Here is a 1,153,433-nt window from a genome sequence, read left to right as displayed (position 1 = left end):
GAACTATCGATTCATGAAATACCCCGGATGGATCCCAAGGGACCTATATGCTGCATGAAAAAAAAATTCGAACAGTTCCATATAATGTAACCCCATTTATATAATATTCTTGAAATGACAGAATTATTGCGATGGAGAAAAGATGAGTGGTTGCCAGGGGTTGAGGATGGTGTGGGGGAGGGGACTGTGATTATAAAGGGGTAGCAGTAGAGAGATCTCTGTAGTAACGGAATAGCTCTGTATCTTCATTGTGATCACACAAATCTGTACACGTGATGGCACAGAACTATACACACTCTGTACCAATGTTAATCTCCTGGTTTTGTAATTACATAAGATACAACCATTGGGGGCTTCTGGGACTGTGGCAGAGTAGGAAGCACCAGGAACCTGTCTTCCTACCTAAACAACAGTTCCATTGGCAGAGTCTGTCTGATGTAGCCATTTGGAACTCTAGTACATGGAAGGCTTGCAACTTGCAGTGGGAGGCTTGGAGGGTAAATTGTGGTTAATTTCAGTCACTTTCAGCTCTTAGTGCAGTAGCAGCTAAGGGTTCTCAACGCGGAGCCCTAAGGCAGGCAGCTGAGCAGTGTTCCTGGGGCAGCTTGCACAGAGCTTGTGGGAGCAGAATGGATAAAAACACTTTATCCAACTACATGCTGTCTATAAGACTCTCACTCTAGATCCAAAGACACAAATAGATTGAAAGTGAAAGGATGTAAAAAGATATTCCCTGCAAATAACAAACAAAAGAGACCAGGCGTGGTTCTACTAATATCAGACAAATAGACTTTAAATCAAAAAAAGTTTACAAGGGATAAAGAAGGACATTATATATTAATAGAAGTTCCAACAGAGCAAGAAGATACACCAATTGTAAACATTTATGCACCTAATGACAGGCATCAAAATAGATGAAGCAAAAATGGACAGAACTGAACAGAGAAATAGACTTTTCTACAATAACAGTCATAGACTTCAATACCCCACTCGCAATAATAAAACAACCAGACAGAAGATAGCAAGGAAATAGAGGACTTAAAGAACACAAAAAGCCAACTACATCTAACAGAACACTCCACCCAACAACAATGGCGTACACATTCTCAAATGTACATGGAATATTTTACAGGACAGACCATATGTTAGTCCACAAATTAAGTCTCAGTAGACTTAAAAAGACAGATGTCACACAAAGTATCTTCTCTGACCACAACGAGATGAAGTTAGAAATCAATAAGAGAAGGAAAACTGGAAATTTCACAAACTTGTGAAAATTAAACACCACTTTTAAACAAGCCACGGATCAAAGAAGACATCGCAGGGGGAATTGGAAAATACTTGGAGACAAGTGAAAATGAAAACACAACATATCAAAACTTATGGGACAGGGCTTCCCTGGTGGCGCAGTGGTTGGGAGTCTGCCTGCCAATGCAGGGGACGCGGGTTCGCGCCCTGGTCTGGGAAGATCCCACATGCTGCAGAGCAACTGGGCCCGTGAGCCACAATTACTGAGCCTGCGCGTCTGGAGCCTATGCTCCGCAACAATAGAGGCCACGATAGTGAAAGGCCTGTGCACCGCGATGAAGAGTGGCCCCCCCCCTTGCCACAACTAGAGAAAGCCCTCGCACAGAAACGAAGACCCAACACAGCCATAAATAAATAAATAATAATATCACCCCTGATTTAAAAAAAAAAACAAAAACTTATGGGACAGAGCAAAAGGGAGAAATTTATAGCTACAAATGCTTACACTGAACAACAAGAAAAATCTCAAATCAACAACCTAACTTTACAACTTAAGGAACTAGCAAGAACGAACAAACTAAATCCAAAGCCAGCAGAAGGTAGGGAATAAAGATTAGAGCAGAGATAAACAAAATAGAGAATAGAAAAACAACAGAGAAAATCAATCAAACCAAATGTTGGTTCTTTGAAAAGATCAACAACATTGACAAACCTTTGGTTAGATGAACTAAGAAGAGAGAAGATTCAAATTATGAAAATCAGAAATGAAGTGAAAGTGGGAACATTACTACTGACTCTACAGAAATAAAAATGACTATAAGAGAGTACTACAAACAATTGTTCACCAACAAAATGGATAACTTAGATGAAATGGACATATTCTGAGAAACACAAAACCTACCAAGACTAAATCATGAAGAAACAAAAAATCTGAATAGACCTATAAACAGTAAAGACGTTGGATCAACAATCAAAAATCTCCCACCACCACCAACAAAAAAAACCCTGGACCTGATGGCTTCACCAGTGAATTCTACCAAACAGTTAAAGAACTGATACTGTCCTTCTTAAACTTTTCCAAAGAAACCTGAAGGAGGGAAACACTTCCTACTCATTCTATGAGGCCACAATTATCCTTATAGCAAAGCCAGAAAAAAGACACGACAGGAAAACTGCAGACCAATATCCCTTATGAACACTGATGCAAAAATTCTCATCAGAATACTAGCAAATTGAATTCAGCAGCATATTAAAAGGATTCTACACCATGACCAGTGGGATTTATAACTGGGATGAAAGAATGGTTCATCATATAAAAATCAATCAATGTGATACATACACCACAGTAAGAAAATAAAGGGGAAAAGCACATAATGATCTCGGTGGGTGCAGAAAACGCATTCACCAACTTCAATACCCTTCAATGATAAGAACACTCAAACTAGGAATAGAAAAAATCTGCCTCAACATAATAGAAGCCATATATGAAAATTCCACAGCAAATGTCACACCCAATGGTGAAAAACCCAACGCTTTTCCTCTCACATCAGGAGCAAGGCATGGCTGCCTACTTTCACCACTTCTATTCAACAAAGTACTGGAAGTTCTAGCCAGTGGTATAGGATGTGCACTGAGTCACAGAAAGACGTCTGTGTGTCTGTGTTTGCGTGTGAGTGCTGCTATAGGCGGTTCATTGGGTCACAGTGAGCCATGTGTGAGTGCGTGTTTGTGTGTGTGTGTGTGCTGGTATAATCTGAGCACTGAGTCACAGTGAGTTGTGTGGTGTGTGTGTCTGTGCTCGTATGTACTGTGCTTTTAGCCACAGTGAGCCGTGCGAGTGTTTCTGTGTCTACGCTGTTATAGGCTGACCACTGAGTCACAGTGAACTGTGTGTCTGTGTGTGTGCTGGTATACGTCGTGCATTGAGTCACAGTGAGCCGTTTCTGTGTGTGTGTGTGTGTGTGTCTGTGTGCTGGTATAGGTTGAGCACTGAGTCATACTAAGATGTGTGTATGTGTGTGTGTGTGCTGGTATGGGCTTTGCATGGAGTCACTGAGGTCTGTGTGTGTGTGTATGCTGGTATAAGCTGTGCATTCAGTCTACACTGAGCAACCTAAGTGTCCAATGACAGATGAATGGATAAAGGAGGTGTGGCATGTATATGCAACGGAATATTACTCAGCCATAGAAAGAAACGAAATTGAGTTATTTGTAGTGAGGTGGATGGACCTAGAGACTGTCATACAGAGTGAAGTAAGTCAGAAAGAGAAAAACAAATACCGTAGGCTAACACATATATATGGAATCTAAAAAAAAAATGGTTCTGATGAACCTAGGGGCAGGACAGGAACAAAGACACAGACGTAGAGGATGGACTTGAGGACACGGGGAGGGGGAAGGGGAAGGTGGGACGAAGTGAGAGAGTGGCATTGACATATATACACTACCAAATATAATACAGACAGCTAGTGGGAAGCAGCCGCATGGCACAGGGAGATCAGCTCGGTGCTTTGTGACCACCTAGAGGCGTGGGATAGGGAGGGTGCGAAGGAGACCCAAGAGGGAGGGGATATGGGGATATATGTATATGTATACCGGATTCACTTCGTTATAAAGCAAAAACTAACACACCATTGTAAAGCAATTATACTCCAATAAAGATGTTAAAAAAAATGAGCTGAAAAAAGATGGGGAGAAAGTGGGCTAAAATATTAACTGTGGTGGAATTAAACATGGTTTTGATTCACTTTTTCATCTTCCATGCACTAACTCACCAAGTTCTCTTTTTCCAATATCCACATGCTATGTTCTCCATAATAAAAGCACTATCACCTGCCCTCTTGCCCAAGGGAGAAAGGCCCGCTGGGCAGCAACAGCTCCCCACTTGTGCTCCCCTCCTGTGACCGCGGCTTTGAGCACCTGATGCGGCCCCCAGAGCGCTCTAATCACAGCTGTAGAGATGTGTCCTCGTTGGCTTCACACGGATGACCAAGCCTACGGCTGACTTATCTGCTTTGGTTCCCAGGTTCCCAGCCCCACCCACCCTGTCTTCATCTTTGCCCATCACGGGCGCTAACCCCCTCCCAACTTCTTCCAACCACACCCTCTAGCTTCCTAGCGACTTGTCGATTATCTGAATTTCTTATTTTAAGTCATCTTTGTCCAGAAGCTAAAAAGGGAAACTTTATGCAATTTTCTATGGAATGATGTAAAATCCCTGCGTGGCAAAAATAAATAATAAACTAACAAGGAATTATGAAAAGACAATTGAGAAATACTTGGAAGATACAGGACAAAGGGCTGATTCACCTAATCTATGCAGAGCTCAAAATCAAAAGTTAAAAAAAGAAGATGAAAAACCCAATAGAAGACAAAGATGAAGTAAGCAAAGGGTACAAAGAAACACCAATCACCAAAAAGCAGGGGGAAGTGTTGAACCTCACTGGTAACAAAAGAAATGAAAGCCCAAACAGTAATGGAATATAATTTCTTAACCTTGCAAATTGCCGAAAGGTCAATGAAAAAGTGGATATCCTCCAGTTTGAGGATGGGCGGTCGGAAAATGAGTGCTCATGCGTTGCTGTGAAAGCATAAAGTGATGCAACTTTCTGAAGGACAACTTGACCATATCTAGTAAATTTATAAATGCATGGAGCCACTGAGCAAGACCCTGTTTGGAATTTATATTGTAGAAATATTTATAATTTCACCAAGATTATATATATGATGTTCATTGCAACCGTTTTTCAATAAAAGTATGAAAGAAAGAAGGAAAGGACAGAAAAAGAAAGAACTTGAAGCAGTCTCCGAACAAGGGTCAAATTACTAGGCATTTGTAAAAGTAGAGGCTTGAAGATAGGTAAACAAAGCAAAAATCGAGTATCAAAACCAAATTCTAGGGACCTCCCTGGTGGCACAGTAGTTAAGAATCCGCCTGCCAATGCAGGGGACACGGGTTCGAGCCCTGGTCCAGGAAGATCCCACATGCCACGGAGCAACTAAGCCCGTGCGCCACACCTACGGAGCCTGTGCTCTAGAGCCCACGAGCCACAACTACTGAGCCCGAGAGGCAAAACTACTGAAGCCCGCGCGCCTATAGCCCGTGCTCCGCAACAAGAGAAGCCACTGCAATGAGAAGCCTGCACACCTCAACGAAGAGTAGCCCCCCACCCCCGCTCGCCGCAACTAGAGAAAGCCCGTGCGCAGCAACGAAGCCCCAACACAGCCACATAAACAAATAAATAAATTTACTTTTAAAAAAATGTCTAGGTTAGCACTCCAATAGCAGAAAAGTTGACTTTATACTGAACGAACTACTACACCCTCATCTTGTTTATCTCCCCTGCCCAGGAACTCAGAATCCTGAGCTAATAATAAAGGGAGATTATGGGTGAGGTTTTCCTTTCTTTGTATTTCTCCGGGTACTTTAAGTTTTTTACATTGCACATGTATTAATTTTTAATAAAGTTATATAGCATCTTTATCAACATGTGAAGAACACATCTGCATTTTATAAACTGCTCTGCGTTCATAAGCATTCTTCTATTTCTCCACCGGAGGGCAGCATAAGCACAGTAAATAGCAAAAATAATTTCAAGGCGTTTGGTCTGAAATTGAACGCTGCTCTTCAGCTGTTTATTTCGACAGGCTGCTGGTACAAATTAATCATTAGGTTGTTTATTTTTCTGATAACTGACTATACATTCACTGTAAAAACTGATATACTGGAAAAAAGACAACTCACCTATAATCAGGGACCATGTGGCATTACGAAAAGAGGAAGGTACATCTCTTTCTAAAAGTCTGCTGACAAAAAGTCCCCCATACAACAATTTTCTAATCTACGCTTCACATCAAGTGTCTCTTAAGCATTTCCCTGCTTCCCTAAGTTCTCTGACATGGTGGTTTCTAAAGGCCGCCTGGTGTTCCGGTCTGTGGACTCGTTGGACCTTGCTTCCCTGATTTAAATTGGTCATTTAGGTGTTTTAACCGTCTTTAAAGTATTAAAGATTTCCCATGTATAAAATATACATAGAAAACTATACCACCCAATTAATCACTACTCGAATTCGATAGATGTTCATTGTTGCCACTTTTACTTCAGATATTTTGAAGAAAGAAAAAGTTTACAGGTAGGGTTGGAGGTCCCCATGTCCAACTAACTTCTCTCCTTCCATCCCCAGAGTCACCTCTGATCTGAAGCTGCTGCTTATTTTTCCTATCCTTGATCTCAGGCTTTCATTACAAAACTATGTTCTGTAAACAATATAGTATTGTCCTGAGCTTTTAAATTCTACACGTAAATGTAATCACCACGGCATGTCCCATATTTGCTTAACGTTATGATTTACCCCCTGTTGATTTAGACCTTGTTAACTTTAACTGCTTTAAGGTATTATACTTTATAAATAGAATTTATTAACACATTCCCTATCGATAAGCATTTAGGTGGTTTCTAATCATTGAGTATCACTGCTCCTTTGATGGGGCAGGTGTGCACAGCTTCCCTAGCTGTTATCCCTAGAGAAGAATTAAGTTTGGGACTCCAGCAGAGGAATGGCGGATTCGAAAGGGTCATCCCCTTCAGCTCTACTGGCTACTGCTGAATCACACTCCTGAATTACCAAGTTTCAATTCAGCGGGGCGTGAATTAGTCCCGTTTCCTCACTTCCTCTTTGTGGTAGGAGGCATGGCTTTAAGCATCTCGGACGTTAAGCACCTCTTCACGGCCACTGGCAACAAGGTTTTGTCTTTTGTGAATCCATTGCCTTTGCTTATTACCTGCTTGGGTTCTTTACCTTTTTCTTATCGATTTGTACAAATTGTGTATCTATGTCTGATTGAGTCACAGTGAGCCGTTTGTGTGTGTGTGTCGGTGTGTCTGTGTGCTGGTATAGGTTGAGCATTGAGTCATACTTAGATGTGTGTATGTGTGTGTGTGTGCTGGTATGGGCTTTGCATGGAGTCACTGAGGGGTGTGTGTGTGTGTGTGTGTGTGTGTGTGTGTGTGTGTGTATGCTGGTATGAGCTGTGCATTCAGTCTACACTGAGCCGTGCCTATGTGCGTGTGTGTGTGTGCTGGTATAGGCGGTGCATTGAGTCACAGTGAGCCATGTGTGAGTGCGTGTTTGTGTGGTCTGTGCTGGTACACACGGTGAATTTAGTTACACTGAGGTGCCTGTGTGTGAGTGTATGTGTTGGTATGGACGGTACACACCGATAGTCTATTAATTTTTGACGAAAAAGGCAAGAATATACAATGGGAAAAAGTCTCTTCGGCAAGTGGTGCTGGGAAAGTTGGACAGCTGCATGTAAATCTATAAATTTAAAACACACCCTCTCACCGTACACAAAAATAAACTCAAAATGGCTTAAAGACTTAAACCTAAGACATGACACCATAAAACTCCTAGAAAGGAACACAGGCAAAACATTCTCTGACATAAGGTGCACCAATGTTTTCTTAGGTCAGTCTCCCAAGGCAATAGGAATAAAAGCAAAAATAAACAAATGGGACCTAATCAAACATACAAGCTTTTGGGCAGCAAAGGAAACCATTAACAAAACGAAAAGATGACCTACAAAACGGGAGAAAATATTTGCAAACAATGCAACTGAGAAGGGCTTAATTTCCAAAATATATAAACAGCTCATACACCTCAACAACAACAAAATAAATGAACCAATCAAAACAGGGGCAGAAGATCTAAAACGACATTTCTTCAAAGAAGAAACACAAATAGCTAATAGGCACATGAAAAGATGCTCAAAATCACTAATTATCAGAGAAATGAAAATCAAAACTACAATAAGGGACCATCTCACACTGGTCAGAATGGCCATCATGACAAACTCTACAAATAACAAATGCTGGAGAGGGTGTGGAGAAAAGGGAACCCTCTTACACTGTTGGTGGGAATGTAAATTGGTACAGCCAATTTGGAGAACAGATGTGGAGGTTCCTTAAAAAACTAAAAATTGAATTACCATATGATCCAGCAATCCCACTCCTGGGCATACACCCAGACAAAACTCTAATCCAAAGAGATACATGCACCCCTATGTTCACAGCAGCACTATTCACAATAGCCAAGACATGGACACAACCTAAGTGTCCACTGACAGATGAATGGATAAAGAAGATGTGGTACATGTATACAATGGACTAGTACCCAGCCATGAAAAAGAACAAAATAATGCCATTTGCAGCAACATGGACGCAACTAGAGATTACCATACTAAGTGAAATAAGTCAGAAAGAGAAAGACAAATACCATACGATATCACTTATATGTGGAATCTAAAATATGACACAAATGAACATATCTATGACACAGCAACAGACTCACGGACATAAAGAACAGACTTGTGGTTGCCAAGGGGGAGGAGGTTGGGGGAGGGATGGAATGGGAGGTTGGGGTTAACAGATGTAAACTATTATACGTGGAATAAACAAGGCCCTACCGTGTAGCACAGGGAACTATATTCAGTATCCTATGATAAACCATAAGGGAAAAGAATATTCAAAAAGAATGTATATATATGTATAACTGAATCACTTTGCTGTGCAGCAGAAATTAACACAACGTTGTAAATCAACTACACTTCAATAAAAAATAAAATAAAATGACCGAGAGAAGAAACAATGATGGGTGTATTTTACTCTGTGTAAAGTTTACGTTCAAAGAAAAGCACTGTAAACAAATACGGCTCACTAGTTAATGCCACGCTTGCTGAGATACTTAAGGAGACATGCGCTCATGTCTGCAGTTTACCACAAAATGCATCAAGGGATAAGGTGGATCGGGGCTTTCCTGGCGGCACAGTCGTTAAGAATCCACCTGCCAATGCAGAGGACACGGGTTCGAGCCCTGGTCTGGGAAGATCCCACATGCCGCGGAGCAACTAAGGCCGTGCAGCACAACTACTGAGCCAGCGCACCACAACTACTGAAGCCCGCGCGCCTATAGCCCGTGCTCCGCAACAAGAGAAGCCACGGCAATGAGAAGCCTGCACACCTCAACGAAGAGTAGCCCCCCACCCCCGCTCGCCGCAACTAGAGAAAGCCCGCGCGCAGCAACGAAGACCCAACACGGCCACATAAACAAATAAATAAATTTATTTTTTAAAAAAATGTCTAGGTTAGCACTCCAATAGCAGAAAAGTTGACCTTATACTGAACGAACTACTACACCCTCATCTTGTTTATCTCCCCTGCCCAGGAACTCAGAATCCTGAGCTAATAATAAAGGGAGATTATGGGTGAGGTTTTCCTTTCTTTGTATTTCTCCGGGTACTTTAAGCTTTTTACATTGCACATGTATTAATTTTTAATAAAGTTATAGAGCATCTTTATCAACATGTGAAGAACACATCTGCATTTTATAAATTGCTCTGCGTTCATAAGCATTCTTCTATTTCTCCACCGGAGGGCAGCATAAGCACAGTAAATAGCAAAAATAATTTCAAGGCGTTTGGTCTGAAATTGAACGCTGCTCTTCAGCTGTTTATTTCGACAGGCTGCTGGTACAAATTAATCATTAGGTTGTTTATTCTTCTGATAACTGACTATACATTCACTGTAAAAACTGATATATTGGAGAAAAGACCACTCACCTATAATCAGGAACCATGTGGCATTACGAAAAGAGGAAGGTACATCTCTTTTTAAAAGTCTGCTGACAAAAAGTCCCCCATACAACAATTTTCTAATCTACGCTTCACATCAAGTGTCTCTTAAGCATTTCCCTGCTTCCCTAAGTTCTCTGACATGGTGGTTTCTAAAGGCCGCCTGGTGTTCCGGTCTGTGGACTCGTTGGACCTTGCTTCCCTGATTTAAATTGGTCATTTAGGTGTTTTAACCGTCTTTAAAGTATTAAAGATTTCCCATGTATAAAATATACATAGAAAACTATACCACCCAATTAATCACTACTCGAATTCGATAGATGTTCATTGTTGCCACTTTTACTTCAGATATTTTGAAGAAAGAAAAAGTTTACAGGTAGGGTTGGAGGTCCCCATGTCCAACTAACTTCTCTCCTTCCATCCCCAGAGTCACCTCTGATCTGAAGCTGCTGCTTATTTTTCCTATCCTTGATCTCAGGCTTTCATTACAAAACTATGTTCTGTAAACAATATAGTATTGTCCTGAGCTTTTAAATTCTACACGTAAATGTAATCACCACGGCATGTCCCATGTTTGCTTAACGTTATGATTTACCCCCTGTTGATTTAGACCTAGTTAACTTTAACTGCTTTAAGGTATTATACTTTATAAATAGAATTTATTAACACATTCCCTATCGATAAGCATTTAGGTGGTTTCTAATCATTGAGTATCACTGCTCCTTTGATGGGGCAGGTGTGCACAGCTTCTCTAGCTGTTATCCCTAGAGAAGAATTAAGTTTGGGACTCCAGCAGAGGAATGGCGGATTCGAAAGGGTCATCCCCTTCAGCTCTACTGGCTACTGCTGAATCACACTCCTGAATTACCAAGTTTCAATTCAGCGGGGCGTGAATTAGTCCCGTTTCCTCACTTCCTCTTTGTGGTAGGAGGCATGGCTTTAAGCATCTCGGACGTTAAGCACCTCTTCACGGCCACTGGCAACAAGGTTTTGTCTTTTGTGAATCCATTGCCTTTGCTTATTACCTGCTTGGGTTCTTTACCTTTTTCTTATCGATTTGTACAAATTGTGTATCTATGTCTGATTGAGACCGGGTGTCTAGAGGAAGCACGTGGCATGCACAAACCGGGTAATTTAAGGAGAGCTTGGGCTTCCCTGGTGGTGCAGTGGTTAAGAATCCGCCTGGCAATGCAGGGGACACGGGTTCGAGCCCTGGTCCCGGAAGATCCCACATGCCATGGAGCAACTAAGCCCGTGCGCCACAACTACTGAGGCTGCGCTCTAGAGCCCGTGAGCCACAACTACTGAGCCCACGTGCCACAACTACTGAAGCCCACGCGCCTAGAGCCCGTGCTCCACAACAAGAGAAGCCACCGCAATGAGAAGCCCGCGCACCGCAACGGAGAGTAGCCCGCGCACCGCAACGGAGAGTAGCCCCCGCTCGCCGCAACGAAGACCCAACGCAGCCCAAAATAAATAACATTAAATAAGGAGGGCTTAATACAGGGACTGTTGACAAACGCACGGACGGGTTGGGGACAAGCACCGTCAAGTGCCAGGGCCAGTGTGGGCGACCACTCTCCCTAGCTTTCTGGGCGTTTCCGTGTGGATGGGAGGACAGCAGCCAGCCCAGAGAGCTGGAGAGAGCAGCTAGGACAGACGAAGCACGTGGCACTCCCGGAGCCATCCGGGTCCCTCCGCCTTCTCCTTCTCAACCGGGAGAACTCTGCTCGCCTTCCAGGGCAACAAAGCTGCAGAGCCCTGGGAGTTTGGCTTGCATCCCAGGGAGAGTCACCTCTCCGCGGGAGAGGAGGGCGGGCCAGCAGCAGCCCTGCTGACAGCTCGGCTCCTAACTCAGGGCTCCTGTGCTCTGCCGCGTCCCCACCACGGGCAGGTGACGGCGCTCTTGTTCCGTCACCCCGTGGGAACCGGGGAGCTGGGTGTCACGTCAAGACACTGCTGGGGCTGCCGCCTTTTACTGTAATGAAGTCCGTGTCTCTGACCAGGGCTGAAGGCCGGGCAGGCTGACTCGTGAGCTTGCAGGAGGGTAACATCACAGCGCCTTCGCACTTTCTGACTTGTCGGGGACGAGCAGAGCCCAGGAACTGAGCTGGAAGCCTAGGAGCTGAGCCCTGGTGGAGGGACGGGGCCAGCTCCCTCCACAGGGCGGGAGCCAGGGGGTCAGTCCACACCGCCTGCCTTCTCCCCTCCCCCTGAAGCCCCCACCGGGAAAGCAGCGGGAATGTGAGGCGTCCGCCATTGTGGATGGTTTTGTGCTCTGCAAACTTCTCTTGGAATGGGGTTTGCCTTTCCCTCCATAAGCATGGTCTGTCTGATATTGATTTTTTGCTATGTGTTCAGACTTGCTTTGTGTCCTTTTACCCGGGCCGTATTTGTATTAGTAAGTGCTCCACGTGTGTATTGGCTGGTTGTTGTGTGCCGGCTTCTACGAACGCCCATTAGCTCAAGAGAAACAGTGACAATAATAGTGAGTCACTGGAGCAATGTCGGGGGTGGGGCTGGTTTAAAAAGAAAACAGAAACGCAACCACAGTCCTCGACAATAACAACAGGCCAGAGGGCGGGCGTTTCTATGAGAATATTTGGGGCTGCAAGTGTCAGAAACCGTGACTCATGTGGATCAAACAATAAGGAAAGTGGAAACTTCGATCTCTTTTAATAGAAAGTCGAGATGTAGCTGTCCTCAAGGCTGGCTGAATCATCTTCATGATGTCATTATGCCTGGACTTCCACATTTCTCTTTTCTACCATCCTTTGTACTAGTTTAATCAACACGTTTGAAGCAAGACATTTGCAGCAGTACCTCATCCAAACTTGTCAATGTCAAGAGGAAGAGATAAATAATATTGTCCTATGACTCTGGGTTAAAAAGAGGGGAAATTTCTCCCAGAAGTCTTCCTATCAGACTCCCCACCACACACCCCCGTCACATAGCAGCAGCTGGCATTGGGTCACACTGGTTTTCCTGAAGACGTCACCAACGAGGCAGAGGTTAAGAACGTCAATCATATTGAGTTGATTCTTAGGGCAAGAGAAGGAGTAGGCTTTCCCTTCAAGAAACACGCCGCGCAGTGCAGGGGTGGATACCTGACCAACATTTGGATTCCCTTAGGTAGACTGGAGAGTGAGGGGAAGCTGGGGAGGCAACCCAAAGCCTTCAGTACTACAGGCGGGGCCAAACGAAAGCAAACTCTCAAACCTCAACAGAAAAAACCAAACAATCCAACTGGAAAATCGGAAAAGATGTGAAGAGACATTTCACTGAAGAGGATATACAGATGCCAAACGCATGAAAAGGTCGTCGACATCATTAGCCACTTGGGAACTACAAATTGAAAGCACAGTGAGATGTCATTACACACCTACCAGAAAGGCTAACATTTAAGAAAAATACTGACACCACCAAATGCTGCTGAGGATGCGGAGAAACCCGCCTAGACATCTGTAGTAGCGACACGGAACGGTACAACCGCTGTAGAACATGTTGTGGCAGTTTCTTAAAAATCTAAACATACACTTACCATTCGCCCCAGCAGCCCCACTCCAGGGTGTTCCCGAACCACGCTTGTTTGTCCGAGGCGCAGCGAAAGCCAAAACGCTGAGCCGCCGAGGTCTGCGGCAAAGACAGGGTTTACTCGCAAGGTAGCCAAGCGACGAAACGGGAAAACTAGCGTCACATCCACCTCCCTGAAGGCAAGGGGATAACTAATAAAAAAAGCAGAGGGGGGCTTCCCTGGTGGCGCAGTGGTTGGGGGTCCGCCTGCCGATGCAGGGGACGCGGGTTCCTGCGCCGGTTCGGGAGGATCCCACGTGCCGCGGAGCGGCTGGGACCGTGAGCCGCGATGGCCGCTGCGCCTGCGCGTCCGGAGCCTGTGCTATGCAACGGGAGAGGCCACAGCAGTGAGAGGCCGGCGTACCGCAAAAAAAAAAAAAAAAAAAAAAAAAGCAGGGGGGTGTGAGGCGTGGAGAGCGCAGGGAGCACGGGGGAAGGTGATTAGAAAAAGGTGCGGGAATTGTTCGGGGCAGGCGTAACTAAGCTACAGGGCTCTGCGGGGTCAAAAGGTCACTCGCGCATGCCCAGTTGGAGGGTCGGTGGTCCTATCCAGTCTTAACCAGCTCCGCTCTAACTAGACACAGCTGATTCCAAGTTCCCGGACAGCAAGTCGGGCAAACATCTTATTGTTTAGGCTACCTGCTGCTTGGAGGACAGGCAAGTCCTCAATTAAACAATTAAAACGACCTTGGTTACTGAAGGCAGGTTACACGTGAAATGGAGTGAACTAACGGTTACCCACTGTTTCGTGGGCACTAATCCCAGAGAAATGAAAACCTGTACACAATTATTCAAAGCAGCTTTATGTGTGATAGCTAAAAACTAGAAACAGCCAAAAATGTTCTATGACACGTGAACAGTTAAAGTGTAGTACATTTACACCATGGAATATAACTTAAAAGTAAAAGCAAGGGCAAAAATGAACTATCGATTCATGAAATACCCCGGATGGATCCCAAGGGACCTATATGCTGCATGAAAAAAAAATTCGAACAGTTCCATATAATGTAACCCCATTTATATAATATTCTTGAAATGACAGAATTATTGCGATGGAGAAAAGATGAGTGGTTGCCAGGGGTTGAGGATGGTGTGGGGGAGGGGACTGTGATTATAAAGGGGTAGCAGTAGAGAGATCTCTGTAGTAACGGAATAGCTCTGTATCTTCATTGTGATCACACAAATCTGTACACGTGATGGCACAGAACTATACACACTCTGTACCAATGTTAATCTCCTGGTTTTGTAATTACATAAGATACAACCATTGGGGGCTTCTGGGACTGTGGCAGAGTAGGAAGCACCAGGAACCTGTCTTCCTACCTAAACAACAGTTCCATTGGCAGAGTCTGTCTGATGTAGCCATTTGGAACTCTAGTACATGGAAGGCTTGCAACTTGCAGTGGGAGGCTTGGAGGGTAAATTGTGGTTAATTTCAGTCACTTTCAGCTCTTAGTGCAGTAGCAGCTAAGGGTTCTCAACGCGGAGCCCTAAGGCAGGCAGCTGAGCAGTGTTCCTGGGGCAGCTTGCACAGAGCTTGTGGGAGCAGAATGGATAAAAACACTTTATCCAACTACATGCTGTCTATAAGACTCTCACTCTAGATCCAAAGACACAAATAGATTGAAAGTGAAAGGATGTAAAAAGATATTCCCTGCAAATAACAAACAAAAGAGACCAGGCGTGGTTCTACTAATATCAGACAAATAGACTTTAAATCAAAAAAAGTTTACAAGGGATAAAGAAGGACATTATATATTAATAGAAGTTCCAACAGAGCAAGAAGATACACCAATTGTAAACATTTATGCACCTAATGACAGGCATCAAAATAGATGAAGCAAAAATGGACAGAACTGAACAGAGAAATAGACTTTTCTACAATAACAGTCATAGACTTCAATACCCCACTCGCAATAATAAAACAACCAGACAGAAGATAGCAAGGAAATAGAGGACTTAAAGAACACAAAAAGCCAACTACATCTAACAGAACACTCCACCCAACAACAATGGCGTACACATTCTCAAATGTACATGGAATATTTTACAGGACAGACCATATGTTAGTCCACAAATTAAGTCTCAGTAGACTTAAAAAGACAGATGTCACACAAAGTATCTTCTCTGACCACAACGAGATGAAGTTAGAAATCAATAAGAGAAGGAAAACTGGAAATTTCACAAACTTGTGAAAATTAAACACCACTTTTAAACAAGCCACGGATCAAAGAAGACATCGCAGGGGGAATTGGAAAATACTTGGAGACAAGTGAAAATGAAAACACAACATATCAAAACTTATGGGACAGGGCTTCCCTGGTGGCGCAGTGGTTGGGAGTCTGCCTGCCAATGCAGGGGACGCGGGTTCGCGCCCTGGTCTGGGAAGATCCCACATGCTGCAGAGCAACTGGGCCCGTGAGCCACAATTACTGAGCCTGCGCGTCTGGAGCCTATGCTCCGCAACAATAGAGGCCACGATAGTGAAAGGCCTGTGCACCGCGATGAAGAGTGGCCCCCCCCCTTGCCACAACTAGAGAAAGCCCTCGCACAGAAACGAAGACCCAACACAGCCATAAATAAATAAATAATAATATCACCCCTGATTTAAAAAAAAAAACAAAAACTTATGGGACAGAGCAAAAGGGAGAAATTTATAGCTACAAATGCTTACACTGAACAACAAGAAAAATCTCAAATCAACAACCTAACTTTACAACTTAAGGAACTAGCAAGAACGAACAAACTAAATCCAAAGCCAGCAGAAGGTAGGGAATAAAGATTAGAGCAGAGATAAACAAAATAGAGAATAGAAAAACAACAGAGAAAATCAATCAAACCAAATGTTGGTTCTTTGAAAAGATCAACAACATTGACAAACCTTTGGTTAGATGAACTAAGAAGAGAGAAGATTCAAATTATGAAAATCAGAAATGAAGTGAAAGTGGGAACATTACTACTGACTCTACAGAAATAAAAATGACTATAAGAGAGTACTACAAACAATTGTTCACCAACAAAATGGATAACTTAGATGAAATGGACATATTCTGAGAAACACAAAACCTACCAAGACTAAATCATGAAGAAACAAAAAATCTGAATAGACCTATAAACAGTAAAGACGTTGGATCAACAATCAAAAATCTCCCACCACCACCAACAAAAAAAACCCTGGACCTGATGGCTTCACCAGTGAATTCTACCAAACAGTTAAAGAACTGATACTGTCCTTCTTAAACTTTTCCAAAGAAACCTGAAGGAGGGAAACACTTCCTACTCATTCTATGAGGCCACAATTATCCTTATAGCAAAGCCAGAAAAAAGACACGACAGGAAAACTGCAGACCAATATCCCTTATGAACACTGATGCAAAAATTCTCATCAGAATACTAGCAAATTGAATTCAGCAGCATATTAAAAGGATTCTACACCATGACCAGTGGGATTTATAACTGGGATGAAAGAATGGTTCATCATATAAAAATCAATCAATGTGATACATACACCACAGTAAGAAAATAAAGGGGAAAAGCACATAATGATCTCGGTGGGTGCAGAAAACGCATTCACCAACTTCAATACCCTTCAATGATAAGAACACTCAAACTAGGAATAGAAAAAATCTGCCTCAACATAATAGAAGCCATATATGAAAATTCCACAGCAAATGTCACACCCAATGGTGAAAAACCCAACGCTTTTCCTCTCACATCAGGAGCAAGGCATGGCTGCCTACTTTCACCACTTCTATTCAACAAAGTACTGGAAGTTCTAGCCAGTGGTATAGGATGTGCACTGAGTCACAGAAAGACGTCTGTGTGTCTGTGTTTGCGTGTGAGTGCTGCTATAGGCGGTTCATTGGGTCACAGTGAGCCATGTGTGAGTGCGTGTTTGTGTGTGTGTGTGTGCTGGTATAATCTGAGCACTGAGTCACAGTGAGTTGTGTGGTGTGTGTGTCTGTGCTCGTATGTACTGTGCTTTTAGCCACAGTGAGCCGTGCGAGTGTTTCTGTGTCTACGCTGTTATAGGCTGACCACTGAGTCACAGTGAACTGTGTGTCTGTGTGTGTGCTGGTATACGTCGTGCATTGAGTCACAGTGAGCCGTTTCTGTGTGTGTGTGTGTGTGTGTCTGTGTGCTGGTATAGGTTGAGCACTGAGTCATACTAAGATGTGTGTATGTGTGTGTGTGTGCTGGTATGGGCTTTGCATGGAGTCACTGAGGTCTGTGTGTGTGTGTATGCTGGTATAAGCTGTGCATTCAGTCTACACTGAGCAACCTAAGTGTCCAATGACAGATGAATGGATAAAGGAGGTGTGGCATGTATATGCAACGGAATATTACTCAGCCATAGAAAGAAACGAAATTGAGTTATTTGTAGTGAGGTGGATGGACCTAGAGACTGTCATACAGAGTGAAGTAAGTCAGAAAGAGAAAAACAAATACCGTAGGCTAACACATATATATGGAATCTAAAAAAAAAATGGTTCTGATGAACCTAGGGGCAGGACAGGAACAAAGACACAGACGTAGAGGATGGACTTGAGGACACGGGGAGGGGGAAGGGGAAGGTGGGACGAAGTGAGAGAGTGGCATTGACATATATACACTACCAAATATAATACAGACAGCTAGTGGGAAGCAGCCGCATGGCACAGGGAGATCAGCTCGGTGCTTTGTGACCACCTAGAGGCGTGGGATAGGGAGGGTGCGAAGGAGACCCAAGAGGGAGGGGATATGGGGATATATGTATATGTATACCGGATTCACTTCGTTATAAAGCAAAAACTAACACACCATTGTAAAGCAATTATACTCCAATAAAGATGTTAAAAAAAATGAGCTGAAAAAAGATGGGGAGAAAGTGGGCTAAAATATTAACTGTGGTGGAATTAAACATGGTTTTGATTCACTTTTTCATCTTCCATGCACTAACTCACCAAGTTCTCTTTTTCCAATATCCACATGCTATGTTCTCCATAATAAAAGCACTATCACCTGCCCTCTTGCCCAAGGGAGAAAGGCCCGCTGGGCAGCAACAGCTCCCCACTTGTGCTCCCCTCCTGTGACCGCGGCTTTGAGCACCTGATGCGGCCCCCAGAGCGCTCTAATCACAGCTGTAGAGATGTGTCCTCGTTGGCTTCACACGGATGACCAAGCCTACGGCTGACTTATCTGCTTTGGTTCCCAGGTTCCCAGCCCCACCCACCCTGTCTTCATCTTTGCCCATCACGGGCGCTAACCCCCTCCCAACTTCTTCCAACCACACCCTCTAGCTTCCTAGCGACTTGTCGATTATCTGAATTTCTTATTTTAAGTCATCTTTGTCCAGAAGCTAAAAAGGGAAACTTTATGCAATTTTCTATGGAATGATGTAAAATCCCTGCGTGGCAAAAATAAATAATAAACTAACAAGGAATTATGAAAAGACAATTGAGAAATACTTGGAAGATACAGGACAAAGGGCTGATTCACCTAATCTATGCAGAGCTCAAAATCAAAAGTTAAAAAAAGAAGATGAAAAACCCAATAGAAGACAAAGATGAAGTAAGCAAAGGGTACAAAGAAACACCAATCACCAAAAAGCAGGGGGAAGTGTTGAACCTCACTGGTAACAAAAGAAATGAAAGCCCAAACAGTAATGGAATATAATTTCTTAACCTTGCAAATTGCCGAAAGGTCAATGAAAAAGTGGATATCCTCCAGTTTGAGGATGGGCGGTCGGAAAATGAGTGCTCATGCGTTGCTGTGAAAGCATAAAGTGATGCAACTTTCTGAAGGACAACTTGACCATATCTAGTAAATTTATAAATGCATGGAGCCACTGAGCAAGACCCTGTTTGGAATTTATATTGTAGAAATATTTATAATTTCACCAAGATTATATATATGATGTTCATTGCAACCGTTTTTCAATAAAAGTATGAAAGAAAGAAGGAAAGGACAGAAAAAGAAAGAACTTGAAGCAGTCTCCGAACAAGGGTCAAATTACTAGGCATTTGTAAAAGTAGAGGCTTGAAGATAGGTAAACAAAGCAAAAATCGAGTATCAAAACCAAATTCTAGGGACCTCCCTGGTGGCACAGTAGTTAAGAATCCGCCTGCCAATGCAGGGGACACGGGTTCGAGCCCTGGTCCAGGAAGATCCCACATGCCACGGAGCAACTAAGCCCGTGCGCCACACCTACGGAGCCTGTGCTCTAGAGCCCACGAGCCACAACTACTGAGCCCGAGAGGCAAAACTACTGAAGCCCGCGCGCCTATAGCCCGTGCTCCGCAACAAGAGAAGCCACTGCAATGAGAAGCCTGCACACCTCAACGAAGAGTAGCCCCCCACCCCCGCTCGCCGCAACTAGAGAAAGCCCGTGCGCAGCAACGAAGCCCCAACACAGCCACATAAACAAATAAATAAATTTACTTTTAAAAAAATGTCTAGGTTAGCACTCCAATAGCAGAAAAGTTGACTTTATACTGAACGAACTACTACACCCTCATCTTGTTTATCTCCCCTGCCCAGGAACTCAGAATCCTGAGCTAATAATAAAGGGAGATTATGGGTGAGGTTTTCCTTTCTTTGTATTTCTCCGGGTACTTTAAGTTTTTTACATTGCACATGTATTAATTTTTAATAAAGTTATATAGCATCTTTATCAACATGTGAAGAACACATCTGCATTTTATAAACTGCTCTGCGTTCATAAGCATTCTTCTATTTCTCCACCGGAGGGCAGCATAAGCACAGTAAATAGCAAAAATAATTTCAAGGCGTTTGGTCTGAAATTGAACGCTGCTCTTCAGCTGTTTATTTCGACAGGCTGCTGGTACAAATTAATCATTAGGTTGTTTATTTTTCTGATAACTGACTATACATTCACTGTAAAAACTGATATACTGGAAAAAAGACAACTCACCTATAATCAGGGACCATGTGGCATTACGAAAAGAGGAAGGTACATCTCTTTCTAAAAGTCTGCTGACAAAAAGTCCCCCATACAACAATTTTCTAATCTACGCTTCACATCAAGTGTCTCTTAAGCATTTCCCTGCTTCCCTAAGTTCTCTGACATGGTGGTTTCTAAAGGCCGCCTGGTGTTCCGGTCTGTGGACTCGTTGGACCTTGCTTCCCTGATTTAAATTGGTCATTTAGGTGTTTTAACCGTCTTTAAAGTATTAAAGATTTCCCATGTATAAAATATACATAGAAAACTATACCACCCAATTAATCACTACTCGAATTCGATAGATGTTCATTGTTGCCACTTTTACTTCAGATATTTTGAAGAAAGAAAAAGTTTACAGGTAGGGTTGGAGGTCCCCATGTCCAACTAACTTCTCTCCTTCCATCCCCAGAGTCACCTCTGATCTGAAGCTGCTGCTTATTTTTCCTATCCTTGATCTCAGGCTTTCATTACAAAACTATGTTCTGTAAACAATATAGTATTGTCCTGAGCTTTTAAATTCTACACGTAAATGTAATCACCACGGCATGTCCCATATTTGCTTAACGTTATGATTTACCCCCTGTTGATTTAGACCTTGTTAACTTTAACTGCTTTAAGGTATTATACTTTATAAATAGAATTTATTAACACATTCCCTATCGATAAGCATTTAGGTGGTTTCTAATCATTGAGTATCACTGCTCCTTTGATGGGGCAGGTGTGCACAGCTTCTCTAGCTGTTATCCCTAGAGAAGAATTAAGTTTGGGACTCCAGCAGAGGAATGGCGGATTCGAAAGGGTCATCCCCTTCAGCTCTACTGGCTACTGCTGAATCACACTCCTGAATTACCAAGTTTCAATTCAGCGGGGCGTGAATTAGTCCCGTTTCCTCACTTCCTCTTTGTGGTAGGAGGCATGGCTTTAAGCATCTCGGACGTTAAGCACCTCTTCACGGCCACTGGCAACAAGGTTTTGTCTTTTGTGAATCCATTGCCTTTGCTTATTACCTGCTTGGGTTCTTTACCTTTTTCTTATCGATTTGTACAAATTGTGTATCTATGTCTGATTGAGACCGGGTGTCTAGAGGAAGCACGTGGCATGCACAAACCGGGTAATTTAAGGAGAGCTTGGGCTTCCCTGGTGGTGCAGTGGTTAAGAATCCGCCTGGCAATGCAGGGGACACGGGTTCGAGCCCTGGTCCCGGAAGATCCCACATGCCATGGAGCAACTAAGCCCGTGCGCCACAACTACTGAGGCTGCGCTCTAGAGCCCGTGAGCCACAACTACTGAGCCCACGTGCCACAACTACTGAAGCCCACGCGCCTAGAGCCCGTGCTCCACAACAAGAGAAGCCACCGCAATGAGAAGCCCGCGCACCGCAACGGAGAGTAGCCCGCGCACCGCAACGGAGAGTAGCCCCCGCTCGCCGCAACGAAGACCCAACGCAGCCCAAAATAAATAACATTAAATAAGGAGGGCTTAATACAGGGACTGTTGACAAACGCACGGACGGGTTGGGGACAAGCACCGTCAAGTGCCAGGGCCAGTGTGGGCGACCACTCTCCCTAGCTTTCTGGGCGTTTCCGTGTGGATGGGAGGACAGCAGCCAGCCCAGAGAGCTGGAGAGAGCAGCTAGGACAGACGAAGCACGTGGCACTCCCGGAGCCATCCGGGTCCCTCCGCCTTCTCCTTCTCAACCGGGAGAACTCTGCTCGCCTTCCAGGGCAACAAAGCTGCAGAGCCCTGGGAGTTTGGCTTGCATCCCAGGGAGAGTCACCTCTCCGCGGGAGAGGAGGGCGGGCCAGCAGCAGCCCTGCTGACAGCTCGGCTCCTAACTCAGGGCTCCTGTGCTCTGCCGCGTCCCCACCACGGGCAGGTGACGGCGCTCTTGTTCCGTCACCCCGTGGGAACCGGGGAGCTGGGTGTCACGTCAAGACACTGCTGGGGCTGCCGCCTTTTACTGTAATGAAGTCCGTGTCTCTGACCAGGGCTGAAGGCCGGGCAGGCTGACTCGTGAGCTTGCAGGAGGGTAACATCACAGCGCCTTCGCACTTTCTGACTTGTCGGGGACGAGCAGAGCCCAGGAACTGAGCTGGAAGCCTAGGAGCTGAGCCCTGGTGGAGGGACGGGGCCAGCTCCCTCCACAGGGCGGGAGCCAGGGGGTCAGTCCACACCGCCTGCCTTCTCCCCTCCCCCTGAAGCCCCCACCGGGAAAGCAGCGGGAATGTGAGGCGTCCGCCATTGTGGATGGTTTTGTGCTCTGCAAACTTCTCTTGGAATGGGGTTTGCCTTTCCCTCCATAAGCATGGTCTGTCTGATATTGATTTTTTGCTATGTGTTCAGACTTGCTTTGTGTCCTTTTACCCGGGCCGTATTTGTATTAGTAAGTGCTCCACGTGTGTATTGGCTGGTTGTTGTGTGCCGGCTTCTACGAACGCCCATTAGCTCAAGAGAAACAGTGACAATAATAGTGAGTCACTGGAGCAATGTCGGGGGTGGGGCTGGTTTAAAAAGAAAACAGAAACGCAACCACAGTCCTCGACAATAACAACAGGCCAGAGGGCGGGCGTTTCTATGAGAATATTTGGGGCTGCAAGTGTCAGAAACCGTGACTCATGTGGATCAAACAATAAGGAAAGTGGAAACTTCGATCTCTTTTAATAGAAAGTCGAGATGTAGCTGTCCTCAAGGCTGGCTGAATCATCTTCATGATGTCATTATGCCTGGACTTCCACATTTCTCTTTTCTACCATCCTTTGTACTAGTTTAATCAACACGTTTGAAGCAAGACATTTGCAGCAGTACCTCATCCAAACTTGTCAATGTCAAGAGGAAGAGATAAATAATATTGTCCTATGACTCTGGGTTAAAAAGAGGGGAAATTTCTCCCAGAAGTCTTCCTATCAGACTCCCCACCACACACCCCCGTCACATAGCAGCAGCTGGCATTGGGTCACACTGGTTTTCCTGAAGACGTCACCAACGAGGCAGAGGTTAAGAACGTCAATCATATTGAGTTGATTCTTAGGGCAAGAGAAGGAGTAGGCTTTCCCTTCAAGAAACACGCCGCGCAGTGCAGGGGTGGATACCTGACCAACATTTGGATTCCCTTAGGTAGACTGGAGAGTGAGGGGAAGCTGGGGAGGCAACCCAAAGCCTTCAGTACTACAGGCGGGGCCAAACGAAAGCAAACTCTCAAACCTCAACAGAAAAAACCAAACAATCCAACTGGAAAATCGGAAAAGATGTGAAGAGACATTTCACTGAAGAGGATATACAGATGCCAAACGCATGAAAAGGTCGTCGACATCATTAGCCACTTGGGAACTACAAATTGAAAGCACAGTGAGATGTCATTACACACCTACCAGAAAGGCTAACATTTAAGAAAAATACTGACACCACCAAATGCTGCTGAGGATGCGGAGAAACCCGCCTAGACATCTGTAGTAGCGACACGGAACGGTACAACCGCTGTAGAACATGTTGTGGCAGTTTCTTAAAAATCTAAACATACACTTACCATTCGCCCCAGCAGCCCCACTCCAGGGTGTTCCCGAACCACGCTTGTTTGTCCGAGGCGCAGCGAAAGCCAAAACGCTGAGCCGCCGAGGTCTGCGGCAAAGACAGGGTTTACTCGCAAGGTAGCCAAGCGACGAAACGGGAAAACTAGCGTCACATCCACCTCCCTGAAGGCAAGGGGATAACTAATAAAAAAAGCAGAGGGGGGCTTCCCTGGTGGCGCAGTGGTTGGGGGTCCGCCTGCCGATGCAGGGGACGCGGGTTCCTGCGCCGGTTCGGGAGGATCCCACGTGCCGCGGAGCGGCTGGGACCGTGAGCCGCGATGGCCGCTGCGCCTGCGCGTCCGGAGCCTGTGCTATGCAACGGGAGAGGCCACAGCAGTGAGAGGCCGGCGTACCGCAAAAAAAAAAAAAAAAAAAAAAAAAGCAGGGGGGTGTGAGGCGTGGAGAGCGCAGGGAGCACGGGGGAAGGTGATTAGAAAAAGGTGCGGGAATTGTTCGGGGCAGGCGTAACTAAGCTACAGGGCTCTGCGGGGTCAAAAGGTCACTCGCGCATGCCCAGTTGGAGGGTCGGTGGTCCTATCCAGTCTTAACCAGCTCCGCTCTAACTAGACACAGCTGATTCCAAGTTCCCGGACAGCAAGTCGGGCAAACATCTTATTGTTTAGGCTACCTGCTGCTTGGAGGACAGGCAAGTCCTCAATTAAACAATTAAAACGACCTTGGTTACTGAAGGCAGGTTACACGTGAAATGGAGTGAACTAACGGTTACCCACTGTTTCGTGGGCACTAATCCCAGAGAAATGAAAACCTGTACACAATTATTCAAAGCAGCTTTATGTGTGATAGCTAAAAACTAGAAACAGCCAAAAATGTTCTATGACACGTGAACAGTTAAAGTGTAGTACATTTACACCATGGAATATAACTTAAAAGTAAAAGCAAGGGCAAAAATGAACTATCGATTCATGAAATACCCCGGATGGATCCCAAGGGACCTATATGCTGCATGAAAAAAAAATTCGAACAGTTCCATATAATGTAACCCCATTTATATAATATTCTTGAAATGACAGAATTATTGCGATGGAGAAAAGATGAGTGGTTGCCAGGGGTTGAGGATGGTGTGGGGGAGGGGACTGTGATTATAAAGGGGTAGCAGTAGAGAGATCTCTGTAGTAACGGAATAGCTCTGTATCTTCATTGTGATCACACAAATCTGTACACGTGATGGCACAGAACTATACACACTCTGTACCAATGTTAATCTCCTGGTTTTGTAATTACATAAGATACAACCATTGGGGGCTTCTGGGACTGTGGCAGAGTAGGAAGCACCAGGAACCTGTCTTCCTACCTAAACAACAGTTCCATTGGCAGAGTCTGTCTGATGTAGCCATTTGGAACTCTAGTACATGGAAGGCTTGCAACTTGCAGTGGGAGGCTTGGAGGGTAAATTGTGGTTAATTTCAGTCACTTTCAGCTCTTAGTGCAGTAGCAGCTAAGGGTTCTCAACGCGGAGCCCTAAGGCAGGCAGCTGAGCAGTGTTCCTGGGGCAGCTTGCACAGAGCTTGTGGGAGCAGAATGGATAAAAACACTTTATCCAACTACATGCTGTCTATAAGACTCTCACTCTAGATCCAAAGACACAAATAGATTGAAAGTGAAAGGATGTAAAAAGATATTCCCTGCAAATAACAAACAAAAGAGACCAGGCGTGGTTCTACTAATATCAGACAAATAGACTTTAAATCAAAAAAAGTTTACAAGGGATAAAGAAGGACATTATATATTAATAGAAGTTCCAACAGAGCAAGAAGATACACCAATTGTAAACATTTATGCACCTAATGACAGGCATCAAAATAGATGAAGCAAAAATGGACAGAACTGAACAGAGAAATAGACTTTTCTACAATAACAGTCATAGACTTCAATACCCCACTCGCAATAATAAAACAACCAGACAGAAGATAGCAAGGAAATAGAGGACTTAAAGAACACAAAAAGCCAACTACATCTAACAGAACACTCCACCCAACAACAATGGCGTACACATTCTCAAATGTACATGGAATATTTTACAGGACAGACCATATGTTAGTCCACAAATTAAGTCTCAGTAGACTTAAAAAGACAGATGTCACACAAAGTATCTTCTCTGACCACAACGAGATGAAGTTAGAAATCAATAAGAGAAGGAAAACTGGAAATTTCACAAACTTGTGAAAATTAAACACCACTTTTAAACAAGCCACGGATCAAAGAAGACATCGCAGGGGGAATTGGAAAATACTTGGAGACAAGTGAAAATGAAAACACAACATATCAAAACTTATGGGACAGGGCTTCCCTGGTGGCGCAGTGGTTGGGAGTCTGCCTGCCAATGCAGGGGACGCGGGTTCGCGCCCTGGTCTGGGAAGATCCCACATGCTGCAGAGCAACTGGGCCCGTGAGCCACAATTACTGAGCCTGCGCGTCTGGAGCCTATGCTCCGCAACAATAGAGGCCACGATAGTGAAAGGCCTGTGCACCGCGATGAAGAGTGGCCCCCCCCCTTGCCACAACTAGAGAAAGCCCTCGCACAGAAACGAAGACCCAACACAGCCATAAATAAATAAATAATAATATCACCCCTGATTTAAAAAAAAAAACAAAAACTTATGGGACAGAGCAAAAGGGAGAAATTTATAGCTACAAATGCTTACACTGAACAACAAGAAAAATCTCAAATCAACAACCTAACTTTACAACTTAAGGAACTAGCAAGAACGAACAAACTAAATCCAAAGCCAGCAGAAGGTAGGGAATAAAGATTAGAGCAGAGATAAACAAAATAGAGAATAGAAAAACAACAGAGAAAATCAATCAAACCAAATGTTGGTTCTTTGAAAAGATCAACAACATTGACAAACCTTTGGTTAGATGAACTAAGAAGAGAGAAGATTCAAATTATGAAAATCAGAAATGAAGTGAAAGTGGGAACATTACTACTGACTCTACAGAAATAAAAATGACTATAAGAGAGTACTACAAACAATTGTTCACCAACAAAATGGATAACTTAGATGAAATGGACATATTCTGAGAAACACAAAACCTACCAAGACTAAATCATGAAGAAACAAAAAATCTGAATAGACCTATAAACAGTAAAGACGTTGGATCAACAATCAAAAATCTCCCACCACCACCAACAAAAAAAACCCTGGACCTGATGGCTTCACCAGTGAATTCTACCAAACAGTTAAAGAACTGATACTGTCCTTCTTAAACTTTTCCAAAGAAACCTGAAGGAGGGAAACACTTCCTACTCATTCTATGAGGCCACAATTATCCTTATAGCAAAGCCAGAAAAAAGACACGACAGGAAAACTGCAGACCAATATCCCTTATGAACACTGATGCAAAAATTCTCATCAGAATACTAGCAAATTGAATTCAGCAGCATATTAAAAGGATTCTACACCATGACCAGTGGGATTTATAACTGGGATGAAAGAATGGTTCATCATATAAAAATCAATCAATGTGATACATACACCACAGTAAGAAAATAAAGGGGAAAAGCACATAATGATCTCGGTGGGTGCAGAAAACGCATTCACCAACTTCAATACCCTTCAATGATAAGAACACTCAAACTAGGAATAGAAAAAATCTGCCTCAACATAATAGAAGCCATATATGAAAATTCCACAGCAAATGTCACACCCAATGGTGAAAAACCCAACGCTTTTCCTCTCACATCAGGAGCAAGGCATGGCTGCCTACTTTCACCACTTCTATTCAACAAAGTACTGGAAGTTCTAGCCAGTGGTATAGGATGTGCACTGAGTCACAGAAAGACGTCTGTGTGTCTGTGTTTGCGTGTGAGTGCTGCTATAGGCGGTTCATTGGGTCACAGTGAGCCATGTGTGAGTGCGTGTTTGTGTGTGTGTGTGTGCTGGTATAATCTGAGCACTGAGTCACAGTGAGTTGTGTGGTGTGTGTGTCTGTGCTCGTATGTACTGTGCTTTTAGCCACAGTGAGCCGTGCGAGTGTTTCTGTGTCTACGCTGTTATAGGCTGACCACTGAGTCACAGTGAACTGTGTGTCTGTGTGTGTGCTGGTATACGTCGTGCATTGAGTCACAGTGAGCCGTTTCTGTGTGTGTGTGTGTGTGTGTCTGTGTGCTGGTATAGGTTGAGCACTGAGTCATACTAAGATGTGTGTATGTGTGTGTGTGTGCTGGTATGGGCTTTGCATGGAGTCACTGAGGTCTGTGTGTGTGTGTATGCTGGTATAAGCTGTGCATTCAGTCTACACTGAGCAACCTAAGTGTCCAATGACAGATGAATGGATAAAGGAGGTGTGGCATGTATATGCAACGGAATATTACTCAGCCATAGAAAGAAACGAAATTGAGTTATTTGTAGTGAGGTGGATGGACCTAGAGACTGTCATACAGAGTGAAGTAAGTCAGAAAGAGAAAAACAAATACCGTAGGCTAACACATATATATGGAATCTAAAAAAAAAATGGTTCTGATGAACCTAGGGGCAGGACAGGAACAAAGACACAGACGTAGAGGATGGACTTGAGGACACGGGGAGGGGGAAGGGGAAGGTGGGACGAAGTGAGAGAGTGGCATTGACATATATACACTACCAAATATAATACAGACAGCTAGTGGGAAGCAGCCGCATGGCACAGGGAGATCAGCTCGGTGCTTTGTGACCACCTAGAGGCGTGGGATAGGGAGGGTGCGAAGGAGACCCAAGAGGGAGGGGATATGGGGATATATGTATATGTATACCGGATTCACTTCGTTATAAAGCAAAAACTAACACACCATTGTAAAGCAATTATACTCCAATAAAGATGTTAAAAAAAATGAGCTGAAAAAAGATGGGGAGAAAGTGGGCTAAAATATTAACTGTGGTGGAATTAAACATGGTTTTGATTCACTTTTTCATCTTCCATGCACTAACTCACCAAGTTCTCTTTTTCCAATATCCACATGCTATGTTCTCCATAATAAAAGCACTATCACCTGCCCTCTTGCCCAAGGGAGAAAGGCCCGCTGGGCAGCAACAGCTCCCCACTTGTGCTCCCCTCCTGTGACCGCGGCTTTGAGCACCTGATGCGGCCCCCAGAGCGCTCTAATCACAGCTGTAGAGATGTGTCCTCGTTGGCTTCACACGGATGACCAAGCCTACGGCTGACTTATCTGCTTTGGTTCCCAGGTTCCCAGCCCCACCCACCCTGTCTTCATCTTTGCCCATCACGGGCGCTAACCCCCTCCCAACTTCTTCCAACCACACCCTCTAGCTTCCTAGCGACTTGTCGATTATCTGAATTTCTTATTTTAAGTCATCTTTGTCCAGAAGCTAAAAAGGGAAACTTTATGCAATTTTCTATGGAATGATGTAAAATCCCTGCGTGGCAAAAATAAATAATAAACTAACAAGGAATTATGAAAAGACAATTGAGAAATACTTGGAAGATACAGGACAAAGGGCTGATTCACCTAATCTATGCAGAGCTCAAAATCAAAAGTTAAAAAAAGAAGATGAAAAACCCAATAGAAGACAAAGATGAAGTAAGCAAAGGGTACAAAGAAACACCAATCACCAAAAAGCAGGGGGAAGTGTTGAACCTCACTGGTAACAAAAGAAATGAAAGCCCAAACAGTAATGGAATATAATTTCTTAACCTTGCAAATTGCCGAAAGGTCAATGAAAAAGTGGATATCCTCCAGTTTGAGGATGGGCGGTCGGAAAATGAGTGCTCATGCGTTGCTGTGAAAGCATAAAGTGATGCAACTTTCTGAAGGACAACTTGACCATATCTAGTAAATTTATAAATGCATGGAGCCACTGAGCAAGACCCTGTTTGGAATTTATATTGTAGAAATATTTATAATTTCACCAAGATTATATATATGATGTTCATTGCAACCGTTTTTCAATAAAAGTATGAAAGAAAGAAGGAAAGGACAGAAAAAGAAAGAACTTGAAGCAGTCTCCGAACAAGGGTCAAATTACTAGGCATTTGTAAAAGTAGAGGCTTGAAGATAGGTAAACAAAGCAAAAATCGAGTATCAAAACCAAATTCTAGGGACCTCCCTGGTGGCACAGTAGTTAAGAATCCGCCTGCCAATGCAGGGGACACGGGTTCGAGCCCTGGTCCAGGAAGATCCCACATGCCACGGAGCAACTAAGCCCGTGCGCCACACCTACGGAGCCTGTGCTCTAGAGCCCACGAGCCACAACTACTGAGCCCGAGAGGCAAAACTACTGAAGCCCGCGCGCCTATAGCCCGTGCTCCGCAACAAGAGAAGCCACTGCAATGAGAAGCCTGCACACCTCAACGAAGAGTAGCCCCCCACCCCCGCTCGCCGCAACTAGAGAAAGCCCGTGCGCAGCAACGAAGCCCCAACACAGCCACATAAACAAATAAATAAATTTACTTTTAAAAAAATGTCTAGGTTAGCACTCCAATAGCAGAAAAGTTGACTTTATACTGAACGAACTACTACACCCTCATCTTGTTTATCTCCCCTGCCCAGGAACTCAGAATCCTGAGCTAATAATAAAGGGAGATTATGGGTGAGGTTTTCCTTTCTTTGTATTTCTCCGGGTACTTTAAGTTTTTTACATTGCACATGTATTAATTTTTAATAAAGTTATATAGCATCTTTATCAACATGTGAAGAACACATCTGCATTTTATAAACTGCTCTGCGTTCATAAGCATTCTTCTATTTCTCCACCGGAGGGCAGCATAAGCACAGTAAATAGCAAAAATAATTTCAAGGCGTTTGGTCTGAAATTGAACGCTGCTCTTCAGCTGTTTATTTCGACAGGCTGCTGGTACAAATTAATCATTAGGTTGTTTATTTTTCTGATAACTGACTATACATTCACTGTAAAAACTGATATACTGGAAAAAAGACAACTCACCTATAATCAGGGACCATGTGGCATTACGAAAAGAGGAAGGTACATCTCTTTCTAAAAGTCTGCTGACAAAAAGTCCCCCATACAACAATTTTCTAATCTACGCTTCACATCAAGTGTCTCTTAAGCATTTCCCTGCTTCCCTAAGTTCTCTGACATGGTGGTTTCTAAAGGCCGCCTGGTGTTCCGGTCTGTGGACTCGTTGGACCTTGCTTCCCTGATTTAAATTGGTCATTTAGGTGTTTTAACCGTCTTTAAAGTATTAAAGATTTCCCATGTATAAAATATACATAGAAAACTATACCACCCAATTAATCACTACTCGAATTCGATAGATGTTCATTGTTGCCACTTTTACTTCAGATATTTTGAAGAAAGAAAAAGTTTACAGGTAGGGTTGGAGGTCCCCATGTCCAACTAACTTCTCTCCTTCCATCCCCAGAGTCACCTCTGATCTGAAGCTGCTGCTTATTTTTCCTATCCTTGATCTCAGGCTTTCATTACAAAACTATGTTCTGTAAACAATATAGTATTGTCCTGAGCTTTTAAATTCTACACGTAAATGTAATCACCACGGCATGTCCCATATTTGCTTAACGTTATGATTTACCCCCTGTTGATTTAGACCTTGTTAACTTTAACTGCTTTAAGGTATTATACTTTATAAATAGAATTTATTAACACATTCCCTATCGATAAGCATTTAGGTGGTTTCTAATCATTGAGTATCACTGCTCCTTTGATGGGGCAGGTGTGCACAGCTTCCCTAGCTGTTATCCCTAGAGAAGAATTAAGTTTGGGACTCCAGCAGAGGAATGGCGGATTCGAAAGGGTCATCCCCTTCAGCTCTACTGGCTACTGCTGAATCACACTCCTGAATTACCAAGTTTCAATTCAGCGGGGCGTGAATTAGTCCCGTTTCCTCACTTCCTCTTTGTGGTAGGAGGCATGGCTTTAAGCATCTCGGACGTTAAGCACCTCTTCACGGCCACTGGCAACAAGGTTTTGTCTTTTGTGAATCCATTGCCTTTGCTTATTACCTGCTTGGGTTCTTTACCTTTTTCTTATCGATTTGTACAAATTGTGTATCTATGTCTGATTGAGTCACAGTGAGCCGTTTGTGTGTGTGTGTCGGTGTGTCTGTGTGCTGGTATAGGTTGAGCATTGAGTCATACTTAGATGTGTGTATGTGTGTGTGTGTGCTGGTATGGGCTTTGCATGGAGTCACTGAGGGGTGTGTGTGTGTGTGTGTGTGTGTGTGTGTGTGTGTGTGTATGCTGGTATGAGCTGTGCATTCAGTCTACACTGAGCCGTGCCTATGTGCGTGTGTGTGTGTGCTGGTATAGGCGGTGCATTGAGTCACAGTGAGCCATGTGTGAGTGCGTGTTTGTGTGGTCTGTGCTGGTACACACGGTGAATTTAGTTACACTGAGGTGCCTGTGTGTGAGTGTATGTGTTGGTATGGACGGTACACACCGATAGTCTATTAATTTTTGACGAAAAAGGCAAGAATATACAATGGGAAAAAGTCTCTTCGGCAAGTGGTGCTGGGAAAGTTGGACAGCTGCATGTAAATCTATAAATTTAAAACACACCCTCTCACCGTACACAAAAATAAACTCAAAATGGCTTAAAGACTTAAACCTAAGACATGACACCATAAAACTCCTAGAAAGGAACACAGGCAAAACATTCTCTGACATAAGGTGCACCAATGTTTTCTTAGGTCAGTCTCCCAAGGCAATAGGAATAAAAGCAAAAATAAACAAATGGGACCTAATCAAACATACAAGCTTTTGGGCAGCAAAGGAAACCATTAACAAAACGAAAAGATGACCTACAAAACGGGAGAAAATATTTGCAAACAATGCAACTGAGAAGGGCTTAATTTCCAAAATATATAAACAGCTCATACACCTCAACAACAACAAAATAAATGAACCAATCAAAACAGGGGCAGAAGATCTAAAACGACATTTCTTCAAAGAAGAAACACAAATAGCTAATAGGCACATGAAAAGATGCTCAAAATCACTAATTATCAGAGAAATGAAAATCAAAACTACAATAAGGGACCATCTCACACTGGTCAGAATGGCCATCATGACAAACTCTACAAATAACAAATGCTGGAGAGGGTGTGGAGAAAAGGGAACCCTCTTACACTGTTGGTGGGAATGTAAATTGGTACAGCCAATTTGGAGAACAGATGTGGAGGTTCCTTAAAAAACTAAAAATTGAATTACCATATGATCCAGCAATCCCACTCCTGGGCATACACCCAGACAAAACTCTAATCCAAAGAGATACATGCACCCCTATGTTCACAGCAGCACTATTCACAATAGCCAAGACATGGACACAACCTAAGTGTCCACTGACAGATGAATGGATAAAGAAGATGTGGTACATGTATACAATGGACTAGTACCCAGCCATGAAAAAGAACAAAATAATGCCATTTGCAGCAACATGGACGCAACTAGAGATTACCATACTAAGTGAAATAAGTCAGAAAGAGAAAGACAAATACCATACGATATCACTTATATGTGGAATCTAAAATATGACACAAATGAACATATCTATGACACAGCAACAGACTCACGGACATAAAGAACAGACTTGTGGTTGCCAAGGGGGAGGAGGTTGGGGGAGGGATGGAATGGGAGGTTGGGGTTAACAGATGTAAACTATTATACGTGGAATAAACAAGGCCCTACCGTGTAGCACAGGGAACTATATTCAGTATCCTATGATAAACCATAAGGGAAAAGAATATTCAAAAAGAATGTATATATATGTATAACTGAATCACTTTGCTGTGCAGCAGAAATTAACACAACGTTGTAAATCAACTACACTTCAATAAAAAATAAAATAAAATGACCGAGAGAAGAAACAATGATGGGTGTATTTTACTCTGTGTAAAGTTTACGTTCAAAGAAAAGCACTGTAAACAAATACGGCTCACTAGTTAATGCCACGCTTGCTGAGATACTTAAGGAGACATGCGCTCATGTCTGCAGTTTACCACAAAATGCATCAAGGGATAAGGTGGATCGGGGCTTTCCTGGCGGCACAGTCGTTAAGAATCCACCTGCCAATGCAGAGGACACGGGTTCGAGCCCTGGTCTGGGAAGATCCCACATGCCGCGGAGCAACTAAGGCCGTGCAGCACAACTACTGAGCCAGCGCACCACAACTACTGAAGCCCGCGCGCCTATAGCCCGTGCTCCGCAACAAGAGAAGCCACGGCAATGAGAAGCCTGCACACCTCAACGAAGAGTAGCCCCCCACCCCCGCTCGCCGCAACTAGAGAAAGCCCGCGCGCAGCAACGAAGACCCAACACGGCCACATAAACAAATAAATAAATTTATTTTTTTAAAAAATGTCTAGGTTAGCACTCCAATAGCAGAAAAGTTGACCTTATACTGAACGAACTACTACACCCTCATCTTGTTTATCTCCCCTGCCCAGGAACTCAGAATCCTGAGCTAATAATAAAGGGAGATTATGGGTGAGGTTTTCCTTTCTTTGTATTTCTCCGGGTACTTTAAGCTTTTTACATTGCACATGTATTAATTTTTAATAAAGTTATAGAGCATCTTTATCAACATGTGAAGAACACATCTGCATTTTATAAATTGCTCTGCGTTCATAAGCATTCTTCTATTTCTCCACCGGAGGGCAGCATAAGCACAGTAAATAGCAAAAATAATTTCAAGGCGTTTGGTCTGAAATTGAACGCTGCTCTTCAGCTGTTTATTTCGACAGGCTGCTGGTACAAATTAATCATTAGGTTGTTTATTCTTCTGATAACTGACTATACATTCACTGTAAAAACTGATATATTGGAGAAAAGACCACTCACCTATAATCAGGAACCATGTGGCATTACGAAAAGAGGAAGGTACATCTCTTTTTAAAAGTCTGCTGACAAAAAGTCCCCCATACAACAATTTTCTAATCTACGCTTCACATCAAGTGTCTCTTAAGCATTTCCCTGCTTCCCTAAGTTCTCTGACATGGTGGTTTCTAAAGGCCGCCTGGTGTTCCGGTCTGTGGACTCGTTGGACCTTGCTTCCCTGATTTAAATTGGTCATTTAGGTGTTTTAACCGTCTTTAAAGTATTAAAGATTTCCCATGTATAAAATATACATAGAAAACTATACCACCCAATTAATCACTACTCGAATTCGATAGATGTTCATTGTTGCCACTTTTACTTCAGATATTTTGAAGAAAGAAAAAGTTTACAGGTAGGGTTGGAGGTCCCCATGTCCAACTAACTTCTCTCCTTCCATCCCCAGAGTCACCTCTGATCTGAAGCTGCTGCTTATTTTTCCTATCCTTGATCTCAGGCTTTCATTACAAAACTATGTTCTGTAAACAATATAGTATTGTCCTGAGCTTTTAAATTCTACACGTAAATGTAATCACCACGGCATGTCCCATGTTTGCTTAACGTTATGATTTACCCCCTGTTGATTTAGACCTAGTTAACTTTAACTGCTTTAAGGTATTATACTTTATAAATAGAATTTATTAACACATTCCCTATCGATAAGCATTTAGGTGGTTTCTAATCATTGAGTATCACTGCTCCTTTGATGGGGCAGGTGTGCACAGCTTCTCTAGCTGTTATCCCTAGAGAAGAATTAAGTTTGGGACTCCAGCAGAGGAATGGCGGATTCGAAAGGGTCATCCCCTTCAGCTCTACTGGCTACTGCTGAATCACACTCCTGAATTACCAAGTTTCAATTCAGCGGGGCGTGAATTAGTCCCGTTTCCTCACTTCCTCTTTGTGGTAGGAGGCATGGCTTTAAGCATCTCGGACGTTAAGCACCTCTTCACGGCCACTGGCAACAAGGTTTTGTCTTTTGTGAATCCATTGCCTTTGCTTATTACCTGCTTGGGTTCTTTACCTTTTTCTTATCGATTTGTACAAATTGTGTATCTATGTCTGATTGAGACCGGGTGTCTAGAGGAAGCACGTGGCATGCACAAACCGGGTAATTTAAGGAGAGCTTGGGCTTCCCTGGTGGTGCAGTGGTTAAGAATCCGCCTGGCAATGCAGGGGACACGGGTTCGAGCCCTGGTCCCGGAAGATCCCACATGCCATGGAGCAACTAAGCCCGTGCGCCACAACTACTGAGGCTGCGCTCTAGAGCCCGTGAGCCACAACTACTGAGCCCACGTGCCACAACTACTGAAGCCCACGCGCCTAGAGCCCGTGCTCCACAACAAGAGAAGCCACCGCAATGAGAAGCCCGCGCACCGCAACGGAGAGTAGCCCGCGCACCGCAACGGAGAGTAGCCCCCGCTCGCCGCAACGAAGACCCAACGCAGCCCAAAATAAATAACATTAAATAAGGAGGGCTTAATACAGGGACTGTTGACAAACGCACGGACGGGTTGGGGACAAGCACCGTCAAGTGCCAGGGCCAGTGTGGGCGACCACTCTCCCTAGCTTTCTGGGCGTTTCCGTGTGGATGGGAGGACAGCAGCCAGCCCAGAGAGCTGGAGAGAGCAGCTAGGACAGACGAAGCACGTGGCACTCCCGGAGCCATCCGGGTCCCTCCGCCTTCTCCTTCTCAACCGGGAGAACTCTGCTCGCCTTCCAGGGCAACAAAGCTGCAGAGCCCTGGGAGTTTGGCTTGCATCCCAGGGAGAGTCACCTCTCCGCGGGAGAGGAGGGCGGGCCAGCAGCAGCCCTGCTGACAGCTCGGCTCCTAACTCAGGGCTCCTGTGCTCTGCCGCGTCCCCACCACGGGCAGGTGACGGCGCTCTTGTTCCGTCACCCCGTGGGAACCGGGGAGCTGGGTGTCACGTCAAGACACTGCTGGGGCTGCCGCCTTTTACTGTAATGAAGTCCGTGTCTCTGACCAGGGCTGAAGGCCGGGCAGGCTGACTCGTGAGCTTGCAGGAGGGTAACATCACAGCGCCTTCGCACTTTCTGACTTGTCGGGGACGAGCAGAGCCCAGGAACTGAGCTGGAAGCCTAGGAGCTGAGCCCTGGTGGAGGGACGGGGCCAGCTCCCTCCACAGGGCGGGAGCCAGGGGGTCAGTCCACACCGCCTGCCTTCTCCCCTCCCCCTGAAGCCCCCACCGGGAAAGCAGCGGGAATGTGAGGCGTCCGCCATTGTGGATGGTTTTGTGCTCTGCAAACTTCTCTTGGAATGGGGTTTGCCTTTCCCTCCATAAGCATGGTCTGTCTGATATTGATTTTTTGCTATGTGTTCAGACTTGCTTTGTGTCCTTTTACCCGGGCCGTATTTGTATTAGTAAGTGCTCCACGTGTGTATTGGCTGGTTGTTGTGTGCCGGCTTCTACGAACGCCCATTAGCTCAAGAGAAACAGTGACAATAATAGTGAGTCACTGGAGCAATGTCGGGGGTGGGGCTGGTTTAAAAAGAAAACAGAAACGCAACCACAGTCCTCGACAATAACAACAGGCCAGAGGGCGGGCGTTTCTATGAGAATATTTGGGGCTGCAAGTGTCAGAAACCGTGACTCATGTGGATCAAACAATAAGGAAAGTGGAAACTTCGATCTCTTTTAATAGAAAGTCGAGATGTAGCTGTCCTCAAGGCTGGCTGAATCATCTTCATGATGTCATTATGCCTGGACTTCCACATTTCTCTTTTCTACCATCCTTTGTACTAGTTTAATCAACACGTTTGAAGCAAGACATTTGCAGCAGTACCTCATCCAAACTTGTCAATGTCAAGAGGAAGAGATAAATAATATTGTCCTATGACTCTGGGTTAAAAAGAGGGGAAATTTCTCCCAGAAGTCTTCCTATCAGACTCCCCACCACACACCCCCGTCACATAGCAGCAGCTGGCATTGGGTCACACTGGTTTTCCTGAAGACGTCACCAACGAGGCAGAGGTTAAGAACGTCAATCATATTGAGTTGATTCTTAGGGCAAGAGAAGGAGTAGGCTTTCCCTTCAAGAAACACGCCGCGCAGTGCAGGGGTGGATACCTGACCAACATTTGGATTCCCTTAGGTAGACTGGAGAGTGAGGGGAAGCTGGGGAGGCAACCCAAAGCCTTCAGTACTACAGGCGGGGCCAAACGAAAGCAAACTCTCAAACCTCAACAGAAAAAACCAAACAATCCAACTGGAAAATCGGAAAAGATGTGAAGAGACATTTCACTGAAGAGGATATACAGATGCCAAACGCATGAAAAGGTCGTCGACATCATTAGCCACTTGGGAACTACAAATTGAAAGCACAGTGAGATGTCATTACACACCTACCAGAAAGGCTAACATTTAAGAAAAATACTGACACCACCAAATGCTGCTGAGGATGCGGAGAAACCCGCCTAGACATCTGTAGTAGCGACACGGAACGGTACAACCGCTGTAGAACATGTTGTGGCAGTTTCTTAAAAATCTAAACATACACTTACCATTCGCCCCAGCAGCCCCACTCCAGGGTGTTCCCGAACCACGCTTGTTTGTCCGAGGCGCAGCGAAAGCCAAAACGCTGAGCCGCCGAGGTCTGCGGCAAAGACAGGGTTTACTCGCAAGGTAGCCAAGCGACGAAACGGGAAAACTAGCGTCACATCCACCTCCCTGAAGGCAAGGGGATAACTAATAAAAAAAGCAGAGGGGGGCTTCCCTGGTGGCGCAGTGGTTGGGGGTCCGCCTGCCGATGCAGGGGACGCGGGTTCCTGCGCCGGTTCGGGAGGATCCCACGTGCCGCGGAGCGGCTGGGACCGTGAGCCGCGATGGCCGCTGCGCCTGCGCGTCCGGAGCCTGTGCTATGCAACGGGAGAGGCCACAGCAGTGAGAGGCCGGCGTACCGCAAAAAAAAAAAAAAAAAAAAAAAAAGCAGGGGGGTGTGAGGCGTGGAGAGCGCAGGGAGCACGGGGGAAGGTGATTAGAAAAAGGTGCGGGAATTGTTCGGGGCAGGCGTAACTAAGCTACAGGGCTCTGCGGGGTCAAAAGGTCACTCGCGCATGCCCAGTTGGAGGGTCGGTGGTCCTATCCAGTCTTAACCAGCTCCGCTCTAACTAGACACAGCTGATTCCAAGTTCCCGGACAGCAAGTCGGGCAAACATCTTATTGTTTAGGCTACCTGCTGCTTGGAGGACAGGCAAGTCCTCAATTAAACAATTAAAACGACCTTGGTTACTGAAGGCAGGTTACACGTGAAATGGAGTGAACTAACGGTTACCCACTGTTTCGTGGGCACTAATCCCAGAGAAATGAAAACCTGTACACAATTATTCAAAGCAGCTTTATGTGTGATAGCTAAAAACTAGAAACAGCCAAAAATGTTCTATGACACGTGAACAGTTAAAGTGTAGTACATTTACACCATGGAATATAACTTAAAAGTAAAAGCAAGGGCAAAAATGAACTATCGATTCATGAAATACCCCGGATGGATCCCAAGGGACCTATATGCTGCATGAAAAAAAAATTCGAACAGTTCCATATAATGTAACCCCATTTATATAATATTCTTGAAATGACAGAATTATTGCGATGGAGAAAAGATGAGTGGTTGCCAGGGGTTGAGGATGGTGTGGGGGAGGGGACTGTGATTATAAAGGGGTAGCAGTAGAGAGATCTCTGTAGTAACGGAATAGCTCTGTATCTTCATTGTGATCACACAAATCTGTACACGTGATGGCACAGAACTATACACACTCTGTACCAATGTTAATCTCCTGGTTTTGTAATTACATAAGATACAACCATTGGGGGCTTCTGGGACTGTGGCAGAGTAGGAAGCACCAGGAACCTGTCTTCCTACCTAAACAACAGTTCCATTGGCAGAGTCTGTCTGATGTAGCCATTTGGAACTCTAGTACATGGAAGGCTTGCAACTTGCAGTGGGAGGCTTGGAGGGTAAATTGTGGTTAATTTCAGTCACTTTCAGCTCTTAGTGCAGTAGCAGCTAAGGGTTCTCAACGCGGAGCCCTAAGGCAGGCAGCTGAGCAGTGTTCCTGGGGCAGCTTGCACAGAGCTTGTGGGAGCAGAATGGATAAAAACACTTTATCCAACTACATGCTGTCTATAAGACTCTCACTCTAGATCCAAAGACACAAATAGATTGAAAGTGAAAGGATGTAAAAAGATATTCCCTGCAAATAACAAACAAAAGAGACCAGGCGTGGTTCTACTAATATCAGACAAATAGACTTTAAATCAAAAAAAGTTTACAAGGGATAAAGAAGGACATTATATATTAATAGAAGTTCCAACAGAGCAAGAAGATACACCAATTGTAAACATTTATGCACCTAATGACAGGCATCAAAATAGATGAAGCAAAAATGGACAGAACTGAACAGAGAAATAGACTTTTCTACAATAACAGTCATAGACTTCAATACCCCACTCGCAATAATAAAACAACCAGACAGAAGATAGCAAGGAAATAGAGGACTTAAAGAACACAAAAAGCCAACTACATCTAACAGAACACTCCACCCAACAACAATGGCGTACACATTCTCAAATGTACATGGAATATTTTACAGGACAGACCATATGTTAGTCCACAAATTAAGTCTCAGTAGACTTAAAAAGACAGATGTCACACAAAGTATCTTCTCTGACCACAACGAGATGAAGTTAGAAATCAATAAGAGAAGGAAAACTGGAAATTTCACAAACTTGTGAAAATTAAACACCACTTTTAAACAAGCCACGGATCAAAGAAGACATCGCAGGGGGAATTGGAAAATACTTGGAGACAAGTGAAAATGAAAACACAACATATCAAAACTTATGGGACAGGGCTTCCCTGGTGGCGCAGTGGTTGGGAGTCTGCCTGCCAATGCAGGGGACGCGGGTTCGCGCCCTGGTCTGGGAAGATCCCACATGCTGCAGAGCAACTGGGCCCGTGAGCCACAATTACTGAGCCTGCGCGTCTGGAGCCTATGCTCCGCAACAATAGAGGCCACGATAGTGAAAGGCCTGTGCACCGCGATGAAGAGTGGCCCCCCCCCTTGCCACAACTAGAGAAAGCCCTCGCACAGAAACGAAGACCCAACACAGCCATAAATAAATAAATAATAATATCACCCCTGATTTAAAAAAAAAAACAAAAACTTATGGGACAGAGCAAAAGGGAGAAATTTATAGCTACAAATGCTTACACTGAACAACAAGAAAAATCTCAAATCAACAACCTAACTTTACAACTTAAGGAACTAGCAAGAACGAACAAACTAAATCCAAAGCCAGCAGAAGGTAGGGAATAAAGATTAGAGCAGAGATAAACAAAATAGAGAATAGAAAAACAACAGAGAAAATCAATCAAACCAAATGTTGGTTCTTTGAAAAGATCAACAACATTGACAAACCTTTGGTTAGATGAACTAAGAAGAGAGAAGATTCAAATTATGAAAATCAGAAATGAAGTGAAAGTGGGAACATTACTACTGACTCTACAGAAATAAAAATGACTATAAGAGAGTACTACAAACAATTGTTCACCAACAAAATGGATAACTTAGATGAAATGGACATATTCTGAGAAACACAAAACCTACCAAGACTAAATCATGAAGAAACAAAAAATCTGAATAGACCTATAAACAGTAAAGACGTTGGATCAACAATCAAAAATCTCCCACCACCACCAACAAAAAAAACCCTGGACCTGATGGCTTCACCAGTGAATTCTACCAAACAGTTAAAGAACTGATACTGTCCTTCTTAAACTTTTCCAAAGAAACCTGAAGGAGGGAAACACTTCCTACTCATTCTATGAGGCCACAATTATCCTTATAGCAAAGCCAGAAAAAAGACACGACAGGAAAACTGCAGACCAATATCCCTTATGAACACTGATGCAAAAATTCTCATCAGAATACTAGCAAATTGAATTCAGCAGCATATTAAAAGGATTCTACACCATGACCAGTGGGATTTATAACTGGGATGAAAGAATGGTTCATCATATAAAAATCAATCAATGTGATACATACACCACAGTAAGAAAATAAAGGGGAAAAGCACATAATGATCTCGGTGGGTGCAGAAAACGCATTCACCAACTTCAATACCCTTCAATGATAAGAACACTCAAACTAGGAATAGAAAAAATCTGCCTCAACATAATAGAAGCCATATATGAAAATTCCACAGCAAATGTCACACCCAATGGTGAAAAACCCAACGCTTTTCCTCTCACATCAGGAGCAAGGCATGGCTGCCTACTTTCACCACTTCTATTCAACAAAGTACTGGAAGTTCTAGCCAGTGGTATAGGATGTGCACTGAGTCACAGAAAGACGTCTGTGTGTCTGTGTTTGCGTGTGAGTGCTGCTATAGGCGGTTCATTGGGTCACAGTGAGCCATGTGTGAGTGCGTGTTTGTGTGTGTGTGTGTGCTGGTATAATCTGAGCACTGAGTCACAGTGAGTTGTGTGGTGTGTGTGTCTGTGCTCGTATGTACTGTGCTTTTAGCCACAGTGAGCCGTGCGAGTGTTTCTGTGTCTACGCTGTTATAGGCTGACCACTGAGTCACAGTGAACTGTGTGTCTGTGTGTGTGCTGGTATACGTCGTGCATTGAGTCACAGTGAGCCGTTTCTGTGTGTGTGTGTGTGTGTGTCTGTGTGCTGGTATAGGTTGAGCACTGAGTCATACTAAGATGTGTGTATGTGTGTGTGTGTGCTGGTATGGGCTTTGCATGGAGTCACTGAGGTCTGTGTGTGTGTGTATGCTGGTATAAGCTGTGCATTCAGTCTACACTGAGCAACCTAAGTGTCCAATGACAGATGAATGGATAAAGGAGGTGTGGCATGTATATGCAACGGAATATTACTCAGCCATAGAAAGAAACGAAATTGAGTTATTTGTAGTGAGGTGGATGGACCTAGAGACTGTCATACAGAGTGAAGTAAGTCAGAAAGAGAAAAACAAATACCGTAGGCTAACACATATATATGGAATCTAAAAAAAAAATGGTTCTGATGAACCTAGGGGCAGGACAGGAACAAAGACACAGACGTAGAGGATGGACTTGAGGACACGGGGAGGGGGAAGGGGAAGGTGGGACGAAGTGAGAGAGTGGCATTGACATATATACACTACCAAATATAATACAGACAGCTAGTGGGAAGCAGCCGCATGGCACAGGGAGATCAGCTCGGTGCTTTGTGACCACCTAGAGGCGTGGGATAGGGAGGGTGCGAAGGAGACCCAAGAGGGAGGGGATATGGGGATATATGTATATGTATACCGGATTCACTTCGTTATAAAGCAAAAACTAACACACCATTGTAAAGCAATTATACTCCAATAAAGATGTTAAAAAAAATGAGCTGAAAAAAGATGGGGAGAAAGTGGGCTAAAATATTAACTGTGGTGGAATTAAACATGGTTTTGATTCACTTTTTCATCTTCCATGCACTAACTCACCAAGTTCTCTTTTTCCAATATCCACATGCTATGTTCTCCATAATAAAAGCACTATCACCTGCCCTCTTGCCCAAGGGAGAAAGGCCCGCTGGGCAGCAACAGCTCCCCACTTGTGCTCCCCTCCTGTGACCGCGGCTTTGAGCACCTGATGCGGCCCCCAGAGCGCTCTAATCACAGCTGTAGAGATGTGTCCTCGTTGGCTTCACACGGATGACCAAGCCTACGGCTGACTTATCTGCTTTGGTTCCCAGGTTCCCAGCCCCACCCACCCTGTCTTCATCTTTGCCCATCACGGGCGCTAACCCCCTCCCAACTTCTTCCAACCACACCCTCTAGCTTCCTAGCGACTTGTCGATTATCTGAATTTCTTATTTTAAGTCATCTTTGTCCAGAAGCTAAAAAGGGAAACTTTATGCAATTTTCTATGGAATGATGTAAAATCCCTGCGTGGCAAAAATAAATAATAAACTAACAAGGAATTATGAAAAGACAATTGAGAAATACTTGGAAGATACAGGACAAAGGGCTGATTCACCTAATCTATGCAGAGCTCAAAATCAAAAGTTAAAAAAAGAAGATGAAAAACCCAATAGAAGACAAAGATGAAGTAAGCAAAGGGTACAAAGAAACACCAATCACCAAAAAGCAGGGGGAAGTGTTGAACCTCACTGGTAACAAAAGAAATGAAAGCCCAAACAGTAATGGAATATAATTTCTTAACCTTGCAAATTGCCGAAAGGTCAATGAAAAAGTGGATATCCTCCAGTTTGAGGATGGGCGGTCGGAAAATGAGTGCTCATGCGTTGCTGTGAAAGCATAAAGTGATGCAACTTTCTGAAGGACAACTTGACCATATCTAGTAAATTTATAAATGCATGGAGCCACTGAGCAAGACCCTGTTTGGAATTTATATTGTAGAAATATTTATAATTTCACCAAGATTATATATATGATGTTCATTGCAACCGTTTTTCAATAAAAGTATGAAAGAAAGAAGGAAAGGACAGAAAAAGAAAGAACTTGAAGCAGTCTCCGAACAAGGGTCAAATTACTAGGCATTTGTAAAAGTAGAGGCTTGAAGATAGGTAAACAAAGCAAAAATCGAGTATCAAAACCAAATTCTAGGGACCTCCCTGGTGGCACAGTAGTTAAGAATCCGCCTGCCAATGCAGGGGACACGGGTTCGAGCCCTGGTCCAGGAAGATCCCACATGCCACGGAGCAACTAAGCCCGTGCGCCACACCTACGGAGCCTGTGCTCTAGAGCCCACGAGCCACAACTACTGAGCCCGAGAGGCAAAACTACTGAAGCCCGCGCGCCTATAGCCCGTGCTCCGCAACAAGAGAAGCCACTGCAATGAGAAGCCTGCACACCTCAACGAAGAGTAGCCCCCCACCCCCGCTCGCCGCAACTAGAGAAAGCCCGTGCGCAGCAACGAAGCCCCAACACAGCCACATAAACAAATAAATAAATTTACTTTTAAAAAAATGTCTAGGTTAGCACTCCAATAGCAGAAAAGTTGACTTTATACTGAACGAACTACTACACCCTCATCTTGTTTATCTCCCCTGCCCAGGAACTCAGAATCCTGAGCTAATAATAAAGGGAGATTATGGGTGAGGTTTTCCTTTCTTTGTATTTCTCCGGGTACTTTAAGTTTTTTACATTGCACATGTATTAATTTTTAATAAAGTTATATAGCATCTTTATCAACATGTGAAGAACACATCTGCATTTTATAAACTGCTCTGCGTTCATAAGCATTCTTCTATTTCTCCACCGGAGGGCAGCATAAGCACAGTAAATAGCAAAAATAATTTCAAGGCGTTTGGTCTGAAATTGAACGCTGCTCTTCAGCTGTTTATTTCGACAGGCTGCTGGTACAAATTAATCATTAGGTTGTTTATTTTTCTGATAACTGACTATACATTCACTGTAAAAACTGATATACTGGAAAAAAGACAACTCACCTATAATCAGGGACCATGTGGCATTACGAAAAGAGGAAGGTACATCTCTTTCTAAAAGTCTGCTGACAAAAAGTCCCCCATACAACAATTTTCTAATCTACGCTTCACATCAAGTGTCTCTTAAGCATTTCCCTGCTTCCCTAAGTTCTCTGACATGGTGGTTTCTAAAGGCCGCCTGGTGTTCCGGTCTGTGGACTCGTTGGACCTTGCTTCCCTGATTTAAATTGGTCATTTAGGTGTTTTAACCGTCTTTAAAGTATTAAAGATTTCCCATGTATAAAATATACATAGAAAACTATACCACCCAATTAATCACTACTCGAATTCGATAGATGTTCATTGTTGCCACTTTTACTTCAGATATTTTGAAGAAAGAAAAAGTTTACAGGTAGGGTTGGAGGTCCCCATGTCCAACTAACTTCTCTCCTTCCATCCCCAGAGTCACCTCTGATCTGAAGCTGCTGCTTATTTTTCCTATCCTTGATCTCAGGCTTTCATTACAAAACTATGTTCTGTAAACAATATAGTATTGTCCTGAGCTTTTAAATTCTACACGTAAATGTAATCACCACGGCATGTCCCATATTTGCTTAACGTTATGATTTACCCCCTGTTGATTTAGACCTTGTTAACTTTAACTGCTTTAAGGTATTATACTTTATAAATAGAATTTATTAACACATTCCCTATCGATAAGCATTTAGGTGGTTTCTAATCATTGAGTATCACTGCTCCTTTGATGGGGCAGGTGTGCACAGCTTCTCTAGCTGTTATCCCTAGAGAAGAATTAAGTTTGGGACTCCAGCAGAGGAATGGCGGATTCGAAAGGGTCATCCCCTTCAGCTCTACTGGCTACTGCTGAATCACACTCCTGAATTACCAAGTTTCAATTCAGCGGGGCGTGAATTAGTCCCGTTTCCTCACTTCCTCTTTGTGGTAGGAGGCATGGCTTTAAGCATCTCGGACGTTAAGCACCTCTTCACGGCCACTGGCAACAAGGTTTTGTCTTTTGTGAATCTATTGCCTTTGCTTATTACCTGCTTGGGTTCTTTACCTTTTTCTTATCGATTTGTACAAATTGTGTATCTATGTCTGATTGAGACCGGGTGTCTAGAGGAAGCACGTGGCATGCACAAACCGGGTAATTTAAGGAGAGCTTGGGCTTCCCTGGTGGTGCAGTGGTTAAGAATCCGCCTGGCAATGCAGGGGACACGGGTTCGAGCCCTGGTCCCGGAAGATCCCACATGCCATGGAGCAACTAAGCCCGTGCGCCACAACTACTGAGGCTGCGCTCTAGAGCCCGTGAGCCACAACTACTGAGCCCACGTGCCACAACTACTGAAGCCCACGCGCCTAGAGCCCGTGCTCCACAACAAGAGAAGCCACCGCAATGAGAAGCCCGCGCACCGCAACGGAGAGTAGCCCGCGCACCGCAACGGAGAGTAGCCCCCGCTCGCCGCAACGAAGACCCAACGCAGCCCAAAATAAATAACATTAAATAAGGAGGGCTTAATACAGGGACTGTTGACAAACGCACGGACGGGTTGGGGACAAGCACCGTCAAGTGCCAGGGCCAGTGTGGGCGACCACTCTCCCTAGCTTTCTGGGCGTTTCCGTGTGGATGGGAGGACAGCAGCCAGCCCAGAGAGCTGGAGAGAGCAGCTAGGACAGACGAAGCACGTGGCACTCCCGGAGCCATCCGGGTCCCTCCGCCTTCTCCTTCTCAACCGGGAGAACTCTGCTCGCCTTCCAGGGCAACAAAGCTGCAGAGCCCTGGGAGTTTGGCTTGCATCCCAGGGAGAGTCACCTCTCCGCGGGAGAGGAGGGCGGGCCAGCAGCAGCCCTGCTGACAGCTCGGCTCCTAACTCAGGGCTCCTGTGCTCTGCCGCGTCCCCACCACGGGCAGGTGATGGCGCTCTTGTTCCGTCACCCCGTGGGAACCGGGGAGCTGGGTGTCACGTCAAGACACTGCTGGGGCTGCCGCCTTTTACTGTAATGAAGTCCGTGTCTCTGACCAGGGCTGAAGGCCGGGCAGGCTGACTCGTGAGCTTGCAGGAGGGTAACATCACAGCGCCTTCGCACTTTCTGACTTGTCGGGGACGAGCAGAGCCCAGGAACTGAGCTGGAAGCCTAGGAGCTGAGCCCTGGTGGAGGGACGGGGCCAGCTCCCTCCACAGGGCGGGAGCCAGGGGGTCAGTCCACACCGCCTGCCTTCTCCCCTCCCCCTGAAGCCCCCACCGGGAAAGCAGCGGGAATGTGAGGCGTCCGCCATTGTGGATGGTTTTGTGCTCTGCAAACTTCTCTTGGAATGGGGTTTGCCTTTCCCTCCATAAGCATGGTCTGTCTGATATTGATTTTTTGCTATGTGTTCAGACTTGCTTTGTGTCCTTTTACCCGGGCCGTATTTGTATTAGTAAGTGCTCCACGTGTGTATTGGCTGGTTGTTGTGTGCCGGCTTCTACGAACGCCCATTAGCTCAAGAGAAACAGTGACAATAATAGTGAGTCACTGGAGCAATGTCGGGGGTGGGGCTGGTTTAAAAAGAAAACAGAAACGCAACCACAGTCCTCGACAATAACAACAGGCCAGAGGGCGGGCGTTTCTATGAGAATATTTGGGGCTGCAAGTGTCAGAAACCGTGACTCATGTGGATCAAACAATAAGGAAAGTGGAAACTTCGATCTCTTTTAATAGAAAGTCGAGATGTAGCTGTCCTCAAGGCTGGCTGAATCATCTTCATGATGTCATTATGCCTGGACTTCCACATTTCTCTTTTCTACCATCCTTTGTACTAGTTTAATCAACACGTTTGAAGCAAGACATTTGCAGCAGTACCTCATCCAAACTTGTCAATGTCAAGAGGAAGAGATAAATAATATTGTCCTATGACTCTGGGTTAAAAAGAGGGGAAATTTCTCCCAGAAGTCTTCCTATCAGACTCCCCACCACACACCCCCGTCACATAGCAGCAGCTGGCATTGGGTCACACTGGTTTTCCTGAAGACGTCACCAACGAGGCAGAGGTTAAGAACGTCAATCATATTGAGTTGATTCTTAGGGCAAGAGAAGGAGTAGGCTTTCCCTTCAAGAAACACGCCGCGCAGTGCAGGGGTGGATACCTGACCAACATTTGGATTCCCTTAGGTAGACTGGAGAGTGAGGGGAAGCTGGGGAGGCAACCCAAAGCCTTCAGTACTACAGGCGGGGCCAAACGAAAGCAAACTCTCAAACCTCAACAGAAAAAACCAAACAATCCAACTGGAAAATCGGAAAAGATGTGAAGAGACATTTCACTGAAGAGGATATACAGATGCCAAACGCATGAAAAGGTCGTCGACATCATTAGCCACTTGGGAACTACAAATTGAAAGCACAGTGAGATGTCATTACACACCTACCAGAAAGGCTAACATTTAAGAAAAATACTGACACCACCAAATGCTGCTGAGGATGCGGAGAAACCCGCCTAGACATCTGTAGTAGCGACACGGAACGGTACAACCGCTGTAGAACATGTTGTGGCAGTTTCTTAAAAATCTAAACATACACTTACCATTCGCCCCAGCAGCCCCACTCCAGGGTGTTCCCGAACCACGCTTGTTTGTCCGAGGCGCAGCGAAAGCCAAAACGCTGAGCCGCCGAGGTCTGCGGCAAAGACAGGGTTTACTCGCAAGGTAGCCAAGCGACGAAACGGGAAAACTAGCGTCACATCCACCTCCCTGAAGGCAAGGGGATAACTAATAAAAAAAGCAGAGGGGGGCTTCCCTGGTGGCGCAGTGGTTGGGGGTCCGCCTGCCGATGCAGGGGACGCGGGTTCCTGCGCCGGTTCGGGAGGATCCCACGTGCCGCGGAGCGGCTGGGACCGTGAGCCGCGATGGCCGCTGCGCCTGCGCGTCCGGAGCCTGTGCTATGCAACGGGAGAGGCCACAGCAGTGAGAGGCCGGCGTACCGCAAAAAAAAAAAAAAAAAAAAAAAAAGCAGGGGGGTGTGAGGCGTGGAGAGCGCAGGGAGCACGGGGGAAGGTGATTAGAAAAAGGTGCGGGAATTGTTCGGGGCAGGCGTAACTAAGCTACAGGGCTCTGCGGGGTCAAAAGGTCACTCGCGCATGCCCAGTTGGAGGGTCGGTGGTCCTATCCAGTCTTAACCAGCTCCGCTCTAACTAGACACAGCTGATTCCAAGTTCCCGGACAGCAAGTCGGGCAAACATCTTATTGTTTAGGCTACCTGCTGCTTGGAGGACAGGCAAGTCCTCAATTAAACAATTAAAACGACCTTGGTTACTGAAGGCAGGTTACACGTGAAATGGAGTGAACTAACGGTTACCCACTGTTTCGTGGGCACTAATCCCAGAGAAATGAAAACCTGTACACAATTATTCAAAGCAGCTTTATGTGTGATAGCTAAAAACTAGAAACAGCCAAAAATGTTCTATGACACGTGAACAGTTAAAGTGTAGTACATTTACACCATGGAATATAACTTAAAAGTAAAAGCAAGGGCAAAAATGAACTATCGATTCATGAAATACCCCGGATGGATCCCAAGGGACCTATATGCTGCATGAAAAAAAAATTCGAACAGTTCCATATAATGTAACCCCATTTATATAATATTCTTGAAATGACAGAATTATTGCGATGGAGAAAAGATGAGTGGTTGCCAGGGGTTGAGGATGGTGTGGGGGAGGGGACTGTGATTATAAAGGGGTAGCAGTAGAGAGATCTCTGTAGTAACGGAATAGCTCTGTATCTTCATTGTGATCACACAAATCTGTACACGTGATGGCACAGAACTATACACACTCTGTACCAATGTTAATCTCCTGGTTTTGTAATTACATAAGATACAACCATTGGGGGCTTCTGGGACTGTGGCAGAGTAGGAAGCACCAGGAACCTGTCTTCCTACCTAAACAACAGTTCCATTGGCAGAGTCTGTCTGATGTAGCCATTTGGAACTCTAGTACATGGAAGGCTTGCAACTTGCAGTGGGAGGCTTGGAGGGTAAATTGTGGTTAATTTCAGTCACTTTCAGCTCTTAGTGCAGTAGCAGCTAAGGGTTCTCAACGCGGAGCCCTAAGGCAGGCAGCTGAGCAGTGTTCCTGGGGCAGCTTGCACAGAGCTTGTGGGAGCAGAATGGATAAAAACACTTTATCCAACTACATGCTGTCTATAAGACTCTCACTCTAGATCCAAAGACACAAATAGATTGAAAGTGAAAGGATGTAAAAAGATATTCCCTGCAAATAACAAACAAAAGAGACCAGGCGTGGTTCTACTAATATCAGACAAATAGACTTTAAATCAAAAAAAGTTTACAAGGGATAAAGAAGGACATTATATATTAATAGAAGTTCCAACAGAGCAAGAAGATACACCAATTGTAAACATTTATGCACCTAATGACAGGCATCAAAATAGATGAAGCAAAAATGGACAGAACTGAACAGAGAAATAGACTTTTCTACAATAACAGTCATAGACTTCAATACCCCACTCGCAATAATAAAACAACCAGACAGAAGATAGCAAGGAAATAGAGGACTTAAAGAACACAAAAAGCCAACTACATCTAACAGAACACTCCACCCAACAACAATGGCGTACACATTCTCAAATGTACATGGAATATTTTACAGGACAGACCATATGTTAGTCCACAAATTAAGTCTCAGTAGACTTAAAAAGACAGATGTCACACAAAGTATCTTCTCTGACCACAACGAGATGAAGTTAGAAATCAATAAGAGAAGGAAAACTGGAAATTTCACAAACTTGTGAAAATTAAACACCACTTTTAAACAAGCCACGGATCAAAGAAGACATCGCAGGGGGAATTGGAAAATACTTGGAGACAAGTGAAAATGAAAACACAACATATCAAAACTTATGGGACAGGGCTTCCCTGGTGGCGCAGTGGTTGGGAGTCTGCCTGCCAATGCAGGGGACGCGGGTTCGCGCCCTGGTCTGGGAAGATCCCACATGCTGCAGAGCAACTGGGCCCGTGAGCCACAATTACTGAGCCTGCGCGTCTGGAGCCTATGCTCCGCAACAATAGAGGCCACGATAGTGAAAGGCCTGTGCACCGCGATGAAGAGTGGCCCCCCCCCTTGCCACAACTAGAGAAAGCCCTCGCACAGAAACGAAGACCCAACACAGCCATAAATAAATAAATAATAATATCACCCCTGATTTAAAAAAAAAAACAAAAACTTATGGGACAGAGCAAAAGGGAGAAATTTATAGCTACAAATGCTTACACTGAACAACAAGAAAAATCTCAAATCAACAACCTAACTTTACAACTTAAGGAACTAGCAAGAACGAACAAACTAAATCCAAAGCCAGCAGAAGGTAGGGAATAAAGATTAGAGCAGAGATAAACAAAATAGAGAATAGAAAAACAACAGAGAAAATCAATCAAACCAAATGTTGGTTCTTTGAAAAGATCAACAACATTGACAAACCTTTGGTTAGATGAACTAAGAAGAGAGAAGATTCAAATTATGAAAATCAGAAATGAAGTGAAAGTGGGAACATTACTACTGACTCTACAGAAATAAAAATGACTATAAGAGAGTACTACAAACAATTGTTCACCAACAAAATGGATAACTTAGATGAAATGGACATATTCTGAGAAACACAAAACCTACCAAGACTAAATCATGAAGAAACAAAAAATCTGAATAGACCTATAAACAGTAAAGACGTTGGATCAACAATCAAAAATCTCCCACCACCACCAACAAAAAAAACCCTGGACCTGATGGCTTCACCAGTGAATTCTACCAAACAGTTAAAGAACTGATACTGTCCTTCTTAAACTTTTCCAAAGAAACCTGAAGGAGGGAAACACTTCCTACTCATTCTATGAGGCCACAATTATCCTTATAGCAAAGCCAGAAAAAAGACACGACAGGAAAACTGCAGACCAATATCCCTTATGAACACTGATGCAAAAATTCTCATCAGAATACTAGCAAATTGAATTCAGCAGCATATTAAAAGGATTCTACACCATGACCAGTGGGATTTATAACTGGGATGAAAGAATGGTTCATCATATAAAAATCAATCAATGTGATACATACACCACAGTAAGAAAATAAAGGGGAAAAGCACATAATGATCTCGGTGGGTGCAGAAAACGCATTCACCAACTTCAATACCCTTCAATGATAAGAACACTCAAACTAGGAATAGAAAAAATCTGCCTCAACATAATAGAAGCCATATATGAAAATTCCACAGCAAATGTCACACCCAATGGTGAAAAACCCAACGCTTTTCCTCTCACATCAGGAGCAAGGCATGGCTGCCTACTTTCACCACTTCTATTCAACAAAGTACTGGAAGTTCTAGCCAGGGAAATTAGGCAGGGAAACATCCTTCCAAATTAGAAAAAATGATGATCTGTATTTGCAGATGATATGACCTTATATGGGCATACATTGGAGATATTGCAGGTTTGGTTCCAAACCACCACAAAAAAATGAATATCGCAATAAAGCCAGTCACATGAATTTTCTGGTTTCCCAGTTCATATGAAAGTTGTGTTTGGGGATTTTCCTGGAGGTCTAGTGGTTAAGAGTACGCGCTTCCACTGCAGGGGGCCCGGTTCGGTCCCTAGTCGGGCAAATAGGATCCCACGTGCCATGCGGCACAGCCAAAAATAAAAAAAAAAATTTTTTAAGTTATGTTTGCACTATACTGTAGTCTCTTAAGTGTGCACCAGCATTATGTCTGAAAAGCAGTGTTACATACCTGAAGTAAAAAATACTTTATTGCTAAAAAAAATGCTATCATCTGAGTCTTCAGCAAGTTATAGTAGTAACATCAAAGATCACCATGAAAATATTATAACAATAGAAAATATTACGAGAAATATTAACAGAAATATTGCAAGAATGACCAAAATGTGACATAGAGACACAAAGTGAGCAAATGCTTTTGGGAAAATGGCGCCCATAGACATGCTTGATGCAAGGTGGCCACAAACCTTCGAATACTGCATTATTGTAAAAACCAAAAAAAGGCAAAGTGCAATAAAATGAGGTATACCTGTATGTAGAAAACCCTAAAGATTCCACCGGAAAAACCTGTTAGAACTAATAAATGAATTGAGCAAAGTAGCAGGATACATAATCAAGACACAAAAATCAGTTGTATTTCTCTACACTAGTAATCAGTGAACTGAAAGGGAAATTTACAAAAGCAATTCCATCTGCAAAGATATCAAAAAGAATAAAATACTTAGGAATTGATTAAAGAGGTGAGAAACACGTGCAATAAAAACTATGCGACACAGCTGAAAGAAATTAAAGAAGACATGGGTAAATGAAAACACATCCCACGTTCATGGATTGGAAGACTTAATATTTTTAAAACGTCCCACCCCCTCCCTTGGAGTGCCCACAAGAGACAAATTTCCTCACTACCTCTTTTGGGAGGATGAGACATTTCCCTAGTCCTCCCTTTCATAAAGGAGGCAGGAAGTTCTTGTTCCAGCTTTATGCAGGGGTCTCAATTCCAGCCTCCTGTCTTGGTGGGTCAATGTCATGTCTTTTATTTCTGTGCTGGTATTAAAACCCCAGCTCCTAATGGCGAGGGTCTATATGGGCATACATTTCCATTCTGACCCAGGAAAGTGATGCTTCTCTCTAGCTAGTTGGTGTATTTAATATTTGTATCATATTTTATACAGCAGTCTGTGTATTTGTAGAAATATGAGGAGCATGGGATGCATTACGTCAATCCGCCCAATTGCCAAAACTGAACGTTGGAGTCTGCTTCCAATTTTTCAATATTATAAATAATGCTATGAGGAATATCTTTGCCCATTAATCTTCATGCACATCTCTGGTTATTTTCTTTGGATAAATGCCTAGTAATGGTCAAAGAGTATGAACGGTTTTAAAGTATTTGATATATAATGCCCCACTGGTAACCTCAAAGAATGCACCACTTTACATTCCCTGAGAATTCCTGTTTTCCTGCACCCGCATCAACATTTGGAAACTTAAAAAAAAAAAAAATACCATCTGCTTGGACTAAACATATAGCGTAAAAACAGTATTTTTTAAATTTTAAGAGGTTAGAAAAAAATCCAAAGAAGAATAAAATAGTGTGACATATGAGAATTCTATGAAATTCAAATTTCAGTATCAATAAAGACAGTATTTTATTGGTACACAACTAGATCCATTCGTTTACATGTTATCTATGGTTGCTTTCAAGTTGCAATGGCAGAGAGTAGTTGTGACAGAGATCTATGGCTTGCAGTGCCTAAAATATGCACGGAAAAGGTTTGCTGACCCGTGTTTTAGATAAAATCCGCCTAAACACAAAGACATTGTGCTGTAATCGTACACTGATACTAACCATCCCACACCAAATGAACTACAACTACACACAACAGAGTGAATGACTCTCGCAAACGTAAAGTTGAGAAAAAGAAGCCAGAAACGAAAGATTACATGTAGTATGCATGTTCCTGATAGAACGTTGAGAAACAGGAGTCAGGAGAGTGGTAACCCGAAGAGGGTCAGTGTAGTAACTGGAAGAGGCCAGGAGGGGGCATCTGAAGTGCTGATCTGGCTGTCAGTCAGATGCATGAGTTTGGTTTGTAAAAATTCTTGGAGGTTTACACTTAACGATCTGTGCACTTACCAGTCAATAAGTTATGCTTTAACACAAATTTTAGAAAGAAAAAAAGAGTGATGGGGGTGGGCACTGCTTGGCCACATCTGGGAACATAGAGTTACATCAGAGCAGGCCAACTTGTCTTTGGTATTTTCTCATTTTCTGTTTCTTATCTCTTCTTCTATAGCTCAGTTTTCGTTGCTTTCCTCATCACCTTTCTCCCCCTGCTTTAGGGGGAGAAACTCCTCTTAGGTTGGCAGGCCTATTCTGTGATGAATAGGAGGTAAGCGGCTGTGAGACAGGTCCGTGCATTTGTCACAAACATTTATTGCTATGTGACAAATCACCTTCAAGATTAATGGCTTAAACAACAATATTTTATTGTTTGCTCATGATTCTGTGGGTCAGGCAGGACTCAGCGAGGGGATTCTTTGGCTGCACGTGGCATGGGCCACAGTCATGCACGGGGCTGCGCAGCTGTCTGGGATGGATGGTGCAAGAAGCCTTACCTCCCAGAGTCTGGCCCCTCAATGCTCCTTTCCACATGGTTCTCCTGGGCTGCCTGATAGCACGGCGGGCTCAAAGTCATCAGACTTCTTACATGGTGGCTGACTCCTAAGAGCAAGAAAGTTGAAGCACCCGTTCTCTTAAGCCTGGGGATGGAAGTCCCAGAACTTCACTTCTACCATATTATATCAGTCAAAGAAAGCCATGGGTGTGCTCATTCTAGAAGACGGGAAATATTGCATGTATGTGACGATGTCGTAATAAAAAACAAGATAAATAAGCTAAAAATTTTTTGAAAGGAAGAGGGGAAATGGACTCCCTTCTTGATGTGAGGAACAGAAATGCATTTGTGACCTTCATTAATCTACCCAGAACTTTACCTAGGGTGATAGTAGCTGAGTTGGCTGGAGCTCACCACACTTCCTGGAGCTTCCGGGGTGCTAGGGCCTCAACGGATTATGATACCCCCCACCCCTTTCCATATCATGGGAGACTTCTGTCCCGCTATTAATGTGACATGTTAATGTTCCAGTCATCCAAGTGCCATTTGTGAGAACTCAATATACACATGTAATTTAATAATTTGTAGAGACAATTTACAGAGTTAACTGAATTGCAACTTGTCATCTTTTCATTTAAAAGAAATAAATGGAACTATGTCGTCTGCTGAGCAGGAAAGTCAAACAGCACAATATCACTGCAACAGTGATTACTGTTACCTGAATTCTTGTGTAGACCAATGCTTCATAAACGTGAACGTGCGGAGGTCCGAGTGAGGCCAGATGGTGCTACTCTGTGGACCACAGAGTGTGACTTTCACTGTGGTGGGCCACGATTAGACCATGGTAGAATTCAACCAATCAGAGCTCAGTACCTTCCAAAGCACATACTGGCTGCAAACAGGGTTATTTGGACCCTCCATCAACACTCCCTAGTTAAACTGGCATAGAGTTAAGCTGGCCCTTTATAAGGAACATAAATTAGTTGGTTGGGAATGAAATAATTTATTCAGATGACAACCAATCACACACACTCATGCAAATCCATAAATGGATGAGAACATGACAAAGGCAGAAAATTAGATTCAGAATATGTAAAAAAAAAACCCAAAAACGGAAACAAGCATCTTAGGAGGAATGCATTTTGAATCATATGAGACCTTCTCAGCTCTATGCAGGCTCTGGAGGGCTGAGCAAGGTTTCTGAGTTTGGGTGGAATTTATTTGGTAAACAATATTGGTATTTGATCATATTATTGGCACAGGGTTGCAAAGATGGACTTGTGATTTTTTTTTTAATGTAAGCACAGTAATTTGGACATTGTACAGCCCTTCAGAAGTGATTATAGCCCTCAAAAATGGGGTGTGTGTGTGTGTGTGTGTTTGTGTGTGCATAAAAGAAGATCTACTCAGTTTACAAATCTGATAGTCAACTTATTTAAGTTATAAGTTCAAATGCCTATTTTTCCCTTAACTTTTTTCTAACATTTTTTATTAAAGTGTAGTTGCTGTACAATATTATATAAGTTACAGGTGTGCAATGCAGTGAGTCACAGTTTTTAAAGGTTATACTCCATTTATAGTTATTATAAAATCTTGGCTATATTCCCCACACCGTGCAATATATCCTTGTAGCTTATTTATTTTTCTTGGCGGCGTCCCACAGCTTGTGGGATCTCAGTTCCCCGACCAGGGATTGAACTTGGGCCACGGCAGTGAAAGCCCAGCATCCTAACCACTAGGCCACCAGGGAACTCCCCCTTGTAGCTTACTGTATACATAATAGTTGTAGCTCTTAATCCCCTACCCCTATATTGCCCTTCCCACCTTCCCACCCCCCTTGGCAACTAGTAGTTTGTCCTCTGTATCTGTGAGTCTGCTTTTTTTTTGTAATAGTTTGTTGTATTTTTTAGATTCCACATATAAGCGATATCATACAGTATTTGTCTTTCTCTGACTTTTTTCACTTAGCATAATAACTTTCCAGTCCATCCATGTTGCTGCAAATGGCATTATTTTGTTCCTTTTCATGACTGAGTAGTATTCCATTGTATATATATACCTCATCTTTTTTTTTTTTTTTTTGTGGTACACGGACCTCTCACTGTTGCGGCCTCTCGCATTGCAGAGCGCAGACGCGCAGGCTCAGCAGCCATGGCTCACAGGCCCAGCCGCTCCGCAGCATGTGGGATCTTCCCAGACCGAGTCACGAACCCGTGTCCCCTGCATCGGCAGGTGGACTCTCAACCACTGCGCCATCAGGGAAGCCTCCTGATCTTCTTTATTCATTCATCTGTTGATGGACACTTAGGTTGCTTCTATATCGTTTTTTTTTTTTTTGGCTGCGCTGGATCTTAGTTGCATCATGTGGGATCTTCCGTTGCGCCGTGCGGGCTTCTCTCTAGTTGTGGTGTGGGGGTTTTCTCTTCTCTAGTTGAGGCTCTGTAGTTGTGGCACGTGGGCTTAGTTGCCCTGTGGCATGTGGTATCCTAGTTCCCTGACCAGGGATCGAACCCACTTCCCCTGCATCGGAAGGTGAATTCTTTACCACTGGACCACCAGGGAAGTCCCTTCCATATCTTGACAATTGTAAATAATGCTGCTATAGCACTGGGGGACATATATCTTTTACAATTAGTGTTCATGGTTTTTTGGGGATATATGCCTAGCAGTAGAATTGCGGGGTCATATGGTAGTTTTATTTTTAGTTTTTTGAGAAACCTCCAAACTGTTTTCCACAGTGACTGCACTGATTTACATTCCTACCAACAGTGTGAGAGGATTCCCTTTTCTGTACACCCTCCCCAGCATTTGTTATTTGTGCTCTCTTTGGTGATAACCATTCTGACAGGTGTGAGGTGATATCTCCTTGTAGCTTTTCCTTAACCTTTTAAGTTCAGCCTAGAAAATTGATTATTCTTTTTTAAAATTCATTTTTAAGTCTAGCAAATAATAGCAACCAATTTTAAGAGGACTTTGGAAAATATTTTATCCCACTTGCAAACTCAGATAATTAAACACTTTCATGAATTTTAAAGTACATTTAAAACCCTTAACACATTACACCCAGTTCCCTTTTTTAATCACTTCAATTGTCTCCATTAACAAATACATTCCCAGGTATGCAAATATCCTTAAAATCTAATAAATTAAACTTATAAATATAGTAAAATTTAAGCTCTTTTAAAATATTCCAATACTATATAGTTTTCAACTAAAATCACGTTTAGATGAATTACCCAATTATATATTTTATAGTGGTTTCCAAAACTCAGATATTCTTTGAAACTTTACAAATGCATAAAATACCAAATACGCAGAGATTCCTTCTTTACCCCAAATATGAATCCTATATTTTGAGTCTCCTAAAAGTTTCTGTACTTTTCCCAAATCCTCCTGGAGCTGAGAGATTCGTTCCATTACAGATAGTAATTACCATCCCATGACTGAGCCTGCATACATTCCCACGATTTGGGCTGGCCCCTAGCTAGATTCTTGTCAGTGACCCTAATGGGACACTTGAAGTCTATAAATGATTGTTATGTCCAGGATGCTATACTTCATGGGAGGTGCGCTCACGACCCTGACCCTTAATTTTAATTAAGCTGTACACATTACTGAGTCTTCCATGTACCCCATGGACATTTGTAGGACTGGCAGCTTTATCCTTGATTGGATTTTGCAGGTCTATGGTTCTCAAAATATGTACTTTTCTCTCTGGCTCTAAAGACCTTTGCACTAGAGGAATCCTAAGATATGTAAATACCCTTTTATCTGCAAATAAGATCTTTGGAATCCATGGAATCTTTCCAGAGGCTTTGATCAGATCGGGTTTGGATTTTAGGGCAAAATTGTCTCATAGGTTGGTGGTGTTTTCTTCCCTAGAGGCACATCAGGTCTTTGGTGTCTGTCTTCTTGTGATTTCAGCAGGAACACATAGTTTTTTTGATATTCCGGATTATATTCACTTTTGGATATAATTCGGTGACTCAGCTGTGATCACCGAATTTGAGGTTGTCTTATTGATGAGAAGGTGTAATGTATTTATTAGCAAGCTAATTGTTTATTCATTCAAAAAATACTTCTTAATTTCTTGCTCTTTGCAGATACATTGTGGAGAATATAACGTGCGCTTTTCCTTCTGTTGCTCCTTGCCCAGGGTTGCTCAGCCTCAGTACTAGTAACATGTGGGGCTTGGTAGATCCCTCGTCCTCTGCTTTGTATGAGGTTTAGCAGCCTACAATACATGCTCTCTACAAACTAGATAGATTCCAGTAGCACCGCCTCCTCCCCCACCTACCCTCCCCGACCTTACCTCCGGTCTTGACAATCAAAAATGTCTCCAGGTATTCCCTGAAAAAGAATGTTTATATATATATTCTAATCACTTTGCTGTATGACAGAAATTAACACAACATTGTAAATCAACTGTACTTCAATAAAGTAAAGTTTTTTTTTTTTTTTTTTGTGGTACGCGGGCCTCTCCCTGTTGCGGCCTCTCCCGTTGCGGAGCACAGGCTCCGGACGCGCAGGCTCAGCGGCCATGGCTCACGGGCCCAGCCTCTCCGCGGCATGTGGGATCTTCCCGGACCGGGGCCCGGACCCGTGTCCCCTGCATCGGCAGGCGGACTCCCAACCACTGTGCCACCAGGGAAGCCCAAGTAAAAGTTTTTTTTAAATGTCTCCAGATACTGCCAAATCTCCCCGGGAGGCAAAATCACCCCTGTTGAAGTATGCAGAAATCATAACCGGATGTCTCTGTTTTGAACAAAAAAATGTTGGTAAATGTCGATCTGAGATACCTGGTAGGCAGAATAATCCCCCCGCCAAAGATGTCCAGACATGTCCTAATCCCCAAAAGCTATGTTTCCTTACATGACAGATGTTACTTTACATGGCAAATGGAAGTTTGCAGATGTGATTAAATTAAGGATCTTGGGATGGGAAGATTGTTCTGTATTTTCCAGGTGAGCCCAATGTAATCAAAAAGATCCTCATATGAGGGAAGCAGTGGGTCAGAGTCAGGGAAGGAGAGGTAAGATGTAAGCTGAGGTGGAGGAGGGACATGATTGCTGGAAGAGGCCATGAGCCAAGGAATTCAGGCAGCCGCTAGATACTGGGAAAGGTAAGGATGCAGAATCTCCACTAGATCCTCCAGAAGGAATACAGCGCTGCCAACACATTAATTTTATCATGATGAGACTCATTCTGGACTTCTAATGAATTTCTATACTTTCAAGTCACCATGTTTGTGGTAATTTGTTACAGCAGCTATAGAAAACCAATAGACATAACACCCAACATTCAGATTCTATCCACTCAGCTGTTTTTATGGCATTCCAATGGAATTTTCAAAATTTTTTATTATGGACATTTTTAAGCATATATGAATTGTAGAGGTTTTATGATGACCCCCATGACCCATCACCAGCTTCAACAATTATCAATTTATGATGACCTTGTCTCAAATCTACTCATTCCCACTCTCCATCACCCATGTTATTTTTAAACAAATCTTATATATAGATCACATTTCCCATAATTATTTCCAAATGTGTTTCTAAAATATATGCCCTATTTTAAAAAAATAACTGGAATAATATTATCCAACCTAAATTTTAAGAAATAATTCCTTAATATCATCTACTACCAGGGAGTGTTTACATTTCCAGTTGCCTCATAAATATCACAGATGTTTTTTTCCAGTTGTATGAATCAGGATTCAAATACGGCCCACACCGTGCTGCTAGTTCCTATGTCTCTTTAGTCTTTTTTTTCATCTACAGGCTCCCTTTCCATCTCTCCGTTCCGCCCCCCCACCCCTTAGAGTTTATTTCTGAAAGAAACAAGGTCATTTGTTGGGTATCAGCTGGGATTTTGCTGATAGCATGCCCGAGATGTTAACTATTCCTCTGATGTCTATATTTCCTGGAAGCAGGTAACCAGATCTACAGGCTTTGATCCCTCGATACAGGTTTGACTTTTTGACAAGACTACGTCACAGGTGGTGTGTTTTTCTGAGGAAGCACATCAAGTCTGATCGTCTATCTTTTTATGATCTTAGCAAGCGTTGAAGCTCAGCGCCCGGATCCAGGCAATCCCTGGGGGAGGGGTCTTCACTCTAATTCTGATTCCATCACTGCTTCTTTGGGATTAGCTGAAATGTTTCCATAAAGAGACATTACCCTCATCTACAGGTTGGATACCCAGTGGTCCAAGGTAAATCGGAACTTTGTGCAGCACATGGTAAAACTGGATACTTCTGGTCTACGTTGGATGTCAGCTATTACTGTTTACGGAGTCAAGCATGTCATACCTGGGGCTCCTGGGTTTGGTGGGATGTCTGGAGGCGGCCATGGAAGGCTTCTGTTTTCTGGGATTTCTTGGCACTGATCAGGACACTTCTATAGATTTCAGTCTTGCCTGAAGCAAAAGCAAGAGCCTAGGGACAAGTTTCCAGGAGTATTAGTTTCCTAGGGCCGCGGTACGCCAAGTACCACAGACTGGGTGGCTTGAAACAATAGAAAGTTATTGTCTCATGGTTCTGGAGGCTAGAATTCTGAAATCAAGGTGTCAGCAGGGCCATGCTCCCTTTAAAGGCTTTAGAGAATGGGACTTCCCTGGTGGTACAGTGGTTAGGAATCCGCCTACCAATGCAGGGGACACGGGTTCGAGCCCTTGTCCGGAAGAGCCCACAGGCCATGGATCAACTAAGCCCGTGCGCCACAACTACTGAGCCTGCACTCTAGAGCCCGTGAGCCACAACTACTGAGCCCATGCGCCACAACTACTGAAGAATGTGCGCCTAGAGCCCGCGCACCACAAAAAAGAGTAGCCCCCGCTCGCTACAACTAGAGAAAGCCCACGCGCAGCAACAAAGACTCAACACAGCCAAAAATAAATAAATATATTAAAAAATATATATATATATATGCATAAACACCAGGTGTTGCTGCCAATCTCTGCCATTTGTTGGCCCGTAGACATATCACTCCAGTGTCTGCCTCCATGGCCTTCTTCCTGTGTGTCTGTCTTCTCTCTTCTTCTAAGGACACCAGTCATATTGGGTTAAGGGTCCACCCTACGTCAGTATGACTTCATCGTAATTTAGCTAATTATATCTGCAATGACCCTATTTCCAAATAAGGTCACATTCACAGGTACTAGGGATAGGTACTTGAACATATTTTGGGGGGGACATAATTCAACCCTCAACACCAAAGAGCCCAGGGCGTAGGAGCAGGGGACGTTCTTCCTGCCAGCAGTATCATGCTGACCTTGGAGAGGTAGCTGGGCTGGCAAAGAAGTCCTGGGGAACAAGTGGTTTGATTTGCTGGGACAGGGCCTCTTTCCCCAAAATGATCTTCTGTGCTATCGCTGAAAATTGCTGTCCCTTTGGAATGTTCAAAGGACACAATGACTAGAAGTCAAAGGTATGGACAGGGGCCCTGTGCTCTGAAGGGGTGGGCTTGTTTTAATTGTCTACCCTCTTGAAATTATTAGTATTTTTTAAACAAGGGGTCTGCCGTGGTCTGAATGTTGGTGTGCCCCCCAAGTTCATGTATTGAAGTCCTAGCCCCCATGTGATGGTACTGGAGGTGGGGCCTTTGGGAGGTGCTTAGGTCATGATGGTGGAGCGTCACGAATGTGATCAATGTTCTTTTCAGAGAGACCTCACAGAGCTCCCTAAACCCGTCCACCTTATGAAGACGCACCGGATCACGCTGGGACCCTGATCGTGGACTTCCCGGCCTCTAGACCTGTGAGAAAGGAATGTCTGTTGTCTATAAGCCGCTCTGTTTAGGGTGTTTTGTGCAAGCAGTCTGAAAAGGGTCCCGCCTTTTCACTTGGCACTGCAAAATGTAGACAGCAAACTGTGTAGCCAGTCCTGGGTGGGGATACCAGGCAGGGGAGAGGCAGGGAAACAGGCAAAAAGCAAACATTGCTGACAGCATGGTTGGCTGGGGGCTGGCTTTTGCCCATTTCTACTTCTGTGCCACGTTAGCCAGGCTGGAGTTCGTGGAGGCTTGGCCTACGGTTGAATGACACACAAATCCAGACTGTTAAATATGCTTCTCATGCAAAGCTGAGTAGCGCTTGGCACCTCTTAAATGATAAATAAAGCCCTATCGATTATGAAGTTGAGTAACGGAAACACTAACCAGATGGCTCTCTGAATCAATATAGTAAAATCGTTTTTTTAGATGCCCGCACCCCCGCGCCACCCCCTTCCATGTGTGTAACATAGCGCTTCACAAACCAATGGGTCCGGGCTGGCCGTTTGGATGAGATCCCCCGCGCTGCTGATGCTGCCGTCCATGAATCACTCTGTGGACATAAGGAGTTGTAGAAACACAGAGCAACTGGTTATCAAGTCAGGAGGTGTAATGGGGAGTTTATGTGTCCACCTGACTGGACCACAGGGTGCCCAGATATTGGGTCAAACATTCTGGGTGTGTTGGTGTGGGTGCTTCTGGATGAGAGGAAAACTTGAATCAGGAGACTGAGGAAAGCAGATGTGGGTGGGTCTCATCCAATCCGTCAAACGATGGAGTAAAACAAAAAGATTGTCTCTCCTGTGAGTCGGTAAGTAAGGGGGAACTCCTCCTGCCTGCCTGATTGCGCTGGGTCATCCGCTTTTTCCTGCCTTTGGACCTGAAGTGAAACATCAGCTCTTCTGGGATCTCCAGCCTGCTGGCCTTGGACTGAAACCATATCATTGGCTCTCCTGGGTTTCCAGTTTGCTAACTCTCCTGGGTTTCCAGTTTGCTAACTCAACTTTTCCTTACTCAACCTCCATAATGAATCTTGGTATATGTATCCTATTGGTTCTGTTTCTCTGGAGAACCCTGACTAATACAGAGGTCAGATGGGATAGCTGAGCTTTGATCTCAGGGCTGATGCTTTTTAGCAGTGGCCAGATCACATTGGCCTAGTTACTTACATTGTCTGGGCCTTGATTTCCCCACTAAAAGCCTAGGTAGAACAAATGTTACCATCAATTACACGTGTATTACAGGGCTTCTCTACATCAGCACTGACATTTGGGCTGGATAATTCTCTGTTGTGGGGTTGTCCTGGGCCCTGTAGGATGTTGAGCGGCAGCCCTGGCTTCTACTCACTGGATGCCCATAGCAAACATCTCCAGATGTTGCCAAATGTCCACTGGGGACCACAATCGCCCCTGGTTGAAAAGCACTGATATATAACAAACATCTGAGGGTTGTTGTTTCAGGATCTACCGACGTTGCCTGTGTTCCAAAGCTGTTCCATTCATGCTACAAAAGGGACTAATTTATAATGCTGGTGTCATCAAATGTTAATAACCCAGAGACTGCTCATTTCTGTGTCGGATAAATCCGCCTTCCTGTTTCTGTAAGCCTGAGACTTCCAAGCTGGTCTGCTTGGCTCTTAAAGCAGAGGTCTGCAGTTGAAGAATCTGTTTTTCCAAATCCACAGGGGACCAGAGTCATAATCCTAAACAGGAGAGAACCCAGCCAGGAGGAAGCATCGTGTAGTATGCCGGCTCATGGCAGCTGTGTCTTCTGAAAATTACGGTTTGCCTGGAATACATTTCCACTTGGCTCATTACCATTTTGTGCAACACAACCCAAGGGTTAGGAAGGAGAAGTAAAAATATAGCTTTGGGAGGGGACACCTGGAGAGGAAGCAAGTGGGTGACAGCAAATATTCTAAGTTTGGGAGAGAAATTGGTCTTACTTTTTTTTTTTCTTAAAACTGAAGTTTAATAACCCAGGTACAAATGCCGAGTCCGCCTACAACATGACAGCCATGAACCAACGCCAAGGGCATCGCTGTACGCGAAGAAGCCAACACACAGCAGAATAAAGCACTAAAATGACCAGACGGCCTGGTTTATTCACACAGCTGACTCTTTCAGAATACTCTGCATCTCTTTGGAATGGAAGATCAGGACATGAGAAAAACCTCATCTCAAAACTGCACAAATCTACCCCAAGTCAAGGAAGTCCCATTTGAGAAAAATGCTCCCAGCCTCCCCGTCCACACTCAAAATCCAAACAAGGGCGTTTCCGATCACAAGTCAAATAAGTGTCTAAAGTTGAAGACTTAAAGTCAGGAAAAAAAACCCTCAGGGAATAGCCCCACCCGCCCGCTTTTCGTTCCTGAGCCTGGGCAGAGGTCTCGGGTTAGGGATCTCGGCATTGCTCTGTGCTCTGCAGACCCTAAACCGGCAAGACAGGAATTAGCCAGAGCGCCAGCTGATCTTCTCTGCAGCTTGTGGATTTGCATTATTCAAATATATGGGAAGCGCCCATAATTGAGTAACTATTCCAGCATTTAAAGAATGCCAAACAATGAGCCATTTCTTCTTCAGACCCACTCTGGCCCATTTCCGTTTTCCTCTCAGCACATTGTGTAGAATTACCCACTGTGTCACTTCCTGGAACACGCGATTGTTTATACAAGCAGGCAAGATTTCTCCAGCAGTATTTATTTCTCTCATTTTCGACATGACGATTGCAGCCCTCCCGGTGCTCTCTTTTCCAGAAGCTTCCCAAGTATTGAATGTGGATAGAGGCAATTTTGTACCTTCCTTGATAACTCAAGGTTATCCTTTGGGAAAAGAAGGCGGAATCCGAGTAAAAATCTTCAAACTCTGGGCATGCTTGCCTGGCGTGCAAGGAGTGTGTTGGATTTACTCCTTAAGAAGCATTTTAAAGAAAATATTCTGCAAGCTCCACTTGAGGGCATTTTAACAGTTTGCGCAAGGGGATTCCCCAAAGGGTCTGCAAGGAGAACAAGTATCAATATTTGCATCTCCAGTACCCAGGGCCTAAGTGGATTTTTCCTGAGCTGTTTTTCCATCAGAAATCTTGGTGGGAGGAGAGGTCGCTACAACGTTTGTACTTTTCGTTGTTGGCAAGGTTGTGGTATGAACATGGAGGCAATGAAGAATGCATAATTGTGCCTTCGGCTCAGACGAAAGCCTCCTTTCCCTGCAGTGCTTTGTGTATGCTTGTGTTTTTCAGTCCAACATGGAAAGCCCCGCTTGACTGTGAGAAAGACAGGCCTTATTCTCCCTAACAATTAACACACGCACACAAGACTTCCCAATATATGGCAAAGCTGGGGAGGCAAGATTCCCCTCACCCGCCCCCCCTACCAACTTCTCTACCATCCCAATGCCCCGCACAGGTCTTTAGGGACCATCCGTTTCTGCCTGGGGCAAACATTACAAGGGAAGATGGAGGCCTTGGTCATCCCAAGTTCTGGTCTCTTCCTTTTGTTGGCTCATTTTAGGAAGACAAATGCGGCTGGCCTGCTTCACTTCTCTGACTCAGAGAGGTCCAGGGGCCGTGGGTGGGCCTGTGGATAAAGCCTTTTCAGTGAGGGGCTTCCACCTGTCTCCACTGGCATGCCCTGTGACATTTCTTCCCAATTCTCCTCTGTTAATGTGCAAATGAAGTTAGGACTATGTGTAGATGTTGTCACGATGGTCAAACGGTTTATATTCGCTAAGTGCTTGGAAGAATAAGCACAGCAGACTCTCTGGGGTCAGGCTCCCTAGAAGCAGTGCCCAAGGAGGGGTAGGTCTCATGCAAGTGATGGATGGGGGTAGGGGAGGCAGGCTAGAGAGGAAAGGAGCTAGCAAAGCCATGGTAGCCCAGGTGGGGGCCCTGGAGGGTGAGGTGCACTACACTTTGTCCCACCAAGGCCAGGGGCCTGGTCTGTCATACTGCAGGAGCAGTCCTGGGGCGGGGGTGGGGTGGGGAGTATCACCTCTCAGACATCTGTCAGCCAAGGGTAATCCTCTGAGAAGGGTGAGCGCCCCAGCCAGGGAGATCTGGGTGAGGCGCCGTATCTGCTAGTAAATCAGCAAGTATTTGGGGACTGCGGCTACACGTGCCAAGGGGCACGGGCTCAGGACTGGAGAATCTCAGGACCGAGCCTCAGCTTCCTCATCCAAGCCATCTTCCTTTCGGTCTCACAAGGCCTCCCCTGAGCTCCCAGTCTGAACTGGCACCCTGGCTTGGTCTGTAGACAGGCCACAGTCCTAAACGCCTATTCTTGGTTTAGTCCCCGACTTGCGGGCTGGGGGTGCACAGACTCTTTCCTGTTCTCTGCAGCATCGCAACGCCCAGCACAGTGCCTGCATATGGTGGGTCTGCAGCCAGTCTGAGGAGTCCAGAAGATCTCATCCTCAGGGAAAGGCCCATCAGCACTTGCTTCTTAGCTCCTCATGGGGTGTAGCTTCCCCCACCCCTTATTCTTTATCTGATACTTTTTCACCTTGCCTTTCCTTCTGTGAGTCCTTTGATGTGTATGGCTGTTCTCTCTCTCTGTTGAGGTTGGCGTCACTCCAATGCACTCCAGCTCCATTCAGGATAATTTTTAGTGATAGCGCCCAAATTTGTGAAATTCTGAAATGACACGATGCCTGGCAGGGAGGGCGGGATTGCAGCTTCAGTCCAGCCATGTTGGGTGGTAAAGTGACTGCAGCGTGGGCAGGGAGGGAGGGACAAGGCAGTGGCAGCCTCCTTGGTAATAAAGCATGCCGATCCGAAGGGAAGATGTCAGGGTAGGGACACTCAGCACTTGGGCATTCTCTGGAACATGCAAGATCACCAAGTATTTGCTTTTTTGATACGCTCCATCCCTTTCCCTTGGACATTTAATAACTGTGCATGTGTGACTAAAAGGACTCCAGTGGTGGAATTTCCGGCATATGATGTTCGGGTGGGGGCAGATTCTTGGGGAGCAAGGATGTTTCTGTGTTGTGGTGGGAGAAGAGGAGGAAAGGCCTCCCTCGGATATGTCCCAATTACAGTCTCCATGCCTTCACATTCTTTTTTAAAACAACTTTTCCCCTTATAAAAGTAATATAACCCTTTTACAAGCAATTTAGACAGTAAATACGATAATTAAAAAAAAATCATCCCACTGAAGGAATGCAAACTGCTGTGAGCATTTGGGGAGGTTTTCCTCTAGTCTCTTCCCCCATGTAGCTAGATATGGATTGCTGTTAGGGTTTTTATCATATCTTTTTGTATCACGGTAACAGTGTTTTAAAACCTCCCTGATACGTTCCTGCACTTCCCGGCATTAAGTCTTGTGGCCAGGGATCTGGAGCCTGAAGTAGTAGCTGGCAGATTTGGAGGAAGACAGAGCCCCATCTTTGGACTTCAGTTTCTCCAGCTATGAGATGTGAGTGGAACATAATTACCAATTACCATAGAGGTTTCATGTTTTAGGAGCTGACCTGGCTTCCGCCCGAGCAGTGGCCTATTTGGGTCTCCACTCACACTACTGGATCCTCCAGACTGGAAGATGCAAGAGCTCAGGGCAGGTCAGGGGGCGTGGCCCAGAGTGGGGACTTCGGATCAGCCCTGCTGGGGCTCTCCTGGCAGGGATGAGAAGTGCCCACCTGCCCAGCTCCTCACTTCCAGGTGTGTCCTCCAGGTCCCACCCAAGAGGACCGGCCTCGGGTTCCTCCTCCAGCTACGGAGCCCCCTCGGCCTCCCTTCCGGGGACTTACCCACCCTCGCTGGACCATCCTGGGTATTCGGGAGACCCAGGGCGCAGTTCCCCTCCCCCACCAACTGGGCAGAGAGGAGGACCCCAGACATCCAAGGCCTGAGAATGGGTGCAGTGAGGTGACCGCCCTCTCCCCCGGGAATTGTTTGGGCCCCAAGAGTCAGCCCCCGGCAGGCCGCGCCTGCAGCCCGGGTGGGGCGCCGTCCTCCCGGCCCTCCTTCCTCTCCGCGGTGGCCCGGGGGCGGACGGACGCGGCGGCGCCCATCCTGGCTCCCGTGCGGTTTCCCGGCGAGGCCCAAGGAGGTGGTGGAGCGGGAGAGAAGAGGGAGGAGCGCGCGGAGCAGGAGGGGAAGACGGAAGAACACTGAGCGGGGTTGGGGGGGTGGGAGCAGCCGGCTGGGGAGGAGGAGTAGAGCAGCAGGCGGAGGTGGGGGCTGGGGGGCACAGGAGCCAAGAGACGAGGAGCCCCCAGGAGAGACTGGAGGCGGAGCAGCCAAGGGAGATTGAAGGGCTTGCAGCAAGCGGGGGAGCAGCCGCCGAGGGAGAAGGGGATGGGGAGGGGCGGGCCACACGCGGGGCGGGGCCTTCGTAGCCCCGCCCCTACCGGGCCGCGCCGAGGAACGAAGATGGCCGGGAGCGCCGCGGGAACTGAGGGGCCGCCGGTAGCGGCTGCGGCAGCTCTGGGGCTGTGACTCCACGAGCGGCGGCGACTCGAGTGACCCAGGCGGCGCGGGCGGCGGCGCGCAGGGCCAGGCGGCAGGCGGGCGGCAGGCGGGCGCCGGTGCGCGGGCACCGGGCGGAGGATGCACCGGGCGCGGCGGGCGGCTCCCCGCGGCCGCCTCCGCGCCCCGGACGCCGGGCCTTAGTGCTGGCGGAGGAGGCGGCGCGCGTGGGGCGGCCGGGCGGCGGCGGGGCCCGCGCCGTCATGCCGTGGCTGAGCGGCGGCCGGCGGCGGCGGCGGGGACAGCCGCGCGAGGCCCCGCGGGAGCCGCCTCAGCCCGCGCAGCCCCCGCGGGAGCCGCCGCCGCCCGCGCCCCCCGCCGCGGCCCCCGCGCCCCCCGCGCCCTCCGCGCCGGCACCCCCACGGGCCCGGGAGAGCGCCGAGCTGCCGCTCCCCGCCGGCTGGGAGGAGGCGCGCGACTACGACGGCCGCGTCTTCTACATCGACCACAACACGCGCCAGACGTCGTGGATCGACCCCCGCGACCGGTAAGGGGGGCGCGGGCCCCGGCCAGGACTAGGGCGCCCCATACCTTGGGCCCAGGGAGAGGATCGAGGACCCGGGAGGCCTCCGGGTGTGGACGAAGATCTTGAGTCCTCCGCGCCCGGCGAGGATCCGGGCGCCCCCATCCCCGGACCCCTGGCCGAGGATCGAGGCTCCCCCTCTCCCGGCCTCGAGCCCCAGGAGTGCGGAATCCCCGGCCTCCACCGCGGGGCGGACACCCTGACTTGGTTCCCTCACGGCACCCGCTGACCGACGCCTGGGAGCTGGGCGCCTGGAATTTCCTCTCCAGGCGCTGACGGATGGCCCTCTCTTCCTTTTTCCTCCGCGGTCTCGCCCATCCCTGTCGGGCCTCCGCGGCCCACCGCCACCCGGCTATGGCCCTACAGGCGCCCCCGACCTCGCGGTGGCCAGATGAGCTGTCATCTTGGAGCACAAACGTGCGCCCCAGCCTCGTGGTGTGGGCTCCTTGTGTGGCGGGCTGAACCTAGTTTCCATTCGAAGACTGTGCCAGATGGGACACGTCAGGGATTCCCGATTCTTTGGAGTAACCATCAAACTTGTGACGGTTACTCTTCAGCGCCTTAAACATTGAGTTAAAATTCTGATTGAAAAAGCCTGTGTACTGCGGTCAGAATGGGCTATGAGTAGACCCATATGCTTTTGGAATAAAGGTAAAACAAGAGTTGAATTTTAGGTTTCCTTTTTGTGCAAGATCCGAGTAGAGCATTAAATTGTCTTATTATTCACGTAAATAAATCCTACGGAGTGAAAAACAGATGCTTCTAAAAGCACCACCAGATTACGATTAATTAAGTTCATGTAATGACTTCTTCGTTAACTTTTTGTTCGATCGTCTGTTGGTTTCAGTGGTTCAGTTGCTTTTGGGGAGAGGCATTTTTTTGTGGAGTTGCAATTCTGTTGAAACCAAGGGATTACAGTGATGATCTGGTATCTTGTCCTATCTGGAGCAACTTCTTTCCACACTGGGCCTGAGTGCCAGAAAGGAAATACTGCAAGCTTCCCAGTGATTTTGAGACTTGAAAAGGCCCAGCGTGGTGAGAGGCTCCTGCTTCCTCCTACCTGCACTGGAAAGGCAGCGCTGCATGGCACTGGCGTTTGAAAATAAACCTTTGGGGAGGGAAGCTGCTAAATTATTGTTTGAAGATTTCTCTGGGTTCAGATAGGGAAAAACAAAGAAAGGCAAAAGGATCATGGTTCCCTAACATTCTCTTTGAACATGGCAAGCTTCTGGACTCAGAAACTTAGAGAGATTATAGCACAGTTTATTGGCTTAAAAAGATGCATAGTTATTTTGAAAATCAGGTGAGATCATATTATAATTTTAACCAAAGGCTAGAGCCACAGCTGTCTGATCAAGCCTTGGATGGTTCTGGAGTTGGTAGAACTGCTTGGAATGTGGTGCCCTTTTATGCTGTATGTCTGTTAAAAATCCAAACAACTGGAAAATGAACCAATTAAAAAATACTGTTTTGCTTAGAAAAGGCAAAGACTCATTTTTTGAGGGTAATATAAAACAGTTGTAGTTACATTGGAGTGTGGATTCATGATGAAAAGTGTAAATGTAAGAGTTTCCATTTTAATGGTACAACCCAGGCCATAGGTGAGCAGACCCCACAGAAGACAGCTTGTAGAATCTTCCTTTCCATGTATTTCATACACATTTCCTATGTTCCTCTTTCCAGAAATCTGTGTTATTGAATGACATTTTATACATCACTTATGTTACAGGTTTTTAAAAAGCCCTGTTTCTAATGCTAAAATTGTCGGTGGAGTGAACAAAAGTGGACATTTTACATTTTTGTGTAAAGTAAAAACGTGTACACGTTTATGAGACACTGTTTTTATAGTGAGTGAAAATTCAGCAGGGGACAGCTTGCACTTCAGCTCCCATAATACCTTGCCCGAAATATGTATGGAATGCTCAGCGAGCCACAGACATTTAAGTGGAGTCTACAGAGGGGTGTAAATGCTGTAATAGTCATTCTTCTTCTTTCACAACAGAACCCTGCTGATTTTTATAGGTGACCGGTTATCCTTTAAAGTTGTAATTGATTTTTATGATTTTTATGATATGGAAAAATCCGTGTGTCAGAGCACAGCATTTTCTCCATGTGCATCTGACAGTTAAACCCTTTTTGAGTTGCATTTGATTCACACGACTGGAAAACTGTATTCAAAAAATGAGGACTTTCGGGCTTCCCTGGTGGCGCAGTGGTTGGGAGTCCGCCTGCCGATGCAGGGGACACGGGTTCATGCCCCGGTCCGGGAGGATCCCACATGCCGCCGGGCGGCTAGGCCCGTGAGCCATGGCCGCTGAGCCTGCGCGTCCGGAGCCTGTGCTCCACAACGGGAGAGGCCACAACAGTGAGAGACCGGCGTACCGCAAAAAAAAAAAAAAAGAGGACTTTCCCCAAACAGCTTCCAAATGGAGAACTGTCAGGAGAGGCAAAGAAATAGGTTTTTAAGGAAAATGAAATTATGGAGGAATAGATGAATGTAGTCGGTTAGGCGAAAATTGTTGCCGACTGAAAACATCATTTCCTATATAATTTATTAAACCTAATAGCATAAAATATGCTGCCGTAAGCAAGGTCACCGAGGGCCAAGGTTTGTAAACAAACTCTTCTAGGGTTTTATAGTAATTCCATTCAATGTTGTATTTAACAACATTGGGTCTTGCCAGCTCAGGGTGTGTTGGTGAATTATTGTAGCTGTACTTTCTTTTTCAAGTTACAACAAAGAGGTTGCAAACGTGAGGAGACATCTTTACAGATGTGGCTACAGATGTGTAAAAAACAATCTCAGTATTTTCAAAACGGAATTTCTTTAGTTGGAGTATGAACCCACTTAGGTTTAAATTCACTGTGTCTGCAGATCAGTACTGTGCATATAATTTTAGTGGTTAGTTTTCTGGGAATCATACCCAAAAACTTCGTTAAAAAATATAAAGTTGGAACTTCCCTGGCGGTCCAGTGATTAAGACTCCTCGCTCCCAATGTAGGGGGCCGGGTTTGATCCCTGGTCAGGGAACTAAGAATCCCACGTGCTGCATGGCATGGCCAAATAAATAAATAAGATTAAAAATAAAGTTAATTCACCATTTTTGTGACTGGTAGTTTCTGTGTGTGAGTTGTATGTGGTTTACATTAGTGACACGTATGTGTTCCACATACATCAACTCAGAGTTCAATGGCCACTTTATAAAAAGGTATTTACCATTTAGGTGGATAATATGGGAAGAACTTTTTTGCCTCTTTTGGAAAAATTCAGTGCCTTTGACATGTATATGTCTGCTTCTTGCAGGGTTGTATTGATATTAACCTATAGGTGGACTGATCTGTTGAAACTTAGTGTTCTGTTTCCGATAGCTCAGTTGGGGTTGTACGTTACTGGAAATGCCAACCTCGAGCAGTTTGAGTGGTGGACCATGTCACATTTGAGATCAAAGCAGAGTATTAAATGATCAGGATGATGGTGGAAGGCCCAGATTATATCATGACAAAAGCTTTTAGGGATCCATTTGTTCACGAGACGGGGTTTGACCTGTGCCACATGGAGAAATTCTGTGATATATTAAAAGTCTTTTGAACAGGCTGTTGCTTTAAGGAGAAAACAATCCACGGTTCCGGAATTTGCCAGGTTGGAGCCCCACATAACGGGGCCAGATGGCATCATTGCTACCTTCTTGGAACCTTTGTTCAGTGTTAATTAATAGGAGGTTTACTATATTTACCCCGCAGAGTCTATTTTGGGATTATATAGACTTTCTGATAAGCAAATAATGATTTTTCCATTTTTCATTCTTTGAGATTATAGGTAGTCTCTGTATACATGGGGGAGTGTCTTGCTTTTCAGGCTATAAGGAGTGGGCTTCTGTAAGAATCTTCTTCCATTTAGATGATCAACAACCACTTCTTGGTTTGTTCTCCATCTAATATCTTTCTTTTCTTTTCTTTTTTTTTTTTTTTTTAAAAGGAGTGAATGGAAAAGTCATTCATTTCCAAAAATAGCTCCCGGATGTTTGGAAATCTCTAAGTTTCCTTTTCTTCCCTTTCGCTCTGATTTTGGAAGTGGAAACTGTGTTTCACCTCTGGTAGGTTCTAGTGCATAAACTGTTGGGTCAAGTGACATGTTAAAGGTCACTGGGTGAGCCCGGTGAGCTGCTTCTAGCCTGGGTCCTTTTGCTAATTGGCTGCCTTTACAGTAAATTCAGTAAAATTAATCTGATGGCATATAAGCAGAGCTAAAATTTCCTGAGTTCAGTTATTCCCATTCAAATCCAGTAAAATGAAGTAATAGTTATAGATTCTTGGCCTCCTGTGTGCTGGGATGGTGGATGGAGACCAAGTTTGTCTGGGAGATGGGAGACACATAAAATGGAGACAGTGATGGTCGCCAGGCACCATTATCAGGTGGTGATGGCTTCAGAGAAAGGAGCAGGGCTCACTGGAGCCTGGGGGTTCTTTATCCTTGTCCATCATCTCCTAGGTTGAGTGTTTCTCGTGCTTTCTCAGTGCTGGGGCTGAGAAGGGGGAATGTGAGGGAAGTGCTGCAGAAGAGGAAGTGCTGGGTGCGTTTGGAATAAGAGAGCGAACCGTTCAGTTTGACTGACCCCGAGTCTTCGTGTACGGCAGGTCAGGCTCGGGCAAGACCACGCGTGGCTTGAATCCTCCAACTTTGTTCTTGGAAGAGCTAGGGCCGCTTCCTTCAAACCCCTCATCTTGTATCTGAGGGCTGTAGCCAAGGCGTGCGCCCCACCGGCTGTGGGAAGGACAGGGACTTGAGCTGAGTCTTCTCACCCTGATGCAGTGCTCTGTCACGTACGCCACCCCACTGCCCAGTCCCTACTCAGTTTAAGCATACCGCCTCTGTTCATTTGTTCATTCGATCACCCATTCATTTGTTCAGTAACTGTTGCACAGCCTCTCCATCTCAGGCACGCTTCCGGGTTCAGGACTCCAGTGGTGACCACCAGCAGACAGGTCCCTGCCTCCATGGCGCTCACACGTGCCCGTGTCCTCTTCCCTGAGGCCTCACCGTGCTGTTCCTGCCTCCTGTTCTCCCCGCTGGGATCCCTTGGGTCTTAGGACCACGTGGAGTGCTTATCGTGTGCCAGGCACTCTAGGCACTTGGTGGATGCTCTCCCTGAAAGCCCACGGGGGCTGCATGAGTTGTAGGTGGACAGGTGATGGAGCTGAGGCCAAGGGGGTTGACTTAGTAACCTCGCTTCCCAGAGCCAACGAGGAGGCGTCTGTCTGACTCCGGAGTTGAGCCCAAATCCACTACCTAACCTGACCTTCCTTCCCTTGGCTAGGTAACTGTGTGCCCCTTGTACTGTGTAATACCCACTGGTTACTTTTATCTTATATTCACTGTTGTTTGATATTTAACAGACACCTCCCCCCCCCCGCCGCCCCGATAGAATAATGGCCCTCCAAAGATGGCCATGTCCTAGTCTCCTAAACCTGTTAGTAAGTTACCTTCCAACACAAATGGCATTTGTAGGTGGGATTAAGTTAAGAGTCTTGAAATGAGGTGATCATCCTGGATTATCTGGGTGGGCTCAGTGTCATCAGAAGAATCCTTACAAGAGGGCAGCAGGAGGGTCAGAGTCAGAGAAGAAGATGTGACAGCACAATCAGATGTTGGAGTCATGTGGCCACGAGCTGAGGAATGCAGGCAGTTTCTGGAAGCTGCGAGAGCCAAGGAGGTGTATTTTTCCAGAGCTTGCAGATGGAACACGGCCCTGCTGACACCTTGATTTTGGCAGAATGAAACTGATTTTTGACTTCTGACCTCCGGAACTGTGAGGTAATAAATGTGTGTTGTTTTAGGCCACCTGGTTTGTGGAAGTTTGTTACAGCAGCAGTAGGAAACCGATTCGCCCCATGTGTTGTTCTCCCAGAGACAGTGGAAGCATGTGGTCAGCTTGGTGTCCGTTGATAACAGCCACGCTAGCTGGTATTTGTCGGGCGCTCAGGGGGACTGCGCCGGGTGTTTTATATTCGTTCTCTTGTTGCCTCCTTATGCACTCCTGGGAGGCCTGCACCTTGTGGATTGAGCTTGGAGTTTCACTCACGTTAGGCACCACGTCTTATTTGTTGAGCTAGCCAAATATGAGTGATGGACAGGGTGGAATTCTGAGAGAAGAGGCCACTTGGAAATTGTCGGAGGTTTCAACAGATACTGACGGGCCTAAGTTAGAGATATCTGGGGCACTAGGACTACAAAAGTCAGGGATTATATCAGAGAAATTGTGAAGGAGACAAGTAGTGCACAGGACTTAGCTGATGCTTGAATTAAGGCAGGTGAAATCAGGAGCGGGGTGGGGGGAGGGTGTCAAAGGAATGTTTCCAACACCTTAGGAGTAGCTGGGACTCACCAGGGGCCAAGCTGAGGCCTCCTATTAACCCCACTCATAAGCCTTCACTGTTTTTGCCACCGTTGTTGTTGATGGTGTATGTTCAGTGAGTCGGTTACATAGAGAAACATGTGGAGTCATTCAACTTACTGTCTTGCTGACAGGCAGTGTCCTAAGAGGTATCCAAACTGGGCAGGTGTTACTTTAGAGCAGGGTTTCTCTGCCCTGGTACTATTAATATTTGGGGGTGGGTAATTCTTTGTCACGCTGTCCTGTGTAGTGTAGCATATTTCGCAGTGTCCCTGGTCTCTACCTAGTGCCTGCCAGTAGCACACCCCTCCAAGTCATGACAACCAAAAGTGTCTTCCGACATTGCCAAGTGTCCTCTGGGGGCCAGATGGTCTGATGGAGATTCGCTGAACTCCTTCTATCTACCTGGTTGCAATGATTCACATTTAGGAGCTGAATTTGTTTCGAGCAGATTGGTGGTTACTAAGATGTTCCATAACAGGGGGTAAGACCACAGAGACCTGCTGTGTGTTTTTTCCATGAAGAACGAATGTTAAACGTATTTGTTTGAAAAACCCTGAATTTACTAACCATGCAAATGGTGATACGAGTACATGAAACTTTGGAAAAGTAGTATGAATGTATTCTTCAATTTGTAGAATATTCTCAATCAATGGGTAGATACTGAATGTCAAGTGTATACAAGTGTATATGCAGTGGAACAGAAGAAAATGAATCTCGGGACTTCCTTGGTGGCGCAGCGGTTAAGAATCCGCCTGCCAATGCAGGGGACACGGGTTTGAGCTTGGTCCGGGAAGATCCCACATGCTGTGGAGCAGCTAAGCCCGTGCGCCACAACTACTGAGCCTGTACTCTAGGGCTTGCGAGCCACAACTACTGAGCCCACGTGGTGCAACTACTGAAGCCCGCATGCCTAGAGCCCATACTCCGCAACAAGACAAGCCACCACAATGAGAAGCCCGTGCACCACAGCAAAGAGTAACCCCTGCTTGCCGCAACTAGAGAAAGCCCGCACACAGCAACAAAGACCCAACACAGCCGAAAAGAGAAAATGAATCTGTTAACACTTCAGTGTTCTGCAGTAACCCAGAGAGAGCTGGCCTGGCCTTCTGCGCGTGTGTGTGTGTGTGTGTGTGTGTGTGTGTGTGTGTGTGTGTGTGTGTGAGAGAGAGAGAGAGAGAGAGAGAGAGAGAGAGAGAGGGAGAGACAGGTGGGGATCAGGTTGCCTGGGATGCCCCCAAGAGACATCCCCATCCCTCTGTGGACAAAGGAGCCACCGGTGAGAGGATGGCCTCTGCCTTTGCTCAGAAGCTCTAGAAAGACAGGGCAAGGGCATCCTGAAAGGTTGCTTATGGAGCTGTGGAATCCTCAACATTTTCCATCTGGAGGGCCCTCTTTTTATTTCCTTAAAGCTCAAGGGGTTCAGGGAGGGAGAGGGAAAGAAGAAGGGAGCTGGCTGGGCCAACCCCTGGGGGACAAGCCCCACAGTTCAGTGGGTGGGACGTCGAGCCAGGCAGAGGGCTCCTGTGCGCCAGCCTCAGTGCTGTCAGGAGATCGGGCACTGCCCCGGTGAGTGTGACATTGCCAGGCCACCTGGAGCTCGGGCAGGACACCAGAGAACCACTGCAGGAGGTGAGCTCCGTCCTGTGCAAAGGTGCCTGTCTGCAGTGCGGGACAGCCCTCTAGTGTACGGGTCAACTGGGTTTGTCCTGAAAATTACCCCGGTTTTTAAAAATTGAGATATGCTTCACATACCATAAAATGTGCCATTTTAAAGTGCCCTACTTAGTGGTTTTTCGTGCACTCACAAGGTTGTGCAACCATCACCACTGTCTAATTCCAGAACATTTTCATTGCCTCAAAAAGAAGCCCTGTGCCCTTTAGCAATAACTCCCATCTCCCTCAGCTCCTGGCAACCACGAATCTGTTCTCTGTCTCTATAGATTTGTCTGTTCTAGACATTTCATGTACATGGAGTCGTGCAATCTGTGGCCTTCTGCGTCTGGCTTATCTCACTCAGCATCATGTTTTCGAGATTTGTCCGAGTCGCAGAGTGGATCAGGGCTCCATTCCCTTTCGTTGCCAAATACTGTTCCCTGGTGAGGCTGCACCGCGTTTTGGAAGCCGCCCTGAAGCGCTCTCCCTGTCCAGGTGTCCTTGCAGAATCTAGGAAATAGCTATGTCTTTAATTCCATGATGTCAACTCCCAACCGTTTTACTCAGAGAAAACTGACCATTCATAGGTTTAAAGTGTCAAGATATAAACACGACCTTGTGTACTCCGTGAAAAATACGAGGTTTCAGGCTTGCTGTGATCAGCTGTTGTCTGTCCTCGTCTGTCTGATGCTTGTTTTGGCTCCTTGAGAACTTGGAGTGGGCTTCCCCACTGGGGCTGTGCACAGTGGCCGGGAAGTTCAGGAATGCTGGCGCCTCCCCACGTGGGCCAGGTAGCCCCGAGTTTTAAGCTCCCCTGGAGATTACAGTGTGTAGCCAAGAGTCACAGTTTTGTGCCAGGGCTGGTGGAGGAGTGAGATATAGGAGGTGCTGATGTTTAACAGAAGTGGAGACGGCAGTCTTAACATTGCGAGACTTGGTGCCTTTATTAATTTTTCTCTGCAAATTGGACAAAGACGGTCATCTGTCTGATTTTGCAGGAGGAGAAGGTGCCCTCGTCCTGTGGCTCATTGCTAGCATGACTGGCAGACCTTGCCTGGCAGGTCAGGGACAAGGCCAGGGTCACACCCAGCCAGCTCGCCGGGCTCCAGTCTCCAGGAGGGAGCCTGGCATTCAGAGAGCAGTTCAGGGATGGTCTGACTGCAGCCACCCATGTTCGCACCCTCCCCTCCTTTCTTCTTCTGTCTGGAAATGCCCCTCGCACACACTGGCCTTTCTCTGAGAGAAACTTAAAGATTGTAAAGAGGGGGTGATGCTGTCCTGACAGTAGGCCCTTCTGAGGCCTGTTGTACTCATTTATGAAGCCTAATGCACTTCATGTGATTAATCAACTGATTGATGCAGCCAGAGGAGCGAGAAACTTAATAAAAATTAATTGTTCGACATCCTGGTGCCCAAAAAGCTGCCTGATTGAGTTTTTCTTTGCAAGCAGCTGTGCTTCTCTCCTGAAGACCCCACTTTCCAGTCTCTGTTGGCGCTGTGCTCTGATGCACAGATGTGCGTGGTCCTGACGGTGGATGCCCTTTAAAATGTTCAGACCCACAGGGACCTGGGGTGTTTTTCTATTATACGGGAACCCATTGAAGCTAGAATGACACAATGTGGAAGTATGCAGAACACAAGAAAATCCCTGCCTGCCTCTTCCCCGGCTAACCAGCATTATAATAGCTTGCTGTGTGGCCTGCTCGTCCCTTCTCTACACCTCTGCCTAAGTATATGCGCAGAAGCCCGGATACTTGTTTTGGAAGTTTACACGAATGGGATCTTGCTATCAATTTTTTTTTCTGTGACTTGCCATTTTCATTTAACAATATGTCTAGGCACTCTTTCCACCGTCAGAATGTACAGATCTACCACCATTCTCTAAAAAACGTTGTTTTTATTGGGGTAAAAGTCACATAACAAAATAACTCATTTTAAAGTAAACAACTCAGTGGCATTTGGTACATTACCAGTGTTGTGCAACCACCGCTCTGTCCAGCTCCAAAACATTTCCATCACCCCAGAAGGAAACCCTGTGGCCATTAAGCAGTCTCCCTGCTCCCCTCTCCACCCCCAGCCCTGGCAGTTGCCAAACCACCAGTCTACTTTGTGTCTCTATGGATTTGCCTGTTGCAGGCATTTCATATAGGTGGAATTCTGTATTCCATGTTTCATATCTCTGTAGCTGTATACAGGTGGCCTTTTCTGTCAGGCTTCATTCACCTAGCCTAGTGTTATTGAGGTTCACATGTGTTGTAGGGATCTGGTTTTGTGCTTTTGCTTCTTGGTTTAATGCAGAGGACACACCATCATGTGATCCTAACTGAGGGCAGCCGTGCGAACTTTGCCCACGGAAGCAGCTGTCACCCTTTAAGAAAAATCAATTGAGGATCAAAGAAAAGAGATCAACTTAATTTAGCTTTCAGCTTGTCACTTTAAGAGAGAAGTATAAAATATTTCACACTTCTTTCTAAAATTAGGAACAGGTAGCCAAAAGCGAATATATGGTAGGATTTTTATTAATCTAGATGCTAAGTCTGTGCCAGGTGCCATGGAGGGTAACACATAATTAATATCGCCTAGGCCTTTTCCTCAAGGGGATGAAAATGCAGCTGGGAAAACAAAAAAAACCTACATGAAATAATAGGCCAACAGCGCAGCGGTTACCAGCCTGCTGCCGGGGGAGCAGGGATGACTGATGGGGGGAGATGGTCAGCCCTGAAGTCAGAAGATACAGAGGGTCCAGGTCTGCACCTGCACCTGCACCTGCACCTGCGGCATGCCACTGCGCAAGTCCCCAAATTTCCTTGTGGCTGGATTTTCTTACATGTACGAGAAAACAATACTTGTTGTCAGTTGACGAACTGATGCTTGTTGAGTGTAAACTGTTTCCCACATGTGATGACTGCCCCTGGGAGATCTTAGGACAGGGGTTGGCAAACAGCGGCCTACAAGCTGAATCCCGCTGGCCACCTGTTTTTATACAGCCTGCAAGATAAGAATGGGATTTTCATTTTTAAATGGTTGAAAAAGAATCAAAAGAAGAGTAGTATTTCATGAAAGTTATATGGATTTCAAGTCTCAGTGTCCATAGATAAAGTTTTATTGGAGCACGGCCACAATCGTGCAATTAGTTATTGTCTTTGGCTGCTTTTGCGCTATAAGGACAAAGTTGAGTCTCTGGACAGAGGCCATGTGGCCCGCAAAACTGGAAATATTTACTGTCTGGCTCTTTACAGAAAACGTTTGCTGACCTCTGATCTTAGGAGAATACAGGGTCTATTCAAGGTAACTATTAGTCACTGGGGGTGGGGTAGATGGGGGCTGGGATGGGGGACACAGGATAAGAAGACCCCAGCGGGAAGTTTAACCAACTAGAGAGAAGGGGCTCAGAAAGATAAAACCCAGCGGGGGACCCTTTAGTCAAGGAAACCTAAATAGAGACTTCTCTCCTCCCCCTGAAAGGCTGCTGCATCTAACTGTCATAAGACAAGCAGGGAAAGTTAGATTAGATTATTTAAACAACACGCCGATTAAGACTACAGTTGAGGGATTTCCCTGGTGGTCCAGTGGTAAAGAATCCGCCTTATAATGCAGGGGACGTGGGTTCGATCCCTGGTCGGGGAACTACGATCCCACATGCCGCGGGGCAACTAAGCCTGCACGCCACAAATACTGAGCCGTCGCGCCTCAACTAGAGCCCGTGTGCCCTGAGCCTGCGCGCCACAGCTAGAGAGAGAAAACCCACGTGCCACAACTAGAGAGAAGCCCGCGCACTGCAATGAAAGATCCCTCACGCCTCCACAGAGATCCCGCGTGCCAGAACGAAGACCCCTGACGCAGCCAAACATAAATAAACAAATAGATAATGAGTAAATCTTAAAAAAAGACTACAGTCGACCCTTGGGCAACTTGGGTTTGAACTGCATGGGTCCGCTGGATTTATTTCAGTAGTAAATACCACAGCACAGAACTGTGGATACGGAAGAACTGTGGGTACAGAGGGCTGACTATAAGTTATATGCAGATTTTTGACTTTCTCGTGGGTGGGCACCCCTAACCCCTGTGTTGTTCAAGGGTCAACTGTACTTTATAATAAGAAGACAGGAAAATAAGCACTTTTAGAACGATTTTCATTAAAAATACACAGTTAATTCTGGGGATCTAATGTACAGCATTATGATTATAGCTAATAGCACTGTATTGTATACTTGAAAATTGCTAAGAGAGTAGATCTTAAATGTTCTCACCACAAAAAAGAAATGGTAATTATATGATGTCACGGAGGTGTCAGCTAACCCTACTGTGGTAATCAGATTATTGCAATATATAAGTGTATCAAAATTAGCATGTTTGTGCACCTTAAATTTACACAGTGTTATATGTCAGTTATATCTGAATAATACTGGGAAAAAATACACAATTAAGAAGCTAAGGTTCAAAGGTACAAAACGTTTTAGTTCCTGAAGAATTCGGGTATGGGACTCTCATTCTTTTGTGCTCCTAGGTAAATGAGGCTCCCCTCCCCCCATCTGTGCTTTATGAACTTGTGTGGGTTTTTTTTGTTTTTTGGTTTTTTTTTTGCGGTACGCAGGCCTCTCACTGTTGTGGCCTCTCCCGTTGCGGAGCACAGGCTCCGGACGCGCAGGCTCAGCGGCCATGGCTCACGGGCCCAGCCGCTCCGCGGCATGTGGGATCTTCCCGGACTGGGGCACGAACCCGTGTCCCCTGCATCGGCAGGCGGACTCTCCACCACTGCGCCACCAGGGAAGCCCACTTGTGTGTTTTTTAAAGGCCAGTTACAGGAGTTGTGCATGTGCACATATGTACCTGCTCAGAGCTGCTCTCTACCTCTCCCTACAGACTTGGAGACACAGAAAGACCCCATGGGACTGGTGTCACAGGGAAAGCCCTTCATTAACCTGCTCCCCTTCAGAGGAAACGGAGAGGTGCTCAAACCCCATTCCACTGTACCATTCCAGGCAACACAGTGCACAGAATGAAATTGGTAGGACTCCGTTTATGTAGCATTCCTGAAATAAGAAAACTATAGGTAGAGGATGGATCAGTGGTTGCCAAGGATTACGGATGGGGGACAGGGGTGGGTATGGCTGTAAAAGAGTGGCATGAGGGAGGCTTGTAGTGGTGGACCGTTTCTGTATCTAGAAGCTACACACGTGATAAAATGGCATGGAACTACACACACACACACACACACACACACACACACACACACACACACACACACACGGAAGCACGTGAACTCTGAATAAGCTGTGTGGATTGTTCCAGTGTTGGTTACCTGGTTTGGGGTTTACTGTATTTATGCAGGATAGGACCTTGGGGGAAACTGGGTGAAGGGTGCATGGAACCTCCCTGTACATTTCTTGGCAACTTTCTGTGAATCTATAATTATTTTAAAATGTTAAAAAGGAAATTGGAAAATGAAGGAATCAAGCAGAGATCTAGTTATTCATAGGTTTTTTTTTAAATTTTAACTACCTCCTTTCCTTTAACTCACTTATTTACATTTTATTCTGCTTTTTCTGTACAGTACCTAGCACATAGCAGGTTCTCAATAAACGTTTGTTTCATGTAATTGTGCCTGTAGAAACAGGTTTTATTTACTCATAATGATAACCTTGTATTTCTGTATTTCACTTTCTTATATATTCTAGCGTTCTCAAGAGCAGTGCCTTCTTGCCAACTGTCAGAGCCCCTGTCTTGTTGGAGTGGCCACCCTTGTCTTGACTCAGGGAATGTGACCCTCTCAGCAGCTCCTGGTGAAGTCTTGATGGCTCTAAGCCAGTGGTTCTCAACTAGGGGTAATTGCCCCCCCCGCCCCAGGGGGCACTTGGCAATGTCTGGAGACATTTTTGATTGTCACAACTGGAGGTGGGTATGGGGTGCTACTTGCATCTAGTGGGTAGAGTCCAGGAACGCTGCCAGATATTCTGCAAAGCACAGGATGGCCCCTACCACAACAAAGAATAATCCAGCCCCGAATGTCAGTAGTGCCTCAGGTGGCCCTAAGCCAGTCATAGAGCAGCTAGGCCTGTGGTTGGCGGAGGCAGGAGCACATGACCCAGAGCTGTCCTGCGAGCTGTGAGGGGAGGTCTGAGACAGGCATGGTTGAGCAGAAGGCTCCTTGTTCCCATAGACCTACATAGAAGTAACTCCCGCCAGTTAATGTCGTGTCTCCACCTAAACCTGGAGCTGGGCAGCCAAGTTGCTGCCGTGAAAACCAGCAGGGAGCTGCTGAGAAACCGAAGGTGGTGGAGTGGAAGGGCTGCATCTTTGTTAAGGTGGGTGGGTAGACATAAGGTTCTGGAGCTGCCTGCCTGCAGCAGCTTTTCATATGTGAAATGTAAAATAGCAAAGTCTCCTTATCTTTTAAAGCCAGTTGAATTGGGGTTTCTGTTACTTGCAGCCGGCAAAGGCATCCTCACTTCTGTGTCTCTATCCCCTGTTGCCCTGTGTTCTCGCCACTGGCGTTCTTCTTGGAGGCATAAGCTGCCACTGAGCAGCTGTGTTGTCGTTTATTAAATATCCCTCTGTTTTCGACCATTTAGATTATCCCTGATCTGTATGATTATATAAGTACTGTAATTATTATGCTGCTAATGTGCAGTTATTTTCTCTGTAGTGTTTTGTTTTTTTTCCATATTTGCCTTAAGAGATCTAGGCATGGGATAAATGCAATCCAGTGGTTGTTGATTTGCTGGAATACACTGCTATTTTGGAGTGTTTTAGAATTACAGAAAGGTTGCAAAGATAGGATAGTTTTCCTCACTATTACTATTTTATATTAGCATAGTACACTTGTCAGAACTAAGAAGCCTACCTTGATACGTTACTATTAACCAAACTCCAGACGTTATTTGGATTTCACCAGTTTTTCTACTAATGTCTTTTTTACTACTACAGTGGTCTTTGGAACTGTTAAATTGTTGATGTTTATATGGTTGAATTCTAATATTTGTTTTTCCTTCATCTCTCTTTTGTGAGTATTCGTGTGTCCTTCATGCATTTGACAGACTTGGTAGACGTGTTCTGAGGCTGGGTCGAGTGCAGGGACTCTAAAGCACTGGGATCACTGGCCCCAGGAAATTGGACCCAAGGTAGAGGTTCTGACTTTGGAAACACGCGCAAGCACACAGAAGCTTGCATATGCTTTCAGGAGGATTGCAGACCTCTCGAAGCCCATCTCTGCTTCCTGGAATAACAGAGGCTTCGTTTGAGAAGGGCAGACGCCCCCAGAGGTGCCTGCCATGCACACTGTGCGTGTCATTGACATAAGGGATGCATGCTCATGTGTTTGCTATCACTAGCCCAGGTACATCATACAGCAGCCATTGTACAGTGATTTGTGGAGAACCTTCCACATGCTTTCTCTAACTCTTCCCAGCCTCATACCCAACCCGGCATTAAACTGTGGTGTGCAGTCACTAGATATGAGCCCCAAGTACTGGATGGGTTTCACAGGAAAAGGGAGGTGATGGATGAACCTCAAAGACACTGTGCTAAGTGAAAGAAGCAAAAGACAACACGTTGTATGATTCGACTGATACACGATGTCCAGAAAAGCCAAATCCATAGAGGTAGAAAGTGGATTAGTGGTTGCCTAGGGCTGGGGGTAGGAAAGGGGAGTGACTGCTAATGGGTACCAAGGGTGTGATTGGGATGATGGAAATGTTCTAAAACTGGATTATGTGTTGCACAACTAAGTAAATTTACTAAAAATCATTGAAATTACACATAAAATGGGAAGATTTTATGGTTTGTAGATTATACCACAATAAAGTTGTTTTTAAAAGTCTTTTAAAGTGACTCTGTTTTTAAATTCAGGTGGTTGCCTTGTCTTGATAATTGGACAGACCAGGCTATGTAAATTAGACTTGGCAGCCTCTAACCGTGCAAAAGGCTTCTGGGCTTCTTAAAACGTTCATACAATTGCCAGGGACTTACCAAGAAGCCACACGTTAACATTGCCCAGGAGTTTGGCCAACTGTAAGGGGAGAGTACTACCATGTTACAACCTGGTAATCATTACTAGGTTAAAAATATAGTTGGTTTCATGAAGGAAACTGCCTCTCATTCAGAGGAATTTATCTTATAGAACGACTTAATAGCACTGCTGTTTGTTTAGAAAAGTTGATGTGATATCTGATTACGTGGCAGCCTTTGGGGTAAAATGAAGTTTGTGGATAAAGGACCAATTGATACCTGGGACTTTCAATATCAGCATTTTTATCTTTCACACGTTTTTGAAAGAACCTCTTAAAATTGTATTATATGCTTTTTATTTCTTTTTGGATATACTAAAATGTAACATTTTTGGGACTTCCCTGGTGGCGCAGTGGTTAAGAATCCGCCTGCCAATATAGGGGACACAGGTTCGAGCCCTGGTCCGGGAAGATCCCACATGCCACGGAGCAACTAAGCCTGTGTGCCTCAACTACTGAGCCCGCGTGCCTAGAGCCCGTGCTCCACAACAAGAGAAGCCACAGCAGTGAGAAGCCCGCGCCCCACAACGAAGAGTAGCCCTTGCTCGCCGCAACTAGAGGAAGCCTGTGCACAGCAACGAAGACCCAACACAGCCAAAAATAATTAATTAATTAATTTTTAAAAAATGTAACATTTTCTTGATAGTTAAGGTTTGTATGAGTGAACATGGGCATTGGTATGTTCTTGGAATGTACCAGTAACCACAGGGGCCACCCGGATGTGGTTAGCCTTGATTTTAGGCATGGATGGTCTTGAGTCTGACTCGAGGCTCTGCTGTTTCACCTGTGCCCTAAGGCAGCATTTGGACTCTCTGAGCCTTGGTTTCCTCTTTTCAGAAAACGGGGACACTAAGGTCAATGTCTAGTGTAGTAGACACTCATATTTTCATTGTTCTTGTGGTTGTACAGAATAAATAGTCATTCAGCTTAGTGATTCTTCAAGGTCTTTTCTCTTCTACCGGTCAAATTTTCCTCCCTCCTTTATGTCACTTCTGCTTCTGAATTGCTTCCTTAGTTTCCTCCTACTTGTGTAGCACTGGAGACTCACCAGTGTAAAGAAGCAGTCAGAGTGCGTGGTGACTGTTTTTCCTCTCTGCTTAGAGCTGTTCTTTGCATTCCCTTGGTTTTGTGGCTGGGTACATGAAGTTGCTGGAAATGAAATGTTATGAACAGATTAGAGCAGAGCCATCATGCTTTTTGGGTAAAGGACTAGATAGTAAATATTTTAGGTTTGGCGGGCCATAGGGTGTCTGTTGCAACTGCTGAACTCTGCTGTTGTAGCTCAGAAGCAGCCGTAGGCAATACCTAAATGTGGATGTGCCTGCCTGTGTTCAATAAAAACCTATTTACAGAGACTGGAGGCAGGCTGGATTTGGCCTTTGGGACTTAGTTTGCTGACTTGTGATCGATGTCATGCTTGTTTGTGTGCTGTGTTAACACCACCAAAGCGTTTGCATCTTCAGCTTTCATTGTAGTTTGTATTAGCTAGGATGCAAATCTGAAAAAAACCCAAACATGTACAGAATTATTGATTTCCAGGTATGGATGTCATCGTGTTCCGGAATTTGGTATTTGTAGTACTTGGTGATGTTAGAGGTTTTACAAATTCACGTCACGTGATTAGACCTTGTTCCATAATTAATAGGCACTTAATACTGGACAGATATTAAGAATAAGAGAAGTTGATTCAGGGTCAAGATCTTCAGCTATATCGTCTTGGCTACCTTGTGCAATACCTACAAGACAGTTTTCATATGTGTATTAACAGCTTTTGGATGTACATTTAAAGGCACAGGTGAACTTACTTTTGGGTTGAAGTTAAGTTTACCCAAATCATTGTGCTGTTTGGTCTTGAAAGGGAGCTGTCAGAACGCATGTCTATACTGATGCCCCTGGAAAGTCCTCGCTCTTGCGGGGCTCGCATGCCAGTGGTGGGATATGGGAAAGTTGCTAAAACGGGGTTAGGAAGGTGGTGAAAGACGTTAAGTCACTTCAACAGTTAACTTAAAGATTTTCCTAGCAGCCAGTGCCCAAAGCTGTAAGAGAGATTCCCACCCCAGGCTCTCGGATTCCACTCCAACAGTGATTCTCAGCTAGGGGCGACATCTGGAGACTTTTGTTTTTCACAGCTTGTGGGGAGGGCTTGGTACTGGCATGTAGTGGCCTGTCAGCGTCATCCTGCCTCTGGATCCTTGCGGGCTGGGGGAGTGCAGGGTTCTGCCAGTATCGGCACAAGGAAGCCGGGCCTTTTCCCTGGACTGTCCTCAGCTTTGCTGACGGGGCTGCGAGGAATGTCATGAACGGGAACCGCTGTGCAGCAGATGTGTTTCGTTTTTGTTATTTTAGCAGTTGAGCGGTGTGTTTAAAGAGTATATCTTTAGAGAAGATTTACATATACTTTTGGAATGCCCATACAATGTTGTAAAGTCTTGTTTTAGAAATGAATTTTTAATTATTATTATGACTAAAAAAAACAAGTGAGTAGTTACTTCCTAATGGTTGGGTGGTTTGGGGTCTAAAATGATGAGGCTGGAGCCCACAGTGGCCAGCTCTGCAGAGCTCTTTCACATTGTGACTTTTCCTCAGGAAAGGCACGTAGCCGACCTGGCAGTGCTCTGCTGGCCGTGGATAGACGGACTGCTTCAGGAAGCATCTCACATAAATCATTCTGTGATTGGTCCGGCCCAGGTCAACCCGCGATTGCCATCTCATTCACCTCAGCAAGACACCGGAAGCCAAACCGTCTCCCTTCCAATAGCATAAACCTCCAGGATGTCACCATGTAGATGGCATTTGACGAAAATGTCAAGGATTACCAAGAATAGCTTCTTGCATTTCCACGTACTTAAGGGAGAAGGACAGAGCACCATTTGCATTTCAAGTGCCACCTTGGTGGCCAGAACCAATAATTCCCGTTTGAGCAACTCTCAGCTCTATCTTGGGGCTTTAGACATTCTTTCCATTTCGAAATAAGAACTCATGTACTTACTTTACCTTGAAAATTATTAATAGAATTCTTTTTCTTATGCCATTTATCACCTGGCTCCTTTAAAAATATGGATCACTATAAAGTTTTATGTAAACATGTAACTGATAAAATCCTTCTTTTTCCTGAGTCATTGTCAGCATCTCAGTTCTAAATCCAGTGCCAACTCAGTAAATATTTGGAATCCAAAGTCTGCATTTCCTTCAGCCGGGCTCACTTTTATTTTGTTATGTAAAGTAGAGAAACGTAGACTTTCTTTCCGTCTGTTTGGGGTGCTTCGTAGCCACTCTTTCATTGGTTGGAGTGGGTGGCATCCCTTTTTTTGCACCAGTGGAAATAACACCCTAGCATGTCATTTCGGGGAGGAGTGCTACCTTTCCCATTTTCAGTAAAACCATGTGGATTAATCCCAAGCAGGTTGTGGGGCAGGAGGAGGAACTAAGTTCTTCCTGGTTTTTCTGCCGTCCTGAGCTGCGAGGTTGGTGTGTGGCCTGCTCTCCAGACTTGTGGGTAGTTAAAGTCAACTTGGATTGCACGGGAGCTCCTCACTGATTGTGGACCAGAAAACGCAAGCAGGCCTTTGCGTCTTTCCTCTCTTTGCCGTGATCTTTTTATGTTTCACTGGTGTTTGGTTGCTTTACCTCTCCACCTGGAGTTAAAAGAGGTGCCTTGACCTATTCCAAATTACTAAAATAAACAAAAATTGGGAAGTTTTCCGAGAAGCAAACCAATGACATAACGGTACCGCAGGCATACGAGTTACTGGAATTGGTTTTGTGAAACAGTTGGCTGGTACTGTTTGCAAAGCTGGGTTTTTTTCTCACCAAAAAGGTAGCCCTACGTAAAGTTAATTGTTCCCGTATTAAGTTCTTTTTTCCCCCCCTTGAAAGTAAAGGTGAAACAGAAGTGTGACCTTTAGGCCATTGTTCTTTTGATAATCAGGCCTTAGACTTACTGGAAAGATGGATCAAAGTCAGAACTTTCCAGAAGCAGGGAAAGGAAGGTGCTGGCGAGTGTTAATTGTAGCGCAGTTTGTTTATAAGGGAGCAAATGAATACTACGTACGGTGGTCCCTCCATGGTAACTCCTCCACTCCGGTGGAATTGTGCAATGACACAAAACGTTACCATCTCCAGTCAGGATTACTGAAGCCAGATTTCTTTCTTTTTTAAAAATATTTATTTATTTATTTTGGCTGCATTGGATCTTAGCTGCGGGATCTTTTAGTTGTGGCCTGCAGACTCCTTAGTTGTGGCATGTGGGATCTAGTTCCCTGACCAGGGATCAAACCCGGGCCCCCAGCACTGGGAGCATGGAGTCTTAGCCACTGGACCACCAGGGAGGTCCCTGAAGCCAGATTTCTGAAACACCTCCAGGAACCGTCACAGTGAACAGCATTGGAACATCAGAGGCTTGAAGCCACAGGCACCATGTCTGTTCCGAGGGGGGTCTTGCACCTCACACGCTCCCGCAAACATTGCAGCCTGAACGTGGGCCGTCAGCAGTCAGGCGGCCGGGTCCCTTCTGCCTGATGACATCTCTGACCACGGAGTGCCAGCCAGCTCAGAGTTACATCGTTCTTTCTTTTGTTGAGCTGGCCTGGGGGGGCAGCTTCAGTTTCACCTTTCCCTCTGGTCCTTGTCAGCTCTCATTAGGGTCCATTAACATTTGCCCTTATTTGGGTGTCCATAATGAGCACACCACAGTCCAGTGATGTTGAGGTCACCTCTCCAGTTTGTTTTGTGTTCATCTCTGCGGACTACACTCTGGGTCCGTCCGTCATTTTGGGGGCGTGATTTTGAATCCACACACTGTCCTGGTTCCGTTGTTCTTGAGTGCCTCGTTGCCATGATTTTGTCATTATTTTCGTTTTTCGAATGTTACACATCTATTTATGCTGTTTTAAAAGGCGTAGTTTTGGAACTTCCCTGGTGGCGCAGTGGTTAAGAATCCACCTGCCAATGCAGGGGACAAAGGTTTGAGCCCCGGTCCGGGAAGACCCCACATGCCACAGAGCAACTAAGTCCGTGCGCCACAACTACTGAAGCCCGCGCGCCTAGAACCCGTGTTCCACAACAAGAAAAGCCACCGCAATGAGAAGCCCGCGCACCGCAACGGAGAGTAGCCCCCGCTCGCTGCAACTAGAGAAAGGCCGCGCGCAGCGACGAAGACCCAACGCAGCCAAAAATAAATTAAAAAAAAAAATTTCTAAAATGCATAGTTTTTTTCAGAGAGAGGGAGGGCAGCATGTCATACTCTTTACCCATGATGAATATAGCATCAGGTAAAACCCTGAGGTCTTAGCCACAGAAATGCTCTCGGTTTTATACTAATTTAAGGTGGTATATATATGTATATCTCCCCCCCAAGGAGATTCTGATCAGCAGGGCCCAGGAAGCCCCCTGATATCCATTTTCTTCCCATTTTTAAAGATTGAGGTGAAATTCACATAACATGAAATTAACCACTAACCATTTAAAATGGTTAATTCAGTGGCATTTAGTACATTCACAGTGTTGTGCAACCACTGCCTCTGTCTAGTTCCAAGATATTTCCATCAGCGAAAAGAAAACCTTATACCCATTAAGCAGTCACTCCCCATTCCTCCCTCTTTCCAGCCCCAGGCAACCACTGATCTGCTTTCTGTCTCTCTGGTTTGCTGATTCTGGACATTTCTCGTAAATAGAATCATAGAATGTATGGTCTTTTGTGTATAGCGTAATGTTTTAAGGCTCACCCATGTGGTGGCACGTATCAGGACTTCATTCCTTTTCAGGGCTGAATCCCATTTCATTGTATGGATAGAGCACATTGTGTTTATCCCTTCCTTTGTTGATGGGCATTTGGGTTGTTTCCAACTTTTGGCTCTTGTGAGTAGGGCTGCTGTGACACGCATGTACAAGTGTCTGTTTGAGTATCTGCTTTCAGTATTCTTGGATATATACCTAGGAGTGGAATTGTTGGGTTATATGGTAATTTGATGTTTCACTTTTTGAGGAACCATCAAACTGTTTTTTTCCACAGCAGCTGTACCATTTTACATCCTCACTAGCAATGCATGAGGGTTAGTTTCTCCACATCCTTACCAACCTTGTTATTTTCTGTTGTTGTTTGTCTGTTTGCTTTTTTGAAAAAACGACCATCCTCGTGGGTGTGAAGTGGTATCATTGTGGTTTTGGTGTGCATTTCCCTAATGGCTGATGATGTTAAGCCCCTTTCCATGTGCTTTTTGGCTGTCTGTATATCTTGGAGAGATATCTGTTCAATTCCTTTGCCCATTTTTTCATTGGGTTGTTTGCCTTTTCGTTGTTGAATTTTAGGAGTTATTTATATATAACGAATACTGGACCCTTGTCAGGTATATGATTTGCAACTGGTGTCCGTTTTTGAGAAGTTCTCCTGGTGAGTTCAATTAGCAGCCAAGCTCAGGAACCACTGATCTGGACCAGTGATTCTTGGGGCTTCCTGCAAAACACCTGGGAAGCTTTCTGAAAACAAACAAACGCAGCCCCTTGGCCCCTAACCATGGGGTTCTGGTAAGCCCCCTTTCCCCCACAAACAAACAACTACCTGGTGAAGCAGTAGTTTAGCTAAGGTGACTGACGACCTGACTGAATGGTTAGGTGTCATCAAAACAGAGAATCCAGCAGCTCCATAAAGGATCAGCCGGCATCAGCTCCCTGCTCCCCTTTCTCCAGAATGTTCTGTGCAGAGCATCACGCTCACTCACAGGATGGCCTGGCCTCCCTGGAGTACCACCAAGACTTGCCATGTCGTCAGGCCTCTCAGGAGGTGACATGTCATCTGCCTGTTTCTCCTCTGCCCATGGTAAGGGCACCTCAGCATTCGTGTGTAAAATGCTGAGCCGTGCGCTTACTGTTTCGTTTTGGTTTCTTCTGATGGAGAGAGCACGATTGGTGCTTGCGTGCGGTGTTTCCGCTTTAATCACGGTAATGTGGAATGTTGCGGTTTTCCACTCTGAAGAAAGTATCGTCAGTCTGTTGTCCCCCTACCTCATGACCCTAATTCCAAAGGAGGCTGAGGGCTTGGCTCAAAACTGAGAAGGTGGGATGGTCGTGGGATGGTTGGTGGAGCTTTCTAGTCGAAGTTCTCATCTGATAGGAGGCTGGGCATGGGGGCAGGGCAGGGCGTGCTCCCTAGGGCTCTCTGTGTCATAGGAGTCTCTTCTTCCGCTGACCTGGCATTGTTTCCCACAGCATCCTGCATCACCCTGGTGGGTCCCTTCTCGCCCCTGGCTTCCCAGGGGCCGAGGCCCTGCCGTGTTCTTCCTTCCTGCACCTTCTGCTGCATTCCGCCCCCTGGCCTCCCCCGCCCATGTCTCCAGCTGGTCGAAAGTGACTTACTTCCATACACACTTTGGCAACAGCGTAGGGACTCCTAAGAACGGGTTTTGATGGGCAGAAAAGCAGAAGAAAAAGGTCACCTCAGAGGGATTCAGTTCCATAGAAGTGCGCATGTTTTATTAAATTCCAAGTTAGGGCACGTGGTATATTTTGGTGCGCAGTATTTATAGGATCATTTTACTTAAGTGCTGCATCACATTCACCCTTAGAAAAAGGCAAAGGAAAGTCTGTTTCGAATAATCTCCTGGTCAGCTGTATGTCTCATGCTTAGCACGTGCTCTGTGTACCAGTTTTAAAAATTGATGACTGTTTTAGAACCACCGTCTCCCTCTGAAAGAGGAGAAACTGACCGTGGGATGAGCGTGGCATTTTGCTCTTTACCACATGCAGAAGCATATCGTCGTGAAATGTTTTTAGTGCATGTATTTGGCTGGCAGTTTTCCGTTCTCTCCTCTTTCCCAGACTGTACACTGTCTGGGGCCTGCCCTCATCCCTCGTGTTTCCCAGATCTTTTCTTGCACTTGCCGAGTGGCAATGCCATCACCCACCCCTGGGCTGAATAAATAATTATTTGATTAGAGTTCTAAAGGTATTTTAAATATTCTAGGTGGAATTCTCAGTTTGAAAAGCAGATGCTGCTTAAAGTAACTGATCCTGTGCTTCCCGTATATAGTTCCTGACTCCTCTCACCTCCCATCTTCCCTCTCTGTGGAGGTGCCCCCGCCCCCCAGGAGCCGGATGACTATTTACCTGTGAGAGCTTCACTTATACGAGTTGGCTCAAGCCAGACTTCAAGTTATAATTACCTAAAGAGCATTTAAATCTACTACTGCTCGTGCTCCCCCACAAATCAATGAGGTCCAGCTTCCGGGGTGAACCCACACGTCCCTGCTGATTCTCCTTGCAGCCAGTGTGGAAACCCACTGTCATACGCACCCCATCTTGTTCACGGTAATGAATGAATATTTGTTGATGATTTCAATCTCATCATAAAACTCGGGCACATGAGCCTTGACGTGAGAAACCAGAAACACTGAGGTTTGTAAAGGGGAACGAAAGGTCGAATAGCTAGCTCTAAATGCCGTTGTGTTATTGCTTTGGAGCAGTGACGGGGCCTCAGGGTTTGATGTTCTGCTGAACCTAAAAATCACATATGTTTATGTTGCATCGCTTCCTACTCTGAGCTTCCATCGCTCTCTGTGTGCCCCTCTCATTGAGGGAGTTTGTCAGGTAGTGGCTGTTTGTTATTTATTTGCTCCCTGGCTGAGCTGAATTCCTGGAGGTTAACTCCTGGCACTTGGCATCTCAAATAGCTTTCCTGTAGTGAGTATTGAAACAAATGAATAGCCCTTTACAAATTTCTTAGAGCTTCTCCTAGGGTGGGGTCCCCAAGCTCTCTTATCCTTAGCCAAGATTACCTGCCTGCAACCACGAGCATCCTTTATACCAAGCCTCGTGCCTAGCTCTGCGTGGCAGGAGCTCCCTGTGCGTTCCGTCTGTTGGCTGGGCCATGCTCCAGGAAGGGTTTGCCCACCTCTGCACCTCACCTTGGCGTGGTGACTACAGCCTCAAACACCCACCGGCGCTGGGCCCCCAACCAAACTGCCAGATGTCAGAGGTCACAGGGAGTGGTGGGAACTGGGGCATGCTAGTGAGTGGCCCTTCCTAAGGGGATGGCCCTCATCAGCTTTAGCCGTTTTTGTCTTTGGGGACTCTTATCCCCATGTACCAGCTCTTCCTATTTCTAAGGGAGTTGGAAATTCAGGTATTTGAAATGAAATCTGCTGAGGTTAAATGTTGGAAATCCACTGGGGTTTTGGTAGAATATCTGAGGGCCGACACTGCAAACCGGATAGAACACAGCTGCAGGCTGAGTTGGCCCTGGGACGGCCTTGGAGTCACGTGCTTCCAGCTCTCACTGTCTGGTTTGCCCTTCTTCTAGACAGAGAGAAGCAGGAATCCGGGGAGAATTCAGTGATGGCCGCACTTGTGCGATGGGATCATGGGGAGAGGAGAGGAGAGGAGGCCGCTTTGGGTTCTGGGTAAACGCTCTCTCATACAAAATGGCTTATTTTCTTTGTATAGACATCCCACAGTCCCCTCCAGCTCTCTACCTACAGTTACTGTTGTGTTTGAGTGTTTTCTGTATCTAGTCTTTTTTCTTTTTGTAAGTAAAGAAACCAAAATGCGGTGATATATCAAGTAATTTTATAGCCACCCTTTCTCCCTGACCAGTAACCAAAGCCCTTCCAAGTTATTCCAGTGTCTTATTAAACACACTTTAAACATTATCCCAGGTAGACCTCACAAGGAGGAGAGTTCTGTTTTGCTGTTTGCTCCCTTGCCCGCAGTGCCTGAGCAGAGCCTGGCGTGTGGTAGGTCCTCAGGGACTAACTATTACATGATTGTTGGTGGGCAGTAATTTATTGGGTCCCATCCTTATTGTTGGCCATTTGGCTTGTTTCCTTTTTCCTGTTATTGTACCTAGTACTGTGATGCCCCTCTTTATACATTAAGCTCTTCACCTGTTTTAGATCATTTTTCATAGGTGTTGCTGTTGGCATTTGGGCTTGGGTGATTCTTCATGGTGGGCTGTCCTGTGCACTGTAGGGTGTTTAGCAGCATCCCTGGCCTCCACTTACCAGACTCAGTAGCACCTCCCCTCCACCCTTGTGACAACCAAAAATGGCTCCAGACACTGCTAGGTGTCCCCGGGAGGCACAGTGGCCCTTGGTTGAGAACCACTGTACTAGTGGGATTAGTGAACCAAAGTGTCAATGTATTTTAAGATTTTAAACCTTAAAATACATGCTGCTCGGAGAAAATACTTCAGTGAGCTGCTGTCCGCTGCCTCTCTCTACCCCATTTCACCCAGCCTCCTTCCCCTGGGAGATCAGCATCCTCCCACTTCCCTGTGACTCTGGAGCAGTGCCGTCCAGTAGAACATTCCGTGATGATGGACATGGTCCATGTCTGCCCTGTCCAGTATGGCAGCCACTAGCCACATACATTTCTTGAGTACTTGAAATGTGGCTAGTGCAGCTGAAGAATGAACGTTTAATTTAATTTTAATTAATTTAACTTTAAATAGCCACATGTGACTAGTGGCTTCCTCAGTGGACAGTGCAGGAAAGCCCCTCTGTGTGGCACCCCCAAATCACCCACCCTTTCTCAAAGTGGCCCTGATGAGAATCAGCTCAATAGCAAGTTTTGAAGTGACTTCTCCTTGGTTGGAGTTTGGTTACTGTTGCGTTCAGCTCCTTCTTTTGTTACCTTCCAGCATCCCAGTTAGTGAGGAAAGCAACCTAAGGAAATAAAGCCTAATTGAGATATGAAGGAACTGGGCTGCCCTCTGGCCCTCTAAGCCTGCCTGGAATGTGTTTGCCTATAAATCCTAAGGGGCCTGATTTGGGAATTCTGACTTGCAGGAGAGACCCAATAGGAGGATGGAGTTTTCCCTTAACTCAATCCGTTTGCTTCCTACTTTTCTAGAAGTTTCTTCCCCACTGGCCTATATAGATGAATTCTTCACCTCTTTATCCCTCCCTTTCGCCCTCCATCCTTCTGTCCATCCTTCATCCATCCCTCTGTCCACCTGTCCATCCCTCCATTCTTTTGTTCATCCTTCATCCATCCCTCTGTATATCTTCCCTCCTCCCTCCCTCCTCCCTTCCTCCTCCCTCTCTCCCCTCTCCCTCCCTCCCTCTGTCCCTTCCTCCCTCCGTCCCTCCGTCCCTCCCTTCCTCCCTCCGTCCCACCCTTCCTCCCTCCGTCCCTCCCTCCCTTCCTTCCTTCCTTCCTTCCTTTCTTCCTTCCATTGACCCATCTACTGATCCAACTGTTTATCCGTCTATCCATCCCTTCATCAATCCCTTTGTCCATCCTTCAGTCCATGCATCCCTTCCTCCATCCATCCTTCTCTCTGTCATTCTTCCCTCCATCCTTCCAGCTGTCCCTGTCACTCCATCCCTCCTTCCATCCATCTGATCTCAGTGCACTCCTGCTGTAGGGTCAGGGTCTGTGCCAGCTACTGGGGAGGCAAGACCTCTAGGATCCTTGACTTCGTGATGTGCACAGACTAGTTGGGGCGTCTGAAGGCACTTGCCCTTCGATGAAGATTCAGAGCAGAGTCTTGGGAGCAGGATTGCCTGGGCTCGCGGTGAGGTAGCCTCTGCAGGGAAAGGGGGCTGTGGACGCTTAGAGTGAGAAGATGAGTCAAGGTCACTTCAGGGTTGAGAGCACTGGGCTGGTTTGGGGGAGGATAACAAAGACAGAAGGCCTGCGTCATTGCGGTCTCATTCTCTGCGATTGGGTTGCTGGGCCATGGTGTCCCAAAGCCGGACAGGCAGAGCCCTTTAGTCTTCCTTGGTTTCTGGTCCTGGGAAGAACTCCTTCCTTCACTTGTGTCCCCTGTGCCATCATGAAGCAGACCCCAGGCACATGAGGGGAGCAGTGTTCCAGCGATCGAGGGGCCAGTCCCATTTACCGTAACGGTGCTCTTTGGTGACAGTTCTGAGCTCTGCCCAGGTGGGCTCAGGCGCTGAGCGCTGGTGGCTTGGTCTTGGGGATGTGCACCGACAAGTTTGACAGAACAGATGTATTTCAGAAAAATCGCAGGTTACTTGTTCTAGGTGTTGCTTTCCGTTTTGGACACAGCAGCCAGCGGTCCTGCCCAGCCCAACGACCCCTGCTCCCCCGGCCAGGGCTCCGGGGGGCGCGTGCAGCAGCTGTTGGTGTCCCTGTCAGCAGGGCTGAGGGGACGGTCCCACGGGCCTCCTGGTGGTGGGAGGGACCTCGGGAGAGGGCTGGAGCGTGGGTTCTGAGGGAATGAGCTGGAGCCCAGCCCGCGGCCGTTCTGGGGGCCTGCACGCGCGTTTCAGTGAGGGCACATGAGAGGCTCGGTGTGGATGTTAATGGCCTTCTAGAGGCTTTAGGGTGCAGAAAGTTCAGCCAGAGTGGCGGGGGCATGCGAGGAAGGAGCCCTGGCGTTGGCGTGCAGATGCTGACCGCTCCGGCTTGTGGCCACGCGGTGGGGAATTTTGAGTCGCTGTTGTCACGCAGTGTACTTACTCAGCTCCTCCAGGTGGGAACCTGGCCTCTTTTCAGTTCTGAAGGAGAGTTTGGGGCTCACTCTTAAGCCACTTCAGGGGGCTGCCCAAGTATTGTTACCCACAGTCCTGCTCTGAGGATGTTTTAAACAATTTTTATGACTTGATATTGAGCAAAGTGACGGAGTCCCTGCGCCAGTGCCTGCAGTTTGGGGGGCAGCTTCCTACGTTACGGGACATCCTCACTCGAGCCAGTAACACCCAGCCTGCCTCGCTCGTGCCTGTGGTCCCCGCCCGAGCTGGCCCGGCAGGGAGGCTGCCGCAGAGGCAGCGATGACCCGTCCTGCCTCCTTGGAGAGTCTCAGGGGAGCCCTGCGTTGTAGAACCTTTACAGTGAGAATGAGTTTCCCGTTGGGTGGACCCATGTTAGTGCAGAGGTGCCTCCCAAGACCTGAAGCTCATCGCCTTCCTGATGTCACATAGAAGGGAACGCAGCAGGGTCCCGGAAATAGCAGAAGTGGTTACTCCTGTTACCCTTCCCAGAGTGTTCAGCTCAGGTGTCCCCTCGCCATCAGCACCGGCCTGGTGAGTGGCTTCACCGCGACTCAAGGACCTGCCCCCGTCACTGAGGCCCAGCGCTCCTCGGGCCTTGACCTTTCCCGCCCAGCCTCTGCTCCCCCTTCCTGCTGTCCACTTTCTCTGTAGCCCGAGGGACCTTCCTCCGAAACAGATCTGATGCCCGCGCGCCCGCCTCCATTCCTCAGGCCTCCCTGCCGGTTGCAAACTGCAGCCTTGCTCTTTGTCAGGCCGGCCGTGCCTTCAGGGGGTGGGGCGGGGGGAGAGGCTTCCTTTCGCCTCACCTGTTCTCACCCCCCCTGCGTGAGGCCTGGGCAGGTCCCCCGTCCTCCCTGGGCAGGTCAGAAGCGGCCTTGGTGCTCCTCTCTCTTGGGCCTTGAACCCACCGCCAGTGAAACCGGCCCTTCCTCCAGGAGCTGTGTGTGCTCTCTCCCTGGTGCCTCTTCCCCTGGGCAGGGAGCTTTGGGAACAGGGTTCCCGAAACTGGACTTCCCGGACAGGCAGCATTTCGTGTATATATGAGGGCAGCATTTTGGGTATATGTGTAAACATGTTTTTCTAGGGAGGAGATCGATGGCTTATCTCAGATTCCCAGAGAGAGCCAAGACCTAAAAGAACCGCGAGCACTTGCCATTCCCTGCATCCTTTCCTGGCACGTTTCTTCATCAGAGCTTGATTGGTGTCTGAATGTCTTAGATGTTCAGGCATTTTCCCCTCTGCTTTTGTTCATGGATTCAGATGGCGATATATGCAAAGAGGCGTCTGTAAAGAATGGAATTCTCATGCCCAAAAGAAAACAGATTAAGTGACTGCTAAAAAGTGGTGTGTATGTCTGGGTTTTTTTTGGTGGGGGGAGGTAATTAATACAAAAAAGGGCGGGTGATAAAATCCTTTAGCTCTTACTCTTAGAAGCCTGGCACAGGACTTCTGCAACTGGGAGCAGTATGCAGGAGCGAGCTCGATCTCGGCAGTATTTGCGAAGCTGAAATTGAGATCACAGAGCCGAGTTCTGTGCCGTCTCTGCCGCTGTATGCCTGTGTGCCGCTTGGCTGAAAGGATGGCCAGACCGTTCCGGGTCGCCTCCCCCTGTGATGCCATTTCTAAAGAATGTTATTGTTGGGCCTCTTTGCTCTCCTTGGCCAGTGGTGTTTTCCTCTCGTATTTCAGTTGAACTTTCTTCTTCCGTCAATTGTTACTTTTTCTTTTTTTTCTTTTCCGAATCCTTCCTTAAAACCTCCTCTTTTAATTTTTAAATATCCCTTCCTGTCTGTGATATTCAGTAGTAAATTAAGAACCAAATTTTTATAACACTGTTATTTTATTCTTAAAGGAGTATTTTAAGTCTCTCTTCTATTGTTTTGGCCATACTAAAAATAAGAAGATGGCCATTAACTTCCCAAACTGTACTCTTCTCTGAGTAATCATCATTAGCAATTTGTCAGGAGAGTAAGGAGGATAAAAATTACTTAAAAGCGGAATGTGGTGCGTATATGAGTATCCTTATAACAGTAATACAGCATCTTTATTTCCGCTCTTTTCCTCAGGGATGGTGGTTCCTGCCTCACTGGCAGGAACCCTTTCATTTTTGCCTGGAATCCCTCCTCCAAGCTCGATGGGAGTGCAGAGAGCCACTGGTGACCCGAGCAGGCTTCTCCCCCCTGGTCTTGCCACTTCTTAGGTGCCTGTCCCTGAGCTCAGTTTCCTCCTTAGGTAAAGTGGGGGTGGTTATGAGGGACCCACCTTTTTAAAATTGTCGTGCTGATTAAAGAAGTTTCTCCCGTCCCTCTGAGCACAATGCGGGCTTTGCCTGGGGGGTCTGGCGGCTGTGACTGCACACTTTCAGCAGGGTCTGCAAAACCTACAGGTGGTAGGCGGCAGCCCTGTGCATTAAACACGGTGGTTCCTGTGTGACTGGATGCAGCCACCTACAGGTATATCCTGCCTGGAGCGTTGCCTTGCCAATTACTGCTCCGGAAAGTAGGAGACCATTCTGTATCACATGTGCAATGGAAAGAAAAGTGTCATGACATAGTATGTACGTTCCACCCTTGTGAGGTATGATGTGCTCCAGTATTTTCTTTTTTTTTTTTTTTTTTTTTTGCGGTACGTGGGCCTCTCACTGCTGTGGCCTTTCCCGTTGCGGAGCACAGGCTCCGGACGCGCAGGCTCAGTGGCCATGGCTCACGGGCCCAGCCGCTCCGCGGCATGTGGGATCTTCCCGGACCGGGGCACGAACCCGCATCCCCTGCATCGGCAGGCGGACTCTCAACCACTGCGCCACCAGGGAAGCCCCAGTATTTTCTTTTGAAACCAAAACACTGATTGGGACCTACTCCATCAATTTCACTGCTCACTAATGGGCTGTGGCTGTAGCATGAGAGCGTGACGTAGAGTAACGTGACAGATGAATACAGAGGATTGGGAATGATGGTTTAGAGAATGTTTCAATGTGTCCAGCTATTTGGAAGACGTCCAGGACATTGATCAGCCATGACTTAGAATTTGTGGATCAGCATCGCCAGATGTGTGTAACAGTTTGACGTGAGTGAGATGACAGTCACCTACGTCCTTGGATTTTTTTTCTTCTCCCCAGTTTTTCATATGACTTGGAGTCCTGACATTGTCTCTTCCTACTGTAAATGAAGTACTTATTAGGAATCGCAATGTGTGTGTATTTTTTTAGCACAGATTTTAGTAAGGTGTAATTTACATCCCGCAGAACTCACCATTTTAGTTAAATGAGTTTTAGTAACTGTATGCAGCTGGACCACCATCACCAGGATGTTCGGTTTTAGAACATTTCCATCTGCCGTCCCCCACTTTCCCACTCTGGTCCCTGATAGCCACTGATCTGCTGGTCTGCTTTCTGCCTGTGTATTTTGGAATGCCTGCTTTTCTGGTTCCTCTTTGTAAAAGGCGGGTTCCGGAAGTCACACTGTCCTGGGAGTTGTTGTTTCTCCACCCACCCGTGCTGAGAACCGCATTGGCTGGGGTTCTCCCTGGTGGCTAGTCGGCCTGGTCGGGAGCCCAGGGAGGAGGAGCCATTGGGGTCCATCGGGAGGGGCTAGGTTCTGAGGGCTGCTCTGTGCATGCTTGGGTGGGCGCGGGGACTTGGAGGGCAGCTGCGGAGTATTGGAAGGCCCAGAGCCGACTCTGGGTCTCCTTGCGAGGGCCCTCCAGCCTGCACTGGCTCTCCTTCCTTAGCGCTGTGCATCCAGGATGCCATTCGTAATGCGACAAGCCTGCCTTTCCTATGGCGCTGGTAAACAGATCTCGAGCACCTGTTCCTCCGGTCCCCGAAGAGGAAGCGATGCATCCGTCACACAGCAGCCCACTTTCTTGGATCCAGTCTCTCAAGCCTCAGATCTGCACACCTGCTCATGAGCGTATTCTGTCGAGGCAGAGACGTGTGAGAACAGCTCTAGAACTGCCGTGGACATGTATTTGGTGGCAGGCTCCATTCGCCCTTAATCGGGTCTTGTCTGTGACTCACCCTGTGTGTGCAGCTGAGCACCTACTGGGGTGCGCCCTGGAGCTCTGTGGGGGCAGGTCAGAGCGGGAGGTGATGCCATTCTTGCCCAGAAGGAACAAATGCTACGGGAGATGCGATGTGAACAAATAACCACCTTCTACTTAGAGTTTTAATAACTGTCCCAGGAGGAGAGAGAAAGTGCTGAGGCTGGCCCAAGAAAGGACAGCTTACTTCCTGCTGGGGTGGGCTGGGTCTGGACAGGAGGAATCTGGGCCAAATCTTGGAAGACGCATCAGGATTTGAACAGGAAGGGGGCGGGAGGGAAGCATGGGAAAGGGAGAGAACGCTCCAAGTTTGGGAATAGCTGTTCCCGCGGGGCTTGCTGGGAAGGCGGATGGGCAGCCAGGGGCGGAGGGAAGGGAAACAGTTCCCTGCAGGATGTTTTGTGGTCTTAGAAACCTGACTCTTTCCAGATCCCCACCAGGGACTTGTAGAAGACGGTGTCTCAGGCTGGATGTTTCTTAAGTGGTCTCAGTCTCAGCCCGTGGACTTTGCCGTGGTCCTTCGTAGAATCAGACTGTCAGAGAACGAGTTGAGGTCCCGGAGCTGTGCTGTCCAGCGCGGTAGCCACAGCCAGATGGGCAACTGGGCGCTTGAGATATGCGAGCCCAGCAGGAAGTGAGCTCACAGCGTAAGACACACACCGGCTTTCAGAGACTTCATACCAAAAAAGGATGTCAAATATCTCATTTATAATTTTTATAATCATTACATGTCAAGTTGATAGTATTTTGGATGTACTGTGTTAAATAGAAAATATTATTAAAATAATCTCACCTGTTTATTTTTACCCTTTTAAATGTGGCTACTAGAAAAATTTTTTAAATTAATTAATTAATTTTTGGCTGCGTTGGGTCTTCGTTGCTGCACGCCGGCTTTTTTTAGTTGCCACGAGCGGGGGCTACTCTTCATTGCGGTGCGCGGGCTTCTCACATTCTGGTGGCTTCTCTTGTTGCAGAGCACGGGCTCTAGGGCGTAGGCTTCAGTAGTTGTGGCACGTGGGCTCAGTAGTTGTAGCTCGCAGGCTCTAGAGCGCAGGCTCAGTAGTTGTGGCACATGGGCTTAGTTGCTCTGCGCCATGTGGGATCTTCCTGGGCCAGGGCTCGAACCCGTGTCCCCTGCATGGGCAGGCGGATTCTCAACCACTGCGCCACCAGGGAAGCCCTAGAAATTTTTTAGTTAAGTATGTGGTCCTCACTGTAAATATTTCTATTGGACAGCACTGCCCTAGAGAATTCTTTTTACTAACTGGGCTGAAGTTTGTCTTTATTTTAGTCTAAGTTGTATCATTAGAGCCTATATTTGAGGTGAACAAAGTGTTTTCACTTATCTCAGGATTGTGCACTTGATGGGCTTGATGAGAAATTCTTTTTCTGTCATTTTCAAGGTGGATGACCGTCCTGGGTGAGGTGCTCAGGCAGGTGACTGCGATCGGCTGCCCCTCTGGCTGTGATTTCCTTTGGGTGGTAGACTTGCATCTTGGCCTGTGGGCAGCTTGCTCAGCCCTGCATCCTAGCATCTCAATCCCAGGCTTTGAAACTGTGTTCCACTCGTACAGTATTATTCTGCTACATCAGAATAATACTGACATTCCCCCAGTTTTTAGAGGAAAAAACAGCATGGAAGGAAAATGCATGTTTATGGAGTATGTAATAAGTCCCCAAAACCTTGATATTGGTTACAGCCTTTTAGCCCTACCACCCCATAGTAAAGATGAGAAAACTGAGGCACAGCCAGACAGTCATTTGCCCAGGCTCATCCTCACTAGTAAGTGCTTATAGTTGCCTCAGTTGGAAGTTTTTCCTCCCATGATGTTTTTACAAGTTGTTGCAGTGTCTGTCCATTGTCAGCGTGACTCAACAAAACATACACTGTACGACTTTACACTTACTCAGTCACTAGCTCGTGGTCTTTTTCAGGCGTTGTGACTTCGGTTCACCAGTGTCTGAACCCGTGTGAGAACTGGTAGGATCGCTGGTGAGGTGGAGCCCCCAGGAAGTTTGCTGGTCGTCTGAAATACCTACTAGATTGGTTTGCCTTTGGACACTTCATTCTTTGCTGGAGGAAAGAGCATCTTGCCAGAATCCCGCCCCTGTCCACCCTGGACTCTCCCTTCCTGGTGGAAAGGCCCACACTCAGGAAACCATAGTGTAGATGAGAAGTGGACTTGGTCGGTAGAGAATCAGAACAGAGGATGTGGGAGGTCTTCAGGGACATTTCATCACGCTCTGTGGCCTGCTGAACCACCTTTCTCCCTTACTAGGGTGTATCTGCCTAAGGAGAGCTGTTCGAGGGAGGAATGATCCCGTAGCACCTTGGCCTCCTAAGCCTTGTTTTTCTTACAATTTAGGCTTTGCAAGCTCAGTCAAATTCTAGTTTGCCCTCTTCCAGTTGTTCCTTGACTAGTAATTGGCTCCATTGTGGTTTTTATATGATATAAGTTTCTGAAATTGGCCTGATTAGTTTATCAAACAGGTTAATGAAGACCTGTTGTATGTGAGGGCTCTGGCTTTCTAAAAAGACGAATTAGAGAAACAGAATCCTTTTTCTCAAGGAACTCACAGACCAATAGGGGAGGCAGCCATATCAAATGATTACAGAGTGATAAGTGCTGTCACTTATTACAAAGTGTTAAGTGCGCAGGCTTCTCATTGCGGTGACTTCTCTTGTTGCGGAGCATGGGCTCTAGGCGCATGGGCTTCAGTAGTTGTGGCTCGCGGGCTCTAGAGCGCAGGCTCAGTAGTTGTGGTGCACGGGCTTAGTTGCTCCGCGGCATGTGGGATCTCCCCGGACCAGGGCTCGAACCCGTGTCCCCTGCATTGGCAGGCGGATTCTTAACCACTGCGTCACCAGGGAAGCACCCAGACCGATAATATGTAATTTAAAAAAAAAATTTCTAAGAAGACAGTCTTTTCACATGGAAACCACAAATGTAATTCAAGAACAATTCTAAGACTCAACACTGAAATCGGGTCACTCATGCTACAGTAATACACTGAAATGTCAATTGCAACGTTTAGACTGAGCTCTAGGTGTGGTTACTCTTTACCCTAAATTCTAGAATTGAGACTAGATGACAATTGCCAAATCAAGTATATGCGTGTTCTATAAATAATAAATGTGATTATTTGAGTGACTTTTCAGGACTAACGTGGCAGGCTTGTGGTGTATTCACTGCTGTTTTAACTTTGCTGTTTTTGTGTAATTTCAGGGAGTTTAGGGACCCACTCCCTGCTAAGTGAGAACCCGGCTCTTGGGTGTCAGTGTGCCACCACTGGAGCTGGAGAAGCACGGGCACAGCAAACAGGGTGTAATTCACCACGTAAATAACCACAGCCAGCCGGGCCTGCCCTGGTGGGCTCTGAGACTCGCCGTGAGCCATGCGCGCCAGAAAACGTGAGGGACCCCTCATAATTTCTTGAGGATTGGTTTGGAATGAAATTGAGATGAGTAGTATCCTAAGCGTATTCCTAAGGGAAATAGAGAGAGTATCTTGTTCTAGGAGACTGGGAAATGTAGTACAGGCACCATAGGATTACCCTGGCCTCCTTTTGGTAAAGAAAATGTGTTCAGAACCCGCGTTTACACATAGACACAGAGAACAGAGTACTGGTCACCAGAGGGGGAGGGGGTGGGGGGAAGGGCTAAATCAACGCATGTCAACTGTATGGTGATGGATGGAAACTAAATTTTTGGTGGTGAGCACGCTGTAGTGTATGCAGAAGCCGAAATATGTTGTACACAGGAAACATTGTTATAAACCAGTGTTACCTCAATTAAAAAAGAAGTCTCACCATTAGAAAGATTGTGTATCATCCAAATAAATTCATTTGCCTTCATGGATTGAACAAAAAGAAGCGGTGCTCATGCTTTGCTCTCTTCTCTCTGCTCTCACCTTCTGCTGCCCACGTTTACTTTTCTGCAATTCAGGGCAGTCAGCGTCAGATATTCCAGCCCCCTGAGCGTGGCCGGGAGGGAGGACATGGCTTTTGAGGCACTGGGCCACCGCCGCCGGCTCCACCCGCTGTCAGCCCTGCAGTCTAAATAAAGGATCTTGCAACGGGGAGGTGATCCTGGATGATCTGGGTGGGCCCAGTGTAATCTCAAGGGTCTTTCTGAGTGGAAGAGGGAGAACCAGAGAGATGGCATCCTGAGAAAGACTCTACCAGCCGTGGCTGGCTTTGAAGATGCAAGAAGCTGCCGCGGATGCCAGTAGTCTATTACAGACACTGGTTTTAGTTCACTGAAATCAATCGGACTTCTGATCTCCGGAGCTGTAAGATGACAAATGTGTTGTTTAACGCCACCAAGTTTGTGGCAATTTGTCACAGCGGCATGAGGAAACTAATAGTGTCTGAAGCAAGTCTGTTGGAGGTTGAGGGGGAAGCAGGAAGGGGAGTGGATGGAGCTGGTCTCCACGCTGTAACTGAAGAGGCTGCACCCAGCCAGCATGACCCCGTGAGGTTGGTCGGATCACCCCCATTTTTTTTTAATGTTTATTTATTTATTTGGCTGCACCGGGTCTTAGTTGCAGCGTGCAGGATCTTTAGTTGTGGCCTGCATATGGGATCTAGTTCCCTGACCAGGGATTGAACCTGGACCCCCTGCATTGGGAGCGCGGAGTCTTAGCCCCTGGACCACCAGGGAAGTCCCCACCCCCATTTTAAAGATTAGGAAACTGAGGCAGGCCCAGAGAGAGAAGGAATGACTCATGCAAGGTTTCATGGAAGTAAATGGCTCTCTGGGAACTGTTGCTGGCTGAGATGGCCCAGTGCCGCTTCTTAAAGAGCCCCACAGGATGCAGCAGGCAAAAGGGAACAAAAAGAAGCCCGTGTCTGTGTCCTCCAGCATTCTCTCCCTTCTTGTGGACCAATTCTGGTAAGAACGGCCAGCAAACCATATTCATGTCCTCTGCTGAGGCCAAGAAGAGCCGTTTGTGAAGCGGGGAATCTACGGTGGGAAGATCTGTGCGGGGCGGTTGAGGGCAGGGAGAGCTGGCAGCTCCAGGTTGATGTCGCTCAGATAGGAGGAGACCAGTGAGAACTGGCCGCGTGGGGGCCTTCATGTCCCACTGCAGAGCGGACTTTGCTGTGGGAGGACACTGGTGCCCGGCTTCTCAGCTCATTGCACACTTCCCCCACAGCCTGAAAATGCCGGGGAGCTTACGTTGCACTCCTTACCTGCTTGTTCTTTGAAAGTGAAGCACGCTCGTGCCATCCAGATTTGTCCCGAGCCCTTGAACAAATGCATTCAAGATATCCCCAGAGGGTGATGAGAAAGGCCATCTCTCACTTCACTGGTAGGAGTGTATGCTGATGCTAGAGCACCTTGGCAGTATACGTCAGGTGTTTGCTGTGAGCTCATGTCCATGATTTACAAGAAGGAGCAGAAAATTGGAACATACCTAAATAGATGACTGGAGGTGTGCCTGGTAAAAAAGTTATGGTTTACTGCACATGACGGAAGGTTCTAAAATGATAGAAAGCGATGGTGACAGAGACTTAAAGGACATGAGGAAATACACAAATGAAAAAAATTAGTGTGTGAAATTGTATCTAGTATGATGTCAGCTGTGGAAAAATGTAGGAAAATAAGCTAAACCATGAATCCAGGGCTTCTGGATTTTAGGTGATTTTATTTCCTATGCTTTATACTTTACTGTATGAATTTTTTTACGTTGACTTCACAGTAAGGAGAAAAGACCTTCATATCCTTCAACCCCATAAATTTACTTCTGGGAATCTTCCAAAGAAAATAATTGTAAATACAGATTACGAGCTATATGCACAGAGATGTTCCTTTCGTCATAGTTTTTTAAATTGAGATGTAATTCACATATACTATAAAAATCACCATTTAAAGCATGCTGTTTACTAGTTTTTAGTATAATCACAAAGTTGTGCAACCATCATCCACTATCTAATTCCAGAACATTTTTATCACCCCCTAAAGGAAGGCTAACCCTTTAGCAGTCACTCCCCATTCTCTCTTTATCTCCAACCCCTGACAACCACTGATCTACCCTCTGTCTCTGTGAATTTGCCCGGTTTGGACATTTCTTGTAGATGGATGCATACAACATGTAGCCACCATGTCTGGCTTCTGTCACCCAGCACAGTGACTTCAGGGTCCAGCCATACTGTAGCATGTGCTAGTACTTCATTCTTTTTGTGGCTGAGTAATATTCCATTGTATGGATAGGCCATGTTTTATTTGCCCGTTCATCAGTTGATGGCCCCTAGTTGTTTTCACCTTTTGGCTATGGTGAATAATGCTGCTGTGGACATATGTTTTCGTTTCTCTTAGGTGTACACCTAGGTGTAGAATTACTGACCCACATGGAAACTGTGTTTAACTATATATTTGAGAAATTGCTGAACTGCTTTCCAAAGCAGCTCTCATGAATATTTACACTAGTGGAAATTAGGAAATAGCGTAGCTATCAATAGTAGGAAAGTGCTTAGGTAAAACATATTAATCCCCTTAATGAACTGTTTGTAAAAATGCAAGTTATTTATTCTTAGACCGGGTGCTGGGGGTTCAAAGGCAGCTGAGACAGGGTAATTGTTCTCAAGGAGCTTAATCTATTCAGTTGTTCCAGGTGATGTTTACAAATAATTTATAACAAGCGGGGACAGAATACTTAGGCTATAGTGTTAGGCCATCTTGAGTAATTTTTGGAGAGACTCAAGGTATGAATTATTAAGTAAACATGTTACAAACTTAAGTGGAAAAGGCAGGGGAGAAAATTGTGTATACTGTATGATCATGACTATGGCAGAAAAAGACGAATAAAGAGAACATATAGAAAAAAGATGGAGGAAGACTCATCAAAATAGGAATAATGGTTGTTTTTGAGTGGTGGTGTGCATGGACACTTCTCTCCTATTTAGGTGTATTTCCTAAACTTTGTGTAATAGAAACAAAAATACCCTGGTGTCTGTGTGTGGTGATCGTAGGAAGGAGTTGGTGGGAAAAATCTAGCATCAAGTTTTTGGGGAGATGAGAACTCAAGAGCCTGGACTGGCATACCTGTGGGTGACAGGACAATAAATTTAGATATCCTCGATGCTCTGATTGAAAATCATGCCCAAATTTGTCTGCATACAATGAAGTTACAGCTGTCTGGAAGTCTGGAGCGTGTGTCATCCTGATAAATAGGTGGATGAAGCAGAAGCGCAGCATAGATGTTTCACGGTGTGATGGATGAAGCCAGGGAGTGGGTGTTTCTCCCTGCTGTCAACTGCTTGCTTTGCTGCCTTCTTCCTGCCCAAGGGCCCCCTGTCCTTGCCTTCTAGTTTACCACTTCTGTCTTTTGGGAGCTGGAAAACTTCTTCATTGAGCCTGTTCGAACTGCTGTCAAGTGAGTAAAAGGTCTTCAAGTGTGAGCCCTGTGGACAGAGGAGATGAACAGCAAGGACTTGATAACTTCTTCTCCTTGCTCGTGGTGCGAGCTGGACTCCGAGAGGCGTGACTCGTCATCTGCTTGCTTCAAAGTACTGATTCTGTGGATGATCATGCAAAGCCCATGCTCTGTTTAGAGAAGTGGAATCAGAGACATACGAATTCTATATCAGGCCAAAATAAAATTTGCCAAAATGGTAGATGTGTCAGTTTATTTTTAGAAGAAAGAGTATGGAAGTGTTATTTTACTTACTTGCGTTGTTTATTGGATAGAAAATTGAAAACTATGAACTTGAAATAGTTTTGTAACAGTTGTGAGTTGTAAAGTAAATGAATTGGGCTCAGCAGCGCTAGAAGGTCGGGCTTCCCACATATGTATATATACTTTTTTTTTTTTTTTTTTTGGCGGTATGCGGGCCTCTCACTGTTGTGGCCTTTCCTGTTGTGGAGCACAGGCTCCGGACGCGCAGGCTCAGCGGCCATGGCTCACGGGCCCAGTCGCTCCGCGGCATGTGGGATCTTCCCGGACCGGGGCACGAACCCGTGTCGCCTGCATTGGCAGGCGGACTCTCAACCACCGCGCCACCAGGGAAGCCCTATATATATTTTTAATTAATTTATTTTACCTTTAGCTGCGTCGGGTCTTTGTTGCTGCATAGGGCTTTTCTCTAGTTGTGGTGAGCGGGGTCCACTCTTTGTTGCGGTGCGCGGGCTTCTCATCGCCGTGGCTTCTCTTGTTGCAGAGCACAGGCTCTAGGCGCACGGGCTTCAGTAGTTGTGGTGCGCAGTCTTCAGTAGTTGTGGCTCACGGGCTCTAGAGCGCAGGCTCAGCAGTTGTGGCGCATGGGCTTAGTGGCTCCGCGGCATGTGGGATCTTCCCGGACCAGGGCTCGAACCCGTGTCCCCTGCACCGGCAGGCGGATTCTTAACCACCGTGCCACCAGGGAAGCCATTCCCACCTATATTTGTCTACTAAATGAGATCATGTATGTCAGGATGCTTAGAATGTGCCCGCGCTTGGGCATCTTTCTCTAGGCTTATACGTGAATCTAGAATAGCAGAGTTGTGCTCAGGACTCAGTTTATCTTCAGGTAGCATTTGTTGTGGCTTGGCCCCCTTCAGGACTTGAGTCACGCACAACAGCCTGCTGTTACCTGTTTGACTTGGAACCACGCCACCACCACACCATTCCTGACCCGTAAAGGAACTGTGCTGCGGACACTGGTGTTTGGGGCTGGGACCGACACTATGCAGTAGGCTCATCTTGTGATGTTGTGGGGTTTTGAGCGCATCGTATTTGAGAGGATTTCCATGGTGTGTTTTACCTTCTGTATATGTATTTCTGTTTTGATATTGACTCTAACTTAAAACCATTGTGTTTAAAACGAAGATGAGTTCAATCAGTGCCGTTCTGGTAGTGTTTATCAATTTCTAAAAGCTCCTGGGAGAGACAGAGCTTTGTTGTCGAACCAGTTTGGGGAAATAACATGTTCAAAATTCATACTTGTCTTGTGGGGCTTGGCATTGGTTGTGGTGTCTCACTTTCCTGGGGCCAGAGACTGGAACAGAGATGTGGGAAGACTGAGTTAGTGAAATTTAGGTTATCAGATTCCCATGCATACCAGTCAATGTGCATTTATAGACACAACTGAATAGATAGCTGCCTGGACTCAGACGATTATAGGGGCGGCTTGTTTTATGCCACAGCTGTCTTGTCAATCAGTGTGATCGTGGGGTGTAGGGGCGGGGGAGGTTCTACTTAAACCCATCTGGAAAACCTTTCCTTTATCTATCTGTGTCAAGCCAAGCTTTCCTTGATCAGATTTACTTCAAGGAGGATACTTTGCAGTTTCTGATTCCTTCTGTGTAAAGAATACAGGCAGTATTTAGTAGGCATCTCCTTGTATTGTTACCATGCTTGTTTGGCTTTTTGCCTTTGGTCAGTGGTTAACATTTAACTCCTTCACTTATGACCACTGGTAGATGAAACTTACAAATACATTTTAGATACATTTAAGCTGTAATGTACAGAAACTGAAAGTTGTGAGGGGGGAACATTTGTCAGGGAATGAGAACATAGGTGCTCTCCTGTTGTTGTGGCAGAGCGACATTCCATTGTCATCACCTCATTAAACATACGGCTTGGGGCTTCCCTGGTGGCACAGTGGTTGGGAGTCCGCCTGCCGATGCGGGGGGCGTGGGTTCGTGCCCCGGTCCGGGAGGATCCCACATGCCGCGGAGCGGCTGGGCCCGTGAGCCATGGCCGCTGAGCCTGCGCGTCCGGAGCCTGTGCTCCGCAACAGGAGAGGCCACAGCAGTGAGAGGCCCGCGTACCGCTTAAAAAAAAAAAAAAAAAAAAAAAAAATCTAAAAAAAAATAAAAAAATAAAAAAAATAAAAAATAAAAAAAACCATACAGCTTGGAAGAAGATGCTTGTTTTACCTGTTCTGTAACTGTCAATATGTGTTTTTGCTGGTATTTAAAGTTGACTGTGGGATAGTAATGCTTTTAACTGTGAGTGTACTGATACTGTTACTGATGATTATTGAGGCAAAGCCAGTGAGTTAATTTTCCAACCAAATAGTTGGAGCAGAAGCAGTCAATTAGATAATAATTTTGTATTGAAACCGAATTCTACAGTCAATTCAGCAAACTTACATGAAATTGACCTCACTTTCAAATTTGCTTTCATAATTTTATTTTGCAGGATAACAAAGCCATTGACCTTTGCCGACTGTGTTGGGGATGAACTTCCGTTAGGATGGGAAACTGTATATGATAAACAAATTGGAATTTATTACATGGACCACATAAATAGTAAGTACAGTGCCACACTTGAGTTGTTACATATGAATGACTTTCCATATTGATCCCCCGGTAGCTAGGAACTCTTTTTGTAGAGTGAAACAATTGTTACTCTCCAATGCAGCATTAAACTGGATTTTTATCAGTGTCATCAGAAGTGTTGATTAGCTGAGTTCTTCAAAAAGTGAAGCAGTTGTGTAGCTACCTGGCTTGTGTGTTGCTCAGGACTGCATGGAATATGTGGAATGCAGAATTTGAATACCTAAAAGAAGGAATAAATTTCCCAGGCAGTTTAGTAATAGACATCTCTCTCAAAATGAGAAGGGTGTTTCTAGCAGAGTGAAGTTTACAAGTTCTTGGAACAATAAATGCCCAAGTGGTTACCTTAACTTCATTTTGTCTTATCCCTTTGATTTTAGCTTTAATATACCAAACATTTTGGAGCTTTGTGAAGGGAGAAAATGATGTAAAGACCACAGCTAAAATAATGGGTCCTTGACCATGCCAGCCTTCTTGGTAGAATTGTCGGGAGCGGTGGTTCTCACCTGGGGCTGGTTTTGCCTCCCAGGGACACATGGTAGTGTCTGGGGCATTTTTCATGGTCATGCCTGGGAGAGGTGCTCCCGGCATCTGGTGGGTGGAGGCCAGGGATGCTGCTCCCCCTCGTGCAGTGCCCAGGACGGCCCCCCGAAGAGGCTGAGCCGCCTGGAGTGTCCGTTGTGCCGAGCTGACGCGCTGCTTCCCGCCCTCCTTGCTCTCTGCCGCCTCCTCAGCCTTCCTCCGTCTGGGACCAGCTGGGCACCCATTTCTCTCTCAGATTCACATTTCTTCACTCCCCCCTTTTCGTTCTAGCTGCCTCGTGTTTCTGTCATCGTCATTACTACCGGGGATCCGAAGTTCCCCTTGGTGTGCTTTCTGTCCTTCAGTTTGTTGAGTGCGGGGGGAGGCCGGGGGCGGGGTGCCCAGCATGTGAGTGACGAAGCTCCTTCCACGCTCAGTCCCAGGGCTCCTCCTGTCCCCTTAGTGTGATCGACCCGAGCTGGTACCTTTAGGGCTGATTCCTGCATTGTCGCCTGCCGGCCGGCCTCTGAATTCAGCATTTGGAACTCTGAATGGCGAGGCGTCCTGGCTGGCTCCTGGGGCAGGGGAGTTTCCAATCCGTACCCTCAGCCTTCACGTGACTGCGGCTCTCACCCAGGGATTGGGCAGGGGGGTGAGTGCCGCCCTGGCCCTGCTGCCCTCCCCGGCGGTTATGCCAGTGGCAGGAGGGCTTCCGGGTGGGTCCGCCACCCTCCCTCTGGCCCGGCTGGCCCGGTGCCCCTGGGCTGCGTGCGGCCGGGCTGTCTGGCTCTTCTGGGCCACCTTCCCCGTGCTGTGGGCCTCTCTGGGCCCGGGCGGCAGTGCTGAACGGCACAGGCATCCGCCTTACACAACGTTTTTGGAAGCCGCCTACCTGCCGCCGAGGCCTCTAGCTCGTCTCTCGTAAACCCCAATTGCTCCTCCCTCTGTGTCCCCTTCTTTGCCGCTGGTGTGCCTTGCTGTCCTGCTTGCTGAGTCACAGCGAGTGTCACAGAGCACCTCTGTATGCTGGCCACTCTTGAGGCCCTGAGGACACAGGAAAGTGAGACCCAGGCTCCACCATGAGGATTCAACATGACATGCTGGACTTGGCCATGAACCCGAAAACCGAAGAATCACCACGGACTTTCTTCCGGCCCCCTTGAGTATAACGGGTGACCCAGCACCATGGGGAATGTGGCTGAAGACATCAGCTCCAGGGTCATACCACCTCCTCCCTCTGAGGCCTTCAGGGAACCCAACTCTTTTTTTTTTCCCCAGGAACATAAAAGATTATTACTGTAACAATTAGTACATGGGCCAGAGACCCCATTCCAGAAAACTTGCTCCTGAGAATCTAACTCTTGATAGCACAGCTTTATAGCTCTCTAAAGGCACAGGACCTGGGGAGTCAAATATTAAGTTGGAACTGTGCAGATTGATGGTGACGTGAGGGACCAGAGGGGCCCTGCGTGGATCACCTGCAAGGTTCCCAAGACTCTCGGGTGCACTGGACAGAGTGCGAACGATGCCTGTCGGCCGGGGTGAGTCTCATGGCTGAATCAACGTCAGAGACATCCGGGCACTTATAACAGCTGTGACTCTGCCCGCACCCCCTCGGCCCACTGAATCTGGACTCCGGGGCTAGGTCAGGACCCCGATTTTTGTTGTCTTTGTTTTTTATTTCCCCATGGGAGCTTTTAAGGCCCAGGGGGGCTTTCTAGGAGGGGCCCTGGGGTAGCAGTGTGAAGCGGGGTAGGAGATGTTGCTGGGAGGGGGTTTAAAATGGAAGGACTTACTTGAAACATCCTAGCAGGTGCTGTGTGTGTATGGGGCAAAGATAACCTAAAATTTACATTTTTAACCATTTTGATGTGAGTTCCACAGAACGTAAAGTTCACTGTTTAAAAGTCTGCAGTTCAGTGGCAATTGGCGCATTCACAGTGTTGTCCAGCTTCCACTTTTATCTAGTTCCAGAACATTTCGTCACGCCAAGGTACAACCTTGTGCTTTAAAAAAGGCCATGTGTTAGAGAACCGGAGGCAGAGTTGGGAAGGTCACTTTGGTGAGCGCACGGAGGATGGCTTTTGGCGGGATGAGGCAGGCAGCCTGCGTGTTTTTGGAGAGAGATCGTGAGGGTCTGATTGAAGTAAGGGGAGAAGGAGAGAAGGCGTACGTCGGCCACTGTGATACGCAGGGGCAGGAATTGCCAGTTGTGGATGACCCATGGAATACTCTGTGTGGGGAAAGGAGCGCACAAGTCCTCTGAGGGCGAGTCCCAGGCTGGCTCAGTGGGTAGATCCAGAGGAAGGCGCTACTCAGAGGGGCAGGCGGGAGACGCAGGCGCTCGTCAGCGTGGCTTCCTCTGCTTTGCTTTGGTTTGTGTAGTGAAAGGGCGCTGTGTGAGAATGAGTTCTGCTTTGGACGAATGACTCAGAATTACTTTGCGTTCGTCCAGGTGGAGATGCCTCTAGGAGGGAGGAGGAAGGAAAGGATGGGCGCTCAGGGGAGAGGTTGGAGCCGGAGGTGGGCGTGAGCCCTTAGGGGAGCTGCTAGAGTGAGAGAGCCAGAGCGGAAAACGGGGGATTTATGGGAAGTCCAGGAAGAATGCAGAAGGACGTCGTCTGGCGTGGGAGGTGGGAGAAGGGGAGCGAGCCAGTCACGGGGACAGCAGAGCCCACAGCAGCCTGGCTTGAAGAAGGCAGGGAGAGGAAGCTTGGACGTGTGTCTTAGTTTGGCAGGGATGACCTCCTTTGGGTTCATGTCCACCAACATTTACTTAGAGTGTGAAAAGTTGCCTGGTACCGTCTTCCCCTCCATGGAGCTATTGCATGTCTACAGAGCTTTCTTCTCGTCCCAAGCGTGGATATGTAAATAGGAGGTGATCCGCACTCTGGGAGGTTCGTTATATAGACGCTTCCATAATGTACCTCCTGGTAGTTAATTAATTTTCTCATCGACTAGTCATATAACTGCATGATTATTGGTCAATGTAAAGATTTTACTTTGAAGTCCCTTATGTTCTTACCCTTTCAATTTTCAGAGCTTACCCAGATTGAGGATCCCAGAGAACAGTGGAGGCGGGAGCAGGAACGGATGCTGAAGGAGTATTTAATTGTAGCCCAGGAGGCCCTCAACGCCAAGAAAGAAATCTACCAGATTAAGCAGCAGCGTTTCGAGCTGGCCCAGGAGGAATACCAGCAGCTGCACAAGATGTGCGAGGATGACGGCCGCTCGTACGCCAGCTGTGAGTTCACCGTCCCCCGCGGTTAACACGCGTGACTTCCAAAGCTGTCTGTCTGCTAGGCTTTTTGCAGACACTGAGCTTGAGTCAGGCAAGACAGCTTCCTAAATTTTCTAATCGCAGATTGTTAGGTAGTCAGCCTTCCACACTGGAATCCGACGGTCATTCACTACCGCTCCTTCAGCAAATGTTGATCAAGTGTCCGCCTTGTGCCCAGGCACTGCAACACGGGGGAGCCCAAGAAAAGAGAGGCCCCTGCCCTCCTGGAGCTTCCATGCGGGTGGGGAAGGGAGAAAATAAACAAGCATGTTTCAGGTAGTGACACGAAACAGCCTCCTGGCTTCTGTTTGTCAGCGTGGAAAAGGGCTTCACCCAGAGATCTCTGCCGTTATTCCTGCTTGTCTGGGGTGGTCCCTGGGAAGGCCATACGATGGTTTTGTTGGTCCTGGATGGAAAGATTCAGGAGCCTCCACACATGTCAAGCCCCTGTCTCTTTGTAGCATACTTTCTTGGGCAAGACACTGAAGGTGGGGGAACTCAGTATAACGCGGGGAATCAGGGGAACTCTGTCTGCCCCTCAAGTGAGATGGGTGCACACTGACGTCTTCCAAAGGGGACCCCTCCGAGTTTTGGAGCCTGCTGGATGTGGCCTCCTGTTTCAGGAGGACTCAGCAGATGCTCAGGAATTGAAGGAATCAGGTCCAGTCGCAGAAGCCAAAGCCTCTGGTTACTGACCCAGTCAGTCACTTCCTGAGCCGGTCCCTTCCCGACAGAGTTGTCACGCTTAACCGCCCACTGCAGGTGCTTGTGGCCATGCCTGTCCCGCGTGCCGGTGAGCTTGGGGAGAGTGTGTGAAGTCGGTACTGCTAGGTTTTATTGTATAAAAACCTAAGTCTGGTTGAGACATGAGGGACTTACTGTGACGTGACTGCCACGTTGCCAGGTATTTGGCTCTGGTGACACAGCTTTGAACGTTAAGGACGTGGTCAAAGCTTTATCCCGTTTTGCAGGTCAGAATGGAATTGAGGCCAAGGGGCCAAACATCTTTTTCACTGCAGCATACAAGCTGTGAAGAAGAGAGCAGTGGGGGTGGGCTTTGCCTCCTGTAGCAGGAATTGAGATGGCTGTGTCTCCATGTGCCATGAGAGAATGCAGGCTCAGGTATGATGGTACGTTGTTTCCAGGCTGCTTCATCTCTTGTTCTTCAGCTATTGATATGTACTAGGTTTTTTTCTTGTTTGTTCCTTTTTTTTTTTTTTTTTTTTTTGCAGTACGTGGGCCTCTCACTGTTGCGGCCTCTCCCGTTGCGGAGCACAGGCTCCGGACGCGCAGGCTCAGCGGCCATGGCTCACGGGCCTAGCCGGTCCGCGGCATGTGGGATCTTCCCGGACCGGGGCACGAACCCATGTCCCCTGCATCGGCAGGCGGACTCTCAACCACTGCACCACCAGGGAAGCCCTTGTTTGTTTCTTTTTAACTGTCCATCAGAATGTGATGGGTCAGCTCAGTGCTAGTTTTTAGAAAAGTCTGGTCTCTTCCTAGTTTTCTTTACTTGTAATGTCTTTCTCTGATTTTGGTATCAGGATAATACTGGCCTTACAGAATGAATTGGGACGTGTTCCCTTCTCCCCAGGCTTTGGAAAGTTCATGTGGGATTGGTATTAATGCTTTCTTAACAGTTTGATAGAATTCACCAGAAAAGCCATCTGGACCTGGAGGTCTTTGTGGGAATGTTTGTAACTACAAATTCAATACCTCTAATAGATACAGGGCTAGTCAGATTTTCCTGTTTCTTCTTGAATCAGTTTTGGTATTTGTGTGCTTCAAGGAATTCGTCTCTTTCATCTAATCCAAAAATCAGTAAGCTTTTCTGTAAAGGATCAGATAGTGTTTTAGGCTCTGTAGGTCATATGATCTTAGACGCAGCTACTCAACCCTGTTGTTAGACTGCAAAAGCAGCCAGAGATGATACCTAAATGATGTGTGTGGCTTGTTCTGATAAAAGTATAAAAACAGTAACAAGCTGGATTTGGCCCACGGGGAATCTGCTGAACGCTGATCCAAGCTGTCAAGTTTATGAAGTTTTTTGTAGAATTCCTGCATGATTCTTTCAATGTCTGGACGCTGAGCTGGTGTCCTTTCTCGTATTTGTGATATTAATAATTTGTGTCTTAATCAGCACAGCTCAATGTTTATTGATTGTGCGTAGCATTACAGCGAACTGGCTTTTGGTTTTCTTTTTGTTTCCCCCAATTTCTTGTCTGTTTTCTATTTTATTGGTTTGTCCTCTTTATTATTTCCTTCTTTCTACTTAGTTTGGCTTTAATTTGTTCTTTTTCTACCTTCCTAAATTGGGAGCTTACACCATTGATTTCAGACCTCTCTTTTTTCTCACATAGCCTCTAAAGGTATAAATTCTCCTCTAAGTACTACTTTAACTGCATCCCACAAATTTTGGTATTTTCATTTTCAGTCAGTTCATAATATTTTCTCATTTTCTTTGAGATTTCTCTCTTGACCCATGGGTTTTTTTAAAAGTAAATTGTTGGCTTCCCTGGTGGCGCAGTGGTTGAGAGTCCGCCTGCCAATGCAGGGGACACGGGTTCGTGTCCCGGTCCGGGAGGATCTCACATGCCGCGGAGCGGCTGGGCCCGTGAGCCATGGCCGCTGAGCCTGTGTATCCCTAGTCTGTGCTCTGCAATGGGAGAGGCCACAACAGTGAGACGCCCGCATACCGCAAAAAAAAAAAAAAAAAAAAAAAAAAAAGGTAAGTTGTTGGGGGAATTCCCTGGTGGTCCAGTAGTTAGGATTCCTCGATTTCACTGCTGAGGGCCCGGGTTCAGTCTCTGGTCGGGGAACTAAGATCCTGCAAGCCGAGTGGCATGGCCGAAAAAAAAGTAAGTTGTTGGAACTTTTTAAAGGTATCATGTTGTTGATTTCTAATTTAATTCCATTGTGGTCAGAGACTAGACGTATAGGATTTCGATCTTTTGATATCTATTCAGATGACTTTCGGGGCTCGGCATATGGTCTCTTTTAAGTGATCTCATGGACTTGGTGCCTCGAGGTCACACTTGGCTGAAGCATTGGCTTATAACTGTTTCTGAAAGCATATAGTTAGCGATTCTAAACCTTTCCAAAAGTTACTTGGTAGAAGTAGATTGAACCATATACAATTGTCATTTTTGTAGCTTAAAAAGGCCCAAATATTGGCAATTTCGTATGATTCAACCTAATAGAGTATTTCTTCCCAGTAGCCTGTAGGCACCTCATCTGTTCCATGGTCAGGTTTGGTTAGGTCTCCAAAGAGGCTTTCCAGTCAGTCTTTCTAAGATGGGAGAAGCACATATCAGAAAAACCTGGCAGGAAGTTTCTTGCCAGTCATTGAAAGGACAAACTTCATCAAGAGAAGGTGTGTCTTATGTACTGGTTACTGTACTGGTGCAGCCAGGACTTCAGTTGCAGTGAGTGTGGGCACTCGGGACTGGAGCCCTTGAGGATGCAAATATAGGAGGACCTAGTTGCAGCCTATCGGGTTCTATGCCCAGCCCGAGGGGAGGAGTCACATAGCAATGTGGAGCCTAGAGGGTGAGGGCATCCAGAACTTATAGTCCTCTGGAGCTGGGACTTCCCTCAGCATTAGTTTTTGTATTTCCACGGGCTTTTCACTCCGTTGACATTTGGGCAAGTAGGGAATTGCACTCAATTTCATTCTTCCTGTGCTCCGTAGAATTTTATTAATGCCCAGTAAAAAAGAAACACTTGAGATGCTGTCTTTGAAATCATATATGAGGAAACCTTGAGTCAAGGAAGGTGATGACTCTGGGGTGTTGACTTGAGATCCTACCATGAGACTCCACTCCCCAACCCATGAGAGGTCCCTGCGTAGACACGATCTCTGCTTCTACTCGTGCAGGTGGCATTGGAGGCCAGCTTAGGCCATTTTCATGAAGGGCTGGAGATGCCAGTGGCTCTTGCTGGAGCCTGTCTCCTCAGGGAAAATGACTACGAATGGAAGCTAGGAACTAATTCAAGCATTTTATCAAGTTGCTGCTATCCCTGCAGTTTTTGATCAAGCTCTTTCTTTTTTTTTTTTTTTGGTGGTATGCGGGCCTCTCACTGTTGCGGCCTCTCCCGTTGCGGAGCACAGGCTCCGGACGCGCAGGCTCAGCGGCCATGGCTCACGGGCCCAGCCGCTCCGCGGCATGTGGGATCCTCCCGGACCGGGGCACGACCCCGCGTCCCCTGCATCGGCAGGCGGACTCTCAACCACTGCGCCACCAGGGAAGCCCGATCAGGCTCTTTCAATTTGCCATTTAACCTGAACTTCATTGAGGATAATTCTGTTAGCTATGACTCAAATGAACTATTTCTGGCCACAGGCTAAAGTTCAAGACAATGACCCTGGTGGCTTGTGCTCTAACAGATGTCTCCTACAGAGGTCCGGGCCCACGTCAGGAGCTGCTGGTGGCAGGATCCACGGCACACCTGGGCTCCAGTTGGCCACCTGGGTCTGGCACAGCCCAGGTCGCTCACCTTGTTAGTCATCTAAAGCAGGGCTCCTTGCTCGGGTACTGGGAACAACAGAGGGAGATTTGGACTTATTTCTCATTACTTCCTTCATTGACAGTGACTCCAAGTGAAAGGAAGCAACATCTAATGGGCTAGTGTTTTCCTGCATTGTTGTGATTGCAACATCGTGAAGCACTGTAACATGGTAATGTTATTTTCGGTGTACACACAGAAACAATATTGGGTAGGCTAAGTTACTTCTTGAAGGTTACATCCCTAGTAAACGGTAGATCTTGGATTTGAACCCAGATCTTTTTGTGTAGCTAGCCTTCAGTGCTGTGTAGTGTTTCCGAGACATGGAAGAGTCAGCTCAGAAGAACTGATCGTGGCTTTGGAACAGGCTGCCCTCCCATTGTTCAAGTTACCTGGAAATAAATTGACAAGTCCGGCAATTTCACAACACTTGAAGGGGCACGTGGAAGGCAGAACGCCTTCTGCTTCTTGATTTTCTTGTGGCCCACTAAACTAGTCATTTAGTTTTCAACAGATATTTCCTTAGCGCCTGGTGTTGGGGACACGATTTATCCTGAACGGCTGATTGTAGGGGAAAATGAGGCAATAATTGTAAACAGCGGAATTCACTAGAAAGTCATTTCCAGTATTGGAGCAGAAGGGCATGGGGGAGGGCAAGGGGAGGGGAAGTGCTCTGTTCCACACCTTTCACAGATTTCCCCCTGAGTTATGGAAGTCGTCAGAATAAAACTCTGTTCATTGGAGAGGAAAGATTTTGTGTCAGTGTTGGGCCATCTGGTGCCTGAGAATATCCAAGCCTTAACTTTTTTGTCTCTGACCAAAACAAAGTCATGCTTTGCTGGATTTGAGCACACATCCCCATGAGACTAAGACCCCAACTCTGCTTTAGTTCTGTTCGCTTATGAGCTAGCTGCCTTGGGCCCAGTCCTGTCCAATGCTCTGTAGAACCCTGGCATGGAACTCTTCGCTACAAAGGACTCAGTCTCTAAGACGCACCCAGTACTTTCTCTGCAGCTCCATTTTGTAGAGTTTTCTCCTACTTTCTTCGCTGCAATATTTTCTTCTGTTTGCCTTCTTTTTAAACACTGAGTACATTCGTTATTTCAGAAACTTTTTTTTCATTGTTCCTGAGAAACTCTGGGCTCCAGATGCGTTCAGATGAAGTATATGACCAGTTGCAGGACCTTTTAGAAGGAATTCTTGCTTGGGGTAAATTATAGTCTGAACCACAGGTCAGCGAATTTTGGCCCGCAGGCTGAATCCTGTCCACTCTGGGTGTTTTGTAAATAAACTTTTATTGGGACCTAGCAAGGTCCATTCACTTACCCATGGTCTGTAGCAGCTACAGTGGCAGAGTCGAGGAACTGCGACAGAGAGTGTATGGCCCACAGAGCCAGAAATATTTACTATTTGGTCCTTTGCAGAAGAATCTGCACCAGTGGTTCTCAACCCTGGCTGCACTGGAGGAATCTCCCGAAGGGCTTTTAAAAACTCTTCTGTCTGGGCCCCAGTGCCACCCCTAGGGATTTGGGTTTAATTGGCCTTGGCTGGGGCCAGACACTTTTTTTTTAAAGCTCCCCAGGGGATTCCCAGAGTTGAGATCTACTGATTGTGATCCTTTCTTCCAGCAGCAGGAGTATGACTTTGTTTGTTACCCTGGCTCCTGGGAGCTCCCAGAAGCCTACAGCCAAAGTCTCTTCGGGTGCCTGGGAAAGAGTCAGCCTTATCTCCGGTGAGAAAGCGCTGACCCGCCCTGCATTCCTGGCTCGGGGGGCTGGCTCGGGCGGTGGGGAAGCTTGACCTTATCAGTCCTCCGTCCGGCCCCGCATTCTTTCTGAGGCTCCAGGCCCATCCCACAAAGACTGTCTTCCCTTGTTTCCCTGGTGAAGGTTTCTCATCTCCTGCCTAGCTGAGGATAAGGGCCACAGTCCATCCATTCAGCCCTTCGTTTTCCTGCACGCAGGCATGTTGGAGCAGGCAGGAAAAAAATGGCTCACGCAGCATCTTCCCAGGTATTAGTTGGCAGGACGCAATCTCGAAGATTGTCGCAGAGCACACATGTTTACCAGATCTCCTCGTCTGCCCTAGAGAGGGACTTCTTGGTTTGGATTTGGTGGGCCCTTGTGTTACTTCTGTAGGTTACCTCTCAGCGGGCTAGTTTGATTTTTTTGTTCCTTTGCTTCTGGTGCCTTTAAAAAAGAGGTCATGCCCTCTTTAGTTGGCCTCGGTTGTTTACAGGCATGCCTTGGTCGGCTCTGGTAATTAGTACCTGTCAGCACGGAAACTGTCCAGGCTTGCCGTCCTCTGTGCCGGAGTCCTACTGGGCTCCCTCCAGCAGCTCGCTGCAGCGCCGATGCCTGGAAGGCGTACACCTGGTCCTAAGGAGCCTTCCGCCTGCCCAGAGGAGGTCTTTGGAGAAGGACTACCCTCTTTTAAAGCATGTCATCCGCCTAGGGCGATCTTGGGTTCTCACGGTCCAGAGGAGCCCTGTATGTAAGAGGAGATGGACACAGAGGCAGACATGGACACATTTCCCCCTTTTAATAACCCATAAAATCGAAATCCAAAGTAATTACTGGGGTCTGCAGCATTTTGAGTGCTAAATAACACAGATTGAGTTCTCCTGTTGCGCACCGGGGAGCCGGAGGGCCATTTCTTTTTAATTTGGAAAAGCTAATGTGAGCCACAGGAGCCCAGGTTCTAGACAGAAGTCCCTCTTTGACTGATGGCAGAATGTAGGTCAACTCACTACACACTCAGCCTTCATATCTAAAGTGGGGAAACGTAATCGCCATCTCTCACAAAGATTTTATGAGGATAGATGAAATAAATGCGACAGCTACCCTATAATAGCAAGGTATAGTAATTTACATTGGTGAGGTCCAGTTAAACTATAACCTTCCTATTATATCATCCAAAGCAATGCTCTGTGCCTGAGCGGCCTCCTTAAGCTGTTTGTTTAATAGCTCTGCCCACTCAAACTCTTCAAGTGAGAAGAAAGCTTCAGAGGTGAAAGTCTCCTATTTATCCTAAACCTTGAGATTGGAGACGTGTCTTAACAGAGGAAGATGTTTCTTTTTCTAAGTGTTGTGGTGTATGTGCCATTAAAAATGAGGTCCAGGGCTTCCCTGGTGGCGCAGTGGTTGAGAGTCCGCCTGCCGATGCAGGGGACACGGGTTCGTGCCCCGGTCCGGGAGGATCCCACATGCCGCGGAGCGGCTGGGCCCGTGAGCCATGGCCGCTGAGCCTGCGCATCCGGAGCCTGTGCTCCGCAACAGGAGAGGCCACAGCAGTGAGAAGCCCCGCGTACCGCAAAAAAATAAAAAAATAAATAATGCGGTCCAGAGTCTTGAGCTTTTTCCTTGGACTCCACAAATGGGTTCCATTAGACTTACTGGCAGACATCAGGAACTGAGAATCTGTCTTTATAAACTGAATTATATCATTAGAAGATCTGCCAGTGTTTATCACTCTCCTTAGCATTTGAAGATAAAACGTACTCACTGTCTTAGGTACTTGAGTTGCCTTTTACCTCATTCCAGTCCTGGAATTTTATAGCTTTAGAGACCATGGCAAAGGTAACATGAGTGGTATCAATAAGTAAAACCTTTTACCATTTAGGATGTTTTCAGCTGTAAGTAGCAGAAAAGACTAACTCCCCTCGGCCTGGACAATAAGGCTGTCATTGTCACTTAGCAGCGTCCTCCAGGGGGTGGTGGGCCTCCCCATCGGTGGACTGGGCAGCTCAGTGATGTCGTGGTTTATCAGGACCCCCCTCTAGGACTGGTCCAGGCTGAGTGTCCTGGGGGAGAGGCGGATGCCCAAGTGCCTCAGGGCTCTGTTAGTTATGCAGGAGAACCGGGGGCAGGTTGCCATGTATCTGTCCATCTGTACCCACTACACCTCCAGCGTGCGCTTCAAGGCTCTTTGCTAATTTTCCCTATGAAACTGCACAGACAGAAAGAGTTTTGGCAACGATTTCAGATCATTGTTACTGATGTTTAACGTTGCGGTTAACTTCCCTGGACTTTGGTGGTGGGGTTACTTTCTACCCGGAATGGGAAAGATCCCAGGTGGTAACTGTTGGCATTGTCTTCCTCAGCTGCAAGGTGACAAGTGGCCCCACGTGGAAGGAGTCAGCAAGCCGTAGGTTTATTTGCATGTTGTCTGGGCCCCAGTGGAAGCCCCTTAAGCTCAGGCTTGGGAACCTTAAGTCCCAGGAGTTTAATGTGGAGATTCTATAGAAATAACTTCTGCCTCTTAAGGGCATTGTCTGAGGTGTTGCTTTCATTACTGGTCTTAAATGAGACCAAAGAGTCAGGCAAGATGGAGGGTCTAGGATTTGGAAATAAACATTCTTCGTCTTAGAAAGAATTCTATTTAAGAAACATTTTACTCTGTTTTTGAGAGATTAGAATTCTAAATATAAGAACATTTGAGATAAATTTGGCAAACAGCTCCTCCAGATATTTATTTCCAGTAGATTCTAGTAATTTGAAATTCTGACTGGGGCTTAGAATAGTAGATTTTCCATAGAACTGTATTTTTTAAAAAACAGGAGATATCTGAACAGCTCAAATTAAGTTAGGATGTGGTTCTGTTTGCTGATGTGGTTCTATTTGAGGATATTAAATACTCTTGCTGTTTAAACCACTTGATGGCTTTCTAAAATAAATTTATTTATTTATTTTTGGCTGCGTTGAGTCTTCGTTGCTGCACGCGGGCTTTCTCTAGTTGCGGCGAGCAGGGACTACTCTTCATTGCGGTGTGCGGGCTTCTCATTGCGGTGGCTTCTCTTGCTGCGGAGCACAGGCTCTAGGCGCGCGGGCTTCAGTAGTTGTGGTGAAAGGGCTTAGTTGCTCTGAAGCATGTGGGATCTTCCCGGACCAGGGCTCGAACTCGTGTCCCCTGCCTTGGCAGGCGGATTCTTAACCACTGCGGCACCAGGGAAGCCCCACTTGATGGCTTTGAGTCAGCTTCTCCAATATGAAATCAGGAGATGATTATAAACTAGTTTCTAGATGTTGACATGTAAGTTACCTGAATGACAGCCTTTGGTACCCAGATCAAAGGAGTAAAAGAATGGATGCTGGCCCTGCTGATGGGTCTTCTGAGCAGGTGAAACTAATGAAAATGACCCGGAGGCAGATTACACCAGTGTGGGGTGACTCTCAGATGAAGAAAGAGGAGCCTCCACAACTCAGGAAGGGACAGGAACCAAGTCACTGCAGCTCCAAGGCCTAAGAGAAAGGAGACAGAAGCATCAAGAAAAAGGGATGCAGAGAGGTGGATGGGGTGATAGAAATTAGAAATGGCGGAAATGGGAAGGAAATCCAAAAAAACGTGGATATATGTATATGTATAGCTGATTCGTTTTGCTGTACAGTAGAAACTAACACAACATTGTAAAGCAACTATACTCCAATAAAAATTAATTTAAAAAAAGAAAGAAAAAGAAAGAAAAAAAAGAGAAAGAAACAGCTGCAAGCTGCTCCAGTTGCTGAGACAGCAGAGAGGGCTTGGCTGCCTGTGCTTAGCACACAGCTGGGCGGCTGAGCGCGCCCCATTCACCCCCAGGTAGTAGCCGTCTGCAGTCACGATGCTGTGTCTGTTAAAAGGCTTTAAGTCATGTGTGCTGCACCGCTGAAGAAAGCAGTTATCTATGCAATGTGATTTAGCTAAACATCCCTCAAAAACAAGCTGCTTAGAATAACAGCTTTCGGGGAACCAAAAACATGGAAGAATAGCTTTTCCTCAAGCCTGCCAGATACTGATACGTGACTAGAAAGTTGTCTTTTTCATTTTACAAATCTTTGGGTTTTTTTTTTTCTTTCTTATGTCAAAAATCGTTCATGTGGAGACTATAGATATGAAGAGAGTGAATACAAAATCTTTTGCAATGAAACCATTGAGAATAGCAGTCAACTTTTGGGTTCTTTTCTTCCAGTGACTTCCATGGGTGCATGCATTTTAAAAGGAAGTAAAAATGGGTTCATACTGTATGTACTGTTTACATAGTTAGAATAGTTTTCTATACCATAACTGTACCCCTCCCCCCGTGTATATATGGTTTTTAACCCTAGTAGTTTTGCAGTTGAAGTAAACAGAGTTTTGATTTACCTATAGCCATATATTTTATTATGTGGAATCACGTAGAAGGGCCTCATGCAAAAATCAAACATCAAGATTCAAGGTTGTAAGATGTTAATTCTTCAGGAGCCAGCGCCAACTTGGAAGTCTGAGACTGAGAATTAACTACTTAATATGGTGAATCAGAAGTTCCTATCTATGTGTATTTATTTACTTTAAAGGATCCATTATAAAATAAAATATTTTCCTTCTGTTTAGCCTTCTTTGGATATTCAACAAATACAAAGTACGACCCATACCAAATTAAAGCAGAAATAGCAAGTCGTCGGGATAGGGTGAGTAAAACGAATATTTTCACAACTAGAAGCCCCGTATGTCTTTTTATGTAACGTCACTTATCATGGTTCATTTTATGGTGGCCAGTGTGTATAACACCCATATTTTAGTAAGACTTTCCATTTCATGAATTATTACCACATTTGGTTTTACTTTCCACTTTTTTTTTCCGATAGGAAGGGAAAAGTTTCATTTTAAAGCCTCAGCCCATCTAACAAAAAATCACCTGTATCCCTCAGTGTGTTTCATGGGGCTAGATTCACCCCCTGTTTGGAAAGATTTGGTGACATTGGGGCCCAACCTCAGAGGGCTGCTTCCCTGTATTAGTGGGCTGCCAGGCCTGTCCCTCAGCAGCTTTAGCATCTGCTGTTCTTCCCTGGTGGCTGTATTCCCAGGGAAATCTTGCCTACGATGGCGTTTGACCAGAAGGTACCGGTGCTCCCTGCCAGTGGTGCCGGGTTCTTGGTGTGCCACCGTGTTCCATCCCTTCAGCCCCTTGTCTTGGGTGTCTGGAAGCGGGGACGGGAGACATCTTAGAGGCCAAGCCTCCTGTCCTGGTGTCTCAGTCCCTAAACCAGAGTGTCTCTTTTAGTGCCGTGGTTCTCACATTCTAGTACACCAACGAAAAACACCTGGGGCATCAGTTCAAAGTGTGAGCTCCAGACACCCCCCGCCTCGCCCCCACGGAGTTTTAACAAGGCCTGCAGTGGGTCCTATCATCTCTTTAAATAAGCACTGCAGGCGACTGACTTCCAGGTAGTGGGAAGCCATGCTTTGAGCAACAGGGTTTCCTAGGTGGGATCTGTGGGTAGTAAGCAGAAGAGAGGATGAAAAAAGTATGACAAAGTTTGCTCATTGCAATGTGTAAATCAATACCTCGAAAAAGAAAATCATTGCTGGTTCCAGGGCTCCACGTGGTAGAAAGCTGTTCGTGACCCGGGCCTTTTGTGTCTAAGCGAGCCGGCCCCCCTGCCAGGGCTGTTTGATATGCCAGGGCTGTTTGATATGCCAGGGATGGAAGGCCATGGAGAGAATGGGTGACCCTGTGAATTGCAAGGTAGTCAGAAACTTAGATGACAATGCTAACAACTGTAGAAATCATTTTTCACAGCTTCTTTTTGTGGAAAAAAAAATGTAATTTGTCTTTAGCTTTCCAGATTAAAACGAGAGCTGACCCAGATGAAGCAAGAACTGCAGTACAAAGAAAAGGGGGTGGAGACCCTGCAAGAGTGAGTGGCCTGCAGTGACAGAGGGAGAGTTTCCCTGCGATTTCCTGTTTGGTGCCGGGACATGTGTCCTAAAGCTTCATGGGTGTTCACTTTTATGCTTTTATTTATGCTTATTATTTGCCAATCCTAAGGATCAGATCTCTCTTTTCCCTGAAGATAGTTTGTTCTTGTTTCCTTGGGAAATAAGACCTTTATTTTATATTTACGCACATTCTTGATAGCTGTGCTGTCTGAAACACACATGGCTATTTACATTTGAATTCCTGTTTTGTTAGTTTTAATCTCTTAAAGTTTTTAATTCTAAAGTTTAAATTAATTGAAGTTAAATAAAATTAAAATTTTAGTTCCCAACCTCAGTAGCCACATCTGAAATGCTCAGTCACATGTGACTAGTGCAGGTTTTCTCCACCTCAGTGCTCGTGACATTTTGGACCAGATAACTGTTTGTGGTGGAGCTGTCCTGTGCACCAGAGGATGTTTAGCAGCACCCCTGGCCTTGACCCCCTAGATGCCAGTAGCACCCTCTTACCCAGTTGTGACAGCCAAAAATGTCTCCAGATATTGCCAAGTGTTTCCTGGAGGGCATGTTTGTCCCAAGTTGAGGACCACTGGGCTAGTGGCCACTGCATTGGGCAGCACAGATAACATTTCCATCCTCACAGTACTTTCAGTTGGGCAGCCTGATCTATAGGTCTTCCTCCTATAAAATTGACATCTTTACAATTAGAACTTTATCCCTACTAAGAGTTTGGGGATGAAGTTCTTATCATTTGTGAGTTATATGAAGTGAGCAAATTCAATGAACAGGAGTTATTTTATAAATGGTGATGATATTGGTGGTCTGAAAGAATTAATTTTCCTAAGAAAGGGCATTGTATGCTTGTTGGTCCAAAGTATATTCCCTTTTGATTCAGAGCCTGGTTTCACTTGCTGAACTTGGGCTTGTGCTTCATACCTTCTGTGTTGACTCTTCTCATGTGTCAATGGGGACTGTCGTAGCTCGGTCGCTCTGACAAAATACTGTACACTGAATGACTTAAAGAGCAGACATTTACTTCTCACAGTTCTGGAGGCTGGAAGTCTAAGGTCACGGCGCTGGCAAATTCATTATCAGATGACTGCCTTTTTGCTGTGTCTTGACATGGTGCTGTTTTTGGGTGGGGGGCTCTGGTCTCTGGTGTCTCTTCTGTTTCTTTAAGGACACTAATCCCTTCATGGGGCCCCACCCTCATGACCTCATCTAAATCTAATCACCCCCAAAGGCCCCATTTCCAAATACCATCCTATTGGGGGTTAGGGCTAACCATATGAAGTTTGGGGGGCATGAACATTCAGTCCATAGCAGTGATCATTGGGCTAAATTGTCCAAGTGCAGCACCAGTGCCTGCTACATAGTCAGCCTTCAGCAAATGGCAGGAATCCACGTGGCTACGATTTCTTGGTAAATGTGGGCAGCGTGCCACTCTCTTGCATCCTGTGTGCAGACACAATGACAGTGTGTCAAATGTGACTGCAGTATTACTCTTTATAGGGAGGTTACACAGAATGTGTTTGACAAAGATAATGATCCCACCTCACATAAAGGGTAATTAACGGGCACGTCAAACCCTGTTGTTTAACATGAGGTTGACATTCACTTTGTTAATCACCCAGGATTAGTTTGGTTGATGATTCGTTTGTCCGCTTTTTATTAAGGACATATTATAGACACCAAGGGAGACACAATAGAAAGGTGAGCTGGGTCTTGCCTGGAGGGGCTTGGCTTTTCTGGCCCTGAGACACTGCCATGCCCCCTGCAGGTCCCCCATGTGGCAGGGTTTGGTAAACTGTCCACGTGCTTAGCATGAGCTGCAGGCTTTTAACCTTACAGTCAGCTTTTTGCTTTCTCTACCACTACCTGTAGCAGTGTGTGTGTGTGTGTGTGTGTGTGTGTGTGTGTGTGTGTGTGTGCGCGCGCGTGCACATTCTCTGGTGATTTGGATCTACAATGGGAGTTCCTTTAATTATCCCTAGTTAGTACAGCTTTTTATTTCTTTTTTTTTTTTTTGCATGCCAGAAAGTCTTTACTTTTAAATGATTTTCAGTACACCAAGTAGTAACATGTAGCAAGTTCTTGAATTCCATCATCTAGTAATTTTTTAAATTTATTTTTTATTGAAATTGATTTACAGTGTTGTGTTAATGACTGCTGTGCAGCAAAGTGACTCAGTTATACACATATGTACATTCTTTTTCATATTCTTTTCCATTATGGTTTATCACAGGATATTGAATATAGTTCCCTGTGCTATATGGTAGGACTGTCATCTAGTAATTTTGATTAAGGGAAACTAAAAGCAGCCCAAACAATGATACTAGTATCCATTATTCTAACTCTTAGCCGGAAAGGACTATTTTAAGGCTGGCTGCTGCATCACATAGGTTACAAATAACTATTTACTACTTTTTCATAGATAAAGCCCCTGACCTTCAAGAAAGATTTAGGGAAAAAAAATTCATCTCTTTCTTTCTTAAGAAATTTTTTTTTTAACTACATCTAAGAAAGAAAAAGTCAGTATTGATATATATGCTGCTTGAGCGAAAAGGCATAGGAAAAAAGACAGTGTATACCCATTAAATTCCAAGAAATATGAGGTAAAAAGATAAAATCTTGGGACTTCCCTGATGGCACACTGGTTAAGAATCCACCTGCCAGTGCAGGGGACACAAGTTCGAACCCTGGTCTGGGAAGATCCCACGTAGCGCGGAGCAACTAAACCCGCGTGCCACAGCTACTGAGCCTGCGCTCTAGAGCCCGCGAGCCACAACTACTGAAGCCCGTGCGCCGCAACTACTGAAGCCTGCGTGCCTAGAGCCTGTGCTCCGCAGCAAGAGAAGCCACCGCAATGAGAAGCCTGCGCACCGCAATGAAGAGTAGTCCCCGCTCACGACAGCTAGAGAAAGCCTGCACACAGCAACGAAGACTGAACACAGCCAAAAATAAATAAATAAATTTTAAAAAGATAAAAATCTTTGGATAAGCCCTAAGTTTGTACAAAGAAGCTAGATTTGCTGTTCTGCAGAAAGTGAAGGGACCTACTATATAACATACAGAAATAATTTAATGACTTTTCGCAAGACTATGACTCAAGCCTTGCTAAAGCTTCATATTCCATGAAGGGATCGAAAATGCCAATCCATGCAACAACAGGTGGTTTTTTCCTTCCTTTATCTGTTTTTGTGGTAGTTTTTGTGGATTTCTGGCTGGATATCGCAGTCAAAGGCCAAGAGGTTATCCAGGAGTTCATCCCTGTTCTGCCGGAAGTAGGTCTGGAGGATGGTCATCTTCTCCTGGGGGTCCTCCACTTCAGTGCTGCAACTGCCATGGGATCCCAGAGCCGCGGCCTCCTTGGCCTTGAACTCCTTCTCCCTCTGTAGGCGGTACTGTTCACTTCCAGCCTGGGCTGCTGCTTTGGCCTGCTTCAGCCTCCGGTTCTTTTCTTGTGGTCCTCGGCCACCTCCTTGGCGGCCCGCTTCTCGGCCTGGAGCAGCTGCTGGGTGCCCTGCGACCGACTGGCCATGGTGGCGGCGATTCCAAGGCGGCAGAGAGCGGCCTAAATCGGCTCGACCGTCCCCTCGGGTCAGTTGACCCAGCCGCCCAAGCAGTACAGCTTTTTTAAAAAGTTTTGCTTAAACAAATCAAGCTGCATTTTCAATATCGGCTACTGGTTTTGTTACTCTTTTTGTCCATCTGCCGTGGTGCTTCCCGGCGCAGCAATACCTGTTCTGTGATTTTATGCCATGCAGCCCTGCCTGCCTCCAGATGCTCCCTTGCCTGCTGGGTGCTTCTCTGTGCACCGTGGCCGTGCCTTCCTGTGTCACTTCTGCTAAAGGGCTGGATCAGAAAAAAGCAGAAGCAAATCATTTAATTTGGCAGGTCTTCACAAGTTGCTTGGACTGTCCAGTTGAATTGGAGGTTGATTTCCTTCTGTCATTTGGCCACACTGTAGCTTTCTCTCTTCACCAGGGCGAATCAAGACTTCCCAGCGTCTCTAGATAATAGTGACTTTTCATGCTGGGCCTCGTGCAGTTAATTTAGCTCTCACTCGCTGAAGCTCTGGTGCAGGTGATCGGGTTTCAGGGTGGTTCAGGAACACTGAGGTCACATGGGATCCCCGAGCCTCAGAGGAGAGCCCCGGCCGGCACCTTTCCCCACTGGCCCTGGCTTCTGTAGCAGGATTGCTGGGCCCAGTGCCTTTTCCTCTGCTTGGCCTCCATCACTCTGGCCACCTCCATTTCTTTATGTGAAGACAATGGTTATATTGCAACGTCACCTTAAGACTGAACACTCTCAGAAATAAAAGATGTCAGGGCTCAGGTGACAGAGAAAACCCCTTCCCCTTAGCATTGCTAGGAAGTAAATTCATCTCTTGTAGTCAAGGTAATTTTAAGACTAGGAAAAGACGGCCTCAGTTGCTCCGGGTTTATTGGACGGGAAGCAGAAGCCGGCCTGGGAAGAGTTATAACTTTACACCTGCAGCCGGAGCGGAGTATGAGTTGTGCACTTGCAGAGAGAAGGGCCAGTGCTGTTTGATCTTCTTTCTGCTTTCCTTAGCAAGAATCCTTAGCGATGGGAAACATGCCCCCTGCCAAGGGGACGGTCCTCACTGCTGGATACCCACCCTCCCCAGTGGAGGCTGAGGGGTGGCCTGAGGGAAAGTTCTGGACCTGGCCTTGGTCCTGGGGGACCCAGCCCAGCTTTCCAGATGGAGCTGCCTCTCGAGGCAGCTTCTAGTTGGTTGCTGTGTTGTCACTGCAAATGGTCGGTCACTCTATGCTGTGACACGAGCTCACGGGAAGGAGAGGAAACAAGGGTGCTTGTGCCGTGCTTAAAACGCTTTGCCAGTGAAAAGTAGACTGATACCTTCCTCTGAGTTACACAGGCCATGTGTGAGATGAAAACAGCCTCTTTATTTATCTGGTATTGCAGATTGGCTCTTGTGTTTGGATCAAATCATGCAGACAGGTATTATTTATTGAGAAATTTGGAAAACCTCTGGTAAGCATCGATAATGTGATTACCCCACCCCTACTGTGAAATCCTAAGTCTGAGCACAGATAATACGTGAGCTGTTACATGTAAATGGGCTTCTCAGATATTATTTCCAACATCAATTTAAGGCAGAGACCCTAGATTTTCCTCCAGAAAATTTTCTGCTGTTCTTGCTTCCCAGAATAGCCCTTGTATTTTTTTCCAGAGCACCTCACCGAGAGTTTGGCTACTTATAACATTTTAAACTCGACTTGTTTATCTTGGTGAACTTTCCTGGCTAGCAAGGAAATCCATCATTATGCTTGGGTCCAAGTGAGGAAAAAAGAACCTTTTGTATTTTTTTTTAAGTCTATGTATGTTAATTTTTGTAGATGGGAGCTGGCCGTGAACACATTCTCTGGGTTAATGATAGAACGTGTGTGTGTGTGTGTGTGTATAATGTATATAAACTTTTAATGATGGAAAATGTCAAATATACACAAAAGTAGAGAGAATGGTATAAGGGAACCTTTCTGTACCCCTCACCCTGCTTCAACAACTAACCAAACAATGGCCAGTCTTGTTTTGTCTGTCACACAGCCTCATCGCCCAAGCTCTTACCGCATTATTGAAGCAAATCCCAGAGTCATATTTCATCCATAAATGTCTCTCCTAAAGTAACGGACTCCTTTTGAAAACATAACTATAATACCTGTGCCACTTAGTAGCAATCTCTTAATGTTGTCCTTTCTCCAGCAAGTGTTCCCATCTCCCTGGTTTGTTTGGGTCCGGGTTCTGACAAGGTCCACACCGTACGTTTGATTAGTGTGTCTCTTAATCTCTACCCTCCTCTCCTTTTTTCTTTTTTCCTTCCTTTCTTCCTGCTGACATCTTACTTGTTGAAGAAGCTACTTTGCTTGTCCCAAAGAATTGCCCTGATACTGGATTTTGCTGCTTGAACGTGCACGGCGTCACTTAACACGCTCCACTGTCCCCTGCTATTTACGTAAACGGGTGTCATTAATCCGAGAGGCTTGATCTGACTCAAGTTCAGTTTCATTTTCTTTTCCTTTTGGTCAGGAGGTGCACACTCTCTGGTTGTCTCTTTTTTTGTGTGGTGTGAAGATTATTAGTGGGGTCTGGCATTGTCAGCCTGATACATCCATTTGTAATGTTTCCCATCAGCTTTTCACGTAATGCTGTGCACGTGTAGACACGAGGTTTCAGGATAAGTTCCCGAAGGTGGGTTTGCTGGGTCACAGGGTAAAGGCATTGGCCGTATTCTCCTCGGGAGGGTGGCGCCATTTTGCATTCCCACCACTAGTAGATGCGTCTTCCTGTTCCAACCACGTGGCCAGCACAATGTGTTGTCACTCACGCTTTTGCATTTCTACCAGTCTTATCGGTGAGAGATAGTGTCTCAGTGTCGTCGTAATTTGCATTTCTCTTGAAGCCCTTTATAAACGTCTTCAGAAAACAGGAGCAACGTTTACAAGTCATGAAAGTCTTCAGAAAAATCAAACTTTTCCAGTGAGAGAGCTACTGGGTATCGCTGCCCCAAAGTTTCTGAAGCTTGTTTTGAAAAATTGTCTTCATGTAACTCATGGCTAGCACCCGGGGGCAAGGGGGGAGGAGCTAGAATGAGGATGTCCACAGCTTCCCAAATGGGTGATGCCCAAGAACGTGCTGGATGTGCCAATGGGTGGGGGAGAGCTCCCTCTTTAGTGACGCTAGACCTCCTGGGCGTCTGGAATGTTCCTCCTGTTCGACTGTGAGGTGTCCTGCAACCGGGAAGCTCGTTTAACATCACTTCTCCCTGAGTTTCCCACGCTTCTGTGCCACCGGAGCTTTTTCCCGCCGTGCCACCTGTAACGTCCCCAAGTGCTGACGTGGTGGCTGCTCGTCCTCACACCAGCCATGCGGTTCTTGTAAAGTGTCTCTGCTGCGTGGCCCCTGGTGGCTCTCTCACTTAGAATATGATCTAGACTGCAGATGAGTTGGCCCCCATCCTCACCTCGTTCCCCCAGTCTCCCCCTCACTCACCTGCGTCAGCCCGCAGTGCAACTCGCAGCTCCTTGTGCCTGGAACTCTCTCCCCAAGTCTCTCGTGCCTGTCCCCTCCCTTCCATAGTTCTCTGGACAAATGACATCTCGCCAAGGTCCCTGCTCACCACTGTATCTAAAAAGCAGCCCTCTTCCCACCCTCTATCCCCACACCTGGCTTCGTTTTCCTTGAACCACCAGTTGCTGCCTGACCCGGTGGTTTCTTTCTTGTCATCTGTGTCCTCGCCTAGTGTCACGCTGTGCGAGGATGCGGACTTGGCCTGGTTCCATACTCGGTCCTCGGGATGCAGCCAGCTCCGGGTGCAGGGCAGGGCTTGGTGGGGTGAGGGGACCAGCCCGGGGGCCGTGCGGCACTGCTCTTGGGACACCGGGACCCCCTGGGCCAGGGCCTGGGCTGCGAGCATCGGGGAGGTCTCTGCATCGGCCCAGGTGCCTTCTTATTAACTGCCCTCTTGCGTTTCCTTCTCTGCTTCTTACTGTGTTATATTGTGTTTTAAGAAATCCTATTTCTATCACTGCTGTTCAGATCACAGAAAGGGGTGCTCGTTAAACGCGCCAGTACCCACTTTCCGTGAGGTGTGTTCTTAGCCCCTGGGTCAGCCTCTTTGCTTTGAGCCTTTTAATTGCTTGATGACATTCTTCCGCTTTGGGATGCTGTGATGAAGTTAAGCCCGTGTGTCTCCTGCAGTAAGAGAGAGTGACTGCACCCTGCGGACCATTCGATACCACACGAGGCAGCATTAGACCTCGGAATTAGCATTTTCTGTCCGAGGGGATTTAGTGGTTTCAGAAGAGAACGGGATTGTTCACAGGTAGCGCAGGCTTAGACCAGCAGTATCCCATTACCGTAGCACAGAAGCTACAGCCCATGCTAAAAGGCCAGCGCTCCTCAGATAACAGTAAAACATACAGAAATGGGGGCGGAAACAAAAAGAGCGTTGTTCCCGTCGTGAGACAGGTCTGGCGTTCCACGCAGGACCGGCTGCTGATAGAAAGCTGCCGGAAGCTTTGTGAGGGTCGTTCAAGGCCCCCTGCCAGGGCTGGTGATGTAAAAGGTAGAGTTGTAACAACACTTCTCATTCTTGGGGCTTGTAATGTGTGGTATTAACATGGAATATCTTTCGAGACCTGGCAGCCCTTTTCTTCAAGATGTGGGTTTAAGAGTCCATTTGGTTTTACTTTTGTCAGACCAGTTCTCTTGACATCTTTTTTTTTTAATTAATTAATTTATATTTATTTTTGGCTGCGTTGGGTCTTCGTTGCTGCGTGCAGTCTTTCTCTAGTTGCGGCGAGCAGGGGCTACTTTTCGTTGCAGTGCATGGGCTTCTCATTGCAGTGGCTTCTCTTGTTGCGGAGCACGGCCTGTAGGTGTGCGGGCTCAGTAGTTGTGGCTCGCGGGCTCTAGAGCGCAGGCTCAGTAGTTGTGGCGCACGGGCTTAGTTGCTCGGCGGCATGTGGGATCTTCCTGGACCAGGGCTTGAACCCGTGTCCCCTGCATTGGCAGGCGGATTCTTAACCACTGCGCCACCAGGGAAGCCCTTCTCTTGACATCTTAAGTTGAACAACAAATATGGACACTTGAGGGCAGTGGGAGGGGGAGGTTGATGAGAATCATCTTGAAGATGCTTTCTTAGCGGTGTGTGGTCAGCATTTGAAGCTGTGCCTTCTTTTCTCTCTAACCGTTTCTTTCAAAGGCAGCCAGTAAAGAGCACCAGTTTACTTTGGGACAACATCTGACTGGCTATGTGGGTGGCCCTCAGATTTGACACAATGTGAGTTTGGAGGCCTTGACCCTGAATGTATTGCTAGCCCAGCAACAGAAGAGGATGAGTGTGGTGCGAGGGGCCTCAGTGTGAAGCTCACTGTGCCTCTTATTGGCTGTGTGACCTTGAGCAAGTCACTTAACCTTCCCAAAGCTGCTGCAGAATGTTGAGGGGTGAAAAGTAAAGGCTGTGTGGTCTGTGTCCTGGGTTTTTTTTTTTTTACACCGGGTCTTAGTCCATTCAGGCTGCGTAACAAAGTGCCATAGACCGGCCGGCTTATAAACAACAGAAATTCATTTCTCGTAGTTCTGGAGACTGGAAGTCCAAGATCAGGGCGCCAGCACAGTCAGGTTCTGTGTCTGGTGAGAGCCAGCTTCCCACTTCACGAATGGCCATCTTCTCGCCGTGTCCTCACATGGCGGAAGGGGCAGGGGAGCTCCCTGGGGCCTCTTTCATAAGGGCACTGATCCCATTCATGAGGGCTTCTCCCTCATGACCTGATCACCTCCCAAGGGCCCCGCCTCCTGATCCTGTCACCCTGGGCATTAGGATTCCAGCGCGTGGGTGCTGGGGGGACAGAAGCATGCACATCACGTCGCACTGCGTGATAACTTGTATTCTTACTAATGCCGTCTTTTGTTGAGCCCTTGCCAACTTTCCGGCATCTTATTTGAGATGTATAAGCACTGTTTTGAGCTCTTAATTAAAATTAAAAAAGGAAAAAGCTCTTTGGCAGTCACAGATGTTATGATTTTCTTCACGAAATGGAATATATTGATATTTTAGAAAGTACCAAATCATTGAGTATATCCTCCGAATTTGACCAAAGTTTTAGAGGGAATTTGGAAAAAGGGAGAAAACTCCCAAATAAGTGAATTTTGCAGATGCGATGGAAGAGGGTGCCTGTCCTTTGAAGTTTTTGCTAGATGATAAAGCAGGTGGGCCCTATCTTGGCCACTGTGAGCAGGAGGGCACCCAGGGGTAGCAAGGGCCATCGCTGCACCTGGTGATCCAGTTCGGGCTTGATTGACACCTGGGAGGTGTAGGTTTGAACCTTGGCTCTGCCAGGTCTCAGCTTGTCCTCTTGGGCTACTTAATCTCTCTGAGCCTCAATTTTTCCATTATAAAGTCTGAGAAGATTGTGCTCATCTCATAAAACTGTTGAGGGGATTAAATGAGATGACAGACATAAAGCATGCAACAAGACTCTGTCACCTAGTAGTAGGTGCTTGATACACTGAACTATTTTAATATGCTATTGATAAAATTATATGATTTAGTCAAATAATATGTACTGTATCAAATATGGCTATATAAGGTTATACTTATATAATAATAACTTTTTACATAATTATATATTCTACAATAATACGTAACTATTTTTAAACAATAGTGTTTCAGAGATTCCTAGAACTTTGAGATCATCTTCTCTAATAGCTTTCACACCTTTTAACAGTGGAATCTTTTCCCCTTTCCTTCCCCTCAAATGACACCTTCTGTGGAAGCAGACTGTCTGAGACGGAGCAAAGGGACGGCCTTGCCGAAGCAGGGGTGAGGGTCTCCGAGCCCTGTGTGGGTTCTCCCTTTACTCCAGCTCACCACTCCAGGACACCCTCGGGACAGAGTGAAAACAGCTGCTCTTGGTCAATCTTCATTCCTTTTCGAGGTCTCAGAGCCACCTGGGTGGAGCTGAGGTCAGGGCCCGGGTCTGTGGCCTTAAAGTTGAACTTTCGTTCTCCGACGCGCTTTGCAGTGTCTGCCGATGCGAGGCATTACAGCGTTGCGGATCCCTCTCCCTGATGGGAATCGGGGCCTGTTTTCCTCCAGGTGGTGGCCATTCCCATTGTAGATGCTGGTGCCTTGACAGGCAGCTGGCGCAGCGCCTGGCTTTACTGATGGCTGCACTTAGGCTCTGTAGCTGCTAAAAGCTGTAAGGAATTCACAACACCTAAGTACGAAGCTGGAGCTGATGTGGTTAGCATCTTACGTCGCGGCCTTAGCAGTGGTTGTGTGTCTATACTCTCTGACCATTTGATTAGCACTGATGATTAAGGAATTGAAAACATTTAGTTCAGTGCAGTAGAGTTTCATTTCTCTATGTGGGTGTCAGTGTCAGGTGACGATCCATTTGCTGTATTTCTGATTCTGGAGGAGCCAGTAGGCCTGGTTAGCAAAGGCATTGGTCATTAACTGTTACAGAGAAATCACACTTTTTTGGCCTTGGGCTTTTTGTATGGAAATGATGTAACCCTTTTCTACAGACTTCGTCAACCTATGTGGGTTGTGGTTTGTGACATTAAATGAGATGTATTGGAAAGCCTTTTATCAGAAGAGGGATATAAGGAGATATTATTACATAAATGAGTCTAGATTCTCTCTGCAAGAAAAGTTGGGCCACTTCCTAGACAGATGCAGTGCTGGGAGATGGATGGCCTTTGTTCCTGCCTTGCATTAGAGACTCCTGGTTCTCCATAGAACAGCTGAAATGGAAAAACACATGGCCAGGTCATGCTGGGATGTAGGGGTGTCACCATTCAATGTGTGGGGTCCCCCAGTGCATCTGTATCCGCTCTCCAAGGAAGAGGACTCGGGACCAGGTTTCATAAATATTGTTTGTTGCAGATGGCAATCATAGCGGTGCTGTTGAGCCCTGAAGCCCTATTCCAAAGGGAGGGAATGATTTCCTGCTTGTTCTCTCCTTCCAGTGGTGCTGATAGCTCAGATCAGCTCTGGTGCTGAGTTTTGCTGTGAGTTGTGACATTTGTGGCCAGGAATTTGTTAATGATAATAAAGTACCGGAGTTGGTGCATTTTTTACTTTTTCTCCCATGAGTAAGTAGACTGAGCATTATCCTGGTAATAATAATCAGTGCAGACATTATACGCCAGGTCTCTGCTAAGTAAGCCCTTTCCTTACATTTCTCATTAAGTGGGAGGGACAGTTTTAGTGTCCTCATCTGAGGCATGAGGAAACTGAGGTTTAAAGAGGTGAAGTGTCTCGCCCAGGGTCCCACTGTAGAGCTGGAGTGTCACCTGTACTCACCAGCATGCCAGGATGCTCTTGTGAGTGGAACACAAGGGCGTTTGGGCTGGCCGTTAAGCATCTGGATTTTCGGGTAACATGGGGGAAGCAGTTTAGAGCTAGAATCTGTGTCATGGTGGATCTGGTGACTTTCCAGAGAAGGAGTTCATTCTGTTTCTGGACCAAAGTCTCTTCTTCAGCCCCGCGGGCTTCCAAGGCTTAAGACTTAGGTATGGAAGATGTGACCAAGGACGAGCTACAGGAGGCTGCCTGCTCCTTGTAGGCCGGAGCCAAGCCTAGTCTCGGCCAGCGCTCTGCTTCCACCACCCAGAACCAGGCCTTGTGCGCCCCGGGGTGGGCTGGCTGGAAGGAAGGATGGATGGAAGTTAGCTTGAATGCGAAGCATGAAGGAAGGATGAATGGATGTTTGAGTAGAAGGGGAGTAGTAGATTGAGAGAGTGATAAATTAGAACCAGAATAAAAGGAAGATAGAGGAGCCATAAGAGTTTCCAACTTTTGTACAGGGTGTCCCTGTTGAAAGTTCACTACTTTTTGCTGTTTCCCATATATTCTTCTTGTACACAGATTTCATTTGTATGTTTATTTAATAGACATTTTTGACCACTAAGCCAGATGCTGGGGATAAACGAATAAGACATGATCCTGCTCTCAGAGAGGGAAATTTAAAATTTCAGGAAATTTTTAAGCCAGTGAACTCGTTGCCTGAGCATTAGTAGAGAACACGGGAACCCTGCCTGGAACGTCCTCACCTGCAGAGGATGCTCTTGGAGCAAAGGGAGCCGTCCACCAGCAGTCTCATCTGGTGTTCACCACGAACAAGGAAGGTCTTATGGGATCTTTGTTTTTCTTTGTCAAAACATTGTTTTTAACTGTTTCCCACCTTTCCCTGAAGCTTTTAAGTTTTGGGTTGTTACTTTAATAGAATGTTGTAATCTCGCATAGAATGACTCATGTTTCTTTTCGAACCAGGATTGATCGTAAGATGTCAAGTGCTCACACCAATTACAAACTGGATGAGGCTCAGGCTATAATGAGCGAGCTCAGGACCATCAAGAAAGCCATTTGTACAGGCGAGAAGGAGAGGCGGGATCTGATGCAAGTAAGAGGCCCGGGTGCTCTTCAGAGCCCACGTCCGTCTGTCTGCCCACCTGCTTATCTCTTAACTTTATTTAATAATTAAAAAAAATATATATATATATTTACTATATATGTATTATATACTTATTATATAATCACACATATTTTAAAGACATACATGTATGTATGATATATATGTATATATGATATCTTCTGTATATGTGTGTGTACATATTTATAAATATTTAAAAATATGCGTATTAGTTTCCTAGGGCTGCCATGACAAAGAACCACAAACCAGGTGGCTTAGAACAACACAAGTTTATTCTCTCCGAGTCTGGAGGACAGAAGTCTGATATCAAGGTGCGGCAGGGCCACGCTCTGTCTGAAGGCTCTAGGGGAAGCTCCTTCCTTGCCTCTTCCAGCTCCTGGGGGCTGCTGGCAGTCCTTGGTGTTCCTCGGCTTGTAGACGTATCACTCCAGTCTCTGCCTTTGTCATCACGTGGTTTCCCGTGTCTCTGTGTATGAATTTTTTCTTCTTATAAGGACAGCGATCATTGGATTAGAACCTGCTCTAATCCAGCATGACCTCATGTTAACTTGATTCCATCTGCAGGCCTTCCTTCCAAATAAGCACACATTCCAGGTTCTGGGGGTTAGGACTTCAACATATCTTGTTGGGGGACACAATTAAGGCCACAACAATGGGTGATACATTTGTATTGTTAAATAATCAAAATAATTCAACGTCTGTTGTAAGAGTTGCTGTCACCCCATTCTCTCACCTCCTGTAGCTGCTTTCATTAGCTTCTTGTACACCCTTCCAGACACTTGAAAGTGTGAACACGTGGCCAGCTGCCCTCGCAGAAAGCCGGGCCTGTGCCTGCTGCCCCGCCGGAGCTTCCGCCCCTAAGCCTTATGCCCTGTACCTTTTCCCGTCTCTGGACTCAGAGCTCCCTCCTTCCTGGGTATGGCCGCATAGTACTCCACCGTGAGGACAGACTTTTTTTCATTGTAGCTTTATATTGCGTTATTTATTTGCCCCTTGAACTCTTGCAGTTTCTGTTATTTTTAGAAACAGCTGAGTTTTTTCAGATGCCCATGCCGGGCTCCTGCTCGGTGCCGGAATGCATCTGATGCTCTCTGTTGTGGCTTTGCTTTTCGGCTCAGCACACCGAGTGAGCACCTGGTGCTGGGAGGCATTTGTCTCGATTCTGTAGCATGTAAGACACAGAAGGACATGGGAGCAAAGCTCAGACTCGTAGGCCGAGTGCAACAGGTGCGCACATGACTGCCTTGCCCGGCAGTGCTTCCTAACGTCAAGGGCGTGAGGCTGGAGTGTCCCTAGGCTGCTCGTTCAATTGCAGATTACCAGACCCTACCCCAGGTCTCCTGGATTAGACTGTCTGGGGTTGGGACCCAGAAATCTGTATTTTCAGATGCCCTGTATTTCCAGGTCATGAGAGGTCAACGGTCAGTTGTTAGATTTTCTCCGAGGCCTGGTAGCAAGGAGAACAGCGGCCGTCTGCCGAGGCCTCTGTGTGCCGCGCTGGGCGAGGTGCTCTGCGGACATCACCCATGTGATCCAAGCCCAAACCCTGGGGTGAAGCAGGTGGTACTTCACCCCAGGGACACGGAGGCCTCGCCCGGGACGTGGAGCTGGTGTCCCTGCCCCGTTCTTTCTGAGAGTGCAGAGCTGGCCAAGCCACCCAGTTGCCTCGAGTGGGTTCCCCACCACGGAGGCTGGAGATAGAATTTCTGGAAGAAGTTTCAGACCCCAGCATCTTCTCTGAGATGCTCCAGGGAGACGCACAGGCAATGTCTTCATCTAGTAAAATCAAATAAGTTGTTTCATCTTTGTTATATGACTGTAGCAATCTTGGCCCATTCCAAGACGCCTTTGTCTAGATCCCGAGGCAGCTACCTGGGGTACACTGCGCGTGGGCGTCTAGTGTCTGCAGGAATATCTGCTGAATGTGAATGCATTCACAAGTCTTTTATTTAAAAAATTGTTTTTCATGTTTTTCTCTTATTTTTTTAGATTTCTTTTTATGGGGGTATAGTTGCTTTTCACAGGTCTTTTAAAAATCTTAGAAAATCTGATTTCTCTTTAACTTTTACCCAAAAGGGTTCCCTGTACCAGAATTTATGCTTACTCTAATTTTTGGTAAACTGACATCCATATAAGATGACTTTTGACCCTGTAGCATTGTGACTGAAAAGCCAGGTTATAAGAATATGTAAATATTGTCTGGGAGCTGTTTTCACCTTCTGTGTGGTACTGAAGACCTCAAGGCAGCATTCGTCTCTGTTGGACTTATTTATTGATAGACTATTTTGGATGGAAATACTTTCCCCCCTCCCCTTTGCTCTGTTGAGGTACACTTGACAAATAAAATTGTATAAATTTAAGGTGTACATGATGGTTTGATATACACATCTATTGTGAAATGATTACCACAATGATTACCACAATAAGTTAACACATAACTAACACAATTAGTTAACACATCCATCACGTCACACGGTTACCTTTCTTTTTACATGGTGAGGACTTTTAAGATCCACTCTCTTAGCAACTTGCAAACATGCGCTACAGTATTGCTAACTATACTCACCATGCTATGGACATGAGGTTCATGAGATCCAGGGACTTATTCCCCTTACAGCTGGGACTTGGTACCCTTTGACCAGCATCTCCCCATTTTCCCCAGCCCTCCAGCCCCTGGCAACTGCCTTTCTACTCTCTATTTTGAATTTGGCTTTTTTGGAGGGAATGCTTATTTTTTCTTTAGGAAACACAAAGGTTTAAAAAACCGTAGAAGTGGTACCACAGTTCTCTATATTATTCACATGCTGCCAGGAGGACTCAGTTGCCGTCTGATTTAAATTACTACGAGTTTCATGCAAGGTGCATGTGCTGATCGACATTTCTTTTGAATCTCGTGAGAATGGAGTTGGGGCCGGCCTGCTCTCCAGTAATGAAGCTGCCGACCTGGAACAGGAAGGAAATGACCGCTGTGAAAGGGAAGAGAAGCATCGCCATCGCTGCTCAAGTCTCTTGTTTCATTCTGTTTCAGAGCCTGGCCAAGCTGACTGATGGCTTCAGGAATAGCTGTTCTCTTACCGACCCTCTGCAAGAGTTCCCTCCCAGTGCGGGCGCGCTGGGCGAGTCTTTACCTCACCAGTTCTGCGATGCTGGGTCTCAGACTGAGGTCATCGGCGAGGTACGCTCACTGGGCAGGGGGAGGAACTGAGTGTGCTCAGAGAGAAGAGGACTGCTTTCGTGTGGCCGTCACCCATTTCTTTAAATTTTCCACTTTCCCTTCAAAAATGTTTTGGCTTTTGTGCCATTAAGTTTGAAGAAAGAATACTGTTTTCCACTTCTAGCCATCTTGAAGGTTCAGGGGCCTGGGAGGCAATTGAATGGCTTATTACCTCTATCCTTGTGATTCGCATTCTTAGAAAAGGCAGAATCCTTTTGAGAGTTGAGTCTAGGTGTTTCTTGGCAGACCTATGACTTTTTAGAGCATGGATCAGCTAACTTTTTCTGCCAAGGTCCAGATAATAAGTGTTTTAGGCTTTGCTGGCCAATGCAGTCTCTGCCATAGCTACTCAGCTGTGTTGTCATAGTACAGAAGCAGCCGTTGGCCATATGTGAATGGGTGGATGGGACTTGTTCCAGTAAAATTCCAATAAAACTTTATTTACAGAAAGAGGTGGTGGGCCGGATTTGGCCTTCGGGCCATAGTTTGCTGAGCTCTGGCTTAGGCCAGTGATTTTCAGAGGCTCTGTGGCTGTGTCACTCTTGGCTTATACTTTGATGCTATTTCTTATTCTTCTAAGAGAATGTCAGGAAATTGAATTGAATTGAAATTAATTTTGTTTGGGACTTGGAAGAATTTCATAATGCCCCTTTTGATAATTAGTAAAGCCTGGAGTTAGCCACAAAAACAAAATTGGCAACCATCATTTGAAGCAGGGTGGTGAATACTTAAAGACACTACTGTTGTAATGGCATTGAGTGAAGTTTTACATTTATTTGTTAGAAATGGAAAAACAGTTTGGATGGCTTCTTTTTCTTAGGGCTTACTAAGTAAAGATGAAATATCAATGGAATGCAGAATGCCTTCCTAAAATTAAATAAATAAAAAGAAACAAAAAGAAAGGAAAACCATTGACTAAAAAACTCTGGATTTTAAATAATTAGCTGATATTTTTAAATGTCGACAAATAGTGCCTCTTTCAGGGGTGTATAATATAGGAAATAATGCCTCTGTGTCTTGGATGTCCTGAACTGCCCTATTTGCTGTGTTCCCCTCATTGTTCTCAAAAGTACACTTGGACATTTTTTGACTAGGTGTCTTGGTTTAAAACAGAGAAGAATCTGTAAGTCAAAAATGTCTGGCATTTTTGCCTAAAGATTTTGGCATGAGAGAAGGAAAAAAGTATGATACTTATTGAATTCCATGAATAATTCATTGCTGCTCAACATAAGGTTAGAATTAGAATTTTTAGAGACTCTTAACTAGTTTGAGAGCAACAGGTAAGATCGAAGGTTCTGTAATGATTTAGCTAAGACTTTCTAAAAATGTCAGGTGGGGAGTGGCTGGTTATACAGCTATAATAACTTCAGCAGTAAATTATCATTGTTTATGAGTTTACTGGGGCTGGCCCTGGCAGCTTCATGGCTGTTACCTCAATTTACGTAATGGTTTCCATCTTCTTTTGACAGACGAGGGGGTCAAGGTGCCAGGTTACCTAAGGTCATGTAGCCAGGGAGAGGCAGGTCTGGGTTTGAATCAATGTCTCTGATCCCTAAACCTCTGTGTTTTCTACTACATCATGTTATAGAAAAATACATCAAAAGGCTATAACTGCATTAGTTAGCTATTGCTGCATAACAAAACATCCCCAACCTAGCATTTTAAAACAGCACACTTTTATTACCTCACATTTATACTGTGGATCAGGAAACTGGGCTGTGTCCTCTGCTTCAGGGGCGCTCAAGAAACTGCCGTCAAGGTGTCAGCCAGGGTTGCAGCCTCATGGGAAGGCTTGACTGGGAAGGGTCCACTTTCAGGCTTACATGATTGTTGGCAGGATTCAGTTTCTCACAGGTTATTGGACTGAGGGCTTCTGTTCCTTACCATATAGACCTCTCTAGCACGGCAGCTTGCTTTGTCACAGTGTGGAAGCCAAGAGAGTCTCCAGCAGGAAGGAAGTCACAGTCTTTTGTAATCTAATCACAGAAATGACTTCCCATCATCTTTGTTGTATTCTTTTGGTTAGAATCAAGTCATGGGTCTAGCCCACTCTCAGAGGGGAGGGATTTCACATGGGATGAATCCCAGGAGGTGAAGGCCATTGGGGGCCGTCTTAGACGTCTGCCTACCTCATGTAGTTATCACTTTGAGTTAGTTTTGTGGGATGGGCATTGATGTAATCAAACATGCTTTTGGAGCCCACGGCTTTGCAAGCACAGATTTGTAAGCAGTACAAGCCTAATGTTGGAATTTAGCAGTTGGGGTACATGTTGTAGGGCTATGTAGGATCCATGAAGCAGGAACCTGTTGGATCCGTTTGGCTGTAGGCTTTTTTTTTTTTTATTAAAATGTCCATTTCATTCTCACAGAAGAGTGCAAAATCAGAGCTTAGAGGTTCATAAATAGCATTGAGAAGATGTTTAAGAAAAGACATTTATTTGTCTTGATGATGAGTCGGCTTTAGGGGTCTCTAATGAACAAGGTGACAAGGTGACAAGTAGCTCATATCCAGTGTAGAGAGTTTCTGCAGATGCGGTGCTGCAGCCTAAATGCATTTACATTGAGGACACTGTGGAGAGAGGCCTTGGGTGAGGCTGCTGAAATGTGTAAAATCGTGACACATCTCACTGGCGAATGCTTATAGTCTCGTATAAGGCATTTCTTCTTGCCATTCAGGGCGATAAAGATATAAGGAAATTCCCCATTGACCTGTCTCAAAACTCGTATCAGTGAATTCATTGCCAGTCATACAAGTAGAATATTTCCAAATATTTGTCGACACGAGGTCATTTAAAAAAATAAAGACTTAGTAGTGGCCGTAAGGTATGGCCGAGTAAGGTCAGATCTACAGATGGAGCCGATTTATTGAAACTAGAGTCATATATTTCCAGGAATGAAGGAAGAAGTAACCAAGGTGAGCTGCAGTTACCTCTCATACAGGTCTTGTTTGTTTTGTTTGGGAATTTGTTGGCTTCAGTGTAATTGGTATGAAAATATTTAGGTGCAACTAGTGATCGCATCAGAGCTCCTCATTTCAACTCTTGACTCCTGAGGCGAGGCGGCCAGTCCCAGGCTTTTCCGTGCCTTCCTTCCGTCCTTTCACCTTTGATTCTTCAACGGGCTGCATGGCAGTCGAAGGAGTCCCGTAGCCAACACCTCACACAGCTAGTCCGTCTTCTTCGGATCTTGTGACTTTTTAGGAGAACACCATTGTTTTGTGTTGATTGAGGAGTGAGAGCATAGACTACACTAGGCGGGATGATTTTTTTTGCTTTTCTATCAACTTTGAGGAATTCCCTATTTCTTTTAAAACTTAATTTGTTGTTGTTGCTTGGAATCACACAATAGATGAATATACTTCCACTGGTTTAAAAAAAAAAAACCCACCAGTGTTGGGACAGCAAAAGTGTTCCCAGCCCCACTCGCAACCTCCACTGACCAGAGGTGGCGGCTGTAATTTGGTGTGTTTCCTTCCAGACCTTTGCAAAATGGAAATTGGAAGGCGAATTAAAATATTCTTCATTGTTGCTGGAAGTTTAAGTGAATTTTCTATTTTGAAAATATGTTTTTAATGTGTCTCCCCCATTTTCTTTCTTTCTTCTGTTCCACAAAGTTCGTCTTTGATGATAAAACAAGGCTCGTGGACCGAGTCAGGCTTAACTGGCAGTATGAGGAAGCCAGAAAGAGGTAAGAAGCTCCTTTTTCAAACCTTGCCTCCTGCTTACTTCCTTTCTCCTGTGGAAAGTGGTTTCGCGGAGTTCCAGCCTGTGATTTATCCACTTCTTAGCAGAAAGCAGTGTCTGATAGTACAGAATTAAGGTTCTTCATTTATGCGTAGCTTCTGAATACATGTGACAAAATTTCATGTGCATTAAAATGTGAAACTCTCAATATTGCAAACAGTTATGAAGATGGGATTTAATAAAAACAGAGACTTTTCCGGCTCTCCTTATCCTCTCAGGTAGTTCAGAACCCCCTCCCTGCCTTCCGACTGAGCATCAGTCCCTCAGACCAGCTTAAGCAAACCTGGTTTTTGAATATGTGGCTGCTTATTCCATAGGTTAACAGAAAAAGCCACGTATCTTGGGTTAAAAGACAGTTTAGAAAGGATTAGGTCAACGGGTGATAGCGGTACCTAATCTACATCATTTTGATGGAGAGAATTGAAGCTCAGTCGCTTCTGTTGACCTGTGTTGTCCATCACCCGCCTTCTGAAAATCGGGACTTGACCTTGTGTGTGCATTTTCAAAATGTGTCTTTCCCTCCCTCCCGGTCTCAGCCAGGGTTCATGGGCAGCACTGCCAGGTGGGCTGCCGGCCTCGCAGGCACAGTGTCTTTAGCCTGTCACCTTTCTCCCCGTGTGCGCCGTGTTCAGTATTCTGACCCTGCCCTAGCTTTCATGTTCTTTTTTTAGGGACTTTCTCTCTTTTGTGCCTTCTGGAAAGAGTCTTAAAACCAAATTATTTCAAAATATGTGCTTCGGAAAGCTGTGAAGCCTATTTTTTCCAAAAAGTTTTGTTTTTTTTTATTCTTCTTAAAAAATATGGAACGCTTCACAAAAACCTTTCTTTAGTCACATACGAACTGCTGTCTGGGGGCGCGGGGAGGAGGAGCGAATGTCACGCAGGGGGCGGGCAGGGGGAGGGCATGGTTCTGGAAGCGAAATAGGCGGGCCGCTCAGTATGGTGTATCATTCAGGGATGTCTGGAAATCCGCTTTGTTACCTTTTTAGCAAATGTAAAAATAGCAACAGAAGCAGATCATCTGACTGCCTGCTGGAGGGCCGGCTTGAGCTGCTGCGGCCTCTGCCCAAAGCACCTCTGCCCGGTCCTCCCGGCTCTTGCTCTTCATGATGTCCTTGATGCGCTCAAGGCAGGCACTGCACTTCCACGCAGACCGCTTCCCTCGGCGCCTGCTTCCCCGGCCTCACGCATCCCTTCTCAGGAGCTCGCTGGCTGGCGTTTGTCAGCCGCTCTTGTCTCTCCTCAATATTCCTCGGCTCCTTCCTGCATGTTTCTGCTGCACTGTGTGGGTATCGGAATTTGCTGTGTTGTATTAAACTACAGAAAATTGACGGTTGCTACACTTGACATAATCGTTACTGTTCTGCTGTGACATTTACCAACCACAGCAAGTGATTTCTTTGTTTTCCAGAGGTGATGTCGGTACAGAGTGAGTAACTTTTTAAATATCGCAATAATACATTTGGGCTGAAAGTCCATTATTTAAGAAAATTATGCAGGGGAGGACACTGCACTTCATCAGTATCTTCTAAATGGAAGGAGTATTTCAAGGTCACCAGAACCTTGTTAGGAAATGCGATGCAGCTGCAGAGGAGGGTCCTGTCCCCAGCGCTTCAACCTTTGTGGGACAGTAGGGGCTTCTCAGAAACGCCTTTCTGGGCTGCGTTGGCCGCATTTAGAAATCAGAGATGCGTTGTAAAGACGTCCTGGGGTCCTGGGTTGGCTGACACAAGCACTGCCTTGTTCTTTTCCCACTAGCACAATGGTTCCCAATTGTGGGGCGGGGAATGGGGGAGGGGTGCGACGGCCCGACTTCACACCCGGCCCCGGTGGACTTCTGGCCATGTCTAGAGACGTTGTTAGTTGTCACAGCTCTGGGGTGGGTGCTCCTGGCATCTAGTGGGTAGAGACCAGGGATGCTGCTCAGCATACTACAGCGCACAGGACGGCCCCCAAAAGAGAGTCGTCCAGACGTCACTGGTGCTGAGGCCGAGGGCCCCTGCCCTGTGCTGGAGGATTGTGCCGTCTTAGCCGGGCAGATCTGTATGGGTGACCCCAGGAGCTTCACACACATCCCGCAGCAGTGGGCACAGAAGCTGCTGCAAGGCTGGGAGATTATACTTCTGCCCAGCACCTGCCCTGTTCCAGGTATTGCAGAAATTCTGTGGTTTATGTGATGTCATAAAGACATATGGTCTTTGGGACTTCCCTGGCGGTCCAGTGGTTAAGACTCCGTGCTTCCAATGCAGGGGCCCGGGTTCAGTCCCTAGTCAGGGAACTAACATCCCACATGCCGTGCAGCTCGACCAAAAAATATATATATATATATATATATATATATATATATATATATATATATATATATATATATATATATAGTCTTTAACCTGTTGGGAGATAAACTCCCCCACAGCTAACATAAATATGTGAGGGTGCCAGTGGTTCTGCCTGGGGGTGGGGATACCCCAGGCGGTATCTGGGGTGTGTGTGTGTGTGAGCACACACAGTACATATATGTTAGACACACAGGGTTCAGAAACATGCACATATATGCTTGTACATCTATGTACACATAAATAATACATGAATACATTGTTTTTGTCAAAGATGCAATCACTGGAGACCTCCCATCTTATCCTCCTCTCTAATCCTACCTCTCACCATTAATGATTTGCTATGAAACCTTCCAGTTTTTACCTAAACATTGAAATAAATTAAGCTGAATATAGTTAAATACAGTATATGATGCATAGCTTTCACAATGGTTATAGCCATCCTCTACGGATGGACATCTAGATGATTCCAGTTTTTCCTTTTCACAAATGGTGCACATCTATTTATAGTCCCCAGCCTTGCAGAGATGGCTGTTTCCTTCGACAGATACATAGCAAGGAAACGTATGGGTCTAAAGACATGTCCATTCAAAGTTCGGATAGATACCAGTGAATCGTCTTCCAAAGTAACTTACACACTTTACACTGCCACCAATGGCAGTTGAGAGCCCTGATTTCTGTATCGCCTCCTCATCGTTAAATACCACGATTCTTTGTATATTTTTCTGGAGTGATGGGCATAGATGTTCTGTCACTTGTCACGTGCTTTTTCCCTGTTGAGAATGGTGCACTTTTGCACTCATGGTGCAGTTGAGTATAATTTTGTGTGACTTTTGGTTAGTTAAATTGCCAGGTCTGAATTTTTTTTCAGACAAGTGCTCCTTTCAAAACATGTTAGATCCCATCATCCACTAAGGGGTGGGGGTGGGTTTTGCGCCCCCCACCCCCACCCCAGGGGGATGTTTTTGTTTCTCATAACTGGAGAGAGGGTACTGCTGACATCCCGGGCGGGAGCCCAAGGACGCTGCTAAACAACCCACAATGCACCGGACAGTCCCCACAGCAAAGATGTGGGTGGCCCAGAGTTTCTTTTTGCCTTCGAGAAACCTTACTCTTGAGCTTCTTATCTTGCTCCGAAATCCCTACTGTGTGTGGACATCAAGGGCTCAGGAGCAGGTCTTCCACGGACTCAGGGCGTTAGCCTCGTCCAGCCACGTTGGCCCCCCTGCATGCCAGGCCTCACACCGTCCAGGCGCGTTCCTGATTTAGTGCTTGGAGTTGGCAGAATAATGCTGCCCCAGATGGCCTAATCCCCAGACCTGTGACTGTGTGCCTTCCATGGCAGAAGGAACTTTGCACATGGCCTCAAGCTAGAGATCTCAAGATGGAGAGATGACCCTGGATTATCTAGAGAGGCTCAGTGTAATCACAAGGGTCCCTATAAGAGGGAGAAGCAGAGAAGGAGATGTGAGGGTGGCAGGGCCTCGAGCCAAGGAACGTGGGCAGCCCTTGGAAACAGCTGCGAAATGGCTTCTTCCCGAAGCCTCCAGAGGATCCCAGCCCTGCTTGCCCATTTTTGACGTCTGACATCTGGAACTGTAAGGTAATCACGTGTGTGTTGTTTTAAGCCACCAAGTTTGTGGTAATTTGTTACAGAAACAAAAGGAAACTAATACAGTGCCCTCTGCCCTCCCTCGCTGTTTCCTCTGCCTGCAATGGAATGCTTGGCCTCAAATGGTCACGTGGCCTCTGCTCTCCTTCTGGTCACTGTGTCAGAGACGCTTCTCTGATGATCCTGAATAAAGCTGCACTCCCATCCCCACCCCCATCACCCTGATTCTCCCAGCAAATGTAATCACCCAACCTGTTCTGTACTTACGTGTTTGCTTTTTTATCGTCTGTCTTTCCCTGCGAGAATGGGAAGCCCATGAGGGGCAGGGGTTTTTTGTCTGTTTCGGTCATTGCTATAATTCCAGCAGCTGAGTACCTGGTGAATATTTATTGAATGAGTAAACGGGGTCTGCTTTGGTCACGCTTGCTCTTTGGCCTTCACCCCTGCGAGTGGGCGAGTGGACAGAGTCCTGGGGCCCAGTCAGCTCCGGGCCAACTGCTGTGTTCCTGGCTCCCTTCCCCAAGGCCCTCGTCCTGGTGTGAGCCATGGGATATTTCCCCTTAACTTAAGAGGAGAAAGGGCATCTAGACATGCATGTCTTTAGGGATCTGACGGAGGGAGGGCACAGTCACCTCATACATCATCATTCCAAGCTCGGCTTATGCTTCCTGGGCCTTCACGGTCATTGGAAAGGGCTTGTGGTCTTGGAACCCCCTGTGATGTGTCCTGTTCTTAGGTGTTGGAGAAAATGGCATTGGAGCTGGGCCCTGAGGGATGCTGGAATTCCGGCTGCCCATACGTTGAGGAAGGGCTTTCTCAGTCCAGGGGGAGCGGGGATCAGGGCGGAAAGTTGTATAATGGCAAATTTCTTAGGGGTCAGGGAAGAACGTCCCCTGAGAGAGTTCTCTGGGGCTCGCTTTATGGTCGACCACTTAGAAGATGGATCTCAATTTTTGATAAACAGTTCGGTGCTTTCATTATACCTTCTCCTGCTTAAAAACATCCTTGAAGGGGCTTCCCTGGTGGCGCAGTGGTTGAGAGTCCGCCTGCCGATGCAGGGGACACGGGTTCGTGTCCCAGTCCGGGAGGATCCCACATGCCGCCGGGCGGCTAGGCCCGTGAGCCATGGCCGCTGAGCCTGCGCGTCCGGAGCCTGTGCTCCACAACGGGAGAGGCCACAACAGTGAGAGGCCCGTGTACCGCAAAAAAACCCAAACAACAACAACAAAAAAATCCTTGAAGCGTTCTTGTTGTTGCCAAGTCGTTGATTACAGCACCCTGTGTTTGGCAGTCTGGATCTGGTCCCCTGATGTGGTGGCAGTGCCTGGCTCCAGTCCCCGTGGGGTAATCATATTTGGCCTCCAGTCACTGAAATTGCTTACAGTTAAGGCTTGACTGGAAGGTGAGTGAGTTCCTGACTTGTAACCTACTCAGCTGTGGTCCTACAAGTGCCAGCCACATCTTGCAAGACGCTAGACTCAATACCCCTTGTAGTGTGGTCAGGACAACCCTACGATCCCCGCTCCTGGTATACATGTGACAGTTAGGGAGGGTCATGGTCATCAGGTGTCAGGAACATAGCTACCCAGCACCAGGTCAGGGATTTTATTCCAGTTGCCCTTTCTGTGTGTTTTTTCAGATTGCCTCTAAATGAGACACATGATTAGAACAGCGTAGACTTGGGAAGGGAGCAACAGCAAGCAGATCTTTGCCAAGAACTAAATCTAGAACCAACGTTAATGTTCCAAAACCTGAGTAATGAGGACCACAGTCAGAGCACAGTGGCTTTGAGTTTCTGTCCAGGGACTCTCCACGTGGCCACCTCCATGACAAGCATCATTGGAGAAGGGTGTCCCACATGCAGGAAAGCATCATGCCCCCCCCGTTCACCCACCAGTGCGTGGAAGAGAAGGCATCACTTCTAATGGCAGTGTTAGCGCAGAAAAACGCATCCTTCCCTTCTCTCCCACTCCAAGGCTTTCATTATTTTAGTGCCACGTTCAGTGTTCTGTCTTTTCCTTCTGCTGCCCCACCCTTAGATGTCAATCTCCCAGCTCCCATTTCTGAAATCATTCCATCCTGCGAAGTTTAGCTTTCCTACCCTCTGCAAAAGCTCCTGGGCTTTGCCACTTCTAAGTGGAGAGAAGTTGATGCACTTATGTATTTCCTTGTATATCTAGATTCGAGATTGTTTCTCAGAGTTGGGAGATCGTCAAAATGCAGTAAATGTTCTGGACAATGAGGGTTTCACGTACATTCAGATTTAAAGGAAGTTTATGGAAGTGGAACTTACAATTCCAAGCAGTGGTGTGATTTCTAGAGAATTCTCTAGACCAGACCGCCACTATCATGGTGACTAGTTTTGTGTTTTCAACTCTAGGTCATGTGAAATGTACCCAAACAACTGCTTATTCCTTTCCCTTTAGGAATATGGCTTTGGATTCCCAAGGCAGACCTTATGATAGGAATATTTTCACATTATTGGTTAAAAATTTGAGAATTTTTCAAAGCCAGTTTGGAGGAGCTAGTGTTCTTGAAGCAATCCTGATGACTCAGATGGCTCCTTATTTTTAGTTTATTTATTTATTTATTTTGCGGTACGCGGGCCTCTCGCTGTCGTGGCCTCTTCCGTTGCGGAGCACAGGCTCCGGACGCGCAGGCTCAGCGGCCATGGCTCACGGGCCCAGCCGCTCCGCGGCATGTGGGATCCTCCCGGACCGGGGCACGAACCCGTGTCCCCTGCATCGGCAGGCGGACTCTCAACCACTGCGCCACCAGGGAAGCCTGGCTCCTTATTTTTAACCTAAGAGCACTTGTTCCAGAAAGTGGAACTGTACAGTGCACAAACTAGCTCTTTCCATAGAAACACTCGCGGTCCTGATAGGAACAAAACATTCGGCCCGTCCGGTTTCTCCATGTCTCAGTGTTTGTTGCCAGGACGGGCCCTGCTATTCCTCAGTTGTCGCTGGTGTAGTATTAGGGTTCCAGCTGAATTTGATCAGTCCGTTGGATTTTCCCTTCATTTCTCTAATGACTGTGTGTTTGGGTTTGGGAGTGGGGCACGGCTGTGAGAAACAAATGAACGCACCTTCTCCATTCAGGCCAAGAGAAAGAAGCCTGGAGACGATCTGCTTTTCACTTAAAGAACTCACTCTCTGAAGATCTGTTCGTTCAGAGGGGACAAGATGTGAGGGCAGGGAGGGATGTTGGGGTATTCGTAGGCCCTTCTTATGCCACACTTCTAGATTCAGACTCTGTGAATCTCCAGTGTAGGATAAAGAGTTGAGCCGAATGGACACTGGTTTATCGATATTTAGTTCGGTGAGCTGAAGTGATTTCACCATCCATCTGACTCAGATCTCAGCTGAGACTTTGTTGAACTTTTGCTTTTCATTTGAATGGATATTTGCAAAAAAGAAAACTCAGGAGAGGAAACATAAAGGTATCAAATCTGTAGCTGTAATTGACATCTGAAGGCACGAGGTTCCAAGCTGGGACCATGTCCTGGAACATGGCATTGGGATCCACCACGTCCCATCACGACCAGTCAGGGCCATGGCTTGCCTGGAGTTCCATTTCTATTCCAGAAAGCAGCAGTATTTTAGGAACATGGGAATTTATATTGTAGGTCACAGAATTTAGGTATAAATTCAGATACCTGGGGGTTACTCTGGATATGTAAAATATGCCTCAAAACTGTGTAATATTAAAAGTGCATTTTCTTCTTCGAAAAAGAAGTCATATCTAAGATTTCCATGTGAACTGTAAGGGTCCAAGCAGTTTCTGCGGCATAAATGCAGGTTTCCATTCGTGGTTTAATGGTGCCTGGGTTGTAACAGAAAAGGTGTTTGGGCAAAAATAGTAAGGGAAAAATGATTCATATTTGGCTTCTGTCTACATTAGGCCTGTTCAGGGGGATGGAATTTAGAAATCACACAATAAATATGAGACCAAAATGCTTGATTGAGGACTTGCTTTCATTTCTTCACTGTCCTGAGCACAGGGACATGTGTTTTAAAGCCTTTAAAGACATTTGTGAGAGGATATATACATATATATGTAGGCCATAAAAGGGATTACCTATCAAAAATAAGAATCAGTAAAGAATACAGCTGACTCGCAGGGAAAAAAAAAAACCCTTGCCAGTTTTAAATTGATCTCGGTTCTCTTTATTATTTTTTAAAATTTATTTACTTTTTTTTCTTTTAATTGGAGTAAAATCGCTTTATAATGTTGTGTTAGTTTCTGCTGTACAGTGAAGTGAATCAGCTATATGGATACCTATATCCCCTCCCTCTTGGACCTCCCTCCCACTCCCACCAATCCCACCCATCTAGGTCGTCACAGAGCACCGAGCTGAGCTCCCTGCGCTATACAGCAGGTTCCCACTAGCTATATTTTACACATGGTAGTGTATTTGTGCCAAACCTAATCTCCCAATTTGTGCCACCCTCCCCTTCTCCCACTGTGTGCACATGTCTGTTCTCTACGTCTACGTCTCTATTTCTGCCCTACAGATAGTTTCCTCTGTACCATTTTTCTAGATTCCACATATATGTGTTAATATACAATATTTCTTTTTCTCTTTTTGGCTTACTTCACTCTGTATGACAGACTCTAGATCCATCCACATCTCTACAAATGACCCAATTTCATTCCTTTTAATGGCTGAGTAATTGATCTCGGTTCTCTTTATAAATGAACTTGGGGAGTTCCCTGGCGGTCCATCTCTTAAGCATCCAGTGGTTAGGACTTGCCGCTCTCACTGCCGTGGCCCTGGGTTCGGTCCGTGGTCAGGGAACTAAGATCCTGCAAGCCGTGCAGCATGGCCAAAAAAAAAAGAACTCGGAAAAGATTATTTTATTTTTACAAACTGTAATCGTGACCTTGCTTTGTTTCCATGTATTTAATTTTCCTGAAAAGGTATTTCAGAAGACAGCCTTTCTGGAAATGGTTTTTCCTGTATTACCCAGAATTGGACTGATGGCGCTTGCAGGAGTGGGGTTCCAACTTGTACTATGCATCAGCTGTTGGGCGTGGGTGTAGAAGGAAGGGACATCGTAACTGTACATCTGTATGTGGTCTGAGACGGAAGGTCTGTTCCCTCCAGTAACCCTAACACACGAAGGGTCCGCCTTGCAGGTGGCTCGTTTCCCAGCCAGCAGCACGGTAGACAGGGCTTATTGTTTCAAAGGTAAAGCCATCCCATCTGTTCCTTGGCAACTGTACTAGGAACCGCTGAAGGAATCCTTTTAGAGCTTTTGGCTCCCAGTACAGATAGACAGACAGACAGACAGACACGTGCTTCTCTCAACCTGGCTGAGAGCATGACCCAAATGTCTGCCTCCGGAGTGTGGATCTAGAGAAAGAAACTGCACTTTCCAATATATGCCAGTATCCTTCTAGATTCTTAGGTACCTCTGAGATGAGTATGCAGTCATTCACGTTGTTGTAAAATTTAATTATTAAAAGAGCACTGTTCTTAAGCACAGTGTGCTTGCCTAGTACTCAGTACAGCCCAAACAACTTTTCCAGATGGGTTACATGAAGTCAGCTTCATCCAGGTTGTCTCTGCTATAGAAGTCATCCCTCACCATGTGTCCTTACATACTTTTCTTGTGAGCTCTGGAAAGTTACAGTACACTGTTTAATTCTGGCCACTGTACTATTTCTTTTATGCGCACGGTGGGCAGACCTTTTGAAATTTGCCCTTTGCTTCTCCTCCCTCTCATAATTCAGTTTTTTCCTTATTCTTTTTTCTGATATTACTTGAGATTACTGGAAAGAATAGGATTATCTAGGACTGGATCTCCAGCCACCCTCAGCAACTTGAATCCCTGTGAAATGGCAGCTGACCTGGAGCTGGCCAACTCAAATGGAATCTTTTTTTTTTTTTTTTTCCAAATGGAATCTTGATCTCCTTACATGTAAACTTCAGAAAACTCAAAAGGAGTGCTTTGAAAAATATGTCTGCCTGTAGTACGAGAATTATTAATATATATTACCAGGTAATGCTGCTAACTTTACTTGTGCTCAGATAGGCTTTCCTGCGGATCAGATACATTGAAATGAAAAATTATGAGGACCCAGTGCATTTGCTCACTGTACATCTCTTTTATATTTATTCCTTACCTTTGACTTGGCTTGATCTACCGTAGACTGTTCCAGAAATTTCATTGGGTCTGATGTCTGATTTGGCGCTAATTTATGAGTCTGCTTGGAGTGTTTCCTTGGGCTTCAGTTATATGCCTGCCATAAATTTTAATTACACTAATTAGACAGAGGTGGATGCCTAAGCCCAGTTGGATTCCTAACCCTGTTCAGCTGCATCTGTCATTAGTTTTTTCAGTGACATGATTTGGCACCATTTTCCAACACATTTTCAGAAAATTAGTTTTACGTTAGAAAAGAACTTGCCTAATAAAGCTACTGACATTCAGCTATTTTCTTTACCTTCTTGGGGAACTGGGCTTGAGTAAAATGTGTGCATTTAAACTATAACTTGTATATTCTTTCCTCTTCATGCCTGTGGGTTATCCGATTGGTTTGGTACTTGAAGAAGGAGTCTTGCCCAGTCCTGCAGCCAGGCTGACTAGTCCCGTGCTTATGTCTAGTTCAGGAAGAGCGTGGATTGGTGCAGGGATGGCCGACAGCCCTTAACACGTGGCCCAATGCCAGCTGACTGGCATTATCTGCAGGAAGCACGGTGTTGAGGAGGATTCTGAAGTCTGGACCCAGCAGGAAGGATGCCAGCTTTGATCAGTGACATGTGCCCTGGGCACGGGACAGTGCAGTCTCAGAAGCACTCTTGCCATTCCTGTTTTAGTGAGGATAATCCCATCCGTGCCTAATGCAAGCCTCTAAGAGCTCCAAGGCCAATTAGCATCCTCCATACCAGGCTGGGCTGCCTGAAAACAGAGGGTGTCAAACAAGCATCAAAAACTCCTAGAGGGCTTGTCAAAACCCAGGTTGCCCAACCCCAATCCACAGAATGTGGCATTCAGCAGGTCTGGGGTGGGGCCTGAGGTTTGCATTTGTAACAAGCTCCTAGGTGATGCTGAGGCTGCCAGTCAGGGACCCCACTTTGAGAACCGCTGCCTTAGAGGCTAGAGGGCTATGTGCACCTGCCACTTAGCTGTCCTCACAGCTCTCTGTCACCTCAGAGAAGTCTTTGGATTTTGGTTTTGGGCCCGTGTGCCAATCTCTGTCCTCCACAGCGCTGGGTTCTGGTCAGGTCTGGAGTTCCTTGTTTCTGCCCGGAAATAGCCCTCATCCTTAGCCATATGTAAACTTAAAGGGCTTAAAACATTCTACTCCTGGTATGAAAGGATGCTCTGAAAACACAAGTCACATCTCTGTCACTTACTCTGCATTCAGCACCACCTCAGGACACCAGTCTGTCTGCCAAGCGGGCACGCGGACATTTAGGCACACGGGGAGTGACGAGAGCCATAGTTTTACACCTTGAGGATGGTCGTGCTGACACAGTGCAGCTGACCGGTTTGTATCCACCCAGATTACCCCACACCACATCCACTCTCACCAGGGCTGAGTCCCATTCTTTCATATCCTTGCTGGCGTGTTTATTCTCCGTTTCATGCATGTAGCTTTTGTTGAGTATCTGCCCTCTGCCAGGCGTTTTGAATTTCATGCGTGGTCAAGGCCTCTGGCACGATACAGAATCCTGTGATGGGCGCGTTTCTCTCCTGGGATTTTCTTAAGGCGGGCTCAGCAGTTAGGCATGGCAGAGAAGGCAGGAGGCCAGAAGCATCTCTCATGTGTGCAGCACGGTGTTTAGCTACTGCAGAGGGAGGGGCACAGAGAGAAATGAGCCGGCTCCATCCCGCTCCAGAACAGTACACAGAGGAAACAGCCCCGTGCACGTGGGCGAGTTGGGGCCTGCCAGCCTTTTGGTCAGTTCTTTGAAACAAACATGATATGGTTACTGTCATCCTGAATCTCATAGGCTGGGGCATATGTCGCAAAGGACTTACACATCATTTTTGTTACACCTCATTTCCAGATCCTTTATTTTTGTCGTGTGAGGTTTTACTCAGTGCAATCATTCCCATATTTATCGGACTGAGTTTCTAGAATCCGTGTGATGGTGCTGAGGATGTGTGAAGACGATGTTTTTTCATGAAGCTCATGGATTTTTCTGTGTCCCTGTCTCGCAGAGTCTCAAGTATCCAGAGGCAGCTGGCCCAGTTTGAGAGCGAGTCCTGGCCGGGCATGGCCGAGGCCGACAGGGACCGGCTTCAGCTCATCAAGGAGAAGGAGGCCCTGCTTCAGGAGCTGCAGCTCATCATCCAGCAGAGGAGGCCGGCGGAGGACGTGGCCCGGCTGGAGGAGGAGCGGCGGCGCCTGGAGGAGGAGATCCAGCGCTCCCGGGCCACATCCGTGCAGGGTGCCACGGAAAGGTGGGCTGGCTGGGCGGGCGGGGCCGGCTTCCGGCGGAGGAGCAGCTGGCAAAGCCGAAGCCTTGTTACTCAGGCAGCTACGGCCTGGCGGAAGGTGGAGGGAGCCGGTGCCTGCCGTCCGCAGGGGGCGCCCAGGGCTCGGAGGCTCCCGGTCCCTATTACAAGTGGGAGGTGGTCGAGAACCAGATGGAGTAAGGAAGACCAGGGGACCCACCACTTAGACCCCGCCCACTCCAGCTGCAGGTACCGGGTGCACCCGGCCCCTGTGTTTCCAGGACAGCGCCCAGGACAGGTGTCGGGTCTCCAGCCAACAGGGGGCCGGAGGCAGGTGGTGGTCGGCTCCGTGACCACGGAGGAACCTCGTTCCTGACATCAGCAGCATCTCCGTTTCCGCAGTCTACCTCTTACTTTTATCTCCCACTTTGATTCCTCGCCAGCAAAGCCTGCCCTTTTGGCAGCAGGAAGTCTCCGCTCTCTCGCGTGTCTTTCTGAACGTGCATCTCTTCAGTTGGTCTTGGGGCTCTTTCCCAGAGTGGGACACGTGAAGCCAGCACAGAGTCCTTTGTCCTCTGTTGCTCGCCCTTTCATTGTGTGCCCTGTCTCCTGGTTTGCGTTTGCTGTGTGTGATCACGGATTGCGTGGAAGGCTGGGTCTGCTTTCCACGTTGCACAGCTGTCAGAAGTTTGGGGATATTTGCTGAGCTTTGGAGAGCCCACCGCCCATTTGATAACATACTGGCTCCTTAAAATTCACTGTATTACCAGGATCATAAGCTGTATCTCTGTGAGCATTCTCTAGGTAGAGTTTAATAGTCACCTGAATTATTTGGTCAGTACAGATGCCCTTATAACGATTATTTCATCGAATGTTAGGACTGTCCTCTGTTTTTGCTGGGGCTTGTCTCTGCTTGGATATTCGTTGTTAATTGATAGACAGGTCTGCGTTGTGTCCTGAGGGGCTACTGTCAGCGCTGGAGGGAAGCAATGGTGATTGGGGAGTCCAGTGCATAGGAATGGGCAGAGAGCATGTTAGTTTGCCTGACGTGGTGGCGTGCCCTTGTCACCTCGCTCAAAATAAACCCAGAGCAACGGGACTATGAAATGGAAGTTTCATCTGTGCTCCTGTGCTTTTGTATCGTTTCAGCTTAACATGACCTTCCGTTCTCCCCATGCTGTTCTCTTGTGTATGTTTCAGGTCAGAGGGCCTGGGAGTTCTGGTTGGTTTTCTCTTAAGGGGCGAGGATTCAGTCCCACGAACACCACATGTCCACCACATGTACCAGGACCCCACACCCATGTACCCTTGAGTGTTTCTGCCCTCACCATGTGGAAATCCAGAGTGCAGGAGTGCTGTGGTCCCAGGGCACAAATCCATGGAACCCCACAGAGCTGGTTTTACCCTGATGCCTGGGTTCAGGGCCTGGGTCACCCAAGCTCGTTCACCTGACGGGGTCTCTTGTGGAACCAGCCTGGGAGCTGCATCCTGGGGCGCAGGGCCCTCAGCTGGGACTGAATTGGCCCCAGGTGTCTCCTGAATCTGGCACTACACAGCCTTGGGCAAGGAGGGCCGTGCACAGGTGCTAATAAGCGCCTTTCCGGCCAGGTGATGGGGCCAAGTGCCCCGTGAGTGTTCCCTTGGCGGTGACGTTCTGGGCCTAGCGGATGCGGGCCCGTTTCTCCCTGCCGCCTGGGGCCCAGAGGCAGGGGGCTTTCCCTGGGACCAGGCTGAGGGCGTTAGAAGAGACCCGGTCTGGGAGGAGGGAGCCAGGCAGAAAGGTATGGAGCTACGCGTCTCAGGGCTGGCGTGTGCCAGCTTTTGGCCAGGCCCAGTCTTTGCCCGTCTTGGTTTCAGTGGCATCATTGTCAGATGGAAAGTTTGAGCCAGGTTAGTGAGTATTGCTGGGGATTGGGGGGATGTAAGTTTTTTCCTCTTTCAAAGGAAAGAGCAGTTGTTTCGTAGGGCGCCTACTTGGCCATATGGTGAACTGCCATCATTTTGAATTGTAAGCGAGAACTGTTTTGTTCTAGGAGTGAACATATTCATTTGTACATTCACTTAATAACTATTTGTCAAGTGCCTATCCATGTTGGGCTCTATTCTAGGCAGTGGGCGTAGCGCTGTGGGAAAAAATTTCATTTTAGAAAATAATAAAGTTGAAAAAAGTAGGTAGAAAACTACCTCCAACACTGTGGCAGTTGTTTTTTTATTTTATTTGTGTTTAATCTTTTAATTCTGTAGATTTTAGAACTGCACGTAGTTTTGCCTGGAAGGGGGCTTAGCATGAGGGAACCTGATTTGTTCCAAGGAATTCCAGTAGATTACTGCATGCTGTACATTTGTATCCATATTCTAGTCTAGTCTCCCATCCATCTGTTCATCCACCCACACCCATCCTCCCACACACCTCAGCCACCCATCCGTACGCCCATCTGCCTGTCTGCTATCTGTCCATCCAATCCACCTGTTCACCTATCCGTCTGCCCGTCCCTCCTCCCACCCCTGCATCCGTCAGTCCATCCAGCCACACACCCATTGATTTATCCATCCGTCTTTCCACCCATCCATCCACGCATGCATGCATCCATCCATCCACCCACCCATGCATTCATCCGCCTATCCACCCATGTGCTGAACTTCTACGGTGTATCAGGCACTGTTCAGGCAGCCAGTGGGACATTTTTAAGCAAGACAAAAACAGTCTGTTATCTTGATGTTTATGATCTTGGATGTGCTTTTTTAGAATTTAGTCATTGACACCTCAATCAGTTTGGGGGAATTTACAGTTGAATTTCTTGTTAGGAAAATATACTTGGCGTCTTTGAAATTCACCAGTGGACTCTTTTCGTACCTACAGGATTCTACTTCAGGAAAAAAGAAACTGTCTCCTGATGCAGCTGGAAGAAGCTACCCGTCTGACGTCCTATCTCCAGTCCCAGTTACAAAGGTGGGTAACTTGTTATCATCTTATAACGACGTGGCCGTGAACTTCCCAGTTCCCTTTGGCTTGGTTTTCTCTCCTAGAACTTGGAACCTGCAGTGGTTGTAAACACTGGACAGGAAAGTGTGGATACACGATATTTTTAAGAGGCGCTACTCATACATGATCCAAGGAATACGAGGAGAACCAAGAGTGACTTGAGAATAATGAATCATTTATCGAAGGATTTTGTCACTCACGGCATCAGGACTGTATATGTCCATCTACATAGATGCACACATACGCGTTTAATTATTTCCTTTTAAGATATTCATTTTAATTAGGCATGAATATCTTTAAAATCCGATTTGGATGCTCAGTAAGAGCTCCAGTTTTCAAGCACTTACCGTATCGTGAAGTGTAGTGTTAAGGGCTGTCTGTGTATTACTTTCTCAGTTCTCCCTCTCACAGCGCCTTGAGGCAGGAACCGCTATCATCCCAGCGCAGGGTGAGAAGGTGGGAGGCTGGGAAAGGGCAAAGCCCTTGACCAAATCAAATGCATTCAGTTAGTCTTGAGTGTGAGCTGGAACTTGAACTCGAGCAAGAGCCCTTGACGTTAACTACTGCTCTCGACCGACATTCAAAGAAACAAAGGAAATATTTACGAAGGGGCGGGGGTGGGGGGGGTGTCTTAAAACGCTCACAGGTGCTCAGAGGTGTTGAAGAGGCGCCGGGGTGAACGGGCCCGAGGCAGAGTTTTGCTCCTCTGGAGCAGACCGGAGGCGCGGCTCCCGGTGGGGACGGGCAGGCTCCAGCCGCGGGCTCCAGGCTGCTCTTCTCGTTTCAGCCTGTCCGCCAGCACCCTGACCATCTCCTCGGGGAGCAGCCGCGGCTCCCTGGCCTCCAGCCGGGGCTCGCTGGCCTCCAGCCGGGGCTCCCTGAGCTCCGTCAGCTTCACCGACATCTACGGCCTCCCGCAGTACGAGAAGCCCGACGCCGAGGGCGGCCCGCTCCTGCGCTTCGACCTTGTCCCCTTCGACTCCCTGGGCCGGGACGCCCCCTTGGCGGACGCCCCGGGCCCCGCGGGCCTCCACAAACAGAGGCGCTCCCTGGACACGCCGCAGTCCCTGGCGTCCCTGTCCTCGCGCTCCTCGCTGTCCTCGCTGTCCCCGCCCAGCTCGCCCTTGGACACGCCCTTCCTCCCGGCCTCGCGAGACTCGCCCCTGGCGCAGCTCGGGGACGCCTTCGAGGTGGCGGGCGTGGGCGCCCTGGACAGGCTGCGAGCTCAGGCCTCCGCAGTGGGGGACGAAGACACGCCGGGCGCGGCGTCCTTGCCGCCGCATGGGTGTCCCGGAGACGGGGAAGGACCTCGTGAGCGAGGACCCCAAGCGGCTGCCGCTCCCACGGCTGCAAGTACGTACTGATGGGTCCGGTGGGTGCCCCGGGGCGGGGGAGGAAAGGTCTCGAGTTCAGGGAGGAAGCCGTGCATCCGCATAGAAGCCAGCTGGCTCTGCTGTGGCCTAGTGAGCCCTCAGCTTAGGACCCTCCAGGGCAAGAGGAGGCCCGTGCGCCCGCTCGCTTGCTCGCTCGCTCGTTTTGCGTGCTTTGGCCCTGGGTCCTTGAAATGTCATGGAAACTGGCTAAGTAGTCTTTCCCAGGCATTTGGCTTGTTTTCAGAATATACTTAATTGTCGAAAATGAGACAGTTCCTCCACATTCGGAGGCTGATAAAGAAGTACGCGGGCCTTAACTCTCCAGGGCGTGTGCCCAGATACAGCGTTGTGTGTGTGCCCGCCTCAGACCAGCCTTGGGACTGCTGTCTGGCCGTGGCCCGGCAGAAATCTCTACTTCCGTTGGCCCTGTGACTTCATCTCTTCATCCTTTGTCCTTGTACTTTTTTTTTTTTTAATTTATTTTTGGCTGCGTTGGGTCTTCGTTGCTGCGCGCGGGTTTTCTCTAGTTGCGGCGAGCAGGGGCTACTCTTCATTGCGGCGTGCGGGCTTCTCATTGCGGTGGCTTCTCTTGTTGCAGAGCACGGGCTCTAGGTGTGCGGGCTTCAGTAGTTGTAGCACACGGGCTCAGTAGCTGTGGCTCGCGGGCTCTAGAGCGCAGGCTCAGTAGTTGTGGCACACGGGCTTAGTTGCTCCGCGGCATGTGGGATCTTCCGGGACCAGGGCTCGAACCCGTGTCCCCTGCATTGGCAGGCGGATTCGTAACTACTGTGCCACCAGGGAAGCCCTGTCCTTGTACTTTTCAAGGACATAATTCTGTCACGGAGGGGGTGAAAATATCAGTCCTTTCTACCGAATCGATTTCTCCGCTGCTCTTGAAATCCAGAAACATGTAGCCATGAGAATTTCATGCGTCCAGTTGGTGTTAATTCAGCTTCTGCTGGGTGCCAGCATCTGTCAGCTTGTAGCCCACATGGAAAGCCAGACTGCTGTTGTGGGGGGTATTCTGGCTGATGGCTGGTGCACAAAGCAGAGTCTGGGCTTCACCCTCCTTATCTTCACCCCGAGTGCTTTTGTGAGCCAACCTCTAGCGACTTTAACTTCCTGAATTTTAAGAGAAGATCAGAACAGTCCTCTCATTCCTGAAGTTCAGCCCACTTAATTTTTATTTGCACAGCAAAACTGTTTTTAGACATTCCATTTAGGCGAACACTAGATAATTTGTATAGCATAGTGGATCTCAACCAGGGGTGTTTTTGACCCCTGGAGATACTTGGCAGACATTTTCAGTTGTCACACTGTGGGGCTGGTGAGGTGCTACTGGCATCTGGTAGGTGGAGACCAGGGGCAGTGCTCAACATTCTACAGCGCACAACATGGTCCCCATCTTGGCTGGAATGATCCAGCCAAGATGTCAAGAGTGCCGAGGCTGAGAAACCCTGGTCATGTACTGTTAAGCAGTCAGCAGCAAAAGGTGGAAATAAAACCTGAATACAAAACCAGGGTGATGTAGCAGAAATGGCTTCGAACTAGCAGCTTATACCCAGATCTGTTCCCTGCCCTGTTGACTCACTAGCTGTGCGACCTTGAGCGCAACCTTAGATGGAGCTGAGTCTTGGCTTCTGTGCCCTTGAATGAGGTGATCTTTATGGGCTCTTCCATTCACCACCATTCTGTTACCTGTCGGGTTTTTTTATGTATACCCACGCGGGTTATTATATACATGTAAGATAATAGTCTCTTGTAGCCTTTACGTGTTTAACCAGAGATCCATTATGTTCTGCGGCAGCCCCGAGCCTTTTTGGCATCTCTGTTATTTTGGTGTCTCCCCCTCTGCGTTTGCAAACACACCTTTCATATCCCCAGATACGTTATTTCTGTAATTCACATGCACAGGGGAACTTTATTCGCTTTGTTCTTTGTTGCAATCACAGGTTCAGTGCTCCATGTTTATTCAAAAAAGAAAATACAAAATAAGGACTGAATCGTGCATCTGTTGCTTGAGCTTCCTCTTCTCAGTGTCCAGCCCCCCGTACCAACTTTTTGTTAAAGGCTGAGATACAAGAGTGTCTGTCTACTTATGCAGGAAATCCACACAAGGTCCAGCACCGCTTTTGGTCCAGGGGAAAGACTGGGTGGGAAGGGGAAGAGCTGACTTAATTTCTGATCCTGATTTCTTTATTTTTCTTTTCTACTTTGTGGTGGATGTTATAGTGCTTCAAGCTTAGACTGGGAGGTCTTTGCTTATGGTGTGGTCAGATACTTCCATCTCGTGGTGCGTTCATATACGACACTCTGGGTAGAATACAAACTAGAGGTACTTGACTTAGTGAATGGGTCTTGGTAGGTGCTCTCGCAGGGCTGGGTTGGGTGAGCAGCTTCAGGCATGGACACAGGGTGACTCCTTGCCTCCCGTGATGCTTATGAAGCCTAGAGTCATCGCAGCTTCATAAAGTTGGCGAGGATCTCAGTACTCGTTATATTAACCCCACCCCTCATTTATGACGCCCGAGGTCACGTAGTTCCCTCCACTCTCCAGGCTGACTAAGAACAATACAGTCTAAGTTTGACTTAAGGAAGCTTTAACGAGAAAAATTTTTAGTAACATAAAATTCAGAATTGCCCATTGTGTTTTAAATCAACCTGAGGGGACAGAAGGTGGGGCAGGGGAGTGGGGAAATAAACTGTCATCTTTAACAGTGTTTACATGTTTACTACAATTTTATCTTCCCCACATTTTGAAAGTCAAATGTGTCATGATTTTGAAATCCGTTCCTATTTTCACTTCCCACTGGTATTTGCTAATATAAGTCGGTAAATATTTTAACCTTGTTCATTTGTTTATTGATGTTTTTTATTACATTCATACCCTGTTTAAAATTGTTGTCTTAAATTCTACAGTTTTTTCACTTTGTGCTTTTTTTTTTATCTCTTTTCTCATGCGGCTCGACAGAAACGTTCACTGTAAGTGACCTTGGACTTCTCCTTCGCCTTGCTGGTCAGGCTGTGCCACATCTTTGTGCAGTGAATCAATGTATTTAGGATGGTTGGGGTGTGGTCAGGAAGGGCATAGCTCATAGCTGTGCTTTAATGTAGCTCAACAGTTGCTCTTATTATTGTTGTTGTCGTTTGAACGGTATTCATCCTGGCTATGAAAGTTGTGTAAGAACTTTTCTAAGAGCTTGACGTATTTTTTCCTTCTTGGGTTTTTTTCCCAGACTTTAACACTTTCATTATTTTAATATGCCAGCTGGCAGCTTTGCCCACGATGTGATTTTCCTTATACTTTCTTCCCTTTTGTCGAGCAGCGTTGCTGTCCTTAAGTCTCAGTGTCTATTTGTCTGTGTTTAATGATGGAAAGGTCTGAGGTTTATAAAATGAACGTGTGGAAGCTTGTTGATTCCTTACTTCACTGGCGTTGCTCCCCACTCTCCGTCTCGTTGCCTTGAAGCCCAAGAGCAGATGGTTGCGGTGTGTACTGTGGGGTGTGCCGTGTGCTTTCTTTCTCACCCAGGGCAAGTGCTGACCGTACCTCCTTCTGTCAACTCCTGCATCCAGTTGCTCCTTGAATGTGCTAAGCCCAGGATCACTGAGGATTGATTCCCCCATTTCCTTTCTCTCTTCATCCACTTTCATTGCAATGAGAGAGAAATTTTGGCAGTCACACCATTGGGTTGCCTGGAAGTTAACTGGATCATTGTGTGGTGTTACTTCCTTAAAGGCATGTAGGGCCGAGTGTCAGGGCTGGGAATGGAAGTAGTGAGCCATTGTGTTTGCTGGGGTTCCATGGAGCAAACTGAGGGGTTCTATCTGCAGTTTAGAGCTGGAGGCTCTGGGTCCTTCCATGGGGCCGGGGTGATGAGCAGAGCTGGACTTGGGAGTCGTCATCTACGATGTGAGAGTTGTTGTCTCCGGCCATCCGAGGACGGAGCCAGCTTCTGCCCTTGGCCGAGGCGGGGCCGGTGGCCCCCACGCTGGGCGCTGCAGGCCTTTGAAAGGTCGGCTTTTGTCTGCAGTTAACATCGTGAGACCAAAGGCCACAGCCCTGTCTGTTTTGTACCCCGATGAATATATTTGGGTTTAATTGTTCTGTGAATAATAAATTGGTTGAACAGAGAGACAGTCATTGGTGGACTCGCTATTTCCCTCAACTCAGGGGTGCACAGGTGTCTAGATTTTCAATTTCTAGAGCTTAGATGGCCGGAGAACATAGACAAGAGGGACCTGCATTATTAACAAGAGGCATTGTGATGCCAGAGTGAGGCTCAGTTTGGGGCTTCATGCTTTAAGCCTGTGTTCTAACCGTGTGTGCCTCTCTCAGAAGCGTTGAGGTTCCTGTGTCCGTCGTCACATTTAGCAGCGGGAGACGGCATGCCTATTTCTGTTGCTTTTGTTAAAAGAAACTTGTTGCTGTGAGGGAAGGAGTAGAAAGAGTTGATGAAATGATAAAAGGGAAAATGTCAGTAGTTGTCTTTGGCTCTTGGTTACAATAGATATGAGACAAAAATAAGCTGCCCAGTCATGGTCCTTCCTAATCCCAGGAGACAGTTCTGGAAGCCAGTGTGGCCCCAGGGCTGCTGAGGAGGACGCTGCAGTTAGAGCGGCAGAGGAGTCACGGAGACGATGGCAAAGGCCCAGTCTGGGTGCATCTGTGTCCTCTGACTCGAAAGTCACTCCCTTTTGTTGGGGGTTATTTGATGATTTTTAAAAACTCTGTTTTCTGATTATAAAGCAGTGTAGCCTGTGTTCCTTGTATAAAGTATGGAGAATACCAAGCAGCGTCAAGGAGGAAACATCCCCCACCTGCTTCTCGGAGAGCGCGCTGCCGTCCACGTGCAGGCGAAATCTCTCTCCAGGCTTTCCCGTGTGACACTCTCTCAAAGGGCCACGCCAAGGGCCTTCCCGCCACCTTCTGACCTGTGCGCTCATTAAGGAGGTGAAGGGAGATTGATGATCATTTAAAGAGCTTTTAAAGAAGTAGCCAGAAGCCTGTTTCTTCCATTTTCCAATATAAGAAAAGACTCGAGCAGAGTGCATGTAAACACACATCTGCACACGTGCTGGCCTGTCTCTGCCACTTCGTGCCTTTGTCTCTGCTCTGCCCTGGGCTCCCGCACTGTCGCCTCCTGAGCCCGGCCGTGTCTCTCGCCTGCAGCAGCGACCCCCCGAGAAGACAGCGCCCAGAGGCTGGAGCGGAGAGCGCGCTGCGTGTCCGCCTGCCTGTCCGATTACTCGCTGGCCAGCGACAGCGGTGTGTTTGAACCTCCCACCAAAAGGTTAGAAGCTGACCTTCTCCCCTGCCTGGGCTGATTGAACCTCCCACCAAATGGTTAGAAGCTGACCTTCTCCCCTGCCTGGGCTGACTTCCCAAAGGCACCCCTGCCGAGACCTGTTTGGCTTGACACTCTGTGTGTCTCCGGGGTGCAGCTCTCCTGGCTTTTCTCCATGCGGGAGGGGCCCTGAGCATCCCCACGGACCCCCTCTGCTCCCAGGTGGCGTCTGGGGACTGGCCTGGCTTCGGGCATCTAGCATGACTGCTTTCTCTCCGGCCCCGGGGGTTGGAAGGCATGAGCTCAGTAGAGCCGGAAAAGGAGAACCAGTGTGCGAGGGAGACCTGCTTTTCTAGAAAGGACGTTCACTAGAAATGGATGTTTCCCCCGTCCCCTTTCCTTAGCTGGAGGAATCGACTTTGCAAGGACAAAACCCCTTGTGGGCTTTATTTTGTTTGAGACCTTTGATGTCATTTTTTCAGCTCAGATATCTGTATACATTTCACTTATCGCCAACTTTTTTTTTTTTTTTTTTTTTTGGCTGCGCTGCTCAGCTTGCGGGATCTTAGTTCCCTGACCAGGGATCGCATCCGTGCCCGCTGCAGTGGAAGCGCGGAGTCTTAACCACCGGACAGCCAGGGAAGTCCCCCCTGCAAAGCTTTTAAGAGTATATGTTTTTGATCTTTGTCGTAAATATCACATGTGGTTTTGAGAGGTATTTTCTCAAAAAGGCCACTTCGTCAGCAGGTACCCTGGGAGGTGACGTCATGGATCCTGGGGACCTGCCGTGCCCTGCCAGTCACTTAAAGCATTTATTTATGTTGCAACTTAATAAAGCCCTTCTCAGTAAGAAGCACCCCTAGTGTGAGAGAGCTTCTGCCGAGTCCGAGGTAACCAGGCCCCCCCGGAATAACACGGTGCCTTTCCGACTGTGTTCAGGAGTGAGGATGCTGACGACCCTGCGCGTGGAGACGCTTGCGGTAACGAGGGGCCCCAGATCCATGTTGGATTTTTGTGAGTACAGAAGACTCCTTCCCTGTTGCTCGTAAAGACGATGGGTAGATTGGGGCCCGCCCGGCGTCTCACACCTCCACACACAGGCCAGGAGGGATGGAGGGACCCGCGTGATCCGGCTGCTGCTCCCTGGCCTGGGTGCCCCCGGGCCCATCTCAGCGGTCTCAGGTGAAGGGACAGAGGTGGCGGGAAGGAGAGATGGGCAAGAGCGGCTCCATTGCCGTCCTCCAACAACAAGTCACAGCCGGGGACTCTCACCCCATGGGCACAGTCCGGCCCTCGGGGAAGTTCCCGCCGGAGCTGGGGTAGCCAGGTGCTGTGCAACACTAAGCGTTCTGGTTTCTAGCTACAGTGTCTAGAAAGGCAGTTACCAGCAGTGTTCAGACGAACGAGGCAGGATGTTCACATCCCAGCAGCTTTCTTTTGCTCACTCTTGTCATCCTAGTGTTTCTCGGCACTCGTGGCGTTCGGGCTGGGTCACTCTCGGTGGGGGGCCGTGCTGTGCCCTCTGGCGTGTTGAGCAGCAGCCCTGGCCTCCGCCCACTACGCGCAGTAGCCCCCCTCCACTCAGTGTGACAGTAAGAAACGCCTCTAGACTTTGCACAGGTCCCCTGGGGGTGGGGTGAGGACCACTGCAGTCGTTCAAGCAGGATTTCTGCACCGTGGGGCATTTGCAGTCTGTGAACGTGCATTTTATTTTCTAGGCACGACAGTGCCAGCGAGTGTCTCCTCGTGAACGTGCTCCAGCTGAAGAACTTTGCCGGGCTGGTGGTGAAGGAAGACTGCAAAATGTAAGCTCCCGCGCCAGTGGGGGCCGTGTCCTCCCCCCGGGCCCTCCTCCACATGGCACCACTGGCTGACCTGCTGCACGTGGCAGTTTGGGGAGGGAAAAGACTGTCTTGGAACCTGAATTTACAATAAAACGCTAGGGGGTGTCTGTCTGAAATCTAAAGGATTGTAAGTTTTAAGAAGAGGCTGGTTTATTATTTGAGGCAGGTGGAGTTACTGGAGCCAGGCTGGTTATGTGCCGTGGCCATGCTGACAAAGTGCCGGGTGCCCAGCAGCAGCAGCGTTGGGGCTTAAAACGTCCATTCTGGTCACAAGGCTGGTGGCGACACAGCCACACTCGGCTCTTGCGATCTGATGAGGTGCCTGAAGAGGCCTCAGGCTGGGCTCAGGCATCCTTGTCCGAGCAGGGAGAAGGAAATCTGTGTTGTCCCCAGTGGGGAGATGGGTGCCCGGTGGGGGTGTGAGGTCCCGTTACCCTGGCGGGTGAACCCACCGGTGATGGGTGTTCACGCCCGACGGTGCCCTCCCCTTCCGTGAGTCGTCCTTGTAAACTGGCCTCCCGAAGGCCTTGGAAGCAGCCTGGTTTTCAGCGGCTGAGGGTTCGCCCTGGGATTCTGCTCGCCCTGACGTGTACTTCACTCCACTGATGCTGGAGCTTCTCCTGGGTGCTGGCTTCCACGCTGGGGGTGGATAGGGCCGGGAGCCCAGCCCGGCGGGTGCCTGGGTGGGCCAGCACTCTGAGAGGCAAGGCAGGTAGGGCTTGGAGAGGGAGCCAGGGGGCCGTGGAGAGATCAGTGCAGATGTTTTCCCACAAAGATGGTAAAAGCAGACCTCCGTTTGAGTCCGCCTGAAGTCCTAACCGCTGACTTGGAAGTCTTCTCTTTGTGATTGGGTTTTTCCCCCTGATCTCCGGGGGCACGTAAGTTCTTTGGGCTTACTCTTAGTTGAGAAAAGGATCTTTTCCAAAAGACATTAAAATTCTGCACATGGGCAGTGGAATAGGGCGGCGTATGTGCACACGTATGTGGTCCATGCGTGTCACGTGCAGATGTGTCAGGCTGCCTCTGTCTGCTTTTTCCTTCCTCTCTTGGTTCCAGACACATCCGCGTCTATTTGCCCCCGCTTGACTCCGGCACGCCAAACACTTACTGCTCTAAGGCTCTGGAATTGCAAGCCCCCCTGATATTTAATGAAGTTTTCAGAATCCCTGTGCATTCAAGCATGGTGACGTTGAAGTCCCTTCAGTTATACGTGTGCTCAGTGAATCCGCAGCTGCAGGAAGAACTGCTGGTACGGCGCCCTCCTCACCCTCTCCCCCTCCCTCCCCTCCTTCCGGTGTCCTGATATCAAGTGATGTCTGTAGCTGGGAGGACAGAAAGGGATGATAAGACCCCTTATCTTGTCAAGTGTTCTGTAATTTAAATATATTATCTCAGCTAATACTTGCAAAACTCCTGTGCAACGGCTTCTGCATTATCCCTGTCTTGCGTTGAGAAATTTGGTAGATAGAAGTATAGGATGGTCACTTAAATTTGAATTTCAAATAAACTATGGATGCCTTTTAGTGTAAGTATGTCCCACGTAATATCTGGGACGTACCTCTATTTAAAAAAAATCTGTTTATTTGAAATTGCAGTTCACCCAGATGCCCTCTATTTTATCTGGCAACCTTATAACTGGGCAGGTCAGCAGTCCGTCTTCACCCCGGCCAGCCAGTGCAGGGCCAGGGCTTGGAAGCCAGGGTGCTTTCTTCCCAAGGTTGGAATTTTCCCCCTTGGTCCCACCCCTTCAGCGGCAGAATTAGAGATTGGAGAGTTCCACCAATCCTCTCTCTCTCTCTTTTTTTTTGGGGGGGGGGGTTATTTATTTACTTATTTATATTATTTTACACCAGTCCTCTGTTTTTTCAAAAGTTCCTGCTAGAATCAGCGGCTCTTTGAGTGGCAGATCCTGAGCCTGACCCACCATTCCATGTCGTCCATTCTCTGCCCCTGTTCCCCTTCTAGCACTTTCTGATTGGGCTGAACAAGCAAGCGAGGAGCCACCCCCATTACGATCCTTTTTGATGACTTTCATTTTACGGCAGTCCTTTGAATAGCAGTGACACATTGTATGGCCTTTCTGCTTAAGATTAAAGGGTGACTTTGATGCCCATTGGTTGTTAAGGTGTAGTCATTCAGGGCCTGATCTGCTTTTTTTTTTTTTTTTTTTAAACACCACACAGGGCATTGCTCAGATTAACTTGGCTGATTACGACGGTTCGAGCGAGATGCAGCTGCGCTGGTACTCGGTGCAGGTGTTCACCGGCCCTGAGCCCCCGCGGCGGGAGGACGAGCGGCTGGGACACAGCGACTCCCGGGACCCTGTGGCCGCCACGTCTGGAAAGACAGTAGGTGGCCTGGCTTTGAGACAGGCTTTTCCTGGGGACATTGTTTCTAAGAAACGCGTGTAGACTTAGTCTTAGAGCACAGTGGCGACGAAGAAGCAGGGTTTCAAGGGAAGTAATAAAAACGGACTATAGCGATGTATGTGGCCATTCATGGTAATATTCTTTAATGCAACTTGTTCATGATCATGAGTGATGCATTGGTTGCTTTAAAATTTGAGTCCTCAGAGCCACGTGGAAAGGCCAAGTTACTGTCTTGCTGCCAGCCGGGGGTGAGCTGCTTCCCCGCTGGAGAGCAGCCGGGGACGGCCACCAGCCCGGCGGCAGGGATGCTCCCCACGGGCTGTGCACGCGCCGCTTTCCGCTTTGCCGCCCGCACGCCGCTGGCCTCGGCTGCCTCTTAGCAACGTCCCTTTGGTCCTGTAGGACGCGGTGACGGTGCTGCTGGCGAGAACCACGGCCCAGCTGCAGGCGGTGGAGAGAGAGCTGGCCGAGGAGCGGGTGAAGCTGGAGTACACGGAGGAGGAGGTCGTGGAGATGGAGCGCAGGGCGGAGCAGGCCGAGGCTGTGTCCGAGAGGTGAGCACGGCCAGCAGCCCCTCGGGGGAGAGGCCGCCGGGGTGTTCGTCAGGCGCCACGCTGCGTAGAATGTGTGCGGCGGGCTCTTCGGTACCTTTGCCCAGAAGTCGGGATTCTCACAGGGGATCGTATGCCAGTCTGCACGAGGGCAGTACATTGACCCCAGCTCTACGCATAGGCTTTTCACCTTTCCCTCTGTTCCCCGAATTTCTCTTAAAGGGGGGGACTGTTGAGGGACTCCCTCTGCCCAGATTGAATACAATAGGGCCCTTTAAGTTTTGTTTTTTTCTTTATTAACTGCTTTATTGGGATATAATCTCCCTACCATACAGTTCACCCATTAAGTGGACAATTCGGTGGTTTTTAGTACAGGCACAGAGCTGTGCCCCCAACATCACACTCAAGTTGAGGGCGTTTTCATCGTGCCGAAAGGAAACCCCATACCCATTACCAGTCCGCCCAGTCCTCCCAGCCCCTGGCAACTGCCCATCTGCGTGCCATCTCCAGGGATTTGCCTGTCCTGGGCCTTTCTTGTAAATGGAATCATGCGATGCCCCTTTACGTCTTCCCCGGAGCAGCCCGTGGGTGAACGCTGGACTCGGGGCAGACGTGTCTGCAGTAGAGGAATAGCTCAGATGGGCAGGCACCGCGAGGGAATCGCTTCCCGGCGGGTCCTTTCCAGCAGCACTTTCGTGTTGCTTTATTTCCACGGTTTTCCATAAAGAGCATCATGTTTCCAAAGCTTGCTACTTCTTCCTAATAGCTTTCTCTGGATTTATTTTCGAGAGGAATTTATTTCCGAAAGGGAAAGTGCACGGCAGAGGGGGAAGGGTGTGTGTTCAGGGATGGGCAGGAGGCTGGGCGGGCTCGGGGAGAGGGGGTTCCGGGATGCTGGCGTCTTCAGCGGCTGCAACTGGGTGATACACACAGACAGACCCTCTTAATGAAAGGCCTTGTAGCTCTGTCTTCCCTACGAAACAGAACTGCCTTTCATTTTATAAGAAAAGCAACCGTCTTCAGTCACTGGAAGCAAATATTGGGTGTGTCTGCTGCTGTGCTCTGAGTGCAGCAGTAAAGTCAGTGCCCTGATGAACGTTTTGGGGGCTGTTGCCATGCCCGCCTTCAGGAGTTGGCAAGCCGACTCGGTGGACAGTGGCTGTAGCAGCTGCGCCCAGACCAGCCCCCCGCACCCAGAGCCCTGCTGCGTTGGGGTCAGCTCCATCCACGGACACACGTTTGCTGGCCAGGCAGACCCTTACGGCCCGGAGAAACTTCAGCCCCCACCTCTGAAGGTAAGAACAAAAGGACAAAGGATTTCGCGGAGCCCCTGATGTTTTGCCTCACAGCACCAGGTGCTGCCCTGGAAGGAGGGCCTGTGTGCCCTACGCGAGGGAACTGAAGTGAGTGGCCTCAGATCTGTAAACAGCAGGTACCATGGAAACGCCTGTCTACTTTAATAATTATTTTTTTTTATTTTATCTTCTTTGCGGTACGCGGGCCTGTCACTGTTGTGGCCTCTCTCGTTGCGGAGCACAGGCTCCGGACGCGCAGGCTCAGCGGCCATGGCTCACGGGCCCAGCCGCTCCGCGGCATGTGGGATCTTCCCGGACCGGGGCACGAACCCGTGTCCCCTGCATAGGCAGGCGGACTCTCAACCACTGCGCCACCAGGGAAGCCCCCTGTCTACTTTAAATTAAAAGGAAAGGACAACTAAACGGGGTGGATTTTTACTCCTTCAGGTGCCATCTTCAGGGCCGCGTGTGGCTCAGGGTGTTTTGTGCGTTCCTAACGTTTTGGACGCTTGTCGTTTTTCTCCGTTTCTGACATTAAGAGCAGTGAAGCATCCTTTTGCCCCTTCTGTTCACCCGATCCTAGTTGTGCCCATCAATGTATCTCCACTGGGGAAATTTTCAGGTTTGTGGTGACAAATGTCTAAGGAACGCAGTGGGGTTGGGAGACACTGTATCAGTGCTCTATTGCAACTTCGTTTCCCAACTGTTCAACTCATCAGAACGTCTACCACCACAGCCCCTGATCTCAGTCCAAAACACAGGTCCTGAGAGAAGTGAGAGCTGCCTGCTTGCAGCCTCCCGCACTGCAGCCCATGCAGTGCCTCGGGCGGAGAGATGTTCTGGGCGCGGCTGCCGGTCATGGCCATTATTCCTCTTTCTAAGAGTTTGACAAGCGTTGGCCCATGTCAGGGGCAGTAGCTGTGGGAGGCTAGCTTGGTGTGTCCTCCTCCCTCAACTTTTAATTTTGAAGCACTTCAGATCTACAGAGAAGTTGCTAGAATAGTACAACACATACTCGTATCCCCTTCAGCTAGACTCCCCAGTTGTTAGTTCTTCACCACATTTGCATTATCTCTTTCCATGTGCATGTGGTAGCTGCCAGGCATTGCAGATGCAACAGCAAAGTAACAAATGGAAAGTCCTGCCCTGTGGGTAACAGACAGGGTAAGCCAGTAAAATACAGCAGCATTTGAGATAGTCAAAGGGGCTACTGAAGAATGAGATGGTAGGGAAGCAGGGTTTGCATTTTTAGAAAGATTTACCATTTTAGAAAGGATTACATTTAGAAAGGTAAATTGGTATCTACAAACATCAGGACTGTAAAATGGTGCAGCCGCTATAGAAAACAGTATGGAGTTTCCTCAAAAAATTAAAACTAGGGACTTCCCTGGTGGTGCAGTGGTTAAGAATCCACCTATCAATGCAGGGGACACGGGTTCAAGCCCTGGTCCGGGAAGATCCCACATGCCGCGGAGCAACTAAGCCCGTGAGCCACACGGCCCGTGCACCCATGCTCGGCAACAAAAACAAGCCACAGCGGTGAGAAGCCCGCACATCGCAACGAAGAGTAGCCCCTGCTCGCTGCAACTAGAGAAAGCCTGTGCGCAGCAGTACAGACCCAATGTAGCCAAAAATAAATAAATCTATTTAAAAAAAAATTAAAAATAGAATTACCATATGATCCAGCAATTCCACTTCTGGGTGTACATCCAAAAGAGCTGAAAGCAGGTCTCCAAGAGATACTCGCACATCCACGTTCATAGCAGCATTATTCACAGTAGCCAAGAGGTGGAAGCAGCCCCTGTGTCCATTGACAGCTGAATGGGTAAGGAAAAAGTGGTATATATGTACTATGGAATATTAGCCTTGAAAAGGAAGGAAGTCACGTCACAGGCTACAACATGGATGAAGCTTGAAGACATTGTGCAAAGTGAAATAAGCCAGTCACAAAAGAATGAATCCTATACGATTCCACTTATATGAGATTCCTAAAGTAATTAAATTCATAAAGATAGAAAGTAGAATGGTGGTTACCAGGGGCTAGAGATGGGGAAATGGGGCGTCGTTGAATGGGGACAGAGTTCAGTTTGGGAAGGTGAAAAAATTCTAGAGATCTCTTCCACAACAATGTAAGTATATTTAATACTACTGAACTGCACAATGAAAAATGGTTACAATGGTAAATTTTACTTATTTACTTATTGTTGGCTGCATTGGGTCTTAATTGCTGCATGCGGGCTTTCTTTAGTTGCGGAGAGCAGGGGCTCTCTGTTGTGATGTGCAGGCTTCTCATTGTGATGGCTTCTCTTATTGTGGACTGTGGGCTCTAGGCGCGCAGGCTTCAGTAGTTGTGGCGTGCAGGCTCAGTAGTTGTGGCGCACGGGCTTAGTTGCTCCGCGGCATGTGGAATCTTCCCAGACCAGGGCTCAAACCCGTGTCCCCTGCATTGGCGGGTGGGTTCTTAACCACTGCGCCACCAGGGAAGTCCATGATGGTTAATTTTATGTATTTTTTATAATAGAAATGAAAGGTCATAGAAGTCTCACTGAGAAGGCAGTTTTTGAGCAAAGTCCTTAAGGAAGGAGTCTGGGAGCCTTGTGTGGGGCTGGGTATGGGCATTCAGGTGCAGGGAGCTGCAAGTGCGGGTGGGGTCGGGGTAAGGAGGCATCAGAGCTGAGGACAGAGGGAGTCAAGGGGCCACATCATATAGGGCCTACTCAGGACTCTTGCTTTTTCTCTGAGAGCATTGGAAAACTGGTGGATAGTTTTGAACCCAGGGGTGATGTGATCTGACTCACTTTTTAATTTTTTTCCTAGAATAATTTATTGATATGAAATTCTCATAAAATGAACCCTTTCAAAGTGAACATTTCAGTGAGTTTGAATACATTTACAATGTTGTGCAACCACCACTTCTCTCTGGTACCAAGACGTTTCTTTCACCCCAAAGTAAAACCCCATAACCATTAGCATTCACTCTCCCTTATCTCTCCCCGGCCCCTGGCAACCACCAATCTGCTTTGTTTCTATGGATTTGCCAATTCTGGTTGTTTTGTGTAAATGGGATCATCCAGGGTTTAAAAGATCAGACTCCAGGGGATCGTAGCCAAGATGACAGAGTAAGGAAGAGCTCATCTCCACCCACAGGTGTTCCAAAAGCACGACTGCAGTTGACCCTTGAAAAACACAGGGGTTAAGGGTGCTGACCCACCTCACAGTTGAAAATCTGCATTTGGGAGGTTTTTTTTTTTTTTAGCACCTAAAGGAACTAGAAAAAGAAGAACAAATAAGATCCAAAGTTAGTAGAAGGAAAGAAAGAAAGATCAGAGCAGAAATTAATGAAAGAGACTAAAAAGAATAGAAAATATCAGTGAAACTAAGAAGTGGTTCTTTGAAAAGATAAACAAAATTGGTAAACCTTTAGACTCATCAAGAAAAAAAGAGAGCCTAGATAAATAAAATCAGAAATGAAAAAAAGAGGGGACTTCCCTGGTGGTCCAGTGGTTAAGACTCACAGACTGCATGGCATAGCAAAAAAAAAGAAAAAAAGGAAACGAAAAAAAGAAGTTACAACTGACACCACAGAAATACAAAGGATCATAAGAGACTACTGTGAACAGTTGTATACCAGTAAACTGGACAACCTAGAAGAAATGGATGAATTCCTAGAAACATACAATTTCCCAAAACTGAATCAGAAAGAAATAGAAAATATGAACAGACTGATTATTAGTAATTAAACTGAATCAGTAATTTAAAAACTCCCAACAAACAAAAGTTCAGGATCAGATAGCTTCACAGGTGAATTCTACCAACATTTAAAGAAGAGTTAACACTCATTCTTCTCAAACTATTTCCAAAAATTGAAAAGGAAGGAGTGCTTCTGAACTCATTCTATGAGGCCATCATCACCCCGACCAAAACCAAAGACACCACAAAAAAATAAAGCTACAGGCCAATATCACTCACGAACATAGATGCAGAAATGCTGAACAGAATACTAGCAAACCATGCTCAAGTGGGATTTATCCCAGGGATGCAAGGATTGTTCAGTATCCACAAATCAATCTAAGAGATATACACCATGTTAGCAAATTGAAGAATAAAAATCAAGATCATGTCAGTAGATGCAGAAAAAGCTTTTGACAAAATTCAGCATCCATTTATGATAAAAGATCTCCAGAAAGTGGGTAGAGAGGGAACATAACTTGACCATATATGGCCATATGTGATAAGCTCACAGCTATCATCATATTCAATGGTGAAAAGCGGAAAGCATTTCCTCTAAGATCAGGAGCAAGGCCCACTCTCACCACTTTTATTCAACATAGTATTGGAAGCCCTAGCCACAGCAATCAGACAAGAGAAAGAAGTAAAAGGAATCCAAATTGGAAAGGAAGAAGTAAAACTGTCACTGTTTGCAGATGACATGATACTATACACAGAGAATCCTAAAGACGCGACCAAAAATCTGCTAGACCTCATCAGTGAATTCAGTAAAGTGGCAACATTTAAAGTTAAGGGATATAAAATTAATATACGGAAATCGTCTGCAGTTCTATACGCTAACAATGAACTATCAGAAAGAGAAATTTAAAAAAAAATTCAGTTTACAGCTGCATCAAAAAGAATAAAATACCCAGGAAGAAATCTAACCAAGGAGGTAAAAGACCTGTACTCAGAAAAGTGTTAAGTCATTGATGACAGAAATTGAAGACAACACAAACAAATGGAAAGATACACCATGCTCATGGATTGGAAGAATTAATGTTAAAATGACCATACTACCCAAGCCAATCCACAGATTGAATGCAATACCTATCAAACTACCAAAGGCATTTTTCACAGAACTAGAAAAAATAATCCAAAAACTGTATGGAAACACAAAAGACCCCGAATAGCCAAAACAACCTTGAGGAAGAAGAATAGAGCTGGCGGTATCATGCTCCCTGATTTCAAACTGTACTACAAAGCTACAGTAATCAAAGCAGCATGCTACTGGCACACACACAAAAAGACACATGGGTCAATGGAACAGAGCGGAGAGCCCAGAAATAAACCCACACTTATATAATCAACTAATCTATGATGAAGGATGCAAGAAAACACAGAGGGGAAAAGACAGCCTCTTCAATAAATGGTGTTGGGAAAACTGGACAGCTACATACAAAAGAATCAAAGTGGACTACTTTCCCATTCAATTTAAAAATGTTTAAAGACTTAAATGTAAGATCTGAAACCATAAAACTCCTACAAGAAAGCATAGGTAGGTATGCTCTTGGACATCAATCTTAGCAATGTATTTTAGGATATCTCTCCTCAGGCAGGGGAAACAAACAAACAAAAAACAAATGAGACTTTATCAAATTAAAACGCTATTGCACAGTGAAGGAAACTATCAATAAAACAGAAATGCAGCCTGCTGAATGGGAGAAGATAGTTGCCAACGTTATATCCGACGAGGGGTTAATATCCAAACTATACAGAAAACTCAGACAACTCAACATCAAAAAAACAACCAACCTGATTAAAAACTAGGCAGAGGACTTGAATAGACATTTTTCCAAAGAAGACATTCAGATGGCCGACAGACACATGAAAAGATGCTCAGTGTCACTAATCATTAGGGAAATGCAAATCAGAACCACAATGAGGTATCACCTCATACTTGTTAGAATGGCTATCATCAAAAAGACAACAAATAACAAACATTGGAGAGGATGTAGAGAAAAGGGAACCCTTGTGCACTGTTGGTGGGAATGTAAATTGGTGTCACCACTGTGGAAAACAGTAAGCAGGTTCTTCAAAAAGTTAAAAGTTGAACTGCCACACCATCTTGCAGTTCCACTTCTGGGTATTTTTCTGAAGAAAGCAGAAACGCTAGTTAGAAAAGATATATGAACCCCTATACTTATTACAGCATTATTTACAATAGCCAAGATGTGGAAACAACCTAAGTGTCCATTGTCAATAGATGAATGGGTAAAGAAGATGGGGTATATATGTGTGTATATATGTATACACACAGACACACATATATACACATACATATGTATATACATAATATGCAGTGAAATACTGTCCATGAAGAAGAAGGAAATCTTGCCATTTACAGTAGCACAGATGGACCTAGAGGGTGTTATGCTAAATAAGTTGGAGAAAGAGAAATACTGCATGATTTCGCTTATATGTAGAATTAAAAACAAAACAAAACAAATGAACAACCATAACAAAACAGAAACAGACTCATAGCTACAGAGAACAAACTGGTGGTTGCCAGGGGGGTTGAGGGGGTGGGGATGAGGGAAATAAGTGATGGAGATTAAGAGGTACAAACTGCCAGTTATAAAATAAGTAAGTCACGGGGATGTCCTGTACAGCATAGGGTATAAGGTCAATAATATTGTGTAAACTCTGTATGGTGACAGTCGGTAACTAGAGTTATCATGGTGATCGTTTTGTAATATATTAAAATATGTAATCAGTATGTTGAACACCTGAAGCTAATACAACACAGTAAGTCAATTATGCTTCAGTAAAAATTAATGAATGAATGGCTCATACAGCATGTGGCCTCTTGTGACTGGCCTTTCACTCAGCCTAATGTCTTCAAGGTACATCAGACTGTAGTATCTACCAGCACTTCCCTCCTCATCACTTGCATGAGTATGCCACGTTTTGTTTAGCTTCTCATCCGCCCGTGGATGTTTGGACTACTTCCACCTTTTGGCTGTTTGAGTAAGGCTGCTATGAACATTTGTGTGCAAGTATTTGTTTGAGCACCTGTTTTCAGGTCTTTTTGGTATACACCTAGGAGTGGAATTGCTGGGTCTGACTTCAGTTTTTACCAGGATGTCCCTGGTGCTGTGTTGAGAAGGGTTTGAAGGGAGGAGGGAGGCGTGGAATCCAGGAGACGGGTGAGAAGCCTCCTGCGCTAATCAGGCTCAAGACGATGGTGACCCCGATGGAGGGTTGGTGATAGGAGGTCAAAACGTGCTTAATCTCGAACACAGAGCCAGCAGAATTTAATCTTGGACCAGATATAGGGTGTATGAAAGAGAGCTGGGTCCAGAATGACACGAACCCTTTTTTTGCTGGAACAAATGGGAAGGTAGAGATCCTTGGCAGAGGGAATATCAGAAATTCCATTTTGGACGTGTTAAGTGTGAAATGCCAGTTAGAGCTCCAGTGGCAATGGCAAGGTTGTTTGGTGACTCCACTAATTTAATGCTTGTGTTCTAGAAAGAGTCGTGGTAAACAATAAATTACTATCTAGGTTGATAAGGAAACCAACACAGAAGATCTCTTCCCGGAAGAGGTGGCGAGTCTGCCGAAGGAGAGGCCTGGCCGCAGGGCCCGCGGCTCGCCCTTCACGCGGAGCAGCACCATTGTCCGTTCCCAGACTTTCTCGCCCGGAGCGCGAAGCCAGTACGTTTGCAGAGTAAGTCGGGAGTCCTTTGCCACCTGCCTGGAAGGATTCGTCATCGGTCGCGGGCGGGGCTGGGCAGCAGAGGGTTGGAGCTCCCGGCAGATCCTCACCTGCACGCAGGGTTGAGAACTCTGAGACAGGTGGAGGGGGAGACCCCACCTGCTGTGGTCCGTGGAGACAGGACAGCAGGTTGGAGGTTGGCCGGCCGTGGCCGTGTGACAGTGACGGCACAGACTAGCAGAGACGAGGCGCTGTTGAGGATTAGTGCTCACGACGCAGCAGACTGGGGCGCCGTTTGGCTCGAGGAGAGCTTTGACCCTCCCGCTCCTCTGACGGGGCTCGTTGGAGAAAGCATCTTCCCTTGAAAGGGCTACCAAGGGGCCGCTGCATTAGGGCAAAGCCAGAGTTTGATCACATGAGAGAGGCAGACCCTCAGGCCTCCGTGGGAGACACTGAGGGGTCCCCAGGCCCACCCTCAGGCTCAGAAATTGGCTAGGACTCACGGAACTCAGAAAAGCCGTCGTATCCACGATGATGGTGCGCCGCAGGGAAGGGGTGCAGACCGACGCGCAGAGGGAAGGGGTGCAGACCGACGCGCAGAGGGAAGAGGCGTCGGGCAGCGCTCCGGAGAGACGTGGCGGAGCTTCCAACCCTTCTCGCGCAGCGGAGTTGTGCGGCAGCTCTCGCTTCCCGGAGCAGTGGCAGCGTGTCCGGAGCACAGCCGACCAGGGACGCTCACCCGAGGCTTGGTGCCCAGGCGTTTTGTAGGGGTGGTCACGGGGCACAGCTGGTGGCCGGCGTGGCTGACCTTCGTCTGCAGCCCCTCCAGGGTCAAGCTGGTGGCCCAGGGCCCCCCTCACATTGTCAGCAGAGACTGTGCGGCCAGGCCAAGGTCCCCAGGTAAACAGAGACACTTAGAACGTTCTAGGGACTTACAGGTCACTGCCCAGGAGCTGAGCAGGGAGCCCACCTTTCTTGGGCAGGGAATCCTTTACTCACAGGAGGGAGCAACAGGGGCTGGGGCCCGGGTGGCCACGTTTGCGAGGCCTGCAGCTCCTCTCCCCACGCAGTGAGGTGTCCCGGTCGCGCTGCCCCGGGCAGCCCAGGGTCAGGCAGGGCACTCCCGCCCCATCAGGCTGCAGCCCTGTGGGGCCTGATGCTTCATCACGCGGCTGGAGGTGCCTGATCGAAGGCCATCCTTCCTTATCCTAGACTCTTGCCGAACCCCTGTGGAGCAGCCTCCCGCCTGCTTGCTGAGGAGGATGGGGTGGTGAAGGAGGAAGCCCTTCACCGCCCCAGAGACAGGCCTCCAGCCCCTGCACTGTGCTTTGCGCCCTGCACAAAGGCACGCACTGACCGGCGATGCTTCTAGAGGCCTCTGTTTTTATATATGTTTGTGATGATTGGGAGGCACATAAGTGCAGTGCTGCAACATTTCCTGCTATCTGGGGTTCATTGGCATGGAAAGTAAGGCCGTGAAGGCCAGGACTTTGCTTTCACACAGATATATGTTGATCCTGAAATGAAAACCTGCCGCCAAATGAAATACGTAACGTCTCGGCTCCCGTGAAGTCGGCATTATTTATTTTTCTTTTTAAAGACAGGCCTTTTCCCTTGACGGGCAGGGTGGGTGTTAGTGGTGTGGCCTTGTCCTCCTGCCGGGAACGAGGCTCTTATCTGGAACGCCACTCTTCCCAGCTCTTGCCAAAGCTAGAAACACAGCAAATGAGAATGACTGATAAAAAGTGAAAAGCGCTGAGGAGAGTGCGGGTTTTCATGAGCGTCACACCGTACCAAGTGGCAGTTGGCATTGATAGGACCGAAATTGTGTTGCTCGATTAGCCTGGAAAACCTCAGCTGGTTCGGTTGATGGACCTGAAGCAGGGGTGGGGCTGGGGGTTGGTCTGCTTATTTGGTTTGTCTTTGTTTGGCCTGAAACTCTTGTGTGGGGTTTTCTTGTAAGCGAAACCCAAAGTCTTGGTAAAAGCTCTAAACGTCAGAACTGTTTGAGCACCTGCACGAAACACAATAATCCAGTTCAGAGTACACAGAGAATGAATGTTGAATTCTTGAGGAAATGTTTCTGAACCTCAGTCTTTTTGGTGTAGCTTTATCGTAGTGACAGCGACAGTTCAACGCTGCCCCGGAAGTCCCCCTTTGTCCGAAACACTTTGGAAAGACGAACCCTTCGCTATAAGCAGGTATGTGCCACGTAGACTAATCTGCCGTCTGTATGTACGCTGGGAGTTACTTCTACAAACCCGAAGGGGTAATATTTTAGGTAAGATTAATTGAAAGGTAGTATGTTTATTTCCTTGTTTACTTAGATATAATTTTTAGAAGTGTATATAATGTCAATATGTTACCAATATTTGTTAATTTCCTAAGATAATGTCATAATCTAAGATAATACATGATCTTTACATTTTAAAATATAATAAATTAATAAACAGCCATTCTGTATAAGAGATTCTTCTTTCTTTTTTGACAAGGGAGTATATACAGTTTAGAAAATTTGAGTCTTTCAACTTGGAGCATTCTCCTACGTAGGACGTTCTACAGTTTTCCTTTATATACACCGAATTTTTTCTCCACGTCACGCCAGTTTACACACTTTTGCTACTTTTAATTTGTAAGGTAGTGCCCGGGCAAGAATTCTTTGAAAGAAAAAAAAATTCCCAGATCTCCTTGTGGTGGTTGTATTTAGAGTAGCCGCTGACTGAGAATGATAAGAAAATACATAACTCAGCAACAAAAGTATTTCTCAGCAGCCATGCTGTTGGCATTTTGGCCTAGGTCTGTCTTTGTTGGGGGCTGTCCTGTGCACTGTGGGCCGTTGAGCTGCATCCCTGGCCTTGACCCACTAGTTGCCAGTATCACCCCCTCCCCCAGTTGTGACAACCAAAAATGTCCCCGGAGGGCCCAAGTCACCCGTGGTTGGGTACCAGTGAGCTCTGCTATGAATTCAGCAGAGCTTTTAAATGAGTTTGTGTTTATTAAGTCACTTACATTTGCATTTAACTTCTGTATATGTGCAAAATAGTGTTATGGGTGTGTAAAACGCATACAGTTATTCAGTCCTCCCAACAACGCTGATAGGCTCGTGGATTTGTGATTTTGTTGCGCTAACTGCCTTCCCCAGCGTTGTTAGCCATGGCGTGGGAAGTACTTCTCTCAGCTCCGTGTACAAAATTCTATTCTCGTCTTAGAGCTTTCTTGAAAACAGGAGACTTGCTTACTTCAGGCGTGTGTGGGGAGGAGCGTTTTTTTGTTGTTGTTGTTGTTGATGTTTGGCCTCGCTGCGCGGCTTGCAGTTGTAGTTCTCCGACCAGGGATTGAACTTGCACCCCAGCATTGGAAGCGGGGAGTCCTAACCATTGGACTACCAGGGAATTCCCTGGGGAGGAACGTTTTTGACAGCTTGTGTGTGTTTAACCAGAAAGCCCTCAACGTGGTTTATAACGTGCTTTTTTCCCGTTACACAGTAGGCCATTAAGATTTTGCCATGTCGGTCTATTTTTCATCTTTTTACAGTAGCTGCGTTTTCTGCGGGCCTTATAATGTAATTGATCACTTTTCTCTTGTCAGGTATTTAGGAATTTTTCTGTCATAAAGCTTTTGCACATCATCAGCTGTGCCTTTCAGATGCAAGTCAAATGAAATTTCAGAACCAAAGAAAACACAACATTTTGTGGCTCTTGCTTATATTGTCAAGTAGCACTTGAGAAAGATGACGCCCTCCTGCCCCGTGTGACAGGGTCTGTTTCTCTGCGCTTTAGCCAAAAACTAGGTCGTCATTACAGCGGACAGCTTGCTGTCACTGGCTCGTTACCGGAGTGGAGGTTTGAACCCGTGTGGCCCACATCCGTGTTGCGTTGGCGTCGGGCCACGCTGCGGCTGTCTCCCTCCAGTGGGGTCGGTCACTCGGGGAAGAAGCTGCAGGCAGGGCGCGGGCGGGGTGGGCGCGCTCACGGCCGCCGTCTCGCAGCCCTGCAGGTCCTCCCTGGCGGCGCTGGCGGCGCGCACGTCCCTGGACCTGGAGCTGGACCTCCAGGCGTCGCGGACGCGGCAGCGGCAGCTGAACGAGGAGCTGTGCGCCCTGCGCGAGCTGCGCCAGCGCCTGGAGGACGCCCAGCTCCGCGGCCACGCCGAGCCCCCGGCCTGGCTGCTGCGCGACGAGCGCTTCCGGAGCCTGCTGCGGGAGGCCGAGAGGCAGGTGAGGCCCCGGCCCGCCAACGGGGGGAGGGGGCAGGCGGCCGGGCCTTTCTCGCCTCCCGGTGCCCGGAGCTGGCAGGGGCTTCCATCGCTCTTCCTTAAAACTGGAAGCAAACCCGTCTGGTTCACCCCGCGTTGCTGTTCCAGACGAGACAGACCAAACTTGACCTCCATCAAGAACAGGCAGCTGAGAAGACGCTGAAGAAGGCCTCCAAAGGGGTGCGCCAGCTGCGGGGGCGGAGCCGCAAAGAGCCCCTCCAGGTGCAGGCGTTCAGGTGGGGGGAAGCCCAGGCCTCACTCTCGCGCTTGCTTTGTCCTGGCATACCTTTGTCACTATGAAGAGTAAAGTAAGTATTGAGAGAGACCCACAGGAAGTCGAGGACAAAGCAGGAATCTCCACGGCTGTTAGCAGTGTGCGGAGTTGCTTCCGATCTTGTTTTCTAAACACTGTTTTTTCATGCTGCTTGTAATCACAGTGTGGGTTCGAGTTTGCATTTAGCTCTTTTTAAATTAAAATACCCCATGTTGCCACATCATCTGTTACCTTTTTTGGCTGTAATGTCTCATCTAACAGATATAATTTACCTATTTTATACCCTGCTTCTTTCCAAATGTTTGCTCCTGTAAACAGCACAGTGATCTACATATAGATACATATGTGTATCACCTTTGCCTTTTTAGTTAACTTTTTTTTATTTAGTTAACTTTTGATTGAAGCATAATAGACATACAGGAAAGCATGCATATCGTCCTATATATGAAATATTTCAGTGAACTGTCATAAACCCTACATGGCAAGAATCAAATGTTATCAGCACCCCCAGATTTCCCACACCAGAATAACCACCATCTTGAATTTGAATAGTGTAGATTAGCTTTCCCTGTTTTTATCTTTTATATGAGGAAAATCACCCAGTCAATCTATTTTCTTTTGTGTCTGGCTTTTTAAAAAATTGAGGTGAAATTCACGAAGCGTAAGATTAACCATTTTAAAGTGAACAATTCCATGGCATTTAGTACAGTCACAATCTGTATTCAGTTCCAGAACATTTCCGTCACCCCAAAAGGAAACCCTGTACCCCCGGTAAGCAGTCACTCCCCATGCCAACCTCTCGTCAGCTCTTGGCGGCCACCACTCTCCTTTCCGTCTCTATGGGTTTGCCTTTTCTGGACCTTTCATATAAGAGGAGTCATACAGTATGTGGTCTTTTGTGTTTGGCTTCTTTCACTTAGGATAGTATTTTTAAGGTTCATCAATGTTGTAGCATGAATCAGTGCAGTGTTCCTTTTTAGGGCTAAATAATGTGTGCCTGACGTCTAGCCTTAATTTTTTTATACCTTGAATTTTTACCTCCCCATCATAAAAGAGTATAAAACACTATAGCTATCTTCCTTCAACTATGATTTAGAACTCCTTGTATAGTTTTTCATTTATTCATAAAGAAAATATTTGCTGAGCATCTACGTATACCAGGCACTGTTCTAGGCACTGGAGACAAACCCTTGCCCTCATGGGGCTTTGTAACTTCTATTAAAATTTAGAGAGGGGGCCGGGGCAAGAAACTTTAGAGGGTTTGTATACAGATGTGCCCCTGGGGGTTGAAATTCAGTGTGTTCTCTGAGTCAGAAAAGCTGTCATTGATGGCAGAGCCTCTTGCCACCTTTCACTGCATTTCTATCAGCCTCTAACCTGTAATTCTTTCCAATCGCAGGGAGAAGATAGCATTTTTTACAAGACCAAGGATTAACGTACCTCCTCTGCCCGCCGACGATGTTTGATGTAGTGCTTTGTACACATAAAGTATTTATCTGCCTGTTTTATTTTCATGAAGTTCTTAGACTAGCTAAATTTGTCTTTAAAATATTTGTGCAAAGCTATTAATATACACATTTTGTAAAAAATAAAAACAAAACACATATATCTATACATATATATTTTATAATAGTGACGGCAACAGGGCTTGGTTTTTCCTTGTTGTGAAATTGACATCTCTGAAGACAGGTTATTTTATAAGAGATCAATTATCATGTTAAGAGTGTACAGTTTTTACGCTGTTTTATTTGACTTAAAGGCTGGAAGACAGAAACGAAGTGAGTTCAGGCAAATTCACTGTATTGTAATTTATTTATAGTACTTTTTTTTTCCTTGAAGGAAAATACTGACTTTAAGATGTATTTTAAGACTGAAATTTTGTTCTTCAGTATTTGTCATGCGGTAGAATGGAACTTTGGGGCCGGTTTTGTGTCTGACATCCGAAATGCAAACACTATGTGCTGAACTCGTCACTCGTCCCGTTTCTCCTCTGTGCATTTATCATGTATATTGTACACTTTTGCACCCTTTGTGTTCTGTTATGATGCCACCTTAGGGGCTCAGTCCTGAGTCAGTGCGGCGTGTGCGTTGCGGAGCTTGGTCTCCCGCGCGGGCTGGGCACCCATAGCCCCTGGTTTCCGTGCACCTTTCCGTGCCCACCCCGGGTCTGAGGCTGGTGGTCACGGAGCCCCCGGCAGCCATACAGCCCACCCTCACCCGGCCTCGGCAGCCCCGCCTGCCTTTCCAGTCTGCCCCATCTGATCCTGACCGACAAGGAGGGCGGTGGTGGAGCTTCTGCTCTGCTGCTCTGCCCTGCAGGAAAGTGAAAAGAGAAGAAGGAAGGTGTGTTTTCACTGAGTCACTGGATCTGCTGATGGATAGAGCAGTCACAACATGGACACGATAACCTTTGAAGGCGCTTTCTTGAGGAGGCCAGCTTCCGTGGGAACTACAGCTACCAGGCGAGTCACTCACAGGAGAGCATGTGCTTTCGATCGGAGGGCCCCCGCCCCATACTGGAGTCGTCCCAATATTTCTTAAGAAATCTTAGAACTAGCTCATGAGGAAAAAATTCTTTACGTAATAAAACTATACCATCCTTTAAAAATGCCAGGTGGTATAGTTTGCCTAATACGTATTTATTATATATGAAATGCACTCTCCTTCATGAGGCCTCGGAGAAGTAAACGAGGTGAGTCACACAAAATGTAAAAGAAAACGGAACCCTCCTCCTGGGTCTTTGTGCCCCTCCCTTGAAAGTGCCCCTCCCCCCTTAATCAGCAGCATCTCTCTTCTCATTCGTCTGTAAGCACTCCCTTGTATAACCCACCTTCCTTTTCACATTTATTAAAAATGCATTTTGTAAAAGCATTTCATTGATATGTGACCTATCACGGACAGTGAAGTTGTCTGTGGTGGTAAGGCTGAAAACTGTGTGCTTTTTCACACTTGTCACTTCTTGCTATGTATTTCTGCCTCTAGTCCCGGTTTTTTTTCTTTTGCTAATTTCTCTGCATATATACCCACAACAGAGGTAGAGACACAAAACACATGAGTGCTTGCCAGAAGTGCCCCCCCAGGAGACAGCGTTGCTGCACGGGTCAGGTTGGTGGCAGGCCCTCTCTGTCCCCAGCTGTTGAAACTTCAGATTGATGGGTTGGCTGCCGCTGGACTCGGGGGTGTGTGGAGAGCAAGTCATATGCGTCTGAGGTACATGGCTCCCCAGACGTGGGAGAGCGCCGGCCGCGTTGCCGGGCCTGTGTTTAGGCACTGCCAGTTAAAGCTCTAAGTGGGTGGAAAGGTTGAGGTAGCTTTCCTGCTAACCCCTACAAAGTAGCAACGTGGGGAAACCCACTGTGCCGATACAGAAAGCCCGCAAGGGTTTTCAAATGTCACTGCCCACTAGACACAGGTTTCTGTTTGGAATGCTTCCCCATCCCAGAGTTAAAAAAAAAAAAAGGAAATCCCTCCTTTGCCCCACCAGAAACAAATGCAGCCCCAGCTTTGGTGTCAGTTCAAGGAGCGCTGTGTTTTGCGCCTTTCCCCTGTGCTTCTCCGCCTCCCTCCTGTCTGCTTTTGCACCTGAATGGGACCATAGTCAGAAAGGAAGGAAAAGCCAGGCTGATGAAGGACGGGGAGGTGACGGGTCCGTGCTACTCGCAGGCTGTGCTGGAAGTGGCACGTGGACAGCGACAGAGGCCAGGCCAGCAGGCAGGGCACGAGGCACCCTAACTGGCTTCTCTTTCGTGATCGATTGTGCAGCTTCCGACTAGTTAAGACTGCCACCCCCTGGAAAATATCCCACGTGTCCGAAAAGTGAAGTCCTGTCGTCTTAAGGGGTATTTTCTTATGTTTTAAGTTTGCCCATAATCGTGCCTTGGACAATCCGAAGTCTGCCACCAGGGTCCTTTAGAAACAGTGTGATGAGTAAAAGGGAATTCGGTCTTCACTTCATCTGGTCACGTAATTGTCACCACCGAAATAAGTAACCTTCTGTTGTGGGAATAAGTTATAATCAGTATTCATCTCTATTTTTGTCACTGTTCTAATTGTGTCATTTGTATTGTTTGAAAGTATTTCTTCTACAAAATTAAACTAACCTGCCTTAAGAACAGAATGGAAATGTGTGATTTTTAAAAAAAATGTAATTAGAGACTTAAATATATTAAAATGTATATAATTTTTTTCAACATAAAAATAGAGGTATGGGGGCTTCCCTGGTGGCGCAGTGGTTGGGAGTCCGCCTGCCGATGCAGGGGACGCGGGTTCGTGCCCTGGTCCGGGAGGATCCCACATGCCGCGGAGCGGCTGGGCCCGTGAGCCATGGCCGCTGAGCCTGCGCGTCCGGAGCCTGTGCTCCGCAACGGGAGAGGCCACAGCAGTGAGAGGCCCGCGTACCGAAAAAAAAAAAGGAAACCCTGTGCCGGTTAACCGTCACCCCCATTTCTCCGCCTCCCCCCCCCCCGTAACTGCCAATCTTTCTCTCTCTGTGGATTTGCCTATCGTGGACGTTTCCTGGAAATAGAATCACATGCTATGTGTGCTGGCTTTGTTCGCTCAGCATCATGTCTTCTGGGCTCGTCCACATTGTAGCCTGTGTCAGGACTTCACTCCTTTCTATTGCTGAGTAATATTCCTTTGTGTAGATAGACCACGTTGTGTGTGTTTGTTCGGCAGTTCGTGGCCATTTGGGTTGTTTCCACTTTTTGGCTGATAGGGATAATGTTGCTGTGTACATTTGTGTACAAGTTTTTGTGTGGACATAGGTCTTTATTTCTCTTGGGTCTATACATAAAAGTAGAATTTCTAGATCATATGGTAATTCTATGTTTAACCATTTGAAGAACTGCCAGACTATTTCCAAAGCCGCTGCCCATTTTATATTCCTACCGGCAGTGTACAAGGGCTTCAGTTTCTCCACTTCCTGGCCAACATTTGTCATTTTGATCATTGTCATCTTCATAGGTGCACAGTGCCATCTCAGCGCAGTTGTGTCGGTTTTTAATTCACAGGATCCACGCCCCCTACCACACACACACCTTTCAATTTGTGTGTTTTCTGATCTCCCACAGCCTGGACTTGGCTCATTGTATCCCTGGGTGTAGTTTAACATGTTCCTCTGAACTTTATTTCCTAAAAATAAATGCTGAAAAAAGCTGTTGTTGAACCTAAAAGCTTGATCAGATTCCAGTTCGTTTTATTCCTTTCTTTTTTGGGGGCTGGGATGGGTGGCAAGACATACCTTCATCCATCAGGTGACTTACAATGTTTCTTTTTATAGGGTTTGCAACTATTGATAATCAATACATAGATCCATTAATTCACTAAGGGTTGAAAAATGATGATATTCTCTCAATTTTTAAAACATTATTATTTACTTTGAAATGCCTTTATAAAGAGAAACTTACTAGTCTATTTGGTTATCCAGTGGTAGTTTGTATGGGAAAAACAAGATAAATGCTTGATTTTTTTCTTTATTGACCAGTTTTGAAAATAATTGTTTCCCTAGCACTGTTACAGTGGTGACCAATTTTTTTTTGGTTTTTGGAAATTTTTTTTTTTGTATCGTTATTATTAACACAAATTTAAATATGTTTGGTGTGCTTTAATCCATTGGAGTTGTTATCCTTATTAACGCTCACATTCCCTCCTCTGTAGCTGGGGCAACCTCTACTGGTTGACTGCTGGGTCCTTTTTTATATGTCCCCAGGAGTCTGAGATGGCTTCCTTGCTACTGAAACGGAGCGGGACCCTACAGAGCCTTCCCGGGGACAGACGCTTGCCCAGGCCCCGTGTCCGCTGCCCACCTCTTGTATGTAGAAAAGCTTTAGCATCCTAGACCTTCCCTGAGTTCCAAAAAGAAAAATTTAATAAGAGAAGAAAAAAAAAACAGAAACAAAAGAAAATATTCAAGTAAGACTAGTAACAGTTTAGCCATAAAACAAGGTCAAGGGCCTTTGGTTCTTCCTCAGGGGCTATAGATAATACCCTGGGCCGTACCCTTCAGTTGTCTGCAGGCACTAAAACCTCCACCAGGTGGAAGAAGTTAATTGCGTGCTGGTCACATAGACCCCAGACCAGTTGGAACCAGAAGGTTGATGATCAAGATTCCTGATTTTTTAAATCACCCTGTTACCTCACCATCAACCAATGAGAGAATCGTGCACGAGCTAGCTGATCACACACCCTGTCACCCTCTCCCTCACACTGTCTTTAAAAACCCTTCCCTGAAAGCCACTGGGGAGTTCGGATCTTTTGAGCTAAGCCGCCAGTTCTTCCTTGGCCTTGAAACAAACGCTGCGCTTTCCTTCACCACAAGCCGGTGTCAGTACATTGGTTTTGCTGCTCCATGGGCGAGGGGACCAAGTTTGGTTCGGTAACACTACCCTGCTTGACCAGATGTTTGTGACCTGGAAATGGTCATTTCTCCAGGGAGACTTGGTTTCTTGGTGCCAGGAGTACTCGTTACTGCTGAGTTAGTCATTGTTTTTAGATTTATTGTCTGTCTCTGTTAAGTAGACTGACAATATTTTCTCGTCACGCATCTCAATTTTTGCTTTGAAACAAGTGATCAGACACTGCCACCTCATTTTGGAGCAAGATTTGCAGGCCCTTGGTTACATCCAAAGGCAGAGGCTGCACGTCTTTTGGTTTGGAAACATCGTGTCTGGGACCTATGGCGAGAGGCACGCAGCCTTTTAGAATCTATGGTTTTCCGTCCTTCCCACCAACAGACACTCTGGCCAGATTGGTTTTCCTACTCTGCAGTTACAGACAGAATCCCCTGGGTAATAAACACAAATTGTTTTATTGCAGTGGAATTAGTTTAAAAGAAATGCTTTGCAGCACTGCCCAATAGAACTATCTGCAATGATGGAATTGTTTTATATCTGCACTAAAATATAGTAGCCACTAGCCACATGTGGCGATCAGGCACTTGACATGTGGCTAGTGTGACTAAGGAACTGAAATTTATTTTTAAAATATTTTTTAATTAAAAAAAGTATTTATTTATTTATTTAGGCTGTGCCAGGTCTTAGGTGTGGCGTGCATGTGGGACCCAGCTCCTCGACCAGGGATTTCACCTGGGCTCCCCGCATTGCGAGTGCGGAGTCTTACCCCCTGGACCATCAGGGAAGTCCCTGAGTTTTAAATTTTATTAATTTAAATTAATTTAAACTTGAATAGCAGCTTGTGGCTAGTGGCTACCATATTGAACCAGTGCAATTTTACCCTGTATTACTGTGTAAGGGGAATAATTATGTCCAACTGGCCAGGGGTTACATGCCCTGCTTGTCCCTGTGGGTGGGTTTATGTGAGTTGACAATGGTGTGCAAATGAACTGGGCCACGTGGGGCTTTATATATAGGTGTGTGTGTGTTAGATTGTGAGTCTTTATAACTTTTTCCACTTGGCTCAAATATGCTAGGTATTTTGATAAGTATATATAGGGGTACACATTTTTCCTTGCGTCTCAGGCTGCAGTAAGGCTCTGCAAAGCACTGCTTACTCTTTCCAGAGCCCTCACTTAAGCCTCAAAACGCCCCCAGGTGGTGGATCCTTTTACTACCTCTACTGCTCCCCACTTTCTAGAAGGGAAAATCGAGGCTTGCAGAAGCTTGACAAATAGCGCAGACAATAATACTGTAATGTGGTTGTTATGTAATACTTCAAGATGGTGTCTGAGAACATTTGAAGACATTGTTGGTTCTGGTGTAACACTGTATCCCAGAGACAGTTTTTTTTAAATTTTGTTTTGTTTTTTACCATGTAGTGTGCTTCCATGTCTACGAAAACTTCCCTTCCCTCTCTGTGTCCCAGTCACTGGGTTCCGCTCCCCAGAGATAACCACCCTTTGCAGCTTCCTGTGCATCAATTCTGAAACAGTCTATGAAGATACAGGCAGTCATACTTCCCACGCGCCAGCAGTACCACATTTAAGGGATTATAATGAAGCAGAGCTTCCAGCATGTTATACAATGGTGAACTCTTTAAAATGACTGGGAAGGGCCTGCCCTGGAGGTCCAGTGGTTAAGACTCCGCGCTTCCACTGCAGGGGGCCTGGGTTTGATCCCTGGTCGGCCTGGGGATTAAGATCCCTCATGCTGTGGGACTCGGCCAAAAAAAAAGGCAAAACAAAGCCTGGGAAATGGAAGATTTGGGTGAATCAAATTATACTGTATAAGCAGGGTTTCTCTGTTTCGGCACTAGTGATATTCTGGGCTGGAAACTTTTCTGTTGCAAGGCTGTCCTGGGCACTGTAGGTTGGTGAGCAGCACCCTGGGCCTTCACCCACCAGATGCCAGGGGCCCCCCGTCCCGAGGTGTGGCAGCCAAAACTGTCCCTAGACAGTGTCCCATGTACCAGCAGCAGATAAGAGGAAAAAAATGTAAAAGATTCAAAGGGATTAACAAGTAGAAGTCTGTGAAGAAAACAGAAGGCGCCAGTATGGAGAAATTAAAGCTCAAAGGTTATTACATAAGTGTTTGAAGAATCTTTTCAGGAAGGATCTTAACGGCTATCTTTCAGTCTTCGCACATAGCAGAATAAGAAGTGAATTTAAATGGAAGAGAAATTAAGGCTGGACCTACGGACAATGAAACGGTAACATCAGTTCTGAGCTGCCATCTTCCTTCCTAAAGATTTTTATGAGCAGAATAACCTAGGATGATTAGGAATTGTTCTCTCCGGGCTTTGCGGTTAAGATTTGAGAATCTTCAAGGAATGAAATCTGCGTTAAAAAGTAGCAAAATGTACATAATCCATGATCATGCCTCCTACAGTGCTTAAAAAAAAAAAAGCAATAGCTGTTTCTTGTTACAGAAGCAATGCATGTTAATCGTAGAAAAATTAGAAAATGCAGCTAAGCTAAAAAGAAGAAAATGAGAAATACCCTTAATCTCACTATTGAGTGAAATACTAAGGTCGATACTTTAGTAAATTTGCTTCCCAGTTGTTTTCTCTGTTCAAAGGTATATGCTTGCGAAGATATAAATATATGAAACTGTAGGAGAAACTCTTCCCTTCTTCCCTTCTAGGTTTTTTGACTGGTCTAATAATTAAATTGACATAAAACGGACGAACAGGAGAGAAACAAATTTAATTTCCCACGGTAGGGGAGCCCATAGAATTCTGAGACTCCAAGAAGTCACCAAAGCAGGCAGCTTTTATACCTTCTAGACAAGGAAACCATAAGTTTGTGAAAAATTGGAGAAACAAAGGGGTTTGGGCTTGGGCTAGCAAATTAGTGCAAGTAACAAGGTTTGTTTATACCGCCTTCCAGGTGGTGAATTCCCTTTCTCCCTAATAAGGATGCCTTTTATCCACCTGGTGGGGGGCAGGGTACCTTCACATGCCTTTGGGGGGACCAAGGAAGGTCAGAGTGTCTTTTATTTGCACAGGCTGTTTCTTAAGTACCTTTAATTCAAAATAATCAGTATGCCAAGTGGCCTATTTTGGGGGTGGCATCTTCTGCTTCCCTTCAACACCTACATACATTCGTCGGATCATTCAGCACATAATGCTTTGCAGCTTGCTTTTTCTCATATAAGACACCGTGAATGTCCTTCCATGGCGAAAAGTATCTGTTACCATATCTGTTTTAATTCTTGTGTTGTACCGATGTCTTATAAACTTAACCAATCCTCTGTTTCTGGCCACTTAACTTGCTGCTGGTGCTTTGAGGTCATAAATAATACTGCAGCAATTCTTCCTTTCACGATTCTTTCCGTTCCTTTCCTTTTTTCCTAATGAGGCTAGTTCCTGGAGCAAATGACAGCAATAGCTGTCGGGGCCACTATGTTTCAACCCGTGCATATTTGCAAGGTTTTTGGTAGGAATTGCTAAACTGCCCACCAGGAAGACTGTTCAATTTACATTCTTATGGGGGGGTAATCTTTTTTTTTAAGTCCTTGCCAAAGGGACAGTTTCATGGGTGGAGGTGGAGGATGTCGGAAGTGATCTCATTCTGTTGAAAACTGTGCGCCCCAGTTTTATAGGCTTTTCCTTAATTGCCTGTTTGCTATAATGTTCTTCACACTTGAACAATCACCTGGAGAAGAAAAGGTGAAACCTACTGGCAAAAAAATCGCCCCACGACGAGGAAGGTGCCTCTGCTTGAGTCATTTCCGCCGAGCCGGAACACAGAGCAAGTCACTTCGGACCTCGGAGGGCATTTTATAGACCGCCCCGCGTCCCAGCTCCCGTCGATTCTTGGAACTCCCACCACCGTAGTCCCGGCAGCCCAACCCCAGCGGGCAGCGCGTCCCGTGTCGGGGACGCGGGGGTTCTCTGTGCACCCGGAGGAACCGACTGTATGAGGTTTGGAAGGGCCGGCCTCCAGAGCCGAGGTGACCCAGCCTGCCGGGCAGGGCTGAGTGGCTGGACGGAGCACGTGACGCTCGCAGCCTGGCTCTTGGCTCCGGGTAGTGGGGGCCCGCCCCGCGCGCCGAAGGCTGAAATCGGCTTTTGCCTCCGGCAGGAAAATGAGCTTGTCAGTTTCTTTCTCTAAGCGGACCCTCAACCCACTGGAGCAGGGGATTTCGGTAGCATTTAAATTTTATGTCTCAGGAATCTGAAAGCAAAAGGTAAGTTGCTTATCACTCAGAAAAACAAATGAGAGGAAGGACCTGGAATACTGTACGGCCACTTTGTTGATTTTTCAAATCGAGTTGAAAATAATCGATCGCTGTGCGAGACAAGGGCCATTATTTAGCCCCCAATTAGAGACTGACCTTCTGAACAGAAATGTGGTTAATCAGGAGGGGATGGTGGTAAAAGGGCCCGGGGTTAAATATAGAAGGACATGAAAGCTGCCGCAATAAATAGCAAGTAAGTAACCCTGGCCTGCTTGTGAAACAACCCATTTCACATCTCTTTCAGGGGCGCCAGCGAAGGGAATGTTAAAATTGCAATTTGAACTCAAACGAAAGGAAACTAATCTATATGAAACTGGAATACAAATAAAAACAGTTCCTGCTTTTGCTCTTTCACATTTCAAAAACGTTTATGTGGTTTGGCAAGAAACTTGATATCTTCACAGTTTAAGTCTGAAATATGCCATTTCAAATTTATGAAATGATCACAGTTGGAATTTTCTAAGTCCGTCTAGGCAAGGCTGTTTCAGTTGTGAATGAGAAATACTGACATTGTACATATTTTCTTTAATAGATGACTCACTTTCGCAGAATGTGATAAAAATTAGAAAACGTATAATAATGAGTTATTGCGAATTAACTTTCATGTCTGAGAGATCAAATTCTTTGCCAGAAGATTTAGGAAAAGACACAAGTACAACCGTGCTCATGCACTAGCGCTTTACTTTAAACAGTCAAATGTTCAAGTAAGAAGTATAACTACGTGGTGTCACTGTTGTTTTCTTCGGCAAAAACACGTTGATATTGGAATGCAGGTATTGAGAGTAATTACAAGCATTATTCATCAGTGCAATTAGTATTACATTCCACAGTGAATATGCTTCAAATTAATGTATTTGATATACGGTTTGAAACATGGACCCTCTATGCAAAATATGTATATGCATTCTGTATTTTAACTGTCATTTTGATTTGCACAAAATAGATTTATTTATTTAGTTCTCCATTGCATTTGATAAAGACTTCTTCAAAATAAAAGACTAAATTATTTCCTTTCATTACTAATCCCCTTATTGAAATCCTATTACCTGCGTGGAGCCTGGAGTCATTTGGGTCTCCCCTTCTGTGTGCCGTTTGTTTCCCACAGTTGGTGGAAGGCTAGGCCAGCTGCCCACACCAAACACACCGCCCTGAAAGGAGGCCAGAGCGAGGCTTCCCGGCCACTCGCTCCTCGCCTACAGGGACTTCCAGGGTCTTCCCCCGCCCCCCTCCCCTCCTCGCCCCGAGGGCGTCACGTGGCGGCGTGGGCCCGCCTCCCGGTGACGTCAGCGCGCTCGCAGCCGTTGAGCCGAAGAAAGGATGCTCTAGGATGCGGTGCAGGTGGGCGACCGGCCTGCGCCATGCGGCACTGCAGGTAAGGGACTCTGCAGGAGGAGCCCCTGCAGACCGTCGGCGAAAGTGGGGTTTCTGGCTGCTGCGGCTGCTGCAGGCACCAGGCAGCAGGGGGGCGCGGAGGGCGGTTGCTGCAGGCTCACGCGTGACTTGGGTCTTGGCAGGCGCACCCTGGGAAAGTGGGCACGGGCCAGACTGAAAGACCCGGGCCTCTTTCACAGGAGGGGAAAAAAATCAGGAATGATCACAGTACAGGCACTGTAAGGAGAGACAGGGGCTGCTCGTCAAAGATAACTGTCTACCGACGGTCATTGTGCTTCTTAAATAATGACACATTTACTGATTCTCCTTACAGGGGTTTGTCCTCAGTGGTCAGCCTGATTTCTTTCAAAGCCAAGCTGCTTTGCTTGAAATGGAATGGAAACTTCTTGGTTAGCATTTGAAGAGCTAGATGTGCGGTCTAAATTGTTTGGCATTATTTTGCAAGGTTCCGGCATTTAAAGGGGATATGTCAGAAATGTGTTTGTTTTCTCCGGGTGTTTTAAATAGATTAAAAAATAACAGTATCCAATAAAATAAAGCTTCCAATGTGCGTGTAGGAGAGTGCAAACCAGCTACATCTGTTAAGAACAAAAAGGTCTTTAGAAGGGGGTGGAGCTGGAAATGAACACCAAAAGCCATGAATTTCCAGTGTTCTTTTTAATTCCATTGCTAAGTAATTTGCTTGCTGAAAGAAGGGGCTTGATGACGCAGTGGCAGATGGAGGAGGGATCAGCTGACTTCAATTTTAGCAGGACAGGAAGGTGGGATTTTAATGGACTCTTTTGAGAGTTCAGGCCTGTGTTTACATTCCTTTCTCTGGTTCGCATACGACCCGAGGCCAGGACATGTGTGGGTACCCTTAGGAGGAGAATGTGGCGTTCTTTCCTGTAAAACGTGACCCCTCTGGAAGCCGTGGTATCACTGAATTGTATTGGAACTCACACCACGGATCATTTGACCCATCCAGCAACTGTGGGAGGACCTGTAAGGCAATGGTATTTTAGTTGATAATTAAATAAGGCATTTCTTTCAGCGTTTGGACACCCTGATGTGTTGCTGCAGTAATTCAGTAATTAATTTACTGCAGTTTTCTTCATTTGGTTCAGGTTGGCTATTAGAGTCAAGGTCCTCAGGCCCCTACCTTCCCTTGTCCCCCAGCCCAACCCTAGACAGAGCAGATGAGAGACAGATGTAGTAGAGACCTGATTCCACTTCTGGCTTTGGGACTGTGGAACCTGGGACAAGTCACTTTGTGTCTTTGGGAGTCAGTTTTCTTGTCCCCAGAGTGACCAAGGAATTTATATCAGGGTTTCTCAGCCTTGGCACTATTGACGTTTGGGGCTGGATAAATCTGTTTGTTGTGGGCACCGTCCTGTGCTCTGGAGGATGTTTGTTGAGCTGCATCACTGGCCTCCACCCACTAGATGCCAGTGGCCCCCGCCCCCCAAGTTGTGACAATGAAAAATGTCTCCAGACCCTGCCACTTGTTCCCTCGTGGGGCTCCATTGCGCCTGGTTGAGAACCACTGATTTGGACGATCTTAGATGTTCTGGCTCTGGTATTCTAGAATTCATTTTCCTATGATTTGTTTCATGCTGAGCCCTTGGTCAGAGATCCGATTCCCTTTCATGACGTTGTCAATGCAGAGACTTTTTTATGCTCTGGGGTTCCAGAAGTAGCTTCAGTCGGAAAGGGGAGGCGTGTTTTGTGTACCAGTCGTAGCTGGGAAGCCAGCTTGCCCGCGTGTCAGGGAAGGAGGGAAGAGCACGCGCAGTACACCAGCGTGTCGGGAACTGGGACAGACCAGGGTCCCCATCCTTATCTGCAAAAGTGGGAATAGGACCCGTGTGGAGGTGTCGAGGGGAGGGAGTGAGGTAACGCGGGTGCTGGTGCCCGTTGTGGCCGTCACGGTCACGCGCTTTACGCTCCAGTGTAGGACTGGCCGCTAAAGGTCTGGCTCTGACACTTCAGAGAGCGGCTTTTGCTGCACCACTTCACCCCTTGGAACCGTTGCCGAAAATGTAAATGGGGCTACTGTACTTGCTGGTCCTGCTTCTTTGGCTCTTGGGGGGATCAGATGGATGTAAGAGGGTCAGCAAGCTGGAAACTCCCGGGAGACAGGAAGCAGTCATGGCAGTGGCATTGCGAGGCATGGGCTATGTGTAGTGGGTTTGGGGGAGGGAGCTTATAATCAAACAATTATCCTTCTCCCTCCCACGGGCCTGGGACTGTGGTGTGCCCCTCCCCCAGTACCCTTGCCCTCAGCTCACTCTCTCTGCCTCTTCCTGGCCCCATAAAAATTGCTCGCCTGGGGGAGGGTTGGTTCTTTAGCGAGAAGGAGCCAGTGTGCAGAGGCCGGGGCACAGGCAGCCTCCTTTGTCCACTTCCAGCCATTTTCTTTACAGGTGGCGCCCACAGCCGGCCAGGTAGCTTGTCCCCAGAATGGCTTGGCACGCTATGTGGGTCATTGGGCGCTGTCTCTGCACCCAGTCAATGATGTGAAAGAAAATGAAAAAGGAGGAGGGCTTCCCTGGTGGCGCAGTGGTTAAGAATCCGCCTGCCAATGCAGGGGACACGGGTTTGAGCCCTGGTCCTGGAAGATCCCACGTGCCGCGGAGCAACTAAGCCCGTGCGCCACAACTACTGAGCCTGCGCTCTAGAGCCCGTGAGCCACAACTACTGAGCCCATGTGCCACAACTACTGAAGCCCGCACGCCTAGAGCCCGTGCTCCGCAACAGGAGAAGCCACTGGAGTGAGAAGCCTGCACACCGCAAGGAAGAGTAGCCCCCGCTCGCCGCAACTAGAGAAAGGCCCTGCACAGCAAGGAAGGCCTAATGCAGCCAAAAATAAATAAATAAAATAAATAAGTTAAAAAAGAAAATGGAGGCGGATCCTCCATCAAATGAGACTTAAGCGATGGAATCACTATCCTAGGCAGCCCTGCTGCTGTGACAGAATACCACACACCGGGTGGCTCATCAACGACAGACATTTATTTCTCACAGTTCTGGAGGCTGGAAGTCTGAGCTCAGGGTGCCCGCATAGCTGGGTTCTGGTGAGGGCTCTCTTCTGCATTGCAGATGGCTGCCTTCTTGTGTCCTCGCATGGTGGGAAGAGAGCTCTCTGGCCTCTTCTTATAAGGGCACTAGTTGCATCCTGAGTGCTCCATCTTCATTACTTAATCACCTGCCAAAGGCCCCACCTCCTAATACCATCACATTGGGGATTGGGATTTCAATATATGAATTCTGGGGGATACATTCAGTCCATGACAATAACCAGCTATAACTTGTGCCCTTGATTGGATCCTGGCTTGAACAAACGTCAGTAATAGGCTTTGGGGACACCTGGGTTATTTTTATGTGCCTGCCTCCTAGATCATGCGAGGAGACTGTTGTAAATTTGATTAGATGCCATAAGCTTGTGGTGTGGTAGGCACCCAGCTCAGCCACTCCTCATTCCTGACACAGAAACAGTGAGAGGAGACATGGTTGTTTCCTGCTGCCATGTTTCAGGGTAATTTGTTACACAGCAGTAGATAACTAACACGTGTATATGTACAGGACTCTTATTTTTCAGTGATGCATGCTGAAGTAGTTAGGGGTGAAGTGTCAATGAGAGCAATAAGTTACTTTTAAAGTGTTTTTTTTTTTTAACATTTTTGGAGATCTTTTTAATGTATGGCTGAATAGAAGACAGATGAATTCTCAAACCTGCTTCTGCATTCAGTCTGTTGCAGTATCACATGTCATGTAGCCTCTGGAAAATTCCACTGTACCCTCGAATGAGAATGGAAAAAGGCAAATAAAAATGTACAATTATTATAAGAATGTTTTTGGCAGCATGGACTCCCTTAAAAGGCCTTGGGGACCTCATGGTGTTCCCAGACTACACTTTGAGAACCACAATAATTTACTTTTAAACGGTTCAATTGAATGGAGAGAGAGCGAGAAGAGGCAAATACAGTCAAATAGGAACACTGGTTGAATCTGATTGGTGTTATTAATTGGACTCTTCTCCATAATGTGCTGTGTATTTGAAAATGTGCACAATAGAAAATTCAGAAGAAGGTAGAAAAGAAATATAGACTCTTGGACATGTGAGGGATTCTGATTGAGATCTGAGGGTGAAGCCCAAGCGGAGCATTCTTTTTGTTTTTTGTTTTTTTGCGGTACGCGGGCCTCTCACTGTTGTGGCCTCTCCCGTTGCGGAGCACAGGCTTCGGACGCGCAGGCTCAGCGGCTCACGGGCCCAGCCACTCCGCGGCATGTGGGATCCTCCCGGACCGGGGCACGAACCCGTGTCCCCTGCATCGGCAGGCGGACTCAACCACTGCGCCACCAGGGAAGCCCCAAGGGGAGCATTCTTAACCTGAGCTCCAGGTGCCCTTGACCGCACGAACCTGAGGCCCCAGGTGAGACCTGCTGGCCCGGAGGTTCCCAGCTTGCCCAACAGCCCTCCAGCCCTGCACCCTCCCAAACCAGACCCAGGGGGATTAGTTAGTGGCGAGGAGGGTGGGTGTGTATGAGCCCTCTGCAAATTCTGACGTGTGGTGGCCTTATTATCAAAGCCTTGCTTGACTGTATTGTCAGGGGCTGGCCAGAGATAAGTTGTCCTTTCTAAGGGCAGGGGTGGTTTCCTTTCTAGAGAGTGATAAGTAGTTTTTGAATGACTTGTTCTCCATCGAAATAGTAATAGATGCTTTCTGGGAGGATGTCACGCAGGATAAAGGCTATGGAAAGAAAACAAAGTCTCTTTCCCATTCCCGGTCCCCCATCCCACTTCCAAAGGCAACCACTGATAACTGTCTTATATACTGTTTCAGAAAATGTCTATGCAAATACATCCGTCTGTAGAATGTACGTAGCACTTTCCTTTTTCTTTTTTCTTCACTAGGATGTAATTTACATGGAATGAAATGCATGGATCTTAATTCAGTTGGTTTTGACCAACTGAAGAGAACATTCTTGGTACTCCCACAGGGCCTCATCTTGCCCTCCTTTAGTCAAATCCTCTGGCTGGAGGGTACCACCATGCTGATGTCTGTCAGCACAGTTTCCTTTCGCCTGTTCTTGAACTTCATATACCTGGAGTCCTATGATCTGTACACGCTTATGTCTGGCTTCTGCACTGAGCGTGATTGTGAGATTCAGCTGTGTTGTATCATGTAGCACTGATTCATTCATTCATTCCATTTTCTTGTGAAAGTACTTGGGAGAGTAATGTACTTGATAGACCTCGTTTCTCTTAGTCCTGCTGTTTGGAAGCTGTTGTACATCAGCTCGCTCACAGCATGTTCCAGAGTGTGGACGGTGTGCAAGTTTACTTAACCAGTCCCCTCTTGATGGGTGTGTGGATTCCTCAAGCTTTTGTAATCAATGCTTGTGGTATTATGCCAATGTAACAATGCCAAACAGGAAAAGACCTCTGGGATTAATTAAATGCATAGAATTTAGATGTTGGAAGCTAGCTAGCTTCAAAAATCAAAGCAACCCTTATATTTTACATATGACCAAGAGATGTCCCGAGAAGTCAGGTGACTTGTCCAAGGTCACGTGACCAGTGGCGACAGAGTTGGGGAACAGCCCAGGTCCCCCCCAGATGCCTTGTACAGAATGTTCTTTTTTGCACTATAGGCTCTGTGAGGGAAGGAACCGTGTGTGCTTTGTTCACCACTGTAAACCCAGCACATAGCACGTGGCAGAGTAAGTGCTCATTAAATATTCGTTGGATGAAAAATTAAGTGAAATGTTAGTACCCTGAGAAAAGACCACCGATATCCTGAGGACTACAGAGGCGTTTCCATGAGACGTGAGCCTTTATATTCATTCATTCATTCATTCATTCACTCACTCCCTCATTTACTTCTTTATTCACCCAGTATCTGTTGGGTCCCTGCTGTGTGTCTAGGCCAGGGTTTCTCACCCTGGACACTATGGGCTCTCGGGCTGGATGATTCTCTGTGGTGAGGGCTGTCCTGTGCACTGTAGGATGTTTAGCAGCGTCCCCGGCCTCCACCCACTCGATGTGGGTTGCAACCGTTCCCCACTTGTGACAGCTGAACTCCAGACATTGCCAAGTGTCCCCTGGTGGGCACAATTGCCCCCGGTTGAGACCTACCAGTCTGGGTACTGGGGTTTACCGTGGAACCAAATGGCCAAGGTTCGTGCCTCGGTGGAAGTGACATTCAAGTCAAGGAAAGAGAAGGTAACTGATAGGTTGTGCTGTCGCATGAAATACAGCGGGAGGCGGAGGGTGGGCAGTGGTGGATTCAGAACCCTGGTTAGACAGGGCGGTCACGGAGGCCCGTCTGAGGGCTCACATGTGACCAGGGACTGAGGGGGAGCCACGTGAACATCGAGGGGGCAGAGAGCTCGGGCTGAGGGAACAGCCAGTGCAAAGGCCCTGAGGCGAGGCAGCAAGGAGGTGGGCGTGTCCAGAGAAGAGCCACCCAGAGAAGCGTGGTGGGAGAGGTGCTTGGAAGGGTGGCTGGGCGGACCCTGTGGGGACTCGGAAGGAGTGGCACCAACCCTGGTGACTCTAGGTGCGATGGCAAGCCACTGGGTGCTCTTGGGTGGGAGAGTGACACTTCTGGACTTGTGTTTGAAAGGATGGCTGTGACTGCTGTAAGGAGAAGAGTCAGAGGTGGGAGAGCGCAGGGTGGCCAGCGAGGAGGTGGGGACGGTGGCCACGCGAGCGGTGACCTGGGTGGCCAGGTGAGCTGTAGCTTAGAGGACCGTGCCGTTAACTCATTTAGCAGCCACGTCGTGCTCGGAGCCAGGCGGGCCTTGGACATCAGAGGAGCACGTGTGGTCAGGTCACACTGTGAGTGTGTGATTACAGCGCCTCGAGCTGGAGGCCACCTGCCGCACCTGTCAGGACCGTGTCACCAGTGACGGGCGGCAGTTCGCAGGGACAGCAGAGGCGACAGCTCTCGTATTCCACATACGACACTGGAAAGGCTCCCCTTCCGGCCTCCTGCTGTGGATGAAGTCGCTCGAGCTTTCTCGCAGGCCCTTGAGCCCGCCGCCTGCCTCTTTCCCTCTGAACTGGCTGTTCTCTGTCTGGAGGGCTACGCCACACCCCGTGCTGGTCAGCCTGGCTCACCCACCGTCCACTGTCGCCGAGGCCTCCCGTGCAGGTCCTTGTGCCGGTCCTGAGAGCAGGGAGCTGGCCGTCGGTTGGACTGATGGAAGTTTGAGGCCAGAGCCTTCCCCGTTGGAGGTGACTGTCCCCCTCCTGGGGTCCCGTGCGGGGAGAGCCCCGCGGGCTAGGCCGGGCCCTCGACCCCCCGAGGATGCTGCGGGGCCCGCTCCCACCAGCGGCAGCGCTGATCCGGGGGTGGGGGTGGGGTTTGGCTGGAGGGAGCGTGACACAGACACGCGGAGTTCTGTTAATCCCCTCGGGAGGCCTGTTCCTTGCCCTGGTGCCCGGGGACCTGCTGACTCGTTTCTCGCGGCTGCTGTTGCTTCTCCTGGGCTCGCCCCGCACTTTTTACCACGTCTCTGGGGGTGGCCGGAGCTTACCTCCTGCCGGGATCTTAGCCTCCCTTCTGGGTCGCGATGGTCAGTGTAAAATTTATTGTTTCCATCCACCGGAGCCCTTGGAGGTGCTGGTTGGGTTAGGACGAGAGGGGCCACCGCAGCGATCCCAGACACATTATTTTCCTCTTAGCTCCGTCAGGCCTCCCACCAGCCTGCCTTTTGCCCAAAACATAGGAGTTGACTGACATTCAGCCCTCACCTTGGTAGCCCCGCTGGAATACGGTGAAGCCACCCCGTGGCCGTGTTCCCGCTGTGGCCTTGCTCTGAGGACACTGCGAAGGACGCCTCTAGGCTGCATTGGAGGACTCCGTGCATTTAACCTTCACGGAGATGCTAGTTGTGAGTGTCTGTGACATTGTTTTCATCCACGAGGGGGAGTAGCCCACATGAGCAGGAAGTAGATTGTTGCGGAGGAAGATGGTCTGCAGAGGTCCCAGGAGAGGGAGGGACACCGCGGCGTTTCTCACGGGCATCGTCTTCAGCCGCTGTTATGGGCCGATACTGTGTCTCTCAGAGCTCACATGGGTGAAGTCCTAATCCGTAGTACTTCAGAATACGACCTTACTTGGAGACGAGATCTTTATAGAGGTAATCAACTTAGAACGAGGCCATGAGGGTGGCCGCAGTCCAGTGTGACTGGGGTCTTTATAAGAAGAGGAGGTTTCTGCACAGACAGGCGCAGAGCGAAGAGGGTGTGAAGGGGCGCGTGGAGAAGACGGCCGTCTACCAGCCAGGGAGAGAGGCCTGGACGGATCCTGCCCTCACAGCCCCCAAGGAACCAATCCAGGCGTACTGTCGCCTGGATCTCAGGCTTCTGGCCTCCAGCATTGGGAGACAAGAAGTTTCTGCCATTTGAGCCACCTGGCCTGTGGGGTTGGTCAGGGCAACCCAGGTGAACTAATCCAGCGGTGTTTTCCGGGGCACACGAGCCATCGCCCACCCGGGAGGTTGGACGGTAACCCAGCAGCCTTTACTTGAGCGCTTTCCGCGCAGTTTAGGAGAGGCTTGGCGAGCAGTGCCCTCTCCGTGGAAGCAGGTAGCTCTTGGGTCCCGAGAGGAACGAGGCGTGTTCAGTCCTCTCACGACCCAAGAGGAAGGGCCCTCAGGGCCCCGGTGGGAATCTGGCTCCCCGCTCACTGTCTGTGGGACTTGGGCTTGAGACCTAACCTCCCCTCTGCCTCAGTTTGCTGATCTGTAACGTGGGCCTGAGGGTGACGGCATTTACTTCAGAGAGTGTCAGGAGCCCTGGTGGCGGATGCGTGTGAAGCGCTTAGGACGGGAGCCCTGTACAGAGTCGTTGTTGTTCTTATTACTGTGAGGAGGGGGTTTTGGGGACGGTCTCCATCCTTGGCCCTGGGTGCCGGGAACGCGGAGAACTCATGGCCATCTCCCTGCCCTCTGGTGGGGGGGATGTGAGAACAGAGTCCATTGCGTCACCGGAGGCCGTGTGCAGTTGGCCTCGGCCGCTTCCCAGCACGCAGGCCATGTTCCGAAAGGGGACACATAGCCGCGCAGCCCTGGGGCCACAGGAACTGTGCCACGGAGGGCGGCCGCGCCCTGCACCAGCTCGCCAGCCTCGGGGGGCAGAAGGGGTGCGGGAGGGCTGGGTGCTGGGCAGGGGCCAAGGGGGAAGCAGGAGGGGGAGGTAGAAGTGACCCTCCGCCTCTGTGCCCTCTCCAGGCACCATTTTGAAGCTGACAAACTTTAATTCTCACGTCTCTTTCTGCGCATCCTGCGGTCTGAGCTTTCTTCTCTTGGGGACGCCCGAGGGTGCCGTGGCCCTCGGCCTCTCGCCACGTGGCCACCAGGGGGCTCATCTCAGTGTCAGCGCTGCTGGGCCTAACCCCCCTGGGGAGCGCCGTGCGGTGGCTGGAGCATTGGCTAGAGGGGGTGGATGAAGCGTGGCCTGTCACCCGCCTAAAGGTGTCTGCATCTTGAAAGCGAGACTCCATCATCTCAAATGAATTTGAAGTTGCTGGGGTTTCAGGTGAGATGGCGAGGGGAGGGGAGGAGCTTTGACTAGTGGGGGAACTGGCCTCCAGGACGGGCCCGATGACTGCCTCCTGTGTTCATGGCCAGGTGCAGCCTCTCCCACACTGAGTCCCTCAGGGCTGACTGCCACCGGCGGGGTGCGCTGGAAGGGACGGCGTGTGACTCGCCAGGCTAGGTCATAAGAGACGGCTGCTTCCACCTCGCTCCCATGGAGCACTTGTTCTAGAGGAAGCTGACTGCCATGTCCTGAGGACGCTCAAGCAGTCCCGTGGAGGCGCAGGGTGCAGTGGAACTGAGCCCTCACGCCAACAGCCAGCACTGCCTTGCCTTCAGATGCCTGCGGCCCTGGGCGACAACCTCCTGAGAGACCTCGAACCAGAAAGACCCAGCCAAGCTGCTCCTGAATCCCCAGCCCATAGATACTGTGTAAGATTATATGTGTATGATTTTAAGCTGCTGAGTTCTGAGGTAGTTTGTTATGTAGCATTCTAGATAATAACACCTGGGGAGGAGAGGAGCTCCATGCACGATTTAGGTTATTGAGTGTAAGTTAGGGCATATTGATGATGAGCTCCAGTGTACTGATTTAAGTAAATGGACAACTGTGTATATTTCAGGAAAATGTCTACTTCCCTGTGGATTTTCATAGCCTGGAGACTTCAATCTCCACTAGCCCGCAAATGCCAGTGGGGTCTGGATGTCTGCTGTCACTTCAAGCACCCAGCATTGCAAATCTGGGATGTCACTTGCTTTGGGAGCATCTTCCCTTTTCTCCCTGCACCAGTGAAACGTGCTCCGGCCTGTAATGCAGCTTGGAGCCCATGTCATGGTGGGTTTGCCAACCCCAGTGCCTTTGCTCGGTCAGAGGGTTTAGACTTTGGACATGAATTATTTCAGTGGGAGATCAGTTTTTCTAGGTAGGTATTTTAAAACAGAAAGAAAGTAGTTCACAGGTGCTTGAGAGAAGTGTTGCAGCATGCCAACTAAAAAATCTAACTTTTGTACAGTATGGCGGTGAGATTTAATTCTAGTTGATGGGTCTTCTGGGTTGCCTTGAGTAATAAATCTTTTATTGAAATATATGTGCAGAAAAGTGTGTAAAGTGTAAGTGTACAGCTTGATGAATTTTCACAAAGTGATCACACCTGGGTAACCAGTGCCCAGATCAAGAAACAGGAAGTGGGACTTCCCTGGTGGCACAGTGGTTAAGACTCCTTGCTCCCAACGCAGGGGGCCCGGCTTCGATCCCTGGTCAGGGAACTAGATCCCACATGCATGCCGCAACTAAGAGTTCGCACGCCGCAACTAAGGAGCCCACGTGCTGCAACTAAGGAGCTGGCGAGCTGCAACTAAGACCCGGCACAACTAACTAACTAACTAAATAAATATTAAAAAAAAAAGAAAAAGAAAAAACGTGACCAGCCACCAGAAGCCACCCCCATGTCCGTTCTGGTCACTCCTCAGCCCAAGGGTAACTGCTGTCCTGATTAACTCCACACATTCGGTTTGCTTATTTGGAACTTTGTTTTAATGGACTCGTGTTCCTGTGTCTGGCCTTCCCTTGACATTGGGTTTGTGAATTTCATCCTTGTCAGTGAGTGTATGTAGTGGTAGGTTGTTCATCCTTGTGGTTGTGTCTAGTCACATAGTTTTCTCTGTATATAGGTGTCTTTTTTTCTGCTTTTAAGATATCCGCCTTTTCACTGGGTTTAGCAATTTGATTATGCCACTCCTTAGTGTGGTTTTATTCTATTATTTATTTGGGTGCTTGGGGTGTACTGATTCGCTGAGCTTCTTGTATCTGTGGGCTTGTAGTCTCGTAGTTTAAATCCTGTAGAACAGGATTTCCTAGAGTAAAAGTTCTGGGCCACAAATGAAAACGTATTTCAGAGAAATTTCTTGAGAGAATTTAAAGGGAGTTTTAAACCAATTTCCCTGTGACCTCCTCCACTTGGATAAGAAATGTGAAGTAGGGTTTGGCTCATCGGGCTGCTAAAGGGGCTGCCAACTCTTGGTGCTGCTACCCTGCTTCCCGCTGTGATGGGTCCAAAGTCCACTTCTTTGGGCTCCCAAGATTCTGGGTCAGATGCCTGTGGTTGGGTGTCAGCCAAGATGTTGGCCGGCGGCACCGAGGAAGAGATCTGTCTATATTTGTCAGCCCAGCTTTTTTCCTGGGTGAAAAGTAATAAGGGAATCATCAGGATGAATCGAGCAGTTAAAGAAACCCCCCGAACCTAGGAGGGGAAAGCAAGGCATGCCCTTCAGACTCGCGTTGCTACAGAGGATAAAACTGCAGACCATGGTGCATATGAAAGGCGATGCAGTCAAAGAGACGTGTCCCAACCTCTCATTTTCACGTCTAGTGACTTGAGTATGGTTTTCGTATTCTTTTTGTCCTGTGTATCCTCACAGGTAAGCTATCTTTCTTGTATGTATTTTTGAGTGTGCCTGTGCGGTGATGTCTCAAGCATTGAGCTGACTGCTTGATAACGTTTTCTATCTCTAGATGGATGTAATTTTGTTTGTTTTTTAAAAAAATGTTTATTTAAATGTTGATTTACAATGTTGTGTTAGTTTCAGGTGTACAGCAAAGTGATTCAGTTATACGTATATACGTAAATATATGTATTCTTTTTTTTACATTCTCTTCCATTACAGGTTATTACAAGATATTGAGTAGAGTTCCCTGTGCTATACAGTAGGTCCTCGTGGGTTATCTATTTCATATTTTAATCCCAGACTCTTAATTTATCCCTCCCTCCCCCTTTCCCCTTTGGTAACCGTAAGTTTGTGTTCTGTGTCTGTGGGTCTGTTTCTGTTTTGTAAGGAAGTTCACGTGTGTATCATTTTTTTTGGTTGTTTTTTTTTTTTTTTTTTTTTTGCGGTACGCGGGCCTCTCACTGTTGTGGCCTCTCCCGTTGCGGAGCACAGGCTCTGGACGCGCAGGCTCAGCGGCCATGGCTCACGGGCCCAGCCGCTCCGCAGCATGTGGGATCTTCCCAGACCGGGGCACGAACCTGTGTCCCCTGCATCGGCAGGCGGACTCTCAACCACTGCGCCACCAGGGAAGCCCCACGTGTATCATTTTTTAAGATTGCACATATAGGTGATGTCATATGGTATTTGTCTCTGTCTGTCTGACTTACTTCACTGAGTGTGATCATGTCTAGGTCTAGATGGATGTAGTTTTAATAATGCTCCTTGTGGAGGAGAGATCGTGTATGCGGTGGGTGGAGCTTTTTAGGGTTAACGGATATTGTAACTGTACAGCAGGCTCAGCAAACACTGCCTCAAAGGTGCGGATGGTAGATGGGGGTGAGTAACGCAGGCCTCTGCCCTCAGGAGCTCAGAGGCAGCAAGCTTTGAAACAATGATTCCAGTTTATAAGTAAGATCTATAATCAAAATAGTAGTAATTAAAACACGACGGGAAGGATGCAGGGAAGGAAATGGAGTGGGGAACAGGAGTGGAATGAAGGGTTATAAGGGCCCCTGGTTGTTAAAGCCCGGTCTGCGGGCCAGCAGCAGCAGCAGTCTTCCTGGGAGCTTGTAAGAAATGCAGATTCTCGGGCCTTGCCCCAGAGCTGCTGAAGCTGAATGTCTGCACGCGGGACAGGGACCCAGCCCTCCCGATTTGCCAGGTCACCTGTTGCAATCAATAAAGTGTATCAGGGAGTTTTCCTGCGTTCTTGCATGGATGGCAGGTTTTACTTTGCCCATTAGTACAACTTACCCATTTGGTTTCTTTTAAGGGTCGTGCTTTGGTGTCATCCCTAAAACCTCTGCCTAGCCCTAGGTCACGAAGATTTTGCCCATTTGTACCGGGCGGTAAACATCACTCAGGGATTTACGCAGGCAAAGGCATCCCTGGTTGAAGAAAGAGAAAATGGCCTGCGATGCTGCCTTCATTTGGGTTCTTTCAGAAGCAGACCCTGAGACGAGGATTCTGGTGCAGGGCGTTTCTTGGGTGCTGCAGGGACCCTGGGAGGGGCGACTGGGAGAAGAAGGCACCCGTTAGAGCCTGGGCTGTTAATGCAGCTCCCCATGTGGGCAGCCGGAGCTTAACTGCATGCTTTGGAAACTCTAGGAAATGATGCTTGCAGTGTCACGAGCTCCCCAAGTCACCTGTGGGTTCACTGGGAGGACCTAGGGGACTCAGTGTATAGTTGTCTTCGCTGCTGTGACTTCCTCTGATGGAAGGATATAAAGCAAAATCAGCAAAGGGAAAAGGCGATGGGGCAAAGTCTGGAGGAAACCAGGCTCCGGCTGCCAGAGTCCTCTTCCCGTGGAGTCCCACAGGGATGCCCTTCCTTTTCCCACAGTGAGCTGAGGCAACACGGGTGAAGTGCTCTCTACCCAGGAAGCCTGTTAGTCTCAGTGCCCAGATTTCTGTTGGGGGGCTGGTCCTGTAGGCACTCTCTGTCCAGCTTGTATCAAAATTCCAGACTCCCAGAAGGAGAGCAGGGGTTCAGTATCAGTCACAGTATTTGGACAGCCAGTTTAGGTACCGCGAGCCATTCTTATCAGTTCTGGGGATGGTGTCAACCCTCCTGAAATCCACGTTCCCAGGTGCCAGCCGAGGGCCAGCCTTGCCAGCAGGCCTTCCTGAAGAGAGCAGTCTCTGGCCTGCAGTGCTAAGTCTTTTCTGCACAGGTATGAAACACATGCCTTGAAATGACCCCATTCAGGGGGCGAGGGAGTGGGAGTATTTATGCACCAGTTCCCGAGACATCGGTTAATACCTGCTCCCAGTAATGCTCTTCAGGCGTGCCACGCCAGCAGAGCCACCTTCCACGGGGCCGGAGGCAGTGACCTCAGGCACACACATACAGCTGGGAATCAGCTGGAGCTCACTGGAAGGTCTTGAGGGATATGGGTGGGGCACTGGGAGCATCAGGTACAGTAGTTATTCTAGAAATTGGGTGGGGACGACAGAGCCGTGTGTCCAGGGCAGTTCACATGCGTGTAGTCATGCGGCAGTATTACAACTGTGGCTGAAACGACCAAGGTCAAGGCTTCCCTCTAACTTCCTTGGGCTGTGGCAGGAATGCTGGGTAGGAGGCACCGGGAGAGCCATGGATGGGCACCTCCTCCCTGTGTCTGCCTGTTTCTTTCTCTTCTGAGCCTCCCATATGCATATATTTGTTTACTTGATGGAGTCCCATAAGTCCCTTTGTGTGTGTCTGAGTGTGTGTGTGTGTGTGTGTGTGTGAGCGAGCATTGTGGGGGCAGAAGATACTGGTATGTTTAACAGATGTTTGCTATAGCCTGAAACATGCATGGCAAAAGAAATTTTTTTTCTTTGTCCACAGCAGCACATTGGGAGACCCATGTCTGCTGTGTAATTTGAAGTTAGCTGTGAATTTGTATTGCATTGCATTTTTTTTTTTTTTTTTTTTTTTTTTTTTTTTTTTTTGCGGTACACGGGCCTCTCACTGTTGTGGCCTCTCCTGTTGCGGAGCACAGGCTCCGGACGCACAGGCTCAGCGGCCATGGCTCACGGGCCCAGCCGCTCCGCGGCATGTGGGATCCTCCCGGACCGGGGCACGAACCTGTGTCCCCTGCATCGGCAGGCGGACTCTCAACCACTGCGCCACCAGGGAAGCCCTGGATTGCATTTTTGAAGAGTGTCATGGTGTTGTGTGCACAGAGATCCAGGGCATGAATAAAGGCAGGCCGGCGTCCCCGCATTCATTTTAAGGTCCTGATTTCCTCCCGCGTCAGAGAACTGAGTGGATGGGGAGCTGGCCTGGCTGCCCTAGGAGGAGGGGCTGGGGGGAAAGGGTTTACACTGGATCACAAGTTCATGATGATGATCTTGGTAATGCAGCCCTTGAGTAGAGGTGTGACACTCTTCAAAGGCAGGAGCTCCAAGACTGCCCTCTTCCCCAACCCCCCTCCAGGATCACAATCTGCATTTTAATAAGACCCCAGGGGATTCATGGGCTCATCCCAGCCTGGTTCAGGGTCTCACCTGAGAGGCTGCACTTTGGAAGCACCTGGGGAGCTTTAGAAATGCTGATACCTGGGCCCCCCAGACCCGGATTTAACTACTCCGGGCTGGACCTGGGGTTGGGGGCCTTTGTGAAAGGCCCCAGGTGATTGGGCTGTGCAGCCAGGGCTGGGACCAGCCTGGAACCTGCTCACCGCGCCTCCGCAGAGCTCTCCTTTCTCAGCCCCCAAGACACCTGCCCTCCTGCCTGCCTCTGACCGTGGCTTCTTTTTTAAAAAATTTAATTAATGAATTTGGCTGTGTTGGGTCTTCATTGCTGCGCGCGGGCTTTCTCCAGTTGTGGCGAGCGGGGGCTACTCTCAGTTGCGGTGCACAGGCATCTCATTGCGGTGGCTTCTCTTGTTGCGGAGCACGGGCTCTAGGTGCGCAGGCTTCAGTAGTTGTGGCACGTGGGCTCAGTAGTTGTGGCTCACGGGCTCTAGAGCATAGGCTCAGTAGTTGTGGCGCACGGGCTTAGTTGCCTCGCGGCATGTGGGATTTTCCCGGACCAGGGCTCGAACCTGTGTCCCCTGCATTGGCAGGCAGATTCTCAACCACTGAGCCCCCAGGGAAGCCCCTGACCACGGCTTCTTAATCTGCTTGGGCCGTGATTCTGTCTCTGGCCCCCAGTCCCGCCTGGCTCCCCGCGTTTCTTCTTTTGAGATTCTTTTCCCATATAGGCCATTAGAGAGCACTGAGTAGAGTTCCCTGTGCTGTACAGCAGGTTCTTAACTGTCTGGTAGTGTGTGTATATGTCAGTGCCGATCTCCCACTGCACCCCTCCCTCTTCCCTGGGTTTCTGACTTCAGCCCGGTCCCTTTTCTATATTCAAAGTGTGGTCCGCAGACCGGCAGCAACATCTTGTGAGAAAATGCAGAGTCTCAGGCTCTACCCTGGCCATGCTGGATCAGAATCCGCATTTTAGCCAGCTGCCCAGTGCTCCAAATGTGTGGGAAGGTAGGAGAGGCGCTGCTCTCGCTGTCAGAGCGGGGAGAACTGGTGGGAGGGGCGCCGCTCTGGCCGTCAGGGCGGGGAGAACTGGTGGGAGGGGCGCCGCTCTGGCCGTCAGGGCGGGGAGAACTGGTGGGAGGGGCGCCGCTCTGGCCGTCAGGGCGGGGAGAACTGGTGGGAGGGGCGCCGCTCTGGCCGTCAGGGCGGGGAGAACTGGTGGGAGGGGCGCCGCTCTGGCTGTCAGGGCGGGGAGAACTGGAGGGAGGGGCGCCGCTCTGGCCGTCAGGGCGGGGAGGACTGGTGGGAGGGGCGCCGCTCTGGCCGTCAGGGCGGGGAGGACTGGTGGGAGGGGCGCCGCTCTGCCTGTCAGGGCGGGGAGGACTGGTGGGAGGGGCGCCGCTCTGGCCGTCAGGGCGGGGAGGACTGGTGGGAGGGGCGCCGCTCTGGCCGTCAGGGCGGGGAGGACTGGTGGGAGGGGCGCCGCTCTGGCCGTCAGGGCGGGGAGAACTGGTGGGAGGGGCGCCGCTCTGCCTGTCAGGGCGGGGAGAACTGGTGGGAACGGTGTCGCACTCGCTGTCAGGGCGGGGAGAACTGGTGGGAGGGGCGCCGCTCTCGCTGTCAGGGCCGGGAGAACTGGTGGGAGGGGCGCCGCTCTCGCTGTCGGGGCGGGGAGAACTGGTGGGAGGGGCGCCGCTCTGGCTGTCAGGGCCGGAAGAACTGGTAGGAGGGGCGCCGCTCTGGCTGTCAGGGCGGGGAGAACTGGTGGGAGGGGTGCCGCTCTGCCTGTCAGGGCGGGGAGAACTGGTGGGAGGGGCGCCGCCCTGCCTGTCAGGGCGGGGAGAACTGGTGGGAGGGGCGCCGCTCTGGCCGTCAGGGCCGGAAGAACTGGTAGGAGGGGCGCCGCTCTGGCTGTCAGGGCGGGGAGAACTGGTGGGGGGGCGCCGCTCTGGCCGTCAGGGCCGTGAGAACTGGTGGGAGGGGCGCCGCTTTGCCTGCCAGGGCGGGGAGAACTGGTGGGAGGGGCGCAGCTCTCGCTGTCAAGGCCGGGAGAAGTGGTGGCGTTGGCAGGAGCCAGGGAACCCGGCCTCAGGAACTGGAAGGCCTTTACTTATTCAGTTTCTCGGCTGTCGCTGTTGACATTGGCGCGGGCCGTTGTTTGCTGTTCGGCCGTCCTGCGCATTTAGGATGTTTATCAGCATCCCTGGCCTGTACCCACTTGATGCCACTCCCCGACCTCCCCCGCAATTGTGACATCTGAGAATGTCTCCAGGCACTGCCAAGTGGCTGCTTAGGGACACAGTTGGCCCTGGAAGGCCACTTTGGGGAGAAATGACCTGTGAATCCACATGGTTCAAAGGTCACCAGTTGACTCTGGGGCCCCCAAATATAACCCCTGCAGGGAAGTGCCCAAAAGGCTCGTTTGGTCCAGTTTTGAATTAAGGCAGAATTTCTCCGCCTCAGCGCTGTCGGCACTTGGGGCCGTCCTGGTCACTGTAGGGTGCTGAGCAGTATCCCTGGCCTCCACCCACTAGATGCCAGCAGCACCCCTGTCAGATGTGACAAAATGTGCCCAGTGACCCCTGGGGGCAGAATTGCCTGTTGGGTGCCACTGGTCCATCCATCTTTGGTCTGTGTCGCCCGGTCTCATCCCCCTGCTGTAGACCCGCCGTAGAGGTGGTGGCTCCCAGGGTAGCCACTCCCCTGGAAAGAGGGTCCTCCTTTTCTCTGTCGTCCGCATGTGGCACTGCATGGGTCCTCTGCTCGCCCCACAGCCAGTCGCTGTGCCTGGCGGTTGGAGACTGTCATTGGCCAGCCTGGGTCACGTGCCCACGGTGGGGAGGGGAAGCTTTGGTACCAAATGGAGGGGAGGGACAGTTCTGGGGAGCGAGAATGACCTGCTCTTGCATCCCTGTGCGGAGCTAGACGCTCGGCTGCACTGCCGTCTAGTCAGTAACCAGCTCGTCTAGCGAATGCCAGGTGCCGGCGTTTCTCTGCCTGTTTCCAGGCCACCTCGGAGGGCGCTCAGCCCTTTTACAGGTGAGCAGCCCAGGCTCGGCGGGGCTGGCGAGGCACCCACATTGGCCTGCAGGGCCCAGGTGTCCTAAGCCCCCATGCCCCCTTCAGCTTCTTCCTCCAGGCCTCCCTCCACGGGCCTGTCAGAGGGCTCTTTCAGAGCATCCTCTTCTTCTCCAAACACTTCTGCATCTCAAAAGAAAGTGAGCGTTTTTAGACAGCCCCGAAGTCCCTGCCCATCGAACTGGAGCTTTCCTTCCCTCCATAGTCCCCTTCTACCCAAACCTCCAGGACCGTGGAGAGTGGAGAAGGGCTTGTGCTCCAAAGAAAAATGACACTACTATCGCTGGAAGAAGGAACAGATGTGCTGGGCAAAAGCCACAAATGAGAATCGTGCCTAAGAAGCTGCATTTCCTGATGGGCAGCCCACATTTTCAAACACTTCTTCAAATTGCAAAGTATAGCAAACACGCCCCAAAGTGCATAACACCTGACTGTATGGCTTAATGGATCGAACACGAAGTCTCCATGTCACCACCTAACGTATAATTTATAGGATGCCATGTAGATGGAATCACACAGTGTGGATTCTGACGCGACTCGACTCTTCGGTCAGCAGGCTGTGTGAGACACACCCACTGCAAGCACACCTTGGGAAGCACTGGAGTCAGAGGGTGTGTAGAAGCCGAGAAGCCACTGAAGGTGACAGAGGAGTGGCCACGGGTCGGAGCGGGAATTGGCCTTGAGTTGCTCAGGGCACAGAGCAGAAGCCATGGGCTGTGGAGACAGGAGTTCCTGTGACCTGAGGCAGGAGCTGGGGCTAAAGGAGGCTGAGGGAAGGATGGCAGGTGAGGCAGGGCAGGGTACTGGTTGGAGCAGATGGAGAGGAGGCAGGCCCCGCCCAGTGGACTCAGCTGCCCCAGGCAGCAGGGCTGCTCACACAGCACCTTCTGGTGGCCCTGTGGTGCAGTGACACCCCCTCTGAGCCCCAGGGAGCCCAGGCTGGTGGCCTTCAGAGGAGCGGCCAGCACCAAGGAGCTGGCGGCCAGCAGACGTCAGCCCTGAGTTTAGTGCCTGCTGTAATCCATGCAGGTTGGAAGAAAAGTGACTTGTGATTGGTTGTGGGAGCTTCTGGAAAATCTGTAAGACATGAAGCTTTTTTCCATATATTTTGTTTTTAGTTGTCATCTAAGGCCTGGCTCTGAACTCAGTGTTCTGGGATCCTCTCCTCCTTGTGTCCTACTCCTTTCACAGTCTCTTGTGAGTATGTGTGACCTCTAGCTCTGATGGCCTTGACCACTTTGTCAAAGTGATGCTATGACCATATTCGTATTCACAAGCCAGGGGCATCTGGTGTCTTGAAGCATTTGGATAGCTAATTTGTTGGAGAAACTTTTCCGGTGGTAGGATATCCTAGAAACCTTGATGTGTATGTGTGTGTGTTAAGAACTACCTTTTATTCCCTTGCAGCTTCCAGGTTGAAACGTCGCTCGGGAGGTCCTGTGCTTGCATTTGCAGGGTCCCATCCTTCCCTTCCAGAATCCTGTGCAGGAAGGCCATGTCTCTTCATCTTTGTACATTCCCAGTGGATGGTGGTGCTTGCTCTGATGCTTCTGTTGGTAGGTGAGGCTTGACGGCCTGCCGGTGGCTCTGGCACTGTGGACAAGGGCCTGGCAGGTGGCAGATGGCCCGTGACTGCTTGTGTCAAGTAGCGCCCAGCAGCCCCCGAGCGCGGCCTGTTTCTGTAGGTCGCACGTCAGGGCACACAGGCACATGTCTTCTTTCTGCTCTGTCTGGGCTGCTCTGTGTTTCAACGACCGAAGGGCTGAGTAGACGAATTGTGACCGAGGCTGCATGGCCCCTGAGCTGAAAATATTTCCCATCTGGCCCTTTGTAGGAAACATTTGCCAAGCCCTGAATGGCAGTTGAGGTACTGTGAGGGCACAGGGAGGAGAAGGACGGCAAGGCCAGCCCACAATAGAATGGATAAACTCACTGGGGTCTGTTTGCACCATTGAATACTATAGGACAGGAAGTGGCAAAGAACGTCATCCCGTGGGCCAAATCCAGCTCACTGCCTGAGCCAAAATGAGCTAAGAATTGATTTTTATATTTTTTAATGATGGAAAGAAACTGAAGGAAGAATAATACTTGGTGACAGGTGAAGATTATATGAAATTCAGACTTCATTGTCGATAAATCGAGTTTCATTGCCACATAGCCCCAGCCATTAATTTGTGTATTGTCTCTGGCTGCTTTTACGTGACAGTGGCAGAGTTGAGTAGTCCCGACAGAGGCCACGTGGCCCACGAAGCTATAGATATTTACTCTCTGGCCCTTAATAGAAAAAGTTCACTGTTGTAGAGCATAGAGAATGAACGAACGATAGTTAGATAAACTCAACACCATGGGTAGATCTTACAACACAGCGTAGAACAGAAGAAGCTGGAAACAAAATGTCCCGTTTATATAAAGTTCAAAAACGGGCAAAATTCATCTGTGGTATGAGGATAGTGATTACCTTTACGGGTGGGGTAGGGGCCCGGAAGGGGCCGTGAGGGAGCTTCTGGGCGCTGGTCACGTTCTGTCCTTGATCTGGGAGCTGGTTATGTGCGTGAGCTCACTTTGTGAAAATTTGAGGAGGTGTACACTTAGGACTTTTGCCTTTTTATGGATAGATGTTTATTTCAATAAAAAACTTACTTAAGAAAAGTGATTTCAGTCTGGCAGCTCCTCAAAAGGTTAAACGTAGGCTTACCATATGACCCAGTAATTCTGTTCCTAGGTATCTACCCAAGAGAACTGAAAATACATGTCTACATGAAGGCTGGAGTGACCATAGCAGCATTAGTCACCATAGCTCCAAAGTGGAAACAGCCCAGATGTCCATCAGCTGATGAGTAGACAAACACAACGTGTGTATATCAAATACAACGGAGTATTATTCACCCATAAAAAGGAGTGAAGCACTGATGCTCCAACATGGACAAACCTTGAAAACATTATAATAACAGAAAGAGGCCAGACACAAAAGGCCGCATATGATATGATGCCATTTCTGTGACGTGTCCAGAAGAGGCAAATCTGTAGAGAAGGAAAGCAGATGAGTGGTTACGAGGGGCTGGGCCAGGAGAGGGACTGCTGTGGGCATGGGGTTACTTGTAGAGGATGAAAACTTCTGGAATTAGATAGTGCACCTCTGTAGCCAGAAGGAGAAGGTCCCAAGATGACAGCCACCTCGCCTGCTCTTTCGTGCTGCCCTTCCAAGCACAGGTGACTCGAAGGTTGACAGGGGGAAGGCCTGACTTTTCCACCAGGTAATCCAGACCTGCCGCCAGATCCAGGCCAGATGAGTAATGCAGAGCAGTTTCCAGAATGTAAGTAAAATGAGGACGTTAGATTTGCTACTTCTGTTTACTAAAATAGCAGTTGCACGAAAAGCAGGGCAAGTTGGAAGATTGTAGATAACTCACTTCCTGGACTTGCCCTGTGATTATGCCCAGGCCAGCCCCGGCCTTCCTGGTCTCTGTTTCCCTCTGGCTTGATTGGAGAGGAACAAGCATCTTCCTAGCACCTACTGGTGCACATGCGTTTCCATCAAGGACAGGAGCGTGGACTCTTGGCTTCTTGCTGGTTACAAGATCCCCCTGCTTACCTGGGGCTTGCTTTTTCTATGTTTTTAATAATCTTTTCTGAGTTGCACTTTTGGGTTCCCATTTCTAACTGTTAAGGGCAATAATGCTCACAGATATCACTATAGCTTTTGAGGATGTGAGATTATCACTCAGATGATCTCAATTTTGCCAACAGTGAAGAGTATGTTCTTTTTTCAAATGATTTTCTGCTCTGTAATGACTGATAGAAACAGCTGGCAGTGAAGACAGCTCTGAAATTTCTGGAAAGTTCCCTAGGCTTAACCAACATCTGTGCAGAGACAAAAAGTTTTGATGGGGCTTCCCTGGTGGCGCAGTGGTTGAGAGTCCGCCTGCCGATGCAGGGGACACGGGTTCGTGGCCCAGTCCGGGAAGATCCCACATGCCGTGGAGCTGCTGCTCCCGTGAGCCATGGCCGCTGAGCCTGTGCGTCCGGAGCCTGTGCTCCGCAACGGGAGAGGCCACAACAGTGGGAGGCCCGCATGCTGCAAAAAAAAAAAAAAAAGTTTTGATGAATTGAAGATTGTTTGCTTGTCCCCGAGCGTGTGGAAGGGGCTGGTACTAAGTTTCAGTCTCTGTGTCATCTGCTCTGGGTGGAAAGCACCTGAGAAACAGTCCAGCCCAGGACTGTAGTTTTTGAGAGGAGGGCGGTGAAGGTCAGTGGGGGTCAGCGGAGGTCACACAGCCAGATGGGATTCACGCAAATTTCTCGGTTAGTGGTCTTTTCACTTTGAGTAGATGTATTTCGTTTGAAAGAAAATAGTCTCTCATTAATGTAAACACTTTGAGGAGTTTTCAGGAGAAGATATTTAAAATGCCAGGCATAGATTCATGTTTTAATGGCCTCACGAGTTCTTGGTGAACAGAAATCGCAGCAGGTCCCCCAAAAGTTCAGTTTGACTTGCTTAATCTCCCTGAGCAGAACTGGAATCCATCAGGTCCCTTCTGTGAGCTACAGACATCAAAGGACTGATTAGACAAACTTTGGGAATGAGGGAACATGCAGGGTGGTAAGGAAAATGTGTTTTCATGAAACACTTAAGGGTTTTTTTTTTAAACATTATTATTTTTTTTTTATTGGAGTATAGTTGCTTTACAATGGTGTGTTAGTTTCTGCTGTACAACAAAGTGAATCAGCTATACGTATACATATATCCCCTCCCTCTTGGACCTCCCTCCCTGCCCCCACCACCCGCAGTCTCGCCCATCTAGGTCATCACAGAGCACCGAGCTGAGCTCCCTGTGCTGCACAGCAGGTTCCCACTAGCTATCTGTTTTACACGTCGTAGTGTATTCATGTCAAACCTAATCTCCCAATTCGTCCCACCCTCCCCTTCCACCCCCCTTGTCCACATGTCCATTCTCTATGTCTGCGTCTCTATTCCTGCCCTGCAAATAGGTTCATCTGTACCATTTTTCTAGATTCCACATGTATGCATTAATATACGATATTTGTTTTTCTCTTTCTGACTTACTTCACTCTGTATGACAGGCTCTAGGTCCATCCACATCTCTGCAAATGACCCAGTTTCATTCTTTGTTATGGCTGAGTAATATCCCATTGTATACATGTACCACATCTTTATCCATTTATCTGGTTTTTTTTAACATCTTTATTGGAGTATAATTGCTTTACAATGGTATGTTAGTTTCTGCTCTATAACAAAGTGAATCAGCTATACATATACATATATCCCCATATCTCCTCCCTCTTGTGTCTGCCTCCCACCCTCCCTATCCCACCCGTGTAGGTGGTCACAAAGCACCAAGCTGATATCCCTGTGTTATGCGGCTGCTTCCCACTAGCTATCTGTTTTACATTTGGTAGTGTATATATGTCCTTGCCACTCTCTCACTTTGTCCCAGCTTACCCTTCCCCCTCCCCATATCCTTAAGTCCATTCTCTAGTAGGTCTGCATCTTTATTCCCGTCTTGCCCCTAGGTTCTTCTGACTTTTTTTTTTTTTTAGGATCCATATATATGTGTTAGCATACGGTATTTGTTTTTCTCTTTCTGACTTACTTCACTCTGTATGACAGACTCTAGGTCCATCCACCTCACTACAAATAACTCAATTTCATTTCTTTTTATGACTGGGTAATATTCCATTGTATATATGTGCCACATCTTCTTTATCCATTCATCTGTCGATGGACACTTAGGTTTCTTCCATGTCCTGGCTATTGTAAATAGTGCTGCAATAAACATTGGGGTACATGTCTCTTTTTTTTTTTTTTTTTTTTGCGGTACACGGGCCTCTCACTGTTGTGGCCTCTCCCGTTGTGGAGCACAGGCTCCAGACGCGCAGGCTCAGCGGCCATGGCTCACGGGCCCAGCCGCTCCGCGGCACGTGGGATCTTCCCGGACCGGGGCACGAACCTGTGTCCCCTGCATCGGCAGGCGGACTCTCAACCACTGCACCACCAGGGAAGCCCTACATGTCTCTTTTTGAATTATGGTTTTCTCTGGGTATATGCCCAGTAGTGGGATTGCTGGATCATATGGTAATTCTATTTTTAGTTTTTTAAGGAACCTCCATACTGTTCTCCATAGTGGCTGTATCAATTTACATTCCCACCAACAGTGCAAGAGGGTTCCCTTTTCTCCACCCTCTCCAGCATTTATTGTTTGTAGGTTTTTTGATGATGGCATTCTAACTGGTGTGAGGTGATACCTCATTGTAGTTTTGATTTGCATTTCTCTAATAATTAGTGATGTTGAGCATCTTTTCAAGTACCTCTTGGCCATCTGTATGTCTTCTTTGGTGAAATGTCTATTTAGGTCTTCTGCCCATTTTTTTTTTTTTTTTTTTTTTTTTTTTTGCGGTACGCGGGCCTCACTGCCGCGGCCTCCCCCATTGCGGAGCACAGGCTCCGGACGTGCTGGCTTAGCGGCCATGGCTCACGGGCACAGCCGCTCCGCAGCATGTGGGATCTTCCTGGACCGGGGCACGAACCCACATCCCCTGCATCGGCAGGCGGACTCTCAGCCACTGCGCCACCAGGGAATACCTTCTTTTTCTTATTATTTTTTTAATTTTTTCTTCTGCCCATTTTTTGATTGGGTTGTTTGTTTTTTTGATATTGAGCTGCATGAGCTGTTTGTATATTTTGGAGATTAATCTGTTGTCGGTTGCTTCATTTGCAAATGTTTTCTGCCATTCGGAGGGTTGTCTTTTTGTCTTGTTTCTGGTTTGCATACTAAAAGGATCTTACACCATGACCAAATGGGATTTATCACTAGGTGCCATGATGGTTCAACATCTGAAATTCAACCCATGTGATACACTACATTAACAGAATGAAGAATAAAAATTACATAATCATCTCAATAGATGCAGAAAAAACATTTGACAAAATTCAATACCCTTTCGTCATTAAAAACATTCAACAAGCTAGGAAAGCTTGTTGAATATGAAAAGCCCACAGCTACCCTCATGCTCTATAGATCCTTTCTTGCCTTTAAGGATTGGATAAAAGACCTAGGTGTCCTTTGTGTCTTCCGAAGTCCCTGTGTAGGTAAATACGGTTGTGTAAGAGAGATGCTCTTTCTTCAGGATGGACACCTCCAGCGTGAAGTTCGATTCCATCCTGTCTCTGTTGTCAGCTGTGTTATCTGTTGCTGCAACTAACTTAGTTAGTTGTCCTCCCTTGTAACTAACTTAGCATCTTCATTTCTTCTCTCCCTTGGAGCCCACGTAAATCATACCTGTTAAACATTGTTATGATGCTGCTACATGACAACCCTTTCAGAAACACCTGGTGGCTTAAAACAATAACCATTCATTTTTCTCACGGTCTGCAGGTCAGCTGGGTGGTTTGATTGGGTCAAAGCCAGCTGCTCTTGGCTGGGCTCACTCATGAATCTGTGCTTGGTGAGCCTGGATGATCTAGGATGGCTTCAGTTGAGATGACCCACCTTGACTCCATGTGGTCGCTCATCTTCCAGCATGTAGCCTAGGTTTCTGCTCATGGCAGAAGGCCAAGGAAGAAAGCAGAGGCCGCGTCGCCTTTGGGGTCTAGACTCAGTACATGCATGCTGTCACTTCCACTGCATGTCCCAAGGCCAGCCCTGATTCAAGAGCTGGAGAAATAGACTCTACCTCTTAATGAAGAGGAGCCGCAAGGTCCCACTGAAAATGCTGTAGATGCAGGGACAGGTAGAGAATCTGAGCTGGTTCTGTGTTCAGTCCACCGTGTAGATCGGGAGTCAGCAAACGTTTTCTGTAAATGGCCGAATAGTAAACATTTGAGGCTTTGGGGGCCATTTGGCCTTTGTCATAACTACTCAACTGTGCCGTTGCGATGTGAAAGCAGCCATAGACAATATGTGGAGTGGGCATGGCTGTGTTCCTCTAGAACTTATTTACAAAGCCAGGCAGCACGCCGGATTTAGCCCACAGCCAGCAGTTTGCTGTGCTCTGACCTTGACGATCCAGACCAAGTAGGAATCTCAGATGCAGGATCTAGGATGCTGTCCTTCCTGAAATCATAAGCAGAGGTGTCATCTGCCAGCAGAAGTGCTCTTATTGGCGAGAAGAAATAAAACCAGGTGAGAGGAGCAAGGGCTCCCCTCTAAGGTGCAGATGACTATAGTTGACCCTTGAACAACGTGGGAGTTAGGGACACTGACCCCCAGCACAGTCGAAAAGCCGCATCCTGCTCTCACTGCCTCAAAACCAAAGGAATTGATGAATGACTCACCCAAGGGCAGGAAGCTGAAACAGTCTGGATAGAATCAGGACTCAAACCCTAGTTCTTGTGATTCTACATATTGGGCTCTCTAATCGAGCACAAACTTTTCCCCTCACGTAGGTAAAGATCTGTAAAACGAAAATACAGGTATGATATTTATCGAACTAAATCCACGTATAAGTGGACCCACCCAGTTCAAACCTGTGTTGTTCAGGGCTCAGCAGTCTTTGCATCCCTTTGGGTGCCATATTGAACTTACACAGGTTAAGTTTATTTCTCATCAAGTCCCTGGAGTTCATTCCATTTTGTTCCTGTGTTTGGCTGGATTCTCATTTCCTATCCATCTATATCTCCCAGGGGATCCCAGATAGAATTCTTTCCATTTTTATTTTCTTTTCTTAAATTTTTTGGCCATGCTGCACAGCTTGCGGGATCCTACTTCCTTGACCAGGGTTCGAACCCCTGCCCTCAGCAGTGAAAGTGCAGAGTCCTAGCCACTGGACCACCAGGGAATTCCCTCTTTCCATTATTTCTGACCTGGGTGCCCTCTTCTTACACTTCTGGTCCTCCTGTCTTTCTTAATCCGAGCTTCAGAAGCAAAGTCACCACCTCCTTCTGGGCCCCCAGGGAAAGCCTCCAATTAGATCTACGGATTAAATCATGTTTATTTTCCTTTACCAATTATGCGTCTGATCGTCAGGACCATGACATGCTCCACCAAAGTTTAAGGATACATTTGTTCTCCAGAGTGACTTTTTGTTTCAGTCATTATTGCCTGGAGTTGTTGCTTGACTAGAGATTTGGTTAAATTTCAGGTAACATGAACTTCTTTTTAATAGAATGTCCAAGTGTCTGCAATTCTTCGATCTGCTGGTTTGGTGTTTCTTACACGGGCTACCCATTGTGGGTCAGCAGCCTGCCATCTTCTTTTTCCCGTCAGAGATTTTCTTTACCACATATAATACAAGGCTATTACCGTCTTGCGTTTCTAGAAATGAAAATGAAATCTTTGCTTTCTAATTTTATTCCTTCCCTTTTATTAATTGGTTGCTACTGACTTCTGCAATATGATTCTTCCTTGGGCATTCATCAGTGGGTATAGTTTTCAGCTTGGCATGGCTCAGACTTCAAACTTTTTAAGTTTTAAAGTAGCAAAGTTGCACAGACAGTCAATAAATCAATAACTATCGCCATTTTATTGCTTGTAAGGTGATTACTCCACTTTGCCTGTAGCGACTTTTCAATTTGATCAAAATGCAGTTTTGTCAGGTCGTGGTTGAGTCCTCCAGATATAAAAATACATAAAGCAATTGAGAGAAGCCTGTGCTCAAATATTTTAATAACTACCCTTCACTTCTTAAACCATCTTATTCCGGCACTTTTGTGGTTCCCGTCGTATAATTCAAATTTCCATGCTCTTTGCCAAAGAAATTTTGATTTAGTGCCTATTCCAACCTCTTGTCTTTGTAAGAGTGTATTATTTTTCTTGCTAACTGGTGGTGAGCACTGGTCCTGCTGCAAAGAGTTTTCTCTGTGTCAAATTATTTCCTGTGTGATCTATAAATCAGGTTCTGATGGTGGTGTAACATGGAAGATGTCTTGGTTTATTTGAGATTGTTTTCCAGACAAGGGGAGGCAGAATAATAGGAGTGGAATTGTTATCTTAGGCAGGAAAGGAAGAAATCCTCCACTTTGCTACTGCCCTGGTAGCAGGCACCCTTTTGACTGTATTTTAAGGAAAATTAGAAGTGAGGGCCTGCACTCAGGGCTGCTTGCCCGGGGCAGTGTGCTGCCAGCCTGGTATGGTCTGTCTTAGTCTGTTCGGGCTGCTGTAACGAAATACCACAGACTGGGTGGCTTAGAAACACCAGAGGCTGGCAGTCTGAGATCAGGGTGCCAGCATGGTCAGGTGATGGTTCTTTTTCCAGCACAGATTTCCTGTTGTGTCCTTACATGGTGGAAGGGGCAGAGGAGCTCCCTGGGGCCTCTTTTATAAGGGCACCAGTCCCATTCTTGAAGGTACTGCCCTTATGACCCAGTCACCTCCCGAAGACCCCACCTTCTAATACCATCCTTTGGGGGTTAGGCTTTCAATGTATGAATTTGGGTGGGGAGACACACACGTTCAGACCATAGCGTGGCTCACGTGGCAGGTTGTCCTGCCTCCTTGTCATCCCCATGGCATCCCCCCGCCCCCGGAGCAGAGGACCACTCCCTCTGTGGATCACCTTGGCTCCCACCAGTGAGTTAAGTCTTAGCATTTTCACTCTGCTGTTGCTGTACGTCTCGAGTATCCGCAGAGGTTGTCTGCCTCAGTGGTCCGCTTTATCTCCCAGGAGAACCGGTTACTGGATTGACTACAGTGATTTGGTTTTGAGTGGTATGCCTCAACCCTGTTTCCCCCAGGCCTCTCATGTTGATGCCCTGCTTTTTGCAGAACGTGAGGTTTTCCAGAACTGGTTATAGTTGACCCTCATTATGAGCGGTTCCGTATTTGTGAATTTGCCTGCTCACTAAAATGTATTTGTAACATCCAGGGCAATACATGGGGCGCTTGCCTGGTCAGTGCACGTGCAGAGCCTCAAAAAGTTTGAGTTGCCAGGAATGCACGATCCCAGCTGAGGTTGGAGAAATTGGTGCTCTGCCGTCTTGTTTCAGTGCCCAGACCAGAAACAAGTGTTCTTTTCACAGTCTCTTTAGTGCCATATTTTTCGCATTTTTGTGTTTTTTTTATTGGTAATTTTGCTGTTTCCAGTGGCCTTGAAATGCAGGGCAGGAGTGTCTGTAGTGTTTCTAAGCACGAGAAGGCTGTGCTGGGCCTCATGGAGAAAATATGTTTGTTAGACAAGCTTTCTGCAACGTGAGTGACAGTGCTGTTGGCTGTGAGTTCAGTGGATGAACCAACGATATGTATTTGATAAGGTGTCTTTAAACAGAAACACACAAAACAAGGTTGTATATTGATTGGTTGCTGAAGATGTTGTGACCAGAGGCTCGAAGGAACCTAACCCTGTATTTCTCTTGGGGACAGTGATTTAGTACTCACTAATTCGGTGGCCATGGTGACTTTATAGCACAAAACTACCACAAATAATAAGAAAGTAACATTTGTCAGAAACAGACTCACAGACTTAGAGCATGAACTTACGGTTACTGAGGGGAAGGGTGGAGGAAGGGGATGGTTAGGGAGTTGGGGATTGACATGTACACCTGCTGAATTTAAAATAGGTAACCAACAAGGACCTACTGTGTAGCACAGGGAACTCTACTCAATATCCTGTAACAACCTAAATGGGAAAAGAATTGGAAAAAGGTACATGTATATGTATAACTGAATCATTTTGCCGTACACCTGAAACTATCACAACATTGTTAATCAACTATACTCCAATATAAAATAAAAAGTTAAAAAAAAAGAAATTAACGTTTGTGTCTCCCCAAAATTCATATGTTGAAACCTAATCCCCAATGTGATGGTGTTGGGAGGAGGGGCCTTTGGGAGGTGATGAGGTCATGAAAGCTGAGTCCTCATGGATGGGATTAGTGACCTTATAAAAGAGACCCCAGAGAGCTCCACCAGATGAGGACACAGCGAGTAGATGGCCATCTGTGAACAGGAAGTGGGCTCTCACCAGACACTGAATCTCTAAGTAAGTGCCTTGATCTTGGACTTCACAGCCTCCGGAACTGTGAGAAATAAATGTGTGTTATTGATGAGCCACCCAGTCTGTGGTATTTTTGTTACAGCAGCCTGTGCTCACTAAGACAGACTGTATGTATCTTTCATCACAGCAGAGGTGCCTATGCTGAAATGTCTTTTCTGTGCAAAAAAATAGCACACGTGGATTGTTCTGCCAGGTCTGTGCAGATGTTCTGCTCACGTTTTTAACGACAGGTTTTCTCTCCCAGGTGTAAGTAGCATGGTCAATGCAGGAGCGATGAGTGGCTCTGGAAACCTGATGGATTTCCTTGACGAGCCGTTCCCTGATGTGGGGACGTATGAGGACTTCCACACCATCGACTGGCTGAGGGAGAAGTCACGGGACACCGACAGACACAGAAAGGTACATGCTGTTCATAAGGACACTGTGAGGGGAATCCCTTCGGAGGGCTGGGCCATGCTTCTATCGGACAGTCACTGAGCTAGAGCTTGGGTTCATGTGTCGTGTGCTGAGCTAGGTTCTAGAGAAGAGAAGGGCTAGTGGGAGAGGCAGAGATGTGGACAGGTAATTCTAATACCAGGTGCTTTGGGTGGAAGGCTATGTCATACAGAGGTGTGGTGTGGAGGGCAAGGAGTGGGGCTCTGGAACCAGACAGATTGGGTACATCCTGACTTTGACATCTTTAGGCTGGCTGACTTTTGGGGTGCCATTTCTGGACCCCATCTTCTCATCTGTAAGGATGGAGTTAATTATACCAGAAGATTAAATGGGGCTCTATGTGTATGAAAGCACATATTACAGTGCCTGGCCTCTCGTAGGCAGTCAATATATATTTTTATGGGCTGCAGTAAGGTTATGTATCAAGTGCTGTGGGATCATTTAGGAGGGATGGTTAGGGAGGGAGTTTTTAGAGGGGGTGCGATTTCAGTGGGGTCTTGAAGGATGACTAAGAATTTGCCAGGCAGAGGAAGGGGAAAGGATTCTCATCAGGAGTGGCTTTTTTAGGTCACAGAGGCATGAAAGACCGTGGCACATTTAGGCAGTTCAAGGAGCTCTAAGGTTTGGTGGCAGATTCACGGAAGGGGAGGACTAGAGATGAGTCTGGCCACGTGGGCGATGGGGCCACATTGGGAACCACTGAGTAGACCATGAAGAGGAGTTTAGATTTCCTTTTTTTTTTTTAAGATTTATTTTATTATTTTAAAATTTTATTTATTTATTTATTTTTGGCTGCGGTGGGTCTTAGCAGCAGCACACGGGATCTTCGTTGAGACATGCGGGATCTTTTCGTTGTGGCGCGTGGGCTTCTCTCTAGTTGTGGTGGGCGGGTTTTCTCTCTCTACTTGTGGCTCACAGGCTCCAGGGTGCGTGGGCTCTGTAGTTGTGGTCTGTAGTTGTGGCGCACAGGCTCCAGGGCGCTTGTGATCTGTAGTTGTGGCGCACAGGCTCCAGGGCGCGTGGGCTCTGTAGTTGTGGTCTGTAGTTGTGGCACACAGGCTCCAGGGCGCGTGGGCTCTGTAGTTGTGGTCTGTAGTTGTGGCGCACGGGCTCCAGGGCGCGTGGGCTCTGTACTTGTGGTCTGTAGTTGTGGCACACAGGCTCCAGGGCGCGTGGGCTCTGTAGTTGTGGTCTGTAGTTGTGGCGCATGGGCTCCAGGGCGCGTGGGCTCTGTAGTTGTGGTCTGTAGTTGTGGCGCACGGGCTCCAGGGCGCGTGGGCTCTGTAGTTGTGGTCTGTAGTTGTGGCGCACGGGCTCCAGGGCGCGTGGGCTCTGTAGTTTATGGCACGTGGGCTCTCTAGTTGAGGCGCACGAGCTCAGTAGTTGTGGTGCGTGGGCTTAGTTGTCCCGCGGCATTTGGTATCTTAGTTTCCTGACCAGGGATCGAACCTGTGGCCCCTGCACTGTAAGGTGGACTCTCCACTGCTGGACCACCAGGGAAGTCCCTGGATTTCCTATTTACTTATTTATTTATTTATTTGTTTGGTTTTGGCTGTGTTGGTTCTTCACTGCTGCGCGTGGGCTTTCTCTAGTTGCGGAGGGTGGGGGCTACTCTTTGTTGTGGTGCGCTGGCTTCTCATTGCGGTGGCTTCTCTTGTTACAGAGCACGGGCTCCAGGCGTGCGGGCTTCAGTAGTTGTGGCGTGCGGGCTCTAGAGCACAGGCTCAGTAGTTGTGGCACACGGGCTTAGCTGCTCTGCAGCATGTGGGATCTTCCTGGACTGGGATCAAACCCGTGTCCCCTGCAGTGGCAGGTGGATTCTCAACCACTGCGCCACTGAGAAAGCCCTGGATTTCCTTTTCATGGCCACAGGATACAAGAGAGGTGCACTGCCATGCTCTATATGGCTCCTTCTGTGCTACAACAGCAGAGTCCGGTAGTTGCCACGGAGACCAACTGACCTGCCGAACCGAAAATATTTACTTTCTGTCTCTTTATGGAAAATGTTTGCCAACCCTTGCTCTAAAGGGTTATGAGGGGAATGATGGTCTCAGGAATGTAGGGTTCTGTTAACACAGGGAGGCAAAGGGGTGCTCTTACGATGTGTTTAGATGTAACCATCTGCCTGGAAAGCATGATCCAGGCTGGCTCCTTCAGCCTTCTTGCTGTTAATCAAAACTACAATGAGGTATCACCGCACAGCGGTCAGAATGGCTGTCATCAAAAAAGCTACAAACAGCAATGCTGGAGAGGGTGTGGAGAAAAGGGAACCCTCCTACACTGTTGGTGGGAATGTAAATTGATACAGCCACTATGGAGACCAGTATGGTGGTTCCTTAAAAAACTGAAATTAGAGTTATCATGTGATCCAGCAATCCCACTCCTGGGTATGTATCCAGAGAAAACTCTAACTCAAAAAGATACATGCACCCCAATGTTCATAGCAGCACTATTTACAATTAGCAGTAATCACGCCTCAGATAAACCTCATTGGCTATGATACTGTCACTGCACAAAGCTAACAGCACCATTCACAATAGCCAAGACATGGAAGCAACCTAAGTGTCCATCGACAGATGAATGGATAAAGAAGGTGTGGTACATATATACAATGGAATATTACTCAGCCATAAAAAAGAATGAAATAATGCCATTTGCAGCAACATGGATGGGCCTAGAGATTATCATACTGAGTGAAGTAAGTCAGAGAAAGACAAATATCATATGATATTGCTTATATGTGGAATCTAAAAAAGTGGTACAAGTGGACTTATTTACAAAACAGAAATACACTCACAGACATAGAAAACCAATTTACGGTTACCAAAGGGGAAAGAGGGTGGGGGAGGGATAAATTAGGAGTTCGGACTAACAGATACACACTATTATATATAAAGTAGATAAACAACAAGGTCCTACTGTATAGCACAGGGAACTATATTTAATATTTTGTAATAACCTATAATGGAAAAGAATCTGAAAAAGGATATATATATATAGGTATAACTAAATCACTTTGCTGTACACCTGAAATTAACATTGTAAATCAACTATACTTCAATTAAAAAAAGAAAGTTCGGGGCTTCCCTGGTGGCGCAGTGGTTGGGGGTCCGCCTGCCGATGCAGGGGACGCGGGTTCGTGCCCCGGTCCGGGAGGATCGCACATGCCGCAGAACGGCTGGGCCCGTGAGCCATGGCCGCTGAGCCTGCGTGTCCAGAGCCTGTGCTCTGCAACGGGAGAGGCCACAGCAGTGAGAGGCCCACGTACCGCAAAAAAAAAAAAAAAGTAAGTTCTTGGGACTTCCCTGGTGGCGCAGTGGTTAAGAATCCACCTGCCAATGCAGGGGACATGGGTTTGAGCCCTAGTCTGGGAAGATCCCACATGCCACGGAGCAACTAAGCCCGTGTGCCACAGCTACTGAGCCTGCGCTCTAGAGCCCGTGAGCCACAACTACTGAAGCCCGCACGCCTAGAGCCTGTGCTCCGCAACAAGAGAAGCCACCGCAATGAGAAGCCCGCGCACCGCAACGAAGAGTAGCCCCTGCTCGCCACATCTAGAGAAAGCCTGCGCACAGCAATGAAGACCCAACGCAGCCATAAAGGAAGGAAGGAAGGAAAGAAAGGAGGGAGGGAGGGAGGGAGGAAGGAAGGAAGAGAAAGAAATTAAGTTCGTTCTTGTTGTTAACATGTAGCCTGGAAAATGAAAGAAGGAATTGAAGTCTTTGTCGAAGAGGGTCTTTTGTGAACAGACCTTACGATTTAGGCTAAAATAATGATTTGTATTCAAAACGGTGACACCGAAGTGATGTCTTCCTTCAGAATGGCTTTGAAATAATCACAGATCACATCACACTTAGTGAGGTTTTTTTAAGTAAGTGAACTTTTTTGGATTCTTTGGAGACTACTATGGCATCTTTCTAGCTCTGTGAACTAGAAAGCCCATTTAACCACTGTGCTAGGTAACTGAAAGAGTCACGTTAGCGGCAGTCTAGTTGCTTCATTATATTCGTTTTCTCAATCACCGTGTTTCCTGAGGAAACAGTTTCAGAGAAGGAAGCCTGAATTGGAAAGTGTATCCACATCAGCTCCGATGTCTTTCTGCTTCTAGATAACCAGCAAAAGCAAGGAGTCCATATGGGAGTTCATCAAGAGCTTGCTGGACGCCTGGTCGGGATGGGCGGTGATGCTGCTCATCGGCCTGCTGGCAGGTACGTGGAGTGTTTCTCTTGTACTTCAGGCAAAGGGGCTGTTACTTGAAATACCTAAGGGCACAATACATGACGATACACTTAACATAAATCTATCATCAGTAAAGCAAAAAGACCCCAAGGCACGGACAGGCCCAGGTATGGTCATTGGAGCGCGGTACCGAGAAGGCGGGTTGGCCCTTTCCACACTGTAGAAAGGTTTACCGCCATGCTGGATTTTATTGAAAACACACATTTCACATTCTATAGTACTTGGCCACGTAGAAGGTGAGAAAGGACGGGAACATGTTGATCTCTAAAAATAAAACATCATATGAGACTGGCCTTTACTAACACCGGCAGGCCCTGAGATGAATTGTAAACATCGAGAGACGCCCACAGTAACGTGAGACACCACAGGGTCTGAGGAAGGCCCGGGGGAGGTACCTCCAGCCCATGGGTTGTTCTGACCCTCAGCGACTCCGTGTCCTTCATTTTTATAATCCCAACACCATGTTTGTGAGCAGTTGCTGTTTCCAGAATGAATGAATGAGTATCTGGAGGGGACACCTCCCCTTTTAATAGCAAATGCACAGCCCTCCATGGAAATTGTTTCCTGAAACTTACTTGCTTTTAGGAGGCTGTGAAGGTTAATGTCTAAGGAGAAAAAAATTTGATCATGCTGAAGAGATTCCCTTAAGAAACTCCCCCTGCCTGTAGTAACACGCTAGTTCTGCTTATAGGACTGATCAGAGAATGGCTGTGTGATACAGGTTGAATATAGTACGTACTCGCAGAGCACCTGCGGGGCCTAGGGTAAAATTTTGTGATTAGGGGACTTTGATTTCTGGCTGCCCTGTCACTCGTTACATCTACAGTGGTAAGAGGGGCCTGGTTGCCGGGGAGGGGCTCCCTCTGCCTGGCATGTCCTAAAGGGCCCAGGAGAGTGCTGAAGGGGCAGTCCTCTCCTTCCGGCCACAGCAGCTACCCACCCATTCCGCCCATCCTGTCCTTCCCCTCCCAGTGGCGCTCCCGGTATATATTGGCAGCAGTGCTGGGAGGGAATTCGAGTTCATGGACATATGGCGTTTTGCCACCCATTCATTAGGCTCTATGAAGTCCTTTAAAGGTAGGTGGGGTGGGGGGAGAGGGCGGAGAGGGTAGTTTGCTGCGAACTTCGATGTCTTTCTTTAGAATAGATTTATAAAACTGTACCCTGTGTTATTCTTGGCTCCTGGGAAGGAGGGATGAATACGGGAAATGAAGGAATCAGAGTAGATGTCTTGGCGTCCTGCTGGGGTCACACAGCATAGATTTATCAACTGACCTCAGAGCCCTGTCGGGCTGTCTTTAGCAAGTCAGATACCGACCATCGGGCTTCACTGTTAATCCGATTTCCATCAGTTCTTTCAGGAAGAATCACCTGGGGAATTAAAAAAAAATGCTGCTGCCCAGGCTTCAATTAAATAGTAGCTCCCTGGAGATGACACCCTAGCATTGAGTAAAGCCCCCTTTCCCCTGTGATTTTAATATGCAGCCAGGGGTGAGGACTGCTGGAGAAGGGCGATCCCATGGTCACATCAGCAGATGAGTATAGGAGGGAGGCAAGAAAAAGATGATCTTGGCAGTGAAGGTGGCGAAAGTGTTCTTTTGATCTGGATGAAGGAAAAGCCAGAAAACTGCCCCATTCACCTTCCCGTTCCCCAGTGGCGAGCCCCAGGGGTCCCACTATCTTGCCAGTCACCTCCGTATTGGCAGCCCAGACATTATATTCCGACGCCCAAGCTGCGGCTCCTCTGCAGGGCGTTAACCAGGAGCCACCACTGGGTGTCGCTGTTGTTCCACACAAGGCAGTTTTTGTTCCAATGTCATCTTCTGCTTGAGGTGTTCTCTGACCACCTTTTCTAAAAGCACGTCTCCCTCTCTGAGCCTCGTCGCCCTCGCCCACTATATGTATGTATGTGTGTGTGTACGTAACAGCTTTATTGAGATATAACTCACATACCATACAGTTCACCTAGTTAAAGTGTACAACTTGGTGGTTTTTAGTGTATTCACAGAGTTTTGCAACATCACCAAGGCCAATTTTAGAACATTTTCATCAGCTCCCAAAGAACCTTCCTACCCTTTAGCTATCAGCCCCAGTGTCCCTAGCCTCCGCTCAGTCCTGGGCAACCGCTAATCTACTTGCTGTCTCTGTAAATTTGCCTACTCTGGACATTTCATAAAATGGAAGCATACAATATATGGTCTTTTGTGACTGGCTTCTTTTACAGCATAACGTTTCCAAGGTTCATCCATGCTGTCGCATGTGTCAGCGCTTCATTCCTTTTGGTTGCCATTGTAGGTGGACCACATTTTGTTTCTCCATTCAGCAATTGATGGGCATATGGGTTGTTTCCACTCTTTGGCTTCTGTGAATATGCAGTTGTGAACATTTGCGTACATGTCTTGTGTTGGGTGTATGTTTTCATTTCTCGTGGGCAGATGCCTAGGAATGGAAGTGTTTGGTCAGGTGGTGACTCCTTGTTTAACTTTTTTTTTTTTTTTTTTTGTAATACGCGGGCCTCTCACTGTTGCGGCCTCTCCCGTTGTGGAGAACAGGCTCCGGACGCGCAGGCTCAGCGGCCATGGCTCACGGGCCCAGCCGCTCTGCGGCATGTGGGATCTTCCCGGACCGGGGCGCGAACCCGTGTCCCCTGTGTCGGCAGGTGGACTCTCAACCACTGCGCCACCAGGGAAACCCCCTTGTTTAACTTTTTGAGGACGTGTCCGACTGTTCTCCTGCACCATTGTAGGAAATGGCTGCCATTGGAACGTGCTGTATTCTCCTCTCTAGCACCTACCACCTTCTGTTGGAGCCCCTCATTTACTTACTTATTCAATCTAGTGTCTTCTCGTACAAGCTGAGATTCCACGAAGGCAGGGACCTGAGTTTGCTTTGTTCACTGCTGTACCCCAGGGTGTGGAACAGTACGTGGCACGTAGTACGTAGGTGCTCAATAAATAGCCCTTGAGTGAATGGATGGACCTGAGTTTCCTGATTTTCATTCGTTTGTTGCTCTCATTCATTCAACATGGATATATAGTTCCAGCTATGTACCTGACGTGAATACAATGGCCCTTGCCCACTTAAAGGGGACACAGGGTCTAGACACCTGGCTTGATCCCCACCGTGGCACACAAACCAGACAAGAGACTCCCCCCACCCTTATAGACTAGTTGGAGTGTGTGTGTGTGTGCATGTGAGGGGTGTGTGTGTGTGTGTGTGTGTGTATACACATATATATATAAATACTGATCATATCAGGATGTGATAGGTATGGTGATGGGGAGTGCCTGGGAAGTATACTTAGCCCAGACTTAGGAAATCAGGGAAGGCTTCCTGAAGGAGGTGATATAAATGCCAGCATCTGGAAGATAAATAGGAGCTTGGCGGGTTGGGGGAGGACAGTGCTATCTGAGGTGGTGCAGAGAGGAGGGCCTGGTGTGCCAAGGAACACAGTGTGGGCAGGGTGTGGGATTCGTGATGGAGAGAGAGGAGCCTGGAGAGAAATGTGGGAACGGTGGTCAGAGCCTGTGCGCTGCTGAGGATTCGGGTGTTCTGGCTAGAACAGTGGGCGACTGCTGATGGAACCAGGAGAGTGGCAAGGCCAGGTCGCCTGAGGCTGGCATATGGCTGCCTTCGGGGAATTGATGTTGTAATAAGGATCTAGTAAAAGTGTGAAAAGTTTGGTAGCGCAAAGGTATTCCCTGCCTTCGTGAAAGACTGGAATGGGTTATTCTAGAAAGAGACCTAAAATGGCCTTCTCTGACCCACTGCACACTCGATTTTATCCCACTCCTATCGGCCTTTAAAGTAGTTATTTACTTATGTAGCTCCTCAGTCCTTTATCCATAATTTTTAAAAATCCAGAAAGTTCTAACAAGTAAGATTTTTCAAGCTGGATTCCATTTGATGGGAAAACTTTATTTCAATGACGAGGCTGTTATAAATAGTTTTGTCTCCATTTTGTCTGAATTGTCAGGTTTCCTGGAGGATATTCATGTGTGTGATGCCAGCATCCTGCCCCAGAAGCCGCTGAGGGGGTTACGTGATTTATAGGGTGTAGGTACCCTGTTTCTAAGATTCGGAAGGGCTGGGTTCTGAAAGCCGCTCGGCCCCAGGGGCTTGCGGTGGGCTCAGTGCTGCGGGTCTCTCCCTCCCACCCTATCGAAGCCCCCCGAGGACAGCGTATCATTGGCCTTTGTGTCTCACTGGGCTGGGCACCACTTTTGCCACACCTGGTGCCCTGCCACTCGCTCAGGTGACCTCAAGACTGAAGAAAGAGGGTTCCTGGGTGCGTGGCAGCCCGGGGCACGGGCATCTCCGCCTGGCCCTCCGGGCGCACGTGCTACCCTGGCCCATGCCGGCCGTCCTTCTGAGTGGCTCTCGCTGCTTCTTCCAGGCACCCTGGCCGGGGTCATCGATCTCGCCGTCGACTGGATGACAGACCTGAAGGAGGGCATCTGCCTGTCCGCCTTCTGGTACAGCCACGAGCAGTGCTGCTGGACTTCCAATGAGACCACGTTTGAGGACAGGGACAAGTGTCCCCTGTGGCAGAAGTGGTCGGAGCTGCTGGTGAAACAGTCGGAGGTGGGTGCAGGGGCGGGTCCTGGCTGGGAGCCCCGTGGCTGGTGTGGGGGACGTCCGAGCTCTCACCTTGCAGGGTCTGTCCTGACCGTCGTTGTGGCTACTACGAGTGCCACTTGCCACTTGGCTTTTTCTAGCTCTAGGGTTCAAACTTCACTTGGAAAATCCTTTCCCACTATTTCATGTGTACGATGTATGTATTTTCTTTAAAGCCTTTTGTTTGGCTTTATTTTTCTTACTGAGAGTGATCTCTTGATCATGCTGAAGAAATAGGGTTGATTTTTATCCCTTCTGATTGAGAAGAAAAGATGTTACTGTTTTTTAATAACAGCTTTAGTGAGACATGATCCATACTCCGTGGGGCGCACCCATTAACGGGTACAATGCGGTGGCTTTTAGGATATTCACAGAGTTGTGCCACATCACCCCGATCGAATTTTAGAACTTTTTTTTTAACATTTATTTTTCATTCAAACAGAAAGTCGCAAAAATTATAATCATCCTCATCAGTTCACTCAGTCCCATGTAATTATTTTCATCTTGATCTTTTGTTAGCACTTTTATGAATGCATCAGTTTTCCATTAGAGTTCTGAAAATGCTTATTCATTCAGTTCAGCAGTATAGTCAGTTACCAGAAACCTGTACTTGTCAGAGTCTTTTCCATGAATTCCTTGAAGCTGAAACCCTTTTATAGGAACATTTTTGCAAAAGCGTCAGAGTACACCCAGAACTGTCTGTAAATGACAAAAGACTTAAAAATGACCACAGTTAAAGATTTGATGAAAGTTCATAATAATGCAATTGACAAGGAAACTTAGTTATTTCTGAGATATACATTTTAAAGTAATAACTAGAATTATGACTTATAACATTATACCAGAACATATAAGATATTTAGGAATTTCATGTAATGTCTGAAACATTTATATTAACATATTTCCATACAAATAACCCAAAGAAAGTTTAGTATTAGTTGTTTTTTTTCTTTTTATACAACAGGTTCCTATTAGTCATCAGTTTTATAGACATCAGTGTATACATGTCAATCCCAATCGCCCAATTCAGCACACCACCATCCCCACCCCACTGCGGTTTTACCCCCTGATGTCCATACGTTTGTCCTCTACATCTGTGTCTCAACTTCTGCCCTGCAAACCGGTTCATCTGTACCATTGTTCTAGGTTCCACATACATGCGTTAATATACGATATTTGTATTTCTCTTTCTGACTTACTTCACTCTGTATGACAGTCTCTAGATCCATCCACGTCTCAACAAATGATTCAATTTCGTTCCTTTTTATGGCTGAGTAATATTGCATTGTATATATGTACCACAACTTCTTTATCTATTCCTCTGTCAGTGGGCATTTAGGTTGCTTCCATGACCTGGCTGTTGTAAATAGTGCTGCAATGAACATTGGGGTGCATGTGTCTTTTTGCATTATTGTTTTCTCTGGGTATATGCCTAGTAGTTGGATTGCTGGATCATATGGTAATTCTATTTTTAGTTTTTTAAGGAACCTCCATACTGTTCTCCATATTGGCTGTATCAATTTACATTCCCACCAACAGTGCAAGAGGGTTCCCTTTTCTCTACACCCTCTCCAGCATTTGTTGTTTGTAGATTTTCTGATGATGCCCATTCTAACTGGTGTGATGTGATACCTCATTGTAGTTTTGATTTGCATTTCTCTAATAATTAGTGATGTTGAGCAGCTTTTCATGTGCTTCTTGGCCACCTGTATGTCTTCTTTGGAGAAATGTCTATTTAGGTCTTCTGCCCATTTTTGGATTGGGTTGTTTGTTTCTTTAATATTGAGCTGCATGAGCTGTTTATATATTTTGGAGATTAATCCTTTGTCCATTGATTCGTTTGCAAATATTTTCTCCCATTCTGAGGGTTGTCTTTTTGTCTTGTTTCCTTTGCTGTGCAAAAGCTTTTAAGTTTCATTAGGTCCCATTTGTTTATTTTTGTTTTTATTTCCATTACTCTAGGAGGTAGATCAAAAAAGATCTTACTGTGATTTATGTCAAAGAGTGTTCTTCCTATGTTTTCCTCTAAGAGTTTTATAGTGTCCACTCTTACATTTAGGTCTGTAATCCATTTTGAGTTTATTTTTGTGTATGGTATTAGGGAGTGTTCTAATTTCATTCTTTTACATGTAGCTGTCCAGTTTTCCCAGCACCACTTATTGAAGAGACTGTCTTTTCTCCATTGCATATCCTTGCCTCCTTTGTCATAGATTAGTTGACCGTAGGTGCGTGGGTTTATCTCTGGGCTTTCTATCCTGTTCCATTGATCTATGTTTCTGTTTTTGTGCCAGTACCATATTGTCTTGATTACTGTAGCTTTGTAGTGTAGTCTGAAGTCAGGGAGTCTGATTCCTCCAGCTCCGTTTTTTTCCCTCAAGACTGCTTTGGCTATTCGGGGTCTTTTGTGTCTCCGTACAAATTTTAAGATGATTTGTTCTAGTTCCATAAAAAATGCCATTGGTAGTTTGATAGGGATTGCATTGAATCTGTAGATTGCTTTGGATAGTACAGTCATGTTCACAGTATTGATTCTTCCAATCCAAGAACATGGTATATCTCTCCATCTGTTGGTATCTTTAATTTCTTTCATCAGTGTCTTATAGTTTCCTGCATACAGGTCTTTTGTCTCCCTAGGAAGGTTTATTCCTAGGTATTTTATTCTTTTTGTTGCAGTGGTAAATGGGAGTGTTTCCTTAATTTCTCTTTCAGATTTTTCATCATTAGTGTATAGGAATGCAAGAGATTTCTGTGCATTAATTTTGTATCCTGCAACTTTACCAAATTCATTGATTAGCTCTAGTAGTTTTCTGGTGGCATTTTTAGGATTCTCTATGTATAGTATCGTGTCATCTGCAAACAGTGACAGTTTTACTTCTTCTTTTCCAATTTGTATTCCTTTTATTTCTTTTTCTTCTCTGATTGCCGTGGCTAGGACTTGCAAAACTATGTTGAATAATAGTGGTGAGAGTGGACATCCTTGTCTCGTTCCTGATCTTAGAGGAAATGCTTTCAGTGTTTCACCATTGAGAATGATGTTTGCTGTGGGTTTGTTGTGTATGGCCTTTATTATGTTGAGGTAGGTTCCCTCTATGCCCACTTTCTGGAGAGTTTTATCATAAATGGGCGTTGAATTTTGTCAAAAGCTTTTTCTGCATCTATTGAGATGATCATATGGTTTTTATTCTTCAATTTGTTAATGTGGTGTATCACATTGATTGATTTGCATATGTTGAAGAATCCTTGCATCCCTGGGATAACTCCCACTTGATCATGGTGTATGATCCTTTTAATGTGTTGTTGGATTCTGTTTGCTAGTATTTTGTTGACGATTTTTGTATCTATATTCATCAGTGATATTGGCCTCTAATTTTCTTTTTTTGTAGTATCTTTGTCTGGTTTTGGTATCAGGGTGATGGTGGCCTCATAGAATGAGTTTGGGAGTGTTCCTTCCTCTGCAATTTTTTGGAAGAGTTTGAGAAGGATGGGTGTTAGCTCTTCTCTAAGTGTTTGACAGAATTCACCTGTGAAGCCATCTGGTCCTGGACTTTTGTTTGTTGGAAGATTTTTTTTTCTTTTTTTTTTTTGCGGTACGCGGGCCTCTCACTGTCGCGGCCTCTCCCGTTGCGGAGCACAGGCTCCGGACGCGCAGGCTCAGCAGCCATGGCTCACAGGCCCAGCCACTCCGCAGCATGTGGGATCTTCCCGGACCGGGGCACGAACCCATGTCCCCTGCATCGGCAGGCGGACTCTCAACCATTGCGCCACCAGGGAAGGTCTTGTTGGAAGATTTTTAATCACGGTTTCAATGTCATTACTTGTGATTGGTCTGTTCGTATTTTCTGTTTCTTCCTGGTTCAGTCTTGGAAGGTTTTACCTTTCTAAGAATTTGTCCATTTCTTTCAGGTTTTCCATTTTTGTGGCATAGAGTTGCTTTTAGTAGTCTCTTAGGATGCTTTGTATTTCTGCGGTGTCTGTTGTAACTTCTCCTTTTTCATTTCTAAATTTATTGATTTGAGTCCTCTCCCTCTTTTTCTTGATGAGTCTGGCTAATGGTTTATCAATTTTGTTTATCTTCTCAAAGAACCACCTTTTAGTTTTATTGATCTTTGCTGTTGTTTTCTTTGTTTCTATTTCATTTATTTCTGCTCTGATCTTTATGATTTCTTTCCTTCTTCTAACTTTGGGTTTTGTTTGTTCTTCTTTCTCTGGTTCCTTTAGCTGAGGTTAAATTGTTTATTTGAGATTTTTCTTGTTTCTTGAGGTAGGCTTGTATAGCTATAAACTTCCCTCTTAGAACTTCTTTTGCTGCATCCCATAGGTTTTGGATCATCGTGTTTTCATTGTCATTTGTCTCTAGGTATTTTTTGATTTCCTCTTTGATTTCTTCAGTGATCTCTTGGTTATTTAGTAACGTCTTGTTTAGCCTCCATGTGTTTGTGTTTTTTACGTTTTTTTCCCTGTAATTCATTTCTAGTCTCATAGCCTTGTGGTCAGAAAAGATGCTTGATATGATTTCAGTTTTCTTAAATTTACTGAAGCTTGATTTGTGACCCAAGATGTGACCTATCCTGGAGAATGTTCCGTGCGCACTTGAGAAGAAAGTGTAATCTGCTGTTTTTGGATGTAATCTGCTGTCCTATAAATATCAATTAAATCTATCTGGTCTTTTGTGTCATTTAAAGCTTCTGTTTCCTTATTAATTTTCTGTCTGGATGATCTCCATTGGTGTGAGTGAGGTGTTAAAGTCCCCCACTATTATTGTGTTCCTGTCGATTTCCTCTTTTATAGCTGTTAGCAGTTGCCTTATATATTGAGGTGCTCCTGTGTTGGGTGCATATATATTAATAATTGTTATATCTTCTTCTTGGATTGATCCCTTGATCATTATGTAGTGTCCTTCCTTGTCTCTTGTAACCTTCTTTATTTTAAAGTCTATTTTATCTGATATGAGTATTCCTACTCCAGCTTTCTTTTGATTTCCATTGGCATGGAATATCTTTTTCCATCCCCTCACTTTCAGTCTAGGTCTGAAGTGGGTCTCTTGTAGACAGCAAATATATGGGTCTTGTTTTTGTATCCATTCTGCGAGCCTGTGTCTTTTGGTTGAAGCATTTAATCCATTCAAATTTAAGGTAATTATTGATATATATGTTCCTATTACCATTTTCTTAACTGTTTTGGTTTGTTTTCGTAGGTCCTTTTCTTCTCTTCTGTTTCCGACTTAGAGAAGTTTCTTTAGCATTTTTTGTAGATGGTTTGGTGGTGCTGAATCCTGTTAGCTTTTGCTTGTCTGTAAGGCTTTTAATTTCTCTGTTGAATTTGAATGAGATCCTTGCTGGGTAGAGTAATCTTGGTTGTAGGTTCTTCCCTTTCGTCACTTTATCATGCCACTTCCTTCTGGCTTGTAGAGTTTCTGCTGAGAAATCAGCTGTTAACCTTATGGGAGTTCCCTTGTATGTTATTTTTCCTTTTTCCCTTACTGCTTTCAATAATTTTTCTTTGTGTTTAATTTTTGCCAATTTGATTACTATGTGTCTTGGCGTGTTTCTGCTTGGGTTTAATCCTATATGGGACTCGGTGCGCTTCCTGGACTTGGGTGGCTATTTCCTTTACCATGTTAGGGAAGTTTCAACTATAATCTCTTCAAATATTTTCTCTGGTCCTTTCTCTCTCTCTTCTCCTTCTAGGTCCCCTATAATGCGAATGTTGTTGCCTTTAATGTTGTCCCAGATGTTTCTTAGGCTGTCTTCATTTCTTTTCATTCTTTTTTCTTTATTCTGTTCTGCAGCAGTGAATTCCACCATTCTGTCTTCCAGGTCACTTATCTGTTCTCCGGCCTCAGTTATTCTGCTATTGATTCCCTCTAGTGTATTTTTCATTTTAGTTATTGTATTGTTCATCTCTGTTTGTTCTTTAATGCTTCTAGGTCTTTGTTAAACATTTCTTGCATCTTCTCGATCTTTGCCTCCATTCTTTTTCCAAAGTCCTGGATCATCTTCACTATCATTATTCTGAATTATTTTTCTGGAAGGTTGCCTATCTCCACTTCATTTAGTTGTTTTTCTGGGGTTTTATTTTGTTCCTTCATCTGGTACATAGCCCTCTGCCTTTTCATCTTGTCTGTCTTTCTGTGAATGTCTAGAACATTTTCATCGCCCCCAAAGAATCCTTGTACGGAACGGCAGTCACTCCCCATTTCCCCCCAAGTCTGCCAGTCCTAGGCAACCACGAATCTACTTTCTTGTGTCTGCAGATTTCCCTGTTCTGGACATTTCATGTAAATGGAATCATACAGTCCGTGGACTTTTTTTTTTTTTGCTGTACGTGGGCCTCTCACTGTTGTGGCCTCTCCCGTTGGGGAGTACAGGCTCCGGACGCGCAGGCTCAGCGGCCAGGGCTCACGGGCCCAGCCGCTCCGCGGCATGTGGGATCTTCCTGGACCGGGGCACAAACCCGCATCCCCTATATCGGCAGGTGGACTCTCAACCACTGCGCCACCAGGGAAGCCCCTGTGGACTTTTGTGTCTGGCTTCATTAACTTAGCGTAATGTCTTCCAGATTCGTTCGTGTCATACCATAGATTGGTACTTTATTCCTTTTCATGGCCAAATAACATTCCATTGTCTGGATAGAGCACATTTCATTTCTCCACTCATCAGCTGAGTAACATGGGTTGCTTCCACTTTGGGGCTATTATGAATGATTTTGCTTTGAACGTTTGTCTACAGGTTTTTGTGTGGACATATGTTTTCATTTCTTTTGGGTAGATACCTAGGAGGGGAATTGCTGGGTCACATGGCAACTCTATATTTAACCTTCTGAGGAGCTGCCAGACTCTCTTCCAGAGTGGCTGCACCACTTGAGACTCCAGCAGCAGTGTATGTGGGTTCCAGTTTCCCCACATCCTCACCGACCCCAGTTGTTATCTGGTTTGGATTATAGCCCTCCTAACAGGTGTGAAGTGCTGTCTCATTGTGAATTAAGTTACCATCTTCCAGTGCATCTTAGGAGCACGTTACAGAGGATGTTTGTGGGCCTTCTGTGATGGGAATATCCCAGGCCCAGGGGATGTAGCAGTGAAGCACAGACCTGTTGCTTGCCTTCATGGCACTCCAAGCTTCAGATCCACATACACATCTTAGCTGGGGAAAAGGGTTAGTTTCTAACCGAATTCAGTGGTTACCACAATGACTGTGGGTCATCGACAGATCAGAAGCCCAGGTGAGGGGGAGTTAGGTTGGAACGATTCACATTAGGGGCAATGTGAGGACCATTCAAGCTAGAAGTGTTCTTGGAAGATAGATGTGATCCCTTTATTCTCCTCTTCCCTCTCCCGCTCTCTTGCCCGATTGACTTAATGCAGCTGAAGACATTTGGAATGCACTTTGCCATTTGCTAAACCTCTTTCTCAGTGGAGTTGAAAATTAATTCCTTCAAATCTCAGAAGTAGACCGGGATCTTGAAATCTCACACATTCTCAGTGCTCTCCATTACTTCCAAAAATACAAAAATAAATTCTCTACTTGAGTTGATGGAGGCGGGCAGGCAGAATTGGCTGGGCGCCATGTTTGATTTCTTCTCTCCTATTTTGGGGGGAAATATGGCCGTCTAGCTTTTCAGCCATTTCTAAGATTTATACTTTGATTCAAAGAATTACTGTTAGTAAGGGTGAGACGTTATTTTTAGTCTCAAAAAAGTCCATTTTTCACTAGGTGAAATGTACTCCTCGGTCTGATTTCTCCCCACATAGGGTGTGAATGTCTGTGATTGTGAGGCTCGAGCCGTCTCCTGGAGCGTGTTTTTGCGTTTTACAGGCACACGTGTAGCCGTGCCCACAGCCTGGCTTGTAGGTGGCCTCACTTTCCCTCTCCATCACGTGCGGCATCCAGATGGTGGCAGGAAGCTGAGGCCTGGAGAATTGTGGTCTCTGCCCACAGACCAGGTCCTCCGCCTCAGAGACCCCAGACTGTGTGTTTGGTTCAGAAAATGTTCCCCACACATCAGATAATTTGAACTATTGGGGCGGGGCCTGAGACTCTGCATTTCCAGCCCACGCCCAGGTCCAGGGACCACATCTGGGTAGCAGTATTCTGAAACGCAGTTCCCACACTTCCTCACTGGCAGGGCAGCTGCGTGCTGCGGCACGGATGTGGCCTTCATGAAAGCAAAGAGGCTGATCCACCATACACGAGACCAAACAAACCTTCCCGGGGCTCGAAGGCAGAATTTTCTCTGACACCTTTCATTAACTTGAGGGCCCGGAGCCATTAAAACCAAGCCTCATTCACAGTTTCTATGACTGCTGAGATCTCACCTGGTAGAAGGTGTGTGTACACAGCTCCCGGAGAAGCAGCCAGCGCTGTGTGTGTGAACCGACTGTAGCAATGGCAGCAGCTGATAAAGCCAACCCTGCCTCTTCGCTGACACAGGACCCGGAGAGAAGCTGCCTGGCGGAGGGGCAGGTGCGTCGCTCGGTTCTGCGGTGGCTCACGTGTTCTTTCTTGTTCTGTGTCTCGTTTAGGGTGCCAGCGCTTACATTCTGAATTACCTAATGTACATCCTGTGGGCGTTGCTGTTTGCGTTTTTGGCCGTCTCCCTGGTACGAGTATTTGCACCATACGCCTGTGGCTCTGGTATACCCGAGGTGAGTGGGGGCTGAATGAATTTCTTTTGTGCCAATAATAAGAATAGCAAATGTTTACGTGGTACTTCTGTGCTAAGCACGGTTCCAAGCATTGGACATCTGTTCACTCATTTAGTCCTCACAGGGAGCCTATGAGGTAGGTACTGTTATTCTTCATTTGACAGTTGGGGAAACTGAAGCACAGAGAGGTTAAGTAACTTGCCCAAGGTCACTAAGCCGGTGAGCTGGGAGTCGAATCCAGCTGTCTGGCTTTATGCTCTGTTGCTTCTCAGCTGCTTAAATTCTTGTCTTTACAAACCAGGCATAACTCTTAAAGCCTGTGGAGTCAGAGTCCATCAACCACACACACAAACGTGGCACTCTAGTAACTCATAAGTGCGTCTATGATGGAACGTGAAAGAGGACAACGGTGGAGGTTTACTGCTCAGAAAGCTTACTGATGAGTAAACTCCCTCGCCACGTTTTGTTCTTCTGGTGACAGGGTAATAGCAATCTTTAAAAAATGAATTCCACGTTCAGTACATGCACCGTGAATGCACCCTTGTGAGTTTAGAGTTTTTATAAATATTTTTCAGCACTTTCTTGTAACCAGAGTATGAGGGAAGTGACCTCATCGACCAGGAGGAATGCCCAAGACCAAACTTCAAACCAAGGAGATCTGCTGGGTTAGAATAACGATGCTTGAGCAAATTCCCAAAAAGCCCACATAGTAAAACTTTTAGCCAGAAATCATTCTAAAAGCACTTAGATGATCATTCTAATCATTGCTGTTCCATTCTCCTTCAAGTCGGTGCTTCAGCAGCGCCCATAGACGGTGGAGATGCCGAGTTGATAAAGATGTGAGCGGTCATGGCAGTGCACCCACACTCTTTGGTGGTGTCGCCAGCACCGCCGCTGGTCTGGGCAGTTCATGCAAAGGGCTGGGGTAATTAAAGGATCATCGAAAGGAAAGCTCAACATTGTCTTGATCCAGGAAAAGATTAAAAAAAAAAAAAAGACTTTCATGCTGAACTTTGGATGGTTTATATGAGCGTGTTGCTGCAGGAGCCTGAAAAATAAGCTGCAATACCATCCTGTTTCCTCGGTACAGCCACTGCTGCTCTAAGGCACCATATGCATTCCTAAAAATCACAAAACTGCATCATCAAAACCACAGAGCTTGTGGGGAAGATGGGGCGAGGGGCACAGCACTCAGAAACTTCACTGGTGACACATGAAAAAGACGGGAACCTCATAAAAGCAGTAGCAGAGTTAGACACACGTTAAATGGTTAAGAAATGTGTGAATACTCCCCTAGTGCATGCGTGAGCTGGGAGTCGTCTGAGACGTGTGCCTGTGTGCATTTTGTGTAGCCCTGCACGGCTCGATTCGCAGCTGCAGTTTTCCGCCTTGTGTTTCTCCCAGATGAAATTGTGCAGAAACAGATGCGAAATTGGCATTATGCTCAAGTTCTGCCCTGACTGCATGAATCACACTGGAACAAATTTGGGTTTTCCAAACAAGTGTTCAGGCAGAACTGACTGCGTTTTATTGGATATCGAAGACCGAAGGCACCCGGGACACTAAAAAGAACAGATTACTGTTGGCATCTCGGTTTCTGATCGCAATGCCCAACAGCACGCGCTTTTGGACTCAGCCGCCTATCAAAATAAGGAGATGGCCAGTGGGGAACTGGTGGGGAATTTAAAGCAGCAATAAAAGATGTGGGGGCAATCCCATCTTCCCCTTCCAAGAACCAGAGGTGCGTGGCTCAGCTCTTAGACAGACAGGGAACTCTATCTGGGAGGGGCTGGCTGGACCTGGTTTTCGTCCAAAGCAGGCATCTTTATTTGTGGCAGCTGAACTCAAAAGGAATAAACTACTGAGTTGAGCATTGTTTCCCGTGTGACAAAGCACAAGGAACACACTGACATGGATAAAACTCATAAAAGCGGTATCAAGTGAAAAAAGTAAGTTGCAGAAGAATATCTAAATAAAGTATGAATCTATTTATGTAGAGGCCCTAAAACAGCCAAAATGAAACAAGCATACTGTATAGTGATATACATATGTGCTAAAGCTATAAAGGAAGGCAAGGGAATGATTGGAGGCGGGAGGAGGAAGGTTCCACTGAGGAAGCAAACAGGGCTTTCAAAGGTACCTGCTCTTCTGTCCTAAACTTGGTAGTGGGTACATGAACATGCTTTCAGCCGTATATAATATGTAACAGGTTCATGTCTCTATTTATAAAAGAGTTCACAATAATCTTTTCAAGTACCAGGAGCCCAATGGAGATTTCATAATTAAGCTTTGGTTATTATGACTCAGTAGTAGAAAATTTTCCCTATTATTATAGTAGAGCTTGAAATTCCTAACCTAAGGGTGCAATACCTACCCCAGTTCTTGGAGGAGAGGGGCAGAGTGAAAAGTAAGTGCAAATAAGTAGTTCCTGGATATAAAGGATGTCCTTCCAGTTAAAACCCAACGGACCATGCAAACAGCTCTACTCAGTTTGAGATACAGGGCTATTCTTCACTTCAGGAAAGATACTAAATGAGATCTTTAGAAAATAAACTTCCCATCGTAGGAGGTGATTGGCAGTGTCGGAACAAACTTTGAATGCAGTGCACTTCTGAACAGTTTAAAAATCACTCATCCGGGCTTCCCTGGTGGCGCAGTGGTTGAGAGTCCGCCTGCCGATGCAGGGGACGCGGGTTCGTGTCCCGGTCCGGGAAGATCCCACATGCTGGGGAGCAGCTGGGCCCGTGAGCCATGGCCGCTGAGCCTGCGCGTCCGGAGCCTGTGCTCCACAATGGGAGAGGCCACAGCAGTGAGAGGCCTGCGTACTGCAAAAAAAAAAAAAAAATCACTCATCCTTTATAATGTTTGCTTCTGAAACATTTAGATTACTTTGGATGACAGTGTTACTGACCAGGGTTCTTGACCTCCTTAATCAATAGAAAGTGATCAGAGGCCAGGCAAGAAATTCAGGCAAGGCTTTATTGGGGCCCGAGCTGCAGCAGGCGGGGAGGGAGAACAAGTACAGGTGCCCTTGCTGGCCTACTTGCTGGGGGGCAGGGCGAGCTGGTTCCTGATATGCGGTGAGGGGAGGGGTGTGTCCAGGGGTCCGGCCGGAGGGGAGGCTTAGGGGGTCTGCCCACCCCTTTGGTGGTGTTGAGTGCAGGGGGCATGCGCAGTGCCCTGCTTTTGCTCCCGACTCTTCAGAAGTGGCAGTGGGGCTTTTTGGTCTCTTTGTACCTTGTTGTCCAGAATTTGCCCCAACTGGGCATGCATGCAGTTACTTTTAGTCCCTTATACTTTCTTTGTATTTTGTTGCTAGGTGTTTGTCCAGGTGCAAGCATTGCAGCACTGCAGCAAAGGGTCCCAGGTCCCAGCCAGTGTCAAAAACTCCTTTGAAACATTAAAAAAAATACAAATTTAGAGACCATTTCTTTTCTGTGTAATAAATGCTCTTGTATTAGCTCTACAAAGCACATTTAAAAGTGCACACTAGTTCTTGGGCTTCAGAACTTAGAGCGAACTGGGCAAGGATGACTCTACTACTATCTGCTTCATTCATAGAACCACTGTGGACCGTATAAGAAATCATGTCCTCCTAGGGACTTGCCTGCTGGTGCAGTGGTTAAGAATCTACCTGCCAATGCAGGGTACACGGGTTCGAGCCCTGGTCCGGGAAGATCCCACATGCCGCGGAGCAGCTAAGCCCGTGCACCACAACTACTGAGCCTGTGCTCTAGAGCCTGCGAGCCACAACTACTGAGCCCGCGTGCCACAACTACTGAAGCCCATGCGCCTAGAACCCATGCTCCGCAACAAGAGAAGCCACAGCAAAGAGAAGCCACAGCAATGAGAAGCCCGCGCACCGCAACAAAGAGTAACCCCCGCTTGCCGCAACTAGAGAAAGCCCGCACGCAGCAACGAAGACCCAACGCAGCCAAATAAATAAAATAAAGAAAAAAAAAGTAATCATGCCCCCCTAGAACTTACTTTGAGTTGATGTTTCAGTTCTATACAATGTGAACTCTCTCACAAATATTTATTTGCCAGAGAGGTTTTAAAGTTACCACCATCAAGTCACAAATGTGCTGCAATACATCGCCCTAAAGCCCTGCTTGACTCAGTCTCTGTTGATCCAAATTAAAGCAAGCGATTGGATTTTGGCATCTACTGGGAATGAATTTGCCTTCTTTAGTCCCTAATTTGATCATGACAATTTTATAAAGTCATTTTAGAGAATTACAAAATACCTCTTACATTGTTCAATTCACCACATGTCATGGCTGGCAAAGGCTCAGGTAATTTAGATGCTTGTAATTTTCTAAATGGTATTATGCTCTTCAACTGTACCCTGGGGTCCAAATCCACATTAACTAACTGACAAAACATTATAGATAATTTTATTCTAGGCAACACAAAAGGGCAGGATTGTGGCAGGCATACTAAAACGTCCCTTAAATAAAGGGATCTGAGATCCCCAGAGCACAGGCTCAAATAGGCCCACTAGCACTAGTTAAAGACCAGTTTAACCACCGCTAGTTTGTCTGCCTTTAGTTAAAGGCTAGTTCAAGAAATACCATCTGATTGTAGAGCTGGAAGACCTCACTCGTGTTCTCTAGGAAGGATCTTAGTGAGTTCTTTAGAACGGATGCCCACACGCTCACTCACTGTTGGTCTTCCTCCTTGAATTAAGAAACAGATCTCTATCAAGAATTCCTGAGATGGAAATGGTCCAGTCACACACCTGTAAAATTGCTAGGATTAGTTCACTTCACGACCCTCTCCAAATCATCACAGGTGACATGATGCCAAAGAGTGTTTCAGGACCTCCCTTAAACATTGAGTAATTAGGAATACCTGTACTGCTCTTCTCAGGACGAGAGCAGTGCTTCTCTACTGGACTGCATTTTAGAATCACCTGGGGAGGCTGTAAACCTCCTATGCCCAGGATACACCTCAGACGAGTTACATCAGATCTCGGGGTGGGGGGATAACTCGTCCTCACTGGTGCCTAATTCTCCAGGTGATGCCACAGAGCGCTGGTGGAGGACAGTAATAGCTATTTGAGAAACTGATTTCTTGGCGCCCACTAGGAGGCTCTTTGACGTTATGTAAACATCCTGACGGCGACAAGAGCTGAGACTGTCCCATTATGTATTATACAATGGGAAAACGGATTCTGACCAAGAATTTCATTAGCTGACTCACTCACTGTCTAATAAATCTCTGATTACAGGCTTGTAAATTGCTAGCTGGGCAGTAAACATTCACTCCATTTCAGCCAGTCGCAGGAGAGGTTGAAGGTAAAATGTTTCTTACCCATTGGTGATGCTTCCGTATCCAGAAGAACCCTGTTTTGGGGGAAGAGGACTCCAGTAGATGAAGTTAATCACTGAGATTGGCACCCCGTTGAATTCTAAAAGCATTATGCAAATTCACGTGCACATTTAGGGAGAAAGCCATTATTTGGCATTTACAAAACAGTTGCAGGTCTGAAAGTGGAGCACGAGGCAGCTCCACCTGTAGTCAAAGTACTTTTCAGTACCAGGGGGCAAGATTCAACGGAAGGGAAGGGGTTGCCGTGGATTCAGATACCCTTACATCCCCCAGAGGTGCGTTATTAGAATGTTGAGCATCTTCTTTTTCCAATATTGTATTAAGAATATTTTCAAACATACAGGAAAGTCGAAATAATTGAGCACCCATATACCCCTGGCCTGCATCAGGGGTTGGCAGACTTTTCCGATAAAGGGCAGAGAGTCAATATTTTGGGCTTTGTGAGTCAAGAGGCAAAATTGAGGAACTATTCTCACTAAAAGACCGGTAGTCTTGTTTACATATTACATTTAAAAACATTAAAAGCCCTCTTAGCTCGTGTGTCATACACAACAGGCCGTGGGCTGGATTTGGCCCATGGGCCATAGTTTGCCGGCCCTGATCTAAAGTTCAATTGATATTTTGTTGTATTTGCTTTGTCACATAGCCAGCCAGATGTCCCTTTATCTTGGCCATCTTTCAGTAGTGAAAAATTAACAGTTAAAATCAATAGATACAGAACAGTTAAAATCAATTTTCAACACAACAGAGGGTAAAATGCACAGGATAAATGCCATAAATAAAATGAGACTGATAATTACTTACTCAGTCCTTGTTATGATCTCTCATTACTCTCGGAATTATTAAGATTTACTATGCATTGAAATTGTTTCAGGGTTCCATTAATATATAAAATTAGGCGTTAATATAAATTCTCAATATAAAATTATAGCTAAATTAACAACTAAAGCAGCCTGTCCTCCATATGATTTAGTGACTCTCAGTTTGAAAGATGCTTCTCAGAGGAGGGAGAGGTTACTTTCCTAGCCGTGGCGCTGAAGCGGCTCACTCCCTATCGTTCTCCATCCTGTGTTTCAGATAAAGACCATCTTGAGTGGCTTCATCATCAGGGGCTACTTGGGCAAGTGGACCCTGCTGATCAAGACTGTCACCCTGGTGCTGGTGGTGTCCTCGGGCCTGAGCCTTGGCAAGGAAGGGCCACTGGTGCACGTGGCATGCTGCTGTGGCAACTTCTTCAGCAGCCTCTTCTCCAAGTACAGCAAGAACGAGGGCAAGAGGCGCGAGGTGAGCAGGTGCAGGATGAAGCGCCCTCCCACCCTCTCCGGGCTCACCAGTACCCGCTGATTTGCCGGAAAGGCCTCGGGCTGACGGGGAGCTCTTTGCTTCGCAGGTGCTGTCAGCTGCGGCCGCTGCTGGGGTCTCTGTCGCCTTTGGTGCTCCGATCGGGGGTGTGCTTTTCAGTCTGGAAGAGGTGAGCGTGGGCTCTGGAGGGCCCCGTGGTTCTGAGCGCCGAGGAACACATGGGGGGTCGGGGCGGCAGGAGGCTTCCCTCTCTAGCCCTCTGAGGACTAGATGCGAAGGAGGATTGAGAGATTCCTGCAGCTCATTAAGGAGCCGCAGTGTTCGCCATGAAATACGTGTTTTCGAGTCCTGTTGAAAACTTGCCAGTGTGATTTCTGGGGGAGATTTGCAGTCTCCTCTCTCGTTTTCATAAACAACACAATGAAGCATTTTTATGTTTTGCAACGCAAATGGATCTAGTCCAGCAGTTGGCCCACGTTGTCTGTAAAGGGCCAGGTAGCAAATATTTTAGGCTTTGTGGGTCTCAGGGCTCGGTCGCAACCACTGGGCTCTGCCCTTGTAGCGTTGAAGGCGCCGCAGACAACACGCACGTGCGTGGCATGGCTGCCTTCCAACAAGACCTTCCCTATGGATGCTGAAGTTTGGATTTTATATCATTACCACTTGTCACTAAGTCTTGTTCTTTTGAATATTTCACATGTCACAAAATAATTCTCTCTTCCCCCACCCATTTAAAAATGTACAAACCGTTCTTAACTCATGTGCCCTCCAGATACGTTTGCTGGGCCAGGGGTTTCAACCCATGATCTGTTGTCTGGAGAATCAAATCAGAGGTTTCTTTTCTTTTAGGATGATCTCTGTGCCATAAAGAGAATTATGATGAAGTGTTCTCATTTCTCTTAAAAAATAGCTCAAACACACCTTGACTAGTATCCGTTCCAATTTTAGACATAGAGTCCTTTAAATATCTTTGTTAGTGCATTTGGGCCATACTCCCACCTAGGTTGAGGAAGTGCCCATCTTTGGTCTTGAGTGTGACTTTGTGGCCTATGCCAGCAGGTGGCTGCTGATCAGGGGCTGGGGCTCAGGGCAGCTCTTTCTTCCGCCAGTCTCTGATTTTCCACCTGTTCGCTGGTCGCAGGTCAGCTACTACTTTCCCTTAAAGACCTTGTGGCGGTCCTTTTTTGCGGCCCTGGTGGCAGCCTTCACGCTGCGATCCATCAATCCCTTTGGGAATAGCCGCCTCGTCCTCTTCTACGTGGAGTATCACACGCCCTGGTACATGGCCGAGCTCTTCCCCTTCATCCTGCTTGGGGTCTTCGGGGGCTTGTGGGGAACCCTCTTCATCCGCTGCAACATCGCCTGGTGCAGGAGGCGCAAAACCACCAAGCTGGGGAAGTACCCGGTGCTGGAGGTCATCGCGGTGACCGCCATCACTGCCATCGTCGCCTACCCCAACCCCTACACGCGCCGCAGCACGAGCGAGCTCATATCCGAGCTCTTCAATGACTGTGGGGCCCTCGAGTCCTCCCAGCTCTGTGACTACATCAATGACCCCAACATGACGCGACCCGTGGACGACATCCCCGACCGCCCGGCCGGGGTCGGGGTTTACACGGCCATGTGGCAGCTGGCCCTGGCGCTGATCTTCAAAATCGTCATTACCATATTTACCTTTGGCATGAAGGTAAGTGAAGGGGAGGGAAGGTGTCAGGGGAGGGAGGCAACCTCTATCCTTCTGGGGATAGCACCCTAGTCCCCAGAATAAGATTGTGACGAGGGGAAAAGGGGAGGTGACCTTTACTGAACGTTCTCATGTGCAGGGCACTTGACATTCTTTTAATCAACAAGAAACAACGCTTTTGATAAACAGCAAGCCTATGGAATAGAGATTTATAACCCCATTTTACAAGTGAAGAAGCTAAGGCTTGGAGTATATCATTCATATGGAGACGTGTACAGCTTGGTGAATTCTCACAAAACATACACACTTGTGTGACCAGCACCCAGGGCCAGGAGCAGAACGCTGGGAACCCCCCAGAACCCCCTTGTATTCCATGACTGTTGCTTTTTGTGGTATTCTTACGAATTAAAAAAAACAAAAGTCTAGGGACTTCCCTGGTGGTCCAGTGGTTGAGAATCCGCCTTCCAATGCAGGCGACGTGGGTTCAATCCCTAGTGGTAACTAAGATTCCACATGCCGAGGGGCAACTAAGCCCGCCTGCCACAGACTACAGAGCCCACGCGATCTGGAGCCCCCATGCCACAACTAGAGAGAAGCCTGCGTGCAGCAACGAAAGATCCTGCATACCGCAACTGAGACCCGACACAGCCAAAATAAATAAATAAATAAAAATAAATAAATATTTAAAAAAGTCTGAGAAGCTGTGCACTTGGGTGCAGTGGTCAAACACAAACCTGAATTTTTGCCTTAAGAACAAGGAAGGATGAACGTTATTAAACAGGTGACTGTCTCTGATGCAAAGGGATTTATTTTCTTCTGGTGCCTGCTGGGAGAAGTCTGCTTTGAAGGTACAGGGGATTAAATGATGGGGGGATAAGGGGTGCTGAGAAAGGAACAATTTCCTCAGGAATGTCTCACACTCTGGAAATCACACCCGAGAATCCAAACTTAACTTGAATTTGGGTAAAGATCCACTTGCATCCTCAGGTTGATGACAGCTGGGGGGCGGGGGTGGGGTAGGGGTGACATAAATGCAGCTCCCGGTCAGGATCGGCGGTCACATGCAGTCTCCACGAACAGAGTCAAGTCTGTTCTGTAGCACATGTCTGATCACTAGAGAAATGAACATGTTTTTCATACAGCAAAATATAAAATACGCTATTACCAAGGCCTTTCAGTTTCCATGGTCTGTTTCTTTGCTGCATTTAGCCTGGCTTGAAAATATTCAGAATACTTTTCGGAAAATGGACTTTGTTAGGAAGACGGACCTGCCCCCCATCTCTCTCTGACAGGTGTTTGGCCACTGTACATACAAGAGGGCAGTAAGCCCGTGCCAAGGTTTTTGGAAGATGCAGGGCAGCTACACTGATGCTTTTAGCTTCTTTCTTTGACCTGTGAACAGTTGAGGCCTTGCTTTTCCATTTTCATGCTGTGGCTTGACATTTAATTTTAAAAGCTAATCTGAATGGCACGTGAGGGGAGAGAGAAAGTGGTGAGTATCTCAAGTGACAGATGTGCAGTTTGAATGTTATTTGCAGTGGGGCTTATCATTCTTTTATCCACAGCAGACAAACTAGGCCAGCTTTTGAAGGCGAGGAAATGAAAGTGTAAAATTGCATTTTCTCCAGGTCACAGTAGATATGACCAAGCAGGTGAAATCACTGGTCCCATGGTTTCCCAGGTGACCCATGTTTTGAAGCGTTGCCCCTCCTTTGAAGACCGAAGCAAAATGCAAGCTCGTCGAGGGGGGCCTGAGTTTCCCGGCGGCGGGGCGGCGGGAACGGGGCCCCCTTCCCTCATGCTTCTTTCCCCTGCGCTCCCCGCAGATCCCGTCCGGTCTCTTCATCCCCAGCATGGCTGTGGGGGCCATGGCAGGCAGGATGGTGGGAATTGGCGTGGAGCAACTGGCTTACCATCACCACGACTGGATCATCTTTAGGAATTGGTGCAGGCCCGGAGCAGACTGCGTCACCCCAGGGCTCTATGCCATGGTGGGAGCTGCCGCCTGCCTAGGTACCGTGTGTGTGTGTGTGTGTGTGTGTGTGTGTGTGTGTGTGTGTGTGTGTGTGTGTGTGTGTAATGTGAGTAGCAGAGGGCTTTTCTCTGCTCAGTCATCCAGGGACCCAGGCTGATGGGGTCTCCACCATCTTGCAACTGTACCATCTACAATAGTGGATAGTCTCTGCAATTTTCCAGCTCGAGGGGTTCTGGTAGAGAGCGATGCTTGCTGAGTCAGAAACCTGCAGGGCCCAAGTAGGCTCCACTCACCAAAAAGCAAGGCGTGTGGTCCTGGGTGAATAGACAACTCACTGTCCCTCATGGGAGAAGAGCCCCTCAGGGAGATGTGACTTACGGCTCCTGATGCAAGGCTGTGTTTACCGAGTCTGGCCTCTGGCCCAGAGGTCCGAGCCTGGGCGCCGTGTTGGACTGTCTCAGTAGAACAGGTGCTGGGAGGGTAGAGCCGGCTTCTCGGTTTCCACAGTTCATGTCTTCTTGTGGGTGTGGAGTCGAGTCCTGAAATTTCATTCCTCCCTTTGGTTGCAGGTGGAGTTACCAGGATGACGGTGTCATTGGTGGTTATCATGTTTGAATTGACGGGTGGTCTCGAGTACATCGTGCCCCTGATGGCAGCAGCCGTGACCAGCAAGTGGGTGGCTGATGCCTTTGGGAAGGAAGGCATCTACGAGGCCCACATCCACTTAAATGGGTACCCGTTCCTGGACGTGAAGGACGAGTTCACCCACCGCACGCTGGCCACCGACGTCATGCGGCCAAGGCGGGGGGAGCCGCCGCTGTCCGTGCTCACCCAGGGCAGCATGACCGTCGAGGACGTGGAGACGCTCATCAAGGAGACCGACTACAACGGCTTCCCCGTGGTCGTCTCCAGGGACTCGGAGCGCCTCATCGGGTTCGCCCAGAGGAGGGAGCTGATTCCTGCCATAAGTGAGTAAAGCAGGGAGGCTCACGTTTCACGGAGACGAATGGCAGCTCTGTGCCCCGACATTCTCAAAGAGGTTCGATAGAGTGCACGAGGGTCGGAGGGCTTCAGCCCAGGGTCTCTCACGCTTTAATGCTTATTCCGTTTCACCTGGGCGTCTGGCCAGAATGCCGTAGGTCTGGGGTGGGACCCGAGACTCTGCATTTCTCCCGAGCTCCCTCTCAATGCTGCTGCTGCCCCCAAGTCACACCGTGAGGGACAGTGTTTTGTCGGAGGCATTCTTGGCTGGACACCGAGCACCACATTTGCAAGCAGCCCCCTGGGCCGCTCCTGCTAGGACACACGCGCTCCGCCTTTTAGGGACTTGCTGGGCGAAGCTCAGCAGGAAGCGGTGGGAGAGCTTGGGCTGGCCGGGCCAGCTGCTCGCAGAGACAGACTTCCAGGCAGGCTGACCGGCTCAGATGCTGAGCCCTTTGCCTCAGACGCCTCCCTCGGCGCCGCTCAAGCCCGTCACTTCGCCACGATGTCCGGTGCCATCAGTTAGAGACCCACGTGGGTGCAGTCAGTTCCGTGGGATGCTTTTCCTCCTCGTGCGCTAACTGGATCAGCTGGGCTGAGGGGCAGGCTGTTGAGTTGGGAGAGCAGAGAGGGGATGATGCCCAGACGGATGTTCCCGACACGGGCGGCTCAGAGAAGCCCGGGGCTCCCGGTGGCCCAGGGATGAGCGCCTTGGAAGGGGAGCGGGACGTAGGAGGATTCCACAGGCAGAGGCCCGGTGTGAGTCTTTGGAGGCCCAGGAGGGAGGGGCAGCAGGCCTTAGCGGGGCTCCCCCAGGGTGTTCCCTCCGGACTTCCTGATGCAGCGGGGGCAGGGAGCCGCAGAGTGCATCCGCAGCGCATGGTAAACACTAATGCGTGCCGGCTTAGCACCCCTGCATCTCACGGTACACCGGGGCCCACGACATGGCTCACGTGTGCCCTTGATGACTGTACTTCCACGACATTTGTGAAGTTTGCCAGGGGGACTTTTTCAGGTATGATGGTAGAACGCCCCACCGGGAACACACCTTAGCTTATCCCTGCCCTTTGTTAACTATTTCTTAGGCTCTCCCTTTGAATTTCTAAAACCTCTTCGCTATGTTAAGTAGCTTGTAAAATGTTTTTAAAGTATATTCATCAAAGGCTTTATAAAAATAAGTTTAAATGAGCTATATAGCCTCTAATTTTAGCTTGTTGCTCAAACATATTTCCCTCCCCCAAAGCAACAGTTGATTTTATGTTTTAGACATGAAAGTACATTTGTGCTTCAAGTGCTCCATGATGCTTCTCTTTATTATACGTCCTGTTGCTTAACAGGTAGGTGCCTTTAGGCATGACCATTGCCTTATAAATAATGAGATTTTTTTTTTTAAAAAAGCTGTATAGTACGGTTGGGTTTGTTTTAAATTAATGTAATCAGCAGGCTTTAAAAATTTATTCAATCCTTAAAATCTTTTAAGCAAAGGTTGAAATTTAAACACTCTAGTAATAAATGTCATGGAATCCATTACCTATTGTGTAGCTCCAGGCACACCTGCTAAGAGAGAGCTTACTAATTTTGCTGAAACCCATTACTGTAATCAAGTGGGAAACAGTAATTGTCATCAGCCGGTTAGAGAAGAAATTTAAGCTTGCCAACCCAGTGCCCTCCTAGAAGCTATGTTTGGAATGTCTGAAGAGGCAACACGGGGTGTAAATAATACCTTTATGCTTTCCATCAGACCGATAAGAGTGTGGAAGCTGCCATTTACATGGTTTGCAGGAAAGCAAGGAGTGTTTGGCTGTGAGCAGTTTGAAAAGCTGTTTTCCTGCTCCGTGGATATAGAAAAGTCCTGTACTCCGGTGGAGAAATTCATTACCTGTATTTGCGGACTTAGACGCCCTTTTGCGAATATAGAAATAGGACGTAAGCATTTAGCTAGTAACGATCCCATGCCAATTTCCCTTTCAGGGGACTGAGGAGCAGAGATTTTACATAGATCCAAGATAAGAAAAAAGTAGTAAATGAAGCAAAGATTTTTTTCTCACGTGTCATGTTTAAAAAGGTATCAGTTGCTCCCGTGAAGCTGAAAATGTCTTATTTTCAGTCTATCTCTGGAATGCCAAACCATAGCTGTTGTCTTTGCTGGAGAGCCATTAGTCACAGCACCTCGGAAACGTGGCCCTTTCACCGTCACGTACTCACACGTAGGGCCATATGTGGCCCTTGTTCAAGTTCCTGGTAGATGGGACTTTACCTCTTGGTGCTCTCTGCAAACACGAGGCTCTTTCTGTGCTCAGCAGGCTCAGGCTCCTCTAGTCTTGAGTTCCACAGTTAAGTGAGGCTGGATCCAGAAAGGACTCAGTGGGAAGCCGCAAAGATGATTAAAGGGATGGAAAGTTAGAGTCATGGGCCAGAGTTAAGGGAACTCTCATTTTTTTCGCCTGGTGGATGATTTGATGGTGATTCTCCAGCATGTGGAAGAGGCCCACTTGCAGAAAGGGATCCATGTCCAGAACTGAACAACAAGATGCGTGTCAGATCTGTTGGACGGGTTCTTTAGGGATAAAAAGGTTTCTTCCTGGGAGAGCTGTTTGTTAATGATGGGGATAGGCCGTGGAGAACAGTGGTGGCATCTGCTTCTTTCTGCTGGGGATGAAAAAATACATGCAGAGGGACTTCTGCATGCCTTATAAACTATAACTTGTCAGAAAATCATCTGCCTTTTCTTCTAAATAGTTTTTACTTTTTTACCACATCACCTTTGTACTGACCACCACTATAGTTGCTTCTAATTTTCCATTTTAACCTTTCTTGTCAATTATGTCTGTTTTATGGAAGCATGTTTTTAACCTTTGATGTCTGGCATCTGCCTAAACTTTTTTAAAATTAAAAAAGATTTTTTTTATTTTGACTTTTTTACTGAAGTAGAGTGGATTTACAATGTTGTGTTAATTTCTGCTGTACAGCAAAGTGATTCAGTTATGCCTATAGATATATTCATACTTTTTTATATTCTTTTCCGTTATGGTTTATCACAGGATATTGAATATAGTTCCCTGTGCTATACAGTAGGACCGTGTTGTTTATCTATGGAAGCATTTTTTTCTTATTTTTTTTCTTAATTTGTTTTTGGCTGTGTTGGGTCTTCGTTGCTGCACGCGGGCTTTCTCTGGTTGCAATGAGAGGGGGCTACTCTTTGTTGCGGTGCGCTGGCTTCTCATTGAGGTGGTTTCTCTCGTTGTGGAGCACGGGCTCTAGGCACGCAGGCTCAGTAGTTGTGGCTTGCGGGCTCTAGAGCGCAGGCTCAGCTGTGTGGTGCACGGGCTCAGTTGCTCCACGGCATGTGGGATGTTCCCGGACCAGGGCTCGAACCTGTGTACCCTGCATTGGCAGGTAGATTCTTAACCACTGCGCCACCAGGGAAGTCCCTATGGAAGCATTTTTAACGAACAGGATGATAGCGTATTACCTCCCTAAAAACATGATTAGAGTTTCTCAACCTTAAAGCCATTAACATTGGGGCTGGATCATTCTTTGTTGATAGAGGCTGTCGTGTGCACTGTGGGATCATCTCTGGTCTCTACCCACTAGAGGCCAGTAGCAACCCCATCCCCCCAGTTATGAGACCCCAAAATGTCTCCGGATATTGCCAAATGTCCCCTGAGGGTGGAGGCAGAATTACTCCCAGTTGAGAACCATTGCTCTAAAGCCATTGTAATCACTTACTGGATATGTGATTATTTCCAGTCTTTTAAAATTTCTAGGCCTATCATAGTTTGTGGAATTCACTTTATCAACACTTTCCTCATTACCCTCCCTGCACCTGGCATTATGATCTTACTGCTGCTAGCAAGTGGAATGTCAGGTTGAATGACCTTAACAGGCGCTCGTAAAAGGTGCATCATTTTTCAGGAGCCGCAGCCACTGATAGTAGTTGTGGTAGAATAGAACAGCAGACCACCAATACTAACAACAATTTTAAAAAGTCTAGGGGCTAACAAAAGTTTAGACGTAACAAAAACGATCTTTACAACAAAAATGAAGCTTATTACATTTTTTAAAGTAAAAGTAATACTCAGAATGTTGGGGAAATCAGAAGCAAAGGGAAAATTAACAAGGTGCCCACATTTTCAACACCGTAGAAGGCTCTGGTTAATATTTAGCGCTTTTCTTATCTTTTAGGCCTTTTACACATGTAATGTTGGGCTATCTTTTTTTTTTTTTTTTGGCTTCTTTTCTAACACAGGTTCCCATGAGTCCCTGGGGTCTGGGAGCCTATACTCTCATAGCACTGGATCATGTGCTGGGTGAGGGCTTGGTTTACCCTTTCGTACAGGAAATATTTCGTGTAGCATCCACCATGTGCTGGTGCTGTCCCGGGAGCTGGGAGCACAGCGATGACAGCAGCCAGGCTCTGCCCTCTGTGAACTTTCATGCTGGAGTTTGTTGCAGGCATTTTGGTGACAGATGATTTCTTGTCCAAAGTGGGAGTAGATGGTTCCCCCAGTAGAGAGATGAGGAGAGCTTTCTTGCTGATTCTTCCATTCACCAGCTTTTGGCTGTGCGTCGTACCTCCATGCCCAAAGTTCAATCAAGGCTTTAAGATAGGTCTTTATAATAGAGCTCCAAAGTGGCCTCACAGAGAGCCCTTCTGGAGAGAGCCACAGCTGCTACTCTTGGAGTACCAAGGAGCGCTGCTCAGGTCTCCGGCTCTGACCCCAGCTGTTGCCTTTGATTCTTGTTTGGCAGTGGATAGCTCAGGGCTTTCCTTCCTAATGCCTCCTTTGTGAGATAGGCTCTGTTCTACATGACAGGCAGAGCCAAGGACACCGACGTTCAGTAGACCTACCCACTCGTTCATCCACTTGTTGGTTGACTGACGCATGTGTGCACTTGGCAAATACCTGTCTTGTGTCTGCTGTATTCTCGGCATTGTGCAGGCACTGGGATTGCAGTGCTGATCAAGAATTCACGGAGCTAGGTGCTGTTCGCATCAGGGCTTCTAACTCAGTCGGTAGATTCAGAGGCAATAGAAGCTTGTTATTCATTTCACCAAGTGAATTGACAGTTGGCTAGGTTGTATTTGGTTTTATGAGGGGGCTCAGCAAATCCATGTGATCAGTTCTTGATTGAGTTTTGTGGCTTGATCCAATCCTGATGTTCAACTGGATTGTTGAAATAGATGGGATTCCTGTTACATGGGACTTTTAGAGAATCAGTCGGTCTATGAAAATGGGCGATAAGTGTGTGTTGACTGTTTGCCGCCCACCTTAGCATTTCAGGACAGAGCCATCTCGATTTAGGAGAGAAATGCACAGTGTGTACTGTGTGGCACCTACGGCTGAAAGCATGTTGTGCATCAGTGTCATCTGGTATTTGTGGTTGAATTGTACTCCATCTGATGTAACTCGATTGAACCTGACCCACATACTGTGCAGGCATTTGCCCAGCGGGCCCTCTGTTCCCCTTTTAAACAGAGACCCTTTTTCAAACTCAGTCTGACCCCGAATGCTGCCAGTTTTCCATTAGAGTACTCTGTTGCAATAAATAGCTTTAGAGCCAGCAGTTAGAATTTTATTTTTCAAAGAACAATATAGGTGAATAGTAGTCTTTGAGAAGGCAAAAAAAAAAAAAAGTATTATAGAAAGCAGGATCCATTTTAAGGCAAGCCTTGCTGTACATTTTCCCTAACCTTTTCCCATGAAGCAAAAGAAAGATTAAAATTCCAACAGAAGGAAAATCGCCTTGGAGAAATATCTTGAGACCGATGGATTTATTTCATGTGTGACTTAAAATAGCCTAGGTTTCTAGTACCGCATAAAGCTGTATTTCTAATGAGTTCCTGTTACCCTACTTTTCTTCAGCTTTCTTTCACGTGGGCCCGCCTACAGATAGAAATAGGCTAATTGTTACCATAACAGTTTTACTATCTTTCTTTGAGAAATCCACCAAATGGCCCATATTTAAGAGAGGCGATCCAAGGGGTGGGGGGAATGCAGCTTTTCTAGGGTTATTTCTTTGGTCCCAAGGGTCATAGTTAGACTGAACTGCGTTTCTGGGCTGTGAGCCTAGGATGGTCCTCTTGGTTTCTTGTTCCTTTCAGGATTTATAATGCCATCTGGGCCAGTTATACGTTAGTTTGTTAAAAAAAAAAAAAGCAAACCATGTATTAAGGTCATTGGGCAGCTAAGTGAGGTTTCTTTTCACGTCAAACCTCAGCCCCTGATGAGGTGAAGGTGTGTCAGGAAAGCAAGGGTGGCAGGCCCTGGGCCAGCTGGGCGCCCTGGCCTCCAGGCAGAAGCAGTGCATTCGCTAAAGGAAGTAGCCTGGTCAGGCCCGCGTTGCAAGACTTTGGCAGTGAATGATCAGGTCACAGCAGGGGGGTCTCGCGCAGCATTAGCTTGAGAGAGAGAGATGCCAGTTTCACAGATGTTTGGCTGAAGCTCCTCGTTAAGAATGTAGAGTCTGCCTTCCGCGCCCCTCCTCTGTGGGATTCTAGGCTGCTGGGGGAGGGAAGTCGCGTGTTGCTGTGGGATGGGGTGGGATGGGGTGGGGGAAGGGACTCCGCAAGGGAGTCTCGTGAGGCTCACCGTCCTGCTCGCCCATTGCAGAGAACGCCAGACAGAGGCAGGAGGGCATCGTGAGCGACTCGGTCATGTACTTCACCGAGGAGCCCCCTGAGCTGCCAGCCAACAGCCCGCAGCCCCTGAAGCTGCGGCGCGTCCTGAACCTCAGCCCTTTCACCGTCACGGACCACACCCCCATGGAGACGGTGGTGGACATCTTCCGGAAGCTGGGGCTCCGCCAGTGCCTGGTGACGCGGAGCGGGTGAGTGGCGGGACCCTGGGGGGAACAAGATGAAGGGGACGCGGGCTCAGCCCTTGGGGGAGTGGCGGGGACCGGGGCAGGGGGGTGGGTGGCAGTGCTCGGAAGAGATGTCCGTAGGTGAGCCCAGGAGGAGGAGTTGCCAGCGAGCCTGGGACTCAGGCTTCCAGGTGGGGCTGCTGTCTCTGCCCTGAGGTTGAAGGTGGAGTCCGAGGGGAGAAGCCCACGGGGAGGGGCTGTGGCTCCCCCGCCACCCGCAGTGGTCCTGGCTCTGGGAGAAGGTTCGGTCTGTCCTGCTGTGACGTTGCGATGTGACGACACTTTCCTCCACATCACGGTGCTCTGCAGAAACGAGCAACAAGGATCTCAGGGCTGATGAGAAAAATAGGGTTAGGCGCACGACGCTCGAACACTTCGTCAGTGACAGATCAAAAAAAACAGAGATGGCAATCTCATAAAAGCGGTCAGACATTTACACACATTAAATGGTTGAGAAGTGTATCAAAAAGGCCGTTTATTGTCCCTTCACCTTGAGAAAGCCCTGCAGTTGGCTTGTGGAAGCGGGCATCGCGAGGGCTGCGGCTGAGTATTCCCATGCCCCTGGGTGCTCCCGGCCGGGGCATCTTTCTCTGTCCTCCTGGACTTTCCTGTGGATGAAATCACCCATAAGCAAACGTGAGGTTCACAGTATGCTCAGATTACTCCCTAATACATCGGTCGGTTCGAAACAACTTCACGTGTTCAAACGTTATCGCAGAGCCGAGAGATTTGGTGGCCCACGGCATCGTCTCCGCCGCAGCCATATTGCTTTCGCTCTGTGTTATCACAAACCAGGAAACCAGCACTGCAGAGAGCAAAGGTTCGTGATGATGTAAGAGGTGCAGTGCTCCGTGGGCCGTGCTTGGGCTCAGGGGCTCTCCCTAAATTCCAGGGCCTCAGAAGCTTGGGTGGAGCGAGAGATTGGCTGGGTCCAGGTAGCGTGGAACCTAGGATTCTCTGCCCAGTTGATTCCTTTATGGGCTGGGGGCTGGGAGGTGGGGTATGGGCTGTGGAGACATCGGTGCCAGGCTTTCCTCCTGCCGCCCTGCTCATGGCTCTGCAAGGAGCTGAATTTGCATTTGACCCAGAGAAATCTCGGCCGATGGGACGAGTGTCCTTCTTAGCTCTGACTGCAGCTGGGGTGTGTCTTGCACATGGAGAGGGGCAATCAATAAGGAACAAATAAATAAGTGTTTGAGGCTAGAAGTCATTTCTGCTGGTGGTTTTTTTTTTTTTTTTTTTTGCGGTACACAGGCCTCTCACTGCTGTGATCTCTCCCGTTGCGGAGCGCAGGCTCCGGACGCACAGGCTCAGCGGCCATGGCTCATGGGCCCAGCCACTCCGCGGCATGTGGGATCTTCCCGGACCGGGGCACGAACCCGCGTCCCCTGCATCGGCAGGCGGACTCTCAACCACTGCGCCACCAGGGAAGCTCTCTGCTGGTGGTTTTTAAAGGAACTCAGTGGTTCTCAAACTTGAGCAGGCGTCAGAATCCCCCGGAGGAGTAAACCTCTAGGTTAAACCCAGAGTGCCGGGCCCCCCTGCAGCTACTGACCCCTCCGACCTGGGAGGGGGCCCGAGAATGTGTATTTCTAACCAGCTCCCGGAGGTTGCTGCTGGTTGGGGTCCCCACTTTGCAAACTGCTGAAGCCCACCGATGAACCTGAATTTCCAGCGCTCGGCAGAAATACCACCGTGATCACCCGTGTCGTCTCAAGTGTATAGCAGTTTCTCTTTTCCTTTAAAATAATAATCCAATGTCAGTTATCATTGGAATCTCCAGTTCTGGCAGGAAATGCTGCCCTCAACGCCCGCTCACACCTCACGGAGCCCCGTGAGGTTTTCCTGTGAAGATCTGGGTGTCGAAATTGGCTCCGAATGTTCTGCGAGAAAACAATCGCACCCTCTCTCTCGCTCTACGTATTTTAAACAAACACAGATGCTGATACATTAGTGCTGGCAAGAGATCCTTGTTTGCGGGGCCTTTCATCTTCTCGGGCTTTGAGCCAGGGCAGGCACGGCTCAAGCCAGCTCGCGTTTTTGATGTATTCCGTCGCCATGTGCCTTCCCTGCTCTAGGCCGAGCACTTGAGCTCGTACCCTTGACTCGCGTTGTCTGCAGGATTTCTCAGGGCCTGGGCTCCCAGGTGATCCTAAAAGCAGACCAGGAGCCAGGGAAGTCTTTGTCTCCCTAAGGCCAGAGTCTAGGAAGCCTCCAGTGGCCAAGAGTGAATTTGGGATTTTCTCCACAGAGGATCTAGAAAGAAAAAGCGAGCAGGGGAGATGGTGTCAGCTTCCACCAAGCCCTGCTAGGTGGGCCTTGGGGCGTGGCCTTCTCACAGGAGCCCAGCTGCTCTAATGTGAATTATGTTCATGGTCGTAGATGGACTGTTTATCATTCCACAGGTTCACTTGAACTGCTACCCAAAGGGGCTGGAAGTTTAAACACTTGATTTATATCAAGTAGGACATCTCATACCACTAACAAACCCCGCTGGATTTAATGCTGCCTCCTTTTGGGAGGATGTTCAACTTTCTTCTTTTCTGATACTTATTGTCGCAGGCCAGGCACAATTTATGCCAGAACCCAAGGCAGCTCCTGAATTCATGTTTCCCCAGAGCCATTATAACCAGCTTGACTTTCAGACGTAGTTACCAAGCTTTAAGACGGGGTTGTCAGGACTGCATGTGCCTGACCTTTTGCTATTATGTCCAGGATGACTGTAAGGGAACAAAACCCAGGCTTTATAGATATGGGAGGGTGTCTGTGTGTGTTAACAAGTCGTTTTTTCTCAAAGCGGCATTGGTTTCATCAGCATCTTACTGAGCGTCTATGTGAGGGAGAACTGGAGGAAGCTCAAAAAGGCTTTAAAAAAAAAAAAGGAGCTTGTCATCTACCAAGGAACATGGACGTCATCCAATTTGAGTGGTGTTCCCCAGGTGTTCTGGAGGGCAGTGTCCTCAGCCAGGCTTTCAAGTAGAAAAGAAATGTCCGCAAGAACAAAAGAGCCTTTTAAGCTGAGGGAGTGTCTGCCAGTTGGTGGCCGCCAGCCACGGAACTCCTCCCACCGCGGATGAGAAGGTGCTTCACCTTTTCACGTGCTGCCACTTCTCTGATGATCGCAGCTTTCTTAGTGGTGTATTACAAGCGTAAGCTGCTTGCCTTCTAACTATTCCTTTTTGATTTTAAAGGGAGTTGAAGGACCGTTATGGACTGAACTGTGTGCCCCCCGCCCCATCCCCGAATTCATATGTTGAAGCTCCAGCCTCCAATATGACTGTCTTTGGAGATGGGGTCTTTAAGGAGGTAGTTACGGTTAAATGAGGTCATAAAAGTGGGGCCCTAATCTGATAGGACTGGTGTCCTTAAAAGAAGAGGAGGGGCTTCCCTGGTGGTGCAGTGGTTGAGAGTCCGCCTGCCGATGCAGGGGACACGGGTTCATGCCCCGGTCTGGGAAGGTCCCACATGCCGCGGAGTGGCTGGGCCCGTGAGCCATGGCCACTGAGCCTGCGTGTCCGGAGCCTGTGCTCCGCAGCGGGAGAGGCCGCAACAGCGAGAGGCCCGCGTACCGCAAAAAAAAAAGGAAGAAAAAGAGGAGACACCAGGGATGCTTGCACAGAGAAAAAGGCCATGTGAGGACACAGCAAAAGGGTGGTGTCTGCAAGCCCAGGAGAGAGGACTCTGGAGAAACCAAACCTGCCAGCACCTTGATCTTGGCCTTCCAGCCTCCAGAACTGGGAGAACATACATTTCTGTTGTTAAGCCACCTACCTAGTGTATGGTGCCTTGTTACAGCAGACCAAGCTAACTCTGTCAGGACACAGACTCAGCTTGGCAGGTTTAGTATAATAGCATCTTGTTTTATGGGGCATCTTTGATTTTACTGTATTTTTATAAATTTTAGAAATGTGTTTGAAGTGCTCTATGAGCACTGTTAAAGTCAAGTAGCTCTAAACAGCTGGAAGGAACAATTCCTGGCTCTGTCCTCCTTCACCACCCACCCCCTTTCAGGCAACCGCTTTCTTCCCCCTAAGAATTTTGTGTTCTTGAATTAATAGACTTTATTTTTCAAGCAGTTTAAGGCTTACAGCATAATTGAGCAGAATGTACAGAGTTCCCTCTCTGGTCCTCTCTCTGTTGCCCTTACTGTCAAGTCTTGCATTTGTGTGTTATATTTGTTGCCGTTGATGAGCCAGTATTGAGATGTTATTATTAACTACGATCCATTGTTTACATTAGGATTCGCTCTTGGTGTTGTACGTCCTGTGGGTTTGGACAAATGTATAATGACATGTATCCACCATTGTAGTATCATCAGGAATAGTTTCACAGCCCTTAGAGTCCTCTGTGCTCTGCCTTTTCATCCCTCCCTCCCCTCACCTCCTGGCAACCACTGATCCTCTTACTGTCTCCATCATTTTGCCTTTTCCAGAATGTCTTAGAGTTGGAATCACACAGTGTGTAGCCTTCTCAGATGGCTCCTCCACACCTTTTCCTGGCCTGATGGCTCATTTCTTTTTAGAGCCGAGTAATATTCCATTGTCTGGATGGACCAGTTTGTATATTCACTCACCTACTGAAGGACATCTTGGTTGCTTCCAAGTTTTGCCAATTATGTATGACACATACATCTTCTAAGACTAAGGACATTCTTTTACATAACCACTGAGCCATAATTACACAAAATTAATGGTAACTCAATATGTCACTCAATACCTAGTTCATATCAAATTTCAATCCAGAGTTCCTTCAAGGTTCAGACATCGCATTTGGTTGTTTTTTCTCTTTTGTTTTTTATCTAGAATGGCTCCCTGCCTTTTTTGTTTGATATTTATGACATAGATTTTTTTTTTTTTTAAGAATCCAGACCAGTAGTCCCACATTCTGAATTTGATTGATTGCTTCCTCATGGTTTGATTTGGTTTAAGTAGTTTCGAGTTTCGGGCAGTGTTCCAGTGTAGATGATGTCATAATGTCAGCTTTTCTGACTTTGTTGGTGATAAGCTCCATCACTGGGATGAGGTGGGGATGGCCAGAGCCCTCTGTAGTAAGGGGACATTTTTCTCTTTGTACGTAATCTGTGGAGGGATACTTTGAGACCATGTGAATTTTCTGTTTTCCAGCAACCATTTACCTGATGGTTTTGGAATCCATCGATAATTATTGGCTAAACTAATTATTACATTGGGGGTTGCAAAATGTTGATTTTCTAATTCTTTTGTGCTTGCTACATTTTTTCCCCATCTTTTTTTTTTTTTTTGATTATCATGTTAGTCATGGTGCTTTCTTTCAGTGTTTTGTCATCTGTATTGTCATTATTCTTTTTGTTTAGCATGCTTTTAAAGGCCCTTTTTGCTATTTTCCTATCACCTGAAGATGTTCCTATAAGATGGAGGGGCAGAGGTAGTATCTGCTGTCTCCCCCGGTGTGATAGATGGGGAAACTAACACAAGAAATCGATCGCTTTTTCAAGGTTAAGGTCCAGTGTGGTCAGGGACAAGGAAGTGAGAATTCTAGCTGACAGTTTCACTAACCAGTGTCCCTTTCACCAGCTGTCACTGACTGGAGTACTGCTCCAGGTACTTGCGGCCCCTCTTCATGTTCACTTCCTGTTAGTAAGAGATGAGTTTCATAGTTTGGCTTCAATTAAATAAATGACAGTGTATTACAGTTGTGTTTTCTGATTTTTTTGGTGTATCATCATTTTACCCAGATACAGAGTAGAAACCTGTCATTTCAATAGCCGTACAGTATTCCAGGGTGAGACTGCCGTCCTTTACTTCTCTATTCTCCTCTTCCTGGGGATGATGGAGACATGGTGAGCAGCGTTTTGCAAACTAATTTGGCAATGGAACTTCTTTTCTCTGAAGAACTTGCAAACATCCCCTTCTTTCAAACCTTTCACTTTCCCCAGGGGGCATGATTTGACCCCAGCAGGTGGTTATTTAAGTATTTAATAAAATCGAGAGTGAGGCATGATCCAGGGGCACTGTTTACGTTGTCGAGTTTGTCAGTGGTGCTCCCTGGAGTTGGGCAGTATACAGTATAGGTGTCTCTATACCAGGATCCCTGAGAAGTGGCATCGTTTTTATAAGTTGAAAACCATGGAATTATGAAAGAGCAGGTAATTTACATATATGGGCAGAGATGAAACTTTACCCTTCCAGTAAGATAGATTTAAAAATAGAACCGGGCTTCCCTGGTGGTGCAGTGGTTGAGAGTCCGCCTGCCGATGCAGGGGACGCGGGTTCGTGCCCCGGTCCGGGAGGATCCCGCGTGCCGCGGAGCGGCTGGGCCCGTGAGCCATGGCCGCTGAGCCTGCGCGTCCGGAGCCTGTGCTCCACAGCGGGAGAGGCCACAGCAGTGTGAGGCCCGCGTACCGCAAAAAATTAAATAAATAAATAAAAATAGAACCAATTGTTATCTTATACTTAAAATTTCTTATGCTTAAAATGCCCCACGCTTGGAATTTGTGCGGTGTGGTCACGTTTTGACAATGGCTTTTGTAAGCCCTTTTTAATTGATTATAGTCTTGGAATTTAGGGGAGCATATTAGTCATCATAGGCTTACTGCTGTAATAAACAAGCCTGCAATCTCAGTGGCCGAACACAATAAAGGTTAATTTTTCTCCCACGTCACTCACATCCAGTGTGAGTTGCAGCAGATGTGGGCTTTGCACCACACAGCCATTCCAGAACCCAGGTCTTTGAATCTGGTGACTCCTGATTCAGTCCTCTGTGACCTCAGAGTCCTTCAGTGGCTCCTCTGTCTTGGGCTGGCAGAGGAGGAGAGAGGAAATGTGCAGGAGACTCGGGAGGGGTATCTCTCACCTCCACCCACACGCCATTGGCCAGAGCTCACTCAGTTAGACCCACCCATCCGCAAGGGAGGCTGGGAAATGTCTCTCCGTGTGCCCGGGTGGAAAGGGCGCTGGGGATTAGGGACAGGCATGAGTTGGTATTGCGAGGCTGACCTCTTTTCTCTATTTTGTTTCTTCTCCAGGAGACTTCTTGGCATCATCACGAAAAAGGATGTTCTGAGACATATGGCCCAGATGGCAAACCAGGACCCTGAATCCATCATGTTTAATTAGAAACAAGATGGCAGTTTCTTTGAGAAAAATACAACTGTGTCATTTGAAAAGAAATAAACAAATGATATGTCATCCTAATGAACGGTCATGCACTGGGGGCAGCGGAAACAAAAGCTTTGTTTAAAAGGAAGGGAAGAAGAATGAAACTTAGAAAAAATACATTGGCGAGTAGGCATTTTATAGCTTTAACCCCTTATGAGTTTCAAGCTGTGTTATGAGTTTAATAACTACTGTGGGGGCCCGTGGGTGGGTGTAAATGATACGGTTTGTACAAGGACATGGAACACAATTGCTGAGTCAAGAAACATTTGCCCCTCCTGTTGAAGGCTGGTGTTGGTGAAGCTTTGAGTCTGAAAGGCCAAGGGGTATTGGCGTGTCAGCGTCCTTATTTATTGGTTCCTGAGGTTTGGCTGTTATGTTACTGAATCAGATTAAAGATATTTGCACTTACTTTGTTGGAAAAGAAAAATTAAATGTGAACGTAGTGAAAGCTGCAAGTATGCTAGTGGGTTCACTCGTGACCAGCCGTTGCTGGCTCCTGTATTCAGCCTGTTATTTTGCTTATCCATTGCTTTCTGAACCAACATTGGGTCACCTGCCATGTTGAGTATGAAGAAATCATTTCTCTATGCAAGACCAGCATCTTGGGACTGCGCGATGAACTGTCGAGCATTTAGTGCTGCACTGTTTCCTGCCACGAAAAGGGATTCATGCTTATTTTGAGGGTATACATACCCCTCATTGATTTGCATCCCCATCGCATTTGCTTCATTTATTTGTTGCTGTTACCTGTGCATTCTTAAATATTGATCAGTCTAGCGCTTTCCAAGGGCCATGTCCTATATTCTGCCAGCTTGCCGTAGTGGCTGAATTTCCAAATAGCATATGCAAGAATCAAAACAGGCTACCCAGTGTTACTACTTTTTTTTCCTCTCAGATCCTATTAAATGTGGCTGCCGAGAGGGTGAGGCAGACGAGTTCTCTGTGGGAACTCCTCCAAATGGGTTGCAAGAGAAATGCTAAGTTGATTCTAAATCTGTTCCATTCTCTTCTCTGTAGAGTGCAAAACATTCAGCTTTAAAGTGTAAGCATGTACTTTCATATTAACAATCAAAGCGCAGAAGGACAGAGTAAAATTCGAGACAGCCAATTTGAGCACTGGGTGTTTTTGAACTGAACGTTATGATACATTTATTCTTTTAGTCAGGACTTCTGTCTTGTCCGTGGGAAGGAAGTTGTGTTTCTTAGGTCCACTGGGTGATCTCTGTAAGACTGATCCCCCTTGCCCGTTCACTTTCGTCTTTGTTCTTCCCTTTTCACCGAGTCAACCTCATCCTTTTCATTCTCATCATTGGATATTGATGTGTCAGGTGTGCATTTGGCTGCAAGTAATAGAAAACTGAACACACAACGAAGAGCTGCATAAGAAACCTGGAGGTGGGCACTCAGGACCGTCTGTCTCTGTAGTATCGTCGACGACTCACAGTCTTTGGTAGTTTTTTCCTACCATCCTTACCCTTTCTCGTTTGGGTCACTGCCTTGTAGTCACAAGATGCTCACTGAACCGCCAGGTCTGGTATCTGCTTTCTAAGCAGAAAGAGGGAGGAAGAGGCAAATGACAAGGCGCAGTGTCCGTGTCGGGAAGGCAAAGCTTTCCCCGAGATGCTCGGCTTTCCTCCACTGGCTAGCCTTCTGTCGCATGGCGCCCCCAGCTGTGTGTGAGTCTGGGAAGGAAAATATTTAGCTACGTAGGCATATTACGCTGAATGAGATTGAGACTCTCTGAGTAAGGAAGGGGGATTGCTCCTTGGGAGAGGGTGTTGTCTGCTCTGTTGGACGCTGTCATCGTGTCCCTGTCATTGTCCTTCTCTTTCTCACTGACCCCCTCCAAACACTCTCCTGTGACCTTATAGTCCCCCACCCCTCCTCTTGGCTTTGACGTAGAACTCCCAGTCAGATGCCATCGTTTCTTAGCCCTAATAAAAATGTTCATTCTGGATAAAAACCTATCTATAAGAGGGCTTCCGTGAAACTTCTAGTGGATACAAGAAAATATACGGATATGTTTAACCTGACTGAAAACTTAAAGGAGTTTAAGTCAGATCACGCTGACAAATTATGGAAAATATGTTTCTGTAATTAATTGGCCTCCTCCCAAATAATATCAGATAGGCACTTCGGTGTGGAAAGGTCAGTCTATACTAGAGAATGTAATCTTTGGTCCTATAAGAGAATGAAATTTGTTGTCTCACTCACAGCACCTAAGTACTGAGTAACGGATCCTAACATTTTGTTGCTATTGAGGTTTCCACGGAACAGTGCGAGTGAAGCTGGATTCTCCTGGACTTTCAATCCTAAAAAGTCTTAATGTACTTCCCTTCTTAACTCCCATGTAGGCTCTCGAAAGAGTCTTAGTCGTAGCCTCGATTTTTATAATCCAGGACACCCTGTTAGCCGAAACAAGGAGCTTCAGAAGGGAACATGCAACAGTGAACAGACAGCCAAAGGTCAGTAAAACCACAGAATTCCCCCTCCTCCAGCTGAGGCCTGGGAAGGGGAGGGGAGAGTTGACTCTGGGCCGAGGTCACCGATGGGGCTTGTGTCCTCTCCCCATTGCTTAGCATGGAGACGTCCGTGGGGTTCAGAGGGCCAGCATCAGACAGGCAGGTCGAGGCCGGGATCGGGGGCTTGCGGCGTCACTGCCAGAGCCAATTGCCTGCCTTCCCTGGAGCCCTGACCTGTAGCCACCGGCCCGGGCCTCAGACACACTCACGGGGAACGCACTGCTGGGCCCTTTGTGACACTTTCTCATAGAAGTACGTGGATGGGGATTCTGAAGGTGTTGCCTGTATTCAAATGTAGAACTTCATCCACTTTACCTGGTGACCTGTTGAACGAGATAAGTAGATCTGGAATGTGGACGTGAAACCAACATTTCTTAGAATACTGTTTTTGTTTCATTTTCCAGAACCAAAGGCTGTAGACATTCATTGAACTTTCTGGATTCTTTCTGAATTGTTTTTTTAATGTAAATAAATATAAGTACATAATGGAAAAGGAGTTCTGTAATGAGGTACATCAACCTACTTCTTGCTCTTTTTCTATCACTAAGGGAATGTGTTACAGAAGGACAGATGGCAAATAAAAAGCATCCCGAATGTGACATGTGGATTTCTTGTGTTTTTCAGCGCATCCCCTGGGAATGCAGATGTGCATGTGGCTTTTACGGAAAAGCAAGTGTGCTAGGAGCAAATCTGTATTCAGTGTTTGCTGTTCCTTAGAACCAGTCAATCTTAAAGTTCTCTATTTGACATTTCCTGACGACTTGATAAAGGAGAAGACATGTCAATACATATTTTTTTGGCCCTAATAAGTCACAGAAACTGAAAAATTTCCAGCAGTTTGTTTCACTTAGGTGAGAATTGGTTCCTTTAAATTATCAACACATGCGAAATCTGTTCAGTATTCATTGTATTTATTATTCAGATGCTGAGCTGGAACAGGTGAGAAACCCAAGGAGGATAACTATTGAATTTCAAGTAATTATATTATGTCTTCATTTTCATTTCGCGTGGGCAGTGTTTTATCAGACTCAGCTTCTAACCTTTGAAATATGGTTGACCTGAGCGGGGAGCCTGTCTGTCTAAGTTGGGAAACATGAACCAGACTCCATTTTCACCGGCGCAGTCCTAACTATTTATTTGCCATCCTAGTTGTGCTGGGAAAAAGATATATTCGCTTTTGGTGTTGGAATGATGACATAGCAATGCGGTTTGTTTTTGTTTTGTTTTTTTTTGCGGTACGCGGGCCTCTCACTGTTGTGGCCTCTCCCGTTGCGGAGCACAGGCTCCGGACGCGCAGGCTCAGCGGCCATGCCTCACGGGCCCAGCGGCTCTGTGGCATGTGGGATCCTCCCGGACTGGGGCACGAACCCGTGTCCTCCACATCGGCAGGCGGACTCTCAACCACTGCGCCACCAGGGAAGCCCAATGCGGGTTTTTTTTTTAATTTATTGTAACACTCTGTGTAAATGTTGGCACCTTTCTAAACATTACATGTTTGAACTCTGTTTTTTTTAAAGGAACTATTTATTTTATTGGAGCATAATTGATTTATAATGTGTTAGTTTCAGGTGTACAGCAAAGTGATTCAGTAATACATATATTCACTTTTTCAGATTCTTTACCCATATAGGTTATTACAGAATACTGAGTAGAAGAGTTCCCTGTGCTATACAGTAGGTGCTTGTTGGTTATCTATTTTATATATAGTAGTGTGTGTATGTTAATCCCAAACTCCTAATTTATCCCTCCCCCCACCTTTCCCCTTTGGTAACTGTAAGTTTGTTTTCGAAATCTGTGAGTCTGTTTCTGTTTTGTAGATATGTTCGTTTGTATCATTTTTAAAAATTAGATTCTACCTATGCGTGATATCATATATTTGTCTTTGTCTGACTTACTTCACTTAGTATGATCGTTTCTAGGTCCGTCCATGTTGCTGCAAATGGCATTATTTTCTTCTTTTTTATGGCTAATATTCCATTGTATATATGTGCCACATCTTCTTTATCCGTTCCTCTGTCAGTGGACATTTAGGTTGCTTCCACGCCCTGGCTATTGTAAATAGTGCTTCAGTGAACATTGGGGTGCATGTATATTTTCAAAGTATGGTGTTCTCAGGGTATATGCCCAGGAGTGGGATTGCTGGATCATATGGTAGCTCTATTTTTCGTTTTTTAAGGAACCTCCATACTGTTCTCCATAGTGGTTGTACCAATTTACATTCCCACTAACAGTGTAGGAGGGTTTGAACTCTAGTTTTCTTTTATAAATTTATTTTATTTATTTTTTATCTTTGGCTGCATTGGGTCTTCGTTGCTGCATGCGGGCTTTTCTCTAGTTGCGGTGAGCGGGGGCTACTCTTCGTTGCGGTGCGCGGGCTTCTCATTGCGGTGGCTTGTTGCAGAGCACAGGCTCTAGGTGCGTGGGGCTTCAGTAGTCGTGGCTCGCGGGCTCTAGAGCACAGGCTCAGTAGTTGTGGCACACGGGCTTAGTTGCTCTGCAGCATGTGGGATCTTTCCGGACCAGGACTCGAACCCATGTCCCCGGCATTGGCAGGTGGATTCTTAAACACTGCGCCACCAGGGAAGTCCCAGAACTCTATTTTTAAAAATGAAACAAGCACAGAGTCCTCAAGAAGCATGTTGTAAATTGGAAGAGAGATCGATTTCCCAGCCTGTTGCTACCCCGTGGAACCTTTGAAACCTGATTCTGGTGACTGGGAGGTACTTGTCATGTGAGATTGGGGCTTCTGTTTGGCTCACCTTTTTTTTTTTTTTTTTAATTTAATTAATTTATTTTTTGGCCACGTTGGGTCTTCGTTGCTGCACGCGGGCTTTCTCTAGTTGCGGCGAGCAGGGGCTACTCTTCATTGCGGTGCGCGGGCTTCTCATTGCAGTGGCTTCTCCCGTTGCAGAGCACGGGCTCTAGGTGCCCAGGCTTCAGGAGTTGTGGCTCGTGGGCTCTGGAGTGCAGGCTCAGTAGTTGTGGGGCACGGGCTTAGTTGCTCCGCGACATGTGGGATCCTCCCGAACCAGGGCTCGAACCCGTGTCCCCTGCATTAGCAGGCGGATTCTTAACCACTGCACCACCAGGGAAGCCCTGGCTCAGCTTTTAAATCCCTTGTTCTTAGCCTGGTGGGTTTGAATTATGTCCTTCCTCACCAGTTTTGTATTTTGAAATTGTCAACTTTACAGAAAATTTGAAAAAAAAAAACAAAACAGCACAAAGAATGCTCACATATCTTTGACCTAGAAGAGGCAGTGAGGGGAGTCCCCTCTGACAGGGGAGGGAGCCAGCCCCGGGACCCGCAAGAGCAACTGTCCTGTGGGGAAGCAGGCTTGGGGTGAAGCTGGGGGCCACCAGGGGTGAGTGCCTGCAGGCTGTGTGGTGTCTGGGGAAGGAGTGGGGGTTTTGAAGTTGGTTTCCTTTTTCCTGTTCGGGAAGGGGAGACACAGGGAGGCGCTTCGGGTCATGGAGGGCCAGGTACAGATACAGAATTCATAGGAAGGACATGATTTGATTTGCATGGTACACGAACCGTTTTGGCTGTTGTATAGCAAGACCAGGAGTCTGGCTGGGAGGCTATTGCAAATAGGTGAGCTCTGATGGAGGCTTGCCCCAGAGAAGTTCTTGAATTCTGGGTGTATTTCCAAGGCAGAACCAATAGATTTGTCATGGGATGGATATGAAATGGTACAGCTAGGTCACCATTTACCGAGGTGGAAGTACTACGTTGGAGATATCTGTTGGACATTCAAGTCCAGAGTTCAGGGGAATTGTTAGGGTTGGCGATGGAGATCAAGCCATAGGCATATCCGTGGTATTAAAGCCATACCTGGAAATTTCTGTGGCCTAGTGGTGTCCGAGGAGCAGAAAGAACCAACATGCTGACAGAATTTCAACATTGAGTTTCTAGGGATTCACACTGACTTAGATGCCTGTAGGACTGCCCTTGAATTCCAGCTCCATTGCCTCTTGGCTGTGTGACATTGTCAAAGGATCGAACCTTTCGGAGCCTGGGTTTCCCCATTACTGTATAGCATGCCAGTGCCCTTGACCAGAGGCATGGCTGTGAGAGTTACTCACTGTAAAGCACTTGGCATGGAATAGACCATGCAAATGGTAGATATTATCATCTTCTCACATTATGATGCCCTCCCAGTAGCTTTAACTGGAAGTTACTTTAATTAATTTTGTGTTGTTAAAGGACATATTACACTTTAATTATAAGACTGCTAAAAGTAAACAGAGGTTGAGCTAACCAGTTGCCTTTCTCTCCAACTCCTCCTGCAGTCATTCCCCCCCCAAAACAAAATGAAACCAAGCAAACAAAATAAAATCTCAGATCTCTTAAGGGATGTCAAAAAACAAACAAACCTCACTGACTCCAAATTCATGGGAAATTCTTAGGAAAGAAACCACTTGGTAGGAAATTCCATTTCTCTGTGGCTTTATATTGACTTTAAAAAAAAATTGTAGTATAGTTGATTTAATAGTTTCAGGCATACAGCAAAGTGATTGTTTTATATGTATATATACACACACACACACACACACACGCACACGTGCGTATACATAGATATTCTTTTTTATATTGACTTTTGAGCAGAAAAGCATAAATACACATGATGCTAAACTATTGATTAGCTTCATCTTTGGAGCAAGAATTCCTGAAACAAGACTGTGTGTAACTTGCTTGTTTTCAGACAATGTAAAACCCAATACCCACTGCACTTGCAGACAGAAAAAACTCTCTCCGGCATGGTGTTAATGTAGAAATAAGTCTCATTAGTCAAACTCATGAAGACCAGCCTTTCATAGGCCTTGGATATTTCCCTTCAACATGATGTACAATAGTTAAAAGCCAAAGGGGGAGAATGAACTAACAGGATTTGTCCGAAAGGCGAAAACGCATCATGTTTTAACTCTGGGGGCTTAGCTAGAGCTAACCAGAAGGGCCTTGCAAATAAATGTCCGGGTTAGGCAGGCTTCTTCCTGGGCTTTCATGAGTTGAGACAGGACCAGAAACTTCCACGTCCTCCCCCCGGGAGTACGCTCTCTGGCGGAGCATGGCGGAGCCCGGTGTGCCTGTTGTTACAGCGCTTCCCCAGTTTGTTGGTAGTTAATTGGCTAGAAAGAAGCTACCATATGGGAAGGCAGATAGGGAGCATCTATTTCTGGCAGTTCCTCAACACTGCATTTCATTAGAGAAATGGCTTTTTCTTTCTGAATGAGCAATAACCATAGAGCACCTTGCCGGGATTTCTGAACCCCTTTGGTCAGGGTTTGGCTCCCAGAACGAAGGGAGCAATTTCTATGTGATTCCAGCATTTATGATGGAACACATATTTCAAAGATTAAGCAGCCGTCCTCAATCCAGACAGATTCTGTCAGAGAAATTGAAAACGCGTAAATTCTCATTCCGCAGGCTTCCTGACAGGTTGAGGCCCGAGGATGCTGCTACAAGTAGGACATCCCTTCCTTCCTTCCGCGAGGCTCCGTGTTCATTTCATGCCCTCATGTTCACTCTCGGGGCTCTCACCTGTCTCCCACTGAGGATGCTGACCCAAGCGGAAATTGGAGCTAGCTCCCTTGTGATGAACACTTTTCCTTTTCTGACATTTCTCGAACTTCAGTCGCTCCCCAGAAAGACCAGAGCGTTTCCAGGACTGGCTGTGGGTGGTTGACATGGTCACTGAGGAACTCTCTCCAGGGAGTTGCCCAGCATCGAGTTTTTTCTCCGTAGGGTCGGAATCTCAAAGAGCAGGTCTGCATGCAGTGGGGATGCGCTTCCCAAAATGTTTCCAAGGTACAGTGTTTCTGCAGGATGCTGCTAGGTGCCCGAGGAAAAGAGTGGATTCTGAGCTTCCCTAAATTGCAAAGTTCCATCTCATGGGACTGGGGTTCCAAAGACAGGTCTTGGGGAAGCACTGCTATGGCGTCAGGAGTGTCTCTTTTGAGTTTCTTTTCAGAATTTCTATCTGAGCGACCTGGAAGAAGTGAGGCACCTTTAATGAACTTCAAGCTCGTCATCTGTGAGGCAGTGACCTTTCCTTATGCTTGATAACCAGGATGATGTCTAGGGATTAGCCATGCCTGCATCCCTAGAGCTGGTTAGAAATGAGTTCCAAGCCCCGCCCAGGTCTGCTGAGTCAAAATCTGCATTTGAGCAAGATCCCTGGGGATTTGTGTGCAGAGTCACGTTTGAGAAGCACCTACCCTAGGTGACGGGTCTGAGTGAGGGGATCTCCTGAGTTTACTTCCAGCTCTAAGATCCAGAGTTCTCCAAGATTCTCTCACTTCCAGAGAAAGAGACAGTGGTGGCTGCAGTGATTGAGTCACTGAAGGAGCCTGTCCAGAGAAACAAGGTGGAGAGAAACTTGCCATGAGGTCTCTCAATCCCGTTTTCCAGCCCCCAGACTTCCCCAGTCACCACCGCACTGAGGGCTTCTCAGCATCAGCGCTAGTGGCGTTGGGGGCTCCGTCCTTCTTTGTGTGGGGCTGGCCCGTGCACGGGAGGATGCTTGGCTGCATCCCTGGCCTCTACGCACTAGATGTCAGTGGCAGCCATCCCGCTGGTTGTGACAACCCCAGATGTCTCCGGATATTGCCAGGTTGTGTATGTGTGAGGGGCAATCCCCCTTTCCTGCACTTGAATTGTACATCAGCGAGCACTGAGATTTACGAAGCATGAACAAAGGGACCATACCTTTTTGGTGAGTTTTTCATTGAGGTGGTTGGGGGGAATGCTTTGTGTTAGGCAAGGACAGGGTGGGGAATCCAAGGCCTGGGGACAGGCATGGGTGTGTTGGGTGGCTGGGGAAGAGTGTCCCCCCACCTTTAAGCAAAAAGCACCAGTTTAAAGGGAGGGGGGGCATTTGCCTTTTTAAAAATTTCATTGAAGTATAGTTGATTTACAAGGTTGGGTTAGTTTCAGGAGTACAGCAAAGTGATTCGGTCATACATCTGCGTATCTTCATTCTTTTTCAGATTCTTTCCTCTACAGGTTATCGCAGAATATTGAGTTCCCTGTGCTACACAGTAGGTCCTTGTTGGTTCCTGAGAACCTAATGTGGTCCACCGGGCAAGGCTGTAGTCACCTTACCATGGCACACAGCTCACACCAAGTGGCGATTTTGAAGCAGGTGACTTGATGTTCAGCCGGCTGTGTCATCTGCCCTGTCCTCCTTCCCCAGATGTCTCCCACTTCTGGTCCACACATGCGACCATGGGTAGAAAATGGCTCTTTGCTTCTGCCATTTCATTAGAGAGATACCGGCTGCTTTCTTGAGTCGACTTTGAACATTTTTGCGTCTTGATTGCAAGTTTAGAGCAGTGGTTGGCAAACTACAGCCCACGGGCCAGATCCAGCCTGCCACCTGTCTCTGTAAATAAAGTTTTATTGGCCCGCAGCCATGCCTGTTCCTTTCCGCATTGTCTGTGGCTGCTTTCGAGCCACAAAGGCAGAGTTCAGTGGTCGCAACAGAGACTGCATAGCCTGAAAAGCTTCAAAGATTTACTCTTTGGCCTGTTACAGAAAAAGTTGGCCGACTCCTGGCTTAGAGTTAATTAGGGTCACCGAACCTCTGGAGAGCCACCAAGAGTAATTTAACTTTCTTTCTTGCACTGGGTGGAAAACATGAAGAGATGCTTTCAAAACAGAAGCAAGGAGAGGCTTGTGTATTGGTGGAGTAAGATGAATGTGTTAAAATGCTTTTCTCTCCTCCAAGTTTCTCCAAGAGTTTAACTTGTGCCAGAGATATCTGTCCTGACTTAGATATTAGCAGAGATATTGGTGACCTCAGGTAAAATTTAAATGTTTTCTGCCAGGGAAACTAACATTTGACTGGCGCTTTGTCATTTATGAAGGTTGAAAACATTGTTTTTTAATTTTTTAAATTTCATTTTATTGAAGCAGAGTTGATTTACAATGTTGCGTTAATTTCTGCTCTATAGTATAGCACAGTGACTCCGTTATGCATATATATATACATTCTTGTTCATATTCTTTTCCATTATGGTTTATCACAGGATATTGAACGTAGTTCCCCGTGCTCTACAGTAGGACCTTGTTGTTGATCCATGCTCTATATAATAGCTTACATCTGCTAACCCCGAGCTCCCAATCCATCCCTCCCCGACCCCCCGCCCTTGGCAACCCCAAGTCTGTTCTCTATGTCTGTGAGTCTGTTTCTGTTTCATAGATAAGTTCATTTGTATGGTTTTTGGGGTTTTTTTGGGGTACGTTTCTGTGTTTTTTATTTTAGATTCCACATATAAGTGATATCATAGGTATTTATCTTTTTCCTTCTGGCTTGCTTCACTTAGTATGATAATCTCTAGGTCCATCCATATTGTGGCAAATGGCATTATTTCATTCGTTTTTATGGCTGGATAGTATTCCATTGTATATATGTCCCACATCTTCCGTATCCATTCATCTGTCGATGGACATTTAGGTTGTTTCCATGTCCTGGCTATTGTAAATAGTGCTGCTGTGAACATAGGAGTGCATGTATCCTTTCAAATTAGAGTTTTGTCTGTATATATACCCAGGAGTGGGGTTGCTGGATCATATGGCAACTCTATTTTTAATATTTTTAGGAACCTCCATACTGTGTTCCATAGTGGCTGCACCAATTTACATTCCCACCAACAGCGTAGGAGGGTTCCCTTTTCTCTGCACCCTCTCCAGCATTTATTGTTTGTAGACTTTTTTTTGGCTGCGTTGGGTCTTCATTGCTGTGCGTGGGCTTTCTCTAGTTGCGGTGCGTTGGCTTCTCATTGTGGTGGCTTCTCTTGTTGTGGAGCACGGGCTCTAGGTGCACGGGCTTCAGTAGTTGTGGCTCGCGGGCTCTAGAGCGCAGGCTCAGTAGTTGTGGCACATGGGCTTAGTTGCTCCGCGGCATGTGGGATCTTCCCGGACCAGGGCTCGAACCCGTGTCCCCTGCATTGGCAGGTGGATTCTTAACCACTGTGCCACTAGGGATATCCCTGTTTGTAGACTTTTTGATGATGGCCATTCTGACCTGTGTGAGGTGGTACCTCCTTGTAGTTTTTTTTTTTTTTTTAAAGATAAATGTTCCTGGTTTTTTTCAAAGATTTTTTTTTTGATGTGGACCATTTTTTAAAGTCTTTATTGAATTTGTTAGAATATTGCTTCTGTTTTATGTTTTTTTTTTTTATGTTTTTGGTTTTTTGGCCCCGAGGCACGTGAGATCTTAGTTCCCCAACCAGGGATCAAACCCCCTGCACTGGAAGGCGAAGTCTTAACTGCTGGACCGCCAGGGAAGTCCCACCTCATTGTAGTTTTGATTCACATTTTTCTAATAATTGGCGATGTTGAGCATCTTTCATGTGCCTCTTGGCCATCTGTATGTCTATGAAGGGGTTTTAATATTTGTGTTTATTCCCCTCAGTGGTCCTGTGGGGTAAAAATTATTATACCCATTGTTTAGAAGACAAAGCTGAGGCTCAGAGTGGTGAAAACACAGAGGAATTACTCCAAGATTCTGATTCAGTCCATCTTGGGTGGGGCTTGGCATTAACTTAGTAAAAGGCTGCTGGGGGATTCTGGAGTGTGGTTGAGATTGAAAAGTCCTACCCAAGTTGGCATAGCTCATTGGTGGTCTGACCAGAGCTCAAACTTGGCTCTTCTTGGTGACTTTAAGTCCAGGAACTTTTTCTTCAGCATGACAACTTACCATCGCTTATTTTAGTCTCTGAGCTGAACTGGTTGGTCTAACCCAGTTGTCCTCAAAGTGTGGTCCCTGGACCCAGCAGCATCAAGATCCTCCAGCAGTTTGTTAGAAATGCAAATTTTCTGCCCGAGGCTGGACCTAGAGAATTGGAAAGTCCGGGGACAGAGCCCAGCCATCTGAGTTTTAATAGCTGATTCAGATGCAGGTCAAGTTTGAGAACCACAGGTCTAAAGTGATGGGAGAGTTGTGATGGAGGTAAGATGCTAAAACCAGAACACACATGTACACACAGACACACGCAGACACACACACACACACACACACACACACACACACACACACACACACACACACACACACACACACACACACACACACACACACACCTGGAACAGGCACTGCCTCTGGGAAATTAGCCTGGGTGTAGCGGGGCAGAATGAGCGTGAGAAGGGATGGAAAAAGTAAGAATCCATGGGCGTTTGGGGAAGTATGAAAACACCAGGGCAGTGAAAAGAAAAAAAAGATCATATTGTCCCGGGATGAGCCTCTGCTAACTTAATGTTACCTGGGCGGCCCTGAAGGTGTTAGCAAGAATTCCTGCATTCCTTTGTTGTGCTGGCAAGTCGGAGGGTGTTTTGTTTTGTTTCCTTTTTGTTTTTTAAAGTTTTGGGGGTCTTCTGAATCAAGCACTTGGTAGAGATGAACATTGTTGCGTGATTACACGAGCCCCCTTCTACTTGGAGCCAGAGTCACGTTCTTTGCTTTGATTTCAGCCCAGGTGCCTCTTTTTAATTGCATTTCGTATTCAGCTGTGCAGCCATCTCCTTCCCAGAGAGGGCGGCCCCCTAATCACTACAGTGCTTTTGCTCCTGCAGCTGGGACTTCAAAGGCCCCAGAAGTCATATTGTAACGCGAGCTCCACAATAGGCATCGTTAGTCGAGGCTTGTCAAGGGGAAGGGACACCTCAGTGTGGCATAGAGGGATGGAAGAATCCAGCCTCACCCTCAGTCCCTTTCAGAGCTTCCCCCTCCAAAGCATCGCCATTCCCAATCTGAAAATTGCACCAAGACATACATAATTCAGGGCTGTGTACTGGTCGCCCAGAGCGAGGGGACAGACATTCATGCCCCGGCAAAGAATGTTTGTTTCAACCGAACGTTCAGAGCACCAGCTGCCAACGGGAGAAGAAAAGCAGAGAGGGGGACTCGCACAGACTGACATGGGAAAGTATAAACAGTGATTACAGACTCCGAGAAAGGGCTGTTCTTGGGTGAAATCACATCATCTGATTTGGGTTTTGTTTTTGCAATTACTGGATCTAGAGAGTGGAACTGAAAAGCACATGCTGTTTCCAAGATGAGTGGGGCCATGTGAGCTCATGACGGTTTCAAGTCTGCACTTTGACATTCAAGTTGGACTCTTTTAAGAGTTAACAAGAGCGGGCCTCGCTCTCTGTAGTAGCTTAATTTTAAGTTCCAAAGCACAGTCTCTAGAAGCAGATGTGATCACTTGCGGTTTTGTTTGATTTTTCAGCCCAGAACTAAGATACATAGAGTATTGATTCTGAAAGTGGGAATTCTGAAGGTGAAAAATTGAGATTGGCCTTCTTGGTCAAATCTGTGAGTTTCTCAAGGTTAAGGAGTGATGTCTCCAAGATCTTTCTTCAGTGTCAGTTCTAGTTATTGTATATAGATGATAACCATTACATATTTTTGAAGACTAGGTAAGTGCTGAAAACCCATTTTTTAGTTGTGACCTTTTAGAATAAATCAAGAAAATAATCCTGGCAGAGTTTTCTGAAGACACAGAGCGTCTCCTCAGAAGAGACCCATCTGTCATTGTGTAAAGTGTCACAAAAAACACTCCGTGTCAAAAGAAAATGGTAATTGGCTTGGTGTTTCACGGCCTGAGAAGGGCTGCTGGGTTGAGAGATCCTGAACTTCCAAAGAATGAATCTGAAAGTGGAGTCTGAAGACTCTGTGCCCTGGTGTATCTTTGATCTAGCTGAACCTACAAAGAAGCGTGGCAAGTTCTAAATGCTGCAGAGACCAACGGCTCAGGAAATCCATGCCCATGGCTTTACTGAACATGTCACATCAAAGGGAAAAATGCCCTACTGACTGGAAAGTTCTTTTGGTGTTCAGTGTTGAGAGAGAATAGAAATGAGATTAAATTTCAGTATTTCTGGATTTGGTTAATAGATTCTCTCTCTCTTTTAAATGTAAGAACTTGAAGTGATTTTGTAGAAAACGTCTCCAAAAGGCGCATCTCATAGCCATGTCTGAAGGGGAATAAAAATATAGCTGTAGATAGAAGGAGCATTGTAATCTTTAGAGAAGTGGTTCCAAAAGTGGTTTTCAGCCTTGACATTCCACATGGCTGAAATTCACCAGCACAAACGCTCCCACAGGGAGACTCTGAGTTTGTGGGCAAACCCGAGGACAGTGTTTGCACCCTGACTCTTTTCTTGGGGATTCAGAGAGGCTGAGGCAAAATGCTGGGGAATGATATTGGAGGAATAAGTATACTAATTTATATTTTTTAAGAAGAAGAGATACTGTGAATACGTGAGTACGTCATATTATTAACAAACTGCTTGTACCCTACTTCACAGCCGCTGATGCAGAGCTGTGTTGGTGGATGTCTGCTTTTCCCGCCTGTACCTGGAAGAGTCCATTCCTACTTAAGGCTCACCAGTAAGACAAAAGTCAGTGTCTGAAAGTTTCAGTTCTCATCTGTAAAAGATGTTAATTCATCTGTCCATATAAACTGGTTGAGGACAGTACCTGACACATGAAAGCTCAAAAATGTGACTGTGGTAGAGACAGCGGATGCTCACCAAATCCGTGTTCTCTCTTCTTCCTGCGCACAGCTAGACTACATTTCCCAGCATCCTTTGTAGTTAGGTGTGGCCATGTACTAGTTCTAGCCAGTGGGGTGTGAGCCAGCTTGTATAGCTCACAAGACCAATGCTTAAATTTGTAGGAGTTCTGCCAGGAGGTTGATGTCACATTCCTAGCTTGAAATCAGCCATGGTGGGAATATTACACCATGGAGATCAGCAGGTACTACAGCCAGCTTTTTTTTTTTTTTGCTCCTTTGGAGAACATTTACCAGAACACGACTGACTGGGAATATATCTATTTCCCCTTTCTCTCATCCCAGAGCCTCATAACCCACTGTGTATGTGTATAACTCAGAAAGTGTGTGTGTCTGTGAATCAAGATCAGGTTTGAATAACTTCAACAGAGGAGACATTCTGAGAGGATGGAAGCTGACACCCGAGGTTAGGTGGGGCATACGGTGAAGGGGGAGAACAGTCTAATCTTTGCCCTTTGAAAATAGGGATATTTGTGGGGCTTCCCTGGTGGCACAGTGGTTAAGAATCTGCCTGCAATGCAGGGGACCCGGGTTCTATCCCTGGCCCTGGAAGATCCCACGTGCTGCGGAGCAGCTAAGCCCGTGCGCCACAACTACTGAGCCTGCGCCCTAGAGCCCGTGAGTCACAACTGCTGAGCCCACGTGCCACAGCTACTGAATTCCGTGTGCCTAGAGCCCTTGCTCTGCAACAGGAGAAGCCACAACAATGAGAAGCCCGCGCGCCACAACGAAGAGGAGCACCCTCTCGCCGCAACTAGGGAAGGCCCGCGCACAGCAACGAAGACCCAACACAGCCAAAAAACAAATAAATTAATTTTTTTTTAAAAAAGGGATATTTGAGACGAGGGCTACATTTTTATGTGTTGGGTCTCTTGAGAAATTTCAGGTCTTCTTTTGCCCCCCTGCTTTATCTGGTTGTCACTGGTCCACCTGGCCGGTGGGTGTCCTCTGCAGCCTGGTGCAGAAGACACCCACCGGCCAGGTGGACCAGCCTAGTATGCCCTCACTCCCAAGCACTCAGTAATGACAGGCACCAGGGAAAGTGTCTTATTGTCTCTGCACTCCTGTGAGGGAGGCTGACGCCAGGACAGAGGGGGCTCAGTCTGGATTCTCCTAACAGCAGACCCCGAGATGAGGATTCAAGGGCAAGTCATTTATTTGGAAGGCGATGCCGGGAAACAGCACACGGGGGCAGGAAGCAGTGAGGCAGGGGGGAGAGGCGGCCGACAAATGGTGTGTTATCCAGCAAGTCGCCTCTGCGGGCGACTGGAGACATGGGAGACAGTGTGGAACACGCATCTCAGAGCTCTCACCCCAAGGGGACAGTGGCTGCGGTATCTTATCTGTCAGCTCTCTTCGGTCAGGGGCATGTCTAGGATGCCCATAACCTGTCCAGACTGCCAGCTTGTGTCTGTTCTTTCCTTAATTGGCCCCTGAGAATCTCTTTACTCTTTGCTTTGTGAGAGGTGAGCTGACTCCCCTATTCTGAGCTCTCCGTGTGGACTTCACGTGTATTGTCCTGGCGGCCCTTGACCCTGACTTTGATATAACGTATGCACCCTGACCTCTGTTGCATTCAATCCCTTCAGTGCCGTCACGTATAAGAATGATTTGAAGAATGGTTTGAGTCACACTCTTAGAAATGACAGAACTGGAGAGTTCTCTTACAATCTCGCATGATTATAGTCATCTTGGATTAGATGTATATTTCATCAGAATTTCTGCCTTGTGGTAGATACCACATCCTAATCCCTAGGACTGATGAATATTTTACCCTATTTGGCAAAAGGGACTTTGCAGGTGTGATTCAGTTAAGGATCCTGAGATGCAGAGATGATCCTGGATTGTCTGAGTGGGCTCGTAAAGGTTCATATGAGAGGGAGGCGGGAATGTCAAAGTCAGAGAGGGTGATGGGATGATGGAAACAGCGTGGAGTTATGCGGGGCCAGGAGTCAAGGAATGTGGGCAGCCCTTAGAGGCTGGAAGAGACAAGGAATGCCTATGAGACCCATGTGGATTCTGCCCTCTAGAACTATAATACATTTGTGTTGCTATAAGTTTGTAGGAATTTGTTACAACAGCAAGAGGAAACTAATATACCCACACAGTCAAGTTTTAAAAATTATGTATTTTGTAAAAATTATGTATTTATTTGGCCGCGCTGGGTCTTAGCTGTGGCACATGGGATCTTTTGTTGTGACATGCGGGATCTTCAGTTGTGGCATGCGGGATCTTTTTTTTTTTTTTTTTTAGTTGCGGCATGCCTGCGGGATCTAGTTCGCCGAGCAGGGATCGAACCCGGGCTCCCTGCTTTGGGAGCGCAGAGTCTTAACTACTGGACCACCAGGGAAATCCCCCCAGATTATGTATTTTTAAATTGCCTTTGGGGGGTCCAACGTAATTGTGATTTTGGGAGTCTATTTTCAGTTAGTTTTGGGAATCAGCTCAGTGGGCTAACTGTGATCAAATCAAGGTCAGGGTTGGTGTGTCTCTGAGGTCTATCACTTATCGTCTGGGGCTTCTCAGCGCAGAGCCCCTGACCTTGCACGCAGGTAGGTTAGCTGTTGCCAGGAGGGAAATCTGCTGGTGATGGGGCCGCTGATTGCGGTCCAGGTATTTCTGGATTAACTGCTGCTTTTGATTACCTGAACTATTTGTGGATAATCCCTCATCCAGATAATTGAAAATTCTCTGCCTGAGCACACTCTTGTTTTGGCCACTTGGAACCCTAAGGTTTTGCAGCTCTAAGTCTCTGGTCGGGCTTTCCAAGCACCAATAACTTTTATCTTCTCGCGAAACTGGTTGGCTAATTCAGGAATGTGCTTCATTCTAGGTAATAATAGCAAATATTTCCTGAGCACTTGACCAGTCAGGCTCCCGGCCGAGCACTTTTTAAAATCATTACGTTTTTGAAGACTTTGCTCAGAGCTGAGTCCCCCAGGGCCGCCCTCACTGTATAGACGAGGATTGGGGGCTCTGGGCAGCTCACTTAACTAACGCACGGCAGAGCCCACCCCCGACACCAGGCGGTCAGATTCTCGAGCCCACGCTTCTAACCAGCACTGATACTGTCACCCTCTTTTTGGAAATGGCTCGAGTTTGTTCTCAGAAATAGACCTGAAGTTGGCATCTCGCTTTAGCCGGTAGCGTAAGAGGCCACGAATGAGTCAGGGGGCAAAGCAGCCCTCTGGGAACTGTTGCCCTTTCTCCTGGAGACACGTTTTTGTGAGGGGAGGACGTCCCTGGGTATGATGGATGCTGGATTTCACCACCGACGTTGCATGGTCTCAATGTTTCGTGATCAAAATGGGTTAAAAAGTGTTTCTGCTCGTGTCCAGTGGTGGTTCAGAGAGAATGTCTAAGCAACAGAAAAGCAAGGTGCTGCTCATTCTGCATGACCGCTCCCTTGATCCAGTTGCCGTCGGCGTTTGCCAGGCATGTCAGTGGTCTCAACCTGGGTTCAGTTTGTATGATGGCTGGGCAGCATTTACGGACTCAGGAATTCCTTCCTTTTAGACTGGAAGATTCCTTCCCTTTCGATTTTAGAAACTGTAATGCTAACACGGTGGGTCTCGACCAGGGGCACTTTTGCTCCTCATGGGACATCTGAGGTATTTTTTTAAATAGATCTTTATTGGAGTATAATTGCTTTACAATAGTGTGTTAGTTTCTGCTGTATAACAAAGTGAATCAGCTACACATATACATATAGCCCCATATCCACTCCCTCTTGGCGTCTCCCTCCCACCCTCCCTATCCCACCACTCTAGGTGGTCACAGAGCACCGAGCTGATCTCCCTGTGCTATGTGGCTGCTTTTGGGAGGTGTTTTTGATTGTCACAACTGGAGGACGGTGCTACTGGCATCTGATGGGGTGTATTAGGTTCCTGATGCTGCTGTATCAAACTCCCACAAGCCAGGTGGCTTAAAATAAGGGAAATTTCTTTCTCTCGCATTTCTGGAGGCCAGGAGTCCAAAAGATGTCTGCAGAGTTGGTCCCTTCTGGAGACTCTGAGGGAGAATCAGACCTCCGTCCTCGCTTCCGGGGGCTGCCGGCAATCCTTGCGGCCGCATCACTCCAATCTCTGCGTCCAGCTTCACGGGGCCTTCCCCTCTTCTCCCGTGCCTCAAATCTCCCTTTCCTTTCTCTTGTAAGGACTCCTGTTATTGGATTTAAGGCCCACCCTAAAGCCAGGATGATCTCATCTCCAGACCCTTAACTTAATTACATCTGCAAAGGCACTATTTCCAAATAAGGTCCCAGTTACAAGTCCTGGGGGTTAGGACTTGGACATATATTTTGAGGGGGGACACAGTTCAACCCACTACATGAGTAGAGGCTGGGAAAGCTGAGAACCACGCTACAATGCACAGGACGGCCTCCACCACAAAGAGGCTGCCGTGAGGGAGAAGTTTGATTGTGGCAGAGAATACCTTTCAGCACGCTCCGCGTCCTTCGCCAGCTGTCACGTGCGGTGTGGCCCAGCCAGGCAATGCGGTCAGATGCCAGCTGTCACCGCCCAGTTCATTTCCAATGAGTGGAGGCCATTAGCGCCCAGCAGGTGGCCTTCAAATACCCACTGTAACCAAGGCTGGTGTGCCAATGACAGGAAAAGTGAATGCAGTGTTCAGAAGCGTGCGTACTCCAGTGTATACATAATCAGGTTTGCACCTGTCTTGTGAATGTGCGTTAAGAACCTCTGATTTAACGGCGTAGACGCCCAAGGCTGCCCCCTTCTCCAGCCCCCTCCTCGCCGTCATGATTAATCTCTTGGGGAATACGTGTTATGGAAATTTGTACCAGTGGTCTCAGGCTTTCTCTGTAGAGCCATAGTAAGTATTCCTGATTTTGCAGGTCACGAGGCAAAGCGGAGCCTCGTCTGCAGGTTCTGATGGAACGAGAGAGAGAGTGCTGCCACGTGCTGCCCCATTTGACCACGTGGCTGGTCTTGGCTGGTGGGCAAGTCGGTGTCCAGTTGCCAGCCGCTGGAGCCTTCCAGAGGCCCGGTGGCCCGCCCTCGGGCTGGGGCCTGGCGCTGGCTGAAGCAGCGGGGGGCTGCGAGGAGGGGCCCACACCGCCCTGCCCAGTTGCCCTCTGTGCCTCAGGGACGCCAGGTGGCAGCACACTCGTCTCTCCTCCTGAAGCGCCAAGTCATCTGGACCTGGGTGCCTGGCTGCAGGGCCCGGGATGCTCAACGCCCAGCACCTGCCCACAGCAGAGGCCCCGGTGTAGAGCTGGAGACCAGCGCGGGTCCTGAGCAGCGGCCACTGGGCCCGGACGCAGATTCTGGGTGCAGAGCGGGGCGTAGGGGTGGAGGGTGACGTCCTGGCTGCTCTTCGGGTTCTCAGGCGCCGGCCTGCTCCAGCCACATCTGCGGGCCACACAGCACAGCCGGGGGGGAGGGGCGTGAGGACAGGGGGCCGGATTTGGCCCGCGGGCCACACTTTGCCAGACCCTGCTTTGACCTTCTGGCAGATACTCGGTCCTTTTTTGGCTTGACCGACTGCGTACCTCATTTGCAAAATCATGGTGTTGAAAGCAGTGGGGACCATCTGACAGCCCTGAGCTAAGCCAGTCCTCGGGGTTTTTGTAGGTAACGCACGGAGGCTCGGGAAAATGGGAGATGCACAGCTTCCCTTAGCAAATGAGTGTGCGGCCCGGGAGACCCCCAGGATCAGGGCGGTGAACAGAATGTTTTTGCCTTTTGCCTTTTGAAGTTTAGCTTCTCTTCTCCTTCTAAACCCTCAGCCATCTTATTGGAGCAAATATTCCTGGAAAAGACCAGGCGCTGGGGGTCAGATTCTATTTCATCTTGTGATTTGGACAGTCGTCAAAGGCAAATATTAGAAGCAATATGTTTGGAAAGAATAAAAGAGCAGAGAATTCCGTCACCTGAAGTTGCAGATGTCATCATGAAGTGCGTGCTGTGCACACCAGCCGTCTGGCATTTGCAGTATGGACGCGTTGGTGAAGACAAAATGCCTTCCCAGTCAAAGCCCCAGAAAATTGTCTGCTCTCCTAGTAGCGACCGCTGTCAGCAAGTGTTCTTTCCTCGCTTAGAAACTTCATCACGATGCCTTCTTAACGATCAGCTGTCACCTCCCATTTTATTCAGCTAACCTCACACTGTATCGTCCTTCCGGTGCGCACTTCCCAGGCCTCTCTAAGCCAAGTTCAACCAGGTTTGTGGAATGTCAGCTCTCTCCCCGTCCCCTCTTAAATTCCTCTTCAATGCCGTTCGAGCATGACTGCAAAGCCCGGGGACGTTTCCCGAGTCCTTAATTGTGCACAAATTCAGAACTAAGTAAATTTCAGGCCTGCCGCTCGACCACGGAAGTGATCAGCGGCCACCAGAAACGGAGAGGTTTTTAATGGAAAAACGAGAAATCAAAGATAAAAAATGAGAGATCTGAGCCTAGAAAAGAGGGCAGCAATTGGTTTTCAGCCCTCCGAACCGCACTCGTGCCCCAGTCAGTCGTCGTTAGTGACCTGATCGGTGCTGACGGGGAGCTGTCTTGGAGCGGGGGCTCGACACTTAGAGGCGCGGCCTGGGTCTTTCTTTATCTTCTGCAGCACCTGAAATTTTGTTGTTGAGGTTTCCTCTGGGCCCATGTAACATGCCTGTAATGTCGGGGAGACTAACAGCACTGGCCTTCTCCAGCCCCTAAATATGGGCTTGCGGGCTCCGGCCTTGACCTTCCCGTCTGTCAAGCTGTTTCAGCGACCTCATGCAGGCTCTTGGTTTTGACCATCTCTCCTCAACGTCTGGCCTTGCCCTATCTCCAGGGACTCCAGATTGGCTTCTGTACCTTCCTGATCGGGTGCACCTGGAGGTCCCCCAGGCACTTCAATCTCAACGTGCTGTCTATAAGAGACACGCTTTAGATGCAGAACACCGAAAGCTTGCAAGGTTTGTCATCTGCTCGTATGTGGGAGGAGACGGATGAGGAGTCAGTGGTGACACTTTGTCTTCCTGGAGCTGACTGGGAGCGTGGAGAGGTATTGGGAAGGTGGGCATGGTGGTGATTAATGGGGGTGATGAGCCACTTAGAAGAGGAGAATAAGGTTGTGGTGGGTGAGTTGTTTTTCGGTTGCAAATTACAAAGACTCAACTCAAAGTAGCTTAAACACATGCACACGTACAACAAAGAAAGGAAAAAAAAAGAAACTCGATAATTTTATTGACTCAAGGAATTGAGAAGGCCAAGGGAGTGGTTTCAGGAACAGCTGGATCCAGGTGCTCAAATAGTGTTATCTGTCATAGGCTGGGTTCCTCCACAAAAGAACCTAAGACAAAGGCTTGTGTCCTGGTAGTCTATTTGGGAGCAGCATTGGAAAGGGAAGGTGGGAGACCTAAGCAAAAGATGCCTGAACAAGTTGCCTGGCATTATGGGAAACTGGAGCTCAAGCTGTGGGATCTTCGGGAGGTCCTTCCAGGGCATCTCAGGACTGTCCTTCCCGGAGACAGAAGGGGGAAGCATGGATTCATCGGCTCTGTCCTGCAGGCATCAAGCGTGGCCCATGGGTGTGGACTCCTCCCACATTGATGGCTGGCACGTGCGAACACTGACAGCTTCCACAGGTGTCCCACCGGAGAGAAGCCTCCGGGGAGAAAGTGAACTCACTGCGGCCACAGGGAAGTCGTAGGGTGGCACATAGCGTCAGGTCGTGTCTGCACGCGCCTGGTCGAAGCCTGCGCGAAATTGATCTCGGCAGCAGTGGGGTAAGGGCAGAGGCCAAGAGGATTGGAAGTGGCTCAGACAGGGGTCTCCCTCACCATCAGTGTGTCTCCATCTCCCTGTCTCTTGTTCCATCTCTTGACTGTGTGCATCTGCCTGATTCTCAGACAGGCTTATCCACATGGTAATAAGATGCCCCCCCCCCACAGAAGCAACAAGCTGTCGTGGTCCTCGGAGTCCATCACTGCAGAGAAAGAGAGAGGCCCTCGCCGCCTTCTGCCTGATGTCCAAAAACTGATTCTGATCATCCCTCCATGGGGCGTGTGCTCATCCCCGTGACCAAGAAAGCAAAGGGTCTCAACTCCTTGCCCTGCTAGAGTTGCGTGGTGCTGGCGTGGGGCTCTTGCCCAGTGGAGAGGTGGCTGGCTCTGGCGCATGCAGACATGTGCTGTCCGGGTCTTTCTTCCAGCTTCAAGAAAGAGCTGGCCGCTGAGTATGTGTTTGGCCAACTGCCTTCGCTTTGGAGCCAGGGTCACGCTCTTCCAAGGGCAGTCCCTGGCCGGGGCCTGAACAAGACAAGGCTACGAAGTGCCTAGCCACTTCTTCCCAGTGCAGAGGCTCCTCTAAGGGTGGCTTTTGCTCTGGGCCTCCCAGTTGTGATGATGGAGAAATTGTCGGGTCAGCGTCATAGTCTGGCATCTTCTTCTGCCCCGACTCCGCTTCCTCCCTTTTCTCCCCTCAGGCGTCTCTCTCCAATGCATCTTTCGCATCCCTAAGTGCGTCCCGTCCCGGTGCTCACTTCCTGGAGGACTCAGCGGGCACGCGGACAGGGGAGGAAGTAACCGACGCTCACCCAGGGGGTGAGACGCCTGGAAGGGTGAGAGGAGGGAGGAGGGAGGCGAGAGCCCCAAGCTGAGTGGGCACAGCAAAGGGCTCCCAATCACCTCCTCGTTGGTGATTCTTTTCAAAACCACTTCCAAACTACCTCTCTGAAACTGGCCCTAGAAATACAAGGCGGACCTGGATTTGAAAACTATGTTTTAGCTTTGGGCAGCCCACCAACTGCAGGGCCTGCACTTTCGTGAGGCCATGGGTTCCATCAAGCTGGGGCAATGAACACAGAGAGCAGGGAGACAGCCTGCTTACCCACACTTTTCAGGGCAGCCCATGCAGCCAAGGCCACTTCTCGTGGAGGCATTGACCTCGGTCAGAAGCTGATGTAGGACCACACGAATTCCAAAGGCTACCTGCCCTTTGAGTTGCCTTCTGCCCGCAGGCATATTATGGAAGGGGATGAGTTCTTTTGTTTGGGGGTTGGCTTTAGCCTTGCTGAACTGGGAATCCAAGGCCCAGGGGAGAGTGAGGAAACAGGTTATTACCCTAGACTTGAGTGTCATCATTTCTCTGAGACCACTCTGTCTAGTGTTTCTCCAGAAAGCTGGTTTGCATGTCATTGGCCTTGGGCTTACAAACTGGGAGTGAGTTTTATGGGAAGGTGGCACATAGAATCATGGGTCTATAAATGGCCGTCAGAAGAAGCCAGCCAAGTACAAGGCATGAATTCCAGGTCACATGGTCTGAAGAAACTCAGCTGCAATCGCTGTTATTTTCGCTGGCAGGCAAATAAAAATGAACAGAATCCTTATTTTTCTGAGTGTATGAGAATCATAATACATTCCCGTAGTGACTTCTCACGACCTGCATTCAAGAGAACAAAACAGAAGGTCTGGTTCACCCATCTGACTTCTAATCACTGAGATTTGATATGAATACAAATAATGATGGACTTCCGTGGAAGCTTTGTCTTGGAAATCCAGTATGCGTCACTGGCGGTGTCCTAAAACTTTTCCCATGGCCCCAAGGGGCAAATTTAAGGCACGTACTATTACAAGCATGTCTGTAGCTGGATAAATTTAACAAGCAAAGGGCTGTATAATTACTACTTGGCAATTTAAAGAATGGAGCTCTTTTTTGTCCATTCCTGTTAAATCATGAACTACAACAAAGGTGAGTGACTTCGTTGTACTGAGTCCCTGTGGGTGCAGTCCAGGGAGAAGTCTTCACAGGTGCAGCTAAAGACAGGAGAGAGGTGAGGTGAGGTGATGGGCTGACAGTTTAGGCAATGCAGGGGCTCACCCTGTTCTGGGTTTTCAAAGACAGAAAGGCTATTTTATCAATGTCGTCAGAGATGTTGGGTTCTTGGGAACTGACTCAAGCTAGCCAATCACCTAAGAGACTGAGGGATAACACAGAACACAAATGCAAGGTCTAACCGGGTGCCAGGCTGGAGTATTTGTGCCAGCCATCCTGATGCCTTCTGTCCTGGTGTCCAGACATCTGGGGAGTTGGCTTAAAAATGAGAAGACTGGGTGGATGACAAGGAATTAGGATCAAGGCTGGTGGATGGTCAAGGCTACTCCATCCAGGTCACGGTGACTCTGTTAAACCACTCAACTCTCTCCCTAGTATTTATCTCGTAAGAATGAGAGCGTTTGTCTTTGTCAGATTCAGTGCTGGCTTCTCTCTCCTGGATAAACCCTACCATATTTTGCTTCTATTATACACATGTTTCTAGTCTACAGGTAGACCAGTATCATCTCACCTTAAAAAAAAAAAAAGAGCCTTTCTTTAGAAAGAATATAACACAGTGGGATAGTTTACAATCACCTTCTAGACCTGCCTCTCTAAGTTGAGGCTGGTGTAATTCTGATCTTACCAGGTTAGGGGCAACTTCTTACTTGTCCTCATTATCTCATTGGTTTGTTTGTTTGTTTTGCTTTTTTTGCGGTACGCGGGCCTCTCACTGTTGTGGCCTCTCCCGTTGCGGAGCACAGGCTCCGGACGCGCAGGCTCAGCGGCCATGGCTCACGGGCCCAGCCGCTCCGCGGCATGTGGGATCTTCCCAGACCGGGGCACGAACCCATGTCCCCTGCCTCGGCAGGCGGACTGTCAACAACTGCGCCACCAGGGAAGCCCCTCTCATTGGTTTTTGAAAGTGTTGGGATGGACATTTCAAAACACAAAGAGGTAGACAAACAAACACAAGAAGAGTTTTTCTTTCATTTCTTTTTTCCATGACAGTATCAAGTAATAATCACACATTAACCACACTGGGATTTTTAGCCCTATATCGGTGAGATTTTCTTTATCTTTCAAATGTTGGAACTTGGCGTGCTCATCCCAAGATGGTGGACAGGGCAAAGAGAGGCATGCCTGTAGCCAAGCTTGGCTGGTATGACAAAGTGACTTTATTTCCTCTGGGGCAGAAATGATGAGAGCTGGTGTTTTCTGCTTATGATTTACTCTTCTCATTGGAAGGTTTCCTCTCATAATATCATTAAGATAGCAAGTCACCATTTTGGAAGAGGAAGCTCTGTCTCAGGAATTTTATACTTGTATCTGCAATTCTCTTCCCTTTCTGCAGCGTGTCTAAATTATATCTGGAGTTGAAGCAAGAGTCTGGCAGCACCTTGCCTTATTGACAAAAGTGTCAGTTTAGGCATCCCTTCTTTCCCAGGCAAAGGAAAAGTTGACACACTGCCAGTGACCGGAAGCCCCAGTGCCTGTTAATCTCCAGATTAACCAATGATTTTCCAGAGCCTCAAGGTCTTCATGGAGCTCTGGATATCTCCCTGACTCTTCAGTTACCCATTTACACACATGCTCCTGATTCCTAATTGCATTCATGATATGTGAATTTTGCCTGTTTAATTTTCTAAAAATAATTTTATTTCTCTTATATGGCGAAGATGGTTAGTCATCAAATTTACAGTGTGCTCCCCTATATTTCTGAGCCTTTTGGGAACTGAGGGTCATCTGACAACTTCTAGCGAAGGAACCGTGTGTGGAAATGGCATGTGTTACTTATGGGCCAGGGAAGTGAAGGATTGGCCCATAAGTGACACATCCCTCTCTTTCCCAAGCATGGCAACCCAGGAATTCATATCTTATGATGGCAACGTCACCAGATGGAGGAAGCTTGGATCCCTGAGTCACCAGATGGAAGTGAGCCCTGGCCAACTTGCATTGGACTTCACGTAAGTAAGAAGTAAATTTATGTTGTGCTCAGCCTTTGAGACACTTATTACTGCAGCATAGCCAATCCTATACTGACTAAACTTAATTTCCACCTTCTTGGAAAAATATACACTGTCTTCTCTGTGACCTGCTTACAAATATATTAAAAGTATGGAGCTCTCAGCCTCAAATATCTGAAGTATCAGAATAGGCTAGGTGGAGAAACCTTCTGGTTAGACCCCTTTAGGACTCAAACTAAAAAAGTAAACAAAAATGAACAGGCAAATACAAACCCAAGTTTTCTGCTCAAATAATCTCTTCTTCTAAACTACCCAGGACCCCAGAGGTTCTGTGGTTTGTCAATGCAGAACTGCAGAACACTACCTCTTCAGGAATGTTAAGTTGTTTACAAGATGGGTACAGTTGGCTTGAAAGTAGTATTGAGGAGTGTCCCTGGTGGGGCAGGGATTGGAGGGGACTATGGGAATTTGTGCATTTGCCAGTGTTTTCTGTATTCCTGTCCCTTATCTTCTGGCATTCATTCTTTAGTTACTGGGCTAAATTTGACTATCTGATAGGCAGACAATGCATGGGCTTAGGATACTTATAACACACACACACACACACACACACACACACACACACTGTTCGGTGTGGGGGGAGATTAGATGTTTTGAAAAAATAGCAAACTTATGGGAAAATCAGAAACTTGTTGGACTTCCTTACCTTTATTCTTTTGGGCTCAGTATTGCTTTTATTTAGGTTGACATCGGGAAAGGGGGTCGGCTCTGGATGGCGTTTCTGTCATATCTTTCAGAGCTTAGAGCCTCTAAAGCTCTTCGCAGGACCCTACTTAGATATTTCTTCGGAGTTATATCGTGTATCCAATTCTTCTCAAATGGCTGCTAACAGGCATTAAATGCAAATTAAGCATTTTTGCAATGACAGAGGGTATTTACATTTCAGAAACATAGGGATGGGTTAGTAAGAGTTTGTGGCAAAGCCTGGCTAGTTGATCTCCAAACTGTTTTCCTTTCTTTCTAGGGCACAAACTTGACAACATTTCCCAGATTCCTTGTAGTCAGATGAAGTGTTTGTGAAGCCATCTCCAGGCCCGGCCCATCCAGAGTTTCCTTGTTATTTCCCATACTTTCTCTTTCCCTGAGGGATGACCTAATGCAGAGCATGTAGTGTAGGCCCTCAGGACCCCCAGGGATGTTAGAGCCATCAGGTGGAAGGAATCTGGGTCCTAGAATAACTGTGTGGAGGAAAACCTGCCTGATGGACTGCATTGAACTGTGACATGCATGAGAAATGAACCTTTAAATTAATGTGAGACCCCTGACATCTGGGAGTTGTTTGTTGCAGTAGTTAATCTACCTGACTCATACAAACCTCTTAGCCAGTCACAGTTTATTCTTCCCTAAGAAATGTGCACTGTATGAAGCCCTTTAGGACCCTAAACACCTCCGCTAAAGCTCAAGGGTTTGAGGATTACCACAAAGCGTTTCTACCTTTGTGAAGAATTTCCAGATGCATCCTTCTGAAAGCAATGTTGATTATGTCCTCTTTCCTGACAACATGATAATAAATTTTTACCTGTCTGATGTCACCTTGTCACACAATACTGAAATTCACCATTAATGATGTAACTTGACAACTCAGGCAAAAGGGGGAATTTATATCCTATGAGGAAGTGGGGTAAACAGTCTCCAAAGATGGGCACCATCAATTCCTCTCCTCCCTGTACACACATGCTGCTCCACCCAGCAAGGGTGACATCTATTTTCCCTCCCCTGGTATCTGAACTGTGGCCTTGTGACTTGCTTTGCCCAATGGAATGTCAAGGATATGACATTCTAGGACTTCTGCGTCCAGGCCTTAAAAGGAATGGCAGCTTTAAGGTCCTCCCTCTGGGAAGCCAGCTGCCAGTTGAGAGGTCTGACTATGCTGAGACCCCCATGCTGTGAGGAAGCCCAAGGCGACCACGTTGAGAGCCCACTTAGGCACCAGATGTGAGTGAAGGCTTTGTGACCCTTCCAGCCAGCTCAGATGCCCACTGAATACAGCCGAGGCCAGAAGAACCACCAGCTGGGCCCAGTGAACTCACAGGTTCGTGTGGAAAAAATAAATCGTTGCTGATTTAAGCCAAGTTCGGAGTGGCTTGTTACACAGCAATAGATAACCGAGACAGAAGGGACTCTAGATGTGAGGTTCTGACTGGTTAAGGAAAGACTTGTGAAATCTCCCATGGGATTGTTCACCATTGTGTTTTAACTCATGAAGGTGGAAACATGGCTTTGAAAGAGGTCTGAGAAAGACTTTTATGGTCAGGGGCATACAGTTTCCCATGCTCATACTTGAGCCTTGACAAATATTTCTTCAACAGAAGATTTTTGAATGAAAGTAATTATCACGTACCTCTCTGTTCCGTGTCTTAGGCCGTGAGCTCTTTTGGGGGAGATCATTGTCTGGACATAGAACAGTGCCTCCGCGAGGTTGCAGGCTGTAAAGGTTTATTGGGTGAGTTAATGCTGGGCTTGGGGGCGGACCTCATCCTTAGTGGATGAGGATGTGATGAAGAGGAACCCTTGCCTTGCCCCTAATGTCTCACCCAAAGGTCAAAAGGAAGCAGCTAAATGAAGAAATCTTCAGTGCATCTAGACAGTTGCAGTAAATCAATAAATACACCTCTGTATGTTGCAAAGAAGAATTCAGTTGCCACTCAATAGGAAAAGAAAGAAGTTCCTTATCATTAGGCCAGAAAGCACCATCCGAGCATAAGGATCAATCAAGTTGCATTTGAAACACTCTCTTTATTGCTCTTAGGGTACTTTTCTTGAGTCATGATTTAGCACTCACTATAGACAGGGCAGTGACTCCAGGTACAAATAACAGCAGAGATGGCCCTGGACTAGGAAAAGCAGATGTGAGATGGAGCACATCTGACAGAAATAAGCCTGCTGGAGACAAAATATGCGAGGGCTGTCACTTACCTGCTTTGCCTCAGATTTTGGGTATAGTTATCTTGACTTCAGTAGCCAGGTAGAGCTTGTTCAATTTGTACGTCAATTTATAACAAAGCAACAGGGGTTCCTTGACCTGGGACTTTATGAAGATGATAAGAGGATTAGCTGAGAGGAAATGAACCAGGCTATGGAAAGAGAACTATATCCATTTCAATACTGTTAAATAGATATTTACCACAAACTCCAAAGAATATACTGTAGGGTTGTGTTATAACTTCCAGCTACTGTTTTTTAGGGAGCTGATCAGAACTTCTACAAGGACTCAGGGTGTAACAGGGACTGGAGATAGGACTTCCTACTCAGGATTTCCTTGCTTCCTTCCTTCCACCCACCTACCCATCCGTTTATCCACGTATCCACCCACCCACCTACCTACCCATGTGTTGCACTTCCGCATTGTATCAGGCACTGTTCAGGGGGCCGGTGGTACATTTTCAAGCAAAACAAAACCCATCTCTGTTATCTTGGTGTTTATGACCTGGATGTGCTTTTTAGAATTTAGGCATTCACACCTCAATCGGTTTGGGGGAATTTACAGTTGAATTTCTTGTTAGGAAAATATACTTGGCATCTTTGAAATCCACCAGTGGACTCTTTTCGTCCCTACAGGATTCTACTTCAGGAAAAAAGAAACTGTCTCCTGATGCAGCTGGAAGAAGCCATCCGCATAACGTCCTATCTCCAGTCCCAGTTACAAAGGTGGGTAACTTGTTATCATCTTATAACGACGTGGCCGTGAACTTCACAGTTCCCTTTGGCTTGGTTTTCTCTCCTAGAACTTGGAACCTGCAGTGGTTGTAAACACTGGACAGGAAAGTGGATACACGATATTTTTAAGAGGCGCTACTCATATATGATCCAAGGAATATGAGAACCAAATGTGACTTCTGAATAATGAATCATTTATCGAAGGACTTTGTAACTCACAGCATCAGGAGTGTATATATCCATCTACATATATGCATATGCACATTTTTTAATGATACACATATTTAAAAAACAAGATTTGGATGCTCGTGCCTGTGAAGCCCTCCATGAGCCCCTAGGCTTTTCAGTGCTTAATTACAGCCTGTTCTCCTCTCGCCTAGTACATGCAGGTCATGGCTGTTTTGTGAGATTGTTGAAATGTGCAGAAGTGTCTGTTTTCGTGTTGAATCCCCCATCCTCTGGCACGGCGAGGAGAAGCATAATAATCATTTGCAAACAAATAACTGAATTCTGACCTTTGTGACTTTTCCCGTCTTGTGATGACTTCTTTTATTTTAATCACAATTTTATCTCCCTCTGATCCTGACATTTACGCTCTGGTTTCTCTTGATCTGAGGAAGCTTTGAAGTTCATTTTAACCCGATTTCGCCTGAGGAAATGTATTTCAGTACCAGAAGACTCAGTTATCTCCTGTGACTTGCCCCAGGCTCCAAAGCCCTCTGGAGATCATCCTAGTTCTTTGCAAACATACCCAGGGAATTTTAATGCCCAGTTAATTGGAAGGTTTTACAAACTTCGGCCCTTCTACCTGCCCAGATAGCACAGTGTTTACTGTGGAAAAGAAAAATTTTAAAAATTGCAGAACTAAAAAAATTGGTTGTGACTTGTCATGTTTTTGTGCTAGAGTCTTCATTTCTGTACGAGATCAAAAATGAATGAGTGAATACTCTTATTCAGTTTTTTTTGTTTTTTTTTTTTTTTTGCGGCACGCGGGCCTCTCACTGCTGTGGCCTCTCCCGTTGCGGAGCACAGGCTCCGGACGCGCAGGCTCAGCGGCCATGGCTCACGGGCCCAGCCGCTCCGCGGTATATGGGATCTTCCCAGACCGGGGCACGAACCCGTGTCCCCTGCATCGGCAGGCGGACTCTCAACCACTGCGCCACCCGGGAAGCCCTCTTATTCAGTTTTTCATTCTTCTACCTTACAAAAAGTGTGAGGCCGCCGGTGAGAAATGGGAGCAGTCTCTGAAACATGACTGTGAGCCATGTGAAAGAAGGACTTGGCAATGAAGTAGACAATCACTCAGCACAAGTTTCATTCAAGTTGTTCATTCTCACTGGGGATTTAAAATATGCCTTCATATATCGAGAGAAGACTCTAATTTGAAAAGATACATGTACCCTAATGTTCATTACAGCACTATTTACAATAGCCAAGACATGGAAGCAACCTAAATGTCCATGGACAGATGAATGGATAAAGAAGATGTGGTACACACACACACACACACACACACACACACACACACACATATGTATGGTATCTATGGTGTGTGTATATATATATATATACACATATATATATATGTAATGGATTATTACTCAGCCATACAAAAGAATGAAATAATGCCATTTGCAGCAACATGGATGGACCTAGAGGTTATCATACTAAGTCAGAGAAAGACAAATATCATACGATATCACTTATATGTGAAATATAAAAAAAAGTGATACAAATGAAGTTATTTACAAAACAAAAACAGACTCACAGACGTAGAAAACAAGCTTATGGTTACCAAAGGGAAAGGGTGGCAGGAAGGGATAAAAGAGGAGTTTGGGCTTAACAGATACACACACTACTACATATAAAATAGATAACCAACAAGGACCTACTGTATAGCACAGAGAATAATACTCAGTATTTTGTAGTAACCTATAAGGGAAAAGAATCTGAAGAAGTATATATATATATATATATATATATATATATACACACACACACATATATATATGTAACTGACTCACTTTGCTGTACGCCTGAAACTAACACAACACCTGAAACTAACACAACATTGTACATCAACTCCAATTAAAAAAACATGCCTCCTTATTCAGCAATGTAACACATTCACAATTTTTCTGGACTCTACCTGTGGCATAAAGTGAGACACACCTCACAGCTGTAGATGATAAAAAGGGAAACAGTCTCCTCCGCTGACCTCCCAATCAAAAACATGCTCAGTGGAAACCAGCAGGAAGGAAGAGCTAGCTTTCTTCCTGGGTAGGAAAATAACGAGTCATCATATCCTTGTGGTAAACAGAATTATCAATTCATAAATTCCGTGTATTAGGTTTTCACTTTCCAGGGGCTAATGCCCCATTATTTTACTTATGGGAAATAGCACCTTGTAGTTCCTGGTACAGACAGCTGCCAGATCACATGTGCTGGCATCTGTCGGTCTGGCATCTGTTGGTCTCTGCCCACGTCTAATGAGTGTGTTCTCCTCATTGCGATGCCGCCTCTAAAATGGAAGAAATATTAACAGCTTCTACCAGCAGCTGTGGAGGCTGATGTCTTCTTCAGGGCAGGCACGAGTTTGGAATACATTATCTGTTTGGCACAATTTATTCACGGCTACTGCCTGACCTTCTCAAAACAGAAAAGGTCATCACAGCCTGGCTCTCCCAGAGCTGAGCTGGGCATAGTCGTTCACCACTGGAAAGGTCCTTCTCTCTCTGCATTCTCTCTGTAGGATGTGTCACAGGTCACTGTTTGTTTGAGGCCTCAGTTTCAGAGATGAAAATATTTAATGATGTTGAGTCCACTGTTCTCTCATCCAAGGAGTTTATTTTGACCCTTAGGGTACATGAAAATCTGTCCTATGAACTGATTTCCTCTCCTTTTTTTTGGCCTATATTTGCCATAAGAAACGAATCATCAAACAGACAAATGTGACATCATAAAATTCAGGCACCTTAAAAAAAAGAAAGAAATCTATGTACATGATTCTGAGCTAATCCTTGTTAGAAGTAATTTTCTTTGGGCTAACATGACCTACAAGCACATTCTTTCAAAACTAGTCATTGTTTCGGGGCTGCTGAATGTTTTGAGCTCACAAACCACGTACATTTCTTTTCACTTCTTGTTTCCTGTATGTTACAGCCCCGAACAGACACTGGACATGCTGGCTCCATAGCTAATGTGGTGTGGGAGTTGGTATGCTAGCTATGTCTCTCAGACAAATGTAGATGTGGCAAGTCTTTGTCTAGAAGGCTGGACGGGAGCTTAAAGGGTGGGCTCTAGAGAGGAGATAGCAGGGGTGAACCGGCAGGAGGTCCCAGTTTTAATGCCAGTAATTGCTAACTTTGTGACTTTGGACAAGTCACTTAAAACAATTTTTCCCCCAGAAAGCAAAAGGATTGGCTGTGTCTTCTAAGAGCCCATCACTTCTACAATTCTGGTTTCTAGACCTTCAGCTAAGTGGGGTCACCCAGACTAGAGGGTCAACTAGTCTGTAACTTTGCAGCCATAGCTCATGATTCCTGCCCATGTTTAGCACGCTTCCTAAATTTGGAACACCTGACCATTTTTTCTTTGTAATAGCACTTGTATTTTTTCTTTTAATTTTATTGAAGTATAGTTGTTGTGTTAATTTCTGCTATACAGCAAAGTGATTCACTTATATATATATATCTATACATTCTTTTTCATATTCTTTTCCATTATGGTTTATCACAGGATACTGAATACAGTGCCCTGTGCTCTACAGTAGGACCTTGTTGCCTATCCATCCTATATATACTAGTTTGCATCTGCTGACCCCACACTCCCAATTCCTCCCTCCCCCACTCCCCTTCCCCCTGGCAACCACAAGTCTGTTCTCTGTGTCTGTGTTGACTCACTGTTTACAGCTTAAATTTATTGACGGCAACACAGGTTGGTACTGATTGTAGCAGAAATAACTACGACAGAAAACACTACCCAGGGGTCAGGTTAACAAATTAAGGAGAACTGGAGATGTTTTCAGAAGAACCGAGGGAATCCGTTGCTAGCAGACCTGCACTATGAGAAATGCTAACAGCAGGTGGGAAGGAAGTGACACTGGATCACAACTTGGATCTTCAAGAAAGGATGAAGAGCAGTTCCTGGTGTGCTGGGTGATGTGGCAACTGTGTCCCTTAGATGTAGGGCTGGAACGTGGCACAAGGAGCCATGTTTAGGGTACCATGATGGTGTAAGAGTGACATGAAGGTGCTGCTGTAGGATTTCAGTTTTCCCCAGTAAAGAGACTGCGTCTAGCAGAGCAGCCTCAGTTGGAGTCACCCTCTGACTTTCCACGACCCATCTCTCTTTTTCCGCTTTACAATGCAGAGGTTAGTGGAGATGGATGGGAATTCCCATCCTGCGTCTTCCATGTCTTCAATGGTGCTTCCAATCAGTAATGAATCCCTCGGGTTCATGGTGTTGCTCGTAATGGCCTTTCTTGCTCTGGAGGGAGGACTCTGGAGCCTTCCACACACCTCCTACCACGGGCTGGGAGCACAGTTGGTATTTAGCTCATGGCTGAGCATACGCTCAGGATTTGGAAGAACTAAACACAGGTGGACCTGAGGTTCCACTGGGCTTACCACTAGGTCAGCTCAGCTCAAATTCTGTTTAACTTCTGATCCCCATTAAGTCCCAACTCTAACACATGTGCAGCAGAAACATTCCGCTTCTCTAGATGTTACTGTTGGCTCAATGTCCTGGAGGGCTTTGAACGCTGACCACCAAAGGGGAAAAAAATCCCAGCATCTACTTTCCTTGGTGGTGTGTTCTCCGTATGTCTTTGATGAGTATTTCCCTTGTTCTACCACAAAGGATTCCACAGCAAAGTAATAGCCTATTTTTCTTAAAACATTTTAAATGTTCAAATTGGGAAGCCTGACCTCTTTTGCCAGTGGCGGTTATTAGTTATAGAAATTGGGGAACTGGTTGGGGGCGGGGCGGGGAGAAAGGGTGAGGGAGGGTGTTCTCTCAGGGAGAGCCTCTGCAGGCCTGGGGGCCGTGGTCTGCGTGTCACCAGCAGCACATCCCAACAAGGGACAGAGTTCCTAACACGGGCCTCTGTCGTGGTGGCCAGGAACCTAGTTCTGCCCGCTGTGGGCTGGGGAATCTAGACCGCGATAGGAAGGCTGGTTGGTATTAGTTCCCTGTGGCTGCTATAACAAATTGCTACAACTGAGCGACGTGAAGCACCCCAGATTCCTTATCTGATTGTTCTGTGGGTCTAAAAGGGGCTAAAAATCAAGGTGTGGGCAGGGCTGGTTCCTTCTGGAAGCTCTGAAGGAGAATCCCTTCATTGCCTTTTCGGCTTCCTTGGCTCACTGGCTCTCTTTTCTCCAGCCATGGCAGGACTCCAAAAATCTGCTCCCGTTCAGCATGTCCCATTCTCTGACTCTGACTCTCCCACTTTCCTGTTGTACGGACGCTAGTGATTCCGTTGGGCCCATCTGGATAACCCTGGAGAATTGCCCCACCTCAAGACCCTTAACTATTTCACATCTGCAAAATCCCCTTTGCCGTCTAAGGTAACACCTTCTTGGGTTTCAGGGCTGAGGATGTGGACATCTTTGGGGGCTATTACTCTGCCTACCACGCCGTGGTCTGCATATAACAATTCACGATGGAGTTCATTAACCCAGGAGCTCGGGAGCAAGAAAGAAGGATGTGGCACAGAGCCAAAAATAACTCTAAAAACGACTCCGAGAGGTCCTGTCGCCCATCTCCAGGTCCTAGTCATCAGTGATCTTCACCAGGCAGCTGCAAGGATGGCCTCCATTTGGTCTGGTTGGGACTTCTCTCTCTCTCCAGCTTCTGCTGAATCTTCTCTTCTGAGCTCAAGAAAGGGGGTGGGTGCATAGAAATAAGGAAGGATGCGTGATCATTTCACATCTTTGCATTCTATAGTGCTCCAAACCTAGAGGTGCTTAATAAATAGGTATTATTACTGGTGGTGGTTCCATTCTTAGCACTTTTGTGGCAAATATCGGTTGGCTACCCCTAAACCAAAATCCCAGATGCCCAAAGTGAATGCCAAAACCCTGGGGCTCGGGGGCTAACAGCAGCTACAGTTGTCGTCACACCGCAGCCAGTTGTGCAAAAGAGCATTCAGAACAGAAGGGATCAAGTTCTGCTGTTCCTTTGGGGGACTGGGAAAAAGCACGCACAAGAGAATGAGCTCCAGGGCGCCGAAGCCCGGGAGGAATATTTAGGCCAAGGCTCTCAACCAGGGTTGCATACAGGAATCACCTGGGGAGATTTCCACAGTGCCCTTGCTCGGCCTGCGCGGCCCGAGATTTGCATCTAATTGGTCTGGGCATCAGAATTGTAAAAGGTCCCCAGATGATGCCAATGTTGAGTGACCGCTGAGAACCAGTGAGTGAGGCGTCAGAAGCAGGCTGCACGGAGGGAGGACCCCAGGTGAGGCAGCCTTGCACCCACAGACGCCGTCCCCATCAGAGCCTCACTGCCCTCCACGTGCATTCGAATCTCCGGGAGTCTTGTTAAAATCAGATACTGACTCAGCAGGGCTGGGGGAGGGCCCGAGGTGCTGTGTGCATTTCTCGCTCGCTTCCAGGTGATGCTGATGAAGCTAATCCGAGGACCAGGCTTGAAGGAGTGAGGATCTCGCAGCTCCTTTCACAGAAGAGACAATGGCGGCCCGGGGCGCGCGGCTACGTTTGCAGAGATTTGTGGCTGAGTTGGAACTGGATCAAGTCGCCTTCTTCCCAGTCCAGTGACCATCCTACGTCACAGGCCTCTCTCAGGTGAGCAAAGGATTCAACTGTGCTCGCTATGTTCATCAGTGAAAATAGGGCCTTGACTGATGAGACAAAAATTACCAAGATTTAGCAAAGTGAAAAATTACGGTAGTGGGAATTAATTGTTTGAATTCCTTGTGAGCAAAGTGGGCATACGTGGTTTATTTGCTTAAGGCACCAAAGTCTATGTCGATTCAGGTTTTATATATCATTTTTTTTCTTTATGAAACACTTTTAATGAGAAGAAACCCTGATGACTGTTAGTGGGCTAGGAGTGAGATAGGGGCTCTGAACCCGGCACATAAGCCTCGTTGAAGGAATCGGACCAAATTTCTTCTAGTTGGAGATAGCTGTTTCAGACCGGGAGTGCTCAGACGGACAGGTCGGGGGCTCTACGGCCGGGGGTTATCTCTGGTTGGTCTGTTACCACCAGCAACAGATGATTTTCTTTCCTTCCCTTTTCCTTATTTTTTTCCTTTTTCCCTCTTTCCTCCCTCCCTCCCTCCCTTCCTTTGTCTCATAAACATTCAATGGGTGACCGTAAAGCTCTTCGGTCTCTGAGAATCTCCCCACCGCAATTCAGTACAAATGTTTTAGAATGTTTAGTACTTGAAGCCGGGTCGATGAAAAGGAAGGCAAAGTCAAGTTGCCAACTTTACCATTTTGCCCCAAGGCCAAATTGGAAGGAGGTGGGCTGTGCTAAGAACTTTATATCTGGGATGGGAGAGTACTGGCCTTCCCATATCCCCTGCCCCCCCCACCCCACATAGCTCTTTGCCCTTGGACAAGCCACTTAGACCTCTCCTAACCCCACTGGTTAGAAGCGGGCAATAAGTTTATTTTTGAAGTGTTCTTGTAAAAGATAATTCAGGGGAAAATGGAAAATTCTTCCTGAAGGGCGCTGCCCCTGTTGTTGCTTGGCTAAGGTGAACCCTGATGAAGACCACCGCTTAAACATTAAGACAGAGGAAAGAGTAAAAAGGACTCTCTTAGGGCACAAAGTACCGGACGACCATGGCTTTATTTTATCACTAACCTGACCCCCATGAGTACCAGCTGGCCTGGCAGGAAGAGGTCCTAGCACTGCCAGGCCCTCGAGATTACAGGCCTGGTGTTCAGAAGCCCCGACAGACCCCAGGCAGACGGGGGTCAGCATGGCTGGTGGCTGTGCACACAGGCCTTCAGCGACACACCCTGTCTGGTCTACACTGGGAACCGGAATTCTCTTGCTGGTGTGTCTTCTTGGGACAGTGCGGCTCTATGAAAGCAGAATTAAAACTCACATTGCTTGAAAAATCACTACCTGGAGATGGCATTTATCCAGGAGGAACGGCTAGAGAAAGGTTGGTAGCGAAGAGAAATAATCAAATGGGAATAGAACCCCGAACCCTGTAATGTCGGTGGCCACCATACTCAATATCAGTGACATCTGGGGAGGCTGTGCTATTGGATTGGTAGTTTTTTTCCAGTTTATATTGACTTTATGTTTGTTTATAAATTTATTTATTTTTGGCTGCGTTGGGTCTCTGTTGTGCGCGGGCTTTCTCTAGTTGCGGTGAGCAAGGGCTACTCTTCATTGCGGTGTGCGGGTTTCTCGTTGCGATGGCTTCTTGTTGCAGAGCTCGGGCTCTAGGCGCGTGGGCTTCAGTAGTTGTGGCATGCGGGCTCAGTAGTTGTGGCTGGCGGGCTCTGGAGCACAGGCTCGGTGGTTATGGCGCAGGGGCTTAGTTGCTCCGCGGCATGTGGGATCTTCCCGGACCAGGGCTCGAACCCATGTCCCCTGCATTGGCAGGCGGATTCTTAACCACTGCACCACCACGGAAGTCCCTATATTAACTTTAAAGTCTGCCCTACATCTGAAAATACCACTGGCAAGAAAGCATGACATTAACCTGAAGAAAACATTGAAAGCAGTTCTTTACAAAAACATTTCTTGGCGCGGTTCTTGTATTTTTCTTGCATTTCTTGGGTTTGTGTTCTGAAAAGGTGAAGTTTGGATACTGAAAAGAAGTGCGAGGAGCATCTAGGGATTGTGGGTGAGGAAATGGATCATGACATTGACTCCAAGCCCTGCCTTAGGGCTGACAACCAAGTAAGCTGCATGGATGACCCCAGGCCACTTGCCAAAGAGCTGCCTGGGGTCTTGTTTAAAAATGTAGATTCCAGGGTGCTGTCATTGAGGCTGACAACTCAGTGAAATTGTATTTTTTTTTGGAAATTGTATTTTGAAAGCTCTCCTGTTGGTTCTACAGCTTAGCCAGATTGAACACAGGCTAGGCTGCATGGGGCATGTGATCCCTTAGGGCTAAGTCCAGGATCTTCGACCAAATAGGATTGATGGGTAATCGAACTAGATCAAGGGCGCAGTGACTTTTTGGAAAAAAGTGGTTCCAGAGAAAGGAAAACAGCTAGCAATTCTTGAATACTTACTATGGGTCAGCCACCATGCTAAAAGCTTTGTAGAGATTAATCCTGGGCATTTATTTACTTGTTTTCAGCAAATGAGGAAACTGACACTTAAAAAGCTTAGGCAATTTGGCACAGGTCATACAGTTACAAGTGCTGGGGTGGTGGTTTGACCTCAAGTCTGTATGACTCTGCAGTTCAAAGCCCAAGGGTGGGGGGCGGGGAGGGAGAGAGAGAGAAAGTTGCATCTCCCCTAACAAAAAGACATACAATTTTCCTTTGGAAGAAGTTCGGTGAATTTACATATAACTACTACAAGGACTGGACAGAAGGACATAAGATGATTTTCAGTTGCTGTTAAAATTTTCATTATGTTTGAAAGGATGAATCTTGTTAAATGTGGTCCAAATAAAGAAACTTACTCTTAGGGAAAAATTATAATCAGGTATTAAACATCTGTGTGATTAATTTTATTCGGTTGACACCAGAGGCCAGTGTTTTTTCTTGGTATAGCCTTAAATGTAATAAATTGATGGTTTAAATATAATATTAGCTGTATAATTTTATTCTGCTTTGTTAGCTTATGTTAGCCCAATAAAATCTGACAGTGGAATGAAAGACTCTCCTTGGGGTGATATTTTAATTGTCATAAAAATGTCATATGGATTAAGGGGCCAGCTGAGCCCTTATAGTTTCTCAGGGACTAGAGAAATCATTAAAAAAAAAAAAAAGCATATGCTATTTCCGAGATAAAATGCTGCCCATGATTCCAGCCATAATGTTCTTTTTATGTGAATTTTGCCAAATACCAAGCCCTGAATTATACTAATACCCAGAAATCATCTTCCAAAACACGTGAGATACTAGAAATTTCTTCCTCCTCCTCCTTCACTAATTTATTTATTTAATTTATTTACTTTTGGCTGTGTTGGGTGTTCGTTGTTGCACGGGCTTTTCTCTAGTTGCAGCGAGCCGGGGCTACTCTTCGTTGCGGTGCGCGGGCTTCAGTAGTTGCGGCACGCGGGCTCAGTAGTTGTGGCTTGCGGGCTCTAGAGCGCAGGCTCAGTGGTTATGGCGCACGGGCTTAGTTGCTCCGCGGCATGTGGGATCTTCCCGGACCAGGGCTCGAACCCGTGTCCCCTGCATTGGCAGGCGGATTCTTAACCACTGCGCCACCAGGGAAGCCCCTCCTCCTTCACTTTTTGTTACAGGGAATTTTGAATTAACACAAAAGTGTACATCATTGTGTAGCAAATTCCTTATACTAAAAATATTTAATTCCATAGCAATTTCTGCCCTTCCACTGCTGCTCAACTTTGAGCCCAGTGGATTCTCTGGTCCTTTATTTCTGGCAGGCTTTTCCTGCAGCAGTTGGGAAACAGGAGAGTGAATAGGTTTTTCCTCTCAGCTATGATTACCTCCTTCTTTGGAATGTCTGTCAGCCCTTCCCCCACCGGGAAGAAATACATGGAGACTCTAAGACTGAGTTACTTAGATAGTTAGGTTAGATCGTTGGCAAACTACTGCCCTGCAGGTCAAATCCAGCTGCTACTTGTTTTTGTAAATAGGGTTTTATTGGTACAGTCACGCCCATTCATTTATGTTTTTATTGCCCGAGGCTGCTTCCCTGCTTCAGTGGTAGGGTGGAAGGGTTGTGACGGACTACAAAGCTGAAAATAGGTACTTTCTGAGCCTTTCCAGAAAAAATTGTCTAACCCCTGGTTTAGAGGAACTGCTGTTCAGACGAGGGTATTAAACTAGGTCAGTGTCTTTATTAGTCAGGGTGTAGTCAGAAAAAACGAGTGCCCCCCCAGATGAGAGTTTAATACCCAGGCTGAAAGAATGTTGACCATCTGGAATTTGCTGGTTACTGTGGCCGAGGAAAGGAGTCATCTATGGTTCTTTTTTAAATTTTTTAATTTATTTTATTTGTGGCTGCATTGGGTCTTCATTGCTGCGTGCGGGCTTCCTCTAGTTGCTGCGAGCAGGGGCTACTCTTCGTTGCAGTGCGTGGGCTTCTCATTGCGGTGGCTTCTCCTGTTGCGGAGCATGGGCTCTAGGCACACGGGCTTCAGTAGTTGTGGCACACAGGCTCAGTAGTTGTGGCTCGCAGGCTCTAGAATGCAGGCTCAGTAGTTGTGGCGCACGGGCTTAGTTGCTCCGCGGCATGTGGGATCTTCCCGGACCAGGGCTCGAACCCGTGTTCCCTGCATTGGCAGGCAGATTCTTAACCACTGTGCCACCAGGGAAGTCCATCATCTATGGTTCTGAAAGCTTCTGCCTGAAAGTGACGCACATCACATCTGCTTCTGTTGGATGACTAGTCAAAACTTAAATGAATCACCACCATAAGCGGATACGCACACTTAGAAAATACTGAAATCCTTCTAATGTTTCTAAAATATCTAACAATATTTCTAATAATTTAACTGGGTTGCAGTCTTGCATTGTGTTTACTTAAGAATTTGCTGAGGAGTTTCCCTCTTAAGACTTGAAATGCCTTCTTTCTCAACATTATGTATACAAATCACTGTTTGGGAAAAGACTGGAACATACATGTCTATATCTAATTAGAATTCTTTTAGTTTTACACAGACTATTGAAAGTGACTTAAAGCAGAAGTAGTGGAAAGAAACAAAACAGTGACATTTGCATATAGTTGGAGTTTGGAGGAAAAATTCTAAGTGCTTTAATTTGTAGGCACAGCATGTAATAAGTATGCTGATAGGCAGAACTTTGTGTCTGCCAGAAGCAAACACCTCTCAATTCCGAGGAACGTTGACTAGAGTCTGTCATGGTTACAGGGCTGACGGAATGTTCTGGAATGTTCTCGGCATCAGTCTGCAGTTTCTGGGAAAAGTTGTGCTCTTCTGGACACGGTTTGTTCACTCCCCTCCTTTTGGCACCTGGTTGTGAAGAAGGGGAAGGTCTGTAAAGATATTACTATGGAAGAGGAGTCCTCAGATGAGGGTCCTCAGGGGAAATCTAGCTCACTGCTTGGTTTTGTAAATAAAGATTTATTGGAGTACAGCCATGCTCATTCATATCCGTGTGCTTTATGGCTGTTGTCCTGCTACTGCAGCAGAGTTGAGTAGTTGTGGCAGAGACTGTCTGGCCTGCAAATGTGAAAATATTCACTCTCTGGTCCTTTGGAGAAAAAGTTTAGTGACCCTGCTTCTAAAGTCTTTCCCATCTGCAGAAAAAGGTCTACATGTAAATTTTACACCCACCTAGAAAGTGATGTCAGACCTTTCAACCATATATAGAACATGATGCTGTAACAAAGGAATTTTTTAAGGATTTTAATCATTCCTTTTGTTAAATGGAATACTTTTCTTCTTCTTCTTCTTTTTTTTTTTTTTTTTTTTTTTGCGGTACGTGGGCCTCTCACTGTTGTGGCCTCTCCCGTTGCGGAGCACAGGCTCCGGACGCGCAGGCTCAGCGGCCATGGCTCATGGGCCCAGCCGCTCCGCGGCATGTGGGATCCTCCCAGACCGGAGCACGAACCTGTGTCCCCTGCATCGGCAGGTGGACTCTCAACCACTGCGCCACCAGGGAAGCCCTCAAATGCACGTTTGATGATACTCACACACTGAAAACTCTCCAGTGGGTCCTCATCACCCACACAACATTTAGGGAGATAGTCAAACGTTCTAGCAAGGAATTTAGGTGCCTTCATGACATGGCTTTTACTTAGCTATTCAGCCCCATCTCCCACCATCCCCTTCCCTCAGGCCTTTTGCTCCTTGCTCCAGCCAGCACATACGCATGCCCATGATATTACCTCTGACCTGAGTGCCTTTTTCTACCTCGATGCTGCTTCCTGCCCTTCATCCTTTAAGTTGAGCTCAAGCATCACCTCCTCCTGGAAGCTTTCCCTGACTGTCCCACATCAATCGATCCCCCACAGTGACACCAGGGTCACCTGCCTCTAATGCACATTTTGATGATACTCACATACTGATAGACCATAGATGTGTGGCGAGTGGTTTTTATATTCTAAAAAGTAATGTTTGAGCTATGTATAGGAAAAATAAGGGTATTTCTGTTCCCGTGAGCAAAGAGTCAGAATTTGGCTTTGAGTATATGTGAGGGGATTGAATCCAATGTACTGCTGAGACTGTTTTAGGAGAGGCTGGGCTGGTGGCTGTTACCTTAGGAAGAGCTCTGTAGTTCAACCAGAAGAAGGATTCCCAGGATCTCTACATCTCTAGATAGTAAAATTGGAAGGGGCTACTGATATCTGTGCCCTGAGCCTCAGCTGGAGAGGGAATCAGTGTCTTTTTACTTGGGTCATCGGCTGTGATGTTGGAATCCAGTAGCAGCATGGAGGAAGCCCCCCTGTGGGAGACACTGTGACACCACAAATGGGGAGACACTGACCTGGAGATGGAGGGAGAGGCAGGGAGAGTGAGGTAGCAATGGTATTTGAATTCCGGATCAGCATGCCTTAAGTTAGAACTTATGTGAATCAATAAACCTCTCTTCTTTTCCTTGAATAAGTCTCAGTTGAGTTTGTATCACTTAAGATGCAAAGATTCTTGATTGTTACTAAGTTTGACAAATTTATGTTTTATTTTTTTCTTGACAGCAGAACCGAAATTAAATTTATATAAGCCACATCTACTCTGTCACAAGGATGAATGCATCGATGAACTTTTCTTAAAATCCCTTGTACTACCTTATGACAGATAAAGAGAACTTATGAAGGGTGGTAAGATGGCCAATGATAACTTAAAAAGGAACTGTAAGATCTGTGTGCATGGGCCAAACACTAGGATTTGTAGGTCTTGGAGAAGAGAAAACATACTTGTGATCTCGATGTATATGAATGGTTGTTACTCAGAAGAGGATGATGAGACTTCCGCTCCAGGAGATAGGTTGGAGGTTCAGGTATGGTGGAGAGAAATTGTGACAGTGATCAAATACTGAAGGCATTTGTGGAATCTTATTTGGAGGCTGAAATGAAATTTTATTATTTGGAAAATGACTTCTGTGGGCTTTGCCTCAAAGCCAGGTTAGGTCATTTGTTGGAATTAGTTTTTCTGTATCCTGTAATGCAGAATGGTTCCACTTCATAACTTTCTGAAACTTTTAGCGTTATTAACCAGCAGTAAGACTCATGTATTGAACTTGGCTCAGGAATGACCACTGGAGAAGACCCTTGGGTGGCATGTGACATGCAGCTCTATTGTGAGAACACGGGCTTCCTTGTCCTTCCTCGTGTATTTCTGGAAGAAGAGATTTCACTTTTCCTTATTCTAATAAGATAAAAAATAATATATGTTTAAGAAAACTAAAGAATATCTCTACTGTCATTTTTCAGTACTACCAGAGTTAGAAATACAGTGTCCCTACCTTTCATACCTATGTTCTTCCTTCCTTCCTTCCTTCTATCCATCCATCCATCCGTCCGTTTATCCTTTCTAGGAATATTCATTGACTGCCTATGATGCGTCAGAATTTGGGCTTAGGTCCTTCTACTTGTAACACGGTTCTCGGCTTTCCTGCAGTCCAAGCTCTGAAAATGGAATCCCCTTCTCACAAAATAGTCTCCTCACAAGTCACTATTTACCCTCACAATCAGTTTGTTCTAACCCCTGGTTCCTGGACCAGCCAGGCATTCTTTTTGCTACTTCAGACCTACCTGTTTTCTTTTCTTGATCCTTTTCTTAGCATTCGTGGTGGCCTCGGCATAGAGAGTTGAAAGTACTGAGGCAGATTTAGAGCTTAATCTGGGTCGGGGAAACACTGCTCCAAATTCTGATTTTTCGGTGGGAGGTTGGCTAGACATCTCTTGGCATGACCTTCATTTTCTGTCTTTCCAGGCTCTCTGTTTGGCTTCATAGTGAGTTGCTCTTGTCTCCTGGGTTGCAAGATTTCCGTTTTGAAGCCGGGCAAAACACCGTCTACCCTCTGTTCATGTTTCCTTTGTGGATTCTCTCTCTGCCCCGTTCTCATGACTTCCAGTGAATTTTCAGCCCTTAACCTATTGAAAGAGAAATGGCTCAAGGGAGGTGGCCGTGGAATGTATATCTTAAACTTAAATTCTTAAAACTTTAACATTTAAGGTTTCTTTAACATTTAGGACACAGAAAATAATTTTTAAAATATTTTCCTCACCACCTGGCCCCAGTGCTCCGTCCTATCATATGGCTTTGAGTCAAATAGTTGCTTATGCCCTGGTACTCTCAGACACGCATGTGTGCACCTACACAGCAGACCAGAGCCTTCTGTTTGGAAGCCATGCATATGGTAGGCAGATCTTCTTTTCACCAGGATCAGGTTCAATGCCGTGGTTGCATCCAGTTCACTGGATGATGCCCCGATCAAAGGTTGGTTTCCTGGTCACTGGTATTAGCCCTTTCATTTCCCAACTTCAATTTGAATCACGTTCACCAAGTTGAAATTCTCTTTAGCAGTCATGGCCAAGGGGGGAATGAGCCTAAAGAAAATGTTCAGACAATTTTTCAATTCCTTAAGCAGTAGAATAAATGCCTTCATTCAATTCTTAGACTATTGGCTGATCAGGTGGCCGGAGTAATAATTTGTATCGTATTTGTCAGTAATCACAGTCATCGTAAGAACCGATCATGTTTCTTCTGAACATACTGGGATGGGCCCTTGACATGGATTATCTCATTAGTTCATCCTTGGATACCAGTCATATGGCCAAAACAGCCATTTGAGGGAGAAGAAAGGGAAAGCTGGCTGTATTCTCTCTCTCTCTCTCTCTCTCTCTCTCTCTCTCTCTCTCTCTCTCTCTCTCTCTCTCTGTCTCTCTCTCAGCATCCAATTTTAAAAAATATTTTTCAGTTTTATAACTTTTTACTTTGAAATAGTTTAAAACTTAAAAGAAGTTGGAAAAATAGTACAGAGAGTTCCTGGGCTATGGCTTCCTCCAGTGAGGATATCTTACATAAAAGAAGTACATTGTCAAGACCAGGGAATTAACATTGGTACAATACTATTAAAGTGTGTGTGTGGGTGTGTGTGTGTTGTGTAGGTTCAAATAACCGTCACAATCAGGATACAGAATTGTTGCATCACCACAAAGAAACTCCCTCACGTTACCCCTCAGTGGTCAGCTCCTTCCCCCAACCCTAACTCCTGGCGACTGCCGATTTTTCTCTCTCACTGTAATTTTGTCCCTTCAAGGTGGTTGTATAAATGGAATCATACTGCATGTAACCCTTTGAGAGTGGCTTTTTCACCCAGCATACCCTTAAGCTCCATCCAAGTTGGATATATGAAGAGATTATAATTTTTTGTGTCCTTTATTAAAATGAGAGTTCCTTAAACAGTGCCCTAACTGGAGTGTTCAGATTTCAGCCAACTGTTGCTCAGTTCTTCAGCCTGTACTGGGCAGGGTCCCCTTTAAAAGGTCAGCCATGGGGCAACCTGGAATCTAGGAGGTTTGTCTTTGTAAAGACGCTTCTGGCTTCGATCAGCCTCTTGCCTTTCACCCAAAGTGTGGAATCTGCCTTCAGCACCTCGTCTTGTCTTTCCCTCATTTCCAGCCGTCTCTTGGTCTTAGCCCCTGAGATGAGCGTCTGTGATAAGGATTTAGATGCAGTTCTTTTATTGGAGAGGTGATGGCAGGAAACAGGAATGAGGGACTAAGGAGAGGGAGGAAAGGAGGGTGGAAAGAAACAATAAACAGTACGTTCATGAGTGTTACAGCTGCGGACAGCTGGGGCTCAGTCCTACCAGGGACTCCTACGGAACTTTGTAGAATGTGCCTTAGAATTGCCACTCTGAAGCATGGGCCGGGAGGCATTTACTCTCTAATTCCAGCTCTCCTTAGTGGAACGTTATTCCAAGTACATTAATGCCCTGCACTTTGGAACGGTCCCTGAACAGGGGGATTGAGAGAGCTCTGGGCTCTGCAGAGAAAACCCCAAGAAAACACAGTGGAGAGACCCAGCCTGGCACCGAGGTGAGAACCAGCAGTGTGTTTGGGAGCTGGCCGCCCCCATGGCGCAGGGTCGGATGGGGTGGGGATGGAGAGGTGTGTCCAAGGCAGCCTGGCCTCGCGCGAGCTCTTGCCATCTGACGGCCAGCTCCCTGGCTGCGTGTCACACCTCGACCTCCATGTTCTCTGGGGACCAGGTCAGGACCGGTCAGGAGGCTGGCTGCCTTCTACTTTGCACAGCTACTGATTCTTCTGCTTTCTCCAGCTGTTCACGCAACTCACTTTGAGAGCATATCACTCTTTGGAGGGCTTCTATCCATGTAATTAAATGAACCTAAACCTAAATCTGTTTTTCACCCCGACTAGCTTCAGATAATTTAAATAATAATTTTTCCCCATGTATCAACCATTTGTTGATGAAAAAACCAATGTGTATGTGTACAGGTGTTAGACAGTTAATGAAAATACTTGAGGGAATTCCCTGGCGGTCCAGTGGTTAGGACCCCGGGCTTTCACTGCCAAGGGCCCGGGTTCAATCCCTGGTTGGGGAACTGAGATCCTGCAAGCCACACGGCGTGGCCAAAAACAAAAACAAAAACAAAACTTGGATGCACAGAAGCAGACGTGCTGGTGAAGCAGGTACGATTAGGATATGAAACTGAGTTTTAAAAGTCTGTGAAGGTTTCCAGTAAGACATAAAAATTATTTCCAAATATTATAGAAAGGACAGGGGCTACTTTGAGAATATGGAACATTGTGAGAAAAATCTTAAATACTCAACAGAGAAAATTGGCTGAGAAACTCATGTAAGAACTGAGTTGTTGGGGGTTCCCTGGGGGCACAGTGGGTAAGAATCCACCTACCAATGCAGGGGACATGGGTTCGAGCCCTGGTCCAGGAAGATCCCACATGCCGCAGAGCAACTTAGCCCGTGCGCCACAACTACTGAGCCTGCGCTCTAGAGCCCGTGCGCCACAACTACTGAGCCTGTGTGCCACAACTACTGAAGCCCACGTGCCTAGACCCCATGCTCCGCAACAAGAGAAGCCACCGCAATGAGAAGCCCACCTACCACAGCAGAGAGTAGCCCCCGCTCGCCGCAAATAGAGAAAGCCCGCGCGCAGCAACAAAGACCCAATACAGCCAAAAATAAATAAATAAATAAATAAATAAATAAATAAATAAATAAATAAAAGAACTGAGTTGTTTTATGGAGGGTAGAAGAATTTGATAGAGGATTTGAAAATCTGGCTAGGAATTCTGATGTTAAAATTCAGAAAATTGAAAACTTTTCAGAAATAAATTTTTTGCCCTGTAAGGTCAGTCTTTAGAGTTGTGAAAGTCCCCTTCTCACTAGAGAAATCCAGGTTGTGCTGCTGAGAGTCTAGTTTATTCTTCTGCCCTCCCAGACGGGCCCCGTACTCCCTGATGTCTTATCCGAGTGCTGTTTTTCTAAAGTGTTCTTTCTTCTTCTTGTGCATACGGCCATGTGCTGCTGCTTGTGGCTGATGTGTTTATCTGTCTCTTCCATTAACTTCCTTGATGTCAACCTTGGAGTTTTAATCTCTTTGTATCCTGGGCTGCTAGCACAGGGCCCCGCATGGAGTTGGGGTCCAGGAATGTTTGCAGCTGATGTTGGGGATGCAGGTGGCAGGTAAACTACAAAAGGAAGGTTCCCACTTGGGTCTTCAGGGGACATAAGAGTGGGTCTTGGTTTTGGTCCCAGTGAAGCAATTCCTGGCGAGGCTGCTGCCTGCAGCATGAGACACAGCGGATGACAGTCACCTGTGCGCAGGTGTCCGGCCAGGCTCAATGCTCGTGGCTGGGGAGTTGGGTCATATAGCTTTGGTGACTAAAGTTCCTGTCTGTAAAAGGGAAGACACATGATACAGAAAGATGAGCAGGGGTATAAAAGTCAGGTTTAAATCCCAGATAAGGACTTGATGGAAGTTGGATCAACACCCTTTTCCCCAAAAGATTAGCTGGCTCATAGGGTTGGGGTGAGGCCAGAATGATGGGACGAGGGAAGGCCGGGTCCTGCTGGAGCCAGCGATCCTGCTTCTCTCTGGCTTCACTGATGACACCATTGGTAGGCATCACCTAGACACCCGTCTGCCTATCTGGCTATTACCCTTCCCCTGTTTTACCTTATGAAAAGTGTTATTAAAAATCACACTAGCCCACTATTGCACTGATCTCTTGCTGCGTAACAAACTAGCCCCAAACTTAGACCCTTGAAACAATGATTTATTATTTGGTACAGTGTGGCGCGTCTGGGATTTGGGCAGGGCTCAGAGGGCTGGTTCTTCTGCTCCATGTACGTCAGCTAGGGTTATTCATTTGGCTCTATCACCTAGCAGCTGGACTGGGCCAGAACATCCAAGAAAGCTTTGCTTATGGATCTAGGACCTCAGTGCTACTCCACGGTGCCATTTGGTCTCTCTCTCTTTCAGTCCCCATATCTTCATGTACGTAGTTTGGTCTTCCTTGCAACATGGTGTAAGGGCTTGGGCTTCTTTTCAACAGGGTGGTCAGACTTCGAACATGGTGGCTGATTTCCAAGAGGAAGGAGACAGAAGCTGTCATTATTACTCAGACCTGGGCTCAGAAGTGCCAGAATGTCTCTGCCACCACAAATTATTGGCCAAAGAAAATCACAGGACAGCCCAGATTCAAGGGGAGGGGAAGTGGACTCATCTCTTGCAGCATGCTCATATGGGGGTGGGAGAACTGTTGGGAGACTTCTCTGGAGGTCGCTTACCACGTGCATCTAATTAGTCCAGTGGCAACAGTGGGCTTGGCTCAAGGGAAGGCAATGCTAGGCTGTACAGTGTGGCCTGGCCTGATGAAGCCACCAGCCAGCCATTTTCTAGAGAAACTGGAGTCAAAAGGAGAGAGAGAGAGACGGGGAGGGAGGGAGCAAGGAAGAAAGGAAGGGAGTGGGGGGGGGAAGAGGGGGGAGAGAAAGAGAGGGAGGGAGGAAGGGAGAGGTGGGGAGAGAAAGAGAGAGAAAGAAGTAGAAGGAACCATGAGATGCCACCAGCTGGAGAGCATGGAGACATGCAGAGAGAAAGGGAGATTCCTGGAGCCGCAGACCATGACTGAGAGAGGCAGAGAGAGTTAGTGCGTCTCCGACGGGAGGCTTTCAGTTCCAGTGTTAATTCCAGTGAGTCCACGTGCATTCTGAGATACTCCTTTTGACCCGAGATAACCAAGTGTGTTTCTTTTCTTGATTTCTAACAAGATGATTCAAGAGGTGGATTTGAATCCCAGCCCTGCCACCTACTGTAACTTCCCTGGACAAGTTACTTCTGTGCTTCAGTTTTCTCATCTGCAAATGAGAATAATAATTACGCTTATGTCCTATGGTTGTTTTCAGTGTTATAATATTTATATTAGGATGGTTAATAGATTTGTAAGCCCTTGGAACAGTGCCTGGCCTGTAATAAGCCCTGTATAAATAATTGTTAAATTAAAAAAAAAAGACAATGCTTAGGGGTGTTGTGTTGAACGAACAAATGATTCTATTTTGGAAAGCAAGGTATCTTATTGGGAAAAATACATTATTTTCCCCTGTAATCAAGGTCAGTGAGTCCTACCAGGCTGTAATTGGGTGCCACTGAACTGAAAACATGTAGCCTGGAAAATCTGGAGCCAAGTTGTCTGTGGAGTAGCCGGAACTGGGACTGTGGTAAATCACGGAGCTGAGCCATCTCGATCCTTATCGGGAATTTAGAGCTTCTTTGAGCTTGCTGTGCTCTTTTTTCCATCCTTTTTCTTCTCGCTCACTTCTGCCCTTCTCGAGATAACCTAATTTATAGAATTATCTCCAGATATGCTGGTTGACATGACAGCCTGAGTGGAGAAGAATGCCAGAGAGACCCAGTTGTAACCTGTTGATTTATGGTCAGTTCGCTCCACTGTCACTTGGTGATTTAACATCAAAAGAACCGATGAAGGCAATCATGCTGGACAAACAAATATACTGTTGCAAGTGACTTGGCAAAAAATTTTTTTTTATTATTCTGGCCGTGTATAAAGTGAGCTAAAAGTGGCCCTTGGTGCAATCATGCAAATGCCTTCTGCCCTTGTACCATGTGTTTCTTACATTTTCTTTTATCACATGTGATTGTATATTATAACACACAGCAATTCCAAAGGGGAAACAGATGGCTGCATGTTGCCCAGGATTCTCTGGAAAAAAGACGGAAGGAATCTGGGGCTGGCCATTGGGAGGTGATAATCAGTGGTATTTAAGGAAGGCTCACATTGTCGATAAAGAGTGCAAGTGCTCAATCACGTCTGAATGTGTCTGTAATGGGCATATCCATTAACAACGGATTTAATGTATTCCTTTACATCTGCTCAATTTGAATATGTTGAGACAAGCAATATTTTAAACTAGTTTTTCTTTTTAAAATCTACACATTTCAAAGCTAAGAGAATTCAGCACCACCAAACCAGCTTTACAACAAATGCTAAAGGAACTTCTTTAGGCGGGAAACACAGAGAAGGCAAAGAGCCACAAAACAAACCCAAAACAATTAAGAAAATGGTAATAGGAACATACATATCAATACTAACCTTGAATGTAAATGGATTAAATGCTCCAACCAAAAGACACAGGCTGAATGGGTACAAAAACAAGACCCCTATATATGCTGTCTACAAGAGACCCACTTCAGACCTAGGGACACATACAGACTGAAAGTGAGGGGATGGAAAAAGATATTGCATGCAAATGGAAACCAAAAGAAAGCTGGAGTAGCAACACTTGTATCAGATAAAATAGACTTTAAAATATAAAGACTGTTACAAGAGATAAGGAAAGACACTACATAATGATCAAGAAATGAATCCAAGAAAAAGATATAACAATTATAAATATTTATGCACCCAACAGAGGAGCACCTCAATACATAAGGTAAATGCTAACAACCATAAAAGGGGAAATCGACAGTAACACAATAATAGTGGGGGACCTTAACACCTCACTTACACCAATGGACAGATCATCCAAACAGAAAATAAATAAGGAAACACAAACTTTAAATGACACAGTAGACCAGATAGATCTAATTGATATTTATAGGACATTCCACCCAAAAGTGGCAGAATACACTTTCTTCTCACGTGTGCACGGAACATCCTCCAGGATAGATCACATCTTAGGTCACAAATCAAGCCTTGGAAAATTTAAGAAAATTGAAATCGTATTGAGCATCTTTTCCAACCACAATGCTATGAGATTGGAAATCAATGACAGGAAAAAAAACTGTAAAAACCACAAATACATGGAGGCTAAACAGTGCACTACTAAATAACTGAGAGATCACTGAAGAAGTCAATGAAGAGATAAAAAAAATACATAGAAACAAATGACAATGAAAACATGACAACCCAAAACCTATGGGACACAGCAAAAGCAGTTCTAAGAGGGAAGTTTATAGCAATTCAATCTCACCTCAAGAAACAAGAAAAATCTCAAACAATCTAACCTTACACCTAAAGCAACTAAAGAAAGAACAAAGAAAACCCAAAGTCAGTAGAAGGAAAGAAATCATAAAGATCAGAGCAGAAATAAACGAAATAGAAACAAAGAAAGCAGTAGCAAAGATCAATAAAACTAAAAGTTAGTTCTTTGAGAAGATAATCAAAATTGATAAACCTTTAGCCAGACTCATCAAGAAAAAAAGGGAGAGGACGAAATCAATAAAATTAGAAATGAAAAAGGAGAAATCACAACTGACACCGCAGAAATACAAAGGATTATAAGAGACTACTACAAACAACTATATGCCAATAAAATGGACACCCTCGAAGAAATGGACAAATTCTTGGAAAGGTACAATTTTCCAAGATTGAGCCAGGAAGAATTAGAAAATATAAACAGACCAATCACAAGTAATGAAATTGAAGCTGTAAGTAAAAATCTTCCAACAAACAAAAGTCCACGACCAGATGGCTTCACAGGAGAATTCTATGAAAAATTTAGAGAAGAGCTAACATCGATCCTTCTCAAAGTCTTCCAAAAAATTGCAGAGGGAAGAACACTCCCAAATTTGTTCTGCAAAGCCACCATCACCCTGATACCAAAACCAGACACATATCACAAAAAAAGAAAATTACAGACCAGTATCACTGATGAACATAGATGCAAAAATCCTGAGCAAAATTCTAGCAAACAGAATCCAACAGCACATTGAAAGGATCATACACCATGATCAAGTGGGATTTATCCCAGGAATGCAAGGATTCTTCAATATATTACAAAGCTACAGTAATCAAGACAGTATGGTACCGGCACAGAAACAGAGATACAGATCAACGGAACAAGACTGAAAGCCCAGAGATAAACCCACGCACCTATGGTCAACTAATCTTTGACAAAGGAGGCAAGGATGTACAATGGAGGAAAGACAGTCTCTTTAGTAAGTGGTGCTGGGAAAACTGGACAGCTACATGTAAAAGACTGAAATGAGAACACTCCCAACACCATACACAAAAATAAACTCAAAATGGATTAGAGACCTAAATGTAAGACTGGACACTATAAAACTCTTAGAGGAAAACAGAGGAAAAACACTCTTTGACACAAACCACAGCAAGATCTTTTTTGACCCACCTCCTAGAGAAATGGAAATAAAAACAAAAATAAACAAATGGGACCTAATGAAATTTAAAAGCTTTTGCAGAGCAAAGGAAACCATAAACAAGATGAAAAGACAACCCTCAGAATGGGAGAAAATATTTGCAAATGAAGCAGTTGACAAAGGATTAATCACCAAAATATACAAACAGCTCATGGAGCTCAATATCAAAAAAACAAACAACCCAGTTAAAAAATGGATGGAAGACCTAAATAGATATTTCACCAAAGAAGACATACAGATGGCCAAGAGGCACATGAAAACATGCTCAACATCACTAACTATTAGAGAAATGCAAATCAAAACTACAATGAGGTATCACCTCACACCGGTCAGAATGGCTATCATCATAGAAGTCTACAGGGACTTCCCTGGTGGCGCAGTAGTTAAGAATCCACCTGCCAATGCAGGGGACACAGGTTTGAGCCCTGGTCCGGGAAGATCCTACATGCCGCGGAGCAACTAAGCCCGTGTGCCAAAACTACTGAGTCTGTGCTCTAGAGCCCACGAGACACAATTACTGAGCCCATGTGCCACAACTACTGAACCCTGTGGGCCCAGAGCCCATGCTCCACAACAGGAGAAGCCACTGCAATGAGAAGCCCACACACCACAACAAAGAGTAGCCCCTGCTCGCCACAACTAGAGAAAGCCCATGCGAAGCAGCGAAGACCCAGTGCAGCCAAAAATAAATAAATAAATGTATTTATTTTTTAAAAATCTACAAACAATAAATGCTGGAGAGAGTATGGAGGAAAGGGAACCCTCTTGCACTGTTGGTGGGAATGTAAGTTGATACAGCCACCGTGGAGAACAGTATGGAGAGTTCTTAAAAAACTAAAAATAGAACTACCATACGACCCAGCAATCCCACTACTGGGCATGTACCCTGAGAAAACCATAATTCAAAAAGAGACATGTACCCCAGTGTTCATTGCAGCACTATTTACAATAGCCAGTACGTGGAAACAACTTAAATGTCCAACGATAGATGAATGGATAAAGAAGATGTGGTACACATATACAGTGGAATATTACTCAGCCATAACAAGGAACGAAATTGGGTCATTTGTAGAGATATGGTTGGACCTAGAGTCTCATACAGAGTGAAGTAAGTCAGAAAGAGAAAAACAAATATCGTATATTAATGCATACATGTGGAATCTAGAAAAATGGTACAGATGAACCTATTTGTAGGGCAGGAATAAAGACGTAGACATGTAGAATGGACATGTGAACACAGTGGGGCAAGGGGAGGGTGGGACGTATAGGGAGATTAGGTTTGACATAAATGCACTACCATGTGTAAAATAGATAGTTAGTGGGAATCTGCTGTGTCGTACAGGGAGTTCAGCTCGGTGCTCTGTGATGACCTAGATGGGGGGGGAAGGGCGGGAGGGAGGTCCAGGAGGGAGGGGATATAGGTATACATGTAGCTGATTCACTTCACGCTACAGCAGAAACTAACACAACATTGTAAAGCAATTTTACTCCGATAAAAAAAAAATCTACACGTTTCAGAAAAAGCAAATAATTTCTTGGAAACACAGTTCAAAATATGGCCAGTTTTCAACTCTGGCTCCCTTATTGTTGAGACTGCTAGAGAATCATTTGCTCAGTAAGAAAAACTGGGCTAAACTGGTGGGAAGGAGTAGGGAGGGAGGTGACTTGATACTTTCCTTCACATGGTTGAAGGGTTCTTGTTCGCCCCCAGCCCCACAAAGTGAAAGCATTTTGCCCTTAGAAGTGGGCTGGGACAATCACAGTACGGGCAGCTGGCCATGCAAATTGCACAATATATGTTGCTGTCTTATTTGCTCTGCAACAGTACAAAAATGATGAACCTCTCAGCATGAAAAAAAGAAACAAAATCTGTGACCACTTCGTTGGATTATACTGATGACCAGGCTATCGCCAGGCTATTTCTGTATGTGGCTCTACGCCCACCTGCCCATCACAACATTTGTTCATGGAGAAATGTGTGTAGTGGTCTCTTAAAAATTGGTGATGTTCTCACAACTCGGGGGGTGAACTACAGATGTAGAAGGAAAATGCCTTTTCCAAAAAATGGTGGGGAAGTGTAAGAGCTAGGATTCGAACGCCAGATTGTGGCAATAGTGGCTCATTTTTTTTTCCAGATTCTTTTCCATTATGGTTTATTACAGGACACTGAATATCGTTCCCTGTGCTACACAGCAGGTCCTTGTTGCTTATCTGTTTTATATATAGTAGTGTGTGTCTGCTCATCTCAAATTCCTAATTTATTTCCCCCACTTCCGTTTGGTAACCATAAGTTTGTTTTCTGTTATGAGTCTGTTTCTGTTTTGCAAATAAGTTCATTTGTGTCATATTTTAGATTCCACATACAAGTGATATCATATGGTATTTGTCTTTCTCTTTCTGACTTACTTCACTTAGTATGATCATCTCCAGGTCCATCCATGTTGCTGCAAATGGCATTATTTCATTCTTTTATATGGCTGAGTAGTACTCCATTGTATACACGTACCACATCTTCTTTATGCATTCATCTCTCTATGGACACTTAGGTTGTTTCCGTGTCTTGGCTAAACAATGGCTCAACTTCATGTGCTCTGGACTGAAAGCCCTGCTCTCCTCTCACCACCTGTAAATGTCAGTTCCCTCCACACCCTCTTTCATGTCTGGCTCCGTCCCTCTCCTTTTGGGGACCTCAACTACACTCATGCTTCCTCTTCTACCTGGCGCTGTTCACCTTCTCTCTCCTAAGGCTCCCTCTGATGCTCCAAACTCAGTCACCCGACCCTTCCAGAAAGTTCCATCTCCAGTTCCCATAGGCATATTCAACTCAAAAGGATCCAAACTGGACTTAGCACTGCCCACCCTCTCTCCCCACCTTCCCGTCCCCTTGAATTCCTTTCTTTACTGATGGCCTTGTTCCTTGTTCCACGCTGCGAGAGTATTTTTTCTAAAATAGAAATCTGATTATGGCATTCCCTCCATCGAGCCCATCAGGAGAGCCCCATGGTATTTCGGATGAAGTTCAAACATCATAGCAGGGCCTGTGAGACCCCCTCATCCTCCCACCCGTGCTTGTCTTCTTTCTCTTCACTCCACGGGGGTCTTGGCAGTTCCTCAGACGTCACTTGGACATTCACACGATGCTCCCTTTCCCTCTGAGACAAGCCCTTTCCTTTCTCCTCTCCTCGCCTCCCCTGTTAAGAACTGCGCATGTCCTGGCATTTCTTACCTCCCCCTTCCTGTGAGTTCTTACTCAAGATTGTGGGCTCTTCCATCCAGTTGGCAGCATCAGAGGAGGCCACAACGAGGGACCCACATCCCTGAACAAGGAACATAGAGGGACTCCTCCTTTGTCTCACTGGCCGGAGGGGAAGCAGTAAGGAGGCTGGACAGGCAGGAGAAATGGCAGTTGGGGTAGAGGTTCAGAGGTCTCATGGACAGATAGATGGACAGACAAAGTGCTGTCATGGAGGAAGGAACGAGGGCAGAGAATAGGCTACTCACAGCGGGGCTGTGGCCACCCACACCAGCCAGCCCTTCCCCTAGAACGTTTCAAAGGCCAACATTTGGTGGAGGGCTTTTATGTGCCTAAAAAGCCCTATGTACATTCTGTGCCAACCACTTCCCTGGAATTTTTTTCATTTAATCTTCACAACAATCTAAGGAGTTAATACCCTTATTAGCCCTATTTGTTTGTTTATGAGATGATAATTCAGTCTATAAAATTCACCATTTTAAAGTGTACAATTCATTGTTTTTTAGGAGATTCACAATGGTTGTCCAACCGTCACCACTAATTCCAGAATATTTCCATCACCTCTCAAAGAAACTTGGTCCCCATTAGCATTCACTCCCCATTGCCCACTACCCCCATCACCTGCCAATCACTAATCTTTCTCCATGATTCTAGACATTTCAAAAAATGAAATCACACAATATGTGGCCTTTTGTGTCCGGCTTCTTTCACTTAGCGTAATGTTTCAAGGTTCATCCGTGTCATAGCTTACGTCAGTACTTCATGCCTTTTTATGGCTGAATGATATGCCCCTGGATGGCTAGATCATATTTTTTTATGCGTTCATCCCTTGATGGACACTGGGGTCATTTCCACCTTTTGGCCGTTACGAATAGAGCTATTGTGAGCCCCATTTTACAGGCAAAGAAACTGAGGCCCAGGGGGATTAATTAAAACATAATAATGAAAAGTATTGCTTTTTGAACCAGACAGACCTAGATTCAAAACTTAGCTTCATCATTTGACTTTGGACAAATTATTCTTCCTCTTTAGTGTCCAGAGTCGATACAAAGATAGTAATATCATCGGGCTGTCAGGGTTGGTGTGAGGATTCTTGGTAATTCATATAAAGGAGTGCTTTGGACATATTAGGACTTCCGTGGAGAATAATGATGGGACCCTTCACACCTGGCCCTTCATAGGTGTCCAATAACTAATTTTAAAGAAATGAATAAAAACATGATTTGAATTCTGATTTGGTCACTTATCGACTCTATGACTTTGAACAAGTTACTCATCTGCAAAATTGGAGGTGGTAGCTGTCACAGGAGTCATAAATGAGGTCAAGCACGAGATCTAGCAGAGTCCCTTGCACATGATAGGGACTCAGTAAATGCCAGTTCTCTTTCCCATAACGCCAGCTTAGTATTTCCCCTTTGATTACGATGCAACATACACCTTAACCCCTGAACTAAGCTTTCAGGCCTGCATTTACCTGTAATGTTTCACTTTTGAGTTTTATAAAATTAATCTTATATATTATTGGGGAAAGAAAAGTACAGCAGTAAAAACATGATCTGGGAGCTGCTTTTTTGGGTAAACACACAGTGTGTTCATGAAACATTATTTTCCTTTTGCCAGAACCTTTACTTTTTGTTGTTATTGTTGTTAAAGCAAACTTCTCAAAAGTCAATAAAGTAAAATTGAAAGGCACCAAAACATCTAGCTTCCGAAGAAAGGCCTAAGTGTAAATTGACGATCTGGTGTTCTCAAGGTTTCTGTTTAGCGAGAGGGCGAGGAAAGGTCTAAATGGAGAAGTCATTCCAAGGAGCTCCATTCACTTCGCAAGGGATGAAGTGTAGGTCGGGGTTGGGCAGGGCGAAGGGAAATGTCTTAGAAAGAAGTCATCAGATGTCACTCAGGGATTATTAATTTACTGAAAAGTCTACCTTTGGCCTGGGGATTGACTACATTTAGAATTTGCTAGCTGTTTCCTTTGAACCCTGTGTCCAGGCATCTAGAGGAGTGCTGGCTTGCTCCTGTGCCGCGACCTTGCAAACCTGGCCCGCGTCATCACCCAGCTTGGGCCTGTGGCCAGGTTTTTTGTACACCTGAGGCTGATGATGTGTTTCTGCTCAGACTGTTCAGTAACATCAGGGTTTCAAAGATGAGGAGAAAAAAAAAAAGAAAAACACATTGGGCTTCATGGTATTTTGGTCGTCCACTGCTTTTACCCAGTCATTAGAATTCTTAAGTCTAAGGAGATAAAGGGCACAAAGGCCACTTAGGATCTGGTGAGAAATGAGATGTGTGGTGTGGAAAGAAGGTGAGAGGGTGTTAGGGCAGGTTACTTAGCAACAACATCACTTACTGGGAAATTGGCACCAGCGCGCGTTACTAGCGTTGATACTAGTATGATACCCATACTCTTTTCATCTTTTCTCTTCCCCTGCAAATGGTTTATCAGTACGTGTTTTTATGCTATTTTAAAGTCTCGGTTGGTATTTATCCACTTCTGCACTTCAGGAATTTTAGCAAATTCATAGAGACAGAAAGTAGAATGGTGGTTTCCAGGGGTGAGGGGAGGGAAAATGGGTTGTTTAATGGTCACAGAGTTTCAGTTTTACAAGATGAAGCGTTCTGGACATGGACAGTGGTGATGGTTGCACGGCAGTGTGAACGTGCTTAATGTCACTGAACCGTATGCTTAAAACGATTAAGATGATAAATTTTATGTGATGTGTATTTTATCACAATTTAAAATAAATTTAAAATTATGCTGCCAATCCTAAAGCTGTTGAAGGTAGTAAGTTCAAAGCACCAGTTTTGAAATGAAATACATCATTTTGATGCTGTTTATTACTGCTCCTGTCACCTTGTATCGTATATATTTGTGTGTGTGTGTGTGTAATGTATTTAATTTTTTTAAAGACTTTGTTTTTTAGAGCAATTTTAGATTCACAGCAAAACTGATCCCCCAACATGTACAACCTCCCCCATTATCAACATTCCCACCAGAGTGTTACGTTTGTTACAACTGATGGACCTATTGAAACATCATTATTATCCAAGTCCAGAATTTACAGTAAGGTTCTCTCTTGGTGTTGTACATTCTATAGGTTTGGACAAATGTACAGTGATGTGTATCCATGATTATAATATCATCCAGAGTAGTTTCAGTGCCCTAAAAATCCTCTGTGTTCCACCTATTCATCCCTGCCCCGAGCCCATGGCAGCCACTCATCTTTTCACTGTCTTCATAGTTTTGCCTTTTCCAGAATGTCATATAGTTGGAATCATACAGTACGTAGTCTTTTCTGATTGACTTCTTTCAGTTAGTAATGTGCACTTAAGGTTCCCCCATGTCTTTTCCTGGATCATTTCTTTTTAGTGCTGAATAATACTGTGTTGTCTGGATGTACCACAGTTTATTTATCCATTCACCTACTGAAGGACGTCTTGGTAACTTCCAGGTTTGGGCAGTTATGAATAAAGCTGCTATAAACATCCATGCGCAGGTTTTTGTGGGGACATAAATTGTTGACTCCTTTGGATAAATGCTGGATGGTATTGCTGAATGGTATGTAAAGAGTATGTATACTTTTGTAAGAAACCACTAAACTGTCTTCCAAAGTAGCTGTACCAGTTTGCATTTCCACCAGCAATGAATGAGAGTTCCTGTTGCTCCACTTCCTCACCAGCATTTGGTGTTGTCAGTGTTGTGCATTTTGGCCCTTCTAATAGGTATGGGGTGATATCTCATTATTGTTTTAATTTCCATTTCCCCGATGACACATGATGTAGAGCTTCTTTTCATATGTTTATGTGCCATCTTTATGTCTTCGTTGGTGAGGTGTCTGTGAAGGTCTTTGGGCCATTTTAAAATCAGGTTACTTGGGTTGTTTATTATTGTTCAGTTTTAAGAGTTCTCTATATATTTTGGACAATAATCAGATGGATCTTTCGTAAATATTTTCTCCCAGCCCATGTCTTGTCATAGCATTCTCTTGACATTGCCTCATGCAGAGCAGAAATTTTTAATGTTAATGAAGTCCAGTGTGTCACTTATTTCTTCCACGGAATGTGCCTTTGGTGTTGAACCTAAAATGTCATCACTATACCCAAGGTCATCCAGGTTTTCTCCTCTGTTATCTTCTAGGAGTTTTATAGTTTTTCATTTTACATTTAGGTCTACGATCCATCCATTTTGAGTTAATTTTTATAAATGGTGTAAGTTTTGTGTCTAGATTCATTTTTTCTTCGCATGTGGATGTCTAGTCATTCTAGTACCATTTGTTGAAAGGACTACCTTTGCTCCATTGTGTAGCCTCTGCTCCTTTGTCAAAGATCAGTTGACTATATTTGTGAGTCTATTTCTGGGCTCTCTCTTCTGTTCCACTGATCTATTTGTCTGTTCTCTTGCCAACACCACACTGTCTTGATGACTGTCATTTTATACTAAGTCTTGAAGTCAGGTAGTGTCAGTCCTCCAACTCTGTTCTCTTCCTTGAATATTGTGTTAGCTATTCTGGGTATTTTGTCTCCTCATATAAACTTTATTTATTTTTTTCATATAAACTTTAGAATCAGTTTGTCAGTATCCACAAAATAACTTGCTGGACCTTGTATCATTTCAAAACACAAGTTACAACATGGTGTATATATTTTCTTTCCCAAAGATATAATTATACTTGCATGAAAGGTAAACGTAGATTTTTGTGCTGATACAAGGCTGGTAAAACTTTCTTGAATATTCATACAAGACATCTCTAGTTAACACAATTAGCCATAAATTTTTAATGGGTTCCACGGACAGTTAATTCATCTAATCAGCTGAAGGTACAGCTGGTCACCTTCAAGCCCTTGATGTTTCAAGAAACTATTTAGAGAAGATCAAAGGCAACTGGTTCTCAAAGTGTGGCCCTGGCCACAGCATTGGTACCAACTGGAAACTTGTTAGAAATAAAGTTCTTGAAGTTCATCCCAGACTTTCTAAATCAGAAATGCTGGGGATGGAGCCCAGAAATCTGTGTTTTAACAAGCCCTCCAAGCGTTTTTGATGCACACTGAAGTTTGAGGACCAGTTCTCTAAGGAAAGAGTATGAAACTTACAGTGATCCGACTTTGCTTTCTTCTTATGCCTTATTGTAATATCTGCACCAAGCTTGCAGAATGAGAGCTTAGTAGAAAGAAAATACTGCAAATAACGAAAGAACATCAGTCTTTGAAATGATGCGTCAAAACAGAACATGATAAAATGACATCATAAAACCTCATGACTGAGCCCAGAGTGATGTAGAAGAGTCTTTAATTCACAATGTGAAGGAGGTCTAGACTAAAACTTAGATGTTTCTATTGAAAAAGAAAGTGGTGTTCATGGATAATTAAATACAGTAAGTCCCCTATGTACGAACCTGCAAGTTGCGAACTTTCAAAGATGCACACGTGCGTTTGCATGTCCAATCACGTAAGTTAGTTCACGTGTCTGGCGTATATTGTCGCGTGTGTACATCCTCTACAAGTGGAACTGAACTCATTCGTATGTAGGGGACTTACTGTATTATGATTGGTTCATTCAAAAAGACATTTTAGGAGCTGCTAAGGCGTTTTGAGGGGTGGCATTAGGCAGATGCATGCTACCCTTCTAGAGGAGAGTTGCAAATGGTTTAGCTCTTCAGTGGGACCCAACCCAAGATCCCAGTCTGAAGCTCTGAATGGTTGACGTCTTCATCATAGTTGGGAAGGATTAAAGAACGCCAACCATACTCTCTCAGCCTTGACCCACCAGAGGGTGAGAGGGATGATAGAGGTTAGAGGGCATTTCTGAGTAAGGTTAGAACGTGGTGTGTCACTAAAATGAAACTGAAGACTCCAGAGATTCCAGCTCTGCTAATGTACCCCAGGTATTTAGGCTTTCATGATATTCTTCCAGGTACCTTTGAAATAAAAGCAGAACAACACAAAATCACCTTTTCAGCCTTCCTGGCCACAGGATTGAATAGACCTCGTTGACTCTTGGTTCCCCAATATTTCTCATATATACGTCTGTCCTTGTATGTTAATGAATGTCTTGCCGAATTTTGTTGAATGTCCTTGCATGTTAATGAATGTCTTGCCGAAGTCTGAATCCCCCCTAAGGGCCTTAAGCCCTTCAAGACTAGGGCATCGTACTCTCCTCAGCATCTAATACGCAATAAATGTTATTGAAGGGAAGGAGTGAATAAATGCATAAAGGCTAAAGATTAAGATTAGGAATTAGGATGTTAGGGAAACTCTATGAGGTAGTGAGTTTTCACCATTGAAAACAAATTTTAAACACTTAGAAACTGTGTGGTAGAAATCTTTTGGGGAGTTTCTGGCCACAAGCTACCCTCTCCGTTTGAGAACTGTCCTCAAGAGTGCAAACGTTTGTCCTGGTGATCACTGCTTTTTTTCCAGCATCTGGTCGAATAGGCACTTAATACATATTCGTTGCAATTTTGGATATATGGATGACCCTCTAGCAGCCTCAATTATGACATGTGACCATGCCCACTCTGGCGAAAATGGACTGGATCAGGTTTGTACACTTGACCCAATGGGCCAATGAGATGTTCTCCTGGGAACTTAATTTGGTAGTAAAAGACAGCTGAGCTCTGAGTGTTCTTGGAATAGTAGCATGTACGTATGTATGTTGTGTTGGCTGCGTTGGGTCTTCGTTGCTGCATGCAGGCTTTCTCTAGTTGTGGCCAGTGGGGACGACTCTTCGTTGCGGTGCGCGGGCTTCTCATTGCAGTGGCTTCTCCTGTTGTAGAACTCGGGCTCTAGGTGCATGGGATTCAGTAGTTGTGGCTCGCGGGCTCTAGAGCGCAGGCTCAGTAGTTGCGGCGCAGGGGCTTAGTTGCTCCGTGGCAGGTGGGATCTTCCCGAACCAGGGCTCAAACCCGTGTCCCCTGCACTGGCAGGCGGATTCTTAACCACTGTGCCACCAGGGAAGCCCAGAATGGTAGTATTTAAGTTGAGGGTCTTGTCAGGTTAGCCATATTCTGCCACATGGATGGAGAGGCAGGAAAAGCCAATCAACACGGATATGCATGCCTGTACACATGTGCATACACACACATACACACCCCTCAGCCTTTTTTTTGGCCTCCTTTCTGGTTCTTGTTTATATTCCCCTCCCTGAGGCCCAACTTCATCCCTTCCTTTGGTTCTATAAGACACCCGTATCCTTAAAATAAATCCTTCTCCTGTCTAAACCACCTGGATTTTTGCCACATGCAACCGAGAACTAATAGCAAATACATTGTCACCACAATCCATTTTCCTTCTCTGCTATTTCAACATTTGGAAGGTTTAAAAATCACCCTAGTAAATATTTGGCTTAGTTTGAAGCAATTTCCATTTCCCTGGACTTTCGCTATTTTGAAATGCCTACTTGGTCCCCTTCTGCTGTTTGAAAAGCAAAGCAAAACAAAGGCAACCATGAGCCATCAGCTGATGTGAACTCTTAAGCTCTCTGTGTAAATTATGCCTTTGAAACTCTTGGAATCTTTCTGGGAAACCGTTTCCCAGCAGGAGAAGAAAAGCTAACAGGTTTCAGAAATAAACTTGAAATATTACTCATTGCTATGGAAAAGTACAGCTTAGAAGTACCAAAAGAAATGAAAACAAGTGAGTTATCTCTAGTGTCAGGACTCGCAATAGTCACGAGTGGAGACCCAGAGCCAGATGGCTTATTGATATGTTGCAGCCATGCAATTGCAGGGCACACATCGTAAAACTAGCATCTGGGTCTTAGCTTCGTCCCCTCAGCTCCTAGCATAGGGTCTCACCCGAGAAGATGCTCCATATATGTTAGTTGAAAAAAGACTGAGTGATGAAATAAAGGGTAGTGATTAAGTCTGAAGGTCAGACTCAGAGGGAAATTGTGTGACCGTGGGTGTGTCACTCGTCCATGTCTTGGCTTCCATACGTGTAAAATGGGATGAGAACAGAGCCAACAGTTCCAGAGATTGCTTCCTGATCTCCACTTTCCTGATTAAGAAAGAACTAGCAACGCTCATGCAACACTAGTTCTGCAGTGGGTTCCAGAGATTATTCCTAGGGGCCCAGCCCAAAGCGCTTCCTGCAGTACAAGGACCCTGCTTGTGCTCCATGGAGACAATGTAGACAGAAGTTCCCGGCACACAATAGTTTTCCAAGCCACGGCTCTATGAATGAACATTAGTAAGTGCTTCGTTAGGTCAACACATGTTTAGGGAATTCCTAATGCTGAGAAGTTGCTAAGCAGGCTCTGGATTCTCTCGTATCAGGTATTTGCTGTATGCCTTCAGCCTCAGTTTCCTTCTTTGTAAAGTGGTAACAATAACTTCACCCATCTCGTGGGAATGCATGAAGGATACATGAAAGGATGCATGTAAAAAGCAGCAGTGAGGTGCCTGGCACAGAGGAAGAGGGCAGTTAGCCATGGAAATGGGGTTGGTTCTGTGCAAGGTGCTAGGGCCCAAAAATAAATACCTGGGCTCTGACCTGATGGAGCTTGTAGTGGAAAGGGGAAAGCAGACATTTAAGCAACGTCAAAGAGAGCGCAAGAATACCTTGAGAGAGGAGCACAGGCCACCAGGGGGCAAACAGCTGGGACACCAAAAGCAGCCTTGCAGAGGGACGGTGGAGGGGACAGAGACGTAGCCTCAGAGACAATGTGCTGAAAACCAGTTGGCCAAGGACCAACTTGCTGAGAGCTAGTTGCCCAATGGGCAAGTCACCTAATGCCTAGTGGCTGATTCATCCAAGTTTACAAGTTTACTTACAAAACACTTTAAGAATATTCTTCTTGGGCTTCCCTGGTGGCGCAGTGGTTGAGAGTCCGCCTGCCGATGCAGGGGACGCAGGTTCGTGCCCCGGTCCGGGAGGATCCCACAAGCCGCGGAGCGGCTGGGCCCGTGAGCCATGATGGCCGCTGGGCCTGCGCGTCCGGAGCCTGTGCTCCGCAAAAAAAAAAAAAAAGAATATTCTTCTTGAGTCTAGTCAATTCCTGTATTTTCCCTAGACACAGTAACTTGTCGAAAGTTCTGGGTTTGAGGGTGGTTTTTGACTTCATGAATACATTTTCCATTAATATTTGTGGAAAACCATGCTAGTGAAGTTCTGTATTGAATATATTAATAATTATGAATATTTTATATTATGAATATATTGAATATATTCCAATACAGTTATTCAGTGTTTTGGGTTTTTTTTGCGGTACGCGGGCCTCTCACTGCTGTGGCCTCTCCCGTTGCGGAGCACAGGCTCCGGACGCGCAGGCTCAGCGGCCATGGCTCACGGGCCCAGCCGCTCCGCGGCATGTGGGATCTTCCCAGACCTGCATCGGCAGGGGGACTCTCAACCACTGCGCCACCAGGGAAGCCCTATTCAGTGTTTCTGTTTACCATAGTTAAGAAGAATATGATTGTAAAAATCAAGTATTTCATTAAATATATTCAAGAAGACTATCCCTTAAAGGAAGGTTTTAGACAATGGGTAATTTTGGCGAATTCAATCAGTTGGTCATTTGGCAAATCAATCATTTTGCAAATTGATCCTTCAGTTAATTGCATTTAAACCTATTGATCATTTGCTGTGTTGGGCATTTGGCTAGTCGGCCATCGCTTCTTTCAGACTCTCTTTCTCTGTGCATCTGTCATTCACACACACACAGCAACGCATGTAGTTGTGTTGTCTCCTTGTCCCCCAGTGATAAATCCACACGATATTATACAAAATGGACAACTGAAAGAGGGAATTGCCCAACAAAAAAGCAAGTGCAGCAAAGAAATGAAAAGTGATATGAAATGCAAACCACACATAAATGGAATTTCAGAAGAGAAAGCTGACTGCGGAAATACTGATGCTGCCACCATTTAAGAGACTTGAGATGAGCAGCCAGAGGAACGTAGTGAAGGGGAACAGAGCAACATAAATGAGCAAAGTGGTTGTGATGAAAAGGATGAAGTTGTCCCAGAGGCAGTGATGCTGGCAAAAAGGAAGGAACTCTCAGAGGTAGTTCACGATGTTGAAGGGACAAAGGATAGAATGGTAGAAGCAGGTCCACGTTTAAAAAGGAGTATGACAGTTTTCCAAGGTGTAGAAAAGATACTCCATCATGAGTGAAATGGTTTACAAACAAGTAAAGCACTTTGATTCTTAACGTTTCTAACGTTTTATTAGAATCAGAGTGTACCAAGTAAATAACAGTTTTGCTGTGTTTTATTTATAACGGACAGTAAGAGTTTTTAATAGTCTGGCACACTTCGTAATTGACAGTACAGGACAGACAGGACAGTACAGGACAGACAGACAGGACAGCTTTGTCCTGATTGATGGTTAGGTTCACTTGGCACAGTTCCAGCTTGCACGGTCATTTATGGTCCTGCGCCGACATACAAAGGAGCACTGCCTGTGCATCAGATCAGGCAGAAGGGGGCTAAAACCTAGGGCTGTTGTCTGTCTTGCTTTCCCTTTGATGTTCCCACTTCAAGAAATATACAAAATTCAAATATTTTGCATTATAAAGCCTGACCTCTGGGCAATTTCAGAGCAGTGAAATGAACACCGTTCCTTTCCTCTCTCTGGCAGCTAATTCAAATGAAACAGGTGGTGAGGACCAGAGTACTGTACTTGTGGAAGATGAGAGAGTTTTGATGGCATCTGGAAGGATGTTATCTGATAGCTAATGGTGATTTTTCTCCCATGCGTCATGACTGCCCGTCGGTGGAGCCCAGCCGTGCTCTTCACACAGTCAAGAACAATTTTCTCCTTCAGTGATCTTTTCCAAAAGCGTTCTCACTGATGAGTTATTTTTCATTATTATTAGAATTTAAGTACCACACTTAAGTCAGACCTCTGCATTCTGAGATGTAACCTTTAGTTGTCAGTGTAAAAAGATAAAACAGAAGTGAAACTATACACCTGGTTAAATGAAAGGAAACAAAGAATGAGGACCATTTATGCAAAGATAGGAATATGAATATTTGTGTGCTGCTGCATAAGCCACTGAGCTGGTTCTGCAACAGAACTCACTAAACATTTCTGTCTTAATTTTAGGACCGTATCTCTCATAACTACCTGCAATTATTTCTATTAACCACTTGAAATTATGTCGATTAACTATAAAATTGGATTAGTAGTTCTCAGGGATTTTTTTCTCTGAACCACTATATGATCCAGCAATTCTACTCCTGGGTATATATCTAAAAAAACCAAAAACACTAATTCGAAAAGATACATGCACCCCAGTGTTCACAGCAGCATTATTTACAATTGCCAAGATATGGAAGCAACCTAAATGTCCATCAGCAGATGAATAGATAAACAAAAGGTGGTATATATACACATACATATATATAAAATGGAATATATTTATTAGTATTAGTATATATATATAATTAGAATATATATAATGGACTACTACTCAGCAGTAAAAAAGAATGAAATTTTGCCATTTGCAGCAACATGGATGGACGTGGAAGGCATTATGCTAAGTGAAATAATTCGGACAAAGACAAATACTGTGTACTATCATTTATGTGTGGAATCTAAGAAATACAACAAACTAGTGAATATAATGAAAAAGAAGCAGACTCACAGAGAACAAACTAGCGGTTCCCGGTGGGGAGAGGGAAGGGGGAGGGGCAAGAAAGGGGGAGGGGGTTCAGAGGTACAAACTATTAGGTATAAAATAAGCTACAAGGATATATTGTATAGCATGGGGAATATAGTCAATATTTTATAACTCTAAATGGAGGCTAACCTTTAAGAATTGTGAATTGCTGTATTGTACACCTGTAACATATTGTACAGCAACTTTACTTCAATTTAAAACATTGTAAAGAATGTGAGACGCTTCTCTCAAGTGTCTGCCGGCTCTAAAACGCAATGGTTTCAGACTCACCTCAACTCTGTAACTTAGTAGGAAAAAAAGTTACAGAAATTTATTTTGAATATTATTTTAAAATGCCCTGAAGAAACGGAACAGATAAAACGTCAATTTAGGGTTGGAGAAGGAAGTAGTAAGTCCAAAAGTTAGGGGTATGTTGCAAGAGAATCTCCATGGGCCGAATTGATTACTGTATAGTCTAGTTTCCTTTCCCCAGCGAGCCCAAATGGTTCAGATGAGTTAAGCACTTTAAGACTTGGCTCTTACAAATACAGTAAATAATACTATTTACTGCCTTTGGGGACAAATGAAAGAAGCAGAGTTGGCATAATGACCCAGCCTTAGTGTCTGCTACTCCTGACTCCAGGAGGAACACCCAGCATTATGTCTGTATAACGTGGAGGATACCAGTTGGGAGACAATTCTCCATGACTATTCCCAAGTTTCCACAGGGTCCAGGTTTTCTGGGCAAAGGTCTCTGAAGCTGAGATAGCATCTCCCTAACGTCAGAGAGATTTAGAGCCTGACCTTAGGGCCATTTGCTTTGTGATCAGGGTAAGGAAGCTAGAGACACCCGCCCAACCCCCAGACGGATGAGCTTTGCTTCCTGAGTCATCTTCTGTTTGTCGGAGGGGACGATGGGCAGATGTGCTGGCAGGCTATAGAAGCTTCGGGTCTCCTAATTTGGGGGCTCTTCTTAGAGGCTGCAGCCCTGTTGCATGCGCAGGTAACGTCTGGCTTTCATTCCATCACCCCATGGGGGTGAGGGCTCGGGAAACTGGTGCAAGGATGCTGCTCTGGCTGGTTTTGCCTTGAGTAATAAATTGTTCTCCAGTTCTGAAAGCCTCGTGCCTCCCATCAGATCAAATAGAATAAGGTCTGAGACTTTTCAGAGTTTCTGACTTCATATTATGTACCAGGTAGAGTTATTATGGGTATTAAATTAGATATATAAGCATGGAAGAGCTAAAAAAATGGTTTCTTTTAACTTCCCTGCTCTGATCTGAATGTTTGTGTCCCTCCCCAAATTCATACGTTGAAATCCTAATCCCCAATGTGATGGTATTAGCAGGTGGGGCCTTTGGGATGTGATTAGGTCATGGGGGCGGAACCCTCATGAATGGGCTTAAGGTTCCTGTAAAAGAGGCCCCAGAGAGCTCCCTCGCCCCTTCCACCAGGTGAGAACACAGCTGAAGTGAGCAGTCTGCAACCTGGAAGAGGCCTTCCCCCACCTGACCATCCTGGCACCCTGATCTCGGACTCCCAGGCAGAACAGGGAGAAGTCAATTTCTGTTGTTTATAAGCACCTAGCCTGTGGTATTTGGTTACAGCAGCCCGAATGGATTGAGACATTCCCTAAGGATAGATTAATAGTAGCTAACAAATATTAGGTCTTATTATGGGACAGACACCGTGTTATGCATTTTCCATGCCCTTTCTAATCTAATTCTCAGAACAATACTATGAAGCAAGTAAACCACTACCTGGACTTTTTTAGAGGAGGACACTAGGCTCAGAGAATTGAATGAGCTTGTTCAAAGTTGCAAGGCTTTTTTTGTGTGTGTGTGTGGCTGCGTTGGGTCTTCGTTGCTGCACACGGGCTTTCTCTAGTTGCGGCGAGCAGGGGCTACTCTTTGTTGAGGTGCGCGGGCTTCTCATTGCGGTGGCTTCTCGTTGCAGAGCACGGGCTCTAGGCGCGCAGGCTTCAGTAGTTGTGGCACGGGGACTCCATAGTTGTGGCTCACGGGCTTAGTTGCTCCGCGGCATGTGGGATCTTCCCGGACCAGGGCTCGAATCTGTGTCCCCTGCATTGGCAGGCAGATTCTTAACCACTGCGCCACCAGGGAAGTCCCAAAGTTGCAAGGCTTGTCAGTGGCAAAACAGGAATTCAACTGCCCTGAGAAGGCAGACCTAAGTCAGAAACCTCTACACTCTCCTGTTGCTCCCGACAAAGTGTCTGATTTTCCCGTATTAAACTTAAGATTGCAAAAGAACCAGCCTAGCCGTTTGATGCCACCTTACTTAGTAATTTATTTCCTCTTGTGCACGTGGGCATTTCCTTACCTAGAATCTGGTCTGTGAAGTTAATAGGGGTGTAAATCCCTCAGAATCACCATCTGTGGGCCTCCCTGTTAGCAGGTGACACTAAGCTTCTAAGGGCTAATTCCAACGAGAGAGCCTGTTAAAAACGCTGCAGGGCCCTCGCGAAGCTACCAACACTCACGACCGACCGTGCGCCTTGGAAAATCGACCTGTTCCCTTGAAGTCTCATGATAAGCCCTCTGCCTTTGAAGGTTAGGAAAACGTGCTTTATACGGCCTGGGTCAAAGCAGAGAGGGGGAAAGAGAGAAAGTGGAAAAGAAGAAGACAGAAAAAGTGAGATCATGAAAGAGAAAGAAAGGGAGAGAGGAGGAAAGGCAAGACAGAAAAATGAGATCATGAAAGAGAAAGAAAGGGAGAGAGGAGGAAAGGCAAGACAGAAAGGAGGGAGTGAGGGAGGGATCTGACAGGAGAGTAAATCAACAGAGCCCGGCAAAGTCTGCACTGACTGAGGATTAGAGGAAATGGACCAGGGGACAGCAAATTAGGAAATGCATAATGCATAGAGAATGCACTTTCTGGTGCAGTCCTAGATCAAAGATCCCACAGAAGGGCCTGGAATTCATAAGTTTACTTTTAGTGCCAGAAAATGTTTCAGAAAAGCCTGCAAAAAGGCCTGGGAAATTTTCTTTTAGGATCACATTTACCCCAAAGGAGTCAGCCAAATGTTTTCTATAGCACCAGGCAAGATTTCTTCTAGACCCCTCCTCTGCCAGAAGATTCTTCTTCTGTCAAATAACACCCAGTATGAAGAGAAAACGGGCAAGAGAGAGATCACCGTGGGGAAAGGGGAGTGGGTGGACCTTCTTGAAAAGTAGCCCAAGCAGAGGAAAACACCGAGTCATTGGGAGTTACAGGGAACTGAAATACCATCATGAGAAAGAAAGTAGCTGTGTTTGTTAATTTTTTGCATTTCTGTTATGCCCTGGGGACCAGTAGTAGGAGGTTATGGCTGTCCCCAATTATCTCTGTGTGTCTTATAAATTGTGACCCGATCTTCTCTGTTAAACTGCTCATCCGAATTGCAGACAAGAGATTTTGCAGTTGATGATAGGCATTGAAAAGTCCAGGTCATGTTTACGTGGAATCTTTGTTTCAAGATAGCTTTATTTGCATGCAGTGTGGTAAAAATAATGACAGAGTCGTGCCGTGGTGATGTTTGCTAGACAGTTTGCCAGTATATCATCACAGTCTCCAAATCATCGAGGTACAGATGGGTGACAAACACCTACCCTTGGCCAAAAAGAGAGACGCAAGGCATGGCTATGTACATTTCCACGGTTCTCACTGAGAAGCATGAGTCACATCAGATTTCTGCAGTGTATTAGTTTCCACTGGCTTCTGTAACAAAATACCACCAACTGAGCGGCTTCATGCACCGCAGATTTCGTATCTTACAGTTCTGGAGGTCGCAAGTCTCAAACAGGTCCGGGGGCTGCATACCTCCTGGAGGCTCTGTGGGACAGTCTGTTTCTTTACCTTTTCCACCTTCTGGAGGCTGCTCAGTTTCCTTGGCCCACGGTTCCTTTGTCCATCTTCAAAAGCAACAGTGAAGCATCTTCTCTCCTCTCTGAACTCTGCTTCCATCCTTATATCTTTCTCTCTCCCTCTCCCCCACCCCACCTCCACCTCCACCTCCACGGGCCTCTACGATCATATTGAGCCAGCTTGAATAATCCAGGATTGTCTCCCCATGTCAAGATCCTTAACTTCACATCTGCAAAGCCCCTTTTGCCATGTTAGGTAAGATAGTCAGAGGTTCAGGGCATTAGGGTGTGGACATCTTTGGGGTCATTATTCAGCCTATCACGTGGTCTTTGCGTAAGAGCAGCTTGTTAAAATATAAGGTATATGAATATATTTATCAGTTAAAGCCATATATGTGTATTAAGATCCCATATATTTGATGCAAAAATGTATATCTTCTTTAGCGCTTATTATAACTGGTTTAATGTCATTTGGGCTTTGGTTCTCCAACTGAAAGGCAAGTGAAATGTAGTCCAGATAACAGAGGTATTCTATATTATGTTTTCCTAGTTTCTTGACCTGCAATGTATTAGCTAAGAAATCCTCAGTCCACATGCCTGGATGGAAGAATGGTGGCAGGGTCCTCGGCTGTGGGTATTGACCTACAGATATCTAAGTATTGGCATACAGATTTTCAAATATCGACATACAGAGCTAGACTTGGTTCTGAATATTGATATGCATCTAGATATTGACATACAGAACTTTCAGTAACAGCAGTACAAATGTAACATCTATCTGTAATTGATCCCCCATTCACTTGGAACCGGACTGGGTGTTTTCCACACATATCTCATTTATTACTTACCAGAACTTTCTGAAGCTGGTATAACTACATTGATTTTACATGTTTGTTGCAATCTTGAGGGGCCATCTGCTGTTCTTTCTGAGGAGTGTATGTGAGGAACGCCCCATTCCCAACACACAAACACAAATTCCTGTGTTCGTTCATTTGGCTGACATATTGTAGATGTTTGGGAAATTCGAGTTCCTTCATTTTAAAATTTGTTTTTTATGTTTCTTTTAATTTAAAAAATTTGTTTTATTCAAGTATAGTTGGTTTACAATGTTGTGTTAATTTCTGCTGTACAGAAATTACCATTATGGTTTATCCCAGGATATTGAATATAGTTTCCTGTGCTCTACAGTAGGACCTTGTTGTTTATCCATTCTATATATAATAGTTTGCATCTGCTCATCTCAAACTCCCAATCTATCCCCCCCATCTTTTTAGAGGCATGTGCAAGATCAGATGAGAATGAGAGTTAACCAGTCAAATTTTGAAGATACAAAACATCTGAACATGAGATACTTGAAGCGTAGTTCATCTTCATTACTTCCCTCTTTATTTTCATTTCATCTTGGCTCAGTTCTTGTAGCTGAAATGGCTTAATGGTCATTACTGTTGTATAAATTTGCTACTAAATTTATTTCCTCAGTTGTTCCTCACAGATGGTGGGAACCTCCCCTCATTGCCTTGCCTTTTTCCACCTACTACGAAAATCTCTCTCTGAACATCATGCCACTGGCCCATATTAAACATATTGATTTCAAAGAAATAGCTTGAAGGTCCCACCAGTTGGGTGACAGTAAACAGTGGGGAGTGGGGCTTTGCTGGTTCATGTCAGGGGCTGGGTTTGTGGTCTTAGATCTTATTCAGCTCACATCCCAGGGATCATCAATAACAATGATGAGGATAAAATAGCCTCAAGAAATACAGATGAAAAAGGAGTAGAGAGGCCTGTTTAGTGCGTTTCCGTCAAAGTTCCAGGAAAATTGATAATCCCTAGGGGAGTGCCTCCATGGAGAGCAATTCTGAAAGAAATGTCAGGCCTCTGTTTAGACTGGCTGCTTGGGAGGAGGAGAAGAGGCTCGAGATGGGGGGAGGGGAGGGGAGGTGAAGTAGGGGCGCTCATTCAAAGGAAAATGCTCTGAGGTTCCCAGTCAGCATCCCAAGGTTGTAAACAGAGTCGTGTGTTTGTGCACCAGTGTCCTCCTGCCTGGCGAGTCCTTCAAGTGCACTTTTGTTTCATCTTCTGCATCTTTGCAAGTCATCTCTAATTTCATTTAAAATATAACCAGAGGCGGGCTAAGAGAATCCACACATCATCTCGTTTTCACTCCCAGAGACCAGTTTTTACTCCAAGTCATCATGAGAACCAAGGCCGTGTGATTTGAGTCCTACCTGCCTTTCTCTGGTGATCAGGCCAAAGTCTTGTCCTGGATGTTCTAATTTGTATTATTGTTCATCTTATACAAAATCACCCAAAAATGTCCTCCTAGGTCCTTTCCTGACATTGTAGTGAAAGGAACACCAAACTTGGAGTCAAAAGATTTGGGTCCAAGACTTGATATTCTACTTACTAGTCATGGGACCTCCCTGAACCTCAGTGTTCTCATCATTAAAATGGGGAAAATAATACCTACCGGGAAGCATTGTCATGAAAATTAAATGCAGTTGTTGTGAAAGCTCGAGATAAAGTATTTAGTGTAATACAGATGTAAATATCTGTTACATCAGGAAGCAGTGGGCAGTTTGGAGGACCTATAACATTAAAAGTAATTACTGTGGAGAGAGTCCCTAGAATGACAAAGGGCCACAGTTTCACAGAGAACAATAAGAAACCAGAGAATTGTTTTAGAGCCATACAAATTCTCGGAGTATCCCACAAGTTACAGGTAACACTGCAGCACTGAATTTTACCTGCACTTCGTAGGTGACAACGCTGGTCCTGGAAGCCAGGTCTTCTGATTCCCAGTTGAATTCTTGCTCTGTGATAAGACAGGGTTCCACAGGACTAACAGAGAGTGCCTTAAACGATCCTCTTAATATACCTACTAATGGTCGTATATGTGAACACCTAAATAAATAGTGATTCAGTGTAAGGTAAAGCTTTGGAAAAAGACAAGAGCTAAGGGTTTATACACTCAGAATACATTCCTAAGGAATGGGAATTAATATATTAGTTCATTAAGCAAATTTTATTTGAATTTTTGCGTTAATCGTGGAACCATGTTGAAGCTGTCTAAGATGTACGCCACATTACAGGAGACGTAGCTCTTGAAGAACTCACAATCTAAGGGGGTGGTGGGGTTGTGAGTGTTGAGGAGGGATGAGACATGCACCATATCGATTAGAAAAGCACCATGTTGGGGAAGGCATTTAATGAGGCCCCGGAGGATGGGCAGGGCTTTCTTGAATAGAATTAAGAGCTAAGAGTAGTCCATTGCATGCAGATGGAAGAGTTGCCTGGGTGGGGAGAGCAAGCAGAGAAGCTGGGGTTTTATTTTTCTGGGAGGTAAGGAAAAGAAATACAGTAGTTCAAAGCATCATGTGTTGTGGATGTGTGAACCACATCTAAAATACTCCCTCTTATCACTATTTCTATTTGTTATTATGCATTCAAAGTCTTGTAGAAAATGTATACTATAAATGTGATATTCTGTGGCAAGCACACATTTTGAGGGCGTGGCATGTTTGTCCTTCTTCCTTTTTCTGGATCCTGTGAAGACTCTTCTCCTCTCTTCTGTGTGGTCTCAATGGGGCTCTCTGGTCACTTACAGGAGAGGAAACATAAACCAAACTTGACTCATCATGGTGCATTACAGTAGACGTGGTGATTGGTTAAAAGATGGGCACGGGGACCATACCAGACTAATCAGAATAATTTTTAAGCAGAGATCTTAGGAAAGATCAATGTTTGTTCTTCACTTTGCTAGAATAGAAGAATGTAAATCTTGACCGGCACGTAGAGCGTGACAAAGATTCTCTCCTTGAGCAAACTTTAGTTAGGCCCCTCTGAGCCCTCTTCTCAACTGGGCCTCAACCTTGGCCTTCTGTGTCCATCCTTTCCTTGCTGGCCTGCATAGCCCAGTCTTAGCAAAAATCCTGCTAAGTCTGTTTATTGAGAATCTCACCCACGCCCACCCCCCACTTGATTTCTGATCACCTTTGATATATGATCAAGTTTCTCATCCTCCACTTTTGATGTCTAAGCCTTTGGCCTGCCTTTAGCAAGAATCCCTCTACCCTGTGTGTCTCTAATGAGTAAGTTTCCACCCACTGACTCCCTCACCCTGCTTTCTAGCTATAAATCCTCACTCGTCCTTGTTGTATTAGGAGTTCAGCCCAGTCTCTCTCCTCTACTGCAGTAGTGTTGAATAAAGTCTTCCTTATAATGTTGACAAGTGTCAGAATAATGTTTTCCTTTAAAAGGGACTAACAGAACTCATTGGAGCTGAGAGATGGGGAAGCAAAGAACTGACCACATTTGAGACCCTGCGCCTGAAGCCACATGCACGCATGGACTTGCCAGTTATATGAGCCACTTATCACTCTTTGACTTAACCAAATGGCACTGGGTTTCTCTCACTTGCCATGGAAAATGCCCTAATAAATACAACTTCTTATTCCTCTTAGGAACATAGACATAGACTAACTGAGTAAAACAGTATTAAAGATAGAAATCCAAGAATGTCCAGGTTTTCCCCAGGCCCTCCTTCTCATGGCAATGGGAATAGCGGTTGGTATTTCTCATGGGTATTTTGTCCTTTCAAAAAAATTAACATTTGAAAAACTTCTGTTGTAAGGCAGACACTATGCTAGACATTTTCATATAGGCCATTTTATTTAATCCTGCCTCTCAAAGAAGTCCTTATTATACCTAATACACAGATAAGGCAACTGAGGTCCAAAGTTTTAATGAATCTTGGACAGACTCTCCTTCAAATCACACAGTCTTTCTTCCACAGCTCTCTAAATATCCTTTGACAAGGAATTCTTTACATAGTTTTTTCCCTCTGCTTTAAGAAAATTGTGGTGAAAATTTACCAAGCATTTTACGTTGTTTCTTGATTAGTTTCTTCACACTCAAGCAAAAATGCTGGAAAAGAATGAAACAATCTTAAATCTATCATACTTAGTTTCTGTCCTTTCTTTAAAAACAATATAATATTTACCTAATAGCAGGAAGGGAAGCCTCAATGGATCAAGATATGAAACACTCCCTGAAAAAACTGTGGGATGCCTCTAGGCTTTTACTGCGTGATTGCCTTGATGTGAAAGCAGCCCAAAATGTAGACGTTTCCACAACACAGGAACAGTGTTTCACAGCTGTCTCATGAAAGCACTCTTACTGACTCTCAAACCAGACAAAGTTTCTGTTTCATGAGTTTTTTTAAAGCAAAAAACCTTTTGACTTCTCTGGAGACAACCATTTTGAGACTCTCACGAAATCCCTTAAATCCTCAAGGCACGATAAATTTCACAATTGGATACCAAATGATGTTCCCAATCTTAAATCAGAAAGAAGTTACTTATTTTTAATCTAGCTGGGTTTCTAAAAAGATGGGTATCTAATTCATTCTCTTTTGAGCCAAGATGTTTTTTAAAAGTCTTTTCATAGTTTTCCTCTAGAAGAAAACTATTCATATTTGTTACTTTACAAGAAATATTCTCTTTGTTTTCGTAAGTGACATCTATACAGAGAACAGAATCTGGCATTGTTGTCAGCATTGCCAGATAGTTTCTTTGGCTTGAGACTGTGAGTAAAATGTTGTTCAAATGGCAGTGCAGGTTGTTAAACTTCTGAGGAGGTCCTCTAGTTCATTCTTGAAGGGCTGAACACAGCATTTAGCGTGGTGCCTTACGTGTATTACACACTCAATAAATGAACAACCAGAATCCAGTAAGTTGTGGGTTGGGATATCTCACTTTCACTAAGAGCAAGAAGCAGGATAGAGAAAAAGTGAGTAAACAAAGAGATCATCAGAAAGACTTACTTTATTTGCGGCACATGGACTCTTAGTTGTGGCATGCCTGCGGGATCTAGTTCCCTGACCAGGGATCGAACCTGGGCCCCCCACATTGGGAACAAGGAGTCTTACCCACTGGACTGCGTGCCGCAACTAAGACCTGGCACAGCCAAAAATTACATAAATTAAAAAAATTTTAAATACATATATATTAAAAAAAATACCTACAACTTAAAAAAAGACTTTGATTGTAATCTCAAGAAATAATTTCAGGGACACAGTATCACAAGATCTGGCAACATTAGCCCATCTGTGGCATTGAGTGGGTTGTTTTCAGCTGGTTTTGTTTTCTTGAAAAAACAAAGCAGTACAAATTTAAGCCGAACAAGGCTTTTGCAAACATGAATATTTTCCAGTAATAATGTAGTATGAAAGTTTCAAACCATGGAAATGTAATATTCAAAACTGTTTACATCCCTCTTTCCCTCCCCTTCCCCTCTACCCCTTCCATCCTTTGCAAAGTAAAAAAAAAAAAGTGTAAAAGCATGTTTTAAGCATGTTTCAGTATTTGTCAATTCTAAAGATAAACCCAGGGCCCATGAATCACTCCAATATGCAGTTCCAACGTGAAACAACCAAACCCACCCCTTCCTTTAACACACACACACACACACACACACACACACACACACACACACACACACAACTATTTTTAATAGCAGTTTTAGGTTCACAGAAAAACTGATTGGAAATTATAGAAAGTTCGCACATACCCCCTGCTTCCATACGTGGACAGCCTCCTTGACATTCCCACCAGAGTGGTATATTTGTTACAACTGATGAACCTATATCGACACATCATCGTCACCCAAACTCCATAGTTTACTTTAGGGTCCACTCTCGGTGTGGTATAGTCTATGGTTTTGACAAATATATATAATGACACGTATCTACCTTTATAATATCATACAGACTGTTTTCCCTGCCCTAAAAGTCCTCTGTGTCCTGCCTGTTCATCGCTCCCTTCCCTACTAGTGGAAACCACTGATCTTTTTACTGTCTTCATAGTTTTGCCTTCTCCAGAATGCCTTATAGCTAATTCCCTTTTCAAGTATTGCTCAGGATCACAATAATGAATACAGTTGTTTGACAGGTATATGTAAACCCCCAAGTCACTTATATTTCTCTGCTTGCTGAAGGTTACAATCATATTGCATAGGTTAACCACTTTGGGCGGGGGGGGGGTTAAGTCTTTTTAAAAATTTATTTGATTAAAATATAGTTGATTTACAATGTTGTGTTCATGTCTGCTGTACAGCAAAGTGTTTCAGTTATACATATATATACATTCTTTTTCATATTCTTTTCCATTATGGTTTATCACAGGATATTGAATGTAGTTCCCTACACAGTAGGACCTTGTTGTTTATTCTATACGTAAGTAGTCTGCATCTGTTAACCCCAAACTCCCAATCCATCCCTCCCGGGTCAGGGTGGAGTGGTGGTTAAGTCTTAAACACTCATTTCTGCTTTCAAAAGTAAGACACAGTTGGTTTAGAAATTAATGTCTAGTTCAGGAATGTAAGATTTTTTTTAATAAGAGAAAAAAATCAACTAATGTTATTAATTAAGGAGATGGAGAAATATATAATCACATCAATAGATGTATATAAGGCTTTTAATAAAATGCAATATTCATGATAAAAATCTTGGTAAACAAGGATTAGAACAAAACTTCCTTTACATTTTGTAAAGAATAATTACAAAGAGATTATAGCAAATTTCACACATAATGATGACTTGTTAAATGTATTCCTTTTAAAATCATGTGTAAGAAAATTTCTTGCTGTCAATAGTTCTATTCACCATTGTATTAGAGATACTGGCCAGGAAAATTACTATAGGAATTGAAAAAAGAACTCTCATTATTCACAGATAATATGATTATCTACATAGAAAACTCCAGGTCATTTGCAGACAAGTGTTTGGAAACGCTGAATACGAGATAAACACACAAAATTAATGCTATTTCATTTCACCAGTAACAAACAGAAAAGGAAAAAAATTACGTCAAAATTTTTAAGTATTTAGGGATAATTTTCACAGAGCTTTATGGAAATAATAAAGAGTTGTTGAAAGTCATTAAAGAGGATTAAAAAATGGAGAGTCATATTCATAGAAATGAACACGTGTATCAGTTATCTCTTGGCGCATAACAAATTATCCCACACTTATACTAAGTGGTATAAAAATAAGAGGTATAAAAACAAACATTTATTATCTCACAGTTCCTGTAGTTCAGGTACTCAGGAGCAGATTAGCTGTGTGGTTCTGGCTCGGGTCTTTTGTGAGGTTGCAATCAAGGTGTCAATTGGGGGAATGTGGTGTGATCTGGGAGCTTGACTGGGGTAGAGGATCCACTTCTAAGTTCACTTACATGGCTGTTTGCAGGAGGCATCAGTCCCTAACTGGCTGTTGGCTGGAGGCATCAGTTGCTCACCACACGGGTCTTTCCCAGTGGCAACCTGACAGCTGGCTTCCCCGGGAGAGAGAGATCCAAAAAAGAAAGAGTCTCTGAAGTCACTTCTGCTTTTTTCTATTTATTTGAAACAAGTCACTAAGTCAAGCCCGTACTCAAGGGAGGGAGAAATAGTTTATCTTTTGAAGGGAATGTCAAAGAGTTTTTGGACATATTTTGAACTGCCAGAAACCTCAATACTATAAAGATACCAGTTGTCTACCAGTTCATCAGTAGATTCAATGCATCCTTTGTCCTTAATTGTAAGTTTTGGATATATTTTCCTAAACACTTAGATTTATAAGACTTAAAAAAATGCAAACCTAGGTAACATTTATACAAATATAAGTGATAAAAACTATCAGCAACAAACAATAAACCCAAAATTCAGGATGAGCTTTACCTCTAGAGCAGTGGTTCTCAAACAGGGGTGATTCTAAGATTGGATAGCATTTCAGTTGGCTTCCAGGGGACATCTGGCAATATCTGGCAACATTTTTGCTCTTCTTGTCTGGGGAGACAAGAATGCTATTGGCATTCTAATGGGTAGAAGCCAGGGATGCTGATGAACATTCTGCAATGCACAGGACAGCCTTCGGCAGCAAGTGCTGAGGTTGAGATACCTTGGAAAAGGGAGTGGGTTTGAGGTGGGGCACGTAGGGGAAAAAATAATAGTAATGTTCATTTTTCTTGAATTAATGCAGCGATGCAAACACAGGGATCTATTTTATAATGATTTAAAAAACACGTAGCATAAATATTGCCTCGTGTTCACTCAGTAATAAGCACAATAAAAAAGAAAAATTGTTGAAACAACAGGACTTTGGACTCATTGGGCTTGGAAGGCTCGGGAGCTTCCTGTTTTGAACACTTAGATAAATGGTGGTACCATTTAATGCTACATTTTTTTCCCCTAAGATAAAAGCCTGCCCAGAACATCGCTCTAGACACTTAACATTTTACTGAGATGGAAAACAGCTCTTCAACATCAATATTTTGAAGATGACCTTAGACGCAGAGTGCATAGGCGAACTCTGATAAAACTCTCAACTTGGCTATTTGTAAGTCACAGTTTACCTTTTCAAATCCTGCCGGCCTTAAGTCATTGTTCCACCTCCTCTGAGGGAGGGTCAAAAGAATAAATTCAGCAGTGAAGCAGAGACCTTGTAGCACTGGAAACATCAGGTAAGCAGAGGCCTCCGAGATCTCACAGCTCAGACGCTGGGTTAGCTGGCTTCAGCGCCCTGGCAGAACTTGCTGGCAGCCTGAGTCAGCGTCAACCAGCGGACACTGGGCAGGTGAAAGCAATTCACCCTGAGCCCAAAGCCCAGACCAACCACATTCTCTTGGGGGCGGGTCTAGGGCATCTCTAGCCTCGCTCTGAACTCGCACATAAGTTCGTGGTTAGCCTCGGCTTTAAATGGATGAAAATCAAGTCTTCCGTGATTAAAAACAAATGCTATGTTTGGTGCCACAGTTGCAGAGAGCTGCAGGCCTGCTATGTGTATCTTATACCGGAATGAACTGGAGGAGACAGAGTAAGAGATGGAGTTTGAGGTAACATGTGATCTTTTATACTTTTAGATTATTCTCTGATTTCCCCCTTACCATGTAGTTGAATTTTCACACATGATAACAATATTTTTCCTTGCAGCAGATGGGGCCTGTTATGAAAGGGGTTTTGCACCTTATTTTGTCTTTCATATGTCTAAAAATTATACATAAAAACCCCAAATGGGAGCAATTCGCCTAAACTCTGCCAACCCTTTGTTTTTAAACAGCCAACCAGGAGGCAGTGGGGCTGTTTGAGTCTTAAAAGTGTGTAATGACCCCCATTACGGAAATTTGAAATGCTATCCAATCTTAGAGAACCCCCATTTCGTGGGAAAAAAAACTGCCCAGTGACAGCTTTGGACAAAGAAGGATGACATGTTGTGAGTCCAAAGGTCAAGGCAAAACCAGCCCCACAAAAGATGGAGCTTACCCAGCATTAAGCCTGTTTTTAACTTCTGCTACTTTAAGCATATTTTAAAGTGGGACCCTGACCTGAGTAAATTTTCCTGGTAAGGGCAGAGCCATAGCCATCTCATGTGATTCTTCTCCAGGATTTCGGCAGAGTTTTGGACTGCTAAATGTTGAAGAGATTATAAAAAGAGGGAAGGATTCCTTTTGTTATCGAACCAGGTTCATTTTGCATAACTTACAGCAAGCCAAAATGGTGAGATGCTGGGGTTTGCAACAAAGAGAGGGTTTATTCGCAAGGCAGACGAGAGGAGACGAGAAAACAAGTCTCGTATCCACCTTTCCGAAGGGGAGGGGCTCCGAGTATTTATGGGATAATGAATAAAAAAGCAGGGCGGTCTGAGGTATGGGAAGCGCCGGGAAAGGTGATTGGAGAAAGGTACAGTGATTGTTTTTCTGCTCAGGCGTAACTAAAGTACAGACTTCTGCACTTTCAAAAATGGAGGTGCTTAGCACGATCTGAGGGTGGAGTTTTTGGCCCTCTGATGTCAAAACATCACTGAGCAGACACTCGCGCATGCCCAGTTGGAGAGTCGGTGGTCCTATCCAGTCTTAACCAGCTCAGCTCAAACTAGACACAGCTGACTCCAAGTTCCCGGAAAACAATTTGGGCAAACATTTAGGGCTACCTGCTGCTTGGAGGCCATGCAAGTCTTTTGTAGCAACAATTAAAACAACCTTGATTACTTAAGGCAGGTGAAATGTGATTACACATGGTTTCACTTTCAGATTTGGCGTAATACTTGGGAAAATTCTTAGGTCATAAAATGACAGGGATTGAAGAGGCCTCTACCCTGAATGTTGAAGGACAGGAATGTGATGGAATGACAGACTGGTGGAGTGAAAAACTGGTGTCCTACCAGGTAGCTACCTGTGTGATCCTGAATCTTTCTCCTCTCTTGATCTAGTTTTCTGTTTTGTGAGGTGAGAGTTTTAGACCCATAATCTCTGGAATCCAGTTCATTTCTAGCACTCTGTGATTCTTACAGCTAATGAAGTTTCATCTGCCAGAATATTCTTTCTCCCACTTCTTTTATATTTTAAAGTCCATATGAAATTGTAAAAATTGCATCTGTAAATCTTACCCCCTATAAATTGGGCTGAGTTAGCCCAGTCTGGGTGAAATGGCTGAAACGAGTTTTGGCACGTTTTGGCGTGGTCATTGGCCCAAAGATGAGAAGCAGTGATGAAGACGGAAGAAACAAGGGGAGAGTTCGTCCCTCTTTCGTATTTGAGGACCAGTCAGTGTACATGGAAAATGGTGGATGAATAAGATAATCTTTCCCATTTTCTGCTTCTCCGGGAAAGACAAGACTGAGCATGTACTTTGTGCTCAGGACAGCACAACCCCTCCGTGGGTGTTTATGGTTCATGTCAAGCAGGCACAGCTGAACTTATCATTGCTCAATTATGTTAGCTATCTATTGCCATGCAACAGTATTACCACAAACTTATCAACCTAAAACCATGCACATTGTTCATCTCCTGGCGCGGCTTAGTTGGGTCCTCTGCAAGGCTGAGATCAGGGTGTTGGACAGGGTGGCAGTCTTATCTGAGGTTCAGGGGTCCCTTCCCAGCTCACTCAAATTGTTGACAGCAGTCAGTTCCTGGCTGGGTGTCAGACCGAGGCCCCGGTTTCTCCCTGGGTTGGACACCCAGCCAATCAACCCTTTCCACCAGCAGCTCTCAACGTGGCAGTTTGCCTCTTCCAAGCCAGAAAGAAGAGAGAGGGAGACTCCAGTAAGATGGGGCTCCGATTATGTAATCATGTACACGTAAGCACGTACCTCCTGTCACCTTTACCCCATTGAATCTCACCTTTCTATTAGTTAGCTGCAAGTCATAGGTCGTGCCCACACTCAACCGGAGGGGATTACACAAAGCGTGGACAGCAGGAGGTGGGGATCACGGGGGCCGCCACCTCAGCTGCTCCCAGCTTGCCCCCTGATAGTTAATTAATGAGTTCACCCGACACACATCCACTGGGCGTTTATCATAGCTTGACCCCGTGCTGCATGCTAGAGCATACAAAGAAAAGAGGCTATGGTCTCTGCCCTGGGAGCAGCCGATAAGTCGGTGGGGGGTGGTGATGGTGCCACCCGCTTCTTCCCACAGTTCAGTTCTGCTGTCCTGGGCGTGGCTGTTCTCCCCAGCACATGGCACATGGGGCTGAGCCAGTGTTCCGCACTCCCCTGCACTCAAGGCCACCGGTCTGGCTGGGAGGCCGTTGGCCTTTAGAGTGCAGTCTCCTGATGACCTCCAAAACTTGCAGCGCCACCTGTGGCGGAACTGCTCCTGTTCATCACTGACTCACTTCCCCCAACCAGAGAGCCCTCCCCAGAGTCCATCCAGCTGCTTTCTTTTTCTTTTCTTTTCTTTTCTTTCTTTCTTTTTTTTTTTTTTTTTTTTTTTTTTTTTGCGGTACGCGGGCCTCTCACTGTTGTGGCCTCTCCCGTTGCGGAGCACAGGCTCCGGACGCGCAGGCTCGGCAGCCATGGCTCACGGGCCCAGCCTCTCCGCGGCATGTGGGATCTTCCTGGACCAGGGCACGAACCCGTGTCCCCTGCATCGGCAGGCGGACTCTCAACCACTGCGCCACCAGGGAAGCCCTCTTTTTCTTTTTTTAATATATATTTTGTTGGAGTATAGCTGATTTACAATGTTGTGTTAGTTTCAGGTATAGCAAAGCGATTCAGTTATACATATACATATGTTCATTCTTTTTCAGATTCGTTACCCATATAGGTTATTACAGAATATTGAGTAGAGTTCCCTGTGCTATACGGTAGGTCCTCGTTGATTATTTATTTTATATATAGTAGTGTGTATACATTAATCCCAAGCTCCTAATTTATCCCTCTCCCCATGTTTCCTCTTTGGTAGCTGTAGTTTGTTTTCAAAATCTGTTAAGTCTGGGGCTTCCCTGGTGGCGCAGTGGTTAAGAATCCTCCTGCCAGTGCAGGGGACACGGGTTCGAGCCCTGGTCCGGGAAGATCCCATGTGCCACGGAGCAACTAAGCCCGTGAGCCACAACTACTGAGCCCGTGTGCCACAACTACTGAAGCCCACGCGCCTAGAGCCTGTGGTCCGCAACAAGAGAAGCCACCGCAATGAGAAGCCCGCACACCACAACGAAGAGTAGCCCCCGCTCCCTGCAACTAGAGAAAGCCTGCACGCAGCAGAAAGACCCAATGCAACCAAAAATAAATACAATAAATAAATTTATTAAAAATAAAGTATTAAAAAATCTGTGAATCTGTTTTATAAATAAGCTCATTTGTATAATTTTTAAAAATTAGATTCCACACGAGTGATATCATAGGATATTTGTGTCTGGCTTGCTTCACTTAGCACGATCAACTCTAGGTCCATCCATGTTGCTGCAGATGGCATCATTTCCTTCTTTTTCACGGCTGAGTAATATTCCATTGTATATATGTACCACATCTTCTTTGTCCTTTCCTCTGTCCTGGATAGATTGCTTCCGTGTCTTGGCTGTTGTAAATAGTGATGCAATGAATATTGGGGTGCACGTATCTTTTCAAAGTATGCTTTTCTCTGGATATATGCCCAGGAGTGGGATTGCTGGATCATATGGTAGCTCTATTTTCAGTTTTTGAAGGAACCGCCGTACTCTTCCCCTTAGTGGTTGTACCCATGCATCCAGCTGCTTTCTCATCATCTTTTCCAGAACCTCTGCTGGGGTGGTGATCAGGGTGGGGAGTTGGGGACATGGCACTGGCCTTTGAGACTTCACAAGACCCAGTCCATCCTTGTAAGTCATCTCTGTCTTGGGTTAGGTTTCCAAGAGGTGGAGCCAGTGATAAGGATTCATGTAAAGGTGGTTTTGAGGAAAAACCCATCAAAGGGCAGAGGGGAATGTGGGCCCGGGCTGAGGGGGGCCCGTGAGCGTGTGGTATCCAGCCAAGCCCCATGGAAGGGAATTGTGGAGCCAGCTCTGGAGCCTCTACACCTCAGAGGAGTCAGATACCAGGAAGGTGACCTGGGGGCCTTCTATTCCTGTACCCGTGAGTCATTGGTGTAGAGCAGCTCCAAGGTGATGTGAATTCTTCCAGAATTCCAGAAGCTTCCGGAGCTCCAGAAAGGAGCTCCGCGTGCTCCTTTCTGTGGGCCACGCAGGTTCCAGTAGTCTCAGGGCAGTTTTTCGACCGAGAGAGGTAGGAGCTACTTGTGAGTAAAAAGACTGGGGGAGCTGGTATGTACAAAACATGGCGCAGAAATCCCAGGGGGTGTGTGATAGCATCACCCCGATTAGAACCTCCTTGAATTTCAGCACTTCCGTTGACCTTCTGTGTTCTGCCTGAACCCTGACAATTACCTGCCTAGAAATTGATTGCCTGACTTTGCATATCGCTCTAAAACCATATTTAGGTTTCTCCCATGCATGAGTTCTTACTCTTTAGACCAAGTTTTTGCAACTTTAGCACGACATTTGGGGCTAGTTAATTCTTTGTGGTGGAAGCTGTTCCGTGCGTTGGTGATTTTGTGATTTATAAGAAATATATGCGTATTTGCTCATTCAGATGACTAAACTATATTTCTCGTATATTTGGTCTTCATCCACAATTCTTGACTCACATCTCCCCAAATCCTTGGAATTTCTTGAGTGAAAAGGACAATGGGGGTATCTTTTGTCACCATATTTGGCTACTTCTCCTCAGTTCCAGAAAACTGGAATTTCAGAGCCGTAGAGGAAAAATGGTTGTCTTGTAATTCATAACGAGCCCCTTTCCACCACAATAGGGTTTATATTAATGAGGTGACTTTTGGAAAGCACCTAAGGATGGGGGCTTGTTGCCAGGGGAATCAAACTCGATTAAAGGGTGGGAAATTTCAGTCCCACCCTCTGATTTCTGGGGAGGGGAGAGAGGCTGGGGGTTGAATCAAGCACCAATGGCCAGTGAGTTAATCAATCGTGTTGTTGACCTGAAACAAATAGACTTCCAGAAATTTCTCTAGCAAAGATGGGTTTATTCGGGATCAGCAGAGAATCGCAACTCAGAGTCTGCAACCGTAGCAAGCTGTGTGCAGGCAAGGGAAGGAGAACGTTTTTATAGGGAGGAAGAGGAACTTGGGATGGCTGTAGTAAACAAAGAATCCATGGCTTTTCACTGGCTGAGTCCTTGCCAGGGAAGAAGAGGATTCTTTCTTCTTTGTGTCGGGCTCTGCTGTAGTCACAGGGCACGACAGCTCCCACTTCTGCTCTCCCAATTCTATTTATGTGACATTTCTGTTTATTGAGTTTTTAGATTTCCCTCTTTTGATCAAGATCCATCTCTGGAAGCATTGCTGACCCAAAGTCAGGTTTTCTAGATTCAGAGGCTATTTTTCCTCAACGTCAGGAAGGACCTTTCTTGGATTGGATGTAAAGTCTCCTATTGGCGAGAAAGCGTACAGAGTGGAAACCTATTAAGTTCACATTTGAGTTACATGGAGGGGTAGGAGGGAGAACGCTCAGGTATTTTTTAATCTAAAGTCTCTGTTATCAAGATCGTGGACACTGGAGATCATCTGAAGCGTTATGTCATCGTCAGAGATTTGGTGACAGAATTCTGTAAGGCCTGGTCCAGATATCTTGGGAAAGCTGTATCATCAGATGTCATCTGCTTCAAGAGTCTTACTGCCTGGAGTTGGATGGCACAAGACTTTGTGAGCAGTACCTGATAAGGGCCTTTCCAGTGAGGTTGAAGAGAGTTTTCTTCTGATGGTGTCTTTTCCAATAGACAAAATCTTCCGGTTGCAAACTATGTATGATACTTAAGGTCTTCTCCCAAGGGCGCACTGTGGAAAGATTGCTTTACGAAAGTATCGTTATTTATTTTTTAATCGAAGTATAGTTGATTTACAATGTTGTGTTAGTTTCAGGTGTGCAGCAAAGTGATTCAGTTTTATATCTGTATTCTTTTTCGGATTCTTTTCCCTTATAGGCTATTACAAAATATTGAGTATAGTTCTGTGTGCTATACAGTAGGTCTTTGTTGTTTATTTTATATATAGTGGTGCGTATATGTTCATCCCAAACTCCTAATTTATCCCTCCCCCCTTTCCCCTTTGATAACCATAAGTTTGTTTTCTATGTCTGTGGGTCTATTCCAATTTTATAAACAAGTTCATTTGTATCATTTTTTTAGATTCCACATGTAAGCGATAATCATATGATATCTGTCTGTGTCTGACTGACCTCACTTAGTATGATAATCTCTAGGTCCATCCGTGATGCTGTAAATGGCATTATTTCCTTCGTTTTTATGGCTGAGTAATATTCCATTGTGTGTGTGTGTGTATATATATATATATATATATATATATACACACACACACATATATATACACCACATCTTTATCCATTCATCTGTCGATGGACATTTAGGTTAAAGCATCGTTACTTTTAATAGAAGCAATTAGGCCTTTTCAATACTGGAGTATCTCTTCTTTTAACAGTTGTGGGTCCCAAGAAGCAGAAGCCAAGTGCATTGGGCATCCTGCAGCTGTCTCAAAGGGTGAGAGTTTATGAGTTCCAAAAGGGGTGGATCTGAGATTTAGAAGGACCAATGGCGGTGCTTCCAGCCAAGGTGTTTGGAGGGCCTCTACAAATTTTGCCAGTTTGAGTCTTAATAATGCCATTAATGTGGTCAACTAAACCAGAGGACTGAGGATGCTAAGCCCAGTGAAAGTGTTGTAAAACCAGCCAAACAGCACAGCTGTTGAAGTACCTGGCCAGTAAAAACAGGTTCCTTGATCACTATGAAATTCGAGAGGAGTTCCCCAGGTAGGGATAATCTTTTCCAAAAGAACTTTACCCACAGAAGAGGCAGTAGCCTTTCTGCAAGGGAGACTTCAGTCTAGTGTGAAAACATACAGACCATGACTAAAACATATTTATATCCATTAGATGGAGGAAGTTGTATGAAATCCATTTGCCAGGCTTCGAATGGTCCATTAGGAAGTTTAAAATGTCTGGGAGTAGTACGATCAGACTTCCCTGGGTTGTGCTTCGAACAAGTAAGATAAGTGCAGTAGGCAGTTTTTGTGGCCTTGTTCATGTTTCCCCACCCATGCTGAGTCATGAAGGCTATCATTTTGTTAGCAGACCAATGGTTTAATGCATGTATGGTGGTGAGAAGTGGGAATTTTAGAGTCTCTGGTAGGACTGGGTTGTTATTTGGTTCAAACCAGAGCTTTCTCTTTTTATCAAACCAATGATTGCTAAACTTCCAATCTTGTTTTTTCTTTTCTGAAGCCAGTTGTTTGGCCTTTCTAGCCAGTTTTTCTAAATTATCATCTGGGGATAAATCCCTTAAGGCCATACCAGCGGTTTGGGTGCCGTTGATCCCGTTAAGAGCGGCATTCCTTGCAGAAGTATCAGCAAGGTGATTTCCCTTAGCTTCCAGAGAGTCAGGTTTAGAATGTCCTGGAATCTTAATAATAGCTAAACAGCAGATAAAAGTACTGCATTCATTAATTCCTGAGCGTGGAGACCGTTTTGAATTTTACTTACTTTAGAAGTAAGGAAACCACATTGCTCCCATAACATTCCAAAATCATGAGCTACTCCGAAAGCGTATCTACTATTAGTTTAAATATTGGCAGTTTTGTCCTGGGCTAAAGTACAAGCCCGTGTGTGATCCAGCTCGTTGGGCCAAAGTAGCCATAGGTAAAGATGTCGCCCCAACGTCAAAAGGATTTGTAGTAATATACCCAGCACAATATTTGCCATTGTCACCTTTTAAATAAGAACCATCGGTAAACCGTGAGAAGTCAGTGTGACCCAGTGGAACTTCCTATAGATCCATCCTGAGTCAGGAGGTGCTACATCAGGGTTAAGTAGTCACGAGGGACTTCATCTGTGACAGGAGGGAGAAAAGTAATTGGGTTAAGGTTATTACAGTGTAAGAGAGTTACGTGAGGAACAGTTAACAAAAGGACTTCCCAGGAGGTGAGGCGCCTGACTGAGAAATGTGGAGTGTGATGAGGATTCAGGAGATCTTCTGCATGCGGTACAAAAATGGTTAAAGGGGATCCAACAGTGATTTTCTGGCTTTAACCAAAAGCGCAGTGGCCATAATAGCTCTAGGGTAAGAGGGGTATCCCCCTGCCACAGGGTCCAGTTGTGGGCCACGGTATCTTATGGGTCCATGGTGGACCCCGTGTTCTTGGGTGAGTACTTCAAGGGCATTCCCTTCCTTCTCGTACACAAAAAGGAAAAGTGGGAATCTGCCGATTGGGATACCCGAGGGCAGGTGGGTTCTTCAAACTCTCCTTTAAGGCCTTGAAGGCCGTGCCATCCAGTTCATCCTATTAAATTAGGTCCAGGTTGTTATTGTTGAGTAAAACATACAGACGTTTGATCATAAGAAAGGAATTTGGAATTCAGTTTTCGTAATAACCAGCTAGCCAGAGAAAAACCTTGCAGTTGGTGCTTGGTTTTGGGCTTGGGGAAGCTTAGGATACCATGAAGCCTATCTGGATCTAGGTGTAGCCCTTGTTCTGATATCAGATGCCCTAAATACCGAACCTGGCTTTGGGCAAACTGCAGTTTTTCTCTGGCAAACTTATGTCCCTTTAAGGCGAAAAGTTTTAGCAAGTGGATGCTGTCTTCCTGTGAGGAGGCTTGAGAAGGAGAGCAAAGGAGCAAATCACCCACGTACTGCGACAGAGTAGAGCCTCTAGGGAACTGCATGTCATCCAGATCAGCCTTCAGGATTTGCAAGAAATCAGAACTCTCAGTAGGACGCTGAGGCAGTACTGTCCAGGTGAATTGTTCTTCTTCCCAAGTGAACGCAAAAAGGTATTGGCTATAGCTTCATCAACTGGAACGCAAAAGAATACACTGCGTGAATCAATTACAGTAAAGAACTGACTTCTGGTGGGAAGGGATGTTAGTAACGTAATGTGTGAGGGTTAGGAATAACACGGTGTCGAGGGTTAACAATGTTTATTGCTTGGAGGTCCTGAGCAAACCTCCACCCTTGGTACCTTGTGTTTTCTCGCGAGTAAAAAGGAGTTTACAGGGGCTAGTAAAAGGGGTAATGAGTTCTTGAGCCTTGTAATTTCATATTATGGGCTTTATGTCTTAGAGGGTTTCTTTACTTATAGGGTATTGATTAATTCTGGGAAGAAGTTTTTTCTTTTTTTAAACATCTTTATTGGGGTATAATTGCTTTACAATGGTGTGTTAGTTTCTGCTTTATAACAAAGTGAATCACTTATACATATACATATGTTCCTATATGTCTTCCCTCTTGCGTCTCCCTCCCTCCCACCCTCCCTATCCCACCCCTCCGGGCTGTCACAAAGCACCGAGCCGATATCCCTGTGGGAAGAAGTTTTGAGGGGTCGATTTCAATTTGGATTGGAGTTGTGCCATGGTTTTTCCCAACATCAGTTGGAGATTTTGCCCACAGAAAAGTGGTAGCTGATTGAATAGAGACAAAGGGTCAGTGTTTCCAGAATCTGCTCTAGTTCCATCAGAGATGGAACAAATAAAAGACGTCAAAGGGTCATTCAGTTCACCTGGTGGGTTATTTTGATGACTACTGTCAAGTTCTATGATTATTTCCCCCTTTTGGGAAAAAGAAATCACAGCATGATACTTGTCTAAGAATTCTCAGCCTAGTAAATGCATTGGGGAAGAGGAACTAAGGAGAAACGGTATGGATCTCTCAAAGGGCCTAAACATAAGGGAAGAAGGTCAGAGACAGGACCCTCTTGAAGTTCATTAGAGATCCCACTGTTTGAACTGTTTTAGTACTCCGAGGCAGGGGCTTTGTAGTAGTGGGGTCGAGCACCAAGAGTGTAGCTCCGGTGTCAACTAGGACTGGGCATTTCATCCCCAATCTGGAGAAATGCTTCACCAAGGCAATTACGAGGGAGAATTGGGAAGACCCCCATCACTGAGAATTGGGGGGATGTTGGAAAGGCTGGTGAGAGAGCTGAAAGCGTCTAGAGCACTTAACTTTGTGACAGTCTCTTTGCCAAAGCCCTGGCTTTTTGCAATAATAGCAGAAACTAGGAGGCTTTCGGTCTTGTTTAGGAGCCTTCATTTGCTGGAGTTGAAAGTTAAGAATTTTGGTGGTCTTCCTTGGAGGTGACTCATCTGCAGTGCGAGAGAGCTGGTTTGTCAGATTAACCAAATCCGGAGTGGTCATAGTTTGCCTTTCCACCCTGGTCCTGATAACTAGAAGGGGAGAGTCGCGGTTCAGCCCATCAGTAAACATAGAGTTAAAAGCTACTCAGGTGGAATCAACATCTGAAGGAAGAGCAGAATTTCCTTTAAAGACAGTCTGGAGTTGATTGTAATAGCCATGAGCAGATTCACCAGATTTTTGTGCGCAAGCCTGAATTTTGTTCCAATCCATAGGCTTTGGAAAAGCCCTGGGAATTTCTCCATGAAGTTGCCTAGTGATTGCCCTGATCATATACTAAGTTAGCGGGCTTGTCTCCCAGGTGTAATTCTAGACACCTTTCTGAACTTTCCCACTTAGAGGTTTTCATCCAGTGCTGGGCCCGGCCTTCACTGACAAGTATATGAACAGCTGATATAAGTCAGAGAAACCAGGTTGAGAAGTTTGCGTGACTCTATTAAATTCCTCAGCACATCTGTGAGGATCTTCAGTTACTTTGGGAAAATCTTTGTGGCTCACAATTCAGTTTTAGTCCAGGGAATATAAGAAATTAAGGGTTTAGCTTCCAGATCTTCAGAAGGCTTAATTGTAAAGGGACAGGTTCTGACATGTTCAGAGGAAGGGAGAGTGAGTTTCAGAGGAAAAGGGAAGTTTGGCAAGAAGAAGAGTGAGGCTGTGGGCGCCCTTTTACATTCCTCTAGTCATTTGTTTGCCTCAGTTAACCTTCCAATCTTATTTTGCAGAGGGACAATGTTGTTATTCCTTTTAATTGAAGTATAGTAGATTTACAATGCTGTGTTAGTTTCAGGCGTATGGCAAAGTGATTCAGTACGTATATATATTCTTTTTCGTATTCCTTTCCGTGATAGGTTATTACAAGATACTGAATATAGTTCCCTGTGCTCCACAGTAGGACCTTGTTGGTTATCTATTTTATATATAGTAGTGTGTGTCTGTTAATCCCAAACTCCTAATTTATCCCTCCCCACCCTTTTCCCTTTGGTATCCATAAACTTGTTTTCTATGTCTTTGAGTCTATTTCTGGTTTGTAAATAAGTTCATTTCTATCATTTTTTTAGATTCCACATGTAAGTGATATCATATGGTATTTGTCTTTCTCTGTCTGACTTGCTTCACTTAGTATGATCATCTCTAGGTCCACCATGTTGCTGCAACTGGTATTATTTCATTCTTTTTTATGGCTGAGTATTATTTCATGTGTGTGTGTGTGTGTGTGTGTGTGTGTGTGTGTGTGTGTGTATAGCTATATATCTCACATCTTCTCTGTATATATTCCCATCCATTCATCCGTCGATGGGCATTTAGGTTGCTTCCCTGTCTTAGCTGTTGTAAATAGTGCTACTATGAACATTGGGTTTCACGTATCTTTTCGAATTAGAGTTTTTGTCTTTTCTGGATATATGCTGAGAGGCGATTTTAGATTCCTGATAATATTGGGAAGCCTCAAAAAAAACAATTGAAACAAGAATTCCTCTCAGTTCTGGAAATTTGAGCTATTTAGTCTAATTTGATTTTTTTAAAAAATTAATTTACTTTTGGCTGCGTTGGATCTTCGTTGCTGCGCGCGGGCTCTCTCTAGTAGCGGCGAGCGGGGGCCACTCTTCATTGCGGTGCGCGGGCTTCTCATTGCGGTGGCTTCTCTTGTTGCGGAGCACGGGCTCTAGGCGCACGGGCTTCAGTAGTTGTGGCACGTGGGCTCAGTAGTTGTGGCGCATGGGCTTAGTTGCTCCGTGGCATGTGGGATATTCCCGGACTCGGGATATCCAGGGCTCGAACCCGTGTCCCCTGCACTGGCAGGCGGATTCTTAACCACTGCGCCACCAGGGAAGCCCCCTAATTCGGTTTTAAGGAAATTAAGTTTGGGGATTTCAAAAGTTCTCAGGGCGTGAGAGCTCCCTCTTCTGGTCTCTCAACTCTATTCAATTGAGGTTTCTGTTTATTATTATTATTATTATTTTTACAATGCCTAGGTAATGACGCTACCATAGAAACCCAAAAGGAGGGGGTTCAGAGAGCTTCCAGGTTAGGGAACCAGTACACTTGCATATTGCCACCCTGCCAGGCCCCAAACTCCACAAGGACAGAAACTCCTTTGTTTAGGAACTCGCCCTGTGTGTCTCTTCATCTCATTGTTGATTTGTATCCTTTAATATTCTGAAGAATAAGTTGATAATCTAGTGAGTAAACAGGATTCCTGAGTTCTGTGAGTCATTCTAGCAAGTTGATCAAACCCAAGGAGAGGTCGTGGGAAACTCTGATTTATAGCCAGACGGTCAGAAGTACACGTGACACCCTGGACTTGAGATTAGCGTCCTGAGTTGAGCGGGTCATTGGGACCTCCAATTGTAGCTGGTTGTTCAGAAGCACAGGTAACAACCTGGGCTTGTGATGGGTGTTTGAAGTGGAGGGTGGTCTTGTCGGACTGAACCCTTTACCTGTGGCAACTGATACTCTCCAGGTAGACAGTATCAGAGTTGAGGTGAATTCTCGGACACGCTGTTGGTGTCTGAGAGTTTCTTGTTGATATGGGGAAGTCTCCACACACACACACGCTGGAAATGGGTCCAGGAACCCAAAAGAGCTTTGTAAAATGTTTAGCAGCGTCCCTGGCCTCTTCGCACTCGATTCCAGGAGCTCTCTCTCCCAGTTGTGACAAACACAGATGTCTCCAGACATTGCCAGATGTCCTCTGGGGGCAAAACTGCCCCTGGTTGAGGACCACTGCTTTAGACCGAAAACCTAGCCCAAGGGCTGAGGAGACAGCATTGCAGGCTCCCCATCTCCACTATGAAAGCGGAAACTCCTGGGGTACACCTTGTCTGTCTCAACTGGTGCCCGGAACTGGTTCAAAAAGGGTTAAAGAAAAACAAAAGGAAAATGCTCTTTTTAAAAAATTGGAGTGTACTTGCTTTACAATGTTGTGTTAGTTTCTGCTGTACAGCAAAGTCATTCAGCTCTACGTATCCATATATCCCCTCCCATATGGACCTCCCTGCCACCTTCCATCCCACCCATCTAGGTCACCACAGAGCACCGAGCTGAGCTCCTTGTGCTATACAGCAGGTTCTCATCAGTTATCTGTTTTATACATAGTAGTGTGTATGTGTCAGTCCCAATCTCCCAATTCACTCCACCCCCTCTTTCCCCCCTTGGTGTCCATACGTTTGTTCTCTACGTCTGTGTCTCTATTTCTGCTTTGCAAATAGGTTCATCTGTACCATTTTTCTAGATTCCACATATATGCGTTAATATATATTTGTTTTTCTCTTACTGACTTCACTCTGTAGGTCCATCCATGCTGGTGCACATGGCACGAGTTCGTCCCTTCTTACGGTTGAGTAATATTCCATTGTATATATGTACCACATCTTCTTTATCTGTTCATCTGTCTGTGGACATTTAGGTGGCTTCCATGTCCTGGCTATTGCAAATAGTGCTGCGGTGAACATTGGGGTGCGTGTATCTTTTGGAATTATGGTTTCCTCTGGGGGAAATGCTCTTATCAAGTACAATTTTGATCAGAGTCATTGTTGTCAGGTTATACAACTAGATACCTGTGATGCTTGTTGGCAAGCACCCGCTTCTGAATCAAAGAAAGGTAAGGCTCTACACCACTCAAGTCTCCACTAGTTACTAAAAGCAGACATAGTGAATGGTGGAGACCTGGAAGGGGGTTTGACTGCCCCTCCAATCATGGCTGCAAACACAGCTATTTAAAGATCACCCAGAGAGAGAGCCTTGTCCATCCAGTCTATAAATACTAGGTTTTTTACTGTGGTCTCAGCCTCTTCCCATTACGCACACCTCCTGCAAATAGAGAAAGGAAAGGTGGAAACTTGGGGCCATTTCACCCTCGTTGCTCACACATAATAAGACTGACCACTCCAGTAAGACCAAAGTTGAGATCCGTGCCTTTATCTGACCAAGCAGAGTAGAATGTGAATTTTTATATGTACTATAATCTTCTGAATCTTACATTCTTTTGACAGTAGAGATGTGTTTTAAATCAGCATCTAAACTCTGTGGCTTTCTAAATCACAGCAATTACTTAATGCATTTTCTTTAATCATTTCCATTTCTTCCTCTTCCTCTACCTCTTCTTTCTTCTCTGATATTCTTACCTTCTTATTTTACAGGGTTAATTTTGTCTTTCTGAGCTGGGTGTTTATAGTTTTGCCCACAGAATGCTAAGATCACAGATGGGTTCAGCAAACTAAAACAAAATGCAAATTTACCCATTGGATGAAGGTAGACTGATGGAAAGGGAAGCCACAATCAATCAAACACCTGCGTGGTAGAAATGAGTTCGTTTCAGCCCAAACCAATCAACCTCCCAAATGCATCCAGGAAGTGATGGGTTTTCATAGCTATACATGTTAGGGAATGGTAGTGGAGATTCATTAAGGTAACTCTTCTAGTATCTGTTTGTATCGCCTCCATACATTTCAAAATGACTATAAAAGAAAACAAAGGCATGAGACACACCAAAAAACTTTGGAGGGCCGTGTAGTCCTCTCAGTAACATCACTAGACAGAGGGCAGGCAGGCCCTTGCTCTTCTCTGTGTCCCGCTCCCCTTGGGGACAGATATCTGGGTTTCCTGTCCTTTTCTGTAGTCACCTGCGAGAAAAATGGTTGGCCAAGCAACTTCATTTACATATTTTAAAATCATTCCCTATAAGCGCCTCTTCTGTCTCCACCCACCCAGGATATGGGGGTTGCTGAGTTTTTCACTTTTCGTATCTGCTGCTGTGGATTACAAACAGCTAATACCACCTCATTTTCTTTTACTAAAATACAGAGAATGTTTCTTTTTGTAGATGATATTTTTGACATGTTTTAGAATTTTTTACTGTGAGAAACTAAACTGTGAAAAGATCAGTTTCCAAAGTGTTTCACTTAATTACACGTTGGTGCATCCTGTGTTCATTCCTGCAAAAGTTCTTTGATAATTTTTACTAGAAAAATTATTGGAAAAACTTTGATGAGGTTCTGATAGAGGGCAGGCATTACACCTAGCGTTCGGGTTCAGAGACGAGTGTAATACTACCCCTGTCCTTTAGAGCTTTCTTATATATCAGAGGAGTCAGAAATAGAAATACAGTTTGGCACCATAGGGAGCTTGAGGACAGGGACTAGCAAATAAGAGGTCAAGTAATGTCTGTTAAATATCATGAGAGCGATCTTAAAAATCAGGCTTGAGTGGACACACACAAAAAAGCCAAATATATAGAAACTACAAAAAAACATAAAGTAGACAAAAAACAGAAAGAAAAAAGGAAGAAAGACATTGAAAACCGTTAGACATTTACTTCCTCGAGACAGACGATTGGGCTTAATGGTCGCTCTAGCTCTCTTTGAAAATTCTGTTGGCATATCCATCGTTAACATCCCTAGGTAGTAGCCTCAAAAGTGAATTTATTAGAACTGCACAGTTTATAATGCAGCCACTAGATTCACAATGACTTGGTCCGTTAATATGCTTGTGAAAATAACAAGGAATCATTTCTGCACCACCTCTCAGCCCGACTCGGCAGTGATCCCAGCCCCAGATTAATTATCCCACTCAGGAAACTAAATGCCCATGTCTCTCCCTTGCTGTTTTGGTTGTATCTCTATAGACTTTCATCATTAGATGAAATTACTGCAGTATTCATGGCCAGTGTGCAGAAAGTCACAGTTTTTGCAGTTCTTATTTCCAGAACCTTGTCATCCCCACAACTTTAACAAGGTCCGACATTCGTATTCTTTTCAGCACATTCTCTCGGGTTCACTTGAAAAGCAGGCAGAACAGTGTGCTTAATGACTCAAATCCCCAACTTTGCAAGCAGAGAGAAACCATTTCCTTAATAAAATGTTCAAGAAAAGTGAATCCCTCCTCTCCATCCTTTAATTGGAGGCTGCGCCTTTATAAATGGCTTGGCCTGATGACCTTTAAATGAATAGTACACTGAGAAGAGTCTCTTCTGTGGAAGAAAATTTTATCACCATCAGATGCGACTTAGAGTTCCCTTCTTTTCTGAAGTATGCAGAACTGAATTTCCAGAGAGCCAGATTTAGAGGTGCAGGATGGGGTGAGATGGCAGGGGTTTCTCCCTTGTCATGAACTGGGGTCGGCATCCTGCAGGGACCTTGCTCGTGCCCGGAGGGTGCTGGGGAATCTGAGCCGGACACCGCGTCAAACTCGCATCCCCTGTGCTGGGTACTCAATTCTGGATGGATGCTTTCTACTTCACGTTTAAGCTCCTTTAGTCTCATTTCTAGGCATCCAATTATACCTGTCTCTTGCAGGCAATGTTTGAGGTCAACACCTGGTGTTTTATTGGAAGAGCTAGAACCCAGTCCTCTTAAATCAGTCTCCGCATTTGGCCTTTGCAGCTGGAAAACATGTTTGCTCACGCTGCATTTTTACCATACAGGAAATCCTCCAGGGAATTCGGGGTCCGTGTGGTACCTTTGAAGTACCACAAACAATTTTCTCTTTCCTACTTTCCTCCGTGTTTGGTTACATTATTTTAATTGATGTATTTTGTCTGATGTATTATATTAGGAGAGCTTGAAGGATGATGTGCTTAGCATACAATGTCTCTTACGATTAAATTTCTTTGCAGAAGCCCAACGCCTCAGTTTTCACTCTGCTCACTCCTCCTGGCGCTGGGTTACAATGACGCAAAACAATGCCGGGTGCGCCGTGCAGGAAAATCACTCAGACCCCCCATCTCTCACGTTCCTGCCCCAGAGCCGGAAATCCCTAACTCAAATTTGTTTTAGGTTTAGAAACTCTAATATTTACAGCACGTATTTCCTCCCTTTATGTGTCCTGCATGTCCAGTGAAACCTTTGATGATATAAATTTCTATGTATGTGCACATACAAATGTTGTTTGCGGGTAGAAACTGACCTCGTATTATTTAATGATGGAAGCACACCCCAGCTCTGATAAAGTTGACCTAATTAGCATCTAATGCAAGTGCAAGGAAGGTAAAGACAAATACCAGTCCTGCTAACCTGCATTTTTATATTGGCTTAAATTTCATTTAATGGAAATTCCTTGAAACTTAAAGACACTGATGTTTTTCTTTCTTCTTCATGCATCCGTCATGCCTGGAAATAAGACATGTCCAAGAACAACCGTAGGATTCTCTCTGCTTTGCGACTTGCTCCAGAGAAGAAAAAAAAAAACAAAGGCCCCCTTCCTTTGCCACGAATATTTAAGTCCGAGTAATTCACAAAGTCTTTGGGTGGAATCTTAAGAATAAAAGCAGACATTTATTTAAAACCATCAGAGTTTGATCTAAGAGAGCACAGCAAAGCGATACAGCATCAAATCCCATTTTAGAGATAATAGGTGGAAATGTGAATAAAACTAATTCTTTTCTAGCTATTTTGAGAATTTCTTTTGGAATTTCTAAGAGTTGCTTGTTTCTTTTCACACAAGTGACACATTACGCCTTTTTCTTTTCCCACTTCCTTTTCCCCCTTTAATATTTATTTATTTATTTATTTACATCTTTATTGGGGTATAATTGCTTTACAATGGTGTGTTAGGTTCTGCTTTATAACAAAGTGAATCAGCTATACATATACATACGTTCCCATATCTCCTCCCTCTTGCGTCTCCCTCCCTCCCACCCTCCCTATCCCACCCCTCAGGCGGTCACAGAGCACCGAGCTGATCTCCCTGTGCTATGCGGCTGCTTCCCACTAGCTATCTACCTTACGTTTGGTAGTGTATATATGTCCATGCCACTCTCTCACTTCGTCCCAGCTTACCCTTCCCCCTCCCCGTGTCCTCAAGTTGTGCTTAAATGAACCTAGAAACATGCATTTGTCAATAGAGGCTCCAAATAATGAATTTATGATGATCCTCTCTGCTCAAGAGGTCAGAGAATCTCTGACCTTTGCAAGGGTGGAATCGTTTTTGGCTGTGTTAGACGGAGTGCAAGCCAGAGGCCCAGTCAGCCATTTTATGTTTGATTTTATCTCAAGCATGTCAGGGTTGATTCGTCCAACCCAGATTAGGGTGAGAGTGAGGCAGGGAGTTGCCGAAATTGGAACAAATAAGAGTTGTTTTCAGGCTGAACGATACGCAAAATCCATAAAGAATTCTCAGATGTTTTCAGTAAAATGAATGAGATTCAGAATTTGGCATAGTAGGTTGCCACGAAATATAGTTTGGACCGCACGGCGCAAAAGGTTCTGGAATTGATGAGACGGATGAATGTGGCTGGTTTTATGTATATCGTGCCCCCAAATGACCACTTCCAAGTTTGTGTTCTAAGAATAGGGGCATCTGGCTCCGTCTTTTAGGGTGAAAATCTATACATTTAAGGGGAACTAGTTCTATGAGAAAAGGTAAAAGTTGCTTCATTTGCTGTAGAAATCCTCTGCTGCATTATTTGCTATATAAAACCTATGTCTGATCGGTCATTTGGTACCTTTTTTAGGATTAGCCAGGATCAAGTATTCCACTGGGGACCCTTCTCTGCAGCCCAGAATTAATCAGCTCTTGGGCGCCACTGGTCCTCCCGGCTTCTCACCGCACTGCAGCCTCAGCCTGCCCTTGCGTTTAGCTGTCAAGAAGCAGAATCATTCCAGGGACACCTGTAAGCATCAACGGCCAAGGCTATCGGTTGTAGGCTGAGTGTGTCCGGGAGCTCTCACCGAGCAAAATAGGGAAGTAACAGAGTCAGGGTCACTGGTGGGGAGGGAGGATGGAGGAAGGAAGCTGGTGAGATAGCATGACTCATGCTGACCCAGGTTGTGTTTTTGCTGGCAGCATCGTTGTTCCTTTGCCCTCTGGTACAGAGAGAGAGGACCTAAGTTCATGCGTTTCCAAGCGTGCTGATGATTTTTTTTTTTTTTTTTTTTTTGCGGTACGCGGGCCTCTCACTGTTGCGGCCTCTCCCGTTGCGGAGCACAGGCTCCGGACGCGCAGGCTCAGCGGCCATGGCTCACGGGCCCAGCCGCTCCGCGGCATGTGGGATCTTCCTGGACCAGGGCACGAACCCGCGTCCCCTGCATCGGCAGGCGGGCTCCCAACCACTGCGCCACCAGGGAAGCCCGTGCTGATGATTTTTAATCAATACATTTGTCACTGTCCATAACTGTGGTGACGGTAAAGTGCTGTTGTTCTGCCAAAGAGATACAAGTCTATTTCTGATTGTGCCCGGGCCAGTTCAGCTCTTCAGTGACTTTAATGAATCATTCATTTATTGAAATACAGTTATTAAATAACTGAAAGAGGTTAGCCTTTAAAAATACCTTTCAGCCTGGTTCTACAACCAACATATTGGTCAAAATGAGGCTGGATTCTCCTATCTCCATCTTCCAGGGCAATTTGGAGTCTAGAAAGGCCCATTTCTGCAGGGCTATGATGGAGAAAATGCAGGGAATAATTGGTTCCATTCATTTTTAAATTCCTTTCAAAACCATGAGGAATTAATTCATATTCAGAGAGAACTGAACAAAGCCTCAGAGAAAGCCATTGTGTTTTCACAGATCTTTTGGAGTGGTGGGGTAGGGAGAGGTAACTAGCCGTGATGCGTAGTTTTTCATAGAAAAAGTTCATTCGTGAGAATTTCATGTATCGCCCAGCAATCTCCAAGCCTGGAGGAAAATCCCCATCCCAGGACTCACATATTTTGTCTTATGAACGTTGCCCACACAAACATCTATACGTATGTGGTGTTTGAGTACATTTACACCTGTGATTCGCAATCATGGTTCTGTATCCGAATCACTTCTGGGAATGATTGAGTCCTAATAGAACTGGCTGTACTGGTGTAACAAATGGTCCCCAAATCTCATGGCTCACTACAGTGAAGACTTAGTTCTCACTCGCAACATGTGTTCATTGTGGGTCTCCCACGGCTCTGCTCCCTCCTGTGTTCACTGTGACATCAAGGTGACAGAGTAGCCTCTAGCTGGAATACTACTGGTTGTCATGGCGGAGAGAAAAGAGAGCCTGGCAAAGTGTCAGCTTGCTCTTGCCACCAATGCTCAGTTTCACTGGCCAGGGCGAGCGAGTCACGTGGCCCAGGTTAAAGGTGGGCTTCGGGAAGTATGGTTCTCCCCAGTGAGCCACAGCGAATCTCTGTGAATAATAATGCCATCTCTCACAGGGACGTTTAAGTGCTGCAAATTCCTTGATCGACTTCAGATCTATTAAGAATTTCAGGATGGGACCTGAGGAACTGTATTTTCTAAAGTTCTCTAGCAAGTATGGTGAGTAAGCAAGGTTGGAAAACACAGACTTACCTGAGAAAAGTCTGTTGTCAGGCCATTGCAGTGAGCGTTGTCAGTTCTGCAGTTATCTGAAAAAGCAGATTTAGTGTATGTTTTATTCTTACATAGTCAAGTAGTTCAATAATTAGGAGACTTGGGGGTTTTAGAAGATTGCTTTTTTAAGGTTTCAGATATCCCATTTTTGATAGGACAGACAATATAGAAGTATAAACTAGTCTCAAAATTGCTGTTGGCTTCATGGAACGCTGTGATTTATTCAACGATAAGAACACCCCCTGGTAATAAAAGTATGAGACATTCACAGGTAATGGATGAGATCAGCATGTAAGTAAAAAAAATTGTAATCCAGTGAGGTTGTGCCTGAGATGCGTGGCCTCAAACCAACTCAGAGGCATTTGTTTGGGTTTGGTGCTAACATTATAGTGGTGTTTGCACCATCTGTGGAGGTGAAATAAATCATGTGTTTGTTGATATCAGAGTGGTGGGTATTGTGAGCTAATGGTACATACATTGATTCCATTTGGAGACTCACTGCATGTACACAGCTTGAGCCACACTAGTTAGTACAGTGGATTCAAAGTTAAAATGTACCTTCTGTCGCAGACCATAATGGAAAAGGATATTTTTAAAAAGTATATATATGTATAACTGAATCACTTTGCTGTACAGCAGAAATGAACACAACACGGTAAATCAACTACACTTCAACTTAAAAAATTGGATTGAAAAAGAAATAAAATATATCTGTGGGTCAGCCCTAAATACTTTACTATGCCACCTCTTATGACAGTCTTCTCTTTTACTCTGTATTTTAGACATTTCTGTACACTGAATAGGGAGCATTGCGGTGGGCCCCCAATATCCATTCCCCCTTACTCCATGGGGTAGGAGGTATCTGTGCAGCAGTGATTCCACTGCAAGCTTCCTTCAGGGTGGAGCTCCAATTAGATGAAACCAATGTCAACCCCCTGGCCTCTGTCATTGGTTTAGGGAACTCATGTCTCAGCCAGTGAGATCAGGGCAATTCCTAACCACAGAGATGGGTTCAGGCGTTGTCCCATCAGAATGAACCTGAAGAGTTCTGCTGATAATCCGGGGAGAGAATTTGTCTGGTGTCAGTGCGCTGTCAGTGTGTCCGGGAGTGTGTTTGCCCACGTGCTCTGGACTTGGCTGCTAGAGAGGATCCGAACGTTCTCTCACAGCTTCATCAGCCTCAGAAACACTGGCCTCCCACTGTGGTCCCAGAGCAGGCAGGAAGGTGCTCTGTTGGCTTTACTCCTGCTGTGCGGACCTGGGGTGACTTGCCAGTGTGTGCTGAGGTTGCCTCGCAGTCACAGTTCTTCTCATTCTGCTGTGAGACACTGTGGATGAGAAACAGTGATTAGTCCTTCAGTCACCTGCACTGGCCTACTTTTGAACCCACAGCTGTTTGGGGGAGGGGGAGGGGAGGGAGGAGGGTTAGAAAGGCCCTCAGACAATATGATGCTAGCCCCTTAATCTGATGAAGCCCTAGACCCACGCCTTAGAGAGATGAAGTGGCTTACCCCAAGTGATTATAGAGCCAAGTAATTCTAGAGCTCATCCTCTCCTGTGTGTTCCGATTTCTTTAGCTACTCCCGTTAGGAGATGCTGTATACTGAGAGCACTGTGGCCCAGGGCACCATCGTCCCTTATCCAGACTACTCCAGTGGCCTCCTAACTGCTGTCTCCATGTGTACCAGAATGTCCCCAGTCCATTTTTGGACAGGAGCCTGAGGGAGCCTGATATGTCAACGTTAATTCCCTTGAACGTCTTTACCTGGTGTCACCATGCTGACCTCTGTGGCCAACCTATGTAGCCTATCCTGGCCCAATTCACTGATCAATCTTCCTTTTTTCCTCTGGGCCTACATAGGTCCTATGAGTTCAAACACCCAGATGGGCGATGATATCCACCTCTGTGTACTATTTCTAATTTGTCCCGTCATTCCATTTAATTGTGAGGTCAGTCATTCTCAAATAATCAGTTGGTTTGCCTCAAAGTCCCAAGTTATTCATCGGGTTATAAATGGCCTTATATTTATAAGAAACCGTACGTAGATATCTGAGCTTGGTGAGCCGTATTGATTTTTAGAGTCGAGGTAACTGGCCCTCAGCTCCTGGAGAGTAAACGCAGTGTGGCTTTATCCAAGCTTGTGTCACTTTGGGAACATTCAGGTTCCATGTAGGGTAGACCAATAGTTCCCAACTTAGTATGATTTTGTCCCCCAGGGGATATTTAGAGTCTAGAGAAATTTTTTTTTTTTTTTTTTTTTTTTTTTTTTTTTTTTTGCGATACGTGGGCCTCTCACTGTTGTGGCCTCTCCTGTTGTGGATAGACGCGCAGGCTCAGCGGCCATGGCTCACGCGCCCAGCCGCTCCGTGGCATGTGGGATCTTCTCGGACCGCGGCACGAACCCATGGTCCCTGCATCGGCAGGCGGACTCTCAACCACTGCGCCACCAGGGAAGCCCTCTAGAGAAATTTTTAATTGTCATGCCTGTTGGGGAGGTACTAGTGGCATCTAGTGGATAGAGGCCAAGGATGCTGCTAAGAAACATCTTTCAATGTACAGGTCCATCTCCCCCAACAGAGAATCGTCCAGCTCAAAATGTCAGCGGTGCTGGGACCGGCAAACGCCAGCGTAGACCGCACGATTTTGCTGGTAGGCTCTAGCGTAATGTAGAAGCAGTTATTTTCTTTTCCTGACGTTAACAACATGAATAAATGGACTCTTTCAGTCAACTTATTCGGTAGAAAATACAAGTATATGTGCTGGTAGGGGGCGAGAAGAGAAATATGGAAAGGAGCAGAGTGGAGAGGCATTTTATCATTTGTAGAAGACAAAGAAAAATCATCGAATTAGGGACCTGACAATTCCCCCTCCTCCATGGAAACGAAAGTAGTCAGTTGCTCCAAGAAGCAGCTTCTGGAGGGACAGGGAGAGAACACGGCCAAAGCCTCAGGCTCATGACCTTTAGCCTCTCTGGAGCTGAGAATGGCCTCCAGCAAGTACGGCCTCAAAATCACTGGCAAGAATCTTCACATCACATGCACCTGAGCTGAAAAATAAGGTCATTATGTAGGATAACATGTCTGGGATTTTTTTTTTTTGAAGCCCCTTTAAGATTTACATATGCAACAACTATAATCTCTATTTGAGGTCTTCCTGCAACACAGCAACTCATATCTTCTCCCTGGATTTTTCTGTAGGTACTTTTATGGGTTAGAAGAAGAGAAAAATGTGGCTCAGCACAGGCAAGCAGAAGTAGTATGTTTGCTGGCGAAGGGATGGGAATAAACACGGATGTGGTAGCCAGACTGTGCAAAGGACAGAAGTGTCCTGGCCGAGACCCCGAGGGCAAGAGAGCAGCAGGAGACTGGGGTGCTGGGGAGGGGCCGTGGAGATGGCAGCAGGAAAGCAGATGACGCATCCATCATCTTGCAGGAAACTGAAGGGCTTCTGCTGTCCAGGCAGCTGCAGGCAGGCCATCTTGTCAGATACTGTGAAACGTTCGCACTCGAGCAGCCAGAGCTTTAGTGTCAGAAACACTCAGCCTTTTGCCCTTTTTTTTTTTTTTTTTTGCCATTCGTATTTCTTCCTTTGTGATACGACAGTTTTTGAGTTAAACATTGCAAGTCCTCATCTTCAAGCAATGTAACAGTTACCTTCATTGCGAAGGTCTCTGCACTTTGCACCTTTGTTCCTTGCAGAGTTCTTTGCACAGAATAGGTGCCTATGAAGTGTTGAATGAAAGAAAGTGCCTTGTTATCCAGGAACATGTTCTTGAGGATTAATTCAGCACCTTGGACCCTATCTCACAACCAGCGCGACCCAGGAGTGCTATGGGGGGGTTCATTCATCGAAGCCAGGACAGAAGACACGCCAGCTGGCTGGGGGGCAGGTCCTCAAGAGGAAGAGACAAATCAGGGTGGCTTGTGCCCTCTAGAACCTAGCAGTCATCACTGATTTTAAAAACACTTGGAGGGCAAACCTTGGTATTCGTTACTTAACCTTCTCGTTTTGTCTGTTAGCCTCCACAGGACCAAGACATATTGGAATTTCTTAGTGTGTTGAAGTGCAAATTTATTTTTTTAAATATTTAAAAAATTGAAGTATAGTTGATTTACAATATCGTGTTAGTTTCAGGTATACAGCACAGCAATTCAGTTATATATATAACTTTTCCCTTATAGGTTGTTACAAACTATCGAGTATAGTTCCCTGTCTATACAGTAGGTCCTTGTTTGTCTGTTTTATTTTAAATTGAAAGTTTCTTTTATTCTTCAAAAGTTATTTTACGTTTTGACTGCGCCGTGTGGCTTGTGGGATTTTTCATTCCCTGACCGGGGACTGAACCCAGGCCCTCGGCAGTGAGAGCGCAGAGCCCTAACCACTGGACTGCCAGAGGATTCCCTATCTATTTTATATATAGTAGTGTGTATCTGTTAATCCCAGTCTCCTAGTTTGTCCCTCCCCCTCCCCCACTTTCCCCTTTGATAACCGTAAGTTTGTTTTCTATGTCTGTGAGTCTCTTTCTGTTTTGGAAATAAGTTTATTTGTATCTTTTTCTTTTCAATTCCATATATAAGCTATATCATATGCTATTTGTCTTTCTTTGTCTGACTTACTTCACTTAGTGTGATAATCTCTAGGTTCATCCATGTTGCTGTAAATGGCATTATTGCGTTCTTTTTTATGGCTGAGTAGTATTCCATTATATACACACACACACATCACATCTTCTTTATCCATTCATCTGTTGATGGGCATTTAGGTTGCTTCCATGTCTTGCCTGTTGTCAATAACGCTGCTGAAATGAAAATTTAAACCAAACTGAAAATAAGGCTGGGATGTGTGATCAGGCCTGCGGGCCTCCATTCTCTCAGGGCATCTGTGGTAACTCTTGTCATGTGATAAAATATTTCATGTCTTCAAACACCCCGTTGCACCATGAATCACTGTGCAAACTGGAATAAGCTTTCAGGAGGACCATTTGGGACAGGTATTAGGAGTTTTAAAAGTGTTCTTATTGTTTTGTTTAAATGAGTGATTACTCCTCTAGGAATTCAGGCCGAGGAAACAGAGATGTACATTCATAAAGGCATATCATCAAAGAATGCCACTGAAGCACTGAACATTGGGAAAAGACAAATCCACAGGCCTAGGAAATTGGCTAAATTGGTTAAATAAATCGTGTACCTTCCTTAGAAGTGTTGGCAGTTAGTCACGTAAACAAACACGTTTCCAAGACAATTTTTGTGTAAGACTTGGGGAGCATAGCATATGCCTGGGTAAGTGATGACTGGTGCTTCCCTCTAGGTGATAGGAGAATGATTCCTTTTTTTTGTTTTTGTTGTTTTGGCGGTACGTGGGCCTCTCACTGTTGTGGCCTCTCCTGTTACGGAGCACAGGCTCCGGACACGCAGGCTCAGCGGCCATGGCTCACGGGCCCAGCCGCTCCGTGGCATGTGGGATCTTCCCGGACCGGGGCACGAACCCGTGTCCCCTGCATCGACAGGCAGACTCTCAACCACTGCGCCACCAGGGAAGCCCCAGAATGATTCATTTTTATTTTTTATACTTGTATATTCCACAGTTTAGTTATTTTTTAAACATTAATGTGAGTTAAGGGAGTTAGAAAAAAAATTCTCTCGAGACTCAACTTTGCCTCTTTGCTTTTGGTTATAAGATTCACAAATTACAGCAGTCTCTTGCCCTTTCTAGAGGGGTAAGGTACAGAATTCTATGGGAACATCATTTACTGTCCCAACAACTCAAGGACATAGGTACTATGATTATCCTTATTTTACACATGAGGGTGCTAAATTTAGAGAAGTAACTTTCCTATCACACACACCAAAAAAAAAAAGTGGCCAAGTTGGAACTCCGAGCCGGGTCTACAAAGCCAGGTATACAGTACTCAATTCACACTCACTTTAGAAAGTGAGCATTTAAGTATGAACTTTCTAATACCTGTCAACGTGGATGTGTCTTAATAAATGCAGTGAAAGAACACTAACCGTGGAAACAAGCCCTTGAATTTGAAGATAGGTCTTCACAAGTCAGTTAATCCAGAACTGCAGTGAGACACACAGTTTCGCCTGCAGCCTAAAGCTGTTTCCATCAATATGAAAAGTGGGACATGAACTTTTGGTTGTCTCCTACTCAGTATAGGGTGGTTCATACTCCAGGATTGTCTTAGTTTGCAAGGACTACCATAACAAAATACTGTAGACCAGGGGGCTTCAACAACAGACATTTATTTCTCACAGTTTTGGAGGCTGGAAGTCTGATAGCAAGGTGCCAGCCAGGTAGTTTTCATTCTGAGACCTTCTCTTGGCTTGTAGGTAGCCATCTTCTCGCTGTGTGCTCACATGACCTCTTCTTTGTGCATGTGGGTGGGGGGGGGAGAGAGAGAGAGATCTCTTCCTCTTCTTTTAAGGCCACTAATCCTAGTGGATTAGGGCCCCACCCTTATGACCTCATTTAACTTCAATTACCTCCTCACAGGCTCCGTGTCCAAATAAAGTCACATCAGGCGTGAGAGCTTCAACATGTGAATTTGGGGCAGGAGCGGAGATACAGTTCAGTTAGTAGTAGTGATGGATCAAAGGTCTTACGTTTTGGTCCTATTGACCTTCCCAGGCTGGCAAAATTTAACTATCATAGCTTGGGCTCCTATAATAAAAATACCAAAGACTGGGTGGCTTAAACAACAGAAATATATCTCTCAAAGTTCTGGAGACTGAGAAGTGCAAGATCAAGGTGGTGGCAGATTCCATGACTGGTGAGAGCCCACTTCCTAGTTCATAGATGGCTGTCTTTTTGCTGTCACCTCACGTGGCTGGAAGGAGTGAGAGAGCTCCCTGGGGGTCTCTTTTAGGCACTAATCCCATTCATGAGGGCTCCACCCTCATTACCTAATCACCTCCCAAAGACTCCAAATACCATCACAGTGGGAATTAGGATTTCAGCATATGAATTTTGGGGGGACACAAACATTCAGTGTACAGCAATAGCCTTGGCCTTCACACGACTACATGATTTACCTCACTTCACAATTTGTAGCTAAAAAAACCTAAAAACCAAAACCCCAACACTATGCATCATCTCTGCACAGCCCATTGCAACAAATGCTTTTATTTAAAATTTGCCAAAGATAAAGGTTTAGAAAACTCATCAGTTCTGATATTCCCCCAAATGAAGATCAAGGTGCAGTGTTTGAAGACATTATAAAACTGCTGCTGAATGTTCATGCATAGAGCTGCTGTGCAATTTTGGAGAATAGAACAACAAAGAGGAAAATGCCACAAAAAGCTACACAAAACCTGGGCTCTAAAAAGACCTCTTCTTCAAACTCAGGCAAATAAGTTGATTTTTGTACACAAATCCCTACCCTTTTGCCCTGGAAGATATTTAGAATGGAAATGAAACGTGTGACTTTTAAAGGAAAGCCTCTGGGTGTAGCAGCTCTGAACACTTCATCTGTGGAATTGTCTAATCTTCTCCAAGAACCAAGCTGCAGAGTCTTTATTGTATCTTCTCTCTGAATAACAAGTAAACTCTTTTTTTTTTTTTTTTTTTTGCGGTGCGCGGGCCTCTCACTGCTGTGGCCTCTCCCGTTGCGGAGCACAGGCCCCGGACGCACAGGCTCAGCGGCCATGGCTCACGGGCCCAGCCGCTCCGCGGCACGTGGGATCCTCCCCGACCGGGGCACGAACCCGTGTCCCCTGCATTGGCAGGCGGACTCTCAACCACTGCGCCACCAGGGAAGCCCAACAAGTAAACTCTTTCTTCATCTTTTTTTGTGGTGGGCTTATGGGCAAATTCTACAACCAGTGACATTTTCCCCCAAACCTATGAGCATTACTAGCATCTGAATGCACTCGTGTGAGAGCTAGTTGGAATCCAGTTGGGTTCCCCCAGAAACAGACTCTGAGCCCAGGGTTTGAGCATCAGTAGTTTATTTGGGAGGTGGTCTCAGGACGACACTGTGGTGGGAGAGGGAGAGAAGGGAAGTAAGACAGAGAATTGTTGAATATAGGGTTTGATATCAAGCAGATCGTCACTGTGGGCAACTGTGGCTTAGTCCTGCTGGGCGCTCCGAAAATCTGGATAAAACACGCGCCTCAGAGTTGTTCCACTTGAGGTATTGATACGCCAACTCCCATCAGTCATTGGTTGAGGCAGCTCTGAGGGAGGTAAATTCCCCAGTTTGTCCTAATCGCTATTGCTGTCCCAACAGCAATATTATGTCTGGCAGCCAGAGAACATTCTCAGGCAAAAAATAATGCAGGTCCTGGCATTTGGGAGTTGGCTGGTATTCATCGAAGTGCTAAGAGTGAGGGGATACGGGTAGGGTGCTGATGGCATCTGCTACAGATTCATTTGCCAAATTAGTACTTGGATCCAAAATGTCTTTTCTCCTGCGGTTCTGTGAGGCTAGGAAGCATACCTAGAAAACTTCAGGGCTATTTCAAAGGGCGTGAAGTGGTATGACCACATTTGAGAGTAGTTTGTTATCTAGAAATGATGAGAGGCGTATCCTATTTCCCATCAATTGTTTCCTAGTTCAGAGAAAGAGCCTCGCATGTGAAAAGAGAGAAAGGTACAAAATTTCGATTGCAGCAATTTTGGTAAAGGGAAAAACCCAGAAATAACCCATCTGTCCTTCAACAGAAAAGTTGAATGCAAAAAGGAAATTGTTGAATGGCAGATCCAGAATGTCATGTATGTACTGTTTCAAGCTTGAAAAACAGCTTTTGATATTGTTTATGAACACCTACCCATGCTGGAAGAGCATAGGGCGTGCATGGGAATGAGAAACACCAAATTCATTGGCAGTTACTTCTTGAGAGGGGGAGAAGCAGGTGGGATAAGGGAAGAGGGACACAGGAGCCTTGAATCACGTCCAAAATTATTTGTTTTTAAAGAATTATCTGAAGCAAATATGGCAAACGTTTAAGATTTAACAAAGTTTTCTAGTAGGTACATGGATGTTCTTTAGAATATCCTCTCTCTTTTTTTGTATACCTGAAACATTTCAGACTATGACAGAAAACAAGGTAAAAACAAACAAACAAAAGATGAAGTTTTTCTTGCGGAATTTGTATTTTTGCCATTTTGGGGGAAACAAAATTGTACAACAGAGTGGTGGAATTTGGATTTTGTCCTACGGTGGAATTTCAGTTTGTATTTTGAACCTTCTGGTTTGCAGTTTGAACTTTATAGTTTCAATTTTGAATTTTCTAGTTCTAATTTTGATTTCCAAAGCCGGGCCTACTGTGTGATGGTACTCACTTAAGAAACCTAATTATTCCCTTTCCCTTCCCAAGTTTTGGGACCAAGAAATGGAACTCCTGCTGTGAGATGTCCGAAAAGATGATCTGGTAGTACATCACAAGTCCAAGCTCTCCGTCAGGAGCACCGAACATAAAACACGGGTCCTAAGCAAGAGACAGAGGAGGACTTGCTGCTTTTAAAGACTGAGATTCTGGAATTTTGTACATTTGAGTGCGCATTAAATTCCTGTCAAAACACAACCATCTGTGACATTCCAAATTTCTGGGTGAAAAGCAATAAAAGAAAGAGCCGGGGGTGGGGGGGTTGTTACTAGTTACCTGATGAGGTCAGGAGGCAGATTGCAAGGACGATGAATCAGCACTGGCTCACCCAGTCTTTTTTGGACAACCTGGCTTCCAGATTTTTCCGCCCTCCCTCTCTGCCTGGGCTGAGAACAGCCTTAGGCAAAACCGAGAAAAAAAAAACAAACCAAGTTTGTCTTGGGCCGTCTCTCTTCGGCACTTCCGTGTAAGGCCAACCACGAGAAGACAAACCGTTTTAAAAATTGATAATATGTTCACACGGTTTAAAATGCGAAAAGTACAAAAGGGTTTACAATGGTAAGTCTCCCTCTTACCTTCCTTCTCCAGGTACCTGGGTCCCCAACCTGGAGGCAGCCAACACTGGCAGAATGTTTTATGTACCCTTCCAATAATATTTTATGGCTCTACAAACATGTGAATATGTACCTTTTTTTTTTTTTTTTTTTTTTTTTTTTTGCGGTACGCGGGCCTCTCACTGCCGTGGCCTCTCCCGTTGCGGAGCACAGGCTCCGGACTCGCAGGCTCAGCGGCCATGGCTCACGGGCCCAGCCGCTCCGCGGCATGTGGGCTCTTCCCGGACCGGGGCACGAACCCGTGTCCCCTGCATCAGCAGGCGGACTCTCAACCACTGCGCCACCAGGGAAGCCCTGAATATGTACCTTTTTTAAAAAACGTAAGATGTACACAGTTCTACACCTTACACTTTCCACTGAACATGTATCTTGGATATTGCCTCATATAAGTGTATTAAAATATTTTCATTTGTAAAACTAACACATAATATTCTATTGTATGTATGTACATAATTTATCGAAATAGTTCCCTCTTAATAGGCATATAAGTTCTTTCAAATGTTAGGTTATTACAAGTAATGATGCAATGAATAAGCTTCACATGCACTATTACGTGTAGAATAAATTCCTGAAAGTAGAGTTTCTGGGTCAAAAGGTATAGGTATTTGTAATTATGACAGAAGTGGCTAGATTGCTCTCTCTAAAAGTGGTATCAGTTTTCTACTCCCATCAGCAATGTACAGGAGTACTCACTTCCCCAAATTCTCACCAACAGTCTGTTAAACTTATATTTGCTGAATTAATACAAGAGAAATGGTATCTCAATGAGCGTTTAATTTGCGTCTCTTTTATTACCTTTTCACTTGTGAAAAGTCATTTTCAACATGGGAAATTTGCTTTCTAGGGTACTAGAAGCTCTACGAAGCTCTGATGGTATAACACATCCAGATTCTGGAGAAATTAACAACGTATTTTTTTCTGAGTATCCAATAAAGGGAAGGAAAATTATAAAGGAAAAATGGTGATAATAATAATAAAAACAACAAGCATGATCAGACCAGGAAAGTGGGCAGGAAGCAAACAGAAATTTTAGAGTTGCCCTGGGCACAAATGCCACTATTACGGCAGGCAGGGTTGAATGGGGGGAGAAAATTGGCTACTTAATCTAGGGCTTCTGGAAAATGGGGCTGCTGGCCTTGAAACTCCTGCACTGAGCCAGGACCCTGGGAGGGGGCTCTGGGTGAAGAATAACGTCATGAAGATATTAAGAAGAATAATGATGATGATGGCTATAACAAGGTCTTCCTTTGTTAACCTGCAGCCACAGACCTGATATCACTTACGTTCTGATGTTCAGATTTATACTAGTCCTGAATGTGGATACATTAAAGTAGTTCCAGATAGGTAGCTCCTGGAGTCCATCAGAAGTCAATACAAATCTTTGCTAGAGGAAACAACAATAAATATGAGCTCACCATAAAAAACTTACTAAAACAATGAGGAAACAAGCCAGTACAAGTGAATCAGCAAAAACAACTAGAAGATGTTGACTCTCAGGACTTAAGACATTAGGATTATCAGATAAAGACTATGCAATGGCTATGTCTATGAAATGTTTGCAGACAGAATAACAATGAGCGAGGAGCAGGAAACAATAACAAATATCCAGGCAGGTTTTCAAAAGAGCCAAATTGAACTTTTGGAAATGAAAAAAACAATCATTGTAATTAGAAACTCTGGTTATATGCCTGCATAGGTAGGAAAACTATAAAGAAAAGTGGGGAAGAGATCGCAGGATATGGCAGGAAAGTATACCCTGTAGTGCGGAAGGAGCAGCAGTGTGATTGAGTAGTCATATGTGGAGATTTCTGGAGTGCTCACAATGTCTTAATTCTTGACCTGGGTGGGAGTTACACAGATGGTTGACTTATGGTTATATAATTTGCTGAATTTTGTGTTTTACACACTGCTATAGACTGAATGTTAGTGTTCCCTCAAAATTCGTGTATTGAAATCTAATGCACAATGTGAAGGTATTAAGGGGTATGACCTTTGGGGAGGTGATTTGGTCATGAGGGCAGAGCCCTCATGAATGGGATTAGTGCCCTTATAAAAAAAAAAAAAAGACTCCAGAGAGCCCCCTTGCCCCTTCTGCCATGTGAGGACACAGCAAAGACAGCCATCTGTGAACTAGGAAGTGGGTCTCACCAGACACTGAATCTGCCAGCCCCTTGATCTTGGACTTCCCAGCCTCCAGAACTGTGAGAAATACATTTCTGTTGTGTATGAGGCACCTGGTCTATGGTATTTTTGTTGTAGCAACCCAAATGGACTAAGACACACACTTTTCTGTACATGTGTGGTATTTCACAATAAAAGTGATTAAACTATGTTTAAACAGCAGATTAGACATAGATGAAGAAAGATTTAGTGAAATTGAATAAAAATTTGAAGAAATTACCCAGAATGAAGCAGTGAGTAATAAAGGACTGGAAAATACAAGAGTGAAGAGACATGGAAGAGAGAAGGGCTAACACAGATCCAATCGGAGTTCCATAAAGAGAGAACAGCTACAGTGAGGCGAGGAGATATTTAAAGAAATAATGACAGAGATTTGCCGGAACTGATGAAAATTATGAATTCACAGATGGAAGAAACACCATGTATACCAAGAATGGTAAATAAAAAGAAATCTCCTAAACATGTAGTTATAAAACTGCAGCCATGGAGAAAAAACGTTTTCATCTTCAAAGGGATGAGCCAAATAATGGGGAATATCTTTTAAATGTGGGCAGAAAATAGCCCTCAACCAAGCATTGTATTCTTAGCAAAGCTATACTTCAGGAACAAGGGTAAATTATAGGAGTCTCTAAGGGATTTATTTTAGGATGAAGGAAAATAAATTCAGAATAAACATTTGAGATGCAAAACAAATGATGATCATGTACATTTATAAAAGCATATGGAAATGTAAATGAACGTTATCTTTATAAATAACAGTATGAAAACGTTATCTAAGATTCTTCAGAAAAGTAGTGGTTCTGGTGGGAAGGAATTATTATAGTTAAGTGTTCTAAGGTCTTTCAATTTGTTGGGAAAGAGTTAAAATATTGATCAGTTTTATACTGTGTTAAGTGTAGGTGATAAAATTTCAAGGTTTTAACTTCTAAGCTAGTAGAAGAGAAAAGGAAATTTAAAAAAAATCAAACATATGAGGCTACCCTAACACCAAACCCAGACAAAGACGTTAGAAGAAAACTATAGACCAGTACTCTCATGAACATAGATGCAAAAATCCTCAACAAAATATTAGTAAATCTAATTTACAATATATAAATTGAATTATATACCACACAACAACCAAGTGGGATTTATCCCAGGTATGCAAGGCTGGTTCAACATTTGAAAATCAAACTAATGTAATCCATCACATCAACAGACTAAGGAAGAACAATTACATGATCATATCGATAGATGCTTTGAAAAGTCTTTGACACTCTGAGACATCACCAATTGCCATGTGGTTTCTTCTAGTGTGTGTGTGTGTGTGTGTGTATATATATATATATATACATGCACACGTGTATGTATATATGTATTTATGTGTATACATATGTTTGTGTATATTATATATACATAAACATAAAGGTATATGTATTTCATTTATTTATCTGCTATTTATCTTTATACGATGGGTGAATTATAGAACTTTTTGTATTTTTTCCCCCAGTTTTTAATCTGATACCATGCCCAATTTATCGACGAATCTATCTTTTTTTCATTGACTTGTCAATTTTAACAGATACTGAAATTCTTGGATGTATTTGGGTCTATTTCTAGGCTTTCTATTCTGACTCAATGATCTTTTTGTATTTCCATGCTAAGCCCTATTTAAGGTGTTATGGTTTTATCATGGGTTTTATTTTTATTTTTTTAATTTATGACTTATTTTTGGCTGCATTGGGTCTTTGTTGCTGCACGGGCTTTCTCTAGTTGCAGAGAGCGGGGGCTACTCTTCGTTGTGGTGCGCGGGCTTCTTATTGCAGTGGCTTCTCTGTTGTAGAGCACGGGCTCTAGGCGCGTGGGCTTCAGTAGTTGTGGCACAAGGGCTCAGTAGTTGTGGCTTGTGGGCTCTAAGGCGCAGGCTCAGTAGTTGTGGCTCACGGGCCTAGTTGCTCCACGGCACGTGGGATCTTCCCGGACCAGGGCTCGAACCCGTGTCCCCTGCATTGGCAGGCGGATTCTCAACCACTGCGCCACCAGGGAAGTCCTTATAATGTGTTTTAATACGTTATAGGGCTTGTCCCCCTTTATTATTCTGTTTAAAATGGAAAAGCTACTTTACATCCAATTTAGTAATTGTCAGGTACAAACGGTGACCAGGAAAACTGTTGGCACTTTATACCAATAACTATGTGTGAGCAGGAACAAACTATGACGTGTGAGCTGGGGAGGAGTGAGGAGAACGGGAGATGAGTCGGTTCAGCACAGATATGGGTCAGTTGGCCTAGCGACCAATTGGGCTACAGATGCAATTGCTTGATTTACGATGTTGTGTTTATTTCTGCTGTACAGCAAAGTGAGTCCGTTATACATATATATTCTTTTCCATTATGGTTTATCACAGGATGTTGAGTATAGTTCCCTGTGCTCTGCAGTAGGACCTTGTTGTTTATCCATTCTATACATACTAGTTTTCATCTGCTAACCCCAAACTCCCAATCCATCCCTCCCTGAACACCCCCTCCCCGAACCCCCCCTCCCCCTTGGCAACCACAAGTCTGTTCTCTATATCTGTGAGTCTGTTTCTTGATTAGTTCATTTGTGTCACATTTTAGATTCCACATGTAAGTGTTACCATATGGTACTTGTCTTTCTCTCTCTTACTTCACTGAGTATGATCATCTCTAGGCCCGTCATGTTGCTGCAAATGACATTACTTCATTCTTTTTATGGCTGAGTAGTATTCCACTCTGTGTGTGTGTGTGTGTGTGTGTGTGTGTGTGTGTGTGTGTGTACACATACATTATATATCACATCTTTCTTTTTCAAAACATGTTTTTGTATTGAGATAAAATTCATTATTTTAAAGTAGACAATTTTAAAGTGTGTGAGTTGTTTTGTTTTGTTTTTTGCGGTACGCGGGCCTTTCACTGTTGTGGCCTCTCCCGTTGCGGAGCACAGGCTCCGGACGCGCAGGCTCAGCGGCCATGGCTCACGGGCCCAGCCGCTTCGCGGCATGTGGGATCTTCCCAGACCGGGACACGAACCCGTGTCCCCTGCATCGGCAGGCGGACTCTCAACCACTGCGCCACCAGGGAAGCCCAAAACAAAGTGTGTGGGTTTTTAAAGTATATTTGTAGTGTTGGGCAACTATCACCATTACATAATTCCAGAGCATTTCTATCATTCCAAAACAAAATCTGTACCTCTTAGCAGTCGCTCCTGGTTCCCTTCTCCCTCATCCCGTGGGAACCACTAATCTAGTTTCTGTCTCTATGGAGTTGCCTCTTCTGCATATTTCATATATACGTAATCATCTGGTATCTGGAGTTTAGTGTGTGGCTTCTTTCAATTAGTGTAACATCCTCCAGGTTCATCCGTGTTGTAGAATATGTTAGTACTTCATTTTTTTTTATGGCTGATAATATTCCACTATACAGGTGTACCACATTTCATTAATCCTCTCATCCAGTGATGGACATTTGGGTTTTTTCCTGTTGTTTGGCCATTATGAGTAATGGTGCTATAAACATTTGGTTTTTTAATTTTTATTTTATATTAGAGTATAGTTGATTTACAAGGCTGTGTTAGCTTCAGGTATACAGCAAAGTGATTTAGTTATACATATATCTATTCTTTTTCAGATTCTTTTCTCATTTGGTTGTTACAAAGTACTGAGTAGAGTTCCTGTGCTATACAGTAGGTCCTTGTCGATTATCTATTTTATATATAGTGGTGTGTACATGTTAATTCCAACCTCCTAAATTATCGCCCCTCCCCCCCTTCCCCTTTGGTAACCATAAGTTTGTTTTCTATGTCTGTGAGTCTGTTTCTGCTTTATAAATAAGTTCATTTGTATCATTTTTTAGATTCCACATATAAGTGATATCATATGGTATTTGTCTTTCTTCACTTAGTATGTAGTATGATAATCTCTAGGTCCATGCATATTGCGGCAAATGGCATTATTTCATTCTTTTTATGGCTGAGTAATATTCCATTGTATACATGTACCACATCTTCTTTATCCATTCCTCTGTTGATGGGCATTTAGGTTGTTTCCATGTCTTGGCTATTGTGAACAGTGCTGCTATGAACATAGGGGTGTATGTATCTTTTTGAATTAGAGTTTTGTCCAGATATATGCCCAGGAGTGGGATTGCTGGATCATATGAATTGCCACAATTTACCTTTTCATCGATGTGTATTGATGATTGTAGGGGATATGCATCGTCGTTGTAGCTCCCCATCATCTTTTTCAAAGCCTTTCTATACTTGGGGAAATGCACAGCTTATGGGTTCTCAGTCTAGTAACCAATTGTGCTGGTTCGCCTGAGTGAGACTGAGGGGTTTCCTGGGATGCAGTTCCTTTAGTTGCAAAACCAGAAAATTCCTGCCCGAGTTGGGATTAGTTGGTCACCCTGGGTCTTATTTCCCAGATCTAGAATCAGAGCTCAAATCCCCAGGCTCTTTTGGGGCTAAGATGTGGCATATAACCAAGGCTGTGCCGTTTAGAACTGGAAAACACCGAAGACCTGGATTCAGACCGGAGCCAGGAAGGAAACGAACTGGCAGCGAACTTCCGTCTTGCTAGCAGGGATGATGCTTCCCGCTGGCTGACTTTCAGGGGTGGGGGCAGTGGCCGCAAGACTGAGGTCCTGATGCGCAAGGGCCAGAGGCTTGAAGCTCTATCATTTGCGATCAAGCTGAAGTTCTGGCGCGAGGGGCTTGGTGGTGGCAACAGTAAAGCGGCAGCGGCGTCTCCCCCCAAATCAGGCTAATTTGCAGCATGGTTTTGGCATTTTTCCTGGAAGCTACGCCTTGGATTTGTTTCTTCAGCCCTCCCAATGATTCCGGAGCTACTGAATATCTTTCAGTAGGCCCTTTTCCTGCTTAAACTCACCAGAGAATAGATTCCATTGTTTACTAGTCAGAATCCTGACCAATAAAATAAAATTTGAGTACTTCATATATGTGATGATGGATATAGCGCTTTTTTAAGTATATATTTTTTCACTGCTTTTTTTCCACTAAAAATTGTTTTTGGTAGATATTTGAAGGGAGAGGTGAAACAAATGGCTTAAGGGAGATTCTGCCATCATTTCATATTCTTAACGTATATTTGTCAAATCTCTGGCACTATAGTTATAATCACTCATTCTCCTTTGTTCCTTTTTTTTGGCTTTTTCATATCCTTGTGCCCCACTGGGTTTGCTAAGCGATAGGTATATGCTGTTATAACATAGGGTGAAAAATATGGTGAATATGTAAGAGGGGTGTTTGTTTATCCCCATTACTCTATTTTTTCCCCACTTCTAATGTATTTAGCTCTTTAAATAATGTCATTTGAAAAGTTTCTTGGGAGGGGACTCATTTTCCTAAATTGCAAGCCAAATTTTATACTTTTAAAAATAAGCTTTTAATTTTGGAATAATTTCCTATTTATAGAAAAGTAGATGCAAAGATAGTACAGAGAGTTCCCGTATACCCTTCACCTGGCTGCCCCTAATGTTAATATCTTACATAATCACGGCATTGCTGTTTATTTTCCGTGACACCTAAATTATAAAGAAATGTTGGACCTTGAAATATCACATACCATCAGTACCCTGAGAGCAGCTTCTCATAAATAAACAGGGCATATGGATTTTTTATTATTTTTTTAAATGTTGAGCCTTCTTTTAATTAATTTATTTTTATTTTTGGCTGTGTTGGGTCTTCGTTTCTGTGCGCGGGGTTTCTCTAGTTGTGAGCGGGGGCCACTCTTTGTTGTGGTGCGCGGGCCTCTCACTGTCGCGGCCTCTCTTGTCACGGAGCACAGGCTCCAGACGCGCAGGCTCAGTAGTTGTGGCTCGTGGGCTCTAGAGCGCAGGCTCAGTAGTTGTGGCACACGGGCTTAGTTGCTCCGCGGCATGTGGGATCTTCCCGGACCAGGGCTCGAACCCGTGTCCCCTGCGTTAGCAGGCAGATTCTCGACCACTGTGCCACCAGGGAAACCCTGGCATTTGGATTTTTAACAACAGTGGCTTCCTTTATCCTTTGCATCCAATCTTGCTATATATTTTGATGTGGAAGCCTCTGCTGCCAGTGGACTTTACTCTGTGTAGGCCTCATTCTGGCCTTGCTGTTTCTCATTAAACCAGTGTCCTTGGGTGGTGTGTGAAGATCATAGCTACGACCCGAGGAGCCACCCAAGGATACAGTTTGTTGGAGGTAGGCCCATTACCAATGTAAGCTCAGCATTTTAGCCTCTAGTTTACAGATACTGGGGAAACGAGGAGAGCTGGCAGTAAAGGCTAGATGTCCGATCCACCTGGAGTCACAGTCCACCACGAAATGCAGCTGCTCCAGCGTTCTCACACACAAGAGGCTCTTGTTCAGATGTAGATTCTGACTCAGCAGGTCTTGGGTGGGGACTGAGTGTCCCCGTCTTTCTTGTAATGTGGATTTGTATCACAGGCTTGTATATTTCTCCTCACATATGGACAGTCTCTGAAAACAGTTAAATATTACAAAAAACACAGTAGATTTAGACGACTAATTATGACCATATAACACATTTTTGACTGGAGACGTATTACGGCCACAGGCGTTAGTTTCTGCAAAAATCCCCCAGTCAATAATGTGTTAAGTTCAGACTTTAGGATCCCGGAGAGGAAGAAAACTGGAATTGATGGAGAGTTTACCGTGGGACTTGGGAGGTGCTGGAAACTTTTATGGGTTTGTTGAACGTCAGAGTTGAAAATATCCTCCATGGTCACACACCACATTAAGGATGAAACATGAAATAGAATGAATTATTTTGTCTTAGGGCCCAGCTTGACATTTCATAGAAGACTTTCTTGTAGTTTGATAATACTCTGCAGCCATTTATTTAAGGAATCCATGACCCTGTGATAGTAGATCAGAGAGGGAGAACACGGTATTTGAAGATACTTATAGATCAGATCAGTTCTCAATGTGGTCAAAAGAATTGATCTTACTACCGTTTTAGAATTTCCAGGCCAGATTAAAATTTGACTAAGATCAGCTCATGAGATTTACCATAGAAGTTGCTACCCATGATATAAAAACGTGATTTGAGTTTAGGAATAAAAGAATCATTTTATATCAGAGCTACTATAAATCTTTTGTGCCTATGTGCAATTTATTCCAAAGGACCAACTTATAAAACCATATGCAGCATTTCTGTTTTCAGTAAGCTATTAAAAACCAAACCAAGGAAGCTGGAATCTATGTTGAAAAACAAGTCAGATGCCACCAAACATGCTGAAGGCTACAATTCTTTAAAATTCATACCTGTAGAGTCTCTCTCTCACCTGGGAAAAGGAGAGTATTTTCTAAGTATAAACTCCTTGAATGCCACGAGAGTTGAGAGGTGAATGTGTGCTTGAGGGTAACTTTAGCGCAATAATAATTAAATTGCATCATCATAAAGGAGTCTGTGTGGGTTTATGTTATCCAGAAAATCAGTGGGCTTCTGTGATTTCCCACTCTGCTGAGGTGACCTCTGAGCAATGTACATGTTATTTATAGGAAAAGAGCTGTAGGGTGGAAAAGTCCAGTTTCTCTTTTCCACTCAATGTTAAAAGCCCACAGTGGGTTTCTCTCTCTGAATAGGGCATACCCCAGATTCTGATCTATTAGAGAAAATTAAACTGATGATTAATTATAGTAATAATAGAATCCAATGTAATATTTTATGTATGTAGTATTCTATATATTAGTTTCCTATTGCTGTGTAACAACTTACCACTAATTTAGAGGCTTCACAAAGCTGCAGTCGGGGTGCCAACCAGGTTGCCTTCTCATCAGAGGCTTGACTGGGGAAGGTTCTGCTTCCATGCTGTCTCAGGTCATTGGTAGACTTTGCTTCCTTGTGGTTGTAGGACTGAGGTGCCGGCATCTTCCTGGCTGTTGGCTGGAGGCTCCTGTAAGGTCCTAGAGGCTGCCAGCAGTGTTCTGCCGTGTGACTCTTTTCACAGGTAGTTCACAACATGAGTGTGTGTTTCTGCAAGGCCAGTGGGAAAGTGTCTCTCTCTCCAGTCTGCTAAGATGGAGTCTTCTATAATGCAACCATGAGAGTGACATCCTGTCACCTTTGCCATATTCTACTGGTTAGAAACAAATCACAGCTTCCACTCACATGCAGAAGGAGGGAATAATACAACAGAATGACTCCTTTGGGGTCACCTTAGGGTGTGTCTACCACAAATAGTGAGAAATGGGGCAAAATCTGGGGCGCTGAATTACTGTTTTTGTTTGAGTACTTCCGCTTCATTCCACATGGTACCTCATTTACCACTGAGTGCCTGTCTCATAGCAGGTGTGGAATGAACTGAGGGACAGTGATCCTTCTGGAATGGGCCCCCTTTTGCTCCCCTCTCTGAGAAGTATGCTGGAGGCAAACACCAAGGGAGTTAAAGGGAAGACATTTTCCATGCTGCCCCCCAAATAAAACCCTGGAAAATGACAATATCTAAAAAATTATAAGAAAACTTCAAAGTCACAGGGAAGATGCCAACTCCACAGCTTTCATCACCTCAGTGATTAGAGGAATCATTCTATTGGTGTCGGAAGAATTTTTAAAAATTATTATTATTAAAGGTGACACAGGACACCTTTTCTACTGACCTCAATCAAGAACTCACTCAGAGAATATGGGGGTGACTCTTGGTATATTTGTACCATCTTTGAAAATCTCATCATTGTGGCCTTTAGATGCCACCACGGCCAAGGTCTGGGAAGAGAGGCAGCTCAGCATACAGTTGTAGAGGTTGTGCACTGTACAACCCTAGGGGTGCCATTTACATAGACCACAGTGTCTATTCCAGCCAGGCCCTCTGAGGGAAAAGCGTCCATCACCCAGTTCTCCCCAGTGTCAGTATTATTCCTGGTAAGAATGTTCTACAGGGGCTTCCCTGGTGGTGCAGTGGGTAAGAACCCGCCTGCCAATGCAGGGGACACGGGTTCGAGCCCTGGTCCGGGAAGATCCCACATGCTGCGGAGCAACTAAGCCCGTGCGCCACAACTACTGAGCCCACGCTCTAGAGCCCACAAGGCCACAACTACTGAGCCCGCGAGCCACAACTACTGAAGCCAGTGCATCTAGAGCCCATGCTCCACAACAAGAGAAGCCACCGCAATGAGAAGCCCTCGCACCACAACGAAGAGTAGCCCCCGCTCGCTGCAACTAGAGGAAGCCCGCGCGCAGCAACGAAGACCCAATGCAGCCAAAGATAAAAATAAATAAAATATAAATAAAAATTAACAACAACAACAACAAAAGAATGTTCTACATATCAGTGGACCATTTCACGTTCAAATGCAACTGAGCTACAGAGCCACCCAGGCATATTATCCTGACTCTACAGATGAGGAAACCAAGGCTGAAAATGTTTACTTAACTTGCCTAGTGTCTAACAGTGTAAGAAACAGGGCCAGGGCTGCAACCGAAGACCAGGAATTTGAACACAATGTCCCACTTTTCCCCAAAAGTCTTATTTTATTTTTTTTAGAGCTGTTTTTTTCTTTCTTGTTTTTTTTTTTTTTATATCTGCCCTTCCCAGAGCTCTTCTCCAGGTAGATCAGGATCACGCATGCAGCCTGCCCTGGGAGTTCCCTCTGTAGGTGTTAAAATCTCTCACCCTGTTAGAAATTCTTCAACTGACCCTAATCCACACCCACACACACCCACCCACCCACACACACACACACACACACACACACAAATGTTTGGGAACCTGCACTGTCCCCTTGGATGGAGTTCCCCTGCTCCCTTCTACATGCCCATTACATGGTGACGCACTCCCCTTTGAGTGTCTGGCTCATGGCAGCTGGGTGGACAGTGATCTTTCTGGAACTGGCTTCTTTTTGCTCCCCTTTGTTTTTATTTCTTTCTTTTACTTTGTTATTATTATTTTGAATATTTATTTATTTATTTGGCTGTGCTGGGTCTTAGTCACGGCATGCGGGATCTTAGTTGCGGCATGCATGTGAGGTCTAGTTGCCCGACCAGGGATGGAACCCGGGCCCCCTGCATTGGGAGCACGGAGTCTTACCACTGGACCACCAGGGAAGTCCCTTGCTCCCCTTTCAGCAGGACATCGCCAGTTACTTGGCATCTTGAGCAGAATCCATGCATTTTTCACTTCAACAAATATTTATTGAGCCCAGTGTCCCAGTGACTGAACTCAGGAAATGAAGGCTCTCTCAGTCTGGTCATCAAGGGGTTTTTAAGTTGCCTTCTCATCTTCCCCAGGGTACAGTGGTGTTGCCCCCAGTCCTGTAGTGATTGCACGTCTGGCATGTGATTAATTCTGTTCGTGGGGGCAGACTTCACTGTATCTTCAGGGAAGATATGTTTCTCTTTGGCTGCTGCCAGCTAAATGTGGTAGAGTCAATGGTGGGAATTTAAGAGAGTTTTCTTTTGAAAAACACAGTAGAAATATTCCGTCAGCTTTTCAAAGTGGAAATAACCACGGCGGGGAAAGGCTGCAGCAGGTATTTCCCTTGATTTTTTTTTTTTTTTTTTGTAAGTTCATCCTGCAATGGTTCTTTAGAAGTAGAACCAGAAAGGAAATCTGGATGGAAATTCTTTGTCCAGGGTTTATCACATGAACATGGAAGAATGACAAAAAACTGTCTGTAGGCTGACTGCCACTCTCTTGAAATATCCGTTGTTCTCATTGGATTACCATTGTTAACCTCATAAAATTTAATGGTATTTGATAGCTGGCAAGGTCTACCAGTGGGTTTATTTACCCATTGTCCCAGTGTGGTCTGTTAGATTTTTGTTCAGCAAATATTCACTTGGCTCACCTAGCCACGCGGTCACCTGCATGGGTGTATATTTCTCTCCCCCACTGAGCTGCGCCATGTGACCAGTTTGGGTCAATGAAACGAGGGCAGGAGAGGTGATGTCTCAGTTCTGAGACGAGGCCTTAAGAAGATCGACTCTCTGGGAGTTTCTGACTTCTGCCAGGAGAACTAGATGCCCAAGTAGTGACCACCCGTCCACCAGAGCCCCAGAACAAGATGCATGGAGCACATCTGGGCCCAACCTGCCGTCTGAAGCACAGCTCCACAGCCAGCCTGCAGGAGCGGGGAGCAAGCGACCAGGGAGGAAGAACTGATGGGAGTCGGGTGCCCTGGAGATTTGGTGGGGTTGTATTTCATAGCTAATCTAACACACCTGGTGATAGCCGGGCACAAAAGCTACAGCATAACTGCGGTTCCTCTACTCCGGCCCATCTCAGACTCGAGCTCACACCAGAGTCGCCCGGAGGGCTTGAGAAACACAGATGACGAGGGCCACCCCCAGAGAGCCTGAGGCACTTGGTCTGGGTTGGGGCCCAAGGATTTGCACTTGTATCAAGCTTCTTGATGCTGCTGCTGCTGGACCAGGACCCACTCTGAGAACCACTGATGTAAAGCCGTGAATGTGAACTGGGTTAACTGTGTTTGGCAGATGTGATAGAAGCTGGGAACAGGATTATGACCCAGAGGAAATAGGCTGCAGGGAAGAGGATACGAGTAGTATTGGTGTTGCCAGGGGGACTCATCTTAAAAATGGATTTAGATCCCCAAAGGACTGGCATACAAGGCGCTAGAGACAATAATCTCTGGGGAGTAGCCCAGATAGACCTAGGCATGAAGAGGCCAGATTGGGGGTGCTGATACAGTAACTTGCATTTTCATCTTGTTAATAAACGTTTATGTTTTCGCTCCCAGTCTGGAGACCTGGAAGATAAGACTAGAACACTTGGGTTTCTTGAAACACTTAAAAAAATATCCAATAAAGACCATGAATGTAGGCATCTTTACATCAGGATGAAAAACGAACAACTTTAGGAATCATCTGGAAGTTTTCAAACATCTGCAGGCCCCATGTAGATTTTGCCTGAATACAATAAGTGTGTAATTTGGAAATGGGAAGAGACAAGTCTAAAACATTAACTGTTGGATCGTCTTGCACGTTCTGCTCTCGGTGTAGATGAGGTCCCAGTGGCCTGATGCTGACGTATTTATTGATACAGCGAGAGGCAGGAAGCTGATCCCAGCTTGGCCAGGCACAATTCCCAGGAAAAAGAGTAATGAAATCAGATCACTTAGTTGTAAAACGTATCCAGCTTTGAATTACGTAGATTCTCCTGATAGCCCAAATTAGTTATATAATGGAAGAGAGTTTATAGGAATCACTTGATAAGTGATGGGTAGATGGTCAATTTGATTGTTGAATTAATTTATCCTTATTCATATTTACTCATAATCTCTTTTGAACACAGTTCTTGCTGACCCAACCCCAATCCTCACCTCCTGAACTCAAGAACACTGTCTCTCAAATTTCACCACTAGAAGCTACTGGGGAACTTTGTATGTCCAGATGCCCAGGCCACACACCAGACCAGGTTCATCAGAGTGTCTGGTAGCAGGACTCAGTGAGGCATTAGGATTTCTTCTGGACAGTTCCCCGGGGGATTACAAAGAGCAGCTTTGTGGGGGAACCCCTGCTCACCTTGCTATTCAGTATTGCCATTTCCCGGGAGTTCTTTAGAAGTGCAGAGTCTCCTGTGCAGCCCCAGACCTATTGAATCAGAATCTACTTTTTAACAAGGTCCCAGGTGATTTGCTTGCACATTCAAGTGTGGATAAAAGTCACACGGGACAACACCAGGTTTCCATCTTGCATCGGCCCCAGCTGTGCGGACCACTTCCGGACTTCCAAGCAAAGTGGATGTTGCTGCCCCCTCTGCACTTGGCAATGAGCAGGGCAGCGATTCCCTCACGTGTCCCGACAGGTGCAGAACGTCTCTTCTCTCTTTGTTTACTGAGCAAATATTGGCATTTCTCAAAGGGAGGGGAAGAGGGAAGAGGGAGAGGCAGAGAGAATGAGAGGAACGGTCACCAACACATATTTCTTATTTCACCTCAAAACTGGCCCATCGATCCTTAGCTGTCACAAATTCAAGGAAATCTCCAGTTCCTTTCACCGACGACCAGGAGAAAAGTAGCTTAAGCTATGCGCCATATCAGGGTCTGAAGGATGGTGGTGACACTTCCTCTACCCCAGGGGTCGGCAAGCTTTTTCTATCAGGGGCTAGATAGTAAATATTTGTGGCTTTGTGGCCATATTTTCTCTGTTGTAACTATTCAACTCTGCCATTGTAGCGTGAAAGAAGCCATAGACAATGTATAAATGAATGGGCGTGGCTATGCTCCAATAGAATTTATTTTCAAAAACAGGCAGCTCTTCCACTTGGGGGTATATACCAAAAAGAATTGGAAACAGGTACTCAAATCCTTGTACACGAATGCTCATGGCAGCACTCTTCACAATAACCAAAAAGTGGAAGCAACCTAAAGGCTTATCAGTGAATGAATGCATAAACAAACTGGTCTATCCGTACAGTGCGATAGTATTTAGCCATGAAAAGGAATGAAGTACTAATCCATGCTTCAGTGTGAATGCACCTCAGAATCGTCATGCTTAAGTGAAAGGAACAGACACAGAAGGTCATGTTCTGTATGATCCCATTCATATGAACTATCTAGAATAGGTAAATCTATAGAAACAGGAAGCAGATGGTTGGTTGCCAGGGGCTGGGGAATGGGGTGTAACAGCTTCATGTGGACAGGATTTTCTTCTGAAGTGATAAAAATGTTTTGGAACACAGTAGAGGTGGTGTCTGTACAACAATGTGAATATGCTAAATGCCATGGAATTTTTCACTTTAAAATGGTTCGTTTTATGTTATGTGGATTTGCAATTATAACTCAATTTAAAAAAGTTAAAAACAAGCCCCCCCCCCCCCACCAAACCAGGCAGCTGCTGGATTTGGCCCCAGGGCCATATTTTGCTAGGACCTGCTCTACCCCATTTAGACCCCACTTTGATAGATGATAGACTCTAACTCTGCCTGGAAACTGTTTCCAGGTCTTCTCTGTGAGCAGACATCATAGCTACGTGGTCCAACTCTGGACAGTCCCCCTCATTTCACCTCTGCAGCTCCACGTACTGTCTTGGGTCCTGGTCTGGTTCTGGCTCTCCAAGCTTGGAAGGAGGGACCACATCTATTCTAAGATGTCTTCCGTTGTGCCTTGTAGGCTTTGGAACTGACCCTGCAGAAGCTTCCTTTCTCTTCACGGGCTCTTCATGCCTGAATCACCTTCCCTAGCTAGTGTTAGACGTGGCCTTTCTCTTTGGTGACACCCCAGCCAGCTTTTAGGTTTTGAATCTATCAGCCTTGAGGGCAGACGGACAGACACTCAATATATCCCATTTCCCTTGGGGTCAGTGCTGTCTTATTCTTATTTGTCTTTTCCCAGAGGAGCCCTAGTTAAGCTACTGTTTCTTCTCCAAGGAATGTTAGTTCCTAGGGTAATATCTTTCTCTGTTGATGCCTGACCTACGTCAAGCACAGCGAATGACCCAAGATTTTCCTATGCTAGGGGAATGAGTCTGCTGAAATAAGGGTAGAAGACCCAGACTTCAGTATCAGCCCAGCTGATCCTACCTTTGTGGTCTTTGTGCATCATTTAACACTGAGCCTGAGCTTTTTTTTTTTTTGTCTCTAAAGAACATCTGATCCTCGTCTGAAGGCTAAAGTGTTTTGTGAGATGTTTTCAAGGTCTAGGGAAGAAAATGGCTTACATCACTTCCTATCACATTCTGTTGGCTGGAACTTAGTCATATGGCCTGATTTAACTGGAAGGGAAGATGGGAAATGTCATCTTCCTATATGCCCAGGAATAAGATAAAGCATGTTGTCCACCCTGGCTATCTATAGTTTCCCCTCCTGTTTTCCCTCTGGTGGATGGAACACAATCTTTGTTCTCCTCCTGTAAGTGGCATGGTGCTATAGCACTGAGAAGTCACCATCTCATTTCTTGCCTGATGTATCTTGCTTATATTAACCTCAAAGCCTCATCGGGTTAGTCGTGAAAACTCTCCAAAACAATCAGATCTGACGTTTTGACAATTCAGACCTGGCACTTCCCAGTGTTGGTAGCAGGAAATACAAACAGAACCAGAGCTGTACCGAATTCCTCCCCGCTCAAAACCAAAGCTGCCATCTTAATAGTGATTATACCGTTAAGTCACCCCATTAACTTTGTGCCCTGTTTCCCGACAACCTTAAGATAGTATATCTTAGTTTTTGTAGTAAGAGAAAATTCCATTTTATTTGCCAAAGTAACATACATACAGACATATTTCCAATAAACTGGTTTTTTAAAATAAATTTATTTATTTATTTTTGGCTGCGTTGCGTCTTCGTTGCTGCGCGTGGGTTTTCTCTAGCTGCGGCGAGCGGGAGCTACTCTTCGTTGCGGTGGGCGGACTTCTCATTGCGGTGGCTTCTCTTGTTGTGGAGCACAGGCTCTAGGCACGCGGGCTTCAGTAGTTGTGGCTCGCGGGCTCTAGAGTGCAGGCTCGGTAGTTGTGGTGCACGGGATTAGTTGCTCCGCGGCATGTGGGATCTTCCCGGACCAGGGCTTGAACCCCTGTCCCCTGCATTGGCAGGCGGATTCTTAACCACTGTGCCACCAGGGAAGCCCCTGTTTTTTATTTTTTATTCAGACAAAACAATGAATAGGAAACACATACCGAAAAGCTTAAGTCAACATATTGAAGAGAAATATTTTGAAGACGCAGCCAGTTTACGATTCAAGTTGCAGGCTTGCTTCCTGTGGTGTGAAGTTTCAAGGTGGGAACTGATGGCCCTCATGCTTTCACATTTCATGATTTCTCCGTAACTATTACAGTTTATTATTGCATTACAACTGTAACAGAAAAAGTAAAACCTTTTTCTTGATACTGGGGTCCTGCCCGTCTCGTCTCCACAGCATGGTCACTGGTGCAAGGTTGAGGAGATAAGGGAAGAGAATTAGCCCGTCACTTCAGGGAGACAAAGTCTGTGGAGTCATAGAAAGCGGCTAATGTTAGCATCTTTTCCTGAAAACATCCATTGGGCAGGAAGGATGAAAGTGATTTCTACTGGAAGCCAGCTTGATTTTATTTCATTCCTTTGTAATAGAGAGGTATTGTTTAAGAGAGGAGAGTTAAAAGAAAAAATGTGGTAAAATGATAGAAAGACTCAGCTGAAAAGGAACTTTCTGAGGTTTAGCCAATTTCCTTAGCTCCATTCACTCAGTTTGGTTCAATTCTATTCATTTAAATCAACAAACATTCACTGAGTGTCTGGAATGTATCAGCCACGGAGATGCAATAAGTAAGATCCAGGCTGCCATCAAGTATCTCAGTCCTGAACGAAACTGAGTCATCTGTAGAGACGTGGATGGATCTAGAGACTGTCATACAGAGTGAAGTAAGTCAGAAAGAGAAAAACAAATATCGTATATTAATGCATATATGTGGAATCTAGAAAAATGGTACAGATGAACTGGTTTGCAAGGCAGAAATAGAGACAAAAATGTAGAGAACAAACCTATGGACACCAAGGGGGGAAAGTGGCGGGGGGGTTGGTGGTGCGATGAACCGGGAGATTGGGATTGACATATATACACTAATATGTATAAAATACATAACTAATAAGAACCTGCTGTATAAAAAATAAATAAATTAAATTAAATTAAAAAAAAAAATCTCAGTCCTGTGTGGAGAAACTTCACCTGGAGATCTGAGGGGACTGATCTGAGTCCCACAGCTAGTCAGTGGAGCAAACAGGGCTAACACCCCTGCCTCATGACTCCTGGTTCAGCAGTCTGCCACCCAGACAATTTCCTACGCCAAGTCAGAGATGAGCAGCAAATAACTCACCCCAGGACTCGTGTGTTTCATCTATGTGATGTTCAAAAGAAGCCAGCCAAATGATCTTTGAGGTACTAAGTATGAGAGGTGAGATTTTATAAGAAGGGAGAAAGGGAGACGGACAAAGGAAGTAATGATGCCTTAGAAAATGTTGATAATTTAGACACTAGAGTTAGTTATAGCCACTGATCCCTGAATTTCCTGGCTTGGGAGGAATTGTGGATCTCAGTATTAGCTATAGTAGTAATAACGGTAGCTATGATATGAGTAGATAATACTTTTTGAGAGCTTACTAGGTACCAGTGACTCTTCTAAGGGGGCATACTTGAAATAACTCATTTGTCTAAAAATAAACCTATGACGTGAAGTATTATAGTCATCTCCATGTACTTATTAGCTCTTGTCATGCGTAATGCTGTGTGACAGAGCTCCCCCAAACTCAGTGGATTATAACAGCCACCATCTATTATGGCTTTTGAGGGTGTGGGGCAGCCGGTGTTTCTGCTGGGCTTGGCTGGGCTCACTCATTCATCCACAGTCGGCCGTAGGTCCCCTGGCAGTAGATCTAGGATGGCCTCAGCTGGGTTGACTTCACCACCTGGCTGGCCTCCTCCACGTCTCTCAGGTCCCTCCCGCAGGCTAGCTCAGGCTTTTTCCCGTGGTAGAGGCAGGCGTGCATGAGCGAGCGGTGGGACAAGAAGAAATGCACGAGCACTTTTGAAGCCTGCTTGCATTCTGCTGTCTTGAAGTCGGGAAGAACTGGGACCGTCATCGCAAACATCTACCACAGAGGTTAAGTAACTTTTCTCTTAGTGAGGACGTGGGTAAGTCTGTGTGTAGTAGAGGTCCCAAACAAGGGTGGATTATTACTAGTGCAAAGACAGGCAGTCCAGGCTTGTGTGTTGGGTGTGCTCAACAAGGTCTCCAGGCACCTGCGATCTTTTTTTCTGCTTTCTCTGCCTTTCCCTCAAGTGGTGGACTCACGTGTACGGTCTAAGACTGGCCATCACTTCAACCAAAGTAAAGACGGTTCTCAGGGAGGGGAGAAAAGTATGCCTCCCGTCTCCCTTAAGAATATGAGTAGAAATCTCAGGATTTCCACTCCTGGTAATATAAACTAGGTAATAGGGGTCAATCTTGTCACAACTAAAAAAGCTGTGTGGATTATTCTTAAAACCTAGGAAGCATTCAAGCGCTAATACGATACTGAGCAATTATTGGTCTGACATCGCAGAGAGGCTGAGACCTCAGAAAGAAATGAGCAAAGCCTTTGTCTTTGGGGATACTTAGTTGTCCTTTTGGTGAGCCCAAGGGACTAGGACAAAGGTCTGGACCCTTTTTAGGCTGGGCCCCAAAAAAGCCCCAAAAGATCGTCTCCTAGAAGTAAAGGTAAGCTGGAAGTAAACTAACCCTTGCCTCATCTGAAACAGTTTTGTGAAAATACGATTTTCCCTCAGAAAAATCTCAAATCTGAAACTTAGATCAAGGTGACACTAAACGGCGAGCACTAGCCCCAGGTCCCTAGCAGAGATGAATAGAACTAAGAAAATGTCACCTAAATCTTCAATTTGTTGGATAATGTTAAAAAAAATTTTTTTTTTAATTGGCAGGGAACTGGAAGATATAAAAAGGGATATAGCAATTTTGTAAAAGAGCCAAATAGAAATTCTAGATCTGAGAAAGACTACAGTAGAAAATAAGATTAACAGCAGATTGAGAGTAAGCTCAAAGCAACAGTCCAAAATGAAGCACAGAAAGCCGAAGGATGAAACTCAGAAGAGAAGAGAGACAGAAGATAGTGGTAAAGCTTCATATATGTTTAATTGGCATCTCAGAAACAGAAGGGAGGGAGAGAAATTGGGAGAGAATTTTTTTTTTTTTTTCTTTTTTTGCGATGCGCAGACCTCTCTCACTGTTGTGGCCTCTCCCGTTGCGGAGCACAGGCTCCGGACACGCAGGCTCAGCGGCCACGGCTCGCGGGACCAGGTGCTCCGCGGCATGTGGGATCTTCCCGGACCGGGGCACGCACCCGCGTCCCCTGCCTCGGCAGGCGGACTCCCAACCACTGCGCCACCAGGGAAGCCCTGGGAGAGAATTTTGAAATGATGAAGGATCAGAAACTTTGAGAAATGATGAAAGACGTCAATATACAGAAGCCCACTGAATCCCAAGGTGGATTTTAAAAAATCCATGCATAAACACATCTAAGTTCTGAAAACAGAATTAATAAATCATATCACTTTTGTTCTCACTGTCCAGATCTTGGTCATGTAGCTACAACTCTCTGCAGGAGAAGCTGAAAAATGTTGTTTTTATTCCATTGTTTCTTCAGAGCTATATGCCCTGACAAACACTTAAGAGTTTATTACCATAAGAGAGAAGAGAAGCGTCAACATTGACATTGACATCTTTCCAAGGTCACACAGCTAGGAAGTGGCGGATCAGGTATTTCATTTGGCGTGGCCTGGCTCCACAGCCTGTGCTCTCAGTAGCTATGCGGAAGGCATGGCCCAAGGTTTGGGTTTGCAACCTTTGACCACAGGTCAACATAATGTATTAATTAAGCAAATAGACTATTAAAAGCACATTGGAAATAGGGTAACCAGACCAGGATCGTGCTAGTGAAAAACTAGCTCTTCTCAAACATTTCAGTGTTGTTCATGTTCATTAAGAATTCGCTGCCCACGATACAAGGTCCAGACGTGCACAGTAGGCTACAAATACACCAACTCTAGGAGGGTTAGGCTGGCATTGGTAACTTTAGGCGTCTGATTAGTGTTTATGAGTACAGGGGACAAGGTTTTGGTCTCTCCACAAGTTAATTCTCTGGGTCTCAAAATGAGAGCCTCAGGAATGCAACTAGAAGAGATGAAAAGTTGACTCTTGTCTTTCAGCGTCCAAAGTCAATTTTTTCAAACGTGATCTTAGATATATATCAAATAGAGTTGTATATTTTGTTAAGAAGCTGTAAGTCAGGGCCCTTAGCAAACGATGGCCCTTGGGCCAAATTCCTCCTGCCATCTGTTTTTGTTAATAAAGTTTTACTGGTACACAATCATATCCATTCATTTATGTATTGCCTGTGCCTGTGACTGTACTTCCGTGGCAGAATCTGAGTAGCTGTGACAGAAACCACCTGATTTGCAAAGCCTAAAATATGAACTGTCAGGTCCTTTTCAGGACCAGTTCGCTGATGCCTGCTCTAAGCCAATGACAGTTTCATGCGGCTATAGGCAAATATAAATTCATCTTCGCGTTCAGCCTTATTATGAAGGAACATCTAGGCCCTTTATCTCCTCTAGGCCTCCCTTATTTTCACGTGGGAGATTTCTGACTGTGTGAAACCTCCTCATGTTTCATGAACCCCAAGAGTTGAACTTGACAATTTTGGATATGGTTTTTAATACGCAAACATTTCATAAATTCTCAATTTCTGATTTTGGGTTTTTTTTTAACTGAATTAAATCATTTTCAAAATTTAATTTGGTCAAGCGGCTTGATAAGTGTAAGCAAAATAAACCTTCCTAGGCAATGAAAACTCAGCCCCCTAACCCCTAAAAGGTCTGTTTGGTATACAGGTTTCTCCAAAGAAAGGAAGTTTTTCTCTGCAACGTGCGATTGAAAACCAAAGACATGTTTTTCTAAGGTCAGACCATAAGGAATCATAAAATCAATATTTCTAACGTTTATGGATTTGCTCTCATTAGTTTTTGGCAGTACACGATTTCTTGATTTTTGAAAGTGGTACAGAATGGTGCAGAAAGCTTCTGGAACAGGAATAAAAAATGTATATATATATTTTACAATTATAGTGTAAACAAACTCCAAGCATATGGATTACATTTCCTTTTAAAAATAAAGGGTTTTAGCATTTAATGGGAAAAGCGATTTGCAAAATATGCTTTGGATTTTGCCAAAACCGAATCACTGAAAATGTACAATTAACTCTAAACGAAACCAAATTCAACTGTCTTTGCTTTAAATGACTAAAAAAGACAGCTCGCATTGTTGCTCGTGCCTTCGAGTTCCCAGGTCGAGAAAGGGAAGTCGGATGTGCTGTCAGCTAGGCACTGTTCTTGGTAATGTCTGCCTCAGAATGTAGTTGAGCGGGAGAGCGTTTCCCGGGGGAATATGTGTGACCTTCTCAAGTGTAAATCGATTTTGACTAGTTGTAATGTTTAAGAGGAATTATAGAGAGGAACTGACGTGTTTCCTGGTAAGGGATCAAGTTGTTAATTTCCACCGGCTGTGAAATACTTACTGTTGTCCTGAGAGCTGAATAATCTGACAAAAGTCTTCTACATTTTAATGACCTTTTATATTTGTCACCAGAGCAGTGGAGTGGTCATAAATGTACCATTAAAAAAATACTTTAGGTTTTCCTCTTAGATCACATTCATTTGCAGAAACACACATTGCTCTTTGCAAACCAAGTGGGACTGACTGACTAATTGTCAGGCTAATACACCAAGGAGTACTTTGCTACTTGCTATTTCCGGTTTAGTCTCCCGTTGCAGGAATCGAGCTGACTGGGGAGAGGCACAAACCAAACTGTGAGCCAGGGCTCCTGAGAACTCTTGTATCTCCCAGTCTCTACTCTTGAAATAATACATGTGCCTCCTTTGAGGAGACAGAAAATTATGGACCAGGAGTGCTTTGGAATATGCAAGGGATTCTTATGAAAATTTACATTTTAAATGGAACTTACAGTCTATAAGCCGTTTGCAAAGAGTCAAAGATGGTAATAAAATTGAAGAGTATGAGATAATGATGCAAATAATTTCTTAGTTCTGGACAGAATGGGGGAAAACATAGGGGCACTATTTAAACATTGAAATCTAGAAGCATAGTTAGAACAGATGCAAAACCACTGTATAAACGGTATAAATAAATACAAGTGTGAGAGAGAGGGGGAAAATGATGGGAACATAAATGGAGGGAAAGAAATGAACCCTCTGCTTGCTTCCCTCCAAGGCTCGTGTAACATATTAAAGCATTCATTTTACTGTCTCACAGAATTTTTCATTTTTCAAAGAACTATCCAGTCAGGAGAGGAATTTTATATTTTCATGTACATTTCCTCAGCTCTTTGATGCGACAATAAGGGCACAATAGCAAAAGGAAACATTGAATCTGGCATCGCAAAGGTCAACTGCTTTCATGTTTCAATAACGTATTCTTAGTATGTTGGCTTTGTAGAACTCAGTGTGACTAACAGTTCTTCACGCTATACATCCATTTTTAAATTGCACGTTTCTTCCAAACATCACTAAGTTCATTAATATTTAGGTTTCCTATTTTCAGTTCCCACCAAAACGGATCTAAATGTGAAATCCACACTGCTGACAGAGCGGCAAGGCTGCAAGGGACAGCAATCACCCCCGTTCCCCGTGAATCAGCCGCTTTTGCAGTTCAAGAGATTGGTCCCAGAGGTCACATCATTATTTCCCCGAGTTGCCCATTATGTGGTTAACATTTACATAAATGTTAGGTACACTCGGTCCCTTCCCTGTGGCTTTTCCAGAAGGACTGCATGCCTGTATATTTATTAGCCACTTTCAAAGCTGCTTCTTGTTATATCTTGCAGAAAGGAGAAGGTCAGAACTATAAAGAAGTCTTAGATTTGTATAAATCAGGGCTGTGTTCTTATAATCTTATGAAGATTTAATAAATAAATGCATAGCTGAACTCTAGAAGGCAGTTGGGCAAGAGTAGCCTTCTCTATCGTTCTTTCTGGAAAATATCCATGGGTCATTACTGTCTCTCTGGTCATTACACACTTCTTCCCCTCTGCCTTTATTTTTAAGGCTTACTTTCCCTCCTGGTATTATACTGCACAGAACTCCTTGTCAACTTCCATCAGAGCCCTCGGTCTCTCTGAATGTGCCTGTTACTTTAAACTTTCCTCTTGGTTTCACCCTACTTTCATTTTATCAGGACTCGTTAATTTCCTCTTCCATTTCTGGTGCTTGGTGGTATATCAATGCAAGGTTCACAAATTGTTTCCACTTCCTCCTCGCATCGAGCGGGCCATGAGATGATGTCTACATGCTGGATTGGGGACAGGGGTGATGTTTGCCCTGTCCAGGACCAGTCTTTGGAAAGGCCTGCAGTGTCCTCCACCTTCATCCTCCTTTGATGGACTGGCCAGTTAGAGAGAATTCGGCAGTGTCGTTCAAGGCTCTGGAGGTCTCTGAGGCTCTAGGGGTTGGTGGAACCCCCAAATACAAGGAGTCTGGTTGAAAGAGAGCTGCCCAGGACAGCCGTGTGATGGGGGACATCCGCCTTGGGCTTTGTGTCCGCACAAACACTTCTCTTGTGTTAAGCCATTGAGATTTTGGGCTGTTTCTCACAGCAGTTTGCCTGTGTTGACTCTTGCAGTGATCTCGTTTAGGATCTTCAAGATTCAGCTCAATCATCATCCCCTCTATGGAATCTTCCTTCTATGGACTCGTAGGGCGCCTTCATTTGCTATAACGGTGCACGGTTTCTTCAGTTACGCGTTGAAACTAATACCTCACTGCTGGCTCTTCTTTCTTAAAGAGAGCAACTTTGTATTCTAGCGCCTACTGCAGTGCCTGGCCCAGAGCAGGAAGATGCTCAATAAATCTTGGTAGACATTGCCCCTCCCTGAAAAGATGGCATCACGAATGGGAGAATTTCACCCACGGTAGCCTTTGAGGATGGAATGGGGTTGGTGGTGATTGAAGGGGTGGGGGGAATCAAGCACGTATCCTTCAACACCGTCACCTACTCTGTTTACTACACGAGAAATGCTTTGTCATCATTCACTTCCTCGTGTAAATAAAGACAAGTTTACAAAATATTGATATGATGATCGTGCTTATGGAATCATTCTTTCAAGCATCTGTCTTTGCCTAAGTGCTGTTCTAGGTACTAGGGGAAGAGCGGTAAATATGACAGATCTGGTTCCTGCTTTCACAAGTCTATTAAGTCTATTTTCTGAACCATTAGCATGTTGATATCATTTCTGAGACTCACCTTTCCTTTGCACGAATCACAGGGATGTTGATGAATTTATGAAGCGTAGTGTATCCCCTTTGCGCAAAACACAGAGACCGGGCCAGCAGTAGAAGCCACTGGAATTCTAGACACTATAAACACAGTATCCATATAATTGCTCATATCCTAGCTTCTACTGTTCATTTGTAAGGACTTTATTATCTGACTACAGAGGTCACACATGACTTATACTTTAATTTCTCCGCTTGCATTTTTTTCTTCTTTTCAATATTTGAGAGCTCCTTGAGGATGGAGACTAAGTCTTTAATTCAGTTCAACAAACATTTATTGACACAATGATCTATTTAATTACTCTGGGAAAAAAAAGACTGCAGATTCCTCAAAATTCATTTTCTACTACTTACAAATAATCCCTTTCAAGTACTGAGCTTTCTTTGAAGCATTTACTGCTCAAGTCTTCTTTTATGCTGCAAAAGATTTTACTTACCCCAGATTTCTTTTTCCCATCTTTTCTTCCATACTTATTTACCCAGCATTCTCTGAGTCCATATTTTTAAAAACATTCTATCATTGAATTAGTAAATTAAATCAGACGTTGAATGTCCAAGGGAAATTTTCTACATAAAGGAATTGTATGAGGAATGCAATCATTTAATTATTCATATTTTTTTTTGGTAAAGGAGAACTTTAAAAAAACCAGGTTTGATGAAAATAGTAGCATGTTTACATTCAGTTTCAGTTCGTTTCATTTTCCTAATGTAGGGCTTTTCAGAATAAGGTTTTTCATGCCTACCCCTCAGCCACTCCTCAACTTGATCCACTTTTGGTGGAAAGGGGGATTAAAAATGTGTCACAGTTACTCGGGAGCGTGGTTTAGAGTGCTTCAGGGAGAGCGTTGGCACCCATCTTAGGAGGAGGAGTTGGGAAGTCAAAGGAAGGGAAGAGAAAAGTGGGAAGAAACCACCAGAAGGAGAAAGAACTCAGAGACTCATCCTTGACACGACCCTGAATATACAGAAAATAGAGTTGCCAGATTTGGGCAAGAAACACTCAGAAAAGACCAAAAATTAAAAAAACCCAACAATAACAAAAAACAGGATACCCAGTTAAATTTGAATTTCAATAAACAACAAATAAGTTCTTAGCATAAATATGTCTCAAATATGGCCTTGCGACGTTGCTGAGATCCTACCATTGCCTGGGACATACTTATATGAAAAAACTTCGCTGTTTATCTGAGATTCAAATTTACGTGGGAGTCTATTTTATCTGGTGACTCTAACAAAAAAGCCACTCTGCAAACGTGAAGAAACGTTCTTGAAATCCTTTGAGTGTGTTCATAATTGGCTTTCTGTATAGAAATAGGGCTTCCAAAGTCCCATTTATCTTAGACGTTGTGAGCTGGAACAGAGGGTTAAGTATAACTCAGATGTGATCCTGTCCACTCCTGGGCTAAGGAAGGTGTTAAATAAAGAATCAGGAAGCACCATGGAAAGAAATGATTGTGTAGTTTCCCAGAAGGGACAGTCTAGTTGGTGGCCCTGTCCGGAGGCCAGTTCTTTACAACCCAATGGATGATTTTCCAGTGGGGGGTGAAGAGCCCTGACACCCGTCCAGGCTGAAGGGGCTGGAACACGCGGAAGGGATGGGGTGAGCTGAGGATGAGTCCCCACGGTCAGAGCCCAGAGTCAGGAAGTGGCAGGAAGTGGCCTCCCCTGGGAGATGCCTGGGGGAGGATGGGGGGCACCGGATGGGTACCCTACGGCAGATTTTTGCAACCTCGGCACTATTGACATGTTTGACCAGATAATTGTCATGGGAGGGCGGCTGTCCTGTGCGCCGTAGGATGTTTCGCAGCGTCCCTGCTGCCTGTACTCACTAGATGCCAGTAGCACTCCCCTCCTCTTGTTCGACAGCCAAAAATGTCCCCGGCCATTGCCAAATGTCCCCTGGTGGGCAACATCACATCAGATGGGGTCTCTGTCCTATGGAGAGAGAAGCCAAGGAACGGAGAGCAGGAACTGAATGGGAAAATGTGCCTGAGAAACAAACGGGGCAGGCAAGGATCTGCAGCAGGGGGAACAAAGTCTCAGAATCATAGCAGAAGTTCAGCATTGGGTTATTCGCTCAGGAAGCACCCCCCTCCCCGTCCACCTGCCGCCCACCCTCACGGCCTGCAGAGCCTCTGAGAAATGGAAGCCTAACCCAGAGCATCTCCAACGGCACAGGGGGAAGCTTTAAGAGAGGACTATTATCATTGGGAGAAATAAACCACTGCACCTCTAACTGATCTTCCTGCCTCCGCTTGCGCCCCCTGCAGTCTCCTCTCCACATAACTGTCAGAAATTGGACCTCGTGACACCCTTCGTAAGCCTCGGTGGCGGCGGCTTCCCCTTACACGCAGGCTAAACCCCGCCTCCTTCCCATGACTTGCCAGGACCTACCTGTTCTGGCCCCTCTCCTTGCCCACCTTCATGCTGCCCAGATGGTCACCTTGATCACTACCCTGTAGCCATACTCATCTGCTTGCTGGTCCCACCCCAGGGCCTTTGTCCATGCTGTTCCCCCTACCGAGGATACTCTCCACAAGGTCTCTGCTTAAATATGACCTCCTTGAATTTGCCACCAGTTTTACCTGACCAATGAACAGTCTCTTGCACAACTTACACAGTTGCCCCTTACCGTGCTTAAATTTTTTAAACTTTTCATTGAAATACAGTTGATTTACAACGTTGTGTTACTTTCAGGTGTACAGCGAAGTGATTCATATATAGATATTCTTTTTTTAGATTCTCTTCCGTCGTAGCTTATTACAGAATTTTGAGTAGAGTTCCCTGTGCTATACAGTAGGTCCTTGTTGTTTATCTATTTTATATATAGTAGTGTGTGTATTTCATCCCAAACTCCTAATTTATCCTTTCTCCCTCCCCTTTGGTAACCATAAGTTTGTTTTCTATGTCTGTGAGCCTATTCCTGTTTTGTAAATAAGTTCATTTGTATCTTCTTTTAGATTCCACCTATGAGTGATATCATATGGTATTTGTTTTTCTCTGTCTGACTTACTTCACTTAGTATGATCATCTCTAGGTCCATCCATGTTGCTGCAAATGGCATTATTTCATTCTTTCTATGGCTGAGTAATATTCCATTATATATATGGACCACATCTTCTTTATCCATTCATTTGTTGATGGACACTTAGGTTGTTTCCATGTCTTGGCTATTGTAACTAGTGCTGCTATGAACATAGGGGTGCATGTATCTCTTCGAATTATCGTTTTCTCCATATCTCTTCCCAGGAGTGGGATTGCTGGATCATATGATAGCTCTATTTTTAATTTTTTAAGGAACCTCCATCCTTTTCTCCATAGTGGCTGTATCAATTTACATTCCCACCAACAGTGTAGGAGGGTTTCCTTTTCTCCACACCCTCTCCAGCATTTAGTATTTGTAGACTTTTTGATGTTGGCTATTCTGACTGGTGTGAGGTGCTACCTCACAGTAGTTTTGATTTGCATTTCTCTAATGATTAGTGCTGTTGAGCATCTTTTCATGTGTTTGTTGGCCATCTGTATGTCTTCTTTGGAGAAATGCCTGTTTAGATCTTCTGCCCATTTTTGGATTGGGTGGTTTGTATTTTTTTTGATATTGAGCTGCGTGAGCTGCTTGTATATTTTGGAGATGATTCCCTTGTCAGTCACCATGCTCAATTTGTTATAGCATTCATCAGTGTTTCTATTCCATTTATTTTATCCATTTATTCACTATATTCATTGATACTATTCAATATTTTTGTGCTTACTTTTTTATTGACTATATATTTACGGGGTTATTTACTCGTCTCTGTCTACATTTTCGGGGCCTAGAAGAGGGCCAGGCACATCCTAGCAGCTCAGTAAATATCTGTTGAACAAAAGAGTGACTGGTAATGGGAAAAGCTAATTACAGGAATGCTGTAACTAATCATATATATGTTTAATCTAAGCTTTTATCAATGCAGTTAGCATTTCTCAGTTATTCTCCACAATCTCTTTGTATTTTAAGTACCGTTGGAGAACATCAGATCATTTGCCACTTAGAAGGAAGGACCATATGTCCCATAGTGTCCCAATTTATGCCTGTTGTCCCAGTGGAACGATTAATAGCACTCTGACTCTCCAAAACCTCTTCATTTCGACAATAAATTAAATGTATATAAGGTACTGATGTGTCTTTTATGGGCGATGAGTCAGCAGTTGACACTAAAAAGAGATGAGTGGGGCCTGGAATTGTCAAGCGTGACGTCATGGAAGATTCTGAAGTAGAGCTGAGCCTGGAAGGATGGCTAGGAAGAAGGAAGGATTATTTGGATGGAGGAAGTCACATGTGCAAAGGGACAAAGATGCGACTGCAATCCAGGCAAAATGTGATGGAAGCTTTAGGCAGATTGTGAATAGATCCCAAGGCTGAGACTCGGGCCTCCAGCCCCTAGGCCTGTTATGCTCCTGTCACGTAAACACAGATTTCGATGGCTGGGTTGGAATGTTTGACGCTCACTGAAAAAACAATTTCTTAAAAACAAATGACTTTTTCAAATCAGTCCCAGATAAGATGAGAGAGAAGATGATATGGGCTTCAGGGAAACCTAGATGAGGCAGAATTGGCTCGTTAATGGCAGCTGTTTCAACAATTAGAGTTAAGTTCAGCACAGTGATTCAATTTACTTTAATGAAATCTAGTCTTACATTTCAGCTTCTTAGTAGCTTCCACTCTACTAGCAGAGCCAGGAGAGCTCGGTTTTGGTATAAGCCACTGCCACTTTTGTGTAGTCAACATTAAGACAAGAAACCAGGAGGAGAATGTCCGCTCTTGCACTCTTGAGAAAATAAGTCACTAAGGACTTGATCCCAAGCAACTGGAAGAAGGTGAGCGTGGCCGACACATCCACTGAGGTTAGTAATGTTCATTGTTGGGCCAAGTCTTAGTTCCCAGGTAGGTCAACAACATTTTGAAGTCTCATTAAAACAAGCAAACAAACGAAGTCCGTCTTTCAGTCAAGTTCACCTCTCTGAAAGTTTTGTTTTTTTTTTTGTAAAAAGGATATTATATCATTCAGATGCATTTGGTTCAGTAGGTGCTTTTTCAAGACCAGATGGACCCCCCCCCTCGCCCACCATTCTCAGCTAGAGACAGAAGAACACTGCTTAGACGACGACATGGCCACGGATTACAGCCCGAAGTCTCTTGTCACAGGTGTTTCCACAGAGACAAGCTTTTTGGTTTAAAAGCATCTTTGTTCTCAGATGTACCCTCTGGGTTCCTCTAGAGAAAACCTGCTTCATGAAACAAAGATAAAACAAAGGTAGAGGCAGATGTCAACTACCACGAAGTGTCTCGAGTAAGAAAAATGTGATGTCACCCTAATTGTCACCAAAGGATTTGACTTTGGGCTGAGAGTCCGTCATCTACTTTTTTGGGAAAAGCTGGGGGAAGCCAAGTTCCCTGGTTCTTCCACTTCCATTGCTGTTTGAAATGTTCAGTTGCGAAGGATCGTTGTCTCGGAGAGGTGATAGAGCGGCCTTTAGATGGCCAAGACCCCTGTGCTGAGCTGGAGGCCGGGCTGCAGCTGAGGAATAAGTAACAGATGATTCTATACACAATGAAGTCCAAGTTGGTGTCAAATTCTTTTTGCGCTGGGCTCAATTTAGACCTCTGTTTGTTTCATTGTTGGCCGTGGTGTTTCTGGGGATGAAACGAAGCGTAGAGCTCTGTTTGGATAAGTGTCTTCAGCTTGCTTAAGAGTAGACTAGGAAGATTAAGAAGAGAGAATGGAAATCTACAAAGAGTAATAAAAGTGAAACCAATCATCTTTTAAAACTTAACTCATCTCTTTTCAGAATTGGATTCGATTTTATTTCTATTAAGAAGAAAAGAAATTATTAGAAAAACTTTTTTTTCTCAAAATAGAAGGAAACAATAGTCAAAAGAACATTTCTAATTAATAGGGTACGATTGACATTCTGAAATTTCCAAGGCTAGGGCATAAGAAGGCTTGCCCAGTTCTCTTGGGATGCTTGCTCTGGGGGAAGCCTGCCGCCACACTATGAGGAAGTCCAAGCTAGCCGAGTGGAGAGGCCGCACGGAGAGAGAGATGACTGAGCAGCTCCAGCCATCCCAGGCACCATTCGTGTGAGTGCAAACCCTTCACATGATCTCAGCTCCAACCTCCGTCTGACAGCTACCACCTGACGAGAGACTTCTAGCAAGAACCATCAGCTGAGCCTAATCTACCCACAGACTCAGAGATAATAATACATGTTTTAAAAGCCAGTTGGGTGGTTTGCTGTGCAGGAATAAATAATTAGAGCAGACCCTGAAAGCGACTTCACCTTGCAGATTTGGCGGTAACCAGAGGAATAAGATACAGAGGTGGCTGAGAGCCTCAGTTTTGCTGCCAGGTTGCGTGGGGTTGACTCCTGGGTTCAAATTCTGACCCCATCACCTTGGGTAATTACTTTCCCCCTCAAAACCTCAGCTTCTTATATGTAAAATGTGGAGGATGATGACGATAGTATTTTTGAATGGTAGTTTTGAAGCGAAAATAAATTCGTGTAACGTACCTAGCATGCAGCTTGTCAAAGAGTGCACACTAAATAAATTTCATCTGTTTTCATTATTTACTAAAATGGCCCATAGAAAGCCATAGGCTTTGGGGGAAAAGTAACCTGTTTACTTATTTAGAAAAATGGTCTCTATATTTGGATAATTTATTCTGCTGTTTCCAGTGGGCTGCCCAACTCTCTGGAAAAGAATCATCTCTAAGATGGTGAACTGGGCCCATTCAAAGGTCGCTTTTGGGAAATGATGTTCTCTGTCCTATGTGGGTGAAAAGCTTAATGTTTCTTCTAAAAACCCACCAACAGAGAAACAAACACAGAAATGAGTCTTGAGGCATCTGTGGCAAAGTTAACTCCGCTGGGCCCTGGGTAATGTATACTGTACATTCCAGGAGTGGCACTGCCTTGGAAATTTATTATGTGTAACATTTAATAAAGGGAAGAGCTTAACAAAACACCCTGTAGACCTGCAGTCTGACCGAGGGTCTGCTTTGATGTCTGTCTGAGAGCAAGTCAATGGAGCTCTGTCTCTTATTTGCAACTGCTATAAAACAGGATTATGAGCACACTCGGAGCACCCTCAAACCCTGCAAAATAAAAGGGGCGGTGGAGGACCTGAAAATGAGGATACTTATCAGAATGGCCGGAAGGTGTGCATGGTAATACCATTAGCATCGGGACAGTCAGGAGTCCCTCTGGGTCTCAGCAGGGGCAGATGGCGGAAGGAGCAGGACCTTCCAGCCTGTTACTTATTGATGCCGGAATGTTCCGAGCCTAGAAGGAACCACCTTCTTATCTGTAGAATCAAGTGGTACATATGGTGTGTGTGTGGGTGTGTGGGTGTGTGGTATATATATGCCTATATACGCCATGCAGTCCATATCCCATATCCAGGTATATGGACACTGGGCTATCATTTGGAAAAGTCCTGTTGAAATCATACCCACCTGGCTTTGATCAAACTCAAGCCTTGAAAATCAGTGGAGCCTGTGGTTGACACCTGCAAGAGGTCTTTGAAATTCACCCTATCAAAAGTTGAGCCACTGGAGGATTTTCCAATGACCAGGAAGGGCCTGTCTATTGGATATAATGATGAGAGGGTGTCAACCGCAGAGAGAACTGGTCACATTTCACTGAGAGGGACCCCTTCCATTTTGGGAGAGTTGCCTTTCTAAAGCAATGGTTGACAAATACTTGGCTTCTCTGGGCTTCATATTGGAATTCCTGTCTCCTAGCTCTTGGTTAGGCCTAAATTCCCTTTGTTAGCGTCATAATTCATCCCAAATTTAGCACATTCTGTCGTAGACTCTCAAAGTCATATGTCTCCCCAGATCGTATGTGGGTTTAGGGATCAACTGATGTGGAGGGCTGCAGAGTAAATATAAAAGACGCTTCCGTCTCAGGATCTTATGGAGACAGCTGTTGGAGCCCCAGGGCACCCAGAGAGTATTAAATAGAGCTAGAGATGGAAGGTCAGTGGAGGCAGGGCCGGGCATTTTGTCCCGTTCACAGCAGAAATCCCAGCGCCTAGGACAGTGCCCAGAACACAGCACTGCTCCAAGAATATTTGTTGGAAGGATGGTGACTTGAAGGCAGTGTTGGGCCACAGATGTAGCTATTAGGCGGCAGGTAGTGATGTGAAGGGTGGGTGACCTTCAGAGGATCTTGTTTCGGAATCAGTGAAGAAGGACCCAGGAAGACAAGCCAGGAGCTTCAGCACCGTCTCTGCTCTGGTCCTTGGGTGGAGGAAGGGAGACTCTAAGGCAGAGAAATGATGTGGACAGACCCCTGCGGGACTTCCAGGTTAGGGGTGTGATGTTTGTGAGGAGACTTGCATCCTGAAATCGAGGGATAAAGGGCGTTTCCTCCAGAACGTGAGCAGCTCTCGGAGTGACCCTGGGTGCAGGAGCCGATGGCACGGGTGCCTGCTGTGTGTCACGCTGAGCTCAGTGGAAAAGACGAGACCCATCGGTACGGTCAGGCCACTCAAGGTGGCTGTTCTCTTGCTCTTGGCACATCCCCTGCTTCGTCTACACCTCCTCACACCATCGCGCTTGCCCCCTGCCCCTCAGGACGGAACAGCGCCACCTGGCGGTTTATTAAAGGGAAACACCTGCCCTCCTGATGCTCGTTAACCTGAGGGGCTGTGCGGGACGTGCCTCAGCTGCTGGTAACTAATGAGCCTCTGACGTCAGTTCCTGCCGGTCGTCTCCTTCAGCCCTTGGGCAGTGAAGAGTTCTGTGGTGTCGTCTCGCGTCTGTCGGACACGGTGGGGTGTTTCTCCAGGACCTCTCTTCAGGTGTGTAAGATTCCCCCACCTCTTAAACCATTCATGTCCCTGTCACTGGTTCTGGGCTCTTTATTCCGTTTTGAGTCTGGGCAAGTGTGGGGTCTGCAAGCCTGCGGAGTGCAGCCCAACACATCCAAATCTCCCCACGGTGCTAAAGGAGCTTTTTTCCCCCAAATGGTCAGGTTACAGTGGAAACTAGGAAGAGAGGGTATTTATAAGAAGACAGGCAGAGGACTTCCCTGTTGGGTCACCATCTTGGTTGGGCCTCTAAGAACTCAAGAGTTCTTGTAGAAGAAATAGATCATTTATGGCAAAAAAACAAAAAATTCCCTTGTTCTGTAGTAGAGGTGAAGGGGCTGTTTTAGCAGATGATTGATCTGTATTTAACCATTTTTTCCCTTATATTCCTCCTCTGGCCTTATCACCTTTCCTTTTGTCAAATCCTTTTAAAAACGTGTTTGGGACGGCAGAACCTAACCATGCAGTGTGTGCGAGGCTCTTCATGGATTTCAAAACACTTCCACACTCTCACCACAACAGATGCTCCACACACTAGCCTGATCATATAACTGAGTCTATCAACCTTTTCTCTAAAGGGCCAGATGGTAAATGTTTTCAGCTGCGTGGACTATAATCTCCATCGTGACTATTCAACTCTGCATTGTAGAGTGAGAGCAGCCATTGACCATGCGTAAAAGAATGAGCGAGGCTACGTTCCAATAAAGTTTTATTTACAAAAATAGGTAGCGGGCCACATTTGGCCCGTGGGCCGGAGTTTGCAGGCCTTTGGACTAGACTCCTGCTATTTAAAGGGTGCTCTGTAGGCAGCATTACCAGCCTGCCTGGGAGTTTCTTAGCAGTTCAGAATCCTGGTCCCAGACCTCCTGAGTCAGAATCTGCCTTTTAACAAGACCCAGGTGAGCAGCAGTGAGCCGAATGGTGTAGGTTCCTTAAAGGAAGGATTTGATTTTCCTCTCCTCATTGCTCCTGGAATCTACTGGGGCACATCCATTTTCCCCACCCCTGTCCCACTAGATCATATCTCAGGCTAGGTTTTTGGCATCTTCTGGGCATTAGAACAGCCTCATGTATAGCTTTTAAGAATTCTGGGCCAATCTAAATGGATACTTTCTTAGCAAAAGCAATTCAAAGGTTCTCGGCTTTCCCCTTAGGCAGCCTGGCTAGCTGGGAAACCTTAGTGAAGAAAAGGCACAGGGTCTCTTCCTCACGCCCATCTTGAGCCTTGCCCTCCTTCCCCCGCCGTGTCCAGGAGGAGGGAGGGAGATGGGGGGGTGAAGCCTTCCGCTGGTGACGCTCTCACCGTCGGGTATTGGGGTCCTGTTTGGGCAGCCATCCCATAGCGTGCTCTTTGTCACATGTGGTACTGCCGTGGGGTGGGGGGGTACCTACTCCTGCGGGTCCTCGGACTCTTCCTAGTTTCCACCGTGTTATGACAGTCGTGTCCTGGGGAAGGTCACTCTGGCCCAGCTACCTTCAGCATCGCCCTCTGGGCCTTAGGAAGACGCAGCCCCTCCCAGCTTTGGACGTGGAGGCTGTGTCAGCCACAGCCTCTGACTTCTCCCCTCACTTTTTAAAAAAAATTATTTATTTATTTGTTTTTGGCTGCGTTGGGTCTTCGTTGCTACACACGGTCTTTCTGTAGCTGCGGCAAGCGGGGGCTACTCTTTGTTGTGGTGCGCGGGCTTCTCATCGCAGTGGCTTCTCTTGTTGCAGAGCACAGGCTCTAGGTGCACGGGCTTCAGTAGTTGCGGCTCGCAGGCTCAGTAGTTGTGGCTCGCGGGCTCTAGAGTGCAGGCTCAGTAGTTGTGGCGCACTGGCTTAGTTGCTCCGCGGCATGTGGGATCTTCCCAGACCAGGGCTCAGACCCATGTCCCCTGCGTTGGCAGGCGGATTCTTAACCACTGTGCCACCAGGGAAGTCCCTCCCTTCATCTTTAAACTTGCCCAGCAAGAGTGGAGTCAGGTGCCAATCTCCACCTCCCAAACACTGGGACACGGGGAAGATCACTGTCCCTGAGACTGGCTTCTATCCAAAGGGCACAAGAGCCGACTTGTGACCCTCCCCTTTCCACACGCAGCTCCCTTCTCTTGGGGCCTGGGCTCCTCTCGTGTGCAGGCAGGTGGTGGGCAATGAGTAAGGGTCATAGGGACAGTCTGGAGCCATTTAGCAGATCCTTCATGGACAGACTTACATCATCTATTGTCTTTAGCTTCAGGCTACAGGCAGGGACGTGCCCCCGCGGTAGGCCGTCTAAGCGTGTTAATTCCAGCCTCTTCACACAGAACGGGGTAGTGGCACTTAGATGCTAAGTGACTGTCACAGGGTCCCTCAACTATTTAAGGGAGAGCCGACGATCCACATCTCTGATGCCAAGGCCCGGCTCTCCTTCTCCCAAAGCTTATCTTACAGACCCTTTCTTCCAATCCCTCATTTTACATGGAAGCAAATGAACCCAGAGGTAAAAGTGAAGTTGTTGGGGCTTCCCTGGTGGCGCAGTGGTTGAGAGTCGGCCGGTGATGCAGGGGACACGGGTTCGTGCCCCTGTCCGGGAGGATCCCACATGCCGCGGAGCGGCTGGGCCCGTGAGCCATGGCCGCTGAGCCTGCGCGTCCGGAGCCTGCGCTCCGCAACGGGAGAGGCCACAACAGTGAGAGGCCCGCGTACTGCCAAAAAAAAAAAAAAAAAAAAAAGAACTGAAGTTGTTGGATTTCCAGCAAAGAACCATTTTGTGGGGGGAGCAGAAGATCCAGCCATCAGATAAATAAGGGGAGACTTTAAAAATTCAATAAAGAAAATCCTGCTTTTTACACATGTTCTTTGAGAAACTGGGGGTGAATTGACAGGGGAAAATGTTTACTCTGTGAAAAAAGTAGGTCTCTAAATAAAATACATTAAGTGATTGCAGTTCTGTTTTAAAAACATACTCACATGCATGTAAAAGTACTGGGAATGGTGTCACGTGTTACCGTTCTTGTCGGTCTCCAGGGGGTCGGTTGGGAGCTCTCCTATGTGTCCACCTTGATGATGCCCTTCTTAGTGTTGGAAGTTTACTTTCTTTTAAATTTATTTTTTTGGCTGCGTTGGGTCTTTGTAGCTGCGTGCAGGCTTTCTCTAGTTGCGGCAAGTGGGGGCTACTCTTTGCTCTGGTGAGAGGGCTTCTCATTGTGGTGGCTTCTCTTGTTGTGGAGCACGGGCTCTAGATGTGCGGGCTTCAGTAGTTGTGGCACGTGAGCTTCAGTAGTCGTGGCACGCGGGCTCCGTAGTTGTTGCTCGCAGGCTCTAGAGCACAGGCTCAGTAGTTGTGGTGCACGGGCTTAGTTGCTCCGTGGCATGTGGGATCTTCCCGGACCAGGGCTCGAACCTGTGTCCCCTGCATTGACAGGCGGATTCTTAACCAGAGCACTACCAGGGAAGTCTGAAAGTTTACTTTCATAAAAAGGAATCAGGCACATTTTGACCAAATACAGAAAATAGGGATGTTTGGTTTTAGCTTTGGTTACTATGATCTTTCCATTCTGATTTCAGCTCAGCCGGGAGAACGAGAGCAGTAACCAGCCCTTGGAATTCGGGCAACTTTTCTTACCTGGGATCCATCATCTCTAGCATGTGAAAAAGACAACGGTGAGTTCGATAAAATATAACTCTTGGGGAAGATGATTTATCTAAACCAAATTGTTTCGGGAGAAAAAGCCCTGAGTGTGTTTGGGTGAACGTCGTGTTGGTGTTGGTTCTGTGATTGGCAGGGCCTCGGGATTGGAATCTTCTGTGTGTATATAACGCAGCCGCCAGGAGCCTGATCTGCCTTCACCTTTGATCGGCAGAGGTCAAGGTTTCAACTGGGAAGTTTGTTGATTTCTTTCTTGGTTTCCTGGTGTCCGGTTTGACAATCATGAACTCAGACCCCAAACCACAAACTCAGTTCCTGTTGCCGTACTGAAAGCATTTAGATAACAAGGCAAGTTGGTCATCATAACCTTGAGATGGGTGGGTCCGTGTAATATTGAGGGGTGAGGACATGCGTCTCATGACCAAATCCGAGTGCCTTTCTCACATGTCCTCCCCAGTCCCAAGTGCCTTTCACTGTATCCTCATCGCAGCTGGAGAAAATCCACCTTATCCTTCCAGCTCCTCCACAAAGTTGCCACTGATAGCCCTCCTTTCAACCTTCCACCCCAAGGAGGAAGTGGAGGAAGTAGTTCTTTCTTCCTTTATGGTTCTTGACACCTGGACGTGGGGCTGTTCACTTGCGTGTCTTCCTTTCCCTGGGATGTAAACTCCTTGAGTTTTAAGACTATGTGTTATTTATCGTCGGATCCCCCAAGCAGCTTAGCACAGAGTACACACTCGGTAGCCTTTCCCTTGCAGTCTCGTCATTATTGTTCTGCAAGTTATGCATGCACGCAGGCCCAAAAGGGACATAGTTCCATAGGCTTGCCCCCTCCAGTAAGTTCTTACTCCATTCTTCCCACAACCTCAGCTGACTGTCTGGAAGCTGCTCTTGATGCCTGTAGGTTACAAGCTTATATCACCGCTTCTTAATTTTTCCCTTTCGCATAATCCACTGGCTTCCCATTTTGGAGGTTGAGGACTGAGTTTCTTTTTTGTTTGTTTGTCACCACCTCTTTGCCCCCCACAACCACATGCACAGCTCCTATCCTCCCGTCCTGGAAATGGTCATTCTATATTCAACATTCAACATTCAGAGTTGGCGTGATCATGACAACGTATTGCTGTTGACAACGGAGCCGTCCCAGCTGCTCCTGTGGGCTCCCTCTGGAAGTAGAAATAGGCTTTTAGTTTTTCTGGTTGGCTTAGTTTTCTAGGCACGTATCGGATGCATTCTCAAGCCTTACCTTGGCTTTATGTGTGTCCTCTGTGCCTTCACACACTCCCTTCTGTGGTGGAGCGCACCCCTTGCTTGATTCCTGAGGGTGGGTGCGTGGCACATACATTTGAGACATTGCATGGCTGAAAATGTCTTGACCCTTTATTGATAGCTTTATCTGGCTATGGAATTCCACGCCAAATGTCGTTTTCCCTCAGCAGTTGGAAGGCATTGCTTTAGTTTCTTTCAGCTTCGATCCGGTGTTGCTGTCGAGAATTTCGATGCTGCTCTGATTCCTGGTCCTTTGTGTCAAAACTTTGCTTTTTCCTCCCTCTCTGTAGACACTTTGACCATCTTCTCTTGGTGCTTAGTGGTCTTAGGTTTCATGATGAGACAACCTGGTGCGAGTCTGTTGTTAAGCATTGCCCTGGATGCACTGTGGGTAAACTTTGCAAACTGCACAATCAAGCCTCTTGTTTCTGGGAAATTTTCTTGGATTACGTGATAATTTCCAACTCCCTGTTTTCATCGTTCTCTACTTTGTAACCCCAATTTTTTTTGAATTTTGTGTTTCTGGACATTTTATGTCACCTCCCCCTCCTTATTTTTTCTTCTCCCATTTTTCTTTGTCTTTTAAGGTGATTTTGTGGCCAATTTTCTCACCTTTCCTTCCAATCCTTAAAGTATTTGATTTCTGCTATTAGACTCTAAAATTCTAATTGCTGTCATTTTTATTCTCAGGGTTCCTTTTTTCATGACATTTGTCCTTGTTTCATGCATGTGACATTTTCTGTTCTTCTCCAAGGATATTAATTTCCTGAGATTTTCCTTCTCCTTGAATGTTCCTTCTCCTCCTTTCCTTCTCCTTCCTTCTCCTTCTCCAAATTTCTTCCTTTTGCCTTATACGCCACTTCCCCCAACTGTTGGGCAATCCTTGACCATTGATGTGTAAGAGTGGGGCGCTAAGACTGACAGGAAGCTCTGAGCACATGGGGGAAGCTGTTTACTACAGGCTTAGTTCTAAGGCAACTGGCCTGTTGGATCGGGAAGCTTCTGATGTCAGTTTCTTCAGACAAGTCTTTCTGATAAGCTTCTGATAAGAAGCTGGTAAGATTGCTCTGAGGGGACAGAGCTATCAGCAGTGTGGGAGCTGAGTATGGGAAGCTGGGAGAAGCTGTAGTGTTGGTGTCTCAGTATTTAGAATATATATGTTGATTAATTCCATTCTCTCCAATGTGGAATCCTTGCCCTAACCTCGAGTTTCTCAGCCTTGGCGGTATTGCCATTTTGGGTGGGATGACTCTGTGGTGGGGGCCGCTCTGTGTGGTGTAACAGCATCCTGGTCTGTACCCACTACATGCCAGTAGCATCCATCCCCCCAGCTGGTACAGAGATGTCTCCACACGTTGCCAAATCGCCCCAAGTTGAGAAGCAGTTTCCCAGGCAGAGACTCCCTGTTTGTCTCTTTTCTAAGAATAAACACTCATTTTTGTTCTGGGTTTAGTGGACATTACAGCCTTAGCTGTTGAGAGGATCTCTGAGTTGAACTGTTTCTTAAATGAACATTCTACTAACCCTTCTATCATTAGCTCTACATTTGTACTTTCTTGCCGGAGTGTCTGGGCCAATCAATTCCTGAGCCTTTGGAGGTTCCTTAATACTGGTTTTCCCTTGGCTTTCCCCACTGCTGATTTAGGGTCCCATTTTCTTGGGCCTAATAAATCAATTAACATCACCAGCTGCTGAAGTTTTGGTCCTATTATCTCTTTTTCTTCATTGTCCCAGGTTTCTGCCTTTCGTGAACGTGTTTAACAGTCATGAGAGTAAAGGAAAGGATTTGAGGAAGGGGAAGAGGTACAAGTGTGTGTTAATGGGAAGCTGAATCAACCATTTTCAAGTTGTAGAAATGTTATCTATAATTTTTTGGGAGGGGGCACAGGTAGGGAGCTGTCTTACGAGAACTGCAGGAAGGAGCAGTGGCTAATAGGTGCATTTAAAGTTGGCCTGTTTCAGTACTCCAAAGACCAACCAAAAGAGCATGTTTCCACCAAATTATGCCGTGGGTACACAAAGCGCTTAAAAGGGAGGTGGACGTGGGGAAGAAGCCTGCTACGTACTTGGCTCCGTGACAGTATTCCTTGAGGACGACTTGCTCACACCTAGAGGTGTGGTATTAATCCCCTCATGTGCCATGTTTGGGTCATGAGAATCTGTCCTCATCTTTCCTGTGTGAGAAGAGGAGAGAAGGAGAATTGAGTCTCTGGGAAGTGTGAACATGGTGGCTGGAATGCATCGATTCCAGTGGCCTTAGCTTTAGGCCTTAGCCTGCTCTCCATGCCCTACCCCCACTCTTGTCAATTATAGGAAAGGCACGGTGGTTCCTGGCTCTTCCCTTCCAGAGCTCCGGATTCTGTCCTCTCTGGTTTACTTTCTCCTCAGGCCCAGTCAGAGGAGTCGGGGTGGAAGGGTGAGTCTATTTACTGGGGCTCAGCTGTTATATCTACTTTAGGGGGACAGATTCAGCAAGTCACAGCAGTCTTCTGACGAGGTTATACCAACTGGTACCTAGTCAGAAGACTGCTATGACTTGCTGAATTTGTCTCCCTAAATTAGAGTAATACCACCTGGTACGAAAGTTACCACTGGTATGGAATACACTCGATGCCAATATATAGCCACTGCCTGAATCATATATATGAGTAGTTTGACTTCTTAACCTTTATTCTTCCAAAAATAAACAGAATAACATTTTGTGGGAAAATTCCTGATGCACACTTTCCTCCTCTAAGATTAGATAATCCCAAACAGAACTTGAAACTATTAATCATTTTATAAAACACTTCTCACTTGATCGTAGCTTAAGTAATACAAACAATATAGAGGTTTTTAGTGCTATCACAAATACTCTAATTGTCTTCTCTTTGCTGGCATGCCATAGGATGTCCGTCCTCTGATTGTTCTGAAGGTAGGCGTGACCAGATGACTTGGATTGGTTTTAAAAAAAAAAAAAGGGAGGAGATGCTTTAAGAGTCAGTATTTAACTTAGCATTTACTTTCTGCCTAGCTTGTTTGTTATGGAAGAATATCCAGATGGAGTTTCCACCAACCTTGCTCCCCAAGTGATTGCATTGAACGTAAACCTGTGCCAACTGCTGTAGTGCATATAATACAAGAAAGAATGAGGTTTTTGTTGAGTGAAGCACTAAGACTTGGGAGCTGTTTGTTACTGTAGTATAATCTAGTCTCTACTGACTGATATAAACTTGATACTTGATGGAGTTTGATAGAAACTTGACAGTTGATGGAGTTTGTATAATTCAGAAGTGTTCATAATATCTTCCAGTGAAACGTGTCTGTGTGTGTGTGTGTTAGATACAAACAAAACTGCTTTGTTTGAACCTGGGTTGGGAGTCTGGTGACCCAGCTTGGCCCCTCCTTCCTTCCCTGTGTACTCCTGAAACACCTTCTCACAATCTTATCAGAAGACAGTTTGAAAACCATTACTGAAGGCTCCCAAAGTAATATCGAGAAGTTTTCGCGACAAGAGTTTTAGGCTTTCTTTTTATCCAGTGGCAGTGGGGAAAAGTCCACTCCATAAACACTAAATACTAAGCTGAAACTAATTATAATCACGCAAATGAAATACAGACTAAAGCAACGGAGGTCTTTGCCCAGTGAATGTTACCGTAATCACATACCTGCGGGTTCAGTATGAAGGCAGGGTTGTGTGCTTGCGTTTCCATATGCAGCAGAACTTTGAGAACAGGACTGAATAGTAGTACGGGAACCGGGAGATACTACAGTAGCTCGTCCTGCCCTGGGTCTGCTTTCATCTTCTCCAGCTCACCTGATTCCTCATCTCCATCAGCATGATCTTTTAGTCCAAGCTAAAGGTCACAATGCTTTCAAGCATCCTCAAATGTTAGGGTGTCCTAGTCCTTTGAAAATCTGAATTAAACCATGGACTCCAGGAAAAAAATCACATCTACACACTTCCTATGTACATCAAATTGCAGGAGTTTTAAGGCCTACCTGAACCTCAGCTTAAGAAATCCTGGTCAAATAGTTCTCCAAATATATCCAGAATGAATTTGGCCTCTTGAAGACGTGTGTATTTCTTTATTGGGTTGAGATGTGTGTGAAATAGGGACACTATATTTAATAGTTTTTCATATTGGTTAATATTTCAAGAGCATCTCAAATGGTAGAATTCTTTAATTCCATCTTTTTTTTTTTATGTAGGTAGAAAATAGAAAACATACGGAATCATGTGGAATCATACGGTATTTGTCCTGTTGTGACTGACTTATTAATGCCTTCAAGGTCCATCCATGTTGTAGCCTGTGTCAGAACTTCCTTTCTAAGGCTGAATAATATTCCATTGAGTATATAGACCACATTTTGTTTACCCGTACCTCCGTTGATGGACACTTCAGTTGCTTCCACCTTCTACCTGTTGTGAATAATGCTGCTGTGAACATGGGTGTGCAAATATCCAAGCACTTGCTTTCAATTCTTTTCAGTATATATCCGGAAGTGGACTTGATGGAACATGTGGTAATTCTATTTTTAAATTTTCTGAGGAACTGCCACACTGCTTTCCATAGCAGCCGCACCATTTCACTTTCCCCCCAGCAGGGTACGAGGGTTTCTCCATGTGCCTGTCAACAGTTACTTTCTGTTTTTGGACAATAGCCATCCTAATGGGCGTGACGTGGTATCTCATCGTGGTTTTGATTTGCTTTCCCTTAATGCTTAGTGATGTTGAGTGTCATTGCCTGTGGTTATTGGCCATTTATATATCTTTGCAGAAATGTCTGCTCGAGTCCTTTGCTCATTTTTTAAATTGGGTTTTTCATTGTTGAGTTGTAGGAGTTCTTCATATATTCTGGATATTAACACTTTAGCAGATAAATGATTTTCGAATATTCTCTCCCCTGGGTTGCCTTTTCACTGTGATAGTGTCCTTTGCACAGTTTTGAATTTTGATGTAGTCAAATTTCTTTTCTTTTTTTGGTGTAATATCCAAGAAATGATTTCCAAATCTAAAGTCAGGAAGCTTTCCGCCCATGTTTTCTTCCAAGAGCTTTATGGTTTTAGCTCTTATATTTAAGTCTCTGATCCATTCTGAGTTAACTTTTGTATATGATGTAAGATAAGCGTTCGACTTCATTCTCTTGCGTATGGATATCCAGTTTTTCTAACACCATTTGTTGAAAAACCTGTCCTTTCCCCATTGAATGGCCTTGGCACTCTTCGAAATTCACTTGGCAGCATATTGAAGGGTTTATTTCTGGGCTGTCTATTCTATCCATTAGTGTATACATTTGTCTTTATGCCAGTGCCACACTGTTTTGATGACTGTAACTTTAATAAATTTTGAAATCAGGAGGTGTGGGACTTGCAAATTTGTCCTTTTTGAAGATTATTTTGTCTGTTGAGGTCCCTTGAGATTTTATATTAATTTTAGAATAGATTTTCCTTTCTACAAAGGAAATTTTGTAATTGCTACAAAAAATCGGTAGGATTTTGATAGGGATTGCGTTGAATCTGTAGATAGCTATGGGTAGTATGGACCTCTTAACAATACTAAGTCTTCCATTCCATGAACACAGGATATCTTTATTTGTGTGTTCTTTAATTTCTTCATTGTTCTATAGTTTTCAGTATAAGTCTTTAACCTTCTTGCTTAAGTTTAATCCTAAGTATTTAATTGTTTTTGTATTAGAAACGGAATTATTTTTTCACTTTCCTCTTTGGATTGTTCATTGTGTATAGAAAAAACTCATTTTTGGATGCTGATCTCATGTTGGACAACTTTGCTGAATTTGTTTAGTAGTCTAAATGATTTGGGGGGAATGTTTAGGATTTTCCATATATGAGATCGTGTCATATGTGAACAGAGGTAATGTTCTTCCTTTTCAACTTGGGTGTCCTGTGTTTCTTTTTCTTGCCTAATTGCTTTGGCTAGAAGTTTCAGTACTATGAATAGAATTGAAGTGGTAAAAGTGGGCATCCTTACCTTGTTTCTGATCTTAGAGGAAATCTTTCCCACCTTTCACCATTGTCTATAACGTTTGCTGTGAGTTTTTAATATATGGCCTTTATTATGTTGAAATTTTTCCTTCTATTCCTAGTTTTTTTCTTTTTTAGCATTTTGATCACAAAAGTGTGAAGTTTTTCAGATGCTCATTCTGCATCAATTGAGATGATGATGTGATTTTTTTCATTCTTTAATGTGGTGTACTACATTGATTCCCTATCTTTTTGTTTTAACATCTTTATTGGAGTATAATTGCTTTACAATGGTGTGTTAGTTGCTGCTGTATAACAAAGTGAATCAGCTACACATATACATATATCCCCATATCTCCTCCCTCTTGAGCCTCCCTCCCACCCTCCCTATCCCACCCCTCTAGGTGGTCACAAAGCACCGAGCTGATCTCCCTGTGCCATGTGGCTGCTTCCCACTAGCTATCTGTTTTACATTTGGTAATATATATAAGTCCATGCCACTCTCTACTTCGTCCCAGCTTACCCTTCCCACTCCCCATGTCCTCAAGTCCATTCTCTACGTCTGCATCTTTATTCCTGTCCTGCCCCTAGGTTCTTCAGAACCCTTTTTTTTTTTTTTTAGATTCCATATATATGTGTTAGCATATGGTATTTGTTTTTCTCTTTCTGACTTACTTCACTCTGTATGACAGTCTCTAGGTCCATTCCCCTCACTACAAATAACTCAACTTCGTTTCTTTTTATGGCTGAGTAATATTCCATTGTATATATGTGCCACAGCTTCTTTATCCATTCATCTGTTGATGGGCACTTAGGTTGCTTCCGTGTCCTGGCTATTGTAAATACAGCTGCAATGCACATTGTGGTACCTGACTCTTTTTGAATTATGGTTTTCTCAGGGTATATGCCCAGCAGTGGGATTGCTGGGTCGTATGGTAGTTCTATTTTTAGTTTTCTAAGGAACCTCCATACTGTTCTCCGTGGTAGCTGTGTCAATTTACATTCCCACCAACAGTGCAAGAGGGTTCCCTTTTCTCCACACCCTCTCCAGTATTTGTTGTTTGTAGATTTTCTGATGATGCCCATTCTAACTGGTGTGAGGTGATACCTCATTGTAGTTTTGATTTGCATTTCTCTAATAATTAGTGATGTTGAGCATCTTTTCATGTGCTTTTAAACCATGTGTATGTCTTCTTTGGAGAAATGTCTATTTCGACCTTCCCCCCAGTTTTGGATTGGGTTGCTTGTTTTTTTGATATTTAGCTGCATGTGCTGCTTGTATATTTTGGAGATTAATCCTTTGTTAGTTGCTTCGTTTGCAAATATTTTCTCCCATTCTGAGGGTTGTCTTTTTGTCTTGTTTATGGTTTCTTTTGCTGTGCAAAAGCTTTGAAGTTTCATTAGGTCCCGTTTGTTTATTTTTATTTATATTTCCATTTCTCTAGGAGGTGGGTCAAAAAGGATCTTGCTATGATTTGTGTCATAGAGTGTTCTGCCTATGTCTTCCTCTAAGAGTTTGATAGTGTCTGGCCTTACGTTTAGGTCTTTAATCCATTTTGAGTTTATTTTTGTGTATGGTGTTAGGGAGTGTTCTAATTTCATTCTTCTACATGTAGCTGTCCAGTTTTCCCAGCACCACTTATTGAAGAGGCTGTCTTTTCTCCATTGTATATTTTTGCCTCCTTTATCAAAAATAAGGTGGCCATATGTGTGTGGGTTTATCTCTGGGCTTTCGTTCCTGTTCCAGTGATCTATCTTTCTGTTTTGGTGCCAGTACCATACTGCCTTGATTACTGTAGCTTTGTAGTATAGTCTGAAGTCAGGGAGCCTGATTCCTCCAGCTCCGTTTTTCGTTCTCAAGATTGCTTTGGCTATTCAGGGTCTTTTGTGTTTCCATACAAATGGTGCAATTTTTTGTTCTAGTTCTGTGAAAAATGCCATTGGTAGTTTGATCAGGATTGCAGTGAATCTGTAGATTACTTTGGGTAGTATAGCCATTTTCACAATGTTGATTCTTCCAATCCAAGAACATGGTATATCTCTCCATCTTTTTGTATCATCTTGAATTTCTTTCATCAGTGTCTTACAGTTTTCTGCATACAGGACTTTTGTCTCCTTAGGTAGGTTTGTTCCTAGGTATCTTATTCTTTTTGTTGCAGTGGTAAATGGGAGTGTTTCCTTAATTTCTCTTTCAGATTTTTCATCATTAGTGTATAGGAATGCAAGAGATTTCTGTGCGTTAATTTTGTATCCTGCTGCCTTACCAAATTCATTGATTAGCTCTAGTAGTTTTCTCCATATCTTTTTAAAATGTAGCGTTAAAAATATTTTCAAATAAAGTCCAGGCTAAAGGAAGCATTGATGTGTTGTCTCGTTGCTATCTGTGCACATAGACAAGGCCTCTCCACTTTTCCTTCTGAGACGTCCCCTTGATTTCCTAGGCTTCGATCTTTTGCTCCTCACTTTCCTTGTGGTCTCCTCCTGAAAGTGTCCTCAAGTACAGAAATACTTACTTCTTAAGAAAAATACAACCCTAGAGGCATAGATGGTTAAAGCTTAAAATGACTTCAGAGTTTATTTTGTCACAAGGACACAGAGCTTGCTTTTTAAAAAATGTTACTGAAGTATATTTCAACAGTTCAGGTTTCTTATTTCATTATGTGTTTAAGGCTTGGTACATACATAAAAACAGAAAAGTGATTATATATGTGGAACTAGCTGTGAGTAGATTCAAAACTATTCCACTTCAATTAGAAATATGTCTTTTTCCCAGTTTTACTTTTGTGAAAGCTATTTTATTGGTGTACATTTGTATGCTAATCAGAAAAAGCCCATTTACCAAAAAAGTTTCACTCATCTCATTGAGTGTTTAAAACAACCCAGTGAGGTAGATATTATAATTCCCAGTAGACACATACGGGCCAAAAGTGATTACAAAATAGTGGTCAAAAAGACATGTGGAGAATTCGAGAGAGAAGGGATATGATTACAACTTGGGAAAGGAGTTAAAAGTGTAAGTTACGTTGTACAGAGTATAAGGATTAAACACTTAGATGCAAGCAAAAGTTTTAAAAGGGCTTTACTAGTATTAGCATTATAATAGAAAGAACCATGTGAAGTCATGACCTTAAATAGAAAAATCATTCTAGCTCTGTTACTACAGTGACCTGGAAACAAACTGCTAGCACATAGGTAGAAGTCCTTACTATGCACCCTGTCTGCCCAGATTTGGGCTCTTCATTCTGCTTTCCAGTAAAAGAGCATTTTGTGATTATTGGATTTTATATTTTGCTGGAGGGATAAACAAGGTGGGTATGAAATACTTTACCAAAAAGGTGAGTTTGTGGAGGGCTGAGTCCATGATGAATACTGAAAAGGAGAAAAATTAATATAAAGTACCCCAAAAGGAAATCATAATAAAAATGAAAGATGACAAGCATGGCAAATGTTCTATATTTTATTCCCTAAAGGGAGTATTGACTTTCAAGGGTGTTGGTAAATTAGCTCCCGAAATGCTTGGGGGTCCCCCTACCCTCATCAAGAAAGCTGAAATTAAAAGATTTTACGGTATAGCTGATTCACTTTGTTATACAGCAGAAACTAACACACCATTGTAAAGCAATTATACTCCATTGAAGACGTTAAAAAAAAAAAAATCCCGTATGTTTCAAGTCAAAAAAAAAAAAAAAAAGATTGTATGGTGGCCAAGCCAGGTTGATGTTGCCAGAACAGAAGGATGGGCTACGTGGAGACTGTCTGTTTTAAAATGTAAGGATTTGGGCTGTACGTCAGTGCAGCTAGGGGGAGGTAATGTTTTCTTTTCCCCATCCATCAGAGATCTTGCTGCAGGCAAGGTCATGAACTGGACCTTGTTGCAGGCACGGCATCAAGGTTTGCACACCTGGGTATTCGGTCTAAGCTGGAAGCTGGCCTCTCTCCCTAAACCGAGGGCTCCCACCTTTCTTTGGGGGAATAGCCATATACCATAAAGAATTGATGTTTATATAGAATTTACTCGGGCGAGGGACCCCGTTGGAAGCAGGGAAATTAGAACTTTCTGGGGACATATGTACCAGCTGAAATCCGCACCCAGTGATTCAGCCCCCCTCCTACGTGGGAGGAGCTGACTATAATTATCCCTGTCAAGAATGACACTTCTCACCAAATTAATTGCAAGGGTATCAGCTTTTGCAACAGTGGAAATAATACTCCGTGAAACGGCACAGAGTATCTGGTTTCCAGAACCAGAACTTTGGAACTTTTCATACAAACTTAAAGGATCTAAAATGAGACATTGTGATTTAAGTGATGAAAGTGGAAAATTAAATCATCTTACAAGCTACACACCAAGTCCCTAGTTTCCGGGTGTAGATAAAACAATTCCACCAAATTGAGATGAACTACTGAAAGAGATTAGTACTGTCAATGGAAAGAGTTAACTTGAAGAGAGGTATTTTGTGTTTTATTAATTGGGGAATTTAAAAAAAAGTGGATGAAACGCCAGTAATTCAAAGCAAAATTATTTTTTCTGCACTGTGCCTAAACTAGCCATGAAGAATACACTTTTGGATCAAATGCAGTTGATGGCTGTAACTGCATTGGGAAGGATGGTGAGATGCACCCTTGTCCAGGGAGAGAGGGCTATAACCAAATGAAGGATGTCTGCCCTAGCCACCAGCTCAAATTCCCACACCATGCTAAGGGTTCTTTGCTGTGAAGTGGTGAGAAGTTACACTCCCTATATTTGAATAGCTTCCAATCTGGTTTGGGAATTGAGACACAAAAAGGTGAGGAAATAGAACATTTCTCAGGCAATAGAGACACTCCTATAAAGCTTTCCTGTGCCCCGCCTCATGGGACTAATTGCTCCCTTTTGGCTACTTCCATTAACATTTTTACCTGACTGTTGCTCCCCTGTTAGTTTCTAATGCCCTCAAGGGTAGTGACTGCACTCAGTTGCCCACAGAGGCCCTAGAACCCTGCTTCCTGAGCTGAGGGGCCTTCACTGACAAAAGGATGAGCATACCACGAGGGTTATGGGAAAGAACAGAGTGTGAGTACCAGGCTTGGCTCTGTTCCCAGGCCCTTCTTGTCCCCTAACCCCCTGGCCCCAGGTCTTCTGGGCCCATTTCTACGGCTGTCCCACTGAGTCTATCAGCTGCGCTTTCAACTTGCAAATAAATTCCTCTTCACTCTAAGATCCGCAGAGTTGAGTTTCCCTTGCTTGAAACTGTTACCGAGCCACATTCATTTTGCCTGGCGCGCAGCAAGCCAAAACGCCGAGACGCTGAGGTTTGCAGCAGAGAGAGGCTTTACCCTGAACTCTAGGGGCGAGGGATATTTATGGGGTAATGAATAAAGAAGCAGGGCGGTCTGAGGGGGCGGGGGAGTGCGGGGAAGGGTGGTTAGGAAATAGGTGGCGTAATTGTCATTCTGCGCAGGCGTGTCTAAGCCACAGGCCTCTGCACGTTAAAAGACGGAGGTGCTTAGCGTGATTTAAGGGTGGAGTTTCGGCCCTCTGATATCAAGGGATGGACACTCGCACGTGCCCAGTTGGAGAGTCGGTGGTCCTATCCAGTGTTAAGCAGCTCGGGTCAAAGTAGACACAGGTGACTCCAAGTCCCTGGAAAATAATTCAGGCAAACATTTTTGTTTAGCCTACTTGCAGCTTGGAGGACGTGCAAGTCTTAAAACGACCTTGATTACTGAAGGCGGGTGAAATGGATTTGACTCATGATTACCCACAGTTTTAAAAGCAAGCACCCAGCCTGGGACTTTGTTCCACAGGTATGTGGCTTTTTGTCCCCTTCACGCCTTTGCCCCCATCACCATACTTCTTGTGTGATGTGGGCTGATAACGGGAGTCACATAATCTCAGAGCCGATCAAAACTCCCAGAGCAAGGGATTGCCAGCCAGTTGACCCTGGGTTCGAATGTTAGCTCTGCCACCTACCGTTGGATCTTGGGCGAGTGATTTCTCCTTCCTGACACCCAGTTACCCACAATGAATCGGACACAGAGTCTACCTCGGGAAATTGCTATGAGGACCAAGACAGAGAATATATACTAGGCATACAGCTCAGTACTGGTCACCCACCTCCCCTGTCTCCCCTACTCTAGGTGCAATAATTGAGTCATTGCCATGTCTGTTTTGGATATTGTCTTTTAAATCCTTTAGCCTTTTAGGTAGCGATGCCTTGTTTCCCGCGCTGCAGGGAAAAGGCCTGGCCTCCCCCAGTCCCTGGAGGGTGGGCTGTGAGCGAGTGAGTGCTTGGGAGGTACATTTGCAGCCGCAGGGTGGGCTCGTCTTTCTTCTTTAGCGTCGTGCTGCCTGCCCTCCATGGTCTTGCTGACTGGTCAGATTTGCAGCCTCTCTCCTGGAGGGGCTTCTAGGGGTAACACTGGACAGACGAGGACTGATGTCAGGGTTCCCCTTGAAAATCCTTGCACACCGGCACTGGACAGTGTTAATGGCCTCCAGCCACAGACCCCTAGGAAGATACTTGGAGGTGAACAAATTAGGTTCCTTACTCACAGAGAGCGAGAACGCACACCTGGGGGCCAAGCGGGACGTCTGAGTCAGAGAAAAGACTTGTGCAGAGAACAGGTAACGAAGCACGCATGAGGCTGCTGTTCTTTCAAAGGGCCGTTTGCAAGCCTGGCCCTTGGCCTTCATCTGGGAATCTAGACTTCGGGAATGTTCCCACCATTTCCAAACTGACAAGAGCGGCTCCCTGTGTTTCAGCTGTCTGTGCAAGCAGTGAGGTGGCGCTGAGCATTTGTTCTTTTTCGGAGAGTCTGAAATGTTGGTACGTGCTAGGCAGGAAGTGCCTGTGTAATCAGCCCCCAGTAAAAACATGGGCCACTGAATCTCTAATGAATGAGGTTCCCCGGTGATGGCGTCCCACAGGCGTAGTCACGGCTTGATCCGTCCTGGAGGAATTACGCATGTCCTGCGAGAGCCACCGGGACAGGCCTCTGGAAGCTGGAGCCTGGTCTTCTCTGGGCTTGACTCAGGCACCTTTTCCCTTGGCTGACTTTTGCTTTGTATCTTTTCACTGTACTCCCTCTTGGGGATCCCTGGCACACTTACTGTGGGATTTGAACTCAAGGTAGGTGACTCTGGGGAGGGCGTGAGGAAGCGGGACTTCGCTCTGGTTGGCACGATCTCGGGAAGCAGGGGTCCTTCTGGGACTGGGTAACGCGATAACCCTCACTTAGGAGGAGGGAAAATGAGCCAGGAGGGGGGACGTTTTGTCGTTTGTGGCTTGGGCGATGTTGGTGTTTTGTCTGTGTTCAGACATGACTGCAGAGGACTGCTGTTTCTGTCTCGATGCATCCGGGTCACAGGGTGGTCTTGACCGATGCTGCTGTTTTGTGAAAGTGTTCATGTTCAACAGAAGAACACCAAGGCCTGGCTGCGAGTGTCTGCCAGCTCCTCGATGACAGGGGCTCCTTTTCTTTCTCTCAACAGTAGTTCAATCTGAAATTGTCTCGTCTGTGAGACCACAGCTTTCGTTTATACGGAAAAATGTCTCCATAATGCTTTAGGCCTTGATAATTATAACAGGTCTCTAATTTCCGGTGTCCGTTGAGCGAATATCCTACTGACCACGACCCTGGAAGAGTCTCGACCCATAGGCTGCAGATCACATGACCTTGCACCTTGTCATAACTGCTCACCAGCGTACTGCCTCCCCTGGGACAGCAGGCTCTCCTGACGTGCTGCTACATCTAATTTCATGACTTTGGTCACTGGCACTTACTTCAACAGTCTTGTGTTGGGGATACAGTCCTGTGCATTTTAAGGCAGCACTGCCCAAGGCCATTCACAGCTCCCTTTTCCTGAAGCCCAAGGCTACAGCTGTGGCTCTAGCCATCTCTGCAGGCAGCTACTTGCAAGACCCAGCACTATTTTTTTTTAAATTATTATTGGAGCATAGTTGCTTTACAGTGTTGTGTTAGTTTCAGGTGTACAGCAAAGTGAATCACCTATACGTGTACATATGTCCACTCTAATTCCCTTCCCATTTAGGTCACCACAGGTCATTGAGTAGAGTTCTCTGTGCTATACAGTTCGTTCTCATTAGTTATCTATTTTATAGGTGTATATATGTCAATCCCAATCTTCCAATTTGTCCGACCCCCACTTACCCCCTTGGTAACTGTAAGTTCTTTCTTTTAATGTCTACTTAGGTCTTCTCTCCATTAAAAATTTTTTTAAATTAATTTTTATTTATTTTATTGTTGGCTGTGTTGGGTTTTCGTTGCTGTGTGCGGGCTTCCTCTAGTTGCGGCGAGTGGGGTCTACTCTTCGTTGCAGTGCGTGGGCTTCTCATCACGGTGTCTTCTCTTGTTGCGGAGCACGGGCTCTAGGTGTGCGGGCCTCAGTAGCTATGGCTTGCGGGCTCTAGAGCACAGGCTCAGTAGTTGTGGTGCACGGGCTTAGTTGCTCTGCGGCATGTGCGATCTTCCCGGACCAGTGTTTGAACCCGTGTGCCCTGCATTGGCGGGTGGATTCTTAACCGCTGAGCCACCAGGGAAGCCCACTGTAAGTGCTCTACATCTGTGACTCTATTTCTGCTTTGCCAATAAGTTCATCTGTACCATTTTTCTAGATTCCACATTTAAGCGATATTATATCATATTTGTTTTTCTCTTTCTGACTTACTTCGCTCTGTAGGACAATCTCTAGGTCCATCCATGTCTCTGCAATTGGCACTATTTCATTTCTTTTTATGGCTGAGTAATATTCCATTGTATATATGAAATCTTCTTTATCTGTTCCACTGTTGATGGACATTTAGGTTGCTTCCACGTCCTGGCTATTGTATTGAATAAATACTGCTGCAGTGAACATCGGGGTGTATGCATCCTGTCGAATTATGTTTTTTTCTGGCTCTATGCCCAGCAGTGGGATTAAGACCCAGTGCTTTCTGACTCCATCCTGCAGCTCCACAGGCATCTGGCCCTCTGACAAGCACACTTCTTTGCCCTTTGCTCTGGGTACACCTGCAATCCCAATGTCAACCAATTTCCAGCAGCACCAGCTCTGGGCTGCCAGGCGCAGGTGGGGTGTGTCTTCCAAGCCCATCAGGAGCTGCCCCTTCCCTTCTGTTCACTCGAATATTCCACCTCTCCCCAGGGCTCCTCTTTCCACGTCTGAGTAGTGGGGCAGGGCTGCAGGTGCAGTAGCTCGGAAGTGCTCTGCTGTGAAATGGGATGCTCTCTTCTGCAGCTGATTGTGAGAGGGTTTTCAGGGAGCTCTCTCCTCTTGTTTGGGAAGGAATTGGGCCTAGGAGCTCTGCTGCTTCCTGGAGGCAAGTTCATCTTATCTTTAAACCTGCATCCCTCATCATGGCCTCTTCGACATCTGAGGTGGGGCTTGTTGTGCTGACAGGGCCCGTCTCAGTGCATCCTCTGGGCGGGAGGAGAGGTGGCTGCCAGAAATCGGTGGTCCCCTGAGCTTAGGATATCGAAATCCAGTGCCTTTTCTCTGCCGCGAGTTCTAACTGCTAGTTCCAGAGAAGGAATCCCATGCAGTACTTCACACCAGTCATTCTAATTTCATCAGTCAGCAATTGTGGAGGGCAAAATCTTAATATTAGGGAACGTGGTTACAGTTGTGACAGAGCTTCTCGATTTGTCCTGTCCAAAACAGGAGCCCCTTGTGCTTACGGCTCTTGAGCCCTTGACATGTGACTAGTCTGCATTGAAATGTGCTGTGTTGGTAAAAACCACACTGGATTCCGAAGACAATAAAATCCACAATATAAAACATCTCATTAATAATTTCTATATTGACTACATTTGTGATAATATTTTTTGATAATTTTTTTATTGAAGTCTAGTTGATGTACAGTACTATGTAAATGCAGATGTATGGTATAGTGATTGACAATTTTTAACGGTTGTACTCCATTTATAGTTATTTTAAAATATCGGCTATCTTCCTCATGTTGTACAATATATCCTTGTAGCTTATTTGTTACATAATAGTTTGTACCTTTTTCTATATTGCCCCTCCCCCCTTCCCTCTCCCCACTGGCAACCACTAGTCTGTTCTCCATATCTGTGAGTCTGCTTCTTATTCACTAGTTTGTATTTTTTAGATTGTACATATACGTGATATCATACGGTATTTGTCTTTCTCTGACTTATTTCACTTAGCATAATGCCCTCCAAGTCCATCCATGTTGCTGCAAATTCCATTCTTTTTTATGGTTGAGTAGTATTCCATCATATATGTGTGTGTGTGTGTGTGTGTGTGTGTGTGTGTGTGTGTGTGTGTGTATGTATATCTCACATCTTTATCTATTTATCTGTTGCACTTAGGTTGCTTCCATATCTTGGCTATTGTAAATAATTCTACTGTGAACATTGGGGTGCATGTATCTTTCCAAATTAGTGTTTGTGTTTTTTTCAGGTATATACCCAGGAGTGGAATTGCTGGGTCTTACGGTAGCTCTGTTTTTTTAGTTTTCTGAGGAACCTCCATACTGTTTTCCACAGTGGCTGCACCAATTTATGTTCCCACCAACAGTGTACGAGGGTTCCCTTTTCTCCGCATCCTCGCCAACACTTGTTGTTTGTGTTCTTTTTGATGATAGCCACTCTGACAAGTATTGTTATAATATTTTTGATATAATGGGGTAAATAAAATACATTATTGAAATTAATTTTACCTATTTCTTTTTTTTTGACAAGAAGGTTTTCAAGTGACAGCTGTTGTTGTTTTTAATTAATTTATTTGTTTATCTTTGGCTGCCTTGGGTCTTTGTTGCTGTGCGCGGGCTTCCTCTACTTGTAGCGAGCGGGGACTACTCTTTGTTGTGGTTCGCGGGCTTCTCATTATGGTGGCTTCTCTTGTTGTGGAGCACGGGCTCTAGGCACACAGGCTTCAGTCATTGTGGCGCGCAGGCTCTAGAGCGCAGGCTCAGTAGTTGTGGCACACGGGCTTAGTTGCTCTGCGGCATGTGGGATCTTCCCGTACCAGGGCTCGAACCCATGTCCCCTGCATTAGGCGGGTGGATTCTTAACCACTGCACCACCAGGGAAGCCCTACCCATTTCTCTTTTTTTTGCGGTACGCAGGCCTCTCACTGTTGTGGCCTCTCCCGTTGCGGAGCACAGGCTCTGGACGCGCAGTCTCAGCGGCCATGGCTCACGGGCCCAGCCGCTCCGCGGCATGTGGGATCTTCCCGGACCGGGACACGAACCCGCGTCCCCTGCATCGGCAGGCGGACTCTCAACCACTGCGCCACCAGGGAGCCCCCATTTCTTTTTAATGTTTCTAAAGGTAGCTACTAAAAATTTAACAGTACCTATGTAGTGTTATATTTCTATTGGGCAGGGCTGTTCTAGACGTAGTGTCTGCAAACCATGGCCCACTGACGAAATTCAGCTCACTGCCTGTTGGTGTAAATAAAGTTTTATTGGAACACAGCCATGCCATTTGCTTCCCTGTTGTACAACAGCAGAGTTAAGTAGGTGAGACAGATCATATGGCCTTCAAAGGCTAAAATATTTATGACTTGCCCTTTCGTAGACAAAGTTTGTCGGCTCCCTGTTCTAGACTACCAAATAAAATGCGTTTTGTAAATTTGTGGAATTTATTGAATTGTTAATTTCATATTAAATATACATCATAGTCTTTCACTTCACAGAAAATGGATGCATTTAGGCTAATCCTGTATTAGGTTGGGTAGTTAAGTAATCATGACACCGCACGACCCAAATTAGTGGGTAGCAGAGGATTTTCTCCATGAGTTTCTCATGCCAGTATCCTTAGAGTTCGTGCTCCCTTACTCCCTAAAGATCCCCACCACACAGTGAAGTTAATACACGCTCAGGAATTGAAGACAGTTTCTGGGGAAAATGCAGATGACCACTTTGACCTAAGCCTGAGCGACAAGCAGGGCTCCCTGTGAAGATAAATGTCCAGTGTGTGAGCGAAAGCCATGAGGATTCAGTGGAAATGCCCATCTCAGCCTCAAATCACAGGCTCGAGGTATACACTGAAATTACAGTTCTGCAGAAAGCGGGGTCTCTGCAGAACGCAGAGTAGCCCCTTCCACACTGTCACGGAATCGTCTCGAGCAACGTGTGGTCGCTTCTGGACTCGCGCTCAGAGCCAGTTGTCGCCATGATTCCACTCCTCATTTCCCTCCTGACCTTTCATCTTTTTTATTCTTGTCGATTTTCTTTGGGAAGCATTACCATTATGGTGGGGTGGTGTATGTCACGAAAGCACGTTGTGCGTCGCGCTGAAAATTACGGCCACAAAGCCTGCTTAAATTACACCCTAGTGGTATTTTCTTGGAAGTCATTATGAATTTTGGTTCCTCCTAACCTTTGCCATTAGGGATCACATAGCACAGCTTAGCGTTTCCATTGCTGTGCTTTATAATGGTGGTAATGTAAGAATTTACTGGGGACTTTATATACAGAGACAAAGGCACGCCATTTTATGAAGCTATTAAACACCATGGATTTTCCCACATGAGAGATCAAGCTTATTGTATTTCCCAAGTCTCCCAGCAGTAACCCGCCCCCCGCCCCCCGCCCAAAGCACGGCTCCATTGTGTGCGACCGTGTGGTTTGCCTAGCCGTCCCTCAGCCCAGAGTTCTCAGCATCTGACTGCAGCCCAGCAAGATCACCAATGCATAGCTGCCAGAGACGACTCTCCCCTCTTTCACCAGGCTTGTTACTGCAGGACACCTGGCCTCTATGCAGGAAAGGTTATTATATTTCCTACTGACAGTTGAAGCTTTTCAAGGGCCCAACAGTGCCATTTTTTTTTATAGCAGAGATTAAAGTTAAAGACATGACAAGCAGAGAGCAGTGTGCTTTTGTGTGCGGATAGCCAGACGGTTTCAGCCAGAGACGGCAGTAAGCAGCGTGATCAAAATTCTAACTTGCAACTCCCAGGGTTCTCAAATTAGATGCTTATCTTCTCTTTTATGGGCGAGGCTTCATTTAAAACACAATTTCTAATGGGGAAAATATGGTTTCACTCCCCAAACGCCTTTGCTAAGGAAATGGTAGGCTGCTGAAATAGATGAGACATTATTTGCATAGAGAATCATCAAATAATATACCTTTCTGTTCATAACATCTGAAAAGTCAGACCCATTTCCATTTAGGGGGAGGGGTGGTACCACTTAAGGCTCTCATTGTGGTAATTTAGTTCTTAAAATCAATTGTGTTTTATGGAAATGACCAAAATGTTTCTTAGATTTGAAGGTTTGTGTTTAAAAAAAAAAAATTAAGAGTTCTCTGAATCTGGAGGTATTTACTGTGTGGTTTTAGTCGCTGATATAACTCTAAAAATATGTGAAGCTGCCTCTGAGATATAAATCATTCGACCACCAAACGTCCTCGTTTCTTCTTTGATTAGGAGAGGTAAGTTTCTGTCTAACAGTGGGCTGTTGAGTGGGCTGTGGCACCGTGGTGACATCGGGACATCCAGTTGGAGACAGTAGCGCGCATTGGCAGCTCAGTGTATAGAAAAAGCGGGCTAGTCGTTGTGCGTGGTTAAATCGCAGTTGCGCAGGGGCTTCTGACCCCCTGGATGGACATTGCACCGACGACATGAAGATTTTGCTTCGAATTCACTGAGGTGACAGAGCGCAAGAGTCCACTCGGTGACCTTGGCTGCCTCGTGCGCCTTCCGTGGACTCGAGGCCCCCGCGACCCGGGCCGTTGCCCCGCGAGCGCGCGGGAAAGGCAGCCACACGCTGGGTACGCTCAGCACTTTGGATTTTGTAATTTTCACCCACATCAGTTTTCTTTGGGACTCCGAGTTCATAGGGGTGTCCGAGGCGGGGAAAGCTTGGAGTTGGAGGCAGTCGCAGGACTGCAGGGTACACTGGCTTCCACTGACTGATATCTGCTGACAGGATGCTCTCTGGGGAATCAAGGTGCTGTCGGAAGGACAGAGCTGGTGAGGGGGAAATACAAGACGTTTTAAGGCCCATCTCCTGAAAAAAACAACTTAAAAGAAAGTGAAATGACGGAGGGCCTGACCCGAGCCTCATCTTTTCAGCATCGGCCATAAAAGCTCCCCGTGTTAGGAGGGACCCGAAATGTGATGGTGTGTCAATTTTTTTAAAACTCTCTTGTTGCTTCTTAGCTGCTGCCTGCAAATGTGGCAAAGCTTTTTTCTTTTTTAAAAAAATTTAGTTTTAGAAGCACAAAGAGGAAAATAAACAGCACTAAATGCCCTGAGTTAAACGCACAGAGAATTTTGTGCTCAGAAAAAAAAACATCCAAATGCCGGCTCTCCTTGGCTTGTGGAAATTTCTAGACCCCAGGCGTCCAGGTCCCTGATACTACTTTTCTTTCGGCTGCTCAGACCTCCCTCTCTGCACCTGCCTCTGTCCGTTCAGGGTCCCAAAGCTCCGCAGATATCTGATCACCATTGGACGGGGGAACCCTGTCCTCTGTTCACTCCATTACTCACATGCTTGGGAATGTGGAGAATCGGATTCAAGGAGAAATGAGACGAAAATAATTTTTAATTTCAAAGGGAATCCGAGATATCTCTACGCTGTGAATATATGAATACGGTACAATTTATGAGGTGCTGGAAAATATACTGCGTTACACAGTCCAATTTCATGCAATCCGTGGAGCTCCAAACGCCCTTTAGAGTGTCTGAAGCCAACATTTACAAATACAATTTTAAATAGAGGATAACTAAATGGGTGTGATTATTCTGTTTGGAGGCGGCTAACGAATTCTCAAGAACGTAGCCTGAATGGGTTGTCAAGGTAATGTCTGGGAAGGTGGCAGAAACTGTCACTAAGACAAGTGGAAAAATTCAACCCTGACTCCGTCATATTCCAGGAATTCTCAAGCAAAAAGAAATTCCTGGACACCTCTCGGAGCCCTTTTGTATTCTCTTCCCTTTCATCCTTCAACCGTCTTTTCCATTTCCCCATAGATGACCAAATGAAACAGAAAGTTCCCGAAGAAAACTCATATAAAGAAGTTGAGTTCAGGGTCAGTGTTTTATTTTATTTTATTTTTTTCTGTCCACGGGTCTTTCTTTTAGTTTATACCCTCTGGGCTGATTCAAATTAGGAGAGTATTTTGGACTCTCTACGGAGGACACATGGTGGAATAACCTAAATTGAAAATGCATGTTTCATGATAACAGACATTTCCACTCTTGCTGGGCATTTCCAATTGCTGGAGAGCACCTCTGTGACATGAACTAATCCACAGACACTCTGGAGACTCGGCAGAGAAACTGAGGCCATGAAAGTGATTACAGGGCCATTAAGTATAAATGGTGGAAAAGAAATTACATTTGAATTTTTTTCATGTTCCGCTTTCATATAAATTACCTAAGACAATGGAAAGAAAAGACCATCTGGGTTTGGATTTCATAAAATGAGACTCACATCTGCTTTGGTATGTCATATAAATATTCCCTCATTAGAGAGTTCAGTCTATGAAACACTTTCCATCAAAAAAGCATTAAGAAAAAAGGGGAGAGATGGCTTTTCATGGGTGCCGATTATTTTTAAAGCCTCAGTCATAAATATTAACCGGAGAACACCTCAGAGGATTGTATGTGACTTTATTTTTAGAAATTAAAATGTCTTAAACTCTGTGTCTACTTTGGCCAAGGAACGCACATTGCTTTTTTATTCGTTAAACAGGAGATTTGGTGCTTTTTTCATCAAAAATCAGAGGCCTCTTGTGTTCAGCTCAGCTTTTCGAAAGGGCTGAGAATGGCAAGGCACGTGTCTGTAGATACACCCTTTGGCCTCAGCAACGTGAGATGAATGTTTCTAGCCACATGAAATTAGGTAGCTTTCCAGCAGTCTCTCTTGCCACCTCTTTTTCTAACCTTCTATCTCTTGACTCCATCTACTTCATATTGTTTCAACCTCAGACTTCATGTGATAACAAGATGGCAGCAGTAGGTCTAGACTTTTGCATCCTCTTAGGTTCAAACCCGCGGAGGTGAGAGGTTCCTTTTCAGAATCTTACTGATGCTGAATGGGTGATGTGCCTATCGTGAAACTAATCGGGAATCACAAAGCCTAGGGAAATGTGGCATTCTGACTGGCGAAGGCCTAATCACATGCCCCACTCCTGAATCAGGGGAGTCCTACCCGAAACCTACGGGCCAAAAATAAGGATGGGTGATCGCTGTAGTAGGCGGTTTCTAATATGGCTCCCAGCTATCCCTGCCTCCTGCTACTTATGCTTTTGTGTATTCCCGTCCCCTTGACTCAAGGCTAGGTCTGGTCACTTGCTTCTAACCAGTGGAATACAGCAAAGTGATGGTATGTCATTTCTGTGATTATCTTACATAAGATAGTGACTTCTTCCTTGCTCTCGGACTCTCTCTATTGGCTTCTGAGCTTGCATACTTTGATGAAAGCGAGCTGCCATGTTGGAGGAGCCCATATGGCAAAGAACTGAGGGCAACCTCCAGCCAATAGCCATTGAAGAATAGAGGCCGTTCGTCTACCCACCCTCTAGGAAGTGAATCCTGCCCTCAACCGTGTGAACTTGGAAGCAGATCCTTCCCCAGTCAAGTGTTCAGATGACACCCCAGCCTTGGCCAGCCACTCAATTGCCAACTTGTGACGACCATGAAGCAGAGGACCCAGCTAAGCTGTGCTCAAACTCCTGACTCAGAGAAACTGTAATAGTCAATGTTTGTTTTATGCTGCCAGGTTTGTGGTAACTTGTAGTACAGCAATAGATAACCAATACGTTGTACCAGAGGGATTGGGGATACAGATGCTGGAGAAGGGCAGTGTGTTAAAATGTGCTTGGGATTTGTTCTAATCAGGTGTGGTAAGATACACAGACACAGAAATGATTATCACTAGGGAGAAAGTTCATACAGATCTCTAGAAACAGGAGTCATGACACACTACACAGGGCCACACCAGGAAGGGACCTAGAGCTGGTTAGGAAGTGGAGGGTTGAGGAAAATCATGGGCAAAAGGCTTTACTGTGGTTTTCACAGCTAGGAAGGGGCAAGGAAGGATATACATACTTGGGATTGGCTAGTTTGAATAATTTCAGGATGTAGGGACTGCCCCTAGTTGCCCAGTAGCTGGTCCTGGGGTGATACTAGGGCAGGAGGGTTGTCTTAGTTGATTTTGGCTGCCATAACAGGATCCAGTAGACTGGGCGGCTTATAAACAACAGAAATTTATTTCTTACAGTTCTGGAAGCTGGAAGTCTGAGATCAGAGTTGCCAATACAGTCAGATTCTGGTTAGGGCCCTCTTCTGGGTTGCATACTCCCATGGTGGAAGGAACTAGCGATCTCTTTAGGGTGTCTTTTATAAGGGCACTAATCCCATCCATGAGGGCCCCACCCTCATGACCTAATCACCTCCCAAGGGCCACACCTCCTATCGTGTTGGGGGTTAGGATTTCATTTCAACATATGCATTTGGAGGGAGTGCACAAACACGCAGATCATGCCAGGGATAGCGGCTCAGCCTGAGAGAGCCTATCAAGGAGGCAGCTGGCAGGTATGGGCTGTAGATTGATTGGTTTGCTGTCCCTAGGAATTAGCTTTGGGATGGCAGGTCTTTCTAGGATGAACCACCCCCAAGTGTCAAAGCATCCCGAAATACAGAAAATAAACACAGAATTCATACAAGCAGGTGAAGTTTGGGCAGCAGAACAATAGCTTCCCACAGCAGCGCCTTGTAGGCATGAGTTCATTGTCTCAACAGTCCTGTGAAGTGGGTAGAAATTGCTTTCCCCCTATTTTTGTAAGGTGAGAAGACTAAAGAACAGAGGAATTAAATAACCTGCTCAAAAGCACACAGCGAGTCAGGAGAGCACAAGGCAAATGCGACTAGATAGGGCAGAAGATGCTATTGGCAGCAGCCACTCTAGGGGTCTTAAGCATTGACTAAACTGGCTGATCCAGTACCGGCAGGTCACTGTCGCTCACTGTCAGCCCTGCCTGCCCCCCCCCCCCCGCCCCCGAGACTGCTGTTGGGCCTGCCACTGTATGTTCTTTCCCGAGCGGTTTCTGGGTCAGTCCTAAGCAGGACTGAGAGTGTCTTTCTCCTCAATCTCAAGTCCACTGGTGGTGTGATCTGGGACTGATGTTGCTTTCCTTGACCTGGGTTCTGCATTGCCAGGGCTGGGCCATTCACACATCGTGACTCCTGTGTCCCAGCTCTGGTAGCACAGCACGCATGCCTGGGAAGTGCCTGGTTTCCCTGCCAGGAACTGCATCTTCCTGCCTGAGTAGGGTCCCTGGGACATGGTACTCCTGCAAAGAACCGAGAACTCTCCTCTTCAGGGATGCAGTCATGCAATCCAGTAGGGCAGGGGCTGCACCAGATGGATTGTAAGAGCGCTTCCTGCCTTGAAAAGCCATGGCTCTACGTTTGCTTGCTTTGCTTGGTCTTGTATCATGGTACTTTTCATTCTTATTTGATCTCTCTTATTGGTTGAGATCAATGTCTTTATGTATCTTGCACATACCTAGTTTTAATTTAAAAAAAAATCTAAAACAGTTTCAATAGTTCTTACTTTGGAAATGGATCTAGGAAAAACAACATTCCAAAGAAAAGTAAATAATCTCGTAAGTAAAAAGAGCCTTTTATTTTTAGAAAAATACGTTGCTCTTTTACACTGATCCTGTATGACGAACTCAATGAGCACAGAATCCCAGTAGCCCGGGCTGTGTCTGCTGATGACGGTAGCTGTGTTTCAGTTAAAAGCAAACCGGCTCACAAAAAAAGGCAAAGGTGTCCATTAACATCGCTGATGACTTCCAGCACATTCTGGAGGTCGTAGTCAAGATTAGAGTCATACTGCTTAGTTTTATTTTTAATATAATGACTGAGGTGTTCACACTGCTTAACAGAATGGAATGACCTCAGATATTATTTCTGAACATAGAGCAGGAGTTGGCAAACTACAGCCTTTAGGCCGGATCTGGCCCTCTGCTTGTATTTGTCATTAAAGTTTTATTGGAACACTACCATGCTCATCTGTTTACATATTGTCTAGGGCTATTTACGCACTACAGTGGCAGCACTGAGTAGTTGTGACAGAGACTATATGGCTGGCAAAACCAAAAATATTTCTCTTTGTCACTCTACAGAAAATGTCTGCTGATGCCACACCTTAACGTTAAGGACAGTTAATAAAGTCTAAGCTTTTATTCTGTATTTCATTGCATTTCACTTTATTTTATGGTGCTCATTTCCTTTTGAGCAACGAGCAATTGGCGGTTTTTCGGTCCATTTATGTGATACCTTCTGCTCAAGAGCTTTAAGTCTGTTTGCTTATAGATTTACACATCTGGTACAAGGCTCATAAGCTCTTTTTCCAGACTCAGAGAGGTCAATTTGCCTTCATAAAGTTGCACATGCGGATGGTAGTAGGAGCCCAGAAGAGAGTTCAGGTGTGCAGTTCAAAGCCAGGCCCCATGTGATGACCATTTGTGTTTGAAGTTGTGATTCCTACACTGCACCAAAACCAACGTAGAAGGAAGATATTTAGTCCACTAACTGGTTTTCTGTCTACCATTTAACCTGAATAATACCAACAGCAAAATCTGTATCGATGCCAACAGCCATACTTGCGGACACAAATGCATCTTTGAAAAGGCAGAACAGATGTCCTCTAGTCCTTGATGCCTTTCCTAAGTGGCTGAGTCAGAATAACACTTCCACTTTGTACTCCTCAGTGCGTTTCCCCTGGACACCAGTCCTGGACCTCATGTCATAAGAGTCCTCCTCTGTCTACACTTCTCCTCAAGCCCAGGATTCCACTGGGCTAAGTGGATGTGGTGACCCCTTCTGGACCACATGCCTTGTACCCAAGACCTAGGAATTCCCTGCCCAAATGCCCAAGGCTGCTTCTAAGCCTGCATGGATTCTTCCCAATGTCCCTCCTGTGTCTGAGGGCAGACAGTGTTGCTGGGCACACACCCAGGCCTGAAAGCTGGCCAAGGGGCTGCTGTTTGCAGAATGTCCAGATGGCCCTCGCGTGTGTACCCTGGGGTGTCTACCGTCACGTGTCCGAGGCCCTTCATGGTGTGAACCTCATTGAGCTTGTGACTGTGGTGACTTCCAAGCCTGGTTATTTTGGGGATTTTTACTCTCGGAACCCAGCCACCATGCTGTGTGGAAGCCCAAGCGGCCACAGAGAGACCAGGTGTGTGAGTGAATGAGCCTGCAAATGACTCCAGGCCCTGCTGTTGGGTTGCCCCCATCTCAGGCCCTAGACATTGTAGAGCAGGGATAAGCCATTCCTCTGCCCTTTCCAGATTCCTGGCCCACAGAGTTGTGAACGTAATGAAATGGTTATTTTTCGGCAGTAGGTTTGGGATGGTTTGTGGTGCAGCAGTAGTGACGGGGACACTGACTTTCCATTTGGTTGTCAGTTTAGTGACATGATGGTGGCATTCTATCAGTCCTCAAATATCTATCGGGCTCCCCAAATGCCTTAACCACTGTGTGGGTACCAGCGATGTGGAATCATCGGAGAGGTGGCTTTTGCATTCCAGAAGTTGACGGTTGAGCAGAGGGAGACTGCTTGAAAACCAGCTAGTTCAAGAATGGGTTTGGGCTTCCCTGGTGGCGCAGTGGTTGAGAGTCCACCTGCCGACGCAGGGGACGCGGGTTCGTGCCCCCGTCCGGGAAGATCCCACATGCCGCGGAGCGGCTGGGCCCGTGAGCCGTGGCCGCTGAGCCTGCGCGTCCGGAGCCTGTGCTCCGCAACGGGAGAGGCCACAACAGTGAGAGGCCCGCGTACTGCAAATAAATAAATAAATAAATAAATAAAAGGTTCTAGGTAACATAGTGAGTTTGCAGGGCATGGGCAAGAGTTTAAAAAAGATCTACTTTTCACCACCCTAGTGTTTACAGACATTGTGAGGAACCTATTGTGATAAAAAGTACAGACTGCCTCTATGAGGTGAGAGGTCTAGAATGTGCTCCATTTAAAATAATGATTAGTGGCGTGCAATGGTTTCTTTCCCACTGAGCGGTTGATGGTTTCATTGCACTTGCTGTGTCCCAGTGGTATAGAGTTACTTTTATATGAAGTACTAAAATAGCTTTTCAAAAATAAGACAGGAAGTTTCATGCTCTAGTGAACTAATAGTAAAATGTCAATATCATTAACTGGAAAAAAAGCAGATGAATGTTTGAGTTCAACTCTGCTTTGAAAGTTCTTTTCTTTGGAAAAGTTCTTGTGTTGAATAATGCTTAATTTGACATTGTCAGGAATTTATAGTCATTACCATTAATGCAGCAAAAAATGTATGACAAATAAGTAAAGACTATATATAAAGATTCCATGAATTTGTTGTCCAAATGGTTTGCTCTAAGGTTGGGGCACATGAATAAGCTACAATGATTATGTGAAGTCTTCACGAATTTTTAAATGTATATAAATTTAAATTAGTGAATTCAAAGAAAAGGAAAAATTTGGATTGACGGAGGCCGTGCTGACACACCATTATAAAAATTCAGAGTAGCCTCCTATAGTTTCTTAAATTTTTAAATTTAACTTGCTTTTTTAGATTCTGAGAGTGACTCTCAAGAAACTAGAGACAAGTACTTCCAAAGCTGGGTCAGAAGTGATTTTGAATGGTGTTTTCCAGAATCTCCCTTAAAGTGTTTCTTTCTCCACGTCATCCTTCTCCCAGCTCAGCCCTCTTCAAGGCTAAGGAAGTCCCTGCTCCACATTTGTTTGGGTCTCAGAAGGGGGCAACCTCTTAGCCCCAAAACATCCAGCGTCTTCTAAAATACCCTTCTCCAAATGCAGTCTCTAGGTGTTACTCGACAAGCTCCTGCCTGCCAGGATTTCCAGGGTAAAGAAGCAGACCAAATTTACCTTGGAGAGTAAACGCCCCCAAAGATAAAGGAACAGTGCCGTCCAGCTGGGTAGCCCCGTGGTTTTCAAATCCGCTCTGTGGGACATCTTTAGTGCCCACTGGAGGGAAGTAAAGGGCACTGTGGCAGATGGAGTTCTCCGTGCTCCACCTAAATTTTAATCAGATGTGTCCGGGTTTGTCTGTTTTATATCAATAGAAGATCAGCCTCCCTTGCAAGCTTTCATCTGGGGACCTTTTGTAAGTCAGCATAGCACTTCACTGTGGATATTCACGTCGCTTGGTCCTCGAAAATACCAGTGTTACAGAATAGCTTCTGGGCATCTCTAAATAATTTGCAGAAAAAGCTCATTTCAGTTTTCCATCTCCTACTCATGGTTTAGCCTAGATAGACCTTTTTAACACCAAGAACGAAAATAAACGACCAAAAGAGGTCAGTTGTTGTTGGAATCACGAATAAAGTAATGGTGCCGGATCCTCCACGTCTCCTGCCTTTGGCTCCAAAGGAGACGATTCTCAGGATTTGGGCATTCATTTTATTAAGTTACTGAAAATTATTTAGTTGTTTAATTGTGAAAAACACATAGACATCCCAACTTAATGACCCGTGTTGACCGTGACATGGTTCCATCGGGAGCCTCACTATTTTGCTTGTTTTACAAGGCCATTTGGGGAAGGGAAAGGGGAGAAACATCGGGAAGGTCACGTTGAATCTCAAGTTTCGACCGAAGAGGATCTTGTTGATCTGAACAAGAAACTTGTGCACTGTGGCAGTCCCAGCCTTTTGCTGGGACCCTGTCCTTTGGTAGTACTCCCCGCCCCCCAATGTCTTGTTCAAGGTTGCTCTCTGCTGATTCCTCTACCTCAAGGCAATCAGTATATCATAAAGGGGGAGAGAGGGATTTATATTTCATTATTGCAACTACTTTGTGTTACTTAGTGTGGCAGGCTGTCTCTAATACACCCCCCAATGACCCTCACTTTGTTATACTCATGCCCTGTGCAATCCCTTTCTCTTGAGTGTGGGCTGCCCTAGTGACTTACTTCTAACCAATAAAATATGGCAAAGGTGATGGGAAGTCATGTCTCTGCTATTGTCACCTGCAACTTGCCAGCCAGCTAGGGGTGGCCAATAAATGTTGCTGTGACCCACCAGGTTACCCTAGAGTACCTTATCTCATAAGGGGTTCAGGTTTGTATTAAGGTAGACGAACTGCTGTTAACAAAAGGTGACAAAATGTGTATTGGCTTTCATGCCACAGAAGTCCATTTCTCTTTTATTAATTTAATTTTTACTTTATATTAGAGTATAGTTGATTTACAATGTTGTGTTAGTTTCAGGTGTACAGCAAAGTGAATCAGTTATACCTATACATATATCCACTCTTTTTTAGATTCTTTCCCATATGGGTTATTACAGAGTGTTGAGTAGAGTTCCCTGTGCTATACAGCAGGTCCTTGTTGATTATCTCTTTTATATACAGTAGTGTGTATATGCGAATCCCAGACTCCTAATTTATCCCGCCCTCTACCTTTCCCCTTTGGTAACCATTAGTTTGTTTTCTAAGTCTGTGAGTCTGTTTCTGTTTTGTAAATAATTTCCTTTGTATCATTTGTTTAGATTCCACATATAAGTGCTATTGTATGATATTTGTCTTTGTCTGACTTAGAAGTCCATTTGTCTGACCTAGAAGTCCATTTCTTGACCATGAAACAGTACTGGGTAAGTGAAGAGTTTGGCAGACTGTCCCTCCCTCCCCCACACATCTGGGGCCCAGGGTGGTGGAAACTCCACCCCTTTTCACACAGAACTTCCAACGTTGCTCTGGGTATGGGGGTCATCGTGATTCTAGCCCCCAGGAGGGCAAGAGCATATGGAAGGATTCCACGTTAGGAGATGTATAAGCAGGCCTGGGATTGGGGCATGCTTCTGCTCATGATTCATGGGCCGGATCTCAGTCACCCGGTCACACCTCCCTGCAAGGGAATCTGGGAACAGCCGCCTTTAGCTGAGCGGCCATTTCCTACTGACAACTCTATACTAAGCAGAGAGCAGAAGAAATTTTGGTGGGTAGCAACGTTTTCTGCTCTACTGCTTCTAGGAAATGGCACGCTTTGCAATGGGGTAGGCAGGTTAGCGTTCAGATATGACGTGAAAGGTTTAACGTTCTGGACCTCTTCAACAAGGCCTGTTGCTTCCCACCCTTATCACCAGTCCCTTCATTGTTGCTTCTTCCACCCATGAACCAGCCAACCAGATCTTCAGCTACGGCCCATGACTCGGTATTGAAATTAATTGAGGGCTTCTGTCTTCCCACATCCTGGGCAAAGAGGGAAGTGAGATATCCTGCTTCACTGTATATTGAGGGGATTTCTTTTGTCCACTGTCCCTCTGGACCACCTGCAGTGGGAATTTCTCCTTATAGGCTTACGACTTCCAATTTTCTACCTGTAGCTTTAATGTCTCTGAGCTACAAACTTTCCACTAGACATTTCCAAGTCCATGTCAACGGGCAGTCCACATTTCACGTGACTCATTGATACCACTCCTGACTACTAATTGACATTAGCCAACCTCTCTCACTCCTTGTCTTTTGTCACACATCACTATCTGAAGCTACTCGTCCATTTGCTTGTTAGGCTCTTTAGCATCTATCCTAGGTGTGGACCCTCCACAGGTGCTAAGACTTGGCTCACCTTGTGCAGACCCTAGCACAGTGCCTGGGAAATAGCCAACACAGCGCTCCATAGGTATTTGGCAAATAGATACATGAAGAATTCATTATAAGGAGGTCCCCTTGAAGTATAGATGTAAAGCTAGGAAAACTTCAGTAGAATAGCAGACATCCTGACTGAGTGAGTTGGGAATTGCTTTCCCACCAAGACCACTCACAATGGGGGAGAGGTAGTTACCCATCAAGATACTGGAGTGCTATCCTATTGGGGGGTTGCAGTAAAGCAGGTAAACTCAACAGATATTTAGTGAAGTTTGTAATTACTGCATAGGAAAAAATACAGTGTTGAGTCCCTAGATCCCTCGATCAGAATGGGCAAACATTTTTCTATGAAAGGCTAGATTATACTTTAGGACTTGTGAACCATACGGCCTCTGCCGAAACTGCTCATCTCTGTCCTTGTAGCACGAGAGTAGCCACAGATAATATGGAAGCAAGTGGCCATGTTGCAATAAAGCTTTCTTTATAGACCCTGAAATTTGAATTTCGTCTAATTTTCATATGTCACCAAATACTATTCTTTAGATTTTCCCCAACCATGTAAATGTAGAAGTCGGGAATTCCCTGGAGGTCCAGTGGTTAGGACTCCCTGCTCTCACTGCCGAGGGCTCAGGTTCAATCCCTGGTTGGGGAACGAAAATCCCACAAGCCATGTGGCACAGCCAAAAAAAAATTTTTAAATAAATAAAATAAAAATGTAAAAATCATTCTGAGTGCACAGGTCATAGAAATACAGGCACTGGGCTGGATTTGTCTTGCGGGATGTAGTTTGCTGACCCCTAACCTAGATGGTCAGACAGTTCAGCCTTGTATATATTGGGATTTTTTTCCAGCTCTCAAGGCTACTTTATAAATAATGTTTCATAAAACATTTTCATGTCATCTTTGGACTTGAGTCTCTAGGGGCGCTCTGGGTTGGGGGGAGGGAGAAGGAAAAGAGCCTCCCAGGCCTAAATGGTTAACATTTATATTGCAACATAAATTATTCTCTGCTCCAGATTGCCTGTGCTATCCATGTAGAATGATTAATGTCAAGATGATAAAATGATGCAGTCTCTTGAATTTGATTCCAGCTGTTCCCGTCTTTGATATGATTTGTGAATGACATTTGTATTTTTTACTGGTGATTAGTTAATGCTGGGAAGGACGGCCAGATGATAGCTGTCTAGAATTCTAAAGCCAAAGATTTACTTGGCTAGAAAACTGTTCAATAGAATATCGTTACAACATTTACCACAAATTCATTTAGCATTTGTCATTAGAAGGTTCTTAGCATCAGGGAAGCAATCTATAGCCAGAAGGATTTCTGAGACCATTGGATTATACCATGATTACAGAACAAGGGTAACCCGTGATGCGTGGCTCTTGTTTAGAACTCAAGTGAATTCTTTATTTTTTTCTTTCTTTTTTTTTTTTTTTTTTTTTGCGGTACGCAGGCCTCTCACCGTTGTGGCCTCTCCCGTTGCGGAGCACAGGCTCCAGACGCGCAGGCTCAGCGGCCATGGCTCACGGGCCCAGCCGCTCCGCGGCACGTGGGATCTTCGCGGACCGGGGCACGAACCCGTGTCCCCTGCGTCGGTAGGCGGACTCCCAACCACTGCGCCACCAGGGAAGCCCTCAAGTGAATTCTTAAAGAAATGATTCCAGTTTTTCTGAGAGCCCTTTATTGACTTGTTCATAGATGACATCTCCACCGTGCGTCTCAGTTTGGAAGCCAAGTATCACAAGTTACTGGACTTAGCCCACGATGATAATGGTGACCATTTATAGAGCCACTTACAATATGCAAGGCATTAAACTATTCTACACTTGTTTTGTCTTCACACCAGTGCTTTCTTAAAAAAATTTTTATTTCATATTGGAGTTGATTTGCAATGTTGTGTTAGCTTCAGGTATACAGCAGAGTGATTTAGTTATATATATACGTGTATTCATTCCTTTTCAGATTCTTTTCTCATATAGGTTATCACAGAATATTGAATAGAGTTCCCTGTGCTATACAGTAGGTGCTTGTTGATTATCTATTTTATATATAGTAGTGTGTAGATGTTAATGCCAAACTCCTAATTTATTCCCCCCCCCCCACCTTTCCCCTTTGGTAACCAGAAGTTTTTTCTTTTTTTAAATTAATTAATTAATTAAATTTATTTTTTTTTACGGTATGCGGGCCTCTCACTGTTGTGGCCTCTCCCGTTGCGGAGCACAGGCTCCGGACGCGCAGGCTCAGCGGCCACAGCTCACGGGCCCAGCCGCTCCGTGGCATGTGGGATCTTCCCGGACTGGGACACGAACCCGTGTCCCCTGCATCAGCAGGCGGACTCTCAACCACTGCACCACCAGGGGAGCCCTTTAATTTATCTTTGGCTACGTTGGGTCTTCATTGCTGCACACGGGCTTTCTCTAGTTGTGGCGAGCGGGGGTTACTCTCCGTTGCGGTGTGCAGGCTTCTCATTGCAGTGGCTTCTCTTGTTGTGGAGCACGGGCTGTAGGGATGTGGGCTTCAGTAGTTGTGGCACGTGGGCTCAGTAGTTGTGGCTCACGGGCTTAGTTGCTCCGCGTCATGTGGAACCTTCCCGGACCAGAGCTCGAACCCGTGTTCCCTGCATTGACAGGCAGATTCTTAACCACTACACCACCAGGGAAGTCCCACCATAAGTTTGTTTTTGAAGTCTGTAAGTCTGTTTCTATTTTGTACATAAGTTCATTTGTATCATTTTTTTTAGATTCCACATATAAGTGATATCATGATATTTGTCTTTCTCTGACTTACTTCACTTAGTATGATAATCACTATTTGCATCCATGTTGCTGCAAATGGCATTATTTCATTCTTTTTTATGGCTGAGTAATATTCCACTGTATATATGCACCACATCTTCTTTATCCATTCACCTGTCGATGGGCATTTAGGTTGCTTCCATGTCTCGGCTATTGTAAATTGTGCTACAGTGAACATCAGGGTGCATGTATCTTTTCGAATTATCGTTTTCTCTGGGTATATGTCCAGGAATGGGATTGCTGGATCACGTGGTAACTCTATTTTAAGTTTTTTAAGGAACCTCCATACTGTTCTTCATAGTGGCTATACCAGTTTACATTCCCACCAACAGTGCAGGAGGGTTCCCTTTTCTCCACATACTCTCCAGCATTTATTGTTTGTTGTTGTTTTTTTTGGGGTGTGTGTGTGTGTGTGTGTGTGTTACTATTTTATCTTAAATTTTGATTTTTTATTTTATTTGTTAAGACATTTATTTATTTGGCTGTGCCGGGTCTTAGTTGCGGCGTGCAGGCTCTTCATTTGCCACATGTGGGATCTTTGTTGCGGCACGTGGGATCTTTAGTTGCGGCAGGTGAACTCTTAGTTGCGACATGTGGCATCTAGTTCCCTGACCAGGGATTGAACGGAGGCCCCCTGCATTGTAGTTCTGATCTAATAATTAGTGATATTTCACACCAGTGCTTTTTTTTTGGCTGCACTGCATGGCATGTGGGATCTTAGTTCCCCCACCAGAGGATGAACCTGTGTCCCCTGCAGTGGAAGGACAGAGTCTTAACCACTGGACCGCCAGGGAAGTCCCTCACACCACTGCTTTTAAACATTATGCTATGCTGTCAGAACATCTGTCCACCCCCCAAGTCATCAGAAAGGCAGCCCATCTGGTCTCTTCTCTCTGCATCCTTGTGGCCTCTTAGATTGTGATTCTCTGTGGATAAGGATGGGATGAGTTTAATTGGGAGTTCCTCAGCCTCAGTACCATTGACGCCTGGGGCCGGATCATTCTTTGTTGCCGTAGGGACGTTCTTTGTTGTTCTGTGCATTGTAGGATGTTTAGCAGCATCTCTGGTCTCTACCCACTAGATGCCAGTATCACCCCCTCCCCAGGATGCGACAGCCAAAAACGTCTCCAGACACTGCGAATGTCCTCTATCCTCTGGGGGATAAAATCACTCCAAAATGAGAACCACTGGTTTAACTCAATCTCCCTGATGTAGCATCAAGCATATAAAATTGTCCTTGGGGTCCAGCCTGTGTTTTCACTTCCTGCATGAGACCATCTTGTAATGAGTTTCTCTTTACTTGAGGAATTGAAATGGGAGCTGTGTCTAATTTATCATGAATTCTGTTTCATGGAAAATAGAGTTTATTACCATGTTGGCAACAGTGGCTGAATTCTCTACTCGCGATCTCTGGCTCCCAATTGGTATGAAGAAGGTATCCGTGTTTTCAAGTGAAGAGAGCAGAATATAAAGGAGTGACTCTCTCTTCCCTCCCCCCCTCCCCCCATCTCTTCTGGATCGACATCTTCATAACCTTGAGCCTGAGGTAGATAAACCAGTGTTTTCTCTGCTTGTGGGGTCATGAGCATATTTTTTGTTTTCCTTTGTACCATTCTTTATTTTCATAACGTCCTGCGATAAACATGTATCATTTTTCAAAAGTCAGATAAAAATTCCTTTAAAAAATGAAGTCACTAATCCGTGCTGAGATTTCTAGCTGAGGTTAACAGTTCCTTTGGACGATGTGAGACTTAGCTTTCTGATCAGAACACTGATGCCATTGTAGCTGCAACGGTGAAACTTCTTACGGAGAGCTTGACGGGCAGATCTAGGAAAATAATATCTATTACTTAATCATGAAAATAAAATTAGAAGCAATGTCTTGAAAATTAGAGGTGCCAGGGACCTGGAAAAATAAACATCCCACCGCCAGTTTCGAGTTATTGAATATTTTCATTAAAGAACAATGGAGGACAGGAACAGCAGTTGCTTTGAATTACATGCTATTTGGGACCAGCAACAGTGGATTAACGAGGTTTTACAATGTTTCAGATGTTTGTCAATCATTGATTGTCAGCATTCATATCTACATATGCTCCCCAGGCATTAGGGGCACAAGGTCTTCGAGACAGAGGTTATGTCTTTTACCGATTCTGTACAAGCCAGACCACACTGGAGAGCCCTAATATGTTGGCAGGGTATGTTGACCATTGATAACAGCGTGCGGACTATTTAGCTCAGAACCCCAAGGCCAAGGTGGAAACAGCCTGGGAACAATGCCTGCAAAAGCTTTTTATGACTAAAAAGCCCCAAGCAAGCATATAGCTTTCCCAATCACAGAGGCACTTGGCTCCAGCCTGTCATTAAAATGTGGGCACGGACCCAGCCCCGGGTCCCAGAAAGCAGCCCCCTTCCAGGCTCGGGAGCAGGCTGCCCCTGACAGAGCAGGAAGCCCTGGCCTCGGGCCCCCTGGAAGCCGAGGAGCCTCCTGAGTGGCCCAGACGCCAGCGCCGGCCTGTAGAAGTTGGAGAAGTGATGGCTTTCAGGCTGGGGCCCGCAGAAGCAGAATTCCCCAATTCCTAGCCAAAGAACATAATCCTGAAGTTGAAAAACAAATGGCATTCATACAAACTGAGCCCAACAGTTCCCTTTCTCCGTTGGAAAGGAAATAGTTGGGAGATGGTTGTGGACAAACAGTACACAGGGCCACACTCCTTCCTTCCTTCTTCTGGCAGAAGCTTGAGGAAACTCCGCTCAGAGCTAACAAGGTCAGAAGGTTCTGTCTGCCGGTCCCTCTGAGTGGCAGCACCCTCCATGGGGCTCCCTACACCATCATGACAGATTTCCTTTGGTTCTGAATTTTTGTTTAGCTTCTGGTTCTTTGACTGATGGAAGCAATTGGATTTCTTAACCAGAATTAAGTCGTTAAGTCCCTTATTGCACAAGGGAGGAAACGTTCTCAAGTAATTTTCATTCAGATGAAATGGGGGTAAACCGGTCTTGAAATAGAAGGAAGGAATTAAAATAGTAACTATTCCCAGGTATGTTTTTCTCCCGTAGGAAACAGTGGTTTAAAGTTTATGGAGCAGGTTAATGAGTTGGCGAACCTTGCCTGTTGGCCCATGTCCTAAAATAAGACTTTTTAAACACACTTCAAAAATATACAACACTTCTCATTAATGGCCGATAAAGAATTAGGTCTTGAATCAGGATGTAAAGGCAGAATGATTCATATCATAATATGTAGCAGAAATGAGGCTTTTCAGAAATGAAAATTTTCATTGATTATATGATTCCCAGAAGCATATAGATGTTTATTTTGCTTTGCTTTTTTTGTGTCCTTCTTTATTTTTCAAAAATTTCGTTAATAAATATATATTACTAGACCGGAGAAAACAGACTAAATTTGAGAGTTGACAACTTGATGTGATATAAAGAGGACCTTTCAAGAAGTGGAGTTTCCTTCAAACATCTGTAGAAAGGGAAAAAACAAGTTTTTTTGGCTTTGCTTGAAGGCGGGGTGATGGATTGGGGGACCTTTATGCTTGTTGTTTTATTCTAATTCTGTTTCTCCTTCATGGCTCCAAAGCAGAAACGTTTGTTCCCTTTTCTAATATTAAGTTAATAGGGATTAAGTGAGCATCTATGGACTCATCGTCATTGGTTATTTTCTCTTGCTGTCAGTTTTTATTCCGCTATATCTATTGTATCACCTAAACCAGCGCATCACTTCCTTTTGTTCTGCGTGAGATGCTGGATCCTGGAAGCACCACCCATCTCTGTGTTATATGGCAACAAATGAGAGTGAGTTAGGCCAACCATCACTTGAATAAATTCTTTAGCACTCGTAACAAATTTGAATTGTGTACTGCATGAATCTAACATTGATGTCCTCCTTTTCTTTTTTCCTTCACTTATTTCCCTTCCTCCCTCTCTCTCTCCCCTTTTCTCCCCTGATCTCCTTCTCTCTCCCTTTCTTGTCTCCCTTCCCTTCTTCCTGCTCCTTCTGTCCCTCCCTCAATCTGTCCTTTCCTTCCTCCTTCCTTCCCTCCCTTTTTTTTTTTTTTTTTTTTTTTTAGTAAATATCCTAAACCGTGTTAGGTACCAGAGATATTAAAAAGTAATGATTAAGCGCAACCCCTCCCTTCAGGGAACTTACACTCCAACAGAGGAAAAAATCCTTTGGAGGGGGAAAAAAAAAGGGAGGGGGAGGGGTGAGAAAAAAATCCCTCAGGGGAAAGCAGAAATTTGTGGATTCTTCTGAGCTGTGGAAGGAAGGAAGGAAGGAAGGAAGGAAGGAAGGACAGAAAGAGAAGATACGATAACTATACTTTTTTAAAAATTGAAGTACAGTTGATTTACAGTGTTGTGTTAGTTTCAGGTGTACAGCAAAGCGATTGTTACATGTCTGTGTATATTCTTTTTCAGATTATTTTCCTTTATAGGTTATTAACAAAATATTGAGTGTAGCTCCCTGTGCTATACAGTAGGTCCTTGTTGTTTATCTATTTTATATATAGTAGTGTGTATCTGTTAATCCCAAACTCCTAATTTGTCCCTCCTCCCTCTTTTCCAAAGTATATAATAGCTATACTTTGGAGCAGCCGTATCCTTTCCAAAAGCAGTCTCATAGAATTACTGTTCTATGCAGAATATGTCTCCAGGTTTATGTCCCATTTGTTTATTTTTGCTTTTATTTCCTTTGCTTTAGGAGATGGATCCCAAAAAATATTGCTATGATTTATGTCAAAGAGTGTTCTGCTTATGTTTTCTTCTGGGAGTTTTATCGTTTCTCGTCTTACGTTTGGGTCTTTGATCCATTTTGAGTTTATTTATTTTTTATTTTTTATGAATTTATTTTATTTATTTATTTTTGGCTGCATGGATCTTTGTTGCTGCACGTGGGCTTTCTCTCGTTGTGGCGAGCAGAGGCTACTCTTCGTTGCGGTGCGCGGGCTTCTCATTGCGATGGTTTCTCTTGTTGCAGACCACAGGCTCTAGGTGCACAGGCTTCAGTAGTTGTGGCACACAGGCTCAGTAGTTGTGGCTCGTGGGCTCTAGAGTGCAGGCTCAGTAGTTGTGGCTCAAGGGCTTAGTTGCTCCGTGGCATGTGGGATCTTCCCGGACCAGGGCTTGAACCTGTGTCCTCTGCATTGGCAGGTGGATTCTTAACCACTGCGCTACCAGGGAAGCCCTGAGTTTATTTTTGTGTATGGTGTTAGAGAATATTTTAGTTTCATTCTTTTACATGTAGCTGTCCAGTTTTCCCAGCACCACTTATTGAAGAGACTATCTTTTCTCCATTGTATATCTTTGCCTCCTTTGTCATAGATTAATTGACCGTAAGTGAGTGAGTTTACTTCTGGACTCTCTATTCTGTTCCATTGATCTATGAGTCTGTTTTTGTGCCAGTACCATGCTGTTTTGATGACTGTAGCTTTGTAGTATAGCCTGAAGACAGGGCGTGTGATTCCTCCAGCTCTATTCTTCTTTCTCAAGTTTGCTTGGACCCTATTATTTGCTTTGACCCTATTATTTTGCTTTGACCCTATTTAGGGTCTTTTATGTTTCCATACAAATTAAAAAAAATGCTTGTTCTAGTTCTGTGAAAAATGCCATTGGTATTTTGATAGGGATGGCATTGAATCTGTAGATTGCCTTGGGTAGTATGGTCGCTTTAACAATATTCTTCCAATCCAAGAACACGGTATATCTTTCCATCTGTGTGTGTCATCTTCAGTTTCTTTCATCAGTGTCTCATACCTTTTGGAGTATGGGTCTTTTGCCTCATTAGGTAGGTTTATTCTTAGGTATGTTATTCTTTTTGATGTGATGGTAAGTGGGATCATTTCCTTAATTTCTCTTTCTTGATAGTTCATTGTTAGTGTATAGAAATGCAACAGATTTCTGTATATTAATTCTCTATCCTGCAACTTTACCAAATTCATTGATGAGCTCTAGTGGTTTTCTGGTGGCAACTTTAGGGTTTTCTATGTATAGTATCATGTCGTCTGCAAACAGTGACAGTTTTACTTCTTCCTTTTCAGTTTGTATTCTTTTTATTTCTTTTTCTTGTCTGATTGCTATGGCTAGGACTTCCAGTACTATGTTGAATAAAAGTAGTGAGAGTGGGCATCATAGTCTCGTTCCTAATCTTAGAGGAAATGCTTTCAGCTTTTCACTGTTCAGTATGGTGTTAGCTGTGGGTTTGTCATTGACGGCCTTTCGTATGTTGTGATATGTTCCCTCTATGCCCCCTTTCTGGAGAGGTTTTATCATAAATGAATGTTGAACATTGTCAAAAGCTTCTTCTGCATCTATTGAGATGATCATATATATTTTTTGGTTTTATTGAAGTATAGTTAATTTACAGTGTTGTGTTAATTTCTTCTGTACAGCACAGAAATTCAGTGTTATATATATATTCTTTTTCATATACTTTTCCATTATGGTTTGCCACAGGATATTGAATGTAGTTCCCTGTGCTATACAGTAGGACCTTGTTGTTTATCCGTCCTGTGCATAATAGTTTGCCTCTGCTAATCCCAAGCTCCCATTCCTCCCCTCTCCTCCCCCAGCCCCCTTGGCAACCACAAGTCCGTTCTCTATATCTGAGTCTGTTTTTGTGTCATAGATATGTTGATTTGTATTGTATTTTAGATTCTGCAAATAAGTGATACCATACGGTATTTGTCTTCTCTTTCTGACTCCTCTTTAGTATGATAATCTCTAGGTCCATTCATGTTGCTGCAAATGGCAAAATTTCATTGTTTTTGATAGCTGAGTCATATTCCATTGTGTGTGTGTGTGTGTGTGTGTGTGTGTGTGTGTGTGTGTGTATACACACCACATCTTCTTTAGCCATTCTTCTTTCGATGGACATTTAGGTTGTTTCCATGTCTTGGCTATTGTGAATAGTGCTGCTGTGAACATAGGGGTGCATGTATCTTTTCGAATTATAGTTTTGTCCAAATATATGCCCAGGAGTGGGATTGCTGGATCATATGGCAATTGTATTTTTAGTTTTTTGAGAAGCCTACATACTGTTTTCCACAGTGGCTGCACCAATTTACATTCCTGCCAACAGTGTAAAAGGGTTTCCTCTTCTCCACACCCTCTCCAGTACTGTTTGTAGACTTTTTAAGGATGGCCATTCTGACTGGTGTGAGGTGGTTCCTCCTTGTAGTTTTGATTTGCATTTCTCTAATAATTAGCAATGTTGAGCATCTTTTCATGTGCCTCTTGGCCACCTGTATGTCTCCTTTGGAGAATTGTCTATTTAGGTCTTTTGCCCATTTTGGGGGTTGTTTGTTTTTTTGTTGTTGAGTTGTATGAGCTGTTTGTATACTTTGGAAATTAATGCCTTAAGTCGCATTATTTGCAGATATTTGGAAATGAATGCCTTAAGTCACGTTATTTGCAAATATTTGCTCCCATTCCACGGGTTGTCTTTTCATTTTGTTTATGGTTTCCTTTGCTGTGCAAAAGCTTGAAAATTTGGTTAGGTCCCATTTGTTTATTTTTGTTTTTATTTCTGCCTTGAGAGACTGACCTAAGAAAACATTGGTACAATTGATGTCAGAGAATGTTTTGTCTGTGATCTCTTCTAGGAGTTTTATGGTGTCATATCTTATGTTTAAGTCTTTAAGGCATTTTGAGTTTATTGTTGCGCATGGTGTGAGGGTGTGTTCTAACTTCATTGATTTACATGTGGCTGTCCAACTTTCCCAGCACCACTTGCTGAAGAGACTTTTTCCCATTGCATATTCTTGCCTCCTTTGTCGAACATTAATTGACTGTAGGTGTGTGGGTTTATTTCTGCACTCTGTTCTGATCCATTGATCCGTATGTCTGTTTTTGTGACAATACCACACTGTTTTGGTTACTGTACTTTGTTGTATTGTCTGAAGTCTGGGAGGGTTATGCCTCTTGCTTTGTTCTTTTCCCTTAGGATTGCTTTGGCTATTCTGGGTCTTTTATGGCTTCATATAAATTTTAGGATTATTTGTTCTAGTTATGTAAAAAAAAAAATGTCATGGGTAATTTGATAGGGATTGCGTTAAATCCATAGATTGCTTTGGGTGGTATGGCCATTTTAACAATATTAATTCTTGCAATCCAAGAGCATGGGATATCTTTCCATTTCTTTGAATCATCTTTAACTTCCTTCATTAATGTTTTGTAGTTCTCAGCATATAAGCCTTTTACCTCCTTGGTGAGGTTTATTCCTAACTATTTTAGTTTTTGATGTGATTTTATTTTTATTTATTTGGCTGCACTGCGCAGCTTGCAGGATCTCAGTTCCCCCACCAGGGGTTGAACCCAGGCCACAGCACTGAAAGTGCTGAATCCTAACCACTAGACCACCAGGGAACTCCCTTGGTGTCATTTTAAAAGGAATTGTTTGTTTACATTCCCTTTCTGATATTTCATTGTTAGTGTAAAGAAATGCAACTGATTTCTGTACATTAGTCTTGTATCCTGCTACCTTGCTGAATTCGTTGATCAGTTCTAGTAGTTTTTGTGTGGAGTCTTTAGGGTTTTCTACATATAATATTATGTCATCTGTGTATAATGACAATTTTACCTCTTCCCATCAATTTGAGTACATATTTCTGTGGTATCAGTTGTGATTTCTCCTCTTTCATTTCTTATTTTGTTTATTTGGGTCTTCTCTCTTTTCTTCTTGGTGAGCCGGTCAGCGGTTTGTCAATTTTGTTTACCCTTTCAAAGAACGAGCTCTTGGTTTTACTGACTTTTTTTCTATTGTTGTTTAAATCTCTGTTTTATTTATTTCCTCTGATCTTTATCATCTCCTTCCTTCTGCTGACTTTAGGTTTTGTTTGCTTGAGGTTTTTCTTATTTCCAGAAGAAGGCCTGTATCACTACGAACTTCCCTCTAAGAACTGCTCTTGCTGCATCTCATAGATTTTGTATGGCTGTGTTTTTATTGTCGTTTGCATCTAGGTATTTTTAAATTTCTTTGGTTTCATCATTGACCCATTGGTTTTTTAGTAGCATGTTGTTTAGATGTAATTGGGTTTTTTTCTCATTTCTTTTTCTGTGGTTGATTTCTAGTTTCATGCCATTGTGGTCGGAAAAGATGCCTGAAGTAATTTCTATACTCTTAAATTCGGTGAGGCTTGTTTTGGACCCTAGTATGTCATCAATCCTAGAGAATATTCCATGTGCACTTGAAATGTGTATTCTGCTTTTTTTTGGATGTAATGTCCTGAAGATAACAATTAAGTGTAACTGTTCTATTGTGTTATTTAGAATCTCTGTTGCCTTATTGATTTTCTGTCTCAAAGATATGCCCATTGATGTGAGTGGGGTGTTAAAGTCTCCTACAATTATTGTATTCCTGTCAATTTCTCCTTTTATGTCTGTTAGTATTTGTTTTATGTATGTGGGTGCTCCTATATTGGGTGCATATATGTTAATGAGTATAATATCCTCTCCTTGTATTGATCCTTTTATCATTATATAGTGTCCTTCTTTATCTTTCTTTATAACCTTTGTTTTGAAGTCTATTCTGTCTGATATGAGTATTGTGACCCCTGCTTTCTTGTCATTTCCCTTTGCATGAAATATCTTTTTTCCATCTCTTCACTTTATGTGTGTCCCTTGCCCTAAAGTGGGTCTCTTGTAGGCAGCATATTGTAGGCTCTTGTTTTTTTTTTATTCAATCTGCCACTCTGTGTCTTTTGATTGGAGCCTTTAGTCCCTTGACATTTAAGGTAATTATTGATAGATACCTATTTATTGACATTTTAAACCTTGTTTTCCCATTGATCTTATATTTCTTCTTTGTCCCTTTCTTTTTGTTTTTCCTTTTGTGGCTTGATGATTTTTTTTGTATTATGCTTTTGTTCTCTTCTTTTTGTTTTTTGTGAATCTATTGTATGTTTTTGATTTATGGTTGCCCTATTTTTTAAGTATGTTAACCCCTCTATATCTACTTGCTTTAGACTGGTAGTCATATAGGCTCAAACACATTCTAGAAAAAAATATCTACCTTCTCTTACTCTCCTCCCTGACATTTTATGATTTTTTTTTACATTTTATGATTTTGATGTCCTCTTTTGCATCTTCATGTTCATCCTTTTGCTATTCATTGTGGTTATCATTGCTTTCACAGAAATTTTTTGATTTTTTTAAAAAAAAATCTGTGTACTGGCTTATTTAAGTGATTTACTTTCCAATTGTGATCTTCCCTTTTCTCCATATTCTTACTTCTTTTCTATTTAGAGAAGATCTTTTAATATTTCCTTCAGGATAGGTTTAGTACTGCTGTATTCTTTTAGTTTTTGCTTGTGTGAGAAATTCTTTGTCTCTCCTTTCATTCTAAATGGTAATCTTTCTGGGTAGAGTATCCTAGGTTGCAGATTTTTTCCCTTTCGGGACTTTGAATATCTCTTGCCACTCCCTTCTGGCGTGCAACGTTTCTGTAGAGAAATCAGCTGATAGACTTATGGGGGTTCCCTTGTAATTAACTCTTTGTTTTTCTCTTGCTGCCCTTAGAATCCTCTCTTTATCTTTAACTTTTGCCATTTTTATTATAATATGTCTTGGTGTAGCTCTGTTAGGGTTTATCTTGTTCAGAACCCTCTGTGCTTCCTGTATCTGGATATGTGTTTCCTTCTTTAGGTTTGGGAAGTTTTCAGCCATAATTTCTTCAAATACATTTTCAATCCTCTTTTCTCTTTCTTTTCCTTTTGGAACCCCTATTATGCATACATTGGCACACTTTCTATTATCCCATAGGTCTCTTATATTGCTTTCATTTTTTTTTTCATTTGGGTTTCTGCTGTTGTTCTAATTGGGTGATTTCCATTATTTTATCTTCCAGATCACTTATTCATTCTGCTATTCATAGCCTTTATTTTTTATTTTAAAAATATTTATTTATTTGGCTGTGCTGGGTCTCCGTTGTGGCACACAGGACCTGCGTTGCAGCGTGCGGGATCTTCACTGCCCTGTGCTGGATCTTCAGTTGCGGCATGCAGAAGCTTTAGTTGCAGCATGAGGAATCTTTAGTTGTGGCATGTGGAATCTTTAGCTGCGGCATGTGGGATCTAGTTCCCTGACCAGGGATCGAACCCGGGCCCCCTGCCTTGGGAGCGCGGAGTCTTAACCGCTGGACCACCAGGGAGGTCCCTATTCCTAGCCTTTATTTCAGCTTTCTTCTCTTCAAATGAATTCGCTAATTTTTCTTGGCTCCTCCTTATAGCTTCTAGTTCTTTTTACAGTAGTCTGCATTTATGTCAATAGCCTTTCTTCAGTCCTTCAGTATTTTCATTATCTCCTTTTTGAATTCGGTGTCTTTTAGACTGAAGAGGTTTGTTTCATTGTTTGTTCTTCGAGGGGAATTCTCTTGATCTTTTATTTGGATGTGGTTCCTCTGCTTCTTCATTTTACTTGTATTTCTCTTGCTCTTTGAGTTTAGAAATAATTGTATACTGTGGTCTTGGAGGGCTATCTTTATGTGGGAATGTCCCTGTGTAGCCTGCGTGGATTTGATATTTTTTGGCGCGAGGGCTGTTTTCAGTACGGATTCCTGCCGCCGCTTTCCTCCGTGTGTGCTGGCCATTGACCTCTTGGTAGGAGGTGTGACTGGTGTTATGGATATTGGGTGGGGCGTCCTCTTTGCTCTGTGGTTGTCACTGCCCTGTCAGGGGCAGGGTCTGCTCCCTAGTTGCTGGAGTGGAAGCCCCCAGGTCTGTTTCTGAGCTACAGTTCTGATCTGCGTGTGAGGCAGGTGGGATTGGAGGGCTCCCACTGGGAGAGGAGCCACTGAGTGTTCCTCCGCTGGAGCTGTTCACCTGTGAGCGTGCTCTGTCGTGTCACTGTTCGCCCATCATGCGGGCTCACAAAGTCCACTGTGGTTGCCATTGCCCTCGGCCCCACCTCAATGGTGGGTGTGCCGGCAGTTGGCCCTGGTGTCTCTCATGCACTGTTTGCACCAGGCCACCAGGACAGATCCACTGAAGTCAGGTCCAAGGACTGCAGTTATCATGCACCTGGACCTGCTGTGGGAGCTGTGGAGGCAGCTCAGACTCTGGCCCAGCCCAGCCCCCAAGTGTACGCGCCCACAAAGCCCCCAGCTGCTAAGGTCAGACCTGTCCCAGCCACAGGAGCACCTGTTGTCCATTCGGATGCTCCACAGGTGATGAATTTGCAAAGCCGTCAGTGGAGGTATGGATCAGTGGTTCACACAGCCCAGGAGAGATTTCAGCTCCGCTTCCTGAGTTGCACAGCCCCTGGGGCTCAGCTGTAATTTCAGCCCCACCACTGCATGTGGGCAACCCACCAGTGTCTGCTCCTGGGGCTGCCAAGGAGGTGGCCGGGGCATGAGAGCCTGCCCAGGCGGGAGCCTCTCCTGGAGCCTGCAGAGGCAGGGATTGGCACGTGGCGAAAGAGGCTGCTATGGTCGCCCCGCCCCTCCCTTTGCATGCCGCTTAACAATGGTGCTCCGTTTCTATGGCGGCCTGGGCTGCTTCTGAGAACACTCCCCACTGTGGTGCCCCACACTCCAGCCCCTTCAGGCTGTCTCCGTGCAGCCAACAGCAGTCCTCTTCCCAGGTCTGTCCTCTAAACCCCAAGTTCCAGCACTCAGCCCCCACCCATACCAGAGGACACGCGTCTCAGGCTGGGGCGTGCAGGATGGTGGCACGGACCTTCCGTGTAGGTCTCTCTCTCTGTCCTGCCTGCTGCCAGCCAGGTGTTGTGCTCTCCTCTAAGCCCCAGAAGCTCCTTTTCTGTCCCAGCTGATCTCCGCTCTGGTGAGGGGGCTTCCCAGGGTGCGGGAACCTTTTCTCTCCTTTAGCTCCCTCCCGGGGGTGCAGATTCCATCCCACTTGCTCTTTTTTTTTTTTTCTTTCTCACACCCGGGTATGTGGAGATCTTTCTTGTCCTTTCAGGTGTTTGAAGTCTTCTGCTTTTGTTCAGTAGGTGTTCTGTGAGAATTGTTCCATTTGTAGACATATTCTTGATGTATTTGTGGAAAGAGGTGAGTCCCACTTCCTACTACTCTGCCGTCTTGATTTCTCTGCTGACCATATGGTTTTTATTCTTCAATTTGTTAATGTGGTGTATCACATTGATTGATTTATGGATATTGAAAATTCTTGCCTCCCTGGGATAAATCCCATTTGATCATGGTGTATGATCCCTTTAATGTCTTGAATTTGGTTTGCTAATATTTTGTTGAGGATTTTTACATCTATGTTTATCAGTGATATTGGCCTGTAATTACCTTTTTTGTGATACCTTTGTCTGGTTTTGGTATCAGTGTGATGCTGGCCTCATAGAATGAGTTCAGAAGTGTTCCTTTCTCTTTACTCTTTTGGAATAGTCTGAGAAGGATAGGTGTTAACCCTTCTCTAAATGTTTGGTGGAACTCACCTGTGAAGCCATCTGGTCCTGCACTTTTGTTTGTTGGGAGTTTTAAAATTACTGATTCAGTTTCATTCACATTAGTTGGTCTGTTCATATTTTCTGTTTCTTCTTGGTTCAGTCTTGGGAGGTTGTACCTTTCTAAGAATTTGTCCATTTCTTCAAGGTCGTCCATTTTATTGGCATATAGTTGTTCGTAGTAGTCTCTTAAGGTCCTTTGTATTTCAGTGGGGTCAGTTGTGACTTGTCCTTTTTCATTTCTGATGTGATAGATGTGGTCCATCACCCTTTTTCTCTTGATGACTCTGGCTAAAGGTTTATCAATTTTGTTTATCTTTTCAAAGAACCAGCTTTTAGTTTTATTGATCTTTTCTCTTGTTTTTTTAGTCTCTATTCCATTTATTTCTGCTCTGATCTTTATGATTTCTTTCCTTCTAGTAACTTTGGGTTTTGTTCGTTCTTCTTTCTCTAGTTCCTTTAGATGTAAGGTTAGATTGTTTATTTGAGATTTTCCTTGTTTCCTGAGGTAGGCTTGTATCACTATAAACGTCCTTCTTAGAAGTGCTATTGCTGAGTTCCATAGGTTTTGGATCATCATGCTTTCATTTTCATTTGTCTCTAGGTATTTTTAAATGTCTTCTTTGATTTCTTCAGTGATACATGTGTTGTTCAGTAGCATATTGTTTAGCTTCGATGTGTTTGTGGTTTTTTTGCATTTTTTTCTTATAGTTGATTTCTAGCCTCATAGCACTGTTGGTCAGAAAAGATGGTTGATACGATTTCAGTTTTCTTAAATTTACCGAGGCTTGTTTTGTGGCCTTGCATGTGATCTATCCTGGAGCATGTTCCTTGTGCACTTGAAAAAATGTGTATTCTGCTCCTTTTGGATGAATGGAGAAGTGGCCTTCTTTAGGACACGTCCTGTGCTTCCCAGTAGTGCACTCCCCTCTCATCACCCAAGCTATATGCTTTAGGGGTTTCCCCTGTGAGGGCTGATGAGTCCTTCTGTTCTGGTGGGCTATGTGGGTGACCTGGTAGGCTTGGGTAGCTCCTAATCCAGTTGGTTGCCAGACCCTGCCTTGTGTGGAGGCTGCCGGGTCATGAGGAAGCTGACTGTAGAAACCCAGGGGATTCCAGGGCTAGTGCTGGCTCACTGGTGGGTAAAGCCAGCTCCTGGAGTTATTGCTGGACTACTTGCAGGCAGAGCTGTGTCCTGGAGTTTGGCTGCAGGGCCCAGGCGATCCCAGAGCTGGTGTCAGATCACTGGTGGCGAGGGGGCAGTTGCTGAGACAGTTGTGTACAGGGTCCAGGGTGTCCTGAAGCTTACGTTGGCCTGCTGGTAGGCAGGGACAGGTCTTAGCTGGTCCCTGGGCAGGGTCTGGCCTACGGTGGGCAGGTTGGGTCTGTAGGCTGCAGCATTATAGTCTTGCTGCGTCTGGTATGTGCACCCTGGCGGGTGAGGCTGGTCTGGAGGCTAATGCAAGCTTCCTAGAGGGCAGAGCTGCTGCCTGCCTGTTGGTGGGTGGAGCTGGGTCCTGGCCCTCTGGTGGGCAGGGCTGTGTTTTTTTGTTTTTGTTTTTTAACATCTTTATTGGAGTTAATTGCTTTACAATGGTGTGTTAGTTTCTGCTTTATAACAAAGTGAATCAGTTATACGTATACATATGTTCCCATATCTCTTCCCTCTTGCGTCTCCCTCCCTCCCACCCTCCCTATCCCACCCCTCGAGGTGGTCACAAAGCACTGAGCTGATCTCCCTGTGCCATGCGGCTGCTTCCCACTAGCTATCTACCTTACGTTTGGTAGTGTATATATGTCTATGCCACTCTCTCGGTTTGTCACAGCTTACCCTTCCCCCTCCCCATATCCTCAAGTCCATTCTCTAGTAGGTCTGTGTCTTTATTCCTGTCTTACCCCTAGGTTCTTCATGACATTTTTATTTCTTAACTTCCATATATATGTGTTAGCATACGGTATTTGTCTCTCTCTTTCTGACTTACTTCACTCTGTATGACAGACTCTAGGTCTATCCACCTCATTACAAATAGCTCAATTTCGTTTCTTTTTCTGGCTGAGTAATATTCCGTTGTATATATGTGCCACATCTTCTTTATCCATTCATCCAATGATGGGCAATTAGGTTGTTTCCATCTCCGGGCTATTGTAAATAGAGCTGCAATGAACATTTTGGTAAATGACTCTTCTTGAATTATGGTTTTCTCAGGGTATATGCCCAGTAGTGGGATTGCTGGGTCCTGTGTTTAAGGGCTATGTCTAGAGGCGGCTGTGGGCTCAGAAAGTCTTTAGGCAGCCTGTCTCCTGATGAGTGGGGCTGTGTCCCTACTCAGTTAGTTGCTTGGCCTGAGGTGTCATAGCGCTGGTGCCTACCAGCTGTTGGGTGGTACCAGGTCTTGGCACTAATGAGCTAGAGGGAGGATCCCACCATGGTGCCCTCGTGCACCGGTGTCCACGTGGTAGAACCTCCCCAGAACGGCTGATACCAGGGTCTCTGCCCCCAGGGTTATCTACAGGCACCCCCCACCCCTGCCTCTCCAGGAAACTCTCTAAGACCAGCAGGTGGGTCTGGCCCGGGCTCTTATCAAAATAGTGCTTTTGCCCTGGGTCCCGGTGCATTTGAGATTTTGTGTTCCCCCTTTAAGAGTGAAGTCTCTATTTCCTCCAGTCGTTTGGGACTCCTGAAATTAAGCCCTGCTGGCCTTCAGAGGCAAATGCTCTGGGGCCTCATCTTCCTGATGCAGGACCCCCAGGCTGGGGAGCCTGACATGGGGCTCAGAACTCTCACTCCTGGGGACTTCCCTGGTGGTGCAATGGTTAAGAATCTGCCTGCCAATGCAGGGGACATGGGTTCGAGCCCTGGTCCAGGAAGATCCCACATGCCGTGGAGCAACTAAGCCCGTGTGCCACAACTACTGAGCCTGTGCTGTAGAACCCGTGCTCCACAACAAGAGAAGCCATCGCAACGAGAAGCCCGCTCACCGCAATGAAGAGTAGCCCCCGCTTGCCGCAACTAGAGAAAGCCCGTGCACAGCAGCGAAGACCCAACACAGCCAATAAACAAACAAACAAACAAACTCTCCTGTGGGAGAACCTCTGCACTATAATTATTCTCCAGTTTGTGGGTCACCCACCTGGGTGTATGGGACTTGATTATATCGTGAGTCTGCCCCTCCTAGCCATCTTGTTGTGGTTCCTTCTTTTTGTAAAAGTTCTTTTCTGGTAGTTTCCAGGCTGTTTTGTTGATGGTTGTTCTGCAAATCGTTCTGATTGTGGTGTGCCCATGAGAGGAGGTGAGCTCTGGATCTTTCTACTCCGCCATCTTGGCCAATTTCTGTATTTGCATTTTTTGAGGGCTCCAGTTCCAGGAAGAAGGGGGAGATGTTTATTCTTCTGACATTCCTGCCTCCCTCTCTGCCAATGTAACTGACAGCGCACTGGGCGGGCCCGGGGGTGTCGAGCCAGCGAGCTGGACAATGCCTGCATATCAACAGACGCCTCACAAGTGACCCAGCGGCCTGGGAGCGGAGGAAGGAATAGAAAATTGGTAGGAAGGTGATGTGAGAAGGTTCCGTGGACAGAAGGGATGTCATCATGATATAGGATGGATGTCACCATTGAAGTGTTCGTGAGGTCACTGGTCCTCAAAGAGGAGTGACTGTGCCCCCATCCCCCACCCCGCAGGGCACATCTGGCAGCTGTCTGGAGACATAGTTGGTTGGCACACCTGGGTCGGGGGTGGTCAGAGGCCAGGGATGTTGCTATACATCCTGCAGTGCACGGGAGAGCCCCGTAACAAGGAACTTTGCAACCCCAGATGTCCATGGTGCCAAGGCAGAGAACTCCTGCTTTAGAGACGGGACAGCTAGAGAAAGGACTGAACGCAGTCGAAACTGGGCATCAGAAGACTTTGTCCACAGGGACTTCCCTGGCGGTCCAGGGGTTAAGACTTCAAGCTTCCACTGCAGGGCACATGGGTTCAATCCCTAGTTGGGGAACTAAGATCCCACATGGTGCTCGGCCCCCCAAAAAAGAAGAAGACGACGACTTTGTCCACGGAACAAGTGAGATGAGGAAGAGAGAGTATATCCGGAAATATACTCAAAAGATACCTGCTTTCCCATCCTGTGTGTCCATGAGGGTGGAAGATTGTACTTGGCAATCTCATTAGACCCTCAGTACGTAAGCACACAGAGTTCGTAATATCCTGCGTAAATTGAAAATGAAAACTTGACACCCGGACTGTAATTAGCGAGAATGAACAACTTCCTCATTTTTACCCAATTCACCAGGGCATTGTAACACTCAGTCATCTCATTTCCTTCCAGAGCTGTAAAGGTGTCGTGATTTCAGTCTCCCTGCAGTGGAATTTTTCTGCAGCACGGAGCCTGGTCTTTGCACTTTGGGGATGTTTTTGACGGCTGGGTCTGACAGCATGAAGGGAAATTGTTCACATTTGTGTCTCGGATGCTGTCTTGAGCGGTGTTGATTTTCCTCCAGTCAGAGCTGTTCCCAAGGACTTCCTGGTTTTAAGCGCAAAAGCCTCAGGAAGGGTGAGCTGCCTTTAAAGGTCAGCTGCCCCAGCATGTACGGTCACTCTGAAATCGTGCAGACGGCAGCCCAGAGCAGTGCTTCTGTGCTGATCCAGGAGTATCTCTGGCCTGGTTCCCTGCAGGGAGTGGGAAGCCTGTGGCATTTCTCTGGGCTGTCCTCCATGCCCGGGATATCTCCCCGTAGCCATCTGTGAGAACGATTGGACTCTCATCTGTTGCTCAATAGATGTTTGCGTTGTTCAAGCACCTCCACCAAGAAAAGATGGATTGACTTGGAAATTTTAGAAATACATGCATTTCGGAGCCTAGAAATGAAGTCCAGGAGGGAGCAGCCGGCCTTACGTTTTTGGCACCGAGTCCAGCAGCATTGCTTAATGAGAACTGCCCGTCTAGCAGGATCAAGGGCCCGGGCTCTGCAGGCTGGTTGGCCCCGTGAACTCTGGGGTTGAGGGTTCACGCCCTGGCGCTTCTGCTTCCAGTCAATCATTTGAAAGTTGCAAACGTCCTCCTACCAGCAACCTTCTCCATTTCAGGATGTCCTGAGTGCCAGGTCCGGAATGCGGGGAGAGAGCAAGTGGCAACCGATAAACAGGTGCTGCGATTGGGACGCCCCGCCCTCCTTTCTCTGTGTATACCAAGTCCCCAGGGGCTGAAGGGCAGAGGCCTTGAGCGGGCTCATTGGTCCATGATGAGGGCTAGACATTTATTCTTGTTTGCGTCTCTTGCTGCTTCTGAACCTGGCCTCGTCCAGAGGGATTTGCCCCAAGGCCTGACATAGGGATTTAAACCAGAAATAGTCATCTCTGTCCTCATCTACAGGAACTTATCTATTGGAGTAACAGACTCCAAAATGCAGTAGGCCCAAGCAAAATGCATAGCCGACTCCCTTTGGACAGGTTTGCCCCAAATTTGCCAATTCCAGATCCTGTATTCCTCAGCTAACCCTGTCTTGACTCCCACTTTCATTCTTCTGGGGGTGGGGTGGTGAATTGTTGGCTCCTAGGAAATGTTCCTTGCTTGGAAGTCTCCTTGGTCTGCTGTTAATACAGGTACCCCAGCTTTCTTTGGGTGAGTGTTCGTGTGCTGTATCTTTGACCATCTGTACTGGAGGAACTGTTGAGGCTGTGTCGCCTGCTCGCGCACCCTGTCTAGGTGATGCCCTAGAGCTCATCTTATTTGCACGTGGATCGTCTTAGAGTGTGGGATGAGCTGAGCCATTAAGAATTATATAAGCACAACTTCAGACTTCGAATTCAGGGGTGGGAGCCAGGCGGGAGATGATAAAAGACACTGACGGGCAGATCTACTCGCCCAATTTGGAGGGTTTCTTTTCTGTTGGGTGACCTGAAGCCACTACGAAGACAGGATGGAATTTGCTAGCAGGTAGATTTTCTAGCTTTTATTTTGATATTATCTTTCATCCTGTAGGTATATGTGGTTTCTGCCAATATGAAGCACTTATTCATTGATTTCTTTTTAACACAAGTCTTTTAAAGAGAAGAGTTGAAGTCACGCGGGGCGGGGGGGTTAAGAGAAAGTTGCAAGCAGAACACATTCGTGAGACGTTGGAATTCTACGCTAAATACTTCTGCACATACCGTGTGGGACACGTTGAGCCAAGTCAATCCTGGTCTCAGACTTCAGTAATGTTACAGTCCAGTGGTGGCAGAGAAACAGAAGTAGTAAACAGAATTTACAGAAAGAAATGCTGAGCTGTAATTATGAACAGAGGCACAGAGTGCTTTGTGAAGCAGTTCTAGGGGAACTAGGTTGAGGCAGATGAGGAGAACACTTCACGGGAAATGCTGGTCGAGAAATAATCAAAACTATTAGCAGTAGGTAAGGAGGTTAGGGAAGGGTGGTCCCAGGAGAGGGACAGAGCAGAGCATTGCTACAGCAGCCAGTGTAGCCGGAGTGCAGGGAATAAGGCGAGAATGGTCCAAGATGATGCTCGGGGAATATTCAGGGAGAAGGCCGTGGAGGGTCTCGCAGGCACTGTGGAGGAGTTTCATGGAAAGTATCAAGACACGGAACACTCTGAAAAAGTTTCAGTCAGTGTGTGTGGGTCAGAAGCGGGGATAAGAATGATGGAAGCAGCACGTCGGGGTGTGTGTGATGTGATCCCACTTAGACATTACCTTGGCTGCCCTGGGGGATGAGTTGAAAGACACGATGCAGTGTGGGTTACAGGTAGACCGGTTAGCGGGTTATGTCAGTGAGATGTGAAAGCTCGGAGGTTCTGTGCAGGCGTAGGGAGGAGGTCAGTTAGAGCTCTTTAAGAGAGAAAATCAACAGGACTTGGTGACAGACTGGACACGGAGGGTGAGGCAGACATCAAACATGAACGTTTCATTTTTGGTTTGTGAAACTGGCTGGAGACGGCAAGGTTGGGGGGAAGAGACCCCGAGTGCCTTTTTGGACACATTGCATCTCAGGCGCCCCGTAGGCGTCCGGAAGTGATGACCAAGTAACCGGGTCAATATATGGGGCTGAGCTCAGCAGGGAAATGAGAGCTGGAGATAGAGATTTGGGAGGCATCTGCCCAGAGTGGCGAAGGAGGAGACGGTGTGGATGGCGTTGTCTAGGGAGGGATTAAAAAAGAACCGAAGTGGGTTAATATCTCAAAAGCTGCTGTGTGCCGAGATGAGGCCAGACATTCATGGGAATATGTGTGGATGCAGATGACATTGCTGACATCACTGAACACTGTTTGGTAGATGGAAGACACTGAATGCGTGATGCGAGTGAGTGGGGAGGTATGATGAGAAGCGAGGAAACGGAAGCAGAACATCTGAACTGCCCTTTGCGAAGCTTGACGGAAAAGAGGCGGGAGAGAGGGCGCAGAAGCTGAAGGGAGAATAGACTGCGGAAGGTGTGAGATAAGCTTTATTACCTGAAATATTTTACTAAACAACCTTTAATGACCATCATCAAAAATTGAGCTTTGGGGGTTTCCCTGGTGGCGCAGTGGTTGAGAGTCCGCCTGCCGATGCTGGGGACACGGGTTCGTGCCCCGGTCCGGGAAGATGCCACATGCCGCGGAGCGGCTGGGCCCGTGAGCCATGGCCGCTGGGCCTGCGCGTCCGGAGCCTGTGCTACGCAGCGAGAGAGGCCACAGCAGTGAGAGGCCCGCGTACCACAAAAAAAAAAAAAAAAAAAAATTGAGCTTTGAGGATAAATAGACCATGCTAAAGAACCAATGTTCATGAAATCGTTTTTCTGTCTCTCCTTAATTGGTAATTGGTTTTTGGCCATGACACATTTGCTTGTTAATTGCCATGCTTCCTATTTAATCGTGCCTTTATAATTCTCTTAGAGAACATGGCTGAAAAAGACCTGAATTCCTTTCCATAAATCACCCATATTAAGACAGGACAACGACAAGAGAGGTTCTTCCATAAGCCCTTGACCCCATTTTTATTTTACATTCTTGAAAGTACATCCCACAGGGAAAGGGGTCTTGCGAGTTCCACATGTCTCTTTTTATGCTCCTATTATAATCACAAGCAGCTCTCTTCTTCAACCTATTTTGCTTCTCTAATTTACAAAATAATAATTTGTAAAAGAGGGGAATGGGGGCTACTCTCTGGAGTGTGTGACATGCCCTTCAGGTTGACTTTGAAAAGTGATTAATTACAGCAGCGTCTGTTTCAAAAGTTCAAACTAAATGAACTTCTCAACTCTTACTAAAGGGAATGTATTTTACACCTGTGACTTGTGAAAAGGGCTGATCTAAGTCAAAATTATGAAGGAGGTAAAGCGAATCATTAGAACAGGCACACCCTACTCTGTTGAACGAAAGAATCTTTTAATAGCCCTGTAGCCCTGTCTTAAGCACTCGGTAACGGATTCTCCATGAGTTCTGTGATTGCAGAATTGATGTAATTCAGTGTTGGAAAGGACTTGTGAGCTCAGAGGCCCAGAGCCATGAGGGGACATGGCTGAGTCCCCAGCGAGTGAGGGACAGTTAGACAATGCACTGGAGGTTTCAGGCCGCTGGTCCAGTACTGTATCTGCTGTGGCCAATCACAACATGGGACAAATGTGCCCCGTGCTTGTTTTTGTAAATAAAGTTTTATTGGAACAGAGCCACACCCATTCGTTTACACATCCTCCCTGGCTGCTTTCACTTTCCAGCTGCAGAGCTGAGTAGTTGTCAGACAGTATGGCCTGCAAACCCTAGAACAGCCCCTCTCTGACCTTGACAGAAAAGGGGCCGAGACCTGTGCTGCTAGGTAGCATTGGCTGCCAGTCCTGGCCGCACTTGAGAATCACTTCAAACAAAAGCACGGGGTGCTGGGCCACACTCTGGACCTTCTCATCCCATCTTTCAGGACGGGATCCAGAAATTGGCATTTGTTTAAAAAAGAAAAAGAAAAAAGAGATTTTCCTGCTCAGCCAGGTTAAGAGTCACTGCGTTACATCGTGCTGCGTCTCAAGCACATGACCTTGAAAAGACACTTCAGGCTATAAGTGCGTGTTTATATGGGATACGAGCCTGGAGAAGGCCCTGTAGAGCGGCGTTTCACACACTGTCTGCTAGTGTCAGCATCCCCCGGAGGGCTGGTTGGAACTCTGATCGCTGGGTCCCGGCCCCGCAGATTCTGCCCAGTAGGTCTGGGGTTACACGTGCCGGAGAGCTGGTACGTGCAACAAGCGCACAGGTGCCACTCACGCCGCAGACCCGTGACCGCAGTCTGCAGAGCGCTGACTTAGGTCAGAAAGGCTCGCATCTCTAATGAAAGTCAAGTCCTATTAGCCTGGGGAGGGGGCTGGCGATAGATTTATGGACCAGCTGCTGGGATGGTCCCAGACCATGCTGTAAAGACCACCACCCGTCTGCTCAAATCGTGCTTGTCTTCCTCTCCACCCCATCCGGAAGCCCGGAACCAAGCCATTCTTCCTCCAGTCTCTGCTCCTGTACAGGTTTTCTCTTACTGCGTCTTTACATTCTCTGGGGACTATTTTGTGTCTTGTAAAGTAACTGTATTTTGATTAGAGGCCGGATTGGTGGAGGCAGGAAAGTTTCAAGCATAAAAGAAAATGGCTATGTTGCGAAGGAGTATAAAAATTAGCAGAAGTTGAATCAGTATTTGTGGAAATCGTGAATGTGAACACACACGCTGGCAAAAAAGGCAACAGAGACAGGCAGAGACAGAGGGTGTGGGAACCACAAAAATGATTTTATTTTCAACCAGAAAGCAACAGCAATGGAGAGTCTGGGCTGAGGGCCTGGCAGCGTGACTCAAGTACCAGGGATTGAATTCGTTCGGGTGCAAGAGGCAGTGTACAGAGACCTTTCATTTCCAAGCTAAGCAAATCACATCCAAATCTTTGTGACACTTGTCAGCGGATTTCTATCTACACAGGCTTGGGACTGCTTTTCAGATTTTCCAAGCAATTTTGTAAATATTTTTTTTAAAGGGAAGGAGCCACTGCAGTGAAGGTTTTGGTGCCCCCTTTCTTTTTTCTTTCTGATATACCAGGCATTGAATCAATTACAGGAAAAGTAAAAAAAAAAAAATTTGTGAGGGCTCTGATTTTAAAAACCAAACCAAAATAAGAGTTTCTCATCTGCGGCACGACTGATATTTTGGGCCGGATAATTCTTTGTCGTAGCATCCTACAAAGCATAGTAGCACAGCCTCTGAAGCAGCAGCCCTGGTCTCCACCCACTAGATGCCAGTAGCACTTCCCCCAAGTTGGGCCAACCAAAGACGACTCCAGGCATTACCATATCGCCCCTTGGTTCAGAAGCGCTATTTTAGAAACATTCTCCCGCCCCCATTACCGTCTCTGTATCCTTTTTAAACCAGATCATCAGGTTCCCAACACCGAAAGCACGTGTATGCTCCCAGACATGTGGGTCTCTCTGCAGGCCCTGCATCTGTGCCCGGAGCCGAAATGGAATGCCGCGTCCGCTGGGGGGCGCTGGTTCGGTTCCTCAGGAAGTCTCTAGATCTCAGTACCATGATAAAATGCCTTTGTCCTCAGGCCTTTGCCTCTTCTCCAGCAGAAGCTCTCATCACTACGGGCAGTCAGTTTTTGAAGTCATTTTCTTTGAAAGCTGGAAAGAAAATCTTCACCCAAGCCCACTCTCATCTTCATCCATCTAGATTCCTACTTGAATCTATGGCCAGACACTTGTGACATGGGATCCAGGGTTCTTCATTTGTATCCAGCAGAAAAGAGAGAGGTACCATGTTTCTGAGTTCTGTTATGAGGACTGGCTACATAATTTGCAAGGCCCAGAGCAAAATGAAAATGCAGGCCCCCTTGTCCAAACATTATTAAGCACTTCAAGATGGTCCCAGCACTGTTCACACACCCGTGACGTCGGACCTGGGAGCCTTGGCTGCCGCTGCATCACTTTTGTGTATTAACGTCATTGGCATTGCCAGCTCTTTCTCCCCTATATCGCGGTGCCTCCTGTGAAGTAAGAACCTCAGAAACAAAAGGCCGCGCCCCCAATCCGTTTAAAGAATTGTACTGCAGCAAATGTTTATAGCATATATTTTTCTGGCTTTCAAAGAAAATCCACATGGAAATCTTTCTACATCGTTACAGTAATGAAAGTAAACACTGTGGCCTTTCATCATATACATATTTTCCTGTAAATATGACAACATGGAAATAGTCATTGCTATCATCCACAATGTTCTTAAGTTAGCAAAGAGTGAGACTTCCACACCAAAATGATACACAATCCCTCTTGTCCATATAAAAATAACCAGAACACAACCTAAATGGCTTTCAGTGAAAGCTGGAGTAGTAACTTCTTCATATTGAAAAGCATTATACTTCATGGAAATACTGTCCTCGTAAATGCTTTAGATTAACATCATAAGGCAAACTGGAGCATGTATTGTACCTGGAGACCATGATTTTAAGAACCTCAGAAGCTGAGTTTTAGACCCTTTTATTTAAAACCTGTTAGTGTACAAAGTGCATGAAAATACCCATTATTCAGCTACCAAAAAAGTACGTAAAAATCACTAAGCCAACCCTTTTGGTTTATTCAGGCAAGGCCAATGCACTGTTTTTATATCGTAAGAAGAAAAAAATCCCGTTAAGTTTCCAGAGAATGATTAATGTTTTTTTTCCATTGAGGCGTCCATCTTTTAGATGTGAAATTGTCCTAAGTCGCTAACAAAATATTCATCTGGGTATAAATAATATAGTAAATATATAGAATCTATCTGTTAAGAAGAAGGAGCGCACCTGCCAGTGGAGAGGCCGGAGCACCGGGCAAGCCACCCGTGAAGTCCAGACTCGTCATCACATAACACGATGCTGAAACAGTGGGTCTATGGACGAATTTCAAAGAAACAGTTGGTTGATTTGCTCAAAAACAAAATCAGTAAAAACAGTGTCTAAATCCCCCAGTCTGTTCAGTCAAAACGGCCAACCCCGTAGCCCAGATAAATATTTTAGCAAATGAAATGGTTGATAGATGTCACGCCCTTCGTCAAGGTAGAACCAATGCCAGATTCCTGGCCCGAGTCCAAGGACGGCTTAAAAAAGTCTTAATTCACGGACCGCTCCAGCGTGTCAGGTCAGCACCCCAAGCATCCCATCTGACACGGCGTTGCCAGGTTCTACTAGCAGGTTCCGGAGTGGGAATAGCGAGTTTGATTTTTTTTTTTGCTTTTTCTTACAACTCTATGGTAAACTACACTAGAATATAGAGGGACTTCTACATCTTTCAAGATGTGTTTAATAAAAGTCTGTTTATAATAACTTTTGAGGCACGTATACTGGAGAACAGTACTTTATGCAATGTCCCTTGTCATTACCAACTCATATATATTAAGTGTTTTTCGGGTGACTTACAGTTGGATGTGGTAGTGGCAGCTGGGACCACGTGTTGATGTCCTGGAGAGCAAAATCGATCCAAAGTGGTGTTGCCATTTGTGACAGAAAATGTTTATTTCCTCAGCCCCAGAGACAAAACTTATTCGGGGGAGGGGGGACACAGGACAGCTATTAAACATAGTGAAGAAATTTCACAGGCCTAAAGAAACTATTAAAAGGAAATAGATTTCTATCACGTCACAGAATCCCACTTCCGAGGAAACGCAAATCAGCCTGAATTTTTGAATAATCAGTAGGACTCAAGGCGACTTTTTTCAACTGCAATCTCATTCTTCATGTTCTCCCAGCATCCTTAATCCTGGGAGAAACAGGGCAATACGTGGCCAGAGGTTTCAGAACCTTTCTTTCCAGCATGATCCCACCAGCCATCGGAGGGTAATTACAGATTTCACTATGGCAGATTCCAAGCTCCCGAGTCGTCTTTCCATTCTCCCTCTTCCTCTCTCCATCCTACACGACCCAATAAATTTTTCTGACGTCGCAGTTAGAACACTTCAAGATAAACCAGAGTAAGAAAGCCTGTTTGCTTCCCTACTAGATTCAAAACTATTCTTTATTTTGAAAATAGTTGCATACTGTTATGCAGTGTTGGGGTGACAGGACCTCCCATGGGATCCGTAGGACATAGGATGTGAGAAGGGTAGATAAGCACACAAAACGTTTTTCTTGAGCCCAGACACTGTGCTGAAATAAAGGTGGTCAAGAGCTGGTACACTTACGGGCCTCCTAATGTGCAAAACCAGAGAATTCCTAAGAGTTGTAATCCTGGTTATGTTCCTTTTATAAATAATCTATAAATTTTCCTGTAAATACAAAAAAAAAGGTGAAGAAATTATTAAAGCCTGTACTTGATACAAAACACAGTGAAAGGGAGGAATCGCCCGTTTGGAGTCCTATCTTAGCTGATTTCTGGATACTTTTTGGTGAGATTTAATCACATTCTGGAAGCCTCTGTTTTCTGTGTCCCCGAAATGGTGGCCACCACCCTTTTCATTCCCCGGAAGACAGCTCCGCGCTGCCACGTGCTCACGGCAGCTGCTCGGTGCAGTCTAGATGGTCTGGGATGGGAAGGCCGGTTATGATGGTCAGACATTTGTTCCACACAGTGAAGGTGGGGCACACAGGCTGCGAGAATGTGATGTCGAAAGTGTAGAGGTGGATGGAGTTCAAGGCATCGTAGAACGCGATGGAGCCGTTATCGTAATCCAGCAGGATGCCGACGCGCCGGAGGTGGGGGGCTGGCTCGATGGCGATCTCCTTGCTGTTGTGTCTCACCACCCAGGTGTTGTGGCAACGGCACAGCGCCCATGAAGCAGCGTTCTTGCCAATCCACTCATGCTTCGGGGCTGATTTGTAAGCGAGGCCAATGGCATACCTGCAGACACAAGGCAGCAACGACAAAAACCATGAGCCATGTTGCACACACGCGTGAAACCCTCTCTGCGGTCCTCAGGGGTCAGGAAAACGGGATCCTCTTGTCATCCCTGTTCATTCTTCAGTGAGAGCTGGCATGAACCCTGGACCCACGTTCCTCATCTTTTTCCCTTCCGAACATAGAGTGGGCAGAAAGGGGCCACTGTATTGCCCCACATTCCCGTTTTCAGTTCAGACGTTACAAGAGAACTGGAACTTTGGGTTTTGCTGTCTTTTTTTTTTTTTTTTTTTTTTTTACGTTCACGAAGACCCACGCGACGAATTCTCTAGACCAGTGCCGTCCCGTAGAACTTTCTGCAATGATGGACACGTTCTGCTCTGTTCAGTATGGTAGCCACGAGCTGCAACGTGGCTATTGGGCACTTGAACTGTGGCTGGTGTGAGTGAGGAACTGAACTGGAAATTTATTCAATTTTAATGAAATGAAACTATTTAAAGAGCTCCCAAATTGGACAGCACAACTCTAGACTTCTCCTTTTGACCCTCTTTGAATTTTTCACCTGACGCCTTGTCTGTCATTTTCCATGATTTCAAAAGGCAAGCATGGAGAATGATTTTCATTTAGGGGGATAAGTTCTTTGTCATCTCCCAGCCTCAGTTTTCTCATCTGTAACACAGGGACCGTCACTGTGTCTCAGGGTTATTTTGAGGAGTTCAGGAAAGAATACGTGTACAACCCCAGGCACAAGGCCTGGCATATAATATCCACTAATTGTTATTAGTTTTGCCCAGTGACACACGACTAATAACTACCAGAATCAGACTTTGAACGTAGAATGATTCAAAAGGCCACAAACTTACATAACACCCTCTAATGCCTTTCCTCACCAGAAGAGCCCCTTTGGTTTTATTTCCTACTATACTTTTAAAAAATCTGACTGTCTCTGAGAAGGTGGGTATTCTCCTTATTCTAAATGTCCTCACTGCTCAAAAAAAAAAAAGTTAAGAATTCTTTCTACAGTGTTCTAAGCTGCTGAATCTGTTTTCACCCTGCTGAAGTCTGCCTCCATAATATTTGTAGTATTTCATAGTTATTGAGATAAGCAAACCCCATCATTCTCAATAAATAGTGAGTGATTCAGAGTTCCATCCTTACAGGAGAAACTAGTCTAGCTGGATATTGACATATGGTACCTTACCCACTGCAGAGAGAAAAACTTCATTGGTCTTTGATTAAAAAAAAAGACATTCTTTCGAAAATCATGTGCTGGATGTTAACTACAATAAGAGAACCCACCATGACTGAATTAAAAGAGGATGGACTTGGTCATCTGTTCAGCCCAGGGTACCAGGCTGTGTGCCGTCAAACCGGCCTCTTCTCTTCCCTCGTCAATCCCTGCTCTGCAGGGACAGTTCTGGGGCTGCATTTCCCAGAGTCCTCCTTCCAATGAGAGTCTGCATCAGATTCAGCCACTGACACCCTTGCACAAGATCCAGAAGTTCTAACAGGAGGGGAAACACTGTTTTCCAGACAGTAGACAGCAGAGGTGAGGTCTGTGGAAGCTTCCAGGCAAACTCCTGGGTATAAGTTGTCTCTGGGCTGTGGGTAGCTTTCCAGCTTCATGGACTAGAGCAGTGGGCTCCCTGACCTGCGCTCCCAGCCCTTCCAGGGCCCCTGGAAGCCTCTGGCTCTCTTCCTCCTTGGTGTACCTAGAATGACCTCTGTTGTTCTCAGAACCCTAACAGCTGCCATTTCCCTTTTCAGATAATGTAGCACTTGCCTTTGCATCACAACAGAGCTGCATGTCTGTACTGGTTCCTTCTTGTTGCTACACACTGTTTTCATTTTTTGTTAAAGAACTTTGACGTTTCTTTTCCATATGAACCTTAACCGAACCCCCTACGAAGCAGCTGCGGCAGGTATGACTGACTTCATGTAGCAAGGGGGAAACCAAGAGGTTAAAATGAGGGGCAGGGGCTTCCCTGGTGGCGCAGTGGTTGAGAGTCCGCCTGCCGACGCAGGGGACGCGGGTTCGTGCCCCGGTCCGGGAGGATCCCACGTGCCGCGGAGCGGCTGGGCCCGTGAGCCATGGCCGCTGAGCCTGCGCGTCCGGAGCCTGTGCTCCGCAACGGGAGAGGCCACAACAGTGAGAGGCCCGCGTACCGCAAAAAAAAAAAAAAAAAAAAAAAAAAAAAGAGGGGCAAAGTCCAGACTCGCTTAACCCGGGGCCCAGTAATCTTCGCGTGAACCCACATTAGCACCATTTCCTGAAACACCAAGAGCACGTTAACAGCCTTAGAGTAAGAAAATAACTCCGTGTAGAGTCCATTAAGCAAAGGAAACCCCCATTATATTATCGTTAATCTGTAAAACTATGTACATCTTTCCACCGAGCTTGAAAGGTGCAGGCAGAAGGCAGTGTTCCATTAAGGTGCGCAGTGAGACTCGGAGAATTCAGAAAGTATAAGAATTATGTTTCTCGGCAGTGTTAACATGCCCCAGGGCACGGATCATAACGTACATGTTAATTTCAAGTCAGGACTATATGTCACGAGAAAATATCTGTGTCATTAGCTGTTGCAAATCAAGGTATTACAGGCATTTGATTGTAAGCGTCACCCTTTCCTCCCAGGAAATGTTCAACTACTTTCTGAGAATTTTCTGCAATGGACACAAGTTTGTAAAGATCCGAAAGCCTGGCGATTAATTTGAGAACCTTTTCCCCTCCTCGTGAGTTGGTTTTGACATCTGGTGTTTCCAAGGTAGTGCTAATCTATGTTTGTATAAGGGAAGTGGTCTGGTGGAATTCCCCACACCATTCATCAATGGCAATGAGATCATAATGATCAGGTATCATTTATCATAAGTAATTATTAATGGGATTGTAATTATTTAGACACTGGATTCCATCCCAGATTAACAGAGCCCGTTAATTAACTGGAAATATTTGCTCTTTTGCACCTGCAAAAATTCACTGTATTTTCCTTTGGGCTTTTATCTTGTCCCAGTGCAGCTACAAACTATAAATGCCAGTCTGGCCCAGAGTGGGGGAAGGATTTGTCCTCCACCCTCCAGCGGGATGTTGGAACAGGAATGTTCTGGGCAAAGAGAACCGTGTGGGTGGCAAGAGAAAAGAAACCTACTTGCTTGGCTAATATAGGGACCGTTGTTGGGAGAAATAAGACACCCAAGTTTATGATTTGACTTACTGGATTTTGCACGACTTGTACCAGCGCTGGAAAGGACTTAGACACACTGCACTGTCTGCAAAGATTTGAATTGAAAGTTTGTTTTTTGGGGTTTTTTTTTTAATAAATAAGAAGTGTTTTAGTATCCTGATCTCAAAAGTAACACTGTTATAACACTCATCATCTTCAAGTTAGGCAGTTTTTTTCTTTTAGGCACAGATTAAACTATCGGTCGTTAAGTACACCACAGTTAGCCCTAAAGCGTATTTTTTTTTCATTTCCTTTATGGTTTATTACAGGATACATATTTTTAAAATTTTCCTTGAGGCATAGCTGATTTACAGTGTTGTGTTAGTTTCAGGTGTACAGCAAAGTGAATCAGTTACACATATACATATACCCACTCTTTTTTAGATTCTTTTCCCATATAGGTCATTACAGAGTATTGAGTAGAGTTGCCTGTGCTATACAGCAGGTCCTTACTAGTTATCTGTTTTATATAGCAGTGTGTATCTGTCAATCCCAATCTTTTCCTCCCCCCACCCTGTATCCATAAGTTTGTTTTCTACATCTGTGACTCTATTTCTGTTTTGTAAGTTCATTTGTATCATTTTTTTTAGATTTCACATATGAGTGATATCATATGATATTTGTCTTTGTTTGACGTGCTTCACTTATTATGATAATCTCTAGGTCCATCCATGTTGCTGCAAATGGCATTATTTCGTTCTTTTTTATGACTGAGTAATTATTACAGGATAGTGAATACAGTTCCTTGTGCTCTACAGTAGGACCTTGTTGTTTATCCATTCTATATGTATTGGTTTGTGTCTGCTAGTCCCAAACTCCCAATCCATTCCTACCCCGCCCCTACTTGGCAACCACAAGTCTGTTCGCTATGTGAGTCTGTTTCTGCTTCTTAGAGAGTTCCATTTGTGTCATATTTTAGATTCCACATATAAGTGATATCACATGGTATTTGTCTTTCTTTTTCTGACTGACTTCACTTAGTATGTTCATCTCGAGGTCCAGCCATGTTGCTGCAAATGGCGTTATGTCGTTCTTTTTTATGGCTGAGTAATATTCCATTGTATATATGTACCACATCTTCTTTATCCATTCCTCTGTCCATGTACATTTAAGCTGCTTCCATGTCTTGGCTGTTGCAAACAGTGCTGTTGTGAACACAGGGGTGCGTGTATCTTTTTGAATTAGAGTTTTGTCTGGGTGTATGCCCAGGAGTGGGATTGCAGGCAACTCTATTTTTAGTTTTTGGAGGAACTTCCGTACTGTTCTCCATAGTGGCTGCACCAGTTTACATTCCCACCCATGGTGTAGGAGGGTTGCCTTTTCTCCACACCCTCTCCACGATTTGTTATTTGTAGACTTTTTGATGATGGCCAGTCTGACCGGTGTGAGGTGGTACCTCATTGTAGTTTTGATTTGCGTTTCTCTAATAATTAGCGATGTTGAGCATCTTTTCATGTGCCTCTTGACTGTCTGCATGTCTTCTTTGGGAAAAGTCTGTTTAGGTCTTTTGCCCATTTTTTGATTGGGTCGTGTGTTTTTGTTGTTGTTGAGTTCTATGAGCTGTTTGTATATTTTGGAAATTAAGCCCTTGTCGGTCGCATCATTTGTGAATATTTTCTCCCCGTCCGTAGGTCATCTTTTTGTTTTGTTTATGGTTTCCTTTGCTGTGCAAAAGCTTGTAAGTAAGTTTGAGTAGGTCCCATTTGTTTATTTTTGCTTTTATTTCTACTGCTCTGGATTCCTATTGCTTTGGTAGACTGACCTAAGAAACCATTGGTACGATTTGTGTCAGAGAACGTTTTGCCTATGTTCTCTTCTAGGAGTTTTAGGGTGTCATGCCTTATGTTTAAGTCCTTAAGCCATTTTGAGTTTATTTTTGTGTATGGTGAGAGGGTGTGTTCGAACTTCATCGATTTACACGTGGCTGTCCAACTTTGCCAACACCACTTGCTGAAGAGACTGCCTTTTTCCCGTTGTATATTCTTGCCTCCTTTGTCGAAGATTAATTGACCGTAGGTGTGTGGGTTACTTTTGGGGTTCTCTATTCTGTTCCATTGATCCATATGTCTGTTTTTGTGCCAATACCATGCTGTTTTGATCACTGTAGCTTTGTAGAAGTATTGTCTGAAGTCTGGGAGGATTATGCCTCCTGCCTAAAGCGTGATTATAATGCTTCAAAAATACAGCATGGTGGTTAAGAGCAGGGGTTAGCAAACTACAACCCATGGGCCAAATATGGCCCTCTGCTTGTTTTCATAAATGAAGTTGTATTGGCACCCAGCCACACCCATGCATGGATGTGTGGTCTGTGGCTGCTTTCCCACCACCACAGTAGAGGTGAGCAGTTGAGACAAAAATCATCTGGCCTGCTAACCTAGAGATACTGGCTCTCTGGCCCTTTACAGACAACGTTTGTGGACCCTTGGTTAACAGCTTGTACCCTGATTACAGACTCCCCAACTCTGTCACTATGAGCTTTGTGCCCTTGGGCCTCGGTCATCTCATCTGTAGAATGGGATATTAGCACCTACCTTTGTGGGGCTGTTAGGATGAATAAATGAGTTACCATTCGTAAAATGCTTAGACCAGTGCCTGGCACATAGCTGTGCTAGATAAGGGCTGGCTAAATAAAAATCATAAAATTGCTCAGAAAGGGAGCTCGTTAAGTGGGCATTTGTGAGACAGATGGCCAGGGTGAGAGGTGCAGTTTATGGCTGTGGAATAGGCAAGGTCAGCTTTGTAAGGTGAACTTGGTAGGGTTAACTAATTCCCACGTAGACTGCCCTGCCCTCCACCCCTTAGGCTCAGAGAACTCAATGGGCTCAAAGCACTGGGCTGGATCTGAGGGGCCCTCTGAAATGAGTCCTGGCCAAGGATCACTGCTTCACCCCCAGCCCCCAAATAAATAGCTCTCAGCTATTTGTACTGATGGGCCCAGTCTAGAATCACAAAACGTACAAGGCGACAGAAATTAGTTTAAGTGGTGAAGAGCAGGAGTTCAGAGTAGGAATTGGAGAACTCACTCTGTAAAGGGCCAGAGAGCTAATCATTTTGGCTCCATGGACCACAGGATTGTGTTTTACCTCAACTCTGCTGTGTGGCTCAAAGGCAGCCGTAGACACTGTGGAAAAGGACGAGCCTGGCTGTGTTCCCATAAGTAGTTTATTTACAAAAACAGACAGTGGGCTGGGTTTGGCCCAAGGGCTGTAGTCTGCTGACCCATGCTTTAAGGCATGAAGGAGCAGTGTCAGCATACTAGCTGGCTCTCCCTGGGACCAGGGCTCAATTCTTGCTGTAAATAAAAAACGGATGGCGTTAAAACGAGTACTTTTTCTTATTGGCCGAATGGTAGACTAGATGACTGCTTGGTATAGTTCCACTCCCTCCTCTCAACTCCACGTGAAGAAAATAATATACTTCCCTGCACCACTAGCCTTGGGCTTGGCCACGTGACTGGCTTTGGCCAATAAGAAGTTAGCAGACATGATGCAAGCAGTGCTTTGAAATGTGCTTGCAGAGTTGGGCTTGCGCTCTTGGGCTCCTTGAGAAGGACGTGGCCTGGGTAGCCCACATGTCCAAAGAGGATGAAGAAACCCATAGAACAGACCTAGATCCAACCTCCAGCTTAAAGCAAGGCCCAGTTAAGATTAGCCTTGAGCAGCTAACCCGCAGATGTGGATGTCGGTGAGCAATAGTAAATTATTGTTGGTTGAAGCCACTGAATTTTGGGGTGTTTGTTATGCAGCATTACTGTAGCAACAGCTGACTGATCAAGATTTTCTGCATATCATTATTCAAGATGGACCCTGGTATGTGTTGATGCGCTGACAAAGTCCAGAATAAGATGTGCCTTTTTATAGTTGTAGGACAACATCCATCAACAGATGAATGGATAAAGCAGATGTGATGTGATGTGTGTGTGTGTGTGTGTGTGTATAATGGAATACTACTCAGCCATAAAAAAGAATGAAATAATGCCATTTGCAGCAACACGGACAGACCTAGAGATTATCATACTAAAGTGAAGCAAGTCAACCAAAGACAAATATCATATGATATCACTTATATGTATGGAATCTAAAATATGACAGAAAAGAATTTATTGACAAAACAGAAACAGACTCACAGACGTAGAAAACAAACTTTCGGTGACCAAAGTGGAAAGGGGAGAGGGATAAATTAAGAGTTTGGGATTAGCAGACACAAACTACTATGTGTCAAAGAGATGGGGGACAAGGTCCTGCTGTGTGGCGCAGGGAGCTATGTTCAATACCTTGTAATAATCTGGGATGGAGGAGAACGTGAAAGAATATATTTAGATAAAATTGCCTACCATGTGCTTCCGCTTATGACCACTTCCCAGTAATGCCGGCCACTGTCAATGAACACGTTTCCAGCTACGCCATAGCTGCCTTGGCTGGTGAAGCGTTCAGGCGTGTGGCTCTTTTTGGAGGATGACTCATCACGTTCTACTGTCAAGTTATCGTGGGACACCTTTAGCTTGCGATGTGCAGATTTGGGGTCCAGTTTAAATGGTTGGCCTGGAAACGGTTACAAAACAGAAAGCGGAAGATGAAAAGAACTGTTGATTTTAACACGAGCTTGAACGTATTTTCAGAGTCAGCTTTAAAAAGTACCGGAAAATGGTAACAAGCACGTCCCTGCCATCATGGGCTCGCAGTCAGTCAGTTCTAGGATGCGGATGCAGGGGTGCTACGCTCACAATTTGACAACAGCTCGGGCGAGGATCCACCGGAACATGCGGTGTGAGCTATCCTGGGGGAAGCCCAGCTGTACACCCGCGGCACAGGTACATACTGGCTCAACGGCATCCGGGAAGGGAGGAGAAAATGAAGGCTTCATTTTCAACCATTCCCATGTTCAATCAGCTTAAAATGGGTTCACGCTCAGTAGACTTCAGACCAGGAACCAAACAGGTCAAGACCGCAGGTTTTCACGTACAGAATAATCTACAGGCTTATATTACTTTGAGATTATTCCAAATTAAAGCAGTCCTCTCACGAGCTTACAGTGACTATAAAGTTGTCTGTTTTTCAGCCCACAAGATCAGGCAAACAGCGTGATGGTGACACCTGGGTTTTGCCTCGTGAGTTCATTTGTATATATAAGAAGGTCCTCTCTCTTTCACATTTGTGTTTTGAAAATTGAACCATTATAAAATCTTGGGAGAATCGCACCTGAACATCTTGTTGTTAACTGTTACTTCTTTGAGAATTCACCACTGGTGTGGAGGCCACCCTGTCATTCAACACGACGTCGGTACAAGGCACTTAAAAGGCAGGAAATGAGGTACAACGTGATGCAAACACCATGATGCTCAAACTCCACAGCCACTGGCAGCTGGGAGGCTGCTTCCGCGCAGTGCACGGGTCTCAGACAATCACGGGAAAAAGTCTGGTAAATCTGACTGTGGCAATACACGGTGGCTGAGAAACTGAGGCAGCGAGCCTGGAGCAGTGTGTGTGACATCGCATGCAGGTGGGCCAAAGGATTTCTAGTCGCTGCTTGGATACAGACATGACATCAGCACTTCTAAAATCCTTTCTTTTAGCTCGGGGACCAGCGCACTTTTTCTGCAAGAGGCCAGATAGGAAATATTTTCAGCTACGTTGGCCATGTGTTTTCTTCTGGGGCTATTGAACACTACTGTCCTCGCACGGAGACGGCCAGAGACATAGGTAAACAGATGGGCGTGGCTCCGGCCCACGGGCTGTACTTTGCTGACCCCTTTTAGATTTCTGTTCATATCAGAGGAAAGCTTAAAGGGGAGCTGAGAAAACCCTCAAGTGCCCAGCAGGCAGTGGGTATTCTCAAAGCCGGATTCCACGTGTAGTTTAAATTTTACCTTGGCTTGTTTAAAAAAACAAACAAACAAACAACTGTCCTCGGGAATGATCACACCAGCAACTATGAGGGATAAAGTATGGACTAAGACAAGAAGAGTCTGAAGATAGTTTGGCTTATGGTGTGATAAACCATAACAGGAAAGGACATGAGAAAGAATGTATATAACTGAATTGCTTTGCTGTACGGCAGAAATTAACCCAACATTGTAAATCAACTGTACTTCAATAAAATTGGAAAAAAAGGGGAAAAAAAGGTGGAAGATGGAACGTGCGTAAAAATCATTGGACCCTAATGGGCGGATTAGGAAGGCGTTCCATAAAGGCGCGCACCCATCACTGACCATGAAGGCCGTGATCTGCTTGCCCTTCTTCCAGTGAGGAAGACCAGAACGTTACAGCCACCGAACAGACTGGCCTTCTAACGGTGAACTACATCGTGTTTGCTTCAGCTCCCGGCTTCACCGACACATGCATGGAGCGGGGTCATGCCGTCTGATGTCAGGCCCAACCCCCCCTGCCTTCTCGGAACAAATTCCACTTGCGCCTCGGATGTGTTTCTCAAGGAAACTATGACCTACTCTGTCTAGGTTCAAGGCTTTCGCTTTGATGAGGGCAAATGAGCGCAGGGAACAAATTAATCATTGACTTGGCTAAACAATTCAATGCACTGTAGGACTTGTACACCTAAGAGTTTAACAAACTATAGCCCGCAGGCCAGATTCAGCCCACTGCCCGTGTCAATAAAGTTTTGACGAAGCACGGCCATGCCGTGCTTTTTGCACGACGGAGTTGAATACCTGTGACCAAGACCATCTGACCTGCACAGCCCCGAACGGTTACCGTCTGGCACATCACAGAAGAAGTTTACCGACCTCTTGTACGTAAGTTAATAACATCTGGTCAATGACTGCATGTCTAGACAGAGAGGATGACATTACCTGTCTATATGAAATGAATACCTTATGTTTGGTAAAACCGGTGAATCACAAACAAGATGTCTCTTAGATCTACTCTATAGAATTAACCTCAGTATAGGTATATATTCATTTTTTTTCTTAGTTACTCTCCGAGGACGTTTTCTTCTTTACCAGCAGAAACACGGAGAGGAGAAATTAGCTTATGTTTAAGAGTTACGTATCTTAAACACGTATACCTGGGATAAGTTACTTGACTACTGAAATCAAGGATTTAGCTTAAATGAGGGTTCCTCTTAAAAAGCAGTTGCTGTTGGCTGGCAACCCTAGAACGCGCTGCGATATTGACACACTCCAAGTGACTCTCTCTTGGGAGGTCTTATGCAGAGAAATACCATATTGTACAGCATAATATTTCTAGCTCAGAAAGATGTGAAGAAAGATGAGCATAAAATAAAACACAGGTGGGCAGAGACAGGGGGAGATGACAGTGTTACAAGATGCACGTACCGCCTGGCCCGCCCTGTGTTGTAGGGGCCATCCTGAGGACTGTGGGACGTTTCCCGTCATCCCTGGCCTCTAACCACTAGACACCAGTAACATCCATCCCAGCTGTGACAACCAAAAATGACTCCAGACGTGGCTCAGCGTCCCTCGGGGGACCAGAATCACCTCTGAGTGCGAACCACGGGCCTGCACAGCTATCTGGAGTAAGAGAATTCCTGAAGAAAGAGTTAGTACTTTGCTATTCCGCTATGGAGAAGAATACTGTCTGCCAGTTACAGCGCCCCGACTCTGCGTCAGGCTTGGAACCGAGAGGAACCTGATGCAAAACCCACGATCGCACACTGGCTCTTTGCTTGCTTTCTGAGGCTGTCAGCGATACCCGCGACCGAGAAAAGGAAAAGAAGGGGCGCTAGAGGCAGCTGAAAGGAGAGCAGATGAGACACGACAGCTCTGCTGAGCTGGCGGCACGTACTGTTTGTCTTCAACTTCCCAGGCTCGCTGCTGCGGCTGCCCGCCTGGTTGATGGCCTTGACGATGAAGATGTACTTGGTGCCGCTCTGCAGACCGTGGACGGTGTAGTGGTTCTGCTTGATGTTGGGCACGATCATCCAGCTATCGGCCGAGTTACACAGACCTGCAAAGCCAAGCAGACGTGATGGGTTCTTTGGTGCAAGCATGGGGTAGATCTGCATAATGTTAAGGTCGCAGGGTTTTCGGTTATTTGAACCGCAAGTGGAGAGCTCTGTCACTTCTCAGGGAGGCCACCAGTCATCTCTCAAGGGCTCCGTCTCCTGCCTAGAACTAGGAGGGCAACCTGTAGTTATTATTATATGTTCCTGCTGTGTGCTCTAAGTGGAGAGACCGACTAAGGTGATTATATTGCAAATGCCGTTCAGTGCGGCTAGGAGCAGCGAGGATTGTTCCGTCCAGGATCTTAAGCACCGTCTAGGTGCATGACGTGTTACTAGGTGCCGTGGGACGAAAAGCAAGCAAGTAACCACGGATCCCTCCCCCAGTTCTCACGATGATGACCGTTCAGTGTTTGATCTCATCCATTTTGAGACTCACAGGAGGTGAGGGAGAGACCCGGGTCACGTATGAGAAACTGACTTCACTAACGCAGATGTAGTAGGTTGCGTTTCTTGCCTCTCCTTCTTCACCCTGCCCCGGATCCACGTCTAGGTGACTTTGCAGTTGCTCCTTCTAAAGACACGGGGTATAATTCTCTTACCTCGTAGCTTTGGATTTGGCCGCGTGACCTGCTTTGGCCACTAGAATGAGGCCGAAACGGTAGCGTGCCAGTGGCCAGAGGAGGCATTCCAAGGCCCGGAGGGTTTGCTGCCCCCTCGCGCCACTGCCACAGGGAGGACGTGCCCGATAGTCTGCTCCTCTCATCGACTGCCCAGCCGATTTGGGAGTGAGGCCAGCAGAGACTGGCCAGCACCAGGGCAACTTCTGACAGGGGACCAAAGAGAACGCTCATTGGGGTTGTTTGTGACCCAGCACTCTCCTGGTCGTGCTTCAGTGAGTCAGGACATGTGTCCCTAAGAGAACCCTGGAGTGGCAGCACCTGAGGGCAGCTCAGGGCCCAGGGTGGCTCTGAGCAAAGCATCAGTAGGGATTGTGACCAGCTGCATCCCTAGCATGGCTGGTTCCAAAGAGCAGGGCTGCACCCCGGCTGCATCCTGCAGGATGTGGTTTGAGGGGCAGGCTGCGGATGTAGGAGGCTTTGGAAGAACATGTAGGAAAGAGGAAGCCGTCTTGTTTTTCAGCTGGGTGATGCTGAAAGCATTTCTTTGGCACTGGGCCCTACTCTCCTCTCCGCCCATCCATCTCCACGCTAATCGAACCTTTTCCCAGCCCCCTGGTGACCGGGCTGTTGTGGCGTTTCCGGACTCTGGTGAATTTCCTTCACCAATTCTCGGCAGAGGGCTTGGGCCCCTCCACTTCCTGAGGGGCGCTCAACTTGCCTCCCCCTCCTTCCCTTTCAGGGGATTTGCAAGTCAAAGGGTTAGTTCTTTTGAGGCAGCTTACACCTTAACCATACGCCCAAGAAGCACATCCCTTCATCTTTCTTTGCTCTTACCTCTTTGAGACTCTAATAAAACATTTCTGTAGAAAGAAACTCACAAACGCATATCCCTACTAACCCACAAATACCTGCACAGCATTTCAAGATGTTCACGGCCCCATGACAGCTGTTTCTGAATCCTACTAAATACCGTCTCCGACTTTTCAGGTCAACATTGTTCACGGTAGTCTCACGGTTGAGACGAACGTGAAAATATTTTGTTAATTGTGAAAATTCACCTCCTACGATTTGTATCTTGGGTGCACAGTATTTGCAGGTGCACATCAGTGAGTCTTAAAATAAGCACACGTATATACAGTCATATACATGAAAAATCCTGTGAATTTTCTCTCACCTCTTTTCACTTCCATCTGTAAACATTTAAACCAGGAGGACTGCAAGAGTTGACAGAGCCGCCGTAAAGCAAGGAAATGATGTGAGACTCACAGAAGGGGTTGAGTGTGGTGCGCTTGTTTTCGGAGACATAACAGAGCAACTAAGGCACCATCCCCCCAGCCCCAATTTCCCCCTAATTCTCTGACCAGTTGTCACTTGTATTAGACCCAGGTGAACATCCACAAATGGCTTAGTAACATGGGACTCTCCCAATTACATCTCTCTTTTGATACTTTCTCACCTTCCCTTTTCCTTGAACACAGCAGTGACAAGCTCAACGCTTCCAGACAGTGCCGCAACCAGCTGTGGGCCCCAAGAAGCCTGTAACTCACTCTATTATTAGCATTTTTTTGAATTTTATTTTATTTTTTTATACAGCAGGTTCTGAATAGTTATCTATTTCATACGTATTAGTGTATCCACGTCAATCCCAATCTCCCGATTCATTCCACCCCCCCCCCCACCACCACCTCCCGTGCTTTCCCCTCTTGGTGTCCATACGTTGGTTCTCTACACTTCTGTCTCTATTTCTGCCCTGCAGACTGGTTCACCTGTACCATTTTTCTAGATGCCACATGTAAGCGTTAATGTATGATAATTGTTTTTCTCCTTCTGACTTGCTTCACTCGGTACGACAGTCTCTAGGTCCATCCACGTCTCTGCAAATGACTCAGTTTCGTTCCTTTTTATGGCTGAGTAATATCCCATTGTACGTATATACCACAATTTCTTTATCCATTCGTCTGTCGATGGGCTTTTAGGTTGCTTCCACCACCTGGCTATTGTAAATAGTGCTGCAGTGAACATTGGGGTGCATGTGTCTTTTCGAATTATGGTTTTCTCTGGGTATATGCCCAGCAGTGGGATTGCTGGATCATACGGTAATTCTATTTTTAGTTTTTTGAGGAACCTCCATACTGTTCTCCATAGTGGCTGCATCAATTTACATCCCCACCCACAGTGCAAGAGGGTTCCCTTTTCGCCACACCCTCTCCAGCATTTGTTGTTTGTAGATTTTCTGATGAAGCCCATTCTAACTGGTGGGAGGTGATACCTCATTGGAGTTTTGATTTGCATTTCTTTAATAATTAGTGACGTTGAGCTGCTTTTCATGTGCCTCCTGGCCGTCTGTGCGTCTTCTTTGGAGAATAAGGTCTATGTAGGTCTTCTGCCCATTTTTTGATTGGGTTGTTTGTATTTTTTTGACACTGAGCTGAATGAGCTGTTTATATATATTTTAGAGATTAATCCTTTGTCCGTTAATTCGTCTGCAAATATTTTCTCCCATTCTGAGGGTTGTCTTTTTGTCTTGTTTATAGTTTCCTTTGCTGTGCCAAAGTTTCAGTAGGTCCCATTTGTTTATTTTTGTTTTTATTTCCATTTCTCTAGGAGGTGGGTCTAGAAGGATCTTGCTGTGATTTATGTCATAGAGTGTTCTGCCTATGCTTTCCTCTACGAGTTTGATAGTGTCTGTTCCTATATTTAGGTCTTACATCCTTTATGAGTTTGCTTTGTGTACGGTGTTAGGAAGTGTTCTACTTTCATTCTTTTAAACTGCATGAGCTGTTTGTATATTTTGGAGATTAATCCCTTGTCGGTCACTTCGTTTGCAAAGATTTTATGTGGGTTGCAGATATTTTCTGTGGGTTGTTGGTCGCTTTGTTTGCAAACCCATTCCGTGGGTTGTCTTTTCGTTTTGTTTCTGGTTTCCTTTGCTGTGCAAAAGCTTTCAAGTTTCATTAGGTCTCATTTGTTTACTTTTTTTATTTTCATTACTCTAGGAGATGGGTCAAAAAAGATCTTGCTGTGATTTCTGTCAGAGTATTCTTCCTGTGTTTTCCTCTAAGAGTTTCATGGTGTCTGGCCTTACATTTAGGTCTTTAATCCATTTGGAGTTTATTTTTGTGTATGGTGTCAGGGAGTGCTCTAATTTCATTCTTTTACATGTAGCTGTCCAGTTTTCCCAGCACCACTTATTGAAGAGGCTGTCTTTTCTCCATTGTATATCCTTGCCTCCTTTGTCATAGATTAGGTGACCATAGGTGCGTGGGTTTATCTCTGGGCTTCCCATCCTGTTCCGTTGATCTGTGTTTCTGTTGTTGTGCCAGTACCATACTGTCTTGATTACTGTAGCTCTGTAGTATAGTCTGAAGTCAGGGAGCCTGGTTGTTCGAGCTCCGTTTTTTCCCCTCAAAATTGCTTTGGCTATTTGGGGTCTTTGGTGTCTCCATACAAATGTTAAGATTTTTGGGTCCTAGTTCTGTTTAAAAAAAAAAAAAAAAGCCATCGGTAATTTGACAGGGATTTCACTGAATCTGTAGATTGCTTTGGGAAGTATAGTCATTTTCACAATATTGATTCTTCCAATCCAAGAGCAGATGGTGTATCTGTCCATCTGTTTGTGTCATCTTTGCTTTCTTTCATCAGTGTCCTATAGTTTTCTGAGTACAGGTCTTTTACCTCCTTTGGTAGGTTTCTTCCTAGGTTTGTAATTCTTTCTGTTGCAGGGGCGAATGGGATTGTTTCCTTAATTTCTCTTTCTGATCTTTCGTTGCTGGTGTATAGGAGTGCCAGAGATTTCTGTGCATTAATTTTGTATCCTGCAACTGTACGAAATTCATTCATTAGTTCTAGTAGTTTTCTGGTGGCATCTTTAGGACTGTCTATGTATAGTATCATGTCACCTGCAAACAGTGACAGTTTTACTTCTTCTTTTCTGATTTGGATTCTTTTTATTTCTTTTTCTTCTCTGATTGCTATGGCTAAAACTTCCAAGACTATGTTGAATAAGAGTGGTGAGAGTGGACAGACTTGTCTTGTTCTCGTTGATTTCTTCAGTGATCTCTTGGTTATTTAGTAACATAGTGTTTACCCTCCATGTGTCTGTGGTTTTTATGGGTTTTTTCCCTGTAATTTATTTCTAATCTCATAGTGTTGTGGTTGGAAAAGATGCTTGATATGGTTTCAATTTTCTTAAATTTACCAAGGCTTGATTTGTATCCCAAGATATGATCTGTCCTGGAGAATGTTCCATGTGCACTTCAGAATAAAGTGTATTCTGCCACTTTTGGGTGAAATGTTCTAAAAATATCAATTAAATCTAGCTGGTCTATTGTGTCATTTAGAGCTTGTGTTTGCTTGTTAATTTTCTGTCTGGATGATCTGTCCATTGGTGTGAGGTGTTAAGGGTCCCCCACTATCACTATGTTACCGTCGATTTCCTCTTTTATAGCTGTTAGCAGTTGCCTTACGTATTGAGGTGCTCCTATGTTGGGTGCATATATATTTATAATTGTTACATCTTCTTGGGTTGATCCCTTGATCATTATGTAGTATCCTTTCTTGTCTCTTGTAACATTCTTTCTTTTAAAGTCTATTTTATCTGATATGAGCATTGCTACTCCAGCTTTCTTTTGATTTCCATTTGCATGGAATGTCTTTTTCCATCCCCTCACTTTCAGGCTGTATGTGTCTGAAGTGGGTCTCTTGTAGACAGCATATATAAATATGGGTCTTGTTTTCGTATCCATTCGGTGAGCCTGTGTCTTTTGGTTGGAGCATTTAACCCATTCACTTTTAAGGTAATTATTGATATGTATGTTTCTATTACCATTTTCTTAATTGTTTTGGGTTTGTTTTTGTAGGTCCTTTTCTTCTGTTGTGTTTCCCACTTAGAGAAGTTCCTTTAGCATTTCTTGTAGAGCTGGTTAGGTGGTGCTGAATTCTCTTAGCTTTTGCTTGTCTGTAAAGCTTTCGATTTCTCCACTGAATCTGAATGAGATCCTTGCCCGGTAGAGTAATCTTGGTTGTAGGTTCTTCCCTTTCATCACTTTAAACATACCATGCCACTCCCTTCTGGCTTGCAGAGTTTCTGCTGAGAAATCAGCTGTTAACCTTATGGGAGTTCCCTTGTATGTTATTTGTCGTTTTTCCCTTGCTGCTTTCAGTAATTTGTCTTTGTCTTTAATTTTTGCCAGTTTGATTACTATGTGTCTCGGCGTGTTTCTCCTTGGGTTTATCCTGCCTGGGACTCTCGGTGCTTCCTGGACTTGGGGGGCTATTTCCTTTCCCATGTTAGGGAAGTTTTTTGACTCTAATCTCTTCAAATATTTTCTCTGGTCCCTTCTCTCTCTCTACGCCTTCTGGGACCCCTCTAATGGGAATGTTGGTGCGTATAATGTTGTCCCAGAGGTCACTTAGGCTGTCTTCATTTCTTTTCATTCCTTTTTCTTTATTCTGTTCCGCAGCAGTGAATTCCACCATTCTGTCTTCCAGGTCACTTATCCGTTCTTCTGCCTCAGTTATTCTGCTATTGATTCCTTCTAGTGTAGTTTTCATTTCAGTTATTGTATTGTTCATCTCTGTTGGTTTGTTCTTTAAGTCTTCTAGGTCTTTGTGAAACATTTCTTGCATCTTCACTACCTTTGCCTCCATTCTTTTTCTGGAAGGTTGCCTGTCTCCACTTCATTTGGTTGTTTTTCTGGGGTTGTATCTTGTTCCTTCATCTGGTACATAGCCCTCTGCCTTTTCATCTTGTCTGTATTTCTGTGAATGTGGTTTTTGTTCCACAGGCTGCAGGACTGTAGTTCTTCCTGCTTCTGCTGTCTGCCCTCTGGTGGATGAGGCTATCTAAGAGGCTTGTGCAAGCAAGCTTCCTGATGGGAGGGACTGGTGGTGGGTAGAGCTGGCTGTTGCTCTGGTGGGCAGAGAGCAGTAAAACTTTAATCTGCTTGTCTGCTGATGGGTGGGGCTGAGTTCAGTCCCTGTTCGTTGTTTGGCCTGAGGTGACCCAGCACTGGAGGCCACAGGCTCTTTGGTGGGGCTAAGGGCGGACTCTGGGAGGGCTCATGCCAAGGAGCACTTCCCTGAACCTCTGCTGCCAGGGTCCCTGCGGTGAGCCACAGCCCCTCCCCGCCTCTGCAGGAGACCCTCCAACACCAGCAGGTAGGTCTGGTTCAGTCTCCTGTGGGGTCACTGCTCCCTCCCCCTGGGTCCGGATGTGCACACTACCTTGTGTGTGCCCTCCAGGAGTGGAGTCTCTTTCCCCCAGTCCTGCAGTCAGATACAGCTAGCCTTTGAAGTCCGATTCTCTGGGAATTCCTCCTCCCATTGTCAGACCCCTAGGTTGGGAAACCTGACGTGGGGCTCAGAAACTTCACTCCAGGGGGTGGACTTCTGTGGTTTAACTGTTCTCCAGTCGTCTGTGAGCCACCCACCCAGGGGTTATGGGATTTGATTTTATCGTGATTGCAGCCCTCCCACTGTCTCACTCTAGCCTCTACTTTGTCTTATGGATGTGGAGTATCTTTTCCAGTGAGTTCCACTGTCTGTCTTCCTGTTGATGACCGTCCAGCAGTTAGTTGTGATTCAGGTGCTCTCGCAAGAGGGAGTGACCCCACGTCCTTCCACTCTGCCATCTTCCCACCAAATCCAAATGTCTTTAAAACGAGCTTGGCGTGTGTGTCTGGATGGAGTGGGTGGGATATATATGTTGTCAAGCAAGGCTTAACCCCAAACTTAATTTTCTTCCAATTTCTGTTTTCCCCCTTGCTTTACCCAATATTCTTTTTCCATCCCTGAACGATCCCTCAGAATTATTTCACAACTTCCCAGTTACTTTCAACCTCAATGCACATCGCACCTGTTCCCCCTTCCCCAGCACAGGCTGGGCCTGTGCTTTGGGGAGCTACAGTGGGCCAGATGGTTTTTCCACTCTTCTCCTCTTTGTCCCACTTTCAGCACTCAAAATCGAGACTAGGGGCCTTGTGTGTCTCTCGGACATCTTTTTCTTCTCCCACTTGTAAGCTGTAGATTCCCCGCTCACTGCAGTGAGCTGCTTCTTTTTGACTCAGGGTTTCTCTGCTGCCTCATGCCAACTTTGGGATCCCCTCTGGCGTTGACCGTCTCTGCAGTATGGTGTGCTCACGCCCATGCTGAATCCTCTCATCTACAGCCGCATTAGAGCCTCATTAAAGCATGCTTTTTCTTACCCTCCTTGTCACTGACCTCCCCCAAGTGAAGCCTCTTCTTAATTGCCTGGCTGTCCAGTGGTTAAGACTCCTCCGTGCTTCTACCGCAGGGGGCGCGGGTTCGATCCCTGGTCAGGGAACTTTTACTCCCAGTAGTGCCTCCCTGGGCAGATCCTGAGCAAACCCAGGTCCCGTCAGCACGGACGTAGCCCCACATTCTCCTGAAGCCCAAAACCCAGCGAGCACCCTGGGGACTGAACTCCTGTTGCACGGAAGCTGGCCCTTCTAGTCCCAAAGCGGAAGCCCTGGCAGCGCGTGTAACTCACTTTAGATATTTAATAAGAGCATTACACTAGTAATAAAGCAACAGACACAGAAAACAAACTTACAGTTACCAAAGGCGAAGGGACAAATTAGGAGTCTGGGATGAACATATGCACACTATTCTATATGAAACAGATACTCAACAAACTATATAGCACAGGGAACTCTACTCAGTATTCTGTGATAACCTATAAGGGAAAAGAATCTGAAAAAATATATGTATGTGTAACTGAATCACTGTGCTGTGTACACCTGAAACTCACACGACATTGTAAATCAACTATACTCCAATAAAAAATTAGTTAAAAAACAGAAAACGATGAGCTTTTCCACTGCCTAGGGCAATCCACTCATATTCCTAGACCTTTGTCAACAGCAGTCCGGCACAAATGCAAACAAACAGTAACAGCATAATCAAATGAGAATCCTATCACTGTCACTGTGTTTACACTGTTCCTATTTAATTGCATATGTTACAGCGAAATGAGTATTGTGGTCAAAGAAAGCAAATGTAAAAATGTTTCGATAAACTTTGCATCACTGTACAACCCCAAAGCTGGGTTTAACGCGGTGGCGGAAGGCTTTCAGCAGCATCATAGAGCAGATGTCTGAAATCGCTGCAAACTCCAACCTGGCTCACAATCCGAAGCCTTAACCCAACAGAAAAAGATTGAATATGTTTCAGAAAACTTTTCCAAACCAAAAGAGGGACGCTGGCCATCCTGATTAGTTTGCGAAGAGGTCACTAATTATTTTACTTGGATAGTAAAAGAACAAAATGTTTATGGAGTAGTAAAATTTGATTGGCTATCTTTACCCTGGGACAGTCTGCTTTGATGAATGCTAACGCTAACTATTTAGGCTTACCTTTATATTATTATCATGGCCAAGGTCATAACTGAGAGGTTGATTGCAAACGCCAAGAAAGCAACATGGACCGTTCTCTTTCGGGGGTGCAGTTGGTGGGATGCCTCAGCGCACACCATTATTGCATTGCTAGTGTTGGCCTAGTGCCAGCACCACTTAACTTCTTGCATATGGTGCCAAGCGCCAGCCTTCTCTGCCTTGATACCCACCCCACTGTGCTGAGACCGTTGACCAGGTTTTATTCATTCATCACTTACGAAACATCCATATAACTAACTGTCCTGACTGAAACCTCTACTTTTCTCTCAATTCGTTTCCAATCATCTTGGAGGCAGTGCCAACATTCACCTTCTCCAGTTCAGCTTGAAGTATTCAAACAACAGTGCAACTTGGAAGATGATCAGTTCATAATACAATAATTGAGTTTTGTGACTTTGTACTTTTTCTCTCTCATTGACGAGGGGTCAGAAGCATCTCCCTACATAATGCCGCTCCTCACAAGATCCGAGTTAAGTCTGGGACTTCAGAGCAACTGCCTGTCATCTTACAGTAAAACATTATGTATAAAACATTATGCAACACGGACGCCCTTCAGAGAGGCTGCACACCAGCTTCTCACACCCTTTGTTTCTTTGAACAGATTGGACGTAAGTGAACATTCTTTTCCTTCTTCTCAATCCACATAGTATATGTTTCATAACTTTCATGAATGTTTTCAAAATGACTAAAACAAATTAAATACAGATAATTACTTTGCCATGAAGGCTTGAAGACACGGATCTTTTGACTTTTGCCAGGAATAAAAATAATAGGCTGCTAGGAGAAGGAAGGCTCCAACTGAAGATGTGCAATGATGCATTAAAAGTAGTTCTGGAAAAAAACTGTAAAATTGAATACACGGCTATTTCTCATAAGCAGTTCGTTAACATCTGTAGTCGTAAGCCTGTTCATAACAACGAAAAATAAAAAATTAACTGTCATTAAGAGTGTATGAATTTGATTAGAGAGAGTCTTTTTACAAGATTAAAAAGCTCCATAGATAGATAGATAGATAGATAGATAGTATCGAATTCTCCTTCACTAAAGTCACTTGAGGGCAATGAACTAGAATTTATTATGACAAGTGCAGGAACTGTGACCTAGGGACAGTAGAAGACTGCCTAGTGGCACATGAGCTACAGCCAGCTTTGGAGCATTCCTTCTCCTTCTTTCCGGTAGCGTTTGTACTCTTAGATCTTATCATTCAATAGAACATCTGCAAAGGATAGTCCTTTCAAACGGTGGGACAGAAGAACAAACAACATGCGAGGAAGGCCTTCCACGAGAAGACTGTGTAAAATGCCATTATGTAGATAATCCGGGCAGATTGCACGACCGACCTTTATGATACGACAAAAAATATAATGACGGGTGAGTCTAGGCTATATTTTTGTAGGAACGGTAACTTTGAATAGCTATGTGCTAACACTGGCAAACACAGGGCTAAGACCTTCACTTTTAATGTCTCAGCCATGTGAGGTTAAAACATTACCTCTTCTTACAGATGAAGGAACAGAGGATGTTCAATAATTTGCCCCAAATTATAGAGCTAGTGAGGTCCAAAGCTGGGATTCAAATCCAGAGCTCCCTCAATCACTACAACTCTGCGTAATAGTTAAGAAAAAAATGATCTGTGGCCCAAAAGCACATGAAAAGATGCTCAACCTCACTAATCATTAGAGAATTGCAAGTGAAAACTACAATGAGGTGTCACCTCACACTGGTCAGAATGGCCATCATCAGAAAATCTACAAATAACAAATGCTGGAGAGGGTGTGGAGCAAAGGGAACCCTCCTGCACTGTTGGTGGGAATGCAAATTGGTGCAGCCACTACAGAGAACAGTATCGCGGTTCCTTAAAAAACTAAAAATAAAACGACCATACGGCCCAGCCATCCCACTCCTGGGCATAGATCAGGAGAAAATCATAACTTGAAAAAAAACGTGCACCCCAACGTTCAGTGCAGCACTGTTTACAATAGCACGGACATGGAAGCAAACCTAGATGTCCATCAACAGAGGAATGACTAAAGAAGATTTGGTACATATACACAGTGGAACAGTACTCAACCATAAAAAAAGAATGAAATAATGCCACTTGCAGCAACATGGATGGACCTAGAGATTATCATACTAAGTGAAGCAAGTCAAAGAGAAAGACAAGTACCATATGATATCATTTCTATGTGGAGTCTAAAAAACATGATACCAATGAACTTGTGTACAGAACAGAAACAGACTCACAGACTTCAAAAACCAACTTGTGGTTACCAAAGGGGAGAGGTCAGGAGACGGGCAGATTAGGAGTTTGGGATTAACATCTACACGCTACTATATATACCACAGATAACCCACAAGGACCTACTGTACAGCACAGGGAACTCTAGTCACTATTCTCTAAAAGCCTATATGAGAAAAGAATCTGTAAAGTAATGGATATACGTATATGTATAACTGATTCACTTTGCTGTACGCCTGAAACTAACGCTGCATTGTAAATCAACTATCCTCCAATATAAAATAAAGATTAAATTACAAAAGAAAAGAAAAAATCTGCGAATGTTTACATCTCAGTTACCATTCATCTAAATTTCTTCTTTTTTGCGGTACGTGGGCCTCTCACTGTTGTGGCCTCTCCCGTTGCGGAGCACAGGCTCCGGACGCGCAGGCTCAGCGGCCATGGCTCACGGGCCCAGCCGCTCCGCGGCATGTGGGATCCTCCCGGACCGGGGCACGAACCCGCGTCCCCTGCATCGGCAGGAGGACTCTCAACCACTGCGCCACCAGGGAAGCCCTAAATTTATTCTTGCATTGTTGCAATGTGATCCTGTAGGCCTTGGGACTTCACTCTACTGCTTTAATAGACATTAAAGAGACAAACAAATGCTGATACTAACAAGCTGACTAGAGTACCCCAGTTAGATGAACAAGTGCAGTGTCACTGGTTTCCATCTGTCCTGGGAGGACAGGCCTTTTTAGCATCTACGTTTTAAGTAAGGCAGATCTTGCACTGTACAGCACAGAGAATTCTACTCAGAATTCTGTAACAACCTATATGGGAAAAGAATCTGAAAAAGAATGGATATATGTATAACGAAATCAATCACTTTGCTGTACACCTGAAACTAACACAACACTGTAGGTCAACTATGCTCCAATATAAAATAAAAATTGAAAATACTAGCTACACAAGGACCTACAGTATAGCACAGGGAACTCTGTATTTATTTTCCATTATAGGTTCTTACAAGATAATCTGAAAAAATAACTGAAACTTTGCTGTACACCTGCAACTGACACAATATTGTAAATCAACTACACTTCGATAAAAAAAATTATAAGAACAACAACAAAAGGCAGGTCTGTAACCTTCGTTAAGCCACGTGCATTTATTTCCTTGTGGTAACTGCTTTCTGGGAACAAATCCCCTTCTCTGGCATCACCCAACGTAAAGCTCTAATTTCAGTAGTATTGTTGTCGTTGGATTTCTACAGGTGTGGCCTTTTCTCATCTATTCCATTCTTGTGTCTTCTTTGGGTATTCTTTTCCATGCCAACAGCATGGAAGTCAAGGTAGTCACAGTTTAGTCACCTGGGAAACCCTAAGTTTCAAGCAACCGGTATCTTCCCTTCATCTTGGGGATGGAATGACGTGCTGGTACGGAGCTAAGGCTCTACAGTAGATGGTCCTCTGGCCCCACTCCCTTCCTTCTTGCTGCAGCCACGCATTTTGTTTGCTATATAACCTTGCAGGCCTCTCGTTGTGACTCCAGGCTCACTCGTGGGAATGGGTTTGGCCAATGGCACGTCAGCTAACGTGACAAAGACAGGCTTGCAAAGCATGTGGGCAACTGGGCCCAGCCATCTGCCTTCACCTCTGCAGTCCCCTGGAGAACGTGCTTGAGGTAGATTGCAGGAGAGAGCTGTCCAGCAGTGGAGATGCGCCAGTTACCAGCCTGAGCTACGAGGGAGCCTAACCAACACCAGCAGGTTAGCTGACCCCCAGCTGACTCCAGATGCACAAACAGTAAGAACTAGACCTGTACGGGGTTGAGTCCTGGTTCTGTTTCTCTGTCTTCATTTCTCACCGTCTCCCCTTCCTCACTCAACTCTCTAGCCAGGCTTAATTAGACGAGATCTCCCACTGCACCCTGCCACCTTCTGTCTCTATAGGTTTGCTTAACATGGCTGGCTGGTATGCCTTTACTGTACTGATAGGTACCCACTCTCTTTCAAGACTTAGTGATCACTTGCCCCAGGACCTTTTGGTTGTGCCATCTCTGCCCTCTCTATGCCTTCTACCTACTCAGGCAGCTTGCCAAAGCTGTTCTCAACGTTTCATGATTTTCCCTTTTGCTCCAAAATTACACATTCTTAGAAGATTGTAATAAAAGCTAAGTAAGATTTTAAGAAAAGCTTCCAAGGCAGGCTGATTAAGGAGTGAAAGGTCAGAGGGGTCAGGAGGGGAAGCCGGGAAAAGGGGATATAGGGAGGGGGGGCCATTTGTTGGTATGAGTCACTTATACTTTAGCCCCTTAGAGGTGTGGGTCTTTCTGCATCACTCTTTTAATTACTCCTAAATCAAATTTCTACTTGAAGCGTCATGTGCCTCAGAACTACTTGTGCTAGGAAAGAACAGTGTAGTTACAAAAAGGTTTATGTAATGAAAGCAAGGTTGGTATGGACTTATTCAAAACATTTCTTTGTTGAAAAGTGACTGCTATTCTATCCTCTTCTACTTTGGCATATTCTATTTTTATTTGCTAAAGAAGCTTTCAAACTTGCTCCCCTAAAAATACATTTCTTCTCGTCCTTTGCCAGGTACTTAATTCAGATAACTGCGGGGTGAGAGGGAGTGCTTCCTCTATTATCATCTCTCTGACCAGCTACTTGCTGCTATTCTAGATCATCACATTGTCGCCGATACGGAATATCTCATGGGCCCCAGTGAGAGAGGGGCTTCTCTGTGTTTCACATAAGGTCTAAAATTCTTCCTAGGTGGGGGCCAACTGTTAATATTTCAGAAGATGGCCCTGCTCGCCTCTGAATGAGACCAGGTATTTGGTATTCTTCGGCTATTCATTTTATTAAATCCTTTAAAAAAATTGTGAAATAGATTCCGGAGACAAGATGGCAGAGGAGAAGAACTTGAGCTCACCTCCTCTCATGAAAACACCCAAATCAAAACTGCTGAACAACCACTGACAAAAAAGACTAGGACCTACCAAAAAAGATATTCTACATCCAAAGACAGAAGAAGCCACAACAAGACAGTAGGAGGGGTGCTTCTGCGATATAATCAAATCCCATGCCCGCCAGATGGGTGACCCAGAAAATGGAAAATCATTATATTGCAGAGGTTCTCTTACAGAAGTAAGTGTTCTGAGCCCCACGTCAGGCTCCCCAGCCTGCGGGGCCTGGCATCAGGAGGAGGAGCCCCCAGAGCATTTGGCTTTGAAGGCCAGCAGGGCTCGAGTGCAGGAGCCCCACAGGACAGGTGGAAACAGAGACTCCACTCTTGGAGGGCACACATGAGGTTTCCTGTGAACTGGGACCCAGGGCAAAGCAGTGACTCGACAGGAGCCTGGGGCAGACCTACCTGTGGGTCTTGGAGGGTCTCCTAGGGAGTTGGGGGTTGGCTGGGGCTCACTGTAGGGGCAAGGGCCAGAGGCCCCAGGAAATACTCATCGGCGTGAGCTCTCCCGGAGATCGCGATTTTGGCACTGAGACCTTGCCCCCCTGCCCCCCACCACCGCCTGGGTCCAGTGCTGGTACACCTCAGGCCAAACAATGAACAGGGTGGGAACACAGCCCCACCCATCAGCAGACAGTCTGCCTGAAGTCGTCCTGAGCACAAGGTCTCCCCTAAATGCACCTCTTGACATGGCCCTGCCCACCAGGGGGCAGGCAACAGTCCCTCCCACCAGGAAGCCTGCACAAGCCTCTGGACCAATCTCACCCACCAGGGTGCAGACACCAGAAGAAAGAGGGAACTACAAACGTGCAGCCTGAGAAACAGAGACCACAAACACAGACAGTTACACAAAATGAGACGGCAGAGAAATATATTCCAGACAAAGGAACAAGCTAAAACCCCAGAAGAACAACTAAGTGAAGTGGAGGTAGGTAATCTACCTGAAGAAGAATTCAGAGTAATGAATTAAAAAAGAAAAAGCAATGCAAACACAACACTAAAGACAGTCATCAAATCACAAGAGAAGCGAACAAAAGAGGAAGGGAAGAAAAAAGACTTACAAAAACAAATCCAAAACAATGAACAAGATGGCAGTAAGAACATACATATTGATAATTACCTGAAATGTAAAAGGATTACATACTCCGACCAAAAGACATAAACTGGCTGAATGGATACAAAAATAAATCCCGTATATGTGCTGTCTATAAGAGACCCACTTCAGACCTAGGGACACATACAGACTGAAAGCGAGAAGATGGAAAAAGGTATTCTATGCAAACGGAAATCAAAAGAAAGCTGGAGTAGCAATACTCATGTCAGACAAAATAGGCTTTAAAATCAAGACTGTTACAAGAGACAAAGAAGGACACTATATATATGCAGTGATCAAAGGATCAAGCCATGAAGAGGATAAAACAATTGTAAATGTATATGCACCCAACAAAGGAGCACCTCAGTATGTAAGGCAAATGCTAACAGCCATAAAAGGAGAAATCAACAGTAACACAGTAATAGTGGGGGACTTTAACACCCCCACTTACATCAACGGACAGAGCATCCAGACAGAAAATCAATAAGGAAACACAGGCCTTAAATGACACATGAGACCAGATGGACTTAATTGACATTTATAGAACATTCCATCTGAAAGCAGCAGAATACACATTCTTCTCAAAGGCACATATAACATTCTCCAGGAGAGATCACAATGCTGAGTCACAAAGCGAGCCTCGGTAAATTTAAGAAAATTGAACTCGTATCAAGCGTCTTCTCCAACTACAACGCTATGAGATTAGAAATCAACTACAAAAAGAACAACAACTGTAAAAAACACAAACACGTGGAGGTGAAACAAGATGCTACTAACCAACCAATGGATCACTGAAGAAATCGAAGAAGAAATGAAAAAATACCTAGAGACAAACGAAAAGCCTGATGACCCAAGACCTACGGGACACAGCAAAAGCGATTGTAAGAGGGAAGTTTATAGCAATACTATCTTACCTCAGGAAACAAGAAAAATCTCAAATCAACAACTTAACCTTATGCCTAAAGGAACTAGAGAAAGAAGAAGAGACAAAACCCAAAGTTAGTAGAAGGAAAGAAACCCTAAAGATCAGAGCAGAAAGAACTGAGATAGAGACAAAGAATACGTAAACAAAATTGATAAATCTTTATAGCCAGACTCATCAAGAAAAAAAGGGAGAAGGCTCTAACCCATAAAATTAGAAATGAAAAAGTTGAAGTTACAACGGGCACCACAGAAATACAAAGGATCATGAGAGATTACTACAAGCAACTCTATGCCAATAAAATGGACAATCTAGAAGAAATGGACAAATTCGTAGAAAGGTAATCTCCCAAGACTGAACCAAGCAGAAATAGAAACTGTGAACAGACCAGTCACAAGTACTGAAATTGAAAATGTGATTTAAAGACTCCCAACAAACAAAAGTCCAAGAGCAGATGGCTTCACAGGCGAATTCTACCAAGCATTTAGAGAAGAGTTAACACCTATCATTCTGAAACTATTCCAAAAAAATCGCAGAGGAGGGAACACCCCCAAACTCATTCTACGAGGCCACCATCACCCTGATACCAAGACCAAACAAAGATAGCACAAAAAAAGAAAATTGCAGGCCAATATCCCTGAAGAATATAGATGCAAAATTCCTCAACATAATACTAGCAAACCGAACCCGACAATACAGTAAAAGGATCATACACCATGATCAAGTGGGATTCATCCCAGGGATGCAAGGATTCTTCAGTATCCGCAAATCAACCAGTGTGATACACCACATTAACAAATTGAAGAATAAAAACCATATGATCATCTCAATAGATGCAGAAAAAGCTTCTGACAAAATTCAACATTCATTTATGATAAAAAAAAACCTCTCCAGAAAGTGGGCACAGAGCCTCAACATAATAAAGACCATATATGACAAACCCACAGCTAACATGATACTCAACAGTGAAAAGCCAAAAGCATTTCCTCTAAGATCAGGAACAAGACAAGGATGCCCACTCCCACCACTTTTCTTCAACATAGCTTTGGAAGTCCTAGCCTTGGCAATCAGAGAAGAAAAAGAAGTAAAAGGAATCCCAACTGGAAAAGAAGTAAAACTGCCACTGTTTACAGAGGACACGATACTATACATAGAAAATCCTAAAGATGCTACCAGAAAACTACTTGAGCTCATCAATGAATTTGGTAACGTTGCAGCTTATAGAATTAATACACAGAAATCTCTTGCATTTCTATATGTTAACGATGACAGGTCAGAAAGAGAAATTAAGGAAACGATCCCATTTACCATCACATCAAAAAGAATAAAATTCCTAAGAATAAACCTACCCAAGGAGCCAAAATACCTGTACTCGAAAACTATAAGATGCTGATGAAAGAAACTGAAGATGACACACACAGATGGAAAGGAATTGGAAAAATCAATATTGTTCTTGAATTGGAAGAATCAATATTGTCAAAATGAGTATACTACCTAAGGCAAGCTGCAGATTCAATGCAATCCCTATTAAATTACCAACGGCATTTTTCACAGAACTAGAGCAAAAAAATTTTACATTTGTATGGAAACACAAAAAACCCCAAATAGCCAAAGCAATCCTGAGAAAGGAAAACAGAGCTGGAGGAATCAGGCTCCTTGACTACAAAGCTACAGTCATCAAAACAGTATGGCATTGGCAGAGAAACAGAGATATAGATCAGTGGGACAAGGATGGAAAGTCCAGAAATAAACCCATGCACCTATGGTCAACTAATCTATGTCAAAGGAGGCAAGGATACACAATGGAGAAGAGACAGCCTCTTCAATAAGTGTTGCAGGGAAAACTGGACAGCTACATGTTGAAGAATGAAACGAGAACAAATTTCTAACACTATACACAAAAATGAACTCAAGATGGATTAAAGACCTAAATGTAAGACCAGATACTATAAAACTCTCAGAGGAAAATATAGGCAGAACAATCTTTGCATAAATTGCAACAATGTCTTTTTGGATCCACCTCCTGGAGCACTGAAAATAAAAACAAACATAAACAAATGGGACCTAATTAAACTTAAAAGCTTTTGCCCAGCAAAGGAAACCATCAACAAAACAAAAGGACAACCCACAAAATGGGAGAAAATAGTTGCAAACAAAGCAACTGACAAAGGATTAATCTCCACAATATACAAAAGCAGCTCATGCAGCTCAATATCAAAAAAAAAACAACCCAGTGAACAAATGGGCAGAAGATCTAAAGAGACATTTCTCCAAAGAAGACATACAGATGGCCAAAAAGCACATTAAAAGATGCTCAACATCACTAATTATTAGAGAAATGCAAATCAAAACGACCATGAGGTATCAGCTCACACGGCTCAGAATGGCCATCATTAAAAAAATCTACAAACCATAAATGCTGGAGAGGGTGGGGAGAGAAGGGAACCCTCCTATGCTGTTGGTGGGAATGTAAATTGGTACAACCATTATGGAGAACAGTATGGAGGTTCCCGAAAAGAACTTAAAATAGAACTATACCATATGATCCAGCAATCCCACTCCTGGGCATATATATCCAGAGAAAGCCATAATTTGAAAAGATACATGCACCCCAGTGTTCACTGCAGCACCATTTACAATAGCCAACGCGTGGAAGCAACCTAAATATGTCCATCGACAGAGGAGTGACTAATGAAGATTTGGTACATACACACAATGGAATAGTACTCAGACATAAAAAAGAATGAAATAATGCCATTTGCAGCAACATGGATGGACCTCGAGATGCTCATACTAAGCAAAGTAAGTCAGAAAGAGAAAAACAAATACCACGTGATATCACTTATATGTGGAATCTAAACTATGACACAAATGAACTTCTCTAAGAATCAGAAACAGACTGACACAGAGAACAGACTTGTGGTTGCCAAGTGGGGGTGGGGGCAAGGTAGGGATGGAGTGGGAGTTTGGGACTAGCAGATGCAAACTAGTACATACAGAATGGATAAACAACAAGGTCCTATTGTATAGCACAGGGAACTGTATTCAGTATCCTGTAATAACTAGTCATAAAAAAGAACGAAATAATGCCATTTGCAGCAACATGGATGGACCTAGAGATTATCATCCTAAGTGACGTAAGTCAGAAAGACAAGTACCCTGTGATATCACTTCTATGTGGAATCTAAAAAAAAGATACCAATGAACTTGTGTACAGAACAGAAACAGACTCACAGACTTCAAAAACAAACTTATGGTTACCAAAGGGGAGAGGTCGGGGGAGGGACAGATTAGGAGTTTGGGATTAACTCCTATTACACACTACTATATATACCACAGATAACCCACAAGGGCCTACTGTACAGCACAGGGAACTCTAGTCACTATTCTCTAATAAACTATATGAGAAAAGAATCTGTAAAGTAATGGATATACGTATCTGTATAACTGAATCACTGTGCTATACACCCGAAACTAACACAACACTGTAAGTCAACTATACTCTAATATGAAATAAAAACCAAAATAAAAACTAAAGTGACATAGACCCAAGGTTAATAACAACAAAAGAATTCTGAAGTAACACTCAGAAAAGAAAACTTAATGTATGATATAATGACTGAACCATATAACTCCCACCCAGAAAGTGCTGTTAACCCCATGATCTCCCCATGTTTTTCCAGTGGTGCTACTGCCCTCCCATCCAAGAGGCAACCATCATCCTGACTTTTATTTACAGTTTTTACACCTATGTATATACATCTCTAAACACAAGAGCTTTTTATCTTTAACTTATGTACAAACAGACTCCTAGTGCATTCATCCTTTTGTTTCCCGATTCCTTTAACAATATTTTTTTAAGAGCCGGCCACGTGGTTGGCTAGAGATTAAGAATTTTCAACGCCATCTGGCCTGTTATTTTTCCTAGCACAGTACGAGTGAGTGCTACCATCTTCTTGGTTAGGAAAGAAAGACAAGCCGATAAATACTGTGTACTCTTTCCGTCCTCGTCTTCCCTTGATATTTAAATTCAGAAATGCAGTTGATCTGAGAACAGTCACCAAACAGAGAAGTCAAGAGGGCGTGCGATACTCACTCACGACATTGGCTTGTCCGGTGAATATGGTGTACTGGAGCTCGTAGGAAACCACACTGAATTCGTCATCGGAGGTCCAGTGAACGGTGATGGTGTCATAGGAAGCCGTGCAGAGCTCTTCTCTAATTGTGGGAGGGTTGGGAGCTGTGGGGAGCAAGACGGTCATCAATCAGCAGAGAAGCAGACACCTCTGGGATACATTTCAAAGGAGATGTTTGACAGTCAAAGCAGGCCTTTTAAAACATATCCATCAGAACTATCCGAGAGATGACGATGCCAATCCAAAGAACATTTGCTTGGCTGGTTGTATCACTGTGATTTTTCCCAGGTAGTGTGACTTCAGCCAGCCAGTATCTTCTCTCTATTTATCATGAAAGCATGTTCAGAAGGGTAAGCAAACAAACTCTCTTATTCGTGAAAGAAAACATGTCAAACAAAAAGTAAACAAAGATGAACTCTTGTCATTTCATCCCCATTGTGGGGATGGCAAACTTTTTCGGTAAAGAGCTAGATGGTACATATTTTAGGCTTTGTGGGTCCTCTGGTCTCTGTTGCAACTACTCAACTCTGCCTCTGTACCGTGAAAGCAGCCAGAGACAATGTGTACTCAAGTAGACCTGGCCAGGTTCCAGTAGAACTTTATTTACAAAAACAAGTGAGGACCAGATTTGGCATGTGAGCCAAAGTTAGCCAACCTCTGAGCTACAAGATGCCACGTATTTTTATATTCAGGCGCCCAACTGCAAAAATACTGATGTTTGTTATCCCATAACGTATCAGTCAGATAAGTGTCTGAAAATTTTCTTTCATTACATGTTTTGAGGCCTTATAAAAATGTATTAGTGTGATTCAGTTTTCTTCTCATTTTTCAGTTGATAGGTGGTATGTCAAATTAAGAACATGATTGCCAATCAATCATATCTAAGAAGTACATTTTCCTTCCTCAAGAAAAACAGGATGCCTTGGCATTTGATTAACTTATCGTTGGGGAAGGCTGCTGTTTTATGTCTTGAACACATTCTGGAGTGGAGAAGTCTAAATGCTACCCAAATGACGATTTTAAGTGGACTTCTACTGGACTGATTTCAATAACTGCTTTTATGAGACGAGTCTGTGAGCAAGAAAAAGCCTAGGCAGTGAGTGCTTTGCACCGGCAATAATATTTTACAGCAGGGGCTGGCAAGCTATGGCTATGGGCCGAATCTGGCCCACGGCCTGTTTTTGTAAATAAAGTTTTATTGGAACACAGCCAGGCTCATTCACTTATGGACTGTCTCTGGCTGCCTTTGTGCAATAGCAGAATTGAGTAGTTGCAACCATATGTCCTGCAAAGACTAAAATATTTACCATCTGGCCCTTTACAGTCAGCGATTGCCGAGCCCTGGTTTAAAGCGTCGATCCAGGCCTTTTCTTCCATTCTTCTGTACACCAGAACCTAACTTCAAAACGAGAAAATATATCTGCATCTGACAGATGAGCAACGTTTGCTTACACTGTTAGAGAACTCTTTCCTGCGTGACACTTTGATGAGGATGGATTAGTCCTAAAGAAACCCCAAGAGGGAGGAAAGTTTATGAAAATGGTAAAATTTAAAACTTGAATTGTTTCAGTACTCTGCACTTTGCCACTTGACGATACATGCGGGACACATACCGTACGAAGCAAGTCCCTCTTACATCTGTGGCATGAAGTCAGTTAGCCCAGCTCAGTCTATTGATTACTGAATTCCACAGACATTATTGCAGCAGCCACTGTGTCACGGTGTGCATTAAGGGATACTACACAGCCATAAAATGAAATAATGCCATGTGCCGTGGACTGAGAGATTATCATATTAAGTGAAGTAAGTCAGGCAGACAAAGACAAATACCATATGATACCACTTACATGTGGAATCTAAAATATGACGCAGATGAACTTATCTATGAAAGAGAAACAGACTCACAGACACAGAGAACAGACTTGTGCTGGCCAAGGGGGAGGGGAGGTGCGGGAGGGATGGATTGGGAGTTTGGGACTAGCAGATGCAAACTATTATATATAGAATGAATAAACAGCAAGGTGCTACTGTATAGTACAGGGAACTATATTCAATATACTGTGATAAACCATAATGGAAAAGAATATGGAAAAGAATATATTGGGTTGGCTAAAAAGTTCATTTGGGTTTTGCCGGAAGCTTGTGTATACTATATATATATATATATATATATATATATATATATATATATGTATAACTGAATCACTTTGCTGTACACCTGAAACTAACACAACATTGTAAATCACCTATACTTCAACAAAGTAAATTAAAAAAGAGAGATAACTTGAAAAAGAAAGTTGTGCATCAAGATAGAAGGGCTCTACAGAGCCTTAAAGCGTTCTTTCTGGAATATGACTTCATACATCTGTCTCCTGAAATATCCACATGCAAGATTTAGCGTCAACAAAAACTGAAATATAGATCAATGGAACAGGATAGAAAGCCCAGAGAGAAACCCACGCACCTACGGTCACCTTATCTTTGATAAAGGAGGCAGGAATATACAACGGAGAAAAGACAGCCTCTTCAATAAGTGGTGCTGGGAAAACTGGACAGCTACATGGAAAAGAATGAAATTAGAACACTCCCTAACACCATACACAAAAATAAACTCAAAATGGATTAAAGACCTAAATGTAAGGCCAGGCACTATAAAACTTAGAGGAAAACATAGGCAGAGCACTCTAGGACATAAATCACAGCAAGATCCTTTTTGACCCACCTCCTCGAGAAATGGAAATAAAAACAAAAATAAACAAATGGGACCTAGTGAAACTTCAAAGCTTTTGCACAGCAAAGGAAACCATAAACGAGACGAAAAGACAACCCTCAGAATGGGAGAAAATATTTGCACATGAAGCCAAGAATTAATCTCCAAAATATACAAGCAGCTCATGCAGCTCAATATCAAAAGAACCACCCAATCCAAAAATACGCAGAAGCCCTAAACGGACATTTCTCCAAAGAAGATATACAGCTTGCCAACAAACACATGAAAGGATGCTCAGCATTGCCACTCATTAGAGAAGTGCAAATCAAAACTACAATGAGGTGGGCTTCCCTGGTGGCGCAGTGGTTGAGAGTCCGCCTGCCAATGCAGGGGACATGGGTTCATGCCCCGGTCCGGGAAGATCCCACATGCCACGGAGCGGCTGGGCCCGTGAGCCATGGCCGCTGAGCCTGCGCGTCTGGAGCCTGTGCTCCACAACGGGAGAGGCCACGATAGGGAGAGGCCCGCGTACCGCCAAAAAACAAAAACAAAAACAAACAAAAAACTACAATGAGGTATCACCTCACACTAGTCAGAATGGCCATCATAAAAAAATCTACAAACAATAAATGCTGGAGAGGGTGTGGAGAAAAGGGAACCCTCTTGCACTGTTGGTGGGAATGTAAATTGATACAGCCACTGTGGAGAACAGTATGGAGGTTCCTTAAAGAACTAAAAAGAGAATTACCATACGACCCAGCAATCCCACTACTGGGCGTATACCCTGAGAAAACCATAATTCAAAAAGAGTCATGCACCACAATGTTCACTGCAGCTCTATTTACAATAGCCAGGACATGGAAGCAACCTAAGTGTCCATCGACAGATGAATGGATAAAGAAGATGTGGCACATATATACAATGGAATATTACTCAGCCCTCAAAAGAAACGAAATTGAAGTTATTTGTAGTGAGGTGGAGGGACTTAGAGTCTGTCATAGAGTGAAGTAAGTCAGAAGGAGAAAAACAAATACTGTGTGCTAACACATATATATGGAATCTAAGGGGAAAAAAAAAGGTTCTGAAAAGCCTAGGGGCAGGACAGGAATAAAGATGCAGACATAGAGAATGGGCTTGAGGACACGGGGAGGGGGAAGGGTAAGCTGGGACAAAGTGATAGAGTGGCATGGACATATATACACTACCAGATGTAAAACAGATAGCTAGTGGGAAGCAGCCGCATAGCACAGGGAGATCAGCTCGGTGCTTTGTGACCACCTAGAGGGGTGGGATAGGGAGGGTGGGAGACGCAAGAGGGAGGGGATGTGGAGGCATATGTATACGTATAGCTGATTCACTTTGTTATATAGCAGAAGCTAACACAACATTGTAAAGCAATTATACTCCAATAAAGATGTTTTAAAAAAAAACAGATAGAAAGCTTGGAAATAGACCCATGATACGTAGAACTTGACGTACAAAAAAGGCAGCACCACAAAGGTGGCAAAGCCATCTTCATGAGGAAAGAACAGATGGCTTAGAAATTATGTTGATAAAACTGGTTCAAAATATGACGAAAAATTCAGTTAAATCCCTACCTTACTCTAAATACAAAGGTAAACTTCAGATAGCTTAACGATATAAATGGAAAAGTAAAACAGTGAGGCTAATGGAAGAAGCAGAACATCTTTGTGACTCAGGATGGGGAAAGGTTTCTTTAACAAGATCCGAAAACACAAAACTTAAATCACTAAGATGTATACTTTAAATATCTTACAATTTTATTTGTCGATTATACCTTAATAAAATTTTTTAAAAAATGAAAAAAATGGTAGAATTTATTAGTGAAAAACAAAGATTTAGTGCCATGTGCTGTGACTCGGATGAATAAGTGATACCGATCGAGAGACGCCTTCCACGGAGGAGGCCCAGCTGCATCATAAACATGCTTATTACTGTCCCGTGTGGTCCCTGTTAGTGTGGGATCACCCTGCATGGGTCAGTGGAGAAATATTTACTCTCCCATCATCTAAACAGTTCACTGAATTATTTCTCCATCAACCAACGTAGAAAGATTTGGTTCTCTCTGCATCGCAATACATGATTAAACAAAAAGAACACTGTGTTTGAAATAGGCAGGTAGCTGGGAGACACGTGGCAGGGGCTGTAATCAGGGAGGGAATGTCACCCCTCCGGGTTATTCACTTGACATACCATTTAGAGGCATGTCAGAGGCGAAAAAACAAATCTTGTTTTCACAGCCAGGCAGACTAACCCTGTTTTGATTATAAAGCCAATGGGTTTGTCCTGAAAAGTCAATATCCAGCTTACAGTAAACGAGAACAGCAGCACACTGCCAGTTTCAATATTCACGCAGTTGGTATACCAGAGCTGTTATTTTCTTGCCTCTGTCATAAACAGGACACAAGAAATGGTGGGTTAATACTCCACAAACGCTCCAGTTCCTGCTTACGAACGTCTGATAAACTATTTGGACTTGGCAGTATCAGCCGAGCATTGTATGTTATGGCCAGGATCGATGTTATGTCTAGAAATGGTCCAAATTTGTATCGGAGGGTGACAGCTAAGAAGGCGTAATAGCAGGTACCCCATATGGTCTTTAGTTTGGCATAAACAGCCATCGGGATGATGTATGGCGTACACTCTACAAGTCAGTGCAAACCACTTTCACAGTTTCCCCTGCGGTCAGTACTCTGGCATTCACATAGAGATTAGAATGGGCATACGTTATTGAAATGTTCTTAAACAACTTTGGGGAAATGGGAAGGCCATTCTTGACAATAAGACACTGATTCTGTGCAGAATGGCCACGTGCCCAGCCAAACATGTTTTGGTCTTCTCTGCCCTTGGGCGCGACCTTATGACATGGATCTAGCCTACAAGACACGAGTGGAAGTTTGCCACAAGACACGATGGATCTTCAGAGCAAGCTTTTGGTTTTCCTCATAAACAGACTTGGCTGACAGATTTTGGTCATCATTTCCCGTCTGTCCCTCTCTTTTTGTCTGTAACTTGGGCATAACGCTTGGAGGTGGAGTAGTTCTGCAGTCATGTGGCAAAACAGTGACGGTGGCAGAGCACAAAAAGAGAAAGAGCCTGGGGTCCGACGTCATCACTGAACCGCTGCCCAGCCCCGGACGGCAACAGAAGCCTCTGTTCTCCTGTTTCTGTGATAGGAACACTGTCTGATGGGTTTAGTCACTGCTAACTGGATTTTCTGTTGCTGTGACCACACTCATTCCCAAATGATATAAGAAAACAGGAGATTTTTAATAGGATGCCATCATAGAAAGCATCTCCGCCCGAGAAAGGCTCACCTGCCTGGTCCAACACAGTAGCCACGAGCTCCGTGTGGCCCCTTACATTTCACCTTAATTAAAGTGAAACAAAAGTAAAAACTCACTAACCACATTTCAGGTTTTCAACACAGCCCCACGTGGCTAGCAGGTATCCTACTGGACAGTGCAGAGTGTTTCTATCATCCTAGAAAGTTCTGTGGCATGGTGTTAGTTGAGGTAAATCTCAGAGTGAAAAGCTACATTCATAAATAGTTGAAATCGAGTTTGGTTTCTTACTGGACGTGCTTTTTGAGTCAACTAATTTCTTCCTTCATAGGCATCGTATGGTGTGAAAGAATCACCTAAGATAGGAAGATGTTTCTGGGGTGACTCGCCTCCCTTTGCAAATGCACCAAGGCTAAAACCGGCACCTCGGGTCCAGGCAAAGAAAAACACTGATCTGGGTACAGTGCTCCTTGAACATAGAAATCCTTTGCTTTCTAGCCACAGACTGTAAAAATAAACATCACCCAATGCTCCGTCTCTCCTGCTTCCCCTTTCCCAACTGCTCTCCCACGCACACACATACACAATGAGGGTGGAGACACTGGTGCCGCGCTAAGTTAGGGATGTGGTCTCTTGAAAGTGGCACATTCTAAATTCAGTGCACAGCTGGCTTCACTGTAGACGCGGAGCTTCACTGAATTCCCCGCGGCCCCCGCGGCTCTGGATAACACAAATAAAGTCATCTAAACAGTCCACATTCTATGAGCGAATGTGGTCAGTTCTTGCCTTAGCGGTCGACGGCTAAGAAAAATTTGGAAGCATGGTTAGGAAAAGGAGTAGCCAGGGGTTTCTTTTATTATGGCTGCTTTCGTTTTTTAAGCTTGACCTCACCCCCCCACCCCCACCCCCCAAAAAAATGCCTATCAGAAAGCACAGAAGTGAAACGTGGCACCAGGAATACAAGTGTGATTTTTGGGACATCTGCCATGGTGACCTTTGCCAAGACGAAATTGAGTCTTTTACTAGAAAGTAAGGAGGTCTTTGGAGTCTGTACAGACCTGAGCTAAATCCTAATTCTGCCTCTCCCTAGCTATCTGACCTCCAGCAAGAGGGATGACCTCTGTCGTTTGCAGAATGAGGATTATAATACTTCACCTCAATTCGATGTTGGGAAGATTAAACACACACAAAGAGCCAGGGCAGAGTAGATATCCCATTAGAGTCAGCTGCGAAGTTTTTCTCTGCCAAGGCACTGTGAGAGTCATCTGCCTTGCTGACATGAAATGGAAAACAGCCACGCTGCCCCATGTACCCCTCTGATGGCCAACAGAGGTATCATGTGTGGTACCCACACGCCGAGAGTGCGGGAAATGGTGGTCAACATGCTTTCAGTGACCGAGATTCTCTTTTTGCCTCTGTCCCCAGTTTAGTCTTGGACTGTATTATTTTGCTTGGAAAACAAACAAAGAAACAAACCAACCAAAGGAATACCAAAAATGTTTTACGGGGATATTAGACTTCATTCCTAATGAAGTATCACTGAACGTACCCAGTATTAAAGAAAACACAAAAGACAATACCTGTAAGGTAATCCAGACATTCTAGCAATTTCTTCTCTCGGGAAAAATCTAAGGCAAAGGTGTCAAAGGTGTCGTTGAGGTTGATTTCAGGAATTAGCACCTGGGATGATGCCGTTGCCATGGAGACTCTGTAATTGAAACAAAACAACTTTTTAGAAACGTCAAGCTGGCTTTTACCATCACTGCATAGGAGTGAAAAAATAAAAGGAAAAGAAATATCATTAAGAACTCGTGTTTTTATAAAATTAATTTATTTTTGGCTGTGTTGGGTCTTCACTGTTGCGCGTGGGCTTATCTCTAGTTGCGGCGAGCAGGGGCTACTCTTCGTTGCGGTGCGTGGGCTTCTCATCGCGGTGGCTTCTCTTGCTGCGGAGCACAGGCTCCGGACGCGCAGGCTCAGCGGCCATGGCTCACGGGCCCAGCCGCTCCGCGGCATGTGGGATCCTCCCGAGCCGGGGCACAAACCCGTGTCCCCTGCACCGGCAGGCGGACTCTCAACCACTGCGCCACCAGGGAAGCCCACCATTGCCGTTTTTACACGTGAGCCTCAAGAAACATCTCAGAATGGCAATAACAGGCAACACAATGCAAATGAGTATAAGCTACGAGAGGAGGCAGAGGAACCGGGAAAACAGAAGAATGGCTTCCTCCCTTTCTTTTTACTATCGGGACAAAATTCCCCATGGAGGCGAAAGAATATTCATATTTCACATTGCTGTATATTTAACTCTCTGGCCCCCGCACATCTAACCCCAGCGAGAAGCACAGAGCTCCAGGCATTTCTTCACACATCTGTCTGGGAAACTGTTTGTTCTTTTCAGACTCAACCCTGCTCCACTTCAAAGAAGAGTCTTCCAAATTTCAAGCTGCATAAAAGGCAAAGTGAAGATTAAAAAAGAATGTTTCCAGATATTGGATTAGTTTAATCAATGACTAGCCTCTCCCTAAAATAAACATTAAAAAAGGAGTTTTTGTCAGGCTCGTTTTCATTCTCCTTGTCTTCATGTTCTTGCACCATATTCCCAGCAGATGCCATGGAAAATATACATGAGCTTCCTAACAAATTCCCCTGATGGGTCCACCATTTCCCCTCTTCATTAAGGTTGCTAGGTAGACTTCTCGTTTGTAATCTATAAAGCAAGCTATTGGTAGGTATCGGTCTCCTGCAGTGGACTCTCATGTTGATTGGGAAAGTTATTATTAATAGCAGAACATTTTGACTAATTAACAATGCAAGTGATTCTTCTAAGAACAAGAAAATTATGGGATGATGTAAACCACTTCTGAGCACATCAAACTATGCTAGACTCATAATCTTGATTTTGGTATTTCAGGAAGTTCAATAAACACCACCGAGGACCTACTATGTGCAGGATACTGTGTAGAGTACTGGGAATTTTTGAGCAAAGAAACAACCTTTAAATGATTTAGCCATAACCTAGTTACTTATTTTCTAATGAAGGGCATTGATGCTCATTTATACAAGACCACAGAGCTAGCTGGCAGCAGCTAGGAAGAGAATTCTAGGTCTGTACTCTTCCATTTAATTTAGAAAAACTTCAACCCGGTTACACTAAAAGACAGACCTCCTCTTGCATCTCCTAATGGCTCTTAAAGTTTTGGATTTTATAAAGAAATATATCTTGGCTATAAAAATTACATCTGTGGGCACATCTATACAATGGAGTATTTTTCAGCCATAAAACGGAATGAAAGACTGATATATGCTATGACATGGATGAACCCTGAAAGTATTATGATGAGTGAAAGAAGCCAGACACAAAAGGCCACATATTGTATGACGCACTTGGATGAAATGTCCAGAACAGGCAAAAATCCATAGCGACAGAAGGTAGATCGGTGGTTGCCAGGGGCTGGGGGCAGGGGACAATGGGGAGTGATTACATAATGGGTGTGGGGTTTTCTTTTGGGGTGATGAAAATAATTTGGAACTCGATAGAGGCAGGAATTGTACAACACTGTGACTGTACTAAATGCCAATGAATTGGTCACTTTAAAATGGTTAATTTTATGTTATGCAAATTTCACTTCAATAAAAACGTTACACCTGTGCCTGACATCTTGCTGGTGGGAACTTTGTAGAGTGGGAACAGAGAGGCTGAAATTTCCTAAGCCTGGGAGGCAAAGACTGACAGCAAGACTCTGGAGATGACTGCAGCTTTTAACACCTACACATTTTTTCTGATAGAAGGAAAGATATTTATCTTCGGCTACAATTTCAAATTCTTAATTGGACTGACAGGCGAGCGGAGATCTGCCAAATTCAACATTTTAGGCTATGTTTTTCTTCCCCAAATCCTTGTTGCCCATCTCTTGGCCTTTCGGATAAATTGCCAAAATCCACTAGGGCCATCAGCACATGCCACTTTCTCAATTCTGTGCTTTTAGAGTCGCGCGCGCGCACGCGTGTGTGTGTGTGTGTGTGTGTGTGTGTGTGTGTGTGTGTACGGGAATATGTGTACACATGCTTGTGGCTGTGTGTCAAGCTCTTAACATACTGGAGCAAATAACGGCATCGTGTCCTACCCTGACACTTAATAGGATGGGCTGCACGCTACTTCCCCTTTCTATTTTGACTTTGATGCCCCTAATCTCCATGACACTCAGTTGCTAGCAGCCACGTGGGGCCGGTTTTCTGGAAGGAGGACATGTCTAGAGCTAGAGTGCTTCCAAGATTTCTGCCGAACAGTCAACACCAGGGGAAGATGCTCTACCCTTCCCACTTAATATTCCCCCATGCCCGACCGCCTGACAATGGCGCCTCAATGGGTCTCTCTCGGGCAGGTGGGCTACGACACACATCACCATGGTAAAACCCGGTGAGTTCACACAGTAACAAAGTGTGGTTTACTTTAGTCAGCTCAGGAATTCCCAAATGCGTCTGACCCTGGAACCTTGTTGTTTTAACACCAATTAACACCCTGTAGAACACATTTCAAAAATCACTCATCACATGCACTCTAATTCTTATAAGTGACATCCTTCCGGCTGATAACTGGAGTTCTCGGGTTTGTGTTCTGGGGAACTCTGCGGGATCCTTGAATTGCCTATGGCAGTGAGGGACAGAGGAGTCATCCGGTGGAGTCTGAGTCCCTCCTAGGAACTCTGAAAAACGGGTACTGTTCAGAGGGAGTTTTCTTCTTATCATCCTCTTGATACAGATAATTTGCTGCTAAAAATGATTTTAATTTTAGATGTCTCCTAAGGAGTAGACCAACTTTCTTATACTTGGATTGAGTGAAGAGTTTTGCTTATTTAACATCATTTTAGAAAAGTGCACATAGAATCACACTAAGAAGTATATATTAGGTAGGCTTGAGAATATAGTATGTTACACAATGCATTTGCATCCATTTAGTGAGCGGGAAGGAAGGAAATTAGCATTTATTGTAAGTTCACCTTGAGACAGGAACTCAGCTAATATCTTTACTCCATTATTTCATTTTATCCCTACAGTGACCATAGTAGGTAGGAATAATCGGCCCTGTTTTATAGATTTGTTCACACATTCATTCAGATAAGGCAGTTTGCTACGTGCTGGGGCCATAATGGTGGAAACAAGATGGCTAGGGGTCCTGCCCGCTGGGAGCACATGAGCAAAAGGAGAGTCACAAGGATTACGGAGCAGCCCCAGTGCTACCCGTAATTACTCCTGAGCAAATTAGCACAGAGCCAAGCGCTCGATTCCAAAGCATATGCATCTCCTACAATGTAAAACTTGAGGCTCTCGCTCCGCTAGGGGTTTTCTGATGTTTCTGAATTGAAAAACTTGTTGTGGTCTGACTCAGCTTGCGGGCGAACATATTCACTGTAAGTGGTTTAACAATGCAGAAAAATCACATCCAACTCTCACTTGAGGAAGGCCTGCAGGATTAAAAGTTTGTTCTGGGCATTCCACCCTCGAATAGAAGAATAAAGATGGTTTAGAAATACACAGGCACCAAAGCCCAAGACAGACACAGTAGTAAACACGACTGTGAAGTCACGTTCTAGAGAAGAATGTTAAGTAATATGAAAACATAAATCCAACAAACATTATGGACTATCTACAACACTTAAGGCCTGTTTATAGGAGTCGCCAGCAAAGTTATCGCAACTACTGACAGAGGTAGCTAGTATGAGTCCAGTTTTCTAAGTCAAAAATAGCTCTTGGGGACTTCCCTGCTGGTCCAGTGGTTAAGAATCCGTCTTGCAATGCAGGGGACGCCGGTTCAATCCCTGGTAGGGGAACTAAGATCCCACATGCCGCGGGGCAACTAAGCCTGCACGCCACAACTACAGAGCCCACACTCTGGAGCCCATGCGCCACAACTAGAGAGAAGCCTAGGCGCTGCAATGAAGAGCCCACGCATCACAACGAAAGATTCTGCATGGGACTTCCCTGGTGGCGTGGTGGTTAAGAATCCGCCTCCAATGCAGGGGACACGGGTTCAAGCCCTGGTCAGGGAAGATCGCACATGCCGCGGAGCAACTAAGCCCTCACACCACAACTACTGAAGCCCGCGTGCCGAGAGCCCATGCTCCACAACAAGAGAAGCTACCACAATGAGAAGCCCGTGCACCGCAACGAAGAGTAGCCCCCGGTTGCAGCAACAAAAGACCCAATGCAGCCAAAGATAAATAATATATAAATAAATTTATTTTTTTAAAAAAAAGGGCTTCCCTGGTGGCACGGTGGTTGAGAGTCCGCCTGCCGATGCAGGGGACACGGGTTTGTGCCCCGGTCCGGGAGGATCCCACATGCCGCGGAGCGGCTGGGCCCGTGAGCCATGGCCGCTGAGCCTGCGTGTCCGGAGCCTGTGCTCCGTAACGGGAGAGGCCACAACAGTGAGAGGCCCGCGTACCGCAAAAAAAAAAAAAAAAAAAAAAAAAAAAGATCCCGCGTGCTGCAACTAAGACCCGATGCAGCCAAAAAAAAAAAATTTTTAAAGAAATGTTTTGTTTTGTTTTTTTTAAATAGCTCTTGAAGAAACCCAAAGAACAACAGTCAAAAAGTGACAGTTCTAGGATTTGAACCCAGGATTCCAAATCCCAAGTCCAAGCCCAGTGCCTTTTTACTATATTCTAATTGCCGGAAAGGGAAAAGGGCTCAGGAATTGACCAAGAGGATTGACAAATAGAGACAGAAAGAGAGAGGATGCAGAAACAGAGGGACAAGGGCTCCTAGCAAAATTTACAGGCACTACGTATTCACATCTGATGGAAGTGTAGACTTCTCATAAGCAGTGGGCCAACTTTCTTATGCCTGGATTTAGTGAAGAGTGTTGCTAATTTAACATCATTTTAGAAAAGTGTACATACAATCACACGAAGACCTATATATTAGTGAGGTTTGAGAATACAGTATATGATACAACTCATGTGTAGAAAGAGCAATCGGTCACGTTTCTGTTCTTGATGAGATGGGCTTGTGAGAGGTGGCGCTGAATGGATCCAGGTATGACCTGCTGGGTCTGAGCGAGATCACATGTGGGCATCCATGCGCTTGTGTTAGACTTCAAATGCAGGTCTTAACTTCCAGTTAAGTTCTCTCTTAACTGTTACGGGGCCACTTTCTCCCCCCCGCTAGGTGAGAATTTATTCGTGTTAGACTGGATCGGATTTTTAGGGATTGCTGAGACGTGCAGCCCACACTAGCCATTTCATCTGGACATCTCGCAATTTACAGCTGGAGAAAAGTACTATTGGATCCCGGTTGGAAACCATGACGTAAGTGTAAACGCTGTCTGGTAGAGTGTCCTGGGTACACTGGAGTATTAGTGCTGTGTGCAGTTTTTAACTTTAGCATGAATATTTCAGGCAACTGGAGGCAGTTGAGAGCAGCGAAGACAATTAAGTACTTGCTAGGAGTCATGAGGAAAGAAGCTGGCCGCTCTTGGAGAAGGGAGGAGACCATTTTAAGGATATAAGAGGGATGGTAACCAGCTGTTATCCACGTGCTTTGGAAGAGATAAGTATCTAACCAGTCTCAGAGGAAATTTTCTCAAATAGAAAAAGTAACACAAAGAAGCCGGTTGGATTCTCGACCAGAGTTGTAAAGATACTCTACCTTCCTCCCGTTGAAGGAACAGTGAAAACGGAAAAACCACCACCTGCCTCTATGTGGTATTTTGAGAATTAGCACAGTGTGCAACACAAGCAAGCCCTGCATAATCATTAGCGTTCTTTCGCCTTCCTCGAAGAAATTCAAGTCAGAAGATGGTATTTTTTGCCCTAGGCCAAAGGTTGGCAAAGTACCGCCCGAGGGCCAAATCTGGCCTGCCGCCTGCTTTTGTCAATGGTCTTATTGGAACACACCCTCGCCTGCCCATTCATTTCCATCTACGCTAGGCTGTTGGAGACCTACCCAGAGTTGAGTAGTTGTGATGGGGACCTGATAACCTGCAAAGCTGAAAATATTTACTCTCTGGTCCTTTACAGGCAAAGTTTGCAGACTCCTGGGCTTCCCTGGTGGCGCAGTGGTTGGGAGTCCGCCTGCCGATGCAGGGGACGCGGGTTCGTGCCCCGGTCCGGGAGGATCCCACATGCCGCGGAGCGGCTGGGCCCGTGAGCCATGGCCGCTGAGCCTGCGCGTCCGGTGCCTGTGCTCCGCAACGGGAGAGGCCACAGCAGTGAGAGGCCCACGAAGCTTGCAGACTCCTGCTCTAGGATAACAGACCAGCATGAAGGAGCTGTCTGGGGGTCTTCTAGGGATAGTCTTCTATTACGGCTTTGGAAGAGGATCAGTTGACTCTGAAACTTTGAACGAATGAAGAGTCAAGGCCACTGGCATTGGTTGGAGGTGTCATTTAGGTGGCATTAGGTGCTTTTCCTGGGCTCCACAAGAATTGCTATAGGTGTCTGCATCAGTGAAGGTGAATAATTTTATGCCCGTCAAGTACGAGCACCGAAGGCACAGTGACCCCTGTCAGTTTCACCGCTGACCTGCCCATTCACATCATGTCATTTTTTTGTCCCCCTACCATAGAATAAATATTTTAAAAGAAGGAGGTATGAAGTTGACAGTTTTGTCCTTTCTTTGTCTCCCACATGAGTCGGCCTTGACCTTTCAGGAGAGGCAAAGCTTCTCAACCAAATAAAAACAGGCCTAACAGAGAATAACACCTGGGCAATTTTGAAAAACCAGATAAGCCCTGAAATGGAAGAAAAGATTCCCTTTTATGTTTTGGTCTTCATTTTGATGCTTTGTTATCAAGTACATGATAAGATCAGGTCTGAGAGTCACAGTAAATGCTGTTTTGTGCCATTATAAGCTTTCTTCCCCCACTAAAAGCAGGCTGATTTCATTCTTTCTAACTGGCGGACTCTTGTTTCAAAGGCCTTGAACTCTAGGCTGATACTGAAAAGGCTTTGACATGTCAAAGGGAAGCATCTTTAGCTGGAACAAAGCACCTCAAAGCCTCTATTCTCTGTGGTACTCGGCCTTGAAAATGCAAACAAAGGCAAGGCAGGGCAAGGCCAACCAATCACACCCCAGACACAGGAGCCCAGGCGCCGAGAATTTCCCAGCAGCCCCCGCACTCACCTCTCAGTGATATTCTTCGCGGTCTGTAGGAAACGCGCGTGATCATTCTCCTTCAGAGAGTGTTCTGCTTGGGAGATGAGTGATGCCGACCGCTCGATGCACTGCTTGCAGTTTGCAATCTGCTGAGCCAGTTTGCGAAGCCTCATCACCTTGAACAAAAGAGGCACGAAGATGGTTACACGGGTGGGCTCGCTTAGTGAAAACGTGTCGGGCTGGACCCTCCCGGTGTGTGCGATTTATTGTATGCGAGTCATCCTTCAGTAAATGTTCAAAAAGGAGGCAGAGAAAGACGGAAACCCCAGCTATGGCACTCTTGTCTTAGCTATTCTTTATCTCCTTGGAGAAGTGTTGCTAATTTGTTTTAAGAGGAAACCCTGAATTGCGAATTGCTTCCCTGTTGATGGGGGAAAAAGGTGTTGCCCAGTGTGAGTTACAGAGGGTCACCGGACCCCCTTCCCTCACACAATTACCGTAAGATCGTAGGGAACCCTGAAACTTTCTCTAGTTCAATTTTTCAGCTGGGCCATTGAGAAAATAAAACACCTCTGTAGGTGCAAATGTGTGCCTTCAGTCAAAACCATTTTCTAAAAAGTTCTTTGCTATCCATGTAATAAAATCGCGATGTAAAAACATTAGGTATCACTATTTCCCACACTATCTCAAACTCATGTGTTAAATTAACAGAAAGGGAGCATTTTTTTCCATTGATTAATATTTTTCCTGTTGAGCAGATGAGAGAAAGCCAAAAAAAGCACAGCTGGGCCATTTCCCCTCACCGGGAACGTCATTTCCAGGCACTCTGTGCTTACTTGATAACTAAAACTATTTTGATAAGCATTTCCCAGTCGGGATAAAAACGCACGTTTGGTTCCAACCTCCATTCCAACTCCTCATTCCGTCTTGCTTGCAAACGACCCTCAAACGTAATTGACCATAACCTCTGGGGCAGGCCAAGATAAGTCCACGGTAACCCACTTGACCATTTGCTCTGGTGTTTGAAATGTGCTCAGAGATGAAGCCCTCTGGCCAGAAGCCAAGTTCAAATGAGACGGCTAATTGGAATTGCCGTGCGCCTGGTGCCCTGGTGCACACAGCCTGGGACAGGTCTTGGCCGGCTTTATGATCATTCCGGAACGGAAAACAGCCCTGGGTGAAAGGCTAGGGAGGCTCAGGCTCCCTCCAGAATTCCTGCTAACTCCAAGAAATTCCTCCTTTCTCCAAGTCATCATTATCGTCCCCGCGCAAGTCTAACAGAAGAAAAGGAAGGAAGGAGGTGTCAGGACTTGAGGCCTCTGAGGACTGTCCAATTTCAGCTCTGTCCTCCTACAGCAAACAAAGGAAATGAATGCTGAATCGTGAGGCATCGGCCACAAGACTGCAGGCAAGAGTGAGAAAGATTCTTGAAAGTAAAGGCTTTAGAGAAATGAACTGTCAAAACTCTGGGGCAAAGAGTATGTTATCTTAAGCCCGGTAAGAGATTTACCTCATTGTATATAATTATAGTGACCATCACCGCAGATTAACTGTGTTCATTAGTTGAATAAAATAACACTTATTTTACACCAAATAGAATTCAGCTGCTAACATCATTATACCCAGAGGTAAAGCTAAGAAAGGCACAGAGTCCAACTCAAGATATTAGAACGTATCCTTAAGAAACTGTCAGAGGAAGAAATATTTGATCACGTAACATAAAGAATGCTTTCAATTACACGGCAGAATTGAAGATATTTAATACAATTCTAACAACAACAACAAAATAAGGACCAAATATTCCTTCTGAATAACTTCATGTCCTTTCGGTATACCTAATAATAGTGACCCCACAGATGACACAATGGAAAAATGCTTGAACTCCATTTTCTTCTTTTTTAAAAAATTTCTATCATGATACTGGAAATTAAAAGCGACATAAGAGGAAAAGGAAGAAGAAGAAGAAGAAAAAAGAGCCCTAAATCATGCATAAGTTGAAGCAAGCCCAAATGAGAGCCTCCTTTGAAAATACAGGAATTTTTTACAGAAAACTGTTGGCGTAATTATAATTTTAGTTCAGTGTACAAATTCCATCTGATATACCAGATTGGAGCTTTTCAAACCTGGTGTGCGCAAGAATCAGCTGGGGACCTTTGTTAAAGAAAAACCGTAGATGTTTGGGCCGGCACTCGCATATCCTAGGTGAGGAGTTGTAATTGGCAGGGTGGCAGGAATCTGCATTTTAACAAGCAATGAACGTTTTTTGATCTGCAGGTGATGAATCGTCAGTGTGGAAAGGATTAGCATTTAAAAGACTAAATGAAAGAGGAGAGGACAAAAGAAGGTAGCAGAAAGCATTCCTGGTAGAAAGGGCAAGATAAGTTTTGTAAAACTTATTTCTCTGTGTGTGTGTGTTGTTTATGTGTGTGTGTGTGTTAGTGCCGGGTTTGATGTTATATGTATTTTTTTTACCGTGGGTTTCAGTAAAAAGAAAAAGGAAAAGAAAAACTTTTCTAAGTTAGTTCACAAACTATGGTCTGTGGACCACATCCAGCACACAGCCCGTTTGTGCAAATAGTTCTAAGGGCACACTGCCACGTGCATCTGTTTATGAATTCACCTGTGGCTGCCTTCACACTACACCACTGGGCAGCGGTGAGCGGTTCCGATAGAGACCGAAGGCAAAACCTACGATATTCATTATCTGGCCCTTTACAGAAAAAAGTTTGCTGACTTAAATGATTCTGATCAGACGGCCCTGGATTTGAACACACTCTGTGAAACACTGTCCTATGTGGTACCACACTTCAGAATCAGACACTGAGTATTTAGCAATATACGAATTTCTTCATTAGAAAACACTTCTTTAACATATTACTTAAAACTTTTTCCACGTTGGCACTCTTCTCTTTTTCCTTTGGGAAGTGCGACTGCACATTGTAACTTGTGGAATTCACTCCACACTCATCATGGAAATACTCTGCCTCCTTTTGGGGACATAGGCCTATTTAAATCAATTTATTTGCTGTTTATTTTACCTTACAAATGCTTTTTAAAAGTGGCCCTTTATTTTTCTTTAAATGTATTTGCAATGCTTTTATATATACGTAGGGTTCCCATCCCAAAATTGTTAGGTCCAAACCATTGATCCTCAGTTAAACAAGTATCTCGCTCAACAAGGACTGTCCTCAGTGTTTCTATCAGGCTATACAAAAGCCCTGACACGTAGTCCAGGGGAATTATCTTACATTTTGGAGATTCAGAGTACATAAAAGCAGTGACGAGAAGGGACCCTTTTTCTCTTCAGCTGCAGCCTTCTACCATAGGTACGTGTCTGAACATAAACACATAATTGGCTTAATCTGGAGTTTGCTGTCAGCTTTTCCTGTGTTGGCGCGAAATTTATCCCCAACTACTGAAGAAATAAGCCAGTTCTTTCCCGGGGAGTCTCAGAGCTTGACACTCTCCAATCAGTCTCAGTATAAAGGCTGCTGAGCTATTTATTTTAAAGAAGGTGCAATGGTCTGAGAGCAGGAGTTACCAGCATGTGCTAATGTGTAACATCGCCTGATTGGCAATCTCCCCAGTTGGAGGATTTGCGGTGGGTTTGTTTCCTCCCTATCGAATGGCATTGTGATTGGCGCCAGAGACAGATGAGGGCAAAGTCGCTAGCCCTTCTCTGGATTGAGTGTCTTCAGACTTCCCAACCACCAGCCTGGGCACCCTCACTGGGCACCAAGTCCATACTTGCCCTCCCTGCCCAGCCTCTCTGATTTCCAGGGCGTTGGCACCCATGCTCTTCTTTTCTTTAAAACGTATCTCTGACACCCAATGCCCTGGCCAGGGACTTACTCACTGTGAATTCCCGGGTCTGGGATGAACCAGTCCTCGGTCGTGTACCAAAGTAGTAACTCAATGGAAAGCTGAACGGGGCCTTCCTCTCTCCATCTTTCCCAAGTAACACTGCCTTCTGAGATTATATCCCTGAGCAGACGTGCACTTTCAAAAAGTGACACATCTCAAACATACGGACCGTTTTTAAAGTCATATGATCAACTTTCCCATACACAGTACCGGCTTTAGCAAATCTCAGTGTTTTCATCATATTAGCGTCTGATTTTTCCAAAAGGAAGTAAACTATTATCGATGGCATTGAAGCCTTTGTGCGTCCCTCCCTAATTTCATTCATGTCCCTCTCCAGAGGAGAGCACCCTCTTGATGACTCCCAAGCATGTTGATGTATATATGCCTAAACATTATATGGGATTTTTTTTGTAGTTCATCGAATTTTATATAATATTCCTCATTCCCTAAGAATCATCATAAAACTTGCTCCCATTTTTGGGATCTGTCCATATGAATACGTATCACCCTAGTTCGTTACTTTTAATTTCTGAAGACTGTTTACTTGTCTTATAAACAGCTTTACCGAGATATAATTAATATATAAGAAACTGCACATATTTCAAGTACAAATCTGATTAGTTTTCAAATACGTGTAAACCCATGAAACAGTCCTCACGTTCAAGATAATGAACATATATATCACCCCCCCATTCTCCTCCTGTCCCTGTGGAATTCATCCCGCCCACCCCTCTGTCACTCATCGCTAAGCATTCACTGATTTGTTTTCTGTCACTGCGGATTATTAGAAAGTGTTATTTCTAGAATTTTGTATGAATATACTCATGCAGTATACACTATTTTCTGTCTGGCTTCTCTCACTCACCATAATTCTATTGAGATTCATGTTGTTGCGTGTGTCAAGAGTTCACTCCTTGCTGGATAGCACTGCATTGTGTGCAAATGCCACAAACCGTTCATCTATTCATCTGTTGATAGACTTCGGGTCATTTCCAGTCAGGAAATTACCCTTAATATTACCCTTCATATTAACGTGAAAATTCACATACAAGTTTTATATAGACATCCGCTTTCATTTTTCTTGGTAAACACCTAGAATGGCTGGATCGAATGGTAAGTGTATGTTTAACTACTTAAGAACGGGCCAAACAGTTTTCTAAAATATACCGTCTCCATTCTTAGAAACAGTGTGTGAGCTATAGTTCCTTCACATGCCCACCAACACTTGGCATGGTCCATCTTTTTAAGTTAACTATCCTAGTAGATAAGTAGTGGTATCTCATTGAGGTTTTAATTTGCATTTCCTTAATTATTAAATGACTTGGACCATCTTTTCATGTGCTTACTTGCCATCCTTATACCTTCTTTGGTAAAGTATCTATATTCAAATCTTTTATCCATTTTGGGGACGGGGTCATCTATTTCATTATTAATGAGTTTTGAGAATTTGTAATATATTCTGGATACAATTACTTTATTAAATAAATAATTTATAAGTATTTTCTCCTAGTATGTGGCTTGTCTTTACGTTCTCTTAAGAGTGCCTTTTGGGGCTTCCCTGGTGGCGCAGTGGTTGAGAGTCCGCCTGCCGATGCAGGGGACCTGGGTTCGTGCCCCGGTCTGGGAGGATCCCACATGCCGCAGAGCGGCTGGGCCCGCGAGCCATGGCCGCTGAGCCTGCGCGTCCGGAGCCTGTGCTCCACAACGGGAGAGGCCATGACAGTGAGAGGCCCGCGTACCGCAAAAAAAAAAAAAAAAAAAAAAAGAGTGCCTTTTGAGGAGAAGATTTTACTTTTGGTGAAATACAATACAGTATATAATTATCTCTATAGTTTGTAAATATTTCTTTTATGTTTCTGCCAGTGTATATAATCTTTGGTCAACCAAAGTTCACCAAGATTTCCTCCCATGTTTTCTTTCTTCTAGAATTTTCAGAGTTTTTACCTTTTACATTTAGGTATATGAGCCATTGACATTTAATTTTTGTATGTGGTGTGACGTATGGATCAAGTTTCCTATTATGTGTAGACAGCCTCCCCTATGTGGAGGCTAAAACTCAGCTTCCAAAATTCCCCTCCCGCTCAGTTTTCTTTGCCATTTCAGTGCACACGTTTTTCCCTCCGAAACTTCTCATTTGTTATTTTTATATCCTTTTTTTTCTTGTTTCACATCCTTCTTATTGTGGCTTCACAATTTTTTGCTCTTTTAAGATAGAAGTTATTCCTTCCTGTATCTCTTTGAACATCTTCTTAACATTTTCACATAAAATTAATTTCAACTGAGGTGAGAAGATGTCTTTGATTTTGTTGGCTGTAGTTTTAGAAATTCAAGATCTCTTTCTTTGCTTTGGAATTGTGGTTTGACTTTCTGTTTTCAAGGGCTGAAGTCATTCATAATGTTTTTCTCCCTCACCCACCTTGCTTAGCCTCTCCTGTCGGTTTACAGTCTCCTTCACCCCATCCTTGGGGGTCCTCATTCCAGAATCTTGTATTATCTCTGCATTTCTGAAGCTCCCGTTTTGTGTAGGTATCAGAAACAGTGCAGAGCCAGGCTCCAACCCGGCTGACTTACTCTAGACTCCCAGGCCTGAAGTTTGCTAACAGCTATGACCCTAGGTGAAAACTGGCAATAATCTGTTTTCGGTCCCTTTGAATGAACTGCGAAGCCTTACACAGCCCATGGCATCAACCAATGAGCCTGACTTCACTTTCCCATACCATCTGGAGCACTTCTAGCCCTTTTACCCCAACGTTTCCAAAACTATTTACCCATAGGAGTTGAAGGTGTAGCCGCTTTAGTCTCTTCCAGACCAAGTCCCAGGAGCCTGCATCTTAAAAAGCCACCATCACGGCTTTGTGGTTTTCTTCTATTTCTGGCCCATGGAGATGTTTATCTGGTTTTGGGCCCAGCTGTGTGTCTCTTTGCTTTTCTGTTTTACTATGTTCCCTATCACGGACATGTGTCCAGGGTGGAGTGGGTGTACCAGAGCCTGAAGCCCATGCATCACCATGGCTGGAACTGGGGACACACACACCCCTTCGCTACTTTGCTCTAGCTCACGAGAGGAACCCTCATGCTGGGAAGCTATGTAAGGGAAAGGAAGACCTGCTGGCCGGGAAGTTGTGGCGGAGAGTCACTGCAGGCCGAGTAAGGGCCCCCAAAGATGCCCACATCCTAATCCCAGGAGTTTTAAAAATATGTTACCTTACACGACCAAAGGGACTTCGCAGATGTGATGAAGTGCAGGATCTGGAGATGGGGGATATCCTAGATTATCTGGTTGACCCCAATGTAATTATAAGGGTACTTATGAGAGAGAACAAGGAGAGTCTGTGCCAGAGAAAGAGATGTGAGGATGGGTGCAATGCTCAGAGTGATGTGAAGAAACCACAAGCCAAGGAATGTGGGTGGCTTCTAAAAGCCAGAAGAGAAGTGGATTCTGCCCTAGAGCCTCCAGAAAGAAACAGCACTGCTGAAATCTTCACCTTAGCCCAGTTGTGACTGATTTTAGACCTCTGACCTCCAAAAGGTCAGGCATCAATAAATCTGTGTTGTTTGAAGCCACCGAGTTTGTGGTAATCTGTTCCAGCAGCAATAAGGAAGTAATATGCATATTGAGAGCTGATCCCTGCACACGACCAGGTAAAGGCAACAAATTACCTTCCGTATGTATGTTACTAATTAATTACAGCTGTTTTCAGGCTCTCACGTGCCTGAGAACCCGGAAGACGTCAGGTAGTAAGAGAAATACACATGGTGCATGATGACAGAAGAGAAAGTAGATTCTGTACAGATTCCAGGCTGACACTCAGGATAATTTGTATGTGGGGGAAAGTAGCTGTTCAATGCATCTGAGTCCGTCCCTGGCCAGGGAAGAATTGTGTATTAATTTGATAATCTACCGGAACAGCTTCCAGAACTATTAGATTAGACTTCAACTTTTCTGATCACCATCACAGTGTACATGTATAAATATTTTTCAATGTATACAGACAAAGCAGTCTAAAACATTCTACAATATTAGAAGCACCTTTAAAAGTCTGAAGAAAACAGAGAAGAGCACATACATTAGCTGTTGTAATCTGTGTACAAAATACTTGCCAAGTGGATTTAATTATACGTGTCATTATAGTTATGAGCAGTAATAATAGAGATTCATGAACTGACTGGATCTGGAATGAATGTTTCTAGTTTTAGATATTTACAAAATTGTCTTGTGAGGGTGGCAGAGAAATGGGGAAAATAAAGTAGATCATAAGTATTTCAATACAAACATGACTAATTTAAAAATAGAATAAAGTGATGGATTCTTAAGTTATCAACATTTCTGAATGAATTTTGAATAAAGAAGAAGATGGCCATAAAGAATATAACCTAAATTTGTGAATTGCTTTTTGAATATAGTTTACTATAAAACCATAGGAATTTTAAACATACAAACATTAGCAAAGGAATACTATTAATATTGTATATCCACAAAGGGGTATAAGATATAGTGAAACTACAGGAGTTGTGCCACGATGAAACTGACACCTGTCTAAGTTCCCTCAAAAGCATGAGAAAGCACTTCATAATTTCTGTATATAAAGTCTGATTCATTTAAACATTTATTTAATACTGTTTTGATTGCTAGGATATAGCAATAAATATGAAATGAACTTTTCCTCTATGGAACCCACCTTCTCATAGAGAAGAGAGATGGAAAACAGTGGCTACAATAGACCGGAGCTCCACGCTGTGCCCTGGAGCTGGGTAATGGAGCAGCCTTTGTATTACAGGTATGCATAGGAGACCGTAACAAAAAGAAAGGGAGGAGGAAAAATGGCCAACCAAGAGGCTTTGAACTAGTCTTCAAGACTTAGGATGAGATTATAGACAATACAGAAGAAGGGGTCATTCAATACTTCCTAAGCTATTGAAGTGCATGGGAGTATATTTTCTCTAGGTAGAAAATACAAAACCTTCGGCCCTACAAATCGTACCTTCCCTTCTTTGATCTTGGTTCCAATAATCTGTCGTCTTTGCTGAATGATCTCAATAAGAAGATCGCACTCCTCCATCAATTTGGCTTCTTGACGTGATGCATTGACCTGTGGGATAGATAAAATGGTGAGCCTTAATTTGGCATTTGTTTTAGTTAAATGCTCTTCTTTTAATGTAGACTAGTATATTTCTGGTAATTGCTGAAAACATATTTTATTTTATTTATTTATTTTTTTGCGGTACGCGGGCCTCTCACTGCTGTGGCCCCTCCCGGACGCACAGGCTCAGCGGCCATGGCCCACGGGCCCAGCCGCTCCGCAGCACGTGGGATCTTCCCGGACCGGGGCACGAACCCGTGTCCCCTGCATCGGCAGGTGGACTCTCAACCACTGCGCCACCAGGGAAGCCCGAAAACATATTTTATTAAAGAATATACTGAGGTATAGTTGCTATACAATATTATATAAGTTTCAGGTGTACAACATAGTGACTCACATTTTTTAAAGGTTATATTCCATTTATAGTTATTATTAAATATCGGCTATATTCCCTGTGTTGTATAATATATCCTTGTAGCTTATCTATTTTATACATAGTAGTTTGTACCTCTTATTCCCCTACCCCATCTTGCCCCTCCTCTCTTCCCTCTCCCCACTGGTAACCACTAGTTTGTTCTTTATATCTGTCATGAAAAGATATTTTATTTGTCTACTGTTTTCTTTTTTTAAACATCTTTATTGGAGTATAATTGCTTTACAATGTTCTGTTAGTTTCTGCTGTACAACAAAGTGAATCAGCTATACGTATACATATATCCCCATATCCCCTCCCTCTTGAGCCTCCCTCCCACCCTCCCTATCCCAGCCCTCTAGGTGGGCACGAAGCACGGAGCTGATCTCCCTGTGCTATGCGGCTGCTTCCCACTAGCTATCTCTTTCACCTTTGGTAGTGTATACATGTCCATGCCACTCTCTCACTTTGTCCCAGCTTACCCTTCCCCCACCCCGTGTCCTCAATTCCATTCTCTACGTCTGCATCTTTATTCCTTTCCTGCCCCTAGGTTCTTCAGAACCTTTTTTTTTTTTCGATTCCATATATATGTGTTAGCATACCATACTTATTTTTCTCTCTCTGACTTACTTCACTCTGTATGACAGACTCTAGGTCCATCCACCTCACTGCAAATAGCTCAGTTTCGTTTCTTTTTATGGCTGAGTAATACTCCATTGTGTATATGTGCCACATCTTGTTTATCCATTCATCTGTTGATGGACACTTAGGTTGCTTCCATGTCCTGGCTATTGTAAATAGCGCTGCAGTGAACATTGTGGTACATGTTTCTTTTTGAGTTATGGTTTTCTCAGGGTATATGCCCAGTAGTGGGATTGCTGGGTTGTATGGTAGTTCTATTTTTAGTTTTTTAAGGCACCTCCATACTGTTCTCCATAGTGGCTGTATCAATTTTCATTCCTACCAACAGTGCAAGAGTGTTCCCTATGAAAAGATACTTTAAATGTTAACTCTTCTTCCAATTATGCAGGGATGGCAAATATAGGACTTACCTGTCCACTCCCTATCCTCTTGCGCCCCCGGAAAACATTTATTATCCAATGACAGCAGTCTTTTTTGCTAAGCCATACTGAACCTCAGGGTCTTGCTTTTTTAAAAAAAGTATTTATTTATTTGGCCACGCTGGGTCTTAGCTGCAGCATGCGGGATTTTGTTACCATGTGCGGGATCTTTAGTTGCAGCAAGCAGGATCTAGCTCCCTGACCCGGGGTCGAACCCAGGCCCCCTGCACTGGGAGCACGGAGTCTTAGCCACTGGACCACCCGGGAAGTCCCTCAGGATCTTTCTTAACACACCATGTACGTAGCTATTACCAACTGATTGAAAATTGACACTTGAAATATATTTGCAGTTCCTGCTTTTATATTTTGAAGGAAAGTGCAATTTTAGCCTGTTAAACATAAAAAGTTAGAAAAAACTAATATTATTCTTTTATGGAGGCTAGATTATCATCAATATCTTTGGGACAAATTTTCCAAAAGCAAGATAGCAAGGTTACATTACATTTATTGAACTTTTCTTTTATATACAGACATGAACTTTGTATTTTATCACTATAAAAACATCAAAAAGGAGAAGGATGGTTGAATATCTTATTAATCTTATGGCATACTTTTAAATCGTACTTCTGGTATACCTCAGGAAGGCCGGGGTTCTACAATGAAAGCCTGCCATCCTCCTGGCAAGGTAGATCATTGTAGAATGGCTTGTATTTGAAGTTTTTAAGGCTCATTGTATGCAAGGGAGGGTTAAAATTAGCTCATTCTTGGCAACTGGGCTTGGGAAATACTCTGCACGTGCTATTTCCTCCATCTCATGACAATTCTGAAATGCTTATTCACAGACAGAGACCCAGAAATCACAGCTGTGGGAAATGGAGATAGCATGCATGAGTTTTATGATCTTAACACAGCGCAGGAGAAGCCTGCAATGTTACAAAGAACGACAATAGCACTGATTACTCCAGTATAACTCAGGGAGGAGACGTGGCCCAGTCATTAAGCCCTTTTGATTAGGGATACTTTCTTTAACTGGAGTAATTTCAATCTCTATGAATGACACAAACCGGAAGTGGGGTCAGGAGTTCAAAATAAAAATTCACTGATGGCTGTTCAGAGAAATCATGTCCTGTTTCCAGAGACCAGGATTCCTTGAGTTGTATTCCTGATCACTGTAAGACAGGGCAGAGAGGCAACTCAAGATACTGCCTTATTGAGGAGATGGTGGTCACTGGCCATTTGCAGCGAACTATGAGATCATATCCTGTGTCAGATTAGCACACAGACATACTTGCTAAATGTTTCATAAACAAAAGAAGGAATTAAGAATGCATTGATGGACAAGCACAGAACGTGGAACTCAGGCTAATATTTCAAGGGAGTTAACCACTGGGCTCAATTTCTCTTACCATTACTTTTCTGTCATCATTTCTAGTTCCCCTTGAGGCTTCTCAAATAAGTTGAGCTATCTATGGAAACATTTACTTGAAACCCCACTACTCTCGAGAAATTTCTTGTCATTTCTTTTGACTTCAAACTGAATTTAATAACTGACTACAACCGAGCTGTGAAAAGGATGGGATCGTATTGAAACCATGGGCCCATTATAATGGAGAAAGTGAAATTTCTGGAAAATAGCACCTTACACTTGAAAAGTATCTCCTAGAATGAGCCCTCAGAGCTAAGCTGTACTTGAACATACAATCAGGGTAAATCCAACTGGATGCAACCTCCACGAAGGGCGGGATCTTTGGCTGTTGTATGAAATGAGGCATCTATCCCACGCATCTGCCACCATATGTGGCACAGAATAGGCATTCAAAAACTGTTTGTTGAATGAACAGATGGTGAAGATGATCTTCCAACAAGAGACAAGGTAACATGTAGTGAAGCAAGCAGCTATCATGATATATTACAAGCACTCAACACGCAGGTATTGGATTTGTTGGTTTTCTAGGACTGTATAGACACAAAAACATGTCTTAAGTTATTTTTTTAGGGGGAAGGGTGTTGATTTTCTTTTTTTTTTACAGCCTTATTGAAATATACTTCACATATCATAAAATTCACCCATTTAAAGTGTACGGTTTGTGGGTTTGAGTGTATTCAGAGTTCTATAATCATCATCACAATCTAATTTTAGAAAACCTTCGATATCCCCTAAAGAAGTCCCAATACCCATTTGCAGGAACTCCACATTCTTGCTACCCACCCCATTTCAAGGCTTAGGTAACCACTAATCTGTGTTCTGTCTCTTTATGGACTTGCCTGTCCTGGACATTTCATAAAAATGGAATCAAACAACATGCGATCCTTTTTGTCTGGCTTATTTCACTTAGCATAACGTTTTCAAGATTCCTCCAAGTCACAGCATGTGTCAGTACTTCATCCCTTTTTATGCCGAATATTATTCCATTTAAGCAATATACCACATTTTGTTTATCCATTCTCTAGTAGATGGACATGTGGGTCGCTTCTCCTTTTTAGTTACTATAAACAATATTGCTGTGAACATTCGTGTATAAATGTTTGTGTGTGCATATGTATTCATTCTTCTTCAGTATAGGAGTAGAATTGCTGGGTCACATGTGAATTCTGTGTTTAACTTTTTGAGGGACTGCCAAACGGTTTTCCAAAGGGGCCGCATCATTTTATATTCCAACAAGAAGTATGTGAGGCTTCCAATTTCTCCACATCCTTGTCAACACTTGATACTGTCTGTCTCTTTTGTTTTATTCATCCTAGTGAGTGTGGAGTGGCATCTCACTGTGGTTTTGATTTGCATTTCCCTGATGGCTAATGACGTTGAGCGTCTTTTCGTGTGCTTCTTGGCCATATGTGTACCTAATTTAGAGATAAGACTATTCCGACCCTTTGCTCATTGTGTAATTGGGCCATTTGTCTTATATAGTTGAATTGTGTGATTTCTTTACATATTCTGGATACAAGTCCCTTGTTAGCTATGTGATCTGCAAATCTTTTCTCCCATTCTGTGCGTTGTCTTTTCATTTTCTTGATGGTGACTTTTGAAGCACAGAAGTTTTAAATCTTGATGGAGTCTAATTTATCTCTTCTTCTACTGTCACTTGTGCTTTTGGTGTTGTAGCTAAGAAACCTAATCCAAGGTCATGAAGATTTATACCTCAGTTTTCCTCTAGAAGTTTTATCTCCTACACTTACGTCTACAAACCATTTTAAATTAAGTTTTGTGTATTATTATGAGAAGTAGGGGTCCGACTTCATCCTTATATTTATGGATATCCAGTTGCCTAAGCACCATTTATTGAAAAGACTATTCTTTCCTCCATTGAAGTGTCTTAGCACTTGGTCAAAACTCAACTGACCACATTGTGAGGTCCTTAGGTTTTGATGTGGCTGCTAACATATTCTCTGGTTAAAGATATTCTGGGTTTCATAACTCAAAAAGACACACGCACCCCAATGTTCATCGCAGCACTATTTACAATAGCCAGGTCATGGAAGCAACCTAAATGCCCATCGACAGACGAATGGATAAAGAAGATGTGGTACATATATACAATGGAATACTACTCAGCCATAAAAAGGAACAAAATTGGGTCATTTGTAGAGACCTGGTGGGACCTAGAGACTGTCATACAGAGTGAAGTAAGTCAGAAAGAGAAAAATAAATACTGTGTGCTAACACATATATATGGAATCTAAGGAAAAACAAAATGTATTGCCGGGATTGGCCTCCCGTCAGGCTCCCTACTGTACTGTATGCAATTCCATATATACAATGGAATATTACTCGGCCATAAAAAGGAATGAAATTGGGTCATTTGCAGAGACGTGGATGGACCCAGAGACTGTCATACAGAGTGAAGCAAGTCAGAAAGAGAAAAACAAATATCATATATTAACGCATATATGTGGAATCTGGAAAAATGGTGCAGATGAACCTGTTTGCAAGGCAGAAATAGAGACAAAGACGTAGAGAACAAACGTATGGACACCAAAGGGGGGAAAGGGGAGGTGGGATAAATTGGGAGACTGGGATTGACATATATATACTAACTAATATGTATAAAATAGATAACTAACAAGAACCTGCTGTATAGCACAGAGAACTCCACTTCACTGCATGGTAGAAACTAACACAACATTGTAAAACAACTATACCCCCCCCCCAAAGAAAAAGAAGATATTCTGGTTTTGACTGAACCTAGTAAGACCCTGCTAGTAACTCTGAAGTAGGTGCCCTGAAATGTGGTATGGAGTACGAGCTCTGCTCGTAGGATGATACCGAGAAAGTCGAGGAGTATGTCCGTTTCTAAGTTGTCCTATTTTGTAAAATGAGGCGAATATTATCTGCTCTCTCAGTCAAGTGGGATTTTTGTGGTAAATACAATACCACAAGATATGAGGACTAATATATGGGGAAATGACTTACATTAGGAAGCCACAGACAGGTCTGAGGTAGTATTGTCTGCATTGGGAAGTAGTTTTGTTAAGAGACTATGATTTAGTTTGGGATCTATTTCACTCTCAAAATCATTGCAATTTGGGTTACTCTATGGTAGGAAAAGTGTCTCAGTCGCCATCATAACGTGGGGTTCAATTTAATCCAAATTCTGACTAATCGATATTTACGACGAATAGGTTTGTTTTACTGACAAAGTGGACTGAAATCTACTTTGTTGAGCCAAATATGTTTTGAGAAAGCTGACACTGCAACCACCGGCATCCCAAAATATAAATTCCCAGAGATTGGGGAATATCATCTGATCTTTTTTTTTTTTTTTTTTTTTTTTGCGGTACGCGGGCCTCTCACTGTTGTGGCCTCTCCCGTTGGGGAGCACAGGCTCCGGACGCGCAGGCTCAGCGGCCATGGCTCACGGGCCCAGCCGCTCCGCGGCATGTGGGATCTTCCCGGACCGGGGCACGAACCCGCGTCCCCTGCATCGGCAGGCGGACTCTCAACCACTGCGCCACCAGGGAAGCCCTCATCTGATCATTTTAGGTCAAGTATTATCCTTAGATCTTTCAAAGAATACAGATGTGACCTTCCTTTGAAACTGGGAAAGTTGAATCTCTTTTCCCACTTTGATGAAGCTTCCAAATATTTGTAACCCTACCGTTCTTATATTCCGAAAGGTACAATAAAATGAGTTGAATGCTATCCTATATTTCTAAAATTCTTCCAGTACAAAGAAATTTTCCACAGTTGTGCTGTTTCATGTGTCACTTAAAAAAAAAAAAGTTAATGATTTCATTGGACTTCATTTCTTATACGGGCTATTAATTAAAATATGGCAGGGTTTATTGGTTACTTGCAGTGTGTTCAGGTGTTTCCAGTTCCCAGCTTTGGTTTGGAAGCTGGCAGCTCCTGGTTATGATTTTAGCTTGTATTTCTGATTCACATCTTTTGATTCAGAAACCACGAAGGCTGATGGAAGTGCTTTGAGTAGGGCCAATCTGAGGATTCAAGAAACCACCGCCAAACCTTCTTTTGCAGACCTACACTTCTATCTTTGTGTCATAAGTCTCCTTCTTGGTCCTTAACCTAAAGACAAGGGGGGTGGAGAGAATTAGGAATGCTGGCCAGTGGTAGCAACTGCTGTATACCACCTCTGGACCACATGGAAATAGGGTGCTTATCCTATAGAGCCCTTCACATCGCAGGACAAAATATAGCTTAAAACTGAGCCCTCTTCCCATTCCAGCCTCCTCCCTGCTACATTTTTTCTCACCTTCTTTGCACTCATGAGTAAATATCACATCAGCCCCTCATGAGGAGAAATTCGGTCACTCTCACCTCATCTCTGTGATGGCCTCAACCATGTGCTCACCATGTATCTTCTCTACGTCTAGAGTTACAGCTTCCTTTGTTTTCTTTTTTGGCCGTGCCATGCGGCTTGTGGGATCATAGTTCCCCGACCAGGGATCGAACCCGGGCCCTCGGCAGTGACAGCACCGAGTCCTAACCACTGGACCAGCAGGGAAATCCCTACAGCTTCCTTTCTTGCCGCGAAATGCGTCATCCTACCCACCGTTGTCTCCTAGTCTTTAGTACTAACTTTCTCTCTTTGCAAAATACTCTAAATTAAATTCTTCTAAAGTGAGATCTAATCCCAATTCTTTCAGAACTTACTTCTTCTTTCCGGAGTTATCACCCTATCTTTTTTAAGGCCCTAATGAACACCTTTTCGGAGACTGGAAGTACCACAGCCGATGTCACACAAGCTCAAGCCATGACTGCTCTCAGAATACACTTGCAGCCTTCACTGTGAAAGAGCTACATACCACTGTTGACCCATTCACTTATTCATTCAAATAACAGCAACTGGGTTCCCACAGTGTACGAGCCAGCATTCCAAGTGCTGGGCGTACACTGTGACCCAAGAGAGACAAAGTTCCCATTATCACCGAGTTTACATGTAAGCAAAGGGCAACAGGCTGAACAAGCCGAGAAATAAATAAGAATTTCAGATCGTGACGTGTGTAAAGGAAATCACAGAGGGTAATGTGATCGAACACGGCTGAGAGGAGGGTTTTTTTTTTTTTTTTTGCGGTACGCGGACCTCTCACTGCTGCGGCCTCTCCCGTTGCGGAGCACAGGCTCCGGACGCGCAGGCTCAGCGGCCATGGCTCGCGGGCCCAGCCGCTCCGCGGCACGTGGGATCCTCCCGGACCGGGGCACGAACCCGTGTCCCCTGCATCGGCAGGCGGACTCCCAACCACTGCGCCACCAGGGAGGCCCGAGGGTCTTTCTTAATAGTGGTCATGATCAGACAAGAATTCTCTGACAAGTCTCTCGAGGGATGAAAAGGAACCAGTCAAAAGATGTGGAAAGGCTGTCTGCAGGCACTCCTGATGCTGCTTTTTTTGTTTTTGTATTTAGCAATGTCTTTTTATTTTATTTTTTTAAACATCTTTATTGGAGTATGATGGATTTAACAGACCTCCTTGCAAACATTTAAAAATTCGTTTCTGACCTCCACGTCAATACTTGGGGCCTTTTCACATCCATTTGCAGACAGGCTCAGAGCGTGAAAAAAATGAGCCAGCACCCAGCTGCGGCTGAACAAGGCACGTTCAGCCTTCGTGTTGCAGCTCTCGTAGAACCATAGGATGGGGACAACAGAAGTGCCGCAGCACTAAGCAGGAAGCGCCGGCTCTGCAGCCTGTTAGACTGGGTCTGAGTCCCCGCTCTAGCATCTGTTAGTGGGGCGACCTCAGCCAAATCTCTTCACACTTCGAAACCCCCTTTCCTTGTTTATAAAATAAAGAAAATACAATCAACCAGGATGACTTATTTTTAGGATTTAAGATTATAATCTATGTGTGGGGGGTGTGTGTGTGTGTGTATTTCCCTGACGAGCAATGGTTCATGATTAGCCAGTGTTCCTGGTGTCTTCATGGAGTGTAACTAGTGTGCATTTCGAGAATGGACTGTATTTATTTATCTTCTATCTAGGGTGTCCACAGTTGTCCTAAACTAACTTTTTTGGGGGCAGGAAGGGTAAAATGTTAAGGGAAATTTGTAAGCTACAGAAGAAATCTTGCTTGTAGGGGGTTGCTAACCCACTGTCTCCTATTCCTAGGGTAATTTTGCAGCTTCTCTTTGAGAGACTCTGACTTTCTGATCCATTACAGCCCAGCGAAAGAGAAACTGGCAAGTTGAATAATGAAGTGAGGCCATTGCTCCTGTCTCACCCTAGTAGTAGCCCTGAGAGCTAATTCAGCACAGGGCGACCGGCCACATTCACGCTCATATCAGCTACCGAGAATCAGCCACAGTCCCGTGTAAGTTGCCACTGGGCGCACAGTTTATCTGCCTTTTTTAGAAATGCACTTACATGTACACATTCCCCAGATTAGTTAATGATCGCGTAAATGGGGTGGCTATTTTCTCCAGAGCACTTGGTTAGCCAGGTCCAGTAAAAAGTGCCCCCCGCTAAATTTTATGGTGTAATAGTGTTAACAGTATTTCACAGAAAGGGTGGCGTGAAATGGACAATTTATTATTTTGGTCTTGTCATATGTATATAAACATTAAAGGGATTTAATTACATCCACACACTCAAAATTGGACTACGTGTCTGTGAAATGTTCCTTAGAAGTCTGTAAAGTTTCTAAGTATTTCTAGAAACTTGCTCCTTTAATTTTTAAAACAAATATATTTATTTATTTTGGGCTGCGTTGGGTCTTTGTTGCTGTGGGTGGGCTTCCTCTCATTGCAGTGTGCGGGCTTCTCATTGCGGTGGCTTCTCTGGTTGCGGAGCACGGACTCTAGGCACGTGGGCTTCAGTAGTTGTGCCACACGGGCTTAGTAGTTGTGGCTCGCGGGCTCTAGAGTGCAGGCTCAGTAGTTGTGGCGCACGGGCGTAGTTGCTCCACGGCATGTGGGATCTCCCTGGACCAGGGCTTGAACCCGTGTCCCCTGCATTGGCAGGCAGATTCTTAACCACTGTGACACCAGGGAAGTCCCTGCTCTTTTAATTTGACTTGTATTCCACTGAGATGTTCAGTGCAGGGTATAATGCCATCAGATTTCAGATATGTGTGGCCTTCACATCTTTAGAAATATTTTATGGAACTCTTATAAGGAAATATCAATGGAGAAAAGTATCTGGCCACTTCGCACAGGTAGAATTTGGACTAGTATGCATGATAAAAACCTCTAGATTTTCCGAGTAAAACCTTTAAATTCCTCTTGTGAAAAGGATATGCTGACTTGTTAGATCACTTCCTATTCATACCCAATGCAAACAATGAAGTAAGCTTAGGAGAGGATGACCCCGATGTGCTAGGGAAAGGAAACTTTATTTCAGGGTGTTGGGCAAAGAAGGGTGCTGGCATTGCACAATTCCACAGACCACCATTCACTTTGGTTTTTTTTTTAAGATTTTTGTTTTTTGATGTGGACCATTTTTAAAGTCTTTATTGAACTTGTTACAATATTGCCTCGGTTTTATGTTTTGGTTTTTCGGCCACGAAGCACGTGGGATCTTAGCTCCCTGACCAGATATCGAACCCGCACCCCCTGCATTGGAGGGCAAAGTCTTGACCACTGAACCGCCAGGGAAGTCCCCACCATTCACTTTGAAAGCACGAGACTGGTGCCCTCCGCCAACCTGTGCAGCCCAGGAGAGCCCCCTACCACGCTGGCCCACCGTTAGTGTACTCTTGATATTGTACCCCTTTGGTTTAAGACTCTAACCCTTGATCCCCTGAAGTCACTACCAACGAGATTGGGGGTTTAAAAGACAAATGTCTACTTTACAAATGTGCCTAGAATTGGTCCTCCTGGCAAAAGCAAAGCCGTACCATGATTCAAATGACGGTGACCTTGAGAAAGGTCAAAACTCTTTTTTGGAAGCTCAACATTGCTAATTATTAGAGAAATGCAAATCGAAACTACAATGAGATACCACCTCACACCAGTCAGAGTGGCCATCATCAAAAAATCAACAAATAAGAAATGCTGGAGAGGGTGTGGAGAAAAGGGAACCCTCCTACACTGTTGGTGGGAATGTAACTTGGTGCAGCCGCTATGGAGAACAGTATGGAGGTTCCTTAAAAAACTAAAAATAGAGTTGCCGTATTATCCAGCAATCCCACTCCTGGGGATATATCCAGACAGAGCTATAATTCAAAAAGGTACATGCACCCCTATGTTCACAGCAGCAGTATTTATAATAGCCAATACATGGAAACAACCTAAATGTCCATCAACAGATGAATGGATAAAGATGTGGTATAGGGACTTCCCTGGTGGTCCAGTGGTAAAGAATCCACTTTGCAATGCAGGGGACGCGGGTTCGATCCCTGGTCGGGGAACTAAGATCCCACATGCCGCAGGGCAACTAAGCCCGCGTGCCACAACCACTGAGCCTGTGCACCTCAACTAGAGTCTGCGTGCCATAACTACAGAGCCCACGTGCCCTGGAGCCTGCGCGCCACAACTAGAGGAGAAAACCACACGCCACGATGAAGATCCTGCATGCCTCTACAAAGATCCTGCGTGCCACGACTAAGACCTGAGGCAGCCAAAAATAAAATAAATCTTCTAAAAAAAGAAGATGTATATACATATAATGGAATATTACTCAGCCATAAAAAAGAATGAAATGATGCCATTTGCAGCAACATGGATGGACCTAGAGATTATCATATTAAGTTAAATAAGAAAGAGAAAGACAAATACCATATGATGTCACTTATATGTGGAATCTAAAATATGACACAAACGAACTTATCTACAAAACAGAAATAGACTCACAGACCTAGAGAACAGGTTTGCGGTCATCTAGGGCGGGGGGATGGATTGGGAGTTTGCGGTTTGCAGATGCAAACTAGTATACATAGAATGGATGAACAACAAGGTCCTACTGTATAGCACAGGGGACTACATTCAATATCCTGTGATAAACCATAATGGAAAAGAATATGAACAAGAATGTATAGATATGTATAACTGAATTACTTTGCTGTGTAGCAGAAATTAACACAACATTGTAAGTCAACTATACTTCAATAAAATAAATTTTTAAAAAGCCCTTTATGGTTTGCTATTGCTGCTATGGTTTAAACTCAATAGTACTTTTCTCTATTACTAAGAATATGGAATTTTGAGTCTGCATCCAAACTTAAAGGGATTAGTGTTATTGTATCTTAATAACACTATTATTTCACACTGTTATATGTCACAGTGTCCCTAACAATCCTGTCTCGTTCAAAAAGAAAAACACCGGAGGAGTGAATTCCCATATGCCCAGAGCTGGAGCAACTGAAGCACCACTGAGCAGCAGATGAGCTGATGATGTGTCCGGGAAGACGAGGGTACCGGGAAATCTGTGCGCAAGCAGGCTCTACGTCCCATTGCAGACTGCTGACCAGGTGCAAAGAAAAACGTGAGGATCTGAGGGTGCTTTGGGTTTTATTGTCCAAGGCAGCTGTAATGAACATTCCAGATCCTGGGGCAGAAGTTAGAGCCGCCAGAAGGAACAATGAAAGGGATTCTAATATTGGAGTTTGTATATAGAACTGAGCCAAGGAGAGCTGAGGAAAAAGCAGACTGTATTACTGTAATTCATCTATCAATAATATGTTTATATGTAATCTTCATCCTAAAATTCTCTCACACCAAAGTCAAATATTTGTGGACCGAGCTGAAGGAGATGAGAGAGGAAAAATTGGCCACATTCCCAGGGTCCCTGTCTTTGGAGGAGAAACTAGAGTACAGGATGACCTTTTAAAATATAACATTTAGCATGTTAACTTAATATTGAACACTTTTCACTAAGACTTTTAAAAGTCCAAGAAAGAAAAAAAAAGTCCAAGAAGGGCTTTTCAAAAAAAAAAAATAATGGAATTCCTTCATCAAGTGCTTTTGGTGAGAAGTAGTGATGGCATGGATAGAAGCCACATGTAATCCAACCTTTACTGTAGAGTGACGTGGTGGAAAACGATTTGGCCCAGAGGAGACCAACTATACATATTGATTAACCATCCAGATGGGATTTTGTTTTATTTCCACTATGGGATCAAAAAAAAAGCTCCCACGAACCTCATGAGAAATCCTCTTTTCTTGAGGTTTCTAAAATTATGACGCTTGAACGCTGGATAACGAATCGAGATGCCATTAAAAACAGCAACAGGGCTCCCCTGGTGGCGCAGTGGTTGAGAGTCCGCCTGCCGATGCAGGGGACACGGGTTCGTGCCCGCGTCCGGGAAGATCCTACATGCCGCGGAGCGGCTGGGCCCGTGAGCCATGGCCGCTGAGCCTGCGCGTCCGGAGCCTGTGCTCCGCAACGGGAGAGGCCCTTGTACCGCAAAAAAAAACAAAACAAAAACAGCAACACACTGTGGTGAGCTAAGCAATAAAAGCCTTCCTATAAATGAAACATAATGGTAACGATACATTAAAACTGTCCAGCAAGAACGCCCGCCACCGCTAATGCCTAAAACTTGGAAAGGGCACCACAAAAGAATTTTTCTCCCAAGAGTAGCACACGCAACATGACCATCCAAGATGTTGTTGATGTTGGTCATTCTGCAGTAAAGCAAAATCGTCTAACGAGGTGAATTAGTTGTTTAAATTTATTTATTTTATTTATCTATTTTTGGCTGTGTTGGGTCTTCGATGCGCTCAGACTCTCTAGTTGTGGCGAGAGGGTGCTCCTCTTCGTCGCGGTGCGCAGACTTCTCATTGCGGTGGCTTCTCTTGTTGCAGAGCATGGGCTCTAGGCGCGCGGGCTTCAGTAGTTGGGGCTCGTGCACTTCAGCAGTTGTGGCACGAGGGCTCAGTAGTTGTGGCGCACGGGCTTAGTTGCTCTGCCACACGTGGGATCTTCCGGGACCAGGGCTCCAACCCGTGTCCCCCTCGTTGGCAGCAGATTCTTAACCACTGCGCCACCAGGGAAGTCCCGAGGTGAAATGATTTAGAGCGAACAAGGGCTAGAGGAGGCAGGAGTTCAGATCTCAGGGTCCTGAGGAAGTCTTCCCGGGATCGAACACCAGGTCTTGCTTCCTTACTAGTTGTATGTTCTCGGCCACTTGCTTCAACTATCCATTTCTCAAGTTCCTCATCTGCATAATGTAGAAAATACCAACTTCTACCTGGTTGACCAGATGTTCCCCCAGGGGACAATGGCAATGTCTGGAGACATTTTCCGTTGTCAAAACTGGGGGCAGGGGAGAGGGTGTGTGAGTGCTACTGGCATCTAGAGGGTAGAGGTCAGAGTTGCTGCTAATTACACATCCTACGATGCTCAGGACAGCCCCCACTAGAAAAGAGAATTATCCAAGCCTCAAATGTCACCAGTGTCGTGGTAGAAACCCCGGGGGTGGACTGTGGTGAAAACAAAATGAATGAGTACATGGAAAGCCACTGAGAAATGCTCGGCATGTTATAATTACTCAATAAATGTTAACTACCACTGTGGTTAAGAAGCTCTGTGTATCTGGAATGTCCATATACAATCAACACTTTATGTTCTAGGACCATGTGGCCTGTGCCAACTACCTGGGGACTTTCTAGCATGAATCAAAACTTGTATCCTTCATCATCTTTCACCAAAACAATAGCTTTGGAAGCTATAACATGAGGACCGACTCCGGAATTTTCGAGTTACTTTCAAATCCCGAATGTATTTCTTATTCTTCTTGATGCAACGGGAGATGAGGGTTGGAGATGAGTCTTCCATGATCTGGAGTAAGCGTTGGGAAACTTTGCTGTAGAGGGCTAGACCGTAAATATTGTAGCTCTGTGGACCAGAAGGTGTCTGCTGTAACTACTCGATGCCCCCGTTGTCATATGCAAGCAGCCACTGATGATACGTAACCAAATGGGTGTGGCCGTGTCCCAATAAAAGTTTACTTACAAACACAGGTGACAAATCAGATTTGGCCCTAGGGGCATAGTTTGCCAACCTCTAGCACAGAGGAAAGGAGTCTGTGGAGTCTGCAGCCTTTGGGCTTTGGCGTGAAAGAGCTGCAGGTGTGAAAAAAATGTGTTGAATTTCTGTGAGAATGTTTTCTCATTTGCATACTTTCAATGAAAATATCTGTAAACTCTGTGGCACTTAATGGGTGCTTGATAAATAATAGTTTTCTTCCTTCAGGGCATGAACAGATCCAAAGACTGAATTCACAGGATTTCAATTTGAAAGTGAAAACATACTTGCAGTATGGTTTTTACTTTGCCCGCCATGTCCTGCCGACTTCTGTCCCAGTTATACCAAATGCCGCTCTTCCCCTGAGGCGTTTCTCGGACTACACTCAAGTAACTTCAGTCTTACATTCTTGGCATGAATGCCACTGACTTCCCTTTTTGTGTTTAATGGTAACTCTGTTCAAAGCCGTTCCAAAATGAAGAAGCAGAATGGAAGGTGTTGCTCATAATTCATTCAAAAACAATAAACTCCTCCCTTCCTTTCTCTTATTAATTACACACTTTAGAACACAAGCGCTCTACACCCTTCCGTTTGGGTTGGGCACACAGAATGGAAAAAAAAAACAAACCTGTTAATCTGTCATGGGCAGTTGTCTCTATCGAGTCTTTTCATAAAGTTTCTGGAGAGTGCTACTTTCTATGAAGTGATTCTGAACCAATGTATTTGGCAAAAATCTCCTTTTAGACCTTGTGGTCGGAGCTGAAAAGTAACTTCTGGAAGAGGATGGTTGAATGCCGGGGAGGATGGAGGTGATATGTTTCAGGGAAAGGAAGTCATTTCTGATGGAAAGAGGAAGCTTTTATCCCATGACCTTCCATTACTCATTTTCAATCTTACATGTCATTTCTCATTAAGTGGCATTCTTTTTAGCTGCTGTGCCATGATTCCTGAATAGCAACGGACTGGAAAAATACAAAGTTGGACTCCTATTCAGGCTCGAGTTACTCAACGGTGGATGCCACCTGCTCTCCTGCAGAGTTACGGAGAACAGGGGTTGGAGGCCGGCTCTTTGGTCTTCCCGACAGTGAGTGAGGTAGACTTGATTATGTCACTGATTAGACTTGCACTTGGAAGTATAACTGGAAAATGCCAAGCTCTGTTCTGGCTTTCTGATATATCCACAAGCACTAACTACGGCCCATCTGGCCTGGTGGTTGTCACTCTGGAATACCAGCAGAAGCTGGGAGGTTGATTTCTAAATATTTTTGATGCCCAGTGTTTAATATTCATATTTATTCAAATACAGTGAAAGGGACAGTTTAGAGAAAACGAACAACTGAGCTACGGTCACAACGGGGAACGTGGATTGGGTGCTATCATTCCGTTTGAGAGGCGGTCTGTGGCTCTGTTCCCCTTGGAGCGGAGCACGAGACTAGGATGAAGTACTAGTTGTCACCAGGAAATACCAGTAGGGGTGTGGGGAAGTGAGATAGGAGGAAACGTATGCAGCCAGTTAAGTGTGATTTCACCAAGGCCACTGCGGTCAAACGGAGATGAATCCCAATGGGTAACTCTGGGAAACAGGGCAGAATGCTGTTTCCAGCTGATGGGGAAGGAGAAGGGTATTTATCTACTATCTCCCATCAGTGGCTGGTTGAAGCCTGTTGGGGGGTGGGTGGGCATGAACTCCTCTCTGGAATTAACCGGGGTGGGGGTGGGAAAAGCCCCCAGGCAGAGTCTTAGCCTCTTGCAGCTGGAAGCTCTCAGGCCCGCGGACAGGGGACCGGTGAGTACATTACGGGCCTGGCACTGACAGTTAGAAAGGAGTGACTGCTAGCTGGATGTTCCTTAAAGAAGAGCTGTCATGGAGGTCAGAGGACACTGGTGTCACAGTCGTCCAGTCTGTCCTGTATGTAGCTCCAGTGACTCACTTAGGACTACTTGCAGAGCTAAACAGAGTTTGCATCCGACAGCACTTTCTATCCTAACCTTGGTCAGTCCTAACCTGGGGGCCACAATCCACCTACAGACTTCCATTTGCAACAGACCGTGAACGGGTCTAAATCCGAGCAATGGGTCTAAATTCCAGCAACAAAGTTGCCTGGAAAAGAAAACGCATGAAATCTAATGAGTCAGACTAAAATACATCTATTTCTTTATCTAGAGACCCGTCACTTTTCCATCATTTCAACTCACTGTGAAATTATTCCTGGCTTTACAGCTTTAAGGCTCAATATGTAAACTTCTGCAGCAAAACTGAATGGTAAACACTTGAGTTAGGGATCCCATGAAGAACTGCTTCTCTCTCCCTCTCCCCCCCCCAACCCATTAACTGAAAGGTCAGCTGTATATCTATACACAAACCTGACAGCTGTTGCCTTCTCACCTTCCTACCTGGGCAACAGAAGGCTCTGTTTATGTTTGTCAGGATCAGGGGGTGGCAAGGAGGTGGCATCCTGCCAGGTAATGGGACCGCTGCTTTCTTTAATTTTATTACCAAGAACAAAGCCCTCTTATTGTTTAATAGAACACTTAAAGGCAGGCCTCATAAGCATAGCTCTCATTTTTTTGAGACCACAAATATGAGGAATTCTTTAAGGCCATGTCATGAAAAACAGAAGGAAAAAAGTACTTTATTCTGCAAAAATTAAAGCAACCCTTTGTTGAAGTAGTCAGGGCCCGACTCCAGGTTAGCACGTGTGTGCACTCACTGTCTACGGGCATTCGTTTCCATTGTTCACTGAGGCAGCCATTGTTTCGTTAAGGTTAGATAGAGGCTATGTCAGAGATACAAAAGAAATCACCTTCCTCTAGGAGATCATCTCTTTGCCATCATCATTTCCAGATAACACGCTAAAAGAAGGAACATTGTGCACCAAAAATAAACAAGCCGACGCTCTCCCCTTGCAAACTCTATTTATAAAACTGGGAACCACACAGATCTCAATGCAGTGATTCTTCTGATTCTGCAGCAAATTCAACTTTTGATGCAGTCCCTGCTTCTCAGCTCTGAGTTTTAGAGTACACGTGGCGAAAGCTACTGGTCTCCAGAGATCTTTGCAATAGTCTTAGCAGCTAAGGAACCAAAGTAAGAGGAAATGCGCGTGCCCTTATCCCTCCCTGAATAAGGATGTTACCGTTGTACAAGTGATAATACACGAAGCAATCCTATGGACTTGTCGAGCGCCTACCACCCTAGAAAGGGAACTTTGCCTTTTCGAGAAAATGACTGCACTAGAAAACAATTAGCAAACATGCCAGGTGCACACATAATGAACGGCTAAACCATGGGCTGCAGAAGTTCTAGCGCCGTGGGGTCCAGTATGACAGCCACTAGCCACTTGCAGTTTCTGAGCACTTGACACGTGGCTAGTGTGAACCGAGATGTGCCGTGAGGATGAAACACGTACATCAGTCACTCTTGTGCTGACCACGTGTTGAAATGATGTTTTGAATATATCAGGTCCAATACATTGTCTAGTACAATTAATTTTCACTATTTGGTTTTACTTATTAAAAACTGTGTTTACTCGGAAATTTAAAATTATATGAGGCTCCCATTGTATCTCGACTGAACAGTGAATTGCGAGGCTTCACTCTGGCGGGGTTGGGGGTGTGGCCTTTCCTAGGCCTCACGTTCTTCTAACTGACTCCCTTTGCATCTTTCACCCAGTGGGTCTGCACCATCTCTCTTTGAAGCTAGCCAGGCTTACTTACTTTCCTAGGGTTCTCTTCTGAAACTGTGGTGGCACTCAAAGTTATGGAGTGAGGAGAAGGGGAGATGGGAGGGAAACTGGAGAGCACTGCTGCTGTTCAAGATGGGCTTTGACAAAAGGACATGACAAGTGACTCTAATCTGGTTTGAAAGAGAAGAGGAAAGACCACAGAATTCAGATGTCTGTCAGTTGCTGATTCTGAGGCTGCAGTGTGAGTGTGAGTGTGTGTGTGTGTGTGTGTGTGTGTGTGTATCATGAGAGTCTGATATCGAAAACGTCACCATCTTCAGACCTAGGTTGACTGTCCATACTACATCTGTGGAGGTGTTTAAAAGTGTTTCCCTCCACTTAATTCCAAGTGGCCTTCTGGTCATTTTCTAAGGAAAAGAAACATACTGTCCTGCTTCCCAAGGAGTCCAACCAACTAGGAGAGGGAATACACGTGCACTTAAAGGTCATGAGGATTCTTGCCCAAGGACTGTACCTGTATCAACAAATCACTATGCAGTTCTCCTTAAGCTTTTAAGTTGAAATTATGGATCTCATTATTCTATTCATAAATTCAAGAGATTTTATGAAACCAAGAATAATCACTCTCAGGGGTCCCTGAATCAATGTTTGATTAACTCAAGTTGAACAGACTCAACTCCATTAAACAGTCACTTCCATCTATATATTAGTTGATTCAGTTCCAGTACACATTTTAAGAACGGAGGTAGAACTTACATACAGGGAAATGCATAAATAAATCTTAAGGGACAATTCAAGGGGTTTTGATAACCAACCTTACCAACAGCTTAATCAAGGTATGTTTTCATTGCCCCAGAAAGTATCCTCAAGCCCCTCTTCCGGTCAATTTTCACCCCCTCAGGTAATCACTGTTCAGATTTTTATCACCAAATTCCCGTAACATTTTAAATTGTGTTTATAAATGTAACATATGCAATTTACTTTATAACCACTTTAAATGCTTAACGGGACAAAATTAAAACCCTAACAAGGTAAACCTTCCCACGTCCTTAGGTAGCTCTCAGAAATCTAATAAAAACTTACAAATGTAGTGAAACTCAAGTTCTAGTGAACATTCTAACGTTGGCTTGAAACAAACGACTTTATGCTTTCACCTTAAAATCAGAGGTCTAAAATAAATGACATGTTTCAGATTAGAATCTCAAAGCTAACCTGTCACATTTCTGTAGTATGTCATATTCTCGTTAACGCTACAAACCCTTAAAATACAAACGTGTGTTTTAGTCCTAAACTGTAACCCAAAATGTTGATTCTACGGCTATTATTTAGGTTTTCATTTTTTTGTTGTTGTTGGTTGTAACATCATTCTCAAACTTCCAGGGGAGGAGGGAAAAAAGAACTTTATTTACTTAAGGAAGTAAACTGGTCATCTCAAAGAAGTTGAGGTTACCAGGTCAAGGATTAACAGTCAAAGACTTGAGAATAATTCACAAGACCCGAAGGCTCACTGGTTCTGCTGGTACCACTCATGTATACCCATTGGGCACTCGCTATCATGGGTTGGACAGGGTTTCCAATTCCCCAGCAGATGGGAATGTTTCTGGTCATGAGAGTTCCCCCTAGGGATTTTTAATCATGTCTTTCAACTCTATCACCTGGTTTGGGTAGCTGAGGTCGGGTAACCACTCCAGTTGCTTTACTACTTGATTGGATTCAACCCATTTCTTTACTGGCCGATTCTTGTTCTGTCTGGCTTCAAGTCATATTTCTGTGGTGACATTTACCTCAAAGGGCCATAAGGATATTGAAGTCAGGAAGTTACAGTAGGAGTTTGTCAAGTGGTCATTATCGTTTCTCATATACATTTGCATAAGGCCTACCATTTTTGCTTTCCCTACACCACAGTCTACACCTTGCTGTGGAGCTATACCCACTCGATACAGTAACCATCTCTTTCTAACACCTGCGAGAACGGACAAGGCACCATCTTCCTAACCTGGGTAAATAGATGGAAGGTATCCTTGAACTTAGCACAGCCCAATGCCAAGCTTGCCAAGTCAGAGAATCAGGCTACTAGGATAGTTTTCATCACCTCATATATATGAACCTGCTGTTATATCTAGTGAAAATACTTTTAAAAGCATAGTAAAAGCTCTATCATAAATTCCTAAGCCAGGAAGTTACCTCACTTGGTTGTAAAAATCTTTGTGCTGGTCCTCACTGAAAGCCTTGTACATTCAGGGGTAGCCTCAGGCTTTTTAAATAGCTGAATTTAAATTTTCATATTTCTGTTCCAAACAAAGAAAGCCAGTGCTACAATTGCGCTCTTGTTAACAAACATTTGATTATGCGTGACTCATCTATTTTGCTGGGGAGTTTCAAAATTAGGACAAAGCTTTTCAGTTTTCCCTACAACATGTAGCGATTAAAAACAGAAGTCAGTTGAATAAAGGTAAAAAGATGATGTGTCCTGTTTTTCTCATAATCTTATATACAGAGATAATTTCAGCTTATCACAAAAAGCAATTTTATATTGAGAAAAATAATTTCAACTAGATATTTTTTTAAAACTTTTATTGATGTATAGTTGATTTACAATGTTGTGTTAGTTTCTAGCGTACAGCAAAGTAATTCAGTTTTATCTATCTATATTCTTTTTCATATTCTTTTCCATTATGGTTTATTACAAGATATTGAATATAGTTCCCTGTGCTATACAGTAGGACCTTGCTGGGTTTTTTTCTTCTTTTTAAAAAAAATTTATTGCAGTATAGCTGGTTTATAAACTAGATACTAAGACCCAGAAACAAAAGAGGCTGGTTCAGTAACCATATGATGGATTGATGGGTGGGATCACACTTGTCTCTGGATGGCAGGCACAGGAGCAATAATGGGACTCAGTTTTCTACCTGACAGTCACCTTCTCACCTGGGATCATTCCTTTCACACCTCTGACTGTCTCACCTGGATCCATCCAACGACCACCATCTCAAGTGAAAGCTGAGTTAGAACTACGATGGCAATTAAAAAAATTTGCCATGACCCATTCTTATTATTCTGTATATCACACCAGAAACAACTCTGCTGCTCTAGTCAAGCATCTAAATATTTCAAGGCAAGAAGGTTGTGTGTGGAATAGGGTCAGGGGAGACATGATAGAGAATTCCTGTGTTATGGGGAGAAACTACATTAAGATATGTCAGTGAAACCATGTCTTCGCTCTTCATTCCTAATGCTCAACCATTTGGCCTCCCCAATGAAGGCAGATTATTTCATATCTAAGTATTAGCCTTGGAAATCTGCACTGCTGAATTCAAATATGTAAGAGGGATTGTCTTCAGAGGCAGGTACACGTGAGCATGCTCCAATACAAACCACCTGGTAGGATTCTGAATCTGACACAATAGTTCATTCCATCCAAATTGGAAAGGCTATAGATGATAAAAGGTTTGGATCATGTTTTAAAACAAGTTTCAAAGCTGAAATTTGGGAACGTTATTCTGAAAGTAATACCAAAGTAACTAAGCCTTATATTCATTCATTCATAAGATTCATCTCTTATTCCAAAATACTGGAAGACGTTCTACTGATGTCTTCTCATTATTCTTCATGAATATAACTAAGAAGGAAACAGGATCCAATGCCCTTTATGAATCAATTTTTTTACGGCAAGAGCACAGACATTCAAGTATGTGTTACATACTACCTTAATAAACAAGTTAAATTTAATCTCCACTGAGAAAAGCTAAATTTGCTTCTTGAGTTGTCAATTTTAGCAACCTTGGTTGAGTAAACTGGATACAAAGCCATTAAACACATGCAGTAGCCAAAAATGAATCTTCTCATGATTCAAAGACATGGAAAGATATCCCATGCTCTTGGATTGGAGGAATATTGTTAAAATGGCCATACTACCCAAAGCAATCTACAGATTTAATATGATCCCTATCAAAATACCCATGACATTTTTTCACAGGACTAGAAAAAATAATCCTAAAATTCATATGGAACTATAAAAGACCCAGAATCGCCAAAGCAATGCTGAAGAAAGAGAACAAAGTAGGAGGCATAACCCTCCCAGACTTCAGACAATAATACTACAAAGCTACAGTAATCAAAACAGCATGGTACTGGCACAAAAACAGACATATGGATCAATGGAACAGAACAGAGAACCCAGAAATAAACCCACACACCTACAGTCAATTAATCTTCAACAAAGGAGGCAAGAATATACAATGGGAAAAAGGCAGTCTCTTCAGCAAGTGGTGTTGGGAAAGTTGGACAGCCACATGTGAATCAATGAAGTTAGAACTCACCCTCTTACCATACAGAAAATAAACTCAAAATGCCTTAAAGACTTAAACATAAGACATGACACCATAAAACTAGAAAACATAGGCGAAACATTCTCTGACATAAATTATACCAATGTTTTCTTAGGTCAGTTTCCCAAGGCAATAGAAATAAAAACACAAATAAACAAATGGGACCTAATCAAACTTACAAGCTTTTGCACAGCAAAGGAAACCACAAACAAAACGAAAAGACAACCTACAGAATGGGAGAAAATATTTGCAAATGATGTGACCAACAAGGACTTAATTTCCAAAATATACAACAGTTCATATAACTCAACAACAACAAAAAAACAAACAACACTATCCAAAAGTTGGCAGTAGACTTAAGTAGACATTTCTCCAAAGAAGACATACAGATGGCCAACAGGCACATGAAAAGATGTTCAACATTGCTAATTATTAGAGAAACACAAATCAAAACTACAATGAGGGGCTTCCCTGGTGGCGCAGTGGTTAAGAGTCCGCCTGCCGATGCAGGGGACACGGGTTCGTGCCCCGGTCCGGGAAGATCCCATGTGCCGCAGAGCGGCTGGGCCCGTGAGCCATGGCCGCTGAGCCTGCGCATCCGGAGCCTGTGCTCCGCAATGGGAGAGGCCACAACAGTGAGAGGCCCGTGTACTGCAAAAAAAAACAACAACAAAAAAAACTACAATGAGGTACCACCTCACGCCAGTCAGAACGGCCATCATTAAAAAGTCTACAAATAACAAATGCTGGAGAGGATGTGGAGAAGAGGGAACCCTCCTACACTGTTGGTGGGAATGTAAGTTGTTGCAAGTATGGAGGTTCCTCAGAAAACTGAAAATAGAATTACCAGATGATCCAGCAATCCCACTCCTGGGCATATATTCGGACAAAACTGTAATTCAAAAAGATACGTGCACCCCTATGTCCATAGCGGCACTATTCACAACAGCCAAGACATGAAACAACCTAAATGTCCATCAAAAGATGAATGGATAAAGAAGATGTGGTAGATATATACAAGGGAATACTACTCAGCCATAAAAAAGAATGAGATAATGCCATTTGCAGCAACAGGGATGCAACTAGAGATAATCCTACTAAGTGAAGTAAGTCAGAAAGAGAAAGACAAATACCATACGATATCACTTATATGTGGAATCTAAAATACGACACAAATGAACCTATCTATGAAACAGACTCACGGACATAAAGAACAGACTGGTGGTTGCCAAGGGGGAGGGGGTTGGGGGAGGGGTGGAGTGGGAGGTTGGGGTTAGCAGATGTGAGCTTTTATATATAGGACGGATAAACAACAAGGTCCTACTGTAGAGCACAGAGAACTATATTCAGTATCCTGTGATAAACCATAATGGCAAAGAAAAGAATGTATCTATCTGCATAACCGAATCACTTTGCTGTACAGCAGACATGAACACAACACTGTAAATCAACAATAGTTGAATTTTTAAAAACAAAAGAATCCTCTCCAGAGAAGATGAAGTTCTGTGTAGTCCAAGAGTTCCTTTTCTCCTTTGTCCTGAGAATCCTAAGACTTAAACTTAAGAGACCAATCTTTACCACAGTGGCTTCTCATAATCCAGTTTCTGAATGCCACCATATTTGCAGTATCACCTTATCCTTATTCCAGAGCTGTTGAACGAAGAGCCGTGAATGACTGTGGGTTGTCTGCTGTGGTTTCAGAATCTGACTCTAAATAAGCCTTGAGAACGTTCTCACAAGGGCTCATGTGGGGTAGGAATCTAACCCTTATCTGCAAGTGACAGTGGATCACGACTTTGGACGTTCAAGTTGGCCCCTAGCAGGATACACGTCATCCAAGATCAGACAGCTGTCCACAAGATACAAACAGCACCTCTGGTGTTCGGATGGTGGTCTTAATCCAGTGGCTCTAGACGGAGCAACTGTCAAGGTTTCCATAGACAGAGAATGCTCTGACATAAAACTACACAACAAAATGAATTGAAACGTAAAGGTTCATCTTTCTTTTAACCCAGCAATTTTTTCCTTATTTCAAAGTTTACATTTGAATGCTTTTTAGAGCTTGGTGAATGGCTGAAAAATTCTTTTACAGACCCACATCTGTTTTCCCTAATCAGTTTTTACCATTTCTTAAGCTGTTTTATTAAAATAGAAGAAAAAAAATAATTTAAAGACTTGGTGTGAAAATCAACGGCAAAAGGACACAAAAAAAGTGAGTATAAACAAGGCAAGATACGCCAAAGGACTAAAAAGCTAAAAAGCCAGGACTCTGACGGGATGCTGGCTTAGAGAATGGCCTGCCAGGATGAGCTTGGGCAAGGACGGTGAAGTCAGCTGAGCCTTTATCTTCTCCAAAATGCTATGGCAATTAGACATCCTTTCATAGTTTTCCTCTGCCATCTCAATGTGGATTTAGTCACTGGTTACCTGTAATTCCCAAAATGAGTATCTATTGCATATCCGGGTATTGTATTCCCTGTGAAAGAACTCGATTCTCAGAATGTGTGGAGAATATGATATCCGTCATTGATTCTAAGTATTTGCTTAGCTAATAAACTAGGTCCTCTGATTTTTAAAAGAAAATGGGGAGGGGGCTTCCCTGGTGGCGCAGTGGTTGAGAGTCCGCCTGCCGATGCAGGGGACGCGGGTTCGTGCCCCGGTCCGGGAAGATCCCACATGCCGCACAGCGGCTGGGCCCGTGAGCCATGGCCGCTGAGCCTGCGCGTCCGGAGCCTGTGCTCCGCAACGGGAGAGGCCACGGCAGTGAGAGGCCCGCGTACCGCAAAAAAACAAACGAAAAAAAAGAAAATGGGGAGGAAGACGAGATGATGAAGAGAAATAGTCCATATATGATCTAAAAATGTGAAGTGCTACAGCTGATCCAAATTCTGACCACTTTTCATGGACTCGTTCTACACCCCATAACTAACTCCAAACTCAACCCAAGGCAATTTTCTATTGCATTCTTCCCTTGCAGAAAACAGAACTCTGGCTAAAACCCACTAATTTTTAGAATCCCACCAAATTAACACAAACATTTCGTGGGAGTTGACCTGATGTTGCCTTTTCAATGCCTCTATCTCTGAGTCCTAGACTGCCTTGGCCTCATACCCTCTGTCCTCTAGTTTTAAAAAAATTTGGTACTTACTATCAAAAAGCTATTTCACTTGCTTGTTTAAAAACAAGCTATGAAAACAATGGGGATGGGGGGTGGGAGACCTTCAAACTCTTTTCATTCTAAAGAAAAGCAGAAGTGAATCCCAGGAAGGAGGTGTGGATTTATAAGGATGTGGCATTTCCTCAGGATTTGGTGGGAATTCATTGATTTCATTCACAACAATTGAGAGTTGCCTCTGGGCTTTGAGTGTTTTTAGCTCCAGCTAGCACAGGGATTATTTTCCCCTGGAAGGCTCATACCCGAACACAAGGACACCTTCAGGCAGAGGAAAAGGAAGAAATAAGGTCTAGGAACCTAGGATGTGAACCAGGAAATTCTTTTCCACTGCACTGATTTAAAAGACTGTCATGCTGGTGCCTAAAATCCCACCACCTTTTTTGGAGCTTACTAGTGCTGGGGCATTTTCCCTTGGATGTGTGATCGTTTTGCATCAAGATATCCATACTGTTTTCCCAATAACCAAAAATATCATTTCCTGAAAAGAGTGAGGGATGCTAATTGTAATTGTGAAATTTACACAGCGTTCCTCAAGCCCTCACTAAACCTTCAAAACCAAATAAAGTTCAAACTCAGATGCAATGTTAAAGCCCACTGAACCCTCATCTCTCCAAAGCCAGTTCCTACTTATCCACCCTCAAACACTTTCTATTCCTATAGAATGAACTCCTGGCTTTGTGTACATACAAATCTTCATTTTTCCATCCCCATGCCTTGGTTTGCCCTGCAAGCAATGCCTCTCCCGTGTCTCCACAGGCCCGAATGTTACGTACCCTTGAAGGCAGCCTCACACCGTGTATGACCTCTCCCAGCTGAAAGAAATTTCTCACTTCTCTGAAATTCCAAAGTATATAATCCCAACCTCTCTCATGGCAATTCATTTTTCTATTTGGTATTGCTCTTTCATCTTAGTTGAGATAGTAAGCTCCGTGTGGGCAGGGTCCTTTCCACCTAGCACAGGGCAACACACACAAGGAGGACACTCCCCATGCACTAATGGAATGAACTAGTGCGACCACTTACCAAACCAAAGTAACTGACCTCAGACAAAAGTTGACACCCTCACCCAGAAATATGTGTTTAGTGAACACAGCTCGGAGATCAACAGTGTCCAGAACAGGAAGAGGAGAAAGTCAGGTTAAGCTAAATTATCCACATCTTGGAAATAAGGCAAAAAAGAAGACTGAGTCGTTCTGGTGTCATACTAGAGCGGACTCCATGAAACCAGCGTAAGGAAGGGGTCATCTGACTCTCCAGGCTGGGATGTAACGGAGTTTGACTTTCTATTTACTATCGATGAGGGCTTAGTCTCTGCAAAGTTAAATGTTAACTTAGAGCAAACTGATGGTATGCAACTTATTTTGCTCAAATGTAATGATTTTATTGCCCCTTAGGTCACCAACCAGTTTTGCACTGAATTTAGCTGTCTTACTCTAGCATTCTTTTACCTCCCAACCCCCATGTTTGTACGTATCAGTCTCTGATACGAATCCTCCTTTAAGCCAGCTTCATCATCTTGCTTATTCCTTCATCAAAGATTAAATAAATTTCGAGGCAGACTCATTCGATTATTATATGAGATTTAGATGCTCAATTTTTAAAAATTATACTTTGAGAATATGAATAACTATGAATAAGGGCACACGTAAAAATAGGTACTGCTGGTATCATTATTTTTCTACTTATAAGTTTCTTTGCTCTTTATCTAGAATCAACTTCCTAAGTACCAAATTTATTCACCCACACACATTTCTTTCCATTCCAAAGGATTTATACAGAAATAATAAGAGTGAATGGAATGAATATTCTTTACTCTTTGTCTGGAATAACTTCTAATGGCATGTACGTGTCTATTTGAAAGTCTGCTGCAATCAGTTCAGTAATACCTTTATTTTAAAAGCCTGTATGTCAACGAAATACCTAATCTTTTGAAAGAAAAATAGAATCTGCTTGTAAATTTTGTGAATGACACATCTATCTATCATTTGAAATTACTGAACATTACAGAATGTAATTTTACATGTTAGGATGAACAGCATTTTTGTAAGTTCAAGCCATACTAATATTGCATTAGGAGCGAGACAGTTGTTCTGAAATCACTAAAGGCCATAATAGAAACCAGACACTAATGCTTTAAGAAGTAACTAGCTGAAACTGAATGAAATAATCACCTAATCCATAATGCATTTGTAAGATTTTGCCATGCAACACAGATAATTTTTTCTTTTCTTTCTTTTTTTTTTTTAACTGAAGAGAAATAATTCTTTCTTATGGTCCTAAACATCAAATGCTATCACGTCATAAAAATGAAATATAGCACATGGATCATTTTTTTGTTCATCCATTTAATTCTATAATACCTATTCACTTCACCCTATAATGAAAACATTATGCTTGTTCACTATTATTTACAATGTTGTTAAATCAGCAAGGCTCCAAATGCTCCCTCGAAAGATCACTGCCAAAATCGAAATCTGCTCTAGACGGAGGGTTAGAAAGATCTGGGTTCCGCAACTCGCCCTTGCTGTCAGTGCTGCCTGCACGCTCTTGACTTAATCCCAACATGCCGCAGTTGTGGTCAATTTCATGGAAACGTAGCTGACAACCAAGGTGTATTTAATACACACCTGTAGTGGGATGAATTGTATCCCCCCCAAGAAAAGGCATGTCCAAGTCCTAACCCCTGGTATCTGTAAATATGACCTTATTTGGAAATGGGGTCTTTGCAGATGGAATCAAGTTAAAGTGAGTTCATACTAGAGTAGGGTGGAGCCTAGTCCAATGACAGGCGTCCTTGTAAGAAGGAGATTTGGACACAGACACAGAGACACACAGGGAGGAGGCCACGTGACGACAGAGGCTGAGATTAGAGTGATGGAGCCACAAGCCAAGGGAACGCCAAGGACTGCCTGCATCCACTAGGAGGTGGGAAGAGGCATGAAAGGACGCTCCCCAAGAGCCTTCAGAACGAGCAAGGCCTTGCCAACACCTTGATTTTGGACTTCCGGCCTTCAGAATGGCAAGAGAATCAATGTCTGTGTTTTATGCCATCCAAGTTTGTGGTGACTGGTTACAGCAGCCCTCAGAAACTAATACAACACCTTTTAAATAGTGCATTTTGGGGCTCTTCTTTGTAAGAGTGATTCAAATCTACAAGATTAGGAATGCTAAGGAAAGCTGGATCAGGGAGAGCTGCGATAGGGGCGGGGGCAGAGCAAAGCAGTGGATGGGGAGAGATTCTCGAGTTCTAGTTCCTTCTAATTTCATCCATGTTGGATATCTAGCTTCCGCAAAAACTCTGACTTTAAGAAGATTCCCATTGGAGAAATATAAAGGGTGAGGGTATAAAAACCGTGATCAAGCAGTTTTCATATGAGAAATAGCACACAGAGATACTCACCTCCACATGTTGACATGTTTGGATGAGTTTAGCCAAGAGCGTCTCCAGTTCCGTGTTCCTCTTAATAAGGTTGGTGAGGTTACTCTCTAAGTTTTGCTGTTCAAAAAAAAGAGAGGAAAATCTTATTCTGCATACTTTTAATACTTTAGTATATACAAAATTACTCATACTCAGGAAAATGGATACATTTTTAAAGAAATCTCAATGCAATCTACACAGTTTCAAGTACTTATAGATTTAAACTGGATTTTGAAAAGTCACAGTGTGAAAGATTATTTTCAAAATGTTCAGATCTCACTCTTTTTGTTCCTGCTTCCTGTACGAACTCAGGCATATTTCACTGAATAATTAGTCATAGGTTATTTCCAGGTTGTGAACGAGGGAGAAAAGAGGTAATTGGATTTCTAATTCCTTTACCTGAATCAGAAATGGCAATAATAGAAGGAATATATTCCCACATCAAATCAACTACTGTTGGATTTTTAGAATTTACCATCTTATGGGCAGGCTGAGGTCAATCCGTGGGAAGAAGGTCTGAACTGTCCAGCTATTGATGACACTATGGTCATTTATAGGCATTGATAAGAAGTCCTCATCATACACGTTTACTCATAATACGTTTCATTGTACACGCTTCTGTTCTTTGCCTATCAACCTATCAATGCCAGATCAAATTTCCTTCACTGCTACATTTTTCACATCACTGTTCTCCTTAAGAATCTAGAACTATTCCCTGTTCCTTTAGAACATCAACATTTGTTGAAATTTAGTTTATTGATTACAATGTTGTGTTAATTTCTGCTGCCACATACTCCACCATGTTTCCCCTCAGGTCCCCACTGCCCCCTCGCTCTTCCCCCCTTCTCATGTCTGCATTTCCTTTCCTTTCTGATCCTCGGAGACTTTCCACTTATGTTTAAGCTTGGTTATTATTCTTTAAAATCCATTTTAAAATATTTTATCTGTAATTCTCATGTGTTCAGAATTCAGAGGGAGGTTTGGGGCATTATTTCATCTGGACTGGAAGATCAACAGGAAATCTTCCATTTCGACTTTGAGACCCTCAAAGTGTCTCAAATATAAATATTTTAAGGGAGAAAAAGAAGCGTTTCTCCCCTGAAGGGTGGGATACCACAAAAAGTCAGAGAATGAACCAGACAGAGTGATTTAGGTGCAACTTAATGACCTCATGTTTGCATCAACGAAAAACTTGCTTTCAAAGCTCTTTACCACCAGCACAAAAGCCAAATGTTTTTCTACTGCTTGAATTAAACAAAGTGCAACCACTTTATGGTCCGAGACTAGAGAATAATTTCGACGCCTTCCATTATTCAGTGTCTTTGACTTAGATGTGACCACTTGATGGTATATTTGTCAACTTCTTTTTGTATGTTCGTCTTAGGGAATCCTTTTACTTTTCTTTTTGGCTGACCCTTCAGAGCAGGAAATTACCAGGGAAATACATCATGAAACTGTTTAAAGTTCAATTGTCATAGGTATGACTTCTTAAGCTAGCCAGCAAGAGATTCAAATAAATATAATCTAACACATTTAGACTTTACAAACATCTGCTTGCTTTTCCCTCCCTTTATTAAGGATACATCATGTATAAAATCTGTTTTTAATCAACTAATATGCAGACTAAAGCCTGTGGTTTAAACACATTGACCTATCTAGATCCTTTGGGGTTATTCAAATTTAAATAGTACAAGTGTTACTGAAGCCCGCAAAGAATTACCAAGTCACTTAGAAGTATAATAAAGGGAAATGAAGCTGAGAGAGAGACTTGTTTCCAAGAGTGGTTACCAAAGGGACTGACAACACTTTTCAAGACAGCCCGGGTAATGGGCAGGTAAACAAATCCAGTCCTCAATGAACCATGCATCCACAAGCTTCCACTACGGGGACTTCTGTGGAGTTTTCTCGAATTTAACTGTATCACTAACCTCGTGTGTGGTGATCGGCAGGTCCCATAACCCCTTGATTTTGACTGTGCCTTGTGCAAACGAGAGATAACATTTTTTGGCATCAGAGTCTTGGGACTAAAGTGGATATAAGTATCTACTTCCCTATGGATATCTAAGGAATTCTACAGAGTACCCCCCCCAAAAGTTCTAGTTTCCTGTTCTCACCTCGAAAACATCAATACATTTCCATCTCCTTATGGAGCTGAACTTTGTAGAAGTCCAAGGAGTCAGGCATGAGTGGCCACACATATAGAGTCAGGGGCCTGGGGCTACGACCCTAGCTGAATTCTCCTGGACAAATGACGCTTGGGCTCAGTTTTCCCATCCATGATGTGTAGAAACAATAAATGCACCCATTTATGCTACTGTTCAGTTCAGAGGAGAAAATGAAAACACACCAGGAACTATACAAATGCTTGTTGAGGAAATCATGGATTGTGTAGGGTGAAACATTGTTTGGTGTCCGTACCAGACACTACGGGGGGCCAACCCCATGCCTGCGGCAGTCACCGTTCTCAAGCTTGCTGGTGGCTTTTTGCTGCAAGTACCTGTTCCTTTAGGCTCCAGGGCTTTTCCTGGCCCCAGGCAGGGCGGGCGGGGGGTGCTGGGGAGGAGGAGGGAGGTTGATGCCCCTAGGAGCAGCCCTCATCCAGCAACTATTGGCAGTCGGTGGATGAACTGCCCAGCTTCCCCACCTCCAGGTGGGATCACTCTGAGTCGTGTTTCAGAAAATCTCCCGAGCGCCCGCACGGGGCAGGAGCCCGATTCCCACAGCAATCACCTGCTCCTGACCATGCCCTCTTTCCGCTTCCTCTCCTTCTCTGTTCCGCCTCCCCTCTCCCTTCCAGATGCTTCCAGGATCACCTCCCAATTCGAATTCTGAGTTAGGGTCTTCTGGGAGAATTCAACTAAAACTTTTTCCATAGACGACCTAATCTGTTAGTTCTGAGTATTCCTTCTTATGAGGAATAGCCAAATTAACAGAAGATTGTATTGCTTTTGAAAGATATTTGCTAATACAAGGGTTTGTTTTCTCTTCCCTCTTTCTAACCTTTTGTACAGATCACATAGCCTCCAAATTCCAGGCTCTAAACCAGCAGTGCCATTAGAAATACAATGTGAGCCACAAATGGGAGTCACATCTAAAATTTTCTAATAGTCATATTTTAAAAAAAAAAATTAAAAAGAAACAGGTAAAATTAATTTTAACCATATATTTGACTTAATTTCCAAAATATTATTATTTCAACACATGATCAATATTTTAAAACTGATGAGCTCTTGTACATTCTTCTTCTTTCTTTTTACTAAGTCCTTGGCATCTGGTGTGTGTTTTATACATATACCATATCTTGATTCACAACGGCCACATTTCAAACACTCAGCTGCCACATGTGGCCTGTGGCTACATTACTGGACAGCAGAGCATCAGAGTCTAGAACGGGGGTCAACAAAGCTTTTCTGCAAAGGGCCAGGTAGTAAACAGTTTAGGCTATGTTGGCCATATGCTCTCTGCCGCAGCTACTCGATTCTCCTGTTTTAGTAAGAAAGTGGCCATAGACAGTATGTAAACAAGTGGGCTGTGTGCCAATAAAACTTTATTTACAAAAACAGGTGGTGAGGGCTTCCCCGGTGGCGCAGTGGTTGAGAGTCCGCCTGCCGATGCAGGGGACGCGGGTTCGTGCCCCGGTCCGGGAGGATGCCACGTGCCGCGGAGCGGCTGGGCCCGTGAGCCATGGCCGCTGGGCCTGCGCGTCCGGAGCCTGTGCCCCGCAACGGGAGAGGCCACAGCAGTGAGAGGCCCGCGTACCGCAAAGAAAAAAACAACAGGTGGTGAGGGAGATAAGGCCCATAGGCCAAGCTCCTTCCTGGGCCCGGGCACATGCTCTTCCCTCTGGAATGCATCTGCATGGCAGGAAATAATTCTACTACCAAGGAGAGAGCATAACAAAACCACAGTATGTATTGACTACCTGCTGTATACCCATCATGGCTTAGTCCGTTCCCATTATAAATCCTCAAACATTCACTGTGGGACCAATTAGCATGGAAAACTGAACATTCATTGGAGAACACTTCTGAAATTGAATGTAGTACATCAACTAACTAGTAAGTTCATTTAGCAACTACTATAGATTGTTAAAACAACGACTTCTACCCTTTAAGGCTTTTCTCACTGGTAGTGTTGAGTGTGAACCCAAGAAGAGGGACTTGACAGTTCAGAAGCATTCTGAAGGGATGCTATACCACTCCATTAGATCACAAGATCTCAGGGAAGGCCAATACTACACTGAATACTACATTGTTGAATAAACAAGCGTTTACGTGACTAGACAGTCTAGCAATTATCACTGACACATCTATTTCAATTTCTACCTAAAATCAAGTTGTTCCTAGCCTTAATTCATTGTCTCTCTCCCGGGTATTTTTTTATAGTACTCCTTTTACTTTACGAAGGGAAAGGAAGCCTTTGTTGAGAAAGATGAGGCTTTTGTAAGTGTGCGACTATTCGTTGTAATTCAACACGCCCCCTCCTGCCAAGCCATCACCACCGAAGAGGAATATAAATAATTCAAGATGGTCCTTCTAAAGGTAAAGATGCAATGAGTCAGATTTCGTTTCTCCATATTAAGCAAAAGATTGGGTACAAGTCAAATTTGTGAAAGACAACATTGTAAAACATGTGTTGCTTCAAGAGTGAGGCTCCCCTGCATACTTTCTCCGGAAAGGATGACTAATTTTTCCTGTAATTTTTGTTTTAACACATACACTTCTAATGCATTTTCATGGAGCCAGACTCAGCCTCCTGAGTTGATCACTGAACAATCATGGCAGCATAGCTGATTTTACAACCCATCTCAATACAAGCCTTTAGGCATGGTTATGGACAGCAGCTGAGAGGAGTAAATCCAACTTAACAGATGACCTTTGTACTTCTACACACACCGAGACCCAATCAAATAGCAAGGTAAGCAGACAAAAATACCCCTCATTTTAGCCTTTGGAGACCTGTACCTAAGGGTCAGATTACAGGAATGAATGACTTGTCATTGAGGACTACTATGAAAATGTATGCCTGAAACAGGAGATTTCAGTAATTCCTTTCGGGTTTGTCCAGGCCTAAAGAATGTTTGCCCTTATTCTGAAGTCAACGCTTCAGAATGTCTTTAAAGTATAATATTAAGTCTGGATACCTTTCAAGGCAAACACAGATCTGGCTTGTTCCATTCCATAATATTCAGAGTGACACTCAGGAACTGTGTTCATGGCCCTGACACCCGACACCGCCCCTCCAGCACAACCAGGATATGAACACGTCGAGTGCCACCATCCGTATATGTTTTTCTAACCAACTTTAATCACAATCCTTAATATAAAAACACACCCGTATTAACACATGCCACCTGCATAAAAGCATAAATTCTTAACATGTAACTAAACTCTGAAGATGTTTTAATTACGTTGCGGGAATTTAAGGCTATCTTCAGGTTCAACTCATGACAGACCGCAAATCTGCGTGATTTATGCTGGTTTGATTTTTTAATGCCTTTTTTCATTGGTTATGATAGTTAACATTTCCAAATGCCCTGGCAAGACAGGTCGCCCAGGGAGCTTCAAAAACATAATAAAACCCAATCTGCATACAAATTTAAGTCTAGTGTTCCATGGACGACAATTTAAGCCATTTTGATATGCAATACTGTATTTACCTTGTCAGGTTTTATTTGATATTTCTATATTAACACCACAGAATCTGCACCATATATTTATAAATTCCATCGTCAGGAGTTCAGTGTTTATTACTGTAATCTGGTAGTCAATAATATACAGAGAACAATTTTTAAATACCGTTTACGGCCTAGAAGAACTTTCAGATGTTAACGGAGATAAATAAATCTCTTAGTATAATTATATTCATTTAGTTGTAATTTTAGCAGATCCGACGATGACTACTTATTTCCAGGTATTAGAGATGTGAGTGGCCTTTCTTGTTCATTCGTCATCCCTCGGCCCTATTTCTGCCTGTAGTAAGAGAGCTGAGCAACTGACCAATAACACATTTGTCAGTTTTGAGAATCAATATTGAGTGAAGGGAGCTGGACTCCTAGGAAGCTTTGGAAGTCTCTGAACTTAAAAATAATGATCTCCTACAAACTAGTGGTTACCAGAGGGGAGAGGGAAGGGGAGAGGGACAATATAGGGGTAGCGGGGGAAAAGGGTTATTATGGGATTATATGAAATCATGTGTGTGAAACTTTTGAAAACTGTAAAGCACTATGCAATTTAAAGAATCTTTCATTCAATAAAAAAGGAAAATCTCGATTATTAAAAAAATAAATTGATCTCCTAAGAGAAATGTTCTAGAGAAAATGACTATGACTTTTATCATTGGAACATACGGGGAGCATTTTGTAAGATGACAGCATAGGGGTAAGAGCCATGAAGGTCCAATATGGCAGCCGTCCTGCAGTCTTCTTTGGTCACTGGCCCCAGTCAGGTTCTCGAATTTTCCTCAACCCAGCACTCTGGGCTGCCATAGCAGATCCATGGGGTCGTCTCAAGAGAGGTGACCAATTTGTCAGTCAAGAATTAGATGGTGAAAAGATTATGGGACTATTGGAAAACACACTAACAGTAGTTAGTTATTTTGATCAAGTGAGAGCTTTCAAGTTGGGGAAATATTTAATCTCCTAAACCAGGGGTCAGCAAACTACAGTCCACAGGCCAAATCCTGCCTGCTGTCTATTTTTCTATGGCTTGCCAGGTAGAAATGGTTTTTACGTTTTTAAATGATTTTTTTTAAATCAGAAGAAGGATAAAATTTTGTGACACGTGAGAAATATATGAAATTCAAATTTCTTTGTCCATAAAGTTTCATGGGAACACAGATACTCCCATTCGTTGATGGTTTCTCTCTGCTTTTGTGCCACAATGACAAAAACTGAGTACTGGCCCTTTACAGAAAATTGCTGTCTCCTTGGAAAAAAAAAAATCTTAAAAAAATAATCCACGGCCTTCTTATTTATTAATACAGAGTATTTTCTCTATTGCTCCAAACCACTTAAAAATTTCAATGTAACTCAATTTGCTTAACATGAGAGTGTAGGAGTATGGCTAAAATTTGAATCATTCAGGTACTCAAAATTCTAAAGGAGAAGATCTTTCTGTTGGATACCCAAATAATTTTTAACTCACAAAAGAAAAAAAATAGCATTAAATCACCGGTAAACTGCAACGTCTGAATAAATTCCTCTGCAACCTTTGTTCAGATGAGCAGAAGATTCAGACCAGGAAAGAGTAGGAAAGAATCTTAAGTTGGATCAAGGCTGCTATAGCAAGAACATGGTCAAAAGTGAGTAAAGAAGACAATGGGCATATATCTGGAGAAAACTCTAATTTGAAAAGATACATGCACCCCAATGTTCATGGCAGCGCTACTCACAATAGCCAAGAAGTGGAAACAACTTAGATGTCCATCGACAGATGAATGGATAAAGAAGATGCGGTACATATATACAATGGAATACTACTCGGTCATAAAAAAGAACAGAATAATGCCATTTGCAGCAACATGGATAGACCTAGAGGTTAGCATACTAAGTGAAGTAAGCCCGACAGAGAAGGAAAAATATCATATGATATCACTTATATGTGGAATCTAAAATGATACAAATGAACTTATTTACAAAACAGAAACAGATTCACAGACACAGAAAACAAACTTATGATTACCAAAGGGGAACATGTTGGGGGGGATTAATTAGGAGCCTGGAATGGCAGGTGCAAGCTACTGTGTATACAACAGATAAACAACAAGGACCTACTCTATAGCACAGGGAACTATATTCAATATCTTGTAATTAACTATAATGGAAAAGAATATGAAAAAGAATACAGACACACACACACACACACACACACACACATATATAACAATCACTGTGCTGTACACCAGAAACTAACACAACATTGTAAACTGACTATACTTCAATTAAAAAAAAAGGCACAGCACAAGGATTAGTCAGTTCTTTCCATTCTGCAAGTAAGTGTAAAGTGTTGGGTTGTGAGTACACCTCCAATGTGAAATTACTCATCAATTGCTGCTTCCATCAGTTTTCTTTTCCTCAGTATCTTTTTTCTTAATCATAAAATACACCTCAAAGGAGACCTTAGAGCACTGGATAATGAATGTCTTTAAAATCTGATATTGATGGATGTCATACTCGTTGTTTGTATATGGCACTTCAAGCTTTACTTCCTCCATCACTCAGAGATTGATTAATTTTGATTTTATCCCCTTTTCTCTGTCTTAAGTAGATGATGACATTGCCAGATACTCATTAACAAACATGTTCTGGCCTTTCTACTTAAATAGGGTTTGAACTGATACCATCAAACATTTTTACCAGACCTGAATGTCTCATGGTGATGCTTAGCCTTCGATGAATGGAAACATTTCTTTTTACATCTTTATTCTTAAGATACTGTGGGAAGACCAAATCTTTTTCTCAGCCAGTACCTATACTTCATGTTGAATGAAGTGAATATATCGAATGTATTTCAAGCTAAAACAGTTGAGTCTTTGATCTAATAACTTTGCACAGGTAACTATGATTTGCTTTGTTTCTACAGCAATTTTTATTTCCTCACATTTTTAGGTTTTTCTATAATTCAAAAAGACACAGGTACCGCAATGTTCATTGCAGCACTACTTACAATAGCCAGGACATGGAAGCAACCTAAATGTCCATCGACAGATGAATGTATAAAGAAGATGTGGTCCATATATACAATGGAATATTACACAGCCATAAAAAGGAACGAAATTGAATTATCTGTAGTGAGGTGGATGGACCTAGTGTCTGTCATACAGAGTGAAGTCAGAAAGAGAAAAACAAATATCGTGTGCTAACGCACATATATGGAATCTAAAAACGTGGTACTGATGAACCTAGTGGCAGGGCAGGAATAAAGATGCAGATGTAGAGAACGGACTTGAGGACCGGGGAGGGGGGGGAAGCTGGGATGAAGTGAGAGAGTGGCACGGACATGTATACACTACCAAATGTAAAATGGACAGCTAGTGGGAAGCAGCCGCATAGCACAGGGAGATCAGCTCGGTGCTTTGTGCCCACCTAGAGGGGTGGGATAGGGAGGGTGGGAGGGAGGCTCAAGACGGAGGGGATATGGGGATATAGGTACACGTATAGCTGATTCACTTTGTTATACAGCAGAAACTAACACAACATTGTAAAGCAATTATACTCCAATAAAGATATAAAAAATAATTTTAAGTTTTAGAGGAATATGCCTTTTCTGGACCCGCTGCTGAAAACGAATTAAAATTCAATTCATGGTCAGCTTTGCTCTTGAATTTGTGGCATTCCCAAAAAGGGTTCATGATGTTCACAGAAGTCATATCCCCATCTGGGTAGTGGAAAAAGTATTAAAGTCAAGGGAGGTTACAATCTTCGACTAAAAAAATATATAGATTAAAATTCCCTTCCATCCAAAGTGGGTCTGGTCTGTTAAGAATTTACAAAATCAATGTTGTGTAGGAGAATTCCCCATTTGGGACAGCCTCGAGAATCAAAGAAGAATATGAAAGCATGGCATTGTTTCTCAGCCCTGTGTAACCTTCAAAGACAGAACCTTCCTTGGGTTTCAGGCGTCTGAATCTCAGATTCCTTGAATTCACTGCATCCTTCATCCCTCACTTCACCACCTTTACTTAGCCACTTCCTCTGCTTTTAGTAGGACTGAGGCTGTCTTTGTCCAATCAAAGTGAGTTGACTGAGTCCAAATTAAAGCAACATGAAAGTTATGGAAGGAAGGAAGCAAGGTGACAACCATCCACTGGGTGAGTGGTTCCCACCCTGGACTGCACTCTGCCCTCGCTTGGGGGGCTACACAAATACCATGCTTGGTCTACACCCCCTTCCCGACCAGAGACTATGAATTACTTAGATTGGGGTGAGGTCCAGGTTTTGGGATCTTTAAAACTCCTGAGGAGGGGCTTCCCTGGTGGCGCAGTGGTTGGGAGTCCGCCTGCCGATGCGGGGGACACGGGTTCGTGCCCCGATCCGGGAAGATCCCACATGCCGCGGAGCGGCTGGGCCCGTGAGCCATGGCCGCTGAGCCTGCGCGTCCGGAGCCTGTGCTCCGCAACGGGAGAGGCCACAACAGTGAGAGGCCCGCATACCACAAAAACAAAAAACAAAAAAAACCCCCAAAAAAACCTCCTCAGGAGATTCTAACGTGCAACCAAGTGTGAAAACTCTTCCTCAAACGCTTCCTCAAAACCAGGTTGCCAAGTAGCTGGACCGTGATACCGTGTACAAAAATTAATCATGTACTCAATTTACTAGTCTTACACTTTAAGAGTTATTCAGAATAAAAGGAATATTTCTGTAATGCAGCATATGTACATAATAAGTGCAGGAATAAAATTATATATAGCTACACTAGAACTGTGAATTTATGTGAATGTATCATAGGAAATCCCAGGAACTTTACTGAAACAGTGCTCTGCAGGGAACACTGACTATTACTGTTAAGAAATTTAGAGGGGGACTTCCCTGGTGGTTCAGTGGTTAAGAATCCGCCTGCCAATGCAGAGACCAAGGGTTCGAGCCCTGGTCTGGGAAGATCCCACATGCCGCGGAGGAACTAAGCCCGTGTGCCACAACTACTGAGCCTGCGCGCTAGAGCCCGCGAGCCACAACTACTGAGCCCGTGCGCCATACTACTGGAGCTGCGCGCCTAGAGCCCGTGCTCCGCAACAAGAGAAGCCTCCGCAATGAGAAGCCCGTGCACCGCAATGAAGAGTAGTCCCCGCTCTCCGCAACTAGAGAGAAGCCCGCACACAGCAACGAAGACCCAACGCAGCCAAAAATAAAATAAATAAATAAACGTTAAAAACGAAACTGAGAGGCCTTTTTTGACTTGAAAATATAGGGGAATGCTTTCTTGAATCATTCACGTATTCCTAATGTCTAAAAATAATTCCTGAGTGGTTACCTCAGTTTATACTTTGAACAGTATTAGTAGCATACAAATTTGGTTTGTTGATTTTAACAGTCATTACTTCCCCAGAAATATAAGAGAAGCAGACTGTAGATGTTTATAATTAAACAAGATTTTTTATATGGTAAATTAAAGATTTAGGGAAAAAAATTTAAGGACTCTGATGACAAAAGAATAGATTCATTCCCCTACCCAGATTCTTTTTTTTTTTTTAACATCTTTATTGGAGTATAATTGCTTTACAGTGGTGTGCTAGTTTCTGCTTCATAACAAAGTGAATCAGTTATACATATACATATGTTCCCATATGTCTTCCCTCTTGCGTCTCCCTCCCTCCCACCCTCCCTATCCCACCCCTCCAGGCGGTCACAAAGCACCGAGCCAATATCCCTGTGCCATGCGGCTGCTTCCCACTAGCTATCTGCCTTACGTTTGTTAGTGTGTATATGTCCATACCTCTCTCTCGCTTTGTCACAGCTTACCCTTCCCCTCCCCATATCCTCAAGTCCATTCTCTAGTAGGTCTGTGTCTTCATTTCTGTCTTACCCCTGGGTTCTTCATGACATTTTTTTCCTTAAATTCCATATATATGTGTTAGCATACGGTATTTGTCTCTCTTTTTCTGACTTACTTCACTCTGTATGACAGACTCTAGGTCCATCCGCCTCACTACAAATAAATCAATTTCGTTTCTTTTTATGGCTGAGTAATATTCCGTTGTATATATGTGCCACATCTTCTTTATCCATTCATCCGATGATGGACACTTAGGTTGTTTCCATCTCCGGGCTATTGTAAATAGAGCTGCAATGAACATTTTGGTACATGACTCTTTTTGAATTGTGGTTTTCTCAGGGTATATACCCAGTAGTGGGATTGCTGGGTCATAGGGTAGTTCTGTTTGTAGTTTTTTAGGGAACCTCCAATTCACATTCCCACCAGCAGTACAAGAGTGTTCCCTTTTCTCCACACCCTCTCCAGCATTTATTGTTTCTAGATTTTTTGATGATGGCCAGAGGCAATACAACTGCCTTGAGGATTAGAAACTCCTCTGTGGTTTAAAAGGTAAAATGCAAATGTCTGAAATGATGGAAACCACAGGGATAACATTTAATTCCTTCCATCTTTGCTTTACTATTGTTTCTTTGATGGATGGCCACCTGTCTGCTAGTTAAAACAACAACAACAAAAACAATCGGGAGAGTTAATTATTTAATTTGCAGTGCTTTGCAACAAATTATTAAGCCATTTTCCCAGAGTTGGTTTGTAGACACATGACTAAAGACAATTTAAGGGTCATTGTATTTAAAAAATGAACTAACTCTCATTTCCCTGGAATATATTTTAATTTACATATACAGTGTTTTGCTAAAAGGAAAGACAAAGAACGAATGTCACTTAAAAAATGTTTTTAAAGTCAGTTGCTTTTAACCCAGTGGGAGAAAACGGTCCAATATTCAGAGAACTTGGAGGAGACTTGCCGGTTATAAGAATCATGAATTACGAAGTCTCCTCTTGTCCTATCTGTAGAGTCTAGAACAGAGACCAGGAATTCCTGGATCCACAGTAACAGCTTCCCCAGGGAGCTGGTTGGAAAGGCAAATTCTTAGACCTGCTGAATCAGAAACTCTAGAGGTGGGGGGTCCAGCAACCTGTGGTTTAATAAACCCTTCAGGGGATCCTGTGAGTGCTAATGTTTGAGAACCACTTACACGAATGTTGTAACATCCTTCAGTGTGTGTGTCATGTGCCTTTCTCATGGACACCTTTGGATCTTATCACTCAAGTCTCTGTCATCAGGCCCTATACTTGGGCTTTCCCCTGGTTCCTTGGTCTCCACTGGGGAACAGGAAGCATAATGGAAGAGTGTGTCAGCCAAGACGCAGGGACAAAGGAGGGCTGGAGAATTTTGGAGGTGGGGGAAGAGGACGCAACGTCATGGCAGGGGGAAGCTTTGGGAATGGATGTGCACCTCACTCATCCATGCTTTTTACCCCTTTACCATTAGCCATTCCAAATTGCTTTTTCTAATAAAAACATACACAGAGCTCAGATGTTCAGAACGTGCCGGGGGGAAAACAACAACAACAGTCCTGGTGAAGTTGCCCTAGTGTATTCTCGATTACTTATAAATGCTGTTTAAAAAAATTTTTCTTGAGTGCTGTTGAAAGGGGGAGAGAACCCAAACTCAATCGCTTTTGACGAAAATACAATGCCCCCCTCCCCCGCACTGGCTGGAATAAGTGCACCTCTTGAAGATTTCGTTTGACACGAAATGTATAAAGCTGAAAGCCAACATGTTAAACTTTGCCCTTAGGATTTCTTAGTGTGACCTTTGTCATTTGATTTTCAAATGTCTGTGACTTGGTCAACCACTGTGACAGGACATACGACATCAGAGACTGCTCGATAATTAAGTGGCGGTAGTAGATCACACGTAGTGTCCTTCCCCTAACCACTGTCTTCCTCCAACGTCTTTCTTTTATTTGAATGAAGTGTCACTTAATATGGCTAACGAATACATTTTCGAAGCAAAGGCATTTACTCTAAAGGCAGACTTTCATACCGTGTATTTTTGACTGCAAGTTTTTCACCACAACGTGTTCTTTCCATCTCCAAACAATCATGACACAGCAGTGACTTCAAATATACACATTCCCTCAGTAAATGCATTCTTCTACAGCTTCGATTCTCTCCTCTGTCCTGATAATATTCAAATTTTGATCTCAGATCTCAAATCTGACCGACTCTTAGCTATGATGATCCCTTGTTATTTTAAACTCACCATTCTTAACTGCATCACGTGCCCCTTTGAAACTTCTTCCTACTTTCTAGTCTTCACAGAGGATATAAAGGATATTACCATTCCCCAGGTGAGCACCGGAACATCACCCGAGACTCGGACTTCTCATTCGTGCCTTCTCTTAATCACTCTCTAAGGCTGTTTGGTTGTTCATTAAAAGACCCTTTGGCTTCAGCCTTCCCTTTTCTTCCAAGGTTACCACTCTAACCACCTCCTTCCATAAATTGCTGGTTTTCATTCCTCTAACGTTTGCCCAGCCAGTCGGGTGCGTGCATGGCCACCAAAGTCATCATCCCAGTAAGCTTGTATTTTACTACACCATCACATCCTCAAAAGTTCAAAAAGCTGTCCATCCTTAAAGGATGAAGCTCAAACTCCCGAGTTGGGATGCGAAGTCCTCAAAACTATACTGGGTTTAATAATTCTAAAAGACACAGGCACCCCAGCGTTCACTGCAGCACTATTCACAATAGCCAAGACATGGAAGCAAACCTAAATGTCCATCGACAGATGAATGGATAAAGAAGATGCGGTATATTTATACAGTGGAATATTACTCAGCCATCAAAAAGAATGAAATAATGCCATTTGCAGCAACATGGATGGACCTAGAGATGATCATACTAAAGAGAAGTCAGACAGTGAAAGACAGATACCATATGATACCACTTACATGTGGAATCTAAAAAAAAACCCCCCAAAACAAAGATACAAATGAACTTATCTACAAAACAGAAACAGACTCACCGACTTCGAAAGCAAACTTATGGTTACTAAAGGGGAAACATGATGGGGAGGGATAAATTAGGAGTTTCGGATTAACAGATACACACTGCTATATATAACATAGATAATCAACAAGGACCTACGGTATAGCACAGGGAACTCTACTCAGTATTCTGTAATAAGCTACATGGGGAAAGAATCTGAAAAAGAATGGATATATGTATATGTATAACAATCATTTTGCTGTACACCTAAAATGAACACAACATTGTCAATCAACTATACTCCAATATAAAATAAAAAATTAAAAGAAAAACTGTGTAGGTTTAGAATTTCCCCAGTAGAAGCCAGCTATAACTACCACCGCCTTGCACAATGAACATTCAACTTCAGTTACAATGGATTCCTTATTGGTCAAGAACTGCCACATCCGTTGCTCCTTCTGAGCCCTTGGGCTGCATCTTTCCACCAATCTAGAATTTTTTCATTCCCCCCATGGCATCTCAGAATCTAGCAGAGGGCTAGAGGCACCAATAAATGCTTATTCAATAAAGGAGGACGTGAGTAATATTCATGCAACTAAAGATTTTCTATCAGTAACAGAAATTACATCAAGCCAAATCTTAATTCTATTTCAAAACTGGATAGGATTAAATCATACCTTTCTGAAGACATCAATACATATTTGAGACATCAAGCCAGAGTTCACTAAATCATAAAAACACTTTGATTAAATTAGTTTCAGAAATTGCTCTCCGGCCAAGGAACTATCTACTACGCAATGGATCAGGCAATAAATCTTAGACTCTATGTGCTGACAGGTGTAAGATGATTTATTGAATTGTAAGACAAGGAATTGTGAAGCATTACTAAGAAAATACACACTCTCTTCCAACGCAACATGATTTTACTTAACAAAAAGCAATTTAGGAGGAAACTGTACTATTAAAATAATAGTAAATGCTTCCCATACAGCTCTAATTCTATGCATTAAAAATAATCCAGGAATGAAATCATTAGATCGTGCTGCTGGCTGGAGATCAGACGGATGACTTAATAATGACCCATCCCCGTCAAATAAAGCTCATCTCTGTCTGGTAATAATCAGAGAATTTACACTACCAGTAACCTCCGGTACTTCTTCAACCACATGTTAGCACTGTGATTTTTATTCTTCTATCCAATTTTCCTTTGCAATATTATTCTATTTTATATAATGACAACTAAAGAAACGTAGCTGCATATTTAACTTTCTCTTCCTGATTAAAGTTGATTACAGGGGTTTCCTGAATTTTAACATTTAATCAGTTTTCTTGAAAATTAATACTATTTACAGCTATAGTTGCCCCAACAACCAAACAATCAGACATTTTAAATTTTTTTAAAAATGAAGGGCGGGGGAAGGATAAATTAGGAGTTTCGGATTAACAGATACAGACTATTATATATAAAATAGATAAACAACAAGGTCCTACTGTATAGCACAGGGAACTCTACTCAGTATTTTGTAATCATCTGTAAGGTTACAGAATGTGAAAAAAATAGATATTCATGTATGTATAATGGAATCACTTTGCTGTACACCTGAAACTAACACAGCACTGTAGATCAACTATACTTCAATAAAAATAAATTTAAAAAAAAGTAAACTGGTACAAGACTAGAAAAAAAATTTTTTTAATGTATCTTAGGGGAACTTCGTGTAGGTTTAATGAAACGTGGCATCTTTGGTGCTCAGGATACAAAGGTAAACCGGAGCATCATGGGAGGGATTGATATGATTATGCCACAGCATATATGCAGAAGAGCTTGGAGGTGGACCAATCAGAAAGGCGTGTTTTGTGTTGTCAGGATGGAATGATATTGCTAGAGAATCTGACAGTCCTGCTATTGGTCGCTAGCTCCCCAAGTGTATTCTAGTCCTACACAAAAATCTTAGATCTAGAAAACAGGGCCCCTTAGGAGCCCACTCTAGGATGGTATGCCAAAGAGATCTGATTCTGGCTACAGCCAGCCCTTGGGATCAGAGGAAGGCTAAAAGACAGCAGGTAAGTGGGTTCCTGGCTCCTTGTGGAATCTAGGCTTGTTGGCATGAATCTTGATGACCATTTAGTTCCTGGGACTTTACAGAGGAAATCAGGGCCAGTGGTTGGTTATTGGACATGCAACACCAGAAGTGGGTCTATTACGCTCCTGATATATGGACAACAGAGTGATTGAGCCTATGTTCACCACCACTGTACAAGTGCTTTATGAGATGGGAATGGAAGCTCGGATAGAGGCAGAGCCCTGCATGCTGCCTGCAGAACTTCAGAAAGTAGACCCCTTTCGAGGGCCTTTGCAAGGTTCCAAGATTTGGGAAATTCCCAGATCCTTCAGCGCACCAGGTACTCACGAAATCAGTCCAGAGAGTTCTGCCTGTGATCTTAGTCTGTTTCCTGCGCTGTTCGTATTCCACACCAATGGTTCTAGCTGTTGTTTGCAGAATGCTCAGTGGGTCATAGAGAGAGGTTCAGAAAGAAACTAGCTCAATGATAGAATCTGATGCTTTGCTTCAAGGTACGAGAGTCAGTTTGTCCTTGACCATCTGAGACAAGAGTATCTTATCCTTGGAGTCATAGGCCATGAAGTTGAATATAGGGTGCGGGTAATGAGAATTCCACCCAAATAGTCGATCTGGTGAACATTAAATCTACCAGTGCCAACGTCCTCTAGTAACACATACTGAGACTCTCCCTGCCTCCTCTTATAGTTAGAGGACTTCAGGTGGAAAAGACGTAAACTCCCTTGAAGGAAAGCATCATTAGGACAGGACTCCCGTCTCTCTTTTTCCCCACTGGCTTCAAAGTACCTGACGCATAGATTAGGTACTTTGTTTGTTGCACAGTAGATTCTCAACAAATATTTGCTTAACAAAATGGGTGGATGGGTGGGTGAGTGGGCAGATAGATGGCAGGGTAGGTGGAGGAGGGTTCCTACAGAGTTTGGGAAAATAATTCAACATATTAGTCCCAAATCCTGAGAATGAATTTAGGGGGTACAGAAAGTTCTCCGATTACACAGCTACGTTGGTGCTGCCTGGAAGTTGGAAGTTTTTCCAGTTCCCTCAAATGGGCACTTGTGATTCTATTGAGAGCTTTCTGGAAGGATCCATTCTGACATTCTGTGGAAGATACCAAAGGCAGTAGGCCTGTCTCCTTCTCTGTCAAAAACCTTAATTCTTTCCTGTACTTGTGCTGGAAAGAAAGGCCTCACTCCCAGGGCTCCATATCTCCTCGTTTGCCTAGAAAGTTGCTATTGCAACTTAGCAGATGAAAACCAGCAGACACTAGTTTGGGGATTACAGACAAACAGAAAACATGGAGTTCAGGGGCTAGTAACAGGTTTTCCCTCCAGTCATTCAGAGCTGGTTATTCCAACTTCTCAATATCTAAAATCACTAACTTTAAAACTTGAATCTGAAGAAAATATTCTTCAAGGTACTCCGAAGCGGGCTACGTGCAGGCCATCCCTTTTGATAACCAATTACATGCATCGAGATGGAAAAACAGGAAGAAGTTGTCACTTGACAAGCATTTTCCTTCCTTTAGTCCTAAAGTACAACGAGGGTTTAAAAACGAGGACACGAAAGTCGTTTTACATGATTTGCATTTTGTAGTATAGCCAAGGATCTCCTCAACACATCAGCCTGAAATTGTAGTTTAGTGCCTGTTACAAGACGTTTCCAAGAAGCGTAAGAGGACATTGCAGAAATGAGTTCAAATCACAAAATAAAAACCACAAGGGTGAATTTTCTGAGCACAGGTAGGCAAATTAAGGGATGGATAGAGGAATGTGGGAGGGTAGGGGCTGTAAGGGAGAAAACCATACTTCAAAGACTTCTGGGGCTTCCCTGGTGGCGCAGTGGTTGAGAGTCCGCCTGCCGATGCAGGGCAGCCATTTTACCATTTGACTTAAGAGTCAAATCTATCTGGGGAGTTTTTTCACCACTAATGGAACCTAGAGTGGATTACACTCTTATGGCATAAGATGGAATTTGGCAAAATCAGAGGCCATTTGACATGGTTAACACACTTCTGGATCATATCAATGAAAGGCTTCATAGAATTTTCACCTAAATTAAACATTACAAATGTACAGCTGGAAGGCAGGTTCAAAAAAGTCTCAACTGTATACATTACAACCATTAATGTGTTTTGCAGATTTTTTTTAAGTTGGGATGAATCCAGATTGACCATGTACATGCTGTCTTTGGCAATCATATGGTTTTTCCAAAACAATTATAAAAATAAAAGGAACATTTGCTCCTTGCTACTAGTGTATACAGTGTCTCCATAGTGTACTTTGCGCTCTTAGAATAAGTGCTCAAGACCTTAAAAAAAATGTTGCAGCCCATTATTGACCAATGTCTGCCAGTTTTAAGAAATGAAAGGGCTACGATGAGGGCTTCTGGGGTGGGAAATTTAAGACTTAATGTGGTGATTAACATCAGAAATAGTATCTAGGACTTCCCTGGTGGCGCAGTGGTTGAGAGTCCGCCTGCCGATGCAGGGGACGCGGGTTCGTGCCCCGGTCTGGGAAGATCCCACATGCCGCGAAGCGGCTGGGCCCGCAAGCCATGGCCGCTGAGCCTGCGCGTCCGGAGCCTGTGTTCCGCAACGGGACAGGCCACAACAGTGCGAGGCCCGCGTAACGCAAAAAAAAAAAAAAAAAAAAAAAAATCTGCCTGCCAATGCAAGGGACACAGGTTTGAGCCCTGGTCCGGGAAGATCCCACATGCTGTGGAGCAACTAAGCCCATGCGCCACAACTACTGAGCCTGCACTCTAGAGCCCACGAGCCACAACTACTGAGCCCGCGTGCTGCAACTACTGAGCCCATGGTCCGCAACAAGAGAAGCCACCGCAATGAGAAGCCTGTGCACCGCAACAAAAAGTAGCCCCCGTTCGCCGCAACTAGAGGAAGCCCGCACGCAACAATGAAGGCCCAACCCAGCCAAAAATAAATAAATAAAATATTTTTTTAAAAAAGAAATAGTGTCTAAACCAAACACTGAAGAATAAAAGGGTTGAATTGAACCCTTGCTGCTCTAAATACATTCTTTCCTTCAACTAATATGACCTTATAATGAAAACTAAAAACTTTTAAATGATCACAGATTAAACACAGCAGCCAGGTTTACTAGACAGTAACATCCTTAATGACAAAAGTACCTTCGTGCCAATCTTAGTGTCTTCCCCTCTGAACACTGAGTAGGATCAATAAATATCTAAGTTGCAATGGAACATAAATGGACCTTGGTGCTGGGAGTAACTGAAGTACTCCATTCCATTCTATTTCAAATGCAAAAGATTTCAAAGATACTCCAACCATGTCACATTGGTAGGAGCCACCATAATTACATTTGAGTTCACTTTTCTGAAGCAGTTTTTAGGGCAACTCAATTCCAGTTCATTAAGTCGAAGTCTTAGTTCAACTAACATGTACCTATAATAATCCTCCCTATATGACACACTCACTGGTCTATAAATGCTCATGATAAAACCCACACAACAAAGTCTACAAACTTCTAATCCAGTTCGCAGTATGTTATGTATTGATGAGCTTTGAAAGATCAAATATTGACCACGAGATAAATCTCAACACCTCTGACAATATTTGATTTCAGAAAAACAATGTTCACAGCCACACAAACAGCATTAGGAACGTACTCAAGTTCTCATAGCCTCTATGGTCCTATCATTCTTCATAAGTTACTCTTGAGTTTATCTGATTCCAAAGCACTTGGACATTCTCCCATCACAGTAGAAAGGTGGGCTAGGACGAGGTAATGACCGATTTGTTTAGAACTAGAGGAGGTAATTCCTCTTTCCACACAGCTCTCCTCATGCAATAGGAGTCGGAATAGTAACAATAATAATAGTAGTAGATTAGTAGTAGCAGCAGCCCTAACAGCAGCAATAGGAGGAGGAGAACTAGTAGTAGCAATGATAATAGCAGCTACCATTTATTGAGCATATACTATGTGCCAAGTATTTCGCATATTTTATCCCTAGTCCCCTTAGTAATGCTATAAGGAATGTATTATTACCCTGATCTTTACTGATGGAGAAACATACTCAGATAGACTTACTTTCCCAAGTTCACACAGCTACTGAACGCTGGAGCTGGACCTCTGAGCCCAGTTCCATTTGATTGCAAAGCCTGTTCTCCTCCTACACCATCCAACTTCTGGAGTAGATTTATGTCTTGATCCTTATGGCATCATTCTCTAAAAAGTCAACTTATTTCATTCTTTTTGCTGTTGTTTTTGCTCCCCTGTAACCTCTTGTAACATTGGCCTCCTTGTAACAGGAAAATGCCTGTTATGAGCACGTGCTGCACTGGCTTTACAAACTGAGATGCCAAAGGGAGAGTCAGTACTTCAAAGGGAAGGTAGGGCTTTCCAAGGTTACACTTAAGGGGGAAGAGCCAATAAGCAAGGTTCCTCTTCTGAGTGCCACTGGTTAGAACCAAGAGGATTTGAAATCTCATCAACATTAGCTGCACCATGTGGAAAGACCTCTTCTGGGAAAAGGCGTGCTTAGACCTGCTTACCAGGACTCAATGAAAAGACCTTAGTTTGGGAAAAGCTTTTCTACCATGAACTGAAATCTTTATCACAAGACGTTTCAGAAGAAGGGAAATATTGTTTCATTTCCATATCCAACTCACTCTAAATAAAACAAACTCTGGGTCATTGACCCAATTTAGCATTTCATAAACAATAACAGGACTGAATCTAACTTAAGAGTAGAAATATATATAGTATTCCATGTCATCATTCCTTCTTTAACACCACAGGTTTCTCCCAAACTTTTTTTTTAGTTTATTTAGTTATTATTTATTTACTTTTGGCTGCGTTCGGTCTTTGCTGCCGCACGCGGGCTTTCTCTAGTTGCGACGAGCGGGGGCTACTCTTGGTTGCGGTGCACGGGCTTCTCATTGTGGCGGCTTCTCTTGTTGCGGAGCGTGAGCTTCAGTAGTTGTGGCGTGTGGGCTCAGCAGTGGCGGCGCACGGGCTTAGTTCCTCCGCTGCATGTGGGATCTTCCCAGACCAGGGATCGAACCCGTGTCCCCTGCATTGGCAGGTGGATTCTTAACTACTGCGTCACCAGGGAAGTCCCTCTCCCAAACTTTTACTAGGACTTCATTCTTATTTAGATCTGTATCAATTATAGGGAGATCTATCAATATTCAGCCTGATGAAAGTTTGGGTTCAAATTTGTAAGGAAAGGCTAATAGATGAACTCAGACTAGGTAAAAAGTGGTGCTGTCCCATAGAGTAAAAATGCAACATAATTATAAACTCTAATTTGTGAAAATATAGGCTATCTCCTTTCAAAGGTAAATTTTAGATCATTACGTATGTACACCTTGACTTACTTCAGGATTTTCACAAGAAAAAATATCTGGGTGTAAGCGTGTTTGTGAAACCTAAGGTAGAGAACATTACGGAAAGTTTCAGCCCTTCTTTCTTGAAAAATGTGGAATTTCGAGCCCAGATGAATGAAATTTTCAACACCTAGTAGGCTATCGTGATACCACTTGACAAACTCAGAAGGTAATTTTGGGAGCCTGGGTCTGTTGTGAAATAAGAAAAAAAATATTGCTCTCCACCCTTTGCTCAGTCTCCAATCATGGAAAGGCTCTTATCTTCCTTCAGTACATCTAGTAATCCCTTTGCTTGCCAAAAGGATGAAAGTCACACCAATATTCAGGTCACAAAATTAAAAGAGAAGAAAAGGCCTCAGGTAAATGTCTTCAAAATGGGATGTATCCCTGTAGCGATAAGATGATTATTTCTGAATGACGGAGGAAGCGGGGCGGGGATTGGGAGAAAGGAACCCATCCCAAATAATTTTACTTTAAAGCCCCCAAACAAGACTGTGCTCGATCTGTTGCTCTTTAAAAACTTCTGTTTATCACTTTACACTAGTCATGCTTTTCACATTTATATTATCTTTATTTTTTCCTTCTTTAGTTCTTTTTGGCAGTGCTGGCTGCTGGAAGAAACAAATAATACATCTGAATAAGCTTACAGTGTAGATTTCCAGAACTTTAGACAAATACTGAATATCGCTAATGTATTTTAAGTGGAGCTCCCAAACAACAGCATGTCCTCTAGGGGCTCCCCATGGTAGTTTGAGACTTTACAAGATAAACGGCCAGGCTCCATGAGGCTGCTTCCTGGATCCATCCTGCTGTGGAGTTTCAGGCACGCCTGGAATGTTCTGGCATGACGCTCTCTGCTTATTGTCTTATTGCATGGAATTTATGACTTAGGAAAAAATTTTTTAAGTATTTTAAGGTAATAATTATTCTTTAAGCAGTAACAGCAAAACCCCCAAACAAACCAATATTTAGAAAGAGTGAAAGGAAGAACAATTTTGTCTCAATTTGGGGGAAAAAAAAGTGCTGAAATGTTTTGGTTTTGTTTCATGAAAATTATTTGCCAAGGGTTCAGTGGCATTTAATGACCACGCTCTGTCTCCTTTAGAGCTGTTTTCACGATGATAGTGTGAAACAAACAGAGCTTATTTTTTCGAACATTTTCCATGCCTCTTGTCCATCTTACAAAGACAACCTCAAGTGCAGAGCTTACCCGGGAAGGATCAGGGAACCATCAGTAGGTGTCTTAGCACCTAACACTTGCTTGTCCGAAGACATGCTTGGTATTAACTCCTATCACTGATCTTCTAGAACACTCCTTTGCAACACTGTATTTCATAAAATCACCTAGGGTTATACAACTCTCAACTGCGGGGGGGAAAATGCCTCTCCTTCAGCCTCCAGAACCAAAGATTAAGGCAGCACTGAAGCTTCACTATGATGGAGTGAGCACAGTGACGAAAGCAAACTTAGAGCCATTCTCACATCTGTGGGGCGTCAAAGAGGGGGACACGGGGGGGAGGGCATCCAAAACGGGGCGATCAGAGAGATGGATGAGGGACACTTCCTGTGGGAAACAAATTTGATTTTGTTTCACCATCTCTAGTGTTTATCCATTCAGAGAAATCTTTGCCAGAAAGTCACTTTCTCATTGTAAATATGATGTTGATTTTTTTCAGGACAGGAGCACTTTTACTGAGCATATTGTTTAGACAGAAAATGGAAGAGATCGAGTCACTTTTGCTGAAAAATACAGGTACGTAGGTAACTACCAAATAGAGGTAAATCAATTTCGAAGGAAAATGACCAGATTCAATGGCTTTTGAACCTTCCAAGAAACCTGTTTTATGAGTGCATTTTGGAGGAAGGGCTACACAAACAGTGAAAAAGACCAAAATTGTCATTAAGAACCAAACACATAACTCTCCAGATTAATTGTGATGGCTTCATTCCCACCCCCGTGGCCTTATTCCATGGTCACTCCTGAGGACTCCCGGGAGGCATCTCTAGCTCTCAGATATAATATTCAAGTTTGCTCAGATTTATTCAAAAGAAACCTGAATAAAATATCCCCTCGGGGCTTCCCTGGTGGCGCAGTGGTTAAGAATCCTCCTGCCAATGCAGGGGACACGGGTTCGAGCCCTGGTCCCGGAAGATCCCACATGCCGCGGAGCAACTAAGCCCATGCACCGCAACTACTGAGCCTGTGCTCTAGAACCCACGTGCCGCGACTACTGAAGCCCACGCGCCTGGAGCCTGTGCTCCGCAACGGGAGAGGCCACCGCAGTGAGAAGCCCGCGCACCGCAACGAAGTCCCAACTCAGCACCCCTGCCAAAAAAAAAAAAAAAAAAAAAAAATCCCCTCACAGATCATCAGAGCAATGATAAAGAATTTACAACTGATTTCTTCACTGGTTGAAAAGAAAAATCACAACCCGTTTTCCTTAGCAGAATTTTTTTTTCTTCTTGCATTGATGGTCTGATCATATTGTCTTATTTTCTGCCTTTCCAGTTGAAGAAAATCCCTTGGACAGAAATACTACTGACGGGCTTATTACTTCAGTAGAACAGAGACATTGTGATTATTATTATCATCATCTTAAATTTGATAGGTATCTTCAAAATGAAGACCTCTCATAAGAACACAGATAATGAAAATTTCTGTGCTCTAGACTAAAAGCATCTACATTAAGATACTTGTTTTAACTTACATAAAGGTATTTATTCAACTTCTACAGAAATTGGGTATGGGGCTTCCCTGGTGGCGCAGTGGTTGAGAGTCCGCCTGCCGATGCAGGGGACGGGGGTTCGTGCCCCGGTCCGGGAGGATCCCACGTGCCGCGGAGCGGCTGGGCCCGTGAGCCGTGGCCGCCGAGCCTGCGCTCCGCAACGGGAGAGGCCACAGCAGTGAGAGGCCCGCGTACCGCAAAAAAAAAAAAAAAAAAGAAAAAAAAGAAATTGGGTATGTTGTAGACACTGCCTCAAACAGAAAGACATCAAGTGGAACAACATTTATTGAAGGTTGGTATATTTGTGGCCTGGTATATGGGTTTCCACTAACCAGTTGTGAGGCCTAAACCAGGGGTTGGCAAACTATAGCCCTCGGGTCAGATTGTTTTTATACAGTTTCACTGGCACACAGCCACGCCCATTTGTTTACATCCTGTCTACTACTGTCTAGGGCTGCTTTCAGAGCGGTCCTGACTGTAATCATATGACAATATTCAGTAGCTGGCTCCTACAATGTTTGCTGACTCCTGCCTTTAGAAACTCATCTGGGCCTCAGTCTCCCCATTTGTGATTGAGAGGTTGGGCAAGACTGACATTTTTCAACCAAGTTTGCACCTTAGAATAACTGAATCACTTTGCTGTACACCTGAAACACAACATTGTACATCAACTATACTTCAATATAAATGAATGAATGAATGAATGAATGAATGATTCACTTGGGGAGTTTGGGGAAAATCTCAGGGCCTGAGCTGCACCCCAGAGGATCTTGTTCCATCCGGCTGGGCCCCCGTTCAAGGTGATCTCTGTGCAGCCAGGGCGAGATCCACTGGACTAGACAACAACAAAGGCCCTTCCAGCTTGGGGCTTCCAAGACGTGTACTTCTTGTGAAATAAACAGTATCTGCTGGCAGGAACAAACACTTGGAAACGAGGCCTAAATAACTTCAGCCTCAGCACTGAAGACTCACATTTGATTTATGCCATTCCAAGTCTCTGACTTGAGGGGCTGAGAATCTACAGCTTTGCACAGATACACATGCAGACCTTTATACATATAAACAGTTCCTTTGGAAGACAGCTACCCCTGGAAGGTAGTCCTGATCGTGAACTGCCCCAAGTAGGAAATCTGGGGCATAGGAGATAATATCAAGTGCACCTAACTCACATTTGGGGAAGGGATTAAAGAATATTTAATAAGCCTTTGGAGGTTAAAATAGTGCTGAAACAGCCTGGAGGACGGCATGGGCGGGCCCAGACTGCTCAAGACAGGGCGGGGGCCTGGGGTGGAGGAAGCCTGCTGTGCGCAGCCTTGAGGCGGCTGCCAGCCTGCCACTCAGGGCGTCCACAGATGGTGGGAGGGGATTCTGCAAGGGCTGAGCCTTCCAGTCTCAAAACAGATTTGGTTTTGGAGGTCACACAAACAAGTCAACGCCTCTGAGAGTGAAGCTGAGCTTTTCCCCTTTGCACTGCCGGCAAAGATGCTTTGGTTAATTACAGGTATCCCAGCCTTAGCACCACTGACATGTGGAGCCGCACGATTCTCTGCCACGGGGGCTTGTCTTGTGTATTCAGGATGTTGCGTGGCATCCCCGGCCTTGATCCACTAGATACCCCTCGTCCTTCAAGTTGTCATAATAAGGCAATTGTGTGCTGCTAAGTTTACCCGCTAAGGTCTTCATGATTTCTTATCATCCTGCCTCAAAGGGGAATTAAAGACAACTGTTCTGAGGCAGCAGGGAACAAGCTAATATACATAAAAAACATGCATACTATATACATATATATATATGTATATAGTATTATTTTATCCTGCCCCTTGTGAATGACAAATACTTCATCACCTCTGTCTGAACTAAAGTCTTAAAAAATCCAATGGTCTCTCTATAATACTTCCTCAAAAGAAATCACTGGGGAGCAATTTGTCGATTCAGAAATGAATGCAGAGACCTAAAAGGCAATATTTTGCTTGCTTATGTATTCAAAGTTCAAAAGAATGGCTGGTGGGCTACGATTTTCCTTTTTTACCTGATGGGCAAATTGTACTGTATCGTCTGATTGAATTATTACGGGCTGTTCCATTTGTTTCTACAAGTATTTACTACTGATAAAACACCTTGTAGGGCTTCCCTGGTGGCACAGTGGTTAAGAGTCCGCCTGCCGATGCAGGGGACACGGGTTCGTGCCCCGGTCCGGGAAGATCCCGCGTGCCGCGGAGCGGCTGGGCCCGTGAGCCATGGCCGCTGAGCCTGCGCGTCCGGAGCCTGTGCTCCGCAACGGGAGAGGCCACAGCGGTGAGAGGCCCGCGTACCCCCGACCCAAAAAAAAAAAAAAAAAAAATTGGAAAACACCTTGTAGCTTTTAGAAATGCTCTAGTCACTGAAAAATGAATAATCAGATACCAAAGAACTATGAGATACAGGCGCTGAGCTTAAGAAATGAACAAATGGTTGGGGCAGGAAGGCCTGAACCCAGAAATGTTTATAAAATAATACAGAATGCAGTGTAATTCTGAAGGGGTAGTAAAGACAACATGGCATGTCTGAGATTAGAGAATTTTATGAAAAGCTAACCTAGAGTAGTCCTCGGTGAGCCTAGAGTTAGTCCTTTAAGAATCAACTGGGGAGGGGGAAGGGTAAGCGGTGACAAAGCGAGAGAGAGGCATGGACATATATACACTACCAAACGTAAAATAGCTAGCTAGTGGGAAGCAGCCGCATAGCACAGGGAGATCAGCTCGGTGCTTTGTGACCACCTAGAGGGCTGGGATAGGGAGGGTGGGAGGGAGGGAGACGCAAGAGGGAAGAGATATGGGAACATATGTATACGTATAACTGATTCACTTTGTTATATAGCAGAAACTAACACACCATTGTAAAGCAATTATACTCCAATAAAGATGTTAAAAACAAAAAAAGAATCAACTGGAGTTAGTAGAGGAAGAGGTAGAAGGCTTGAGGAGGAAGATTATCCACTTTGATTTATATCAACTTTACACTGTCTAACTTCTTAGAAGAATCTAGAATGTTTTTATAACTACAGAGAAGGCTTAAAATTTGCAAATAAGTTGGGGGATGGGGTAGAAGCCTTCAGGGGAGAATAGCAATGGAGAGAGGAACCTTGGACTTCCCAAGGGTCAATCATTACCGGGTTTAATCCTCAATTATACCTCTGTTGCACCGATGAACACCTAAGTCTTGGAGAAGTTAGTTGTGTTTTTTTTTCCTTAACCTAAGTTCACACAAATTTAAAATGGCAAGGCCAGGGCACAAGGTGAAATCAGACTCCAAGCCTGTCTCAGACCTGCTGAATCAGAAACTGCATTTTAATAAGACCCCCAAGTATACTTCCTGTGTACATTTATATTTGAGACGTTCTGGTCTAAGAAACTAATTTAAACCTACAATTCTGACTGATAAGCAATCCTAGAGAGAGAAACGGATAACAGACCCCAAACCCTTTCATTGACTAACACGTGGTGACCATTTTCACTTTGTGTACATGCTTTGCCAAAAATAACTAAATATGAATAAGAATTCATTTAGGTCTCTTAAGAGATTTGAAATGTCAAACTCATAGACCAAGATGCTAAATTTACATTTTTAACCACGGCAAATAAATCATCACATTTCGAGTGATGGAATGAATTTAGGGATCATCAGATACTCATTCATTCCTTCATTTAAAACTAACGTATAGAGTAGCCAGTGAATATTGAATAATTCAACATTACTGTAAGTAAATAAAAATTATTCCACATGGATTTCCATATTTCATTTTTGTATTTTTACTCCATTATTTGTATTAGAATGGAAAATAGATCAGCTTCAATCTAGTTACCACTTTAAAGGAAATTTCTTTGCTTAGTCCAGGGAGCCCTTGTGTCAGAAGTTAAGGCAAAAGCACTTTGTCTCTCCATCACCCAAGCTCTTTTTCCTTCTCATTACTTTTTTGAAGTGTGGCATTTTGGGTCATAGTTCTTTCTGCCTTAATCATAGGTGATGATTAGTTCGGGGCAGGATGGGGTCCCTGGGTCTGAGCCCCCAAACTCAGATTTCTCTAACCATAGTTAATGCTATTTAATTTCCATGACCTCACGTTCCAAGTGATTAAGGAGGTTCCTATTTAACCAGCTTCCCCCACCCACTAGACACTGAGCTAGACACTTGGACCTATATTATCTCATTTAATCCTCCCAAGATCCCTAATGAGCAGGTATTATCATTCCCATATTTTTGCAGGGGACATGTGGCTGGTCCAAGGATCAAATAATACTGATCAAACTGTCAATCTGGAGATTTACAAATGCTAGTTATTCCTCTTGGTAATAGCTGGTTCTCAGTGTTGAATAAGCAAATACCCTTGAACCACATCTGAAAACAACTTCAAGCAGCATCTTGAAAGAGAATCTCCCTCCCTTACCACCCCACAGCCCTAACCTACACGACTGTTTTCTAGAGGTACAAAGGCAGCGTGGTGGCCTTGCCTAATACGTTTCCGGATGAATTTCTAGAATAAAAGAGAAACTGGAACCACTTTATTTGATGAGCTGAACACTATAAATGGGTGAGATCCTCGTCGGCCGGGACCCTCCAGTGCTTTATTCAGCAATCCAGGGCAAGAAAAGCACTTCCCTCCTGGGTGGAGTTTGTATGGGGACCTTGGGTCTCCTCGATATTCCAGAAGCGATAGGCCATACTGAGCATGAGTCGGAAAGCCTGCACGTTTCACTCCTCTCAGCCTTAAATCTGACGCCACCAACGAAGAGCAGCTGAGCTCTGGACAGCCACATAAAGGGTCAAAGGACCGAGAAATAAACCTCTCTACCAGGCCAGCATGTTCATCCTAACACCTAAGTTTGTCAAAATTCCCTAACAGATAAAGCCAGCTCCCCAGCTGGCTTGGCCACACAACAGCCTTTCCTCCAGTGGCCTCTCACAGCGTCTTCCTAGAGATGGGTCCTTCCACAGTGGAAATGACATAAACTGCTCCCTTGCCTGGATATGCACCCGACCTATGAGCCCCGGTCAGGAAGGAAACGGAGACCTCTGAGGAAAGCACGTGAGAACGGCTAGCAGTTCAGCCTGTGATCAGCGGACCTTTAATAAGAAAGGGTCTGGCCCAGATTTTTTCACGGACTGGAGTCCTCCTATGTTGCCCTGACTGCCACTGCAAAGGGATGCATGGTGCGAATGTCACTGTTGTCCTCTCTGAACACTGCTTTTCCTTGACATGTGTTTTCCCTTCGGCTTTTGGAATTAGGCAATTTCCAGAGAGCAACACGTAAGTCAGCAATTTTGGACAATAAGTCATATTAAAAACTATCTCATGGATTGAGTCTCATGGACTCTTTTCATAACCCTTTTCTATACTCTTATCACAGTTATAATTATGTCTAGACCATGAAAGCAATGACGTGCCTTTGTGACTCATTTCTGAATTCCGAGAGTTTATCCAGGCCTTATCTCATTAGCTAAACACAAATATCCTTTAGGTGAATAAATATGGGTCCTTTTCTTTTTATAAATTTATTTATTTATTTATATTTATTTGTGTGTGTTGGGTCTTCGTTGCTGTGCGCAGGTTTTCTATAGTTGCGGCGAGCGGGGGTCGCTCTTCACTGCCGTGCGCGGGCTTCTCATTGTGGTGGCTTCTCTTGTTGCGGAGCACGGGCTCTAGGCACGTGGGCTTCAGTAGTTGTAGCACACGGGCTCAGTAGCTGTGGCTCGCGGGCTCTAGAGCGCAGGCTCAGTAGTTGTGGCGCACAGGCTTAGTTGCTCTGCGGCATGTGGGATCTTCCCAGACCAGGGCTCGAACTCATGTCCCCTGCATTGGCAGGCGGATTCTTAACCACTGTGCCTTCAGGGAAGCCCCTCTTTTCTTTTCTTTTCTTTTTTCTTTTCTTCTCTCTTCTCCTCTCTCTCTTTCTTTCAAAGGAGGATTTGACAAAGCAGATGGGGAAGATCATTTATAAAGACACAAAGGGGGTAGAAGATTTTCAGGCTTTCCATATCGTTTCAGTAATAAGAACCCAATCTATCCCTATGGATAAAAGCTGTTATTTGCCTGACTGTTCTCCCCAGCAAGCAGTAAAGGAGATACAAGGGAGGAGGGAGACGATGACCACGTTGCTCTATCCATTCTGCCGCAATGGCACAGAACATCCAGGGCCGCTACAGTGGAGCAGCCGAAGGCCTTCCCCTCTGTCTGCAAGCTCCTTCGCTTCAGAGCTTTCCTCCTCCCCCAGCCCCATCCAACAGTGAAGCCCCTCCTTCTTCCTATTCTAAGGGAGACAGCTGCTAACGCAGAGCCCAGGGCCGCCTTGCTCCATCCTTCGTTCACACACCCAAGGCAATCCACAACAAAAAGCAAAGCTGGCCAACTGAGCTTGTGATTGGCCCAGGCTGCCCGCCTGTCATGTCACCTATATTTGTCTCATCTGTCTTATCTGTGTCGAAATGTGACAGTCATGGCAGAAACCCGAATGCCAGCTTCTCTTTCCTCGGAAACAGCTGGAGTCCTCTGTCAACACCTGGGGTGCTGATTCCATCCAATAAAGCAGGAACATGAAAGACTAGCTCGTCCCCCTGGACTTCAAAACGCTGCTTGTTTTTAAAGCCATTTCTTTCAGTCCACCGCTCACTGCTTCTTAAAAGTCCATTTTACTACTTAGCTTGGTTTAAAAAGAAGGACAAATCAAAGTTTCCACCCAATTATAATTCCTCAGAGGGTTGTTCAAAATTTCCCATGGCAGCCAGAAACACAAATAGACCCTATAACCACTAAGTAATTTATGATACTGTCAGGAAATCCACGATCGGATTACACCAATGAAGCCTTTATTGTAACAGTAAATGCCCAGATATAATAATACCTCATGCTCGTGGAACGTTTACTATGTGCCAATCACAAGGCTAGGCACTTTACAAGCACTTTCTTTTCTGATGAGAAATGCAAAATGTATTCTCCTCTGTCAGCTTAAAAGCTATCCTCATGGGTAGGCAAAGTCCTTAAGCATCGTGCCCAAAAGTCTAAAACGTAAAGTGAATTAAGTTTTAAGTGGATTTTGTAAGTGTACTGATAGTTTTATCAGATTTTTCCAGAATGTCACGTTCTGAGAATATATCCAATCTTTAGCCACATTCACCTCCTCAGGCCACTCGTGTCCTCTTTATTATTTTACCTATCCAGTGTCCAAAAATTTGCCAGCCTTTCTAAGAAGAACCTAATTTATGATTTGTCAGTGATAGAGGATGAAAGAGAATTCTGAATATCACAGCCTTAAAAAATGAAATATTTAGTTAATGTAATTTCAGCAAATCCTGCTAGCTTTAACTCTGACTGATCAACACGAATGGTGTTCTTTCAGAACTTTTCAACTTAAATTCAAATACCATGCACAAATAGATACTCCTCACTTAACATTTACCCACTTTATATATTTAAATAAAATTAAGCAGTTAACTGTATATTAAGACATTCAGGAAAAAAATTACCCTATGAGGGAAATCGGTGAGCCCATGGAAGCTTCAAGGACAATTCATTAGTTTCCACACGAGTATCTCCTTTCCTCTGAGGTGTCCCCAAGGTCATCTGGGGGCCATGTGTGTGAACTCAGCTCCTGGCATGAGATCTGGCCCTTCAAGACAACCCAGTCTACGCTGGCTCAACTGGAGAAAATGTTGGCGTGGAGATATCTTAAGGCAGCTTTTCTGGTGGCCCTAGGGGCATCATCCACCGTCCATGATGGTGGCCTACAGCCCGGCCAGCTGTGTGTGTAAAGTCACTGAGTTAAGTCTCCAAACCTCAAAGGAAACCTCGGAAATGACGGACCCACTTGAAAGGCAATGCACTGTTAGCTGGAGAAGGAGTAGCCGAAGAGACACAGAACAACTGGGCAGCAGGAAACTGTGTTCTAGTCCTAGCTCAAAGTCCTCTCCCCAGGTGACGTGGGCTCACCCCTCTTACCACTGTCAGCCCCAATTTCCTCATCTGCACAACGGGGATGCAAGAACACGCCCTTCAATGCTGCATCTGCCTCTAAAACATTCCTGAAGTCTGTGGCAGGCGTTCAGAGGCTTGAACAGCAACCTCCTTATAGGTGGATCAAAAAGCCAGAAGAAATAAGGACACGTGGTCACCAGTATGTCGCTGCACTAGGGGAGCAGGAAAAGAATCACATTTATGTCTGGACCCAAGAGCCACTCATCAGTGACCACTCCTATTGATCCTGGGTCTTCAAGGACAAGATACTGACTCTTACCTATTTGCATGTTTCTGTTGAGTGTGGGAGGTTTTGACCTATGACACTACTTCATTTTGCACATTAAAAAACAGACCACAAAATCTAAAGTAATGTGAACGTCTTTTCCCCCTTCTGTTTCTTCTGTGGACACGATGACCCTAATCTTTCTGATATCCTCATTTGACCTTGCCTTCAGAAAATCTACATGACATCAGCCTCTCTCACAAAAACAAAACTCCTTCAGTGTTGCGCTATAAAGAAGAGGAAAATTGCCCCAAACCCTTAACCTGGCACTCAAAGACTCAAACTCTTCCCCCAACAAGACTCTCCCGACATCCTCCCTCCTGGCCGCTCCATCGGCAACCTGGGCTCTAGCCAGCATTGTCTAGAATCCCTAAGCCGTCTTGCGGATTCCTGCCAACAGGTCTCTGCTGGCCTCACTCCTGAGGAACGCCTTGCTCTTCTTCTTTGATGCATAATCCACCCATCTGTCAAGGCGGCTTAAAGCCCACCACCCTGGAGCACGGTTTCTTGTCTACTCAAACCCAGAGCTGGCTCTTCCTCCCCCGAATCCCGAAACACGCCTCTAACCCATCAATCCCACACCTGGCCATCAACAAGCATTTATTCACTGTCACGCCCCCGCCCTTCGCCAGGTGCCTGAGACACAGTACTACAAAGCCCATGAAAGCGACAACGTGGACTCTTACCTCACACGCAAATAAGACAAGCACTGGTTAAAAAATAATTGGCGGGGCTTCCCTGGTGGCACAGTGGTTACGAATCCGCCTGCCCATGCAGGGGACACGAGTTCGAGCCCTGGTCCTCGAAGACCCCGCATGCCGTGGAGCAACTAAGTCCGCGCGCCACGACGACTGAGCCCGCATGCCACAACTACTGAAGCCCGCGCGCCTAGAGCCCGTGCTCCGCAACAAGAGAAGCCACCGCAGTGAGAAGCCCGCGCACCGCAACAAAGAGTAGCTCCCGCTCGCCACCACTAGAGAAAGCCCGCGCGCAGCAACAAAGACCCAACACAGCCAAAAACAAATAAATAAAAATTAAGAAAGAAAAAAAAAATAATTGGCAGGTGGTCTGCCTCCAAATTCCACCCTTAACCATCATGCCATTCTAACCCCCTGGTTTCTTACAGTATTTTTACGTTATAATATATTGCCAGGCGCAAGGCTGAGGTACATGAAACATTTTATCTTGTTTTTCCATGATTCTACGCAAGTAAGTACATTATTAGCCCTGTTTTACAGAGGAACTTAAGCTAAGCAACAGGTTCAAAGACTACATTTGTTTCCACAGCCATGTGACTAAAAGGTACCTTGCGTACTTGTCTGTGCATATCCCAGAACTCTCTGAACTTCTCAAAAATGATTCCAATAACAATAAATCATCAGGCAATAAGACATTCCTATCCGCAGTTGAAGGAGGGAGAGGAGACTCCTCAGGGGGAATAGGCAGATGAGAAGGAGAGAGGAGAAAGATGGAGCCTTAAACTTACTGTTAAGAACATATCCCTAGAGATGTTTTCTTTTACTCCATATATCATAAATAGTTTTTGTACCCAAGAAAATTAAAATATAGGTTTAACATATTTGACAAATATTTGGAAACTGTATTTCATCACATGGGAAGTTTTAAAAAATATATTGCAGACTAAAGAAATGTTCCCGTGAAATAAGCACAAGCAGAATCACAATTTGAAGGGGCCAGTTGGAACTGGTGAGACCTCATATAACCAAAACATTTTGGAAGACATGTGTCTGAAGTTCACATATCCCCAGTGGCATCGTGTGACAAAATGTCATAAGATATCTACATGTTAGATTAAAATCTAGCCTAGAATTATTGTGAACTAGTCTGAAAAAAGATACAGGGGTTGCACAAGGGATGTGGTAAGTGGGAAAAATAAAAAAGAATGATACCAAACAATCCACGGACATCTAGTAAATTCAACATTGTTTTCTAATAAACAGCTTGGCAATGGTAGGTGAAATGGCCCTTATTCCAGGAAGCCTTTCTCCATCTCTCAGGTCTGGGGTTGGTGTCGTCCCTGCTTTGGGCAGCGTGCCTCCTTCCACCACCACCAGAGGAAATGTTCACCCACCGGCACTCTCTGCTAAACTTTAAGCTCCGTGAAGGAGAGAGACCGTTTCCGTTCATATTGCCTTCATTTATGCAGCATATATTAACTTACTTTTGCGTGACCTCTCAAAAAAACCCATATGTCAGGGCTCCCCTGGTGGCGCAGTGGTTAAGAATCCGCCTGCCAATGCAGGGGACACGGGTTCAAGCCCTGGCCAGGGAAGGAAGATCCCACATGCTGCGGAGCAACTAAGCCCGTGTGCCACAACTACTGAGCCTGCGCTCTAGAGCCCGCGAGCCACAGCTACTGAGCCCACGTGCCACGACTACTGAAGCCCGCGCGCCTAGAGCCCATGCTCCGCAACAAGAGAAGCCACCGCAATGAGAAGCCCGTGCACCGCAACGAAGAGTAGGCCCCGCTCGCCCCAACTAGAGAAAGCCCGCGCGCAGCAACGAACACCCAACGCAGCCAAAAATAAATTAAAACCCATATGTCAAATACGGGTGGGAGGATAAAGGAAATGGTAGGTATAATGGATCTATCAAGTGTCCATCGCATAGGCACATAAAACAAAGGTGAGTTGTTCTACGAGTATTTGAGATCTAGTTTATCAAAATTCACACCATTCAATTTAAACCAGTGAAATGCAATACAGACCAAAATAATGATTCACATCCAGCTGGATAAAATATAATGTAATATCTGGCTGTACTCTTATTCAGAAATTCTCTTCCAGAATTCCTTATCGTGTTTACGGATGAGTATCTGCAACATTATTAGGAATGGAATTTAAGTTTCCATGTAGTGTTAACAGCTGATCATCCGTGAAGCCGCTGACAAGTATCTATTGGGAATCCATTATCTGCAAGACCCTGTGGGCAGTCTTAGGTGGGTGATGGTACAGTGAGAGCCAAAGGTCTCTGCCTAACTTAGGGTGCTTAGATTCTTGAGGGGGACATAGCGTGTGTTCAGCTGACTGGGTAACTAGGTATACACTGGAGTGATTGTTATGGGTTGGACTGTGGCCCCTAAAATTTCACATGTTGAAGTCCTAATCCCAAATACTTCAGAATGGAACCTTATTTAGGAATAAGGTCATTGCAGCTCTAACTGGCTGTGATGAGATCATACTGTAGTAAAGTGGGACCTTAATCCAATATGACTGGTGTCCTTTTAAGAAGGGGAAATCTGGGGCTTCCCTGGCGGTCCAGTGGTTAAGACTCTGCGCTTCCACTGCAGGGGGCCTGGGTTCCATCCCTGGTCGGGGAACTAAGATCCCGCATGCTTCGCGGCACGGCCAGGGGGAAAAAAAAAAAATTATGCCAAGAAGGGGAAATCTGAACACAAAGACAGGCACAGCGGGAGAATGCCATGTGAAGAGACACAGGGAGAAGACAGCCACCTACAACCCAAGGAGAGGCGCCTAGAATCCACTCTTCCCTCACAGCCCTCAAAAGGAATCAACTCTGCTGACACCTTGATTTAGCACCTCTGGACCCCAGAACTGTAAGACAATACATTTCTTTCCTTCAGGCCACCTAGTTTGTGGTTCCTTGTGGCAGTCGTGGCAAATTCATACGGTGACAAACACTAAATTCTCACAGATGAAGGTTTCTCAACCCGGGCACTATTGAGATTTGGGACCAGACAAGTCTATGTGGGAGCACCCATCCTGCACCCTGTAGGATATAGCAGCATCCCTGGCCTCTATCCACATATGTATCCAACACACACACACACACACACACACACACACACCCTTTCACTGGAACCTGCACTAAACCGGCTACTATTTTCAGAGAAGAAACAATCTATAGAAACTCTAAGGAAAAAGGAAAAAGTCTAGCTCAGTATCTACTTACAACTTCCCCAACGGCAAATAAAGTACAAGACTTTAAAAAATATAGACCCTTATGATCTATAAATGACGCTGAAGAGTGAAATCCCATGTCTTCACCTCCAGATGAGAAGGGCTACACAGGAAGGCTGAGATTTAATTGGAACCTTTATCACACTATTATAAAATTACAATGGGATGATCCATTGAAAGGGTTTTTTTTTTTTTTTTTTTTTTTACAAATAAACTCCCTAGGCCAACAGAAGGCCAATTAGAGTCAGAAAAGCAAAACAATGATTTGCAACTTCAGTTTCAGCTAACTTGAAGTCTGACTATGCTGAAATTGAAGGGCAAGGAAAGGTCAGTTTTTCTTGGTTTGTGTATTTTTATAGGTGTAACTAGAGGAAAGAAACAAGAGCTCCAACACTGTATGCTGGAACAGAGGAAAAGAAATTACTGCATCGTAATTCCTCGAAAACTCCAGAATGCGTTCTATTAAATTCTCTTACGTGTTATGCGGTTCACAAATCAAACTTTTGATCCAAGTTTGGAGGACTGAGAGGCTTCTTAAAATTCAATCAAAATGATGTGAAAAGGTGCACATTATGATATGCTCCATTTAGAGACTTATGCATTTGTCAGGAAGACTTTTCTCTTTTTATCTTAAAACAGAGTTCAGGAAATGCTGGTTTAGTTTTCTCTTTGCTTCAATATTTTAAGAGTACTTCCCAATGCATAGTTTCCGAAAGCATTAGATTCCTGATGCTATTTCAAATGATGTGAAAGATTTTGCTTGCATGAATTCTACATGCTGGAATTTTTAAATGTTTTTTTCCCTTTGTGTCTAGAAAAAAAGGTGTAATGTACAAAAGTATATTCCAATCCTCTATATCAACACACGTACACTGGGAGTTCATGTTGAGCAAAAAATGTCCCTCAAAGTTGAGTGTTATTGCAAGAAATAATTATTCTTCATAATCACTGCAGAATTCCCCCTCTTCAAATAATGGACTTTTACTAACAGAAGTAAAAAAAAAACATTTTCAAACAGCAGACACCTGAATCCTTACATATTCAATTAACTAAAACAAATCTATCATGTTATCAATGAAAGCATCCTCAAATTCCTACATGCTTTGTGTTTCCACATCATCACAAATCCATTTCTGTACGAGATGCTAAAGCCTCAGGAAAATACATTAAAAGAACACATTTACCTGATGAACCTAGGGGCAGGACAGGAATAGAGACACAGACGTAGAGAATGGACTTGAGGACACGGGGAGGGGGAAGGGTAAGCTGGGACGAAGTGAGAGAGTGGCATGGACATATATACACTACCAAAGGTAAAATAGATAGCTAGTGGGAAGCAGCCGCATAGCACAGGGAGATCAGCTCAGTGCTATCCCACCTTAAAAAAATGGCTAATAAACCAAAAGAAAAAAAAACACATTTACTTTTTCAGATCAAAGTAATTAACAAAAACACCCTTTCTTGGTTTTGGTCCTTTCAGTATGCTATTGCTTTCTTCAAAAATTCAATGTTTATATTGTACTTAGGTTTTGAAGTACCATAGGCACCCAAATGTCATCTATTCTGTGATTTTTTAAAATTCTAAGCTAAGTGGCATGTTTTAGAACAAACAGGCTATGCTAGCATGTTATTTGTTTAAATGCTCATAAGCACATTTTGTGAAATGGCTGTAAATAAATACTTATAAGCATATTTTGTCGAGCGGCTATAAGTGTGTTTTGGTGCACTGGGTGCCGTTTATATGCTTATATTTCTGTAATTAGAAGATAAAATCCACTAGATCATTAATTCTCAGGCCCTCCCGGTAACAGTATAAAATGACTGCTAACCCACTGGCTTGATTAGACAAGTGTGCAGGGCTCTTAATTGAAGAGTTTCATTTTCATCACAAAAATGGCTAGGGCATTAAAAGTGTCTCCTCTAAAATTTGGAGGTGTAAATAACTAAGAACTCCTCTGTGATGGTACACAAGTCATGAGAAGAACTCGAGGATCAGGTTTAAATATCAAGTCTGGGAGCTGCTGAATACGGAACCTCATTGTGGTGCTTTGACAGACGGTCATTAAAGGTAGTGTCAAGCCAACTGAAGGAACATTTTTTGAATAAGAAAACCGATCTGGCAGCTTTACGTTTCGGAAAGCAAAAACACCTAGGTCCTTGGAAACCAACTTACGGTTACCAAAGGGGAAAGGTGGTCATGGGGGGGTGATAAATGAGGAGTTTGGGATTAACAGATACACACTACTATATATAAAATAGGTAAGCAACAAGGACGTACTGTATAGCACCAGGAACTCTACTCAATATTCTGTAATAACCTAAAAGGGAAAAGAATCTGAAAAAGAAAATATATAACTGGATCACTCTGCTGTGCATCTGAAACTAACACAACATTGCAAATCAACCATACTTCAATTTTTAAAAAAAGGAAAAAAAACCCACCTATGTTCAATCATCCTAAATATTCTGTCCCCCACCAAAAAAGGGTGGAGGGATCACCTTGGTTTCTAAAATTTGATAGCCACAGCAATCTCTGAAGAATTTGTTTTAGCAGCACAATTCTCACACGCACTGCCTTTGCTGTTAAGAACTCTGGAGGCGTGTTTTTGGCTACCTTCGTGCGCGACACTAGGAAACCAGGCAGCATCTGTCTTCCCCTGTCTGTATCACCTCGATCCTCTGGCTCAGCTTTCTAAAGATGGTTTTATACTAGTCACCTCACTCTGAGTGAGGCATGCCGCCCAGGTGATGCTTTTGTCCCCCAAGTGACGTCTGGAAGCAAGGATTCACTTCGGCGTGCCAAACTCCCTCAGCATACCAAGAAACAGCCGCCACATCACAGATGTGGCGCATTCATCCCAGCATCCCCCAAAGAAACTACGTGGTCCTGGTAAACACAAGCCCCCATCAGCGCCGAGAAGTGATAGGAACCATTTGTGAGACGTGGTGATGAGCTCTGAGCGGTAATACTTTGGATCACGTGATTCATTTTGTTTGCTCAACACAGTGTGTGTTTGTCCTGAGAGGAAGGACTTCGGTATATATTTACGCAAAGCTCTTAATTTATACTTCCTTTCCTTTTAATTGGCATCTTGTTACCTAAAATTAGCTGGGGAACGGAGCAGACAGAGCGTCTCATGATCAGAGCAAACTCTCTCGGCTGAGTTTGCAATAATTAGACCCACCGTCGCCCGCAGATGAACAGACACCTGGAGGCCTGCCTTATTTCTTCCCTGGTGCCTTCTCTCCATATTTAGAGAGTGATTTTTAAAACCTGACGTATAGTCATATTAATTATCATTCCCTGAGGTGGAGTTTGGCTCCTAATTCCTGTTAAAAGTGAAGTTCAAACATTCTTGCCTGTAACCTTACGGCATAAAAAGCCTCCACGCAAAGGAATTCTTTCGTGAAACCCGAGACGATCGGGACACTCTACTTCACCAATACGCTGGATATCATTTACACAAGGAATAAAAGGTCACGTGTCCTCTAAAATCCCACAGTTGCTATAGGCATTTCTCCTTCTATTCTTCTGTTTGGGCAGTAACTAGATACAGGTACGATGCAAGTGAAATGAGTTTTCCCTGATGAGTAAGGAAAGTGAACGCCCCCAAAATGCCCAAACCCAGATTTCATCCGCCATTCCTTCCCACGCGCGCACGCTCTCGTTCTCTCTCGCTCTCTCTCAACTGCAAGGATTGAAAATGATCCAGATTTTTCAGAATTCGCCCTCACCTTGACAACGCTAACATTACAAGCGGCAGTCAACTTTTACAAGACACCCTTATTGTGTAACACGGCTGGGCTGCCAGAAAGACGTGCTATAACGAATCAGATAACAAAGGCGAAGAGAAAACCTTCACCTGCCACGTAGCTAGCAGTGAATATACTTTTTCTTTCCATGACATTTGCTGGCAGAAAGGGGTTCGGCTTAAGGCGGATCGGACTAACCTTCAATTTGTCATAGCGCTCACTCAAAGCTGCCACCTGATGGTCTCGGTGCCGCCCGACCAGTTTACACAAGGCACAGATTAACTGGTCATCGGCCACGCAGTACATATTCACCTTCTCATCCTCGTGTTCCAGGCACATCAGCCCCCGAATGTGCGAGTCCGGGATGGGCTCAATCAGACGGTGGCCCGTAAAGGGTTTCTTGTTCGGGTGAGTGGCTTTCAGGCACTCGTCACAGTAGGACACTTCGCAAGTGACACAGGTCTTCACGGCGTCTTGGGCAGGATCCTGGTCACAGAACTGGCAGAGGACTTTCTCGGCCGAAGTCATGCTGTTGGCGTCGAACGGCCGCTCCCGGCGGGTCTCGCTGGGGGAATTGGGCCCGCTCACCGAAGCTTTCTGGAACCTGTCGATGATGTTCTGCAGGGTGACGTTGCGCTTGAGCCCGTCTAGACCTCGCTGGCTGAGCGTGATGACATGTCGGCAGGTGGGGCACTGGAAGGCAGTGATGGACTCCACGGACTCGTTGGTGGCGCAGTGTGACACCAGGATGCGGTGGGCGCAGTTGAAGCAGAGGCTGTGTGCGCAGGGGAGCAGAAGAGGGTCCTCAAAGAGCTCCAGGCAAATAGGGCAGGTCAGCTCCGACTCCAGTGTTTCCATCTTCAGGCAAAGCTCTCCTGGGTCATCAGCAAAATCCAAGGAAGCTGATCAGCTATCTGGAAACAGAACGTAAGATTTGATTAGGCGCGAGGGGGGTCAGCCGTGCGGGGCTGTCAGCTTTGACTACATCTCAGAATAATTCCCAACACAGGTCACGGAAGGGTAAATGTGTGTACATTCCAAATAATTCTCTCTCTATTCACTGGGGAAATTGGGGGGGTGTGGGGAAACACCCTAAGCCAGCAGACCAGCTAACATTTCCTCAAGGTTCCCGTCACTGAAAGCGGTGTTTTTTTTGTTTGTTTTTTTTTTTTTGCGATTTTGTTCTTTAAAGGTTCTCGCTCCAAACTGGCAAGTTCTTGAAACTGTAATTTCCATATCTAATCACAATAATCTTACGGTGCCATGGCCAAGTTTTCCTTGTGTTGAAAATGAAAATGTAGAAACATTAATTAATGAACTACGGAGTCTTTCATAACTTTGAATTTATGAACTTACATGTTAAGTATATGTGTTTTAAGGGCCTCTGCTCTGCCGTACCGAACCAGGCTTCAGAGAAGGAGAAAGGCACTCATTGTAGAAATGGGCATGAAATGTGTATGAAATCAAACGCGTGATTTCAGGGGTAAGGATAATGCTTCAGCAGGGGATGTCAGTTTCCAAAATACATTCCCGAGAAAAAACCGTGACTTTCACAAAGATGATTGTGATAAAGGCAACGTTTCTGGCATGCGTTTGTTACTCTTCTGAATAATTCTATTGTTTAATCCAGCGGTGGGATGTGGGTGGGCAGAGGGAAGCAAAGAAAAATATCTGGGGGCCTTTTCAGCGGCTGCGGTGAGCTTGGGGACCAATGACTAATAACGACATAGTTCATTAGAACAAGGATTTTCGTGGCTGCAATATTCATTTGCTAAGTTGTAACAGTGGGGACGATTACAGTTGAGAAAGCAGTTGAAGGCAGTGGCACTCCTCCGAGGAGATTTACAAGGGCTGCCGAGGGACCCTGCACAGCCCTCCCGGGCTGAAATCTCCCATCAAGGGCTTGTCACTGTCGCCAGCGACAGGCCGGGCTAGCAGGAGGTCCAGCCTCACACTCAGGGCCACGTTGGCCCGGGCACGACCTCCGGCAGCTTTGTTGCTCCCCTCCAGGCGGCCTTCGGGTGGCCCAGCTGCGCGCTCCCCTCGCCAGGAAGACTTGCTGCTTTTGTGAACTCTCGCCTGCCTCCCCTTCCAAAACGGCAGGGCAAAGAATCCCACATAAACCCCTGCTCATTAAGAGGGAAGAGGCCTCGTGCTCATTAGCAGGCCTGGGAACCAAGCCTCTTTGAACCTTCTCCCTTTCAAGGCCATTAGCAGAGGTCTGCGCAACAGTGACAGGCATATTAGATGCAGCCCACTGCGGGCTGTGGGAGAACCGTTCAGTTCACCCGGTAGATGCAAGGTTCAAATCACACTCCGGGGGGATTTTCTCAGCCTGATTCATAGGAAGGCTTCACATCCAAAGCTATGTTTAGTGATTCTGACAATCAGCCTTTTTGTATTCACACCTCCATTTATTTACAAAATTCGCAATTTCTAGAATGCCCTGACCCTCTCTGAAACAGCATCCCTCAGAAATACCATGGGGTGCTGTGGTTAAACTAATGCTCATCTTGCTATCAACTGAACGGTAACTGATCATTAAAAGTGTAAAGTATGTGCTAAGCTTGTTACAACTTAAAGGGCTGCTGGCTTCATCTTAAAGACCTCTCCAGCCATCCGCTAATGTTAACTACGTAAGAAAGGATAAATGGGCAGCAGAGATTTGAAATATTAAAGGTTTCTCATCTTTCCACAGCCTACAGTGGAAACCCCAGGGCTGCTGTTGTGAGAAACTTACCAGCCCCGCTTGGTTCCGGCCAACCCTTCCTACACAAATAGCTTGGAAGAAATGGAAAGGTTTTACCTATTAATCATCATTTTGGTTCATCATGGAAAAACAGAATTCTCTCTACATCAAATTTCTTCTCACTTCCCATCAGAAGCATGTAAAGGAAAAAGGTAGCCCCTTTGGTCTGCTTCGTTCTCAGGTGAAACAGAAACACCTACCGATGGATCTCAACAGGGGGCTGAGCGTCAACTATGCCTGGAGAGTTTTGACGATTGTATTTTTAGGCAGGTGCTAGAATTCCATCCCGGAGCGGTGCAATCAGAATTTCTAGAGGTGATGACGCTGCCGACCCCGATGGAAATGCTGACATTTTATTCAAGAGACATTTACCGAATACCAAGCACTGAGCTGGCTCCTGGCTTCCTCCTCTTCCCCTTTCTATGATCGTGGACGAAGCCAACAAACATCCTCTCCTACCTGGATGATCGCAGTATTTTTTCTAAATGGTCTCCTGGCTTCTGCTCAGTCTTGCCCCTCCCCCCCCACCCCGCCCCGCGCCCACAGTCTATCCTCCATTCGGAAGCCTGAGCCTGTTAAAACACGACAGAGCCTGCCTCGCCTCTGCTCTACCCTCCAGGGGTTTCCCATCTCACTCAGGGAGAAATTCACCAGAATAAAACCAGCCCCAGAAAACACAGACTCAGACAGTGACCTCATTTCCTCCCACGCTACCCCTTGTTCTGCTCTGGGCACATGGTCTCCTTGTGATTCCTCAAGCACGCCACGCACGTCCTGTCTCCCCTTGGCAAGGTCGTTGGAATGACTCTCCGCTCCGATGTCACCTTCTCTGTGAACCCACATGAAAGCGATTCCCCTAAGACCACCACAACCAACCACCCACCCACCCATCGCGGCAACCCTTCTTCCCCCATCTCGGTTTGTTTTCTTCTATGACGTGCATCGCCGACATAGTGTATTAGTGTGTTCACTGCTCTGTCTCTCCCCATGGCCCCAGCATTAGAATATCAGCTCTACGAGAGCAGAGACTCTGTTTTGCTCTTTGAGGGATGTACAGCCAGCACCGGGAACAGTGCCTCACACACAGTAAGACTCGGACATTCGTTGGTGGAGTTAATACAAAGTACTGATGTTGGGGACGAACCCAAAAAGAATAAAACATAACCCTTGCTTTCAAGAATCTCTCAAAAATATGAGAACAGAGGTCAGCAAAGTTTCTGTACCAAGGCCAAGACAGTAAATATCTTTGGCATTGCAGGACAGACACTCTCTGTTGCAATTACTCACTTTTGCCACTGTAGCACGCAAAAGCAGAAATGAAAGATCACGGCTGTCCAATGGAATCATATTTACAAAAAGCAGGTAGCAAGCTGGATTTGGCGTGCGGAGCTTACTGTGCTGACCCGTATTTCAGAAGAGAGAAACATGTCCAGCCAGCCAAAAGAGAAATGGAAAGCACTCTCAAAAAGTATGAATAAAATGCTGCGCCGGCAACAACGGCCACACCGGGAGAGTGAGACTTCGACAAGCGTGTACAAGTTTCGAGTGCTAACGGGAAATGCCATGCGATGGGATTTCACCCCGACATCAAATGGACACGATGTGAGTCAAGTGCTCAGGGGCAATTTACGTAAGAATGATTTAAGAGCAGCTGCTCAGAACCGGACCTTTTTTCTTTTATTGCCCTAGCACTTGGCGTGGGGCTTTATGCAAGTCTCTACGCTGTAAATGTTGGTTAATTCTATTAAGTGATGACAAAATATCTAGATGCAAAGTGAGGTTGAGCCAATTTTCTGAAAGTCTGGCCTCTGTGCTGCCAGAAAGGAAGGGATTTTGATTTGGTATCTGCAGCGGATCTCATTTTTACTACTTTTATCCAGATTTTGCCATGGTAGCGATATTCTTGTTAAACTACTCAACAATAAATTACTACTAAGCATGCATGCCATTCTTCCACCTTAAAAAAAATAGCATGGTTTATTGTCTAGCTTTCTTTAAAATCTTTTTTTGAGAAATGAAAATGCCATTCATTCTTTCACCAAATACTGAAGTCCCTCTAGGTGCTGAGTCCCGGGACAAGCAATGGTAACACCTGCCCCGCCTACTCACAGCGATCTTCTGGTCTATCAGGGGAGAGAACATACAAATGGTTTTCCAGCATGACAAAAGACACGCGCCAAAGACTGGGGGAGAAGAGAATGGGGAAGCTTCCTGAAGGAGGCAACACGCACGTGGGTTTTCAAGATGAACAGGGGTTTCACCAAGCACACAGAGGTGTGAGAGTAGGGGTAGATTGTGTGCCAAATGTTAGGAGGGAGGGAGGGAGGGAGGGAGGGAGGGAGGGAGGGAGGGAGGGAGGGAGAGAGGGAGAGAGGGAGAGAGGGAGAGAGGGAGAGAGGGAGAGAGGGAGAGAGGGAGAGAGGGAGAGAGGGAGAGAGGGAGAGAGGGAGATTCTTAGCTTTCACTACAATGGAAGGAAATCACACGTGCATATCATTGTCAGGAAATGCTATAGCTCAACATTTTTCTGAATGGGCTGATTGGTTCTCATTCAGAGGAGGATGTCGGTCATCATGGGAAGCCTCGCAACAAACTGGGGACAGAAACAATTCACAGCTCACACCCCTGCTCGCCCACCGTTTGTGGTTCAGAACAGGGCACAGAACAGTGAATGAGAGGAGAGAGTTGCGTGGGTGGCCAGATAATGCGGGATGATCTGCAGCTCTGCTATTAGCTGTGTGTCCCTGGGTGAGTGTCCACAGATGTTCCCTCCAATTCACTCCAATCACATCCCTCAGCAGCCAAGTCTTTGGTCACAGGATGCAGTTAAGCCCTGGACGCTCGGAAGCACTGGGCACCAGACATCTTTTCAAGAAACTTTCTTATAGATTCAAGACGTCGAAGGAAAGCACTTCTTTAAAATGGAAACTGAGGGCTTCCCTGGTGGCGCAGTGGTTGGGAGTCCGCCTGCCGACGCAGGGGACACGGGTTCATGCCCCGGTCCGGAAGGATCCCACATGCCGCGGAGCGGCTGGGCCCGTGAGCCATGGCCGCTGAGGCTGCGCATCCGGAGCCTGTGCTCCGCAACGGGAGAGGCCATAGCAGTGAGAGGCCCACATGCCGGAGAAAAAAAAAAAAATATATATATATATATATATATAATATATAATATATTAAAATTAAAAATATATTGATGGAGAAATCAAAAGCTTTACAGACAAGCAAAAAAAAAATGGAAACTGAGTAAATGGATATTTATTTTCCACACGTTCCCCCCTTGCTCCTTTACCTCCACTCCCACCCCTCATTCTGTGTAGCACTGAGATGGGGCTTTTCTGACTTTCCTCTCTCCTCCAGCTAAGCAAAGCCTAGGTGTTTTCAAAAGGGCCAGCCAGCCTTCCATCCAATAGCCATCCAGCTTGATCCACGTACTGCTTTCTCTGACACCTAGGCTCCTGTCTTGCAGCGCCATCTCTTTTCAGAATCTCAGTTCAGCACTGACAGTACCTTGCTTCATTTACTGTATGCGCTTCAACTCAGAGCGTGCATCTCATGGGACTCCTCAGCTTCCCTCCCAAACCCCTGTGCCTCCCAGGCCTCCTGCTATCTCCTCATGGCGCTCCCATTCTCCTGATCAGCACAAGTCAGAGACCCGCCTCATTTTCTACTCCTCCCTTTCTGAGGCAGGCAGAATAACGGCCCCCCACAGGCTGGCCACATCCTCATACCTGACACCTGTGGATGTTTTAGGTTACAAAGCAAAGGGGAGTTCAGGTTGCAGATGGATTTAAAGTTGTCAAGCAGCTGACCTTGAGACAAGGGGATTAGCCTGGACCGTCCAGATGGACTCAATGTAATCACGAAGGTCTTTAAATGTGGAAATGGGAGGCAAAAGAGTAGAGTCAGATGATGCCACGTGAAAGAGACTTGACAAGCTACTGCTGGCTTTGAATATAGGAGGCCACAAGCCAAGGAATGTGAGAAGCCTCCAGAAGCTAGAGAAGGTAGACAAACAGATTATCCTCTAGAGCCTCCAAATGGAATACAGCCCTGCAGATACCTTGACGACAGCCCAGTGAGACCAGTGTCGGACTGATGACCGCCAGTGTTGTTTCCAGCCATCAGGTTTGTGGTAATTTGTTACAGAATCAATAGGAAACTGTACACTCTCCGTCCCCCAAATCCAAACCGTTAGCCAAGACACGTAAATGTCAAACCTTAGTAGTTCTTTGACTGGTTTCTCTGTTCTCACCGCCTCCCTGTTGATCTAGATCTCTACTGCATTCCAAGACTATTGCCAAAAGCAAACGAACAAACAAAAACCAAAAAGAAAACCCACACAAAAATATCTCCTAATTTGATTTATTACCTCCAACCTTTCGTCTTTCAGTTTCATCTTTGCAACATGCTTCAGGCATCATAACTTTTTCTGGTCACTTCTCTTAAAGGCTCAAAACACTGAGCAGCTCCCTGCTGCCCAAAGTATGAGTCCTGACATCTGATCTCCTTTTTCAAAGCCTTGCCCAACTTTCTCCCAAACTGCTTCTTTAACCTTACTCCCTGTCACTCACCTCCTGTACCAGAGACCCAGTAAATGGGACCATTTTCTGCTCTTAGCAACTGCCCTTGCTTTTCTTCCTAGCACAAATCATTTTCACCCTTGTGAGTTTTTTTTTTTTTTGGTTTCACGTTCATTTTCTTGTTTTTGTTTTCTGTTTTTTTTTAAAATGACAGCCGAACCTCCTAGAAGCCCAAAGAGCCCTGGCCACTATTGTATTTGGGGATTTCATACTAAACAAAGAAGAAATGTTTTAAAAGATGGCTCATTAAATACTGTGACATGTCTGACATGTTTACAATTAGCCAAGTAAAGCTTTTAGCTGAAAAACACAAAACAAAGTAACTACCCTATTCACAAAATAACTAAAATATTGATTTGAAAATAGTATTTCCTAGTACACAACAGAGTGATCAGTAATGAGACTCACGTTTAAAGCTATATGAGTTATCTTCTTTCATCATTCATTCAAAAGATTCAGATTAGCTCTGGGACCGATACAGGCAGGCATGAGTGAGCACAAACTCCGATCTCATATGGAGGTAACATTCATAGTCAAAACTTGAGACCAACAGAAAGACTGCGGGAGAGCTAGTGGCGAGGGCTGTAGGGGTGACAGCACCTTGGCACCCAGGTGATGGTGAAGGCTGGTGATGGTGGATGGTGATGGCTGATCCAGCTGCCTGGGCAGGTGCCCCCTTGCTCCCTCTGGGCTCTAGGTATCATGATCCTGAGCTAGCACTCATTCCAGGATGAGGACTTTCCCGGAGGGAGAAGGGCTTTCTTCTGTCCAAGGTACAGGATACGGAAGGAAACAAATTGGAGGAGAAAGTTCCCAGTGGAAAGAAAAGGAAAGACGTTGGGACTTAAAGAGTCCAGGTGTAGGGTTCAGGCTAGAGAAGGGAGATGGCTGAACTCAGGATGGTGCCCTTATGCATCACTGTGATGGGCCAGGGAGATGGAAGTTAAGAGGGTTCATATCTGTGTTCATATCTCTTGGATTCATCTTTTTTGCCCCCTCCTTTGAAGTAAAGGGCAAAACTATTCACCTGACAAGTCAATACAGAGAAAACATTTAACCCCCTGCCTCGGCTGTCACAATGCTTGCCACCATCCTGCTGGGTAGCCCATTTTACAATTGCACAACTTTATTGCTCGGAGTCTCTCCTGACTTCCGCTATGACCTGCACCTTGAAGAAACATCTAGGACCCCTGTGAGGACGGCATGCATTGCCAGGTTTAATCCACGGTCAAAGTCAATGAGCAGACTTTCCAGTTCAAAACCCCAGTAGTATGGAAATTTTACCCATATAATCAAGAGGTGACCAGGGATTACGAATCTCCAGACCAAGTGCACTCTATGAATTCAATCACCCACTAGAATAAGGAGATATTCAATTGTCAGCAAGTCATCCCTGAGTTTTTTATTCCAAATTTCTCTTAATGGAGACGTTGAGGTTTTAATCATAAGGCAAATCCATGTCTCAATGCTTCCCCACAATGTATTCTATGTCATGTCTGCATACTCCATCAACGATAATAATGTTTCTAATTTGGAGTATATGAAAAAGAACATGCATTCTAGCCACGTATAATTTTACTTTCAGTCCCTCACTTTGTAAGCTCCGAAAACCATCTCTACGAGGGAAATCAACGTGTCACTGGACCAAAGAATAAACTTGGATACCAACACTGGGTGGCCTGTGGTCAACTGTTGATAGCAGGTGGCTCTCAGCCACTGCCTGGGTGATTCCCAAGGACTTCGTCCGTTTTTCTCCCCCCAGATATCCTCTGGAGTATGGAAACTAAGCTTGATGTTAACAAAACATATGTTTTACCAAAACATAACTGAGATTGCAAACACCGTCAAAACGGCACGTTACGCCAAGCCACATAAAAACGGTTTGGTAAAAGAGATTCATTCCTAAAAGTGTTGTGAAAACGAGACAGCGCCAGAAATGCTATGCATAAATTTAATTCCTTAAGAATTAAAAGAATTCTTTTAAATTGCAGAAACAGCATCAAGTCAATTTCCTATCCTCTCTCCTCACATGAGTAATTAAGGTTGAGGTGACTTACTGCCGTCTGGATTTTTGCTATGAGATTATCTCTATTACAGAGCCACAGGTGGAGTATTTTTTTTTTAAGGACTGTGGAACGATGTTTTTATCTTGGATCAGCAGAAATACAGACTGTCAGAGAACTGAATACTTGGGAATTGGGAAACATTGGAATTGAACCTCAGTTGGTGAGGCAGGGTTTGCAACAGAGACTAAACTCAGAAAGGACGTGGTCTCATCTCAGATAAATATAATCTCCAAACCCCAAACATGACCTAACAGAAACTCTGTAAAAACTGGGTGCTACACCCCAGATGAATTCACCAGAAATCGAGTATTTTAAAAAACAGAATAGGGCTTCCCTGGTGGCACAGTGGCTAAGAATCCACCTGCCAGTACAGGGGACACGGGTTCGAGCCCTGGCCAGGGAAGATCCCACATGCCGCGGAGCAACTAAGCCCGTGCGCCACAATACTGAGCCTGCGCTCTAGAGCCCACGAGCCACAACTACTGAGCCCACGTGCCACAACTACTGAAGCCTGCGCACCTGGAGCCTGTGCTCCACAACAAGAGAAGCCACGACAATGAGAAGTCCGCGCACGGCAACGAAGAGTAGTCCCCGCTCGCCGCAACTATAGAAAGCCCGTGTGCAGCAACGAAGACCCAACACAGCCAAAAACAAAAACAAATAAATAAATGAATGTATCTTTTAAAAAACAACATAATACAAGCACTCAATGTCTGCACATTCAATCCTGGTTTAGTATTTAACTTTGAGTTATACAAACCACACAATAAAAATACTACCAGAGGGCTTCCCTGGTGGCACAGTGGCGGGGAGTCCGCCTGCCAATGCAGGGGACACGGGTTCGTGCCCCGGTCGGGGAGGATCCCACGTGCCGCGGAGCGGCTGGGCCCGTGAGCCATGGCCGCTGAGCCTGCGCGTCCGGGGCCTGTGCTCCGCAACGGGAGAGGCCACAGCAGTGAGAGGCCCGCGCACCGCAAAAAAAAAAATAATAATAATACTACCAGAATGCTACTTTAGTGATTAGTATCCTGGCTGATTTGAGAAGCAGGTGGGTCAGTAAAGGCACAGTAAAACAGAGCCGTGGGACGATGGAAAGAGGGGCAAGGGAGATTCAACTGAATTTAATGGCATTCTGAAAGACTAGAAATTGAAACCACCACATAGACTATATCCCACCCCAAATTACGGCAGAGAACAGTCAAAATGCAAAAGGACTCTTAAAGCAACAGTAGAAATAATACATGGAATAGGAACAGGTGAAGAAAGAAGTGATCCCGTAGCATTCTATAGGTAATGCCTCTGAAATATCACTGTTGTTGACCTCCGACCGTCAGCACGTTCAAATTCATTCACTTCATATGAGAGACTAGTAAAAAATTTCTGCCAACCAAGTTGTAGGAGACCAGAGGGACTGATGGGGAAAAAAAGGCAAGAGAAAATAAGCACAGAGGCACTAGCCTCAAGTTTTAAACTAACTAATGAGTACAAGAGATATTTTTAATCGCTTGTCATTTCATCTGTATTCTAGGGAGTGCTGAAGTTCAAATGTTTTACCTGATACCTGAACTGAGAACCAGGAAAGGCTTTTAATTTCACCCAACACCCACCTGGTGGAAGTCATGCAAATTGAATTAAACTGTTCACAAACCCTTTCTGTCCTTCCACATCTGTCTAGAACATGCTCATTTTTTTTAATAATTGGATCTCTAGGACATTCTTTAAAATAATCACATACTCTCTTGCCCATGCAACCTGATTAATAATGAATGAACATTCCTGAAAAGAATCACTTGGAAGCCTGGCAGATGTCTTTAGGGATATGAAGCCTTTAATGATAAAAATTAAAGGGAAATGGGAGCTAGGTCACACTGTCTGGTTATTTTAATTGAAACCCAGTCTTCCAAATTTACTTAACAGAATGCTTAAATACACCTTCTGGAGTTCATTATGCAGACAAGCAAAAAGACACAAATGGCGACGGAAAAAAGCAATCCTGATTTCTGGAGGAACGACTGCCCGATTCTGCCCTGTCTTAACAGCGAAGAAACCCCTTCAACAGTCTCAGAAACGCAATTTGTTCTACTGAAAGACGGATCAACAGGTTAAAAACAGGAAACAGAACATTCGTCCTTAAGAGTTCTTTTAGCATCTCTCCAGATTCTTACAAAAAGATTGCCTTGAATACCCACCAATGGACTGCACCCTAGTTCTTTTTGAAGAAACATCGCCGTAGGCAGAGGATGGAGACCCACGAAATGACAGACAGGCCACCGAGACCAGGTGGTGGGTGGCAGGCAGTGCTGGAGCGGTCCTGTGTGTCTGTGCAAGCGTCAACGGTGAAACACAACAGGAAAGTCGACGCGACAATTCCAGGAAGGCCAGCTCCGCGTCATCCAGCCCGCCAGGGCTGCTGAGTTGAAGAATCAAAACTCCCTCTTGCTTTCTAACTGCCCTTTCCTCGGACCCTGCCGTGGCTTCCCTGGGCCCTGGCCCACTCAGTGCTCATCTGAACCAAATGAAAAGGCAGCTCGGGTCAGGTCAACACCCACTGCCTCGTCTCCCCCTCCCCGAAATCATGACTTGGCAGCAGGACCTGTACCCTCACTGCTCACAGGGACCAGCAGTGGGTCAGTGTCCTACAGCTGAGCGCCGGATGCCAGCTTTCCACACTGCCAACGGGAGCCGTCCCACGCCAGCTCCCGGGGTCACCAAGGGGCACCGGCTTCCCTCGCATTTTGATCCTTTCGGCCTCTTCCTGAGCACACGATCACATTATGCTCTGGACGTTGCTTTGTTGTTTTTTTTTTTTTTTAATAATATACTTCTTATTTTGCATCTATCTTCTGAATTAAAATATACCATCTAGGAGAAGTTTTTTAACGCTATGTCAGGACGCGTGATCTCTTGCAGAGACACAATAAAGAGGTCATTGTTTCTTTGAGAAAGAGAGATCTAAATTGCAATCTATCATCCCGAGAAACAACTGAAAATATACATATGAAATATACACGTATGTCTATACACCCACAAGCGAGCTTTACATATATATATACTACATATATGTAGGTATTACATACACACATATAGACATATATGTATATATGTACATATAATACAAGCATAAACAAACACACAAAGCAAATCTGTGATGGGTGTCCCAAATTTCAGTCTCCAGAATGGCAAAGAAAGAGTGAATCGAGAACGGAAAGTAATCTTTTAAAAACCGATTGTCTGAAGGAAGAAAGGGAAGTAGTCTTCCTCAAAGCAAAAAAAAAAAAAACTTGCCCTGCTTATCACACTGCACAGGGCAAAAAATTGCAACTGAAGTAAATCATCAGAAAAGTGTAAAAAAAAACACAAAACCATTTAAAAACCCACACTGCTTGCGAACCTGCACAATTCGATTTGTAAACCAGACATTTGGACTCCACCAAAAGTGTTTAAAGAACATTTTTTTTTTAACTTTAAAGAACATTCTTGATACAGGGCCAGCAGGAGGCAAGAACAGATTCCCCGTGTCACCTGGTTCGCACGTTGTGACAGCTACTTTCATGCCACTGCAACCCCTCATGGTAAACCAAAGCACGTCTCTCATGTTTGCACATAAAAATGCAAACATACATTTTCTTGACTTGTGTCTCTACTAATCATAATTGCATTTGTCTTTTAACAATAGGAAAAGGGGTTACTCAATTTCACCTACAGATGACTGCCCTAAGAAGTCTTCACCCGCCATGGGAGGGACACACGTACATCATCCAACAGAACAAGAGATCTTCATCATCAAGAGATTTGAAAGCACCGCTTTTGTTAAAACAACATTAAAATTGTCAAGATTTCTCCAAGACATTTTGGCGTTGTTGTGGAAAAGTTAGCCTGAAACATCAGGAAACATTTACTCTGCCCCTCAAAAACCAAAGAAAGTGATAAACAACAACAAACTCTATCATCTTCTAGAGAGCATAATCTCTGACCACCTCAACAGGAAATTTCCCACTGTCAGGGGGTCTCCGACATTTCGTAGCTTTTAGAGTTTATGTTAAGAAAGAAAGCGTCCGGTTTTAAAGACAAATGGAACCTATTTTACACTAAATTGAAAATGACGGATGTTTCCCAGGTCTATGCGGTACGGGTGTCAGGCAAGAATCTGGTTCTGAAGGCCGTGAGAGCAGACTTGAAAGAGCAGGGAGTGGGAATGTGTCACATCTAGTCTCCTGACAAAAATCTAAATCGAACCTTCTGGAAGAGCAGGCCCCACAGCATGGTGGTGGCAGAAATGGAGGCCACTGAGTCCTGTGAAACCAACCACAGAGGAAAAGTGCTCCAACACTGCCTTCCCTGAATGCTTTTCCAAGTGTGTATTCATAGTTCAGTAGGCGCTTCCACATACATTAACAGCACTATTGCTGTGTCTATATAAAATCCTATGTCTACAGGGTTATTAGTTCTTGGAGCCTCATATAAACATGCACGTGGATACATCTGTACACACCCACACACACACGTGTACAGAAGCACCTTTGCAAAATTCCTTGGAACTTGCTAGTATTCCCTCTTCACAAACCTCTGGGTTACAGCATCTCTCCTGCATGAGAAAAACTTTCCTTCCTCTGTGCAAAAACAGAAACCTGTAAATAATTTATATATGAAAAACCAAACCAAACAAACAAATGACCAGAAAGAATCTGCCACTCATATTTGAAAAGGGTGACCTGGAAACCAGCAAAACCACACAAGAGGTCTAGTCTCTGGAGGACAAGACCAGTGGAGCTGGATTTTGACAGCAAGAAAATCCCACCTGGAAAACTGCTTGCCTCTTGGGGAAATGCTTTCTTACTTCATTCCTCCAACACTCCTCTGGAAGGCAGAGAAAATGCACGTTCTCCCCTTCCCACTTCTTATCACCAGGAGGAAAACGTATCAGTAAATAGCTGCTGATGACGGCCAACGTGGCACTGCACAATTTTTCTCTTAAGTTCAATGACGCGACATACACAACTGTGCACTCAGGTAATGACAGTGTTACACAGGAACTACTACTTATTGTAAGAAGAAGTAGTTCTTCTTGGGAAGAACTGCAAGATTGGGAAATTCTCTCAAATATGATAATAGCTCCTTTTCTCAAAGGAAATCGCTTTTCCTCTCCGTTTTTAAAGCTAGCCACACACAAAACCCTAGTGCTCACAAGACCCCGAAGCTACTTTGCCATCTTAAAAAATAAAGTAACCCTGCTTCACTACTCCTGGTTAACTTTTATGAAGAACACGTTTTAAACATTTCCCGTGATCACTCAAGCCCTACAGTCAGGGGATGCAGTCTTTTTTTTTTTTTTTTTTAAGGCAACAGAAAGAGGAGGGACTCTTTTGTTCTGAGTTGTTATTGTAAAGCACCACACGAGGGATGGGGAACATGGGAACAGGGCAATGAGAAGGACAAGAGTGCTGACAAACGAAAACAGGATATTAAGAACAGTGTCGGAACTGGGTGTCCCAACAGAACAAAGGCAGGAGGCTTCTTGGGAGAAATTTGACCAAAAATACCTTGAACTGATTTCAATGCTAATGGATGAACTCGTTTTCCTGGCAGCAAGAGATCTTTCTGGGGCAGTAAAATTAGTTTATCATTAACACACACACACACACACACAAAGTATCATAAAATTAAAACTGCTTTCAAATCACCCACTTTTCAACTTGTGATCCACTTCTTGAAAATTCTAGATCTATGTTTCGCCCCATCTAAAATCAAATACTCTTTTTTGTTCGGTAACTGAGCTAACTTAGCATGTATTCCTAAGGAAATCAAATTTTTTGATTCGCATACTCTAACTTACATTTTAAACATGACCTTTAAGTAGAGCTTTCCAGAACTCCCAGAGAAGCTAAGGAATGGGTTCTACTTTGAGAAACAATCGCTGCCACCGACTTGCTAACATTAACGTAACAGCCAGGTTTTGTCAAGTCATGCTTTTATCATCTCATACTTCTCTTCTGATGCAAGTTCTGCTGAAGCTGCTAGTAGGACGATGGACTTAAGAAGATCATCGGAGTTTATCTAGTTTATTGGACTTATCACACAATAAGAATTATTATTATTTGCAGTCTCTAAGCTAAAGGCGTTTAGAACAGTAAACGATATACCCTATCTTGCACTGCACCTAAAATTGCAAGCTTCTCCCCTCTTCTCTAAGCTCTACTATTCTCTTTTCCTTTCCCCATCCTTTCCTTCTATTGTGAGATGAGAGATGAACCGAGAGGCTTTCGTCTTTCAGATCACGCATTTCATCCGCCTTTCTCTTTGACGTGTTGTCAGAAAACTCAGGGTTAAGCCCTGAGCTCAGCTGGCCCCACCTGTCCTCGGTCTAGTTTTGGGGTGAGGCCATCGGTGCGGTGTCGTGCAAAGAAACGTGTACCTCAAAACCAGATAAGCCTGAGTTCAAACCCTGGCTCTGCCACTTCCTAGCAAAGGCGGGCAGGGGCCAGCTATGCGACGTATCCTACACTCACAGATCCGCTTCCTATTTTCTGCAGCTTCCTTATCTGTAAACTGTGACAATGAGAGCCATCTTGAAGGGTCCTTTGAGGATTAAGCTGTGAAGCAAAGCCTTAAAATTTCCTTGCAAAACTGTAGCTCTCACATCCTTCTTCCCCTCTTGTCCTGAATCACCTCTTCCCACTCTTCTTTCAATAAATTCATTATCTGTAATTTTTTAAATTGGAAATCTCTTCAAACCACGTTCGGAAGCAGGAAGGCTACAAATCCATTTATTCATTCAATAACGTTCATTGAGTGTCTTATGTGAAGGAACAGTATAAGTAATAATTCCTATTATTACTAATTCCTATAGTAATCATTCCTATTATAATTCCTTTATAATTCCTATAGTAATTAATTCATTAATACTATAATTATAATACTATAATTCCTATAGTAATTAATACTATAATTATAATACTATAATTCCTATAGTAATTAATATAATTCATTTATAATTCCTAGAGTAATAATTCCTATTATTATAATTCCTATTATTCCTAATTAATGTTAATTACTCTTTAATAATGGTCTTCACAAAGGCAACCTCATCGATTTCCTAGACTTGGATATGCCTCTTTTCATTACCACTGGATCGCCTGTCATGATCTTGGGGCTTCAGTTCTCTGCTCCCCAGTGAAGGTCTCCCTCTCCCATATGCATCCTTTGCCAGAAGGGTTGATTTTGCAGGAACTGAGGGACTCTGGCACGGGGTGGGGCATGTGAGACCATCAAGAACAGTGAAGGGTTTCAGACTTCTACTTGCAAGCTGACTAATCAGTTAGCCTCCTGGTTTCAGGGGTGCTGGCAGGAGACACGAGACTGCTGCATCAGAGACAAAGAACGTTTTGAGCCAGGGCACAGCAAACAGCGTGTGTTTCCTGTTCATGTCAGTTCCCCTTGTCCCCAGGTCCCACGGAGCAAATGTCCCGGGTGCATGCCGCACACACAGGGGTTTGCATCACAGCTGAGCAACCCCAGCCTTAGGAAGCCTGAATCTTTGACGACGGACCGCAAGCAAACAAGCCCAACATCTGCCCTGGAGAGAGTCATGATCTTTATTATAATGGACAACAAACCTGCTTTCTACCCTGGAGGGAGATGCTCTGTCTCTGTCTTCCAAGGCTGTTCGCTGTACAAACATCCTTGAAAAGATAGTCTGGAACAAAGGCAGTCAGTAGCTCAGCTGACCAGGGGTACAGAAACGTGAGAGGTCCATAGAGAATCATTCCCCAAGACACAGCTCCCGTCCCCCGCCTGGAGAGCTGGCCAATACTGGTCCCTAGAATTCAGATCACCACTGGGCTTTCTAGCATTGGTGGCAGAGGCAGCTAACTTGACACGAATGACCTCTGCACCAGACCACAGGTAAGAGGGGCTCATAAGAAAGTGTTCCAGGGAATTCCCTGGCGGTCCAGTGGTTAGGGCTCGGCGCTCTTACTGCCGAGGGCCCGGGTTCAATCCCTGGTTGGGGAACTAAGATCCTCTAAGGTCAGCTGACGATGCACGAGGAAAACTGGCAGAGAGCAGGTACGCCCCACCCAGAGGTTTTGCCCAAATACAGAGCCCTTAATAACTTCCCTATTCGTCCCAAATCAGCCTGTATCTGGTCTGGAACTTCAACTCTTCGCTACTCTTAACCTAAATTCATTTTAAGAGTTTGGAAGAATAAGCCGGTTTTGTTACTTTTATGACATTAGAAATCCTATACGTACATTACTTTGGCTTTCTTTAAGCATTAAAAAATTCTTTTAGAATTGCTTTTGGAGTATAACCAGAGAGAAAGTCACCTCTCTGATTATTTCTTCGTTCAACAGGTATTTGTGAGGTTCTGCTGTGTGCCGGGCACTGATGGAGGCCTCAGGAATGCACTGCTGAATATGACAGCAAAGGTCTGCCCTGAGAGAGCTTACATTTTAATGAGAGAAACAGAAAATGGACCCGAAAATGGGCGAGAAAAGATGATAATTTCAAAGAACCATACATAAAATGAAAGAAACGAAAAGGATGACTTGAGAGAAGGCAGAGGGGTGAGTGCAGGTCTGCTTGAGCTAGGAAGATATTTCTACTCTGACCCGTGTAGGCTTTGATGATGCTTTGGCTTTTTCCCCTGCCCATAAACAAGCAAAGAACATCTTCATTTCAGGATAAAACTTTCCGGCATTTGAGCAGAGACTTGTGATTTAATTTCCCAAGTTGTTAAATATTTAGTTTCAGATTTCCTTAAGGAATGATTTCTTTTTCAAGGACATTAAAAAACAACTTTGACTATTTCTAACATGAAAACACAAAGCGATGAATTATTGGAAATCAGTGACCTGTTTACTTGATCAATGCAGTTGGAGAGAGAAAAGCCACAATCACACAGTGGACCCAAAAAAATAGGAATTATGTATGGTAGTTAGAATTCCCTGAGTGTTCGGTGGCAGGAAGTTAAACCAAAGTTGAAAGGAACCGTGGACATGCAGTTAAGGTTACAGGGAAGGGTGTCAAGGAAATTAGTTGAGGCACTTCAAGAGTCATTGCTTTTCTCTGGACTTACCTGTTTTTGTCTCTCTAGGAGAAGAAATTTCAGAAAGGAAAGGGAAAGAAGTGAGGAAACAGTGCAGGGGAAATGAACAGCCAGGGCTTCATGACTGGAGGATCAAAGATGAGTTAATACTAGAAGGTCCCAATGCCTAAGAGCCCTGTTGGGGTCTTACTGACAATAACGGCATTAACAAAAGGTATCTCAACAGAAAGAAATTCACTGGCTACACAGAACTGGAATAGATGCCAGTTCATAATCGTTAGATCCCATCTCTTCAAGAAGAGGCTAGAAGGCTAGAGACACCACAGAGGGAACTGTCATGCGAGAATAAAGAGTTGCTACTGCAGCTACAGCAGAGGCCAAGGCGAGGGTTTGGGGAAGTCTGAGTGGAGGCTGTCAGCCACTCCACACGGAAACACACAAGAAGGTTTAGGAGAGGATGGAGTGGCGAGTTATGAAGCAAACAATTCTCAGAGTGACGTATCCCCAAGCCAAAGGCTTTCTGGCCTAAAAGCCAAGATTTAAACTTTCTTTGAAGTCTTGATCATTCTGCAAAAAGAAATATGTAAAACATATACATATTTGTGATCCATATGAAAACAAATCCCATAAATGCTATAAGCCTTCTTCTAATGACTTTAAAAAAAATTCTCTCAAGGCAGGCTAAACTCTGAGATTCTTCTTGCATTATCAAAATATGTTTCCTTGTTATATTTTTGAGAGGTATAAATGTAATTATAAATGTAATTTTTAAAACAGGAAATCACAATATTACCTTGGAATTAATGTCAAGTGGTATGATCTTAGGGTCTTGTTTGTTTGTGGTATAGGATTATGTGAATCTTAAAGGAAAAAAAGGTTCATTGTAAGCTAGTAAGTGTGCATTTCATCTTGTACATTTCATCCTTTCATTGGATCAAATTCTGTAAGAAGCTGGCTTTTTGAATATAAGAAAAGGCGACATTCAAAGGACTCAGTACTTGAGACGCAATCTAGGGCTTAAAAATTCACTTACGAAAAAGATGTCTAGCTTTGACAACAGTGACCTTTCCAGGTAGCTAAGCTATCTTCAAGTGGAAATATATTTATTTTGATAATAAATCAAAAACAAGTTTTAATGTCTGATTTATCATCTTTACGGTAAGGATTGCTGGGTTATCCCTTGTTACGTAGTTTCTTTAGCTTGTTCTTATTTAAATCAACATCCACTAGATTCAGGGCTCGGCTCCAAACAATTCTGCCCGTTGTCTACATCTGTTCTTTCCATTACAAATTCCTCCAAGTGACTCTCCCTCATAAATGGATGCAAATATTCCGTTTCGCAACTCTATTCATGTTCTTCTTTAGAATACAGATTGGGAAATCGCTCGCTCCTGGGGTGCTGGGCAAAAGGTGTAAGACAAGGGTAGTGTGACTTCCCAGAAGGGAGCTTTGTTGTCTGAGCCACGGCCAGGCAACCTCCGCCCACCATCGACGGCCAAAACATCACGGTCCAAAGAGGGGTGCTCTGCTCGCCGTGCCCGCCCCAGCCTATCAGCATCTAGAAGCAATTCTTTGCATGGGTGCTTCTTCATCAATATCCTGACTGGCGGCTCCGAGGATTAAACTCAGGTCCTTTATGCACATTAGCCCCCTGGAGTGTTGAACTCCAAAACCTCTATTTTCTCCCCCCCCGAGTCTACCCTGTATCTCACAAAACCCTACTTAGCCACTGTGTTACACAGCTTTTCTCATTCTGGGTTAGTAAAAGAAAACAAAACAAAACACCAGACCCTACAACAATTTGATGGAGATGGTAATGATGGCGCATTTGGGGCGGAGTGGGCAGATTCCAAGTTCTTTCAGAGCTGAGGCTTGGGAACCCACTTCCCTTCTTTATCATTAAGACTTCGCATTCTCATCAGCAGAATCTTGTTGACAATGGCACAAACGATCAACTGGCTGAACGAAAACTGTGTGTTTTGTATGTGTATACGTATGCCCATTAAAAAAAAAAAGACCTCAAAACTTTTCATTCAAAAGTGAATGAAAATCAAGACCAGCGTCTTCTTAATCAAGCAGAATTTCCTGCTTAGTAACCGCATTAAAAAAAAAAAAAAAAGACCATCTGGCCTCTCTGCTACTTGAGGGTTTTCGCTTTTCACTTCCTGGCTATCTTTAGCAGAACATTATCATTTCACTTATAAATTCTTTTTACCACGATGCCATTTCCTTCGTGCACTACTTTAAGAAACAGAGAAGAAAACATTGTTCTATCTCCAGGAAAACACTCCTCAGTTCTAAATGGCAGGTTTGAACAGGGAAAAGTATACTTGAGAGAGAAAGATGCAAGTCAAATCATAGTGAAGGCATCGTCTACTCATTTCTTTAAACATAAATGGCACTGACAGGGAGCTCTATTTCTCTATAGATGTACAGATATGTATCAATGTAGATCGATATATAGTAATATTTAAAGTCCAAAACCAAAAAGCCACCACCGCCCTGCTTATTTGAGGCGTTCAGTGTCCTTAAGCACTCTTCAAGAAATAAGTCAGAAAGTGGAAGATGCAAACTATTATATATACAGTGGATAAACAACAAGGTCCTACTGTATAGCACTGGGAACTATATTCAGTATGCTGTGATAAACCATCGTGGAAAAGAATATGAAAAAGAATGTACAGATACACGTATAACAATTGTTGTACAGCAGAAATTAACAGAACACTGTAAATCAACTGTACTTCAATAAAATAAATTAAAAGAAAAAGAAAATGGAATTCACTTCTGCGTGGGAACTAAGATTACAATAAAAGTACAGGCAAACTTCAATTAATTGAAATTCTCTGGAAATAGAAGAGTTCTGGTTAATTTAATTTTCTGGTTAACTGAACTCCAAATAGAAACCTTATTTTAAAATAAATCCCTGTTGAAGCATTCCTAAAATGCTTGAGTCCACTTTAGTTGCATAACTACGAACCATATAGTAGATCTAACTGAAAGATTCTTAGGTAATTCCACATTTTATTGTTCCGTGAGATCATCATTATAAAAAGACCATTTTTTCCCTTTAATCATAAATAGAGAAGATTTAAGAGATCGAGTTGAACGTATATTTGTATCCATGACAATCGATTTTCACATTAATCCAAAATATCACCTTTTTTTCCTTGGATCTCTTGGAAAAGTATAACATAGGAAACTGATAAAAACTCCTTCTCTACCTAATGTCCAATAAGTATAAAAAATATATTTTTTTAATTTTTTAAAAAATCTTATTGGAATATAGTTGATTTACAATGTTGTGTTAAAGTGTACAGCAAAGTGAATCAGTTATACATATACACATATCCACTCTTCTTTAAAAAAATAATTTTAGGGACCTCCCTGGTGGTCCAGTGGTTAAGACTCCACACTCCCAATGCAGGGGGCCCGGGTTTGATCCCTGGTCAGGAAACTAGATCCCACATGCCACAACTAAAGATCCCGCATGCTGCAACTAAAAGATCCTGCAGGCCGCAACTGAGACCCAGAGTGGCCAAAGAGATAAATAAATATTTTTAAAAATAATTTTAATATAGTACTTGCAATCAATTTTATTAACACAAATTAAAGACCATGTAAATTCCTTTGATGTATATATTTAACCTCACTGAGAAAGCTCTAGGATTTAGGTTTCATAATGGAACACAATGGCGGCTCAAAACTGGTCCCAAATGGCCTTCCGCAGTGCAGTCACCACCAGTCCAGGCCTCACGTGGGCTCCACGGCCCAATTTCCCTCAGAACTTTACACCGTGCCACCTCAAGCTACAAATAATGACACCATATTGAAGCAAATCACTGCCCAACAGAAAGAGACCGCTACTCTTACATCAGGCTTGTTGCCCTTCGGTGAAGATTACCATAGAAGGAATTCCTGCATTGGGTAGATTGGAAAATGCCAGCTAAGATCATTTCCAATTGCAAATACCTTCCACTGTGTGTGGGAAGATAAGACTGGGGCTCCTGTCCCTTCCCCAGTTCCTCCCTCCCCCTCCTCTCTCCTTGTCTCTCGCCCACCTCACACCACGTTTTTTGCGGGGGAAGGGAGGGGTGTTACCATGCACTCATCCTCAAAGCAGCGCTAGGCAAAATCTAAAGTATACTGATATCCTATTATTTGTCAGGAACTCTGTTAGCTACTGGGCACACAGAAGGATTTTTTTTTTTTTTTTGCGGTACGCGGGCCTCTCACTGCTGTGGCCTCTCCCGTTGTGGAGCACAGGCTCCGGACGCGCAGGCTCAGCGGCCGTGGCTCACGGGCCCAGCCGCTCCGCGGCATGTGGGATCTTCCCGGACCGGGGCACGAACCCGGGTCCCCTGCATCGGCAGGCGGACTCTCAAGCACTGCGCCACCAGGGAAGCCCAGAGAATTTTTATAAAGATTTCCATAAAGCACTGAATGAAGCTGAAGGGATCAGCCATATCTCACTTATGGACCTACAAATCATCTCCTTACAGCTATTGATGGAACAATGATGCCAAAATTTAGTGGCAGAATTTTGAAAGTGGTACAGTCGTTATACCCTAAAAATAGAAATTTATTGTAAGGCATAAATATACCCATTTATGTATTAATTTTACCAACTAATATAGCTTTGGCACAAATATATTGAGTATATACTGAGGATATGTTTATTGAGTATATATATTTTATCAATAGATCTTAATCTAAAACCCAGTGGAGACCTTGCCCATGATCAATGGAGTTTTCTCCTTGCTCATTTTGCCTTGTATGTATACCGTCTTCTCTCAGTATCTTTTCACAAAGTCTTGCCTTGAAGAAGGGTAACAACGCCCCAAACATAGGCATTTTTTTTCCCTAAAGGCCCCTCAAGGGATACAATAGACCTAAAACCTTGGAGAGTTCTGCAGAGACTTTCTAAACTGGGAGACTCAAAAGCAGTGTTAAGGGACCCGAGGGCAATTCGGCTCCAACTTCTGTCACCACAGAGATTTCCAGGTTGACTGGGTTGATATGACGTCCAAGGGTCTGGGCACGTAGCCCCATCGCATTGAGAACCGCCAAACACTCTTCCAGCTCATTTTTAGAAGCAGCGTCAGGAAGTCCTGTAGACTGTTACCAACTAACTCGATGCGAAGTTGCTCTTTCATTAAATACTTAAATGGCTTCCTTAGAAAGGGGCAAAAAGGTCTTATGCTGCATTACTTAGTTAACTATTATACCCTAATAGACGGGGTCCTTGTCTTGATTCTTCACTGCACAAAACAAAGAATATCTGTAAAAGGAATTAACTTAAGGGAAATAATATTTGGGGGAGCTGGACACTTCCAGACAATAATAAAGAATGCATTAATATACCTAACACCCAAATGGTTGACTGGTAATGCAATTTCCGTAAGGTTTCCTTTGAGTTTCCTCTTTTCAACCATTCCTTCATATACCCATTGCCGGCATTTTTTTTTTAAATACCAGCAATTTGTGGAATACTTTATATAAATTGTCTCTAATCCCTACCCGATCCCTAAATAGTCGGTATCATTTCCCCCATTCTGCAGATGGTGAAACTGAGGCTCGGAAGTTTCTGATGTACAAATGTAAAGAAAATTTGGATGCTGTAAATTCGGGTAGGGCTTCAACTACTTCTGAACCTTAATAAAAGACGACTAACACTTAAGCATCGGTCGTGTGTCTTCACCAGGAGCCAGTCAGGAATTTCACAAGCTAAGCACTCCCCAGTCTCCCTTAGAAGGACTGACATCTGGATCATATTGGCAAGTCGGTGCTTTAAACATGAGAGAAAATTAGGACAAAAACCTAACACTGAATTACTTCCACGAGTTCACACACCAGTATCTCCCCAAGTGCTTTCTTTTTAAATATATAACCAGCTTGTCATCCATCCTTCCTACGCAGTGAACAATGGCTGTGACCTCCCAGTTAGCAAGTTCACAGGAGAAATATATCAGTTATAATTAATGTTTACTGGAATAAATGTAAACATTTAAAAACACACAACTGTTCTAAGCACATGTGATTTCCATTTTATTTTATGAAACACTAAAAATCCACTTGTCCATCCCATTAATTATAACCTGCTCTCAGCCCTGACCTGTACATAATTCCCTCTGACGTAAATTGGAACAAGGTGCTCAGAATGGAAGCAGCCTATACCCCAACCGGGCTACAAAATGTCAAGTTCCCAAACCTCTCAAAAGTGGAACCTGACGTTTTTCTAAGATTAGAGGCAGTTGATGAATTTAAAAAGAGGGCTTAAAAACTCACCACAGTTAAATCCTACAGTAAGTCCTGAAATATCCAAAATAAACAGGACTAAGGGGGCTCTGGGGACACCAAAACCTCACTGAGAAGAGAAGAAACACTCTCTAGTAGGTGGTATTTCTTTGCAGAAAATAATGTACATGCATTCAAGCAGAATTAAGAAGAATGCAACAATAAACTTGGAGGCATGAGGCCCTCTTGAGATCTAAAGGAGTCATGAACGGACCATGCAAAAAATTTCTCCTTCTGCTACATGTGAATGATTGCGTTTACACTGCCTATTCATCCTAAATGTTGAAGGCAAAAAAAAGAGAACGGATTACCCTTCTCATAGTACTTTTCTTGACACAATTATAACATGGATTCATTTATAAAATTCCCCCAAAGCAAAATGCCTGGAAGAGAAATCTAACCGCTAAGAAGCAACATTTGGTAGATCGATCTTCCCAGCCATTTTGCTACACATCTTATCCGCAAAAATGGGATGAGACTTCACATTTGATTTTGCAAGTTGGTACATTAAATATAAAATATTGGGTGATTTTTCATGTTCAGAGACCCTTCTGATTCCTCAACACTAATCTTAAGTACCTTTTAGTACAACTGAAGTATTACGGCCACTTGCCAAACCAAACAGACCATGTAAACTGAAGATTTAACAATATTAAAATGTGAGCGATTTCTTTCTTCCCATTACAACATGCATTGTAAGCGAGGGAGATATTGCCCCTGGGGAAAGAAAATTCGTTCTTGGTGGCAAAAAATCTTCCTCTTGTGATGGACAAAGCACAGATATACGATATAGTTGTACTATTAAAATTTCATGGAGGGGGCAATTAGGACAAAAATGTTTTAAAAGGCTCGATGGGGGATCAGTAACGAAAAGAGGTTGTGAAACGCTGTATTACAGCATCAGACTTGTAAGTAGGGGCCTTCACATTGCTGGAATTCAAAAGACGAACTTTTCCATTTTAAGTGTCTCACCGTTGAATGAATTCCAGCCCATTTCCGAGTTGGAAAAACCAAGGTTCCAAGAAGCAGATCTTTACAGAGCTGACTTTCTGTGATGCGCCTACGGTCAACTCATGTTACATCTGCCATGTTCTGACTAAAGACTCAGTGGGGTCTGGATTAGGGGGCACATGTTGGGTGAGAAGATGCTTTGAAGACAGATGAACAGATCATCTCTGAAACGCCTAGGAGGCGGGGTGGGGGGTGGGGGGTGGAGTCTGCATTTCAACACTTATGGGCTCTTGCTCTGTGCTGCCCTCTTGTGCTGTCTGGGCCTCCAACACGTCTTTTCCCAGCAACCTTAAGACGCTCCAAATTGATGGACCATCTGTCCTCCAGTGTTGCACGGCACCCGCACCCAGAAGGAGGTCACAGAGAGAACGCCCAAAGACACAGATTTCCTTGCAGGAAGAAGCAAGTGTGTCGGGGAGGAAGGAAAAGCCATAGCGTTTCCAAGCTGAAAATCTTCATCACTTTCTGTGGGTGACAGAACGCGAAAAACGGTGGCATTCTCCCTTAATCCCCAGAACCTATGAACGTGAGATATCACTGCCCTGATTGTGTTGTGTTATACAGCACAGCTGACGTTAGGGGAAGATGATTCAGATGGGCCTGACCTGACCACACGGGCCCTTAAAAGCTGAAAGCTTTTTCCACTTGACAGCAGAAGAATTTAGAGATGCTACATGTGCGAAAGACTCAATGTGCCATTGCTGCTTTGAGAATGGATGGCCACGTGAGAAGGAACGTAGGTGGCCCCTAGGAAGAAAGAGTGGACCCCAGTTGACAGCTGTCAAGCAAATGGAGAGTTCATTTCTCCAACTGCAAGAAAATGAATTTTGCCAACAACTGGAGCGAGCTCGGCAGGAGATTCTCCCCCAGGGCCTCCAGATCAGAGCCTAGCATGGCCAACACCTTGATTTCAGCTTCATGAGACCCTGAGCAGAGAACACAGCGGGCCACCCAGACTTGTGACCAACAGAACCATGAGCTAACAAATGGGTGTGGTAATTTGTTACGCAGCCATTGTAAGCTAATACACCTTCCCTTCGTCTACTCTACAATCATACCAATGGGTGGCATCCTGGCAATATGTCTCCTAGGTCACAGACCCCGGTCAGTGACATCAGTTCAAATAAAGTTTCCAATCTTGGGACTCTCACTGACCGTCTCAACCCTTTGAGAATCTACAGTCAATCCTGCCTAAGGGATCAACTGTCCCTTAGGCAAGGGACAGTTGATCCCTGCCCTGATCAACTGTCCCTTAGGAAGATTTTCATCACCTTCCACTTAATGGTCAAGTATCAAGTTCTCGGTGCTCACCCGCCTTCCCACCCTCCACCACCCGGTTTACTGGGGGCTTAGCATCTTCTCCAGCTCATGCATCCATCCGATGTACTGCACTTGAATTGTCTTTTAACTGCTTAGAACTTTTTTCCTGCACCTAGAATGTTTCATCTACTTCACTAAGTCCCCAATGACTTCATTTTCCTATAACGGGTTGCTCAAAGGATTAAGTCAGAACACTCTTGCACGCCTTCATCTTCCGTAGGAAAACCCGAAGCAGTGATTGTTAAGTCGTATGCCAAGGTACAAAGAGTAAGAAGGGGATTAGGCAACAGACGTGGCTGAACTTGAAGTTTTCTCAGTACAGTCATCCCTCAGTATCCAAGGGGGGTTTGTTCCAGGACCCTGTAGCAAAATCCACAAATGCTCAAGTTCCTTATATAAAATGGCCCATTTTTTGCATATAACTTACCGCACAACCTCCGTATACTTTCAGTCATCTCTAGATTACAGATAATACCGAATACAACGCAAATGCTATGTAAATAGTGGCAAATACAATGTAAATGCTACGTAAATAGTTGCCTGCGAGGCAAATTCAAGTTTTGCTTTTTGGAACTTTCCGGAATTTTCTTTTTTCAGAATATTTTCAATCTGCAGTTGGCTGAACCCACAGATGATGGACGAGTGGATGCCGACAGTGTTTCATCACCTCTTGTACCTGCTGCATGTTTTACATCTTCCTAGGCCTCATTTTCCTCGTTTGTAAAGGAGGAATAGTAATATTTCACTCATAAAGCTGCAAGGAGGAAAAAAACAGCAACGGCCCATATAACAGAAACTGGATTATGCAAAAAGTGAAATATCCCCGTGAAATCAACTTGGGTAATAGCTTGCATAAAATACTTTCAGTTTTTCAGGAGGTAGCTTTGTAAATGATCTCTTTATCTCTTCTATTGTCACAAGAACAAAGTCAGTTAAGCTTCTTTAAGGCAGACTTTTTAGCCTTGACAATAGACTGTGGTATGATGTGGAAATCATTACATTTGACCTTAGGATGCCGCATTCATTACTCCGACCAATAACAACAGAAGAGTTTTAGGATCAGGAAGAAAGTTCTGCAGTTGTTATATTTGTTAGGATATTTCTGTCGGTTCTCCTGTGAGGTTCAGTAAACCACAAGCCCCCTGAGGACGGCGCCCGTGTTCAATTCATCTTGCACATCTACAAGGTCTGCCGAGAACTATGGCCTCGGCAGGCACTTGACTTATTTATGCACCAAAAGAAATCAGTTAAAAGAGTGAAATTTGGGCTTCCCTGGTGGCGCAGTGGTTGAGAGTCCGCCTACCGACGCAGGGGACACGGGTTCGTGCCCCGGTCCGGGAGGATCCCACATGCCGCGGAGCGGCTCGACCCGTGAGCCATGGCCGCTGAGCCTGCACGTCCAGAGCCTGTGCTCCGCAACGGGAGAGGCCACAACAGTGAGGCCCGTGTACCGCAAAAAAAAAAAAAAAAAAAAAAGAGTGAAATTTAAGCAGAAAACTGTGGTGAGCTCAAAAATTGAATTTTTTCCTGAATTTTCTTATTTACGATGCTAGTCAATATGGGTTTCACTTTCCTTCAAACTAACAGATCTCAATAATTCTATGACAGAACCAAGGAGGGTCATTTGGGGGCGGGGGGGTGCAGGAAGTGGGCCAGACCTCCCCCAAGTCTCCATGGTCTTCAGCTTCTGACTTGTGCTCAAATCGGAAAAACTCTAAAACTGTGACATAAGACGGCTGGCATATTTCAAACTGTTTTCCTCCTTTTGCATATCCAGCTCATCACCCAGGAAGTACTTCCCGTGTATTTCTAATGGCCACATCCTGTAGGAGCCATCTAATACCAACTGCTCCTTCGCGGATTGGAACATTGGGGACTCTTACGTCCAGATTTAAGGACACTTGCAGAAGAGCTATTCTTTCTGTAAATCACTTGTCATGAAAATAACAATGGATGCGCTCATTAGTCAAATTAAAGATCATCCTTATCAAATGCAGATAGAGTATAAAGAAGCATTGTTGATAGTTTCTTTTTAAAAATGTGAACTTAATGAATAACTTTGAATTCAGCGGCCAGGGGCAATGAAAAACTCCCAGGACTTTAAATTCACGGCCTTGGCAGACTTCTCAATGGCCTAAGTTCAAGATATCCATAGCTTCCCTGACTTAAAAATCTCAAAACCACACAAGGTAGCATTATTATAGTCTAAACACACTTTAGAAAGGATATACTATTTGCTGATTTTTCTTTATTTGCTCACAAGGCAGTGAAGTCTCTCAATAGCTCGGCCTTCAAACAGGTGGCATTATCTGATGCTTTAACGTGTACACTGGCTTAAGGAATGTAACATGCTTCACAACTAAGCGCTGATTAATCCTAGTACCTTTCTAAGCCATGACCCTGGAGTCTGCCAACTTCGGCCGAGGCCAAGTCTAACCTTCTGCTTGTTTTCTGTGGCCTACAAGCTACAAGTGGTCTTTACGTTCTTAGGTGGTTAAAAAAAAAAAAATCAAAAGAATAATATTTTGTGACCCAGGAAAATGATACGAAATTCAGAGTCGACAGAAAGCTTTTTTGGAGTATTATCACATCCAACTGCTTACCGATTGTTTATGGCTGAGTTGGGTAGTTCTGACAGAGACGGCATGGCCCTCGAAGCCCAGAATATTTACTATCTGGCCTTTACGAATAAGTTTGCTGAACCCTGGCCTAGATTTATGTGGTACGAGAATGGTGCAAACAGCTCAAAACTTTGCCCCCCTAGGAGTTCGCGTCTGTCCATAGATCCTGGAAGTCTCATGACCGAGCTCTGAGCACTACTGCCCTTGTTACCCTTAAACACACACAGACACACACACACACACACACACACACACACACACACACACTTTTTCTTAATTTGGGGGGAATAAGGAAGAAAGTAACCAATAGCAGGGTGGTCAACCTCCAGTCGCTATGGTTGTGTGAATATTCTGCGTATACCCTTTAGAGAGACAGAATAGGAGTATTTTAAAATCCGGGAGAGAATCTACCAAACAATTAGCAAGTGGTTCCTGACCTTTTAACCACTACTATCCCCCTTCCCTTGTTTAAGGGGGGGAGGGGTAGAGGTTATCTTTGTTAAAAACAGCTTCACTGAAATATAATACACATATCGCAAACTTAACCACTTAACGTGTACAATTCAGTGGGTTTTAGTGTCTTCACAGAGATAAGCAACCATCACCACTAATTCCAGAACACCGGCATCACCCCAAAAAGAAACGCCCCACCCAGCAGCAGTCGCACCCCATTCTCCCCTCCTCCCAGCCGCTGACAACCACTAACCTACTTTCTGTTTCTATAAAATGTGCTTATTCTGCACATCTCATATAAATACGTCATTCAGTATGTGGCCCTTTACGGCTGGCTTCTCTCACTTAGCATAAGATATTTAAAAACCTCTTCACTTTGAACTTCACAAATCCCCCGGTTTAGAAGTATCTGATGAAAATAATCACTTTTAAGTAATGACTATCCAATTTCCTTTGAGGTTTTTGAAACGAGGAAAGTAGCCCACAAACTTTTCTTACAGGCCAAAGGGACGCCCGTGAGTCTCAGTAGCACCACTCAGGGCATCAGGCGGCCCCCATACGCTCATCCTACCATTTACCCAATAAATATTTGTAGAGCATCTGGTATGTGCCGAGTACAGCGCTAGATGGGGAACAAAGACATGCCCCCGAGCTTCAGATCTGTGTCTTCACAACCTTACTTTTCATTAGATACTGGCTGGATCTGTCAACCCTTACATAGCGTACTGCCAACACACTGTGTGTACTTTCCAGAGTTTTCGTTTTTTATATAAAAATGATGTAATTTCTTAAGGTGCTCAAAATAAAACTTGGCCTTCAACTTGCCAAAGAGCTGAAGAAACCTCCTGATACCTCACACACTCTTCTTTTCCTACTCATCAGCCCCCTATTTTCTTCTCTTCCATCTTAGGACTCCTTTATTTGATTAATATTTTCACTCCTGTAATACACATCAACACGATATTGCAAACGTCCGTGGAGTATCAGACAAGCAAAGGAATAAAATTCAAACCTTGCCCATTACTGATTTTTTTCTTAGTACCTAAATGCCGGCCATCATGTTATTGCTAGCTCACTAGTAAAGACTCAGAATTTCCATTCCAGAAGTAAGCTAGGCAAAGTCCCTATAATCCAGACAGCGAGAAGTGAAAATACTGGTCTTAAGGTCACTGGGTATTGGAAGCCAAATGGTACCTCTTTCCTCCAATCAGGTGAGTCTTTCCCACGGACAGATCATTTAACTGTCGGACATTTGTACTTATGAACATTGCTTGATCCTAAAGGATACAGTCCAAATCAAACACATCTGGGCATATTTAACCTGGAAAAATGCCCCCAGAAGGTCTTGTCAGCTTTGTCTTTGAAGTGCTGTCAGAGAACAGAGTAACTGCATGTGTTCTGTGCTGTGCAGAAGGGCCAAATGTGTGTAAAAGCAATCAGGAGACACACACAGATTTCACCTATGGACAAACTGTACCTGCAAATGCTGTCCCAAATTGGAATGGACCTCGGCAGAACCCCCTGCCGTGTAAGCATTCCTGGGGCCCTTAGATGCCGGTGATATTATAGGAATTCAAACTGCGTAAGGTTTGAAGGGGTGGACCAGACCTTTCACTCGCACGGATGTAGATTCTCTGGCGAGGCTGTGATCAGGAACCCATGCAGAGAGATTTTTAGCTTAAAGCAGCTATGATGGTTCAACCCCAAAGATCGGGGTATGTTTTCGAAAGTGAAAATGATGAGGTCTCAATGTCAATGGTAACATAATCTTTAAACGATTTATGCAGCAATTTAGCAAATGAAAAGGAGAGCGTTAGTTAACATTTATAGGTAAATGTTGGAGATTTTTAACCTGTCCAGATAGTGAATATTATATTCTTTCTTAAACAAATATCATACGATATCACTTATGTGTGGAATCTAAAAAAATGATACAAATGAACTTATTTACAAAACAGAAACAGACTCACAGACTTAGAAAACAGACTTATGGCTACTAAAGGGGAAAGGTGAGGGAGGGATAAATTAGGAGTTTGGGATGAACATACACACACACTCCTATATATAAAATAGAATATCAACAAGGACCTACTGTATAGCACAGGGAACTCTACTAAATACTCTGAAATAACCTATATGGGAAAAGAATCTGAAAAAGAATAGGTATATGTATAACTAAATCACTTTGCTGTACACCTGAAATTAACACAACATTGCAAATCAACTATATTCCAACATAAAATAAAAAATTTAAAACAAAACAGAACAAAAAACAAACAAACAGAAAAGATATTTGGGCAAAGGCCAAAACTAGTCTTTGGGAATTAAAAAGAAAAAATATATTCATATATATAAATATGAATGATAAATGCTTACCCTTTATACAGAGATTCTTAAAATGATCATTAGACAAGAGCTCCATGAGAAAACTTGAAATTTAAAAACATAAGGCAGTATGTATTTTTAACAAGAAAATTCGGAACCATAGGGAAGAATCTACGTTGATATTAATCATGAAGAACACAAAAATTTTAAATCTGGTGGCATGCCATTGCCTTAGGCTGGAACTAATCCCAAGTATTCTTCATTTCTTGATATTACATTTTCTACCCTTGGTTCAAAATTAAAAACCTCGAAACTCTTGTAAACTAGTACAATAAAATGCTTTTAGAAGGCTTTGTTATCAGGGAAAAAAATGAATTGCTTCTGCTATATACAAGTTTAACACTGACAATTTTTTTCTTATATTAAATATTACTTTCTTATCCTGTTATAACTTGAGGGGCTCCAATGAGATTTAGTACCAGCTAGAGTATTTGAAAATCCCCACAGCTTCAGTGATGATGTTCCATTACATGGATGGGCCATTTTATCCCAAACAACCAGTAAGTTCCATTAAAAAAATTCTTTTTCCATTCATTAATTCAGTAATCTATCCATTCAACAGGTAGATAATAATAAGCTTTGTGCTAGGCATTGGGGAAAATTCCATTGTACAGGTTCTAAGAGGTGTTTAGGGGCTTCCCTGGTGGCGCAGTAGTGAAGAATCCGCCTGCCGATGCAGGGGACACGGGTTTGAGCCCTGGTCCGGGAAGGTCCCACATGCTGCGGAGCAACTAAGCCCGTGCGCCACAACTACTGAGCCTCAGCTCTAGAGCCCGCGAGCCACAACTACTGAGCCCGTGCGCCACAACTACTGAAGCCCGCACGCCTAGAGCCCGTGCTCCGCAACAAGAGAGGCCACAGCAATGAGAAGCCCACGCACCGCAACGAAGAGTAGCCCCCGCTCGCCGCAACTAGAGAAAGCCCGTGTGCAGCAACGAAGACCCAACGCGGCCAAAAATAAATGAAATAAAATAAATAAATTTTTTTAAAAAGAGGTGTTTACAAGAAATGCCAAAAATTAAAGGCTTTGTTTTTTCTTTACCGACATTTTATGGATTTGAGTGAATGTTCAGCTGCTGTGATAACCTCAGCAAATCGATCACGATTTGTAAGAAGATACTGTACCCCTAAAAGGTCACCTTACACATGCCTTGTATATAAAGGAAGAAGGGAAGGCAAACAAGAGCACGATTGGGGACCAAGGTCACATTATTAGGTTTATCCCACGACACTGCACCTTTAAAATAGAGCTTGTCAAGCAATAATGGAAATTAGAGAGATGTTATTTTGGATCCAGCAACCCTTTGCTACATAACTCCAAAAATGAATGAACCTCTTGCTCTGCTCATAAGGACTGCATGGGAGATGGAACCGTGCATAAAGTCACCATCACATAGACCTTAAATGAACTTAAATGAAGGATGCCTGAAGTTATAATGTTGTAACTTCACTGAGGCTTTCTGAAAGAATACTACATGAAGAAAACTGGTATCATTTCCTACAAGAAGGGCGATTTTAGCCTATATAGTAATTTGTATTCTCACTTTAGAAGTAAAAATTCCTCTATATAATCCTATAGACAAAGGAGGATCATTTTCTTGGCTCATATGGATATAATATTTCTTCCTCTAAAGTCTTCTCTCAACATAATCTACAAAGCCCTTTGGGCACTTTTTTTTTTTTTTTTTTGCGATACGCGGGCCTCTCACTGTTGTGGCCTCTCCCGTTGGGGAGCCCAGGCTCCGGACGCGCAGGCTCAGTGGCCATGGCTCACGGGCCCAGCCGCTCCGCGGCATGTGGGATCTTCCCGGACCGGGGCACGAACCCATGTCCCCTTCATCGGCAGGCGGACTCTCAACCACTGCGCCACCAGGGAAGCCCTATAAAGATATTTTATCGGGACTTCCCTGGTGGCCCAGTGGATAGGACCCTGCGCTCCCAATGCAGGGGGCCCAGGTTTGATCCCTGGTCAGGGAACTAGATCCCGCGTGCATGCCGCAACTAAGAGTTCGCATGCCACAACTAAGGAGCCGGTGAGCCACAACTAAGGAGCCTGCCTGCCACAACTAAGGAGTCCACCTGCTGCAACTAAGACCTGGCACAACCAAATAAATAAATTTTTTTAAAAAAAGATATTTTATTATCTATCCAATTTTATATCTGTTAAGATAATCACGATATCCAGTGTAAGTGATAAAACATCAATACAAAGTAAAACAAAACCACACTTGCGTGAAGTCTTATTTTAATGTTGTGTGTTCAATTTGTATTTTAAAGTATTGAGTATAAGCTATTTAAGAAACAAGGGCTGTTATCTTTCTCCATTAACCACTAAGCTTCAGCCATAATGTGGAAAAACAAATTTGAAGAGATTAGTAGTTATCACCAGTGCCCAGATGGGCACCCAAACCTGGGACACAGGCCCATTTGGGTGTGAGAATTTTACCTGGGAGATACGAACACACCTACATTGGATTATGAAGCATTTCTTCACCTTTTAAAAACCAATACAAATGAGATACCACTATACACCTACTAGAATGGCTAAAATAAAAATAGGGTCAACAACTAAAGCTGGAGAGGATGCAGAAAACCTGGATCACTGATACTGTGCTGGTAGGTATGTACAAAACGAAATATGTATTTACCACGTGACCCAGCAATTACACTCTACGGTCACTTATTCCAAAGAAATGGAAATTTATGGTAACACAAAATTCTGTACACAAATGCTCATAGCAGTTTTATCTGTAATAGCCCCGAACTAGAAACAACGCAAATATCCTTCAACAGGGTGAATGGTTCAACTGTGGTACATCCATACCGTGGAATACTACTCAGTAATGAAAAGGATCAAACTACTGATAGATACAACAACTTGGATGAACCTCCAGAGAAAGATGCTGAGTGGGGAAAAAAAGCCAATCTTATATATGATTACATTTATATAATATTCTTGAAGGGTCGAAATTATAGAGATGGAGATCAGGTTATTGGTTGCCAGGGGTTAAAGATGAGGGATGGGGTGGGTGAAGAGTGCATAGCACCGCCTTGTACATTGTTTTGCAATTTCCTATGGCTCTAGAATTATTTTAAAATAGAAAAATAAAACTTAAACCATATTCTTATATCAGCAGAGCCCTGGGAAACAGAAGCATCCGGATAGCCACGTTCACAGTTGTAGGGTTGGTCAGTTTTATGGTCTCAGCTCTCAGTCGTGGCAATTCTAGGCACCATGCCCTGTAAACTACATTCTTTTCCATTTCTACCTTGTGAAGTATTTACTGTTCTGCTTAGTATTTCATTTTTGCTTTAAGGACACAAATACATAAACATGAGTACAAATGTCATTTCGTTTCTGAGATAGTTTTGAATATAAGGTATGTAATATATACAAGATTGTAACCATTCTAAAGAATAAAATAGATGAAGAGGAAAAGCATTCAATGATGCTATGTGACAAAGACTTTCCTTGACCAAACTTTCGTCAGGCTCCTCTGAGCTCTCCTCTTGACTAGGCCTCAACCTTGCCCTCTGTCCTGGCTGTGTCTGCACAGCCCAACGTTAGCAAGAATCCTGTGCTACGTCAGTGTAGAGGTAATCCTCCACCCTTGATACCTGACCACTGCGGCCTGTCTGCAGCAAGAATCCTGCTAGGTTGGTTTAGCAAGAATCCCCCTACCCTTGATGTCTCCTCTTAGTTATTTTCCATCCACTGATCCCCTCGCTCTGCTCCTTGGCTGTAACTTCCCAGCTGTCTCTGTTGTATTCAGAGTTGAGTCCAACCTCCCTCCCCTACGGCCACTGCAATAGTCCTGAATAAAGTCTTCCTTACTGTTTTAACAAGTGTCAGAATAATTTCCTTGGGCTTCCCTGGTGACGCAGTGGTTAAGAATCCGCCTGCCGATGCAGGGGACACGGGTTCGAGCTCTGGTCCAGGAAGATCCCACGTGCGGTGGAGCAACTAAGCCCGTGTGCCACAACTACTGGGCCTGCACTCTAGAGCCCACGTGCCACAACTACTGAGCCCACATGCCACAGCTGCTGAAACCCACGCGCCCAGAGCCCACGCTCCGCAACAAGAGAAGCCACTGCAATGAGAAGCCCGTGCACCACAACAAAGAGTAGCCCCCGCTCGCCACAACTAGAGAAAGCCCGCACACAGCAACAAAGACCCAACGTGGCCCAAAATAAAAGAAATTAAAGAAATTTTAAAAAAAATGAAAGAGAGTACGTAAAAATATTTTAAAGAAAAACGAATAATTTTAACATATGAAAACTAATGATGATCGATCATGCTCATCAATGCGATTTGGTACTATTTTAGCATATTAGGAGAATTTGTCCTACAAAGGTATATTTTTCAGCAACAAATTAGTTTCCTCACACATTACAGGGATATTTTTATATATACATGCACACACACAGATATTTGCCTGAAGAGATAGATGCCTTTAGAGTATGACATCCATATAATACGTTACTCCACTGTGTGTACATGTGGCCACACATGCATGCCTCTGGGTGGGTAGGTATGTATTCATTCCAAGGCTAACAGGTGGAAATATCCATAAAACCAAGACTTCTCTGAAACCTTTAGTTTGTTTCCACCAAAAGAGAAGGTAATCTAACATTTCTTAAATGCCTGACACGTAACCAATACTCTAAGTGCTTTATACTTCATTTTTTATATATCCTTCTTCATTCAGTTATTACATAAACCCTACGAGTTGGTAACAGCATTTCCATTTTATAGGTAAGGCAACTTGGGAGGCTTAAGGAATCAACCCGAGGTCACAGCGCTAGGAAGTGGCACATTAGGGGCCTCACTGGAGAATCTCTGATACTGTGCTTCCAAATCTACTGCCTGGAGTGATTCTCTCAACAACTGTATCACTGTCAAAATGTCAAACACCACTGTACTAGACCTGGCATTTTCTTTTTCTCTTTTGTTTTAAAGAAAGATCCCTTTCTTCCAAGGAAATCTTAACGAGAAGCCCAACATTCCGGAAGAGCAGAGAAGCAGAACACATCCAAGCTCTTCTTGCTGGAAAGGCAGGGAACTAGAGGATGGTCCTTACTCTTGCACGTCTTCCCTCTTCCTGTGTCTGGGCAACATCGTTCTCCTCCTCTGCCCTGGGCAGCTCTGCAGAAGTCTTAGGGCTCTGAGAAGCAAAGGTCAAGATACTTCCCTGGACTACCACTGGGAGGGAATTCTCCAGGGATGCCTTGTATTTTGCACACCTTAGGAGCAGAGGCACTGACGGCCCTTGTTCTTCATGATCTTTTCAAAGCCTTTTATCTAGCAAACAACCTTGGGAGGTAGAGATAATGTCTCCCTCCAGAGCAATGGGCAGGTGTGTGCTTACTAGCAATGACAAGAGATTCAGAGTCTCCCAGCTCAGGATCCACACCCGGGAGGCAATTCTCCCGCCCGCACAACATCTACCTGGGGTCCTCTGTGTTGTCCTGGGGGAACCTGGGAGGCAAGGAGGACGAATGTGAACATGAAGCTCATGCCACTTGCAGTGCCATGAGTAATACAGTCCTCTGTCTCTGACCCAGGAGTCTCAGGTCTTCCACCAGCATCCAAGCAACGGTGGCAGGCTAAGGTGCTGGTGTGCAAGTGGGATGAAGTCTCAGACACTTCACAGTTCTTGACAACCACCATTTTCTAACTTAGTCAACACACACTTATATAGTACTTACTCCGTACCAGGTGCTATTCTAAGTGGTAGACGAACAGTAACTCACTTAATCTTTATAACCACCTTAGAGTATAGGTACTACGATTATTATTTGCATTTTATTTCCATTTTACAGGGGAGGTAACTGTAATCACACACGACTGAGTAGTTGGATCGTTTCCATAAAACGATAAGGATTTGCTGTGCATATTTATAAGCACTAAATGATCTTCCCTTTTTTTTTTTATTTTAGCAGTACACGGGCCTCCCACCGTTGTGGCCTCTCCCGTTGCGGAGCACAGGCTCCGGACGCGCAGGCTCAGCGGCCGTGGCTCACGGGCCCAGCCACTCCGCGGCATGTGGGATCTTCCCGGACGGGGGCACGAACCCGTGTCCCCTGCATCGGCAGGCGGACTCTCGACCACTGCGCCACCAGGGAAGCCCTGATCTTCCTTATTAAATGAAAAAACATACACTGAAACCTCAGACCAATGCAACCGTTCTCCTCTTGTTGGTCTTGAACATAAATTAGCTCCAGTCTTCAATAAGGGTGACGGAGAACCACTACACTGTGCAGAAATATGAAAATCATTTTATCAATGATGCATCTTGACATTTGGCAATCTGGGAGGAAAAGTGGAAACTATTTCCTTAAAGACTTTCCAGGACCTTGAGTATTTCAAGTGGAAGCTCTTACTTCCTTGGAAAATGGTCACAATTCCAACAAACTGAATACTAACAACATCAGCATCCTCCCCAAATTAGACCCTCGATAGCGAGCTCTCAACACTTTGGAGGTTATCTTTACTTTATAAAGCTCAGCCTCTTGACGTGCACTGGCTAGCGAGTAGAAGAGATAGTGATCAACAGGCTTAGAAATGCAGACTCTCACGTGAACGTATGCCGTGAACCAGCCCCACTTCCATTCATATAAAATCTTTAGAATTAGCACATTACTACAAGAGCCCCTTTTGGATTATTTCGAACATACTTGGGGAAAGGCAACAAGCTGTATCTCTTTGGTGAATGATTAGAAAGGTAGGTAGACTGAAAAATGAATGTCAAGAACAATCTGAAATGGAAGATGTAAACAGACATTGCACAAGAAATGCAAATGGCCCTTAATATACTCAAAGTTGCTCAACATCGCTCACAAGAGAAATGTACACAGCGATACCTCTTTTCATGGATCAAGTAGACAAAGATGTACACGGTGGACAATGCCCTGTCTTGGGGAGGCTCTGAGGAAGCACTCCCACACCCTGGGTAGGCAAATTTAGTTATTCGTCAAAATTAGAAACTGCAATACACCCTTTGACCCAGCAATCTCACTCCTGGGGATTTACAATTCAGACACACATCCTCCACACAAACTGGCGAATGCACAAGCCTTTTCTATGTACATTGTTTTAATGGCAAAAGATTGGACACAACCGATGCGACCAGTACGAAAAGGATCAAGTAAATTATGGTATATTGTCACTACGGAATGCTATGCAGTTGTTGGAAAAAAACGAAAAAAGAAAGGATGGAGAGAAGCTCTTTGTGCACTGTTATGAAAAGATCTCCAGGAAAAATTGTAATGTGAAAAAAAAAAAAGGTTGCAAATAGGGTATACGGAACGCCACTATTTACGTAAAATGAGAGAAATATATTTGTATCTGCCTATGACAATCAGAAAAAATTGCCGGGAGTCTGCCATCAACACCTAGAAATAAATATCATCATAGGAGCCACAGAGTATATTTCACCACTTCGGGTAGCTTAGAAGTGACAGTGTTTGTATACCAATTAGGGATTGCAGAAATCTTTTGAAGAAGTTGTTCTTCAAGATGCTAGTATTCAAATTAGCATAAGGATCAGACATGGAAAACAATCCTCTGAGTTGACTGTTTCAATCAACTTTTGAAGCCCCCTGGGATCACAGTTAGGGCTTGTGTCTATCCCAATTACTTTCATACTGTTTCTTTAAATGATCCACAGCTAATCAGCAATTTACCTGGTTAAAATTCAGTTTGGGAGTGCTTTGAAGGGGACGCTCCCTTCTTAGGTTTTCTGCCTGCAGACACAGGATTTGCAAAGGAGCTAACAACAAAGGGATTTAATCAGAAAACAAGAGCAAACGGTTGATTTTTGAAGAGGAACCACGAATACATATTCTTGTGGGCTCTTGCCTGATTACATCTGTTAATAAGGAATGCCAAAACGTGTGCACCAAAAACCCTTCAAGGTCTTTTGGTAGCAAATTATACTTGTAAATTTGATGTCAGATGATCACTGGAAGAACTCACACTCTTTGAAGATTTGAATTCATAAACGTAGGAAAGAAATAAACGTTTTTTTCCTCTAGTGATAGAAAGTATTAAACGGCAGGGAAAAAATGTGCTTGAAATCAACTGAGGAAATAATTCATTTTGAAAATTATTCAATAAAAATGGTAAATAGGAAAAATATGTTGGGCCAGTTTTGACTGGATGAATAAACCAGAAATATGCAATGGGCAAACTTAAGGATGATGGGCTGAGAAGTATCCCATCAACCTCCCCGTCTTATTTAATTTTTTTGTTATTCAACTATGCCACAGTAATTTGTTCCATCCCCATAAGACAAAGAAAGGAACACAACTTCAGATCAGCAGAAAACTGGCCAGCCTCTCGGAGCCTTCAAGAGGGCAGTGGCTCCGGATCAAGGAGAAATGAATGTCTTTGAAGACTGCATCTTAGATTGTTTTGTTAATACATAAAATCCTCTCTCTTTAGCATGCAGAAGACTCATTTCAAAAGGAAAAGGCAAGTCCATGAGGATTACTTTGGCTTCCTGGAGGTCAGAACTAAATACACAAAATGAATAAAATGACGCTGAAATAAACAAGAATGTGAAATTGCTCATCCACAGGAATGATGTAACGAATCCTGACATAATTTCCAAGCAGAGAAGCAAAACTAGGTCAAAGCACGTTGGCCTAACATAATAAGCATTTTTGCTCCCAGAATTTTACCATGTAGGTTGTGTCTGCAGGCATTAATGTCTTCTGTTATCAATGTTCGGGGCTGTCACAAACTATTCATATCTTATCACTCTTTGTTAGCTAAACCAAAACAATGTAGTTTACATGTGAACTATTCAATTCTGACAGCTGAAATGTTAGAGAGGGGAAATGTTAAAAATATTCAGAAAGTGTCTCCTCCAGGCTAAGAAGCATTAAGCAATAAATATTCATTATTTAATAGTCTCCTATTGTGTTTTTCTCTACACAGAAAGCCATACCTCTCTCAATCAATTATTATGACTTTGTTTCCTTCTTTCACTCACAGTCATATGAAAAGGGCAGCCGCGTCAATATCTCCTTAGAAATCCACTTTGAACACTGACCAAGGAAAAAAACCGGGCACTCACTGGAGAGCCAATTTTTCTATTCTGCTTTCCCCATAGGTTGACTGAAATAACTCCCACTTTCTTCTCCCTTCTATTTGTTCCAGTTCACTTTTCTGCACTATCTCCACCAAGCCCAGTTGACTAAATCATAGAAAAAAGCCTCATCTCACTCCTTAAACTTTCTTCTGTGTAAACATTATCCTCCTAGTTTTTACTCGACAAAGTAGCACAAAAGCAAGTATAAGACTAGTTGTTTTTTTTTCCTAAAAGTGATACAGTTTTTCCTGATTCTTGATTCATTCTAAACCATCAACCTATTTGAAAATTGTGCTGGGATTTACTAGCACATTAAATTAGTATGTTACCCCCAAACATCCAAATTACACCTTACTAGAAGGCACACAGTACAGTCAAAAGAGAATAAGATAAGGAATCTAGAAGACGACCCAGGTTCTAAATGTAAACTTTGCTCCCTGATGGAAGGTAAAGCATTCCCCTGTGCGAACATTTTCAAGCCACGAACGCTCAACTTTTAACCAGAACTTTCTGTCTGAATGCCTGATGCATCTCCTATAGGAGACAATCTTGATTCTGTGTAGATTTCTAACATTTGGTGATGCCTTCCGATTACATTTCGCTTTATCTGGCCACCCATGGAGTCACTGGTAACTCAGCAGGGCACTCAACGAATTCCAGTTTTCCACAAACAGCTCCTTTGCTCTTAATTGCTTAGGGAAGTTCACTTCAAAATACATGCAACTGAAGCCACACTTCACAAGTGGACATATAACAAATAAGACAGTCTACCTCGTGGACCCTTTGAAAAGGTATTAGTCCTGGTGTCTCCATAAACCACTCAGTGTCTCAGAAATTCCTACTTCATCATTTTAACCGTAACTCTCAGATGGTCTGTCACACCCAGAAGCAGTGAAAATGCTTTGTCCAGCACATGACTTGATTTTCACTGCAGAAAATGTGGCCGCCATCTGCATGGGGCAGAGCGTAAGACTTCAGTGTCCTTCCAGAAACAGACGCTCAGTTGCTGAGTGACCTTGGGCACGCCACTCATCTGGCAAAATAAACCCACTGCACATGGACCAAAGGCTAAAACATCAGGCTGGGCTCAGTGAGAAGCAGCAGCAGATGCATCTCTGTGTTTAGGCTTTGAGCTGTTGGACAGCATGTCCCATTTCCTAACCATTTCTGTAGTCCCATCAAGGAGTGTATAAGACAAGCTGCCTACCGAGCTCTGGGTTGTGGCCTCACCCAGAACACAACCGAGAGGACTAGATGGCTAAGCAACCTCAGTCTAATTTTTCTCTAATGTCAATCTATTCAGTCCTTTGCTCTTTCCCCAACCTTTCTAATGCCCTCTCTTCCTCATACCCCTCTGATCTTAAAGGGCATTTTCCATTCTCTTTCCTGCCAAAAGTCATCCAGCATGCACCTGAAAAATATTTGATTCTTCTTTCATTTTATTTTTTATTTATTTTTCATTGCAGGATAGTTGATTTACAATGTTGTGTTAGTTTCAGCTGTACAGCAAAGTGATTGTTATACATATACATATATCTCTATTGTTTTCAGATTCTTTTCCCTTATAGGTTATTACAAAATATTGAGTATAGTTTCCTGTACTATACAGTAGGTCCTTGTTGGTTATCTATTCTATATATACTAGTATGTATATGTTAATCCCAAACTCCTAATTTATTCCTCTCCCCCACTTCCCCTTTGATAACTATAAGTTTGTTTTCTATGTGTGTGGGTCTGTTTTGTACATAATCTCATTTGTATCACTTTTTTTAGATTCCCAATATAAGTGGTATATGATATTTGTCTTTGTCTGACTTACTTCACTTAGTGTGATAATCTCTAGGTCCATCAATGTTGCTGCAAATGGCAAAATATATTTATTGATTCTGATTGGGTGTCAAGGCACTGTGCTTGGACTTGAGGTTTTCAAGGTAATTAAGACGTAACTCTTGCTCTTGAGTAACTCAGTCCCGAGACAGGCAGACAAAGGAGTAACTGGAAATATATACACCGTTTAGGATACTTCTGTGGATAAGAGGAAGTTCCAGCTATATCCTTTCCATTTATTGTGATCCAAACAGACAGTGCTCAGCGTACAAAGACTGTACTTACAAACAACCCAAACCCACAAATGCCACCAACTGCCCTCACTTGGTCCCCTGTGGTTCCCTGGCTGTCATTCACAAAGACCCCAGGGAGTCCAGAAGTTCCGTCAGGATGCTGAGAAAAGAACAAGTGAAGAGGTTCAACCCACTGGCAGACACACCAGCAAGTCCTGTCTGCCAAAGGCACAACCCTGCCCACAAATATTGCCCCTGAAAGAGCATTCGTGATTTCTGCAGCTCCAGGCTCTAGTGGCTGCTATTTCCCCAATTAAAGGTTCATCCTGAGGGTTTAAGGGCTGAGTCAAGAGTTTTAGCGCATTCATATTGTTCCTCTCCCAACATCGAGTTGAGACTATTGTCTAGAAGAAACAGGAGTGTGGTCTGGAGGTGGGAGAGGGGAGGGTGGGAAGATGGGAAATTATGGGAACTCAATTCACTGTGTATTAGGATAGGCCTGGGAGAGACATCCCAGTGGGACCCAGAAGATACTAGAAGGGTGGAGAAAGGTGAAAACTAGTGCAAACCTTTCCTATTTCAGATTTGCAAGACTGGCCTGTTACCAAGAGTTTGGCAACCCCTTCTCCTTCTATGTTCCGTCCTGTATCACATGGAAGCATGTCCTCAAAATGCAGAACTTAATCAGATTGGTTATTTTTTAAAATAGTGTTTTAGTCTCAATCATTGCACCATTTCTCACTGGAAAATGTTCTGGGTTTCAAACAACAAACTCTTAGAGCACAAGCATTCCTAGATTGGGGACTGCCTATGAGTTATTTTTTTCTATTGAGAAAAATTAATTGACTATTTACTAATTATGGTAAATTTATTTAAACTGGGAATTCATAAATTCCTACAAATGGATATGTGGGTAAAAATTAAGATTTCACAATTACAAATCAAGTCTCAGTTCAGGAAAGTTTTGGCTACCATCAATTTATTAAGCGGATTCTTATCCATATAAATATAGCTGCAGGGACTGTATCAAAATCATGTTTGCAGCCCCAAAGTGGCCTGACATATAATAATCATTTAGAGTAGTTTTACTGAATTCACCAAGGAATATAGTCACTCTGTAAGTAGTCAGTAAATGTCCTTGAATGATATAAGAAATGAAGGCGAGCCTTTGTATTACTTCTCCTTTTTGACTATTTCATCATAAATATTTGACTGTATATAAAAATCTACTACCAATGATCAGCATCTCTTCCTTTTTTTTTTTTTGGTTGCCGTTTTTACTTAGAATTCTCTTTTATAGCACAAGGCACGTAAATTCTTAGAGTTTTGTTTTGTTTTGTTTTGCTTTAAAGGAAAGTCTCTTCTAAGCGTTTTTTTCGGTGCCTCAATTTTCTCACCTCCTTAACACCACGTGACCATTAACTATTCTGCTCTGTGTCAATGGACTGTCTTCCTCTGGCGGGAAAAAAGATCTTGTGGATCTGGAAGGCTCCCTAATATTTTGTCCTTTCATTTAAAGGAATTTCTAGAGCCTGCCAGTTCATAAAACTAGGCAAACAATCTTCTACAACAGAACCCCTGAGATGCGTTTCATGTGAAATAAAAGGAATTAATAATGAGGCAGAAAGCATCGTGTTGATAAACTGTCCCATATCTTAATGGAGATTAGATTCCTGTTTGACCTGGCTTTGGAGCCCTTTCTTTAATCTCAGTGTATTTGATATTCTCTTCCTTGAATGAACTCCGTTTCACTGTGGCTTTGGTCACAAGATTAAAGAATCGCTAGCTAATTGTTCCAAATAAGCAAAGCAATTCTGTCTGATTCTGATCCCGGCTCCCAGCAGAGGCGTCCACCGCCTGGCCTTCCGTCATAGACACTTCAAGCCTGACCTCTGCAGGTGGATAATTGAAATGCACACTGCCCAATCAGATCTGGGTATTTCTTTTTAAAATCCCACCAAGTTCTGAAAACACAAACATTCATATGTGCAACGGGGAAACTGATATCATATGTTGGACTTCCCTTTTGTTTTGTAAGTGGCTTTTTGAAAGTAGCAACCTCTTGATTGAAAAGCATTTAAATTACATCTGCAACATACGCTGGTCGTGGTTAGCCATTAATTCTTTTTGCCTATTGAGAAAAATCCAAATGATTTGGATGAACTATGATCCTCAAATCATGCAGGCTTAAAAGTGCCCTGATCAGCCCCACCTTTTTCTAATCAAACAAATTACTCTTTGTTCAGTGACCAAATCCCCCTCTTTCACCAAGGCACGGCCCAGGTTGCCATAGTTACCTTGGATGTCTATTTACTACACGGGATCAAAGCCAGGAGACATAAACATACACACGTAGCCTTAAAACTTGCTGGAATGTCTGAGGATAACATGCAACTACCAATTAAAGGATTTGCTCGCGGCCTACGCGGTCCCCAGCCAAGCAAACTACGAGTACGCGTCATAAGGAATGGCAAGGAAAAGCCAACTTGAAAACACGATTTCAACACGACCAATAAAGATCTTTAATCTGACAGTAAGTCACGATTATAACATTCCCTGCCAAGGAGAGACAGTAGGGAAGAAATGAAACTTCTAATGTGCGTTGAAGATACTGGACCTCCAAACCATGTGCAAAAACTTAAACCCTGTGCTGTGCAGCAGCTTCCCACTAACCATCCATTTTACATTTGGTAGTGTATGTACAGTCAGTGCTACTCTCTCAGGTTGTCCCAACTTCCCCTTCCCCCGCTGTGTCAAGTCCGTTCTCTACATGTGTGTCTTTATTCCTGCCCTGCCGCTAGGTTCATCAGTACCGGTTTCTTTAGATTCCATATATGTGCGTTAGCACACGGTAATTGTTTTTCTCTTTCTGACATCAGCTTGTTGCTTTATGATGACGTAGAGGGGTGGGATAGGGAGGGTGGGAGGGAGGCTCAAGAGGGAGGGGACATGGGGACATCCGTGTGCATACGGCTGATTCGCTTTGTTGTACAGCAGAAACACTATATTGTAAAGCAATTATACTCCAATAAAGATATAAAAAATACAACCAAACCAAACCAAAAAAACTTAAACAAAACCCTACAATCCCTGGTGAAATGTCCGGTTAGTTTCAGTATCTTTCTAGTTGGTGTCATAAAAGCTGCCTCATCTCAGTGTTGGGACAAATGAGAACAGAAATGCCTCTTACACTTTTACACGCTTGACTTTCAAATGAAGGAAAACATAAAACATACTTGGAACACCATATGCTGGTTACAGAATAAGAAAGGGGAAGCTGTAAGAGAGTTCCCTTTTAATCCCTAGATTCACTGTTGATTCTGAGCCTGTACAGAATCTGGGTGGGTAGTATTCATCTCAGACTTGTACCTAATTTGCTGTGTATCTCCATACTTCAACTTTCTCCGCCTTCACCTCACCAGTTGTTCAATGAGGATCAAAATGCCACCTCATTCTCTCCTGGGGATGTGGCAGAGAATAAATAGATCATGTTCGTAAAGGACTTTCTAATCCTCAAAGGAAAGATTAATACAAAGACATTCATTATTAAACCAGATGTCCTTGGGCATTTTAATTCCAATCTGAAGAATGCAAAACGGGCTAAATCAAACTGAGTCACAGCTTCCTCGTAACAGCAACATCCTAGCCTTGGAAGAATTTAGCAGCTGCTTAAAGCGCTGGCTCACCGCCTTCTCCTTTCCCTTCGCGCTATAAGGCGACTGCAAGGATGTTTCAGTCCATCAGAAATAGAGCGAGTACCCTCTTCTCTTGGAGTGTTTTTTAAAATCATCAGGATATTAAAAGCACAAACTATATCTGGTAGGCAATTTTGTCTGAAGAACCTGATTTTTTTTTTTCCCGGCGAGAGAAAGAATTATTCGTTCTTATTTGTAGGGACAATGGGTGGTGTGCTATTTCAGGATATTTGCAGTTGTGGGAATGCCACAGGCAAACCTGTTGTTTTTGGCTGGGCTGCTAGAACAGGTGGCCATGCCTTTCCTTTGCCTGGGAACACAGCAAATTCCTTCTCAAGGAAGTTTCAGAAGTTTCCCACTTATGATCAGAGGGCAGAGAAAGGTTGGCACACGCTTTAAAGTTACTTCCTGATAAAGGCAAATAGGGTTCACCCTTTTCTTTTGGCCTAACTCAGCGTGACCTTAGGAACACTCAAAGAATACTATCCCTCTGCACCTAGCAGAAGGCAAAACCCCTCTGAACCTCATCGCCAGTCAGGCAGCTTTCTAATTCTGCAGGCCACTGCTGGCTACCCGCTGTGGCTAGTCGGGGGCGGGGGTCTCTCGGCTGCCACGCCATTGTTCAGCATTTGTGCAGCCCTAGGGACGGATCACTCCTCAGCGAAGAGATTGGATTTCACTGCTGAGCTGATGACACATGGACCTGTTTGATAGTTAACCCTGCAAATCCAGCTGGGGCTGCCGGGCTGAGATGACAAATTGGCTGGTGGGTGCAATTCACCCCACCTGGATGCAAGTTTTCTCCCAAGAGAAACTCAAATCAGGTTAGGATTAATCCAAGTCAATAACTCCACCATCTCCTTCCCCTCCACATTCTTGTTCTGGCTGTTGCGGAACAACGTGTCAGATTCCTGAAACGCTGGACTGCCCAGATTCTTTGGATGGGCCATGACTCTTCCCCCCTCCTTTTTTTCCCGCCTCCCATCCCACCCCTAGCCCACCCTCTTTTCAAGGACTGCACAGGCCAAAAACTTATTGGACATACAGAGTTGTGGGATGAAAAGCTGCTGGGAGTTCCCTGGTAGCGCAGGGGTTAAGAATCCGCCTGCTAATCCAAGGAACACGGGTTCGAGCCCTGGTCCAGGAAGATCCCACAAGCCGCGGAGGAACGAAGCCCGTGCGCCACAACTACTGAGCCTCAGCGCTAGAGCCCGCGAGCCACAACTACTGAGCCCACGCGCCACAACTACTGAAGCCCGCGCGCCTAGAGCCCACGCTCCGCAACAGGAGAAGCCACCGCAGTGAGAAGCCCACGCACCGCCACGAAGAGTAGCCCCCGCTCGCTGCAACTAGAGAAAGCCCGCACACAGCAACGAAAACCCAACACAGCCAAAAATAAATAAGTAAATAAATTTATATTAAAAAAAAAAAAGAAAAGCTGCCCATTCATTAAATGACTAAGGAGTTACTCCATGTGTACCCTTAAAACTTCACTACCGGGCTGAATTCCAATTCACATGAATGCCAGAAGGAGCCAGGCATGAGAAAAATCATGCCAAGCTCGGGACAGCACGCCTCTGGCATCAGGCACAGGGAGTGCCTCCATTCCAGAGGAATCGTGTGGGAACAGAGATTCTGAAAAGTGAGCTCAGACACCACCGAGAGGACAGGTGGCTCCGCGCTGGATCAAATGACTTTCTTTGTTCCAGCCAAGGACCTTTGTCAAAAATGTTTTGCGTTCCTCTTTTTCCTTTTGCTAAATCCCTTCCATTTAGGCTTCTCGCTTCTTTTCCCCATCCCATCGGATTGCTCGTAAAAAGTATGGGGTCAGACCAATAAGTTTGCAGCACCTGAAACTGATCAGGGGCCCAGTCTCCAGCAAGGCAAGAGCAATTGACTGTTAACACACACACAGCACTTGCCGGTATAAGCGTGCTTTTCTGCGCTCACTACCACTCGCCAAGCACACTTGCTTAGCGAGCAGGTGAGGGGGCCAGAGGCAGAGGGTCTTTTCAAAACCTGCGCGTACGATGAGGGCTCCGCTTCACCTCCCCAGGCTGCAGGAAACGGACAGAAAGTTCTAATCCCCTCGCCCCAGCCCCTAAACGCAAAGTTTGCTTCCTATGCAAATCACTTCGCCCAAATCGCTCAGGGTGGCCAGCACCCAACCCACTTAGAAGAAGAAAGTGCAGAGCTTGTCTGGTGGTAATATGGATGCTAACTTTTCCCACCCACATTTACTAAGAGCTGGCAAGGGCAGTATCGCTCCTCTTGGAATTCTCTGCCCTTGTCAGCCTACTAGCATGTTTTCCCAGCCTTTCAGCCCTTTATATGAGTACTGATCTTGATACCGAAATATTGACATAAGATTCTTCTAGAACTTTGGTTGAGTTATAAATCACACCCTTTTCCGAGCTTGGTACACTCACTTTTTCCTTTTCTTCCTGGCAAAGCTATAAACCTCGGCCTGGGCTGATAAGGAACTTTATCACCATGCCCCGCAGCCACAGAAGCAGCTGCTGGCTTAGAGCCTTTTCAAAGACTCATGGAAGTCATCCCCGAGCCGTTTCTCAGCTCACTACTTTCAGGGCTGTCTTCGCACGTCCAGAAGCAATAACAGTTTCAAAACTGCTAGAACATAAAAACAAGTCTGCATTTTTCTGGAAGGACTGTCTGTGCTAATTTCGGGCTGGTTCCGCCTTCTCAGCCATAAACACAGTAAGTGCTCAGGATGGGAAGCCAAAATGAGATACGAGGCCCCGTGTAATTCTTTTTCAGGATATTCAGTTGTCTTTATTCTCACCCAAAGCATAGGAGAGAGGCTCAGAGCTCGAGATAGATCCTGAACAATAACTTCCAGCCGCTGCAAACTGGAATTGATTTACATATTCTAAGAACCGCTCTTAAGCCCTTTACAATGACTGCCTGACATCACCAATTCCCATGGAGAGAGGTGGGGGGAACCTCAGGAAATCTGCTTCTTGGGTTCCTTTAGGAAAATGCAGCCCCGTCTTTCCGCCAAATGGAAGGACTCGGCCAGGCATCTGCTCATCCGGAGTCACATCCCAGGGGTCCCAAGCGGCGCCCTCCCTCTCCACCCACCCGTGCAGCCCCCCGGAGCTCACCTGCCTCATGTTTAGACTTCCATCACCCATCCGGCAGGGAGCGAGCCGCCTCGAAGCCCACGCAGCGGTCTTCCAGGGGGAAACACCAAACCCAACAGAAGCCCGCAAGACAAAAGCAACTCAGCGAGATCCCCCGGCAGCTGGGAGCACGTTTTCTTCCTCTTTTTCTTTGATCTGTTGCTACACGCACTCTGCCCAAGACAACGTCAAGTTTCTCAAGCTTTGCTTCCTAGCCTATGAAAAGTCGGGCGCAGGGAAGCGAGGACCGCCTGGCTCTTATTTCAAATCGGGTCTCAGAGACGTCGTAGGTGGCTGGCTGGGGCCCCGGAGGAGGCTCGCCAATCAGGAGGAGGGGGTGGGCCCTGGGAGCCGGAGGGGCTGTCTCCGCGAGGATTCGAGAGCTTTCAGGATTTCAAGGATTGGAGGCAGCTGCAAACAGTCTCCGAGCTGAGCTCCCGAAGTAAAAGATGCGTTCTATTCTTATCTCACAGCTCTGGGTCTGCTCAAAGCTTAACTAGCTTAAGGCCTGGCCTTTTAAGAGCTCCCTGAAAGCACGCAAGCATTTGGAAGGGGCAGAATGATTTCAGCCAGAAAAGCGCACACTCAGGGATCAGACGGATTTTCAAAAGGGTATCTTGCCCCAAACACTGGGGAGGAAACCAAATTGTTACTCAGAACACCTGAACTGAAACCAGCACTCAGGGGAGGAGGGTGTCACCCACCTCATTTCCATACAGATGAACTCTATAGCCATCTAAGAAGCACAAATCTTAATGGGAACGTGCACACAAATCTGCTGAAACACGGCAAATGAACAAGTATCTTTAACTAGTGACGGCCCGAGGCACAATTTTAAATAAAACTGTTATTAGAAAAACAGGCACTGATGTTTGGTTAAGAAGAAAAAAAATTTAAAGAAGTGTGTCTACCTTTCACTAAGGTTCACCTTACCTACAAGGTTGATCTGGTGAACTTATTAAAAGAGACGAACCGGACATCCTCTCAGCTGGATGGGAGGAGAGCTAGCTGGCTTCTTAGCAAACTTAAACCCACACTTAAAAAGCATTTCCAGGACTTCCCTGGTGGCGCAGTGGTTAAGAATCCGCCTGCCGATGCAGGGGACATGGGTTCGAGCCCTGGTCCGGAAAGGTCCCACAAGCCGCGGAGCAGCTAAGCCCCTGAACCACAGCCACCCCAACTAGAGAACACCCGCACGCAGCAACGAAGACCCAACCAAAAAAAAAAAAGCATTTCCAAAGTTTGCTTTCTTAGTTTCCTGTAAACAGTAACTCTTTTCAACTCTTAACCAATATGATCTCAGTGGGAACCTGCCTTTTGGGTGGCAAAAAGTGCAAGCCGAGCAAAGACTACTCTGTGTAGCACCAGTGATATAGTTTTTTCCCAAAGAAGTGGCCAAAATTTTGTGAGAATAATTCAAGAAAGAAAAAAGTTTGGTATCAGAGAGGGGAAAAAACCCAACTTAGCAAATAATGAATGGGCAGCTTCAGGTGTGTCCGCTGTATGGGTTCAATAGATGTCAGCTGTGCCCAGTGCTGTGAAAACTTGGCAGCCCAGTATCTGGACCTGGAGGTCTGCAGCCCTGTTCCAGCCGCCACCCCCCCACGCTACCTTAGCAAGTTAAGGGACCACCTAGTGACACAAGCTGACCTCAGTCCTCCTCTTGTATTTACTACAGAGCCCTTGATTATGACCTAGACCAGGGTTTCTCAACCTCAGCACTACTGACATTTGGGGTGAGATCATTCTCTGTGGTGGGCACCGTGCTGGGCACTGTGGGGTGTCTAGCAGCATCCCTGGCCTCAGCCCACCAGATGCCAGGAGCCCTTCCACAGTCATGACAATCCCTAATGTCTCCAGACAACACCAAGGGCAAAATCATACCCAACTGAGAACCACCGATGTACCCGCCTTTGAAATACTGGTTCTCAAACTTAACTGTGCAAAGAAACCTCTGAGGACATTGTGAAAAATACCAATCCCTGGGCCTCTTACTCCAAGGGAATCTGATCAGTAGGTCTGAGGAGGAGCCTGGGGATCTGAATTTTATCCCAGTGCCAAAGGACGCTGATTCACTTCAAGAAATACTGTACCTATTCCTGACCTAGGTATGCCCTCAGCCAGGACACAGGAAACTACCCAGGGCTGCTACCATTAAATATCACGGGAGTTAAATCCCAAGGCATATCTATTTATCACCTTCAACAGAAGCTTCTCACGACTGCATTTGCCTTCAGCTGTCATCACCTCCAAGGCAAATATGACCTGGGATTTCCTCCTGCAATCTCTGGGCCCTGTCAAAGTTTCATCCATCTTTCTTCTCCTTCGGCCCGTTCCCACCCCATCCTACAAGGTCAAAATGTCACCACTCTTTTGTGGCTTCCCCAAACGCCCCAAGACAAAGTAATCCCTTCTCTCCTCTCTACAGTTTATAGACACTGAGTGATGTGCTGGTAAATGTTTCACAACCAGCTCTCAAAAAAAAAAAAAAAAAAAGCCAAGATTTGTTGCAGTCTTTGCCAATTTCCATAGTGTTAACAGTCCCTTGTTTCCCGCAGTAAGGACCCTAAACACAGAGGTGGGAAGAGCTGTGCTGAGCCAGGAGACGGTAAGCAGCAGCTTGAGCAAACCGTGATACATCTCTGCTGTTTCACGTCTAAGTTGCACCGTAACCTTCTATTCTTCCATTTGTCTCTCTTAGCAAACTATAAAACTCTCGAGGGCAAGAATGGTATCCTATTCATCTTTGTAACCCAGCCACCTTCATCGTACCCACGCGCCCACAGAGCAGGAGGTAGTCAACAAACGTGTGCGGAAAGAGAACGAAATGCTTCCCTGAGAAAAGGGACACCAATGTGACTGCGGCCAATGCCATGTTACGGAAGGGAAAAGAATCTCTTGGGAAATTCAACTATTAAAGTTACACTTTTACCATAATTTAATATCTATTCTGTATTTATGACAATAAGCATAATGCCATCTTTATCCTAACACTCCCACATCCAAGGTCAGAGTGCAAGAGAAGAGACCAGCCTCCTAAAACAGAACCTTACCTTCATGGACGTATTTGTGACACAGTCTATTTTCTATGTTTTCATATGAAGGCATCACACACTTCTGCATGTACATAATAGACATCTTAACAGCTATAGATGACAAGATCTCTAAGAGGAATACGTATATGATAATCTCTGGGAGGTGCATGAAAGGGCAGTTCCACTGGTAAGAGATACAGTGATGGATTGATGGTTCTCTCTCCCATCTTCTCATTATGCATAAGGACAGGAATGCCTACGGTGGGGTTATTAACAAACACTACTTATGAGTATCTACTCATATCTACTACATATGAGTATAAGCCAAGCATTTCGCCAGGCACTTTACAAATATGCACCATTTCATCTGCACCAAATACCAAAACACAGACGTCACCACTATCAGGCTAAGCGTGAACACACAGGATCGTGGAGGCAAAGAACCCAAGGTCTGAGAGCCATCAATTGCTGTACTAGGAATTAAACTTATGTGTTTGGGATGAGAATTACTCTGCTTTTTGTTGTAAAATATGCTGTCTCCAGAAATGATTCCTAAAACTCTTAAGAAGGGGCTTCCCTGGTGGCGCAGTGGTTAAGAATCCGCCTGCCAACGCAGGGGACATGGGCTCGAGCCCTGGTCTGGGAAGATCCCACATGCCGCGCAGCAACTAAGCCCGTGCACCACGACCGCTAAGCCTGCGGTCTAAAGCCCGTGAGCCACACTACTGAAGCCCGTGTGCCTAGAGCCCGTGCTCCGCAAAAAGACAAGCCACCGCAATAAGAAGCCTGCGCACAGCAACAAAAGAGTAGCCCCCGCTCGCCGCAACTAGAGAAAGCCCATGCACAGCAACGAAGACCCAACGCAGCCAAAAATAAATTAATTAATTAATTAATTTAAAAAAAACTCTTAAGAAAAGGGAACAACGTAAATAAATGAAGTCTACTTTTTCATTTACAAATAACCATAGTTTTTCAACATTTCTAATTCAATAAACGGCCCTTTAGGGGTTGTCCGTTAAGCGAGGATTAGATCCACTTACTGGAAACAGCGTAAGCAAGTAAACTGAAGCAAGTAAAGAAACGTGCTTCACCAAAGGTTCAGATGTTCTGTTCCCTGGGCTGTGATTAACAGCATTTGCAAATGGCAGCTGAAGGGATGTGGTAGTCTTGGCAAATCTTTCCTAAGACAGCAGCCGAGGTGATGATCCTGTGTAGTTAAGTGCAGGTTTGGTTATAAACAGACCTCCACAGCAAACATAACATGGGTTCCTGGGCCAGTGGTCTTGGACAGGCCCTACTGGACATGGATGGACACTGGGATGACACCTGAGAGGACAATTAACAGTACCTATGCTACCTCTTTCAGTGTTCTGTTAGGTCAAAGCATATGGGATTATGTGTACATAAAAAATGGTTGACTATTCCTATAGTTTACTGAAATATGTATCAGGACATATCATCAAAAGTCAATGAAAACCAAGCTCAAGGTGCCTACTCAGCCACGTGGAAAACGCCTGCTGCAAGGGCACAGTCTTGAGGGGCTATGAAAAGACATTTTATTCTCCCTCAGAAGTTCCAGAAATCCCGTTGTTTTATGCTTATGGCAGCCATGGAAAATCTGAGGTGATTAGTGTAGGTGATTTAAGTGGACAAGGCCATGAGTCCCTACTTAGGAAAAACAAAAAGAAAAGAAAGAAAATCCCACCTATAGTTCTTATAGGATGTCATAAAAAAGAAACAAGTTTCTACTCACTGAGTACAAGTACTCATTCAGTGAGTTTCGTTCGGTCGGTTAACCAAAGCAATGTGGCATACTACAAGCATGGGTTGCAAATACGATTTGGAGTCCATTTTTGATGTTAATGTGGCCACAAAACTGGCTGATAGATGTCACGTAAACCAAATGACATCTCCAAGCCCAAGGTTTTTCAGGGGACGGTTGGGCAAATTAGGGACTGAATATTTGCGTCCCTCCCCAAATTCATATGTTGAAATCCTAACCCCCAGTATGATGGTATTAGAAGGTGGTATCTTTGGGAGGTGATCAGGTCATGAGGGTGGAGCCCCCATGCATGGGATTAGTGCCCTTGTAAAAGAGACCCCAGAGAGCTCTCTTGCCCCTTCTGCTACCTGAGGACACAGAAAGAGGACGGCCGTCTGCAGCAGGAAGTAGGCTTTCACCACACCCAGAATCTGTCAGAACCTTGATCTTGGAACCCCTGGCCTCTAGAACTGTGAGAAATATATTTCTGTTGCTTATAAGCCACCCAGTCTATGGTACTTTGTTACAGCAGCTCAAATGGACTAAGACAAATGAAATCATATATGGGGAAGTTTTTTGCAACTATTGCTTACTGTATGAATTTGGATGACAGACTCTGGAAAGAAGGGAAGAAATCTGTGGATATAGAAACAGAACAAATAGACACACCATGAGGAAACTTTTAGGAGAATATATCCTAAAGGGCAGACTTTCAGACAGGACAGGGCTGACTAGTCATCAGGGCTCAATTTTAAATAAATTGAGCTTGACATTTCATCACGTGAAAATTAAGGAGTTAAAACAATCATGTTATCTTAAATTTTAACTATAACTTACCATTTAATGATTCTATGCTTTTAGAGGTGAAATATTTTGACATTGTTTAGTTTTTGTTGATTAACTATGGCAATCCTTCGTTATTTTCCTCTTAATGATCTGATAAAGGTTTATGCATGAATTTAGCAAAGGCTTTTGTGTAATTCCCCTACTTTCAAAAATTCTCTACATTCCCAATTGAACCTTCTGCTTCATGTCAACTTAATAATATCTTACTTCTCAAGAGTAATTCTTCAATTTCGGAATCATCTACTTTTCTTTACTATAATCTTACATTTAAATTTATAAGAGAAAAATTATTATAATAATTTATCTTTTACTTCTCTTATTAACCACTTTTCTAGATTCTGAGGTCATTGAGACCCTTATCAGTCTGGCTTCTTTAGAGAATCAGAACCAATGGCATATTTAACAGATATATTGAAATGTATTACAAGAACTTGGCTTTTGTGATTATGAGTACTGGTACGTCTGACATCCATAGGGCAGGTGGATAGGAGCTCATTCTATAGTTATCAGGCAAAATTTCTTCTTCCTCAGGGAAAACTCAGTTTTGCTCTTCAGCTGAATGGACAAACCCACCAACCCTATCAAAGATAATCTCCTTTACTTAAAGTCAACCGATTATAGATGTTAACCACATCTACAGAATACCTTCACAGCAACACCTAGATTGGAGTTTGATTGAATAACTCTACTATAGCCTAGCCAAGGGACTGCGGTATGTCCCTTCTAACAAGTAGCACAGAGGATATGATCAATCAGTCAATAAAAAATGTTCACTGAATTGTTGTGAATAATAGTAATAATAATAATTTAAAAACTTCCACTAGTAGAAGGTCCTCTTCTTTCTAAATAATGAAACTTTGCTAATAGATTTATTATACACTTATCAACTGCCACACTAGAAGGTAGGAGCTATAAAGTTTTGAGATAAAATATGATCTCGGGCTTCCCTGGTGGCGCAGTGGTTGAGAATCCGCCTGCTGATGCAGGGGACACAGGTTCGTGCCCCGGTCCGGGAAGATCCCACATGCTGCGGAGTGGCTAGGCCTGTGAGCCATGGCCGCTGAGCCTGTGCTCCGCAACGGGAGAGGCCACAACAGTGAGAGGCCCACGAACCGCAAAAAAAAAAAAAGAAAGAAAGATCTCTAACTGATAATTGTATACCAACTCATACGATTTATCAAATACCAGGATAAAATGCAATTATTTTCATACAAAGACTCAACATTTTTGCATCCCATGTATTCTTTCATTGGAATCCACTCAAAGATGTGTTTTAGCAAAAGGAGGGAATTAACCGAGAAAGATAAGACAATGGGACCCAGAAAACAGAGAAACACAAAGACAATAAAGTCCAAGAGGATAGATGCAGCAGTCTTAGAAAGGCCCGAGGCTAATTTGTACCAGGAGGATGGAGGATTCCTGGAGGTAGGTCACCAGGGAACAAAATGATACTGATAGATCACATTTGAGAATGAACAGATATACATAAATATAAGCAAAAGGTGAGGCCATTATTAACTCCAGGAAAAACAAAAGAATGCACAGAAAAGGAAGCATAGCATAGCACACTACTGTGGCAGAGACTACGGGTGTTGATTTGGGGGCAGAAATGTGTTCAGCTGAAAAACATTTCCCAGCCTCCCTTGCAGGTGTGGGTGGTCATGTGAAACTATGATGACCTATGGAATTTTAATAGAAGCTGCTGTGTAAGGCTTCTGGGAAAGCCCTTTAAAGGAGACACAGACTGTATGCCCTTTGCCCTTCCCAGGCTTCCTCACCAGGAATACGATTGCAATGCCTGATGTAGTGGGACAATTCTGTTGCCATGAGGATGCAATACATGGTAAACCTGGAAAAAAGGAAAGGTAGAAGGATCTTAGATTGCTGATGACATCTTGGAGTCTCCTAATGAGCCCTGAACTTCATGTTTTGTGAGAAAAATAAACTGCTAATTTGTTTGAGCTGATGTTTTGGAATTTGTGTTACTAGATGAACACAATTCCTAACTGAAATGATTATATTAAGAGGAAGTGGGGTGGGGATGTGTAAGAGAGGTAATTCCTTTTTGACATATGTAGGATGTTAAAGATAATGTCTGAAGTTCAGAAACCAAGAAATAGTAGTAAAAGCACATTATGGAAAATATGAAAGCACACACCAGAGGAAACTTTACAAGTTGAAAGTGATTACTCCTAGAATGGAGTGGGATGGGGTAGGAAAAGCTATTTCTCATTACATGTCTTTAATATATCTGTACTTTGAACATGTATTACTTTGATAAAAATTAACTAGGGGCTTCCCTGATGGCGCAGTGGTTGAGAATCCACCTGCCAATGCAGGGGACACGGGTTCGAGCCCTGGTCTGGGAAGATCCCACATGCCGCGGAGCAACTTAGCCCATGTGCCACAACTACTGAGCCTGTGCTCTGGAGCCTGTGAGCCACAACTAGTGAGCCTGTGTGCTGCAACTACTGAAGCCCACACGCCTAGAGCCCGTGCTCCGCAACAAGAGAAGCCACAGCAATGAGAAGCCCGTGCACCGCAACAAAGAGTAGCCCCCGCTCGCCTCAACTAGAGAAAGCCCGCATGCAGCAATGAAGACCCAACGCAGACAAAAATAAATAAAATAAATTTTTAAAAGTTAAACTAATTCAAAAGAAACAAAAAGATATTCGCTGGTTATTAACTCAATTTCCTGTCCTCAAATTCACTTCCTGTAAACTAGCAATATTTTATGATTATCTAGCCCATAGTTGACCAAAGAGTCAGAGTGAAGCTTTAGAGAAGTTACACGCCTGATGGCCAATTCTGAACCCCAAGTGCAATGTCACCACCTCATGCACATATGATCTGATTGGCATTTTTTCTCTCTCCCACCACAGATTTAACATACTCAGAGTTTATGACTGATTTGCCATGCGTAGCGAGTAACACATATATGAGTCCTAATCCAAACTGTTTTCAACAAACCTTCTTCTAGATCTCCAGGAATGAAGATTCTAAAACCCACATGTCTTAATAATTCATTAGACTAATCAAAAACCCCACTTTCTTCTTACTCCTAATTGGAATCATTCTTGATTTAAATCCTCTCGGGGGGGGGGGGCTTAAGTATGGCTAGGAATAGCTGGTTACTGTTCTTCATATTATTACCACTTTACTCTTTATCCTTATTCTTGTATCGTTCTGACTTTTCTTATATATGAAAATGATTTCTTACTTTTATCATATATGAAAAGGATTAGTCTCCCAAACCTTTAACATTTTAATGCCTGAAGCTGATTTTCAAATTAGACTTAAAGATGAAAAAGAATTAACTTTTGTGAATCAGAGCTCAGTGTGTATATGTTAGAAACGAGCAAATCAGGCTGGTTCACTGATAATTACATGGACAGAAGGTGAACAGAAATTTTAATCAAAAGAAGCTTTGAACAGGACTTGAGCTCCTTGCCTGTAAAAAGACAATACTTTATCCTTTAGATTGACACTTCTCAGACGCACAGAATGATCGCTGAAATTGCTGTATTTTTTGCTGATTGATGAAAACCCTCTCCCACTTCACATGCAATATCAATACTTGCTTGAAGATGGCTTTAAGAAGGTAAAGATAAAAACTACTTAAGGATCATGGTTTACATGTCTCTTTCCTTTGCTAGACACAGATCAGGGGTATGTTTTACTCTTTTTTTTAAAAGCCAAGGAAATAATATTTGCCCTTATTTCCTTAGGACTAGGCAGCTCGTGATGAGCTTTTCCTCTGCTGGAAACCACTATGAAAAGTCACACGTACTGAGGGAGGCTTTCCTATACTAGTCCCCTGATGCAACCTAAACATATTGAGTTGTGGTAAGGAAACAAAAGCAGACGGTGAACACGAGGTGCCTTAGCTTTCTCCATATTTATTAAAGAGTTCTAAATGTCTGAGAAACTGCATTCACACGAGGCTTCATTGTACTTCTCCTTTAACTTACTAATTTACAAAAGGAAGGACTTATATTGCCTATTTTATAAAGTGTCGCTATTTGAAATCATCTTAATGGGAGTGATTCAAAAAACATCATACAATGAACAAGATAACTATACTCTTATTCGTAGCATTATCTATGTTATATCAGAAAGACCTACTGAGGGCCTTCCCTGGTGGCGCCGTGGTGAAGAATCTGCTTGCCGATGCAGGGGACACAGGTTCGAGCCCTGGTCCGGGAAGATCCCACATGTCGCGGAGCCACTAAGCCCGTGCACCGCAACTCCTAAGCCTGCACTCTAGAGCCCATGAGCCACAACTACTGAGCCTGTGCGCCACAATTACTGAAGCCCGCACGGCTAGAGCCCGTGCTCCACAACAAGAGAAGCCACCGCAATGAGAGGCCCGCGCACCGCAACGAAGAGTGGCCCCCGCTCGCCGCAACTAGAGAAAGCCCGCACGCAGCAACGAAGACCCGATGCAGCCAAAAATAAATAAAATAAAAAGAATTTTTTTAAAAAAGAAAGACCTACTGATATTTCTCCTAAACTATATCTATGTGGGGAAGAGATCATTCTGTTATGGTCAGCTTTAGAAACTAACCAATTGGTGATACTTACCTTCGACTGGGCAAACTAATCTAACCCAACTAAAGGAACTTAAAACAAGCTGATACACCACACACTAAGAGGTCTCAGTTAAACCTTAAATTAAAAAGTGGATACGTGCACTAGAGAGACATGCTATTTCATCCAATAAAACCCACCAGGAGGTATTTACGCTGAGTAAAAAGGGAGGAAACGAAAGGGTCCTGTATCTGTCATGGTCCAGTGACGCATCAGGTCCTCTTGAAGATAAGGCCAGTTTATGGTTTGTATATGGGAAATTGGAACACATCTCTCTGACGCCCAAACCGGTGCTCTTTCCAGCACGATGCTGCCACCTAGTCCAGACCCACCTCCCAAAGCATCACACTCCACCTTCGAGATAAGCTAGGAGTTTACCATCACCTGTGAAAACAAACTGAAGCACTTTCATGATTTGTATTTACCTTGAATGGTTCTCTAAATTTAGACTGTGTTCACCTGATCATTTGTAGTTAGGGAGTAAAAAATATATATATGTCTATTGATAGGAGATTCCTCATTGAGAAAAGTGTCGCTGTTTGTGCCGTGAAGGGCAGGATGTAGCTTTTAGAGCTGTTTCTTTAGGACTGTGAATGAGGTTTCCCTTCTCCATTCAAAAGTCTCCAGTGGATTTCCCGATGGAATACATTCCTGTGATTCATTTCCACAGTTAGGAATGCAGTCCATGAAGTGTTTGGTTTTTTTTTCCCTCACTCAAAGCTAATTTGTACATTAATGCTTTAACCATTGATTTCATTAGCAACACATAGTATCTGTAGATCTCTGTGAATTGATTTTCATCACTCTCAGGGCATCCAAAGGTCTCAAGTGTAAGGACAAGCGCCTCCTATAAGAAAAAGATAAAGCAGAAACTAACACACCATTGTAAAGCAATTATACTCCAATAAAGATGTTAAAAAAAAAAAAAAGAAAAAGAGGCTGAGGGCTTGCACGCATTAACCTTGTGCTAACGAAACATGCACTGGTACGCCTTCCTTATGCTCGAACGGCCAATCACTCATCCAGCAACTATTTATTGAGTGACTACTATGTGCCAGGCGGTGTTCCAGGCGGTGGAGGGGCAGGCAGACAGGTGCAGACAGGCTGAAGCCTGCCTGAGCATGCCTGTCAGTGAAGGGAGCCAGAGATCAGTCAACAAATAAATGTAAAGTGGGTCTGATGGTGAGAGAGGTAAAAGGGCAGGGAGTACTGGTGGGCTTGGGAAGTTGATATTTTAGAGGGTGATATTGAGCAAAGCTCTAAGGAAGGAAAAAAGCCCTTTTCACGAAGATGGCGCCGAAGGCGAAGAAGCAAGTCCCTGCCCCTCCCAAAGCCGAAGCCAAAGCAAAGGCTTTGAAGGCCAAGAAAGCAGTGCTGAAAGGCGTCCACAGCCACAAAAAAAAGAAGATCCGGACGTCACCCACCTTCCGACGGCCCAAAACACTGCCGCTCAGGAGGCAGCCCACATATCCTCGGAAGAGCGCCCCTAGGAGAAACAAGCTCGACCGCTATGCCATCATCAAGTTCCCCCTCACCACCGAGTCAGTCATGAAGAAAATAGAAGACAGCAACACAGCGGTGTTCACTGTGGATGTCAAGGCCAACAGGCACCAAATCAAACAGGCTGTGAAGAAGCTCTATGACATTGACGTGGCTAAGGTCAACGCCCCGATCAGGCCTGATGGAGAGAAGAGGCATATGTTCGACTGGCTCCTGACTACGACGCTTTGGATGTTGCCAACCAAATTGGGGTCATGTAAACTGAGTCCAGCTGACTAATTCTAAATAGGAAAGTTTTCACTATTAAAAAAAAAAAATTCTAAGGGAGGGAGAGGAAGCATGACTTTCAGCCTTGACGATGGACGGGGCAGAGTCATCCAGGCAGAGGGAACAGCGACTGCAGAAGCTCTGAGGTCAGGGCAAAGTAAGGATGACAGCAGTAGGAGCTGGGGTCTCAGGAATGTGTCTGGATGCGTGCGTGCGTGTGTGTGTGTGTGTGTGTGTGTGTGTGTGTGTGTGTGTGTGTGTGTTGGGGGGCAGTGTTTGTAGGTCATGTCGGGTCTAGCAGATTATGGGAAGAGCTTTGGGTTTCCCGTGGAGCAAGACGGGGAGGCGTGGACGATTTGGAGCCGAGGAGCGACTTTTTAGAGTTCAGCGTGACTGCCGGGAGGACAGCAGCCTGTTAGACACAAGGAAAGTCGCTGACGAGGCTCTTGTGGTCACCCAGGTAAGCGGTGGTGGTGGAAGGTATAACGGTGGAGGTGGGGAGACCTGGCTAGATTCTGCATGGTGATTGTAAAGATAGAGCCAGTGTGATCTGCAGACAGAGTGAATGTATCAGATAAACAGAGGAGACTAGGATAACTTCCAAGTTCTTTGCTGGAACTGCTGGAAAAATGAAGTCCCCATTGACTGAGATGGGAACGCAGTCAGGGGAGCTGTTGGAAGGAGGGGCCACCTCTCTGCCTCAGTCTCCTGTGGGAGGGGGAGTCTGGAGGCAGTGGCAGATGGTCCAGAAAGAAAGCACGTCCAGGGATATATGAAGGAAGCCAAAACGTTTATGCTACACATGGAAAAAACCACTGCCCATAAGTACTTGGTTTCTTAATCCCAATCAACACAGTATAGCACACTGGCTAAGAGCACTGATTCTGAAAACAGCCTCAGTCCAACTATCAACTCTGACACTAACTGTGACTATGGCCCATCTGCTTATTCTCCCCCAAAGTCACTGTGATTTGAATGAGGCGATTTGTTTACAGTTAATGTTATTTAACTTTTACTGAGTGTTTACTACATGCCAAGTGCTTGTGAGCACGCTGAATTCTCCTTTGCCCCGAGGAGAACAGGCACTCATATCACCATCCCCACTTTCTGAGAGAAAACTGAGGCACAGAGAGGCAAAGTGTCTCACCAAGGTCACAAAGCTAAGAGGCCACAGCTCCTGGTTTATATACTCAGGCTGACTAGCCCCTGAAAACCTGCTCTTAATCACAGAACTCTGAGAATGCAGCACATAGCAATCACCCACAAATCGTCGCTTGTATTACGATGAGGTGACTCCCGAAACAATGAAAACACCCAATGGTCAGTTTGTACGACTCCACTTGGAATCGCCATGTGGCTCGGTTTCTACCGGGCCTCACTGTCTCCAGCTGCATTTTGGGTACAAAGCCTGTGTTCCTCTGTCCATGGAATGCACAGATATGCTGAGAAAATCAGAACAAAGCATGCATCGTTGGAACGTTCCCTTTAAAAGCCTCCTACACTGTTGGTGGGAATGTAAATTGGTGCAGCCACTATGGAAAACGATACGCAGGTTCCTCAAAAACCTAAAAATAGAGCTACCATATGATCCAGCAATCCCACCCCGGTCATACATCCAGAAAAGACAAAAACTCTAATTCAAAAAGATACATGCACCCCAATGTTCACAGCAGCACTACTTACAATAGTGAAGACACGGAAGCAACCTAAGTGCCCATCAACAGATGAATGGATGAAGAAGAGGTGGTACATATATATACAGTGGAATACTACTCAGCCATAAAAAAGAATGAAACAATCACATATGCAGCAACATGGATGGACCTAGAGATTATCATCCTAAGTGATGTAAGGCGGACAGAGAAAAACAAATATGATATGATATTACTTATATGTGGAATCTAAAAAATAATACAAATGAACCCATATACAAAACAGAAATAGACTCACAGACATAGAAAAGGAACTTATGGTTACCTAAGGGGAAAGGGAGGGGAGGGATAAATTAAGACTATGGGATTAACAGATACACACTACTATATATAAACTAGATAAGCAACAAGGATTTAGTGTATAACACAGGGAACACTATTCAATATCTTGTAATAACCTCTAATGGAAAATAATCTGGAAAAAATTATATACCTGAATTACTTTGCTGTACACCTGAAACTAACACAACATTGTAAAGCAACTATACTTCAATTTAAAAAAAGTTCCCTTTAGGGCTTCCCTGGTGGCGCAGTAGCTGAGAGTCCACCTGCCGATGCAGGGGACACGGGTTCGTGCCCCAGTCCGGGAAGATCTCACATGCCGCGGAGCTGCTGGGCCCGTGAGCCACGGCCGCTGAGCCTGCGTGTCCGGAGCCTGTGCTCCACAACGGGACAGGCCACAACAGTGAGAGGCCCACGTCCCGCAAAAAAAAAAAAAAAAAAAAAAAAGTTCCCTTTAAAAACACCCAAGGCACAGGAGTCCTTAAGAGTCAGAAAACCCATCACAAGTGTGCAAATGTTGGTTTCTCACTGTTATTAATGACATTCAAGACTGTAACTTACTTGTGTGCTCCAGATATGGACTAGGAAACAATCGCTCAGATACACGGGCAAGTAGCTCCAGGGTAGGCAATGACCTTCAGACGCTCTCAGAGTTCTGTCCTCTCTCCAGATCTTGGAGGTCTGGCTTCAGCCCCAAAGTGCTTGCAGATGGGCCTGTCCTGCACCTCTGCACCTTATTTCTTCCAATTATAGTTTCTATAACCAGTTTTCATTTTATTGAGGGCATGTTTCCAGATGTGTTTTTAAAGTAATCAGTGCTACTAATAAAAGACAACATGACCCCTGAAGCTGCTGGCAAATATATTCCATCACCAAATGTACTATTTTAAGGCTCATGGGTCTAAAAAAGCCTAACTGGACTATGTCATACCTATTTTTTTTGGTTGCGTATCTCGGGCAAGTCACACTCTCTGTGTTTCAGTGTCCTTACTTGTACAACGAAAGCATGAGTTGTCTTGTCTGCCCACTGAAATCACCTGGAAGAGATTTAAAAGCTACTGGTACTTGTCTTTCTCTTTCTGGCTTACTTCACCTAGTATGATCATCTCTAGTTGTATCCATGTTGCTGCAAATGGCATTATTTCATTCTTTTTTATGGCTGAGTAGTATTCCACTGTGTATATATGCACCACCTCTTCTTCATCCACTCATCTGTCGATGGACATTTAGGTTGTTGCCTTGTCTTGGCTATTGTGAATAGTGCTGCTATGAACATACAAGTACCATATGATACCACTTACATGTAGAATCTAAAATACAACACAAATGAACTATCTAAGAAACAGAAACAGAATCAGGGACATAGAGAACGGACTGGTGGTTGCCAAGGGGGAGGGGGGTGGAGGAGGGATGGAGTGGGAGGTTGGGATTAGCAGATGTAAGCTTTTTTTTTTTTTTTTTCTTTGCTGTACGCGGGCCTCTCGCTGTTGTGGCCTCTCCCGTTGCGGAGCACAGGCTCCGGACGCACAGGCTCAGCGGCCATGGCTCACGGGCCCAGCCGCTCCGCGGCATGTGGGATCTTCCCGGACTGGGGCACGAACCCGTGTCCCCTGCATCGGCAGGCAGACTCCCAACCACCGTGCCACCAGGGAAGCCCAGATGGAAGCTTTTATATAGAGAATGGATAAACAACAAGGTCCTACTGTATAGCACAGGGAACTATATTCAATATCCTATGATAAACCATAATGGAAAAGAATATAAAAAAAAGAATGTATATATATGTTAACTGAATCACTTTGCTGTACAGCGGTAATTAACACAACATTGTAAATCAACTATACTTCAATTTAAAATAAAAAGATATTGGTGACTGGGTCCTACCCCCAGAGAGTCTGATTTAATGGATCTGGGCTGGGCTTGGGCAGAGAGATTGTTAAAGAGCTCCCCTAGGGAATTAGAATGAGCAGTGGGGAACCAGACGTCTGTCTAGAACAGTGGTTCTCAAATTCAAACAGGCATCAGAATCTCCTCGAGCGATCGTTAAAACACAATTACAGGGTCCCGCCTCAGAGTTTCTGATTCAGCAAAGTCTGGGGTGCGGCCTGGAAATTTGCATTTCTGCCTAGTTCCCAGGTGGGGCCGATGGCGCTGCTTTGGGAAGCACTTCTCTAGATCAGCGCCCTTCTCCAAACTCCCGCCCTCTGGCCAAATCCTACCCACCACCTGTTATTGGACGGTCTACCAGCTGAGGATGGTTTTTAACATTTTCAAATGGTTGAAAAGAAAATCAAAAGAATTCTGTTTCCTGTCATGTGAAAAGTATATGAAATCCATATTCAGTGTCCATATATAAAGTTTTATTGGAAGGCAGCCACAAATCATTAAACCAAGCTCGGGGCCTTGCGTGAGTGCATTGCTACGTACAAAGCCAGGCCTGAATGACATCGGCTACTGCAAGCTCCAAGCCTGAGGTGTTTACTGTCTGAAGCAGGTCAGAATAGGCCACTCCCAAATATACCACTTGGGCATCAGGATTATTTTGGGCTGAAGGCAACTGAGAACCAAGAGATGTAGGCAGAGTTCTCCGTCCTCCTCTTACCTGTCTAAAATCGGCATAAATTTCCCTCTGTGTAAGGTCTCTCCTACCCCACCCCCTTCACCAGGGAGAGGAGAGTGACTCTTATCATGGAAGACAGAGTGTTAACACCAAGATGAGTGTGCACAGACTGCACGAAAATAGCCCTTATCTTCTAGGAGTCCCTTCGTATCTCTCCTAGTCACTTCCTCACATTTTATTGTTCCTTGAAGCCCAAACCCTCCTTTCTTTGTGAAAAGGGTACATAAGCCCTCGAATCTAACTGCTTCTTTCAGTTTTATTCCTTTTCTGTGAACTCCAGTGCACGTAAGTGTTGTTAACACTGTGTGTGCCATTTATCCTGTTAATCTGGCTTTTGCTAGTTTAACTCGCAGGCCCCAATGAATAAACCTAAGAGAGTACAGGAAAAGTTTTTCCTTCCTGACACTCCTTACCCAGGAGATGGGAAAAGGTGAAGTTCGCAGGCTCTCAGCTCTACAGCACCCCTTTACCATACCTCAGTTTGTCATCAGACATGATCAAAAGCCCCACTCCTGGGCTTCCCTGGTGGCGTCGTGGTTGAGAGTCCGCCTGCCGATGCAGGGGACACGGGTTCGTGCCCCGGTCCCGGAGGATCCCACATGCCGCGGAGCGGCTGGGCCCGTGAGCCATGGCCGCTGAGCCTGCGCGTCCGGAACGGGAGAGGCCACAACGGTGAGAGGCCCGCGTACCGCAAAAAAAAAAAAAAGGCCCACTCCTGACTTTTCCTCGCAGCCTACGTCGTAAAACGCGACCGAATAAAGGCCACTCCATCAGAGAGAGCCTCCTGGAAACAGGATGACTTAAGTCAGGTCACCTCACAATAGAAAGATTGTGGACGTTTACATGATCTTGCGTCCTTTCTGGTAACAAACACCCGTGAAATGACCACCAAAAATCCAGATGCAGCAAAAACCTCAGGCTCATACCCATCGCGTATGCTAACGAAGGCTCCTTCTAAACTATGGTAGGCATGCTATGGCCAGGAAGAAGAGGGGGTCTGCTATTTCTTCTTAAATATCTGAAACCCGAAGTTATTTCATGGCATTTGAATAAAAAAATCCCATATGTAAGAACCCTTTGGTGATAAAGAAGGCATGAAAACACATTCTACTGGCAATAAGCACATACGCTGTAAGACTTTCTCAAAAGCCCCTTCTCCTCCTGACTCATGCCCCTAATTTAAACCCAAGTAATACCATCCACGGTTAACTAATATGGTTTTATTTCTCCCTGTTTCTCTGAAAAGATGTGTATCTTTTCAGGTAACTATTCCCTTGACAAAGAGGTTGCTATGGATACATTTTTTTTTTTAATTGAGCGCTGGTATTTGAAAGCCTGTGCAATTTAGTGAAGTCTACCTGGCCTGAGGGTTATACGCATTTAAGTGCCTGTCTTTAATGTTCACAATTTTATCTTAATACAGCTGCTCTGTGCCTTTGACATGTGGTGTTCAGGAGGGGCTGGAGATGGCGTGGGAGTTCCTTAAGGAAAAACCAGTAAGACAAATATCACACGACCCACCTAACTGCAGTTGAATAAGTGGATGTTTCACTTGCCTGGAATTTGTCTGTTCTCGGCACGTTTAATAATGAGTCACGCTATGCATTTGCAAGGCGCCCAGGGCCCAGGGCCACGTGATGACTTTCTGTGCCTAAGTCCCTCGTCTTTGTTCAGACAGGCCGCTAATGCATCCCACGAAGCTGACCTAATGCTACTTCAGTGGGTCTCCTTTTCTTCCGCGGCTCAGCCTAAATGTGATATTCAGGAAATCGATTGTCAGGCACGCAAATCTAGAGAAAAGTATGCCACATTAAATCATGATGGTTTAATAAGGCTTTACTCATCGGCAAAAGACTTCTGGTTCTCTCAGTTGAGGCAAGACAAAAAGCGGAACCTGCCACAGAGAAGGACTCTAGCACTTTCGCTGGCGTTCCACCTTTGCGGAAGCATTTAGTGAAATAGGACCCAATTTGCGTATTGTGGCTGTCACTATTCTACCTGAAAACATAAGCGACTAGGTATCCTACTTTACTCATGAACTTACTAGGTGAGGATCTCTACCATTATGATTACACTTGAGGGGAAACAGCAAACATTTCTATGAATATAATGGCACCAAACACCCAGGAATGCTTCCTGGTACCTCAAGAATTTCTTTTCAGAGCAAAAGAAATCTTGAAACTTTCATCTGTTCCTAAAAATAGAAATTAATAAAATACGTATTCATTTTCCTTCAAGTTCAATTGGTTTTCTTCTGTAATCTATAGAAAAGGAAGCACATGTAAGAAGACGTATATTTAAATGACACCCTTTTCAATCAGACGTGGAATCTTGCCAAAAAAAAGGTCTAGAATTAAAGAATTGCAGTGTTGAAATTCTCCAGATCATCTATACACTGATGACTTTGCCTGCCACAGAACTATTAATTTGGTATTTGTCAGGGCTGTAAAACTTTACATCTTTATGTAGTAACTTACTCTCATGAAGTACACTAATTAGGGTGACATGTAACAATAACATAAAACCAGTTGCTTTCCATGGGCTGATGGGTGTCTACCACAATCGTGCCTTAGCTCAAGAAGGCTGAAAGCAATTTCACATGAAGAAACTAGTTTCATTCTTCAATTAACAATTGAAATCAGTGCTTAGCTGTCCAAGATTAAATACCAAATACATTACAGGCACCGAAAGCATTTTTAATCCTTCGTCCTTAACTACAGATACTCCTTTGTTTAATTTTTGGTTTGCTTTGTTAGATAAAGAAAAAGACTTAAAGGAGAAAGAGATTTAAAAAATAAAACAGAGGGAACAGCATGAAAGCAACTATACAATGTTGGTAAAATGTGGGAGAATAGAAACCATGTGCAAGTATGTATTGTGGAATAAAGTTTTAAAAAAAAAACTTCAGAAATCTTCTTTGAAGAGACAGTACCAGAGGAAAAAACTGATGAAAAATTAGCAGGTGCCGGTAGGAAAGCCTTGCCCAGTTCTCTTTTACTTAAACGAAAGAGAACAAGATGAAGAGTTTAAAAATAGAGAGAAAGGCAAAACAGTAGAGTTTTTGTCTTCCTCAGTTCCTCCTCTTTACTGTCATTAATCAACTACTCCAGCAGCTGACCACCAGGGAACTGCGCTGAGTGAGGGCAATTCAAAGCAATGGAAGCCAAATCTGTCCTTACAGGTGGCCCCATTGGGATTTGGACCCAGAGTGAAAGGAGGATAATGACCTCAGAGCAGCCTCTGGTGGCTGAATGTCAAAAGCTCAAGAAGTCAGAGGCCACCTTACTGGTGTTCTTGAGATTTTGTGCAAATGGAAGCTACTAACTAAACAACTTCCAGGCAGTAACCCAGAATTGACTTGGTGGAAACTGAAATTAATTCACTAGTCTCAAAGACTCTCACAGATGATGGGGAGATTAGATGCTGACAAATTGGGCTATTCTGACAAGAGGTAGAGTTTTCCTTATGTTTGCTCATCAACTACATTAGGAACTTGGGATTAAAATACACACACTACTATATGCAAAACAGATAACCAAAAAGGACCGACTGTATAGCACAGGGAAATCTACTCACTATTCTGTAATAACCTATATGGTTAAGGAACGTGAAAAAGAATGGATACATGTGTATGTATAACTGACTTGCTTTGCTGTACACCTGAAACTAACACAACATTGTAAATCAACTCTACTCCAATAAAATTTAAAAAATAAAGTGTTAAATACAAAATTACCTCCAACGTTCCTAGTATTTCAAATAAAGGATGAACCAGCGGTGACTGACACTCGAAATTTTAATTTTAAGCAATGGATGTTTTTAAGCAATCCAGATATTTTCAATTCTTGAAAAGCTCTGTGTCTGTAGGAGGGAGTGAGTGAGTGTGTGCGCGCAGAGATCTGTCCATTAGAAGCATTTGGGTGCATTTTCTTGTCACAGCTGGAAAACATCTGTTTAGGACAGAGGCTCATAAATTCCATCTGGTAGGTTCCCATTGAGCTATCTCATCTGGGATGTTTCCAAGGGCCTCTTTTCAAAATCTTGAACCTTACAGTGTCACCTGTGTCAACTGTCATGTCCCAAAGAGTGCTGCCATCTGTGGTATCCTGTTTCTGAGCACATCACATTTACACAGCAGATTAGAAGGTTTTGTTCAAAAAGAGATGTTTTACGTTCTCAAAAAAGGCTTGAAGGTTTCCAACAGCTAAGGTGACTATTCAAACACATATTTTAAAACTGGTTTCAATAGGGGTCAGCTTTACTTACTGTTAGCAATAAACCAGCAGTTTCCCAGGGCTGCTAGAAGCCATGGAATTCTCGTAAGACTACGTCAACCTGACCAAAAACCCATGGTAAATTCTGTGCGTACAGTGTTGAAACTATAAAGCCCACTTATTGCTCATTCCCAAATAAGTATCCCAGTTCAATCAAATATCACCATTTGAACGATCTGGGCTTGCCAAAACCGGGTAAGATGGTTCTTTGGACACAAGTTCACCATCTTCTTCAGTCTGCTGGCTTTCCAAATAAAGTCTCTATTCCTTGCCCCCCACCCCCCAAAGAATGATCTGGGCTCCTAATTAGTGCCCCCAAATTAGACAGCATCTGTTTAAAAGTACACGGAATTGGGCTTCCCTGGTGGCGCAGTGGTTGAGAGTCCGCCTGCCGATGCAGGGGACACGGGTTCGTGACCCGGTCCGGGAAGATCCCACATGCCGTGGAGCGGCTGGGCCCGTGAGTCATGGCCGCTGAGCCTGCGCGTCCGGAGCCTGTGCTCCGCAACGGGAGAGGCCGCAACAGTGAGAGGCCCGCGAACCGCAAAAAAATAAATAAATAAAAAATAAAAAAATAAAAGTACACGGAATGAATAGTAATGTACCAATGTTAATTTCTTAGTCCCGATGAATGTACCATGGCAATGTAAGATGTTAACATTAAGGGAAGCTAAAGACTTCCCTGGTGGTCCGGTGGTTAAGACTCCGCGTTCCCAAAGCAGCGGGCCTGGGTTTGATCCCTGGTCAGGGAACTAGATCCCGCATGCATGTCGCAACTAAGAGCCTGCATGCTGCAACCTAAACAAAAGAAACAAACAAAAGCTCCTGCATGCCCCAGTGAAAATCTGCACGTGGCAACAAAGGTCCCATGTGCCGCAACTAAGACCCAGCACAGCCTAATAACTAAATAAATATTTTTTAAAAATTAGAGGAATCAAAAAAAAAAAAATTAGAGGAATCTGGGTGAAGGGTATGTAGGAACTCTCTATGCTATCTTTGCAACTTTTCTGTAAATTTAAAAATGTTCTGAAATCAAAAGTTTATTCTTTAGAAAGTACAGAAATTAATATGGGCGTATACACTGAGGGGAAGTAGTAAAGGATGGCCAAAATTCTCTCACAGGAAAAAGGATTACTAATAGGCAATCATTTATTGTTGCTTGTTATGTACCGGGCACTAAACTATATACCTTAACATTAAGTCATTAAAATGGTGCCCTTTAAGCACACTGATAAAGGAATACTGTTGCCTACGCTGATTAACAAGAGAACCAGTTCTGAAGGAAAAAAATCCCAGACATGCGATGTTTAGACTTCAGGAGGAGAACCTTCCTTTATCCTTCCTCTCTGTTATCTCCCTGTTTTCTCCTTCCCTGGGGTTTTAGGCCCACTTCAAACCCTATCTTTATTCCTTCCTTCCATGACATTTCTTTGTTATTACTCATATGCTATTACTCAATTGTGCAGAATAATTGAACGTCCAATTATTTCAATAGTCAAATATTTGAATTTAGAGACAGTAAAAACCAATACTCAAATATTTAAACTTGGAGATTTCTAATACATATTATTTTCCATATGAGAAAGCAAGGATGTGGTCGACGTGTTCACCCTAGTTAGAGCCAACCTCGGTCTGGTCACGAGGCCCCATTGTGAATTCTCTGGACTTGAGTTCCTCTTCAGCATTTGTCGAGTAACCTAATTAGTATCTCAGCTATTCTTAGCTCCAGAACAGGGTCCGAAGTTCCCATGACAGTCACACAGCACAATTTCAAGTGTGACACAAAAAACATTATTCCCTTCCATACTCAGAAAGTGAAAGATACACAGATTACAAGCGTCAACAGTAGGTCTCCAAAGCCCAGTTTCCTTTTAGACCTCTCTTGCCTTCCTTGTAATTCCACTGAGACTCACTGTTTGTATCACTCTTTTTTTTTTTTTTTTTTTTTTTTTTTTGATACGCGGGCCTCTCACTGTTGCGGCCTCTCCCGTTGCGGAGCACAGGCTCCGGACGCGCAGGCTCAGCGGCCATGGCTCACGGGCCCAGCCGCTCCGCGGCATGTGGCATCTTCCCGGACCAGGGCATGAACCCGTGTCCCCTGCATCGGCAGGCGGACTCTCAACCACTGCGCCACCAGGGAAGCCCTGTATCAATCATTTAACTATTGATTCTATTCTAGCTTGCATTAGCTTCTCTGTTGTTATTATCATTATTGAAGGCAGACATCTCTTTTGAACTTCTTCCCAGACTTTATGGGTACGACGACAAGGCAGCTTGCTCTCAGGCTTTTTAACTACAGCAAGTATGGAGGTGAGGCAGTGCCATGTGGCTGAAAGCCCCAGGGAACAGGTAGCCAGGAACGCTGTCTCCAATTCTTTCTGCCACCAGCAAGCTTTGTGTACCCCAGGGCAACCTGGTTCACTTCTCAGAGCCTCAAAGTCCTCAGGGGAGCAGCGAGGGGTTGGACTTGACTCAGATAAACCACTAGGGTTTACTGAGCACCGTGCTGGACGCCTCTTGGGCACCATGTCATTCCTCTCATTGCCCCCTCTTCCTCCAGCCCCTGCCATGGTGACCATTTCTACATGGGCTTCAACCAGTTTCCCTTGCGTGTAACAGATGGTGTCTTGCCTCTGGGTGTACCAAGGGCCTCTCGATTCCTGCCTAAGGGCTTTTCTGACTGGGCATGGGACTCCCGTATCTCAGCTTTTCTGGACGCACAACTGGAAGTACAGGGAGCCAACTCTCACAGGGCCACACAAGACTGCTGGGGCACGGGAGCCTCTTGTCCCACAGATGAGTTCTGAGACGCACTTGATAAGCTCTTCAAAACACTCCCTGGGATAAATCTCCTTTGCCCATGGGAGAAGCGAACTTGATAATGCCCTTGGCCCAGCCTTCCCACTATCTCTGTGACTCCCCCGTCGCACAGTGTTGCCCCCTGAGACCACTTCCAGTACAGACTTCCTGCAAGTAGACTGCGCGTCAGGATCCGCTCTGGGGGGTATCTAGGCTAAGACAACAGCCTACTCTACATCAGACACTGTCATCCTTTTCTGCTCTAAATTTGGATTGTTCTGCAATTACTTGCTGGAAGACTTCAGTTCTGCCCAGTGGTTCATATAATGAGAACAGCCTGGGAAGAGGCTGAGTGGCCAGGATAACTGAAAATTACTTCCAGCTTTCTGCCTGACTTCGAGAGGCCACCGGGCATAAGGTTCTGGTACAGTCCCAGGGTGTATTTGGCTACATCACGTGGTGACCTAATATAAGTGGAAAGGAAATATAACAGAGAGTAATTTAAACAGAAATAGGCTAATGAGAAAGACCCAGAAACGGCTCTGCTCTCTTCCAGTCCCTGATGTTCAGCAAAATGTTAAAGGAAGGACATTTCCACCTGCGCTTCTGCTCAAAACGGAAGTTTTTAAGTTCAGGAGAAAATTGTCTAAAAAAACACATTTTTGCAAGTTGCCAGAAAATGAGAGAAGTATGTCATCTCTCCCTTTAGAAGAGAACGAAGGGACATTAACCCTTGTTGCAAGGGGAGGGAGAGTATATTTGGTAAATCAAGTTTGGAAAATAAGTTATGCAGGCTCTCTCTTTTCTAGATGGCAAGTTTCCCCTGAACCTTGAAAATAATATATATTGTGATTCTTTGAGAGGGAGACTCAGAAAGCAGAATTTCCCTAATTTATTTTTCCACAGGTCATTTTCCAGGACAAGAAGGTGTGGAATAGGCTTAGAGAAATGAAAAGAAGGCTGTCTTTTTTGGCATGATTTGAATGTCTTAATTGGACGATGTAATAGGTAAATACTTGAGGCTTCTTCTCTCACTCTGATCTTGATATAATACTACTGGATAAGATGTACAAATGACCTGGGCTTTGTCTGGTGAATTAGGGTTTATACGGCATTGCCTCACCTGACCTGCCCCCTTTAATCTAAACAACAATCTGGGAGGTAGGCAGAATAGGGATCCTTACTATTTAGTAGAGGACATCAACGTTCAGCATTTGCCTACGTTTACTTCTTTTTATTATGTTTTTAATTTTTGGCTGCGATGGGTCCTCGCTGCTGTGCACGGGCTTTCTCTAGTTGCAGCAAGTGGGGGCTGCTCTTCGTTGTGGTGCGTGGGCTTCTCATTGCAGTGCCTTCTCTTGTTGCAGAGCACGGGCTCTAGGTGCATGGGCTTCAGTAGATGCAGCACGTCGGCTCAGTAGTTGCAGCACATGGGCCCCTAGAGCACGTGGGCTTCAGCAGTTGTGGCACGTGGGCTCAGTAGTTGTGGCTCGTGGGCTCAGGAGTTGTGGCTCGCGGGCTCAGTAGTTGTGGATTGCAGGCTCTAGAGCACAGGCTCAGTAGTTGTGGCGCATGGGCTTAGTTCCTCCGCGACATGTGGGATCTTCCTGGACCAGGGCTGGAACCCGTGTCCCCTGCATTGGCAGGAGGATTCTTAACCACTTCTCCTTCCTCATCCAGGATGCTAACCACCACCAAACCTATATTGTGACATTTTTATTAGTTTGTTTGTTGAGCTTATCATTCGACAAAAGAGAAATCATTTTGTATTTTTACTAGTTATTTGGTCTTTTCCCAATAGTACTGCCACAAAAGGAAATATATGAGGTTGGGAAGGGTCAAAATCATCTCTGGAAAACTGTTAAGAGTATTATGTGTTCTCTTAGTTCAACTTCAAATGACGAATTAAAGTGTAGAAGTGTTGGTGTAAAAAGGTGCTACTGATTGGAACCAAGATGGCGGAGTAGAAGGACGTGCTCTCACTCCCTCTTGCGAGAACACCAGAATCACAACTAGCTGCTGGACAATCATCAACAGGAAGACACTGGAACTCACCAGAAAAGATACCCCACATCCAAAGACAAAGGAGAGGCCACAATGAGACCACAGGAGGGGCGCAATCACAGTAAAATCAAATCCCATAACTGCTGGGTGGGTGACTCACAGACTGGAGAAGACTTATACCACAGCAGTTCACACACTGGAGCGCAGGTTCTGAGACCCATGTCAGGCTTCCCAACCTGGGGGTCCAGTAACAGGAGGAGGAATTCCTAGAGAATCAGGCTTTGATGGCTACTGGGATTTGATTGCAGGACTTCCACAGAACGGGGGAAACAGAGACTCCACTCTTGGAGGGCACACACAAAGTAGTGTGCGCATCGGGCCCCACGGGAAGGAGCAGTGACCCCAGGGGAGACTGAACCTGACCTACCTGCTAGTGTTGGAGGGTCTCCTGCAGAGGTGGGGGGTGGCTGTGGCTCACCGTGGGGACAAGGACACTGGCAGCAGAAGTTCTGGGAATTACCCCTTGGCGTGAGCCCTCCCAGAGTCTGTCATTAGCACCACCGAAGAGCCCAAGTAGGCTCTAGTATTGGGTTGCCTCAGGCCAAAAAACCAACAGGGAAGGAACCCAGCCCCACCCATCAACAGTCAAGTGGATTAAAGTTTTACTGAGCCCCGCCCACCCGAGCAACAGTCACCTCTACTCACCAACAGTCCCTCCCATCAGGAAACTTGCATAAGCCTCTTAGACAGCCTCACCACCAGAGGGCAGACAGCAGAAGCAAGAACTACAATCCTGCAGCCTGTGGAACAAAAACCACATTCACCAAAAGGTAGACAAGATGGAAAGACAGAGGGCTATGTACCAGATGAAGGAACAAGATAAAAGCCCAGAAAAACAACTAAATGAAAAAGAATTCAGAATAATGATAGTGAAGATGATCCAGGACCTCGGAAAAAGAACAGAGGCAAAGATTGAGAATATGCAAGAAATGTTTAACAAAGACCTAGAAGAATTAAAGAACAAACAAACAGAGAAGAACAATACAATAACTGAAAGGAAAACTATGCTAGAAGGAATCAATAGCAGAATAACTGAGGCAGAAGAACAGATAAGTGACCTGGAAGACAGAATGGTGGAATTCACTGCTGCGGAACAGAATAAAGAAAAAAGAATGAAAAGAAATGAAGACAGCCTAAGAGACCTCAGGGACAACATTAAACACAACGACATTCACATTACAGGGGTCCCAGAAGGAGAAGAGAGAGATAAAGGATCAGAGAAAAATATTCGAAGAGATTAGAGTCGAAAACTTCCCTAACATGGGAAAGGAAATAGCCACCCAAGTCCAGGAAGCACAGAGAGTCCCATACAGGATAAACCCAAGGAGAAACACACCGAGACACATAGCAATCAAATTGGTAAAAATTAAAGACAAAGAAAAATTATTAAAAGCAGCAAGGGAAAAACGACAAATAACATACAAGGGAACTCCCATAAGGTTATCAGCTGATTTCTCAGCAGAAACTCTACAAGCCAGAAGGGAGTGGCATGATATACTTAAAGTGATGAAAGGGAAGAACCTACAACCAAGATTACTCTACCCAGCAAGGATCTCATTCAGATTCAATGGAGAAATCAAAAGCTTTACAGACAAGCAAAAGCTAAGAGAATTCAGCATCACCAAACCAGCTCTACAAGAAATGCTAAAGGAACTTCTCTAAGTGGGAAACACAAGAGAAGAAAAGGACCTACAAAAACAAACCCAAAACAATTTAAGAAAATGGTAACAGGAACATACATATCAGTAATTACCCTAAACATGAATGGATTAAATGCTCCAACCAGAAGACACAGGCTTGCTGAATGGATACAGAAACAAGACCCATATATATGCTGTCTACAAGAGACCCACTTCAGACCTAGGGACACACAGAGCCTGAAAGTGAGGGGATGGAAAAAGATATTCCATGCAAACGGAAATCAAAAGAAAGCTGGAGTAGCAATGCTCATATCAGATAAAATAGACTTTAAAATAAAGAATGTTACAAGAGACAAGGAGGACACTACATAATGATCAAGGGATCGATCCAAGAAGAAGATATAGCAATTGTAAATATTTATGCACCCAACATAGGAGCACCTCAATACATAAGACAAATACTAACAGCCATAAAAGGGGAAATTGACAGTAACACATTCATAGTAGGGGACTTTAACACCCCACTTTCACCAATGGACAGATCACCAAAATGAAAATAAATAAGGAAACACAAGCTTTAAATGATACATTAAACAAGATGGACTTAATTGGTATTTATAGAACACTCCAACCAAAAACAACAGAATACACATTTTTCTCAAGTGCTCATCGAACATTCTCCAGGATAGATCATATCTTGCATCACAAATCAAGCCTTGGTAAATTTAAGAAAATTGAAATTGTATCAAGTATCTTTTCTGACCACAACGCCATGAGACTAGATATCAATAACAGGAAAAGATCTGTAAAAAATACAAACACATGGAGGCTAAACAATACACTACTTAATAACGAAGTGATCACTGAAGAAATCAAAGAGGAAATTTAAAAATACCTAGAAACAAATGACAATGGAGACACGATGACCCAAAACCTATGTGATGCAGCAAAAGCAGTTCTAAGAGGGAAGTTTACAGCAATACAAGCCCGCCTTAAGAAACAGGAAACAGCTCGAATAAACAGCCTAACCTTGCACCTAAAGCAATTAGAGAAAGAAGAACAAAAAACCCCCAAAGTTAGCAGAGGGAAAGAAATCATAAAAACCATATCAGAAATAAATGAAAAAGAAATGAAGGAAACAATAGCAAAGATCAATAAAACTAAAAGCTGGTTCTTTGAGAAGATAAATAAAATAGATAAAACATTAGCCAGACTCATCAAGAAAAAAAGGGAGAAGACTCAAATCAATAGAATTAGAAATGAAAAAGGAGAAGTAACAACTGACACTGCAGAAATACAAAAGATCATGAGAGATTACTACAAGCAACTCTATGCCAATAAAATGGACAACCGGGAAGAAATGGACAAGTTCTTAGAAATGCACAACCTGCCGAGACTGAATCAGGAAGAAATAGAAAATATGAACAGACCAATCACAAGCACTGAAATTGAAACTGTGATTAAAAATCTTCCAACAAACAAAAGCCCAGGACCAGATGGCTTCACAGGCGAATTCGATCAAACATTTAGAGAAGAGCTAACACCTATCCTTCTCAAACTCTTCCAAAATATAGCAGAGGGAGGAACACTCCCAAACTCATTCTACGAAGCCACCATCACCTTGATACCAAAACCAGACAAGGATATCACAAAGAAAGAAAACTACAGGCCAATGTAACTCAGGAAGATAGATGCAAAAATCCTCAACAAAATACTAGTAAACAGAATCCAACAGCACATTAAAAGGATCATACACCATGATCAAGTGGGGTTTATTCCAGGAATGCAAGGATTCTTCAATATACACAAATCAATCAATGTGATACACCATATTAGCAAATTGAAGGAGACAAACCATATGATCATCTCAGTAGATGCAGAGAAAGCTTTTGACAAAATTCAACACCCATTTATGATAAAAACCCTGCAGAAAGTAGGCATAGAGGGAACTTTCCTCAACATAATAAAGGCCATATATGACAAACCACCAGCTAACACCATCCTCAATGGTAAAAAACGGAAAGCATTTCCACTAAGATCAGGAACAAGACAAGGTTGCCCACTCTCACCACTCTTATTCAATATAGTTTTGGAAGTCTTAGCCACAGCAATCAGAGAAGAAAAGGAAAAAAAAGGAATCCAAATAGGAAAAGAAGAAGTAAAGCTGTCACTGCTTGCAGATGACATGATACTATACACAGAGAATCCTAAAGATGCTACCAGAAAACTACTAGAGCTAATCAATGAATTTGGTAAAGTTGCAGGATACAAAATTAATGCACAGAAATCTCTTGCATTCCTATACACTAATGATGAAAAATCTGAAAGTGAAATCAAGAAAACACTCCCATTGCAACAAAAAGAATTAAATATCTAGGAATAAACCTACCAAAGGAGACAAAAGACCTGTATGCAGAAAATTATAAGACACTGATGAAAGAAATTAAAGATGATACAAATAGATGGAGAGATATACCATGTTCTTGGATTGGAAGAATCAACATTGTGAAAATGACTCTACTACCCAAAGCAATCTACAGATTCAGTGCAATCCCTATCAAACGACCACTGGCATTTTTCACAGAACTAGAACAAAAAATTTCACAATTTGTATGGAAACACCAAAGACCCCGAACAGCCAAAGCAATCTTGAGAACGAAAAATGGAGCTGGAGGAATCAGACTCCCTGACTTCAGACTATACTACAAAGCTACAGTAATCAAGACAGTATGGTACTGGCACAAAAACAGAAAGATAGATCAATGGAACAGGTTAGAAAGCCCAGAGATAAACCCACGCACATATGGTCACCTTATCTTTGGTAAAGGAGGCAGGAATGTACAGTGGAGAAAGGACAGCCTCTTCAATAAGTGGTGCTGGGAAAGCTGGACAGGTACATGTAAAAGTATGAGATTAGATCACTCCCTAACACCATACACAAAAATAACCTCAAAATGGATTAAAGACCTAAATGTAAGGCCAGAAACTATCAAACTCTTAGAGGAAAACATAGGCAGAACACTCTATGACATAAATCACAGCAAGATCCTTTTTGACCCACCTTCTACAGAAATGGAAATAAAAACAAAAATAAACAAATGGGACCTAATGAAACTTCAAAGCTTTTGCACAGCAAAGGAAACCATAAACAAGACCAAAAGACAACCCTCAGAATGGGAGAAAATATTTGCAAATGAAGCAACTGACAAAGGATTAATCTCCAAAATTTACAAGCAGCTCATGCAGCTCAGTAACAAAAAAACAAACAACCCAATGCAAAAATGGGCAGAAGACCTAAATAGACATTTCTCCAAAGAAGGTATACAGATTGCCCACAAACACATGAAAGGATGCTAACATCACTCATCATTAGACGTAAAATAGATAGCTAGTGGGAAGCAGCCGCATAGCACAGGGAGATCAGCTCGGTGCTTTGTGACCGCCTGGAGGGGTGGGATAGGGAGGGTGGGAGGGAGGGAGATGCAAGAGGGAGGAGATATGGGAACATATGCATATGTATAACTGATTCACTTGGTTATAAAGCAGAAACTAACACACCATTGTAAAGCAATTATACCCCAATAAAGATGTTAAGAAAAAAAAAAAGAAAGAAAAGAGACAAGGAAGGGCACTACATAATGATCGGGGATCAATCCAAGAAGAAGATAAAACAATTATAAATATATATGCACCCAACACAGGAGCACCTCGATACATAAGGCAACTGCTAACAGCTATAAAAAAGGAAATCGACAGTAACACAATAATAGTGGGGGTCTATAACACCTCACTTACACCAATGGACAGATCATCCAAAATGAAAATAAATAAGGAAACAGAAGCTTTAAATGACACAATAGACCGGATAGATTTAATTGATATTTATAGGATATCCCATCCAAAAATAGCAGATTACACTTTTTTCTCAAGTGCGCACAGAACATTCTCCAGGACAGATCACATCTTGGGTCACAAATCAAGCCTCGGTAAATTTCAGATAATCGAAATCATATCAAGCATCTTTTCTGACCACAATGCTATGAGATTAGAAATGAATTACAGGGGGGAAAAATGTAAAAAACACAAACACATGGAGGCTAAACAATACATTACTAAATAACCAAGAGATCACTGAAGAACAAAGAGGAAATCAAAAAATACCTGGAGAGAAATGACAATGAAAACACGATGATCCAAAACCTATGGGAGGCAGCAAAAGCAGTTTTAAGAGGGAAGCTTGTAGTGATACAATCCTACCTCAAGAAACAAGAAAAATCTCAAATAAACAATGTAACGTTACACCTAAAGGAACTAGAGAAAGAAGAACAAACAAAACCCAAAGTTAGCAGAAGGGGAGAAATTATAAAGATCAGAGCAGAAATAAACAAAATAGAAACAAAGGAAAGAATAGCAAAGATCAATAAAACTAAAAGCTGGTTTTTTGGGAAGATAAACAAAATTGATAAACCATTAGCCAGATTTATCAAGAAAAAGAGGGAGAGGACTCAAATCAATAAAATTAGAAATGAAAAAGGAGAAGTTACAACAGACACCACAGAAATACAAAGCATCCTAAGAGACTACTACAAGCAACTCTATGCCAATAAAATGGACAACCGGGAAGAAATGGACAAGTTCTTAGAAAGGTATAACCTTCCAAGACTGAACCAGGAAGAAATAGAAAATATGAACAGACCAATCACAAGCACTGAAATTGAAACTGTGATTAAAAATCTTCCAAAAAACAAAAGTCCAGGACCAGATGGCTTCACAGGTGAATTCTATCAAACATTTAGAGAAGAGCTAACACCCATCTTTCTCAAACTCTTCCAAAATATTGCAGAGGAAGGAACACTCCCATACTCATTCTATGAGGACACCATCACCTTGATAACAAAACCAGACAAAGATACTACAAAAAATGAAAATTACAGACCAATCTCACTGATGAATATAGATGCAAAAATCCTCAACAAAATACTAGCAAACAGAATCCAACAACATGTTAAAAGGATCATACACGATGACCAAGTGGAATTTATCCCAGGAATGAAAGGATACTTCAATATACGCAAATCAATCAATGTGATACACCATATTAACAAATTGAAGAAGAAAAACCATATGATCATCTCAATGGATGCAGAAAAAGCTTTGGACAAAATTCAACAGCCATTTAAGATAAGAACCCTCCAGAAAGTGGGCATAGAGGGAACCTACCTCAACATAATACAGGCCCATATATGACAAACCCACAGCAAACATCATTCTCAATGGTGAAAATCTGAAAGCATTTCCTCTAAGATCAGGAACGAGACAAGGATGTCCACTCTCACCACTATTATTCAACATAGTTTTGGAAGTCCGAGCCACGGCAATCAGTGAAGAAAAACAAATAAAAGGAATACAAATTGGAAAAGAAGAAGTAAAACTGGCACTGTTTGCAAGTGAAATGATACTATACATAGAGAATCCTAAAGATGCCACCAGGAAACTACTAGAGCTAATCAATGAATTTGGTAAAGTTGCAGGATACAAAATTAATGCACAGAAATCTCTTGCATTCCTATACACTAGTGATGAAATATCTGAAAGAGAAATTAAGGAAACACTCCCATATACCACTGCAACAAAAAGAATAAAGTACCCAGGAATGAACCTACCTAGGGAGACAAAAGACCTGTATGCAGAAAACTACAAGACACTGATGAAAGAAATTAAAGATGATACCAACAGATGGAGAGATATACCATGTTCTTGGATTGGAAGAATCAATACTGTGAAAATGACTATACTGCCCAAAGCAATCTACAGATTCAATGCAATCCCTATCAAGTTACCAATGGTACTTTTTACAGAACTAGAACAAAAAGTCTTAAAATTTGTATGGAGACACACAAGACCCCGAATAGCCAAAGCAGCCTAGAGGGAAAAAAACGGAGCTGGAGGAATCAGAATCCCTGACTTCAGACTATACTACAAAGCTACAGTAATCAAGACAGTGTGGTACTGGCACAACAACAGAAACAGAGATCAATGGAACGAGTTAGAAAGCCCAGAGATAAACCCACACACCTATGGTCAACTAATCTATGACAAAGGAGGCAAGGATATAAAACGGAGAAAAGACAGTCTCTTCAATAAGTGATTCTGGGAAAACTGGGCAGCTACATGTAAAAGAATGAAATTAGAACACTCCCTATCACCATACACAAAAATAAACTCAAAATGGATTAGAGACCTAAATGTAAGACCGGACACTATAAAACTCTTAGAGGAAAACATAGGAAGAACACTGTTTGACATAAATCACAGCAAGATCTTTTTTTTTTTTTTTTTTGGACACGGGCCTCTCACTGTTGTGGCCTCTCCCGTTGCAGAGCACAGGCTCTGGACACGCAGGCTCAGCAGCCATGGTTCACGGGCCTAGCCGCTCCACGGCATGTGGGATCTTCCCAGACCAGGACACAAACCCATGTCCCCTGCATCAGCAGGCGGACTCTCAACCACTGTGCCACCAGGGAAGCCCAGCAAGATCTTTTTTGATCCACCTCCTAGAGTAATGGAAATAAAAACAAAAATAAACAAATGCGACCTAATGAAACTTCAGTGCTTTTGTACAGTAAAGGAAACCATAAACAAGACGAAAAGACAACCCTAAGAATGGGAGAAAATATTTGCAAACGAATCAATGGACAAAGGATTAATCTCCAAAATATATAAACAGCTCATGCAGCTCAATATTAAAAAAAACAAACAACCCAATTCAAAAATGGTCGGAAGACCTAAATAGACATTTCTCCAAAGAAGACATACAGATGGCCAAGAAGCACATGAAAAGCTGCTCAACATCACCAATTATTAGAGAACTGCAAATGAGGTATCACCTCACACCAGTTAGACTGGGCATCATCAGAAAATCTACAAACAACAAATGCTGCAGAGGGTGTGGAGAAAAGGGAACCCTCTTGCACTGTTGGTGGGAATGTAAATTGATACAGCCACTATGGAGAACAGTATGGAGGTTCCTTAAAAAACTACAAATAGAATTACCATATGATCCAGCAATCCCACTACTGGGCATATACCCTGAGAAAACCATAATTCAAAAAGACACATGCACCCCAATGTTCGTCACAGCACTATTTACGATAGCCAGGTCCTGGAAGCAACCTAAATGCCCATCGACAGACGAATGGATAAAGAAGATGTGGTTCATATATACGAGGGAATATTACTCAGCCATAAAAAGGAACGAAATTGGGTCATTTGTTGAGACGTGACGGATCTACAGACTGTCATACAGAGTGAAGTAAGTCCGAAAGAGAAAAACAAATATCGTACGTTAACACATATATGTGGAACGTAGAAAAATGGTACAGATGAACCGGTTTGCAGGGAAGAAATGGAGACACAGATGTAGAGAAGAAACGTATGGACACCAAGGGGGGAAAGTGGTGGGGGTGTGGGGATGGTGGTGTGATGAATTGGGAGATTGGGATTGACATGGATACACTGATGTGTATAAAATGGATGACTAATAAGAACCTGCTGTATTAAATAAATAAATAAATAAATAAAATGGATGACTAATAAGAACCTGCTGTATAAAATAAATAAATAAATAAATAAGAAAGCTAAGATAAGAACTCTTAATCCTAAGAGTTCTCATTACAAGGAAAACATTTTTTCTTTTCTTTTTTTTTTTTTACTTTAGATGATGGGTTGTTCACTAAAATTACTTTGGCAATAATTCCATGATGTATGTAAGTCAAATAATTACGCCGTGTAACTTAAACTTAAAACTTGTATGTGAATTATATCTCAATAAAATTAGAAGGAAAAAAATTAAGCGATAACAAATATTTTTTAAAAAAAGTGCTACTTTTTTTTTAGAAAACCTTAAACCCGAAAGGTAACAGATGATAAATTGGGAATGGATGAATCAAACGCATTTAGTACCCATGTTACCAAAAAGAAACAGGTTATAATTTGGTGGGGGGGGGCGGTGGTTGTAGGCTTAAGGAGGCATCTGATTCCATGTGTCCAAAGCATGTAGTGAACCTCAGCATGACAATCCTGTCCCTTTGTGCAGGTAACTATGGCAACTACAGTCAGTGCCATTCAAATGTGGTCCTGGATGAAATCACTGAGCAGCAGAATGGTCTTCTGTGCAGGTAAAAGAAAAGCAGAATTATCACAAATGACTCAGCCGTGTTCTTCATTCCTCATTTTAGGGATCTCCTCCCATTGTCAAAAGTTAGTTTTCCTTTCACCTTGTACACATCACTGTGTGCCTCTCATCTTTCTGAAAAAGTATTGAACAAAATTCCTCAGTAATCTCCAGCCACAGGTTCTAACTATTCCAGTTATGTTTTATTTTTACCTTCACCTCCGGCAGAAGAATATGAGAGTCCACTGCCGACGGCATTTCTAAGATTTCATACATGTACTTATCAGCAGCATAAAAAAAGATTTCTCTGAGGCTTTCCCTCTATTGTATATTTGAGCATATGCTTTTGTAGCTATGCTTTTGTTACAATGCCTCAATGACCACGTAACTTCGGGTAAGTCCCAAAACTGCTTCAGTTTTTTCATGTACCTCTAGGGGTTAAGGTAAGAATTAAATACAACCAATCATTAAATAGGGTACAAACATGAACTCTACTATTCTTTTCTTTTTTACGTAAGTGTAGTTGATTTAAAATATTGTGTTAGTTTCAGGTATTCAGCAAAGTGATTCAGATCAACCAATCTATCTATCTATCTATCTATCTATCTATCTATTCTTTTTCAGATTCTTTTCCCATATAGGTTATTACAGAATATTGAGTTCCCTGTGCTATACAGTAGGTCCTTACTGTTTACATATTTTATATTTAGTAGTGTGTATATGTTAATCTCAAATTCCTACTTTATCCCTCCCACCTACTATTCTTGAATATAGGACATTGTGCTACCCACTGGAGATTCAAAGCTCAATAAGAGGCTCTTTTCCCTTGACAAGCTGAAAACCAAAACCCAAAAACCAAGTAAGCAAGTACAATGTATCATAATATTGTGATCAATAGTCTATTGGCTATTAAGCAATGATATGTATAGATATACACTAAACTGGCCATCAGAAAATTCACTTTTAGTCCTACCTCTACCCTTATCTAGCTGTGTAAGCTGGTAAAACCAGTTAACCTGTTTGGGACTCAGTTTATCCATCTGTAAAGTAAGGGTTGAATTAAATAATTTCCTAAGTCCTTTGATTCAAACCCATGCTCTAGCATTTCTCATTATATCTCTCATTTCTAATACTTATTAGAGGCAAGACTGTACCTGGAAGACACTTGTAGTTGACCGTCCTATAGCCATTGCCCCTTAATCTTGGCTAACAGCACCCTCCCCCAAGTTTTGTCAGGTCTGGGGCAGCAATATATTCAGGGAGGTGTGCTCTCCTCAACTCCACGTGATGATGTGGAACTGTCAAAGCCACAAAAAGGGGGGACGTGCGAAGAGTAACTCTACTTCCTGCCTTTGGATACGGGGGAGTGAGGAGGTGATGCCTGGAGCTAGGGCAACCATCTTCCAACCACTTGCTGATGTAAGGCTACCTAGTGAGGATGCAGAATGGAAAACTGAGACACATCAGGATTCTTTTTTTTTTTTTTTTTTTTCTTTTCTGCGGTACGCAGGCCTCTCACTGCTGTGGCCTCTCCCGTTGCGGAGCACAGGCTCCGGACGCGCAGGCTCGGCGGCCATGGCTCACGGGCCCAGCCGCACCGCGGCATGTGGGATCTTCCCAGACCGGGGCACGAACCCCCGTCCCCTGCGTCGGCAGGGGGACTCCCAGCCACTGCGCCACCACGGAAGCCCCATCAGGATTCTTGATGACACTGTCATGCCAAGAAATTAATCAGTCCTTGAACTGTGCTTGAATTTGTGTGTGAGAGATTTTTTTAAAAAAAGAAGAAGAGGGCTTCCCTGGTGGCGCAGTGGTTGAGAGTCCGCCTGCCGATGCAGGGGACGCGGGTTCGTGCCCGGTCCGGGAAGATAGCACATGCCGTGGAGCGGCTGGGCCCGTGAGCCGTGGCCGCCGAGCCTGTGCGTCCGGAGCCTGTGCTCCGCAACGGGAGGGGCCACAACAGTGAGAGGCCCGCGTACCGCAAAAAAAAAAAAAAGAAGAAGAAGAAAAAAAGAAAATCTCTGTTGTTCAAGCCACCCAAAGTGCCCAACTAAAGCCATGTAATCCGAAAAGCTGAGTTATGGTACTTTGAAATGTTCACTAACCACAAGCCAAATTTAATACTGTAAGAAAGAGAATTCATTTCAGACCAATAAGAGGATACGATGAGTGATTCAGGGGAAGAAAAGCCCTTAACCAATCTGATCTTCAACCTCCTCATCTGTAAAATAGAATCCAACGTATGTCTACGTCACTGAGATGGTTAAGGGCATAGTACGAATCCACTAATTATTGTTAACTGTTGTATCACACATGAGAAATCCGGTATGGCAGAGATTGCTATATGGCCACCAAATCGTGTTATATTTTGTTTTTCTTCCTGGACACACAGGAAGACCATTTTCCCCCAGTTTCCCACATGAATAGGTCTCGATCATGTGACTGAATTCTATGTTGTGGGAAAAAGTGATGCAATCCGCCTGTGGCCTGACTCCTGTTAATATCCCACGTGATCCTCCTGCTGGCTCTCCCAGTGTCATATTACTGTTGAATTTCAAGGCATGACACCAAGTCTTCATATTGGCCACTACATGGACATTGAATACTTTTATTTTATTAAAATATCTAACAAGATTTTCTTAAACTTACGATGATCTCCTTTCACTCATGTTTTCTATTTTCCATTTAAAAATGAAAGGCAAGGGGCTTCCCTGGTGGCGCAGTGGTTGAGAGTCCGCCTGCCGATGCAGGGGACACGGGTTCGTGCCCCGGTCCGGGAGGATCCCACATGCCGCACAGCGGCTGGGCCCGTGAGCCATGGCCGCTGAGCCTGTGCGTCCGGAGCCTGTGCTCCACAACGGGAGAGGCCACAGCAGTGAGAGGCTCTCATACCACAGAAAAAAAAAAAAAAAGAATGTAAAAAAAAAATGAAAGGCAAGTTAATAATTAAGAAAGCTAGCTCAAAATCTATACAAAATTAAATATGGGGAAATGGCTTTAAAAATATCAGATAAAGTTTGCAAAATCCATGGACAAACTCTTCCCAGGGAAGCAAAGCAGCTACCCCTCTAAGTAGGTGCATATAAGTGGTATTATTTATACCTAAACATCCACTAGGAAGAATGCCCGTAAAGAAAATGATGTCCTTAGGCACATACATTTTTTTTTCCCTTTCTCAAGCACAGCCTAGACAGCTTATCTTCTCCTGCAGCTTGTAACACACACTCTGCATTTCCACTCTGTCTGGCCTGGCTGGTTTTAAAGGAAGATGTGGGGTTGTGAGAAAATGCCAAAGGAGAAATCCACCTCTCCTTGTAGTTGAATCACATTTACCACAAGATATAAGCAAGTAAGTGTGTGTGCCTGCTAATAGCAACATAGTTTTCGTTTTACGAGTTGTATCATGTTTATACCAACTTCTTCTTTTTGTAAGCAGGCACAATAACAGAATTATAGTTTATATCCATCGAAGTAAAAAAATGCCATGGAAATAATTTCTATATATGTTACCTAGAAGATAAAGAAGTCTCCAGCATTTCCCAAAGAACTCTAGCTGGCATTACAATTTTTTAATGTGAACCATGTAATGTGGAATACTATTAACATAGGAAATGATTTAAAATTTTTAGCTTAATGAAATGCAATGTACATTCTCATTCGAATTTGGTTTTGCATTTCACTTGAAACGGCGTAAATATGAATTTACTGATTTCGATATAGCTTGACTTTGAAAATAGTAATTTTTGAACACTTAATCCTAAAGGGTCCACCTCACTGGAAGATTGAAAAGAAATGGTCCTCTTCAGTAATAGTATGCACTTCATAACTTTTAAAAATGTATAGTAAAATAAACTGATATATATTAAAATAAATATATATTAAAAGAAACAGAAAAATACAGAGACTGCATACATGTTTCAGATAAGATTATGAAAACAAAAGATGTCAAAGAAAGTTCACTGGAAACTAAACCCACTGCCACTAGGGAGTGAAACCTCTGTGCTGATAGGGATACTTTAGTGGAAAATTTTCAAAAGCACTATTTGCTCAAGTTATTTGCTCAAGTCACTTATCTCCAGCTTGATTTTTGCCTCAAGAGTTTCACATCTAAGTGAGTGTGTTCGAACACATCCAGGGACAGGAAACTCATTCCCTTCCTTGCAATCCCTTCTACAGTTGGGCAGCTCTATAAGTTAGAAGATATACCGTCAGGGTAAGTAAATCTAGCTGCTACAACAAAAGTCCCCCAATTCTCCATGGCTGGACACAATAAGGATTTAGTTCATGCTCATATCACACAGTCCAACATGGAGTTGCTGTCCCGATTCCTCTCACGCGCCCAGGCTCCCAACCACCATCTTCTAGGGTCTCAGAATTTTCCCCTGGGTCTTCTGCACCTGGCTGGCTGGCAGGCTAGGACATATAGCGTATCAGGGTCCCAAGGCTGGAGATGAGCTCACAGATCTTTGAGGGCACTAGCTGTGTCTGTTAAGGAAAGCTATCCTTCCATTGAGCTAAAGTGCTTCTTGCAGGAGCTTCTCCCTGTAGGACCCAGCTTAAACTTGAGTCGTATTGACTAAGTTTAATTCTGCTTTTGTACAACAGCCCTACAGATATTCAAAGATAGTCGTCATGCTTCTTGGTTCACTTTTGTTTTGGGGCTACTCCTACAATTAGCCAACTTGTTCTCATATGGTCTGTTTTTATGTCCCCACGTGATCTTTTGTTTTTCTTAGCTCCAGTTGTTCTATAGCTTGAGTAAAAACTAAATGATACTGTGGTGCTTGCTTCGGCAGCACATATACTAAAACCTGGAATGATACAGGGAAGATTAGCATGGCCCCTGTGCAAGGATGACACGCAGATTTGTGAAGTGTTCCATATTTTTTACGTGGATGGACCTAGAGACTGTCATACAGAGTGAAGTACGTGAGAAAGGGAAAAACAAATATCATATAATATTGCTTATATGTGGAATCTAGAAAAATGATACAAATATTTGCAAAGCAGAAATAGAGAAACAGATGTAGAGAACGGACGTATGGATACCAGGGGGAGAAGGGGGGAGTGGGATGGACTGGGAGATTGGGATTGACATTTATACACTACTATGTATAAAATAGATAACTAATGAGAACCTGCTGTATAGCACAGGGAACTCTACTCAGTGCTCTGTGGTGACCTAAAGGGGAAGGAAATCTAAAACACGAGGGGATATGTGTATCCGTATAGCTGATTCACTTTGCTGTACAGCAGAAACTAACGCAACACTGTAAAGCAACTATACTCCAATAAAAAATTAATAAAAAAAAACTGCAGTAGTGATCCCATGGCTGCCAAGCTACATTTCTTCCTTTTTGCACTTAGTTTAATGGTAGGACTGATATTCTATTCGTTTCACGTTGTTGGATTTGAATACTGTGACTAGCCTAATCCGCACACATTTGCTCCTATCTGTTCCATCTCTGGCCCTTTAAACATGTGACATCCCTAAAAGCAACTGAGCAGTTTAGAGCCAGCCATGAACACAGCCAGATGCTCAGACCAAAATCTTTGTAGTTATCCACGGTTTGTTTCTTTCTCTCAAATCTGACATCCAATTCATCGGGAAATTCTGTCAGTCTCACCTAGAATCTGACGACCTCTCACCATATCCCACTGCTCTGGTCCAAGCCTCCCCCATCTTTTGATTGCATTCCTGCTATAGCCTCCTAAGGCGTGCCTGCTTCTACCGTGCATTTGGCCTGCACCCCCTCCCCAGCCTATTTAAAGCTGTCGTTCTTTTGAACTCCTCTGCTCAAAACTCTTCAACGGCTCCCACTTGCACACGAGTAAAAGCCAAAGGTCACGCAACACCTACAAGCCTCTAAAAGGTCATTGCCTGGCAATCCACGACACACGCCTCATGCTCCCGTGTCAGGGCCTTCGCACTTGCTCTTCTCTCTGCCTGGGATTCTCTCCCCCAGGAGAACAGCATGATTTGCACTTCTTTCGGGTCTCTGCTCAACTGTTATCTTTTCCAAGACACTTCATATGACAAGACAACTTCCTCACTCCTCTCTCTTTCTGCAGCTGTGTCTTCACAGCATCTCTCACTACCTGACATATTAGACCCTCGTTGGTTTACTGTCTGTCTCTCTATATTAGAATATAAGCCGAATGAGGACAGGGACTTGTTTCATTGACTTCTGTAGCTTCAGCATTCAGAATAGAGCTGGATATATTGCTGGTGCTCAGTAAGACTTGCTGAGGGAGGCGTGAACCCTTTACTGCCCTCAGCTTCCGGCTTCGCCCCCGGCCTGCCAGGTCCCTTGGTTTTATGTGTTCTTTTCACAGTGAGGTTACCTCCTGTCCCTTGAATCTGTACTTCAAAGTACGAGCTGTTTCCCCAGCCTTAGATATTACCCTTCAAATGTATAAATTAATGAATAAAATGTAAGCTTAATTAAGGCACTAAGTAGTTTCAACTCTAAGTTAACTTAGGCAAGACCGATTCACTAATTCTTGTGTTTTATTTCTGCCTTCTGACTTAGAAATCAACTCTGGGCAATAACCAAAATTCTCTCTAGAACATATTTTCAGCACTAGGCACTGGTTTTTGTTTGTTTATAAATTTATTTATTTTTTATTTTATTTTATTTATTTTTGGCTGCGTTGGGTCTTCGTTGCTGCGTGTGGGCTTTCTCTAGTTGCAGCGAGCCGGCGCTACTCTTCGTTGCGGTGCGTGGGTTTCTCATTGTGGTGGCTTCTCTTGCTGTAGAGCACGGGCTGTAGGCACACAGGCTTCAGTAGCTGTGGATCGTGGGCTCTAGAGCTCAGGGTCAGTAGTTGTGGCACAGGGGATTAGTTGCTCCGCGGCATGTGGGCTCCTCCCGGACCAGGGCTCGAACTCATGTCCCCTGCAGTGGCAGGTGGATTCTTAACCACTGCACCGCCAAGGAAGCCCGGCACTAGGCATTGTTAATGCAAAAATCAGCACAGCACATTTCTCAGAAAATATTTGCTCTTAACAATGGAAGACAAGGTCTATACCTGCCTTAACCTTTCTTTTATATCATCGACCAAAAAGGTAGAAATAGAAACCTACATTTTTTTAAAGAAAAACAGGAAAACAGGGCTTCCCTAGTGGCGCAGCGGTTAAGAATCCGCCTGCCAATGCAGGGGACACGGGTTCGAGCCCTGGTCAGGGAACATCCCACATGTCGTGGAGCAACTAAGCCCATGCACCACAACTACTGAGCCTGCGCTCTAGAGCCCACGAGCCACAACTACTGAGCCCGTGTGGCACAACTACTGAAGCCTGCGTGCCTAGAGCCTGTGCTCCACAACAAGAGAAGCCACCGCAATGAGCAGCCCACGCACCACAACAAAGAGTAGCCCCGGCTCGCCACAACTAGAGAAAGCCCACGTGCAGCGGTGAAGACCCAACACAGCCCCAAATAAATAAATTTAGAAAAAAAAAAAGGGAAACATTGTTTTTCCAATGAAAGATCCAAGAATTGAAACATGAAAAAGGAAATTATCAGAAAATTCCCCCCAATGTGAAAACATAACAAAATTTAATTATTTTGTTGATGGAGGTTAAAGAAGACAGTGATAAAGTTTTAAGGCCTTCTGCCAAAATCTACTATCATTCCTAGCCATACCTTTTAAGGTTTTCCTCCATGGGAATGCGAAAGAAATTTATCAAAAAATGTCTGTTGTGTGAGTCGTCCCTGCCAAGCGTTCTCCTTGAATAACAGAAAATTCTACCAGTATTTTAAGAGAACTGTTCTTTAGCTTCAATTAACCACACTCCTTAGTGAAGCATTATAAAGATCTGTGTATCATTTCTACGGTCATTCAGACAATGAACATTTATGGAGAGCATGTTTTATATACAGAGTTTGAGAAGAGAAAAAGATTATTCTCGGGGAGGGTAAGAGGGAGTCCTGAGAGGGAGGGGATATAGGTACACATATAGCTGATTCACTTTGTTGTACAGCAGAAACTAACACAACAATGTAAAGCAATTATAATCTAATGAAGATGAAAAAAAAAGGTTATTCTCAGCAGAGATAGTTCTAGCAAAGATGGAATTTCTGCCGGGTCAAGTGAACCTTTAGTGCACGTAGATATAGACATTAATATAGTTATCGTTACATGTAGATATAAATATAGCAGCAACCAAAAGGAATTTGGTCTTATTCTACCTAATAAATTTATTCATGTACTTCCTCTACCTTGAAAATATTACCTAAATAGGGAAAACACTTTTGTCATGAGAAGAATTTCCCCTTCCAATATCACTAGCTACTTTTCCTTCCTTGGGTAAGTCAGTTATTTACTTAAGAACAATTTATGGGACTCCTATACATGCCAGAGCGGGTAGGGCACTGGAGATATAAAAATGTATAAAACCCCCGAAACCCACAGTAGACATGGGGGTAGAGTCAAGGGCAACAATAGGACTATGAGCTACAGAAGACTCACTCTGATACATTCATTCATTCAACAACTCTTTATTAAGTGCCTTCTATGTGCCCGGCACTGTTCTAGACGCTTAGGATACATCAGTGAAATAAACTGACAAAATCTCTGTCTTTGATGTGCTGCCATAGCATGATAGAAAGATAAGAAACAAGAAACAAAATAAATTATATAGTATCTTAGAAAATAAGCCCTATTGGGAAACAGAATATGGTAAGGGGCAGTGGGAGTACTGTCGGCAAGATGGGGGGCTTATAATTTACACAAGAAGTCAGAGAGGACCTCTTAGGAAGGTAACATATGATCCTCTCAACTTAAGTGATGTACATTTGTGGGGTGACACCGGTATGTAGTGGAAAACCTTGACTTTAGAGTCCAGTTGGCTTGGATCAAAATGTGTTCCATGTTATTTAACAATCCGAGCCTGAATTTCCTCCTCGACAAAATGGGAACAATAACACTTCTGTCACAAGTTGTTGGAAAGATTGAAACAATATTTGCCAAACCTCTTTTTTAAAACATACACCTGAAGTATAGTAAGTACTCAGTCACTTCAGACCCTGGACTTGCCCTACGGGCCATGAGACAGCCTGCTCTGTATGGCTTCCATCTGTGGAAAGAGCCACCCATCTTCATCCCCCAACACGCAGGCCAGGTCAGTCACCTTTATTCTCAGAATTCTCTTAATTGGGCCTAAGAGAAAAGAACACTTTTCTCTCAGGTTATGATGTAGTGAGGATGTGAGCCCAAGAGCTGAAAGTGACCAGAGAGCCCCTGTCTTGTCAAGACAGCTGGCCCAAGAGACTGAAGTGGGTAGAGAACGAATAGAAAAGATAAGAAGCAGAGGCTGTATTCTTTCACTCTTCTATTCCTAATTCTGTGGGTCCTCAGCTGCCCTTCTCTAGTAGATTGCAAAATTTGGCCACAAATGCCATCAAAAAGTAGAATCTATCCACTCCTTGAATCTGGGCATGGTTATACAGTTCTTGTAGGTCAACAGGACACTAGCGAACGTGAAGCAAGTAGAGGCTTAAAAAGTGTTTGTGCTTTGGGAGCTGCCCTCTCTTGCTGCTGGGTACCTTTCCGTTAACCTATGCAATGGTCCAGGCCAGCCATCTAGAAGATGAGAGACATGGAGAGCACAGATCATATAGACCATGTACAAGCATCATAGCTGATGCTTCCTAGACCAACCAGTCCCCAGACGACCTGCCAGCTGACTACAGACACATGAGTGACCCCAGGTGAGACCACCTGAAGAATCATCCAGCTGAGTCCAGGTAATCGCTGGCCCACAGAATCATGACCTAATGATTGTTGTCTTAAGCCACTAAGTTTACAGAGAGCTTGTTATGCAGCACTGGATAGCTGATACACTCCTCTCGCACACACACCCAACACAAACAAACTTTCCATTCCTTTCCCTAAAATAAAAGATTTTTTCTTTTGCCACTTACAACCAAAAGACATCCTGACTAAAATGAAAGGGCTTCCTGTGTCCGTGTCAGTGCCTCGATGCTCTGTCCATTCATTTAGTTTATTCTGTGACTCGAACTATGCCCCTAACCCCAAGCTTCTCCTCCCAACCCCCATGTTGCCATTACCCACTTATGCTCTGTCCTCACAAGTTGCCAAAGAACCATCTCCTCCCTTCTCTCCATGCCCAACAACCTGCAGCTTGGACCCGTTCCTGTGGCCTTGGCCAAGGGTCTGTACCTGCCACTTCCTGTTGGCTCTTCCCAATGCCAACTGCTTGATGATGCGACTCTCCACCTGTTACTGATCATCGGACCTACTGCCACCACTCCTCACTTGTCTGTGTAGACCTCCTCCTGCGAAGAGGAGAGCTATCCACCTGCCAAATACTGACAGCCAGCTTCCTCCCTGGATGTTCTGTTCCATCAGGCCCAGATTCCCATGCTCTTATTCTTTTGGTTTTTGGTCTATCCTCTGTCTGAGATACAGCTGGGCCTGGGAAGTTAGGTGAATCTCCATGAGCTCTCATATCCAGATGATAAATTGTAAACAACAGAAGTAGATGATGATTTTTAAAAACAAGTCATAAGGAAATACTCTTTCTCTCTGGTGGAAGAATACTGACAAGGCTGTTGCAGAGACCTGTGGAGTCTGTGGGCTGCCTTTGGGGTGCATAGACAGTGAAGAGGGTTCCGAATAGCATGAACTGGATAGGTCAACGCTCAACTCGTATTCCCTTAAGCCTTTCCATTTCTGTGCCTGGTGGGCTGACACCTGCCAGCCCCTGCACCTCTTTGCTAGAGAGCTTTCCCTGGTGCTGGGACCAATTTTTGCTTGCTCTGGCAAGGTCAGAGGTACTGGAGAATTAAAGTCTCCCACCTCTGGCCCTGTGCAGTCCTTACCTAGTCAATGACCAGAGTTGGTATATAAATACCCCGACTCCCTTGTCACTTGGCTGGGATACCTCTGAGGAGTCTGTTTGACACTGGCTCCCAGAGTTTCCCAGTAGGATTAAGCTTCAGGTACCCACAGTGATAATTTACTTGAAACACAGTCTTTATTGGTTTCCTTCCCTCCTTTGTCTCTCTCCTCCAAATAAATCACTTGCGCTTGAAATTTTGTTTCAAGACCTACATCCAGGAGAACCCAAACAAAGACAGTAACCCACCTACTGAACGCCCTGAAGGACAGGAGTTGGATCTACGAAGGTGACGGCAACAGTTTAGGGGGAAAAGAGCCTAACGATGTGATGATGAACAGAACCAGCCACTGGGATGGTAAAGAGGCTAAGAGCTGCCACTGGGCCCCATGTGCCCTCTGTCCAAGGGTCTGGGTGATTCTCCTGATAGTGGAGTAACTGAAACAGGCCGAATATAAGGGCAAGTTTTGGTTATAACCTGCTTCATCTGTAACGTGGGCATCAGTCTCTTTGCCCAATATCCACAGGGCAATAAACTTGTGGAATTTAATTTCTTTGCATGTGGAGCTATTCAAGCATTACTCTGCAGATTTCTATGGGAGAATGATACTCTGATACGATTCTTTGTCTAAGAGCAAAGTACAACTTAAACAGATAACCAGGGGTGTTCCAATAACTATGTTCAAATATTTATGCAACATTGACTTTTTGAGCACAGAGTTAAATTCCTTAGTTCTTTTGCCAAATGCCTTCAGACTTCATTGACTTTTTTTGGAATTAGTACAAAAGCAGAGATTATATCCAAAACTTGTACAAGGATTCTGTGTGGTCCAGAAGATGATGAGTCTTTACTGGTACATATGAATTAAATATTGAACATGTTTACTTTTCATCTTTTGGGACGGAGTGAACAACCAAACTGACTGAGGAAAGACTGCTCTATAAATCTTGGACCTATTCTTCTAACAAAGAGCAGAAAAATGCTTAATAGTTCTGAATGATGAACCGTGTAAGAAAAAAAGTGGTTTCGGCATCTGGGAGACAAGGCTGGCCATCTGAAGAGGGCTCCCTTTGCTCGCAGCCAGTATTGTTGTCACTGCTTTGTCAAGAATTCTGAGATCCTTCGAGCGTGACAGGGAGGATAGGAAATCAAATCTCTCTACTTCACAGAGAACGTATTAGAACCGCTTCAAAATTAGCCCCTGCTCGGCTTAATGAAATTTCCCTATTGTTCAGCCATGGCCCACCAGATCCACAGCATTCAAGTGGTAGCCCTTTGCCTGTAAAAAGCCTCGCAGATCAGAGGACCTACAAAATGAAGATGATTATTCCTCTTCCCCAGGTTCACAAAAAGACTCAAACCTGCTCAGCCTTTGGAGTAGGCTAAATATTCGAGGCATCCCGACTTAGGAGGACACGCTTTATTCTCCAATGCACAATTTAACGTGTAAAATGCCTATGATATCGAGCCAGACATTTCTGCTATGAAACTCACCAGCCCTGCTGTGCTCGAGAAATCAGTTTCGAGAAGGGCAGAGTAACCGAGAGACGCGAACTGGAGTCACTCCTCTCTGGTGTCGCTGAAGCGTCTCCAGTGGGATTTCACTTGGAAGGCCTTCTCCCTGAGGACTTCTCCCCAGGTCTGGTTAAATAAATTACTTTATTTAATTTAAATTCACTGGCCTGAGATAAGAGAATTATAATTGCTTCTCCACTCGTCATCCCTTCCACTCTGCACCCACACACAATCTCTGTGTTTCCAACCCTCCTGAATGTGTCACTGCAATATCCACGTGACTTTCTAGTTGACACCAACATGTGCATAAAATCTGACCTCACAGCTCACCTTTTATGAGTGAGTACACACTCACTCTCTGTGTGTTCATCTCCCTTTGGCCTAACAACAGTGTGCCCCAATTTACAGTCTTCAGGGCACCAGTCAGTGACGCAACATAGCAAACAAAGGACCTCTTGATTCAGATTAGACCAATGTCAAATGCTGATGTGTGTAAATCATTAACTGTGTTTTCACTGCTGAGTCCAGTTTGATCTTTCATTGCCTGGTGACCCCTGGGGTCTGCGGCTCCCCAAGAAGCAGGGACGTTTAGGATTTTTTATTAGCAGCTCATAACTGATTTATAGATTACTGTGGAGTCAGGTGCACAGATTCAATGCCTCATCTATCACTATAAGTAGCTCCAGTGTTAAGGGCTGGCTACTGCCCAGCAAGCAACGAAGACAACAGAGACGAGGACGAGGGACAAGACCCATATGCCACAGAAGGGATATCTTTCCGAAGAAGCACGAATGTCTCAAGGTAAAGAATTTACTACTTACAAACGACCAAGCTCTCTATCTCCTAAAGGTAAAACCCACTGTATGTCACATAGTAAAAAAAAAAAAAAAAAAAAAAAGATCATTAAAATTATGTTTTTCCTCTCTGATTTGCCTTCTTCAGTGAAGATTTAGCAGAACAGCTGCATTAGACTCAAACTTGTAGCAAGTACGATTGCTTTTTAAAAAAGAGAGGGCTCTTTCTTAACTAGAAAATTTTATCATGCCAGGAAATGACCTTGAAAGAAAAGGAAAACACTGAAGCCTAATTACAGCTTTGATAACACATGTGCTATGTCTTTTGCACAACAGCACTGAGCATAGAGTTTATTTCCTTACGATTTTCTAAAGAGTGTGGTATTATGTGCACATGTTGATACGTGATAGAAAGAATTGAAAAGTGCAAATGCTAAAAGGGCTGTTTATTACATATCTTCAAAGAAACCAGCGACTTAGGGATGTATAGTACATTCCTGAGTTTTACGTGGTTTCCTCGATAGCATTAAGAGTTTTCCGCGAAGATACTCTGGAATTCCATCTCCAACACAGCCAAGTATATACTCCCACCCTCTGACCCCTCAGTCACGTCCACAACTTTGACACACAAAGCTCGTTCTCCCAGAGCAAAGGAAAGATGGGCTGCGTAAATAAAACCTAAACCCGGTGGCATCTGAAACAAGTACTAGCGGAATAAAGAAATCTCTGAACATATTCATAAGGAGTGTTCCTTTATGGTACTTTTCTCTGTCTCAGGGACAGCACCGAAGCTGTGCCACATTCTGAAACTGTTGCTATGGCAAAAGCGTCTTGTTTTATTGACTATGGAGCACATTGTTGTGTTTAAGTCATGTAAATGATCAGGATACAAAGGAAAGGGCCTCGGCAGGCCCTGCTCAATCACGACAGCGCTGGGGTCTCTCCCCCTTGACACATGCATTTACACAGCCTGGGAAGGCATTTCTTTCAGAAAGCCTCACTTGCTGGGTGTTGCTAACTGGTCTTTGGAGACATTTATGAGATCTCCATATCTTTGAGAATTGATTCTGCAGGGGAAAAAGAATTCACAATGATGAAGCCCTTGCTTTTGTTTTAAGGCCAGGATCTTTCTATAGAAAATTTGCATTCTCTCCCTATTAACACATTTTTGTTTCCAGGCTCCTGGTCTTGTCTAATACTTCAACTTTCTATCAATTTCTGTCACTTAGAAGCAAAGTAGGAGAGTTTCTCTTTTGTTCCCCACTTATCTCTCAAATGTGTGTTTTTAATTAAGTATTTTAGTACAGCATCAATTCACACTGATTAGACATAATTACAGAAACAAAATATGCAGAATACATTTTAATAATGCCTGCCACCTCTGAGGAAACAATGAGGATCTAATTTAATGATCTAAGTGTTGTTTGAAAGCAATGCAGAGTTAAAAAATAGTAATATATTTTGAAAAGGAGCTTAATAGTATTTTTGGATACAAATGTAATCTAAAATGCACCATTATCTGGGGTTTCAATACATGTAATTTAAAAAAACCCACTGAGGGCAACATTTGTTTACATGAAGAACCAAATGACACTCTTTAAGAATTAAAAGCTTGATCCAATGAAAACAGTTTCAATTGTGACACTTGAGACAAGCTGTGATAATTTGCAGCCCAATTTCTCAGGGAAATTTTACCACTATGAAAATCGACTTTTGACAGTATTCTGTCAGTGTCGATTTCCAGGGTTTGACACTCTATGTACTTATGAAGAATGTTATCATTGGGGGAAGCTGCATGAAGAGTACATATGAATTCTCAGTACTAGTTTTGCAACCTTTTGTGTCTTAAACTATTTCACACTACAAAACAGTTAGAGCAAAAATCCACTTTGGATGCCGGATAAAAATGTATTCTTCCGACTTGTAGAAAAATGTGCTGTCTCAGTAGAGCTTAGGTAATTACAATTACAGAGCCATATGACATATTACTCCCAGCACTTGTGTAGGGGTCTGGAGTCGAAGGAGTTTTAGACAATAAGTTAACTTTCTCAACAAAAATTCTATGTAGTCCACATTTTCAATTCACTCAGAAAAGAATTCTGTAAACAATTATAAGTGAGAGCTCTATTTACTTTTACTACTTCAGACGTCCTTCCAGTAGTTATTAAAACAGTATTTACAATTCCCATAAACCTAGTTGTGGCATTGGATCTCTCACTTTAACTTTGTTGTTCTCTTTTTAAAAACTTGGTAGTTAAAATCCTAGTTTTGCATTCCTCCTCTTCATGAGTGAAGTTCAGAGAATAAAAAAAAAAGATTATAAAACATAGCACAGGGGCTTCCCTGGTGGCGCAGTGGTTGGGAGTCCGCCTGCTGATGCAGGGGACGCGGGTTCGTGCCCCGGTCCGGGAAGATCCCACATGCCGTGGAGCGGCTGGGCCCGTGAGCCATGGCCGCTGAGCCTGCGCGTCCGGAGCCTGTGCTCCGCAACGGGAGAGGCCACAACAGTGAGAGGCCCGCGTACCGAAAAAAAAAAAAACAAACAAAAAAAAAAACATAGCACAAACCAAGATTATACCTAATGTCAATGTCTGTTCATATTTCACTTGGGTGTAACCGCGTGTGTCTGTGTATGTGTGCGGAGGTGTGTAATCATACAATGTCAGGAGCAAGAGAATCATAGGAATCACCTAATTCAACCTAAATATTAACATATTAAAGATACGTATATTTGGTATTTATAATACATACTGCTGGTTATATAATAAGTCTTTGCCTTTCCATGGCATTCTTTAAGGGGCCATGGTAGCACACACCTAATTTTATCCTAATATTATTCTGTGAACTTACTAGAGGTCGTTACCATTATTCTCACTGAGAAAATGGGCAGCTAACTTCTAAAGAGGTCCAACGCTAGCTTACTCTTGTAAGGCATGCTAAGGTGAGGTTGGGGATTAAAACCCAGACTCCATACTACTGAGCCGTCAACAAGAATGAAATCATGCCGCTTGCAGCAACAAGGACGGACCTAGTGATCATCATACTAAGCGAAGTAAGTCAGACAAAGACAAATACCATACGATAGCATTTATACGTGGAATCTAAAATATGACACAAATGAACTTATCTACAAAACAGAAACAGACTCACAGACGTAGAGAACAGACTTGTGGTTGCCAAGGGGGAGGGGGTTGGAGCAGGGATGGACTGGGAGTTTGAGATTAGCAGATGCAAATTATTACATATAGAATGGATAGACAACAAGGTCCTACTGTAGAGCACAGGGAACTGTATTTACTATCCTGTAATAAACCATAATGGAAAAAGAATATGAAAAGGAATGTATATACACGTATAACTAAATCACTTTGCTGTACAGTAGAAATTAACACAACTATACTTCAATAAAATAAATGAAAAGAAAAACAAAACCAGATTCCACATCCTTGCTCAGGGTACTTCATTCTGAGCCACAGTCTCTAAGGCCACGGTCATGATTAAATTATCTTGTTTGGCATCTCCAATAGTGCCACTTGGCGAAAATATTTAATTAAAACGATAACAGGAGTTAGTTATCTTTTTTTTAATTTAATTCATTAATTTATTTTTGGCTGTGTTGGGTCTTCGTTGCAGCGCACGGGCTTTCTCTAGTTGCGGCGAGCAGGGGCTACTCTTCGTTGCGGTGCATGGGCTTCTCATTGTGGTGGCTTCTCTTGTTGTGGAGCACGGGCTCTAGGCATGCAGGCTTCAGTAGTTGTGGCGCACAGGCTCAGCAGTTGTGGCTTGCAGGCTCTAGAGCACAGGCTCAGTAGTTGTGGTGCACGGGCTTCGTTGCTCTGTGGCATGTGGGATCTTCCCGGACCAGGGCTCGAAGCCACGTCCCCTGCCTTGGTAGGCAGATTCTTAAACACTGCGCTGCCAGGGAAGTCCCTCTCTTTTTGACTTATAATAAATAAAAGCATTTTGGAACACTGGGCTCTGTATCATAACTCCTTTTCTTTCCCTAACAGCTTCACTGACATACAATTCACATACCATAGTTTATTCATTTAACGGGCACAAGTCAAGGTTTTATCTGAATATCCACAGAGTTGTAGAACTAGCAGCACAATCTAATTTACAGAAGAGGCTCAGCTCCCATAAAAGAAACCTCGTATCCATTAACAATCACTCCCTACTGCCCCCACCTTCCACTCCCAGCCCCTAACAACCACTAATCTACTTTCTGTTTATACGGAGATTTACTTCATCTGGACATTTCATACAAATGGAATCACAGAACATGCGATCCTGTGTAACCGGCCTCTTTTACTCAGCACAATGTAGCATGTACCAGTACCTCATTCCTTTTTATTGCTGAGTAATATTCCATCCTATGGATTTGCTACATATTATTTCTTCCTTCATCAGTTGATGGACATTTGGGTTCTTTCCACTTTTTGGCTATTGTGAATGATGCTGTCATGGGCACTTACGTACGAGTTTTTGCGTGGACATATGTTTTCATTTCTCTTGGGGCTATGCCTAAAAGTGAATTGCTGGGTCATGTGTTAACTTCATGTTTAACTTTTTGAGGAGCCGCCAGAATATTTCCAAAACGGCGGCACCATCTTACATCCCACCAGTAATTCCTTTTTTTAACCTGAGCTAACAAAGTCACTCTGAGGGCTTATGTTTTGACTGTTATTAGTAAACTCCAAAGTCCCTTCTTTCACTGGCCAGTTGAAAGATGGGAGAGTGTATTTGCCTCACCATGATTTCAGAAAAGTGATCAGGAATCAGAATGGGAAGCAAGGAAATGAAGGATGTGTTTATCAATTCTACATCTAGAGTGTGAATTACTTTTCGGCAAGGAAAATTAAAATTTTAGATGACAACAAATACACATTCACGCAAAACTCAATTACCCTACAAAAATAAAAACCAACCAACCAGTCAAACAAACTCCCAATGTGCAGGCGTTTGCTTCTTCATCTCCTGGCGAATTAGGAGGTATTTGAACTGTTTTTATAGTTTTGTAGTTTTCAATAGCAAGAGATATTTTGGGCTATAAAGACATCCATGCAAAAGCCCTCACACCTGCTTCCTGCCCACAGACACACAACTATGAAAAAACATCTCCAAAGATGCATGAAGAAACCTTTTATAATCTCAAGGATTCTTAAGTTTCTAGACAGGGATCAATAGAGACTTTGGCTTTTCAGACAAGCTTGGACACCTTCTGGAATTTAAAACACATGCTTGGCCCCTGACAAATCAAGTACGAGTCTGCCAGAGAGGGATGCGGAAGTCTCCTGGCTGGCATTGCTAGGTAGCTGGGGCTGAAGTGACCATTTTTTCTCCTTCTTCTTGATTCTTATTAGATCCATCAGTTGGTGCTTCTGACTTGTTCCTATCTGTGAGCTATGTGGCTGGATTTCAGCGAAGCCAGTGTGTCACTCCCAACCATGATAAGTAAACAAACGTTCCGGCTGGGGAACCATCTCCAGCAGGGAGAGCTGGAAGGTATTGAGCGAAAATGGAAGAGAAGCAGAGGAAGAAGGGATGGGTAAACAGAAAAAAAAGAGAGGAAAAAGAGAGCGTGAAATAGGAAAAGAGTACGTCCTGGGACAAAGGTCAGAAGGGGGAAGGGGTGGCAGAGAGCAAAAAGCCAAGAGCTAGGAGGCATCCTTGGGCTGAGGGTGTTAGCCCTTGGTTGGTACAATGAGTCATTGGTAATGCCCAACTTGAGTTTGCCAATGACTTCGAACCTCAGCAGGAGTTACCAGTGGTTTCTAGCTTTGCAAACTGAAATTGAAACTCAAAATGCCTTTGATAAACTGCAATTAAATATTACAGAGAAGAAATCCCCTCTAGGTTACAGAATAACACAAAAAGAGAAAAAATCAATGTTTTTTTAATGGCAAAGGAATAAACAAAGCTATCCAGCTACCTAATAGCAAGCACTGATCGTAGAAGTAAGTTGAATATGGGGATACACTAAAGTATTAGCTACCCAGCCTGCAGAAATCTGGCCATTCAAACTATTTCAAAGGTGCTCTGCCTATAGTTCCGAGCGCCACAGTTAAAGAGGGGTGTGGAAAACTTGGCAAGTGTTCGGGGCAAAGCCACAAAGAAGATCAAAGAGTTGAAGAAAAGGGGCCTGAGAGGAACGACTCAGGGAGCTGGAAAAATTCAATCTGGAGAAGAGAAGATTAAGGACATCATTGAGGAGCTTTTCATAGGCAAGGTGGCCACCTGCCCTCCATCGCCACTCCGGACGGACAGAGACGCAAGAGGCTAAAAGAGGCAACATGGGGGATCTCAGTTAAGTTTAAGGAGTTCCCTGACATGAGAAACGGCAAATAATGAAATGGGCTCCTGATCATGGATGGGAATAAGGAATATCCTCTAGTGTCTTAGCAAAGAAGTAAGACTCTCCTAGGTGTGGGATGGCTTACAGACCTTGCTACCTAGAGCTGGGGCTGGGATGATAGAGCGGGTCTATTCTAACATTCTAGAACACAACCTGGTTCGACTTCACACTCGTGTATTCATCATTCGCCTGACCAAATTTCTCACATTTCTTGGGCCTGACACAAAATACCTTGTCTGGCATGCTACTTTACTTTGAGACAGAACCATTTCATCTGTGATCAAGGACACTGGAAGAAAATCTTTGAAGAGTGGGAATCTGTTGAGGGAAACAAGTCAGCTAAACAAGACTCACCAGCGTGGGGGTGGGGTAAGGCACCTCGGAGTGCATGCTGGGATTAGGGCTAATTAAGATGTTGACTGAATCTATGCTAATCATGTCCCAGCAGACTCTGCTGGATTAGTATGTAAATTGGTAAACTCTGTTCTGAAATTGCCCTACCACCTGAGGTCTAATTACTGACTAGACATAACAAATAAAAGTGGGATTTGTATTTTAGGATGTTTAATTATGGAAATACACGTCTGGAAAAAATACCAGTTGTATTGCACAGAAAGAGAATTCATAATGCTTTACCCAAAGTTTATGAAATTTTACAACTTTAATAAGAGCACCGCGAACTAGGATGGGTGGTGGGGGACTCCTTTCAGAGATCTAGCATCTGTGAAGGGAGACCAGAATCACAGCGATTAATTCGCTGCTTGAGTAATTTCCCCAAAGCTTCTCAAAGACTAATTGTTTCATTGCTGATACACGGCATCTTGTGAGCTTTTAGTTCTATCACCAAAAGAACTGGAACTCATCCATGAAGAAAAACCAAGATGCTACGGATTTAACTCAACTACTCCGTAGTGTGCATTCGGATGGAATTAAAAGCAACAGGCCAACAATATTTGTAGGAAATGAAACCCCTAACATAGTTTTTCTTCCCAGAAATTATTCTATGATATTGTAATCATTACATTTATAAATGAGAAAATCATTAGTCCAATTCGGAAGCAAGAGTGTGTATTTCATGGTTTTAGAGAAAAGCAGCTTAGGTCTAGAATTCACTGAATGGGTACCTCGGGACACAAACTTCTCTGCAACTATTTATTGCCTCATCCTGTGACCCACCCTTTCCGGAAAATAACTCACATGGGAACAGTTATAAACAGAGTTTTAGACAGAGTTGTGATAGCTCTGTGTGCCCACTGTATTGCTATTTCTCCCATGATTTTAAAGGCACATGGGTGATCATTAAATCTTTATTAGGCTTTACATCATGAAATAAATTATTCATGTTGTGCTAATACATTCTGATATCTTTACAGCCCTTCTGCCCACATTTAGCTAAACAAATCTCATTTGCATAACATTTTTATTTTAATTTAGGACAGTTTTGTTATGAAAATATAAGGCTTAAATGCCTATTATGTCCCAATTATGTGCCAATTTCCCACACTTTTCTTGGGTCCGTACGGTGCATGACTAATGAGGGAAAGTTCACGTAATTAACAAAGACGGATGATTTCCTTTCACTTACAAGAAGTTTTAGAATGTTTGCTCTTGCTGTTACGTGGCAAGAGGATGGGTATTATGAAACAAATTCGGTGAGTAAGCTTGTGTTTACGGTAGCTTCAAGCCTCTATATATTTGAAGTTACACAGGTATATGGAAATTAAATTTGCTGATCACCTTGATCTGAATTAGTCAATATAAAGCGTTAACTTATCTTTGTGGTGCAGAACTACAGGGAAGAATAATACAGTATTACTGGGACCTGAGGATCTCTGAACTCCGAATGGAAATTCATTGAACACAATAATTTTTCATTGAGGGATCAGGCTTTGCAGATCTCACTGGCATGTTGATAACTGTATTTATTTAGGTTGCAATTATGGACTTTAGCTTCTTTGTTCATTCGTTTTAAAAATATAAGACACGCTAGGAGATGTTTGATTACCTAACGGTGGAGGCAAAAAATCTGAACAAACTTTCCCCTTCGATAAGATACTGAGTTCTCACCGTCAAGCAGTGCTATTCAGTTTGCATGATGACATCTTCCTGTGGGCAATGTATCACTGAAACATTATTTTAAGTGCCATTTCCCAATGCCCAAAGGCACCTGTCAGCAATTATGTATTATTTACTATTAAAACTGATCGTGACCTACTCTCAGCATTGATCCCAGGGTCAGGTACTCTGGGATGATCATTCTAACTTGGTCCCCTCCTTGTCAGGAGTTTTGGGAGAAGTCAACATGGGGTTAGAACATTTGGAAGGTTCACAGAGAGTGTTTTGCCAACACGTATGTAAGCAGAGCGTAAGCCCGAACAGATGTCACGTTGAATGTAAATCTCTCAGCCACTGGCTAGCAAGCTGTTGGGTAAACCTCCTATTTTTGGGAATTCTCACTTTGAAGCAAATTATACCATTGTAGAGCGTTATCCTTTCAACAAATGGGCTTTGAAATCCTCTTGCATTAAAGCAAGCTGCAGATTATTTTGATAAATAGGAATATTGATCCCCAAATGTGCCTAACATGGGAATATGACCAAACTCTCCTAGTCTGCTCTTCCAAATGGAGAAACATCATGGGGTCCTTCTCCGGCAGCTCTGAGTGCCCATCTTAGCTCAGTAGCCTGAGAGGCACGAGAGCCAGTCTTCCGGGCTAAAGGGCAGAAACCAGGAGTTCAAGTCCAGCTGTGCCATTCTCCAAGACTCTCTTTCCTCCCCTAGAAAGAGGAGCCTTCTGAACAAGAGCTGCAGGGAATAAACGAAAGCAAACGTGTGCCCAACACACAGTAGATACCAAATCATTGTCTGTGAAATAAACATCCAGTAGAAAAGGTTAAACACATCTAAAGGGCTTCCCTGGAGGCGCAGCGGTTAAGAATCCACCTGCCAGTGCAGGGGACACGGGTTCGAGCCCTGGTCCGGGAAGATCCCACATGCTGCGGAGCGACTAAGCCCGTGCGCCATAACTACTGAGCCTGCACTCTAGAGCCCATGAGTCACAACTACTGAACCCACGCGCCACATCTACTGAAGCCCACGCACTCTAGAGCCCATGCTCCGCAACAAGAGAAGCCACCGTGATGAGAAGCCCGTGTACCACAACGAAGAGTAGCCCCCACTCGCCGCAACTAGAGAAAGCCCGTGCACAGCAACAAAGACCCAATACAGCCAAAAATAATAAAAATAAATAAATAAACACATCTAAACTTTTCTGTTACATAAATTAAGAAGCCAACTTAAGGGGCAAGGTCTCATATCTTCCTGGTGAGCTAGCTGTAAAAGAAGAAAAGCTCACCCTATTGCTCTCAATAATATCTCTTGGTATTTGTTACCTAGTGACTACTGTATTATTTTTTTAGAGCCCATAGGTACCTGTTCTATCACTTCACGTTGCAACTTCTGCAAAGATTATAGAATAGTTTAAAGAAGATAACAAGAGAATGTAAAAAAGAAGTTTACACCTATCTTTTCTTGGCAAGAATGATTTTCCTTTTAAAGAGCACCTGCAGTGAGCGATACTCAAATCTTCACACACACAAGGCAGCTCTACCCAACAGACTCGTCAATGATAACGATACTGAAGAAGAACCATATTACGGACCAGGGCTTTTCAAAAGATGTAAACATTATTTTAGAATTCCTGAGGCATTTAAAAATTTTATTTCTAGGTCTGGTATACTGAACCCAAAGCCTTTAAACACACACTAGCAGAGTGAGAAATGAGATCTTGGGGTCCAAATGTTACTCTGGTACCTCTCTCCGCCTAAATTTCCCCATCTATCAGGCCAGTGATCTTATAGCATTGTTGTAAGGATTAAATGGAAGAATGTACAGAAAGTGCATAGCACATGGAAGCACTGGCTCAACACCCCTGCATCTGACCATCTTAACCTTCTCATCGCCTTGCTTTTTCCCACTTCCCTTTTTTTTTTTTTTTTTTCCTCCGGTACGCGGGCCTCTCACTGCTGTGGCCTCTCCCGTTGCGGAGCACAGGCTCCGGACGCGCAGGCTCAGCGACCATGGCTCAGGGCCCAGGCGCTCCGCGGCATGTGGGATCCTCCCGGACCGGGGCACGAACCTGCGTCCCCTGCATCGGCAGGCGGAGTCTCAACCACTGCGCCACGAGGGAAGCCCCCCACTTCCTTTTAGAAGAAGACTATATCCTCGTGGCAGATTTCTCCAGAGGGATAGCTCTCATACTAAACAGCCCATAAAATTAAAATTAGTTATTAAGTGAGGCAGTAGAGTGTTATAATTAAAACCGTGGGCCCTGGAGCCAGACTACTTGGCTTCAACTCCCTTCTCTCCCCGTGCGAATTGCTCAAACTTGGGCAAATCATATAATCTTTCTGTCTCTCAGTTTCTTCATCTGAAAAATGCGGTGATAATGATACTAATATCTACCTAAGAGGGTTGGTATAAAGCGTAAATATAAGGTGCTTGGAGTGAGATAAAGCACTCAATAAATATGAGTTCTTGTTATTCCTATCACTGGTATCTTCATAACTGGGCTTTGAGCTACACGAGCAAAGAGGTATTTCTGGCCACCACTGTACTCCCAGCACCCAGCCCAGTGTACACACATCTTCTCAGAGTCACCCACCCAAGTTATCCAAGTCACAGACCCTTTCCTCTCAGCTGTCCTGCCGACACGCTCTTTTTATCTCTCAAACTCTTCCCCGTCCCCTCTTCTACAACTCTTCGGTCCTGCATCCCAGCTGGCATCTTAGTTGGGCCTCCATTTCCATAGGACTCTCTCTGTAAGCTTCCTAACAAGGAAACCCGATTCCTTCACCTTCTCCACTTGAAATGCTTCCGCGGCTCCTCCTTACCTACAAGATCATGGAATAAATAAATATCATGTAGCTATAAAGAAATATTCAAAAGGGTGGGAAAATCAGAAAAACGTCTCCCCAGTGATGTCCGCGTTCTGATTCCCCAAACCTGTAAATATGTTACGTGGCAAAGGAGACTTTGCAGACGTGATTGAGGATGTTGGAATGGGAAGATTTCCTTGGATTAGCCTGGTGGGTCCAATGTAATCACAGAGGTCTTTTTAAGGGAAACAAGGAGACGAGAGAGTCGGTGTCAGAGAAGCAGACATGACGACGAGAGCAGAGAAGTCGGAAGGGATGTGAGGCCATGAGGCAAGGAATGCCGGTGGCCTCTAGAAGCTGGGAAAAGCACGACACAGATGCTCCCCTAGAGCCTCCAGAAGGAACGCAGCCCTGCTGCCATCTTGGCTTTAGACCACTTCAGACCTCCAGGACTGTAAGAAAAGAAATGTGTGTTGTTTTAAGGCACTAGATTTGTGGTAATTTGTTACAGCAGTGACAGGAAACAAATACACAAGGCAGTTGGATAGATAGTGCTGACTAAATAAATGTGTTGAGGTCAATCAATGACTGTACTCTGGGTGCGCCAATACATCTAGAAGTCTTTTTTATTCGTGACGTGCCACTGTTTCCTCTCTCTCAACTCAGTGCTTTACAAGGGGGCTGGGATGCATTTCCCAGGTTTCTACAGCTCTGTCCTTTCCTCACCTTCCCTGCAGGAGGCAGGCAGTGAGGCCTAGCGGGGTGGGAAACCCACGTGTCTATACAAATAGAGGAGGAGACCCACTTGCCTCCCAGCTTGCCTGCAGACTGGGACCCCTACTAGATATATGGTGAAAACCAGGGCAGGTGTGGCCAAAAACCAAACCAAGTTTACTCACTTCCCCTATAACCAAGCAAACCTAATACGCCGCCTTCTGCATTTTAATATGCTGCTTCTACTCTGACGTTTCAAAAGCAGTTTTTACACGTAAATACATACAGCACCTGTCGAATCCCTACATACATATGTTGGCTGTCAGCTCATAAAGGAAGCAGGGAACAGGGTGAAACTGTCAAGGGAGATTCTCTGGAAGCATTAAGATAAGCTGTAGGGAATGATCAAGTGATCTGGGATCTGGGAAGAAAGAAAGACATGGCTGTTAAGAGAGTGACACAGAAGTGACTAAAAAGTACCTTTGTGGAGCAAGGGACAGATCTGGGTTTGCCGACCTCAGTAGTCACATGACATGATTTCATTCTTAGTTCTCTGGGTCTCAGCGTCCTCATCTTTAAAATGGGCATAATAATACCTATTTTGCAGCATTGTTGAGAAGACTAAATGATAACTTGCTTGTGAAGATGCCAGGGCAGTGTCTGCTACATGGTGGATTCAAGAAAGGTTCCTTTCTTTCCCATGATGCCCTTTTCCGATTGATATTATTGTAAACTATGTATTTTATTGTAATACATCATTTAACGAGAAAAACATTTCACAAAAACCATCTAACAGAAAAAAAGCTAATAAGTCAGGATAAAAAATGAGAAGGAACAGTCATTTATAAGCTGTAAAGATTAAGCTTGTGAAAACGTTTTGGTTCATACTTTCCCAACCTGCACCATGACTGGATTAATTCATGAGAAACCTGACTTTTGAATTCCTGAAATGCCCAGCCGTGAGAATAACACACAGTGGATCTTGTGCAGTGTGAGAGGCTTATTGATCAACTCAGCTCCCGGATTCTAAGTAGCCAGTAATCTATTTTAAGGTATCAATAATTCAGAAGAAGGAGCATTTTCTGTGGTTGCTGAAACCACATTTGCACTTGAACCATGTGAACAAGCAAACAACTGTCAGAGCAGCCAAAGTTGGTCTCTTCCCTTCTAGCCGTGGCCACCTCTGCAGGGAGCCCCGGCAAAATGCAGTTTTGATCTCTAAGAGCAAATGTGGGCCACACGGGTGACACCCAGACACTCAATAAATAGAGGCCAGATGAATGACAATTGTGTAAGGTGGTGGTGAAAAATGACCAGCAGAAGTATTTTAAAAGATCAACCTGGAAAGAAAATCAATTCTAATAAACTCGATGCTCTCGGGCTCAAATATCATGAACCTAAATAGTCTTTGAAACTGCAATGAGCAAAGCAGCAGAGGATAGGAAATAACATTGATCAAACCTGAAAACCTCCCAGGCATCCTCTGAGTTCACAGATAAATTGATTAACTGTTATCTCACACCCAGGACCCCCAAATTAACTGCCTGAATTCAGTAAATAATTCCCAGGCAAAGATAAAACTGCTTGGTTAAATGAGCATTTTCAGCTGAAGAAGGATGAAAACGGAAGAAGAATGAAAACCACAACTGAAAGGGAATTGGCTTTCATTTTTTTAAAGAAAGAGCGTATATTTTTCAGGCATTGATATTAATGTGCGTGCAAAGAAACTTTATTTAAATAGTTATATACTTAGAAAACCTGATTTTTGAATACTCTAATAATCGGGTCATTTTAAGACGGCAGAATTAAGGAGACAAAACTCTAGGGGCCTAATCTCAATTGAGGTTAAAGGTGCAGACCTGTGTAATTACTTGCTGCTGAATCATTTTACTTGAGTATCGTTTTCACGATGTACAGATTCAACTGGAATGATCATAAGTGTCCTCTCTGGTATATGTTAAGTTTAGAAACTAAACATCTACTTTGCAGAACTTTGCACAGCTTGCGAAATTTTTAGTTTTATTTTAATGAGGAGGGGAAAAAATGCCGTCAGCTCCATCAGGCAGCACCCAAACTTTGTCAGGGAAAAACCACCACAGCAAAGATTACCACCCCTCCTGTGCTGTGGACAGGAGGGGCAGCAGGGTTTGCAGGAATTTGGTTCTCAGCTCTGGGGACAGGCTTCTGGACTTGTCCGTCACAGAAACAACAGCTGTCTGTCACTTATATCTTCCCCATGCGTACACCAGCTTGGAGGACTTTAGTAGTTTGTTTGAGGGATAAATGGCCTCCAACTGAATTCATATATTTCTAAACTATTCAGACTCAAGTTTACCAGGATATACTAAAAGGATATATATATGTATATATATATATCTCCACACAAATACCAAAATCAATTCTAAAAACAGAATGGAATTAGGGAGTAAGACCTAACGTTTGCCAAATAAGGCCACGGGAGCGAGCTGATTCCTCGCAAACGCTGAAGGAGCCTTGCTACCTACGCTTTCCGATTCTGCAGCAGTTTCCTCACTGCTTTCCGATTAGAACACCGGCTGAGTAAGGAACAGAGAATGTAAGTGCTTCGTGACTGACTCACAATTCCATTTTCCTCATTTTAGTGGGACCACTCTCCCCTTCTCTCACACTGTCTAGAACTTACTCTTGGGACTGTTTGGTTGATCACCAGTGGTTTGGGTCCGCACGGCCCTAGTTACAAAACAGGTGAAATGGGCGTCCTCAGAAACGGGCGTCCTTCCTTTCTAGAAAGGCCTGATTTTTCTCCCACCTCCATGCAGTTATATCCTCAAACTAATCACATTTAGATATAACTGCTTTACAAATATGATTATCCTATAAATAGCTGCATTCCGATACGGAGTATAGGGTCTGCGTGTGTTTCGTTTAAACCAGCTGCTCAAAAGTGATGCTCATCAACTTTGGGAAAAGTCAGATTATGCTCTGACTACCAGCCCTTTGTGCAGGAAACAGCGCCTTTCGCAGACGTTAGCCAGAGACAATGCAGGATATCCCCCAGAATCGCTAGCCAATTTCCCTTCCTTCCAACACCGCCACTTTAATGAAGCAGTTAGAGTAGCATCCCAGGAGCAGTAGGAAAAAAAAAAAAAGGAGCCTTACCAGTTTCTCCTACGGTAGACAGACGAGAGAAAACCACCCCCAGCTGCTCTAGGCCGGGCAACTGGGTTTCTTAGAGTCACTTGACTGAGGGGACCAAGAAGGCTGAAGTCTTCCTTTGCTCTGTTTGATTTCTCCCCAGCAAGCCCTCCCAGGATCTTTCCCACAAAGCGCTCTGCTATTCTCTAATCCCCTCACAAGGAAAACCGGCACACACACCAAATGACTTCTGCAGAAGCGCCTCTCCTGGGGAGCGGGAGGGGAGGGGGCGAAAGGGGGTGTTTGCTGGCAGTAATTCCTACGAGGCGGATCCTCAGAGAGGCATGGGACCCGGACAGCAAGTACGGAGCCCGGGACCGGGATGGGTCCCTGGCAAGCGTGGGGATTCGCGTTTGCTCTCTTTCTCGGTGCCCTCCAAACGCTCAGGGATGGGCAAGGCAGCTCGCCTAAAACTTCATCTGACTTCTACACTCCTTTCTACTCCCTCCCAGGACAGAAGAATTTCAAACAAGGTAGGTAGAGATCAGCTAGAAGCTGCCCAAATCTAGCTAGCACTTTCAAAGCCCTTGACAATTTACAGCAGCTGCTTGTTTCTCATGTATCCCCAAACTGAAAATAAATTGAAAACATCGAGAAAAGGCAGAATAGCAAATAGGAAAACGTGGATGGACATGCGCTAGCGAAGATCCTGAAAATGACCTAAATTCAATTTTAAAAATCATGTTTTAAAAATAGCAATGAAAAGTCAGTTGCTAAGTTGTAAGGCACGACCTTTTTTAAGATCTAAAGTTTACCTTGTCTTCCCGAGGACAGGGCTCACCCTGGTATTTCACAAAACTTTTCGCACCTTACAAATCCAAATCCCCTTCCAACCGAAGACAAATAGCTTACATATATCTCAGAGATGCTCTAATCAATCTGGAATTCCTCCCTTTCCCCTCAAGTTTTGAAAAAGAAGACTTACCTTTCTAGCGTGTCATCTGAAACCCCGAAACGAATAAATCAAGGAGGAGATAAGCAGATGGCAGCCTTCTACATTTTGCAGTGAGGGTCATTATTTCTAAGGAGACGCTGCTGCGCGGGTGCCTCTGCTCGGCAGCATGCCATTTGGGCCTTTGAAACAAAATGAATCGGCTTCACACCACCAGCTTTGCTACATACTAACACTCCAGAATGCCCCAACTGGGGCAGGCCGCCTCTTTCCGTAGTGACCCTGCACAGAATCAGAAGTGACGGTTTGATGGATGAGTTTCCCAAGAGACAATGCAATCTGTGACATCACGGTTCTGTCTGCACCCCCTACCCCAGGCCCCATCCAGCCTGTCCTCTCTCGATAGAAAACTGCCCCTGCTTGGTGACAGTGCCATCTCAAAAGCAAAAATGAGCCCGGGGTGCAAAACAAATGCTATAACTTATCTGTCCTTCTTCACTTCAATTTTCTGATTCCCCTTGGCTGGGGTAAGGAAAGGAGGACCGAGATAGGAATGGTCTGGGGAGAAAATTCAGACAAAACCAAACAAAAGCGCAGAATTCGATATTCTAAAAGTTTATCACCGGACAGCAAAGTAGTAACCTTCAAAAGGAACATTTTATTTTTCCTATCACTATTGAACACCTCCACAGTGACACGCGATTTAAGAGATTTTACGATGAAATTATATACAAACAACTGCAAAGATATTTCAAGTGTCTGTATGAAGACTTTCAGACTTAACCGCAACTCACTTAATACCACATTTTTCTTGATCATAAAAGATTTTCCTCTTCCTCACTCTCAAGTAATATATAACTTTTGAATTAACCTTGGCTACTCGCTCTATTCTGTGTTTTAGTTGTTCTCTGAACCAGTACACGTCACCAGTCTTAACGGTTAAAGTAATGCTTAGTGGCTGTGTCAATTTACATTCCCGCCAACAGTGCAGGAGGGTTCCCTTTTCTCCACACCCTCTCCAGCATTTACTGTTTGTAGATTTTTGGATGATGGCCATTGACACAGCCACTATGGAGAACAGTATGGAGGTTCCTTAAGAAACTAAAAATAGAGCTACCATACGACCCAGCAATCCCACTACTGGGCATATACCCTGAGAAAACCATAATTCAAAAAGAGTCATGTACCACAGTGTTCACTGCAGCGCTATTTACAATAGCCAGGATGTGGAAGCAACCTAAGTGTCCATCGGCAGATGAATGGATAAAGAAGATGCGGCACATGTATACAATGGAATATTACTCAGCCATAAAAAGAAACGAAATTGAGTTATTTGTAGTGAGGTGGATGGACCTAGAGTCTGTCATACACAGTGAAGTAAGTCAGAAAGAGAAAAATAAATACTGTATGCTAACACATATATATGGAATCTAAAAAAAAAAAGGTTCTGAAGAACCTAGGGGCAGGACAGGAATAAAGACGCAGACGTAGAGAATGGACTTGAGGACACGGGGAGGGGGAAGGGTAAGCTGTGACAAAGTGAGAGAGCAGCATGGACATATATACACTACCAAATGTAAAACAGACAGCTAGTGGGAAGCAGCCGCATAGCACAGGGAGATCAGCTCGGTGCTTTGTGACAACCTAGAGGGGTGGGATAGGGAAGATGGGGGGCAGATGCAAGATGGAGGGGATATGGGGATATATGTATATATATAGCTGATTCACTTTGTTGTTATACAGCAGAAACTAACACACCATTGTAAAGCAATTACACTTCAATAAAGATGTTTAAAAAATAAAAGCAAAAAAAAAATTTAAAAAAGTAATGCTTAGTAAGTCCACTTGAACTTCTAATACAAACGTACTTGCAAATAAAAGCTCTAATATCTTTGCCACTCTCATCATTACCTCCATTCTTTTCACCCATTTAAATTTCAGATGTGTGGCACAAGGACAGTAAAAAACCCAGAAGATATCTATATCTATATCTGTATTATGTCTGTCTCATTTATCTCATCTATTTATCTATCAATCTATCTCATCTATATCTCTATCTGTATCATCTATATCTATACTCTTTTTCTAGCTTATCTAGCTACGAATGATCAGTAGATCTAACTATATAAAAATCAAAATCTTTGGCATGGCATAAAACAGCATAAGTCAAGTCAAAAGAAATGACGAACTGGGACAGAGGGCCTCTCTCCTTTATGTTTAACAAGCGGGGAAACTTTGGAAAGAGAAAAACCTACCACCCAAAAGAAAAATGGGCAAAGGTTATGAAACAGAGGTGACATATAATTGGTCCTTAAATGTATGGAAGGATGTTCCTTCTCACTTGCAGTAAGAAACGCAAATGAAAACTACACCAAGATATCACTTGTCACCTAATGGACTAGACGAAATCCAAAGGTTTGGCCTCATACGTCATTGGAGAAACAGGCACTCCCATAGGTTGCTGGTGGGAGTACAGAACACTACTACAAATATGGAGGGGGTTTGGCAATAAGTAACAAACTTAGAGATGCATGGACCCTTCCATCCAGCCATACCCCTTCTAGGCATCTGTTCCACAGAATCACCAGTACAAGCATAAAATGTCATACGTTCAAGCAAAATAATGGAAAGCCCAGCAGTAGACTGATTATTCCATAGTACGGCTCCATAGCAAAGTTCTGCCCAACTGCAAAAGGAAGGTCAGATCTCTATGTACTAGTGTGACGAACGGCCAGGTCACTGAAACAAAGTGTAGAAGAGGGCGTGGGGCTGTGAGAAATCAGGAAGTGGGAGGACTAAAAGTCCTAACGTAGCGTAGGCGAAACTGTGACGCTTGGTAGGTTAGGTTTATTAAATGCATTTCCTACTAACAATATTTTCAACTTACATTGGGTTTATCAGGATGTAACCCCATCGCAAGTCGAGGAGGATCTGTAGTTTGCGAATCCCAGACAGAAAAGGATAAGCAAACACAGAGGAATCTCAGGTCCGTTTCTGCCCTTCTCCCCCTCTTCACTTCCTTGCCCTATAAAAACCTATTTTTATTAGATTTTTATTTATCCTTCCAGAGTTACCTTTTGTTGTAAATACAGGCACAGGCATATAGACACTTCTAGTCCTACAGTTGGGCAAAATCATCTAACACCAAGTCTATATTATAATAAAGTATTGAATATCTCATGTAATTTATTGAATACTGTCCTCAAAGTGAAAGCCAGAATGGTTGTCTGGGTCTAGAATGGTCGTAAGTGTATGGGTTGTTTCCACTCATGATCATGGGGCTGACCGCTGGCCAGCATCACGAGAGAGAATCGGACTGCATAGCGCTTGCCAGGGAAACGATCAAAGTTCAAAATTCGAAGTACGGTTTCTACTGAATGTGTATCGCTTCCATACTACCATGAAGTCATAAAACCATGGGACTTCCCTGGCAGTCAAGTGGTTAGGCCTCCGTGTTTCCACTGCAGGGGGCACAGGCTCGATAGTCGGGGACTACCTGTATAGCCTAAGGACCCCAAAGGCCCTCTGCCTGGTTTTGAAAATAAAGGGTTATTAGAACACAGCCATGCCCATTCATGGCACGTTGTCCACAGCTGCTTTCCTGCTACAGTGACAGAGCTGAGTAGTCGCAGTAGCGGACTGAATGGCCCACAAGGCCTAAAATGTTTACTATCTGGCCCTTTACAGAAAAAATTTGCTGATCCCCACTCTGTGTGATGAGATGACTTTTAGCATACTGCAAGAGACACTCTTAAGAAGATGAGGTAGATAGCCCTGGTTTCTACTTTAAAAGATGTTAAATTGAGATCAGAATACTTGTGTTCAACTCCTGGATGTCTCTGTCTGGTTACTTAACTTCCTTGGACTTGTTTTCATCATCTGCAAAGTGATGACCCCTGGCTTTGTTGTGAAGATTAAATAAAACAATGAAACAGGGCTTCCCTGGTGGTGCAGTGGTTAAGAATCCGCCTGTCAATGCAGGGGACATGGGTTCAAGCCCTGGTCCGGGAAGATCCCACATGCCGCGGAGCAACTAAGCTCTTGCGCCACAACTACCGAGCCCACGTGCCACAACTAGTGAGCCTGCGCTCTAGAGCCCGTGCTCCGCAACAAGAGAAGCCACTGCAGTGAGAAGCCCACGCACCGCAACGAAGAGTAGCCCCGGCTCTCCGCAACTAGAGAAAGCCCGCGCACAGCAACGAAGACCCAACGCAGCCAAAAATAAATTAAAAACAAAAACCAATGAAATAAATATGAAAGCACCTTGTAAACTCTCAACGACTATACTAAGATTTATTTTTAATATTATTATATTAGAAGGTGATAGGTAATACACATATACACACATAATCAGTATAGACAATTGATATTAGAGTAGCCATGACATTTAAAAAATTTGCAGCACTTAACAAGAAAACATTGCGTTTAAACTTTTCTCCACTTAACATTTCTAGGTAATATTATACTTATATCAGCCATGGTCACAGGGTAACTCTCAGCTCCCATCTGTTCTCCACAACTAGTCAAGTCATCGCATCTGATCATGTGACAATACTGACTCACAGGTAAAAGCCTACTCAGGACAAGGTCTTCAGACTGCAGCAGAATTGTTTGGTTTTCAGAAAGCCCTCGAAATTTTGAGACTTGAAGATACCTTTAAGTTCTAGCAGTTAAAATTCATCTAACAGAGGTTATCTTACTATGAAGTATGGCATACTAAATGTATTTGGGGTCCATCTGGGGACTATATGTGACAAATATGTACTCAGATTTGAGGAAGAGACTCCCACCCTCAAAATTCATGTTTGCATAATCACTTTTTCTTCTTTGAATGTATTATTTAAAGAAATTTTTTTTTAAATTTTTATTTATTTATTTTTGGCTGCACTGGGTCTTCATCGCTGCGTGAGGGCTCTCTCTGGTTGTGGCGAGCAGGGGCTACTCTTCATTGCAGTGTGGGGGCTTCTCATTGCGGTGGCTTCTCTTGTTGCAGAGCACGGGCTCTAGGCATGCAGGCCTCAGTAGTTGTGGCTCGCGGGCTTCAGTAGTTGTGGCTCGCGGGCTCTAGAGAGCAGGCTCAGTAGTTGTGGCGCACGGGCTTAGTTGCTCTGTGGCACGTGGGATCTTCCCAGACCAGGGCTCGAACCCACGTCCCCTGCATCGGCAGGCGGATTCTTAACCACTGCGCCACCAGGAAAGCCCCTGAATGTATTATTTTTAACATAAAAACCAGAACTTCTTTTTGTTAGAACTATCAGTGGTTTTTCTTATACTCAATGATCTTTCCTTTTCAGTTAACGAATTTCTAGTAACTGATTTTGTTAACGTATTTTAACTATTTCTAAACCATACATACCTGTGAGTCTCTAAAAAGTGAACTGCCCCCAAAGTGCATCAAAAGCCCTTAAAATATGCACATGATTTGACCTGCACCTCTACTTTTGGGAAATAATATTGAGGAAATAAGGCTACACATACCACTGTGTTCAGAGAAGTACATACAAGTGATGTATAAATTAGCAAAGCAACAACATCAAAAGACTAGTAACAAAAGAAATGTCCCCAAAGAAGAAATCAGCTACAGAAGTTGTGGTATGGTCATTCAAAGGAATGTTGCTGTTCCTGCTATCTACTCCTATATAAACAAACCACCCGGAAACCTAGTGGCTTAAAACAAGCCACATGCACCGTGCTCACAAACCTGTGATTTTGGAAGTGTCCAGCGTGGACAACCGCCTCTTCTCTACTTCGCATCAGCTGCTGTGGCTTGAAGGATGGAGGCTGGAGTGATCTAAAGACTTGCTTACCACATGGATAGCAGCTGATAGTGGGTGTTGCCTGACACCTTAGTGGGGGCTGGTGGCTAGAACACCTACATACAGCCTTTCCTGTGTGGCATGGGCTTCCTCAAAATATGATGGCTGAGTTCCAAGGGTGAGTGTCCGAAGGGAGGAGTAGGCAGAAGTCATATTCCCTTTTATGATCTCTCTTGGAAATCATATGGTGTCACATCTGGTGGATTGAGGCAGTCATAAAACTTCACCCAAGTTCAGGGTAAGGGGACGCAGACTCTACCTCTTGCTGGGGCATGACAGGTCCAGAAAGTGAAGGGGGTGATGGAAAGGTTGTCGTCATCATTTTGCAAAGTATAATCTGTCATAATTATGCAGTCATTAAAAATGATACAGCAGATCCAATTTATTGACATGGAAAGACGTTCAAATGACAGTGAATGCTGAGTTGCTAGAATAGCCAATACGGTGCCGTCCACTAGAAGGAACACAGGCACATAACTGACACTCAACACAAATTGGTTGAATAAATCGTTGTATAGAAATGAATTATGTTTTCTGCTTGCGTCTATATTGAAAACATTCTAAGAGAAGCTACATCAAAATGTGAACATTGGTTATATTTCTGTGATGGGATTACAGTTTCACTTTTTTAAGATAGTGAGTTTATAATATTCTTTCAATGAATGTTCATAGAAAATTAAAAGGTATTTCAAAATGAACCTCAGAGGACAATAGTCTGAGTTGATTGTCAGAAAGGTTGCCCTATTTTTTTTAAAGATAATTGAAAGCTAATTAGAATGCTCCCTGCCAAGCACTTTTTCCTTTTTCTGCCTTTTGGAAGAATTGATTGTTTAGCTATCTGTAAGCATTTAATTGATGTAAAGTATAATATTTAAAGAATTTAAGGGACGTAAAAATAAAACTTTCTCTTTCCTTTGTAATAACTAAAGAGCACCAGGAACATAAAATACAATTACTTTTTTTTTTTTTTTTTTGCGGTACACGGGCCTCTCACTGTTGTGGCCTCTCCCGTTGCGGAGCACAGGCTCCGGACGCGCAGGCTCAGCGGCCATGGCTCACGGGCCCAGCCGCTCCGCGGCATGTGGGATCTTCCCGGACCGGGGCACGAACCCGCGTCCCCTGCATCGGCAGGCGGACTCCCAACCACTGCACCACCAGGGAAGCCCAAAATACAATTACTTTAAACTATAAGATACCTCATTACAGTAATTTGTCTCCAAATTAGTCATTGGTGAGAATAACAGTAATCAATTCACATTTTCATCACTGAAATAGTAGGCTATAGTTCAATGGGGATCAGGATATCAGAAAAGAAAAACTGTGGTGTGCATGTAAGGCACCATGCTACACTATCACTACCTTTTCCTTGAATATTAATATTTTTAAAATGTATGAAAATAGAACTTATTTTTGGAAGCAAAATTGCTAACTTCTCATATAGCAAATACTTTGAAAGCGCTGCTTAACCAAGATGTTAGAAATGACACATGAACCAATGTGAATGGACAATTTCCTCTTGTGCTGGGAGAGTGATAGTGTCAGATTTGGGCATTGGATGAAGCTGGATTAAACAAACAATCCTGATAGAATGAGAGTCATTTGTGCGACACCAGAAGAATACAGTTTTAGCTGAACTCCTAAACTGGTTTAATAGTCATCAGCTTTTAGTAAGCCTTGTCATGTTCGTATCCAATTGTACTCATTTCCTTTTACTTGACTCCAATTGAAATCTCTAATATTTTATGCTAGAGCTCTAACTTCACTCCTTGAAAGGTCACTCCTCTGAAGGAATGCATGGGTGAACTCAGCTCTGATTCTCTAGAAGCAAAAAGAGTTCCACGGTCAGCTCTTAATGACGAAATCATTAACATCCTGAATAAACACAGTTCATCTTGTCTCTGGAAGCTAGGATCTCTGATCCTCCTTTTTGGAATCGGGTCATTAATCACTTGAATCACAGGCGCGCTCACACCCACACTCACCCCCACCCCCTCCCACCTCCAACTCCCACAGGCAAGATATTATTCATCCAAAGAGTCAATCATTTCGTCTTTCCAAAGAGTTTTGTTTTTTCAGTTTGTAAGTTAATTGCTTCAAGTAATAAATGCTCAGTGTGGAACTGTGGATATTAAAAAAAAAAAATCTAAGGAAAAAAATCACCTATAATTCAAAACCGAAGTGACAACCACTATTAATAGTTTGCTATACATATTTATAGATAGATGGATGATAAATGATAGAGATAACATTCAACAAATTGAGTTCATACTGGACATATACATATATACATTTTTACATTGTGTTTTTCAAAAAATGTCATTATTTTTGAATCTTTAACAGCTTTACTGAGGTATAGTTTACGTATCACGAAGTTCACCCATTTTAAATGACTTTTAGAAAGGTTATCAAGTTCTGCAACCATCACCAAAAGTCACTGTTAGAGTATTTCCATCACTCCAACAAGACCCCCTTGCTTCTTTAGAGTTTATCCCCATTCCTACCCCCAGCCCCAGGCAACTACTTCCTATTTCTATAGATTTGTCTGTTCTGGATACGTCCTATAAATGGGGTCATACAATACGTAGGTCTTCTGTGTATGGCCTCTTTTACTAAAAAAATTGTTTTTGAGCGTCATCCGTGTTGTAACATGTACCATGACTCCATTGGTTTTTAACCCTAAATAGCATTTGTAGCTCTTCAGCAAATCTAGCATAAAAACACTCAGCTTTAACCACTCTTTGGGTCTTTATTTCTTTATAAAGGCTCTTGTGTCATGTAAAACTTTTGTTAAATAAATACGTGTGCTTTTCTCTTGTTAATATGTCTTTTGTTACAGAGGCCCCAGTCAAGAACTGAGAAGCCTAGAAGAAAAAGATATTTTTCCTTTCCTCCAAGAGCTGGTTGATTCATTCAACAAATATTGATCCAGTGTCTACTACGTGCCAGCCCACTGTCCGAGATGATTAGTTCACACTAACATACAGGAAACGCAGCTGATCCTGCTTTCCCATGGGTTAGAGTCTATTTGGGAAGAAAAGCACTCAACTTGAGGGGATAATACAGTGAATGAGAACTATGGAATGAGAGGTACAGGTAGCATTACAGCATGGAATAGCAAACACCTAACCTCTTCTATGGTTCTGTGAGCCCGCACTCGGAACTCCAAAGTTGGTATAAAGATTATTTTAAGATGATGACCTTTGAGATTCAACAGATACAGAAAGAAGTCTTCTTGGAGTTTCCCTTATTTGACTAAAAGCAGAAACTTAGGAGAAATGAAGACTACCATAAATTCCCTCTTGAGGGTGGCTTCTACTCCCAGGAGACAGACCAGGAGTAAACCCACCATAAATCCCCTCTTGGGGGGAGTTTCCTAGTCATGCATAAGCAAACATTATCATAAACTTAAAAAAAATCTGCCATTTGTTCTTCTAAAACCCCATTTGACTTTCCAAAAAAGACCTATTTGTTCTTCCCCACATATGTCTTTACTCCCCACTCCATTTGCCTACTAAATTAGGTATCTAAGCCCCAGATTTTGACCACTCCTGTGAAATACTCTTCACCAAGCCCTCCCATGTACGTGTGCAGCGCAAGTATATGAAGTCTGCCTGTTCTCCTGCTAATCTGTCTTTCGTTAGTTTAAATTCTCAGGTCCCTCCCAATCACAAACCTAAGAGGGCAGAGGAGAAGTTTTTCCTACCCAACAGTTTTTTTTTTTTTCCCCAGAAGAATCAACTTTGGTGACGAATAAGTAGGAATTAGCCAGGTAGGGTAGGAGAGACGATGGAGCCTGCTCCAGGGAGAGACTTGTACAAAGACCAAGAAATAAGAGAGAACAACACATGGGCCGACAGAAGGAAATTCGCCAACACTGGAATGTGAATTTCACAAGGGAGAGTGAAAAAATAGATGGAGTCCAATAGATAGACGGGGGCTAGACTGCGCTGTCCAATATGACAGCCATCGGCTCCACGTGGCTAACTGATCAACTGAAATGCAGTGAGTCTGGCTGAGATATGCTGAAGATGTAAAAATACACACCGGCGTTCAGAAATCTAGCATGAAAAAAGAATGTACAATATCTCGTTAATAATTTTAAAAACACAGATCATATGTTGAAATTATAATACCATGGCTATATTGGGTTAAATAAAATATATGATTACATTGAGTTTTATTTGTAATTTTGCTACCGGAAACGTTTTAATTACACATGCAGCTCACATGATATTTCTACTGGACAGTGCTGTTCTAGACCAGGGAGGGCCTGAAAACCTAGATTAGGATTTGTTGGTGTATCGAAAAATAACATCGGCTCTAAGAGGTCACTAGCAACTATTTCGACGAGCTACATCCTGATTAATAATTGTGTTGCCTGGAACAAACAGGAGGCTGACCGTTGTCCATAATCAAGCCAAATGTTTTTTTAAAAAAAAACAGTTTTTTGAGAAGTCATTCCTCCAACAATTCTCATGGACCTTTACTTTCTTATACATTTGCTACTAACTCCCTCTGTTTCAGGAAGCATAGGGCCTGGGGATACCCCCCAGGTTCCCAGTACCATTTATCCCATTTATAAAGGAACTGGGAGATTGGACACTCCATTTATTTCAGAAATCTACCAGGTGGTTTTGCTTTTCAGTTAACAAAAATCTGCTACTTCCTCCAAGAAATAGAAACAATGGATTAACAGGGCTACTCTCAGCGGGTGAAAATGCTGACTTTATTCTACAAAGGGACACCACAGCCAGCTCTTAATGGCTCTTTAACGATCCATCCAAGGATCAACATTCAAAGGACTGGATCCCAGAATGCCTCAGGGGACGTTTCCTAAACTCAAATTACAAGTCCAAACAAAACCCAAAGAAACACTGAAAGAAACCTACAGAAGCTTGGAGCAGGGGAATTTGGGGATGAGAACTGTCTCTCAGTATGCAGAAGCTTTCAAAATAAGGCGAGAGAGATGATTTATACAGGACTGCCTGTGATCACTCATCACTGATGAGGGTTTTTTTCCATGAAAAATTCACTTTGAGTCTAATAAAAAAGGGAAGCTCAAATATCTTTCCTGATGATTCAGTATGTTTGTTTAAAAACACATAAGACCCTTAAGAATTGGTTGAAGGATTTGGTCTCTTTCTACATATCTGGCGTGGTGTCTGCGGGTGTCCTGTGGTGGTGGTTTGTTTTTGGAGCCATGGCTGGGAGGCAGGGGGTGGGTGTGCCCTGACTTGTGCCGCATGGTGATGGAAAGCAGGTTTTCTCCATCATGACACTATTGACATTTGCGGCTAGATCATTCTCTGTCCTGGGGGCCGTCCTGTGCATTATAGGATGTTTAGCAGCATCCTTGGTCTCGACTCACCAGATGCCAGTAGCTTCCACCACATCCCGCTGGTAACAACCAAAAATGTCTCCAGACTTTGCAACAGGTCCCCTGGAGGCCAGAATCGCCTTCCCCCACCTCCTCTTGAGAACCACTGATGTAATCCCTTAAAATACAGTATTTATAGAGACACAGACTTCAAGGCATTGATGTGCATTTTCCCGGTTGTTTTTTTACCCCTTAAGTGCTATGATGCAGACCTAGACATGTGTGTTTCTAAAACCTTTCTAACAAGTTGGACAGCGTTGGAGAGAACACGTTTTCCACTGAACCCCGACCCCGTCAGGCAAGCTGAGAGTCCAGCCTCAGTCTGGAGGGATCTTCACTGGGGAGGCTCTGGTCACACGTTGACATTCTGTTGTGGTGAGTCCTGCCCCCATCCTCTGCAGCCATCCCAAAGAAACTGAGAAACAAAGATAGTCCCATAATCCCGATTTGTGTTCACCCTTAAATGAAATAAAATGGCCCATCTTAGTGTAACAGGGAAGGGCCAAATGTGACTCCATGTTGGATCTGTTTCTTTTACTTTAACCTTTGCTTCCCATTGCTTTGGTTCACTGAAAGGATACTGTCTATACATAATGGCCTGCCTCGGGGAACCCTGCCCCTCTGCCTGAATGTTAAACTAAAGTGCCTTTGTTCAGGGAAACATCCGGACCCTGTCCACCTGTGGATGGCTGTAAGAAAGAAGAAATTAACACATCCCCTCCCCGAGGCTGGCCATTCCAGGGGAAGTTTGCAAATCTTATGGCCTTTTTACTTTACTTCCTCATCTCCTCCCCCTCTCTGCTAGAAAAGAAACTGGCATCCAAACCCCGATAAGATGGTTATTTTGAGACTGTAGTCTGCCATCTTCTCGGTCTGCCAGGTCTTCCGGCTTTCCGGATAAAGTCGTCTTCCTTGTCTCAACACCTCACCTCTTTATTGGCCTGTCTGCGAGCTTGGACTCGGTAACATTAGTTTCTCAAAAATGGATCTCATTTAAACGGACAACCGACATCTTGACAAATGCACGATTCTGGTTGAGAGCGCACATTTAATAGTGAGGTAGACTGAATTTATACGGGTGTGCTCTTGTGAATGTTGTCCTAAAAGTGATTCAGAAAGGGTAAGAGGGGGTATAGCTCAGTGGTAGATCATATGACTGCAGAAAGGGTAAGGGGTGCTATTCTATGATAAGGGGATCAACATCCTGAGTGTCCCCCACTATTCACTTCTACAATCATACACCCATTGAAGAGGAGCCGAATATGCTATCCCCAAATATGCCACTTGGGCATGACGATGACTTTGAGCGAAAGGCAACTGAGAAACAGCAGGTAGAGAAAAAGCTCTCTACCCTCCCCTACTTGCCGAAAGGCAGCGCATACATTTCCCTCCGTGAAGATGTCTCCCCTCCACCCTCCGGTATCAAGAGGAGACGACTTATCACTGGAGATGGCAGTGAAATCTGCATAAACAAATCTTACTGAAATAATCCTTATCTTCCATTAGTCTCCTCCATGTGTTCCTCACAATTTACTGTCCCCAGAGTCCTGAAACCCTTCTCCATTGTCTTGGCACATGTCCACCAATTTATAGCACTTTGTTGAAATAGTAATATAAGCCTCTAGGTCTGATAGCCTCTTTGGGGTTTTCACTTCATTTCTGTGAGCCCCCCCATATGCATATTTAATAAACCTTTTTCTCCTGTTAATCTGTCTTTTGTCAGTTTATTTTGCAGGGTCCCAGTCACCGAACCCAAGAGGGTAGAGGAATAAGCTTTTTTCCCTCCCTGACTCCATGTTGGCACCTGGAAGAGGCCTCCCATGTGGACGTAGGACAGATCAAAACAACAGGTCATGCTGCAACTGTGCAAATATGGGGGACTGATACCTCCTATCTAGAACAAGTTTTACTAACACTTTTATTCCACCAGTGGGCCTTGCCAGTTTTAACCATCACTAAGGAACTAAATCCCTGGACAATCCTCCCCCACCCTCCCACAAAGAGTTGCCCTTTTGAGAAGCGATTCCATTGCAAACTGGAGTCTGCAGCTCGGTGCTCTACCCCTGCGACTTATGCTCAGAGGCTCCCATTAGACCCATCGCTTGTTTCTGTAGTCCTGTTTTGATAGGTGTGGCTCGTCTCTCCCCAGAGCAGTGTCCTGCATTTGCCCCTACCCTCTGAGGAACTGTGCTTCCTAGTGGTACCACACTCAGTCTCTGTGGGGCAAAATAAATTTCTGGACATCACAGAGTCTCTAATTTAACTCCAACGACCACAGATATACTCTTTGACCATGTTAAAGAATTGCCTAGATCTTCTCACTTAACACCGTGCAGTTTTTAGATAGACTCCTGGATGCAGATTAGGTAAAGTGACCAGCTCGGTACTTCAGTCAAGTTTTATTGTAATGCAGTTGAAAGGTAAATTTATCCTACGATGTAACGAAACACCATTATACTTTTCCTCCTTTTTAATATATTGTGCATCTCATGGACTGTGTGAAATATGAGTCATAGAAATCGGGGTAAAAAGACATTTTTAGAAAGTTCTTTACATTTAGGAAAGTGGGATTTCAAGTAATGGATTACAGGGCAAAATCTTTCATAGTAGCAGAGCAAGGAAAGAGGGAGGTAGCTTTAAGATATCTTAGGGAAAGAATTAGATTTGCCTTGGATAGACAGAATTAAAGGACAATCAATATTGTTTTTTTTTTTTTTTTTTTTTTTGCGGTACTCGGGCCTCTCACCGTTGTGGCCTCTCCCGTTGCGGAGCACAGGCTCCGGACGCGCAGGCTCGGCGGCCATGGCTCACGGGCCCAGCCGCTCCGGGCACGTGGGATCTTCCCGGACCGGGGCACGACCCCGTGTCCCCTGCGTCGGCAGGCGGACTCTCAACCACTGCGCCACCAGGGAAGCCCCAATCAATATTTTTGACTAAATAATTTTTAAAAAACCCAGGTCACTCTTACTCTATGATGATGTGAAGCCTACCCATGCAATGGAAATGTTCTGTTCTTACACTGGTGGGAAAGTAAATGTGTAGACTTTAGCAGTTTTTTAATGTCGTCTACAAAAAACTTTTTTGAAACTATGGAGACAAGAAAATTATTTTTTTAGACAACTAAAGAGAGGCTTGCAAGCCTGAACACAAATCATTAACAATGCAGTGCTGGAAACTCTGTTTTTTTGCTTTTTTTAATGTAAAATCCAGAACAGGCAGACTATCGAGTTCGAAAAAGAAATTAATATAACCTCACAGGCAAGAAGAAAAGCAAATACTCACTCCAAAGCAGCTGCCGTTCATGCCAGCAAAGGTTAGAGCAACAAGGCTATTTTCTAACAAAGTGTGAATCCCATTAGTGCCGAAGTGTTATCCATTCCTTAATCCTTACATCTTAGCCTGAACAGATTTAGGATTTTACTTCCATCATGATCTCAAGACTGGTAAATAGGACCCACAGAGATGTGCAAAAATGGTGAAACCATTCAAAAGGCATTTTTGTCTTAGCGTAAGACTTTGACATACACACAATAGGCAGTGGCCAAAGTCTGCGCAAATACCTCTTTAGCATGCTTAGGTGGACAAAGTAGGGAGCTGCCCCCCCCCCCCGTTTCCCAGATTCCCTTGCGGCCCCCATTGTCTCTTCCCAAATACACAATGATGCCATTTCACGATTGGTACACTAGATGTGGAGCACTTGGAAAAGTTTCTCTGGGGAGCTCAGAATTTAAACTTGTTTCATTTAAAGAAGAAGAAGAAGGAACGTAGAGGAGTTGCAGCAGCAGCTAAAAAAGTAAAACATCTGGAAATTATCAATGACTTACTTAGTTGTGTGCCCAACCAAGGTGATATACTAACTTTAATATTGCAGTCCAGTGGACACTGATTGTTTATTACAGCAGTTCATCTGCAAGGATCTGAAATCAAAATGCTTGCATATGATTTTTTTTTTCTGTATCAAGATCTCTCAAGTATGTCTCCTAAGCCAGATTGTGTCATTGGGCAGAACCAAACAAAGTCACAAAATGAAGTTACCTATTCTCGTAAAGAAAAATCCAATGTAAGAAAAGCTCATACCTTGGCAAAGATTTTCAACATGGTTGCAGTCAAGTCATTTTCCAATTTTATAAGTAAATAACATTGACCACACGAAATATTCGGCCAGAAGTATACACAGTCGCGATGACTTTTCTTTATTAAAGGTGTAAAGCTAAGTGTTCAAATTTAAAATTATTGGACTTGGGTTTCAGCACTTAAATGTATGCGATGAATGGGTAGGATAATTATACCACGATGTGTTTAACACAAAGAACGTTTCTATCTTGAGGAAAAACCTTCTGATTCCCAACTGCACAAAGCTGTACCAACTTGCCAAGAATGAAGAAATAAAAAAAGCTTACTGGAAGTAACATTTGGTTGTTCACATTAGCACTGAAGACAACTGTGGTTTAGAAATTTCCCCTCCTTTAATTATAGCAAGTAAACTATTGTGCCAACTCTCTTTGGGCAGCTCAATTTTCATCCTAGCTGACTAGCCTGAAAATGAAGCTGTCAAGAGCCCTCGGTTAAAACTGTTTTTCTGAAAAGAATGTGTATTATATAGCATGTCTCCAAAAGTTGTGGAGAATCTGTTCAGAAAGATACGTCGTCTTCAAACTGAGTCTGATGCATAGTTTTATTACTTAAGGTGAAGAAGATCCATACGGAAAGTTCTTTTAAATAATTTAAATCATATATACATCAGGACTTCTTTTAGGTATCTTACTTATTTGCCTTTAAGTACACACCATTTTCAGAATCCATGACTAAGTTGAATACATGCCATTGTGTTTTTTTGAAAGCAAACTAGGTTTGCACCAATACAAGTTCTTACCCGACATTCACTTAATCACCAGGAAAGTTCTTTGGTAGTTATGAAAAATTCTATAGGACAGTTTACTCTTTCCTGCAATTAATGAATATTATGAACTGAATGTCTGTGTCTCCCCAAAATTCATATACTGAAGCCTTAACTCCTAACGTGACTGTATTTAGAGATGGGATATTTCTGGAAGTAATTAAGGCTAAATGAGGTCATAAGGTGGGGCCCTGATCCAATAGGATTAGTGTCCTTATAAGAGGAGACACCAGAAAGCTTGCTCTGTTTCCACGTGCATGCACTAAGGAAAGGCCATGTGAGGACCCAATGAGTAGGCAGCAGTCTGAAAGCCAGCAAGACAGCCTTTACCAGAAACCTAATCACCTGGCACCTTGATCTTGGACTTCCCAGCTTCTAGGACTGTGAGAAGTAAATGTCCGTCATTTAAGTCACCCAGTCTCTAGTATTCTGTTATGGCAGCCCGAACTAATACAATGAACAATACAATTTAGTAGCACAAATATATTTTAGTTAGAATCTTGTCATTACAGTAGGATTCCTGGAGCAAGCACAAAGGATACTGGGATTTAAGAAGGAAAAGTAACCGAAAATCACACAATAAGCATCTTTAGCCTCTAAGAATTTTTACTGCTTCACGCTCAAACGGTACAGTTTGCAATATCCACACAATTAAAAGTGATATTTAGCTACGAGCTTATACGGTCTCACTAAGTAACAGCAAAACGTAAGGAGATAGTCATAAGTTCATTATATCCAGAGTCAGGATTTTTAGCCATTGAAGGCAATGTTTAATACATTCTTTTTGCAACACGAAATAAAGGTGATGGAGAATTCACAAAATAAAATAAGACGTGGCCTACGAATTTCAGAGGTGTTTTGAATCCTCTCTTCCAATATAATTTTCTCATTTTAAAAATGAGAAAGACCAAAAAGTAGAAACAACCTAAATGTCCACCAACTTGTGAATGGATAAATTAAATGTGATCTATCCATGCAATGGAATATAATTCAGTAATAATAAGGAATGAACTATTGATATATACAACAATATGGATGGACGCTGAAACATTAGGGTAAGTGAAAGAAGTCAGTTGCAAAGGACCACATATTGCATGATTCCACTGATAGGAAATGCCCACAAAAGGCAAATCTCTATACACACAAAATCGATTAGTGGTTGCCTGGGGTGGGAGATGGAAACAAGGAGTGACTGTCAGTGGGCAAATGGAATCTTTGTGGGTAATGGAAAATTTCTAAAGCCGGATTGTGATGAAGGTTGCACAACTCTGTACATTTCTTAAACTTATTGAATTGTACACGTAAAATAAGTGAATTTTATGGTCAGCAAATGATATCTCAATAATGCTGTTTTATAAAAAACGAAGAGAGGGGGCTACGAAATGCTGAGAAACACACCCGCGGTCACCCATCTAAATGAAAACCCAGGCCAAAGCCTCAGAAGATTCAGATCTTCATTCAGATCTGTCAAAACTTTAGATGTATTTCGACCTCGTCTATTAACATACATTCTTGATCTCTCTAGTCTTCCACTGGAAACTGAGTTAAGGGAAAACAAATACAGTGGGTGGTTCTTCTAACTCTGAGTTTTCATTCAGTAACTCTAGCACATATAACATCATTTTTTTTCCAAATTAGAGTAAATATTATTTTAGATGGTAAGATTGAGATCAGAGTGTTCTATTAAGAAATTACTAATCCAGGTAGGTTACCATTTTTTTTAAAACAAATAACCAAGTATACATTCTTTTAAGATTCCAAGACTCTGAACAAAATTTGTGGAGGCTTTTCGAATATCCATTAGTACTAGCATGAAATCGGGTGCCACTTTCCTTTCTTTATATTGATATGACGCCAAGTTGCTTATACTGCACTCTCACCCCCTTCCAGTGCATGTACACACACACACACACACACACACACACACACACACCTCAGGCTGACTTTTACCTTCAAACCTTGGCTGACCCCTCTTCCTTGAAAGCTATAACCATCCCCTTCCCACCTCACTTTCCACCTCCGGTCTGGGGAAATCCGCCTTTCAGATTCAGGTCTGATCTTGCCTTCTCCGGAATCCTGCTCCTCTTTCCCATCCACAACCTCACTTTTCTTCCTCGTAGCACGTTAAACACCTGTTCTCGAGGTATCGCTCACATTAGACTGGGCTTAGATATGGAACTGTCTCTGCCTCTAGACGGGAAAGCGCAGGGATAATAAGGTCTTAGTCATATATGGATGTTTAGGGTCGAGGATAGAATTTAACACACCGTAGGTATTCAGGAAGTGTCACAAAAGGGAAGGAAGGGAAGGAGGGAAGGAGGGAAGGAAAGAAAGAAGGATGTGAGGGAGTAAATCGTGCACGGCTGCCTCAAGGATTCTCTCCATTAATGCGTTTATTTGTCTTGTGCACTTATAGTTCAACCCTTTGTCCACAGCCCTGATGAGCCCCAAATCACTTCCTGTTCTGCACCTCAGGACCACTTCTCCTGCCATTGAAGGGAAGGGGCTAATGACCCTGAGGGAGAGAGTGCCCTCTTGGGAATCCCCATCAAATCAGAGGGGATCTGGGGCCCCAACGACTCTGAAAGTACTTTAGAATCTTCTCAACTTAGGCAGCTCGGAGGTTTACACCTGGGAGCCAGATGCTTGGGTATGTGAGGGTGTGGGCGCAGCAGGGAAAGTGAACTTCGGACGCTGTAGGCACGTCCCGAGTTTAGCCCAACTTCCCGAGATCCTAAGGGACAACCTCAGTGGAGCAGGGGTCTTGATCAGCAACACAGTGGTGACAGTGACAGTGACAGGAATATATAGTACGGGCCACTGATTACGTAAAGGTTTTACAGAGCTTACCTCACGGGACCACCCAGAATAAATACAATTTTGGGTACAATTTGTTCCCATTTTATTGTATTTATTTTTTGTTCCCATTTTCAAGATGAAGACACAGATTCGGGTGGGAGATGTAACCTGCCCAAAGTAATGGACTCAGCAAGCGATACTTGGAACGCTCTTCTCCCAGATGGCTGCTCCCTCTCCACGTTTCTTTACCTCTTCCCCACTGTCTCCTTTATTTATTTATTTATTTTTTTTGCGGTACGCGGTCCTCTCACTGTTGTGGCCTCTCCCGTTGCGGAGCACAGGCCCCGGACGCGCAGGCTCAGCGGCCATGGCTCACGGGCCCAGCCGCTCCGCGGCATGTGGGATCTTCCCGGACCGGGGCACGAACCCGCGTCCCTTGCATCGGCAGGCGGACTCTCAACCTCTGCGCCACCATGGAAGTCCTCCACTGTCTCCTTTCTACGAGGCCTCCCATGATTTCCTTATTTAAAACTGCAGCCTCCCCCAAACCCCTTCCTTGTTTATTTTTCTTCATTGCACTGACCACCTTCTAATCCTTACGGAGTTTACACATGTATTTTTATAACGTCTATTCACAAACATTCCCCTCCACAAGATATAAATTCTTCAAGGACAGTCATCTTTTTCTCTCTCTGTGTTGAGGGCTCTATCCCCGGCACCTAGACTGGTGGCCCGGCATACAGAACATTCTCATCAGTATCTGTTGAATAAATGAGTAATTCAACAAGGATTGGGATGCCTTGTTGAGCCTTCTCAATGATTTTTCCAGAAGATATTACACCATTTCACATTCAACTTGTTAATGACATTCCGCTTTCGAGCTTTCACCATTTCCAATTGGTAAATGTAAGTGTCCTACAGAGAAGTTCACTGAAGACAATGCTGGTGCCTTCAGAAGGTTAAATTTGCAGAGAACTTAATAGTGTTAAAATAACTGTTAAAGCTTGACAGAACGTTAAATGTCATATATGCAGGTACACTATCAAATCTGGATTTTCCTTTTTCTGAGAGTTAAAAATGTGATATACTTAATCTAGCTAAAATGAATATTCCTTTATATATGTATTATATATTTTAGGGGCTATCTCCATTGAAAAATGATGTATTTGTTTATCTCTAATTCTATGTCTCTGTTAGGCACACTGATGAGACACCCTCAGTGTCTGAACTGAATGTAAGTTAAGTTCTCTGGGGGTAGAAATAGTTGCCCCACCACCTTGCCAAATGCAGCAGCTTCTAAAGTATGTTTCCTTGAGATGCTTCCCATTAAGGATGTCACGAGACCAAGAAAGTTTGCCATCATAAAGCCTCTGGGAGGTCCGTACAAAGACACCTGTATAACTTTGTTCAAGTGTTTCCTCAGTTTATGTGACCATGGTACCTACTGTTTGTGGACATCTGGAATAACTCACTTTGAGAAAGCTCGTTAAAAGCAGTTACTTAAAATTCCTGTATTACATCCTATACCAAATACCCCAACCATTCTCATCTTTGAGGGAGGAAGGGAGAGACAGGGGGGAGGAGCGAGAAGAAAAAGGAGAAGAGGATGGCTTAAAATCAGATATTTTGGGCTTCCCTGGTGGCGCAGTGGTTGGGAGTCCGCCTGCCAATGCAGGGGCCGCGGGTTTGCGCCCCGGTCCGGGAAGATCCCACATGCCGCGGAGCGGCTGGGCCCGTGAGCCATGGCCGCTGAGCCTGCGCGTCCGGAGCCTGTACTCCGCAACGGGAGAGGCCACGGCAGTGAGAGGCCCGCGTACCGCAAAAAAAAAAAAAAAAAAAAAAATCAGATATTTTGTTCATAATGATTTTTTCTGTCCCTTTGGTGGGTTCAGAATTGTTCCTTTTTCTTTTAAAATAGATACATAAAGACTCAATGCCAGTTTTATTTCATCTCCAAGTTCTGATGAACGGAAATGAGATTTATTCTAATATAAATCACTAAAACAAATCTATTGCCAAAACATCTCTTAAGTGTATGTTGGAGAGCTTTTATAATACAATTTGTATTGTGAGACCAGTTATTGCCTGTTGTACCAAAACCATATGGTGTTAGTTTCACAGGAAAAGAAGATGTAAAAGAATGCTTTCAAACCAGTGCCTAGTCAAACACTCGGCCCATCCCCTTTCTTCCCCCAGTGCCTTGTCCAACAGACGCAGTAAGCTTTCTATAAGTCATCTCACTTTTTGAAGTGGTCACAAAATCTTTCCTAACTGTTTATACTTTAGTTCTTCTACACAATTATGACATTTTAAAGACGCATTGAGCTCTAAGCTTCACTTATTATGTCCTTAGCAGGTCAAAGTTTTCCTATGAATTTTATTCTTAAAAAGACGCAGTTCAGTGAAAGCCCAGGGACCACTGCATCCCACCACTCCCATCACCAGTAGCTTTGTCTCCAGAACCTTCTAATGGTGGTTGTGATTTGCTTTTGAGAAGGCAGCAAAGCTCTGTCATGCTGATATAGCATGTGACTATCAGTAAAAGTAACAGAGAACCCAAATGCTATTGTACTCACAAATATTACTGAAAAAGAAGATGAGTTGAGAAATACTAAACTCAAAGAATGAGAGAAAGGGAGAAAAAAAAAGAAAGGTTATAATCACCTAGCTTCCTTTCCTTTATGATTTTGTTTTGATTCTCAAAACATTGTTAAATTTAATTTGCTAAATTTTGTTAAGTATTAGATGAATGTTGGATAAGCTTTAATAAGAAATTTGAGGCTTTATTAAATCCCTTTGTTAGCATGAACCCAATGCAAGTTTTAGAGCACTCTGGGGTGACTTTCTTGCGTCTTAAAAATTGAGCCAACTATGAAAACTGTATCTAGGTGAGTAAACGTGATTTCTCCCAGGCAGTACGGCAGGAAGTTTGCTCTGAGAAATCCATGCTCAATCCTTGCCAGGAGCATTGGATGAGGTATCACCACAGAAGAAGTAGAACACAGTGCATGATTTTAAGAAGCTTAGAATCCAGTTGATAAAACAGGGAAGGAACAAAGTTACAATATTTGCAACTTTGATTTACAAGAAATGGTACAATGTGGGATCAACGGTTTTATAACCTGCTAAATGTGTTGGCCAGAGTTCATTATATGTTAGATGAAAGCTCTGGAAAGTGGGATATTGCCACCTAGCTCAATAAACATTGTCAATACCACGTGAGAGGAACTTTGTAAAGCCCAAAGGGATCACTTTCACACCCTTTGATTTTTTCTTTTTGGCTGCTTTTTGAGTCTTCGTTGCTGCGCGTGGGCTTTCTCTAGTTGTGGTGAGCAGGGGCTACTCTTTCTTGCGGTGCTCGGGCTTCTCATTGTGGTGGCTTCGCTTGTTGAAGAGCACAGGCTCTAGGCACGCGGGCTTCAGTAGCTGTGGCACATGGGCTTCTGTAGTTGTGGCACTTCGGGCTTCAGTAATTGTGGCTTGCGGGCTCTAGAGCGCAGGCTCAGTAGTTGTGGCGCACAGGCTTAGTTGCTCCGCGGCATGTGGGATCTTCCCGGACCAGGGCTCGAACCCGTGTCCCCTGCATTGGCAGGTGGATTCTTAACCACTGTGCCACCGGGGAAGCCCGACACCCTTTGATTTCATAGAAGTTAGTTAGATTCAGGAGTTTCATAAAGAAGCCAGTGTATTCTGATGGAGGGAACTTGGGCTTTGGGGTCTTATGATTCCCACACTGTTTGTGCCTCTTAATAGCTCTGTGATCTTGGCAGGCTGCTTGACGTCCCTAAAACCCGGTTTCCTCTTCTGCGAAACAAAAAGTCCTACTCCATTGATATTGTCGAGAAGATTAAATGAGATGGTGGGCATCCTTAACTCTGTATCTGGCACATGACGGAAGCCCAGAAAATACTGGTTTCTTTCCTCTTAATAAAAGTTAATATTTATCGACGGCATCTCAACCACTGCACCTTATTTATTTATTTTTGGCTGCGTTGGGTCTTCGTTGCTGCGCGCGGGCTTTCTCTAGCTGCAGTGAGCGGGGGCTACTCTCCGTTGCGGTGCGCGGGCTTCTCATTGCGGTGGCTTCTCTTGTTGCGGAGCACGGGCTCTAGGCGCGTGGGCTTCAGGAGTTGTGGCTCGTGGGCTCTAGAGCACGGGCTCAGTAGCTGTGGCCCATGGGCTTAGTTGCCCCACGGCATGTGGGACCTTCCAGGACCAGGGCTCGAACCCGTGTCCCCTGCATTGGCAGGCGGATTCTTAACCACTGGGCCACCAGGGAAGTCCTGAGCAAACATTACTAAGTACTCACTTTGTTTCAAGCTCTTTATGAATGGCTGAATTGCAACGATGAAGAAAACAGACATGGCCCTTGCCCTCATGGAGCTCACAACCTAGCCTAGGGTTTCTCAACTTCAGTGTTGTTGACATTTGGGGCTGGACGATTCTTTGCTATGGAGAGCTGTCCTGTGCACCATAATACCGAGCAGCATCCTTGGCCTCCACCCATTAGACAGCAGGCTGTGACAATCAGAAAAGTCTCCAGGGCTTCCCTGGTGGCGCAGTGGTTGAGAGTCCGCCTGCCGATGCAGGGGACGCGGGTTCGTGCCCCGGTCCGGGAGGATCCCACATGCCGCGGAGCGGCTGGGCCCGTGAGCCATGGCCGCTGAGCCTACGCGTCTGAAGCCTGTGCTCCGCAACGGGAGAGGCCACAGCAGTGAGAGGCCCGCGTACGGCAAAAAAAAAAAAGTCTCCAGACATTGCCATATGTCTTCTGGGGAGGAGACTGCCCTGAATAAGAACCACTGCTCTTGTGAATACAATATTAAGAGTCTTGTGCTTAAGGAACTAGGAAACTCCTACTGACCCTGAGGCTCTTTTAAGATACACAGTTTGTCTTTAAAAAACAAACAAAAAACCGCCAGAGAGAGAGGGTGTGGAGAAAAAGGAACCCTCCTACGTGGTTGGTGGGAATGTAAATTGGTGCAGCCACTATAGAGAACAGTGTGGAGGTTCCTTAAAAAACTGAAAATAGAACTACCATAAGTCCCAGCAATCCCACTCCTGGGCATATGTCCGGAGAAAACTCTCATGCAGAAACATACATGCACCCCTATGTTCATAGCAGCACTATTCACAATAGCCAAGACATGGAAACAACCTAAATGTCCATCGACAGATGAACAGATATAAGAAGATGTGGTACATGGACACAAGGGAATATTACTCAGCCATAAAAAAGAGTGCAATAATGCCATTTGCAGCAACATGGATGGACCTAGACATGATCATACTAAGTGAAGTAAGTCAGACAGAGAAAGACAAATACCATACGATATCGCTTATATGTGGAATCTAAAAAAAAAGATACAAATGAACTTATTTACAAAACGGAAATAGACTCACAGATATAGAAAACAAACTTATGGTTACCAAAGGGGGAAGGAGGGGAAGAGATAAATTAGGAGTTGGGGATTAGCATATACACACTGCTGTATATAAAATAAACAACAAGGACCTACTGTACAGCAAAGGGAACAATACTCAATATTTTGTAGCAAACTATAAGGGGAAAGAATCTGAAAAAGAGTAGGTATCTATAACTGAATCACCGAGCTGTACACCTAAAACTAACACAACACTGCAAATCAACTATACTTCAATTAAAAAAAAAAAAAACAAAACTCAAGTCATCTGCCGTAATGTAGAGGCTGACATGTAACTACCGCCTCACAAAAAGGTTTCACATTCCTCTACTGAAGGCTTTCTTGGTGGAACTATCTCTAGTTTGGAAAAAGAAGTCATTAAGATTTGCTCCATAGGGAATTCCCTGGCAATCCGGTTGTTAGGACTCTGCGCTCTCACTGCCGAGGGCCTGGTTTCAATCCCATCCCTGGTTGGGGAGCTAAGATCCCACAGGCCACCGGGTACAACCAAAAAAAAAAAAAAATTTGCTCTATAGAAATATGTTTCCTAGTCAACTTACCTGAAACAGAGTATACCATAAATTAATTACTATGTTTCCAAAAAAATTGAAAGGGATATATAGATATAGTGACTCATACTATAGTTGGGGCTAATTGTAGTTTTATAATTGGGCAGCTGAGGAAAGCATTGAATTGGGGGTTGCTAGGTTCAACACTGTCAGGTTTAGCAGAGAATTTTCAGGTTGTTGGTGCTATTAGCCCTGGCAGGTTAACTGTTGCAATCCAAAAATGACACAGGGAAAACTTAGTTCTCTACACCAGCGGTCCCCAACCTTTCTGACACCAGGGACCAGTTTCCTGCAAGACAATCTTTCCACAGACAGGGTGGCAGAGGTGGGGAGGTAGGGGCGGGTGGGGGGATGCTTCAGGCGGTAATGCAGGTGATGGGGGGCAACGGGGAGCAGCAGATGAAGCAGCTTCACTGGCCCGCCGCTCACCTCCCGCTGTGCGGCCTGTTAGGAACTGGGCTGGTCCCCTGCTCCACACTGAGACTCAGGAACCCAGTTTTCCATAGTGTGTGGGCGGTGGTGGAGGTCTTCACAGACTGTGACTACAATTCTGATACCGTAAATCCCTTACCTATGAATGAGTTCCATTCTGAGAGTGCGTTCGTAGGTCCAGTTTGTTCGTAAGTCCAACAAAGTTAGCCTAGGTACCCAGCTAACACAATCAGCTATATAGTACTGCACTGTAATAGGTTTACAATACCTTTCACACAAATAATACTCTGGCTTCTGGACATCCTGGGCTTGAAATAAAGATACCGTACTACTGTACTCTATACAGTATTGAACAAGAAAGTACACAGAAGCACAACCACTTGTAGAGGATGCACGCACGTGACGATATACACCAGACACGTGAATTAACTTACGTGACTGGACGTGTGAACGCACGTTCCCATCTCTGAAAATTCACAACTTGAAGTGTCATATGTAGGGCACTTAGTGTATTCCATTGGTAGGAATTCAGGTACATGACTACTGCTAGACACAAGGGAGGCTGGGATATGGAGTCCCACTACGTGTCCAGGGCGGAAAGGAGAATTGTCTGGTGAACATCTAGCCATACTTGGCCCATATGGTCAAAATCATTTTCATTGCCCAAGAGCCATACATTGTCTCATTTTCTGATGTATAAAATCAGAATATGATGTACTTTATAAAGATTCTGTGAGGACTAATGAAAGATGTGTAAGCTACATTCTTCCCAAAGATTTTGTGCTATGTATATATCTGATATCTAGAGAATAATACGCTATGCTAATTTATAGCCCCATTATGAACAGACACATTCTTAATCCCTGGCAGACATCCTGATGTGGTCAATCCGTTATCATTCATTACAGAAAGGAGAATGTGCTATGCCGTACAAGTTCATGTCCCTAAATGATGCTGTAATATTTTCTTTTGCTCTCAATGTGTGAATTATTAAAAATAAGCTAGCTACAATGTCATCATTTTTGATTATATCAAAAACAAAGGCAGAGACAGGACTGCTTCCAATCTGTGAAGTTATTCAGCATTTAATATTCCCTTTGGGAAATCAATATGGTTTGGAGGAGATTATTTATATACCACTAGTCAAGTGTGGTTTAAATAAATGCAGCATATTCCTAGTACTCTGTGAATGAATCTTTCAATGTCAAGACCTCACTATTGAATAAAGAGATATATCATAAATCAGCTAACGGGAAAATGGTTAGCAGAAATTATCTGGTCATTTTACTGATACAGATGAATATCTTAGGTTCTATTTTTCTCGGATTTAGTCAAATCATAAAATAATGAATGTCTGGGCATTGCATGCCAAGCTATTAACATGTATTCATTATTTTAAATGTATGTTCTATGAAACTAATTTTATTTTAGGGGAGTGAAATGTAGGCTGGTGGTTCACACATGAATAAATAATCATGCTTTTCTTTTTATCCCACGAGTAAAAAAAAAAAAAAGAAAAAAAGAATTAATTGAACGACAGCAAAGTAATTCCTAACCTTAAGTAGTCAGGGTGCACTCTGCATGATTCAGGATACAAATCAGCATCTTGACCTCAAGCTTCATGGAAATTTGGGGCAGAGGAGGAGAGTTAGCAGGGCGGAGAGAAAAAGGACGATGAAGATAAGCCTCAGGTCACTGAGCTGAAGCACGTGTTGGTGAATTTCTCCTTAGGCTGCTCGACTCATATTAGGAAACAAAAATTCCTGGGAGAAACTGCAACTAAAAAGAAGTGCAGCTAAAGAGATCGACTTTTCCAAAGCAGTCCTGGGGGGTATTTTTGGAGTGAGAACCCACCAACCTCAGTGTGAACAGAGAACCGACGCTGGCTTTCCCTTTCCCCATTTACCTGCTCTCCATACAACGAGTATGCCCTGCTTTAAGCACATAGAACATGGAACCGGAGGGATAAATTCATTTGTCATTATTAAATTTACAAAGGGATACCACTCTTTACTGCAACAGTCACTATAAAATGTATTTAACTAGTGACTTTTCCTCGAAGCCCATAAAAAACATTGTGGTTTATAAAACTTATTTTCACATGTTTACGTTGAACACTATGAAATGTTCACTACCCAACCATTCTGACTGGCAAAAACGGCAGTTTCTTAAGGTCCAGCAACCTCAAGATTTAGCTTTCTGAGAACATATCCTTTATAGAAAGCAAGCGGTGCCCTGCTGAGAAACCCTACAACAAATTGGATGGGGAAATACTTAACGGAGTAAAATAATTCAAAGGGCATTATTTTGAGGTAATTAAAAATCCCCAATATTCTGACCTCCAACACTCTCAAAGTATTGGACCATGACACTTCAAGTGTGGACCAAAACACTCAAGAAGTTCTGAACCTACAAACTGACACTGTCAAAAGATCAACATTGTCCAACAACTGACTGACTGCACCAGTTTGCAAGAGCAATAACCAAAAAGATAGATCAGTCATTGGCGTCACCGAAGAAAAAGACGTTGTTGGCTGATGGTATCTTTCCTTTTCCACTGTTATAAGTATCATGTGTGCAATGCACTGCATGGTTGATATCACAAATCTGAGTCTTTTAATATCTGGGAGAGACAGAACAGCAGGCTGCAGGCGGGTTAGGCGAGTTTTGCCCTTTCTGGCTCATTTGTCTAAGAAAGAATTTGGTGAGTTGACAAGTTTCTGAAAGTAGAGGAAAATGATTTGAGTGAAGGCAGCCAGAGGCAGTTAGCAAATCCTGACCACCATCATAGTTGTCCCCCACCGAAATTTCAACTCCAGTCCAAATTTATACAAGTGGATTCACTTACGTGGTACAGAACTCATTTTTTTGTTAACCATCATTGGGTCCTTTCTTCTGAACCCTGTACATTTTTGGATGGCAGGCCATTTTGGAAGCTGTAATCCCCTTGTGACAGGTTATAAGAGCCAGGTAAAACCTTCGTATTTTGTTCTAACTTAGTAGACTCATCTTTAAGCAATGATGACTGTGATTCCAAAGACGAACTTCAGGAAAGGAAGTGAGAAAGTCAGAAAGTCTGGAGAAGGTGGGAGGAGGGAGTGTGTGTGGGATGTGTGGGGAGAGAGGAAGACAGCAGATTCTTCCCTTTTTTTTGTTTTTAAGAAAGTGATTTTTCACTTCTAAATGAGACAGCTCCATTTAACTGCCCCGAATTTATGGGTCTAACCATCGGGAAAGATTATGTGTCTGGAGTCCTCTGGGGAAAGAAGCTACCTGGCGGTCCAACATTCATGGTCAATTGTTATTACAGGTGTGGGAACTCATTGCTGGCAAAGAGAGAATTTCTAGGGCAGGAAATTTAGGTGGGGTTCCTTGATGGGGCGGTGGGAGGCAGCCAAAGCGCTGTGGCAGTAAAGGGTATAGGTAGCTACCGCAGCTAGGATTTTCTGCTCTGTACTTTAGAATTTGGGGGCGATCCACGATTTCTCTATAGAAATGCACGACCAATTGTATGTGTCCATTGACTTAATTTTGCCCAGAATTTACACTAAAATACGAAGCAGCCAAGTTTTTCTCTTTTTAGAGTGATAAGATTATCTTTTATAGTTTTAATTAGTAAGTCACATAAATTAACAAGTACGTTATTGGGCAACAATCACGTCTTTGCGATCAAAACCTGTGTATAGTGAGATGACCTATCTAACAAATGCATGAGTCCCTTAGAATAACTCTGGAAAAAAGCTGTCACTGTACTAACCAATTAACCAGTGAGTGATCAGGATAAATTGATGAGGTGGACACACACTGAATTATTTTTAAAATACTTTTTTTTCTTTGAAAATTACTCAAGTAATTCATGGTCACTGTAGAACGACTGGGTTGGCCAAAAAAATTCGTTTGGAAAATCCGAACGAACTTTCTGGCCAACCCAATACTAGAAAATCCAGGGGAGTACCTCAAAACCACTTATGAGCTAGTCCACCTTCCAAAGTCAACCACTGGTAGCAATTTATTTTGTAAACTTCCAGAGTTTTTCCCACGTAAATAAAATAAAATATAATATATTTTAAGTGGCATTATTCTACATATACCACTCTGTAATCTGCCCTTTTAATAGTATCATGATCCTTTTTAACCACTATGTAATATTCCACTGTATACATGGATACGTACACACCATACATTGTTTCAACTAATCCACTTCTGTTGGTCCTTTAGACTGTTAACAGTCTTTTGGCTTGATTATGAATTACTGTTATCCACATCATTTTATATTCATGTTAGCAATTTGCCCAATTACTTCCTTAGGATAAATTCCTGGAAGTAGGATTGACTGGTAATAGGATATAGTTTTTGGTGGACGTTTTAACAGAGATGATGAAGTGCTTTCTTTGAAACTTGTACTCACTTGCAATCTCACCAACCGTATGAGAGTTATTAGTATGTTTTAAGAGTTTCCAGTCAGGCCATTCCCGGCTTGGGAGGAGAACAGGGCATATTTCCTACTTTCCTCCCTTCTTTCCTTCTCTCCTTCTATTCCTCCCCCTGACAAACACTGATCCATCACCTACCACTTTCAGGCAGGGGACACCAAGTCTCCGATCACATTAGCCAGCATGTGTGGGAGGGTAATGATTTTCTATGATCTCATCTTTTGCCCTCTTATGGAATCCACATAAATATTATTGAAAATTCCAACATGTCGACCTCCAATCTCCCTTTCCCAGATGCTTTTCACATCTGGAAGTAACACACATCCTTCATTCTACTCTGGAAATACTGTCCCTGGAACCGTGGGGGACAGAAACCAGCCATGTCCCATCTTCCAGCTGACGGCTCAACACATTAAGTAGCTCTTCCTCCCTTCTCCCCCTCGGTGATGATTCTATGGTGTCTCTTCACCACATCCCCACTCCCCAGGCCCAGCTCCAAAGCAGTGCAGAGACAAGAGTGCATGGGTTACGCAGAGGCATCTGTCAGCGCCCTTCCTCCCTTATCCCAGACTATTACGTTAATGAGCTACTTTCATGATGCTCTAAGAAGCCAGGATGAACAACAGTCTTTTTGTCAAGGAAAGTGACAGTTAATGAGAGTTCTCTGTATCCTTGTAAGTAGAAAGCCCCTAAGCAACTTGTAAATTAGTGAGAGGAACTTCAGAGCTCCCTCTATGCCCAGAATGCTCTGACAAGTTTCAAATCATTAATGGACCGCTTTCAAGCCCCTGTGATGTTTGGGCTTTTACAATGACTACTAAAGGCCAACAAACCACACTGATAATTATAAATTAAGAAGACACATTGAGCTGTACGTGACGTGAAACATGATTAAAACACTCCCAACCATACTGATCCCACAGGCCATACTAGGAGCCTAGGAATTCTGGCTAGGCCTCTTTCAAGTGGCCTTACTTCCAAAGTAAAGTACACTGTTTTTTAATGGGGGTTTTCTTCTCTTTCCACCTATTTCCCTTCACGTAGAGAAAAAGAGAGAGCAGGGACTTCCCTGGCGGCCCAGTGGTTAGGACTCAGCGCTTCCACTGCAGGGGGCACTGGTTTGATCCCTGGCCGGGGAACTAAGACCTCACATGCCGTGTGGCATGGCCAAAAAATTTAAAAATTTTTTAAAAAAGAAAGAACAAATGTTAGGATCATTGAGTTGATGAGGCAAAGGGTTAAGATGCAATAGACAGCGAATGAAGGTTTGCCCTGGCCAAATGTTGAAAGTGAAGCTCAAGTGAGTTACGGTGGCACGTTCTTACGAGAGTACCTTCTAATTCTTTTGAACACTTCAGTGATTCTGTGAATGATTTAACTTAGTGGTTGTCAACCACGGGTGATTTTAGCATGAAGGGGACATCTGACAATATCTGGAACATTTTTGGTTGTCACAACTGGGATGGAGGTCTACTGGCATCTAATGAGTGGACACCAGGGATATTGCTAAACAATCCTACAAAGCTTAAGACAACCTCTCACACCAGAGAATTACCAGCCCTAAATGTCAACGGTGCCAAGGCTGAGAAACTACGATTTAATGTACTTCAAATTCAGTTCGTTTGATTCAAAGTTGATATGTGAATAATTATTTCAAGCCTTATCAGCTGTGACAACATGTGATCTTAAAATTCAACTCTAGCCAAGATTATAGGTAGAAGCCTTCATTTTCTTTTTTTCTTTTTTTTTGTCCATACCCCATGGCATGTGGGATCTTTGTTCCCCAACCAGGTATTGAACCCACACCCCCTGCACGGGAAGCACGGAGTCTTGACCACTGGACCGCCAGGGAAGTCCCAAGACTTCATTTTCATACCAGGAAACTTCTGTAGAGGGGTAGCTAGTGCCTCAGTAACATTTGAGTCCTTCCGAAAGACCATTGTTGGAGAAAGAAAACCATGAAGAAGAACAATGAGAAATGTGCCTTTTCTCTTCAAGAAACTACTGGATACATTTTTAGGTTCTAGAAAAAATCATGTAAAGCTTGGCTGCTTTCCTTTTTAAACTCGTTCTAATTGTAAGGTGAGGGGTTAAGGAGGATTCCTATTGAAAGCAATTCCTTCAGATCAGCTGAAATCTTCTGCAAGTCCTGAGAGAACAAGAGACCACTATAGGATGAGACTGCACCTCAGTGGTTCTCAAAGTGTGTTCCCTGGATCGGCAGCCGCCGCAGCAGCATCACCTGGGAACTTGTTACAGATGTAAATTCTGAGGCCTCACCCGGACCTACAGAACCTGAAACTGATGGTGTCTCACTGTGACTGACCACGTCTTCCAAGTGATGCTGATAACATGCCCAAGTTCAAAACAACTTTAGCTAAAAAAAAAAAATGTTGGCAAGATAGAGAAGACAGAGAAACAGAAAATTTCTTAAGGAAGATCTAGGTTTGTGTTACTCAAGAACAAATCAAGATATTCTCTTAACCTCAACAACTTTTTTTTTTTTTTTTTTTCTGGCCGCGTGCACGGCTTGCAGGATCCTAGTTCCCTGACCAAGGATCGAACCCTGGGCCCACAGCAGTGAAAGCTCACAGTCCTAACCAATGGACTGCCAGCAAATTCCCTTAACCTCAACAACTTAATTTAAAAGTACAAAATCTGGGGCTGCCCTGGTGGCGCAGTGGTTGAGAGTCCGCCTGTCGATGCAGGGGACACGGGTTCGTGTCCCGGTCCGGGAAGATCCCACGTGCCGCTCAGCGGCTGGGCCCGTGAGCCATGATGGCTGCTGAGCCTGCGCGTCCGGAGCTTGTGCTCCGCAACGGGAGAGGCCACAGCAATGAGAGGCCCGCGCACCGAAAAAAAAAAAGTACAAAATCTGAGTTGGGGTTTTCACTTCGAATCTCATTTCCAGGGCAGCCTGTGATGTCATGGATCTGTAGACTTAAAGCTCATGGGCTGAAACCTTTATTGTATTAATTTGTATTTCCTTGATTACTAATGAAACTGAACACCTCTTATGTGTAGGTTATTTATATTTTTTATTTTGTGAACTGTCTTTCATATCTTGTATGTACTCTTTTATTGATTTATCTTGTTTATATTAATTCTGTCATATATACACTGTGAATATTTTCTCATTTGGTGTTTGTCAGTGTTTACTGTTTACAGTCATAGAAATTTAAAAATTTCATCTCATCCAAAAAAAAAAAAAAAAAAGCTAACGAGCTGAGATAGTCCACAGATCTTTAGAGCTGAAGTCTTGCCATTTAGTAAGTTTTAGGCCAGGGGGGCGATAGGGAACCCTCTCCTGATGACATTCCTGGGCACATTCAGGCTTTTCATGATTAAAGAGGGGGAGGAGCTAATACTTCCTATCACATCTGCACTCATCTCAGTTTCAAGTTTTGAAAAAAATGTCATCATTCATGTTGGCATTTTTGTGCCCTGTGACAACGGGATTCAAAATGCAGAGACAAGAAAATGCCCAGTTTCCAGTTACTATTCTAGCACTGGCCTGGTTTAATCATTCTTTCTTCCCAGGTGCACCACTGTACTTAGAACACTTGGAATTTTATGCTCTGACAGAATTCCCTCTTACAGACTCCATAGCAAGATGCTTTCTCTTTACATTTTGAAAAGATTACCTTTAGAAGAAAGTGAAAATGCAACGAAAGCGTGAGGGGAGAGCCTTCTTCTGTACCAGTCCTTGGGCACCCAAACAAGCAGAAACACTCGTGATCATGCCAGCATCCCAGCCTAGGGAAGAATCATGCCTTCCTGGAGCACAGCTTAAAGTGGAGCCCAGGTGAACGCGGAGCAGGAGAGGGCACAGAAGACCCTCAATTCCAAGGGAGCCCTAAGTGAGGTGACTGTGGAACCTGGAAATCTATACAGATCATGGGGCCTTCATGCCCAAATGAAGAATTCCTCTTCTAAAAGAAGTGGCACAGATTCATCTTTGACAGTTGCTGATCTTGTGTAGAACTAGCACAGTCTGTTTATAATTCATGAGCAATCTATCTTTGTTAATCGGATCTGGAACATTCTAACATGGTTTGTGTTTCAACTGTCTTAGCGGCACTGCTGATTTAACTGTAGCTCATGCTTCCAGAGAGCCATGGATAAAAGTCAGTCACAGGTAACACACCAAACAGCCTCATTTGTAATACTCCAAACATTATGAAAAGAGAATGAAAATGAAACCATGGCTGGTAGGGCTTGAAAGGATTTTATATCCAAGAAGCCTGCCAAGATGTGAACATGAGGGAACAATATCATCAGACCTAAGGGGGAAAAAGCTACTAAAGCAATTAGTGATAATATGGAGAATGCCAAGCTTTCATTAAATAAAATTCTATCGTTAAAATAGGACAATTTCCCAAAGTGTTTATTGTTCTAATTTTATGTAATCAAGACATAATATTCTCTTTTGTATACTGTACGTATTGCAATTTTTAAAGAAATGATTTAATCGGCATGCATTAGAAAGTCAGTTTTTTTCTCAAAAATGAAGTTAGATGTTGAGGTTTTCTTGTGTTAAATAGGATATTTTCTCTCTGTGTGTGTGTGTATATCTATATATATATATATATAGATATACACACACACACACACATATATGTATATGTATATATATATATATATATACGCACACGTGAATAGATAGACTTCTCTATAATCAGAACTAAAGGACAGCTTTCTACAGTGTGAATGAAAGAGTAATTAATCCAATGCCATATACACAGGACTGAGTAATAACAGATGTACAAGGTCTGTATGTTTCAAACTCGGGAGACAAATTCATATAAAGTATATTTTTGTGAGTTTCTGGCTTATCAGATCTAAAGATACAGCCCTCTTAGCTAATGTTTCAGTGACATCAATCTATCAACAAATATTTTCCATGGTCATTCTGTGCCCAAAACACAGGATCAGATTTCCCATCACCCAAAGTTCAACTTGGAACATAAGGATTATGGGGGCAAAAAAACTTCCTTAACAAATGATGCTAGCAAAAACCAAGAACTGCTTTCTTGGGCAAAGGAGATTAAATCTAAAAACACTTCTTTCTGAAAATTAAGGCCAAATCAATAGTTTTGCACTTCAAACAGAATACTTTCTTTTATAGGGTACAGGCTTGCTATTTTGGGGATTATGCAAAGAAAAAATTTCAAATTGCCACACACACAGTTCTTTGGCCATATCTTTACACCGCTGAGTAAATGTATGGTTAGGAAAAACATTTTATCCTACGCCAGGTACAATTTTAAAAGTGAGCACATGGCTGCATAAAAATCATATCATAGATGATAATTCTTGTCCAGAGTTGGGAGAAAGGGACACAAATTTCTCAAAAGCCCCTTCCAGTTCTCGTATTTTCTTCTGCCATGTAAAAGGATACACTCTGCTGGCTTATCCCACGGAAATTCATACTGCTATTATAAATATATAGCAAATTATATAAGCAAATGTGAATTTGGAGTCTCAAAAATTCCTTTAGGAATATATGATATGATCTGGATTGTTAGTAATGCTGGCCACTTATTTATTATTAATCAACTGGAGATGATAAATCTTTAAATAGTCCCCGAGGACACAAATGACCATTCCAATGGGGGAAAAAATATGAGACAAACAGGAATTAGTCAATTGTTCTCTCCCACCAAACGAACCATGAAAGCAGCAAAAACACCTTCCCTGGTTGAGAAACATCCTGTAATTTAAGTTGCACGGTTAAGCATATCAGCCCTCAAGGGGAAAACTGAAATTTATCTTATCATGCTAGTTTTCTAAATTATTTATTTACTTATTTAAGCAGAAAAAGAATTTCTGAGATGACTGGAAATCTAGCTCAGAAAATGCACAGGAACAAAGGGAGCCTAGGCAGTCAGAAACCCAGCCCAAACCACGTCCTAGAATTTCGTTTTTCTAAGGAGAAAATCCCTGTAGCAACCTCTGACACTGAGAGCCCCCATTAGAAACGCAGAAGCTGCTGTTTCTGGAAAGTGTAACTGTCCCTTTCTTGCTGGTCACCCCCTCCTGCCAACCTTATCAGAAAGACTGTGTGTCGGGACTGAGGATCTAAAGAACCTCTTCTTCTAGGGGGGTCACTGAAGTTGAGGTGGTAAAGAATGGATGGAGGTGTAATGGTGCCCTCTGCTGGAGAGACTCAGTAATGCTGCCCAGTAAGTTTCCTACTGGGGCTGAAGTAATCTTGGGGGCGGGGGGGGGGGGGTGAAGGGCACAAGGGTGTTTCTGGAACAAAAAGTCCTGAGAAGTACTCTGCAAAAAAGTAGTTGCAAAACGCCAAACCACATGAAATTAGCTTGATTCTGAGTCGACAGTAGAATGTGAAACCAGCTGTATTTCATCCTAAAATGTTAGCACTATAAACCCTTCATCAAACCTGGAGACAATTATTTTCTCACTATCTGGACAAGACCACATTTGTAGCGGCTGAATTTTTCCAGGGCAGACTTTGCTTTCCCATTTTCCTTTTGCAGAGCTCCCCTCTCACAGACTTGCATAAACAAGCCTCACTCGAGGATGAAGGATGCTCTGAGGTTCAGCCTTGCTGGACCGTCCATGATTCCCCTACTAAAAATCATCAAAGGAATTTGTTATGAAAGCACACATCACCGTGGCCTTCCCAGCCTTCTTAGAAATACAGAGGAAGGCCACAAACTGATTTTAAAAAGTCATTTGAGAAAGTTTAGGAAAACAGCGGTATTTCATTCAAGGAGTAGTTTCTTGACCTCATTTACCAGTTCTGGAAGCACTGTTTACATATTTAAACTACCTATCATTTAAAATAGCTAAAAGTAAATAAGGGACAGTAAAAGGAGACTGTCAAAGTGCACTGCGTGCTGATTGAACTTTTGGTAATAGGCAGGCATACTGTCGGCTTGACTACCTTCAATGATATCTGCTAACCTCTGAGATATTAAGGAAACATCATTTAAATAGAAGTGATGAGTAAAAGAGACAAAATATAATTGCTTCAAGGAATCAAAACACTTTGTCTCCTGGCTAGTGTGGCTTTTTTTTTTTTTCTTGTTGTTGCTGTTGGTTTTAAAACTGAAGCCGTGACTAGACACCCGAAAACCACGGCTTTGGTTGGGTAAGTGAATGACTGATGGATTCATTCACTCAGTTACACACCTGTGAGGTTGGCTTCATGGGTGTGCAACCTGTGTAGTTGCACAGGGCCCCGTGCTCTGAAGAACCGTGAGCGTGGTTTAATGCTCTACTGTCACCATCTTGAAATTCTTAGAATTTTTAAACCAAGGGCCCCGCCTCCTCATTTTGCACTGGGCTCTGTGAATTGGGTAGCCTGTCCTGTACATGAGCTTATTCAGCATGTAGTTTTGAGCACTGTCTGAGGCTGACCTTCCTGGAGAACACAGTGATGTCCAAAGTATGATGTTCTTGTTGAAGGAGCTTATAGTCTAAGAAAGGAGAGAAGACATGTCCAAGGACCATGAGAGCATGCAGCCGAATATAATAATAATTCAATAAAAAGAGGCCTGGGCACTCTGTAGTTGAGAGGACGATGGCAAGATCATTTCCAGCTGGGAAAACCCGAAATGCCTCATGAATGGGGGTGTCATTTGAGCTGGGCCTTTCAAACCGATGCTTTAGTACTTATTTCTCTGCAGGAAAATAGAAAAACAAATAAAATAAATAGAGGCGCTTTCCCTTTTTGCCATCTGGTCCACTTTGTGGTTTTACTGTTTTTCTTAGTCACCTTAGTTGACTTTGGACTTTTAATCACAGGCTTTCAGTGTTTTTGTACTCATAAAGTGTGGTCTTCCGTAGAGAAAAGAGTTTTAATTTTTAAAAATCGGGGGACGGGTCCAATTTGTGTGCCTCTCAGCAAGCTTCGTTGGAGATGTCAGATGGAACCAATGGGGGGCCTTCATTTTCCATGGCGGTTGCTCCGTTGTTATAGCCTCATGGCTATGAGGCAATGCTTGTGAACTCAAAATGTGTAGTATTGTGTAAGCGATTCAGGGAACACTTCCCCACAGGGGGATAAATCTTATCATCTCACTACAAAAAAAAAGGAGCCTTCTTTTTCCTTCCAGGGATGATGTCACTGTGACACTGATGGTGCCAAACCTCTATCTAGAAAGCCAACTACGTCCACTTTAGGGCCCTAAAGAAGCTCAATAAAGAAAATCAGACACCAAAAAGCTATAATTCGTTGTACCCAAACGTCCAGATCGTCTCTCTCGCAACTTCCACAAGCGCCTTCCCAGCAAACTCCCTGCTTAAGAGAGATCTGGTTTTGAGGACAGCAAAGAGAATACAAGAGTATTCTCTAAGATCTGAGGTAAAAATTATACATGTAGGGCTAAAGCTGAATGCAACCAATTTTTTTTAAAAAATTATTTTTAGGATATACTGGCCACGTTAAATAATAAAAGTGAATTTTAAAAAATCTTCGTACATTAGTGGACGTAACCACATGCCATGCTCAGGGTGAACGTCCTTAGAAAAAGAAGAATGTACTACATAAAAGAAAGAATACCGTCAACGAAATTTGCAGAGTATGCAAATATTTTTTCTTTCCTGCACTGTTTCATAGTTACTCTTAATATGTTCTATAACATATTCCTAGAATGTAGCCTCTTTAATTCTTAAGGGAACAAGGTAGAAGTTAAAAAAAAAATCCACTACATGTTTTTAAGCCTCTCATTGTGGATAAAGCTACGTAAGCAAGGTACGATGCAATACATTATATGTTCTGACATTTTTCTTTTAGCCTTGCCTTATCTAAGCTTCATTTCTCACTAGATATCTACACCAGAGCCAGCAGCAGATAGTCTCTGTATATCGACGAAGCAGCATTTGTCATTTCTTACAAAACTGATCCTTTTGGCTTGCCCCATATAATACAATTAAGAGAGAGCTCTTAATATTTTAAGAAGCTAAAAATCTAATTCCCTAGGAGGGAAAAACAGTAAACATTTAAATGAAATTATTTACTTGTACTTTGTGACAAAATCAAGACAGAAAAGTAGGCATTTTTAACACTGTAGGTTTTATGACTCAGGTTAAGACCGAAGGTCAGGGATTTTACGTATTCAGTCTGTAACATAAAATTTAGTTGAGAGTTTCTTTCTCTGAGAAAAGAATACTAAAGATACATTTGACTCAAATTCAACAGCCAAGCCTGCTTGAATGAAACCACTGTCTGGCAGAATTTATGAGAGCAAAAGAAAACCGTGTAAGCAGCAGTTGGCTTTAGAAAGGGGAGGCGTAACAGAAGCAAATCCAAGAACAGCAAGCTTTACCTTTGCCCTCATTTCCCATTTTAAGAACTGTGGCAGCATCACATGTTTCCAACTTGAGCCTTCTGGTTCTTATAACCACTACGCTTTGGCATTCTGGCAACTCGCTGACCCACATTTTTGGTGGCCCCACTGTGGTTCGTGTGGGTCAGGGAGCCAGGAATTGCTGACTAAACTCTTTCTGAAGCTTGTGGCTACACAGGAACCAGTGGGCCACGGTTGGATTCCTCTTCTGCGCCCGGAGCACATGACATAGTGGGACAGGGAAGGGGTACAATTAGCAGATGTCACAAGACTGCTTTCTGGATCCCCATGGAATGCTGAGAAGAGCTGGAGCAAAGAAATAGGTCTGCAATCAAACCTCCATTTATGTAGTGTCCCTGTTACGTGGCAGAATGAAGATTCATGCTGTGTCTATTTCGTCGCTATTTCTTTTTCAACTCTGCCTTTTGACTTATGAAGAACGGGCTCATCAGAGCCATGGGTAGAGCCAAATGAAATGAAAATTGGTCTTCATTCTGCTCAAGTAGAGGGGATTTTGCGACTTTTTTTTAAAGTTTTTTTTTAAGACTTGAGAGCACCGCTGTTCTGTCTAAAGAAGTGGTTCTCAAAGTGTGGTCCCCCGCCAGCAGCAGCAGCACGGGGAGGGGTTAGACGGATGGAAATGCAGCAGACTTAATCAGCATTCTGAGGCTGGGTCCCAACAACCTGGCTTTTACCAAGCCTTCCACGTGATTCTATCGCACGCTCAACTTGAGAACCGCTGACCTAAGGCATCAGTGCGGAGGTGACGTCTATGACAGTAAACAGTGTTGCCCTCCCCCTGGGAAATGGGCTGCCTGCTAATGTGTTACCAGGGGCACTTCAACTTTGTATTTTGTCCATGACATCAGACCACTCTAGTTTAGCTGAAGAAAATAAGCCACCTGCTCCCTCAAATACTGTCATTTGGCTGGTTCAAATTCAAATTGTCCAAGGTTTTCCTAAAAGCCCAAAGCACAAAATATCATTTGTATGATCGAATAGTAATTCTTTGGACCATTCTCCGTATATTGTTGCTGGTTTCTGTGCAATTAAAACGCTTATTTTCTCTCTGAAATAAATTTTTCACAATTTATAGGCTCAAAGATTTTTAGAATTGGAACGGATCTTTACAATTCATCAGCATATATATATTTTTTAACCCAGGGAGAAACTCAGGCCACAGGATGAGGGCTGTGAGAGGTGATGCGGAGGAATCTTCACGGGTGAAATGGGACTAGGTGGCCAGCAGCTAAGCTATAAATTCCTCTACTAGAATCTGAAATCAAGGACCACATCGTATTCGTTTCTTCTCTCCCTTCCATATCGCAGTTCTTGGAACAGTGTTGGCACGGTTCGATCAATGTTTGTTGAAAAATGATATGAAATAAAACGTGTGTTCCTTTTTTCCCTGCTCCTACAGGGATGAGGGAAGATGAAAATTACTTCAGTTTCTATTAAATAATAGGTTACTTCTTTGAAGTTACCAACCTAGGAGGCTGTGATCATATAAAATGGATTCTATTAACAAGAGGCCCAGGACAATAGACGGGAATTATCAGGACTGAGATCTGTCGGAAAGGCTACTTGCAGATGTTTGCACAGCACAGGCTCATTACCATGTCTGGCTCAGGTCAATTTTATTTAGCACCATGAAAACAGACTTAGCTTATGATATTTTAAGCATTTTAAACAAAGCGAGACTTATGCTATGGGGTGTGACTTTGGACCTTCCACTGTACCGGGTTTTCCCCAGATCTGGAGAGGCAAGAAACTGTTTCTTTATGCATCGCGAGCGCAAAGTGGGAAGCCCCCTCCTTCTCCCTTCTAATATCACCAGGAATGAATAGGCAGCATGTTTCCCATAATTCAGCAATAACTGGGCTATTATTCTTTAATGTCTCAGTTTATTAATGTAACCAGTATCATTCCTACCATGCCCATGTAATTAAATTACCCAACAGACATTTGATATGAAGCTCTCAACCCCCACAGAAGCCCAGAATTTCTATGCCCCTTTGTGAGTCCCTAATGAATGAGTGGCACAGACACTTCTGTCATCCACGTTCATTCACTGTCCTCTCTGATTGCTCTGCTGTGTCGCAGGGCCTGGCTCCTGCAGACAAACTGGGAACCGTTCAAAAGTAGAGGAGGGTCACGTTTCCAACAGCAACAAGCACTAGGTATGCTATCACCTTCCTTTCTGTTTGTCCGGCTAAACCAGAGGCTGACCAAATTAAATTCTGAAACCACTGCCTGGGTGGATCAATGGTACATTCTTTAACCTTGGCTCCCGAATGCTAATCCTTCCTTGGGTCATGACTATAAAGGGAAAATCAACTGAAACATTTTTTTAAAGCAACCATTGTGTCCATCCGAAGATATGTCACCTTGCGACTTTGTGAAAAGGAAAACAAATAGTTTTACTTAATAATTAACTGTTTGACTTTAAAACTTTGCAAATGGAACTATAATAATGAAGCTTCCTCAATCCAGATGCTATCCCAATCCAGCTTGTGAAAAGGTACCTGTGATTATTAATAAAATAATGGATTTTTCTTACATCAACTGTTTATTTCAAGCTATTAATTACAAAACACAAATCACGCGAAATGTTGTGGAACTTGGACATGAATTCTTTAAAATAATCAAGAGACAGTACAGTAGGGATTCCTTTATTCCTAGAAATGGCACTTTAGAGACTCTAGATGTTTCTAAAGACTTTTTAAAAACTTGTATTTTGCATTTAACAAAATGTAACACGATTATCTTAGTACATATTTGTTATGAGGAGAGAGTCAGATTCGAATGCACACCTTGACACCTGATTTTTGAATATTTAATTACATGCTTTATATATGGCAGGAAGAGTATAAGGAGATGTAACTGTAGAGGAATAACAATTGAGATCTAATCTCAAAAACAATTACTTTGCTTTAACGTGAAAGAAGCTTCAAATCAAAGTATATGACGCCCACATTAAGGAGATTAGAAATGTTTCCAACCAACCAACCAACCTTTTATTTTTTTAATAAATTTATTTATTTCATTATCTTATTTTATTTATTTATTGTTTCTGGCTGCGTTGCGTCTTCGTTGCTGCACGGGCTTTCTCTACCTGCGGCCAACGGGGGCTACTCCTCGTTGCGGTGCGCGGGCTTCTCATTGCGGTGGCTTCTCTTGTTGCAGAGCACAGGCCCTAGAGCTCGCGGGCTTCAGTAGTTGTGGCACATGGGCTCAGTAGTTGTGGCTTGCGGGCTCTAGAGTGCAGGCCCAGTAGTTGTGGCGCACGGGCTTAGTTGCACTGTGGCATGTGGGATCTTCCCAGACCAGGGCTCAAACCCGTGTCCCCTGCATTGGCAGGCGGATTCTCAACCATTGCGCCACCAAGGAAGCCCCCAACCAACCTTTTAGAACGGCTATTTGAGAGAAGAAATCACATCTTACTGGAATGTAGAAAATTTAACTGTGGCTAAAATCTGAGTAAAAATTACTCTCTTACTTTGACTGCTCTTTAATGTTAAAGTTTGTTTACATATGATCAACATAATTTTAATTTATGTGATGTCTCAACTGCACAGATACACAGAAAAAGTATTAAATTTAAATCCTGAAAATATTTGAGGTGAAAAGAATACTTATAGTTATCAGTAACTATTCTGTTAGTCTCAGAAGAACTCAATAAAGGTACAAGAAAACATCTAGAACATACACCTGAAACTAACACAACATTAAAAAAAAGAGAACATCTGAAACGGGGGGACAAATAGAAAACGAACAGCCAGGTAGGAAACCTAATCTTAACAATACCAATAATTACATTAAGCATGAAGGGACCAAGCACTCCAATTAAAAGGCAGAAAGTGTCAGACTGCACTTAAAAATATATATATAATTAATTATATGCTATGTAGAAGAGACACACTTTAAAGATAGAAACACAGAAAGATTAAATGTAAGAAGATAGAAAAAGATATACTATGAAAATACTCAGCATAAAAAATCAGCTGAGCTATAATAATGTCAGATAGGATAGTCAATGAACATTTGTCAGAGACAAACAGGAACATTTCATAATGACAAAAGAGCAAATTGTCAGGATGACATAATGACAATAAATGTGTATATATTTAATAACAGAGCTTCAAATTAAATGAAGAAAAAGTGCCAGAACTAGAGAAGAAAAAGACAACTCCATGCTCCTAGTTGCAGATTCTATACCTCTATTTATTTTTTATTTATTTATTTTTAACCATTTTTTTAAACCACTTTTAATTCAAGTATAGTTAATTTACAATTGTGTTAGTTTCAGGCATACAGCAAAGTGATTCAGTTATACATCTATCTATCTATCTATCTATTTTCAGATTCTTTTCCATTATAGGTTATTACAAAATACTGAATATAGTTCCCTGTGCTATACAGTAGGTACTTGTTGTTTATCTATTTTATATATAGTAGTGTGTATCTGTTAATTCCAAACTCCTAATTTATCTCTCTCCCTACCTGCCCCTGTGCTAACGCATATAGTAGTGTGTATATATTAATTCCAAACTCCTAATTTATCTCTCTCCCTACCTGCCCCTCTGCTAATGCTTTCCTAACCATGTTTGTCTTCTATGTCTGTGAGTCAACTTCTGTTTTGTATGTAAGTTCATTTGTATCATTTTTTAAAGATTCCTCATATAAGTGATACCATATAATATTTGTCTTTCTCTGACTTAATTCACTTAATATGATAATCTCTAGGTCCATCCATGTTGCCGCAAATGGCATTATTTCATTCTTTTTTTTTAAACTTTTAATTTTATATTGGAGTATAGCTGATTGACAATGTTGTGTTAGTTTCAGGTGTAAGGCAAAGTGATTCAGTTATACATATACATGTATCTATTCTCTTTCAAATTATTTTCCCATTTAGGTTGTTACATAACATTGACCAGGGTTTCCTGTGCTACACAGTAGGTCCCTGTTGCTTATCCGTTTTAAATATAGCAGTGTGGACATGTCAATCCCAAACTCCCTAACTATCTCTTCCCCCCACCCTTCCCCCTGGTAACCGTAAGTTCGTTCTCTAAGTCTGTTTCTGTTTTGTAAATAAGTTCATTGGTATCATTTCTTTTCAGATTCTGCCTATAAGCAATGTCATACAATATTTCTCTTTCTCTGTCTGACTTACTTCACTCAGTATGATGATTTCTAGGTCCATCCATGTTGCTGCAAATGGCATTATTTCATTCTTTTTAATGGCTGAATAATATTCCATTGTGTGTGTGTGTGTGTGTGTGTGTGTGTGTGTGTGTGTACACACTGTATCTTCTTTATACATTCATCCGTTGATGGACATTTAGGTTGCTTCCACGTCTTGGCTACTGTAAATAGTGCTGCAAAGAACACTGGGGTGCATGCATCTTTTCGAATTAGAGTTTTCTCTGGATATATGCCTAGGAGTGGGATTGCAGGATCATATGGTAACTCTATTTTTAGTTTTTTAAGGAACCTCCATACTGTTCTCCATAGTGGCTGCACCAATTTACATTCCCACTAACAGTGTAGGAGGGCTCCTTTTTCTCCACACCCTCTCCAGCATTGATTATTTGGAGACTTTAAAAAAAATTGGAATATAGTTGTATTTGTAGACTTTTTAATGATGGCCATTCTGAACAGTGTGAGGTGATACCTCATTGTAGGTTTTTTTTTTTTTTTGGCGGTATGCGGGTCTCTCACTGTTGTGGCCTCTCCCGTTGTGGAGCACAGGCTCCGGACGCGCAGGCTCAGCGGCCATGGCTCACAGGCCCAGCTGCTCCGTGGCATGTGGGATCTTCCCGGACCGGGGCACGAACCCGTGTCCGCTGCATCGGCCGGCGGACTCTCAACCACTGTGCCACCATGGAAGCCCCCTCATTGTAGTTTTGATTCGCATTTCTCTAAAATTAGCAATACAGATCAACTTTTCACGTGTCTGTTGGCCATCTGTATGTCTTATTTATTTATTTATTTTATTTATTTATTTTTGACTTCATTGGGTCTTCGTTGCAGTGTGCGGGCTTCTCATTGCGGTGGCTTCCCCCGTTGCGGAGCACAGGCTCAGGAGTTGTGGCACATGGGCTCAGTAGTTGTGGCTCATCGGCTCTAGAGCGCAGGCTCAGTAGTTGTGGCACACGGGCTTAGTTGCTCCATGGCATGTGGGATCTTCCCGGACCAGGGCTTGAACCCGTGTCCCCTGCATTGGCAGGCGGATTCCTAACCACTGCGCCACCAGAGGAGCCCCATCTGTATGTCTTCTTTGGAGAAATGTCTATTTAGGGCTTCTGCCCATTTTTTGATTGGGTTGTTTCTTTGATATTAAGCTGTATGTGCTGCTTGTATATTTTGGAAATCAATCCCTTGTTGGTAGCACTGTTTGCAAATATTTTCTCCCAGTCCATAGGTTGTCTTTTCATTTTGTTTATGGTTTCCTTTGCTGTGCAAAAGCTTTTGAGTTTAACTAGGTCCCATTTGTTTATTTATTTATTACTTTTTGTGGTACGCGGGCCTCTCACTGTTGTGGCCTCTCCCATTGCGGAGCCCAGGCTCCGGACGTGCAGGCTCAGTGGCCATGGCTCACGGGCCCAGCCGCTCCGCGGCATGTGGGATCTTCCCAGACCGGGGCACGAACCCGTGTCCCCTGCATCGGCAGGCGGACTCTCAACCACTGCGCCATCAGGGAAGCCCCCATTTGTTTATTTTTGGTTTTATTTTCATTACTCTAGGAGATGGATCCAAAAAAATATTGCTGTGATTTATGTCAAAGAGTGTTCTACCTGTGTTTTCCTCTAGGAGTTTTATAGTTCTACAGTATATATGCCTCTATTTAAGTAACAGATACAACAACTAGACAAAAAAAGTCAGGTCTTTAAAAAAAAACCCAAATATTTAAAAAGTAAATAACACACATCTGAATAATCCACGAGTAAAGGAAAAAATCACAAGGACAATTAGAAAGTACTTTGAACTGAATGAAAAACAAAGCTCAATATATCAAAATCTGTGAGATGCAGCTAAAACACTGCTGAGAGGGAAATTTGTAGAGTTAAATGTCTATAAAAGAAGGAAAGTTTAAAATCAGTGATCTAAGTTTATACCTTAGGTAGCTAAAAAAAAGAGCAGCAAATTAAATCCAAAGTAGTGGAAGGAAGGAAAAGTAATACATCACAATCAGGAATATAAGGTTAATTTAACATTCAGAATCAATCAACCCATAAAATTCACCACATTAAGAGGAAGAAGGAGAAAAATCACATGATCATTTCAATAAGGGTAGATAAGGAGTTTTATAAAATTCAACATCCATTCAATGATATAAAACTCTGCTAACTAGGAATTGAAGGCAATTTTATCAACCAAATGAACAGCACCTATGGAAAAACCTACAGTTCACATCATACTTCATTGTGAAAGATTGAACACTTTCTCCCAAGGTCAGGAACAAGACAAAAATGTCTGCTCTAACCACTAATATTCAACAATGTACTGGATACTATAGCCAAGGCAGTAAAACAAGAAAAGTAAATAAAAAGACATAAAAATTTAAAAGGAAGTAAATCTGTTCTTTGGAAAAAAATTGCATGATTGCTTATATAAAAATTTCTGAGGAACCTACAAAAAATTGCTCAAAATAATAAGTACATTTAACAATATCACAGAATACAAGATTAATATAGAAATTAGTCATATTTTTTATAATTGCAGCAGGATAAAAGACAGGGACTTGATTTAAAGATGTGCAAGACCTAGACTGAAAACTATAAACTACTGCTGAGAGAAATTTTAAAAGACAGAAATAAATGGAGAGATATACGATGATTATTGCTTTGAAGATTCAATATTGTTAAGATGTCAATTCTGCTCTAATTGATCTACAGATTTAATGCAACTCCTGTTAAAAGCCTCAAGGCTGTTTTGTAGAAACAGACAAGTTGATTCCAACATTTACATGAAAATGCAAAGGAACAAGAATGGCCAATCTTTAAAAAAATAACAAAGTTGGAGAACCCACCCTACTTTATTTAAAAACTAATTATAAAGCTACAGTAGTCAACACAGTTTGTTTCTGGCTTAAGGACAGACTGAGACCAATGAAACAAAATAGAATCCAGGAATATATTCACATATATATGGTCAGTTGATTTTCAACAAAGGCGCCAGCGTAATTAAGTGGGGAAAGGAACAGTCTTTTCATAAAATGGTGCTGGAATAACTGGAAAATAATGTAAGAAAAAACGAACTTTGACCTCTACCTCACATTACATAGTCATTAAATCGAGATGTAGCATAGACCTAAACTTGAAAGCTAAAATTGTAAAGATTCTAGAAAAAAACAAAGGCAAACATCTCATAACCACCAAGTAGAAATACATTTTTCACAGAAGAAACAAAAAATAATAAACATAAGAAATTGAAAATTGTGCTCCATCTAAATTTAAAAGTTCTGTTGGACTTCCCTGGTGGCGCAGTGGTTGAGAATCTGCCTGCCAATGCAGGGGACACGAGTTCAATCCCTGGTCTGGGAAGATCCCACATGCCGCAGAGCAACTAAGCCCGTGCGCCACAACTACTGAGCCTGCGCTCTACAGCCCGTGAGCCACAACTACTGAGCCCTCGTGCCACAACTACTGAAGCCCGCACACCTAGAGCCCATTCTCTGCAACAAGAGAAGCAGCCATCTCAATGAGAAGCCCGCGCACGACAATGAAGAGTAGACCCCACTCCCCGCAACTCGAGAAAGCCCGCGTGCAGCAACAAAGACCCAACGCAGCCAAATAAATAAAAAAATAAAAAATTTTAAAAAAGGTCTGTTAAAAAAAAAAGTTCTGTTCATCAAAGACACTGTTAAGAAAATGAAAAGGTAATATATAGACCAGGAAAAATATTTTATCTATCCATCTAGCCATCCATACACACACACACACACACCTGACACAGTAATTGTATCCAGGATATATACTGAGTTGGCCAAAAAGATTGTTTGCTTAATGAATACGTTGTTCAATAAAGTTCTTGGTGAAAATGAAATATGTGTCTTTTATTTTTACTTAAAACCGAAGGAACTTTTTGGCCAACCCAATATAATACCCCTCCAATTCAATAATAAAAAGATAATCAACCCAATAAAAATGGGTAAAAAATGTGAAGAGAAATTTTACAGTAGAAAGTACATGAACAGAATAAGTACAGAAAAAAGGTTTTTAACATCGCTGTTTATCATCAGGGAAGCGTAAATTAAAAACTCACCAAGATATCATTTCATACCCATGGGAATGGTAAAGATTAAAAAGACATCACCAAATGTTGGTGAGGATGTGAAGCAACCGGAAGACTCTTCCTACATTACTGGGGCGAGTGTAAAATGGTGCAAGCACTTTGGAAAACTGTTCTGCAGTTTCTAGTACATACACCTATGCTGTTCCCCGCAATTCTGCTCTCAGGTATTTACCTAAGGGCAGTGAAAACACATGTCCTCACAAAGACTTACACACAAATGTTTAGAGTAACTTTATTCATAACAGCTCCAAACTGTATATAACCCAAATGTCCATCAGAGGTGAATGGATAAATAAGTTGTGGTATGTTCGTGCAGCAAAATACTACTGGGCTATAAGAAGGAACAAAAAATTGATGTAGACAACAACATGGGTGAATCTCAAAGCATTATGCCAAATAAAAGAAGTCACACACAGAGAGTTCACAAGGCATGATTCCATTTATACGGTGGTGAAAGTGAGAACAGCCAATGTCTATGGGAAAGGGCCTGGAGGAACTTTCTTGGGGTGCTAACAGTGTTCTAGTGGTTGGACTCGCGCTTCCTTGGCGTATGCATTAATAAGACTCATTAAATTGTGCCCTTCTGATCTGTGCAGTTCACCTTATGTCAGTTTCTACCTCAATTAACAAGTTCTGGTGATTCCTATCTTTTTCATAGCAGTGGTCTGTCAGTCACTGCTAGCTTGTTTGAAATACAACATAGGAATCTCGGGGGTCAATTGCTAATCAAGGTCACTTCCATTTGGTATCTCTTCCCCTCTCTTTTCCACCAAGAGTCCATCAGGCATAGTAGGAATTGAGAAATACATGCCTCCAATTACATCCTAGTTTCTCTCTGTCCTTACTGCTCTTGCTGTTTATACTGTATGCCCTTTTCTCCCCTACCCTAAAAGAAAATCTATGATCTGTTCTCTAACAAGGTTAGGGAATTTTTGTCGAATTTTAAGTGTAGGTGAGTTTCAAGCTGAAGTTCTGTTTAAATTTCTTATTCTTCCAACTTCAAAGTATTCTGCCTTTAAAGGCAAGGGATTCCTGCCTATAATATTATATACTTATTCATGATTCTTGAGGTACACCGTCAGGGTGTGCTACCTTCGTATATTTTTCCAACCTCTACCATGGAGTACATATTACACCTGAATTAAAATCAGTTGTCAAGGGTTAGCTGTGATACCCTTAATCTAAAGTTGTTGATTTTACCCTAATTATGATTCTCACACTGAGTTTGAAACCACAGGGTTTTTCTGAGTTGGGTGGGAGGGGTCGTTTTTAAAGCAGCACTTCCTAATGGCTCTACTATTGAGTTTTTCTTTGGAAAGAGCAGAGAATCATTTTGTCCTCGATATTCATAAGCCATGTTTGCTGTTGTTGTTGTTCAAGACTCTAACTCCCTCCCTTCCCCAAAGAGAGCCAAGGATAAGGCTGTTCACGAGCGTTAGGGTTTGATGATGGAGGTGGAGTGTTGTTCTCAAGGTCACCAGGCTGTCTTCAGCCCCTGAACATGTGGTGGAAAGCAGAAGACATGTTGGCGTGTGAACTTCGTCCATTTGTGACCAGAACATCAGACTTCTGAATTCCAAGGTGTTTGGATTTTGCCCGGGCGACCTCCTTTTCCCTGCTACCAAAGAATTCTTTGAGCTAAGGCTCATTTCCTCTTACACTTATTTGTGAGAGCTACTTAAGATATTTTGTTAAAATGAAAGTGCTTAAACCTAATTTAAACTTAAACCAAGAAGCGGCATAATATCTCTAAATAAAATCGGAAACCCCCAAATTCCTCATTCTTTCATCCCTAACCATGGTTCGCGATAACATCCTAAACAATCTTTTTGTATAATCAAGTATTTATATACAACCACAGGCTTTAGAGCATTTGTACATATATGTGTATAGTATAGATTCCCATTCAGATATAGTTTATATATATAAAATATATTTTGAAGAAATACATGAATAGAGTTATTGTATTTACATTGTATATATATATATGTGTATATATATATGTGTGTGTGTGTGTGTATATATATATATATATATATATATATATATCCTCTCACACAAATATGTAAGCACACTCTTATTTCAAAATAGTCTCTGCATTTCCCCTCCAGATCTGGGAAATAAAGAGTCTAAGAATATTGCTTTTCATTCTCAACAAAGAAGTGGGAAAGAGCTTATGAAAACCTTATTTTGATCCCTTCAAAAATATGCTTAGGAACGAACGTAAGCTCCAAGGATAAGAGCGATTTGACAGAATTGCGATTCTCAGAGAGCAATTTTCTCAGAATTCTCGAACAACTGGTTTCTACAAAACCAAGCAAACACATCAAACACACACACACACTGGGGCCCTTGTCAATGAGGCCCTCGCTATCGATGCTCAAGGGATGCTAGAAACTACTCTGTTCCTGGTTTCAGTAAATCTGCTCTCTGGATGGATCCTGCAGCCCCAAATTAAGTAGGTTTTGGTGTGTAGATTTGGGCCAACCCCTCACAGAAAAAATGTCGCTGTTCCCAGTGGCAGAGCCTGGAAGGAAAAACAGAAGGTCCCTGCCACAGTCTCAGAAATTCCTCCTCTGTAGAGTGACGCCGATGGCAATGCGTGAGACAGACAGCGGGAAAGAGGGAGAAAGGAACAAAGTGGGAGAGGGTGGGAGGGAGGGACAAGGGCAGAAGAAGGGCAGGACAGCAAGAAAAGAGCAAAGAGGCCAGGAGTAATGCAGTGAGGGGGAGACGCAGAGTGGAGGGAGGGGCTGACAGGACCGGAGCGGAGCGACGTAGGAGAGCAGAAGTACAAAGGGACCTAGAGACACTAGAGAGAGACCAAAATAGAACAAAGGGAGGGTTGCAGGGACAAAGACACACTTAAAGGAGAAGAAGATAGAAGGATAAAGGGGAGAAGAGGTGCAGACTTGCAGAGACACAGGGACGGATAGAAAAGGGTCTGAGGGAGGCTGTGCAAAGAGGGGATGTTGGTCTGTACCCTGCAGGTCTGCAAGCCCTGTACTTGCCCAGACTTGAGACCAAAGAAAGAGCCCGGAGACAGCAACAGAGACATCAGTGGTTTACTGGATACGGATCTTAAACACCTGAAACCAGGTCCTGGAGTCTGTGTGCAGCAGACGGCGGGCAGGACATGGCAGCAGCCTTCACTACTCAGGAGAGAAGGAGGCTACCCTTTATAGGGGGAACTGACGTCAGGTGGGCTCATCAGTTACCAGGGACGAAGTAAGCCCTATAATTAAGAGGGTTGGACAGTCACATGAGTGAAGCAGGGACTGTTGAGCAGGGGATGTACAGAGAGCAAGAGAACAGCCATCTGGAATGACCTAACCATACGGGAGACCACACTGGCAGGTAAGCCACCAAACAAGGCAGCATGGGCATGGCCCAGCTGTGTGGTTGGGCACCCCTGTGATCCATCCCTTGGACTGCTCCTCTCATGAAATGCACAACCTCAGACGGCCGAGTCCAGGGAGCTTCGGGTCACCTCTCCAACCACCAAGCTGTCCTGATCTCACTGCAAACGTAGATATCACCACTCCGGCCTTCTCAGTGTCTTGATGAGTTACAAGAGGCATTCTCTTTTCCCTCCCCAGTTATGGCTCAGAAGAAGCGCGCACACATAACAGGAAATGCTAGAGTAAAGCCGGGGGTGGGGGTGGGTGGGCTGGAGCGGGAAGGAGAAGCTGTAACCCGAGGTGGAATCACCCGCAGCAGGTCTCACTGCCTTTCACAAGGTCATGGGCAGATTTTAGCAGTCATACCATCTCCAGTTGGTAAACGGAGGGAGGCCCTGCCCAGGAAGGATTAAGACCCAGACCCGAAAAGCAAATGAGACAGTCTCTGGTATCAGGATACTTTGTCTGGAACCTTGTTTCTCCAAGAAGTCAGTGGGCATTTCAGCCAGAATGACCAGGTTTAGCAAATACACAGACAGATGCCCAGTTCAATTTGAATTTCACATAAACCATACATAACACTTTAGTAGAATACTTTCTGAAGAAAAATATATCACACACAGAGAGGGCGAGAGAGACATGACACACTGAAAACGGGGGTGAAATGGGAAGGGGGAGGAGAGAGAGTGGCAGAGGACAAATGCAACGTTTGGGACACACTGATACTAAAATGTTATTTGTTGTTTGTCTGAAATACAAATTGAACTAGGCATCCTGTAGTTTATCTGACAACCTTGGTTTCAGGTCTGTTTTTTTCCCCCTGTTATTTTCTTAACCTATTTTCACTAATTCTACTGTCTCATCCATCCCTTTTATATCTATGGTTAATGACATCTATTGTGATTTACCCTCACAGTGTAGCAATTTTCTGCTAAATACAAAAAAATTTCCTAAACTTTTGTCGCACGTGCCAGGGTTTTCTTTTGGTTTGTTTTGCTTTTCATTCTAGCATCTCTTTTGATTCAAGCAACATTTTGTCAGGAGCAAAGACAATGTGTTTACTTCTTCCAATAGCAGAAAACCTGGTATGGGATGGGAAGGACGTCAATAGGTTGGATAAATTGTTGAGTGAAGATCCAGGGAACGGAAATGAGATTGAGGAGGGGCGGCTGAGGAGACTGAATTGCACAATCAGACATCCTGTTCCTGTGTGTGTGGGTAGCACGGATTCCCTGTCCAGGAGCTATATTACTGCCTTCCTGTAGGAGTGGTGGGTGGGAAATGAGAATAAATGACCTCTGAGATTCCATCTAACTGGGATGTTTCTGGCATTGATTTTGAAAATGGGCCCATCGAAAAACTCTATCATCGAGCCTCATCATTCTGTGAAACACCTCCTATATGCCTTTAGAAGAAATGAGCATAGAAAACTTGGGAACCCCCCGAAATGATTAAGCTAATGTTTTAACCTTCCCGTCAAATATTCTCAGAGAATATCAGGGCACAAGGACGTTGGGGTGATCCCAGCATGCCTTGGGGAAGTGCTAGCGGGTGGAGTGGAATGTGGGTATTGCTAGCGAAGGGTAAACGTATGAACGCGTGGCAGCAGGAAGACGAGAGACAGCAACTGGGACAAACAGGACTCTGACCATGGAGAAACAAAAACCCTATTCAACTTGCCACTTGAACATGGAGTGCGGTGTGTGCCGCAGCGATACTCTCCCTACCCGCCCCCCGCCCCCGTGTCCTAAAATGTAGATTCCCTTTTCTGAGCATATATAGCCACAGCATTGGAGAACTCAGGAGAGAATTAGCCAGAGGCTAGGTCTTGGAGGATAGGTTGCATCTGTTCTGAATATGTTCATGGCCCACGTGTGGGCACTGACCTCCTGTCAGAGACGCCTCTGAAGTGCAACCCAAGAAGATGTGTTGACCCAGAAAATGTTTATACAAAGCTTACATACTTGAAATCTTCTGTGCCTTTCGCACAGCAGCTAAAGATATTCTAGGACTGTACCGCTATCACCTTTTTCTTCTTTCTTACTTTTAGCACTGGGATGCTGTAAGGCATAAGGGGGAAAGATAAATGGAGAAAATCCAATATATGAACAGATGTTAACTTACATTCATGGGGCACCTCAGACTTTACACAGGGCTTGGGGTTGGCTATACGCTCACACGGGACCCTCCCAACATTGCAATGAGGTAGGAATTATTGATGGCATTTTCGAGATAAGGAAACAGTAACTCAAGAAGTGAAGGTCCAGCCGGGGACCAATATCAGGGCTTTTAATGTTCAAGTTCCACGCTATTCTCGCTAAACCAGAGGTGCCTTCCCCAAGGCCACATGATTGATATGAGGTAAATTGACCTATATGATCTTTCTTTGTGTCCAGGCAACTTACAGAGGTTCATGAAAAGAGAAAGAAGGGTAGTATAGTGATTAATTACTGAGTCCTGGAATCAAATCTCTGTTCCATCATTTATTAGCTGTACATCCAAGAGCGAGTTTCTTTCCTTTCCCAGACTTAGTTTTTCTAACAGTAGAATAGGTTGAAAAACAATATTTTCTTCACTGAGTCGTTGTGAGGATTAAATAAGTTCATATGTGTAAAGTCTTAGCATAGAAAATGCCCTCACCTGGACTTCCCTGGCAGTCCAGTGGTTAAGACTCCGTGCTTCCGTTGCAGGGAGTGCGGGTTCGATTCCTCCCCGGGGAACTAAGACCCAGTGCGGCCAAACAAAAGAAAATGCCCCCACCTGCACATACTGTTGTTAGTATGATGATTATCTCAAGGTGTGGATTATACTCTTTCCTTCAGTGCTGACTCGCCCATCAATCTAGAATGCTGCTTGTGGAGTCTCGTTTTGTGGGCTTGTTCTAAGAGCATCAGGCATTTTGAAAGAAGGGATTAAGAGCGTCACCAAAAAGTAACTTATCTTCAAGTCCAGTCAGAGCAATCCATAGAAATATTTTCTAATGATTTTTGAGAAATGTGCAAAATGATCAGAAATCAAATGTGAGATGTGGAACAAAGCCTATTAGCAACTGAAGCTGGACTTAGAGGAAATGCACACAAAAGGGGAAAAATTCACTGTGCTCCCGCCAAGGGTATCTGTGTCTTGTCTACATCATTTTTGCTTAAATGCCTCTAAGTTTCTAAAGCCCGGAAAGATAACCTTGGACTTTTAAAGCTAGGATTTTGCTGATAGGATATTAGATGATGAAGCATTTCATGACACTGTTATTTAATTAGGAGAGAAAAGATAAACTTCGGAAATAAATTAAGACTACCAATTTCAACACTAAAAGCCTTAAAGTATGGAGTTATTCTGAAAATGTTTTGAGATGGGGAGAGACCTGCACGCTAGGGATCTGTGTGCAGAAAGGATGTGTAGATCAAGACAGCAGCCTTGGGCTCTGGGCTACACCCTGAATCACTGTACGTGGTAACAAGGTAGGACAAAGACACGCTTTCTTTTCTTTTCTTTTCTTTTCTTATTTCTTCCCAAAGCACTCTTTTTTTCTTAGGTGATTAAGAAGATTTCAGTCTTTGAAAATAATCTTTGTTCTTTTCGCAGCTGTTAAGAATCTAGAGGAAGGTAGTTGCTCCAAGCCTGTCCACTGGGGGAAGGAGACAATCGTTCATAATCTGCTGAGCTTGCAGTCGGAACACCATAAAATACAGCCCAATGGAAGACTGATTCCACTGCTGGGAGTGGGGAGACATTCTACTAAAGGAGCAACTTGCAAAATGAATTGTGTAAAATCATGTCTCAAGAAGAAGGGGGATTTAAGAAGAAAAATAATACCAAGTGACGTTTAATTGAGATGTTTTGTCTTTCCAGGAAAATTAGTTGATGAATAAATATACTCAAGGTTACAATTGGGTGGAATGTCTGGAGGAATAAGTGGCTAAAACTAGCTATATTCAAGGGAATGAGAAAAGCATGTTATATTTCTATAAAGCTCTTGGTAAAAAAAAAAAAACTGGAGGAATAAGCAAACCTAGGAAACATTTTGCAATAAGATGCATTTGATATTGAGGCCTCAGTCTTCCAACTTAGTTCCCTTTTCCCCTTTTTAGCTCCTGTTGCTACTAAGAGACCTCGCCCCATCTCTCTCTGTGGCCCAGTGCCTTCATTTCTCCCTCCCTCCTGTATTTTTTATCAATTCCTGATCTCAGATGAGAGTCTGAAACCCTGGCATTTAAAGTTATAAGAACTGATATGAGATGACCACATTTTACCTCCCCTTTTCCAGAACTGCATTCTAATAGGGATCAAAGATTCATGTTGAAGTCATGATTTTACGTGGCATTCAAGACTGCGGCCAGAAAGTGGGAAGAGGGAATAAGGGAGTTTGAGGAGGAAAGGACCAAAAGAAGGGTTTTCATGAAAACACACTATGTTAAAAACTACGAAGCCCCTCTACACATGTGGAGCACGGACCTGCCAAAGGCATTATGTGCTTCCCGTAGAAGGTCGAATTTAGCCCTTCCAACAACCAACCGAACTAAATCTACTTTTCTCAGGAAGCAGAGAAAGGGAATGTTGTGCAATACCTTATTATGACTTTTCTTTGGTAGTGACTTAAAAACACTTTAAATGGTAACGACAAATTGCTTGTGGTTTACACATCCAGAGAGGGCAAGATACTTTATCCCTGACTTCTCGATTTCTTCAAATAATTACAAATTATTCTCAGTAGAAAAATTAGACTCATTTTCTTCACAAGTCTATGAGATTTTTACGTCCCCATCCTAACATAAGTGGCCCTGTGGCATTTCAAATCTGCAGTCATTGGAACAATTGGTTGACTTTGGCAGCCTCTATGACTAATGCGTTAACTTCAACCCATCAAATGAACTAAAACCGAGTGTGTTTGAATATTTGGTCTACAGATAAGCCTATGGGGGACATTCAAACAAATGAGGTGAACTTGACTTTTCTGGTCCTTTCAAGATTATGTTCAGGGGAAAGGTTACCCAACAGTTTAGAAGAGCCAAGCCAAAAACATCTACATCCAAAGCCTTCCTTTCAACAATAGACTGTCTTTGCATTTTGCTAAATTTTGTTACTTGGAATTAAAAGCTTATTAGAAGCAAGTCTTCCCTGCAAGCTGACATATTCAATTACAGTCATCTGTTCTAGAGAACAGACTGTGTCTAGACAGAAGAATACCACTGTGGCTTAGAAGGAACACGATGCGTTACAGAGGCTGGATTCTAGGGCTGGGTGACCGTTTTTTACGATCTGCGCCGGGAACACCGTTTGATAAACTGTTTCACAGCTTCCCAAATGCACGTCGGTACAAAACGACCTGAATGGCTACAGCTGAGAGCAAAAACCCAATGAGATTAAATGACGAAGATTTGGTGGTGATGGGAGAAGAACGCGTAAGCCGAAGAGAAATAGGAAACAGAGCATTAAAAATTCAAAATAAAATCAAGCAAACAACACCAGATCAATAGAAACGAAAGCCAAGATTCCAAGCTTTGCAAGAGAAAAAAATTCTCGTCTTTGTTGCATGTTCCAGGATCTTCACAACTGTGTTTAGGGCGGGGCTGTGGGATGAGTTATTATTCCCACGTATGTGGAATAAAAACAAGCAGTTGGCCGGCTATAAGAAATTAAACATCTGTCCCGGGAAGCTTCCTCCCAAACAGAACCATACTGAGTGCATACCACAGGCAAAGGAACAGGCTAGGGGAACTGGCTGGTCCTGATAGAAACTTGTAAGAAAGCAGTCTTCATGTTTTGAAATGTTTAGGCTTAAATGCATGTCTAGCACTTCAGCGACTTAAAACGCAGTAGACATGTTTGATCTTAGGAAGAATCTCAGTTTAAATCAATTTTCCTAGGATGAGTTTACACGCGCTATAAATCCTGCGTGCTTTGCAAACCATTGCCAATAGGTAAGAATAGGATTCTGCTCCCCGATGCACCACCCCTGGCCCGGCCCATGAAATTGGTCATCATTTTGAGAGTCATAAATACAATCATTGTCAGCTTTCTGGTTTCCATGGCTTAGAAATCTGAGAAGGCAGGGGTTCATTTCTTACTACATTTGCCCCCTAGGTTGGAGAAGGAAGACGCAAATAAAAGGGAGGACATGACGTACGTACGTACGGGTGGTTGCTAAGAAACATGCAACTGAACGCAGGCTGCCACTTAATAATGGCCAGAGGGGGTGTGTGCTGTGATAACATCAGCCGTGATAGCGTAGCCTCTCGGCCCAGCAGGGGCCAGTGCGGTGGGGAAAATGAAAAGGAAGGCGGTCTTGTTAGGGAAAATGTAAGAAGATCTGGAAAGGGAAATGAAAGTCTGAGGCCCTTCTCATACTGAGATGGTGCTACCGGTGCCTTGTGGGTAAAGGTTAAGCTTTGTGTTATTTTCTACTAGTAATGAAGGTGGACCGGATTAGGACTGATTCCCACTCTGCTACTTGCTCACCTGGTAGCCTAGAGCTCTTCTTTGAAAGACCGGGGCCCTGTGAGTTCACTGCTCAGGACTCCAAGAGTCACCGCATATTCCTGACTAGATTAGCCCCATCAAAAGGAAAAAGGGACTTTAGCCCTGAGCTAACTAGTTACCTAGCTCCAAACAGCCATAGGACAGACATACCGTATTGTGCAACTGCCATGATCAGCACAGCCCAGTGGTCCAGAGTATAGCCTCTGGGGGTCTGGCTAATGTGGGTTCAAATTCTGATCCTTCCGCCTGGTGACCTGGGGCAAGTTACACAAACTCAAGTCTCGGACTGCTCACTGTGATTAGAGGCGCAGAATAATATTCACAGGCTAGTTTTCAGCCCAGCACCCCGTGCCCCTTTTCTTCCAGTAACGGACCTCCCCTGCTCTTACTGTGGAGAAATCCCCAGCCAACATAGGCTCTAGTGGGGTTACAAGTAAGAATACCAACACCTGCCAAACCCACCCCTGTCTCAGCTACAGTTAATTGGCACAAGGATTTGGGCAATGACTCACACCAGGTGGACCAGAATCCTGCCACTGGGATTGTAACTAGATCAGGGCATGGGGTTCACATATGTCCAGGGCAAGATCCCTTCTCTCCAGTGGTGAAGCTGGCAGGGCTACTGGCAACCACTTCTTTTCCCATCTCATGGATAAAGCTGGTCTACGGAGGAAGAGAATGACATTGACAAGCAAAGACATGCACAGGTGGGAGAAACAAGTGCCCCAGGTCACTTGAATACCTGGCTCTAGTTCCTGAGTTCCCTGAGACCATCTTGGTTCCCACCTACCACGGATCTAGGTGACAGTTAGATGAGAAAAGAATCTTCAGCACAGTGCCTGACACAATGTATTTCATAAGTGTTGATATTAATACTCTCTCACGCCCGGGTGAAGAAGTTCATTGAACAGCTGCTTCTCACCCCATTTGTTAACTGAATCCTATGGAAAGTGGCCTGTCCAGGATGGAGGAAAGAGGACACGATGTGACTGATGTGGCTACAGAGTGATGATCTGCTGTGGAGTGGCCCCGCTGACAGCGACCACCCCCACTGTACCCCCCGACTCACTGAACCAAGTTGCTGCAACTGTCCAGCTGTTCCAGCTTCCAGATGGACTTGTTCTTAGTGGCCAAGAGTTCCTGGGTTTCACCAAGTTAAGAGCAAACAGCTAAACGAAAAGGGCTGGACAAAAGCATTACAGAGACTAGATCCCGGGCCCGATTCTGCCACGTGTAAGTTTAAGACTAAGCACCGCTTTGGGAAGGGGTGGAAATTGAGTTCACAACACTATTGAGAAGATCCCATCCTTAACAAGTATAAGCTCTAGAGAGTCTGAGAACATGTGGAAGAGTTATGAATATTTTCCTAGAGGGCAAGAGAACTGGTATTGTGACTAAGGCCATTTCTACACATGCAAAGGAGAGAGAAGAAGCAAAGATTCAGTCCAGCAATTAATGCACTGAGCATCTTCTGTGTGTCGGCACTGAGGTTAGAGAAATTAACCACAGCTGTTATTCTTATGGCGTTCACAGGCCGACCCCTGAAACAGACCCAGAGACAAGGACTAGGAGAGCTGTGAAATCCCAGAGGAAGACGCAATGATTTACGTCTGGAAGAAGGCCAGGGAAGGAGACACAGAAGAGATAATGTTTGATCTGAGCTTTGACATTCAACAGGCAGAGAAGAGCTGGGAGGTCTTCGTGAGCAGAGACAACGTGGAGTCAGGGTGGCGGGATGGTGCAAGGCATGCTTGGGAAGAGCCGAAGAGGCAAAAAGGACTGTGGCTAGAACACAAGGTACGTTGGCACTGACATCCAGCTACGCAGATGGAGCCACTGAAGACGTCAGAGCTTGGGAGGGAGGTGCTCCGTCTGTTAGTGGGCTCAGCGTGGGGACAGGGGAAGGCTGGAAGGGATAGGGGACACTAGAGGAAAGAAGAACCATCATAATCGTTCAGAACAGACTTGACGAGGATTAGCACGACGGTGAGAGTTAATGTAGTGGCAGCTGGGATATGAAGGTGTTTTCTTTTTTCTTGGCTGCGTCGGGTCTCAGTTGAGGCATGCGGGATCTTCCGTTGTGGCGTGCGGGCTTCTCTCTAGTTGTGGCGCGTGGGCTCCAGGGCACGTGGGCTCAGTAGTTGTGGTGCGTGGGCTTAGTCGCCCCGAGGCATGTGGGATCTTAGTTTTCCGATCAGGGATCCAACCCGTGTCCCCTGCATTGGAGGGCGGATTCTTTACCACTGGACCACCAGGGAAGTCCCTGTTTTTTTTTTTTTTTTAAAGCAATCTGAGTCAGAGGATTCCAAAACATTCACAGTCTGTTTTAAAACTCAAAATATTTGTGAATTTCAAGTGAAAGCAAATCTTCAAAAATCGCAACTTCAAGACCTCATTGACCCGCTATATAAATTTTCCTAATTAAGGCAAGGGCTGCGGATGATAAGACAATAAAATGATCATTTGTGTGTGTATATTAAAAATGTTTTCTCTAGGCTTTAAACTCATTTCTTCATGGAAAGCTTTTTCTCATTACCTTCCCTCTTCTGAGTATTTGGAAGCTACCCATTAAGTAGTCCTTCCTTTGAACCCCAAATTTGTGGGATTTATTTTATGAGAAGACCTTTATGCATTTAAGATCTGCGCACACCTTTTTAAAAAAATTTTTTTAAATTTACTTTTATTTATTTTAATTATTTATCTTTGGCTGCATTGGGTCTTCGTTGCTGCGCGCGGGCTTTCTCTAGTTGCAGGGAGCGGGGGCTACTCTTCGTTGCGGTGCACGGGCTTCTCATCGCGGTGGCTTCTCTTGTTGCAGAGCACGGGCTCTAGGTGCATGGGCTTCAGTAGTTGTGGCACGTGGGCTCAGTAGTTGTGGCTCGTGCGCTCTAGAGCGCAGGCTCAATGGTTGTGGCACACGGGCTTAGTTGCTCCGCGGCATGTGGGATCTTCCTGGACCAGGGCTTGAACCTGTGTCCCCTGCATTGGCAGGCGGATTCTTAACCACTGTGCCACCAGGGAAGCCCACGCACACCTTTCAAAAGTTCCTCACACTATACCTTTCAAAACCAAAAGCTTCAGACATTAGGCCTGATCTTGCAGAAAAAAAGGAGGAATTTTTTTTTTTAGATGTACCAATTCTTTAAGCTTCTGGGATCCATTTAGTGAGCTGGAGATGACAACGGTTCATGAGATTCTAGTGGCCCAAATCATGAGGAACTTGTACAGTCTTGCTGCCCCCGGGAATGATATTCATATATTTCCGTTGACAACTGGCTCCAGCTTCTCCCACCTGGCTGGCCTCTCCCCTGCTCGCTGTCCACAGGGCCCCTCTTCAAGCAGTCCCATTGTTCTCCGGCCCCCGCCCATCGAGCCGGCTGTCAGGAGCCTAAGACACAGAGCCAGCAACGTCAGGGCCAGGGCTTCACGGTCCCAGGCCCAGGTTCAATTTATAGCCCTTTCCCATGGGACAGAAAACAACTAAATGTGAGAACTCACCCCTGATTTATGAGGTGCACTTTGTGAAGTCTGAAATTAAACAGCAAGCAAGTTGAGATCACGCTGGTCAATGTAGCTAGCCTTAAAGATTTATATACTAGCCTGAACGACTCAGAAGGAGGTCTGAGTTACAGACCAGTGCGTATTTATAGGTTATTGATGCCTTTACATCGAGAAAAAACTTCTCTTAATTTACAGGAATTGACTATAACGTTGGGTAGTTATCACCTGAGTAACTTATTGTTATGAATTAACCCATCCCCGAAAGCTAGTGGGAACTATAATAATTACAATGAGGTGAATGAATGGAACACAAAGTAGGGTTTAGGGAGATGTAAAACCAGTTTCAGGGTTATCAATACACACGTTGGTGGTCGTGTAGCACGTATGCCATGTCACCCAGAAGAAAAATGGCTTCACCCACAGTGTACAGTAGATGGTGCGTCATGAGATAAGCAGGGGTCTGACTGCCAGTACTTTCAGCCTCATTAATTCCATGTGCCAGAGAAACGTGTGACAGGGCATGTCGGTACCATGGGGCTGGGGCTGGGAGGGGCACTCTGGTGCTGTCATAAGACAAGAGCGTCTTTGCTGCTGCTACTGCAAGAGCCCCTTCTTTCTACTGCTCCTCTGCAGTCAGCTCTGGGGTCATGCATAGTTTTCATCTGTGCAGAACAGATTATTTCTGGAAGGTTCTGACCCTATCCTCACGCACAGCCACACTATGTAACGTGGGGTGTTTCGTATATCTTCACTGCCAGAAATGCCTCTGCTAAGAGTGCACCATTTCCCCATCCTCTCTTTCAACTTTATCTGAAATTCCCATCATAGGGGCTCTTCCTCAGTGTTCGATTAGGCCTGAAAGAGCTCTGTCTCCACAGGGCACTGATACATTGCAGACAGTATGTGAAGAGGAAGGCGCAAAGGGTCCAAGCAGAGACGTCATCACCAGAAAGGGTAGACCAGGACCTCACGACTCCCAGTGCGGTCCACGCACCGGCGGCATTAACATCTCCTGGGAACCCGGTAGAAATGACGAATCCTGGGCCCCACCTCAGACCCGCTGAGTCAGAGTCTGCGCTGTAACAGGATGATTTGACGGCACGTTATGGTTTGCACTGACCTTGAAGAAAGAGGAGCAGTGTTGTTTGGAACAAGGATGGCCAAACCAAGATGACTAACGAGATGGTTGAAGAGAAACTCGCTATCGTGCCAGGGAGCAATATCCCACCCATTGATTCCCGAAGCGGGGTGAGCACCGGACTGTTCACGAATGTACATTTCCAGATCACATTGCAGAATTCAGGTTCTATTGATCTGAGGAGGTGCCCAGGAATCTCCATTTTTAGCAAGCACCTGTGTGCTTCTCCTGGAGCTGGTTGTTTTTGGGTCTCCTATAGATCACTCTGTGTCCCAACTAGCTACTACCTACCACTGCTTCTAAGCCGCCATCATCATAACTTCATGGGCATCAACGTCACGATCTGGTCGCTGAGTAACCCGGGACCATTCTCAAGTCCACAGCCATCTTCAGACTTACTGACCATGAAAACTTGAAATTATAGACCTGCATTTGCTGTTGGCCTGACTAGAGTTATCCAAGACAGCTGATGAAGTGAGTCTATATTTAGAAGCATACTAGTGGGTATACTTTTGTTGAGGGGAAATGCCAGTGATTCCAAATGGGCAGGGGGACATAGGGTTGTGTCCTCAGTATCACAGTCACGCCTGCTGGCGATGCTGTCACTTCATCAGAAAACGATACAAAGTCAACACAGGATTTCTCTCAGTAATTTTCTCATCGAAAACAAAGGTCTCTACTTCCTGAAACAAGAAGGGAATTTCAGGCCTGATGCTTGATCAACGGTCAGCATTTGCCCTCCCTGCCCCCTCCGGAGGCTTCTGAAGAAACACCCAGCTTTCCACACGGGGCCCACTTCTCTCCTGGAGTCATAGGAAATGCTGGCTTCTCTTGCAAAGGATTTTGCCTCACAGGGCGGCAGTTTGGAAAGAGTCTTCTTTTCCCTAAAAATGCCAACATAGGGACTTCCCTGCTGGTCCAGTGGTAAAGAATCCACCTGGCAATGCAGGGGACGCGGGTTCGAGCCCTGGTCAGGGAACTAAGATCCACATGTCGCGGGGCAAGTAAGCTCGCGTGCTGCAACTGCTGAGCTCGTGTGCCTCAACTAGAGCTCACGTGCTCTGGAACCCGTGCACCACAACTACAGAGCCCAAGAGCCCTGGAGCCTGCACGCCACAACTAGAGAAGAGAAAACCCGCACGCCACAACTAGAGAGAAGCCCGCGTGCCGCAACGGAAGATCCCGCATGCCTCAATGAAGATCCCGTGTGCCGCAACTAAGACCCAACGCAGCTAAAAAAAATAATAAAATAAAAAAATAAATAAATCTTAAAAAACAAAAAAAGCCACCGTAAGGAGTATGGTGCAGGGACCAGGAGTGTGAATTCTCCGGCCAGTCTGCCTCCTTCAAGTCCTACTAGTCTCTTACAAACGATGACACCTCGGGCAAGTTCCCCTGTGCCTCAGGTGGGCCCCTAGAAAACGGGATCCTCATAATACCTCTGTCACAGAGCCACTGAGACGATTAAATGGGAAAATGTAAGGTGATGGACCTAGTAGATAGCATCGTCAACCTGTTCCCCAAAGCCCCTCCACCTAGAAACTTGCAAGAGCAGATGGTGGCCAACTGCCCAGACCGCTTCCTCCATGGCCTCCTGGGTACCCAGATTTCTCTATCCTCTGCAGGGAAACTGGCACCCAAATGGGGACATTGTTCTGTAGGGCGGCCCATCAGATGAGGACATGTTTTTCTCCCTTTCTCTTGTTCACCTCACCTTTCAGAGTCTAGAGTCCACTACCGCATTCTTCATTTGTTTCTTCAAAAGAAAAGTCTGCAAGGACTTCACTCTAACAGGCCCAGTGAAAATGCATCTGAGCTTCCAAAGGCCCTGCCCCACCCTCTCACCCCCGCCAAGGCCCCTTTCATCTGGCAGTCTCTAATCTAGAACCAGTTAGAACGAACAGACCCTGCTCCTCTGTAAGTCCTGCCCCTTTCGGCAGATGCCTGCCAGATCTGGCCCCTGTTGCCTCTGTTTGCTCAAATGGCTTTTGTCGTATTGAGGGGAAATGGGAATAGGACATGTGGTGGGAAGGGGTGGGTAGAAACAGAAATCTTCAAAGACAAAACAAATGAGCGCTGAGCCCCCAGTTCCATGTGTAACATCCGTGGGAGTCACGAGGTTGCCGAAACGGTGGCAGTCGTCGGCTAACTAGGAGGGTGAACGGTATGCTGTGCTGGTTTGGCTGAAAAGACTGTCTTCCCCAGTAAGCAAATTATTGATTATAAACTGTTATGATTCCATCGGAGCCGTTGTGGCCAACTGCATTATTCCATCTGCCTTAAATGTCTGCTGTGTTCCCATGCCAAAACCCTTATGAAATTTCCACTGGAAAAAAAAATGAGTAGCAAATTCGGGTCTCAGTGCTCATATATAATTTCAGATTTCATTAATGGTTATTAAATATATGCCCTGAGGAAGGATAAAGTTCTTCATATGAATGGAAAGAGAATTGAATTTATAAATAAGGTGACTCTGTTTTCAAGGACTATTCATTAGACATATCCAGGACATACTTTTTTAAAAAAAACTTTCAAATGAAAGGTGTTTAAAATCTCACAGGATAAAAATGTTGGGAAGGGGCTTCCCTGGTGGTGCAGTGGTTGAGAGTCCGCCTGCCGATGCAGGGAACACGGGTTCGTGCCCCGGCCTGGGAAGATCCCACATGCCGCGGAGCGGCTGGGCCCGTGAGCCATGGCCGCTGAGCCTGCGCGTCCGGAGCCTGTGCTCTGCAACAGGAGAGGCCGCAACAGTGAGAGGCCTGCGCACTGCAAAACACACACACACACACACACACACACACACACACACACACACACACACACACACACACACACACACACACACAAATGTTGGGAAAATGCAGTCTTGCTCAAAAAATTCAAAACACCCCTAAGTCCGAAATATTGTTCTTCGCCTGGAATTTGAAAATGAATTTGGGGGAAATTTTTTTTTAAGTTGTAAAAATATTTTCATATTGCGGCCCAAAGATATCCACATTTCGGAAAGATGGATGTATCTATCGGTAGGTGGAAAACTGGATGCTAAACAGAATGTTGAAATTAAAAAGAAAACTCCTTTTAAGAACCACAATTATAAAAAGATGAAAAGAGGCTATTTAAGTAATTTTGACTAAGTGAAGCCCTTCGAAGCTTTAGGCTACTAAAGCCACGTAACCTGGACAATATATTCTTACGAGGAGTTGTCAAATGCCCAAGTAAGAAATTCAAATCCTTTTCAGGCCTGTTGCAAATCTCCCTGAAAGCTGTACAAATGGCACGCTTTTAGCTTACAGTGAATAAGTAGATGCAGAATGTTTTTTTAATCTTAATGAGTGCAAGTTAAGTATCTGCCCGAGCGCTAAACTCCTAAGGAGAGAGACTGTTGAACTCAAGACATTTTTGTACCAGGTGAGTTTCCTGACATCTATTTACACTGAATTGTCTTATTAGCCAAGAAGAGATAAGATCATTTTTTTTGTCATCAGCTGGCCTGCTGCTGCTACATGAAGTATCATTAGAGATAAAATATACAGAAGGTCTTCAAGAGTAGTGAGTTCAAATTTCAGCTCTTCTCACTCAGAAGTGAACTTGGTGATATTTTCTAGCCAAAAAAAGAGCTTTTATAAATAACCTTAACACAAATAAACTGTTGATGCAATGAAGACAATTTTTCTATTTGAATTTTATGTCATGAGACCCCCTGAAATGGAATTTTATCTTTGAAAACAAATAATTCCCAGAGAGGGGCTGAGATGAATAAAACCTCCCTCCTGCCCTATCTTGTATTCATTTCTCGAGTGAGGTGCACTGTGTGACGGAGCAGATGTGATTAGCCCGACGTGTGGGACCAGCAGGCCATTTTCTATTGACCCTGTAATCTCTACGATCAGTCTCAGATCTAGGGAACATTTCCCTCGGAAAATTCACATCATCGCAAATGAAAAGTCTCATTATTCAAAAACAATAATTATTCAGTTGTAGAATACATCAAACCTAATTCTTATTTTTACTGTTTTCTAGGTATCCAAATTCAAAGAAGTTGGCCCCAAACATATGAAAGTGTTGAGCTTTACATTATCCTAAAAGTTTTTTTTCTTATAAGTTTGATTCTAAGATACAAGTTCTTTTTTTTTTTTTTTTTTTTTTAAAAACCAGGCTGTTGCTCATACCAGAAGTGCAATGCCAGAGAACTTGTAGGAAAGGTTTGGAAAAGCCATCTTAAAGTGACATTTATATAAGGGGATAAGCACGAAAATGCTAGTGTAAATCCTATCCAGCTGGTTATGAGGTGGACTGTGGTTGACGTCTGTTTGTAGATTGAAGATTTAAACAGAAATGCTTTGGAAAAATAAGCGAAAAGCAACATGAATCCAAATATGGCCTTTATTAGGCTACAGAGCAGTAAAAGGAATTCCTAGAGAAGATTGTAGAAAACAAAAATCAACTTCCCTCCCTGAAACAGTTACAAAAAGTAGAAAGTAGAAAACAGTGAAGAATACTGAATCACTTCCACTGTCCAGTGTACAGAGTTTTTTCAAGAGTTGCTGATACGAGATGGTGGCTAATCTGCCAACGAGCACAGAAAAAAGAATTTTGAAAACAGACAAACTAAATGTCAAATGGCGCTTTCATGGAGCAAGGGGAGACCTGTCATTTCATAGGGAGCACGAGAAGAAGAACAGATTTCTGTTTCTTAGCAAAGACATTTGGTGCAAGGCAGACTAGAGCCTGGCTAGATCAGAATCTCATCAACCCCCAAGCCCGGGGTGCTTAGCCCGCATAAAAGCTCAGGTGGCAGCTGTGGAATCTCAGATGAACTAATAAATATGGAGCGAGCGAGCTGAGTTTAGCAGGAAAGAACGTCAGCAATTTACCAGTGGACGCCTAGGAGCTTGTCGTAACCGTCTTGTCACGGTTTTCAGAGAAATGAAGTTCCAGAAATTTCAGAACGGCAGAGAGGGCCCACTGAAGTCAAGAAATTCAGGACGAAATTGGGGTGGGACAACTGGTGGAAAGGGGACATGGCTTGTTTTCTGTTGCTAAATGCTTCCCCATGCTTGCACACCCAAACTTACTGTGAGAAAGCAGAGAAAGGTGTACTTTGTAAAAAGTTTCTAATGAATTGAATTCCACTGTGGGGTGAATCTGGCACTAATTTTCTTGGTGACGTGACACCACCTTAAGAAATGAACAAGATATCCAGGAGATAACCCTGTTTCTCTATTTATGCACACACTCAAACATACAGTCTCATAGAGAGAAGCAAAATTAAAAGCATACAGCAAACAGCCATTTACAACATAGAAGGTTTCTGTAGTCCGTGTAAATTAAGCTCCTTTGGAAGGAAAAGAAAAAGCCCACGCTGTGTATTTATGCAGGTGTTTTCAAACAAGTTTCTCAGATTATTTGATAATTATAATGCTATCATCTACGAACGAGCAGTGAAATTAAAAATCAGGACATTGCACGTGGGGAGCAAAGCAGAGAAATTTCATGGGGAGCTTTTAATTCTGGGAGGAACATTTTGAATAGAGTATTAAGATTGATTGTATCTAATTAAGATGCTAAATCATATAGTGAACAAAGACAAGGGAAAACACTAGGGTCTGCGGACTTGCAGCGAAGGCCTTCAGGAGCCCCCGCTCCCTCCCTTCACAGCCGAGGAGCCTGAGTTCCCGGACATTCCTACCGTGTGAAATCACACACACAAGCTGGGGTCAGGGCTCTGTGTGTCCAGTCGTTTATTCATGTATCAAAAGGGGGAGATATGCACACATTCAAACACACAGAGAAAGAAAGGATGTGAAAACAATGCAGTGTGCGGTTGTGGGAATGTATCATTCCCCCAGGAAGAAAACACACACGCTTTGCAGAGAAAAGGAATTCATCAAAGTCGAGCCTTCCTGTTGTGCGCTGAAAGGCTGGGTGGCAGATAGGGACTCTCAGATGAAGGGAAAATGACAAGGGGGTCCTTACACTTGAGCGCGCATCGGCTTCACCTGGAGGGCTTGTCAAGGCAGTTTGCTGGGTTCTACCTCCAGCGTTCCTGACTCAGTCTGGGGGTGGCCTGAGAACCTGCATTTCTAACAACTGTCTCTGTGGTGAAGCTGCTGGTACCCAGATCACACTTGGGTTTAGTGCCCTGCACTAGCACAACTGAGGCTGGCTGAAACTGGATGACTGAACTGATGGATGAAAATGATGCTCTTCTACTGGATCACATAAAATATGGTGTGCGCATCTATCACCTACAAATGAAAGCAGTGACGAAGCAAGATCAACGGGATGGAACTTAAAAACACAGCTGTCTCAGTAATAAAAGCTACATGAGTAATTACTGTAATTGTAGAGGTGGATGCACGCAGTTCTAAGAAGTGTGGGAAATTTTTATGTCATTTTGGGGTTAAATTAAGTATTTCTGAAACGACTTCATTAGAAAAGAACTTTTTAATTACCACAACTTTACATCCAAACTCTTCCTTTCTAAAGAAAAGCATTACGGAGTTTCAGCTGGAGAGTCTTATTACTGGATTTTACTTTTCAGCAGAAAATGCAACTCTATCAAAATGAAGAAATTAATGTTCTGTTCAAGCCTGCTATTCAGAACAATGTAGTTATTTATAAATCAGGTTTTCAATTTTGGCTAACTTAATATGTACAAGAAAGAAAAATAATAAACATGTAAATATAGATTTGGGGGCAACTCAAAAATTTATGAATCATGGTAATGGTGTTAAACCATATTAATGTACAGCAACTGCTCTCATAGTTCACTTTATACTTTGCATTAAAGACCAGTTTATCTATCAAGACAAGATACAAAGCTTCTTTGTTCTAAGTTGGTTTATTTCTTCTCTTGATTAACCCTCATCTGAATCTGCAGGCCGGCGACAAAGAGTTTTGTTAGGTCTCCAAATGGCTGTTTGTCTTCTTGAAAACAATCTTTTTTTTTTTTTTTGAGGGGGATTGAACCCGTGCCCCCTGCAGTGGAAGCGCGGAGTCTTAACCACTCGAATGCCAGGGAAGTCCCTGAAAACAATCTTTAATAGTACTTTTTTACCATGTCACGCTCCTCCACATGTAATTAAAATAGAAAAGCTGCAAAAATTTAAAGAATGCAAATCACAAATTATATCTGTATAACAAGCAGATGAAGTGAACTATTGAAAATCTGTACGCAGTTAATTAATTTTGCACCGGCCGGCAAATGATTACAGATGTTCCCCGCTCGTAACCTTTCCCATTTTGCATATCCTTCATCCTGTAAAACGCTCATTTCTTTCTCAGAAGCTCCCAGATAGTAAATACTCCATTTTCAAGGGACGTGGACAACATATACATACATCATTCTGGTTGGGCAGTGAAGAAGGTGGCTAAAATCATGTAATTTCTCCAGTCATTGTACCTTTGCAGATGGGTGACAAGACCTTCCCAAAGAGTGAACCTCTGCAGCACTTCCTCCTAAGCGCTGTTGCCCGGCTTTGGGCCTCAGCTGAATACTAGAGGGAGAGCAAGGGGGTAGGCTCCACTCGCATGTGGCGCCTCTAGGCTGTGGGGCAAGTGGCCGTAATGATTTGCAGAACTTTCTCCTGCAGTGTGAAGGGGTTGGAAACATAGAGACATCAAATCTGATTTCCCAGGTGATGTGAGATAAGGAAGACTTCTGGTGAACGATGCCCCCGGGCAAGATCACCTTAGTCACTTTCTGCTCGTCTGCGAAGCCACCTTCCTTTACATGCTGCCTTGGGAGCACCCGTGCAGTCTCCCTGCTTCAGGGAGTACCTTCACCTCACTTTCCAATGCCCCCTCCGGCCCCCCCCCCGTTTCTCCTTAGTCACTTTTGTCACTGACATCACTGTGTCGCCCACTTGATACATGATTCTCTGCACCCATTCCAGCTGCCCAACTTTCTAGTTTTAACTCCTCTCTTCTGGGCCACCTCCGCACTCAGTCCTCTAATAAAAGGAGTATCCGTGTGGTTGGTAAAGCGCAACTTAAAAACCGATATAAAAAGTATTCCAGGGACTTCCCTGGCAGTCCAGTGGTTAAGACTTCACCTTCCAATGCAGGAGGTGTGGGTTCGATCCCTGGTTGGGGAGCTAAGATCCCACATGCCTCGTAGCCAAAAAACCAAAACTTAAAACAGAAGCAATATTGTAACAAATTCAATAAAGACTTTAAAAATGGTCCACATCAAAAAAAAAAATCTTAAAAAAAAAAAGTATTCCAGGCAAGTGAATTCAGCTGCCGGATATATTAGGCAAGAGTAAGCCTAATGGCACTGTTGGTGGGAATGTAAATTGGTGCAGCCACTATGGAAAATAGTACGGAGGTTCCTTAAAAAACTAAAAATAGAGCTACTATATGATCCAGCAATCTCGCTCCTGGGCATGTATCTGGAAAAGAGGAAAACTCTAATTCGAAAAGATACATGTACCCCCATGTTCATTGCAGCACTATTCACAACAGCCAAGATACAACCTAAGTGTCCATCGACAGATGAATGGATAAATATGTGGTACATATATATAGTGGAATACTATATATACTGAGTAGTACGAATATTACTCAGTCATAAAAAAGAATGAAATAATGCCATTTGCAGCAACATGGATGGACCTAGAGATGATCATACTAAGTGACGTAAGTCAGACAGAGACAAATCTCAAATGATATTGCTTATATGTGGAATCTAAAAACGGATACAAATGAACCTATTTACCAAACAGAAATAGACTCACTGACATAGAAAACCAATTTATGGTTACCAAAGGGGAAAGAGGGGAGGAGGGATAAATTAGAAGTTTGGGATTAACAGATACACACTACTATATATAAAATAGATAAACAAGGACCTACTTAGAGCACAGGAAACTGTATTCAATATCTTGTAATAACCTATAAAGGAAAAGAATCTGAAAAAGAATATATGTGTATGTACAAATGAATCACTGTGCTGTACATCTGAAACATTGTAAATCAACTACATTTCAATTAAAGAAAAAGAGAAGGCTCAAGGGGAATCTGGGTTGGACCCTCAGCTGACCCACACGGACACTTCTCTCCAATGTGCTCCCTCACTGTGCTGCTATGCCTGTTTCCCACAGGACTCCCCTTCCAGGACGCCCAGCCTCAAGGGTGCAGTCCGCACACCAGCCTGGGAAGCGCTTTTCCAAACCAATCCTCTTTTCTTTCCTTTTTTTTTTTTTTTTAAACATTTATTTATTTAGGCTGCGCCGGGTCTTAGTTGCAGCACGTGAGATCTCTAATGGCGGCATGCAGGGTCTTTAGTTGCGGCATGTGGGATCTAGTTCCCCAACCAGGGATCCAACCCGGGCACCTTCACTGGGAGCGGGGAGTCCCCTCCACTGGACCACCAGGGAAGTCCCTGAAACCAATCTATTCTTCAAATTGAACACTTTGCATTAAGTCATCCACCAACCACAGCCCTGAAAAATGAAGGCTCAGTGCATGACAGTGATGTGAGCCCTGGATAGTCAAGGGCAGGCGAAGGCTTTCGTTCAGGGGCAATAAAAGCACACGCTGTCTTTCATTAATCTACAACAGCTCACTCTTCTCTTCATTCCGCTGACTTACCTAGTTAAGTCCCCCTCCCGCTAAAGATACGAGAAGAATGGAGTATCACTATATACTTCATTCCAAACCTGTAAAATGACTTTTATTTTCTTGGGTATGCCTCAGATAACAAAGAAAATTTTAAAATTTACATTTCCCTTTTATGCTGTCCGCATACACATCTCATGTGCTTTTGTGACTGTATTATGTGCCGGGGGGCGGCGTGGGGGAGAATGTTAATATGAAGTTGTCTTTGTCTTGTCAAAAAATAAAACAAAAACAGAAAAGAAAACTGGACTCATCTTGAAAATACTGGGTTGCCCTAAGCTTTGGGTAAACATTGGGAAACGTCCAGAATTGTCTGCTCTTCCGGCAGAAGAATCTATAGAATATTCACACCAATCAATAATTCCTGCCTGGAAACTAATTGTCTAAGCTTCACGATCACTTTTATTTTCTGTTAATGACTGTGTAAGTACCTGAGAACGAACGGCAGGAAGTTGTCACACGGCTGGCATCAACCATCATCTCTTACTCAGAGCAGCTAACAGTAAGGAAATCGTTCCTTTTACTGAAATACAGACTAGGATTTTCAAGTAAGTTGTTACACAAGTCTAATTATGTAGAACCTGCATTCCGTTCTGTCATTCCCCACCCCACTTTTTCCCCCCTCTAGTGTGCACACACGTGCACACGCACACGCACACACATACATACTACACTTGTAAATCTTCTATAGATGGAGAAGATGCTGCTTTCCTTAACCAGTAAAGACCTATGTTATTGATTTGTTTATTTTTTACAAATTTATTTATTTATTTATTTTTGGCTGCATTGGGTCTTCATGGCTGTGCGCGGGCTTTCTCTAGTTGTGGCGAGCAGGGGCTACTCTTCGTTGTGGTGCGTGGGCTTCTCATTGCAGTGGCTTCTCTTGTTACAGAACATGGGCTCTAGGCACACGGTCTCAGTAGTTGTGGCTTGTGGGCTCTAGAGCGCAGGCTCAGTAGTTGTGGTGCACGGGCTTAGGTGCTCCACGGCATGTGGGATCTTCCCGGACCAGGGCTCGAACCTACGTCCCCTGCATTGGCAAGCGGATTCTTAACCACTGCACCACCAGGGAAGTCCCAAGACCTATTTATTTAATCAATGGTAACGTGCTCCGCCAAGCACTGTCAGGGGCTTGTTCTCTAACCAAGTACAATGAAGTGCTGGCTACTCTCGGGGCAGAGTTTTGTATACACTAGGACTCAGGTGGTTGAAAAGGGTCCAAGGAACCCTGCGAGGCTGTGCGTCCAGAATCCTCCACGCGCACCTCGGATGTCCCTGTCATGAGGGCTTGGTAGGGAACACTAGTTGGCTGCCTCCTTGGTTACAGGGTAATTACAATTGAAAACAAGCATAATTCTGGGCCTGGTTTTCAGATAATCGAAACTTATAACATTTGAAATAAAGTCCTTTTACTTTTAATCAATCTGTGAGTGGAAGATTGGCTCTGATCCTTCACTTCTCCCTGTGTCCCAGCCGTGTCCCTGTGTTGCCGTGGTACACCGTGAGCAGGCTGTACTTCTCTGCCTCTTGACTTGGCCACGTTCTAGCCCAAGGAATGAGGTCGAAGTGGCACTGAGCCAGTCCTCAGCCCAGGATTCAAGAGGCCTTGTGTGTTTCCACTTGCTCTTGCAACTCCGCCAATGCCAGGAGAATGAGATGCCTGGGCTTGCCTACTGGTCCCAAGAGAAGAATGGGAGGCACTTGCAGCAGAGCCCTCCTCAAGCCAAGACCAGATAAGCCAACCCTCAGCTGATCAGCAGACTTGGGAAACATCATAAATCATACCTGTTCTAAGCCACTACACGTGGGGATGATTTGTTATGTGGTATTAACTAACTGATATATCATGAAATCAGTATCAGGCAGGTTTGGTTTACGGCACTAATTGGTGGCGGTCCACGTGATTAGTTTATTTTTAAATGTGATATAACAATACAATCATGTTACTCAATATAATCTTGAGAGAATCCTAATAGAAACAGATTAGCTTTTCAGTCGAACGGCTCTATATCCACTCACAGGGAATGTTCCCTCATCTTTCAGAGCCTCAGTTTGGGCATTTGTAAAGCCAGGATTATCATACTTACCTTGAAGAGTAGGAGTTAATGGGTAAAGTATGTAGTTTACCGAGCATATGGTAGAACAGTAAATGTTATTATTATTATTTTTTTTGGCCATGCTGTGCGGCCTGAGGGATCTTAGTTCCCCGGCCAGGGATGGAACCCGCGCCCCCTGCAGTGGAAGCGCGGAGTCCTAACCACTGGGCCACCAGGGAAGTCCCTTAGCTATTATTTTTATTCAGTACAATGTGCAAGAGAAAGTCTATTTTATACTTGAGTCAGTATTTGTATTCCATGATTTTTTTCATCTTTTAATTTTTTGCTCATTTTCTTCTGTTTCCACTTACACAACTCCTCTCTGTTCCTTGCCTTAGGTCTTTTGAAAAATTCAAGTACAAAATCTGCCATTCTTTTTGCCCAGTGCCCAAAAGGGATGATTTATCAAAAGCGGTAAGTCCCCCGAGCTATTTATATTGCTCTGGACACAAGTTTCATGTTATGGACAAATTTTCAAACATTAAGCTCTTTTGAAAGAAAATCAAGCATAGAAGATCATTAAATGACCTCCTTAAAAAGTGAACATTTTTTTCTCTCCCCTCTCTTCCATAAACTCCTTCAAATAAGTATTTGATATAATTGAGATGTTTTCTAATTAAACCCATCATCCACTCTGTGTAAAGCAATGACAACAAGAAAATGCTTGCCTTCCTTTCTGTTGTAGCTACAGAAGTTATTTCACTTTGCAAAGGATCGTCAAATGATTTTGCCAGGAGCAAGCAACCTTTTTCTGGAAAGGACCAGATAGTACATATTTTCAGCTTTGTAAGCCATATGGTCTCTGGTGCAACTATTCAACTCTGCGGTTGTAGCACAAAACCAGCCATAGACAATATGTAAACGAATATGTATGGCTGTGTGCTAATAAAAGTTTGTATACAAAAGCAGGTGGGCCATAGTTTGCAGACAGCTACTATAAACTGTAAGACAAAAGTCATGCTGATATTAATGCAAAATGAGCCACACTAAAGTTCAGATATTTTCTTTACTATAATATCCATACTATATGTAAATATCTCTTGGGCTTGCTTTTAAATATCAGAACTTTTTAAAGGTTTTGTGTAGGACAATCATAAGGTTGGGTTTTATTCATGGCATCCATCCTCATGGTCCAAAGTTCCCCAACATTTGCAGGCCAGAATATTTTAGTTTCAATCCTGCCGGCAGGCTGATTTAATTCAATTTCATTCTAATTATTCTGTATAGGACATTCATTCTGCTATTTCCACAAAGATCAACATGGGGTCTATGTAGCACCAATGTAATAGTATTTCCGTCTATTTGCATGTTACTCAGTCCTGTTTTAAATGGTGACCATATTAGACAAAACATTTTTTGTTTTCCAAATAAGAACCAACAAGAATATCAAAGGAAATACATGTCCCCCCCGACCCCAGCCCCATTTCATGTGGAATCTCCCCCTGGCTTCCCAAAGCTCATCATTAAGGTGCACTCTGACACCACTTTTATCTAGCTCTTCCTCATGTTCACAGGATCTCACACCAACCCAATAATCATTCTGGTTCACCCCCGTGAAGACTGCCTAACTAACACACTCAGCCCATAAGAAACAAGTTAAAGAAAGGCACGCACGTGCACAGAGTTCACACGAACCCAGCTGCCCTGACACGCTATGGAAGTATTCATGTGCAAGCTGAGTTTGGTGTGCAGATGTTGGTGAACGGTTCATGAAGACCTCCACGAGAACATCAAGCCTGCCGCCGAGCGAACTAGCTAAAGGTGAATTTCTTCCAGGTTTCCATCGTTAAAAACATTTCATTCACTAAGATGGGTTTCAGCAGTCTCACAGTGTGACCTTTATTTTATTGGGTGATTTAATCTGCCCTTAATTTCAAAGGGTGGTATTCTGAAATAAAGCTAGACTGCGCCGTGTGTCCCTTTTGTGAAGTAAGATGCGGGTTCCTCTCGTCTTCAAGAAGAAATGATTTATCATGTAGCATGTGATAGATCAAGCCGTAAGATTCCCTTTCATCTCTGAGCCTGCCTATATTCCCAGTTTTTAAGACTCTGGATTTTCTTTGACTGCCCGGATTTTGATTATTTTTGGTTTCAAACCATTCTAACCAAAAACGTTGCCAAGGTGGGCTTTGAAAAAAAAATTCCAGTTCATCATTGTTAATGTAAAGAAAGATAGAGTCAAGAAATTCATGTGAAACTAGATTCCTGGTTTGGACAATGAGTATGTGTAGAAACATCAGTGTTTCTCAAAGCCCACTTCCTGATACCGTATGAAAATAAACGGCTGTTTTTAATAGCAGAATTTGTGTAACGATTGTTAATACAAAGCTAAAAGCTGACACGGAACCCTTTCATCTAGGAAGCATGCTGCCTAATGTTGTGCAGGCTGAAAGACAAAGAAAAAAAAAATCAAAAAACAAAAAAAACCGGTGCTCAATTCCCCAATGCAGAGCTTCCTGCCTTAGGGTCCGAGCAGGGTGCAGATACTCAAAAACCCAAGGGGAGGCGGGCAGGGAGCAGAGCCGAGGGCACTGATAGGTTATGAGAAAAAGAACGACACAGTCACGGCACAAATGGTCCTATCGCTGTGTGACTGTGTTCCGCGGACGGTCTGTTGCCCTGAGCCAGTGGTTCACAACGTGTGTGTGTGGGGGGGGGGGGAGGTGATTTTGCTCATCAGAGGACATCTGGTAATATCTAGAGACACTTTTGGTTGTCACCACTAGAAGGGGGTGCTACTGGCATCTAGCGGATATAGAGGATGTTTAGGAGGCTACTACACATCCTACAGGACACAGGGCACCCCACACCAAAGAACGGTCTGGTCCTAAATGCAGTAGTGCTGAGACTGAGAAACCCTGTCTGGCCTTGGAGGGTATTCGGGGGGCCTGTAGTGAACTGGAGAGCACCAGCTCTCTCTAGGGGCAGGAGCTCGAAGGTTCCAGCTGATGTGGGCATGTGGGAACCTTCCATGCAGGAAGAGAACCAAACAAAGGACTGAGATTTATTCAGGATATGATGGAATGACTTCAAATTATCTTTAGAGCCAGATGAGAAGAATTAAAATATCTTAAGACTTGTTGCCAGAAGGACAACACAAAGAAAGCCAACTTCTTTCAACCTAAATCAGATGAAAGAAATGGGTAATGAAAAGGGGAGAAGGGAGGGAGAGGGATGGACTGGGAGTCTGGGGTTGGTAGATGCAAACTATTACCTTTAGAATGGATAAACAACAAGGTCCTACTGCAGAGCACAGGGAACTATACTCAATACCCTGTGATAAAGCATAATGGAAAAGAATATGAAAAAAGAATGTCTAGATGTGTAGAACTGAGTCACTTTGCTGCACAGCAGAGATTGGCACACATTGTAAATCAACTATACTTCAATTAAAAAAAAGAGTGATAAAAAAAAGAAATGGGTAATGAAATAGATTCAGGGTCACAGGTTGACACGGTGATTCTAAAACAAAGGATATCCATGGAGGCACGGTGCATACACCCTGGCTGACAGCAGCCTCCCTGTCCTACACCCTGGGTCAAATCTCTAACCCAGAAGCTACCATGTTAACATCCTCAGTCAACCCATGATGGAAACTCAGTTGAGTTAATAAATGAATTTCACAGCGTTCTTTTGTTTTAAATTTAGGAACACATTTAGTAACTGTAGTGACAATCTGGGTATGTGATTGAAAGCATTTTTGATTTTTAAGAGTATTTTGGCATTTTAGAAAATGGACATATTTGCTTAGTCAGTAAATATTTGTCAAATTATTAAATGTATTAGCCTTTTTTTTAAAAAAATGACTTATTTATTTATGGCTGCGTTGGGTCTTCGATGCTGCACGCTGGCTCTCCTTAGCTGTGGCGAGCGGGGGCTACTCTTCGTTGCGGTGCACAGGCTTCTCATTGTGGTGGCTTCTCTTGTTGTGGAGCCCGTGGCTTCTCTTGTTGCGGAGCACAGACTCTAGGCGCTGCAGGCTTCAGTAGTTGTGGCACGTGAGCTCAGTAGTTGTGGCTCGCGGGCTCTAGAGCGCAGGCTCAGCAGTTGTGGTGCACGGGCTTAGTTGCTCTGCGGTATGTGCGATCTTCCTGGACCAGGGCTCGAACCCGTGTCCCTTGCATTGGCAGGTGGATTCTTAACCACTGTGCCACCAGGGAAGTCCCCATATTAGCCTTTTGATTCAAATTTTAAACGTGAAATTGACTTTAGACTTGTGATTGTAAATCGAAAAGTATAACAGAATTTAACTGTTTGGTAACTAGTATTGGACTCTTAAGGTGAACTTTCAATTCTCTAAATAAGTATGGATTCTCCAGATATTTAACAGACTCAACCACTGAAATGTTTAAATGGTAAAAGTCTAAATATTTTAAAGTTTTAATGGTAATAAGTTGAAACATTTAAAGTTTAAGTGGTAATGAACTTGAATAAATTAATGCATGTATTAGATTTACAAAAGTTATTTAAGTTTTTTAAAAAGATTTTGCCTATTAGGGTTGTAAGTTCGCCCAGTTAGATAGATACTTGAATGGTTAAACAGAAAACAGAATATATTAACTTTATAAATGTAGATTACAATGTATAAAGAATTTTAGCTAATTAAATTTAGAAATGAGAGCAATTGTTTGAGTTTAGATTGTTTAACTTAAATTAATTCAACACTAATCAAAACCCTCTGTACAATTATTTGTTCTTATTATATACAAAAATGTTACTTGAATTATAAGCAGAAAAAGAATATTCGTAAGTTGAACTTAAACCTTGAGGGATATTTTGATTTTTGTCACTTAAATAAGTTAATTATCAATTTAAAGCCTACAAAACTGTATATAGCCCTTTAGGGTGGGAGGGAGGGTAGACGCAAGAGGGAAGAGATATGGGGATATTGTTATGCAGCAGAAATTGTAAAGCACCATTGCTTTACACCATTGTAAAGCAATTATACTCCAATAAAGATGTTAAAAAAAAAAACAAAAGAAAAATGCCAGCCTTAGACATTTAAAAAATCATTAATAACAACCCAACTTGTCTTTTAGCAATCAAGAAATAATGTTCACTATTGAGCAAAGGTGATATGTCAGAAACGTGCACAACTTTCCAGGTTCCAAAGGTACAGGATTTCTGGAGCCAATCCTATGTACCCCATCTGTCTCAAGGAAACTGCAAAGCAGAGTTTGTAGCCCCTGGACAGATAAGGCAATGGTGCTGACTAGAATCCTTTCTGGAAGCTGTTACCATTAAACAGAATATAAGAATGTTAGTTCTGAAGGACCCTTCTCCCCAGGGCTGAAATGGCCAGGACACCCAGTGTAGAGGACGTTTCCAACAGGGTTACTCATACACCCTCCCCCGTCTGTTAATTTGTTAGGGTTCATTCTACAATACTTTCCAATTTTTATATAGCAGTTTCTACAGACCTCAGTGAGTTCCTTTTCTGCATGAGTAGATGAGCAAAGAGGTACCATGAAGCAAAGTATATGGCGACGACGCACTTATGAGAACTGTCTGACAGTGTTGGGTAGGGGAGCGCGTTTTTGAGTACAGGAGGGGAAAGTGAAGGCTGGCATCCACTTTTTCCTCTAATTTCCTATCATTTGAAGATGATACCAAGACTATGCTCTGCAGTTCCATGATGTGCAGTTGTTAAAAGAGGCATATGATTTTCTTTTCTTTTTTTTCCTGCTCTGACTTTAGACAATGTATCAAGATGACCTAGGAGGACACCTCATAACAGCTAGAATCGGTATTTAGACAGAACTGATGACAGGATAGTAAGCTGAAAATAAAAGCGAAGCCCTTTTTATCTTATTACCTAAAAAAAATAAAACAAAACCCAGGAAGCTCTCAATTTAGCGCTAAACCAAACAGCACCATCTGCTGGCTGTTTGCGAATAAGTGTTATCTAATCAGGGCCGCCGAACAAAGCTAATGGATGGGAGAAAAGGGAGAAGCGGGCTCCCTCCCCACTCTTTCCTCGGTGTCCTGGGACTCCCTGTCACAGGCCCTCTGCAACGCAAAGATGACAAGGCTTGCTTCTAAGACCAAGCATTCCCATTTCCGCTGGGACCCGTTTTTCCCCCTTTCCTTGGATTCAGCTTGGCCATCAACAAATACATTTCTAAGCAAACAAAGATTCCGCTTAACTTCCTCATTTTCTTTTTCCACTCCTGCTCTTTTCAGTAAAGAGATTAACTACAAGCTTGCCAACCAATCAGCGCAAATACACTGAGAGTCTGACTCTTTCACTGAAGCTCCAAAAGGAAGGCCTGGGTAGCAGGAGGTGAAGGTAACTGAGGTGCAGCTAATCTAGCACCAAGCAGACTGTTTCTACCCACTGGCTTCATGTTTCAGTTCATACGGCATCAGGACTAGCTCTCAGCTGAGATGATCCTGCTGGGCTTTTTGACTGTCTTGCCGTTTCCATAGATGAGCTGGCCTGAACAATATTTATATTTTAATCAAATACAAATCCACATGAAACCGTCTTTTTCAGTTTCTTTTCCTGTGTAACGAAGTGAGATGAGGGAAAACACTGACCTGACTGATCAGATTCACCACTCCAAACAAGCTCAAATGTCATCACCATGGCAACAGAACAGTCAGGGTCCACCCTGTCTCTTCCCTCAGACTGGAAACTGCATAGCGCCCTCACTAATGAAGGAACGTGGTGAACACACTAAAAACAGTGAGTTTGGGGCTATGAGGAAGGGTCTTAAGACTGATCAGCTTCATGAAACATTCTATCCTGTTTTTAGTTTTCTTTCTCCAAATTAAATTAGCCTCTGAGGGCCTGCTTTGAATAAAGGATTTGCTCACTTGCTGGCTTACCCTGTGCTTTCAGAAGGATCCCATGTTATTGAGCCCTTTGTTCTGGGAAATGACAGGGATCATTTCTACTTTGGAACCCAAACTGGGCAAATCTCAGGCGAAGTGATGCAGAAGGTCAGTCCAGGGTACATATCGGGGGGGTAATTTTAACATATTAAGAAGGTATGCAAAAGATCCTCTATTCGTTAGAAGATCGTTTATTGAAAATTCTGAATGAGTTTCTGACTAAACTCTTCCAAGGCTGGTGTTTATGTAGGCAATCAATTAGCTTTAGAACTCAGGAGAAATGTCCCTTTCATCAATTATGTGCCTGATATTTGAGTTCCTTTTGAGGGCAAATTAACCTACACAGCTAGTCTAAACCCCTTCATTTTATCATAATCAACCATTTCTTTTTATCCATTCTTAAAATTGTAGAAAATGGCTCAAAACTATCTTCCTTAAGATTCTTTTTATGTCTTAAAAACCTAGGTTTCGCACAAGGAGGCCAATTTGCCAAAAGCTAATTTTCCAAGAAGCCAAATACACGAAATCTACCCACTGTAGGTTTAATCACTTTAATAGTTTTGAGTGGAATGTTGGATTTTAGTGATTGATATATATTTTCTGAAATGTAAGTAAATTAAGGGCAGCATAAGAATTCTAAAAATGCTAAAAGTCTGGCAAAAGAGAAATACTGTAAAATTCCCATATGGAAAACTATTTTTAATTAAAAATTGGCATTTTTTATATATGCCAATATATATAAAGACTGTTTCAGCTACTGCTGATTTCAGTCTGGATGTTTTTAAAAGACACTCCCTGGGGCTTCCCAGGTGGCGCAGTGGTTGAGAGTCCGCCTGCCGATGCAGGGGACACGGGTTCGTGCCCCGGTCCGGGCAGATCCCACATGCCGCGGAGCGGCTGGGCCCGTGAGCCATGGCCGCTGAGCCTGCGCGTCCGGAGCCTGTGCTCCGCAACGGGAGAGGCCACAACAGTGAGAGGCCCACGTACCGCAAAAAAAAAAAAAAAAAAAAAGAATACGGTATCTAAAAGACACTCCCTTTTTTTTTCCATTTATCTAGTTTTTAATGGACTATCAGTCTTTCCCTACTACATCTAGCAATTAAAAATTTTTTAAATTGTAAATTAAATAGAAATTAAATTAAACTTTAATTAAATAAGTACAAGTAAAATGTAAAATACAAATTAAAAGGCAGATCAGATAAGTCAGCATTTAAAATGAAAAATGAAGTTGAAATTTAATTCAAAGTATTGACATTTAAATCCAAAAGCAAATATTCATAAATTGCCAAACGATTCTATCATAGGGTTTGATTACACACACACACACACACACACACACACACACACACACAGACACACACACACACACACACATAATTTTCTTTAAACAGCTGAGATTTGACATGGGAGGTAAAATCATGTAAAGAAGTGGAAAGGGAGTATGGTGGTAACCCAGGAAGGACATATGAAGAGTTGAGTGAATGGTAGCTCAATTTTGAAATACATTAACTATAAATATGTAATTGGACATGAAGGATTACAAAAATGAACTGGTTAAAACAACTAAAAATGCTGAAAGATGACTGCAAAACCAAAATATTTAATTTAATTTAAACTGAAAAATGACCAATTCTGATATTTTGATTATTGATAATGAAATAATACATTTCTGAACATATATTTTATTAATTATTAAATTGACTGTATAGAAAATGTACATGTAACCCATCATCAGATGCTACGGTTGAATAGTTGTGTTAAAGCTGTTTAGATACTCCTTGGAATGCTCTAATGCCACCTTTTAATAAATCAGGACATTTATATATTAGCTTTAGGTGAATGGATGAGAATCACTGTGTGTGCGTGCATACGTAAGTATGTGTGTATTTATGTGTGCAGGTTTCAAATTTAGCTATTTCTTACCTCTCCTCCTTTAATCATTGTGTTCTGACCAGTGCAGAGAATAGCAACTCTAATGATTTTTCCATTTTAGATGCTATGATTCTACTAATGCAGCCTCAGAGTACATTGTTTAGTCCCAAAGTCACACTGTGCCTCATATCAGAGCTTTTAGTCAACTGATACCGCCAATTATTTTTTGCTAGAACTGATGTAAATTCAAATCGCCCTGATTCTACTGTTGTGCGGTTGAACTTTCTTGAACTTAAGCACTAGATTTTTTTCCTGGTTACATTTTATCTTGTTTTACACACTACATTGTATTATTTGTTGTGTATTAGTTAAGTCTGTGATTTCTACCTCCCCCTCAGTCCTTTGCTCCATTTTGGCTTAAGGTAGCCTGTAACAAGTCTGTCACTGAAGAGTGACACATACTTGCTGAACACACTTGCCCTGTCCCCAGAGCAAATACCTCTAATACCTTCCAAGATTCCATTTATCCAACCCTTTGAAATTAATATTTTCATCTCTCCTGCCCTCTTTTATTTGAAGTTCAATTATTGAAACATACGAAAAATGCGCTTACAAATGGCATTTTAGTAAAAACTTAATTAATGAACAAATGATGCCAAGTTAATTAAAAACTGAGATGAAAACAATCTGATAAAATGATTAATCTTCCTGAAAGTGTTTAATGAAAGCATACAGTATATCTTCATTAATATGAATGTCACAAATGTATGTTACAGTGACAGCTACATAATCAACTCTAAGTTTTAGGCAGCTATCTAAAATAACAAAAAGAAAGTTTAAATTATTTATATTTTATTGGGGATTTGAGTATATTTCAATGGTGCATATATCCAGCATTCTGAGAACTCACGCTCACTCTAAACAAGATAACAATAAAGAATCAAACCATAAAGAGAAGAAAACTTCAAAAGCTCAACAATGAAGAAGAGACAACTTCTCTTCTTCAATTCTTGAAGAAGAGAAGAAATCAAAAGTTTTAAGTGACCTTCCCCATCCCAAACTCAGAATTCTAAAGGACACTAAGAAATTACGGATTTAGTGAGGGAATTCTTCTGAAGTCTCTTGAGTAGCTCTTCCTCATGTTAGCAAAATCTTTCTTGGAAATAATTATGGCCTCAATTCTAAAACCTGATAAACTTAGGAAAAAGTTTTAGTGGCCAGTGTCACTCATAAACTTCAAAATGAAACATTAAAATAAAGTAACAAAAAGAATCTTGTAATGCTTTGAAATAAAAAGAATCCCCAATCCTGGATGATCTCTTGCAGAAATATTAGGAAAGCTCAGTCAATGGAAATCCAATTTCCAGACCGGGGCACGAACCCGCGTCCTAATGAGAAAGAGATCATGTGAACATTTCAAGAGATAACAAAAGATATTTGATAAAAATGGATGTGTACTTCCTTAAAGAATTAAAGGAGAATAGAAATAGTGCCCATTAAGATGTCACTGAAGACCTGTCTTACCCTGAAAGCTAACAGCCACGCCCTAGCGCATCACCGTCTAGAGCTTTCTGTGATGATGGAAATGTTCTCTACCTGTGCTGACCCATATAGTAGCCACTAGCCACTTATGGCTACTGAGTACTTGACATGGACATTGTGACTGCAGAACTGAATTTTAATTTCATTTTTATCCATTAAAAATTAAAAAGCCACATGTGCTAACGGCCATTATAAAGCACAGTACAGCCCTAGGGGGTGTCTCTTTGTTCAAGGTGGGAGGGAGGGCAATAATGTACAGTGTAACTGTTATTTTTGATAGTTTAGCAGCTGCTGTTATCAATTATTAAGACATTTTTAAAAAACAAATAGAAAATTTTTAAAAAGCTATAATTTTATGTAGATAGTATAATTTTCTATCTAAGCAATTAAAAGGAGTTACCTTTAAAAATACAGTCTTAATTAGGATTGTGTAAAAGGGAGAGAGGTAAATTTACAAAAGTCTGTAGCACTGATCTCCAACAGCAATACTGACACGCTGAAAATCGTGGAAAGGTAATGCCATTCACGACAGCAACCAGAAAAAAGAAAAACCATCCCTACCGATTAGAGAACATGAGAAGAATATAATATGGCTTATCGAGAAAACAAGAGCATAAGTCTATCAAAGAATATCCTGCACATATCTTGGGGGGTGCTTTTCTTCCAGATTTTCAGACTAACACTAACCTTTCAGGCCACAGAAGAAGAAAACTAACACTGAGTTATGCTAGATGTCTTCTCTATCGCTGCTCATTGTAGCAGAACAACTGGATTCAACACTTACTTTGCACCTTTTTTTTTTTTTTTTTTTTTTTTTGCAGTACGCAGGCCTCTCACCGCTGCGGCCTCTCCCGTCGCGGAGCACAGGCTCCGGACGCGCAGGCTCAGCGGCCATGGCTCACGGGCCCAGCCGCTTCGCAGCATGTGGGATCTGCCCGGACTGGGGCACGAACCCGCGTCCCCTGCACCGGCAGGCGGACTCTCAACCACTGCGCCACCAGGGAAGCCCCCGAGTGTGATTATTAATGCATGTGCTGGAACCTACATGTCTAACTGAGGCCTGGTCCTTGGGAAGAGCCATCTTGGAAGTGCAGGTGTAAATTCTAATTAAGCTAAACTCGTTCAAGAATTTCTGAATTACTCTTTTAAAAGTTCCTCCAGAGCCAGTGTACAAGTAACAATAAAATTAGCCTTACAGATTTTCTGTGAGAAAATAACAAAACCAATATTGTGAAGAAAACAAATAAAATTTATGAGGAATACCTTTAAAAATGACTTTAACTTGAATTCTGGTACTCCCAGAAAAGCAGCTTTGATTCGAAGAGAATACGGAGGCAGTCAAAGGCTTTCCTCACACTCGGAAGGGGGCTCCTAGGAGCTTTCATGGGCTTTAGAGATTGGTGGCTTTGGCTCTTGACTACATCTAAGTCCACCTCAAATCTCAACAACTTTTATTTTCTTTGCTAAAGTGGTATAATTCTAACTACTCCTCTGTTTGGCATGGATGGTCTTGAAACTGTCTTCCAGCTCTAGAATGCTTTGAAGTTTAGGAAGAAGCAAACTGCAATGGGATTTTTTGGAGGTCCTGAATGGCAGTGAGCAGTGGGGCAGGGGATGGGGATGGAGCAAGGAGAAAATGAAAGAGAGAGGGAAGTGCTGGGGGGAGGGAGTGAGGGAGGGAGAGGGAGGGGGAGGGGAAGGGGGAGGGGAGAGGGAGGGGAGGGGAGAGTGAGAGGGAGGGGAGGGGGAGGTGAGGGGGAGGGGAGAGTGAGGGGAGGGGGAGGTAAGAGGGAGGGGAGGGGGAGGTGAGAGGGAGGGGGAGGGGGAGAGGGAGGGGAGGGGAAGAGGGAGAGGGAGGGGGACGGGAGGGGGAGAGGGAGAGGGAGAAGGAGGAGAGGGGGAGGTGAGAGGGAGGAGGAGGGGGAGAGGGAGGGGGAGGGGGAGAGGGAGAGGGAGGGGTGGAGGGATAGGGAGCGGGGAGAGAGAGAGAGAGATGGGGGAAAGATGAGCAGGCAGGAGTTGGGAGTGAGGAACGATAGAGAATGGGGACTATAGAGCATGCGTATGAGAAGAGATGATCTATAATTAACTGAGCTGTAGGAAGGGCTAGTTGGGTGGGGAAAGAAGAGCAAGGCAGATTGGAAAGAAAGGAGGAAGAGGGAGAATGTGGGTCAAGAAACCACACATTAGACATTTCCCAGCATTGGACACCAAAGACTACTCGACTCAGATGTGCTTGACTGCTACGTAGTGTGGGAGAGGGGAGGGGAAGGGAAGCAAGGAGGCAGGGGGTGTCCATGCTGGGACACTGGTCAGGTCCAGTACTCATTAAACTGAATCATGAATGAATGATTTGTTTTGACATATCACACTGAGATCCTCAGGATGGAAGCACAGCATTAAGTGTGATAAAAGAGAATATTTCTGACATTAATGAAGGCCCTGCATCAGACAGAGACGCTATAAATTTCCTTCTACCCGTCAGGAGAGTGTACCATATGAGACCCTGCAAGGTAGCCTTGGCCTCCCTGAAGACCAGCAATCCTCTGGATTCCTTACTGTGGATAATGGGACCCAATAATGCCAGCCTGTATATTCAGGTTGATTAAAAAACAAGTGACCTCAGGGAAAGAGAGATGTCTTCCGCAAATTAAATCAGCAATAGCTTCAAGTGTTCTTAAACCTCAGGTTCCTACACAAACAACTCCTGACAGGTAGACAATGGAGGAAGCCTATTCTCTTTTGAACAGCTGTGAGTTAGAAGAGCCAGATGGAAGGAAGAGATTCAATTCCCACAGTAATTGTCCAGATTATCTAAAGGCATTAAGGCTTGCCCTCTTCCTTCTCCATCAACATGAAGGATTTCCAAGAGCCTTAACCCCCAAGACAAAGCAAAACACCAGTTTTTTCCCAAAGCAGAATGCCAACAATAAACTGCACTCAGAGCGATTTTGCCTTTTTTCAAGATGCCTTTCTACTATCCTGTGTGATCTTGGTAATATTACGAGGTAGGCGCAGGCAAGTTTTCAAAATGAGGACACAGATGTTCTAAAAGGTGAAGTGATTAACCTCAGGCCACACCAGACAAGTTAGTTACAGAATCCAGACAGAGCTCAGAAGACCTGAAGAATATTCCAATATTCACGACAGCCAGAATAGCCAATTTCAGGCTTCTCACCGGAATTGAATTTAACTTTATTTGAATTAAGGTCTTGCAAAGGTGATGAAAAAAGAGCAACCAGTTTAACCCCATACAACTACTGAGCACCTAGAATGTTCTAGATGCTATTTTTGTGGTTAGGTTACAATAAACTAGATGTAGTCCCTATCTTTAAAACATACTGTTTAGGGCTTCCCTGGTGGCGCAGTGGTTGAGAGTCCGCCTGCCGATGCAGGGGACACGGGTTCGTGCCCCGGTCCGGGAGGATCCCACATGCCGCGGAGCGGCTAGGCCCGTGAGCCATGGCCGCTGAGCCTGCGTGTCCGGAGCCTGTGCTCCGCAACGGTAGAGGCCACAACAGGGAGAGGCCCGCGTACCGCAAAACAAAAAACCAAAAACATACTGTTTAGCCTGGGAGACAAGAAAACAGGGAAATAAACAATGAAATGAGTTAGATGTTTCCAGGTGGAGAAGGTGGCAATGGGAATACCAGTCCATTCACTTATTTTCAATTATATACTCAATAAATTGACATTAAGCAGTCACCATGTGCCGTGCACTGTGCAGCCATGTGCTGAGGACACAGAGATGGAAGGGTACATGATTCCTTCTCTCCAGAATCTAGGAAATACATATGGAACGGCCAAATGCTGTGCAATGAGGTTATGTCTAGGGCAGAGATGCACATATGAGAAGCAATGGAATCACAGAGAAAGGAACTGAAAATCTACCTGCGGAGTGTGAGACACTTCCACTGAGCATGCGTATGAGTAGAGATTATCTATACTTAACTGAGCTGCAAGAAGGGCAAGTTGGGTGGGGGAAGAGCAAGGGAGATGGATTGGAAAGGATGGGAGAAGAGGGAGAATTGGGAATCTGACTCCGAAACTTCTAACACCCCGTCTTGCCCTTACGAAACTTATCACATAGCCAGAACAGGCCACATGAACAGAGAACTACAGTAAACCGTGGTCAGTGCTGCTGTGTTTGCGAAGTGCTGTGCTAACACATCCTCTAGCAGCTCCTTCTGCGTGAGCACGGGAGGAAGCATCGCAGTGCCGAGGACTGAGCTGGCCCTTGGAGCACGACCAAGTCTATCAGGGGGAGAAGGCAGAAAGCCATTTCAGGCAGACGAGAACAAAGAAACAAAGTCTCCAAAGCATGAACATGCTTGGTGATACGGATTGGGAAGTTTGGAAACAGGATCTGAGATTCGATTGAACAGAAGAACAGAACAGGAGGCAGGAAAGCGAAAGCTGTAGAACATATGGGACCTGGGAAACCTGCAACCTAAGTGGAGAGAGGGGCGGAAGATGGCTCGCAAGTTTCTAGCTTCACTGGCTGAACGGCTGGAGAAGCATTCGTGGAGGTGAGAGACACAGAGAGGAATGGTTTGGGGGTGTGGTCGGCAGAATAATGGCCCCCAAGGTGTCCATGCCCTCATCCCTAGAAACTATGAGTATGTTAGCTTGTATGGCAGAGGGGGTTTGGCAGGTGTGATTAAATTACGAATCTTGAGATAAAGAGATTCTTTTGGATTCTGGAGATTATTCAGATGGACCCAGTGTAATTACAAAGGTCTTTGAGGAGAGAGGTAGGAGAGTCAGAGGTGGGGAAAGAGATACGATGATAGAAGCAGAAGTGAGTGAAAGAGAGGGAGAGAGGGAGAGAGGGAGAGAGAGGGGGAGAGAGGGAGAGAGAGAGAGAGAGGGAGGGAGGGGGAGAGGGAGAGAGAGAGAGAGAGAGAGAGATTGATTTGAAGATGCTTTGCTGCTGGCATTGAAGATGGAGGAAGGTGTCATGAGCTAAGGGACACAGGTGACCACTAAAAGCTAGAAAAGGCAAGGCAACAGATTCTCCCCCAGATCCTCCATTAGGAAGGCAGGAATGATGAACCATTTTGGACTTTTTCCATTGTTTTAAGCCACTAAATCTGTGGAAATCTGGTACAGCATCAGCAGGAAACTAATACGGGAACAAATAGGAAGATTAAGAATTCAATCTTACGACTGTTGAATTTGCGTACCTGGGGTTCACCTACTTGGAATTCACACGAAAGCGAGAGTAAAACATGTTGAATTGGGAGTCTGCAGTATATAGGTCATGGTGATGCCAAGGGGCTGAAAGGGGTTATCACTAGGAGCGAGAACCAGAAAGTGGCTGGAGCTACACCCTAGCAAAGAGCAACCTTGAAGGATTTCACAAAGGAAAAGGGATCAGCTACAGAAATGAGGAGGTGGTGGGAGGGAAACTTCGAGGGCGCTGTGTCACAAAAGCCTGGGTGAGATGGCTAGCAAGGCAACTGTCAGTGAAGTTAAAGTCTATCTGAGGCCAGGTGGGAAGAGCTCAGAAAAGAAGGCGCTGGACTTGACAATATGGCAGGTCTTTGGTGACGTTGGCAAAAGTAGCTTCAGTAAAGCTGTGGGACGGAAGCCAGATCAGGTGGAAGAGTGAATGGGAGATGGGGAAGTAGAGACAATGGCAGTCCATGATTTCTAGGAGGTTCTCCTGAAAGTTGGGTGAACAGCAGGGTGAGAACTGGGTGGGTTGAGGGAGAAGTATTTGAGTACTTGGTTGGTTGCTACTTTTTGAAGTTGGGGGTTATCTGAGCATGTTGTAGACGGAGGGGGAAGATATTAAAGTGGAAGAAAGAAGAGGGAATGATGGATAAAGGCTGAATTCTCTGGAAGCCTCCATTTTAAGAGTAACAATTTCAAGAGAGCCCATCTTTATTCATGTGTTTACTGTGAACACACAACATGAGACCAACTCCCAAAAGCCTTTCAAATGTCCATTAGCTGAGAAAGTGAGATGTCTTCACAATTCTGTGGTTTTCACAACTTATCTCATGAATTTCTACCCATCACCAGGGCTCTGATGGTGGGAGGGGTGTGGAGGGGTGGAGAATTGAAAGCAGGGTTTTTATTTGTATACGTTGCAGGGAGCATCAGAAATAAGTAAAAAAAAAAAAAACAACTTAATCCAGGCACTTGGTCCTAAATAGAGAGAGAAATCTTCTACTTTGTTTTGGGAGTTATACTAAACGAATTGTTGAAACATTAATTTCAGCCAGGAGCATATTGTTAAATACAGTTTGGGAGGACAGAAGCAATGAATCCAATCAGTCTCAAAGAAACATAGATGAAAGAAGTAACAATAAGTTCCTGAGTTCCTTTATACCAGGTTGAGTGTTTATAGTTTAAGCTGAGAACTGAATATTGAAATGGCCTACATAAGTAAAAAAAAAAAAAAAAGTAGTTTTTAAAAATATCAAATCTCCTTTAGTTTGTGAACACAGGAGTTTTCAGTGCTGTAAAATATAAACAGTGCATTTTTCACTTTTTGAAAAATGTAAGGAGTAAGAGTTATATTTGAAAAATGAAATCTCCTGGCCTGTCATCATAGAAATTTGCCCTAAACACCCAGGACAGTGATACCCTAAGTGATATCCTGTGATGTACAGGTCCATTAAAAATAATACTCTCAAGATGGCTGCACTGCTGTTTGTAGGTTTAAATCTGATAGATGTGTTATGCATGTTGAACAAGAAAGGAAACCATCAAATTCCTTTTAGTGACCTGAGGAGATTGCCCAGAGCCTTTCTAGTGCATTATATGACATTCATTTGTTGTTGCTAAAATTCCCTAAGATTCCATAACTCCTGTTAAATTCAAAGGTAAAGTCACCATTTGCTTTTGTGGGTTTAAAACAGTTTCTATCTACACCTCCATAGGTACATGGTATTGAGGATGATCTTTTGGATAATTAGTAATACTTTCCATTAAGTTTGGTCAGTGTTATCCATTGTTCCTGGAAATCTGATTTTGTATATATAAAACAACAATACAGAGGGAGGAACCAAGATGGCGGAGTAGAAGGACATGCTCTCACTCCCTCTTGTGAGAACACCAGAATCACAGCTAGCTGTTGCACAGTCATCGACAGGAAGACACTGGAACTCACCAAAAAAGATACCCCACATCCAAAGGCAAAGGAGAAGCCACAATGAGACTACAGGAGGGGCGCAATCACAGTAAAAATCAAATCCCATAACTGCTGGGTGGGTGATTCACAGACTGGAGAACACTTATACCACAGAGGTCCACCCACTGGAGTGAAGGTTCTGAGCCCCACGTCAGGCTTCCCAACCTGGGGGGTCCAGCAGTAGGAGGAGGAATTCCTAGAGAATCAGACTTTGGATCCTAGTGGGATTTGGTTGCAGGACTTTGACAGGACTGGGGAAAAGAGAGAATCCACTCTTGGAGGGCACACACAAAGTAGTGTGCGCATCACGACCCAGGGGAAGGAGCAGTGACCCCAGGGGAGACTGAACCTGACCTACCTGCTACTGTTGGAGGGTCTCCTGCAGAGGCAGTGGCTGGCTGTGGCTCACCATGGGGAAAAAGACACTGGCAGCAGAAGTTCTGGGAAGTACTCCTTGGCGTGAGGCCTCCCAGAGTCTGTCATTAGCCCCAACAAAGAGCCTGGGTAGGCTCCAGTGTTGGGTTGCCTCAGGCCAAACAACCAACAGGAAGGGAATCCAGCCCCACCCACCAACAGTCAAGTGGATTAAAGTTTTACTAAGCTCTGCCCACCAGAGCAAGAGTCACCTCTACCCACCACCAGTACCTCCCACCAGGAAACTTACACAAGACCTTAGATAGCCTCATCCACCAGAGGGCAGACAGCAGAAGCAAGAAGAACTACAATCCTGCAGCCTGTGGAACAAAAACCACATCCACAGAAAGATAGACAAGATGAAAAGGCAGAGGGCTAAGATGAAGGAACAAGATAAAACCCCAGAAAAACAACTAAATGAAGTGGAGATAGGCAACCTTCCAGAAAAAGAATACAGAATAATGATAGTGAAGATGATCCAGGGCCTCGGATAAAGAACAGAGGCAAACATCGAGAAGATGCAAGAAATGTTTAACAAAGACCTAGAAGAATTAAAGAACAAACAAACAGAGAAGAACAATACAATAACTTAAATGAAAACTACACTAGAAGGAATCAATAGCAGAATAACTGAGGCAGGATAAGTGACCTGGAAGAGAGAATGGTGGAATTCACTGCTGCGGAACAGAATAAACAAAAAAGAATGAAAAGAAATGAAGACAGCCTAAGGACCTCTGGGACAACATTAAACACACAACATTCGCATTAGAGGGGTCCTCGAAGGAGAAGAGAGAGAGAAAGGACCAGAGAAAATATTTGAAGAGATTATAGTCAAAAACTTCCCTAACATGGGAAAGGAAATAGCCATCCAAGTCCAGGAAGCGCAGCGAGTCCCATACAGGATAAACCCAAGGAGAAACACACCAAGACACATAGTAATCAAATTGGCAAAAATTAAAGACAAAGAAAAATTACTGAAAGCAGCAAGGGAAAAACGACAAATAACATACAAGGGAACTCCCATAACGTTATCAGCTGATTTCTCAGCAGAAACTCTACAAGCCAGAAGGGAGTGGCATGATATACTTAAAGTGATGAAAGGGAAGAACCTACAACCAAGATTACTCTACCCAGCAAGGATCTCATTCAGATACGATGGAGAAATCAAAAGCTTTACAAACAAGCAAAAGCTAAGAGAATTCAGCACCACCAAACCAACTCTACAACAAATGCTAAAGGAACTTCTCTAAGTGGGAAACACAAGAGAAGAAAAGGACCTACAAAAACAAACCCAGAACAATTTAAGGAAATGGTAACAGGAACATACATATCAATAATTACCCTAAACGTGAATGGATTAAATGCTCCAACCAGAAGACACAGGCTTGCTGAATGGATACAGAAACAAGACCCATATATATGCTGTCTACAAGAGACCCACTTCAGACCTAGGGACACACAGAGCCTGAAAGTGAGGGGATGGAAAAAGATATTCCATGCAAACGGAAATCAAAAGAAAGCTGGAGTAGCAATGCTCATATCAGATAAAATAGACTTTAAAATAAAGACTGTTACAAGAAACAAGGAAGGACACTACATAATGATCAAGGGATCAATCCAAGAAGAAGATATAGCAATTGTAAATATTTATGCACCCAACATAGGAGCACCTCAATACATAAGGCAACTGCTAACAGCTATAAAAGAGGAAATCGACAGTAACACAGTAAGAGTGGGGGACTTTAACACCTCACTTACACCAATGGACAGATCATCCAAAATGAAAATAAATAAGGAAACAGAAGCTTTAAATGACACAATAGACCAGATAGATTTAATTGATATTTATAGGACATTCTATCCCAAAACAGCAGATTACACCTTCTTCTCAAGTGCGCATGGAACATTCTCCAGGATAGATCACATCTTTGGTCACAAATCAAGCCTCAGTAAACTTAAGAAAACTGAAATCATATCAAGCGTCTTTTCTGACCACAAGGCTATGAGATTAGAAATGAATTACAGGGAAAAAAACGTAAAAAACACAAACACAGGGAGGCTAAACAATACGTTACTAAATAAGCAAGAGATCACTGAAGAAATCAAAGAGGAAATCAAAAAATACCTAGAGACAAATGACAATGAAAACACGATGTTCCAAAACCTATGGGATGCCGCAAAAGCAGTTCTAAGAGGGAAGTTTATACAAGCCTACCTCAAGAAACAAGAAAAATCTCAAATAAACAATGTAACCATACACCTAAAGGAACTAGAGAAAGAAGAACAAACAAAACCCAAAGTTAGCAGAAGGGGAGAAATCATAAAGATCAGAGCAGAAATAAACAAAATAGAAACAAAGAAAACAACAGCAAAGATCAATAAAACTAAAAGCTGCTTCTTTGAGAAGATAAACAAAATTGATAAACCATTAGCCAGACTCATCAAGAAAAAGAGGGAGAGGACTCAAATCAATAAAATTAGAAATGAAAAAGGAGAAGTTACAACAGACACCGCAGAAATACAAAGCATCCTAAGAGACTACTACAAGCAACTCTATGCCAATAAAATGGACAACCTGGAAGAAATGGACACATTCTTAGAAAAGTATAACCTTCCAAGACTGAACCAGAAGAAATAGAAAATATGAACAGACCAATCACAAGCAATGAAACTGAAACTGTGATTAAAAATCTTCCAACAAACAAAAGTCCAGGACCAGATGGCTTCACAGGTGAATTCTATCAAACATTTAGAGAACAGCTAACACCCATCCTTCTCAAACTCTTCCAAAAAATTGCAGAGGAAGGAACACTCCCACACTCATTCTATGAGGCCACCATCACCCTGATACCAAAACCAGACAAAGATACTACAAAAAAAGAGAAAATTACAGACCAATATCACTCATGAATATAGATGCAAAAATCCTCAACAAAATACTAGCAAACAGAATCCAACAACACATTAAAAGGATCATACACCATGATCAAGTGGGATTTATCCCAGGGATGCAAGGATTCTTCAATATATGCAAATCAATCAATGTGATACACCATATTGACAAATTGAAGGATAAAAACCATATGATCATCTCAATAGATGCAGAAAAAGCTTTTGACAAAATTCAACACCCATTTCTGATAAAAACTCTCCAGAAAGGGGGCATAGAGAGAACCTACCTCAACATAATAAAGGCCATATACAACAAACCCACAGCAAACATCATTCTCAATGGTGAAAAACTGAAAGCATTTCCTCTAAGATCAGGAATGAGACAAGGATGACCACTCTCACCACTATTATTCAACATAGTCTTGCAAGTCCTAGCCACGGCAATCAGTGAAGAAAAAGAAATAAAAGGAATACAAACTGGAAAAGAAGAAGTAAAACTGTCCCTGTTTGCAGATGACATGATACTATACAGAGAGAATCCTAAAAATACCACCAGAAAACTACTAGAGCTAATCAATGAATTTGGTAAAGTTGCAGGATACAAAATTAATGCACAGAAATCTCTTGTATTCCTATACACTAGTGATGAAAAATCTGAAAGAGAAATTAAGGAAACACTCCCATTTACCACTGCAACAAAAAGAATAAAGTACCCAGGAATGAACCTACCTAGGGAGACAAAAGACCTGTATGCAGAAAACTACAAGACACTGATGAAAGAAATTAAAGATGATATTGACAGATATACCATGTTCTTGGATTGGAAGAATCAATATTGTGAAAATGACTGTAGGACCCAAAGCAATCTACAGACTCCGGGCAATCCCTATCAAATTACCAAATGGCATTTTTTACGGAACTAGAATGAAAAATCTTAAAATTTGTATGGAGACACACAAGACCCCGAATAGCCAAAGGAGTCTTGAGGGAAAAAAACGGAGCTGGAGGAATCAGACTCCCTGACTTCAGACTATACTACAAAGCTACAGTAATCAAGACAGTATGGTACTGGCACAAAAATAGAAACATAGATCAATGGAACAAGATAGAAAGCCCAGAGATAAATCCATGCACCTATGGTCAACTCATCTATGACAAAGGAGGCAAGGATATACAACGAAGAAAAGACAGTCTCTTCAATAAGTGGTGCTTGGAAAACTGGACAGCTACATGTAAAAGAATGAAATTAGAACACTCCCTACCACCACACACAAAAATAAACTCAAAATGGATTAGAGACCTAAATGTAAGACCGGACACTATAAAACTCTTAGAGGAAAACATAGGAAGAACACTCTTTGACATATATCACAGCAAGATCTTTTTTGATCCACCTTCTAGAGTAATGGAAATAAAAACAAAAATAAACAAATGGGACCTAATGAAACTTCAAAGCTTTTGCAAAGCAAAGGAAACCATAAACAAGACGAAAAGACAACCCTCAGAATGGGAGAAAATATTCACCAATGAATTAACGGACAAAGGATTAATCTCCAAAATATATAAACAGCTCATGCTGCTCAATATTAAAGAAACAAACAACCCAATCCAAAAATGGGCAGCAGACCTAAATAGACATTTCTCCAAAGAAGACATACAGATTGCCAAGAAGCACATGAAAAGCTGCTTAACATCACTAATTATTAGAGAAATGCAAATCAAAACCACAATGAGGTGTCACCTCACACCAGTTAGGATGGGCATCATCAGAAAATCTACAAACAACAAATGCTGTAGAGGGTGTGGAGAAAAGGGAACCCCCTTGCACTGTTGGTGGGAATGTAAATTGATACAGCCACTGTGGAGAACACTATGGAGGTTCCTTAAAAAACTACAAATAGAATTACCATATGATCCAGCAATCCCACTACTGGGCATATACCCAGAGAAAACCATAATTCAAAAAGACACATGCACCCCAATGTTCATTGCAGCACTATTTACAATAGCGAGGTCCTGGAAGCAACCTAAATGCCCATCTACAGACGAATGGATAAAGAAGTTGTGATACATACATACAATGGAATATTACTCAGCCATAAAAAGGAAAAAAATTGAGTCATTTTTTGAGACGTGGATGGATCTAGAGACTGTCATACAGAGTGAAGTAAGTCAGAAAGAGAAAAACAAATATCGTATATTAACGCATGTGTGTGGAACCTAGAAAAATGGTACAGACAAACCGGTTTACAGGGGTGAAGTTGAGACACAGGTGTAGAGAACAAACCTATGGACACCAAGCGGGGGAAAGCTGCGGTGGGGTGGGGATGGTGGTGTGCTGAATTGGGCGATTGGGATTGACAGGTTATACACTGATGTGTATAAAACTGATGACTAATAAGAACCTGCTGTATAAAAAAATGAATAAAATAAAATTCAAAAATTAAAAAAAAACAACATAGTGAGATCTCCAAACTTTAAAAACAACAACAACAAGAATACATTTTTCTGGGGCTTCCCTGGTGGCGCAGTGGTTGAGAGTCCGCCTGCCGATGCAGGGGACACGGGTTCGTGCCCCAGTCCGGGAGGATCCCACATGCCGCGGAGCGGCTGGGCCCGTGAGCCATGGCCGCTGAGCCTGCGCGTCCGGAGCCTGTGCTCCGCAACGGGAGAGGCCACAACAGTGAGAGGCCCGCGTACCAAAAAAAAAAAAAAAAAAAGAATACATTTTTCTAAAACTGGTTATAATTTGACTTCTTGGATTCAGAAAGTATTTTGGTATCTTTCACCGCTTCAATGTTGTTGTTATGAGCAATTGTCATTTTTATATATAGTACTTTAGACATACTAGGTTTGTACGGCATTCTCTAGATGTTGCTTTTCTACAAAATAAATTCCTCGTGTCAGCTTGGAAAAAAAAAAAGAGATGAAGATGTTGTATAAAGTCCTCAAGGTGTTTCAAGAACTCTGAGCCATTTAGAATGAACATATACACACTAATATATATAATAGATAATCAACAAGGACCTACTGTATAGCACAGGGAACTCTACTCAGTATTCTGTAATAACCTATATGGGAAAAGAATTTGAAAAAGAATGGATATATGTATATGTATAATTGAATCACTTTGCTGTACACCTGAAACTAACATAACATTGTAAATCAACTATACTCCACTATGAAATAATAATAATAATAAAAAAAGAACTCTGAACCACTCCTAAACCTGCGAGCTACACAGTACTTTTCCTAGGTGCTTTGGATTGCTAGGACATCGTTTATCTGTGCCATTTTAAATGTCCATTTCACACACACACAGATAATCATCCTAGGAGTCGCTCACCCCACAGGATGCTTTTCTGATGTGTGTGTAATAATGCCTTATGAAGTACACCTCTGAGACAAGAGTCCACTAATATCCTAAAGAAAAAGCACAGAGATGAACGCGGCTTCAGTGTGATCTGAGGGATAACAAAAAGGGTTTATATCGGCTTCTCGGTGGAAAGTGCTGGGGGCGCCTTTTGTGTTTCCTGTTTTGGTGAGTGTCATTGCCGCTGTTCCAGTTCCTCAGGATCGAAACCACCAAGTCATCATTACAACTCTCCTCTTCCTCACACCCCGCAACCAATTAGCTGCCCAATCCGGTTGATTCTATGACCTCAACGTGTCTGGCATCTGACCCCTCCTGTCTGCCGCCCATAGTTCCTTCTGCCTGGATGCTGTCATGGCCTTGGTATTGGCAGCGTCCTTTCCCCATCACTCCTCTCTACCGCCACCACATTTCTCTTCCTATGATTTGGATGATATAATTTCCTGGCTTACAAGCCAGGAGGAATCACTATTACGAACAGCGTGAAGTGCAGGATCCTCAAGCTGATTCCAAGTGTAGCAGTATATGGTCCAGGGACCAGTGTGGTTCACCATGGGGGGACAGAGACAAATAGGGAGCAATCACTGAGAAACCTCTCTAGACATGCTTTCCTGTTTTCCTGTATTTGTTCTGATTCTATTCATTGAAATGTAATTATATGTCTGTTGCATCTGCTAATGTAGTTTTCAAGTTTGTAAATTAAAAAAAATACTTTAATACCTTTTTTCTAGTAACTCAGTTTTACTCTTGAAAAACATATGTATCAACAGACCACACACTGACAATTTAAAGCCGATTGTGAAGCACTGTTCTACAGTGGTGTTACACCAAGTGTGGTTCCTGAACTGGCAGCAGCCCCATCATCTGGGAGCTCGTTAGAAAAGCAGAATTTCAGGTCCCGCCCCAGACTTAACCAACTCAGAATCTCTGGGAGTGGATACCGGAAGCCTGTGTTTTAACCAGCCCTCCAGGTGCTGGCTAACATTTGAGAGGCACTGATTAACAATCTTTCCACTGCTCCTTCAACCCCCTGCAGCCCCTGGTGGCTATGAAACACTTCAAATGTGGCTACTACAACTGAGAAACAATCTTTAACTTTATTTAGTTTGACTGAAATCTACATAGCCACATGCATCCACCGGCTGCCATACTGGACAGCACTGGTCTATTCCTTATACGCTAACCTTAAATGGACAGCTGCAGTGCCACCTCTGTGCCACATTTTTAAGCTTTTCAGTCCACCGAGGAAGCATTGTTTTCCAACCCCAGCACCCTCATAGTAATCTATTAAATTTCACCCATCTTTCAATATTTTCAACTCTTCCAAGAAGACCTCCAGGGTCTTCCTTATTTAACTTAACTTCCCTCCTTGTTTTCTTTTTACGGTGTTTTTCTTTTTAATTCTCTTATAGAACTTGTTACTCTCTGTTTTGTGCCCAAGTTATTTAGGGATGGGTTTGTCCTCCCCCAGATGGAGAGATGCTGGTTTCATCACCTTTAATCCCACAACAACGCCTACACGGTACTTTGCAAATGGGAGACATTCATCAACCATGTAATTGAATTAAACCTCCATGAAACCAGAGAGAAAAGTCTTCAACACCAACAATGCATCCTAGTGTTCTTAGAAGTCAAGACAGGATGAATTGGAAGACTGGGATTGACATATATACAATAATATGTATAAAATAGGTAACTAATAAGAACCTGCTGTATAAAAAATAAATAAAATAAAATTCAAAAATAAAAAAAGCAAAACAAACAAAATGTTAACATATACAATTTAGTTTAGAATAGGAAAAATGTTAAAGTCATGGTGAAGCATTTGTCACAGGATCAAAATCCATTGTTATAAAAATAAACACAGTGCCTGCCTCATCATTTCTTTAGCAGCAGGAAAGCATTTTCCCTTGGCCTCCATCCTCTACCTCCATCAGAACTGTTCCTTAACTAAATTTGAGATTAGAAACAGACTCGTAGCTTTTAAAAAAAAATGCCGCTGCCATATTCCTGGTGATATAAAAGCAGTTTTCCTATCAATTTCATGAAAGATATTAGAGTTCTGACTGGATCAACATTTTGCTACAAATAAAAAAGGTAACCTTTATCTTTACAGAAAAGGTGAGGAGAAAACACAACTCATTCTGCTTTATTTCAGAGTTCTATGCTTGATCCTGTTCTTACAAAGCTATAAAATTAAAATACAAGAAATTAACCACACCAAACCAAACGTTAGGGTGGTTAATAATTAAGTATATTCTGCCATCAATGTAATGAACCTCAATAGACTTTTATACGGATTACATACCCACAATGACTCACAAATACAGCACCGCAAAGAACTTACACTTCACAATGCCCTCACAGAAAAGTGAATGGGAAACGCATGTTACTTTCCAGCAATGGGAATTGGCAGCATTCATATTACATTTGAAAACCTGAATGTCAAATACAATTGACAGTTTTTGGAGTGCCTTTCATTATGGGAACTCACCAACTAACATCAATGCCAACTCCCCTTGCAAGTTGTATTTTCAAAATTTTTACACTGTCTGATTGTGGCATGGTAGAAAAGCGCACGAATCAACAAGCTCCAAGTGTCCACATGTGACACATTTGATGCTCTTCTCAATCTGTTCTGAGAAACCTGGAAGAATGCAGGTTTCTAGACAATACTTTCTAATTTATTGTGGGCACTGATTTAGATGAAGAATAGGCTGGTAGTCCAAGATAAGATAATATATCTCAATAACCCACCATTTATTAGAACATAATGGCAAAAATATTTTAAGACGTGAATTAATGAAAAAAGATATCACGGTACAAAAAATATATTCCTAGCTATGTAAAAACAAAGGAAATATATGTGAAAATACAGAAAAATAACTCCTAACTGTTAAAACTGGTTTCCCTTGAGTAAGTAATGGTGGTGGGGCAATGAGGAATATATTTTTCGTCAATCTACTTTACGTATTTTTGCTAGTTTGAATATTTTGTAACAAGAATGTTTCCATATACTATGTGTATAACCAAAAGTAATAATTATTTTAAGAAAATAACAAAAGCATTCTATTTAAAGAAAAGCAAAAGAAATATTTTTTTTCCTGACAGAAGATTTTCTCCTAAAATGTAGTATAACCCAGAGCAAGTTTTTAAAAAATGTTTTGTTAGGAAAACATAATAAAAAATTAAACAGGGCTCCCTAATGAACTGTGATTAACTCTTATTAATGATAATGAATATTTATATAGTGCTTTATAGTTTAGAAATTATACTTCACATTCATTATCACAGTTATTAACTTAATGGTGAGACAGATTTCACCACCATCGTTTTACAGATGAGGAAACTGAAACTCAGGGATGTTAAACTATTTGGCTGTTACCACCCAGGTCATAAGTGGCAGGTCCAGAATTTGATTCAAATTCTGACTCCAAAGCTCAGGTGTCAGCCACCATACTCCCTCAACTCAAGGAGATACAGCTCAGAGAAACTGACTAACTGAACCTGATTAGAGAAGTTAAACAACAGAATCTAGGCAATTAATGACTTTGTAAAGTTTAATGGATTTATTTGAAGCAATTCTGTATGAAATAGTAATATTTTATACAGCCTAAACAGTCTCTAATAACTTCCCTCCATACTCCTTCTAGCGATCCTTTCTTTAATTAGAAGAACCAGCAGTGGGAGAGAATGACTTAAGTTTCCCTGGATCCCAATCCCATGCTCATGGTTGTATCACACTTTAGGTCCATTCATTGTGCATTCACTTGTTCCACAAATATGTATTGATCTCCCCATGCGTTGCTTATTATGTGTGCAGGAAATGGTGTCAGGGAGAAGAATGAGGCATCATCCCTATTTCTGGGGAACCCCACACTCCTGGGAAAATAGGTAGAAAATAATAACCCCATGTGAAAGAAAGAAGGGCAATACCAGTGTATGTGCTGATCTGAAGTAGTTCTCAAGAGGGGTGACTGTGCCACCCAGGGGATGTTTAACAATATCTGGACACAGGTTGGTGGTCACACTTGGGGAAGTAGCATGTAGTAGGCAGAAGCCTGAGATGCTGCTAAACATCCTATAAAGCATAGGACAGCCTCCATGGCAAAGGACTATCTGGTCCAAAATGCTAACAGTGCCAAGGTTTAGAAATATTTTGCTACAGCGTATTACTCTTTCCAGATTTTAAGTGAGGAAATTTACATCAGCTAAACAGAGGAATTTATAATTCCACAATAATGAGTGCATTAAAAATGTAAGTCATCTATTCTTTTTTTTTTTTTGCGGTACACGGGCCTCTCACCGTTGTGGCCTCTCCCGTTGCAGAGCACAGGCTCCGGACGCGCAGGCTCAGTGGCCATGGCTCACGGGCCCAGCCGCTCCGTGGCTAGTGGGATCTTCCCGGAACCCGTGTCCCCTACATCGGTAGGCGGACTCTCAACCACTGCGCCACCAGGGAAGCCCATCTATTCTTGAATAAATGCCCTAATCCTATCTTTATCTGTCTGTGGAATTAAGACAAAGGATAACTTTTCTAGAAGTGGGCTAATAATACCTAAGAGGACTCTCCATCTTTAAGGGAATGAATTCCTATTCTTTTGCCCCACCCTTGGCCAAGCTCCCATCAGCTCTCCTTTCCGAGACTGCTGTGCACCAGGATCAGATTGTCTTCTGTTCGGCCCTCTTAACAGATCCCCACTGCACTGGGAGCAACATTCAACCTGGCTTCAACATCAACAAGGTGCCTGTGACCTGGACCCTGACGACCTCGCACCGCCACCTTGTTCCCTCTGCTTTAGCCACAATGACCCCAACTCAGAGGCTTCCCATATTCTGTTTCCTCTAAAGCTCCTCCCCCACCACTAAGTCCTCAAGCTTCATATCATGACCTAAACAGCATGCCGGCAAAAAGGCTTTCCCTAACTTCCCATTTCCTTTCATCCCCTCCTTCCTTATCCATGCTCCCTGCTTCTCCGCCCTACTCTGTGCTCCTTGCCCCTGTGGTTCTGTATAACTCAAGCACCGTTGCTAGTGGGCTCCGGGTTGGATTCAGCCAGTGGGAAGCATCAGTAAGAGATCTGAGGGCTGGAGGAGATGGACATCCAGCTATTTCAACCTCCTTTCCTACTTAGGTGCCATTCTGGGAGAGTTCCTCCTGGTAGCACCCCGGGTCCTGGTCTCATTAAGCCCTGGTGCCACATTCTGTCCCCTTATCCACTTTAGCTGATATGAGTTTCTGGTTAAGGTGGCATCGCTCCTGTGTCCCCTTCACCGCCCTCACCTCTGCAAGTGGGCCCTTCATTAACAAATTTTCGTCTGAACCATCTAAAGTGAATCTTGTTACTGGCCAGCACTTGGACATTCATACACCTCAATCTAAATCAGTACAGATTCTTTGGATTATTTTTCATACAGCTACTTCCACAGCCCCCGGGCATTTCTCCTCTGAGCTTGTATCATATTTTATCAATGCGCACATGGGTGGTTGTATTTTGATTCTTCGTGTACTGTCTGTCGCCTGACCCAACACAATTACGTATGTTCGACAGGGATCATGGCTGTTTGGTTAATGACAGTTGAATGGATGAATTAAATGGCAGGCCATGTCATCATTGAAGACAGACACCTGAAATTGTCAGGAAATAAATCACTATTAAAAAACAATGTTAATATAAGGAATTTATGGATGAATAAAACAACATATGTGAAGGAAAATGCTTGAAGCTTTAAGTACATTCATGCACGGAGTCAACTGACATTTGTCCAGCACCTTGCAGTGCCACATAGAGGCATGAAAAGGAAACTGTCTATTTTCTCAAAGGCTTATAGGCCAATGGGGAAGACAGAAATGTAAAGGTAATGGGGCACCTGAGACACTTGAGCCAGGGGCACAGTAGGGTCAAGAAAGAGACTGCTATCAAAGGGGGACGATTTACAAGGGAGGCATCTGGAAATAAAAGAAAAAAATTAAGAGCACGTTTCAGTTTTGTTCAGAAGACACGATGGCTCATAGGACCGTAAATTCTTTGTTCCTCAAATTCAGGAAGGAAGAGAAGGAAGTAACATCCATGCCAAAAGGTTGCTTTGGGGTAACGTCTCAGCCCAGATAAAAGGGTCCAGTTCACACTGGCAGGCGAAGATGCAACGACATGAAAATTGCCTGCGTTTTACTACAAGACTCCAAACATGTGGGTTCTGATCATAATGGAAACCCAAATGGTGCAATCGTGGAAGCCTCCAGCTAGAGTTCCTGCATTTTCTGAGCTGAGAAAGGTTTAAGTAATTTACCCGCTGTCAAGTTTGATACACATGTGTGTGCCACTGGGTGGTATGTATGGGTGTGTGTGATTACAATATGACATTTATAATCCTCAAGGTAACAGTTATGTTCACTAACATTCTTTCTGTCTTGAAATATTAAGAAATAGTCTAACATCTTTTTTCATTGAAGGAATACTTTTTTTACCCTCCTGTCTACAGGAAAACAATTATATCAACAAATGATTTTCTCATCTTCATGATTCTTGTCGATGAGTTGCCCCAGTCCAGAGAGGTCACGATGAGTCACAAATCATTCTGATTAGAAGCAAATAAACACTTAGGTCCTGTCGTCCGTCAGACGTTAGAACAGGGGTTGGCAAACTTTTGTTATAAAGGTCAGCTAGTAAATATTTTAGGGTTTGTGAGCCATATGGTCTCTTTCAACAATTCAACATGGTCATCATAACATGAAAACAGCCACAGACAAGATGTACATGAATGGGCATGGCTGTGTTCCAATCAAACTTTAGTTACAAAAAGAGATGGCAAGCCAGATTTGGCCTCTGGGCTACAGTTTGCCAGCCCTGCACCAGGCTACACAGAAGGAAAGGGAAAAAACGAACTGGGAACAAGGGAGACAGCTCCAAAACAAGTGGGAAAAATAGAATCATTGATGCAAATGCTGCAGTGGTACCAAGGAGAGAATGCTCTAGTTGTAAGATATACTAAGAGAATGATAATAAATCAATAAACTCTGACCTGCCACGTGAGAAAATAAAACTAATCGGTAGAATTTCCTACCAACTATAACTACTGTGCAAAAAAATCCTATTTTGACAAATATAAATAAATATATAGCTCAGACATAGGAGCTAACTGTAACATAGATAAGCCTTGAAAACATGATGCTTGGTGAAAGAAGCCAGACACAAGAGGCCACATATTGTACGATTCCACTTAGATGAAACGTCTAGAAGAGGCAAATCCACAGAGACAGAAGGCAGATTAGTGGTTGCCAGGGGCTGCGGAGGAGGGAACGGGGAGCGACTGCTAGTGGCCACAGGCTTTCTTCTGGGGCTGATGGAAATGTTCGGAATTAGAGAGTTGTAATGGTGGCACAACTCTGCGAATGTACCCAAAAACCCACTGAATTGGACAATTTAAAGGGTGAGCTTTATGACATAATATCTCAATTTTTAAAAAGGGAGCAGGACATTCTCACTGAATGCCTCCATCTTTCCAGAGGGCAATATGATGCAATATATTGGGTTGGCCAAAAAGTTTGTTCGGGTTTTTCCGTAAGATGTTACGGAAAAACCCGAGCGACCCTTTTGGCCAACCCAATATATTAAAAGTCCTACAAATGTGAGAAGCGAAAGAGAAAGAGGAGCTAAGGAGATGTGGAAACGGAAAAGCAGCAAATCAATCAATCAATCATGTCAGCAACTGGGATGGTCCTCTGTATATCAAGTTGAACACAAAAGGGTGTCTACCACGTCCTGAGAGCACTTAAAAGGTAATACTTCACCCTTCCACCTCCCTGCAAAGTGGCCATGGATGTGTGATCTGTTTACCTGAGTTAACAACAGATTTGCCGGGACATGAGATGATTATCGCTGGGCACCGGCCTGGGAGCTTTTTAGGCTCTGCTGATCGTTCCCAGGGTTCCGCAGGGTATGCGTTCTAAATTCCATTTCGCAGATGAGCAAACGAATGGTCAAAGGCTATGCTCTTTCCCCCATCCCTCCTGATCTCTCAGATCTCACGTGGGTGGTGCCTCTAGCAGGAGGTGGGTGTCAGCCTGCCCCTCACTTCCTGAATGTTCGCCAGCTGTGTTCTTTCCCCGAAGGGGGGTGCAGACGAGGCCCTGCAAACCAGTTCACAATATCGCCATCTGGTGCTCAGCAGCGGGCTCGCAGCTGGCTTTCCTGCTCTTTCCCCTGCCATAACTGCCACAGGGATCTATTTAAATCTTCAAACAGCCCAGTCCAAAAATGGCAGAAGGCCTAAATAGACATTTCTCCAAAGAAGATAGACAGATGGCCCACAAACACATGAAAGAATGCTCAACATCATTAATCATTAGAGAAATGCAAATCAAAACTACAATGAGATATCACCTCACACCAGTCAGAATGGCCATCATCAAAAAATCTAGAAACAATAAATGCTGGAGAGGGTGTGGAGAAAAGGGAACTCTCTTGCACTGCTGGTGGGAATGTAAATTGATACAGCCACTATGGAAAACACTATGGAGGTTCCCTAACAAACTACAAATAGAACTACCATACGACCCAGCAATCCCATTACTGGGCATATACCCTGAGAAAACCATATAATTCAAAAAGAGCCATGTACCAAAATGTTCATTGCAGCTCTATTTACAACAGCCAGGAGATGGAAGCAACCTAAGTGTCCATCATCGGATGAATGGATAAAGACGATGTGGCAATGGAATGGAATGGACACTTCCATTACTCAGCCATAAAAAGAAATGAAATTGAGTTATTTGTAGTGAGGTGGATGGACCTAGAGGCTGTCATACAGAGTGAAGTAAGTCAGAAAGAGAAAAACAAATACCGTATGCTAACACATATACATGGAATCTAAGGGAAAAAAAAAGGTCATGAAGAACCTAGGGGTAAGATGGGAATAAAGATGCAGACCTACTAGAGAATGGACTTGAGGATATGGGGAGGGAGAAGGGTAAACTGTGACAAAGCGAGAGAGAGGCATGGACATATATACACTACCAAACATAAGGTAGATAGCTAGTGGGAAGCAGCCGCACAGCACAGGGAGATCAGCTCGGTGCTCTGTGACCGCCTAGAGGGGTGGGATAGGGAGAGTGGGAGGGAGGGAGACGCAAGAGGGAAGAGATCTGGGAACATATGTATATGTATAGCTGATTCACTTTGTTATACAGCAGAAACTAACACACCATTGTAAAGCAATTATACTCCAATAAAGATGTAAAAATCTTCAGTCATCTCATGTCCCTGTCCCCCCACTAACTCCAGCTTAAAAAGTCAAGCTCTTCACCCAGACTTAGAAGGGCCCAGACTCCCTGGCTCCTCGGCTAGCACCCGTGCCGCATCCTGCCCTTGCCCTTTGTGCATCAGCCTATGGGCCTTCCTTCACATTAAGCCTCAGGGCTCGGCCCGGCTGGTCCCTCTGCCTGGAATGCCCTTCCCACGCTGCGTCCTCCTTCAGGTCACGTCCCACAGAGACTGTCTTTGTCTACTGTTCCCAAGTAGCAACAATGCTTCAATTCCTTTCTTCTTTCCTCTTTCCTTTCTTTCCTTCCTCCTTCCATAGAATGTAAGCTCTTTGAGAACACGAACTCTGTGCTGTTCACTGAAGGATCACCTGTCCCAGCCCATTGAAGGCACTCAATTATTTGTTGAAAGAATTAATGGATGAGGATGAAACCTGGCAAAGGTCCTATGTTTAGCTAATGATTAAAGATGGAAATCCCACAGCATACAGCCTTGCCTCTGCGGAGCGCTAACCAATAAATGGGAGTTCTAATGACCACAGACTTCAGAAGGTCCTCATCAACACCGACCATTTACAACTGCCCTCACCCACAAAGTTCCATGTCTGAGATAAGTTTCTGCCTGGAGAGAGTTTTTATTACAGACTCATAAAGCCCTGAATCATGTGGTTTACAGGGAAAGTGCTAATGCAGTCATAATTACATTGGTGTGAACACACTGCCATCGAAATGTAGCAAACATAGACATAGGCATTTAAGAGGAATCAGCTGCTCCCAACACAAGATCAACCGTCACAGAGAAACCAGTGAGCAGCTAAGGAACTTGAACTGAGTGACTGAAGGTGACAAACCCTATAAATCAGCGAGTGAAATGACACTTTGCACCGACACCTCGGAGTAACCAGCTCACTACCCAGAGAGCTATGCATTTGGGGGAAACCTGTAAGTCATGGATACCACGTGCCCCGATACGGTGACTGCCATTCCTTTTTTGTTTAATTAACCCAAACACAAAAGAAACATAAACATCAGTCCGTGGGCGATTTCTTTCTTTTCTCTTTGGAAGCAGATCAAGAAACAGGAAGGGACACGACTTCATTATACATTCAGCACTTACCTATGTTTTTTTTTTTTTTTCCCCTTTCTAATCTTTGAAATAACCGTTGATCCATTAAGAGACTTGAAGGTGAAAAATGTCAAGCCTTTGACCTTTTCTTAATTCACACACATACTGAGCCAGTGAAAACATACCCACACACCCACCCAGTCCATCTGCCCACAGTTAGTACTTTCCATGGCCTCCGTGACCATTCTAGAGCAAGGTTTCTCACCCGAGGCACTGCGGGCATTTTGGATCAGATAATTCTGTTGGCGGCAAGGGGATGGGGGAAGGGGAGATGTCTTGTGCATTGTTCAATATTTAGCAGCCTCCCTGGCCTCCACCCACTAGATGCCAGTAGCACCCACCCGTCAGCTGTGACAACCAAAGATGCCTCCGGACATTGCCAAATGTTTCCTGGAGGGCAAAACCAACCCAGGTTGAAAACCGCTGTTCAACCAACAAAGACCTACGGTACAGCACAGGGAACTCTACTCAATATTATGGAACAACCTAAATGGGAACAGAATTTGAAAAAGAATAGATACACGTATATGTATAGCTGAATCGCTTTGCTCTACACATGAAACTATCACAACATTGTTAACCAACTATACTCCAATATAAAATAAAAAGTTTAAAAAAAGCGACTGTACACAAAAAACTAGAAGAAAAAGATCAGCAAATGTTCTCTAATTATTTTCCTCTTTCAACATAGGCTGACACATTTTATCTCTTGGACACTATAAACTTATCAATCCAGAATGTGTACACGCATTGCCCCTGTATCATTTGTTGCTGAGTCGTGGACATTACTCAGCATCTTACTGAAATGCCAGAAGGCCAGGGCTGCTCTTGGAGGAAGACTCCCTGAAATTCAATGCAGAATTTTATGCCTTCACGAAGAACTGTATGCCAAGATTACACTTTCTTAAAACAACCAGGGCCTGTAAATGCCTCTAAGACTCGGCAATATTTGCAATTGGTGGACGGATCTCAAAACTGGTTTCAAACCAGACATTTAAAGACCATAATATTTGTACAAAGAGCTCTTTAAAGGGAAAGAAGAGAGCTGGTTTTAGTTTGAAACCAATGAAGAAATAAGTCGTCTGTCTCTGCCTTTTGCTAAAGTAACTAACCTCTCTTAATGACGATGTATTTAGATTAACAACAGAAAGAGCGGAACTAGCCCTGGTATCGGCCTTACAAGATCTTACATTCTGCAAAGGCCATTAATCAGCAAACAATCTCTAAAGACAACCTAAAGAAAATGTGTTCCAACTGCCTCATTCCCTTGTCTTGGTTATAATCCAAGAGTAAATCCTCCAAGTCTAAATCTTGCTACCCATAAAACTTCTTATCTGCCTTTACTCAGTAAAAGCCATCAACCAAATCTCTATACACTGCTTTTCCCATGGAGGAATGAGGCTGTAAGTTTGTTCACTAAAAGGCACTAGGTGGGAAGAAAGACTAAGCAAGAAATCTGCCATAAATCTTCATCAGCCTTCTTGTGTAAAGCTGACATGGATTTAGACAAAGCTTTTCTTCAGGGTTTTCATAAACTTTATTATTTGCCCAGGAATAATTTATCCTAATTGGAAAAATGCATTTTAAAAGCTGCTGACAATCGTACATGGGTTATTTCACATTACACAGGAAGCTGACCACTGTAACACTTCTGCGGCATCGTCACACTATCGAGGGATTTTGTTTGCTTTTACAATTTTCTTGTATGATATTTTATGGGTTTTGATTTAGCACCAGATGCACGTTTGGTATGAATGGTATAATTTCTTTAAGAGGGTGTTTACAGAGAGATGAAAAGTAGATTAGTAGCATTTTTTAATCTTTATTTCCTGATGGGTTAATGACATGCATGGTGCAAACCCCACATCTTTATTGGGGCTGAAGAGAAATATATTTGACATAATCCATTTCAATCTAACTTGTGGTTTTGCTTTAAGCCCTCGACGAATAGCTTGCATCTTGTGATCTATTTAGTACCTTGCCTTTCTTATTAACAAAACCGAAACTAGGCCATGTTCAGGGTGGTCAGCTGGAAAGAATGTGGCTCATCAGAAAGGGCGGGTGTATACCCAGCATTCTTCTCGAGGAACAGCAGGGCTCCCCACAAATGTGGAGCGTGGGAGGTCTGGGCCCCGAGTCTAACTCTTGACTAGGGGCTGTTTGAACTTTTATTAATGACAATTTAAACACCCTTCCTTTCTATAGGTCTCCCATCAACTAATTCAACAGCTGTTGGGGGATCATACTGGCATCACAGATTCAGTTTAAGAGGAGTCTAAATGCTTCCAAGTCACCTTCATGTAATTTCTAGAATAACCGATCATGAATAACGAGCATCTTGTAGTTATAAGTCAAGGAAATTAATGATTTGAATACTACTTGAATAAAGTGTGCTATTGTTTCCCCTCTCATCCCCCCATTCAATGGAGGTACATCTAGCAATATACCTTCTCTGCAAAAATGTGGTTGCTAATTTTCAGGTGACCTAACAGAAATTCATCTGTGTAAACTACTGCACAGTGAAATGTCTTACGGGCCAGGCATGCACTGTATTCCTTCCATTTTCAGATGTTAACTACTACTTAAAAGCTAACTATTTAAGAAGTCTGAGGACAACTGGACTTATATTTAGAGTGGGACGCAGTAAATCAGCTTTACAAGGAAGCTGCAATTTCTCCCATTTGACGGAGAGGTAAAGCGATTCGCCGGAGTCGTGTAGCCAGCAAGGGGCTGAGACGGGCCTTGAAGGTATCTCCACCCAAGCATGTAGTCAGTGCTTTCCCCTCCGCGGGGAAGAGGAAGTCATCGCCCTGAGGTGGGGCGCTGTTGGCTCCCATTGCGAGGACGGGGTGAATGGAACCACTGGTACTCCCATGCCAAACCAGACACGTGTTTGATAGGACACCAAAGTGTTAAGGGCATCACCAGTCAATATTAGTACCTGTGACTAAGTATCCTTCCTATATGTTACGCCCTCTCTGAGACAAACCAATATGCAAAACCCCGTGCTTGACGCATTGCTTAGTCCTTAAAAATCTCACCCGTGCTGTCCAGTCAATCTGTTTTCTTCTCTAGACGTTACCCATCAGCTGTTCTTAATTCTGCCAGCACTTTAAATGGCCAGAAAGCAGGCACTGAGCAGGGGCCTGGCCTTTGGAAGTGCCTTTGAGTACAGTAACAGAGCTGCACACTGGAGCGGTGGGTTCTGAAACAGTAGTTTTGTTTTGTTTCTTTTAAAATTTTATACCTTATTTATTTTTAAAACAATTTTTTTGATGTGGACCATTTTTTAAAGTTTTTATTGAATTTGTTACAATATTGCTTCTGTTTTATGTTTTGGGTTTTCGGCCGCGAGGCATGTGGGATCTTAGCTCCCCGACCAGGATCGAACCTCCACTCCCTGCACTGGAAGGTGAAGTCTTAACCACTGGACCGCCAGGGAAGTCCCGACAGCAGCTGTTTCATGGTTAGCAGCTGCTGCATCTGCGGTGGGCTTTGCAGATGGGGCCTTGCCAGCTGTGGCTGTGACCTAGAGAATTAATTCCTTATATTCTCCTATTAGAGCAATTATTCTCTACGCCTCCCCTCCCCATAGTGTGTCCCCTACAGGGTCCCTCTCGATTTGCTTTGCCACCTTCCATCAAAACGTCCTGAATCATCTGTCTTGTCCCCAGAACTTGGAGGCCCTCGAAAGCTCACTGCTGTGGGTTGCCTTAGGGTCTGACAACCGTGCCCGGCTCACGTTGATGCTCCCCCCTCCCCCCTCCCCTCTCCTATTTTGGTTTCTATCTTCTGAAAGTTCTCATCTGAATTCTTTCATTTAATTCTTTAAACTTCACTGACTCAGGCTCTACAACAGCACTTGACCACTTTGAGTCCTCACTGCATTTTGCTTCTATTACTGATTTACTTTCCCTTAGATTTCTAGTGCAAGTCAGAAAGGTGAAGAAGACACACTGCACTCTCTGGAGTCTCTGGTGAGCTATGCGGTGAGGAATATCTTTAATCATTCTGAGTTCACTGTGATCCTCATTCCTACTTCTAAGGAGAGAGCGGAGTCAGGAGAAGGGAGGGAAGGGAAGAAAGGGAAGGAAGGAAAAGAAGTAAAGGGAAGGAAGAAAAAAAACAGCAAGAAAGTCCATCTGTATGGTCACTGTAGGAACTGTAGAGACTGTGTTTTGTAAGCACCTGACACTGAAGAGCCATTTTTGTGTTCCTGAGTCTAACCATGAATACTCCAGGGCCAAACAGAAGACACACCACATACTGGAGTAAGAGAAGATGTGCCTTGGATTGAGTTTTTGTCGCCATGATGGTAACTGTGGGTGAATTTTCTTCTTATTGGTGAATATCGTTGGAATTTTTATTTATAAGGTCAATTCACATTACATTTAGATCTTACTGGTGCTGGGATCGGCCTTCTAAAATATCTGATATTAGCAAGCAGCACTGAGGTGAGGTCATCGGATCAACATTCACATCAGAGACAACCCCTCTCCAAACCGCTCTCACCCACCAGGCCACCATTACTAAAATTACTGGGATGTGGCCACCTCTACCCTGGTTTCTGCAGACAGTTCTTTAACACAAATTTTGTCCTCCTTCCTTTTTCCCCCTCTCAAGCAAATGTCAGTGAGGAATAATGGACAAGTAGACAAGCACCCAAAAAACTGTTTTAAAGAGAAATGTATTGAATTTGGGCAAAATGATCAATTATCGACCATCGTGCAGAGTACGATGAGGGGCAACAGATACTGTAATTTGCAGGAAACTTCGATTTCTAACCATGCATGTAGGCCAGAGCATGAAGGTCGCAGGGAAAATCTTATGAGAGTAACAAGTCAGAATCAAATCCCTTGGGCTATTTTATAAAAATATCGTAAGTGAAAACCATCATTACCAAAAAGCATTCATTTACTGAGTTAATCAGTATATGGTTTGGGTGAGATATAACAAAAATCATGACAACTCAACAGACTTCCAGAACTTCCAGGAAGTTTACGGTGCGGTTGAGATACCAAACAGACTGATTAAAGTCTCATTTTGAGCCATGAGGGAGGTGAAGAGATAGTAGCATGCCATGAACACTTTCACCCACCAGATGGGAGACCAGCAGGCACTCTTCCTACATCTTCACAACTGTTAGGCAAAGCCAGTATGTTTATCTCCATATTTCTCAAAGGAGAAATTGAGACCTAAAGAAGGCAAGAAACTACCAAAGTCCAGACTTACTGGAAGTAGCTGAGCTGGAATCTGAGCTCTTTTCTGGACCTAGAAGTCTTTTTGACCAGGCACAATAGGGTACCTAGTTATACTGTCCTTCAAACCACCAAAGTACTATGGTAGGCACCTCTAAGATGGTCTCTACCTTCTGGTATTCATGACTTGGTATCTACCTTCCCTTAAGTAACTTGCCTCTAACTAACAGAATAGGGCAACATCGAGGGAAGTCACTTCCATGACTGGTCAAAAAAAGATTGTGATCTCCATCTCGTTACTCTCTCCCTAGCTGGCTTTGATGAAGCAAGCTGGCATGTTGGAGAGGCCCACATGGCAAGAAATGGAGCGTGGCCTCTGGCCAACAGCCACAAAGGAAATAAAGCCCTCAGTCCAACAGCCCTCAATGAACTGAACCCTGCCAACAACTACACGAGTGAGCTTGGAAGCATATTCTTCCCCAGTCGAGCCTCCAGATGAGACTTCAGCCTCAGTGGACACCTTGATCACAGCCTTGTGAGACCCTGAGCAGAGGACTCAGCTAAGGTATGCCTGGACTCCTGACCAGGAAAACCTGTGTGATAATGAATGTGTATTGTTTTAAGCCTCTAAGTTCTGGGGCAATTTGTTAGGCAGCAATACATTCCTAATACAAGAGCCTCACAGAAAGGCCAAAAATAAAACCAATTGGCTTGACACATGTAGCTACCAGTTTGAGACCCACGGAATACAGTGATGCTATTTTTTCAAAGTGACAGATAGCTGAACTCCTCCACTAGGTCATACCCCCAAAATAGGCTAAAAGCAATGCAGTGAACACATTGCCTCCTGGGCCTAATACATTTGCTTAACTCCTGTGCCAAAAGTATAAAGCAGAAAGGGTGCAACCATTAGGCAGAAAAACAATCAATGAATACACAGATGTAATGAATTAATATAAATGAACAAAGAACAAGTACATACCGAATGATGGAAATTTTAGAAATCACTTTAACCAGGCTGGAGTTACAGCGAATTCCAACCTACACTGAGATTTAAAACTAGGGGATGGCTGAGTCATCACCTAAGGCATCATTCTGGTAACCTGGCTGGTTAGGCTAGCTCTGTTTGGTTTAGCTGCATCAGCAGGGAGCAGTCCTTTGGGTTGGAAAGTTTTCATCTTTTTCAGAGCTTTTATTTTTTTATTTATTTTTTTTTTTGCGGTACACTGGCCTCTCACTGCTGTGGCCTCTCCTGTTGTGGAGCACAGGCTCTGGACGCGCAGGCCCAGTGGCCATGGCTCACGGGCCCAACCGCTCCGCGACATGTGGGATCTTCCCGGACTGGGGCACGAACCCGTGTCCCCTGCATCGGCAGGCAGACTCTCAACCACTGCGCCACCAGGGAAGCCCAGAGCTTTTATTTTTTAATAAGTGAATAACCAAGACTCAAATTCAAAAAATTTCTGGCCTGATTACATTTAGTAATATGAGAAATTAAGTAATTTCCCTTGGCTTTAAAAATTAGTCAAAGCTCATTTGGAATTGTTAAAATTCCTATTTATTTGATTTTGTTGTTCTCTTCATCTATAGATTAGCCTTTATGTTCAATATCAGTTCCTTTGTATAACTATTAGAAGTGACAATTGACAATTTCCATACTAATGGGAAACCACAGCTCTAAACTTTATTATCAGAATGCAGAAATGTATAACTTTCCATTCTGAGGTCAGTACGTATTCATCATACTAAGTTATGCTCCATCAGCACTATTTCTTAGTACTTGGAACAGAGTCTGAGCTTGAATTCTTGTCAATTGACTTTCTAAACAAGTAGTCTTAACCTCCTAACTCTCAGTTTTATAATCTGTAAATGGGGATGAATATAAAGTCCTTGAGATGGAGATTTCCATATAAATTAAGTGACATAAGTAAAATGCTTATATTATGCTTGGCACATAACAAGCAGCTGTTACTATATTTTAAAGATTTTCTCCTTGTCTTTGGTTTTCTGTGGTTTGAATATGATATGGCTAGGTACAGACTCTTTGGTATTTATCCTCGTTGTGTTTCACGAACTGCCAGGATTTATGGTTTGGTTTCTGTCATTAATTGTGGAAAATTCTCAGTCACTGTTACTTCAGCTATTTTTTCTGCCCCTTTCTCTCTTTCTTCTTCTGATATTCCCATTATGTGGATGTTATCCCTTCTGCAATTGTCTCACAGCCCTTGGATACTATGTTCCTTTTTTTTTTTTCTATTCTTTTTTTCTCCTTGCATTTCAGTTTTGGGAAGTTTCTATTGGCATATCTTTCAGCTCACTGATTCTTTCCTTGGCCATGTACAGTTTACTATAAGCTCATCAAAGGCATTCTTCATTTCTGTTACAGTATTTTTGACTTCCAGCATTTCCTTTTGATTCTTTCTTAGAGTTTCCATTTCTCTGCTTATGATACCCATCTATTCTTCCATGTCGTCCACTTTTTCCATTAGAGCCATTAGCATATTAATCACAATTATTTTAAGCTCCTGGTCTGATAATTCCAAAGTCTGTACCATACTTGAGTCTACGTCTGATGCTTGCTTTGTCTCTTCAGATTGTGGTGTTTCTTGCCTTTTAGAATGGCTTGTAATTGTTTTTGAAAGTTGGACATGATGTGTTGAGTAATAGGAACTGAGATAGGCTTTATGTTGATCTGCCTAGGAATTAGGCTGTGTTTGTTGTAGCTGTAGGTATCAGAGGCTTCAACTTCCTTGAGTATCCTTGTTCTGTTTTGTGTTGTTTCCCCTCCTGTGGTCTTTGTGTTTCCCTAAAAACTCCTGCTTAGAGTCTGGGCATCATAGTTATTTCGCTTGTAATATACTGTCATTAGACAGGAGCCCTATTAATGCAGTGATAGAGTGGGGGGGCATTCTATAATCCTATGATTAGTTCTTAATTTTTTAGTGTACCTGTGCCCATGGAATGTGATCCTCACAAGCACTTCTTAGCTTTTGCTCTTCCCCTCAAGCAAGGTAGGAAGGCTAAAGAGGGCTGAAACTGGGTAATTCCCCTTCTCTCAAGTCAGATAAAGCTCTAGTAAATTCTTTTCTCTTGCTGGTGAGGTTTTTGTTGTAAAGAATGCTCTGGGATTGTTTCAAAACAGTTACTTTTCCCCTGAGCTTATTTCAAAATTGTATTTCAAAATGGTTTCTTTCCCCCGCACTCTGCCCAAGCACTAGAGGATTTTTCTCTGAATTTCACCACGAGAATTTGGTGAGAATCCTAGAGGTGAAACACGCAAAAGTATGGGGTCCCCACTTAGAATGAGCCTCCAGTAGTTTTTAACTCTCAAGCTAGTCGATACTCAGCCACCAGCAATTCACTGAAGTTCTGGTTTAAGTGTGACTACCAGCTACTGGGGCCAGTGGCTTCCGCTTTAGGTAAACTGATTATAGTCTCTGTATCTGCCTGTCTCTCCAGTTTTGAGGATGGTACTTTGTCTTGTGAGTCCATTCTCTGATGGAGCTCAGTTACTGATTTTCAGTTTGTTCAGCCTTTTTCTTGTTAAGAGGGCAGAAGTGATAGTTTCCAAGCTCTTTACATGCTGGAGTGGAAACCAGATGGTTCTGCTGTTAAAATATTTTAAATTTATGAACAAGTTACACTCTCCTCAACTAGAGACATCTATAAATCTACAGATCTAGAAATCCAATTGTCCAAACGTGTTTCTATCACGACACTCAAGTTCCTCACATTATCAACCATATCTTATTACATGAAACAAATCAGAGATAGGAAAACAATTGCTCCTTTTTCATAAGTACAAACATTACCGCAGTTCATTCTGAAAATATATTTTAAGTAATCTAACTGGCAATTAATGATCTGAAATAGGAAAGAAAAAAATTCTCTCAAATCAAAGGGGGAGGGATGGGGAAGGAATTCTTTTCCTACTTAGAACTGAGAGAAAAATATTTAGTTAGAATGCTCATTAAAAGAATCAATTCCAGGAACTTATAAAGAAGGACTGCGATAAATGACATTAGTTTTCTACTGCTGCATAGCAAATTACAACAAATTTAGTGAATTAAAACAACACTTTTTATTATTTCACAGTTCTGCAGGTTTGAAATCTGGACAGGCTCTCTTCGGTTCTATGCTCAGGGTCTCACAAGGCTGAAATTAAAGGGTTTGACAGCTAGGACTCTTATCTGAAGGCTCTGGGAAACAATTCACTCCCAAGATCATTCAGATTGTTGACCAAATTTAGTTCCTTGTTGTTGTAGGACTGAGGTCTCCATTTCCTTGTTGGCTGCCAGTGAAGGGTTGCTCAGCTCTTACTGGCTGCTCTTCCATCCATACACATGGCTCCTTCCATCTTCAAAGCCAGAAATGTTGCATCAAATCTTTCTCATGCTTTGAATCTCTCTGTCTTCCTCTTCTGCCACCAGCCAGAAAATGTTCTCTGCTTTTAAGGGCTCGTGGGACCAGATCATGCCCACCAGATAATTTCCCTATTTTAATAGGGAATAACATAACGTAGTCATGGGAGTAACATCTCATAACATCACAGGTTCCAGGGATTAGGACAGGACATCTTTGGGGGGGGCATCCTAAAAATTCTGCCTACCACAAATGGGTAGGCAGAGGGCTCTTAGGATGGGAAAAGTCAGAAATATTCAGCACATTGGAAATTTTTCTAAGAACTAGGCCAATTCAGTCTGCAGAAGAGAAGAAATGGGTAACAGGTTCTACAGTTTTCAAAGGCCATGTGTAGAAGAGATGGTATACATATAGTCACCCCACAAAGAAGATTGGGTAGCTATTGTATCCTGAAGTATGTGTCAGATGCTGAAAAAGTAAAGATGAATAAGATCCACCTCTGGTCTCATGGAGCTCACAACCTGATGTCCAGAGAGGAGAAGCTGACACAAAAGCTTCTAAGGCGTTCCTATCTGACAGACTTCTCTAGAATGAGCCTATGTTCCTTCTCTCTATGATGAACTTACATATGATAACCATCAAAACTCCTTCCTATAAGATCCATCTCTGTACTGACCTACCATGATGTCCCTTTTTATGCTGCCGTTATCTGTGATGGACCTCTCTATGATGCAGTCAATCTACGATGCCCTCCTCTATAGTGCCCCTTCTGTGGTATTCCTCTTCATTATGCCTATCTCCAGGAAGCCATGATCTAAGATGCCTGTTTTTAAGAAGCCCCTCTCTGAGAAGCCATTCTCTTTTTAAAACTATTTTTTTACAGTGGTAGAATATTCATAACACAAAATTTACCATTTAAACCATTTAAAAGTGTACAACTCAATGGCATTAAGTACATTCACAACATTGTATTACCATCACCACTATTGATTTCCATAAGTTTTTCATCCTCCCAAACTGAAACTCTGTACACATTAAATAACTACTCCTTATTCCATCCTCCTCCAGCCCCTAGTAACCTCTATTCTCCTTTTTTTCGTTTTATTTAAAAAATTTATTAGGCTTCTTTTTGACTTCCTTCCCTCAGATTTAATGAGGTACACTTGACAAATAAAATTGTATATATTTAAAGTGTACAATACGATGATTTAACATATGTATATGCTGTGAAATGATTACTGCAATTAATTAACACATCCATCACCTCACGTGGTGACCTTTTGTGCATGTGTCTGCGTGTGCGTGGTGATAATGCTTAAGAGCTACTCTCTTAGCAAATTTCAGATATATAATACAGTATTGTTAACTATAGTCACCATGTTGTACATTATATCCTCAGAACTTATTCAACTTAGAACTGGAAGTTTGTACCCTTTGACCAACATCTCTCCACCCCCCAACCAACCCCCTCTCCCCAACAACCACCATTCCACTCTGTTTCTATGAGTTTGACTTTTTTTTTTTTAGTTTCCACATACAAGTAACACCAGCCAGTATTTGCCTTTGTCTGGCTTATTTGACTTAGAATAATGTCCTCCAGATTCATCCATGTTGTTACAAATAGCAGGATTTCCTTCTTTCCATGGTTGAATAACATTTCATTGTATATGTATATATATGCACTATATATATGTGTATGTATATATATACACTACACACACACACACACACACACACACACACACACACACTACATCTTCGTTATCTATTCATCTGTAGATGGACACTTAAGTTTTCTGTATCTTGGTTGTTGTGAATAATACAGCAATGAACATGGGAATGCAGATACCTCTTTGAGATGCTGAGTTTACTTCCTTTGGATGTATATCCAGAAGTGGAATTACTGGATGATATGGTAGTTCTAGTTTTAATTTTTGAGGACTCTCCATATTGTTTTCCATAATGTCTGTACCAATTTACATTACCACCAACACTGTACAGAGATTCCCCTTTCTACACACCGTCACAACCATTTGTCATCTCTTGTGTAACATAAGGATACAGTTTCATTCTTTTGCACATGAATGTCCAGTTTTCCCAACACCATTAATTGAAGAGACTATGCCAATTGTGTGTTCTTGGTGCTTTTGTCAAAGATCAGTTGATCATATATGTGTGGGTTTATTTCTGGGCTCTTGACTCTGTCCCATTGGTCCATGTGTCTGTTTTTATGCCAGTATCATACTATTTTGATTAGTATAGCTTTGTAGTATAGTTTGAAACCAGGAAGTGTGATGCCTTCAGTTTTATTCTTTCTCAAGGTTGCTTTGGCTATTCAGAGTCTTCTGTGACTCCATGCAAATTTTAGGATTGTTTTTTTTCTATTTCTGTAAAAAAATGCCACTGAAATTTTATAGGAACTGCGTTGAATCTGTAGACCACTTTGTGTAGTAGTTTTAAAAATATTAATTCTTCCAGTCCAAGAACATGGGATATCTTTCTATTTGTGCCTTCGTCAATTCATTTAATCAATGTCTAACAGTTTTTAGCACACAGGTCTTTCACCTCCTTGGTTAAATTTACTCCTAAGTATTCTATTGTTTTTGATGCTACTGTAAATGGGATTGTTTTCTTAATTTCTCTTTCAGATAGCTTGCTGCTAGTGTATAGATTCACAACTGAATTTTGTGTGTAGATTTGGTATCCTGCAACTTTAGTGAATTTATTAGTTCAAACAGTTTTTTGACGGAGTCTTTAGGATTTTCTTTATATACTTTTCCTCTCTCTAGTGTCCTTCTCTATGGCACCCTTATCAGTGGGATAAAATGTCCTTCAGGGGATGATATCCTTTTCTTAGAGGCATTTGAGTAGAGGCAAGATGGCCAGCAGTCATGGATACCATAGAGAATTCTGAGGTCACTTCTGACTAGGATAGGACAGCAAAGTCCATCTCTGCATAGTGGCTTTGAGCTATTATTTCAGCATCTGTGATATATTTTCACTGACTCATCCAGACACGCTCCATATTGGTCCTTTCCTACGGCCAGTGGCACATTCCATGAAACAATGCCAGGGCACCGTTTGGTGTGCTGTTTTTGGTGAGGTACATTTTTTTCTTTTTTTTTTTAAGCCTGTTTTTGCTTCTATTTAACCATAGCTTTTATAGTGGTTACTCTGAGCCAGGGACTGTTGTAAGCACTTTATAAACATGAACGTATTAAATCCAGTTAATTCTGATTTTACAGATGGGGAATTGAGAACAGAGAAGTTGAGAAACATGCCCAAGTTAATACAGCTGGTAAGTGCAGATGCTGGGATTCAAACCCAAGCAGTCTGGCTAAGAATCTATACTCTCAAGCATTGAGTTGAAAGGTTAATAAATTTATTTTTGAAGATTGACCAGGTACAAAACAAAGATACAGTTCTTGTGCTTACTAAGGAGTCAAATCAAGTCCAAAGAGGGAGAGAGGCTTCCACTGATGGTGATTTTGACACAGAGAGTACATGAATGTGAGTGAGGAAAATTTTGGGTGGGAGGGTAGGCAAGGGGCTAGATCATGAAGAACAGACTTGTCAGGGCTATTGAAATTTGAAACCATGAAGGATCAGACTAGGACTGATCCACAACGAAGTTTCATATGAAGAGTAGTGGAATGAAGAAAATGTAGATAATTTAATAATTTGTTCATAAAGCTGAATTTATTTAATATAAATGACTCCTCTTTAAGATTACATCCTGCTGGGCTTCCCTCGTGGCGCACTGGTTGAGAGTCTGCCTGCTAATGCAGGGGACACGGGTTCGAGCCCTGGTCTGGGAAGATCCCATATGCCGTGGAGCAACTAGACCCGTGAGCCACAACTACTGAGCCTGTGCGTCTGGAGCCTGTGCTCCACAACAAGAGAGGCCGCGATAGTGAGAGGCCCACGCAGCACGATGAAGAGTGGCCCCCACTTGCCACAACTAGAGAAAGCCCTCGCACAGAAACGAAGACCCAACACAGCAAAATTAATTAATAAACTCCTACCCCCAACATCTTCTTAAAAAAAAAAGATTACATCCTGCTTATATTTTTTGATAGTAAAATGTCCATTTTTTGAATATTTTGTGTGTAAGAAGGTTTTTTTTGTTATTGTTATGTCATTAGTGGCAAAATTTAAAGTCAACAACTCATATTAGTCCCCTGACATTAAAAAAAAAACAATAATAAAATACCTAGGAATAAACCTACCTGAGGAGGCAAAAGACCTACTCAGAAAGCTATAAGACACTGATGAAAGAAATCAAAGATGACACAAACAGTTGGAAAGATATACCATGTTCTTGGACTGGAAGAACCAATATTGTCAAAATGACCATACTATCCAAGGCAATCTACAGATTCAATGCAATTCCTGTCAAATTACCAGTGGCATTTTTCACAGAACTAGAACAACAAAAAAATTAAATTCGCACGGAAACACAGAAGACCCCAAATAGCCAAAGCAATCTTGAGAAAGAAAAACGGAGCTGGAGGGATCAGAATCCATGACTTCAGACTATATTACAAATCTACGGTAATCAAAACAGTATGTTACTGGCACAAAAACAGAAATATAGATCAATGGAACAGGATAGAAAGCCCAGAAGTAAACCCATGCAGCTATGGTCACCTCATCTATGACAAAGGAGGCAAGAATATACAATGGAGAAAAGACAGTCTCTTTAATAAGTGATGCTTGGAAAACTGGACAGCTACATGTAAAAGAATGAAATTAGAGCATTCTCTAACACCACACACAAAAATAAACTCAAAATGGATTAAAGCTATAAATGTAAGACTGGATAGTATAAATCTCCTAGAGGAAAACATAGGCAGAACACTGTTTGACATGAATAGCAGCAATATCTTTTTGGATCCACCTCCTAGAGTAATGAAGATAAAAACTAAAATAAACAAATGGAACCTAATTAAACTTGAAAGTTTTTGCACAGCAAAGGAAACCATAAACAAAACAAAAAAACAACCTACAGAATGGGAGAAAATATTTGCAAATGATGTGACAGACAAGGGATTAATATCCAAAATATACAAACAGCTCATGAAGCTTAATATCAAAAAAACCCAAACAACCCAATCAAAAAATGGGCAGAAGAACTAAACAGACATTCCTCCAAAGAAGACATACAGATGGCCAAAAGTTACATGAAAAGATGCTCAACATCAATAATTAATAGGGAAATGCAACTCAAAACTACAATGAGGTATCACCTCACACCAGTCAGAATGGCCATCATTAAAAAGTCTACAAATAATAAATGCTGGAGAGAGTGTGGAGAAAAAGGAACTCTCCTATACTGTTGGTGGGAATGTAAATTGGTGCAGCCGCTGTGGAGAACAGTATGGTAGTTCCTTAAAAAACTAAAAATAGAACTACCATATCATCCTGCAATTCCACTCCTGGGCACATATACGGAGAAAACCTTAATTTGAAAAGATACATGCACTCCAATGTTCATGCAGCACTATTTACAATAGAGATTTATACATTATAAATATTTTATAAATTTTTACATTTATAAAATGTATAAATTCGTTCATTAATAGGCAAGACATGTAAGCAACCTAAATGTCCATCGACAGATGAATGGATAAAGAAGATGTGGTATATTTATACGGTGGAATATTACTCAGCCATAAAAAAGGATAAAATAATGCCATTTGCAGCAACATGGATGGACCTCGAGATTATCACACTAAGTGAAGTAAGTGAGACAGAGAAAGACAGAGACAGTTTTGACAGAGGAAAGAGGGGTGAGGGGCAGGTTACAGTGGGATAGATAATTCTCATTTATCTTTAGGCAACTGAACTCGAGTGACCACGCAGAAAAAATATATTTTGGCTCCTTATCTGCATGTAGTTGCATTCTGCTGGTCGTTAGGTTGCCATATCTTTTAAGACACATGGGGAAGAGGAGTGCCATAAAGAAATTAAGTAATTTGAGCCAGAGCTCTGAAGCAAAAATACTGGCAACTCCAAAATTACTCATTTGTCGCAGTGAAAAAATCAGCCATCAGCTTTTTTTTTTACCACCCCCTCTCTTTCAGTTATGCCAAAGTAGATAAACATCAACATCCTAAAAATCTCCTCCCTGAGCATCTCTATGAGGGATCAAAGTAATGACCAGGGATGCATGTCTCCATCAGCATGTCAAGTCATTCCAGTCCTATTCTGCCTGTTCCAGAGTTGGGAGGACACCTGAGACTGGATTTTATGTCCTTTCCAGAGTGTGTGTGGCAAAGAACACAGGCCTCCCAGCCGCCAGCCTGATCTGCCCTAGGAGAGCTCGTGTGGGAAGCATGCCCAGGTCCCCCTTGAACCAATGTGGAGAGTTAATCACCAGCCAGGGCACTGTAAATTGAACGTTCACCTGTGATGAACTGGCAAAGCCAGTCTCCCTGCATGCCTCCCTTCAGACTACACGATTTCAGTGAGAAGGTTGTCTTTACAATCTGAAGGCCTGGAAACATTAAAAAATAAAACCCGGAATTGGCCTATTCCTGGAGCCTAGGTACTGAGCCTACTGGGATAACATCAACCTGCAGGTTTCCCCCAGCACTGAAGACATATTTCATCCTATAATTGAAAAACAGACTTGATTTAGATTCCACTGTGTCAGAGCTTACACTTGGGTCTCTTAGTGGAGAGGTCTGGGCAATAGGGAGACGGTCTCGTTCTGAAAAAAAAGACACTCCATAGACACTTGTGGAGAACGCTGCAAAAATGGAGCCAGGGTGATGTTTGAAGAAGGATTCTGATACCTCTTGGTAGATTCTGGGATTAGATTGAGGGATGTGAGGCATGGAGAGCCCAGACACAAAACAGAGCAAGTAGTGGCCTCCCATCCCGGAACTAGCATTTGTGGAGTCCCGCTGCAGGCTAGGCACTTGACGTGTGAGTTCCCTGAATCCTCTCAACGTGCCTGACACTGGTTATCATTACCTCTATTTGAAAGAACTGTAAAGAAAGTCCAGAGAGAAGGGTAACAGAGCTGGCCAATGACCCAATGATGATTTGAACTAGAACCCAAGTCTGTCTTGCTCTGAGATCATATTGTTTCCTGTGCTCCGCAAGGAACCTCGTTCCTTCCCTCTGAGCAGATGCCTATTGTCCTATGGGCTGAGTTTGGAAAGTTGTGATGCTTCTGCCAGAAGGACAAAGCAACATAACCCAAGATCACATGCTATCAACTCAGGCATTTTCCTATGGCGTTTATGCTGTGAACTGATAGCATCCTTTTCCTCATTTTCTCAGGGAATGCCTGGAAATCACATGTCTCTGCTCAGGGCTACTTTAGGAAACCCAGATGACAATGGGAAGCCCTCAGAGCCTAGCAAATTCTGGGCAAGTAGCCCTCTCATGCAGAGGTGGACCTACTTTTCCTGAAAAGGGTTGGTGAGTTGATGTTTTAGGCTTTATGAGTCAGTCTCTGTCACAACTACTCAACTGTACTGTTGTAGCCCCAAAGCTGCCATGGACGATATACATCAGTGAACAAGTGTGGCTATGTGCCACTCAAACTATTCATGAATTTCATATAGTTTTCACTTGTCACAAAATATTATTCTTCTTTTGAATTTCTTTTTAATTAAAAAAATGTAAAAACCATTCTTAGCTCGTGGGCCAAACATAAACGGGTAGAGACCTGGATTTGGCCTGTGGGCCACAGTTTGCCAATACCTGCTGTAGAGGATCATACTTTACTGTTTCACGTATGTTCCATAGTTTACTTCTAGAAAATTTACAAAAGTAGAACAGAAGATCTGTTTACAACTAATTAACGAAAACTACTAAGTGTAACTAGGCATTTTAAATCATAGTAACACCGTATATGTATAACAGATTCACTTTGCTGTACACCTGAAACTAACACAACATTGCAAATCAACTATACTCCAATAAAATTTTTTTTTAAAAAATCCTAGTAACACCAATTTTGGGTTTCTAGAGTAGCTCACGGAAAATGAGGTTCTGTATGACTTAAAAAAAATTATTTCCTTAGGTTTTTAATCCAAAATTGGGGATTATTATTATTTTTTATTGGAGTGTAGTTGATTTACAGTGTTGTGTTAGTTTCAGGTGTACAGCAAAGTAATTCAGTTATACATACATCCATTCTTTTTTAGATTCTTTTCCTATATAGGTTATTACAGAATATTGAGTAGAGTTCCCTGTGTGTATGACTTTTTTAAAAGCTATTTTTTACTTGAAATTTTCATTGAGGTAAATATAAATTCACATGCAGTTGTAAGAAAGAACCCAAAGAAACTCTTTGTACCATTTTAGGTACACTCTTTGTGCCTAATTTCCTCGTATGGTAATAGTTTGTAAAACGATAGTAGAATAACACAAGGAGGATACTGACATTGATATAATCTACTGATCTTATTCAGATTTCCCCTGTTTTACTTGTATTGGTGTGTGTGTGTGTATTTAGTTCTACACAATTTTATCAAATGTACAGATTTGGGTATCTGCCACCAGGATCAAGACGCAGAATAGTACCATCGCCACAAGGATTCCTTGTGTTACCATTTTGTAACTACATACATCTCCCTCCATCCCTTCCAGCCCTAATCCCTGGCAACCACTAATCAGCTCTTCATTTCTGAAATTTTCTCTTTTAAAGAACGTTATATAAATAGAATCATACAGTATATAACCTTTGGGGACTGGCTTTTTTTGACTCAGAATAAGTCCCTAGAGATTCATCCAGGTTGTTGAATGTATCAGTAGTTCATTCCTTTTTACTGTTGTGTGGTGTCCCACGGTGTAGGTGTACCATAGCTTCTTTAATGCTCTACTTGTTGAAGGACACTTGGGTTCTCTCCAGGTTCAGGCTAACATGAATAAAGTTTCTATGAATGTTTGTGTACAGGTTTTTAAGTGAACATTTCATTTGTCTGGAATAAATGTCCAAGAGTGCAATTTCTGGGCTATATGGTGATTTCATACTATTACTTTTTAAAAGTTCCCTTTGAGCATGTTTCAAAATAAGCTTTTTTAACATTATTTCAAAAATACTCAATAACAAATGATGGCATGGTAAAGGCCCTTTAAAAGTTTCCTGCCGCCTTGCATTCCCATTTTATAGACCCAGGAACTCCAGACTAGAGGACTAAACTGACCCCAAAAAGTCACAAGTTACAGAATGGTCAGTGCAGCGTAAGCCAGGACAAGAAATCGCTTCTGTCTTGCCATTTAATGCTCTCTTCCTATCACACTGCACCAGTGAAATTACAAATGGAAACGGCCAAGGATGGGGTGCCTCTCATCACAGAAGAAAGGACATGATTTTCTTGGCCCTTGGGGATGTTGTGAGCTCACATCCAACCATGCGTCCTTGACACGGCCCCACTCAATGGAGTCTTGTGTGGTTTCTCCACTCAAAACTTGAAACTGCCTCAACGGTGTGAGCGAGTGATCAGGGACAGCAAAGTGTGAACATGACAACAATGCTTAATAATTCTCCCGGGTGTGTGTGTAAACTGGAAACTCGAATGCTCTGTGACCACAGCAAACAAACAGGCCCCCAGGGGTTATGCAGCTGCATGGTTAACAAGTTGATTCTACTGATTAGAGAAGGTTGAAGTAGTTTGGATAAGTTAACAATTCCTCCAATCTAAAGCCTCCAATCTAAAGTTCTGAGGTCCTGAACGGTCCAAAGAAGAATTTATTTCATTTCTACATGAGTTGGGACAATTGGTTTTTTCACTCCAATGGCCATGACTAGAACTGCAGATTCCCTACATTTTTCAGTCTCTCCTCAGAATCTAGGAGGCATTGCCACAGTGTGTCCATATCTTAAACTGGTTCTCCTCAAAACAGCGTCTTTGGACCAGCAGCATCGCCTGCAAACTTGCTAGGAACGCAGACTCTCAGGCCCCGCCCCAAGATCGGCAGAATCAGAATTGCTGCAGGTAAACCCCAGCCACCTGCTTCATTACTAGAGCTTGCCTGGAGATGCCGAAGCTCACTAAAGCTTGAGCAGCGGTACAACTGTCTCCAAACTATATTTCAAGTAGACAACGGAAACGGAAGCCACAGCTTGCAAATAAGTTTAAAAAAAACCAGCCAACAAAACAGTTTCAGTCCTTTTCTGTCAATTACAGAGTCTTTACGAGGTCAATATTGATATAAGCATAAGCCAGAGTTGTTATTTCTGACACTCAACGGATCATAGCTCTCTTCACACGTGCTATATGTACGTTATGTTTCTAATGAAAATGTTCAGTTTGTGCTTCTACTTAGCACCTATTTAAAATTCGTTATCAAACTAATTTCCTTGAGGGCAGGAAACGTGTGCCTCCACAGCCTAATAAAGTGGTACCTAATAAATGGTTGCCGAACAAATGAGTGGTTTGTGCTTTATATTACAGTGGTTTCGTCCTCCACTGAACAGTGCCCTTGAAGGCTGTAGAAGATTCTGGAATTGCGAAAACATTCTGACTATCCTTAAGTATCCAGCAGATTTCCCTGAACACAAAGGACTTGCAGAAATTGTTGAATAAACAACAACCAATGAAATCACATCTTTGGTGTTACTGCACTGACTCCAAATAATTTTACTGGGGACATTAGTTCCATGCGCATGTGGGAAAAACTAATTTCATAGGTGCCGTCTGGAATATTGTTGAAAAAACATTATTACCTACAAAATGGAACTTGAGAGCGTGTGAGTAAACAAAGGTGCCCTGTGACAGAGGTACCTTCTTTCAGAAGGGTCACTCATGGAACAATAGAGCTGGTAGGCGCCGGCTTCTGCTTCTACAATTCTTTTTTTTTTTTTAATTATTTATTTTATTTATTTATTTTTGTCTGCGTTGGGTCCTCGTTGCTGTGCGCAGGCTTTCTCTAGTTGAGACAAGCGGGGGCTACTCTTCATTGCAGTGTGAGGGCTTCTTCTTGCGGTGGCTTCTCTTGCTGCGGAGCACAGGCTCTAGGCACATGGGCTTCAATAGTTGTGGCACGCGAGCTCTAGAGCACAGGCTCAGTAGTTGTGGCTCACGGGCTTAGTTGCTCCGCCGCATGTGGGATCTTCCTGGACCAGGGCTCGAACCCGTGTCCCCTGCATTGGCAGGCAGATTCTTAACCACCGCGCCACCAGGGAAGCCCTACAATTCTTCTAGTTAAGAAACCAAATTACACTGTCTTACCAGATGATCCAAATTCTGGCGTTAAGGTAGGGATGTCTCAAGCTCTTTGTTTGAAGTTGAACCTTTAGACTGTTCTGCCTGTTGGTTATTCTGTAAGAGTGAGAGTAACTGACATGACCACAGAAAGGTATTACGACAAATAGGCACTCTTGAAGGATCAGATATGTGTAAAGGAAAACACATCTATACTCAAGGATCTGAGATCATTTAGCAAGGAAGATTTGTGCTGTTGAATTTTCATACGCTCATCTGAAGGACGGGAAATTCTAAGTGCTCTCCTCAGTGCTCTTTGTTATACAACACTACAAGAGGGATACAAATTTCGTAAACTACCTTTCAGTAAAACAAGCAAATAAATCATTCATCTGTGCCTAGGCATTTAAGAGGAGGAAAAAGTGAAATTAAGCGTTTATGATAAGAAGACTTCAGCAATGAAGTACTTTGGAAATCTACAATTATTAATAATCGTAGGATGACTTCAACATGGTTTTCTTTCCCATCCAAAGAACATTTCCTTGAGGGTGACAGGAAGACGAAATGGCTACCGATATTCATTCATTTCTGTCATGCAATACTGCTGCCATCTTTGCATATTTACAGGAACAGGATTTTGTTGTTGATTAGGGTTTTTGCCCTCTTGAAATGGGGCTGCAGGACATGTAGATTTCTAAAAGGACGAACATGTTGCTGATCCAAGAGGAAATACAAAACCAGTCTGGGAAAAATACCACCTTCCAGACAAATTTTCACTCTGTACTTAATTTGTTCAGGCATTTCACAGAGAATCTGTCACCAGGCAAAACTCTTAAAAGCTAGTTTTGGGGCTTCCCTGGTGGCGCAGTGGTTGAGAGTCCGCCTGCCGATGCAGGGGACACGGGTTCGTGCCCCGGTCTGGGAAGATCCCACATGCCGCGGAGCGGCTGGGCCCGTGAGCCATGGCCGCTGAGCCTGCGCGTCCGGAGCCTGTGCTCCGCAACGGGAGAGGCCACAACAGTGAGAGGCCCGCGTACCGCAAAAAAACAAAAACAAAAACAAACAACTAGTTTTGAGCCAACATGTGTTACGACAGTTGTTGGCAATCCCTGAATATTTTCGTAGCGTTAGTTCAAATATACTGAGTAACGTTTGATATACAAAGCTTCAGGCTGATCTAGTCTCAGAAAGATTCTTTAAAGTTATAAAGCTGTCCATTGTGAACTGAATGGACAGTGTGGTAGAAAATGAATGTCCACCTTCAACTCTGGCAGGTCACTGTCTCAACAGGCTATCAAGCCTTTTCATTAGTTATATTAACAAAGAGATCCTAAGTCCCGCCTAAGTCCATGGACCTCGGAAGGAAGTCTAAACAATTCTGAGTGATTTGGAGTAAAAGCAGTATTAACCAACAAAGTCAAAAGCTTGTTAGCGGGCACTCTCTCCCGCAGAGAAATTTGTTCTCCTAACCTCTATGCCATTCTGCACCTCCCAGGGCATTAACAGCTAGTGATGGTTCTTCAATGTGGGTTCTTCTTTTCTGTATCTTTCCTTAGCTGGGATGGGAAGCAACACATATGTATTAGTTTTATTTTGGTTTATTTATAGGGGAGTAATTTGCATCATGTGCACATCTGTGTGTGTGTGTGTGTGTGAGAGAGAGAGAGAGAGAGAGAGAGAGAGAGAGAGAGAGAGAGAGAGAGAGAGAGAGAGAGAGAGAGAGAGAGAGAGAGAGGGAGAGAGGGAGAGAGGGAGAGAGGGAGAGAGGGAGAGAGGGAGGGAGAGAGGGAGAGAGGGAGGGAGGGAGGGAGGAAAGGAATACTCAGAAATATTGAAAAAGTTTGAAGATCACTCATCTAGTCTTTTCAACTAATTAAATGAAATTAATTTGAACTCTAATTTATCTCCCTTCTCACATCCCTCTATTTGTGACTTACAGAACACTATATTCTTTTTCTTAAATACTCCATTATAGTTGTTACATTTACTCTATGCAATGGCCTCAAATTTCTCCATCTCATTCTTCTTTTCTCCCAAGTCACGAGGAAGTGGGCGTGTTTTTTCCCACCCCTAACTGCTTCCCTTTGGTACACACTCATTTCCTCCCTTCCATTTTCACAAATTCAATATTTGGAACCCAGAAAGAATAAGAAACAAATAGAAATCATTACAACCTAATATTTCCACATTTGTTCTGTCTGGTCTCTCAGAGCTCCTAATTAGTCTTGTCTTAATTCTTTGGCAAATTTCAGGAACTTTCACAATCTTTGAATTATCATCTTCCAACATTCTCACTTGGGAATTCCATGGAAACCTCCTGCCCCCATGCAATCCTAGGATTTGATTAAGAGCCATATTTTATGGAATGCCATGAGAGCTCTCACCTCTCTGGCCTATTTTGTAACATTCTACAAGTTACAGGACCCGGTATGTACAGACATGTCCTCCCAAGCCTTTCCAATCAGTGGGCTAGGGAGAGCCATTATAGTATTCACTATACCTTTTGCCAGTCTTTTTTCAAATCTGGGATCACAACTGATGGGTTTTATTTATCCCATCGGTGGAGCCTTTGTTTCATGGATCTCATTTTCTTGAGCAGTCCCACTGGCCTCAAACCCTTACTTGCCATAAAAGTCAGATAAAATTGCCCACCAAGAGGCCCTGGAATACAGCCAGTCTGTTGGAATTTAAGGGACGGTCCTTGCTGCCCTGAAGCTTATCTGTGCTGGACACGAGCGTAGCCCGGAGGGCAAACCGATTGCCTGCCACACGTCAGGGTAACATAAGTATGCAGGGGAGGAAATAGCGAACCCTTGCGGGGCAAACCGAACTGGGCAAATCCACAAAGCCATGGTCGGTGAGCACAAACCAGTAGGTCGGCTGTCCCATATTCAGTAAATGAAAATGTGAGGTTTCTTTTGACCTCGTGTGCTGATGTAAACCTACGGTTCACACAACCCCCGAAGACAACGCATTCCACGGCAGGCCAGGGTCCGTGAGTCATAATGTCATCCTTGAAAAAGGTCAGGAAGGTAGAAAATATGATCTTTACAATTTTTGTGTACCTAAAGGGTCCATGATCTATTAAACAAATGGAAAGAGTGATGGTTTCAGGGAAACACTAAAAGAGTCTTTAAAAATAGTCAGTTGATTCCAGTGATTTACGTCATCAAGAAACAGACCATCTTAAGTAACACATGGGCAATAAAAGCGAGCAGATGTTTGCATTCTAACCAGGGCACTAATGGAGGTGCTATTGCACGGTATCAAAGTAAAGTCTGCCATCTTCAGAACTGCCCACTGGAGTTTTAAATACAGCTGCGTAACTTTGACTCAACAACCGGTAAGCTCTCCGGGGCCACTCTGAACATCATGCCCTGCCGCAGGTAAGAATGAATAATTCACCGTTAACGTGCTATGTCAAACTCATTTCCTGAAATGGACCTTGAAGCGTGTGATTGACTGTAAGATCCGAACGTGCCATAAAGACAATTCCTTGGATTGCTGAATTACGAACATAAGTTATTATGAGCGAAGCACAGTAAAAGTAAACGAGCGAGTCCAAACCCACAGGAGACTGGATTTGGAATTTCACGCGCAGGCTCTCTAAGCCTCGCAGTTAGGGAGTCAAGCATCGGGTACTTGGGTAAAGCTTGATAGTGGAAATGTATTCAGAAAAGACACCCTCTCCCTCCCACTCCCCTTCAGAAATTGAAAGTGTTCAATAAACATTAAGCCAGGTTCTTCTGGCTCAGTAACTGACTCCTGGGAGTATGGAAGGCATTTGGAGGATTAACTCTTTAGGCCACCAGGCTAGCGTAATTCTAGGGCCGCTGCCCTAGAATGATCATTTATTAAATCAGAAATAGCCAATCAGCTCTGGAGCACCTCAGAGCTAAGGAGCCGGGATTCCTGCTACACTGGCGTTTTTTGAGTAGGGACATTTAAAAAGCAAATTGTGGGGACTTCCCTGGTGGTCCAGTGGTTAAGAATCCATCTTGCAATGCAGGGGACGCCAGTTCAATCCCTGGTCAGGGAACTAAGATCCCACATGCCGCGGGGCAACTAAGCCCGCGTGCCACAACTAGAGAGCCCGTCTGCCGCAACTACAGAGCCCACGTGCTCTGGACCCTGCGTGCCTCAACTAAGAGCCTGCGCGCCGCAATGAAAGATCCCGCATGCTGCAACTAAGACCCGACACAGCCGATAAATAAATAAATAAAGCAAAGTGCGTTCACACTACTATTACAGAATACGACTAATGACAAAAACCAGACAAGCCCTGCCATTTGTAGGGGTCAGTTTCACCGGGATGAACCCCGCCAGGACATTATTCCGCAGCCAGTCTCTGGCACCTACCCCTTGGCTGGCTGTCTTGTCACGTGGAACAATAGTGCCCCTTTCACCTGATTCCTGCTGTCTTCCATCACTCGCCCGCTTTCATTTCTGTGCCATCTACTCCTCTTTTTTATCAAGACACCTAGAGAACAATGTCTTCTCAGCCCCACCGACTCAAGCACAATGACCGTTTTTGTCTCGTATCATATTTCTTGATTTTTTAACGTGACCTCCTCATTTCTTACTTACTTCTGTAGTTGGCTCTTCCTGCCCGTTTGCTTTAACTTTGCAAGCATTTCCCGTGAAGTTTCATTCTCACCCTTTCTTTTGTGGTCTGTTTTCTCTTTCTCTCTCTCTCACACTCTCTCTCTTTTCGGTCCCCAGTATTTTCTAGCAATTTGTGGCTTTTGCCCCTTCTTTTCTTGAGCCCTTTGTCTTCCACCTGCTTGTTTGCTAGGCTTTTGTTTATGGATGGAGGGTGGACTTGGCTGGGGAGGGGAGAGTAGATTTTTGTTGCTTTGAGACCTCCTTTCCTCTATCATCTCCTGCTACTCTTTTTTTTTTTTTTTTTGCGGTACGCGGGCCTCCCATTGCTGTGGCCTCTCCCGTTGCGGAGGACGCGCAGGCTCGGCGGCCATGGCTCACGGGCCCAGCCGCTCCGCGGCATGTGGGATCTTCCCGGACCGGGGCACGAACCCGTGTCCCCTGCATCGGCAGGCGGACTCTCAACCACTGCGCCACCAGGGAAGCCCTCTCCTGCTACTCTTTTCTTTCCTGCACTCTTTTTTCTTTTCCTTTCTTTGTTTTACCCTGACCGCTTTGGACTTCCACATAACTTTTAAATCATCATATTTGGTCTTAAAAAAAAAAGTGGCCTTTTCTTATGTTTCATTCGACTTAAAAAAAAAGTCAGTCAACAATGGCTACAGCTTATCCAAACTTTAAAAGGGAAACATACATTTGTATACATGTAACATACATAGATACATACATAGACACATAGAGTGTTGCTATATTATCCATAGTGACTCTAATAGATAAAACAAGAACTGGGTGTACTAACAGTAGTATGTGGAAATATTCTACAGGAACTATATAAGCCCTGAAAAGGTCTTGGAAGCAGCAATAAAAATTTTATGATAAATATATTTTGGCATATAACAATATTCATGTTTCACTGGAATTACTACTGTTATATATTGACATCTAAAGTTAACTGCGAAACTCCTGATCAACAGCAATAAGTTACATACAACACACACACACGCACACACACACGCACACAACTGTTCTTTTCCCCACAGAAGGCAGGTCATTTAAAAATAAACTTTTGTATAATCTAAAACTCACATATTGACTTATGCTACCAAAATACAGCCTGGAGTAAGCAGAGAAACAAGTAAATCAAATGGACAAGTATATATAAAATAGACTGCTGCAGAGATAACACGGGACAGATTTTATTAACTAATTTATGACCTACAATCTGTTGGCGGAGACCTTCCTCCTCCACAATTTCAGTCTTCCTGAGCTGGATAAACAGATCAGAAGGCCTGATGGTGTGCAAAGCTCACATCTTTATCTTTGCAAGAACTTTATTTGGGGGCCTGGAAACAGAAGTTCCCACCATTTTTCATTCACTGTAACGTCTGATGTGCTTTCTCTTTGCTGCAACCTTCACTTCGGATCATTCTACCAGGTTCCTTCTTTATCTTTGCGCTATTGGCAAATGATTTACTATTGGCATGTCACTACATTCACAGACAGTGTGGACTCTCTCTGGTTTGACACTGTCTCGCTCCTGCTACATCACTGTGACTCCTCAAGCAACCAGACGTGGAGCAACTACCATTGCACACGCTAATCAGAAGTTTCTACTGACTGCTCCTGCTTGAACTCGGCAAAACTAAAGCCAAGTGCGTCTTTATGAAGTGAAAAGGCAGCTCCTCTGGGACATACAATTCGGATTTAGAATCGCCTTTTAAATTGCTCTTATACCTTGAAATACATTTGCATCAAAAAGGACCACACAGAGAAAAAATTATAAAGGCAGGGAAGGTAGTGGAAAGAGGAAGGTCTTAAAAGCATGTCTGAGACTTCTAACTCAGATCACAGCTTCCACTCCACTTCCTTCTCCGCTCCTCCCACCCCCAAATCCCTGCTTGGGTGTAGACAGTAAACTCTCAAATATCCACACGGGGAACCAAGCACAACTTGCTTATCCGAAAAGTCATACACATGTGTCACATTCTTCCACCCGAACAAGTGAAATAACGAAATAAGATGCCTCCCACTCTCTCCCACCCATTTTTCTGTATGAAAATAAGTGTTTCTTGCATGGAAAGATAACCGAATGGGGTCTGGATGGGACACTTAATCTTTCTGATAATTCAGTGGGAGATAAATGTGGCTATAAAGAGACAATAGTGGGTCAAGAACAGAGAGAAAGAAGTGGAACCAGAAAACGGGGAGACTTTTCGTAGTGACTAGGATCCTACAACGCCAGAACACCTGCAGAGACGGACGCTAATACCTGGTTTCCACGGGGGGCTTAACCCCTTCTGCCGTTTCACCTGCTCATTGCAGCATTTTCCTAACCCGATGGCTGCAGCTTTCACTGTCTAATGGCTCCCTTTAATGAGGGAATATTTGGAAGCCAGAATGGAATTCGCTGAGGTCACTCAAGGGCAGCGGAATTACATATGTCGTATAAAATGCTCTCGCTAAACTGCTGCTAGAAAAACAGAATGGGAAAGCCTTCACCCGAACCCTACAGGGAGTATGTAGTTAATCGACTGTGATCACCTGTTAGTGCAAACTCTCGGGTTACATTTTCCTAAATCCTATAGTCCTCTTACAAGTGATAAGGGATCTCAGCTGAGAAAAGCAATGTAGCTTATTCCTATATGGGATCCCTTAATCCAGGCTGAGAGAGAGGAGGAGAGGGGGTTGGAACGAAATAGAAGGAATTCACTGGCCAACTGAAGCCAATAGCTGCCCTGTACATTATCAACAAGGCGAAACTTCACTAAGGTAAACTTACAGAGTGTTGAGACCTCAGCTGCCAAAACTCTCACACCCCACCCCAACCCCTCGGAAGTTCTTGAAAATAGCCACTCTTCCTCTAGGCTTCATTGCTGGTCAATTTTGGAATAATAATAGGAACTCATGTAGGTAGGACCTTCGACCATATCTGAAGTTATCTTGATTGTCCCAACAACCCTGTGAGGTGGATGCTTACGGCCTCATCTTCTTTTCTTCTTTTTTGGCCATGCTGCACGGCTTGCAGGATCTTAGTTCCCCGACCAAGGATCGAACCTGTGTCCCCCGAAGTGGAAGCAGGCAGTCCTAACCACTGGACCTCCAGGGAATTCCCCTCATTTTAAAGATGGGAGAACTGAGGTTCAGAGAAACTTAGCATCACAAAGCTAGTAAATGGATGAGCGAGGACTTGAACCCACACCAAGCCTTTCGGCCCCAAAGCTGGCGCATCTTCCACTCCATCAGGCTACAAACGATTCCTCTCTCTACTGTCAAACCAGGTCAACTTTCGTTGTTCCCTACATCATTAATGACACCACTATTCCTCTAGTTAGGAGGACCAAATTCCTGGGAGTCTGCCTTGCCGCTTCCTGGTCCCTCATCATCGCTCATGTCCCATTCACTACCCACTGCTGTCTATTTCACCTGTGAAATATAACTGAAATCCACCCACTTCTCTTCCTCTCTACCTCCACGATATTAGTATAAGTAGACATCATCTTTCCCTGGACTCCTCTTTTAGGCTCACCCACATTCACTCTGATGTCCTCCGATCTAGTCTCCCGGATGCTGCCAATGTGGTGTTTCTGAAAGACAAATGTCATCCCTTGTTGAAAACTCCCTGATACAGTCCGGCCATTTCCTACCCCTCCAAACACTGACTCACATCCCTTCCTACTACCTCTCAGTTGAAGCACCCCTTTCTTGGGGAAGCTTTCTCTGACTTCCCTTGATTATCTAAGTCCTCCCAGTACAATCTCATGGCAACATATAACTATATGGTTTTTATTCTAGGCAGACTTTTACTCTTGTTTGCATGATACGCCATCAACGCATGTAGGGTGATGCCTGGTTCAAAGCAGGAATTTGATAAATATCGTTGAATGAATGTTGAGCTTCTCCTTTTTTTCTCTTTTCCTGCTCTCTTTCCGTTCCCATATCCTCATCCCTATCCCATTCCTTGTCCCATCGTCACAGGCTCTTGCTTTCTTACTTCATCTTAATGGGAAAGAAACCCCCGCCAGAGCAGTAAATACGGCAACTACAATTGATGCTCTTTCTAGAGCCATTAATTTCTACTAAAACACTCTTGACACCTTAAAAGACAATTAAATCATTCTATAATGCTGAGATTTTAGGCATCCCTGTGGGATGGGGGAGATACACTCTATTTCCTGAGTTCTCGGGGGAAATGCTTTCCAGTTTAACAAGGCTGACATTGGGATGTATCTTACACTTGCTGCTGCCCAGGGGGCAGTCACGATACAATTGTCACTGCCCACCCATGAACCTTCTTGGTCCTAGAAGTTCATATTTTTGTCACTTCTATTGAGTTCTAGGCATTATTTGAAACAAGCCCCCCACATTAGGAGAAGAGAAGTCACATGCCTGGCAAAGCCTCTCAAAGAAATGAAAAGGAGGAAGGGTTTCCCCCAGGCCAGAAGGAGATCGTCTTAGGGCTCAGGTGGGACTAGAGGAAAGGCGTCTGGACAGGCACCTAGGAGATCAATGGAACCCACCAAGAGTGCTGGTTCTTAACACATTTGTGGAAATGTGTCAGAAAGGCTGAAGAATGAGTGCACTGACAAGTGTAGTCGCTTGGTGGATATTCCTGGGGGTATGAAGGGATAACTGCATTCCCAGGTAGGACCATTTGAGGAAGGAACATAGTTCTGGTTGTTGCCTTTTGGTAGAGACTCAGAGATAGCAGAGAAGCTCTTTAAAAAGAAATGCAGTGGGGCTTCCCTGGTGGCGCAGTGGTTGAGAGTCCGCCTGCCGATGCAGGGAACGCGGGTCCGTGCCCCGGTCCGGGAAGATCCCACATGCCGCGGAGCGGCTGGGCCTGCGAGTCATGGCCGCTGGGCCTGCGCGTCCGGAGCCTGTGCTCTGCGACGGGAGAAGCCACAGCAGTGAGAGGCCCACGTACCGCAAAAAAAAAAAAAGAAAAAAGGAAAAAAAAAAGAAATGCTGTATTTTGGCACAGAACATGATGGCATCGTGCAGAAAAGCATACACGTGACAACTCCAAATGAAAAGTGCTTTAGCAAAGTTGGAATCTTAAAAAGTTTACCCTGACTATATTTTCCATTTTATGTATGCAAAGGAGGAATACATGATTTTTGTAAAACATTGCTCTAAATAAGCCTAGAAGAATTCTTTCAAAAAAGTAGCATAAAATGTTTCAATGCTAAGAAAACACTGTTAGGGTCTAAATGGAAGAATGCTTTTTCTTTCTTAATGCTGTATCTTACAATAGAGGTTATCTCAAGTTCAATGAAAATAAGTCAGAAATAGAGAGTCACTTGATCTACGTTTTGATAAAGCCACTTCTGTGGACTGAATTGTGCCCCCCCCCTCCACCACCAAGTTCATATGCTGAAGCCCGAACCCCCAGTGCGGTGATATTGGAGATGGGGCCTTTGGGAGGTAACTAGGGTTAGATGAGGTCATGAAGGCTGGATCGCCATGGTGGGATTAGTGCCTGTATAAGAAGAGGAAGAGAGAGAGACTGCTCTCTCTCCATCATGTGAGGACACAGTGAGAAGACGGCTATCTACAAGCCTCCAGAACTCTGAGAAATGAATGTCTGCGATTTGACCACCCAGTCTGTGCTGTTTTGTTATAGCAGCCTAAGCTGACTCAAACACCTGCCCTGTTTCCTCATCAAACCAACACCATATGGTCCCCACTTGCCTTAGCCAGGAGTGAACTTTGGGCAGGGCACATCAGCCCACAGGACACATCCCGTCCACATCATAGGAGCGACATCAGATTAAATGTTACATTCCACTGGGGTGGGATGTGATGTGTGGGGAATGGGAGAAAGAGAGTGGGATCTGAGGATAACCTTGGGGGCATAACACCTTAGAGAAGTCCATCCTCAAGACCCCTGCATAACCACTGTTATGAACTGAAGCCAGGGAGAATTCTACTTGTTAGTAAAACAAGTTTTGCTTATAAAACGTGTTACTTTGGGGAAAACACCTTAAAAGGGGGAAACTTTGTCTGAGACAACATAGATTGCTACCGAAGCCTTTAGAACAAGGGTCTCAAACACAAAACCTACAGGGGACAAACAGGTAACACACATTAGAAAAGAGGACCTGGTACAGGACATTAGAAAGTATATCACGCTTCACTGAAAAGCATATTTGAAATCACCGAGTGGGCAAAATGACATATGGGACACCAGTGTTCGTCTTCTACTTCTTCAACCCCTTAATTGCCTTTTTTTTCTTCCCCGCACGTGGGATCTTTCGTTGCAGCATGCAGGATCTAGTCCCCTGACCAGGGATCGAACCGGGGCCCCCTGCGTTGGGAGCTCGGAGTCTTAACCACTGGACCACCAGGGAAGTCCCCAGCCCTTAACTGTTTACTGGAGGATGCCTCATCCACCCCGACACATTTCAGATCCAACTAATACTTATTGACTGGCCTCCTGCCCAGCATTGTGCTAGGTGCTTTCAATACTCATAACTGTCCAGTGAACTGTGTATTTATGTCTCCAGTGATACATGAGGAAATTGAATCCCAGAGAAGTTTAAGATGACTTAGCCAAAGCCACCATCCACTACTTTGGAAGAAACTTGGGAAACACGCTATATTCTTTTGTTTCTTAGCTTTAAGCCAAGTATATCAGTTCGAATAAACTTGTTATCTGTTCTCTAGTAGTTTATGTACTGTTTTGTTCCCAAAGGCAATACATGATGACTCTGTCAGTACAGATCGAAATAGCTGCACAATTAGATACTCATGGGGGAGGGGGAAATAATTCTGGTTTAAATAACCAAGACCTCTGTTGCAGAACAATAGCTATAAATAAGGCAGTATTTCCTGGCTCGAGCTCTTTGACCAAAATTCCAATTCTGTCACGTGTTAAAACTGAAACTGTCAAATTGAGGAGGTTCTGCTTAATTTCATGTCTGTCTCAAGTTTAGACAAGTGAAGAGCAACTCACAAGAGAGTGCGCAGTTGGAGCCAATCTCTATGCAGATCCAGCTATTAAGCACCCAGCATTCCTGAGAATGCTATATTCCACAAAGCACTGCTATCCATTTCCATTTTCCTTTTTTTTTTTTTTTTTTTTTTTGGCGGTACACGGGCCTCTCACTGTTGTGGCCTCTCCTGTTGCGGAGCACAGGCTCCGGACGCGCAGGCTCGGCGGCCATGGCTCACGGGCCCAGCCGCTCCGCGGCACGTGGGATCCTCCCGGACCGGGGCACGAACCCGTGTCCCCTGCATCGGCAGGCGGACTCTCAACCACTGCGCCATCAGGGAAGCCCTCCATTTTCCTTTTAAATAAAAAACAAAATTAACTGAACCCTGGGCAATACTACGTAAAGTAACTCAATTTCTCCGAAAGCTTCACTCACAGAAGATTCCCTTACATGTGACTGCAAGCAATTAATTAAAAAATGGAAATGTACTTTTACATTTAACTAGAAGTCCTAGTCTAGTATCTATCACCTCGCCAGCCAAGCATTCTTCAAATATAAATATATTTTAAATTGGTTTTGCCAGTGTCCTAGATACTTCGAAAATCCTGCTGGCGCAAACCAGTTATTGATTCACAGTCCCTGATTCTAAGCCTCTCATCTACAGCCCTAGAAGTAACAGCAGGTGCTCTTGCCAGCCTCATAAGAATTGTCACTGGACAATTAGTAATTTCCAGTGGTTAAAAGCCAGTATAAAAGCTCTCGAGTTACCTAGTACTCTGGAAAGCTCTCTTCTTAATGTGGCGCCCTGGGAACCCCTGACAACCCAAGAAAATGTGGCCTTGAAGAATACACTAGCAAAATATAAATAGGTATCATCCAGCTCCCTGTCATTTAGAGACGCTCTGCAGGGCATCTACCGGACACGTTCTGACCTGGAAATCATCTGGTCACTGAAAGCATGAACATCTTGACCTGTGTGTTAACCTGTTTTCTGCCCACAAGTTGGAAAGCGCTGACTTCAACAGCGCCCCTCAGGACGATCAGCCATAAAAGTGAGTGGTCGAGTAAGTTTGTAGCAAATCATACTTCAAATGCTGCACACCGTGCAGGCAATGAGACTTCTCTTTGCGGAAATGCTATCAGTTGCACGAAGATTTGGTTTAAGTTCATCTGTCTCTTGTATACCCGCTTTTCCTCCCGAGTACTTAGCATAGGACTTCAAAAGGCACTCAATAAAGATTCGCTGAATGAATGTAACAGGAATTAATAACACAAAATGTTTTTGAAAAGGTGATTGATGTCAAATGGTAGGCAGAGAAAGTTCGCCAGGGATAGGAATGCTGTGCACAGATTTGGTACAGGGTCTAAGGAAAGAATTTACAATTGATAAATAACCTTTGAAACCAGGTTCTTTTATGTCATTGCCTCTGGACTAGGCCACACGGGCGGCAGGAGGAGCTCAGCCGAACACACTGTGATAGCAGTCTGAGAAAGGGAAGCATAAATGATAACAGAACGTTAGAAAGGATCCCGGGAGGAAACACTTGGCCATCAGCTTTCCAGGAGATCTTTAAGAATACAACAACAGCGACAACGACAGCAACACACGCACAAATACTTATTTAAATTCTTTATAGAATAAAGGGGGAAAACTGGATGACATACAGAGGACCTTGACATCCCCACCGTAGCATGAAAGATGATAAAAATTAGGGTATTTTTCATCACATTGAGCCCCAAGGCTTGGGTTAACACAGTGTAGTTGAATTTTGACTGGCTCTACCTGTATTCTGGGCCTGGATTGTCAAAGACGGTTTCCTAGCTTTTACGCATCATGACAGATATAGAAATTGACCCTATCTGTACAACATACTGGGGCAAACTGAGGAAGCTATGTGGTCCACGGATAGACTTCAGGGGGATACGGCCAGCCCAGGCACAGCCAGATGACCCAGATGCCAAAGAGGGATTAAGTCTTGGGCATGTCTGCAACCCACTGATCATCTCTCAGCACTCTTTGGCCCATCTGTTGGGAAGCTTTGCCTTAGAGAATGTTCCTCGGGATGATCAGGCAAAAATGGAGCCATCGGGGAAATGTGCAGCAAACCATACTTCATACGCTGCACTTTTTCAGGGAGTCACAACACACATTAGCAAAGGACCGCGCCGATGCTCCGTTACTCTCTTTTTCCGCCCCCAGGACTTTTCCTCCTCCTTCACCAGGACACTTACTAACATCTCACAGACCTATGGAGGCTGCCGAATGGTTCCAATGTCCACACAAGCACGCAGCACCAGTGACTCGAAAACAGCTAATGCAACACCACCACATCCTACCTGCCTTTCACTGCAGGATTAGTTCTCACGCTGAAATAACTTTAATCTTCAAGAAGGAATCTTCCTGGAACTCTATTAATGGCAGAGTGTTAAATACAATAATCACTATTACTGCCCCCAAATGAGCTGCCGGGCAGCCAAAGGTAAGTAGATTCAGGAGTCAGGGCTCCCAGTCACTGACAGTAATTCATAAGACACTGGCAAGGAGAACTCTAAACAGGAGATTCCCCAAACCCCAAGCTCACCCCCAGCGCTCCTCACCCTAGGAGACTTATCTACCTTTCTGGTTACATATTCCTTTGGCTGTTGATGTAATTAGTGTATAATAACTGCGTACATATCAGCTCACAGAAAAAACGGCAGACGTGCTAGTTGATTTGGCTTGGGGCCATCTCTTCGGCAGGGTGAGACAACCCGGTGTAAACATCTGTTATTAACCGTGTATTTTAAAATAGCGTTTTGTGTCTCCTGGGTTCCTAATTCCCATCAAAAGCAATACAGTATCAAGACTCCTGTTTTTCTGAGCAGCACCTAGGAGATAACAAGCTTTAAAACATTTGCATTAGTCTTCTCAGTTCTATCGCTTGTGTTATTAATTTTATTTACTAAGACATCTACTGTATTACACACACTGCCTTTCTCGGTTTTATTCCCACTGAGGTGAGCAGGTTTCATTTAAATTGTGTTACCACGAACAGTAAGGCTTTTGCAAGTCGAGAGCGCTACATAAAACTGGCCATAGCTTTTGTTTTTATGAATATGCAGTTGCCAATCCCTGTATTAAACCAATAGCCTCACTAGGGAATAGACTATGACTTGCAATTTTTTAAAAAGTGGCCATTCTCTCAAATCTGCTTGTTTGCGCTGATTACTTTTCTTGAAATTAATTAAAAAAATAATTTCTTAATATGAGAGATTGGAAATTGGGTCCTTGTGCCACTTGCCTGCTCCCCAAACCCTTAGGATTAAGTCGCTGCGACAGAAAACGACAATATTTCTCTGCGAGATGAACAATCAAATCGTTCAAACAAGCTCACTCAATTAATAAAACCACCTTGCCATAAAAAAATAAAAATTTGTACCCAATTCAAAAATCACTTTGGATGGCTGTACTATTAAAAAACAAAATCGATTTTCTTTTCAAAACTTTTACCTACGCCCCAGAACTCAGCTGCAATAGCTTTTTCTTTTCTCACTCAGTTGCCTCTGATAATTGACCATTCCCGAGTATTACTAAAATTCCCCTGCAAGTCTGTTAAACACTTTCACATTTCCATGTTTAATTACATTCAGATTTCAATTTTTGTCTACATATAGAATAGAGCCAAAATTTAACTCAATCGACTGCAATGCCTTTGACATAAAGACTTTATTCATCATTCTTGCCTTATGTATAAATAGACACACGCTACTTGTCAAAATACAAGAGTGGGCTTCTTTACATTGTCTAGAACAAAGAGCCCGGCTCGGCTTCTTTCTTTCCTCAGTGTCTCAGAAGGTGTCCTTTATTACATGTGCAGGATGCAAGGATTTTGCTGCCGCATGAATGAAAAATGATACCTTCAGACTGCCTTTTTAGTGACAAGTTGCACTTCTGCAGACTATCACACTGCCTGTGGTTTTAAGAACCCCACTTAGATTTACTATTACTTCCTTGGGGAACTCAGCCTTCTCGCAAAGCACCCCAGGGCTCATTTCCACTCTTTCAGAGTGCAACAAAGATGAGAAAGTTTGCTCATCGCGGTGGGAGAGAAACTCTTGGCTAGTAAAAAAACACTCTCTGGAATGTCTAAGGAGCGAAAATCACTGCCTCTGTGGATTCTTGGGGTACAAAACAGGCAGGAAAAGTTGTCTGGAGGTATTCGCGAAGCATTGTGTTTGTTCAGGAAGGAGCTGTGGAGTTAGCGGCTGAGCGACGCCTCTCCCTTTGCTTCCTGGGTGAGAGCAATGAGGCGTGCCCCTTAGCAGAAGCAAGCAGAGAGAGATCGGTAAAACTCACCGGCTTCCCCATTTTTCCTAGGACGGGGTTTTTGTTCCTCAACTGTGATCTGGAAGAGGCAAACCTGTAGGTCCTCCAAGCAGGCTGCCTCGGATCAGCTGAATGACTGGGGCGTTCAGGAAGCTTGCTCTGTCCAGCTCGGAATCACTCCCCCTCTCCGGGCTGTGTGCTTCCACGCCTCCCAGTCAGCGCAAAAATCCGCCAAACTCAGGTCAGCCTAACAGGTTTCCTTATATAGGTAAACACGAATTGCATTCCTGGTGAAAGAAGTTAACTAGGAAGCCCGGTAACCTGGTTAACTCTACACACGCCAGAATGGCTCAGAGTCAGCCAGCCTGCGTATGGTTTGCTTGCAGTACAAAGGGATTTGTGCGATTTAATTAAAATCATCTTTATCCCGGCAGTCTGTAAAATTGGCTCTTCTAGTGTGAGTCAACAGCTAGTATTTTATATCATGAGCTATGACCGACCTTATATTATAATAAAGGCACTGTAGGGAGAAAAATCGAAGCATAGGATATAACTTGTCTTGAAATTATTTTTCAAAGAAGCAAATAGAACATGTGATGGGAAAAGAACACGAACAAACCTCTGTCAAGTGAGACTCCAGTGCCTTGTTTGAGCAGAGTAACTAATAGTTATTCAACTTTCCCAGGCCTTTAGTAGATAATGCAGTGAGATCATTTTGAGTTTACTCCTTTTACAATGCAGTAATTGCTACTGTTTTTTTTTTTGATGGGCGAAATGACACATAATGACATCTATTTATTCCCCGAAATAACCCTCCTGAGCCCACATATTGAAGTGTTATTTGATGGTTTCAGGAAAGAAATCTAAGACTTGTGAATTTGCATAATTACATGGAAAAAATTTTAAACAACCTCCTAGACTTCAGAAGATAAGAAAATGTATCTTTAAAAGTACTCTGTGGAAGGTCTAACTCTAGGCTCAAAACAGTTTTTAAACGTAAGTGTGTAACACATCAATTGTCTAATAATTGGCTCTCCCCCCTACATTTATCTACCATGGAGGAAAGTAATAATTCTTTTCAAGTCTAACCAATTCCACTGAAGTCTCAATATGAAGTACAGACGCAAGACTTAGCACCTGAGTGTTGGAGGTGAAGACTGCCTGCTAAATAAAACTTATCTTAAAATGAATCATTTGTTCCTATTTCATCCACTGGTTGACCGCTCCTTGAGTAACGCCATTCTTAGCAAAAATAGCTCCGTGTTGCGTTTTAGGTCTATGCTTGGGAAAGGGGAGAGAACGAATGTTTACACACTACCGAAGCCAGCACCAACACAAGCCAATGATGAAGGGTTTCTGCTAAGAGCAGGAGAGTGCAAAAAACACGGGGCAGGAAGAGTAACTACTCTTTGATTGCATTTTCCACTGGGTAAAGACTTTTCCATACAATTTCTCTTCATATCTCCACAGGAAGTGCGTGTTATTACTTCCTTTTCACGATAACAAAATTGACTCACAGAGATAAAGTGACTGGTCCAAAATCTCGGGATCCACTTGTAGCAGATCCAAAATCCCAGATCTGCTAGAATTGACTTCCAAGAGAATTTGCAAAAATCAAGTCAACTTGAAGAGACAGGAGAACATTAAAATGGCAGTTTTCCATGTTCAAATATAAGTTTTAGGAATCACATGTCCAGAGAGTTTACAGGCAATACACAAACTGATTAAAATACTCTTTATAAAGTCATAAGTTACTGCTAAAATGACTGCCTTTACATGACTCCAGAATGATCCTAAAATGAGATATTAAGTGTATTTCTATTGAGTACAAATTTGGGTTAAAAAATATTATGAAAATATAACTTTGCAAATATTGCACACGTTCTTCTGTTCAGAGTACACACATTTCTATTATATCAAGTTAAGACTCATCTTGACTGCCCCACTGGAAGGAATATTAGTGTTTTCTACTTATTGGGTTTTCATTAATCTTAAATAAAACTCTGTGTGCCATGCTAGGTAAATAGCTTTCACTAATATAGCCCATTTATGATCCCGCAGCTTTTAGGTTCTCGTAATTCCCGCAGAAGCAAGTTCTGTTTGTGCAGGAACTTTAGACTTTATTAACATGTCGATGCAAGACAAAGAATGCATTTTTTTCCAGGGCAGGCTAAACCTTTAAGTGCCTTAAGCTGGCCTCCAAATTTGTTCTTACAATTCTAAGCAAACAATCATTTGGGCTTTAAACATAAAATGTCTTAGGCTATAATTATTGAATTGGAAGGTCAAAACGAAATTTGGATCTGAAAGTAGCCTGTTTCAAAGAGGGAATATAACCCTCTGCTAAATGCATTTTGGATGCCTCAAGAAATGGTTTGGGAAAGACTGGGTCGCGGAAGCAGCATGAAATCAACCTAACCATAGAGGACCCCAATGAGAGAGTACTTACAGCTGAATAATTACACCACGCCAAAAAAATAGCACTTATGGGAAACTAAATAAAATACAAGACCGATTTGAAGGGCAGAAAATATCATTGTGGTTTAAAGAAAACATCAGGGGACAGATTTGAGAAATTCCCAATGACATATAACTAATGAGTAGTTGAGCTATAATTCAAATCTCGGTCCATCAGACCCCAGAATGTTCGCTCTTTCTACTGAACCCTGAGGGTACCACACTATCCAAGAAAGAGCAAATGCCTTAGAGGCAGAAGATGCTTCCATTCTGGTTCCGTCTCTTGGTTGTGTGACCTTGCATGAGTTACTTATAATGTGTCTGAGCCTCACCTCCAAAATGGAAATAAAAATGGGTGCGTGTCTCACAGATGACGGAAAGTACCGAATGCGATTTTTAAAAAATCCTGCCACGTATTTATTGATGCCTCTATGGTCCGGGCATTCTGCTAGGTTCTAGGAATACAACCATGAGCAAGTGAGGCATGTCCCCCCTTCACGAAGCTAACAATCTTGAAGAAAAGCCTGTGCACGTCTATATTATGGAATGTGAAACTCTAATGTTTCCCTAAATTTCGTATAACGCAAACATGTTTAATTGAAGTTCCACCTCAGTACAGAAATACTAATAGGCAAATGTCCAAGCTAGTGCTCTCACTATGGTTAGTGCAAGTTACTCTTACTGACCAGAGCCTGGCCTTACCATGATTACGCTTGTTAGACCTGGGCTGAGCCAAATGCCGCCATCATAATGACAATGTCCTTTTATCTCACAGTTGAGGGGGACCAGCATGTTCAACTGAAGAACACCTCGAAGATACTTAGGAAGCTGGATGCACATGGAGTTATTTTATCATTAGCTCTGTATATATGAATGGGATGGAAAAGCATATAAAAGATTCCCTAAATATGTCAGCCAGCTATCCATCTATTAATCTATTATTAATTCACTTCTACGCACTAAACATTTAATTGGTGTGCCCAATGGATAAGGTTCTCCGAGGGATACACACAGAAAAGGATGTATAGAAAAAGAACGGTCCCTAGCTTTAATGGAGATTTCTAGAAAAATGTTATGGTGCTCAAGAGCTGTATCAGGCACAATGGGTGAGGTGATGCTCTGGTAACAAGCAACCCCCAGATCTCAGTAGCTTACAGCAACAAAGGTGTATCTCTCACTCACACTGCACACTTATGCAGATCACTAGGGAGGGTTCTCCTATCCAAAGTCACTCAGGAACCCAAGCTGATGAAGGTTCCTTTCAACACGTACTTCCACGGCTGCTGACACAGGAAACAGGGACTTGGTGAATCATGAAGTGCCTTTCAAAACTTCACTCCGTAAAGGACACAAACTTCCGCCCACCTTTCATTGGCCAGAGCAAGTCCTCTGGCCCTGCTTAACTTCAGAGAAAGACAGGAGAACCAGACTACATGACGAACGAAGACATGACAGCCATGGCAAATCATCTGGCTGGAGGAAAGGATCCATTCAGTAGACACATTCACGACCCCTATGGCATAATGACTGGCGTTTGAAGTTTGGAAATCACTGACCAGATCCAATTTCTAGAAGACTGGGAGTTTAAAGGTGGACTCACAGATTATCAGTGGTTCTGGCTGAACCTTGAGGGAAAGAGTGACATTTGAAAAGGATGTCCTGAGGCAGGCTCTTCTTAATATTTCTATCAGTTACTTGAGTGGTGAAATAAAAGGCAAGTTGATTTAATTTGCAGATGGTGCCAAATTGGATAGCTAACACCTCAGAGGATTGTATTATAATTCAAAACGACCTTGAAGAGTTGGGGGAAAAAGACGTTAAGAAAGAAGCTTGTGTTCAACAGTGATAAATAGAAGATTGGAATGAAACGTCTACAAAATGGATGGTAGAAAAACCATACTGAGCTAATACTAGCCTATAAGTTGAACATATGCTGGCAGCTTAGCACTTTTACTTGTAAAGCCTTTGGTATGGTGGTATTAGCCATGTAAGCAGTGGAAAATAGGTGTTCTCAGAATACTACTTCACTGGGGATCCACATTTTCAGAAATAAGAAATCGGAGCAAATTCAGAAGCAAAAGCAGAAATTTCCAAAAGACTAAGTGCCCTAGGTCAGGAGTGAGCGAACTGTTTCTGCGAGGAGCGGGATAGTAAATATTTTCAACTTTGCCAGCCATAAGCTTCTCTGCTGCAACTACTCGATTCTGCTACTGTGGTCCAAAACGGCCATAGATGATATGTAAATGAATGGGCGTGACTGTGTCCCAGTAAAACTTGCTTTACAAACCCGGGCAGCCAACCCTGGGCTATGCTTTGCAGACCCCTACTCTCTACATTATGAGAGCCGTCCCAGAATGGCAAGGAACTCACATTTACTGCAAGTGCCCAGAAGGCGAGAGGGACACTATTTTGGCCTAGTTCGTTTAATACTGCTTTCCACACAGGTGCTAGTGAATAAACTGGTGAAATAAATACAATTAAATTAGCCAAAAATGTTACTATACTGGTCTCCTTATTAAATATTCAAAAAGAATTGGATCACGTAATTCTTGAGAAGGTCGTGGAAATAAAATCCAAAATATAGTTTACCTTCTCAATTTGTTAAATATTTATCAATTATATTGTCTTTTAGGTATAAAAATATGACTGGTGAAAACTATAATAAACCTCGAAAAGAAGGATCACAAAAATGAAATTAAAGGGAAAAAATTTGCAAAGCAGAATGTACGCATATAGCCCCTTTAATTTTTTCCCAAGTTCTTTGTAACTAGCTGAGCTTGATAAAGCAGATGTTGTCTTAATTAGACACAGGTGAAAATGGAGACAAGGAGAGGTTAACTCAGTTGTCTAATGTCACCAAGCTAGTGATGATGGAGAAGAAAATAGGACCCGGGTTCCCTGGGTTTACAATTCTAGACCATGATAAACACCGAATGCATAGGAACTCAGAAAAGAGAGCCAATACGGAATGCAATGAAAATCCTGCGGTGTCTTTCTGGGTGCCTGGAGGAAAGCCCAGCACTCTAAGTATCACCTCCCCTTCCCTCCCCCAAGCGCCCCGCACCCCCTCCCTCTCCAATCTAGTCTGCTTTGCAGTCAACCCCACGGCCTATCCCTCCTTTGATCAAGCCCTGAAAGCTAAAGCCTAGTTATGGGTGACTGTGTGTCCAAACGCCCCTGAATCCCGATTCTGACCGCTTCTTTCTATCGCCTCTGACCCTTCCAGTCTCTCAGCCTCTGCACTATAGGGCGGGATCATTCTTAGTGCTGGGGGCTGCCCTGGGCATCGCAGGATGCTCGGCAGCATCTCTGGCATCTTCCCAATGGATGGCAGTGGCACTCTCTCTCCCCTTAACTCCAAGGCGCGACAACCCAAAGTGTCTTCAGACATTGCCAAATGTTCCCTGGGTGCTGGGCTGGGGTGCAAAACTGCCCCTGGTTGAGAAACTCTGAACTAGATCACTGTAGCTGCTTTTTCTTTTAGTGGGATTTTAGTTCCCCGACCAGGGATTGAACCCGGGCCCACGGCGGTGAAAGCGCCAACTCCTAACCACTGGACCGCCGGGGAATTCCCCATAATTGCTTCTTAATTGCTCTCCCTGCTTCTGCCCTTGCCTCTCCACAGTCTATGCTTCACAGAGCATCCCAAACCATCTTTTAAAAATATACATCAGATCATGCCATCCTCTGCTTAAAACCTCTAGCAGGGGACTTCCCTGGTGGCGCAGTGGTCAAGAGTCTGCCTGCCAATGCAGGGGACGCGGGTTCAAGCCCTGGTCAGGGAAGATCCCACATGCCGCAGAGCAACTAAGCCTGTGCACCACAACTACTGAGCCTGAGCTCTAGAAGCTGAGCACAGATTCTCCCCTAGAGTATCCAGAAGGGACGCAGCCCTGGAGACACCTTAATTTTAGCCCAGTGAGACCTGTGTTGGACTTCTGACCTAAAGACCAGTACAAAAATAATTTGGGCTGTTTTAAGCCACTAAGCTTATGATAATTTGTTACAGCAGCAATAGGAAACATACACCTGGCATCTTCACGGCTAACCCCTAAAGCCTCAGAATTTATGCAAAAGTTTTCTCCAGGAAGAGGCCATCCATGATAAATGACAACCCGAAAGGACATCACCACCCATCCCACATGCAGTGGTTCCATGTCAATTGCCCTATTTTATCACCTTCATAGCTCTGATCACTATGTGACATTACCAAAAGGCAAAAACGATGACAAACGAAAAAATAATAATAATAAATGGGGTGGTCTTTTTATCTGCCTTGGAACAGGAATGTTGGAGAAAGAACCAGGTTTGGATTAAGTAAAGAACGTTTATGTTGGATGAAAAGACATTCTTGACGGTAGTTGGAGTAATTGCACAATGAAACAGGCTGCCAAGAAGGGCCACGGAGGACTAGATCGTGGCAACACTTACAGAAGAGATGAGATAACTCAAGTCAGGAGAGTAGGTGGAGCTCAGCCGAGAGCATTTACTTGATGACCTGCTTGTTCTTCCTCCAGCTTGCAAATGTGTGTAGCACAAAGCAATGAATCACAGGACAACATCTGCATGTAATTGCATTTCTGTTCCAATAATAAATGTTTCAACTGCTATGCTATTTATGAAAGCTGTTATCATAAAGAGCCAAGTGGGGGAAATTGGAAACACAAACGCTTATCTTAAGAAACCTTCCCTTTGCAATTCAGTGTCCAAGTACCCAAACACCCAATTCGCTGTAGTATATGAAATGTCCCGGGGAGTTTCTTTTTTGAAATTCTATTTGAAAGTGATTTTTAGGTGTCTAAGTCCCTGTAAAAGCCCTTTCTGTCACCCATGGTTTTCTAATATTTTTTTGAACCCGAAGAGGAACAAAGGCTAGAAAATTGTTCATTATTTCCCTCACGGACTCATCGTCTGAATTTTGGGCCCATGGTCGATGGGGGAGAGAAGGTGTTTTGCACTTTCTTTTCAGTCAAGATTGTTTACTCTCAAAACAGAAAACGAGAATGACAGATTCTCCCACCCACCTCACTCCCACAAACCTCCCCACCCGCCAGGATTTGGGGCCTTTGAATAACTCGCGAAATGCCAAGACAGTTTAAAATTATTAACCACCCATACAGAAAAGAATAGGAAATAAGAGAAACTCTTATTTCCTCGGATCAGCCTGCCCCCTCACCTCCCCACGGTGGCAGATCGTTTTTCCATAGGCCCTGGTACAGGAGAACCCGGCTCCTTCATTCAAAGATCCCCACGCCACCAGTGCCACCAGTGGCACCAGCAAAGGCTAGCAATCATTCTGGCCTCTTAAACTTAGCTTGGAGGGAATGCGTGGTCCGCGAAATCAAGCAAGCTGAATTTTTGAACAGTTCACTTTACTTGCAGTTGCGTCTGTCAATTTGGGTAAAGCATGAAAACTCGATCAAGCCACAGAGAAAATGAAGCCAGAGCTCTTAGAAGCCTGCCTCTTTCCATTTCGCCAGGCAGGTGTTTCAGGATGATGTCTTTGACAGTTGCTCTTTTAATGAGATGGCAAAACACCATGCAGGAGGGAAAATCCTCAAAAAGCAATGAAAATAAGCAACTGTACAATAATAATTCTAAACTGCCCCCCCCCATTTCCCAAGGTCTGTATCTCTTAACTCCTACCTGCTTAGCTCTCACTACATTAGCACTGTTTACAACACCGCAGTTGAATATCAGAATCAAAAGAAAACTTCGAACATCCTTTTAGGAGGATGAAAATGTATCACAGCTTTCCGAAGTTATTTTTAATTAACTCTTTAAAACCCAAATCGATAAGAGCGGTTGCACTATGGAGTGGCTAGTATCTAGGCTGCCTGAGATATCTCTTTTTCCCCACCCAGGGACCCTGACCTATGGTATAGATGAGGCTGGAGACAGATATAGAGATTTTCATTCACTTACCAAGTAATATTGATTAAATACTATGTGTCAGACACACGTTCACATTTGGGGGTAGATAACAGCAACCTAACTAAAGGTGGGAAGAGTTTCAAAAGTTATGTTATAGTGAAACATATAAAATATTGCATTTTCTTGTTTTTGCATTAAAAGCAACGTGCATTTAGTGGCATTAGAAATCAACAAGAACACATTACCAGTGATAAGTGATGCTGACAGCATGTTACGATGTGATGAAAAGGGTACTTCACCTCCTTGGTATCCTTCCCCAAACCATGACCCCAGTCTAATCATGAGCAAAACAAGAGATAAACCTAATGTCTTAGTGCATCTGGGCTGCTGTAACAGGATACCACAGGGTGGGGGGCTTAGAAACAACAGAAATTTATTTCTCACAGTTCTGTGGGCTTGAAGTCTAAGATGAGGCTGCCAGCATGGTCAGGTGAGCACCCTCTTCTGAGCTGCAGACTTCTTGTATCCTTACCTGGCGGAAGGGGCTAGGGAACTCTGTGGGGTCTCTTTTATAAAGGGTACAAATTCCAATCATGAGAATTACACCATCACATTGCAGATTAGGATTTCAACATATGCATTTTGGGGAGACACAAACATTCAGACTGTGGCAGCTAAAATGAGTGACATTCTATAAAATACCTGACCAGTACTCCTCAAAACTGGGAAGGTTTGGAAAAGGAAAGACAGAGAAACTCACAGCCCAGGGGAGCCTAAAGAGACACGATGACTAAATACAATGTAGTGCTTTGGATGGGATCCCGGAACAGAAAGAAGACATTTGTGAAAAAACTAGAGAAGTCCGAATAAAACCTGTAGTTTAGTTAATAGTAATATACTGGTGCTGGTTTCTTAGTTTTGACAGAAGTGTCATGGTAACGTAAGATATTAACATTAGGGAAAACTAGGTAAAGAGTATAAAGGAGCTCTCTGTACTTATTTTGAAACTTGTTAACCTAAAATTATTCCCCCCAAAGTTATTTAAAAACAGAACAAAACAAGAACAACAAAACAACATACCACATTCATTTTACACTGTGGCCAGAGAAGGAAAAACAAGATTGAGAAAAGATCCATCGAAGAAGGACAGAGACCAGAGGCAGGGAGGGACATACAAAGAGCAACAGACAGATAGAGAAATAGACGGGTGGGCTCCAGGAGGGTGTTAGAGCTCCACGGCCTTGTTATGCGGCTCCCCGCTATTCTCTTAAGCTACAGGGATCAGAGAAAAGGATCATTCTTTAAAAGAACTCAGAGATCTGACATAGTTTGGAAACATATTAGCATACAGAGAATCTTCGCAACGTCAGGTATATTTTTTTCTATGTGGTTCTGAAGGTTTTGTAGGTGTGTCAACGAATAGCTTCGGTTTACCAAGTTTTTCAGGAACCTCGGAGAGACTGATCACCAAACTTTCAACACTGAAAGCTGTCATTTGCCAAAGAGTTGCTCTCTGAGAATGCCACCTCTCTAGTGTCCCAATGCCACCAGGGCTACATTTAGAATTGGTATTTCACTTAGTCCTAATAAGCACTTCTATTTAGAAATCAATCTAGTTCTTGGTCTACTTGGGAATATATATGACGGGAAGCAAAACAAGATAGTAAAAAAAAATCCCTAAAGCTAGGTTCTGTTTTTATGGTTGTGCATATGAAGTCTTTGGGGTTCTCTTCTTAGAAGAGCTGTCCCAGTATTTCACAGGGGTTTCCCCGATCCTTTACCCCCCCCCCCCCCACAGTTAATCTGAATTAATGCAGGCTAAGAATTTCTGCTGACCGGTGTGCACTCATTTACACTTTCTATGGTATTTTCTAAAAAGGACTTGAAACAGTATTAACAATAAGTGAGGACAGTCCGGACCAGGTTAAGTGTGAGATATTAACAGCCAACCATGTATTTCGTGGATGGGATACTCACACCTAGGTCTCCAAATCTTTTACTGAGCTTGATCGGAGAATCCACGTACATATTACACGGAAGAAATCTCTACCTACAAACCGATTGAGATTTTTGGTAATGGTTGCCATGTTGAAAACGGGAGAAGAGGGAGATAGACCTGGGAAGACATCTCAGGGGACTGCATATTTCAGCTTGAATTAATTTTATATCATAAATGTGAACTTCTTGTGAGCTTGGATTTAAACTTTAATTCGGCAAATTACATAAACTCTTCAGCAAGAGCCAAAGTTCTAAAGTGCCCGCTTCCATTTGTTTTCTTTTTCCCCTTAAACAGCATACCAAATCTGAATCTGATTAAGTCTGCTGAATTCGTTATCAGTGCTAGGAACTATGTATTCTGTACAGAAAATTAACTTCACTTAGAAATGCATGTTTTGGTGGTTTTACTCCTAAAAAAATGCTGATTAGAAAAGCAATAAATCCTGGGAGAGGCCAAACTTCATTTTTCCCAATAATGAAAACAAGGCTGGATTTTGAGGGATGAAGACACATAATGACTTTACATTAAACTTGCTGTCAGTAAGGGATGTCCTGGTTACTCTCTGCTGAGCACAGTACGTGGCACTTAGTATATATATCTAGCTTTCTTCCTATGTATCTACCTATCTAGCTAGCTATCTTTGTATCTATCTATCTGTCTGTCTAACTACCTATCTATCTATCTACCTATCTATCTATCTCAAAGTTTCTCAACCTCAGCACTACTGACATTTTGGATCAGACAATTCTTTGTGTGTGTGTGTATGTGTGTGTATGGGGAGGGAGCTGTCCTATGCACTGTAACAACCAAATATGTGTCCAGCTATCGCCAGCTATTCTGGGGTGGAGGTGGGGCAGAATCTCTCTTAGGTAAGAACCACTAATTATTTCTATCTCTATGTACCTACATACCTATAAAAAAAAAATGAACGAACGGATTTTATAGTAAAACATCCAGGCTTCAACCTGGCGTGACCAACTAAGAAGGTGAGGAAGATTAGCGGGATTTATCTCATATGATAAAATGCATAATATATATCTATTGTAATAATAAACTATAATACTATTGGGTTGGCCAAAAAGTTCACTCGGGTTTTCCCGTAAGATGGCGTGGAAAAACCCGAACGAACTTTTTGGCCAACCCAATATGTAATAAATGCAAGACAATATTTTGGGATTCCCGTATGTTTCCCTCCCCTATGCCTTCTACCTACTACTCTTCTGCATACCAGGTGGCAACACACTTTTTCTGTGCACACTGCTTTCAGATACAGCTTAGAACACATAAGTCAATTGTTTTGCAAAATCAAGTTAGTAAAGTCCTAGCAGATCATAATAATCTGAAAAGCAAAGCTCATTTGATATATAAAAAGTAGGCTTTTGAGGGGAAAAAAATGGGATTTTTTTTATTTAATAAGTTTTTCTTTAAATATTAAGAGCCAGGGCCCCAGCTGATTCAGACCACAGAAAGTAAAAAAAAAAACAACAAAACACCCGACCAAAGAGATTTGGTTTCTGGAAGCAGAGACAGTACTATCCTATTTCCCATCTAAAAGATGAGGAAAAGACAACTTTACGGGGTACCCGGCCCACTAACCCAGTGGCTTGCACACAGTAGGTACTCAATCATTATCATCTAAAATAAATTATGCCACATTTTTAAGAATATATAACTGGTATATCAATACTTCATTCTAAACTTTAATCATAAACAAGACCATAATTAGAATAACTTGGATCACTTTCTCTGAATCAAAAGCCCAGAGCCTGCATTTTCATAACGCACCAGACTCCTCCATATACCACAGCTGAGTAGAACACAGACATTCAACTAGGAAGTAGACAGATGACCTTGGGTATGCCATTAAAACTCTTTGAGGCTCTTTGATCCCATCATCTGTAAAAAGGGAGAGAGAACAATTTCTACCTTTTAGGGTTTCTCTGAGGATGAAATGAAATCAATAAGACCAAGTGCCTTATTATAAACATTTAGTCATTTGCTTAACGCCCCTGGAGACTGGCTTCCATGGTCAACAGCTTTGAATGCAGGACCAAAATTAATGTTCCTCCTGTGCTTGAATCAAGAACATATCCGTGAAGCCTTCTGAGAAGAGTAACATACATTTATACATGATACAAATGTAGATACAGTGGCAGCAGTGTATGCCTTACTCTTTCAAGGTAACTCTTCCATCCTATCCCTCCTTAAGCAGAAAGAGGATGCATTTAAAAATATATGACTCCCTTTTAACCCTGACCATTGTTTAAGGGCCCCCAGGACACATAATCCCAGGAGGTGGACAGAGAAGAGATCAGCTTCAGCTTAAAGTCAAGACTGAACTGTTTCTCCACAGCTGCCCTGGCTGACCCAGCTTACTGACCCTTGTCTAATTTCCAAAACATGGTGGATTTGACTATTCTACTCCGGGCTGGGTGACCACCGTTAACTCGACCCCTGGTGTAAGTGACCTCCACGGCCTCATTCTCTCACTGCCTCATTAACTCACTCGTTCCTTCTCTGATGAACTATATTCAAGTTATAGTTAAACAGTGACACTCAGTGTTGCGGAAGATCAAAGGATGATTCAGGAATTTACTGTGTGAACAATCTGCTCTCACGCATACACATATACACATAATACAGATGTATGTGACATAAGAATCCAACTAATATGTTTCTAAAATTCAATGAGAAAAAGACTACAAATAGAGGCTTCTGCAAGTCTTCGCTGAAGGGCATCTAATCTGGTCTTTGAGGCATGGACAGAATTTGGTCTTAAGGAGAGAGTGACTCTATAGGTGTTCATTTTATAAAACTTTGTTAAGCTGAACATATACACTTAAGTTTAAAACATTTTGGCAGACTCTTTAATCATCATGTTTCTAAAGTTTGCACTACATTCTCTGCTCTTTTGACCATTCCAAAATATGGTATCTGAAATCTATATTTTAATTAGGCTAACAAAATTATTTTGTCAAACCACTTCTAACAATAATTGGGGTGTACTGATGAAATGGAAAACCGGGATTGGGATTCATCCATCTAAGTCATCTAAAACTCTGAAACCAAGATAATTTTCGCAAAGAAATAGAATCTATAGTTCTCTTCGCTTTCCTTGACTGAATATTTCCTCTTGTAACATATGGATAAGATTATTGGTCTCCCTGAGGTGTGTGGCTATTAATGGGAGTTACTAGGGCAATTTGTTCAAGTACTTTAATGAGCCCAGTGTATTTGAGATCAGCTCAGGATACCTTTCTTCCATGGGCAGACTGACCAAGGGTTCAGGAGCTAGTTCATTCATCACAGCATAAAGGGCCTTAACAGAATCTACGTAATGGGTGGAGGGTGAACTACTTACCCACAGTCCCCTGGGGGAAATTGACAATTAGATTGGTAAGTGGCTTGGAGAGCCAGGGATGGCTTTGGGAAGGACAAAGAAGAAGAGGTGGAGTAAGATATAGGAGAAAGTCCAACTACCGAGTGAGAAAATGTTTCAGTGGCTGGTGGCTTTGGAGGGTAAGAGATTACGAATCAGGGGATCCAGGGGTTAAGCTTAAATACGGGGATTTGTATACTCTAGTTATGTTTCAAAATCAACTTATAATAAATGACACAGACAAAATAGAACTGTTAAGGATAAAAGAGTAAGAACAAAATAATGAACAAAGGAAGCAGTTGGATTAGAAAGCAAGTCAGCACAGTTATTACAACTGAACACAATTATTAGCTCTAAGACCCTGGCAGCCAAGGAAGAAAGGGAAACGAGACAAATTACACAGCTCATGTGACATACAGAAAGAGACAACCATTTCACCAGCATCAAGCTATAGATATTTTATTCAATGGATCTTGTGGTAGACAGAATAATGGCCTCCCAAAGATGTTCATGTCCTAATCCCTAGACCTGTGAATGTTACCTTACACGGTAAAAGGGACTTTGGAGACATTATCAAGTTAAGGGTCTTGAGATGGAGAGGTTCTCTCACATTATTGTTGCGGACCCAATGTAATCACAAGGGTCCTTATATGGGAAAGAAAGAAGTAGGAGGGGCATAGTCAGAGAAGGAGATGTGATGATAGCAGAAGAGGTCTCAGTGGTACCATTGCTGGGAAGAGCCCAGGACCCAAAGAATGCAGGCGGACTCTAAAAGCTGGAAAAGGCAAGGAAACAGATTCTCCTCAGAAAACTTCAGAAAGAGCTAGCCCTGCTGAAACCTTGATTTTAGCCTAGTGAGATCTATTTTCAGACTTCTAACCACAAAATTGTAAGATAATAAATTTCTGTTTTTTTTCAAACCACTAAACTTACGGTAATTTGTTACAGTGGCAATAGAAAATGAATACAGATTGTTTTTATAATGGATCAAGAGAAAAATCATTAAAATATAACTTTTAGCTCACTTCTGCTGGAAGTAAAAATAATATGGCTGAGTTATATAACTTTCTGCTGAGGCTGACTAGGTATAGAATCAAGACTAGAGAATTTGGAGTGATTTCTAAACCAGGTACATCAGAATCTGAGATGATGATGAAAAATTCAGATTCCCAAGTCCTCCAGTATCGCTAAACAGACTTTGTGGCTAGGACCTGGGACTCTGTATTTTTAACAAGCATCTATAGTAGTTGTCATTATTGCAAACAAATTACTACAGAATTTAGCAGCTCAAAACAACAGACATTTACATTTCCCAGTTTCCGTGGGTTAGAAATCTAGGCATGCCTCAGCTGGTTCCACTACTTCAGGGTCTCCTAAGGCTGCAGTCGATTCACCAGCTGGGGATGGGGCCTCATCTGAAAGTTTGACTGGGGAAGGATCCACTTCCAAGCTCACCCAGGTGGTCAGCAAAATTCAGTTACTTAAGGGCTTCTGGACTGAGGGTCTAGGTTCCTTGCTGGCTGTTGGTTGGAGGCTGCCCTCAGTTCCTTTTCAGACAGACCTCGCCAACATGGCAGTTTGCCCTATCAAAGCCAGCAAAAGAGAGAGTCCACTACAAAGGCAGGGATTACAATCTTAGTAATGTTATCACTGAGGTGACATCCCATTACCTTTGCCATATTCGATTGGTTAGAAGCAAGTCACAGGTCCCACGCACACTCAAGGGAGGGGATTACACAATGGTGAGAAAACCAGGAGAAGGGATCACTGTGGGGGTGGGTCTTCTTAGAGTCTTCCCACCGCAGCATTCCGGATGATGCTTGTGTACAACCAAGTTAGGAAAAGGACTAACCAAGGAGCCTAAATGATTAGAAGGAAACGACCATTTCATTTGGGCTTTTGACAGGAAGTGGACATGAAACATTTCAAGACTGTGGGCTCTGGTGATATCTCAGCTGTGTCCTTTATGGAAAAAAAAGATGTTATGCGTTAGCTCAGTGTCTGGACCTTGGAGACAGTCATTATCATTACCCCCAGGCCCCTCTCTGCTGCCAGCTCAGTTGCTCCCTGTCTCTGAGCTGACCTCAACATCTCAGGGTAGCAGCTTAAGTGGGAGGGAGAGAGATGAAGGAACGAAGGGGGATAAACTGACATGGTAATAGTGGGTCTCTGAAATTCATGAGTTTTGATTATTTTTACTTTCTTGTCAAAAAAATGTAAATTTTGCCCTGTTACGATATAAAGAGAATCCCTTTCACAATTTATGCAGTCGATTTTAAATACTAATCCTATTTCAAGCTCCATCACATTTTCCTCAAATATTGAAACGATAATCTGGCAGAAACACTGGCATGTGCTTGCCAAGCCCTCCTGGGCACAAAACTAAACAGTATTTCCCAGCCCCTTGCAGTGAAGTGAGGCCAAGGAATGGAGTTGGCCTGTGGCAAATGGCCTGCCTCCTCAAGCCTCCTGCTTGGGCCGTGAAACTCGCTCTTCACTCACCCCTTGGCCAGATATTGAGAACACAGCCAATGCCTCTGAGGCCCTAGTAGTGACGGAGCCACTAGAATGAAGGCAGATGGATCCCCAGACAACTACTCCCTTTCTACTGTCACTGGCCAACTGCGCTGGAGTCAAATGTGAGTAATCAACAGTTGTGGGAAGTCACTGTTCATCTCAGCAGCTGACATTACTTACCCTGACTAAAACGGTTGTATTATTTTCTTTGTAGGACAAATGTCACACGCTGGGTATAGAGGGACAATGTAACAGAACAGGTCATGAGGGTGGCGATGGGGGCATACATCCTTTGTGTTCTTCCCTTCTAAACTACACAGTACCCTGGATCATGCTACACACCAGTTCTCTGTCTGTGGAAAATGAGGTCTTTTCTCAGGGGGTCTGACAGAGTGGGGCCTCCTATTCTGACTCAGACACTGATTCTAAGGGGGCTGACGGCCTGGAATTGACATACTCCCACCCAGCTGACTTGAAATCATGACACTACTAGAAGACCCTGCTTCCAACCTGTGCCCCCAGACCAGAGAGCTTCTGTATTAATGCTAGTCTGGCCCAAGCAGAGGTTGGCTACAGCCTTTGCACACCCTTTGTGTAGTGGAAAGTTTGCTTCCACTTGAGGGTGCAGTGATGGCTCAGGCCCAAGTGAGATGGCTCTCATTTCTACATTAACACACAAGCCTGTGCCATTAAGGTACCAGCCTGTCTTGTGTCAAGATCCAAGACTTAACATTTTTTTTTAAAATTTTTTGGCTGCGTTGGGCCTTCGTTGCTGCACGCAGGCTTTCTCTAGTTGCGGCGAGCGGGGCCTACTCTTCGTTGTGGTGCGTGGGCTTCTCATTGCAGTGGCTTCTCTTGCTGTGGAGCACGGTCTCTAGGCGCGTGGGCTTCAGTAATTGTGTCACACGGGCTCAGTAGCTGTGGCTTGCGGGCTCTAGAGTGCAGGCTCCGTAGTTGTGGCACACGGGCTTAGCTGCTCCGCAGCATGTGGGATCTTCCTGGACCAGGGCACGAACCCGTGTCCCCTGCATCGGCAGGCGGACTCTCAACCACTGCGCCACCAGGGAAGCCCAAGACTTACATTTTTAAAAAGAAGAAAAAGACCATTGAAGCCAACTAGTAGCAAAGTTCTCGCTTTGCAATCACGAAGTTCTCGGAGGAAGCAACTGTTGGAAAATACACTGCTTCCCACTGAGCTTTTCAGAACAGTGATAATCATGATCACGGGCACAGCAACCACCAGGATAATAATGCCATTTAATATGTGTGAGGCCTTTGTGCTCAGTATATCATGTTTTGTGCAGTTTTATTTAAACTTCTGAGATAAAGTATCAATATTAGTATTATACTGCCATGTGCTGATAATAAAAGTGACTTGCAGAGAAGTTGCCACACAGCTAATAAGTAGGAGGAGCCGGGATTAGGAGGCAAATCTAACTCCAAAGATGACGTTATTAACTCTGTGTGTGTGTGTGTGTGTGTATAATGAATAGATTTTGTAATGATTAGACTTTATATATATATATATATATATATACACACACATACATATATATGTGTGTGTGTGTACTGAATAATATTTAAACCATATAGATGTATGTGTATATATGTAATGAATAGACTTTAAACCATATTTATATGTATGTATGTATACATATACTTATTTAATAGAATTTAAACCATATATGTATATACATCTGTGCATCGAATAGACTTTAAACTATGTATTGGGTTGGCAAAAAAGTTCGTTCGGGTTTTTGTAACATCTTACAGACAAGCCCGAACGAACTTTTTGGCCAGCCCAACATTTATATGTATGTGAGTGTGTGAGTGTGTATGTGTGTGTGTAATGAAATAGAGTCCCCAAGGAGGGAATGCTTACTTTGCCAATGCCCCAAAACTAGTGACCGAGGTAGAAGTCTATCCTGAGTTCCCCGCATCTATAAAAGGGACCTTCCTGAAGTCTACGTGTTAATAAGGGTAACTTCTAATAATTTCAGCATATGTTTGAAATGCTTTGCAAAGGGCCAGAAATATGCATCTCCTGCGTCATGCCAATAGAAAAGGCCACGAGATAGTCTAAAACTGGAGTGTCCTATGGATTATAATATTAAAGATTATTTCTAGAATTTATTATAATGTTGTATTTAAAAGGCCTGGATTAAAAAATGAACACATGATATCTCATACAACTATTCAGAACTTGTGGAACTTGTGAATTAATATGTATGCTAATTTTTAAAAGTATAGTTCTTAAGGTTTTTTGATACAGAGGGTTTAAAAATATGTAACATCTTCAACTTTAGCCTGCACATATACAGAGCTTTGGAATATCATCTCCCATATCAGTTATGAACAATTATTTGGTAAAAATACTTAGGGCTTAGGCAGAAAATTCTCTTAGTTGATATTCAACTAATGCTTGCTTACTTATTTACTGAAGGAATAAATGAACAGATGACTGATATGAGAATCACACTACTGAACCTGATGATAATTAAAGGTTATAAAGTATATGCCACAGATTTTCCTGAGTAAAACAAATCAGACAACACTATTTGTCACACATACAAGACAAATGTCAAGTTACTAAGGGGAATCCTCCTACACTGTTGGTGGGAATGTAAACTGGTACAACCACTATGGAGAACAGTATGGAGGTTCCTTATAAAACGAAATATAGAACTACCATATGATCCAGCAATCCCACTCCTGGGCATATATCTGGAGAAAACCATACTTCAAAAAGATACATGTACCCCAATATTCACTGCAACACTATTTACAACAGCCAAGACATGGAAGCAACCTAAATGTCCACTGACAGAGGAATGGATAAAGAAGATGTAGTACATATATACAATGGAATATTACTCAGCCATGAAAAAGAATGAAATAATGCCATCTGCAGCCACACAGATGGACCTAGAGATTGTCAAACTGAGTGAAGTAAGTCAGACAGAGAAAGACAAATATCATATGATATCATTTATATGTGGCATCTTAAAAAATGGTACAAATGAACTTATTTACAAAACAGAAATAGAGTCACAGATGTAGAAGACAAATTTATGCTTATGGGGTGGGGGGAGGGATAAATTGGGAGATTGGGATTGATATATACACACTACTATGTATAAAATAGATAACTAATAAGGACCTACTATATAGCACAGGGAATTCTGCTCAGTACTCTGTAATGTCCTATATGGGAAAAGAATCTAAAAAAGATTGGATATATGTGTATGTATAACTGAATCACTTTGCCATACAGCAGAAACTAACACAACACTGTAAATCAACTATACTCCAATAAAAATGTTTTTAAAATGTTAACTGATGATAAACTTGGCAGTTTCGTTGAAAGTATGAATTAAATTCTGATATGGTTCCCTGCTGCATATTCCTCAATTTGAGGACTGTCTTATGCCAACTCAGGATGCCATAACAAAACACCATAGACTGGGTGACGTAACACAAATTTATTTCCTCACAGTTCTGGACGCTGGAAGTCCAAGATCAGGGTACCAGCATGGTTGGGTTCTGGTGAGGGCTCTCTTCCTGGTTTGCAGATGGCTGCCTTCTCACTGTGTGCTTACATGGTGGAGAGAGACCAAGTTCTCTGGTGTCTTCTTATTAGGGCACTAACCCCATCAATTGGGCCCCACCCTCATGACCTCATCGAAATCTAATTACCTCCCAAAGGCCCCATCTTCAAACATCATCACATTGGGGGTTAGGGCTTCAACATATGAATTTTGAGGGGACACAATTCAGTCCATAGCATGGAGTAATGAGGTCGTGATTCAATTTTTAATTTTCTAACCAACAGTTCGTTACATTCTAGAATTCTGTTACACCGACCTCATATCACAAGCCCCTCACTATCATGGTTGTGTAACAGGGTTTCTCAACTTCACCACTACTGACAGTAGGGGCTGCTGTCCTAGGCCTTGGAGGATATTTGACAGCATGCTTGGTCTCTACCCACTGGATACCAGTAGCCTTTCCTCTAGTTGTGACAACCAAGATTGTCTCCATTCATTACCACATGTCACCTGGGGTGGTTGGGGGGGGCTCAACTGTTCTGCTTGAGAACCACTAGTGTAGAAGAATGATGAGCACGTGTGGGACGCCTTCAGCAGGGAGCTGTAACCCCATGATCTGGATTCACTTGCAGGTATCAACATTTATCTGGGCGGGACTCAGGCCATTGACCTTCTTTTGACCTTAGTTGGCTCCAAGCCTCTTTACAGGTATCCTGAAGTTAACTGGTGACCTAGTCCAATCTCTCCACCCAGTTTATTTTTTATTTTTTTTATTGAGATATAATTGACTTATAACATTGTGTAAGTTAGCGTGTACAATGTGTTGATTTGATTCATTTATATATTACAATACAATTACCACTGTAGCATTAGGTAACACCTCTAACACGTCACACAACTATCATTCCTTTTTTTGTGGTGAGAACAATTAAGATCTACTCTTTTAGCAACTTTGAAGTTTATAATCCAGTATTGTTGACTATAATCTCTATGCTGTGCATTAGATTTCCAGGACTTATTTATCTACTAGTTGCATGTTTGTGCCCCTCAACTACATCTCCCCAATTCCCCCACCTCCATCCCCTGGTAATCACCGCTCTACTCTCTGTTTTCATGAGTTTGGCTTTTTAAGATTCCACATATAAGTGACATCATACAATACTTGTCTTTCTCTGTCTCGCTTATCTCACTAAGCATAACGCCCTCAAAGTCCATCTATTTTGTTGAAATTGGTAGGATTTTCTTCTTTCTCATGGCTGAATAGTATTCCAGTGTGTGTGTGTGTGTGTGTGTGTGTGTGTGTGTGTGTGATATCTTTTCAAGATATCTTTTCAAGATATCTTTTCAAAATCCTGTTTTCATTTCCTTTAGATATATAGCCAGAAGTGGGGTTGCTGGATCGTATGGTAGTTCTATTTTTAATTTTTTGAGGAATCTCCAAATTGTTTTCCATAGTGACTGTACCAATTTACATTCCCATCCATCCAGTTTACATTCTGGCCATATGGATAGAACTTTTTTTGTTCTCGTCAAAATACCTAAAGTTTAAACTTTAATTCTCACCTAACTCTCCTGGGATCTGGCAGTTACTTCAAAAAAAATGTACTACTATACAGGCTACTTCTAAAATTACTTAGATCAGAACAGATATTAAATATGATACATTTCACTCTCTTGACATTGACAGCTATTAAAAAAAAATTGATGAGCATAAGTGTTTACATGTATCTTCTTTTTTAACAGTCTCCAAAGCAAACAATCTTTTTTGCAGACACTTAGACGAGGTTTTAATAATGTTTCATTAAGATCTCCGTAAGACTTGTAGCGACATTTACATTTTGTTTCAGTGTTACAGGAATGAATTGTTTTTCCTCAGGGGAACAAGGTCTCCAAAAATACCTTAAGGGAATGCTTAAGGGAAACAGACACAAATGCTAAAGTTTCCTATTGCAGCCCAGAGATAAACTGAAGAACCTCTCTTATCCAAAGAAGCAAATGGACTTAACTCCTGAATTTGCTACCAAAAATATATTTTCACTGATGCTCCCCGTGAGTTAACTCAATCTCAAGTCCCGCCCCCCACCAAAAGCATTATGTAGTAAGTGGGCAGGTGTAGTTTAAACAAAGAAATACAAACAATTATGCCTCTACACGAAAAGAAAAATTCTCCAAGTCATCCTTGGAGAACACTCAAGTGTCTCCTCACTGTGTTTCCTCAAGTTTCCTTCAAGTTTCTGGTCAGATTTGCCAATGCTATTGTTGACAGAGTCCTCTCAAAACCAGAACATAACATTCTGTGCTTATTCTCTCTTGGTCATTCTCTAATAAATTTATTTAGAACCAAGACATGTTATTCCAAGCTGCAAGGTCCTCAACACAGCACGAGAAATCTGGGTTTTCTTCCATCTGCCCCTTATATCTTTTCTCTTAATAACAGTCCAGTAATCCGATTTGAGCTTGCATTTTACTCGGGACTCTATCAGGCAGCAGAGAATTCAGTTTGCTCACTTGCTTCCCAAGAACCCAGGCTGAAAAGAAGTCTTGTTATTGTCAAAGCAAACAACATAATTTGAAGACTTGTAAGGCATTAAAAGGATAAGAAAGAAAATGAGGTCCTAGTCCTTCAACACGTGATCTCTCAGTTTTTACTCTTCGGTGGGAAGCAGAAGGTGACTTTGTTTTCAATACAAAGTAGAACTTAAAAAGAAAAACTTTTCTAAATAAGGAATTTTCTCGGTTGCCCCATGGATGATTTTCAAGGGTACAGGAAAAGCATGTGTTACTACCGAGCGGATGTATTCCCGATCAATAGTTGATGCAAAATCTTCTTTCTTGTCACCCCAACTTGCCCACGTTAACTCACAGCTAAAACCACATGAGAGTGCCAGGGTATATTTATCCCCCTCTATGCACAATTCTTAGCTTATACTGTTGGTTCAGATCATCTCCCTCAAGATATTTTAACCAGAAGAAATATTTTGCTTTAAACCAAGAGTCCCAGGTCTCGGCTTAAAATCTGTAATGTGCTGAGAACATTTTGCGGGGCAGCACTCTGCTACATCTGCCTACCAGCTGCCAGAAACGTAAATACACAGAGCAAATCTCCTATCAGAGATGCAGGTGACTTTGATATCTTAGAGGAGAGAAGGTAACACAGAGAAAAGCTGTCGAAACGGAGCGGGAAATTCCCCTTCTTACCTTGCCCTAGACATCCCTCACCCCATCCCATGTTTTGAAAAGTCATCCTACAACTCAGAGCTCGAAGCTCAGACTTCTCATGTTCTTGTTGTGGCTTCTGACCTTTCAGCTGACCCACTGATAACCCAGCATAAGAGACATTAACTAACCATATGCTGAAAGGTTGGACCATCCCTTAGGGGGTATTGAACTACACGGAGAACTCTATGTCCTGGCAAGGGAAACACAGTCTAACCCAATTTTTTTTTTTCACCACTACATGCATTTCACGGGCCTGGGAAAAATGGATCTTCTTACTTGTTTAACCAAACTCCATCAAAACAAGACTGGGTGTCGCCCAAACAACTAATCAGAGCCTGGATTTTATTGTGGCTCGAGGGGAAAGCAGAAAGATCATTGACATTTTCTTGGCTCTCAAGCTACAGTAGGGGACCTCCCAACCCACACATTCCTCAAGGGATACCAAATGTCACTATAATCGATATGGAAAGGGGTATTAACTCAAGAACCCAGATATCCTCATTCTTGTTTTGGCAAATTGATTGACATAGATGAGGGTAGTCATCTACAAAGACATCGTGCTACACTTGTTCTTAGTGCCTTCTTAGAGTTCAGTCCAAAATACTGAGCTAATTCTCAAAACCTCGCCTCTGATGTCAGAAAACTTGCAAGAACTCTATGCATTAGTAACAGCAGAGAGCTACTGCTCAATCAGACGGCAAGGCCTGCTACGTAACCTCCCTTCCAGAGTTAGAGATCACTGTCTTCCAACAAAGTAAACCTCCAACACGAGGAAGGCAAAGAGCCAGAGTTCCTTTCTTGGAACCTCGAGGTCAAGGTGCCAGGTTTTCCAGCCGTCTCTCCCAACCATAGGTGGCTTTCCCAGTTTCAAGCGCTTATCTAATTTTTATCCCCACCGCCCCTACTTTGGTTCAAGCCATCTTGTCTTCCTTGCATAATCACATCAGACTGTTTGGTTTGGTTTGGTGTTGGCAAAAGTTATTGAGGTATAATTTACATATTACAAAACTCACCCCCTTTACGTGTACATTTCAATGATTTTTAGTAAGTTCACCAAGCTGTACAACTATCACTGTAACCCAGTTTTAGAACACTGCCATCACCCCCAAAGAGATCCCTCTTTACTATTTACGGTCAATCCTTGTTCCCACTCAGAGAGTCCTCGGAAGGATTAAATGTATTACAATGTGTGAAGCCCTTAGGACAGTCCTCACTGAAAGTTAGTGATGACCAACGAATTCTTCATGTTTTGCCTTAGATTCCGCTCCCTTTTAGAAGCTGTCTCTGATCCCATACGTATGGGCTTGCTCCTTGAAATCAATGTTTCCATAATACTTTGTTCTTGTTGTATCATGTTATCATTGCCATCATATTGCCATTTACTGGCCCGTCCCCTGGCAGTCTCTGAGTTTTGTAAGGCAAATTAAACCGCTTCGATCACTTCTACCACATCTGTCTCCCAGAGCATAACTCACAGTAAGTGCTCATTAAAATCTTTGCTGAATTGAAAAACTGTGCTAGATGTTCTCTAGATTCCATCCATTCTCACACCTTTCTTTGTCCAGTTTTCTCTGCCAGAGAGACCTCCATGGACTGTAGTACCCAGACTACTGATCACCTGCAATTTGGTTGGGTTTGGCCAAAAGGAGGATCTGGCAAGATTGAGCGTGTCATCTGATTCCTGTTGGGACCCTAAATGGTACAATGACTGAGCATAGCCATTATTATACAATTCACATTCCTGCTGGGGGGTTCGGGTGGCAGAGGTGGGGGGGCCTCTTTGCTGTATTTTGTTGGAGAGGTGGTGGTGCAGGAGAAAATTATTTCATTATTAAAATAGCCTGCGATGTTTATAGTTGTTATTTTTACATGTATACATGTCATTTGCCATATGCCAGCATGTGTTATTGCCAATGGTTTCCATATGGATCGTTCTTAAAGCATTTTACTGGTGGATCTTGCTACAGTGTACTCTGCAGTGAAGACTGGGTAGTAGCTTGTGATTAATGGAAAATCGTGGTCCACCCAGAGTGCTAAGATTCTTCAAGCATCATGATGCTTTCTGGGTCCAGCTAACGGTACATTTCCCAGGCAATTACCTCTAGTTCCATTTGAAAAACAATGCTGATATGTGACGCCATAAGTTCCATTACAGCAATAGGCTGTAGACAGCCATGTATCAAACTCTGAAACCAGGGAAGATCTGTAGGTCCAAAGACCACCACCCACACACCTGTGTGTCTTATGTTGATCTGTTAACGTCTGTTGAGCACACACTCCTTACAGAGCATGGTCTTATTTGGTCTGTTCCATAGAAATAAGAGGCCTGGACTGAACATTCAAATAGTTTATCATCTAACTGTGGCTTTGTGTCAAGGAGGTGTCTTTTATATGCATGCGTATGAACGTAGAGTTATAAACCATCACCCACAAGGACCTGGCATTATTATCCCATTCGCATGACTTAAAATGTTTCTCTAATATGATCAAAGCTCAGATTTCAAAAGCCCTAACTAAATTCTTTTGTTGAAACCATCAAAATGTGTCACGCACTCAATGTGAGAGGCTACACAGAGGAATTGGTGAATTTATAAAACTGTGTACTCTAAAAAAAATAGCTGTGCTACTTTCCTATGGCTGCTGTAACAAATTACCACAAGTTTAGTGACCTAAATCAAAGCCAACTTATTATTTTACGGTTTTGGAGGTCAGAAGTCCAAAATGGGACTCGCTGGACTAAATTCAAGGTGTCAGTGGGGCTGTGTTCTTTCTTCAGGCTCTGGGGGGGAATCCGTTTCCTTGCCTCTTCCAGATTCTAGAGGCTGCCTGTGTTCCTTGGCTCGTGGCCCCCTTTTCCATCTTCAAAGCCAGCGATGGCTGGCGAGCCTTTCTCACATCCATCATATCACTCTGACGCTGCTTCATCCTCACGTCTCCTTCTCTGCCTCTCCTGTCTCCCTCTTTCACTTACAGGACCCTTCTAATTACATTGAACTCAGCTGGATAATCCAGGATCATCTCCCCATTTCAAGATTTTAACTAAATCACATCTGCAAAGTCCCTTTCGCCATGTAAGGTAACATACTCATAGGTTCCAGAAGTTAGGATGTGGACATCTTTGGGGGCCGCTATTCTGCCTACTACAACAGCTATTAAATAATTATTTAACATTTTAGAGACCTGTGCCTTTGCAGTTATAAATAATGAAACGTGGTGGAAATTAAAACTATTTTATGAGTGCTTTAAATTTCGCCCTATAGACACAAAAAAATCCCTAGACACGTTCTGCTGCTTTGATGTCTTTACATATTAAATAACTATAAAAATAACAACTTCAAAGGGTTTCGATGTTTGAATTTTAAATTAATAATGCAGGTAAAGTTACTGTTATAGAGAAAGTACTTGAAAGAGTCCCCAGTCATTACACACCATTTTAATACATATCATTTTCCCTGAGTTAGGAAACACAAATATTTCAGTAGTAATAATGATAACCGTTTAGGTTTCAGATGTCATTTTGTGATTTGGAAAGCCCCATGAAACGATTTCAGTTTGTATCCTCTCATCTTCAAAATTAATACAGGAGAAACACAATTTTTGAGTCTACATATAATTTTTACTTATATGTAGTTTGGGGTTTGGCTTTCTACAAGATAGGAACTAGAAAAATTTTTTGGTTTCTGTGGTCGAAGCTAGGAATTCTTCCCCCAAACAACAAGCCAACGATCATATGTGATTATCCATTTGAGCAACTGAGAAGGTAATTGCAAGATTTGAGGAAGGCCAGGTTGGACTTAGCACCGTGAAGGTTATCATAGCCGTGTACTGTACTGAAAACAGTGAAGTAAATGGCTACCCAACAAAACATATTGATCAAAAGGTTAACTGATTGCCTGGTTAAGGACGAGGGTGGTGTAAACAGAAAGGGCGCCTGCTTTTGTGGCGCCTACATTCTAATGGAGGGTAAGAGGGAAACAATATACCAACAGGTAAGTGAGCCAATATGGGAACAGTATAATTCCAAGAAGGGTAGATGCTATGGTGACGGTGACGGGATGGGCTGTGTTTGCGGGAGAGGGGAGGCAACTCTAAGGGAAGATGTCTCCGGAGAGGGGACATTTGAGCCATCGTTTGACGATAAGCAATTCACGCTGTATGTTCTTAAGAGCCTGGATCACTACGGCCCCTCTCTTCGTCTCCAAAGTGAGGTGTGTGTACTACTGACTGAGCAAGCTAATCGGATGGAGTGCACGGGAGAAAGATGAAAACATCGATTTGTATTTATTTTAAAATAGAAAACAAGGTAGAAATTAAAAATGGTATTATGTAAATTTTTACTTTGGCACCCTACACTTGGTCCCTATGACAGTCACTCTCCCTCTGGAGTATTTCAACATATTACATTTTATAAGACCCTATTAAGTGAACTTAAAATGTTATTGTCTAATTTTAACTAGAATAAACCTCACATAATGGACCAATGGTCTTCAAAGTTTTCTGTAAGGAAACCATGGGTAGAGGTAATACTATTAACGCAATTTCAAGCTAATAGGAAGAAAATGCCAGAAGCAACTCTTTTTCTCCTCCAAGTAGGCCATCGACAGCCATATTACGACTCTTCATTCAGAGCCAAAAAGAACTCAGCCACAAACATTTAACATTATCAAGAACCCCATATAAAACATGTATTGACAACCACTTCCATTGTGGACAAACCGTACCCAGCCTTTCCATAGGATGAAGCCATCGTGGTGAGCAGCACATCTCAAAATATACTGGTTCCTGACTCGTGTGTATAACATAAATTAATATACATATATTTAGGTTTTGCGTGCATTTATTTTTACTTCTAGACTCGCACAATCAAACATGCTTTGTGATCCCTGCCCCAAACTATTTGATAGTTTATGGCCCTTGTCAGCGACTGTCGGCAACCATATATGGGACAACCCAGCTTTGAACTCTGAAACGAATTTTCAAGATGGTGTGAAGTTTTGAGCATAATCAAAGTGCCAAGAATCACATAATCCAGCAGAATCTGGGTGGAGCAGCAATTCCCTAGTGCTTCGGAAGGAACATTCCAGTTCCAGCTAGAAGCTGCAGGGAATCTGAGCCAGTCCCTGAGGCAGTGCTCTAATTCCTATGCCTTCAGTTCATACAGGATATTGGCCAAGATTCCTCTGCAGCTCCATTCCTCAAAAACAGAGTTCCGAGAGTCTACACAGGGTCTGATCAGTGACAAGTTTAAGTGAGTGAGTGTGCGTTTGGGTGCATGCATGCACACACGTGTACCAAAGTGAGACCAACCAGGGTTTCCTTTGACTCTTTGTGATTTTGTCAAACACCGTTGAGATACTTTGATGCTTGGATAAAGTATTTCATAAAAGAGGTTGTTACTTTCTCTGGTCAGTGGCCAAGAAAATCCAAACTGTAACTATAGGCATGTTGACCTAAAACAAATAGACTGCCAGATATTTCTCTAGCAAAGATGGGTTTATTTGGGATCAGCAGAGAATTGCGATTCAGGGTCTGCAACCATGGTGAGCCTCGTGCAAGTCCCCACATGGCAGAGGAAGAAGAATGCTTTCATACAGGGGAAAAGGAAGTTGGGAGGGCTAGAATAAATGAAGAGTCCATGGCTTTTCATTGGCTCAACCCTCGCCATGAAAGAAGAGGAGTCTTTCTTCTTCCTGCTGGGCTCTGCTATAGTCACAGGGCATGAGAGCACCCCCTTCTTGTCTCCCAGCTCTATTTAACTGAGGTTTCTGTTTATTACTTTTACAGACACCAAAGAAAACCATACTTCGAAAACATACACCCCGATGTTCACTGCATTACTATTTATAGTAGCCAAGACACGGAAGCAACCTAAACGTCCCACGATAGAGGAATGGATAAAGAAGATGTGGTACATATATACAATGGGATATTACTCAGCCATAAAAAGGATGAAATAATGCCATTTGCAGCAACATGGATGGACCTAGAGATGATCATACTCAGTGATATAAGCCAGAGAAAGACAAACATCATGTGATATTGCTTACATGTAGAATCTAAAAAATGATACAAATAAACTTATTTACAAAATGGAAAATAAATGGTTACCAAAGGGGAAAGGTGGGGGGAGGAATAAATTAGGAGTTTGGAATTAACATATACACACTACTATATATAAAATAATCAACAAGGACCTACTGTATAGCACAGGGAACGCTACTCAATATTCTGTAATAACCTATATGAGAAAAGAATCTGACAAAGAACAGATATATGTATATGTCTAACTAAATCACTTTGCTCTACACCTGAAAGTAACACAATATTGTAAATCAAATATACTCCAATATAAAAAATTTAAAAATTCCATTAAAAGAATCTATGGACAGGGCTTCCCTGGTGGCGCAGTGGTTGAGAGTCCGCCTGCCAATGCAGGGGACGTGGGTTCGTGCCCTGGTCCAGGAAGATCCCACATGCTGCGGAGCGGCTGGGCCCGTGAGCCATGGCCGCTGAGCCTGCGCGTCCAGAGCCTGTGCTCCGCAACGGGAGAGGCCACAGCAGTGAGAGGCCCGCGTACCCACCGCAAAAAAAAAAAAAAAAAAAAAAAAAAGGATCTATGGACAATGAAAACAAGTTAAATGTATTTTTTTGGCCAGTTTTTTTACCTTGTTCATTTTTTTAACATCTTTATTGGAGTATAATTGCTTTACAATGTTGTGTTAGTTTCTGCTGTACAACAACGTGAATCAGCTATATGTATACGTATATCCCCATATCCCCTCCCTCTTGCATCTCCCTCCCACCCTCCCTATCCCACCCCTCTAGGTGGTCATAAGGCACCGAGCTGATCTCCCTGTGCGATGCGGCTGCTTCCCACTAGCTGTCTGTTTTACATTTGGTAGTGTATATATGTCAGTGCTACTCTCTCACTTCGTCCCAGCTAACCCTTCCCCCTCCCCGTGTCCTCAAGTCCATTCTCTACGTCTGCATCTTTATTTCTGTCCTGCCCCTAGGTCTGTCAGAACCAGAGTTAAATGTATTTATAAGCTTTGTTTCCATTTTACTCTAATGGTATTGATGAAATAATTTGCAATTTTGTTTGTCCTCAAGTATAGGAACTAAATACATCATGTAGCTGAGTCCCTTTTCGCCATGAATAAAGAACCAATGTAGCTGACGATAGCCTATGATATAAGGCAACTGCTAATCTTTAAGGATTTCTTCATGATTAGATTGTGGATGCTTCAACATGTACAACAGAATGCATCCCCGGGAGAAAAAGGACAGTAGAAATTCAAAGGTGCCCCAGACCTACCATACTTCACATTTATCAAATTGCTAACTGTCCTGTCAAAGGATTTTTCTTTCACTCCCTTTGCCTGTCTCCTTGGTCCCCTCTTCAGTAAGGCAGGTACACCCACTTTTGGAATACAGACTAAGTCATCCCATAAATACGAGCAGGGTAGAGTCACCTAAGACCCAGCTGGTCGTGGTGCATTTCATTCTCATTTTTCATCTATATCTCTACCATCCCATGCTCTGAAGTGTAATACTACAGAAAGAACATGAATAAAAGCATCTTGTGCATGTAAATCTATGTGTGAGTGTGTATGTTTTGGTCATGGTGACCACTATCTCTGAGGAGACAGATACTCTCATTTGACCTTTGATGGTGCTGGTACGGGTGCTAGAGGTGGGTGAGCATGTATGCATGCACAGACATTGGCAGAGGGAGAGGGAACAGGCTTTCATAGAAGACCCTTTCCCATACTGTGGGAAAGAAGATAGAGTCGAAGCCTCTTGAATTACTAAACAAATACTGCTTGAGGGCCCATCCCAGGCAAAGGAAACTTAGGAAACTGGCGTGAATGTTCCATGAAAACTCTATATTTGGACCTGATTATGTGTTCCTTGGAAAATCTCTTCTGTCCCTTTCTTATTTTTTTTAATTAATTAATTTATTTTTATGTGTTTATTTTTGGCTGCGTTGGTTCTTCGCTGTTGTGCATGGCCTCTCTCGAGCCGTGGCGTGCGGGCTTCTCGTTGTGGTGGCTTCTCTTCCTGCGGAGCACGGGCTCCAGGCGCACGGGCTTCAGCATTTCTGGCTCTCGGGCTCTAGAGCTCAGGCTCAGCAGTTGTGGCGCACGGGCCCAGCTGCTCCGTGGCATGTGGGGTCCTCGCAGACCAGGGATCAAACCCGTGCCCCCTGCATTGCCAGGCGGATTCCCAACCACTGCACCACCAAGGAAGCCCCATGTCCCTTTCTTATTTTTACCACATCTACCCTGAAGGTAGATTCTGGACTTTAGGTTCAGGGAATCTATGAGTTCCAGGTCGACTTTAATAAAAATATTTCTAGTTCTAAGCAATTTGGGGGTCAGGGACAAACTAGCCCCTATCTGGGTGAAGTGGCCAGCTCAGAGGGGACCTCACAGACTTGATCACCTTTGAGAAGGAAAGGGGTGGGCCTGGAGTCTCTCAATCACCTTGGCCTCCACTTTCTTCTCCACAGAGACCTACTTAGACACGTCCATCTTTGAATACTGAGGTCGTAGTGGATTTCCTCTATAAAGGTCAACGTCCCAGGGGGCTTCGAAAGCCCAATGTCCTAAACCAAAAATACAGAAAACCAAACACCCCCCTGCTCTTGTCGTCACAATAAACATGTGCCACAATAGGATGGTTTAAATGTTTTTCCACGTGGAAGATTTGATTAAGTTTAAAGTAGACTGGGTACACAGTTCTTTCCTGCAGCTGCAGATTACGATGAGGGTAACCCAAAACACATGACCACATGATAAAACAATGTAATGCAGCGCTTCAAGAATTCCGAGTGGACAGAAGGTTGGAAAGCGATCATCTGTGTAAATAAGAGCTGGCCTCACATAACGGTAGATACTTGTAGATTTAAAAATCCAAAGAAACACGCACTTTCCCCAGGATGTCATTCTCAGGATGACAGACACGATTCCAAGTGCTTCTACACAAGTACTGTCATGCGAAGCGCCTGGATGTCCATCACTCTCCAGTACTACCTATTTGAACAGAATGTCAACCTGGAACTCTCTGGAGGGGCTTTTTATTTTTATGAAAGTAAATTCAAAAAAGATTCCAGCATTTCTCTTTCTTCTTGATCTTGCTGTCAGGTCACCAACCAACTTGCTTCTTTCTGATGTTAGCCCAAGTGAAAGAAACTTCTTAGATGATTTTTGCAGTTTCCTCATTTCCCTGCAACCCACTGCCTCTTTTCCTGGCCAGTCCAGACACATGTCTTCGGACCCTCCACGGAGGTAAAACTTGTAGTACTGCCCCTTCCACTACCACCAGCGACCTGCTCCAGCACTTAGGAAACTTTTGCAGAATGTTCTTTCTTGCTCACAAGTATAATCCTCTCATGATGCATGGAATATTAAGAGATAAAAATAGCATTTTGGAAAACATTTTGGATGACAGATGCAGGAATTGGACTAAGCATGAAATGGTGTGATTTACTGGAGAGAAGACATGCTCTGCAGTTAGTAGCCTTGATTCACCGTACTCACTCTGCCATTCACCAGCTGGGGGAAGTTGGCCAAGTCATTTGGCCTCTCGAAGCCTCATGATCCTCCTTATCTTAAAAGGGACCAAGAAGGGCTTCCCTGGTGGCGCAGTGGTTGACAGTCCGCCTGCCGATGCAGGGGACACGGGTTCGTGCCCCGGTCCGGGAGGATCCCACATGCCGCGGAGCGGCTGGGCCCGTGAGCCGTGGCCGCTGAGCCTGCGCGTCCGGAGCCTGTGCTCCGCAACGGGAGAGGCCACAGCAGTGAGAGGCCCACGTACTGCAAAAAATAAAAATAAATAAAAGGGACCAAGAATATCTCTCTTACCAACCTGCAGGGTGTTTTTAAGTATTGGATTATTTGTAAAGTGCTACAAATAAGCGGGTTACTTACTGGTATCCAATGACTGGTTTCTGTGCTAAAGAAAGTTAGAGGTACTTCTAGAGATTATTTGGTAAAACCAGTTCATTTTCTAGATGAGTGATCTGAGGCACAAAGAAGAGAAGAAACTCAAAAGTTTGGCGTGGTTACCTAGTAGATGTGTTTTCAAGATACACAAGAATGACACCAACAATGCTGTCGCCCGGTGTACTCACTCGCTGTGATAATTTCCACGATATCTATTCAGAACCGATTTAGAGAACATGACAAGAACGTTTCTTTTCCAGCTATTCCTTTCAAACATTCTCTGTTCCAGCTCCCTTCTCCTTCCTCCAAGATATCCTGGGCAGATCCTGTAGTTGCCTGCCTATTCTGATCTTTGAAAATGCCCGGGCCAGTCCAGTTTAAACTTCAATCTCATATTCAATTTATCATGAACACTTTATCTGGGTGCCCAGTACGGGGCCTTGGCCTGAAGGGTTTTGAATGGGGGGAGAGATTTTTGACTTCTTTCATACTGCCCTCTTCTGGGTTCTTTCCTCCTGTTCTGTATCACAGCCTAGGAAGAAAGAACAGGGGTGGTGGTACGTGGGGCAGACATCCCCGATAGAAGAGGGCTTTTGCAGTCTTCTCTGTTGACTATTCCTGCTCGTCCTTAGGGGCCTCGTGCATGCATGAAACCAAACACTCCATCTGACCTGAGGCTCATGGATACATTTTTCTAGAAGCACCTTGGGATGGATCCTCCCACCACACAGTTCTCATGCATGAAGCATATACTTCAGCTTGAACCCACTGCAAAAACTGCCGCTGGCCAAATAGGCAGCCATCGTGAGGTGATGACTCAAGACCAAGTACATTTCTTTGTGTCTGTTTGACTCGCGGGAAACCCAAACGTCCAGGTTCACCCAGAGTGAGCGCTCCTTAGTCTCTGTTTTGCTATCTCTCTACATTGATTGCCAGGCTCCTCAGTCCCAGAGAAGAAATCAGCAAGTCCGTTACACAGGCAAACAGCCAACTATGGAATTAAATGACATCCTTCATCTCTAAAAATGATGCTCTAGAACCTTCTCTAGCACTTGATTTAAAATTTAGAGATGTTCTCTGATGATTCTCCACTGTATTCGCAGTCTTCCACCCATACAGGTTAAGGGAAGTGGTGAGGAAATTGCAGCTATTTGGGGCCCCCCAACTCTCATTGAGTTCTATGGACTTTGAGAATTGAAAGTGGGAATATCTGGTGCCTGCTGTTTTCATTCTGGTGTCTTTATTTGCTCAAATCTGTTAAGCCCCTCTAGTAAATTTTTCAGTTCAGTTATTATACTTTGCAACTCCAGATTTTCTATTTGGCTCCTAAAAAATAATTTCCAGCTCTTCATTAATATTCTCTATTTGGTGAGATATTCTCATACTCTTCTTTAGTTCTTTAGACATGGTTTCCTTCAGTTCTTTGAACATATTTAAAATAGCTGATTTAAAGTCATTGTCTAGAGACTTCCCTAGCGGCACAGTGGTTAAGAATCCACCTGCCAATGCAGGGGACACGGGTTCGAGCCCTGGTCCGGGAAGATCCCACATGCCGCGGAGCAACTAAGCCCGTGCGCCACAACTACTGAACCTGTGCTCTAGAGCCCGCCAGCCACAACTACTGAGCCCGCGTGCTGCAACTACTGAAGCCCACGTGCCTGGATTCCATGCTCTGCAACAAGAGAAGCCACTGCAATGAGAAGCCCATGCACCACAAGGAAGAGTAGCCTCTGCGCACCGCAACTAGAGAAGGCCTGCGCAGCAACAAAGACCCAATGCAGCCAAAAAAAAACCAAACAACAACAACAAAAGCACCCCAAAACAAAACAAAAACAAAAAAAGCCCTAATTGTCTAGTAAGGCCAAAATCTGGCTTCCTTGGGGACAGTTTCTATTGACTGTTTTTTTCCCCTAGTGGATGGTCCATACTTTATTATTCCTTTCCATATCTCATAATTTTTTGTTAAAAATGAGACATTTAAAATAATACAAGGTAGCCACCCTGGAAATCAGATTCTCCCCTTTTCCTAGAGTTTGTTGTTATTTTTTTGTTGCTATATTTGGGTTTTGGTTTTTGTTTCTTGTTTTTTTTTTGGGGGTGGGTGACTTTCCTGAACTAATTAAGTCTGTATTCTTTTTCATTCAAGGCCACTAAACTCTCTTCTCAGTTAGTCAAATAGAGCTCTATTCACTTTTCTCGTACTCTGTCAAACTACAAGAGAGATGAGTCATCCAGGGAAAGGAGGGAATTAGACCCAATGATATATCTACATATGCCTATATATCTGTATCTATATCCTTTAGGCTGAAGGCTGAGAATGTTCAAGGAGTGAGTGACAGCAGTAATTCTAGAGATGCCATACCAGGACCTTGATTCCACTACTGGTCACTAGGAGCCAGGGACGACTTTGGGCAGATGCAGAAGAAAACTTTGACTAAGTCTAGACCTATACTGCAAATGCAAGATGATGCCATTTCCAAGAGTGACCAGTTTAATATAGTGAAAAAAAGTACATTTCAAAACTATTACAGTGGTTGGATGAAGTATAAATATGACACTAATTAATGTATTTGCCTCCTATGTCAACCTGTGGGTCTGGTATGAACGTTCTAGGGATCTCAAAGTTCAGCAATAAGGATTATTCTCTTAATCAAAAACTTAGTCCAAGATGCAATTTTTTTCTTAGGTCCTGAAGGATGACTCCAAGGTAGAGAAATCACAAGGGCTGTTGCTCCATGAGATCCCAGCTCACTATTCTTCTAGCCTGCCTTTGCTTTCGTTCTGGTGGTAGAGATTTCTCCTGTTCACACATACCTGCGTCTCCTCTCCCCTAGAGCTATGTCCAGGTGTTCAGAGTCATGTGACTAGTAATAGCCAATATGCTGCGGGAAGAAGTGACTTGTGTCATTTCCCAGCTGGGGAATTTTATTGTCATTGTGAGACCCTGCAGCACTCTCTTCCCACTGCTGTCATGACTGCTGATGTTCCGCATGCTGGTAAGTCTATTAGCCTGGGTTCCAGAGGCAGAACGACATAGAGAAGCACCCTTTACAGACATCTGCTATTTATCAGATGTGATTAAAAAAATAAACCTCAGACCAAGCACAAGTACTGAAATTGAAACTGTGATATAAAAACTCCCAACAAACAAAAGCCCAGGACCAGATGGCTTCACAGGCAAATTCTATCAAACATTTAGAGAACAGCTAATACCTATCCTTCTCAAACTATTGCAAAAAACTGCAGAGGAAGGAATACTTCCAAACTCATTCTATGAGGCCACCATCACCCTGACACCAAAACCAGACACAGATACCACACACAAAAAAAGAAAATTACAGGCCAGTATCACTGATGAACATAGACGCGAAAATCCTCAACAAAATACTAGCGAAGCAGATCCAACAATATGTGAAAAGGATCATACACCATGATCAAGTGGGATTTATCCCAGGGATGCAAGGATTTTTCAATATTGACCGATCAATCAACGTGATACACCGTATTAACAAATTGAAGAATATAAACCATAGGATCATCTCAACAGATGCAGAAAAACCTTTTGACAAAATTCAACACACACTTATAAAAACTCTCCAGAAAGTGGGTATAGAGGAAACCTACCTCAACATAATAAAGGCCGTATATGACAGACCTACAGCTAACATCATACTCAACAGTGAAAAGCTGAAAGCATTTCCTCTAAGATCAGCAACAAGACAAGGATGTCCACTCTCGCCACTTTTATTCAACATAGTGTTGGAAGGCCTAGCCATGGCATTTGCAGTTCTCAGATGCTTAGTGATGTGGAGCTTCTTTTCATGTGCCTGTTGGCCATCTGTACGTCTTCTTTGGAAAAAATGTCTATTTAGGTCTTCTTCTGCCCATTTTTAATCAGGTTGTTTGTTTTCTTGATATTGAGTTATATGAGCTGTTTGTATATTTTGGATATTAACCCCTTATCATGAAATCCTGCCATTTGAAATAACATGGATGGACCTAGAAGGTGTTATGCTTAGTGAAATAAGTCAGAGAAAGACAAATACTGTATGTTATCACTTATATGTGGAATCTAAAAAATAAAACAAACAAGTGAATATAACAAAACAGACACTCACAGATACAGAGATCAAACTGGTGTTTACCAGTGGGGAGAGGGGCAAGATAGGGGTAGGGGACTCAGAAACACAAACTACTATGTATAAAATAAGTAAGCTACAAGGATATATTGTACAGTACAGGGAAATATAGCCAATATTTTATAATAACTTTAAATGGAATATAATCTATAAAAATACTGAATCACTATGTTGTACACCTGAAACTAATATTGTAAATCAACTATACTTCAATGAGAAAACGATAAATAAGTACTAGGGATGTAATGTACAACATGATAAATATAATTAACACCGCTGTATGTTATATATGTAAGCTATTAAGAGAGTAAATCCTAAGAGTTCTCATAAGAGAAACAACTTTTTTCTATTTTTAAAATTTTGTATCCATATGAGAAGATGTTCACTAAACTTATTGTGGTAATCATTTTATGATGTATGTAAGTCAGATCAGGAGGCTGTACACCTTAAACTTATAGTGTTGTACGGCAATTGTATCTCAATCAAACGGGAAGAAAAAAATAAAATTTATTTTTGTAAAAACAAAATAAACCTCATGGTGCTACCTGACTAGGAGTTTGGAGGTCTTTTTTAGCGTAGCATAATCCGTGCTATCCCAACTGGTATCTTACTTCATTTCGCGATTTTAAGCTTGACCCACGTACAGTCCTCTGGTTTGGCCCTCTGCACTCTTTTTACCACATATGTCATATTCATCAGCTTCCTCATGCTTATTTGGGACAGTGAAGGGAGGAAAAGGGTTCATATTTTTTTCTCTTTTCCTCTGAGCCTCCCACTAACATATGAAGTTATGACACAAACCATAACAAACCAGTCTGTTCTATATTTAACTAACATTCTCATTCTCATTCTCTTTCTCTCTCTCTCCCCCCCCTTCCCTCTCCCACTCTCTCTCTCTGAAGGACAGATTTGACATGGAAGTCAACTGTGTACAATTAACTGATGAGACTACACACATACTCAGAGTTCCAATGCCTCATTATAACTTCAGCAAACCACCATCGTCTTGGGTTTCCTCTCGCTGCTCTGTAAAGCAAGGACAAGAGTGGTATTTCCCAAGGTGGTTAGGAGAATGAGTGCGTGTGGGTGCGGGGGGAGTGTTAGGGGAAATGGGGTGTATTTTGCATAACGTGAGCTATAATTGAAACAGGCACTCCATTCTAAGGGAGTGGTCAAGAGAACTAGTATGGACCTCCAGAGCATGCTGGAATCTGTTTTATATTTTCCCACATTTGTTTCATGCTAAACTCTTTGGGTCCCCATTCCCCATTGAGATATTTGGCCCCAACGAAACACTAGTTACTAATTTAAGAATAGTAGCCAATCCAATAGGAAGAAGAATCATTCTTGTATCAGTGTGTGGGGTAGGAAAAAAATGTGTTTCTGCAAATTCTAAATGCTTTCATTTTTAACTTCTTCTCATTTTGATTATAAAATAACCAGCCACTTTTCATTAAAAGATTAGTCTGCTTATACAATGTTGAAATAATGATTAAGCCTTATCAAAGGATATGCAGGGTAAACTACATTTCATTTTCACCCCAGGCATCCAGATTCCAGTCCTCCCCAGAAGCAGCTCTTGCTACTGTTATATATTCTGTGCATACACAGACATAATGTATGATATATACAATGTATAAAACCTACCCCTCCCCATAGTTATCAACAAACATGGGAGCAGACTGTGTACACTGTTCTTAACCTTGCTTTTTTTTCTTTTTTAACTGAACAAGGTTATCTTGGCCATTGCTCCTCTTCCATCCACATAGAATGACACACTTTTTCTAATGGCTAAATAATATTTCATTGTACATTTAGGACTTGACTTGGTGCAGTTGGCCAAATGGGAGGTCTGTAGGTGGGTCTAATTAAAAAATCGTGAGATGCAGTAGAACATGCGCTGTGATAGCACAGGCTATGCTGCATTAACAATCCCCAGATGGTGGACATTTATCTTGTTTTCAGACTGACTATTACAGGCAATGCCATGAAGATCTTGTTTGACCATTGCGTACATGTGCAGATATATATGAAGGATATATTCCTAGAAGTAGGGTTGCTGACATAAGGGGTGTGTACATTTGCTTTTGTTTTAAATAAACTTTATATACAATCAAATGCATCCTTTTTAAATGTGCAGTTACCACCAGCACAATTAAGATATTGCCTCCCATCATTAAGCTAAGACTTTCCCAGTCTTCCTTTCAGTTCTGTGTGTTCAATATATCACAGTTCTAGCCAGTAGGGTATAACTCAAAGTCCGTTGGGACCTATCTAGGTACGATTTTATTTACCTAATAAAGGGATGGGTGTGCCGGCACTGCTCCCTCCCTCCTCACTCCTTACTGACTTGATTGCAGACACGGTTCCTCATGCTATGGTTCGGGGGCTCTGGGTTGCCAGCAGCCACGAACCTCTAAACTTCAAATTACGTGAGAAAAGTAAACCTGGACTTATTTAAGCCATTGTGCCCCACATATTTTCTTATTTTCAGGAGATCAGACAAACATTCCTCACGTTCCTTATTATTCATCTAAGCAATAGCAAAGGGGATCGCCAGTTGACGTGGTGTGGTTTTCATGCTTACTCTTAAGTTGTTTTAACAGACACTCACTTAATCATGGCTGAAGGTGGAGCCTCATTTGTTTAAAATCTATTCATTGTTTTTTCTGTGACTGGCCTGTACATGTCTTTTGGGTATTGATTTGTAAAAACTCTTTACATCTTAATAGCATCGGCTCTTCATCTGTCATATTCGTCTTTTGTCTTTCAATTTTGTGTACGGTAGGTTTTTCACTGGTCAGAAATTTTTACTTTTAATAGAATGGTTTCCTTGAAGTGAGATGTCCTGAGTTCAGCATTAGGTCATCATTCTAAGGGAAATGACACCTGAAGTTTCAGAGAAGCCTGACTTTCCTAAGTGTGTATCCTTCCAATCTTTGTGAAAATGTCACTCCCCGAGGCCTTCCTGTGTAGGTTATATACAGATAAGTGGATCATCTGTCTAAGAGAAGTCCTACTTAAAGCACTGAGAAAAAATGCCTTTCTGCGGTTTATGGAAAGGTGTACTCATACTTCCAATCTTTTCTAAAAAACACGGCTCCTCTATGACTTCAGCTGTATGATATGGACAGCTACGTGGTAGGTCCAAGTTGGTCTCCCAAGATCAAATTGTATCTCCCTTTTCATGATCTCTACTAAAATAATTTGTTTTAGTTCATGAAATCTTCCAATGTCATTATCAATCGAGTGCCAAAATATTATCAACAATTTAGATTATTATTATTAACATAAAAAATCTAAGAACCAGGGACAATCAGCTCGGTGTGGGCTTTTCTTTCCCTCTATGGCTATATAAGGGTGGGCGTTCTTTTTTTTAAACTACATGAAATTAGAATTTTATAGTACATGCCAAACAAAATCAGCCTTTTCCTCAATCCCATTTCAGTTTTAGACTGTGATTTCGCTTTGGCTTACATTTTAATAAAGTTGGCATTTTTACCTCTGCTGCATCTGGAAATTCCCAATTGGCTTTGTCATGATGCAAACTGAAATAGTAATTCAGTTGGACTGCATTTGCTTTGAGGAATGAACCACCACTTTTTACATTTTTCTCCCCTATGATTTATTGATTTGCAAGATGTGCTATGAAATATACATATATACACACATATACACACACACACACACACACACACACACACAGAGACTGAAGTTAAAGAAGACAAGCAATGCGTGCATGGCTCAGCTTACCGCTAATTTGATTTCTTTGTTTAGGGCAGCTCCAAGGAGTTAGAAGCTGAGAAAAAGTGAACTCAAGAGAGAGGACAAACAATAAATATATATGTAGATTGTTGAAAATACAATTGTTTCCATCCCTTCACTGCTTTTGGAAAATAAGCAGTATTGTTTTATGTGTTCAGTATTTAAGAAGAGTATACCCTGATAAATCAGTAACTACAGGCAAATCCACTAGATACCCTAAACCAGTGTAAGTTTAGGCACCTTCTTTTTTTGCTCGAGGTTAAACGCAGGTGACCAACTGTACCATTTACCCAGAACTGGGGCGGTTCCCAAGACATAGGACTTTCAGTGCCCGGGAAAGTCCTGGGAAACTATGACGAGTTGGTCAGCCTAGAGCAGGGAAACCTGTCACGGGTGTTAAAACTGTACCCATCTGGGTTTGATATTGGAATACATGACTGTCCTTTATGCGCCCAGAACTGACATCATCCCTAGGACATGCTCATAGTGTCAAAATGGAAGAAAACATTCTGAAACCACAGTATTACATGTTTTGTAAGTTGAAAATGAATGCTTTTTGTAGTTGAATGTCCCCAGAGTGATCAGGATATTGATATAAATGCAATATATTCTAAAACAAATTCAGTTAGAGAAAAACAACCTTCCCTAAGATAAACATCAAGTCTAAGATGTACAGCAACTTAGTGTTTTGCTATGACGGGAAGAGGGACGTTTACGGTATGGGTGGAAAGGCAATATTCTGTTCAGAAAGCCATTGAGAAAGCAGCTTCTTTTATCGTTATTAGCACTGGACCCTCCAAGATAGTGGAAAGCCCATTTTATGGGGGAAAAATCACCAGTGGCTGACGTTTTGGTGGCAACTTTAAGAAAAGCTATACCTGAATCTGCCACTGTTGTCCCCATTCAGCTAGGCACAGAATTGGAGACCGTATCTAAACGCATCGGATGTGAAGAAAAGACCTCTGAAAAGGAGCTATTAACACTCCCAGATCATATATTAAGTAGTTTACAAACAACTAGACACCTCTCTTATCTGTCCTTCACAATCGGCCATTTTGTAGGAGGTATTCTGGTTGAGAACTTTTCCATCTACTTTTGAGTTGATGGTTAGACAAAATGCACAGATGAGGGATGAGACCTGGCTGAACTTTTTTATTCTTTAAGAAGACTCAGGCTGTAACCCAGATGTCAGCCCAGCCATGCTTTCCCTTTTGATTCTCACTAAATCAGGTGGTACCTCCATCCCAACAGCAGTACAGATCCTCCAGGGATTCATGGGGGCAGGTTGGGCTTGGACTTCTCCTAGTTGTTTTTGACTCTAATTCCTTCTTCTGACGAATTAGTGGTGTTTGGACTGCGTCACCCTTTTGAGCTTATCTTTTTTGGTGGTCATGGGGTTGTACCAGTCAGATCTCCCTTCAGGACAATTTGCTGCCAGGCATGTGGTTAGCAGACAGCCGCCAGTGGTACCTACAGATCTGCGATGACATTTATGCCATGGGTACACTGCCTCAGGGCCACTCCCAGCCAAAGAATTAGCAGGAAAGAAGACTAGATCCAAGTCCCTATCTGACGTGGATTCCCTAATGGCAGAGCTTTGCTCTGGGAGTCCCCATCGTCTAGGCCACGATGGTCTCAGAGCTGCACTGCTGGCCAGGAGGCTCCTGACCCAATCTCGCTTCCTTCCTTCTTTCGTGCATCATGGATTAAAGGCTCTCCCCGCCTCCTGCTGCTCTACCTCCCCCTTATCTTTCATTGGTATTTTCTCCATCTGTGTATCTGCTTCTCAGACGACCTGAATTGACACAGTTATTCTTATTGCCTTATGCTAGATGCCACTCAAAGTACCAAGGACACAAGGCTCTGCGTTTAGCAGTTTTTTACTGAAGGTTGGAGGCAAAGGATGGCATTTACCCTGTAACACACAAAATGATGTAAGACTGCATCTTTAGCGTCCTTGTACTCAAAATCTTTTGTTTACACCCCATCTTGGAACTTCCCATCAACTCTCTTCCCATAGGCTCCAACCTCTTGCCCCATCTTTCACGTTCCCAGCCTTGCCTCATTTCTTTGATCTCCACTCCGCACTCAATATTTGCCATGTCCCCTAGATCTCTGTTAACTTCCCCCTTTACAAATTATGTAATTGGGATATCACCTGCCACAGTTCAAGCAGTTTATTATTTCTCTTTCTAAAAGTAACTGTGAGGCCAGGGCAAAAAAATAACATTTTTTTCAAACTCCACTATGCATACCATGAATGACTAAGGATAAAGGACCACAATTCTCATATTTACAGATGAAACGAGAGAGAACTCTACCCAACCGGAAAGAGGATTTCTTTACCCCTATGATGTCATGAGAAATAAATGAAGGGAAAAAAGAGCTAAATTGGGTCAAACCCATGGTATTGTAATAATGTTTTACACGTTTGGGATTTACTGTAGAATATTCTTATTTGCCATAAAACCACCTTAATTTCCGCATCCACTGATAGTCACTAATTCTAATGACACAGAATGTGGAAGAGATGAACTAGCTGTTTGCTAAACCCATTTTCCTCTTTTGTTGGGCAGTTCGGTGTGATCACATGACAGAGTGTGGCCAGTGAAACATGGGCAGGAGTGACGTACACCACACCCCACCAGGCCTGGCTCGTAAAACCCCTCATTTGTAGATCCCCCCTGCTCTTTCCCCCTTTTCAGCAATTGTGGATGGGAAGATCCTGGGTCTCTGAAATTAGGTATGGAGAAGAGCATCCTACCTATCAAGAATTTTGCCAATTTTTATTGGGTGGCTCTTTTCTTTATTATTAAATTTTGACAGTTGTCTTTATATTCTGGATACAAATCCTTTATCAGATCTATGATTTGAAAACATTTTAGCCCAGTCTGTGCTTGTCTTAACGATTCTCTTAACAGTGACTTTAAAGAGCAGAGTTTTAAAAATTTGATCAAGTTCATACTATCAATGTGTTCTTTTATAGATCACATTCTGGTTTTGTATCTAAGCAGCCTTTGCCTAATCCAAGACAAAACCTTTCCCTTCTATTTTCTTACAGAAGTTTTATAGTTTTAGGCATCACATTTTCATCACAGATCAAATATGCTGTCTATGTCATAGGAGATAGAGATCAAAGTTTCTTTTTTTTTTTTTTTGGTTTATGGATATCCTAGTTGCTCCATCACCAGTTTTTTTTTCAAAGATTATCCTTTCTCTACTGAATTGCTTTTGCACCTATGTTAAAATTCAGTTGTCCATATATACGTGCATGAATTAATAGGTTCTCTGTTCTGTTCCACTGATATATTTGTCTGTCTTTATATCAATACCACACTGTCTTGATTACAGGAGCTTAATAATAATTCTTGAAACTGGGTAGTGTTTTCCCACCTTTTTTCTACTTTTTCAAGTTGTTTTGGTTGTTCTAGCTTCTTTGCATTTCCATATGAATTTTAGAATCAGTTTGTCAATATCTATTAAAAAATCCTACTGGGATTTTGACTAGGATTGCATTAAATCTATTGATCAATTTTGGGGGAAGTGACATTTTAACTATATTGAGTCTTTTGCCCTTTGAACAAGGCATATCTGGCTTTTTATGTAGGTAATTATTTAATTTCTCTGAAGAATGTTTTATAGCTTTACCTGTACATGTCTTTTACGTATTTTGTCCAATTTATCCCTAAGCATTTCACTTTTTATGCTATTGTACATGGTATTTTCATTTAATTTCCTACTGTTCCATGCCAGTATATAGGAATAGTTATTTTTGTATATTGATCTTGTATCTTGCAACTTTTCCCAACTCGCTTACTAGCTGCCGCAGCTTTTTAATAGATCCATCGTATTTTCTACATAGGCTATCATGTCATCTGTGAATTTAGACAGTTTTACTTTTTCCTTTCCACTCTTTAGTTCTTTTCCTTAACTCATTTCTCTGGCTAGACTATCCAGTACAATTTTAAATAGAGGTGATGAAAATGGACAAACTGATCTTGTTTCTTATTTTAGAGAGAATGCTTTCAGTCTTTCACCATAAGTATGACGTTAGCTGTGGGTTTTTCATAGACGCCTTTTATCAGATTGATGAAGGTCTCTTCTATTCCTGTTTGCTGAGAGGTTTTGTCAGGAATGGATGTGGGATTTTGACAAATGCTATTTTCTGTGTATATTATCACATAGGTTTTTTCTCCTTTTTTTTAGTTTGTAAATATAATGAATTAATTGGTTGATTCTCACATTTTATGCCAACCTGCATTCCTGGGATTAACCACACATGGTCATGATGTATTATAATTTTTATATATTGTTGGATTTGAATTGCTTAATTTTTTTTTTTTTTTTTTTTTTTTTTTGTGGTACGCGGGCCTCTCACTGTCGCGGCCTCTCCCGTTGCGGAGCACAGGCTCCGGACGCACAGGCTCAGCGGCCATGGCTCACGGGCCCAGCCGCTCCGCGGCATGTGGGATCCTCCCGGACCGGGGCACGAACCCGTGTCTCCTGCATCGGCAGGCGGACTCCCAACCACTGCGCCACCAGGGAAGCCCTGATTTGCTAAATTTTTATTTAGAAGTTTTCTGAGAAGCATTGGTCTAGCACATATTAAATATTCAAAATAGGTTAATGACCCAACTGCTCCAATGTACATGCCCCTTCCGCAGTTGCTGTTTTTCTGGAGTGAGATAAATAAAACTACAAAAAATATGCCCAGTAGTACTTTTAAGCACCTGGGCAAATTTAATTAACTTGTTAGGAGTTGTCATAGGAATTTAGGTTAAATTACATTTAAACCTAAGTTGAACTTCTATTTCTTAGCTACATGAAAATAATGAGCACATGTCCCTTCCTGTCTGTAACAAAGGGTCTCTGGAGCTGAGGCTTTACTTGCAATCTCAAATTCCTCTCTGGCTTTCTACATTCAGTTTCAGACTTACACAAGCAGCAGAAAAGCCCACCGTTCAAAATCATGGCTAACAGGGTGTCTTTACACCCACACAGGACAGTAGGGTCAGGCTTCCAGTAGAGAGAACTGGGAAAGCCATCCAAATACATTACGCTCTGTTAAATCTCACACTTCAGATCCATTCACCCCTGAGCACACATTATGTCCAATTCACATTCTATATACACAAGGCTGTTATGCAAACTGACTGAATTCCAATGCTTGTAATCTTCTACCCCATTCTTACACGTCAAGCAAAACCAAGGTCAACCTGATGCAAGAGCAGACAACTCGTCTTCAGATCTAGTCCTCTGTGTCATCACCTTCCAACATTTCCTGGGTTAGTGTCATGGGCTGCGCAACACAGCCACTCAAACTGCCCAGACAAAGGAAAAGTAGTCTGTTCTGTTGTCACCTATAGACTGTTTACACAACAGCTGGATGTGGACCCCTGTCCCTCAACCCCGGGTAAGCGGCTGGGTGTTAGGAGGCCTTGGAGTAGGGAGATAGCGAAAGAATCAGCAAATGTTTGTGGGTATAGGTGGGGCTGTCTGTTGGGCCATAACACATAATGTAATACGATCTAAAATCTCCACAGAGCAAACAATGTTTAAGCTTAGCACATTTGTGTCTAAGGACCTTGAACGTTTACACTCACATTCCATACTAGGCTGAAACACTCAGGGTGTGGAGGCAACTTAATCCCAGGGGCCTCAAATACCTGTAAGGCAGGCTTGGTGGGTCTCCCAATTTGTCTTCTGACTATCTTCTGAGTGATCCCATTTGGGGTTCAAAAGCGACTACTATAATTTAATCTAGTATTTTGTAATCAACTTCAGGTATGGTGGAGTGGAAGTATATTTTTAAAATGAATCATAGCCCTACTATTTACCTAATTTTTCCCCTTCTCTTGTTCTCTATTTGCTATTATTATATTCTAGGCAAAGATAGGATGGTAAATTAGTAGAAGTCTTGTTTACTGGGAGATATTGCTAAGAAAGCTCTGAGCTATTTCTCATGAGCACGTATTTCTAAATTTTAAGCACTAAGTGAAAACGAAGCATTTTTCCCTCAATTTCTTCTGACCAACTTATTTGGAATGCATATTCTTTCATTCACCTTTTTTGGGAATTGCTGTCTGGGTGCCCAATGCAAAGTTTCTGATTTTAAAATAGTAAAGCCTTTGTGTGCAAAGATAATCTCTTATATTTATTTGTTAGATACCAGCATATCTAACACAATGCAAGTCACATTAAAAAACTTCCGTAAATACTTACAAAGAATTTGAAAAACTGTGTATTTAGGGTAACACTTTTTGTTGTTTGGACATTTGGTCCAGTGATTTCCTTAACTCTTTCTTGTTTTTCATGATTTTTATCATAGACAAATCCTTCTTTCACTCTAGCAGGAAGTAGATTTTCTTTTTAAAAAACACATAAATATAAAAATTTATATATGCTATATTTGTATATTTTTGTATTTATTTATGTATTGATGTATTTATTTCCTTCTGAAAACATAATTGGCCATAAGTATGAAAGAAGGATACTGCCAGAGACCACACTCTGTGTGTTGAACAATACTTTGGCAAGACTTTGTGAGCTACAACCTCCCTGGAAGGAGGAAGCACAGAGTGGCACATATGCTGAGCTGACACTCCTAATGATGGATATCTTCTTCAGATGGACACCACCAGCAATACCCGCTCCTCGCATCATCACCACCAAGCCGCCATCTCTGTCCTAGCTCTATATTTAGGTTTAAACTCTAGGATTTCCCATGTCTACTGTGTGTTTTGCTAGTCTTTAGGGTAGAATCCCCTCAGGGAATGGTGGTCTATCATATTCTAAAGACGCAATCTGCTACGCATTCCGTCCTACTGGTCTACCTAAAATTGTGTAGTCTGTGTTTGTCCTTTCAGCCTCTTGTCTTCATTGGATGTGGGGAGGACGGAAGCAACAACTCTTCCTTATGGAAGAATTCCAATTAATAAAAGTAGAAAAAATGATGGAAATCAAAAATAGAATTTCTAAATAAAACAGTTGTAAATGAATTTGAGAAGCACAGTGATGACTGAAGATCCACCAATGGATGCTTCAATGAGTGGGTAATAGTCTAAGAAACAGGGTATTTGCTTCAGTAGTATCTCTCCCAACATATTTAGTAATTACAAAGGGAAAAAATAGTAAGTTATAGTGGAGAATCCTGGCAGATACCACCTTAGCCAGGTGATCAAAGTTAACATCACCAGTAATACCTGTGGACACCATGCACCCCCAGATATGGTACCCTGAGAAGTGCTCCTCGCTTCAATAGTATTCTTGCCCCTAATGCATAACCTCAGTCTGATCATGAGAAAACATCAGACAAACCCAAATTGAGGGGCATTCTAACAAAACAAGCAACCACTAGTCTTCAAAAGTGTCAAGATCTGGAAAGAAAGAGAAACTCTCACAGATCAGAAGAGACTAAGGAGAAGTGAGAGTTGCATGCAATGTGGAATCCTGGATTGGATCCTGGAACAAAAAAAGGGTGTTAGTGGGAAAACTGGTGAAATCTGAATAAGTTCTGTACTTTTGCTGGTAGTTTTATGCTGAAGTTAACTTCTTAGGTGTCAAGAATAGGGCGAGCTGGGTGAAGGGTATATGGGAACTCTCTGTACTATCTGTGAAACTTTTCTGTAAGTCTACAATTATCTCCAAAAGAAAAGATTAACTGTTAAAAAGAAATTACATCTTAGGTCCTAAGGGGTATCTTGTAGCAATCATGTTTAAAAAAAATTAGCTCCAGAAGTTCCCTTTTAATCCTTTTTTACTTCCCAATACCTCTACCCTTTTTGCTACTTCTCCAAATAAAAGATTCTCAAGGTTGACAGAATGATTAATTAGTTCCATAACCTGCATTGAGATGGCTTCTTCTCTCTAGTGTGAAGTGTCCAGTGCCCAGTAGTCAGTCATGAGTCTTCTCCTTTTTAGCAAGATTCGAACCTTTTCCACTCGGAAAGATGGCCCTTGTAGAGAGTTCATTCTAAACAGACTCAGGCTCCAGGGGGTGGGGGACCAAACAGAAATGGAAATATACTGGGCAACCACGTCACCAGTCAGAAAAGTACTTGGTGCAGTTTGGGAAGATAGTTCATGTCCTGGACAGAAAACCTAAGCAGCTATTCTACACTGCAGAAAATACTGGAAGGTGAAGTAGAGAATGATCGCATCTTCTAGAGAAGAGCCTCTTGATTTAAACCCTGTTGGGGCTTTCAGGACAAATTTCCTGCTCTCACCCCTGACTATTTTCAAAGAAAATTATTTGTTTAGTTTTAGATATTACCGTTAACGTTCCTTCCTTCCTCATTCAGTGGGTATTTGGGCTTCTCCCATGTATAGGGTGGATGCTGGTCAGAACCCTGTGGCCAGTATTAAGTGATCCCATGGAAGAAGCCTGGGACTTCATGTTGGAGGAGCTGCCTTGCAGTTCCATCTCTGGCTCTGTTGGTAGATGAACCTGAGGTGTAGAGCTGCAGTTCCCCTTAGAGAGCTGGCTCTCCAAATTTCTTAGATGTTTAAGAAATACAGATACCCAGCCCACCTTTGGAAATTCAGATTCAGTAGGGTTTCTGTTAGGATTCTGGTGTTTTCCAAGAAACAAGAAGATTTGTAACGTGCAGCCAAGTTTGAATTTCCCAAAGATGCTGCATCATAAGCCTCACCAGGGAAACATTTCAAAACACATGGGCTGGTAGAACTCAAGAATCGCCATTGATTCCAAGTTCCATGGGTGATTATTATCCTAAAGTTTGTGAAATACTGATCAAGAGACAGAATTGGAATGTAGGCTTAAATAGCTGGAAAGTATGATACACATGTAGATTTTGTTATCTTTCATTGTATCCACGGATGACGTGTTTAGCATGACACAATTCCAGAACAAGTGATGACCTTGACTGAAAACAGTATTATATTCATTTGTATCTTCTGAGCTTATAGAGGCAGGAGGAGGCTTCCCAACCAGCAGAATTATCACGATCATCCCTAGGGATTAGAGCACTGACATTTGACAGCTACCACTGCTTTCTATGCAGACCATCTGAGTAGAAAAGTAATTGTGTTCTCATGAGATTATGACCCCACTTTACAGGGTAAAATCAACAGATTTCAGGTATTCCCGCTAAGATAAGTGTCCCAAAGTACCTATCGTAGAGCATTAGTTCTGTCTAGGGATCATGGTTCTGTGCAAGAGGTAATTCCACGGAAAAGGAGTTGTGTGGACAAGTGGTGGGGGGAAATGTGGTATTTTAGATTCATCTCTTGGAGATTCATAGCACACACTAGCAATATTAAAGGCTCTGATAAGTCCTACACGTCTGGTTAACATTGTTTAATCCAACATTTTAAATTAACTTTAATAGAGAATTCTTTTTTTTTTTAATAGGGATACCTAGTCACATCTGGCGAATCTGCTCCTTGAAGAAACCTTGAGGAACATTGTTCTAAGGTACTAATATTGTGCCGACACCTAGGAGAAATATTTATGGGATTTAATACCGATGACAAGGAACAGACATTTTCTCTGTTCTCAGAAGATGCAATTAAACAAAAAATTAGGTACAAATGGAAAAATGTATTTGTTTAATAACTGATGGCAATAATCACATAGAAAAAAGAAATGTTCTGTTTTATATGTCTGTTTATATTGGGATATTTAGGGAATCAAACAAATTATGGGTTACCTAAGTTCGAAATCAAATAACAGGCATGTATTAAATACTACTGGTTACTCTTTGCTCTGTTAGTTGCTATGGACACTACAAAGTGATATGGGACACAGACTTATAATCTCTATTTATAGATTTATAATAGATCTGTCATATTAATAGTGAATGTTTATTGAGTCTCTAATATGTGCTGGGGTCCAGTCTAGTGCTTTACATGTATTATCTCACTTAGTCCCCACGACTGCCATATAAGGTAAGTACTGATATTATGCCCATGTTTTTTGAGGTCTGGATCTTTTCTAAGTCATACTGATATTTAGTAGCGAACCTGGTGTCTAAGGCTTGAAGGTTTCACTCTAGAAACTCCAAGCTTGACCAGTACACGGCCTCCAAACCACGTGCATGGGTCCTTGCTAGCTAAGCACGTGGAAGAAAGGATTCCTGGGCTTGGAGGCTCATCTTAAAATTCCCCACTTGCTGTGGCCTGACTTTAAAATCTTAGCTCTGTTTGATCTAAAATATGTTTTAAAATTGACATTTATCTTTTTATTTATTTATTTAATTTGCGGTACGCGGGCCTCTCACTGTTGTGGCCTCTCCCGTTGCGGAGCACAGGCTCCGGACACGCAGGCTCAGCGGCCATGGCTCACGGGCCCAGCCACTCCGCAGCATGTGGGATCTTCCCGGACCGGGGCACGAGCCCGTGTCCCCTGCATCGGCAGGCGGACTCTCAACCACTGCGCCACCAGGGAAGCCCTCTTTTAATTTATTTAAAAACATATAAGTATATTATATATATATATATGTATGTATGTAAGCAGTGTGTATTATCAGGTTGAGTCACCATACAGTACACACAATCAATATACATCCGGTGTATCCCAAACATTTGCTTTTACGTTCAAGAAAGTTCCTATCCCTTGCTTTTGTAGGAACTAGTGTTTTGAAAAACAGCTTGACCAAGTTCATTTTTACCATCCTACTTCAGTGGCGGCCCACATGTGAAATTTCAGCCTTGTTTGGGCTCTGCACACGGGCAGATTTCATAGTCTGTCATTATTTCTCAGCGACGTGGAATTAAAGGCCTTTCCTTGTGTCTGTTGGCAACTTTTGGTTCCTCGATCATACTGAGGCACTATAAGCATGAAAAACCCTGCTGGGTTACCAGGAGTTTTAGTCTAGCGTACCAGATATGATTTCAGGTCAGCCCTACTTGTTCGTTTTCTCTTGGTCGAATTTGGTCTTCTCCTATCCCTTTGGGCTTCTATGTTTGGATATTTATTTGTGCTTCTGTTGTTTTAGAACGCGGCTTTCTTGTTCCATGGGATCCTTTCAAAATATTAAGTCGACCACGAAGATGACAAAACACTCTCATTGCTTTATCTTTTCTTGTGTCTTCTTACTCCCTGCAGTTTCTTGGTGGGAGGCTAGGGCAAGACTTGCTACTGACTGGGTGCCAAGCTGTTCACCGTGTCATGTCTTTTGAATGTGCACATGGCGACAGCTCACGCGCAGGGCCAGAGGCGTCCTTGGATGAGCCCCTTCCCTTCCAAATCCCTTCCAGGATGATTTTCCCATTTCCTGTCCTGCTGATTGCACCCTTGGAAGGGATCTGAAGTCTGGAGTGTCTTTGATGTTTTCTTCTGTCCATGCCAAAGCCTCCCCAGGAGACGACAGGCACTCTCAAGCCTGTGCAAATGGGTTTTTAAGTCAGTGTGTCTGCCAAGCTGTTGTGTTTCTTTGCTGTCTCTTTGATGTCTATCTAGCATGGTGCCTCGTATGCCTCACCCAGTGCCTGGCATGTAACAAGTCCTCATTACCATTGGCTTGGTGTGGAAACTTGCACGGAAAATATTTCTGGAACTCCCCGTTACCCATCCCAAGTGTATTTCCTTTTTCCCGTTCCATCTCCTTCCCTCTCCCCTCTACCATACAGACGTTTGCCAGATGTGAAGAATTTTCAATACATTAAAGTAAAAAAACCAAAACAAACAAATAAGAAAAACCAAGAAGAGGTAAGAATGTGTTCCTTTAAATAACAGACTGCAGGATTGGAATAAATGTGTCACTTGACTCGTACACTGAGAACCTACGGTTTCAAGGCTTCAGATCTTCTGACAAGGCTTTGGACTCATCCAGTTAGCCCAGTTTAAATATATTCCTTTCTTGGTCTTTCTGAGGTGCGAGAAGGGTATTTATGGAGGGGCTGATCCAAAAATGAGGTGTTAACAAATCAGACAATCGCTTTCACCACCTATTGACACATACATGAAAGTCTACTGACAACTTTCACCATGTTCATTTTATTTTATGCTCACTAGTTGCTTTCCAAATGAAATTTTTTACCCTGAAGAAACTACTGAAATAAAACACAAGGGGTACAACTTTAAAGGATGCTATGTTAAATTTAGAAGTTGGATAAGCCACTGACATCATTAAAAAAAATATATATATATATATGCGTATATTTCAGTTCCTAGACTTTCAGTCATCAGAATGTTCCAGTGTAACTCCCTGGGAGGGAGTACAAAGGAGGACATTGAGACATGGCGAGGTTAAGGGACTTGAGTCCAAGGTCATTCACTGAGTCATGTTTTCTCTCAAGACTTTCTTGAAGCATTCTCTTCTCTTTCCTCCTGACTGATTATTCCAGCTCCGCTCCTTCTGGGAATGCCTTGACATTTTTCTTCCTTTTCAACTTGAATTGTTCTACCTGGTACCTATCATTCTTTTGTATTTGGTGTTTCCGTCCAACAGTTCCAGCAGATGCTGCTCCTCTTTCCTTTCCACTTCTTTGAGCTTCTGACAAGCGTGCATATCTCTCCTTCAGTCTCTGCTGTCTGGCTCATCTTGGTTAATATCTGAAATGAATGACTTGCCGATTGTAGATTATTAAGACGAGTCTCGTGTTGGCAGACTTCAGCCCTGGGAGTATTTCCCAGGGGACTGGTCAGGCCAGATAGAGCCATAAGCTTGGCAGCATTGTGTCGCTTCGAATGATAATAAATAATGCAAGGGAAGGGGCAGTGTTTCGGTGAATAAGGGCAGAAATATTACTTCTGTTGGCTCTTTATTAACTATGGAATGCAGAGGAACAGAGGCGCAGGTAATCCAGATACCTAAACATGATATTTGTACGTGGCTTCATAGCGCGCCTTCTGCAGTGAAACTTGAACACGAGCTTTCTGACCTTCCAAACATTCACAGGGGTGTTTAACCACTGGACTGAGGCACTGGGCAATTGGTCCAGATTATTTCTCCTGAAATCCTCCCTCCAAACCTCATTGGCTGAAGATGGGCTGCTTCCCATTCTCTGTTGCTTCTTGCAGACCAAACTGTTCTGGCTGAAGGTACGTGTTTGCACACTTCAATCTGCCTTTCAAATGCAGGAACAGAAGACTTTCTGGGGTTCAGAGAGTATAGGCAGAACAGGTTAAACAGTTTGAGGGCAACTGGATGCTTGGTCAAAACACAAGCCATTACCAAGAGAGTTCAGACCAAAGGTGGCAGGGCCAGTGAAGAAATTCTAGAAAGAACGTAGGCCAAGATCCCATGAAGATTAGGACCGGGGACTGGGGAATCTGGGTGAAAGCAAGCAAGCCAGGCAAATGTGATATAATGGGAAAGTAGAAAAGATTAGCTGGTATCGTCAGAACTGTTCTCTGCAAAGGGCCAGAGAATAAGTCTTTGGGGCTCGTAGGCTACAGGCTCCGTCCCACAACTCAGTTCTGCAGCAGCTGCAGTGCGGATGCAGCCACAGACATCATGTAAAGGAATGGGAACGGCAGGATTTGTCTTGCTGTGAGTCAGTTTGGCCTGTGGATCATAGTTTGCCAATCGTGAGGCCAACAGAGCCAAGAGCACACTTGCAGCCAAAATGTCCTTTGGGTTCTATACACAGTCCCTCCTGGTCGGTCCTGTCTTCACTTAAAACCTCCCCAAGGGGCACAGGACTAAACAAATGACTACAGTCACTTCAAACAAGGCAGAATAATTTGGAGGATTCTTGATAACGAGGGGTCAGAGTTCCTCTAGTTATTACTCTATATCTAGATAGAGGGGTGAGCATTACCTCGGAAATGAACCAAATTACTTACGTTTATAATACATTCCCCCCAGTTAGTTACGCCATATACTTTTATTTGGAAGTTAAATTTTAGAAGTGCTTTATGCTGAGGTTTCTTGAGATATTTTGAACCAAAATTGAATATAAGCCACTATTATTATTATTAAATGGCCTCAACTTGAAATTTTATGATATGAGTAATTCGAACCAAGTTCTTGCCTTAAATTATTTCAGTAAGTTGAAATAAAGGAAACACTAACATTCTCTCCATCCTTTGATTCATCTCTGGCCTAGTGTTTTGTTTAATGTTCTCCTTAAACATTATACCTTTGAAATACAAGCTTTTAGAACATGATGGTGGCCAAATAGAGAAGGATGAACCAGAGGAGAATTTCAAATCACCTTGCTCTAGGAGAGTTAGAATATACAGAAAACATTAAACTAACCCTTTTAGGAGTAAGATATCAATTCTATTTTCCTTGCACCCTCTGGGCTTTTCTTGAATCTTTGAAATCCCTTCTCTATAACTGGAATCCCTGTGAAGATATTTCTGTATATTTATTCTCAAGTAGCATTAAAAACACTTTAGAATTCTTTGCTAACTTAATTTTATGGTATTTTATAATTTTATCAGCCTTGTAAGTTATCTGGATGCAAACATAATGCAAGATAGGCAAAGGCATAGCTGCTCATCTGTGGGATGAGTAAAGAGAGAAAAATACCTTTCAATATTTTCAGTTTCCATAGTGTCTTATTAGTTCTCTGGAAATTTAATTTCGAGCCTGTATCATACTTTGCAGATTTGATTTGAAGTAAAAGAGCCAATTTCAATAAAATATCAGGAAGATGTTTTCCTGTTTTAAATTTCATTAGACTGAAAACTGGTGTAAGACACACTTCGATCCACGTCTCAATCTACTACTTTGTAACATGGGAGTTGAAATATTAAGCAAATTGTTTTTCATGTAAGAAACTTGTCAGCAATTTGCTTTTACCTTGTGAAAGAAAATAATAGTCTCACATCCCAAACCAGTAAACAGACTATAGAATCATTTGAGCCTTAGGGCTGTGAATATTCTGATTATTAAATCCATGCATTCCTTTGGGCATAAATTAAGTAGGCCACAGGGCAGTTGGAGGGTGACCACAGCTTGACAAACCTTATGGTTCAGCAGATGTGGTTGTAAGATATGGCTTCACTGAAAAATACTCACCAGTAAGCAATTTTAGAACTACACTCTGAGGTTTTGATTTAAAAACCTGGAATTTCCAATAGAAAAGGAGGGGGTTTATATCATATTGGTCGTGAGATACAAAAATACTTAGTTGCCTCAAGTAAGCAGTAATGTGAACCAACAGAGTATTTCAAATTGCAGTATTTCTACAAATGTGTAAGTCATGAGCTGAGAAAGGCTTTCAGCACAAACAATGAACCTATTTCAGTTTCTTTTCGGTGACTCCCAGATACCCAGGGGCTTTTCGCGGCATATATATTAGAAACCTTCAAGTGGATCATTTGCTTTAAAAGATCAGCTCAGTATCTGAGTAAATTATTTGAACAGTGTATTCTCTGATTTGGAAAATACTATGTGTACTGTCACGTAGGTGTAGAATTATTGAAATGTTCCAAGATTTTAGGGGAAGCACCACAGCCACAATCATTTCCTTGTCTGTGGAGCTGAACACTATCATTTAGAATATACATTGAGAAATTCCATAAAATCATGAAATGCACAGGAATCGAGTAAGTACCTAGACATGTGGGAGAATAGGAACGAAGGAACTTCAGAAACAACCTAGTGTCAACCTCATGCTTCCAAGGTTTGGGTTAATAAGAATTGAGTCAGACCAGCAGTACTACTTTGATCTAGATCAAAACTTCCCACTGTAATTCCCTGGCTATGAGAGGAAAGTGGATTTCCAGATTTCTCTTTGTAAAGGAAAAAAATAAACGCGAAAGATGCTGACATACTTCTTCAGTGGTTTTAAAACTTGTGGTTAAATTTATGAAACTCAGTAAGTTACGATCCAACATTTACATAAAAGGGGGGGGGGCTGATGAAATTAACATGTCCAAAAGTTACAAAGGAAACCTCTAAGATAAGGCGGGATTGCCGGTAAAATTTCCTTAACGGCTGCTGGTTCCCCACCTGGGGGATAATTCCTACTAGGTGAAATACTTAGTGCACAGAACCTCTTGATTGGTTCCAGTTCCTCGCTTACCTTCCCATGGACTGTTCAGAGTATTTACTGGTTTTATTAGTCAGGACTCTTTGCTTTCCCAATCCTAACAATATTTATTTTAAAATATTCCTGTTTATTTGTAGTGTCCTTGAAAATGACCATATAAAACCTCACTGCACTAACTCGTACAGACGAATGAAGACCAAGAAAAAGAAAAGTCGTGTTCTCATTGCCTAAGAAGCTGACAGTGTTTTCTCACTAGACTGTAAGTTCTGCGAGGGTAGGGATATGAAGTAGTTGTCCTTCACGCGCTAGTTATGTGGTTTGCGCGTAATATAGCAATTCAATCAATATTTCAGTTTGAGCGATTACACCTGGTGTTATCAGCCCCTGTGCAAAGTGTTTCCTCTACTTATTACCAATTACACTTCACAACGACTTTTCTAGTTAGGCAATATTATCCTCATTTTATAAAGTCCCAATATCACACAGCAGGAGAGCAAAAAGAATTGGGATTAGATCCTAAGTTTCTTATTCTAAGTTTCTTACTTCCACACCAGCTGCCTAAAACAGTATTCAGTGGACAGAGGCAGTTGCAAAATCTTGCCTCATCCCAGCAAATAAAGGATAATATTTGATTCTTCTCATTTTTACCTGAATATCTGATATAGGTATCCTTAACCACAGAAAAGGAAGTGTTTTGAAGTTCATTATTTCTTTCAGTTGTGAAGGAACCCAAAAGTCATCAGTTAACTATTCAGAGAAAAACCTTCCCCATTCCAATATTTTCCTAATCACGTTCCTGGTTGGAACACAGGCACTGAATTTGGAAACTGAAGCCCATTTCCTGTCTAAAATGGTTTTCGTTCATTGAATGTGAACGCTTGTTTTTTATTGCAAAGTTGTTTACAAAGCTTGAATTGCTGGAATTCATTTCTTTAATGAACAAAAGAGTGATGGAATATGGAGCTGGAAGGAATTCACAGAGGGCTGCGTGCAACTGGCAGCGTTTTAAGGAAAAGTTTTCAGTTCTCATGGAGGCTCCTCAGTCCAAACTGGAGGAACATTCAGGTAAAATTCTTTTAATGAAAGAAATGAATAGCTGAGAAAAAGGAAGTTGGTAACCTCTTCAAACTAAACAGAGCTTGTTCTCATCCAAAAGAATCATTCATTCAGCAAATATTAATGAACATAAAATCCTTACTACATGCCAGGCGTCAGGATACAAAGTTCACTAAGACTGATCTGTACTCATAAAATATAACCGGTAATTTTATGTTCTTATGAAAAGTGGCAAATGACTGCTATTCTTAGAGGCAGTTCGTTGAACTGAGAGCAAATTACATTCAGAACCCTAACAGGTAGAACAATAAAATCAACACATGAGGCTGAGATCAGCCGGAAATACAAGTCCCCTTCAATACCAAAACTCGATAGAGAGTTGACTTATAGAATATATGCATCAAAAGAAAGCATTCTTTTGTTTCTTAATTTTTAAAAAAAAATGTAATCAAAACAAAATTAACGATTCCTTAATGTTCTCTAATTTAAATTGAGATACAATTCACATACCATAAAATTCACCATTTCAAAGTGAACAATTCAGTAATTTTTAGTATATTCACAGAGGTGTGCAATCATCACCATTACCGAATTCCAGAACACTTTCATCACCGCAATGAGAAAACTCTGTACCCTTTAAGCAGTCACTCACTCTTCCCTCCTTTTCCCAGCCCTGACAACCACTAATTTACTTTCTGTATCTATGGAGTTGCCTATTCGGGACATTTCATGTAAATGGAGTCATACAATATGTGGTCTTTTGTGATTAACTCCTTTCACTTAGCATTATGTTTTTGAGATTCATCCACACTGTAGCATGAATCACTTCATTCTTCTTTATAGTTGAATAATATCCCATGGTGTGGATAGACCACATTTTGTCCATCTATTCATCAGTTGATGGGCATTTGGGTTGTTCTCACCTTTAGGCTATTATGAATAATTCTGTGATGAACATTCATGTACATGTTTTTGTGTGACCATGTTCCTTTCATGGTCAACTTAGAAACAAAGAAAAGCGAGAGTCAGAAATGTACCCAGCACTGTGCCAATGACAGCAAATGTATCAGTAGTCTGTTCCTTTTGTTGCTGAATACTGTTCCATTGTATGAAGATATGACTATTCATTTACCAGGTGTTAGGATGCTTGGGTTGTTTCTAGTTTTGGGTAATTATGAATAAAGCCAGTATAACACAGGTTTTTGTGTGAATATAAATTTTAATTTCTCTTGGGTAAGAATCTAGGAGTGGATTACTGCATCATATAATTCTACACTTAACTTTATAAGAAACTGCTAAAATCTTTTCAAGGAAACCCAACCCTTTTTCATTTCTACCGACAATGTATGACTTCCAGTTGCTCCATATCCTTGCCAACATTTGATATTGTCAGATTTTTGTTTGTTTCATTTGTTTTTAACCATTCTAATAAGTGTACAGTAGTATCTCATCAATAGTTTTGATGCTTTAAATCATCCTAGCTGGGTTTTTTAATACTGTTTTTTATTTGGCAAGCATTGGGTTGGCCACAAAGTTCGTTCAGGTTTTTCTGTAAGATATTATGGAAAAACCCGAACAAACGTTTTGGCTGACCCAATAACTTGTTTTGTTGTTACTGTTGTTGTTTTTCTCCTTAGCGTTTAAAAAATCTTGCACAGATGTAGAGAGAATAGTATAATAAATCTGCATAAACTGATTACCCAAGTGTCAATGATTATCAACATTTTGCCAATTAGTTTCATCAAGCACTACTACCATTTTCTGTTTTTTTCTGTAGTTCTTTAAAGCAAATCTCATACTTTATTTCATGTCACTATTAAATATTTCAATATGAATCCCTTGAGTGACTTTAAAAATAAAACAAAATGTAATCAAAACAAGATTAACAATTCCTTAATGTTCTCTAATATATAGTCTATGTTCAAATATCCCCAATTGCCTCAGAAGTGTCTTTTTTTTTTTTTTTTTTTGCGGTACGCGGGCCTCTCACTGTTGTGGCATTTCGCATTGCGGAGGACAGGCTCCGGACGCGCAGGCTCAGCGGCCATGGCTCACGGGCCCAGCCGCTCCACAGCATGTGGGATCTTCCCGGACCGGGGCACGAACCCGTGTCCCCTGCATCGGCAGGCGGACTCTCAACCACTGCGCCACTAGGGAAGCCCAGAAGTGTCTTTTTAAAGGTTATTTTGTTTAAATTTAATTTCCTTATGACATTAAGTGGAAGCTAAAAAATCCGAGGTCCTACTCTCTCCAAATGATTGAGGTTCCACTGAATTTTCAGAAACAGTTTGAAGTTAGTTCAGATTTTACCCAAGTTATAGTTTAGCTATTCCAAATTATATTTTTATTGCACAGAAGTAGTTGGGGATTATAAGGCAGATATTAAGAATACAGAATTGGTGTATCATTTAACTCACAGATCAAAATACTTAAAAAATGACTGCTACTATTAAACAGTGCAGCCAACTGATTCTGTTGGCAGTGAAAACATGTGTTGGCATTACCAGCCCAGGGTACGGCAGAAAGGACAAATACAGAGGTGGGGACATGGGAAGGGGTTCTTTATTTGGCCACCAGACAGGAAGACTTGCTTCTCTCACCTGGCATTGTTCCATACAAGGCTTGTTCATAGTAGGCCCTCAAAACAACTGGAGAATTAATTAAACATCCTATCAAGAGGTGTATCAGGGGCTTCAGCCAAATAAAATTTTGGTTTTGTTTTGGAATAAAACCCAAATAAGAAAATTTTAAGTCAGGCCAGTTTTAACTTTCACTTCATTTAATAAGCAGACAATATTTTATTTTGAATTAGTTCCACTTTAGTTCACAGTTGAGTCATACAAAAATCCAGAAATCACTATGTAGATTTGAAGATAAGCAACTTGTTCTGTTCTAATTTTTAAATTAATATCTCAGTTTAAATTCCTGGTGGTAAAAAGACTTTTCTTCAATGCAAACTGTCGTGCTGTGTTATATGGCTCTCTACATCCCCTCAGCTCTTTTTCAGAGTTTGCACAAATGTATTTGTTAGCTCTATTACCGCTTGGTCCAGATAACAAGGCTCAAGTAAATGTAGCCTGTACAATAAGAATATAAACGCTGTTTAAAATCAAACTTCAGAGCGGGTCAACATGGCATAATCTGTCTAAGTGATCTGTAATTCGCCTCTCTAGATAGTCATCACGGCCCTGGAGCAGTTTAAAAGGTAGTAGCTGCCCAAAACTGTTTACCATTAAACAAAGGTTTGCTTTTCTTTTATGTGGCAGGAACAAAGGTGCACTTCTAAATCTGTGTCTGAAAAATGTGTAGGCTTCGAAGACTCCTATCCACTCTATAACTCTTGGTTTTCGTATCCAAAACAAACCTTTTAAAGTGTTCTGGGGGTTTGGGTTTGTTTTGGGGGGTTTTTTTTTAGCTTAAAAATTAACAATAATTTTATTTGCTTACTTTCGCCTGTGTCAGCAATTTGTTTTTGTTTTTTTGTTTTCCCTTGGTTGGGTGATCTGAGCGAAGGTATATGGGTTTTACTTCTGCGGGCAAAGCTGACATAAAGAAAACTTGGAAAACCCAAAAGAGTCCTGAAAGGAGGGTGTATTACACTGAAATGTATCCCAACAATTGGCAGAATATTTAATAACACTGAGTCATCATGATGGGGAATGTCCCCTTCATAAGGACAAAGATGAGTTTTCATCATGGAGAATATACACCTCTCTTATTGAACCATGGTGCAATTTAGCAGTCCATATACTTGCCTTCCATGGTAGCTAAAAAGTAAACATTAGCATTTTTGTTCACTGTTCAATTTCATAAAGTTAGCCCACTGCATTGCTTGCTTCCATCTTCAAAAACGCCTAGTTTCATTTTCAAGGCAACTCTAGAAGACATGACATTTTAAGCACTAGGGGACTCGACACTCATACATACATAGCCTCTCATGGATTCAATTAGTCACCATTAGAACCTGAAGATATAAGTTTCTAAGTTTCTGCTTAAGGCAGGTCTCCCCCAGGGCATTGTGCTCTGTCACAGTTACATTTGGTTTCTGCCAAGTTCTCTATTTGGAACTTAGATTGTCTTTTTAGACCTTCACCAGTGGAAGGACAATGCCAGGCTTTTCATTAGTGTAATGGACCCATTTGCCAAAGCTAACAGAATATGATGTTACTGGTCAAATTCCTTAAACATGTTGGCAAAGTCATCGCTTGATTCTACCTATTAGAATTGTGGTTTTCTTCCTTTCTTTCTACTACCAGATGAAAGAGAAAAAGATAGCAATGTTTTATAACCAGAGTTTTTCAACCTCCTTGGCACTACGAAGATCTGGGGCAGGATCATTCTTTGTTGTGGGAGCCGTCCTGTGCATCATAGGATGTTTAGCAGCGTCCCTGGCCTCTACCCACTAGATGTCAATACCCGCCCCCACCCCAGTCGTGACAATCACAGATATCTCCAGAAACTGCAAAATGTCCCTTGGGGGACAAAATCATCCCCTGTTGAGAACCACCATTTTTTAACCAGCAAGACAAGTATCTATCTTCTGTCTTTTGAATGACTTATTCATTGATACATTCCACAGTCAACTACTCTATAAAAGAGTGGTGCTGGACACTAGGCGGCGCTAGACATGATCTGTGCGTGATGCTTATCGTCACAGAGTTTATGGATTAGCCTAGGAAGCCCCCAGTCTAACCTTGTTCCTAACATCCCCCTAGCAAGAGCCCTGAACCACAGTCAATACAGGCTAGGATCCATTCTGTGAACTCACATCTAGCCTTGCCTCATGACCTCCGTGTTTGTCCCCAAATCCCCAAACCACAGCACCTATGTGGCCTCCGTGACCATTCCAAAGGATGATCCCACTGTCTTTTGGGCTGTTTCACGGTACTGGCTTTGTACCATTCATGACCTACTGCCTGGTTTACAGGTGCTATGTACAGCTCATCATTTTCTTACAGCACCCCCCTTGGATGGCTGGTTGGTTGCCTGGATGGATGGTTGGGTCAATTACTGTGGAGCACCTTGGTAGCCAAACTAAAGGGTTTGGAGACAAATATTTTTTTTTGAGTATGAGAATGACATGACCAAAACAATTACTTAGAAATATCGTCATGTAACACTGTGCTAGAAAGACTGGAGAAGGGAAAACCTGAAGGCACGGAGGTAGTAACAAAATTATTTTATATTCTTCCTATGGATCAATAGAGTACATCAGCAGAATAATGGCAACGTGAATGAGGAACAAAGGAACAAAAAGGAGAACTATTTTAAATAAAAAATAAATAAGGTTTTGAAAGAGGAAGTGACCATTACAAAGGAAATGGAAGCCAAAGGACTCCGAAGTTTGGAGCGTGGGGATCTAAAAATATGGTTTCTTCACTAAATACAGATAGAAGTATTGAGATGAGCCAGGGATGTTCTGATGGACTGAGGTCATCATTCTTCATGTAACTTCCCTCCTTTGAAAGTAATATTCTTATGAATATCCTACTCTTAAAGTCAGCAGTAATCTAAGAGCAACCAAATTCAGGAGTCAGATGATTCACTCTGTGAACATCGCATGGAAAACACTGATGAGTAAAGCAACAGAATATGGATAAAAGAGGACTTACAGGATCCCTCCACTGCTATGAAGAGAACAGACTATAGTGGGTCTAGGGTAGAAGCAGGGATATCATTTAGAAATCTATTACATCAGACTCTGGTGGCAGGGATGGAGACTATGAGAAGTGGTCAGATTAGAGATACATTGTGAAGACTGAGCCAACAGAGCTGTAGATGAATTCAGTATAAGAAGTAACTTAGGGACTCCCCTGGTGGCACAGTGGTTAAGAATCCGCCTGCCAATGCAGGGGACACGGGTTCGAGCCCTGGTCCGGGAAGATCCCACATGCCATGGAGCAACTAAGCCCATGCGCCACAACTACTGAAGCCCGTGTGCCTAGAGCCCGTGTTCCGCAACAAGGGAAGCCACCGTAACGAGAAGCCCGCGCACCGCAACGAAGAGTAGCCCCCGCTCGCCGCAACTAGAGAAAGCCTGTGTGCAGCAACGAAGACCCAACGCAGCCAAAAATAATAATAAAAAAAAGTAACTTAAAAAAACAAACCAACCCAAGTTTTATGGCATGAATTACTGAGTTGAGGAATTTAGGGAAGTAGCCAGTTTCGGGGGATATCAAAAATTCATTTTTTGACATGGTAACATTAAGGAACTTGTTAGATATCCAAGCACAGATGTCAAGTAGCCATCTGGAAATATGAATCTAAAGTTAGGTGCTTGGCTGGAAATAAAAACACGGGAGTGGTATTGCACAGAGTTCTTAATTGCAGACGACAGAATCCACTCTTGCCAGTTTAAATAGAAAAGGGATGTTACATAGCTCCAAGGATTTTGGGGTGAGATGGAACGACACTTGGTTGTTATGCAGCCAGAAACAATGTAGCCAGGGCAAATGTCTAACCACACCAGGGGCAAGTTCTAATGGAAACACCACTGTTGCTACTACCCACTGTGATGTTAGGAACTGGACATTGGAAATCTATCTGACTTGCCTCAGACAAGGCAGACACCTCAGCCACCATGAAAGGTGACCCTGTCTCTCCTAGGCATGACTGCACCCGAATCTTGCACTTCTGTGCATTTGAGTCATAGAACTTTGGTCACATGTCTCCATTCTAGCTACAAGAAAAACGTACAATTTTAGCTTTACAAGCTCTCCATTAATGGAAGGCAAGCTAGAGGAGTTTGGAATGAGTGTTGAGTAAGTCCATTTGCTATATCTGCTTTAGGGAGTCATTGGTGTATAGGCGGTATTTACAGTTTTGGAATTGGGCGAGGCCACCAGGGGAGAGAAGAGGAACAATGCCTGGGATGAGTCCTTAGGCACCCCAATACTTAGATGTCCAGGAAGGAGATTGAGAAGGGTCAGGTAGTGAGGAAAAGAAGAACTAGGAAAAGTGTGGTATCCTAGAAGCTCAAGGAATAAGTGATCAACTGAAGTGAATGGTGCTTTGAGATAAATTATGGACAGAGAACTGCCTACTGGATTTGAAAACACTGACATCATTTGTGACTTTGACAAGAGGCATTTAAATAGATTGATTAGAATGGGTGCAGAAGAGCTCTGGAGAGGCTGAAGTGAAGACAATGTGTATAAAGGGGTAAAGACGTGTTGCTGGGAGTTAGGGGTGAAAATGGGACCAAGTGAAGATCTTCCTTCAAGTGGGAGATGTTTAAAAATTTAAAATGAGAGTGGACAACCTTGCCTTGTTCCTGATCTTAGAGGAAATGGTTTCAGTTTTTCACCATTGAGAACGATGTTGGCTGTGGCTTTGTCATATATGACCTTTATTATGTTGAGGTAAGTTCCCTCTATGTCTACTTTCCAGAGGGTTTTTATCATAAATGGGTGTTGAACTTTGTCGAAAGCTTTTCCTGCATCTATTGAGATGATCGTATGGTTCTTCTCCTTCAATTTGTTAATACGGTGTATCACGTTGATTGATTTGCGTATATTGAAGAATTCTTGCATTCCTGGGATAAACCCCACTTGATCATGGTGCATGATCCGTTTAACGTGCTGTTGGATTCTGTTTGCTAGTATTCTGTTGAGGATTTTTGCATCTGTGTTCATCAGTGATATTGGCCTGTAGTTTTCTTTCTTTGTGACATCTTTGTCTGGTTTTGGTATCAGGGTGATGGTGGCCTCGTAGAATGAGTTTGGGAGGGTTGTGATGAGTATCAATAGTTTCTTCCTTTTTATTGCTGAGCAGTATTCTATTTTATGGATGTACTACCACTTCTGTATCCGTTCACCAATGATGAACACGTGAGTTGCTTGCAATTGTAAGTGACTATGAATAGAAATGCTAATTACTTTCAGTTTTTTGGTGTCCACAGATCAAGAGATGTCTTCATTTTTACTGGGTAAGTATGGAGTGGGGCTGCTGAATTATAAAATAAGTGTATGGTTATCTTTTATCTACACTGGTGTGGTAACCATTTTATATTCCAACCAGCAATTTATCTCATATCCTGAGAACTACCTAAACTCATTTATTAGTTCTAATAGATTTTTTGTAGATTCTTTGAGATTTTCTACAAGCATGTTGCTGAAAAAGACGGTTTTACTTATTCCTTTCTAATATGTCCCTTTTTAAAAAAAACTGCCTTATTTCACTGGCTAGGAATTCATATTGACTAGAAGTACTGAGAATAAACATCCTTGCCTTATTCCTATATCTTGGGGAGAAAATATTCAGTCTTTAACAGTAAAGTATGATGGATGTTTCTGTTGATGCCCTTTATCAGAATGAGAAAGTACTTTTTTTTTTCATGAATAGACGCTGAATTTTGTCGAATGATTTTTCTGCATTTATTGAGATGAGCATGATGAATTTCATTGATGTTTGAATGTTAAACCAATCTTGCGTTCCTAACATAAGTCCTATTTGGTCATAACTTATTTTTTTCACGCATTTTATTTGCTAATATTTTGTTAAGAATTTTTATGTTTATGCCCATGAGGGATATTGGTCTGTTATTTTCTCTCCTTTAAATGTCTTTGTCTGGTCTTGGTTTCAGGGTAACACTCGCCTCATAATTTGAGTAGGAATGTGTTTCATCTTCCTCTATTTTCAGGATGAGTTTATATAAAAATGTGTTATTTCTTCTTTCGATGTTCATAAATTTTGCTGGTGAAGTCATCAGAGCCCAGAGTTTTCTTTGTTGGAAGGTGTTTAAATACAAATTTAATTTCATTATTTAGTATAGGATTATTCACGTTACCCATTTCTTCATGGGTGAGCTTGAGTGTTATGTTCAGTATTTTTCATTGCATTTACGTTATCAAATTTATTAGTATAAAGTTGTTCATAATAGTCCCTTTATTCCCCTTTTGGTGTCCTTAGGATCTTTTTTTTTTTTTTTATTTCTTCTTAGGATCTTAAATGATGCCTCCTCTTTTATCCGGGATACTGTTCATTTGTGAGTTCTCCCTCTTTTCTTAAACAGTTTGGCTCAAATTTTATCAATTTGACTGGTATTTTTCAAAGAAACATTCTGGGGCAGAATGGAGGTTTCGTGAAGTCAAAGGTAGGAATGCATAACATGCTTTGAAGAGAGACAAAGGCCAAGCCAGCGCTGCAGGCAGTCATGGCTAGAATTCTTAAGCCCTGTGAGAAAACAAGCTGCGCAGAATTCTGTTCTAGCACTGGCTTCTCTTGGTTGCGTTAAGTGACCACTTAGAGTGAAAGCAAAGCTCAGCTCCCCATGCTGAGCCGTACACCTGAATGCTCTGGAAACTTGTCCTTATTTTATTCTCCTTCAAAACCCTACAGCCTGCTGACCAGGTGAAAGAAAAGAACATATGGTCTCTATTTAATTCCTTCGTGCTTAGCGCCAAGACAAGAGGAGGTTGAAGAGTGAAGATCTCTTGGCTGTCTGAAATGCTTTCCTTTAATCTTACTTTATTTACTAAGAGCTAATAAAAAATCTGAAGTGCTTAAGTCTCGAGTGTTGTTTTTCTTCTGGGCATTGGTATTTGATTTGTTGCTTGGCCTGAACCCCCCTAACTCTTTTTACTGCTGAATGTGCCACTGTGAACCTCCTTTTTAAGGCTCTTTTCATTCTCCTTTCTTTGATATATTTTTCAGCTTCTCAAAGTTTGTCTTTTCCCACTCATTCAAATTATTCTAAGTTATTTTAAAATATAATAATATTGGGCTTATAAAAGTAACAATTTAATTATAAAAGTAATAGTTACATGAACAATTTTGGAAGAGAGGAGAAAATCATTTATAATCTTACTGCCCAATTGCAGTAGCTTTTTATTCTCTTTTAATATACGTATCGCATTCTGCAAACTGACAGTCAGAGAGTGTACAGAATTCTTCCCCAAATGTCTTTCATTCCATGTTATCCTATCAACACGGTTCTCTGTTTGCTAACTCTCCTTTGTAATTGCTAGGTTGGATATTCAAGTGACATTGCCTCAATTTACTTAGCCATCCTGCTATCAGTGGGACATTTAGAATGATAATATCTGTTTTTAAGGCCACGTTAACACTGACAGGAGCTTTGTAAAGCGATCAAACCTGCACAAAATTAACATGTAAGGGCCAATAATGTGTGACATTTTAGATATGAAAATGACAAGTTGTAAAAACTTTGTGACAAATAATCAACAAGAACAATAATTCTTCTTGTTGAATAATAATAATCATTATTGTGACAAATAATTCTTCGGTTATTTTCAAGACATACAGCTGTAGATGGGGGATGTGAGCGTAGACATGACTGGAGTACCAGCATCCTTCTTAGAAAAGGAGAGGATGGCTATTAATGGAATCATCCATCCCCACAGAGGCAATTTCCTGCCATATCATTTCTGAAATTTATCCTTGAAAATGTGATCCTTGATACTATATCCAACTCCCAGGTCAAACTAACTTTTACCTTTAATATTTGTACAAGATAAATATTTATTTATCAATTATGTCGTAAGTAGCTTTTTAATTATCTTCCCGATTCTAAGAGTCACATCTTCTAATATTTTATTTGGAGCCTTTAAAAAACTGAATTGTTCTTCTCAGGGGTTCATATTTCTCTATAGACAATAAAAACTGAGAATAAGAGCTTAAGAAACCTGAACGCATCGTCACTATTAAGTCTGATCACCTTGTTTTTTGAAAACCAGGAAATTGTAAAATAGACAGAAACATGCTCTTACCCTTTGTAAATTACTCACTGTACTACCTCTTTTTAAGTATTGTGCTTCTTAGTATATCAATTTCTTTTCTTTTTAAAATTATTTTAACTTGTTAATAAAATACTTAGGATAGGGTATTAAGAGGTACAAACTATTATGTATAAAATAAGCTACAAGGACATATTGTACAACTCAGGGAATATAGCCGATATTTTATAAAAACCGTAAGTGGAGTATAACCTTTAAAAATTGGGAATCACTCTGTTGTACACCTGTAAAAAATTAAAAAAATAAAATACTTAAAATGTACAGAAATCCTTGAGATTCTTAATATGATCAACTCCTAGTCAAATAGATTTTACCAATACTAAAACCCTGTAATACTCTTACTAGATTACTTTTTCCTTACTCATTCCATTTTTAATACCTTTTCCCTTTTTAATACATTTTTCTTTAATTCTATTTTATAATACATCAGTATGTCTGTTTTTGTTTGTGTGCACACGTATGTGAGATTTGATATTTCCCTGAATATCCTTTTTTTAATCCCTTTATTTTAAAATATTTTGTATCACTGTGTTTTATGTTTCTCTTGTGAGCAGCATATATTTTATTATTTATCCAATCTGATAATCTTCATGGTTAATAAATATATTAATCTTTTTGCATTTATTCTGACAAGTTAAAATTTCTGTAACCTTTTACTTTTTTCTTTATTCTCTGCTACTAATTGTTTTCCTTTTTTGACTTCTGTTGGATTAATAACTTTTTCTGTTCTTCTTTTAAAAAGATATCGTTTGCATTTATATTACTTCAGTGGCTCTTCATGTTAACATACATTGCAATTCTACAATTTTCTAACAACTTTAAGGTTATTTGATGGTCCCACTCTTTTCCAGGGCAAAGCAAGTACTTTAATGCCTTAAATTCCATAGAAAATTCCACACCCTCTCTTTTTATTATTGTTCGTAATTTTACTTTGTTCTCTTTCAAAAAATAAACTTATTTCTTGTCAGAGTTATGTCCATTTACATATTTTATTAATTTTATGCTCCCCTTTTTTTCTTGTATCCCACATTTCCTCTTGGGTTTACATTTCTTCGTGCAGAAGCCCCTCACTCCTTGGTACTTTAGTGAGGGTCTCTTGAGGGTAAATTCACTTAGTCTTTGTGAAACTGAAAACGTCTTTATTTTGCTTTTGCTCTTGAATGACAGTTAACTGAGTATAAAACCCTAGGTTGACATTTACCATCAGCACTTTGAGACTATTCATCTTACATTATCTTCTAGCATCTATTTCCAATTATGAAGAAATGTCCTGGGAGTCTACCTGACAACAGTCCATTCTCTGTCTTTCTCTCTCTGGCAGCTCTTAAGACCTTTTGTATACTACCCTTCATGTTCTGTAGTTTCATTACTATGTGTCTAGGTGTAGATTTATTTTCATTTAACCTCCTTAGCATGGGGGGCATTCTTTTAAATTGAGGACTTGTCTTTCTCCGATTTAGATATATTTAAGCTATTGTAACAGTCATTTCCTCTAATCTGACACCACTTCGACCAGTTAGGGGGTTGAGGTACCTCGTCCCAGTCTTGAGAGGGTGGAAGTCTAAGCTCTGCACCTGGTGTTTGCTGGCAAGGGTGGTCATGCGCCTCCAGTCTTCTCTGTGGTGTTTCACTAGAGTGGTTAGTATCTAAAAGTTCTTTATGTTGCTAGTCTGTCCTCTTCCTGATCCTTTAGCTAGAGAGAGATGGCTTTTCACAGGTGTTTGGGTTTTTTTGTGTGTGTGTTTGTTTTTTTGTCTGTGCCTGTTAGCATTTCCAGGTATCCAGTCTGGGGCATATGATATACAAAGGAAACCTCACGTTCCAAGATCCCTAGTGGGTCTGCCTTCTTTTCTACACCTTTCTAAGCATTATGTTTGTTTTATGTATTGTGTCCAGAGTTTTTAGTTCTACCTACTTGGAGAAATAGGGAAAAGTATGTCTACTGCATCTTCTTGGAAACAAAACCCATGTATTTTAAAGTCTTTGTCAGTTTCCTCTATAAATTAATTTTAAGTGGGAAGAACAACTAATTATTTACTTATCAATATTTCTGGCTATGTTTCTTGCATTAGATTTCTTCACTTGTTTTTGCATTTTGGTTTGTAAGATCATTTGAAGAGGAAAGTCTTGCTTTATTTCTCTTTCTCTCTCTTTCAATTATCACCCATCTCTTTCTAGTAATTTTGTTGTTTCTTTCTCCAGACCCTAGACGCCAATTCTAGAACCAGGTTTAAAATGTAATTCAGGGTCTCTGCTCTTTGCACTAAGCAAGAGTTATCACAGACCTGGGTCCCAAGCCATTTGGTGATTTGGTTAAGCTCCTAGTTAACCAACTACGCCTGAGGTTTCCCACAGGCTTGGCCCATAGGTAACAAATTGTGAGCATGGTCCCGGGCAGTGAGTGGCAGCAGGTTTCTCAGCCTCCTTTCATTCGTGAGGTAAAAGGAAGTCCCATCTCAGCCCCAGCTTTAAGTAATGAGCCTATCCTAGTGCATCTCGAGTGGAGATGGAGAATCAGAGAGTACTTTAGTTGCTCCTACTTTGCAGAAGTCCAACTACCTGCCATCAGACTCAGATTCCAAGAGGTCGCTTGCTTCACCACTGCCTGCCATTTTGCTCTTCTGTTATATTTCTGGACCACAGAACCGTTTAATTACATGCTCTCTAAAGAAATCTTTTTGATATCTCATTGTCATGTGCTGGGAGCAGAAACTGTACACCAAAGTGTGAACTTACTGGGTCATCTAGATGGAAAATCTAAACTTCTCTTAAGTATGTTTTGGAAACACTTGGAGGAAATAGTTTATGTAAGATAACAAGCTCCGAAATCCAAAAACATCTTGAAGTTTGTTTCATAACAGAACCAGTTTTTTTAAAGAGTGACATCGTCTATTTATTAGCCATTTTTTTTTTTTTTGCCATTTTGATATGTAATTATGCAGTTCTCTTACATCCGCTTCACCTCAACCTACTATCCAAATATGGGGAGATGGTAACTTTCTGCTACATTGTTATTGAACATTATTGGGTAAATATAAGCCAATTGCTTACCATGATTAAATTAACTTTCTTGTAAACTTTATTTTCTGATGCTAATAACTGTCTCATTTTCCTTTGCTTCATTGTCTTTTTACTTATGGTCAATTCTTCCGATACTATACTGTAAAATATTATGGCAATGCAGATTTCTATGTGATCAAATCTCTCAGTCCCTATACCCTTTTCTCCTTTCTGACTGTCTTCTTATACTCTTCATCTTCTTGTTCCATTAGGACCAGTTACTTTCTTGGACTTCTGACAGTTGTCTTCTTGAAACTTCTCTTTCCCATCAACCTTCTCCTCTTTCCCGTGCTGCGTCTCTCGTTTTCAGGACTTGAGTTCTTCTTTCTTGGTTCACTATAGCATGGCCCATGCTCCAGGAACTTCCTAAGATGCACTAGAAAAACCTTTAAATATGTCTGTTTTGCTCTCATAAAATGATGAGTTTACTCTCATAAAATGATGAGTTTAGCTAGTACAGCATTCTCGGTTGGAAATTATCTTCCCCCAGAAGTTTTGGAAGTCACTGCTCCATTTTCTTCCAGTTAACAGAGTTACTAAGTCCAAAATAGTTTTCATTCCTGATCTTTCATATAGGACCTGATTTTTTCCCATGGAATATTTTAGGATCTTATTTACATTCTGCAATTTCATAACTGACGTACCATGATGTGGGGTTTTTAAATTCCTCGAATTATGCTCTTGGCGGGTCTTTTCAAGATGGTTATTTATGTACTTGAGTCCTAGAAATTTTTCTTGAGTTGTGTGGCAGAGACACCTAAACTCCCATTGGAATGTTGTTTTTCCCCTTTGTTATGGTCTGAATGTTTGCATCCCCTCAAAATTCATGGGTTGAAATCCTAACCCCAAGGTGATCGTATGAGGAGGTAGGGGCTTCGGGACGTGATTAGGTCACGAGGGTGGAGTCTTCGTGAATGGGATTCGTGCCTGTATATAAAAGAGGCTCCAGGGCACTTGCTAGCCCCTTCCACCATGGAAGGACATAGCAAACAGTTGGTAGTCTGCAACCCGGAAGAGGGCCTTCAACAGAACTTGACCATACCGGTAACCCTGATCTTGGACTTCTAGCCTCCAGAACCGTGAGCAATACATTTCTGCTGTTTATAAATCACCCATTCTATGGTATTTTTTGTTATAGCAACCTGAATGGACTAAGATAGAAAACAGAGTTTTGTTTTTCCCTCTCCAGAGTCCAGCCCCCTCCTTGCATCCAGGTGGCCAGATGATAAGTTCTCCCCAGTGAAGTGGGAGAAGAGTGACATGTGGTACTCTGGGCCAGTGTAATGAGGAAGTCGGCAGATTGCTCTATTCCCTTTTCCTCCACTTGCCAGTGAATATGAAGGTGCAAATATCAAGGTGCTGGGATGGCAGAGCCACAAGACAGAAGGCTCATGGGTCCCTTAGTCATCACGGGGAAGAAGCAGTTGGTAACCAGTAACCAGGAATGTTTACCTGTTGTGTGAGCGAGAAATGTCACTTTAGTTTTATTAAGTCACTGACGTTTAGACCTTATCTGTCATAACACTCAGTGCTCCCTGACTGATACATTTCTCTGAAATATTCTGCCAACTGCTTTCTCTGCTCTCAATTTCTAGAATGTTGATCAGTAAAGATACTAGACTTCCCAGATTAACCTTCTAATTTTTAATCTTTTTTTTCACTTTGTATCTCTGACTTTTTTCTTTTCCACTTTGTATCTCTGACTTTTTTCTTTTCCACTTCTAGCGGTATTTATTTGAAAATTTCTTCCAACCGTTCTATTAAAAACATTGGAGGGGAGAGAGAGGGAGCTATCATATTTTTAATTTCCAAGAGTACTTTCCTTTGATTCTTCTTCTTTTATAGTATGTAGTTCGTGTTTGATTCAATATTTTCCTTATCTCTGAGGATAAGAATTATAGCTTTTAAAATTATTTTCCTGCTTCTTATATCATTTATTTCCTTTTTGTATGTGTGTATTGAAAGCTATTCCTCAATGTCTTATGATCCAGGGTAGCCCTGTTTCTTTAGATTGAAGCACTAGAAATCTGACTGAATGTTCTGTGTGTGGCACAGGGGAGCAGTGATGGTCTTGCCAACTAGTGGGCTTCCTGTAGGGCAACTGGATGGCCAATAGCTTCTTCATTGGACCTCCAGTTCTCTGCCTTGGGTTTTCAACTTGGCCCTGATATTCTGAGAGCCATACAGGGGCAGGAGGCCGGGTGGGGGCGTGGAATGAAGTTTCCATAACTTTTTATGCACACTTGCATTTCACCCTCACCTCCACCTTAAGATGTGTCACGTGTTCCCCCCCCCCGCCCCCCATCCTCCCGCATTCTGAAGCCTCTCTAGTTCAATGTCTCCATGGAATAAGACTCCTGGTCTTATTACAAGGATTAAGGAGAAATAATTACCAGGTAAGAAAGCTAAGGCTGGACTGTGGAAGCAGAGCAGGATTGCCCAATTGGCACAGTCCAGAGTTTTACAGGTCAAGTAATGTATTAATGATTATTTTGGCCAGGATATGGGCAACACAGGAGACACAGTAAGTGGTGTATGGTTTGGGGTCCTATCTGATTGACCTTCCTGTAGGATAGAAGGATCCCAGCAATGATAACCTGGATCATCAGGATATCTCACTGTGGGGTTCTCCTAAAAACAGAGCCTGAGATGATGACTTGAGTGAATGTGGCACGTGATATTTGAAATAGAACTGACGGAACAAGGAGAGTGAGACAGGAAGGGAGAAAAAGCCACAAAAGACTGAGTTACTGATTTAATAGAGTGTGGGGAACTGGGGCTCAAGCCCAATCAAAACCATCTGAAGAGCCAGTAAAACAGACCTCAGAAATGTCACATCAAATGAAATGGAAATAAGGTTATCTGTCTATGGACTCTCACTGCCCCTCTTATCAGGGTCATTAACATGACCCTGGGAGCATTAACATCCCCCTCACACTTCAGAGCAGTGGTTGTTTAACACCTGAAGAGTCTCCCCCTGCTTTGGAGAGAGCTCCCACCATCCCAACAAAGAGATGCTGAGATGGAGATGCTGCAAGCTGGCAGAATGCACCGAATGTTCATCCCAGCTACACGGAGATCAGTTAGACTAAGAGCACACAGTGAAAGACACCATGAGGATCTGCTACACATGGGTGGCGGAAGATGATACAAGTGACCAAACAAAAGAGAGAAGCACCTGCCTAGCTCAAGGGAACCAAGGTCAGAGGGTTCAAATAGAGATCCTCCAAGGAGCCCTCAAAAAGGCCCACATGAAAAACAAACAAACAAAAACAGCTTGAAACAACTGTCAATCACGGCAAAAGCAAAGCCAGCTCAGAAGGGACCAACGCCATTCGTTCCATCTGCCCTTTCCGACTCCTCCCTATGTGTAGACGCTTGAGCCATCTGGTCAACAGGCTGGAGGACTGGGGAAGAGGAGAAATCCAAGTCCATGCCTCCTTTCTCCACTGGAGGCTTCAAGCCTGGGGAAGTGATGAGGTGCTGCCTTTAAATCAAGTTCAGAGTTCTCATTACTATCCTGGACTCGACACTGATTTGTGAACCAAGAGTGTTTGCAACTCTCTATAACCGTACGAGCTACATGTTACCTAAGAAAGAGCAGAAAAGTTTCCATCTTGGGGCAGGGGACATTCAAGCCTTCCAAACAAAGTTCTATGGGGGATGTGGGAGATCAGTAAGATTGCATTTTGATTGCAGCATCGGTTGTCCTTTTATGATCTAAATGTATCAGGCCATTTTTATAAAATAAAATTCATCTCTGCTTTTCTTTTATTTCTGAGTGACCATATTTCCCGAAATGAAAAAGGTGATGAAGGATCTGAACAGACAGGAAGTTTGGCTTGAGGCTGTAAGAATCCAAATCCTTTACCATTGCTGATAAGGCCTGGTGTGGTCCTGAGTCTGCTTAGCCCTCCAACTCATGTAATACCCTCTTTTCTCACACTCTGTGCTCCAGCCACACTGAAATTCTTTCACTTCCTACAGAACATCACCATGTAGCTCTTCCCCAGTCCTCCATATTGTCATTCTCTCTCCTTTCCTCCCACCTCATCTTTTACACCCACCTAATTACTTACCATTCACTAGATCTCAACTTAAATCCTGCCTCCCCCAGGAAGACCCCCCCAAGCATCCAAGTTTACATCATGTATCCTTCAGGTGGTGAAGTAACTCATGGTGCCCCATCCCTCCCAGCACCTTACCACTACTGTATCTACCTGTTTACTTTACAGGGCACTCTCTGCCCTCACCCACTACCACAGTCTCTGTAGGAGGTTGTCTGTCTGGTTCACATCTGTAGCCCCAGAAATTAGCATAGTGTCTGGCATATAGTGGAAACGCTTGTCAAATGAATTAATTTCTATGTGCATGTTCATAAACATCTGACAAATGTACACAAATTAAGCCACAGGTTTTTAAAAAATCAGCTTTGCAGGAAGGAAGAAAATGACAATGTGTTGGAACCATCCTGGAAAATTCAGGATTTATGGTGGCTGTATATTATATCCCTTAAGAGAGAGTTTCTCAAAGTGTGGTCCCTGGACCAGCAACATCACTGGGGAGCTTGTTAGAAATGCAAATTCTCGGCACCTCCCCCTAACCAGAAACTCTGGGGGAGGGGTCCAACATGTGTCTTTAACAAGCCCTCCAGGGTACACTCAATTTTGAGAACCACTCCCCTAAATGCCGCTCCCCCCAAAAGCGCTTAAGTCATATTTGGAAGGAGGAGATGGTGTCTATTAAACATCCCTGAAAGTCGAGACCCATGTGATCTCCTCCTTCTTGATGCCATTCAAGTTAACCATCTAAACTAAAGACCTCCCCACACAGCCCATTACCAGAGGACTCAGCTGGAAAGGATTACACGTGAGTAGCATCGTCAACGTCTACAAACGGGGTCCAGGTGTGCGCATCTGGTACTCCTGGCTAGGAAATCACTGGATTACTTGCTTCATTTAGTTCTACATTTTAACGGTCTGACATTTTAAACTGCATGGCTGAGTTTTTAATCAGATGGGCCTATATCTGTACCTATCTTGGCACGATGACTCACTTTGTGGGAGAGTTGAATTAGCAAGGGCGTTAAGCCTCAGGTTTGGCCAAAGGGAGAGGAAGTGACACTTGAAATGTTTGGCTGATCTATATGTGACCTCGAGATGTGAGATCAAAGCCTCCAGGTGGAGAACAGTGAAGAGCCACATAGAAATCAACCAGACCCTGCAGTGAGTATAATATGCTGATTCCTTTACCCAAGAAGGTTGTATATTCTTAAAATCCTATCAAGCTCAGGGAGGGGGGAATTCTTGTACCTTGGATCACATTCTGTTTTACCCATGAGGGCCACCAACAAGACCAATGGGACAGACCTAAGACATAGGAAGGAAAGTAAGTTTTTAAATGGAGTAAAAAAAAATAAAATTTTAAAAACCAAAACACAAACAAAAAACAAAACTAGGAGAGTGAAGGGAAGGAAGGAAAAAGAGTGAAAAATTTTCAGTTCAGGTTAACAAAAAACAAAGAAAAAATAAATAATGTGCCAGACACTACGTAGAGGAGGAAAAAAAGAGAGAAGAATAAAAATGCTCATCATCTTAGTGCCAAAGGCTATATACTTATCCTCTACAATGTCTCTGTCCATAAGGAAACTGGTAGCCACATGAAGCTATTTAAATTAAAATCAATTAAAATTAAAGAAAATTTAAAATTCAGTGCCTTAGCCACATAAGCCACATTTCCACTGCTGGTTAGTCATATGTGGCTATCATATTGAACAGCACAGATTAGCACACTCCCATCACCCTAGACGGTTCTATTGGACAATGCTGCTCTAGAACTTACTCTAAGGTCCAACTTCCAAGGATACCCAAATTCACAGAATATGTAAAATCAAAGGTAAATGGCCAAGGATGTAAGTAATTTTGCTTTGTTGATGAGTTAGAATTCTCCCTGAAATTCAGTGCAAACATAGCCTGATTTGTTTAGCTACACATCTCTCAAGCATATACACAATTTAACACAATGAATGTTAACTTGAATGCCTGCTCTGGGCAAGGCACTGCCTTGGGTACCACCTGAAGAGTCAAGATGCATAGAATGTAGCTCATGTTCTCCAGGGTCACATTTGACAGAAAATGTTAAGACCAGGACACAGTTATAAGAAAAATAGGTACATTGGGAGAGGTATAAATTAAGGTGTGGGTCTCCAGCGTTGCTATGCATATCATAATAGCCTTGTTAAAAATACAAATGCTCCAGCCCCATCTGAAGAGAGAGGCTTCCAGCATCAGGAACATACCTCCTTCACAGAAGCAGATGCCTGCAGGATGGCTGTTGGGTATAAAGAGAGAGGGCAGTGTAGGAGAATGGGCATTCTCCTATAGGCCAAAAGAAGGAGGTTTTATAAACTAGCTTTGGCACAAACATTTGTGTGTTTTTGACCAAACCACTTCAGCAACTTAACGAGTGACTACTGTCAAAACATCCCATCATGATTTGTTTTTGAATCTTCAAAAGCCAAAAGGACAGTTTGAGTAGGAAAATTATCTCAGGAGTTAGTGAGAGCTGAATGGAATTAACAGGGAAACAAAGTCCTAAAGTCACCAGAGCTATTCAAAGGCCTTAAACCAACCGAGAAGACAATACAGCCTATCCTTTGCGGACAGATGAGCCATCTGTTATACTTAACGAGCTATTAATTAATCTAGAGGGATCAGCAATCCTTAAGGGAAGCACACATTTTTTAAAGATACAATAACTTTGGATTATAGGAAAACATCCCTGGGGATTGCAATACGTAAAGCTAAGAGCAGCTGGCAAGTATTATGCCCCAAGATGCTGGGCTTATCAGATGACAGAAACTCTGAGGTTCTTAGCCAGGGAGTAACTTTGGGAGCCTACGTTATCAATAGCTATCTCCTGGCCCATCCCTCGGCAGTGACGCCTTTAACGTCAATGGCTGACTGACTCGGGCCAGTGAGATGTACACCTGCCCTGTGTTTGAACAAAACCAGAGAAATCAGCATTATGTTTGCAGTTGACTTTGATAGCATCATAACCTAAAATCATGTATTAAAATTTTAACTTTTCCATTTTCATCCTGGTTTCATTTTTGTTCTTCTATTCTAGGGTATTGCAAAAACTCATCCCTTCTTTTTTCTCTTTCTTTTCCTTCCTTCCTTCTTACTCCTTCCCATCTTTCTTCCCTTTTTATTTTTTAAAGGTTGGAGATGAAGGGGATTGCTCTTTCTTAACAGGATAAAGCAGGTAAACAGCAAGAATGTTGATTCACTCAAGGCTGTCTTAACTTTCTTTGTCTGAACATATCCTGTCACCACCACCAGAATGCCTTCTTTAATGACAATTTCCTGTTGTACCAAATCCCAAGACTTTAATCCTTGTGAAGGGCCATGCAAATGTTAGATTTGTAAGTCATGTGCAGTTGTTCCAAGGAATTTTTATTGAGTTACACCGGACATGCAGGTTAACAATGCAATTTCTGGCTTTTATTAAACACTAGAAGTCTATGTTTCAACGAACGCAACAAAGAAAACTTTGGGAGCGATACATAGCACATGGGAAGACCATCAGGTAAGGCTTTACTGGTTGTACACTGCTCAACTCCAGGGAGAGCCATTCACAGTCTTTGAAGTGAATAGTGTCCCTGGGAGTTGTACAGTGTACAACCTGCTCAACTGTTCATAACAGCCTTAACAGGAAGCTTTCTAAATAATTATCATAGATTATTTGTTCACTCAATTAAGTATTTATTGGGTGTTTCTCATATGTAGGCTCTGTACTAGATCCTGGTGAGCAAGACTGATTGAGTCTCTCTCTTCATGGAGCTAACACTATACAGGCAGACCTCACTTTATTATGCTTTGCTTTCCTGCGCTTCACAGATACAGCGTTTTTTATAAATTGAAGGTCTGTGACAACCCTGCATCACGCGAGTCCATAGCCACCATTTTTTCAACAGTATTTGCTCGCTTCATGTCTCTGTGTCACGTGTGGTAATTCTTGCAATACTTCAAGCTTTTAAATTATTATATTTGTTATGGTGATCTGTGAGTGGTGATGATCTTTGATGTCACTACTACAGAAGGATTACTGCTTACTGAAGGCTCAGATGATGGTTAGCGTTTTTTAAGCAATAAGGTATTTTTAAATTAAGGTATGTACGTTGTTTTTTAGACATAATGCTATTACACACTTAATAGATTATAGTTTACTGTAGACACAACTTTCATATGCACAGGGAAAACAAAAAAGTCATGATTTGTTTTATTACAGTATTCACTTTATTGTGGTGATCTGAAACTGAACCTCCAATATCTCCAAGGTATACCTGCATTAGGAGAGTCAAATAATTAAGCAAGCACTCATGATTAAAGCTGGGATACAAGACGAAATACATGGTGCTATGGAGCACAGAGGATGGAGTCCCTTTGGGGAGGGGCCAAGAGAGGTTCTTAAAGGAACTGATGGTGATTTCAAAATACTAGGAATGAATAGAAATTCGGCCAAGTGAGTGGATACGGTTGGCTTGGGGAGGTAGTAGGGGGTGCTGAGAAGAGAATGTGTCAGGAAGAACATTATGCATGAAAAGGACAGAATGATGTGCGGCACACTGAGTCATCAGCTACTTCCTGCTGCCACTTTTGTTGGAGCCAAGTGTACTTGTGCTCTCAGTGCCCAGGGCAGAACCGAGCCGTGGGTCCTGCTTGGGGAAGTCGTCATCTCTACGCAGTCACCTGGACAGCTGTGTTTTGCCCCTACTTAATGACACTTGTCTCTAATCTTATGCTTTGTTTCAAAGCAGTCAGAGTATTTTACTCCCCACTTGACTGGGGGAGCCCACTGAGAACAGGGTGTATTAGCTCTCAATGTCCTGTTATTATTCTATCTTTGCATGTGGTAAGTAGCCAATAAATGTTGGGAGAAAATAATTGAACCATCATCTAACTTATGGTAAATCAATGTGAGATAAGGACTTGGAAACTTTATTTTTCCTTTTCCCAAACTTTCAATTAAGTTAAACCAACATAGACATCTACCTCAGGCAGTCTGCGAGCCTGGTTCTTCTGATTTCAATTGTGCCATTAGTCAACACATAAAGTGCAGTTTCCTGATATTGTAATATGACAGAAAAGGACATTTAAACAAGTAACGATATTTGCAGCAAAAGACTCATGATCTCATGTTTTGATTCCAATCTTATAAACACTTGAAAGTAGCTTTATAGGTGTCTTGGGCTAATTCTGAGAGAGCGTATAGTTCTTGTGCAGTCATTGGAAAGAAAACACAGTATCCTGTTCCAATAAAAGTTTCAGACACGGCAGTAAATCAAGCTCTCCTTTCAGAATACAACATTAGGCCGTTGGTTTGGGCATAACATTTGGTAATATCATTGAGACACTGAAGGCAGTCGTCACAGCCCACATATATCCCCAGTTCCAAGGGCAGCTTTATACCGAAGCCAGAACATGACGTTGGCATGTGGTTTTTACCTGGTATGGAGGAGACCATAGAGACAGCCTGAAATCCATTAACAAGATTAATCTTTGCCTTGACACCAGGGGAGTAGCTTTTCTGAAAGCTCATCAAATATTTTTGTGTCTTCACTAATAAGTGTGCAGTAACAGTGGGAGAAAGTTCTAATTCACTTCATTCAGCTTAGCACTTTTTAAAACATGTTAGATTGCAAATACGTGCACTGACCTAACTCGACTGCACCGTTCCTTTCTCTTGCTAGTGACAATGTACAGTCACAGTGAAGATAAGTGATCTAAAAAGTGGGCTTTCATAATGTGGCTGATATCTTCAGCTTGCATGTAAAGTAGGAGATTTTACATCTAATTTTCTCCTGCTTTTCGGACTACTTTAATTTCTCACAAGATCTGATTCCAGAAGAGCTGTGCCAGATCTCATCAGCCGTGACGGTGGTAAAAGTTAGAGAAATACTGACCTCCAGATTTCTCTGGAGAACAAATTCAGATTTAGTGCTGCCAATACTCCATATTTCTTGGGAGAAATATGCTAGAATCTTTGATTTCACCTACAGGGATACGCAATAAAAATGAATAAGGTTACTCATTTAAAAGCCTCCCAGCTACTATATGTTCTCATTACTTTTTTTTTTTTTTTTTTTTTTTTTTGCGCTACGCGGGCCTCTCACCGTTGCGGCCTCTCCCGTTGCGGAGCACAGGCTCCGGACGCGCAGGCGCAGCGGCCATGGCTCACGGGCCCAGCCGCTCCGCGGCACGTGGGATCCTCCCGGACCGGGGCACGAACCCGTGTCCCCTGCATGGGCAGGCGGACTCCCAACCACTGCGCCACCAGGCAAGCCCTGTTCTCATTACTTTAAATTCTGATGATCTTGGATTACACTGGGCTGTTTCAGCACTTAAGTTTTCATAGTTTCTTGAGCCTTTCAAACAAAGCAAATATACTCTTCAGGTGTAAATAATTGATATGTTACAGCAGAGATATAAACAGCTTTACAACCGAGCATCTTTCCATATTTGCTCTGCACATAGTTGTCCCGTGATTTTTTAAATAAAAGAATAATTCTATCAATATTTCTCCATATCAATCAGCCAAAATATGTTAAGGCCAGACTGTGACTTGGATAATTTTCGAACAATATACTTCCAATTGCAAGATGCAGTGCAAACCGCTCAGCACGTGCAGTGCACTGTCGCCCTGGTCCCCAGGTCTGTGTTCCCTCACAGGCCAGCGCAGCCCCCAGGAATAGCCAGTAAAGTGACTGTACCAGAGCCGCCTCAGTGGGCGGCCCCACTCTCCAGGCCTCAAGAATGTTTACCTTGCTCTGTGGGGCCCTCCACAGCTCCATTCTCTCCCAGAGCTGAGCCCTCAGGCTTCCTACAAAAATCCTTCTCATAGCTGAAGGTTCAATCCTCTGCTAGTTTCTGGAACCAATCTTTAACTGCGTTGGAAGGATTTCAGGAACTCTTTTTAATAGCTAGAACACGCTTTCATACTCTCTTGGTGCTCCTGTAACTGGATGTCTTCTTCGTCCCCAGCATAGCTGCCTCACCTGTGGCCTCCCAGCTCACCTCTTGGGTTCAATCTGTATCTTGGTAATTGGAATGAGCTCGGCATCCTCGGGCATGTAGTGTCTTCATCCCTTCTAGGCACCTTGCAGGGGTGGAGGACTGCGTTCTCTTGCTCCGGATCGGCTCGGGGAAGAACGCTCCTGCAGTCTCCTGCCTGCCTGCTGCGGGGATCGCTCAACACCCCTCTGGCTCCCGAATTTCCTGCCAAGGTGTTACTCCCACTTGCCAGACACTCCACAAGATCTTCTAACCCCTGTTTGCTGTAGGCATGATGGCTGGGTACTGTGATCCACTTGTGTGTTAGCCCACATCCTCTGCGAAGCAAGTGCTGAGACACGACGAAGTGCTCAAGGATTTCATTAGGGGGCACGCCTGTGTGAAAGGAACTAGGCTGGGGAGTGGAGAAGGACGGAAGAGCAATCAGACTGTGACACACAGTGACTTCCAGTGAAGGAGAGAAGGGGAGAACGCAGAAGCTCCTAGTCGGCCCATCAGTCTGAGGAAGGTTCGGAAGAGCTGTCAGGGCATCTCAAGCAAAGTCACCCATCAAAGGGGTACTGTGCCTTCCGGGGACGGGCTTGCCTTGCTATCCCCTCATCATGAAGCCATTGGCAGGGAGCAGCCTGTGGGGGCGGGGGTTGGCACACACACCTCACGATGGATTGCACGGGGCAGCAGCTGGGGCCCTTGGTCGGTTCCCTGTCCCATGGTCACAGGCCTGCCAGGTGCACACTCAGGGCCTTCACAACCTGCCAGGATGGACTTTCTTCCAGCACCTGAAGCTGGGTCTGTACCCTAGGAGCTAGCCCCACCCTGGCAAGCGTGCTGTTTTATCTCCAGGACCCAGCCTCTCCCAGCCTGCTCACGGCTTATCACAGGTAGCACTTTCATGTGTGAATTCCCTCCTGGCATTTCTCAGGGAATTTATGTGTGTTTCTAAAATCCAAATTCCAAAAAAAAAAAAAAAAAATTAGTTGAGACATCGAAGAAATAAGAAAAGGTGTTATAATCATTCTCCTCCGAGAATTAAAACTGAACAATCAACATAGAGACATAACTGGTTTGACGAAAGTCACTGCCACCAAGTCAAAAGAGCAGGAAACTCTTGACGCACAGAGTCAAAGAACAACGTCGGCGTTTCCAGAACTGGGACAGGAGCCCAGAAAAAAAGTCAGGAGCCAGTCAGTCAGCCTTGCTTGCCCCTGTTGCTATGTCATACACGTATGTTCATGCAAATAAGAGAAATATTAATAAGTTTATATGCATAGTATACTTTGTACAAATCATATCATTGGTGTTCAAAGAAAGGCAAGTGTTTGAAGCAAGGTAAGTTCTTCAATTGGCAATTTCCATGTGTAACTCTGGGTAGCTTTGTTAATCTCATAAGGACACCTGAATGTAAGGTTATTCGGATACCACCCAGTAACACTTGCCAGCATTTTCCAGTCTTTGAATATTTGTTATAGGTCCCAATTCTTTGTAGATAAGGCTAAACCGAAAATTCCTTATTCAACAATTTTTGATATCCATAATTCCTAAAGAGCATGAAGAATTTTGGAAGTATTTTAACAATAATGCATAATAGAGAATAGCTTATGAAATTCCCCAGAATTCTCATTTCTTGTTCTGAGTCCTGAAGATTGGAAACACTGAGAGAGAAGACTTGGGAATTCTCCAGGAATGAGGAGAGAAATAACGATGACTAAAATGAGCCTTTGCCAATCAGAATTCAACGCTCTTAGCCAAGCAGAACTTTAACCTCACTGCTCTGTGAACCTAATTTAACTGCTCCTTCACAACAAGGAAAATAATCATATCATACAGGCTTCAACTGTGAATCTTTCCATTTTAGAAAAAGATAAGAGTTTTCTTGTAAATTATGCGTCCTCTATAGGGCTTGGCAACCACATAGCGAAAATGGAAAGAGATACTCCAATCTAATAAAAAGAAAAGTACAGCCTTTCATTTATGATATTGCTGCAGAAGGTTTCATACACTGGATCCTTGGTGAACAGCTCTAAAGAGCTAGTCCTGATTCTACTCCAGCGTCTTGGTTTGCTTGGAATGCCATGACAAAATATCACAGACTGGGGGTAGGGGGTGGGGTTCAACAACAGACATCTATTTCTCCCAATTTTGGAGGCTGGCAATTCCAACATCAAGGTGTTGGCCAATTTGGTTCCTGGGGAAGGCTCTCATTCTGGATTGCATTTTGCTGGGTCCTCGCATGGCAGAGAGACACAGAGAGACAGCAAGCTCTCTGGTGTCTCATTTCGAGAGCACTTTTCCCATCATGAGGACTCACCCCCGTGACCTCATCTAACCCGAATTACTTCCCATCTTAAATACCATGACACTGGGGCTTAGGACTGGAACATATAAATTTGCCCAGGGGTGGGGGGGAAAAACATTCAATCCATAACATCCAACATGGCTTCCTGACACAGCCCCAGATCATACAAAAAGGGGTCCAATCCTGGAAGGGTGACTGGACAGTTCTCAGCCCGTCTCCTTGGTGCTCCTTACTCCCCTGCAGGAACCAGTCCCTTAGCGTCCTCCTCGGGTCCCTCTCTGGGATCTGGGCAGAGAGTGAAGGGGGCACTGCACTCCCATATACTGAGGGCAGACCACGTGCAGGGGCTCCACAAAACATCATCAACTCCCATCCTTCCAACATCCCTAGTGGGAGCCCTCCTCCGTTTTACAGACGAGAGACATTTGGGGTTCAAACGGTTTCAGTAATTCACATGTCCATACCACACAAACAGCAAGGACTAGACCTAGTTTTTTAAAGATATACCATATACCATAAAATTCACCCTTTGAAACTGTACACTTCAGTGTTTTCTAGTACATTCACAAGGTAGTACAACCATCGCTACTATGAAATTCCAGAACATTTCGTCATCCCCTCAAAAAACCCCATACCCATTAGCAGTCATTCCTCATTCCCCCCTTCCCCCAGCCCCTAGAAACTGCTAATCTTCTTTGTCTGTATGCAATTGCCTACATTGGACATTTCATAGAAATGGAATCATATATGACGTGGTCTTTTGTGCCTGGCTTCTTTCACTCAGCATAATATTTTCAAGGTTCAGCCATGTTGTAGCATGAATCATTACCTCACTCTTCTTTATGGCTGAATAATATTCCATTGTATGGACTGCACACATTTTGTTTATCCATTCATCAGTTGATGGACATTTGGGGTGCTTCTACTTTTTTGGCTATTATGAATAATGCTGCTAATAACATTCATGTACAAGTTTTTGTGTCAACATATGTTTTCACTTGTCTTGGGCATATACCTAGGAGTTGAACTGCTGGGTCATACGGTAATGCTATCTTTAACTGTTTGAGGAACTGCCAATAGACCTAGTTTGGAACTGTCTAGTTTTGATCTGTCTGGGTTCCTCCCACCACATCAAGCAATTATCACAGTTCCTCTTAATCTTTGCTACACATTCCAAGCACCTGGGGACCTTTAAAATATACTGAAGCCCAGGTATCTTTCTGCAAGACAGCCTGACTTAATTGGTCTAGGGTGGGGCTTGGACACTGGCGTTTGTTTAAAGCTCTGAGTGGATTCTACTAGGAAGCCAGGGTTGGGAACAATCACATTATGCTTTACATATTCAGGTCTGTAGACCTTTCAGCTGAGGTTGGCCTCCCTACTGTTGATAAAGAGAAATGACTGGCTAAAGAAGTCTGTGGAATTGTTGCTTGTCTCTTGACCACATCATGCTTTAAGAGAGTAAAGATGCACAGGTCCCTGACAGAGGATCAGACGTGTCTCGGAAGCACGGTGAGACCATAGTGGCCAGCAGGCCTGTTGGGGCCCAATGTACATCCATGGAAGTCAGGGCACATCCCCTTTCTTGAGCTCCGGGATGACCTGGTTGTCTAGCAACCTCACAACAGCCCTCTGAGGTGGTAATGGCCGTGATGCCCATTTTATAGACCAAAACTCTGAAGCTTGGAGAGTCAGCAAACATCACCCAAGGTCCCCAGGGGGTAGAGCTGAGATTTGAACTGAGGGCATCTGGCTCCAGAGCCCTCAGTCTTAACTGCTTTGCGATACTGACTCTGACTCTGTTCTACTAAACAACTTCATCGGTGATGAGAAATATTTCTGTACCTTAATTACTGCAAAAATATCCCCGAACACAGTACACTCTATGACCAAAACCAAAACACTCTGTTGAGAAATGAACCAACGAGTTTGACACTTGGCCAAAGGCACTAAGAAAATTAATACTGATATCAGAAAACTTCAGATACTCCGGCTTCCAAACTTGTGCACCTGACCCTAGGGCACAAGATATTTTTTCTCTCTACCCATGATGGAAATATTTAACGTTTCTTTTCTGCTCTGGGGATGCTCTGATAATGCATTATGCCTGATAACATCGCCCTGAATCTGGGAGGAGTTCTGAAACGCTGAAAAGTTTGCTAAGCATTTATCAGCCCTGTGCAGCCTGGGCTGCTCTCTCCTTCTACTAACCAAACCATATCAATTTCCAAACTGTCTCTCTCAGTAGCCTCTGGTTTTATTTAATTTACTGCACTTGGAATTTGATAAGTTCCTGGCTAGCTTTCGCATTCTTTCGCATCCTCGTAATTCGCATATTATCTTTCAGTTTTCAGTTTTTCGAATCTTCTAGTTACTCCTGGAGAAAAGCTGCTGTACCGTTTTATCTGGTTAATGCCTCAAAAACGTAGTCAAACACAGGGATATACCGTTACCCAGAAATGTCACTGTTGTCCAGACACTCCTCAAGGCCTGACATTTTGGGAGGTCCAATTTTGTTCACGGGCCCCATTAGGGTTCTACCGATGAAAAAGAATGCTCCCATTCTACAGGAGCTCACACTTTTGTGGGAAGGACAGACAACAGCCAGTTACAAAATAATATAAGCATTCTGACCGGTATGTCCGTGGTGCTGCCCATATGCCCGTGATTGCAGCAGCCTGCACAGACTGTGGAAGCCAAGGAAGTTTTAAAATTGGAGGTTGTAGAACATGATAAGTAAAGAAGTTCCAGGAGGCTATGAGAGTGCATGTGATTCAAACACAGATTTGGGGGCAGGGAGCGAAAAGACATAAAAATCGTTAATCCTCATACAGTTTTAATACACACCATGCGTAGTTCTTCAGCTTAATAACTCCCAGTAACCCTCACAGCACTTGAGAGGTAGCCCATTTTTGAGATGAGGATACTAAGACAGAGAGCAGTCACAGGGCCCAGTAAGGGATGAAACTATGATTCGAACCCAGGTAGCCTGGCGTCAGAGTCCACAGTTTAATTCTAACAGGCTGGTGTGGAGAGCGTGTGTCAAATCCCGAATGACTTGGCCAGTTCATCCCATTCATTTGTTCATTCATTTGTTCAACACATACTCCCAGAATGCTGCTATATGCCACGCATGACGATAGGCTTGAGGACGAACGAGACAAGGCCCTTGAATTCTACCCTTAAGACAGTGGCGTAGGCAGGGCAGTGGGCAGGCCGCCATTTAATTAAGATGGAATAGAATAATAATACGACACGGCCTCCAACAGGAGGAAATGCTATAAAACAGAAAATACTCCAGCAAATAACCTCAGTCAAAATCATGAAAAGAAAATTTAGGCGCAACAGGAGACCTAATAAAGGTAAATCTCATCATGTGTAAGTGGGAAAAGACTAGTAAAGAAAATACTGTTTCACACAGAAGAGAAGGAATACTGTCCAGAGACAGCTGATGCCAATGGAAAGGGAAGACAATCTGGTATAAGGGGGTTACATGGAGCAGAGGGCAGGGCAGGCTTGCTGGGCTGGTAAGTGGCACCTGAGGCACCATGAACAATGCTTGGGTCTCTATCCAGATCCATCATGGCTTCTCCCAGAACACCCAAGATGTTGCCAGCACATATTAGCATCTGGAGGCAAGCCTTAATAATCTCTCTGGCTGGCCAAGAGGAACACTCACCTAAAGGAATAGAGTTCTGAATTCTTCCGGAAACACACTCAATTAGAACACTCTGCTCTCAAGCGATAACGACTTCAGCAGACTGGGCACACAACATAGGATCTCGCCAACTCCCCACTGCCTAACTTGCTCCAAAGTGAGCCTCCCTCACCTCCCCTGCCGCCTCCAGAACTTGAAAGTGACAAGAGGGGGCAAACTACTGGGCTTAGAAAGTTTTCCTCTGAAACTCCTTCTTGAACTGAAGCAGGGACAACACTTTGGGAAGCTCTTTCCAAAGCAGATTTTTCTGCTTGACCAAAGATATAATTTTTCCTACAGGAAGTTAAGGCACCTCATGCTGGTGTAATTGAGTTTCCCTGGGAAGAAGCTGCTGCCCCCTGGGTGGTCACTGCAGCTGAAAAATTAAACGCAGATGTTTGGCGGGTCGCCTCCCCATGCATCCTGCCCTTTGTGTTTTTCCTCTTAGAGCGATGGGAGTGCGTTCAGGATGTCCCTAATGCTGGCCCTACGTACTCATCAACAATATGTCCATGCAGTTGGCTGTTATACAAACCTCTGAAATTAATCAATCATCCAGTGACTCCAGTCACCTCCCGTATTGTTTATCCCTTCTCCCAGCCACTGTCCTAGCAATGGACACAGCAGTTGTATCCCTTTTATTTGAGGAATGATTGTGGGAAAACGCACAAGTTTGCGAACTGCAGATTTTTAAAGCTGTGTTCTTATTTTAGAAACAACTGTCGATGATTTTAACCTTTCCAATGAAGGTAAAAAGGGTAATGGTTGCTTTCCTAACATGGCGCTATTAGGCAAGGGTGATGGATATCGATTTGCTAGCGCATTCACCTATTAATACTAATTTTTTGAGAAATTATGAGTTGGGGAAAAGAAGAGGTTAAACTTTTAAAACTCGCCTTTACAAATATCCTACTATTTCTTCTATTACAAAAAACATATTTATTCCAATCCCCCTCCAGTTACTCCGCTCTTTATTTCCTTTTATAACACAACTCCTTTAAAGAACTGTCTGTACTCCAAGCCTTTTCCTACACGTTCCATGTTACTTCAATTTCTTCATCTCACAACAAAACCCATTCACTTGAAAACCTTCCAGATACAAAACAAGTCAGCTCTGCTTTGGGGCTGAATCTCATTTTCCTTCCAATCCTCTACTCTCTCATTTTAGGACTATGTTCTAATTAGGCTTGTGCGTCAGTTCAAGGAGGGCTTCTTTTTAGCTCACGGCTATGCTCTCCCATGGTAGGTCCTTAAACAGGCCAATAAAATCATAGTGAAAACTCTAAGACTTCATTCTACAGCACAAATATTAATCTATTGTCAGCTATATTTGCAGGCAGCAGTATTTTCTAGTATCAACGAGCCTGTCCAAATCTGATACAATGCCCCCAAAAGCATTATGATATACAATGCAAATACTGTGTTTCCACTGTTTTTAGTCAGGGCCATTAAATAGTGTGTGTGTCCACGTGTGTGCTATGTACCCTAGAAGTACACGAATGCCACTCAGTCATCTTGCACTTCTATAACTGTGCTCATCGAATGTGTTTCTTCCCAAAGTGATAATAGTAGACTAGAGTAATGGATTGGTTGGCAAGTACATTCACCCTTTAATGGTAAACCCTGCCAGCAACTTTTGAGTAATTATCAGGTGGAAAAAGGAGTAAGTCGAAGTTTTCAAAACATGCCGTTATTTCTTCCATCACTCAAGCCTTCTCCAGATACTGCCCATTTCCCGATTTCCTTTTACAACAGAAGTCCTTCAAAGTGTTGTCTCTACTTCCGGTTTCCAATTTCCTGCTCGCATGAATTTCCACCTTGGGAACTTCTTCTGATCAAACTTTTGCAGTCACCACTCACCAACGCTGTTCTGCTGAAAGATCGCTGGTTATTTCCACATTACTAAGTCCAACCTCAATTCTCAGTCCTTTTCACGTGGGGCTCATGAGCAGCATTGCCCAAACTCATCACGTTTGGACATACAACATGTCCAAGTCGGAACGTTTAATATTCTCCCTCACCTGCCATTTGCTGCCAATCCTGCTCCTGGTTTTTCAGTCTCAGTTAATAACAACTCTATCTATCTTTATGCTTTGGCCAAAGACCTTAGAGACACCCTGACTCCCCCATACTCACATTTGATTCTCCAGCAAATCCTACCATCTGCGCTCATCACCTCTACTCTGACCACCTAGGTCCAAATGACCTGGTCTAATCTCTTCTAGATTATTAAAATGGTCCCCTGGCTGCTGGCCTCTCAGCTTCTGGCAAGACTGGGTTTTATGTATATATATATATATATATTTATATATATGTATACATCTATATATTTATATATGTACATACATACACACACATATATATGTATATATATAAAATACATTTATAAATGTATATTTTATATATATATTATATATAAGAACATCAACTCCTCAAGACTCCTCTTTTTTGATGTTTTCACAAACTGTTAGTCTGAATCTGATTATAAAAAATTTTGGGAAAAAAAAAGAACGAATACAGCAGTCTATATACAGGAGTCACGCAAAAAAACAAGTTTTGTGGTGGGGGACAAAAGCATTATGACCTTCCAGGAGAAATTTAAGTCTATCCATTATCATCTGGTGAGAACATTCTCGACTGAAATAAGGACGGAAGAAATGACTTTGATTTATTCATTTTTAAAAGTTCTTGTATTCTGGTTTTATTTTCCTTGCTTCCAACTCTTAAGGGAAAAAAACATCCACATAAATTAAGTTTTTAGATCTACTCCAAGGGAGGGGAACAAGTTCTTCTTTGTGCAATTTTGAGAGTAATCTCCCTCCATCTATTTTAATATATGGACTGACTCCCGATTCCATGCCCAGCTCCTATTCCATGTATATGAATTAGCTCCATGTTGCCTAAGAATTTAAAAGGGCAGTAAATTAACTCTACTGAATCCCATTCACAAATAGACGATAGCAAAGTAGCACTGAAAGCTTAAAGCAGGGTTCAGTTAGCATCAAACTCTTTTACTTGTCCAATGGATAATCATGCCACTATTATTTAAGAAAATAAAATTTGTGATGTAATATCACTGTCAATTTATTTCACTATAAAGCTGTGGTTTTCAGCTGGGGGCAATTCCTGCCCCCCTCCCTGGGACATTTGGCAATGCGTGGAAACATTGTTGGTTGTTTCAACAAGGAAAGGGGCGGAGCTACTGGAGTCTAGTGTGTAGAGCCCAGGGATGCTTCTAAACATCCTGCAATGCACAAGACAGCGCCCCCCAACGAAGAATTACCTGGCCCAAATGTCAAGAGTGCCAACTCTGAAACACTGTCATTTAAAGTTAAAACAGGCCTTCCCTGGTGGCGCAGTGGTTGAGAATCTGCCTGCTAATGCAGGGGACTCGGGTTCGAGCCCTGGTCTGGGAGGATCCCACATGCCGCGGAGCAACTAGGCCCGTGAGCCACAACCACTGAGCCTGCGCGTCTGGAGCCTGTGCTCCGCAACGGGAGAGGCTGCGATAGTGAGAGGACCGTGCACCGCAATGAAGAGGGGCCCCCGCTCGCCGCAACTAGAGAACGCCCGTGCACAGCAACGAAGACCCGACGCAGCCAAAAATAAATAAGTAAATAATAATAATAAAGTTAAAACATTTATCACTCTGTCTGACCATGGGGTATAAATCCAATTAAAATAGATTTAAATTTTATGAGATTTTTGGTTTTCAGACTTTTGCTGCCTTTCATTGAAGACACAGCATTTACAATTTTATGTAAGTCACCCAGGTGGCACCAAAGCAACCTGTGGAAATACTCTGAGAAGAACTCAGTGGCAACTAATTTCCTGAAGCACTGCTCTGGCACCAAACTGACACTCCAGAGGTGAATACGAAAGCATGAAGCAAGTGCATTGCACATAGCAGGTGTTGACAGTGTCTAGTGACTTATTGACTCTCACTCAGAATGTGTTTGCAATTCAAGTTTCTGGATGGTTTGTTAGTATCTACATTTATCAACCTGATATGGTATTCAAATACTTTGGGGTCCAGTAGGGTCCCGCAATTTCCATCAACGAAGGTGATGTGAGATGATTTAGGAAGATTTTATTCTAAAATGCTCAAATCAACCTCTGTTTCAAGTATAGGCATATGTGTAGGTTTTGATATACCTCTGTAACCACTGGGGACATCTTAAATTGGAAATCCCGCATGTACTGTATTCTCTACTTTTAGAGACTAACTGAAACATTATTAGCTTCCAGAATGAGGATACCTGAAGGACTAATAAATATCTAGTGCAACCACACCTCTCTCATTACAAATGAAGAACGAGAAGCTCCCAGAGGTTAGAAGACTTTTCCAAGGCCACAGAGCTGGTTAGTGGCCAATTGTGGACAATAGCTCTGCTCTTCTCTTGGAGCATTCCGGGATTTTCCCAATAGACTAATCTTTCTTTGCTTGACTTGTTTGGAATCAAACTTTCTAAAACGGCTGTATAAATTTGCATTGTCTAGTTTATTTTGAGTCTATAAACTTGATATAAGTCCCTGAATAAGTTATTTATCATTTCTCTGAAGTTAAAATCTTTCCACTAGGTACACAGCACAATTCTTCTTTAAAGTGAGCTGAACATTATTATTATACAGACCCAATAAATGCAATATATAATACATAATACTTAATACACAGTAACTGTCATTAATAATTTTTTTGCCATAACGGCTTTTGAAGAGTTGTATCACTTTGGGGACAATTCCTTTTTTCCCCAGAACGTCAACTTTTTAACCCCAAAACACACTAAATAAACTATAAGAAGTGATATGTCAACGTATTAATGTAGGCAATGACATACCAATTTACCTGACACAACAATTTTTAGTCAGATAATTCAACAGTATGGAACAAATCTCAGGTATACCGTGTCTGAATAAACCCAAAGAATTCCGTTTGGTCCTTACACCAAGCAAGCGGAACGAACAGGTTGATGGCTGTTGGCCACATGTGCCATTTCTACATTTTTAAGGACAATCATATTTAACCTTAATGTTTCTCCAAAAGTAACTTTCTGTGCTACAACTTCATTTGTAAGTTTGAGTATAATGTAACCATAAGCCTTAAAAGGTTAAAAAACTGGTAAGGAAAATGGGTCAGAAAAAGAAATGACAACAAACCTTCAAGATATTATATTTTACATATAAAATCTATTTAAGTATTTACCTATTAATTTATGTAGTATCTAATTAACAAAAGCTTTTTTTTATTTAATCGTTTTCAGGAATAAATTAAAGTTAAGCAAAGATAGAGTTGAAAGTGATTTGGGATTTTTATCGTAAAATTCTACAGGTCACCTTTCCCTGCTCCCCAGAACAGATTATTACGATATTTCATTCTACACCTTCTCTTTGCCTATCTTCTCTTTATACCTTTTCCTGTCAGCTAAATACCGAAGCGTTGTAACAGACACTTCAGAAATGCCTGGAGTCAGGCATGTGACTTTAATAGGAGGCTCTGGCTAGAGCCTTTTGCAATAAAAACCAATTAATTCTGCATTCAAATGGAAATGGAAATATTTCATCCCGAATTATCTTTACAAGGTGATTCCAGCTTTTACATATGAGAATAACAGTTGAGATTTTTATCCGTGAATTTCTCAGGAGCTCCATTTTCAAACTATGTGGTCTATTTTAAACACACCATATGGATTATGTACTCTAAGAACTACTCTGGCCTAAAAAAAAAAAAAAAAAAAAAAAAAAAAAAACTGTGCAAACACAAACCACCCAGTTCTAAAGTCCCAGCTGGTACTTCTGTTACCCATAAGTGCTCTTTTCTGTTTATGTCTCTTACACCCACATGTATATATGTTTACAGTTGGAATCCTTCACCCTTGTCTCTTGAAAATTCCTTGAGCAAAAATGCAGCTCAGAATGGGACTTCACTCCGTTTCTGCAGGTCAATATTCCCCCCCCCGCCCCCCCCCCCGCAGTGTAGACAAGGCTTAGGCTGCAGGGGAAAGGCTGCCAGGAGAATGCATAGTCCAGAATCTTCTCCTCCCCCCTTCCATTCTAATTTGCTTGTCTGCTGTTCCATTCACTTGAGGCTTAAATATCTGCTTTTGCAGATGCCACCCAATCTGTTGAGCCAGCACTTCCCGAAGTATGAGCCTTACCGGCTGTTGACAAGAGTCCCATGGAAAGAAGCGTCCCACGGCAAAAGCATGGGGAGTGAAAACTTCTCAAAACCTTTTATGCCCAGAGCTTTCCATGTTAACGTTCATTGTAAACATTCATTGCGATGGGTCAGTGGAGTACAGGCTCTCTTATAGTCTGTTTAAATATGGAACTCTTCCTTTTCTCCTGGGTGCCCTACAGGAAGAATATTCCACAGAACTCATTTTGGGAACTACTACCAATGTTACCAGCTAAAGGGAACTTCTCAAGCTCTAATACTATATCCCAGGGCATGAGTCTCAAATAGGACATGCAGGCCTCCTAGATGGCTGCTGGGAAGCTATTTTTAAATAAGTGGCACTATTGGCACATGTCAGGACCCGCCACACAAGTGGTTGACTATTTCAGCCCTGATAATGTACTCCCCTGTGACACACTCACGTTGTCACACATCTAGGAGTGATAGCAATGATTTCAGGGATGATGAGACACGTGAGGCAAAGCAGAAAATAGACAGAAATTGAACTGTGTCATAGGGTTTATGAATTACAAGTAGCAGCAATCCCTTTTGTCCTTCCGTCCCCCACTACACGATGATTACCTTGAGAGCAGGGCCAGGCTGTCCTCAGCTGTGGTCCTGGCACATTTGTGCACTCAGTGAGTATCTGCAGGGTGACTCAGTGATCACCAAATTTGGGCACTCTACTGTTCGTTTGTCCCCAGTCCAAAGTGACCTATACTGAGTGAACAATCAGCTCTCTCGTATTTAAAAACTCCAGTAAAGAGGCTTCAAGGCATCCTTCGTCCTCTGCTCCAGAGTTGCATGACACTCACGGCTGAGAAAACCATCCTCAGCCACACCTTCTGTCTTGTGCAACTGTCTGAAAGGCACTTGACGGATGGTGGCCATTTCCCTGGAGGTGTCAAGTTCAACCACACTGTTTGCCTCAACACTTTCGCAAAACTACCAAAGAACAGGATTTTCCTTGCTGCGTGAGTAGATGAAGAACAGTCTCTGGAATCTTTTCCATTCTCACCTTAAAATATTCACACACACACACACACACAAATATATCTGTATGTATGTGTGCATTCACAGATGTGTGTTTGCATGTACTAATATCTGCCTAATCCTATATGTTCAAGACTTCAGCCATTTTCGGGGCCTCATCCTCCTGTGAACTTTGTTCATTTAATGAGCCATTGAATTTGATCCATACTGTTCCTGAAAGGACACTCACATTCACTGGATCTTCTCCAAATTTCTACCATTAGTTCTGGACTTCCTTCCCTCTCACTTACACTGTGCAGTAGGCTCCAAACTAGTAGACAGATATTTTCAAGCTCCCATCCCGTATTGCATTTTTATGGCCCTTTATAACCGCTAAAATGTCTTGCAATATGTTATTTAATGCTCGTGACAGTCTGTGTGTGCAGATGAGGTCACTGTGGATGGTAAACAATTAGCTCAGCATCCCACAGCTAGTAATTTATTTGTCAACAAATCACACTTCCCCCAACCTTGCTTTCTCCTCATGGACCTTTGACAGTTTTAAAAACACAATTAAAAAAATTGTTTTAAAGACGGCTAAATAGGAACTTATTAAGCAGGAAAAGACAGAATGTGTCTTTATGTATCATTAATAAAGTTATTAGCCCTTAAAATCATAAAATAAGTAACTACGGATCAAAATTAAATATATTCTACTTAAAGCTAGTTAATTTACACTATGAGAAAATGACGAGATACTTGTTGTGGTTAACACCTAAGGGCATGTGAAAAGTGGTCTGTTACCATGAAAGGGCTCTGATATTCCCTAATTAATTGTTGGGATTCGCGGATCTTGCCACGTAGAACGTACAGCGTATGGTGGGTGCATACACTGTGTTTGTCTATGCTTTTCTCCCAGCATAGGCGGCCTCTTCCCAGTATCACCAACCTGTCAAACCCTGCCCAGCCTTCGAGCTCCCGCTCACAGGCCACCCTTCCCTCCACTCTGCAAGTCTGCTCTGCTACCCTAGGTTGATGCTTTTAACTCCCGTAAGGTACTCATCAGATGCTAGCCTATACCCTGGTTATCTAGGTACATATCCTCCGCCCTTAGGGAATAATTCATTCACTTACTGATTCAACAAATAACCCTTCAGCGCTGCTACCATGCCAAGCACTATTCTGGGCTCTGAAAACAGAGAGTCTTAAGAAATAAATTCTGCCTCAGAGTGCAATCTTGGGCAAGCACCTGCCATCTTTGTTATGTCACATATGTTGATGAATAGCGCTGCTGTGGCTGGTTCAGCATGTCTGATCGCAGACTCCAGTTTACAGAGAACTGTTTACTCTTCCCTCTCTGGTGTAGCCTGAGACTGTAAATCCAACAGAAAGACATCTTGCATTTCAGCCTTGCATTTAGCATCTAATAGCTGACTGCACTTCAAACAGAACGGTGCTTCTATTGAGAAAGAAGTATCCCTTACATGAGCCCAGCATTCCATTAACCAATCAAAGAAAGTGTTGTTTAAACATGCCATTTCCCACTGAATTCTTCTCTTAATTATGTAGCTCAGAGCAGTAACAGTAGTACAGAAATCTGTCCCAGCCAGGGTTCTTTTCCACTAAGGAACTAATTAGAACTTCTTTTTTATATTTATATTTATATATAAGAGGGAGTTAATTTTGCAAAGTGTACTGAGTTCAACAGTGATGAGAAGGGTCCATGGCCTCCCTGAATAATTAGGAACAATTGTTTCAGTGCTTTGGTGCTAATTATAATTGTCAGTTCATCACCTACATAATAAACTCTTCTAAGGGACTCTTTCCACAGCCAGTGTAAACGAATACACTAAGGAAAACAAAGAGAAACTAAGGGAAAAAAGGGAAAACAACGTTCAGAAGTTTCGGTAGACCCTAGAAATTACAGACTCCATCATTACTTTATATCTTGGTGAATTCTTTCAAAGCAGAATTTGAGACAGTTCTTAAGTAAGTACATAAATTCCGAATAAAAATAAGAAGCTGAGGTCATGAAAGGATGTAGAAAGATGTACACTCATACATTTGATGAAAATAACAGGTGTAACTCTGAGCTTCTTGTTGGCCAAGGCAAAAAGAGAATAATGACCCGTAACTATGTTCTCCTCAGCAGAATGGACCACGTATATGTGTCTTCTCTTTGGCTGAGCACCGCAACTGAGACTGGATGGTAGCTTATTCATCTTTGCCTCCCAGTTTGTTAAACTGGATCTCCCATCCCAAGTGGAGGTCTGGGCTCCATTAAATTTGACTAAGTTTCCTCTGTAATTGAAGATAGTATTGTATTAAGAGCTTATAACTAGGATGCCTGCCTTCCCTCCTGACTCCCTGTAATCCATTCTTCAGAGAAAAGTTAGAGTGATCCCTCAGGAACGTAAATCAAAGCATGTCTCTCACATGCTTGCCATCCTCCCAAGGGTTTCCGTTGCATTTAGCATAAAGTCTAGACTCCTGTACTCTGACACCTATGGCTCTATAAGATCTCAGCTCGTACCTCCCTTCCTTTCCCTCAACTCAGCTTGAAGCACTGTGGCGGGGGGTGGGGTGGGGTCTAAGCTCCTGCAGTTCCCTCTGCCTGGAAAGCTCTTTCCTCTGACTTTCACATACTTGCCTCTTCATTCATTCAGCTTTCCTGCTAAATTCTCAGGAAGCACTCTCCTGACCACTGCAGAACCAGTCTGCACATGACTTTTGAACGCATTACTAGGTCTTACTTCCTTCCCCTTGCTTACTATCTGAAGGGATCTTAGTGCCTATCTTTGTTTTCTTGTTTTTCAGTGTCCTCACACCAGCACATAAACTCTTAAGAGAAGAGGCATGTGTATCTTACTTCCCTCTCCATCCCAGGAGCTCAGAGCCACGCATGACACATGGTGGTGATAAACCAAGCAATCCATGAAAGACCATATACTCTAAACTGATTTTATTATAAAATGTACCAAACGAAAGAGGTATGTAACTATATCATGGTTAACTCCCTTCCCAAACTATGGGGTAAAAGTCCAAATCAGTGTATTCATTTAATGCAGGGATCAGCAAACTTTTCTGTAAAGGGCAAATATTTTAGGCTTTGTGGGATATACCGCCTCTGCCTCAACTACTCAACTCTGTCATTGCAGCACGAAAGCCGCTACACACAACACGTAAACAAATAGGTGTGGCTGTGCGTCAATAAAACTCTATATGCAAAAATAGGCATCTGTTGGATTTGGCCTGTAGTTTACTAACTACTGATATAATGTGTAGATCACAATTAGTAGCAGGAAAATAATAGTTAAAAGTAAAAAACAAACAGAAAACAAAATCAATGTTAAAAGACATCCAGCAACAGTAGAGTAAAAATCTGTATGACTAGAAAAATAATGAAACCAAGTAATAGTAATAAATGAATCCACGATAAGAATAGTAAAAGAAAGACCAAATAGTAGCAATGCCAATGGCCACATCATGGTTTAGGCCACACTCACAGGCTTCACTCTGTGACTGTGAAGAGATAACCCTCCCTCTCGAGAAGATGCTGATGACGTCACACTTGGAAAAATGGAGACAGGTCCAGGCACCTCATTAAAGAGAAAATGGAAAAAAAATGTCCAAAAAATTGGAAAGTCTTAACAGTCACTGGCTCGGGAAGCTAATGCTTGGAGAATAATTAAAAAGACCCCAAGATCTGTAACAAGGTGGGACAAATGAAGACGATAGAGGACACACCCAAGTGCTCATGTAAGAACATTGCAAATACTGTAGAAAGAAGAGGTATACGCTGTTCATCTATCTGGAGACTTGAAAACATGAAATAGAATGAAATTCGGATAATACATATTTAAGTCAAATTTTCCTACCAGAATAAAAATTCTCAATATCCAGGTTTTTTTTCCAGATTTTTAAAGTCTCTTCCAGTGATCCCAGAAACTGTTTCCAAGAATATGAGTATTTACATTTATTTAACACTTCACAGTTGTCCAGATACATTTGGAAACTCCATTCCAATTTGATCATTAAGGCAGGCTGGAAAAAATTTAATATCCCCATTTTGTAGATGAAGAGACAGAGGCTCAGAGAAGTTACTCATTAGCTCGTAAGTAGTGGTAAAAAGCCCAAGTTTTGAAGATGTGAATTCAAATTACTCAAAGTCTGATTTGCCCATTTACCAGTTTAAGAAAGAACTTACTCTAAACATGTATGTCTTCATGGACTCAAAGAATGTCACACTTGGAGAATTTCTGGCTATACATTAGGTTTAATGGAATGATTATTTTTAAGTGTAGCAATGCCTGGGCCCCATCCCAGAGCAATTAAATAAAAATTTCTGGGAGTGGGATTCAGACATGAGTTATTTTTAAATGTTCTAAGGCATTGCCGAAGTTGAGGATCACTGATCAAGTACAGAGGTCGGCAAACGTTTTGTGTCAAGGGCCAGACAGGAAATATTTGAGGCTTTGCTGGCCATATGGTATCTGCCACAACTACTCTGCTGTTGCACGGTGAAAGCAGCCATACATAATATGTAAACAAGTGGGCATGGCTGTGTTCCAATAAAACTTTATTTACAAAAACAAGTGATAGGCCAGATTTGGACCAAGGGCCATGGTTTGCTAACCCTTGATCTAGAACCTTTCTGTGGAAGAGACGCCTAGAGATGTTAACTATTTTACCCAAGGTCTCATCATTCATCAATAACAAACTCAGGGCCGGGATTCTGCTCTTCTCTCACTGGCCTACCACGGTTCCACTACTAGCTTGCTCTTGGTCTCTCAAACCACAACTTTGGATATGCTATGCTTCATTTTCCACAAGCTTAAAACATCACTCTCAGAATAACATATCATTTATTGGGAAGAGGGCTGCCTTTGGACATAGAGAGCTGTGGTTTTGAGTTGCAGCTCTTCCACTTACTAGCAGGGGAACCTCTGGCAGTTCCCTCAAATCATCTGGAGTGTCTGCGTTATAACCCACGAGATTCCCAAAGGAAAATGTCTGTATGGATTAAATGATTACTGAATGACCTGGTACCATGTGTGGCACATAGTAAGTGTTCAATAAATATTTATTACACAACCTGAGGACTTTTACTGTTTTAAGATTCATTTTTTTGTTACTTCATGTGGAAAAAAATTGGAAAAACCTAGAATATTAGGAAAATAGAAACATTTCACCAAAATTTACTCTCACCGTCGGAGAGAGGAACAGAGACGTATGAAAAAAGGGATGGGAAGAAAGGTAAAGGAGATATGCAAAGAAGCTCCCCCAAGAGATTCTGATGGCCGTGGTCCCAGCCAACCTCACGACCAACTGAGAATCAGTGCCCTAAATTTTGACCAATTTTCAATCATCCTAGAAGTTGAGGGGAGATGAAGAGAGTGTGAAGATTCCATGTTTTCATTGAGAGATATAAGATTTGGGGTGGGGGTTTGTTCACTCCATCATCCTAAACTTGGCTAGTTGAATATGAACGTAAATCTCCCAATCCATTATTTGCCACTGAATATGAGAGACAGGGTTAGTCAAATTATGAATTCAGGATTTACTTGACATGATATGATTGATTTAAACTTGATACCATTAGTGAATTTACTTTTCAAAATATCCTGGGTGACCATCAAGCTACCTATTTTTCCACTGAGATTTATAAGATTTCTATGTCATATATTCTAAAATATTAGGATGGTCTATAACCAGGAACTGTTGGTTGACTGTACAACATACATTTCCTTACCTCCTTGCTAAGGGATTCCTATTTCATTCAAACATAGCTTATTCGAGGGCAATCATATGTTTCATGCTAGGCAGTCTGATCCTATTTTCAGCTCCACTCACGGATCTGATTGATCTAGGGGTAATAAAGGAAGCTTCCCACCAGTGACTGGACAGAGAATGGGTATGTCACCTTATTCTGGCCAATGAGAGATGAGAAGTCAGGGAGGGGCTTCTGAGAAAGGTTTACCTAATTCTCCGGAGAGGGCAAGAGGAGAGACTCTTTCTCCTCTTTCCCTAGAAAGTACTGTGTCCATAGGCAATGCCTGGAACCTGAGCTGTCATCTTATCTGTAGTTAAACTAATGATAAAGATGACCCAGACAAGTGGTGTCCAGAACCTGGATCCTTGCTGATATCATTAAGTCGCAGGATCAACCACCCTGAACGTGCTCCATCTATGGATGTTTGTTTATGTGAGCTAATACCTCTCCTTATGGTTTAAGTCAGCTTGATTAAGAATATCTTGATTCTGAATGCATGCTACTGAAACCTTTTATCTGATGCTATTTTGTGGATGTGTTTCTCTCCCATCTCTCCTAAAACCGCTTTTCAACTTACATTTTCAAAATAAAAAAAAGCAGAGAGTGAGGACTGGCTCAAGATGGTGGAGTAGAGGGACATGTATTCACTCCCTCTTGCGAGAGCACTGGAATCACAACTAACTGCTGAACAATCGTTGACAGGAAGACACTGGAACTCACCAAAAAAGGTACCCCCACATGCAAAGACAAAGGAGAAGCTGCAATGAAACGGTACGAGGGGTGCAATCACAATAAAATCAAATCCTATAACTGCTGGGTGGGTGACTCACAAACTGGAGAACAATTATACCACAGAAGTCCACCCACTGTAGTGAAGGTTCTGAGCCCCACGTCAGGCTTCCCAACCTGGGGGTCCAGCAATGGGAAGAGGAATTCCCAGAGAATCACACTTTGAAGGTTAGTGGGATTTGACTGCAGGACTTCAACAGGACTGGGGGAAACAGAGACTCCATTCTTGGAGGGCACACACAAAGTAGTGTATGCATCAGGACTCAGGGGCAGGGAGCAGTGACCCTGTAGGAGACTGAACCAGACCTACCTGCTAGTCTTGGAGGGTCTCCTGCAGAGGTGGGGTGTGGATGCGGCTCACCATGGAGACAAGGACATGGGCAGCAGAAGTTCTGGGAAGTACTCCTTGGCGTGAGCCCTCCCGGAGTCCAGCATTAGCCCCATCAAAGAGCCTGTAGGCTCCAGTGCAGGGTTGCCTCAGGCCAAAGAACCAACAGGGAGGGAACTCAGCCCCACCGATCAGCAGACAAGCGGATTAAAGTTTTACTGAGCTCTGCCCACCAGGGCAACACCCTGCTCTACCCACCACCAGTCCCTCCCATCAGGAAGTTTGCACAAGCCTCTTAGATAGCCTCATCCACCAGAAGACAGATAGCAGAAGCAAGAAGAAATACAATCCTGCAGCCTGTGGAACGAAACCCACATTCACAGAAAGACAGACAAAATGAAAAGGCAGAGGACTATGTACCAGATGAAGGAACACATAAGACCACAGAAAAACAACCAAATGAAGTGGAGATAGGCAACCTTCCAGAAAAAGAATTCAGAATAATGATAGTGAAGATGATCCAGGACCTTGGAAAAAGAATGGAGGCAAAGATTGAGAAGATTCGAAAAATGTTTAACAAAGACCTAGAAGAATTAAAGAACAAACACACAGAAGAATTAAAGAACAAACAAACAGAGATGAACAATAAAATAACTGAAATGAAAACTACACTAGAAGGAATCAATAGCAGAATAACTGAGGCAGAAAAACGGATAAGTGACCTGGAAGACAGAATGGTGGAATTCACTGCCGCAGAACAGAATAAAGAAAAAAGAATGAAGAGAAATGAAGACAGCCTAAGAGACCTCTGGGACAACATTAAATGCACCAACATTCACATTATAGGGGTTCCAGAAGGAGAAGAGAGAGAGAAAGGACCTGAGAAAACATGGAAGAGATTAAAGTTGAAAACTTCCCTAACATGAGAAAGGAAATAGCCACCCAAGTCCAGGAAGTGCAGAGAGTCCCAGGCAGGATATACCCAAGGAGAAACATGCTGAGACACACAGTAATCAAACTGACATGAATTAAAGACAAAGAAAAATTATTAAAAGCAACAAGGGAAAAACGACAAATAACATACAAGGGAACTCCCATAAGGTTAACAGCTGACTTCTCAGCAGAAACTCTACGAGCCAGAAGGGAAGGGCACGATATGTTTAAAGTGAAAAGGGAAGAACCTACAACCAAGATTACTCTACCCAGCAAGGATCTCATTCAGATTCGATGGAGAAATCAAAAGCTTTACAGACAAGCAAAAGCTAAGAGAATTCAGCTCCACTAAACCAGCTCCATAACAAATGCTAAAGGAACTTCTCTAAGTGGGAAACACAAGAGAAGAAAAGGACCTCCAAACACAAAGCCAAAACAATTAAGAAAATGGTAATAGGAACATACATATTGATAATTACCTGAAATGTGAATGGATTAAAGGCTCCAACCAAAAGACACAGAATCACTGAATGGATACAAAAACAAGACCCATATATATGCTGTCTACAAGAGCAGACCGATCACTGAAAGAGAGGGGATGGAAAAGGATATTACATGCAAATGGAAATCACAAGAAAGCTGGAGTAGTAATTCTTATATCAGATAAAGTAGACTTTAAAATAAAGAATGTTACAACAGACAAGGAAAGACACTACATAATGATCAAGGGATCAATCCAAGAAGAAGATATAACAATTATAAATATATATGCACCCAACATAGGAGCACCTCAATACATAAGGCAAATGCTAACAGCTATAAAAGAGGAAATCGACAGGAACACAGTAATAGTGGGGGACCTTAACACCTCATGCCAAAGGACAGATCATCGAGACAGAAAATTAATAAGGAAACACAAGCTTTAAATGACACAATAGACCAGACAGATATGATATTTATAGGTCATTCCATCCAAAAACAGCAGATTACACTTTATTCTCAAGTGCACATGGAACATTCTCCAGGATAGATCACATCTTGGGTCACAAATCAAGCCTTGGTAAATTTAAGAAAATTGAAATCATATCAAGCATCTTTTCCAACCACAACGCTATGAGATTAGAATTACAGGGAAAAAACACAAACACATGGAAGCTAAATAATACATTACTAAATAAGCAAGAGATCACTGAAGAAATCAAAGAGGAAATCAAACAATACCTAGAGACAAATGACAATGAAAACACGATGATCCACAACCTATGGGATGCAGCAAAAGCAGTTCTAAGAGGGAAGTTTATAGCAATACAATCCTACCTCAAGACACAAGAAACACCTCAAATAAACAATCTAAACTTACACCTAATGGAACTAGAGAAAGGAGGACAAAACCCAAAGTTAGTAGAAGGAAAGAAATCAAAGATCAGAGGAGAAATAAATGAAATAGAAACAAAGAGAACAATAGCAAAGATCAATAAAACTAAAAGCTGGTTCTTTGAGAAGATAAACAAAATTGATAAACCTTTAGCCAGACCCATCAAGAAAAAGGAGAGGACTCAAATCAATAAAATTAGAAACGAAAAAGGAGAAGTTACAACAGACACCACAGAAATACAAAGCATCATAAGGGAATACTACAAGCAAGTCTATGCCAATAAAATGGACAACCTGGAAGAAATGGAGAAATTCTTAGAAAGGTATAACCTTCCAAGACTGAACCAGAAAGAAATAGAAAATATGAACAGACCAATCACAAGCACTGAAATTGAAACTGTGATTAAAAATCTTCCAACAAACAGAAGTCCAGGACCAGATGGCTTCACAGATGAATTCTATCAAACTTCTAGAGAAGAGCGAAAACCATCCTTCTTAAACTCTTCCAAAAAACTGCAGAGGAAGGAACACTCCCAAACTCATTCTACGAGGCCACCATCACCCTGATACCAAAACCAGACAAAGATACTACAAAAAAAGAAAATTACAGACCAATCTCACTGATGAACACAGATGCAAAAATCCTCAACAAATTACTAGCAAACAGAATCCAACAACACATTAAAAGGATCATACACCATGATCAAGTGGGATTTATCCCAGGGATGCAAGGATTCTTCAGTATACGCAAATCAATCAATGTGATACACCATATTAACAAATTGAAGGATAAAAACCATATGATAATCTCAATAGATGCAGAAAAAGCTTTTGAAAAAATTCAACACCCATTTATGATAAAAACCCTGCAGAAAGTAGGCATAGAGGGAACTTTCCTCAACATAATAAAGGCCATATGTGACAAACCCACAGCCAACATCATTCTCAATGGTGAAAAACTGAAACCATTTCCACTAAGATCAGGAACAAGACAAGGGTGCCCACTCTCACCACTATTATTCAACACAGTTATGGAAGTTTTAGCCACAGCAATCAGAGACGAAAAAGAAATAAAAGGAACCCAAATTGGGAAAGAAGAAGTAAAACTGTCGCTGTTTGCAGATTACATGAATTTGGTAAAGTAGCAGGATACAAAATTAATGCACAGAAATCTCTCGCATTCTGATACACTAATTATGCAAAATCTGAAAGAGAAATTAAGGAAACACTCCCATTTACCATGGCAACAAAAAGAATAAAATGCCTAGGAATAAACCTACCTAAGGACACTCCCATTTACCATGGCAACAAAAAGAACAAAATACCTAGGAATAAACCTACCTAAGGAGACAAAAGACCTGTATGCAGAAGACTATATGACACTAATGAAAGAAATTAAAGATGATACAAACAGGTAGAGAGATATACCATGTTCTTGGATTGGAAGACTCAACATTGTGAAAATGTTTATATTACCCAAAGCAATCTACAGATTCAATGCAATCCCTATCAAACTACCAATGGTATTTTTCACAGAATTAGAACAAAAAATTTCACAATTTGTTTGGAAACACAAAAGACCCTGAATAGCCAAGCAATCTTGAGAAAGAAAAACGGAGCTGGCGGAATCAGGCTCCCCGACTTCAGACTATACTACAAAGCTACAGTAATCAAGACAGTATGGTACTGGCACAAAAACAGAAATAGAGATCAATGGAACAGGATAGAAAGCCCAGAGATAAACCCACGCACATATGGTCACCTTATCTTTGATGAAGGAGGCAACAATATACAATGGAGGTGCTTACTGCATTTGGTCTCCTTTGGAGGTACATCCTCTAAGTCTGACACAGGAAAAAGTTAAAACTGTTCTGAATGAGTAATCCCCCTACCCCACCATCTTTTAACTCTGATTTATTCCTAAGCTGAAAGTATTTGGCACTAGTTGAGCTAAAATAAACTAACTCTTATGACATATCAGTAAATTACTGGCCGAAATAAAATCTAAAATTCCTCCAGAGTACTTCACATAAACGTCAGCAGAACAATTGAGTTGAGGTAAAATATTTTGTTGAAAGGCCCCCCCCCAATTCACCTGAAGGAATTTGTTTCCCTAATCTCTGACAATGTTTAATTTTCTTTCCACAATAATTACAGAAAAAATCTCACTTGTATGTAAAATCCCCTCTTCTCTCAATTCTTCTTTGCCTCCCTTCCTTTTCCATATCTTTCCCAGAAAATGGAAATAAAAACATTAGGGAAATGTTTAAACTCTTAGCTAAATGATAGCCTCTCAAGATCTGGCTAAAAGAAATTATGCATTTACTCAGTATTCACAGCTTCTAGGTTAAAATTCTAGAAAGACAGAGTGTTATATTTCCAGTCTATCTATCTGATTTTCCTTTTAGCTGACCCAAGAACAGGCTCAATTACTCCGAAGACTTCGTAACCAGGGCACATTTGGGAGAATAGTGATTTCTCAGCCCCTAATTAAATAGCCTTGAGGAACGAACACACACACACACACACAGAGACACAAACACACCCCACTCAGTCATTGCACTTTTGCCCATTCAAAAACTTGTAAGAATGACTTCAGCTCCATTGTGCTTACGAGTTTGTCCTGCCTTTCTGTCACTTGAAATTCCAAAATGATACAGTCATTTTAGAAGCTAGAACTACAGTGTCCACACCACATGGAAAATCTTTAGGCCAACTTTTTCCGGGTTCACCACGAAATGAACAAGTCAACAAAATGTTGGGTGGCTCACAAGGCAATAAATTTTTCCTCTAAGATGTTATGGTATCATTTTCATATTTACTTCTTTTTTTAAAAATAGATATTCATTGGAGTATAATTGCTTCACAGTACTGTGTTAGTTTCTGTTGCACAACAAAGCGAATCAGCCATATGCATACACATGTCCCCATATCCCCTCCCTCTCGAGCCTCCCTCCTATCCTCCCTATCTCACCCCTCTAGGTCATCGTAAAGCACCAAGCCGATCTCCCTGTGTTATGCTGCTGAATTTTTTTAAGGGAAAAATATCTCTTAACTGCCTCTTCCTTTTGTTGAGAAGCAATTTTGAAATTATCTGGTGGTTTGATAAATTTCTCTTATTTTTCTCAACCTTCCTTCAATTGTGCCAGTATTTTTCAGGCCACTCTCCTTTCTAGATGCAGGAGAAAAAGAAAGATTGCACTTGGATTAAGAAAATCGGGATCAACCCCAACTCTGCATTTATTAGCCACATGGGCCGTGGCTGGTCCTGGAGTCCCTCTGAGCCCAGTCGGCTTATCTGTAAAACAATGACATAAATAACTATAGCATGAGTAGAGGATTCAAAGAAATGGGGGTTTGTGAAGAAGGCTTTCTAAGTGCCAAGATGCTGCACATAGGTATTTTTTTATTCAGACACATCTGTGTGATGAGGAATATTTGGCAAAAGAATGCACTGGCCTTCTTCCTCTAGGAAGAAAGGGTGCTGTCTCATTTATCAGCACTCCATGCTATAAGGACAAATGTCTTCCCACTCTGATCTCCAGAAAACTCTCCTTCTCAACATTCAGAACCATCCTAGTCCAGTTCCCAGAAGATAATGCCACTCTTACCATTTTTGGAGCTCCGTCTACTAGTAACATCTCCCTACCACTTCATTTTCTTTCATCTCTCTGCCCCTTGTCTTGTTCTCCTCTGCTTCTTATCATTAAGGTTCCATCTCCTTTCCTGACCAAAGGAGGATAGGCTGCTCCTTGTCACACCTCCCATGACTTGGGGGTAGGGGTAGATGACTAGGAGGTGATGAAATACTCTCTACTCTCCTCTGCAGCTTCTAGGTTCCTGCCTCACCAATATGCAATTATACTCTTAGTTTTTAAGTCTTTATCCATAAGCTTATGCCTCTCTCCTTTGCCATTCATTGTTGTTACATCCTGGGACACTTTCTCAGGACCTTTAAGACCCTGAGCATCCAACACAATCTTCCCTTTCAGTGGCTATCATCCTTTAAGGCTCTAACAACCCTATCGAAACCCTTTCTGACACCACACCTCCCAGATCCTTGTCCTTTAGGGCACTAAGAACTCATTTCTTTGGCACTTCGCCTACAAGGAAGCATCACAATACACTTAACCATTGATTGCTACCAAAATCTCAAACTGTGAGAGTCCTCGAAGAAGTCACAACCTCCTGACCTTTCAACTCTTCCAAATCCTAACTCCTCCTACAGCTCTTTCCTCATCATGACACCCACTTCTTGACCCCTCCCTGCTTTCCCAGTGGATCACCATCTGTGGTCAAACAATAGGCCCTGAAAGGTGTCCATGGCCTAATCCCTGGAACCTGTGAATATGCTACATGATATGACAAAAGGGATTTGCAGATGCAATTGAATTAAGGATATTGGGATAGAGAGAGAATCCTGGATTATCCTGGAAGGCCCAATGTCATCATGAAGGTCCTTATAAGAAGTAGATAGGAGGAGCAAGGCCAGACAAGGTGATATGAGGATGGAAGCAGAGATTGGAGTGATGCAGCCACAAGCCAAGTAATGTCAGTGCCCTCTAGAAGCTAGAAGAGGCGAGAAACAGATTCTCCCTTGGAGCCACCAAAGGAACCAGCCCAGACACCATAATTTCAGCCCAGTGAAACTCATTTTGGACTTCTGACCTCCAGAACTGTAAGACAATACATTTTCAATTTAATCCCCTAAACTTATGGTAATTTGCTACAGCAGTGAGAGGAAACTAATACACCACTCACGCAGCTGAATGCCCTCTTAACCCAGTTCTGAGAGTGCCAATAATCAATAATTTCAGTTTTGCCCTTATCTTCACCCTAGAATTCCTCTTGTTTGGGGCCTTCCTGGATTCCTGCCCTGCCATTCTCCAACTCTGATTGACTGCTATCCTAATGATGGATTTTTTTCATTCCTGCTCATCAGTTTCTAAATGATGTTGGAACAGATCCCGAACTAGTTAACTGGGGTCATTTATAAATCACTGGGTTTTAGATTTTTTTTTTTCCTTTAAGATTTCTCACTAGTGGCTTAGTAACAGAAGGTACAAGTATTTCTCCTCTGCCTGGGATCCCAAATCCATCTCCTCCCACTTCACTGTTAGATGAACTCACCTTTTCTGAGGTTAAGATCATCTACAGCCTTTCAACTTTGCTTCTATCTTTACTCCTTTTTCTTACCTCTTGTCTCAAAATCAGTACCTTTTCTCCTTCTCCAATCCACATCCTCTCCATGCCACCTGGATCTCATACCATCCCACATATTCCTCAACTTCACTCCACCCATTAGCTTCTGGCATTGGAACACATACAGAGGGGTCATTAGCTCCAGTCCTTGTGCAGGGAAGCAATATCTAAGCCATGCAGCGTAAATCATTCTCTAGCTTTTCCAAAAGATCTCCAGAGCTAGGAATCCATATCTTCTTTTACTTCCCCTTCTATTGTTTGCTTGCCTTAAAAATCAAGAAGTTCTCAAGTGGGAAAGAATATTCAGTTGTTCAGCCTTTCAGAGACACACAGGAAAAATGGTAAACATAATGACATTAATAGGAATTCTCTGAGATCATGCAGATTGAAAATTTCTATACCAATGTCTTCATAAACATAAAATGATTCTTTGTTTTGTTTTGGAAAATAGAGGCCCTCTTCCCAGGAGTCCTAAAGAACTTTGTGTTTTATGTAGTAAGCACTAGCTGTTTATTGAATTAAATGGTCAAAGCAGCTCATTGAAATGGAAATTTTCCATGAGCTGATCGTCACGGGCCATAGAACTCTTAGCCCAAATAGCTGGATCTGCCTTCAGGTAAGAATCTCTCCATCTCTGTCTCGGTAAGTTGGTTACAAAATATCATTTTCCTCAGTGTATAACCTTTATCATATGGCTTCCCATTGTTGAAAACACAGTTATCTGCTTTCTACTGCTGACACTATCATATTCTTGTTATAGGTTTCAAAAACCTCACGTAATAGTTCAAACAATTTTTTGCTGGCAATGGAAGCCCATGGATGAAGAGAAAGAAGCATACAAGGGAAAAGTGATTTTAGAAAAACAACTGACTTTATGTAGACGTTAAAGATGCCAACATTTTTGGGGGAAAAAATCTTGCTTATTTTAAAATGTCTAACATTATTCTAGCCAAATAAATACAGAACTAAGCTCTTGTAGAAATATAATCCTTGTGGAAAAGATATAGATTTTTTTCATATAGCTATTTACTTTTTCCTTAAATTAATTGCATGTGTATGTAAAGTCCACAAGACCTATACTTTAAAAACATATTAAATATATTAACCTTCTCAAAAATTATATTTTCAATGAATTTACATATATGTGAAATATGTAAGCCATTTCAATGACAGTGTAAGAATACGTTAAAAACCCAATTTATGAAAATATCTTTAAAAAATTATGAAGTGTAAAAAAGAGAAGCAATATAGAGTAGCAAAAAGAAAGTACATGTATAAGTCAAGCTGATCTGGATTTTAATCTTTATCACTCACTATATAACATTTAACAAGCTCAATCCCATTAATACCCAAAATTGGGTATAATAAATTCAGAAAATATGAATGACAGACATCATTCAGTATGGTTAATATATATAATAGGTTGATATTAAGAAACCTTCCAAATGTATCTCACCCTGGTTATAAACCAAAAAGATAATTGTTCAGGAGATGTACAATTGTCTGGAAAGTAAAGTCCTAATAAAACCCTAACATAACAGGAAAATGAATTGACGTGGATAGGTCAGTAGTGCTATAGACATACAATACAGATCATTGATGTGTTTGCCTTAAAATAATTTGGGCTAAAAATGAAGTTGTTTTCATAAAGTGAAGCTTAGGTATATTTTAACATTTTACTCTGGCATCATTATCATATGGTATTTGAAGAGAGAAAAATAGGTATATAATTTTGAAATAAGGAAATGAAAAAAATTTTTAAATGGGGACAATAATAACGTAATTCTCATCTTCCAAGGCTATTATGGCGCTTAAATGAGTCATAGCTTCTCCGAAAACCTGGGTTTCCCCTCTTCCTTCTGTTAGATAGGAATAATTCTTTCTTCCTCAAGAGTGCCCAACACAATGCTTTGAACAAAGCGGACATTCAGTAAATGTTTGCTAAGTAAATCAATGCCTTGAAAATCATTTGACAATGTATAATATCTGCTTTCCTCCATACTGAGAAAGAAACCCCTCAAAATCAATCAGGTTACTTATTTCCCTTCACATAAGAACTGCATCTCAATTTATTTTGGAGAACCTTACACTTTGAGTTTCTAAGGTTTTCATTCAAATTATTTATCTTATATGGGGCTTTGGAACCATGTGACTAAAAAAAAGAGATATCAAACTTTAAGGAAAAGAAAAGCACATCATCTTATCCATGCTGCTTCTGCAGAAGATTTCATACACTTGGCCTTTGATAAACATGTCTTTCCAAAGTGCTATTCCTGATTCTACTCTAGCATGGCTTTCCCAAGACCAGAACCAGCTCATGAAACAGTCCAATCAGGGAAGGGTGACTGGGCAGTTCTCAGACCTCCTGCTTGGTGCTCCTTACTGCCCTGCAGGAACCAGTCCCTTAGCGTCCTCCTCGGGTCCCTCTCTGGGATCTGGGCAGGGACTGAAGGGGGCATTTCCCTCCCATGTACTGACGGCAGACCGTGTGCAGGGGCTCCACAAATATCATCAACTTCCATCCTTCCAACATCCCTAGGGGGAGCCCTCCTCCATTTTACAGCTGAGACACATTTGGGGTTCAAACAGTTTCAGTAATTCACATGCCCATGCCACATAAACAGTAAGGATGACAACTGCTTTTTTTCCCCCTAAGATATAGTTTATATACCATAAAGTTCACCCTTTTAAAGTACAGTTCAGTGGTTTTCAGTGTATTTACAGTGATGTGCAACCATCACCACTATCTAATTCGAGAGCATTTTCATCCCTCTAAAGAGAAACCCCATACCCAGAAGTAGTCACTTCTCGCCTCTCCCTCCAGCCCTAGGCAACCACTATTGTACTGTTTGTAGCTTTTCTGTACCTTTCATATAAATGGAAACATACAACATATGGTCTTTTGTGACTGGCTTCCGTCACCTAGGATAACGTTTTCAAGATTCATCCACGTGGTAGCATGCATTTGAACTTTGTTCCTTTTTCTGGCTGAATAATATTCCATGACACACAAAAAAATATTTTTAAGCATTACATTGTTAAACAAAAACTGTTTGTGGTCATAAAGTTCAAACACCATGAGGCAGAAAGATATAAAGAAGAAAACACCATTTCTCAACTATCAGATTGGCCAAAAGCTAAAAGTTTTATAATACTCTGTGCTGCCGAGGCTGTAGGAAAGCAGCATTCAAGTGTTTCTAGGGCAAGGATGATAAACTGGTTCATTCTTTATGGAGGGCAATTTGGTAATATCTATTAGAATTATAAATTCCCCCTTCTGGAAATTCATTCTATAGATACATCAGCACATATGCGAAACAATGCATTTGTTTCAACATCATTTGTTGTAGCAAAAGACAGGAAGCCGCATTACAGTACACTACTACTGAACTGGTTAAATAAATGATGGTACGCCATACAGTGCAATACTCTAAAGATTGAGAAAGTTCCTTACATACCAATATGGAAAGTTCTCTAAGATACTGTCATACCTGCAAGAAGAAGGTGAAGAATACTACATATAGAAAGTTTTTTAATAAAGAAAGGGAGTAAAGTAGAATGCATATATTTATACTTTATATGCATGAAGAAACTCTGGAAGGATAACAAGAAGCTACTCATTGTGCTTACCTGTTTCGTGGAAGAGGTCACAACATTATGACTGGGGCATAAGTTGGGAAACACTTTTGGCTGTGCATATACATGCCGTGGTAGGCAAAATTCTAAAAATGCCCCAAAGCTTCCTGTCTCCTGACTACTTACTCAAACACTCACCTAGGTACTGCTGTGAAAGGACTGTGCAGATGGAATTGAGGTTGTGAGTCAGTTGATCCTAAAGTAGGAAGATTTTCCTGGAATATCTGAGCGGACCCAATGGAATCACATGAGCCCTTAAAGGCAGAGAGGAAGGCAGAGGAGTCAGTTGAGAGATGATGAAAGGGGGTAAGAGAGACTTGACCCACTGTTTCTGGAGGGGGCCACTAAGAAAGCAAGAGGAAGGATGCAAGCAACTGATAGTAGCAGAGAGTACTCCAACTGACAGCCAGCAAGGAAACAGGGACCTCAGTACTACAACCACAAGGAATCAAACTGGCCAACATCCTGAATGAGCCTGGAAGCACATTTTCCCCCACAGCCTCTTTAGGAGAGCCCAGGTAGCTGACAGCTTGCTTTCAATCTTGTGAGCCCCTGAGCCGAGAAACCAGCCAAGCCACCTTGGACTTCTAACCCACAGAGCTCTGAGATTTTGTGGTGTTTTAGGCTGCAGTGTTTGTGGTAATACATTACAGCAGCAATAGGAAACTAATACATATATGGCTGTACTGCTTATCTTTTTATGATAAATAAAGATTTAAAGTTAAAGAAAATCCAAATAGACCTCACTAAGATAGCTGAAAATAAGGTTATCTTTCCAGGAGCGTAACTATCAAGTCAAAAGTTCATGGTACTTTTCTTTGTTTCGTGTGCCTACACTTAAATAATTTCAGTCTGAAATCACAATTTTGATAAAAATCCCCTGGGCAGCAAGTCTGTCTTATAAAACCTGAATGGTAGGCTTGTTTTCCCAAGGCCCTCTGTCTCCTAAATCTAATGTCTTCTCTAAAAACTAAAATGCCAGGATATAAACACAGTTTATTTAATTCTTAGTTAGAACTGATAAAATTAAATTAATAGACTCTAAAGAGACAGACACTTGGCTTAAAGGAGAATGTTTGCCTTCTCTAATTGAAATGTCTAAAGGTTAAGCCTGCACTTTGTCTAACATTTAACTACACGTTTCTTCCCTTTGGTATTGGGTATGTTCCAGAGTTTTGTTAAAGGAGTTTATTGTTCCTCCATGGAAAAAAAAATGGTCAAATAAGTGGTCTTTAATACAGAATTAAGATGAAAGCTCCAAGGACACCAGTTCTCTTTATTATCATTTAGCTCTTTATAGCTAAAAACTTTGTATGAAAACAAAAACCTTCCAAAATTAACTACCTTCCATGAGAAAAAGCAAAAATCGATTTCCTTTCTAATTTGTTAGAAGTTAAATTAATCTCACTGTTGAGAAAAACCTACCAATTAATGTCACTGTTAGGGAAAATCTACTTATTTTCAAAACTCTCTTCTAAGACCTGCGTCTACTTCTTGCTACCCACTGTTGGTCAACATCTATCACAGTGGTTCTCAACGAGGGGCAATTCTGCTCCATGGGGTACCTTTGGCAATGTCTGGAGATATTTTTGGTTGTCACAACCGGGGGGTGCTACTGGAATCCAGTGGGTAGAGGCCAGGGGTGCTCTTCAACATCCTATAGTACACAAGACAGCCCCACAACAGAGAATTGTTTGGCTTCCAAATGTCAACAGTGCTGACGTTGAGAAATCCTGCTCTAGATGAATCTAGAAGGACGGCTTGGTAATGAATAAAGATGTGAGGTTCTCCATTTAGGAGAAACAGGGAAAGCCAAGTTAGTACAGGATGGTCATAAAAGGGAGAAAGAAAGAAAGAAAGAAAGAAAGAAAGAAGGGAAGGAAGTTCTTTCCTTCTAAGTTTCCCCCAAACTGAATTGAGTATCATTATTAAATTTAAATTTATTAAAAAGAAAGTCAAATTTAAAGTTCAGTGCCGCAATCACACTAGCCACACTGCAAGCCACATAGGACAAGTGACTACCAGGTTGGGAGCATGAATTCAGACAATATTCCTGGGACATAGTTCTGAGGAAGGCTTAATCAGCAAGGTTGACTGCTATGAAACAAGACTGCTGAGCGATCACTAAGGAAAAGGACATGACTTTCTTACTAGTGTATCATGGGTGACCTCTGAGATACAAGCTTTCAGTGAACAGATGAACTTTAACGAAGATTTCAAGGAAGATCGTTTTGAAGGAGTAAGAACAAACGTTCATTTTTATTTACTTATGTTTATTTCATTTGTTTGTTTTCTTGCCTTTTTAGGACAAGGAAAACTGGATTGGTTATGCTAATAAAATGTGCTTATACTAATAAAACGACCACCAAGCAGTCTCAAGTCTCATTGTGCAAAAAGTTCTCCTCTGAAATAGTGAGAACTTCAAATAATTTCAGAAAATTTTCACAACTCAAGCAATCACATAGGAAGGGGCATTTATCATGTATGACCTTTAAAGTGAGGTATAAACTGTTTCGTGAAAAAAGAAATGATCTAGCACAAAAAAGATATGCTTCTCTCCTTGTTCCTCTTATACCCAGTTGTAAAGTCCAGTTCATGAAATATAGAAAAAACAAAAGGTGATTAAATCTAAATAATCAGCCAACTGGGGTGAGGGGAGTGCAGAAAGGAGAGTGTTTTGGTTACACTGGTGTCTGGCATGAAGAGAATCAATTGGTAAACTGATTCGCTTTTGTTTTTTCACTCTTCAGCAGCATTTTCTGAATGGTATAGACAGCTTAAGTCTGATTTCCCCATTTGAAACCAAAATGGATTGGCATGACAACTATTTCTTTGAGTAAAGCATAAAAAAATAATTTATTCAACTGCTTGCTTCCTCCATCCTGGACAGCTGGTTGCCATCCTGGACCGTGAACTGTCATTCTGGACCTGAGAAGCCCTTCCTTCATGGGGAACCTGGGCTGCTCCCGTGACGCCACACGGCCCTTGAGGGGCATGTTCTGTGGCTCCTTGGAAGGGATATGCGAGCTGGAAGGTTGCTACGGAGCAGCAGACGTGAGTCACTCCCTCTTGGAAAGCTCAACTGCTGTAAACAACCATAGATGGCAGATTTCTGGGAGGGAGTCTGCTCATCCAGTCTCTAAAAAGGGAACACTTTTGCCCAGACCCTTGAGAGCATTTGGTTCTAGCACTCTCTTGGCTTTGGGTTAGAGAATCTAGCTGAGTAAGATCTAATCAATATCATCACGCATTCGCTCTCTTTAAAGTCACTGACATGCCAGCCTGGGGGCGAGAATTGAAGCCCAATGCCACATGCGCTTCCGCCTCTGTAGGTTGGTTAGCTTTGCCTTATGTCACACCGTCGCATCCTAAATAGGTCTACAAAGTCATGCGGATAGATCCGCATGTTCTATGTAACCACTGGAAAATAAATAAAACACCATCTTCCCGATGTGAGACCTACAGCATCTGCCATGTAAAGGGAGAGTATTCTATTATTCTTGGTGAAAAAAGTAGATATTACATAGAAGATATTCACATAAACAATTCTACTTCCAACTCATTAGTAGCTGAATTCTCCCGCCATGCTATGCTCTCCTGCTGATTTTGCAAGTCAACAGCCCTCAGTCTGTCTCTCCAGTCCCCGCCTGCCCCCCCAACCCCCGCTTCAAGACTTTGACTCGACACAGACTTCTGTCTCTCTAATCCCTGCCCATCCACCACCTTGTCCAACATTTCAGAAGGACACCACAGGATCTTGGCATTGAGCTTGTGAAAAGTTGCCAGGCCTATCTGTATCAATGCCCCTACTGAATGCTCATACAATGAAATTGGAGTTCAGTATGAAAAACCCCATCGCTTTCATAAATGCTGCGATAACACTCATTACACCAACACAGAGCAAGAGAAAGGTGCTCAGACTTAATCCGTTTTAATCTTAGTTATTTCCTAATATAAAAGACTGTGGGACTTTTCACATTCTTTTGGAAGGATTAGTGAAGGCAAACATGAATAACAAATTGACATTTCTGAGTTTTGGAAGAGCCAAAAGCAATACAAAAGGAAGGCAGACAGATCAAATTTCTGAGCAGAATTATTTTTCTAAGCGGAGTTTAACAGTTAACATTAGGAACAAATGTTAAACAGCTCTGCACAGTTATTTTTCTGTACCTGGAACATATTTTGCCAAACAGTTGAAATGACAAGTTTGAAAGACACATCTTGATGTCATAGAGACAAAGGAACTTCGTCTATGTGACAGGCATGAGAGAACTTTTTTAAAAGAAGAGTTTCTTGGATAAAAATTTTTATATTCCTTCAGTCACTTAGCTGTCTGAGATATTCCAAAGCTAACGGTGTCTATTACTTTTCTAGTGAAGAATATGTGGATTCCTTTCAAATCATTGAATACTGGCATTAAGAGATTTTGAAATAATCTACTTTGGCCTCTTCATTTCATCGACAAGGAAAGCAAGATCTACGAAGAATCTCCAAGCCATGCAATGTCACAAAATCAGAGATCCATGACAGTTTAGGACTAGTACGCTGTTTTTTGATGATGCATTCCACGATCTTTTCTCATTGTCCCTTTCCTCGAGAACATTCTTTATTGTTGTATAGTATTAACTTCCTCCTCCATTATAACCCCATTCCAATTTGCTTCAATGTACCTTGAATCAAAATAGCAAGAACAAACTGGTTCTTGTGGTTTTGCTTGTCTTAATGCCCCCACTGAGGGCACTGAGAAATGCTGTGAGGATGGGTTCCACCGAAGCACTTTGAAAGCAATTCATGTCTAACTAATAGAATTGTAAAATGAAAAGATCCCTAAGGGACTAGTTCCAAGATGGGATTCTGGGTCTTAACACACTCCACCTTCACCCTTAATCCTAGACGTGGGGTTCAGTCTAAAGCCGGGTTTCTCGACTCTAGCCCTATTGACTTTGGGGGCTGGATGAGTCACTGATCTTGAGTGCTGTCCTGTGCGTTGCTTAGGAGGCCTAGCAGCATCCCTGGCTTCTACCCATTGGATACTAGTAGCACCCTCCCATTGAGTGGTGATAACCAAAAATGTCTTCAGACATTCCAGATGTCTCCTTGGGGGGGCTAAAATCAGCCCAGATTGAGAAACACTTGACACAAAATAGGAACAAAAGCCGAGATGAAAAGTGCGATAAAAAGGAACTCACTGGCACCTTCGGCTATGAACCTTCTTTAGCTCTAAAGCCACTTAAATGTTTTGGTTGAAAAAAAAGGAAACTTGTTTTAATCAACCCTATGCCTTTCCTCACTCCCCCTACACTTCTGCCTTCAAAGTGTATTTCTGTTGCCATGAAAACAGAGCCTGCCTGTTTGTAATTATAATATTACTCTGTAGCAAATTTCAGAAAGAACCAATTGGTGCACTTCCAACCTTCAATTCACTCTCTCCTCTTCTCCATTCCTTAGCGGGGAGTTTGGAGAGAGGGGAGGAATGAGAGGAGAACGCTTCCGTACGCTCAGCTCTGGCCTCGTTCTGATGCCTACACTCAGTACCAACCTCTCAGGTCTCCAGGACCTGCCCACCAAACTTCAAGCACCACCCTGGCTCTGCCCCAACTTCATGCCACGACAAGGTTCTCATCTGCTCAGCATTTTCACCCAAGACCACAGAACTTTGGTGAGAGATGGTCAGGACTCAACCATAGTGATGTGATGAAGGAAGGGAGGGAAGAGGTAGATAAGCCACTCTTAATCAAAAATGAGTTAGGATATTTTATTTGTAGCTTGGGTTACTTCTTAGAATATACCAATGATAGCCGTGCTGCAGAAATTTAATAGACATGTTTAATAGACGTGGTGCTTACATAATTTCTTCTCTGGCTTTTCATAGATTGAGATATAAATAATAAAATGCTCAAATCTGAAGTGTAAAGCTCCATGACTTTTTACATATGTATACATTCATATCACCGCCTCCCAGATCAAGACCGCATTACCCTAGGTTTCCCTGCCTCCAGTTAAAACCCACCCGCCACCTCCCAAGGCAAGCAATATGCTGATTTCTATCAATGAAAGTTAGCTCTGCTTTTTTATAATTAAGTTGCACAATATGTACTCTTTGTAGCTTTTTTCCCACATAACGTTTCTAAAGTTCATGCATATACTTATATGTGTCAGTGGTTTGTTCTTTTCTGTTGCTATGTAGTATTCCATCATGGAGATATACCACAGACCCTGTTAATGGATATCTGTGGGGTTTTAAAAAATATTTTGGGACCATTCGTAAAGAAAATGTATGCAAGGCTTTGTTCGGATATATGCATGTGGTTCCCTTGGGTGTATAACTAGGAGTGAAACTCTAATATTAACGAATAGAAAATATCAATCATTAAACTGAAGTTTTTATATCAGTATAAAGACTTAAAGGACACAACGATCATCACTCATTTATTTTGCCTAAAGGAAAAATAGATGAACTTTTAAATTATGTATCAAGAAAAATATATACTAACATAGCTAACAGTAGGGTGAACACAGAATGTGTCTTGAAACTGGGAAACTTTTCAGAGTACAAAGGGCACTGTTAATATTTGCACTGGGGCCATTTAACCCGGAGTTGCCTGAGAAAACTAAATCTTACAGTCATTCAAGCTAATTCTGACTGAGAAGATGAAAGCTAGGGCCAGGTATCTAATGCCAACTTCAGAATCAAGTTCCTTTTTTGACCTTGGCCAACTTGTTTAAACCCTTGTCCTTTAACCACGACATTGGTCAGAATCTTTTCCACTGAAATTTTACGAATACTTCATTAAGTGGCAAGTCATAAATCATAAATCTCAAATCCAATAGAGCTGTCTAGGAAGGACTGAGGGCTGGAATGCAGACTTCCAGGGTTGAGGTATACGCTTTCAAGAGCTTGGCTATACCCGCATCTAAAGTGCCACTCAATTAATTTATGAGGTTCTCGCTTCTTTTTCATTTTCTCTTTCAGTTCTGAAGGCATTCTAACTTAAGAATAAGTTTAGTCTAGCCACATATGCTCTATGTTATTTCACTGAAAAGAAGTGAACTGCAAATTACATCAGCGGTTGCTACGCGTTTGGCAATATCTTTCTTCTTCATGCTTCAGTCACTGGACTTACTGTGTGATGAGAATCCCAGAAGCCCAGTGCGACAGTGCCTGAAATCTCGACTAAATCAAATACCATGAAATTGTTTCATCAAGCTGATTCTCAACATTGGATGGGAGGGGGTGAGAGTCACCCCACTGAAGCTGCTGTTCTTAGGCTCACATGACAAAACAATGCTTTATTTCTACAGTGTTTAAAAGTGTGAAAGCTACACAAGACAATAACCATAAATTAGCAACGCCTTTTGAAGGTGAAGGACTGCCAGGTTTTACAGGCATTTAAAACTACATTTGTTGAAAGACGGAGAAAGAAAGCAGCACCCCTTGAAAGGAAAACAATGTATACTGGCCACATTTAGAATGTCCTTAGATTTGCTGTACCAAAATGATAAGTTGCATAGAAAGAGTAAATTTAAGTGGAATAACGATGATCTGATACTAAGGAAACTGTGCTTCCTACTGCAGAAAAGCAGCCACTCCAAGTGAATTCACCGGCAGTCGGAGCCTGTTACAAATTTACAGGTTAGAACGAGGACTAGAAATACAGGACAAGATTAGAAAACTGAGATAATACTTGTAACATGAATTCCTTGTGGAACAAGCCTTGTTTTATAAAATCATTTTCTTAATGTTAAGTTCATCTTTTCTAACAGTTTTGGCTGAGTCTGTACCTTCTAAAAATTAACCAATGTGGTCACATTTTTGCATTAAAAAAAAATCCCTATCTACGCTAATATACAACCCAGTAATCATACTCCTGGGCCTCTATCTACAAGAAATGAAAATTCACGTCCACATAGAAACGTATACACAAATATTCACAGCAGCTTTTCTGGTATTAGTCAAAAAGGGGAAGCAACCCAAACATCCATCAACTGATGAACAGATAAACAAACTGGTATGTCCATACCATGGAATACGACTTAGCAATAAAAAGGAACAAAATCTTGATACATGCAACAATTTGGATGAGTCTCCAGATAATTATTCTAAGTGGGGGAAAAAATCTCAAAAGGCCACGTACTGCATAATTCCTTTTTTTTTTTTTTTATGCGGTACGCAGGCCTCTCACTGCTGTGGTCTCGCCCGTTGCGGAGCACAGGCGCCGGACGCGCAGGCTTAGCGGCCATGGCTCACGGGCCCAGCCATTCCGCGGCATGTGGGATCTTCCCGGACCGGGGCACGAACCCGCGTCCCCTGCATCGGCAGGCGGACTCTCAACCACTGCGCCACCAGGGAAGCCCCATAATTCCATTTATATAAAATTATCAAAATAGAAAAATTATAGAGCTGGAGAAGAATTTAGTGGTTGCCGAAGGTTCGAGATGGTAAAGCACGAGTGGGTGTGACCAGAAGGGGGTGGAGCATGAAGGAGCCTCGTGGTCATGGAACATTGGGTATCTTGACAGTGGTAGTGGCTACACGAATTTACATTATGTGATGGAATATGGAAGAGAACGATACCCACACATGGCACCAATGTCGATTTCATGACTTTGACACTGTACTGTATAGTGTCAAATATCTATATACATAAGATATAACCACTGGAGGAAACGGGGTATATGGTACATTGGATCTCTGTATTATTTTTGCAGCTGCCTGTAAATTGAATTATTTCAAAGTAAAATCTTTTGAAAAAGGTACAGCCACATTTATGTCTGAACACACACACACACAGGTTTTGCCCCCTACCTTTTGAGTCATTACCTCCTAGGAAGAAATCCTTCCTAAGGTCAATTTTCATAAGTAAGAAATAAAATCACCATTAATGGCAAAGAGGAAAGTTTTCACGCATTTCTGACACCCAAAAATCAACCAATTTATGCTAAGGCAACACCAAGTCACATTAAATGAACCCAATCACGTCAGTACTGTACACAAGTTGTTATAACATAACAAGGAAATGGTCTTCTAATTCCTCACTAACAGAATTGTCTATCTGTATGTGTTTCACTCTTTCCCAGCAGTTATGTACTGTGCATGCAAGCCTGTAATCATAATGCCTGCACTTGACACTGTTAAGCAATTGTGCATTTAGTTAAAAAAAAATAAAAAGAAGAGCAATGACAAAACCATCAGTGATAACAATACAGATGGTGCCTGAGATCATCATTATTTGAAACAAGAAAGCCGGGCGTTTTCTTGGAGGAAGAGGTGCAAGATGCCATATGCCTGTTCCCTTTCTACGGCACACAGCCGCCGGAAGGCAGGGTGAATCTAGCCAGTAAATGTAAGTAGGAATATCAGACCAAACTCCCCTGAAAAGTCCAATTCTTATAACCTGAATGGCATAAATTGAAAAGAAAGGCTGAAATGGTATATGACTAAATCTTCAAGGCAACTTGCAACTGGATGTTAAAATTATGAGGAAGTTTGTTTCTCATATATTTTTTTACACTTTCCACATTCATATTCTACTTATAAAATCAATTTTTGAAATATATGTAACTACTGTATAGCACAGGGAACTATATTCAATATCTTGTAATAAGCTATAATGGAAAAGAATCTGAAAAATAATATTTTCTATATATATACACGTGTATATGTGTAATAGAACCACTTTGCTGACACCTGAAACTAACACAACACTGTAAATTAACTATACTTCAGTTAAAAAATGGTTTAAAAACGTACACATACACACTGCTATGTATATATGTACACATATCTGTGCGTACACACCTATAAATGGCAGTGCTCACCAAGGGTCCTTGATCTGAGATGGAATGGTGGTAGACACTTGCTCCCTCCAGATCCCCTGAAGTCCTTTTCACTCCTTCTGGGCCACCTCCCCTGGTTTTGGTACATTTTGGCCTCCAGTGACTGCACGCGGCACTGCCCTTGGACCAGGGGAGCTACTTCGGCTACACCACATCCTGACATACCTGGTAGTTGACCCTTAGCTCATGACTAACAAGAGGGGAGCACGTAAACAAACACAGCTCCAGGCACCAGAGGAGGGGGCAGCCTGTGGGGTGTAAGTTGCTCTTGGAGCTACCCCGTGGCCCAGCAGAAGGAAGATGCGACTTTGCTTGCCATTGCATCCCTGCTTGGCTTCAGCCCTGGCTGCCTGCTCCCCCGATCCCTTCAGCTGCATCACCTGCAAGTGTTTTCTTTACCACTTACATATAAATCCTCATTTCAGAGTTTCTGGGGACCAAACTGAAAACAAGACTACTTTTCACATTAAAAATTTTCTGAAGCCAAGGCATATCTTACAACTGAAATGAACATTTAATGCAGCTTTTGTTCTTGAAAGATCTATTATTAAATCCATGTTGCATCCTATAATTGATGACATCTAAGATTATAAGCTGTGTGAGGGCAAGGTGGGTCTATTTTATTCTCCACTGTGCATCCAATGCCCCAAACATTGCCTCAAACATATTTTACTCATTAAATTTTTGTTGAATTAATGGATCAAAAAATATAGTTTTATAATGTCTTGTATTATTATTCAAGTGATGAATTTTCTTGATGGTAGGGCATGAATCATGTCTGTATTTATGCTTTCCATAATACTTAACGCAAAGTCTTGTCCAAATTCAGCACCAACAAATGTTGACTACAATTGGAACACAGATGCAAAAAAATTTTACAGAGGGAAAAATACGTATAAAACTAGGAAAAAGCAGGAGAGAGAAAAAAAGGAAAGGGAAAGAAGAGTTGGGGACAATAGGAATAAAGAAAGACTAGAGGGGTGAAATCACAAGAAATGACAAGTGGCAGGTCAACTTTCAAGTGACAACAAAGAAGAGATTACAAAAACCATAATGGCTGGGAATAAGATGTGAACAGGAGGCATCTGATCTACATCGAATTTAAGCAGGAAGAGTACACGCTTGTTTGTTTTTTTAAGACCAGAAAATTAAAATCTGGAATAGATCTCCCAGAGTATGCAAAATTCCCCATCCAGCAACTATGGACAGGAAGTAAGAAGACGCCCTAACACGGCACCATAACACAATGGTTTGCAGAGCTCACCACAATGCCAGGGACTTCTAGACACAACCATAGTATGAGAAGACTCTGAAAGCCAGGCTGGCAACACTGGGCATCCATATTCTTTGGGCCAACCAACAAGCACTCAAGTGCCCTTTCATCTGTCCTTCACCACGGCCAATCTTCAGGACTGAGTCATTCTTCTCTAGTGTTCTTTAAAGACAGCCAAGCAGACATGGGGATGCTATTTGCAGTTTGGTGAGGACCTGATCAAAGGTAAGGTGACTTTTGAAGCTGTCCTGCATTAAGAGGTGTCTAGATAAGACAATAGTGTAGAGGAACAAAAATACACTATTTCAGTGGGAGCAAAAGTACCGTTATCTGTGTTTGTGTTAAAGCACACATGTGTCCATGTGTGCTGTGATGTGTCTAATCACAGTTGGCAAGTACTGCTGTGGAATTTGCTGAGTTAAGGGAGTTAGTATCATTGGGAGGGAATGAAGTCAACGTAAAGGATATAATGCTTCCTCTGATACACAAAATTCATCTCATTCTGATGAGTCTCCCCTTTTACCTGGCATGCCCAAACTCTCCAAGAAGGGGCGGAAACGTGAAGGAGACAGGAAACACAGGGCAGGGGAGACCCAGAAATCTGAGGCAAAAAGTCAAACTCTATTCAGGATGGGAATGGGAGAGGTGCAGGTGTGGGCAAGGCCTCAGCTGCACCTCCACTCGCACTTTCTTGCCCCCTCAAGGAGGGAGGGAGCAAGAAGAAAAGCACTGCAGCATCAGCCTGTCGTCCCCAGAGGCTCCCCCATCCATCTCCACCTGGCTCATCTCTCAGGGCCATCGCTTCCATCCAGGCTCTGTCTGGAGCACGGGGGGTTGGCTCAGCCCAACCTCCTTTACACACAGGTTGCTATATCCTCGTCTGAACAGGGCCACCCATTGGCACGGCAAATGTGGCTAGAGCGAGTAATGAGGAAATGTCAAGAGAGGTGAGCAGAGAAGTGGAGTCACCTAATAAGAGACGCCTTCCAACTGGAACCCCTAAAAATCCGTGCTTCTCAACCAAGGGCAATTTTGCCCCTCCCCCCCACCAGAGAGCACTGGGCAGTGTCTGGAGATACTTTTTGTTGTCATAGCTTGGGGTGGGGATGCTGCTGGTTTCTAGCGAGTTTCTAGCCAGGCATGTTGCCCAACATTCTATAATGCACAGGACAGCCTCCAACAGCCAAGCATTATGTGACCCCCAAATGTCACTAATGCCACGGTTGAGAAACCCTGGCCTAAAAGAAGCCAATCCCAAAGGTCAGCTTGGTGATGGACAAGCAGCCGGATTACACGGCCAAGGACAGAGTTGGAGAGAGCCAGGCAGGGGCTCCACAGTCACAGTCCAGAGCCCGCCTCTTCACAGCTGCATGAGCTCAGGCAATGACTACACATTTCTCAGTCTCAGTTTCTTCATCTACAAGACCTGGGTCCTCACAACTGCACAGGTATTTGCAAGGGTTAAAGAACATGTTGGCCATAAAGCACGTCTCAGCAGGCACTCAACAAAGAGCACTTCCCTTCCCTTTTCTGGTTCCAGATAATTTCTGGAATGAATACCACAGAGGTAGAGGGAGGAAGGGGACAGTCCGACCCTCTTCCCACAGCCCGACATTTTCAGGGTTCTTTGATCCTCCTTCACTTCTCTTCTGTTTTCTTTCTCCTCTACCTCCTTTTTTTTTTTTTTTTTTTTTTTTGCGGTACGCGGGCCTCTCACTGTTGTGGCCTCTCCCGTTGCGGAGCACAGGCTCCGGACGCGCAGGCTCAGCGGCCATGGCTCACGGGCCCAGCCGCTCCATGGCATGTGGGATCCTCCCGGACCGGGGCACGAATCCGTGTCCCCTGCATCGGCAGGCGGACTCTCAACCACTGCGCCACCAGGGAAGCCCTCCTCTACCTCCTTTTGAGAATTGAGATTTCCCATCCATCAGTGATCACAGGCTCAGGCAGGGGCTTGAGTTACCACCGTTTTCACCTTGTGACTCAGGAGGATCCAGCCGAGTGAACTTGCCGGGGATCTAGACACAAAAGAAACCAAGAGGCCTCTCGGAAAACTCCTCATCCTAAGAGAGCAAAGGGTCAACAGCAAAAGTGTGTTTCGAAGACAAGACGTGAGCTTTGAAAGAAAGGGGTCATACTGAGCACAGCATAGGTCCTATAACAGAATTGTTTCCTTGTTCAGTCACTGTGGAGTCACCCTGAGTCTCTGGACAAAGAAACTCTAATAAATTTCTACTAGAAACCAAAATTGTTTCTGCAAAATTTCCGAGGGCTACTCAAAGCGCAAAGGAACAGAAAATCTGTGATCGTGGAGGAGTTGGCACTGGAGGAGGCATTGATGGCAGTGGCTGCTTCATTCTGATAACCATACTGGTGACACGGTGGCCACCAGACACACTCTTGACAGAGGGCATCGGTTGCAACAGCAGCAGCAAGGCTCTCGAGAGACATCGGCAGTGGAAGTAGTTTCTTTGGGGTCATTAAAAGCCATCAAATCCCTCCCCAGTGGACTTCCCTGGTGGCTCAGTGGTTAAGAATCCACCCACCAAGGCAGGGGACACGGGTTCGAGCCCTGGTCCGGGAAGATCCCACATGCCGCGGAGCAACGAAGCCCGTGCGCCACAACTGCTGAGCCCGCGAGCCACAACTACTGAAGCCTGTGCACCTAGAGCCTGTGCTCCGCAACAAGAGAAGCCACCGCAATGAGAAGCCTGCGCACCGCAATGAAGAGTAGCCCCCGCTCACGGCAACTAGAGAAAGCCCGCGCACAGCAACAAAGACCCAACGCAGCAAATAAATAAACATAGCTAGCTAGCCAAATTTTTTTTAAAAAAATCCCTCCCCACAGAGACCCAGAGGAGGGGAGGGGAGAGATGGCAGGCACTTCCCACAGCATCGGGAAGGAAGTCACCTTGTGAGTATGGGGGTGCATCCCCTGGAAAGCCCCAGTGCTCCGGAGGGACCACTCAAGCAGTGGAGGCAGACCAGCCAGATAAACACCGGTGGTTGTCACTGGCATCTTTTTCTCTTCTTTGTGTCAGAGGAATAAATATACTTTAATAATTTACTGATTACAAAAAGTAACACTCATTTTAGAAAGGCTGGAAACTAACAACAAAAAAGAAACATGGCAATTGTCAATCATGCCACTGCTCAGAGATGACCTCTTGCTGACGCTGCAGTGCATTTGCTTTGGTCCTTTTCTTTGCTGCGGGTATTTTTACATAGTTGGGAACATGCTGGATGTCCATTTCCATGGCCATCTTTTTTTTTCCAGCTCACATGGAGATGGTCTAAGAGGTCGAAGCGGTGGGAAGACTTACCACGGCCCCTACCCACCCAGCTCCATGAGGGGTGGGGAAAGTGAAGTTAGTATTCTTATCACTTACCTGATCTCCCAGCAATGCTTGTAGGTCACTGTACCCTCACTTCCCCATTTCAATTAAGAAAATATATTAAGTTCAAATTTTTCCCGTTAAGGTGAGGGAAAGGGAAGCCAAGGTAGCTTGACCTGCATGGCAGTGCGTTAGGAGACAAAGGAATACCCAGGAGCCCTCCCTCACCCAGACAATCACGGCACAGTCTCCCCTGGAATCAGACAGCCTGGAACACATACAGTGTAAATAAAGACCTAAGGAGGAAATAAAAGCCTGGCTCTCTATAGTATATTAGAGGAATGCAAAATACTAGACCTAAGTCATTCACATTCAATCTCTTACATTCCATTATTTGTACCCGAAGCTCCTTTTCTTGTTCTTTATGTCATTTTTTTGACAGGATGTTAATCCTCAATCAAGATTGTAAAACTAAACCATTTAAAATATATGCATGCTTAGCCAAAGGATCCCAGGGTTTAAGAATCATTTTTAAAATTAGATTTTTCAATTCCGTTCAATAAACATGTATTGGATGTAAGCCCCAGAGTCTCCAACTCCATTCATTTGTAGGCACGAAAGGCCCCCAAGAGGCAAGCCCACTCTAGCCCAACCCCAATTAATCTGTCCTCCAACCAGTAATACTTTCATCGAGAGCTTCCTATGTGCTGAGGTACTGGGCAAAGAGGTGTTTGAGTTCTGTATCTAATATGTCTACAATCAACACACATTTCTGTCTTTACTGTAGACAAGAAATATTTCACGTTCCTCTTAACTCTCCTATATGTATATATGTATAAATGTATATAACTCTCCTATACACTAAGTCCCCTTCATACGAACCTTCAAGTTGCGAACTTCCAAAGATGCGAACGTGCCTCTGTACACCAGCTGCCCAGCTGCTGTACTGTACTAGTGTACTTTTCAAGGTACTGTACTGTAAGATTTAAAGTGTTTTCTTTATTTTTTATGTTTGTTTTTTATGTATTGTTTGTGTGAAAAGTATTATAAGCTTATTACAGTACAGTACTATATAGCCGCCTGTGTTAGTTGGGTACCTAGGCTAACTTCGTTGGATTTAGGAACAAACTGGACTTAAGAATACACTGTAATAAATGGCACCAAAGTATGGCTTCAATGTTGGGAGGCAACAGGAAATACTGGGAACTATGGCGACCCAGAGTGTTCATTATGCACCTAAAGAGAACAGTCACGACTGATCCTCGCTGATTGATGCCTGTGGGTTCGTGGGGTCAATGTCAAGTGTTTCAAGAAAACCCCGATATCTCAGTTTTTAAATTAAATCTCCCTTTTCTAAAAGTTCAGGTATTTTATATACTGTGTAGGCCCAAAAGAAAATGACGAAGATGAGGAATGTACTCTCATACGTTTTGAGAGTGCGCATACACTGGTTCAACCTCTATGGAAGGCAGTTTGGAAATACCTGTCAAAATTAAAGTGCACATTCTTTCTGCATCGGATATCCCAATCCTAAGTATTTATCCTGCAGAGATACTCTCACATTTGTGAATCACATACATGCCCACCAATGTAAAACTAATTAAGTAGATACAGTACACCCATGCAATAGAATTCTATGTCGCTATTTAAAAATTGAAGTAGCTTTGTACAGAATGATTTCACAGATAGAATGCCAAGTTAAAAAAACCCCACAAAGTGCAGAACATTATACACATATGCTAACATTTGTGTAAAAAAAAAAGATGTATACATACATAACTGTCTATGCTTCAAGATGGCCAAGGGCCATTGGATCTCCCTCACACTTGCATGAGAGAAAAAATAAAAATCTGTATGACTCTGGATTCACAGCTTTTGGCCACTCTTCCACGGCCTTTAGGCAGTTGCTAGGAGCTCCACGCTTATCCTCTTCCATAATCCCCAGTCTCTGTTTCCAGATGGGCACTCCAACTTCTCAGGGCAGCTGGAGCCCGGCCTGAACAGCTAACAGAAGCTGTGATCATCAGACTTTACCATTTCTCTTTCCCTGGGTGGGACACTGCCTCTGGCCTTCCCTGGCCACTCCTTCCCTTGCTGCTAAACAGTACCTGGGATATGGGCAGCCCCCCCGCCCCAGAATGAGCCCTCCCTTTGCCATGCCTCCATAGGCATCAAGGAATGGACTACTGTCTCTCTCTTCTGAACCGAGTCCTTCTATAGCCTGGGTAGAGCACCAAGTCCAGGTGTAGTCCATGGAGCACAAGAATCTCATTACTTATATGGTCAAATAAACCTTACGAACGCTGCATACACTGGCATATTCACAAGCACACTAACTTGATAATGACTCTGAAGACTGCAGTGTAGAAAAACAGTTGCCCGTTGCCACCCGACAGTTACCCGAGATTATGTGATGAATGACTCTTCCCTCTTTTTGTTGAATGCCTGTGAACATCATGCAGAACTAGGGTTTTCCAAGCATAACACACTTGGGAAAATCTATTCTAATCCAAGCCCAGCTTCCATTCTTCGCTCCAGCTTGCCCTTTATAAAAGAGACTCCAGTGACCTTCCCAAACAAAGCCACAAGGGTTACGGTCAACTACAAAGAAAAGAGACTAAACAGGAGAGGGAAAGAAACCCAATAAGGAGGAACATTTCAAAATTAAATGTCTAATTCTATGATTTCATGGTTACGTTCATTTCAGACAGAAAACGAACCAGATCGTGGAAAGTAAATAAATCAGACAGCAGAAGGCAAGCAGGCGTGAGAACAGACAGGAATGTTGAAGGTCACGGCAGGCAATGGGTCGTAAATCAGGAGCTAAGAGAATACAAGTGCCTAACGGGAGGTCAAGGTCAGTGGTTCCACTCTGGGCCGCCCATCAGAAACCATTAAAAAGCCACCAGAGTGAAATGGGTTACGGACTCTTCCCCAACAGAAGGTTCAAAGATGACTACCTTAGGTTTGATTGATCTGAATAGTTAGAGGACAACATGGTTCCTCATGTTGTATACCTAAAGGAAACCATTAAGATGGCAAACACTGTAGATTTGTATATTTATTGCCATAATTTTATGGCAGACTCCTTCTAGCAAAATTTTTATATTATGACAATCTAGACATAGATTACATTTCTCCTTCATGCGAAGGTGCCACATGAGCTGCAGCAGCCCTTCCCCAGAGATCTACTCAGTCCAAAGAAGGCCATGGGGCACATGGCTGGATGCCAGCTCAAGTCAAGTGACTTGCCTCCTACACCTGGCTCCACTGGACAGTTTTCTTCACCCTTCTAGGTCTGAGGGTCCTCATCAGCTAAATGAAATTTAGTACTAGATGATCTTTCAGTTATTTGAATATACTACGCACTTTCCCACCTCTGATTTTTCACACATCCTGTTGCCTCTACCTGAAATGCTTGTCCTTCACTCATTACCAGGCTGACCCTCCAAATCCTTCAGGTGTCAGCATAAATACCAAATATTCTGGAAGACCTTCACTTCTACCATGGTTACGTCCCCTACTGAAAGCTTCTTCTATCATCCACCAACATAATTCACATCAGATTTTACCATAATTATTTATTTTGGTGTTCGTCTTTCCCACTAGACTTTAAACACTGCCAGGAAGGAAAACATCTCTTTTGTTCAGGGTTATCTCTTCACTACCAAGCACACAGTTAGATGAAGACATGAATGATATCAAAATGGAAACCACCAAGTCTCATTTTTAAGGATTTTTTTCGAGATCTAGTATACCTCTTCATTTAAATTTAGCAAAATAAGTCAAATTCACTAGTCTCCTGCTTTAGAAAATCAATTCTTGAATCCTGATTTCTTATCTAGACGTTTTCTTCTAAAAGTAAAGTGCTCTACAGGTTCAAATACATTCCTGTAAAGTTGTATATGTTTTGAGTATGTGAAAATTGTTTTCTATTTTAATTATACTCAGCAACTTAGAAAAGGTTTAGAAAAATGCCTACCATGCAATATATGTTGGATATGACTTTTATTATCCTTAGCTCTCTATTCACGGGCAGGGACTGGGAGGAAGCTGCTGCTGTAAGGTACAGAGTACATGCGGGCTCTCCAGTGCAGTCCGAGGCAATTGATAAAAATTGAAATGGCAACATTTCTTTGGGTCGGGGAGCCCAGAAGAGCCGAAGTCATTTAGAAGTCCCACGAGAATCGCTTGGGATCCTCCAAATTCTCTCACTTCGGTGTGGGCAGTGGCAGCACGGGAGAGGACAGAAGCCAGGATGGAAACACCAGTTAACACAGGGAGGGTGACAGGATGAGAAAACACCAGTACTCAAGAAGCAGAGATTGGAAATGCCAAGAGACAAAGATTATCAACGTCCCTGGTCAAATGTTTGCCAGGCTTTCCTTTTTAGGTGTCTTCAGAAGGACAGGATAGCAAGTGGCTCATGGTAGGAGGCATCCCAAGCCTGAAACCTTTACAATTGTCCTCCAGTTCTTTAACTGAACATGGAAAATCTCATTGGACAACACAGAAGCACTGAGCTGAGAGAAAAAAAAATTAAGTTTCTCCATCAATAAATAATTTGTTAGCCTACCGTTCTCATGTTATAGTTTTGTACCATTTCCTGCCATGAAATACCAGAAACTAAACTAAACCTAAAACTGTATAAAGCTTTACATCTGGGCATTTAGAGACTACTGATTCATCACTAAGTTGTCACAAGCGATGTATATATATTGGCCTCTCTCAGGAGGCCATTTACGAGAGGAAGACACTATCATTAACTTCACTTCCAACAGTTGGCCTATTATAATCTGGTTGTTCCTTTCACAAAACATCTGTGACATTGCTGGAACTTGTCATTAAGTCCCTTGGCAGCAGGCTCTACCTCTCATCTTTGCTGGGCACTGGCTTCTCACTGCCGTTTTCTCACCCAGCTCCACATGCTGTAACTGAGGACTGTGGCTGGGCTTGCATGTGTAATTAGAGTTGGGCCTCTTTGCCAGGCGGTTTCTCCCTTCTCTACTAATTAGTCCAGTTTTCCCTTTAAGGCATGTAAGAACTATCAGTTGAGTCAAATGAAAACTATAGGCTGGGTGATAGCAGTTTTTAAAACTGTGGATCATTTTCCATATTATATCATATGGTCATGACGATTACTCTGCACTTATGGGTAAACTCTTCAGTTACTCATTAGCTCAGTCCACACACATCGAGGCTTGTCCTAGTTAACTAACCTTTTAAGCCATGTGACACGGGAAGAACAAATCCTTCTCCAACAGGTGTTAAACTAAACATCATACTAAGACCTTCCTTTCCTGGTGGCTTTTCTAGTAATTTTTCTCACAACACAACAATTCCAAAGACAAGGATTTGGAACAAAAAGTAATAAAATAATGGTATCTTGAATATCTCAAGAAGCTACAGTCATATTTTTTTTTTTACATCTTTATTGGAGTACAATTGCTTTACAATGGTGTGTTAGTTTCTGCTTTATAACAAAGTGAATCAGTTATACATATACATATGTTCCCATATCTCTTCCCTCTTGCGTCTCCCTCCCTCCCAACCTCCCTATCCCACCCCTCTAGGTGGTCACAAAGCACCGAGCTGATCTCCCTGTGCTGTGCGGCTGCTTCCCACTAGCTATCTATTTTACGTTTGGTAGTGTATATATGTCCATGCCTCTCTCTTGCTTTGTCACAGCTTACCCTTCCCCCTCCCCGTGTCCTCAAGTCCATTCTCTAGTAGGTCTGTGTCTTTATTCCTGTCTTACCCCTAGGTTCTTCATGACATTTTTTTTTCTTAAATTCCATATATATGTGTTAGCATACAATATTTGTTTTTCTCTTTCTGACTTACTTCACTCTGTATGACAGACTCTAGGTCCATCCACCTCACTACAAATAACTCAATTTCGTTTCTTGTTATGGCTGAGTAATATTCCATTGTATATATGTGCCACATCTTCTTTACCCATTCATCTGATGATGGACACTTAGGTTGCTTCCATCTCCGGGCTATTGTAAATAGAGATGCAATGAACACTGTGGTGCATGACTCTTTTTGAATTATGGTTTTCTCAGGGTATATGCCCAGTAGTGGGATTGCTGGGTCATATGGTAGTTCTAGTTGTAGTTTGTTAGGGAACCTCCATACTGTTCTCCATAGTGGCTCTATCAATCTACATTCCCGCCAGCAGTGCAAGAGGGTTCCCTTTTCCCTTTTCTCCACACCCTCTCCAGCACTTATTGTTTATAGATTTTTTGATGATGCCCATTCTGACTGGTGTGAGATTATATCCCATTGTAGTTTTGATTTGCATTTCTCTAACTAATGATGTTGAGCATTCTTTCATGTGTTTGTTGGCAGTCTATATATCATTTAAAGCTTGTGTTTCCTTATTTATTTACAGTTTGGATAACCTGTCCATTGGTGAAAGTTGGGTGTTAAAGTCCCCTACTATGAATGTGTTACTGTCGATTTCCCCCTTTATGGCTTTTAGCATTTGCCTTATATATTGAGGTGCTCCTATGTTGGGTGCATAAATATTTACAATTGTTATATCTTCTTCTTGGATCGATCCCTTGATCATTATATAGTGTCCTTCTTTGTCTCTTCTAATAGTCTTTATTTTAAAGTCTATTTTGTCTGATATGAGAATTGCTACTCCAGCTTTCTTTTGGTTTCCATTTGCATGGAATATCTTTTTCCATCCCCTTGCTTTCAGTCTGTATGTGTCTCTAGGTCTGAAGTAGGTCTCTTGTAGACAGCATATATATGGGTCTTGTTTTTGTATCCATTCAGCCAGTCTGTGTCTTTTGGTGGGAGCATTTAGTCCATTTACATTTAAGGTAATTATCGATATGTATGTTCCTATTCCCATTTTCTAAATTGTTTTGGGTTTGTTATTATAGGTCTTTTCCTTCTCTTGTGTTTCTTGCCTAGAGAAGTTCCTTTAGCATTTGTTGTAAAGCTGGTTTGGTGATGCTGAACTCTCTCAGCTTTTGCTTGTCTGTAAAGGTTTTAATTTCTCCATCAAATCTGAATGAGATCCTTGCTGGGTAGAGTAGTCTTGGCTGCAGGTTTTTCTCCTTCATCACTTTCAGTATGTCCTGCCACTCCCTTCTGGCTTGTAGGGTTTCTGCTGAGAGATCAGCTGTTAACCTTATGGGGATTCCCTTATGTGTTATTTGTTGTTTTTCCCTTGCTGCTTTGAATATGCTTTCTTTGTATTTAATTTTTGACAGTTTGATTAATATGTGTCTTGGCGTATTTCTCCTTGGATTTATCCTGTATGGGACTCTCTGTGTTTCCTGGACTTGATTAACTATTTCCTTTCCCATATTAGGGAAGTTTTCAACTATAATCTCTTCAAATATTTTCTCAGTCCCTTTCTTTTTCTCTTCTTCTTCTGGCACCCCTATAATTCGAATGTTGGTGCGTTTAATGTTGTCCCAGAGGTCTCTGAGACTGTCCTCAGTTCTTTTCATTCTTTTCTCTTTATTCTGCTCTGCAGTAGTTATTTCCACTATTTTATCTTCCAGGTCACTTATCCGTTCTTCTGCCTCAGATATTCTGCTATTGATCCCATCTAGAGTACTTTTAATTTCATTTATTGTGTTGTTCATCGTTGCTTGTTTCATCTTTATTTCTTTTAGGTCCTTGTTAACTGTTTCTTGCATTTTGTCCATTCTATTTCCAAGATTTCGGATCATCCTTACTATCATTATTCTGAATTCTTTTTCAGGTAGACTGCCTATTTCCTCTTCATTTGTTAGGTCTGGTGCATTTTTATCTTGCTCCTTTATCTGCTGTGTGTTTTTCTGTCTTCTCATTTTGCTTAACTTACTGTGTTTGGGGTCTCCTTTTTGCAGACTGCAGGTTCGTAGTTCCCGCTGTTTTTGATGTCTGTCTCCAGTGGCTAAGGTTGGTTCAGTGGGTTGTGTAGGCTTCCTGGTGGAGGGGACTAGTGCCTGTGTTGTGGTGGATGAGGCTGGATCTTGTCCCCCTAGTGGGCAGGTTCACGTCTGGTGGTGTGTTTTGGGGTGTCTGGGGACTTATTATGATTTTAGGCAGCCTCTCTGCTAATGGGTGGGGTTGTGTTCCTGTTTTGCTAGTTGTTTGGCATAGGTTGTCCAGCACTGTGGCTTGCTGGTCGTTGAGTGAAGCTGGGTGCTGGTGTTGAGATGGAGGTCTCTGGGAGATTTTTGCCATTTGATATTATGTGGAGCTGGGAGGTCTCTTGTTGACCAGTGTCCTGAAGTTGGCCCTCCTACCTCAGAGGCAGAGCCCTGACTCCTGGCTGGAGCACCAAGAGCCTTTCATCCACACGGCTCAGAATAAAAGGAAGAAAAAGTAGAGGGAATTAGTAGAAGTATGTGGAAATAAAGAAGGAAAGGAGGGAAGGAAGGAAGGAAGGAAGGAAGGAAGAAAGAAAGAAGCAAAGAAGGAAAGAAAGGAGGGAGGGAGGGAGGAAGGAAGGAAGGAGGGAAAGAAGGAAAAAAGACAGAAAGAAAGAAGATACAGTAAAAATAAAATAAAGTATAATAAAGTTATTGAATTAAAAAATTCTTATTTAGAAAAAAAAAAGGGACGGATGGATAGAACCTTGGGACAAATGTTGGAAGCAAAGCTATACAGACAAAATCTTACACAGAAGCATACACATACACCCTCACTAAAAGAGGTAAAGGGGGAAAAATCATAAATCTTGCTGTCAGAGACCACCTCCTCAATTTGGGATGATTCGTTGTCTAAAGGAGGGAAGGAAGGAAGGAAAGAAAGAAAGAAAGAACGAAGGTAAAGTATAATAACGTTATTAAAATTAAAATTGATTATTTAGAAAAAAATTTTTTAAAAAAACCATGGACGGATAGAACCCTAGGACAAATGGTGCAAGCAAGACTATACAGACAAGATCTCACACAGAAGCATACACATACACATTCACAAAAAGAGGAAAAGGGAAAAAATCATAGATCTTGCTCCTAAAGTCCACTTCCTTAATTTGGGATGATTGGTTGTCTATTCAGGTATTCCACAGATGCAGGGTATATCAAGTTGATTGTGGAGCTTTAATCCGCTGCTTCTGAGGCTGCTGGGAGAGATTTCCGTTTCTCTTCTTTGTTCTCACAGCTCCCAGGGGCTCAGCTTTGGATTTGGCCCTGCCTCTGTGTGTAGGTCGCTGGAGGGCATCTGTTTTTTGCTCAGACAGGACGGGGTTAAAGGAGCCGCTGATTCGGGGTCTCTGGCGCACTCAGGCCGGGGGAGAGGGAGGGGCACGGCGTGCGGGGCGGGCCTGCGGCGGCAGAGGCCGGCGTGATGTTGCACCAGCCTGAGGCGCCCCGTGCATTCTCCCGGGGAAGTTGTCCCTGGATCCCGGGACCCTGGCAGTGGCGGGCTGCACAGGCTCCCCGGAAGGAGGCTGTGCTCGCACACAGGCTTCTTGGTGGCGGCAGCAGCGGCCTTAGCGTCTCATGCCCGTCTCTGGGGTTCGCGCTTTTAGCCGCGGCTCGCGCCCTTCTCTGGAGCTCCTTTAAGCAGCGCTCTTAATCCCCTCTCCTCGCGCACCAGGAAACAAAGAGGGAAGAAAAAGTCTCTTGCCTCTTCGGCAGCTCCAGACTTTTCCCCGGACTCCCTCCTGTTCAGCCGTGGCGCACTAACCCCCTGCAGGCTGTGTTCACGCCGCCAACCCCCGTCCTCTCCCTGCGCTGCGACCGAAGCCCGAGCCTCAGCTGCCAGCCCCGCCCGCCCCGGCGGGTGAGCAGACAAGCCTCTCGGGCTGGTGAGTGCCGGTCGGCGCCGACCCTCTGTGCGGGAATCTCCCCGCTTTGCCCTCCGCACCCCTGTGGCTGCGCTCTCCTCCTCGGCCCCGAAGCTCCCCCCTCCGCCTCCCGCAGTCTCCACCCGCGAAGGGGCTTCCTAGTGTGTGCAAACCTTTCCTCCTTCACGGCTCCCTCCCACTGGTGCAGGTCCCATCCCTATCCTTTTGTCTCTGTTTATTCTTTTTTTCTTTTGCCCTACCCAGGTACGAGGGGACTTTCTTGCCTTTGGGGAGGTCTGAGGTCTTTTGCCAGCGTTCAATAGGTGTTCTGTAGGGGTTGTTCCACGTGTAGATGTATTTCCGGTGTATCTGTGGGGAGGAAGGTGATCTCCGCGTCTTACTCTTCCGCCATCTTCCCCTTGTCCTAGAGTCGTATTTTGCAAATGTATCATTGGTCCATTTTTCCAACAGGGTGACAAGAGAATTAGAAACTTTCTGGCAGTAGCATAGGTTGTTCCAACACTTCCAACACATCGAGTCCGTAGGTTACCCTAGCACGAGGACTAGTAGCTTCCAGATGTTAACTATGGGGCATGTGGTATATACTCTTACTTCCTTCTCCAGGAGTTCTCAAAAACTGGTCCAGGGACTGGCAATGTCAGCATTACCTTGGGAATTTGTTAGTTGGGCAACTTCTTGGGACTCACCCAAGACACAGTGAATCAGAAACTCTGGGGGCACAAGACAGCAATCCAAGTCTTAAGGAACTCTCTGGGTGATTCTGGGGCATCTCCCTCAGATGGAGCTCCACTGCCAATCATACGGCCAAGCAGATACGGGCAAAGCCAGTCTGTACAGATTTTGGTGGAATCCTCAAAGCTCATCCTGTTACTATGCATCTTACATCACAGAAAACAGAGTGTTAGGATCATTGTTAGCCCTACGAAGAAAAGGAAGAAGGAAAAAATGTACCAATTTCCTGGTAAATTTCCCCAATGGTTTTAACAATCTTTACCATATGCAAAGCATAATGTTCTCAAAGATTAAATACCACTCTTGGGACTTAAAGAAAAGAGGAATAGAAGACCATACTTGGGGAAAGAAATTTCTCTCCTTCCTGCTATGAAGAAATATAACACTTATTAGGTCATTCCACAATCTAGTGCACTGGTTTCTAAGACAAAGAAAACTTTTAAGACAGAATGGCCAAGATGAATCAGAATACCTTCTGTAGTGACTTTTCCGGTGCTGCTGACACACAACTTCTCCTAAGAACTTTTTCCTAAAGAGAGTAACCTAATTACTCAAGTTCTCTTTACTGCAGTGACAAAGGAAGGGGGAGGGGAGTTCAGGTGAAAGTGTCTTGAAATCAGAGCCCCAGACCTACGCACATTCTTCACATTTGTGGCATTCTTGAGGCCACTGGACCACCCCTAATGACAGAGAAAAGACGACTAACTGGAGGCAGCACAAACAGCAATTATTAAAGCCATTTCCAAGTGGGTAACTCATGAAAACACATTTCTTTATAGCCATTAAGTGGTAGTAAGGATAAGGGAGGGCGTGCCAGCTAATGTAAGAGTGTGAACTGAGCAAGCGCCTTCCTGAACTTATCAGCAGGAGAAGGCTTTGAGGGGATGGAGATGCCTGGGCGCTGAGGTCATCTCAGCTCTAGCAGCTACCCCACCACTTCCCAGTGCTGTCAAAATCCAATTGTTTGTTTGGATTAGCTCTGCCAATTTACAATAGATGCTTCAAGGAAATCAAAATAATTTATTGTGCTAAGTGAAATTTTAGGACCAGGACCAGCAAGGTAATTTAACCTGGAGGCGCAGCCACTTCGTTCATTAGCACTGACCTTGGTCAATTTATTAAATCCCTCGTTCCAGCGACCCCATGAGTCTAGTGGGAATATTATTGTCATCTCGTTACTGGATGACTCCCGAGAGAAATGTATGAAAAGAGCTGGGCATTCTACAATATTTCTAGGTATTCTTATTTTTATTTTGAAGAACCAATTAGAAGTGGTCCATATTCCAAGTCTCTGTCACTGAAACTGAATGGGAAATTACTGAGCCAGTGGCAGTCATACTGTTGTGCGTGACGTTGACCATTAAAAGGAGATCAAATGTTTCTTTGAACAGCAGAGCTTTTCTTCATTCAGAGTGAGTGTCTGTGTGCACGCATGTGCACGTGCACACACACGTAAGAAAGAGTAATTTAAGACAACTGAAAGGCTGATTGTCAACAGTGCCTAGGAGTCTGAGAAGTTTGGGATAAGCGAGAGTGACGTAAACACCATTAAGCCCTGATTCTTTTGGAATAAATATTCTAGAGCTGATCTGGCAATCCAAGCCTTCAAATGAGGAAGTCGCTACACCAGCAGGGTAGATGCCATAGTTCCGGCCTTCAAGGTGGCCCTACATTCACTATCTGCCTACCAATGGCATTTCTTTGAGCTACCTCTGAACCCCTCCCTAGGTAGCACCAGTCCTTCAGGCGCAGCCAGCTGGGGTTGCTGTGCCATGGCCCAAGGGCAGGACAATTCAAATTCATTATGTCAGATCAAGGGAAGAATTCCAAACACTGGGCCCTCCACCAAGAATGCAGCATCCTGACCCTCCTACTTCAAGCCCTGAGAAGTTTTCAGCAAAAATAACCCTAGCTAAGCATAACTCCTGGGGAACATAAAGATAATCTCAGTGAGGTCACAAGGAGCTAAAAAAAAAAAAAAGTCTTTAGAGATCAAAGAGTTATACTAAGAAAGGGTCAGAAAATTCAGGATGTAACGATTTATCTTATACGCTTCTGCTCTTTCTGAGCCTCAGATGGGTCTGCGATGCTGGGATACTGGGATGAGGCTACCTGTCCCACAGGTAAAGCCTTATGTTGAATCACTTCCTATTACTTCCACGCTGAAAAGAAACCTCATTTTACCTTTTCAAATAAATGAGTAGTATGCAGCTAAATAACATTCAAAACAGAGAAAGTCATCATTGTGACAGACTTGTAAAAGGCACTTGCAGGAAATTGCACAGAATAAGCAGAGTAAATATTACTGAAGTGAACTGGACGCTTCGTGTAACAACCGCCTGAAACGCCAACTTTCTTTCAAATTTCACTTTTCCTCCTTTCTCTTTTTTGCCAGATGAATGTACTTCCAGCTGGACCAAGGAGAAGCAATGGTGTCAAACAACGACTTGTTAAGAAATACACACCTGTCATAAATGCAAGATTCTCTCAGGGGATATATTGAATTGCGTTCCCTGCTTCCTATGAAAAGGTGCAATGAAAAAATGAATTAACTATCAACTACCAGATGTTTCTAGCATCTCTATTAGTCTGAGAAAGATGAAACAATTGCTGCATTGTACAGATGTATAACTCACATAAACATAAGTATTTAGGATGTGGGAAGAAGGCTCAGCTAAATGCGTCTTGAGAGTAATTGATCTTTTCTCTTTGGCAATGCTTCATAATAACAGGAAGAAATCTCTTCTCCTTGAATTGACACGTCTTCTACCAACACAAAGAATAGATGGCCATTTTTCTAAGGGCACAATCATACAGATATGCATTTTTAGTTTGACTTTGCTTCACTGCATCAATTGTAATTAACGTGAATTTGCTGGTGATTTTCATACATGTACATTTCATGATTTGAAAGCTGGCTAGTTCCAGAAAGTTCCAAGTACTGTAAATCCCATTCTCTAAATAACAAGAACGGATTCTAGTGAGGACAGACATTGTGATCAATGGTGCGGGAAGCACAGAGCTGCGTGCTCTGTAAAAATAGTAAAGGAGAATATATACAAAATGTTTGAGTTCCTTTTGACTTCACCACCATCGGTTCAATGTTCAAGTATGTGGCACAGTCAATGTGTCATTTAAGGGAAGGGACAGAAGTATATCATGACAACAGCCTCGATGTCTGCCTCTGGCTCCACATTACTGTGTCTCCCAGTTGACTGGGCTTTGAATTCAGTCCGCTGCCATCTCAGTTCCAAAGGAGAACCATAAAACGGAAAGCAGAAGGGGAACACCATTTTGTGTCACATAGTACACGACTCACAAACAGGACTCACTCACACTTGGCTCACATGCCAAAGCTGATGGATTTTCCCTAGTGGCTGCACAGGCCCTTTCTAAAGGATTCTGAGATCATATCTGGGCAGAAAGACGGTTGGAGTCTCTTAGCAACATCTGACAGTACTCCAGAAAGACAGGGTGTCAGCTCTCGGGCAGGAATTTTCCAGCCTGGAGCCTGGTAGCAGTTAAGGCAGTGGGCTTTCTGATCAGCCAGACCTTGGTTCAAAACCACAGCTCCACTACTTACAAGCTCAGACATTCTAGGAAATTTACTTCACCTCCCTTAGATTATTATCCCTACTTGAGAAAACAGGAAACAATGAAAATTACCCGAAAAGGCCACTGTAAAGATTAAATGACATAATGTATGTAAAGGTTCACCCATTTCATGCCATAGAGTAAGAGCTACAAGAATGACAGCTGTGGCTATGACAGTAGTGGCTGTGCTAACAGCAGTAGTAGCAGCAGTAACAGTCTAGTAGTAATGGTAAGAGTAGGAGTAGCCGTAACATTACTTAGTAGTTTAAAGGCTCAAATGTGAAACATTTCCGTTATGGATCAGAGATGAAAACTAATATCAAAGGGGAGAGAGGGAATGGGAGGGAGGGAGGGAGGGAAGGAGAGGGGGAGAGAAAGATTGAGAGAGAGAGACTGAGAGACTGAGATTGAAAGAGAGGTGTTCTGACTAGCCAAGTAAACTGGAACCTGAAATCATCTCTGGAGATCATACCGACGGTCATCATCCTTCTACTGAAGTGACCCCCTCAGCCCCAGTGAGGTTTACCCTTCTCTCTTGGCTGTTCTCATAGTGTGACATGTGCCATATCTACTAGACTAAAACTGTGTCAGTACCTCTGAGGTGAAGGTTATGGTTTGAACTCTCTGAGTAAAGTGAGTATAAACCAAGGAAGAAGTGAAGCAATGACTGGTGGTCAGGTGCTACTGAAAATCTTGAAAACATAGAGAAAACAGAAATGGAGGGAAAAGCCACCATCCCTTGAACTAATCCTTCATCCCACTGGTGCCAGTTCTTAGGACTCTGCTTTCTGAGTGGCACCCAGAGGTGAGTTATCAGGTGGCTTGGAGAGTTGAGAGCATCTGTGGATGAGTAAGAAAGAAGGAAACTGGTGAGTAGTTGAATGCTGAGAACACAGGTGGTGAGTATGTTCCCTCTGGATACTGGAGCTACTAACTGTAGCAGGGTGGGTTTGAGAGGATCCAAGAGGTGTTTTACAAAGGCAGCATGTTCCAGTAAATTTGTTAGAGAAATAATGGCCACCCTCCAGACAAATAGTGAAAAAAGGAATATTCAGAGGGAAGAGTTCAAAAGAATTTTAAAGAGCAATGTTGGTAGAATAATAAAGAAATAGTAGCTATAGATCATAGACTTTTATTCCTGGAATAAGCCTTTGAGATCATTTAATCTAATCCCATTACTTATAAATGAAGAAATACACACCTTATGAATAACAGACCTGTGGAAATAACCTATTAAAACCCCGAGTTACGGACGCTGGTGGGGAATCCTGACACCCAAGGAGATGGGAAGAACCCCCAAGTGAACCGGATCTTGGTTTATGAGCCAGGGGTTGGGCCAAAGCTCCTGCGGTGGGAGCTCCAAGTCCAAACCACTGGACAAACAGAGAACCTCAGACCCCAGAGAATATTCATTGCAGTGAGGTCTCCCGGAGGTCCTCATCTCAGCACCAAGACCCAGCTCTACCCAATAGCCTACAAACTCCAGTGTCGGAAGCCTCAGGCCAAACAACCAAAACAGGAACACAATCCCACTGGTAAAAAAAGGAACCAAAAAATGAGATGGTAAAAACATATGTCACAGATGAAGGAGCAAGGTAAAAACCTACAAGACCAAATAAATGAAGAGGAAATAGGCAATCTACCTGAAAAAGAATTCAGAGTAATAATAGTAAAGATGATCCAGAATCTTGGGAATAGAATGGAGGCATGGACTGAGAAAATACAAGAAATGTTTAACAAAGATCTAGAAGAACTAAAGAACAAACAAACAGAGATGAACAACACAATAACTGAAATGAAAAATACACTAGAAGGAATCAATGACAGAATAACTGAGGCAGAAGAACGAATAAGTGAGGTGGAAGACAAAATGGTGGAAATAACTACTGAGGAGCAGAATAAAGAAAAAAGAATGAAAAGAATCGAAGACAATCTCAGAGACCTCTGGGACAACACGAAATGCACCAACATTTGAATTATAGGGGTCCCAGAAGAAGAAGAGAAAAAGAAAGGGTCGGAGAAAATATTTGAAGAGATTATAGTGGAAAAGTTCCCTAACATGGGAAAGGAAATAGTCACCCAAGTCCAGGAAGCACAGAGAGTCCCATACAGGATGAATCCTAGGAGAAGCACATCAAGACACATATTAATCAAACTAACAAAAATTAAATTCAAAGAAAAAAAATTAAAAGCAGCAAGGGAAGAACAAAAAACAACATACAAAGGAATCCCCATAAGGTTATCAGTTGATTTTTCAGCAGAAACTCTACAGGCCAGAGGGAGTGGCAGGATATACTTCAAGTGATGAAAGCGAAAAACCTACAACCAAGATTACTCTACCCAGCGAGGATCTCATTCAGATTCGAAGGAGAAATCAAAAGCTTCTCAGACAAGCAAAAGCTAAGAGAATTCAGCACCACCAAACCAGCTTTACAATAAATGCTAAAGAAACTTCTCTAGGCAGGAAACACAAGAGAAGAAAAAGACCCACAAAAACCAACCCAAAACAATTACGAAAATGGTAATAGGGACATACATATCAATAATAACCTTGAATATAAATGGATTAAATGCCCCAACCAAAAGACACAGACTGGCTGAATGGATACAAAAACAACACCCATATATATACTGTCTACAAGAGACCCACTTCAGACCTAGGGACACATACAAACTGAAAGTGAGGGAATGGAAAAAGATATTCCATGCAAATGGAAATCACAAGAAAGCTGGAGAAGCAATTCTCATATCAGATAAAGTAGACTTTAAAATAAAGAATGTTACAAGAGACAAGGAAAGACACTACATAGTGATCAAGGGATCAATACAAGAAGAAGATATAACAACTATAAATGTTTATGCACCCCAAGTAGGAGTACCTCAATATAGAAGGCAGATGCTAACAACCATGAAAGGGGAAATCGACAGTAACACAATAAGAGTAGGTGACTGTAACACCCCACTTACATCAATGGACAGATCATCATCATCCAAACAGAAAATAAGGAAACACAAACTTTAAGTGACACAACAGACCAGAGAGATTTAATTGATATTTACAGAACATTCCACCCGAAAGGGGCAGAATACACTTTCTTCTCAAGTGCACATGGAACATTCTCCAGGATAGATCACATCTTGGGTCACAAATCAAGTCTCAGAAAATTTAAGAAAATTGAAATTGTATCAAGCATCTTTTCTGCCCACAACACTATGAGACTGGAAATCAATTACAGGGAAAAAAAACAGTAAAAAACACAAATACATAGAGGCTAAACAGTGCACTACTAAATAACCAAGAGATCACTGAAGAAATCAAAGAAGAAACTAAAAACATGCATGGAAACAAATGACAACGAAAACACAATGACCCAAAACCTATGGGACGCAGCAAAAGCAGTTCTAAGATGGAAGTTTTTAGCAATTCAATCTCACCTCAAGAAACAAGAAAAATCTCAAATAAACAATCTAACCCTATACCTAAAGCAACTAGAGAAAGAACAAAGAAAACCCAAAGTCAGTAGAGGAAAGAAATCATAAAGATCAGAGAAGAAATAAATGAAATAGAAATGAAGAAAACAATAGCAAAGATCAATAAAACCAAAAGCTGGTTCTTTGAGAAGATGAACAAAATTGATAAAACTTTAGCCAGACTCATCAAGGAAAAGATGGAGAGGATTCAAATCAATAAAATTAGGAATGAAAAAGGAGAAGTTACAACAGACACCACAGAAATACAAAGGATTATAAGAGACTACTACAAACAACTCTGTGGCAGTAAAATGGACAACCACGAAGAAATGCACGAATTCTTGGAAAGGTACAATTTTCCAAGACTGAACCAGTAAGAATTAGAAAATATAAAGAGACCAATCACAAGTAATGAAATTGAAACTGTGATTAAAAATCTTCCAACAAACAAAAGTCCAGGATCAGATGTCTTCACAGGTGAATTCTATCAAATATTTAGAGAAGAGCTAACACCGATCCTTCTCAAACTCTCCCAAAAAATTGCAGAGGAACACTCCCAAATTCATTCTACGAAGCCACCATCACCCTGATATGAAAACCAGAAAAAGATACTACAAAAAGGAAATTATAGACCAATATCACTGATGAACATAGATGCAAAAATCCTCAACAAAATACAAAGAAAACAGAATCCAACAACATATTAAAAGGATCATACACCATGATCAAGTGGGATTTATCCCAGGGATGCAAGGATTCTTCAATATACGCAAATCAATCAATGTGATACACCATATTAACAAATTACGGAATAAAAACCATATGATCATCTCAATAGATGCAGAAAAAGCTTTTGACAAAATTCAACACCTATTTATGATGAAAACTCTCCAGAACATGGGCATAGAGGGAAGCTACCTCAACATAATAAAGGCCATATATGACAAACTCAGAGCAAACATCGTACGCAGTGGTGAAAATTGAAAGCACTTCCACTAAGATCAGTAACAAGACAAAGATGTCCATTCTCGCCACTATTATTCAACATATTTTTGGAAGTCCTGGCCACAGCAATCAGAGAAGAAAAATAAAAGGAATATAAATTGGAAAAGAAGAAGTAAAACTGTCACTGTTTTTAGATGACATGATACTATACCATAAAAAATCCTAAAGATGCTGCCAAAAACTACTAGAACTAATCAATGAATTTGGTAAGGTTGCAGGATACAAAATTAATGCACAGAAATCTCTGGCATTCCTATACAACAAAAATGAAAAAACAGAAAGAGGAATTAAGGAAACAATCCCACTTACCATTGCAACAAAAAGAATAAAATACCTAGGAATAAACCTGCCTAAGGAGGCAAAAGACTTGTACTCAGAAAACTACAAAACACTGATGAAAGAAATCAAAGATGACATAAACAGATGGAGAAACATACCATGTTCTTGGACTTGAAGAATCAATACTGTGAAACTGACTATACTACCCAAAGTAATCTACAGATTCAATGCAATACCTATCAAAGTAACAATGGCATTCTTCACAGAATTAGAACAAAAAATTTTACAATTCGTATGGAAACACAAAAGACCCCGAATAGCCAAAGCAATCTTGAGAAAGAAAAACGGAGCTGGAGGAATCAGGATCCCTGACTTCAAACTATACTACAAAACTACAGTAATCAAGAAAGTATGGTACTGGCACAAAAACAGAAATATAGAACAATGGTACAAGATAGAACGCCCAGAGATAAACTCATGCACATATGGTCACCTTATTTTTGATTAAGGAGGCAAGAACATACAATGGAGAAAAGACGGCCTTTTCAATAAGTGGTGCTGGAAAAACTGGACAGCTACATGTAAAAGAATAAAATTAGAACATTCCATAACACCATACACAAAAATAAACTCCAAATGGATTAAAGACCTAAATCTAAGACCAGAAACTATAAAACTCTTACAGGAAAACAGCAAAAGCACTCTTTGACATAAACCACAGCAAGATCTTTTTTGACCCACCTCCTAGAATAATGGAAAAAGAAACAAAAATAAACAAATGGGACTTAATGAAACTTCAAAGCTTTTGTACAGCAAAGGAAACCATAAACAAGACGAAAAGACAACCCTCAGAATGGGAGAAAATATTTGCAAATGGAACAACGGACAAAGGATTAATCACCAAAATATACAAACAGCTCATGGAGCTCAGCATCAAAAAAACAAACAATTGAATTAAAAAATGGGTGGAAGACCTAAATAGACATTTCACCAAAGAAGACATACAGATGGTCAAGAGGCACATGAAAAGCTGCTCAACATCACTAATCATTAGAGAAATGCAAATCAAAACTACAATGAGGTATCACCTCACACTGGTCAGAATGGCCATTATCAAAAAATCTGGAAACAATAAATGCTGGAAAGGGTGTGGTGAAAAAGGAACCCTCCTGCACTGTTGGTTGGAATGTAAATTGATACAGCCACTATGGAGAACAGTATGGAGGTTCCTTAAAAAACTAAAAATAGAACTACCATACGACCCAGCAATACCACTACTGGGCATATACCCTGAGAAAACCATCATTCAAAAAGAGACATGTAACACAATGTTTGTTCACTGCAGCTCTACTTACAATAGCCAGGACATGGAAGCAACCTAAATGTCTACTGACAGATGAATGGATAAAGAAGATGTGGCACATATATACAATGGAGTATTATTCAGCCAAAAAAGAAGTGAAATTGAGTTATTTGTAGTGAGGTGGATGGACCCAGAGTCTGTCAGAGTGAAGAAAGTCAGAAAGAGAAAAGCAAATACCATATGCTAACACATATATATGGAATCTAAAAAAAAAAAATGGTACTGATGAACCTAGTGGCAGGACAGGAATAAAGACGTAGACATAGAGAGTGGACTTGAGGACACGTGGTGGGGAGGGGGAAGCTGGGGCAAAGTGAGAGTAGCATCGACATATATACAGTACTGAATGTAAAACAGATAGCTAGTGGGAAGCAGCAGCATAGCACAGGGAGATCAGCTCGGTGCTTTGGTATGACCTAGAGGGGTGGGATGGGGAGGGTGGGAGGGACGCTCAGGGGGGAGGGGATGTGGAGATGTATGTGTGCATGTGGCTGATTCACTTTGTTGTACGACAGAGACTAACACAGTACTGTGAAGCAATTATACTCCAATAAAGATCTATTAAAAAAAACACGAGTTATTGTACTAGAAAGAGGAAAAGAGTATAGAAATGGAGATGCAGACTTAGGAGTCATCTAGGTACATGCAGTAATTGAAATCATGTATGATGATACAGTTCACCCTAGCAGAGGGAAGAGATGCATTTCAGCTTCCAAGCAAAGCACGTAGAGAGTGACACACCCATACTGAAATAGCCAAATGGGAAACACCCAAACAAAGAAAACTCTATGGTCCAAACCATGTGACTCAGAGGGAGCTGGACAGTTATAGTTCATAATTTTTTGGCATATCAGTTGAACTTTATTTTTTACTCTTGGGATGATTCTGCTTCTCAAAGACTGTTAAGGAAATAAAGGCAGATTCAAACTTTACACAGTGTGATACTGTTTGGCTAACAACTGTAAATATGTAAAGGAAAAAGAATATAAGAAAGACCTTTTGTCTGTTGGTAAGCACTGAAAATATTTAGATGGAAGGTGAATCAAATACATATGATTATAGTACAGAATGCAAAATAATTCATCATTCTTGAAAGCAAATGTATGAGTTAAAATAGTTTCAATATTAAATAATATGGCTCTACAATCTCAGACAATTCCAACAAAAATCATGAACTGCATAAACACAGGGGAGGGGAGAATAAAAGCAACTAATAACCTCATCTTACATGGGATACAAATAATTATATTTCCTTTGTGAAACTGACAATTAGAGATATACAGGCTGTATTTTTTTAATTTAATGGTAACCATTATAATGAAAATACATTCAGTGTTTCCAGAGGAAAACAGCCCAGGAATTAACTAATAATAGTTATATACTATTTACTATATACCAGGTACATTCAAGGTATTTATTTATATGGCCCTCAGAATAACCCTGTGAAATGGGTACTATTTTTATCCCCACTTTACAAATTTTACAAATGAGGACATTTAGGTACAAAGAATTTAAGAGCTACTGATTCTTTTTTTTTTTTTTTTCCAAGAGCTACTGATTCTTGAAAAGTTGAAATGAGATCCATGCTCAGGAAAGCATATGCTTGAGCTAATGGTCTTAACTCATATGCAACACATGCATCAAAAGATGGAAACCAATAGGGACAACAGAAAAATATTTTTAAATGTAAACCAAGATGTTAGAAGATCAAATACATTAGCATAAATATAAACACAAACTTGTTAAACTAATTTTTTAAATATTTAAGTATTTAATATTTAAATAAGGCTTATTAAAAACCTGACAAAGAAAGATTAAAGAGAAAATTATAGCCTAAATCATACTTAAATCCATAAGCAAAAATCAACATTGAATAGAAGCAAATCAAGACAGTGAATTAAAACAACTGCTGTGTATTATTAGAATGGCACATCTTAGAAACATGGGATTTATCTAAGATTTACTGCTAGGAATTTTATTATTTTGATTGAACACTTAAATATGTCAGAGAAGAAAAACGTTATTTCAAGTACATCTCAGAGGAGTATTTTGTTAAATACAATACTTGTTGCCAATTTCTTAAAATTCTAGAATCCAGAAATATGGCTATTTCCATATCATAATAATTAACGTCTCTATTAGGAAAACAGTATCACAGTTGAATGTCAGCACAAATGCATTCTCACAGAAATCAAGAGCAACTCAGGATGCCCAATATCACCACATTTCCTGAAATTGTCCTAGAAGTTGTAGCCAACGTACTAAGACATGAAAGAAAACATTTATAGTTATTCCCATAGAAAGGGAAAACTCTTACTTTGTGACTGATTTTTATCTATGTAGAAAATTTAAAAAACAAAACAAAGCTAGTACTGGTATAAGTAACAGTAAAGTACCTCAAAATAAAAATATAGAAATATAAAATATTCTTCTATATACCTCTAGTAATAATATAATGACATAAATATTATAGTCACAATATGAGGGAAAAACCCTAGATTTAATCTAGGATTAATAGGGAATGTAAAGAAATTGTTACATCTATTGTGAGACTTAAGATTCAAACACTTGAAAAGGCATTCCATTTTCCTGGATGGAAAGTCTAATGAGTAAGACGTCAACAATTCTTCCCACATAGTAAGATTAACCTAATTCCAACTACAATTCCATCAGTGCATTTGAAGAGTCTTTAAAAAGTTATTCAAAATTATATCAAGAAGATTAAAGGGATATCATGTAAAAATAAAATTTTGAAAGAGAAGATAAAGTGTGAGAAAGTATGATCTACCAAATATTAAATTATATGCATGCAAATTTGATACATGAGAATTTACTAGATATTATATAGTTACATTTATTGTATATTATTGCTTATTAATGATAAAAGGAGGCAAATTCACTAAACGGTACTGTGACAAAAGCACAGATTTTATCTTCATGACTATATATATTCCAAAGTAAATTTCAGAAGAATTAAAGATTTAAATATAGGAAACTTCCAGCTACAGTAGCACTGACGTGGTGCTACTACAAATGCATATAAATGCTGGATACAATAAAAAAAATTTTAGTATACAGCCGACCTTGAAAGAAGGAAAGGAAAGAAGGCAGAGAGGGAGGGAGGGAGGAAGGAAGGGGAAAAGAGAATAGAGAGAAGAAAATCCTCTCAAAAAAATAAATAGATAAAAAGGGAAAAAGAAGGACTCTCAAGCCAGAGTAGTAAATGAGTAAACTGACACCAAAGTGTCCCAAGAGGACATGGACCTTATTAAGACTGGGGTCTGTTCTGCTTTGGCATGTGGGTGGTCTGGGAATGAATTTATAGGAGCCTGTATTATGGATATACCAGTCCAACAAATTATATGAGCCCCCCTATTGAAAGTCACACAGTAAGTCCCAAGGAGGAGAAAAATAAATCCATAGACATAGGGAAACCACACAACACGAAAGACTACTAGAAAATTTTTAAAGCAGCCAGGGAGAGAAGACAGATTCCATATAAAAACAAACAAACACAGTTAGACTTCTAGCAGACTTCTCAACAGAAGTGGAAGATAATGGCTTAATATCATCAATGTGCTGAGGATAACTGTCAACCTAAAATTCCATACACAGAAAAAATATCATTCAAAGTGGTGGGAAAATAAAGGTATTTTTCAAACAAGATTGAGAGACTTTCCCATTCTCAGACCTTTAATAAAAGGATTGCCAAAGCTTAGTTATAACTCAGGAAAGAAAACTGACATGAGAGGCAAGAGTGAACAAACGGAAAAACGAGATAATGAATGTAAACAATCACTGCTTGTAACTGATAACAATGAACATTACAATAATGCTGACTAATGGGTATAGTAACAGTAAGTTGGAACTAAAAATCCAGACCACAACAACATCGATAGGGCAAAGAGAATAATCAAAGTGAAAGAGTTCGAAGGTCTCATACTGCCTGGAAAGAGGCTGACTGTAGAAAGTGACCGAGACCTTTCATAGAGTCACAGAGGCACAGTCATGAGCATTATTGGAATGAGAACACAGAAACTCATCTGGGCTGCAGACGGGCAGCAGGCTGGGACTGGGCTCCACATGAAGTACTAAACAGCTGGAACCCGAGAATTCCTATAATCAACTGGCACCCCAAATCTAGACAGAAAACTCAAAGCAGCCTGTGTGTTCACCCTGATTGCTGAGGATGCTTTCCATGCTGCCCTGTAGCAAGGGAGAGGTTCCATGCTGCCTTGTAGGAAGGGGCACATTCCCGCTACCAAACACAGGCACATACTGCAGGCTCAGCAGCACCATGGGCCCAAGACAGCTCTCTGTAGGATGGTGGATTGAAGGGAGACCTGCATCTTCCAGTCTCTTGCTTCAATTTCCCCTATAAAAGCCCCTTCTTTAAAGAGCCCCATATGCCAGAGTGGACTTTGCTCCAAATCCAGAGGCATAACATGGGATGACCCAGAAGAAATCCACCTGGCATAAAAGTCATATATGCTTTTTTAATTTTAAGGCTAACATTAAATTAACAGAATGCAATAATGCCAACCAGCAGAGAAATATGGGGAGATAAAAACAACTCAAACAGAAAAGTGAGAAAAAAATTGGAAAAAAGAAAATGAAAAATAAAAGGGCAGAAATAAATTTATATATCACAATAATCACAAAAATATAAAGAAATTAAATCTACTTGTAAAAGGATATTCTCCAATTGAGTAATACAACGAAACTAGTTTTGTGGTGTTTATAAGAGACATAACTCAAAGACAATCCACAGACTTGAAGAAAATCATTGCACATCATTTATCTGATAAAGGACTTGCATCCAGAACACACCATGAACTTTCAAAACTCAGTAATAAGAAAACAAACAGCCCAACAAGATAAAACTGTGCAGAAGATTTGAATAGACACTTCAAAAGTAAGATATACATATAGAAAAAAAAGAAAAACCACACACACACGAAAAGATACTCAACATTAGTCATTAAGGAAATACAAATTAAAATCATGAGATACAATCATATGCCTACTAAAATGACTAAAACTTTAAAAATTAACCATACTAGGTGTTGGAAAGAATTCAGAGGAACTGGAACTCTGAGACTGCAGGTGGGAGTATTAATTAGCACAACCACTTTGGAAAACATTTTGGCAATGCCTTAAAAACTTAATTATATACCTCCCATATACTCCAGTCATTCCAATAGAATACATACTCATAACAAATAATTGCACATAAATTATCATACCAACTTGTAAGAGTCCAAAACTGGAATCAGCCTAAATGTCCATCAACAGGTGACTAGATTAAGAAAACTATGGTATATCCGTACAATGGAATACTACTGAGCAATCAAAAAGGAATGAGCTACTTATACATGCAACAATGTGGATCAACCCAAAATAATTACGCTGAAAAAAGCCAGACTAATAAAAGCATAATTCAAACTATAATTCAATTTACATAAAACTCTAGAAAATGCAAACTAACCTATAACAACAGAAAGGAGATTGGTGGTTGTCTGGGGATAGGAGATGGCAAGGGGCCGGAAGGAAAGGTTAAAAAGGGACACAAAGTAGCCTTGTGGGGGAGTTGATGGATATGTTATCTTGATTTTAATGATGGATTCACATGTGTATACATTTGCCAAAAGTTATGAGATTGTACATTTAAATATGTACAGTTCATTATATGTCAATTATACTTCAATAAAGCTGTTATTATAGAATGACATACAAAAGGTTAAAGTAAAAGAATGAAAAAAATATTTGAGGCACATTCCAAAAGAAAGCTGGTACACATTAAACAGAATAGATTTGAGAGCAAAAAAAGAAAATTTTAAAAAAAGGTTTTAAGGCGAAGAGGATCTTCATAAAATGGTAATTGAAAAAATTCACCAGGAATATGTGAAGATCCTGAACATGTGTGCATCTGACAGTGTGGGCTCAAAATATATAAAGCAAAAAGTGAAAGTAATATAAGGAGAAATGGTGAAAATGATACTCATAATAGTAAACTAAAATAACTCTCAGAACTCAAGTATAGGACTTGCCTTGTGGCACACTGGTTAAGAATCCACCTGCCGATGCAGGGGACAAGGGTTTGAGCCCTGATCCGGGAAGATCCCACATGCCGTGGAGCTACTAAGCCCACGAGTCACACCTACTGAAGCCTGCGTGCCTAGAGCCCGTGTTCTGCAATAAGAGAAGCCACTGAAATGAGAAGCCTGTGCACTGCAAGGAAGAGTAGCCCCCGCTCGCCACAACTAGAGAACGCCTGCGCACGCAACGAAGACCCAACACAGCCAAAAATCAAATAAATTTATAAAACAAACAAAAAAAGAAACCAAGTATATAGCAAGGACAAAGAAGATTTGAATGACACAATTAACAACCCTGAACTAAATGAATTAGAAAATTCCCTGCACTCCACAATATCAGAGAACTGATTTTCACGTATTCATGGGACATTTATAAAAATGACCATATAATAGTTCACAAAGAAAATTTCACCACCAAGGAGTATCATACAGCCCATGTTTTCTAATCGTAGTTACGATACAGCTATAAATTAATCTTTAAATGATAAAAAAATACAATATGAACTAAAAATCACACAGCTAATTTCCAATATCACACATCAACCTGGATATACATGTTTACCTCTACACCCTCCCCAGACTCCCCTAAAATTACAGTTGTAAAAGGGCCAGGGGCTTCCCTGGTGGCACAGTAGTTGAGAGTCCGCCTGCCGATGCAGGGGACATGGGTTCGTGACCCGGTCAGGGAAGATCCCACATGCCGCGGAGCAGCTGGGCCTGTAAGCCATGGCCGCTGAGCCTGCGCGTCCGGAGCCTGTGCTCCGCAACAGGAGAGGCCACAACAGTGAGAGGCCCGCATACCGGGAAAAAAAGAAAAAAAAAAAAAAAAAAGATCCAAAACTCACAAGAATAAAGAAGTGGGGAAAAAGCCTGTACCCAGACATTTGGAATCTGAAGCACAGATGGAATTTCAAATGGCAATGAGAAACCCCTAAAGCAAGCCAATTCGTACCACAGGACCCCGGGATCATTCAGGAATTGGAGTCACTGCATACCTTCAAAATTGGGTTACAGGCAATGCAGAAAATAGTACGATTAGTTGCATTTTAAAAAGCAGTTCAAGTCATGTATCTTTTCCTTAACCCAGGTGATCTGGACTACTCTCATTTTCATAAAAGTTTGCAGATATATTTTTGGGAGGTGATGGGTTGCAGGTGCTTTGGGTTTAGGGATGGTCAGGGGAAAAGAGGCAGTAGTGTATACAGGGAAATTAAGTGAAATTCCACTGTCTAATAAGTGATATCCTACTGAGCAGCTTCCAGCCAGCATTAAATCCCCTAAGACGGAGATAGAGCACTTCCCCCTGGGGAAACTCGTCTCAAAGAAAAGACTCACAGATCCTGAGATTTGGGGAGCAAAATAACTCATCCCAATGATTCCACATTGAAGCCCACTGCTCTGAAAGGCCCTCCTTCCCCAATACCCACACGGGAATCCAGAGCGACCAATTAGCTCCTTTTTTATAAGCTGGAAGCCAAGGATCCCTAGACCTTCCAGAAAGCTTCCAGCAGGAATGACAGATCAATACCAAAGAGGACCTGAAGAAAAGATAGGTAGTCAGGGAGGACACTTTAAAAAATTATATCATCCAAGAGATAAGAAAAGATATGGCATTCAGAAAGGAAAGACAGGGTGGTATTTTTAAAAAGAAAGACAGAAATATCAGACCTTACAAAGTAAAATCATGATAATAGGCATTAAAATGTATGAGAAGGATTAAAAGTTGAAGTTGATAATGCTGCCAAAGAGGTAAAACAAAAACTTAGGGAAACTAGAGAGAAAGATAAAAAAACTAGAGGGTAAGTTTAGGAGCTCTAAAATCCAACTTAGTAGAAATTTCAGAGAGAGCAGAGAATATTGTAGGGAGGAAAGTATGTAAGAAATAATACATAAATTTCCCAGAATTTAAGAAGTTTCCAGATTGAAAATTCCTGTCAAGTGTGTAACACAATGCAGTCTTTCATCAGGTTGAGCACCACTCTGCTTTATTATATGACTATGAAGTAGCATACCATGAACTAATTATATTCCCAGGAAAAGTACAAATGCAGTACTGTTGTCACAGAACCACTAACAGTCTAGGATCATGACACATAGCAAAAGCAGCCCAGGGTATCTCTGTATCCTTTATAAGATCAGCTTTCCTATATCACCATGGAGAATATTGCTAGAAACGTTCTACTATGAAGAAATATAGTCACGAGGGCTTTCCTGGTGGCGCAGTGGTTAAGAATCTGCCTGCCAATGCAGGGGACACGGGTTCAAGCCCTGGTCCGGGAAGATCCCACATGCCGCGGAGCAACTAAGTCTGTGCACCACAACTACTGAGCCTGAGCTCTAGAGCCCGCGAGCCACAACTACTGAAGCCCACGCGCCTAGAGCCCATGCTCCATGAGAAGCCACCGCAAGGAGAAGCCCACGCACTGCAAAGAAGAGTAGCCCCTGCTCACCGCAACTAGAGAAAGCCCATGCGCAGCAACGAAGACCCAATGCAGCAAACAAAAATTAATTAAAAAAAAGAAATATGTTGCCAAGAGTCAAAAGGTGAAAGCAACCAAGTGACCATCAACAGATGGATAGACAAAATGTACTCTACCCACACAGTGGAATATTACTTAGCCTTAAAAAGCAAGGAAATTCTGACATATGCTCCAATAGGATGAATCTTGAAGACTTTATGCTAAGTTAAGTAAGCCAGACACAAAGGGACAAATTCTGTATGCTTTCACTCATATGAAGTAGGTAAGAGTTGTCAGAGTCATAGAGACAGAAAGCAGAATGGTGGTTGCCAGGGCCTGGAGAAAAAGGGGGAATACAGAGTTATTGTGTAGTGGATACATGGTTTCAGTTTTACAAGATGAAAAAAGTTCTGGAGGTGGATGGAGTGATGGTTGCACAACAATAAGGATGTGCTTAATGCTACTGAACTGTATATTTAAAATGATTTAAATGGTATATTTTGTTACCTATCTTTTACCACAATTAAAATTTTAAAAAATAAGGTATTAAGGAGTTGTGGGAAGTTAAACATTTAAAATTTTACCTTTTCTTTAAAAAGTAAAAAACCTTTGATTCAACATTCCCAGCCACACATGTATGGATGTATACATATATAAAAACATGTATGTGTGTATAGCACTTTTCATTTAATATTTAACTTAAAAAATTTTTTTATTGGAGTATAGTTGATTTACTATGTTCTGTTAGTTTCTGCGGTACAGCAAAGTGAGTCAGTTATACATACACATATATCGACTCTTTTTTAGACTCTATTCCCATATAGGTCATTACAAAGTACTGAAGAGACTTCCCTGTGTTATTCAGTAGGTTCTTATTAGTTATCTATTCTATATATAATAGTGTGTATATGTCAATCCTGATCTCCCAATTTATCCCCTCATCCCCCCCACCACCGCTTTCCCTCCTGGTAACCACAAGTTCGTTTTCTACATCTGTGACAACTTCTGTTTTGTAAATAGGTTCATTTGTACCATCTCTTTAGATTCCACATATAAGCGATATCCTGATATTTGTCTTTCTCTGTCTGACTTACTTCACTCAGTATGACAATCTCTAGGTCCATCCATGCTGATGCAAATGGCATTATTTTGTTCTTTTTTATGGCTGAGTAATATTCCATTGTACATATGTGCCACATCTTCTTTATCTATTCTTCTATCAGTGGACATTTAGCATATTTAACTTTATGTCTATACTCATAACTGATCTAAAGTGCACAGATCTTCATGTAGATAATCACATGACTACAGTTAATCAAACTGTAATTTTACTAAAAATCGTTTTGAGTTCATGGTGGTCATAAATATGCTCAACTTAGCATTACTTGCCTTATAATTAAATGGCTTAACATAAAGAACTAATGTGCAGAAATATTTTTTTAAAAGGAAAGACACAGAGTGGGTGATCATAGGAGCTTTGCATTCTTTAAAGAGAATGTTCCAAAACATTAAATTTATAATAGTGTACATTCAAATAGAGAGGAAAGAAAAAGTGTGTCTCCTTCAGTTTTCTGCTGAGAGATATCTCTTCTTATCTTTCTCCTGCTCTCCCATTATATCCTCTTATCAGGTTAGAAACAAACTTTAAAATGCTACCTTCTCTATATTAATTTTGCATACAGCAACTTTACTGAATTCATTGATGAGCTATCTGTTGCTTTTCTATACACTAACAGTGCAATATCAGAAAGAAATTAGCCATTTACCATCACATCAAAAAGAATAAAATACCTAGGAATAAACCTACCTAAGGAGGCAAAAGAACTGTACTCCAAAAACTGTAAGATGGTGATGAAAGAAATTGAAGATGACACAAACAGATGGAAAGATATACCATGTTATTGGGCTAGAAGAATGAATATTGTTAAAATGTCCATACTACTCAAGGCAATCTACAGATTCAATGCAATCCCTATCAAATTACCAATGGCATTTTTCACAAAACTAGAACAAAAATTTTTAAAATTTGTATGGAAACACAAAAGACCCTGAATAGCCAAAACAATCTTGAGAAAGAAGAACAGAGCTGGAGGAATCACACTCCCTGACTTCAGACTATACTACAATGCTACAGTAATCAAAACAGTATGATACTGGCAATGAAAATAGACACGTGGGTCAATAGAACAGGATAGAAAGCCCAGAAATAAACCCACGCATTTACGGTCAATTAATCTTCGACAAAGCAGGCAAGAATGTACAATGGAGAAAAGACAGTCTCTTCAGTAAGTGGTGCTGGGGAAACTGGACAGCTACATGTAAAAGAACGAAATTAGAACATTCTCTAACAGCACACACAAAAGTAAACTCAAAATGGATTAAAGACCTAAATGTAAGACTGGAGACTATAAAACTCCTAGAGGAAAACATAAGCAGAACACACTTTGACATAAATCACAGCAGTATTTTTTTTGTATCTATCTCCTAGAGTAATGGAAATAAAAACAAAAATAAACAAATGGGACCTAATTAAACTTCAAAGCTTTTGCACAGTAAAAGAAACCACAAACAAAACGAAAAGACAACCTATGGACTGGGAGAAAACATTTGCAAACGATGCTACCAACAAGGGATTAACTTCCAAAATATACAAACAGCTCATACAGCTTAATAACAAAGAAAGAGCGCAATTAAAAAACGGGCAGAAAGGGGCTTCCCTGGTGGTGCAGTGGTTAAGAATCCACCTGCCAATGCAGGGAATACGTGTTCAAGCCCTGGTCCAGGAAGATCCCACATGCCGTGGAGCAACTGAGCCCATGTGTCACAACTACTGAAGCCCGCACGCCTAGACCCCATGCTCTACAACAAGAGAAGCCACCGCAATGAGAAGCCCGCGCACTGCAACGAAGAGTAGCCCCTGCTCATGGCAACTAGAGAAAGCCCGTGTGCAGCAACAAAGACCCAACACAGCCAGAAGTAAATAAACAAAAATAAATTTATTTTTAAAAAATGGGCAGAAGACCTAAACAGACATTTCTCCAAAGAAGACATACAGATGGCCAACAGGCACATGAAAAGATACTCAACATCGCTAATTATTAGAGAAATGCAAATCAAAACTACAATGAAGTACCACCTCTCACACCAGTCAGAATGACCATCATTAAAAACTCTACAAATAATAAAGGCTGGAGAGGGTGTGGAGAAAAAGGAACTCTCTTACACTGTTGGTGGAAATGTAAATTGATGCAGCCACTAGGGAGGTTTCTCAAAAAAACTAAAAAGAGAGTTACCATATGATCCAGCAATCCCACCCCTGGGCATATATCCGGAAAAAACTATAATTCAAAAAGATACATGCACCCCAATGTTTGTAGCAGCACTGTTTACAATAATCAAGACATGGAAGCAATCTAAATGTGCAATGACAGATGAATGGATGTGCTACGTATATACAATGGAATAGTATTCAGACATAAAAAGAATGAAACAATGCTAATTGCAGCAACACGGAAGGACCTAGAAGTTATCATACTACGTGAAGTAAGTCAGACAAAGACAAATATGATGTGATATCACTTATATGTGGAATCTAAAAAAATGATACAAATGAACTCATTTACAAAACAGAAACAGACTCACAGGCATAGAAAACAAACTTATGGTTACCAAAGGGGATCACAGGGAAGGGGGATAAATTAGGAGATCGGGATTAAGATATACACACTACTATATATAAAATAAATGACAAGGACCTACTATATAGCACAGGGAACTATACTCAATAACTATACTCAATATCTTGTAATAACCTATAATGGAAAAGAATCTGAAAAAGAATCAGTTTATATATATATATAAATATATATAATTATACATATATATAATCATTTTGCTATATACCTGAAGCTAACACAACGTCGTAAATTAACAATACTTCGATTAAAAGGAATGGTAAAAAAAAAAAAAAAAGTTATCTTCTACTCCATCTCAGTCAGCCTTGAAGGAAAGTCAGTGTTCCATCAGCACTTGTTGAGTATGCATCTATTTATGGTCTCTAAGTCAGAGATTTTACGAGCTTCCTGATAACTCAGATATGTTTTAAATATCTCTTCTCTTAAGTAATCAAAGTTCTTCATTTCTTTCCTGCTTTGCCTTTATTGGAAAAAGACAGTTGAAATCTGTATGTTTTAGATTCAAATCATGTTTTAATGTAGTCACTGAAGAAACATTTTAAAAGTAGATTAAAGCTTTATAACTATAGTCTTATATACTATATGATACCATTTATGTGAAATCCAAGAAATGGCAAAATTTTAGTTACAGAAAGACCAGTTGTCTGGGGCTAGGGGTGGGGAGAGGGGATTCACGGTGAAAGTTGGGATGGTGATAATCAACTGAACACCACAATTCACTGTACTATATACTAAAAATGGGTGAATTTTATTGTGTATAAATAATACCTTAATTTTTTTAAAGTGCCTTTTTAAAAAGGAAAAACAAATCCAGCCTGTAGTCTCACTACTCAAACACAACCACTATTAATCGATGTGTTCCCTAATGTTTATCATACATTTTTTCTTCATTTATAAACATAAATGGGCTCATATAGCCTTTTTGCAGCCTGTTATTATAACAATTTAATGTATTTTCTATATTACATGGTCTTTGAAATCACCATTTTCATTACCTAATATTCAATCAAGTGACAATTACTTAACTGTGAAAACTATTTAATCACGTGTCTACTGTTACTGATATTGGTTCTTGCCCATTACTAATTTATACAAACATTACTGACAAAAAATTTTTGTACATAAAGTTTTTTCCTTCAAAATTTAGAAATATTTTTTAGACTATATTCCCAGAAGTATAATATTGAGCCAAACAGTATAAGTATGTTTAAGGCTCTTGCCAAACTCTAGATTCTTGCCAAAAGAGCCATACACATTTTTACTGCCTCCACCAATGCTTAATGCCCTTTTCACCTGTCCAGAATTGGTTATTATCATTTTTTACATCTTAAAGACTTCCTAAGGAACCTCTCCCCACAGCCTTTCAGCCATAATGAACTCCTGTAACCTTTTTTGTGTCAAGCTTCTCAAAATATCTTTTTCAGACCCTGAATAGCCAAAGCAATCTTGAGAAAGAAAAACAGAGCTGGAGGCACAGGCTCCCTGACTTCAGACTATACTACAAGGCTACAGTAATCAAAACAGTATGGTACTGGCACAAAAACAGAAATATAGATAATTGAAACAGGACAGAAAGCCCAGAGATAAACTCATGCACGTATGTTCACCTTACCTTTGATAAAGGAGGCAAGAATATACAATGGAGAAAAGACAGCTTCTTCAATAAGTGGTGCTGGGAAAACTGGACAGCTACATGTAAAAGACTGAAATTAGAACATTCTCTAACACTACACACAAAAGTAAACTCAAAATGGATTGAAGATCTAAATGTAAGGCCAGACACTATAAAACTCTTAGAGGAAAACATAGGCAGAACACTCTCTGACATAAACCACAGCAAGATTCTTTTTGACCCACCTCCTAGAGAAATGGAAATAACAACAAAAACAAACAAATGGGACCTAAAAAAACTTAAAACCTTTTGCACAGCAAAGGAAACCATAAACAAGACAAAAAGACAACCCTCAGAATGGGAGAAAATATTTTCAAACGAAGCAACTGACAAAGGATTAGTCTCCAAAATATACAAGCAGCTCATGCAGCTGAATATCAAAAAAGCAAACAACCCAATCCAAAAATGGGCAGAAGACCTAAACAGGCATTTCTCCAAAGAAGATATACATATTGCCAACAAACACATGAAAGGATGCTCAACATCAATAATTAGAGAAATGCAAAAATGCAAAACTACAATGAGGTATCACCTCACACTGGTCAAAATGGCCATCATCAAAAAATCTACAAACAATAAATGCTGGAGAGGGTGTGGAGAAAAGGGAACACTCTTGCACTGCTGGTGGGAATGTAAACTGATACAGCCACTATGGAGAACAGTACGGAGGTTCCTTAAAAAGCTAAAAGTAGAACTACCGTATGACTCAGCAATCCCACTACTGGGCATATACCCTGAGAAAACCATAACTCAAAAAGAGTCATGTACCACAATGTTCATTGCAGCATTATCTACTATAGCCAGGACATGGAAGCAACCTAAGTGTCCATCGACAGATGAATGGATAAAGATGTGGCACATATATACAATGGAATATTACTTAGCCATAAAAAGAAACGAAATTGAGTTATTTGGTGGATGGGCCTAGAGTCTGTCATACAGAGTGAAGTAAGTCAGAAAGAGAAAAACAAATACCGTATGCTAACACATACATATGGAATCTAAAAAAAAAAAAAAAAAAACGGTTCTGATGGACCTAGGGGCAGGACAGGAATAAAGATGCAGACGTAGAGAATGGACTTGAGGACACAGGGAGGGGGAAGTGTAAGCTGGGACGAAGTGAGAGAGTGGCATGGACTTATATATACTACCAGCTGTAAAATAGATAGCTAGTGGGAAGCAGCCGCACAGCCCAGGGAGATCAGCTCGGTGCTTTGTGACCACCTAGAGGGGTGGGATAGGGAGGGTGGGAGGGAAGGAGACGCAAGAGGGAGGAGATATGGGGATATATGTATATGTATAGCTGATTCACTTTGTTATACGGCAGAAAGTAACATTAAAGCAATTATACTCCTTATAAAGATGTTTTAAAAAGTACCTTTTTCTTTTTGTTCCTGTCGTCATTCCCCATTTTCTCTTCCTTCTTCCCTTCTCTCATCCACTGCATCCCCCTCCCATTCCGAAGGCAACTGTAATTGATATTTTGCTTCTTTATCAAACAGAACACCCGTTATAATATAAACCTGAGAAGGTTTCGCCTCGGCCAGAACAGAATCTAAGGCATGGGAACAACAACAGCTCTTCGTGTAACACAGTGCAGAAGATACTCATAAAAATCAAACACATTTTAGAGACTGGAGTGTCAGAGGCCAGGGACTGCAGACCTTCCTAGTGATAGGGAGTCTAGGAAAGCAGAGAGTCAAGGAGTCGGGCTTGAAGGCTGTCATTTCCTTTCTTAAATCCTTCCTTAACAAAGCAGAAATCTGGGGGTAGAAGAGTCACTGGGACCTGGTGAGAATCAGGCACATAGTAATCAGCTAATGGCTGAACAATAAACCATTGTTATTGAGCAGAATCAATAAACTCGTAAACTGCCCTTCCCAGTTTGGACTCCAGGGTCAGTCATTCCCTTGGATCTCCTGGGAACCTTTAGTTTGTCCACTATGCTTCCCTGTCTCTCTCTCACACACACACGCACATGGTCCTTTTCTTGTGAAGTCTCAGTCTTACTCTGTATTTCTATTCCCTTCTCTTGCCACTCATTGACCAGTGGTGTATCAAAAGGGCGGGGAGGGGAGGTAGTGGTATTTTATCACTGACAGTGTTTACAATCACAGGTGCATGATAATAATGAAAATAAGACCAACTTTCAGCCAGTTTTATTAGTCTTTTAAAATTATCTGTATACGATATACCTCCTTCTCTCTGGACCCAGGGTGGACTGGCCCCCTGCATACACTGTGGCTGGTATATTCTTTTCCCCTACTTCATTTATCTTTTCATTTACCTCACAGCTTCAGCTAACTCATGACTTGTGAATCCTCATAACCACAGCTTCTCTGTTTCATTGCCAAGGTTGCCACGTGTGGCCACCCAGGTTCTGTACTGCACAACTGTGGGAGTCCTCATGGCTCTCCTTCTACCTTGCTACTTTTTACCTTAGGCTTTTGATCTTTCCTAAAGAAGAGCTGGAAGGAAGATCCAACCCTTCATTTTACACGTCCTAATTGAAATTTCCAAGGGGCAGGAATCTGACTGGATTGCCTCGCCTTTCCATGCGAGGCCACGTGGGAGGATCAACTCCACTGAGTCGTGGACACATCTTGGATCCAGTAGACGATCACCCTGCTGCATTCTAGACCAATTCCTGCGGAGCGGAAAGTTGCACTTCGGAAAGGGAAGATTTAGACATGCAGGCACCTGATAGGCACACCTCATGGAAAAAAATCTTGCCCTACTTACAGGATATCAGTAGCTCACACAACGTACTGAGTGGTATTAGGAAATGTACAGCATCTTCACAAAAACCAAGGACCAGTTTGTTTACTCGGAAGCCAAGAACAATACCCAACCACTCTAGTCTCTTCCAAATGAGGCCAACATCACAGCTTTCCTACCCCTGTACAGCTCACACCAAAACTCTACTTCTGTCTTCAGAAGGCAAATCCCATACACTTACACTGCTCGCTTCTATATCAATGTCTCCTGTGGGTGTCTTTGACTGCTGAAATCTAGGTCATGGGCAAGTGTCTGGCTCCAAATGAGGCTGTGGGAGAGTTTTGTGCCTTCTACTTTGGGAGGCAAGAAGTTTCCCACTGATTACAAGAGTGTTTAAAAGAATCTAGACAACAATCATCCACTATATCCTTCCTTCTTTATGACCAAATTCATATCCTCCTCCTAAGACACATCATCAGATTCCCTCAGGCATTGGGCTCTCAGGCTCATGGAGCATACCTATACTGTGGCACGCTGTATTGGAATTATGCATTTGTGTTTCCCTCACTCATAAACTCCATAAAACCCATGAGTGTCATGGGTGTGCCTTCTTTGCATTCATTATTCTTCTCCCTATTTAACATGTAACCAATGTCTGGCATATGGTAAGCACTTAATAAATGTTCCTCTTGGAAGACTGAGTAAAAACTGAAGAAATCCTAATTCAAATGTTCTTTATCTGCAAATAGTTCAGTGATACACCATTAGCTGAATTCTTTGACTCAATCCCCCCAATTCAAGGGAAGATTTTAAATTCCGATGCAATAATATAGCATTGTAATGTAGAAAGTGCCTAACCAACACTAAAAACCTTTTAAATAGTTTGTGGTTTTCTAATATGCCCAAGGGAACTTAGAACACTAGCATGAGTCTTCCCAAAATTAGCAATACACAAGCAATTTGAATTCAGGACCCCATGATATTATTAACAAAGATGTGACTTTGAAATGGAGACACAGTAGTGAAGAAGAGTCCAGAGAGGGGACCTCAATGTAAAAGTCATTTAAAATGAGTTCCGTTTGTCTTGTTAATAACCATGGGATCTGCATCAATGTTACTCTGTCTTTACTTTGACATCATAAAGTGGTCTCCGTGGACCTGCTGACAGCTTCATGAGCTGATTGTGACAACAGTCTATGTCCAGTGAGAGGAATAGGCAAGTAGGGAGTACATATTTTTATAAATGAACATAAAGGGGGCTTCCCTGGTGGCGCAGTGGTTGGGAGTCCGCCTGCCGATGCAGGGGACGCGGGTTCGTGCCCCGGTCTGGGAAGATCCCACATGCCGCGGAGCGGCTGGGCCCGTGAGCCATGGCCGCTGAGCCTGCGCGTCCGGAGCCTGTGCTCCGCAACGGGAGAGGCCACAACAGTGAGAGGCCCGCGTACTGCCAAAAAAAAAAAAAAAAAGAACATAAAGGGAATAGTGAAGCAAGTTCCCTTTCTATGTTTGAAACGTACATGCTTAAGTTTCTGAAAAAGAATTGGTCACTTGGAGTCAATTCAAGGAATCTAACATCGATCTTTGATAGCCATTTAATTGAAATTGTTATGAATCAGTTCTGCAAGTGGGACAATTCACCGAGTACCTGAATGGTAGATCCTCACCCCACACCCCCAAATTGTACAATTCCATGGCCCTGTAGCCTTGCAGAGTAGACAGTGTATGCAGGGGATGAGAGTGAGGTAGGTAAAGGGGAGAATTAATGCAACATATACCAAATGTATTAGAAAACACTCAAAAAAGATACATCCTAGAGCTACTCTGATCACTGAGAATAAAGGTAGAAAAACAAAGTCAATTTCAATACTCATTTCCACTTTTCCCTCCACATTTTTAAAGGTAAAAAAATAAAATGAGCAACTTGATCCTGAGCGTAAGTCATCCATTGCCTCTTGCATAATGAAATTTCTTTGATAGGAAAATCAGGCGAACCTCCCTGTGCTAAATACATTCACTGTTTTCCTCAATGTTTTGTTAAAGAGGAGAAAGAATCCAGTTACAATTGCTACAGTAGCACGTTTATTATCACAGGGCTACTTTAAACATATTGAGAGCATTTCAGTACAATATAGATAATTTACTTTCCAATTATGACAGGCCAGGTTCAATTTCATGGTAGACTTGGCTAGCAAGGAAGGATGGTCTAGCGTTCATCTGTGGTCTCCACATAGCTCTGGGCTTAATCTCAGCAATATACAGTATGAACTATGAGGGACCATTAATTAAAGTCCAAAAGGCCAAGTGGAAGATGGATGTTTATCCGACACAACTACTATTTTCTCGGTCTGTTTCTACATTGTGCAAATAAGGATTTTCTCCATCAAATGAAGAAAAGAAAACATTTCAGAAATGTCTGTATTTCCAAATATTAGGCTGAAATTCAAATTTTTCTAATAAATTTTGACAGTGTTTATACATGTTCTTAATCTAATCACTTATATATTCTTTTTTCTTCTAAAATGATTAATCTGTAAATGCATGTGACCTTGGCAGCTAGCAGAATTGTGTTTTTCACTATGGTCTCAGCAGTTATGACTTCTTTTTCCTACAATACTTCACTGCTAGATTTCTCTTCCTCACCCTTTCATCCGCCATCCCTTCTTTGCTCTATTTTTCTTCCAATTTCTCTTGCCCTTCCCCTCTTCTGTCTTTCTCCATCATGTACTGTAGGAATATAGAACTGTGATATATTTTTATTTATAAAATATCTTGCACTTTAAATAAAATGGAAATGATGCTAACACTAACTTCATTGGGTTCTTGTGATGATTAAATAAGTTAATGTAGGATTGGGATTAACATATACACACTACTATATATAAAACAGATAACTAATAAGGGCCTACTGTATAGCACAGGGAACTCTACTCAATACTGTGTAATGACCTATATGGGAAAAGAATCTACAGAGTGGATATATGAATATGTATAACTGTTTCACTTTGCTGTACACCTGAAACTAACACAACATTGTAAATCAATATGCTCCAATACAAAATAAAAAAATTAAAATACAAAATAAAAGCACTGGAAAAAATAAATAAGTTAAAGTATGCAATATGCTTAGAACATTGCTGGGTACATAAGTTAGCAGACGTCATCTTTATTTTTGGTAGCTACTGAATTTTATAATCCTTGTTCTTAATTTCAAAGCAGATGAGTGAAATGTCTAGCATTTCTCTTAAAAAAGCCATCTGAATAACTTACTCTTTATTTGTTCTTCAGTCTCCTCTCCTGCTTTGAGGAATTCCCAGCATCCCCAACTTTTTAGAACAGTGGTTCTTCATCTTTTGGGGATGGCAAGAGAAGCTCTAGCCTTCATCGCCCAAACACTGCCCATACACTAACCCAACACTTTGCACACTACGCGGGGTTTCATTGACATCTTTAGTTCATCTACTGGTAGCTTAGTGGTCCATTTGAGAAACTCTGCTCCACAGAGAAGTTTTTCTTCCCTGATTAGTACCATGTTACATAAATGAAAAACAAAAAGCATGTGCTTATGACAATACCAAAGCGGGGTGTGGGGGAGAAAGAGGGGTTGGGGTGCTCTTTGAAAATATTTGGTTACTGCTATTTCCATAGTAACTAAACATAATATTAGCCTTGGGAAAAATGTAAAACCTCACGGGTCCTCTTCACACTTATTTAGGCTTTGGCATTATTTTATTTTGCATCACGTTGGAGGGATTCATCTTTGTAGGTGTCGGGACCGTGATCCACACATCTTGCCTCAGGACTAAAAACAGTATGGTCAAGTGAAGAGATCAGGGATTTTGGAAGTTTATGTCCTGGAGTTTGTGTTCTGGTTCTCTTCTTTCACTTCCTTGCTTTGGATGAGATATTACATTTCTCAGAACCCTTGTCTCTTAAGGTTTTAAGAAGGTAATACCACCTACTGCACAGGCTATTGGAGAGAATATGAGATTGGTGTGTTAAGATTCATAATGCTTGTAGGCCCCCTTTCCTTGGATTTTTAATAGTTAAAGTTTGCTGAATGAACAAATGATAGTGAAGCCTGTTGCCCTTACTGTTTTAAGAGCAATTTTAGGGCTTTCACACCATGATCTCCATGCCTTACTGATCTTATCTGAGTGACAGATTTTGCTTTTGTTGGTTTTACTGTAAAATTTGAACTTAGAAACATAATTGTGGCATAGTGTTGCTGTTGTGAGGATGGGACATCCTTAAACAACACAGAGAAACTGTCCATGTGCCTATTTTCTTTGACTTTATAAGGGAAGGTATAGAGAAAAAAATGAGGAGATAAGAATGAAATGGTAAAAATGGGTGTGAAGTATCTGTATTCCTTTATATGTTTTATAATAGAGAACAGTACAATTGGTATTAATCCTCTGATGCTTTAAACTTTCCATTTTAAAGACAAATGCTTATTCTTTTACCCTTATTCATGTTTTTCTACTTACTTCATAGTCTAATAGGTGAAGAAATAAAATATCACACCTGGCAATGGTTTTTCATGGCAATATTCTGTTTGGAGTATAAACTTCTTCATACTATTTGATAAATTAAGAATTGCACACAAATTCCATCTGCTTATGCCATGTTCAGTAATTAATCTATTGCAAGCAAAGCAATTTTTCTTAACTTATAAAAGAATTTCCACTGAGAGGAAAAATTAATATTTCCTTAATTCTTTCCCATCCACATCTTATGCAAAAAGTACACTTTTTTCTGTACACTTAAATATTGCTACAGGGACTTCTCTGGTGGCACAGTGGTTAAGAATCCACCTGCCAATGCAGGGAACCCGGGTTCAAGCCCTGGTCCGGGAAGATCCCACATGCTGCGGAGCAACTAAGCCCGTGCACCACAACTACTGAGCCTGTGCTCTAGAGCCCGCGAACCACAACTACTGAGCCTGCGTGCCACAACTACTGAAGCCTGCATGCCTAGAGCCCGTGCTCCACACAAGAGAAGCTACCACAATGAGAAGCACGTGCACTGCAACGAAGAGTAGCCCCCGCTTACTGCAACTACAAAAAGCCCGTGCTCAGCAACAAAGACCCAAAGCAGCCATAAAATATATATATATATATATATAGCTACAAAATTTACCGATCAAATATCCACTCAGAAAACCTAAACGTTGAGATGGATACCTCTGAGAACAATTGTCCGAATAACTTCTGAATTTCCATTCTACCAGGCATTGGGTAAATGTAAAACGTTAGAGGCAGATATTTGGGTAGCACGTGATTTTCCTTTGAGGGACAGAGGCATACATGCAGAGACTGAATGATGCAAATAGACTAGCATTTGGAAAATCATCCCTTTAAATCTATGTATCAGGACTTTTTCTTCCTTTTTCCCTTCCTAACCTTGATGGTTACTGTGTACTTCTCTTTTCCTATTTCCCCATCCTTCCTTTGATAAAAGCAAAGATGATACTTGCTTTTTAAAATTTTCATATCGGAAGCATTCTAAAAGAGACAAGTTCTGCTCTTTTTTTTTGTGGTTTTCCTTCTTTATTTTTTCTTCCTGTGGTGGGAGGATAGCTATTAAATGATTTTTCAGATGCTGAATTTATAAAGACATGAAATTTACATGAAATACCAACCATTTCCACCAATAAACACTTACTGAGCACCTACTATATGCATCAACATTAGGCACTGAGGACACAAACATGGCTTAGGTATAATTGGGGCCCTTTACACAGGAACTGTCTATTGGGAGAAACAGATGCTTAAATAAGTAATTATCAAACAGACAGACTCTCTAATCAGTATGTGCCCAGGAGTTTGCTGGCACAGAGGATGACATGATGACTTCTGCCTAGAAGGAAGGGGTATCAGAGATATAACATCACAAAGGAATGATGTAGAAATGAATTTAAAAGGTGAAGCGTTCCAATAATGGCAGAGTAGATCACTGGAAGCACCCCTACCCTGAAGGAAAATTGGACAACATATTTAAAACAGCTCATTTATGGCATTCAACAACAAGGAAGTAAGCCATTTTATTTTATTTTTATTTTTTATACACCTTTATTGGTGTATTAAAGTCAAAGAACTAGAAACAGAATCACAAAGAGGTAATCCTGCCATTTGGGTGCCCCTTCTCCCTGAGGAAGATTTGTCAAGTGCAAGAGAAGTCACCTTCCTCCCCACAGATACACCAGAAATACATCTACACGTGGAACAACTCCTACAGAACACCTACTGAACACTGGCAGAAGACATCAGGCCTCCCCAAAGGCAAGAAACTCCCCCACGTACCTGGGTAGGACAAAAGAAAAAAGAATAAACAGAGACAAAAGGATAGGGACGGGACCTGCACCAGTGGGAGGGAGCTTTGAAGGAGGAAAGGTTTCCACACACTAGGAAGCCCCTTCGCGGGCGGAGACTGCGGGAGGCGGAGGGGGGAGCTTCGGGGCCACGGAGGAGAGCACAGCAACAGGGGTGCGGAGGGAAAAGCGGAGAGATTCCCGCACAGAGGATCGGTGCCGACCGTCACTCACCAGCCCGAGAGGCTTGTCTGCTCACCCGCCGGGGCGGGCGGGGCTGGGAGCTGAGGCTCGGGCTTCGGTCAGAGCACAGGGAGAGGACGGGGGTTGGCGGTGTGAACACAGCCTGCAGGGGGTTAGTGCACCATGTCTAGCCGGGAGGTAGTCCGCGGAAAAGTCTGGACCTGCTGAAGAGGCAAGAGACTTTTTCTTCCCTCTTTGTTTCCTGGTGCGTGAGGAGAGGGGATTAAGAGCGCCATTTAAAGGACCCCCAGAGGGGCTTCCCTGATGGCGCAGTGGTTGAGAGTCCGCCTGCCAATGCAGGGGACACAGGTTCATGCCCCGGTCCGGGAAGATCCCACATGCCGCGGAGCGGCTCGACCCGTGAGCCATGGCCGCTGAGCCTGCACGTCCAGAGCCTGTGCTCCGCAACGGGAGAGGCCATAACAGTGAGGGGCCGCGTACCACTAAAAAAAAAAAAAAGAGCTCCAGAGATGGGCACGAGCCGTGGCTAAAAACGCGGACCCCAGAGACGGGCATGAGACGCTAACGCTGCTGCTGCCGCCACCAAGAGGCCTGTGTGAGAGCACAGGTCATTATCCACACCCCCCTTCCGGGGAGCCTGTGCTGCCCACCACTGCCAGGGTCCCGGGATCCAGGGACAACTTCCCCGGGACAACGCACAGCGCGCCTCAGGCTGGTGCAACGTCACGCCAGCCTCTGCCACCGCAAGCTCACCCCGCACTCCGTGCCCCTCCCTCCCCCCGGTCTGAGTGAGCCAGAGCCCCCGAATCAGCGGCTCCTTTAACCCCATCCTGTCTGAGCGAAGAACAGACACCCTCTGGCAACCTACACGCATGAGCCCCGGGAGCTGTGAGAACAAAGAAGAGAAAAGGAAATCTCTTCCAGCAGCCTCAAAAGCAGTGGATTAAAGCTCCACAATCAACTTGATGCACCTGCATCTGTGGAATACATGAATAGACAGCGAATCATCCCAAATTGAGGAGGTGGATTTTGAGACCAAATTTTATGATTTTTCCCCCTTTTCCTCTTTTTCTGTGTATGTGTATGCTTCTGTGTGAGATTCTGTCTGTATAGTTTTGCTTTCACCATTTGTCCTAGGGTTCTACCCATTTTATTTTATTTAAAAAAATATTTTCTTAATAATTAGTTTTTATTTTAATTACTTTATTTTATCTTCTTTGTTGCTTGCTTTCTTTCTTTCCTTCCTTCCTCCTTTCTTTCTTTCTTTTTTTCTCTTTCTTTCTTTCTACTTTTTCTCCCTTTTATTCTGAGCCGTGTGGATGAAAGGCTCTTGGTGCTACAGCCAGGAGTCACTGCTGTGCCTCTGAGGAGGGAGAGCCAACTCCAGGACACTGGTCCACAAGAGACCTCCCAGCTCCACATAATATCAAACGGTGAAAACCTCCCAGAGATCTCCATCTCAACACCAGCACCCAGCTTCACTCAACGACCAGCAAGCTGCAGTGCTAGACACCCTATGCCAAACAACTAGCAAGACAGAAACACAACCCCACCCATTAGCAGAGAGGCTGCCTAAAATCATATTAAGTCCACAGACACCCCAAAATACACCACCAGACATGCACCTGCCCACCAGAAAGACAAGATCCAGCCTCATCCACCAGAACACAGGCACTAGTCCCCTCCACCAGGAGGCATACACAACCCACTGAACCAGCCTTAGCCACTGGGAACAGACACCAAAAACAACGGGAACTACGAACCTGCAGCCTCCAAAAAGGAGACCCCAAACACAGTAAGATAAGCAAAATGAGAAGACAGAAAAACACACAGCAGATGAAGGAACAAGATAAGAACCCACCAGACCTAACAAATGAAGAGGAAATAGGCAGTCTACCTGAAAAAGAATTCAGAATAATGATAGTAAAGATGATCCAAAATCCTGGAAATAGAATAGACAAAATGCAAGAAACATCTAACAAGGACCTAGAAGAACTAAAGATGAAACAAGCAACGATGAACAACACAATAAATGAAATTAAAAATACTCTAGACGGGATCAATAGCAGAATAACTGAGGCAGAAGAACGGATAAGTGACCTGGAAGATAAAATAGTGGAAATAACTACTGCAGAGCAGAATAAAGAAAAAAGAATGAGAAGAACTGAGGACAGTCTCAGAGACCTCTGGGACAACATTAAACGCACCAACATTCGAATTATAGGGGTTCCAGAAGAAGAAGAGAAAAAGAAAGGGACTGAGAAAATATTTGAAGAGATTATAGTCGAAAACTTCCCTAATATGGGAAAGGAAATAGATAATCAAGTCCAGGAAGCACAGAGAGTCCCATACAGGATAAATCCAAGGAGAAATACGGCAAGACACATATTAATCAAACTGTCAAAAATTAAATACAAAGAAAACATATTAAAAGCAGCAAGGGAAAAACAACAAATAACACACAAGGGACTCCCCATAAGGTTAACAGCTGATCTCTCAGCAGGAACTCTGCAAGCCAGAAGGGACTGGCAGGACATATTTAAAGTGATGAAGGAGAGAAACCTGCAACCAAGATTACTCTACCCAGCAAGGATCTCATTCAGATTTGATGGAGAAATTAAAACCTTTACAGACAAGCAAAAGCTGAGAGAGTTCAGCACCATCAAACCAACTTTACAACAAATGCTAAAGGAACTTCTCTAGGCAAGAAACACAAGAGAAGGAAAAGACCTATAATAACAAACCCAAAACAATTAAGAAAATGGGAATAGGAACAAACATATCGATAATTACCTTAAATGTAAATGGATTAAATGCTCCCACCAAAAGACACAGACTGGCTGAATGGATACAAAAACAAGACCTGTATATATGCTGTCTACAAGAGACCCACTTCAGACCTAGAGACACATACAGACTGAAAGCAAGGGGATGGAAAAAGATATTCAACGCAAATGGAAACCAAAAGAAAGCTTGAGTAGCAATTCTCATATCAGACAAAATAGACTTTAAAATAAAGACTATTACAAGAGACAAAGAAGGACACTATATAATGATCAAGGGATCGATCCAAGAAGAAGATATAACAATTGTAAATATTTATGCACCCAACATAGGAGCACCTCAATACATAAGGCAAATACTAACAGCAATAAAAGGGGAAAGCGACAGTAACACATTCATAGTGGGGGACTTTAACACCCCACTTTCACCCATGGACAGATCATCCAAAATGAAAATAAATAAGGAAACACAAGCTTTAAATGATACATTAAACAAGATGGACTTAATTGATATTTATAGGACACTCCATCTAAAAACAACAGAATACACATTTTTCTCAAGTGCTCATGGAACTGCAGGATAGATCATATCTTGCAGGATATTCTGCAGATATGATCTATTCTGCAGGATAGATCATATCTTGCGTCACAAATCAAGCCTTGGTAAATTTAAGAAAATTGAAACTGTATCAAGTATCTTTTCCAACCACAACGCCATGAGACTAGATATCAATTACAGGAAAAGATCTGTAAAAAAAATACAAACACATGCAGGCTAAACAATACACTACTTAATAACGAAATGATCACCGAAGAAATCAAAGAGGAAATCAAAAAATACCTAGAAACAAATGACAATGGAGACACGATGACCCAAAACCTATGGGATGCAGCAAAAGCAGTTCTAAGAGGGAAGTTTATAGCAATACAGTCCTACCTTAAGAAACAGGAAACATCTCGAATAAACAACCTAACCTTGCACCTAAAGCAATTAGAGAAAGAAGAACAAAAAAACCCCAAAGTTAGCAGAAGGAAAGAAATCATAAAAATCAGATCAGAAATAAATGAAAAAGAAATGAAGGAAACAATAGCAAAGATCAATAAAACTAAAAGCTGGTTCTTTGAGAAGATAAACAAAATTGATAAACCACTAGCCAGACTCATCAAGAAAAAAAGGGAGAAGACTCAAATCAATAGAATTAGAAATGAAAAAGGAGAAGTAACAACTGACACTGCAGAAATACAAAAGATCATGAGAGATTACTACAAGCAACTCTATGCCAATAAAATGGACAACCTGGAAGAAATGGACAAATTCTTAGAAATGCACAACCTGCCAAGACTGAATCAGGAAGAAATAGAAAATATGAACAGACCAATCACAAGCACTGAAATTGAAACTGTGATTAAAAATCTTCCAACAAACAAAAGCCCAGGACCAGATGGCTTCACAGGCGAATTGTATCAAACATTTAGAGAAGAGCTAACACCTATCCTTCTCAAACTCTTCCAAAATACAGCAGAAGGAGGAACACTCCCAAACTCATTCTACAAGGCCACCATCACCCTGATACCAAAACCAGACAAGGATGTCACAAGGAAAGAAAACTAGAGGCCAGTATCACTGATGAACATAGATGCAAAAATCCTCAACAAAATACTAGCAAACAGAATCCAACAACACATTAAAAGGATCATATACCATGATCAAGTGGGGTTTATTCCAGGAATGCAAGGATTCTTCAATATATGCAAATCAATCAACGTGATACGGCATATTAACAAATTGAAGGAGAAAAACCATATGATCATCTCAATAGATGCAGAGAAAGCTTTTGACAAAATTCAGCACCCATTTATGATCAAAAACCCTGCAGAAAGTAGGCATAGAGGGAACTTTCCTCAACATAATGAAGGCCATATATGACAAACCCACAGCCAACATCATCCTCAGTGGTGAAAAACTGAAAGCATTTCCACTCTTAAGAGTGGAAACAAGGTTGCCCACTCTCACCACTCTTAGTCAACATAGTTTTGGAAGTTTTAGCCACAGCAATCAGAGAAGAAAAGGAAATAAAAGGAATCCAAATCAGAAAAGAAGAAGTAAAGCTGTCACTGTTTGCAGATGACATGATACCATACACAGAGAATCCTAAAGATGCTACCAGAAAACTACTAGAGCTAATCAATGAATTTGGTAAAGTAGCAGGATACAAAATTAATGCACAGAAATCTCTGGCATTCCTATACACTAATGATGAAAAGTCTGAAAGTGAAATCAAGAAAACACTCCCATTTAGCATTGCAACAAAAAGAATAAAATATCTAGGAATAAACCTACCTAAGGAGACAAAAGACCTGTATGCAGAAAATTATAAGACACTGATGAAAGAAATTAAAGATGATACAAATAGATGGAGAGATATATCATGTTCTTGGATTGGAAGAATCAACACTGTGAAAATGACTCTACTACCCAAAGCAATGTACAGATTCAATGCAATCCCTATCAAACTACCACTGGCATTTTTCACAGAACTAGAACAAAAAATTTCACAATTTGTTTGGAAACACAGAAGACCCCGAATAGCCAAAGCAATCTTGAGAACGAAAAATGGTGCTGGAGGAATCAGGTTCCCTGACTTCAGACTATATTACAAAGCTACAATAATCAAGACAGTATGGTACTGGCACAGAAACAGAAATATAGATCAATGGAACAGGATAGAAAGCCCAGAGATAAACCCACGCACATATGGTCACCTTATCTTTGATAAAGCAGGCAGGAATGTACAGTGCAGAAAGGACAGCCTCTTCAATAAGTGGTGCTGGGAAAACTGGACAGGTACATGTAAAAGTATGAGATTAGATCACTCCCTAACACCATACACACAAATAAGCTCAAAATGGATTAAAGACCTAAATGTAAGGCCAGAAGCTATCAAACTCTTAGAGGAAAACATAGGCAGAACACTCTGTGACATAAACCACAGCAAGATTCTTTTTGACCCACCTCCTAGAGAAATGGAAATAAAAACAAAAATAAACAAATGGGACCTAATGAAACTTCAAAGCTTTTGCACAGCAAAGGAAACCATAAACAAGACAAAAAGACAGCCCTCAGAATGGGAGAAAATATTTGCCAATGAAGCAACTGACAAAGGATTAACCTCCAAAATTTACAAGCAGCTCATGCAGCTCAATAACAAAAAAACAAACAACCCAATCCAAAAATGGGCAGAAGCCCTAAATAGACATTTCTCCAAAGAAGATATACAGACTGCCAACAAACACATGAAAGAATGCTCAACATCATTAATCATTAGAGAAATGCAAATCAAAACTACAATGAGATATCACCTCACACCAGTCAGAATGGCCATCACCAAAAAATCTAGAAACAATAAATGCTGGAGAGAGTGTGGAGAAAAGGGAACCCTCTTGCACTGCTGGTGGGAATGTGAATTGGTACAGCCACTATGGAGAACAGTATGGAGGTTCCTTAAAAAACTACAAATAGAACTACCATATGACCCAGCAATCCCACTACTTGGCATATACCCTGAGAAAACCATAATTCAGAAAGAGTCATGTACCACAATGTTCACTGCAGCTCTATTTACAATAGCCAGGACATGGAAGCAACCTAAGTGTCCATCGACAGATGAATGGATAAAGAAGATGTGGCACGTATATACAATGGAATATTACTCAGCCATAAAAAGAAACGAAATTGAGCTATTTGTACTGAGGTGGATGGACCTAGAGTCTGTCATACAGAGTGAAGTAAGTCATAAAGAGAAAGACAAATACCGTATGCTAACAGATATATATAGAATTTAAGAAAAAAAATGTCATGAAGAACCTAGGGTGAGATAAGAGTAAAGAAACAGACCTACTAGAGAATGGACTTGAGGATATGTGGAGGGGGAAGGGTGAGCTGTGACAAAGCGAGAGAGTGGCATGGACATATATACACTACCAAAGGTAAAATAGATAGCTAGTGGGAAGCAGCCGCATGGCACAGGGAGATCAGCTCGGTGCTTTGTGACCACCTAGAGGGGTGGGATAGGGAGGGTGGGAGGGAGGGAGACGCAAGAGGGAAGAGATATGGGAACATATGTATATGTATAACTGATTCACTTTGTTATAAAGCAGAAAGTAACACACCATTGCAAAGCAATTATACTCCAATAAAGATGTAAAAAAAAAAAAAACATGAGAAGGGAACAAGAAGCGGAGAAGTTGAGTAGAACTTCTGACAGTCTCCTAAGTCTAGGGGAACAAAATTGGGAATCGTGGATCACCAAAGTGAGTGGGAGCCTGCTAACCATGCGAGGCTGTGGAACGGGACCGTGAGGGGCTGGCGTGGAGGAGTCAGGCTGCTGGAAAAACATCATCCCTCACGAGCAACTGCTGACTGACTAAATGATCAGATCTGTCCATCAAGGGGGTGGTGGCCCCTCTCTTTGCCAGCTGCCCCATCAGAGAGCGTACAGTGGCTTGATGGCTATGTGGCAGAGGCGAGGTGGGGCGGTGTGGCCCAAGCACCAAAAGAATGTGAATCCACAGAATTGGGGTTCTCAAGTAGGAGGATTTAGGCAAGAAAAAAAAAGTGGAAGAGACATGCATCTGGGACCACCATCTCCAGCCAATTATGTCGCATTTGGAACATTAAAATAGAGAGAGGGGGAGAGAGGGACAGGGATAGGGACGAGAAGGTGGGAAAATAACCCAATTAAAAAACAAGAAAGGGCCTCCCTGGTGGCGCAGTGGTTGAGAGTCCGCCTGCCGATGCAGGGGACGCCGGTTCGTGCCCCGGTCCGGGAAGATCCCACATGCCGCGGAGCGGCTGGGCCCGTGAGCCATGGCCGCTGAGCCTGCGCGTCCAGAGCCTGTGCTCCGCAACCGGAGAGGCCACAGCAGTAAGAGGCCCGTGTACCGCAAAAAGAAAAACAAAAACAAAAAACCCCATTCTATTATATAGTGATCATAGTTTCCTACAATTGCACAGAAGACATATTCCTTAAATCCACCATGATATTAACTAATTATGTTAACATCAATTTCACTTTGCACCATATTGGAACTAGTTTTATTTCAGCTGTGGTTTGTGGAGAGCTGTGATCTCTCTTCATTCCCAATCCCCTTCTAGATCCCCAGTATTTAACAGTTTGAATCTCCAAATAAAAATTTCTTACCTTGTTGAAATTTTTTTCTAAGTTCTAAAAACTTTGGGTTTCATGTTGACCACTCAGAAGAAGTGGGAGTTGTTCAAATTTGTGCACATTTCTTGAAACAGAGTTGTGAGTGAACAAAGGCAAAGTTTCCATCTTGTAGCTCAGTGATAAATGAGGCAAGTCTAGCATAGCTCTTGTACAAAATACAAAATACAATTTGTCTTTCTCTTCCTCTCATTATGCTTAGAAGGACCAGGTGACTGCCCCACAAAGTATTTATTCCAACAGCAAACGTGGTCTTACTGAACTGGTTTCTGTGGACGCCATGTGTTTATAAATCTCCTTATCCTGTTACCTCCTCTTCTCTCAAGCTGATACTCTGTATGGTATGCATTAATGCACAATTGTTTAAAGGGTGAAAAATCAAAACTCAGGAAATTTCTAGTTCAGGATCTTCGGAGCAATGAGAACTTGGCCATATTATATATTCTGGGTAAATTATGACACGGTTTTTACCACATGAACAGAACTGCACTGAAGGTATAAGTTTACAAGGGAGAGAGGAATAGAAAAATTACATTCAGGCCACAACACCCACGTAATTGGGCTGTAGAACTTTTGGAATTTCCTGACAACTGTTCTAAAAATTGGACTTTGCACGTTGATATTGTGGTAGCAATATTTGTATTTAGTTTCCATGGGCTTATTAAAGGAAGAAAGCATTCTAGAGAAATCTTCAACTTAGCAGTCCCTAACCCAAAAGTTCTTAATTCTTGTGTCTTTATGGGATTGCAATGGAACAACAATAAATCAGAACAAAAGATTAAAATGTCTTTATGAGTTCTTATTCTTTACGTTTGTGTTAAGAATCTTTCCTGAGAAATTACCATTCTGCTAAAGTGAACTTTTAACAATTTATCATTCAGAAATATCAAAGCACAGGTATCTGTGCTTTAAAATTTGTTTTTGAGCAAGAAATAAATGGGTAAAAGTGATGGAAAAAGCTGAACTGGGGAACTATCATTCATATTCATTTCCTCTCTCCCTCTCTCCCTCTCTCCTGACCACAGCCTTAATAACTAAAGAATCAAGTTTTAACAAGGATAAATCTTTAGCACTTCTTCTTGCTTCATATATGCAAATAGTAACCACAGACAGTAATATGGTTTTCTAGATAAGATCAATTAATCCTTTGGTATCTGCTAAGAATTAGAAATCAGTGGCTATGTAAATATAATTTCCTTACCAACTTCCTGAAGGGATTGAGGATTTTAAATAAAATTTGCTATTAAATTCTCAGTCTGAAAAGTTACATCTTTCATGACTGTAACATCAAAAGCTCTTTTGAACTGCACAGATTTTAACAGTTGAAAAAAAGAGTATGTGAATTACCATGCTTCCTAAGTTTAATTCAGTTTCAGAAAGAGGGTAGAAATACATCAATTCACCATTTATCTCCTGGAGTGGGTGAGAAAATTCCACAAACAAAATTGAAAAGCCTTTACTGGATTAGAGTTAGAATTTCATTCTTAAATTTATGGAACACGAATATAAACGATTATTACTAACAATTCTGTTCCCCCGAGTAACAACGATAACAGCAGCTAACACTTGATTTCTCACTTTGTGTGAGTCATTGTGCTAATAAGCCCTTCACCCCCTGATCTCATTTAAGCCGCTCAAAAATGCTATACCCAAATATGTATAAAATAGATAACTAATAAGAACCTGCTATATAAAAAACTAAATAAAACTCAAAAATTCCAAAAGAATTCTATATCCGAGATGCTATTACTACATCCTTCAGATGGAAAAGGCAAGAGCTGCTTAACAAGGTTTAGGAACTTGCACGGTAAGAGCATGCTTGGCAACAGGTGCACACTGCTGGTGCGCAGCTAGTGAATACTATTCAGTAGAAAATACAGGAACAACCGCAACACGTGGCCTTGCAGAAGCTGAATCACAGCTTCTGGAGGGTGCAAAGTGAAAAAAAAAAAATGAATTTAGAGTCCTGCTATTCCGAACAGGAAGTTGATTGCTGAAGAAACAAACACTGCAGAAGTGTTCCATCTTTCACCAGGGGTGTTAATATATTACAAGTATTTTAACTACACTCTCAGGAACAAACCAGTAAACAGAGACAACCCCCTTTTAACTCTATGATGTGCTAAAAATTGAGAAGTGGCAGCTCTCGTTTATTTGGTCAGGTTAGCTTCTTGAAGGTCATTTTTCAAGGGCAATGTATGTAATCGGGAGAAAAAGAAATTCTTTTATTTTGTGGCATTTGTTCACACATGCAAGAAGCTAATTGAATTTTACCGTTTATCATCTTGTTCATTTATCAACAGCCCAAAAGGGAGAGGGATTTGAAAACGCAATTAAAATGAAAATGTCATCTCAAGAACCAATCTTTAAATTCATCTATTGAACTTTCAATTCTTTGTTTTAGCTTCATCTTGATTTTTGTCCCATCTATACAATCACATATTTTAAAGAGTCAAGTACTTCCACAAGGTTTTAACAAGGTCCCTGATCCATTGAAAAGTTACCTGTCCCTCGACTCCAATGTTCCCCGTCCCATAGACACTATGATAGACATATATTGCTACTTCTGCCTATTTCCATTCTGGTCATTACCTATTACTTCTACTATGGAAGACGAAGGTTTTGGTAATTGTTCCTCACCCCGACTCCCCACAGACACCTCCCATCTCCAACCCTCCTAAGCACTGACAGGGTTCAGGACATGCTACCCCCAAATACAGCACCTTGTCGTATTGCATTTTTCCAGCTGAAGGAATTTGAGAAAAGGCAGGTGTGCGAAGGACTTTCTGACCTCCTGAAGCAGGTCAGAAACCCCTCCATGAGAGGTGCCCTCCCTACACGGGGAGGAAAGAAGTACCCTCATCTCCAAAGTCAAAGGGACACAGAGAGGAATCTGAATGAACCGGTCTTGCTATGTTTCCCTCACTTCACTCTACTCATTTCATACCCTTTGTCTTATGGTATCTTTCCACGACTTTCTAGTCTTCATCAAGCCTGGCACAAAAACACTCACGTTCAGCCATTGCTTTGGGTCTTCATTTCCTTATGCAGGCTCCTGTGTCACATAAAAGTCATGTTAAATAAATTTGTATGCTTTTCTCGTGTCAATCGGTTTTTGTCAGTCTGATTTTCAGACCCAGCCAGGGACCCAAAGAGCATTAAGGAAAACTTTTTCGTCCTTTACAGTATTCATCCTGTAATTTTGCTTAGGCTGTCATTTGCTTTTTACATTATTATGACGCTGTAAATCCTATTTATAACTGAGTCACGTTATATACTATGACTGTTTTCCCATGCAACGTTTTGTTTTTCTTACAGTTACTAATGGTCTTGTGTTTGATTGCTTAGTTTTGTATGTACTTATTACCAACACATTTTCCAATTATCCTCAAGTTGTGTACATCTTTCAAGACATTAGGACACAATGACACCTCTGGATAAATCCAGAATCTTCTGATAAATCTGATACATGAGTCTTCAATCAATCTGGATTGATTATCCTTTATACCCACATTAGTTATCTACTGATATAAATTTAGTGGCTTCAAACAATACTCATTCATTATCACATTGTTTCTCTGGGTCAGGGGTCCAGGTACGGCAGAACTGATTCTCTATTCAGAGTCTTACAGGGCTGAAATCAAGATGACGGCCATGGATGCATTCTCATCTGAGGCACGGAGACCTCTTCCAAGCTCATGCGGCTCTTGGCAGGATACGATTCCCTGTGGTGATAGAACTGAGGCCCTCAGCTTCTACAGACCACCCACCATTTCCTGCCATGTGATCCTCTCCATAAATAGCTGTCTGCCTCTCTAACGCCAACAGGAGAGAAGATCTACTGCTTCGAATCTCTCCGACTTCTTCACTCTAGGATCTCTGGACCCTCTTAAAGGGCTCACCTGATCAAGTCAGGCCCACCAAAAATAATCTCCGTTTTGATGAACTTAAAATCAACTGGTTAGGGGCTTTCATTACATCTGCAAAATCTCTTCACCTTCACCATATAACTTAACTTAAATCATGGGAGTGATATCCCATCATGTTCACAGACCCTGCCCAGACACGGGGAGGGGATTATTCACAGCATGTCTATCAGGGATTGGAAATCTTGGGGGCTGTCCTAGAATTCTGCCTACTACTACACCTAATAACTGGAGGTCATCCAGGAATCTTCTTTCATTACTATCATGGGGATTCCCTTAGCCTTTCTCTTGGGTTGGAGTCCCTGTTTCCTGGACCCTATGTCTTCTTTCTTGATTAACTCCTTAATTTTGTGGAAGCACATCTCAAACAGCTTCCTGAAAAGGGCAGCACGGGAAGCTAAGTTCTGTTTTTCGACACTGAATATGCAATTCTCAGTTTGAAGGGCTTTCTCCTCAGAATTTTCAGTGTGTGCTGCTCCATTGCTTTCTAGCTTACACTGTTGCTACTGATAACTTGATGTCTTCTAATACTTGATACTGTGTGTAAAACTTGCTTTCTTCCCCCTCCCTCAGAGTTTGTAGACTCTATTTTCTGTCCCCAGCTTTCTGAAATTCATTGATAACAAGCCTTGGAGTGGGTCTACTTTATCCACTGTTCTGGACACTCAGTCACCCCTTTCCATTGGAACATTCATGTTCTTCGATTCTGGGAGATATTTTTTGAATTACTTTATTGATGATTTCCTTTTCTCTGTTATCTCTGTCCTCTATTCATAGAACTTCAATTATTCCAGAACATTCTAGATGGCTCTTTTTTTAAAAAAAATCTTATCTTATTTTCCTATTTTCTATTCTACTTTCTGGGCAGTTGCCTTAATTTTATCTTCTAACAGTGTGTGTTAGCATGCTTTTAATGTCTAAGATTTTGCGTTCACTGAATTTTTTTATAGTATCTATTTCTTGCCTCACAGATTCATATCTTCTCTGAAGATATTAATAAAAGTTATTATGCATTTTTTTCTTTCCATTGGTATTTCAAGTTAGTTTTCAAAAAATCAATGTCTGGCAGTCCTTGACTGTCTGGTCGTATTTAAGGGTGAGGCACTAAAAAGATGACTGGGAGCTCTTGGGGGCAATGCTTGTCAATGGTGCTTTTCTCTCTACGGTGATATTTGGAAGACCTCGGATTCCAGTATCCTCTGCTCATTTCTTTTGTAAGTTACGTTTTCAGAGAAGATACTTCTGACCTCTTGCATTGAAAGTACACGTCGGGCTTCCCTTGGTGCAGTGGTTGAGAATCCGCCTGCCGATGCAGGGGACGTGGGTTCGTGCCCCGGTCCGGGAAGATCCCACGTGCCGCGGAGCGGCTGGGCCCGTGAGCCATGGCCGCTGAGCCTGCGCGTCCGGAGCCTGTGCTCCCCAACGGGAGAGGCCACGACAGTGAGAGGCCCGTGTACCGCCAAAAAAAAAAAGAAAGTACATGTCTGGCTGCCAAAATTCTTGAGCCATGGGAGGGGAGAAGGCTGGAGATCTCAAGTCTCATATATAAGGTTTATCTTAATCCCCATGTTTTCTACTTGGTGTCTCTGTTTTAGCTGTGCCTCATACTGTCTCGTTCAAAGATCATCTGTTTATCCTCTTTACAGAACAAACCTCAAGCCTCTGGCCAGAATAGGGGAGGGCTGTTTGCTCAGCTGCCGAAATTTGGAATGGAGATATGAGGGGCTAAATTCTTAAACAGACTTTCAACCAATTCTTCCACCTGCCAAACTCCGCTCCTTTGGAGGCTTCTGCGATGGACATTAGGTCATTTCTCCCCTTTCCCCACTTCCAGCTTAGGATTCAGCTTTCTCATGTCTGTGAAGTCATTTAACTCCCATCTACCTTCATACCAACCTCTAAAATTTTCTCACTGTTGTCTCCTATTCTCATTCTTTGTCCTTGTCTATTTATATCTTCTTTCCACATTCCTTTGCTCTCATTTAGTGGGATTTGGGGAAGAAGAGGAGTTAAAGTACTTATATGTTCAAGCTGCCATTCTTAACTATTTGCATAGAAGACAATCAATCAAAGTTTTGGGGGGTAATCTCACCAGGTGATTTGACAGCCTGCCTGGAAGAATGTACTAGTGAGAGAGGCAATAGACTTGCGGACAAAAATAATGGTGAGACATTTCTCTACAAGATATTAAAATATAAGTACATCATTACTAAAATGGAGTCATTTTAGTGGTTACAGACAGATACGTTAATGGAGCAAAACACAGCAAAACCAAATACATAAAATATTTGGTATACGATAATGTACTAACTCGAATGGTGAGAAAAGGATTAACATGCAAATTAGCCAGTTGACAAATGACATTATAACAAACAACTAACAATTTTCATATACCTATGTATAAAGCCTTCATCAGAATACATTCTGAGAGTCCCTACCACCTCCCAGCATCAGAAAAGGGTCCCAGGGGCTGACAAGGATTCCAAGGATGTCTTTCAGTATTTGCTTGTATCTCTGCCATTTCTCTTTGCTCTGGCTCTTGTGGGCCATCTGAAGGCAGCTGGCTTTTCTGACACCACCTGCCCACTACACACACATGCACACCCTAAGGGATCATGACAGCCTTTACCACCACTCCCAAGATCATTGAGCTCAGTCCTTGGTCCACAGGCTCCCACACTGTCTGAAGTTCTGCCGCTTCCTTAAGGCCCAGTTGAGAGTGGGACACCTTCTCCACTGCTCTCAGAACTCCCAGCTCCTATCCATGGGGCTTGGCAATTTTGCTCCTTAGGGGCTGGGACTGCTGCCTCACTTCTTGAACTCTTTGAGCCCTGATCTGGTTCTCCCTGACCTCTGAAAACAAGGGCCCCTTATCTGTCCCCTGAAGCAAAAAACTACACATGCCTCCAGACAGGAAGCCCTGGGGTTCCACAATTCTGTCATCTTGATTAACAAATTACCCCCCCAACTTTGCACCTCAAGCAATAACATGAGGAGACATGTTTTGCTTGAAACCCTGCAACTTGGGGCTGCTCAAAGGCTGAGGGCTGGGATATGGAATTATCTGAAGGCTAGTGCACTAACATTTCTGGCGGCTGATCGTGGCCGCCCATGTGGGAGACGGTCTCCGCTACTGCTGCCAAGTCAGGAATGAACACATGGTCTCCTCACGTGGCTGAGGCTTCCTCACAGCATGGTGGGTGGATCTCAAGGATAAGTGTCCCAAAGAGAGAGCACATCAGGTACAGCCAGAACACTACTTACGACCTGGCCTCGTAAGTCATACAGTGTCACTTCCACTACATTCTATTTGTTGAGCCCGTCCCAAAGTTCTACTCAGGCTCAGAGGAGGAGAAATGGATTACACCTCTTGATAGGGTGGTGGCATGGTTCTAGAGGACCATGTGGGCCTGGATATGTTGCTGTGGCAGTTTGAGAAAATATAATTTGCCATACCTGCCTTCCTAAGTTAAAAAAGAAGAGGAAGAAAAAAGTTTCCTTTATCTGTGTGTGAAAAGCCCACAGGCAACAAAAGATACAGTTAATTTCTCAGTCAAGTTACCCTGCCCATCTGGTTTCATGGTTGCCATACAAGTGCTAACAAATGCTTCGCTACATCAATTAACTCTGCTTTGCTCCAAGGTCATGGAATAGCTCCTTAACTAGACCCAGTCATCTTGAAAATAAATGATACTGCTAACAAGCGCAACCAGACAATAAAAAGAATGGCTCAGTGTAATTCCATTTCCACTAGCACATGATCTATTAAAGATATATCAGGAAAAAAAAGATATATCAGGACATCTTCTTTGCCTAAATAAGGGCAGCCTATAAACACTTACAGTGACAGGAGTAGGAAATCATCTTCTGTTTTCTTTCCAAGTAAATTACTTGTACATTACTGCTCTATTGAACTCATTTATAGACGAAAAGATCACGTTTTTGTTTTTGTTTTAACTAAGAACAAGCCACTTATTGCTAAAATGCAACATTACTGTCTTGGCAGCCACATTTAGCTAAATCTTTGTAGAGGTTCTGTCATTTGACTTTCTATCATGACTACACTTTTTGCAAATGTACCCATGAAAAATTAGCAATTGCCTTTTGCAGTGTTTTTTTCTTTTAGGAATTAGGCAATCTGCTTAGAGATTTCTAACATATAGAATAACTGCATTTCCTTTATTATTATATTATAAACAGTTAATAATCTAAACCAAATTCCTGGTTAGTTTCACTAAATGACATGCCAAAAAGTTGCCTGAGGCTAGATTCTAAAATTCATAAGTGATATATTTGCATCTGGAATAGGGCGAGGGAGAAAGTTTGATTTGCTTATATCCTTTCTTCTTTCAAATAAATAAGATTTGAGCTAAGTAAGGAAGCTTTGTCCCATGTACTGGGGGTCTTTCTTAATAAATGAGTCAAAAAATAATGTGCTAATGACCTTAAATCTAATGTGAACCAGAGACATGGCCCATTTAACTCCCAAATCTGACTCTGATCAATGGAATTTCCTGGGAGACTTGTTAGAAATATAGATGCCTACAGAGACCCTCAAGAATTTGCTTACGTCTGGTGTAACACCCCAGAATCTGCATTTTACACAATGTCCCTATTTGGAGACTGATACAAATGGACCGATTATCCCAGATGATGTTTTGTTGTTAGTTTTGACAATGTAATAAGAGAACTCCTACTCTATGCCAGCCATGGTTCCAAATGCTTTACAAATATTAACTCATTTCATCCTCATAACAACAAGCTAATGACGTAGGGGCTATCACCCTCAACTTACAGATGAGCAAACTGAACGACAAAGACGTCAAGTAACTTGTCTAAGGGCCACTCTTGAACCCAGGCAGCCTGGCTCCAAAGTCTATGCTTACATTCACTGTGCTTTGCTGACTTCTGGGAGACTTAATCGCAAACACATACAAAGTATTTGTGGCCATGGACCTACAGGATCAAAGACCAATTGACTGGAAGTCGTCAGCTTCCCTTTATCTCAGCCCTTTGTAGCTGGGGTTACCATGGTGGGCTCGACGCCATGGGGTTTCTGTGACAATGTAGCCATGGAGTACCAAGTCCTACCACCACGAGGAGACAGTGCTACCCAATTGTCGGCCATCCTAATTCCCCTAATTCCCATTATGGCAATCATCTTTACCCTCTGGGTTCTCCACTGGGACGGCCTGGAACTATCCTGCCATCCGTACCCATTCCCAACTCTTGCCAACTTTGTCCCTTGAGTGACCAACTGATGGGTGTCATTTCCCATAACCCACAGCTACTGCCTGAGGTCCTTCTCTGAGGGACTCATTTACAACCATAAAGTTTGTCCTCCCAGTGACCACCACTCTGACCCAGCAACCAGACCACATTATCCTGGACACATCCGCCATCCAGAACCAAGCCCTCATCTTTCCCTAGGTCTGGTGTCTTCAGCCTCACCCTAGCCCGTGCCTCAGAGCATTCAAACCCAGAAATAAAATACACAGCTCCCCAGCATGCTTTACGGGGTATTCCACATCCCCATATCTGGAAATAAGCTGATAGCTCAAAACTATACTTACAACTTGCTATCCCAACTCATTCCTTCCCTAAAAATGAGGGCAATCCAAAAATGAGACTTTAAAAGCTTTCATTTACATATAAGTAACTTATGATGCCTCTGAATTAGACATTTTCAACTTTTGCCTTAAAAAGATGGGATCTGTCAGATCCCATAATCTGGTTGTAGAAGTTTAACTCTACGAATTGACTCTATATAAAATATTTAAAACATAAGAGATGTGTTATAGAAGTTCATTATGGTCCTTTTTTAGCTCATCAAGAGGTACATTAAGATAACTAGGGCTAGTTCTTAGCTGCACATGCAGTATGAATGGGTATAAGGCTAAATTTTTCATTCCTAAGCATTTGGGTCAAGTTGTCTTGGGTGTGAATTGCCAGTTGAAACAATTAACTCCACTGAAGTCCCGCCTAATTCACAAAGCTTCAAATGAGGGTCACACAGGAGCACCAGAATACTAAACTGGTTACACTGAAGGGGTCACCAAAGGAAGACTGCATGCTAATACTTACCCTGCAGGCAGAAATCAACAGAGACAAGGAACCTAATGATGAAGAATCAAGTTCTTGATGTAACTGAGTATTAAATTCTCTCTTAAGCCCCTGGCTTTTCACTTCATTTAAGTCTACTTAAGCAACTGACCTTTTATCAAAGGTCACCGATGAAATCCTGGCCATCAGGCTCAACAAGTTTGTTTCGATCTTTTCCTTCTTTCGATTCTTCTGGGTTGCCCCTACTGGACACATCTTCTTCCCAAAGTGTTCCCGTGATTCCAGGACAGGTTTTTTTTGTTTGTTTTTTTCTGGTGTTCCCACTTCTTCTCTGTCCATTTCTTAGTTTTTATTCCTTTTTTTTTTTTTTTCCTCCTCAGGCTTCTAAATGAAGGCATACCTCACAGCTTAGTTTGGGGTCCTCTTTTAATATTTACTCTTTTGGTTAGTCTGTTCACTCCTTTGGCTGCTATGTTTCTATCTCAAACCCTGATCAACTTCTTAAGCATGGTTCTACACTTCTAAGTTGCTTGTACACATCGTTACCACGTACACATCGCTAACCGATGACTCACCGACCGCCGCAACTTTACACCATGCTTCTCTTCTTACATTCCCTGCCCCGGCACCCTCAAATTCCCCAATATAGCTCCTCTTTGTGCCTTCCTCTCAAGCTACCCAGGCTCACAAACTTCAGGTCACCCAGGACATCCCCTTCTCATCCGCCCTTGTACCTTAACAGCTGTTGATTACTATAGATTTTGCCTCCCCAATTCATCCAGGTCTATGTCACTCCTCTCCTTCCCCAATGACACTGTTTTACACCCCCATTACCTCCTGCCTAGAGTTAACATCAAGAGAAATACAAGTGTTCTATTTGTTCAAAGATTATTAAATCTTAAATGGATTATTCACCTATCTGTTCCAGATAACACACGGCAAAAAACACTGAATGATTATCAATCCAGGGAAAATAACCCAAAAGGCTAAAATGAATGCTGTGTCTTTAGATAGAAGCTAACTGTTGTAGAAAGAATTAATATTTACAAGGGGCAGGGCTCCTTTTTAAAGGAGACAAGGCAGACTCCGTGCTCCCAATACAGGGGGCCTGAGTTCGATCCCTGGTTGGGGAACTAGATCCCACATGCCACAACCAAAATAGACAAAGCAAAGGTAAAAATCCATAGTTTCTTCCCTCCTCTAGTCAGTGTATAATACAGAGATGATGGCGACATAAGGGTGCATATCAGTCTTTCCAAGTGCTTTTTATAGAACATCTGAATCAGGATCATCTGTGGGTATCTGTTAAAATGCTGTTTCCCAGGCCCCATACTTTACCCTTCTTTTGTAGTGTACGTAGAACATCCTTTTTAAACAAGTTCTCACTACGATTCCTATGCACATTAGAGTTAGGGAACCGCTAAAATCTAACAAGAAAAACGGTTATAAAGCTTAGATAAGAGTATTATAAATTACATTCATTTTCCTTTTTATACTTGTCTCTCTTTTTCAAATTTTATAGTTATGTAAGAAAAGGAATGTGTGATTTTAAAAACAAATTTGTAGACTATCCCTGAATTTTGCCTACATATATCAGGCAATAACTCATAGATAAATTCTTTCAAAATACTAGGAGGATTCTGTAAAAGAAGAAGAGATTTGAGGCAGAACTTTTCCATATATTCTCAAAAGTACAATGAAACTCAAGAGTGACTTAAATAATCTAACGGGATTTTTTTATTCAAAAATTTTTTTTTCAAAATTCCAGATGTGTAGGAAAAAGATAATAAAATTATAATACCATTGTTCTTTTTTAAAAACTCAAGTTCTCTTGCTAATAGTTAAGAATACTGATTTATTTAAAACATAACATGTTTCTGCTTCATAACAACATCTGTATTATTTTACATTTTTATTGGCAACTTTCACTGTACCCTGGTGATTTCTAAAAATCCTCATACTTCCCTGCTGGTCAAAGTTTCCAAAAAATAATAAACAAATGATTATTAACTCTGATCTTTTTATTCCATGACCATGTATCCCATAAGAAACACTTGAGAAAGCTGAGCTATTAACTTTGGGGAAAATAAGGTCCATATAACCAGATCTGAACTTTAGAGATTACTTTGAGGTGGGCAGATCATCAAGAGTAGATAGTGAAATACCCACCACAAGTGCATTATTCCCAAGAGAGGGTGTCAGTATCTGGACTTCCATTAGCATTAAACACACTCCTAAGTTTTCCTCCTCACAAAAGCGATGTCCATTGCTCACAGAGAAGCTGCCATCATGGCAAGTGTTGCCTGTTGCTCAAGTTTCCAGCCAAGTTGTTCTCAACTGGGAATGATTTGGACCTCTAGTGGACATTTGGCAATATCTAGATATTTTATTAGTTGCCAGACCTGAGGAGAACTGTTGGTATCTAGTGGGTAGAAGCCAGGGATACTGCTAAACATGTATCAAGCACAGGACAGCCCCCAAAACAAAGAACTGTGAAGCCCAAAATATCCATAGCACCACAGTTGAGAAACCCTGGGCTAAACCCAGTTCCATAAATTAATACCCACTGCCATAAAGTCCGAGGCTCCGTCTGTTCCTGCTTCCCAACCTCCCAGCATAATAACCACCATCTGAATCAAGCACCTGGGCTTTGGGGCTCTTTATACCCTTATATTAATGGTTACTAATCTCTCTGAAGCCTTCCTTAATCCATGACCTCGCCCCTAGCCCCTGAACCAACTCTGTCCATCAGAGAGTTCAGATCCTTCCATATCACCTTAAACTTCTATTAGTACTATTTGCACTAGAACTAAAAGTCTGTCCCTCTTGCTCTCAAGAATCATCTTCTTGAGTGTGAACTCTTACCTAAGTCTCTCTAGCATTCAACACAGTGCCTTAAACATAATAGGTGCATAATAAATATTTGTCAAACTAACGAAATAACTTTAGACTCGCGTTGTGCCAAACATAGATGATGATTCACGGAATACAGAACATAACCTTTGCCCTCAACTACTTCCATTGTGGGGTGAAGACACACACAGGGAAGCATAGCTGGCAATGTAAAACAGTACCTACAGAGGAGCGGACGTATAACTCAGATAATAATTACTACAAAAGATTCCTGATGTGTGAATTCCCTTAGAATCCAGGTAAGCAGAGAGGGCCTCACAAAAGTGAAAATTTAGATATACCTCAAAGGATGAGGCTATCTTTTGTGAGTTACTAAAAGTGAGGAGGCCACTCCATGCTGGTAGGAGGTGGGTGTGAAATATGGAGCTTGGGCCAAACTGGTCTTTGCGAAACCATTTTGCCAAACAGAACTATGGCCTTTGAAAGCACATTCTTGGGCTCCTCTTTCATACTCCTGCTCATACAGTGTTCCGAGGAGGTAGGGGTTTTACAGAAAAGCAGTGGTAGAGGCCTAGGCATTATCATCTACGAAAGAGAACTCTGCGTCGGATTCTACTTCTTAGGGAGAGATTTCACTAGTGTAGTGGATGCTGTAGTGCGCTGCCCAGACCCCCAGGTGCCATGCATATTGGATAGGGGTGGCTCACAGCTGAGTTCCCCTCTAGGAACTACTCATCGCTTAAGACAGCCGCCTCACCCCAGTTCACACCCGCCTCTCTGAGCGCAGCTTGCATCCAATGATCGTTCAACGGAGAGGGATATAAAAGCCTGGGCCCCTTGTCTCAAGGCAGGACAACTCTGAAGATCCGTCAAAGCTCTAAATCTTCCTAACCCACGACCATTTCAACTCCTCCCTCTCTCTATCCTACTTCTATCATTCCTCCAGAGGGGTTGAGAGCACTCTCCAATAAATTATTCACATGAAAACCTCCATCTCAGAGTTTGTTTTCTGGAGAACCCAACTAAGACTACAGGAGAGGAAAAGAACCAACAATACCAGTGGTGGCAATGAGAAAGGATGGGGTCCAGCAGATTTTAACACTGTCCTTCTTGGGCAATCATCAGTTAGGCCACTGTAAGTAGGTAAGGAATAACTGGTCAACCACCTTGCTCACCCTGCAGTATTTCATTCCTACTACCGAGCTGGTACCCTGGGAATTTTTCCCACCTACCCTCAAACAAGACCTGCTTTCAAAGCCTCAACCATGTGGGAGGTTAAATGACTGACAGTAGGTTAAAGTCTCACCTACCAGAAATCAGTGTTTCCATTTAACCTCGATGCAAGCTAAATCAAGGAATCAGCTTGCCGTAGGAGAGTGGTTGGGGAACTTCAGGAGCCCTGACGGTACCTTTGAAATCACAGCAGTCAACCTGTATGGTGGCAGAGTCAAGGCCATGAACTCACCAAACTCCATTTTCTTATCCACCTAGGCTCCATGTTATAGATTTCCCAGCCTCCTCTGTGATGCTGCCGGGCCGTATGAATGAATCCTGGCCCACATGGTGTGGGTGGAAGTGACGGCTGCGCACTGCGAGGCCAGGTCCTTAACTACCACCCCCCCCCCGAAAAAAAACAGACAGTTCTCCATGCATCCTCTCTTCCTTTTTCTACCATTTGGTTGAAAATAATCTAGTCAAATTCTGAGGCCTCAGGGGAGAGTAGAGCCATAAAACGTATAGAACCTGGGTCCCTGAATGGCTGAATGTAATACAGCCTTCCGACGCACCATATCAACCGTGCTTGGGTTATGCCATAGAGATTTACAGGTCACTTATCAAAACAGATAGTTTTGCTTACCTTAACGCATTTGAATGCAGTCATAAGAGCTAGGTTTGTGAGAAGGTTCCTCGATATTTGAGGAAACTTATCTCAGAGAAGCCCCACACATAAAAATATCCTAGAAGATTCAGGAAAAAGCAAAGACTTCTTTGCCATTATAGGCTTAGCTAGTGGAGATAATTTAATCAAAGGCATAACCACTTACACAGCAACAAACAACTGGCATCCTGTATTCAGCTATGGAAGATGTAAGTGGATCATGTAATTGCATTCACCCATACATATCATACACATCATTGATTGTGTGTTAATGTGTTTAAATTTTGTTTCAAAAACAAAGTACACTGTCGGCACGCTCTGCATAAACAGACTCTGAGAAAAAATGATGAACAATGTCTGGGAAAAGAGAAGGAAAACTTGAGGAAAGTGAACTAAGATTTTCACTTTTAAGTGAAAACTTGGATAAAATATAAGGCTGGTTAGGTAAATATAGAAATTATACAAGCCAGAAATTTAAGAAATGCGTATTTTAAAAGCCAAGATAAACAAAACATGATGAATATTAACTCACTGTTACCCTGCTTTCTAGATTCCTATATTCCATATTTGGAATAGAAAATAACCAAGTGAAACAGGATGACTTGCTTTTCTCTTTTAAGTGAATTTTCTACGTTGAGGGATTTGGCTATGCCTCAGTTCTCTGGAGGGACTATTTTTTAAAAAAAACACAGATTGTTATCTTTGAAACCATCTTCACAAAGGGCTCAAATTTGAAGTAGTAAGAAACTTTGGTTTCAAACCTAGAAACGCATCTGATTTCATTTTATTTTAAATTTTATCCTCAAAGAGCACATTACGTATTTACGTATTTTAAGTCACTCTGGAAGGGGGCGTTCAAAAATCTTTCAGTTCACAAGAGTATTCACTAGACTGCAACATTTTCATCCAGTTACTAATGTCTGAACACCTCTAACACTCATTGCTGCTTCAATCCACGATATGGGTGTGTGTGTGCACGCGCACACACACACAGGTCAGTTTGTTGCATCAGAGGCACTTTTAAGTTTCTTTAAATGTGGGATCATACACTGCTTCAGGGAAAAAAATGCATTAGATAAGATACAGTGAATGGATATTCAAGCAGCTACACACATACAACTTGAAAAAATCTGAGGAAACTCAAATTTATGCTTCTGGTACTAGAAGTCTATGCACTGTCAACACAACATTTTGATAAATTATATTTCTCTTGATTTCAATCAAAAATGCAAAAAAATGACATATTTATAATTAGGTTTGCAGCACTGAGTATATTTCTGACTGGATAGGATTTCTAGTTTAACTAGGTATCAACGAGAACTAAATCCAATGCATATAATTTTACACATCTGCTGATTAGCAAAAATGTCCATAGACTGACTTCTGGCTTCATACATTTCAAACTTTATTGTTTTCCCCACTCTGCATACTTTTGTGCCACATCCCACAGGGCACACTCATACCCCAATACAATTCACACTCATACCCCAATCCTGTGCTTCAAGTCATAACACAGAGTGAGTCAGCAGAGTGGACAGAAGGAGTCTTCATGGAAGCCATCCCTACACTAGAACAACTAGTGGTAATATACACAGACGAGACTGATAATAAATATATTCCACCACTAATTACGGGGGTGTCAAAGTACATGTAACAGCTGGGAATTTTATATCTGTATTTTTCATTCGTGAGTAAACATACCAAAAGTTAGCTATGTGTATCCCCAACTCAACTTTCCCTTAGCTAGATTCCCCAAAAGCCCACGGCCTCTCAAACACCCTGAAGAGAGGTATAATGGAGGGGACTTTGAAATGGGAAGAGATAGCAGTTTTAGCCCACTGTAGTTAAATTATATTACTTTTGCAAATTGTACAAAAACACAGAACATTTGAAAACAGGGGCTCCTCCCAGCATTCTAGAAGGGACCCATCCAGTGGCGGGTCCTCAGGTTTAAGCTTTAGTAGCTTCAGGATGTTTCTGGCTTATTACCATGTCACCTACAATTATTTCTATATATACATATATGTTTAAGTTTATATTTCTTGTGAGATTTTATGTCAATTTTATCAACGGCTATAATTAAACAAACATTTGTTTTGACTTCTGCAAGAAGAATCACCTCTATTTCTACTATTTTCGTAACACAGACTGAGTCTGTTCAACACTACTCATTTTAACATTTGCAATAAAGACGAGATGTCATTTGACCTTAAACTTACATAATGTTATGTGTCGATTATATCTCAGTAAAGCTAGGGGAAAAAAAGATTGCATTTGAACTGACAATGACCTTTCCTTAACAATAGAGCTGTGAATGAACTTTGCTCCAAGAACTCCCACATGTTCCATTTTTCTTATCTGTAATAATAGTCATTAATCAATCATTATATGCACACACACAAATACACACAGAAAGACACATGTAATTTTTCTCCCTCTATCACATTCTTCTAGCCTAAACCAGATTTTTTTGGTCACGGGGAAAAAAATCTATAAATAAGGTGCTAAAGAAATAAGAAAAATACATGAAAAGTCATCTAACATGTTAACACAGTTAAGGAAATCAATGCCACACCCCATTCCACAGATTCCATGGGCAGATTTTCCTCTCACATTTTATACCATAGTTATATACAACTTCACATTATCATAAAGCATGCCTAAAATTAAAATACTTTAAAATCTCATCACTAGCATTTTAGTCAAAGTCAAAAGAAGGGATTTAAGTTGGTGCCTTTAGTTCAAGAAAAAATTCATAAGATTTTACTATTCTCATTATTTAAAATAAAGGCTGTTGGGATACAGCACACCTTGGGGAATTTTCCTTTAGAGCCGTAAATGTACTAGCAAGAGAAAAATAGTATATTAGTAGTATATTAGTACATTAAAGAGTGTTGGTACATGCCTTGGCTCTAAACTGATCTAATATTAAAGAGTTATGATAAATTCCTTCATAATTTGAGAGATTCACCCTGGGCCGGAAGCCAAGGGTTCTGGGATTAACGAGACGAGCACAGTCCCTACCCTCACAGAACTCACGATCTACTGAAAAATACAACTACCCGAGCAGTCACAACCGAGTGTGACACTTGTTACCACAGAGGAATTACAAGGGGCTTCAGGAGGGCAGAGCAAGGGAGCTGAACCCAGGAGTGGCCTGGGGAAGTGATGTGTAAGCTGAGACTTGCAGATCCTTCTTGGTGCAGTTGTGTTTTATTAAAAGTTTGGATCTATGCAGAGTGGAACAGAGATTGGAGAAGACAACATGGGGGCAGACAGAACAGGTAAAGACCACTGACATTGACACGAGAAGATGGCATCCTGAACCAGGGCAATGGCAAGGAAAACGGGCAGAAGTAGATTCATGAGCTATTTCAGAGCTAATATCCACGGACTTAAGTGATGAGTTAGGATGAGTGATAAGAAAACAGGGAGAATTGGGAATGTAGCTGAGAGTGGAAGGTGACGGTTTTTGTTTTGTGAAGTCGGACGAGTTGAGCTCTTTGGCTTCAAGATTTCTATTTTAGTTGATTCTCCAGAGGCAGACGCAAACATGTCAAATTAGAGCTTGGCCTTGTGATTCACGAAATTTTTAAGAATGTGCATGCGTGGTGTAATCACTGCTGTAATTTAACGGGGCTGCTTTGTGCCCTAAAGCTGAGAAGCAAGCATATCTTTGTGTGTTCGGAATGTTAATTAAATTACCTCCGACTTTAGTTTATGTTCCTTAAGTACAAGCTCTTAAGTCAGGCAAAAGGGATCACAGTTATGTAGTACCATACTTAACTATCCTTTTTATAAGCAAGGGTTTTTATACCGAAAATAAACAGAGGCATACAGACATAAACCCATAAATTATGTGGGCAAGTACTTTAAAGGAACATGTATTTGCACGAGGACCAAGAGAGCTTTCCTAAAAGGGACTAGGTCCTGGGAATTCTCTCTAAAAGTGATTTATTTCTGTCAACATTCTTCTTCAGTTTAAACATACGCATTCACATATATTTAAATTTCTCCAGACATCTGACTTTAAAGTTTGACTTCTGATGTTCTGAATAAATACCTTCAGCAAAAAAGCAATAAAGTAAGTTAAGGCAGCTTTTCTTTTTGAATCTACCTTTCTTGTACAGATCTTCCTCTAACCACCTCAAGATTATTTGATAATATTTCTTCAGAGATGGTTCCGTATATATATATATGTATAATATATACATAATACGTATCATACACACGTATGTTACAAACTATTGAAATGTTTTTTATTGCTTTGAATTTTTTTCTTACAGAAGAGTTCTCAGCTTTCTGGCAAGATAGATTTCAGACTTTATAAATGTATTTATATAATCACTTTCAACAAGCATTTATTAAACATCTACTCTGTATAGGTGTATGTGCTGGTGTGTGTCAATGCATATTATTACCATAATAAGTCAACTGTCAAAAAACAACTAATAAGTAATAATGTTAAAAAAAATTCACAGCCACAGGTAAAAACAGGCATATGCAACAATTTTCTACCTTTCTAGTTTATTAAGGGACAAGTGAGAATAAAACAAACTTTTCCCTGGTGTATGGTAACAGGAATTGTCCGTTCTCCAGCCTTGATAACCCATTCGCCATAGAATCCGGACAACCACCTTCAACAGGATACTGCACGTGGCCAATGGCACAGGTCAAGTTATTGCACATTCTAGGTGATTACTCAGTGCCCAGAAAGTCTTCACATTATTTCTCTTTCCTGTAAAATAATCTTTAGTTCCCAGGAGGAGGTCATTTTGCATTAAATGATGAAACTGCACTTTTGAGTTCTGTATCCTCTTAGTGTGTATCATATTAGTACATTATCCGTAATAGAAAAATCTCATCTGTTAGTTTAATGCAAAGCTTTACTTTCCCCTCACTTATAACTTACAGAAAGACATGTTGAACAAGTTAGTTATGTCAATACATGTCTGTTAAGCCCATGAGCTGAATTCCAAAAGGACTGGAGGAATTTTTTTAAATGCTCTGCTTACACTGCTGCTACGTTAACATCGCTGACCCAATTAGAAACATACATGGACAGTTCTGTATCTGTAACATTCTGTATGATTTAAATGACAAGGTACCTTAAAATGGAGCCAAAATGTGTGTTTTGATGTTCCAGAAGAGATTCTCTCTGGCAGAGGGAATGTGATTCTTCAGCTAATTAGAGAGTGATCTCTCTTTAAATCTGGAGTTGGAGATCCCCAGCATAAGAAAGAGAATGGGCTCAAAAGTTACCCAGAACAGAGTGAATTTTTGTATCGTTCCTCAGGCCTTGAGGTACCAGGGAATTTTGCTGGTGTGAAGGCGGGTACATCCAAAGAAAAATCACTCCAAGGAGTTGCTGACTTGCCCTGGGTAGCCCACCACACACCCAACGGCTGCCCCTGGGATGACCATGCCTTGGCTCCCCCGTTGCTACGTAATGAAACATCATGGACAGACTCTGTTCCCTGGTTCCAGGGTTTGTCCCTCAGGTGCTGCTCCATCACTGCCTTTACTCAGCTCCAAACCTTTGGCTCTACTTCCTGCCTCTCCCTGCCAGTCCCACACTTGATCTTGGACAGATTTGGACACATGGATATTTGGTACCTTGTCTGAATATGGTTTGAACTCACTCTCTGGTACCCATGTCTCTGGCTACCCCTCCATCCGAACTCTGGTGTCCAGTGCATCCACTAGACTCAATGCTGCCCAAAAAGAGCAAAGCAAACAGTCTGAATTATCCTAAAAGGACTGCATCAGTCAATCGGGACAGGCTTAGTGACGCTTATGTAACAAACAGCTCCAAATTCTCCATCGGCCAAAGCAGAGGTTTATGTTTGGCTTATTCTACACATCCATCGTGGCCCAGCTATGATTCCGCTCCAAGATACCTTCGCTCAGAGGCTCCTCTACTTGGAACATCCCTGGTCCCCATGGCTAGGGGAAGAAAGCACGATGCGGTGCAAATGAGCTCTTAAAGACTTGTCCAGAAGCAATACATTCCCAGACACATTTCATTGGTCAACACAAGTCATGTAGCCCTGCCTCATGTCAAGGGGGCACAAAGGTACAATCCCACCCAAAGGCAGGAGAACCAAAGATATTGCTGAATAATATTACCTATTACCACAGGCATCAATTTTGAAGCCACAGTTTTCTGATCTCTTTGTTCATGGAACTGGAATATGGATTCAGTGTTGGTTGGCTCTATCTGTTAACTCTTAGTAATCCCTAGAGAAAGTTTGATTTAAGGTTTAATTAAGATACAAAAGGGATTGGCTGAGAGGAAGTAAGTCCTTGATAAAAAAAAAAACTTCCAATGCTGTAACTACTAATTGTCATTACTCCCAATATATTAATAACAGCTAGGGTTTCACTTATCAGGCATTTGATATATGCCTCTAAGCTCTTTACATCTATTAATTTGTTTAATCCTCCAGCAACACCATGATGCAAGTACTCTTTTTATTCCCATTTTATAGACAAGGAAACTTGACACAGTGGTGTTTAGTAACGTGCTCAGCGTCAACAGCTATCATGGTTTACTGGACGCTACTTTAATCTTTAAAATATTAACATAACAGTGTAATATAGTTTGGCTCTTCTACTGTACTAACTCCAGGGTCTCCACACTGGGTTCTGCAAGCCTCCGGGCTCATGCTTTCTAAAGCAATGTCACAGTCTTTAGGCTTTCATCCAGAGGCATTTCTGGCACATCACAGCAAAGAATGGAGTAGGGGGGAAAGTGCAGGACTTCTGATTCTGACTAGAATGTACAAAGTCTTAAGAGAGCATCATTCTTACCCCACCCACCAAAATAAGCCTGAGACGCCACAAAATCAAAGTTTTATAAACTATCTAAGAGTGGGGTATGCAAAGAACCCTAAATGAACACATTTCCAGAAAACAATGAGCCTGTCCTAGGTGAGAAGAGAGCCGTAGCTGTTCTCACTCGGAGCAGGAAGATGAATGGAGAAGAAATACACACGGAAAGGGTAAGGAGAAAGAAGCCAAGACTGCAGGGAAAGTTCAATGGTCACATTGAACTGGCAGGTGGTCTGGCAGGTGGTCTGGCAGGACAGAGGACAACACCAAGGGTTCAGCCACAGAGCGAGTCTACGCTGACCCATCAAATCATTCCCACGGCTTGTCACCAAGTTCTCAGGGGGTATTGTGCCAAAGGCTGGGACAGGACAGAAGACGGATTTCCCCGTGAGAAGAACAGGGCCTTTCCCAAGTGCACGGCAGCCATGTCCCATCTCTAAAAGCAGAACGGAGAAAACTGCATCATTGGCCCTCTGGGCTCTGAGGTACCAGAGGCATGGGGCTTGTCAGTTGAGAGAAATCCATCTATGACACTCCTACAAGTCAGCAATAAGGAAACAGTAAGAATGGACAAGTTATCAAGGAAATGCAAATTAAACCCAAATTTAAGAGACAGACATCAAATACTGCTGAGAATATGGAGCAACTAGAATTCTCATACATTTCTGGTCAGAGTTTAAAGGAGTACAACCACTTTGGAGAACTGCTTAGCAGTTTCTAACAGTTAAACACATATCTGTCCTAAGAACCAGCATTCCACTCCTGGGTAATTACCTAAGATTAATAAAATACACGTCCAGAAAAAGATTTGTTTACCAATGACCAAAGCAGTCTTACTGATGAGCTCAAAACTGGAGACTACCTATGTGTTCATCAACATGTAAGTAGATAAAATTTTGTATGTTCACACAATACAATACTGCTCAGCAATCGATCAACAATACGAATTACCAATACAATCAAAAACATAGATGATTCTCAGAAACATTATTCTGAGTCAAAGAAGCCAAGCATGAGAGTACACATGTATGCATCCATTTATATGAAGTTCTAGAACACGCAAAATAACGCATGGCGATGAAACCCAAGACAGTCGTTGAATTAACCAGAAAGGGGCACAAGAGAGCTTCTGGCATAGTGGAAATGTTCTACTTTTTGGCTTCGGATGGTTAATACATGCAGTTGTCAAAATTTAATCGAAATGAATTTTTGTGCAATTTACTATAGCTTAATTATACCTCGCTTTTAAAATGTACAAGGTTAAATATCATTCTTTCCGAACACTGTAATGAGTCAGCTCCAGAGTCCATGATACAATAAAAGCCAGGTCCTGTAGGCCACCCAAGGTCAGTATAAAACAATCACAGCACTTCTCTTATTCAGAGCATTTAACAGTTGGGTGCAGACACGATGGGACTTGCTTTAAAAAAGGCACAACCCCACACCTCATGAGTGATCCTACCCTTTCATCTGTTTGTATCCAGTGTTATCTCATGCTGATTCACCCAAAACCTGCTGATGTGTCACTGCCATAATCTGTGTCAGCCCTTAATTGTTCAAGGTCAGCCCTTAAAGCACTGGGGATTCCCAGTCTAACCATGCAGAGCTTATCAACGTATGGCTTGCTGGAGCTCTACCAGTAACTGCTTGATTATTTTGTTATTGCCATTTCTGATCTTAACTTCTCCATACAAGCCTGTGCAAACTCTTTCCTGTGAGGCTCCTTCGACACGCTCAGAAACAACTACTCCTATAGAGAAGGAAAGTGGTATTAGGCAGTAGGGTGACTGTAGGTGAGAAAACACACAACTTGTCTTAATACTTCCTAAAGTGGCACTTCTAACACTTTAATGTGCAGAGGAATCACCAAGGAATATTGTTAAAATGACGATTCTGGGGCCTTCCCTGGTGGCGCAGTGGTTGAGAGTCCGCCTGCCGATGCAGGGGACACGGGTTCGTGCCCCGGTCCGGGAAGATCCTACATGCCGCGGAGCGGCTGGGCCCGTGAGCCATGGCCGCTGAGCCTGCGCGTCCGGAGCCTGTGCTCCGCAACGGGAGAGGCCACAGCAGTGAGAGGCCCGCGTACCGCAAAAAAAAAAAAAAAAAAAAAAAAAAAAAGACGATTCTGATTCAGCCGGTGTGGAGTGAAGCTCCAGATTCTGCATTGCTAACAAGCTCCCAGATTACAGGCTGTTGCTGGTCCACGGAGCAAGTTTTCTTTTCTCTAGGGTTAAGTTCTCTGTTTCTCGGAGGTGCCTCTCTCCACGTGTGAATTCTCAGTCCAGGCTTCAACATTTGACTGCTTCAGGTTCAAACATGCAAGCTAGGGTCCCAGCAGTGGACCAAGGATAGCTTTTGGAATTCAAAATCAACATTCTGGAAAGGCAATTTTCATGTATTAACTCAAAATTAATATCAATACATCTCCTCTGATGTATTCCCATCATCCACGTGTAGGACTTCCCTTGCCCAGCAGCTTTCACAGAGTAGGCAGACCTTCCAGAATCATCTGGTACTAGAGCCATGGACCATATGCAGGAGCTACACCAAAACTTCCGCTCACACTGCTTAGCAGGAGCACGCTGCCTGACAGCCAAGGAGGCAAGGAGGGGTGCAGGTCAGTAAGCCCCTCTCTGGAATGGCTCAGAGCCTGCTTCCATGACCAAGCGGGGAAACAGCTTCCTTCCCCAATGACTCTGCCGAGTACAATGTTGCTCGTCAGAGGGATACAAAGGAACACAGATTTTGCCTCAAAGGGACCTTCTGGTAACAGCATTACAAGAGATGGTAAGATTATAATGACAGTATGATACTTGGCATCCAAGTCTCAAATCTTTCAAAAAATACTTAAGATATTATCTCTGCACAAGAACTCCAGACCTCCTCTTTTATTTTTTTTAGAAAAATACACTTGGGTCATTGAATCTAAATAATTCAGAATATTCATAAATCCCCCAACCATTTTATTTAAGCATTTGATTTATCATTCACAACAAAACTTTCTATGTAAAACAAGAAATACTAATGCTTAATGTAATATGATATAGAAGAGTTATTGCAATTGATCAGGTTTAATTGGATTAGTGGCAGGACTTCCCTGGTGGCACAGTGGTTGAGAATCTGCCCGCCAATGCAGGGGACACGGGTTCAATTCCTGGTCCGGGAAGATCCCACATGCTGCAGAGCAGCTAAGCCCGTGCACCACAATTACTGAGCCTGCGCTCTAGAGCCCGCGAGCCACAACTACTGAGCCCATGTTCCACAACTACTGAAGCCCGTGCGCCTAGAGCCCGCGCTCTGCAACAAGAGAAGCCACTGCAGTGAGAAGCCCGCGCACCGCAACGAAGAGTAACTCCCGCTCGCCGCAGCTAGAGAAAGCCCGCGCACAGCAATGAAGACCCAACACAGCCAAAAATAAATAATAAATTAATTAATTTAAAAAACTGGATTAGCGGCATTAGTTCTTGAGCACACACTTTGTCAAAGAAACAAAAACAACTAAAACATACGTGCACACACAACATGGCAGCAAAAGAAGTCTTCAATCTGCCCACAGTTTTGCTAGTTTAAGAAGATGAGCCCGTCATAATGCAATGAATGTTTAAGAGTTCTAAATTTTGCAGAACGAGCTTAAAAATTATACATAAACCCTAAATGGAGGCATCCAGTTAAGTGCTGCCTCTAACGTTCAGGAATCCACCTACATACAGAAATCTGTGCATTTATTAAGAAACAAACACTGGAGGCGTTCACCTGGGATTCCTGGTACTCAGCAAGACAACTACATAAGCATATGGCAACAGTCAACTATTTTATTTTCATTGCTTGCCTTCCCTTAAAGTCTTCCTCTGCCATCGTAGGACATTTTATGACAGTGGTTCAAGGTTGTGGGAGTCTTTATTTCTAAAAAGTAATTCTGCGTAACTCAACATTGCAATACTAAAGCACTCACCTAGCAGTGGCCCAATACTTTGGTAGCAATTATAAAATGGAGACTCTAAGTCAAGCCTAGTTTTCCTAACATGGCTTTAGCTGAAGCATCCGGATTTCTCTCCACACTCAAAATGAGGAGTGATAAAATCTGCAGGTGATCAGATATCTGAGGATAATTAGAGGTAAATTGAACTATTACAGAAAAGCCCTGGGTTCTTCTGCAACATAGTATAATCACCCCCCCACCACCGCCTGCACTACAATCACCACTGGCACCCTTATCACTATATCATTACAATTATCATCACCATGACTGCCACCATCATACACTAGTGATGGTACAGAAAACTGTAGAAGCCTTATTGAAAATAATTTTGGCAGTAACTATTAAATCTTAAAAATTCATAACCCACTTGTATCCTATAAAAATACATATGCAAAAAAAGCATGGAAAAACTTATAAAAATGTCAATTCTCACCAATAAAATTCCAAAGTCCCAACAGGATTATTTTTAGGCAAACTGACAAATGGACTCTAAAATTTACATAGAAACATTGCTTGAAACAAGGAAAAGTTACAAATGCCCTAAGTAATTTCAAAGACAAATTTATTTACCAAATGTTTATCAAGTGGTTATTACATGCCAGATACTGTTTTAGCCAAAGGGATGACTAAATGAAATCTTGGTATGTTCCTACTACAGAACCCTGGGTTCATGTAATAAGAATAAAAGACACCTAATCAACTAATGTGGAAAAATCTACAAGACATATTGTGAAGTTAAAAAAAATCATGGCACAATATATGCAGTATGAGGCTGTTCCCTAAAAATCATCTCGATCTGGGCATGTAAAAATATAACTGCATAGAAAATAATCTAGGAAGATATCTACGAATAGGGGATGGATGATAACTTCTGGAGAGGAAAGTGGGATTGAGTCATGGACAAATCTGGCTTTGTGTAATATTTGAATTCTTAAAAGAAGAATGTGTTTATTACACGCATACCTAAAATCTACCAGGCTACCTGAAAAATACTGATGAAGTATTACTTGTCACAATCTAGTCTAGAATAAACTGTACGTAATAGAATGTTTTCAAATACCATTTTTCTAGGAATTCAAATTCCGTAGGCTAATAACGACAGACGAAGTTTCTTTTTGTTTAAAGAAAAGGCAGGAAGGGAGGTGGTAAGAGGGAGAACGTACCAGGATGGTGCTGACCATCAGTTAAACGTAGATTCTAATCCCTGTTCTAGTACCTGACAAACACATATGTCCTCAGAATGTATGCTTTCAATAACAAGCAACATGATATCTAACAAAAAATGACTTAAACAATAGGGATTTCTTCACCCACACAACCAGAAATCTAGAAACAGAACAATGCCAAGGAGGACAGCTGCAATAGTTCTCCCTTGGCTTTTACCTCATAGTTGCAACATGGCTGCTGCAGCTGCAACAAAACACCACATCCTTACAAGACAGCAGTCCAATGTAAGAAGGAACAAGGTCTTTTAAATATGCAGGTCTCTACTTTATTAGGGAGGATAGCTTTTCACAGCAGTCCCCACAATTTCCCCTTACATTTAATTGGCCAGAACCAGGTCACATGGCTACCCTCAAACGAATCACTGGGAAAGAGAATAACGTTTGACCTAAGCCCTAACATATTTCATATCCTGAGACTAAGCCCTCCTTCCCTGAGCACATAACTACCCACTACCTGCAGTAATTCTGGGTTCCTCCGTTAACAAAAGAATAAAAAAGAAATCACCACTGAACAGCCAATGAACTGCTACAATAAGTGATTAAAGGTTTAGTTTGGTCATCTGTAAATTGAGCCAAATGACCTATTCTCATAATTGTCTGGTGCGCTAAATGCGACACTATATGGTGAGCACCTGACTTATACTAGCTGCTTGATAAATCTCAGTTTTCTTCCTCAACCCCTTCGCCATCAGCAAGTATAGCATTATTTCCGTACGGAGCCTTTGAAAAGATAGACATCAAGAAAACTAGAAGGTGAAGTATCTAGATATAGTTCTCCATTCCTTGCATTTAGGTAGTTCTATGTACAAAATATATTTATATTCTGCCACCAGAAATGTCACTACCTGCCTGAGGGCTGTTACCTAAAATGCCAAATTAGTTTCTGCAAAGAGTCCTGTAGCAGCACAACTAAGTGATAGAAGCCATTAGAGGAGATATACCATCAGGGAAAGACTTTTTCAATATTAATTTCAAGTTTATGTCTTGAAGAAAAAAGGGATCCATGTAAGTGCCAATTGGACACTATAACCTCATGTGGCGGAAGGGAAGAGGGAGCTAGGTCTCTGGGGTCTCTTGTAGAAGGGCACTAACCCCAGACTCCCATTCCTTTCTTCACAACTCAGGATGACACATTTACCTTCTCATGAAGAACATTTCCCTGCAAACTTCAAAACCGTAACACCCAAAGTCCTTTGCACAGGATGATGATTTAAAATTATTCCACTACGAACAATCTGATGACAAATTTGGCATTTTGATTTTAGCCACGGCAGGCAGGGGAAGAGTAAAAGGGCTCAGAGTTGGGCTTCTCTCCATGCAAGTAGACAGATTTACCTCGAGCAGCACTTCTCAAACTTGCGTGTGTATCTGACTCACCTGGAGGACTAGTTAGGACACAGATTCTGGGGTCCTGCCTTCAGTAGGTCTAAGGTGGATTCCAAGAATGTATAGTTCTAACAAACTCCCAAGTGATGCTGAATGTGCCATTGAGGACCACTCTAGCAGAGCCACCGCCCCCGGGTGATGCAGGAGCCACGAGCATAAGTGATGGCATCAGTCTCTCGCTGAATCCTCACCTGTGAACTCAGACTCATCCCCAGACAAACAACAATGGAGAGAAGAGCTGTGAAAGGTATGACATTGTTGAATAATTTCAAATTATTTCCAGGCTGCAGAACTTGAGACTGGAAGACTTCATTTTGGGGTAGACCCCCTTCAAGTAAGCTTGAAAGGAGAAGGAAAAGGCCACCTATCGAAGTAAGCCAGCTTCTTACCATGTCACCTGCCAACTTTCCAACAAAGAGAGAACAAAGTAACACACAAATTCTAAATGCTTTCAAGGGTTTGCAAGTATTTCAAGTAAATTAGCCTTCCTTTCTTTTAGGCCTCAAGAATTTAGGGCTTTTTGCATCTCTGCCATCACAAAACTCTGAGATTGGCTTGGGCTCCATCACAAAACCCAAGAGCGTGGCCCAGACAAACTGGCTAGATGAGCCTGCTGTCAACTGCTTAGCCAACAAAGGACCGAAGAACTGGATTAGAAAAAATTTTTTCTGTCATTTGAGGCCACAGAGTTTTCCAAACAATATTTTAATTTGCATACCGAGCCAAATTCCCTCTCGGAGGAGGGACAGAGCACATTCCATTGTGTAAGATAATACTCATTCCCACACGGTGATGTCAGGGCTCAGCGAGCAATGCTCTTTCTGAGATCCTTTTCCTTGCCATTAAGGTTCCTATTATAAAATTTTAACCACTTCAGAATCGAGCAAGATGTTGCAAATCTTTCTGTTAGCGTTTTGGCAAAAGCGAAAGAGACAAGGCTGTCACCGACTGCCTCATGCACAATTATTTAATGACTTTTCCCTCATGGTATGAATAGGATTTCTGAAATCTATCTTCACCTCCCAGTACTTTCTTCTCATAGGAATACTGATTTGGGTAGTTTATTTCTGCCAGCTTTTGACGTTCGGGGAGCAGTCTGATTGTTTGCTAAAATGACAGGAGGCCTTTCAGGGCTCTAAGACTAAATCCTGGTAGGAATTTTGAGGTTAATGGGAAACACACTGGGCATTTTGCTAGTTAGGGGAATACTAGGGCACAGGGAAGATTAAGGACAAAATGCTCTCTAACACATAAATGAAATAAAATGGCATGAAGAAGTATAGCACAGCAGGGAGATTTTGGCAAGAGCCTGTTCTTATGATTACTTGAAGAAACACCAAGTTAAAAAAAAAACCCATAATACTTTACCTACTAACTATGTATCTATCTTTTCTATCTGCATGCATATCCCATAATTTTAAGATTAAAGAAAAAAATTGGATTTCCATTTGAACTCCAACCATGTGCTACTTTGTAATTGTGAAAAGCTTGAAAAAAAAATAGAACAGTGAAGAAAATACAGTATCAACCAGCCTGAAATAACGGTCGTTCACTTTTAGTCAATTTAACAAAGCTAATTTTAAAATGCAAAAAAGGAGAAGAGGAACAATTGAAATCCCCTTGACTTTTTTCCTCGTCCTATTTACCTCTCACTATTGAATTTCTTGGGAGCCCTTCTAGTACATGGGTTTGTACTTTTATTTTATCTACATAAAATAAAAATATATATTCCAAACATATTCCAAAAATAATAAAAAATATATATTCCAAAACAATGCTGAATATAGTCTTGTATGTTTTCTATTATCTACATAAACGCTACCAATACAGTACGTATGATCATGAAACTTTTTTTTCAGTGTTATACTTCTGAGCCTATAGATCGAGGTCATCTTTAACAGCAGCATCACATTCCTTTCTATAAGTACACTACAGTTTGTCTTTTAGCCAGCCAATAAAAGCTTCCACTACTGTTGGAAATGGTGTTGTCCAGTTGACAATTACAAATAATGCTACAAGGAACAGTCTTCTCCATGTTTCCAGAGGCTAGAGTGGAAGAGTTTTCGTTGTGACTCCGTCGAGGACAGAGTGTTGGAATGTCTGCACGCTTTCAGCCATGTTAGATACCATCAAAATGCTCTCCCAACGGGTGACCGCAATTAGTATTCCAATCAGAAGCACTGACAGTTTCTGTCTTCCCTCATTCCGGCCAAAACCCCAACTAGGTCATTCTTCAGTTATTCCACTCATCCAAGGATCCCTGATCAGCAGCCACGATGAGATTTTGGCCCACAGCTGGAAGGAGACGACCGTGGGCACCTCTTACACCTCTACGCAACAGCATCCCCCCTTTCTAGAAACAGAGCCTCTCTTTTCTACAGAGAACTGTCCTCCCACCCGGTGGGTTGTTGGTCACAGTCACGAAGGAGCTTCTCCCTATAGGTATAATGACCCATCCAGGGGTGGAGAACAGAATATGAACAAGCAGAATTTCTCTTTAGTGGTTAATATGGGCTCTGAAAGAAAAATCTCGAGCTTACTTAAAATTTTAAAGAACTTCAGGAGTACAGAATAAGCTGTCTTTATCTGCCTGAGGATAAGGGAACAAAGAGGAAAGAGGAATCAAGATTAGACAGATAGCAATTCCACTCCTAGGTATACATCCAAAAGAACTGAAAACAGGGACTCGAACAGGTATTTCTATACCGAGGTTTATTTTAGCATTATTCACAATAGCCAAAAGATGGAAATGCATGTCCATCAACAGATGAATGAATAAACAAAACATGGTATATCATACAATGGAATATTACTCAGCCATAAAAAATACAGTACCGATACCTGCTGTAACATGGATGAACCTTGAAAACCTTATGCTATGTAAAATAAGCCAGACACAAAGGGACAAATACTGTTATGATCTCACTTATATGAAATATCTAGAATAGGTAAAGACAGAAAGTAAATTAGAGGTTACCAGGAGCAGGGGGGAGAGGGGAATGGGGAGTTACTGCTTCATGATTACAGAGGTTGTTTAGGGTGATGGAAAAGATTTGGAAACAAATCGTGGTGATCTTTGTACAACATTGTTAAGGTAGTTAACGCCGTTGAATTACACACTTTAAAATGGTTAAGATGGCATATTGCATGTTACGTATATTTCATCACAAAAAAAATTTAAGAACTACAAGACCTTTGAGAATGAAAAAAAAGATCAGACATATAGACAGACAAAAAGACGCACATATATATCTCCCAATGACATCGTTAGGCTCCCTGGAGCCTGCCATGCCTGAAATCAGAACTAACAGTTTTGTTTTTTTGCGGGCTATTAGAGGAGCTGGTAATAGCTTGAATAAACATGGCAATTCCATAATTTCCCTTCACTGCTTGATACAAGGTCTATCCCAACCCAATTTTTTCCAGATACATTTCTCCTCTGGTTAATGTGCTATGGAGAAATGAATGACATGCTGAAGAGGATACCAAGGAAAAAAAGAGTCCACAACAGTGAGAAGACGGACATTAAAAAATGATTCTCTACTGCCAAAGAGAAATGATCCAAGATCCTAAGGCGAAAATAATTCTCACATTTCAAGCAATCATACTGACCTGGAGAGTGGGTGCCCCCTTTTCAGAGCCACCGCCCCTTCTCGGAGGAGGCAGGAGTTCCCTCCTCTTGTGTAAAGGCAACTAAGGATTCTTGCCTTGATTTCACCTGCTGTTCAGTAAGGAAACTGATCAATCCTCAGTGGCAAAGAAGACGGGGAGGAGGAAAGAGAGAACTGCTTCCCCTTGGTTTATCACTGTTTAATTTGATATTTCTAGCTTCACAAAAATTTAGCAACAGACAACATAAATGTAGCAATATAAAAGTAACGGGAGATGTGCAAAACTAGATAGGCAATTTTAGACCTTAATAAAGTCATGGGAACAATTATACTTTGAATCCAACAGTTTCCCCTTTCTCAGAAATTACACATACAGCAAACCTGGCTGACTTGACTGTAATCCTGCTCCTACTGTGATTTTAAATGAAGCAACAAGTAAAAGAAATCCATTTGCAAAGAGACAAGCTGTAAGATTAAAAGTATTATTTATTGTAGAATTTCTTAAGGACTTAAACATGTGAGGTGTACAACAAAATTGTCTAGGATTCCAGAATAAGTAGTAACTGTGATAAAAATCCTAGAAATACAACAGTCTTCGGAACGAACAAGAAAGGGAGAAGAAGTTTGCTTATGCAGAGTAGGGGAAGCGAAAGCACGTCAACAGTAAACTGGCAGACCCTGGAGACCGCAATAGGCGAAACCCAAGTATCAGTAAGAGGGTAGATTGCTTTGTAAGTGTTTTCACAGTGGCCAAGCACTAAAAATGCAAATTCAAACGGAAATTAGGCAAATATACCTAGTATCTGTTCAACATGAAAAGAAAACCACAAAGATAGGAAAGGAATACTACAGTATATGGAAGTTTTTTCCTCCCATGGTTCTTTTCTTCTTCTTCTTTTTTTTTTTTCTTCTTTTTTTGGCTCTGAAATAGCTCCATAAGGACTGGAAGGAGGGGAGAGCAAAGGAACCAGGGAAACTCCTTTAGAAAAACAAACAGGGTTTCCAAACTTCATTTATGCTGCCCTTCATCCAGTTTAGTCTGTTTCTTTCTCCTCTAAATGCTGACGTGGGTGCTTTTTCTGCCTGGTATTCATAAGCAAGACATTTTTGAAATATGTAGCTTCATACCAGTACTGGGGTGGGGTGGGACACCACACAAAGGAGCTTGCCTTCCAAATATCAGCACAAAGAACTGCTTCTTGAAATGTGTAACATTTCCAACTCTGGGAAGGCACTGCTGGCTAAGGAAGCAACACAAGAGGACTACAATGTATAGTCCATATCTCATTAGAATACAATCAAAAATATGAGCTGCTATTTCCACTTCTGACTCCATGTGAGTTTTTAGTCTGTTTCTCATTCATGGAGGTTCAGTTGAATGAATAATGCCATAGTTAGAGGGAAAAATTATTTGGCAGAAAGGAGGGGCAAGGAGGGGACAGGAGAAATAATTGACATGGCAAGTCATTTGATATTACCAGTTAAACTCCAGAATTGGGGTTTTGAGGATAATTCCAAACAAAATCCCAGACATTGGTTTGGAAGCTGTTTCTCTAATCTGTGTTCTACTTTTGTGGCATTCCAATGAATGATATCCTCAAATTTTAACTGTTTTCTTCAAACCGAATTTCCTGTGAATTGGCAACAATGTAATTGGATTGAAGAAAATACGATTAATGTTGAGAAGGACATATTTTCTCTGAATCTTTTAGAGGAAAATCTATTCTGTTTTGGTCAAAGTACGAACCAGAGTTATAAATAATTCACTATACAGTTCTATGATAAATTTGAGGGCTTACTTAAATACTGACATTTTCTTTGTAATATTAGGCTATAATAATTAAATGTATCACAGGGAGTTCGATTCTTCATTAAAAATCCATTTTACTAGCGGTTACCAGTGGGGGGGAGGGGCAATATAGGGTGAGGGAGTGGGACGTATAAACTATTGAGTGTGAGATAACGCTACAAAGATGTATTGTACAACACAGGCAATATAGCCAATATTCTGTAATGACTGTAAATGGAGTGTAACCTTTAAAACTGTATAAAAATTAAAAAATTAAAAATCCATTTTAATTCAAGGCCAAAGTCTTAATTTCCTTCCTACAGTTTTTTATCTTCTCATTTGTGCACATATTTCCTTGCATCCATTCATTGGCTCACTCTAGAAGCTGAGAGCTGTAAAACTGCTGCATACGTATATTAATAACTATCCTTTATTAAACAGTAACTGTAGTAACTATATGTTATCTAATTTAATCCTTGAGACAATGTTTTCATCTCCATTTAACAGATGAGAAAGCAAGTCCCTGAGGTGTTGGATAACTTGACCACAGCTGCATTTAAATGCAGACCGAACGCCAAAGCCTGTGCAGTTTTCAGTATGCTATGCTATCGCCAACTGAAAGAAGATGGCAATGCTGCCACAAAGGGGGCTATGTTAACATACCAGCTAAATGTTTATAGAGAATAATAGAACAATATACCAGAGAAAAGACCTTTTCCAAAATATTAGTTATAAGAGCTCTAAAAAAATTCTAGAACTACATCCCCTTAATCCCAAATCATTAGTATTACTCCATTATTTACATTTATATTACTGGAAATTTAACGTTTTTTAAAAGATCTTAGTCAACTGCTTGACAGTATTTTCATCACTACAGCATTTACTACTTAATAAAAATTCAAATTATACACCAACTCAAATTTCTCAATAAAATACTTATATTGGGTTTGAAAACTATTCCCTTCAAGAAATTGGCCACAAGGCTTCCCTGGTGGTGCAGTGGTTAAGAATCCGCCGATGCAGGGGACACGGGTTCGAGCCCTGGTCCGGGAAGATCCCACATGCCGTGGAGCAACCAAGCCCGTGCGGAGCAACTAAGCCCGTGTGCCACAACTACTGAGCCTGCGCTCTAGAGCCCGCGAGCCACAACTACTGAGTCCGCATGCCACAACTACTGAAGCCCACACTCCTAGAGCCCGTGCCCCACAACAAGAAGCTACCGCAATGAGAAGCCCACGCACCACAATGAAGAGTAGCCCCCGCGCGCCACAACTAGAGAAAGCCTCCGCACAGCAACAAAGACCCAACTCAGCCAAAAATAAATTAATTAAAAAAATAAAAAGAAATTGGCCACACTCACATCATCCTTGTGCCTATCTTCCTCTGTACTGCAGAGAGACTTGACAATTTACCACCAGACAAAACTAAGAAAAAGGAGACGTGATGTTCAACCAGAGAATAAATTATCACTCTCCTGCCACCACTGTCCAGCAGCCCTACTGCCATCCAGAGGGAGTTGCAGGGAGTATTTTAGTCAAGTTACCTAACGTGGCTACATTGTATCATCAACTAATAAAAGCTGAATTAGTTACCTCACCCCTCTTCCCAGTATTTCACAGAGGTGAAAAGTGAAAATGAGATGGACCACACCTGCGAGAGAAGGGAAGGACTTGTACCCCAACTTAAGAATCTAACATCTATTTCTGTTAAATAGGGAGATATGAAAATATGTATAAAGAAACATTTTCTTATGTACTTGAAATATTAACTGTCATTGGAATACAATGTGGTGTCTTTTTACCAAATAATAACACATTTGAAACAAGGTTTTCCAAAGCTATGGTGACTTACATAATTCTAAGAATGAAGGTCTGTTATGAGTTCCATCATACATGTTTCCCATCAAACTAGCCCCAAAGACAATTTGTAGCAACACGTAGAGCTGAGAATAGATGCAATGGAATAAAGTCTACTTTTTCTATGTAGCCTCGAATCCACCCCTCCACCCCTCGTATTTGTGTGTATGATTTCTATTATCTTAAATAGATCTTAAGACTATAAACTAACATGATTTCCTATAACGATCATATAATACTAAGCTATATATATATAAATGATAATATTCTAACTCTTTCCAAATCTCACAATTTTGTTAGCAGTTTGGTCTTTTACATCTTTCTTAGGCTCATTGTAATGTGTATCTATTGCCTTTTTATTTTTTTAACATCTTTATTGGAGTATAATTGCTTTACAATGGTGTGTTAGTTTCTGCTTTATAACCAAGTGAATCAGTTATACATATACATATGTTCCCATATCTCTTCTCTCTTGCGTCTCCCTCCCTCCCACCCTCCCTATCCCACCCCTCTAGGCGGTCACAAAGCACCGAGCTGATCTCCCTGTGCTATGCGGCTGCTTCCCACTAGCTATCTATTTTACATTTGGTAGTGTATATATGTCCATGCCACTCTCTCGCTTTGTCACAGCTTCCCCTTCCCCGTGTCCTCAAGTCCATTCTCAACGTCTGCGTCTTTATTCCTGTCCTGCCCCTAGGTTCTTCAGAACTTTTTTTTTTTAAGATTCCATATATATATGTGTTAGCATATGGTATTTTTCTCTTTCTGACTTACTTCACTCTGTATGACAGTCTCTAGGTCCATCCACCTCACTACAAGTACCTACTGCCTTTTAATTTTCTTCCAAAAATAGGATTACTCTACAATTTGCTTTTCTCATTTATCAATAATCAGTATTCCTCTGCTTAATACGTGAAAACATGCGTTCTATTTTAATAGTTGCATAATGCATCACAGTATGAATATACAATAATTTATTCACCTGTTCCTATTTTTAAAAATTTATTTATTTTGGCCTTGCCCTGAAGCATGTGGGATCTTAGTTCCCCAACCAGGGGTCAAACCTGCGCCCCCTGCATTGGAAGTGCAGAGTCTTAATCACTGGACCGCCAGGGAGTCCCAACTGTTCCCATTTTTAAAGGCATCTTGGCTATTTCTAAGTCATTTGCTTCTTCGAGTGATGCTACAATAAACATCCCTCTGCATATGTTTATCTATTGGTGGTTTTATTTCTCTAGAACCAAGTCTCCAAATTGAGAGTACTGGGTAAAAGCAGATGTTCATTTTAAAATTAAATAGATACTGCCAAAAATCAATAGCTTTTCATGTTTAGCTTAATGTAGGAACAGATATTCACATATAGAAATATTTATTGATATGTCTGTAAATTAAGCTATGTGAATGCACAGATTTCCTTACTCTGTCAACTGAGAGGACCTACTTGCAACAAGGCCACTTCATACCCAGATCTTGGATTTTAATAACATCCTCCAATGAAAGGAACCAGAGAGCCTTGTAGTGATGGCTAAGTCTAGGGCTAGGGCAAGCAATATACAAAATGAGCCTGGAACAATTTGAACAAAAAAATGAATAAAGTAGTTTTGGATTATAACCCTAAACAAAATAATTATCCGTGAGTCCATACTGGTAGAAATAAATAATTGAATAAATAAATGGGGGAGACCAGACATATCTTCCATGCAGAAGAATTTCTAATAATTCATGTAGATCATCTGCCCCCAAGGAGGTAGAGGATAATTCCTCATTCCTTAAATATGATCTGGGTATAGTGACTTGTTTCCTAAGAATGTAGTACAGAAAGGGGTTAAAAAAAAAACCAGTAATTTTACAGTGTAGCAACTTGACAAACACTACCTCAGTCAGGTGATCAAGCTCTGTATCAACAGTGATAAGACATGTTGGCAGTATATACTGTTGATAATGTGATGAGAATGGAACTTTACCTCTGTGGTCTTCCTCCCAAGAACCCACAACCCCAGTCTAATTATAAGAAAAACAAATCTCATTAGTGGGGTATCCTACAATATACCAGACCAGGACTCCTCAAAACTGTCAAGGTCATCGAAAACAAGGAAAGTCTGAGAAACTGTCACAGCCAAAAGGATGTGAGTTAAAGAGACATGACGACTATATGTAAATCAATGACTAAAACAGTTTCTTGGATAAGCTTCTGGGACAGAATAAAGACATCAGGTAAAAACTAAGGAAATCTGAATCAACAATGAACTTTAGTTAATGATGTTTCAATACTGGTTCACTGGTTTTGACAAATGTACCATACTAATGTAAGATGTTAGTGGGGAAACCAGGTGTGCAGTATATGGGTACTCTGTACTATCCTTGCAACTTTTCTGTAAATGAAAAGATATTCTAAGATAATAGTTTTATTATTTTAAAAAACAATAGCTCTTAAAATACCAATTAAACTGGGGAGTGAAAGAAAATCATAATAGCAAGAAATACAAAATACTTCAAAATACATTTTTAAAAGGTATAGAACCTACATGAAGAAAACTACAAAATTATATTAAAATTATTAAAACAAGATCTTTTAAAGGTAGAGAAGTACCAGGGTCCTTTTCTGGAAGACTTAATAAAAAGGTCAATCTATTGGTTTAATACTATTTCCACAAGAATCCAAGTGAACTTTATTTGGATTGTTGGACTTTTTTTTGAAGGGGGGGTGGGGGGGTTGAAGAATCAGATGAAAATGGTTATAAAGTTTTATGAAAATAAGAAATTTTTGAAATGTGATAAAGATTTGCTCAACCTTTTAAAACATATAATAAAGTTACTATAATAAAAGGGTATGGCATTAACATGAGAAAAGACGAAGAGATTCAAATATATAAGAATTCAATGTCTGTTAAAGCAACTGTTTCCATTACAAAGGGAAAAAATATATGATGTATTTGGAAGGGAGAAAAGGAAGGAGGGGAATGGAACACTGAAAGCAAAACTAAAAAGCAGAAATGCATATGACATGTTGAAAGGATTCAATGAACTCAAGCAGGAATACAAGGGAGTAGTTGGGGATTAGGGAAAGCAGACAGGAGAAGGTTTGGAGAGGGCCAAAATGTCAGGGTGTAGTTAGGCTTTATCCAACAGTTACAAGACTGCTAAGGAAAAGTTTGAATGAGACAGAGAGTTGGTGGGGCAGGGGTAGAAGACTAACATTTCCTGAGTACTGACTGTTGTCCAAGGTGTTATTCTCAGAAATTGACATAGATCATTAAATCCGCATTGCAATCTTATGAATTTGGTAGTTTTCAATTAGTAGTTTGTTGTTCTGGTTCACCCTGTTGTTTTATATTTTGTAGTAGTATTTATACTGTTATTTTGAATTTTTTCCTGTAGTATAAAGCAAACAAGTATACTATTAGTATTACAAAAAGATTTTCCATATAAGAGAACAAAGTCATAATTATAAAATTAAAGCAGAAAACTAGTGTTGTTAATTTGAGTTGGAAATATGTATTATTAATATGAACTCCTAAGTTTTAAAAATACATACTTTCTGGTTCTGACAAGTAAAATGACCAGTAGAAATGAACGCCCCAGCCCTTAGATTCTTGCCTCCAATTCCATTCCCCTCTGAAAGGTATCAGAGTTTCTTGGAGAAACGGTCAATTCAAGATCTGGTTCAGTGGCAGGGAAGATAAAAGATGAACCTGGGACATTTTTGTAGTGCCAGAAATCAAGGAAGCTTTTAAAGACAAATAGAATCATTTCCAAAGGACACTGGAACCAGCTTAAAGAGGATCCTACTAGCCAAATCTATGAAAATCTGAGCATCAAACAGTAACTGCAGTTCAGTATCCACATTTTACAAGTAGTAACTGTAGAAACTCAGGCTGGGGGAAGTGAAATACTTTGTCCAAGAATATCCAGCCAGTAAGAGGTAGAGTCGATGCTGACTGAATTTTCATGACTCCAAAGCATTGTTTCTACCATACGCCATGCTCCGTGACCAAAGCAATGCTTAACTGAAGAAACAAGTGCAGAAGTGAGGAGCATAAGGGGAGACAGTTAGGAAGAGGCAAGTAAGGAAACCTGAACTCAGTTTTCACTGGCAAGGATTTTCTACTAACTAGCTCCATGCAACACTACAAAAGGATGACTACGGATACCCAAGCAGTGGCCGGATAAGATGGCATATTAGAGAAACTACTCAAGTCCTTCCAATAGTGGAAGTCCTGCCTCATGGTGACACTTCCCTCTCATGTCCCTGTAACAGTGGTCAAATCCCCACTCACGACACAGGATGTTTTCCAGCCCAGGTATCTCTGATATGGAGATGCCTAAACACCTGTTGACTATTCCTTCAGTTCACCCTGGTGCCGTTGGGGGCTACAGCCAGTCCTGGAATTCAGCGTCTGATGGTCTCCTAGCCTTTCCCAGCAGGCTGCAGTAACTCTTCTCACCGCTTTGCCCCCAACGGGGACCCTATCCCTCCTTTAATTTCACCAAGAACTAAGACCAGGGCCTAGAATTTCATCAATTTTTGCTGACCACATGAGGCTAACAGGAGAAAACTATAACGCAGAAGAGAACATTTAAAGCTAGATATGAAATAGTACAGCTCCTGGTACCCACCATGTTACAGCGTAGAGCCCACCTCTCATTACCTACTCCTCCTGGGAGGGTTTTTGACCTTTGTCTCCCCCATACCCAAACTCTCCTGGGACCTAGAGAGAGTAAACACTAGTTTATCCTTGATTACCAGCCTCAGGTTCCCCTCCTGTGAGGGTCCAACTCTGGCCTACTACGAAGAATTATTAGGCACATGGCTTAGAGTTACAGCTTCCCTTTGACATAACCAAAAAGTTTACTGTGGGCATTTTTCTTCCCACAACTGAAGAGCAATCATCCTCACAGTAGAATCAAGCATCCATCTCTAGCAACAAAATAAACCACAGAAACTTCAACACTAGCGTGTCTTTTTCTCCCAAGGCTCAAATATCCCAGAACTAATTTCTTCAATTAAGGTCCAGATTAAAATTCTGGGACTTCCTTTCATCTAGATTCAGAAGTCTCAGTGAAAGAAAAGCCGTCCCCAAGCATGTGACCTACGATGAAAAGAGCACCCTTGCTGTGGGGGAGGGGGAGATGGGAAGGGAAGAATCCACATAGGGTACCCATTTCCTCCCCAGAGCAAACACCAAGGAGCATATTACTACCTCACCTCCTCTCACCCATTTTATGATTCAACTAGACCCAAGAGTTTCACTTCATTCTACATCTCAACTAAGAAGGTGTACTGATAGATTGTGACCTCGGGGTGGTACAGCGCAGAGACGTGCAAGGTGGTCACAGCTCTCCCTTGAAAACAACCTCGCCACCTCTTTCCCCAGCCATCACCGGCTGCAGTCCAGCTGCCTGATGCTTGGGAAGGGCAGGCAATGTCCCTCCCTCCCTCCCTCCCTCAATCCCTCTCAACCTCTCCACTTCTCCCCTTCCCCCTCTCTTTCTCTGATCTTATCTGCCTACTGACAGCTGAAGCTTTGGACCCCACCCAGGGAGAAGAGAAGATCTGCACACTCCACTCTTGTAGCCTGGCGCTGGACCCCTGGGGGCTGACCTCTATGGACTACATGAATCAGCCCCCCAGCGGCGAGTCCTAGCATAATATCAGAGAAAGCAAGAAGACTGAGTTTGAAGTAAGAATTCCCCCAGCGCCCTAGCTGCAGGGTCATCTGAAGCAAGCTCTGTTTGTTGGCCGAAGGTCACAGCCTAGGCAGCTGGCCTCCTTGACTGAGCTCTCCTTGTCTCTGGGTCCTGGAAACTGTTCTCTCCCCTCCACTCTTCTGGCTGAGGATGTAAACAGCATCAACTCTTACTAGCCCCAGGGTACTGGACCCTCTTGAGGCTTCCACACCTTTGTAACTAGACCCTTTAATAAAATCTCTGCAAATGACTCAACATGAATGTGCTGTCAGTTTCCTGTTCATACCATGACTCATCTAAGTGCTCAGGAAAGTTGTAACTTAACTCATACCATTGTGAGATGGATTTATGCTCTCTGAGACGTCCGCTTTTTTGAGGCAGGTACCTACATTCTCAAGGGATCCCTCTGACTGCAATCGCTGGGACACTATATGGCCTTTCCTCTGACTCACTGTTCCCAGTCCCCTCTGAGCTTCTGCCCCCAGCAGCACACACACTTGCCTTGTAATGCTGAGGTACCCCTGCTCGGTACGATGGCCGCTGAGATGTGCTATCCAGACTTCCACTCAAGGAAAGCCTTGTTGCCCCAGCTGCTGAGAACACCACGGGCCAAAAACCTTGAGCTGGCAACTTAGCAGCACAGGGCTGCCAAAGTCAAGGTGAGGTCCTTCCCAGGCTGGCGTACACCCGTTGACCACTGGTCAAAGCAAAGGTATAAAATCCCTGACTTTTGGCCTAAAGCAGGACCACTATAATGGGGAATTTTAGACCAGAGTTCCCCACGGGAATGGCCAAGGCTAACAAGGCCTGCATGGCAGCTCAACTTTACCCTCTACCCAATCCTGCTTCCTTCCTCTCCCTTTCCCAGGTGTCGACCTCAAGGGCATCCCTACTAGACATGCGCACACTGAACCCCCTCTCACGGTGTGCTCCCTGAAGGAACCAACTCATAGCACTCAGCTGCAAGATCCTTGCTCAAACAACCCTCGGCCAATACTCCCATCGCAAACTCCGCAGATGGTCTCCAGAATCCATGCAACCTACAGGGAGGGCGCTTTCCTTCCAGACGGAGCCCCCACCGCCCCCCCGCCCCCCCCCCCCGCCGCCTAAGCCATCTGGGCTTCCGCAGATCAGTCAGGCACCTGCCCCAGCCCTCTGGGGTCCTCGGATGCAAAGGACAGACCTCACATGTCTCAACACAAGTCCCATAGGTGCTCTCCTCACTGTGACAGGGGTTACGGGTAGAAGTCCCCTGCCCTCATTCTTCGATGCTGGGGGAAATGGTGGGACTCTCAGTGCCTCTTCCTCCAAGGAGACCCCGTCACAAACACATCTTTCTTCTCTATCCTCCTGACTCATCTTCCATGTCAGTGAGTCCTCTGTTCAGGTTTTCCATGGCCTACTTAAAATGACTGTCCTGGTGGTCTCTTGGAACGTGGTGTCCCTTGTCTTCATTCCTGAGCCAAAAACAACCCTGGGAAAGTCCCATTTTAAAACTACGGGACATTATGGAAATGCTTGAATATGGTAAGATTATCTTTTCAAAAAATTCCAGTGGTGGTCTTCCCTGAGGAGGGAAACGGATGTGCAAAGAAGGAGGACAGAACTGAGACGTACTTTTCATTCTCTTGTTTTTGGGGATTTTTGTACCATGCGCATGCATGTTATACCTATTAGATTGAACCTAAGGAAACTACCAATGTTTGACAATTTTTGATCTACAATTTTCTTATTACCTTGTTTGTCCTCAGCATAGTCAATTGCAGGAAACCAGAGGTGAATTACTTGATGTTTCCCCCACCATCCAGTTATGACAACTGTTAAGTGACCGAAGCTGTCCCTTATCCCTTGCTCTCAAACCTTGACCCCGCTATATCATTTTCCTACTGCCATCTTCTACTCTCGAGGTTTCTGGCAGCAGATAGGAGCTGAATGCAACCTTAGGAAGACAGGAACACTCCCACTGTCACTACCCTGTGTCCAGTACTGTCCCCAAGGCCCCAGATAAACAACCCTCTTCCAAGACTCTAAGACACCACCGTCTCCCTCTAGTCTTCTACTGAATTTCTTCTCACTGCCTACAGCCCAGTGAAGAGAGACTGGCCATTCCATGGTACTGGCCATGCGTATCCAAGGATCTCTCATGGTATCAGCCTCATGTGTAGACATAGCTGTCTCCTTCATTACACTATTCATTTTTTTAAGAAAAAAAGTTCATGTCTTTATCCCCCAAATGAGAACAGCGCCAGGATCAGAATAGCAGGTACTCAATAAATGATTACTGAGTGAACGAACGACCTCATTATGAAAGCTGGCATGATTTCATAGCATAAATGAACTCAGCAAATACTTTACGCTGTACACTCCTTATTCTGGTTTCAGTGCAATATTCTGCCTCGATGTGCAATGGGATACAACTGTGAATCATTAGCATACGCAGACTCAATTACTCAATGGTCCGTGTATGATAGATGTCTTGGATACACAGTCCTAGCACACAGAAACACACTCTTTCTGAAAACATCCCTTGACAAGAAGGGTAGCCAGTAAGACCCTGGCTCCTACAGACGATAATTCCGTTATGCTTCAGAGCCTCCAAATTTCTATCTTGCTTCTAAGTGATGAGGAATTTCAAGTCTCTGAGGAGTACAAATAACAGGAGAAAACTTTGTCAGGAAACTACAGGCCCCCAGGGCCAGAGTTTAGAAAACACTCATGCAGGTGAGGCTGCTTTCAAGAAGTTTTGACTATATAAATTCCTCTTTGTCAGACTTAACCATGTATTAGTCTAAGACAGTTATTATATTTTCTTACTATAAGTATGCACTGTGTCCTGCACCTGGAGCTCTTGCCAAATTGTAGATTTATTCCTCTTTCTATACATCTGTGAAAAGAATGTGTGTTCTGTTTCATCAGGGAGTTACTTCAAGTCACAGGTTGCTAATTCCAAATGAATAGAAACAGTGATTAATCTGGGAGATACGAGCTCGCCACTATTCATGTAACAGATGTCCATTATGATGAGTTACACATTTGTTCCGTGTTTACACTAAAACACAAAAGAAGACTCAACTATTTTGTTAAAAAATAAAAAGAGAAAAGAATGAAAGGGCGATGGGGGAAGGTAGGGAATTAGAACATACTGGAAACTGTTTATTCAGGCGCCAGGTTAGATGCGATCAACGTGCGGTGCGGTACGTCGCAGGGTGGCAGGTAGAGAGGCAGAGAGTGAGGGGAGCGAGGGAGAAGCCAGGGTAAATGTTCCTGGCTTCACGTCAGGGTGTGGATATTAACTCAGTTCATCTCACTCGCCTGACGGAAGCACTAATGCCAAACCCGGCAATTTCATCAGCATGAGCTACGCAGAAGATGGGATTTCAGAGGGAGGCATGAGAAAAGGAGACTGATGTATGTAATTTTATTCAAATAATTAAAAACAAAGTTGGCAGTCTATCTTCCTGTCAAGAAGAATAAATATCAGACTCTGGAGTTGGAAGGCCAACTTAACTTTGGTCCAATACAAACTTTAGAGTTGATTCTTCACAAAAAAATCCATTCAAAGTGATCCTTCTATGTGCCTTTGCAGTTACTCTGTGCGCAGAGCTGACGTAGCAAGAGGACAGAAGCCAGGAATAAGTGCGGAGGAGGCCGCCTGACTGAGCCACGCTAGGGCTGTTAGTCTCACAGCCATGAATACAGGGTTTGTATAACTGAGCTATTTCTCCAAAATCGGATGAGCCCAAGAGAAGTTTCCAGAACTTTCCTTTCTCTCATTATTTGCCTCCTGTCCTCATAAGCCCAGGAACTAAAGAAAGGCCAGGCACACAGTAGGAACTAAGTACATACATATATACACTTTTTTTTTTTGGTTTTTAAACAGCCAACCGTCATGACTTTTTTTAACATCTTTATTGGAGTATAATTGCTTTACAATGGTGTGTTAGTTTCTGCTGTATAACAAAGTGCATCAGCTATACGTATACATATATCCCCATATGTCCTCCCTCTTGTGTCTCCTTCCCACCCTTCTAGGTGGTCACAAAGCACCGAGCTGATCTCCATGCACACACGCTTTGTTAAATGAGCTGATTGAGCATGGGCTGGACTTAATGAATGACACGTGCACACGGATTATATTTATCAACAGATTAATTATCTTACAGATCTGCAGGCTCGCTGGATTATAGCAGAGGCAGTATCACAACCAAAAGCTAAAGAATCTTCTTTGCATGTCGTAACAGGGCTGTAGCATGGCAAACTCTCTCTCTTTCCAGAGTTGCTTTTTAATAGCAACACTTTTTAGAGAAGAGAGCAAGCTCCATTCCGTCATTTAATAAAGAGAAGAAATTAGCAATAGCCAGCTGGTAAAAAATGAGTAATTCCAACAGACTCACCGAGGGTTTTGCTTTTAAAGCATTTTAATCACTAGTCCTCTCTATTTCCAGTAACGTATCCAATCTCTCTTCAGTTGCTCCTCACATGTTGAGTTTTAAGATGTGAAACACTCCACTTTTACATCTAAGCCCTTTTTATTATTGGAAGATTATGACAGAAGGGAGCAATCCTCCTCGCATCTGTGACACAATTCCACTTAGAGAGCAAAGGTATCCTTCAGAACCGTCCTCATGCTGATGACACTTCCGGGAACCACGTAAGGCAGCAAGCAAGAGCCTATTCGCTTACCTTAAGCAATGCAGGGAGGGACACACTGCAAAGGTAGTCAAAATGATTAAGGAGGAACTCAGCCTCATAAAAATGACATGTTGCAATGCCTAGTTTGAAGTGTTAGTAAGCGGGTACTTGGAGCCAGGTATAAGGTTCTGAAGACGTCCTCAATCTCTTTGCCAAATAATTAATGTTTTTATTTAGTCCAGTCCCACCAAGTGAGCTAAGTTGATGATGCCAGAGAAAAAAAGCTTCCATTTTTGAAGGCAGTAGGAATTCGGAGAATAGCGGGGTCAGCAAACTTTGTGTAAAGGGCCAAACTGCACACGTTCTTGGCTTTGTGTGCCCCAGGATCTCTGCCATTATGGGGAAAGCAGTCATAGTCAAAAAGTAAAAAAAGAGAAAAAAAAGGCAGAGCTGTGTTCCAATAATACTTTATAAAGGCAGGTGACAGGCTGGATTTAGCTCACAAGCCATAGTTTGCTTACCCCTGGGATGAAACATACATGTCTCTCCAAAACAGACTGAAGATGCCAATCTTTAGATCCAATTGAAAATTATAGTGTTTCTTCATTCCCTGTATCTTTATTTATTTTTATTTCCATTCCCTGTATTTTTAAAACATGCTCAGCACTACCTACGATTCTTGTGTGCATCTTCACAGTGTTCCAACAGCATGTTCCTTAAATCAACCATTGAGATGCACTTCTCAAACTATCTGCATAAGCTTAGATTCAATCAGGAAAATAAAGTCATTCTAAACATCCCAGGAATAAAGAAGTCAATACACGAATTCGGGCTTATATCAGGGTTGGAATATCTGGGAGAGTGGGATCAAGCAAGTCGACTCCAAAATGGAAAAAACAAAAACAAAAAAACAATAAAAGAAGGTCACTACCAAAGAGCAGGGAAGCACGCACTGAATCCATCAGCCCATCACCATAGTGTGGGTGGTTATCAAAAGCACTACAGGAATTTTTCCAGTTTGCAAGAATCTATGAGCAACCTCTCAGCAACTGTGTCAGTCTGCATCACCAAAGCGTCTTCGTTCTCCATCACTCCCTGAAAAGCCACTGTGAGTCTCCTGCCTGCCCAACATCCAGCTGCAATCACCCCTGGACATAATCGCTTCTATTCCTTTCACCCGAAAAAAAGCTTATGTTACTCCCTTTGGCAAACTCTAACTCAGGACCCTATAGGGAAGGAGACTGGAAGGGATGTCATGCCCACCTGGCTTCTCAAAGATGTAGAAGAGATCTTAGAAGGGGAGGTAGTGATACGTATTGTACTTGATCATGACTAAGCCACCACATTCCAGCCCTTTGTCAATGTGGCATCCATACCGTCTCCCTTTACCCATTTTTAACTTCCAAATAAACAACATAATGCTTCTGTTCTACTTGATGCAACGATTCCCTATCCACCGCAAACTCACTCAAGCTTTCCCCCCAGGCGGAGCCACCAAGTCCTGTTTGTTATTTTATCAATAAATGTTTGATGGCTGTCTTGCAGTTCAGTCACAATAGCTCTTTCCTACTGTGCAATTTAAAAATTGAAATACAGGTTTAACTCAATCCTTATATTACATAACAAAGAGAAGGATACATTTTATTGATATATACAGATATCCATATCAAAACTGGAAGAAAAATGCCTTAACACAACCCTCATTTCTACAACTGGTCACATGACCGTTGCTAGCTCTTATACCCGGCTTCTTTTATTACTCATGGGGATCACATGAACCCAGAACACTCGAGTGGGATCATCATGCATTCTGAACACCAAGCTGGGACGTGCCACCCACCAGTCATCGTCAGGTGACCCGTGTGCAGTAGTCCAGCCTAGGTCTCTCCAGCTCCCAGGGCCCCAACAGACCCCAAGGTCTCACCCACTCTAGTGACCCACTTTTTGGCAACTGCCTGGCTCAAGCGAGGCAAACAGATCAGGGTTCGGCGTACCAAGGAAAGGAGTGGAGCCCATGTTTTAACCTTTAAATCTGGTTCCTGGTCTTCTCAATGGGTACAAAATTTAGCTTCACCTTCAATTAATATCATCTCCTTCTCTCTTCCTCTCTCTCTAAGATCTAGATTTTAGAGATAAGATCTTCATTCAAATTGCACCTAAAAGGCACGTATTAGCTCCCTGTGATCTAAGCTGGGTAGCTGAGTTGATTATAGACTAGGGTTCGTGGATTTAGATTCTGCATGAACATATCTTGCTTTGTACCAAGGAAGAGCCTATTTCAGGACTTCAAAGTCTAACTCCCCTAGCCAGCCAGTTCTCAAATGTGTGCTTGTGGTCAAGGGCAAGGATATGCATGATGTTTCAGTGCAAGCCCTACCCCCGTCCGTAAGAAGCCAACTGAGAAGCATTCTCCTTAATGACAGGTGTTTTAATGGGCAAAGGATAATGAGGTTTCTTTTTAAAAAGAGGAAAAAAATGGTCAAAATATTATCATCTGAATAATCTTTGCCAATAAAAGCCCCCAAAATATCCAGTTAGAATACCAGTTTCCAAACCCTCTCTCAGTGGACTGGAGGACACGGGGAGGGGGAAGGGTAAGCTGGGACGAAGCGAGAGAGGCATGGACATATATACACTACCAAACGTAAAATAGCTAGCTAGTGGGAAGCAGCCGCGTAGCACAGGGAGATCAGCTCGGTGCTTTGTGACCGCCTGGAGGGGTGGGATGGGGAGGGTGGGAGGGAGGGAGATGCAAGAGGGAGGAGATATGGGGATATATGTATAACTGATTCACTTTGTTATAAAGCGGAAACTAACACACCACTGTAAAGCAATTATATTCCAATACAGATGTTAAAAAATAAAAATCTTACTGGGGTACTAACCTGCCTACTGAAGAGTTAATTACCCAGGGAATGTATTTGCGTTTGACTTTCTTTTATTTCATTAGAATTCATATGCTCTGAAGTCACATGTTAATTCACAGATTTTTGCCCAGTGGTAAAGGTAACCTCAAAGGTTGTAGTTTTATTGCCCTGTAGCATGTTAACCAGTTTTGAATCTATCCTAGCAATATTATTCCAACACACTGTTTTTCCCCTCAGAATGTCTATAAATACCAAATTCTTCAAAATGCTCTTCGCATCATCTTAACCCTCTTAGGGTTTCCATTATTAATGAGTTGAGTAAATTCTTGACATGCATTCATTCTCTATTTGTGTGAGACCCCTGTTTTTAGCTCTTTAAAAATTATACTTTGACAATACCTACATCATGAAGTTATTATGAGAATAAAATAATGCAAATAAAGTAATTAAGGCCCTGACATTTTAAGCAGTTAATGAATATTAGCTATTATTGTTAGCTATAATTAAATGCAGTTTGATGCACAGGAAATAAAAAATGTAGCATACTCCTAACTTAACCCAGAGATACCCATGCAGTTAAACAAAAATAAAGAGAATATTCATTTAACATTCAGCTCCACCTTGATTTCCCTTGGGACTTTTGACTCCTCTTGAGTCTAGCCCAGTGAATTCAGCTTTTGAATTAATAGCCATTTTCATGGATGATGCCATACCTTGTAATTACTGGGATCTGTAACTGTTGGGATCTGTAAGGGTATACAGAAGAATCTATCCCATAAAGAAAAAGAACTTCCCCACTTCACATGCCCAATAGTAGATAATACAATTAAAACAAGGATTAAAGTAAAAAATCCTGCTTTGAGAGACCCAATTATTCTTACTCATTTTATTTCCTTCAATTTTAATGGGTTATCCTCTGGATTTTTCCCCCGAAGTTTTTAATAGCTACGTTCTTCCTATCTTCCTTTGTCTGAGTTCAGAAAGAAACGAAAGGACAATAAAGGGAGAAGCATGACCAATTCCTCCAATTTCACTATGATTTTCGTTGCTATTTATACTCAGATAACTTACTCAGATTATAAATCCTCAAAAAGAGAACTCAATTTTAGTTTTTGTTTTTCGGATTTTTTGTTTGTTTGTTTATCTGTTTTTTGGAACCTGGCATAGGAGTTAAATCAGCTTTGGCTCAAATAAGCTTTGGCTCAGAGGAACCAACTGAATTGAATAATTAAATACATGTTGAAACAACACTTCAAAAGTAATACATAACCTTTCCATACTGATGTCTAGAAAAGAATAAAAATCATCTGTAGAAATAAATACAAGTACTGAGGCACACAATTTCCACGTACGAGCACAGGGGAAGCAAATGGAACTGGGATTTACTCTGCACTGTACACAAAACCACAGAGCCTGGGTCATCAAATACTTTTTAAATAACTTCAAACACTGAAACACAATGCAGAAACCTACTGCACTCATTTTAAAAAAGCAAACAAAGGAATATAGGGACTTAAATCAAGATTAAACATTCAGCTGTTGTTCAGTTCCAGTGAACCAAAGAAGATCAAGCTGAATGTGAAAGAAAGTGAAGAAGACAAATAACACATGTAGTACTCAAGCGTTCCTTCTCTTTGCGGAGCTTATTCGTGTGTCTAGACACAATCAGATGTTTTATATATAAATATATACACATACACACACACACACACACACACCTATGTATACTTCAGATACATAACGTGTGTACGTATGCCTACCTGTTTCATATATATTCATACCAACACACATTTCTTAGCCTTTGAAATGAGAGAATACCACTAAGCAAGTAGAGAAATCAGTTGAGGCGGCCCTCATTCAAGATTACTGTAGTCCCTGGCTACTCAAAGTGCGGTCGCAGGATCAGAAGCGTCAGCATCACCGGGGAGCTTGTTAGACATGCAGAGTCTCAGGCTCCACCCCACATCTCCTGAATCAGAAGTTAGATTTTAACCACGCTGCCTGGTGATTTGTATGTACACATTCAAGTTTGAGAAGCAGTGGCCTAGATCCGTGCTACCCACGACAAGAGCTATTAGCCACCTGTCTATTCACCTGACATGTGATCAGTGAGACTGAGAAACTGCTTTTATTTTAATTATCAAAATGTGAATTTAAAAGCTAATACTTGATTCCATTACTGGAGTACTTCTAAACATGTTGGGAACAACTCAGATATACGAATCTGAAGACAGATCAAGTATTTCTGATGAAAATTTACTATCTGAATTGAGAAAGTGCTCTAAGTGTAAAATACACACCAGATTTCAAAGATGTGGCATGAAAAAATGCCTGCAACATGTCATTGATAATTTTTTAGAACGATTACAGGTTAATATTTCAGATATGCTGAGTTAAATTTAATACATTCTTAAAGTTCACGTGCTTCTCTTTAACTTTCTAAAAATATGACTACTAGAAAATAACGCCTCACGTATTATTTTTACTGGACAGTACTGCTTTAGAGCCACGGTTCTCCAATTATAAAATTACTGGTGCCTGGGCTCCCATCCCAGAGATTCTGGTGAAGTTGGTCTGGGATGAACCTGGGCATTAGGATTTTTCAACTCTCCTTGGTGATTCTACTGAGCCGCCAGGGTTGAGAACCACCGCCGCAGGTTAATACAGATTCATTAATCACAACTGATACATAATGACCTCCTGAAGACCTTACATCGTTTAAGAGCTCCCATCATTCCTCAGCTCAAAGGTGGAACTGGAGAAGTAGTGCGTATTTCTTACCTAGAGGGCAAAAGCACCCCACTGATGTTATCAGGGCTGGAGGCTGGGTGATATTATTCTACTTCAGCTCCAGGCAGAATCAAACATAGCAAAACAGATGGAAATCGAGGTTTTCTCAGTGTCTCCAGAAACCCGTCCCCAGCAATGTCAGCAATTCGTTCCCATATCCGACGCAGTGGATCTCCAACTTCTGTATGTTTAACAGAATAACCCCTTGCATAGTTTGTTTAAAAGCAGATTGCTGGGCCCGAGCAAGTCCTAGGAACGCTGTGGTAGGATGACAAGCCATCCTGGATTGCCTGGACTGTCCCGGTTTGGGTTTCAGCACCACATCCTGGGAACGGGTCAGTTCTGGGCAAACCAGGCCAGGGGGTCATCCTACCCCGGCGAAGTGCGTGTTTAACGAGCAGCCCAGGTGACCATCCTGGGCGCCAGGTGAGCACAGTTTGAGAACCACGCCTAGAAACACAAGTTCTTTAATACTTTCTAGTGACGTTCCTTCTGAATTAACCAAGTGCCCTAAGAAAGCAGCCACTGAAGTGACACAAATACTTCAGCAAATAACCGACTGGAGAAATGTTCGAACCTAATTAAACATACCAGTAAATTGTTTAAAACTGTATGCAAGAACAGCTACAAAAAGCATCACCCTGGTAGCCTTGAAAGGAACTATTTCAATGTCAAGAATTCAGCAGAAAGGAGCTGGGGAGGCCAAGTAAGTGTGTGGCATGAGGTCATGTCAACCTCGAGTTTGATCACTGCTTCTGTCATTTGCTAGCTGTGTGACTTTGGGGAAGTTCCTTGACCTCTCTGTGCCTCAATATTTTCATCTGTAACGACGAAGTAATTTATCCCAACACTGAAGCTTAGCCATCAGAGTAAAAAATAATGCATTACATCAGACTGATCCCAGTTGAGGGATAGTCTACAACATACCTGACCACTCCTCCTCCAAACTGTCAAGGTCTTGAAAAACAAGGAAAGCCTGAGAGACTGGCACAGCCAAGAGAAGCCCAAGGAGACAGGATGATCTGCTGCAATGTGGCCTCCTGGAAGGGGTCCTGGAATAGAAAAAGGACACTAGGTAAAAACTAACAAAATTCAAATCAAGAATGAAAGTTAATATTAATGTATCAAAATTGGTTTATTGCTTGTACAAATGCACCAGGCTCATGTAAGACGTTAGTCATAGGGTAAACGGTGTGTGCAGTGTATGGGAATTCTCTTTATGGCTTTGCAACTTTCTGTAGATCTCAAACTACTGTAATTTTAAAAGTTTATTACAAAAAATGCCTAGCATAGTAGTGCCCAGGTCAGAAGTACACAATTAACAATAGTCATTACTATTACTGTGAACTGTAGGTGACGGATGATACCGAAGAAAAGAACAGCATCCTCATTCAACATTTTCATGAGAAACTAGGAGCTTGAAAGCCTTGGAGATGAGGGTTGAGGGAAGAAAAGATGAGAGGGAAGACGAAGAGGCCATAAAGACTGTTTATTTCGTCTACAGCCAGTCCCAGGCCTGTAACTTCTGTCACGTGACCCTGGTTTTCTCCCTGACGTTGTTCAGAGTCTGTAATTATTTTCTTCATTCAGTTGTTCTGAGTTCTGAGCCCAACCTCCCTTACCTCTCCACCACGGACTAGAACCAGAATCCTTTTATGTTTTCTTCTCCTAGCCTCCTTGTAGCTCCCCCGCCTCTCAAAAAAATAAAAGCCCGCAGGCAAGGAAACACAAACACCACTCCACTGACCAAGTAACCTCGCTTGGTGGGGAAGCCCTCAACATTTGAGTCCAGAGTTGCTAGGTTACATCTGCAAATAGAGGTGATTGAGCTTAAACAGCAATACTTTAATATTTGCTTGTAGTATATTGTATCTTGTATTTTTGGGGTTTTTTTGCGGTACGCGGGCCTCTCACTGCTGCGGTCTCTCCCGTTGCGGAGCACAGGCTCCGGATGCGCAGGCTCAGCGGCCATGGCTCACGGGCCCAGCCGCTCCGCGGCATGGGGGATCTTCCCGGACCGGGGCACAAACCCGTGTCCCCTGCATCGGCAGGCGGACTCTCAACCACTCTGCCACCAGGGAAGCCCTACCTCATGTTTTTTATTTAATTTAAGCTTCAGAAAAATTTTGTTGGATAAGCAGGGCAGATGTTTTTACCTCCATTTGAGTGATGTAAAAAATTTTAAAAAGAAAGGAAGCAAGGGGGGGAGGGAGGGAAGAAGGAAGGAGAGAGGGAGAGAAGAAAGACATTTAAAGTGACAACAAGATTCATACAGTTAATGTGTGCATCATTGTTTTAATCTACTGGGGCCGCCCTTACAAACCATCACAGACTAGGGGGCTTAAACAACAGAAATTGAGTTTCTTACAGTCGTAGAAGCTGCAAGTCCCAAACCAAGGGGCATCGGGGTTGGTTTCTGATAAAAGCTCTCTTCCTGGCGTGCAGATGACTGCCTTGCTGTGTCCTCACACGGTGGAGAGGGAAGGTTCTGGTGTTTCTTTCTCTTCTTATAAGGACACCAGTCCTATCCAATTAGCACCCCTCTCATATGATCTCACTTAACTTTAATCACCTCCTTAAAAAAAAACCTTCTCCAAGTGCAATCACACCTGAGGCTAGGGCTTCAACACATGAATTTGGCAGCGGTGGGGGGGTGGGGAGGTGGAACCCAATTCAGTCCATAGAAGGAGGAGCTAACACTTCGAGAACGGGGAAGAAGTACCAATTAGACTAGAGGTAGCTAACTGTGGCCACGCCCATTCAGCCACATATTGCCCGCAGCTGCAGAGCCGAGTAATTTCCAGACAGAGACTAGGACTCACAAAGCCCCAAATACTAACTCTCCCGCCCTTTACAGAAAAAGTGTGCCAACTCCTGGGTTAGACCGGTATATGATCGTTCGTCCCACCCACAGATGACTCCACAGGTTGGTATTCTTGCCACTCCACTGGGAGCAGAAGTGACTTCCAGATTCACAGCTCGCAGGGAGGGAGCTCGAGAGAACTCAGACATGGGAACAGAACATTCAGAAAGGTAGCCTTTCCAGGCCACCCCGCCGCAGCGCCTAGGGCTTTCCTCTTAGACCTTGCAACTGTGGGTGGATGTCGGCTCTCAGCACAATGGCTTCCGACAACCCTCTCAGCCTTGCAGACCCTTTTTGTCACCCAGGCCCAAATGCCCTGCTGTCTCCAATCACACCCTATCAGTGTTTGCTGCAAGCTATTTTAGGCGCTCAGTTTCTTGCAATTTTACTTTGTTTCAGTTTATGTTTTGCACCGGGGCATGTGTTTTGTATGATTAGGATTTACATAGAAAGCAGATCACTTGAATTAAGGGAGCCTTGCAATAATTATGGAGACCTTAAGGGGTTTCCAGGGATAATTTCAGGACTGTTAGTCCCAAATGCAGTTGTTGGTCCTTTTCGTTATTAGACAGTATGTTCCCTTTTCTTTTCAGCATCCGATATTGAACTCATGGTGCTTTCCTTATTGCATTGATTACAACTCAGGTTCCTTTTGATAGAGGCATTTGCCAATAGAAAACAGTTCCTAGATCCTCTTGGAATTAGTAGAGACATTCCCCAACTTACTTACTCAAGAATCCAGAGCCTTTTCATTAGGCCTATGGTAGAATTTAAGGAAGCAAAACTACAATTGGGATTAATTTTACTGTTGGCTAACTGATCTCATTATTATTTGACTTCTTGATCTCCTGTCCACACAGACAAATTACTTGCATGTAGATTCCTGCTGCTTTAGTCTGTCCAGAATCAATTCCTCTGAGGAACATCCTCTCTCCCATTTCATGTGGTCCTAGGTGGGCTATCAGTAACAACCCTCGGGGCCCCCGCAAATCATATTACCCTGTTCTACCCCTCAACAGAGTCATTGATCCGAAAGAAAGTATGTGACCTGATAGGAGCTAATTACCCAGGATATTAAAGAAGTTGGGAGAGAGACTGTCACACAGATGGACACCGGGCTGAGAGAGGGAGGCAGAGCCCCCAGATCCAGCCCTTCCCGAAGCCTTCCCCACCCCTGGACTTCCTAGGGATGTGAACCAATAAATTCCTTTTTCTGCTTGACTAATTCAAGTTGGGCTTCTCACTCAAATGTCCTCACTGATATAACATGCTTCCAGATAGATTTCTGAGTGTCCTCAGAAACATGCACCAGCAGCTTCCAGCAGGCACCAGGCACTGAGCTCTGGGATCCATGGGTCCTCATCTGAGCTGCAATCTTGGAACTCCCGGGCCATCCCTCTGCTAGGTTCGAGGGCTTTAGAAACGGAGAACCTATGGGACATGGGGTGCAACACAGTCCCTTGGATATATTTATGCCTTCTCTTATGCACAAAAGTGCATTCTGGACTTGCTTTCTTACGTTCTACTTCTCCCTGTCCTTTGGCCCTTCTTGGAGTGGAAGCGGGACAAACATCCTTGTGCTGCTGACACTGATGGTATCAATCTTGGGAAAGAAGAGAAAACCAAGCAAGATCAGTGGACCCCCAACAATGATAATGCTGAATGGAGTGGGAATGCCAAAGTCTGGGGCCAGGTTTGGACCCCAATCCGACCAGTGGTCCCAAGCACCGCAGAGGTAACCGGGAAGGAGAAATAAAACCCACAGCCCACCACCAAGTGGCTGCAGAATTGCCCCTTCAGTGAAGACACATGTTTTTCTCCTTTGTTTTCCACAAGATACCTTTCTAAACCCATCTAAACTCTGCCTCACTAGATTCTTTGTCACCTGAAGTGTTAGCTATGACTGAGAGTTTCCTGAGATAAACTCTACAACCTCCCTCCTCCCCCAGGAAAGTTCCTGACTGAGGCCCACCCACACCAGCCAAAACTCTGATCCAAGAGGCTGGGAGATACCTTAATGCCGTTTAAACTATGCGCTTACATGTGTTTGCAGGTCCTGATAAATAAGCACCCTCCTTTGTTGTCTCATTTCTTTGCAGTTTAACTTGGCTTCCTCTGTTTCTAACTGATGGGAACTAAAGTCAGTTTTTAAGATGCACAAGGAAGGAAAGCTCTTTGTGTTAAAGGCGGTCCGCCAAGGTGCTAATTCCATCTTTGGTAGGTTTTTCCCAGGACTGTGTTCCTTATCCAGGAATTTCCCTGAGCTTGGTGGTTCGCTAGTCCAAATTCCAGCTTTGAATAAATAAACCAGCTGAAGTGCTCCAATGCCTTAGGGACTAGCAGGGCAGTTTCTGAACTTCCATCGCCCCCCAGTGGCAGTTTCCTAAGTCTTTTTGTTAGTTACTCAAAAAGCTTTAGGTTAAGATTCTTCCCTCCAAAGCTGTTTAAAATTTTTTTTAAAAAAAATTCTCACACTGAAGATTATGAAATGTGTGTGTGGAAGTGTGTTAGTAATGTTGAGTTTATAACCTCTGGGTCACAGGGTCGTAGATTCATGCAATTGACAAGAATCATGCAATTGACAGATCTCACCAATGAGGATGCCCTTTGGAAAAAATTCCTACCTATCATAGCTGTACAGTCCAATATTAAAGTGATTACCCCAAATGCACTTTTGTTTTTAATTTAGAGGATCTAGATCAGGGTTTCCATTTTTCTGGTTCAATGAAATCACTGTCATTGACTATAATTTTTAAACTCATGCTACCCCTTTGTAAACTTTTCCACCATAAAATGTTTTATAACATTGTCCTAGAAGGTGAGAAATCATTTAAAGCCAAAAAATATGAAGGTTTACAAGCCATGTATATAAAACTTTGTAAAAGCCAACATCAAACCCACACAAATAACTAGAAATTATCACTGTTAGGTTGTCAAAACCTGCAGCAGATTAATACACAAAGTGGCAGAATCAAATGAATGGAATTTCATGATTTCAAACTTTAACCAAGTGAAACTCAGAAACAGGTGATAGAGTTGCCCCGAGTCATCATACAGAGATAGTTTAATGATACTGAAGAGTCTCCATGGTCAGTAGGAACTGATGGTGTAACATTGAATTCATCCCCCACCCGTCCGCTCACCTATCATCCCATCCCCTTGTCCATCCTCCCACCCATCCATTTAGACAGGTTTAGGAAGATATCCTGTGGAAAACAAAAGGGAAAAAAAGTGTTTCTTCACTGCAACAATAATTTTGCAGCCTCCTGGTAGCACACTGTGGGCACCTCCATCCATCCGGCTGTACATTACGTATGTGTCAGACATTGTGTGAGGTACCAAGGACAGAAGATGGGTAAGATGTACTACCTGCTTTCATGATTCTCAAAGCGAAAGAAACTTTTAAGATTTTCTCAGTATGGTCTCTATTCTAAGGCTTCATTCTCAGAGCAGATGGAAATAACCAGTACCAAATCGCCAAATCCAGAAAAGACTCTCAGCGGTTAGCATCAAGTGGGCCTAGAGACCTAGTGGGCCTTGGTTGCCTGGGGGTAGAGGTGAGACCTCATTCGGCCACAGCCATTGAATGTTTTCTCTGAAAAACAAAATGTGGGCTACGTGGGATTCCAAAAACACAAACTACTTTGAGGGAGAGAGCAGCTATAACCTATGAAACAGCCAAGGGACACTTTTATAACGTAATAAGATCACAGCCTCACGTTATATAGAGTCAATGCTTTTTTGTGGCTGGTATTATTTCACCTCATTTTCGAGAAAAGGAGGAGGTGGAATTTAGGGAAGCAAGTCCAGACGCAGGAGGCTTACTTTCACCTCAGGAAGGGGAAGGTTCTCGCCTGCCTGCCCACGATGGGGTTATTACTTCAGCTTATTTTTCAGATCCCAGTAAATTCTTTTGGTTCACCACCTGCTAGACCCTGCCTCCACACCCCTTCTCAATTAGAGGCCAGGCTTATAGTCCTTTAGATATAATACTGACCTGGTGCTAACCTCCTACACCCCAAGCGTTCCCGCCACTCCTAAACCCAAAGCGGAAATGTGTGTCCTTCAGCTTTCTGTACTCAGATCTTGACTCCTTTCCGGCCAGAACGTTCTCCTCCTCTGACCACCCGTCTCCCCTTACCTTTGGAGGATAAACTTCATCAAATCTCTTTTGCTCAAGTATCCCAAATCCTGGTGGTCTGGGGGCCTCATTATTAGTGTCAAAGTCTATCTTTTCTCTCTTTTTTCCTGTCTAGCATAATATCTTGCACATAGGAGGTGCTCAATAATTTGTTAAAAGGAAGGGAAGGGGCAGTAGCGGGAGAGAAGGACGGAAGGAAGGGGGGAAGGCCAGAAGGAGGGGAGAGAGAGAGGGAGAAGAGAGAACAATAAAGAAAGAAAGGAGAGGTAGAGAAAAGAATTCTCTTACAAGGACCTGCTATCTCCCTAATTAACACCACCCACCAATTAAATGCTCACTTGTCCTTAATGAATGCCCTCAGCACACTTTTGAAGTTTGTTTTCAGTGATGTGACTTTAAACAAATGTAATCTATTGGAGTTAATAGTTCACAGTGATGGTTTTCAGTGTTTTCCTGTGGTACTTTGGGGGCCAGACTGAGCTGTTCTCTGTTAAAATAAAATAACACCCGCCCCCCCCACACACACACACAATTTTCAGGAAACCTTTAAATGGATAGAACATTCTTAAATTTAGCCCTTTTCCCACCACACAATTCTCATCTATATTGTCAAGTGTTCGCAGAGAGCAAAGCGTATGAACACAGAACGACAACACAAAATCCAAGGAAGTTCCCAGAAGTGGAAATCTCTTTTAAGTATTTAACCACTAGTATAATATGCAATCAATTGTTTCTAGTTCATGTGATACAATAAAATATATATTTCAGGCTGTTTCCCACGGAGTAGTAGCCCATTTTCATTCTAGCAGTCACTTTTTGGTACTAGGATTTCCAGCACCATAGCAGACTCACCTGAGGATAAACATATCACATTGTAGGTGACCTTCAAACCGCATCAGTGCCACACAAGCCTTTCTCACCTCAGGGGGCTCAGTGCTCAGTGCTACAACCCTGCAAAAAGCAATGGAATCAAGTATGAGGCCACTCTGAGCAATTACAAAGGCATTTTAAAAAATAAAGCAAGTATATTATTGTCATTGATAATTATTATTGAAATTATTCAGATAAAGCTAGGGGTTAATTATATTACGATTGTAAACAGTAGAATAGTCATACTCATCTCTTCTACTCCCTAATTATCAAGCTGAATTAATTTGGGGTAACTGAAAACTTTAGACAGATGTTCCTGCTTCCACGTGAGAGAAGAAAGATAATCAATTTTCCTTCAGGAGGAGGTACTTTAAAGTAATGCTTCTGGAACTATCCGTAGTGAAGGACTGGTTGTCTTGTTTTGTTTTTTTAATTTCTAATCAATTGCCCACTGATATTTTTGTAAAAACCAAAACCAAAAAATTACTAATGGAATGAAATAAAAAGCAAATGTACGCCAAATTTCTTTATTCTCAGATTCATGAGAAAGAAAATTACTCTCTTAAACTGCTACAAAAGTTTCTGAATGCTTACTCTCAATCTCTGTATTTCTTTCTACGGACAACACACAGGGTACTCGAAAGCCTTGCCATCCAAAGTGTGCTCCTTGGACCAGAAGCACTGCCATCACCTGGGTGCTTGTGAGAAATACAAAAGCAGATTCTCATGCCCCAGCCAGAGTAAGCGAATCAGAATCTGCATTTTAACAGGATCCCTGAGGGATATATACACCCAGTAAAGTATGAGAAGCAATGGTCTAAACTAGAAAATCAAAAGCAATTGTACAGATACACAGACACACACATATCACTTTCAGACCATAGAATGTTTTAGTATCAGCTCACCACATTTTGCACAATATTTAATAGATTTACCCTTAAGCAAAGTGTAAGCCTTTGTCAGCTAGGCCTGGCCTTCCTACCGCCTGGGGCTCAAGATCTGATTCACTTGAATCTCCAGGTCCTCAGAAGATCCAGTTTCCCTAAGTTATATGGTGCTTCTCAGCAATCGATGCTCCCATGGTCACCTCTGCCTCTGGACTCCTCTTTCTACCTGTGCTGGTTCAGTTCACATTGACTCAGATGAACAAATCAACCCCTCTATCATCTTCTACAGAAGCCCATTCACCAAAGCATTTGTTGATTTTGTTAAAACTTGGAATAAAAAGAGATAGACGGATATTTCTTGAACATGTTAAAAAAAAAACTATATGCCAATCTAAAAAGTTAACCCAATGCTTAATGGATAAATAACACTAGACACATTCCCACAAAAATTAGGAATGTCCACAACCACTTCTATTAGTTAATATTTTGCTGCGAAGTCCTAACTTTTTTGCAATTAGCAGAAAAAAGAAATTACAGGCATTAGAGTTAGAAATGAAGAGGTAAAATTATTATTAGTTGAGATTATATGAAAGAATCCCTGGAAAATCCAAGATAAAGAAACAAAAAATAAGACTAACGAAAACACACGAATTCAAAACATTGCAAAACAGAAGTCGAATGTAGTCAACAGCTTTCATAAATGTACCAATAATAAGTTTGAAGATATAAAAAAGGAAAAGATTTCCCTTACATTGCAAAACCGAAGTTTAAATACCGAGGAATAAACTCAACACTTTAAAATGATTTTAAGAAACACTTTAAAATTGCACTGAGGGACACAAAAGAAGACTTGAACATCTGGAGAGGGCACTGCATATTCATGCATAGGATGACACATTTTTCTAAAGACTTCTAGTTTTCCTATATATATAAATTTAACATAATCCCAGTAAAATTACCATCCAGATTTTCAAAAAAAATACAAAAATAAAAAACTTGACCAGCCAACTCCAAATTTCATTCAGAAATATAAACAAGCAAAAGTATCAAGAAAAATTCTGAAAAAAGGAGAATAATGAGAGAAGAATGACTTGCCAGATGGTCCCAGTACTTTAACATGATATTGGTGTGTTGTTCATGGACATAATAATGGCTCGGAGTAAAAAGTCCACAAACAGATCTGAGTATACATGGGAATTTCGTGTCTTAATAATGAGATGATATCTCAAATCTCTGTATGTGTGTAGGGGGATATGGGGGGATGGTTTATTGAAAAAAATAGTCCTGAGACAATTGAGTAACTGAAAAACACAGGGGAGGTTAGAGCTGTACTTTATTCCTTACACCAGAATAAATTTCAAATACATCAAGGGTTTAAAGTAAAAAGGCATAGCAGAGCAGCTCCCTCGCTGCGATCTATTGAAAGTCAGCCCTCGACACAAGGGTTTGTAAAAAAAAATAAAATAAAGTAAAAAGGCAAAATTTTTATAAATTTGAAAAATCGTAGAAGAATTCATTTAGGACTTAAATGAAAGTAATTCTAACGACACCCCAACACCCAGAAACCATATAAGAAAAGACTGTGAAATTAAGGTGCATAAAAATTACTCAAAGCAAAATTAACCACAAACAAAAACAAAAGAAAAATGACTGAGAAAATATTTCTAACTCATTGTTATGGATCGAATTGTGTGCTCCCCCTCCAAATTTGTACGTTGAGGTCCTAACCCAAATACGACTATGTTTGGGGATAGGGTCTTCAGGGAGGTAACAAAAGTTAAATGAAGTCTTAGGGGCGTGGCCCTAATCTGATAGGACTGGTGTCCTCTCAGGAATAGATACCAGAGAGCTCCCTCTCTCCACATGCATAGAGAAGAGGCCAAGAAAGCAGCTGTCTACAAGCCAGGAAGCCAGAAACCAACGCTGACGGCACCTTGATCTTGAACCTCTGACCTCGAGAACAAAATACATTTCTGTTGTTTAAGCCACTCAGTCTGTTTTATTCTGTTATGGCAGCCCAAGCAGACTCACACACTCATACTTCGGAAAAAGAGTTAATTTCCTTACTATGTAAATAGTTCCTACAAAATCAGTAACAAAAAGCAATACAATGTATTGATGAAGGTGTGAGGGAATGGGCTCTCTCATACATTCTGAGAGGGACTGGTACAACCACCTATTGAGGGTAATTTGGAAATGCCTACCAAAGATAAAAGCAACTTCCTCTGGAGCGAGTCATTTTGATTCTAGGTGTTTATTCCACAGATCTGCTCACATGTGAGAAAAAATGTAAGTATTACAATATTATTCATTGCAGCATTGTTCGTAATGGGAATGCATTAGAAACAATTAAATTTTGTTCACTATTAAGAGACCACTTACATAAATTATATTAATCTATACAATGGGACAGCGTAGAACTGTTAAATAAAATCAAACTGGAATGCTTTATGTATCAATATGGAAAACCTCCAAGATATTTTAACTGAAGAAAACAAGGGTGAAAACTCTATGTGAAGTATGCTACCACTTGTGTAAAAAAAAAATGTAGGCAGGGACAGAACAGATGTTATATTGCATCTAACAGTGTCTGATACACCGGAATAACCCCCAGTTAGCCTTTAAAGGGCAATTCACAGTGATGTTTGTACAACATTGTCAATGTACTTCATGCCACAAAATTGTACACTTAAAAACAGTTAAAATGGTTTTTTAAAAAGTCAATTCAGAGGTCATCTCCTCCAGAGTAAAGGCCATGGCTAAATACATTTTCTTTATCCTCCCACAGTAAGTTTATAGAGTTACGAAATAAATGAAATTATCTGAAGATGTGTCTGTCTCACTACCTAGAGTATTGGTGAGGCAGCAGGGAACATGTCCCACCCATCCCATGGCCTCCGAGACTGGCTTCATAACCAGCACATGGTAGAAGCTCAGGAAATGTTTTCCCTACAGATTTCAGACTCAAGACTGCAACGTCAGCTTATTGCTGAGTTTCCAGCCTGCAGGCCTGCCCTGCAAATTTAATACTTGGCACTGCTCACAGTTGTGTGAACCAATTCCTTAAAATAAATTTCTTGATATGTAGCTAGCTAGCTAGATCTCTTGTTGGTTCTGTTTCTTTGGAGAACCCTGATTTGGGGCAAAAGAGCACTCCTCAGATAACCTCATGCGTTAGGCTTCCTACTCACATGGCTGCCTCTGCTTCTGACGTAACATCAAGGAAAGTGCAACTGAAGAGGGGCAGAGTAACATATTTTAGCATTTTTGTTAACAATTTATTTCATACTTTATAATTCACAGTATATTTCTTTGGCTATAAAGCCTTATATTGCCATTGCTGGAGAGAGAGACAGACTGACTGAGAGAGAGAGAGAGAGAGAGAGAGAGAGAAAGAGAGGGAGGGAGAGAGAGAGAGAGAAGAAAAATCCAAACCTTTGCTATAATATTCTAATTATATCTTTTAAATATTTGTACCAATAACTCTGTATTTAGAGCCTGTATATCTTTGGTTTTTAATGCATAAGGAGACCAAGCAATAAAATAATATCACAAACATCTGTTCCTAGGATTCAAGAGTTAAAGTATGAATTTTAATATCCCCCACAGCATATTTCTTGGAAAACTGTGTCTGATGTGGTGGTGGTAGAGAATGGTTTGTCAACTTGTCTTTTGCGGCTTTAATTCTTCAATCCCACTTTACAGTGAATCCAAACCACTTAAGAGAGCCTCCCCCTCCTTCTCCTAAAGCCACTCATAACTTACCTTCTTGATTTTCCTTCCATTTTTACTTTTCTTCTCTCCAATTTATTAATTCACAATGCTTACGATAACAAACAAAACTGCTGAAGAGGCAGGAATATATTTAGGTGAGCTAACCAGGCATACCCTTCTGAGTAGGGAAACCCAACTAGTCCGAAGACTCTTTGGTAAGTACGGAATGATAGCAAAGGAGAACAAAAGCCGTGAAGGCTATCACCATCCATCCTTGTGGTCTGACCATCCAACCACACCAGATGACTTACGTTTCTGTATTTGTAACCAGCTCTCACTTCCCTGAGTTTCAGTTCTGTGCTCTGAACTGCTTCTTGGATTTCACTGTTGATAACCATTGTCATCACAACTGCAGTGTTTCCAACAATGAACTCATCTTGCCCCTAAACCCAGACATTTCTCAAAATCAGCAGCCATTTCTTTTACTGCCTCTCTTCTTGCCTTCTTTATCTTACTTTTCTCTTTATACGGCAAGTTGGTAGTTTCAGACCTAGCCTACCACGTTGTTGTTTCCCCTCAAAAGAAAAATTATGTTGCATGGTCCTTGGCTACGGTTTATACTTAAAAAGTGAAAGGCAAATCCAATACCAGCAGGAAATTTCATTAACATAACCCTATTATTGCTCCATTTCTCTTTAATTTTGGTAATTATTAGCAAACCGGATCCATTACCAATTATTTCCACAGGGGAGAAAGGATGAAATCTCTCACTCCTCTAGGCAAGTCTATCCTGATGTTTCCTGCCTGGGTGGCTGGTAACACGTTGCTCCGCACAGCCCCTCTCCAGAGCAACGTGCGTTTCACCCGTTGTGACCAGTGGTACACTCCTGTCATTCTCAGTCCACCATTTCAAATCTGCTCACCCATAAAGGCCCACTTGTGGTAACAACTGGCCTAATAACTTAATTACAATAACATAATAGTAGTAACAACAACAGTTTACTATTAAACACCAGCTTTTCCCCCCATTTCAGCTTCAGAATAACTGGGGTGAAAATAGATAACCAACAAGGACCTACTGTACAGCACAGGGAACTATACTCAGTATCTTGTAATAATCTATAAGGGGAAAAAAATCTGAAAAAGAATACATAGACAGATAGATAGACAGATGAATCACTTTTCTGTACACCTGAAACTAACACAACATTGTAAATCAACTATACTTCAATAAAAAATTTTTTAATTAAAACAAAATAGGGTAAAAAGGAGAATTAAGTTAAATTTTCCCAACGTAGTTACTTAGTAACTACACACACACGTACCTGTACACGTATATCTATATTATATACTGTCCAAGCTGAGGAGGTAGGAGCCCATGCTCTAGCTGCCAGGTATCAAGGATAGCAAGGTTCTGGCCTTTGGTTTGCCTAGAACAGGGTCTCTCAACCTTGGCACTATTGACATTTGGGCTGGATAACTCTGTGCTGTGAAAGCTGTCCTGTACATTTCAGGATATTAGCAGCATTCCTGTCCTTGATCCAGTAGATGACAATAGCAATCCCTACCTCCAGCGTGACAGCCAAAAATGGCTCCTGGATGGGATGGGAGTAACAAAATCCCACCCCCACCCCCGCGTGAGAACCACCGCTACACAGGGGAGCAAGCCCTTGCCCCCTATGAAACCTCATACATAATGGATCCCCAAACAGAGTAAAAGGCTGGGCATCTCCCTGTCAGCGTTCATCAGAGGACAAGCTTCAGTTTTCTGAACTGGTCCCATAGCAGGCCTGTCAGTGCCCTCCCAGGCCCACTTGGCACATATCAAGGAGTGTTCAGTCTTAAATAAGTTCAGCTATAAATTAGAGAAACTTCTTCAAACAGTCATGCCCTGTGTACATCTGGAGATATGGAACTAGGGTTCAGATAAGTTGAGAGTGACCCACAATAAAAGGCAGTTATCTATCATCAGTGAATTAAAATTAATTCATTTTTTTAGAGGTTTATGTTAAGAGACCCTGGTCTCATCAAAAAAATAAATAACACACACACACACAAGCTTGGAACTTGCAATAATATATTCTCTGAAGTTACTACAATAGTATTAAAAATATTAAACAGAATGGTAACCTCCAGTAATTTAATTTTACTGGCAACAAATCCCTTTGAAGAACAGTGGCATTTACTATATTTCAAAGAGTGAGAGGCAGCCCTGGCCCTTGAGAGAGACATGATACAGACATGGTCCCTCTGCGTACCGATGCGGCGAGTCCTGGTGAACCCATGCAGACCCCGTGGAACACTGAGCTATAAGGATGCCCACTGGCTGTGTCTTAGGAACTTGCCTTCATGCATTCAGACCTTAGCAAAGACTGTGAAGGTCAAGGGCAGCGCTGGCAGGGGGCCAAGTGAAGGTGTCCAGGCATAACTGGAGAGTGGTGAAGAGTGAAGTTGAGAAAAGCAAATTCTCCCTGTTGTCGGGTCAATAACTCTTCTTTTTAAAACCCTCCTATGGCTTCACATCTCACTTAGAAGAAAATGCAACCCCCCCGCCGCCCCCAAGAAGCCGAGCACGCTCCAGTCCCCATATCCTCTCCTACGTTCTGCCGTCACTCACCCCATGCAGGCCCCGCTGGCCTTCCCCTGTTCGTTCCAATCACAGGAAGCTCTCCTTTGCTGTTCCCATTGTCTGGACCACTCTTTGTCCTGACCTTTACACGGCTGGGTCCTTCTCATGAGTCAGGTCTCAGCTAAAATGTCCCCCCCTTAGAGAAGTCTTCCTGACGACCACATCTGAGGTTGTATCCAGGGTTCTCAATCTGCACTGTGCACACGGATCTCCTGGGGAGCCTGTTACAATGCAGACTTGGACTCAGCGGTGGGGGGATGGTGTTGAAGCTGTAATTCTGCATTTCTAACAAGCTCCCAGGAGATGCAGATCTGTTGCTTCCTGGACCACACTTGGAGTAGCACCATCACCCTTCAATCTCTGTCACACCACTTGGTTTTTCTTCATGGTGTTTCTCACACTTTGAAATTATTTGTTTGTGTACTGGATTGTTCATTGGTTGCTTGATCTGTTTGTTTACTTAGAAGGTAAATTCCCTAAGAGCAAGGGCTTTGTGCAGTGCGTTCACCTGTGTGTTCTCAGCACTTAAGACCTGGCACATCACAGATGCGCCACATGTACTGTTGAATGAATGATATTGTTCAAGATTCATTGACTCTTCTACCATTTCAGTGCCTGCCTACTGACTGCTTCAGTGACTGACAGTGCTAGCTACTCAAATGCCAGCCCAGGAATTGCTAGCTGCAGGTCCAAGCTGAGACACGAAGTTTGTACTAAAATACCAATCTGCTGTCACTAAGCACAACTTTAGTTGAGATGATGTATTTTTCATAGCAAGATTTTCTTGATGAAGGAAGCAGTGCCTTACTTTCCCTCTGGTCCGAGGTCCTCATCTCATGGCAGACTGGTAAGTGTGTGAACTAGACGCACTGGGGTGACACATTGTGAGTAGCACTAAAATAAGGGATAGAAAGCTTTAAAAATGTATTTTCTGATTTCAAATAACCATAGGTAGGTAGCATAAATTATATACTTTTAAATACACGATTACAAAATATTTTTGTCATGTACTGAAATAGAGTATTGTCTCAGAGACAAGGAATTGACCCCCTGTCTTTCCTCCTTAGCTATGCCCTCCCAGGCCACCTACACTCCATCATAACCAAGAATTTTCCCACCTTTGCCCGGACAGAGTCATTCCCCTGCCACTTACACCACACTCCTGCATGTCCATGCCCACACTCCTCCCCACATGGCCATGCCCCTCCTCTCTGCCTGGCCATACAGAGCTCATCTGGGTCACACTCGTCCTGCCACACCCATTTTCCTTCTTGGCCACACCTATATCCCATGCAAAGCTAGCTATGTCCTCCTGCTGACACCCTACCTTCTGTGTCACATCCTCATTCCCAGGCCACACTCTGTTCCCACACTCTGGCCATGCCACTCCTGAATGGGCCAAACCTTCTGTGCTTCTTCCACCCAGGGGCCTGATCCTGGCAAACCCTGGGGATGGGCTCCAGGGATCTAAGAAATTTTGACAGAGAACAGAGAATGGCAGGAGAGATGGGAATTAACAGTAGAAGAAAAAAAACAATTATGGGAGAGAAGGGAGAATTCTGTGAGAGAGAGAATTGTGAAAGATGATCAAGTATTGTGAGAATGGAAAATTGTGGGAGAAAATGGGGAATTGGGGAGAAAAAAGAATTGGAAGAGAAACAGGAAATTATTAGAAAGAACAGAAAACTGTGGGTGAGTTGAATTGTGGGAGACAAGGGTAGTTGTGGGAAAGAAGAGACAATTGTGGGAGAGTTAGAGAATTGTGGGAAAAAGCAGAGGCTTGTGAGAGAAAGGGAAACTCTGGGGGAAAAAACAGAGAATTGTGGGATAGATTAGGAATTATGAGAAAAACAGGAAATTGTGGGAGAGAATTAGAGAACTGTTGGAAAGAACAGAGAATTGTGCATGAAAAGGGAATTGTGGAAGGGACAAGGAATTGTAGGAGTGATAGGGAAACGGGGGGGGGGAACTGGGACACTGTGAGAGAAAAAAGAATTGTGAGAAAGAACAAAACAGACAATTGTGAGCAACAACAAAAAAATTATGGGAGAGAAGAGAGCATTATGGGAGAAGAAAGAATTGTGCACAAGGGAATTGTGAGAGAAACAGAATTGGGAGGAGCAAGGGGAATTGTGAGAGAGAAGAGAATTGAGGAAGGAATGGAGAATTGTGGCAGGAACATGGAATTGTGGGATAGAACAGAAAAGTGTGAGAGAGATCAGGAAGTATGGGAGAAACAGGGAATTGTGGGAGAGAAGGGGATTGTGGGAGTGACAGAAAAAACAGACAATTGTGAGAACAAAGAAATGTGGAGAGAAGACAGTATTATGGTAGAAAGGGGAATTTTGAAAGTTAATGGAATTCTAGGGGAGAGAATAAATTGTGGGAGGTAAGGAGAATTGTGAAAACAACAGAGAATTTTAGGAAAGAACACAGAATTGTGGAAAAGACAAAGAATTAAGAGAGAAACAGAAATCTGAATGAGACAAGAGGAACTGTGGGAGATGGGGAATTGTGGGAGAAAAGGGAATTCTGGGATAGAACAGAGATTTGTGGGAGCCATGGGGGATTGTGGGACAGAGTAGAGAACTGTGGGACAAAATTGAGAATTGGGAGGGGACCTTGAAGATGGCGGAAGAGTAAGACGCGGAGGTCACCTTCCTCCCCACAGATACACCAGAAATACATCTACACGTGGAACAACTCCTACAGAACACCTACTGAAGGCTGGCAGAAGACCTCAGACCTCCCAAAAGGCAAGAAACTCCCCACGTACCTGGGTAGGGCAAAAGAAAAAAAAAAAGAAAGAAAAAACAGAGACAAAAGAATAGGGACGGCACCTGCACCAGTGGGAGGGAGCCGTGAAGGAGGAAAAGTTTCCACACACTAGGAAGCCCCTTCGCGGGCGGAGACTGCGGGAGGCGGAGGGGGGAGCTTCGAAGCCGCGGAGGAGAGCACAGCCACAGGGGTGCGGGGGGCAAAGCGGGGAGATTCCCGCACAGAGGATCAGGGCCGACCGGGAATCACCAGCCCGAGAGGCTTGTCTGCTCACCCGCCGGGGCGGGCGGGGCTGCGAACTGAGGCTCTGAGGCTCGGGTTTGGGTTTCGGTTTCGGACGGAGCGCAGGGAAAGGACTGGGGTTGGCAGCTTGAACATAGCCTGAAGGGGTTAGTGCACCACGGCTAGCCGGGAGGGAGTCCGGGGAAAAGTCTGGACCTGCCGAAGAGGCAAGAGACTTTTTCTTCCCTCTTTGTTTCCTGGTGCGTGAGGAGAGGGGTTTAAGAGCGCTGCTTAAAGGAGCTCCAGAGACGGGCGCGAGCCGCGGCTAAAAGCGCGAACCCCAGAGACGGGCGCGAGCCGCAGCTAAAAGCGCGGACCCCAGAGACGGGCGGGAGACGCTAAGGCTGCTGCTGCCGCCGCCACCAAGGGGCCTGTGTGCGAGCACAGGTCACTCTCCACACCCCTCTTGCACGGAGCCTGTGCAGCCCGCCACCGCCAGGTTCCCGGGATCCAGGGACAACTTCCCCGGGAGAACGCACGGGGCGCCTCAGGCTTGTGTAAAGTCACGTCGGACTTTGCCGCCGCAGGCCCGCCCCGCACTCCGTGCCCCTCCCTCCCCGCCGGCCTGAGTGCGCCAGAGACCCCGAATCAGCGGCTCCTTTAACCCCGTCCTGTCTGAGCAAAAAACAGATGCCCTCCAGCGACCTACACACAGAGGCAGGGCCAAATCCAAAGCTGAGCCCCTGGGAGCTGTGAGAACAAAGAAGAGAAACGGAAATCTCTCCCAGCAGCCTCAGAAGCAGCGGATTAAAGCTCCACAATCAACTTGATATACCCTGCATCTGTGGAATACCTGAATAGACAACCAATCATCCCAAATTAAGGAAGTGGACTTTAGGAGCAAGATCTATGATTTTTTCCCTTTTCCTCTTTTTGTGAATGTGTATGTGTATGCTTCTGTGTGAGATCTTGTCTGTATAGTCTTGCTTGCACCATTTGTCCTAGGGTTCTATCCGTCCATGGTTTTTTTAAAAAATTTTTTTCTAAATAATCAATTTTAATTTTAATAACGTTATTATACTTTACCTTCGTTCTTTCTTTCTTTCTTTCCTTCCTTCCTTCCCTCCTTTAGACAACGAATCATCCCAAATTGAGGAGGTGGTCTCTGACAGCAAGATTTATGATTTTTCCCCCTTTACCTCTTTTAGTGAGGGTGTATGTGTATGCTTCTGTGTAAGATTTTGTCTGTATAGCTTTGCTTCCAACATTTGTCCCAAGGTTCTATCCATCCGTCCCTTTTTTTTTTCTAAATAAGAATTTTTTAATTCAATAACTTTATTATACTTTATTTTATTTTTACTGTATCTTCTTTCTTTCTGTCTTTTTTCCTTCTTTCCCTCCTTCCTTCCTTCCTCCCTCCCTCCCTCCTTTCTTTCCTTCTTTGCTTCTTTCTTTCTTCCTTCCTTCCTTCCTTCCTTCCTTCCCTCCTTTCCTTCTTTATTTCCACATACTTCTACTAATTCCCTCTACTTTTTCTTCCTTTTATTCTGAGCCGTGTGGATGAAAGGCTCTTGGTGCTCCAGCCAGGAGTCAGGGCTCTGCCTCTGAGGTAGGAGGGCCAACTTCAGGACACTGGTCAACAAGAGACCTCCCAGCTCCACATAATATCAAATGGCAAAAATCTCCCAGAGACCTCCATCTCAACACCAGCACCCAGCTTCACTCAACGACCAGCAAGCCACAGTGCTGGACAACCTATGCCAAACAACTAGCAAAACAGGAACACAACCCCACCCATTAGCAGAGAGGCTGCCTAAAATCATAATAAGTCCCCAGACACCCCAAAACACACCACCAGACGTGAACCTGCCCACTAGGGGGACAAGATCCAGCCTCATCCACCACAACACAGGCACTAGTCCCCTCCACCAGGAAGCCTACACAACCCACTGAACCAACCTTAGCCACTGGAGACAGACATCAAAAACAGCGGGAACTACGAACCTGCAGTCTGCAAAAAGGAGACCCCAAACACAGTAAGTTAAGCAAAATGAGAAGACAGAAAAACACACAGCAGATAAAGGAGCAAGATAAAAATGCACCAGACCTAACAAATGAAGAGGAAATAGGCAGTCTACCTGAAAAAGAATTCAGAATAATGATAGTAAGGATGATCCGAAATCTTGGAAATAGAATGGACAAAATGCAAGAAACAGTTAACAAGGACCTAAAAGAAATAAAGATGAAACAAGCAACGATGAACAACACAATAAATGAAATTAAAAGTACTCTAGATGGGATCAATAGCAGAATATCTGAGGCAGAAGAACGGATAAGTGACCTGGAAGATAAAATAGTGGAAATAACTACTGCAGAGCAGAATAAAGAGAAAAGAATGAAAAGAACTGAGGACAGTCTCAGAGACCTCTGGGACAACATTAAACGCACCAACATTCGAATTATAGGGGTGCCAGAAGAAGAAGAGAAAAAGAAAGGGACTGAGAAAATATTTGAAGAGATTATAGTTGAAAACTTCCCTAATATGGGAAAGGAAATAGTTAATCAAGTCCAGGAAACACAGAGAGTCCCATACAGGATAAATCCAAGGAGAAATACGCCAAGACACATATTAATCAAACTGTCAAAAATTAAATACAAAGAAAGCATATTCAAAGCAGCAAGGGAAAAACAACAAATAACACATAAGGGAATCCCCATAAGGTTAACAGCTGATCTCTCAGCAGAAACCCTACAAGCCAGAAGGGAGTGGCAGGACATACTGAAAGTGATGAAGGAGAAAAACCTGCAGCCAAGACTACTCTACCCAGCAAGGATCTCATTCAGATTTGATGGAGAAATTAAAACCTTTACAGACAAGCAAAAGCTGAGAGAGTTCAGCACCACCAAACCAGCTTTACAACAAATGCTAAAGGATCTTCTCTAGGCAAGAAACACAAGAGAAGGAAAAGACCTATAATAACAAACCCAAAACAATTTAGAAAATGGGAATAGGAACATACATATCGATAATTACCTTAAATGTAAATGGACTAAATGCTCCCACCAAAAGACACAGAGTAGCTGAATGGATACAAAAACAAGACCCTTATATATGCTGTCTACAAGAGACCCACTTCAGACCTAGAGACACATACAGACTGAAAGCAAGGGGATGGAAAAAGATATTCAACGCAAATGGAAACCAAAAGAAAGCTGGAGTAGCAATTCTCATATCAGACAAAATAGACTTTAAAATAAGGACTATTAAAAGAGACAAAGAAGGACACTACATAATGATCAAGGGATCGATCCAAGAAGATATAACAATTATAAATATTTATGCACCCAACATAGGAGCACCTCAATACATAAGGCAAATACTAACAGCCATAAAAGGGGAAATCGACAGTAACACATTCATAGTAGGGGACTTTAACACCCCACTTTCACCCATGGACAGATCATCCAAAATGAAAATAAATAAGGAAACACAAGCTTTAAATGATACGTTAAACAAGATGGACTTAATTGATATTTATAGGACACTCCATCCAAAAACAACAGAATACACATTTTTCTCAAGTGCTCATGGAACATTCTCCAGGATAGATCATATCCTGGGTCACAAATCAAGCCTTGGTAAATTTAAGAAAATTGAAATTGTATCAAGCATCTTTTCCGACCACCACAACGCCATGAGACTAGATATCAATTACAGGAAAAGATCTGTAAAAAATACAAACACATGGAGGCTAAACAATACACTACTTAATAATGAAGTGATCACTGAAGAAATCAAAGAGGAAATCAAAAAATACCTAGAAACAAATGACAATGGAGACACAACGACCCAAAACCTATGGGATGCAGCAAAAGCAGTTCTAAGGGGGAAGTTTATAGCAACACAAGCCCACCTTAAGAAGCAGGAAACATCTCGAATAAACAACCTAACCTTGCACCTCAAGCAATTAGAGAAAGAAGAACAAAAATACCCCAAAGCTAGCAGAAGGAAAGAAATCATAAAAATCAGATCAGAAATAAATGAAAAAGAAATGAAGGAAACAATAGCAAAGATCAATAAAACTAAAAGCTGGTTCTTTGAGAAGATAAACAAAATAGATAAACCACTAGCCAGACTCATCAAGAAAAAAAGGGAGAAGACTCAAATCAATAGAATTAGAAATGAAAAAGGAGAAGTAACAACTGACACTGCAGAAATACAAAAGATCATGAGAGATTACTACAAGCAACTCTATGCCAATAAAATGGACAACCTGGAAGAAATGGACAAATTCTTAGAAATGCACAACCTGCCAAGACTGAATCAGGAAGAAATAGAAAATATGAACAGACCAATCACAAGCACTGAAATTGAAACTGTGATTAAAAATCTTCCAACAAACAGAAGCCCAGGACCAGATGGCTTCACAGGCGAATTCGATCAAACATTTAGAGAATGTTTGATTCCTATCCTTCTCAAACTCTTCCAAAATATAGCAGAGGGAGGAACACTCCCAAATTCCTCCTACGAGGCCACCATCACCTTGATACCAAAACCAGACAAGGATGTCACAAAGAAAGAAAACGACAGGCCAATATCACTGATGAACATAGATGCAAAAATCCTCAACAGAATACTAGCAAACAGAATCCAACAGCACATTAAAAGGTTCACACACCATGATCAAGTGGGGTTTATTCCAGGAATGCGAGGTTTCTTCAATATACGCAAATCTATCAATGTGATAAACCATATTAACAAATTGAAGGAGAAAAACCATATGATCATCTCAATAGATGCAGAGAAAGCTTTTGACAAAATTCAACACCCATTTATGATAAAAACCCTGCAGAAAGTAGGCATAGAGGGAACTTTCCTCAACATAATAAAGGCCATATATGACAAGCCCACAGCCAACAGCATCCTCAATGGTGAAAAACTGAAAGCATTTCCGCTAAGATCGGGAACAAGACAAGGTTGCCCACTCTCACCACTCTTAGTCAACATAGTTTTGGAAGTTTTAGCCACGGCAATCAGAGAAGAAAAGGAAATAAAAGGAATCCAAATCGGAAAAGAAGTAAAGCTGTCACTGTTTGCAGACGACATGATACTATACATAGAGAATCCTAAAGATGCTACCAGAAAACTACTAGAGCTAATCAATGAATTTGGTAAAGTAGCAGGATATAAAATTAATGCACAGAACTCTCTGGCATTCCTATACACTAATGATGAAAAATCTGAAATTGAAATCAAGAAAACACTCCCATTTAGCATTGCAACAAAAAGAATAAAATATCTAGGAATAAACCTACCTAAGGAGACAAAAGACCTGTATGCAGAAACGTATAAGACACTGATGAAAGAAATTAAAGATGATACAAATAGATGGAGAGATATACCATGTTCTTGGATTGGAAGAATCAACATTGTGAAAATGACTCTACTACCCAAAGCAATCTATAGGTTCAATGCAATCCCTATCAAACTACCACTGACATTTTTCACAGAACTAGAACAAAAAATTTCGCAATTTGTATGGAAACACAAAAGACCCCGAATAGCCAAAGCAATCTTGAGAACGAAAAAAGGAGCTGGAGGAATCAGGCTCCCTGACTTCAGACTATACTACAAAGCTACAGTAATCAAGACAGTATGGTACTGGCACAAAAACAGAAAGATAGCTCAATGGAACAGGATAGAAAGCCCAGAGATAAACCCATGCACATATGGTCACCTTATCTTTGGTAAAGGTGGCAGGAATGTACAGTGGAGAAAGGACAGCCTCTTCAATAAGTGGTGCTGGGAAAACTGGACAGATACATGTAAAAGTATGAGATTAGATCACTCCCTAACACCATACACAAAAATAAGCTCAAAATGGATTAAAGACCTAAATGTAAGGCCAGAAACTATCAAACTCTTAGAGGAAAACATAGGCAGAACACTCTATGACATAAATCACAGCAAGGTCCTTTCTGACCCACCTCCTAGAGTAATGGAAATAAAAACAAAAATAAACAAATGGGACCTAATGTAACTTCAAAGCTTCTGCACAGCAAAGGAAATCATAAACAAGACCAAAAGACAACCCCCAGAATGGGACAAAATGTTTGCAAATAAAGCAACTGGCAAAGGATTAATCTCCAAAATTTACAAGCAGCTCATGCAGCTCAATAACAAAGAAACAAACAACCCAATCCAAAAATGGGCAGAAGCCCTAAATAGACATTTCTCCAAAGAAGATATACAGACTGCCAACAAACACATGAAAGAATGCTCAACATCATTAATCATTAGAGAAATGCAAATCAAAACTACAATGAGATATCATCTCACACCAGTCAGAATGGCCATCATCAAACAATCTAGAAACAATAAATGCTGGAGAGGGTGTGGAGAAAAGGGAACCCTCTTGCACTGCTGGTGGGAATGTGAATTGGTTCAGCCACTATGGAGAACAGTATGGAGGTTGCTTAAAAAACTACAACTAGAACTACCATATGACCCAGCAATCCCACTACTGGGCATATACCCTGAGAAAACCAAAATTCAAAAAGAGTCATGTACCATAATGTTCATTGCAGCTCTATTTACAATAGCCCGGAGATGGAAACAACCTAAGTGTCCATCGACAGATGAATGGATAAAGAAGATGTGGCACATATATACAATGGAATATTACTCAGCCATAACAAGAAACGAAATTGAGCTATTTGTAATGAGGTGGATAGACCTAGAGTCTGTCATACAGAGTGAAGTAAGTCAGAAAGAAAAAGACAAATACCATATGCTAACACATATATATGGAATTTAAGAAAAGAAAATGTCATGAAGAACCTGGGGTAAGGCAGGAATAAAGATGCAGACCTCCTAGAGAACGGACTTGAGGTTATGGGGAGGGGGAAGGGTGAGCTGTGACAGGGCGAGAGAGAGTCATGGACATATACACACTAACAAACATAGTAAGGTAGATAGCTAGTGGGAAGCAGCCGCATGGCACAGGGATATTGGCTCGGTGCTTTGTGGCGGCCTGGAGGGGTGGGATAGGGAGGGTGGGAGGGAGGGAGACGCAAGGGGGAAGATATATGGGAACGTATGTTTATGTGTGACTGATTCACTTTGTTATAAAGCAGAAACTAACACACCATTGTGGAGCAATTATACCCCAATAAAGATGTTAAAAAAAAAACAACTGAGAATTGGGGGAGACAAAGGGAATTCTGGGATAAAACAGGGAATTGTGGGAGAGATTAAGAATTATGGGAAAAAACAAAGAATTGTGGGAAAGAGAGAATTGTGGGACAGAGTAGACAATTGTGGAAAAATAAGGAAATTCAGTGAATGCAGAGAATTGTGAAAGTGACAGGAACTGTGGGAGGCACTGGGTCCTTATGAGAGAAAAGGAAATTGTGAGAAGGGAAAAGCATACAATTGTGAGAGAGAATAAATAACTGTGGGAGAGAATAGAGTGTTATGGGAGAAGAAACAATTGTGATAAATGTGGTAATATGGGAGAGAAGAAAAACTGTGGGAGAAATGGAGAATTGTGGGAAAGAACAGAACTGTGGGAGATGAGGAATTCTGTGAAAGAACAAAGAATTGTAGGAAAACAATTATGGGAGACACATGGAATTGTGGGAATGACAGGGAATTGTGGAAGAGAAGAGAGGATTGTGGGAGACCTGTGGAATTATGGGGGAAACCTGAGAATTGTGGGAGATGGGAACTGTAGGATAGAAAAGAGAATTGTGGGAAAAACAAGGAATTGTGGGAGTGACAGGGAATTGTGGGAGAGAATAGAAAATTGTGGGAGAACTTGGAACTGTGGGAGTGACAGGGAATTGTGGGAGAGAACATAGAATTATGGGAGGCACATAGAACTGTGGGACTGGCAGGGAATTGTGCGAGAGAACAGAGAATTATGGGAGGCACATAGAACTGTGGGACTGACAGGGAATTGTGGGAAAAACAGAGAACTGCGGGAGAAAAAGGGAACTGTGGGAGACAGGCGGAATTTTGGGAGAGAGAGAATTGTGGGAGTGACAGAGAACTGTGGAAAAGAGAGAACTGAGAGAATATAGAGAACTGTGGGAGTGAATAGAGTATGATGGAGGAGCAAGAACTGTGAGAGATAATGGGGTACTGCAAAAGAGAATAAAGAATTATGAGAAAGACAGGAAATTTAGGAAACAGAATTGTGAGAGTGGAGAATTATGGGAAAGAACAGAGAATGGTTGGAGACACTGGGAATTCTGGAAGTGACAGGGAATTGTGGTTAAGAACAGAGAATTGTGGGAAAAACAAGGAGTTGTGGGAGAGATGAAAAATTGCAGTACAGAGTAGACAATTATGGGAAAAACAGGAAATTGAGTGCAGACAATTTGAAAGTGACAGGGGAATTGTTGGAGGCATTGGGGCACTGAGAAAGAACGATGACAAGGAAAAAATAGACAGTTGTGAGAGAAAATACGTTTTATGCGAGAAAAATTGTCATAAATAATGAGGTAACGGGACAAAAAAAGAACTGTGGGAGAAATGGAGAATTGTGGGAAAGAACAGAGGATTGTGGGAGACACATGGATCTATGGGAGTGACAGGGAATTGTGGGAGAACATGGAACTGTGGGAATGACAGGGAATTGTGGGAGAGAATAGAGAATTGTGGGAGACACATGGAACTATGGGAGTGACAGGGAATTGTGGGAGAACGTGGAACTGTGGGGTGACAGGGAATTGTGGGAGAGAATAGAGAATTGTGGGAGACAAGGGGAACTATGGGAAAGACCAAAGAATTACGGGAGAGAATGGAGAGAAAGTAGAGAATTGTGGGAGTGAACAGAGTATGATGGAAGAGCAAAAACTGTGAGAGGTAATGGGGTACTGCAAAAGAGAATAAAGAATTATGAGAAAGACAGGAAATTTAGGAAACAGAATTGAGGGAGAGTGGAGAATTGTGGGAAAGAATAGAGAATTGTTGGAGACAGTGGGAATTCTGGGAAGGAAGAGAGAATTGTGGGGGACAGGAGGAATTCTGGGAGTGAGGGAATAATGGAAAAGAACAGAGAATTACGGGAGACACATGGATTTGTGGGAGGGACAGGGAATTACGGGAAAAAACAGAGAACTGTAGGAAAAAGAGAGAATTATGGGAGACAAGAGGACCTGTGGGAAAGAAGGAGAATTACGGGAGACATGTGGAATTGTGGGAGTGACATGGAATTGTGGGAGAGAATAGAGAATTATAGGAGACATGTGGAATTATGGGAGAGATGGAGAACTCTGGGATAAAACAGAATTGTGGAATCCATGTGGAATTGTGGGAGTGACACAGAACTGTGGGAAAGAAAAGAGAATTGTGCATGAGACAGGGAATTGTGGGAATCAGTTGCATTTCCATAAACTAATAATGAACTAGCAGCAAAAGAAATTAAGAAAACATTACCATTCACAACTGCAACATAAAGAATAAAATACCTAGGAGTAAAGTCCCCAGGAAGTTGAAAGACCTGAACATTGAAAACTGGATGACCAAAAAGTTCATTCGGGTTTTGCTGTAAGATGTTACAGAAAAACTGAACGAACTTTTTGGCCAACCGAGTATATGATTTTTATTAAAGAAATCAAAGAAAACACAAATAAATGGAAGGATATTCTATGCTCATGGATTGGAAGGATTAATATTGTTGAAATGATCATACTAACCCAAAGCAATCTACACATTCAATGCAATCCATATCAAAATTCCAATGGCATTTCAGACTTCCCTGGCGGTCCAGTGGTTAAGACTCCACGCTTCCACTGCAGGGGGCACAGGTTCGATCCCTGGTAGGGGAGGTTCCGCATGCCACGTGGTGTGGCCAAAAAGAAAGAGAAAAAAAATCCAATGGCATGTTTTCACAGAAATAGAACAAACAATCCTAAAATTTGTATGGAACCACAAAAGACCCCATATAGCCAAAGCAGTCTTGGGAAAAAAGAATAAAGCTGGAGGCACTACAGAGTCTGATTTCAACTATATTACAAACCTACCATAATCAAAACAGTATGGTATTGGCATAAAAACAGACACATAGATCAATGGAATGGAATAGAGAGTCCAGAAATAAATCCAGGCATACATGGCCAAATAATTTACAATAAAGGAGCCAAGAATACACAATGGGGAAAGGACAGTCTCTTCAATAAACGGTGTTGGGAAACTGCACAGCCACATGCAAAAGAATTGAACTGGACCACTATTATACACTATACACAAATATTAACTCAAAATGGATTAAAAACTTAAAAGTAAGACCTGAAACCACAAAACTCCTACTAGAAAACTCCTACAAGTTTACAAGGCAGTAAACTCCTTGACATTGGTCTTGGAGATGATTTTTTGCATTTGGCAACAAAAGTAAAAACAAACAAGTAGGACTACATCAGACTCAAAAGCTTCTGCACAGCAAAGGAAACTATCAACAAAATGAAAAGGAAACCTACCGAAGGGGAGAAAATATTTGTAAATCATATATCTGATAAGGCATTAATATCCAAAATATATGAAGAACTCAATAGCAAAAAACAAACAATCCAACTAAAAAATAGGAAGAGGAACTGAGTAGATATTTTTCCGAAGAAGATATATAGATAGCCAACAGGTACATAAAAATGTGCTCAAAATCTCTAATCATCAGGGAAATGCAAATAAACCCAGATGAGATATCACTTCACACCTGTTAGAATGACTACTGTCAAAAAGACAAGAAATGAGGATGAGCGTGTGGAGACAAGGAAGCTCTCGTGTGCTGTTGGTGGAAATGTACACTGATGTAGCAACTAAAGAAAAAAGCATGAAGTTTCCTCAAAAAGTAAAAATAGAACTACCACATGATCCAGCAATTCCACTTCTGGTTATTTATCCAAAGGAAATGAAAACACTAGCTTGAAAAGATGTACACACCCCCACGTTCATTAAAACATTATTTACAATAGCCAAGACATGGAAGCAAACTAACTGCCTATCAATGGATGAATGGATAAAGAAGATGTGGTATTTGTATACAATGGAATATTATTCAGCCATAAAAAGAATGGAATCCCGTCATTTGTGACAACATGCAAAGACCTTGAGAGCACTATACTAAGTGAAAGAAGTCAGACAGAGAAAGACAAATACCATGTGATCTCACTTATAGTAGAATCTTAAAAAAATGTACTCACAGATACAGAGAACAAATTAGTGGTGCCAGAGGCTGGGGGTTGGGGGCGGGGTGAAATAGGTGAAGGTGGTCAAAAGATACAAACTTCCAGTTATAAAATAAGTAAGTCCTCAGGATGTCATATACAGCATGGCAACTGTAGTTAATGGTACCGTGTTGTATATTTGAAAGTCACTAGTTGAGTAGATCTTAAAAGTTCTCATCACAAGACAAAATTTTGTAACTAAGTGTGTCATGGATCTTAACTAGACTTATTGTGGTAATCATTTCCCAGTATATACATATATCAAATCATTATGTTGTACACCTGAAACTAATATAACATACATCAACTATATCTCAATTAAGAAAACAATTAAAACAACCCCTCCACCACAAAAACTGTGGGAAAGGAATTATGGGAGAAGCAGAGAATTGTGGGAAAAGACAGATTGTGAGTGAGACAGGGAATTGGGGGAAAGAATAAAGAATTGTGGGAGGCATGGGGAATTCTGGGAAAGAACACAGAAATGTGGGAGACACAGGGAACTGTGGGAAAAAACCAGAATTGGGGGGGGAATTGGGGAAGAAATGGGGGAATTGTGAAAGAGGTCAGAATATTATCAGAGAATAGAGAATTGTGAGAGAGAATGGAGAATTGTGGAAGAGATGGGGAATTATAGGAGAAATGGAATTATGGGAAATGAGAATTGTGCAAGGGATGAGGAATTGTGAGAGCTCTGAGAACAAAAGCAACACTGTAAACGTAAGTAATTGCAGGTTTGGAAAGGAAACTAATTTTACCAGGACCAGTCATAAATTCTGTTTGTAACTCTAAAAGAGATTCAATTTTTCCTCTCTGCTAAACCCTGGGTCTGACAGCAGCAGTTCATATCACATTACCATGGATTGGCAAACCCGTATACACTGCCTTGTATATGTGCGTGTACACATACTCACACATGCACATACTCACACACATATACACACACACAAATGCACACATACACATACATAAAAATAAATACATACATGTCTTGGAAATTCCATACATGAGCAGAAATAAACCTAATAAAATGGATGGGAAATTTTTAAAATATCCTAAAAAATAAAACAAAATGAAAAACTGATAGAAAATGAGACTGCCAGTCTGGGAATCCGACATATGAGTAATAGAAGTTACTTAAAAGAGAGAATGAAGAAAGAGGAGGGGAGCAAGTTATTAAGAAAATTAATAATATAAGATAATATCCCTAACATGAAGGATATCAGTATCCAGAATGAATGGTCCCTTCAGGTGCCAAGCCAGTGAAAGCAAAGAGGTCTATATCAAGGCACATCTTTTCAGGCCACTGGAAGAAAGAGACGATGTTAAAAATATTGAGGAAGAAAAAAAAGAAATGACATCTGATTTCTCAACACCAACAGTGGGAACTAGAAGATGATGAAGCAATCACTTAACAATTCTGAAAGAAATGTCTCTAAACCTAGAATTATACATCCAAGCTAGCAGTCAAGTGGGAGGGTAAAACAGACACTTTTTGATTTTCCAGACCTCAAAAACTGATGTGCTCCCAAAAGAATGCAAAGAAGAATACACGGTATCCAAAAACCAGAGATCCAGCACAGGGCAGGAAAAGATTGACAGCAAGTCCCAGGAAGACAATGGGCAGAAGTCATTTCCAAACAGTCTAGAACTGGGCAGTGGCAGAGGTGAGGTGTTTATTCAAGAGTGAGGACCCAAGGGGAAAAAAACCCAAAAAGAAACATAAAGAGTAGTTGATATATTTGAATGCATTGAGAGGAGATTTACAATGCTGATGGGTAATCATTTAAAACTACACAAAGGGGAAAAACAAGGCAAGTATTAAATTCTAGTGGAAAAGTTATACAAGAAAAAATTTCATCATTGGTCATTACGAATATTTTTAGAGTCATAATAACATAAATACTAAACCGTGATTTATCCAAAATTGTTTATAACTATTGGCAGACGGGAGGGATGTGTTTGTGTGTGCATGTTGGTGTTAGCGTGTTACCTGGAATGTGGAGGGACAAACAAGACAAAACAATTCAGAGAGTGGAAATTGGGGTCGAAGGTGTCCTGCCAGTCTTCTCACCCACCTACCACTCTTCCTGTAACACGCGACGTTAGCAGCTCCTTCTCTATAAAGCATTCTTGTTACTTACACTTTCCCTTCCACCCACTTCCTGCACATCATCCTCACAATAGTCACTTCTTCCTTTTTGGCCAGGAATAGTCTGCACATACATATACTGACATGTAAATATTGTTACTTGTTTGCATGCCTGTCTCTTCAATTACCAAAGGCTTTTGCCCTTTTGGTGCCATGTGACCCTTTGGAATCTGGTGAAGTCTGTATCTTCTCAGAATAATATTTTTACATGCATAAAATAAAATACAAGAAATTACAAAAGAAACCAATTACAGTAGCTGCTCAGTATCAGAGGGGGCCTGGCTCCAGAACCCACCACGGATCCCCAAATTCGAAGAAGCTCACGTCCATAGGCAACCCTCCATATCCGCGGTTCAACCAATCCCAGATGGTGTAGTACTGTAGTATTTACGGGGGGGGGGGGAACAAACAACCCTGCATACAAGTGGACATGTGCAGTTCAAGCCCGTGTTGTTCTAGGGTCTACTGTATGTTGAAATATAGTTATCAACATATTTTAAAAAACAGATTCGGCTAGGTTCCCCCAGGAAATATACACCAATGTAACAGAGTTTTTTTTAATGCTGTCTTGATCCAGTTTTGACGCTCTGGCTAGCGGCTGGTCAGTTCCCCGACTTCAGCATCTAAGCTCACACCCCCCAATCACCTCCCTTTCTGGGATGTCACACTCGGGGCCACTATCCACCTGCCCTTATCACCCCAGGGCCAGGTACCAAACAACTGGGGACAGCCCCTATGCTCCAGAGCCTGCTGAAATTATTCCAATTAGCCAATTCTAAACCCGCTTGCCCTGCTTTGCCCATCCCTTCTTATGGAAACCATAATAAAGGGTCATGCCCACAGTCCCCCTCTCTCCTCCTGCCTCGTGATCAACCCCAGCGCCTCCACGTGTGGCGCCCCACGGTGTGGTGTGTCCTCCATCTCTTGGGATCTGTGAGTATAATAAACTACCTTTTTAATGGTAGTTGTTTCCCAATCTGCCGGCCTCACCAAACCTAAATAACAATTACACTTATTAAAAAGGCTGAGACTCCACAAGATTTGTGCATACAAATGTTCTCATGGGGCTTCCCTGGTGGCGCAGTGGTTGAGAATCTGCCTGCTAATGCAGGGGACACGGGTTCGAGCCCTGGTCTGGGAGGATCCCACATGCCGCGGAGCAACTAGGCCCGTGAGCCACAACTACTGAGCCTGCGCGTCTGGAACCTGTGCTCCGCAACAAGAGAGGCCGCGACAGTGAGAGGCCCGCGCACCGCAATGAAGAGTGGCCCCCGCTTGCCACAACTAGAGAAAGCCCTCGCACAGAAACGAAGACCCAACACAGCAAAAATAAATAAATTAATTAATAAACTCCTACCCCCAACATCTTGAAAAAAAAGGTTCTCATGAACAGCTTCGAGAGAGTGATAGAAAGACAGGGCAAAAGGAGAAATGGAACTGTGATGCAGTCACAGTGGAAGCCTCAGCTGACCCTAGGAGCAGCTCTGAAGCTGGGATGGCCCTTCTGAGTTGTCGCGCTTGAGGCTAGGGGCCTGGGCTTAGGTACCCTTGCAGAGACGACTCAGAGGCAGCAACCTGTCCCCAGAGAGGGAATGTGATTTTGCTTGAAGCAGTTCTCTTAGGCAGAGGGCGATTCCTGGAAAGAGATTTCACAGATCCACTACGGTGATACAGAAAGACATATGCTTCTTATTAACACTTTAAAAAACAAGATAAACTTACTTTAATTTCAAAGTAGTGATGAATAGTATTTTGAGACAGAAATAACAATCGTATGTGACATTATTTCTCTGTGAGTGCTATCAGTGCCACATATAGCTAACACTACTAAGATTTGTTGCCTGCCTTCCTGAAGGAAAAAAAAATGCTAAATTTCTGTTACAGGCAAGTGAAAATACAAACCTTCAAATCCACACACCCAGTTAAGAAGACCTGGGGAGCCGGGACCTTGTTTTGTTCATTTTTAGATCTCCAGAGTCGGCCACAGTTCTGCACACCTACTGATGTTTCTTGAGTCATTACTATAATTAAAACTGACGGGATACAATTTAAAAGATAGAAATTTTAAAACGAACTCTTCCAAAGCAACGCCTCCGCAGCCTAAAGCACCTACAGCAGAGAACGTCACTCTACGGTAAGTCTCCGGTCCAGCCGAAGCTTCTCTCTGCCCGCTCTGGCCAGGAGGGGCGGGGCCGGCGAGGGACACTCGCACTTATAGGCCGAGGAAGGAGAGGGCGGGGCCTGCTCCTCCGTGATTGACGGAAGCCCTTCCCTTTCAGCCCGCGTGCCCGCCTTCCACGCGCCCGGAAGTTCCGCCTTCGGAAGAGGAAGTAGCGGCGCGCAAGAGAGCCTGCAGTGACCGGGGCAACCTGCGGTGACCGAGCGAGGGGAAGGAGGTGCCGGCGGGTCGCTGCCACTCCGCGCCGGAGGTGGCGGTTAGAGGCGGGGCCGGAGCCCGGGACCGGAGCCCGGGACCGGAGTCAGGTGCGGAGGGGCGGGCTGGCTGAGGCCGTGGGGGTCTGAGATCCTGGGATTCGACGGTAGCACGCGCGGGGACCGTGCCAGGAAGACTCTGGCCGCGCCTTGCCCTCTACTGTCCTTTTCTTCCTTTATCTTTTTTTCTACGCCATACCCTTCCCAGACTCCCAGACCCTCGCTGAGCTCCAGGGCCGGGGGTCTAATCTGGACTCAGTGGGCTTCCTTTCTCCCATCGGATCACCACCTAGAACCCCCTTCTCCCCAACCCCGGGCCTACACCCCCTCGCTGTGACATGACTTCTCAGGGACCTCCTCACGTCACCGCCAAAATCCGCACACCCTTAGAAACGTGTCCCCAAAGGTGGTGTAGATTTCACACTAGTATTTCCCGAAGTGGGTGATATGCTAAAGCTCCACTTCGAGGGCGAAGTGGAGGGCGAAGTGGCGTCCCTGCCCAGCACATTTCCATAAGGATGACGAGGAGGAGAAACAAGCGTTGGCCAGATTAAGAACACTAAGGGGGCTTCCCTGGTGGCGCAGTGGTTGAGAGTCCGCCTGCCGATGCAGGGGACGTGGGTTCGTGCCCCGGTTCGGGAGTATCCCACAAGCCGCGGAGCGGCTGGACCCGTGAGCCATGACCGCTGAGCCTGCGCGTCCGGTGCCTGTGCTCCGCAACGGGAGAGGCCACAACAGTGAGAGGCCCGCGTAGCGGGGGGAAAAACCCCCAAAAAACACTAAGGGAGTAGTTGGAGCCCAGGCATCAGCATTAATCTATCTCTTTGCTCTGGCACCTGTGAATTTAGACTTGCTTGGATTCAACACTGCGATCCCAACCATGGGTTTGTCTGTATCTACCCCTGATGTTGCAGTTCAGACGTCAGATCATCAGACAGCAGCCCCGCCTTCGGGATGCCCAATGCATGAAGGGAAAATGAAAGGTAATCTACCCTTTGTCTAGGAAATAAAAACGAGAATTCTCAAAAGAATCCTCAGGAGACAGTACAGCATGCTGGTGAGGCGCCTAGGCCTGGGAGTGAGGCGACCTGGGTTCACTCCTTAGGTTGTTGCTTACAAGTATGTGACTGTAGACAAGTTACTTCTCTAAGTCTCCACCCGTCCTCTGTAAGCTGAGGATATAATAATGATATTTCACAGGGTTAGTGTGATGATGGAGATAGTGCATGAGAGTGTAGGGATTCTTCCCATACATCAGCCCCCACCCCCAGAGTTTGCCATTGTCTACTTCAGCGGTTCTCCCCCCACTCACCCTGCAGGACACCTGGCAACGCCTGGAGGCATTTTTGCTTTGTCATAACTGAGAGAAGAGGGTGTGTCTAATGAGTAGAAGCCAGGAGTTCTGCTAAACATCCTGCAATGCACAGTGCAGCCCTTAAAACAGAGGCCCCAAATGTCAAGAGTGCCCAGGCTGAGAAACCCTGGTCTAGATCTCGCTGTCTTTCTTTACTAAGACAGCTTTACTCCTCCATCCGTTGGAGTACTCTCTGTGTAAAACTAAGGCATTGCCGGGACTTCCCTGGCAGTCCCAGTGGTTAAGACTTCGCCTTCCAGTGCAGGGGGTGCGGGTTTGATCCCTGGTCGGGGAGCTAAGATCCCACATGCCTCACGGCCAAAAAACCAAAACATAGGGCTTCCCCGGTGGCGCAGTGGTTGAGAGTCCGGCTGCCGATGCAGGGGACACGGGTTCGTGCCCCGGTCCGGGAAGATCCCACGTGCCGCGGAGTGGCTGGGCCCGTGAGCCATGGCTGCTGAGCCTGCGCGTCCGGAGCCTATGCTCCACAACGGGAGCGGCCACAACAGTGAGAGGCCCGCATACTGCAAAAAAAAAAAAAAAAAAAAAAAAAAAACCAAAACATAAAACAGAAGCAATATTGTAACAAATTCAATAAAGACTTTAAAAATGGCCCACATCGGGCTTCCCTGGTGGCGCAGTGGTTGGGAGTCCGCCTGCCGATGCGGGGGACGCGGGTTCGTGCTCCAGTCTGGGAGGGTCCCATGTGCCGCGGAACGGCTGGGCCCGTGGGCTGTGGCCACTGGGCCTGCGCATCCGGAGCCTGTGCTCTGCGGCGGGAGAGGCCGCAGCAGTGAGAGGCCCGCGTACAGCAAAAAAAAAAAAAATGGTCCACATCAAAAAAAAAGTCTTAAAAAAAAAAGTCATTGTATGATGGACTTGCTGTTCATTTTTTAAGTGCAAAGGGGAGAATGGAAATGCTTTCATTTTTAATCGGTCCACCTTCCGCTTTAGATTGTCCATGTAAAAGTATGGCCTGAATTCACCTGACGTGTGACTTCTTGTTTTAAGACGTGAGGGCAGGAAGCAGTGTTGCATGCTTACTGAGTGCTGACACTCCCTTGTTATAACAGTTATAGCTTTTATAGCTGTTATATAACAGTTATAGCTGTTCATTCCCTCCGTCAGTCAGCAAGGATTTGCTCCCTGCCCACTCTGTGCCAGGCACTGATGGGTTTTGTGCGTTTGTTTTTGCACTGAGAGAACAGCAGTGTCCGAAACAGACAAAAATCCTTTGCCTAGTGGAGTTTACATTCTCATCCTCATAATCCTGCATGGTAGGTTTTCCCCCTGTTTTATAGTTAAGGAAACTTTCAAGGCACACAGCTAGTAAATGGCAAAGCCAGCGAAAATTCTGGGACCTTGGATAAGGACCAGTCCAGTGCTCTTCTGGGGTTTCTTCATACAGGAAAGAATGGAGGCAGACTTGGACGAAACAGGTGTGTGCCTGCCCTGAGCATCCCCAGGAAATCACAGAGCCCTGTGTACGGTTTGATTTCATTCGCTGTGTATCCAGGAGAGCCGTCAGCTGAATTTGCATTAGGAAAGAATGTAGGTATCTGTAGGAGATCGAAGGGGCTAGTGGTTATATAATATGAAAAATGTAAACCGGATTTTCTCTGCAACACCCAGCTGGGACCAGTGGCCCAGAGAAGATTGGCACTTGGAATGGTGGCGAGGAGAGGAGATGGAACAAGTCTCCCTCTACCCCTCAGGAGACAGCTGTACAGGGTCCTAGGGAATGAGGGTCTGGGAGGAGAAGCAGAGGAAAGGAAGTGAAAGGAAACATCTTTTTTCGTGTAGGGCACCCAGCATTCAGTGTATTCCTGGTGCCAACTGCTGCTGCTTAAGATAAGGGTTCCTTTACACAAGCGCTGTCTTCCTGGGCCGTAGCTCTCCCAATGCCTGCCCCCCACCTCCTGAGTCTACACCGCCTTCTGGGTCCGCACACTCGCTTCCAACAGTACCCAGGATCCTTGGGCACTCACTACCCTGCCCGCTGCTGTTCTTGCAGCTGGAGAGCTTTCCTCTTAAGTGGCATCTGGATCCTACGTGGATTGTGGAACGTTTTCTTTCATGTGTGCCCTTGCTTGATAAACTTGCTATCTGCTGACAGGGAATAGAACCTCGGCCAAGTGCTAATTTTCTGTGCCCTGTTTTAGTCCTGGAGCAACGCACAAGCAGAGTGGCATTCTTTTCTCCAGTAGCCTTTCTGAAGGCTCCTCTGCTCATTTTTTATCTCCTGTCCCCAGTCCCTGAGAGAAGGCCTCAGTAATGAAAGCCTGGCCTCCTGTGTCCCGGTTGGGGTTGGATCTTGTCTGGAATTTGGGAACAGAAAATCAGGGAGACCCAGTCACATGTGGCCCCCGGCCCCACGGAGGTTCCTCTGTAGCAGCTCACAGCAGCTACCTTCCACCCCTTACTAAAACCCTGGTGTGGGCAGTAGCTTCTCTTGCAAATGCTGAGGCTTTGGGGTTTATTTTTACTAGGGGAATGACACAGTAAGCCAATGGGTACCCCTTTCTCTTTCAAGGGGCAGGTAAATTTATCGAACCTTTTGCTGGTCTTTAGGATGTTAGAATGTTGACTAGCTTAACTCCTGGCAGCTGTGAACAGTAGCAACCTGGCTTTGCCTGTGCTGGTGGGTCACTAGTCAAACATTCAGCTCTTTGGGCCCAGGATGAGAGAGGCAGATGTCCTGCCTTTGTGGTGACACTGTTTTTACCCTTCAACTATTTCAGGCGGTGCAGTGAGTGCCGAGCCATCTGACCCAACCTGTGGGAGCAAAACGGACTCTGTGCCTGCGCACCAAGAACGCGCGTACGAGTACGTGCAGTGTCCCGTCACCGGCGCGATGGCTGAGAATAAGGAGAACCTAGATCCTTCTAACCTGGTAATCCGCGCCCGGCCCCTCTTCCTAAAGTTTTTATGCGGAGATGCTTTTACAGACTCCAAGACAAACTGCTAGGATTGATTCTTCTGTCCTTTGAAAACAAAGAGGTCTGATATTCCATCCACAGTGAAAATCTAGAATGTGTCACTAAGTGTAGTTTCAGAGAGCACCTGAGAAAGCAAAGGGCCATCCCGAAGCCCCAGAGTGGGCTGACCAGGAATAAGCCAGGCCAGAGGACATTGCCTTTTGGGATAGAGTTTTAGGAGGGCAGGAAATTCAGTTAGGAGCACAGCTAGAGTTCGGAGGTGTTCGTGGTCTGGGGAAACCTCGTAGGCACGCTGCAAGATTGGGGCGCCTCTTAAGGCACACCTGGGTGCCAGCCTGTACGGCAGTGACAAGGGTGGTGCAGTGTCACGTGGCAGCCAGCAGTGGAATGCCATCGAGAAAGCAGTGGTATGCTGCTATCTGTCTGTCTATAAATACACACATACAAACACACATGTATATACATAGCCCCACCTTCTCTCTTCCAGGAATTTGTAGCAGTTCCTGCCCATCATGGTATTAGTTTTTACTTTTTAATCCTTGAGGAGAAAGAGACCAAATTTTTAAGTACAGCGTGCATTTACCATTTATGAGAACTCAAAACAACGAGGAGAAACAGCCAGATGACCTGAGAGTCTGCAACTTTGATGTCGCTGGTCTAATAGGGAACCTGTGCTGTGTTCGTGACGCCTTGCTTTCTAGGAAGTAGTTCATTATATTGTTTCAACTTTATATCTCTAACCTTTTTTTAAAAAACCCACTTATTTTATTTAGATGCCACCACCTAATCAGACGCCAGCCCCCGATCAGCCGTTTGCACTATCTACTGTGAGACAGGAGTCATCTATTCCGAGGGCAGATTCAGATAAAAAGTGGGTTTATCCTTCCGAACAGATGTTCTGGAATGCGATGTTAAGGAAAGGGTGAGTGAGTAAGCACATTACTGAGGGTATAAATTTGCGCGTGAATCTAACGTCTTTCACATTTAATTCTTAGATGAATTAAATGTGAAAGAGGTTTTTAATCCCCCAGACGTACAGTAAATGTTTATAATAATCAACTGATTTTTCAGACTCATCAGAATATAAGTGCAAGGCCAATGTATTAGGATTCTTCGGAGAAACAGACCTAACAGGATGTGTGTGTCTTTCTATACATATAGAGAGATTAGTGATAAGGCACTGACTCACAGTTACGAAGGCCGAGGAGTCCTACAGTCTGCTCGGCAGGCTGGAGACACAGGAGGGCCGATGTTCCGTTCAAGTCCTAAGGCAGGAAAAAAACCGATGTCCCTGTTGGAAAGCAGGCGGGCAGAAGGAATTCCCTTTTACTGGCAGAGGCTCAGCCTCTTTGTTCTGTTTCAGCCTTCAGCTATTAGATCTGGGCACTCTCTGCCCATTTAAATGTTAATCTCATCGTAAAATTGACCCATCATAGCCAGTAATAGTTTAAAAAAAAAAAAGGTAACACTACTATATAAAACACTTGGGAAAGGTAGGGAATCTGTGATGCTAATTGAAAAAGTGTCACCTTAAAAATAGATGGATCCTTGATATCTGGGTAAATCTGATTTTTGGTGACTCAATGAAATGAATACATGGCATTCTCAGTAATATTTGTCAAGTTTTACCAAAATGTTCTTTCCTAGGTGGACATGGAAGGATGAGGATATTAGTCAGAAAGACATGTATAATATCATTAGAATTCACAACCAGAACAATGAGCAGGCCTGGAAGGAAATTTTGAAGTGGGAAGCCCTTCACGCTACGTAAGTCTGTTTGAAGTCTTAAAAAACATCCTTTCGGCATCTTCCCAATGTCATTGCCACTTTCTATGAAAAGAAATAGAGAAGCATTTTATTCAAACAATGTGCTATTCTGATAAAACATTTTAGGTAGTGGGCCTGTTCCAGACCACCCCGCTCGGCCATGTGAAATGGCAACTAGTTAATTATGCTCGTGGGTTTGGTGAGTCCCAAGTACAGAAAGGACAGAGCAGGGATGGCTCGTCTCTGCTCCCTGATGCATGGGGTCTCAGCCACCGAGACCCAGGGGTCAGGGGTGGCTTTGACAGCCGTGGGCTGGCATCTTCTGGTAAGTGATAGCAGCTGTCGGCCGGGACACTTGCCCATGGCCTCTAAATGTGGCTGCTTTGGCTTCTTCACACCATGGTGGCTGGGTTCCCAGAGCTAGAGTTCCAGAAAGCGGCAGGGAAGCTGCCTCTCCTTTGATGACCGCCTGCCCAGATTCAAGGGGAGGGGCCGTAGACGGCAGCTCTCAACAGGAGTGTCAGAGTCCACTGCAAGCAGAGCATGGGGGTTGGGAGATTCTAAAATGCTCTCTGCCCAAAGGGAGCTGGGAAAACCAGTTTTGTTTGTTCACTCAGCAGCGTTTATTGACTCCCCATTAGGAGCAGACATCAAGAGGCATCTTTGCACACGGCCCTTTTTCTCAGGGAGACTAACCAAATGCAGTTGTGAGCTAGTGGCGATGGGCCATCAGTCTCTTCAGGGCCGCGGTCCTCATGCCGTAGCTGCATCAGCATCACCTGCGGGTTTGTTAAAATACCGAGCGCTGGGCCTCACCCCTAGGGTTTGTGATTCAGTCAGTCTGGGGTGAGGCCCAAACTTAGCATTTCCAGAATGATGGCGGTTTGAGGGCTCCCCCGGAGAAGCGTGGGGCGGAGGGTGGAGTCTCCGCAGAGACGGAGCCAGATTTTGCCATGGTCGGTGGCTAACATTTTTAATTCATGGCAAAATGCGAGTGATTAATTTCTTGGGTAAAATCCACGTAATGATTTTTAAGGTGCTGTTTGTTTTTTCATGCTTGGACTCTGAAGTTCATTAGTCACTCCCTGGGTGTCACTTGGCCACGCTTCCCCTCTCAGTTCCCCGGGATAGGCAGGCGTCATCCTCCTGGCTGGCTCGTGACGGGGGCTCCGAATGTCTGCAGCGACTTGTGCTGAAAGTGTGCTGTCGTTAGAGCCGAGAAGGGAAGGAGCTCGGCTAGTCCTCGCTTGGGGGCCCATCACACTCGGGGTGCTTTGCTCCCTCCCAGTTCATTAGAGAGACCCGCCCAGGCCGAAACCTGTCTCAACAATGACAGCAGCTGCCCAGACAGGTGGCCTCCGGGAGCTCCCCCTCCCTCCACAGGGGCCGCTGCCGTGTGCCTCGTGCTAGGCCTACCGTGACCCCCCAGTGCCGGCGCGCGGGCCGGCGGGCACCTGGGACGTCCAAGCCCAGGGTCTGTCCAGAGGCTGAGTGGACTGTCTAGGCAGAACCTTGCCCTCCGTCAGCTTGTATGCAGTTACTTAAAGAGATGGTTCCAACACTGATGACATTAGTTCCTAGGGAATCAGCCAGCAGTTTTCTTTCCTCACGAAGGCTGTTTATTGGTTTCAAATGAGAGAAGAGTATAGGATTTTCGTATATTCATCTGAAAAAACCCCAGCTGCTCTTCGTGAAAGCGAAGCGTGATGCCCGATGCCTCACACTTTCCTTCCTGAGAGTGTACCCCCACCCCATGTGGAAAGGCCCTGTTTCCTCACTCCTGCCAAGAGCAGTGCAGATGTATGGAGGGAAAGGCGGGGAGTAAAACGTACTTGATCCAGAAGTAAAGCACAGAATTTTTAACGAATAGGGCTATTTCTTTGAATTTTTTCGAAGTTACCTTTCTCTGTAAATGTGGTATTATGTAAAATGCCTACAGAAAAATGTGTATTATTGAGAAACTGCAACACCCTATTTTTCAAGGGAAAGAAAATATTTTAATAGAGTTTTCTTCCTTGGGAATTTCTAGGGAGTGTCCTTGTGGTCCATCACTGATCCGGTTTGGAGGGAAAGCGAAAGAGTATTCACCAAGGGCGAGAATTCGTTCCTGGATGGGGTGAGTGTCAGTGCAGACATGTTCTTTTCTGTTCCTCAGGTCAGGGTCTGCTTTCTCTTGGCAGCAAAACCAGACAGTGGAAGAACTGTGGTGCTAACTTCCAAAACGTCACCGGCGCCCAGCCGTAGACCTGCGCTCCCGCAGGGCGGCCGCTGGCGGGCGGATTGCTCAGGGCGCCGCGGGCTGCTTCCTGTCTAATTCTTACAGGATTGAACCAAGCCATCTTCTGTGTTCTCGCAGCTGTCCCCTCCTCCTCCCGCGCCCCATCTCTGTCCGCCTGTGCAGTCAGCGCTCCTCTTGTAGTCGGATTTGCAGCTCACACCCGCATTTCTGCAGGACCTCAGCTGACCTCCCAGGCCTGGGCGTCTTTCCGCCGTTGACCTTATTCCCTTGCAGCAGATAAGCTGTCCTCTGATCGGGGCTCCTCCGGCCCTCCAGCCCCACCTGCCTTCAGCGCTGTGGACTGTTCTGACCTCCGAGTCTCACCTCCCCTTAGACGTGGACTCCGAGAGCAGGCCTCCCCACGCGCGGCCTCACCGCCTTGCTCACCGCCTAAACCCGAGCTGAACACCCCACCAGCGTTTTAACCCCCGCCGCCATGTTTTCATTCCAGGTACGAGCTGCCTTTTGACAGGCACGACTGGATCGTCAACCGTTGCGGGACAGAAGTCAGATACGTCATTGACTACTACGATGGTGGCGAGGTCAACCACGACTACCAGTTCACCATCTTGGACGTCCGGCCGGCTCTGGATTCGCTCTCGGCCGTGTGGGACAGGGTGAAGGTCTCCTGGTGGCGCTGGACTTCCTAACCACTGCTTTGTCAGACATGGGAATATATAAACTATTTTTTTTTTCTGAGCAATACATTAAACTACTTTCCCCAAACTGAATTGCACTCCTGATATAATGGGAGTGTCAAGGGGGTCATCACACCTTACATGTCACTTAGCAGAGGGCACTCTGCACGTGCTCTTCTGAGCTCTGTTTCCACCTTGCAGTTGATACTGCATCATTTTAAGTCGTCTTCCCATTTAGAGAAGTGGGAAGCACTCCCTGTAGCATTGCCTGTGTATTTAATCTAGAAAAGTCTGAACAACCTCCGAGAAAGACCTTTGCTTAAAATATGAAGAGAGCTGCTTTTTTCCTCCCTGTTTTCTCTTACATACTGACACGTAGATCTGAAAGCCCACGGGATGCTCAGGAGCTCTGACCTGGTCCACTGTTTCAATTAAAAGTGTTCTGTTACGCTTTTTAAAAAGTCACCAACATTTCTAAAGTCCCTGCGATACAGTAGTGACCCCTGAAGGAAATGCAGTCACACACTGGAAATGCGCTCAGCCAGACTGAAGTGTGTCTGGCTCTGCACATTTTCGCTTATGTGACTTTTTCACACTGGACCTTGATCTAGAATAATTTCAGCTCCCCCATGACTTGATGATGCACGTGCATTGGAGTATATGTTTTAACTTTTTAAATATTTTTGTTTTAATTCCAATTGTTCTGATATGTAACTCTGCCCGCCCCCCGCAAGCGGGCCTCACTGTACTGGCATTTGACAACTTAATCCCACCCTTGAGTCCCATTCCTTCCCCTGCCTGAAGCCCTTCTCTGCTTGGCCTCATCTGAACCATGAAGGTCTGGCTGAAGTCGCAGTGCTGGGGACAGTCCCACTCTAAAACACGATTATATTTTGTCCACTGTTGTTAGAATTCACAAGGAGAATGTTTTTCCCAGATGTAGAATGGTTGCACCAACTCACTGTCTCCGTTCACATTTGTTTTTTTAAGGGAGCTCTAAGTTTGCCATTGAAATTCTTTATACCAGTAATCCATACACTGGTTGTTCAACTTACAGCAGCATGTTACAGATGACTGTTGGTGGTGGTTTGGGGTTTTTTTTTAAAGTGTTAATAATATGAACTCCTTTCATTTGAGTGCTGTAGTGTTAAATTAGTAGATGGACTTAGCAGTTTGGAGTGATCCATTTGGTATGAATTTCATTTGTCTCTTTTGTGTGGAGTTTTAAAAATCCAACAACCCTAAACTCTTCTACATTTCAAAATACTTGTGTGTTTTCAAAGATAATAAAGCTGATAGTTAACAGGTTTTGAAAATCTTTTAAGAGTAACTTTACACTTATTTCATCAGACAGATGAACTATTTCTAATCTGAGGAAAATAATTACTGTTGGCATGTGTTTTGGTCCTAAGTGTCTTTGAGTAAGCATAGGTTAAGGCATTATTATGAGAAACCACGTATTGTAACTGGAAACTGAAAATTGAGCCGCAGGCAGGGAATCACCCCTTTTATAGGGTTCTAGTATTTCTTGAGAAAAACCACCTCTAAAGTAAACTGTCAGGTGAACCTGATGACAAGATCACGTTTGTACACCATTACTCCACTCTGAGAGAAGACTAGAATCCTGGATATAAGAGCTGCTTGGTGTCCAAATTATACTTGATTGTATCCAGGGATCAATACTTCTCTGCTCTGATAGGAGATTTCATTTATAACTTGAAATCAGTTTGGATATTCTCCAGGGTTTTAAACTAAGTCTTCAGTCGTAGACTCTTCAGAATCAGAACAAACTACTGCATCTAAGGCTAAGGATTAGCAAACGAGGTGAGGGTTTAAACTGGGGCTGCAGATGAAAATGCAGCAGTATGCCTAGTGGATAAAGAAAACGTGAGGGAGATGACTAGTATTCAGCCATAATAAGGAATAAGATCTTGCCATTTGCAACAGCATGGCAGGACCTTGAGAGCGTTATGCCACGTGGAATGTCAGACCCAGAAAGACAAATACCATATGATCTCCCTTATGTGCGGAATCCCAAACGGCCACAAGCACCCAAAATCCGGAGCTCGTAGGTAGGACGCTGACACTGATGTTGGCGCTTGCCCGAGCGCGGGGCGGATCTCCAGTTACAAAGCAGATAAGTACAAAGTACAGCGTGGGGACTATAGTTAGTAAAACTGTAGTGCATATTTGAAAGTTGCTAAGAGAGTAGATAACTAAAGTCACCACAAGAAAGGAAAAGAAAATTTCTAAGGTGACAGGTGTTAACGCCTTCTTGTGATGATCATTGTACAACATATACAGATATCGAACCATCATGTTGTACGCCTGAAATTATACGGCATTAATTATACCACAATTTTAGAAAAAGAAAAAAAGAACGAGTGTCCTGGAGGCAGACGGCTGGCTTAGAGCCACGACTCAGCCCTTCACTCATCTCAGTATCTCTGGGCCTCAGCTTTCTTGGCCATAAAAAGAATTAATAGAACTGACTTTTTGTTTGTTCACATGGCTATTACAAATACCATCAACTGGGTGGCTTACAAACAATAGAAATTCATTTCTTACCGTTCTGGAGGCTGGAAGGTCCAAGATCAAGGCACTGGCAGATTCGGCGTCTGGTAAGGAGGGCCAGCTTCCGGGTTCAGGGATGGCGTCTTCTTGTTTTGTTCACGTGATGGAAGGGCGAGAGAGCTCGTTGAGGTCTCTTTTATAGGGTAACTAATCCCATTTCTGAGGGCTCCTCCCTCATGACCTAATCACCTCCCAAACCACCTGAAAGCACTTAGAGCCTGCAGCTGGGAAAGGCTTAAAGAATGTCAGCCATCGCCTCATCATCACCAAGGGGGAAAAGGCATGGATGGGAAGAAAAGAAGTACTGAGAAATAATCCCCACCCTCCGACTCCTCCCACGAAGAATCTGTCTAGAGGGGGGATGGCAGGGCCTCCTCCTGATGTGGAGGATTAGCAGGTACTCAGCTGCTTGCTCTAAGCGAGCTCACGTTATTTAAGATCGCTAAAGGGAAAAGACAGGTAGCAGCAGTCTTTGACCTTCTAAAGGATATAAGCACAACAGGGTGACATTCGGTTTACTTAATACGCCAGATCCACTCGACAAAAATAAAGATTATAATTAGGCCCTTGTGCTTCCTCATTTGAAATGTAGCTCATTGTGTCCTCAGGATCACAAAGGTATCCCTCCATGGAAACTTAACGTGTACCCAGATTCAACATGGATTGACAGTGTTATGTCTACTGCAAGTGAAATGGACCAAAGATCATTTCAAAAGCAACGTATTCCTCCTTAAGGTAAAATTTTCAAAATTACATAATTTCTTAGATATATAGTATATTAAAGCAACATATCTCACTTCCCCACCCCCCCCCAATAACAGAAATAACACATTTTATTGCTGCAATGGAGGGGAAGCCACAGTATCTTAAATAAAATTCTCTGCCATTTGTATATGTGGAAAACATCTAACTTCATGCTTCTGTACTCTACTCTCTTGCTTTGAAGAGAAAGCTGACAGCACTTTCTGCCAGCTTTTAACACACACCACGTGGCAAGCATGCCACTGTTTTTGTGAAATCATAGCAGGTACTGGAAATTCAAGTTTCTAAGACAAGTTTCTTCTTGGGGAGCCTGTATCGATCTGGGGGATGAGGCTTACATTTATAATTAGCTTTTACTTAATGCTTTAACAGATACATTGTCACATGTGCCAGGGGCTGCAGAAACTATTCATGTTGAGTGGTCTAACCTAGGAATTGTGAGAAGAGAGGCGATTTCACAGTAACAGTGGAGTCCTGATGGATGCTTAAAGGTTATCATTTTGGAGCTCTGTGCGGAATTGTCTTTGATACGCATTGCTATTCCTTCTACATTTAGGATAAGTTAATGGGATGAGTTCCTGTGGCTCTTCAGTGGCTGGGTATGGAATAGTATCAGGCTGCTTTTGGCTGCAAGGAAGAGAATCCCTGCTGGGACTCACCACCATAAGTGCAAGATTGGGCATGTGCCTGGTCCATTGCGTCTCTCCCGATGAATTTCAACCTCGTCTCAATGGGCTGATTTCTTTCATCATCATCAGATGGCTTCTGGTTGCTGTCTGAGCTTTCCGATCCTTATTTACGGCCAGTGGATATGAGGCGGGGCGGGAGGGGGAAGTCTCCCACAACCAATGGAAACTAAGTTTTCTCTTTAATCGATCTGGGCCAGTTTGGCATCAGGCCTGGGTCCTCACACCCCTCA

At 43.5% G+C, this 1,153,433-nt stretch overlaps 4 protein-coding genes, 2 non-coding genes and 3 pseudogenes across 10 annotated transcripts; 5 read left to right on the top strand and 4 right to left on the bottom strand.

Moving 5' to 3' along the window:
- Positions 1–69,822: 69,822 nt before the first annotated feature.
- Positions 69,823–193,014, top strand: WWC3 (WWC family member 3). Of its 3 annotated transcripts, XM_060136855.1 has the most exons (23): positions 69,823–70,106; positions 112,814–112,923; positions 116,513–116,716; positions 127,607–127,683; positions 128,834–128,913; positions 141,762–141,891; positions 144,950–145,096; positions 148,749–148,822; positions 161,001–161,243; positions 164,098–164,187; positions 165,008–165,573; positions 170,767–170,887; positions 171,821–171,895; positions 172,600–172,686; positions 173,782–173,974; positions 174,909–175,073; positions 175,497–175,648; positions 176,775–176,940; positions 184,217–184,381; positions 186,478–186,570; positions 188,358–188,585; positions 188,732–188,859; positions 190,297–193,014. In XM_060136855.1, the coding sequence occupies exons 1-23, from the start codon at positions 69,823–69,825 to the stop codon at positions 190,361–190,363; spliced, it is 3,645 nt and encodes a 1,214-aa protein (XP_059992838.1). In that variant the 3' UTR covers positions 190,364–193,014. The 3 variants fall into 3 exon arrangements, with proteins under 3 accessions (XP_059992838.1, XP_059992840.1, XP_059992839.1); XM_060136857.1 differs by lacking the exon at positions 116,513–116,716 and having other exon boundaries at positions 69,974–70,106; XM_060136856.1 differs by lacking the exon at positions 188,732–188,859 and having other exon boundaries at positions 69,974–70,106.
- Positions 132,121–132,473, bottom strand: LOC132513994 (V-type proton ATPase subunit G 1-like; annotated as a pseudogene).
- A 6,232-nt stretch (positions 193,015–199,246) lies between the features above and the next one.
- On the top strand, positions 199,247–277,758 carry CLCN4 (chloride voltage-gated channel 4). Of its 3 annotated transcripts, XM_060136809.1 has the most exons (14): positions 199,248–199,483; positions 200,640–200,906; positions 231,675–231,829; positions 235,974–236,073; positions 240,501–240,688; positions 249,243–249,365; positions 255,777–255,983; positions 256,090–256,170; positions 257,143–257,688; positions 259,512–259,698; positions 260,230–260,628; positions 267,256–267,472; positions 268,227–268,328; positions 274,512–277,758. In XM_060136809.1, exons 3-14 carry the CDS (start codon positions 231,686–231,688, stop codon positions 274,600–274,602), a joined length of 2,385 nt encoding a protein of 794 aa, XP_059992792.1. In that variant the 5' UTR covers positions 199,248–199,483; positions 200,640–200,906; positions 231,675–231,685; the 3' UTR covers positions 274,603–277,758. The 3 variants fall into 3 exon arrangements, with proteins under 3 accessions (XP_059992793.1, XP_059992792.1, XP_059992794.1); XM_060136810.1 differs by lacking the exon at positions 200,640–200,906 and having other exon boundaries at positions 199,247–199,483; XM_060136811.1 differs by lacking the exons at positions 199,248–199,483; positions 200,640–200,906 and adding an exon at positions 219,405–219,442.
- Positions 234,263–234,385, bottom strand: LOC132514163 (U4 spliceosomal RNA; annotated as a pseudogene).
- A 210,041-nt stretch (positions 277,759–487,799) lies between the features above and the next one.
- On the bottom strand, positions 487,800–1,139,363 carry MID1 (midline 1). The gene is made up of 12 exons (XM_060136812.1): positions 1,139,241–1,139,363; positions 1,114,141–1,114,239; positions 1,107,212–1,107,336; positions 614,493–615,208; positions 573,649–573,744; positions 544,127–544,234; positions 535,308–535,456; positions 527,762–527,889; positions 520,127–520,270; positions 499,629–499,790; positions 496,202–496,409; positions 487,800–488,650 (listed from the first exon to the last, which is right to left on the bottom strand). Exons 4-12 carry the CDS (start codon positions 615,150–615,152, stop codon positions 488,302–488,304), a joined length of 2,004 nt encoding a protein of 667 aa, XP_059992795.1. The 5' UTR covers positions 615,153–615,208; positions 1,107,212–1,107,336; positions 1,114,141–1,114,239; positions 1,139,241–1,139,363; the 3' UTR covers positions 487,800–488,301.
- On the bottom strand, positions 551,589–551,661 carry TRNAD-GUC (transfer RNA aspartic acid (anticodon GUC)). Its single transcript has one exon. It is a non-coding gene; the product is annotated as a tRNA-Asp (tRNA).
- Positions 676,337–676,811, top strand: LOC132513553 (large ribosomal subunit protein uL23-like; annotated as a pseudogene).
- LOC132514203 (U6 spliceosomal RNA) lies at positions 705,163–705,270 on the top strand. Its single transcript, XR_009538690.1, has one exon. It is a non-coding gene; the product is annotated as a U6 spliceosomal RNA (small nuclear RNA).
- An 868-nt stretch (positions 1,139,364–1,140,231) lies between the features above and the next one.
- Positions 1,140,232–1,150,496, top strand: LOC132513589 (holocytochrome c-type synthase). The gene is made up of 7 exons (XM_060138067.1): positions 1,140,232–1,140,253; positions 1,141,051–1,141,185; positions 1,144,298–1,144,449; positions 1,145,269–1,145,417; positions 1,146,143–1,146,262; positions 1,148,292–1,148,378; positions 1,148,992–1,150,496. Exons 2-7 carry the CDS (start codon positions 1,141,083–1,141,085, stop codon positions 1,149,188–1,149,190), a joined length of 810 nt encoding a protein of 269 aa, XP_059994050.1. The 5' UTR covers positions 1,140,232–1,140,253; positions 1,141,051–1,141,082; the 3' UTR covers positions 1,149,191–1,150,496.
- The last annotated feature ends 2,937 nt before the right edge of the window (positions 1,150,497–1,153,433 follow it).

The sequence above is a fragment of the Lagenorhynchus albirostris genome, chromosome X (assembly GCF_949774975.1).
Source record: "Lagenorhynchus albirostris chromosome X, mLagAlb1.1, whole genome shotgun sequence".
Lineage (NCBI taxonomy): Eukaryota > Metazoa > Chordata > Mammalia > Artiodactyla > Delphinidae > Lagenorhynchus > Lagenorhynchus albirostris.
The sequence above is the reverse complement of the archived record's forward strand: the minus strand, read 5'-3'. Positions and strand labels throughout refer to the sequence as shown.

Excerpts from the sequence above, each read along its gene's own strand:
- WWC3 (XM_060136855.1), top strand. The coding sequence starts at position 69,823 with ATGCCGTGGCTGAGCGGCGGCCGGCGGCGGCGGCGGGGACAGCCGCGC. Across the intron at positions 175,074-175,496 it reads CCGCCACGTCTGGAAAGACA|GACGCGGTGACGGTGCTGCT; the intron begins GTAGGTGGCCTG and ends TTGGTCCTGTAG. Across the intron at positions 188,586-188,731 it reads TGCGGGAGGCCGAGAGGCAG|ACGAGACAGACCAAACTTGA; the intron begins GTGAGGCCCCGG and ends TTGCTGTTCCAG.
- CLCN4 (XM_060136810.1), top strand. The coding sequence starts at position 231,686 with ATGGTCAATGCAGGAGCGATGAGTGGCTCTGGAAACCTGATGGATTTC. Across the intron at positions 249,366-255,776 it reads GTGGCTCTGGTATACCCGAG|ATAAAGACCATCTTGAGTGG; the intron begins GTGAGTGGGGGC and ends CCTGTGTTTCAG. Across the intron at positions 255,984-256,089 it reads ACGAGGGCAAGAGGCGCGAG|GTGCTGTCAGCTGCGGCCGC; the intron begins GTGAGCAGGTGC and ends TTTGCTTCGCAG.
- MID1 (XM_060136812.1), bottom strand. The coding sequence starts at position 615,152 with ATGGAAACACTGGAGTCGGAGCTGACCTGCCCTATTTGCCTGGAGCTC. Across the intron at positions 544,235-573,648 it reads AAACATGTCAACATGTGGAG|GTCAATGCATCACGTCAAGA; the intron begins GTGAGTATCTCT and ends TCTATCCCACAG. Across the intron at positions 488,651-496,201 it reads GTCATAAGCGGAAGCACATG|GTATGCCATTGGCCTCGCTT; the intron begins GTAGGCAATTTT and ends TTGTGTCTGCAG.
- LOC132513589 (XM_060138067.1), top strand. The coding sequence starts at position 1,141,083 with ATGGGTTTGTCTGTATCTACCCCTGATGTTGCAGTTCAGACGTCAGAT. Across the intron at positions 1,145,418-1,146,142 it reads AATGCGATGTTAAGGAAAGG|GTGGACATGGAAGGATGAGG; the intron begins GTGAGTGAGTAA and ends GTTCTTTCCTAG. Across the intron at positions 1,146,263-1,148,291 it reads TGGGAAGCCCTTCACGCTAC|GGAGTGTCCTTGTGGTCCAT; the intron begins GTAAGTCTGTTT and ends GGGAATTTCTAG.